General features: G+C 45.6%; 8 protein-coding genes, 3 long non-coding RNA genes and 2 pseudogenes across 49 annotated transcripts; 6 read left to right on the top strand and 7 right to left on the bottom strand.

The window, feature by feature from the left end:
• Positions 1 to 573: 573 nt before the first annotated feature.
• LOC114673129 (uncharacterized) lies at positions 574 to 6229 on the bottom strand. 2 transcript variants are annotated; one of them, XR_003723756.2, is made up of 4 exons: positions 5966 to 6229; positions 3130 to 3443; positions 2886 to 3007; positions 574 to 1501 (listed from the first exon to the last, which is right to left on the bottom strand). It is a non-coding gene; the product is annotated as an uncharacterized LOC114673129 (long non-coding RNA). The 2 variants fall into 2 exon arrangements; XR_013404313.1 differs by having other exon boundaries at positions 3130 to 3310; positions 5966 to 6215.
• Positions 6230 to 6319: 90 nt separating this feature from the next.
• LOC114673130 (uncharacterized) lies at positions 6320 to 45684 on the top strand. Of its 3 annotated transcripts, none has more exons than XR_013404309.1 (6): positions 6320 to 6582; positions 36429 to 36479; positions 38301 to 38831; positions 40896 to 40988; positions 42107 to 42164; positions 42753 to 45684. It is a non-coding gene; the product is annotated as an uncharacterized LOC114673130 (long non-coding RNA). The 3 variants fall into 3 exon arrangements; XR_013404308.1 differs by lacking the exon at positions 38301 to 38831 and adding an exon at positions 34604 to 34752 and having other exon boundaries at positions 6462 to 6582; XR_013404310.1 differs by lacking the exon at positions 38301 to 38831 and having other exon boundaries at positions 6460 to 6582.
• TRIM62 (tripartite motif containing 62) lies at positions 22487 to 58056 on the bottom strand. 3 transcript variants are annotated; one of them, XM_077990779.1, is made up of 6 exons: positions 57991 to 58056; positions 57022 to 57491; positions 41405 to 41500; positions 35257 to 35513; positions 33992 to 34107; positions 22487 to 24845 (listed from the first exon to the last, which is right to left on the bottom strand). In XM_077990779.1, the coding sequence occupies exons 2-6, from the start codon at positions 57427 to 57429 to the stop codon at positions 24295 to 24297; spliced, it is 1428 nt and encodes a 475-aa protein (XP_077846905.1). In that variant the 5' UTR covers positions 57430 to 57491; positions 57991 to 58056; the 3' UTR covers positions 22487 to 24294.
• An 83623-nt stretch (positions 58057 to 141679) lies between these two features.
• Positions 141680 to 183577, top strand: ZNF362 (zinc finger protein 362). 6 transcript variants are annotated; one of them, XM_077991023.1, is made up of 10 exons: positions 141680 to 141829; positions 155641 to 155766; positions 160345 to 160461; positions 161211 to 161274; positions 161458 to 161704; positions 165223 to 165556; positions 166679 to 166903; positions 177816 to 177894; positions 178023 to 178181; positions 181783 to 183577. In XM_077991023.1, the coding sequence occupies exons 4-10, from the start codon at positions 161212 to 161214 to the stop codon at positions 181897 to 181899; spliced, it is 1224 nt and encodes a 407-aa protein (XP_077847149.1). In that variant the 5' UTR covers positions 141680 to 141829; positions 155641 to 155766; positions 160345 to 160461; position 161211; the 3' UTR covers positions 181900 to 183577.
• Positions 182351 to 183577, top strand: LOC144334466 (uncharacterized; annotated as a pseudogene). Its single transcript, XR_013404305.1, has one exon. The product of XR_013404305.1 is annotated as an uncharacterized LOC144334466 (transcript).
• A 5883-nt stretch (positions 183578 to 189460) lies between these two features.
• A3GALT2 (alpha 1,3-galactosyltransferase 2) lies at positions 189461 to 202024 on the bottom strand. The gene is made up of 5 exons (XM_077983259.1): positions 202002 to 202024; positions 193788 to 193871; positions 193487 to 193576; positions 193044 to 193181; positions 189461 to 190291 (listed from the first exon to the last, which is right to left on the bottom strand). The coding sequence occupies exons 1-5, from the start codon at positions 202022 to 202024 to the stop codon at positions 189604 to 189606; spliced, it is 1023 nt and encodes a 340-aa protein (XP_077839385.1). The 3' UTR covers positions 189461 to 189603.
• A 2541-nt stretch (positions 202025 to 204565) lies between these two features.
• Positions 204566 to 316651, bottom strand: PHC2 (polyhomeotic homolog 2). 16 transcript variants are annotated; one of them, XM_015134686.3, is made up of 15 exons: positions 316532 to 316651; positions 256493 to 256720; positions 253245 to 253403; positions 252020 to 252097; positions 251436 to 251600; positions 249552 to 249704; positions 248133 to 248445; positions 236294 to 236709; positions 235857 to 236022; positions 215242 to 215444; positions 213429 to 213558; positions 212619 to 212733; positions 211359 to 211500; positions 210163 to 210439; positions 204566 to 205964 (listed from the first exon to the last, which is right to left on the bottom strand). In XM_015134686.3, exons 2-15 carry the CDS (start codon positions 256664 to 256666, stop codon positions 205810 to 205812), a joined length of 2646 nt encoding a protein of 881 aa, XP_014990172.2. In that variant the 5' UTR covers positions 256667 to 256720; positions 316532 to 316651; the 3' UTR covers positions 204566 to 205809. The 16 variants fall into 16 exon arrangements, with proteins under 16 accessions (XP_014990172.2, XP_028692128.1, XP_077820424.1 ...); XM_028836295.2 differs by having other exon boundaries at positions 249552 to 249638; XM_077964298.1 differs by having other exon boundaries at positions 252020 to 252092.
• A 22683-nt stretch (positions 316652 to 339334) lies between these two features.
• Positions 339335 to 346725, bottom strand: LOC144334453 (uncharacterized). Its single transcript, XR_013404275.1, has 3 exons — positions 346321 to 346725; positions 341990 to 342305; positions 339335 to 340092 (listed from the first exon to the last, which is right to left on the bottom strand). It is a non-coding gene; the product is annotated as an uncharacterized LOC144334453 (long non-coding RNA).
• Positions 346726 to 358490: 11765 nt separating this feature from the next.
• ZSCAN20 (zinc finger and SCAN domain containing 20) lies at positions 358491 to 387791 on the top strand. 13 transcript variants are annotated; one of them, XM_077964240.1, is made up of 8 exons: positions 358571 to 358709; positions 365110 to 365636; positions 374710 to 374896; positions 375362 to 375438; positions 375769 to 375853; positions 377264 to 377941; positions 379401 to 379826; positions 380422 to 387791. In XM_077964240.1, exons 2-8 carry the CDS (start codon positions 365220 to 365222, stop codon positions 381678 to 381680), a joined length of 3129 nt encoding a protein of 1042 aa, XP_077820366.1. In that variant the 5' UTR covers positions 358571 to 358709; positions 365110 to 365219; the 3' UTR covers positions 381681 to 387791. The 13 variants fall into 13 exon arrangements, with proteins under 13 accessions (XP_077820377.1, XP_077820366.1, XP_077820349.1 ...); XM_077964223.1 differs by having other exon boundaries at positions 379398 to 379826; XM_077964233.1 differs by having other exon boundaries at positions 358680 to 358721.
• Positions 387792 to 403548: 15757 nt separating this feature from the next.
• LOC100426224 (proteasome subunit alpha type-3-like) lies at positions 403549 to 413113 on the bottom strand (annotated as a pseudogene).
• Positions 411720 to 1061604, bottom strand: CSMD2 (CUB and Sushi multiple domains 2). The gene is made up of 71 exons (XM_015134762.3): positions 1061285 to 1061604; positions 989132 to 989348; positions 932019 to 932131; positions 833359 to 833553; positions 815314 to 815521; positions 734935 to 735047; positions 721125 to 721202; positions 715864 to 715951; positions 715108 to 715232; positions 705668 to 705789; positions 686651 to 686754; positions 682698 to 682810; positions 666697 to 666879; positions 637920 to 638246; positions 633876 to 634070; positions 621494 to 621632; positions 620296 to 620483; positions 619435 to 619623; positions 619119 to 619235; positions 611253 to 611468; positions 609517 to 609705; positions 604056 to 604225; positions 595587 to 595743; positions 593823 to 594014; positions 587997 to 588123; positions 563681 to 563883; positions 558735 to 558926; positions 553438 to 553576; positions 548084 to 548271; positions 537853 to 538047; positions 536706 to 536822; positions 534918 to 535031; positions 527563 to 527658; positions 526140 to 526343; positions 525607 to 525731; positions 524456 to 524552; positions 523253 to 523357; positions 519330 to 519448; positions 518737 to 518806; positions 516346 to 516462; positions 512938 to 513147; positions 506849 to 507037; positions 503645 to 503822; positions 502169 to 502314; positions 488053 to 488133; positions 487453 to 487566; positions 484582 to 484770; positions 481706 to 481852; positions 478241 to 478429; positions 473427 to 473612; positions 472452 to 472646; positions 470302 to 470475; positions 468525 to 468698; positions 459208 to 459381; positions 457646 to 457834; positions 449618 to 449791; positions 445539 to 445721; positions 440915 to 441091; positions 439338 to 439517; positions 438734 to 438907; positions 435451 to 435624; positions 435039 to 435112; positions 431782 to 431893; positions 431039 to 431218; positions 424844 to 424906; positions 422525 to 422686; positions 420971 to 421083; positions 419153 to 419240; positions 417512 to 417650; positions 417147 to 417359; positions 411720 to 414253 (listed from the first exon to the last, which is right to left on the bottom strand). Exons 1-70 carry the CDS (start codon positions 1061469 to 1061471, stop codon positions 417200 to 417202), a joined length of 10821 nt encoding a protein of 3606 aa, XP_014990248.3. The 5' UTR covers positions 1061472 to 1061604; the 3' UTR covers positions 411720 to 414253; positions 417147 to 417199.
• Positions 752110 to 752831, top strand: HMGB4 (high mobility group box 4). Its single transcript, XM_015134782.2, has one exon. It carries the CDS (start codon positions 752217 to 752219, stop codon positions 752790 to 752792), a length of 576 nt encoding a protein of 191 aa, XP_014990268.1. The 5' UTR covers positions 752110 to 752216; the 3' UTR covers positions 752793 to 752831.
• A 12411-nt stretch (positions 1061605 to 1074015) lies between the features above and the next one.
• Positions 1074016 to 1115093, top strand: C1H1orf94 (chromosome 1 C1orf94 homolog). The gene is made up of 7 exons (XM_015134882.3): positions 1074016 to 1074425; positions 1093573 to 1094261; positions 1097112 to 1097372; positions 1098437 to 1098612; positions 1104456 to 1104533; positions 1108423 to 1108619; positions 1114909 to 1115093. The coding sequence occupies exons 1-7, from the start codon at positions 1074106 to 1074108 to the stop codon at positions 1114982 to 1114984; spliced, it is 1797 nt and encodes a 598-aa protein (XP_014990368.1). The 5' UTR covers positions 1074016 to 1074105; the 3' UTR covers positions 1114985 to 1115093.
• Positions 1115094 to 1137469: the final 22376 nt, after the last annotated feature.

Below are 1137469 nucleotides of genomic sequence, written 5' to 3'. Positions count from 1 at the left end.
TAGAACAGGGCTGGCCACGGAGTATTGCTGTGTCCAGTGCCGACAGCCCTGGCATCCCCTGAGACTGGCAGTGCTTATCAGGACAAAGGCTTCTTCACACCGCCGGGTTCCCAAATTATGCACCTGGGGTGTGTGAGCTGTTGAGCAAAGGAGTTCAGATCCCGCACAGTGGCTGCAGGGGAATCTAAATATTTTTCTGCTGCAATTAAAAGATTTGAGATATAATTAACATGCAATCAAATTCACCCTTTTAAAGTGCAGAAGCCTTGGCATGGTGGCTCACACTTGTAATCCCAGCACTTTGGGAGGCTGAGGTGGGTGATCACCTGAGGTCAGGAGTTTGAGACCAGCCTGGCCAATGTGGCAAAACCCCATCTCTATTAAAAATACAAAAATTAGCCGGCTGTGGTGGTATGTGCCTGTAATCCCAGCTACTCAGGAGGCTGTGGCAGGAGAATCGCTTAACAGGGAGGGGAAGGTTGCAGTGAGCTGAGGTTGCAGTGAGCCGAGATCACACCACTGCACTCCAGCCTGGGCGACTGAGCGAGACTCCATCTCAAAGGAAGAAATAAATAAAGTGGAGAAGTCAGTGGTTTTTAGTGTATTCAGAGTTGTGTAACCATCACCACTATTAATTCTAGAATGTATTTATCACCCTAGAAAGAAATCCCATACCCATTAGCAGTCACTCTCCATTTTCCCCATTCCCAAGTCCCTGATGACACAAATCTACCTTCCATCTCTATGGATTTGCTTACTCTGGACATTGTATTGTGATGGATTTTCTATCTTCACTTGACTTTCTCTCTGGGTAAGCCTGGCCATCCTGCTTCAGTATCTCAGCCAGTCCTGGGAACTGCACGTGGCTTTGAGGTCATCTCATAAGGCAATGTGGCATGGTTTGGAGTAAACAAGGTGCTTTCTCAAAGCAGGGGTGTCTCCCTTTCCAGGGATCTAGTTTTTGGTATCTTGACAATAAATAGGCTGAAAGCTTGGGATATCAAGAGACTCTGGGCAATCAGAAAGGGTTACTCTACTACCCCATGATCCACCAAAGCCATGATTTACAGGTGTTACCATGCCTGTAATCGTCTATCAGACTCTTTCTGAGACTTCTTCCATCTCAGATTCCAAGCACTCACACTTCTTTTCAGGGGAGGGACATAGGTTTTTCTGCTGCAACCAGGTATCTGCTGTGAAAAGCACAGGAATCCTGGGGAGATCTCATGGCTGGCGGCAGTGAGACCCAGGTGTAGCTGATTCCCTCTTCTGAGCAGGTCCACTGAGGGGACGTTCTGTGGCTTTTGAAATGACAGTGGCCATCGTGGAGTTTGAACAGATTTCTCACTGGAGCCTTTCTAGTGTTTCCTGTTCCATTTGCAGCGAGGATGTGAAATTTACTTTTCCAAGAAAGATATGCACAGAATTTGATGTGGCTTGAGGATAATAGTTAATAGTCATTTTTTTCCCAGTTGTTTTTATTTCTTGTTTCAATCTTTTTCTAAAGAGAAGAAAAAAGCCTGAAACGTGGAGAATGGTAAGGGGCTTCAGGCTTGTGCAGGTGAATCTAAGCAGGGGTCTCCCGGCCCCCTGGCTGCATGGGCACTGCCTCCTCTAAGCTCCCTGCTAAGCAACCCACTGGCAGTGGCTCCTCATGCCTCCTGGCTGCCTGGGAAGCCAGATGTTCCTGTTGGCCTCTCACAGATCCATCCTTCCCCGGGGCCTCACCTGAGGAACATTCTCTTCCCAATGCCTCCCTACAACCCACCTGTGCCTCCCTGAAGCCCCCCCTCTGCTCGTGCTCACTCTCTCTCATTCTCTCCCTCAAGGAGTTAACAGACCTGAGCTTCCATCTTCTCATACTCGAGCCTGGCCCCTTCTTCCCCTTTCCCCTCCACAGTCCAGCCTCCACTTAGCAGCCAGATGCCGTACCTCCTGGGATTCCATGTCACCAAGAATGAAATTTAAAGTCCTTCGCCAACTGGCTCTCCAACTCCCACACTTCCCTCTCACACACTGAGTCCTGGCCACACTGGCTTCCTCCCTGTTCCTCAAACACTCCACTGCTGGGCATGCATTTACTGTCCCCTCTCTAGAATGATCTTCCTGGGTTATCTGTGGGCCTCACTCACTTCATTCAGGTTCTGTGCCAATGTTTTCTTTAGGTGAAGCCTTCTGGATCACCCTTTAGAAAACAGCATGTCCCAGTCTCTCTCTTTTCTCTTAACTGGTTTTCTTTTTCTTCGTAGCACCTACCACCACTCAACATACTCTATAACTCCATAATGTGTTCCATAACACAAGGGCAACTGTCAGCCCTTCTAGAATGTGAGCTCTAGGCTCTTGGAATAAACCTGATTTATTTTTTCACTGCTGTGTCCTTATCACCTAGAACGGAGTAGGTGTTCAAAAAGCATATGCTGGATGGGCAAATGAATAAACATGCTCTTAACCTGTCTGAATCTGTTTACTCATTTGTACAATGTGGCTGATAACTATATTTCCCTCAGAGGGTTATTGTGAAGATTAAATAAGAAAATGGGTATAAGGCCGGGTGTGGTGGCTTACACCTGTAATCCTAGAACTTTGGGAGGCCAATGTGAGCAGATCATGAGGTCAGGAGTTTGAGACCAGCCTGGCCAAAATAGCGAAACCCTGTCTCTACTAAAAATACAAAAAATTAGCTGGGTGTGGTGGTGGGCGCCTATAAGCCCAGCTACTTGGGAGGCTGAGGCAGGAGGATCACTTGAACTGGGAGGCAGAGGTTGCAGTGAGCTGAGATCACACTACTGCACTCCAGTCTGGACGACAGTGCGAGACTCCATCTCAAAAAAAAAAAAAAAAAAGAAAGATACAAAAAATTAGCTGGGCATGGTGGCACGCACCTGTAATCCCAGCTACTTGGGAGGCCGAGACAGGAGAACTGCTTGAACCTGGGAGATGGAGGTTGCAGTGAGCTGAGATCATGCCACTGCACTCTGGCCTAGGCGACGGGGCAAGACTCCATCTAAAAAAAAAAAAAAAGAAAAGAAAATGGGTATAAAGTACTTAGTCTAGAACTTTGCACGTCATGAGGTGCTCAATAAGTGAGGTTGAAAGGTAATTCCTGAGCATTTAGTGAGCACTTACTGTGGCTATAGCCCATGGTAGATGTTGGTGATGCAGAGGTGAGTCCCTCTGAGTTCTCAGGGAGCTCACAGTGCAGCGTGGTCACAGAGGACCTTGAATTACAGAGCCAGAAGTCCGAACTTAATTCTGTAGGCAGTAGGGAGCCCTCTATGCTTCTGGAGCAGAAGCAGCACGTCAGGATCTTCGGGAAGATTAATTGAAAGTGTATTCAAAATAAAAAACAAAAGGAAAAAAAAAGTATATTCAAAAGGGGTGGAGGAAGGAGACCTTCAGGGCTGGTAGTGGCATGTGCTTCCTTCACCTCTGCCCACAGTCTGAAAGGCAAACACACCCAGGAAACTTTTGTATTTATTTATATTATACTTTAAGTTCTAGGGTACATGTGCACAACACGCAGGTTTGTTACCTATGTGTACATGTGCCATGTTGGTGTGCTGCACCCATTAACTCGTCATTTACATTAGGTATATCTCCTAATGCTATCCCTTCCCTCTCCCCCCACCCCACGACAGGCCCTGGTGTGTGGTGTTCCCCACCCTGTGTCCAAGTGTTCTCATGGTTCAGTTCCCACCTATGAGTGAGAACATGCAGTGTTTGGTTTTCTGTCCTTGTGATATTTTGCTGAGAATGCTGGTTTCCAGCTTCATCCATGTCCCTACAAAGGACATGAACTCATCCTTTTTTATGGCTGCATAGTATTCCATGGTGTGTATGTGCCACATTTTCTTAATCCAGTCTATCACTGATGGACATTTGGGTTGGTTCCCAGTCTTTGCTATTGTGAATAGTGCCGCAATAAACATACGTGTGCATGTGTCTTTATAGCAGCATGATTTATAATCCTTTGGGTATATACCCAGTAATGGGATCCAGCCAGGAAACTCTGAGGAGGTCAGAGACACAAGTTGTCAACTCTATTCACACCGGCTCAGAGGGAGATGGTGGCTCTCTGGGGGGGAGTCATCCCTCACCTAGGAAACCCACCTGCCCAAGCCATCTCATTCAAGCTGTAAGGGGAACAAAGGGGAGGCAAGAGGACGGGGGTTCCACTCATCCCTTTGCTCCATTTTAAACCCTCTTCCTGGCACCCTTCGGATAAACAGATAAGCCTGGGTAAATTCAATCAGTAAAATCATCTGATTGTCAGTCCTCTGCTGAAAGCCCTTCAGTTGATTCCCACTGCAATGCCAATAAAAGCTAATTTGCCTGAGACCACTGCCCATCTCTCCCACTTCATCTCATGCCACTCTTTTCTCACATTTCAGTTTCTCACATTTACTGACTTCTTTCCTGCCTCCAAGTGTCTGCTTTCGCTGTTCCCTTAGCTACTCCAGCGTTGGCTCATTCTCATCTTAAAGGCCTCAGCTTGAATGTTGCCATCTCAAGAGGGCCTTTTCTAAACATCCTGTTCAAAGTAGCCCCCACCAACTTATGTAGTCATATTTTACAGGAATTAGGTTCTAAAGACAATATTTAAGGCAAGAAGCATATGGTCAAACTTATCATTGAAAATCCCTTAGAAAACTATCATATTGGAGTCTTGTTCATCACACCCTCTTTCCTTTTTGTAACATGCCAGACACACTTATAACCCCAAATCTCTGCATAGATCTCTCTTCCTCATCCCTTCAGGTCTTTGCTCAAATGTAATGTTCTCATTGAGGCCTTCCTGACTACCCACTTCAGGCTGGGAGTGATGGCGCATGCCTGTAATCCCAGCACGTTGGGAGGCTGAGGCAGGAGGATCACTTGAGCCCAGGAGTTTGAGGTCAGCCTGGGCAACATAGTGATACCCCATCTTAAACAAACAAAAAAACTGTAACATTTCCATTCCCGCCCCAGCATTCTATAATCCCCTTCACAGCCTTACTTTTCCTCCATAGATCACCCTCTAACATATTATACATTTTACTTAGAATTAAGTTCTGAGAGCAAAGGTTTGTTTATTTTGTTCACCGCTGGGTCCACAGTGCCTAGAATACTGCTGTTCATACAGATGTTCAAGAAATAATTACTGAATGAAGGAATGAATCTTTCAGGCCTCAGCTTGGGTGTTTCTCTCCTTTCTCTTACTTCCTGTGCCTTGATTAGGGGTTCCATCTCTAGGCTTTCATGCATCCTGTATTTATCCCTATTAAAGAACTACTGATCACAACGTACTGTAGTTTTCCTCTCTACATACTTGTCCTCCTGCATATCTAATCATGTTGATTCCACAAAGACAGGGAGTGTTTCTCCTACTTTCTAGTGCGATCTGGAACCAAAGACTGCTTAGCACAGAGTAGATACTTAGTGTCTTTTGAATAAACCAGTTTGGGTGGTGGTGGTGCGGTATCCCTGAATGAGAGTGGAGGATGTGGCTCCTTGTCAGTTCCTGAATAGATCTAGACCCGGCAGTGGGAAGACTATTGACTGGAATGAGCTGTGGGCCTTTAAAATAACCTCAGGATTACACTTGGGAATAACCCAGCTCCATACACTAGTGAGCCCCAGGCAGGGAGGCATGTAGGACCCCCCAATAGCGCTTTCTCCTTTTCCACTCAGTTAGCTGACCTTGGGGTAGGATCATCAGATAAAATACAGGACATCCAGATAAATTTGAATTCAGAAAAACAATGAGTAATTTTTTAGCATACGTGTCTCATTGCAATATTTGGGATAGTCTTATACTAAAGCATTACTCGTTGTTTACGTGAAATTCAACTTCAACTGGGCATCCTGCATTTTATTTGCTAAATCTGGTAACCCTATTGTGGCAAGTCCCTGTATGCTGCATGTCCCTCTCTGGGTTTCGCTTTCTCCATCTGTGGAATGGGCACAGTTCTGTGAGACTTGCCTCAGGGATTCCTCAGGCGGAGCAAATACCCTCAAGGATCGTCCCTTTGTCCTGGTGAATCGCATGGGAAGCGCGCGTGTCTGAGGAGTTTCTCGCTGTGTAAATACGAGAAGCTCCTTCCTCCAAAAGCCTCCGTTTTCTCATCTGAGCACATGAAACCCTCAGAGGTGGAAACGATTGCCTAGCGGAACCACGACTGCTCAGCTTCCAGCCACCGGAACCCCATCTCACCACCCCCAGCCCTTGAGGCCACGAACTTCCGGTAGCGAAAAGTCACTTCCGTATTCAAGAGCCTCCTAGGCTTCGAGCCTTGCGATGTCTCGCCCTCTGGCGGCTGGGAGGAGGGAACGACTTTACCAAACAGTGAGAAGGAACAGGGAAGTCCATTGGTTGAAAAACGGAGAGGCACAGCTCCGTCTTCCAACCTCCACCAATGTTAAACCGAACCTTCGCCGAGGGCGGGGCTCTCACGGGAAAGGGGTCAACCCGGGACGGAGGCGGCGTGGGAAGAGGGCGACCTTGTCTCTGCTCAGCTGGAAAAAGGCCCGGCGTGACACCGGCAGTGGACTCCTTTGCGCATCAGCTACTTCCTCTTCTACTTGAAAAGGAGGATCTGGGTAAAAGAACCGAAAGGCTGTAGAAACTTAAGACTTGTCTCTGATGTCCTTCTCAACCCTCCATTCATATGTGAGGGAAAACACCTGCTGGGTTCACACAGAATATAAGGGACTTTGAAATAATTCTTGATCTTTAAGTCAAGGAGTTTTACATTTTAAAATAATCGAGCGTGCCTACTGCTTGCCAGGCCCTGCCCTCGCCTTCACTCGCATTATTCAATTAATCGACACAGGCCTGTGCATTGTGTCTTACGACAATGACCCTGACCCTCCACTGCCTGTGTTGGAATCCTAGTTCTGCCAGTTATTAGCTGTGTATCCTGGCCCAAGTTACTCTCTGCTACAGTTTCTGACTCTGTAAAATGGGATAATAGTACCTACCTTATACCATTGTTCTAAAGATAAATAACATATTTAGGCTGGGCATGGTAGCTCACACCTGTAATCCCAGCACTTTGGGAGGCCGAGGGTGGAAGGATTGTTTGAGCCCAGGAGTTAAAGACCAGCCTGGGTAAAATAGTGAGACTCCCTGCCTCTCCAAAAAAAAAAAAAAAAAAAAGTAAAGTTAGCCAGGCTAGGTGGCAAGCAGCTGGGGTCCCAGCTACTCTGGAGGCTGAGGTGGGAGGAGCATTGCTTGAGTCTGGGAGGTCGAGGCTTCAGTGAGCCGTGACTGGGGCACTGCACTCCAGTTTGGGCAACAGAGACCCTGTCTCCAAAAGAACAAAAAATTTAACATATTTAAAGCACTTGGAACAGCACCTGACACATGGTAACCACAGTAACCAGGTAAGTTATTTTCATTTACAAATTAGGAAATTGAGGCTTACATATGAAGTAACTTGTCTAGAACAGATAGCAACTAGTGGAGGCAGGTTGGGAAAAGTCTCTGCCTAATCTGAGGGGACTTCTTAATCACTATACCCGCCCAACCCTCTTCCTGTGTCTACAGGAAACCTGTGATGATCCTAATTGCCTTTAAAGCATCACATATATTTATTTGGTAGCACCCTATTACCAAGTGGCTGCTCTCTGGGCATTTTTGTAATTTTAATGAAGTTGGTAAGGTTCTATAACTTGTCTCTCAGATCAGGGGCAAGGCTTCTGGGAGAAGTCAGAATGAATGGCTTCAAGATCTACCTCCTGCTAAATCCTACTTATAGAAAAACCAGTAGAAATGAACTTCTGAACATGTTAAATTTGAGATCTTGTCAGATATCCAAGTGGAGATAATTGTGATTTGATGTGGTAAGTGCTGTGTTAGTGGAAAGCACAGGGCACCAAGGGAGGTCTGATTAAGGACAGATAAAACTGCTGGCCAGGATTAGGACAGGCATGGCAGAAGCAGCAGGTCTTGGTGAATGAGTAGGAGTTGGCCAGGTAGAAAAGTCTGGGGAAGTTGAGGGGAGCATTCCAGACCAGGGGACTGGCGTGTACAAGGGAACAGTTTGATGATTCAGAGCCCTTTCTGGGAACTGGAGTATAGGATAGAAGGTAAGAATGGAATGGAGATCGGGGGCATATTACGAAGAAGTGATCTGAGAAGCCCCCTTATCAACTAAGACAGACTCTAAGATTAAGGAAACAAAAGTAAAAGTTACCTATGGGTTGGGGGTTCATCATATGCCTCCTAACTCTGATTTACAACCCAAGACCGCTACAACTCTGATTGGACAGAGGAGTGGCCTTACAAACAATTTTTTTTGAGACGGAGTCTCACTCTGTCGCCCAGGCTGGAGTGCAATGGTGCGATCTCGGCTCACTGTAAGCTCCGCCTCCTGGGTTCACGCCATTCTCCCTGCTTCAGCCTCCCGAGTAGCTGGGACTGCAGGCGCCCGCCACCATGCCTGGCTAGTTTTTGTTTGTTTGTTTGTTTTTATTTTTAGTAGAGACAGGGTTTCACTGTTTTAGGATGGTGTCGATCTCCTGACCTCGTGATCCACCTGCCTCGGCCTCCCAAAGTGCTGGGATTACAGGCGTGAGCTACTGTGCCCAGCCACAAACATTCTTTTCTGATAAAGAACTGCAGACCTTAAGCCAGTTTCACCAGCTGATAGAGGCTGTACACAAACTGTGTCCTGTGGTTCATCTTTTGATATAAAAAGCCAAATTCTACCTCATTTTAATGCTAAAATTCTGCCCCAAAGTGAGCATGAGATGATTGTTCCATATATGTTTACCCATTGTGCATGCACTCAACCCCCCTCATAAATATGTATAGCTCTCCCCCAAAATCTGCTGAATATATATGGCTCTGTTGTGTAATATGGACCCTGTGAGGCATAAAACCCAACCTGCTCCTTCCTTCCTTGAAGAGAGAACACATTTGGTCCACACCTCCTGGTTTGCAAACTAATACACCCATAAAGCTCTCCTTTCTACTATTTACCCATTCTGGCGATCTTTTGCACAATAAAGGGTGATGTTCTGGAAGTATCAGCAAGGCATCAGAATTTCTGAGCAAGGAAGAGAGGAAGTCAGCTTTGCACATTATTTATTTATTTATTTTGAGATGGAGTTACTCTCTTGTTGCTCAGGCTGGAGTGCAGTGGGGCAATCTCAGCTCACTGCAGCCTCTGCCTCCCGGGTTCAAGCGATTCTCCTTCCTCAGCCTCTTGAGTACTTGGGATTACAGGCGTGAGCCATCACACCCAGCTAATTTTCTATTTTTAGTAGAGACAGGGTTTCACCATGTTGGTCAGGCTGGTCTCAAACTCCTGACCTCAGGTGATCCACCTGCCTTGGCCTTCCAAAGTGCTGGGATTACAGGTATGAACTGCTGTACCGGGCTGCAGCTTTGCACTTTAGATGGTATACTAGGAGGCAAGGAAGAGGATGTGATAGGCAGTCTCTGAATTGTCCTTAATGATTTCACATCCCAGTATTCACACCCTGGTGTAATTTCCTCCCCTTGAGTATGGATGGAATTTATTAATTCCATTCTAATGAATAGAATATGTTAGAAGTGATGGGTTGTCATTTCTGAGATTTGATTACAAAAAACTCCCTGTGGCTTCTGTTTTGGGCACCTTCTCTTGTTCTCTTGCTCACTTGCTCTTAGGGAAGACAGCAGCCATCTTGTGAACTTCCCTGTGAATAGGTCTATGTGTCAAAGAGTGGATGACTAATCAATGGCCAGCAAGGACTTGAGGTCTTCTAACAGCTGCGAGTGAGCTTGAAAGTAGATCCTCCCCAAAGCAAGCCTTAGAATGACTGCAGCCCCAGCCAACACCTGATTGCAGCCATGTGAGAGGCCCTTAGCCAGAGGACCCAGTTAAGCCATACCCAGATTCCTGACCCACAGAAAGGGAGATAACTAATATTTGTGGTTTTAAGTTTTACCTAATTTTAAGGTAATTTGTTATGTAGCAATAGATAACTAATACAGAGGGATTAGAAGCAAACAGAGAAGTAGGGAAATTAGGAGGGGGTAGTGGTTGTAGCCCATCTCTCTAATAATGAGAACCTGAATTGTGCAGTGGCTGTGCAGGTGAAGAGCAGAAGATGAATTTGAGATATGTCTGGAAAAAGAATAGAAGACATTTGGCAAGGGAGTTGGATGTGGGAAGGAGGGAGAAGGCAGAGGAGAGAGCAATGCCAGTATTTGGTAATGTGAGGGATGGTATTTGCTAGAGTTGCCACCATGCAGGTCACTGGGGATGAGTTTTAAAAGTGGTTCCTTGAGATTTCTGGCAACAACAAGATAGATCAACAAAGCAGACTCAAGGTTGGTCAAAGAAAACAGCCACTGTGGTCTGGGGAAGAAATAATGCAGAAAAATGGAATCAAGGAAGAGCTGGAGGGAATGCTTTTTCCTTAGTTTGATTTACTTCTCAAAGTGTATGGTATGCCATTCTCCTCTTCATCTAGCCATTCTCTCCACAAATATTTACTAAGTGCTTTCTCTGTGCTAGGCACTGGGGACACACAAGTAAACACACAAGTCCCTGCCTTCATAGTGTTCCTAACTTGGTTGCAGAGAAACAGTAAGATTGAGGCTAGGACTTTTTAGCCACTCCTGCAGGGCTCTGAGGGTCTAAATCTGTGCTGTCTGTTATAGCCACCGGCCTTCTGTGGCTATGAGACACTTGAAATGTGGCTGGTCCAAATTGAATGTGCTGTAAGTGTAAAATACACCCTAGCTTTCAAATATGTAGTTCAAAAGAAAAGATTGTAAATGATTTCAATAATTTTTAAATATTGAGTATTGATTTTAGTATTATCACTGGATAACATTTTGTATGTTTAAAATAAATAAAATAATTAAAATATATTATTTAAATTAATTTCACGTTTCTTTTTAAATTAGTGAAATTAATTTAAATAATATATTTTACTTATTTTGGCTATTAGAAAATTTAATAGCCAAAATACGGCTATTAGAAAATTCAAAATTAAAATTATATATTAAATATATCTCACATTATATTTATGTTGGACCTCACTGACTAAACCTGTATTCCCTACCAGCTTTATCTCTCAGTGACTTTAAGTTTAGTTAATGAAAGGGTTTTTTTGGTTTTTGTTTTTTTTTCGTTGAAAGTAACAGAAACTTTGAGGGGGAATGAAAATTAAAAGTTAGGGGAATTGATTGCAAGCGTCTTCTGAATCAAAGGGATGGTTGATTGAGCAGTCTGGGCAAGGAGCGGGCTTGAGGGGCCTCCGCAGCAGAGCTTCACAGGCGTTAATGTGACCGAACTCCATTTTTGAATTTGACATCCCACATTCCAATTTCTGAGAAGACAGACTCTGACCAGCTCAGTTTAAATCAGGTGTGTCCACTCCAGATCCAGCTGCTATGGCTACGGGAAGAATGCACTGTGAGCTGCCTACTGCTTTTTTCCCACCCTTACCCTCCAGCCACTATGTTCCCTAAAAGGCAGCATGAGCTCTCAAATCTCTAGGGGTCAGCAAACCTTTTCTGTCAAGGGCCAGATAGTCAATACTTCTTTCGTTTTGTAATTCATAGGGTTTCTTTTGCAACCACTTCATTTTGCCCTGCAGCGCAAAAGCTGCCAGAGACAATACATAAGTGATTGGACATGGCTGTGTTTCAGTGAAACTTCATTCCCAAAACCAAGAGGTGGGCCATAGTTTTTCAACCCCTAAACTGTACTTCCTGTTCCCTCTGCCTGGACTGTCCTTTCACTCCTTCCTTCCAGAAAGTGCCTAGTCATCCTTCCGGTCACAGTTCAGATGCCACTTCTTGGAGGTTTCCGCTAACCTTCCTCTCCTGACTGGTTAGTTGCTCCTTCTCTATGCTCCCACAGACCCCTGTATCCTATGCATGCACTTCTCATATTCTGTTGTCATTGTTCTTTTCTAACCACTAGCTTACTAGTTCTGGGTCTCATTTGTTGTAAATGTACCACCTGGCATTCCTGGCACATGGCACACACTTGAGTGTCATTGGATGAGTGGAAGAAACCACGAACCTTGTGGTTGACACATAGTCAGACTAGATGTCCTGAGATCTTGGGTAGTGGTGAGAATTCTGGGCTTTTAAAATTAGCGGCATGAGAGGCACCTCCTGTAACTCCAATACTTTAGAAAAGCATGGGTGAATGTTTTAAGACAGGAGAAGTGGAAAATTTTAAGGGCTGCAAGCCCTGGATAATGTGATAAGCCACACGTCAGCTGGGGTGAAACCAGGAGTGCACCCCTTGGAGGAGGCTTTGTGCTCCTTGGTAAGGTTCCCTGTGGAGGCCCCATCAGGCCCAGTGGGTCATTAGAGAGACAGTGTTGGGTCGAGGACAGCCTTGGCCCACAGTCACTTACAGTCACAGTTACAGGGCAGCAGAATGGACCTTCCTTGACCCAAGGGCTTGGTGAGTAACATCCAACAGATCCTGGACAGGGGCAAGAGAGGCTGTGAGGCCAAAGACAGTGCTCATGGCCTCTGCAAGGCTTTATCCAGCTAAGCACATTGTCCCTGTTGCCTCAAGAGAGAAAGGAGAATTTCTCCTTTTAATGTCACACTTAAGTGAGACACCTTTGGGCAATACAGACCTGATAGGGCCTTTCCTGGGTGTTTTGCAAAAGAAAACCAAGAGTAAAAGAGCAATGGATCTTCCATGTCATTGTGGACCTTGAATGGCTTCCCTGGGCCCCTCATGGGGATGGTGGGCTGGGGCAGGTGACCCGGGACCACTGGCGGCATGTTTTCCATATGATAGAGCTGATGACCAGCAGAGTGGATGAGGAGAGCAGGGCCGGGATGGTGATCACTGCAGCTTGCAAGCCACCCATACCTGGCCAAAGGGATGGGGCATCAGGGCACCGCAGCTTGTAAGCCACCCACGACTGGACAAAGAGATGGGGTGTCAGGGCAGGGGCAGTGGACTTCTCCCCCAGGGCAGGCTGTGCTCCTAGTCAGCAGCCTTGGCCCACACAACATTGGGCTCCCACGACATGGAGGAGGCATGGTGCAGAGCAAACGCAGGCTGGGAGGCAAAGATTGAGTGACCTTGAGCAAGTGGCCAATTGTTCTTCCCCTAGTGTTTGGCACTTAGAAAGTGCTGGGGACCTGCTTATGGACCCAAAGGGAGAGATGTGATCCTAATACCACCAGATGCTTTACATGCCTTATCTTACTCAACCTGGCAAGCTACCTCTACTGCTACCGCTTACCAGCTGGTGAAACTGTGATGCAGAGGCTGGCTTCTCTGAGGCTAAAATGTTTATAAGGGGCAGAGGCAGGATTTGAACCCAGGTCTGCATGTTGCCAGGCCTTCATGCTATCCATGTGCTTCCCCACAAGCATGCTGTGAACACTTACCACGAGCCATGCTGTTCCTCCTTCCTGGACCACTTTGCCCAGCGCTTACTTGGTGTGCACGTCTCAGCTTCAGCAGAACCTCCTCCAGGATGAACCTCTTCTCTGAGTTCCTGAGAGCCCCTCTTATTCTCCTGAGTCCTCAGCCTATGTGCTATGTTTGCCTGGTCACCATCAGTTCTTCGAGATAGACCTGGGATGCGGCTGTCGTTGCCTATCTTAGTGCCTAGCAAGCTGTAGGAATTGCTGGGTAAGCGACTGAACGAAGGAGTGAAGAGCACAGTGAGGCTCCCCAGGCCCAGCCCTTCCTCCCCACCCTGCAGGTAATGTGTTTCTTTCTTTGGGACTTGCCCAAAACCAATACTTGTCTGGACTGAGCTGGGGAAGGTGGACCTGAGCTAGGCTGAACAAACACAGCCCTCTCTTTCTGGCTGCCCCCATCCCTGTTCAGTTCTGGGCATTTGACTCCAGCCCAGGGGCCAATCCCTTCCTCCCTCCCTCCCTTCCTTCCTTTCTTTTTCGAGACAGTGCCTCGCTGTGTCACCCAGGCTGGAGTGCAGTGACACGATCTTGGCTCACTGCAATCTCTGCCTCCCAGGCTCAAGCAATTCTCATGCCTCAGCCTACCGAGTAGCTGGGACTACAGGTGCACGCCACCACACCCAGCTAATTTTTTGTATTTTTAGTAGAGACAGGGTTTCACCGTGTTGGGCAGGTTGGTCTTGAACTCCTGGCCTCAAGTGATCTGCCTGCTTCGGCCTCCCAAAGTGCTGGGATTACAAGCCAGAGCCACTGCGCCTGGCCCCAGGGGCTGTTTCTGGTTCCCCAACATCTGCCTATGAAAATCAGCCAGGCCGGGCACAGTGGCTCACGCCTGTAATCCCAACACTTTGGGAGGCCGAGGCAGGTGGATCACAAGGTCAGGAGTTCGAGACCAGCCTGGCCAATATAGTGAAACCCTGTCTTTACTACAAATACAAAAATTAGCTGGGCATGGTGGTGCACACTTGTAGTCCCAGTTGCTTAGGAGGCTGAGGCAGGATAATTGCTTGAACCCAGGAGGCAGAGGTTGCAGTGAGCTGAGATCATGTCACTACACTCCAGCCTGGGCAACAGAGCAAGACTTGGTCTCAAAAAAAAAAAGAAATCAGCCAGTGCTTGTGCTTGGTTTGGTGGGAGTGGGGGAGTGACGGTTGGCCGGGAGGCACAGAGCCAGGCTTCACAGAGCTGTGCCATGAACTTGCTGTGTGACCCTGAGGAAAACATCTCCTCTCTCTGGCCTCAGTTTCCTCAACTGTAGCAAGGGAAGAATGATCCCTACACCCATCGCAGGGTAGCATGGGGACTAGAGGATAATAAGGAGCACGGGTTTGGGAGTCACACAGCCCTGGGTTCAAATCTGAGCTCTGCCACATAAGTGGAAAGTCATCCTAACTCTCTGGACCTTGTGTTCTCATCAGTAAAAAGGGGATAAAAATGGCATCTCCTCTTAGGCTTGTCGTGAGGATTAAATGAGACGACAGCCCGTAATAATTATTATGTTAATGATATTTCAAACCAGACCTGGTCTATAATTGGATTCATCTAATCATAAGGTGTACAGGGACTTTGAGAGAAAAAACAGAGCATTTGAAAACATGGATTCCAATTGGGTTTTAGAGTTTCAGAGCTGGGAAGGTGCCTTAGAAACCACCTGGCTATATTTCCCCTTTTATAATTGGTAAGAAGACTGAGATCCCCAGAGTGGGGATCTTGCCCAACACCACACTTAACCACACTATTTGGCTAGTAAATTCCTTGGGCAGAGTATGGGCTTGGGCTGGGAAGCTGGGTATTTGCTTTGGGAACCAGAAAACTTTCAAGTGGCTCAGCAGCCTCCTTGGCCCACCTCTGGTATCTTACCTGCCCCTGTCCCTTCCTCAGTCCCATCATTCTGAGGGAAAGCTGGCCACGGAACAAGGGCAAGTGGCACTGTCCCTTGCCCAGCTTGAGTCCAGAGGCCTTCCCTTGCCTCACAGTCAGGACCACCCAGGCCCCCACCTCCATCCTCCCCACTCTGGGTCTTGGGTTGGCAGCAGAGCTGAGGAGCCCAGGGTCCAGGGAGGTGGCGGGGGAAAGGGGCGGGCTTCTACTTACTGCACCGATGGGCGGTGCTGGAGAAGTTGCAGGGGGACTGCATAACCATCAGTGGGGTGTGGGGTGCTGGGATTTCAGCTCAGGGGAGGTGGAGGAGGCAGGTGCTCAAAGACTTCTCAGGGCATTTTATTCCTGAAAGGGAGCCAGCAGGTTACACCCTGGAGCAAGAGCGTTCTGGTCATCTGCTACGGTGGGTTCCCTACTCAGAATGGGGGTCAGGAAAAGTGGGCTTCTAAGGGACCCTGAGTTCACACAGCATACTAAACTGATGCTGTAGACTAATATGGAATAACAATCTTTTATTAAGTGGAAAAAAACAGGTTATGGAACAATAGGTAAAGTGTTTTGATTTATATAGAATATGCTCACATAGAAAAAAGGCTGGGCTAAGTGCAGTGGTTCATGCCTGTAATCCCAACACTTTGAGAAGCCAAGTGGGGAGGTCGCTTGAGACCAGGAGTTCAAGATGAGCCCAGGCAACATAGCGAGACCCTGTCTGTGCAAAATTTGTTTTAAAATTAGCATGCCCAATAATAGTCCTAGCTACTTGGGAGGCTGAGGCACTGTGATCATGCCATTGCACTCTAATCTGGGTGACAGAGTGAGATCCTGTCTCAATTTAAAAAAAAAAAAGTAAACCTTATCAAAATGCTAGCAGCAGTTATCTCTGGACAGTGGCTGATGGATGATTTTTTTTACTTTGTGTCTTGACTGTATTTTCCAACTTTTCTATAATGAGCATGTTACAAGAAAATAAAACGACCCAGGAAAGCAACACATTTTAAATGAGAAAATCTTTTGACCAACAATTTCATTTGTAGGAGCCTGAGGAGCCTGGGGTCCAGGGAGGTAGCAGGGGAAAGGGATGGGTTTCTACTTAACACCACAGAATACATAGAAAGATGAACAGTATGTGAAGGATGATCATATTTTTTGTAAAAGAAAATGACATTTGTTTATATGTAAGCAAAAATGCCTGCAGGACTGGCACTGACTGTTAATAACTGCTGACTTCTGGGACTGGGGAAGGAGAATGAGGAGAATTTCTACTTTCTACTCTGTTTATTTTAAATTTTTAAAATGAGCACAAGTTATATTATAATTTGTTTAAAAAGCAAACACATAACTTTCCTAGTCTCTGTCTCTTTTCCCTGGCTCTCCATGCACAAAATCTAGGTGTAGGGGGTGGTCAGTGAGGGTCGCTCTGGGGGCTCAGCATCATCAGGGAGGGGTTATCTCTGGTCTGTAAGTTCCCTCCCATCTTGGAGATGGGGTCGTTTCACAATTACAGCTTGACATTAGGCAGTTTCAACCAGAAAACATTTTCTGGCATTCTCTCTGCACTCAGCATGCAGAACCATAGGACAGGATCCCCACTTTGAGATGCTCATGCCTGGTGGCGGTTGGAGACCCAGAGTCCTTCTTGGAAAGCCCAGGATCAGTGAATCTCCTGGACCTGAATGACTCACACAGCCTGCCTTGAGTGGGACATGAAGGATGAGTAAGATTTCAACAGTAAGGAAAAGGAGGGCATTAGGCAGGGGGAAGAGGATTCCAAAAGCAGATTCATTAAGGCCAAAAATATGCTTATCTAACATTATATGCATAGGTTGTTTTCCTCCTGCAGAGGAAGCCCCTGCAAACAGAAAGGCTGTAGTGCATGGCCATTAGCCTGTATTGGGCTGCTGGTGGGGAGGGCTGAGTGCTGAGGACTGGGGCAGGAGTGGGACAGATCAGCTGGAAAGACAGGAGCCACCAGCAGCTGCCGTAGTGCTGCCATATGGTGTCATAGGAAGTCCCCTGTCTCTTTCTGTCCTCCCCATAATCTTTCCCCTGCTGCTTGTCAGGGTGTCTGAGATCCCACCATCAGCTACTCTTCTGCTGGGAGGGTTCCTATTATAAATGTGCATAGGTCGTATCAGGGAGACGTCTTAAACATAAGCCAGTTATGCTGAGGAACACAGGAGGGTAAATTCTGATGGAGGAATGAAAGAAGTGGGGAAGGACTTTCCAGAGTGTGGCAGAGGGGGGTCCCTAAGAGGAAAGGGGGGTGAGAAGGGTACCACTGGACAAACTCCAGGAAGCTGCCTTAGGCTAGAACTTTTGCCTTGTCCCTCTTGTTGAGCCGATGAGGAACAGGGATGCTTAAGGTGGCGATGAAGGAGCTGTCCAGGGTCATCAGTGAGTCAGAGACAGAGCTGGGGTTTACCCAGGTCTCAACCCACAGCCCCACCCTGGTGAGAGGCACACACCTCCAGCCTGTCTGCTTTTATTGGTGACCTCTTGGGTCTGCTTCTCCCTTCTCCCAATGACAAGAACAGAGCTGCTGGGCCCCAGGACCTCGCTTCCGGTTGGCAGATCTGGCAGCTTGGTCAGGGAGGGCCTTGGCCTGGGGTATGCGGTGAGCAGAGGAAGCAGGCACACGGGCTCAGCCTGCAGGGAGTGAGGGGACAAGAGCCCCTTTTCTGGGGAAAAAGATGTAAAAACATTCAAACCACTTGATATATCCCAGGGCTTTCTCTAGTGCCATGAAATTAGTGAACCCCCTTGGACCATCAGTCCCAATGCTCTCACTTACCTGGGACTCCCTGCAGCTCCAGCAGCTGCCTGGGCTGGGCTTTGTCCTTGCTGTGGCTGGTGCTAGCTCTGAACTCTGTTGCCAGCAAGGGAGGACCAGGTGTGGGCAGGTATGAAGTGGCTCTGCCCTGGAGGTCCACGCCAGCTGTCTCTTCTCCTTGGAGAGGATGACAGAGGAAGGCACCCAGCTCCTGGTGCCTGGGGTTGTTGGAACCCTCCTCTCTCCTTCTCCTTCTGCTCAGGTTCCAGGTTCCCAGGGGGTAGGAGGAGGCACCAGAATCCACAAGAGGGAGACTGAAGTTTGCATGAAAAGAGCTGATGGCTGGGAGTCAGGAGACCTGGATCTGGCCCTGACTGTGCCCTGCAGGCTTTGCATGTATGTCCCAGTTTTCTTCTCTGTACATGGCAGGGTTGAGATCAGGGGTCTCTCCTCAGCCATGCTGGGGCCCGTGATACTGACTGGCATGCTCACCCCAGGGAGGACTTCCTGATTCGATCACCCTTTTGCTCCCTCCTTCTCCTCTTGGAGGAGCTGCAGTCCCCAATTCTGATAGGCACTTTTGTACCCCCACAGACCTTCTTAGATGTGGGACCCTTCATCTCTGAGCACCTCCCTCCTAAGCCCTGGCCCTGCCCCTTCCAGCCTGGCCTGTGTTCCTTTTCTTTGCCTGGGCTCGGGCCCTCTCAGCTGGTTAATCTCCCTCCCCTGTGTGCTGACTGGGAACCAGGACACCTGAGTTCTGATCTCAGCTCTGCCGTATGCTGTGTGATATGGAGCTAGAAACTAACCTTCTCTGGGCTTCAGGTTGGACTGGAGGATCACTCAGACCCTTCCAGCATTCAGATTTGATCACAGTTTTGGGAAGCTCACCAGGACCTGAGGTTTTGTGCCTCTGATGCCAGCTTCCTGAAAGCCCTTCCCCAGTCCTTGTCATGACATCAGGGTAGGAAGTCCCTGGGTCTCTGGTCCACAGTGTCAGCCCTTCCCCCACTTCATCTAATTTCAAGGAGGGGGGAGCATTTTGTAATAGAAATATGATAGAACTGTGGAAATTTTGGAAGCAGATAGAAAACTGTTTGTTCTGATAGGCTGATAGGTGCAGCAAACCACCATAGCACACATTTACCTATGTAACAAATCTGCACGTCCTGCACATGTATCCTGGAACTTAAAAAAAGAGAAAACTGTGCTATTTTGAATTTAGCGTTAAAAATACATTCTTTTCATTAAGATATCAAATAAAAACAAAGGAAAATGAACACATTTCAAAATAAAAGTACTTCCCCCTCCTCCCCTCTCCTACTTTTTTTTGGAGGCTGTGCTTCCCTTTTGTGGTTCAGGATTACAGGAAGATTGTGTAGAATCTTCGGTGTCCCAGAGTAAGGGGAAATAACCGTGTCCTGATGGGCAGTGATAATTCAGCACCTTGGTTAGTACTCTCCCTTCCTCTCCCACCTCCCACCTCCTTCCTAGCCCTCTGTAATTAAGCCTGTGATACTGGACCTTTGCAATTGACCTTGTGATGCTGTGCTTGGGGGTGGTGAAACAGAGCTGAGACCCAGGCAGGAGGGGAGGAGACAGAGAGTGCTGCCCAGGTGTCAGCAGTCAGCCTCTCGAGATGGCCTCCCTGGCAGGAGGGAAGGCCCCATCCCCAGAGCCCCTGAGCCGAGTTCTGTGCTGCCAAGAGGAGTTATCCCTGTTGTTTTCTGTTCCTGCTGCCACCCCAGAGAGAAGGAGCCAGAGCTAATGGCCTTGTTAGATGCTGAGCAGTGCAAGCCATGGGACCTCACATGAGACTTACAGAATCCTGGACCATCAGAGCTCAGGCCCTGGCAATTAATCAACTAGAATAGATACCTAAACCTTCCCTAATACAGATGGGGAAACTGAGGTCTAGGGAAGGAGAGAGACTTGCTCAGGGTCCCATGGGGCCTTTCTAACTCCACTCCTGACCCTGGGAGACACATGAAGCTTGGCTCACAATTGAGACTTGACTTACAATTGCACAATTCCACGGTGGCGTGGAGCCTGGTTTAACCTCCCACTTTAAATCCCAGGGGGATCACAGTCCTGGTGGCTGCTGCCCGTCACTGAAGCCATCGTCAGAGTTGAGAAACATTTCCAGAGAGGTCCAGTAAAGGGACTTCTGGCTTTAGCTTTGGATGGACCTGGTCTGATTTCCAGCTCTGCTGAGTACTGGCTGTGGGTCCTCTGGGAAGTGATGTTTCCCTGCTCAAACACTGAGATAATGATACCAGCCTCAGGGGCATGTCTCGATGGTTAGATAAGGTGTGAAAGGTACCAGTACTTTGCTTGCTGACTACAAATGGGGACTCTGAATGGGGTTACTGCCATTCTACCGTTTTTATCTGTCCTGGATAAGGCCTTTGTTGATCCCTCCTTCCTTCCCAAGCCTGGCCTTGGTCCCCTCTCTTAATGTGTTAAATGTGGGGTTCATGATATCAGCCTGACAACCCCAGATTCTTTCATTCAGGAATTCTCTGGATGTGTATCAAATATATCTCTTGGAGACACCCTCATTTCCAGGAGTCCCCAGCTGATGTAAATTAGGCCTCTAGAGTTACTTCCAGACACTTGGAAACTGTGAGTAAAGCCTGGGAAGTGGCCAGCATTTCTTGGAGCTGCTGCTGAGGCTGAGTGGGGGGAAGGTGGAATGCGCCATGGAGCGGGTGCTCCGACCCCAGAGGGAGAAGGCTGAGCAAAGACAGATCCACTGAGCCAAAATGAGAGGGCATGGTTTGAGGGCAGTCACAGGGATCTGAGAGGATGGGGGAGGGCTTGGGATACTCTAGTTTCAGAATCACCCCAGTCACTTCCCTGTCAACTGGGCTGCTCTCCATCAGCCAGTCAGAGACCCCTCCACCCACCCGTGCCAACAGCCCCTCCCCCATCCTTGTTCTCATCCCTCTTCCTAGAAACGCAGGCAAGTCAATGACTGAGGTGGTTCCCTCTCCCCTCACCCCAGCTCCAGGCTGTAGATGAAGATCCACCTGTGGTCTGCAGTCTAACCTCCCTCATTCTGCAGGTGAGGAAGCCGAGGATGTCTTAGGGTGTAAATAACAGAAAGCCAACACCAGTCCAGGGCTCCCAGGGGTGCTGGGCTCCCTGCACACTGCAGAGAGCGCCCAGTGGCCTGGGAGACACAGTAGCAAATGGAAGAAGCTGCTTCCCTCATTTCTGCTTGCCAGCATAATTTCACAAGCCTCTGACTCTGTGACCATGTGCAGCTCTCTGGAGGGATGCTTTGGAGACAAGACAGAGTAGTGGGCATGGCCCCCTACGTCTCTTGCCTGAGTCACTATATTCCTTAAAAGATAATTGAACCTAGTCCTTGCCTTTTCCTGTACAGAAGATAGCATCTGATGGTTTTCATGATTATGCCTCTGTAATCTATAGCCCAGACACACTCTTACATGCAAACGTTGATGTGACTCTGCTTTAATGTTACTTCTGAGCAAATGAGATGTGGTTTTGCATGTACTAAACCTCCACCACCTGTATATAAGCGGTGGGCTAAAATACTGTCCTGAGGCTGACTGATAGAACCGCTCTAAAGGGCCGCTGCTGGGCTCTAGGCCTATCTATAGTACTCAGTAAGACTTCTAAGTAAAGTGAACCTGAATTCTTTAAAAGCTTGATTATTTCTTCTTTAGTCGACAGTCTTTTCCACTTAAGTGTGCACAGCCCATGTGTCCACAGGCAGAGCCTGTCCTACCTCCCAGCCAGGATGCTTCCCCATCAGTCACAGGTGGGACAGACCTCAGGACTGTCCTGGCCTAGGCGGTCCCTTACCCTTCATAGACTATAAGGAGAAAGACTACTTAGGTCAGAGCCAGTCCAGAGGTTCAGGAAACCCACACAGCTCCAGCCACTGACTCTGGGAGGCAGCTGGGGGCATAGGGTAGGGCCTCCTTAAGTGCACTGCACTTTATAGCTTACCAATAAATCATGTGAAATCGGTGTTATTATCCTCATCTTCCATGTGGGAAAACAGTCCCAGAGAGGGTGGTCCTTTTTCTAAAGTCACACAGTGATGGAGCCTGGACTTGAGCTGAGGTCTGTGTGGTTCCCGAGACCAGGCTCTTGCCACTGCCCCATGAGCTGCCCACTGCCTGCTCCCAAGACTGCCACCACCTGTCCTCCTGGTAAGGACTGACAGCCCTCCCTGGCTGGTAAGTTTTTGGACAGGTTTGCGGTGTGGCGCTTGCCAGCATGGGATATGGGACTCCAGGTAAGTCATGGCTTCTCTCTGAACCCCATTTTTCCTCCTCTGTAAAATGAGCATAATACCATTTACCCAGCCGGGCTGCTTTGTGGATTAGCTCTGCTCGTGTGTGTGCACTGCCTGGGACAGAGCTGGGTGGGCCTGTGTGTTTGTCAGAATGAGTGGAACTGGCTACTGACATCTGTAACTTTAATACAAATTGATCATAACTCATAAAACGGGCAACATTTTAAATAAAAATACTTCTGGGGTGGCCCAGATTCTGGTAGTTGAAGGGGTGGGGTAGGGCTGACAATTCCTCTTGCCCAAGGGAGGCCCCGGCAGGTGGGGGGCTGCCACTGTAAGAACCCCCTATGTTTAGCTCTTCTGGCTACCTTGGGATGGTGTGTTCAGAGACCCCAAGTGCAGAATCGAGGCCCCAGAACTAGAAAGAAAAGTCAAGGCCGGGGAGTTTTAGGCTGAGTCTTGCAGCCCACTCCTCCAGTTCCCACCTCTGGGCAGGGACAGAACCAAGGGGCAGGACAACCCTAGATGTGGACTCCACCCTCTCCCGAGTTCTTCACAATTGGATGCTGTGGCAAAAAAACACAGGTGGGGCTTGCTCAGCCCACCTGAACTTCCTTCTAGTGAGCCTTTTTGTATGACTGAAGTTGGAAAGAGGAAAACGACATTTCCCAGACTCCCTTGCAGCCAAGGTTCTGGATCTGACTTAAGTTCCCCCAAACAGAATCTCTTGTAAAAATTTAGATTTGGGAACTGAGTGAAGTGGGAGAGGGGCAGGCCTCGGGACATCCGTTGGCTGGCACGGACCGTGGCAGAGGGAGCCTAGTTCTGCAGTCAGCAGCTTTCTGGCGCAGTGGCTTCCTGCGGATGGGGTCAGCTTTCCTGGTCACAACAGACATGATGAATCTGGCGCTGGGAGTCGTTCCTGGAAATTCAGCAGAGTCTGCTTCTCCAGCTCTTCCAACAATGTTGCAAGCCACCAGGGGCCAGGTAATAAATCCTTGCCTAATTAAACCAGCTACAAGTGGCTCTTGTTTTCTGCAGCAGGATCCTAACTGAGATAGATGCCAAGTCTGACGAGAGGTCCCAGCCAACAGCCCCTCCCAGTGCTTGGGTCCTAATTACAACAACAGCTTCTGGAAGCCTCCTGCACCCTAGCAGGTCACAGAGGCTTGGCTGAAGAGGGTTGGCTGGACTCTTGTTCAGAGCTGCTGGGGACCTCGATCATCCAGGGAGGCTTGTCCTGCAGTTGCTTTTAGGCTAATGGGCTCTGCATCAGCTTTGGGTATACACTCACCCTGACCTTGGGCCTGTGCGCAGGAAGGTGGTGGCACATGACTGTAATGTGTGGACTTAACTACCAGGTGCCTTCCACAGGCCACAGCAGCATCATTGACCAGCAGATCGGTGGGAAAAGTAGGAACCATATAGTTCTTGGTGTGGGGGTGGCAGGAGAGGTTGGTTCTCAGGCAACCCTAGGACACTACCTGTGTCCACTGTGGACTGGGGTCCAGGGTAAATGGCCCATCACTAGCTTGGTCAGGGGCAAGTCTTAGGCCATGGGACATAAGAGGGTGCTGTGTGTCTTTCGGGCTGCCAACTACTGGCCAGGCTCTGACACTTCCTGAGGCCAGGGCTGGGCAGGAGGGAGACACTGGAAGGTAGTCCCCTGCCCCTGAGAGGATGGGGCTGAGGGTTGGGCAGGGGTTGCCCTGAGGAGAAGCCATGTCACATCCTTGGATCAAAGCTGTATCCCCATCAAGGTCAGAGCTACAGAACATCGATGCTGGAAGAGAGTTTAGGAAGTAGAGAATGCAACCTCCATTTTACAGACAGGGACATGGAGACTGGAGGGTAAACAACTGGCCTGAGGTCTCCAGTGGCCACTGTGGGCCGTAGTCCAGGTCTTCCATCTCCTGGGCAGGGCTCTTGCAGGTGGCAGTGGCCCTAGGAGGCTGTGGTCTGCTTCGGCCTGGACTAGATGCGGACGGTGTTGATCCGCAGCGGCTGAACGTTCTTGCCATTGGCGTGGCTCTGGCCAGGGCTGAAGTAAGAGCAGAGCTTGCCAGGGAACTTCTCGCGGAAGGTGTAGAGCCAGGACATGTCATCAGCATTGTAGAAGATGAGCAAGCCTTGATCGTAGTCCAGGAAGACGCCCACCTTGTCAAGCTTGTCCCGGACGTTGAGCCGCGTCCAGGGCTCCGTGCAGGCGCTGTACTGGTTGCCATCGTGCATCACGATGCAGTAGAAGCCGCGGCTGGGCTGGATCTGGATGCTGCCCTTGCGGCTTGCAGCTTCGTGCGCCAGCCCGATCACCCACTGGGTCTTCTCTGCCACCACCACCTCCCAGTAGTGGACGCCACTACTGAAGGCTTCAGAACCCAGCACCGACACCTCCACATCGAAGCGCTTTGGTGAGTCCTGCAGCGGCTGTGGGTGCAGGTTGCCGTAAGCCACAATGGTGCAGTCGTCCGACAGGATCAGGCGCTGGTGGGCTGTGCCTGGGTCCAGGGTTAGGGCGGCTGGCACTGTGGGGGGTGGAGGAAGGAGAGAAGATGAGTGGGGAGAAGGCTGTGGACCTACCATGCAGTGCCTTCCTGAGGGCAGAGTTCTGGTTGGTACGTAGGAGGCCTCTGACCTGCTGTGTGACCTCAAATACAAGGGTGCCCTCTCTGGGCCTCATCTTCCTCCTCTGTAAAATGGAAGGGTGGTGGTTAAGGTCCTTCCAGATATTATCTGCAGGGGAGCAGGGGCTACAGCTGCTTGTTCACTGCCGGATGCCCAGGGCGAAGCACATAGTGGGCGCTGGCAAATGTTTGTTGAATTAACCAGAATGAGGCCTAGAATTGGGGAATTTTAGAGCTGGGAGGGAGCTTCCAGATGATCCAGTTGCTACTGCTCCCCTAGGGGGAATGGGGAAATTTGTGAGTGTGTTCAGGTCGTCTTAACGACAGCTGGGATCCAGGGATGCTAAAGACCACGAAATGGACAGGACAGTTCTGCAAAGGGAATTTCTGCCCCACACCTTCCCTGACTCCCAGTGATTTCCACATGTCCCAGCAGACATTCATGTGGATGAAAAATCTTTTTTATAAGGATCAGAAACTATAACCTAGTTCCATTTCATGTATAAACATGAAATAATTTTTTGCAGTTTTAATATACCCTGAATATTTCAGAATGCAACCACCATGTAAATGAAGGGAAGGCTGCATCTGTTTTGTTTGGAACTTCCCTAAGAAATGTTTGTTTTGTTGGAAAATACACCCCTAAGGACAGCACCACTGACCAAGACAACCTACCTGTATAGGCATTTGAGGCAGGATGGTGTTTTACCTATGACGAGAGGACCTGGCTACTTTGCTATGTTTTCTAGTGTGATTGTGGGTGAGCATCTACATGTTGACATACAAAATATTTGATTATTAATAATTTCCTTCTATTTTCCTTTATATTAATAGTCAGAGTATGTATATATATACATATACACACACAACACTTGAAACTGTGAAAAGGTTACACTTGAAATTGTAAAAAGGTTCTATTATCTTTGAGATATTACAAATGATTTGTTAGGAAAAGTAGACAATGGGTCTGAAAAGATTGAAAACCATGAATTCTAGGCCACCTCTTCCATTTGACAGATGAGGAAACGGAGACCCAGAGGGGAGACATGACAAACTTAGATCATCCTGCAAATATTGGCAGAGCCAGGACTAACCAAGGCCGTCTGCAGTCTAGCTCCAGTCCTTTCTCCCAGCCAGCCTCTCACTTCTGCCCCTACCCGACTCAGGTCCGAAGCTTCTGCTCACATGGTTCCCTCCACCTCCTCCTCTCTGCTTGTTGTAACCATCCCCAGAGGCTCAATTCAAAAGGCCCACCCTGTGGGAAGCCTTCCTGGTCGCCCAGCAGATGTGCTCATTCTGTCCTCTGAAATTCCTTTTTCTTCTTCTTTGTGTTATTTATTTATTTATTTATTTATTTTGGAGACAGAGTCTTGCTGTATCCCCCAGGCTGGAATGCAGTGGCGTGATCTTGGCTCACTGCAACCTTCACCTCCCAGGTTCAAGTGATTCTCCTGCCTCAGTCTCCTGAGTAGCTAGGATTATAGGCACCCGCCACCACGCCCGGCTAATTTTTTGTATTTTTAGTAGAGATAGGGTTTCGCCATGTTGGCCAGGCTGGTCTTGAACTCCTGACCTCAGGTGATCTGCCCACTTCGGCCTCCCAAAGTGCTGGGATTACAGGTATGAGCCACCGTGCTGGCTTCTTCTTTTTTAAAAAAATAGAAGACAGGGTCTCACTCTGTCACCCATGCTGGAGTGCAGTAGTATCATCATAGCTCATTGGAGCCTCCAACTCCTAGGCTTAAGTGATCCTCCTGCCTCAGCCTCTTGAGTAGCTGAGACTATAGGCATGCATCACTATGCAGAGCTAATTTTTAAATTTTTCATAGAGATGAGGTTTCGCTACGTTGGCCAGGCTGGTCTCGAACTCCTGGCCTCAAGTGATCCTGCTGCCTCAGCCTCTCACAGTGCTGGGATTATAGGTGTGAGCCACCGTACCTGGCCTGAAATTCTTTAGCTTTATTTGTGCCCTGCTACTGGCATGCGGTATTATCTTCTGTGATCACATTTTGCCCTATTTCTCCAATTGCACCAAAGGACTGTGTACTATCTAACTGGGCTCTCCCTTGTATGTCCAGAGCCCAGCCCAGGGCCTGGCATGTGGCAGGTTTCCGGAAAGACTCACCAAATTAAACCGGCTGTGTTTGTGTTGGGCAGGTGGCATGGGCTGCATCACCTGGTTCTGGGCTGGCCACACCGGCTTAGCAGGTCTGACTCTAAAAATTTCATGAACTCTTGTTAAGACCTCTGTTTACTCTCTGCTCCCTGAGGGAGCTGATAACCAGCCAGAGGAGAAGGAGGAACCTGGGATTGGCTTTCCTTAGCCTGAGTGACCGTTTCCAGGCAAGAGCAAGACAGAGGTGAGGAAAAGTGGGAAGAAGGAATGTTGCCTCCGTTCCTTGGGGGTCTTGGACATCCAGCTCTCTGGTTCTTTTCTTATCTGGCAAAGTGGGGACGTGGTTATGCTTGGCGGGAGCATTCCCCCTACTTCAGTTGCCTCTGTTGGCTGCATTCACGCACAGAAATAAGATGCCTCAATGATGGGGACTGTCTCCAACAGGGAGCCACATCCAGTCCCTGAACTGTGCCTCTGTTCATATACCCACTGGACCGCTGACCTGTATCAAGTTCCTTCCATGGTCTTTGCCAGGAGTAACTTTAGTTTTGCATTTTACCCTCTTTGTTTCTGTCCTTTGGACTTAGAGGGCTGTATGGAAGTAATTAGCCCTGTGAATAGAGGGGTCAATGGAAACACAATCCTCTGTCCAGGGACATAGAAGACGGGGAGCCAAGAGAAGACGGACACTGATGTTTCATCCTGTGGTCTGACTGGCCACAGGCAGCTTGTCAAAACCAGGGGGCCCCTGCCCGGTGGAATGTGGGGAATTCCCACAGTGGGGTTGGGAAGTGGGAGTGGGAAGGAGCTGTAGGAGGAGTGTGTGGTAGGGGGAAGAGCTAGGGCGAGAAGAGGAATGTAATCAGACATAGGTGGGCCACCCCTATGACACTGGTGTGGATTTCACTCAGGTGTGGCGGCGGAGGGGCAGAAGAGCGATGCACCGTGCCCAGGCATGAAGAGCAGCAGTTCAGAGTGCTGGGGGAATCCAGGCATAATATCTAAGGCGCCCGGGTGATTTGAGACCAGCTACAGGCAGCAACCAAGGCTCAGGGCAGAAGGACTGGTGAGGAGCAGGCATGAGGGCTCAGCCTCAGACTTGTAGCTTATGTAGGGCAAGGTGGGCCACTTGTGGTGCCACTGATGAGTGGGAGGGTATCCTAGGAGGGAGATAAGGGAGCTCTCAGTGGGTCTGAGACCAGCAGACAAAGATGAGCCTGCAGATTGGAGGAAATCCTGACCCACCGAATGCCAGCCCTGGCGAGTGGACCTGCCCTGCTTGAAGCCCAGGGGACAGGATGGGTACAGGGCCTGCCACTCACTGGGCTGGCCTAGGGGCAGGGCATACCACTCTGTTAGGCAGGGGGTGTGGCCTGACTCTTAGGAGGCTTCTATACCCCAAGGGGTGAGGCTGGGCAGGGCCTGGCACCCTGGCTGGAGCCACCTCCAAGGCCTTGCATGCATCATTAACACAGGGTCTTGGCTCCTGGGGCTCCCTCCCTGAGGCTAGGGCTAACAGGAATAACAACCTTCAGACCAGAGAGGGACCTGGAAGGGGCATGGCAATACCTCTTCCCCCTCTGAGAAGTCAGTCCCTCCATCTGTCCCTCATCCCCAGGAGGTGACAGGCCCTGCGAAACAAGTGTAGTCCCCGGGGGCTCACTATTCTACAGGTCAGAGCTCATTTCTAAGTCCCGGGACACCAAGATTTATAAAAACAAAAAGCCAGACACTGAGGCAGCCCATCTGGTCTCCAGGTGTGTTCTCCATTTATTTAAGCCTCTCTGAGACCTTGAGGTCAAAGGCATTCAGGAAGGATCATGAACTGTGGAGGTCCCAGGAGATGTTTCCCGGCCACCACCGAGCAATCACATTCTGCCCAAGCAGCGGAGAAAGCCCTCCCGGGGCACAGCCCAGCACAGCTGCTTGGCAGTGAGTGGATTGTGTTTCTTTGTTCTCAAGAACAGAGGCTCCGAGCATGCAGAGGCCTGACAGAACATGAAAGGCTGGCTGTCAGCGTTTTCCTCTGGCCAGGCCTTTAAAAAACCTGGTTTCTTAGTCCCTCAGATGTACAGGGAAGGCATGTGCAAAAACATTCTCACACTTACTAGCTCATTGGAGCACCACGACAGTCCCAGGGGCATAAATTGTTCTAGCCATTTTTCAGAGGAGACTGAGGCTCCAAGGAGACGACTCTGAGGTAAGTGGCTTGCTCGAGCTGCCACTTGGGGACGAAGCAGAGTTGGAACTTGAGCTGAGGTCTTTTCGCATCATGCTCTTTCCAGCATGTGGCCCCAGAAAGCCTGTTCAGCAAGATGGGAAGCCGGGTGCGGCGGCTCATGCCTGTAATCCCAGCACTTTGGGAGGCCGAGGCAGGTGGATCACCTGAGGTTGGGAGTTCGAGATCAGGCTGACCAACATGTAGAAACCCTGTCTCTACTAAAAATACAAAAAATTAGCTGGGCATGGTGGAACATGCTTGTAATCCCAGCTACTTGGGAGACTGAGGCCAGAGAATTGCTAGAACCCGGGAGGCGGAGGTTGTGGTGAGCCGAGATCGCACCACTGTACTTCCAGCCTGGGCAACAAGAGCGAAAAGAAAAAAAAAAAAAAAAGAAAAAAAAAAGACTGGGGAACCATCTGTCGATTCGTGACAATAATAATAAACAGACAGGAATCAAGTACTTACTAAGTGTTACAGGATCATTATTACAAATACTTTAATCTGCACAGCTACCCTGGGAGAGAAATGCAACTACCCTTGTTTTACAGATGAGGAAACTGGGGCTCAGAGAGGGGAGAGAATTGCCCTGGGTCACACAGCTAGGCAGGGAATGCGCTGCGACTCAAAATGACTGGATTCAGATTAGCAAGGGAAGGGGAGCGAGCAGCCCAGGAAGGGGAGGAGGCAGGAGCAAGGCAGGCTGCTCCTGGTGTCCTTGGGACAATGGGCTGCCTGGCCTGGCTGGGGAGGCAGTTTGTGCCTGGGAGTTGGGAGATTTAGACCAGGTAGGTAGGAAGGTCACAGTTGGAGGAGAGCTTCCTAATGTTAGGCTGGGGGTGGGACAGGGGGGTGGGAGGTGGGGGAGAGTGGAAGTGCCAGAGCAGGGGAGTGACAGGTGCTGGATGGGGTTCGCAGGTGACCCAATAGGAAGCCTGAGCCGGAGGGGAGGGGCAGGCAGGAAGCTGCTAGAATCCATGGGCTAGGTCCCTGGAGGCACCCCTCCCATCTGGACATAAAGGGCTTTGGTGCTGGCAGAGGAGCCAGAGTGACTTCACAGGCCCCACAGATAAAGGAAGGGGCCCAGCCAACCAGGCAGCTGCTCTTTGAACTCCGCAGGGGCCTCTGCTCTGGGCAGGATGTTGGAGCACAGGCTGTTCCTCCCTCAGCCCCTCTCTGGCAGGCAGCTTTCTCTGGGGCAGTGGTTCTCAGCTGGGCCAATTTTGCTTCCCAGGGACATTTGGCAAAGTCCGGAGACATTTTTGGTTGTTACAACTGAGTGGGGTGGCTACCGGCATCTAGTGGGTAGAGGCCAGGGATGCCACTAAACATCCTGCAGTGCACAAGGTGGGGCCCTGCAACAAGGAATGGTCCAGCCTCCGGTATCAATGGGGCTGAGGTTGAGAAACCCTGCACTGGGGTGACGGCAAGTTCCACATCCCTTTGCTCACTTGTGAGGGAGTTGAGAAGGGAACGCTAGCATCCCTGTTTCACAGAGGAAGAAGCTAAAGCTCAGAGGAGGCAGTGATTTGTCCCAGGCTGTGCAGCAAGTTTCTTCAGTCAACAAATATTTACTAAGCACCTACTTTATGCGAGGCACTATTCTAGAAACAGAACTGGGACTAGGACCCATTCATTTTTTAGGCATTCATTGACAAACATTTGCTGTGCTGGCTGCTGGAGTGAATCAGACCTGGCCCCTGACCCTCAGAGTTCACAGTCTAGAGAGTGAGACAGCCACACAGACAATGACGAGACAGTGAGACTAGGTAAGACCAGGTTGCCTTTGAGAAATCTGGGAAGGCTTCTCAGAGGAAGTGTTTATAAACTAAGATGCCAAGGAGAGTAAGAGTTGGCCACCAAAGGCTAAGGATTGTGTGGAGGGCTTTAGCCAAAGGGAACGGCATGTGCAAACGTGTAGATGAGGGAGAATATTGCTCATTTAAGATCTGAAGATGGGCAGGGTGTGGTGGCTCACGCCTGTAATACCAGCACTTTGGGAGGCTGAGACTAAGTTCTAGGAGGCAAAAGCACATCCAAGGCTCCGATTCCCTCCCCAGTCACTGACCCAGGAGAGCCCTGGAGCGCCTGGGGAGCCTTCTAGCCTCAGCTGCCACCTGCTCCACGTCTGTCACAGCTCGGAGAGGCAGTCCAGGTACCTCAGCCTGGCATTCAAGGCTGTATAGGATCTGGGGCCTGCCAGCTTCTCATTCTCTCTTCCATTATCTTGCTCAGCTATAGGAACCATCTTTAGATCTTTTTTTTTTAAATTAAACTAAAAAAAAATTTTTTTTTGAGGCCAGGTGCGGTGGCTCACGCCTGTAATCCCAACACTTTGGGAGGCCAAGGTGGGCAGATCACAAGGTCAGGAGTTCAAGACCACCCTGGCCAACATGGTGAAACCCCGTCTCTACAAAAAATATAAAAATTAGCTGGGCGTGGTGGTAGGTGCCTGTAGTCCCAGCTACAGTGGGGCTTTGGTGCCCACTTATTCTACTTTCTCTGGGCTCTTGGAGATGAACTGTCTGGGCTCCCAGCAGAAGCTGGCTCTCAGCCATGCAGCAGATCGCAGTCAAGGCTGGGCAGCAGTCAAGGCTGTCACTCCTGCAACTCCCTCTCCTACATCCTTAATTCTGTCCCCTCTACTGGATCTTTCTAATAATCTCACCGATATGCTGTATTTCTTCTATCATAAAAAACAGCACTACTGCATTCTCTCTCCTTCGCTTGAGTAAAACTCCTTTAAAGCATTGCCTCCACCTCTCTTGGACCAGCTCCAACCAGGCTTTGGCCCCTATTGCTCCACCCAGCCAGCTCTCATCAAGGCCACCAATGACTTCCTTGTTGCTAAACCTGGAGAATAGTCTGTTCTGAGTTCTCCCACGCTTGGCTCAGCAGCCTTTGTCACCATTAGCCACTCTCTCCTGGAAACGCTTCCTTCCTCCAGGCTTCGAGGACATACCTGGGTTGCCCTCCTATCCCTCCGACTACTCCTTCTAGGTCTCCTTGGCTGGGTGCCCCTCCTGTCCCTGACTTCTAGGAGTGTCCCGGGGCTCCTGATGTTAGGGCAGCACTCTGTCTTTTCTATCTACCCCCACTTCCTAGGTGATCTTGTCCAGGCTCATTAAATGCTGTCCATATGCTAATGATGCCAGTGCTGACCTTCCTCTTGTATTGCTGGCTTGTCATCCCTACTGCATTTTCAACATCAGCACTGAGATATCTAATTGGCATCACCAACCTTACAGGCTTACAACTTCATCCTTTTAGTCACTTTGGCTGAAATAATTGCTATCTCCCTTGTCTTCTTTCTTTCACGCCTGGATTTGCTAATCCACTAGCAAATCCTGTTGGTTGTCCCTACAAAATATGTCCTAAATCCTACCCCTTACCACCCCCTCCACTACAATCACCCTGCTTCACACCCACATCACCTCTTGCCTGGATTACCCAGTGGTCTCCTAACCCATTTCCCAGCCCCCATCCTTCACCCGCTTCAGTCTATTCTCAACCCACTAGCCAGAGGGATCCTTAAAAAACTTAAACCAGCTCACGTCACTTCACTGCTCCAAGCCCTCCACTGGCTCTCATCTCACTCAGCATAAAATCCAAAGTTCTCACAATGACCTACAGACTCTTGTGGTCTGGCCACTGCTACCTTCTCAATCTCTTCACCTCCACCCTCCTTCTCACTCTTCTCCCTCCAGCCACATTAGCCTCCTTGCTCTTCCTGCCTTGGAAACAGAGTGAGACTGGTGAGAGTGAGATGTGCTCCTGCCTCAGGGCCTTTGCACTTGCTGTTCCCAGGCCAGGAACACTCTTCCTCCAGATACCTACGTGGCTCACTCTCCTTCAGCCCTTGACTCTAATGCCGCCTTCTCGGTGCACGCTGGTTCCTGGACCACCTGTCTAAAATCTGCATCCTGTCTCACCTTTCCCAGCCCCCTTCCTTATTTATTTGTCAGTATCTAATTGCTCTGTATTTTCCTGAATTACTTTTGTCCACTTTCTCTCTCACACCCTAGGATGTAAGATGTGTGAGGGCAGGGATTTTTACCTGTTTTGCTCACTGTGGTGTCTCCAGCACCTAGAACAGTTCCTGGTGTGAACTGTTATATACCCCACTGTATAGAAGGAGCCTATGAAGTGTCCAGGCCTCAGTCATTTCATCTGGAGAATGGGTTTGCTAATGGAACCTACCTCATGGTTTGTTTGTTTTTTTTCCCTTTTTTTTCCGAGATGGAGTCTTGCTCTGTTGCCCAGGCTGGAGTGCAGTGGCTTAATCTCAGCTCACTGCACCCTCTGCCTCCTGGATTCAAGCAATTCTCCTGCCTCAGCCTTTCGAGTAGCTGGGATTACAGGTGTGTGCCACCACACCCAGCTAATTTTTATATTTTTAGTAGAGACAGGGTTTCACCATGTTGACCAGGCTGGTCTCAAACTCCTGACCTCATGATCCACCTACCTCAGCCTCCCAAAGTGCTGGGATTACAGGCGTGAGCCACCACGCCCGGCCATCTCATGGAGTTTTACGAAGGTTCACTGAGCTGAGTGATTGTGCAGGTGCCCAGGACAGGTCCCAGAACACACTAGGTGCTCCGCAAGGCACTCTGCTCATGGACAAGATCAGGGAGGTAAACACAACTGCCCCATGCTGTGTTTAGGACAGAGGGCTGGGCTGCGCTGGGACCATGATAACCCACGCCTTACCTGGGTGGATGTCCTGGAACAAGGACTTCCAGATGGTGTACTGCAGGGGGCCTGTGTACTTGGAAGTCGGGAAGTCTTCATACGTGAGGTTGGTCTCATGGATTTTTCCCTTGAGCCTGGAAGGAGAGCAGGAAAGGAGGCTGCACCAGGGACTAGATTCCTGCCCCAATGCCAGGGGCCCTGCAGCCACCTTCAGGGCAGCTGGCATAGGACGTGATCATGAGTGAGAAGTCTGTGGGACTCAGATTCAAGTGCCTGCTTGTGCTGCTTCTGGCCTCTCTAACCATTCCCTCAGTCTTCTCATCTTTAAAATGGGTGCTATGCTAGCATCAGCCTTCTAGGCTTTTTGCGAGAATTACGTGGCATAACATATACAGATGCTCAGCACAGTGCTTGGCTCATGATCAACGCCAAATTCATAATCTTAGCAATCAGCGTTGATCACCGACAAACCAATGACTAAGTGTTACTACTACTAAGGGAAGCTTTAGGGTCACAGAGACCTAGGCTTGAATCCTGGGTTCAAGAAATTCTCCTGCCTCAGCCTCCTGAGTAGCTGGGACTACAGGCGCCCGCCACCACACCCGGCTAATTTTTGTATTTTTTTTTTAGTAGAGACGGGGTTTCACCATGTTGGTCAGGCTGGTCCTGAACTCCTGATCCACCCACCTCGGCCTCCCAAAGTGCTGGGATTACAGGCATGAGCCACCGCACCCAGCAGGAGCCTCAGTTTCTACATGCATGAAATGATGATGACAGTGGTAACTACTTTCAAAGGGACTGAGAGGGTTACAGTATATAAAGCCTTTATATAATATCATGTAATGCCAACATTATCATAAATAAAATAATATCTAATATATTTATATTATATGATTGTAAACACTATTAAATGTTACCTACTATCTATAATGTGTACAGAATATATTACATATATAATAATGTAAACACATGAAGTCTTTATTCCCAGATCCTTTCTCTCCTGCACCCCTAGAGCCAACACAGCAGGGTCAAAGTGGCTGCCCTCTAGATGGTTTTCAAACTGTGTCCCTCACCATTGCTGCTGCTCCTCTAGTTCAAGCCTCATTGGCTTCATACTCAAGGCTTCATGCTCCTACCCATAGCAGACGTCCCATAAATGTTTGATGAAGATTTGAATGAAAGAATTCTCTGCTAAGGATCCCACCTGCCTCCACTCCCATTGCCCAGCATGGGTTGAGGAGGGGACGGTCAGCCGGGGAGGGCCCCTGGCAGGTGGCACTTACCGCTCGGACAGTGAGGCCACCCCGGCCAGGAAGGTGTGCCGGTCGGTTTCGGCCAGCCGCTCCTGCAGGATCTGGGCTCCCTCCTGCACCTTGCGCAGCTGCTGGCTGTAGCGCTGGACTTTCTGCTCGATGTCAGTCAGCGTGCGGGCCGTGTCTGCCTCCAGCTCCTCCAGCATGGCCTTCTGGCGCTCGCGCAGCAGCCGGTGCAGCCGCTCGAAGGCCTCACCGATAGTGGTCCGCAGGCTCTTGGTGGAAGACTGTGGGGGACAGTCGTCAGGGGTTATGGCTGGGGGAGCAGATGGAGTGATCTCTGGGTGAGAGGAGGAAATTGAGAGCCTTGACACGTAGAGAGGAAAGGGTGGGAAAGGGCACACGTAGTGGGGGGAATGTCACATGCAAAGGCATGGTGGTAGGAAAGGATGGGCATGTTCTATGTGGTCCATTAAATAGCTAATGAAATGGCCCAGGTGAGAAAATGAGGCTTGAACTAGAGGAGCAGCAGCAATGGTGAGGAACACGGTTTGAGAAACATCTAGAGGGCAGCCTCTTTGACTCTGCTGTGTTGGCTAGAGGGGTACAGAAGAGAAAGGAGCTGGGGATAATGCCCAGGTTTCTGGCTTGGGGGTAGGAGGGATGAGGGAGCTGGAGTGAGGGCTAGGGGGCAGGGTGAAGATATTCTCTCAGGGACATAGTGAAGTCTTTATTATTATTTTTTTACTTTTATTATTATTATTTTTTTGAGATGGAGTTTTGCTCTTGTCACCCAGGCTGGAGTGCAATGGTGTGATCTCGGCTCACTGCAACCTCTGCCTCCTGGGTTCAGGCGATTCTCCAGCCTCAGCCTCCCTAGTAGCTGGGATTACAGGAGTCCGCCACTATGCCTGGATAATTTTTGTATTTTTAGTAGAGATGGGGTTTCACCATGTTGGCCAGGCTGGTCTCAAACGCCTGACCTTAGGTGATGTGCCCATCTTGGCCTCCCAAAGTGCTGGGATTACGGGCGTGAGCCATTGCGCCCAGCTGAAGTCTTTATTTTAAAAAAATCATTCATGGGGCTCATTCAGAGGGCTCAAGGAAAGATGACAAGGAGATCACATACATCAAAGAGCTTTGTAAATTGCAACGTGCTGAGAAAACCTCGGTGGTTACTCGCTGTGTCCCGTTACCTCTAGGACCCTCTGGCAAAGGAACGAGAACTGGTGTCTGTGGACAGGATCAGGGAGGTAAGCATGAGCTTTCAGTTTTCTCTGCCCCCGCGGGCACTGTGAGGCTCAGGAAGGGTGAAGAAGTGAAGGGCACAGGTTTGGTGCCCGACAGCCCGCATAAGGATTCTAGCTCTGGGTCTCTAGCTGTGGCAACGTCAGTTGCCTAAGAGCTATGAACCTTAGTTTTCTTATCTGTGAAAGGGGTAACAAAACCTGCATTGTAGGATTGTGGTGAAGATGAAATGAGGAGGTGGTATGTGACACACCCCATGGCGCAGAGAAAGAGCCTGGTTATTGAAGAGTGCAATTCTAATAAGCGTTTCCTGGAAGTCTTCATTGAGAGCCAGCTTCTGAGCTGGGCCCTGAGGGATGGGCAGGATGTCAGTTGTGGGTGGGGGGAACAGGCAGAGGGAGCCGCCTGAGGAAGGGCTTAGCGTCAGGACGACACGGGCTACAGAAGTGCGGCCAGGCTGCAGCAGCATGTGGGGCCTGCCTCTGCAATTTTACTTTGTGGGATTCTGGCTGTGAGTTCATGGAGTCAGAAACCCCACTGTGTTCAGTGCCCAGGGCTCTGTGGGAGGCTCCACAAAGGCTCAATTAGGGCCTGTTCCCTCCCCGATGCGCGGCTGCTGGCCTGCAGGAAGAACTGCTGGCGGCGGGCCAGCCTCGCTGCGCATGCCCACCCAGAATGTCAGGCAGACAAAGGGGGGCGGAGGAGAGGCTGGGGATGCACAGCCAGGCTGCTGTGGCCTTCCTGAGCCCCCTCACCCGGGGAGGGTGGAGGCCTCTGCAGCGGCATGTTGCCAATGGGGAAGATGGGGTCCGGCATCCCTGCCCTGCCTGGAGCTGCCCTCCACAGGCGCCCAGACTCCACAGCTGCTCCTCTGGCTCCTCCTAGACCACTCTGCAGCAGCACTTAGCCCACTGGCCACCCTCTCCTAGTTGAAAGTTCTGCTTTGCCTCCCATCTCTGTGACTGCTGCCTCTCTGCCTCCCATGTTCCTCGGGGCTCATCCAGGTCAGCGCCTTCCATCCTCACCCTCTACACCTGCCCTCATTTTCTTTTTTTTTTTTTTTTTTTTTGAGACGGAGTCTTGCTCTGTCGCCCAGGCTGGAGTGCAGTGGCCGGATCTCAGCTCACTGCAAGCTCTGCCTCCCGGGTTCACGCCATTCTCCTGCCTCAGCCTCCCGAGTAGCTGAGACTACAGGCGCCCACCACCTCGCCCGGCTAGATTTTTATATTTTTTTAGTAGAGACGGGGTTTCACTGTGTTAGCCAGGATGGTCTCGATCTCCTGACCTCGTGATCCGCCCGTCTCGGCCTCCCAAAGTGCTGGGATTACAGGCTTGAGCCACCGCACCCAGCCTACCTGCCCTCATTTTCAACTCGAACTGCTTTAAGGATGGTTCCCAAGTCCGTATGGATGGCCTTGCCTGTCTCCTGAGTGCCACACCCATTTTTCCAATGGTCTCCCCAACACATCCCCCTGGGGTCCCACAGGTCTTTCCAACTCACTTGGTCTACAAGTCAACTCTTGTCTTTGCCAGCAAACTCACTGTCAGAGTAATCCTTCTAAAGTGCCAACTGGATCACAGATGATCCTGAGTTTAGAAGCCTTCCTTAGCTCCTTGACGTGCAGTAAAATGCCAGACTCTTCAGTCTGGCATTCAAGGACCTTCTCAATTTAACCCTAGCTTACCTCCCTAGTGCCACTGCATTGCAACTGCACCTGCCTAGAATGACCCTACCCAAACCCTGTATTCAACTGGCAAACTCCTACTCATCCTGCAAGACCTAGCTTGAAAGTGACCTCCTCAGAGATAACTTTCCTCTCTTTCAGGCACTTGGATGTTCCCAGAGCCTTCTGTCAACAGTCTTAATACATTGTCCCACATTTTCTGTCTTCCTGGCTAGTGAGTAAGCTCCCGCTGGGTAGGACTGACATCTACTTTGGCTCTGCACCCCTGTGCCCATCCCAGGGCCTGGTACAAGGCTGGCAATCAGGAACTGCTTGAGGGGTGAAGGAGGGAAGCAGGGAAGAGTCTTGTCCAAGATTGCTCCACAGAGCTGGGTGCAGGCTCCATCTTTTTTCCAGGCTGGAGTTTCAATGTCTCAAGGACGAGAGAGGATGGGAGGGAAAGGGAGGAAGGCAGGGACAGGGCAGCCAGCAGTGGAACATCAGAGTGACAGCCACCCCTGGAGCCCCAAGTACATTCCCAATGAGTCCTACTGACCCACCCAGCTTGCTGACCACAAAGCCATAGCTCTTCCAGGATACCCCAGGAGACATCCCAGCTGGAATATGCACTGGACTCTGACAGGACTGGATGGTAAACTCCCAAGTTGCCATTTACTGGCTGTGGGACTTCAGGTTGGTCACTCAACCTCTCTGTGCCTCAGTTTCCTCACTGATAAAATTGAGATAACAGTTCCTACCTGGGACGATTTTTTTTCTTTCCTGTTTGTTTATTTGTTTGTTTTGAGATGGAGTCTCGCTCTTGTCGCCCAGGCTGGAGTGCAGTGGCTCGATATTGGCTCACTGCAACCTCCACCTCCTGGATTCAAGCGATTCTCCTGCCTCAGCCTCTACAGTAGCTGGGATTACAGGCACCCACCACCACGCTCAGCTAATTTTTGTATTTTTAGTAGAGACGGGATTTCACCGTGTTGGCCAGGCTGGTCTTGAACTTCTGAACTCAGGTGATCTGCCCGCCTTGGCCTCCCAAAGTGCTGGGATTACAGGCATGAGCCACCACACCCAGCCGATTTTTTTTTCTTTTCACTCACGTTTTTTTTATAACTACTTATTGTGTGCCAGACACTGTGCTAGGTTTTGGGGAATCCTGCTCTCATGGAGGTGACATTCTGTGGGTTGGCAGGATAATGAAGGGGAACACGATTCTCAGCAAAGAGAAAAGTTCTGCTCAACTGGTGTACCCCATTTATTCTAGTTCTTTCTAGGGCAGAGTCACCCTTTCCCCAACCCCCTCCTTTCAGCTCCGTGGCTGAGGAAACAGCCCCCACCCCAACCCACAACATCCTTTGGAGCACCCTGGGGCCTGGAGGCACTGGGGCCCTTTCAGAAAAACACCCTGCCAAGAATGCATCACCCTGCCAGGGCGCCACCAAGGAAAACACAGGGTCTGAGGAGGGAGATCAGATAGGCCCTCAGGCCAGGCCATTGGAGGGGCAGGCACAGCAGGAAAGCCGAGTCAGGCACCAGGTGAAATATGACCTCCAAAGCATCCATAGGCATTTCTTGTATAAACACCCCAGTCCAGACAGGAAGTGGGGCTGGGGGAACTGGAGGGGGACGTGGCCCCACAGGACCCCCCAGAGGCAGACAGATGGACAGGAAAGCGGGGGAGGAAGAGGTCAGTGGAGAAAAACAAAGAGGGGATGGGGCATGGAGAGAAGAGAAGAAAGTGCTGCTGGGGAGAAGGAACAGACCATAATACTCCCCTCTCGTCCAGAGAGAGGCTTCCATTTGCTTCTCATCATCCGAGAGGTACAGAATCACCAGACAGATGGGGAAACTGAGGCTGTGAGAAGCAATGAGGCCAGCATCCTGTGACTGTTTATTGCCTGTTGCCCACTGAAGGTCCTGCCCAGAGGCACTCTGGAATGTTCTGTGAAGAATTGTTTGTCATGACCTTCTTGAGACCCCACAGTGGGTTGGTGGCCAAGCTGGGGCACAAATCTGGGTTTCCAACAGTGTCTCCAGGCCCCAGGATGACCTCCAGAGGCCCGGTGCATTCCTAAGGCTCTGCTGCAGCTTCTGCTGACAGAGCAGGGTCAGCCTGAAATCACCCCAGGCCTCATGACACAGAGTCACTGTACAGTGGGGACTCCACCCGGCCCTTCCAGTCCCAGAGTGCTGGACTGACCCTGGCAGTCCCCACTGGACAGATGGGAAGGCTGGGGGTCCAGAAAAGCATGCAGTTTACCCAAAGTCACACAGTGAGTTAGTGGTGGGATCAGAACCCATGTCCTTCTCAGGTCAGTGGAAAGATTTGTTTGTTTGTTTGTTTGTTTATTTCCCAAACCATGGTAGCCAGAGACTGCAGAGTTTGGCCCTACCTTTCAGAGTCCATATCCCATAGCCTGAGCTTAAGGGGAGATGATACCAGGGCTGGGCCACCTCTGGAGGGCTTCGAGGGGACATGCTCAGGATTGACTCCTAGGCAATAGGCTTATTCATCCATTCATTCATTGTAGAGACAGGGTATCACTCTGTCATCCAGGCTGGAGTGCAGTGGCATGATCATGGCCTACTGCAACCTCAAACTCCTGGACTCAGGCGATCCTCCCATCTGTCTGAGTCTCCAGAGTAGCTGGGACTACAGGCATGTGCCACCACACCTAGCTATATTCAATTATTATTATTATTATTATTATTATTATTATTTTATTTTATTTTATTTTATTTTTGTAGAGAAGACATCTTTCTGTATTGACCAGGCTGGTCTCAAACTCCTGGGCTCAAGCCATCATCTCGTCTTGGCCTCTGAAGAGGCTGGGACTACAAGTGCGTGTCACCACACCAGGGTTGGGCGTTTTTAATAAGGGGAGAGGAAAAAGAGACTGAGCACATTCCCCAGCCCTTCAGGACGCCGGGGCCGCGAAGCGGGGGAGGTTTCCGCGGATCCCTGAACCCGCCTCAACTTCCACCCAAAGTGGCAAGGGAGAAATGGCCCCATCCTTAACCCAGGGACCAGCCCAAATCCTTACCGCCAGTCACGATGGGGTGGGTCCCACCCCATTTAACTTCACGGACGCCCCACCATCTTCCCCACCCTGACCGTTCTCACTCCAGGTTTGGCTCCTTGAAGCCCGGTTTCCGGGCACACCTGAGGCCCCGCCCCTCTTCCCCAGCTAGCCCCACCCCTCGAATCCCTGCCCTCATCTCTGTCGGTCCCGCCCCTGCGCCCGGGCCAGGCTCACCTTGGTCTCCGCCAGTTGTCGCTTGAGCAGCTGCAGCGCCTCAGTGTGCTCCCGCTCGCTGTCTTGAAGGGCCTGAAGTTGTTCCTTCAGCTCCCTCTGAAACACACACACGGCTGGGATGGGGGCGGGGGCCGCGCCTGGCCCAGGCTTTCATCCCTGACCACTGCCAGGCGCTGAGGGTTAGCCTGGCCTCTGTCCCCACCTCCAACCCTTGCCTCCCGTCACAGTTCAACCACCAGCAAGTCCTGTAGAGTCTGTCTCCTAAATACCTCCAGAATCCGTCCCTATCTTTCACCCGCATCTTTGCAACAGCCTCCTCCTCTCTGGCTAACCTAGAGGCTTCTGTGACAATCAACCTCCACATACACACTCTCCGGCTCCCCACACTTGGCCCTGGATCCCCGCTTAGAATTAAGGCAGGGGTCTCCAACCCCCAGACCACAGATGGGTATCGGTCGGCAGCTTGTTAGGAACCTGGCTGCACAGCAGGAGCTGGGTGGTGGTGGGGAGGGGCAAACCTTCATCTGTATTTACAGCCGCTCCCCATCGCTGGCATTACCACCTGACTCCACCTGCTGTCGGATCAGTGGTAGCATTAGATTCTCATAGGAGTGTGAACTGCACATGGGAGGGATCTAGGTTGCCTGCTCCTTATGAGAATCTAATGCCTGATGATCACTCACTGTCTCCTGTCACCCCCAGATGGGACTGTCTAGCTGCGGAAAAACAAGCTCAGGGCTCCCACTGATTCTACATCATGGTGAGTTGTGTAATTATTTCATTATATATTACAATGAAATAATAGTAGAAATAAAGTGCACAATAAATGTAATGTGCTTGAATCATCCCAAAACCATCACCCTACCCCCACCACCCACGGTTTGTGGAAAAATTGTCTTCCATGAAGCTGGTCCCTGGTGCTAAAAAGGTTGAGGACTGCTGCTCTAAGGAACCAAAGCTGCACCAGTCCAATGCTACAGACTAGCTGCCAACATTCTCTGAAGGCTACAGTGGGCTGGGCGCTGTTCTTAGCTCTTTGCTTGTATTAATTCACTTGGGCCTCTCAGTAACCCTAAGGGAGGCACGATTATTATCTCCATCTTCTGATGGAGAAAAAGATATAGAGAGGTCAAGAAACTGGCCCCACAGCCTACAGATAAGCATGTAACGGTAAAGAAGGAATGGGAACCCGGGCAGCCTGGTTGTGGAGACCATGATCTTGATGCCTGGTGACACGTTTTCTACCATGATGACTCCTGCGATGACTAACAACAAATCCACGACACACAAGATATCAGAATTTTAAATAAAAGCATGATCAGCATCACTGATTTTTCCTTTGTCGCAGGTTCCAGTGTGGCTCAGCAGAGCACTGTTAGTGATCCTGGCCTTGTTTGAAATGTTGAATTTTGTTCATCATGGGTTTTTTGCATTTATTTTGATTTAAGAAACACTGCATTAAATACTATTCATCTCGATTGCTGAGTTTGGGGCACCTTCTGATCCCACCTCTGTCTCCAACACCTTCCCCCGTTACTCCCAACCAGCCAGTGGCCTTCCTCCTGTGCCTCTACCATCTTGAGCTCATTCCAACCTTCAACCTATGCCCTAGGACTATTCCCTCTGGCTGGTGGCCTCCACTCTCAAGAGTTTCTCATGGTGACTCCTTTGTACCATTCACTTAACTCAGCTTCTACCTCCTTGAAGAGTCTTGCCTGACGACCCCACGTACACTGGCACCTCCTCATACCCTGTCACGCATCTGGATTCACGGTCTTCCTTGCACCTTCTGCTGTCTGAATGTATTTGACTGTGTCTTTACTGCCTGTCTCCTCACTAGAATGTGAGTTTCATGAGAGTAGTAGGAATCTTGTCTGGCTTGTTCCCTGCCTTATGCCCAGGGACTCAGTGATTATTCGTCAAGTGATAAAAGGGGTGTGGAGGTGAGTGCTGCCCAGCACAGGGTCCAGCTGTCTGCAGGCATTGAGAATCTCGCCCATTGTATTATCGCCAGTTGTTTTCCTGTCTGTCTCTCCTCCGTCCCGTATTGGCCCATGAGTCCTCCAGGTCGGCTCCTATTGCTCCCTCTCCATATACCTCGCACCCAGCAGCAGCCTGGCACTGAGACGGGACTCAAGGATGCTTGCTGCATGAATAGAATTCCTGGAAATGGCCTCTGAGTTCCCCAGGCAGCCTGGGCTGTGAGCAGTGCCAGGAAGGCTGACTTACCTGTTCACATCCACCTCCCTCCCACTCATTCAGCTTGTCAGACCAGGGAGGGCCTCGGTAAATGTCTAGTTCAATTAATTTTACAGACTAGGCAGCAACGTGGGAAAATGTTCATGATGACATGCTGATGGAAGAATGCAGAAAACAAAATTATCTTTGAATACTATTGATCATTCACTTAACAAATATTTCTTGGGCAACTATTATGTACCAGGCACTGTTGAGGCACTGGGATATGGCAAAGGACAAGACAGACACAGTCCTTGACCACAGAGACTAGTCTAGTGGGGACGACAGACAACAAACAAGGAAAATAATAACGGAGTGAGGTTACCAATATGGTGTGTCCTCCAGAGAAAATAAAGCAGTGTGAGATGAAGGGGACTTTAGGTAGGGTGGCCAGGGAAGGCTTCTCTGAGGAGGTGACAGCAGAAGGATGAGGAAGAGCCAGCCATGGAAATGGGGGTAAGATAGAAAAAAATAAGCTGCTCTTTTTGAGAGCCCATGCAGATGCAATGGTTGGAACTCTGGCAGCCATCTTAGGCCATGAGGCAACTGTAAAGACTGAAGTCACAAGCTGAAACCAGAAGAGTAGAAGGAAGAAGGAGCCTGAGTCCCTGATGACTACGGGGCTGCCACACCATTGGTTTACCCAGTGACATGCTAGGAAGCTGGCTGTCTCAGAAAAACTTTTTTTTTTTAAGCCCCAACAGTGCCAATTTCCATGATGTGAATGCTCCCACTCAAGTGGATTTCAAGTTATCAGTGTGAAGTAGTAGTTGGACTCGGCATTGGGATGAGATGCACACAATCAGCTCTCAGGAGCCAGTGCAACCCGCTGCAGCACACCCTACCTGGAGTCCTTTCCTAGAGACTTGTCTTACATGAGAGAGAAATGCACCCCATCTGACTGCAGCTACTTCAGCCAGGGCTCTGTTACTAACAGCTGAAAGTCATTCCTAACATTCATATGCAGCTTGAGCAGATGCATTCCTTGGAGCAGAGGAATCTTGCTTGACTAAGAGAGTAGAAAGACTGCTCCTCAGGTGCCCCTGACAGCCTTGGGCTGTCCAGCCTGGGACACAGTGTGGCTGACAGGCAGATGTGGAGGAGATGGGCCGAGTGCTACAATTCTTCCCCTGGAGGTCCCCGTGGGTCCACAGAAGACCCAGCCACCCAGGCAGCTCTTCAGGATTTCTAAGAAACTGCCTTGGAGTCTAGTTCCTCACATTGCTCAGGGCACTCGAGAAACCTGGACGAATTCCTCCCTGATTTCGGAGTCAGGGAATAAGGACAGCGGGCTTCCTCCTTCCTTCTGGATCCTGGGAGAATCGGAACACTCATTTGCCCATTCCACAAACATGTGGCGAGACCTTGGGCCCCGCATGGTGCTGTGTCAGGGATGGGGACAGGGATAAGGGAGGAGTCCCAAACCTGATGCCACGAGGTGTGCATGTGTTGGGGTGACAGTCAGGGACACAGACACTTACATCACGGGGAATGCTGCGATCGTGTTAGGAGATCCCAAACTTGCTCCTCTCCCTATATTCCCCATCTCAGTGAAGGGCCCCCCTCCCCCAACTCCATCCCAGCCAGAAACCTCGGAGTGAGAGTCATCCTGAGTCCTACCGCCTCCAGGCCAATCCAGTGACCAGGTTTGCTCTGGAATTTGTTCTCTCCTCTCTCTGTGTGCCGCCTCTGGTTCAGTTTTCACCACTTCTTTTCTGGGCTGTGGCCCCAGGCTCCTCCCTGCCTCTAGCTCTCCTGCTGCTCCAAGTGCCCTGCATAGCAGCTGCAGTGATTGTTCTAAAGGGCAGATCTATAAATGCTTTCCCCTCTCACTCTCCCCATTGTGCCAGTCCGCAGATTTCCACATTGTCTGAGAAGAAAGGCACAAAGCCTTAGGGTGACATTCAAGGCTCTTCACTGCTGGCCCCAACCTTTTCTTCTCCAGTCCTAGCTCTTGGTCCAGATGTGTGCTGTCCAATACGACACTTGTGGCTATTTAAATTGCAATTAATTAAAATGAAATAAAATGGAAAATTCAGTTCCTCGGTTGCACTGGTCACATTTCAAGTGCTTGCCAGCCACATGGGCTGCTGTATCAGACAGTGCAGACACAGAACTGCCCATTCTCCCAGAGAGTTCTAGCGGACGGTACTGCTCCAGACACACTAAGCAGCTCACACGGCTCTCCAGGCCTTTACACATCTCTCAAGACCCAGAGCAAATGTCACCTCCCCTGGGAGTCCATATCTCAAACTCTGTGTGCACAGTGTCCCACACTTGTATCCTGATGGCACATACTGCATTTTAATTGCAAGATTACCTGTCAATCTCCCCTACTAGGCTGGGCACAGTGGCTCACACCTGTAATCCCAACACTTTGGGAGGCTGAGGCAGGTGGATCACCTGAGGTCAGAAGTTCAAAACCAGCCTGACCAACATGGCAAAACCCCGTCTCTACTAAAAATACAAAAATTAGCCGGGCATGGTGGTGGGTGCCTGTAATCCTGGCTACTTGGGAGGCTGAGGTGAGAAAAATCGCTTTAACTGAGGTGGAAGTTGCAGTGAGCCAAGATCATGCCACTGCACTCCAGCCTGGGCGACAGAGCCCAGTCTCTAAAAAAAAAAAAAAAAAAAAAATCCCCTACTAGATTGTACACTCCAGCCTGGGTGACAGAGCAAGACTCCATCTTTAAAAACAGAAACAAAAAATTATCCCCTACTAGACTGTGGGCTCTTGAGGGCAGGGACTGTGGAAAGGGGAGATTTTCACAATCTCAGTACCTAGGACAGGGCCACACACCGCTGGCCTCGCTGAGTCTTCAGGATGTTCCTGCCCAGGGATGAGGCTAGGCTGGGTCAGAGCTCACCTCTGAAAGGGTGGGAGGGGAGAGAAGGCCCCCAGCAGGCAGAGTTCCCTGGGTGGGCTAGGTGCAGAGCCTGAGGGAACATCTAACCTAGGAAAACTAAACCCTAGAGTCCAGACGGCAGGACTTAGAAGGCTGCCTGAGCTGTGTCACCCCTCCCCCTCCAACATGTCTCCTTCCTCGGTTAGAAAAATGGCTCTACCACCCATTAGGCTGTGTGAACCTGGGATGTCACCTAACCTCTCTGTGCCCCAGTGCCTTGTCTGAAAAATGGGGATAATCATATCTCCTAGGGTTGGGAGGGTAAAATGAGACAATGGTAAGAAGTGTTCAGCCTCACAGGGCACAGAGCCTGGCACACCCTGGGTGCTCGGGAGACAGAGCGGTCACTGTGTCCCGTATGCGGCTTCCTAGTCGCTTCTTTGTGTTTTCATCCCTCACTGTGTCCAGGTGGCCCCTCCTTCCCTTCTCAGATGGCCAGAGCAGGAAGAGGCTGCAGGGACCATCTGGTCCAACCCCTTGGATTGCCAGGACAGGAAACACAGGCCCAAGGGAAGGGACCGACTGGCCCACGGCCACACACAGCTTGACAGAGGAGAACAAACTGGAAATTTTACTCCAGCAGAGAGGTCACACAGGAAACTGGAGCCTGATAAACTCCCAAGTGATAGAGCTTAACCCTGAGGAAGGACACCCGGTAACCACAAAGATGCAGGACCAGAGGGACTGGAGGCGGCTGTGGTTTGGGTTTTAATTTCACAGGCATCTTGTCGACCTAATTCTCACAACAATTCATAAGGTTAGTAGTGTCTTTATTGCACCCATCTCACAGAGGGGGAAATTGAGGGTCAGTGAGGTTAGGCAGTTGCCTAAGTTCACACAGCTAGTAAGGGCAGAGGGGAGGCTCTCAGTGGCTCCAAAAATCCATGTTCAAAATCTCTTGGCCTCCCTACCTCCCATGCAAGTCAATGCAGCAAAAATTTCTGAGTACCCAGTGAGTGTCAGGCTTTGTGCTGGCCGCTCCAGGGAAGGGTCTATACATGGTCCTTGAAGAATTTGCAGTTAGTTGAGGAGGAAGGAGCAAGAAACTTGAATAGGTAAAATACAAAGAAGAACAGGATAAACATGGAGGGCCTGCTAGGATCCAGTACAGCTGACAACACCTGGCTGTGCTCACGGCGCCCTCCCTCCACCTTGGTTTCCAAATCTGTAAAGTAAGGTTTTTTTTTTTTTTTTTTTTTTTAGACAGAATCTTGCTCTGTCACCCAGGCTGGAGTGTAGTGGTGCGATCTTGGCTCACTGCAACCTCTGCCTCCCAGGTTCAAGTGATTCTCCTGCTTCAGCCTCCTGAGTAGCTGGGATTATAGGTGCCCGCCACAATGCCCGGCTAATTTTTGTAGGTTTGTATTTCTAGTAGAGATAGGGTTTCACCATGTTGGCCAGGCTGGTCTTGAACTGACCTCAAGTGATCCGCCTACCTTGGCCTCCCAAAGTGCTGGGATTACAGGCATCAGCCATGGCGCCGGGCCTCAAATCTGTTAAGTAAGGCCTAACAGTACCTGCTCCATAGGCTTACTCTGTGAATGAAATGACTGACATGACGTACAAGGTGAGCTCAATCAATACTAGTTGTCATTATCATCATAGTAACTATATGTAAAGTTGAGACTCAGAACTAGGGGAGCTTCAAGGAAGGAGTTTATTTCTGATGGAAGGACAAAGGAAGATGGATGGCCAGGGTTCCTTCAAGTCTCCAGGATGGGCCAGGGCATTGCAGGTGGGGAGAACAGGTTGGGTAGGGGCCCACCCTTACATGTGCAGGAAGTGGGGGTGGTTGGAGATGGCTGCAGCCAGGCATGTGACAGGTGGGTGGAGTCACAAGCTGGAAAGGCCAGTTGGGGCTAGCTAGGGTAGGGGTGGATACTGGAGGAGGCCTTGAATGTCAGCCTGGGAGAGTTGGATTCCACAGGGCCCCATCAGAGCGGGGGCGGGCAGGGCAGGATGAGGTGACTGTGGAGGACACACCTCAGAGGGTGGGGCTGTGGAGTCTGCGCAGCCCTGAGCACACAGTTATGCAAATATGCCAGTTTGAGGCTCTGGGGCTCTTAATTGGTATGAAGAAGCCAGGACTGGGGCAACAGAGGAGTTGGGGGGCACAGAGAGGCAGGGCTCAAATGTTCCCAAGGCCAGATCTCTCCTGCTGTGAGGCCATCCCTCCCTCTGGCCCGGGGGACAAAGCAGCTGTGGAAAGCCATCTCGGCTCTGGCTTCAGGGCCTCTTCATCAGAAAAGCCTGTGTTCAAATCCTGACTGCATGACTTTTGCTCAGGGCTCACCTCCACAAGCTTTCACAGTGTTGTGATGAAGGCTAAGTGAGATGGCTCCTATGACATGGTCCAGCATGGTGCTGCACACAGTAGGTGCTCAAGCCTCTCCTCTTCTCCATGCCTGGGTACTGCTCTCTTTCCCTCTCTGACCCAAGGATGCCAGAAACCTGACCGTGACAAACTTGAACTTGCCTCTCTCTTTCCTACCCCAGCCCCAGTCTTTCATCTATACCTAGAACCGGATGCTCCTGGTCCTCCCAACAGACTGGAATTCTTCTATATCTTCAAGCCCCGACCCTCCCTGTGCAATTCCGAGCCACACAATCTCTGGCAACATCTGGCCACTCCCTGCTTCTAGGGTCTCCCACCAGCTCCCCTGGCACACTGCCCCAGAGTGCTTGGTCCATAATACAGACCTGGCCGGGCTGCACTTGCCTGCTCACATCTGTTTCTGGTTTCCTAGCATGTTAAAGATCAAGCTTAGTGGGTGCATGCATATGCGTGTGTGAGCTTGTGTGCGCATGCATGTGTATATGCGTACTTGTGTGTGTGCATGTGTGTGCATGTGTGTGTACATTCAAGCATTCAAAGCCCTTCCTGTGCTGGTCAAGCCTCACTTTTCCATTCTTACCTCCTCCTGCCACACCCTCCCCTCCAGCTACAACGAACTACCTGAATGTGTGCTCACCTCCATGCCTGTCCCTGGTCACACTCAGATAACCTGAGTTCAAGTTCCAGCTTCAGGGACACTTAGTGGTTTTCTGACCTTAGGCACAGTTTCTTTCTTTTTTTTTTTTCCCTAATTAAAAAAAAATTTTTTTTAGAGATAAGGGCTCACTCTGTCACCTAGGCTGAAGTGCAGTGGTGCAATCATAGCTCACTATAGCCTCAAACTCCTGGGGCTCAAGTAATCCTCCTGCCTCAGCCCCCCAAGTACCTAGCACTACAGGCATGCACCATGCCTGGATAATGTTTAAAAATTTATTGTAGAGATGGGGTCTCTCTGTGTTGCTCAGGATGGTCTCGAACTCCCAGCTCCTGGCTTCAAGTGTTCCTCGCACCTTGGCTTCCCAAGAGCTGGGATTAGAAGCATAAACCACTGTGCTTGGCCTCTTTTTTTTTTTTTTTTTTTTTTTGAGACGGAGTCTCACGCTGTTGCCCAGGCTGGAGTGCAGTGGCGCTGTCTTGGCTCACTGCAAGCTCCGCCTCCCGGGTTCCCGCCATTCTCCTGCCTCAGCCTCCTGAGTAGCTGGGACTACAGGCGCCCGCCACCGCGCCCGGCTAATTTTTTGTATTTTTAGTAGAGACGGGGTTTCACTGTGGTCTCGATCTCCTGACCTTGTGATCCGCCCGCCTCGGCCTCCCAAAGTGCTGGGATTACAGGCTTGAGCCAGGCCTCTTTTTTTTAAAAAAAAAAAAATTATTGAGGTAAAATATACATATATAACTTATCATTTAACCATTTTTAAGTATACAATTCAGAGGCAGTAAATACATTTATATTCTTTACCCTCCTTTCTTCCTCCCACTTCTTCTCCTTTCTCTCTTTCCAGGCCCTTAGGCACAGTTTCTGTTTTTCCTTTTTTTTTTTTTTTTGAGACAGGGTCTCACTCTGTCACCCAGGCTGGCTGGAGTGCAGTGGCATGATCACAGCTCACTGCAGCTTCAACCTCCTGGGCTCAGGCGATCCTCCCACCTCAGCCTCCAGAACAGCTGGGACTACAGGTGCATGAAACCATGCCCGGCTAATTTTTTTGCATTTTTTGTAGAGATAGGGTTTTGCCTTGTTGCCCAGGTTGGTCTCGAACTTCTGGACTCAAGCAATCCTCCTGCCTTGACCTCTCAAAGTACTGGAATTACAGGTGTGAGCTACTGTGCCCAGCCAGGCACCGTTTCTGAGCCTCAGTTTCTCCATTTGTAAAATGGGGCATGAGATCCATCTCATAGGGTTACTGTTAGAATTAAATGAGAGGTAGGCTGGGGGAGGGAGAGAGAAGGGGCGTGGGCCTGCTTGTCAAAGCCTTGAATCCGATCCCTGGAATGCTCTGCACCAGGCTGTGCATGTTTTTATTCCCTCTGTCCATAACATCTTTCTTTCTGCTCCCTGGCCTGAAGCACTCAGCACATCTTTTAGGATTCAGCTCAACAGAGCAAGCCTCAGTTACAGCAACCTACCAGTTCATGGGCCTATCTCTCGGGGCCACACAGGGCCAGGTCTTGTGTAGCTCTCTCCTGGGCCCAACACAGGGCTGGCCCGCTGTAGCCATGGCATATATACTGGCTAAAGAAATTATGTGTATGTGTGTGTGTGTATATATATACATGTATATATGTGTGTATATATACATATATGTATATATATACACGTGTATATATATACACACACATATATATGCACACACATATGTATATGTATTTTTTTTTGAGATGGAGTCTTGCTCTGTCACCCAGGCTGGAGTGTAGTGGCACGATCTCGGCTCACGGCAACCCCTGCCTCCCGGGTTCAAGTGATTCTTGTGCCTCAGCCTCCCAAGTAGCTGGGAATACAGGCATATGCCACCATGCCCAGCTAATTTTTTTTTTTGTATTTTTAGTAGAGATGGGGGTTTCATCATGTTGGCCAGGCTGATCTTAAACTCAGGTGATCCACCTGCCTTGGCCTCCCAAAGTGCTGGGATTACAGGCGTGGGCCACTGCGCCCAGCCCAGAAATTATTAAGTGAATCCCTGAATCCAAGACAGAACTCACCTCCAAATCTTCCTCATCCACTCTGAGTGTTCAAGCAAAGATGGAGGTTAGGAAGGTAAATGGTACTGAGGAAACAACACTGGACTGACAGTCAGGAGAGCTGAGCTCTGGTCTAACCCTGGGCAAGCCAGTTTCCCCATCTGCAAAATGGGGAGAGTGTCAACTCTTTGATGGTTTCTCAGGTTCCTCCCCATTTGGGTGCTCCCTGGGACAGTTGGCATGTTGGGAAGGAGGGTGAATTCTGAGTCAGAAAGACCAGTTTGAATCTCAGCTCTTCCTCCTACTTGCAGTGTGATCTTGGGAAAGTTACTGAATCTCTCAGTCTCAGTTTCTTCATCTGTGAGATGGTACTGATCTCAGTCCCACTCAGGGAGTAGGGAAAGAAAAAAATCCTTGTGAGGATCAAATGCCCATAAGAAAGCCCCTGGCCCACAGTAAGTGCCCCATAACTTACTTTGTGCTGAGTAGCCGGGAATACAGGCATATGCCACCATGCCCAGCCAGCTTTGCCCTCACAGAGGCTGCTGTTGGCAGAGAAATCCTGCCCTCTCCTTGGAAAAGTAACAGCAGAGCCACTTCCCCAGAACACAGACAACCCAGCTGCCTTCCTTTCTATGCTACAAAATAAAGTACCTCTGAATCTGTCATTTCTTTGGATATTTAGCAACTCTTTCTCTCTCTTTCCACATAAAGCAGGAGGGCTAGTTCTTACTTCCATTTCTCAGATTGGGTAAAAGAGTGTCACCCCCTCTCCTGGAAGAAACCAGAGCCGGGATTTGAACCTAGCCCCCAGCCCCACTCCCTCCTTGGGTGGCTGTCTTGGTGTCACTGGATCACCATACCCTGCCTGCCAGGGCTTGCGCCCAAGGCTGATCCACTGCTGTCTTCTCTGGCATGAAGGAAGCCTTGGGAAGGGCTCCAACGGTCACATGAGGCTTGGAGGGGGCGGCTGAGACTGAATTGGATGCCCTCTCTGGGGGTTAGGAACCTGAGATGGCCAGAGAGCCGGATGCCACGCCTGGTCTGACCAAGATGACGTCCCAACCACCTGCCCTCGGGGCGTCAGCTGGGACAGATGGCCTGGCCCTGTCAATACAGGACAAGCAGGGTGGCTGGGAGACAATTACCCAACCCTCAGAGGCAGCTCAGGGATGATATGTGGCCTAGTCAGATTGGCTTCAAATCCTGGCCCTGCCATTTACCAGCTGGGTGACCAAATGAGTCACTTAATTCCTCTGAGTTTGTTACTTCATCGGTAAAAGAAATAGATAACAGTACCCATCCCACAGGGTGCTATGAAGATTAAATGAGGTAATGCAAGAAAAGCTCTTAGTGCAGTCCCAGGCATTCAGACTGGGCTCAATGAATATTGGCTGAGAAGCCCTGAACTCTTTGGAAATGGGCTCCCTCCCTCCACTTTGCTCAGTGGTCCAGGTACTCAGCAGTGGAGGTGGGGAGGAAGACGCCAACACACACACACACACGCACACACACGCATATGCACACACACGTGCACACATGTACACACATGCATACACACATGCATGCACGCATACACACACACAGGTTACACAAAAATCCTTAGAACTATATAGTAATTCCTGCCATGTTTCATGGGGTATGATTATGGGGGGGACTTTTACATTATATAGCTCTGCTTCTTATGTTAATTTTATAATGAACAAAGATATTTAAAAATAGTTTCGGGGTACCTACTGTGCCAGGCACGGTACTAGGCACTTCTGATAAAGGATTCCTAACCCTTACAACATCCTTCCCAGGAATGTCATATCCTTATGTTATAGATGAACCTTAGGGAAGGAGCCTTAGAGAAGCAAAGTAACGTGACCAAGGACACACAGCATGTCAGGTCTGACCCCTGTGATGGAATCTGGAGTACAAAGCAATTGTGCTTAGTAGGTCAGGGAAGGCTTCACAGAGGAGGTGATATTTGACCTGAAGTTTTAAAGTTGAGTAGGACTTCTCTAGGTCAGGTTTCTCAACTAGAGGTGATTTTGACTCTAGGAGACATTTGTCAATGCTTGGAGATGGTTTTGATTGTCACAACTTGGGAGGTGGGTGGAATTTGCTACTGGCATCTAGTGGGTAGAGACCAGGGATGCTGCCAGACTTCCTATAACACACAAGATGGCCCTGCACAACAGTTATCTAGCCCCAAATGTCAACAGTGCCAAGGACGATGTAACCTACTATAGCTGTCATTTATTGAGTGCTGTTAGGTACTAAGCTTTTATAAACATCATCTTGTTTAATCCTAATATAATTACTTCCATGCTATCCATGAAGGACCCAAGGCTCAGAGATGGTAAATAATCTTACCAAAGTCACACAGTAAATGGTGGAGCCAGGATTGAGATTACCTGAGTACAAAGCAGGGCTCTTAATTTCTCTGCTCTGATGCCTCAAGGATTTACAATAAATGTAAAAGCTCCAGGCCAACTGCTAGGTAGAGTGTTAGGAGACTCTGGCTGAGTACAGGCCCAGCCTCCTCTGGCTTCGAGGCCTTGGGCAAGTCCCCTTCCTCCCTCTCCCTCTCTTGTTTCCCCATCTGTCAAGTGGGCGTGGCACCAGATGATCTGCATGACCCTGCCGGCTCTGAGTCTGTAATTCTGCAGGAGAAGGGCCCCAGCTCCATCAGCTGCTGGGAGAGAAGGGGATGTGAGGGTGGGTTCAGCCTTATTTCTGCTGCATAAATAGCTAATAAGCCTTCCCCATATGGAGGGAGAGGCAGGTGGGGGTGGAGGGTGCCTTGAATCTCACCCAGCAGCACATCCTCTCCAGAGGGGAGGCAGATTTCTCTGCCACCCAATTGCCAAGCCCGGAGGACACACCAAAGCAAGGCCTCCTTCTTGGGCCAGAGAGGAGAGTCTGGGCATTCACTCAGCTGGGCACATGAGCTCTCACAGGTAGAAAGAGAAAAGGTGGGCTATATGTTATTCCAGCCCGTACTGTGTGCCTTTGAACCTCAAATAGCAGGGTAATCCCAGGTCAGCCTCACAAAAGTCCTGGTAGGAAGGAGGCATCTGGACCCCATTGTACAGACAGAGCATCAGCGTTTACATGGAGTGACTCATCAAGGGGCACACAGTGCCCACGGCAGGTTTGGAACTCAAGTGTGTCCAACCCCAGGACAGTGTGCTAGAGAGTAAGCAAGCGGCACTCCTGTTTTACTTTTCACCCAATAATGAAGCATTTCAATAGTATTTGTAGGTAATACATGTTCAATTTCTCCTGTGTCCCCCAGGTCATGGGATAGAGTACAGAAGCCCAACATACAGTAATCTGGATTCCCTGGTTTGCAGACAGGAGAACCAAGCCTCTGAAGCAGAGGCTAGAAAGTCAGACAGGGAGGGGAGAGATCAGAGAAGAGGGATCTGGGTCAGGCTGTGCCCTCTAGCCCTGGCTCTCTCACTGTCTGGAAGTGTAGCCTTGGGCAAGTCACATCACTTTTACAGGCCTCACTTTCCACTCCTACATGATGAAGAGGTTGGACAGATGGTTTCAGACAGAGTCCCTTCAAACTCTTCCTGCTTATGTGACTCCGCAGACAAGGAGATGGACAGCAGCAGCGCCTAGCATGATGGCTCTGGGGGTGGAGGGCCAAGCCTTGTGCAGGCTCCCAGAGGCCCAGGCTCTTGCTCACCCTCTGATGGGGTCTTCATCCTCAGACAGCTAGACTGGAAGGGAGTCAGTTGTAGTTTCGAGATAAAAGGGACAGGGAGGGGGCGATGGTGAACATGGGCCATTTCTCCTGAGGCCCATGGGCATCTGCTGGGTGCAGGCCTACTCAAAGACTGGTGTGTGAAGGGATTGGGAGCCCATACAATACAGGGGAAAGTAGTTATTTAGTTTCTGTTTGAGTATCTCGAGGCCAGAGAGCTCATTACCTCCCAAGTTAGCCCGCTCCATTTTCATAAAATGTTTGAGCCAAAAACTTTCTGCTTCCAAATGCTCCATAGTCTGGTCCAGCTTACGCCAGCGTTGGTCATTCTTTCATTCATTCATTTGGTCTTTCTTGGTGTGTACTGTGGACCAGGTCTTGCACCAGGCTTTGTGGCCATGGATAGGAGAAACAAGATACTGTCTCTGGCCTTGGAGAACTATGTGCTCCACTAGTATCCCAAAGCCAGGAACATGGGACTGCCGGATTTCAGTGATTTAGCTTGAAAAAAGAATTCCAGGCCCAAATAAGCTTGGGAACCATTTTATTAAACACAGTAAAATAGATTTATTTGCAACAAGACTTCTCTAAGCTTTTAATATGCAAATGCATACTGAAAATTCTCCAAGGGGGTGGGTATAAAAAATATACTACATTTCCCATACTTATTAATAGAGAGCATTTGGGGAAATGCAGTTCTAATGCTTTTTATTTTTTATTTTTTATTTTTTTAACCAGTGGAGCTTGGAGAAGCCTTCACAGAGAGGACATTGGAAGAAACCAGGGTTCTTCCCTTAAAAGTTGAGTAGGAGTTTGTCAGTGAAGACAGGAAGTCTTAAGGGGAACCGATTAGAGTTCTTTGCCAACTATGCTCAGGTCCCTCTGCATGTACCATTTCGCTTAGTCTTCAGAGGTCCTGATGTGGGGGACAGAGCCAAAGAGGTCATCAAAAACCCATAGAGACTCCTAGAGTCTAGGGTCTAGACCCTCCCTTCTTGAATCACCGTACATCTGGGCCTTATTCTCCAAATCTTTACTTTTCAAGTCCTGGCCCCACTCAATCTGGCCTCTACTCTGGCTTAAATCTAAACTTGTTGTAGAGTATCTGGAGCTGATCTCAGTTTTAACCCCTCATACGTCTTGGTCTAACCCTCGGCACTCAAACCTGCCCTCTCAAGCAGTTTGGCACCCTATCTTATACCCCTCTATTGAGTTTCACCCTCACCTGTCCAGCACATTCTAGCCCCTGTACTCCCCTTAGTCCTGATGCACATCTGATCCAGTCTCCGGCCCCACAGAACCCCCAGCCTGCCAGAGCTCAGCTACCCGATTTAGTACAGACCCATCTTCGCGGCCTCGCCCTCAGTCTGACAGCGGCCCTGCCTTTCCCCAGCTCTGATTCCACTTCGTTCACAACCCTGCCCCAGCCCAGTATCTGGTCCAGTTCTGATGTCACTCGTTTCCGCCGTCCCATCCGCGTCCTCGACTTCCTAACCACGGACCAGCCCCTACTCCAGGTCTGTCTCAGATCCCGCCCGGTACGGACTGCCCAAGGCCCCGCCCCCACGGCCCCGCCCCGCGGCGGCCCCGCCCCTCCCTGCTCCGTGTTACTCCTGATAGGGCCCTGACCCTGCCGGCGGCCCCGCCCCGGGGCCATTCTGACTGGGTCTGGCCCGCAGTCCAGCCCTGACCCCACCCCCGGCCCGACCCCACCTCCAGCCCGGCCCCGCCCCTGCCCCAGGCCGGCCGAGCAGCGCACCTGCAGCTCCTCGAAGGCGTCGTCGATGCCGGTGACCTGGTGCTGCTCGTGCAGCGCGGGTTCGTCGCAGAAGAAGCAGAGCAGCGCGCGGTCCGTGAGGCAGAAGAGCTTGACCTTGTCGTGCGCCTGGCAGGGTCGCGCGGCGCGGCGCGCATTGAGGATGGCGTCCAGCGGGAAGGCGCTGTAGCGCTCCACGATGTTGGCCAGCTTGAGGCTGGGCGCCAGCGCGGGCTCGGCGAACGTGCGGCGGCACTCGGGGCAGTCGCGGGCGCCCTGCGCCTCCTGCCGCACCCAGTGCTCGGTGATGCAGCGGCGGCAGAAGTAGTGCTCGCAGCCCAGGCTCACCGGGTCCTGGTAGATGCTCAGGCAGATGGAGCACAGCAGCTCGTCCTTGAGGCTGCACGCCATGGCGCCGGGGGCGGCAGAGAGGGGGGCCCGAGGGGCAGGGGGGCGGCTGAGAGAGTGCGGCGCTGTTGGAGGCAGCACCGAGGGCTGGGCGCGGGGACGAGGCCCGCACAGGCAGGGGTAGGAGCTACTGGAGAAGGGAGGGGGTGCTGTCCGGAAGGAGGGTAACGCGAGGAAGGGGTGCGCGGCTGAGACTCCCTGGGACGCCAGCCCGGGAGTGCGGTCTAGAGGTAGTGGGGAGCTCAAGTCAATGGACGCTGGGAGGAGGCCGTGAGCGGCTGAGGGACGGAGATCTTGGCGGGGAGGTTCTAGGGGGCGGGGCAGTCCTAAGGGATAGGAGCTGGGAGAAGGGGATCCCGGAGAGGGGTGGATCCCTTGAAGGGGTCGAAATCCCGGGGTGGGGGCTTTGGGGGGAGGGCGAGAAGCTAGGGATGGGGAATCCTGGGGGAGGGGGCAGCCAGGCCGAGCCGTACATTGGCTGTGACCGGCAGAGAAGAGGAGGGGTGCCGGCCCGCTCAGCTGCCGGATCCCGGCCCCAAACCCTGGCCCAGCGCGGACCCTTACCCCCGCGGGCTTAGCAGCCACCGCTTCGGTCCAGCGCAGCCTCTCAACCCGGAACCAGCCGAATCTGAGCTGCCGGTGGCCGCGGCTACCTCCCCGCCCCCGTAGGCGGGACCCAAGCAACTCCGCCCCCGCAGCGGGCGGGGGAGGGGAGGGGCCGCCAGCCAGTTGACCTCCGCCCCGCCCCCACCATCCTCCAGCTCCCCAGCTGTTCCTTGGGGTGTGTACTTGGAACTGCATCCAGGTCTCGCTTAGGGTCCCCGCGGCGAGGCGGAGCAGGGACAGCAGCTAATTTGAGAGCACGACAAATAAACAAGGAGCATCTTTCTGGATCATTGATTTGAAGATGTAGAAAAAAATCATATTTTGTATTAAAATGAACAAGAATATGTTTGGAATACAATTTCTGCATAAAATATAAAGATAAAACTCTTGAAATGCCCCGCTTGCTTAGAGCAAGTTCAAGGACCTCACACTCCTAAGCCCTGGGGTTCCATTTCCTCTTCACTTTCTTAAGGAGTGCTTGGGGAGAAGTTTGGAAAGCCCTGGCTAACATCTGGCCCCGGAGGCTGCTCCATTGGCAAACAATTCTGGAGTGCTGTGTGTGTGTGTGTGTGTGTGTGTGTGTGTAAGGGGTGAGGGGTGGTGCAGGAGAGAGGGAGGAAAAGTAATAGGAAAATTTGTCTTGTGTGCCAGATGGAGAGGGGATAAGGGATTTCTAGGCAGAGGAGACAGCCTGTGCAAAAGCATAGAGGCGTGAAAGGGGAGAGCGAAGTGAAGGAAGTGCAAGTAATTCTGTACCGTCGGGGGTGGGGTGGAGAAGGGGCCTGGGTGGGCTGGAGGGCATTTTGGGTCATGGTAAAGCATTTCTTGAAGGCATCGGGCTTTCAGGCAAGGGAATGACCTGGTCCGATTGGGTTTCAGGAAGTCTCGGAGATATTCATGATACCATCTGCAAGGTGAAGAAGACAGGGAGCTTTTCCGATGTGTCTGTGCATGCACAGCACTCAGCACACAGTAAAGGTGTGTAGCTGAATAACCGCATCAACGCCACGGGTTGCAGGAGAAGGAAAGACTGGGCACCCCTGAGGTGCTGTTGTCATCGTGCCTGCAGGAGGCAAGACCCGAACTGGGGCCCCAACAGTGGGTAAGGAGAGAAGGCTAGAGTATTGCAGGTACACACACGGTGACATTTGGTGATGGCTGGATACGGGGGTGAGGGAAATGAGGCATTGAGAGTGGCTACCAGTTTCTGCCTCCTCCAGAAATATCTTCATTGGTGTTAAACTTTATTGAGGTACAGTTGATGAAAAAGCTCTCAGTTTAGTTCTCTAGACACTTTCTCCATCACACCCTCATCTGGCCCAGAATCTCCATCATTGCCAGAAAAATAGTTGGTTCATGCAACAGCAATTACTCGACTTTTTCTTATAGGCAGAGCCCTGATTTTGTTCAGGTGGCCCCTTCCCCATGTGACCAAAGGAAGGCTGACCCCAGCCCATTTCCAGGAGTGAGTCTTGTTTGGTCCAAGTCCATTATGGTGGTCTCATTCCTCCTGCCAGTGATGGTTTGGGCAGGTCCAGCCTGAAAAACTAAAGGGGAAGCCTATGGCAAAGAGGGGAATTCAGGAAAGGGTCTCTTTACTTTTCAAAATCGTCTGCCCCCTTTGCTGGGATGTGTTTGGTGGCAATGCTTGGAATTGCTGTAGCCATCTTGCTCCCAGTCTGAGGATACAGCAGGTAGAGAACGGAGGGCAAGGCCAAGAGAGTCCTAGGGAAGAGAAACTTTTATTCTGATTCAGAGTCTGGACTTCAGGATATGTGAGATGGTCCATCTTATTGCATAAGCCAGTTTAACAGTAGTGCATTGTCACTTTGCAACCCAGAGAATCCCAACTGCTACACTGATGTGCACCCCTAATGAGTGGGTGGGGAAGGTGAACAGGGCAGAGTCTAAATTATTGAAGCATTTGAAATGAAATGAAAAAAAAAAAGACTTGATGATGGATGAAACAGTGACTTCATTATTCAACATGTCTTTACTGATGCTGACTCCGAGCAGGTCTTTGTGAGGGGATGGAATAAACTATGCTCCTTGTTCCCAAGGAACTGGTGGTCTAGAGGGCAAAATCAATGTGAAATTCTTATCTGGCACAGTATGGCTTGCTAAGCATTCTCACATATATTATTGGATTTGAGTCCCAAAGCAGCCTTAACTAGTTTATATTATTATCTCCATTTTATAGAGGAAGATACCAAGCCTCAAATAAAGGAGATGTGATGGAAATTGCTAGCTGTCCACTAAAATGCATCCTGCTATTCTTCTATATAATAGAGTAGCAGTCAGAGGAATGGCTGGTCCACTAGAGACCATACATCCCAGCTCTTCTTGCAGCCGAGTGAGACTTGGTGACTAAGGTCTTTCTAATAGAACACAAATAAAAATAGACCGTAAGGCATGAGACTTTTGCTCTTCCATAGTCCATTTCCTCTTCTCTTGAGTTGGAACACAGATGTACCAGCTTCAATAATGCTTCAAAAGGGCTGATGGAGCAAAGATATGGGAGGATCCTGGGTTCCTGAATGACTGCATGAAGTACAGCCACCCTGACATGGACTAGAGTGTGAGAAGTAAACTTATTTTCCAAGAGCCATTGTATTTTGGGTCTTTTGTTGCAGCAGCCCAGCTTTCTCCATACTATTTTGCAGCTGCTTTTATTATTTATTTATTTGAGACGGAGTCTCGCTCTGTCACCCTGGCTGAAGCACAGTGGCGTGATCTCAGCTCACTGCAACCTCTGCCTCCCAGGTCCAAGTGATTCTCCTGTCTCAGCCTCCCTAGTAGCTGGGACTACAGGCGCACACCACCATGCCTGGCTAATTTTTGTATTTTTAGTAGAGACAGGATTTCACCATATTGGTCAGGCTGGTCTCAAACTCCTGACCTCAGGTCATCCCACTGCCTCTGCCTCCCAAAGTGCTGGGATTACAGGCATGAGCCACTGTGCCCAGCCAATTTTGCAGCTGTCTTTAGAAGAGGCTCTGGTACTATTTTACTCTATTGTCTAAATCCTTTCGGTACATAGTCTTAATATGTAGCTCTAATCTCCTCCAAAGGACATAGAATATGGCTTTCTCTGGCCGAAAGTCAGTCTCTTTTTTTTTCTTTTGAGATAGAGCTCTGAAGCCCAGGCTGGAGAAAAGTGGCGCAATCTTGGCTCACTGCAACCTCCACCTGCCAGGCTCAAGCGATTCTCGTGCTTCAGCCTCCCGAGTAGCTGGGATTACAGGTGCCTGCCACCATGCCCAGCTAATTTTTTTATTTTAATTTTAATTTTAATTTAATTTAATTTTATTTTTTTTGAGGCGGAATCTCGCTCTGTCGCCCAGGCTGGAGTGCAGTGGCCGGATCTCAGCTCACTGCAAGCTCCGCCTCCTGGGTTCACGCCATTCTCCTGCCTCAGCCTCCCGAGTAGCTGGGACTACAGGCGCCCGCCACCTCGCCCGGCTAGTTTTTTGTATTTTTTAGTAGAGACGGGGTTTCACTGTGTTAGCCAGGATGGTCTCGATCTCCTGACCTCGTGATCCGCCCGTCTCGGCCTCCCAAAGTGCTGGGATTACAGGCTTGAGCCACCGCGCCCGGCCTTAATTTTTGTTTTTTTAGTAAAGATGGGGTTTCACCATGTTGGCCAGGCTGGTCTCAAACTCCTGACCTCAAGTGATCTGCCCGCCTTGGCCTCCCAGAGTGCTGGGATTATAGGTGTGAGCCATCGCACCCAGCCCAGTCTCTTTATCTTTCACTTTACTTTCCAGTGTTCCGTCCTTTTATTCTCTGAGCACTTATTCTCTTGACCTTATTCCATCTCCATTAAGATGCAGAACACTAAAACTGTTGATTTTCTTTACATTTGGCAAGTCATTGATTGCTCTTCCCACATCTGATGTGGTTGAATGGTCTGAACTAAGACTTAGAGATCCTGACTGCAGTGTATGCCATCTGCTTCCATTCATACTCCAGAAATTAACATCAGGAATTTTTTTTTCTGGAAAGCTGTCCCAGAGCTATTGTTGAGTGAAAAAAAGAAAAGAAAGACCCAAATACACATAGACACATAGACACCCACAGACTTGGACACAATCACAGGCATTATTTGCATAACAAAAATTCTATAGAGCTATATTCTAATTGTGTTCATCTGTGGGCTGGGATTATGGGGGGACTTTAACTTTTACATTAGATAGCTCTGTTTGTTATACATATTTTTGTAATCGGAAAAAATAAAGATCCTGTTGATCCTCATTATTTATGGATTCAATATTTGCAAAATCACCTACTTCTAAAATGTATTTGTAACCCTCAAATCAATACTTGAGGCACAATTGCTATTATTTGTGGACATACTTATGTGCAGAGGTGAAAATCTTGACTTACCCACACGTATGTTCGCAGCTGAAGTTGAACAAAGGGACACCCTGCCTTCTTGTCTCAGCTCTCATGGTGTAAACAAGTATTCTTTTTGTGTTTGTGACTTATTTGGTGCTAATTATTCTCTTTTTCGTGTGTGTGCTTTTTGTTGGTGATTTTGCTATTTAAAATGGCCCCAAGCATTGTGCTGAAGTGCTCTCTGGTGTTGTCAAGCACAAGAACGCTGTGACGTGCCTTAAGGAGAAAATACATGTGCTTGATAAGCTTTGTTCAGACATGAGTTACAGTAGTGCTGGCTGTGAGTTCAATGCTAATGAATGAACAATTCATATATTAAATAAGGTGTCTTTAAGGAGAAACACACATAAAACAAAGTTGTGGCTGGACCCGGTGGCTCACTCCTGTAATCCCAGCATTTTGGGAGACTGAAGCAGGAGGATCATCTGAGGTCAGGAGTTTGAGATGAGCCTGGCCAACATGGTGAAACCCCATCTCTACTAAAAAACAAAAATTAGCCAGGCACGGTGGCGGGTGCCTGTAATCCCAGCTACTTGGGAGGTTGAGGCAGGAGAATCACCTGAACCCAGGAGGTGGAGGTTGCAATGAGCTGAGATTGCACCACTGCACTGCAGCCTGGGTGATAGAGCGAAAATCCATCTCTAAATAAATAAATAAATAAATAAATAAATAAATAAATAAAAGTTGCATGTTGACTGGTTGCTGAAAATGTGGCCAGAGGCTCACAGGAACCTGATGCTGTAGTTCCTTTAAGGGCTACAGAGAGTAATGAGAGTCGGCTGTATTTAAAATTGTTGCATGTAATAGCATCCACCAATACAAGATACAACATTCACGTCCCTTCCTATCTAGGTTACTTTTGCTCAAGCCCACTTGAAGGCAGAGGAGCAGGAGAAGGAACATTGAGCAACTTCTGAGTGCCAGGCACTGTGCTTCATGTGTGTTATTTGATTTGATCCTCACAATAGGATCAAATCTCCAGATTTGACTTGTTTCTCCCCATTGGCAGATGAGGAAACTGTGGCTCGGAGGGGAGAAGTGACTTACCTAGAGCCAGAGCAAGTAAGCCGCACAGACTCCTCCTGCAATTCTTCCCCTGGGGCCCAAGCAGCTGGAGATGACTCCACATTGTGCAGCCTGGCTGGGCCACAGCAGAGCGGTCAGCTCCACCCAGCAGACTTTATAAATGGGCAAGCTGGGCTCTGTCTCTCGGTGCCTCCCCCCTATTCCAAACATTTGCCTGGCTCCTGTAACCCCACAGTGACACCCTTGCTTCCTCTCAGTGGGGGACCTTGCCTTGTGCTCCATGGAGGAAGTGGAGCCCCCTCCGTGGGGATGTCTCAACTTCCAGTCCCTCCAACCTATCAACTTATCTGTAGAAACACCTCAAGTCCTCTGTGAAATGAGGCAGAGAGTAGAACAAAAAAATTGACGGAAATAAATGCATTAATGCATTTCTAACGTTATTCATCTTCACTCCCTTTCCCTGGTCCTGGAGGATGAAGCTTACCTTCATTGAGAACGGATTCCTCCCCTAGGACCCCTCGAATTCCCTCAGGCCTCTTCTGGGACCTGACTCCTTCAATGAGCCCACGTTTGACTCTGTATTTTTGTCTCCTTCCTTGTCATTGGCTGCTTTTCCTCAGCCTAGAAACAGGCTCAAGTTCCTCTTAAAATGATACTCTTTACAGTTGCTCCACCTTTAGCTACCACCTCATTTCTTGCCTGTCTCTAGCCCAGCACCTTGAGACAATTGTCTGTACATCCTCCTGTGCCACCGTCAGCCCATTGCAGCCTGCGCATCCTCCTGGGCCAGCACCAGCCGACTGCAGCCTGAGCATCCTCCTGGGCCAGCAGCAGCCCACTGCAGCCTACACATCCTCCTGGGTCAGTACCAGCTCATTGCTGCCTGCACATCCTCCTGGGCCAGGACCAGCCCACTGCAGCCTGCACATCCTCCTGGACCAGCATCAGTCCACTGCAGCCTACACATCCTCTTGTGCCAGCATCAGCCCACCATGGCCTGTGCATTCTCTTGGGCCAGCATCAGCTCACTGCAGCCTGGCTCTGCTCCCCACCACTCCATTCATCATCTCCTAATTGCCAATTAAAAATACTTTCGGAGACACAGTTGCTGCTGTAGAAAAACAAAAGAGAGGAAAACTAAGAAGTCACCATTCAGAAAGAACTATTGTTAATATTTGGATCATATCCTTACAGATCTTTTTCACATATTCTATATATGTGTGCACATGTGTGCACACACACACTCGGGTGTAGGGGAAAGGAGAAGGGGAGTTGTGGGAGAGAGAGAGAAAGAGACATTTTTAAAAAATAGAAATGAGTTTACTCTCTAAATTAGTGCTTTTCAATGCATAGTTCTTGAGCCACATGTGTCTTAGAATGGGTTCTTCCAAGAGCTGACCTTAAGGTAAAGACTAAAGTGAAAATAGTTTATTTGGGGAGCACACGTAACATTAATAGGGAAGTGGGAAGGTGATACAGGGAAGGGAAGGCAGCCCCATAAGGGTGCACTATTGTCACAAAGGGGAACTAAAGATTTATCCTGCAGGGAAACTCTGGGAAACGGTACAAAACTTCAGAATGATTGATGCCTCAGAAGCATCACACCCAAAGGGTGAGGGAGCTGGGGTATTTATACACCATGTTTGAGTGTTGAGGCTGCTCCCCAGTGGTGTTTAATTCCTTGGCACTTGTGAACTGTGATGTGTACAGTCAGCTCTCTGTAGTTCTGGGAAAATGATCCCTCAGCTACCATGTGGATGCTGGCAGTCGGAAGTCTTGTGAATACATTGACAGGTTTGAGAGAAATTGGCAGGGCATTGACATTATGTGTCACAGTTCACCCTTGCACCTGCTCAGATAAACCTGCATTCACATTAAGTTTCATGTTCTGTCACTGCTTCTTTGGGTGGTGGAAAGTCACGATTTTTTACAAGAAGAGAGGAGAAGAAGGAGGAGGAAGAGGTGGAAAGGATAACAGATAAGAGGAGGGACAAGCTCCAGACCCCACTGCTGTAGTTGGTCCTGAAGTGTAACTGATGCTCAGCTTCCGACTCTACCACCCTTTCTAGATGCCCCTTACCTGGTCCGGCAGGGGTCACTTCTGCCAGTTCAGAAACTCCTTTCTTAGCTTGCTGGTCTGCTGTCATGAGGATCCCAAAATTACCAGAGGCAGATACAATTTTAGGTTTAGTAAAATCATAATTATGTCCTTTGATAGAAGTGATCTTTCCCTACCCTCTGAGAACTAGGATCTCTGGTTCAACAGAGCCTAAAGCTTTGGCGATAGAAAGCATAAATTTGCCAAGTGGGTCATTGGGAATAAAGGTAAGAGAGGCCACTCATTTCGTGGCTTCCAGACCTATGTATTCTGCCTGTCGGGGATGTAGCACCCTTACAATAGCTATTGTCTCAAGTGTAGAAATACATGTAAGGGAGGCAGGGCACGGTGGCTCACGCCTGTAATCCCAGCACTTTGGGAGGCTGAGATGGGAAGATCACGAGGTCAGGAGTTTGAGACCAGCATGACCAACATGGTGAAACCCGTCTCTACTAAAAACACAAAAATTAGCCGGGCGTGGTGGCGGGCATCTGTAATCCCAACTGCTTGGGAGGCTGAGGCAGGAGAATCGCTTGAACCCAGGAGGCAGAGGTTGAAGTAAGATTGCGTCACTGCACTCCAGCCTGGACGACAGAATGAGACTTCATCTCAAAACAAACAAACAAAGAAAACAAAAAGAAAAACATGTAAGGACAGGTTCTCAATCCCATCTTCAAGCTGATGACTTAGCTATGCCTTCAAGTGGTTATTCCAACATTTTCTCAGGATGCAGCTCTGGTTGATATGGTAAATAGCAGGACCAGTGAATAACATGGTCATGTGCTCACTTTCTCCATGGCCATGTTATGGGGGAATCCCATGATGATAAATTGCACACCCAGGGAACTCTGAGAGAGTGCTGCTGATGAAGACATTGTGGACAGAGAAGGCAAATCTGTGTCAGTCTCATGAAGTCATAGAAGAGTCACAGCACCTCCAGGGTGGTTGAGTCCAGTGTAATCAACTGGCACCACGTGCCAGAGTGCCCTCCTTGAGGCCCTCCATGAGCCCTGCTTGTGCTTTGACAGATTGGACACTTAGTAGTAGTAATACCTAGGTCAGCCTCGGCCAGAGGAAGTCCATGCTGTTGGGCCATGCATGGCTTCCGTCCCTCTTACCATGCTTTCTCAGTTCATGGGTCTGTTGTGCATGCTCTGGGGCAGCTGAGGAGAGAGGTAAGCTCATTTCCACTGGATGAATCATCCTATCTAACTGATTGTTTGGCACTTTCTCTGCAATGGGCACCCTCTGGTAGACAATGAAATGAGACAGAGACCCACACACTTTTGTGTCTTCTCTCAAAGATCAATCCGCATGCTTCTTCCCCAGACTTCCTTAACTGCAATTTTGCAGTATTGCTCTTCACAAGTCCCTGAGCAATCAGCTGAACTGTTCACTACTGCCTAGGAGTCCTGACCTCAGGCCACCACTCTTTCTGCACCAAGTTGAAGACTCAATGCACCGCCTAAAGATCTGCCCCTGGGAAAAATTCTCCTTATGACTGTTCTTCAGGAGCCCTTGAGTGGGACTGTAGTGTAGCAAGAGTGCATTTTTGTTTTCCACTAACCTATTGTGCCAACCTGTCCATACACCAGGCCCAAGCTTTTTCTTCTGTCACCTAGTCATCAGGAATCTCTCATGAGTTCATAGGTGTGAGCTGAGAGAAGAGGTTCCAATGCAGGGGTCACAACAGGGGATTCTGGGCCTGCTTCTGTAATTTATTTGTAACCTCTGGTCCTGCTCAGGCCTAGTCCATGACAATGTTCCATGTCTACCCTTCAATGGATTACTGTTGCACATACCCGACTATATAGTTTGGTGGATATGACAGTACACAACTTACAGTGGGAAACTCTGGCTATATAATCAGTTGATCCCCCATATATACACATATTCCACATCGTTTATTGTAACTCTTGTCAGTTTTTAAGCTGTTGCCTCTTAGCACCACAACCACCCTTCTGCATCAACTTGTGTAGTGCTGGGGCTGGGGTTCAGAAATTCGCATATTATATATATATGAGCAACTTCTGAGTGCCAGGCACTGTGCTAGGTGCTTCATGTGTGTTATGACAGTTGTCACCTCTGCATTGGGTGACCCTCGCCAGTTTCTTTACAGATTAAGAAACCAATGTGAGGTTTCTAATGCCTGCTGAGTTTACTAATCCCAATTAAGTATTCAGGGATGGGGAAAATGGTCGCAGCAGGGTGTGAAGACCCAATGGATTCACTGTAAAATGGGCTTTGACAAAGACTCCATTTATCATCTTGCCTCCATATCTCCTTACTTTAACAGGAGGGCTATAGTGGCAATTTGGATCCCTTGGAATCAGTGTCAGTCTGGACCCTGAATCCCCAAACTATAGAAATATCTGGATATTTTTGTTCTCCTGTGTACAGTTACTGTGGTACTGGGTCTGAGGACTAGTTTGAGCACGAAAAATGGGTGAGAGATAGTGATTTTCCACTGTGATGGCTCACATCAGTCTTCACATTACATGCTCTTGATCTGTTTTTATTATATTGGGCAGCAGTACCTTTGTTAGTCACCCATTGATCTCGCCCTTAGGAACTCCAGGGTCTGTTAGTAATCCCACAGATCTCTGTGGGTAAGGGCCCCTTGGTTGACTTTCTGACTTTGCTGCCCGTTATGGTAATTCCATACACTATGTGTCTGATGGTTAAGTGCTGCTACCTGGCCTCTGCTGTTCTGGAATCCTATTGTCACTATTAACAAACAGTAGGAACTCCAGTTCCCTAGCAGCTACAACATAACCTAGAAGGGACAGCCATCACTGAGTTGCTCAAGGATGTCAGTGCCCCTTCAGAAGCTCATGCTTTATTGCTCCAGTGAAGGTGTACTGGAAACATACTAAGCTGGTGGTCTTTTGGTTTTAGGCAATACATTTCTTCTCTGAACTTTTGACTGCTTTCTCCAGTTATGTCAGTTCATGCATTTCTACATCGTTTATTGTAACTCTTGTCAGTTGTTAAGCTGTTGTCTCTTAGCACCACAACCACTCTTCTGTATCAACTTGTGTAGTGCTGGGGCTGTTGTTCAGAAATTCACATTCCAGCATTGCCAGTTGCTCCTGCTAATGAAGAGGGCAGGAGGGAATTGATGCTGCAGCAGCAGGAAGGAGGGACTTGCTTCCTCCTATTGACTTCCTGTCAGCTTCCTGTTCCTGTGAGCATCACCCTAGCAACGCTTCTTCACCCTGGCATCAGCAGCATCTTTCCTTAACAGCAGCTGAATCCAGTTTGCAGTTTCCCAACACTTCCTCGCACCAGTTTCCAACACTTTGGTGTTCCTCCTCAGAGATCTGAGTTTGGGTTTCTTGGAACTTCTCTTGTAAGCTTCTAAGTTTTGATAATTCCACTTCTTATTTTGTTTCACCAGCCCTGCACATGGTATCTGCTTTTGTCATTGCTACCTTTGTGACAACTTAGCATTCTCTTTTTACCTTTGCAGTTACCTACTTAATAACTTTATACCTGCTTAACAATACACTACATTTAGATCTCTATTTAAATTATTGGTGTGGTTTCTACCTCCTGATGGGACGCTGATCCTTTTGTCCTCTGAACCATCCCAGTTCCAAGTGTTCTTGCCAGGAGGGTAAATGCAGAGGCCCAGGAGACTTCCTCCATATCTACAACTCTTTTCTTATCCATCCCTATGTTCCATTCCCCTTCTCGACTCAGCAGCCTCAATATCCATTCCCAGGCACATCTTCCAGCTTTTTATTGGTACCTATTAAGCAGGTCCTGCAGTTCTTTTAGTAAAAATCCTGTTTTTTGGTTTTTTGTTTGTTTTTTGAGACGGAGTCTCACTCTGCCACACAGGCAGGCTGGAGTGCATTGGCACAATCTTGGTTCACTGCAACCGCTGCCTCCCAGGTTCAAGTGATTCTCCTGTCTCAGCCTCCCAAGTAGCTGGGACTACAGGTGTGTGCCACCATACCTGGCTAATTTTTGTAATTTTAGAAGAGACAGGGTTTTGCCATATTGGCCAGGCTGGTACCAAACTCCTGACCTCAGGTGATTCACCTGCCTCAACCTCCCAAAGTGCTGGGATTATAGGCATAAGCCACTGTGCCTGGCCAAAATCCTGTTTCTTTAAGCAGAGATAGTACTTCCTCAATGGTTGAGTGCTGAGATTTAACCCTAGTGATTGACCTAGAAGATGCAAGAGAATGTAGAAGCAGATCTTGAAGAGGGTAAGTATCATCTTGCAAGGCATCTGCCTTAGGGGAGGCCCCTGCATAGTTTCCAGGCAAGAGAAGGAAGCCTATTATCCTCTAGCAAATGGGAGTGAGACACTTCTACTACTCTCATCATTAGGTTCTGGACATGGTTTTCAGACCTATCTGCCCTCCAGCTGTAGGAAATTAGGGGATTTTAAAATGCTGTCATAGTGGTTTTCTAGGTTTCATACCATCCCCTAGGCTGGTGGTTGACTAATTTGACCCTATCATTTTCCTCCTTTAGCACTTCAGTGGTACTTAACAACAACCAACAAACTCCACCAGTTCTTTAACTACCATTGCCTCCACATCTCTCAGATGCTAGAAAGACTTCATAAATGGTTGTATCCCCTTGTATCTGTATCTTGTCCCCCAATTCATCCTAGGCCTCTACAACATGTTAAATGCCATCAATAATTGGATCTTATTGCCATTGGCTGACAAATTTTACAATCCTAGAATCCATCCTTGGGATCTAAGACCACTTCTAGTCTGAGCTTAGAAGACCAGATTCAGACCACCACACAAATATTTGAGTTAAATTAGCTTATTTGGAAAGTGACTATTTGGGTAGAGAAGTGGGAAGTGATAAAGAAAAGGAAGGCAGACAATAAGAGTGCTACCACAGTGGGTTATTAAAGGTTAATTTAGCAGGGAGACTCTGGGAAATGGTGCAAAACATGCCTCAGAAATAACTCATATGAAGGGTAAGGGAACCAGGGTATTTATATACCAATGCTGAGAGTCATTGGTTAAGAGTGGATGCTGGCTGGGCGCGGTGGCTCAAGCCTGTAATCCCAGCACTTTGGGAGGCCGAGACGGGCGGATCACGAGGTCAGGAGATCGAAATCATCCTGGCTAACACGGTGAAACCCCGTCTCTACTAAAAACGAAAAACTAGCCGGACAAGGTGGCGGGTGCCTGTAGTCCCAGCTACTCAGGAGGCTGAGGCAGGAGAATGGCGTAAACCTGGGAGGCGGAGCTTGCAGTGAGCACGAGATCGCGCCACTGCACTCCAGGCTGGGTGACAGAGCAAGACTCCATCTCAAAAAAAAAAAAAAAAAAAAAAAAAAAAAAAAAAAAATGTCTGTTCATATCCTTTGCCCGCTTTGGAAACCGTCATTCTCAGCAAACTATCGCAAGAACAGAAAACCAAACACCGCATGTTCTCACTCATAGATGGGAACTGAACAATGAGATCACTTGGACTCGGGAAGGGGAACATCACACACCGGGGCCTATCACGGGGACGGGGGAGGGGGGAGGGATTGCAATGGGAGTTATACCTGATGTAAATGACGAGTTGATGGGTGCTGACGAGTTGATGGGTGCAGCACACCAACATGGCACAAGTATACATATGTAACAAACCTGCACGTATGCACATGTACCCTAGAACTTAAAGTATAATAATAAAAAAAAAGAAAAAAAAAAGAGTGGATGCTAACAGTTGGTAGGAAAAGTCCACGGGATATGGATGGGGAACTGACAATCTGCAACAACCTGCACCTACAACTGAGTCCTCTGATTACCTGCTAAAATGCAGATTCCTGAGCACATTCCCTGAATGAAGGAAACTGAGTGAAGTGTACTCGGGAGTCTTCTGCAACTTCCTATGAAAGTATAATTATTTCGGCCGGGCGCGGTGGCTCACGCCTGTAATCCCAGCACTTTGGGAGGCCGAGGCGGGCGGATCACAAGGTCAGGAGATCGAGACCATCCTGGCTAACACTGTGAAACCCCGTCTCTACTAAAAATGCAAAAAAATTAGCCGGACGAGGCGGCGGGCGCCTGTAGCCCCAGCTACTCGGGAGGCTGAGGCAGGAGAATGGGTGAACCCGGGAGGCGGAGCTTGCAGTGAGCCGAGATCGCGCCACTGCACTCCAGCCTGGGCGACTAAGCGGGACTCTGTCTCAAAAAAAAAAAAAAAAAAAAAAAAAAAAAAAAAAAAAAAGAAAGTATAATTATTTCAAAATAAAAAGTTAAAAAATAGTATGACCAAGAATATAAATTATATAGAAATACATATGTATACACGTATATATATATGTGTGTATATGTATATGTATATATACACATATACACACACACACACACATATATATATATATATATACACATGCAGGTTCCAGAGTTTACTTTCATCGACTATGGGGTACTGTAGAAAGAAGTCCCTTTTATCTCTTACTCTAAATAAATAGAAATGCTAGGTAAAATATAACAAATACATTAAAAAATATAGAGCTGCGCTCAAAAGCTCAGGTGGAGCTAGAAAACGTAGAAAAGAGCTAGGAAAGAGTCACCTGGAAGCAGTTGTAATCACACTCTGCATTAGTATGGGTGTGAGAATTAAGTTCACAAGTTTGCATTAACTGTGTGATGGTGGCAGTGGTGTTTGGGGGAACCCTAGCCAAGAAATTGACATAAAGTTTGTCTTGGAACTGGCTAAACTAATGGATCTTCCTGTGAAACTACCTGTGGTTCTCCTCCACAATGCAGGGCATACAGGACTTCTATAGAAAACAACTCCCACTGAAGATAATCTCATGGCAAAAAAATTACAAAGTATGAGAGGAAAAGGATTGCTAGGACAGAGTCAGAAGATGAAATAATCTGGATAATTCACATGCTGTTTTAGTTGGGTCCTCCAGAAAGTAAATGCAGAGACGGGATTAGGAGTTGCAAGGGGTTTATTGAGGGGTAATGCCTGGAAAAGACAAAATGGGGAGAATCAAGATTGGGCAGAGAGAACCTTAGATGGGACGCAAATATGATAAAGTCTCGGCTAACCCAAAGGGGGACTACACAACAAATACTGCCTGTTAGAGAAAGTCCCTTGTTGAGCAGAAATAGCAAGACGCCTGCCATGTTCATAAAGTTATTGCTTAGGGACTGCCAAAGAAGAGCCTTAAGTAAAAAACGGAGGCAGATCTTGAAGGCACCAATGATACTAACAGCTTGAGGTAGCCAGCCAAGTGCACTTGTGTGGCTGAAGAGCAAGTTCTTTCTCAAAGGGAGATCTTAGTGGTGCATATGCCAAAAATTAGGATTATAGAACAACCTGAGAGACTTTAATGTAAGTATGTTTAAATGAGATAAAATTAGGAATCGAAGACATAAGGCAAGAAGAGCTTATGAAAAAAGAAGCAAATAGAAATAGCAAAAATGAGCTATTAAAAATGCAATAGATATTTTGAAGAGTAGACTAGACACAGATGGAGAGAGAGAATTAGTACACTCAAATTGATCTGAAGAAATTACCCAGAAGGCAGCACAGAAAGCAGCACAAAGAGATGAAATTATAATAGTGTAGAATATTAGTGCAGTGGGCTGGGCACAGTGGCTCACACCTGTAATCCCAGCACTTTGGGAGGCTGAGGCAGGTGGATTGCTTGAGCCCAGGAGTTGGAGACCAGCCTGGGCAAAATGGCAAAACCCTATCTCTACTAAAAATACAAAAAATTAGCCGGGCATGGTGGCACATACCTGTAGTTCCAGCTACTTGGGAGGCTGAGGTGGGAGGATTATCTGAGCTTGGGAAGTCGAGGCTGCAAAGAGATTGCACCACTGCACTCCAGCCTGGGCAATGAGTGTGTGACCCTGTCTCAAGAAAAAAAAAAAAAAAAATACATGGGCTCTGAAGCCACACACACATGGTATTAAATCTCTGGTACTTACTATTAATAGCAATAGAGATTCAGGTATGTTTTTAAACCTCTTTGTGTATCAATTTTCTCATCTATAAAGTGGAGATACATTATAATGTTATAGTACCTACCTCATGGTGTTGCTATGAGGATTAAATGAGTTTATAGTTCTTGGCACATAGTGAGTGCTCAATATTATAGAGTAATGGAAAATACGAAAGATAAAAATCATAGAGGAGAAAATGAGAAGTTCCAAAATTTATATTAGATTAGTAGTTCTACAAGGAGAAAATAGGGGAGAAGCACCATTTGAAGAAATAATGATGAAGGATTTTCTACAAGCAAAGAAAAATGAGCTTCTAGAATGAAAAGGCACAGTGAGTTCTGAGTAGAATAAAAAATTTCATTTCTAGACATACTGAAGAGACTGAAAAACAATAAAAATAAAGAAAAAAATCTGAAAAGCCGTCAGAAATGAAACATCCACAAATGAATGGTGTTCTGCCTGAAGCCAATTTCTCCTCAGCAACAATAGCTGCCAATGGACTAACACCTTCGAAGTGATCAGAAAAACAATTAAATTCGACATTCAATTAACCAGCATTGAAGGATGAATGTAAAATAAAGACATTTTCAGATATATACAGACTGAGGTTTTACTAATCTCAGACTTTTGCTTAAATAATTTATGAAGGGTGGACTTCAGCAAGAAAAAAATTCAGCTCAGAGGGAAAGAATCTTCCAATCAAAATGGAAGAACAAGAACCGGATTTACCCTTTCACCTGGAGCAACAAATAAAACTGGACAAAACAGTTATTATTGATAATCATTTAATGATGAGGATGTATTCTGAGAAACGCACCTTTAGGTGGTTTTTGTCCTTATGCAAACAACATGGAGGATACTTACACAAACCTAGATGTCGTAGCCTACTATACACCTGGGCTACATGGTAGAGCCTGTTGCTCCTAGGTTACAAACCTGTGCAGGATGTTACTGTAGTGAATACTGTTGGCAATTGTAACACAGTGGTAAGTATTTGTGTTTGAACATATCTAAACATAGAAAAGGCGGACTAAAAATATGGCATAAAAGATTAAAAAATGGTATACTTCTATAGGACACTTACCATGAGTGAAGCTTGCAGGACTGGAAGTTGCTGTGGGTGAGTCAGTGAGTGGGTGGCGAGTGAATGTGAAGTTGTAGGACATTATGTATACTTCTGTAGACTTCATAAACACTATACACTAAGGCTATACTAAATTTATAAAAAAAAAAGTTCTTTCTTCAATAATACATTAAACTTAGCTTTCTGTAACGTTTTTACTTTATAAACTTTTAAACTTTTAAAAACTTTTGGGCTCTTCTGTAATAACACTTAGCTTAAAACATGTACACGTCGTACAGCTGTACTAAAATATTTTCTTTATATCCTTATTCTATAAGTCTTCTTGTATTTTTAAAATTATTATTCTTAGGTTTTACTTTTTAAACTTCTTTGTTAAAAACAAAGACATGGGCTGGGCACGGTGGCTCATGTCTGTAATCCCAGCACTTTGGGAAGCCGAGGCGGGCAGATCACCTGAGGTCAGGAGCTCGAGACCAGCCTGGCCAACATGGTGAGGCCCTGTCTCTACTAAAATTACAAAAATTAGCCGGGCATGGTGGTGGGCTCCTGTAATTCCAGCTACTCAGGAGGCTGAGGTAGGAGAATCCCTTGAACCCGGGAGGTGGAGACTGCAGTGAGCCGAGATCGCACCATTGCACTCCAGCTTGGGCGACAGAATGAGACTCTGTCTCAAAAACAAACAAACAAGCTGGGTGCGATGGCTCATGCCTATAATCCCAACACTTTGGGAAGCCAAGTCAGGTGGATTGCTTGAGGTCAGGAGTTCAAGACCAGCCTGACCAACATGGTGAAACCCCGTCTCTACTAAAAATACAAAAATTAGCCAGGCATGGCAACAGGTGCCTGTAATCTCAGCTACTCGGGAGGCTGAGACAGGAGGATTGCTTGAACCCAGGAGACAGAGGTTGCAGTGAGCCAAGATTGCTCCATTGCACTCCCACCTGGGTGACAGAGCAAGTCTCCATCTCAAACACAAACAAACAAACAAATAAAAAACAAGGACACAATATACATTAGCCTAGGCCCACACACAGTCAAGATCGTCGATATCACTGTCTTTCACCTCCACATCTCGCCCCACTGGAAGGTTATCAGGGGCAATAACATGCATGGAGCTGTCATGTCCTATGTTAACAATGTCTTCTTCTGGAATACCCCCTGAAGGACCTGCCAGAGGTTGTTTTGCAGTTAACTTTTCTTCTTTTTAATAAGTAGAAGGAGTACACTTTATTTTTATTTTTTGTATTTTTTATTTTTTTGAGATGGGGTCTTGCTCTCTTGCCCAGGCTGGAGTGCAGTGGTGTGATCTCGGCTCACTGCGACCTCCGCCTCCCAGGTTCATGCCATTCTCCTGCCTCAGCCTCCCGAGTAGCTGTGACTATAGGCACCTGCCACCATGCCTGGCTATTTTGTACTTTTAGTAGAGACGGTGTTTCACCGCGTTAGCCAGGACGGTCTTGATCTCTTGACCTCATGATCCGCCCACCTCAGCCTCCCAAAGTGCTGGGATTACAGGTGTGAGCCACCGCGCCCAGCCAGGAGTACACTTTAAAATAATGATAAGGAAGTATAGCATAGTCTACATAAACCAGTAACAGCTGTTTAATATAATTATCCAGTATTATGTACTGTAACTAATTGTATGTGCTAGACTTTTATATGACTGGCAGTGCAGTAGGCTGTTTACACCAGCGTCACTACAAACATGTGAGTAATGTATTGCACTATGATATTTTGATGGTTAATATTAGGTGTCAATTTGATTGGATTGAAGGATGCCTAGGTGGCTGGCAAAGTACTGTTTCTGGGTGCGCCTGTGAGGGTGTTGCCAGAGGAGATTTACATTTGAGTTGGTGGCCCAGGAGAGGAAGACCCACCCTCAATGTGGGTGGACACCATCCAATGGGCTGCCAGCACGGCTAGAACAAAGCAGGTGAAAGAAGGTGGGATAACCTTGCTTGCTGAGTCTTCTGACTTCCTTCTTTTTTTCTGTGCTGGATTCTTTCTTCTGCTCTTCCTGCCCTTGGACATCAGAGTTCAGGTTTTCTGGCCTTTGGACTCGGGTTTTGCACCAGTGGCTTGCTGGGGGATCTTGGGCCTTCAGCCACTGACTGAAGGCTGCACTGTCGGCTTCCCTGGTTTTGAGACTGTCAGACTCAGACTGAGGCACTACTGGCTTCTCTCTTCCCCAGCTTGCAGACAGCCTATTGTGGGACTTTGCCTGGTAATCGTGTGAACCAAGCCTCCCTAATAAACTCCCTTTCATATATGCATATATCCTATTAGTTCTGTCTCTCTGGAGAACACTGACTCATACAGATGGCTATGGCATCATTAGGGGATAGGAAATTTTCAGCTCCATTGTAATCTTTTGGGACCACTGTCACATGTGCGTCCATCATTGACCAAAAGTCGTTATGCAGTGCATAACTATATATGAAACAATGGGTCTCAAGGCATTGGACATCAGGCAATAAGGGGAGCAATCTCTGGGAAACAAGCAAGGTGAGCTAAACAGTTTTCAAGCTTACTGCCTAGAAAGAGTTTCCACGCCACAGTACAGGGAGGAGGAACCCAAGCTAACCCTGGAGGTCTTTCTGAGAGGAGGAGACAGAGCTGAGAGGCCGAGGAAGCCAAGGAGGCTAGAGTTCGCAGGGCAGAGCCGCAGAGAGGAGAACGCTTCATAGTACTGAGTTCCGAACATCTGCATGTGAGGAAATGACCCAAGCCTGGGGAAAGAACTTCACAAAAAGAGTAGAGAAAGACATTCTCAGAGTTCACATATACTCAGGAATAGTGATCTTCCCACCAGCTACAGTAGAAAAATCTCATAACTCTTAAGGCATTGGGTAGTGCACTCAGAAGGGTTTTGCTTCAGTAATAAGGGAATTTAACTCTTGACTAAATGCTACTGGGGTTCTGCCAAGAATGTTAAAAGCAAGACCTGAAAGGATCAAATTATGTCAGAGTAACTTAACCACATTAAGAACAAAGCTAAAGAATATTTATAGGAATACAAAAATTATCCAGGGCCTCCCAAAAGGTAAAAATTACAATGTCTAGCATCCATTAAAAAATTACCAGGCAAGTGAAAGAACAGAAAAATACTATGTATGAAGAAGAGAAAAGTCAGCCAAGTGTGGTGGTTCATGCTTATAAATCCTAGCACTTTGGGAGACTGAGGTGTTTAAGCCCAGTAGTTCAAGACCAGCCTGGGCAACATAGCAAGGTGCTATCTCTTTTAAATTTAAAAAATAAAAAGAATAAAGAAAAGAAAAGTCAAGGCCGGGCCTGATGGCTCATGCCTGCAATCCCAGCACTTTTTAAGGCCAAGGTGGGCAGATTGTTTGAGCTCAGGAGTTTGAGACCAGCCTGGGCAACATGGCAAAACCCCATCTCTACAAAAAATACAAAAATTAGCTGGGTATGGTGGTGCACGCCTCTAGTTTCAGTTACTTAGGAGGCTGAGGTGGGAGGATCACTTGAGCCTGGGAGGTTAAAGCTGATGTGAGCCATGATCATGCTACTATACTCCAACCTCGGCAACAGAGCAGGATCCTATATCAAAAATTTAAAAACAGAAAAGTCAATCAGTCAATCAATCAAAACTGACCCAGAAGTGACATATGATAGAATTAGGAGGCAAGGACTTTAAAACACCAATTGTAACTGAATTCCATATGTTCAAAAAGCCAGGAGAAAGATCAAACATGTTAAACAGAATAAAAATACCCAAATCAAACATCCAAACATGAAAATCACAATGTTTGAAGTGAAAAATATACTGGATGAGATTAATGGCAGTTTTGACACTGCAGAAGAACAGATTTGCAAACTTGAAGATATAGCAATAGAAGCTATCCAAAATAAAACACAGAAAGGAAAAAGACAGAAACAAATAAAAAGAGCACCAGTGAGTCATGGGATAACTTAAAGCAGTCTAATGTATGTATATTTGGAGTCCCTTAAGGAGTGAAGAAAGGGAAGAAAAGAAAAAAAATTGAAGAAACCTCTGAAAAATTTCCAAATTTGATGAAAATGATAAACTCACATAACCACAAAACTCAACAAACCCAAACACAAGAAACATAAAGAAAAAATACACCAAGGCACATCACAATCAAATTGCTCAGAACAAGTGATAATGAGAAAAATCTTAAAAACTGCCAAAGGAAGAAGAAACATTACACAGGGGAACAAAGAATGACAGTAGATTTTTTTTATTATAAACAATGTAAGCTAAGAGATAGTGGAACAACATCTTTAAAGTACTGAAAGAAAAAATCTATCAAGCTAGAATTCTATACCCATTGAAAATATATTTCAAAAATGAAGGTGAAATAAATACTTCCTTGGAAATACAAAAATTGAAAGAATTTATCACCAGCAGACCTGTACTTACAAGAAATGTCGAAGTTATTCAAGCAGAAAGAAAATGATACAAGATGGAAATCTGGATCTACGTAAAGAAATGAAAAGTACTGGAAATGGCAATTATGTGGGTGAGAAATAATGCCTTTTAAAAATTATTTAAATCCCCTTAAAGATAATCAACAATTTAGAGCAAAAGCAGTAACAATGCACTGTTACTGTGGGGTTATAATATAAGTAAAAGTAAAATATCTAGGCCGGGCATGGTGGCTCACACCTGTAACCCCAGCACTTTGGGAGGCTGAGGCGGGCAGATCACCTGAGGCTGGGAGTTTGAGACCCTCCCGGCCAACATGGTGAAACCCCATCTCTACTAAAAATACAAAAATTAGCCAGGTGTGATAGCAAGTGCCTGCAGTCCCAGCTACTCAGGAGGCTGAGGCAGGAGAATTGCTTGAACCCAGAAGGTGGACGTTGCGGTGAGATAAGACAGCGCCACTGCACTCCAGCCTGGGTGACAGAGCAAAACTCCATTTCAAAAACAAACAAACAAACAAACAAACAAACAAAAAACAACAGTAAAATATCTGACAACAATAGCACAAAGTCCAGGAGGGGCTAAGTGGAAGTGTACTGTTATAAGGGTCATGTTCTCTATGTGAGGTGGTGTACTATCACTTGAAGGTAGGCTGTTGTCTTAGTCTATTCCTGCTGCTGTGACAAAATATCTTAGACAAGAAGCTAAGGTGGAAGGATCAGTTGAGCCCAGGAGTTAGAGGTTACATTACAGTGAGCTATGACTGTGCCACTGCACTCTAGCCCAGGTGACAGAGTGAAACCCTCTCTCTTAAAAAACAAAGAGAAGAAAAGAAAATACTCAATCCAAAAAAGGCAGAAAAAGAGAAAAAATGGAAGAAAAAAAAAAACAAAAAACAAGTGGGACAAGTAGCAATCAAATAGCCAGGTTTCAAACTCAACCATATCAAGAATTACATTAATGTAAAATATTTAAATACTCCAATTAAAAAGTATAGATTTTCAGACTGAATAAAAAAGCAAGGCACAGCTACACGCTACTTATAAGAAATCCACTTTAAACATAAGATACAAACAGGTTAAAAGTAAAAGGATGGAAAAATATATATCACACCATAGCCAACCAAAATAAAGTAGGTTTCAGAGTAAAGGTTATTATTACAGATAAAGTGAGTTATTTCACAATGAAAAGGGGGTCAATTAATCAGGAGAACATAGAAATCCTAAACAACTAGTAAGGGAGCTTTGAAATACATTGTTATGGGCTAAATTGTGTACCCTTTCCAAAATCATATTAAAAAGTCCTAACCTCCAATGTGACTATATTTGGAGATAGGGTATTTAAAGAGATAATTAGGTTAAATTAGGGTGGGCCCTAATCTACTATGACTGGTGTCTTTATAAGAAGAGAGATTTTGGACACAAACAAGGTACAAGACAAGGAAAGAGGCTTCTGAAGACATCAACCTTGCTGAAACCTTGATCTTGGATTTCTGGCCTCCATATCTGTGAGGAAATAATTTTTTGTTGTTGTTTAAGCCACATTGTCTATAGTACTGTATTATGGCAGCTCTAGCAAACTAACACATGCATGAAGTAAAAACTGATAGAACGAACTGCAAGGAAAAAGAGACAAATCCACAATGATAGCAGGAGATTCCAACACCCTTCTATTAGAAGTTGATAGAAAGAGTAGGCATAAATCAGTAAAGATATAGGAGCGGAACAACACTATCAGCCAACTTGATCTAATAGACATTTATAGAACACTTCATCCAACATCAGCAGAGTACACATTAATTTTAGCTAACACGGAACATTTACTAAGACAGACAGTATTCTGGGGCATGAAACAAAGATTGATAAATTTAAATGGACTCAAGTCATATAAAGTATATTTCCTGACAACAATGAAATAAAATTAAAAGTCAATAATGGAAAGATCTCTGGAAAATTTGCAAATATTTAGAAACTAAATAACATAATTCTAAACAATCCATGGGCTAAAGAAGAAATCAAAAGACAAAATATTTTGAATGGAATTAAAATGGCAATACACATATTAAATTTCGTAGGATGCTGCTACATAGTACATAGAAGTAAAGTTATGCACTAAATGCTCTATATTAATCAAGGACCTTAGCTTTCACCTTAAGAAACAACAAAAAGAGAAAATTAAATGTAAAGTAAGCAGAAGGAATAAATAATAAAGATGAAAGCAAAATTCAATGAAATAGAAAACAAAAGTGACACAGAAAATCAATGACAACAAAAGCTGGTTCATAGAGCAGACCAATAAAATTGACGAATCTCTATCCAGACTGATTTGGGAAAAAAGAGAAAGAAAATAAAAATTATTTCAATACCAAGAATGAAAGGGTGACATCACTACAGATTCTAAATACATCAAAAGGATAATAAGGGAGTACTATCAGCACCTTTGTGCCAATAAGTTGGATAACTTAGATGAAATGGACAAATTCCTCAAAGATAAAAACTACCAAAATTCACTCAAGAAGAAATAAATAACCTGAAGAGTCATCAAATATTACATAAATTTAATTCGTATTTAAAAGTCTTTCCACAAATAAAACTACAGGTCCAGACAGCTTCACTGAGGAATTCTTCCAAACATACAAGAAGGAAATAATACACATTCTAAATAAAATCTTCCATAAAATTGAAGAGGAGGGAATATTTTCCAATTCATTCTATAAGACCAGCAGATTGAATTTAACAATATATAAAGAAGACACTATATCAGGCGGGGCATGGTGGCCCACGCCTGTAATCCCAGCAAACTTTGGGAGGCTAGGGCAGGCGGATCACAAGGTCAGGAGATTGAGACCATCCTGGCTAACACAGTGAAACCCCATCTCTTCTAAAAATACAAAAAAAAAAAAAAAAAAAAAAAAATTAGCCAGGCGTGGTGGTAGGCACCTGTAGTCCCAGGTACTCAGGAGGCTGAGGCAGGAGGATGGCGTGAACCCAGGAGGCGGAGCTTGCAGTGAGCCAAGATTGCACCACTGCACTCCAGCCTGGGTGACAGAGTGAGACTCCATCTAAAAAAAAAATAAAAAAAAAGGACACTATATCATGACCAAAAGGATACAATACCTCAGGAATATAAGATTGGTTTAAGCATTCCAAATCAATCACTATAATTCATCACGTTAAGAGGCTGAGAAAGAAAAGCTATATAATCATCTTAATTGACACAGAAAAAAACATTTTATTAAAGCCAATACTCAATCTTGATTAAAACACTCAATGTGCTAGGAACAATAGTGGAGTTCCTCAACCCAATGAAGATCACTTTTTTATTTAAAATTTTTTATTGTATATATTTAAGGTATATAATATGATGTTTGGTATACATACATTTGGTGAAATTGTTACTGTAGTCAAGCAAATTAACATATCCATCATCTCAAATAGTTACTCCTTCCCTTTTGTGGGAATATCACCTAAAATCCATTATTTTAACAAAAATCACAAATATAATACAACATTATCAGTGATAGTCCTCATGTGTTACTTTAGATCTCCAAATTTGTTCATCCTACATAGCTACAACACTGTATCCTTGGATCTACACCTCTCTATTTACTCCTTCCCATCTACCATTTTATTCTCCATCTTTCTGACTTTTCTTTTTTTTTATGATTCCGCATATAAGTGAGATCATGCAATATTTTCCTTTCTGTGTTTGGCTTATTTCATTTAGCATAATGTCTTCCAAGTTCATCCATGTTGTGGTAAATTGCAGGATCTCCTTTTTTAAGGCTGAATAATATTCCATTATGTATATGCACCATGGTTTCTTTACCCATTCATCCATCGATGGGTATTTAATTTGTTTTCATATCATGGCTATTGTGAATAATACTGCAATGAACATAGGAGTACAGACATTTCTATGAGATGACGATTTTATTACATTTGGGTATATACCCACAAGAAGGATTGCTGGGTAATATAGTTCTTCTATTTTTAATTTCTTTGGAAACCTCTATGCTGTTTTCCGCAATGGCTGTACCGATCTACATTCCCACCGACAGTGTACAAGGTTTCCCTTTTCTCCACACTCTTAACATGTGTTATCTCTCGTCTTTTTGATAATAACCATGTTAACAGGTGTGAGGTGATATCTCATTGTGGTTTTGATTTGCATTTCCCTGATGATTAGTGATGTTGAACACCTTTTCATACACGTGTTGACGATTTTAATGTCTTCTTTGAAGAAATGTCTTTTCAGTCCTTTGTGCATTTTTAAATTGGGTTATTTGTTTTCTTGCTATTGAATTGTTTGAGTTTCTTATGTATTTTGGATATCAGATGTATGGTTTGCAAATATTTTCTCCCATTTTTTATGCTGCCTTTTCCTTTTATTGGCTGTTTCCTTTGCTGTGAAGAAGCTCTTTGGTTTGATGTAGTCCCATTTATTTATTTTTGCTTTTATAGCCTAAGCTTTTTGTGTGATATCCAAAAAATTATTACCAAGGCCAATGTCAAGGAGCTTTTCCTCTGTGTTTTGTTTTAGAAATTATGTTATGGTTTTGGTTCTTATATTTAGATCCTTTGTCCATTTTGAGTTGATCTTTTTCCGCATAATGTAAGAGTAGAGTTTCCACATTTTTTGGCATGTGTAAATCTAGTTTTTTCAGCACCATCTATTGAAGAGGCTATCTTTTCCCCATTATGTCTTCTTGGTACCCTTGTCAAAAATTAGTTGACCATGTATGACCAAGTTTATTTCTGGGCTCTCTATTCTGTTCCATTTGTCTATGTGTCTGTTTTTAATGTTAGTACTATACTGTTTTTTTTTTTTTTTTTTTTTTTTTTTTTTTTTGAGACGGAGTCTCGCTCTGTCGCCCAGGCTGGAGTGCAGTGGCGCGATCTCGGCTCACTGCAAGCTCCGCCTCCTGGGTTTACGCCATTCTCCTGCCTCAGCCTCCTGAGTAGCTGGGACTACAGGCGCCCGCCACCGCGCCCGGCTAATTTTTTGTATTTTTAGTAGAGACGGGGTTTCACCGTGGTCTTGATCTCCTGACCTTGTGATCCGCCCGCCTCGGCCTCCCAAAGTGCTGGGATTACAGGCGTGAGCCACCGCGCCCGGCCCAGTACTATACTGTTTAGATTACTATACTTTATAATATAATTAAAAATCAGGAAGTGTGATGCCGTCAACTTTGTTTTTCTTTCTCTAAATTGCTTTGGCTATTTGTGGTCTTTTGTGGTTCCATACAAAGTTTAGAATTGCTTTTCCTATTTCTGTGCCATTGACCCTTTCATAGGGATTGGCTTGAACCTGTATATAGAATTGAGTAGTATGAACATTTTAACAATATTAATTCTAATCCATGAACATAGTATGTCTTTCCATTTACTTGGGTCTTCTTCAATTTCAAATGGCATTTATGGAAAACCTACAGTTTGCAGCATACTTCATGGTGAAAGACTGAATGTTTTCCTCTAAGATCAGAATCGAATCAAGGATGTCTGCACTCATCTCTTTTATTCATTGTTACTGTACTGGGGGTTCTTGCCAGTCCCACTGGAATAAGAAGTGAGTTTGGTAAGGCTTCAGGATACAAAATTAATATGCAAGAATCTATTGTATTTCTATATATTAACAACAATCAGAAATTAAAATTTAAAAACATCTTTTATAATAGCATTAAAATATAGGAAACACTTAGGGATGAATCTGACAAGATATGTGGAAGACCTATATATTCAACACTACAAAACATTGCTAAGAGAAATTAAAGACTCAAATAAATGGGAAGATATACCATGTTCTTAGATTAGAAGACTCAATACTGCTAAGATGTCAACTCTCAAAATTCATCTATATAGTTAAGAGAATCCTAATGCAAATCCTAGCAGGCTGTGTGTGTGTGTGTGTGTGTGTGTGTGTGTGTGTTTACAAATGGATGAGCTAATTTTAAAATTCTATAAAAATGCAGAGAATGGCTGGGCACAGTGGCTCATGACTGTAATCCCAGGACTTTGGAAGGCTGAGGCAAGAGGATCACTTGAGCTCAGGAGTTCACCCAAGACAAGCCTGGGCAACATAGTGAGACCTCATCTCTACTAAAAATAAAAAAAGTTAGCCAGGCATGGTGGTGCACACCTGTGGTCCCAGCTACTTGGGAGGCTGATGTGGGAGGGTCACCTGAGCCCAGGTGATGGAAGTTGCAGTGAGCTATGATTGCACCACTGCACTTCAGCCTGGGCAACAAATGAAGAAAAAAAAAAGTCTCAAAAAAAAAAAAAAAAAAAAAAAAGCAAAGGATCTAAAATAGCAAAAATAACTTCGAAAACAAAGAAAGTTGAAGGACTTATTTGACTTTATGACATTATAAAGCTATATTAATCAAGATATTTTGGTATTGGTATCAAGATAGACAAATAGGGCCAGGTGGGGTGTCTCACACCTGTAATCCCAGCACTTAGGGAGGCTGAGGTAAGTCAGGAATTTGAGGTCAGGAATTTGAGACTGGCTTGCCCAACATCATGAAACCCTGTCTCTACCAAAAATACAAAAATATTAGCCAGACGTGGTGGTGGGTGCCTGTAATCCCAGGTACTTGGGAGGCTGAAGCAGGAGAATCACCTGAACCTGAGAGGTAGAGAATGCAGTGAGCCAAGATCGCACCACTGCACTCCATCCTGGGCAACAGAGCAAGACTCTGTCTCAAAATAAATAAATAAAAATACACAAATAGATCAATAGAACAGAGTAGAGATTCCAAATATAGACCCATGTTTATATAGTCAACTGTTTTTTGACAAAGATGTGAAGGCCATTCATTTGAGAAAAGATAATCTTCTAAAACAAATAATATTGGAACAATTACATATTCATGTGCAAAAGCAAAAACAAAACAAAAATAAAACTTGAGCCATAACTTCAAATGTATCATAGACTTAAGTGTACAACATAAAAATATAAAACTTCTAGAAGAAAACATATAAGATAATTTTTACGGGCCTTGAGTTGGGCAAAGATTTATTGGATATAATACCAAAATTTTAGAAAAATGACTACAACAAACAAGAAAAAATTGATAAACTGGATTTCATCAAAGTTAAGAAAATTTGTTATTCAAAAGAATCTATTCTAGCTAAGCATGGTGATATAAGCCTGTAGTATCTGTTACTCATGAAGCTGAGATGGGAGGATTGCTTGAGCCCAGGAATTTGAGGCCACAGTGTGCTATGATTGCATTTGTGAATAACCACCGTACTCGAGCCTGGCCAACGCAGTGAGACCCCATCTCTAAAAAAAGAAAAAAAATACTATTATAAAAAGGAAAAGACGGCAAATGCGGGGCAGAGCAAGATGGCCGAATAGGAACAGCTCCAGTCTCCAACTCCCAGCGCGAACGACACAGAAGACCAGTGATTTCTGCATTTTCAACTGAGGTACTGGGTTCATCTCACTAGGGAGTGCCGGACAATCGGTGCTGGTCAGCTGCTGCAGCCCGACCAGCGAGAGCTGAAGCAGGGCAAGGCATCGCCTCACCTGGGAAGTGCAAGGGGGAAGGGAATCCCTTTTCCTAGCCAGGGGAACTGAGACACACAACACCTGGAAAATCGGGTAACTCCCACCCCAATACTGTGCTTTAAGCAAACGGGCACACCAGGAGATTATAACCCAAACCTGGCCGGGAGGGTCCCAGGCCCATGGAGCCTCCCTCACTGCTAGCACAGCAGTCTGCGATCTAACCGCAAGGCAGCAGCAAGGCTGGGGGAGGGGCGCCCGCCATTGCTCAGGCTTAAGTAGGTAAACAAAACCGCTGGGAAGCTCGAACTGGGTGGAGCTCACAGCAGCTCAAGGAAACCTGCCTGTCTCGGTAGACTCCAACTCTGGGGACAGGGCACAGCTAAACAACAACAACAACAACAACAAAAGCAGCAGAAACCTCTGCAGACGCAAATGACTCTGCCTGACAGCTTTGAAGAGAGCAGTGGATCTCCCAACACGGAGGTTGAGATCTGAGAAGGGACAGACTGCCTGCTCAAGTGGGTCCCTGACCCCTGAGTAGCCTAACTGGGAGACATCCCCCACTAGGGGCAGTCTGACACCCCACACCTCACAGGGTGGCGTACACCCCTGAGAGGAAGCTTCCAAAGTAAGAATCAGACAGGTACACTCACTGTTCAGCAATATTCTATCTTCTGCAGCCTCTGCTGCTGATACCCAGGCAAACAGGGTCTGGAGTGGACCTCAAGCAATCTCCAACAGACCTACAGCTGAGGGTCCTGACTGTTAAAAGGAAAACTATCAAACAGGAAGGACACCTACACCAAAACCCCATCAGTACGTCACCATCATCAAAGAGCAGAGGCAGATAAAACCACAAAGATGGGGAAAAAGCAGGGCAGAAAAGCTGGATATTCAAAAAATAAGAGCGCATATGCCCCTGCAAAGGAGCGCAGCTCATCACCAGCAACAGATCAAAGCTGGACGGAGAATGACTTTGATGAGATGAGAGAAGAAGGCTTCAGTCCATCAAACTTCTCAGAGCTAAAGGAGAAATTACGTACCCAGCGCAAAGAAACTAAAAATCTTGAAAAAAGAGTGGAAGAATTGATAGCTAGAGTAATTAATGCAGAGAAGGTCATAAATGAAATGACAGAGATGAAAACCATGACACGAGAAATACGTGACAAATGCACAAGCTTCAGTAACCGACTCGATCAACTGGAAGAAAGAGTATCAGCGATTGAGGATCAAATGAATGAAATGAAGTGAGAAGAGAAACCAAAAGAAAAAAGAAGAAAAAGAAATGAACAAAGCCTGCAAGAAGTATGGGATTATGTAAAAAGACCAAATCTACGTCTGATTGGGGTGCCTGAAAGTGAGGGGGAAAATGGAACCAAGTTGGAAAACACTCTTCAGGATATCATCCAGGAGAACTTCCCCAACCTAGTAGGGCAGGCCAACATTCAAATCCAGGAAATACAGAGAATGCCACAAAGATACTCCTCGAGAAGAGCAACTCCAAGACACACAATTGCCAGATTCACCAAAGTTGAAATGAAGGAAAAAATCTTAAGGGCAGCCAGAGAGAAAGGTCGGGTTACCCACAAAGGGAAGCCCATCAGACCAACAGCAGATCTCTCGGCAGAAACTCTACAAGCCAGAAGAGAGTGGGGGCCAATATTCAACATTCTTAAAGAAAAGAATTTTAAACCCAGAATTTCATATCCAGCCAAACTAAGCTTCATAAGTGAAGGAGAAATAAAATCCTTTACAGATAAGCAAATGCTTAGAGATTTTGTCACCACCAGGCCTGCCTTACAAGAGACCCTGAAGGAAGCACTAAACATGGAAAGGAAAAACCGGTACCAGCCATTGCAAAAACATGCCAAAATGTAAAGACCATCGAGGCTAGGAAGAAACTGCATCAACTAACGAGCAAAATAACCAGTTAATATCATAATGGCAGGATCAAGTTCACACATAACAATATTAACCGTAAATGTAAATGGACTAAATGCTCCAATTAAAAGACACAGACTGGCAAACTGGATAAAGAGTCAAGACCCATCAGTCTGCTGTATTCAGGAGACCCATCTCACATGCAGAGACATACATAGGCTCAAAATAAAGGGATGGAGGAAGATCTACCAAGCAAATGGGGAACAAAAAAAAGCAGGGGTTGCAATCCTAGTCTCTAATAAAACAGACTTTAAACCATCAAAGATCAAAAGAGACAAAGAAGGCCATTACATAATGGTAAAGGGATCAATTCAACAGGAAGAGCTAACTATCCTAAATATATATGCACCCAATACAGGAGCACTCAGATTCATAAAGCAAGTCCTTAGAGACTTACAAAGAGACTTAGACTCCCATACAATAATAATGGGAGACTTCAACACTCCACTGTCAACATTAGACAGATCAATGAGACAGAAAGTTAACAAGGATATCCAGGAATTGAACTCATCTCTGCAGCAAGCAGACCTAATAGACATCTACAGAACTCTCCACCCCAAATCAACAGAATATACATTCTTCTCAGCACCGCATCGCACTTATTCCAAAATTGACCACATAATTGGAAGTAAAGCACTCCTCAGCAAATGTACAAGAACACAAATTATAACAAACTGTCTCTCAGACCACAGTGCAATCAAACTAGAACTCAGGACTAAGAAACTCAATCAAAACCGCTCAACTACATGGAAACTGAACAACCTGCTCCTGAATGACTACTGGGTACATAACGAAATGAAGGCAGAAATAAAGATGTTCTTTAAAACCAATGAGAACAAAGATACAACATACCAGAATCTCTGGGACACATTTAAAGCAGTGTGTAGAGGGAAATTTATAGCACTAAATGCCCACAAGAGAAAGCTGGAAAGAACTAAAATTGACACTCTAACATCACAATTAAAAGAACTAGAGAAGCAAGAGCAAACACATTCAAAAGCTAGCAGAAGGCAAGAAATAACTAAGATCAGAGCAGAACTGAAGGAGATAGAGACACAAAAAACCCTCCAAAAATCAATGAATCCAGGAGTTGGTTTTTTGAAAAGATCAACAAAATTGACAGACTGCTAGCAAGACTAATAAAGAAGAAAAGAGAGAAGAATCAAATAGACGCAATAAAAAATGATAAAGGGGATATCACCACCGACCCCACAGAAACACAAGCTACCATCAGAGAATACTATAAACACCTCTACGCAAATAAACTAGAAAATCTAGAAGAAATGGATAATTTCCTGGACACTTACACTCTTCCAAGACTAAACCAGGAAGAAGTTGATTCCCTGAATAGACCAATAGCAGGCTCTGAAATTGAGGCAATAATTAATAGCCTACCAACCAAAAAAAGTCCAGGACCAGATGGATTCACAGCTGAATTCTACCAGGGGTACAAGGAGGAGCTGGTACCATTCCTTCTGAAACAATTCCAATCAATAGAAAAAGAGGGAATCCTCCCTAACTCATTTTATGAGGCCAACATCATCCTGATACCAAAGCCTGGCAGAGACACAACAAAAAAAGAGAATTTTAGACCAATATCCCTGATGAACGTCGATGCAAAAATCCTCAATAAAATACTGGCAAACCGGATTCAGCAGCACATCAAAAAGCTTATCCACTATGATCAAGTGGGCTTCATCCCTGGGATGCAAGGCTGGTTCAACATTTGCAAATCAATAAACGTAATCCAGCATATAAACAGAACCAAAGACAAGAACCACATGATTATCTCAATAGATGCAGAAAAGGCTTTTGACAAAATTCAACAGCCCTTCATGCTAAAAACGCTCAATAAATGCGGTATTGATGGAACGTACCTCAAAATAATAAGAGCTATTTATGACAAACCCACAGCCAATATCATACTGAATGGGCAAAAACTGGAAAAATTCCCTTTGAAAACTGGCACAAGACAGGGATGCCCTCTCTCACCACTCCTATTCAACATAGTGTTGGAAGTTCTGGCTAGGGCAATCAGGCAAGAGAAAGAAATCAAGGGTATTCAGTTAGGAAAAGAAGAAGTCAAATTGTCCCTCTTTGCAGATGATATGATTGTATATTTAGAAAACCCCATTGTCTCAGCCCAAAATCTGCTTAAGCTGATAAGCAACTTCAGCAAAGTCTCAGGATACAAAATTAATGTGCAAAAATCACAAGCATTCTTATACACCAGTAACAGACAAACAGAGAGCCAAATCATGAATGAACTTCCATTCACAATTGCTTCAAAGAGAATAAAATACCTAGGAATCCAACTTACAAGGGATGTAAAGGACCTCTTCAAGGAGAACTACAAACCACTGCTCAGTGAAATAAAAGAGGACACAAACAAATGGAAGAACATACCATGCTCATGGATAGGAAGAATCAATATCATGAAAATGGCCATACTGCCCAAGGTTATTTATAGATTCAATGCCATCCCCATCAAGCTACCAATGAGTTTCTTCACAGAATTGGAAAAAACTGCTTTAAAGTTCATATGGAACCAAAAAAGACCCCACATTGCCAAGACAATCCTAAGTCAAGAGAACAAAGCTGGAGGCATCATGCTACCTGACTTCAAACTATACTACAAGGCTACAGTAACCAAAACAGCATGGTACTGGTACCAAAACAGAGATATAGACCAATGGAACAGAACAGAGGCCTCAGAAATAATACCACACATCTACAGCCATCTGATCTTTGACAAACCTGAGAGAAACAAGAAATGGGGAAAGGATTCCCTATTTAATAAATGGTGCTGGGAAAACTGGCTAGCCCTAAGTAGAAAGCTGAAACTGGATCCTTTCCTTACTCCTTATACGAAAATTAATTCAAGATGGATTAGAGACTTAAATGTTAGACCTAATACCATAAAAACCCTAGAAGAAAACCTAGGTAGTACCATTCAGGACATAGGCATGGGCAAAGACTTCATGTCTAAAACACCAAAAGCAATGGCAGCAAAAGCCAAAATTGACAAATGGGATCTCATTAAACTAAAGAGCTTCTGCACAGCAAAAGAAACTACCATCAGAGTGAACAGGCAACCTACAGAATGGGAGAAAATTTTTGCAATCTACTCATCTGACAAAGGGTTAATATCCAGAACCTACAAAGAACTCAAACAAATTTACAAGAAAAAAACAAACAACTCCATCAAAAAGTGGGCAAAGGATATGAACAGACATTTCTCAAAAGAAGACATTCATACAGCCAACAGACACATGAAAAAATGCTCATCATCTCTGGCCATCAGAGAAATGCAAATCAAAACCACAATGAGATACCGTCTCACACCAGTTAGAATGGCAATCATTAAAAAGTCAGGAAACAACAGGTGCTGGAGAGGATGTGGAGAAATAGGAACACTTTTACACTGTTGGTGGGATTGTAAACTAGTTCAACCATTATGGAAAACAGTATGGCGATTCCTCAAGGATATAGAACTAGATGTACCATATGACCCAGCCATCCCATTACTGGGTATATACCCAAAGGATTATAAATCATGCTGCTATAAAGACACATGCACACGTATGTTTATTGCGGCACTATTCACAATAGCAAAGACTTGGAATCAACCCAAATGTCCATCAGTGATAGACTGGATTAAGAAAATGTGGCACATATACACCATGGAATACTATGCAGCCATAAAAAAGGATGAGTTTGTGTCCTTTGTAGGGACATGGATGCAGCTGGAAACCATCATTCTTAGCAAACTATCACAAGAACAGAAAACCAAACACTGCATGTTCTCACTCATAGGTGGGAACTGAACAATGAGATCACTTGGACTCGGGAAGGGGAACATCACACACCGGGGCCTATCATGGGGAGGGGGGAGGGGGGAAGGATTGCACTGGGGGTTATACCTGATGTAAATGACGAGTTGATGGGTGCAGCACACCAACATGGCACAAGTATACATATGTAACAAACCTGCACGTTATGCACATGTACCCTAGAACTTAAAGTATAATTAAAAAAAAAAGAAAAGAAAAGAAGTGCAAATGCCCTGCCTCGCCTTAACTGATGACATTCCACCACAAAAGAAGTGAAAATGGCCGGGCCTTGCCTTAAGCGATGATATTATCTTGTGATATTCCTTTTCCTGGCTCATTCTGGCTCAAAAAGCTCCCCTACTGAGCACCTTGTGACCCCCACTCCTGCCCGCCAGAGAACAACCCTCCTTTGACTGTAATTTTCCTTTACCTACCCAAATCCTATAAAACAGCCCCACCCTTATCTCCCTTCGCTGACTCTCTTTTCAGACTCAGCCAGCCTGCACTCAGGTGAAATAAACAGCCATGTTGCTCACACACACACACACACACACACACACACACACACACACACAAAAAGGAAAAGAGCCACAGACTGGGGGAAAATATTTGCACATCACATGTCTGATAAAGGACTTGTAACTGGAATGTATAAATAACTCTGAAAACTCAATAATAATAAAACACACAACTCTCCCAAAATGGGCAAAAAACTTTCAGACATTTAAATAATACATGTGGGTGGAAAATTAGCATATAAAAATATGTTTGACATCATTAATCATTAAGGAGAGGCAAATTAAAACTACAATATGTGCACCTGTTGTAACATCTAAGATCATACCATCTGTTGGGGAGGATATGGATAAACTTGCCAATTCCTTTTTTTTTATTATTATTACACTTTAAGTTGTAGGGTACTTGTGCACAATGTAGAGGTTTGTTACACAGATATACATGTGCCATGTTGGTATGCTGCATCCATCAACTCATCATTTACATCATTTACATTAGGTATTTCTCTTAATGCCTTCCCCCAGCCCCCCACCCCCCAACAGACCCTGGTGTGTGATGTTCCCCTCCCTGTGTCCATGTGTTCTCACTGCTCAACTCCCACTTATGAGTGAGAACATGAGGTGTTTGGTTTTCTGTCCTTGTGATATTTTGCTGAGAATGATGTTTTCCAGCTTCATCCATGTCCTGCAAAGGACATAAACTCATTCTTTTTTATGGCTCCACAGTATTCCATGGTGTATATGTGCCACATTTTCTTTATCCAGTCTATCACTGATGGACATTTGGGTTGGTTCCAAGTCTTTGCTATTGTGAATAGTGCTGCAATAAAAATGTGTGTGTATGTGTCTTTATAGTAGCATGATTTATAATCCTCTGGGTATATACCCAGTAATGGGATTACTGGGTCAAATGGTATTTCTAGTTCTAGATCCTTGAGGAATCACCACACTGTCTTCCACAATGGTTGAACTAATTTACACTCCCACAAACAGTGTAAAAGCGTTCCTATTTCTCCACATCCTCTCCAGCATCTGTTCTTTCCTGACTTTGTAATGATCGCCATTCTAACCTACGTGAGATGGTATCTCATTGTGGTTTTGATTTGTATTTCTCTGATGACCAGTGATGATGAGCATTTTTTCATATGTCTGTTGGCTGAATAAATGTCTTCTTTTAAGAAGTGTCTGTTCATATCCTTTGCCCACTTTTTGATGGGGTTGTTTGTTTTTTCCTTGTACATTTGTTTAAGTTCTGTGCAGATTCTGGATATTAGCCCTTTGTCAGATGGATAGATTGCAAAAATTTTCTCCCATTCTGTAGGTTGCCTGTTCACTCTGATGATAGTTTCTTTTGCTGTGCAGAAGCTCTTTAGTTTAATTAGTCCCCATTTGTCCATTTTGGCTTTTGTTGACATTGCTTTTGGTGTTTTAGTCATGAAGTCTTTGCTCATGCCTATGTCTTGAAAGGTATTGCCTAGGTTTTCTTCTAGGGTTTTTATGGTTTTAGGTCTTACATTGAAGTCTTTAATCTGTCTTGAGTTAATTTTTGTATAAGGTGTAAGGAAGGGATCCAGTTTCAGCTTTCTACATATGGCTAGCCACTTTTCCCAGCACCATTTATTGAATAGGGAATCCTTTCCCCATTGTTTGTTTTTGTCAGGTTTGTCAAAGATCAGATGGTTGTAGATTTGTGGTGTTATTTCTGAGGCCTCTGTTCTGTTCCATTGGTCTATATATCTGTTTTGGTACCAGTACTATGCTGTTTTGGTCACTGTAGCCTTGTGGTATAGTTTGAAGTCAGGGAGCGTGATGCTTCCAGCTTTGTTCTTTTGGCTTAGGATCGTCTTGGCTCTGTGGGCTCTTTTTTGGTTTCATATGAAATTTAAAGTAGTTTTTTTCCAATTCTGTGAAGAAAGGCAGTGGTAGCTTGATGGGGATAGCACTGAATCTATAAATTACCTTGGGCAGCATGGCCATTTTCACGATATTGATTCTATTTATCCATGAGCATGGAATGCTCTTCCACTTGTTTGTGTCCTCTTTTATTTCATTGAGCAGTGATTTGTAGTTCTCCTTGAAGAGATCCTTCACATCCCTTGTAAGTTGGATTCCTAGGTATTTTATTCTCTTTGTAGCAATTGTGAATGGGATTTCACTCATGATTTGGCTCTGTGTTTGTCTGTTATTGGTGTATAGGAATGCTTGTGATTTTTGCACATTAATTTTGTAATGTGTTTTGCTGAAGTTGCTTATCAGCTTAAGGAGATTTGGGGCTGAGACAATGGGGTTTTCTAAATATACAATCACGTCATCTGGAAACAAAGACAATTTGACTTCCTCTTTTCCTAATTGAATACCCTTTATTTCTTTCTCTTGCCTGATTGCCCTGACCAGAACTTCCAATACTATGTTGAATAGGAGTGGTGAGAGAGGGCATCCTTGTCTTGTGCTGGTTTTCAAAGGGAATGCTTCCAGTTTTTGCCCATTCAGTATATTGGCTGTGGGTTTGTCATAAATAGCTCTTATTATTTTTGAGATACGTTCCATCAATACCTAGTTTATTGAGAGTTTTTAGCATGAAAGCCTGTTGAATTTTGTCAAAGGCCTTTTCTGCATCTATTGAGATAATCATGTGGTTTTTGTCATTGGTTCTGTTTTTGTGATGGATTACGTTTATTGATTTGCGTATGTTGAACCAGACTTGCATCCCAGGGATGAAGCCAACTTGATCGTGGGGGATAAGCTTTTTAATGTGCTACTGGATTCGGTTTGCCAGTTATTTTATTGAGGATTTTTGCATCGATGTTCATCAGGGATATTGACCTAAAATTCTCTTTTTTTTATTGTGTCTCTGCCAGACTTTGGTATCATAAAATGGCCTCATAAAATGAGTTAAGGAGGATTCCCTCTTTTTCTATTGATTGGGATAGTTTCAGAAGGAATGATACCAGCTGCTCTTTTTACCTCTGGTAGAATTCGGCTGTGAATCCGTCTGGTCCTGGACTTTTTTGGTTGGTAGGCTATTAATTATTGCCTCAATTTCAGAGCCTGTTATTGGTCTATTTGGAGATTCAACTTCTTCCTGGTTTAGTCTTGAGAGGGTGTATGGGTCCAGGAATTTATCCATTTCTTCTAGATTTTCTAGTTTATTTGCGTAGAGGTGTTTATAATATTCTCTGATGGTTGTTTGTATTTCTGTGGGATCGGTGGTGATATCCCCCTTATCATTTTTTATTGCATCTATTTGATTCTTCTCTCTTTTCTTCTTTATTAGTCTTGCTAGTGGTCTATCAATTTTGTTCTTTTCAAAAACCCAGCTCCTGGATTCATTGATTTTTTGGAAGGGTTTGTTGTGTCTCTATCTCCTTCAGTTCTGCTCTGATCTTAGTTATTTCTTGCCTTCTGCTAGCTTTTGAATTTGTTTGCTCTTCTTTCTCTAGTTGTTTTAATAGTGACGTTAGGGTGTCAATTTTAGATCTTTCCTTCTTTCTCTTGTAGGCATTTAGTGCTATAAAGTTCCCTCTACACACTGCTTTAAATGTCCCCCAGAGATTCCGGTATGTTGTGTCTTTGTTCTCATTGGTTTCAAAGAGCATCTTTATTTCTGCCTTCATTTCATTATTTACCCAGTAAATAATGAAATAGGAGCAGGTTGTTCAGTTTCCATGTAGTTGTGCGGTTTTGAGTGAGTTTCTTAATCCTGAATTCTAATTTAATTACACTGTGGTCTGAGAGACAGTTTGTTGTGATTTCTATTCTTTTACATTTGCCAAGGAGTGTTTTACTTCCAAATATGTGGTCAATTTTAGAATAAGTGAGATGTGGTGCTGAGAAGAATGTACATTTTGTTGATTTGGGGTGAAGAGTTCTGTAGATGTCTATCAAGTATGCTTGGTCCAGAGATAAGTTCAATTCCTGGATATCCTTGTTAATTTTCTGTCTCGTTGATCTGTCTAATGTTGACAGTGGGGTGTTAAAGTCTCCCATTATTATTGTCTGGGAGTCTAAGTCTCTTTGTAGGTCTCTAAGAACTTGCTTTATGAATCTGGGTGCTCCTGTATTGGGTGCATATATATTTAGGATAGTTAGCTCTTTTTGGTGAATTGATCCATTTACCATTATGTAATGGCCTTCTTCATCTCTTTTGATCTTTGTTGGTTTAAAGTCTGTTTTATCAGAGACCAGGATTGCAACCCCTGCTTTTTTTTTTTCTTTCCATTTGCTTGGTAGACTTTCCTCCATCCCTTTATTTTGAGCCTATGTGTGTCTTTGCATATAAGATGTGTCTCCTGAATACAGCACACTGATGGGTGTTGACCCTTTATCCAATTTGCCAGTCTGTGTCTTTTAATTGGGGCATTTAGCCCATCTACATTTAAGGTTAATATTGTTATGTGTGAATTTGATCCTGCCATTGTGATGCTAGCTGGTTATTTCGCCTGTTAATTGATGCAGTTTCTTCATAGCATTGATGGTCTTTACAATTTGGCATGTTTTTGCAGTGGCTGCTACTGGTTGTTCCTTTCCATATTTAGTGCTTCCTTCAGGAGCTCTTATAAAGCAGGCCTGGTGGTGACAAAATCTCTCAGCATTTGCTTGACTGTAAAGGATTTTATTTCTCCTTCACTTATGAAGCTTAGTTTGACTGGATATGAAATTCTGGGTTGAAAATTCTTTTCTTTAAGAATGTCAAATATTAGCCCCCACTCTCTTCTGGTTTGTAGGGTTTCTGCAGAGAGATCTGCTAGTCTGATGGGCTTCCCTTTGTGGGTAACCCGACCTTTCTCTCTGGCTGCCCTTAACATTTTTTCCTTCATTTCAACCTTGGTGAATCTGACATTTATGTGTCTTGGGGTTGCTCTTCTCAAGGAGTATCTTTGTGGTGTTCTCTGTATTTCCTGAATTTGAATGTTGGTCTGCCTTGCGAGGTTGGGGAAGTTCTCCTGGATAATATCCTGCAGAATGTTTTCTAACTTGGTTCCATTCTCCCCATCACTTTCAGGTACACCAATCAAAAGTAGATTTGGTCTTGATAATTCTTATATTGCTGGTGGGAATATCAAATGTACAGCTGAGATGGTTTGCATCTGTGTCCCCACCCAAATCTCACATTCAGTTGTAATCCCTAGGGTTGGAGGTGGGATCTGGTGGGAAGTGATTGGATCACAGGGGCTGTTTCTCATGGTTAACATCATCTCCCTTGGAGCTGTCATTATGATAGTGAATTCTCATGAGAGCTGGTTGTTAAAAAGTGTGTAGCACCACCCCCTTCTCTCTGCTCCTCCTGCTCCAGCCATATAAGACATGCCTGCTTCCCCTTCACCTTCCACTATGAGTCAAAGCTCCCTGAGGCCTCCCCAGAAGCAGATCCAGCCCGGTTTCCTATACAGCTTGCAGTACTGGGAGCCACTTAAACTTCTTTTCTTCATAAATTATCCAGTCTCAGGTATTTCTTCATAGCAGTATGAGAATGACTAGTACAACAGCCATTTTGGAAAACAGTTTGGCAGTTTCTTAATAATTTAGCTAGGTATCTCTAACATATACTGAGCCATTCCACTTCTAGGTACCTGTATTAGGATATTAGTGTATTGCTGTAAAGAAGTACCCAAGACTGGATAATTTATAAAGAAAAGTGGTTTAATTGGGTCACAGTACTACAGGCTGTACAGGAAGCATGGCGCTAGGCATCTGCTTGGCTTCTGGTGAGGCCTCAGGAAACTTACATTCACGGCAGAAGGCAAAGGAGAAGCTGGCCTATCACATGGCAAGAGCAGGAGTAAGACAGAGAGGTGGTGGGGTGCAGCTGGGAGGTGCCACAAACTTTTAAACAACCAGATCTTGTGTGAACTCATTCATCACCAAGGGAATGGCACTAATCCGTTCATAAGGGATACTCCCCCATGATCCAAACATCTCTGACCTTCAGGCCTCACCTCCAATGCTGAGGATTACATTTCAACATGAGATTTGGAGAAGACAGCCAAACTATATGAGAAATGAAAGCATATGTGCATGCAAAGATTTGTACACAAATGTTTATTGCTGCTTTATTTATAATAGTCACAATTTATTTAGAAGTAACCCTAATGTCCCAAATCCATGGATGAATGAATAAACTAAATGTGGCACAACCATACAATGGAAATATTCCTTGGCAAAAAAAAAAAATGGATAAATTTTACATGTGCAATAGCATGGCTGAATCTCAAAATAATTGTGCCGAGTGAAAGAAGATGGACAAAAAAGAGTGTGTATTTATTATACTACTCATATAAATTTTTGGAATGTTGTTTTGTTTTGTTTTAGATGGAGTCTCACTCTGTTGCCCAGGCTGGAGTGCAGTGGTGCAATCTTGGCTCCTGACCTCAGGTGACCCACCCACCTCAGCCTCCTAAAAGTGCTGAGATTACAGGCAACAGCCACTACGCCCAGCCTGAAGTTCATTTTCTTAATCATGGCGATGATTTCACAGATGCGTACATATATAACAACCTCTCAAAATTGTTCACTTTAAGTGTGGGCAGTTGATTGTTTGTCGATTGTATTTCAATAAATCAGTTAGAAAAAAATCCCAGAAGAAGGGTGGGAAGCAGTAAAGTGAACAAAGAAGCTGGTAAATGTGTTGATGAATTTAAATAAGTATTGATTACTATAGTAATAATAATAATAATTACTATTTTGGGGGTTTTAAAACAGGATTGAGGCCAGGTGTGGTGGCTCACGCCTGTAATCCCAGCACGTTGGGAGACTGAAGCAGGTGGATCACGATGTCGAGAGATCAAGACCATCCTGGCCAACATGGTGAAACCCCATCTCTACTAAAAATACAAAAATTAACTGGGCGTGGTGGCATGTGCCTGTAGTCCAGCTACTCGGGAGGCTGAGACAGGAGAATTGCTTAAACCCAGGAGACAAAGGTTGCAGTGAGCCAAGATCATGCCACTGCGCTCCAGCCTGACAAGAGACAGAAACTCCGTAAAAACAAATAAAACAAAACAAAACAAAAACCAAAAAAAAAAACAAGATTGAATGAAAACACCTAATTTTGTCTTGGTTGGGAAGTTGGAAGCAATTTTACTGAGCTCTAGATTTTAAGAGTATGTGACATATACTTATTTTCCATGCTAGTTGAGGGAACAAAAGAATAGAATTTAAAAAAACAATCCAATTAAAAATGTGAAATAAGAAAAAAGAAGCAAAAAAAAGCATGTAAATTGAAAGACACAAAATAAGATAGTAATTGAAGCCATGGGAAAGCATACAGGAATAGCTGAATGCACACCCCTAAAAATTCCTATGGGACATCTACAACGAACTCATTTTTGACAAAGGTGCCAAGAACATTCACTGGGGAAAGGAAAGTCTCTTCAATATTTGGTGCTAGGAAAACAGGATCTTCATATGCAGAAGAATGAAAGTAGATCCCTGTCTCTTGCCATATACAATAATCAAGTAAGAATGGATTAAAGACTTAAATCTAAGACCCCGAACTATGAAACTACTAAAAGGAAACATTGGGAAAACTCTCTAGGACTTTGGTCTGGGTAAAGATTTCTTGAGTAATACCTCAAAGGCACAGACAACAAAAGCAAAAATGGACGAATGAGATCACATCCAGCTAAAATCTTCTGCACAGCAAAGGAAACAATCAGCAAAGTAAAGAAATAACCCACACAATGAGAGACAATATTTGCAAACTACCCATCTGAAAGGGATTAATAACCAGATTATATAAGGAGCTCAGACAACTTGATTGGAAAAATGAAGTAATTGGATTAAAAAATGGGCAAAAATCCAAATAGACATTTCTCAAAAGAAGACACACAAATGACCGACAGGTGTTTGAAAAAACGCTCAACATTATTAATCGTCAGAGAAATGCAAATCAAAACTACAACGAGATATCATCTCACCCCAGTTAAAATGGCTTTCATTCAAAAGACAGGTAATAACAAATGCTAGTGAGGATGTTGTGAAAGGGGTACCCTCATACACTGTTGGGGGTGTAAATTAGTATAGTCACTGTGGAGAGCAGTTTGGAGGTTCCTCAAAAAACTAAAGATGGAACTACCATAAGATCCACCAATTCCACTAGTAAGTATACATCCAAATAAAGGAAATTCGTATATCGATTAGATATCTCCACTCCCGTGTTTATTGCTGCACTGTGCACAATAGCCAAGATTTGGAATCAATCTAAGTGTCCCCAAATAGATGAATAAATAAAGAAAATGTTGTACATGTACACAGTGGAATATCATTCAGCCATAAAAATAATTAAATTCTGTCATTTGCAACAACATGGATGGAACTGGAAGACATTATGTAAGTGAAATAAGCCAGGCACAGAGAGACAAATTTCTCGTGTTCTCACTTATATGTGGGTGCTAAAAATTAAAACAATTGAACTCATGAAGCTAGAGAGTAGAATGATGGTTACCAGAGGCTGAGAAGGAAGCTGGGGGTGGGGTGGGGTAGGGGAGAATGGTTAATGGGCACAACAGTATGCTTACACAGAATGAATAATATCCTAGTATTTTAGTATTTGATAGCACAACAGAGTGACTACGGTCAACAGTAATTTATTGTATATTTAAAAATAACTAAAAGAGTAATATTGGAATGTTCCTAACACAAAGAAAACGATAAATGCTTGAGGCAATGGATACCCTGGTTACCCTGATGTGATTATTGCACATTGAGTGCCTGGATCAGTACATTGCATGTACTCCATGAATACAGAGTACCCATAGTCACTAACATTTCTTAAAAATTTAAAAATGAATATGAAAATTCCATACCCTGGTACTGTTGCAAAAATGAAATTCATGGTCACATTCAGAGTGATATTTTCTAATAAATCCTCAAATAAATTTTGAAATTGAGCACACATGCATAGGAATATGCTGACGCTTGTAATGTTTTCTTAATGTCATGAATTTTTTGAAAAAGTTTTTCTGCCATAAACCAGGTGCCTAAAATATGCTTATTATGTATAACAAGCATGGTTTGAAGCAATGTTTCTCATGATTATAAAAGCAAATACAGTCAAGGTGTTGCCAACTAAACCTTAGGCTAATATTTTTATATATCAGTATCTCCAATCTGTGATACATTTATAAAAACAAATGTTTCCATAATACTTTAACTCTAAGACCAGTACTGTACTTATACTGAAAGTGAAATGTAATACCTCCTATATTCTTCTCCTCTGAAAAAGTTTAGAGTTTCTCCATCCTTTGCATTCTAAAATAGAAGGGGTGGGAGAGGAGGGGAAAATGAGACAGTTTGATCAAATGCAGTTGACTCTTCATTTGACCAGCATCCCTTGTCTGCTCACGGTATGCTAAACACAGGGCTAGCCACAGATGGTACAAAAATGAATAAAGCATGCTCTTAAGAAACAGGAAAAAAATTCCTCTGGGAGTCAAAGAAGGCTTCCTGGAGGAGAGAACATTTATTTAGGATGATTTTAAAGAAGGATCAAAAGCTTCACACTTATAGAAGGCAGGAATATAATAATAAATAGAAAGGGTTGCATGAGCCAAGGTACAGGAAGGTAAAAAGACATGGTAGAGTCAGCACATAGGATGGGACCCCAATGTAGGTGGCTGGAGGGGCTGGGCGAGGGCTGCAAATGGAGGGTGGGTTCACATCACTGAAGGCCTTGAATAAGGGCGGTGGGGAACCACAGAGAGCTTTTCCAAGCAGAGGCGATGCATGGGAGTAGAGTTTTCAAGGAATCCTCCTAGGGTGGTATAGAGAATGAATTGCTGAGGCGGTCCTGGAGGCAGGAAGACTGGGGATGGAGAGATCCATCCCTTACAATCCAGCTTCCAGCTCAGCATCAGGAACAGGCATGTGGGCACAAAGATGTTCCCAGGGAGCAATGACTTCCTGGCTCAGTGATAAGGAGGCTAAGTTGGAGAGAATTGTTCTCCCAGCAAACCAGTAACAGCACCATCTCAGTGGAAACCTGCTGTCTAACCTGATCTAACTTCTGACCTTCAGATCCACCTTATGAAGTGAGAGCAGTGAGGAAGGAGCCCTGGCCTAGGGTCTGAAGTCCTGGGTTTTGGTGCCCAGTTCAGCACTCGCTCACTGTGTAACCTTGGCCAAGTCCCTTGCCCAATCTGACCCGTGTAATCTGTCACTCCTGCCTCACACACAGGGTGTTGGACCAGCAGGCCTTTTCCTCTCTGACCACCTAGGACTCATTCCAGGCAACTTTACACTGGGTCAGATGCAGCTCCAGATCTCTGCGCCCCACCTTAATGTCCCAACCCACCAGCTTGCTATCCTAGCACGGCCACCCCTATCCTACCACTGGGCTCCATCACCTGGGGAAGCAAGATCCTCTGTTTTCTTTCTTCAAAATGAAAACAGCTTTATTGTTTTTATTATTAAAATAATATGGGCTCATTAAAAAGAAATTTAAACCATAAGAGAAGTATACAGGAGAAAGTAAAATTCAAGTGAAATCTTATTATACAAAGGTAGCCATCATTAAGATTTTGATAACAGTCGGCCGGGCGCGGTGGCTCAAGCCTGTAATCCCAGCACTTTGGGAGGCCGAGACGGGCGGATCACGAGGTCAGGAGATCGAGACCATCCTGGCTAACACGGTGAAACCCCGTCTCTACTAAAAAATACAAAAAACTAGCCGGGCGAGGCGGCGGGCGCCTGTAGTCCCAGCTTCTGGGGAGGCTGAGGCAGGAGAATGGTGTAAACCCGATTGGCGGAGCTTGCAGTGAGTTGAGATCCAGCCACTGCACTCCAGCCTGGGCAACAGAGCGAGACTCCGTCTCCAAAAAAAAAAAAAAAAAAATTTTGATAACAGTCTTCCAAGATAACTCGTTATGTTCACACACACACACACACACAACTTTATGTAAACTGGATCATAGTATTTTAACTATGGTGCAATCTCAGTTTTTCACTCCATAATATATCATGGATATCTATGTAAAAATATATTTATCTTATTACTGTCAAAGTTTTACTTTGATTACATACTCACATACAAATATACAATTAACATAAATGTATAAATGTGATCAGCATGAACATGAGCAGAATCCAGTTACCTCTTTATTTTTAGTGGCTCCCTATTTTTCTCTGTAGTCCATAGATGGACCATAAACACTGTAGCAGCAAACACTTTTAAACATATATTCTTTTGCATTTTTAGGATAAATTTCTAGATGCAGAACAGTTAGGTAGAAAAATGTAGGGGCTGGGCATGGTGGCTCACGCTTGTAATCCAGCACTTTGGAAGGCCAAGGTGGGAGGATCACTCGAGTTCAGGAGTTCAAGACCAGCCTGGGCAACATAGGGAGACACTGCCTCTACAAAAAAATTTAAAAATTCCATGCTACTTGGGAAACTGAGGCAGGAGGCTGACTTGAGCCCTGGAGGTCGAGGCTGCAGTGAGTTGTGATTATGCACACCACTGCACTCCAGCCTGGACCCTGTCTCAAAAAAGATGTGAATATTAAAAATTTTGATATTGCCCTCCAAAAAGCTAGTACCAATCTCACTGCTACCAACAATACATGAATGCCTGTTTCTCAGCACTCTTTCTAAAAGAAGGCATTGTCAATTTGTAATCTAACAGGTGAACTTGTCATTATTGTTTTTATTATCATTTATTTGGTTATTAGTGAAACTGATCATCTGCTTATTGGCTATTTAGATGTTTTCTTTTGCGAAATGGCCTGTTTATATCCTTTGTCTATTTTTTTCTGTTGGATTACATTTGTTTGTTTCTTATTGCTTTTTAAGGACTCTTTGTATATTAGGAATTTAACCTTAACCCAGCTGGTTTCTTAGGGTCCCTGGAGTTGGGCAATGTAGTCCCCTGTGAAGTCAGATTCCCAAGAGACTGGAACAGTTCTGCCTCTGGTCAGTGGAGGGCAGCAGTGGCAGCAACATTCACTTTCAGGCTGGATGCACAGGTCTGCCCAGGAGCTGGACACACACACACACACACACACACACACACACACACACACACTCACACACACATACGTGCACACCCCTGCAAGAGCGTTCCTTCCTTTCTCAGGAAGCCACTTGATTCACTGACCCTTAAGGGCCCAAACACAAATGATTTCTCCTTAGTCTCTAGAGGTACCTCTAAACATTGAAGAGAATCAGGCTCAGGCTCTGAAGTCAGACTGGAGTTCAAAATCCAACTCTGTCATCTCCTGGCTGGGGGTTGGGTGTGACATTCATGACCTCACTACCCTCAATTTCCCTATCTGTGAAATGGGTCCAGTGGTACCCACCTTCATTGGGTATGATGAAGGTAAAGTGTACGGTTGGTGCTCAGGGAGTGTGAGCCCACAGTGGGCCTGCCCAGCCCACTCCCCAACCTCTGCCTGCCATTCATTCATCGGGAGAACAGAGACAAGTTGGCTCCTGCTGTCTCAAGCCTGCCCACATGTTTGATTAATTCTATGTCTAAGAAAGATTCACTGGGTAGTATGGAGGGAGATGGCAGGGGAGGAGCCCAGCGAGGAAGGGGAGGACTGGTGAAGACCTAACCAGGTAGCATTGGCAACAGGGCCCAACAGGAAGATACGGTGTTCCCAGGTCGAAAAGGCCAGCGCATGGCCATGGGTGAGATGTGCTGGCCAGAGGAGGGGTGAGATGGGGCATGCCCTGGTTTCCTACCTGGGGGGACTCTGTGGACAGCCAGGGAGTAGGGGCAGTATTGTCACGGAGGTAAGTTCTGCTTGCATTCTGCTGAGTTTGAGGTGCTGGAGAGACTTCCAGGATCCTTTCAGCAGTGGGAAATCACGGCTCCAGCCTGACCTCTCCCCACCTCTCACACCCGAAAAACCTGAGTCTATCCCTGCCCAGGGATCAGAGCTTCTCTAGACTAATTCAGGTCAAGGGAGGAAATTGTTTCTGTCCTTACTTCCTTTCCCATCTTCCTCCTTTCTACCCCGACTCTCCCTAGATACCCTTTTTCCAGCTCAGGGCCCCCTACTCCTCCCTTATACTGGGAAGAAGGCATGGCCAAAGAGGCCCCTGGTTCAGAAGGGGAAACTGGAAAAATGGGTTTTTGATGGGCATGACTATGGCCCGGGGGTGGATGAATCATCACAGCCAGCAGAGGGAGAGCGCAGTGGAGCAGGAGAAGGTGAGGGCTGGGCCCAGGCCCTGGAGGCTGTGGGCTTTGTGGGGAAGGAAAGGCCGGCGGGGAAGGGGTTGTAAGGTCACAGGACTCCGCAGTGGGGGGCTGGGGAGCCTGTCCTGAGTTTCCCTCAATCTCCAACCTGGTGCCATGACTAAGGCAGGATTATAGACTTTTATTCCATTGTTTTTATTAATAATGACAACACTAACAGCTGTTTGTAGATTGCTTACTGTATGCTGGGCCTCCTGCTAAACTCTTCATAAGCATTACTTCCTCCAACCCTCACTTACCTTGGATTGATCTCCACTTTAAGATGTGGACACAGAAGCTCAGAGAGGTTAAGCCACTTGTCCTAGGCCACACTGAGGCATCAGGGAGTCAGGGCAGTGCCATCTGTTTGCCGCCAGTTCCTTCAAACCCACCCCCCACAGTCAAGTTGGACTATGTCCTGCACCCACTAGAAGGCGTCTCTGTGGGTATGGAGGCACCATCGGGGCTGATTTGTCCTGAGGACAGGCCTCAGGAGTCTGGCTTGCGACATCGCAGGCCTGGGTTCTACCACTGCCCAGCCAGGCCTGACTATGACTTGGGCGAGTTCCTTTTGCTCTCTGGTCCCCAGTTTCCCTCTCTGTCCAACAGTGGTTTCCAACATGGGGTCCCAGGAACCCAGAGTCTTTGGAGCTATAATCTAAGTGAAGCAGCTCAGTGGGTGTGGGTACATTCAACCACCATTAGGTCACCCTAGAGCCATGGTTCTCCTAATGTCATGAATTCTGGGCAAGTTCTTTTAATTTGTGGATTTCGTGGGGAGGAAAGGAATGAAACCGGCTGGTGCTCTGTGGGGAATGTGGAAGGGTGTGGCCCATCAGATTGACAGGGCAAGGGTCAGCAGAAAGAGGGTGGCAGGGCTCCTTGAGGTTCCTTAAAGCTGTGCTGTTCCGTGAAGAAGAGACAGGGCCATGTGCGTATGTGAAGGGTGGTGCTGCGGAGTGGGGTGCTGGCTGTCAGCCCGTGGTATGGAGAGGAGGACCCGGTGTTTCTCTCCTAACCCTGGGGTTGGCAGTGGGTGGTGGGTGTGGCTTCCGGAATCTTATCAATCCCTCCGGAATGTAAGAGGCTTAAGCAAACCCCAGCCGCAGGCAGAGGAGTGAGGTACAGGCCAGGACCTGTCCTGACTGTGGGTGGGGATCCTGGGAAGGGCCCCCACCAGGCAGGCTTGGGCTGAGGCCAGGTTTGGGGTGGGCCTGCCCAAGGAAACTGCACAGTGAGTTTCAGGCACCCCTGTCCCAAACTGGCTTTTCCTCCCTGCTGCCAGGAACCAGTCCAGCCTCACTCCTCCACACCCACATTGCCAAGATTATACCCACAGGGTTGCTGCCGTCTTTGTATATCCACAGTTATCAAAACATAGAGTACCCAAACTGTACCAGGCATTTCTCATCAAGATCTTGTTTAATCCTCAGAGCTTGCCCAATTACATATTTGTAATCACTAGTTTATACACGAGGAAAATAAGTCTCAGAGAGGTTGAGTGAGTTGTCCAAGGCCAAGCAGCTACTAAATGTCAGAGCCAGGTACTGGCTCATTCCAAAGACGATTCATTTTTCATTTCACTAAGCTGGTGTTTCAGAGGGAGTAAGAATTGGTCCTTAACTTTAAGGTGTGTCCGGTCTGTTCCTAGAGGGTTAAACAGATAGATATTCTCACTCAGCATGAACAATGGGGCAGTAGGATGCAGTGGATAGGCTATGGGAAGGCCGCCTTTCTTCCTACTGTAGACAGTTTCCTCCATGGGTGGGGTGTGGCTGCACCCACTCCAGGATTAAATCATCCCAGCAAAGAAGGTAGAGAGAAAAAGGAGAAGCAGTTGGAGGAGGAAGAGGGGGACAAGGAGACAGAAGGAAAGAGTGAGATAATATGTGTGTTCTGAGGACAGTTATAGTGCCTCGTATAGGCTCATGAACTGTCCATGAGCCTGTATTTCCCAAGAGTACTAGCCAACAATTTCTCATGTTTGCTTAAGCCAGTTTGACACTTGCAACCAAAAGACACCAAATTAATGCCGTTTGTATACCATGGAAATGGCATCAGAATGGAATGCTTGACCTTTATCTTCAAAACTATACCTTCCCCATACTTCCCCATCTTCATCCATCCAATTGCTCAAGTCCTTTTGGTCCCCCACCAACCCTATATCTAACCTAGAAACAAGTCCTGTAAATCCTACCTCCAAATCTCAAATCCATCTATTTCTCTTCATTTGCAATGCACCCTAGTCCAGGCTGCCACCACCTCTCATCTACATCACTGTAAATAGTCACATCACTGGTCTCCTTGCTTCAAGTTTTGTTTCCCCATGAATATTTCTCCACATTCACAGCCAGAGTGATCTTTTAAAAACATGAATCACATCATGCCACTGCTTGCGTAAAATTTTCCAGTAATTTCCTACTGTGCCTGAAATCCACACTCTTTGTCAGGACTTCTAATAGCTAGCTCTTATCTACCTTGTAGTGTCATCCTGCCTTCTTTCTATTGCACAAAGCTGCCAAGCTCATTTCAGCCTCAGGGCACTTGCATTTGCTGCTTAATCTGTCTGGGAGAACCTACATCTTCACATGGCTGTTTCCTTCTCATCATTCAGTTTGGCAGTCAAGTGTTACCTCTCATAGAGGCCTTCTTTGAGTACCCTAGTGATGTGGTTTAGCTGTGTCCCCACCCAAATCTCATCTTGAATTCCCACGTGTTGTGAGAGGGACCTGGTTGGAGGTCACTTAATCATGGAGGCAGGCCTTTTCTGTGCTGTTCTCCTGCTAGTGAATAAGTCTCATGAGATCTGATAGTTTTAAAAACGAGTTTCCCAGCCGGGCACGGTGGCTCACACCTATAATCCCAGCACTTTGGGAGGCTGAGGTGGGTGGATCATGAGGTCAGGAGATCGAGACCATCCTGGACAACATGGTGAAACCCCGTTTCTACTAAAAACACAAAAATTAGCTGGGTGTTGTGGCATGCGCCTGTAGTCCCAGCTACTCAGGAGGCTGAGGCAGGAGAATCACTTGAACCAGGAAGCAGAGCTTGCAGTGAGCCAAGATCGAGCCACTGCATTCCAGCCTGGTGATAGAGCAAGACTCTGTCTCAAAAAAACAACAAACAAAAAAACACATGAGTTTCCCTTCACAAGCTCTCTTCTCTTGTCTGCTGCCCTGTGAGATGTGCCTTCTACCTTCTGCCATGATTGTGAGGCTTCCCCACCCATGTGGAACTGTAAGTCTAATAAACTTCTTTTTTTTTTGTAAATTGCCCAGTCTCAGGTATGTCTTTATCAGCAGCATGAAAATGGACTAATACACTTAGCTAAAGCTGTGTATACTTCTCTCTCCCATCCCAAATTACTTTCTGTTCTATTACCATTTATCTCCTTCGCAGCACTTTTCAGTTTGTAATTTTGGGTAAGTCAGAAGTATATTAGCCATCTTAAAGACTGAAGACCAGGCTGGGCAGGATGGCTCATGCTTGTAATCCCAGCACTTTGGGAGGCCAAGGAGGGTGAATCACCTGAGGTCAGGAGTTCAAGGTCAGCCTGACCAACATGGTGAAACCCTTTCTCTACTAAAATACAAAAATTAGCTGGACGTCGTGGCATGCATCTGTAGTCCCAGCTACTTGGGAGGCTGAGGCAGGAGAATCACTTGAACCCGGGAGGTGGAGGCTTCAGTGAGCCCAGATCACATCACTACACTCCAGCCTAGGCAACAAGAGTGAAACTCCATCTCGAAAAAAAAAAAAAAAAAGAAAGAAAGAAAAAGAAAAAAAGAGACTGAAGACCAGCTTTGGATCAGCTTAGTTCCTGACTTCATTAAGGTGATCTGTATCTACTACCTGTCACAAGTAAAAGTGTATCTTCCCTTGAGAAAAAGAACATGATCCAGAGTTTCAAATTATCTCTATATTTTTCATACACAATGTTAAAAAGTTACTGAACATGCAAAGAGACATGAATTTACCAAAACATCAAGAGAAAACAAAAATCATAGAAAGAGACCCATAGGAGTCCAGATACTGGCACTAGCAGACTTTAAAGTAACAGTGATAAACAGATTAAATGGAAAGATGGGAAATTTCAGCAGAGAACTGGAAACTATAGAAATTATCAGAAATGAATTCTAGAACTAAAAATATAACAACTGAAATAAAAACTCAACAGATAGGTTTGGCAACAGATCAGATACAACTGAAGAGAGAATTAGTGAACTGGAAAGAGACCAAGAGAAAATTTCCAGACCTAAGTAAGGAGAGTGTAAAGGATGCAAAAATACAAATAACATTGTGTCTCTTACATTTTTATCTATAAGAGATACATAATGTATCCACTGGGATTCATGTGTCTCTTACATAATTGGAAGGGATCTATAATTGTAAGAGAACTATAAGAAATAACAATGTAAGAGACACATGAAACACATGGACATGTCTAAATTATGTGTAATTGGAATCTCAAAGTGAAAGGAAAGAGAAAATAGGGCAGATGCAATGTTTGAAGAGATGATGGTTGAGAATTTCCAAAACTGAAGAAAGATATCAAGTCATAAGATGCATTAAGAATTATGAACTCTAGACAGAATGAATACAAAGAAAACCATATTCAGGCACACAATCGTCAAACTTCTGAAAGTCAAAGACAAAGAGAAAAATCTTAAAAGAGGCCAGAGAGAAAAAGATATATATTCAAAGAATCTACAATGAGACTGACAGTGGACTTCTCCACAGAAACCACAAGAGCCAGAAGACAGCAACTACTGCCGATCTAGATTTCCATATCCATTACAACTATGAACTGATCTTCTACTCTTCCCTTCACTCATTTAATTCTAGTCATACTGGCTTCGTCATTCCTTGTACATCTCAGACACATTTACACTATACTCTTCATAGTGGCTGTTTCCTCCACTTGATTATTCTTCTCTCTCAGACATTTATATAACTATTGCCCTCATCATCTTTAAGTCCTTTCTCAAAAGTCACCATTCCAGTGAGGCCTACCTTGACCACCCCTTTGAAATGGTAACACATTTATTCCACCTGGTGCTCCTCATCCTTCTTCCTGGAATTATTTTTCTTTATGCATTATTACCTTCTGACATATTATGTATTTTACTTACTTATACTTTTTGTGTTGTTGCTCTCCTTTTACTTAAATGTAAGCTGATTCATGTAACTGATTTATTTAAAAAATATGTATATTAAAAATAACTACAGTTCTTTTCATTGGAAGGGTCATTCAAGGTATTTGGTATGCCATGATGCCAGAAGCATGAGTTCCCGTCATTGCTTGTTTACCCTTGTATTGATTTCTCCCTGGGTCTTTTATTGTAAGGTAAGACTAATCCTCTCTGAAAGTAGATGGGATAGATAGACAGACAGACAGATACTGAGATGTGTTTAAGTATGGATGTTTTCAGTTGCAGGTTATAGGAAACCCAATTACAAGTGACTTAAAGAATAAAGACACTTATTACCTCACATAAGAAGTCATCCAGAGGCAAGACTTCTCCTGGGTTAGCTCAATGCTGATATCAACTTGCTGTCAATTTTCAGATTTTATCACACTCAGCAAGCTGATTACTATGCAGTTTCACAAGCAGACATGAAGATGTCTTGCTAAAAAGGGATGGTTTTTACTTTTGCATGTCTTTTAGGTCTGAGATACCCATTTACTGCAGTGTTCCCCAGCAGACCCCCTCTGTCTCATCGACCAGTAATGCATCATTAGGTCATTCCAAAACCATAAATAGGCAAAGGCAATGGATTATTGTGATTGGTTTAGACTGATCATGATTTGTCTACTGTGGTGGGAGGGTGGGAGTCAAGCCCCCAGGAGGCAGATACCTGACCAAAATCAGGGTTCTTTTACCAAGAAAGGGAGTGCTGTTGTGTTGGCAACATGTAGATCTCTTACAAAGCTTTTCAGTTTATGATTTAAAAAATCATTCATAGCCTTGAGCTCATTAATCCTCACCTGTCCAGGAATATTTTGTTATCCCATTTTGCAGATGAGCTCAGACATGTTGAGTGATTTTTCTGAAGGGCACAGAGCTAAGACATGTCAAAATCTTGTCTGGGGTCTACCAGCCCTGGAGCTCCTGCCTGAGTCAGTGATAGTTTTTAAAAATTGGCCACAAAACTTTCACATGAATATTCATAGCAGCATTAGTCATAATAGTCTAAAAATAGAAGCAATTCAAATCTCCATCAGCTGATGAATGGATAAACAAAATGTGATATATTCATACAATGAAATATCATTTGGCCGTAAAAAGTAACAAAGTGCTGATTCCTGCTACAATACGGATGGACCTTGAACACATTATGCTAAGTGAGGCCGGGGCACAGTGGCTCACACCTGTAATCCCAGCATTTTGGGAGGCTGAGGTGGGCGGATCACCTGAAGTCAGGAGTTCAAGACCAGCCTGGCCAGCATGGTGAAATCCCATCGCTACTAAAAATGCAAATATTAGCTGGGCATGGTGGCGCATGCCTGTAATCCTAGCTACCTGGGAGGCTGAGGCATGAGAATCGCTTGAACCCAGGAGGCAGAGGTTGCAGTGAGCCTGGATTGTGCCACTACACTCCAGCCTGGGCCATAGACTGAGACTCCATCTCAAAAACGAAAAACAAAACAAAACAAGACACCCATTATGCTAAGTGAAATAAGCCAGTCACAAAAACCACACACTATATGGTTTCATTTATATTAAATGTCCAGAAAAGGCAAATCCCTGAGGATATAAAGTAGATTATTGGTTGCCAGGGGCTGAGGGAAGGGATGAAAATATTGGGGACAGTGATAACTATAGGGTACAAGGTTTCTTTGTTGGGGTAATAAGAATGTTCTAAAACTGGTTGTGGTGATGGATTGCACAATTCTGTAAATATAGCAAAAACCTTTGAACTACATACTTTAAATGAGTGAATCATATGGTACGTGAATTATATCTCAATAAAACTGTTACTAAGAAAATTGGCTACAAATCCTTTGAAGCTCCTCCTATGAAGAAGTGGGGTCGATGCCCCATCCCCTTGAATTGAGTGGGCTTGTGTCAGCTTTGACCAATAGAATATGGTGGAAGTGACACTGTGTGACTTCTGAGGCTAGGCCTTTGGGCATCTTCCACCCGGCTCTCTCTAGACACTGACTCTTCAGACATTCCTGCTCAGAACCCAACTGCCATACTATGAGAAGCCCAAGCCATATATAGGCCATGAAGGAGACATTCCCAGCTGAGGCCAGCCTTCAGCCATCCAAGGCCAGGAGCCAGACAGGTGAGTGAAGGTACCCACAGGTGACTCCAGTCCCCAGCCATTGGAGCCTTCTCAGTTAAACGCCTTAGACATCAAGAGGCAGAAATAAACCATTCCTACAGTGCTCTGTCCAAATTCCCGACTGCCAAATCCATGAGCCTAAGAAAAATGTTGCTTTGTACTGCCAAGCTGGGGTATTTGCTATGCAGCAACAGATTATAGAGGCCACCAGTCCTACTCCTGGCTCTACAGTTCCTATCTCTGTCCCACTGGATCCCTTTCCAATCCCTCAAGAGTCCCTCATTCAGGTGCCCTAGAGAAGCCAGATGGTGCTCAGAAATGGAGAGGGAAGGGGTCTTTTTTTTTTCCACTCAGTTCTTTTCTGAGTGTGTTTCCTCAGAAAAGGTTGAAATTCACCTGTGAGTTCAAATTCCTATTAATCCCTAGAACACCTGCATTGACACCTGTTTGCCCTGACTCCGGGAATTGTGAAAAGGGCTCAGGTTTGTGGAGATTTGCATTTCTTTTACATAAATTTGTTGGGACCTCAGTTACCCCCTGGCTCTGGCTCTGTCCCAGGTCTCTCTTCTGAGCCCATGACCTCTACATCGGACTACAGCCAGGCTACTCCCTGCCCCTCTGTGATGTCCTCCAGGACCCCAACTCCGTGTGTCCGCAAGTAGGCACATCATCTTCCCCTCCACACCTCCTCCTGCTCCTGTGCCCTCCATCTCTCAGAAGGAAAATTATCCTTCCAGTTGCCCAAGCCTGAAACCCAGGAGTCATCCTTCCCTTGCTATACTCACTCCTAGACCTTCCTATCTGGTACTCAAGCTTTAAATATCATCTATACTTTGAGACTTCCTAAATTTTTGTCCCCAGTCCTGAATTTTCCTCTGAGCTTCTTTCCAGTCCATCCACTTGTCTAGCTGACCTCTCCACACAGACATCTAAAAGGTATCTCAAACTCAACGTATCCAACACCAAACTCTGGTTTGCTTTCCACAAATCTGGTTCGCCTTCCACAAATCTGGTTCTCAGGCAGTCTTCCCCTTCTTAAGAAATGTTTACTGCATTCTTCCCGTTCCATGGGCCACAAATTTGGGACTCACCCTTGACTCCTCTTCTGCACCACAATCCAAAAAGTCAGGAAATGCCATCAGCTCTATTCAAAGATTCAGAATCCAGTCACTCCTCAGTGTGACTCTGCCACTCTGGAAGCCATCACCATCTCTCTCCAAGAGAGAGATAAGCACTATTTACATTTTGAAGCATTCTTCTATGCAAAAGCTGGGGTTTTTTGTTTGTTTTTTGACATATAGCCGTGCTTCTACTGACTCTTCAGATGAATGCCCTATTTTGAAAAAACTTATAACCATAGCAGCTGATGTTTATGTTTATTGTGTAACTTTAAGCATGTTATTTAACGTTCCAATGCCTCAGTTTCCTCACCTGTAAACTGGGAATGGTGTTAATACCTACTTCATTGGTAGATGGTGAGGATTAAATCTGGAAAGTAAACCTGATAAGTTCTTAATGAGTATTAGCTATTATTGTTGTTACTGAGTGCTTATGCTGTACCAGGCACCATTCCAAATACATCCATACACTAACTCATGGAATCCTCATACCCACCCTATGAAGCAGATGTAGTAATAACACGATAACCTAAAGAAGCTACAGTGGTTTTACCAAGAAAAGGGAAAGCAAAAGCAGTCATGGCTCTCTCCAGCTTCTAAGAGTCCGATGCTCCCACCATCTGTAGGATACATAACACTAATAACAATAGCCGGCGTTCACCAAATACTTCACGTGCGTCGGGTCCAGTGCTAAGTGTTCGCACGTGCAGACATTCCTCCCACAGTGCCAGTTTTCTTAACCTGATCTGTGCATACCTTGATGGATCAATTAGGGAACACGATTTGCATCCTGCGGCTTGCGATTGGTTATACAGCAGCACAAGCTGGAAGCAGCCTGGAAGCCGTGGCTGCCGTGAGGCTGCTGGCTGGGGTTTGCTTTGTTTATCCAAACAATGGCTGCTTCTCATGGTGTGTTACTGATGGTGCTGGTGGTGCTAGAAATAGGAATGCCAGCACTCTGAAAGAAAATCTAGATGTAATCAAAGCTCAGGGATGCTCAGGGATATAAAACTTTCATAACCATACACATATTGCTAGGGCAAACACTGTTATTATTAAGGTATCAACAAGAAAAATGACTTTGCAGTTGCCAGACTGAGAATCTCTAACCGAACCACATTTTCACGTTCGTTTTTATGATTAATTTCAAAAGAACCACAACAACAATAATAATAACCTTCACTAACGCTTATTGACCTTACTATGTGATGGCTTTGTGCTAAGAGATTTACATAATGATCTACTTAATTTTCATGCAATGCTCTTTGTTATTGGTTCCATTTTACAGATAGGGAAACCAAGGCGTACAGAGATGAGACGATTGCTCAGTGTCAGTTAGAAGGAAGCAGAACTGGGCCTCAAACACATATAGGCTAGCTTGAGCCAGAGCCACAGCCATTGTGCTATCCTACTGGATTGTTGATTGCATGAGGTTTCTTAGAACTGCAGTTATTACACGATGGCCACATCTTCTCATGTGTTTTTTCTACCAATCCTAAGAGACAGTTCCTCCTGCTTTAGCTATTTCCCAATGAACACCAAGGCACAGAGATGTCAAACAAATCATCACTGCAAAGTTACACAGCCAGTAAGTGGCTGACCCTGGGCTCCAAAAGATACCTGCGGAATCCACAGTCCTCGATCTCCCTCCTGGGGTCAAGTCCCCTGAAATTTCCTCCCATAGCACCACTTACCTGTCAGCCCACAACGGACACAGTTGTCATTTGACACATGCCTGTGTAGTTACTTCATTGTCTCCCCAACTAGAGAGTGAGGTCGGTGAGGGCAGGGTCCATGCTGGGTTTTCATTATCATTGTGTCCCCACTACAAAATAGATGTCCAATTAATATTTGTGGACTGAATGAGCGAATGATGGGTTCCTCCGGAGGCACTGAGCTGGAACAAGGGGGTACAGGGGACACATCCCAGCTCCCTCAGCCCTACTAAGGCAGCTTCTAAGGCTCAGGATGTTGGCTCATCTTGTCCTGACCTGAGGGGCTATAGAAGGATGCTGGAGCCTAAGCCCAGCAGTAGGTGGGAACTGAAATTACTGTTATTGCCCAGAGCCTGGACTCAGTTCTTGGAGTCACAGATAATGTTGATGACCTATGTAAATCCATCCCTCCTTCTTCCTGGCTGGAAAAGACTGTTTTGCTTGGGTCCTTTTTCCTTGAGGCCAAGCACTCAGAGGACAGGGCACTCCTCAGTATTGGGGCATGAGTCATGATTGATCTACGCCAATCATAATGATTATACTCCCCTTGCCAGATATTGGTTTAGCAAAAGCCATGCAAACCAATCCTGGTCAATGGGACCTAAGGGGAAGTCTGATGGAGAGGTCTCCAGGAAAGAGATGCATCTTCCTTTAAGGATGCATAAGTAGAAATGTACTTTTTTTTTTTTTTTCTTTTCTGAGACAGAGTCTCACTCTATCACCCAGGCTGGAGTGCAGTGGTGTGATCTCAGCTCACTGCAACCTCCACCTCCTGGGTTCAAGTGATTCTCCTGCCTCAGTCACCCAAGTAACTACAGGCTCATGTCACCATGCCAGGCTAATTTTTTTTGTATTTTTCAGTAGAGACGAGGCTTCACCATGTGGGCAAGGCTGGTCTCAAACTCCTGACAAGTGATCCACTCGCCTCGGCCTTCCAAAGGGCTGGGATTACAGGCGTGAGCCACCGTGCCCCGCCGAAAATGCATTTTTCACTGGACATTGTCATGTCTGCGGATGGTGGCTGGCACTGCTGCGTTCATCTGGTTAGCATGAGGCAAGGCACTGCCAGTGTGGGAAGGAAGCTGACACTGCTTGAAGACATCATTAAGCCACTGAATTTCCAAACCCCAGAACTTAGACTCTTGTTATTACGTGAGAAAATGAACTCCTTATGACTTAAGCCGTATTTAGTTGGGGTTTCTGTTCCTTGCTTGAAGCCTCCTGATGGGCACACGGCAGCCACTCCTGTGACACTTGCTTCCTTCTTCAACTGTGTCTCTGTGTTCTTCATTTCAGTGGTGGAGAGGTGGAGACTGGAGGCTAATGTTTGTAAGGTTCTTACTACAAATGCATCATCTCATTTCTTCCACTGAATAACTACAAGTATGCAAAATAGGTTCTCTTAGTCCCAATTTACTAAGAAGAAAACTGAAATGCAGTGAGGTTATGTGGCTTGTCCAGGGTCACGCACGAGACTCAGTTGCCCGTAGGATGAAAATCAAACTTCTTTTTTTTTTTTTTTTGAGACGGAGTCTCGCTTTGTCGCCCAGGCTGGAGTGCAGTGGCCGGATCTCAGCTCACTGCAAGCTCCGCCTCCCGGGTTAACGCCATTCTCCTGCCTCAGCCTCCCGAGTAGCTGGGACTACAGGCGCCCACCACCTCGCCCGGCTAGTTTTTTGTATTTTTAGTAGAGACGGGGTTTCACCATATTAGCCAGGATGGTCTCGATCTCCTGACCTCGTGATCCGCCCGTCTCGGCCTCCCAAAGTGCTGGGATTACAGGCTTGAGCCACCGCGCCCGGCCAAAAATCAAACTTCTTAACGTGGCATTCAGTACTCTTCAGGCTCTCTGATCCTTTCTCTCCTCCTCAGCTTCAGATCTCCCCATTCTGTACTCCCCCTCTCACTCCAAGCCCTGGCCAGACCTAAATCGTTTAGTTCCTCTGATTGCTCCTTCTAATCTATTTTCTTTCTGCCTGACTGACTATGAATCTACGATTCACTCTTTTTTTTTTTTTTTTTTTTTTTTTTGTGAGATGGAGTCTCGCTCTGTTGCCCAGGCTGGGGTACAGTGGCGCAATCTCGGCTCACTGCAAGCTCTGCCTCCCGGGTTCACGCCATTCTCCTGCCTCAGCCTCCCGAGTAGCTGGGACTACAGGCACCCACTGCGACGCCCGGCTAATTTTTTGTATTTTTAGTAGAGGGGATTTCACCATGTTAGCCAGGATAGTCTAGATCTCCTGACCTCGTGATCCGCCCCCCTCGGCCTCCCAAAGTGCTGGAATTGCAGGCTTGAGCCACTGCTCCTGGCCATGATTCACTCTTTAGGCATTGATTGCATTATCACATGCTCTCAGAGGCCTTTCTTGACCACCCATGCTGACTTTAGCCTGTCTTTTCTCTGCATGCCTGCAATGCCCTGCATTTCCCTCACCCATCCCTTCTCACACTTTTGTTTTTTTTTTTTTTTTGAGACAGAGTCTCACTCTGTTGTCCAGGCTGGAGTGCAGTGGTGCAATCTCAGCTCACTGCAACCTCTGCCTCCCGGGTTCAAGCAATCCTCCTGCTTCAGCCTCCTGAGTAGCTAGAATTATAGGTCATGCCACCACGCCCAGCTAATTATTGTATTTTTAGTAGAGACGGGGTTTCACCATGTTGGCCAGGCTGGTCTTGAACTCCCGACCTGAAATGATCAGCCTGCCTTGGCCTCCCAAAGTGTTGGGATTACAGGCATGAGCCACCCGCGCCCGACCCCTTTTCACACTTTCTTATAGTTACCTGGAGTCATGTCTGTCTTCCCCTGAGACTTTGTGCCTCTGGAGCCCTGGCAGGGCAGTGCAGTGCCGTGGTCCAGAGAGTGAACTCTGGCATGCAGGAGTTTGACTTCCAGCTCTATCACTTCCTAAACATGGAACTGGGATGCCTCCTCTCAACTCTGTGTGCCTCACTTTCACTCTTAAGATGGGGATATTTAATAGTTTCCACCTTACATGACTGTTGCAGGAATTAAATGAGTTTCTGCATGTAAAACACTTGAGACGAATGGGGCCTGACATATAGGAAGTACTCAATAAGTCTCATCTATTTTTGTGATTATTCCTGTACTTGAAGCACTTGCTGCCTACCAGACATTCACCAAGTGTCTGTTGAAAGAACGAATGGGGCAGTGGAACTCGGATAACCCAGAATGCAACCCCTAGGGCACTGATGTGGCCTAAAGTCAAATATTGCTCCTCAATCAGAGAAACTTGGGCTCCAATCCTAGCTGTGTGACCCTACACAAGTTACTTCACCTCCCTCTATCTCCATTTCCTCAACTGTGAAATGAGTGAACTAACACCTGCCATGAAAGATTGTTACATTCACATGGCACAGAGCCCAGCAGACAGTAGGAGCTCAAATACCTTAAGTTTCCTTCCCTCCCCATCCACGCCGTGTCATTTTTGCCAAGGGCCACATCAGAAGAAGGAATGCTAGGAAATTGGCTTCTTTCCAACTTAAAAAAAAATCTCAAAGGAGAAAGTAGTCTTTGTGATTTTAAAGACCCCCCTCCCCATCTTGTACTGTCCAGATCCCTCGACCATCCAGGGGCCTTTGAACTCATTCAGCTTTGGCAGGAAATGGACCCTCCGCATCAGAGAGATCGGAAGGAGCAGGCCCTCCCTGCTGCCTTCCCGTTGAGCGAGAGGAAGCAAGAGGAACAGGGAGGTCCAGGGCCAGCACGGCGGCTGGGATGCTGGTCCCGACTTGTCCACTGACTCCCTGTGCAGCCTTGACCAAAGCCGGCACCTTTCAGGGCAGCATTGCCCTCATCTGTCCGATGGGGTTGGGTCCACGAGCTCTAAGGTCCTTTCCAGAGCAGACATTCTCTGATGCAGGAAGCGGGACCCCTCTGCTGCCAGGGAGATCAAAGAGTGCTTTCCCAGAGGAGGCCTCACAGCTGCCTGCCCTCTGAGCAGCTCCTGGCTTCCTGCTCTGCACAGAGCCTGCTGTTCAGCCCTGGGAATGGCTGAGGCCTCAGCTGAGGTCGAACATTGGGTTTCCTCACTCCCCCCGGAGTCCCGGGTCATAGATTTGAGATGCTTGACTCTTCTGTGTTAGCCGCCTGTGATGGAGGCACCATGCTGTGTGTTCTTCAAGTTTAATTCATAGGAAGTGTCTGTCTGTACCTTAGGACACTTGGGAACTCCTCACTTTACTCTTCTGGAACCGCCCAGGACTCTGCTTGGCAATGGACCATGCTTGTTGTCATCCAGCCTCTGAGGCCCTGCAATACCTGCTTTCCTGTGCTGATTTTTCCTTGCTCTGCTCAATGTTTTCCCCACACCTTTGCATGTGCTGTCCCTGTCCGATCCCACCCCCCAGGTACTCCTGGCCAGACACATGATTAGTGTTTTCCTAGGTTATCTCTCTTCCTTGCGATGCCTCTAAGGGAGACACTATTGCCATCTTCATTTGCCAGGAGGAGGAAACAGATACTTGGTAACAGATATTTGGAAAGGTGAGGTGTCCTTCTGAAGGTCTCCAGCAAACTCCAGGCTAAGCCTAGCCTAGAACCTGGCCTCTTCTCTCTACATCCAGTGCCTTGTTAAAGAAAAAATTACTCAAGGATACTTGCTAAAGCACAGTGAGGCAGACTTTACTTCGGACCGTCGCTATAGGTATACGAACCACTGCAATAGGATTTTGTAGTGGACGAGTGAGATTGGGCTCAATGCTGAATATGGAATGGGCAAGTGGGAATTTATAGCCCAGAAGCAAGGTGAGGGTCAGTGCATGGAAAATTACTAAGAGGAAACATCAGAGATAAGGAGAATTCTGGCTAAACCGACTTAACAGGATTCTTGCTGAAGACAGGTAAGGGTAGGCACATGGGTGGACCTAGGGGAAGGTTTAGAAGCCTGACTAGAGTTTGGTCAAGCAGTGGACCTTTGTCAGTCCTGTCAATGCTGTTCCTCCCTCCTTCTGTTGGTCAGGACTCTTGGGTTTGCACAGCACAGAAATCCAACTTAAAGAAGCTCAAGCTGAAAGAGAAGTTGCTGATTTATTGGAAGGATGTTGGTGTAGACCTTAGAGGGAGATCCAGGAGCCAGACTGTGGGCGTGCAAGTGCTGACTGTTGCCCCTCCTAACTGTGCAGCCCACAGCAAGTGAGGTCACCTCTCAGGGCTTCACCTTCCCTATCTACAGGATGGGCTCATAATAACATCTCCTTCAATAGGTGAAGGCTGGATTAGTGCAATGAATTAGTGCAGTGACTGCAGCCCACAGTAAGAAACATACTTTGTATCATCACCCAGTACACACAGAAATCGAAGACAAACGCTCATAAAACAGGCCGGTTGCAGTGGCTAATGCCTGCAATCCCAGTACTTTGAGAGGCTTTGGGAGGATCAGTTGAGGCCAGGAGTTTGAGACCAGCCAGGGCAACATAGTGAGATCCCATCTCTACAAAAAATTAAGAAAATTAGCCCAGTGTGGTGGTGTGCACCTATAGTCCTAGCTAGCTACTCAAGAGACTGAGGCAGGAGACTTACTTGAACCAAGGAGTTCAAGCTACTGTAGCCTCCAGCCTGGGTGACAGAACAAGACTCTGTCTCTAAAAAAAAATACACACACACACACACACACACACACAATATTTGCCCTTACTACTATATGTGATATACTCTGATAATTTGTGTTCTAGTTTAGTCTAGTCTAGTGCAGTCTATTTTGTTTATTCTTAAAAATGCTGACACTCAATGTTTTTACCACGAAAATAAGATAAGTAGATGAGGTGATGGATTTGTTAATTAGCTTGATTTAATCATTCTACTATATAAACATACATCAAAATATCACATTGTGGCCAAGCACAGTGGCTCATACCTGTAATCCCAGCACTGAGGTGGGCAGACTACTTGAGGTCAGGAGTTCGAGACCAGCCTGGCCAACATGATGAAGCCCCGTCTCTACTAAAAATACAAAAATTAGCTGGGTGTAGTGGTACATGCCTGTAATCCCAGATACTCGGGAGGCTGAGGCAGGAGAATCACTTGAACTTGGGAGGTGGAGGTTGCAGTGAGCTGATATCGCGCGCCATTGCACTCCAGCCTGGGTGACAGAGCGAGATTCTGTCTCAAAAAAACTCCACAAAACAAAACCACACATCACATCGTATCTCATAAATATATACAATTATTTTTTCAGTTAAAAATAAAATTTAAATTTTTTTGTTAAATGCTGGTATCAACTCCTTAAAATAATTTAATGACTCCTCCCCTTGCCATGGGTTGTGGTTTGAATTACAAAAATATTATCTGTTAAGAGCTTAATGAAGCATCTGGCACATAGTACAGTTTAACAGATGTCAGGTACTATTACTGTTGTTGTTGTTATTGTTGAGAGCAGACTGACCAAGGCTGCAGAAGGACAGGCTTGATTGCAACAGACACTTCTGCGCAGTCAGGACTATCTCACTGGTCTCTTTCTGTGTGTCAGCATCTCTTCCCTACCCTGACCTTCTCCTCACAGTTGCAGCCATGGCTGCAGGCTGCTCCAAGATGACATCGATAACGGCTCTACTACCAGAAAGAAAGAGTGATTTCTCTTTCCCCCTGAAGCTTCAGTAGCTAACATTTGTTGCATGCTTATGTGGACCAGACACTGTCCTAAGTCTTCACAGTATTCTTCCCCTCAGTCCTCATGATGATCTGTGGTGGAGTTGTTGGCAGAGGATGGCTGGATGTACATCAGACCCACTTCTTCCTCCTGGGCCCATAAGTGAACTGCATTTCCCAGGGCCCTTGTAGCCAGGTGGAGTCATGTGACTAGTTTTGGCCAATGGAATGTGAGTAGAGGTTTCTCTTTCTTTACTCCCTCAGCTGCTGAGGACAGGGACACCTGGAAGGCTGTGTTAAAGATGCTGGAACCACATGCTAATAAAATTGAGCATCTATGAAATCTATTAATCACTTCATAGGCTTTTACCTGCAAGGGCAGAGTCTAACACGGGATTGATAGTTGTGACAGAGACCATATACTCCTTCTCTCCCAAAGTTGAAAATATTTACTATCTAGCCTTTTATTTAAAAAAAACCTGTGACTGGGTATGGTGGCTCACACCTGTAATCCTATTACCTTTGGGAGGCTAAGGCGAGTGGATCAGAGGTCAGGCGTTGGAGACCAGCCTGGCCAACATAGTGAAACCCCGTCTCCACTAAAAATACAAAAAAATTAGCCAGGCGTGGTGGCAGGCCCCTGTAATCCCAGCTACTCAGGAGGCTGAGGCAGGAGAATCACTTGAACCTGGGAGGCAGAGGTTGCAGTGAGCTGAGATTGCGCCACTGCATGCCAGCCTGGGTGACAGTGTGAGACTCTGTCTCAAAAAAATTAAAATAAAATAAATTGAGATCTCCGCTTCAAACTAAAAAATAAAATCCCTTGGAAAGCCAAGTTGAGCCATGTGACCTTGGCAGAGCCAATCACAATAGCTGAGGAAAGTGAAGCACTGTGATTGGCCAAGCCTGGGTCAGGTGCTTGCACCTCAGCCAATCAATGCAGCTAGAAAGGAAGGGTCATGTAGCCAGAGCCAAGGGAGATGTTACGGACTGAATTGTGTCTCCCAAGACTTCATACGTTAAAGCCCTAACACCCAATGTGACTGGATTTGGAGATAGGGCCTTTAAAGGAGGTAATTAAGGTTAAATGAGGTCATAAGGGTGGGGTCCTAATCCGATAGGACTGGGGTCCTTATAAGAGGAGGAAGAGACACCCCCTGGGTGTTCTCTCTCTGTCTCCCTCTCTCCCTCTTCTTGTGTGCACACAGAGAAAAGGCCATGTGGAGACACGATGAAAAGCCCCCCTCCGCAAGCTGAGGAGAGAGACCTCACCGGAACCAGACCATGCAGGCACGTTGATCCTGCACTTCCAGCCTCCAGAACTGTGAGAAAATGAATTTCTGTTGTTTAATCCGCCCAGTTTATGGCATTTTGTTATGGCAGCCCCAGCAGGAGTGGTTTCCCAGAAGGTGCTGTTGAGGGCATGGGGACTACCAACACAGTGAATTAGCTCTGGGACTACCGCTGTGAGCCAGATAACACCTACTCCATCCCCCAATTTGTGTCTGTGGCACTATTATCAAATACCGTTAATAATAGATTATGATATGCCAGCGTATTTATACTGGACAGAACAGTGGCAGCACACTCACTCTGGTGGGGAGTCACAGACAGAGCTAAAGGTAGATCTCACATTTGCTCTCTCCTGTTCCAATGTTGTTGGCAAGACCGCACACACGGGCCCTAATCGGGGCCACAAATGTTCCCTCTGGGGTCCCTTAGATCATTTCCTGGTACTCATATACTTGTTGGTACATATACTCACATGGGTTTTAAATAATACATAGTGGTACACATCAGAAAGCAGGGAAGTGCTCAAAAGAATGGTAGTGTATTAGTCCATTCTCACATTACTGTGAAGAAATACCCGAGACTGACTAATTTATAGAAGTAAGAAGTTTAATTGACTCACAGTTCTGCATGGCTGGGTAGGCTTCAGGAAACTCACAATCATGGCGGAAGGCAAAGGAGAAGCAGGCGCCTGCTTTGGGCGGGGGGCAGGACAGAGTAAGTGCAAGCAGGGGAAATGCCAGATTCATAAAACCATCAGATCTCATGAGATTCACCCACTATCACGAGAACAGCATGAGGGAAACCACCTCCATGATCCAATTACCTCCACCTTGTCCTGCCCTTGACACGTGGAGATTACAAGGATTACAATTCAAGGTGAGATTTGGGTGGAGACCCAGAACCAAATCATATCAGATGGGAACATGTCAGAAGGACATAGGAACTAACTGAAAACACTCCCACTGGCCAAATCAGGGATAATTTGAAAACCAAAATAAATAATGATAATAACAGACTGTCACCCATTGAAAAAATACAAATCTATGTATCCATACTGACATACATAAGGAAATAAAGTAGGGAGAAGGGAATGCTTTTTCTTACAGTAGAATGCCAACTACTAAATATAGAAATGAGAATTGGAAAATCATCAGAGGGTAGTAGAACCCCCCGGGTGAAAGCCTGATGAAGAACAGGATATTAGTGTGGTTTTACTTATTAGTGACAAAGGGAAACATGTAACTTTACAGGGGACTCCACCTTCATCAAGTGATCAAAGTTAACACAGCCTACATTGGAACAAACTGACAATCACCTGCTTCCTGATATGAGGCATTGAGTCAGTGACATACCAAGGGTGGGAATCATCTGGTCTGGGTGCAGGCAGTGAGTGAATGAGTGGTGTTTTTTTAAGAATTTGAAAGTAGTGACACAGACTAAAATTGAGGTGCTTTTTATTATCACTATGTGCCAACAATTCAGTGAGAAAACAGTCCTCCCTTAAAACATCTGAGCAATTGCTCCCATTGCTTTTAGATTTAATTATATATTCAGTATACATATATATACACATAAACACATATGCATAGACACATACATATGTACAATTCAAATTAGCAAATTCTTACTACTTATCTTTTCATAAATGTTAGGTTCAAAGTGGATGTTTATTTGGAGAATTCCCAGGTAGACATTTTGCCCTGGTATATGTAAACCCTGCAAAATGCATTTGTTTGTTTACAGAGTACATTCATTTTGGTTCTTCCTGTTCAAGCTAACTTTGGTGCAGTTTGCACCTCCAACCCCTGTCATATCCCATATCCCTGTGTTTAAATAGTAGATTCAAAACAAGCAGTGATAGCAGAGTGATGGCGAAAAAACTGAACCTGAGTGCGATTCTGACATTCTATGTTATTACCTGGTGTTTTTCCCCCATGTGTGGCACTTTACAGAACTTTGGAAAAAATATACTCATGCTTTTCAATCTCACTTTGCTGGTGCAGACGCTGCAGAATAAGGGTGTGACAGTGGAAAGACTTTCCCATGCAAAATGATTGCACCACACGAAGCTGTGCATGTAGTAGAGATGGTGCTTGAAAAGTGAACCCCAACTTTTGAAGTGCTGGGTAATCCAAAGGGGGAATCTGTTGAGATTGTGCTTTCTGCTGTATATGACAATCCCCCCCCTCCCACCTCCCGGCCGAGTTGTCCTTTTCAAGTGTGAAGTTTTAGGTAAGGTGAATCTGGCACAAAAATACTTGGAATCAGCCAGAATCAGCCCTGATCACTGGAGAGTAAAATATCAAGCTTTAAAAAATTATGTATGGATTGGGCACAGTGGCTCACGCCTGTAATCCTGGCACTTTGGGAGGCTGAGGTGAGTGTATCACCTGAGATCAGGAGTTCGAAACCAGCCTGGGCAACATGGCAAAACCCCATCTGTACTAGAAATACAAAAATTAGCTGGGTGTGGTGGTGGGTGCCTGTAATCCTAGCTACTGGGGAGGCTGAGGCAGGAGAATTGCTTCAACCTGGGGAGCAGAGGTTGCAGTGATCCAAGATCATACCACTTTACTCCAGCCTGGGCCAAAGAGCTGAACTCCATCTCAAAAAAAAAAAAAAAGAAAAAAAATTTGTATGAATAAAATTTTTTACAAAGTTATGTTTACACTAAAATAAGTAAATAAACAAATAAATAAATATTTCTCCTTGAAGATTGGTGTACAGAAATCATGGAAAAGTCCACTAACTGTGCAACAACAAATCATAAAGGAATGAGTATGAAATCTCAAAGAAGAGAGCTGAGAGAAGCAAGAGAAAATACTAGTCTTATGCTGCCAGAAGAAATAAAAGGGAAATGTTAGAATATCTCGCTGTGTTGCCGAGGCTGGTCTCGAACTCCTGGCCTGGAGCCATCCTCCTGCCTTGATCTCCCAAAGTACCTGGATTACAGGTGTGAGCCACCATGCCTGGCCCTGAAATTATTTCACTATGAAAATGTACCCACCCCCAACCTCCACCACCAAAACCAAGCAAGTTAAGCTGGACTCAGTGGTATGTGGGGTAAAGGGGAGAGATGAGCTAAAGATGTCACTGAGCCAACCCTTGTGGGTGAATGGAAGAGGGTGAGAGAGGATGAGAGAGCATCAGTTCAGCAAGAAGAACGAATTCTGGGAAAGGTGATGAGGAGGCTGTGGACATGTGGAATCTCAGATTCCTGAGGGCTGAGCAGGGGGAGGTGTGCAGCAAGCTACTGGGCATGGCATCCTGAGGCTGCAGGGATGGATCGGGGTGGCGGGGGGAGAATTAACCTTGTGTAAGTCATGGAGGGGATGGAAGAGAGAGCGAGAATGAACCCTAGGGAAAGATGGCCGAGGAAGAGGAACCAGCAAAATGAACAGAAAAGGACAGACCAGAAGGCAAAGGGACAATGCAGTGACCATGCTGTCACAGAAATCAAGGGGATTGAGCATTTTGAGCAGGAGGAAGTGGTCAACGGGGACAAATGCCATGAGAGGTCAAATAGGATAAGGATGAACTTTTAAAGTGGGTTCTCTCATTCCACACTCTCTGCACATAACATCACTTTTTACCCCAGAAATATACACAGTTATAATTTGTCAATAATAAATAAAGTGGAGCCTAGCAAGCAGTTAGTGATACACCCACTAACATACCTGTGAAGACCCGGAAAAAGATAAAAATTCTCTAAGAAAGACACTGAAAACCAGCATTGAACATCAACCCCTGGTCAGAATCAAGACTTCCCATGGATTAGGAAGTGATGGAGGTGGGTTGAGAAGTGGAATTAAACCTCCTGTGGTACTTATTAAGAAAGTGCAAGGTGTAAATATCTCATTTTCCCCTCATTCTCTGCTCCTGGTTCAGAAACTGAAGATATACTGCAACCAGAAAAATGGGCAGTTGTGTTTCTAAGTCATGAGTTCTGTTTTGGACAAGCCAAAGTGTTGCTTCCCCTCCTCCCTTCCCTGTATATGTCCTTAGAAAAACATTCATACCAAAACCACAAGTCCCAGAAAACAGTAGGAGGTGGAGGGAGGAACCTGGATTGTGTCTGAGATTGGGGGATTCTGGTTAATATTTATGTTTTCTTTCTGTTCTATTTTTTCCCAGTGACAATGTATTATAATGAGAGATATTCAAAATAATTATGAATGCTTTTATATTACCAAAGAACCACAACTGTTACGTTATGTTATGTTATGTTATGTTATGTTATGTTATGTTATGTTGTTATGTTATTTTGAGATGGAGTCTTGCTCTGTTGCCCAGGCCGGAGTGCAGTGGCGCTATCTTGGCTCACTGCAACCTCTGCCTCCTGGGTTCAAGTGATTCTCCTGCCTCAGCCTCCAGAGTAGCCGGGACCACAGGCGCGTCTGGGACCACAGGCACACCCGCCACCCGACTCAGCTAATTTTTGTATTTTTTTTTTTAGTGGAGACGGGGGCTTCACCATGTTGGCCAGGCTGGTCTTGAAATCCTGACCTCAGGTGATCTGCCTGCCTTGGCCTCCCAAAGTGCTGGAATTACAGATATGAGCCACCATGCCTGGCCCCAGATCACCACAACTTTTAAAAGTGTTTGGAGGGAATACATCAAAATATTAGTTATTGTTAAGTGATGGACCCGAAGGAGATTCTTCCTGTTTTCCTTCGACTTTTATGTATTTTCTATCATGAGCATGCATCATTTTTAGAATGGAAAAAAAATGTGTAATTTACAAAAAAAGGAAAAGAAAAATGAGAAAGTGTCCATGGATATGGCGACTGGTGAAAGAATCGTCAGTGGAGGGATGGGATGGGAGAAGCAGGATTGAGGTTCCTTGGAGTAATCACTGTAATGTCTAGAGTACGTTCTGTTTTTCCAAGTGCTTTTACAAAGCAGAGAGCTTTGTTTTTGGTTTTTGCTTCCCCTCTGATTCTCCTTCCCCTTCCCGTCATTCCCAGAGGGGCAGGGCAGGGAGATGCGTGTTCTAGTATCAGGGATGAACTGTTTCCTTATATATCACATGCTCTCCCAGCTCTTTGGTCTTCTGTCTGGGTCTAGGGTTTTGACACTTTAAAGGCCAGATCAGGATGCCTTTGTTGTCTGTGTTATCACGTCATCTCTTCCCTGAGGCACTAACCACCGGAATGCCCTCACTAACTGAATTCATTCATTCAACAAATGTTTATTGAGTACAGACTATGTGCCAGGCACTCTTTTAATCACTGGGCATACTACTGTGAACAAGACAAAGTCCATGGAGGAATGACCAAGGGGACAAGGACATTTTGCGAGGGAAAGCCCTTCAGTTCATATTTCAGAATCCTATCTCACCATGGTGCTAATTGCTCTGATGCCACCCTTTGTGGGGAGGAGAGACTGGGAAGGCACTTATCATGGCTGAGGTGACAGGTACGGAGCTGCCTCAGGCTCCACAATTTACTCTGCTGTGTGGCCTTAGATCACTGGCTTCATCTCTCTGAGCCTCAACAACTTTGTAAAACGGGGATCACGAGAGCTACCTCATAGGATTGTGGTGAGGATTAAAAGGGAGCGGGGCCAAGGGCCTGAGTGTGGGCCTGGCTTGGAGGAGGTACACAGTAAGGAACAGCTATTAATATTGTGTTGGGTTTTTTGGGTTTAATCTCTGGGATTTTCTTCATGGGACTGCCAACCTCATTTTATCAGCCTTTGGATTCCTGCCATTTTACAAGGCTGACAGACTTAGCCAGAGGCTCCAGCCCTCAGCTCTGCAGAAGCAGAAATTTGTTTTTGTCAGGTGCACAGGGTCCAGTCTGGGTGAACTCAGGCTGCCAGGACTCCTGGGAATTTGATGAATGAACCAGGTGTCAGGTGGCTCATTTGTAAGCAGGGCTCCTCCTTCACAGTGGCCTGAGTGCTCAGGTCCACCGTCAAGGCTGGGAAAAAGCTCTGATGTTTAAAGTGTGAGGCTGGGTCTGACCAATGACTCTTCATTTAACACACTCAACCACCATTCAGATGTATGTGCCCCATTTTTACAGGTGGAAAACAAAACCTGGGGCTCAGAGATGGATTGCATTCTCAGAAAGGATTGGAGTCAGTTATTAACATGTTGCTTCAGAGTTCAGGACCAGAACACAGTGAGGAGGACTAATCCATGCCTAATCCTGAGGCATATACGAGGGATTTTTTTTTTTTTGTTACAAATGACATAGGCTTGCTATAGTGGGTTAAATGGTGCCCCCTGCCCCCCAAAAAAGAGATATGCCCATGTCCTACCTCCCAGAACTTGTAAATGTGACCTTATTTGGTAAAAGGATTTTGCATATATAATTAAGGATCATGAGATGAGATCGGAAGATCATTCTGGATTACTACCTGGGTAGGCATACGACTGTGAACAAAAATCCAGCAGCAAGTGTCCCTATGAGAGATGGAAGGAAGCCAGATGTGGTGGCTCATGCCTGTAATCTCAGTGTTTTGGGAGGCCCAAACAGGAAGATCACTTGAGGCCAGGAGTTTGAGACCAGCCTGGGCAACATAGCGAGACTCTGTCTCTACAAAAAATTTTTTAAAATTAGCTGGGTATGGTGGCATGTGCCTGTAATCCTAGCTATTCAGGAGGCTGAGGTAGGAGACTCACTTGAGCCCAAGAGCTCAAGGCTGCAGTGAGCATGATCGCTCCAGACTGGGTGATAGAACAAGACTCCATCTCAAAAAGAGAGACAGAGAGAGAGAAAGAGAGAGAGAGAGAGAGAGAGAGAGAGAGACAGCCGTGGGAAGACAAAGGCAAAGATCAGAGTTATGCACCCACCAGAAACTGGAAGCGACAAGACAGGATTCTACCCTAGAGCCTTAGGAAGAGGGAGCATGGTCCTGCTGACGTCTTCTATTTGGACTTTGGCCTCCAGAGAATAAATTCCTGTTGCCTTAAGCCACTGAGTTTGTGGTATTTTATTATAATAGTCCCAGGAAGTAAATACACCTACTCAAAGGGGGATTTGATTGACTCAATATAGCCAAACCAAGGGAAGGGCTTGCAGTTAGGCCCAACTCCGGGGTGGCTGAGATCAGGCAGGGGAATGCTACCTTCTCGTCATGGGATGTCTCTTCTCTGGGATGGGGTCGTGGCCTTGGGTGTCTCTCAAGGAAAGACCAGGAGAAGGATTCTAATTGGCCTGGCTTGCGTTATGTGATCCGCTGGTCCCCACCAGAAACACCCCCAAAGAAGGGGCCTGGCAGGCAGCACCAATCAATGTTCACTCAGGCCATGGAAAAGCCCGGGAATTGCTTTTTTCCAGGTCGGTGCAGTGATGAAAGGGGATGCTCACATTGGACTGGTTCCCCAGCTCAGAGGGCTGGGGTCTGAAGTCAAGCCCACCTGAGACGGTACAGCTCTCCCCTTCCCCTGCAAGGGGAGCCTCTGGTATTTCTCTGTTCTGGTGATTTATGCCATTGCTTTGATTTTACAGCAACTTTCCCTTCACTGTTTTGCAGGTCACGTGCAGGAATTTTGTTTTAGTAGATGACTATTATGTTGCCTGCCTAGTGGCTCCTACTAACTCTGTGACTGGCCCCTCCTTCTCTTACTCCATCCCTGAAGTTGCTATAGGCCATTATAGACCCTGCCTTACTGGATATAGTTATTGGTTCAAGGGTGGCTGCCTGGCTCAAGCCAGACCAGTGAGGGTAGGTGCCTGTAGGTGGCTGACACTCTGAACTGCAGGTTGGAGTAACTGCTGGTGCTCCATGTTCCTCACCCTCTGAAGAAAGGTGGAGAAAGAATAAAGCTGATGTTCAAGAGGTGCAGAGAGGAAGGAGGCCTTGAGATGTCCTGGTCTCTGGTTTAATTGTTCCTGAGCCCTCTACTTTTTTCACACACAAAAAGCAGAGGTCTCAGGACCTCTGACTGTTCAACCCTTTCTAGAATTAGTAGACTGGTAAACCCATTTTTTTCTGTTTCTTTGCTGGTCTATGGTGGATTTCTATTTCTAGCAATCCAATGCGTGCAAAAATAATTTCCCATTATTATGTATGAACAAAATAAAGCCTAGAACAATACGCTCAGGGCAGGTCAAATATTGACTCTATCTCATTTTACATATGGAGCAACTGAGGCACAAAGAAGGGAGTGAACCACCCAAGCCACACAGCATGTGAGTGGTTTGAGCCGGCACCCAAAATGCAGGGCTGCGGCTATCTGCCACTTGGAGTTGTTTCTTTAAGGACCTTGCCCTAACGCTGGCATTCTGATTTCTGTGTGACTTAAGAATGGCTACCCTTATCCCCCTCTGCCTCAATTTCCCCATCTTGTCCCTATGGGCATTCAATTCCTGGCAAAAGGCTGAACCAGATGTTATGATGTGGGCTGCTTTGAATTCTCAGGGCCAACAAGAGGCTATTATTATTTAATTACTGCAAATGGTAATTATGAGGGAAGGTTATTGTCAGCCCTCTCATTATGGCACTTCTGCCCTTTTCCTCGGCAGCCTCGGGGCCAGTCATGAAAGGGAGCTGGGTCCAGATGTGCTGCGAGGGTCCAGATGTGCTTCGAGGGTCCAGCATAGGAGGATTGTCAGGCCAGCTGGGGGAAAGGCTGTAAGTAGTTGCTGTCATCAGCCTCCCTTTCCGAAGACAATTTATGGATGATAGAGCCCTTCCACACCCGTGAACTCCTTAGACTCAGTAGGAAAAAGGGAGTGAGCAGTCATTGAGCACTGGTTGTCTTTTGGGCACTGTGCTGGGCACTCTCCCTTCTCTGGGTGAGGTCAAGCCCCTCAAAGCCCAGCAAGGTGCCTTGCTGACCTGTGAAGTAAGAATCATTACCCCCATTTTATAAATGAGAAGACTGAGATCTTCCTAGGTCCTAAAGCTAGTGGGAACCAAGATTTGAGCCCTGTGTGTCTGACCTCAAAGCACTAATGCTCTTGCCTTATAACTTGCCACAGGTACTATTGGCCCATTTCAAAGCTGAAGAAATTGAAGCCCAGAGATGCAACACGGCTTGCCCAAGCTCACTCCAGGATTTAACATTGTCAGGATCTGGTGCCCCATGTCCTGTCCTGCCTGGTCAAGGCTCTGCCCTGCTGCCCATCCCACTGCCATCTCCCTCTATCCCATAACCCCCAGCTCACTGCTGATGGTGACTGATGGTGAAAGATGACTAAGACATAGTCTTCACCCTCTGGCTAAGATCACAACTGCAGATCTATGTAACCAGTTGTCACTGCCCATGACAGACATTGCTAATCAGTCACAGCATTCTTCCTGCTGAGAGCCCAGATTACTAGTCCTTTGAGATTTAGATAAAAATGGACTGGAATTTCCTATCTCACATCTTGAAGAAATCCAGTGATGGCCCCAAGATTTCCTCAAATTCCAGTGACTTGCAAAGTTGTGCTTATTTCCAGCCCCAATTTTCTCCTCCCAGCACACCTTTTGTCTCTCCTCTGCTCACCTTTCCTCTCTGCCCAGTGCCAAGCCAGGCAACCCTGTGCCAACTTCATGTTCAGTATGCGGGTTATTTTACTGACGTTGAAGGAGACAGGGGTTTTATCATAGCAAAGTAAAGGGGAGCAAGTTGAATAATGGCTAGTCCTGCTCTTCAGGGTCCTTCAGCCACCAGCGCCGGCCACTGCTCTTCTCAGGCTCTCCCATTTTATGGATCACCCCTACACTTCAAGATGATGCTCAAATATTTCAACCTGTTCATTTTCTGAGACCCTTCACCTTCAAAAATTCGATCTCCATCACTTTTTATTGCATGAAGGAAGAAATATGTATTGAGCTTACAATCTGATGTCAAAGCAAACAATTAGAAATCAGAATGAATAACTGCAGCTGAGTTAAGTCTGCAAAAAAGGAAAGGTAGGTCCATGGAGCTACGAGAGTATCCTGAAGGTGGCAGAAGGTCACCCTCAGGATGTGGCTGTGAGCCACGATGTGTTGGGTGAGGAGGAGCTTACTAGGTGACGGGGCAGAAATGGTGAGGGGGCACATCTGAGAGGAGTGCCTGTGCAAAGGCCCTGTAGCAAGAGGAATCAGCATGCCTTCTGTGAACTCCAGGGGGCTTATGTGGCTGGAGCACCGAGGCCAACGGGGAACAGTTCTGGTTGGGGATGAAAGGGTTGGCAGCGACCATGCCATGTAGAGACTTATAGGCCATTATCCCCATCAGCTTATCATGTACAGCAAGTTAGATCTCCATCTCCTCCTCAGCTCATGGACAGCTTTGGTTTACCCAAAGCTCCATTCATATCTCTGCTTAACAGAGGGCCAAATGATACTCAGAGTCTCCCCAGAGAAAGTGGTAGTTTTCCCCTTCCTGCCCCACTCCCCCAAGAAAGTGGAAAAGAGAGTACAGAGAGATTGAGTTTCACACCGATGTGAATTATGCCACTGCCCTGGGAAGGCAGAGCATCTAGTTTGCGGTTTAAATGACTTTTCATCTGGGTCATAACCTGGGAGGTACAGATAAGAAGGGCTGGAGAGGTTCTTATTGGGTGTGGGTAAGAGAAGGCTGGTGTTCTCAGGGAAGATTTTCCAAGGGAGGCAAGGTGGGAACAGGTCCCTGAAGAACAGGCAGCCAACATTACTCTGGCCTAACCCACACATTCTCTTTTAATACCTGCTCTGTAAAGTAGGTATTTGCATCCTTAATTGGCACAGAGAGGAAGAAACTTGCCTAAAGTCACTGTCTTTAAATGACAAAGCTAGGGTTCAAACAGCTCTCTGGGACTCTTAAACCTAATCTGCTAGCTCAATCTACAGCCTCTTTGAAGGAAATAAAACGAGCAAAGGTAAAGAAGTGAATGGGCAGACAGTCATGTGCTCATTCATTCATTCATTTATTCTCTTGGCAAATGCCATACAGCACTCACTATGTACCAGGCACTGCAGTAAAAGAAACTCTGAACTAGGAGTTAGAGGACCTCAGCTAAAGGCCTGGCCCCAAGATGTAGCTAACCACTTCCCTTCTCTGGCCTCAGTTTTTCCCACTGTGAAATGGGGATAATGTTCCTACCAGCCTCCCTCTCAGGAGTACTGTAGGGGGTCCAAGTAGAAAGTGCATATGTTCAGTAGCAAAGACATGGAACCAACCCAAATGCCCATTAATGATAGATGGGATAATGAAAATGTGCTACATATACACCATGGAATACTATGAAGCCATAAAAAGGAGCGAGACCATGTCCTTTGTATGGACATGGATGGAGCTGGAAGCCTTTATCCTTAGCAAACTAATGCAGGAACAGAAAACCAAACACTGAATGTTCTCACTTATAAGTGGGAGCTGAACAATGAGAATACATGAACACATAGCGAGGGATCAAGACATACTGGGGCCTATTTGGGGAGCAGGGGGAGGAAGAGCATCAGGAAGAATTGCTAATGGATGCTGGGCTTAATACCTAGGTGATGAGTTGATCTGTGCAGCAAACCACCATGGCACACATTTACCTATGTAACAAATCTGCACATCCTGCACATGCACCCTGGAATTTAAAAGTTGAAGAAAAAAAAAAAAAAAAAAAGAAGAAGAAGAAGAAGGAGAAGAAAGTGCATGTGTTCATGCTTGAGAGCGTTTTTAGTTCTGATGGGAGGTACACCCCTCCTCCTGCAGAACGAGGAGGTGGTTAGCTAGCTTGATGACAGAGAGGGACATTTAAGCCGACATCAGGGAGGAGCTGAGAGAAGTATTTCCAAAAGACAGAATGACTCCATATAGTGAAGGCTATATGGTAAGAAGGAGCTTGCCACACTGAAGGGACAGAAAGAACAGGGAATCTGGAGTGGAATGAGGTGGGATTGCAAAATGACACTGAGGGCTGGATATCCCAGATGAGTCCAAGGTCAAGGTCCCACGGTGAACATGCTGGGGATACAATATAATGGAGCCAGCCTTGTGCTGGGCACTATGAGGGCTACAAAACCCGTGAGTCACCTGGACACCTCCTGCTTTCTTACTCCCCACATCTATCAGTCACCGAGTCCTAGTAGGGCTGATTCCTTAATAAATCCCATGTTTGTCCACTTCTCTCCACCTCTGCCAATGCCAAGGTCCAAGCCATTGCCACCTTTCACCTAGAGGGATCTGAAAGTCTCCTCACTGCCCCCAGCACCCCCACTGCTTCCCTACTCTGCCCCATTCCAGTCCATTCTCTCCTCAGCAACCACACAGGCCTTTTGGAGAAAACTCTGCCCATATCACATCTCTGCTTAACTCCTCCCCGGGACTTCCTTTACCCTTTGGCTAATATCTTAAACCCTTACCTATCTGGGCCTGCCTGGGACATCCAGCCCTCAGTGTCACTTCACAGCTCCCTTCTCTTTTCTGGCCCTTCAATGTGTCAGACTCCTTCCTGTCCCAGAACCTTCACATAACTGTTCTCTCTGTTGGAAACACTCTTCCCTGGTGCCAGCTTAAATGTCCCTTACTCTGGGAATCCCTCCCTGATCTTCTCTCAGATGCTCTCCAGACACTTCAGCCTCTCCTTTGTAGCACTTATGAGACCTAATTAAAGCATTACTTCAGTAATTATTTGCTAAATTCTTTCTCCTGGGACAGACAGTGGAAGAGCTCACCCACATCCAGTCTATTCTCTTTCCAGAGGAGCACTGTATTTCCCAGCCTCCCTTGAAGCAGGCAGGACCATGTGACTAGTCTTGGCCAATGGATGGTGAGAAGGGGTGTATGTGTCACCTCCAGGCAGAAGCAGTGAAAAATCCATGCCTGAAAAAAAAACATCCATTCTTGGCTGGGCATCGTGGCTCATGCCTGTAATCCCAGCACTTTGGGAGGCTGAGGCAGGCAGATCACCTGAGGTCAGGAGTTTGAGACCAGCCTGACCAACATGGAGAAACACGTCTCTACTAAAAATACAAACTTAGCTGGGCGTGGTGGCATGCGCCTGTAATTCCCAGCTACTTGGGAGGCTGAGGCAGGAGAATCACTTGAACCCGGGAGGCGGAGGATGTGGTGAGCCGAGATCACACCATTGTGCTCTAGCCTGGGCAACAAGAGTGAAACTCCATCTCAAAACAATAACAACAACAACAACCAGAAACACCATCCATTCTCTTTCTTCCTGCCATGGTAACTGAGAAGGTCACAAGTTCCAGTGGGTGCAGCTCCAAAATGGAAGGGACTCCTCAGCCTAGGTCTCTGAAGGAGAGGAACCTAAAGCAGAGGAACCATGATGGGCATGTGGCACAAGTGGGCAATAAATGACTCTGGTGCTATGTCACTGGGATTTTGGAATTCTTTGTTACTGCAGCATAGTCTGGTTAAGACAGTGCTCTATTTGTGCAAAGCTGGGGTCTTCTTCACTGCTGCCTCTCCAGAGCCTGGGACCCTAACTGAAACATTGGAGTAGGCGCTTTGTAAATACTTGAATGAGTGAAAAAACAGAAAATGTGAGACATGGTTCCTTCCTTAAAGAATTTAATCCAAGAGATTAATTCTTACACACACAATAGTTAGAATACAATTAGGGGCTAACTGCTAAAAAAAGAAAGGGAGAGGGGCTAATGGGCTGGAGCCGCCAGGGAAGGCCTCCTAGAGGAGAGTAAAGTTTTGCAGAATTGGAGAGGATGACAGTGGGCTTGCTGTCCATCCATTCAGCAAACATTTATTCCGATGCAGCATGATGAGTGTGTTGCCAGCAGTGTGGCTGGAGGACCATGGACACCTTGGGAACCAGAGGAAAGTGCCCTTTCCATGTGAAGGATCTAGAATGGCTTCACACAGGAGGTGATGCGTGAGCTAAGACTTGACATGCAGGTGTTCACTACAGAGATAAGAGATGAGGAGAAAAGGACTAAGAATTCCAGACAGAGGGAACAGCATGAGCAGAGGACAGGCATCATGAAGGTGGATGGTGTGTTCAAAGACAGGGCAGCATCTAGTGTGGCTGGATTTGGGGGGAAAGGGGGATGGGTGCCAGTGGCAAAGAGCTGAGCTCAGTTTCTCCATCCCTAGCTTCCTGCACCTCACCCCAACTGCCTCCATCCAAATCATATTCATAGCATCTTGGAAGGTTCTGGAAGGCTTTTAAAAAATGTCTAAGCTAAGACCTGAAGGATAAATTGAAGGTGGTCAGAAAAGGTGAGGCGAAAGGGCAAGGGAGGGTGTTCCAGGCAGAGGGAACAGCATTGGCAAAGTCCTCAGAAGTGAGATAGCAAGGCCTTAGATGGCAGCTCACTTTGGCTGGCTGGAGCACAGCTTTCCAGGTGGTTAGGGAGGAGACTGGTGGGACAAAGGTGGGCCAGCGTGTACCCTTCCCCCATAAATTCCTTCCAAAGGCTCCAGCTCAGCACTCAAGGCCTTCAGGATCCTGTCTCCCACATGCCTCTCCATTCTAAATTTCTGTGCCTTTGCATGTGCTGTTGTTCTAAGTGCCTAGAATGATGATGATAATGATGATATTGATGATAACATAACTTTAGAATGTGTTAGGTGCTATTTCATTGAACCGCTCAGCAATGCCATGATTAATACCTTTTAAAATTAATTAAAGCCTTAATTAATTAAAGGTATTAATTTTAAAATTTATAGTAGACTTTATTTTTTAGAACATTTTTAGATTTATAGAAAAATTGAGACGATATTACAGAGAGTTCCCATATACCTCCTCTAATTTTCCTATGAGTAATACCTTATGTTACTATTTGTTATAATTTGTTACAATTCTTGGTATATACTTTCCTTGATACATTATTGTTATTAATAACTAAATTCCATAGTTTATTTAGATTGTTTTTACCTAATGTCTTTTACATTTAGTAGTTGTCTGTCTTTTGTCTTTTTTTGGGGGGGGGGCAGAGTTTCGCTCTTGTTGCCCAGGCTGGAGTGCAGTGGCGCCATCTCAGTTCACTGCAACTTCCGCCTCTGGAGTTCAAGCGATTCTTCTGCCTCAGCCTCCTGAGTAGCTGGGACTATAGGCACGCGCCACCATGCCCGCTAATTTTTTTTTTTTTTTTTTTTCTTGAGACGGAGTCTCGCTCTGTCACCCAGGCTGGAGTGTGGTGGCCGGATCTCAGCTCACTGCAAGCTCCGCCTCCCGGGTTCACGCCATTCTCCTGCCTCAGCCTCCCGAGTAGCTGGGACTACAGGCGCCCGCCACCTCGCCCGGCTAGTTTTTTTTTTTTTTTGTATTTTTTTAGTAGAGACGGGGTTTCACCGTGTTAGCCAGGATGGTCTCGATCTCCTGACCTCGTGATCCACCCGTCTCGGCCTCCCAAAGTGCTGGGATTACAGGCTTGAGCCACCGCGCCCGGCCTGTTTTTTGTGTTTTTTTTTTTTTTTTTTTTTTTTTTTTTGAGACGGAGTCTAGCTCTGTCGCCCGGGCTGGAGTGCAGTGGCCGGATCTCGGCTCACTGCAAGCTCCGCCTCCCGAGTTTACGCCATTCTCCTGCCTCAGCCTCCCGAGTAGCTGGGACTACAGGCGCCCGCCACCTCGCCCGGCTAGTTTTATTGTATTTTTAGTAGAGATGGGGTTTCACCATGTTGGTCAGGCTGGTCTCAAACTCTGACTGGGTGATCCGCCCGCCTTGGCCTCCCAAAGTGCTGGAATTACATGCGTGAGCCACTGCTCCTGGCCGTGTCGTTAGGCTCCTCTGGCTGTGACGGTTTCTCGGACTTTTCCTTGATTTGGATGACCTTGATAGTTTTGAGGGGTACTGGTCAGCCAGCAATTCTGTTGGATAGCCCACTATTGGAGTCTGTTTTTCTCACAAGGCTGGGGTTATGGGTTATTGGGAGGAAGACCACAAAGGTAAAGTGTCATTTTCATCACGGTATCAAGCACATATCAGCATGATTTGTGGCTGTTGATCTTGGCCTTGATCACTTGTCTGAGTAGCAGTCATCAAGTCTCTCTCCGTAAAGTTACTCCTTTCCCCTCCCTTTCCATACTGTGCGCTTGGGGAGGACGTCACTATCTGCAGCCTACTCCTAAGGAGTAGGGAGTGATGCTCCCCCTCCCTGAGTGTCTACATAAATTATTTGGAATTCTTCTGCACAGGCAATTTGTCTCTTCTTTCCCCGTTTATTAATTTATTATCTCATTGAATTTCTCAACAATGGGTTGGTCCTTTGATTATCATCATTTCTGGAAACTGGAAGGCCTTCCTTTCTTCCCCACCTCGCTCACGCCAGAGCCAATTTCTGAAGCCCTCTCCACCTCTCTGGGAAAAAAAGTGGCCTCCCGCCATGCTTTAACATTCCAACTAATTCACGCCACACAGGTTTCTTGTGCCTCTGCTCTGTGCCAGGCACTGTGCTTGGGGCTTGAGAACAAGCAGCCCCTATGGGCCCTGTCTTCCAGTTGCCCACAGTGTTTGCCATCCTGTGCTAGAATAGAATCTTGGTGAGGGCAGGGGCATCATCCAGTTTTTTAATTGCTATGCTCCCAGCCAACCAGCACAGTGTCTGATGTTTAGTAGGTCCTCTATGAATATTTACTGAATTTGGAAATGCTTCCTGGAGGACAAACACCGGCAGATGATTGCTTATCTGTGTGCCCTTGCCTGGGGACTGTGCGCTCCCTGAGGGCAGGGCCGGCCCTCATCCATCCTGGCCCAGCGGTCGGGTGGTGGTGGATGTCATAGAAATCTAAGCCAGTGAAGGGATCCGGGAACCGGCTGCCTCTTCAGGTAGAAGTGAAGTTTGGAAGCTGACACAGCTCGGGAGGCCGAATCAGGAGGACTTGGTGACTGATTGGCTGGGGAGGGTGAGGCGGGAGGAGGAGTCATACAGATGGCTCTGAGGTCTGGAGCCGGGGGACAGCCGGTGCCACCTCTGATAGACTCTACGAGAAGAGCCGCTGCCAGCTTCAGGCCGCCCCATCCATTGGGGATTCGGCCTAGGGCGAGGGAGGGGTGGCTGGGCCTGTGCAAACTTCTACTCCCCACCCCTATGTCCTCGTCTTAAAAAAAATCGGCCTGGATTTTGAGCACGGTCGTTTGTTATCAGGGGTGAGGGTCCATTCCGGGGGTCCCCTCCAGGCGGCCGTCTTCGAGGGAGACCCCCAGGGGCAGCCTGGCACCGCACGGGCTCGGCCTGGTCAGGGCCGTGGCCCGCCAGGCCCATGTACCCAGCCCGCCATCACCCGGGAGTGGGGTGGCGAGGCAGCCGCCGGGCCTGGGCGGGACAATGGCCGCGGCCGCCGGGGCCCCGGGAGCCCCCGCGCTGGGGAAGGGGCTGTCCTAGGGCCGGGCGCCGGTGCCCTCCCCGCGCGGCTCAGGGGGGCGGAGTGGGGGCGAGGAGTTCCTTTGTGGCTCTGCCTCCGGCGCGGAGCGAGCGGGGGGGCGCAGCGCAACTTTGCCAGGCGGCGGCAGCGGCGGCGGCGGCGGCGGCGGCGGCGGCGGCGGTGAGCGCGAGACGAGGCCCCGGGGCCCGAGCGGGGACCCCAGCGCGCGGCCCGCCCCCGCCCCCCGCCCCCCGCCCGGCCCCCTCCCCTCGCGCGCAGTCGCCAGCGCCCGGCGCTGCCCACTTGCGGGAGGCCCCGGGGCCGGACGGGCTGCGCAGCCGGAGAGGCGGGGGCCCGACGCGGCCCCCCCGGAGCCGGGCGCCTGGCGCGGGGGCTCGCCGAGCGCACGGGGGGCCGCGCGGCGCTGCAGACCCAGCCTCCCGCCGCCGCCGCCGCCGCCGCCGCCTCGGCGCTTGCAGAACCCAGAAGTGAACAGCAGGCGACCCGGAAGGTTTGCGCGCGGCTCCGCAGCGAGCCGGAGCCGGAGCCGGAGCCGGAGCCCGAGCCCGGAGCCTGAGCCGGAGCCCCAGCCCGGCCCTGCTCGGGCCGCCGGGCGCGGGGCTGCGGCCGCGTCCCGGAGGCGCCGCCAGTACAGCCAGGTCCGTGCGGGCCCGGGGCGCGCGGGGAGCGGGCCCAGCGGCGGCGGGCGCCTGCCCGCGGGAAAGTTGCGCCGAGTTGCGGGCGGGGGCCGGGCCGGGGCGCGGGCGCTGTCAGCGCGGGCCGGGGCGCTCCGAGGGCCCGGGGCCGCCTGCGCCTCGGGCCCGGCCCGGAGCGGCGGCGGCGGCGGCGGGGCGCGCGGGGTAGGAAGTGTCTCCCGCGGCGTGTCTGGGGCTGGTCTCCGAGTGTGTGTGCGTGTGTGTGTGTGTGTGTGCGCGCGCGTGTGTGTGTGTTTTCTTAAGCCGGGCTATTCAAACCCTGCTGCAATTCTCCGGTAAACAATGATTCATGGGGCTTAATGCAAATAAACGGATTGCAAACGGCGCGGTTCGCGCACTTTGCAGCCGGCCCGGTGGAGCGGCCAGTGCCGGATTTCTCCCTTTTTTTGCAGATCTGCAGAATATGGCGTCCCTGTCCTGTTTTAAAAATAAGCCAGGCTGCCATTTTTGTTTTTCTTTTGTCTGAAAATTTTAATAAAACTGTCTGAGAATGTGGGAGAGGCGGCTGGAAGCAGAGGGGGCACCCGAAGGGTTGGCTTTTTTCCTTTTCTTTGGAGAGAGCCGCGAGCCTTTCGGGGAGGTGAGACACAATGCAATTGCACTTTAAAGAAAAAAAAAAAGGGAAGCTGCCGGGCGATTTGGGCGGGGGGAGGGCTGGGAATTTAAAGTTAACTCCGAAAGTTTGCTTTGCTTTGCTTCTCTTTCTTTCTTTCTTTTTTTTTTGGAAGGCGGTGAAATGCCGCGAAAGGATCTCGAGGCCCATTTCTCCCCCAGCCAGCTGCCTTTGCAGGATTTTTGGGAAAAGTTAACTGCCGGTTTCCTCAGAGCTGCGCGGGATGGGGGGCCGAAGGGGGGGCAGATGTGGAGGGTTGGGGATGGGAGTTTTGGGGGAACTGGGAAACATTTTTTGGAAGGGGCTCTATAAACATGGCATTGTAAGGAGCTAGATCCTCAGATCTGGGGGAGAGGACCGGCAAGAGGGGCTCAGAGTGGGCCCAGGATTTCCAGCAAAGACCCCTAGCATGAGGAAATAATCCTGCTGTCCCACCACCCTGTCCTCGAGCAGTGTGGAACCTTTGGGAGCTGTGTGTGTGGCAGTGGGCCTGTCTCCTTCATGGGTGGCCAGGACCCCCCATGTAGGCTGGAATCCTGCCTAGGCCCTGGGGTGACCCTTGGACCCTGAGGCAAGTGAGCTTGGCCCTTTGCAGTTGGAGAGCCACCTCCCCAACCTGGTGGTCCTCCTGCCCCCAGAGGTGGCAGCTGGTGGTAATGCCTCCCCGACCCCACCCTATGATGAACTTTTGGTTGGGTGCAGGCCTGCAGCCCAGTGGGTCCTGTCTGAGGGGAGGGGCAGGAAAGGTAATCTGGTTTGCTAGTCCCCCTCGGTGTGAGCCTCACTCCTGTGGTATGCTCTTATTCCTTTCTGCCACTCCTGCCCTACGCCCTGGAGGTAGAAGCACTTTGGACTTCGGTTAAGTTCCTGAAGTATCTTGCTGGACAGGTCAGGGCCTGCTGGCTCCGCAGGCTGCCGAGGGGGATCTGAAGGCCAGGCCCACAAGGTCTGGGGTGAATGACTGGCGCTGTCCAAGGCACTGGGGGCAGTGTTGGGCCTGGCCTCTCATCTGTCCCCTACTCCAGCATTTCTTGGAGGGGAGACCCTTCTAGTGTCACTCCTGGTTTGTGTGCTGGATCCACTAGACAGAGTGAGCTCCCAGAAGACAGAGTTGGGGGTTGAAAGCTGGGGTTAGAGGTTCAGGGCTGTGGAACTTGGCATGCCTTGGCCAGAGGGTACCAAGTCAGGTGATTTTTAGATGGAGGAACTGAGGTCCAGAGAGAGGAAGTGACTTGCCCGAAGTCACGCTACCAGGTAGAAGGAGACTGAACCCGGGACCTGGGTGTTAAGGCTTCCACTGCTAGGCTCCCTCCACTGTTCTCCATGGGGGGCCTGGACCCCTGGAAGATCTGTTTTGAACAGAACTGGACTAGAATGGGACAGCATGATCCTTTCACCCCCTCCTACCCCCTGCCATAATAATCCTCCCTGAGAGAATTGAACTTTACAGTTTGCACAGTATGGTGTGGTGGTTATCACATCAGGTTCTCGCAGAAACTCAGTTGGGGTTAAATTGTCCTAGTGGGGATTATGAACTTCATTATAAGGAAAACAAGACTCAGAGAGGTTGAACAGTGGCAGAGGAGGCTTAAACTCAGGCCTGTAGGCTCCTCGTCTGGTCTTTCCCCAGGTGGACTTTGGTGCTTGTGGGAAGGACTCTTCTAGGTTTTGGGCTAATTCTTCTGCTGAATCCAGTGACTGTGTAAAAATCCAGAGGCCCACCCCACCCAAAGAATGTCAGAGCTGAAAAGGCTTAGATGTCAGGAGGTCACCTGGGCCCAGAGAGGGGAAGCCGCTGGCTAGAAGTCAGTGATTTGGGTCTCAGAACCGGACCTTGATCTCCTGCCTCCCTTCCTCTGTGACACTCAGAGGGACAATGAGCCTCTCTTCCCATTCCCAGGCTGCATGGGCTCCAGGATGGCAGGAATTGCTAGTGGGTGGTGGTGCTGGTGATGGTGTCATGGAATAACAGCCAGTGCTCCATGGAGACATGAACTTGTCCCAGGGACTAAGGAATAGGCTATCTGCAGGCTTGGGGACGGAGGCAAGCTGGTCCCACATGGAAAGGAGGAAGCAGATGTGTGGGTGAGGTGGGGACTGGGTCTGAAGCCAGGCTGGCCCTAGCCCTTCCCTGGGCAGACACTTTTCTGCCTTGTCCCTCTGTAAAATGAGGAGCCATTCGTTCCTTCTTCTGCCACGGGCTATTTTATTCATTCATTTGTTGCCAGATCATTCCTTTATTTTTTCATTATCCATTAATTAGTTTATTGGTTAGTCATCTCAGTAATCTACCCATCTGGTCTTCTATGCAGTCCTTAGCTCACCCAGCCCACACTGCACAGACATGTGAGATACAAGTGTAGTCCTCCAGGGCTCTAAAGCCAACAAGGAAGAAGGGGTGAGACTGCAGGTGCATGAAGCACTAGCCAGGGCAGTGTTCGCTGGGCACCTCCATGAGTCCCCAGGGGAGGGCTCTCAGAGAATGGAAGTCTTGAAAACACCAAAGGAGTCCCATAAACCTTCATAGTGGTAGACCTGGGTCCTGAGATTAGGTCCCATTGTGTCACATGGCTTCTGTGACTTTGAGCACATTCTTTCCCTTTCTGAGCCTCAGTTTCCTCAACCCTAAAATGGGGTACTTTCTGTGAATCTCTCATGGGTTGTTTGGGAGTGATATCAAGACAGTGTATGACATGTCTCCCCGTCTTGGCCAGGCATGTGGTGGGAGCTCAGTATGTACCCACTGAGTTATAAGGATTGCTGATTACTGTCCTAGGCCCTGCGATGATTTTGAGAATGGCGATGGTGGTTTCAGAATGAGGCACATGACCTGGGCACCCTGCAAGCCCTGGTCTGCTTTGTCATTCCCCTGCTGAAACTCTTCTAATGTTTCCTAGACATTTAGAAGACAAAATATCCGAAGTACTTTCTGGACCTACAAGGCCCTTAATAGTCCAGGCTCTGCCCACCTCTCAACCTTGGCTCCCCGCATTCCATCGCCACCTCCAGCCACACACTAGTTTCGTTCCACACCTTGAATTCACAAAGCCTGGTGGCAGGGCCTTTGCACATTTCCCCACCAGGACAGCTTTTCCCTGAGTGTTTACATGACTGGCACCTTCTTGTTTCACAGGTTTCTACTTGAATGTTACCTCCTCAGAGGGTCTGCTTGGATCACTTGCTCTAAAATAGCTTCCTACTCTCACTCTCTCACATCAGCCGCTTTTTCTTTTCTCTTGTGGCTCTCACCAGTATCTGAAACCCTCTCATGTATTTATTCACACTTCTTGCCTGTCTACACCACTAGAACATGCTGAAGCACCATGCGTGTGAGTGAGCAGGTGGTTCTGGTGTGGCGTGGCTGGGGCTTTTGTAGAGGTGAGGAAATGCTAGGAAGTCCAGGTGTGGCAGCGCATTGCCTGGGAGATAAAGTTACACCGAGGGCTGTCTTCTCCTTCTCCCTCCGGGAGACTCAGGGCTGTTGTTAGGAAATAATGAGATGATTAAATCATGGAATCTAAGAATCCAAGTCTCTTCCAATCTCAGAGCTTTAGCATCTGAGAAGCTTTCCAGCTGAGAACCTTTGACACTTGGAATCTTAGCATGATAGCATGATCCAGTCTTAGGTTTAGAATCTTACAAAGTGGACTTTCACTGCCTTATTTAGCATCACAGAGTGCTCAATTTGTGCCACGCCATGTTCTAAAAGCCTTTATAAATATTAACATAGTTACAGGTGAGGAAGCTGAGGCACAGAGATACTTAGGTATCATGGAGCAGTTGCTAGTATTTGAACCTAGCACTCTGGGACTCCTTAGAATCCCTCAACTGTTGAGGGGAAGCCCAACCTCACTTGACCCTTGCACAGAGCAGGAATCCCTTTCCCACCCCCTTGTCAAAAGGGCCTCTGGTCTGTGCCTAAACCCCCCTCCAGTGAGCTCCCTCCTAACCAGCCACCTAGCTTCCTGTTGTCAGAAAGTTCTCATCGCTAGTAAGATTTTCTTCTTTACAATGTGTAAAGTGCTGCACCTCCCTTGTGTGTAACACCTGGGAAGTGATGTTAGTGTCATGGTTTCCCAGTGCCTTTGACCTTGTGGATTCCTGGTTTCAGTAGCCTCTTTCTTCCCACTGGGTTGTAGGAAGAAAGGCAGACAGCCTCAGTGCATTGTTGAATGTAAGAATGAATGAATTGATGCACAAAGACCACATGAACCCTCAGGATTTCTGAGTTCCTCTCTTTCTAGCCTGGTGCTCGGCACTCATCCGGGGTAATTGGTCAGGCTTGGTGTACTCAGGAAAAGGAGACACTGTTATCTCTCCAATAAAGTGTGTATCTGATGACATTTATACGTGCAATTCTTGGAGAATCATGTGAGGTCTAAAATCATGCACTATTAGGAGCGAGGTGGATGTCCCAGATTATCTAGCCAAACTTCGTTCTACCCGTTGGGGAAATTGAAGTAGGAAGGGAGAGGAGCAGGCCTTGTCCAAGGCCATGTGCATCTCTGTCTGCTCCCCAGAGGCCAACAGGCTGCCACAGTATCTGCTTTGGGGTTCAAAGGCAGGGGAAAGCACTCGATGGGACAGCTGCTCCTTCTCTAGTGGAGAAACAACCCCTGTACAATGGGGGCAACATTTTTGGATGCACAGGGTGCACCTGGCACTTGGGGGGAGATTGAGGAAGCCAGCTGCATTGAGAGTGGGTTGGGGCCATGGTGATGGGGATGGCTTTCTAGAACCGGGGCTGGAACTAGGCTTTGGAGGTGGCTGGAATTTGGGGGAGGTGGCTGAATAGTGTCTTTAGTGGATAAGGTGTGTAGGGAAGGCCGAGGAATTTGACTTTGGGGCCTAAGAGGTCCTGCTTTGTTCTCTGCCTCATCCATGTGGCCACAAGGATACCGTTGGTGGGGTCTCCACCATCTGGGTCCCTTTCTGAACTTTGGGCGAAGGCTTTAGGATTCTGTTTTTTTTTTTTTTTGAGATGAAATCTCGCTCTGTTGCCTAGGCTGGAGTGCAATAGTGTGATCTCTGCTCACTGTAAGCTCCGCCTCCCGGGTTCACGCCTTTCTCCTGCCTCAACCTCCCGAGTAGCTGGGACTACAGGCGCCCGCCACCACACCCAGCTAATTTTTTTTTGTATTTTTAGTAGAGACGGGGTTTCACCGTAGTTAGCCAGGATGGTCTCGATCTCCTGACCTCGTGATCCGCCCGCCTCGGCCTCCCAAAGTGCTGGGATTACAGGTGTGAGCCACCACGCCCGGCCAGCTTTAGGATTCTTAAGGGGACAGTCTAGGCAGCCATTCCAGGTTCTGCGGCTCTGTGGGGGTGCACCTGCCTGAGAGGGGGCACAACCCTTCAACACACTCAAATACATTCATACATATTCACACTATTGGCTTTTCCATGACCACCCCGACCCTACCTCCTGCACCATCCTTGCCAATGTGGAGCACTCCTCTGCTATTTCAGAAATACCACCACAGATGTCCTAAACTGGACCCCTAGGAGCCAGGAGTTCAGGAAGCATGTCTGCTGGAGTGTGCATGCACACACGGTATACACATCACACAGGAGCACATGCATGCTCTCTTGCCACTGGTAGGACCACATACCAAAGTGCACTCTCCTGGGAAACAGCACTCAGCCACATGCTTGATATCTGCACATTCTCCCACACGCATGGTGTTCATCTGAACACAGCTCTGCTCACTCAGGCCTCCTTGTGCACACGTGTGTTTTTACATGTAGATGAGTCTTGCATGCGCACACTCGTTTACACTTGAGATAAGATAGCCTCAAATTCTAGGCCTTGCGCAGCATGTCTCATACACACCCTTGCACTCACGCCTGCACCCACACCTGGCCTAGATCCGCTGGAAATGATGGAGCCGGCAGCTCATTTCCATCTCCTGCCTTCATTCACTAGTATTTCTTGAGCGTTTACTATATCCAGGCCTTGTGCTAGATGCTGGGGATAGTGGGGAGGAAAACTGATGTATATAGGTCCCTGCCCTAGTGGAGGTAGACAGGCACTGTAAAAAAGATCACACAAATGATGATGATGATTTTTTTTTTTTTTTGAGATGGAGTCTCTGTCACCCAGTCTGGACTGCAGTGCACAGTCTTGGCTCACTGCAACCTCCACCTCCCAGGCTTAAGCAATTCTCCTGCCTCAGCCTCCAGAGTAGCTGGGATTACAGGCGTGTGCCACCATACCCGGCTAATTTTTGTATTTTTAGTAGAGATGGGGTTTTGCCATGTTGGTCAAGCTGGTGTCAAACTCCTGACCTCAGGTGATCACCCACCTCAGGCTCCCAAAGTGCTGGGATAACACGCATGAGCCATGGTGCCTGGCCACATGATGATTAAGATTAGAAATTTGGGTCACTATGATGACTGATGATGGGGGAGAGGCAGAGGGAACGGCCTGGGTGGAGGCCCCGAGGTGAGAAATCCAGGGACAAGGAGATGGTGGTGGCACTGGGACCTAGGGAAGGTGCAGGGGATGAGGCAGCAGGTGAGGCTGAGTCTGGTGGGGCCTGTAGCCAGTCTTCCCTGGCCTGTTCCCCCAGAGCCATTTGTCCACCCCATACCCTCCCCACTCCTTTCTCTCCCCAGCCCAGCCCAGCCCTCCCTTTGCTGCTGTGGCCCGCGTGGGGCCCGCTCTGTCTGCTGGCCTGCACCCCAGCTGGAGGCCTATTTAGCCTGCCCCACAGGCTGCCTGCCCTGGAGGTCCTGGGATATAGCAGGGAAGCAGGCTTGACTACCTGCCAGGGGTTCCCTGTCCAGGACCCCTGAGACCTGTCTCAGAAGCTCCTGGGGGCCGGGCCAGAGCCAGGGCCCAGCAGTTGGCTTTCCTGTTTTCAGTGAATCTCAGACCTGGATCTTTGCCAGTCAAAAGAATGGTCCCTGTGGGTCCTGAAGGCCGCCCAGAGCTACTGCCACTCCCCACCCCCCAGATGGCATCACTGGCTGGTCAGATTTCCATGTGGGTCTTTGGAATGTTGGGAAAAACTCCCTTAGGCCTTGGAGAACCTAGCAACAGCAACGGCAGCTGACTGTTCAGGAGTCCTCACTGTGTGCCAGGCAGTGTTCGAAAGATTTTATCCATATTAGCTCACTTAGTCCTCCGTACAACCCATGGAGATACCATGATCATCCCCAGTTTACAGATGAGAAAATTGAGGCTTGGAGATGTTGGTAACAATCCCAAGGGCCTGGGCTGGGACTATCTGCCTCCAGAATCCAGACTTTTAACCCTCGAGCTGTCACATTCCCCTTTAAGGGTCCAGGAGCCCAGGCTATGATTTGGTTGAACCCCTTCACCTTACAGAGGCAGAAAAGGAGGCCCAGAGAGAAAATGGACTTGCCAGAGTGTTCTGTTACCTCTGCCTGCACCAGATGCATGGCCTTGGGCAGGTGAGTGACCTCTCTGAGCCTCATTCCTGACCCCAGTGAAGTGATGACCAGAGAAGCTTGGAGGACACATGGGGACTGAAATTGAGAAAGGACCCGGGGTGAGGGCTTCTTAAGTCTCCTGATACTTGCTTTATAAGTCATTAAGCTGTTTGTTCATGTTCTAAGCATCTTTCTGAATATATGTTATATTTCAAAACACTCACAGCATCTACCTCATGGGGTCGTTAGGAGCCAGAGTGAGAAATGCTTGTAAAGTATCTTAAGGTGCCTAGCATGGAGGAAGCAACTATTATTATTACCATCATCATTTCATGCCAGCAGAAGGAGTTCCCTGTGGGGATAGGAGCTGGGGGTCCCCAGGAGAAACAGAAGTAGGGAGGGGGGTGTGTTCCAAGCCTGTAGAACATTCTCTCAGAACTGAGAGGGTGTCATGGCCCCTTCCCTAGATGAGGGCACTGAGGCTACTAGAGAGGGTCAACCACCCTGGGTGTCTCTGGGTAGCTGGAGGTGGGAATGGGGGGCCGAGAGGGTGAGGGTGTTGGGGAGGGGGAGTGCCAGTGAGGGGAAGGGGCAGGCTCCCAGCTCCCACTGACCTGGGCACAGACAGCAAACCCTCCGGCTCTGATCAACCCTGCCGTCACAACGAAAACAGCCCTTCCCAGCCCCATGGGGCTGCGGAAACCCAGCCTAATTGGATCCAGGACCCTGGGAGCCTCTTTCCTTCCAGGGAAGGAAGTTCCCAGGAGTGTGTTTCTGGGGCTGGCCAGGCCTAGCCAAGGTCTTGAGGGTGGGGTGGGGTGCAGCATCTGCGGCTCAGGGTTCTAGCTGCATGGAGTGGCAGAGGGCAGAGGGGCCATGGGAGGCAAACTTCGAGCATGTCTCAGGAGCCTGAAAGATGGGAAGCCTCAGTTTCCCTCTCCTAGACCATCTGCTTATTCCCTCCAGGCCATCCTTCTGGCCGCATAACGGCTTATCCATTGAAGACCTTGGCCATGGCCCTCCCTTGCTCAGGGACCTCCCACGTCCCCTTCCATGTTCTTTCACCAGAGCACCTTAGCCTGGAACTCTAGTCCTTTACGAATGGCTCCAGCCACCCCACCCTTCTTCCCTTGTGAATTCCTGCGCTATACCCCTGACCCACGTGATGCCGTGTGCTTTCCTGCCTCGGGGCCTTTGCACGTGCAGTTCTTGCCACCTGCCATGCTCTCTGGCATCTCCCTCTTGCAATTTCCCCTTCCCCCTTCAGTAAGTCCCACCTGCCTGAAGTCTGTTCTTCCCACAGTGAGATGAGTTCACCCTCCTGAGGATGCTGCCACTACCCTCCCTTCCCTCCCAGCCCGACTGCAGCAGTAGCTGTTGCCCCTCTCTGGGGACAGGGATTATGTTTGAGAAACCTTTACTATCCCAGGGAGTTAACAGTTTTCCAGCCTCTGCACACGCTGCCCTTCTGCCGCAATGGCTCTCCTGGTAAACTCCCACGTCTTTACGGCTCGCATGGAAAAACCCCTCCTCATCAATTCCCTCAGTGAACATCTGTTGAGTACCCAGTGTATACTAGACACTTGAGGCCCTACTGCATGGCTGGCGCTGGGCTCTGGGGCTGCAGCAGTGATGGCTGATGGGGAGATAGGCCTAAGGCATATTTAGAGGCGTGGTATTAATACAAAGGTGGGACAGGGAGAAGGCAGAGGACCATGGGAGTGTATACCAGGGTAGCCCAATTCCTATGTGGGAAACATCAAAAGTGACCTTTAAGTTGAGACAGGAGTGGAGACCTGGGTGAGCTGTAGGGCTATGCTGGGGTAGGGGTTGTAACTAAGAACCAGACCGAGCCCTGCTTTTGGGGAGCCCACAGTCTACTTGAGGGACTGGACAAATAACCAGATAACCAGACAGTTCCCCAAGGCAGTGCCAGCTGAGCAGAGTTTTGAAGGCAGGGTTCCAGCTGGGAGGTATGGCCCCCAGGTGGAGGGGCTCAGCCTGTGCAGAGCCGTGGCTCATCAGGTCACCTTGTTCTGGGGGCCCTGATGCTGGAGGGATGGTGCCAAGGGGCACACCTGATGAGATGAGTGTGGCCAGGGGACCTTCTTGGTGAAAGCCTGAGCGTCAGACTGTGGAGTTTGAACTGTACCCCGAAAGTGATGGGAATCCAAGAAGGATTTTAAGAGGTAGACTTAGTGCCCTGGGCAGGCTCTCCTTCAGCTTGGTCCTCCCTGCTGGGGCCCCGGATGGGACCAGGAGTCCCTTCGTGTCTGCTCTCCCCCACCCACTGCTGTCATGGGTGGGGCTGGAGGCTTTTGCTGTGGGACTTTGAGCAGGCCCCTGTCCCTCCCTGAGCCCCACTCTCCTGGGTAAACTTGCAGGGCCTTAGGCCAGAATCCTATGTGGGGCTGTGGGCTGGAGTTTGGGGTATCTTGCTTTGTCATACCTTGCTTAACTTTTGGTTTTATTAAAAATATTCCCTTAAAAAGTCACATAACAATACTCTTCCAGGCCTATTGCCCCATTAGCTGTGACATGGAGAAAAATTAGAAAACAGGGATATGAAATAAGTAAAAACCCACCTCATCTCTGCCCCTACTCCAAGCCAGAAACATCACCACTGTTAGCCTTTTGGTGTTTCTTCCCCTCTTTTCTCTCAGCACCCAGTTTTCATATAGATATCCTTGCTCTATCTATACATGCAGTTTTAAAAAAATCTTCCCATTTCCCCCCTATCACAAGTGTTTTTTAAATGACTGCAGAGTGGTTTCAATCCTTCCTTTTAATGGATCCAGTGTCAGGGTGGAGAGGATGGGCTTTAGGGCCTGATTGTCTGTATTCAAATCCTACACTTAACTGCTTGACTTTGGGCAAATTTACTGATCTCTCTGTGCCTTCAGTTCCTGACAGGCCAATGTGAGTGTTAAATGAGTCATTACAAGGCCAGTAACATTAGCTGTTATTAACGACCGTAGACTGTGTCACCAAGTAACATGACTTACACAGAACCTATTTAAAATTTCGGCTGTTCCAGGTTTTTGCTGTTGTAAAAAACCACTGATGCAAACAGCTTTGTACATATAACTTTTTCTCTATTTTTCTAGGGATGGATGACCAAGAATGGGATCACTAGGCCAGGAAGTTTGGACATTTTTAGAGCTCTTGACAAATTCATGCCAGATTGTTTTCAGAAATGATTGTTACAATTTACACTCCCACCAATAATACATGAGCGTGCCAATTTCACCATACCCTCACCAGTATTGGGTGTTAGCATTTCCTTATTTCTTACTGCTATTTTGATAGGTTAAACTCATTGAATTTTCACTGCTATGGAAGCAGAATCATTTTCTGTGTTTATTAGCTGTTAACATCCTTTTTGGATCGGCTAGTCTTTAGAGAACATACATAGCCCCTTCTTGGGTCAATTAGGAAGACAGGACTTAGATACAGGAAATAGTGAACAGTGTAACAGAGAGGGACAGCACAGTGCCAGAGTGGGTGGAGGGGACTCGGAGGAGGGGGAGGGGGCTTCCTTCTATCCGGGCCACAGCCCTTTCAGTTCCCCCCACCTGATTATTAAGTAATTGATTAATTAATCCAAACCTTTGTCAGATACTGTACAGGGTTTAAAAGATAAATGATTCAGCCATGATCCCTCCCCAACGGAGCGCATGTCTGGCAGCAGAGATGGATGAGCAAACAGACAGAACATGGGGTGAGAGAGGTTCTGATGATGGAAATGCAGGGTACAAAGGGAGCAGTGAGGAGAGCACGCAGTGCAGCCCGGGCATGGAGGCAGAGTAGTCCCCGATTGCTTCCAGGAAGAGGTGGCCTGTAAGCTGTGGCCTGAGGGATGCATTGGAATTCACTAGTGACATGGGGAGGGCAGAGAATACCAGGGAGAGGATGCAGCCTGTGGAAGGTGAGAAGGGAAGCAGAGCCCTGGGGGAACTGGGAGATGCTCAGTCTGGCTGTGCAGTGCAAAGTGGAACAGCCAGAGAGATCGGCAGGGGCTGCACACGTACGGCTTAAGCAATCCAGACATTGTCTGGAGGGAAGTAGGGAGCTATGGAGGGTCTTAAGAAGGGCAGGGTTGGGATCTTTTATTTTATTAAAATTACAGTGACTGCAGTAATGGAGTGGAGGATGGAGGAGGGGGGGAACCTGTGAGGAGGCTCTTACAATAGCTGAGGCCAGAGCTGAAGGGGGCCTGTATCAGGGCAGGGGAGGTGGTGCAGACCCTCTTCTCTCCCCACCCTGTAGGATCCTAATCAGCTTCATGGTGCAGATGGAATGCCACCTCTTCCAGGTAGCCCTTCCTGACACCCACCCTCCAAGTCATGCGCGCTTTGAGGCTGGGGCTGTGCAGGGCCTGGCGTGCAACAGTCAACTGCCTGCCCACCAGCAGCTGACGCTGACCTCCCACTGCCCCATGCCTCTGGACCCTCCATCTGTTCCCTGCACTGGGCTACCAACTACTTTCGTTCATTTTTTAAGAATAAATTTATTGTTTTTGTTAAGAAACGGAACAGCATTACAGAGAATTTGGAAATCAGAGAAACAAAGACAAAGACCAAGATTGGCCCCAGCTGCCTCTTGCGTTGCTCCCAGCCTCCCTCTGGGTGTGGCTCCCTGAAGCTTTCTTTTTCTGACGCAGGTTTTTATTTTTGCCTCCTTTGTAATCATAGTATCCGGACAGTTTTGGGTCCTGCTCTCTCGCATTTGCTTTGTGAGGAGCTAGTTCCCATGTGGCCATGGGGTCTGGGCAAAGTCTCTTCTTTTTAAAGACAGGTTCTCACTCTGTCACCCAGGCTTGAGTGCAGTGGTGTGATCATGGCTCACTGCAGCCTCAAACTCCTGGGCTTAAGCGATTCTCCTGCCTCAGCCTCCCAAAGTGCTGGGATTATAGGCATGAACCATGCCCAGCCCAGCCAAGCAAATCTCACTTTTTAATGTCTGTGTGTTGGGCTGGGGTGGGAGGTGGGGGGTGGCCATAAGTTGCTTTACTGAACCCCTCTGCCTTGCAGTGAGTGAGTCTCGTGACATTCCTCCTGGGCTGCCTGTCCTCTTTGTGTCCATTCGTCTAGGTCTGAAAGTCTCCAGGTGGCAGGGCCTGGCACCTGATGTACCCCTTCCTCAGTACCCCCTCCCTCAGTTCCCCTCTGTGGAACTTGCTGGGCTGGCCTCAGAGACACCCTTCTGGGACAGGGTGATAAACAGACCCAGTTTCAAGTTCAGACTCAGCTCTGTGACCTAAGGCAACTTGCTTAACCTCTCTGGACCTCAGTTTCCTCATCTGTACAATAGGTCTATTGTGAGAGTAAAATAATGGCTGTAAAATATCCTGACACAGTCCCCAGTCCATTGGAAGTGGCCACCTTGGGCTAGAGGCTGGCAGAAATGAATGAGCACCAACCCTACTTGTGAAGAGTTTGAAGTCTGGTGGGGAGGACGCCCGGGAAAATATAACTGCCCTGGAGTGCAGTTGGCCCTGTAGTGCTGGCTCAGTGCTGGGCATCCTAACTCCATCACTTACTAGCTGTGTGATTTGGGGCAAGTTGGTCGATCTCTCTGTGCTGCACTTTCTTCTGTTAATTGTGCATCTCACAGAGTCATTGGGAAGATTCAGTGACATGAATCATGACATATTCAACACATAGATGTTAAAATCAATGGTAGCTGGCACTTTATTACTATTATTATTGTTATTATTGTTATTGTTATTCCCATATACAAGGTGCTGTTGGGAACACAGAGGAAGTGACTGGCTGGGGGTTCAGGGAAAGCTCCGTAGAAGAGGGAACACTTGAGCTGGGTCTTGAAGGATGAGTAGAAGTTCACCAAGTGGGAAAGGACACTCTAGGTAAGGAGCTTGTGATTCCAGGTTGCACTCTGTCAATGAGGGTTTGTTCTTTGGGGGATTAAAGCATTGTGTTCTTCCCTGAGTGCTCCTACTGCCCCGCTCTGGGTCTGCCCTGGGGGAGGTGTGTGCTTACCCTCCTGTAGTGGCCTCCTGTGTCGTGGTGGCTGTGGGTTCCTCCTCACGGCAGCTGCTGGGTCCCCATCAGTCCATGTTTGGGGCCACAGGTCTGTATCTGTCATGTGTGTCTGGGTTTGGTGCTGTCTGTCCGCATGTTCCTATGGCTGTGTTTGTCAGCATTGGTATACAGTGGGCCCCCTGGGCTCCACTGTGGGGGGTACTTTGCATGCTTCCTTGGCCTCCAGCTCCAGGCCTCTTAGGCCGCCCTCCTCCCTGGCCCAGGTACAGCCCCTGCCTCTCTGCTCTGCTCCCCAGGGGCTTCCCGCTGCCTCTTCTCCTGGCCTTTCTAGTCCCCTCTACACTAGGCACTCAGAGGGGCCTTTCTCAACCACAGATTCTGTCCCATCACCTACTGCTTCAAGTCTAGCCTTCAGGCCTAGGAATCAGGGAGCAGCCTTTTAGGTCTGGCCCCAGCTGCTGGTTCCAGCCTCATCTCCCATCTGCCAGGCAACACCGAACATTCGTGGCTCCCCTCACACACTGTTGGGCTCCTCGCCTGGGGGGCCTTTGCTCAAGCTGTTGCTTCTGCTGGGAATGCTCCCACCCCTCCTCTGCCTACCTAACTCCCACTCATCCTTTAAGACCCAAGGCAGGCATCACCTCCCCTGGGAAGTCCTCCCTGATCCTCTCCAGGCTGGGTCAGGTCCCTGGCTCTGGGCTGCTAATCCCTTCCATGGGGGGTAGGAGCAAGTGCCTTGCCCAAGATCACACAGCTGGTGAGTTGGAGTCAAGATTGGGATCCGGGTATGTTGGGCTGCAAACAGAGCGGGCTGTTCCACAGTCCCGGTGAGGCAACAGTGGCTGGGACTGTTGGAGAAGAGTGGGTGGGCTTGAGAGAGACTTTGGAACTGGAATCCTGAAGACATGGCTGAGATGGGTCTGAGGTGGGTGGGGAGGGAGGGCAAGTGCGGTAGATCACTGTGTGTCTGCAGGAGCATCTGGGCAGGTGTGCGGTAGATCACTGTGTGTCTGCAGGAGCATCTGGGCAGGTGTGCGGTAGATCACTGTGTGTCTGCAGGAGCATCTGGGCAGATGGGGATGTCCCACTGTGAGGGGGGGATGACCAGACCAGGTGCATGGCATAGGGAAAGACGAAGTTCAGCTCAGGCCCGCAGAGTCTGAGCAGCCCAGGAGTCGGCCAAAGGGACTGTCAGGGAGAGGCCTAGCTGGAGGTGGGGACTTCGGGCTTGGCTGGTCTTGAGATTCTAAAATGGTTGGGTCACCCAGGAACTGAGGCTGGTGGGAGAGAGGGAGCTCCCACTCTATCCTGAGGAGCTGAATTGGTGGGGAAGAGAGGCTAGGGACTATAAAGGAGGCTGAGAAAGTGAGGAGCCAGGTGTCATGGCACACAGGCCTTCTCCGAGGGGCCAGGTGGCAGGGAGGCCATGGAGGACAGGACTGGAATGTGGTCCATAAGCTTTGACCTCAGGGCGGCTACTGTGCTGTGTAGGTAGTCTCATAGGTCGGAGTTCTTTGCAGAAGCTTGTGGGCCACTTGTCTGCTTCCTCCACTTAGCTTGGGGCTCGGGGAGGGCCGAGTTCTTTCCAGTTGGCTAAGGCTCCCCAGCACTGGTCCCAGTTTGGCCCAGAGGATTTGTCCAGTATGAATGGATGGACAGATTGATAGATGGGCCAGCTGCCATCAGCAGGCCGTATTTTGGAAGGGGTGTTTCATTCATCCGTCCATCCGCTGTTTTTCACCTTTTAGAATAAGAGAAACAAAATGACATTTGCTCCCCTGCGAGGATCAGCCCTGTGTCTTGGGGCTGACAGTAGAGAGTCTTGGCTTTTGTCGTGCTTGAGGCCTGGCCACCAGCGTGTTTCCTCTGCCCATTCTAGCATGCACACTCAACCCCCGGGTGGCTGCTCTGTCTCCACCCCCAGCCCTCACCAGGTCCTCAGATAGTCACCTCCGCGTCACTGCTCCCCTGGCCCAGCATGCTTCCTGCCGCCTTCTCACCACCAGCATTCCAACCCAACATCTTAGCGTGGCATTCAGTGCCCTGTGTCTCCCCACCTCTCTGCTCTGCAGCTCTCTTTAGTGCCCGTGGGTGCTGTTCACTATCCCAAGCCTGCCTTGTGCTTTCACATCTCCACGCCTTTGCTCAAGCTGTGACCTCTTCCAAGAATGTCCTTCTGCCTTGTCCCTCTGTCCTGAACACACATCTGACCATATCTCTTTCTGGCTTCAAGCCCCTCCCTTAGGCAAGATCTGAATGGCTTGGCCTGGCCCTGGCTACCTTCCTCCCTCACCTCTCGCCAGGGCCCACCCTCTTGTCCAGGTCCCAGGGCTGCACAGGGGATACCCACCTCAAAGGCATGTTGGGAGTCTCACATGAGATGTGATGCGTGTGACACGCAGGAAGAGCTCAGGAAATGTTTGGCCCCTGCCCTGTGTTCCCTGTGCCTGTCACACAGTAGGTGGACACCAGGACTAGGGTCACTGACTGAATCATTACTTAGAACCAGCCAGAAAATGATGCAGAGAAATCAGGCAGAGGTGGTGTGGATCAGATGAAGTGATCTGGGGCCCAACTAGGGTGAGGGGTGGCCCCTGCCTGACCAGGGGTCTGATAAGTGGCAGAGAGGATGTTCTATGCCAGCTGTGGTACCCTGGGCAAGGCCCCCTCTTCCCATGGCCCCCTGACCAGTGTAGTGGCTCTGAACTTGGCACTGAACTGAACTGAAGAGGAGGAAAAGACGGATCTCCTAGAACTGTCTGAGAAGCAGCGAGGTGCAGTGGGCAGAGTCCTGGGCCGGGGCCGGAGTGAGGCAAGGTAGCCTGTTTCACCCCATTTTACAGAGGAGGAAACCTGAGGCTTAGAGAGCTAGCATCCAGCATCACAGCACCGTGCTGCTTCCTGTTTCTCATGCATGTGGCCTGAGCAAGGTGCCTCCCTCCTGGTGCCCTCATTTCTTCCTCCGTGAAATGAGAGTGAAAATTCTTCCTTGCTTGCCGTCCTCCTGAGGTTCTAATGAGAATGTTGGTGGGCACAGAAGAGCTTTGTAAACTGTGAGCAGTGCTAGATAATTGTATGGGATTGTCTTTAAAATCATTCTGATTATTATTACTTCATTTATTCATTTCATTATGCAACTCACATTATTGATAACCTTTGGGCCTCGGTGCTGGGGATACCCAGATGAACAAGACAGGTGTATCCAATGTCCATGCTCCCTGCCCCTAGCCGTGGAGCCTCTTTACCCTGGCTTTACATCTCAGTCGCCTCCATATTTCTCCCTGTGGACAACAGCAGGGTTGGGACAGGTCCTGAGACTGCTGTGTGAGCAAGTGCTCACCTGTGGGGTCGCAGCCATGTCATCCTAAGGTAGGGCTTATTCACAAGCCTGTGGTCAGGATGCTTTGTCATTCCCCTGAATAGGTAAGGGACTGATGAACTAGACTTTGGAGTCAGGCGGATTAGAGTGGGAATCTCAGCTCTCTGCTTACTTGCTGTGTGACCTTGAATAAGTCACTCCACCTCTCTGAATTCAGTGTCCTGAGTTGTAAAATGGGAATGATAAGAGTACCTACCTGCCTTTCAGTGTCATTGTGCCTGGCACAAGAGAGGCACTTGGTAACTTGCAGCCTCCTCACTGTAATTATTGTTTTGAGTTTGTTCTGGGAAAGGAGAAGTCCCAGGGGTCTGGAGCATTCAGGGAGAACTCCAGGCAGGAAGTACTTCTTGTGTTGGGCTGTAAGGGATGGGTGGGCAGAGGGAAGGGCATCTTGGTGCCTGTGGGTGGAGGAGCAGGAGGGCTGATGGAGGGCAGGAGCTGCCCCAGCCGCCTCAGGAGGGTGCTCCAACCCAAACTGGCCCTCAGGCTGGGAGTGAGGGGTAAGGATGTTTGCCTATAGATATTGAGCCATTTGCATATGGGCATTTGCTCTACCAAAGACTAGGGTTTGCAAAGCAAATTCCCCAGAGGAACCAGCTTGAGCAAATCTGATTTCTAATTTTGACTGTGGCACCTTCGCCTTGTGGCCTAGGACAGGTTTCCTCCTTCCCTTCTCTCTGAGCCTCAGTTTCTTCACTGATAAAATGGTATAATAATACCTCTTGTGCCTGCTTTCAAGTAAAGATCACAAGAGATAATTCATCTAAAATTTCTTTCTTAAAATATTGAGATTAGATCGTGTCCTTATCGAGGGTTTTCTCTCGAAACCTTATAGCTACCATTCCAATAGGGGCTTTTCACGCTCATAGGATGAGGAAAAGAGGTTGAAAGTGCTTCATTTTGGTCTTTCCTGTCAAAATAAACAATTTCATTTAAGCAACGATACCAGTTAGGCAAGTGATTTCCATAAGAGAGAGATAAGATAAACTTGACAGGGAGCAAGGCTTAATGGAAACCCTCTGTGAGGCATGGTCCCTGTAAGTCACTTCTTGACTTACTCTAGGGTCGCAGGAAGACAAACCTTCTGGAAGACTGAGATAGCCCTGAAGGCCCATCCTTCATACTGCCCTGGTTGAAAAGGCCTTCTAACCGCACAGGCCTGCCATGGAACTTGCCAGAGGTGAGGGCCACCAGTCTGTCACACACTTTTACCAAAGAGCCCCAGACTGCCCTAGCTTCAGGCCTCTTCGGCCCCTCCGTGACCACAGCGTTCTCGTCCACATCGTCGTGGGCCAGGTGTTGCACGTGGCATTGAACAACCACACGTGGCCTGTTAACTTTCCAGAAGTACAGTTTCTTGAGTCAAAAGGCAATAATCATTTGGGTCACTGTAAATTGTCCTGCCAAACTGCCCCTCAGAAAGGCTATATCTGGTGACCCCATGTTGCCCCCTGATTTTGAGAAGGATGTCTGTACTCAAAGGGACAGGGGGCAGAAGGGCAGGGATCAGGGATGGGCATTTACAAATTTGCTCCAGTCCGCCCCAGTTTGTCTCTGGACTCGGGGGCCCTTCTGTGTGGAACGCATGGGGTTGGCACAGCAGCCTGGGGCCCTCCTGGGGGATGGAGATTGGTTGGCCAGCATTGGGGTGACAGGGGTGGGAGCTGGTCGAGAGTACTCCAGTCTGGATGTGACGTTTGCCCTGTGGGGCCCACTAAGGTGGGGGGTGTCACCCAATTCCAGGTTTTTCAGCCTGGAGATGTGACTCCCTGGGCCAGGTGGGAGGCCTGCTGTGCTGTGAGGCTGGGGGACCCATGGGGACATGGATCCCAGACACTGGCCCCGACTTGAGTGGGCGCAGCTAAGGGGTGCTCGCCCCAGTCTGTGGGGAGGGCTCTCTTCCCGGTGACAGTCGCTCTCTTCCCGCAGGATGGCCGAGCCTCGATTTAACAACCCCTACTTCTGGCCCCCTCCTCCCACCATGCCCAGCCAGGTAAGACTGACGTCGTCCCTCCGGATGCCCTACCCTCCTTGGAGCTGCTTCGCTTCGCCCTGGGTTTTGGCTGTGCCTTGTGGGGCGAGGGGTTAGGAGCGAGGGGCGCGGGTGGACCAGCGGGCCTGGGGAAGGCGCGGGACGCGGTCCAGACCTCCTCAGCCCGTCGTCTTACGCCCGCAGCTGGACAACCTGGTCCTGATTAACAAGATCAAGGAGCAGCTGATGGCGGAGAAGATCAGGCCGCCTCACCTGCCGCCCACGTCGGCCTCGTCGCAGCAGCCGCTGCTAGTGCCGCCGGCGCCCGCGGAGAGCAGCCAGGCCGTCATGTCGCTGCCCAAGCTGCAGCAGGTGCCGGGGCTGCATCCGCAGGCGGTGCCGCAGCCCGACGTGGCGCTGCACGCGCGGCCGGCCACCAGCACCGTCACAGGTAGGCGGCGCGGGCGGGGCCGGCGAGTGGGCGGGGCCGGGGAGGACTGGGTGGGAGGGGGCGGGCGTAGAGGGGACTTGGTGAGGATGGGACCCTGCTAGGTGAGAGCAGGGCCGGCAGGGCTTGGGGGTAGGGCGCAAAGCTTGGGGTGGTGGGGATGGCCCCGACGAGCCACAGCACTGGAGTTCCAACGACCCGGTACTGGAAGGACCCTTCTCCCCGCAGTGGACACGACAGGAGCGTGTCACTGTCCCATGGGGCTCACCAGGAAAGTTAGGTTCCCAATATAGAACTTTGGAAATCCTGAGATTCTTTGGGAACCCAGAGAACGACCAGATTTGAGGGGTAAGAGCCGAAACGCAAGGAAAGGTTGGCAGCAAACCAGGGAAATGGGACAGGAAGAGGGAACCGCACATGCGGAGGGAGTATGTGTGTAGGAAGCAAGAGAAGGACAGACCGTCTGGGGTGGGAAGGCCTAGAAGATGGTGATGATGATGGTGATGGTGGCAGCTAGCTGCAGTCGAGCGCCCATGTATGTTCACCAGTGTTCATTGTACTCCCAGCAGCCTGTGAGGTGTGTGCTGTTGGTATTAGGTGGAACACGGGACCGTTTTGACTTAGAAAAACAGCAGTTTCATGCAGTTCACCGCAATGTCTCTATTCAACAGATGAGGAAACTGAGGCAGAGAAAGGTAAAGCCACTTGCAACCACGGTTTACAGCTAGTAAGAGGCAGAGGCCGGCAGTGTGGCTCCAGAGCCCGTGTCTTCACTCTGTTTCCATGCTCAGTTCTGCTGAGGCTTTGAGGAAGCAGGGACCAGATTAAGAAGGGCCCTGTAGGCCACAAAGCAGTTTGGACTTGACCCTTGGGCAGTGGGGAACCACTGAAGGTTTTTAAGTGGGGGAGAAAACACTCAGATATGGGTTGAGAAAACGGAGTCTGGCTGCTAGGTGGAGAAGAGGTTGTCAGGGGGTAAGCATGGAAGCAGGGAGATCTTCAGGAGTGTGGTGACCTGGGCAACGCAGTGGTAGTGGGAATAGAGAGAAGTGGACAGATCTGAGATACATTGTGGGAGACGAGAGGACAGGATGTAGGAGTGTGAGGGGAGGCAGGAGGTGAGGGAGACTCCTGGGCCACTGCCCTTGTGATGAAATCCCTGGAGAAGGAACAGGGTTGGGGAAAGATGTGAGCTAAGTCTTGGATAGGTTGAGGCTGGGGTGCCAGGGGGACATCCTGGGGTAATGTCAAGGGGCTGGAGCCACCGGAGGCCCTCCTTGGAGCCTGGTGGATAGGCTTTCTTGGGAGACCACAGTGGCTGGGCCTTTGTTCCTCCCCTGTCGCCTCTGCTGCCAGCCAGGTGATTCTGCCTCTTTCCTTCTCTCCTGCCTTTTCCCAGAGTCACCCAAGAATTACAGGGCCTGGTAAACCTATCCAGGCCCCAGCCGCACTCTGCATATCCCCTGTTACTATGATTTTATTAAATTTATTTTTTCCATTATAAAAGTAATATTAAAAAAGTAATATAAGCATATTAAGGGAAATTTGGAAAAAAGAGAAACTAGCAACAAAAAAATCATTCATAATCCCCAGCTCCCAACCCAGCAGCTCAGAGAGGCTCTTGGTCCATTTCCTTCCTTTGCCATATTTTTTGTTTTTCAATATTCGTGTGTGTTTTGCTGAGCTTGTGGTAGGGCTGTACCCATGGTTTTAACTTGCTTTTCCTACTCACCATTCTGTCATAAACATATATATTCCACTTTTTATTATAAAAGTAATACATAGTCATTATAGAAAATTTGGAAATTGCCAATAAGCTGAAAGGAGAAAAAATAGCCTTAATCCTACTATTGTGAGAATTTTCATGTTTATAATTTATTTTATTTTGTCCTTTAATCACAGATGTTAAAAATGGATAAATTCACCAGGTAAAAGATTCAAATAATATAGAATCAGACAAAATAGGAAAATCTCCTTTACCAAAAAATTCTTCTCTTTCCCTAGAGAGAACCACAATTAGCAGTTTGATGTGTCTCTTCTCAGATCTATTCCTGTGCGTTTACATATGCACATATATCTTGTCCAAACTACATCTGCAGTTTGAGTGTGTGTTCTTTAAAATAGATGACCTCCTATGTCTGTGATTGGCTTTTTTCACCTGACAGCACATTTCGACCTTCTCTCTCTGTCACTGCATCACATCGATCTTGTTTTAGTGGCTGTGCAGTTCTCCCTAATGAGAGTGGACCACAGCTCTTTACAAAGCTCATGCTGAGGACAAACAGGTTGTGTTCAATTTTATCTGATCACAGTTTTGTATGGACTTGTATACACGTCTTTGTGCTCATGTGGGAATATTTCTTTATTGTAAATTTCTAGAAGTAGAATTACTCGGCCAAAGTTATGTACATTAAAATTTGTTTAAATTAATTATTATTATTTTTTTTAAGAGATAGGGTCTTGTCCTGTTACCCAGGCTGGAGTGCAGTGGTGTGAATATGGCTCACTGAAGCCTCCACCTCAGGGGCTCAAGTGATCCTCCCACCCCAGCCTCCCTAGTAGCTGGGACTACAGGCACATGCCACCACACCCAGCTAATTTTTGTAATTTTTGTAGAGAGACAGGGTTTTGCCATGTTGCCCAGGCTGGTCTTCAACTTCTGGGCTCAAGCAATCCTCCTACCTCAGCCTCTTAAAGTGTTGGGATTACAAGTGTGAGCCACTGTGCTTGGCCATGTTTAAATTTTAATGACTGTTGCCAGACTACCCTTCATTAAGGCTTTGCAAATGTATGCTCCCACCACCAGTGTGTGATACAAAACATTCTCCTGCTGACTTGACATTATCTTTTTCAATGCACAAATTTTTAGCTTTTTTTTTTAAAAGAAAAAAAAACGTAGTTAGAACCACACAATAGATACCATTTTCATCTTTTTGTCTGCTTCAGTTGATACTATAAATGTGTCTAGTCCTCTCATTTTTAAAAGAATAACTTTTACTACAGAAGTTTTTAAAGCTCTCATTGTCGAATCAAGTACAGTTAAGCTTCTTTTTTTTTAAAAAAATTACTCCTAGTCTACCATCCATATCACATTTTGGCACATTCTTTCCTACTTATTTTTTCTGTGCATACGTATGTAGTTTGCTTAAACAAACATAACCTCCTTTTCAATGGGCAGCTGAGGCAATTAATCGCTGTTTACCGAACCCCTTCCTAATGTTGCATATTTCAGTTGCCTCTAAAATTTTGCTGTTATAAATAAGACAGCAGTGAACTTCTTTGTGCCTCAGTCGTTTTCTATAGTTTGAATTTTTCCAAAGTGCCTCTGTTATATAACTCAATTTAATCTTAAGGTGCCTAAGGCATCTTACACATGCACAAGGTCTCATTTAGTTACCCCTGGGTAGCAGCTTACGAACGTTAAGGGGATGCTCGCCTGCCAAAATCACATAGCTGGGTGGGCAGCCGAGCTGGCCTCTGCAGCTCCCCTCACCCCTACCCCCACCCGCCTGTCTTCGCAGGTCTGGGGCTGTCCACCCGGACCCCGGCTGTGAGCACTTCTGAGTCGAGCGCGGGCACAGGCACGGGCACGGGTACCAGCACCCCGTCCACACCCACCACCACCAGCCAGAGCCGCCTCATCGCCTCGTCCCCCACCCTCATCTCAGGGATCACCAGCCCCCCTCTCCTGGACTCCATCAAGACAATCCAGGGCCATGGCCTGCTTGGCCCCCCCAAGTCCGAACGCGGCCGCAAAAAGATCAAGGCGGAGAACCCGGGGGGTCCGCCTGTCCTTGTAGTCCCCTACCCCATCCTGGCCTCGGGCGAGACTGCCAAGGAGGGCAAGACGTACAGGTGGGGGTCTCGGCGGGATGAGGTCCGAGTGGGCTTGGGGCTGGGGCTTGAGCCAGGGCTGCTCCAGGAGTGGGGCTCAAATGGACCCTTTGGGCCGAGGGGGCAGGGCTAGGGTCCAGAGGGGCGGGGCCTTCTGGAGAGCCCCACCCACATCCCGGGTCCCGATTCGGGCAGGGCTGCTGGGTAGGGTAATAGAGCTTTGGACCCTTAGGTGTGGCCCGTGCCTGGCAGCCGCCCCCACAGCCTGGGGTTGTGAGAGTCGGTTTCCTCCTCCCTTTAAGCAGTGTTCTCAACCCTGGCCACCTTAGAATCACCTGAAGAGGCCGTGCACGGTGGCTCATGCCTGTAATACCAGCACTTTGGGAGGCCAAGGTGGGTGGATCACCTACGGTCAGGAGTTTGAGACCAGCCTGGCCTGCATGGTGAAACCTCATCTCTACAAAAAATACAAAGTTAGCCGGGCCTGGTGGTGCGCCCCTGTAATCCCAGCTACTCAGGAGGCTGAGGCAAGAGAATAACTTGAACTCTGGAGGCAGAGGCTGCAGTGAGCTGAGATCGGGCCACTGCACTCCAACCTGGGCGACAGAGTGAGACTCTGTCTCAAACAACAACCACCACCACCAGAATTTTAAAGAATCACCTGAAGAGCTTTCAGAAAATGCAGATGCCAGGGCTGCATCTCCAGGAATTCTGAGTTAACTTTTTGAGGGCAGAGGGTGTGGAGGGTGGGGCAGGCGTTGGTATTTCTTAGACGCTCCCCAGATGATTCTAATGAGCAGCCTGGTTGAGAACTACTTCATGTGGTAGAGCCTCCTCCCCAGAACCATGGGATGTAGCCCTGGGCAAAGCCTCACCAGGATCAGACCTGTCTTCCCTATGAGGTATAACCCTCTGCCCCGGGCTCTGTAATGTTCCCCCAGGCAAGAGCTTCCCCCTCCAGATTTAAGGGTGCCCAGGCTGGGAGACTGTGCCCTGTCTTTCCCAGGTGGGCCTGTGCTTCTTGGGCTCCTCACAGGAAAATACTGTCCCAGGTGCAAGGTCTCTCTGATGCGGAAGAGCTCCCCTGAGATGGACAGGCTGGGAGGGTCTTCCCGCGTGTGAACCCTGCCTCTTGCTCCGCAGGTGTAAGGTATGCCCGCTGACCTTTTTCACCAAGTCGGAGATGCAGATCCACTCCAAGTCGCACACAGAGGCCAAGCCCCACAAGTGCCCGCACTGCTCCAAGTCCTTTGCCAACGCCTCCTACCTGGCCCAGCACCTGCGCATCCACCTGGGCGTCAAGCCCTACCACTGCTCCTACTGTGATAAGTCCTTCCGGCAGCTCTCCCACCTCCAGCAGCACACCAGGTGAGTGACCTGCCTGCTGCCCTGCTGCAGCCCAACTCAGCATCTGTGGCCTGGCACATGGAGCCAGTGCAAGGAGGGGCAAGGACCTTTTCCAGGTGCCCATTGCCCTCAGGGTCACGGCCCTTGAGGACCTCACTGGCCTCAGCTGTTGTTACTGCACCCCATCCCCACTGTTTCTCATCTCTATGTCTTTGTACGTGCTGTGTCCTTTACCAGAGACACCCTCCTCCCGCTTTTCCCTGTTTCTCTGGCCATCCGCTTGTCATCGCTCAGTCTAGCTTCCTCCAGGAAGCCCTCCCTGATTGCTCTAGCTAGGTAAGGGACCCGACCTCTGTGTCCCCACAGGGCTCTGTGCATGTCCATCATAGCAGTGGTAGGCTGTCACGCCCACATCTGTTTATCTGCCCACCTCACTCAGTCTCCTGGGAGTTCTTGAAGGCAAGAGCTCAGTCTCCTCCATTTCCACATCCCCAGTTTGTGGCATAAAATAAGCAATTATTAAATATTTTGGAATAAATATAACTGGTTTTTACAGAGCATATGATTCATCTGTTTAACAAATACTTACAGAAACTTTTACTCTATGCCAGATACTATTCTAGATGTTGAGGATACAGCAAGGAACAAAATGGATGAAAATCTCTGCCTTCATGGGGCATACAGTCTAGTTGAGTGTGTGAAAGGGAGATTCAAAGCTATAAATGCTTTAAGAAAAGTTTGTGGCTGGGCGTGGTGGCTCACGCCTATAATCCCAGCACTTTAGGAGGCTGAGGCGGGCGGATCCCCTGAGGTCAGAAGTTCGTGACCAGCCTGGCCAATGTGGCGAAACCCTGCCTCTACTAAAAATACAAAAATTAGCTAGGTGTGGTGGTGGGCACCTGTAATCCCAGCTACTTAGGGGCTTAGGCGGGAGACGCGCTTGAACCCAGGAGGTGGAGGCTGCAGTGAGCCGAGTTTGCGCCATTGCACTCCAGCCTGGATGACAAGAGTGAAACTCTGTCTCAAGGAAAAAAAAAAAAAAAAAAAAAAGGAAAAGTTTGTGCAGGAGGGTATAGCCATCAGAAAGACTGGCTCACAAAATAAAAATACCATTGGTATTTTTAAAAACGAGCCAAAGATTACCAAGATTGCAGTTCGTCTGCTCAGAGGGGAAGCAGCACCATTTTCTGACATGTGAGAGATCATCTGTGTGAGCATTGTCACGTGTTTGCTAATATCAGCATTGTAAAAGTCAGGGATAAAACTGTTTTTTGTTGTGGAGTTTGTGGAGTTTGTAATTTACAGAAAGAACTCAAGGTTTTTTCTGTTTTGAGGACCAATACTATACAGAAGGGCTCTTTTTTCTTTTTTTGGGGGGTGTGGGGGGACAGAGTCTCACTGTATTGCCCAGGCTGGAGTGCAGTGTCGTGATCTCGGATCACTGCAACCTCTGCCTCCTCAGCTTCCCAGGTAACTGGGATTACAGGCGTGTGCCACCATGAGAAGGGCTCTATCTTTTATTTGCTTTTTTTGTTTTTGTCATTTATTCGTTTATCTCCATTGTCTTTGAATCCTTTATCCCTGGGTGCAAGATGTTTTACCTTGTCTATTTCTCTGACTTTGGGACATGATGTGTGAGTATGATAGTAAGAATCAAGTGGCAGGCTGGGCTCAGGGGCTCATGCCTATAATTCTAGCACTTTGGGAGGTTGAGGTGGGTTGATCACTTGAGCCCAGGAGTTCGAGACCAGCAACATAGCAAAACCCCATCTCTACAGAAAAATACAAAATTAGCTGGGAGTAATGGTGCATGCCTGTAGTCCCAGCTACTTGGGAGGCTGAGGTAGGAGGATCAATTGCTTGAATCCAGGAGGTCGAGGCTTCAGTGAGCCCAAGTTGCACCGCTGCACTCCAGCCTGGGCAACAGAGTGAGACCCTGTCTCAAAAGAAAAAAAAAATAAAAGAATAAAATGGTACAGTGGCAGCAGGGCCAGGTGTCAGTCTGTTTTCTCGTTGCTGTGCTTCCCAAGGCACAAATCTGACCACATAAGTTTGTTTCAGAAATTTTCTGATTTTGTTGTTACTTTGATTTTTAAAAAATTTGGCCAGGTTTATGTACAGAGATGTATGTAACAAGGTATTGATTGATAAAGTCCTCCCAGTTGTATGGTTCTTAAAATTAGAGCATGCGATAGAAAAGCTTGAGAGTTAACTCTGTTAGGAGACTTTGTAAGGCCCCCAGGCCAGAATTGCATGTGTGTGTGTGTGTGTGTGTGTGTGTGTGTGTGTGTGTCGGTGTGAAAAAATTTTATATTATTAGAGATCAGGAACCTAGAACCATCCAATTCACCTCTGCCAGATTGTGCCTATTCAACGTGTAATGTGGGGGATACCCTGTTTTTGGAGAATCTTCGTTTGTCAGTGTTTCTGGACGTGCAGAGATTGATGTCTTTTCATAACCTTAAAGGCTGAAATTCCACAAGCCATAGAGCAGGTCCAGTCCGGTTTCCTGGAGGCCCAGGGAGGCCTCATTCCCACTTTTGAAGTGCAGACCTTGTTTCTTACTCTCAGACTTGTCATGCCTAATTAAATGAAATTCGTCTCTAAATGTGACATTTCTGGCACAGCCATGGTTACAAATTTGATTTACCCAATTATATCCTGTTAGGAAGGAGGACGGATTCTTACAGATCCTGTTTACAGAACTAATGATCGTAAAAGAAAAGGGTCTCAGCAAAGATACTTTGAAGAGTTTTTAGCAATTATTCCAAGTAGGTTTGTAGATAAGGCCAATTACATTTGTTGTTTTCAGTAGAATGATTATTTCAACATTTCCTTGATGATTTATTATTTCATATCTGTTAGGTTTTTATAGTCCCCCTCCCACCCTCACCCCCAGAATTCTGAAGAGTTAGTTGGAAGAAGGCACCATTTTAGGAATATTTTATTCCAGTTTATTGAATACAGCCTCCTAAATTGAGGATTAGAGACAGATTAAAGAAAAAAAAGCCGGGCACGGTGGCTCAAGCCTGTAATCCCAGCACTTTGGGAGGCCGAGACGGGCGGATCACGAGGTCAGGAGATCGAGACCATCCTGGCTAACACGGTGAAACCCCGTCTCTACTAAAAAATACAAAAAAAAAAAACTAGCCGGGCGAGGTGGCAGGCGCCTGTAGTCCCAGCTACTCGGGAGGCTGAGGCAGGAGAATGGCGTGAACCCGGGAGGCAGAACTTGCAGTGAGCTGAGATCCGGCCACTGAACTCCAGCCTGGGCGACAGAGCGAGACTCCGTCTCAAAAAAAAAAAAAAAAAGAAAAAAAAAAAGACTTGGAAAGTTAGAACATTAGTAGAACATGAAGGGTAAAAGCAGTTTCATCCAGTCCTGGGGAATAATCCCTGTTCCTCTGATCGTGGGTTAGTTAGCCCGCTTTCAAGGTTATCTACTTCTGGACCAAGGACTCTTGGAGTCCACCTTGGCCTCTGGCAGTGTCTGGTCAAGAAGAGGATGTCAGCGTGGCGGCCTGTATGCATTTGTCTATTCTAGCTCGAAGCAGAGGCCTTTAAGCAATTGTGAGGGTAAAAATCAGACCTGTTGATTAGACCAAATGATTCCAGTTAGTTAATTGTAATAATCAACAATATCACAATGGAGGACAATAGAGTCTTCTATGAAGGTATAATACATGATCAATTTTTCATATTAAAAACACATTAGGCTGGTGTGGTGGCTCACGCCTGTAATCCCAACACTTTGGGAGGCCAAGACAGGTGGATCACTTGAGGTCAGGAGTTCGAGACCAGCCTGGCCAACATGGTCAAACCCCGTCTCTACTAAAAGTACAAAACTTAGCCGAGTGTGGTGGTGCATGCCTGTAGTCCCATCTAATCGGTAGGCTGAGGCAGAAGAATCACTTGACCTTGGAGGCAGAGGTTGCAGTGAGCCAAGATTGTGCCCCTGCACTCCAGCGTGGGTGACAGAGCAACACCCCATCTCACCAACAAAAAAAACATGTCATCGGCAGCAAGCACATTGGCCCATCTTCAGGGTCTTTTAATCCCATAAAGCGTTACCACTAATTGTTGAGGGCATTTTAAATCTAGAGACAAAATCTTTTTAAAGAAATGTCTTTGTTGATGCTTATTATGCCACCCTCTGTGCATTAGATTAGGTTTTTTTGGTCCATCTTAAAAAGTACACAAGAACATATATTACACATATTATATGTTTATGTATGTATAAAATTAACCCAGGGACGTTGAGTTTCTCTTTTTGTCAACTTTCTTACGCTACAGACTTCATAGGGCAGCTATCACTCTAGTGTTTGGCTAATTAAAAATATGGAGAATATATAAGCCAGGTGCCGTGGCTCAGCTCACGCCTGTTATCCTAGCACTTTGGGAGGCCAAGGTGGATGGATCACTTGAGGTCAGGAGTTTGAGACCAGCCTGGTCAACATGGTGAAACCCTGTCTCTACTAAAAATATAAAAATTAGCCAGGTGTGGTGGCGGCTGCCTATAATTCCAGCTACTTAGGAGGCCAAGGCAGGAGAATCACTTGAACTTGGGAGGTGGAGGTTGCAGTGAGCTGAGATTGCACCACTGCACTCCAGCCTGGGTGACAGAGCAAGACTCTATCTCAAAAAACAAACAAACAAAAAACAACAAAAGAAGAATACAAAACCCAATCATTGTAAGCATCCCTCCTTTTGTAAAGCAAGGAAGCAAGTCTTTGGTGTTGCCCAGCAGCCATCTGGAAACGCCAAGAGCATTTGCATTTGCATTTGCACCTTGGCAGTTTTATCTTTCTGAATCGGGGACCCGGATCTGAGAAAAGCGACAGCACAAAGTTGAGGGAACAGGCAAGTGAATAAACACAGGAGCAAGTGATGATAATGATGAAGAATTCTGTTTTTTTTTTTTTTCTTCAAGAAGTAGACTTTGTTTAAAAATATTATTTAAGAACATGACCAAAAAAAAGCAACAAAAAATTAACAGGCCTTTGAAGGAGAGGAGAGTATTTTGCCAGAATGTTCTTTGACTCAGGGATTATTCTCCATTCCTGAGGGCACAATTTTTTCCCCCTCCTCTCTCTCTTTTGGACTAATTTGAGTTCATAATGGCAGGAAACCAAACAAACAACAAAAGAGGATTCTATCAGCATTTGGAAGATAGTTTATAAGTCACTAGGCGCTGGCACATATAATTAAACTGATGTGTCCTAACTCAGTGGCAAAGAGGCGAGTGTCCCACATGCCCAGAACTCCCAGGATTCTCTAGACAAACAAACAAAGCCAAAGCTGAAGAAGCAACCAGATTCCAGATTCCTTGTCCTCTATTTGAAAGAGGCCCTTTCCTACTTGTTTGTCCCTTGGCAGAGAATCAGGCATCAGATCATATAATCAAATCCATCTTCCCAATGTTACAGCCACTATTGAAGGGCATAAAAGAAGGTCATGTCCAAAACAGAGCCAGCCCCGGTCAAGCAATAGAGGTAGAGTTGGTAAGAGGGCAAGCAAGATACGCCCTAGGAGTTGAGAAGGACGTGCTTGGGAGCACGGTCGGAGTGAGGCGGTTGAGTGGCACTGGAGCATCTTAATGGGCCTGCAGCGTGAAAGGAAGGCACAAGCAAAGTGAGGGACTTGCGAAGTATTGCACAAGTCCAGGCTTCAGAAGGATCAGCCCTCTACATAATAAACACCACATGGATTTATAGAGAAAATAGAACATTTTCTGTTCTTGTTAGTCCGATCATGGTAGAAAACCAGCATTGTCTTGTGCAGTTAGTGTATGTATAAGGGTCGTCCGTACCGGCAGATATCACAGTGCGGGAGTCAGGGATAACATTGTTTTGGGCTTGAGGCCAGGAGTCTGAGGCTGGCCTGGGCAACATGTTGAGACCCCCATCTCTACAAAAAATTAAAAAGTTAGCCGAGTGTGGTAGCATGTGTTGTAGTTCCAGCTACTCAGGAGGCTGAGGTGGGAGGATTGCTCGAACCCAGGAGGTAGAGGCTGCAGTGAGCTGAGATCGCGCCACTGCACTGCAGCCAGGGAGACAGAGATCCTATCTAAACAAACAAACAAACCAACCAACCATTGTTCTGGGAGGAAGTTAGTCAGTTATAGGAAATGGCTGAAAGTTCTATCTATTTGTGAGCTAGAGCTAGACAGAGTGACTCTGGATTTGTCTGTTTGTTTATTCAGGGTGCAAAGTGGTTTTGTTTTTGTTTTTCTTTTCCTGGTAGGGCGATGTTATGTACCTGCCTAATGATCATTGCAGCAGAGGAAAGTGTCGTTTTAGTTTTTTCAAGTCTGATAATAATGCTAATAACAATGACAACTATTCCTTGTTAAAGAACTTCTGTGTGCCAGGTCCTGCTTAAGGTGTTTTAATATACAGGATGTCCATAAAATCCCTGTGCAGTGTGAATTTGTTATTTCTTCCTAAGAGATAATGAATTTGAAAAATGCCACAGAGGGGGAATCCTCTCAAGGAATATTTAACTTTCATATATCTATGGCCATTGTTTTAGTTAAAAAACACGGCATGCCCAAAGCCATCTCATGGCTGAGAAATAAAAGTGATAATTCATGAATCCTTAATAATTTTATTGAAACATTGAATATATTTCCTCTTTGTTTTCATAAGTTGCTTAACTTAAATAGAAATTAATGTATTAAAAACTAACACTGCAAAAATATTTATGAACACCCTTTAAATTCTTAAATTTCTTTATTATTATCCCCATTTTAGAGAGGGGGAAACTGAGGCTCAGGGAGGCAGAGTCACTTGCCCAAGGTCACCCAGCTAAGAGGGGGCAGAAGCAAGATTCGAGTGCAGTGCACCAAGGAGCAGCCCAGTTCAGAAAGAAGGAAGGGGCTGGGGCATCAGGCAGAAGAAGCACATGGGGGTGGCGGTGCCAGGCAAGAGAGCAGAGCAAGTCTTTAGAGCCCCTGGGTGGGACTAGGACAGTGGAGGGTGGAGGGGCGTAGTCCAGGGCCACTAGCTTCAGCTCAGCTTCCTTGTGCTGCCTAAAGAGGAGTGACCACCAACCGGGCACTGTGGCTCATGCCTGTAATCCCAGCACTTTGGGAGGCTGAGGTGAGCGGATTATTGAGGTCAGGAGTTCGAGACTAGCCTGGCTGACGTGGTCTGGAACCATAGTGGTCTACTAAAAATACAAAAAAATTAGCTGAGCATGGTGGCACAGGCCTGTAGTCCCAGCTACTTGGGAGGCTGAGGCAGGATAATTGCTTGAACTGGGGAGGCAGAGCTTGCAGTGAGTGGAGATTGTACCACTGCACTCCAGCCTTGGCGACAGAGCGAGACTCCATCTCAAAAGAAAAGAAGAGTGACCACCTAGAGTCGGTGGACTTCCTGTCACCACAGATGTGGGCGCTGGGGCTGGGTGCTCCCCTATGGGAAGATGCCTTACAAAGAGAGGATTCTGATGTTAGAATTGAGGGCTCAGGCTTGACTTGAAGTTCAGGGACTGAAGACAAGAGGTTTGTGGCCAAAAGAACAGGCAGCATGGTCCTTCCTTATCCAACGGTTGCTCCCTGAAGCTTTTTCTGAGCCAGCCGCATGCTGGGTGCCATGCACAGGGACACAGGAGCGGGCAGAGGCAGGCCCCTGCCACTGTGACCCGGGAGGATGGCAGATGTGGAAACTTCCTTGAGAGAGGGAAGTAGGAGGTGGAGGTTGGGGGGGATCATCTGGGTTGAGTACGAGGGGTCCGCAGCCCTCCCCAGTTGGAGGAGGAATGGCATGAGCAAAGGCTCGAGGCCTGCTGGGGGGCTGCATCTGCATGTGTGTTGGGGGAGGTTGGTAAGATGCTCCTCCGGGGAGCACAGTGGCAAGAGAAGGAGGCTTTAGAAACCAAGGCCAGAATGTGAAGGGCCTTGCAAGCTGGGGAAGGGGATATGGACTCTGTCCTGGAGAAAGAGGGAGGGAGACCGTGGAGGCTGCCAGCCTGGGCTGTGAACAGGTCAGAGCCCTGCAGCTTCAGCCGTGCCGAGGCCTGGCGGGGAGAGGCTGAGGCTGGGAGTCCCGGGGGAGGCTGGGCACTTGTTGCACTTGCACGGGAGGAGGCCGGAGAGGCAGCTTGCTGGTCGAGAGGGCTTGCCTAGTTCCTGAGGAAGGACCCAAATCCGCTGGAGGACTGTTGGTCAGTCAGTCAGCAAACCCTCACGAAATACACTCCGGGCACGGAAGTCGCTGATGATGTGGAACCTATTTCTCTTGTCAATGATTGACTTCAGAGAGAAAGAACTTGCTTGCCTTCATTCAGTCTGTGTCTATTTATGGAATCCCCTCTGTGCTGAGCCCATGTCAGGCGCTGGGGTGATGGTAGGGAATGAGCCCAAGGGAGTTCCTCTGAAGGAACACAGTGACCAGACATGGAGAAAATAAGTACCCATGCAGAGACTTCTGGGAAGCCGATGGCGTTGTTGCCTGTGAGGTGGGCCGCAGGGAGCCTGACCTGGTCTAGGGGGTCAGGGAAGGCTGCCCTGATGAAGGGACTTTTATGCTGAGAACAGGAGTTGGGTTTTAGCCAGGTGTTAGCTGAGGGACAGGTGTTTCTGGTAGAGGGAACAGCTTGGATGAAGGATTGGAGGTGGGAAAGGCCTCAGTGCTGGAGGAGCTAGTGCAAGGCCACTGTGGCTGGGTTTCAGGGCAAGGGGAGAAGGGGTTGTGGGGTTTAAGACAAAGGCAGCGTGAGTCCTGGGGACCCTTAGGGGTTAGGTGACGGGGAGCCTAACTAAACGAATTCCCCAGCTCTAGAGGGAATGAGGATGGGGTGAAGTGAAGAGGATGCTGGCCTCAGGCAGAGTTGGTCCAGATGACCCTTAAGGTCCTTCCACTGTAGAGAGAGGGTGCAGCGGCCTGGGGTGGGATCCTGAAACGTGACACCCAGAAATGTGCAGGTAGAACAGGGGTGCTCAGAACTGCGTCAGCTCAGCTTCTGTTGGCACAGCTATTGTGGAAGGCCAGACCCTGGGCCTTGATCCTGAGACTGGTGCCCGTCCCTGCCCTCGGGATTCCCCAGCTAGCAGAGAAGTGTGGGCGGCCTTGAGGGTCCAGTGGGGTTGGCTCTGTGGTGAGGAATGTGCTCTGGAAGCCTGTGGGGTGAGCAGTACGCTCGGGAGATTCCGCAGAGCCCCACTCGCCAACATATCTAGAAGGATGAGCTGACATTTACCGGGCCAAAGAGCCAGGGAGGTCCCAGTGCTGAGGATGCAGACATAGCCGAGGTGTGTGGAGACTTATCAGACACGGCTGGCAGGGAAGAGTCATTCTCTGACCAGGACATAGGGTGCGTACGAGCAGGGAGGGGACGCTGGACCACCTGGTGAAGGCTTGAATGACATATAAGGAATTTGGACTTTGTCAATGTTTATAATGGCAGCCAATGGGCTTATTGGTAGCAGGGAATGTTTCTTACTCAACCCTGTGTCCCTGAGTCTAGCACTGGGCCTGGCCAGAGGGGCTTTAGTTTCTTTGATGAATTTGTTGATGGGCTGATGGCAAACCCAGTTAGTGAGAGGGGCTGGGGCCTTGGAAGGAAGGAGTGGACACCCTTTTGGTAAAATCTGGATATTCCCCTCCACTTTTGTTCCTCAACAAATTAGGCAAACAAGGTTCAGGCCCAGCTGGCATTTCATTGCCCACCTGCTTGGTACAGCGGATTTGCCCAAGTAGATGCTTGAAGACACGCCCAGGGAGATGGTGCAAAGGCATGAGTGCAGAAAGCAGGGAAGCCCACTATTAGTGCATGCCAGGCTGCTGAGTTCCATTTGTGGACATCATCGCCCAGTCCACAGCCCCATCCTCACCTGGGCTGTTGGGCAGGTATAGGGTCATCAGCTCTCAAGTCGCTGCCCCAGTGTCACCTTCCCCATGGGGCCCTTACCCCCATTTAAAACTGTACCCCTTCTTCCCGGCATTCATGGTCCCCCCATCTTGTTGTTTTCCCCACAGAACTTACTACTTTCTACATGTGATTTACTTGTTTATTTCACACTTGTTGCTTATTTCCTCCAGGCAGTAGCTTTTGTCTGTTTTGTTCATGATACATTCCAAATACCTAGCACAGTGCCTGGGGCATGGGTACCCAATGTGATGAATGTGAATGAATGAGTAATGATAACTGGCAAACGCTGAGTGCTTACTTTGTAGCAACACTAGGCTAAACCCTTTACATGCATTATCTGATGTTATCTTCACAAAGCCCGATGAGGTAGGGACTGTATTTTTATACCCATTTTGCAGATGAGGAAACTGATGCTCAGTGGTTTGTCCAAGGTCACCCAGCTGGTAAACAGCCAGGATGAGAATCCAGGAGTGGCAGGGACAGAAGGAACTCCCAGGAAGGACACAGAGGGGCTGAGCTTCAGGGCCGTGTTGTCCCGCATTCTCCCATTTACTGGGGTGACCATGTAGCTGTCACGGACATGTGCCTGACATAGGGTAGGGACAGGAAATAAGTGTCTGGGACCAATTAGAGGGAGATGTCTCCTTCGTCTTAGGGAAGGAGGCTGGGTGGGCAGGGAAGGTCCCGACAAAGCCGTGCATCTGTGTTCTTTGCATTGTGTGGTCTGTAGTGTGGGGTTTTTGAAAGAGAGGGGCAGTCAAATCAGGCCCCCTCCAACGCCTGCACTGGGTTGCTACCAGGGCTTTAGTGGTGGGCTGGGGACAGCAGGGACCTATGGGAAGCGGGAGGCTCTGTCAGACTGGCAGTGGAGGGCAGAGAATGAAGGAGGAGCCATAGCCGCTGAAGTCTCCAGCTCTTGCCTGGGCTCACTCTTGGTCCTTGGGGAGCATTGGGCAGTGTAGGGACTGAGAGGCTTAGGGGCCAGAGTAAGGACTTGGGGACTGGAACGGTCTTGGGGTGTGTGTCAGGGACTTCGACCTTACCGGGCTGCCCATTGCAGAATCCACACAGGCGACAGACCCTACAAGTGCCCACATCCTGGCTGTGAGAAGGCTTTCACTCAGCTCTCCAACCTCCAGGTGAGTGCCTGCCTGCCTCCTGCCCACCAGGTGGCCTGGTGCCCCCGCCACCCCCACAAGGGAGCGTGGGAAGGGGGTGGGGCAGGGGAGCCCTGTTCCTCTCCTGACCCCCTGCTGTGCCCCCACAGTCTCACCAGCGCCAGCACAACAAGGACAAGCCCTACAAGTGTCCCAACTGCTACCGGGCCTACTCGGACTCCGCCTCCCTGCAGATCCACCTCTCGGCCCACGCCATCAAGCACGCCAAGGCCTACTGCTGCAGCATGTGTGGGCGGGCCTACACCTCGGTGAGTGCCAGTCAGCCTGTGCCCTGCCCCAGGGGAGCCACTTCCTCTTCCAGGCCTCAGCTGCTTCCCCCTCTTTAGATCTGTGCCGACTCTTCCCATTTTCCAGACAAAGAAATTGAGACCTAGGGAAGGGAAGTGACGCCCTGAGATCACAGGGAAGAGTAGAACCAGGGCTTTTGCTTCCCATTTCTGGTTTCAGCTACCCCAGGCCCAGCCCCTAGCCTTCTGCTCACCTTTAGCCTGAGTCTCCAAGGCCCTGGAACACTCACGGCAGTGGCAGGAGGCTTTTCACCTGTTCTGCAGAGCTACAGAGAGAGAAGGGCCTTCCTGTCACCCAGGAAGCTGCAACCACCATTACGGCCACAAGGTGGCGCAGTGACGTCCACAGCCACCCTCATCTCAGGAAAGGCCTGAGCCGCCCAGAAAGCTCAGAGCATTCAGCCCCCATCCCTGGGTGGGAATTTCCCCAAACGAGGGCCTTTCGGCACCCAGAACTACCATTCACCCCCAGGTGAGTCGCTTGAGTGTGGGCTTCTGGTCAATTTAATATTCTAGTTCACAGACCCCATATCCCCAACATAGAGGTCACTGAGCCTCAGTTTCCTCATCTGTCAAATGGATGAACTCACAGGGCTGTTGGCTGGCACAGTGGTGCCAAATCAACCTGAGCTAGTACCATTATTTAGTCACTCAGTCTTTACTAAACACTTCTGCCTGGTGCTTGGGCATTGGGATGATGAGCCAGACAGACCTATTTTTTGCCCCCGGGGAAGTTAAGAACTACTGTTGGAGACAAGTATTAAACAAGTGCACACGTAATTGTTTGATGGGAAATTGTGTAACTGCTGTAAAGCAGAGCCTCTCGGCCGGACCTTTCCACTGTAGGCGCTGGCCTGCGCGTGGCAGGGCTCTGAGCAGCATTCCAGGCCTCCACCCACTAGATGCCAGTAGCAACCCCTCCCCAAGTGGTGACAGCCACAGAATGTCTCCAGGGAGGACACAGAGGGGCTGAGCTGCAGGGCCATGCTGTCCTGCATTCTGGAGTGCTGCATCCTGGGGGACAGCATGGCCCTGAAACTCTGCCCCTCTGTGTCCTCCCTGAGAACTCCTTCTGTCCCTGCCACTCCTGTGTTCTCATCCTGGCTCTTTGTCCCTGGGGGGGAAAATCGCCTCAATTGAGAACCACTGTGATAAAAGTGTGTTTTGAAAGACAGCAGGGAGGACTCAATGGAGCTGGGAAGGGGGGTGAGTCCAGATTGACCACCTGGGGGAGTACCACTTAGATGAAGCCTTGAAGGATAATTGGATGAGGAGGAGAAAGAGGGGAAAGAAGCTTCCATGCCCTCAGAGGGGAACACTGAGTGCAAACCCCCTGAGGTGGAACAAACTTGGCATGTTACAAGAACTCAAAGGAAATTAGGTCAGTTGGGGCCTTGCGGCTCTGTTAGGAAAGTTTGGATATTTTTTGAGGTGAAATGGGAAGCCACAGGGAGGGGACTGTCAGGGAGGTTTGTTTGTTTGTTTGTTTTTTGGTATATTTTAGAGACGGGGTCTTGCTATGTTGCCCAGTCTGGAATCAAAATCCTGGGCTCAAGGAATCTTCCTGCTTCAACCTCCAGAATAACTGGGGCTACAGGTTGTGCCACTGTGCCTGGCAGGGAAGGTATTTTTGCAAGGTCACTCTGGCTGGAGGGAGTTCATGGATTGTAGGTGGGGTCGTTGGCAGTACTTGTCAGGTGCCAGTTAGGGCTGCCACTTGCTAAGTGCTGAGTCTGTAACATGTATTCTTCCCTGAAGTTCAAAGGGCAGAGGAGGATCAAGAGGCAAAGAGGACAGAATCTGCAGGGAAAAGGGCTCCAAAGGGGTGAGCGGGAGCCCCTGCTTGGCTAGCTGATCTCCAGTCAGTCCCTGCCTCTCTCCAATGCTCAAGTTTTTCATAACCTCCTGTACCATCAACCAATCCTGCCTCATCCATACTCCTATTTTTTGAAGTACAATCCAGACATCATACTATTTCTAAAAATTTCACTTTGTCTCTAATGACAAAGACTCCTTTTTTGAGCATATCCACAATACCTTTGGAATACCAAAAAGTAATTAACCAAAGTCCTTATCATCAAATACTCAAATACCCATTCAGCACTGACATTTTCATTTGTCTTATGAATGCCATGATTGGGTATATTTACATTATTATTATTTTTTTAAATCGAGATGGAGTCTCGCTCTATCCCCAGGCTGGAGTACAGTGGCGCAGTCTCGGCTCACTGCAACATCTGCCTCTCAGGTTCAAGCGATTCTGTCTCAGCCTCCAGAGTAGCTAGGAATATAGGCACATGCTACCACGCCCGGCTATGCTTTTGTATTTTTAGTAGAGACAGGATTTCACCATGTTGGCCAGGTTGGTCTCGAACTCCTGACCTCAGGTGATCTGCCTGCCTTGGTCTCCCAAAGTGCTGGGATTATAGGCATGAGCCACTGCGCCCGGCCTACATTATTCTTTTTAGGTCAAGATCCAAATAAGATTCCTACATCATAGTGGGCCAGTATATCTTTTAATTTCTAGGTCCCCTTACCCCCACTTTTTTTGTTATTCAACTGAAGAATAGTTTCCTAGCTAGGAATTTGCGGGTTGCCTCCCTCTGGTATTAGATAGCGTGTTGCCACCACATTTGAGGGCTTCCTCTGCTGGGTTCTGAGCATATTGAGGTCTGAAGTCAAGGAGCGGCAGGTGGGAGTACCGCCTCTGCGTCTGGCAAAGGCAGTTGGAAGGACGTGGCTTAGTGTGAGAGCTTCTGGGCCTGCAGTGAGCCCTGGGTCACAGCCTCACCTGCCCAGTCCTGGTGCCTTAGGTCAGATCCAGCAGAGCCAGTGGAGGACATGATAGTACCCACCTGTAGTCCCAGCTACTCGGAGCGCTGAGGTGGGAGAACTGCTTGAGCCCAGGAGGTTGAGGCTGCAGTGAGCTGTGATTGTGCCACAGCATTCCAGCCTGGGCGACAGTGAGACCTTAAAAAAAGAAAAGGAAGGAAAGGAAATGTAGAGACTAGGGCAGAAGTGGACCTTCAACCCTTACTCCATGCTAAGGGCTTGATCTCTTGTCACCAGAGCAACCTGTTGAGGTTGTTCCTCCCCCATGCCTGCTTACAGAGGAGGAAACAGGCTCAGAGAGACACGATGACTTGTCCAAGTTCTCACCACTAAGAAACAGCAGAGCTAGGCTCATGCCCAGTCCTGCTGCCTGACTGTCACTGGGATCACCAGCCAGATGCAGGCACTGTGCTCCACTGGGCCGACAGGGCTGAGGTTCAGCCAGTATACCCAGCTACGGCCCGGTGGCAAGGGGCTGGGGACCTGGCCCTGGGGAGCCACAGGTGGTCACTGCTGAGGGGCGAACTCTCCAGCCAGCACTCACCCTTGGCAGCAGTGCAGTGTCTCTAGAACCAATGGCCGATGCCCGACTGACCCTGCGAAGCTGTGGCTGTCCTCCACCCTCTGGACCGCCTACCAAGAGCCCTCCAGTGGCTGCTGGTGGGAACTGCAGCCTCTTCTCCCTCCCTTGCTGGTGGTTCCCTGTTCTGAATCTCACCCCTGCCCACAGGAGACCTACCTGATGAAGCACATGTCCAAACACACGGTGGTGGAGCACCTGGTGAGCCATCACTCACCCCAGAGGACGGAGTCCCCCGGCATCCCGGTGCGAATCTCTCTCATCTGAGCCCACTGGAGGCGCCGCCCCACCCGGCCCACTGGCAGACACAGACCCAGGCAGCACCAGGCCCCAACTCCCTCCAGGGGCCCTCCAGGAACCACCAGGCTCTCTCACCACCTTCCCAACCTTCCAGAAAGCTTGGTCCGCAGAAGCCCTGCCTGGTCCAGTCCAGGGGCGGCCAGGCCAACTGCAAGATTCTGGACTGTTTTGGTGGCATCCAAAGACGATCTCAGAGCACTTTGAACCTCTCTGTTGAGTTTTCTTTTTGTTCCCCACCCTTCACTTGCTTCACTGTTTTTTTTTTTTTTTTTTTTTTTTCGTTTTTTTAAGTTTGTTTTGGAAATAACAGAAAAGATATTTATTGGCCAGGAAGTTGGTGCTGCTAAGACCGAGAAATTTAAAGAATCGGACAGATGGACGCAGAGAACCAGAGGGCAGTGTGGGACCTTCTCTTGCCATGGCCTCAGGTCTTGAGGGAAGGCTCAGGCCTGGGTTTCTGGACTGCAAAGGGGACCCCCAGGTGGGAGGGGCAGGAAGCAGCCGGAGTGAGCCCTTCGCCCCTGAGTGCTTGGCTCGCACCTCGAGCTGTGCCCCGGGCATCACTGAGCAGAGGGGTGCGGCAGCTTCAGGAGGCAGAAATGAGAGGGGCGGGAGATCCACAGGACCAAAGGGTGCAGTGATGGGCTGGGTGGCGGGCCCAGGGAAACGGGGTGGGGATGGGCTGGGTAAGACCTGGCCCTCCCCTGCTGCCCTGAAGACCACCCCAGTCTACCTCGGTGCTGGCCAGGAAACCTTTCGGCTACCTCTCCCACCATGCCAGACTGTGGGCAGGGGGATGGGGAGGGAGTGGGCCTGGGGCTGGGACCTCCCTCCAGAATTTCCTCCAGATGGGGGCAGTGCCCAGGGAGGGGTTATTTGTCTTCCCTGCCATGGAGTGGGAATCCCCAGCCGAGGCCCTAGGCCCCTCAGCAGGGAAGGGATCCTCGGGGAGGCAGGTCCCAGGAGCAGACCTTGCCCCCAGCCCCCACAGACACACCCCAATCTGAAAGCCATGCGTGTCCGTGTATATAGGAACCATGTACAGAGCCCGGAGAAGCCCCCTACGTCCCCCCGGGAAAAAAAAAGAAAACTAGACAGAAACTCATCTATATATTCTGTATCTGGAGTTCCGTTTTGAATATTAACTGTGTTATTTTTATACACTTTTTAAGCCTTAACTCGCCATTGATTTACCAGTTTAACGTTTCCTGGGGTTTCTTTTCCCATGGGGTTCTCTGCCCCCACCCCCAGCCCTTTGTTTGACTTGCGTCGTCTGATACTCAGTATTGTAGCTTTTTGTCCGCATGTTACTCCCTGTAAATACGCTGTTATACATACTGTTAACACCCCTTTGCTTTTTCTATGGGACCTCCAGGCCACCATATTTAGAACTAGTTACCTTATTAAAAAAGAAAAAACAGTCTGTTGGCTTCTCAGTCTGCATCTTGGAGGCAGGGAGGTGAGGGCAGGTGCCCCTCAGACACTTCAGGAAGGTAGTTCGCATTCTATTTAAAAAAGGGGGTGGGGAGCAAATGAAAATCAAATGTAGGGGGAAAACACTAAAGGGGGCAAGAAACAAAGGAATTACAAACCCTCTGCTCTTTGTATTTCTCTGTTGTGAAGAATAAACTGTACCTGCACCCGGGTGGCAGTGGTGTTTGGCGTGCTCTGTGCGAGGGCAGGGCTGGGGGGCACCTTTCCATTGCTCCTCTCCCCTCCCCCGCCCCCCAGACTTGGAGAAGGAAGGAAGTGGCCTCCCTGTGGGCTGGCCTCACTCCAGGTGCTGAACTGAGTGCTTTATGTTGATTGCCTCACAACTCCCTAAGAAGTGGGCAGCAAACCAAGAGAGGCTCTTTGCTAAGGATCATGCTGCAGTATAGTGGCAGTGATATAAATTGACCCAGCATTACCTAGTTCTGGAGCCTTTTTGGATGTACTAGGTCTACCAGTAAGTCTCACTTCCACTGCTCCCTGAGGGGCACCCCACCCATCTATGGGGGTCCATCATGAGTGCCTGATTTGTGGAAGTGATTCTAGGGATTAGAGGGGAAGTCCAAGACGTCCTTGTCATATATATATTTTTTTCCCATGTGGGTCAATGTTTTGACTGCCTAGGAAGGAAATTTAGTAATTAATTCCCCAAAAGTTTATCAAGTCTGGCCCTGTGGAAGCACTGTGAGGGAGAGAGAAGTGACTACCATGGAGGTCATCATCGGGAACTAATTTCCCTGAGTCCTCACAGTCCTCATGTGTCCAGACTTGGCTGCAAAATGATAGAAAGTCCAATCCAAACAAGGATGTATTGGTTTATGTAACAGGACAGTGGTCAGGCCACCTTCAGGGCTCAAAGGATGTGTCTCTAGCTCTCCACTCTGTTCTGAGTCAGCTTCAGCCTGAGGCTCCTGCGGGGTCAGCAGTTCTAGTCTTACAGTCCCCAGAGTTCCAGCAATCAAGCCTCTGTCTCTGACAAAAGCCTCAGTGTCTTCATCCATTTTATGCCGCTATAACAGGATATCACGAACTCGGTAATTTGTAATGAAAAGAAATTTCATTCTGTTCATGATAAATTCCAGTCTCATAGTTCTGGAAGTTGGGAAGTCCAGGAGTATGGTGCCAGCATCTGGTGAGGGCCTTCATGCCATGTCATCTCATGCCAGAAGGCAGAAGAGCAAGAGAGGGTGAGGCCAGGCTTGGTGGCTCATGCTTGTAATCTCAGCACTTTGGGAAGTCAAAGCAGGAGGATCACTTGAGTCCAGGAGTTTGAGGCCAGCCTGGGCAACATAGGGAGACCTTGTCTCTACAAAAAAACCAAAACCAAACAAACAAAAAAACAAAGCCAGGTATGGTGCTGCATGCGCCTGTAGTCCCAGCTACTTCAGAGGCTGAGGTGAGAGGATTGCTTGAGCCTGGGAGGTCAGGGCTGCGGGGAGCCGTGATTGCACCATTTGCACTCCAGACTAGGAGACAGAACAAGATCCATCTCAAAAAGAGGTTGAGAGTGAGAAAAATGGAACTCGAAGCCTCATATCCTTTTATAATCAGCATTAATCCATTCATGAGGGTGGAGCCCTCATGACCCAACACCTCCCACTAGGCTCCAGCTCCCAGCACTGTTGCACTGGGGGTTGTTTCCAACACGTGTTTTTTTGGGGGGCCACATTCAAACCATAGCGCCCAGCAAGTCTAATTGGGTCTTCCTGGTTCTAACTGGATCATGTTGTGTGCTTGTTTTGCTTGGGTCTAGGGCCCATGCTCTCAGCCTGGAGTACAGGGTGAAGCCCTCACGTACTTCACTTTTTGAAGCACAAGAGGTTCCACTAAGAGGAAACCAGAGTGTGTTACTAGCAGAAGAGGAAATGAATGTGTTGTAGCCAAGAACCAGCATATTTTCAGTAATGTCAGGGGCCTCATCTCTTTCTCTGAAATTGACCTCCCATAGCCTGCTTTGCCATGAAAGGATGGGCTCTGGCAGCCATATTTGTGTCACATGACCCCATTGTAGCCACAGCCGATTGGCCAGGGTGGACACCTGACTCAGAGACTTGATACATAGGTGCAGCCAGTGGTGCATAATAGCTGTCTTGATTCATGTGAGAAAATTGTGCACACCTCTTCCAAGCTCTGCATTGAGTGAGTATGGGTAGCTTGAAATCAGCCACGGTGGGATTTACACCATGGATATTGGCAAACACTACAAATCAGGGCTTTCTTTTTCCCCAGTCAACTGTTAGACATATACCAGCACACCACTGGATGGAGCTGACCCTCCTGTGAGATTCTCTATTCCATGAATTAGGAACAAGTTAGGAGATGGTGGGTACCTTAACTGGAAAACCCTATAGACTGCGGTTTGGGGTGACTGTGTTGAGCTGGATACAAGCAGAAGAACAAAGCCAGCAGAGAAAGAGCAGAAATGGACCAAGGAGACCAAGAGCTAGTGGTAACCTCTGTTCCTGTCAGTCTTCATCCTCTGGCTATGTTTAATTTCCTGTTTGTTCTCACTTCAGTGAATTTAAGTTGCTAGTGGTATGACATTGCGTTAGTTACTAAATCTGTGCCTGATTTCCTCATATGTAAAATGAGGTAAACAGTAGTAACCAACTTACAGTGTGGATGTGAGTATTAAATGAATCAATACCTGTCTAATGTTTAGAACTGGCACATTGTAAGACCCAATATATGTCCATATCGTTATTGCTGTTATTTGCCTTCGCCCTAAGTGATCTATGATCCTTATGATCAATGATCCCTGACTAAGAGAGCTGAAGATGTTTGGGAATTCCTAGGGGTGGCATTTGAGCTTGCATGGCAAGGTGGGGTGGCTGGGACAGGTGGAGATTTTGCATGTAACAGTGACGCTCAGGGGACTGAGTCTGATTTTCACCTGCTCACGTGGGGAGTGTGTGAGTGCCACCGTCCCTGGGGGAGCCTCAGGATAGGTGCTGAGGACAGTGTTGATGGTAATGGAGACAGCTGCAGAAGGAGCTTTAGCCCTCTTGTTATTCCTGCTTCAGATCCAAGTCCCTCCGTGCCCACCCCCGCAACCCCTCCTTAGGTCTCTGGGTGCACTAGGAGGGGAGCCATTCCCAAGGGTTGCCTGCCCTGCAGCTTCCCGGAACCCCTCCCTCCTCAAGAAGATCTCCAACAGCGCAAGGCTGCCTCCAGCCCGCGCCTTGGAAGCTCCTGAGCACTCCATTTATTCCCCCTTTAAAACAGAAATGACTGGCTGGGTGCAGTGGCTCATGCCTGGAATCCCAGCACTTCGGGAGGCCAAGGCAAGTGGATCCCTTGAGCCCAGGAGTTTGAGACCAGCCTGGGCAACATGGTGAAACCCTGCTTCTACAAAAAACAAACAAAAAGCCTGGTGTGGTGGTGCATGCCTGTAGTCCCAGCTACTTGGGAGGCTGAGGTGGGAGGATCACCGGAGCCCAGGGATGTTGAGGCTGCAGTGAGCCATGATCACATCCACTGCACTCCAGCCTGGGCAACAGAGTGAGATGCTGTCTCAAAAACAAACAAAAAACAGGAAATGACTGTTCTTTGGCAAATCCTTGGCACTCTCTGAACATGCTGGAGAAGGGGGAGGCAGGGAGAGGAAGGCAAGTTACGTTTTCTAGAGCACCACCACAACCCCTGCAGGGAGGGAGACGGCATCCACATTTCACGCATGAGAAGACTGAGGCCGGCAAAGGTAAGGAACTTGTCTACCCACACACAGTTAGAAGAAGAGCCAGTTCACATCATCTCTTACTGGCTCATGCTCAGGTATTGAATGGCCCAGCGATTGTCAGGGTCTGCAGCAATTGTCAGGGTCTGCAGCAATCGTTAGGGTCTGCATGTGTGGCCCTGAGTGAATGTTGCAGGGTAAGGTGAAGGACACACATCTTCCCCAGCTCACAGTCAGAAAATAGCCTTTTTTTTTTAGATGGAGTCTCGCACTGTTGTCCGGGCTGGATGGAGTGCAGTGGCATGATCTTGGCTCACTGCAACTTCCGCCTCCTGGGTTCAAGTGATTTTCATGCCTCAGCCTCCCGAGTAGCTGGGATTACAGGTGCCCACCGCCACACCTGGCTAATTTTTGTATTTTTAGTAGAGACAGGGTTTCATCATGCTGGCCAGGCTGGTCTTGAACTCCTGACCTCGTGATCCACCCGCCTTGGCCTCCCAAAGTGCTGCGATTACAGGTGTGAGCCACTGCGCCCGGCCAAATTGCCTGTTCTGACACACCTGGCCCATTCTCATCTCTAATCCTGAGTCTAGAAGGCCTTCTGGGTTTTGCTAATCTAGTTTATATCAGAGACATTTTGAACTGCTTTTGAGAGGACAGATCTCTCTTACCCTCAATGGCTGGGCCTGGTAAATAGCAAGAATTGCTGCCCTACCTGGGAGTGGAGGCTATTAAAATGATAATACTACATAAAAGATTCAGGAGAGCCAGGGTGAACTCCCAGTCTCCCAGGGCCCCAGTTTTCCCAAATGTCAGACAAAATCTCAGGGACTTCAGCAGCTACCTTCCCTATCTCCTTGGCTCTGTGACCACCTTCCTGGGAGGGTCTGACGCCTTCACACTCCTATTCAGAGCCTGTGTTTCCCCACTGGGGATCAGAAGTCTAGACAGCTGCCGTGGATGTGGAAACTTCCCTCCCAGATACTATGGCTGAATGTCGCCCTGTTATAGCCCCGAGGCCAGAAAATGTCATTTTGGACTTTGACTGTCTAGGAGAAAAGGCCACAATAACAATTTGGGAATGTCAACTAAAGAATAAAAGCAAGTTTTTAAATAATTAAAATTAGTGTTATTTAGAAGTCTTATTGAGGACCATCGATCAAGGCCTAAGGCTCAGGAGGAGCTCTTTGGAGAGATTCTATCAGACGCTTTGAATGTAGTATTTTATTTATTTTATGGTGACAAAGTCTTGCTCTGTTGCTGAGGCCGGAGTGCAGTGGTGCGATCTTGGCTCACTGCAACCTTCGCCTCCCGGGTTCGAGCGATTCTCGTGCCTCAGCCTCCCGAGTAGCTGGGATTACAGGTGTGCGCCACCAACCTTGCTAATTTTTGTATTTTTAGTAGAGATGGGGTTTCATCATGTTGGCCACGCTGGTCTCAGACTCCTGACCTCAAGTGATCTGTGTGTGTCAGCCTCCCAAAGTGCTGGGATTACAGGCATAAGCCACTATGCCCAGCCTGAATGTGGTATTTTAGTTTAGATATAGGTGGTGAAGCTTTAGTATGCGTAAAATTGTATCTAAGTTTGTGTGTAAGAGTGTATCTGGTTATAGTTTATAGAAGCATGATCACTAACCCCGATTGACATTATCTTATATGGAGATATATCTAGAGTCACTTATTTTTTCAGGGAATATAGTGACTCCGGCAAGGGACGTGGGGAGCTGTGTTTTTTGTTTTGACATCTATATGCTGTCCCAGTCAGGGTTTTGTGAAATTATGCTGGCAAAGGAAAGGAGCAAACATGGCTTCTTATGTTTGCTACTTTGTCTCACAGTACAGGAATAATTTATCATAATATTACTGAAATATGTACAAACCATGCTTATGGGCAGGGGAGGTAAAAGGGCAGAGCCAATGACGGGGTGCCACCTGTATTTCTTCCTGTGGCTCCTGCCCAGAGACAGCCCGAGGGGCCAGCCACGCCTCTCCAGCCGCTGACATCACAGGGACTCAGACCCTCTGTGTCCTTGGGCAGTTATGTTTCCTCTTTGTGTCTCAGTCTCCTCATTTAAAAAGTGGGGGTGCAGATGGGACTAAAACATCTCCAGAGGCACCAGCTGCATTCTGCAGGCTCAGGGGTGAAAGGTCTACAGGCTGATCGCTCGAGGCATTACTGCAGTTGTGCCTTGCTCACTGCTAAGCTAAGGGAAGGGGATTTTTCTCTTGAACCGAGGAGCTCCCCAAAGGCGAGGAGCTCCTCCTCCTACTCCCACTCCCACGGACGGGCACACACGAAGCGGGTAGGGCTTTTGCATCCAGTATCTCTCTGCCCTCCAGAGCGCCATCAGCGTCCAGAAGGGCCCTGCCCGGTTTCAGGATCTCTTCCTCTCGTGACTCCCACTCCATACCCTCCCCAGGCCAAAGACGCCCGGAGCGGGAGCTGGGCCGGGCCGGCTGGGCCCGCGGAGGAGTCGGAGGGCCAGGAGCCGGCGGCGGCGGCTCTAGTCCCGCAGCAGCCGGTACTCCTTGGGCGCCCAGAGCAGTCGTGGGCGGCGGATCTCGGCCCGCCGGCCGAGGTCCGGGCTCCAGCAGAACTCGGGCGACAGCACCTTGGCGGGCTTGTGCAGCCAGAAGAACTTGTTGAGGTGGCTCTCGTCGTGCCAGCGCGCCTCCAGGCCGCGCGCGCGGTCCCAGGCCAGGCCCCGCGCACAGTGCGCCGTCAGGTCGCGCAGCGCCGCCACGCTGCCGCCGAACACCGCCGCGTGGTAGTAGAAGTCGCCCTCGCCCCGCGCCATCGCGGCGGCCGAATGCGCGTCGCGCTCGAAGGGCAGCAGCCACCGCGGCCAGTGGTAGTGCCAGGAGTGCAGCTGCGCCACCGACTCGGCCAGCGCCTCGGGCCCAAAGGTGCTGCTAAAGTGCTGGTCCACGTCCATGCAGAACACGAAGTGCGCCTCGCGGCCCAGCCGCCCGCCCAGCGCCGCGTGCAACGTGCGCATGCGCGCCATAGACACGTCCTGCCAGCGCCGCTCGCGCACCACGAGCTCCACGCGCAGCCGCCGTCCCGGGCCCAGCGCCACGCGGGGCACCGCTCCCGGCCGCTCGGTGAACACGTAGTACACCACGCTCTGGCCCGCCATGAAGTGCTGCTCCGCCGTCTCCAGGAAGCGCTCCAGGTACTTCTCCAGGTACCTAAGGGCGCGGCGCCACGGTCAGCCTGAGAGTGAAGCGAGGAGGGACCGGCTTCCCCACTCTCACCCCCAGCCCCACCCCACCCTCACCCCCACCCCACCCTTACCCCCACCTCATCCCACGCCGCCCAACCCTCACCCCCACCCCTGCCCCACCCAGGTCTCACCCCACCCGTCACCCCTATCTCACACCACCCAACCCTCACCCCCACCCTAAAGTCACCCCACTCCAGCCTCACCCCTACCCCTACCTCAGCCCACCCAACCCAAGTTCACCCCCGCCTCACCCCCCCCGCCCCACCCAGCCCTCACCCCACCTCACTCCCACCCCAACCTCACTTCACCTCACCCCTACTGCACCCCAACCTCACCCACCTCACCCCCTCCCCAACCTTACCCCCACCCCACCAGTGCTGCCTGGTCCTCCCCACACCTGGCCTTGGAACTCCAGACCCTCCAGTCCTAGCATCTTTCAACTTAGATGGGGCAGGGCGGGTTGGACTGAAGATGCTTGCAAATTGCCTGCCAATCCTGCCTCATACTGGCCCTTTGGAGGACTGGCAGCATTTCTCTCTTTAGAGCTCTGAGCCTCCATTTAAAAGTCCCAGAACTTGGGTGCTGCCGTGAGTGAGGAAGCCCAAGCTGGCCCCATCAGTCTTCAGCAGTTGGTCTCCCAGCTGAGACCCAGGTATTTGGGAGCATGAGAAGACGAGCCCTTCCTGCTGAGGCCTGTCTGAATTACTGACGCACAGAACTATTATTATTATTGAGATAGAGTTTTGCTCCTGTTGCCCAGGCTGGAGTGCAGTGGCGACATCTCAGCCCACTACAACCTCTGCCTCCTGGCTTCAAGTGATTCTCCTGCCTCAGGCTCCCGAGTAGCTGGGATTACAAGTGGCCACCACCATGTCCGGCTGATTTTTTGTATTTTTAGTAGAAGTGGGGTTTCACCATGTTGGCCAGGCTGGTCTCGAACTCCTGACCTCAGGTGATCCACCTGCCTCGGCCTTCCAAAGTACTGGGATTACAGGCATAAGCTACTGCGCCTGGCCTTCCAAAGAATTATTTTATGAGCCATAATAATAAGCTGTTTTAAGTCACTGTCTTTCACTGTATAGATAACGGGGCCGCCTGGAATACTGTATGAACAGACCTTGGGATCCTAGCATTTTAAAATAATAGTAATAGTGCCTAATAATACTTTGAACTTTTATCGTGTGGCAGCCACTGCTTTCTAAGTCAATGTGCATTGTCTCATCTAAAGAGCTTTAGAAACTTGTATATGCCATTGGTAAGTGCTTGAGCCAGGATTTGAACCCAGCGTGGCCTTAGAACCTGTACTTTTACTTGCACTTGCTCTATTCCTGGTGACTGTGGGAAATGGGAATCAGAGACTTAGGCAATCTCAGCATCTAGGAGTGTTGGACTCAGAATCTTGGAGCTCAGGACCTCAGTATCCCAGAATTTTCTGTACCTTGAGATTGTCTGACCCCTAGGGCTGGGGCAGGAATGCCCTAGTCAGCATGGGTGATGGAAGTGGGAGCACCAAGGCCCTGGGAGAGGTCAAGGCCCAAGTAGCCCAGCAGTTCTGCCCACCTGGTCCACGGATCAGCCCTTGGTCCTTTTCAGCCCCTTGCCTGTCAGTCGCACTCCTCGCTTTCTCTCCCTTGTAGGGTGTAGGGGACAGAGTTCAAGGAGCCTTGAACAGTTGTATGGGGTATCTGGTGACAAAATTCCTTCCCCATCCTTTTGAGTATCTCTTCCTGAATGGGAGGTTCTCACCACCTTCCCAAAGCAACTAGTTCCATTTTTAGAAATGCTTCTTTTAGTTGCCTGAAACTAGGTTATGGGATCTGACTGCCACTGTCAGCCAAGAGTCCCCTTCGTGTCACTTGAGGAAGGTGGACACCCAGCTTAGACACTCCCTGTCATCCGTAGTGGGGAGGTCAGTGTTCCTGCCATTTCTTCTCTTGACCTCCTTTCCTGTAGTGATTCTGTCCTGTGCCCTCCACAGTCAACTGTTCCCTCCAGTCACCTGTTCCCATGGCTACTCCCTGGACTTGGTCTTCACCAATGTCTGTCCCACTCTGTAGGGACCTCGTTCTTCTAGCTCACTTACTGTGATTACCATCCCCAACCCAAAACAGTCCTACCTCACTGAATCCTCTAATCTGGTGACCCTGCCACTTTCTCAGTATTTGTCACCCCCTTCCTCTCTTCACTTCCCTCTGCCCAGTTCAGATTCACTCCCTTGCAATCCTTCAGCTCCCCAGCCTCTCTCCCTTCATCAGACTTGCTTGGCACCTGCCCCCCCCTCAAATCCTGTGTACGTGCACCTGAGCTGCTGACCTCCAATGGGCCCCTACTGCAGTGAATCATCCCTTTACTTACCCAGTCACACTCCCCTCCTCTCACCACTCTCACCTGAAAGACACCATCATTTTCTCACTACAAAACCAGTGTCTCCAGATGGATCAGCCCCAGCCCCTAGGCAGGTCCCTTCCAGATGTGGTTCTAGAACAGCCCTGGCTGCCTGTGTTGGGTGGGCTCTATGGTGTTGGTGTCCAGGGAGGAGGAGAAGGGTGGTCGGTCCTGTGCTTACCTGGGGGTGTGGGGCAAGAAGTGCTGTCTTTGCTTCTCGCTTCACTTTGGGATCCCATGGCACAGGGGAGCAGGGTCCCCGCCCCCTCCACCACATGCACACCCTTCCCACTCACAGCCTTGACAGCACTGCTCCCCTTCCCAGGCCTTACCTGCCTACAGCAAAGACAGTCAGCCCAATGGTGAGGTTCTGCTGTGTAGCCTCTTGCTTGGCCACATCTGGGTCGAAAATGCCATCCCAAATAATGGGAGCCCCCCAGGGGGTACAGGTCAGAACTTCAGGCCGGGCCCTGGCCAGGGCAGGGATGGGAAATAGCTCCATTCATCCACCCACTTGGTGCATGTTCACTGCCACCTCCCCAGTGCTGAGCCCTAGGGACCCATAGACCGATGAGACCTAGTTGCTGCCCCTGGAAGCCTCCAGCTCAGAGCAACACAGAGGACTGGGAGACGTGTGGCCCGATGGGGCTGCTGGGCTTGGTGGCAGAGTGCCTGGCTCTGCTGGGGTGGGAGATGTGTGGAGGGCAGGAACATGGGGCAGAGCTCTGTAGGGTTTGGGGGTGCCCTTGGAGTAGGAGGGATGGGAGCTTCTTACCGGGGACGCAGGGCACCTGTGAAGTTGTCTCTCAGCAGGGACATTGTGGCGGAAGGGCAGACGCCCATGGGGATGAGGGCTTCCAGATGCCTGTGGCGGTGGCGGGAGGGGGGCGCCGTGAGAAGCATGTCAGCCTGGCCAGGAGCTCTCTGGCTTTGCTTCTTACAAGGAGAGAGAGCTCACCAGGACACTTGAGGTGAGCTAGCTTCTGCCCTCCATCCCTCAAGGAGGCCCTTAGACAGTTCCCCTTTAAACGTGACTCTGTGGTCCCACCTCAAGTGCTGGGGAAAGGGGCTTGTACCTGAATTTAGGGAGGCCATACAGAAACAGGCCTAAGAGGCCAAGTGCAAGTAGGATCTGCCGCCAGAAGATTCTCTTCCAGGCCCTGGGGGCGGGAAGGGGGCATCAGTAACTCATTTGTATTATAGACAAATGTTTATATGCACACATACATGAAAAGTCTTTCCTACTTCTGGCCACCCAGTTCCTCTGCATGAAGGTAGCCAGTGTTACCAGTTTCTTGTGCAGGGGATGAACTTGGGCAGGTTGGGGGGATAATAACATTAGGGATTGGGGTACTTCTCCTGGGTGGAAGGTGGGACTGACCTTGGACAGGAGAGGCCAGGAGAGGATGCACAGGTGTTTGTGGCTCCGTGACTGGGAGTGGTTTGTTTGTTTGTTTGTTTTGTTTTTTTTAAGAGACAGCCTCACTCTGTCACCCAGGCTGGAGTGTTGTGGTGTGATCACAGCTCACTGCAGCCTTGAACTCCTGGGCTCAAGCTCTCCTCCTGCCTCAGCCTCCTGTGTAGCTGGGACTATAGACACCTAATTTTTTTGTTTTTTTTTTAAGAGATGGGGTCTTGCTATGTTGCCCAGGCTTGTCTCCACCATGGCTCAAGGAATCTTCCCGTGTCAGTCACTGGGAGTTAAGAGCTGTCTGGGACTTAGAGAAGAGTTACTGGGCTGGCTGTGGTCAGAGACCATGTGTCTGTGGTGGCTGCAGTCACCAGGCCAGGTGAACTCCTCCAAGCAGAGCTCAGCAGCCCACTTCCTGGCTCAAAAGAGGTGGGCTTTGGGATTTGTCCACAGTTCATTGTTTTCGGGGAAGGGCCCCAAATGCTGAGAATCTTAATAAGCTCCTTCTGGGGAGCTCGCTCCTCTGTCCTCCCACATTCCTGAGTACTCACATATCTAGAGCAACTGCAGCCACACAGTAAGGAGCACAGACACAGGAGCCAGAGCCCTGGGTTCGAATCCCAGCTCCACCACTCATTAGCTGTCTGACCCTGGGGCAAGGTCTGGTCCTCTGCACATCAGTCTCATCTATAGGATGGGGTAATAACACCTGCCTTAGGGCTGTCATTGCCTTCACACAAGCTAATTGATGAGAACAAAGGTCTCTCGTGTTGCAGTAGTTCGCTCAGCTTTAGTTAGTGATGACCATTCTTCCTGAACACACCCTGATCATCCCCTGGGCAGTCTCCTCACTCCACTCCCATCCATCCTTCCTTCCTCCCTTCCTTTTTTTTTTTTTTTCCTGAGACGGAGTCTCACTCTGTAGCCCAGGCTAGCGTGCAATGGCACAATCTCAGCTCACTGCAACCTCTGCCTCCTGGGTTCAAGTGATTCTCCTTCCTCAGCCTCCCGAATAGCTGGGATTACAGGTGCCCACCACCTTGCCTGGCTAATTTTTCTATTTTTAGTAGAGATGTGGCTTCGCCATGTTGGCCAGGCTGGTCTCAAACTCCTGACCTCAGGTGATCCACCCACCTCGGCCTCCCAAAGTGCTAGGATTACAGGCATGAGCCACCGTGCCTGGCCTACAAATGCTTTTAAAACCTGGCTCCCCTGGTCTGTTTCAAGAAGCCTGCCAACCTCAGACCCTCCTGCCCCTGCCTCTCCTGCTGCCCCACGTACCTGTTCCTTAGCAGGTGTGTGTAGTTAAGAGTGCTGCGAACTGCCTTGCAGGTGTGTGGATCCACCTGGGCACTGTCTCCGAGCACAGCCCCTCCTCCAGTTCACTGCGCCAAGCCAGAAACCTGGGTGCACCCTGACCCCTCCTGCTCTGCACCTGCTGTCTGCTTTCAGTCCCAGGTTGACCTGGTCTCCTTGATCTCTGCTCCTCCCGCTTTTCCCCGTGCCCCACAGTGACCCTGGCCTGCTCCTCTGTCACAGGATCATTGCAGCAGCACTCTTCATGCTCCTGGTCACTTCCTCCACAGCCCCAGAGTCATCTCATAACAAGTCAACCTGCCTTAACAGTTTCCACGTCACACAAACAGGTAAATCCTCCAAGAAGAAGTGCATTTAGTAGGCAAATATATGGAAAAATGTTCACCCTCACTGGTAATCAAAGATATACAAATTAGAACAGGGTGGTGTGTTTTGCCTAAAAAATGAGCACTTTAAAAAAAAGACATAATGGGGCTGGGAGGGGCTTGTGCATGTAATCCCAGTGTTTTGGGAGGTCAAGGCAGGAGAATTGCTTGAGGCCAGGAGTTCGAGATCAGCCTGGGCAGCAGAGCAAGACCCTGCCTTTGCAAAAAATTAAAAAATTAGCCAGGGTTGGGCGCAGTGGCTCATGCCTGTAATCCCAGCACCTAAGGAGGCCAAGCGAGTGGATCACGAGGTCAAGCAATCGAGACCATCCTGGCCAACATGGGGAAACCCTGTCCCTACTAAAAATACAAAAATTAACTGGCCGTGGTGGCGCGCATCTGTAGTCCCACCTACTCGGGTGGCTGAGGCAGGAGAATCACTTGAACTTGGGAGGCGGAGGTTGCAGTGAACTGAGATTGTGCCACTGCAGTCCAGCCTGGTAACAGAGCAAGACCCTGTTTCAAAAAAAAAAAAAAAAAAAAAAAAAAAATTAGCCAGATGGTATGCACCTGTAGTTCCAGCTCTTCAGGAGGCTGAGGCAGGAAGATCACTTGAGCCCAGGAGTTACAGGTTACAGTGAGCTATGATCATGCCACTGGACTCCAGCCTGGGTGACAGAGGTAGACTCTGTCTTGATTTAAAAAATAAAAGGCATAATGAGAATAGCCAAGCTGCAAGAATGCAGTGAGATTGGCACTGTTACACTTGCTGGTGGGAGTGTAAATTGCTACAGCCTTTTGGAAAGCTACTTAGCTATGGAAATTGAAAGTGTTCAATATTCATCCACTTTGATTCAGTAATTCCCAGCTTCTGGGAATCTGTTCAAAGGAGATAATCTTCAGAATGAGAAAAGTTTATGTATCAAGATGTTCATCAGTTTCTGTTAAGTCGTGCATTCAACATCTATTTATTGGACACAAGCTCAGCATTGAGCACTGTGCTAAGTCAGGGATTCAGAGGGGAATGGGACACAGACCCTGTCTTCAGGGTGCGGAGGCAGAAAGATGTGGGTGTAGTGGGTGAGGGAGTGGGTCACATGACAGACTGAAAACAGATGTGTGGAACACGGCACAATGAATGCTGTGATTGGGAGCAATGCCGGGTGCTGTGAGGCAAATTGGAGGGTAGCACCTGAGCCTTGGTAGATGAAGAGGTCGTTGGGGCCTCCTGGAGGAGGAGTTACTTCTAAGCTAGGACCTAGAAAATTATTAATAGAAGTTCTTCAGGTGAAGAAGGCATAGAGGGGGAAGAGAGGTCCGTGGAAAAGAAACAACAGTGTGCAAAAGTGAGGAAGCCTCACTCCTGGAACATCTGTGGAACTGCAGGGTGGAGGGTAGTAGCAGATGAGAAGGGAGGGATGAGGCTGCAGAGGTGAGCTGGGGCCAAGTCACCCGGGGCCCGCATTTTAGGCCCGGGGAATTGGACTTCATCTTGAGGGTCATGGGGAGCCCTGAAAGGTATTTCCTCTGGGGAGTGAGTCAGTCAGATTTTTATTTGAAAAAAAAAAAAAAAAAAACCAAAACCACAAACCCTGAAGTAGTCCAGCTGAAATCTGGAGCCTGGCCATGGTGGGGTGGCAGGGAGGAGACTGCTGGAGGCAGGAAGATGAGTTAGGTGCCAGCCCCTGGGAGGTATTAGGGGCAACACCAGGGAGTTGGCAGCTGGATGGAGAGGAATAGGTGGCGAGGGGCTGTCAGGGAGGGCACGTGGGCCAGACTTGGCCATGGATTAGAGGGACGGGGCTGGGGGACCAGAAAGGAGAAGATGCCTGGTTGTCTGGTTGGAGGAAGGGGGCTGGAGCCCAGAAGGCAGGCAGGCTCAGGAGAAAATTCTGGGATTTACCAGGAGGGCAGGGATGTCATGGGGGAGAGGGAGAGAGTACAGAGGGAGAGGAGGCCAGGGCCCAGGTGGGAGTGGGAGGAAGACTGAGCAGGTAGAGGACTTAAGGACAGGCACATGGGTTGGGTGGGAGTGGGGCTGTCTTTCCAGAAGTCGGGCTGTAAGGAGGAAAGAGATGGGGTGGCAACTGGAGGGGACGGGGTGGTTGTATGGATGGGTGCGTGCTTGTTTCCCTTACACAAGCAAGACCTGAGCTTGGTCGAATACTGCCTGGAAAGCACCCATGGAGAAGGCGTTTTGGGTCACAGGGAGAGGCATTATCTGAGCTGCTCAAATATAACTGAAGAAGGCTCTAGTGTCCAGCCAAAGGGACTGGCTAAATAAATGTATTAGGAAGACTCTGCAGTCACATAGAAAAATTCTCACACAGGAACATTAAAGGAAGAAAGCAGGATCTAAAATTGATGTGCACTCTGATTACAATTAGCAAGAATAAAAACATGCACCAGAAAATAAGACTAAAAGGAAGAATGTTTGTGCAATAAAATTAGTTTCTTATTTTCTCTCTAATTGTCTTTAATGTATTTACAGTATGTTGCTTCTTTAATGAAGGAAAAATTCAAAGTTAGCAATTTACACACACAAAAAATTTAAGTTGTTTTGTGGCTTCTTGCTGACTGCAGTACACCGTCCACATCTCTTAACCATGCCTGAGAAGCCTTCCAAGTCCAGCCCCTTCGCTGTAACACTCAGTGCCCACAGCCCCTGGCCAGCTTGCCTGCAGTTAGGAATGGAGACTCTACGGTGACTAGTCCCAGGATGTTCCTGTTGCCTTCTCTGAAAAAGCAAACTAATGCAACAACCTCAGGGTTCGTTAGTAGGGAACTGGACGAATGAATTAGGCATATCTGTACAGGTTGGTTATCCTTTATTCAAAAGTTTGTACCAAAAGTGTTTTGGATTTTGGACTTTTTTGGAGTTTTGAATATTTGCATTGTATTTACTGACTAAGTATCCCTAATCTGGGAATCTGAAATTCTGAATGCTCCAGTGGGAGCATTTCCTTTGAATGTCCTGTCGGTGCTCAAAAAGTTTCGGATTTTAGAGCGTTTGGGATTTCAGATTTTTGGATGAGGGGTACTCAACTTGTGTAATGGAGATCAGCATGGCTATTGAAAAGGGTGAGGTAGATTTATATGTACTCTCTGGAAAAGAGACCCTAACGTGTTAAGGTGAAAAGAAAGGAACAACTAATATGGAGAGGCAGACCTTGCTTCTGGCAGGGGGTAGCACCTGTGCCTGTGCACCCGAGCCTTTGCAGTCATGTATGGCCGCATCTTTCATGATGTGTAGGAAGAGATCTGGAATAGCATCATCCAGTGGAAGTATAATGTGAGCCACATATGTAATTTAAACATTTCTAGTAGCCACATTAAAACAGTGAAACAGGTGTAAATTTGGATGTGCTGGGTTAAATAAAAGTATTGTTACAAATAATTTAATTCCCTGCATGCAGTCCATCGGCAAACCCTGTGGGTGCTCCCACTCACTGTCCTCCGTCCCCCCACTCACTCTTCCCGCATCCTCCCATTCACTCTCCCCATCGTGTGTTCTCAGCGATTGATCCCAGTGAGCCAAGTGGGACCCTTGCTTTCTCTCCTGACAGCCAACTTGTTGCTTTTGCCTCCTTCCTAGTGCCCAAAACTCCCCTCCTGGCCTCCCTCACTGTCCTATTCATGCCTCCTTGTTTCTAATCTGGATTCCTATAACAGTCTCCTGACCCTGCTTCCCAGTCTCCATCTTTTACTCTCCACCATGACGTCTCCTAGGCGTCCCCACCTCTGTATTCTGCTCTGATTGCTCTCTTCCTCCCATCAGCCAACAAGCTCCGTGTCATTCCTCAGCACCCAGCTTCCTCCTGTCTGAAGCTGGCCTTGACATCTCCTCCTCTTAGGTCCCTCCCCCAGGTTGCGCCTCTGTCGCTTTCCCAGACCTCTCCTCTAGTACCTGCCAAGCGATGCTAGGGACTGTCTGCCCCACTAGGCTCCAAGTTTCTCTGTTTTGCCAGGCTTTGTATTCCTGGTGCCAAATTCCAGAGCCTGCCTCATAATTCATGCTATTGATAAGTATTTGTTCAGCAAATGAATGAAACAAGGAATGAGTTATTTGTATTCATTCTCTCTTCCAAGTGAACTGGTGCTCCTTTGCTGAAAACTCCGTTTTCTTCAGTGTTAAGTCTGCACTCCTTATGCATAATGCCAGACACTCACTGACACGGATACTTGGCCAAATGTATTTTGTGCCCGTCCTGTTAAAGGCACACCACAGCCCCTTGAAGGAGATGCTGTACTTATCTCTACTTTACACATGAGGAAACTGAGGCTTACAAAGGTTAATTCACTGGCTTAGGGTTGCAGTTGCTCAGGGGAGAAAGCAGGGGTCCATTTGGGTCACTGGGATCAACCGCTGAGAACATAGAAGGAAAGATCAAGGAAATGCAAACTGTAGCTTGAGAAGCACTGAGTCGGGACAGCCAGGTGAACACCGATGTCCAGGGGACACACAATACCTGAGGGCAGCACTTAGCAAGGGGGCTGGGCCAGGGTCACTGTGTGAGAGAGGACGCGCAGAGGCCTGGAGCGGATCTCAGTGACATCTCACCTCTGCAAGGCTGGGTGGCCTCATTGGTGTGAATCAGATGCACCACATCTTCTTTTAGGAGTAGGTTTGGTTCTCTCCCTCTTTGCTACACACATAACTGATTCAGGTGGGGCCTGGTTTTCATTTTCTTCCATAAAGGGAAAATTAAGGTCCAGAAAGTGAAAAGAACAGCCCAGAGTCCTGTAGGCCAGTGGTGCGCCTGCACTCCAGCAGCAGGAGAGGAGGCAGCACATGGGGGGTTCGTTCTTGCCTGCGGGCTCCCCAGGGCTCACTCCCCAATCTCAGCATCCTTCTCCTCCGCTGTCAGCTCAGGGTCCTGCCAGCCATTCCCTGCCTTCTGGGACACCAGGCTTTCCAGTCCCTAGTTCTACCCCCTGGGGATCAACTAATCAGTTTGTTTCTCCTCCAATAAGTATCCGTGTTCTTGAGGTGAAAAGCCTACTGCAAGTTTTCAGGGCGCACCTTCAATAGGCATTTGCTGTTTCTGTTTATACTTTTCACCAAGGCATTTGCACAGGGGGTAAGGTGTAGGCTTGGGCTTTGAGTAGGACTGTCGGATTCCCCAGCCAGAGCTTCCAGCATGGCGTTTGGGCTCTATTTGACCTGGGCCTAGCTCAACCCTGAGGCTCATCTCACAAGGTTCTCGGCCCTGTTATTTCTTCCTGTGGGCTTGGCTGCTTCCCTTCCCACTCTATTCAGCTCCTGTCTGCGCTCCTGGATGGTTGGCTGCAGCTGGGCTCCTCTGACTCCTAGAAGCCTGGTCAAACCCTGTACTGGGAGCTGGCAAGGCTGCCTCTGGCGGTGCACTGTGGGAGGTATGCGAGGTACTGTGTAAAGTACTACAGGAGCAGGAAAAGGCTGGAGGGCTTTCTCCCCCTCTGTGGCTGTCCCACCCTCTTTACCAGCCTCCTCCCAACCAGGGTAGGGCAAACCGATGCTTATTCTGGGCTCTGGGCCTCAGCCAGGGCACACAGGCAGAGATGGTCTTGTGAACTCCTGTGGTCAGGCCTGGGAGGGTGCTGAGACCCAGGACTGGGTGGGACCCCAGCTCCTCCTGCCCCTCCTATGCCCCAGCCTGGGAACCCATAGTCTGTGGAGGCCTCTGACCAGCCCACTCCTCCATATTTCTTGTTCAGATTCTGCCTGCAGAAGGTAGTCCCTCAAGCTCCACCCTGTGCCCTGTTCCCCACTCTCCTTGGCTTCAAGAAGGGGTTAAAGATCAGCCATTAGGTCTTAAGAGGGCACAGGTTCCTAGTCCTGGACCATCAGTCCCAGTGGGGATAGAGGGAGCTCTCAGTTACAGTCGGGGAGGGAATGTAGCCGGGTCTCTGCTTTCCAGCTCGCCAAGGGGGTTTGGAGTTAAGGGAAGCAAGGGGAGTCCAGCTTTTCGTTGGCTACAAAATCTTGTGGAATACAGCCTTCCCCACCCCGGTGTCCATGCACATGGATTGTCTTTCTTCTCCTGGGGCAATCTCCCCTCTTGGAGTCACCTTTCCCCAGGATTGGAGGCCTCAGCTGGTACTCCCGGGCTGGCTCTGGTGCCTCTCCTTGGTACTGTTTTAGCCATCAGACTGGATCCCTCTTAGCTCAGCTGAACCCAAGCTTTCTTCCTCTCCACACCATTGTCCCCACTCACCTGAGTCCCTCCTTGAGAGCCATATGGGGAAGTAGGTAGGATGGCCTGGAGCAGACTTTCCCAGCTCAGAGCCGGGGAAGAAATGGCCTGTTCCTGGAGACCTGGACCAAGCAGCTCCTCCCCCTTTACCTCAGGAGCTGCACCCACAGGAGCAGTCAGGATGGACTGCCTGGGCGGGACCTGCCAGGGATGCGACCTTTTGGGGGAAGCTGGCCCCAAGGTGGAGTGGGGCTGGCAACCCTTTTGGGGCCAATCACCTGGAAGAGGGTGGGGCTGAGGCGGCCAGTTCTGGTTGGCTGGAGGCTCTGTCATTTTGTAGAGACTCCTCTTCCCTCTACAGGGGAAGTGTCTTTGGTTCTTGGGAATGGCTGGGGATCAAGGTATGGTGTTTGCCACCCAGGAAAAGCCCTGTTCTGCACGGAACCTCAGCCAGATCTGAAGGGCACTCGGCACCTGTGACTTTGGACAGTTCACCTAGTGGAGCCCTTTACCTTCTCAGTAGAATGGTGTATGTACACCAGTCACTCAGGAGAGAGAACCACGTAAGATCCTGGGTGTCGAACCGTTGTGGTTTACTCTGGGCAGTGCTTTTTAAAGTTCGAGTTGTGACCTATCTGAAGGTCGTGTAATGAGTTCAGTGGGTCATGACCAAGATTTTAAAAATATGAACAGGAATACAATGGAAAAGAAAATATTCTGTATTGTACCTAAGGGTAGGTTTTGTTTCATGAAATGTTTGTTTCAGTTGATAGATATTGAAGTGTGTATATGAGGTTGGGAAATATTTCTTTAAATTGTGGATCATGATGGAAATAGGTTTGTGAAATTCAGTGTAAAGTGTAAACAACAGGAATAGCAAATGCCTATTGCAGGTATGTCCTGCAAACTTGCAGTAGGTTGGAGCTTTTCATCTAAAGAAGATAGATACTTACTGGTGTGAATCAAATTCACTGCATCTTTAAGGAGTAGGTTTGGTTCCCTTCCTCTTTGCTACACACATAACTAACTCAGGTGGGGCCTGGTTTCCATTTTCTTCCATAAATGGAAAATTAAGGTCCAGAAAGTGAAAAGAACTGCCCAGAGTCCTGTAGGCCAGTGGTGCGCCTGCACACGTGACCTGCACTCCAGCAGCAAGAGAGGAGGCAGCACATGGGGTGTTCGTTCTTGCCTGGGGGCTCCCCAGGGCTCTCTCCCCAATCTCAGCATCTTCCTCCTCCCCTGTCAGCTCAGAGTCCTGCCAGCCATTCCCTGCCTTCTGGGACACCAGGCTTTCCAGTCCCTAGTTCTACCCCCTGGGGATCAACTAATCAGTGTGTTTCTCCTCCAAGAAAGTTACATTTTCATAGGCTTTCCAGAAGAGTTATTAAGATGTGAGTGTTGGTTCTTGAAAGTTACTTTCAAGTAAGTAATCATCCTTTGGAGATTGTGATTCAGTAGGTTGTGGCCTGACCCTCAAACCACCCCCATCTCTGCTTTTTTTTAAAAGTAAGGTTTTGTCTGTCACCTCGGTTGGGGGTACAGTGGTGCAATCATAGCTCACTGCAGCCTTGAACTCTTGGGCTCAAGCGATCCTCTGACCTCAGCCTCCAGAATAGCTGGGATTACAAGTACACACCACCTTGCCTATTTTTTAATATTTTTTTATAGATATGAGGTCTCCCTATGTTGCCCAGGTTGGTCTCAAACTCTTGGCCTCAAGCAATCTTCCCACCACAGCCTCCCCAAAGTGATGGGTTTACAGATGTGAGCAGCCATAACCTAAATTTTTAACAGGTTCCTTAAGGAAAATTTTTAAATGGTTCCTTAAGGAAAAACCTGATGAAGGGGGAGGAGCAGTGAGGCCAAGCTGCCCTTTTTCCCTTCCCCCCATAGACGTGGGGTAGATTTCACTCCATGCAAGAGGGCACATGGTTATTCTGTGCTTCACCCCCGTCTCACTGCTAGCACAGTGCCTAGTTCAGAGGCATGTGGTCAACATAGGCTAACATAGTTAGCAGCACACACGTCTAGTCCAGCCAGCTCACCTGCCCCTCATTTGCACTTCCACATTCATGCTTGTGCCTTTGCACTTACTGCCTTGGTCTGGAATGCCCTCTTTCTTTATTCAAGGCTTAGATGCCTCCTCTCTGCCCTAATCATTTTCTATTTGAGCATGCAAAAGTGCTTAGTGAACCAAAGCCATCCCAAAGCTATTCTGGATGCTGTGCAGCTCTATCCACAGGTGTGTGCTGGAATATCGGAGAGTCTGGGTTGTGTTCCAGGTGTCTAGAGGTTGCTAGCCCAACAGTCGTCTCCCAAGTGGGAATGGCAGGTATAGGGACACAGAGCAGAAAGGGCTTCTGGATCCTCTCCAAGGGACACCGTGTGAAGAAAGCTGGTATCTACCCATGTGAACTGCAGCTGAGGGCACCCTCAAATGACCCAGCCCCAGAAAAGTGTGGAGGATATGCTGTCCACTTAAGGTCCCTTCCCCAGCCCAGGGACCCACCCGTCTCCATATGGGTGAAAAGTAGCCATTTGGGCCCAGAGACAGGCATTCCTAGGGGAGAAAGGCACCAAAGAGACAGATTTTACAGATTTATTTTTAAAAAACAAAAACAAAGGTTAAAAAAGTCCTTCATTTCCAACCCTGCCTGGGGGTGTGGGTGGGGAATAGAATAAGCTCAGAAAGGTGCCTACCTCCTTCCTGCAAAGGACACGGCAGGTCAGAGGCAGGCCCTCGCCCTTCCTGCCCTGCCTCCTTCTCAGGTAGCTCAAATTGCTGCTAGGAAGTTTTATGGGCAAAGAAGTGTGGGAGTGGGAGGCCAAGAGCTGCCTTCCTCACATCAACAGAAACTCCAGCTGTTCTCTCCCCTTAGAAGTTCTCCGGGCCCCACCACTGGGACTCCCAGGGTGGGCGGGCAGGCAGGCAGGCCAGGAGGCTCAGCCCTCTGAGCTATGTTGCTCAGACCACTGCAGCTTTCTTAATGCTCTTTGTGAACCAGGAGGGCAGTCAGCGGAACTTCACAGTGCGGGGAGGGGTGTCTGGAAAGGAAACTCTGAAGCGCCGTCTCTTTCTGACCTTGCCTCTGCACTGAGGCTGCCCTTCTTGGCTATTCCCCATCCTGAGGCTGAGTGGAGTCCAGGACAAAGCACTAAGTGGCTGTTTGCTACAAAACACCTGGAGATGCCAGAGAGTAGCCCTTGGCCTATCTGTCAGTCCAGGCTCCCACACAGTCACACAGTCATACACACAGCGTTAAGGCGTCTGTGCCAGCAGGCACGGCCCGGCTGGGCCCAGCTTCTCTCTCTCCACCTGCAGAGGGTGTAGCGGGGAGAACCCTGGCTGCTGCAGAAACAGGCTGAAGGGGGAGAAGCTGACAACGGAAGAGTTAACCAGGCCTGGAGAAAGAAGTGGGAGGAAGGAAGGCAAGGGCTTTCTAGGCCTCCATCCAGGCCTGCTGGCTGCCCTTGAAGTAACCCAACTCAGGTTGGGGAGCCCTGACCATATACCCCCTGGAAAATGGGGGACAGAAAGAGGGGAAGAGAGCGGGGCTAGAGTATTGGGACTTTGGAGGAAGCCAGTGCTATCAATATTTACAAGCATAAAGCCCCATCTTCTGTGCCACCTACCTCTCTGCCCCTCCCACAGAAATGAAAGGCCCCTGAGAGCCATGGAGGAGGTGCCCAGACCTCCTCACCAGCTACGCCCCTAGGGAGAGCCCCTGCCCTCCAACTGGCCCCATTTCTGGGCCCCTCAGGAATGTCTGTCTGGCTCTGCTCAGTTGGGAGGAGGCGCCCTGGGCCAGCATCCTGGCTGCCACCGGCCCTAGGAGTCCTTGAGCATGCTGATGCGGGCGTAGATCTTCAGGGCAGGCCCCAGCTTGATGTTCATGGCGCTCATCAGGTGGTCCTCCTTGAGCAGCAGCAGGGCTTGCCCGTCAATTTCCTGGGCACGGAATTCCTCTGCTATCTCCTGGCAGCCTGAGGGGGTACCACCAAAGACAGTGTCAATCCAAGCTGCCAGTGTTCACCTCTGGCAGCCACTGCCTAGTTATCTAGATCTAGTTATCTGCATCCATTATCTCCTTTAGTCCTCATAACCACACCTTGAGGAAGGCACTGCTGTTTTTATTTTGCAGCTTGAGAGAGGCTGGGCAACTCACCCACAGCAGCCACGATCTGGGCCTCCTCCTATGTGCCGGTGTTCAGACCCCTGCTCTGTGAACTGGGCGGACCCATGTCCACTAAGGTGCTGAGGAAGTGACAGCATGTGATTTCTGAGGCTAGATCATAAAGGGCACAGCAGTTCTTACCTCACTCTTCTGTCTGGTTTACTGCAGAGTAAGCCAGCTACCAGTAAGCCACCCCAGCAACCCTCTGGAGAGGCACGCATGGAGAGCAGCCAAGGCCCTGGTGGTCCTCGGCCACCTCACCGTGTGAGTGAACCATGCTGGAAGTCGGTTTTCTGGCTCCAGACCTCAGACACTGCAGCCCTGTATGGCATCTTCCCTGAGACCTCATATGACCTCAAACTCATACACTGGGTTTGTGGAAGGCAGCAGATAACCTCTCTCTTTAGTTTCCAGGTCTTCAGACTAAGATAAACTGGACACCAGGAGCCTCATACTGGGACTGCCCAGCTGAGCCACTCAATTCCTGACCCACAGGGCCACTGAGATGACAAATGATTGCTGCTTAAAGCCACTGAGTTCTGGAGTAATTTACACCACGGCAATAGGTAACAAATGCAGATTCTGGTACCTGGAAAAGGAGTGCTGCCATAAAACAGCTCTATAGATGTGGGTGTGGCCTTGGAACTGGCCACAGGCAGGAGCCGGAAGGACTTTGTGGAAAGAGTGAGTGTCTAAGGTGCTTTGAGAGACTGTATGTAGAAGTCTCATGGCCTTTGGGGAAGCTGCTGGGAGGCCTAAAGGAAAGTGAGGAAACTCTTAGTGGAGATTAGAAGAAACAGGGTCTCTATTATGAAATAAAAGAACATTTTGTAAAAATGTGGTTGGTGGCAGAAATGTAAGTTGAATGTACCTCCTGAAGTGGGTGGTCTAGCTAAGGAGATTTTCAGACAGAATGTGGAAGGTATTGCTTGGCTTCTTACTGCTGCTCACAGTAAAACAGGAGAGAGAGAAGGTTAAAACAAACAAAACTGTTCAACAGAAAGGAACCAGGATCTGCCGGTTTAAAAATGCCCAGCCTCTCCAGATGGCACATGACGCTAAAATTAAGAAATGGTTTCTAGGCAAAGATCAAATTCGGGGCACAGTCAAGAAAACATGGTCTACAGATTAAACTTAGGATGTGACTTAAATCTTTTTGTTAAAGACTTCAGAAAGATCTAAAATGATGCCTCAAAATGCTATTCAATCCAAAGGCTCTCTATGGATTTTCTAGGCACGCCTCACAGATCCTCTTTTCAACAGCACGGTTTCTAAGAATGTGAAGGGCACTGTCCGTGCTGCCCCTCAGCTTCAGAAGAATCCCAATGCAGACAACAGCTTATCCTTGAAGATAATTCTGGGTGTGTTTTTTGTCTAATGGAATGGACCCCAACAAGATTCCCAGAAAAAAATGACAATCATTTTAAGACATACTGAATTACTGGCCGGGTGTGGTGGCTCACACCTATAATCCCAGCACTTTGGGAGGCCAAGGCAGGCGGATCACGAGGTCAGGAGCTCGAGACCATCCTGGCAAACACGGTGAAACCCTGTCTCTACTAAAAATAGAAAAAAATTAGCCGGGCGTGGTGGTGGGCGCCTGTAGTCCCAGCTACTCAGGAGGCTGAGGCGGGAGAATGGCATGAACCCGGGAGGCAGAGCTTGCAGTGAGCCGAGATGGTGCCACTGCACTCCAGCCTGGGCGACAGAGTAAGATTCTGTCTCAAAACAAACAAAAAAGAAATACTGAATTACTGATTTTAAGAGTCAAAGGTAGGCCGGGTGCAGTGGCTCACGCCTGTAATCCCAGCACTTTAGTAGGCTGAGGTAGGTGGATCGCCTGAGGTAAGGAGTTTGAGACCAGCCTGGCCAACATGGTGAAACCCCATGTCTACTAAAAATACAAAAATTAGCCGTGCATGGTGGTGCGTGCCTGTAATCCCAGCTACTTGAGAGGCTGAGGCACAAGAATTGCTTGAACCCAGGAGGCGGAGGTTGCAGTGAGCCGAGCTTACGCCATTGCACTCTAGCCTGGGTGACAGGGCAAGACTCCGTCTCAAAAAAAAAAAAAAAAAAAAAAAAAAAAAGAGTCAAAGGTAACATAACATAAAAGCAGGAAGCAGGCTGAGAAAACGACTACACTGAAAATACAGGCTACTTTTCACAGAAAAGGAAGGAGAACTCAGAGGGCTGAGCCAAGAGAGAAATCACTCCCAGGCTTTGAGTCCCAATTGAGGAAATGCCACCATAAACCCTAGCGGATTTCGGAACTGGAATGGATCAGCGACTCTTGTACACTCCCTCTTTCTTCCCTTTTTGGATGGGCATGTCTGTAATGGTTATCCTATGTTTGTCCCACTGTGCATTGGCTTTGTGGAAGTAAACAGATAGCCTCTCTCTGTAGTTGTCAGATCTTCAGACTGAGATGACCTATACTTGAAGAACTGGACCCCAGGAGCCTCATTTATGCCTGGACCTAGGTTCAATGATGAGAGCCTGGACTTCATGGCAGCCTGATGCTGCCATGGGACCAAACTGTTGGGGATTTGGTGGGGTGAGGGTATTCTGCATGAGGAAGGAACACAAATTTCTGGGGGCCATGGTGAACTACATGGCCTGTCTCTGAATGGCGCCCAATAATCCCTGCTTTCCAGTTCATGCCCTTGTGAGTCTTCTCACACAATGAATAAGACTGACCTGTGTGACCAATAAGATATTGTGAAAAGAAATTTAAAAATATATATATTGTGAAAATGCCAGTACATGGCTACGGAGGCTAGATCATAAAGGGCACAGTGGCTTCTACCTTGCTCTCTTGGATCCCTACCTGTGGGGAAAACCCACTGCCATGCATATCATGAGAACACTCAAGCAGCCCTCTGGAGAGACCCATGTAGATAGGAACCAAGGCCTCTTGCCAACAGCCAGCCCGCAGGGCAAATCACGTGAGTGAGGCACCTTGGAAGAGATCCCACAGCTCTTCAGTATTCACATGACCTCAGCCTTAGCTGATATCTTAATTGCAACCTCATAAGAGACCTGAGGCAGAACTGCCCAGGAAGCCACTCCTGAATTCCTTACCCACAGCAACTGTGTAATAAAAATTTTGGGGATGAGGAGATAACATACTAGGTTAAGTGGCAGAGCCAGAATTTGAACCCAGTTCTGTGTGACTCAGAAGTCTGTGCTCTTACCACACTGCAGTCTCTGAGAAGGAGGCTTGTGGTTGCCATGAATACCTGACCTGGTTGGTGTATGAGTGAGAGTGGCAGAAAAACAGTCACGCATCCAGGCCCCACTGAAGGCATTTGTGAATGATGTAAGGCTTGCCTCTTACAGCTGGCTCCTAGATCCTGGGCCTCACCACCACGCAAGGCTCCACCATGCAGGCCTCTGTGCCATGTCTGGCCATGCCACAGACTTCCCTATCTTCATGCCTCTGCATGTGCGCCCCCTGCAGTCTTTCCATCCAACAAAGGCATACTTGTCTACTGTCATTTAGTTTACATTTTCTTAATTAAATTTCTTTTTTTTTTGGTAGAGACATGTCTCACCATGTTGCCCAGGCTGGTCTTGAACTCCTGACCTCAAGCAATCCTCCCACCTCAGCCTCCCAAAGTGCTGGGACTATAGATGTGAGCCACCACGTCTGGTTATTTTCTTAATTTTGATGTTCTTGACACATATCCTACACTCTACCTGGTTCCCGTCCTAATCTCTCCCAGGAGAGAGACAGAGTTAATTATATTATCATGTCTGTATTTCACACAGACCACTTCCCATGCCAGAAAATATACAGAATTACAGCTATGGGATATTTATAGTTTGCATTCTATGCTGAATATAAGCAAGCTCTTATAGGCAGGGAGCTCATCTCACTCATCTCTGCACCCCAGTTCCTGAACCTGAGTCATTAACTGAACTACCTAATCCTCCTGGTGGTGGGAGGGTCTCATTTTCTCTTTCCTTGCTATTCCAGGGAGACATGGAATTTCCAAGGGTCTTACCTGGCAGAGAGCGGATGAATTCGTAGACGTCTTCTACGTTCCACTTGGTGGGCTCACTTGGTAGGAAGTGGTGTCCCATGCCCACCAGGTCCCGCATGTGCATGTCCGGGAGCTCCAGGTCCCGCTGGCCTTGTCGCCGGCGGGAAGTAGATGAGCTAGCTGAGATGGGTGACAAGGGTTCCTCATAGCTTGAGTTATCTGAGCAACGGCTGGAGTCTTCCTGGCTGTGTGTTAGCTGCAAAGCAGCAGTAACCGAAAGGGGCACAGTGCCTGTTGGCTGGGAGCAGAGAGTTTTCTTCAGGATGGGGGAACAAACCATCTCTAGCAGCAGTGATGGACAAAGGAGGTATTTCTCCTTTTTCTGCTTGGCCTACTACACTTCTGAGTTCCCAGATCTAACAGCATCTTCCCTGCTGTCCTGTCTCCTACCCTAGGCAGGAGTTAGTCCCTCTCAGTACTGTAGTGTGTACCACACAGCACTGCAATTATCTTTTCTAGACATGGGTTTTAAAGCAGGGCTCTGTGAGTTCTAGGAGGTGATCATAGAGCCACTTGAAATGGCATGTAAAATTTCTTCTGTAGGTACATTTTGGACCATAGCTTTGGACCATTTTTAAGGAGGTTTAAGACAAAAACAACAGGCAAAATTATAGATAAGGTTATGAAACATCACACCATGCTGTGGAGTTCCTTTAGGGCGAGACTGTGTCCTTAGAGCCTGGTGCCTAACAGAGTTTCTGGCATACAGCTGGTGCTAAAAAATGTTTAACAACCCACGTTCCTGGTATGGATCTTCAAGAACTCTGTGCCCTCATGTTTGGGGAGGCAAAAAGGTGGCAAAACAAAGGGTGGAGGCTGCCTTCTCACCCAGCCCTCCACGTAAGGCAGGAGGTTACCTGAGCAGTCCAGGGGAGACCCCATTTCCGTGGCCCCAGAAGCCAAGGACGGAGGCAAACTGGAAGGTGGGGTGATGTTGGGGCAAGGCCAAGGAAGGCGCAGGGAACCCTGTAAGCACCGTGGTCTAAATGAAGGGACCTACTGGGGTGCAGAAGGCTCAACTGGACAGGTCTCCAAGGAATGAGAGCAAAGCAGAGTGCGCCGAAGTCAGCAGCTGGAGGGGACTATGGTGTCGAGGGCCATGAAAGGGAACTGTGGGGACTGCGGGGATGGAGCTTCAGGCTCTGCTGACCTCTTACCTGCTTCTTGGTATCCTTAGTAAGTGGTGGCAGACTGGCTTTGCTGGCCCGACGGCGGTTGTGGGTTGCAGCTCCTGCCTTCTGCAGCTTGCTCCGGTCTGAGTGGAAAAGTCCCACCCGTTTGGTGCATCCCACGTTGTACCTTCAGGGACAGGGGAACAGGGGATGTCAGAGCAGTTGTCATGCTTATGGGCCGTAGGCACAATGAGCACAGCCAAGCTGTCTGACAAATCTGAGTCCATCTATTGGTTCAGATCCTAACTCCATCACCAACTACTAGCTGTGTGACTTTGGATTTAAGTCACTTAAGCCCTGATCCTCCGTTTCCTTATCTGGAGTTGGGGGTAATACCACTCACTCTCTAGGACTGGTCTTACAACATGAGATAATGTCTGTAAAATGTTTGAGATGACACCTGGACTTGGACCAGGGTGAGAGCTCACACCTGACTTATTCCACTATAAATGTTATCCTGTGCCAGGAAACTACCGTCCACTGTCCTGCTGGGGAGTCCTGCCTGGCTGCCCCGACAACCTGAGGGGATGAGGGCTGAAGATAGCTGAACTCTAGCGTGGCATGCAGAGCACCTCTGCCTGGGACCTAGAGATTTCTTCTCTTCTGGGATTTCAGGGCTTCAAGGTCAGCTGCTGCTTCCATTGTGGTACAAAGACCACATAGGGCTTTAGAACTGGACAAGCCTAAATCCCCAGGCCCATGGCTTATTAGCTATGTCATTTGAGGCACTACTACTCCTTTGTGCTTTGGCTTCATAACCTGTATAAAGGGACAATAGTAATACCTGGCTTGGGAGGTATTTTGAAAATGAGATAATCGTATCAATTGACTGGCACAGTGACTAGCACACAGCAGGTTCTTGGGAAATGACAGTGGTTTTTATGATGACCATTAGTGCTCTATGCTGGGTGAGAGCTCACCAAGGGAACGCTGTAGCTGTGGTTCTGGGCAAGGCTTACCCTAACAAGGCAGGGGCTGTCAAGGCTAGGAAAGGCGAATGGATGCCAGTGGGGCCCAGCACTGCGGCTTTTCCTTGGACTCCCTGCTGCTCTCTCCCACCTGCTCTTAGGGGTTCTGGCTTCTCATGCTTGTTGAATTAGGGATGCCATCCTGCTTCCAGGTGGGTCGAGGAACTAGGAAACCGGAGAAACCACCGCTATGGGCCTCCTGGGGTAGACTATTAATGGCAGGAGGTGGGACATAAAGTGCAGTCCTGAGGAAATGGAGGGGGCTGGGGCCACTCACCTCTTCGCACAAGCCATGGAACAGAAGCGCTTGGAACGCTTGAACTTATAGGCAAAGTCCACCCGGCCACAGAGCTCACACTTGAGTTTGAGGGGAGCACCCTCCTCTTTGGATTCTGCAAAGTATAGAAATGGGTAGGGTGGAGAATGAGAAATTCCTGCAGGACTGTGGCCAGCCCCACCGCGGGGCGTCCTGCCTGGTCCTCCTGCTCCCACAGCTGTGACATGCAGCAGCAGTCTGGCGTGGAAAATGCCAGTGGTTCTCACCCCTGGAATGTACTCAAGGGTGTCTGGGGATGCCCCTTGTATACTTGACATTTTTTCTTCCAAGTGCTCTGAGTCTGAGGCAAAACACAGGTGGGGAAGAATCAGCATCAAATGACTGTGGAAGAAAGTGGGAACCCCCAGGAAATACTCTGGATGCTGTCACAGCTGCTCCGCTGGCATCACCCCACCTTGATCTATGCAGCTGGCTGCTGTGGCCCCAGTCTCAAGGTAGGGACGAAGGGCAGGACTTGCCTGGGGCAGCTCCTACAGTCACACCTAAAACTTGCCAATGATTCACACAGGAAAAGCCATTTTTGGAATCCTGTGGTTGGCCGGAGGGAGACTGGGGGAGCAGAGGACACATGGTTCCCCTGATTTCCCCTATCCCTGTTTTTGAGGGAAGGAGGCCGAGGAGGTGCTGGGGGAAATGTTTACAGACTTGCTGGCTCAGGGTTCCTCTGAGGACACCAAGAGAGGAAGTGTGGGAGGCCTGCCTTTCCAGCCACGTTCGGAGACCGAGAGATTCAGGGTCTGAGATGCCCACCTTGCAGATAGGGCTCCTCCATCTCCGAGTCAGTGGTGGTGGTGTGATCCTGCTGTGGAAGTTTCTCAGGCAGGAACCCCTGTGCATACTTCTTCTTGAGATTCCCCACCAGCAGGGACGAGCGTCCCACCTAGAGGACAGGTGACACGGAGGCCGTGAGGGTCAGGTGGGAGAGGCTTCCTTGCTATCCATCCTCATCACAATTACATGTATAAAGTATCCAGGCACAGAGGCCAGCCCTCCTCAAACCTTCCCCCATGTCATCATCCAAGTGTGCCGGGCTCAAGGCCCTATTTTGCTAGTTGGCTCACGAGGTAAGATGCTAATGGGCAAAGTAAAGGGATGGCTTCTGTCCAGGACCAATAGATGGCTCAGGAGATAGGAAAATATCTATTCCAATAAGAGTCTAAGGCTGAGATCAGGTTTCCCACAGTGCCAGATCAAGCACCAAGACCCAGTGCCCACACATCTCCAGGCAAGGACAGAGTGGAGTCTGTGTGAGGCTGTACATATGCAAGAGAGAGACTCAGCACCCGTTTTCTGATTTTTTACTGTTCTCCACCTTACCCCAATGCCTGACCCAAGCCAGAGGTACAGGCAGCCACAGAGGACAGCAGGAAAACACAGACCCTGGGCCATAGAGCCAATGACCTCTCAGTTGTCAGAACCCCAGAGCAGCTTATTTACGTGTTTGGATCTCGTTTTGTGGCCTTTGTTTAGGCAGCCTGGTAGCCAGTCACGTGGCACTGACTCTAGGGCGATGCTGGGGGTGGTATGCGATCTGCCTCCACCCCATGAGATCAGGTGGTTTCTAGTGTTACTCTAGGAGGCCCAGTCTAACAGGGAAGAGATGTAACAGAGCTAGAGCCACTTCTAGCTCAGGTGTTCCAGGCGGACTTCTTTGCCACTGGCCTTGGACAACCTCCAGTGGGAAAGAAGATAAGAAGCTGTGTGTCTTTTGGCATTTTCCAGGAGCAGTTCACCCATCTCAGTTAGTGAAGCTCTGCATCTTCTGGGGACTAATCAAACCACTCATGGAACCAAAGAATGAAGAAAAGGCAGATGGTATCCCAGAAAGGTGTCTCTCCAACAGCCAGATACTTTTCATCTAAACAGAGGCTGGTGTGCCCCTGGCTCTGGGCTCCTCCACACCCACAGGCCAGCACCACTGTCTCCAGTCCACAATGCACAGAAGCAGCTCTGGGTGCTTTGGTCTAATAACCCATCTTCGTGGCTCTTGGATATTTCCTGTTAGTCTTAGGCTTCCATTGTGACCTTTCTGACTGCCCCTCAATCTCAACTCCCCTTTCAAGGCTCTGTCCCCAGAAAACAAGCTTCAGGTTGTGACCCTGTTCCCTCACATTCATTTCTGATATACGTATCTTGAGAATTCTGTTCTGTGCAGTTCCTTTTGTTCCTAACTGACCAAAGTTTTGCCATTCAGAGGTTTTGGCATTCAAAACTCAATGAAATCTAATTTCCCAAAGCCCATCATCTCTCACCAAATATCCCACAGTGAAGTCTGTTTTAACCAAGGGTTCACACATGATCAGGCAGGGATACACCTGAGTTTGTGTGTGGAAACTTCTAACCAAGGATCTTGCCAATCATTCCTGATCACTGACCCGCCCTTTCTGGACCTTGGAAAGATAATCCTAGAAAGAAATGGCTCTGTATTCTTTTGGGGAGGAAGTTAGCAAGGAAAGAGCAAATTGTTCACATTTTCAGAAATTTTACATGGAAATGTAAAAATATTCTAAGACACATCCAAAATATACTTAAAAAAAAAAAGGGGAAAAGAAGTAGTCCGTACCGGGAAAGGCTCCGCCCCCTCCTGGATCACAAACCCTTCGATAACATGCGTCAGGATTTGGGGTTTCACAATGGCCTGTGGTGGTTTATTCTCACCATTCTGGGGGGCAGTGCCGGCGATGCTGGAGGCAGAGTTTCCGTTCCCTGAGGTCATGCCGGGGCTGCTGAGGTCGGTCAGTGCATGAACAATGCCCTGCCCTGTCTCTGCATGAGAGAGAGTAGGAGAACAGAGCAGGGGAGATCAGAACCAGAGTCCATGCCCAGGGAGGGACAGCAAGGACTCAGACTGCGCCTGGCTTTTTCCGTGGGGCCAAGCGACAATGCAAACCAAGCAGTCCACTCCCCTCAGTGACCCATTTAAAAGTGGCACAGTTTCAATGGACACATCAAGTACGAGTATAGTCAGTTCTACAACAACGCATGCAGCTAATCAGCTAGCAGCGTTCCTTAATTTCCCAACCGTGCTATGAACAGTTAACTTGGTTAAACAGATGGGAATTCTGTCTTTCAGGAGTTAAGACCTTGGTCGATACTGACTTGAACAAATAAGGTTAATACTCAGTTTGAGGGAGAAAAGTATTCAAGGTGACATCTAAAACAAGGACAAGAAGCTGAGCTAGGTATAGGGCTTTCAGTGTGATAAAGAGAGGTTAAATGAAGCTTCTATGAGGTTCCTTAGAGGAGGGATTTTAAGAGCCCTGTGAAATGTCAAAACACGGAACCCCAGAAACTGATGCCAAGGGAATGTGGGGGCTGAACCCCAAGTAAACACTATCATGTAGATTTGACTATTCAGACTGGTTATCTGGGGTCAGTGCATTGAAATATGCAGAGATTTCATTTCTCTGCTAAGAAGGCTGCTAGGCAGAGCTGAGATTTTCTCTGCTGTTTCTGCTGAGTTAGGTGCTCTCAAAATCAGGCCTCAGCTCCTTATCTAATCTGATCCTCACCAAATCATAGACCCTCTGTCTCTCTGTGGACAACCTTTCCTAATTCGCCTTCCCCTAAAAGACCTAACAGAGTGCTCCAGAAAGTGACATTAGGTGCCTATACACAACCACACCACAGTGGACTTCCTCTCTTCCACTTCAAACAGCATCTCTCATGAGCTGTCTCATTGTCTTAGACGTGCAAGACTTCATCTCCTCACTTCTGTAACTCTCTCCCGCCCCCTTCCCAGGGCTGTTCTCTACCACCACCAACTGCCCCGTGAGCTGAGGTTGCCTTTAACCTGGAACTTCCTAAAAAAGAAAAAAAAGAAAGAAAAAGCCATTTCTTTATTGCAACAAGTCCATTAATATAAAGCATAGCCCAGTGGGGTATGAGTGATATATACTTTAAAAATGATTTCTTTGCATAAAACTTTATGAAGATGCTCATATTTCATGTTAAAGGTCCATAATACCACCACAGAATAGGAATTGCTTGTGCTTAATTACACAATATGGAAAAGTCAAAACAGATACATTTTAGAAAAGTGGTTTAGGGTCAGGCACGGTGACTCACATCTGTAATCTCAGCACTTTGGGAGGCTGAGGCGGGTGGATCATGAGGTCAAGAGTTCAAGACCAGCCTGGCCAATATGGTGAAACCCCGTCTCTACTAAAAATACAAAAATTAGCCAGGCATGGTGGTGCGTGCCTGTAATCCCAGCTACTCGGAAGGCTCAGGCAGGAGAACTGCATGAACTCAGGAGGCTACAGTGAGCTGAGAGCGCGCCCACTGCCCTCCAGCCTGGGCGACAGAGCAAAACTCCATCTTGCGGCGGGGGGAGAAAAGAAAAGGTGGTTTATAACTGGTTCACAATGGGTCTTGGTCCACTCAGGCTCATTTTTTTTTTCTTTTTTTGGGATGGATTCTCACTCTGTCACCCAGGCTGGAGTGCAGTGGCGTGACCTATGCTCCCTGCAACCTCTGCCTCCTGGGTTCAAGCGATTCTCCTGCCTCAGCCTCCCGAGTAGCTGGGATTACAGGCGTGCACCAACATACCTGGCTAATTTTTGTATTCTTAGTAGAGATGGGGTTTCACCATGTTGGCCAGGCTGGTCTCGAACTCCTGAGGTGGGTGATCCACCTGCCTCGGCCTCCCAAAGTGCTGGGATTACAAGCACGAGCCACCGCACCCAGCCTCAAGCCCATGTTCTTACTGGTGGTTCTAATGCTAACTAAACCAGGATAAACCTTTAATGAACAAGGGTTGACTATGACACGTCTTTAGTACTCAGTCCTCCATAATTCAGCTATATAATAAACTTCAGAGCTGAGCAGGGGCCATCTAAGAGAAAGGACCAATGATTTTTTTTTTGTTTGTTTGAGACACAGTTATACCAGTAAGTTAGAAAATTTCCATTAAGTGTCTATATTCACTTGAAAGAAGGTTTTTAAACAGCTTTGGCTTTTCTGTAGAGATGGAAACATTTCTTTTCTTTTGGAATTTGTCTTTCCAATTGCAAAGGTGTCTGAGAACTTGAGAGCTTGTCTGGAGGTTCTAGCAGGGGAACGCAGCTACTCGTATGCCCTTGACTGAGGGACAGCCCTCCTCTATAGGATGGTCGTCCTCTGACCCAGAACACTGGTTCAGGAGGGACGTACATGGAGCAGTGAGGGAGGAAGGGGACACCTAGCCAGCCAGATCAGCGGAATTAACTCTGCCTATCAACAGGGTGACAGGTGTCGCAGCCAGATGGCCCCTCATATCCGTGTTTGAGAACTTAGAAAAAACCCCTTTCCCTCACAATCTATGAATAACTAGGAGGAATGAGTTGATGATTCAATCAAATTAAGTTTCTGTGCTTTTAAATTTTAAATATTTAAGTCTGCCTTTACACGATTACATTTTCCCTACTTTTATGTTTTGTATATGCTAAGAAACATCTATTTTATTTAAAATGAATTACTAACATAGATTACTATGAAGGCTAAAATTTTATTTTTTAGATGATGGCTATTTCCTTCCAATTACAGCCTGGTAAAATATTCCCTGATGAGTCTAATGAACTGCAGATTATACAATTACAGGATTGGCCGGGCGCGGTGGCTCAAGCCTGTAATCCCAGCACTTTGGGAGGCCGAGATGGGCGGATCACGAGGTCAGGAGATCGAGACCATCCTGGCTAACACGGTGAAACCCCGTCTCTACTAAGAAATACAAAAAATAGCCGGGCGAGGTGGCAGCGCCTGTAGTCCCAGCTACTCGGGAGGCTGAGGCCGGAGAATGGCGTGAACCCGGGAGGCGGAGCTTGCAGTGAGCTGAGATCCGGCCACTGCACTCCAACCTGGGCTACAGAGCGAGACTCCGTCTCAAAAAAAAAAAAAAAAACAACAAAAAAATTACAATTACAGGATTGGAAGTCTGGTTTGATCTCTTACCAGTGCTTGAATATTTTCTATAATATGCCCACCCAATGATTTTCTGGCATTTATTTGAATACCTCCAGTGACAAACTCACTACTCTGGAAGCAGTTTGTTCCCACCTTGGATGGCTCATTAATGATTCCTTATATAATGAGCCTAAAATCTGTCTTTCTATTAATCTCGGCCCAATTATCCTCATTCTGTTCCTTAAACTCACAGAAAACAAGACCAATCAGATTTGTCTAACAGGCAGAGACATGGGCTTAGACCTGGCTTAGAGACTGGTCTCTATCACTGAGTAAATTACGGGCAAGTCATTGTCCCTCTCTAAGCCTTGGCTCCATTGGCTGTGAAATAAGGATCCTACGCCTACCTCAGAGTGCTGCTGTGAGGACTAATGAGCCAGTGAAAGGCAGTGCTAGCTTACGAGGAAATGCTTGGGAATGCTCCTGGTGTCATGAAGGTCGTCACTCATGACCACAGTCTTATCTTCTCTCCTCCAGGCCAAATCCCTTCTGTTCTTTCAGGTATTTCTTACATAAAAAGGTTACAAATTCATCATCCTAGGCCCTCTCTGCCTACATCTTTTAATATCAGGCACCTAGTCAATACTAAGCATCATCTGTCAGGTGTAGTCATGTAAGAGATCTGGTTAGTAAGATTTTTGGTTTTCTGTGTTTGCTTTAAAGACAGTCACACCTGACTGACAGCATAGGTAGAAAGTAATTGGTAATGCCCTTGTTTCAGTTTCATGAATTCCTCCATGGAATTAATCCTTTCTCCTCTGAATTCTGGGATCACTCCCACCTCCTGCCTCTTGCACTGATATTCATCAGAAAACAGCCCCTCAGACCTTGTCTTTTATGGGATCCCTCTATCCTTGCTTGAGTTCCCTGCCCGTGTCCCCCCTCCTATGTCAGATCTATGCCTATTAATGTTCACTGCGAGACAGAAGATCACTCTTGAGGTTAGATTCTGTCCTCATGCCAGATACATTTGTGAACAGATATGGTCACTAGCTCAAAGGCTACAGAGCCAGTGCTTAACTCTGGGAAGTAAAACTTTTTGGAATTTGAGGCTGTTTTTTTAAAAAAAGATCTTGTTAAGAGAGAGAACACACTAAAAAAGTCTTGCACCACATTAGAAACTATCACTCCCCATTGTAACCCAGGGCAGATCAAAGGAGAGACAGAATCCAAGGGACAGATGGGAGAGTGTTTTATGAATATACAAAGGTTCACAGCTATTTCGCTTTGCAGTCATCTTGTAGGCCAATAGCTCCTCATCTGCTTTAGTAACAAAGGAGTTTGGGCTATTCCTGGAATGACCAAACACAATCTCGCCCCCTGCCAAGCTCAGCACACTGAGATTAATTTAATCTGCTTTCTGCTCTCCCAGACTGCTTTGCGGCTTTTGGGGGAAAGCAGCTTAACAGGGAAACTTGCAGAAACCTGCCCTGCTGGCCCTGAGGCCAGATAAAAGAGACAAAGAAATACTCTGAATTTGGTTCCTTACTCAATTCCCTTGACCAGTTCAGAGGCTGTAAGTGCTGCCAGGGATTCCCACAGGTCTCAAATGCCTGTATACAGTCAGGCACCTGAAACCGAAAGGTGGAGGCAGGATAAGGCCGGTGGGAGAGGCTGGGGGAGGGGAGTAAAGCCAGGCTTCAGTGGGGGGAAGGAGGAGTTAGAATCTTGGCCTTTAGTTGACGCTGACCACAAAGGGCCAAGTATTCCGGTCAGAATGAACAGAGCAGCATGTTCCACAGAGTCTTGCCTAACATATGTGTCAGCTTCTAGGCTGTTTCTCATTCCTGGTCTCATTCACAGGCTCTGGTAGAAACAGCCCTTACAGGGGTGGGATAAAACAGGAATGACCACTCAGTTCCTGTTTGTGAAATTATCTGCTTTGGGATTGGTCACGTCTCCTAAGCAGAGCAGACTTCTCTAGGCAGGGGGCTACCACTCACTCAGTCACCTCGAGATCTTCAGGGGCTAACCCCGTGTCCAAAATATGATAGGTGCTTAATGATCATTAAACTGGAATGTGTGGTGTCCATGATCTCAGTCTTCATTGTCTACATAAAGAGTACAGGGCTGCCTAGTGCCAAGATAAGCAATTTGGCACTAGCTGAGATTTACAAATTGCTTTCTGAAGCTATGATGTTTTGAGAGCAGCTAGGCTGATGGGACCTGCCTACCAGAGCGGCATTTCTAGGTACCTGATTATGAAGAATAAGAGCTATTTTTTGGGCCCATGTCTTCCTGTGACAGTGGGGATTTCCTCAGCAGAAGAGAGGTATAGGCAGACCTCTGAATTCCCTGTCCCCTTTGAAACATTTTTGCCAGACCCAGGCACTTGCCAAGGCAGGATGACCTCTAGAGGCAGAGGCAGGGAGGCTCCTAGGACCAGTGGGTTGATGTCCAGAGCAGATGGGCTCTCCAGCCTGCTAAGGACAGACGTCAGGCTAACTGCCAGTTAGGCACAATTGGGCCACTTCAGAGCCAGTTCTGATGTTCGATTGAGTGTCCCTTATCCAAAATGCCTGGGACCAGAAGTGTTTTTAATTTTGGATTTTTTCAGGTTTTAGAATATTTGCATTATACTTACTGGTTGAGCATCCCAAATCCAAAAATCTGAAATGCTCCAATGAGCCTTTCCTTTGAGTATCATGTAGGTGCTCAAAAAGTTTGGGATTTTGGAGCATTTTGAATCTGGGATGCTCAATCTGTACTAACACTTGCAACGGGTATTTCAGATGGCCTAGCACTCATTCTATCTGACCCTAAAATAGCCTGAAGACTTGGCTTCAAAGGCAATGGAGACCAAACAGAACTTCTCCTTCTACCCCCTCAGCTTGGTCAATGGCTGATTTCCACCTTATCATGAGAAGGGAATATGTATTTTAACTTAAAAGACTTCTATTTACTGTTTGGCTGCAGTAGGAGTATGACAGAGCTCATGAAGTGAATAAAGAATTTAAAGAAGCAGAGTAGATGATAACATGGATCATCTTCTTCCAACAAATTCTGTTCAACAAAGGGCAAAACGAGGTCACCTATAGAACACAGAGCACACCCTCCAAGCCCCCAGCACTGAAGTCATGCTCACTGTGCTGTGTTCAGCAGGCCCAGCCATGTGGCCAGGGTGGAGACTGAAGGGTTCCCAAGGAACCATTTGCTCTAGAAACCACCTCAGGGGAGCACTGCAGAGTGATGCCCAGTTAAACCATATCCAGGAGACAGCAGCAAACACAGCATACACCTGGTCCAAGCAACAGGCCGTACTGCAGTGCGGTAAGCTGAGGACACAGTGCCCAGCCCTCATGGAAAGATCTGGGGCCACGCTTTACAATTTCTTTGGTTATATTTGGGCCCCCAAAGAAATTAATGCCACTCTGAAAGTGAGGAAGGTAAGAGATTTCACAAGCACCAGTTTGTTGACACCTAACTCCCGGGGCTGGTTAAGTGAAGGGTAGAAAAGTGACTGAGAGGGAGCTGGGGTGAGGAGAGGGGAGGGAGGGGAACAGGCAGGCTGAGCTCTATCTGGGACCCTGACAGAGTCCATCAATTAGAGGTTCATTTGGTTAACAATTTCTTTAAAATGCAAGTATACATCTTACAGTCATTCACACTTTACTGTGAATTACCTGACTCAGATAAACAGATTGCTTTCCTCCCAATTTAGGGACGGGGTCGGGGAGGGGGTGGGTAGTGATGGTTTTGGATCACAGGACACTAGATCCCAGAGGATTAAAGTTAGAAGGGCCCTGAGTTTAACATCTTAAATGTCCTAGATGAAGCAGAGGTGAGGTGATTTACCCAAGGTCACAAAAGGCAGGCAGTGGCAGAACCCATACTAGAACCCAGTGCTTTAGATGTTTCCGGGTGGGCCACACAGGTGGAGGGAGAGCTGCGCTGATTAGCCATGGATAGCACCAGGGCACTTGGGAAAAGAGGATAGGACATGTAAACTGTATTCTGGGACCTTCTGAGGCAGAGGCCAGATATCACGTGTGGGCTGGAGCATTTGGGTTCGGAAGCACAGGGTGATCTAGATGAGTGATTCCCAAATTGGGATTCCTGGAGGACTAAGCAGGATCCTTGAATCTAGTTAATCAGGACGCACAAGCTGGATTCAATATTTCAAGAAGCCGAAAAGGAAACAGCACATATACATACCTTCCGGAGGGCAAAACACGCTATTATTTAATACCATGTTACCATGTTTCCCAAATTCTAAAATGCGATCAGTATTAAGATGACCCATTTCCCCCACAAGGAATTTACACATTGATTATGTGTGCGTCTCAAGTACAGATTGTAAAAGTGTACATTTTAGAATAAAACGAGCAAATGCCATTTATTTGGAAAACAGTATCTTATAAAACATGCACAAAATGAGCTCTTAGTGGTGGGAAAATTATAGACCCTTCCCACCTGGGGTCCTCTGAAAAGCAGAAGGCAGGGGGAACGTCCAATGTCTACAGCCTTTTCAAATCTGCTAAGGACAGAGCTGTCAGAGGGCAAGGACTCCTTGCCTTGACACAGCAGGCTGTGGCTCCCTCACACGGACACCACCACTGCCCTGCCCCTCACACCTCCTCTGAAGAACCTCTCCCACAGAAGGGAAGACACAGCAGTGACAGGAGGACCCCATGGGGCTCTTTGCTGAGAAAAGTGGTGAGCTTTTCAGTTTGAGGATGACTGAGATCCATACCTGGGTTCCTTGCAGGGGGCTGGCCAGCAGGATGAAGGAGAGGCCGAGCCAGGGGACCCTCTAGCCCTGCCCTCAGCGTCACTGCAAAATGCCCTTGCTGGGTCTGGGTTGAAAGGCTTGGAGAGCTTATTGGATTTTAAGCATCTGGGTTGACCAGCTCCAGTTAAGGCATCTAGCAGGGAGGGGGCTCCTCCCTTGCTGGCAGCCATTACCATACAGCTGACTTTCATGCTGTCTCTCAGGACACAGGCAAAGAGAACGGCCCTTCTGACTCACCCACAATCCCCAGCTAAAGTGTACATAAGCTGAATTGTAAACAGCTGAATGTGCTCCAAGCTGCCACCCCCAGCTATGCAGGAAGGAATCAATGGAGCGAACAGCCACCCTCCCCCCACCCCATGCAGTTCAGGACAACGGGAGCAGTGGGGGATTTCCAAACAGCTGCTTGAACGCTTCCCAGCCCACAGGCTGAGGACTGCAAGAGGGGCCTGAGCTCAAACTCAGCAGCCGCACCTGCAGGACCAGAGTGACTTCCACCAGGTCAACACACCACGGAGTAATAGCTGGCCCTGGCTGCAGGGAGTCAGGGAGGAGTTTTCAAAGAGTTCTACTTAACCCTGGTGATGGAGGCCATTCCACTGGTATCCAATGCCAGGGTCGAGGCTCCCAGATAGTCTCACATCATAGTGCTCCGGCCCATGCTACGATTTCAAAATGCAAAATGTCTAGAACCAATGGGAGAGGTTCCACAGTACACACCAAGATCAGGGGAGATAAAAGGAAGAACGGCAGAGTAGTAAGAGCATGGGCTCTGGGGACCAGACCTGGACTCATATTCTGGTCCATCTTTGGTTATCTGTGTGACTTCAAGCACTCACTGCCTGTTCTGAGTCTTGGTTTCTCCATCTGTAACCACAAGGCTCATACTACCTATCTGTCTGGAGGTTTCAGTAAATATTATATATGTAAAATGCCTGGCACTGAATACACGCATAAGCTGTGCTACATGGCAGTTAAGACTGTGGGATTAGAAAGACTCTAGGTGGCCAGGTGCGGTGGCTCACACCTGTAATCCCAGCACTTTGGGAGGCTGAGGTGGGTGGATCATGATGTCAAGAGATCGAGACCATCCTGGTCAACATGGTGAAACCCCGTCTCTAGTAAAAATACAAAAAAAAAAAAAAAAAAAAGCTGGGTGTGGTGGTGAGCACCTGTAGTCCCAGCTACTTGGGAGGCTGAGGCAGGAGAATTGCTTGAACCTGGGAGGCGGAGGCTGCAATGAGCCAAGATCGCGCCACTGCACTCCAGCCTGGCGACAGAGCGAGACTCTGTCTCAAAAAAAAAAAAAAAAAAAAAAAAAAGAAAGACTCTAGGCTTAAATCCTATTCTGTAATGCTGGGCAAGTTACTCTAGGCCCGTTTCCTCATCTATGAAATGAGGTACTTATCTGTCTTACATACAGCTGTGGTGAGGATGAAATAACGTAATGCCGACATAACACACTGGACTAGGCTAAGCTTGGACACAGTGCCAACGTCACTGAGACCTGTGAGAAGATTAGGAAATCATCCTAATCTCACTCTACACTGAGTCTGGTCTCTTACAGCCCCAGAGCAGGGCTAATCTTTCTGTGGCCCAAACTGAGGTATCTGAGATTTGTGTTCCTCAGATGCTTTGGTCTATGCTGGGAGTCCTGTGCTTGCTCTCTTGAGGTCAGGCTTCAGGAAGAAATGTTACCTCCACTGTGACAGCAACGTAACAGAAATGCTTCTGCCCTAAAGGGCAAAGCAAAGTCTCAAGTCACCTTCAATGGCTAGTAATCTAAAGGACAAGAAGACAAGCACCAGATTCTCTTTCTATGCAGTTTTTTCATAAAGGGGGTTTGGAGCAGACAGTGCAGAAGAACCCTAGAAACCAGAAAAAAGTTAACTCTGAGACAAATAAAAGGAAGCACTGCTTTACCTAGAAAATACTAAATTTATGTAACTTGTAATGCCAGATGATTTAGCCTATGAAAAGAAATTAGTTTAAAAGGCTAAAAATAAACCCAGTTTAAAGATAAACTCATGGAAGATGGATTTCTACCAGTTTACAAAATAAATCTAGAAATGTTTAGTAAACTCTCCAGTTATTTTCAGGTTGATAACAGGGAAAGGCAGCCATGTTCCCCAATATGATGACTATTTTTTTTGGTTCTCAACTGCAGGATCACTAATATTGTTAGATAAATGTCGGGGGAGGCTGCAGGAGGGAACACTAAGCCTCAGTTGTCCTGTCTATATTATGGACTACATACTCCATACCTTGCAAATCAGTCCTACTGATCATTTCTGCTTATGGAAACATTACTCCTTTCCTCCTTATAACCCTTGTCTAAGCTTCCAGTCACCCTATTTTGCCACCAGTCAACTGACAGAACAGATTAATACTGATTACTGGAGGCCTCAAAATGTGGATTTAATCAAATTTTTTAATTTATTATTATTTTTTTTTTGAGATGGGGTCTTGCTCTGTCACCCAGGCTGGAGTGCAGTGGCATGATCACGGCTCACTGAAACCTTGACTGCCCAGACTTAAGCGATCCTCCCACCTCGGCCTCCTGAGCAACTAAGGCCACAGGTGTGTGCCACTCTGCCCAGCTAATTTTTTTTTTTTTTTAAATTATCTGTAGAGGAGAGGTCTTGGTATATTGCTCAGGCTGGTCTCAAACTCCTGCACTCAAGTGATCCTCCTGCCTCGGCCTCCCAGGCATGAGCCACTGTGCCTGGTCCCAATATTTTTTTTTTTTAAAGTAGTTGCTTCGTATTAGTTTTGTTTTAATTTAAAGTATCATTTGCTTTGATTGTTCAAAAATGTCTTAATATAGCTGTGTGGCTTTAGGCCACATATGGATGGTTTCAAATATGCTAAAGATACCAGTAACTAGGGATAATTATATAGTATTTGAGACATAACAGCCATGCAACTAGAGTTTTAAAAATAACTCAAGCAGTCACGAACTTTCATTTTCTTGCCAACAGTTCCAATATTCAGTATCAGGCCTGGTCCTCCTAATCTACTGGAGAAGAGTTGGTTATGGCATGGCATCTAACAGTCATCTCTTCTTAATACAAATAATAAATTTCACTGCTAAGAAGACAATCATCTGGAAAAAAAAAAACAGACATTTGCTTATGTTTCAAAGAAAGTCATAATAGCAAACTGGGACTCTCTTCAACATCTGGATTCATCTCAGAGCACTGGCAATCTGCGCTTAACAGCAGTCATATCTTTACCAGATGTAGAAAGAATGTTCTCTTCTTTTGGACTTACCTAAATATCATTTGGAAATTGGAAGAATAGGAAAACCTATCCTTCTTCACTAACTATAAAAATAATTTGGAAGAAGGAAAAAAAAAAACCTTTAAGTTTTCTATGCTGGTCTACATGTTCTTACAATGAATCTCAGAGCAACAGTTTATGACTTAAATTATATGCTGTGTTCCTTAGTATACTTATTTCTTCAAAAACTAGTAATTCTAAACTGTATAATTCTTGACTATTATAAAATAGCCCATTTCTTGACCATGTCAATTATATTGGACTTTTGTTACTGATGGGGAAAAATCCAGAATTTGTGATAATTATGTCTTGGATATGCAAATGGTTGATTATTTTCCTAACAATTCCCAAAATATCCACATCATAAAGCAGAATTAAAGATGGTTTGCCTCCGAATATCTTTAGAAATATCAAATCAGTGTTCTGATGTGGCTAGTAATTCAAATGAAAAATTTTAAATAAGTCAGTGCTTCAAATGAAGCCGGCCTCTGAGTTGTGAATAAGTAGTTATCTTAAATAGGCAACTTAAAAAAAAAAAACAGAAAACATACTCAAAAAGGGTTTTAAGTGGTGACTCATAGTTTAAACCATGCCCTAAAAACATTTAAAGCAAATCTATGTGTTCAGACTCCCATCTTGAGGGGTAGTTTAGTTTTGGGTTCCATGAAACAAAGTGTTAAGTTCCCAAAGAGCCATTTCTGTCATCAGTCCCCATCAGAGTAGACTGCATAACACAGTCAGTTCTCACCCTGCTTTCCCACAGGGCTGGGGACTGTGGGAAGGTGGGGAGGGTGGGCAGGCTCAGAGGGAGACCTCACTCCAGAACAGCCTCTTGAGGGGTACACAAAAGCCTCTCTCTACAACCACTTTTGTGAGATTCCTCCTGACCACAGAAAATCATCATCATCATCATCATCATCATCATCTTTCAGGAGCAAAATGGTACAAAACAAAGGGAATAAAAGAGAAATTATCAATTATGAAGACTTCTCATTCTCATTTCCCTACTCTTATCTCCAGTATGTGTCTTTTCAGAAGAGAATCTTTCTATGGCTGGAACTAAATCTGTCTGGAGATTAAATATTGAACAGCTGGGAGAAGTTTAATATAAATTTAGATTGACTCAAGAAAAGGGAAAAACTCTTGGTAAATACCGTGCTAATGATGAGCAGCATTACAGGAACTGGAGCCACCAACCTAAACCCTAGGTTTTATAAACTTTATTTTGGCTTGCTGATCCATGCTGGATGGAAGTGAGGAGGTGGGGGAACTTTGGTAAATGGTTACTGAACGCCTGCTTGAGGTCCACAGCCTAAGGGAGGACAGAGACTTAGGGGAAGAGTCTAAGGCAGTCAGGTCATCCCCTTTACACATTCACAACAGAGAAAAGTAGACAAAAAACACCTAGAAGCACACCAGTAGGGGTTCCTAATTCTGAGACAATAATCGTGTTCTGTGTTTTTCCTTATATAAGAAAACGTAGGGAGAGGGCAGCCAATGTAAGAGCATGCAAGGCCAGACATAAGAAGAGTTCAATTGTGTAAGATTGTCCATCTACTTACTCCTCTTAACACGCCCTCTCCCCCTGAAAGATCAGAACCAAGGTATCCAAAGTATCTGAGACAGGAAATGAGTAACACAGGAAAAAGGATGTGGTCTGAAAAAGAGTGGATTCTGGGGCTGAGCCAGAGCAAGTAACAGCCACAGGGTCATAGCTGAGGGAAGGGCTTGGTGGCAGGAAGAGAAATCTCAGGGTCAGTCAGCTTAGACTAGAAAGTCCATGACAGAGGAGATATGTCTGGGGAAGCAGCAGAGCACCTTCCTAAGAGGCGCTTCTTCCCTGAAGGAGGCAGAGAATGCAGAAACAATGGCTGATGAGACCCACAGCCAGGAGAATGATGACTGTGACAGAAGGAAAGGGGCTGGAGGTCCCTCTTTACTCAGAGGGAAGAGTAAATAATATATATGGAGTGAGCTTGACAAAGGTAAATTAAAAATTAACCCAGGACCTGGGAGAGAGTGGAAAGGGCCAGGAGGTGGGGACATGACGAAACACCAACATTCATTAAGCACCTATGTGCCACATGTCAGTAAAGAACAGTTTGGGGGAAATAAGAAGGGGGTGAAAACAGGAGAGAAAACATAGTTGGACAACTGAGAAACTGACTCAAGTACAACAGAAAAGTGGACTAAGAAACTACCCCCTTTCTCAAGATTAAGGCTGGAGGAAAAAGATGTCTGTTCTTCCCTGTGTGCATGGACGAGCCTGGAAACAGATCTTGGGTGGGCTGAGAGGCAGAGCTCATGTGATGAAGAGTGCCTGGAAAGAGCAGGTGCCAAAAGAGCACCACTCCCCATCTGCCCGACCTTCTGCGAAACAAGCCCGCCCTTGTGAGTGAGCCAAGCCAGAGGCCCCAGTTCCCGCCTTGCAGGGGCTGGAACTTGGGTGCAGAAATCACCAGTGAAAAACAGTTTCTCAGCTGGTTAGAAAGTGTGAGTACTCCCAAATGTAAATCCAGATGTTGGGAGCTATTTGTTAAAATCACTTTGATATTCCCCAGTGCCTAGGGCAGTACTTTACCTTAAATGGGAGCCAAATAAAAGTATGTTAAGTCTAACTGAATGAAACCAGAACTACTTAGCCGTGCTGGTATCTTCAGGTTCAAGACAGCCTCTTGCCCCGATAACCAACACAGTCAGGTACTTTATTTCTGTTCTAAAGTCAAAACGATGCGAAGCCCTACATCCCTTGTGACCTAAACCTAAACCCTCATCATTAGGGTCTGCCACAGGTCTGTTGCCCTGTACCAGAATAATAGATGGGCGGATGGGGGAGGTGGGAAGAAATACAAGATCAAGAAGGAATTTCCTTGCCTCATTAGCCTGTAATGTTCATGCTGACCTAGAAATCCTGGCAGTTCCAACATTTGGGTTGACTCAGGCGGGGAAGAAAAATCCCAGGTGAATGATAATTGGATTACCCAGTTATGCTCCAGAGCCAAATGGCTGGAAAAGGCTAGGTCAGTAGGCTCTGGTACAAAGTGACATTATTTTTTAAACCAAAAATGGAGATACTCGGGCTAATAGACAATGGGATGGAATAGTTTAAATTGGGGCTGTCCTAGAAAAATCAGGGACATATGATGGATTTAGGTCGGTAGCTTATTTTGCAAGGGATCCTCTGGGCCCAATATGCTAATGGAGAGGGGATTAACGATCAAACATGAGAGATACCCAAGGGGAAGACTGTCATTGATTTGTAAGGCAAGAAAAAGATGAGAAGAGTGTGTTCCATACACAGCACATGAAGGTACACATCGCAGGTATGGAGTAGGAAGGAAAGGAAAGTTGATTAGAACCGAAACTATGTGGGTGAGATCAGTTCAGGTTATGGAAGACGGGGGGCGGTGGGCCGGTGGGGGTGCGCTGTAGCAGGGCACTGACTGGGGCCCAGGGCTTAGGAGTTCAGATGGTAGCTTCGCCACTGGTTTGCAACCTGACCTTGGGCCAATTATTTCCCTGTCTGTGGACTTCAGTTTAAATAGAGAATCTCACAAATCCCGATTTTAATGTAAAGAAGCAACAAATATAGTCTACCTTCATTTGGCAGAAGAAGGAGAGAAAACGCTCTTCTAAAAATGGAAGACAGACACAGAACAGCTTGTCCCTTTCTATCCAATTAAAAACCTCGTGAGACTGAACTAGATTAAAAACAAAACTCTCCAGCGAAGCCGCAGGCGCCTCCAAGATAGGGAGTCCACCACCAATAAAGTAATGCAGATGCCAGCAGTCTTGCCCCCAACGCACCGTCCGTCCCCGGGAAGTCGCAGCGGCGGGGAGGCCGGTCCTAGGTCGGGGCTGGGGTGGGGTGTGTGGGGCCTGGGGACGCGGAAGCTGCGGCGCGCCGAGGTGACACAGGGCTTCCAGGGGCGACGGGCCCGCAGGATCCCCAGGCAAGCGAGGCAGGGGAACAGGGCACCTCCCAGGCGCCAAGCGGGCGAGAGCCGCGACTGGCACGGCCTGGCAGCCGCGTAGGCCCGGTCCGCTAGGGGCACCGAGGGCGGTGCCCGACTTCCAGGGCGGCGAGCGCGGCCCCCGGCCTCCCTCCTGGCGAGAACCCCTCCCCCGCCCCGGCACTGACCTGTCCAGGGCCCGGCTGGGCCTGGCCGGGCGGGGCCTACGCAGCCCCTCGGCCGGGCGCCGACTCGCGCGGGGTCCCGGGCCCGGGCGGGCCGCCTTCTCTCCGCCGGGGGCCTCCGAGCCGGGGCCCGGGGCTGCCGCGGCGCATGCGACCGCACCGGCCTGGCCGGCGTCAACAAAGGGCGGCCGGGGCGCGAGGCCGGGACGGGGGCGCGAGGCCGGGGCGGGAGCGCGGGCGGCGGCCGGGGTTGCGCGCGCGCGCGCGGCGGGCGCTCGAGGGCTGCAGCCGCCGCGGAGACAATGCGGCGCGTCTGGGACCGCTCCCGCGGCCGCCTCTGCCGGGGGCGGGGCGAGGGCGCGGGGCGGGGCGGGCCGCGCGGCGGGGCGGGGCCGCGGGAGGGGCGGTGCGGACACGGGCCGCGCGCTTCCTTTGTGCGTCGAGCCCCGCCTCGCGCCCTCCGGAAGGCGGGTTAGGGACGCCCGGGGCTCAGCTTAGGGAGGCGGGCGCCACGCCACGAGGAGGCTGCCCTGGCCCCCTGCGCAAGTGCTCTTTGGCGGGGCGGCCCGCGACTCCCGCCTTGGACCGTTTACTCCCTGAGGGGCCTGGGGGGCTTTCAGAAGACTAATGACCGCCAGTCACCGAGAGCTCAGTTCGTGCCAAACCCAGCTCGCACTCTCCCCACTTATTGTTCACAACGACCCTACAAGTCATTCTCCTTCCTACTGGGAACCGAGGATCAGAAGTCATGGCCCAAGTGCCCCGGTCACACCTCTATGAGCGGCCTGCGGCTCGCGGCAGAGGCTGATTGAGGAAGTGGGTTCAGGCGGCCCGCCGCGCCTGACACACAGTTGGAGTTCTCTTCCCCAAGCGCACCGGGTGAACCTGCGCCGTCGTGGCGAAGCGTACTCATTCAGCTCGCGCGCGAGGGGCTGCTAGGGTACAGAGAGGTGCTGCATGACACAGTCCCCACCCTCGGGAGCGCGAGGCGCAGGAAGGTGCTGGACCCATGCCAGGGACTTCATTCTTGACTCCCCTCTATTCCCAACATGGCCCCATTTTCTTGCCTTCCTTAGTATTCATATTCGTTCCCTGCCTTTCTTCTCCCCCCACCCCTTTCAACTCTCAGGCCTCATCCCATCTTTGTTTACATTTATTTTACATTCCCCGAATATTTACTTAACTCCCTTTCTCCTCTATTTTTCAAAATTTCAACCCCCCTTTTCATTAATATTCATATTCCCTTCTCCTCTGCCTCTGCATTTCTTACACTTACATTTTGTTTTATAAACTAGGGTAACACAGGATTGTATCCTCAACTCCTGTTCCCTAACATGCGCACACTTTCCTGCCTCCCTCTCTTAAGTTCCACCAGTTCTTCCTGGAATGCTCTTTCCCCAACTTTGTATGTCCAGGTCCTACCTAGCCTTCAAGGTCCAGACTCAAGAACAGCAGTTGGCAAACTTTTTCTGCCAGGGACCAGAGAGTAAATATTTTAGACTTTGTAGGTCATACGGTCTGTCGCAACAACTCATCTCTGCTGTTGCCGCAGGAAAGCAACCACAGACAATATGTACATGAACGAGTGTGGTTGTGTTCCCATGGAACTTTATTTATGGGCACTAGAATTGGAATTTCAGATAATTTTCATGTATCATGAAATATAATTATTTTGATTTTTTTAAAAAAAATTTAAAATGTAGAAATCATTATTAGCTTGCGAGCCGTACGAACACTGGCAATGTGATGGTTTTGGCCATTGGGCTGTAGTTTGCCAACCTCTGCTCTAGAACGATGCCTCATCCTCCCTGAAATCTATCCTGATAATCTCTAGTTGGCAGTAACTTTTCCTGTTTTGTAGCTTTTAAATGACTTACCTCAAATCAGTCTATGGCATTTATCGCATTTTATTTTCTATTGTAATTTTTTTCCTGTGCATTTTTCATCGTTCCCAGTAGACCTTCAGCTCTTGACTGTGTTTCTCTATGTGCTACCTCCCTTCCCACAGTGCTTTGCACAGAGTAGGCATTCACACATACACAGAATGGGCCAGGCACAGTGGCTCACACCTGTAATCCCAGCACTTTGGGAGGCCGAGGTGGGCAGATCACCTGAGGTCAGGAGTTCGAGACCAGCCTGGCCAACATGGCGAAATCACGTCTCTACTAATAAAGTACAAAAATTAGCTGGGCATGGTAGTGTGTGCCTGAAATCCCAGCCGCTCGGGAGGCTGAGGCAGGAGAATCACTTGAACCCGGGAGGCAGAGGTTGCAGTGAGCCAAGATCATGCCACTGCACTCCAGCCTGGGCGACAGAGTAAGAATGCATCTTAAAAAATAAAAAAGACATACACAGAATGGATATTTAAGTCTTGGGTGGTTGACAGTTGTTTCCACTGTGTAAAGCTTACTTCTGTCATGAGATAGGACCTCAAGAGGAGGATGCTTGTTTGTATATCACCATGATTAGATTTCAGAAAGAAAATTTTGAGAGCTTTATGGAGAAGAAAGGCAAATGTGAGTTCATTTAGGGGTTTCTGGATTACAAACACTTGAGCAAAAAATGTTGATTACCACTGTTCTGGAGATGGCATGAATCCTCAGTGGGGTCTCGTATGATACTTCTATTAACAAATTGGTGGCCGGGCGCGGTGGCTCAAGCCTGTAATCCCAGCACTTTGGGAGGCCAAGACGGGTGGATCACGAGGTCAGGAGATCGAGACCATCCTGGCTAACACGGTGAAACCCCATCTCTACTAAAAAATACAAAAAACTAGCCGGGCGAGGTGGTGGGCGCCTGTAGTCTCAGCTACTCAGGAGGCTGAGGCAGGAGAATGGCGTAAACCCGGGAGGTGGAGCTTGCAGTGAGCTGAGATCCGGCCACTGCACCCCAGCCTGGGCGACAGAGCAAGACTCCGTCTCAAAAAAACAAACAAACAAACAAACAAAAAAACAAATTGGTAAAAGGCAAATAAAACACGCTATATAATTTACAGGTGGCAAAGTTAAGCAGAGGAGTTAGTATAACGAATAGCAGAATTCAGATAGAAAAGATTCGTGCCCCACCACTTGCTTTTTTCTATGCCTCACTGGTCTTACCTTTAAAATGAGGATAAAAGTTGCTACCTCAGAGGGTTATTGTCAGGATTAAATGAGGAAATATGTGTAAAGTCTAGCAGAGAGGGCTCAATAAATATTAACTAGTAACCATTACTGTTTTCTTGCTAGGCTAGAACTATGGGCTAAATTTACAAGATAACACTTAACAGATGTAAGCAATTATATTTTGGTTCAACTATAAATTATACAAGTTCTAGACTAGGGAGAGCTGGCATGACAGCAGTTCCAGGTAAGATGAAACCTCAGAAACAAAAATGAAACCCAGCTCTCTGGAATTCAGGTGACAGTGCTCTGTGAACAACAGTGTCATTCCTATAGCGTCGGAGAGTTCACGGGGGCCATTTGTGCACCATCCTGATGAAGGAAGGTGAGGGAGTGACTACTGTAGGAGTCAGAGTCATGGTGCTGCCCTTTCACAGCCGCAGGACCTGGAGCCCCTTGGCTTTTGTTTCTGCCTCTGAATGATGGGGACAGTTCTACTTATGTCCTAGGGCTGTTGTGAGTGAGTAAACGACTTGGAACAGTACTCAGCATATAGTAGGTGTTCAACAAATTGTAGTTCCTCCCTTCCATAAAACATGGATCTAGGGAACAGCCCTGCCCCTGAAACAGGCTTCTAAAGACTAGTAGCTGTTTATATTTGGAATTAATGTGCTTAATTTTGGGGACCAAATATTAGGAAAATTAATGAAAAGGTAGAATGTAGATAGACAAGCCTGACCAGAATGGTGAGAATGGAGGTCTTGACCTGTCATAAGTAAAAAATGAAAAAAAGTCTCAGATATTTAGCCTGGAGATTTTCTCTTTTTTAATGGGGGGAGAGGCAAGAGACAGTCCGACAACTGTCTACAAACACTGTATAAGATGGACTCTTACAATTCACAAGACAGAATCATGACCAATGCTGGCAAATTCCAAGAGAGCAGGTTTGACTTCACTTGAAAAGCAGCTTTCTGATAATTAGAGCAAATCTACAGTGGAATGGACTGCTGTTCAAAACCCCTTCTCATCTGCAAGTGTGCAGAGAGAGAAGAGATGACCTCCTTCCCATCCTTTAATTTTCCTGCTGTTCTTTCTCCATATTCTTTTCCTTGATCCTGCTTCTGTTCCTTGTAGAACCTTTGTACCCTTTTTGCCCTGCCTTGTGCTAAGGTATTTTTTTCTTATTTCTCCATCAACTTCCAAACTCTTTTTCTCTTGGCTGTCCCCCACCCTGCCTCAGCAAACACAGCACAATGACTGGAACTGCCTCCCTGAGTTGCAGGTGGTCCATGGCTCAGAATGTCACTGAGATCTGGGCCAACAGTGCTGTGCAAACTGGCAGAGAGGGGAAGGGAAGCAAGCAGATCTTTGCAGAAGGCGGAGGTACTGCCGTGCCTCTCCCATCCAGATGAAGGAACCCAGCAGAGTCTCCTGAACCTCAGGAAGGGAGAAGTCCACTTGTAACTGAGCCCACACAGACAGATGGGGATCCCAAAGCTGAGCACAGTTTCCTCAGAGATGCTTCCTGTGAGCTGAACTCATTTGAGTCCCCTTCTGCCTCTCCCTGGCATTTCCCTTATTTTTGAGATGTGGTAGCTGTTTTGCCATATTTCCAATATCAAGAACCCCCTTTCATACCAAAGGAAGCAGAGAACTGTGACAACTGGCCACCTGCCTCCACTCTCCACTTGGCATATGTCTATGTGGATACATCTGACACCAGTGACATGCAGGCAGGCCCCAGTGTCTGGCTCTAGAACTTTCACCTCTTCTTTCTCCACCCTCTTGCTCTAATATCTTCGGTGTCTCCCTTACTTTATTTCTGGTTCATCTTCTCACATCCCTCCTCTGTTTCCAACCCCCCAGCTTCCCTGCTTGTAATAGTTTGCCTTCCCATTGCAGATGCTCAAGTGAAATATGCCAGGGCATTGCAAGAAAGGCCAACTTTATCCCCTCCCCCAGAGCCCCACTGTGCTTCATACCGTGAGCTGGGGACGACTGGATGTTAGGGCTCTTGGGTACAGGCAGGCCACCAGGCATGGCAGTGACAATAGCCTGCTGATGTGGTGATGGGCCAGACCGAGTCTCAGGCACACTCTTCTCCCCTGGTGCCGCTTCTTTCCAGTCATCAGGAACACACTGCTGGGGCTGTCAAAGGACAGGACAGAGAGAGGGGCCTCTCAGAAATAGCCTTTGCGTTCTTGAATACTTCCCTGCTTTCCGTGGAGCTTGGGAAGCAGGCAAGGACCTTAAGATTCAGTCATCCTCAAACTGGGGAAAGCCCTCTCTTCCTTCTTGGAATCCCCAAAGATGATTTCACCCGTCAGCCTACCCAGAAGCACTTCTTGAAGGGGCTGTGGGGTCGTCCAAGCTGTGGCCGCCCCATGTGCTCCCTGGACCTTGGGGCTGGCTTACTCACCACTGGTGAAGCAGGCTGCAGTTGTAAGATGACGGCTGAAGTGTGCTGGAACCTGCGTTGAGGGGTGTGGGGCACGCCCTCGGGATGTCCATTCTGAGGCCCAGCATCAGGCGTGGGAGGGTGACACTGCTGACTGCCGCCAGGCTTGTGCAGGTTGGCAGTGGGACACTGGAGCGGCAGGGCGGGTGTAACCGGGCCTAGTGGCATGGCATGGGCCTCTGAGCTGGGCTGGAGGGCCACGCTTGGAGAGATGGAGGCGAGCTGAGGGTGGGGCTGAGCTTGGAGCCCAGGCCGTGATGGCTGGGGCGGTGGCTGCTGCTGTTGTGGCTGTGGCTGCTGCTGGATCACAAATGGGGGCTGCAGGTGCTTTGAGGATGGCTGTGGGAGGAGCTGGTGTGGCTGCAGCTGAGCATAAGCTGAAGAGGGAAAGGCCAGGTTAGAGAGCATGGCTTGACCTTCTTTTCTGCTGTCTTCCAACTCTGCCCCTCCCACATCCAAATAAAAATGGCTTCCCAAATTCAATGTCTCTTGTTTTCATCCCTTTCATTTTTCACCCTGAGCCTGGCCTGCTCATTGCCATGGCCTAACACATTCACTCTATTCCTGCTTTCCTCCTTTGCTGGAGGAACACTGGGCTCTTTAAGCTGTCCCCCACCCCCAACGCTTAACTCCTCACAACTCAAAACTCACCTCCTCTGTGAGGCCCTCTTTGGCCATTCTGGCAGTTCAGAGAAACACTGGATTCTAAGTGTGGCATGCTGTCTCTCTCCTCCGCACCCTTCATCTGCTGTTCTCTGTACCTGCAACAGCTACAGCCTCTCCACCACCCAACGCAGCTCTGCATGGCTAGTCCTCATCCAGCCTCTGGCTCTGCTCAGACGAGGCCTTCTCCAGGAAGAGCCAGTAGACAATGGTAGTTATTGGATCCTGGCATCAGGCAGACCAGGGCTGGGTTACTGGTTCCCTCTGTTATATACCAAGGGACCTGGGACTAACTACTCTCTGGGCCTCACGTTCCCAATCTAAAAATTAAAAATATAATTTCTGTACAGAAGTTGTTAAAAGGATGAAATGAGAAGAAAATGACAGAAAAATGGCTTAATGTGCACAGCACAGTGCCTGGCATGTAGTCATATTCAATCATTTCTAGTCATAACTATTATATCAGTCTGGTTTAGGTTCTCAAAGTATCCAGGGTCTACCTCTATCATAATAATGCTTATTAAGGTGGGTTGTAATTGTTTCTTATCTATCTTCCAGATCATGACCTCCTTGTGGTCAGAAACTTCGTGTATCTCTCTCCAGAATCTAACACAGTGCCTGACAGGAATTTATTTTATGCCATGTGTTGCTATACTAGCTTTCCCTCTTCCATTTTAAGCTGGCTGACTCTTTGAGGTGAGAATTCTTATATTTTTTAGTAATCCCTTCAGTGTCTAGCTCATGCCTTGTTTAGAGTAGGGATTCATGAAATTCAGCTCAGAGATTGTCTTTACACAGATCACCCTCTGGCTAGTGCCAGGCCAGCCTAGGACGAAGCAGCTCAGCTGAATCTGTCCTGTTTAAAAACTGCCCTCTACAGAGACTTCCCCGGCTGGAGAGCTAGCCAAATGCATGGCAGGCCACAGCTGGAGGCCAGCAAATGGACTTTTACAATGAAAGCCTCAAGCCAGTAAGGATAAAGGTGAATTCTGGGTCCTGAGCTCACATTTTAAAAGGATCCTGTGATGCAACGGATGCAAAGTAAGCAGGTTTCAAACTGAGTTAGGGGAGGTGTCTTCCTTCTTGAATTTTTCTATTCACATGCAAGTTTTGAATGGTCTCATCCCAGCCCGACATGGAATTCCAAGCAGAATTCCAATAGGATTTGAAAGGACAGAAATAAGACATGTTACAAAGCAAAAGCAAAATGGGTCTTGGTGACTGTCTAGTCAGAGAGAGACGGACTATGGATGGCCCATAGGGGTTTAGTATGGAGGATACTGAATGACGGGTTTGGGAAACTTGGACACCAGTGTGATGTTGAGGGAAGTGTGTTTGGTTTGGGTTGATGGCAGAACCTTTGTGGAAATGCCAGCAGGCATTTGGTAATTATAAACTGTCCCTGACCCCAATCTAAGCCGTGTCTCCTTATCTCACATTGAATGGGTCAGAATTTAACAATCAGGCACTTTTGAGAAGGCTGTTGATAAGGCACCTGGGAGACACTGAAGAGGCCACACAGGACTTTGTTAGGCGCCCACAGCCAGAACGATCTGCAAATGATGGACATCATCACTGCAAACGCAACCAAAACTTTTTCTCCCTTAATGCAAAATCATGGATGCCTGCCCCTGGAATGTGGAATCATTCTTAGGGGCTGCCCATGTGAGGTGGGAGCTGGAGATGGTCCAGGTCAGGGAGGCTGAGAGGATCAATGGCATGCCCCAGTACTTGCTGGCTGTGTGGCCTGAGACAAGGTACTCTTCTTTCTCAGGGCTTCAGAGTTTAACCTGTGAAAGAGGAGGTCTGGGCTAGGTGATCACATAAATCTCTTCCACATCTAGAATTTGATTGAGTGGCTATAGCAGGAAAGTAGTTTACAATTCAGGGTTAGTAAGGAGGAAAAAGGGTTACAGAGGAAAAGATTCTATATCTATACAGCATAAACACACATTTGTTTTCCCAAAAGACCAGGAAAGGGGACTGCTGTCCTGGCTTCTATTCCTGTGCTTCCTCTCCTATCCCATTCTCTCCCCACCCTGTGCTGCTCATGGAAAACTGAAAGCAATTGTTTTAGGATAAACTAGGCTACTATACACCAAGGGTGGAAATCAAGCTCATAAGGCTTGAATCAATTCATATAGATCAGAGACCCCAAGGTATTTGGGGTATATATTAATACATCCTTAACTTTTTGAGATTAATAAAAACAAAGATCATGATTTAACTCCAGCATTATCCTGGATCAAAAAAAAATCCTTTTGTTTAGAGTATTGCAGTAAAGGGTCTTCCTGATTCCAGTTTCTTCTCTCTGTAATCCAGCTTAGAGAGTGCAAACTAATCTTCCTAGTGCACAGATCTGATCTCTCACTAAAAACTGCCAGGGACTCTCCTTTGTCTACAGTTGTCTAAAGCCCCTGGCAAGAATTCAGGATCTCTACAACATAAACCACCCTTGTAATTTTTATTATTTATTTGACCCAAGCAATCTTTACTATTCACTGTACCCTGTACAGAGTATATGCCTTTTCTCATACTGTCTAGAGTGCCACATATCAAATTCTAGTCACCATTCTCTGGCCTTTACAGCTGACAGGACTTTCCCCTTTCTCTGAGATGACATTCAGGCTGCTTTGCTTTGCACTGCCCTCAGAGAAGCAGTGTGCCCAGAAGTCAAGTATGAGCTCTTGAGCCAAAATGCTTGGATTTGAATTCCAACTCTGCTGCTTACCAGCTGTGTGACATGGGGTGAGTGAGTTACTTGACCTCTCTGTACCTCTGTATCATCATCTTTATTTATTTATTTATTTATTTATTTATTTATTTATTTATTTATTTTTGAGACGGAGTCTCGCTCTGTTGCCCAGGCTGGAGTGCAGTGGCTGGATCTCAGCTCATTGCAAGCTCTACCTCCCGGGTTTACGCCATTCTGCTGCCTCAGCCTCCCGAGTAGCTGGGACTATAGGCACCTGCCACCTCGCCCGGCTAGTTTTTTGTATTTTTTAGTAGAGACGGGGTTTCACCGTGTTAGCCAGGACGGTCTCAATCTCCTGACCTCATGATCCGCCCGTCTCGGCCTCCCAAAGTGCTGGGATTACAGGCTTGAGCCACCACGCCCGGCCATCATCATCTTTAAAATAGAGGTAAGGGTTATACCTATCTCAGAGTTATTTCAGTAAGTGACTTATCTCTTTTGGTAGGCAGAATTTATGTGAGTCATTTGTTTCCTCCAAAATATCCTGAATTTAGTAGATGCTCAATCAATACTGCTGAATGAATGAATGAATGACAGACAACATGGTGGGACTTGTTTATCCTACAAAACTTGTTCTCAAGGCTTCAAGTATTCAAGAAACAGCTCAGTGTCCCAGAAATGCTGGGACTCTTGCCTCAAAGTATATGGGAGCTGCAAGCATACCAGCTACAGTTGCAGGACTACTTATGCACTCATTTTCCTAGAAGTCTACTATAATTGATTAGAGTTTGATGTTACCTGGCCTACAGGCAAGGAGAGTATGCCTGTGGGAGAGGAATGGCAGATCTTTTTACTAGCCACTACTCTTAAGGGAAGATATACTTTCAACCATTCATTCACTCAACAAACAACTTATTAAGCACCCACCACACACCAAGTACTATGGTTGGTACTGGCTAAAACATGGTCCCTAGAAGAGATTACAGTTTAGTAAAAGAGACAGATGGTAGACAGATACTCTCAGCATAATTTGGTAAATATTATGATAGGCGATAAGCACAGAATATTGAGAACACGCAAAAGGGGATTCAGCTTTGGAAGGAGAGCAGAGAAGGTTTCCCAGAGCAAGTGTTTAACATGATTCAGAGTTAGGAAGATGACAAAAGGAACAGCATTCGGGAAGACTCAGAGGCATAAAATACTGTGGGGAATTCAGGGATCTCCAGGTCATCATGTATAGTTGAACCCCAAGGTGTCTAACAGAGAGGAGTCAGAAGAGGAGGCAGTTTTTGGCTGGGTCTAAGTTATGCTAGCACCTTCTAGGGGCAGCTCATCCCTAAAGATGTTTCATGTGATTAGGCTTCAGGAGGGAACTAAGGTTGGGGTTGGCTCTAGAGATCAGTGCTCCGCATACACAAGAATAGACAAGGAAGCTCCTTTTGGAAAACTCTAAAGCAATAGCCACACAAATTTTCCGTGATGCATTCCCTTGGCTTGGGGTCAGGAGGAGTTTGATAGGGGAAGTAGAGCTAAGGGAAGTTTCCCTGTAAGAAACTTATAAAACGGTGTTGGGTTGCCAGCTGCAGGGGCACTCTGTGATAGTCTGATTATGCTTGAACGTTTTCAGGCCTCTTCTACAGCCCTCTGGAAAAACTACCAAATACTGGCTGTGTACAGGATTCTTTGCTAAGCAGCTTGGAGCATTATAAAAGAAACTGTTATCTGCATCTCTGCCCCTAGCCTGCCCTTGGCAGAGGATAGCAGTATAGCATAAGTGGATAAAGGCCTGGGTTTTAGAGTCAGTCAGATCTGGGTTTAAATCTTGGCTCTGACACTGATAGGCTGTGCAATCTTAGATAAATTGCTCAACCTCTCTGTATCTTGACTTGCTGTTCTGTAAACGGTGATACATACCACATAGTTGTTAGTATAAAATGGAATATTTTGTTTAAACCACAAAGAGATTCACTGCCTTTGCTCAACACTTGGTACCTAGTAGATGCTCAGTAAATGGTAGCTATTCTTAAAATACTATCTGTTACTGTGTGTTGCTTTGAACTTCTCAAAGAATTTTTGTCATTTAAATCTCATTTATTTCTAACAAGAAGCCCATGAAGCAATTGAGAAGTGTTTTTATTTTACAAGCAAGAACTGAGAGTAGTTTCCAAGTGACTTGTACAATGCAGTAAGTGAAGGGAAACTTGACTTCATTTGACAGGTGAGGCATGGTGCCTTGCATATTACAAGATGCTGATGGCCAAGTGAATAACAAAAGTCAGTAAGGACGAGCGAGTACAGCAAGCCTAGGAGTATTAGTTGCAGGCATTTGGGAATTCTGGAGGCAATCTTGGAGACATGGACAACAAAAGGGGATTGTTATGCCAGAAGGCAGGGAGGGAAAGGGCCAAGTAAGTCACAAAGGGGTAGGAGTCGGAGAGAGAGACAACAGCATATTTGCTTGGCCATAACAGAGGGTCTGCATGAGGACACCAGGAGCAGTCAGAGAGGTGCAGTGGGCAGTGGGGGGAGGGTCTTGAAGGTCCCCCACGGAGTCAGATAGTCAGTCAGAAGTCATTAACATGATATTTAGTGAGCCCTTACTATAGACTAGGCATTCCAGCTGATCAAGGAGGACGTAAAGACACAGTGAACTTTTTTTTTCTTTTTTTTTTTTTTTGAGATGGAGTTTCGCTCTTGATGTCCAGGCTGTAGTGCAATGGCACGATCTCGGCTCACTGCAACCTCTGCCTCCCAGGTTCAAGCAATTCTCCTGCCTCAGCCTCCCAAGTAGCTGGGATTACAGGCATGAGCCACCACACCCGGCTAATTTTTGTATTTTTAGTAGAAACGGGGTTTCACCATGTTGGCCAGGCTGGTCTCAAACTCCTGACCTCAAGCGATCCACCTGCCTCGGCCTCCCAAAGGGCTGGGATTACAGGCATGAGCCACTGTGCCGGGCTACAGAGAAGGTTTTTAAACAAGAAGGAAATAACAGTCTCTGAGGGAGATAATTCTAGCAGTTGTGAGTAGGATGTCCTGGCGATCAGTTAAGCCTCATCCCGTCAGCAGGCCTTAAGTAAAGCAGGAAGCCAAAACAAGAGGAAATGTCATCAGAACCTGGTGACAAACTGGTGACAAGTTGGGTGGCGATGGAGCGTGGGAATGAGGGAGGGTTTTCTCTGTGCCAGTCACTTGTGCAGGCCATCTCAGTCATTTACAGCCTGTGGGAAATATAATCACCTCTGTTTTACAGATGAGGAAATGGAGGTTTACAGAGCTGAAGTAACTTGATCATAGTCATTAAACTAATAGGTGATGAAACTGGGGTCTGAAACCAGGTTAACTCCGAAGCCCACTGCTTTTCCCACTGTAACGCTCTGCCTCCCTGGTGGCTCTGACACCAACAGGCTGTGCAATCTTAGATAAATTGCTTAACCTCTCCGGATCTAGACGTGCTGTTCTGTAAACGGTGATACATACCACATAGTTGTTAGTATCAAACGGAATATTTTGTTTAAACCACAAAGAGGTTCACTGCCTTTGCTCAATGCCTAGTAGATGCTCAGTAAATGCTCAGTAGTATTTAAAAATACTACCAGTTATCTGAATGTGAAGTCAAAATAACTCTGTGAGTCTGGGGTGCAGGAGGACCTTGCAATTGTGGACAGTGCTCAGGATACGGTAGAGGGGCCCTTTCCAGAGAGGAAGATGCAGGGTTTTTGTTTTACAAATTCTCCAAATTTAAAAAAAAAAAAAAAACTTGTATGCAGGTGGGGTGATGTCTATCCTATAGATAGCTGAAATGTATGGGGAGAAGGGAGGAGGACAGGGATGGATGTGTATTAGGAAGTCACTGGCAGACAGGTGGTGGATGTCTGAAAGGTATGAACCAACAAACTCCTCTGTGAGTGAAACACAGGCCACAGGACTGAGTTTTAGGAGACCCACAGCTAATGGCAGAGGGCAAGGGAAAAGGAAGGAGGGTCCCACTTACACACACAGATGGTCACACGCGCACACAGCCACTCTGGGCTTAGGTGCTTCCCAGTGCCAGCTGAGATCCTCTTCCTCCTGTTCCATTCTTGAAACTTACTCATTTTTCAAAGCACAACTCAAATTTCTGCAGCCCCCCATTAGAATTTAAACTCTTGTTCATCTCTTTAATACCCATAGTGTTCAGCGTAATGTTTGGCACATAATAGGTGCTAAATGAGTATCTGTTGAGCCACATAATTAAAGGGACAAATGGTTTGGGGATGACAGTGACTCTGAGCCATACCTCTTTCATTTGTGAAATGGAATAATCACCGTTAAGATTAAGTGAGATATGTAGGTAAAGCATTTAGTACGGTACGTGGAACATGGCTGTTCTTTAACTGGTAAGTATTATTATTAGTCCACAGCAACTGGGGAAATAGTCTAATAGAAGTCTAGCATGAAGAATTTTGGGAAAGAAGAAACATCCACCAAGGCCAAGTCCCTTTGTGTGTCAGTCGGCTTTCTCTCTCACACATACACGCACACAGGCTCGTATGCACAGGGAAAGATGTTAAGCAAAACATAAAGCTCCTCCACTGATAGCCTATATCATCTGGATTTTTCTCCCAACATAAAAAGAGATTCTTAGTCATCTAAATTTGGTGCTACCATGGATAGTTGAAATGACCTCCATGGCTGGTTTCATGATTTTAACATCAAAATCGTTGGGGATTTCTAGCGGATGACAGTCCCACCTGTATGCTTTGGTTTTTATTGGATTCCTTAGGTAAAAGTGTGCTTGCATTTTGGAGGCTGCTTTGGGAGGGAAACAGGGTGCCCAAGAATCCTAGAATCAGCAACATCGCGTTGTCCAGCCTATCGCAGACAGAAATCACTGCCCCTGCACAAAACGCTCTCTGTGTTCAAACAAAGCAGCTGTGTGGCCTTCCAGCAGAGTTCTCGCTCCTCAGCTGAGACCTGAGGCGGGCTGAGGATGCAGAACAAAGACCTGGCATCTGGAGGCCCAGCTGGGTGAAAGGGCCCCAGCTTTTCAACAACCCGACAGTTCCCTTTTATCACAGCATATCCCTCCCGGTCAGCAACTTTCTCCTCACCTTTGGGCCTGAGTGTGCACCCAAAGCCAGGAGTTTATCCACTAGAATGAGAACTCTAAAAACCAAGTCTCCTATCTGGGGCTGTGGCCCACTTCCTTAGGACTCGGCTTCCCTGGAGGCCAGGCCCAAGGGACCCCTGCTGCCTGCCCCTCTTCTGCCCTCCGTTGCTCAGTCCTCATGTCAGTGAGAAGGGCAAGCCAGGCCCTTCTCCTTCCCCTCCAAAGCCCAGCCTCTTAGGCTGTGTTCTCCGCCCCTTACTCCCCTCCCCCACCTGCTCCCCCACCCCTTTTCTCGGCATAAGGGACCTTTTCTATTTGCAGAGCCTAAAGAAGCTGGTTGCCAAGGTGACAGGAGCAGGAACAGCAGGGAGCTTGCCATGGGGGAGGGGCTTTGCCCCCAAACAGCTGTCAGTGGGAGCAGTCCCAGCTGGGACTGGAGGGTCTGCCTGCTCTGGGAGGAAGCAGCCCCCAGGAGAACACATTCCTCTCTGCCATACTCCCCGACTACCCCACTGCAAGTCTCCACTGGTTACTTTCCCTGGGGGCAGCCAGCCAGCCAGCTCAAAAAATGCTCCAATAACAAACAAAAAATGCGTGCACGCTCGCTTGCTTTCTCTCTCCCAGACACACACACACACACACACACACACACACACACACACACGCGCATGCTCAAGCACGCTCTTCTCTCCTGCTCTCAGATCCCTTGGTTCATTGACAGTGGGTTGGCTGGGCAGGAGGCCAGAAGTCACCTCTGCCCAGGGAACTGTGTAGCCCAAGACAGGTGCTGCTCCTGGCTGCCCTGCACTAGGTCCTAAGAATGATTTCAGTCCTTTTTGTCCAGGAGCCCTGAGAGGATCTTCCCCTACTAAACCTCCCCAGCTGCCTTCCATCTGGGAGGTGGGAGTCGGGAAGCGCAATCTCCAGGCTTACAGAGAGGAAGGGGTGGGAGAGAGGAAGAATGAACGGGATAGTGGGAGGCAGAACAATGCAGGCCCACTGCTTTGTGTCTCTGGGAAGAGGTTCTTTGTGGGACTGCAGCTCACAGCTGCTCCAGAGAAAGTTCTGTGAAGCCACTGGTCTCTGCACTGCATTCTAGCCAGGCACTGTTAGGCTTAGGCCCTTGGGCCTCAAGCCTGTCACCTGTTGGTGTTTACCTTTACATGGGGTCTCCACCAGACTCTGCAAACCCTGAATAGGCTTAGACCTCCCCAGACTCTTTCAGCTTTGGGTCAGAAACAGGAAAGGCTGAGGAGGCCCCAGATTACTGTAAGAACTGAGAGGGACAATCTGGCTTGAGATGAAGAATAGTGTTTGACTCGGCCCCCAGTCCTGCCACTTACTACTTAGGTGACTTTGAGTGCATGACAGCTGTAGTAAGCTCCTGGAGAACCTCTCTGAGCTTCAGTTTGCTCATCTGTAAAATGGATAAGGACACCTACTGGACAGGGATCTTTACAGGGTTTAAAGAAGCGTGATGCGTACAACTCAGGGCACGTTATCTAGCACATGGTGGACGTCCTGTGAATGCTGGTCCTGTTTCTGTCCAGTTTTCTTGAGAACTGAGTTGCCTAGCAGCCTTAGGAGGAACCCAAGAACTAGTCTTTCTTTTCAACAGCGTTAGAACTTGGGGTGCTGGCTTAGATTTAGAAAGAGGTTACTTTCAGCCTGGGCCGGAAGGGGGTTCTCAGGAAGGCTTGAGATGCAGATAGTCCTCCAGGGCATATGCAGATTGAACGAGAAACTAGAAGTGCCCATTTGGGGTCTCAGCTCTAGTCCAAGCTGCTTTCAACGCACTGAAAGAGCCCCCAGTCTACCCTTCTGAGCCTGACTTTCTTTTTCCATAAAAGGAACAGGCTGGGCCACTTTCTGGAGAAAGCCATGCCAGACAGTGAGAAACATCTGAAGCCACAGGGCTGTGAGGCCTCCGTGGGGAGGCGCCTTTCTTGGCTCAGCGGTGACTGCTGGAATGCAGCGACTGACCCTTTGCCCCTGGGTGATTTCTGAAGCCTCGAGAAGGTGAATGAGGGATTTTGACCCCGTTTCCTCCTAACTCAGTGCCATGTGCACTGCTTTGCTTTTCTCTGCCTGGGAACCTTCCCCACTCTGTCGGGTCACGTGCTCATGCCGCAAGGCTCATGTGCAGTGTCCTCTGAGGGATGGCGTCTCTGACCCATTCTGCCTGGCAGGCAGCTGACCATCTGTGCCCACACTGTGCCTGGTACTTAGTCCTAAAATAGAATTTATGAAGTGGAATGGATTTGCTTCTATATCTGGCTCCCTTCTTTTGACTGCACACTCCTTTAGGGGAAAAAAATCCTATCCTATTTTGCCAAAGATGTATTGAGATATATTCTTAATGTATTTTCTCAAGAAAAAGACCCGCAGGTTAGACTGCATGGTAAAACGGTTTGAGAGAGGACTGCGGTTAGTGGTTGTCTCAGGGATGCGATCAGCGTGACTCTCTCTTTAATGCAAAGCCGTGTGCTCTGCCACTCTATTTATTTCTATGGTAAAATAGCGTGGTCTTGTTGCCTAGACCGATAGGCCTGGCTTCTTGGGCTCTTGGCAGATGTTCCCATGAAAGATTGCCTACAATGGGCAGCATGCGGATAGTTTTAGTAGGCAGGGAAAGGGGTCTAGCAGGGCATGTGGATTCACTGGACCTGCCTCACAAGCAAGCTCCTAGATTTATTCTCAAGTGTCACCCTCACTGGCAAGCCTTTCCTAGCTCCTCTCCTCAAGGCCAGATAGCTCCTCTGTTCTGACAGTGCTCAGAGCTTAGATCCATTATGGCATATGCACTGCACTTATATCTGTCTCCCCAGCTAGACTGTGGAGGGCAGGACCTGAGTCTCATTTATCTCTGCACACCTAGAATTGGCAACATGACTGGCAAATACTAATCAACAAATGCTTGCTGAATGATGAGAAAAAATAAACTTCCTACATTCCCATCTCCCTGTCTGGTTCTCACATGCTTCTGGCTAGCCCCTGGCCTTTTTGCTGAGTCTTGGAGAATTTCAAAATAGTTCAACTGCCCGCCTCCAGCCACTCCAGGTTGTGCCCACAGCTCCAGAGCTGTGGCTGTGTACCCTGATTCATCGCTGTGCCCACTGTGCAGAAGGACTCCTTTATTCCAACTGACATGGCTGCCCTGCATAAAGTTAGACCAGAAGCATGGCACAGAGCCAGGAGCTGATGGACTCTTCCAGACAGGGAGGGAGAAGAGAAAGACCCATGGCTGGTATCTTTGCAAATCCATGGGAAAAAGGAAAGTCTGAAAGTCTCCTTCTGACTCATGGCCCTGAGTTTTCTGGGAAAGGATTCTTGCTTCCTGAAGACCTTACCTGGTGCAATGAGGGGGTGGGCAGCCACAGCAGGAACCGTCCGGCTGAGCCCAGCCCGGCCCTCCATGCTCCCTGGCACACTGCTGTTGCCATCTCCTTTCTTGAGTGGCTCCATCACACTGTCAGCTATGCCAGGCTTGGCACCTGCGGGGGAAGCCTGAGCAGTATTTCTGCTCTGTGCTGGGGTAGGCAGAGGTTGGCCACTGCCTGGCGTGGGTTTCAGGGCCAAGCTGGGCAGGACAGGCTGAGTGGGGGTGGGGCCTGAGGCTGCTGCTGCTGGCGTCTGCTGTGTTCGGAGGGTCAAGTTCTGTACCTGGAAAAGAGGGGTCTGTGGGAGTCCAGAGAATGTGGTAGGAGCAATGCCAGTACACAACTAAGAGGGAGAGAGGGATGGATCCAGGAATGGCTGAATAGAACAGGAGGTTGTCAAATCAGAGAGAGAGAGAATGTGTTAGGGGCTGGAAGAGGAACCAGAAGCACGTGGAGTTGCTAAAGAGGGCCAGAGAGTTCACTGTGACTGCATCCAGCAGCAGAAGAGGCTGAGTTCTGAGAAAGGCCTGCTGCCCAGCTGGGCGGGCAGGGGTGGGGAGGCAGGGCTCTGTCCCTTCTGTTGACCTCCCTCCTCCCCTACACTTTCAGGACTGGATGCACACCACCCAGAAATAATTCCCAGCGTCGGGGAGCATGGGGCTTCCCGCACTGGAAAAGGCCAGGGCAAAAGTGGAAGTTAACTGACCAGCAAGGTCACCAGGCAAATATCTTGTCTCAGAATAAGGTTGCCACCGGCCCTTCCAAGACTGCCGGCATGCTGACTCAGCCTGGTCCCTGGCGCCCTCTGCTGGACACATGGAGGCTGTGCCAGACTGAAAATCCTGCTAACAGCCCTCTCCCATCGCCCTCCCCATTCTGTAGATGAGGATGGGGGGAGGCGAGTGGTAGGGGTTCCTTCCCCCGCTGCCCACAGAATCTTCCCAGCCACAGTAGTATCTGTGCACTCCTAGTAGAGCAGGACATATCTCTGCTCCCTCTTCCATGCCATTTTTCTCGAGTCCTGGCAGCGGTACCATGTGTAACCAGAGTGGGACTTTCCACTTATGGAGCAGCAGCAGCCAGACCAGCAATCCTGGGGCAGGTGTAAAGCATGGAGGGTAGCACAGCCCAGCCCTCCCTGGCAATCATGCTGGCCTCAGCAGGCTGCCCTCTGGCTCCTGACCTGTGTTTGAAGGAACAAAACAGAGCCAGGAGGGGCCGAGGCCTTCTGGAGGAGGGTAGACGCATAGGCCTGGGGGCACTGGGGTGTCCTGTCTCCCGCCTGCTTTCCTAGCTGATCCCAGCCTCTCCTTGTGCCCCTCCCCAGTATCAGTGCCCCTCTACGGGGGTGCCCACCCCCCTGCCCTCCCACAAGCATGGAGTCCTCACCTGGGCGGGGGTGGGGGGCCGGGCGGGGGAGCCAGTGCCGAGCTCAGGCTGCACAGTAGCGACGGTGGCCGTGGGCGTGAAGATGAGCTGAGGGGACAAAGGAACAGTGCCGCCTAGGCTCCTAGCTACCTGCACCAGGTTACCTGGCTGGGCCTGGAATCACAGGAAACGAGGCGCCTTTTACCTGCCCGATGTGGACTCAGCCACAGGACACAACTGTTTAGCCCAGGAGTGGCTATGAGGAAGGGCAGGACGGTAGAAGCAGAAAGACAAGGAAGGGGGAGTCCAGGGGGAGCGCCTGCCTTTCTCCAGAGGCTCGTTGCGTCCTGATCCAGGCTTGGTGCAGGGGTGGGTGGGGAGAGCCGCTCTGGGGCTACACCAAAGCCGAGTTCCCTTCAGAACCCTCTGTGAGGGGATCATCCTAGGGGAGACCGATATCCCCAGGATACACTGAAGCCACCGCCTCCTCAGCATCCTGGGAAGCGAGACGGATGCCCTAGGACCACTTTGCAGGTCTAACCCCCTGCTGAACCCAGGCCTGAGCCAGGACGAGACTGCCCTCCAGGGGATCAAGTTCGATGTATCCTTTTGGTCATTTTCTAGTCAAAGTTAGGTTCAGAGGGGCCTGGAGACAACAACGGCAGAGGAAGCGGACTGCCTGGAGCCGTCCTCGTGTCTGAATCCCATCCTGTGGGGTGCAGGATCCATGGTGTTCTCTGCATGACACCTCGACCTCCGTGGGAGTCTAGCTCTGCGTCAGTGTGGATGTGCTGGTGCCTTGACAGGGTGATTTCCCTAGAACTCTGCGATAGCGCAGCTGTGCTTGTTCCTCTGTGGGTGTATGCCCTGCTCTGGGGAGGGAGGCAGACAGGCAGGCGTCACGACCCCAGTGGAGTAGAACACAGGGACAAGAAACCTGCAGACACAGTCAGCTTTGGGCAGCAGCATCACAGTGTGTCTGTCCAGTTCCCTAGGAGATGGAAGTCTGTTTCATGCCTTGTGCCTAAGAGGCTGTTCCCTGGGGATGGAGATGGGCTTCAAATAATGAACTTGGGGCCAAGAGCAAATGTGTGGGACCAAGACCAGACAAGCTCCGAAGGTTACGTCCTGGCCATAAGAGCAAAGAGAGGCGTGGGACTGTGTTACTTTTGGGATAGTGTGTCAAGGGCCCGCAGGAGCAGACTTTAGAATGGGAGGTATGAGACACGACCCACGGCGACTGAGCCCTAGCTGAGGCTGCATGCTATTGCCACCCAGGGAGTATGCTGCCATTTTCCCAGGGCATTCTCCTAAATCTTAGGGACTTGGTAGGCTCTTAAGGACTTTCGCACCCCTCAGGGACAGGTACAAAGGAAAGAACTGGTGCTATCCTGAGTACATCCTGCCCAAACAAGCTCACCTGACCTCTGATTAGAATGGGGGCCCAGCTGGGAGGGCAATGGAGGCACGCTGAAGCTGGAAAGCATCTTTGGCCCTTGACTTAGAGGTGGCCAGTCCTTGTAAGGATGGTGGGAAGGGGAAGACCCCATTTCTGTCAAGCACATGGATGTCTGGGTGTCCAGGACCACCTGGGCATGAACCACTCTGCCCATCCTGATTAATTTTGAGGAGTTTCTGATAAGGGGACACTTCTGTTTCACTCTAGGAGGCGAAGGAAAGGTGGCATCGCAGGTAACTTTCTCTGTTTCAGCCTGGAGCCCCACCCTTCGTGACTCCTCGAGGCTGTACCAAAGCTTCCACTCAGCCTTCCAGGCCCCCTTCTTTATCCCACCCCTCATCTCCTTCCCCTGCCCCTAGTGCTTCCTCCCCACCCTTCTCCAGCTCCCAGCTTCTCTGCCTCTGTCCTGGTGCCCCTGAGCCATGGCCCTAACCATGGGTACTCACCATCTGTGCCCTCAGGTACATCTGTGCTTGGCTCGCAGTCAGGGCTGGGGAAGACGTGTTGCCCAAGAGCACAGCCTGCTGAGCGATGCCTGAGGCTGCTGCAGAGTTCACGCTCTGGGCCCTGTTGAGGAGCTGGGCTGCTGCTGGGGAGGCTGCCAGGTTGATCTGATGTGCGGTAGGAGACAGGAGGTTCTGTTGGTGAACTGTGTCCCCCTCATCCATTTCTTTCTCCCTCCTCTTCTGCTCCTTGGTTTATTCAGCCTCCTTCAGGACCATCTGTGGTCCTTGGCCTTGGAGCATCCCCCAGCCCTGCCCCATCTCTGACCTTGGTGCAGAGTTGCAGGGGGATCCGATGTTGGGAGAACTGAGCTATCCACAGAGAGCCCTGACATTGGGAGGATGACAGGAAGTTACTAACCTAAAGGTCAGTAAGAGACATGTCCTTTTCTTTTTCTTCCCGGCAGGAGCAATGGATTCCAGCCGTGATGTTACATGGCTACAGATTCACCATAATTGGGTCTGGGAACTTGGGCATTTTGGTCCTGGGGCTGTGGACTCTGCTGCTGCTCTCCCATTCTACTCACCGAAGATGACTGGGCCGGGGCCTGTGCAGACACATTGCTGCCTGAAGTGCTTCCTTGTCTGTTGGCTACCAGGCTTGCCTAGGAAAGAACAAACTCCTCTTAGAGTCCTAGACTTCCCCCAGTCACTCCTGGGCTCTCATCATCCACAGGAGGTGCTGCAGGATGGTGTTAAGGAGAAGAGCCTCTGGAGGTCAGCCCCCAACCTGCCTCTGTGTGGCCCACAGCAAGCATCCTGCATCCTCTGTGAATAGGTGAGGATGGTAACAGTACCTGCCTGATAGGATTGCTGAGAGGACTGAATAAGGCAAGGCACTGCCACTGAGCACTCCAACTGTTAGGCCATGGCCTTCGGTGTGTGGAGCCCTCCGCTCCACCGCCATCACGCCCGGCCACCGCCATCACGCCCGGCCACCGCCACACACCCGGCCACCGCCATCACGCCCGGCCACCGCCACACACTCGGCCACCGTCATCACACCCAGCCACCACCCCCACACAGAGAATTTGCAGACATGAGCAATAGTGTCCAAGCTGCCCTTCTCCCTGTGGCCAGCTTCTCATCCTTCAAGTGTCAGCTCCAGTGTTACTCCAGCAGACAGGCCTTTCCTGACCATGCAATGCAAGGCCGTCCACTTTGCCCTTCGGTCAGAGCAATCTGTTCTTCTCTTTCATGGTGCTTATTATAACTTAGAGATTTAAATATTTTGTTTCCTTGGCTATTTTGGTTCCTGTTTACTTGCTGTCTCCCATTAGAAGTGCCAAGAAGACAGGGTGCTCAGTATACCCAGTGCCTGATATAAACTTTGCATGCAGAAGGTGCATAAAATGTTTTTCTAAATGGATAAATAAATGTGTTCTCAGCTAAGGAGGAGAGACAGCAACAACGGGCAGACAAGATAAATAGGCAGTGCCCTTCGGTCATGAATGCTTCCCTGGAACCCACAGTCCTTTCCCTAGACCCGCGGTAAGGTGGTTAGGAGAGGGGATCCCCGCACTTCTTCCCTGGGCTAGCATTCCGCCACTCCACTCACTAGCTGCATGACCCAGGGCCCTGTCCTTCACCTGCTAAAAGGAGATAATGACAGTAGTACCCGCATCACAAGGACTTCTTTAGGTTGTAGTAAGAGAAGGATGTGAAGCATGGGTGCAGTGCCTGCTTCCTCTCCCTTTCGCTTCCACAACCAGGACACCTGGCACCAGCCTTGAGGTCCTTCCCAAATCTCACCTGTTGCACGGCCGCCAGGCTCTGGAGCTGGGCGCTGCTGAGGTGCTGCTGCTGGAGCGCTGCAGTCTGCAGCATGAGGTGCTGCTGCTGGGCGGCGTACATCTGCTGCAGGTACTGAGCAGCCGTGCTGGGCTGTCTGTGTAGAGCCTGCTGGATCACCTGAGAGGAGGGAGGAGGGAGAAGAGCCAGGCTGGCAGCTGCCACACAGAATACCCCTTTGGCAGTAATGCCTTGCCTACCCCAGGCCTCTGTAACTGCTCAGGAGACACCAAGATCTGTGACCACCACCATAGCCACCATGGCCACTCTCTAGAACAGTGGGAGGACAGCTGTTCGCAGAGCTTCTTCATCAAGTCTAACCTTATCTATCTTGCCTGTCTCTGCAGCTCCTCCCCAGCACGGCCTGCTCCTGCATCATCCGCCTTGGTGAGGAGAATCAGAGCTGCACACCATTGCTTTAATCAACTCTTGGGCAGTGAGGGAGGCTCAGGGAGATAGAAGGGTCTCCACCAGGCTTGTCAGGCACTCCTCTCCCTCTGTCACTCTGCAGCCTCAGATAAGGGTGAAGCTCAATAAGGCAGGGAAAAGAATGGGGGTGGAGGGAAGAGCAAAGTCAGCAGGGGGCCTACTCCAGCTTCAGCAACAGCCAGCCACAGGAAAACTTAGATGGAGGCAACGCCTTCTCCTTGAGGCTGGGGCTGTAAGGCAGACTTGGGGCTGCTCCCCAGGCCCACAGCTTCTCAGAGTCCCATCAATCCCTTAGAAGAAGGTTGCCTGGGTCTTGCAGAGCAGACCAGTGCTACAGGGACAGCACACTCCCCTTTTATTCTTTTTTTATTTTTATTTTTTGAGATGGAGTTTTGCTCTTGTTGCCCAGGCTGGAGTGCAGTGGTGCAATCTTGGCTCACTGCAACCTCTACCTCCCAGGTTCAAGTGATTCTCCTGCCTCAGCCTCCCAAGGAGCTGGAATTACAGGTGCCTGCCACCATGCCTGGCTAATTTTTTTGTATTTTTAGTAGAGACAGGGTTTTACCATGTTGGTCAGGCTGGTCCTGAACTCCTGACCTCAGGTGATCTGCCCGTCTCAACCTCCTAAAGTGCTGGGATTACAGGCATGAACCACTGTGCCCGGCCCCCTTTTATTCTTTCCCTCCCTCTCTCTTTCTCTCCATCATTCCCTCTTTTTAGCTTCTGTCTCCCATTCCCTGACCTTGCTGCTTATTCCTTCTTTCCTGGTGGGATTGGCCAATCTCCTGGAAAGGATAAAAGGCTGCCCTTTGATCCTCCCCATCCCCAGGAACAAAGAACAGCGAGTGCCTTTCCCTAGCCCTAAGATCCTCTGTCTTCTCCCTGTGAGTCCCAGAGACATTTCTCCTCCCTTCTACCACTGGCCACCCTCCTGCCATCTCTTCCCAGTTGATGCCTTGCAGTGGCCCTGACCAGGCTTCTCCCTATTTTCTACCCTTACCTCTGCTGAATCCCTGGCCACAGGTAGCTCCTGACCGTGGGCCCCATCTTGGCGAGCAAGCCTTGCCAGGACGGGGCCCAGGGTCAGGTCAGGCTTTCCCCAGGTTGGTGTGACTTCTAGGGCTGACAGCTCTAGGACAAAACAGCCTCTGGCTCAGATTTGGGGTTCTGTAAAAACAGCCTGTTATTATAGCAGATCCTCCGTGGGCTCTGGCGTCTCCCCAGACATCCCCATCCCAACTCTTCCACATGCTGCCCCCAGATTCCACTCTGATGTGAACACCCCTCTCCGAGATCCTGTTTTATTTTAACTCTATTCTTTTTCCCTCCTGCTCTCCCAGAATTATTTGTCAGTATTCCCTTTGCCTAGGCCTTTCTATTAGACTCCTGAAAGTGACCTCCCCAGCAGTCCAGCCCGCGTAGTTGAGATCCTGTGACCCTTCCTCATAAAAGGATGTCAACGAAGGGAGACAGGAGGAGTCCAGAATGGTTCTGCGTGCAACCTTGGGTGATTCCACTCGCCAGAGCAGAACCCCAGACCCCCTTTTGCCTAGAATTGTGATGAATGGCAGGAGTGGGTACATCTGAATGTCGTGGCTAGAACTCAGAGCTAAGGTCCTCATGCATGATGGGCCAGGGCCAGGGCCAGGTGCTGGGGTTGGGGGCAAGGGTTGGGGGCAAAGGTAGGGGCAGGAAACATGGATTCACTAAGCACGAGGTGGAAATAACTGGGACAGGGAAGAGTCCAGGGTATCTGATGGCGTCGTCTTTTTTTTTTTTTTTTTTTTTAATTTATTTATTATTATTATACTTTAAGTTGTAGGGTACATGTGCATAACGTGCAGGTTTGTTACATATGTATACTTGTGCCTTGTTGGTGTGCTGCACCCATCAACTCGTCATTTACATAACTCGGGTTTTCAGGCCCTCTTACTGTCTGCTGTGTGTTCTCCCCTATTCCCTTATCTGGGCCTAAGTTCAAAGCAGGATGAGGTCACTTTTCTAGTATACCCAAACTGTAATAGCAAAGTCACTGCGAGTAAACACTTCTCAGCTGTGGTCTCTCTTTTCTGCCTGTATTATCCGGGAACCTCAAAAAAAAAAAAAAAAAATTGTAGTGATTAAGAACATAGGTCTGGGGAGAGTTAGCTTCAATTTTTTTGTCTTTACCTGAATGACCTTGGACAAGTTATTACCTTCTCTGAGCCCCAGTTTTCTCAACTACAGAATTGTGCCTAATAATAACCAAAAGGATAACTGTGCAAAATGCTTAGTACCGTGTCAGGCACACAGCAGATGGTAGTGCATGGCCCTGACTGCATTTAGGAGCAGTGAGCTGCCACCTGGAAGGCCTTGTGGATGACATTTGCCAACTGCTGCTTTAGGGGAGAAGGTAAAAAGCTGCAATGACAAAGGATTATTTGGGGGTTCTTTTTGGTTTTTGGTCTTTGAAAAAATGAGATTTGTTCTTCACCGGACAATGGTCATTTAGAGAGTGGGTCTGGGTTGCGGCTGAGCAGCTCTTGGTCATGTATTATTTGTTACTGTTACTTGTCTGCCCTTTACACTTTCACACACGTGTCCTCCAAACTCCCTGGCTGGGCCATTTTGCATCCTTCACCCCCTGTAACAATACACAAATGTATATCTACGAACTCACTCCCATATGCCCGTTCTAGAGTCCACATCTAGATTATCCCACCAGACCATGCCAACACCTCCTCCTTGCTAGCTCTGGAGATGATTAAGGAGTATAATTCCCAGATCAATTAGAATCTTACCTGCACGGTCTGCCGGTCTGGAATACCACTGTACACAGAAATCTGGGGCCCAGTGGGGCGGCCACTTCCACCACTGCTGCTGTTGTTGCAGCCACTGCTGCTACTGGCCCCGCTGGTACTGCTGGTGGCACAGGCACTGCTAGATGTATGAGGGACTGGCAGCTCATTCTCCATGGCCTGCAGTGTGGCGCAGTCAGGGTGCTCAGATGGCAGAAGGGCAGGCAGATGCTAGGAGGGAAGAGGCAGAAGTGAATGGTTTGACAGACACTTACTAGATAGAGAATGCTCACACAGTCGGCCTTTTGTATCCGTGGGTTTCACATCCATGGATTCAACCAACCATCGATCAAAAATATTTAAGAAACACGGTGTCTGTACTGAACATGTACACTTTTTCTTGTCATTATTCCGTAACCAATACAGTGTAACAACTATTTGCATAGCATTTACATTGTATGAAGCATTACAAGTAATCTAGAGATGGTTTAAAGTATATAGGAGGATGTGGGTCAGTTATATACAAATATTATGCCACTTTATATTAGGGACTTGAGCTTCCATGAATTTTGGCATCCAAGGGGATTCCTGGAACCAGTCCTCTGTGGATACCAAGTGACGACTATGCAGTATATACATCAGCATTCCAAACCGTCTGTGGTGGGGCCACTTGGGAACTGAGGTCTCTGTTTTTTGAGACTGGAGTTTCACTTTATTACTAAGGCTGGAGTGCAGTGGTGCGATCTTGGCTCACGGCAATCTCCATCTCCTGGGTTCAAGCGATTCTCGTGCCTCAGCCTCCTGAGTAGCTGGGATTACAGGCAACCGCCACCATGCCCAGCTAATTTTTGTATTTTTAGTAGAGACAGGGTTTCGCCATGTTGGCCAGGCTGGTCTTGAACTCCTGATCTCAGGTGGTCTGCCTGCCTTGACCTTCCAAAGTGCCGGGATTATAGGCATGAGCCACTGTGCCTGGCCACTTGGGAACTGAGGTCTTTAGACACACGCGCCCTCAGAAGGACACAGGGCAGACTTGGTTCACTGACTGACATTTGAAATCAGGTCTGGCTGATTCTAAAGCCTGTGACCTGTTCATTCTGCCGGAGGAGGCAAAACTAGGAGACAGACTTCCTATAACGTTCACCCTAGCGGTGATCTCAGGGATCACCTCTCACCCTATCTGCCTTTTCATCTTTGGGGTGGGGACACTGAACATCGGAGAATTTACTATTTGTCCCTATTTATACAGCCACCTAGTGAAAGCAGTAGGATTAAAAATCTACAGAGAAGGCTGGGTGTGGTGGCTCACACCTGTAATCCCAGCACTTTGGGAGGTTAAGGTGGGCGGATCATGAGGTCAAGAGATCGAGACCATCCTGGCCAACATGGTGAAACCCCATCTCTACGAAAAATACAAAAATTAGTTGGGCGTGGTGGTGTGTGCCTGTAGTTCCAGCTACTTGGGAGACTGAGGTAGGAGAATCACTTGAACCTGGGAGGCGGAGGTTGCAGTGAGCCGAGATCACACCACTGCACTCCAGCCTGGTGACAGAGTGAGACTTCGTCTAAAAAAAAAAAAAAAAAAAGAAATCTATAGAGAATAGAATAAGAGGAAGAGGTACATCAGAAGGCAGTCGAATAAACTGAGGTGTTTGTTAATTTAGTTTGCAAAGCCAGAAGAGCTCAAGTGTGTTTGAGGTCTCCATCTTTATTAGGTATGCACTTACTGAGTGCCCTCTGGACCTAACGCTCAGGAGGGTACCATACTGACCAATTTGGTCAAAATCTCAGGTTGTGGAATCAGAAAGACTTGGCTTTGTCCTGGCTCTGCCACTTTCTAGCTAGGAAATCCTGGCATGTCACACCTGTCTGACCTGTTTCTTAATCAATTAGATGTGATAGGATATGGGCTGTGGTGAATATAAAGAAAAGTGATGATGTAAGGTGCTCAGCAGAATGCCAAGCATATCCTGCGTGCTCTGTAAGCACTGGCTCTTGTGGCCTGGTTCACACTGCCCGGATCCAATAGATCAGGCCTCTCCTGAGACAGAACTGGCAGAACCTTCTGGAACCTCCTATCCCAGTCAGTAAGGAGGGCCAGAAATTCCTTCAGGGCTCATCCTATGGTCTGAATACAGAACTGGAAATTGCACCTTCCCTTGAGGCTGTGTGCTTGGCAGTGGAGAGGGGTTGGGAAAGAAGGAAAGGGTGGTGGGAGAGGCACACCCAGATCTGAGTTTAAGTTCCTCCTTTTTTCTTTTTCCATGCTCTTCTTAAACATCTTCATTTCTGTGTGGAGGCTGTTCCTTCTACCCATTCCTTCCTACATGGAAAAATAATATGTTTGTCATCCCATCACAGACATTCAATCATCTGCTTGTAAAGTATACCGATTTAATAGGTGAAGAAAATATAATTTTTCACACTAATGAGAGCATGACTAGTGCAAAGAGCCAAAGTAATCATTACCATCCTGCTGTTATCTCCCCAATACTGCTCAGTTTCAGGGTTATCATTTCTCAGGCTGCCTTCTTCAGATTGGGAGAATTTCACTGTGGGCTGAAAAAAGTGTGGGTAAAGGCTAAAAGACAGGAATGTTGGGAGTCTGGAAACCCCAGGCCCTCTCAGGTGGCAGGCAGCAAGCTGCTTATGATTTCCAAGGCAGTGTAGCAGCCTGCAAGCTGCACTCTTGACCTTACTCTTTAAGCAGTGATTTTTCCTTATGTTCATATGTCTGCTTTTACTGCCATAGGGCAAGGTGCTTGTCCATGAATTAATTCCCTTTGTCCTGAGCTGCACTCAGTGCTGGGCCTTATTATGGCTGCTGACTTGCTAAGGATGCTTATGATAATGATGATGATGCAGGAATCAATGAAGCGGCAAAGTCAACAAGTACTTCCTATGCCTTGGTGCTGTCAAAATCCACTTTATCTTATGTTCTAGGGAGGGAAAATTAGGCTGTGTAAAAAGTGGTAGAAGGTATAATTCCTGATCTCACAGAAACTGAAACACTAATTGTAAAGATGAGGTGCAATTGAAATTATAAGGATCATCAAGCAACAAATCAGTAAATGAGAGTTCCATTCAAACACAGACTACCCCATAGAATACCAACATCTTCTCTTAGTCTCACCTCCCTTTTCCCAAATGTTGGCCAGAATTGGGTTTCATTTCTTGCTTTTCATTCCACACTAGAAAATCTCAACTGAAGTACTTATAAATATAAAAAATAAAATAGGAAAATAGGGCAGCAACCACAGCAAATTAAGAGGGTAGAATAATCTACATGCTGGATGATCAAGTCTCAGTTCTATTTCTGTGAGTGTAGTTAATCATACTGAATTGCACACTTAAAATCTAGTCATATTCTGACCTTCCCTCCTCTATCCTTTACGTGATTGAGAGAGCAATCAAGAGAGCGAGAAAGTGCGCTTGAAAGACAGCCACAGCTATCAAAAGCATGAGCTAGAACAGAAGCTGTGTGGAGTCTGTTCCTTCTATCCATTCCTTCCTAAATGGAAAAAATAATATTTATTTGTCATCCCATCACAGACATTCAGTCCTCTGCTTGTAGAGTATACCCATTTAAGAGGGGAAAAATATAATTTTTCAAATTAATGAGAGCATGATTAGCACAAAGAGCCAAAGTCATCATTAATATCCTGTTGCTATCTCCCCAGTACTGCTCAGTTTCAGGGTTATAATTTCTATTTCTTTTTTCCTTTTGCAGCAGCTAGGGCAGACACTGTGGAGAGTGTACACTCAAATCTTGTTAAGAAATAAGGCAAAATTCTTGAGGGAGCATGGCATTCCTTTACAGAAAAACTGTACAGGCCAGGACAGCCACTGCTCCCCATGCAGGGGAGAGAGACTTACTGCAGCAACCTGGGCACATGGGCACAGTGCACTTCTCACACTCTTGTCGCCTGTCTCCTCCTCCTGCGGGCAAGCATGCCATTCCTTTCTTCTCTCTCCAGTTCTAGGCTTTGCCTTCCCACCCACCTCCCCCGCCACTGCCCCCCCTCACCACTCCCCCGCCCCCCCGCCCACTGCCCCCCTGCCCCCCTGCCCCCACCATTCCCCCCACCCCCACCACCATCCCCCCACCCACCACCCCCCCACCATCCCCCCCCTTCCCCTCGCTATCAGCCCCCACCACCCGCGTCTTTTCTGTGTCAGTAGTTTTGGATTCCCCAGTCCCTGGTTTTCCCACTCTTTCCCTGCCCCTGGTCCCTGCCCTCTCTCACACCTGTGGCCACGCTCCCTTTCACCACTGATTTCTCAGAGCTGCTCATTGGGTGGGCCCATCCTCAGTGTGCTCACCCTCTCTCACTATGCCTTGGCTCTCTCGAATACAAGCACGTCCTCCCCTCACTCTTGCTCCCACTCTTGCCCTCTTGCCCCGCCGTGATTGATCCAGACTGGTAGTTCTATTTCCCTCTAATGAGCTCTCTCCCCCACTCTTGACCTTCTTGCTGCCTCCCGGGTTGCTCGCCCTTGACCAGTCTCCCTCTGCCTCTGGCTCCCTGTGGCTCTCCCAAGTGCCCGCATCCTTGCTGCATGTGCTCCAGCTCTCTCTCCTGTCGCTTATGGTCTCCCCCTCTCTGAGCATCTGCCATCCCAGGCTTAATCAGCAGGTCTGTCTCTTTAATTCACACACACACTCTCTCTTACTCCCTGGATAGCGCATGCTTGTATTGCTCTCTGTCCCCAGCTTGCCCCTCTGTTCTAGCTCACGCTTTTGATAGCTGTGGCTGTCTTTTGAGTGTGCTCTCTCACTCTCTTGACTGCTCTCTCTCTCAAATACTCATGTAAAGGATAGAGGAATAAAGGTCAGAATATGACTAGATTTTAAGTGTGCAATTCAGTACCATCAACTACACTCACACTGTTGTGCAATCATCACCACCATCTATTCCCAGAACTTTCTCATTACCCAAAACAGAAACTCTATAACCATTAAGCAATAACTCCTCAGTGCCCCTTGTCCCCTGCCTATCCCCTAACCTCTAATCTACTTTCATTCTCTATGAATTTGCCTGTTCTAGATAGCTCATTTAAGTGGAAGCAGACAATATTTGTCCTTTTGTGTCTGACTTGTTTCACTTAACATAATGTTTTCAAAGTTCATTCATGTTATAGCATGTATGAAAATTTCTTTCCCTTTGATAGCTGAATAGTATTCCATTGGATACCTACGTACACACCACACTGTGTTTGTTCATCTGTTGATGAACGCTTGGGTGGTTTCCACCTTTTGGCTACTGTGAATAATGTTGCAATGGAATGAACATGGCAATATAAGGGTTATATGCCACGGACTGTTTGAGTCCCTGCTTCTATTCTGTTGGGTGTAACCTAGCAGTGAAATCTCTGGGTCATATGTTATTCCATGTTTGGCATGTGAATATCCATTTGTCCCTGCATCATGTGTTGAATTACCCCTGTTCTTGGGCCCGCCCAGTGCCCCCAGCCCCCAAGCTACTCCATGTAGTACGTGAAACCCTCCATGATCTGACCCATTTTGCCTTCCTGGCCTCATTTTCCACACTTCCACTGTCTCTGGTCTCAGCATTATGACCAAGGTGCCTAAGTCGTTTGAAATTTGGGTGCCTTGCTACTTCCTACCTCTGTAGTTTTTACTGCTGTGGTTTCACTCACACTATTCCCCTCCCCTGAAATGCCTTCCTTCAATTTTTCACGTAACCAACTCCTTAGATCTTCAAAACTCTTGAGCCTCTTTTGTGAAATATGCACTGAATGCAACCCCCTCAACGCTTCTCCTCTTGCTTCCTTCAAATTAGGTTCCAATGTCTTCATTTAAGCCATCCAGCTGGATGGCTGCTCCCAGAGCACTCTGTGCCTGGCCCTCTCCTAGCACTTACAACGTAGCCTTACAAGAAAGTGAGTCACTTGGGGGTGGGATTATGCCATATTTTCCCTTAATACCTTGTGCTTCATTCCATAGATGTTTGTTGAATAAAATTGCTTGAAATGCACCATACTCCATTCCACTCCTCATCTGAAAGCTTAATCTCTACCTCGTCCACAAATTTCTCACCAACTAGTTTAAAACATCAACTAGCTGTGATTTCACTTCAGTAGCTTCCATCAATGGTGTCTATACTAATAATAGTGATTATTTATTGAGCACTTACTACTGGTAAGCACTACTGTGGGCACTATCACAGATGCTACGCCTTCCCTTATGGTGTGGGTATGATTATCCCAATTTTGTCAATGAGAAATATATCTAAGCAATTTATGTAAGGTCATTACAGAACTGGGATTCAAAACCAGGTCTGACTCCAAAGCCAGAGTGCTTCCCGTGATACTCTCTGCAACTTCACCTTGAGCCATTATTTCAACCACACTGGGCAAAGTCCACGTCAAAGCATACTTGATTTTCAGTTGAAAACAAACTGAGACCTCTGAATGTAATTCCCTAATTGTTAATTAATGTCCATTTATACTTACAAAATATTCTCTGTATGTAATGTGTATATAAAGGGTAATATGCATGTGTACCCATCAACCAGTGTGAGAAATCGAACATTACCATCATCTCCCTTGTTTTCCCTTGCAAGAATGGAGACCCAGTGTGGGGGAGGTAAGTGACTTGGGGTGATATGGCTCCCCTGATTCTCATCCAGTGCCATGGAAGGCACCTCAGGAAACCTCCTGCCCGCATGGTGGTAGCGACTTATCAATGAGAGAGGTGAAGCTTGCCCTGCAGAGAAAGCAGAAGCTAGGGTCCTGCCATATGTCACTTTATTATTGCTCTCCTAGTTGAAGGGAACTTGAGTTGGAAGGAAACACAATTTGGAAGTGTCCCATATAACAGCTTTAAAATTTGTTTTCCTATAGTTCCCCTTTTGAACCAGAGTTTTCGTATGTTCCCCCTCCCACCTTCCTTCCGCTCAAAGTTCTGGCTGCTGGGGAGTAGCGGAGGCATTTTGGAGTCTCAGTGAGGGCTACTGCGGCATCTGTGGACTCTCCTTACATCCTTCCCTCTGGTGACCTACATTAGAAAATCTGAATCCTTAAACTTCCACAGTATCTAGGCTTTCAGCATTCTACCCACCCCTTTTCAATTTCCTTTGAATTCCTACTCTTATTCTTCCCTTCTCTTCCTTCTAACTAGTTCCGTATTTCTTCCCCAAGGCCACCCATCCCTGTGGACTCCCATTGTAAATCACAGCCAAATCTCATTAATGGCTAACATCCAGAGCTAGAAGTCTGTTTTTCTCTGGGTTCCCACTCACTGTGTGGTTTTGTATAAGTCCCCGCTCTGAAGGGCTGTGATTCCTATTTCAGTCACTTCTCCGCTCCTAACCGCAAGGGGCCACTTTGAATGATGTGCGGACTATAACTGGCTTGGATAGTGATCTTATTACAGGTCTCTGCTGCCCACAGGGCCTGAGACCAGCAGCTGGAGAAACGCTGATGGTTCTGCCCTCCCAGGAGCCGCCAAGTCTACGAAACACTAGGCCTTTGTCCCCAGTGTCAGGGAAATCCATTTGCTGTGGATTACGGCTGTGACAGCGGTTCCGGGAAAGCAGAGGGGAAGGATACTGAAAACCACTCTCCAAATCTAGCCTAAAGCCCTGGGGTAAGGCAGGGTGAGGTTTTTCCTAATGGTATCAGAGCTAGGCAGGAAATGAGAAGTCTAGTCAGTCCCATCGTGGCTGCTGGTATTATCATGTGGCGGCTTGGTACGGAGAGCCTGAAGAGATGCGTGAACGTATTCCTTTGCTGTGGCTCTGCTTCTCCTCTCTGGTTGCCTCTCCGCCAGAGGCATAAGGCAGTAACAACAGAAGATTCAGACTCCCTAGACTTAGGGGGCCTGGGGAAGGCCTCCTTGCACCTCCCAGCTGCTGCATGAACGTAAGTGTCCTGATTTGTTCCAGTCTGAAGCACGGACTCACTGGAAGCAGTCCAAATGGATGCAGGTCAAACTGTCTCAAAAGGTCCCTCCCTCACCCCTGTCCTCTGCATGTTGCCACCTTTAGTGTGTCTAGAAACCAAAGTACGTAAATGAAGGCCAACGAAAATAGAAGTGAAGGATGATGAATTGAAGCTGGTCATATAGTCCTAGCAATCCAAATAGAATGATTTCATTGTGAAGCAAAACACTATAAATGTAAATGAATAAACTCTTTCTGAAACCTTACTGTTTTCTTCCTAATTTATAAAAGGCAGGTTATATCAAGGATTTCTATTACAAGCTGGTGCTGGTTGGCTGAAGAATATGAGGAGGAAAAAGAAGGATTTGCTGTCCTTTGGAAGGGATGTACAGTGAAAGCCACATTGTGCAGACGCTGAGTGCTTGGGGACAGGGGATGGATGAGTTCGTCTAGACTCGGGCAGCTCTGTACTCACTGCTGTAAGGCAGGGCAAAATACATTCTGTGTCTTCTATGGGCCCCTAATCAAATACAAGTCGTGTCCTTATAAAAGAATGCCATGTGAAGACACAGGCACACACGGGCAGAAGCCAGCCATGTGAAGATGGAGGCAGACAAAGGAGCTATGCTGCCACCAGCCAAAGAACACCTGCAGTCACCAGAAGCTAGGAAGAGGCGAGAAAGGACTTCAGGGGAGCATGACCCTGCCGACACCTGGATTTCATACTTCCAGCCTCCAGAACGGTAACACGATACATTTGTGTTGTTTTAAGCCACCCAGTTTGTGGTAATTTGTTAAGGCGGCCTTAGGGAACTATTATGCTGCCTGATACTCAACCTGACCAGCCTAAAAAGGTCAACTGAAACTAATGGTAAAAAAAGGGTGCAAAGGCATTAAAAACAGCCTTGTTAATATAACAGCTTTGCATGCTCCAAGGCAAGGCTTCTCAAAAATGTGGTCCCTTGGCAACTCTCCAAAAATGCAAATTTTCAGGCGCCACTTCAGACCTATGGAATCAGAAATTCTGGGAGTGGGGCTCGGCAGCCTGTGTTCTCACAGCCTTCTGGGAGATTCTGATGCCTATGAAGTATGAGAGCCACTGCTTTAAGGGGCAATTTGAATATGAGATTTAAAAGGGGCAGTCACCATTCATGCCCTAAGATGGTCATAATGAAGTCCCTGCTAAAAGGGACTAGAATTTGAGATGGGAAGAGTTACCAAACATAGTTTCTTCCCTGCTGAAGCCTCAAAATACCTCCACATGGAAAGAAGACAATCTTGGCAGCACTCAGTTTAGGGATCTTCCTGTTTCTCTCTAGCTTCATTGCCTACCACGTGGCCCACACAGCTGATTCCAGAATTAGTCACATGCTGTCTCATCCCTTGCCCAGACCTCTCCCTCTGCCTGGGCCACTCCCCAGGCCCCTCACTCCCCATCTCCCTGGCCGGAGCGCATTTACCCTTTGCAGTTCAGCTGTAACGTCTGCTCCTCTTAGGGACTTCCTTTTTGTACCCCAGCCTGGATTTGGTGCCTTCTGCTGAACTTAATAGCATGGCAGGACAGCTGATTTTATTCACTAGGCAGTGATTCCATTAGTTTTAGATTCCTAATGCCTAACATGGTGCTGAGCCAGCAACAGTAAGATTTTATTAAATGAGGAATGAATAAAGCTTGAAGCTCTTTGGGAAGCTCTTCACCTCCTGATGAGGAACCTGAGGTTAAGATACTGAAGCATGCTGTGGAAATACCATGTTATCTGAGAAGGGACCTTTGAAACTATTAGTAGCCATTAGCACCTTTACTCAAATTTGTGTGTCCAGATGGCTATTCTCAATAGGGCCCAGGACAGGTAAATTTTGATTTGGGAATGGAGTGGGAGGGGAAAATGAAAGATGAGTGGTGTTGGAGCGATGAGTATGGGACTGTGGTCACTGCAAAGAGCAGATGTAGATGGTCCTGGCCGGAAGGCCGGGACTAGACCCAGCCATACATTGACCAGGTGAGAGCTAGGCAGCAGCATTATGTGGAGATGATAATACCTCACCCCGACCTCCCAGAGCTTCTGGAAAATGAAACAACATAGATACGAGAAAGCATTTCAGAAACAAAAATCACAAACGCAAAGTATCGTGAGAGAGGGTTTAGAAAAGGGGAGAGAGGCTGGGCGCGGTGGCTCAAGCCTGTAATCCCAGCACTTTTGAGAGGCCGAGACGGGCGGATCACGAGGTCAGGAGATCAAGACCATCCTGGCTAACCCGGTGAAACCCCGTCTCTACTAAAAAATACAAAAAACTAGCCGGGCGAGGTGGCGGGCACCTGTAGTTCCAGCTACTCGGGAGGCTGAGGCAGGAGAATGGTGTGAACCCGGGAGGCGGAGCTTGCAGTGAGCCGAGATCCGGCCACTGCACTCCAGCCTGGGTGACAGAGCGAGACTCCATCTCAAAAAAAAAAAAAAAAAAAAGAAAAGGGGAGAGACGTTCTACTCCATAAAAATGAGCAAACATTGCCAGGGCAGAATGCAACCCTGGCCAAGTTACTTAACCTCTCTGTGCCTCATTTGCCTCTTCTGTAAAATGGACAAGAGTGCAGACTTCATTGGTTTTAAATAATAGGTAAAACAATGCATTTAAAATATCCAGCACAGCTTAAGCATGGATTACAAAGAGAGTACATTAAGGTAGGATAGAAGGTGACTTTTTTTCTCTCAGAGAAAAAAGATACTATAATTTCCTTCAATAAACTCAAAGTTAGATTTTGAGACCAGCTGGTCTTGGGTTATATTTTGAGACCTACTGGTCTCAGGCCCTGTGGGCAACAGAGACCTGTAATAAGATCACTATCCAAGCCAGTTATAGTCAGCACTGGTTATAGTCAGTGTTCTCAGTTCTAGTTACTTTTTTGCGTCTAGTAACGGAGTAAATTTTTTTTTTTTTTTTTTGAGACAGAGTCTTGTTGTGTCGCCCAGGCTGGAGTGCAGTGGCGTGATCTCAGCTCACTGCAACCTCTGTCTCCCAGATTCATGCGATTCTCCTGCCTCAGCCTCCTGAGTAGCTGGGATTACAGGCCTGCACCACCACACCCAGCTAATTTTTGTACTTTTAGTAGAGACAGAGTTTCACTATGTTGGCCAGGCTGGTTTTGAACTCCTGGCCTCAGGTGATCCGCCCGCCTCGGCCTCCCAAAGTGTTGGGATTACAGGCGTGAGCCACTGCTCTGGGCCCAGAGTAAATTTTTTTTGTGCTATAATCTCAGTCAGCTCTTCCTTGTTTAGCCTTTGTAATGGTATGCATTTTGGGGATTTGTACAAAGAAATCTCAGTAGCCAAGGCCACAAAAAAGACTGCTATAAAAAAAAGACCCCTGGCCAGGTGTGGTGGCTCACACTTGTAATCCCAGCATTTTGGGAGGCCAAGGCGGGCGGATCATGAGGTCAGGAGTTCAAGACCAGCCTGGCCAACATAGTGAAACCCCGTCTCTACTAAAAATACAAAAATTAGCCAGCCGTGGTAGCAGGCACCTGTAATCATCCCAGCTACTCATGAGGCTGAGGCAGGAAAATCGCTTGAACCCAGGAGGCGGAGGTTGCAGTGAGCCGAGACTGTGCCATTGTACTCCAGCCTGGGCGACAGAGTGAGACTCTTTCTCAAAAAAAAAAAAGACCTCTACAAAAATCTCTCCAAGCTGGGTGTGGTGACGCACACCTGTAATCCCTGCTATCCAAACTGAGATGGGAAGACTGCTTGAGCACAGGAGTTCACAACCAGCCAGGGCAACATAGTGAGAACCCATCTTAAAAACAAAATCTCTCCATACTAAATCTCCCCACGGAGCACACACACACAGCACAGACACTCAAAGTGTACATATTAAAAGCACATAGCACACATACAATAGGCACACATGGTGCACATAGTGCACACACAGCGTACAGTGCACACACACAGAGCACACACAAAGTGCACATAGCATATACACAAAGCACACAGCAGTGTACACACACATCACACAGTGTGCACACACACCCTGCACACATACAAAGCACACACACAGCACACGCAGCACACATGCACATGTGCACATAACACATATACAGAGCTGCTATTTCTAGAGCTGGCCACTTTCTGCTGCTCCTGCTCAGCCTTGAACTGGCCTGATGGTTAAACCGTAATACGCTGGCCATTCTGCCACTGCTATGTCCTGACAAGTATGACTAGGCCAACACAGGGATCATGGGAAATGGCTAATTATCAGGCTTTCAGAATAAAGTTCAAGGGCCTAAACACTTACCTAGAAATTTTTTACTGACCTTTTTCTCTTCTTCCACCCCTGAAATTGGGCTGTATCTTAGGCCTACCAGTGGCCCTACAGGTACCACTTAATTGTTTGTAACACTGGGGTCACGGATTTTGCTGACTTTCATGAACACTAGCATTGAGAGTGCCCTAGAGAAGCAGTGACTGTACTGGGTGCCCTGTTTTCCTGTGAAGATCTGAGCATGCTCCCCCCAGAGCTTCTTCCAAGGATACAGCCTGCCTCCCTTGGAGTTTCCCTTTACATTCCCTATAAGGAGACTAAAATGGGGCTTTAAGCACTTTGATATATTCTGAAGAGAGACTGCCAGGGATAGATGGGGTGTCTCCCACCACAAGGGCCTTAATTAGGTATGTAGATGGTCTTTTATCCATTAGGAGGCCAGTGTTCTCAGGCCAGCCACTGGTAAATGATAATAATTCTTGCCGTTTATTGTTCGCTCAGGGACATGATCTCATTTATTCCTCACAACCACTCTCTGATACAGAGATTACTTCCTCATTTTTCTCACAAGACAATTGAGGTTCATAGAGGCCCTGTAACTTATCGGAGCCCCAGAGCTAGCAAATGGCAGGTGTAGGATGGGAAACAAAGGTTTCAAAGTCCATGCACAAGAGGCAGAATTACTTGTGCTTACTCCAGTCCAGGCCGTGGGCCAGTCAGTTCTTATGAAGTTCAGTTGGCTCCCATAGCCTTCTGTTTGCTAGCCTGTCTCACAAGAGTCATCTCCCGCAGCAGCGTCAGTCTAAGGCAAACGTGTCAACCAGAACTCTCTGAGGCCCTGCCTGGTATCCCCGGAATCACACTCTGAGTAATAATTGGGGCATGTCTAACATTCACAGGCCTTTCCTGTTCATAAGTATTTCAACATATATTATCTACACATAAGGCTGGTCCTGTTAGCAATGTTTACAAAATCATTTGCAATTATTTAATTGAAAAGTAATACAAAACAAAAACAACTGTCCCACAGGAGAGAGGGAATAGAGAATGCCCACCTTTCCTGAATGCCCACCACATGCTGGGCAAGGCTCAGGGAGGCATCATAATGTATAAGAAAGAGAAGGAACTTCATAGTTGGAGAAAACTGTCTCGATTCCTGTCTCTGTCCCAGCTAGAAGACCTGAGACAGGTTACTTAACCTCTACAGGCCTCGGTTTCCTCATCTGTGAAACAGTGCTAATGACAGCAATTTTTTTTTTTTTTTTTTTGAGACAGAGTTTTGCTCTTGTTGCCCGGGTTAGAGTGCAATGGTGTGATCTTGGTTCACTGCAACCTCCGCCTCCTGGGTTCAAGCAATTCTCCTGCCTCAGCCTCACAAGTAGCTGGGATTACAGGCATGCGCCACCATGCCCAGCTAATTTTTTGCCTTTTTAATAGAGACAGAGTTTCACCATGTTGGCCAGGCTGGTCTCGAGCTCCTGACCTCAGGTGGTCCGCCTGCCTCGGCCTCCCAAAGTGCTGGGATTACAGGCATGAGCCAGCACGCCCGGCCCAATGACAGCAATTATGAAGAGTTACTGGGAAAACTAAATAAGAAAATGCAAGCACCTAAAAAATACATAGAAAGAAAGCACCTAGCACCATGTGCAGCACAGATGGGCATCATTCTATCATGATCAACTCTCCTCTGCCTGATTAATCCTTCCAGCATTGCTTTAGAGCAGTGACTACATGAGGCAACAGGTTCTGAGAGGTAAAGTAACTTTTCTAAGATCATAAAACTATGAAGTGGCATAAACCAATAGAGTCTGAATCTGGAGCTCATGTCCAGGTTGTAACGTGGGAGTGCCTTGAATGTGGAGAAGGGAAGATTCTCAAACATGGGCTTTTAATCCCTTACAATTTTTGACTACACTGTTACTCCTGGCTTGGGCATAAACTTTCCACCAGGCTCCCAAAAGCCCAGGTCCTCTCAAGTCCAAGAAATGTTCTTGTTAAAAAAAATAAATAAATAAAATAAATAAATAAACCCTCACCTACAGATGAAGTTGGAAGAAGTGACAACCAGGACAGACGTAAGCCACGGGTTGTGCATGTAGTGGCTGCATGGCAGGGTGTAGGGGGAGCGAGAGAGACTAGAAGCTAGTTGGTGATTGCTATCACTAGATTGAATCCCCCATGCAACTCCAAGCTCTGTGCAGTAAAAGCATTTTAGAAATCCAGAGTAGTGAACGTTCAATACACATTATTCTTGGGGATATTGTTCATGCAATGCTTCATTAGTTCTCAGGGTGTTTGGATTAATCTTAAGCCTACATTACATTATAAACAGGAGTATAACTTGAACTTCTAGCTTCCTTTCTCCACTCCTTTCCTCCATCTTCTTTGGGACAGTTCCCTTTTGAAGGCCTCGTTGCTTTGGCCTAGCCACCACTTAGAGGGCTCAGCCCTTCCCAGGACACTTCCTCCTGCTTGCTTCTGCCCTAGCAACTTGTCCTGGCAGCTGTTTCATAGCTCTGGAATCACAAAGCAATTCCAGAGTCCCCTGGGCCTAGCTCTGGGGCCTCCTTACTCTCATTTGCTCCAAATAATAGCCTTTAATTGCTATTAACATTCCTTTCAAGCAGAAACATAGCATGCACATCTGTGGTCAGCCTGTGATCTACTGTGACCACTGGCCTTTTGCTTCCTGCCATATTTGGAATGTTCTGTTCCATTTTATACTCATAAGTTTGACTTTCCTCTGTTAGCATACATCTTGGTCTTTAGCTTCTTGTATTTCTAACCTGTTCCCTATTTGCAGGGGAAAGTTATCTAAATTTTCCCTTATCCAAATAGGTTCCCCTCAACCTTCCATTCTTTCCAGTCAAGCATAACTCTACCCTACTTCTTTTATCATATTTATAAAATGTAGGTAGCTAATTTTGAAATTAAAGTATGCAGAACTAGGACTACAGGGTGGAAATTATAAGAAGATAGATTTCAACTGAATAGAAAAAAAGTGCTTCCTAACAACTGGAGCTGTTTAAAAAGTAGAGTGGGGCTGGCTGTGAGGAAGCAAGTTCCTAGTCGGTGGAGGTGTTCAAGCAGAGGCTGGGCAACCACGGGGCAGGTGGAATTCGTGCAGCATCACCACTAGGGGTTCTTTTAACCACAGTAGTATATAATTACATGAAAACTTTTCACTGGACATCAGAAATCCACCTGAAATTTTAAGCTTTTTGCTTATTTTTAACTTATCCATTTATGGACTTTTTCAATACTAATCTTGTTTTTCAAGCTGCAGGGCAGCTCCCAACTGCTTTTCACCATTTTAGTTACTGGAGTAAATTCCATTAGTATGAACTTCTGGATGCCCATCATCTACTTAAGGTGGAGAAAAACATTGTTCTTATTTTAAGGATAGGACAGCCACAAAGTGGTCAAGTATAAAAGTCCATCTCTTTTGGATTCCCACAACACTTGTCAGCTGTACAACCACCACCATCCGCCCCTTCCCATATTTACTGAACAATTACTGTATGTTTGGGACTGAATGCAATACAAACATGACTCAGATATTGACTCTGTTTTTAAGAAGTTAACAGTTTAAGAGGAAACATAAGAAAAGTACATAAATAAATATAACAGGAGCAGCATTTTTTTTTCTCTGTAAAGTATCTAGTTAGGCCTTGTAGAGTATCTAGGTTAGGCCTGGTAGACCACATATGGTCTCTGCTGCATCTTCTTCTTCAGTTCCTCACCCCCTTCAACCATTAAACAAATGCAAATACTACTCTTAGTTTGAGGGCCTTACATAAACCCTCTGTGGCCTGGATTTGGCCCTTAGTTTGTGCACTCCTGAAATGCAGTCAGCCGTCAAGTGATAACTTTCACTTGCATCAGCTAAAGTTTCATGTGGGGTGGATCTTTAAAGACGGGTTTGATTGGGACTTTGGAAACGGGGAGGGTGCTTTCTAAGTGGAATGAGATCATGCTCATCACACATTGTCCCATCTTTTCTATTCTTAGAGCAGAGATTTTCAAAGAGTGAGATCTTATTAAAAATGCAAATTTTCAGGTCCACAGTGGTTCTCAGACTTGAGCGTATATCAAAATCACCTGGAGGGTTTGTTAAAACAGATTGCTGGGCCCCACCCATCCCCAGACTTCTGAGGCTTCTGGTACCGGGACCACACTTTGAGAACCACTGTCTTGGAGAATGGTGGGGAAGCAGAAGTGAAAGAGAAATTGTTCTCTATTTTAATGTTTGAGAACTAAAAGGTAATGAAAGTCAACACTGGAGACAGAAGAGGAAGATGATCTGCACTTCAAGTCCTAAAGGCTTTGCAGAGCATCAAGTTCATTCCATTTAGAACATGTACTCAGAAAAGGGATTTGAGCCACTGTACGTTAGTGATGGCTTTTTTCCTTCAGGGCAGGAGCTTTGAGCCTTGTTAGGCTCACCCATTGGAGACAGCAAATCGCTGTAGGGGACTGCATGCTTGGAAAGATCTTTTCTTCTGAGTCTTGGTTATTGGCACATACTCTGTCTTGCTTCTGATATATTTGCATATTTTTTACCACTCCTACAAAATGGTCCCCTCTGCATCATGCCTAATACTATTCCCTTTGATCAGGCAAAAAAAAAAAAAAAAAAAAAAAGGCAATGCTCCTATTTTATCATTTAAATTAAATAGCTTCCAAAAATTCAGATGTGATACTCAAAGAGGCTGAGCTGAGGAGACGGAAGAAGAGAAAGACAAGCCAGAGAGAGTACACAGAGGAATCTCGGAGGAGGCAATGGGTAATCAGACACACAAGGAGTCGTTAATCTGGCAGACAATGAATGGCAAAAGGCAATTAGCTTGGCTGGGTTTGTAGCAAGCCAATGAAGTATGCTGTATTGCAACTGAGGCTCTAGTGTAAGGGCAGGGTCATTGCTAGGGAACTCAAAAGGAAGGCAAGATAAGGGAGGTTAGAGGCGAGAAAGCCATCTGGGGCTAGCACAGAGGGAAAGGAAAGTGCTCAGGGTCTTCATGGATATTCATTACCCAGTGGAAGCATCCAGGTGTGGCGTGTACTTGCCAGAGCTCTGCACGCTGTTATTCAGGACACAATCTTGAAAATGAACTAGGTGCTTCAGCTGTGTGCACACATGTGCGCACACACACACACACACACATGCACATACACAAATGCTCTCTTTAGACTGCTGCCTCTTCATCCACCTGTCTAGTCTATGAGGTCCTAACATGAGGACCACATGCTAAACACTGGCGGAGTCATAAGAAACACAGTTCTAAACTTCAGTTTATGGGCTTCCTATCTTAAAGCATGCTTGATTTTTCTGTCACGCCTCATTTACATGCGCATTCTCATGTTCTGTTCCTTGCAGGTGCTCTACAGCCATACTAATGGATTCTTACCTGCCTATATACATTCTCCAGACACACTCATTTATTCACTTCGCTAGAGTCATTCCCACATATTAAATACTACCTCTTGCTTCTAAAAAGCACTTCAAATCTAAAAGTTGCTTCTATTATAGCTCCTGTTCCTGCTGTCTGCAGGGCCCTCCTAGCTTTGCCATTATTATAAAAAAGAAAATGTACCAATATTGGTTTGACTGAGTAAAGAGCCCAACCCAAAGCAGATTGTCCTACCGTGGGATGCAGGTTTGTGGCTGTGGTGTCCCCGCCTTCAAGATCATCCCATTTATCTGTCTTTGTTCCACTCCCTCTCTCTTCCTGCACAACACTGCAATCACACACATACTCCGTGTTGGGGGAAAAAAAAAAAGGACAGCCTAATTTCCTGATGATTATGTTGTTACCTAGCAACAGCCAATCAGGGGCTGGGCTTTTTGCCTGCAGTATTTCATGCAAATAGTTTGGAGAAATTGCAGGGTAACCCAGGCTGCTTAGTCTGTCTTCTCAGGGGACACATTACAGAATAAACCAACCCAAAAGGGGACTATTGAAGCCAGGCACATGCTTCAGATAGCAGGCCATCTGATCTCTTCCCTTGTCCCCTCTATCCTGTACCCCCTTACAAAAGCATGAGAGTTCCACAGACAGACACTCAGGGAGGCCATAAACTTGAAAAGAAGCTCGTTAGCAGCCATCATTTTCCCTGGATCTTTGTTAGTTATCACTCATAACTGGTGCCCAGGGCAACCTCGAATACTCTGAAAACCCTACCTTCCTAGGAAAGCAAATAATGCATGCTGCATGCTCAGTAGTTGTCTGGGAGGGTGTGAAGGAGAATCCTTAGCCTTCCTGTTTAGAAATGAGCTAAAGCCTGGCACTTCTACCCTGATTTAGAAGCCTCATCTGTGCCCATGCTGGCCTCAAGTGCATTCTTCCTGGTGCTGACTGGAAAATCCTCATTTAAATGGTTGAACAAAACAATGAGAGAAGCCACATCACTTATAAGACCTTTTTTTTTCTTCCAATAAGTTCTGAGTATTTGATGTAAATCTTGTCAGGAGCCACACACACCAACTTTCTGTGCTCAGGGACCAGTGCAGTCTGTGTGGACCAGAACCATATGAAGTGGACTCAGAAGACAGTCTCCGAGCCTGTCTCCTCAGAATGAGCAGACCAGGCTTCGGATGGTAGGTTGCTTTTACTGTCATTGTTGTTATTGACTCGATGCTCAGTAATCCAGAGCCAATGAAGGCAAGAATAAACTATGACCTCAGCTGCTGCACAGCTCTTCACTGTTCTCTTAATACCAACTCTACCCAGCAGTCTTGCAAAGATGTGTTGTGGGTTACATGGGGACAATGAAGAGATGGATCAGCCCACGTCACCATCAGGAATGGAAAACCAATTCAAAATCCCTATCCTACTGATTTGGAGTTTTACATACTTGTAAGACAAGAGGTAATTATACTCTAATCATTACAGGAAGTGGTGACAGCTCTCCAACCTCTGACATTCATGGCCTCACATCCAGAACCATATTATGAAACCAAAGAAAAGAACTGTCAATCTGCCTTTGTTCAGAAAGGCAGAGTTAAGGAATCTCATGTATCCTGGGGGTTGGGGAGGGCAATGGATAACTCTATTTCCACTCCCGTCCTATAGTAAATTTCAGAAAATTTTTGAGTCAGGTGCTTTTATCTTCATAGCCTTGGAATACCTAATAGAAACCATATTTTACAGAAAAGGACACTGATGAGTAACTTGCTCAAACTTATACAGTTACAAAGTGGCAAAACTGGGATTAAAAAGCAGATCTTTTGACTTATGTGGATTCCGATGTCCAAATAATCCAAAAACACCAACAAGTCTTTATAGCAGTGAAAGAAAAAAAAAAAAAAACAGTAAAGGAAAAACGGGAACAGCAACAGAAAGCCAGTTTTCAAAGTAAAAACAAAACAAAACAAAACAAAACAAAAGTCAATGTTTTGCACTTATCATAGGCACCAAAAGGTCTTTAAACTAGAGTTAAATGTTAAACCTTCAGTGACTTTCTCCTCCAGCTGCAAATCAGAACCACAGCAGTGCATGTCGGAAACACCAATGCCTGGGCCCCACTCCTGATCAAGTAATTAACTAAGAATTTTTTGGTAGGGGGAGCAGAGAGGCAATGTTTTTATTTTATTATTTTTTTTTGAGACAAGGTCTCACTCTGTCACCTAGGCTGGAGTACAGTGGTACAGTTGTGGTACAGTTATGGCTCACTGCAGCCTGGAACTCCTAGGCTCAGGTGATTCTCCTGCCTCAGCCTCCGAAGTACAGGCACACACCACTGCACCTGACTAATTTTTAAATTTTTTTGTAGAGATAGCATTTTGCTTCCCTGCCCAGGCTGGTCTTGAACTACTGGATCCAAGTGATTCTTCTGCCTTGGCCTCCCAAAGTGTTGGGATTATAGGCATGAGCCATCACGCCCAGACGAAACAGCAGTTTTAAACCACTTCCCAGGAATAGCACAACCACTTTGGAAATCAGTCTGGCAATTTCTTAGAAAACTAAACATTAATCTACCCTATAACCCAGAAATTCCATCCTTAGGAATTCACTCAAGCAAAATGAAAACATATGTTCATAAAAAGTCTTGTACAAATACGTTCATAGCAGCTTTATTCATAATAGCCCCCAAATCTGTGGTATATCCACACAATGGAATGCTATTCATCAATAAAGAGAAATAAAATATTAATATGTACAACAACATGGATGAATTTAAAAATACTATGCTGAATAAAAGAAGCCTTATACAAGGGTACATACTGTATGGTTCTACTTATACGGAGTTCTCAGAATAAAGTTAATCTATGATAGAAAAAAATCAGAGCAGTGGTTGCCTCTGTGGGGTAAGGGGTGGGGAACGGCAGGGAAAGGGGAAGAGGGAATTTCTGTGGTGATGTTGATAGGGATTTGTACTACATCAATGTATGCCTCTATCAAAATTTACAGAATAGCGTTCTTCAAATTTGTGCATTTTGTTGTATATACATTTTACCTTAAGAGAAAAATAAATAAATAAATAAATATTGAACTCTAGTTAATGATATACCTACTGAAGTGTTTAGGACTGAAGTATCCTGATGCCTGCAATTTATTGTGAAACGCATTAAGAAAAGATGAACTGATGATGGATAGGGGGATGGACAGTTAGACAGATACATGATAAGGCAAGTATGGTAAAATGTTAATTGTAGAATCCGGATAGGATACATGTGACATTCACTGTATACTTATTTCAACTTTTTGGTACGTTCAGAACTTTTCATAAGAAAACTCGGGGACAAATTACCAGTGATTCCAATGAGCAGACATCGGGGTAAAAGACAAATTTCCATTATCTTAGTTGAAAAGTGTGAAATGGATACTATGGTGCCCCTAAATCTCCAGAGATAATTGCAATCACCCCTTTCCTCTCTCCTTCAAAATATCTGAAACACTGGAATGTCCAGATTGAAACAAGACTTCCTAGTACTAGGCTAAATCATACAGAAACGCTATGGCCTACTTCTCACTGGACTTATGTAGGACACATCATTTAACATATGGACTCGTGGGACAAAATATTTGAAATTAGGACAGTTGTGGAAATTTTGGGCAATATGGTATCTATAATGCTTTAGAATTAAAAAACCTTAAGCCAACCTCAGTAGGTGTGACAGTAAAGTATGAATTCACCACTCCATCTATGGCTTAAGAGCCCCTATTTAGCCCCTGCTTCTCCTCCAGGGTTCGTATCCCTAGTCTTCTCAGAGCCTGTTGTTTTCTGTAGCTCCGTTTCCCCCATGGTGGGCCACAGATCCACAGGGCTAATGCAGGATCAGGTATTTGGAGAGTGAGAAGCTGGCGTGTGGTACCTCAAAGGATCTGAATGGACAGTTGATTTTAATGGGGTGCGGAAGGCTGAGGGGAGGGGTAAAAGGGGAAATAATGCAGTCAAGTGCAATCTGGGGCCCTTATTCCCTGAGATGCCCCATTTATTCTGCATAATTGCTTCATTTCCACTGCCAGTGCATCTCAGAATGAATTTCATTACCATTGCCTTGGATATCATATTGATTACCAGTTTCATCGATTGCTATCTTGCTAATTAGCATATAAATTAGCCATTTGGGGGAGGCATTAGGCAAAATTGAATTTTCTCCTTAATCTTCTTTCGGAAGGTAAATGAAAATGGATGTGGCCTGTTAAAGCCCATGGCTTTCCTCTGACACAATCTAAGTGCTGTTCACAGTCAAGGAACCCTCTCGTATGGGGAGAGAGCGGCTTGTGGAAGAAGGCTTCCTGCCCCACTGCCCCATAACTGATAGAGCTGTGGTCAGAATCCTTGAAGGGTTTTCACAAAAATTGGAGGTATGGGATTTGCAAGCTGAGATGCGTTTCTTTGGAGGAGACACTCTGAGCTGATGGACAGCAGTGTCCGCCTCCCATACAGACACAAGAGGAGGCCCCATGGTACAGCACTTCCTGCGGTGTTCACTTTCAAGGCTGAAATGGAGAATGCCACTCGCTCTTTGGTTTAGTGTTAACACGAGAAGTCTAGAATCAGATGGTCTGTGGGAAGGCCTGCTCTGCCTCTTATCAGCTGTGTAATCTTGAGCACGTTCACCTCTCTAAGCCTTAGTTTCCTCATCTGTGAAATGGGGATAATCACAACATCTACTTCACTGAGTAGCTGGGAGGATTAAGAGAGGAACCATATATTCAGAGCATTCCGCACAGGGTCTGGCAGCAGCACCATCACCAGGCAGCAGAGGCCAAATAAAAATCTTAGGAAATTGAATGCCAGCGTTCTCCAGAGGGAGCTGCTCAGCTCTGAAGTAAACATTACCAGGTGCTTAGTCCTGGGACCAGGTCACAGGCCAGTAGTTGAGGGCCACTTCTTGAGTCTTTGGAGCATGTTGAAAATGCAGAATCTTGGGCCCCACCCCAGATCTGCTGAATCTGAATCTGCATTGTAACGAGATCCCCTGGGTCACTCACATGCACATTAAAGCTTAAGAGGAATTGTTTTGAGCCATCCTCTTTTTTTTTTTTTTTTTTTTTTTTGAGACAGAGTCTTGCTTGCTGTGTCGCCCAGGCTGGACTGCAGTGGCGCGATCTCGGCTCACTCCAAGCTCCGTCTCCTGGGTTCACACCATTCTCCTGCCTCAACCTCCTGAGTAGCTGGGACTACAGGCGCCTGCCACCACACCCGGCTAATTTTTTGTATTTTTTTAGTAGAGACAGGGTTTCACTGTGTTAGCCAGGATGGTCTCGATCTCCTGACCTTGTGATCCGCCCACCTCGGCCTCCCAAAGTAGTGGGATTACAGGCATGAGCCACCGCGCCTGGCTTTGAGCCGCCCTCTTAATTATAATCTTACCCTGTTAGACAAGGAAGGGACTTGGCAGAAAGGTTAAGTAACTTGCTTACAGGCCATCCATAGCAGAGACCAGATGAGGCCTCAGTGTCCTGACTCTGAGACTGGTCCAGATTGAGCCATGGCCTTCCTAAGTCTGTTCCTCTGGCAGCACAGCAGCTCTGCCTCTTTGTTTGGGGTGGTCTCAGTGGGTGGTTTTGACCCTGCCTCAGGATACATCCACCATGCACTTTGAAAGGAGGAGATATTCCTTTGGAATATTGTAGAGGGTTATGAAGCCTGGTTACCAGGATGACCTCTGCAGAGAATACTGATGCGACAGAGGAAAATGCCCTTGATGACCTCTGCAAATGCTTGCCTGCCCTTTGAACTCAGAATGCTTCAGATAAGGATACACAAGAAATCGCTGACAGTGATGCCTCCCGGGGAGTAGGGAGAGGCATGCTTTTCACTGTATATTCTTCTGTATCTTTTGGACTTTGTTTCCTGTGCATGAAAAAAATACTTAAAAATTAATTGTTAAATAATATTAACAAGAATGCCTCAGATAGATTGCATCTAAAACCAAGACCCCATGTGGCTCTGCCATTAGATCATCTAGCCCTGCTTATGATAGCACTGCCTTTTGCTTCTCTTTCCTCCTGAAACCTGAAACTGAAAAGCAATGTGGAAAGGCTCTGAGGCTGGAGTACAGATGTAGACTCTGGTCTTGCTTCAGCACTATCAGATTCCTCAGTAGGATGTGAGTGCTTTGCAACATTTTAAATGACATTAAGTAAGTGTAATTATGATTTAAACCCTACCTCTAGCCCCACTAAATCACAGCCACAGGAAGGAGAGTACTTTTGTCTAATAGGCTTCCCCTAGATTTGGAATAACCAATCGAAATGGCACTAAGCTTGTTACAAATGTAATATGCATAATCCCATTGTTAAGTACATGTTACTTAATGTATAGCTTAGCTGAGAGGATATATACCAAATGTTAACAATGGCTGCTTTGGGTGATAGTGTTACTGTTGATTTTTATTTTCTCATTTGTCCTTTTCTTTATTTTCCAAATGTCTATATATCTTAAAGTATCTAGGCTTGAACACTACAGTATTCTTAGCACAAAACATAAGGGAAAGGATGCCCACTTCCCATCAGAACATTCATTCAGAAGCTGGTAGTGCAGTTGTGCCCACATTGGCCCTCTGCATTGAAGTACCTGCTGAACCAGGGGTTGCAGGCATTCTTGGTTTCCCAAAGCTATATTCTAGTAGATCCAGGGACTTTTTGGTATTTTTTCAGAGCTAGAAAGCACACGCAGATGGGAGGCACTGGTTTCTAGGATGGCTTCACAACAGAGGGCACAGCTGGCTAAAGTCAATTCCTGACTCAGACATTGACCATGAAGTGTTCTTGGGGCAAGTCCAGTCGACCTCAATAGCCTCGCTGATTGTTGCTTGGAGGGTAGGTGAAAAAGACATGGTTTCTGCCTACAGGCAGTCTGGTTCCAGAGTTCAAGGACTTTTATAGTATTGGAAGAACAATGAAACTATATACAAGGCAAAATGCAAAAAAATTCTACTACAGATGTACAAAGTGAACAGTAGAGCAAAGCAGTGTGTGGGGCTGGGGTATTCAGGCCTGAATAGGATCCACCTCTGTGCTGCACTATGAGTGTGACTAGGACAAGGTGCTGTACTACATTGAGTCACCGTTTCCTTGTCTTTAAAGTAGAAATAACAACCCTTGAAGGGACCCTACAAGAAAGAAAGAGGATGTGTGTAAGATTTCTAGAATAGTACTCACACACGGCAGGTGCCCTACAAAAGGTGCTGGAAGTATTATTACTTTGGACACTGAACTCACAAGGGCCACATTATAGTCACATTATCATTATCACTGCCCCCATTTGGAAAAAGTTCTAAAGAGCCACAGATTTATAGATGAACGGATTCCAAAAAGCTCCAAGTTCTTGGCTCCACGTTTTCCTGTCAGATGCCATGTGAACAGGTCAGTCTTCTTATTTGCTACAACAGACTTAAGCATCTTGCCATTGGAGATGTGCCTAGCATAGAAGGAGCCTGCTTAGCCTCTGGACATGTTTTCTTGTTTTCCAGGCCTTCACATAATCTAATGTGTGGCTTATGTTTCAGGACCATGACTCAATCCACTCTTTTGAAATTTCTATAGCAAGGCCCCTCCACCAGTCACTGAATTTGGCAGAGAAGCCCGGTGCTACTAGAGGGACAGGGAACAATCGGAAATAAAGGAATACAAGTTATAATCCCTGACCCCAAGTGACTTTAGGTAGGAATGCTCAAGAGACTGGCGGGGGCGGTGGAGGTGGGGGAGCTTTAAAATATTTACAAAATAAAATCAAGTGAATATAAGTAATTCACAGTTATATCTAATTTCCATAGAAACTACATTTCTGGAAATTGATAGGTCAGTATTTTTAGTTACAAGGCACTGGGGACTCTTAGAAATCAGTAAGAAAGATATAACTTAGTAGAAAACAGGCAAAGGATATGAGCAAGTAGTTCATTATTATTTGTAAAAAATATATATTATTTGTAAAAAATTATTAATATATATTATTTTTTGTAAAAAAATATAAGTGATAAACCTATAAAAGGATGTTTAAACTCATTCATATCTAAAAAGATGCAGGTCAAACTAAGTATAAGATTGGTAAACATTTAGAAATTTGATAATACTGAGGGCTGATGTAAGGTAATATACTTCTTATACTGTTGGTAAGAATGTAATTTGGAATATCTGTTTCAGAGGGCAATTTGGCAACATTTTTAGCTGCATACTCTTTGACCCAACAATTCTGTTCATAGGAGTTTGCACTCAGGGATACACATCCCCCAAGTTATTTTAAGATCTATGTACAAGGATATTTACCACTGCATTGTTTGTTATAGCAAAAACCTGGAAACAAATCAAGTATTTATCAGTAATGCAGTACTAGGAATAATAATAGCAGCAAAGACAAGAATGAAAATGCTAGCAGTTAACATTTATTAAGCACTTACTATGTGGCAGCCAGGCTCTAATGTCTGACATGAATTATCTCATTTAATCTTCACAACAATTCCATGTCATAGGCATTGCTACTTTGACCTTATTATAAATGTGGAAAATGAGACTCCCAGAGGTTAAGATACTGGTCTAAAGTCATATAGAAGGTGTCAGAGCAGGATTCCGGGACAGGCAGTCTGCTTCCAGAACTCAAGCTCTTAACCACTATCACACACACTCATTCATATCCACATCTGTACGTATGCACATAACTGAATACTCTGAAGCAGTTAAAATAGTATAGTAAGTATAAAAGCATAAAAGAGTAAGAATTGTACATGTTGACAGGAAAGATCTCTGAGGTACATTATTAACTGAAAAGATCCATGTTGGAAAAATGTGCTTCAGATAGCTGCCCTTTGTGTTAGTAAAAAAGGAGGTATGTCAGTGCATCATCATCTCATTCCTGTCTACATTAAAAAATAATAAATAAATAAATAAATAAAAGCATTAAAGGAATTGTCTGAAGGTTAACAGATTCCAGTGCAATTATAAATATTTTTGTAATATAAAAATTATATCCATCTTGGACCAGGTGTGGTAGCTCACATCTGTAATCCTAGCACTTTGGGAGGCCGAGGTGGGCGAATCATAAGGTCAGGAGATCCAGACCATCCTGGCTAACACAGTGAAACTCCGTCTCTACTAAAAATACAAAAAATTAGCTGGGTGTGGTGGCGGGCGCCTGTTGTCCTGGCTACTCAGGAGGCTGAGGCAGGAGAATTGCTTAAACCTGGGAGGTGGAGGTTGCAGTGAACCGAGGTTGCACCACTGCACTCCAGCCTGGGCAACAGAGCAAGACTCTGCCCCTAAATAAATAAATAAATAAATAATATCCATCTTATTTGTGTGGTGGGGGTGGCAGTGGTGAATGTGCACTTTAATAGTGGTATTCCTAAATGACACTATTTCCTTAGCATAGTGAGAGAATGGGAGTTGAAAGAATGAGGGAGAAATAAAAACTAAATCTAGAACTAGGGTTGGGCTTCAAAAAACTGTTACTGAATCTTGAAGGCCAAGCCTAGTTCTAGATTTATTTTTTTGTTTTTTTGGGAAGCCTCCTGAGCCAGATGAGGCTCAGAGACTCCCCCAGTTCTAGATTTAAAGTGTAACACAGAAATACTGTGGGTTTGTTTATAGAAACGAGTGACTGATTTGTTTATTGAAATAAGTGAGTGATATGATCCCACTTTTTAGAGGCCCTTTGTTTCCTTTTAACCGTAAATTAATGCATACTGCTAATTACTTTAGATTTTAAAAATGGCTTTGTAACAACAGGAAGGAGGTAAAGCCATTGACAGGTGGTGATACTGTTAATTGTATCCAAGGATGATCACTTTTTTTTTTGAGGAAAACTTTCCCAATGGCCACATGTGGGATGGAACAAAGCTGCAGAAACATGGGAAGAACATGTGCAGATGTCACAGTAGCCGTCTGAGCAGGAGGTCTGTAAAGGCTGGGCCATCTGCAGGATGTGGAGTGTGTCAGGAAATGTGGCGTGGGTAATGTGTATCTGCCTGAATGGAGTTTAAGTCATGTCATGGCTCTTCATGCATCTGGCAGCTACTTGTACAATATATATTCTCTCCAATCTTGGGCATCCTGATTGCTACCACTAGGCCCTCATCGTAATGTGGCTGAGTAAATGCAATGGCCTTCTAATAGGTTTTCCTTCTTTCTGGTGTCACTTTCCCTCTAACTCATCATTCCCAGCTCCACCAGTTTAATCTTTCTATAACGCTGGTTTTATAGTCCATTCCCTTAATTAAAGACCTTAATGGTTAACTTTTTAGAAAAGATTCATGCAACTTAGTGTGATAGTCACTGCTCTCTAATTGGCTCCACTTATCCACCATTCCTGTTCATTCATTCAACAATGCATTGCACATCAACCATGTGCCAGGCGCCGTTCTTGACACTAGGGATACAGCAGTGAACAAAACAGACCAAGTCCCTTCCTTGTGGCATTTACATTCTAGTTGGGGGAGACAGAAAATGAATATCAGGTGTGTTAAATGCTTTGAAGAACAGTAAAGCAGGGCCAAGGGGACAGGGTGCTGGCATGGTAGGAGAGGTTGCTATTATATAGGGTAGTCATCGAATGACTCTCCAGTAAGAAACCTTGGGGCAGAAACCTGAAAGAAATGAGGGAGTGAGCCATGTAGCTATTTGGGCCAAGTGCATGCCAGGCAAAGAAAAGAAGAGCTATAAAGGCCCTGAGGTGGGAACATGTTTCGTGTGTTCAAAGAATAGTAAAGACCCCAGTATGACTGAAGTCGGGTTGAATGGGGTATGGTGCAGATTGCATCATGCGGGCCAGTGATTCTCAACTGAGGGCAGTTTTACCTCCTAAGGGACATTTGGCAATATCTGGAGACATTTTTGATTGTCACAGCTAGGGGTGGCATGCCATAGAAACGAGTAGGTGGAGGCCTATAATGCTGTTAAACATCCTGCAATGCACAGGACACCGCCCCCCGCCCCCCACTCTGACAATAAAGTTAACTGGCCCCAAATGTCAATAGTATCAAGGTTGAGAAACCCTGATGTAGGGTCTTGTGGGCCACTATAGGGACTTCAGCTTTCCTCCATGTGAGATGGAAAGCTGTTAGAGGGTTGGGAGTAAAGGGGTGACATCAACTAACTTCCTTTTTTAAAGTATCACTCTGGATGATATGACATGGAGTATCACAGAGATACATGGAGAAGACGCTGTAGAAGGGAGAGCTGAGGCAGACTTGGGAGGCTTTTGCAACAATCTGGATACTAGATAGGCAAGAGATATGTTAGTTTGAACTAGGGTGCTGTGATAAAGGTAGTAAGAAGTTGTCTGATTCTAAATGTATTTTGAAGATTGAGCTGATAGGATTTGCTGATTTCATCAAAATGGACACTAAGCTTTCTTACACTGCCACCCATATGTCATGCTCATTCCTGACTTTTTTCTTGCTATTCCCCTTCTCCTGCCCTGGCATGGCTTTTCTTATTTGTGCAAAGTCTATTCAGTCTGGATTTCAAGATTTTAACCAAGAGCCTTCCTTAACTATAGGTCTCTTCTGCAAAGACACCTATAGCTTTTCTAGTCCATACAACCTAATTTAACCCTCAATATTCTTTTCAAATATGTGATAAGATGCTATACTTTATGGTGAAAACTGACAGGGTACCTGCTATCTCCACTGCATTAATGTTGTAATGGAAATCCTAGCTATCACAGTAGGGCAAGAAAAAGAATTCGAGTGGATAAAGTAAAAACATAGGGAAAGAAGAAACAAATTGTCATTATTTGCAAATTACATAATTTATATACAAATATATTCTGATTAGATTTACAGTTAAATGATTAGAACTAATAAGAGTTTTACAAATTTCTGGCTACAAAGTCAATATGTAAAAACCAAATGTATTTCTATGTATTAGCAATAAAGAGTTAAAATGAAATTTTGAAAACTACACTGTGGCCAGGTGTGGTGGCTCACACCTGCAATCTCAGCTACTTGGGAGGCTGAAGTGGGAGCATCGCTTGAGGCCAGGGGATTGAGACCAGCCTGAGCAGTGTAACAGGACCCTGTCTCTAATGAATTTTTTTTAAGAACTTTAGCTAGGTGTGGTGGCCGACACCTGTAGTCCCAACTACTTGGGTGGCTGAGGGGGGAGGATTGAGCGAGCCCAGGAATTAGAGGCTGCAGTAAGCTATGCTCACATCTCACATCATTGCACTCCAGCCTATATGGCAGAGTGAGATTCTGTCTCTTAGGAAACAAACAAACAAACAAAAAGCTATGCAATAAAAAGGATGAAGTATAGCCTGGCGCAGTGGCTCATGCCTGTAATCCCGGCACTTTGGGAGGCCAAGGCGGGTGGATCACGAGATCAGGAGATCAAGACCATCCTGGCTAATATGGTGAAACCCCATCTCTACTAAAAATACAAAAAATTAGCCGGGCATGGTGGCAGGTGCCTGTAGTCTCAGCTACTCAGGAGGCTGAGGCGGGAGAATGACGTGAACCCGGGAGGCAGAGTTTGCAGTGAGCTGAGACTGTGCCACTGTACTCCAACCTGGGCGACAGAGTGAGACTCCGTCTCAAAAAAAAAAAAAAAAAAAAAAAAAAAGAAATAAAAAAGGATGAAGTATCCAGGAATATAACTAACAAAAGATGCACAAGACACTTATGGGGAAAATCATACAAATTTAAAGACATTTTAGAAGACCTAAATAAATGGAGAGATATACTATGTTTATGGTTTGGAAAACTCCGTATTATAGAAATGTTATTTCTTCCCAAATCAATCTATAGATTAAGTGTAATTTTAAAAAAATCCCAAAAATGTTTTAAAAGAGGTTTTATAAGTTAATTCTAAAATATATATGGAAATGCAAAAGACCAAGAATAGGCAGATCACCCCTAAAGAAGACAATGTGAGAATTGCCCTGATATCAAGCTCTACTAGTTAAGAAAGTTTGGCATTAGCACTGTCTTTGGGATAGACCCTGTTCTTGACCTCTAACTGTTAGCACCTCTTACCAGCTCTGCATTTAGTGATACCAAATTGGAAGCTTGCAACTGGTCATTGTGGGAGTATTTATACCATGGAAATCAGCAAATACTACAAATCAGGGCTTTTTGTGTATGGGAAAGGAGTGGGAAGAGCTAGTTGCTAAACATTTACCACTTAACGGAACCAAACAGAGGTTCCCAAAATAGACCTACACATTTATGAACACTTGTTACATGACAGATGGGTTTATCAGGTCAGTAGGGAAGGACTGGACATCTCATTAAATAGTATGGGAAAACCAGGCATCCACATAGAAAAATGAAACTAATCTCCCACCTCACAGCAACCCCCCTGCCAAGTTAAAGTAGACTAAATATTTAAGAGGAATAGACAAAAATACAAGACTTTTAGAAGAAAATGTAGGAGAAAACAATGACTTTAAGAGTAGGAAAGGATATTTTAAACAAGACTGATAATTTTGACTGCATTAAAAGAAAAAATTTATGTTCATCAAAGGCATAATAACAAGTCTTACCCTGAGAAAAAATATTTCTGTCACACATAACAAAAAGAGAATTTGCATCAAAAATATTTTAAAAATACCTGTAACTCAAAAGCAAAAGATAAAACAGAAAAATGGGCATCACACTTGAATTGAATTTTCTCTTTTGTGAAATCCTACATGTCCAATAGACATTTAAAAACTTCACTTTATTAATAATCAAGAAAATGCAAACTAAAGCTACAATAGGATAAAATTTCATACTCATGAAATTGGCAACAATTCTAGAGACTGACAATATCAAACACTGGGGAGGATATGGAACAATGGTAATGTTCATATGGAATGGGTAGGAGTAAAAAATGATTCAATTGCTTTAGAAAACAGTTTGGTATTTCACAGTAGAGTTGAACATACCCATACAGTACAGCCTAGCAATTATATTCTTATCTATACACCTATCTTAGACAAACTCTTACACATATTCATAAGATGACATGATAATGATGTTCATGGTGGAATTGCTTTTTAAAGCAAAAAACCAAAAAATTGGAAATGACCCAAATACCAATCAAAAGCAGACTGTAAAAGTACATTATGGCATGTTAATTCAATGGAATACTATACAACAATGAAAATGACATACAATCTCAGGTGTCAACACAGACAAATCTCAGAAAGATAATGTTGAACAAAAGAAGCAAGACTCTGAATGAATACAATATAATTCCATTTATACAGAGTTCAAAACCAGTTAAAACTAAAAACGTATATTGCAAAAATAACAGTATATTGTTTAGGAAATCACTCATATGTGGTAAAACTATAAAAGAAAAGCAAGGGAAAACTTTTTTGTTGTTGTTGTTTTTGAGATGGAGTCTTGCTCCCGTGGCCCAGGCTGGAGTGCAGTGGTGCGATCTTTGCTCACTGCAAGCTCCGCCTCCCAGGTTCACGCCATTCTCCTGCCTCAGTCAGCCTCCCGAGTAGCTGGGACTACAGGCGCCTGCCACCACGCCCGGCACTTTTTTTTTTTTTTTTTTTTTTGTATTTTTAGTAGAGACGGGGTTTCACTGTGTTAGCCAGGATGGTCTTGATCTCCTGACCTCGTGATCCATCTGCCTCGGCCTCCCAAGTGCTGGGATTACAGGCGTGAGCCACTGTGCCCGGCCCACTTTTTTTTTTTTTTTTTTTTGTGAGATGGAGTCTTGCTTTGTCACCAGGCTGGAGTGCAGTGGCGTAATCTTGGCTCACTGTAACTTCCATCTCCCAGGTTCAAGTGATTACCCTGCCTCAGCCTCCCGCGTAGCCGGGACTACAGACACCCACGACTACGCCCAGCTAATTTTTGTATTTTTAGTAGAGATGGAATTTCACCACGTTGGCCAGGATGGTCTTGATCTGTTGACCTTGTGATCCACCGGCCTTGGCCTCCCAAAGTGTTGGGATTACAGGCGTGAGCCACCGCACTTGGTGGGAAAACTTATTACAATAGTAAGTGTGGTACATCTGGGCAGATGAAGAAGGTAGATGCAAACAGGGAGGAGCATATGGGTGTCTTCTAAAGTTCTGTTTCCTGACTTGGGTTATGGATAAATGTTGTTCACTTTTTTCTTCAAATACTACATATACATTATACATTACTCTGCATAATTATACATTTCATGGTAAAGCAAATGAAAAATCATATCAAATATCTACTCTACAGAAAGGTACTGTGGATGTTAAAATGACTCAGATTCCATCTCCACTCTGCTAAAATTACTTTCACTGAGGTCAAAGACTTCAATGTCACTAAAGGTAATAAACATTTTCAATTCTCATTTTCTTTGGTGCCTCAGCAGCATTCAACACTGCTGACCATTCTTCTCCTTGAAACAGTAAATTCCCTTGGCTTTCATGAAACCGTATTCTCCTGACCATTCCTTCTCAGTCTCCTTCAAAGGCTTGTCTCCTACCACCTAACCATTAAATATTGGAGCTCCTTAAGATACATCCACAAAACCCCATTTTTTTCATATGCTGTTCTTTCTCTCTAGACACTCACATCTATGCCTATGGCTTCAATTACCATCCATACATCAAAGATTTAGATCTCCAGCTCAGACCTCTCCTCTGAGTGACGTATCCCATTATCTTGTCAACACCTCTACTTGGATATTTCAAAATATCTAAATTTTAACCTGTTAAAATTGAAACTCATGATTTCCCTGCAAAACACTTCTCCTAATATTCCTTCTCAGTGAATGGCGCTGCTAGTCATCTTTGACAATTTTACTTGATTAAAACAAATAGGCTTTTGTTTTTCCTTCTATAGAATAAAATAACTCACTTTCTTTTCTTCCTAGGAAAAGGTTGAAAATGAGGAAAATAATTTTGGTGATGACTGTAAATTGAAATAACATCTTTCCAAAAAAAAAAAAAAAAACCCACATCATCTGGTAATTTAGTTTTCCTACACTGAGGTAGCTTAATAAAGTTAGTTCTTTTCCTTCTAATTAAGAGTTTTTCCAAAACATAACAGCAGTACTATCTAATTATTTTTCTCTCTTTCTTTTAATCCCTTTATGTATTTTCTTGTCTCTTCTTTCCACTTCACTTTTGCACACAATAGGATCTTAAATTGTTTCTGATTTTTATTTATTTCCTGTTTCTACGTTTTTCCTTATTTCCCTCAAGGCCCACCTCTCTGTGACTGAATCAGAAGACTGTACTTCAATCAACAAATATTTATCGAGCACTCTGGGATAGAGTGATGAGCAAGATAAGGTTCCTACTCTGATGTGTTTTATATCTGGAGTGGGGAGCAAACAATTACGAAGTAAATAGCATGAGCTCATTAAGGAGTTAAAACTGAATGGTATGAAGAATATCAGGTGGCTACCTTAGATTGAGTGGTCAGGAAAGGCCTTTCTGAGGAGGTTATATTTAAATCTGAGACAAGGAGACAGTCATTGCATTACTTTGCATTAGTTGGTAATGAAGACCCTATGAGAGAAACAAACTTGGCATATTTAATGGCTGCACAGTAGACAAGAGCGAAAACCATATAAAATGAGATGAATGTACGAATTAGATGAGACAGGGCTTTGTTTACCCAGAGTAAGAAGTTCATTTATTTAAAAAAGTATTCTTTATAATATCTCTAGGATCTGCAGTGATGTCTTCCTTTTCATTCCTGATTTTGGTTATCTGTGTCTTTCTCTTTTCTCCTCAATCAGTCTTTATAAGGATTTATAGTCTTTCCGTTTTTCTTTTTTTTCTTTTTTTGGAGACAGAGTCTCGCTTTGTGTTGCCCAGGCTGGAGTGCAGTGGTGCAATCTTGGCTTGCTGCAACCTCCACCTCCTGGGTTCAAGCAATTCTTGTGCCTCAGCCTCCCAAGTAGCTAGGACTACAGGTATGCACCACCATGCCTGGCTAATTTTTGTATTTTTAGTAGCGACAGGGTTTCGCCATGTTGGCCAGGTAGATCTTGAACTCCTAGCCTCAAGTGAGCCACCTGCCTCAGTTTCCCAAAGTGCTGGAATTACAAGTGTGAACCACTGCACCTGGCAGTAGTCTTATCAGTCTTTAAAAAGAATCACCTTTTGGCTTTGCATATCCTCTCTGTAAGTGTTTTCTATTTCATTAATTCCTGTACTTTTCTTATTATTTCTTTCCTTCTACTTTCTTCAGATTTAATTTGCTGTTTTTTCCCCTAACTTCTTGAGATAGACGAATTATTTACTGAAAAGTTTATACATAGTATTTTTCATGATCAGTCAGGAATATTTTCTAATTTCTACTGTGATGGATTATATATGTGTACTGCTTAATTTCCAAATATTGGTATTTCCAGTCATCTTTTTCTTATTGAATGCTAACAATACACTGTGGTCAGACAGCATAATTATGTGGGGTTTTAATCCTATGAAATTGTTGACACTAGCTCTGTGAAACAGTATAGAATCAACTTTTTTTTTTTTTTGAGATGGAGTCTCGCTCTGTTGCCCAGGCTGGAGTGCAATGGCGCCATCTCGGCTCACTGCAAGCTCCGCTTCCTGGGTTCACACCATTCTCCTGCCTCAGCCTCCCGAGTAGCTGGGACTACAGGCGCCTGCCACCACGCCCAGCTAATTTTTTGTATTTTTAGTAGAGACGGGGTTTCACCGTGTTAGCCAGGGTGGTCTCGATCTCTTGACCTCGTGATCCACCCGCCTCAGCCTCCCAAAGTACTGGGATTACAGGCGTGAGCCACCGTGCCCAGCCAGAGTCAACTTTTATAAATGTTCCTTCCAGGTATGCTTGAAAATAATATATATTCTGCAGTTGTTAAGTACAGTGCTATATATATGTTCCTAGGTGAAATTTGACAATTGTGTTATTCAAATCTTACATGTTCTTACTGGGGCTTTTTGCCTGCTTTTTATATCAAATGCTGAGAGAAGAATGTAAATATAAAACACCTTGATAATGAATTTGTGTTTTTCCTTAGAGTTGTGGAATTTTTGCTTTAAGTATTTTGAGGCCATTTTATTCGATGAATATAAATTTAATATTCTTAGATTTTCCTCGCAAGTAGACATTTATTATTTTGAAGTAATCCCTTTTATTTCTAGAAGTATTTTCTGAGTCATTATAATTTTGTCTATAATTAATGTAGCAATTGGGCTTACTTTTGGTATATATTTTCTTTACTACCTTTTCATTTCTTTCCACTTTTAACTTTTCTGTTTACTTATATCAGGGTTTCTCCAACCATGATATTTGGGCCAGGTAATTCCTTGTGTGTGTGGGGCGGGGGGGTGCAGTTCTATGCGTTGTAGTTTACAATGGCACTTGCCCAGGTTATGATAACCAAAAATAAGTCCAGACACAGTTAAATATCTTCTTGAGGGCAAAATCACCCACAGTTGAAAACTTACTGACATATTTCAGGTGTGTCTTCTACAAACAGCAGAGAGTTTTAGTATTATTTTATCCAGTATGACAATCTTTGTCTTTTAATGGGAACAGTTAGTCCATTTACATTTGATGTAATAGAGGCAAACTCTTGTTTTTGTTTGCCTCAAAATGCCTTTAATTTTCCTTTTGGGATACCCATCTGAGATAAATTTTCCTTCTGCCCTTCTGCCTGGGTCTACTTATCAGAATAATAAATTTATTAGGCTTCTTTAATCTGTGGATTGGTGTTTTATATCAATTAAGGAAAATTCTCTGCTACCATCTCTTCTAATATGCCTCTGTACCAAAAGTCTCTTTCCTTATCTTCTGGGACTTTCATAACGGTATATTAGTAGGTATTCTTACTCTACCTCCATGTCTCTTACCCTATCTTTTCCTATCATCATTTCCTCTTCTCTGCTACACTCTGGATGATTTCTTCAGACTCATCTTTCAGTTCTGACCTCAGCTGCGTATGATCTACTGATTAATACATTCACTGAGTTCATAATTTTGATTGTTATATTTTTCACTTTTGTAAGTTCTATTTAGTTTTAAAATAATCTGTTACAATACTTTTTATAGACTCTCTTCTTGCAGATATTTTCAAGTTCATTAAAAAATCTCTTTATACATAGGATAGTTACTTTACAGTCTATCTAATGATTGCAATTTCTGAAGTTTCAGTGGGACTCTGTGTTGTTTCTGCTGTTTACTACTCAGGGTATCTTGTTATTTTGTGAAAGTGTTATCTTTGACTGTTGGTCATTATACTAGAAAATAAATATTTTCAAGGTTAATAAATATCCTAAGATAATGGCACCATTCTCTAGAAATGATTTTTCTTTGCTTCTGTCAAGCACCAGAAGACACTACTAGTATGGAACCATCCTAGTCTATCTATGTCAAAAGTTTGAGGTTCCCTGGACTACCTGAGTGACACAAACTTGAGCTGCTCCAGTAATGGTTTACTTCTAGTTCACTCTTACTTTGAAGATGGAGTGCTTGAGATTCCTGGATTAAACAGGGAAGTGGTTTATCAGATTTCTTACCCTGGGCAGGCTCTCAGCTTTGATTCCTGTCTTCCTTCCCCTATAAGACTACCAAAAACTCAGCCTGACTACACAGATATTTCATTCAGACTAGTAAATGCCTTCAGAGAAAGAGAGGTACTTTTCAAATTCATTATTCTAAGAGAGAGTATTTTTATTTAAAAACAATGGAAGCAAATTTATATACCTAATAATATGAACACTTTAAAAAAATGGTACAATCAATGTGTTTCATAGAAATAGATGAAGTTAAATACAATGAAGTAGTCATCAGGTTAGCTTTCTCAGGAGATGGCATTCCTGATATTGGTGTTTTCTGTGGTCAGGTTTCTGGCCTGTCCCTGATCATGTGGGTCCAGAGCACAAACAACGTGTGAGCAGGGAGAAAGAGGCTTTGAATGGTGACTTTACCTCTGTGGGTTCTTGTTTTACCCTAGATTTTGGCCCAAGCCTATTTTATTATTTTGTTAGCTTTTTAGAACATGTAAGAAAATTTAAAAAATTTATTTCTCTGTTTTTTAAGTTGTGAGAGATAATATAATGCCTATAAGGACAGTTTAAAATAGTAGAAGACAATCACATTTTAAGTATGTGACATTCTGTTAGCATTATGTGAATAATGCTTGTCATCCTAATTACCTAGCTCGCCATTACTGGAAGTGAAAGTTTCTGGATTAAGTGTGATGGAAAGCTGGAGAGGGAGTGAATCCGTTAGTCTATTTTTGTCACATCACGTCAGAATCTGTTTACAAGCAAAAAGAATAACATATTTAAATCATTAACCAATAAGAAAATAGTTTGAATTGTATGAATTTATTTGCACTAGTTTGCTTCATGTGGATGTATGTTCTTTCTCCTGACTAGACAGTAAGCTCTTGAAGATTAGATACCCTTTCTGTTTTTAGTAGGTTTCTTTTTGTTTTGTTTTTGTTTTGAGATGAAGTCTTGCTGTGTTGCTCAGGCTGGACTGCAGTGGCACGATCTCGACTCACTGCAACCTCCACCTCCCAGGTTCAAGTGATTCTCCTGCCTCAGCCTCCTGAGTAGCCTGGAACTACAGGCATGTGCCACTGGCTAAGTTTTTTTGTATTTTTAGTAGAGACGGGGTTTCACCATGTTGGCCAGGCTGGTCTCAAACTCCTGACCTTGTGATCCACCTGCCTTGGCCTCCCAAAGTGCTGGGATTACAAGCATGAGCCACCACGCCTGGTTGTTTTTAGGAGGTTTTAAGTACATCTCTTATCCTTTATCTAGGACTTGGGACAAAAAGATAAAATGCCAGTCTTCTTGACTTCCTTGTTACCATCCCAGGGCTTAAGAGCCCCAGGAGAGAACCAGACCCTCAGGAATTCATCTCTTCCCCCATCTCCTACATACTTGTTGTAGACCACTAGTTGAATACTGAGAACAATGATAACTACTTTACATCAAGCTTGAGAATTTAATCAGAGTGCAAGAATATACAAGTAAATAAATACAAATATAGAGTTTGATATTGTTCAATCATGAGTAGCTTAGAAGTCAAATTTTCTCACATACTCACTGCTGAAAGACATATAAATTGGGGTATGTTTTAAAAATATACATCTAGAGCCATAGTATTTTATACAGGTTTTAACCCAGTAATTCCATGTTTATGAATGTATCTTAAAAATAATCCCAGGGGTTCACAGAGATTTAGCTACCCAAATGGTCATTACAAGAGGGGAAATTAAAGATTTAAAATCCCATTGGTAAGGGTTAGTAATTATACTTTCATAAAATAGAATATCATATTTAATGACACAAAAAGGTTCATAGTGAGGTGATAAAATCAGTTTATGAAAGAGTAAGACAAGATCTTTTTTAAAATAAGAAAATGTATGCACTCATAAACTTAAAAAACTAGGATATAAAACAAAACGTTAACAGCATTACTTTGGGGTGCTAGGATAACAGGTTTTTTTCTTGACTGTGCTTATTCCCTCTACCCCAAATCTTCTATAATGAAAATATATACTTTTGTAATAAAAATAACATTCATAATTAAAAAATAAACTAGAGTTCCTTTATATCTAATAGGCAACCTCAGACCAGCCCTTTCCAGGCCCAACCTATCTATCACCGGTTAGCACAGAAGTCCACATTCTTCCAGTTCTATAGTCTGTCCCACTTGGTCCATACATAGGTTTTCGGCCAGCTAGAAGAGTAACATTCATCCATCATTGGGTAGGTGGCTCATAATATATATTTGGTGAACTGAACTCATTGCAAAGAGGCAGAAATTTATTCACATAATGCTAACAGAATGTCACATACTTAAAACGTGATTGTTTCCTGCCATTTTAAACTATCCTTATAGGCATTATATTCTCTCACACCCAAACTAAATAAATATATTTTGAAAGAATAGCCAAAGGGGAAACTATTACTATAATGACCTCATGTATTTTCTCTGGAAGGTCTGTTTGTTGAATATTTAGTAGTTTTGTATAGTGCCGGTCAATAAGGCTTAATTGCCTCTGCTGCTGAATTGCTTGTCACATGGAGAGAATCAAACCTACCCCCACTCCTTTATGGAAAAAATGAATGCCTGGAATGAGCTGGAATTTCCAGGAAAAACATACCAGTTCAATTTGTATTAATCCCTGTGGGATTACTGCACTGATGTCATTTTTAATATGCCTTACTCTTCCCCTCTGGTTGGCATGATCCATCATCTCTTTCCTCAGCTGGCTTTGCTGCTTTTCCTTGGAGAGCAGATTGTCTTTGTGAATGACTCTCTCAGGGAGCATGTGCAGGAGAAGCCAGAGCCTCACTCCATGGGAACGTAACAGACAGAGCTAAAGAATGGGCTAAGAACAGTCGCTGAATGGAACAGGTCATGCTGCTTCTTGAAGCTGAAAAGGCCAATCCTGTAAAAGAGTTGATGAGAGCACCTAATCGGGTTTGACCCCACAGCCTGTGTGTATGCAGAAAGGGCTGGGAAATGTAGCTTTGCACATGAGAAGGGTAGTGATATTCCAGGGCTGCTATCCAGACACACTTACTCACTCATCTGCTTGATTCAATTTTATTTGTACAAAGGGTTTGTTGAGGCAATGGGCAGACTAAGCCTTTAGGGATCAAGGGCTATGCAAATAAAACCTTAATGGAAGATTAAATCAGCTGATGTCCTCCTCAGTGCTATTTCCATTTGTAGGACTGGAACTGGCATTGGGGGAATGAATCATTTTTACTACATTTAAACATTGATTTTAAAATACCTTCTTTACAAAAATAGTAGCCATTATAATTAAACAGGACTGGAAATAGTAACAAACAACAAAAACCTTCCTTTATATAAAGAGAACAAACATTATATTATGGTCACAGTTAAATAGCAAGAATGATAAATAAAGGCACCAACTATGGAGGTCCTTGTTTTGTTTATCCCCCCATGAAGAACCAAGTCTTTCTTTACCTGGAGACTTCCATTTATTATGACTACTAGCTCAAAATAATTTCTAAATATGGAATGAATTACATTTCGATAATTATATGTCTTATTTAGCCAGCCAGCTTCATTACCCAGTATATTCATTTCTTTAAAAAGGAAGTTCTCAAAAGCATTAAAATTATTTTTCTATGAATTATGGGAGAAATAACTAATCTGAAAGTTAGTATAAATATGATATTCTCCTTGTACTGGTTTATATTTCTCTAAAATATACTTAAATCACTAATCAAGAAGTCTCAATATAATCATTTGTTCCCTCCCAGAAGATATATTGCTGTTGATTATTATATCGTTAACATACAGTCTTTAAATTGAGAGACAACTAGAGAATAAACCTAGAGATTCTAAACTACCTTAAGATACTGCTAGTTCCCCAAAAATGCACCGAAAAACATACTGGAACATCTCTGTTTTTTGTTTTTGTTTTCGTTTTTTTGTTGTTGTTATATTAAGGAAAAGTTTAACATAAAAAATCTAGCAATGTAAATCAGCATATTAATAAAGAAGGTGATCATATGATCATCTTTTTCTTTTCTTTTCTTTTCTTTTTGAGATGGAGTCTTGCTCTGTCGCCCAGGCTGGAGTGCACTGGCACGATCTTGGCTCACTGTGACTTCCACCTCTTGGGTTCCAGCGATTCCCCTGCCTCAGCCTCCCAAGTAGCTGGGACTACAGGCGCGAGCCACCATGCCCAGATAATTTTTTGTATTTTAGGAGAGGTGGGGTTTCACCATGTTGGCCAGGATGATCTCGATCTCCTGACCTCGTGATCCACCTGCTTTGGCCTCCCAAAGTGCTGGGATTACAGGCGTGAGCCACCACACCTGGCCTGATCATCTTTATAGACAAAGGAAAATCATTTGACCAAATTCAATACTCAACCACCATAACAATTCACAACAAACCAGGAATAGAAGAAAACTTCCTCAATTTCTTAAAGAACATCTAACAAAAACCGACGGCTAACATCATATTTATTAAGGGAAAGACTGAATGTTTTCCCCCTAAGATTGAGAATGGCCATTCAATTGTCTATTCGATATCATACTGGAGGTACTAGGCAGTGCAATAAGGCAGGTAAAAAAGGTTTAAAGATTGGAAAGGAAGAAGTAAAACTGTTAGTTGCCAACAACATAATTGTGTTTGTGAAAAATCCTAAGGAATCCACAAAAAAAATATATTAGAACTAAAGTAAATTGATCAAGGTCACAAGATACAATAACACAGAGAGGTTAAGTAACTTGACTAGGGTTACAATTATAATTAGTAACTGGAAGAGCCAGAATTCTAGTTAGACTGGCCTTGGAGCCTTTCTCTTAACTATTAATTATATGGTAACTTAAAAATCAAAGTGTCACTGTACACACACACACGTGGTGTGCACACAAACACTAAACATCACTTTTCCTTTTCTATTCAATTACCACCAGCTTTACCCTAAATTTTGGTGAAGAGGAATAAATAAACAATGCATGAATCTGGAATCCTCATTCTGTATATAAAAAGCATGATCACTAATAAAACCAAAGTTAGGGATTTAATCCTTGTACAGGCCAGCACATTTCACGCTGAAAAAACCCCTCACTGATACAGTGCCAGATATATGTACCCTATCTAGCCCCTACCCTAATAAGTGGCAAATACTCAAGTTCGGTGCAACTTATCTCTAATACTAGAAAATAAAACTTGAAAGAGTATTGATGATGCATCAGGAGCATAAATCTTGTAATTGAAGGATAGCATGGTCATTGAAAAATTCAGAAACAGAATTAAAAGCTTGACATAGATTTCAAAAGTAAGGCACTAATGCCCAATTAGTCACAAGCCAAAGTAAAGGCTGGTAGCATTTTCATCTTTATAGGAAACTCAGGGTTATCATCAGGGATCTTACATATGGACTTTTTTTTTTGGAGGGGGGATGGAGTCTCACCCTTGTCACCCAGACTGGAGTGCAGTGGCACGATCTCAGCTCACTGCAACCTCTGACTCCAAGGTTCAAGTAATTCTCCTGCCTCAGCCTCCCAAGTAGCTGGGATTATAGGCACCTGCCAACATACCTGGCTAATTTTTGTATTTTTGGTAGAGACGGGCCAGGCTGTCTTCAAACTCCTGATCTCAGATGATCCACCCACCTCGGCCTCCCAAACTGCTGGGATTACAGGTGTGAGCCACGGTGCCTGGCCCGGACTTTTAAGTAGTTATAATCAAGACTGTCTATACCACGACAACAGAAATAATTGGATAACTACTGTTGCTAAATTGACAAGCATTTATTAGGGCTACTATCTAACACTGAAGTATTGAAATATAGCCAGTCCACCGACACTGGACACTGACATATAGGCAGAGAGAAATGACAATGGGAGCCTGAGGTGGCTTCCTCATGATGAATGAAATAAAGGAGACCGCAGGCAAAGTGGCTGGTGCAGGAGATTATTCAGGCCCAGCTAGTAAACAGCCACAGAAAAATCATTCAATGGCAACAATCTCAAAAGTGAAGGCTCTTTATGAAGACTGTAAGTTTAAAAGACAGTTGCAAACACAGTCAGACTTTGCCAATAGTGACTACAACCTCAAACTAAAAGGCTTGTCTTTGAGCAGCAGGTGGTATGGTATTGGGGATATATCAGTCTTTTTCAGTAAAACTGGCCTAGATAGATAATAACAAAGTGTATTCACTGCTTTATTGCTGTTTTGATCCACTGTATGTAAACCATGAACTTCAAATTATTTTCCTAATGAAAAAAGCTGTAATTATCCATCAAACTCTGTCTTCCAATGCCTCCTGTGGCCCAGAGTAAATGACTGCAAGACGGATGACCCAAGGTTGTGTTTGTGGTCTACCGACAACTGAATTATGGTGCTACTGAGGGTAATACAGCATGGCATTGTGAGAAACAGCATAGTATAATGGAAAAACTTGAACTCATCATTTAGTATCTCTAGATCTCAGCTTTTTAATTAAATCCCTTATATGTATACCTAAAAACTGAGTTGGCAGGGCTGTTATGAAGATTAAAATGCCTGGCATATATAAGATACTAAATAAATAAGTGACCATGCATCATGTTTACATATCTATTCTCTCTCTTCCTCTCTCACATAAACACACACACACACACACACACACACACACACACACACACACACCCCAAAGGTTAACAGTTGAGGTTGATTTATTGCCCCAAATAACCTGCCCCTAGGATAGATTATTGTAATTAGCCTCACTTATTTTCAGTGTGGCCAGCAAGGACAGGGAGAAAAGTCCTAATTCTGGGGTCAGACAGTCTGTAGTTAGTGGAGGCTTCTACAGTTTACAAAGTTAGCATTTGTCAGATGTTCTCACTATTGTTTTGATCTTTACCTCAATGGTTCTGAATGTTTTACTCCTTGTTTGAATGTTGGGATGTTTATCAAAGTAAACATTTAAACACTGAAGCCCACTGACAAAGAATTTAAATAGATAGTAGGGCAGTTAAAGGGTTTACAGCCAAGACTCAGTAACTGGTTACAGCTCTGTACAACCATGGATCTGCAGTCAATCACAGTCTGGTCTGCCTTAGCCTTATTTTGAAATTCTTTTTCAAACCTCTGTCATTCTAATAGCAATGAATTACTCTCTAATCATATGCTAGATAGCAAGGTGGGGGAAGATCTAAATCTCCTAAATCCTATTTTAATTTATCATGTAGAATTTTGTTATTTTAAATGCAGATCTACTTTTTAACTATTCACAAGCCATATTTTAAATGACAGAATTTCTTTAAAGAAAGGAATCTACTAACAGTCAACATGTACGTTCCCTAAAAAATAAGTTTGAGACTTCTATTTAGAAGTTAAAAAAACAGGGACCAGATTTACTGTCCTGCCTTAAGCAACTAAAAAAATTGGACAAAATATAGAAAGAAATGGTTTTCAGACATTGGCTGACAGGCAGCACAGGCCTGTGATCTCTAAGAAAAGGGACACAAACAAAGTGAGTCCTATGAGTGTACCAGTTTACTGCCTACAGGCAGTTCCTGGATGCACTACAGGGAGGGGGACTAGATCTCACTGAGTCGAGGTGACTGAGATTAGACATCCAGGAGGGCAAAGTGACTAGAATTTGTGAGACAGAGAACTGGAGATAGAGAGAGAGAATACTCTGGAGTTCTACCGACAGGCTTCCCTAGAGTCTTTGACTAAGTACTGGTCTGCACATGCATGAGAGGAACCCACTCAAGACTACTGGAAAGGAGCAGGCAGAACCATTCCCAGAGTTCTTACAGGGCTGTAAATAGTTTGTGTTCACATCTATCAGAGTAGAAAGACCTTGTAATAGACAAGGAATTAGATACAACCCCCAGAAGGATATTGCCAAAGTAGTGAGGTCTAAATTGGTTCTAGAGCAATGGCTGCTCTGGACCCACCATAATAAAGCTTAGAAGCAGTCTTTGAAAGGATCGAAGTAATCCTAGGTAACATAACTGCATCCAAAATAAAAGCCAAAACTAATTAAAGAAATATAATGAAATTTAGTAATCAAGAATATAAAATTAACAATACCTAGTCCCCAATAAAAAATTACCAGGCATGCAAAGAAATGGGAAGATCAGACTTTAAGCCAGAAGAAAAAATAAATAAGTAAAAACGTACTCAGAAATGACATGGATGAAAGAACTAGCAAACAAGTATATTAAAACACTTTTACTAAATATGTTCCACATGTTCAAGAAGTGGAGGAAAACATGAACATGAGGACAAGAGGGAGGGAAAGTGTAAAAAAGACATAAATTAAACTTTCAGAGACTAAGAATACAACATCTGAAACCAAAAATAGACTGGATGAGATTAACAACAGATTGTAAACTTCAGAAGTAAAGATCAGTGAACTTGAAGATACAGAATTAGAAACTATCCAAAATGAGGCACAGAGACACAGGAGACTGAACACAAATGAACAGAGCATCAGTGACCTGTGGGACAATATCAAGCAATCTAATATTCATGAAATTGGAGCTCCAGAAGGAAAAGAGACGTGGGGAGGAAGGGAACATAAAAAAAATATTTAAAGAAACCATAGCTAAAAGTTTTCCAAATTCGATGAAATCCATAAATCCAAGCATAATATACAGAAAGTGACTCCAAGGAACATCATAATAAAACTGCTGAAGTGATAAAAAGAAAACCTTAAAAGTAACCAGAGAAAAAAAGACATTAGAGTAACATAGATAAGAATTACAGCAGATTTCTGGCCAGGCACAGTGGCTCACGCCTGTAATCCCAGCACTTTGGGAGGCTGAGGCAGACAGATCACGAGGTCAGGAGATCGAAACCATCATGGCTAACACGGTGAAACCCCGTCTCTACTAAAAATACAAAAATAAATAAATAAATAAATAAATTAGCCAGGCGTGGTGGCGGGCACCTGTAGTCCCAGCTACTTGGGAGACTGAGGCAGGAGAATGGCGTGAACCCTGGAGGCAGAGGTTGCAGTGAGCCAAGATCGCACCACTGCACTCTAGCCTGGGTGACAGTGTGAGACTCCGTCTCAAAAAAAAAAAGAATTACAGCAGATTTCTTCTCATAAACTATGCAAGCCAGTAGGCAATGGATAGACATCTTTAAAGTCCTGGAAGAAACTATTAACCTAGAATTCTTTACCTAGTAAAAATATCTCTCAAAATAAAGGTAAAATAGAACTTTTCAGACAGATAAACACTGAAATAATTAATTCCAGTATAACTGCACTACCAAAAATATTAAAGAAAGTTATTTAGTCTAAAGAAATTGATAACAGAAACACAAATGAATAAAAAGGACATCTGAAACAATAAATAGGTGAGTAAATATAAAGGTCATGTTTCCTCATTTTTAAGTATCTTTAAAAGATAATTGACTACTTAAAGTAATAATAAAATATGTTAAATAAAATACATGACAATAACTCAAAGGGCCGGAAGGGAAAAATGGAAGTATATGGCTTTAATGTTTTTCCACTATATGTAAAGTGATATATATTATTTCGAGATAGACAGGGATAAATTGAAGACATAAGTTATAAACAGGAGGACAAGTACTAAGAAAAGACAAAACAAAGACACATATGCAATAATGCAATAATGAGGACAATATGGGATCAAAAATAAGTAACTCAAATAATCCTAAATGAGGCAAAAAAAAAAAAAAAGAGAAAAAAAGGAACAAAGAACAAATAGGACAGATAGAAAACAAATAGCAAGAATGTCAATTCAAGGCCAGCTATCCCAATAATTATAATAAATGTAAATTGTTTAAACATCCCAATTAAAAAGCAGAAATTTTCATATTGGATTAAAAACCAAAGATATGCTTTCTACAGAAACATACTTTAAAAATAAAGACATATATAGGCTAAAAGTAAAATGGTGGAAAAGATACATCATGCAAACAATAACCATAAGAAAGCTGCAGTTATTATATCAATATCAGATGAAATAGACTGCAGAAGAAGGAATATTGCCAGAAAAAAGAAGGTAATCTTATAATGATAAAGGGGCAGTTCATCAAGAGGACATACAATCCTAAATGTGCGTGTACCTAGTAACAGAGTTCAAAATACATAAAGTAAGAACTGATAGCACCAAAAGGAGGAAAACACAAGTTTACCATTATAGTTGGAGATTTCAATGCTCCTCTCTTAGTAATTGATGACACAAGTAGATGTAAAAATTAATACAGATATAAAAGACTTGAACAACACTATAAACTTAATTTAGATATATAGAACATTCCACCTAATAACAACAGAATATACATTCTGGGCCATAAAATAAGTCTCAATAAATTTAAGAGAACTGAAATCATATAAAGCATATTCTCTAAGCATAACAGAATTATACTTGAAAGCAGTAACAGAAAGCCATTAGGAAAATCTCTAATATTTGAAAACCAAACAATGCACTTCAAAATAACTCATGGTTCAAAGAAGAAATCCTAAAGAAAATTAGAAAATATTTTAAACCTAGTGGAAACAAAAACATTACATATCAAAATCTGTAGGATATAGGTGAAGTAGTACTTAAAGGAAATTTTATAGCATGAAAACACTAGTGTTAGAAAAGAAGAGAGGTCTCAAATCATTAACCTCTGCTTCTATTTTGTTAGAGAAAGAAGAGTAAATAAAATGCAAAGGAAGGAAATAATAAAGAGTGGAAAACAATGCAGTAGAACACAGAAAAACTACAGAGAAAAATCGATGATACGAAAAGCTGACTCTTTGAAAAGATCAATACAATTGAAAAACCTCCAGCCAGATTGATCAGAAAAAGGAGCAAGAGCAAGAGAGAGAAAGAGAGTGAGAGAGAGAGAGAAAGAGGACACAAATCACCAGTCATAGGAATGAAAGAAATCTTACAGACATTAAAAGGATAATGAAGCAATATTATGAACTACTTTATACCAACAACTTAAACAACTTAGGTGAAATGGATAAATTCTTCAAGACACAAATTATCAGAGCTCACTCAAGAAGAAATAGATAACCTAAATAGCCCTATAGCTACTAAAGTACCTGAATTCTTGGTTTAAAATCTGTTTACAAAGATAACTCCAGGCATAGACGGCTTTATTGGTGAATTCCATTAAATATTCGAAAAAAGAAATAATGCCAATACTAATAAACTCTTCTAGAAAACAGAAAAAGAAACTCCTACCTACTCATTTCATGAGCCCAGAATTACCCTGATACCAAAACTACACAAGGATATTTAGAAGAGAAAAAATACTAAAGATAAAGGCTAACTAATGGAAAAGGATAAAAACAATGAACACAGCAGAAAACATGAAGAACAGACTAGAAGATTGAAAAGACTTTAGACATTGTCACATTGTCCTTTGTGGAATGCTTGCCCAGTGTGAAGCCCTGTATAGCATAGCGTTTAATAGCATGGACTTTTGAAATCAAACTGTCTGCCTTGGTTCAGGTCCTGGCCCCACCATTTACCAATTGCATCACTTTGGCCAAGTTACCTAACTTCTCTGTGCCCTTCCCATTTAAAACAGAACTCCCATTATGGGAGTTGCTATGAAGAATAAATGAGTAAATTCATTTCAAATGCTTACACCACTGCCTGGCACATAGTAAAGACTACATACTTGCTGTATGTTTGCTGAAATTATTATTATACATGTTATATTAGTTGGTTGTTATCTTTATTAAGTCATAATATTTTCTCTCAAAACGAGCTAGGCAGTATAAGTGACTACCCTCATTGTTTAGTCCCCTATTGCTGCCATAAAAACAATGACAAACTTAGTGGCTTAAAACAACAGAAACAACAGAAACTTACTCTCTCACAGTTTTGGAAGGCTGAAGTTCAATATTAGCTTTACTGGGTAGAAATCAAGGGGTCAGCAGGCTGTGCTCCCTCTGGAGGTTCTAGGGAAGAATCTATTTGTTGAATCTTCCAGGTTCTGGTTACTGCTGGCTCTCTGCTTGTGACCATATCACTCTAATCTTTGCCTCTGCATTTACATTGCCTCCCACTTGTCTGTGTCTCCCTCTGCCTCTCTCTTATAATGACACTTGTGATTGTATTTAGGGCCCACCCAGATATAACCCCTCCATGTCAAGATCCTTAATTTAATCACATCTGCAAATACCCCTTTTCCTTATAAGGTAATATTTACAAGTTCTGGGGATAAGGAATTAATATACTTGGGTGGTCATTATTCAGTCTACTACTTATCACTAGGGAAGGCTGATGTGGTGTGCAAATTATTACATAAACAACATTTCTTTTTAAAGGATATTTAGCTCTCTCTACAACAAACATGTTATGCAACCATGTTTCAAGGCACAATCCATTCACCTAGAGGTAGGTCCCAAAACTGTAAGCATAGTATCTACAATGAACTATAACACCACAATAGTGCTAACATACAAACTCAAATCTATATAATTATGACACTGATCACAAACTTTGGGGGAGGGAAACATGTCTGGACCTTCTTGTGATTCAAATAAAACAGCTTATTAAGATCACTAGTAAGAATCAAGAAGATAAACATAAACTAGATTTGGTGATAACTAAAGGAAGATTGAAAAAAATCAGCTCACTCTTAATGACCATAGGTACTTGAACTCAAAGCCTGCATGTTTACCCTACATTACACAGTAATGAAGAACTTCAGTTCTAGAGTCAGTCCTCAGTTCAAAATCTGGCTAATGTATTCATGATTTGAACTTGGACAAGTTATTTCACCTCTTCTTTTTCCCCCTTTTTTCTTTCCTTTTTGTACCCAGGCTGGAGTGTGGTGGCACGATCACAGCTCACTGCAACCTTGACTTCTTGGGCTCAAGTGATCCTCCCACCTCAGCCTCCTGAGTAGCTGAGACTACAGGTGCATGCTACCACATCTGGCTTATTTTAAAAATTTTTTTTAGAGACGAGGTCTTGCCATGTTGCCCAGGTTAGTCTCGAACTCTTGAGCTCAAGTAATCCTCCTGCCTCGGCCTCCCAACATGCTGCGATTAGAGGTGTAAGCCAACGTGCCCAAACTATTTTCACCTCTTTGAGCCTGTTTCTTCATCTGTAAAATGGAAATAACATGAGTACTTACCTCAGAGTGGCTGTGAGGATTAAATAAGAATTCACGTAATGCTTTTGCATGACAATTATCATATACGAGCACTCAATAAGTTGTAATTCCAATTATTATGTAATAAACACTAGTGTTTCTAATACAACTCCATCTTCTCTTCTATTTCAGGAGAAATATTGCCTCATCTTCAGTTTCTTTATTGTCAGGAGCTATTCCTCTAGGGACTGTGATCTCATGGGGGAAAGGCACCCACATGGGAAAAGCAAAGAAAATAATGTAGTCTGCAATTCTGGTATGCATATACTTTGGGAAACAGGAAAAGAGGAATAAAGACGGGACTTTGTAAGCTAGTAAAGGACAGGCAGTAGGGCAAAGTGTGTGACTAAGTGTGTGGCTAACATATAGTACTTGAGGATGGGGGAAATAAGAAAAAAAGAATTTAAATAGCAGAAGTCTAAATAAAGGGATGTAATAGATGCATTATCTACAGGAACTTATTAAATGATTAGAACTTTGCACTCTGGAAATATGAGGGCTGAAAGGAAGGAGTTATGGGTGATGTCATGAGGAGTACAGACAAGATAAACCCAAATGAGCTTACTTCAACATACCAGAACCCCAGTCCCGGGACTGAGATGAAGTAGAGGATAGAAAAGAGAAGCTGAAAACTCAAGAAAGTTTGTGTTTAGGACAATAAAACACTGCAAGCAACTTCAAGACATTGGTAGTATGTTGTTTCTCAGTATTTCCAGCAGCAAGTCCAGTATCTCATATGCCATTAACAAACCGGGGTTGAATGAACAGACATATATATTCAAGAGTAAACATACTGGCAGTAGACGAGAAGGCTCATTAAAGGTTCTTTGCTAGCTGCATGATTCCGTCTCTGGTCTCACTCCTGTCCAAACCAACCTTCCCATTGCTGATGTGTTCTTTCTAAAAGGCAGATTTGATCACGTTACTCCTAAGGGCTTTAACAGCTCCCTTTGGTCGCCACTATAAAGTCCAAATTCCTCAGCCTGGTAAACCAAGCCTTTTGTGATCTGATGCCAGCCTACTTTTCAGACTTGTTTCTGCGACAACCCTCCTCATATGTTCTGCTGTGGTCTTGGAAGGTTGTTTGGAGGTCTCCCATATGTGCTCTCTCAAGCAAAGACACCCCCACCTTTGCACACACTGCTTCCTGTCTGGCTGAGAAGCTCCCTCTTACCCTTCAAATGTCACTTTCTCCAGAAAACTTTTCCTAACATTTCTAAGCAGGGTCCATACTTCTATTATGGTACTAAGCACAATACCATAATTAATGTTTCCATGTCTTTCTTTCTTTAGAAACCTCTGTAGTACCATGCCTGGGTTCTACTCATCTTTGCATCCCCAGCTGCTAGAGTGGGGTATAGAAGCTTATTAAATGTTTGTTGAAAAAATAAATAAGATTGTAGAAGCCAAAAATAGAAATAAAGCTTAAATACTCAGGTAAACAAAGGCAGCAGGATATTAAAAGACAGGGATCGGCAAGTCCATCCCTGTAATCAGAAGATTTTGTCATGGCTAGCAGCTACAATACGCCCTCCAATTGAGCTCTGTTATCACGATCAGAAACGAAATTTTGGGCTGGTTATACGATGGGCCTGACCCAATATTACATTCCCTATTTATATTATTCCAAACCATTTCTAACACTCTGCCTTGGATAAAGCAATTTCATTTTCACGTGCTTTAGTGTCACCATCTTATGTGAAGTAACCTCTATTTCAAAATGCCCTAAAAGCCAAGTTCTGCCCTCTTATTCTAATTCTCATTTTCTCTCTCTCTTACTAAGTGGAGTGGAAAACTTCTGTGCTAACTTAAGAATGAGAATAGTCTGAATCTAAACTTACTGTATACCCTAGGAAAGTTATTATACCTTTATACATCTCAACTTTCTCTTCCTTCAATGGGATCAACTCTATCTAGGAGGCCATAGGAAATAATGAAAGGTAAAACTTACACAATTCTTATTATGTACCTCACATGTATTAACCTGTTTAAATCTATAATTCTTGGAGGTAGGGACTGTGATTCTCCTCCACTATACCCAAGAAGACTGAAGCAGAGAGAGAACAGATGGAAGGAGGCTGGGAAGTTCACAGCTCATGAGTGGCTAAGAGGCAAGGCTGGAACCCCAGCATCATGGCTCTAGTGTCCCTGCAGTGAACTTTTACCTCCGACTGCCTCTCTGCAGGCCAATGGAAGATACTGTGCTTGGAACATAACTCTAGCACATTAAAGTATTAAAGGACTTAAAAATTATATATTTTTTCAAACAAATGCAAGCCTTATTTGTAACTGAAAACAAAATAAAAGTGGGAAGAGAAGGAATGGAGACACTGAATGGTAGGCTTCAGATATGGGACAGTGTTCTATATTTCAATCCAAACGCATTTTACAGCCAAGATTTTAAGACCTGAAACCATCCGTCCCGTACAGCTAAAATAAGAAGGATCTCATGATTTTAGCCATCAAGGAGATGGATGTGTCCTTCACTGGTACTGTATCTAAAATTAAGATGACACTGTCAGTAGATGAACATCTACCTTGGGGTATGGCTTTATAGACCAATGAATTAGGTTTTTCTCAGGAGCAGCAACCAAAGAATAGAAATAACACAAGATACACTTGTGTTAAGCTTTTTGTACAGAAACAGAATTTTATTTCTAGAAAAAGCATTAAATATTTAGTTAAGTTCACATTACCCTATACTAAAAAAATTAATTTGGGGCAAAAGTTAAAGAACTAGGTATAATGCAGTACTTTCAAATTATCAACTGCTTATAATTATATTTCCTTCTGGGCAAAGGAAATACATATATTTTATTTAGAAAGTGCTGAATAAGGCTGGGCACGGTGGCTGACGCCCGTAATCCCAGCACTTTGGGAGGCCGAAGAGGGTGGATCACGAGGTCAGGAGTTCAAGACAAGCCTGGCCAATGTGGTGAAACCCCGTCTCTACTAAAAATACAAAAATTAGCCGGGCGTGGTGGCGCACACCTGCAGTCCCAGCTACTCGGGAGGCTGAGGCAGGAGAATTGCTTGAACCCGAGAGGCGGGGGGTTGCAGTGAGCTGAGACCGCACCATTGCATTCCAGCCTGGTGGACAGAACGAGACTCCGTCTCAAAAAAAAAAAAAAAAAAAAGTGCTTAATAAATATTTATTGAGTAAATTAATACTATTATAGAGATTGATTCATTAATACTATTTTAGAGATAGATTTATTTCCAGATGGTTCCTTAGAAGGAATGGGTGCCTTATAATAGTCATCATTTGTCCTGGAGAACTTACTCCTCAAATCTCTTGAAAAGCCACCTTTATCTGTACCCATGGTTTCTACATCTTTTCTTCCCCCATCAGAAAGAGAACAGAGAAAGATCAGGTTACATTGCTTCTGTGGGCCTGTATAAATTCCTGAGAGGTTCTCTCTTCTGTCAGGAAAAGTTTCCCTGGCAACCATATTTACACACTCACTCATTTCCCTCCCCTCCTTTGATTCACTGGTTGGTATAAAAATTAATTTGCATTGATTTGCTGAAGCTTACAAGTTAATCATTCTAATAGACTCACAAAATTTTAGACGCTGGTCTCTGCCCAAAACTTGTTTCTTAAAGGGCCTGTTTACTTTCTTTAGAAATTTGAATGTAATTATCTTCAGTTTAAATATTTTTAAATACATTTAATATGTATTCTGAATGTTTCTGGCTTCAGGTAGAGAAAATAATATTTTTCTAAGGGCATCTGGCCTATATTATTAGTTAGGACGGTCAAGAAACAAAGAGATACTTTAGTTCTGAGTAAGCAAAGGGTCAGATTCTTATCCAGCTATAGTAAGGTCCTGGAAGATAAAAGTCAAGGACCAAAACAAAAAGTCTGGGTCACATGAAATGATGAATCAGGCCTAAGATTCTGGGTGATCAGAGGTCAGGACCTGGATAACAGGCATGGGACGTGAGTTATCAAGAACCGAGTTTCATTAATTCATTCACTAAGTATTTACTGTGCAACTACTAGGGCATGGTGTTGGGAAAAGAGCAGTGAATAAGCCAGACACAGATGTACCCTCATAAAATTGAGAGTCACATATCTGAATAGTGAACACATGTTGACTTTGTTATTGAACCAAGTATCTCTGGACTAGGGGTGCTCACTGTATAATTTCCTATAAAGGCCAGAATTGGTTTCAGACTAGGAATGGCACAGAGACCTATAGATAAAGATAAGTTCAAGAAGCCTTCACTGGAGTACATAAGTTGGCAGGTCAAGCAGTCTTGGACATATACATTTAAACTTCAACAACAATGATATATGAGCCTATCACAGGAAACAAGGCTAGATACTTTGCAATATACCTACGTTTTATAAAGAATAGAGTGAAAGCCGATAAAGGTATGAGTTATTCTTAAGCTCTTTTAACAACCATTTACTGAGCATCTATGATGTTCAAGAAATAGTTTTAGGAGCTTAAGTTAAGGGTATGAAAAAGACATGGTCCTTAGCAATTATAACAATGTGGTAAATGCTATAATGAGATGCTAACGTATGAAGAAATATCAAAGAGGAGATTACTAATTCTTAAAAAGCAAGCTGGGAAATGCCTTCTGAGAGGTAATGCTTGAAATGAGTCTTAAAAGATAAGTAGAAAATTTTGTTTTAAGCTGGTAAATGTTGGGGTAATTTGTTATACAGCAATGGATAACTACTACAGTGCCTTATGGAGACCATGCTACAGCATAACTAGGAGACTATGGAGAAGACCCAGCCCAGTCATGTAAACTGTGTTTCATGTGTATACTGCAGGTTATATTGGACATCTCTTCATATTTTTCTTCTCACGTATTCTTAGGCTTACCTGATCCATGTTGGGCATAGAAAATGAGAACAAACACTCTGAACGGGGATGAGACAGGTAATGGGAGGAGGCAATACAATCTCAGTCTTGTCTGATTTCCCCCACAAAGGAATCCAGGTTGGTTGGCATAGGACTTGGTCAAGTGGTAAGTGTCAAGTGATGTCAGGACTTGGTCAAATCATTACTCAGAGAGACCAGAAGTGAGAGGAACAAGAGGATGAGTAAAAACTGTTTCTGAGAGAACCATAACCATGAAACCCAGAAAAAACTAATTGGTTGTCAGTTCCAAGTAGTGACCGTAAAGCCAAAAATGAGAGAAAATAGAAGTTTCTGTTTTTCTTGATTCATGTGGGTAGATGAAGGAACAGAGCAGGCAACAAAGGCAAGAGAGAACAGAAGCATTCCAGACAATGGTGGCAACCAGTGGGGTTCAAAGCTGCTGGAGGGGTCCATGGTTTGAGGGTCAAAGGGTAGCATCAACCTGATTAAAAAGGCACCAGATGAGGGCAGACAAGTCGTAGTGTACCTGTTCCACTCCAATTTCTGTTTCAGTAGGTTGAAAAATGGTCTCCATATCTTCCCATGAACAAATGGGTATATCTAACTTAAAAAGGAATAGAAATGAACTTGTGTTGTATTTAAACTGGGAGTAACAATAGCATCAGGACTATAACTCTCTCTAGTAATACCCTCACAACATGGTGGATGAGTTTCCAGAAGTCATTCTAAGTAAGCAATTCCTTGCCTCTTTATTCTCTATTCTCTTCATATTGACTGGGCATTTCCTTTTGCCCTTCACACCAGCAGACTCATGGAGTTCAAAATGAAGGGACCATAGGAAAATGTGATTGTGCAGCATGACACAGCAAGGACTTAGGCCACCTACCCAAAACAAAGGCCACAGCGCAAAATGCTTTCCTACCTTCAGGAGGTAGTACAGATACCTTCAGGCAGAACTGGATACCTAATTTGTGGGGCCTGGTGCAAAATGAAAATGTAGAACCCCATTGTTAAAAATTATCAAGAATTCCAAGACAGCAACAAGAGAGTATTAAACCAAGCCTGGGCCCCTCTAAACATAGGGCCCTGGGAGACTGCACAGGTTGCATACCCACAAAGCTGGCCCTGACTTCAGAGACAGTATAGCATGATCCTTCAGGAAAGCTTTAGAGTCTGAGCTGGATCCAAATCCCATCTGTGCCACTCATTAGCTGTGTGACCTCCGGCAATTTACTTAGTCTTTCCATGTTGCCAAGAGGTTGTGTGGTTATAATCTGGTGCTGGGAAGATTAAATGGGATAATGAACAGAATGTATACAAAGAGCTTAGCACAATGCCTAGCACATAGTGAGCACTCAATAAATGATAGCTGTACTATTACTGTTCAATGAAACATACAGGTAGTTGTCAAAGCAATAAGTTTAAGAAATGGACTGCTGACTTACTATTAAGGATATGAAAGAAAAATAATAATATTTTAGGTCAACTAAAATAATGAAGCAGACAGAGAAAATGAAATCTTCCACTTGACTGTGCTGTCTTTGCTAATCACTTTTCTATTTCTTTTCTTCCTTTCATTGCCAAACATACAAAAGGTGATCTGCATGCTGTCTCCACTTCTTATCTGCATCTCATGCCACAGTCCTCTCTAATGTGGCTTTTAATATCCCCATGGCCACCCCCGCCACTCTAGTGAAGCTATCATTTTCAAAAAGTTACTAATGACCTTCTGTTTACTAAATATAATGAATGTTTCCCACTCTTTCTATACAATTTCATACTGCAGACCAATTTCTGCAGCTCAAAACTTTTTCTTCTCTTGACTTCTATGATACTACACTCTCATGGTTAATAGCATGTCTAACTGGCCTTGGCATCTGTCAGGTACACAACAAATGGTGGTGAATAGAATGCAGTTGTTTGATGAATAAATTAGATGGTTGTCTTGCTTCTTTGATATTCCTTATTTTCTACCATACGAACTCCATGGCTTCTCCCTCCCTCCCTAAATGTGGGATATATCTCCAAGTTTCAGTCCTTCATCCTCTATTCTATTTCTATGCTGTTACCACCCGTGTACTCAGCTAATCATATGGCTTCAATTATCACCATTTTTTTTCTTTTCTCAGCTCCTATAATACCACACATTAAGCATCTCAAAAAGGTACTAAATGGCTGCTATACATTTGTGATTTCATTTACTCATCACAACAATATTGGGTAGGTGGCATTATTACAGATGAAGAAACTGAAGCCAAAGTCATGTAGCAAGTACCTGGTAGAACTGGGATCCAAATCTTTGTTTAGCTGAGAATAACCCCCATACTACACCACCCCTCTCATTTTCCTGTCTCCTCCACATCACAAATACAGGACAGTATTTGCACACAAGCAGGTGTTCAGTAAATATGCTGATTGAGAAGACTGCTTAAATACCACCCATGATTTTCCAGCACTACAGTATCATCAGTCTTAGCAGAGCATATTAAGCATGTCACCCCAGTGACACCTTCTTTAGACTTGATCTGTAATATAACTCAAAACAGAAAACTTGCCAAAAACTCGCCATAAGCTGTTCTAAAAATAAATTTGGTCTAAGCAAAGCAAAAAGGCCTTTATCTGATTCAAATATTAGGAGAGTTTTGGGGATGAGGTCCACTTTGCTACTCTGGGCCCAACCTTGCTCAGCTTCTAAATGATTAGGAAGTAAAAATAGGCTGGCTAGTTGATGGCTGATGAGGTTAAATGAACTATTTATAGTTCTAGAGATAGATACTAAGACAGCAGAATGGGATTTTCTCTGCTCTGGTAGCTAAGACCTCATTAAAAGAAGCCCAATACATGTGAGACATGGGTGGAAACTGGGATGAAGAGAAGAGGATAATAGTAAGGAGGGAGGGTAAACAGAAAGGAGGAGGCATTGGAAAGCCTATGGAGGGCCTGGCCCAGTCTGGCAGATCCACCGCTGTTGTGCACAGCTGGCACCATGCAACAGTGGGCTCAGCTGCATTTGCACGATTCATGGTCTCAGTCCTGGACTACTTGCCCTGACCCATCTCACACTCCAGTCCTCTCTTAATCCAGATCCTTCCAGCTTCTGATCGTAATACTTATTTCCCCAGGTCTCACAGATTTGACATCCAGCATTGCTTCCCTAGTTATGGCCGTGTATTCTCTTTTTGTATGGTTTAGATTTGCCCTCCTCAGATGCTGCCTCTAGTGCCAAACATTATGCCCAGTTTTCAGGCCCTCTCCTTTAGAGCGATTGAAAACTACTCCTATTCCACCTCCACATGATGGACTCTTACTTGGAAAGACATGAGTGACAAAGACCAGGGATGAGGCTCAGAAAAACTGATGAGGGGAAAATATGGCAGAGAAAACGGTAAGAAAAATATCACTGGACAACTGGGCTGGGAATGAGAAATTTCAGGCTACTTTTAGGAAGTTACATTACAGAGGAAGGAAAAACGCCATAGTTACAATAGAAAGCCATTCCCTAGAGATAACATATTCTTTATGTGGCTGCATTTGCTGTTCCCCCGCTTTGGCTGCCTTTTCAGTCCTTTCCAATTTTCTCTGCAAGGTGAACTCCTATTCACCCTTCAACACCTTGTTTAAACGTGTTCTCTGGAAAGCCTTCCCTGGTCCTCTCAGACAGCTAATTGTTCCCTCCTCTGTGCTTTCACAGTCCTTTGCATTCACGTCTATTATGCTGTTAATCACTTTTACTAGCAATTTCATGTTTCTCCTACCACTTCTTTCAGGACAAGGACTAATTATCTTATTCATCTTTGCATCCCCAAGACATAGCAGAGTGCCTGGCATATGCCAAGTATTTGTTGTTGGGTGATAAAAGACATCAAGAGCAACGTGGAAGTGCAATTTGCACTTCACTTGCAAAATCAAATTGGTTCCTGGTACTTTTCATGTGTAACCGCGTTTTCTCTTGATTTAGAAGGAACGAGTTTAGACTCATAAAAGAAACTCTATTGATATCCCGGACGCATTAGCCGATTTTCATCCCCACTAGTGACAGAAATATTTTTTTCCCCCACACTTCCAAGAAACTCCCAGGGTAAGCTTAATATCAGTGGCGCATCTCTCCTCCTACCATTTCTATTGTAGCGAAAGCTAAATTACACTGTGAGCCTAAAGCTGCCACCAGTCTTAGTGAAATGGGGGAGGGGGGATAATTACAAGAAGACACTTCTGTAGCAGACCTAGGAGGGGGTTGGGGGAGGAAGATGAATTTAAGCTTCGCCTTATAAGAAATGTGTTAGACACTCACGTAGAACAGCCGCTTCCTCTGTGCATGACAGACCCGATCCAGGTGTCCAGCACCGACCTTTTCCCATGGGTGTCAGGTCATCACCCAGCACAGAAAACAAGGGACCAGCGCCTTTCTAGGGCATCCCTCTTTCTCCAACCTTGGGGCCCGCTTTTCCTCTAGGGGACTGTTCTCTCCTCCCAGTTCCAGCAACCCCGGTTCCCTCTGCTGGTACCCCCCACGCCACGCTTGACTCTGGACCGAAAGTGCCGGCAGCTGGGCTGTCAGGCCGCGGCTGGGGAGCGGGCGCCCTGGTCAGGCCCGAACCCCGGGTCTCCCCGCACTCTGCGGGACGAGCGGAGCAGGCGCAGGCCGCGCAAGGCCACGGGCTGCCGTGGCGCGGGCCTCTCCGCGGCAGGGGGTTCGGTCCCCGGAGAAAGCGCTCCAGTGACGTGACCTCGGCCCGTTCCCGTTCCCGGCAGCCCCCCGGCAAGCCTCGGCCTCAGAGCTCCCCGCAGCCCTCCTCGCGGCGGGTTACCGGCCTGGGGGCGCCGCGCTCTACCGGTCGCTGGCCGGGACTGCGGGCTCCCAGCGCGGGCCCCACGCCGCGGACCAGGGGTCAGGCCGCCTGCCGCCCGTCTGTCCGTGCCCATGGCAATGCCCCCGCCCCGCGCGGCCCGTCCCGGCCGAGCGCTCCGGCCCGACCGTGACAGCTGGGTGCCCAAAGGGTTAAGCCGGCAGCGCGGCGGCCGGTGTCCCCCGCGCGCTGCCCGTCAGCCGCAAGCCGGCCCCAGCGCGCACGCGCCCGCCCGTTACCTGCGGTAGCCTCCGCGCTCCTCCTCCACCTGGCCGCTCTCTCCCGGGGGCCGCCCCTCAGCCCGCCCCCTCGGCTCGGCGCCGCGCACCCTGCTGGCTACTCGGACGCGGCCCGCGGAGGAGGGGCGTGGGCTTCATTACCATATATTAGAATACCAGCGCGCGTCACGTGGCCGCTCCAGCCAATGGTCACCCTGGAAGGGCGGGGATTGGGCGGAACACGCCTTAGTGGTGCTCCCAGCCTGAACCGGTGGCCATGGCAACGGGCGGGTGGGCGGGGTAGTGGGGAGGCTCTGGAGCCCGGTGCCCCCGGGAGCATCGCCTCTACCTGAGCTCCGCATGGCGACCGCGCGCAGTTTTCCCACTTCGCGGATGGAGAGATTTGTCTCAGCCAGAGAGATCCAGATTCAGCCAACATTTATTGAGCACTTACTACGTGCCTTAACACTTTGCCACCGAATGTGATGTCTGTCCTATTAACCCCACTATATAGTAGGGAAAGTGGAGGCTCAGAGAGGTTAGATCATTCACCCAAAATCATACAACAACATTAAATGGCAAAAGTGGAGATCTAAGACCATTTTTGACTTCAGATCCGGGACAATCGCGAGTTTTTTTAATCCAGCAGGAGTCTCCTAGCACCTCCTCACAATTCCAGGTGTGCTGAGCGGTTGAGAAAATCCTTGTAAATAATTTGTACAGCGTTTTACTGTTTCCTTACGGTGACCTTTGAGAGTAGTAGGCAGAACAGTTATGCCCGTATTACAAAGGAGAGAAAATGAGGCCCGGAGAGGCCATGTGACATAATTTAGGTCAAACAGCTATTAAGAGCTAATGCTTAGTTACAGTTATTTATACTGAAGCTCATTACTTTAGAAAACTTGTAAATTCAGTCTTCTCAGCATGGTGGAATTACTGTGACCGTTCTATGGATTAAGAAACCGAGACTTTGGGAAGTTAAGCAAATTGCCCAAGGTTATACAGCTAGTAAGTAGCAGATTTAAGGTTCAAATCCAGGTTTATCTGGCCCCAAAGCTAGTCTCATTGTATCACATTTATTTAATTTAGGATTGGATTTAGAACCTCTTCTCTAATAGAACTTTGTCTCCTCTCAAGATATGGTGGTGTTATGTCTTAATCCTACAGCAAATATACCTTGTGACAAGTGACATGTGTTAAGGTCACAGAGGCTACATAGTAAAAGAGAATAGAGTCACCAGTAGGTAGGGGCACTGTAGAATTCTCTGTCTTTCCTTTTTATTTTATTTTATTTTATTTATTTATTTTGAGTTCGATCTCACTCGTCACCCAGACTGGAGTGCAATGGTGCAATCTCGGCTCACTGCAACCTCCACCTCCTGGATTCAAGCTATTCTCCTGACTTAGCCTCCTGAGTAGCTGGGATTACAGGCACCTGCCACCACACCCAGCTAAGTTTTGTACGTTTAGTAGAGACAGGGTTTTGCCATGTTGGCCAGGCTGGTCTCAAACTTCTGACCTCAGGTGATCCGCCTGCCTCGGCCTCCCAAAGTACTGGGATTACAGGTGTGAGCCACCGTGCCCAGCCTGTCTTTCCATTTTTACCCTAGGGATTTGATAGTTTAGCTAAAGGCACAGTAGTTTAAAAACACAAATATCTGTGTACAGACAGACTTGTTTAGCTCAGTGATTCTAATTGTATTTATTTATTTATTAGAGACAAAATTATGCTCTATCATCCAGGCTGGGGTACAATGGTGCGATCATAGCTCACTATAACATTGAACTCCTGGGCTCAAGTGATCCTCCTGTCTCAGCCTCCCGAGGAGTAGCTGTGACTACAGGCATGCACCCCCACACCCGGGTAATTGTTATGTTGCCCAGGCTTGTCTCAAACTTCTGGCCTCAAGCAATCCTCCTGCTTGGGCTCCCCAAAACTCTGGGATTCACAGGTGTGAGCTACCACATCTGGCCATGGTTCTCTAACTTTAATATATTTATGGATTACTGGACAGGGCTCTATGCCTCAAACTAAATATACTAAAGTTTATAGGCATTTAAAGGGATTATCAAAGGTAATTTTGAATATATGTACATTTCACCTTCCTGGGTTGCTTTAAAACCCAATTTCCTCCTAAAACGTGACTGTTTGGTGCTTAAGAGCACAAACATAGAAGCAGACCTGCGTGGGTTAAAATCCTGACTTGGCCACTCATTGACTGTGCGACCTTGGGCAAGTTACTTAAACTCTCTTAAATTTCCTCATTTGTAAAACAGGATACAAATGTTGTGAGAATTCAATGACTTACTGTGTATATATATACACATATATAATATAAACATTTCATATAGGCCCTGGCCCAGGGATAAACCCTCCATAATTGATAGCTATTGTCATTTCTGTTATCATCCCAGGAGCTTTCCTAGGAACAGACAACCCACATGTACACAATCTCTCAAGGCTTCCTAGCTAGCTTTGGAATTCTGAAGCTGCCTTCCATCCCTTGTGGCATATTAAACAGCCTGTTGTGCTGCTGAAGGCTTGTTATCTCTCCAAATTACATTCTCTCTTCTTGGGATCATAAATAATTCCTGCACTCAAAGGAGCTGGTTTCTCTTGCACATCTCTAGCACCAAATGACCGGAGTTGCTCCTTGCAGAAGAGGATCTTGACAAACAGTGGAGCCATAAGTCAGGCTCCTTGAAACACTTTTATGAGCGCCTTAATGAGGGAGATGAGCTGTCATCAGGAACTCGTCCTGTCCTTCCTGACCACAGGAAATGAGCTCTTTGTGCTCAAAAGGTTTCCAAAGCTGAGGCGCAAAGAGTTTTCAGGAAGTGGGCCAGGGATGAGAAGTTGTTGACTCAGAGAATCCCAGGGCTAAACAGCCCCTATCCTGCCATTCACCCTAGAGGGTCAAATGACTCATGGTCTTATTGCAGTAATAGCACCAAAGGGTGGTGTGTGTGTGTGTGTGTGTGTGTGTGTGTGTGTGTGTGTGGTGGTGTTGATCCTCCCCAGTTCCCCACTATGTGCACACTCCAACAGCCAACCTATTCCCCCCTGACAAAAAGATACCGCAGAATAGAACACTGGTTAAGAGCATTGTCTCTGGAACCAAAGAACCAGATTTGAATCCTACTTCCACTATTCTACAATCTGTGCGATGTTAGGAAACTTGCTTAACCTCTCTGCATATCAATTTCCACATCTGTAAAATGGAAATAATAACAGTGCCCATTTTATAGACTGTTGTTAGGATGAAATGAGTTACTAACATAAACTGCTTAGAACACCCCATGGTATACACTAGAGAAGTATTTGCTAATTAAACAAGAATAAGTGTATAAATCCAGTACAAACAACATACTTTCTATAGAGGCCACTACAGCCTTAAGTGAAGTGCCCTAGGCCCTCTCCGATGTGCTGCCCTCCAACCCCTTTCTGATTGTCATATAAATGTTGCCCAGGAGCAGGAAGACACGTGCTTGGGAACTTTGGTTTGGGCCTGGCTCTGCCACATTCCTTGCTCTGTGAACTTGGCCAAGTTATTTCACATCTCTGAGCCATAGTTTTGTTATTTGTGAAATGAGACTAATTTCCTCCCAGAGTTGTTCTGAACATTCAATCAGATAGTGTCTGGCAAGAGGTGATGAGGGCCTGAACTGGATAGAGGTCATATATCATCAAAATCACCCTCTTCTTTACCTGAGTTGTTTCTGGTAAACATCGTTGCTCTACATTAATGAGAATTACTAACATTTATGGAGCACTTACCCTGGCCTTGTGCTATGTACATCATTTTATTTAATCCTCAAAATAAACCTAAGCCTCTGAGAGATTAAGTAACATGTTCAAGAAGATCACACTGTCAGTCAGTGGCTGAGCCAGGATCCAAGCCGGGACTATCTGATTCCCAAGTCCATGCTAATAACCCACCATGCTACATGCAGGCCTCCAACTCCAGCTTGGCTCATAGGACCCAGGGAATGTGTGTTATATTTCTTTAGCACCCTTCCCCCATCCATATATACACTCTCTCCAGTCACCCACCAGCACCAGGCATAGTAGGTGCTCCATACACATTTACTGAATGAGTGAAAATAAGTCACTATGACATCCTTTTATAGTGATAAAAGTCCATTTCTTCTTGAGCTGTCCCTGGTGGGAATAAAAGCAGCTGGTGACCCTCCTTCCCACCCCCTAGCATCCTTTCTGATAAATAATAATGTGGGATGCCTCCCTCCTTTCCCCATGGGAGAGTTAGGCTTCTTGGCATCAGAGATCCACAATAGACACAGTGATGACTCATCTTCAGTGTGCATTTGGAGCAATGTCAGGACCCCTGGAGCTTTTTAGGGCTCTGTTAATATGCATCAGTAGGGTGATTTCCAAATAATGGCGTTGGATAGATGTATTTGCTGGGGGTGCCCTAACAAAATACCACAAACTGGGTGGCTTAAAACAGCCCAAGTTTAATCTCTTACAGTTTAAGAGGCCGTAAGTCTGAAATCAAGATGTCATTAGGGTTGGTTCCTTCTTGGGGCATCAGGGGGAAAATCTGTTCCATGCCTCTCTCCCAGTTTCTGGTGGCTGGCAGCAATCCTTGGCACCCCTTGGTTTGTGGATGTGTCACTCCAATCTCTGCCTCTGTTGCCACATGGCGTTCTCTCTGTGTGTCTGTATCCCAATTTGCCTCTTCTTGTAAGGACACCAGTCATGGTATTAGGGCCCACACCAATCCAGTATGATTTTGTCTTAACTTGATTACATTTGCAAAGACCCTATTTCTGGATTAGGTCACAGTCACAGGGACTGGGGGCTAGTCTCTGTGAATATCCTTTGAACATATCCTTTTGGGGGACATAACTCACAATAATATGTTTGGGGTAGAGTGGAGAGGAGATGGAAAATGAAGGGAGGGAATGAAGAGAAAGGGGAGGTTGTTCATGAGGGGCAGATCACATGAACAGAATGAACTGTGACCAAGGGTTCCTCAAGAATGGGCCAGACTTTTTCTTCTAGGCCAATTCCATTCTTTCCCAAAGAAGTCTCCAGCTCACAGACTTACAATACCAGTGCTGGAAGGGACGTTGGGGAGTCATTCATTCACTCAACAAATAATTATCAAATATTCTTTGAGGAGCTGGGCAGAGAGAAAATATGTGGTCTGAAGAAACTGTGGCCCAGAAGGTGGATGTGAATTGTCTAAGATCACACATCAAGTTAGAATACAGCCAGGAACAGAACAAGGTATGTCAAACAGGGTATGTCAAACAAGGTATGTCAAAGTCCAGACCTGAGCCCTTTTGATGACTACTAGGAAGGTTATCAGTCCCTCTGGACCTGGACTTTTGGTGCGTAGACAGATCTAAGTTTTTAAAAGATGTTTGTGTTCTGAGGTGCATGACCAACTTCCCCGAGCTTCCATAGGTTGGTCCAGTATTTGAGGGTCGTTGGAGCCTTGGACAAAGTTAGAAACACACCCTCTCTAAAAGTGCAATTCTTCTCATTGGTCTAATTAGTTGCCTAATCCTTGAAACATCATCTCTGGGTGCAACAGCAAAATTGGGTGTAATGGAACTCCTTGGGGCAGAGACAACATCTTGTTCATCTTTTCTGTCCCCAGTGCTAATACAGAAACCATGGTGGAATCAGCCCTCAATAACCATTTGTTCAATGAATGAAAGAGCATTGCTCCAGTTAGTACCAAGGGCTATTTATGTCTTACTGTTTCTATATCCCATGCTCAGTGGCAGTGCTGAGTTGGTTTAAGATACCTGAATTCCACTCTCAAAGTCACAGTTGTTTTGACGTGAATATTCCATTTACTGCTACATCATTAGAAGAGATGGTATTTTGATTCCATTATTGGCTGATACAAATATTATCCTGCCTCGAGCTGTCATGATGTGAGATATCAGTCTGGAGCAGTGAGCCTGAAAACTGGGGCAGGCCAGGGTCAGAGATGGGGTCAACCCAGCAGGAGTTGTCAGATCAGAGCAGGGGTGAGAAGGAGGTCAGACTGGAGATCAAAGTCCAGGAACTAGGGCAGGTACTGTCAGTCCTGACTCTCCCAAGGATGGGGGCCTGCTAGCCAGAGCCCCTTGGGAAAGCGGCTCATAAGCAAGTCCTCTGAGCAGGCTTTCTGTTTGAAGGTCCTCAGAGGGTTCTTTGTAATTGATCTGGGTTTGAGGTCCCCCCTCACAAGGGGGATATAATCAGTCAACATTATTCCGCAGACCTTATGTTCACATAATCAGATAAACTTTAAAAACCTGGAAACAACCTTGTTTATTCTGGCCATATGGCTCTGGGCTTACTGCTGATTTTTAGATGCACAGTTTTAGGTCTGATTCTGGCTGTGCATCAGAATCACCTGTGAAATTTGTTAAAATACGGATTTTCAGGTTCCACCCCCAGAGATTCTGATTCCCTAAATCTGGGACAGGCTGCTCACATCTTGAGAGGCAGTGATACAGTGGCTGAGTGTGGACACTCGGGCCCGGCTGCTTAGGTTTTTGATGTTTTTCTCACTAGACCAGTGAACTTGAATGAATTTCTTAATGCTTCTATGCCTCAGTATCTTATCTATTAAAGGGAATAATAATAATATTCAGCTCCTTGGTTTGATGTGAAGATTAATGATTTAATACCTGCAAAGTTTTGGAATACTAAGTGCTCAATAAATAATGCTTACTATTGTTATTTTTCTTTTTTACCAGGCTCTACAAATGACTTAGAAGCACAGTCCTTCCTTCACTCATTCATTCATTTGTTCTAGAACTAAACATTGAGTACTCCTACCTGCCAGGACCCAGGCTAGATATACATAATTCTCCCCAGCTTTTTGTTTCATTTTATTTTTGGAGACAAAGTCTTGCTCTGTCACCCAGGCTGGAGTGCAGTGGTGCAATCTCAGCTCACTGCAACCTCGACTTTCCGCGCTTAGATGATCCTCCTGCCTCAGCCTCCTGAGTAGCTGGGACTACAGGTGCACACCATCATGTCTGGCTCATGTTTTGTATTTTTAGTAGAGATGGGGTTTCACCATATTGCCCAGACTGGGCTTAAGCCACCTGCCTGTCTCAGCCTCCCAAAGTGCTGGGATTACTGGGTGAGCCACTATGTCCAGCCTCTCCCCAGTTTATGGCCTACCTGGGAAGTCAGTATTGGGAAGCACTGTTTTACTCATTACCTTTAGCTCTCCAAACCCTTATTGGATTCTGAGGCTCTGGGCTTCACCTCTGGTGTCCCTTAGGCACAATGACCTTCATTTTATAATCTTGAAATAGAGCAAAGTGGAAAAAACATAAGAATCTATTGGACTTGGTGTTGCATTTTCTAGTTGCATGGCACTGAACAAATCACATGCAAAAGAGCTTCTGTCTCCTGCCTTCCCTGAATCCCTGTTCTAGAAATGGCCTTGCTCCTCTTGTATCTAGAAGGCTGGGAGAACAGTCAAATATACCTGTGCTTCCACCCCTCACCCCAGGCCACAGATGATTGGTCAAAGTGGACACCTGACCCAAACTAAACCAATCATATCCCATCTCCAGGCCCCTGAAGCCATTCTGCCTGACTCTGGTTGCTCTCTGGAAAGGAGGTGGTATAAATGCAGGAGCCGTTGGCTGCAGACATTTTCCACCATGCATAGCAGAAAATAGAGCCAGTCAGTCTTCAGTGAGAAAGAAAAGTCAATGCTTGGGTTTTTCATGGTGCTAAGGTTCCAGATTGCTTCCCTAACCCGGGGCCCAGCACCATCTCCAGCTTTGGATTCTGTGACTCGTCAATTGCCCTTATAGTAGTTCTTCTTTGTGCTTAAGTCTGATGTAGGGGGCATAACTTGTTTTTACCTGATGCCTGGAAGTCAGGCTTTATCCCCAACAGCTGGTCCTCCCATGCTCAAGATGTCTGTTTCCCAAGGGCTGCTTAAGGGAGAAGTAAATTCAGGGATCCTGGTCTGGAGTCTCGAGACCAAAAAACCCTAGCCCAGCTCTGGGCCTCTGTTGCTATTTTAATAAGCTTTTGGGCCGGGGATCTTTAAGCACAGAGAGGAGGAAAGGGCCTGCCTGAGGTCTTGAATACTAGTTGGGTGTCTGGCCAGGCTTTCATGGAGGGGATTCTTATTTCTAACATTCCCTGTCCAAAGAAGAATCTTGTGAAGAGCCATAGTCTCTTCTGCTGCCTGTCATGCCCAGGGCCTGTTCTAATTCTTCATACTCACAATTCCTCAGACACTGATACCCTTTCCAAATTGAGCTGGATTTCCCATACACACCTGGAATTGGTGCTTAGGACTTATCTATCTCTCTTGTGACTGGGGGCTAAGACGTGGAGCAGGAAGGTGAAGTGCAGCTGTTTCCATCCCACTATTAGGTAAGCTTCTGGTGTTTTCCTTATTTTAGGCCTGCCTCTCCTAGCATGTCACGGAGCTGATTTACGTTATCTCCTCCAGCACCTCTTTTGATCAGTTATATATCAGTTCCTCCATTTTCCAGACAAGGCTGACATTTAGCTGGTTTGCACCAGTATAGCCTCAGGTGCTTGTGAGTAGCAAAATATTTTTCTATTGATTGCTGCTCTAAGCCCTCTAAGTGCCCAACTCCAACCTTCCTTGACACTCCCAGTTCCTCCCCCAGGATCCCTCAGACCTCTGCAGCTTCCAGCAACTAAAGAGTTAATAACTGGCACAGCAGGGACCTCCAGGGTCTCTACAACTTTGTCTTGGACACTTCGCCTGCTTTCTGATCCATTCCTGTCCTGCCTTACTTGTCAGATATTTTAAATATCCTTATTTACAGATAAGGTTTAGAGAAGTTAACTTAATTCATTCTTTCACATGGTCATTCATTCATTCAGCACATTTTTGTTGAGGGGCAGCTTTCTGCCAGCCCTGAGCTAAGTGTCGAGGATACAATGCTGAACCAAAGTGTCATGGAAGAGTCCAGCTTGGTGCAGAGACAGATGAAAAATTAGGAGCTAAGTAGACAAACATATACTAACAAACTGACTAGTGCTCCAAAGAGAAAGCATGGACAGAATCATGTAGAGACTCGCTTTTAGACAAGAGACCTTTGAAGGACTTTAGAAATTAACCAGACAAACAAAGGGCAGAGCTATTCGGGCACAGAGGGCACAGCAGATATGAAGAATATGGCATTAGGTGAACTTGCCCAAGATTACCCGGCAGAGAAGGGATAGGGCTTGGTTCTGGGTCCTGGTCTTCCTGGCTCTGAAGTCTCTGTTCTTTCTGTCCTCCTGGGTTGTTTTGCCTCTGCCCATTCAGCCCCCTTTCCTCAATCCTTGGGTGTGGACCTCAGATCTGCAAATCACTACTGTACTACCTATACCATAAAAAGTTACCCTTGGCCAGATGCAGTGGCTCACGCCTGTAATCCCAGCACTTTGGGAGGTTGAGGCAGGAGGATCATCTGAGGTCAGGAGTTTGAGACCAGCCTGACCAATATGGTGAAACCCCATCTCTACTAAAACTACAAAAATTAGCTAGGCATGGTGGTGCATGCCTGTAATCCCAGCTACTTGGGAGGCTGAGGCAGGAGAATCACTTGAACCTGGGAGGCGGAGGTTGCAGTGAGCCGAGATTGCACCACTGAACTCCAGCCTGGGTGACAAAGTTAGACTCTGTCAAACAAACAAACAAACAACAATAACAAAAACTACCATTGTAATATATAGCACAGCCGTGCCTCAGCCAGAGGCCTCCTGCTACCTCAGCAGGTACATATTTCACCTAATTGAGCCATCCAATCTCCAGAGGTACAAAAGAATGTTAGAAAAGTTACACAAGGACAGCTGTCTACAAAGCTAAACGCTGGTAGGGGTGGGAGAAGGCACTTTCACTCCCCCACATAGTGCCTGCTCTGGCACCAATTCTGCCCACAGCTCCTCTGACGGCAGTTTTATGCATGATCCTGATCCACCTTCTCCACCCCTGGGCAGAGCTGAGTAGCCCAAGTGTGGGTACCAGGCCCCAGGGCAGGCAATCTACAGGCAAGGAAGAAGCAAGAACAGATGAGCTAACCTCACAAATTTGAACCAAAGGAAGACTGCTCGCAGAGCAGAAAGTGAGGACGTGGAGCAGGAGGGAGAGAAGGCAGCAGAGGCACCAAGGAAACATGGCCTGACTTTCGGCAGACACTGCTGATTGCCTCCCAGTATCTGTTATCCTCAGTGCTGACAAGTGTTTAACAATGGGCTCTTGGTGTGTGGAAGGTGTGGCAGGGGCGGAGCCCAGATCTGTAGTGTTTGCCAATTTCTGTGGTGTAAGTATTCCTATCAAGGCTGATTTCAAGTCATGACAATGAATGCAGAAATGGGGGAAAAATGCATGCCATTTCCTTTCATGAGCCTATGACAGCCAGCTCCAGGACAGAAGACACCATTGAATTTCCTCCTCCTTCTCCTTCTCCTCTTCCTCCTTCTTCTTCTCCTCCTCCTCTTCTTTCTTTCCTCCCCTTCTTCTTCCTCCTCCTCCCCTTCTTCCTCTTTCTCTTCCTTCTTCCTTCTCATTCCTCCTCCTTCCTCCTCTTTTTTCCTCTTTCTTCCTCTTCTGTTCTCCCCCGATCTTTCTCCTTCTTCTTCCTTCTTTCTTCTTTTTCTAATGGGAAGCCTTCTTCTAGTTTCATCAGGGCATGTGGCTACTTGGCTAGAAACTACATTTCCCAGCCTCCTCATATTATGTATGGCCATGTAAGTATGATTTGAGGAATGAGCTGTGAGCAGAAATGATATGGGCAACTTCTGTGTCACATCCTTCAAAGGATCACTGGGGGCCCTACTTACTTCCTTTCCCCCTTCCTGAGGGTGGAATGCAGACATGGCATAAGAGAGGACAGACCCAGAGGGGATAGCAGGAGCAATAAGTTAGAGAGAACCTAGGTTTTTGGACAACCTCATGGGGTAGAGCTTCCTAACAACCTCTGTACCATTTCATGAGAGAGAGGTATTTGTGTGCCTTACTAAGACTCGTATTAGATTGGTGCAAAAGTAATTGCGAGTTTTGCCATTGCAAGTAATGACAAAAACTGAGATGGCTTTTGCACCAACCTATTTTGGAGCCTCTTTATTATGGCAGCTTACCCTGAACACCAGCTAGTACTTAGCTCTAGAGCTACCTGGGGTTTGATGCATTTTAGGGATATCTTCACCACAAACCCCACCTTCTCTTTTAAAGTGTTCCAAATGATTCGTTTATATTATAACCAAGGGTTATTAGTCAGCATTTGCTAATCTGTGCTACAGAAACCACCCCAAAATCTCAATGACTGACAACCACAAAGATTTTCTTCCCACTTATGTTAATAACAACTGCAGATTATTTAAACTTCTGCTGTACGCATCCTCATATTCTAGGTCTCAGACTGAAGGAGCAGCTCCTATGTCAGTCTGAAGACAGCAGGAAAAATGCAATAATTGAATCTTGCAATGGCTCTTAAAGCTTCTTTGGGACCAGTGAAGTATATACCCTCCATAGAGAGACACCGCACATCTTATTGCAGTGGGCAGGGACGGGCAATCCCTTTTCTGAAAGTCCAATGAATAGTTGGGAATAATAATACTATCTACCACAAGAGTCTAAAATGAAACTCAGGCATCCCATGTTAGGGCAGGTGCTTTTATTATTGCCATTTTACAGATGAGGAAACTGAGGCTTAGAGAGGATAAGGACCACACAGTTATATAGTTTTATACTTGCTTTTAGAACAGGATGTTTCTGAGAGGTTCACCTCAGTTTTCTGCAATGGATCCAATTGTTATTTAAAAAAAAACCAAACAACCTTGTAGAGACTAGAATACCCTCTGCCTTCTAAAGTTTATGTTTGGGAGCCAAGTTCAGGGTTCTGTAAAGAGCTTACTTCAGCTCAGCATGTAGAAAGAGAGGAAAAGGCCACAGAATATGAAGTTAGGGTCATTGGGGGCCGGTTCAGGGTCTCTGCCACTGTATCCCTCTTCAAACTCAGAAAGTTGTTTAACCTCTCTGATCTAAGTGTCTATACATGGAAAGGCTCAGAGCATGCAATTAGTAAGGTCTTTCCTGGCTCTAAGATGCTAATGTCTAATTTCACCATTCCGAGCGAATTCTTTACTTTAAAACTACCTTGAAAGATAATCGTGATAAACTGCCAATTTCTGGTCATCTGCTTATTCAATTTAGCTGTTCAATCAAAAGTTGATAGTGTGCTGTCTGTGCCAGGCTCTGCTCTAGGCACTGGGGGTAGAGGAATGAGTCAGACCTGGTCTTTTGCTTCCAGGAGTTCATAGTCTGTTGGAGGAGACAGACAAGTATATGGATAATGGTAAACCTGAGATATATATCTTAATTACAAAACAGAGTGATCAGAGCTATAAAGAAGATGTACAAGATGCTGTATCAAACTAGGAGGAAGTGGCTTCCTCAGGCTGGATGTGGTGCTAACCAGTGAGGGAAGATACAGGGAGAACAGCAGGTAGAGGGATGAAGATGATGAGTTCAGGCTGGGAACTGGGGGACATAAGGGAGGAGGTGCGTGGCAGGCCAGTGGATAGCTGAGACTGAGGTTGGAGGAAGGTGTAGGTTCAGGATGTGGATTGGGGTCATTTGCAAATAGGTGGTCACTGAAGTCACAATAGCACATGAGATTGTGATTTTCCTTCTGTACATTATCCCTGGATGTTGAGCTAAGAACAGGGTCCTGAACTCCCAGCGGCCTGACCTCACAAGGTGGCCACACATACCAGTATTTCCCAGGGAGGGCCCTGAAAGGGCCTAAGCTGGGTACAACAGTGTACATGTTGGCCCTGAAGGAACAAACGTGCAGCACCAATTCTGTTTTATGGCCTTGTCTGATGCTGGAACACGTAGAGAGGGCACCAGGTCATCCTCGGTGCAACAGGGACATAAATCAGGCAGCGTCCTGCTTCCTGTGGCCCCAGCCAAGGAGGACAGGACCTACCCAGCCCTAACTGGGATCAATTACAGGCCATTCCTCGGCCAACCCGAGCTTACTTCCACAGAGCTATGCAGGCCTGGCCCCAGGAGGCCCTGTGGAGAAGCAGCTCTTAGACTGTGTCTGTGACAGGATGCAGAGCTCTAACTTGGGCAGGGCAAAGGAGACAGAGTTTTTGCCTAAGTGAAAAGGGTAAAAATGATAATCAAACAACGATGTCTCCTTCCATTGATGTGATGGGCCAGGTACGTGCCAAATACTTTACATTAATTTCATTTTAAACTCAATAACCTTCTAAAGTGGGTTTTATTGCTGAAATCATTTTACAGATGAATAAACAGGCTCAGTGAGATGGAGTGATTTGCCCAAAGCTACCCATTGGGAAGTGTTGGAGCCCCCAATTCATACCCGGGTCTGTCTGCCTCCAGAGACTGAGTTTAAAAAATGACAAAGAGACAGCAGGCCCAGGCAACCTGTTTTTTGGAGTCAAATAGGTTTGGATTCAAATCCCGACTTTGCCATTTTCTAACTTTGTGATCTGAAGCAAGTCAATGTCCTTCTGAAGCCTCAGTTTTTTTCTTCTATGAAGCAGGGAGAGCAGAACCTAGCTGGCAACATTATTATAAAGATTAAGAATAATGTATATAAGATGTATATGAATGCTTGATAAATGGTAATGTTACTATCACCATCACCATCCTTATTCTTGCCTGTTATCTTTGCTTACCATGTTCAAGTAGATGGCAGAGTGCATGCAAAGCTTGCAAGCATGAGAGAGGCAGCATTTTTGGAGAGCTGAATCCAGCCTTACTTGATTATGAGAAAGAGGGGTGCACTCTTGCAAGTCTAGGGAAAGGTGGTGTATTTTAGGGATAATTGTGGATCCTATCTTGTATGGTTTGGCTGTGTCCCCACCGAAATCTCACCTTGAATTGTAATAATCCCCATGTGTCAAAGGCAGGGCCAGGTGGAGATAATGGAATCATGGGGGTGGTTTCCCCCATACTGTTCTCGTGGCAGTGAATAAGTTTCACAAGACCTGATGGCTTTATAAATGACAGTTCCCCTGCACAAGCTGTCTTGCCTGCTGCCGTGTAAGACATGACTTTGCTCCCCATTCACCTTTCACCATGATTGTGAGGTCTCCCCAGCCACGTGGAACTGTGAGTCAATTAAACTGCTTTCCTTTATAAATATTACCTAGTCTCAGGTATGTTTTTATTAGCATCGTGAGAACAGACTAATATGCTATCTATGGAAAGCCAAGAGCAGAGACTGGAGCCTGGAGGTGGCACTGGACCCATCGTGGTTCTGGGTCCTCCGCAGGCTGGATGCATGGTTCACCTCAGATGCAGTGAGCCTGCACATCACGTGCTGCTTCAGTCCTTCCTGCTGGAACCTGCAGGAAGTTTTGGTTTCCCTAGCACTTGGGCATGCATGTGGTCCATTGTAGCTTCATTAGCTCTCTCTACATTGTAAACTTCAGTCTTAGATCCTCTCGGTAAGTGGCTCATTATTTGTTACTTTAGTTCAGAATCTACGAGAGAGAACCTAATTGGTCTAAGCTCACCATTTTATGCAGCACGAATCTGAATGAAGGAGGCATTCATACCTGAATAAAATCAGGCTTCTGTGGGGTAAAAAGAAAGTAAGGGGTGGAGGATAGTTGCTGGGAAGGCAATCACCAGTGACCACTACGTTATACAAATCATTATTGAATCACAAATGGTGATAAGCACTTGGAAGAGGTACAGGGTGCTAAAAGAGAGGGTAACAGGAGGACCTAAATTATACTGGGTGTCAGGGAGGAGGTTTCATAAGGCCTATAGATTGCCTTCCTTATAGCCAATACATATTACTTAGAGTACAGGTCAAGCTGCTATAACAAAAAAGTCCCCAAAGTATAATAGCTTAAATGAGATATGAGTTTATTTTATAGTCCAAAGAGGAGCAGCCCATGGCTGCAGGGCCAGCTCTGCTCCAGGGTGTCTTCTGGGGACCTGGTTGGTGAGTTGATGCTACTACCCTTAACATGAGGCTCCCACCTCTGGCTCCACAGCACAAAGATGCTCACATCCTAGTGGCAAGAACTCAGGGTGTCATGCCCAGCTGCAGGGGAGGATGGGGAAGCTAGAGTACTACTGGACATCTGTATTCTCCAGTAAAACTCTGTGGGGGATGTTGAACAAAAGGAACAGATGGAGGCTCATTGAGGGCAATCCCAAGCCTCTGCTATGGGTATCCTGCCCTTCGGGGAGGAGATGAAGAGCTCAAGGGCTTTGAAATAGTTAGATGCAGTAGGGAGGCCCAGTAAGATGAGGACAAAGGGAGCCCACTGGGCTTGGCGTTTAAGAATTTCTATGGCCTCAAAGGGCAGGAGCCAGTCTGTAGGGTTGAGGGTGAGAAGTGAAGATATGGAGCTGGAAGAATTAGACAACTCTTTTGAGTCATTTGGAAGAGCAGGGAAGGAAAGAGAGACAGAAATAGCCAAATCTAGAGCAAAAGAACAAAGGAGGGCTTTCCAAAACCATTTGGGAGAACTTTGAGAATGTTTGCAGGCAAACAGAACTATTTTAGTAGAAAACAGTTTGAAGATGTGGGAAAGAGAGGAGTCAGTACCCCATCGAGGCAGCTCTCAGAGTAGGCAGGAGGGAATCAAGCACGAAGATGGAGAGAGAGAAACATTTCTTCTGAGATGAGAGGAAGGCAGTGAGGACAGATGGGGAAGTGGTTACATTTGTGGATATGGGGTGGGGAGGTGAGTCAAACAATCTCTGCCCTATAGCTCTTTTTTTCTGAGTAAACCAGGAGGGAGGGGATTCCTGGCATAGAAGGGGCAGAGGGTTAATCAGCAATGAAGAAATCTGTGCAGCCAGGCCTAGATTCAGTCGGGTTCAGGGTCATGTGACTTTGACTCACATATCCATAGTCTATCAAAGCCAGCTCAATCTAGCTTAGAGAAAAAGTATGAAGTTTTTTGTTTTTGTTTTTTGTGTTTGAGATGGAGTTTCACTCTTGTTGCCCAGGCTGAAGTGCAGCAGCACAATCTCAGCTCACTGCAACCTCCTCCTCCTGGATTCAAGCAATTCTCCTGCCTCATCCTCCTGAGTAGCTGGGATTACAGGCATGCACCACCATGCCCAGCTAATTTTGTATTTTTAGTAGAGACGGGATTTCTCCATGTTGGTCAGGCTGGTCTCGAACTCCTGACCTCAGGTGATCCACCTGCCTCGGCCTCCCAAAGTGTTGGGATTACAGGCGTGAGCCATCGCACCCAGCCTGGAGTATCTTAATACCAAAGCCAGGAGGGCCTCTGGGCTTCAGGAAGAACCTGGATCCAAGGAACTGGATAGCTCCATGCTCTCAGTGGGGTTCCATGGCATATGGGACAAGGAGGAAATGTGAAGAGTAGCCAAGCTTGAGATACCCCTGGGGATGCAGGAGTTCTAGAACCTTGAAAGGGAACTGAGTTTCTGCCCTGATTCAGGTGTGGGGTTGAAATACCAACATCTGAATCTAAATTACAGTATAGTTTCATTTGTAGCCATAAGTTGGGGAAGCTTGGAGGACATCTAAATTACATTTTGGGGAGCGTAACAGTAAGGATTCCAGCAGATAACAGTTGACACCCTCACACTGGGTAACCTGAGAAAAGTTTAATGAAGAGTCTTTACAAATGTGTGAGCAGGATTTAGCAAAAGCACAAGAGACAGTGCAGAACCTAGGGCCGGTGACAGCAAAACTAGACCTGAAAGTGTGAGAGGAAAGATAAGTTGCTTGAACTCAGAGAGGCCTCTGTGGAAAGGGCCACCCGGCAGGAGCTGAGATCTTCCACTAGGGATGCAGCAGCCCATGGCAGCCTCGCAGGGGCGTCAGAGGAGTCCATATCTCACCCCTATCCTCCTCCCGCCCTCCAATCTCCTGCCAGTGCTCTCACTGACTAAGCCCAGCAGGAAGCCAGAGGATAAGAGAGCTCACTGATGTGGTTGGTTCCTAGAGTTTATGTGCTTGGCATCCAAAGCAAGGTGGAAAAAGGCAGAGAGTGGGTCTAGAGGGGCAAATGGAAGAGCCCAGGAGGCTTATTAATGGTTGTGCTTTGCACACACACCATAGATGCATTATCCTTGTCTGAATGCCTGACTGTGGCTTGTGACACTAACAGGAAAGCTAGAGGCCTCACCTTTGAGGGTAAAGAGCTCTCCAATAAAAGAAGGGTTCTGGCCTGGATTTACAAGGTAGCAGAAGAGAAAGTTTCTGAGAAAGAACTTAAACTTTGTCCATGATTAGGGCTTAGTTATGAACAAGTATGTTGGGCCAACTGGGAGAGAAGGAGGCAGCGACAGAGGGCAAATTGGAAGAAAAACTGTGAGGTAGAATCCATTCAACTGGATATGCAGTGTGGTTGACAGAATAACGGCCCCCCAAAGATGCTCACTTCCTCATCCCTGAAACCCTTGAATACATGACTTTACACAGCAAAAGGGACTTTGCAGGTATAATTAACTTAGGATTTTTTAATGGAAAGATAACCCTGGATTATCCAGGTAGGCCCAGTGTGATCACAAGGGACCTTATAAGAAGAAGGCAGCAGCCTGGGTGACAGAGCAAGACTCTGTCTAAGGAAAAAAAGAAGAAGGCAGGAGGGATAGAGTCATAGAAAGCGATATGAGAACAAAAGTAGAGACTGAACAATAATGGTGACACAATCTATCAAATCCTCTGGGATACAGCAAAAGCAGTGCTAAGAAGAAAGTTAATAGTGTTAAATGCCTACATCAAAAAGTCTGAAAGAGTACAAATAGACAATTTAAGGTCACACCCCAAGGAACTAGAGAAATAAGAACAAACCAAACCCAAACCCAGCAGAACAGAAATAACCAAATGAAATTGAAACAACAAAAACAATACAAAAGATAAATGAAACAAAAGGTGCATTCCTTGAAAAGATAGATAAAATTGATAGACCATTAGCGAGATTAACAGAGAAAAGAGAAGATCCAAATAAGTTCAATTAGAAATGAAATGGGAGCTATTACAACCAATGCCACAGAAATACAAAAGCTCATTCAAGGCTGCTATGGACATCTTTATGAGCATAAACTAGGAAACCTAGAGAAGATGGATAAATTCCTGGAAATATACAACTGTCCTAGATTAAACCTGGAAGAAATAGAAACTCTGAAAGACCAATAACAAGCAGCAAGATTGGAATGGTAATTAAAATGTTACCAACAAAAAAAAGTCGAGGACCAGATGGATTCACAGCTGAATTTTATCAGGCATTCAAAGAAGAATTGGTACCAATCCTATTGACACTCTTCCAAAAGAGAGAAAGAGGGAATCCTCCCTAAATCATTCTATGAAGCCAGTATCACCCTAATACCAAAAGCAGGAATGAATATAACAAAAGAAGAAAACTACAGACAAATATCCCTGAGGAACATAGATGCAAAAATCCTCAATAAAATGCGAGCTAACCGAATCCAATAGCATATCAAAAAGATAATCCACTACGATCAAGTGGGTTTCATACCAGGGATGCAGGGATGCTTTAACATCCACAAGTCAATAAATGTGATACACCACATAAAGAGTAAACAGAATTAAAAACAAAAATCACGTGATCATCTCAATAGATGCAAAAAAGCATTTGACAAAATCCAGCATCTCTATAATTAAAACCCTCAGCAAAATTGTCATAGAAGGGACATACCTTAAGGTAATAAAAGCCATCTGTGACAAACTCACAGCCAACATTATACAAAATGGCGAAAAGTTGAAAGTATTCCCCCTGAGAACTGGAATAAGACAACGATGCCCACTTTCACTACTTCTATTCAACACAGTACTGGAAGTCCTAGCCAGAGCAATCAGACAAGAGAAAGAAATAAAGGGAATATAAATCTGTAAAGAGGAAGTCAAACTGTCGCTGTTCACTGTTGATATGATTGTATACCTAGAAAATCCTAAAGACTCATCCAAAAAGCTCCTAGAACTGATAAGTGAATTCAGCAAAGTTTCAGGATACAAAATTAATGTACACAAATCAGTAGCACTGCTATACACCAACAGTGACCAATCTGAAAATTAAATCAAGAACTCAGCTCCTTTTACAATAACTGCAAAATAAATGAATAAATAAATAAATAAATAAATAAATAAAATACTTACGAATATGACTAATCAAGGAAATGAAAGACCACTACAAGGAAAACTACCAAACACTGCTGAAAGAAATCATAGACAACACAAACAAATGGAAACACATCCCATGCACATGGATAAGTAGAATCAATATTGTGAAAATGACCATATTGCCAAAAGCAATCTACAAATTCAATGCAATTCACATAAAAATATCACCATAATTCTTCACAGAATTAGAAAAAACAACCCCCAAATTCATATAGAACCATAAAAAAGCCCACATAGCCAAAGGAAGACTAAGCAAAAAGAACAAATCTGGAGACATCACATTACTAAACTTCAAACTATATTATAAGGCCATAATCACCAAAACAGCATTGTACTGGTATAAAAATAGGCACAAAGACCAATGGAACAGAATAGAGAACCCAGAAATAAAGCCAAATACCTACAGCCAACTGATCTTTGACAAAACAAAAGCATAAAGTGGAGAAAGGACACCCTGTTCAACAAACGGTGCTGGGATAATTGGCAAGCCACATGTAGAAGAATGAAGCTGGATCCTCATCTCTCACCTTATACAAAAATCAACTCGAAGTGGATCAAAGACTTAAATCTAAGACCTGAAACCATAAAAGTTCTAGAAGATAACATCGGAGAAACCTTCTAGACATTTTGGCTTAGGCAAAGACTTCAGGACCAAGAACCCAAAAGCAAATGCAACAAAAACAAAGATAAATAGATGGGACTTAATTAAACTGAAAAGCTTCTGCACAGCAAAAGAAATAATCAGCAGAGTAAATAGACAACCCACAGAGTGAGAGAAAATCTTCGCAAATATGCATCTGACAAAAGACTAATATACAGAATCTACAAGAAACTCAAACAAATCAGCAAGAAAAAAAAAAAAACAATCCCATCAAAAAGTGGGCTTAGGACATGAATAGTCAATTCTCCAAATAAGATAAACAAATGGCCAACAAACATATGAAAAAATGCTCAGCATCACTAATGATCAGGGAAATGCAAATCAAAACCACTATGTGACACCACCTTACTCCTGCAAGAATGGCCATAATCAAAAAATAAAAAAAATAATAGATGTTGCTGTGGATGTGGTGAAAAGGGAACACTTTTACACAGCTAGTGGGAATGTAAACTAGTACAACCACTGTGGAAAACAGTGTAGAGTTGCCTTAAAGAACTAAAAGTAGATCTACCATTTGATCCAGCAATCCTGCTACTGGGTTTCTACCCAGGGGAAAAGGAGCCATTATATGAAAAAAAATACTTGCACACTGTACACCTGTACAGATACACTGTACTCAGTGTGCAGTCTTTTATCCTTCATCCCGCCACCCTTTCCCCTGAGTCCCCAAAGTCCATTGTATCATTTTTATGGCTTTGTGTCCTCATAGCTTAGCTCCCACTTATGAGTGAGAACATGCAATATTTGGTTTTCCATTTCTGAGTTACTTCACTTAGAATAACGGTCTCCAATTCCATCCAAGTTACTGCGAATGCCATTAGTTCATTCCCTTTTCACTACATCCATGCCAACACCTATTATTGTTATTTTTTTTTATTATGGTCATTCTTATAGCAGTAAAGTGGTATTACATTGCGGTCTTGATTTGTATTTCCCTGCTAATTAGTGATGCTGAGCATTTTTCATCTGGGTGATAGGTGCACTAAAATCTCAGAAATCACCACTGAAGAACTTAACCAAACACCATCTGTTCCCCCAGAAACTGTTGAAATAAAAACAAATAAAATATAAAAGAAAATCAAGTTTCCCAAATTTTTTTCCCAAAAAAAATTTGGATTACAGAAAAGAAAGAAAAACTATAAACAACAAAAAAATAAAAATAAAAAGTTTCTGCATAGCAAAAGAAACCATCAACAAAGAGAAGAGACAAGCAAAGAATGGCAGAAAATATTTGCGAACTACCCATCTGATAAGGGATTAATAACCAGAATATAGGAGGAGCTCAAACAACTTTATAAGAAAAAATCTAATAATCCAGTTAAAACATGGGCAAATTGTTTGGATAGACATTTCTCAAAAGAAGACATACAAATGGCAAACAGGCATATAAAAAGTGTCCAACGTCATTGATCATCAGAGGCATGCAAATCAAAACTACAATGAGATATTTCTCAGCCCAGTTAAAATGGCTTATATTCAAAGGACAAGCAGTAACAAATGCTGATGAGGATGTGGAGATAAAGGAACCCTCATACACTGTTGGTGGGAATGTAAATTAGTACAATCACTATGGAGAAACAGTTGGAGGTTCTTCAAAAAACTAAAAATTGAGCTACCATATGACTCAGCAATCCCACTGCTGGGTCTATACCCAAAAGAAAGGAAATCAGTGTATTGAAGAGATATCTGCATTCCTATGTTTGTTGCACTGTTCATAATAGCCAAGATTTGGAAGCAACTTAAGTGTCCATCAGCAAATGATTGAATAAAGAAAATGTGGTACTTATACACAATGGAGTGCCACTCAGCCATAAAATGGAATGAGATCCAGTCATTTGCAATGACACAGATGGAACTGGAGGTCATTATGCTAAATGAAATAAGCCAGGCACAGAAAGACAAACATTGCATGTTCACACTTACTTTTGAGGTCTAAAAATCAAACAATTGAACTCATGGGGAGAGAGAATAGAAGGACAGTTACCAGAGGCTAGGGGGGTTGTGGAGGAGGTTGGGATGGTTAGTTCATACAAAAAAATAGGAGGAATGAATAAGACCTAGTATTTGATAGCACAACAGGTGACTATAGTCAATAATAGTTTAATTGTATACTTTAAAATAACTAAAAGAGTATACTTGGCCAGGCGCAGTGGTTCATGCCTGTAATTCCAGCACTTGGGGAGGTTGAGGCAGGCAGATCACTTGAGGTCAGGAGTTTGAGACTAGCCTGGCCAACGTGGTGAAACCCTGTCTCTACTAAAAATACAAAAATTAGCCAGGCATGGTGGCAGGCACCTGTAATCCCAGTTACTTGGGAGACTGAGGCAGGAGAATTGCTTGAACCCAGGAGGCAGAGCGTACAGTGAGCCGAGATTGTACCACTGCACTCCAGTCTGGGTGACAGAGGGAGACTCTGTCTCAAAAACAAACAAACAAACAAACAAACAACAAAAGAGTATACTTGGATTGTTTGTAACACAATGGATAAATACTTGAAGGGATAGATACCCCATTTTACAAGTTGTGATTACATATCACATGCCTGTATCAAAATATCTCATGTACCCCATAAATATATACACCTACTATGTACTCAAAAACATTAAAATAACAAAAAAAAAAAAAAAGAAAAAAAATAGAGGACAGAATGGGGCCACAAGCTGAGGAATATGAGGCCTCTAGAAGCTGAAAAAGCCAAGGAAGTGGATTCTCCCCTCAAGCCTCCAGAAGAATGCCCATTTTGGACTTTTGACCTCCAGGGCTGGGAGAGAATAAATTTATATTGCCTTTAGCCATTACATTTGTGGTAATTTGTTATAGCAGCAATAGCAAACTAATACATCCAGTTATTATTAGGTCTCTCAAACATATTAGGGACTCAGTAAATAGTAGCTGAATGAATAAAGGAGTCTGAAATGAACAACAGAATTCAGCAGAGGATCTGAGGAATGGAGGTGGGTTGTGGCTCTGGGTCCAACATCTGTATGTATCTGTAGATGTGGGGAAAAATAGCCATCTTTCTTTTTTTTTTTTTTTGAGACGGAGTCTCGCTCTGTCGCCCAGGCCGGAGTGCAGTGGCGAGATCTCGGCTCACTGCAAGCTCCGCCTCCCGGGCTCACGCCATTCTCCTGCCTCAGCCTCCCGAGTAGCTGGGACTACAGGCGCCTGCCACCACGCCCGGCTAATTTTTGTATTTTTAGTAGAGACGGGGTTTCACCGTGTTGGCCAGGATGGTCTCCATCTCCTGACCTTGTGATCCGCCCACCTCGGCCTCCTAAAGTGCTGGGATTACAGGCGTGAGCCACCGCACCCGGCCGCCATCTTTCTAGATAATGTACCACCTCAGGACTTAAGCAATTCTGCTGTGGTTCTCCTCTAAGGGGACGCAGATCAGTTTCTCTATCCTTTTTGGAATAAAAAGGCAAGGTCCAGGATCAGGGTCCCAGGCGTTGATTTGCGAGGGGTGGCAGGCAGCAGTCGTGCAGAACTTGAAGAAACAGCCTAGAGCAAGTGGTGCCACATGAGCATCCACCACGTGGAGCACCAGAGTGAAGTCAAAGGCCAGCGTGGAGGAGGTGGTGCCAGCAGTGGCCCTGCCTGGCTGAGACAGTGCAGGAATCCCAAAGACACTGAGGGGCAAAGCAACCTTGTGATGGTTCTGAGTCCTGCAGTTACCTGGTTTGTGCATGTGGCAATACTGAGCTAGCACGATGTGTGTCCAAACGCTATTGTGGCCTTGTTCGAATGAACGAGGTCTGTGGCCTCAAGATCAACCCTGTAATACAAAGGGAAGGAGCATGTTATGGATCATATTGTGTTCCCCCAAAAAAGATGTGTTGGAGTCCTGACTCCAGCACCTCAAAATGTGACCTTATTTGGAGGTAGAGTCTTTGCAGAGGCAATTACTTTAAAATGAAGTCATTACGGTGGACCCTAATCCAATATGATCAGTGTCCTTATAAAAAAGGGTCAATTTGAACCCAAAGCTAGGCCACATGGAGGGAAGACAATGTGCAGAGACACACGGAGAAGATGAACATTGACAAGCTAAGGAAAGAGGCCTGGAACAGAGCCTTTCCGCACAGCCCCCAGAAGGAACCGACCCTTCTGACGCCCTGATCTCACACTTCCAGCCTTCTGAACTGTGAGAGAATACATTTCTGTTGTTTAAGCCACCCAGGGAGTGGAACTTTGTTACAGCAGCCCTGGAAAACAAATGCAGAGCCATTCTCCCCTGTTGTGCTTCCTGGCACTGCACATCATCCTGGGGGCTCAGAAAGCTGTGAGGCCTGGCAGGTGAAGCACCAGGCACCCCATGGAGCAGCAGGAAGTGGCAGCTGTGCATGCCCTGCCCAGCAGCAGAGTGGGAGCAGCACACTGCCTGGGGTCCCTGGCAGCATGGCTGCAGGCATCTGCAGAGAGCAGCTGTGTGAAATCAGGCTCAGAAGGGTGGATAAGCTCCGCAGAGGAGTGTGGAGAGACCCTGGGGGTCAGCAATGCAGCAGTGCTACTGTGGGAATGGACTTGCTTTTAGCACAAGTGAGACCTGCCCTGGGAACCCATAAAACTTGGTAAGGGCTGGGCGTGGTGACTCAAGCCTGTAATTCCAGCACTTTGGGAGACCGAGGCGGGCGGATCATTTGAGTTCAGGAGTTCGAGACCAGCCTGGCCAACATGGTGAAACCCTGTCTCTACTAAAAAAAAAAAAAAACACAAAGATTAGCCAGGCCTAGTGTCAGGTACCTGTAATCCCAGCCACTTGGGAGGCTGAGGCATGAGAATCACTTGAACCCAGGAGGCGGAGGTTGCAGTGAGCCAAGATCGCGCCGCTGCACTCCAGCCTGGGAGATAGAGCGAGACTCTGTCTCAAAAACAAAAAAACAAAAACACACAAAACACAAAAAACAAAACTTGGTTGGGACACTTTCCAGGGGGCTGGAGATGATCTGATTACTGAAAATTGTTTTCACAAACTCCCACAGATTGTCCCGACCCCTCCTCCCCTCTCCTCCTCTCCTCCTCTCCTCCCTCTCCATCAGCCGCTGGAGGTAGCACCTCTCCTCCTCCTTCTCCCATATTCTGGGACGTCAGTGCTCAAAGTCACCGTGCCCTGCATATTTCTGGGAGTGCTCTCCCCCTACCCCCAGATCTCAAGCCTTTAGGGAAGTGGAAAGAAACTCTTCCCACAAGAAGGTTTTGGATCCTGTTTTAGATGAGACTGGCTGAAGTGAGGCCCAGAGGAGAGGAAGGAGGTGCCTGGGAATTGAGGTTCTGGGGGGCCAGGGAGGAAAAAGTGGTTTAGACAGAAGGAACAGTATGAGAAAAGGCACAGGGGTGGAGCTGGATGCCGCATATTGAAGTTCAATGCTGTGGTAGCAAGGGATGCATGTGAGGATCTGACAGAAGATGGGCAGGAGGAAATAAGGGGCCAGATATGACTGTAGTGCCACCTGGTGCTGGAAGGAGTCAGAGCCTGGCCTGAGATGACATTCTGCTCCGGAAGAATTAACTGGAGTCACTAGTGAGTAGCTCAGGATGCCTACCAACTAATGATCCATTTCTGTAGCTGGCTTTCCAGTGTACAAACTGCTTTCGCAATTTCCCAGTGTTCTAGCTCCCTACCTCTGTATAACACACCAACCCCAAACAGCAACATCCATTTGCTCTCAGACCTGTAACCTGGGCAGGGCTTGGCAGGAGCATTTCATGTCTGTTCCATTTGGCATTTGCTGGGACAACTGGAATCACCTGAGGGCTGTCACTCACAAGTCTGGCAGTGGATGCTGGAACCTTAGCTGGGGCTGTGAGACAGAACATCTCGATGTGGCCTCTCCTTGTGGCCTGGGCTTTTTCACAACATAGTGGCTGGGTTCCCAGGGCGAGTGTCCTCAGAGTGAGAGCCAGGAGGAAGTTTTCCTAAGTTGGCCTTTGAAGTCTTCTTGTACCACCTCTGCCGCATTCCACTCATTAGCAGCTGGTCACTAAGGCCTGCTTGTGTGCAAAGGGAGAGGAATTAGACATCACCGTTTTTTAAGGGGAAAATCAAAAAATTGTGGACATGTTTTAAAAGCACCATGCCCTGTGAAGTAGGTGCTGTTATCTCTGTATTCCAGAGAGGCTGGGTGACTCACCAAGATCACACAGCCACCAAGAGGCGGATGTAGTTCTAACCACAATATACATACATGCATGCACACATGCAATGTGCCACATAATGTATACACATACATACATGTGCACACAGGTATCAAGTGCCTCCTATGCCTAGCACTTTGCATCATTTGACGCAGTCACTTGGGTATATAATAGTCGTTTTGTTTTGTTTTGTTTATTTATTTTGAGACAGGGTCTCGCTCTGTCACCCAGGCTGGAGGGCAATGATGCAATCACAGCTCCCTGCAGCCTCTATTTCCTGGGCTCAAGTGATTCTCCCACCGCAGCCTCCTGAGTAGCTGGGACTACAGGCATGCACCACCACGCCCAGCAAATTTTTGTATTTTTTTTGTAGAGATAGGATTTCACCATGTTACTCAGGCTAGTCTCAAACTCCTGGCTCAAGCAATTTACCTGCCTTGGCCTCACAAGATGCTGGGATTATAGGCATGAGGCACCACGCCTGGCCTATAACAGTCATTTTAAACTGAGTGCTTTAAAAGTTGAACTAATTCTTCTAAATCTGTTCTCCCACAGTCTTGGCATCATCCTTGGCTTCTCTTTCCTCACATCCCACGTCCAACTCATCAGCCAATGCTGTCAGTTCCATCTTCAAAATATATCCAGAATTTAACCATGTCTTAACCCCTTAATCCCAAGTCTATCACCAGGGTTCAAGCCCACATTATCTCACACCTGATTTATTCCAACAGCTCCTCAATTATCCCTCTGCTTCTGTCCTCATGCAATCACCACTATCCCCAGCAATTCTGCTCTTATCATAGCAGCCTGAATGATTCTTTGATAGTATAAACAGGCTTCTGTCACTCCTCTGATGAAAACCCTATAATGACCCCATTTCTCATACAGAATAAAAGCCAGAGTCCTGACAACAGTCTACAGGCCCCACCCTGAGTGGCTCTGACTTTATCTGCTATCCCTCTTCTGGCTCATTCCACTTTAGCTGCCCTGGCCTCCTGGCTTCCACCTCCCACCTTAGAGCCTTTGCACTTGCTGCTTCCTCTGCCAGAGAGCTGGGTGACTCCCTCTCCATTCTTCAAGCTTCTGTTCAAATGTCACCTCATTAGAGAGGTCTTCCTGGACACATTACTTAAAATTCTAACTTGATTCCTACCCTTGTTTCTCTCCATCCACCTTCATTGCTTTATTTTTCACCATATCACTCGTGATTATATTATATATTGTTTATTAACTTAAAAAATTGTCTGTTTTCTCCCATTAAAAGTAAGCTCCACAATCTCAGGGATTTTAGATGTTTTGTTCACTGCTTATTCCCCACCTAGCACAGTGCCTGGCACATTTGTTGGGTGAAATAAAAACTACAATTGTGCTTCTGTCACCTTCTCCTTATAGTTATAAAAGCTTTGATGTGTGTGTTTTGTTGCTCTAGTGATAGAGCTTTTATTATTTCCACATGATCCTCTTTAATCACTTAATGATTTGTCTTAAATTCTACTTTGTTTTCATATTATGGTTATTATTACCAAGTTATGTCTTTTTATTGTTGGAAAGACTTCAAAGAGTTTTGTTTTGTTTTAGGTTCAGAGTCATGTTATCTGCTAAGAAAATAGGGTGGGAGAACAGAGCCTCTTAATGGCCTGGAGAATTGTTTTGTCTTAGGAAAAAGTTCCTAATGTGGTGACTCATATGTAAAACCATCGGTCTTGTAGCATTAACTCATGGTTAGTAAAAACAGGCACACACATGCACACAAACAGACACATCTACAAACAACCAATCTTCCGGAATACAAAAAACAAAATCCCATCACAGGTGGGCAGAGCTTACCAGGGGAAGAGAACAGCTGTTGCAAAAGCCTTTAGGTGGAGGTGGGCGTGGCCCTTCTGATCAGCAGAGAGAAGGCCAAGTGTGTTGGGAAACAGAGAGAGAGAGAGATGGGGGCAGTTGCATGGTTATTACTCAATAACCATGAGATGGTGGGCAAGAACCGGCTCAGGGAAGGCATTGTAGGTCAGAGAAAAAAAATTATAAATGTGATGGGAAGCCATTGAAGGGCTTAAGCAAGAGAGTGCTGTGATATGGTTTATATTTTTATTTATTTATTTATTTATTTATTTATTTATTTATTTATTTATTGAGACAGAGTCTCGCTTTGTCACCCAGGCTGGAGTGCAATGGCACGATCTTGGCTCACTTCAACGTCTGCCTCCCGGGTTCAAGTAATTCTTGTGTCTCAGCCTCCCATGTAGCTGGGATTACAGGTGCCTGCCAGCACGCCTGGCTAAATTTTTTTTTTTTTGTATTTTTAGTAGAGACGGGGTTTTACCATGTTGGCCAGGCTGGTCTCAAACTCCTGACCTCAAGTGATCTTCCCACCTTGGCCTCCCAAAGTGCTGGGATTACAGGCGTGAACCACTGCGCCTGGCTACAGTATGTTTTTAAAAACTCACTCGAGATTCTGTGTGGAGGATGGGTTGCAGGGGGCAAGAATGAAAGCAGAGAAATTCAAGAGACCACTGCCATCATCCAGGCAAGAGATAATGGCCCTGTGTCCTAGGAGCCTAGCCATGGAGATGGGCAGATGTGGGCAGATTCAGGATAGGTCCTGATGTGGCATCAACAACAGGGCTAGCTGCTGGGGATGAGCAAAGAGAGGAATTGGGAATAAGTTTCAGGTTTGTGGATGGAGCAACTAAGTGGATGGTGTCATACTGTGTGCTGAAACTTCCCCTGATATGGAGACACTTGGCGGGGAGCAGGTTGGGATGGACACGGCAGGGCTGGAAATCAGGAGTTTGCTTTGACTAAGTTAACTTTGAATTGCTTGTTTGACCTCTAAGTGAAGATGACAAATAGGTAGTTGGGTATGAGTCTGGAGCTCAGGGAAAAGTCAGTGCTGATGACAGTGACTTGTAAGTTATTGGCAAATAGATGGTATTTAAAAGCCATGAGACTGGATGAGATCACTTAGGGAGAGAATGAAGAGACGAGAAGGGAGCCTAGTGTTCCCTGGGAATATGCTCATGTTTGGGCAAAGTTGAATGAGAAGCAGCAGATGAGGGAGTTAAGGTCCAGAGGCAGGCTCTGCCAGAGACCAGACCAGGGTCTAGTGGGGCAGACAGAGGTGACAAGTGACACCACAGTGAATTGGTGGAGCTTGTAATAATTCTTGGAGATCCCTGGGAATGGGAACATGGTAGGAGACCTGATTTCCTAAAGGTGGAGAGCTGAGATGATGGCTGCTTACACGTTAAAAGGAAGTGTGGCCTGCTGGCAGAGGAAACAAAAAGACATCTGAGTCATTGCTACTGCTCTTGTTATGGGTTTGTCATCCCCATCCACCAGGAGCAGGGACTCTGCCACCTTTGCCTGAGAAGTGCCCAGCTCAGAGTAGCTATGGCCTGAATGAGTGAACAGAGTGAATGTCTAACAGACCTTGTTCACATGATCTAAAGAGGGGACTCTAAATAATAAAATCTGCAGGTCAAAAGGACAAAAGATCCTGAGAAACCAGGACCAGGTGACTCCTGAGAGTCCAACCCACTAGCCCTTTTTGGGGATGGAAGAGTGGTGTGCTTTGCCGCTCCTTGAGTAAGAGAATATTTTGCTTCTCTTCCCAGGACTGTCAATAACCCCGTCATTCCCAGGCAGAGCATCTCAGCAAGCTCACAGGATAGAGTAGGAATCACATGGAGAGAGATACCCCAGCTGGCTTCTCCTTCCCTCTGAGATCCCACAGTGGATCCCCTGGGGACTGAGAGTGGGGACAGCATCAACATGTGAAGGGAGGTAAGGCAGGTCTGGGGGGTGGTAGGGGGTGGGGGATGAGTAGGACTAGATCAGGAAGGAGAGGAGCTTCTGCACCCACCTCAGCTGGCTTTTGGCTTTAGTTCAGCCTGGTGTTCCCTTGTTGTTCCTCCTCAATGGAGAGAAGAGAAGGTTGAAGTGGAGATGAGACAGTGAAACTATGGCCTGGCTGCTGGCTCCACTCCCTGGTTTCAGTCCTTCTCCAGGCCCAGCTGAATTAGGGTCCCATGAACACCCACATACTCTCCCAACAAATTCTGCCTGGGTAGTCTGAATTTCTATTTCTGGACAGAAGAGGAACCCCAACTCAGACAATAGAGTAATCCGGTTACTCTCGGCCTGGCCTCTTTCACTTCCCCAAAAGGGCTGATGCTGCTGCCTCCCTGCAGGTCTATATATAGGGAAATCTCTGAAAGTTCTGCCTGGCTGCCCCTGGCTGCATTCCCATTTGTTCTGCGGATGAATAAAAATATCTCCTTGTTCTACAGCTTTTGTTGAGACTTCTCTGCCTATTCTCATGACGTTTGGAATAACAGGAAATGAGGACACCCTTTCCTCAAGGCTGTCTGGGAATTACACCTGAAAACACCAAAGTCACAAAGGCCATGACAACAAAGGAATTTGCAGTCAAATCCCAACTGTCCCCTGGATGCCCAAATGAGGAAGTCATAACTAAGATTTTCTCACTTTTTGCAGAGGAAGAAACTGTCTCGAGGACTTTGGCCAGTCACTGTCCTTCCTTGGGCTACAGTTCTTCATCTGGAGAACTGGGGTCAGGGGGAACATGCACACAGAAACTGGGTAGTTAGGATTAGGAGAGAACGTAGCGGGGCACGCAGTATCTTCTCAACAGATGCTATTTTTATTAGTAAAAGGAATTCTGGTTAGCCAAAAAAGGGATTCTGGGAAATAAAACATTTCTGGTTATGTTGTTTAAAGTGCTTATCGGACTGGGCATGGTGGCTCACATCTGTATTCCCAGCATTTTGGGAGGTCAAGTGGGTGTATCACTTGAGGTCAAGAGTTCGAGACCAGCCTGGCCTACATGTTGAACATGTTGAAACCCCATCTCTACCAAAAAAATACAAAAATTAGCCAGACCTGGTGGTGCACACCTGTAGTCCCAGCTACTCGGGAGCCTGAGGCAGGAGAATCGCTTGAACCTGGGAGGCAGAGGCTGCAGTGAGCCAAGATCTCGCCCCTGCACTCCAGCCTGGGCAACAGAGTGAGACCCTGTTTCAAAATAAAAATAAAAATAAATACATAAAAAAGTGAATGGGAGGACGACATGCACGGATCACGAGGTCAGGAGATGGAGACCATCCTGGCTAACACGGTGAAACCCCGTCTCTACTAAAAATACAAAAAAAAATTAGCCAGGCGTGGTGGCAGGCGCCTGTAGTCCCAGCTACTTGGGAGGTTGAGGAAGGAGAATGGTGTGAACCCAGGAGGCGGAGCTTGCAGTGAGCTGAGATTGCGCCACTGCACTCCAGCCTGGGTGACAGAGCGAGACTCCATCTCAAAAAAAAGAAAAAAAAGTGCTTTTCAGGCTGTCTGGCACATAGGAAGGTGCCAAAAATGGTAGTTTTATGAAAAATACTTAGTGGTGGGACAAGGACTGAAGTGAACTCAGGCCCGTGAAAACCATTTGAATTGGTGGTGGAGCTGTGGATGAACAGTTTCTTCTTTTTATTTAGAATCCTAATATGGTTATGCAATGACATTGCTAAACACTTGTTATGAGTAGGGATTCTGTTTGCTGACCAGTTAACCACTCCTAGCAAGTGTGGTCACCTGGGTTTGTCACAAGTCTGTCCTCCAGGAGGATAAGAGCGCCTAAGTGGGACTGGGGAGCACTGAGTGTGTGGAAAAGGGGGTGGCGGAGACAGAGGGTCAGGAGCGTGTGTGAGGAGAAAGGAGCCGCTGAGCATGGAGGGAGGGGAGACAGGTGGATGGAGACAGAAAAAGAAAGGCCCCTCCAGAAGGTGGCCTGGACCAAAGCGAAGATGTCTGTTTTCATTTCATTCAATTTATTATTTTGTTTATTTGCAATGCTGGTTTCTCAGTTCTCTTTCTTCCCAGAACAGTTCTCTCTGGGCAGCCCTGGCCGGACCGCAGCATGAGAATTGATCTGACGTCAGCCTCCTTCTGTAAACTTCTCATGCTAGCCTCAGGTGAGGATGGTGCAAACCTAGTCCTCTGGGTGTGTGTGGGGAGCGATGGGTGAGGGGGCTATGGGTGGGTCTTCTGGGCTCTGAGGGCTTCATTTTACTTCTTAAGTTTGAGAGTGGATCTGTTTGCTGCTACTGACATCCCATCCCCACCCAGCCTGACCATGACCCTGGGTTCTTATCCCAGCTCTGCCACCTGCCTTCTGCTTGGCCCTGGAAAATCCCCTTCTTCTGTCTGGGCCTCAGTTTTCCCATATGCAAAGGAAGGTGTTGGACTAGATGAACTCAGAGGGTTTTTATGGCTCAGGCTGTCTGTAAGTCTCAGACCCCTGAAGGGTATGACTGGGCAAAGGAGAGAAACATGAACAGGAGTCCCAAAGGATTTCCCATCAAACACTGCATACCCCGACATCCCTCACTTGGGAAATTAGGGTAAAGCAAATCAATCTCCTGGCTACCATTACAAGGAGAATGAGGCAGTCCCATTCAAGTATTTCCTTCCTTTCTGCTTGACTGCAAATTCCACTCTTCTCACTTTAAAATAAGTAAAAGCCAGGCCGGGCATGGTAGCTCACTCCTGTAATCCCAGCACTTTGGGAGGCTGAGGTAGATGGATCATCTGAGGTCAGGAGTTCGAGACCAGCCTGGCCAACATGGTGAAAACCCGTCTCTAGTAAAAATGCAAAAATTAGCCAGGCATGGTGGTACAGGCCTGTAATCCCAGCTACTCTGGAGGCTGAGGCAGAAGGATGGCTTAAGCCCAGGAGTTTGAGGCTGCAGTGAGCCATGATTGCACTACTGCGTTTCAGCAGAGCAAGACCCTGTCTCAAAAATAAAATAAAATAAAACAAAAGGTACTCCTAGAGGGAAAGGAGCTACATATGCCCATCTTCTCCCATAAACTCATCAAGAATATAAGTCCCACTTCCTCCCAGAGGAGTTGTGAAGGGATGAAGACAAGCCAGAGGGTTATACTAATGGATGTCCCTTCACATGGAAGAAAACATCAGAAGTGGGTAAGAAGCATTCTCCCCTAACCACACAGTTCTAGGCATGTATCATGAACTCAGTAAGTTTCATACAGACTAGTGGGTATTTACTGTCACTTTGGCTGCCCTGTATCTGCAGACTCCGTGAAATACTCCAAAATCCTTCTCATAAGTTCATTTTCTGCTTTCATCAGCTAGAATCAGTTTCTGTTACACATAACAAAACCCTGACTGATGTAGAAATTTATACAAGAAGTGGTTGTTGACAAGAGCCCCTCGGGAAAAGAGGGGGAATCTGAGAACTGGTTATTTGGGCCTGTTGGGACTGAGGGCAGTGAAAATCCAGCATCAGACAGTGGGATTCTGACATATTGAGCACACACTGGTGAAAGAATCAGGTTAAAATTTCTAGTCACCTGGAATGACGTGCCCCATGAAAGCAAGCCTCTAAGAGGCAGAGTGGCCATCGCTGTAAAGCAATCTGAGGCCCACAAAGATTTCAAGGGCCATGAGGCAGGATGGTTGCTTCTAGTTATAGTGTACAGGCTCATATCATAACTCCTCAGCTCAAGTGTTTACCTGAAAGCTAGGGAGCTTTTATAACTGTGGCCGAAGAATCTCAAGCTTTTTTTTTTTTTTTCCACCCCTGGGAGGTGATTGAATTGTGGGGGCAGACCCCTTATGAATGGTTTAGCATCATCCCCTGGGTGATGAGTGAATTCTCGCTCTAAGTTGACTGAGATCTAGTTCTTTACAAGTGTGTGGCCATAGAGGGAAACAACAGACACTGGGGCTTACCTGAGAGTTGGTGGGTTGAGTCAGGGGTTGGTGGTGGGAGGAGGGAGAGGATCAGGAAAAATAACTAATGGGTACTAGGCTTAATACCTGGGGGATGAAATAATCTGTACATCAAACCCCCATGACACCAGTTCGCCTACATGACAAACCCGCATACGGATTCCTGAACTTAAAAGTTTTAAAAAAAAAAGCATGTGGTGGCTCTCCCTTCTCTCTCTTGCTCCCACTGTTGCCACATGATGCTCTTGCTTTCCCTTTGCCTGTTGCCATGAATGTAGCTTCCTGAGGCCTCACTGGAAGCTGAACAGATGCTGGTGCCTGCTTCTTATACAGCCTGCAGAGCGATGAGTCAATAAATCCTCTTTATAAACTACCCAGTCTTCGGTATTCCTTTATACCAATGCAAAGAATGGCCCAATACAGGGCCCTTCCTTCCTTGCTGCAGCCTGGAAGAGCAGGAATGGAGCCTTACAGTCTTCTGAAGTTTGGGCTTTTTGGAATCTTCCATTTGGAACACTGCAAGATATCCACGAGAGCAACATTTCGATGTATTATTTTGCTTACGAGACTTCTGCTTTTCAAAAACCCTGATTTCTTCCTACTTTCTATTAGGAGTAAGGAGAGCAAGTAGTAATGAGGGATGATGAGGTGTGAAAGTCCATTCTGACTTCTATATGTTGTTTGCAGCGATCTTATGAAGCAGACAGTAGTATCTTTATTTTACAGCTAAGGAAACTGAAGTTTAGAGAGGTGAACCACCCTGCCCAGAATAATGACAGCGTGGGTTCCTAGACCTGTGATCCCAAATCTTGTGCTCAGAAACAGGGCTTGCTTCCTTTTTTTTTTTTTTTTGAGACGGAGTTTCACTCTTGTTGCCCAGGTTGGAGTGCAGTGACATGGTCTCTGCTCACTGCAGCCTCCGCCTCCTGGGTTCAAGCGATTGTCCTGCCTCAGCCTCCCGAGTAGCTGGGACTACAGGAGGCTGCCACCACGCCTGACTAATTTTTGTATTTTTAGTAGAGATGGGGTTTCACTATGTTGGCCAGGCTGGTCTCAAACTCCTCACCTCAGGTTATCTGCCCGTCTCGGCCTCCCAAAGTTCTGGGATTACAGGCATGAACCACCTCACCCAGCCTGCTTGCTTCCTTAAAACAGAGAAGTGAGACCTGGACCCCATCTCACCATTAGTCTGCCTCTTTTTGTTCCTGACCGTTGGAGCCTCAGCTATAAGTATCTCCTTATCCCACTCTTCCATTCAGCTCCCTAGCAGTTCTACCGTTGGTCCTCTGACCGTGGTACACTGGGGGCTGAGTATCTTTTCACTGTTTTGAGCATTGTGTATGTGTATTTTGGAGGGGGAGGACAGGGTCTGGAAAAGGGAAGGGGATAGAGTGGGATTCTGATCCTGCTTCTCTGTGGACTAGATTTGGTGCTGAGATGGACAGCCACTTGCTGTTGCCTGGTCTGCTCCTGTCCCTTCCTCTGGCCGCAGGCTGGACCATCTCCAATAGCCTAGTGACTGAAGGCTCCCGGCTGTCTCTCGTCTCCCGCTTCTTCCTGATTTGCCTCTTGGACTCCAGCCTGCCCTTTCTCACCACATGCCTCTCAGTGATCAACTTGGTGTGGGCCTTGAAAACTGTGCCACAGAATGTGGAGGGTCTCTGTCAATCTGGTTCCACTTCTGCTCTGCCTCAGGATGCCTACTCTGGCTTTCCTGGGCTCAAGGTCCTGGGGTTGAACCTGCCTCTCACCCGGCTCCTGACAGGAGCTCTCTGGGGATTGGGGCAGCTGCATCATCTCTTTCATAGCTCCCACCATGGGAGGATTCATCTTCCTTCCGCTGATGCCTTTGGTGACCTGAGATCCCTCCAGGACCTTGCTTTCTTGGGTCCCTTCCTGGATGGGAACTTGGGTGTCTGGTTGCCTCCCAGTCTGTGACGGCTGTTGATCAGGTACAATTTCCTTCAAAGTGTGGGGGTGCTGGCTGATTTCTTCCCAGATCTGGTGCATGGCCCCTCCTCTGGGGATTGCCTGGGTCTTGGACATGTTGGACCTGTCATTCAATAGTAGGCTGAAGCTGGCCAGTCCTGGAGCCCTCCAGGGCCCCAAGCTGGGGACTCTGAATCTGGACCACACAAAGATGAAGGCAGCTGCACTGGTGGGACTGGGGTTGCAGAGATTGGATGCCCTGTGACGCTCACTGACATGGATGAGCTGCGTGCCAAGACAGTTGCCCATTTTGAGCTGAAGGAGCTGAATTTGGGGATTAATCGGACAGGGCACGTAGCCCTGGAAGGCCTGGCTTCCTGTCACAGCCTGAAGAGCTTGGGTCTTCAGAGCAATGGCCTGATTGAGTTACCACGAGGTTTCCTGGCTGCCACGCCCAGGTTTCAGAGACTGAACCTGGCTAACAACCAACTGAGGAGCGCCATGTTGTGTATGAATGAGACAGGGTTTGTGTCAGGATTGTGGGCCCTGGATCTGTCCAAGAATAGGCTGTGTACCTTGTCCCCAGTCATCTTCTCCTGTTTGTCCCACCTGCGGGAGCTGCTACTTCAGGGGAACCAACTGGTTTGCTTGAAAGGCCAGTATTCTAGGGCCTACCGAGGCTACAGACCTTGAACTTGGGCAGTAATCCACTGGTAACCCTGGGTGAGGGCTGGCTGGCTCCTCTGCCTGCATGACCACCCTAAACCTGGTAGACACTCACATGGTGCAGAACCCAACCTGGGACTTCCGGGGCCCAGAAAGTCTGCACAGCTTGAGAATATAGTTCCCCTTTGGTCATGCTGGAGTAGCATTTTCCCTGCCCACAAGGCTGACTAGCTGGAGCTCCATGCAGTTTCAGGCATGAAGCATTGGAGGTTGTCTCCTAATGTCTTTCCAGTCTTACAGATCCTGACTTTAAAGGGCTGGGGACTGCAGCTAGAGACCCAGAATTCTCCAAGATCTTCCCTGCCCTTCATCAACTCTCCCTGCTTGGTGGTAGCTTGGAGCCCCTCTGTCCCCAGGACACCTCCAACTTCTTCCTCTGGCAGCTACCCAGGCTCAAGTCCTTGAAGGTATGGGGAAATGGGCACAGCCCTAGACCCTCCTGCATCACGGGACTGCCCAGCCTACAGGAGCTGAAGCTGTAGGCACTGCAGTCTCAAGCACGCCCCCGCCCAGTGTGGCTTGAGGAGCTGGTGGGTGAGCTGCCCAGGCTTGACATGCTGCAGCTGTCCCAAACAGGATTGGAGACACTGTCTGCTGCTGCTTTCGGGGGCCTAGGCAGTTTCCAGGTCTTAGTACTAGACAGGGAGGAAGACCTTATGCTGGATGACAGCCTCCAGGAGCACAGTCCTCGGATGCCCCAGTACATCTATATTCTGACTTCATCCTTGGCCTGCCAGTGTGCCAATGCCTGGGTGGGGCCCTGGCTTTAGCAGTCCCCCAGAACATACATACATGTAGTATCACAGCAGCTGTGCCATGCAGAAGCTGGGGGCCACTCAAAGAATCTCCTTTTCCCTTTTCTCTGGACCCACTGCCCCAAGACTTCGGGGTTGGAGCTCTTTTTGGGCAGCTCTGCCCTGCTGCTTCTGCTGGTCTCCTTGCCCTTCCTAAAGGAGGCCAGGAACTCCTGGATTATCTATCTCCAGGTCTTGATCAGGGTTTGTTTCCAGAGTCTGAGGAGTTGCAAGGGTGAAGGCAAGAGGTTCCTTTATGATGTGTTTGTGTCCCACTGCAGGCAAGACCAGGGCTGGATGGTGCAGGAGCTGCTGCCTTTTCTAGAGGGCTGCTCTCCAGCTGGCCAGGGGCTGTGCCTCTGCCTCCCTAAGCATGATTTTGAGCCAGGCAAGGATATGGCTGGCAATGTGGTAGACAGCATGGTGGGCAGCCGGGTCACACTCTGTGTGCTGAGTCACTAGGCCCTGCACACCTCCTGCTGATGCCTGGAGCTCCGCCTGGCCACCTCCTTTCTGCCGGCTACCCCGCACCTGCCCCCCCAGGGCTACTGCTGGTCTTCCTGGAGCCCATCTTATGCCACCAGCTCCCCTGCTACCATAGATTGGCCTGATTGCTCTGCCAAAGAGACTATTGTATGTGGCCCAAGGAAGATGAAAGAAAGAATGACTTCTGGGCTTGGTTAGGGAGCAGGCTGGAGCAGCCTAGAATAGGGTAGAATGGGGTGCATGTGTGTTGGAAGGTGGGGGTAAGAAAAGCAAGCCAGCTTGGCAGGGAGATAGTGAGTATGTGTGGGCTGTGAGACTGAATTCAGTTTTCAGTAGAAGGTGGGGCTACTGTGTGTGCAAGGGAGGATCAAATAGGAACACAGGCCTTGGGAAGGCTCTGGAGGCTGAATGAGAAAATCTGGGAGATGGCAGGTAGCCATGTGGTTTGCAATGTAATCTCAAGATCTCCAAATCCTCAATAAATGTACTAAATCCATGAAATGCTTGGCCTGATTGATTTTTTTTTTTGAGACACAGTTTTGCTCTTGTTGCCCAGGCTGGAGGCCAATGAGGCAGAAGGTGAAAGGGTTGGATTCACAGAAACTGTAGCCCAGAGGAAATAAGGTTGGAAATTCATGGAGAGAGAGGGCAAAGAGAGAGGCCTTTGGCCAGTCCTAAGCTGTGGAATGGGGTCCAGGCCAAGTTCAACCAGATCTTCAAGGGGCCAAGGGGCCCCTTTTGCCATGTGGGTTATAGCGGTATTGGCAGCTAAGGATCAAAAAGCTGGGATGCGGCCAGGCGCGGTGGGTCACGCCTGTAATCCCAACACTTTGGGAGGCTGAGGTGGGCTAGTCAGGAGTTCAAGACTAGCCTGGCCAAGATGGTGAAACCCAATCTCTACTAAAAATACAAAAAAATTAGCCGGGCATGGTGGCATGCACCTGTAATCCCAGCTACTCCAGATGCTGAGGCAGAGAATTGCTTAAACCTGGAGGGGCGGAGGTTGCAGCGAGCTGAGATCGCGCCACTGCACTCCAGCTTGGGTGACAGAGCGAGAGTCCGTCTCAGGAAAAAAAAAAAAAAAAAAAAAAAGCTGGGATGCTGCCCAGGAGACAATAGACTGATTGCCTGTTCCCTCAATAAAAACCTGAAAGCCTGTTCCCATCTATCTCCAGTTAAGCCTCATAGCAACACTGGGAGGAGGAGCCTACCCCCTTGTCATTCTGTACTCCGACTATGCTAGACTACCTGTAGGTCCCAGGACACCATCACACCTTTTGCCTCTGGGCCTTTGCATATGCTGTTCCTGCACTGAAAAATACCTTTTCCCTGGAGAACTCCTAAGAATTATTTAAGATGCAGTTCAGCCATCATTTTCTTCAGAAGCCTTTCCTGATCTTCCAGCCTAGGTAGCAGTTGCCTCTGCGCTCCCACAATTTCCTGCCCCTCCTTTTCTCAAAGGACTAATCACAGGTCTGAAAGCAATAGAAGCGGTCTCCAAAGCTGAGTGCACGAGATAATCATACTAGGGTTGCAAAGAAACTGTTATACCTTCTATTTCTATTTTTTTTTTAAATCTCACTTTATTCTGAAGCTAGACTGCCTGCTTTTCTAGCCATGTGCCTTTAGCATGTTATTTAACCTCTCTATACCATAGTTTCCTTTTCTGTAATATGGGATAGTATTAGACTCTCCCTCAAAGGGTTTTGGATGTATTAAATGAGTTAATACATATAAAGCACTGAGAGCAGGACCTAATAATGCATTGCAAATGTTCAAGGAAAGTTAGCTATTACAGGCACATCATTTATAAATAAATAAATACACATATGTTGGGAGTGTGTGCTCAACTTGAAAACTTGAAAAGGCTTCCCGGCCGGGCGCGGTGGCTCAAGCCTGTAATCCCAGCACTTTGGGAGGCCCAGACGGGCGGATCACTAGGTCAGGAGATCGAGACCATCCTGGCGAACACGGTGAAACCCCCTCTCTACTAACAAATACAAAAAACTAGCCGGGCGAGGTGGCGGGCGCCTGTAGTCCCAGCTACTCGGGAGGCTGAGGCAGGAAAATGGCGTAAACCCGGGGGGCGGAGCTTGCAGTGAGCTGAGATCCGGCCACTGCACTCCAGCCCGGGCGACAGAGCCAGACTCCGTCTCAAAAAAAAAAAAAAAAAAAAAAAAAAAAAAGGCTTCACTCATAGGAGCGCTCTATTGGGAAAGTTTAGAGATCAGGCCCTGGGCTGAGAGACGAGGTTTGCTTCATCTCTGCATCCTTAGGGCCTAGTGTCTGCCCAAACCAGAGAGAATGCTGGTAGACAAATGCAGACAGAATGCTTGCAAACCAAATCCTGATGGGTGCTGAACCAGAGAGAATTTGGAACAGGTTCAGGGTCTGTTGCTTATTTCTACATGGCACTAAAGGGCACTTGGCCCCTTGGGGCCTTCCTTAGTTTTCTTCTTCTGGAGAATGCCAGACTTTAATTAGACAAAGGCTAAGGGAAACCACAGAATAATTCGAGGCTGGATTTAAGGCGAGGTGCGCCCTCTTGTGTCCTAATGGTGTCCTCTCCTCTCTCTGCACACTGGCCTCTCTTCTTCCTCTTAGGGCAGATGATGCTGAAGTGGACACGTCCTCACCTGACCCTGCAAAGCTGCCTCCCCAGCTTCAGATCCTGACACTCTCTCAAATATTTCCGGTTCCCTTGACACCCCACACGGTTGCACTGTCCCTCCCCATCTCAAACCCTCTTACTTCCATATATGGTCTCTTCCTCATGCAGTGTAGGACCTTTGGAGTCACATTCCCACGGGGTGACAAATCCCAGCCTTGGTTCTTATTGGCTCTGTGATCTTGAGCAGGTCACTTCATTTCTCTAAGTCTCATTCCCTCTTTGTAAAGCGGAGCAAGCAATACCAATCTCATAGGGCTACTGTGAGACTTCAACACCAAGGGGTATTTACAGGTTGTTATTATGTTTACTGAGTAAAATCACATGAGTTATTACTACAAATAAGTTGGAACATGTTTCACAGAGAAGGAATTTAAACTAGGTCATTAAAACTAAGAATTCTCCTATTTTAATACTAGCCAACATGCATTGAGCCCTTACCAGATGCTAGGTATTGTCAATTTTCCCTAAGCCACATAGCAATTGATAATACAAATAATAGCTAATGATTAAGTATTTTATTGTATTTTCTATTTTTTAAAATAGAGACGAGGTGTCACTATGCTGCCCAAGCTGGTCTCGAACTCCTGGATTCAAGCGATCTTTCCGCCTCAGCCTCCCAGAGTGCTGGGATTACAGGCACAAGCCACCGTGCCTGGACTAGCTAATGATTATTAAACACTTTCTGTGTATCAGACATGTTTCACGCTCTTTACATACCCTCTCCCATTTATTCCTCTCAACAACCCTCTCAGGAAGAGGCAAGCATTATCATTCCCATTTTACAGATGGGAAAATGGAGGCACAAAGAAGCTAAGTAATTTGCCCAAGGTTTCACAACTAGCGAGTGGTAAGACCTGCATCCTTCATTTGAAAGTAAGAACTTTCAGACACAAGCAGCTTGACTTCAGAGACTTTTACCTAAATCGTCTCATTTAACCTTCACAACACCCTGTGATGTAAATTCTCTTACATTACTTGCATTTTATAGATGAAAATTCCAAAGACAACATAGATGCAGTAGTTTGTTCAAGGCCATATAGCTGGGAAGTAGTTGAGCTGGGATTTGGATCCGTGTCTGACTACAAAGCCCACATTCTCAACACCATATTAGATTGTTCATGCCCCAAAGTATTCAGTGGTACAGAGCAAACGCATTTATATGAGGATTATTCTGTAATAATGATTAACATTCTTCCAACACCTACAAAGTGCCAAGCTCTGTACTAACTGATTTACATAATAATAGCTAACAATCGTTGTGCATTATTAGGAGCCAGGCCCTGAGCTAATCGTTTTAGGTGTATTAGCTCATTGAAGGTTCACAAAACCCTGTGACATGGATGTCATTACTACCCTCATTTTAAGGGTGAAGAGAACGAGGTTCAGAATTCTTCCAAAGGCACACAGCTTAGCTGTAAGCTGGAAATTGAAGCTACAACTGTCCAGTTCTCTCCTGCTTATCGGGCTGGTCACCTCTAGTCACTCTCTCTTCTTATTTCTTATTCTGTCTGCTTTGATCTCTCGGGGTCTGAGGCTCTCACTTCGACTCCTCAATAGAACCCGGCCCCCTTCTGCTCGAGTGCCCTCCCATTGGGCAGTGCTGTTATTCGGGAGCCTATGGAAAAGGCCGGGATCGCAACAGGTCCCGCCCCCATGTGTCGCGCCCATTCCGACTTGTTCCAGTGCCACGGTCCGTGAGAAGATGACATATCTATTGGCTGAAGACGTCTGAAAGGCAGCAAACGGAGGGGGCCGCCCACCGGCGCTCGCGCGGTTCCTTCTGGGAATTGTGGTCTCAGACGTTCCATTCCCGGGGTGGCGCCGCTCGGACTCCGCGTCCCAGCATTCCCTGCACCAGCCCGGGAGCACTTCCGCCCTGTTGTGAAGTGGGTGTCTCGGTGGGTGAGTCCGGGTGGCGGGGCGGGGGCAGCTGAGACGCAGGCTCTGGGCTGGAGACTTAGGAGGTGGTGGTGACACAGGGGACTGGGGAAGGTGAGAGTGGAGAAAGAAGCTTATATGTGGGGGTGGAGGGTGAGGGACGGTCAGAGGATGCAGCGGCCGGAGATGGGAAGGGTCATACAGGGGTCGGGGATGAGGAGGCGACAGAGGGCCCTGGGAATGAGGAGGGCCTTAGAAAGGTCTGAAGGTAGGGGGTTGAGGGAGGTTTTGGAGGTGGGAGAGCCATAGAAAGGTCTGGAGACCACAGAGGAAAGGATAGAGGGTCTGGGGCCCTGGCAAGAAGTGAAGAGGGCCTGAGCTTGAAGCCTGACCTTAAAAATAGTGTTTCAATCTCAACCTTCCCGTCTAGAACAAGCATATCTAATTTGTTACCTCCCTAATGATTGTTACCTCTGGAACCCAGTGGATGGGACTGGCTATTGTGTTCTGCCCCAAACCTGCACTTCTTTCCTTATGCCTTATGGAAGTCACTGGCACCATCATCCCATTTACCTACCTACCTACCTACCTACCTACCAACCTACCTACCTACCTACCTACCTACCTACCTACCTACCTACCTACTTACCCTCTTATTCCTCTTGCATTCTTCCACGTCCAAGGATCTTCCGGTCTTTCAATTTCTTTAATTTATTTTCAGTCGGCCTCTTGTAGGGTTTTTGCAGAAGCCTTTTCAGTTTCCCAGCATGAACACACACATTGCACCTAGTGTTATCTGTTTAACTTACAAATCTGATTATGCCTTCTGCTTGAAAACCTTCATTGCCTCCCATAACCTGTAAAGTCCAAACACATTGTCCTTCATAAACTCCTTTTGCAGCCTAATCTTCATGCACCTCACACCCCAGGGCTGTCAAGATTTTCCTCATTTCCTGGGTAGGCCATTTGGTTTTCTTATAAACGCTGTTCTCTCAGCTTAGAATATTCTCTCCTTGTCCCTCACCTTCTTTGCCAAGAGAACTACTTTAACTTAAAAAAAAAAAATTCAACTCTTACTTTGCTCAATTTCCTTAAGCAAATTAAGTCACCCCCAACCCTCAGCTTCCATAAATTCTCCTATTACCACATTTGATCATAATTATCTGTGACTTGTGTGTCTCTTCCACTAGACTGTGAACATCTCCAGGACAGGAACAGTGTCTCAGTCACCTCTATTTCCCCATTGCCCAGTCTAGAGCAGTAAACACTTGATGTAAAGCAGTAAATACTTGATGTATGTGTGAATGAAGACCATGCAGGGTAAGCTTTGCTATGCCAGCCTTGAAGACTTCTATTTCCAGTGGATTTCCAGGGCAGGAGCTTTAGTCTTCCCCTGCCTGGCAGGGCTATCTGCTGGAAGCTGAAGCTGATTCATTGCCAATGGGAGTTTAAGCCAGGGGTGACAAATACATGGAATGTGTGCTGCCAGTGCCCCTTCCTGTGTCCCTGGCAGTCATGGCTAATTGGTTGGTTCACAGCACATATTCACAGTACTCAGAGCCCTCAGCACACTACTCTAGGCAGCCACTTCCAGTTGATTGAAGTTTCTGCTTTAAATGAAACCTATTTGCTCTCCCGAACTTAAGCCCTTATGTGTGAGGTCAGGTCAGCCTGCTTTAAGCCGTAGCTTGGACTGTCAGCCAGATGGGCCTGACAGCCTTTGAGAGTTCCCAGTTTTTTCTCTTTGGAGGTCGAAGACCAGTCTTGGCCTTTCCCATGGAACTGGAGAGCATCTTCTCTTCCCTTTTCACTGAGTGGGCTCCTCATGACACATTCATACTTACTACCCTAGGAGTCAAGATGCCCCTCAGCTTCCCTGTGTTTGTAAAGAGATCTTGATTTTGATGGCAGTCAGCACTTATCCCTCATCACCTGGGAGCCTCTGTACTCTTTCTAGGTCTTTGTGGATATTGAAAGAGAGCTTTGAGATCACTTAGCTGAAGCTAAGTAGCAAAGCGACAGCCCATGCTGAATGAAGTCCACCATCATGCTTTATTTAATCTCATAGTGTATGAAATAATTTTGAGTTGCTTGCCAACATTTAAAAATCCAGAGTGCTAGCTTCTTTTGGAAAAACTAGCAGGCCTAGGAATATTCTGGGCATATGTTCCCCTGGCACTCTATAGTTGGCTGTAGTGCCCACCCAGTTCACTTCAGTCATTGACTCATTTACATTGCTAGGTCCTTATACCCATTTAAACTTGTAGCCACTGACTGTAGTTTCCTTCCCCCTTGCTCTACCCCGTCATACTAATTAAGGAACCTAGGGCAGCTGGTGAGTAAGATCAGGCTGTAAGCTGCAGCCTAACTAGGCAGCCACAGGGGCTACATGACTTGTCCAAAGTAACACAGCTGATTAGTGGCAGGAGTGGAATTAGAACCCCAGTCTGCTCACACCTGCCTTAACGTTCTTTCCACTCTCATCTTAGGAGTTTGGATGACTAGCACATATAGAGGAGGCTATAGGACGTGGTTAAGAAAAATGATTAGAGAAAAGGGATCTGGGCTTAGACCCTAACTCTGCCACTTGCTAGTTGTGTAACCTTAAGTAAATCTTCATAAACACTCAGTTTCCCTTTAGATAATTGAGGATATAGTACAGTCATACCTTAACAGATATTTATATTCTAAGGGTGAAAATCACTTTAGCCAAAAATCACAGTTAGCTTGAAAATCCTTTGGCAAGGAGCCATTTCAGAAACTAACACGCTGCCTTTCAATAAATAAACTAATCAGCACAGCCGGGCTTCTTGTTTGACCATTAGATGAGAATTGGCTTGTGTTAGGGACTGTGTAATATGAAAGACACTTTACTCACCCTCAGTGGAAAGAGAGGCATGAGGGAATCAAGACCAACCTGGTGAATAGCAAAGTCCTTGGTGCCATCACCGCATGCTTATTCTCGAACAGATAGTGAACGGAACTGTCTGCACTATTTAAATTATGCTGTTTCTCTCTTTCTTTCTTTCTTTTTTTTTTTCTTTTTCCCGAGACGGAGTCTTGCTCTGTTGCCCAGGCTGGAGTGCAGTGGCTTGATCTCAGCTCATTGCAACCTCCGCCTCCTGGGTTTAAGCAGTTCTCTTGCCTCAGCCTCCCAAGTAGCTGGGATTACAGGTGCGAGCCACCATGCTCAGCTATTTTTTATTTTTTATTTTTTTTAATTTTAAGTAGGGATGGGGTTTCACCACATTGATCAGGCTGGTCTTGAACTCCTGACCTTGTGATCCACCTGCCTCAGCCTCCCAAAGTGCTGGGATTACAGGTGTGAGCCACCACGCCCAACCCTCTTTCTTTCTTTCTTTCTGATCTTTGTAGTGGAAGTTACAGGTCAGTGAAATGCAGCTCAACACCTAATGAGACTCCAGTTGCTGCCTGGAGGATTCAGTGAGATTATGAATGTGGAACACAGCGCTGTGCCTGGCACCTTGTGGGCACTCAGTAAAGGGGTACTCTTAGAAATTGGTGGTCCTAATGAGGCTCGATATTCCTGGTCATGTAGGAACCGAGGAATGCCCTGGTCCATTTTCCCTTGTTCACTGCTGTGTGAAGTCAACCGGCTGTTGGCTGACTCCGTTGGCCTCTCTCTCCCTGCAATAGCCTGCTATCCATACTTCAGTCTAACTTCCTTAGACTGGAAAAGGTTATGGTGATATATGGTCCCTGGGGCTTTCCGATTTCTATTTGAAACAAACCTTTGGGAGTTTCAAGTCTTTCCAGGAGAAAATACCTATTATCTGAGACTCTGAGCTTTGGGCCTGGTATGACTGCTAATTGCCTATTTTGTTGTGGTGTCCTCTTTATGCAGGAATGCAATTGTCTTTGCTTGCTTATTGACTGTCTGTCTCACTAGACTGTAATTTTCTTGAAGGTAGGGACTGTCAGTCCCAGCTACTGTTAGATCTGTAGCTTCCAAACAGGGTTTAGCAGGTACTCTATAAATGATTGATGAATTACTCCTTGTGTGAGAGGGTGACAGAAATATGTTTGAACTCATGCATCAGTAAGGTTGTGGTTCAAAAAGAAATTTCATGAAAGGTGAATTCTTTAGTTTAATATAAATTATGGATCATCCGTATCCCATCAGGCTTTTGATATACCAGGTTTATTATTTTAATAAATGGTAATAAAACTTTTTAATGGCCCTGCTATTTATCAGATACTGGGTTGAGCACTGTGGATACAGCAATGAGTAACATACAATACTGGTTCTAGTAATATAGTCTAATGGGGCTGTCAGATGTAGCAACTGGTAACTACAATAGTGTAGGATAATACCTATATTAGAGGTATGTACCAATTGCTTTGGGGATATAGGATTAGGGAGGCAATTCTTGGAGAGCAGGACATGAAAAGGGCATGTCAAGGAACTCCTATCAAAGGAGGTGACACTTGAGCTGGTAGTTGAAGGATGAGTAGGAAGTTGCCAGGTAGTCATGAGTGGTGCTTTAGGCCTCTTCCTAAGTATATGGAGGCCTTTAGGGCAATACTTTAATTTTTATTACCCTTGCCTTGTTTCTCTTCAGTCCGGTCAGATTGCCCAAAATGAAAAATACCACCATCTCTCCATTCGCAATTCAGTTATGTCATTCCTACTTGGAAGCAGCTAATGATCTCCTTTGAGTGGGCATTTTTTTTTGTCACCCAGACTTGTTGGGACAACACAGTGAGCTCAGTTTTTCAGATAACCCAGCATGGGTGCCATCAGAGAGGCTGTAATCTCCTTGGGGACAACATAGATACACATAGTGTCTCATACAGTGTAGAAAGTGGTAAGTGTCACAGAGACATGGAAATAAAAGAGAAAGGAATTCCTTTTGGCATGAGCAGGACGGTCATTTATTTTTTATCTAGTGTGCACAGAAAGGGATTAATTGTAATTCTTGCTTAATGATACACCATCATCATTAGTCGATCATTCATGACTTTATCATTTATTCAGTACTCCCTATATGTGCTGAGCACTGTGCTAGGTCTCTTGGGAAGCTAATAATCTAGTGGGTAAGAAAATTACAGTAAAGGATGATCAGGGCTATGGTAGAGAAAATGTAAGATGCTATGGGAGCTTGCGGTCGAGGACTGAATCTTGTTTCAGGTTGCAGGGAAGGCCTCATGGAAAAAGTGCAATTTAAGCTGAGACCTTGCTAGCTGAAGGAAGGGAGGAGCCCATTCCCAAAGGAGACCTTCCCAAAGAGGGGAAGGTTCAGAGGGCAGCTTGGTGTAAGATCTGGAAGCTGTGCTTCTGGAGCACCATGACTAGTGGACCATGGTAAAGAGATGAGTTGGAGACTTGGGTAAGGCTTGTACTTTAAAACCTGAGGGAAATGGGAGATCACTGGAGGGTGTTTAGCAGGGAGGTGGTGTAGTCAGGCTTTGATCTAGTTTGGTTGTTGTGCCAAGAATAGAGCAGAGGTTGGGGTGAGGTGAGTGGAGGCAGGGACGTGTTAGGAGACTGATCAGGTGGAAGACATGATGATTCTCTGTACTGAAGTGGTAGCATTGGAGTTGGAGATGCCAAGTGGACACAGCGTGGTGATGAATTGATTTGGATCTTAGAGAATGATAATGACCAGGTTTCTGGTGTGGAGAACTTGATGGCAGTGCCTTCACTGAAGGGGGAGCTTCAGAAGGCAGACATGATTGCAGGAGAAAATAACGAATCCAGTTTTTGACTCATTGAGTTTGAGGTGCCTAAGGGACAGTCAAGTAGAAATGTCATGAAGGAGTTTGGATTTTGGGGTCTGGAGATCTGGAAACAGGTCCTTGCTGGAGTTTTAGGAGTCACGTATAGGGATGGTGAATAATGCCAAATGGGTGGGATGACCAGGGGATAGCATGGAGTTGTTGGATTTTGCAAGGAGAACATCAAGCTATAAGATTCGGGAAGAAAGTCCTTATGGAGGGGGTGACATTTGGAACCCAATTTGAGGGAAGGTTGGACTTTGGACATGTGTAGGAGGGAGGAAGTCTATACTGGGCCAGATCATGGAGGTGTGGGATGCCAGGCTAAGGTGTTCAGTCATGACCTAGAGGATTGAATACTGTACTGTCTTCCTCCAAAGTGGGAGGCTCAAATGAGATATTAATTGGCATTTTGTGAGCACTCACTGTGTGTCAGACACTGGTCTAAGCTTTTTATATATATCCCTCATCTAATCAGCCCAGCAATCAAGTAAGGTAGGTGCTACTGGCTTTGGTGCGGGATTGTGGCCTCACTTCCTGCCTATGGGAAAGGGGCATCTCTTAGCACTTCTGCCCCCATGCAAAGGTGACGGAAGGTATGGGGTAAGGGGGATAATGAAGCTTCTGCATCCTTTTGCTTACACTCTATCATTTGTCTTTCTACCTTAGAGCTTTGGGGAGCAGTCCCTTTTCTAGGAGCCTCTTGAAGGACTCACCATAGGTGCAGGAAGACATTGGATGAGGACAGCACAGCTGAAGTGAGGCGTCTAAGGTAGACAATGGCTGTGGCCCTGGAATCGCAAGCCCAGGCGTCTCTGCAGCCAGAGCCTGAAGAACTCCTGATTGTGAAACTGGAAGAGGACTCATGGGGATCAGAATCCAAACTCCGGGAGAAGGACCGCGACTCTGTCTCCGGCCCAGAGGCCTCCCGCCAGCGCTTCAGGCAATTCCAATACAGGGATGCAGCTGGACCCCATGAGGCCTTCAGCCAGCTCTGGGCTCTTTGCTGTCATTGGCTGAGGCCGGAGATCCGTCTCAAAGAGCAGATCCTGGAGCTGCTGGTGCTGGAGCAGTTCCTGACTATCTTGCCTAGGGAGGTCCAGACCTGGGTGCAGTCACGCCACCCTGAGAGTGGTGAGGAGGCTGTGGCCCTGGTGGAGGATTGGCACCGAGAGACCAGGACTGCAGGACAGCCGGTGAGACATTCTCTTCCAAGGAGTGGGTGAAGCAAGGCAGTGGGGTTGTGACTAGGTTAATAATTGCCAAATTCACAATAAAAATAACAATAGTTATTGAGAACTGACACTTATTGACCACTACTGTATACCAGGCAGTGTTCTAAGTGCTTTACATGTGTTAACCCACTTAGTCCTGTCAACAATTTAATGAGATAGGTACTGTTATCCTGATTTTACCAGTGAGAAGACGGAGACAGAGAAAAGATAGGTAAGTTGCCCGGGTCTGAACAGCTGCTAGATGGTAGAGTCAGGATTTGAACTTAGGCATTCTAACTCTAAAGCTTGTATGCCTAACCACTACTCCAGACTGCCTCCCACTACCATATTCACAATATGATTAACTTGTGTTTTATACCTAACAAAACCTTTTTACATATGTGATCTCTCTGAGTGCTTATAGCAGTAATGTAGATAGACAGAAATAGTACTGTTGCCCCCATTTTATAGATTAAACTAAGAACCAAGAAGTTGGCCAGGAGTGGTGGCTCACACCTGTAATCGTAGCACTTTGGGAGGCTGAGGCAGGTGGATTGCTTGAGCTCAGGAGTTCAAGACCAGCCTGGGCAACATGGCGAAACCCTGTCTCTACAAACAGTACAGATGAAACCAAACAAAATGCCAAGTGGCCCACAAAGGTCATCAGTGAGTAGACCAGAGCCTAAAGCCAAATCCTTAGGTTCCAAGGTCATTGTTCTTTCTACCGCATATCAGATGCCTCCTCTGCAAACCATGGGAATTAAAATACCTTTGAGCCATAAGGCTCAAATGAGATATTAATTGACATTTTGTGAGCACTCACTGTGTGTCAGATACTGGTCTAAGCTTTTTATATATGTCCCTCATCAACCCAGCAGTCCAGTAAGGTAGGTGCTATTATCATTGCCATTTGTCAAATGGGTAAACACAGATGGAGAGATCAGTAACTTATCTAACTTTATATAACTGTGTGATAGAGCTGAGGTAAGGGAAATGAAAGTATGGATTTAACATTTGCAGTTTCAACAATTTGCAAGTGACCACCGAAGGCCCATGATGTAATGCATAGTTTTGCTATGACACAAATTTTGAATCCTGCTTCAAAGCTGGTATACGTAGAACAGATCCTTTGGCTGGATCCAGAACCTTCATCTAAACATGACTGTTTTTCTCCACTTGTTATAGTTAGTAATTCTTGTGATATTTTACTTACCCACATTTTGCTGGGGGAAATTACAGGTTTGGGAACATATCCCTTGCAAATGGCAGGGGTTTTCTGTACATTTAAACTGTAAAGTTCTATACAGTGTGAGATTGGGGGAGCAAAGTTTAAGAACTGTGACTTTGCTCTTTGGATTCCTTTACAAACTGATTGAAGAGATAGGGAGAGTAATATATAAAGTTACAGAACTAAGTATAAGAGAGCGTGCCTTATTTTAGTATACCACCCCACCCCCCTATATTATTTCCTTTAAAGAAACCAGCTATTTGTCTTAAGTGGCAGTGAAGAAACAAATGGGAGTTTTAGGGCTTCAGAGTTGGAAGATAAAGAACTTGAGACCCAGAGATGAAAACTGATTTAAATCAGGGTCTTTATAATTCTTCATCTGTAAAATGAGAGGGTTGGACTAGACCAAAGGTTCACAAATTATGGCCCTGTGAGCTGACCAAAAGTTGAACTGCTTCTAAAATTGAGAAGAAAATAAGGTAATGGAATCTTCTCTATTATGTATTTTTGTTTTTACTGTGACTTTTTTTTTTTTTTTAAACTTTCCTACTTGCTCCTGAGTGCTCACAAATTTCAAAACAAATGGACAAGTAGCAGAGGAGCTTGTTTTTTTCAGGTGCATATGTAGCTTACGATCTTACATTGCAAGATATATAACTTAGTTACATTCTCTGCAAGTAAAATTTTTCAAGTCTTAATAACGGGATGAAATATAGTTATAATATTCGTCACAGTGAACCACCACCTGAAAAAGGTTGGTGCCTACAGGACTAAATGTCCCCTAAGATAGTTTCCTAAAAGGGATCTTTCAGCTCTGCTATTTTGTGATTGTTACCTTGTTTCTTCTGTCATCATCATCTTGTTGAATCCCCCTCTCCCTCAGATGCCCGCTCCATCAGGTGCACAGGGATTTTTAAAAAACAGGCTTTATTTTTTAGAGCATTTTTAGGCTCACAGCAAAATTGAGGAGAAGGTACAGAGAGTTCACATCCCTCCCCCACAAACCTCCCTAACTATCAACATCCCTGCACCAGAGCAATGCATTTATTACCATTGATGAACCTACATCGATACATCAGTATCATCACTCAAAGTAGCGGTTTATGTTAGGGCTCTTAATGTTACTCATTCTGTATGTTTTGACAGAATGTATAACATTAAAAACCCTATTATAAACTGTATCTACCATTATAGTGACATAGTAACATGTGTCTACCACTGTAGTGACATACAGAGTAGCTTCACTGCTGTAAAAACCCTCTGTGTTCTACCTGTTTATTCCTCCTTTCCCCCAACCCTTGGCAACACTGATCTTTTTACTGTCTCCATAGTTTTGCCTTTTAAAAAATGTTACATAGCTGGAATCATACAGTATATAGCCTTTTCAGATTGGCTTCTTTTACTTAGTAGTATACATTTAAATTTCTTCCATGTCTTTTCATGGCTTGTTAGCTCATTTCTCTTTAATGCTTGATAATATTCCATTGTGGATGCACCACAGTTTATTTATTTACTCACCTACTGAAGGACCTCGTGGTTCCATCTAAGTTTTGGCAGTTATGTATGAAGGTGCTGCAAATATTCATATGCAGGTTTTTGTGTGGACATAGTTTTCAGTTCATTTGGGTAAATACTAAGGGACATGATTGCTGGATCATATAGTAAGAGTATGTTTACGTTTGTAGGAAATTGCCAAACTGTAGTCCAAAGTGGCTGTACCATTTTGCATTTTTACTAGCAATGAATGGGAGTTCTTGTTGCCCCACATCCTTGCTAGCATTTGGTGTTTCGGATTTTGGCCATTCTAGTGGTAGATAGTGGTATTTTATTGTTGTTCGAATTTGCAATTCACTAATAACCTACCATGTTATACATGTTTTCATATGTTTACTTGCCATCTGTATATTTTCTTTGGTGAGGTGACCATTCAAGTCTTGCCCATTTTTAAATTGGGTTGTTTGTCTTCTTACTGTTGAGTTTTAAGAGTTCTTTGTATGTTTGGGGTAACGGTCCTTTATCAGATGTGTGTTTTGCAAATATATTCTCCCAGTCTGTGGCTTGTCTTCTCATTCTCTTGACAGTATCTTTCATAGAGCAGAATTTTTTAATTTTAATGGAGTCCAGCTTATCAATTATTTCTTTCATGGATTGTGTCTTTGATTTTGTGTCTAAAAAGTCATTGCTATACCTAACATTATCTCATTTTTCTCCTATATTTTAGGAATTTTGTAGTTTTTCATTTAACATTAAGGTCTGTGATCCATTTTGAGTTGATTTTTGTGAAGGATATAAGCTTTTTTTTTTTTTCATGTGATATCCAGTTTTAGTATCATTTTTTGAAAACATTATCTTTGATTCACTATATTACCTTTACTCCTTTATCAAAATTCAGTCGACTGTCTTTATGTGGAACTATTTCTGGGGTCTCTATTCTGTTCCATTGAGCACTTTATTCTTTTGCCAATACCACACTCTCTTGATTACTGTAGCTTTATGGTAAATCTTGAAGTCAGGTGTGTCAGTCCTTTGGTTTTTTTCCTTCTCCTTCAATATTGAGTTGGTTATTCCAGGTCTTTGCTTCTTCATATAAACTGCACATGGCCAGGTGCAGTGGCTCACACCTGTAATCGCAGCACTTTGAGAGGACAAAGCAGGCGAATTGCCTGAGCCCAGGAGTTTGAGAACAGCCTAGGTAACACGATGAAACCCCATTGCTATTGAAAAAAAAAAAAAAAAAGGCCGGGCGCGGTGGCTCAAGCCTGTAATCCCAGCACTTTGGGAGGCCGAGACGGGCGGATCACGAGGTCGGGAGATCGAGACCATCCTGGTTAACACGGTGAAACCCCGTCTCTACTAAAAAATACAAAAAACTAGCCGGGCGAGGTGGCGGGCGCCTGTAGTCCCAGCTACTCGGGAGGCTGAGGCAGGAGAATGGCGTGAACCCGGGAGGCGGAGCTTGCAGTGAGCTGAGATCCGGCCACTGCACTCCAGCCTGGGTGACAGCGCGAGACTCCGTCTCAAAAAAAAAAAATAAAAAAAAAAGAAAAAAAAAAAAAAGCAAATGAACAAAAAAGACTTTACAGTTTGTTGATATCCACAAGATAAACTTCTGTGATTTTGACTGGGCGTTAAATCTGTAGATCAAATTGGGAAAAGCTGACATCTTGATGACAGTGAGCCTTTCTATCTGTGAACATGGAATATCGTTCCATTTATTTAGTTCTTCTTTGACGCCTTTCTTTTTTTCCGCATGTAAATCTTCTACATATTTTCTTAGATTTATGCCTAAATACTTCATTTTTTTTTTGGAGGAGAATGTAAATGTTATTATGCCTTTAATTTCAAATTCTACTTGTTTCATTGTTGGTATATAGGAAGGCGATTGACTTTTGCATATTTGCATATTTGTACCCTGCAACCTTGCTATAACTGCTTATTAGTTCCCAGAGGTTTTTTTTTGTTGATTCTTTCAGATTTTCTACATAGACAATCATGTCATTTGTTAACAAAGACAGTCTTTTTCATTCTTCCCAATCTACGTACCTTTTGTTTCCTTTCTTATCTTGTATTAGTCTGGACTTCCAGTATGAAGGAATAGTGAGAGAGAACATCCTTGCGTTTTTCCTGGTCTTAGTGCAAAAGCATTGTGTTTCTTACCATTAAGTAGGATGTTAGCTCTAGGTTTTCTGTAGATGTCCTTTATCAAGTTGAGGAAGTTCCCCCCTATTCCTAGTTTGCCAAGTTTTTATCATGTGTATTGGATTTTGTCAAATGCTTTTTCTGCATCTGTTGATATAATATATGATCATGTGATTTTTCATTTTTTGTCTGTTGATGTGATGGGTTACATTAACTGATTTTCAAATGTTGGACCAGGCTTGCATACCTGGGATAAATCCCACTTGGTTGTAGTGTGTAATTTCTTTTTTATACATTGTTGGATTTGATTTGCTAATATTTTGTTGAGGATTTTTGCATCGTTTTTTTTATTTGTTTGTTTTTGAGATGGCATCTCGTTGGTTCTGTCGCCCAGGCTGGAGTGTAGTGGCATGATCTCAGCTCACTGCAACCTCTGCCTCCCAGGTTCAAGCGAGTCTCCTGCCTCAGCCACACGAGTAGCAGGGACTACAGGCACCCGCAACCACACCTGGCTGATTTTTGTGTTTTTAGTAGAGATGGGGTTTCACCATGTTGGCCAGGCTGGTCTCGAACTCCTGACTTTGTGATCTGCCTGCCTTGGCCTCTCAAAGTGCTGGGATTATAGGTGTGAGCCAACGCACCTGGCCGATTTTTGCATCTTTGTTCATGATGAATATTGGTTTGTAGCTTTCTTGTCTTGTAAGTAATTTATTTGGTTTTGGTATTAGGGTAAATGCTGGCTTTATAGAATAAATAAGGAAATATTCCCTCTGCTTCTATCTTCTGGAGGAGATAGTAGAGAATTGTTATAATTTCTTCCTTAAATGTTTGGTAGAATTCACCAGTAGACCCATCTGAGCTTGGTGCTTTCTGTTTTGAAGGTTATTAATTATTCAGTCAATTTCCTTAATAGATATGGGCCTATTCAGATTGTTTATTTTTGTGTGAGTTTTGGCAGATTGGGTGGGTAAAGGAATTGGTCTTTTTCATCCAGGTTATCAAGTGTGTGGCCACAGATATTCCTTTATTAACCTTTATGTAGTTTATAATATTCTTTTATTATACTTTCATTGTCCATGGAATCTGTAGTGATATCTCTGTTTTCATTTCTGATATTAATAATTTGTCTTCTGTCTTCTTTTCTTTTTTATTTTTGAGACAGATTCTTGCTCTGTGACTCCGGCTGGAGTGTAGTGGTGGGACCTTGGCTCACTGCACCCTCCGCCTCCTGGGCTTAAGCAATCCTCCTGCCTCAGCCTCCCACGTAGCTGGGACTACAGGACCACACCACCAGGCCCAGCTAATTTTTGTATATTTTTTGTTGTTGTTGAGATGAGATTTCACCATGTTGCCCAAGCTGGTCTTGAACTCCTGGGTTCAAATGATCCACTGCCTTGGCCTTCCAGAGTGCTGGGATTACATGTGTGAGCCATCGTGCCTGGACTGTCTTTTTTCTTAGTCTGACTAGAGGCTTATTGATGTTATTAATCTTTTCAAAGAACTAGCTTTTGGTTTTGTTGATTTTCTGTATTGATTTCCTGTTTTAAATATCATTATTTCTGCTTTAATTTTTATTTCTTTTCTTCTGCTTACTTTGGATTTAATTTGCTCTTCTTTTTTCTAGGTCTTATGTTGGTGTACCTGTGTCCCTGGACTCTGACCTTTGCCAGTGCTTCCCAATTTTTTCCCCATCTGAGGTGGCACAGGATGCCTAGAGGGGGCTGCATTGGGTATTTCTCATCTTCCATGTGGAAGAGTAGAGGGAGCTGGAATCGCATATTTCTCTTCCGACAGTTAGGTTAGGCTTTGGTAAAACAGTTTCTGCTGAGGACAGGCATTACTAAGAAGAGCAGCGTGCCCTGGCATATTTCAAAATGGTTCCTTTTTCCTGCCATCTGCCATAAGCAAGAAGAGATTTTTCTCTGATATTAACTGTGAGGATCTGGTTGAACTCCTGGAGATAAAACTTATGAAAATGTGCCCCTGCTCAGTAATTAAGTGCCCTGGAGTTTTTACCTCTCAGAGTTGTCCGCACTGTCCTTCCAGCAGTTCGTCAATTACAGTTTAGGTTTTTCTCCCCGGCACTGGTTCCCACAGACGCTTCTGCTCCACTAAGTTGTGATTCTCTGATTCCACCTGTTTGTCTCTCCAATTTTGGGGAGAGTGGTTTGTGGCCTTACTTCTCTGACAGATCTAAGAAGAGTTGTTGATTTTTCAGTTTGTTCAGCTTTTTACTTGTTACTGTAGAGTCTAGAGTGGCAAATTCTAGACTCTACAGACTTCTTGGAAACTAGAAGTTTGACCTACTAATTTTTTGCCTCCTGGTTGTCACTTGAATCTACTTCTTTCTGTGTCCAAAACTACTATCCATGGAATCAGAGTCTTTGCTTAGGGATGGTAATGGTTGGAGGAACTGGGGTTGAGAGTAAAGATTGTTGTTGAATTTAGTCACACAGTTCCTCTGTAGATTATAATGATAACAAAGTGAATTTTTTTTAACATGACCATATAAGAAGATTGATTGATAAGCAGATGTTTTCTCCCTGTGAAGTCACACAGGACACTGGTGGATCTTCTTATTTGGAATGGCCCTTGATGCTCGTGGCCCATTCCTATATGTCTTCTCAATGGTAAAAGTCCTTCTCTGTGAGTGGATTTGGATTTTCAGGCCAACCAAAAAAGTTTTACAGCTAAGTTTGGCAAACTCAGTAAGTTAATGAAGATAGTTGTTGTTATTTTGGTTCAAAAAAATAAGACTCAGAGCAGTATATCTAGTCATAAGTTTTTGTATACAAAAGAGGGAAGCTAAGAATACACATTTACATTTGCTTGTATCTAGAAAGAAACTCTAAAAGAATGAAGAATATGGATTTCCTGTGATGAGAAGAGGGGAAAAGAACAGGATCGACGGGATGGAGATGGATGGGGGTGGGGCATTTTCACTGAATATACCCCTGTATGTATTTTCTGTTTTTAAACCATGTGAGTCTATTATCTATTGAAAAAAAATTGAAATACATTTTTAAAAGTTAGGTGTTTTTATAAAGTATTGAGATTGTTATATTGTTGAGGTTTTACAGCCAGGATAACACCTTGACCTCTCTACCTCTGAACTTGGAACCAGCTGAGAAATAGAGATAAGAAATTAGCTGTATGATTGATGAAGTTGACTGGGTAATGCTATTTTAGTTGATTATTCCTTTTTGTTTTAAATATCTTCTCTATATCTCTGAGTACCTTTTTCTTTTTGCCTGAAATCCAACATTGAAATGAAAATTGCCACTTCCTTTTTCCTTTTGAGTTAGAGTGCCTTGTCTTTTGCATGTCATTCTGGTTTAAGATTAACAACACGTACTTTTATCTTATTTTAAAATTCCAGCTAATTTCTTTTTTTGAGACAAGATCTCACTCTGTTGTCCAGGCTGGAGTACAGTGGCATGATCATAGCTTACTGTTACTTCGAACTTCTGGGCTCAAGTGATCCTTCTGCCTCAGGCTCCTGAGTAGTTGGGGGTACAGGCATGTGCCACCATACCTGGTTAATTTTATTTATTTATTTATTATAGAGGTGAGGGTCTTGCTGTGTTGCCCAGGCTGGTCTTGAACCCTTGGTGTCAAGTGATTCCCCTGCCTCAGCCTCCCAAAATGCTAGAATTACAGGCATGAGCCACTGCACCCAGTCTCCATCTATAATTCTTTGCCCTTTTTAAAATTTTTATTTTAAAAATAGCTTTGTCTTTCAGCAGAGATATTTAGAGCAATTGCATTTGGTGTTATGATTTTATCTTTTTTTCCTGTTTTTATGCTTCCCTTTGCCTTTTAATATGCAACTTGGTAACTTTTCTCTCTCTTTGATCACTTAAAAACTAAGCAACCTATTTTTGATGCTTATGGGTTATTTTTTAATGTTACACAAATTTTACATAATTTATCTCTGTGGATCAAAAATGTTTTAAACAGTGGCACTCTCATTGAAACACTTGGTAGCCACCGTGTGTTCAACAGTTCTCATTTGGTGGTATAAATGCTGATCTACCTACCGAACTCACTCTGATGGCTTTCTCATCCTACTTCAAGTCATTTTGGATCTTAAAAGAGCCTGTTAGCCTCTGGACCACAGTTATACTCAAAATACCGAAGCGGGTCTTACTGAATTGATGAGTGGGAATTTTGGCTATTTGTGTGTAGGAACTGGAATTGTATACAGAAGAGACCAGGCCCTTAAAGACAGGGGAAGAATCTCAGAGCTTCCAGCCACAGCCAATGGATCCCTGGCCTGAGGGACAGTCTCAGAAGAAGGGGGTGAAGAATACATGCCCTGACCTTCCCAATCATCTAAATGCCAAGATGGCACCACAGCCTTTGAAAGAGAGTGGTGAGTACAAGAATCTGAGAACATTAGGGAATGAGGCCTTCTGCAGGGGAGAGGAATGGGAGGTGAGGAAGGGTGCATGGGGAAGAAGGATGTGCAAAATTCAAGGCAAGGGATAGGCTGCAGTGTGGTGGGCACACTTACTGAGAAGTAAGCAAGCGTCGTAAAGAGGCTGTGGCTGTGGGTGATGCCAGCATGTCCCGCTGTAGTTGGAGTCCTGCAGCAGGTGCAGGCTGGGACAGGAGTGGGTGGTGACCACAGGAGGTCAGGGCTGGCCTGACACGTGGCACACCACTCACAGCAGCTTAGGAGCTACACACTCTAGAAGAGAAATAAAGGGGAAGTCTGCACTGGCCATAGGGATAGCCCCAGCTTGATCCAAGTGTGACTTTTGGAAAGCCAATCTCAGAGGGAGGTGATTTTTTGGGAATCAGAGCTTGGGTTTCAGAGACTTTTTCTTTCCCTCAGCTGTCCTCACTCCCCGAGTCCCTACTCTCCCAAAGATGGGGAGCGTTGGAGATTGGGAGGTGACAGCTGAGTCCCAGGTAAGCTGCTATTCGTTCTTCCTTTCCTGTCATTGCTGCTCCTGTGCTCTTGCCCACCCAGTGTTCCTCCTCTCTCTCCATGACCTCTACTCAGCAAAAGGGCATGAGACCCAGGGTGTTAGCCTTTGCCCTTCACCCCCAGTCTGCTGCGCCCCAAACATCCCCAAACACATGTATGTACCATACCAAACGGCCATCCTGCTCCTTATGATACCAGCTTCACACATGGTATCCCTCTGTTCCCATCATCTTTCCTGGGGCCTGCTAGGGTTCCTAGGCTGTTGTCAAAGGTCAGTGATGTTTGGGGTCCTTGTCTTGTGCATCTCGTAGGAAGCCCTGGGCCCTGGCAAACATGCTGAGAAGGAGCTCTGTAAAGAACCCCCAGGAGACGACTGTGGGAACAGCGTGTACCTGGGTAAGGAGATGTGCCCTCTGAAGGTGATGTTGTCATGCTTCTGATACACTCAGTTCCCAAAGAGGGTTTTGCCACTCCTTTAAGAATCATGGCTCTGCAGTCTCTGGAATTTCAGACATAGGAAGAAGACTTGCCCTTTGTAGCCAGCACTCTCATGGCAGGGATGGAGGCTGCCTGGAGATGGGGTGGCAGGATGGCTTCCAAGAGCCTGCCCTCTCTGGGCATATTAACTTCCTTACCTCAGTCCATTCACCACAGACCAGGGGCCAGGCCTGGCCTGCTGTCTCAGAAATCTGATTTTTTTCAGCATTGTAAATAGGATCTCTCTCTCAGGCAGACTTCAGTGAACTAAACCCATGAGACCAATGAATTAAACCCAGAAGGAATAAATGTCACAGAGTCCAAAATACCTGAAGCCCATATAACCAGCACAGACTCCTTTCTCTGTGGGCACTCCTATGTGGCAAGTCAAATAATAGGGAGCCGTTTCCCTGTGGAGCCCGGGATCACTGTGCGGGGAGTTAGACACGTGAATAGCTGAAATAGAAGAGACTCTGATAGGCGTGACTCATGGTAAGTTTAGATACCAGAAGCTTACTGGCTACTTGCTTGACAGTGGAACCCCTTTTTACACATGGTATCTGGGGGAGATAGTGTTCAAAGGAACAGACTTCGGGAAATGCTGAATTAGATTGTCCCTATGCCTTTCGAAACCCTTTTCATCTAGTTTTCTTCAAGTATTTATTTTAATTAGAGGCTTCCTATTTTGTTAGGGCTGGGAGCTGTTGGGATAGCAGTCCTTTAAACATAGCTAACTTTTAAAATTAAGGAAATTAATTTTCTCACATTATTAGAAGTCCTGAGGAGGACATGCTCCAACCACAGTACAGATTAGCTGAGCAATGTCCTAGTGGGTCTTTGTTCTTCTTTCTGTCTGCCATCCTCAGTGTTAGCTCCATATTAAAGCTGTTTTGTTTCATGGTCAAAAGATAGATGCTGGTGGTGGCAATGGATGCCTAGCAGGACAGAGACTCACTAACACACACACACACAGACACACACACACACACACACCCCTTTCCTCCAGCTGTGGAGTTCAGTCTGATTGGGCCAGTTTAGGTCATGTGCCCATCTGTGGACCAATGAGTCACTCTTATATGATGTTTCATGTTTCATAACAACAACAACAACAAACAAATGAACCAAGCAAACAGGCCACTTAACATTTCTCATATGGTGGTCGTGTTACCTCTTCTCTCTCCCTATTCCTGCAGACATTTTATTGGATCAGCATGGGAATTTCTCGTCAGCCTCTTGCAAGGAAAAGATAGAAGTTTCAGGGAGATTTTGGACAAACATGCTGCTCAGCAGACTGTTTCTACTCTGTCATTTCTCTTCTTCCTTTTGTAGGAGTTCCAGTTTCAAAACCAAGTATCACCTCTGAGAAAGAGCAAGGACCAGAGTTTTGGGGTCTAAGTCTTACAAATTCTGGGAAAAGGAGCACTGCAGCTTACAGCCTGGATAATGAGCCAGCTCAGGCATTGACCTGGAGGGATTCAAGAGCCTGGGAGGAACAATACCAGTGGGATGTGGAGGACATGAAGGTGTCAGGTGTTCACTGGGGCTATGAGGAGACCAAGACTTTCCTGGCAATTTTGAGCGAGTCTCCTTTCTCTGAAAAGCTCCGGACTTGTCACCAGAATCGCCAGGTATATCGGGCCATAGCAGAGCGGCTAAGGGCAAGGGGCTTCCTGCGGACACTGGAGCAATGTCGCTACAGGGTCAAAAACCTCCTACGGAATTACCGGAAAGCCAAGAGCAGCCACCCACCAGGTACCTGCCCCTTCTATGAGGAGCTGGAGGCCCTGGTCAGGGCTCGGACAGCCATCAGAGCCACAGATGGCCCAGGAGAGGCCGTGGCACTCCCCAGGCTCGGGGATAGTGATGCAGAGATGGATGAGCAGGAGGAAGGGGGCTGGGAGCCTGAAGAAATGGCAGAAGACTGTAACGGTGCTGGCCTGGTCACTGATGAGTCTACCCAGGGGCCCAGGATTGCAGGGGCCCCAGCCCTGTTCCAGAGCCGTATTGGTAAGAACATCGGGGTTTAGTCAGATTCAGATTCCAACCCTCCTACCAGCTAGACTGCTATTCCCTGAGGTCAGGGCACAGGCTGCAAGTCTGGATTGAAGCCACTAGAGTGAAGAGCTACGTTCTTTAGGTCATCCTCAAACTCCAACTCTCTTTTCCCGTGACCAAGTCTCTTTGCAAAAGTCTTCTTAGTTATAGAAGGAAACATTTTTAAAGCCTTAAGGGGCCTCAAAGAGTGAATCTGGTATTTCCAAAAGTGTGTCACTGGTAGTATGGGGTGATCATCGACGTTACATGAATGAACTTGACATTCTTGTATTTATATATTTCTCTTAATTTGTATGAGTGCATCAACCTGTGATTTCACAGATAGCAAATTTAGGTAAAGAGTGATGGCGAGTGAAATATTGAACAGATAATGGCAGAAATCATGACAGCGTAGACTTGAATAATCAATGTCTGGGAAACACCCAGTCATTGTAAAGGTGCAAACATGGAAGTCCAAGAGATGAGGCATCTTATAGACACACAGGTAGGAGCAGAGCCCGGATCAGAGCCCGTGGCTCCTGCCTGCCGGTTTTACATGGTTGCCTTCCTGGGCTACATCACTTTCCTGCGGAGGAGCTGAGACTAGACCACCTCCTTTTCATTCCTCTGCAAAGGAGGAAAGTGTGTCCTCATTTGGCCTTTCTTGCAGGACTATTTGAAATTCATTTATGTCTCTAATCTTTAAGAATTCTCAGTTTTCATGTTTTATTAAAAGGAGAATTTATGGCCAGGTGTTCACGCCTGTAATCCCAGCACTTTGGGAGGCTGAGGCGGGCGGATCATGAGGTCAGGAAATCAAGACTATCCTGGACAACATGGTGAAACCCCTTCTCTACTAAAAAAAAATACAAAAATTAGCTGGGTGTGGTGGCGCACGTCTGTAATCCCCAGCTACTCAGGAGGCTGAGGCAGGAGAATTGCTTGAACCCAGGAGGTGGAGATTGCAGTGAGCCGAGATTGCATCACTGCACTCTACCGTGGCGACAAAGTGAGACTCCATCTCAAAAAAAAAAAAAAAAAAAGAATTTATAAAATAAATAGAGGACAGGTATTGAGTGAATATGGGGAAAATCACATGCATCCCGGTTACAGGCTTTTCCCTGAACTAATCAGCAAAGCCAGGGGCATGGGATCACCTGATATAAATGATATAATATGACTACCTAAGTCCTCACCTTCAGCCAAGACTTGAAGTGTTAATAGAATCTCTTAGAAGAGAGTGAGGGTGGGAAGCTCTGGCTGACTGTCCTAGCATGCCCCTGAGAAGCAAAGGGATATTGCCCAGGTACCTGGATAGTTTCTGACATGCCTATGTTCTAGGTATTTCAAAGGGCAGGTGACTCTATTCTCTGATGACCTAGGCACATCTCATTAAGTCTCACAGTTCTCAACTCTTCACTCCTGACAGCAGGTGTGCACTGGGGCTATGAGGAGACCAAGGCCTTCCTGGCAATTCTCAGTGAGTCCCCATTCTCAGAAAAGCTTCGCACCTGTCACCAGAACAGCCAGGTGTACCGGGCCATCGCAGAGCGGCTGTGTGCTCTGGGCTTCCTGCGGACACTGGAGCAGTGTCGCTACAGATTCAAAAACCTCCTTCGAAGCTACCGGAAAGCCAAGAGCAGCCACCCACCAGGGACGTGTCCTTTCTATGAGGAACTGGACTCACTGATGAGGGCTCGGACTGCAGTCAGGTCCATGGGGACTGCCCGGGAGGCTGCAGGTCTCCCTAGGTGTGGGCAGAGCAGTGCTGAGACTGATGCCCAGGAGGCCTGGGGTGAGGTGGCCGATGAAGATGCTGCCAAACCTCCAACCTTGTGTCCTAAAGCCCCAGACATGGGTAAGCCTGGAGTAATTGGATGTTCTCAAAATCCGTGGGCATGTGGAGAGAGTGAGGAAGCCAGGCTCATTACCTTTTGTCTCTTAACTAAAAGAGAGAATGGTATTGAATAGGAAAAAGATACCAGATTATCCAGTCTTAAGCTTTGTGTGAATCAGTCAGTCAGTCAGTCAGTCAGTCAGTCATTCTATCTTTTACTAGGTATATCTGGGCAGTTAGAGACTTTATTCAATCCAGTATGACACAGGATATATGGAATGTACTAGAAAGAGGAGGTGTTCATGATTGAGTACTAAGATAGAGGAGTTTTCCAGGGAAACAGGTTGGCTATGGCTGCTGGGCTGAGCCCCATGGCTCACTTGGTGAGGTCACCATGTCCCAGAGTCCATTCCTCAGCTCTGCAGGACAGAAACATTTGTATGTACCAAAACTTGATCAATTTCATGTTAGTCACATTTATAAGATGTGAGATATAAGATATAAGAATCAAATTCATGTTAGCCAAATTCACAGATGTACGATACAGACACACACCCACACACACATATGCTAACTAATGAGTGAAGAAAAACTGCATTTCTGTCCATTTTTTCAGGTTTTGAAATGAGGCATGAGGATGAAGACCAGATTTCAGAGCAGGACATTTTTGAGGATTTGCCTGGAGCCTTATCAAAATGTCCTACAGAAGCTGTTTGCCAGCCTCTTGACTGGGGAGAAGACAGTGAAAATGAAAATGAAGATGAAGGGCAGTGGGGAAATCCCTCACAGGAACGGTGGCAAGAAAGTTCTTCTGAAGAGGACTTAGAAAAACTTATTGACCATCAAGGCCTGTACCTTGTGGAGAAATCCTACAAGTGTGACACATGCATGAAGAGCTTCAGTCGGAGCTCCCACTTCATCGCCCACCAGCGAATCCACACAGGTGAGAAGCCCTACAAATGCCTTGAATGTGGAAAAAACTTTAGTGACCGCTCTAACCTCAATACCCATCAGAGAATCCACACTGGAGAGAAGCCCTATAAATGCCTTGAATGTGGGAAAAGCTTTAGCGATCACTCTAATCTCATCACTCACCAGAGAATCCACACGGGGGAAAAGCCCTATAAATGTGGAGAATGTTGGAAAAGCTTCAACCAGAGCTCAAACCTTCTGAAACATCAGAGAATCCACTTGGGAGGAAATCCTGACCAGTGTAGTGAGCCCGGGGGAGACTTTGCCCAAAGCCCATCTTTTAGTGCTCACTGGAGGAATTCTACAGAGGAGACGTCTCCTGAACAACCTCAAAGTATCAGTAAGGACTTGAATTCTCCTGGACCACACAGCACAAACTCAGGGGAGAAACTTTATCAGTGTTCTGAATGTGGAAGAAGCTTCTCTAAGAGCTCTGCCCTCATTAGTCACCAAAGAATCCATACAGGAGAGAAACCATATGAATGTGCCGAATGTGGGAAAAGCTTCAGTAAGAGCTCCACCCTGGCCAACCACCAGCGCACCCACACTGGAGAGAAGCCGTATAAATGTGTGGACTGTGGGAAGTGCTTCAGTGAGCGCTCCAAGCTCATTACACACCAGAGAGTACACACAGGAGAGAAGCCCTACAAATGCCTTGAGTGTGGAAAATTCTTCCGTGACCGTTCTAACCTCATTACTCACCAGAGGATTCATACGGGAGAGAAGCCGTATAAGTGCAGAGAGTGTGGGAAATGCTTTAACCAGAGCTCCAGTCTTATTATTCACCAGAGAATCCACACAGGGGAGAAACCCTACAAGTGCACAGAGTGTGGCAAAGACTTCAACAACAGTTCCCACTTCAGTGCTCACCGGAGAACCCATGCAGGAGGGAAGGCATCGTAGGGGACAGTTTTCCCAACAACAAAAGAGGACTCAGTGTGTATATCTTATATCATAAGATGTATGCTAGAGAGAAACTTTCCAATTTTTAAGCTTGGTGTGTACCCAGGGAAGTTATCTAGGTATAAACCAGGTAATTTGGAAGTGAATTACAAATACCAAGGATCCAGATTTGAAGGCACTTTGCTTAAGTGTAATTTGTTTTTCTTCTGTAAAGACCCACACGGAATCCTCAGACTGTCCTTGTATTTGCTGTCATGTAAGAACTATGTCAGTATTTGAGCCAAACTGGCAACTTAGGAGGTTAGAGTTAAATCAGTGGTCCTGAGCAGTGATTCTAAGTTCTCACTGTGCCTTCACACTGTCCATGTGTAATCCAGCCCATCAGCAGTGGTTCTCGTACTTTCTTAGTGGGGGCATATCCTCGGGAGAATGTTGAGATTCTGGTGAGAGAGGAGTTGGCCTAGAGCAGGCCACTGTGAGCTCAGCACAGAGTAGGAAGAACAGTGACATCATTACAGAATCATTAATAGCAGCAATGGCTGGTGATTATTGAGCTGTTGCTCTTTGGCAAGCTCTGTGCCAAGAACTTTGTATACATCATCTCATTTAATCTTCACAACAGCCCCAGGAGATAACTACTAACTTTCTCCCCATTTCCTAGAGGCTTGGGAAATTAAGTAACTTGCACTGGTCACACATCTGTAAGTGGGAGAGGCAGGATTCAACAGATCTGTCTGTCTTGAGTCTGTCGTGCTCTTATTGCTATAATGAATTCCCATTCATGTTAGGTAGCTTAGGGGCCAGAATCTCAATGCACTTTGTAGACACACTTCCTGTTATAAAATTTCTACATTTTGAATTTTTTAAACAAATATGGAAATTGAGAATCCCTAAGGATTAAAGGACTTGGGATATTCAGAATTGGTGAAATGATTTGAGCAAGGATGAGCTACTATCAAAATACTTGATGCGAGTTTCCATCTTCTCAATAATATGGGTGAGAGATATAGGTGGGTTGAGATTGGGAAAAATATGTGGCCTAAGTAATTTTTCTTCCAATAAGATACTGCTTTGGCTAAGGAAATGGGATCTAAGAGTTCTCTTTTTTCTCAGGGGTCAGTCCTCTTCTTGCCACGCTTGGCTGATCATAGGTTAACCCTAACAGAAGCCTGGGGTCCCTATATTTTTGCCTGTCTGGCCTTTCCTTTTGGCAAGCAGAAGCTTTGTTCTTGGTCCCCATGCCAGGACTGAGGTGGAAGGTGCTGGTATGTATGGTCATCTACTGAGAGGGCCTTGACCACTGTTCTGCGTTCCAGGTTCTTGGCACAATTTTACCCTGAGCCATCCTGTCCCAGGCCTGCCCAGGGCTTTCTGTATGTTGGCCCTTCACACTCGCCTCCCACATGGACAGGCTAAGTAAGAAAGGTTCACACAGGATGGTTTTGGCATTTGCAGCACTTTGGCCTCCAGAGTTTCTCCTTAGAAGGGTTTAAAACTGTTGACCAAGGACTTCAGTTTCCACAGGACTTTAAAGGAAAATCCCCCTCCTGCCATCCTCTTATGACACTGGGATGTGTTCATAACCTGCTTGTTTCATGGACTGGGGAAGTATCTATCAGATAGTGGATGTGAAGCAGCCTTGAAGAACGGAGCTTTTATTAACACACGAGGAAGCCGGTGGAGAGATTTGCTACTCCCACAGAGTGAGATCCCTTCTTAACCCCTTCCCCTGCTTCAGAACCTCCCTTCCCAAGAACCAGCCCCACTAGGATCACCGTCAACTCCCTCCCAGTTTACCTTTCCTGGCCCATGTTCTCTCTGCAAGGCAGGGGTCATGGGATGAACCCTGGGTAGAAGTTAGCAGATGTCAGTAACTGCAGTAATACAGTGATATTGTCTAATAATGTGAGCTGAGAGGAAGGATCCTGAGGTGAGGGAGAGGGAAGGAGTTCCAGGGAAAGGCACTGTTGTATGGAATAGCATGGATTCAGGGTGGGGGTGTATGATGGGAGGTTGGAAACAGGGAGCTGATATTAGAGGGGTGCTGGGGCAAGGTCACTGAGTACCTCACATATAAATGGAGTGTCAACACCAGGCCTGGGGCAGTGTTCAGATGTGCATGGTTGAAATCTGACAGCTGAATGGAACTTGGATATGCTGCAATTAGGATGGCCTGTTGGGACACTGTTGTGATATTTCAGCTAAAGGCTAGGGTCTGAACTAGAGCAGTGGTGACACTAAGGAGGAGGGAATGAATGGGAGAGGTCTCAGAGGCAGATGGGAGGACATCAGAGGAAAGCTAGAATGCCTTTGGTGACAGGGTGGAGCATGTCCTTATTCAGAATTGGGAGCACAAGGAGGAGAGGCTGATAGAGCAGGAGGGCAGAAGATGAGAAGTTTAGTTTTGGATGTCTAGAACTTGAGGTGCGTAAGGGAAATCATGGTGATGCTATGCATTTGGATGTCGGCTAGAAGCTAGGGGAGAGGCTAGGACTAGAGATCTGTGTATGCAGAGTAGTTAAACTAATGAGAAAGGAAGAATTTCAGATTCAAGTATTGGGCCTAGGACAGAGCTACTTGATAGTGCTGAATGGAGAGGAAGATGGCCCTCAAAGGAGATCTAGACCACTCCCTACTCCCACCCCCCACCATCATTTTTTGGATCCTGTCTTCCTTGTAACTGACCCCTGAATTCTTCATTGTAGCCCCAAGTTTTCTGGAGCGCTCACTGTGGAAGCCAGGCTGAGCTCTGTGTGGATGTGAGGTGATAATCCTCTCCACTTGGTTACCCTTTCCCCTGGACTTGGTAGTGTGTTAGTGTCTCATGTCTTTAGGGAAGAGTTTTGATGTTTATTATCTGCCATTCTTGTCTCATGAATCTTAGTTGAGGTTCAGTCATGAAAGCAAGGCTGGTGTGGGCCAGGAGAGAAAATGGCTCAGGTGGTCCCTTCCTCCTTGTCTTACCCGACTTCCTTTGGAAGAAGCACTCTTTCGGGGGGCCGCAGTGTTCCAGGCCTGGCCCTCCAGTAGGTCTGTACTGCTCACATAAACTGACATCTGGTTTTACCCACCCTGAGCTTTGCTAGTGTGAGTCTGCTCTTGGGAGTCTGTAGAATGGGTGGACAGTTTCTCAGCCTTCCTGGCCACAGGTCAGACCCTGGTTATGGAAAACCAAACCAGCAAATGCTGCCCTGGGAGTGTGTTACATCATGTGAGCTACTAAAGGAAGGATTGTCTCCCCAGATGGCTGCCTCCCCTTGATTTCTTCACCCTCCACCCCAAGAAGGGCATTGGCTCCTCTGAAGTGATCAAAAGGTACTTAAAAGACCTTAGGCCTTCCATTCCCCAGACTCCCAGGAGGCAGCAGACCCAAAGGTAGGGGCAGGGAAAGGAGGGGCCAAGACTTTTTCAGATACTCGGTTTTTTCTTAGGCCTTGACCTCAGCAGCTGAACTAATGGTCATGGCTGCCTCGGCCTTATTGTCCCCTGTGGCCACCTCCCAGAAGCAGTGTAAAGCAGCTAGGCTCCCTCCATGCTAAATAGTATAGTCAGGAGCTCTGGCTAGTCCTTCCTGCCTCATCTTGTTCTGGGGCCCCCGGTGGGGTAGCTGTCTGCTTTCGGGCTGCAGAAAAGAATTGAGTCACTTTCTGAAGGGGAGTAACACCCTTTGGGGACAGGGGTGCAGTTTTGAAGTAATGAAGGCAGTGATGTCTGGAGTGGGTGTGGGCGTTGCAGGTGAACTTGCCTCACCCAGGCTATTCTGGGTCTTTGTACTCCAGAGTTCTGTCCTGGGTTTGCTTATTCATTCACTCTGTTTCCCTTTCTTTTCCTTTCTTTCTCTCTTTTCTTCTATGTAGATGCTAATGACTTCCAGATCTGTCTCCTGCTGTGGCCTCTCCTCTTAGGAGCCCAGCTGTCTGCCAACCAGCTGTGCTTGGGTGACTCCTGGGCCTCTCAAAGCCCCCGTGTCTACCATCACCCATCGTGGGGCTCTTGGCCTACCCATCCAGCACATGCATTGATGTACACACTCAGTGGCTCCCACCCAGCCTCCCCTGCACATGCCTGGAGAGACCTACCCATTCAGACTCATCCTGGACTCAGTTCTGCCAATACTTTCTTCCTTCTAAGAGCATTTCCAGTTGGGCTGGGGTTACCCAGCTGCCTGAGAGGTCTCTTTCTGAATGGAGTCAATATCTAAAGTCAAAATTAATCATTCAAAATATTCCCTTACCTCATTTTTTTCTCTTTTTTTTTTTTTGGAGAGATGGGGGTCTTGTGTTGCCCAGGCTGATCTTGATCCTCCCAGCTCAGCCTCCCAAAGCTCCCCTGACCTCAGTTTTGATCCCATCCTCCATTTGGGCATCCCTCAGCTCCCCCACCTGTTAATAGCAAACACCAATCTCAAGCCCCTGCCCCAGTCTGCTACAAGGGGTTAGTGCTCCACGCAGCAGGAGCTCAGGGAAGGCTTTGCAGGAGAGGAGGGATTTGAAATGGGCCTGGAGGCCTGGGATGGTAGACACTGGAGCCTTTTGCCCCACAGCTCCTGGCTATTTCTTCACACTCCCAGCATCAGTATTACTACTACCATGTCTTTAGCATCATTTTGCCCTCCCTCTGACTTTCAGCAAGCCTGCACTTACCTCCAAATAAATGCCTGTTTTTGGGGGGCAAAGGCACGTTCCTTCCTTACCTTATTGTTGCTTCCCCCACCCCATGCTGCAGCTGAGCGGGTGACCTTTCTCCTCACCTCCGTGTGCTGCATCTCTCACCTGGTCTCTGTTAGGAACCCTACAGGAACCTGCACCCCAGTAACCCCATTTTATGCTGCTTGGAGAAAGAGACAGAGAGTTTGAGAGGTCCCAGTTCTTTTCGGTGTGTGTTTGGTTCCCCCACTCCTCAAAGCTGAGAGCTTCTTTGTTTTAAGAGCCACTTGGTTAAGTCAAGAGCATTAGATGAGTAAAAAGAAGAATCCAATTAGATAATTATACCTAAACATGCTATAGTCGACTAGGGATTCACATAGACATTGATTTTCTAATCAGGGCACTGTTGGTGATTCTTTCTGTGTGTAAAGATGCTTCTGATCATGCCTGCCATTACATGATACTTACTTCTAAAGTCACTTTTTTTTTCCCCCCACATTTTCATTGTAGAAAAATATCCCATAATTGTGCCACCTTGAGGGTGAGGGCCACAGGATGGGGGATTAGGAAAACAAGAGTCACTCTCTAAGCTGGTCCTGGAGCAGCATTACGGATGTGTCGGAGCCCAAGCAGGAGAGGAGCCACAGGCCAAGGCTGGCAGAGCTGTAATCACTAGAATCTCAAATCACTGGGGCTCACGGAGCCCTAACTTAGTGGCAGGTGACAAATGTGGAACAGAGGAGAAAGGAGTCTTCTTCTTCCACATAGAACACACTTGGCTTCAGTGCTTTGTGGGGATTCATGGACCACAGAGAAGCTTCCACATATTTATAGGCACTGGGGAGCAGCAGGAAGTGGTGGTGAGACACTTTGCAATCCTCCACTGCAGACTTCACCCAGGGGGCCAGAGCAGGAGAGAATCCCTCTGTGGACAGCACTTGAGAGGAAAGGGCTTGTTCATGACCGTGTATGGAGGTCACCAACCCAACCCTGTTCCTGAAGTTTCCAGAAACAGATGGAGAGGTAAGTCCAGCTAGGCTGGAGCACCAGCATCAGTAGTAGGGGCAGGAGCTTGTGCTAAACCTGGCTGGTGTGTCCTAGAGAAACAGGAAGCACAGGTGTCATCTCGCAGGACTTTTCTCAACCAACTAATTTCTTATGGAAATGAGACATTTGTGATTGATTTTAATTTCCTCTTGGGGACTGTGAAAGTAAAATGGATGAAATTTTGTCCACCAGGAGCCTCAGGGATTTAATATCCAATTCTAAAACCTGAACAGGCCCTTTTGTTTTGCAATTTGTGGACCAATCCCTGGCTTCATTTTATTTGGCTTTGCTTTCACTTCCCCATTTTCTGTTATTTTCTTTTTCTTGTGCTGTTATGTACATCTCTTAAAGCTGGTCAAATTGTATTTTGGGATGGAATGGCCTGATAAGTTAATAAATTTATTAAACTGCCAAAAAAGGAATGTGTTTTGGATTCTTCTGGCTTCTTCCTGGTTACACCAAAAGCATGGAGGAGAAAAGGAAGGGAAGTCACCGAGACACAGGCTGTCAGGGAGATTGGGGCCAAGGTCTCAAGCCCCTTGTTCTGGGCGGATGTCTTCTTTTCATTGTTCCTTGTGGTCGTTCAGACATGGATGGCTCTTCAGGCATGTCCACAACCCCAGGAGCCATGGCCTCTTGCTCATACCAGTGGCATCTCAGTCTGCTGGTCCCTATGCATCTACTTTGATATGTCTCTCAGGATCCCTGTGCTAGGAAGACAGAGGTGTCTGAAATCCAAATACCACAAGGATGATTATGGATGAAAAGACAGGAAAGAGTTCCCAGAGGGCTGAAACTTACCTGATTTCTCTCATTTGCTTCCTGGTTCAGGAACAGAACTGATCACACTTTGTACTTGAGAAAGAGGGGAGAGCTGGAGGGTCTTTATATTCTTTCCTCGCCTTCCTCCACCCATTCTCCTCCTGACAACATTCAAAAGACTGTAGCTCAAGGTTGAAGTTTCCTAATACATGATCACTCTTTTGTCCTTATTGAACAGGATATAGGCAACTTTGCCTTTTGGGACCTTAATATGGTTTGGTTGTGTCCCCACCCAAATCTCATCTTGAATTGTAGTTCCCACAATCCCCATGTGTTATGGGAGGGACCTGGTGGGAGGTACCTGAATCATGGGGGCGGTTACCCCTATGGTGATCTTGTGATAGTGAGTGAGTTCTCATGAAATCTGATGGTTTTATAAGTGATTTTTCCCCATTTCGCTCTGCACTTCTTTCTCTTGCCACTATGTGATGAAGGACATGTTTGCTGCCCCTTCTGCCATGAATGTGAGTTTCCTGAGGCCTCCCCAGCCATGTGGAACTGTGAGTCAATTAAACCTCTTTCCTTTATAAATTACCCAGTCTCAGGCAGTTCTTTATAGCAGCGTGGAAGTTGACTAATACAGCTCTGTTATCACTGAATTTTGATTGTGATTTCGTTTTGCTCACAATCCACTGAGAACCTGTTTTTTTCTTGTAGGGGTCGGATCTCAAGTATAGGTGTTACTAGTGGTTGGCATGTACTAATATTCTGCATGTCTTGGGACAAAGATGAGATCTGGGAGGAAATGAGTCATGGTCTCCCTGAGGAGCAAGCTCTGGGTCTTGCTTACATGTTTTCATGTAACTTCTTTCTAGCAGTTACTCCAGGCTGACCAGACCCACAGGGCTTACCTTCCTGGAAGACAGGACAGCGATCACAGACTCCTTATACTCCATGCTGTTGCTGTTATCTGTAGTTTGACCACAAGTGCAGTAAGGCATACAGGTCAGTTACAAATGTCAGGGTCCACTCAGGCTGGCCAGCCAATTCAGGCAGGAACAAGAACTGTTATCTGAAGGGGTCCAATGTAGGTAGCCAGAGAGCTGGCCAAGGCCAGTACAACTGAGAATGTAATACTAGGAAAAAGCCCTACCTGAGGGAGATGCCTCATGGCTGGGGCTGGCCATCTGTTGGCCCCATGTCAAGAAGCTGCTGGGGCTAGGTGCAGTGACTCCCACCTGTAATCCCAGCACTTCTGGAGGTCTGAAGTGGATGGATCACTAGAAGCCAGGAGTTGGAGACCAGCCTGGGCAAGACAGTGAGACCTCATCTCTACTAAATAAATAAATAAGAAACCTGGCTTTCTCCAGAGGATCCCACCTCCCTGCAGCCCTTTCAGATGGAGTCTGCTTATTTGCATATAGCCCAAGTTCCTCCTGGTGGGAGGCGGGTTTGCTGTTCTTTCTCCTCACTCCTTGCAGCTGCCTCCAGATCAGTAATTGACAGCCAATAGCTATAAAGAGCCTAGGGGCCAGGCATGCTGCTAAGGACCTTGGGTGGATGATATCATTTCAGCCTCAGCACAACTCAATGAAATATTGTTGTTGCTATCCCCAGTTTACTACAGAGCCACAGAGGCTCAGGTTAATAACTTGCTACTTCATATATTGTCTCAAATATATGAATGGAACCAACCATATATGAAGTTCCTACTTCATATATTGTCTCAAAATTTTTAAGAACAGCTTGTTTGAATCTGAATTCAGTTAATGTCATACATCACAACTGGATTTAAGATGAGGTCATTTTCACTGAGGAGTTTTCCAGAATCTGTATGTTGTCAATTACGTCATTATGGTATCATTGTACTTGTTTCTCTGTCATCTGTATTTCCTGTAAACTGGTATTTAGATCCAAGGGTTTAAACAGATTCAAATTTGATTTTTTTTTTTGGCAAGAATACTTCCTAGGTGGTGGTTGTGTACTTCCATCAGAAGGCATATAATGTCTGGTTGCCTCGCTTTTTGTGATATTAGCAGTCATTTATGATCATTGCCAGGATTTATTTTAATAAAGGTTTCAAAATGGTGATAAATTCTATTCTTCATTTACTGGCTGCAATAGTTTTATAAAGAGACTCCCCTTCTTAATATTTAGTTACCCTGATATACATTGCATACAAAAAGCAGGATGAATGCTTGCTCCTCCCTCCTTTTACTTACTGGTTATCAAAATATAGCTGGTTTCTTAATATTTTCTGTAAGTGACTAATGAGTTTTTAAAAAAATGTTATTATTTGTGTTTATTTCAATAGATTTTGGGGTCCAAGTAGTTTTTGTTACATGAATGAACTATATAGAGGTGAATTCTGAGATTTCAGTGCACCTGTGTGAGTTAGTGTACATTGTACCTAGTGTGTTGTTTTTATCTCTAGCCCCCTCCCAGCCTCCGCTTTCTGAGTCTCTGAAGTCCATTGTATCACTCTGTATGCCTTTGCATACTCATAGCTTAGCTCCCACTTATAAGTGAGAACATATCGTTTTTGGTTTTTCCACTCCTGTGTTACTTCACTTAGAATAAAGTCCTCCAGCTCCATCCAAGTTGCTGCAAAAGACATTATTTAATTGATTTTAATGGCTGAATAGTATTTCATGGTGTATGTATACCACATTTTCTTTGTCCACTCATTAGTTGATGGACACTTAGGTTGGTTCCACATCCTTGCAATTGTGAACTGTGCTGCTCTAAACATACATGCACAAGTGTCTTTTTCATATAATGACTTATTCTCCTTTGGGTAGATACCCAGTAGTGGGACTGATGGATCAAATGGCAGATCTACTTTTAGCTCTTTAAAGAATCTCTGTACTGCTTTCCATAGAGGTACTAATTTACATTCCCATCAGCAGCATCTAAGTGTTCTCATTTCCCCACATCCATGTCAACATCTATTGTTTTTTCACTTATCCATAATGGCGATTCTCGCAGGAGTAAGGTGGTATTTCATTGTGGGTTTTCTTTTCTTTTTTTTTCTTTTTTGAGACAGAGTCTTGCTCTGACAGAGCAAGACTCTGTCGCCTAGGCTGCAGTGCAGTGGTGTGATCTCGGCTCACCACAACCTCTGCCTCCTGAGTTCAAGCGATTCTCTTGCCTCAGTCTCCCAAGTAGCTGAGATTACAGGCACCTGCCACCATGCCTGGCTAATTTTTGTATTTTTTAGTAGAGACAGGGTTTCACCATGTTAGTCAGGCTGGTCTCAAACTCCTGACCTCAGTTGATCCACCTGCCTCGGCCTCCCAAAGTGCCAGGATCACAGGCATGAGCCACTGGGCCTGGCCTCATTGTGGTTTTAATTTGCATTTCCCTCATGAATAGTGATGTTGAGTATTTTTTCATAGGTTTGTTGACTATCCATATATTTTCTTTTGAGAAATGTCTATTCATGCCTTTTACCCACTTTTAAATAGGATTATTTGTCTTAAAAATATTATTATGATCTCATAGATTCAAACACAGTTACTATGTTTCCATCCATTGCCTTTATTATTATTATTTTATTTTTCTAGATTTAGGGGTATGAGTGCAGTCATGTTACATGGATATAGTGTGTGGTGGTAGAGTCTGGGCTTTTAGTGTATTTATTGCTCAAATAGTGTATATTGTCAAATTCTCCTCTGTCAGTTGGGCCAGCAGTGACAGTGCCGGTTTCTCCCACATTTTTGTCAACAGTGTGCTGTCTAGCTTTTGGATTTTTGCTGATCTAATAGGTAAGGAATAATGGAGTGAAAGTGAGTACTTTTTCATATATTTCAAGATTTTTGCATGTCTTTTCTTTCATAGTCTTTGAATATTTGCTTATGGTACTTTCAGACTTATTTTTCTCAATTTTTAAGAGTTCTTTACATATAAGGGATATTTGCATGAATGTTCCATGTATGCTTCAAAAGAAAGCATATTCTCTAATATTGGATTACAGAGTATGACATATATTCATATTCATAAAAACTTCCTTATGATTATTTTGGTTAGGTCTTCTACAGCCTTCCTTTTGTTTTTTTGATTTGTTATGGACTGAGAGTGGTGAGTTAAAACTGCTGTTATTGGCATGCTCAGATTTCTCTTTGCACCTCCTAGTTTCTGCTTTATGACACATGCATTTTCTTATTGGGTGCATAGTTATTGATATCTGTTATATCTTCATTGTGAATTGTCTCCTTTAGTGCTGTAAAGTGTACTTCCTTGTCCTATTTCATGCCTTTGGCCCTGAATTCTAACTTACCTGGTGTGAGGATGGTGATTCCTGTTTTCTTGTTTGCATATGCCTGTTATTCCTTTGTTTTGCTTTAGATTTCAATACATGGTATTTAAGCCATTTTAAATCACTTTGTTTATGCCTCTTGTGATAGCACAGAGTCGAGTTTTATTTTGTGAGATAATCTGAACATCTTTATAATTAAACCTAATTAAAGGTGGGATTCCAAGATGGCCAAATAGGAACAGCTCCAGTCTACAGCTCCCAGCATGAGCGATGCAGTAGATGGGTGATTTCTGCATTCCCAACTGAGGTACCGGGTTCATCTAACTGGGGCTTGTCAGACAGTGGGTGCAGCCCACGAAGTGTGAGCCAAAGCAGGGCAGGGCATTGCCTCACCCAGGTAGTGCAAGGGGTCAGGGAATTCCCTTTCCTAGCCAAGGGAAACCATGACAGACGGTACCTGGAAAATCGGGACACTCCCACCCTAATACTGCCCTTTTCCAATGGTCTTAGCAAATGGCACACCAGGAGATAATATCCCGCACCTGGCTCGGAAGGTCCCACACCCACAGAGCCTCACTCACTGCTAGCACAGCAGTCTGAGATCAAACTGCAAGGTGGCAGTGAGGCTGGGGGAGTGGTGTCTGCCATTGTTGAGGCTTGAGTAGGTAAACAAAGCAGCCAGGAAGCTCGAACTGGGTGGAGCCCTCCGCAGCTCAAGGAGGCCTACCTGCCTCTGTAGACTCTACCTCTGGAGGCAGGGCATAACTGAACAAAAGGCAGCAGAAACTTCTGCAGACTTAAACGTCCCTGTCTGACAGCTTTGAAGAGGGTAGTGGTTCTCCCAGCATGGAGTTTGAGATCTGAGAACAGACAGACTGCCTCCTCAAGTGGATCCCTGACCCCCGAGTAACCTAACTGGGAGACACCTCCCAGTAGGGGCCAACTGATACCTCATACAGCCAGGTGCCCCTCTGAGATGAAGCTTCCAAAGGAAGGAGCAGGCAGCAACATTTTCTGTGCAGCAATATTTGCTGTTCTGCAGCCTCTGCTGGTGATACCCAGGCAAACAGGGCCTGGAGTGGACCTCCAGCAAACTCCAATGGACCTGCAGCTGAGGGTCCTGACTATTAGAAGGAAAACTAACAAACAGAAAGGACATCCACACCAAAACCCCATCTGTATATCACCATCATCAAAGCCCAAAGGTAGATAAAAACCACAAAGATGGGGAGAAACTAGAGCAGAAAAGCTAACAATTCTAAAAATCGGAGTGCCTCTTCTCCTCCAAAGGAACACAGCTCCTTGCCAGGAATGGAACAAAGCTGGATGGAGAATGACTTTGACGAGTTGAGAGAAGGCGGCTTCGGACAATTGGTAATAACAAACTTCTCTGAGCTAAAGGAGAATGTTCGAACCCATTGCAAAGAAGCTAAAAACCTTGAAAAAAGATTAGACGAATGACTAATTAGAATAAACAGCATAGAGAAGACCTTAAGTGACCTCATGGAGCTGAAAACCATGGCACGAGAACTACGTGACACATGCACAAGCTTCAGTAGCCGATTTGATCAAGTGGAAGAAAGGGTATCAGTGATTGAAGATCAAGTGAATGAAATGAAGTGAGAAGAGAAGTTTAGAGAAAAAAGAGTAAAAAGAAATTAACAAAGCCTCCAAGAAATATGGGACTATATGAAAAGACCAAATCTGTGTCTGATTGGTGTACCTGAAAGTGATGGGGAGAATGGAACCAAGTTGGAAATCACTCTTCAGGATATTATCCAGGAGAACTTCCCCAACCTAGCAAGGCAGGCCAACATTCAAATTCAGGAAATACAGAGAACACCACAAAGATACTCCTCGAGAAGAGCAACTCCAAGACACATAATTGTCAGATTCACCAAAGTTGAAATGAAGGAAAAAATGTTAAGGGCAGCCAGAGAGAAAGGTCAGGTTACCCACAAAGGGAAGCCCATCAGACTAACAGCAGATCTCTCAGGAGAAACTCTACAAGCCAGAAGAGAGTGGGGGCCAATATTCAACATTCTTAAAGAAAAGAATTTTCAACTCAGAATTTCATATCCAGCCAAACTAAGCTTCGTAAGTGAAGGATAAATAAAATCCTTTACAGACAAGCAAATGCTGAGAGATTTTGTCACCACCAGGCCTGCTTTACAAGAGCTCCTGAAAGAAGCATTAAACATGGAAAGGAACAACCAGTACCAGCCATTGTAAAAACATGGCAAATTGTAAAGACCATTGATGCTAGAAAGAAACTGCATCAACTAATGAGCAAAATAACAAGCTAACATCATAATGACAGGATCAAATTCATGTGTAACAATATTAACCTTAAATGTAAATGGGCTAAATGCTCCAATTAAAAGACACAGACTGGCACATTGGATAAAGAGTCAAGATCCATCAGTGTGCTGCATTCAGGAGACCCATCTCACATGCAGAGACACACACAGGCTCAAAATAAAGGGATGGAGGAAAATCTACCAAGCAAGTGGAAAACAAAACAAAACAAAAAAAAGCAGGGATTGCAATCTAGTCTCTGATAAAACAGACTTTAAACCAACAAAGATCAAAAGAGACAAGGCCATTACATAACGGTAAAGGGATCAATTCAACAAGAAGAGCTAACTATCCTAAATATATATGTACCCAATATAGGAGTACCCAGATTCATAAAGCAAGTCCTTAGAGACCTACAAAGACACTTAGATTCCCACACAATAATAATGGGAGACTTTAACACCCCACTGTCAACATTAGACAGATCAATTAGAGAATGCTAACAAGGATATCCAGGAATTTAACTCAGCTCTGCACCAAGCAGACCTATCTACAGATAGGTCTGTAGATGTCTATCTACAGAACTCTCCACCCCAAATCAACAGAATATACATTTGCTGAGACCAGCTCGGTTGGGGAGACCCTAACCCAGTGGCACTAGAGGAATTAAAGATACACACACAGGAATGTAGAGGTGTGAAGTGGGGAATCAGGGGTCTCACAGCCTTCAGAGCTGAGAGCCCCGAACAGAGATTTACCCACATATTTATTAACAGCAAACCAGTCATTAACATTGTTTCTATAGATATTAAATTAACTAAAAGTATCCCTTATGGGAAACGAAGGGATGGGCTGAATTAACTGTAGCAGGAACACACCCTTGAGACACAGTTTGCTCATGCTAATTGTTTGTGGCTTAAGAATGCCTTTAAGTGGTTTTCCACCCTGGGTGGGCCAGGTGTTCCTTGCCCTCATTCCCATAAACCCACAACCTTCCAGCTTGGGCGTTAGGGCCATTAAGAAGATGTTATAGTGCTGCAGAGATTTTGTTTATGGCCAGTTTTGGGGCCAGTTTATGGCCAGATTTTGGGAGGCTTGCTCCCAACAACATTCTTCTCAGCACCACATAGCATTTATTGCAAAACTGACCACATAGTTGGAAGTAAAGCACTCCTCAGCAAATGTAAAATAATAGAAATTATAACAAACTGTGTCTCAGACTACAGTGCAATCAAACTAGAACTCAGGATTTAGAAACTCACTCAAAACCACTCAACTACATGGAAACTGAACAACCTGCTCCTGAATGACTACTGGGTACATAACAAAATGAAGGCAGAAATAAAGATGTTCTTTGAAACCAATGAGAACAATGACACAACATACCAGAATCTCTGGGACACATTTCAAGTAGTGTGTAGAGGGAAATTTATAGCACTAAATGCCCACAAGAGAAAGCAGGAAAGATCTAAAATTGACACCCTAACATCACAATTAAAAGAACTAGAGAAGCAAAAGCAAACACATTCTAAAGTTAGCAGAAGACAAGAAATAACTAAGATCAGAGCAGAACTGAAGGAGATAGAGACACAAAAAGCCCTTCAAAAAATCAATGAATCCAGGAGCTGGTTTTTTGAAAAGATCAACAAAATTGATAGACCACTAGCAAGACTAATAAAGAAGAAAAGAGAGAAGAATCAAATAGATGCAATAAAAAATGATAAAGGGGATATCACCACTGATCCCACAGAAATACAAACTACCATCAGAGAATACCATAAACAACTCTTATGTGGCCAGGTGTGGTGTCTCACACCTGTAATCCCAGCACTTTGGGAGGCTGAGGCAGGTGGATCATGAGGTCAGGAGATCAAGACCATCCTGGCTAACATGGTGAAACCCTGTCTCTGCTAATAATGCAAAAAAAAAAATAAAAAAAAATTGCCCGGGCATGGTGGCAGGTGCCTGTAGTCCCAGCTACTCAGGAGGCTGAGGCAGGAGAATGGTGTGAACCCAGAGGCGGAGCTTGCAGTGAGCTGAGATCGTGCCACTGCACTCCAGCCTGGGCGACAGAGTGAGACTCCGTTTCAATAAAACAAACGACAACAACAAAAAACAAACACCTCTATGCAAATAAACTAGAAAATCTAGAAGAAATGGATAAATTCCTGGACACATACACCCTCCCAAGACTAAACCAGGAAGAAGTTGAATCCCTGAATAGACCAATAACAGGCTCTGAAATTGAGGCAATAATTAATAGCCTACCAACCAAAAAAAGTTCAGGACCAGATGGAGTCACAGCCGAATTCTACCAGAGGTACAAAGAGCTGGTATTATTCCTTCTGAAACTACTCCAACCAATAGAAAAAGAGGGAATCCTCCCTAACTCATTTTATGAGGCCAACATCATTCTGATATCAAAGCCTGGCAGAGACACAACAAAAAAAGAGAATTTTAGACCAATATCCCCGATGAACAGCAATGCAAAAATCCTCAATAAAATACTGGCAAACTGAATCCAGCAGCACATCAAAAAGCTTATCCACCATGATCAAGTTGGTTTCATCCCTGGAATGCAAGGTTGGTTCAACATATGCAAATCAATAAACATAATCCACCATATAAACAGAACCAATGACAAAAACCACATGATTTTCTCAACAGATGCAGAAAAGGCCTTCCACAAAATTCAACAGCTCTTCATGCTAAAAACTCAATAAACTAAGTATTGATGGGACGTATCTCAAAATCATAAGAGCTATTTATGACAAACCCACAGCCAATATCATACTGAAAGGGCAAAAACTGGAAGCATTTCCTTTGGAAACTGGCACAAGACAGGGATGCCCTCTCTCACCACTTGTATTCAGCATCGTGTTGGAAGTTCTGGCCAGTGCAGTCAGGCAGGAGAAAGAAATAAAGGGTATTCAATTAGGAAAAGAGGAGGTCAAATTGTCCCTGTTTGCAGATGATATGATTGTATATTAAGAAAACCCCATCGTCTCAGCCCCAAATCTCCTTAAGCTGATAAGCAACTTCAGCAAAGCCTCAGGATACAAAATCAATGTGCAAAAATCACAAGTCTTCCCATACACCAGTAAGAGACAGTGAGCCAAATCATGAGTGAACTCCTATTCACAATTGCTTCAAAGAGAATAAAATACCTAGGAATCCAACTTACAAGGGATTTGAAGGACCTCTTCAAGGAGAACCACAAACCACTGTTCAATGAAATAAAAGAGGACACAAACAAATGGAAGAACATTCCATGCTCATGGATAGGAAGAATCAATATCGTGAAAATGGCCATACTGCCCAAGGTAATTTATAGATCCAATGCCATCCCCATCAAGTTACCAATGACTTTCTTCACAGAATTGGAAAAAACTACTTTAAATTCCATATGGAACCAAAAAAGAGCCCGCATAGCCAAGATAATCCTAAGCCAAAAGAACAAAGCTGGAGGCATCATGCTACCTGACTTCAAACTATACTACAAGGCTACAGTAACCAAAACAGCATGGTACTGGTACCAAAACAGAGATATAGATCAATGGAACAGAACAGAGCCCTCCGAAATAATACCACACATCTACAACCATCTGATCTTTGACAAACCTGACAAAAACAAGAAATGGGGAAAGGATTCCATATTTAATAAATGGTGCTGGGAAAACTGGCTAGCCATATGTAGAAAGCTGAAACTGGATCCCTTCCTTACACCTTATACAAAAATTAATTCAAGATGGATTAAAGACTTAAATGTTAGACCTAAAACCATAAAAACCCTAGAAGAAAACCTAGGCAATACCATTCGGGACATAGACATGGGCAAGGACTTCATGACTAAAACACCAAAAGCAATGGCAACAAAAGCCAAAATAGACAAATGGGGTCTATTTAAACTAAAGAACTTCTGCACAGCAAAAGAAACTACTATCAGAATGGACAGGCAACCTACAGAATGGGAGAAAAGTTTTGCAATCTACCCATCTGACAAAGGGCTAATATCCAGAATCTACAAAGAACTTAAATAAATTTACAAGAAAAAAATCAAACAACCCCAACAAAAAGTGAGCAAAGGATATGAACAGACACTTCTCAAAAGAAGACATTTATGCAGCCAACAGACACGTGAAAAATGCTCATCATCATTGGCCATCAGTGAAATGCAAATCAAAACCGCAATGAAATACCATCTCACACCAGTTAGAATGGCGATCATTAAAAAGTCAGGAAACAACAGATGCTGGAGAGGATGTGGAAAAATAGGAACACTTCTACACTGTTGGTGGGGCTGTAAACTAGTTCAACCATTGTGGAAGACAGTGTGGCGATTCCTCAAGGATCTAGAACTAGAATTACCATTTGATCCAGCCATCCCATTACTGGGTATATACCCAAAGGATTATAAATCATGCTTCTATAAAGACGCATGCAAACGTTTGTTTATTGCAGCACTATTCACAATAGCAAAGACTTGGAACCAACCCAAATGTCCATCAATGATAGACTGGATTAAAAAAATGTGGCACATATACACCATGGAATACTATGCATCCATAAAAAAGGATGAGTTCACGTGCTTTGTAGGGACATGGATGAAGCTGCAAACCATCATTCTGAGCTAACTATCGCAAGGACAGAAAACCAAACACCACATGTTCTCACTCATAGTTGGGAATTGAACAATGAGAACACTTGGATACAGGGTGGGGAACATCACACACCGGGGCCTGTTGTGAGGTGGGGGGAGAGGGGAGGGATAGTATTAGGAGATATACCTAATGTAAATGACGAGTTAAAGGATGCAGCACACCAACATGACACATGTGTACATAGGTAACAAACCTGCAAGTTGTGCCCATGTACCCTAGAACTTAAAGTATAAAAAAAATTAGACCTAATTATATTTAATGATATAGTGGCTACGTTTCTTTTCAGGTCTGTCATATTATTTTTGTGTTGTATTTACTTCATGCATTTGTCATATTCACTGGTTCTTTCACAGTGTGTTTTTTTGGAGTACTTAAAATATGTGTATTAGTATTTGGCAAAATTTGTATTTTTATTCTAGTAATTAGTTTTATATTAATATATTTATATAATGTCGTTAGTCCTCTTTTTTCTATTTAGGTTCTTACTGTATTATTAACTGGTTCTCAACCAATGCATCTGTTGATCAATGACTTTCAACAGAGGTGGGAGGAGTGCATCCATTTTGTTCCCCAGAAGATAGTGGGCAATGTCTGGAAGCATTTTTGGTTGTGACAATTGGGGGAGGTGTGCATCTATTGGGCAGAGAGGCCAGGGATGCTGCTAAACATCCTATAATGCACAGGACAGCCAGGCTCTACAACGGAAAAATCATCTGGCCCAAAATGTCCATAGTGCCCAGTCTGAGAAACCTGTAGATGGTCTTTGATTCGCACCTGTTATCTGTGTGGCAACCAATGGGCTCATTTTACTTTCCCCTTTCTCTCTTCTTTCTCTTCCCATTACAAAATCATGTTATCTCCACTTTGTCAGAACCTAGGACATTTACATACTATTCTTCGGTCTTTATTTTCATCTTCATTGTAGATTTCAATATGCAGTTTTCAATTCTTAACACCAGTCCTTTTGCTGAAATTCCTCAGCTATCACTTGGTTGGTTAAAACTTGTCCTCCCAGTAGTTTCTTCAGGAAGGGCTCCTGAGGAAAATATTCCTGAATTCTTGAATATTCATTACTGTGTTCTCATTGTCTGGATGCATAAAAATCACTGCAAATGAAATTCTTGGCTTGTACTTTCTTTCCTTCAGTTTTGCTTTGTGTGTGGCTATTAAGAAATCTGTTAACAACCTAATATAATCTGGAGGCTCAGAGAATGTTTTCTTTTTCTTTAAAATCTTATGGTTTTACTGGGGTTTGTCTTGGAGCTGAGTATTGCAGGATAATTTTCCCAGGAACCTGGTGGACCTTTCAATATATATGTTAAGTTTTTCTTTTAGTTCTAAATAGTTTTGCTAGAGTATAATTTTAAATATTAATTCTGTCTAATTTGTTTAGGTTTTCTTCTTTAGGGACTCCTATTGTACATAAATTGGCTTGCTTTGCCTGTCTTTTATCTCTTTCTTTTCTTTCTCTCCTTCCTTCCTTCCTTCCTTCCTTCCTTCCTTCCTTCCTTCCTTCCTTCCTTCCTTCCTTCCTTCCTTCCCTTTCCTTCCTTCCTTCCTTCTTTCCTTCTTTCTTTCTTTTTCTTTCTTTCTGTCTTTTTCTTTCTGTCTCTTTCTTTCTTTCTTTCTTTCTTTCTTTCTTTCTTTCTTTCTTTCTTTCTTTCTCTCTCTCTTTCTTTTCTTTTCTTTCTCTCTCTCTTTCTTCTTTCTTTCTTTCTTTCTTTTCTTTCTTTCTCCTTCCTTCTCTTCTCTTCTCTCTTCTCTTTTTCTTTTTTTCGAAATGGGGTTTTGCTTTGTTGCCCAGGCTGGAGTGCGGTGGCACGATCTCAGCTCACTGCAACCTCCACCTCTCGAGTTCAAGCGATTCTCCTGCCTCACTCTCCCAAGTAGCTGGGACTACAGGCACGTGCCACCATGGCTGGCTAATTTTTGTATTTTTTGGTAGAATCAAGGTTTCACCATGTTGGCTGGGCTGGTCTTGAACTCCTGGCCTCAAGTGATCCGCCTGCCTGCCTTGGCCTCCCAAAGTGCCCTTTTATCACTTTCAGTCTCATATTTCTTTTACTTCTTTACATAATTTCTGTTTTCTTAGATATTTAAGTTTTCTTCCCATATGCGCTTTATTATACTTTCTTTCTGTATGTTGCCCGTTAAACACTTTGCAGTTTGCTCTTCATTTCTGAGATATGCTTGTTCTTTTATTGTAAGCTGTCATTTATTTCTTCCTGTTTTATGTCTATTTGTATCCTGAGTTTTCACGCTTCTGGTTTGTATTAAACTTTAATATTTACAATTGCTTGATTATATTTAATTAATGTTGGGATGCTTTCCTTCATTTATTTTTTAGGGGAGTATTTTAATTAGTTACAATGTTTTCTTTTCTTTGCTTTTTTTTCTCTTTTCCACTCTTAGGTATATACCCAAGTTACAATGTCTTTACTACTCATTTTCTGTTTTATTCTTATGGAAACTTTGAAGATATGTCCATGAACCTTTTTTGTCCATGAGAAAATAAATATGTAGGATTTTCCTAGACCAGCAATAATGCGTGCTTCTACTGGAGTGAGGGAATGGAGTGGTGTTAGTGTTTATTTGATTTCTTAGTTCAGGGACACTGTTCTCATGGTATAGGTAGATCTTGTGGGGTGCAGTTTGTCTCAAAGGCATCGTAGTTTGGGCTTGCCCCTTTATCTATGCCCTTCGGCTTATGAACACTTGTTCTGTTTGGAAGTCTTTCCCCACTCTGTGGTGTCCAGCAATTGTCTACTATTTTGTCTACTAAATTGTCTACTATTTTCTTCCTTTCTTTTTTCTCCTGTATTTTTAGTAGGGACAGGGTTTTGCCATATTGGCCAGGATGGTCTTGAACTCCTGGCCTCAAGTGATCCGCCGGCCTCAGTCTCCTAAAGTGCTGGGATTACAGGCATGAGCCCAGCCTGTCTGCTGTTTTCTTATGAAGTATTTGCATGTTTGTGTGCTGGTATGAACTTGTATTCTGAACTTAGACTTAATATTTGCTCCCTTGCTCTCTTGATTCCCAATCCAACAGGAACTTGTGTTGGACAACAGTCCAATTCCTGACCGTGAATCCCTGCCAAGCTACCTGAGGTTTCAGTGGGAGGGCTGCATCCACCCTGCTGATTCCCTGTGGCCGGGAGAGAAATACCAGGCAGTGTGTCCCAGATGGAATGCCTTTATTAATACTGGGGGCCAGGCATGGTGGCTCACACCTGTAATCCCAGCACTCTGGGAGGCCAAGGCAGGTGGATCACCTGAGGTTAGGAGTTCAAGACCAGCCTGGCAAACATGGTGAAACTCTGTCTCTACTGCAAATACAACAATTTGCCAGGCATGGTGGCATGTGCCTGTAATCCCAGCTACTCTGGTGGCTGAGGCAGGAGAATTGCTTGAACTGGGAGGCGGAGGTTGCAGTGGGCTGAGATTGCACCACTGCATTCTAGCCTGGGTGACAAAGTGAGACTGTGTCTCAAAACAAACAAACAAACAAACAAAAAAACCCAAAAAACAAAAGACTGGGAATGTTGGTTTAAATCAGGTTATTGAGGTGACAAGGGGGGCAGTTGGAGCCGAGGTACAGTGCAAAAGTGAAGGGTAGTGGGAATCAGAAAACTGAAGGTAGTTTGGATGAATTTTCCACCTAAAATGATGACTGCTAACAAATGCATAGTACATTTAAGAAAGGATAGGCTCCTAGCTCTTGCCAGTTCTTTCTTCTTCTTCCTCACCACTCCTCTCATGACTGTCTTGCCTGGATGGCCCTCCTTGATTTGGCCTTTCTCTGCTATGGAGTTTCTACTGCCTTAAGCCCACCTGTCCTTAGACTGTGGTCCTCAGATCCTGAGCTCCTCAGACCAGGCCAAACTCCAACCCTGAGGGGAGCAGCTTCTTTGTCCCCAGGTTCTAGGTCTGAGCTGATGTGGCCTCCACTATAAATAAAAAAAAGTTTATTGTGGTAAAATATATGTAACACAAAATTGATCATCTTAACCATTGTTAAGTGGCATTAAGTACATTAACTATATTCACATAATTGTGCAATCTCCCGAACTTTTCTTTCTCCTTTTTCACAATACAAAAATTTAATGAAAATTGATTAGTGAGTGTGTATAATCCACAGGGGGCTAAATGTTACCTGGGACTGCAGAAGAAACTTAGAATAGATGCTGGAGTAAATGTTATGTATTGTCATCATCTGATTCATCTTCCTTCAAAGATTCCTTGGCATGTTTCTCTACTTCTTCCCTTATACCTTTTGGAATAATTTCATGTCTTCCTTTAGTTAATTCACCAACCCTGCTGAGTTCTAATTTAAAAGATTTATTCTTAACTTCATCATGTACTATGTAAATATTTTTGCAACTTCTTAACAATAACATGGCAGGTCATTTCTTTTACAGGAAGCTTTTCTATTTTCTATCTTTGCAGCATGCCTATCTTTGCCAAGGGCACAATCCCAATAACCGTATGAAATATCTTGCAGAATTGTGCCCTGCCATTCACTCTGTAAGAGCCTACTGTAAAACTATAGCCAAAAGCACTGCAGAATGTATATGCATGGCAACTGTGTCTACAAGATGTTTTTGTGGAATGTTATAGCCAAAGTTAGATCTAAAGTTGGAAGCTTCTTCTCTTGTTACCAAAGAAGGAGCATCTGTCAACAAACCTGCTACCACCATTCCAACATGCCAATCAATATTAAAAAGTCTTTTGTTGGAGCCTTCTTCATAAAGTTTAGGAAGACTCCCTTTTCTACCCCAAAGACACCACCATCTTTACCTCTGAGTCCAGTGGCTGTACTACTATTTTCCACAGCCTTCATAGCATATTCAACTAAAATCTCTTCCATCAGGAGATCATGTAGAGGCTGACAAGTCATACCTGGTGTCAGTTGAGCTCTTTGTTCTAAAACAAGAAGAACGTGTAGGGCTTCCAGGCCTCCAGAAACTTTTCATCTTATAAAACTGAAACTTTATACTAATTAAACAGTAATTCCCCATCCCTTCCTCCCGCTAGTCCCTGGCAACCACCATTCTACTTTCTGTATGAATTTGATGTCTCAAGGTAGCTTGTATCAATAGAATCACACAGTATCTGTTTTGTGTGTGTGTGTGTGTGTGTGTGTGTGTGTGACTGGCTTATTTCACTTAGCATAATATCCTCATCCATGTTGCAGTATGGGTCAGAGTTTTCTTCTTTTTTAAGGCCAAATAATATTTCATTGTACATATGTACCACATTTTGTTCATTCATCTGTTGATGGACATTTGGGTTCCTTCTACTTTTTGGCATTTGTGAATAAATGCCGCTATTAACATATCTTTTTGTGACTCTGCTTTTAACTGTTTTGGGTATATACTCAGAAGTGGAACTGCTAGACAATATAGTAATTCTATTTTTGGTGTTTTGAGAAATCACCATACTGTTTTCCATAGTGGCTGCACCATTTTACATTCCCACCAATGGGGCACAAGGGTTCCAATTTCTCCACATCCTCACCAGCACTTATTATTATTTCTCAATAGTAGCCATTCTAATGGGTATGCGGTGACATCTCATTATGGCTTTGATTATTTCCCTAATGATTAGTAATGTTGAGCATTTTTTCATATGCTTGTTGGCCATTTGTATATTTTCTTTGGAGAAATGACTGTTCAAATCTTTCATAAGAGTTCTTTATAGATGCTCAATATTAACCCCTTATCAGATATGTGATGTGCAAATATTTTCTCCCATTCTATAGTTTGCCTTTTCACTCTGTTGATTGTATCTTTTTTTAAAATTTTTTTAAAATTATTATTATACTTTAAGTTCTAGGGTACATGTGCATAACGTGCAGGTTTGTTACATATGTATACTTGTGCCATGTTGCTGCGCTGCACCCATCAACTCGTCAGCACCCATCAACTCGTCATTTACATCAGGTATAACTCCCAATGCAATCCCTCCCCCCTCCCCCCTCCCCATGATAGGCCCCGGTGTGTGATGTTCCCCTTCCCGAGTCCAAGTGATCTCATTGTTCAGTTCCCACCTATGAGTGACAACATGCGGTGTTTGGTTTTCTGTTCTTGCGATAGTTTGCTAAGAATGATGGTTTCCAGCTGCATCCATGTCCCTACAAAGGACACAAACTCATCCTTTTTTATGGCTGCATAGTATTCCATGGTGTATATGTGCCACATTTTCTTAATCCAGTCTGCCACTGATGGACATTTGGGTTGATTCCAAGTCTTTGCTATTGTGAATAGTGCCACAATAAACATACGTGTGCATGTGTCTTTATAGCAGCATGATTTATAATCCTTTGGGTATATACCCAGTAATGGGATGGCTGGGTCATATGGTACATCTAGTTCTAGATCCTTGAGGAATCGCCATACTGTTTTCCATAATGGTTGAACTAGTTTACAATCCCACCAACAGTGTAAAAGTGTTCCTATTTCTCCACATCCTCTCCAGCACCTGTTGTTTCCTGACTTTTTAATGATCGCCATTCTAACTGGTGTGAGATGGTATCTCATTGTGGTTTTGATTTGCATTTCTCTGATGGCCAGTGATGATGAGCATTTTTTCATGTGTCTGTTGGCTGTATGAATGTCTTCTTTTGAGAAATGTCTGTTCATATCCTTTGCCCACTTTTTGATGGGGTTGTTTTTTTCTTGTAAATTTGTTTGAGTTCTTTGTAGGTTCTGGATATTAGCCCTTTGTCAGATGAGTAGACTGCAAAAATTTTCTCCCATTCTGTAGGTTGCCTGTTCACTCTGATGGTAGTTTCTTTTGCTGTGCAGAAGCTCTTTAGTTTAATGAGATCCCATTTGTCAATTTTGGCTTTTGCTGCCGTTGCTTTTGGTGTTTTAGACATGAAGTCTTTGCCCATGCCTATGTCCTGAATGGTACTACCTAGGTTTTCCTCTAGGGTTTTTATGGTGTTAGGTCTAACATTTAAGTCTCTAATCCATCTTGAATTAATTTTCGTATAAGGAGTAAGGAAAGGATCCAGTTTCAGCTTTCTACTTATGGCTAGCCAATTTTCCCAGCACCATTTATTAAATAGGGAATCCTTTCCCCATTTCTTATTTCTCTCAGGTTTGTCAAAGATCAGATGGCTGTAGATGTGTGGTATTATTTCTGAGGACTCTGTTCTGTTCCATTGGTCTATCTCTCTGTTTTGGTACCAGTACCATGCTGTTTTGGTTACTGTAGCCTTGTAGTATAGTTTGAAGTCAGGTAGCATGATGCCTCCAGCTTTGTTCTTTTGACATAGGATTGTCTTGGAGATGCGGGGTCTTTTTTGGTTCCATATGAACTTTAAAGCAGTTTTTTCCAATTCTGTGAAGAAACTCATTGGTAGCTTGATGGGGATGGCATTGAATCTATAAATAACCTTGGGCAGTATGGCCATTTTCACGATATTGATTCTTCCTATCCATGAGCATGGTATGTTCTTCCATTTGTTTGTGTCCTCTTTTATTTCACTGAGCAGTGGTTTGTAGTTCTCCTTGAAGAGGTCCTTTACATCCCTTGTAAGTTGGATTCCTGGGTATTTTATTCTCTTTGAAGCAATTGTGAATGGAAGTTCATTCATGATTTGGCTCTCTGTTTGTCTGTTACTGGTGTATGGGAATGCTTGTGATTTCTGCACATTAATTTTGTATCCTGAGACTTTGCTGAAGTTGCTTATCAGCTTAAGGAGATTTTGGGCTGAGACAATGGGATTTTCTAAATATACAATCATGTCATCTGCAAACAGGGACAATTTGACTTCTTCTTTTCCTAACTGAATACCCTTGATTTCTTTCTCTTGCCTAATTGCCCTAGCCAGAACTTCCAACACTATGTTGAATAGGAGTGGTGAAAGAGGGCATCCCTGTCTTGTGCCAGTTTTCAAAGGGAATTTTTCCAGTTTTTGCCCATTCAGTATGATATTGGCTGTGGGTTTGTCACAAATAGCTCTTATTATTTTGAGGTACGTTCCATCAATACCGAATTTATTGAGAGTTTTTAGCATGAAGGGCTGTTGAATTTTGTCAAAAGCCTTTTCTGCATCTATTGAGATAATCATGTGGTTCTTGTCTTTGGTTCTGTTTATATGCTGGATTATGTTTATTGATTTGCGAATGTTGAACCAGCCTTGCATCCCAGGGATGAAGCCCACTTGATCATGGTGGATAAGCTTTTTGATGTGCTGCTGAATCTGGTTTGCCAGTATTTTATTGAGGATTTTTGCATCGATGTTCATCAGGGATATTGGTCTAAAATTCTCTTTTTTTGTTGTGTCTCTGCCAGGCTTTGGTATCAGGATGATGTTGGCCTCATAAAATGAGTTAGGGAGGATTCCCTCTTTTTCTATTGATTGGAATAGTTTCAGAAGGAATGGTACCAGCTCCTCCTTGTACCTCTGGTAGAATTCAGCTGTGAATCCATCTGGTCCTGGACTTTTTTTGGTTGGTAGGCTGTTAATTATTGCCTCAATTTCAGAGCCTGCTATTGGTCTATTCAGGGATTCAACTTCTTCCTGGTTTAGTCTTGGAAGAGTGTAAGTGTCCAGGAAATTATCCATTTCTTCTAGATTTTCTAGTTTATTTGCGTAGAGGTGTTTATAGTATTCTCTGATGGTAGTTTGTATTTCTGTGGGGTCGGTGGTGATATCCCCTTTATCATTTTTTATTGCGTCTATTTGATTCTTCTCTCTTTTATTCTTTATTAGTCTTGCTAGTGGTCTGTCAATTTTGTTGATCTTTTCAAAAAACCAACTCCTGGATTCATTGATTTTTTTGGAGGGTTTTTTGTGTCTCTATCTCCTTCAGTTCTGCTCTGATCTTAGTGATTTCTTGCCTTCTGCTAGCTTTTGAATGCGTTTGCTCTTGCTTCTCTAGTTCTTTTAATTGTGATGTTAGAGTGTCAATTTTAGATCTTTCCTGCTTTCTCTTGTGGGCATTTAGTGCTATAAATTTCCCTCTACACACTGCTTTAAATGTGTCCCAGAGATTCTGGTATGTTGTATCTTTGTTCTCATTGGTTTCAAAGAACATCTTTATTTCTGCCTTCATTTTGTTATGTACCCAGTAGTCATTCAGGAGCAGGTTGTTCAGTTTCCATGTAGTTGAGCGGTTTTGATTGAGTTTCTTAGTCCTGAGTTCTAGTTTGATTGCACTGTGGTCTGAGAGACAGTTTGTTATAATTTCTGTTCTTGTACATTTGCTGAGGAGTGCTTTACTTCCAATTATGTGGTCAATATTGGAATAAGTGCGATGTAGTGCTGAGAAGAATGTATATTCTGTTGATTTGGGGTGGAGAGTTCTATAGATGTCTGTTAGGTCTGCTTGCTACAGAGATGAGTTCAATTCCTGGATATCCTTGTTAACTTTCTGTCTCATTGATCTGTCTAATGTTGACAGTGGAGTGTTGAAGTCTCCCATTATTATTGTATGGGAGTCTAAGTCTCTTTGTAAGTCACTAAGGACTTGCTTTATGAATCTGGGTGCTCCTGTATTGGGTGCATATATATTTAGGATAGTTAGCTCTTCCTGTTGAATTGATCCTTTTACCATTATGTAATGGCCTTGTCTCTTTTGATCTTTGATGGTTTAAGGTCTGTTTTATCAGAGACTAGTATTGCAACCCCTGCTTTTTTTTTTGTTCTCCATTTCCTTGGTAAATCTTCCTCCATCCCTTTATTTTGAGCCTATGTATGTCTCTGCGTGTGAGATGGGTCTCCTGAATGCAGCAGACTGATGGGTCTTGACTCTTTATCCAGTTTGCCAGTCTGTGTCTTTTAATTGGAGCATTTAGTCCATTTACATTTAAGGTTAATATTGTTATGTGTGAACTTGATCCTGCCATTATGATATTAACTGGTTATTTTGCTCGTTAGTTGATGCAGTTTCTTCCTAGCCTGAATGGTCTTTACATTTTGGCATGTTTTTGCAATGGCTGGTACTGGTTGTTCCTTTCCATGTTTAGTGCTTCCTTCAGGGTCTCTTGTAAGGCAGGCCTAGTGGTGACAAAATCTCTAAGCATTTGCTTATCTGTAAAGGATTTTATTTCTCCTTCACTTATGAAACTTAGTTTGGCTGGATATGAAATTCTGGGTTTAAAATTCTTTTCTTTAAGAATGTTGAATATTGGCCCCCACTCTCTTCTGGCTTGTAGAGTTTCTGCCAAGAGATCTGCTGTTAGTCTGATGGGCTTCCCTTTGTGGGTAACCCGACCTTTCTCTCTGGCTGCCCTTAAGATTTTTTCCTTCATTTCAACTTTGGTGAATCTGGCAATTATGTGTCTTGGAGTTGCTCTTCTCGAGGAGTATCTTTGTGGCATTCTCTGTATTTCCTGTATTTGAATGTTGGCCTGCCCTACTAGGTTGGGGAAGTTCTCCTGGATGATATCCTGAAGAGTGTTTTCCAACTTGGTTCCATTTTCCCCCTCACTTTCAGGCACCCCAATCAGACGTAGATTTGGTCTTTTTACATAATCCCATACTTCTTGCAGGCTTTGTTCATTTCTTTTTCTTCTTTTTTCTTTTGGTTTCTCTTGCTTCATTTCGTTCATTTGATCCTCAATCGCTGATACTCTTTCTTCCAGTTGATCGAGTCGGTTACTGAAGCTTGTGCATTTGTCACGTATTTCTCGTGTCATGGTTTTCATCTCTTTCATTTCATTTATGACCTTCTCTGCATTCATTACTCTAGCTATCAATTCTTCCACTTTTTTTTCAAGATTTTTAGTTTCTTTGCGCTGGGTACGTAATTCCTTCTTTAGCTCTGAGAAGTTTGATGGACTGAAGCCTTCTTCTCTCATCTCGTCAAAGCCATTCTCCGTCAAGCGTTGATCTGTTGCTGGCGATGAGCTGCGCTCCTTTGCCGGGGGAGATGCGCTCTTATTTTTTGAATTTCCAGCTTTTCTGCCCTGCTTTTTCCCCATCTTTGTGGTTTTATCTGCCTCTGGTCTTTGATGATGATGGTGACGTACTGATGGGGTTTTGGTGTAGATGTCCTTCCTGTTTGATAGTTTTCCTTCTAACAGTCAGGACCCTCAGCTGTAGGTCTGTTGGAGATTGCTTGAGGTCCACTTCAGACCCTGTTTGCCTGGGTGTCAGCAGCAGAGGCTGCAGAAGATAGAATATTGCTGAACAGCGAGTGTACCTGTCTGATTCTTGCTTTGGAGGCTTCCTCTCAGGGGTGTACTCCACCCTGTGAGGTGTGGGGTATCAGACTGCCCCTACTGGGGGATGTCTCCCAGTTAGGCTACTCAGGGGTCAGGGACCCACTTGAGCAGGCAGTCTGTCCCTTCTCAGATCTCAACCTCCGTGTTGGGAGATCCACTGCTCTCTTCAAAGCTGTCAGACAGAGTCGTTTGCGTCTGCAGAGGTTTCTGCTGCTTTTGTTGTTGTTTACTGTGCCCTGTCCCCAGAGGTGGAGTCTACAGAGACAGGCAGGTTTCCTTGAGCTGCTGTGAGCTCCACCCAGTTCAAGCTTCCCAGCGGCTTTGTTTACCTACTTAAGCCTCAGCAATGGCGGGCACCCCTCCCCCAGCCTCGCTGCTGCCTTGCCGTGAGATCGCAGACTGCTGTGCTAGCAGTGAGGGAGGCTCCGTGGGCGTGGGACCCTCCCGGCCAGGTGTGGGATATAATCTCCTGGTGTGCCTGTTTGCTTAAAGCGCAGTATTGGGGTGGGAGTTACCCGATTTTCCAGGTGTTGTGTGTCTCAGTTCCCCTGGCTAGGAAAAGGGATTCCCTTTCCCCTTGCACTTCCCAGGTGAGGCGATGCCTCGCCCTGCTTCAGCTCTCGCTGGTCGGGCTGCAGCAGCTGACCAGCACTGATTGTCCGGCACTCCCTAGTGAGATGAACCCAGTACCTCAGTTGAAAATGCAGAAATCACTGGTCTTCTGTGTCGCTCGCACTGGGAGTTAGAGACTGGAGCTGTTCCTATTCGGCCATCTTGCTCCGCCCCCTGATTGTATCTTTTGATATACGGAAGTTGTGAATTTTGATGTGGTCCAATTTATCTGTTTTTTCTTTTGTTGCCTATACTTTTGATGTCATATGCAGGAGATCACTGCCAAATCTAATGTCATGAAGCTTTCCACCTATGTTTTCTTGTAAGCATTTTATAATTCTAGGTCTTATGTTTAGGTCTTTGATCCATTTTGAGTTAACTTTTGTATGTGGGGTATGCACTATCATTTTTGCTCGGAGTTTCCAACACGTAGCAGTGTTAACACAATGCAGTTAAGAAATGGACTCCCATATTTCTACCTTGGATTGTAGGCTAAAATATGTCTTTCATCCCCTTTCCCAACAAACACTTGCCCCTAGTCATGAAAGAGGCCATAAAAATGTAAGAAAACCAATGCAAAAATTTATATTTTATTTGAATTCAAAAAATTTAAAATTGCTTTCAAATTCAGGAAAGTACCATAATGCAGGACCCCAGGGGGAAGCCTCATATACAGAGACAGATAAATTAAATGTATATACTGCAGACAAGCCAAGAAGGTGTGTAGATTACATATTTACAGCACTGGATGTTTTCTGAAAACCATATTTATACATTTTATTACATTTACAAAAAAGGCTTCCACTACCGTTTACCTACAATAATGAAAAAAATTTACACCTTTTTTTTTTCTTTTTTGGTACTGTACAAACTTTGTATAATAAAAATATATCTCTGTACAAAAGATTTTTTTGTTTTTGTTTTACTTTTTTTTTTCCTCACGGGATGGTGATGGGTATATGGCGTAGATGGTGGGTGAAGGGCCTCACCTGCCCTGTTCCTTTCCAAGCCTCTGGAGGTGGAGAGAAATGCCAGGGGTGTGGAGGGTGATGCCCAGCAGAGTGCTGGGTGCCCCACCAGCAGGTGCTCCTCAAGCATCTCATGGAACTTTACAAGGAGACGCAGGGGAGGGATGGGTGGGCAGGAAGAGGCGTCCGCTGGGTGGTCTGAGAGGGGCATAAGAAGGGGGAAGGGAGTAGTCAAAGGAGAGGAGCGTCGGGGGGAAGGGAGTGTAAGAAATCAGGAGGGGAGCTTCCTGCATTTGTTTCCAGCCAAGGAAAGAGATGAGAGTGTGAGTGTGTCTGGATTGGCCGTCTCCCTCCAAGCCCAGGGTGCCATGTCCCAGAGGTGGTGCGGCCAGGGGTAGGCTCCTGCCTCTGTCAGCCTCCATTGTGGCTGCTGGAAACGGACGCCTCTCACTTTACTCTTAACGTCAGTCAGATCTTCTAATTGTTCCAACCTAGAATTTGCTTAAGAACCAGGTGTCGCTGTCCCTCCGCTCCTGCACATTTCTATTTGTTATTTCAATATGTGATATGACCCTCTGAGGCCAGCATGTCACACATGTACAGAGGCTTAAGCTTGTGGGGGCCTTCCTGAGGACAGAGAAAGTGGCTCTAAATGCTATACTTTGATTCCTAAACTCTTGAACTTCCCAACAATGCTTATGGAATTCATGAATGACCCAAGCATAATATAGCTGTCAAAATAAATCAAATCCACTTGCAAGGAGCTGGAGAGTGTGACTTTCAGCCACTCCGTTGTTTTGATTCAGGACCTGCCAGGCCTTTTGCTGGCTATGGTCAGCGGCTGCTGGGAGCCAAGGAGCCAGCACCAACCACAGGAGGCCTGGGGAGCTGAGTCCTTGCCCCGAGGCTGCCTACGCGGAGACAGCAGAACGCAGATAGGACATACAGGTGTCTTGTCTGGCTTTCCAGACCTGGCCACGGTGCTACCGCAGAGACTCATCGGCTCCTCCCTTCTTAGCTGCCCCTTCTAGACCGGGGTTTCTGGCAGCTGGTGTAGTGGACTTTGGGGCGGACTGATCTGGGTTTGCATTCTGACTCCACACTTCCTAACTCTGTGGCCCACATGTCTTTACCTTTCCAGGCTTCTGTTTTCTCATCTGTCAAAGGGAAATAATAAATCCTACGTTTTGGTGTTATTGTGCAGACTAGAAATACTATAGGTAAAGTGTCAGGCACAGAGAATAAATGCAGTACATGATAGCCATTGTTTTTTGGGTACCAGGGCAGGCTTGCTCCCCTGTTCTCTCAAGAACCCTGCTGCTGTCCCCAGACCTGGCATCCTCTCTGGGCCGCAGACTTGTCTTCTCTTCTCTTTCTCAGTTGACAGCCAGACTTGACCTTGGGCTCCCAGCCAGATTCTTGCCCTATCCTCCCCGGTTCTCCCTTCTTTCCCAGTGCTTCCCAGGACCCAAACGACTTTTTAATCCACTGGGTTTAGAACTCAATAAAATTGTGTTTGAAAAAAATAAACTGATTTTCAATCTATTTCCAAAGACTTTTTTCCTGCCCTTGGGGTAATCCTTGCTGCCACTGTGCAGTTGGGGCCGTCCATCAGCAGACAGCTGGTTTCTGCACGCTGACCACACCATGGGATGTGTCCTACTCTTACAGTCACTGAGTCACCGTGTCCTCACACATGGGATGGGCGGGGGGCATATTGGTTTGAAAGCTGACCATACCTCCCCGTCTTCATCTCTTCTCTGTGTGCGGGGAACAGGGCATGAAGCATCCTTCATGAGCACTTCTATTTTTGAAGCCTTTATGGTCTCTTCCGGAGGATGTGAATGGAGGAGCGATGTGTGTGTGTGTATGTAGTCAGGCCCATACACACACACACACACACACACATCCACAAGTTGCTTTGCTATTTTAAATCCATAAACTTTCTTCCTCCATCTGCAACCCCTCTTCCTTTTCTGCCTTTTCAGGACACGGCAGGAGTCCTCTCCAGGGTGACGGGCATAGATGGCGGCAGGGCGAGGGTCCGAGTCCCAGCAGTAGCAGACACAGGCAGAGAGACGAACGAAGATGGGCACTGGGCACTGTGCTCAGGGGAGCCTACTTCCTGCCCCCTGGGGAACTGGGAACAAACAGATCACACCTGGGTTTGCAAAGGAAAAAGAGGCAGTGGGAGGGGAGGGGCTGGGAGCAGAGGAAGAAAAGCAAAGCAGCAAAGCAAAGAAGGAACAAGTGGGAAAGAGATGAATCACCTCGATCTTCACTTTGATTTTAATCTTCCCAGGTTGGGGGTGGGGGTAGGTAGGGAATGTGTGCAGCACAATATGAATTTTTCTGTCTTTTTCCCTTGCAGGGCCAACTTCGCCATTAGACCTGGAGGCCTGGTGCTTGGGGGCCACCATACTTTTAGGAGCCCAGGAAAACATTCTAATTTTAGTTCCTTTCAAAATCAGATGAAAAAAAATGACTAGGATAATAATGGATCGGTAATAAAGAATCCAGGCTGGATTATATTCATTTTTGTAGTGACACAGTTGTGAAATCTCATTTTTAATACTTGTTTTTAACGGAGGAAGGGTCGGCACACATCATCACACAGCCCTGTTCCTCTGCCCTGTTACTCGCTGGCTGCACAGGCCTCGTTGCTTCCCTAGTAGGGTGTTTATTTTAAATTTCTGCTTTTCTCCTTGGCATTATTTTTAAAAAGTTACCATCTAGTCACTCATTTGAAATATGTGGGTGTCTGTTCAGGGTGGCTCTTGCTTTCTTTGTGCTCCAGCTGTGGGCAGAAGTGGTCAGAGGGGCTGTGCTGGAGACCGCTGGGCTGGGCAGTGGGTTTGGAGCCTGCTGGCAAGGGGCCAATGCTGAGGGCTGCCCAGACGTGGAGCCGACCCGGAGGTGACAGCATGGCGCACACCAGCACCTGGAACCCAGCAGAGCCCAAGTGTGGAGCAAGAGTGCGTGTGCGGAGGTCAGGGGGCATTCTTGTTTCTTTCCTACACTGTTCAATAATTCATGCAGTGAATCAGATTCGTCACTGATCATCTCCAAGCCCCGATTTACATCGTCAGAGGGGATTTTTCTTTTTCTCTTTTGCCTTCTGTTGATAAGAGTTCTGAGTAGGACAAAGTGAAGATTGGGCACACAGATGAAACTTGAGGAGTAATTTTGGCAGGCTAAAACAATCCCACTGGAATAAGGGGGAACCCTTATCTAAATGTTTGTTTTGGAGAGACGTAAAAAGATGGGGAAGAGCTCTTTCCATAAATTGTTTGTATTCAGGAGCTGCAACTGCTGCATCCCTGACTCGCTCACCATCTGGGACTCAGGCTGAGGCTGTGAAATCCTCCTGGAGTTGTGAGGTGGAAAGGGAGTAAAGCACGTCAGGGGCTGGGCAGTGATAATGACCTTCGCTGCTCTTGTAACCCCCTCGGCAGGAACCGTCCCTAACATCCCCGTTGGTGGCCTTCTCAGGCCCCCTCATACAAGCCTGTTTCCTCGCTGCACTGCCATTTGTGTGTGCTGGGAATATCCACCACGTGAGCTGCCATGCACAGGAGTGTGGCGAAGGAGCACGGCACTAGCCCTGGGTTTGGCTGGTGGCCCACTTGGTGGATTTTCCACTGCCCTCACTGGAAATCCCTACCTGGCTGGCTCTGTGACTCTTCTCCCCAGAGCCCTTTAGCCCAGGACCTGAGAGAGGGCATCTGCCTATCCCCAGAAAGCAGGATGTGTGGGAGGACAGTTCTCAGAGGGGAGAAGCTTGGACATCGTGTTGGGGCAACTCCTGAAGGGTCCCAGGTCCCAGAGGTGAGGGTGTCATCGAAGGAGGACACAGTGAGGAAGAGGCAGTGCCTTTTAGATTCATCAGTTCCTTCCCAGTGGACCTGTCAGATGCATGCCTGCGTGAGTGTGTGCGTATGTGCGTGTGTGTGTGCATGACTGTGTACACATGCAGGTCTGTCTGCCCCTCTGTCCATATCTTGGGGGGCTCCTCCCCTCTGTTGTGTTCAATGTGACGGGGAATTTTGTAAGTCAACCTGCCTAGGCTCTGGTGCTCAGTTGACGGGTCAAACACCAATCTGGATATTGCTGTGAAGGTATCTTTTTAGATATGATTAACACTGAAATCAGTAGACTTTGAGTCTCCACAATGTGTGTGGGCCTCATTCAATCAGCTGAAGGCCTTAAGAAAAAGACTGAGGTGCTCCGAGGAGGAAGGAATTCCCTCTCTGACTGCCTTCGGACTCAAGATGACAGCATCAACTCCTGCTGGAATTTCTAGCCTGCTGGCCTGCCCTGTAGATTTCCACCTTGCCAGCCAGTTCCTCAGATGAGTCTCTCTCTCTAAATATATATATATATATATTTATATTTCTATCTCTATATAACATATACATATAACTCTGTGGAGATGCATATCTATATATAGATGGATAGGTATGGATATACATTGATACAGAGATGTATAGGTATATGTATTGCATTTATAGTGTATGAAAGTATATATATACACAATATACCTATATACACACATATATGTGCATCTCTGTATAGCTCTACAGATCTCCAGGGCTTGACTTCGACCCAGAGGATGTATATATCCAGTTGGTTCTGTTTCTCTGGAGAGAAACAGACTAATACACGCCGATGTTCTGCCAAGTCCAGGGGCGGGGAGCACAGTTTCTGCAGCCAGCCAGCCTGGGATGGGATTTTGAACCCACCCCTTCTGAGCTGTGTGATCTTGCTCAAGTTAATTTCTCTGCAGCTCAGGTTTCTCATCTGTAATGGGGCTCCCAGTAGCCTCTACCTCACAGGGGGTGCAGGGATTCAATATGTTAGATCCACAAAGGGCCTGGTTCAGTGCCAGATACACAATGATGCTCAGTGCACAGCTCTCCTCTCACTGGGTGTGTCTGTGTGGCGTGTGCGACTCCATTGGGTGGAGCCCCTGGCATGCACAGGTCCCTGTCTGTGCCTGTCATGACCTGTCTTCCTCCCACACCCTTGCTCACCGGCTGCTGGAGGCGGGGCTCTCGGTGGCGGTGGTGGCAGCCAGGCCGGGTGGCTATACCGCTGTACATACTGTGCTGACTGTGAACTCCGCCTCGCTGGCCATGATGTCTGTGGGCTGGATGTTGCGGTCATACATTGGGTTCTCAAACGTGGCCCGAACATTGGTGTTCTCGTGGCCAGCATAGCCATTGAAGGGAACTTTGGGTCTTCTCCTGGCAATAAAAGAGGAAGTGACCACAGCATGAAAAGAGTGACACAGAGAGGCTTAGGGGTCTGGTGCAGTGGTGCGGTGGGGCGGGGGGGGGCTCCAGGGAGAGAGGGAGGGCCCGCCTGATGCCCGTCCTGCCTCCTTCCTGCGTGGTACCTGTGCTTGTAGAGATAGAGCACGAAGCCCGCAATGATGAGGGCGATGAAAGGCACCAGGATTGCGGCTGCCACCGAGCTGCTGTTGGAAGCAAAGTGGCGACCGATGGACTCGGGGTCTGACTCCAGCAGCCTGAGGTCTGTAAAGTCCCAAAGCAAAAAAATCAAGTCACAGAGACACAGTTTGAGGCTCTGTCGGCTGCCCTCCCTGACTACACACTCTTGGGGAGCAGGGCTGCCACTCAGGGTGCTCCTCACTCCTGCTCAGCACGGGAGGCAGGTGTGCCCAGGGCCGCCCGCCTGCCTCCACGTGCGCACTCAGTCCTTGGGGGCAGGGTCCTGCATGCATCTACCTTGTGCCGCTCAGATGGCACCCAGAGGACCACCCGCAGAGGAGGCTGAAACCATGGCTCAACGGAAACTCTTACAAGGGTGCAGAGTAAATCTCTAAAGTTCTTTTGGCTGTAGCAGCCTTTTATCAGATGAAACCTTACAGGGACACCAAAATATAAGATAGATGAAGGCATAACTGTTCTGGTTGAAGCTGAGGCACCTCCTTCTGGAAGGCATCCTCCTTCCTCGCCCTCCCCCTGCAGACTGGGAAGGCTCAGAATAACACAAGTAGACACTGTGGCCCCCGTTAGGCACCCTGCTAACTGAGGGGCTGGAGCTCTGAGGGGACAGGATGTCTGCTGTGGAGCCAGGACAAAAACTGTGATTTTCTAAGGCATTTGCAGCGTGCCTGGTCATCTTGGAGTAGGTGAAGGGTGCTGTGTGGAAGACAGTGGTCTCAAGTCCATGCAGCTCACGAGGGCAGAGCTGGGGCAATTCCGGGGGAGGAGCAGTGTGGGTGGGAGAGGTGGGGGCAGACCGTGGCTCAGTCCAGAGAAGCTTTCCGGAGCTCGGAGCCAGAGGACGTGCAGTGGACTGCCTCGGCAGGCAGGGGCTCTGGGGACGGGAGGTGTCAGTGCCTGGGGTACAGAGAGGCTCTCATGTACCCATGGCTGCCTCCTGTTTCCCCCTCCCCTGCTTCTGAGAAACCAGACCCCTCCTGCTACCAGAGTCCGAGGCTGGGCACCTGGAGGCTCTAGGCCAGGACCAGGCTCCAAGGTGTGGATGTTTGACATGAATGACAGGAAGCATGCTAGGTAAAGAGGCCACGGAAGGACCAGGGAGGGAAGTGGCCTTGACTCTCAGTTTTCTCATCTGTACAATGGGCACAAAACCAGCCTTCTAGGACTGGGCTAGGACAGAAACGACATCACAGTAAAGGCACCCTGGGAGCCCTAAGACGCTCCACAATGTTGCTCTTCATTGAGGCAGGGGTGACACCTGAGGGCTGGCTGGGGGTGTGGCTGGGGGCCGTATCTAAGACCCAGTGTCCCTGGAGTTGGGGGCTCTCCCCTCCAGGTCTGAGCAGGAAACTTTGTCAAAGGTTGAGTGGGTCATGCATATGTGTTTGCTTTTGGAGAGATATTCCATAGCTTTTGTCAGAATCTCAAAAGGCGTCCCTAATCCCAAAGAGGCCAAGCATCCCCGCCTCACACTGTTCAACTTCCCCAGTCCTCTACCTGCCTGCGGCACACACGGTTTCTCTCCCACCCACCCGGGCCCACACTTCCGGGGGACAAGCACTAGTTACCCAGTCTTTGAAAGCCAAACTGCCCAAAGCCTTGGCCCTTGACGGAGCCTTGGTAGATGAAGGTGCCTCCGGAGGACTCTGACGAGACCTGTGATGGAGGGGAGCACAGAGAGCAAGTGGGAGGCTGCTGGAAGGATCTAGAACTCCTCTCTCATCGTACTTGCTGCCCAGCAGGTCAGAGTCACCCACTGACCTGCTGCTCCGACACACAGGGTTTGTTCTCTGCCCACAGCCAGGCAAGGGTGGGTGTGACCGGGGAGCCCGGGGTGGGGCAGGGGCACCAACTACATGTATGAGGTAGGAGGAAGATTTTATTTTCTACTGGTCAAATCACTTAATCTGTCTGTGCCTCAGCTTCTCATATGCAAAATGAGAATAGTAACAGTACCTATGTCATAGGGTGGCTGTAAGGATGAAATGAGTTAATAAAGATGAAACACTTCAGAATGCTTAATTTATAGGCCTTAGATGCATGGTAGCTGTTATTACTGTGATGAAAAACCACCTTTTGGAGCATTAGGAACATACAGAGCCATGGTGAAAATGTCCCTTGCAGATTAAAGGTATTGGAGAGTTCGTCACAGTTCTAAGAGCTATTAATTTTTTAGGGGGCGTAGCTGGGGACCTAAACTCCTGCCACTGATGCTCATGTGACAGATGCAGACCCCCAAATGTGCAGTCTGGGGCCGCAGCAGCTGAGGGCATGCTGTGAGGATGCCTGCGCTCCTGGCTACTTCCAACCTATACTCCGTGGCTAGAAGCAGCCTCTGCCTGCCCTCCCCAGCTGTCCCCCAAAACACGCCTCACTGGCTATCAAAAGGCTCCATGGTTGTTTGGCGTCCTAGGCAGTAGCTCCAGCTGTTCCTGGCCCTCTGGAGCCCCATTGTCATCTTCCCCTGGCCTGCACTCCTAGCTCCATGTCCCAGCTTCGACCCTCCTGGATGGTGGAGTCTATTGTTCCTGCACAGCTTTTGGGCCACGATGATTGAAGCTGGCCCATACTTGGATTACGAAGGGGACCTACAGATACCCTTGGGCCTACCAAGGAACTACCCATATGTGCCAGTCGCTGGAGAAGCCACTTGGTTCTCCTGATGTGCTTATGAAGCAAAGTCAACGCTGCCGCAGCCCTCCACCAGCTGGTCCTGTCCATGAGAATGCACTGTGACTCCCTAGCTCTCTGCTATTCTGCTCTACCACGACCTCTCGCTTCATTCTATGCTTTCTCTTCTAGCTCCAGCAATCCAAGACAGAGAAATGGAGGACGTGGCAGGGGATGCTATGCTCAACTCCACTATGTGTGACATAGGAAGGTATGGCCAGAGAAGTGTCACTGGAGACCCAGCTTCCACCTCAAGAAAGCCCTAGAATAGAATGTCTTTTCCACAAGGGAATGCAAGAAAGTCCTATCCCTCTGCCATGTCCTGGTCTCTCAAAGCTCTGCTAAATCACTGACAATCTGCATCCTCAAGTGTGAGCAGAAGTTCAAGGTAGTCATGTGAGACCCACTGCCTTCTTCCAGCTCCCACCCACCACGTCAATACCTTCAACTAGCCTGAATTCCCTCTGCCCCCGATCTTCATCCCTTGCTTTCTGTTCAAACAACAGAACTTACTCCAACTCTCTGGCTTTTAAAATCTTTTCCTTTGCCTGTTTCATTAGCAGATGAGGACCCTCTTGCTGCTCCTAGGCAGGGCCTCACAGAAAACCTCCTCCCAAGTTTCCAGATTGATCCTAGGAGTTCACACACCCTTTTGTCCTCCTCTTCCCTGTCAGTGATCTGGGAATCAGGGGAGGAGGTGAGTTTGCTGAACTTACGTGTCCATCTAAAGCCCAGTGATCATCTCTGAACTGATTCACAAAGATCTCCACCGGCCCTGTAATCTGGTACACCTGGAGTAGGAGATGAAAATCTTCTTTCTTGTAAGTTCCTGGGAAATAAAGTTCTGGGGTTACACATGAAAGATCTGGGAAAATTTCAAAACTAAAATTTGTGGGTTGGTGGGTGTAAGTTTCTGGGTGGAATTTCATGTGTAGATGTTGATATAAACATTCCCCACATACCTTTAAGCTGTAAGTGTAGTGTTGAGTGTGGGTTTGTGTAGGCTGAATGTGGTTATATGCAAGAATTATTAAGATATGCATATGTATGTTAATAATTGGATTACTGGGTTGAGGTTGTGATCCTATTGACACAGGCATGTGTGAGAATATGATTTTGTGTGTTTTAATCTGTCCACTGATGTACAGATAGTTCAATGGGTGCAACAGTTCATGAGGGCATGGCCATGGGAGCATGTGAATGTGTCTATCATGTGTGAAATGAGCAAATGTTATCCCGCAGTTGCATAGGTGTGTAGATAGGATTGTATGTGGGGTTGTGCATTAACATGTTAATTCACTCACACATTGATTTATCTATCCACGTATTCAACAAACACTGTTTTCTAAGGTACTTTTTCTGATTATAGGAAGATTGAAAATTGGGAAAATTTTAGAAAATGCCAAGATGCATGAAGAAAAAATAATTTCTCCTGATCTCACTAAGAAATAACCACGTTACTGTAAATAATTCCAGTTTTCTTTCTCATGAATGTAATGTTTTCCTTTAAAAAACTGGAGTCATATTTTAAATATATTATAATGAATGCATTTCCCTTAACACTGGCATAATATTTCATCTAGTAGATCTACTATCATTAAAATACCCATTTCTCTATTTTAGGGAAATTTTCTAGTTCCAGTTTTTACATACCACAAATGGCCTTGTAATGGGAACAGCCTTTATTTAAAAATGTTTGACTCCCTCCATATCTTCTTACGACAAAAATTGTTAGAAATGTAATTAATGGGTCCAATCATTTTCAAGCATCTTGATACAAATCGCCAAATCGTTTTCCCAGAACTGTACCATTTTAGAATTTGGCCTTCATGGCTGAAACCGACCTGCACTAAGTGTTATCATTTAAAGACACTCTTGAGTTGATAGTGTAAGTGGAAAATGATGTTTTGTGTTTACTTTTTTTTTGATGATTGCTGAGAAATATTTTTTCCTTTGTTTGTTGACTGACTGTACTTTGGCTCCTGGGAAGTCTCTGCCCCTATTTTTGGTTCAGTTTAGGGATATCAGTCTTTTCCCTTTGTTTGTAGGAGTTCTTTATATATTCAAGTTATTAATATTTGCCATTTAAACATTTCCCTTTAGTCCATGGTGCTTTATTATGTAAAGATGAATAGACATTTCCTCTTCCCTGACTACCAGACAAGTCTGAGCCTTGCATGACAGTATGATGCAATGCCATTAGGCTCATCCTTGCTAAGGGTATGTGCCCATCCATCCTCCTGGCTTCCATAGAGAGGTCTGCTCCTTACCAGCCAAGTGCAGCTCCACGCCACTGTGGTCAATCATGGTGGCATTGACCTTGCTGTTGGCAACTTGGAAGCCAGTCACTCTGAGCATGGCTGGCTGCTTCTTCCCCTGGTATTCATAGGCCCCTTTCCACAGGGAATTCTTGGCAAAAACATCACCAGGAACTAGAGGAATTGAGAAATAGAGGTGAGGAGGACTTTGTGTATGCTGCCAGAATTGGGGTGACCTGATGACTGATCCCAGCCCACTCACTGGGATTGTTTCCTTTCCCCAACGTCTAACGTGGGGAGGGTGGTAGAGCGCTCTGGCCTCTTCTCCTCTTGTGTCTCAGAGTGGATGGGTGGAGGGAACTGAAATAAATATCCACTCCCATGTTCATTGCAGCATCATTCGCAATGGCCAGGATAGGGAAACAACCCAAGTGTCCGTGAATGAATGAACAAATAAAGAAAAGGGTATATATACATACACTATGGAATACTAGACAACTTTTAAAAAGAAGGAAATTCTTTCATTTGCGGCAACATGTACGAACTGGAGGACCTTACGTTAAGTGGAATAAGCCAGGCACACAAAGACAAATATCATATGATCTCACTTACATATGGAATCTAAAAAAGTTGAACTCATTGGAGTAGAAAGTAGAATGATGGTTATAGAGGCTGGGGCAGAGTGGAGGGTGATGGGGAGATGGTCAAAGGGTACAAAGGTTCCATTAGACTGGAGGTATAAGTTTTGGTGATCTACTGCATGTCATGGTGACTATAGTTAATAAGAATGGATTGTACATTTCAAAATTGCTGAAAGAGTAGACTTTTTTGTTGACATGGAGTTTTGCTCTTGTTGCCCAGGTTGGAGTGCAGTGGTGTGATCTCAGCTCACTGTAACCTCTGCCTCCTGGGTTCAAGCAATTCTCCTGCCTTAGCCTCCCAAGTAGCTGGGATTACAGGCATGCATCACCATGCCAGGCTAATTCTGTATTTTTAGTAGAGATGAGGTTTCAACATGTTGGTCAGGCTGGTCTCAAACTCCTGACCTCAGGTGATCTGCCCACCTCGGCCTCCCAAAGTGCTGGGATTACAGGCGTGAGCCACCATTCCCGTCCAAGAGAGTAGATTTTAAATGTTCTCATCACAAAAAAATAACTAAGTGAGATGATAGGTATGTTAATTAGCTTATTTATTCCATAATGTGTATATATATAGAATAATATCACATTGTACCCTATAAATATATGTCTATTATTTGTCAATTAAAATTAAATTATTTAAAAAGATATAGACAGGGAACTAGAAAATGAGGGAGAGAAGAAGGGAGAAGAAAAGAGAAAAGGAGAAGTGTTTAAGAGATGGAGAAAGGGAAGAGGGGAGAAGAGAGAGAAAACTGACATGTCAGTATAGCATGGTGAATCGGAACATGGGCAAGTGAAGTCAGACAGACCCAGAGTCTAATCTTAGCTCTGTCACTTATCAGTTCTCTGATCATGTGCAAAAGGCTTAACTTTCTCCCTGTAAAGGCTATGCCTGTATTCCTATAAATGGTGGCCATCCCGTCTACCTTATCGGGGTTATTGTAGGGGTTAAATGACTAATGTTGTAAATTGTATGTTATATGATATTGCATGTGTAAAAGCGCTTAATCGGTGATAGCTACTAAAATTGTCATTCATCCTTGTAATCATTCTCTATGGCAATTATTATGATCTCTATTTTACTGAAGCTTAAGAGGCGAAGCTCACTTGTCCAAGGACACAGCTGGTCAGTGACCAAAATGGCACTCAAATTGAGTTTCTGATGGCAAATCTAGCCTCGTTTCCTGCATAATACACATGCTAATGTGATAAATAAAAGTAGAAGGTTCATAAAAGGATGTGATAGTCTCTAAGAATCTGGCATTGGCCAGGCCACATCTGCAGTCTGTGTCCAGTTCTGGATGTGATACTTGGAAAGACCCCAGACCTATCTTAAACTGTAACCATTTCCAGGAAGCTCCCCAGGCATGACCTGGGTCGATGTGTTTGTATGACCACACACTGGCCAGTCCTATGCCAGGAGGGGCTGTAGTAATTAACAGTTCCAGAGCTTCCAGTTGGAAGGCACTAGCTCTTTCTTCCAGATGAAGTTTCTGCTTCCTTCAGGCTCACTTTCTTCTGAAGTCTGCCTGGGCTGGAGAGGTGGGTAGGGAAAGCCATCCAGATCTATAGATAGTTCTCATGGCCTTCCTCTAGGCACTCAGCAACTCTCAGCAACTCGTGTTTTCTGGCTAACTCTGTGAAAAAAGTAACACCAGTTTCTTGAGCCAATGATCTGGACCATACATACTCAAGGCTTGGGTGAGCGGTGGCTCCCGGGCAGTATTGATGGGTCTCCCACTGGGCCGGACCTCTGCTGGGGAAAAAGAGTGGAAGAAAACAGGTTCAGCTTTTGGTTCATACTCTGTTGGAAAAATAATGGCCACCTGTCTGACCTTAGGTCAATGGGTTCTTTGAGATCTTGCTTTGGACTTACTATTTTTTAGACCAGGAGGTGGACTACTTTGATGGTCTGATGATGCTGTGGATCCCTCTCAGAATAAAAAAATATTAAGAGTTACAAAGGAAGTCCATTTTATTAGCTGGAGTTATTAAAATAGTAGACAAGACATTAGCATATAGTGGTATATGTGATACTTTATCACTATATTAAATAATGGGATCTAGCAGCGAGTCTAGAAATGACCATAATCTTGAAGTAGTCAGGAACATGAACAATATTTCATGATATTGGTAGCAACGGGAATGTAAACAAAAATCTCTTCAATTTCTATGGGTGACAAAGTCACAGGTGCTAACACTCCTAATGGTTGTTGTCTACGTTCAGAATTAAAGGAGCTGCTACATTCCAGTAAAAAGTAAAGGAAAATAAAGGTGTACATTTTCCCATCCAAGTGCACAGACTCCCTGAATGCCCTCATTGAAAACTTTGGGGGCTGGGCGCGGTGGCTCAAGCCTGTAATCCCAGCACTTTGGGAGGCCGAGACGGGCGGATCACTAGGTCAGGAGATCGAGACCATCCTGGCTAACACAGTGAAACCCCGTCTCTACTAAAAAATACAAAAAACTAGCCGGGCAAGGTGGCGGGCGCCTGTAGTCCCAGCTACTCAGGAGGCTGAGACAGGAGAATGGCCCGAACCCGGGAGGCGGAGCTTGCAGTGAGCTGAGATCCGGCCACTGCACTCCAGCCTGGGCGACAGAGCGAGACTCCGTCTCAAAAAAAAAAAAAAAAAAGAAAACTTTGGGGAGGCTGAGGCGGGAGAATGGCGTAAACCCGGGAGGCGGAGCTTGCAGTGAGCTGAGATCCGGCCACTGCACTCCAGCCCGGGCGACAGAGCGAGACTCTGTCTCAAAAAAAAAAAAAAAAAAAAGAAGTCCTGTCCTCGACTGTGCTTTCCTTCCAGATGCCTCGCATGAAGGAGGAACTTCTACCCATCAACAGTGAGCTCTGTGAGCCCTGGTGTGAGTTGCAAAGGAGTGCATTCCTCCCTTGGAATGATGAGATTAAGACCAAGAAGCCCTCACAGGCAAAGCAAAGGCAAAAGTTCTGGGCCTGAGCCAGACAGCCAAGGTTTACGTCCCAGCAGTGTCACTTAATGACTGTATGACCTTGACTAGTAACTTTACCACTCAGAGTCTTTGCCTCCTCATTTGAAACATGGAAAAAACTAAAACATACTTCACAGGTCTGTGCTGAATAAATGAGGTTATGAACAGAAAGTCATGGTCAGTAAATATTGATGTCTTTTCTTCTTTTTGCAGAGAAACAATAGAAAATCTGCCTTGTTGCCATTAAGGGTGGGCTTCCCACTGTCTGCCCTGGCGGGGAGCACAGCTTTAGCAAACCTCCTTCAACTCTGGAGGTCAGCCTATGGCTGAGTACACAGAGTGCCGTGGAGAAAGTTTCTGCAGTGACTCAAGGCAAGTGTACTTCTGAACAGAATGCTTTGTCGTCTTAGGTTTCGTAAGAGGAAGGGAGCAAAGAAGGAGAGAGCATCTTACGTGTGAGGTACTGTGACAGGCACTTCTTCATTTACTCTGCTCTCAGAACTCTGAAGTAGAGATTATTGTCCCCATGTTACAGCAGAGAAACTTGTTGAGAGGCAGAGAAATGAAAGGGCTTGCTCAAGATCATAGAGTAACGGGTTGAATTCAGCTGCATCTAAAACATTATATATTTTTAAATAAAAGTAGCTATAATAATAGATTAAAATATTTAAGAATAAGTGTAACCAAACAAATGCAAGACTTGTACACTGAAAAATATAAAACATCTAAATAAATGGAAGGACATCACATGTTCATTGATTGGAAACCTTAATACTGTTCAGATGGCAATACTCCCCAAATTGATCTACAGATTCAATGCAATTCCTGCCAAAATTCCAGCTCTCCAGTTTGCAGAATTTGACAAGCCAATCTTAAAATCTGTGTAGAAACAAAAGGCAAAACAATAGGCAAACAATCTTAAAAAAGAACAAAGTTGGATAATTGATACTTTCCAATTTTTTTCTTTTCTTTCATTTAAAAAAATATTTTTATTTAGAGACAAAATCTTGCTCTGTTATCCAGGCTGGAGTGCAGTGGTATAATCATAGCTCACTGTAACCTCCAAATCCTGAGCTCAAGTGATCCTCCCACCTCAGCCTTCTGAAGAGCTAAGACTACAGGCATACACCACCACTCCTGGCTAATTTCTTCACTTTTATTTTTTTGTAGACATGTAGTCTCCCTAGGTTGCCCAGACTGGGACACTTGCCAATTTGAAAACTTACTATAAAGCTACAGTAATCAGGGCTGGGTGGTAATGGCATAAAGACAGTCATAGAGATCAATGGAATAGAATAGAGAATCCAGATATAAACTCATACATTTATGGTCAAATGGTTTTTGACAGGAGTGTCAAGGCAATTCAATAGGGAAAGAATAGTCTTGCCAACAAGTGGTGCTGGAACAACTGGATGTCCACACACAAAAGAATGAGTTTGGACTGTAACCTAGTATCATAAAAAATTAATTCAAAATGGATCAAAGACATAAATGTAAGAGGTAAAACTATAAATCTCTAAGAATAAAACATAGGCATAAATCTTTGTGACTTTGGATGTGTCAAAGTTTCTTAGATACGACATCAAAAGCATATGCAACCCCCAAAATAGATAAGTTGGATTTTATCAAAATTAAAAACACTGGTGCTTCAGAGAACATCAACAAGAGAGTGAAAAGAAACCCCACGAAATGGGAAACAATTTGCAAATCATGTACCTTATAAAGGCCTTGTATTTTAGATAGAGAAAGAACTCTTTCAACTCAACAGTAAAAAGATAAATCAGTAAAAAATGGACAAAGTATTTGAATAGACATTTCTCTAAGGAAGACATACACATAAAAAAGTGATGAGCACTATTAGCCATTAAGGAAATATAAATCATTTTTGCACAATGATATAGGCAACAAAAGCAAAAGTAGACAAATGAGATTACATCAAACTGAAAAGCTTCTGCACAGCAAAAAAAAAAAAAAAAAAAACAAAAGAAACAACAACAACAAAAAAAACCCAAAAAAACAAAAAACAAAAAACAACAGAGTGAAGAGGCAACCTATGGAATAGGAGAAATTGTTTGTAAACCATACATCTGATAAGAGATTAACATTTAAGGAACATATAGAAGGAACTAAAACAACTCAATAGCAAGAAAATAAACAACCTGATTTAAAAACAGGCAAAGGATCTGAATAGACATTTCTCGAAAGAAGACATAAAATGGCCAACAGGTATATGAAAAATGCTCAACATCACTAACCATCAGGGAAATGCAAATGAAACCCACAATGAGATATCACCTCCTACCTGTTAGGACTATTATAAATAAGATTAAAGATAACAAGTGTTGGTAAGGTGGTGGAGAAAAGGAAACTCTTGCACACTGTTAGTGGGAATTTAAGTTAATACAACCATTATGGAAAACAGTATGAGGGTTCCTCAAAAAATTAAAAATAGAACTACCATATGATCCAGCAATACCATTATGGAGTATACATCCAAAGGAAACAAAATCAGTAAGTCAAAGAGATATCTGCACTCTCAGGTTTATTGCAACATAATAGCCAAGATGTGGAAACAACCTAAGTGCCCATCAGTGGATGGATGGATAAAGAGAATGTGGAATATATACACAATGGAATACTATGCAGCCTCAAAAAAGAAATAAATCCTGCCATTTGTGACAACATGGATGAACCTGGAGGATATTATGTTAAGTGAAATAAGCCAGGTACAGAAAGACAAATACTGCACAATCTCACTTATCTGTGGAATCTAAAATAATTGAACTAATTAATAGAAGTAGAGAATGGTGGATACCAGGAGCTAGGGTGGGGTGGTACTGGGGGGTTGGAATTGGAAAGATGATGGTCAAAGGGCACAGAATTTCAGTTAGATGGGGAATAAGTTCAAGATCTCTTGTACATCATGGTGACCACAGTTAACAACAATGCACTGTGTACTTGAAAATTACTGAGAGTAGATTTTGTGTTCTTCCCACAAAAAATGGCAAGTATATGAAGTTAATGGATATGTTGATTAACATGACTTTGCCACTCCACAATGTATACGTATATCAAAACATCATGCTGTACACTCTACATATATACAACTTTTATTTGTCAATTAAAAAATAATTAATTGGATGAAAATTCAAACAATAAAAAACACCACAATGAGATACCACTTTATACCCACTGATGATAGATACACTGAAACAGGGCAGACAACTGTTGGGAAGGATGTCGAGAAACTGGACCCCGAGACTTTGCTGGTGGGAATAACATGGTGCAGGCACTTTGGAAAACTTTGGCAGTTCCTCAAAATATTACACATAGAGTTACTGTTCTCCTAGATATGTACCCAGGAGAACTGAAAACATACTAAAACAAAAACATGTGCATGTATGTTCACAGAAGCATTATTTGTAATAGCCAAAAAGTGTGAACAACCTAAAGAGCCATCAACAGGTGAATGGATAAACAAAAAGTGATGTCCGTATGATGAAATATGATTCATGCATAAGAAGGAAAGAAATTCTGACAGATGCCACAACATGGATAAATCTTGAAAACATTATGCTAAGGGAAATAAGCCAGACACAAAAAAACAAATACTGTATGATTCCACTAACATGAGGTACTTAGAATAGGCAAATTCACAGAGGCAGAAAGTATGACAGCAGTTTCCATGGGCTAAGAGAAGGGGGAAATGGCAGTTATTGTTTAATGGGTATGGAGTTTCTGTTCAAGATAATGAAAAAATTCTGGAAATGGATAGTGGTGATGGCTGTGCAATATCATAAACATAACTGATGCCACTGAATTGTGCACTTAAAATTTTATATTATGTATATTCTATCACAATAAAAACTTAATAAACGTACTTCAGTAAATGTACTTTATATTACTACCATATGTGGAAAACAAAAGAAATTTACAAGCGATACAATGAAAATAAAACACCGTTAGTAAGTTCTAGCTCTGATACAATCTCTGACCCTGAAGGCTTCCCTCTGAGTAGCAGGATAGCAAAATAGTCATAGATCCTAAAGTTAGACCATCAGGGTATGGATCTTCAGCTCTTAACCTTTCTCAGCTGGGGACCTTGGACACATTAATTAACTTCTCTGTGCCCTAGTTTCCTCATATATTAAATAGCCTCATAGGATCTTGTGAAGATTAAATGAGTTGAAACATACAAAGCACTTAGCACAATGCCTGGTATCTGGTAAGGTCAGTGCCTATCAGAGAGTTTAATGCTATTCCAGCACTCAACTAATCCTTTATCCTTAATCCTTTCTCTCAAGACTGGACTCAGACATCACCTTCTCCAGGAAGTCCTCCCTGACTTCTCCTTTCCCCCACTTTAGTGCCCTTTCTCCTCATTCCTACAGCATTTGGCACATCTCCATGTTCCTCCAGGCACTCCAGATATAAAATCTGATAATGTGTCTGTCTTCCACATGGCAGGATTGTGTTTTTTCCCTCCGAATCCCTCATGCTTAGTGCAGGCATGGGGCCTCATGAACTCTCAATCAATAGAGAACGAGTGAATGAAGAAGAGGGGAAGGAGGTCTGGGACATCCTCGTAACCCCAAGGGACCTACAGGCGGGTGCCGTTTTATCAAGGGTGTAATATGCGTAATGCGTCACTCCAGGTTGGTGGAAGAAAGCACTTTCCTCTGTCTGATGATGAAATGCGATCCTGTGAGTGTTTCAGCCGAGGCAAAGGGGGCAACCCTTGGGGTGGGTTGAGTATGCACCTTTTTAGACCGCTCTCTGGTTTGCTCTTCTAGACCCAAAACCTTAGAAAATCAGAAGCAGGATCCAGCTCCTGGAAATGTGATTCCTTCCTTCTCTTTTGCCCTCTTTCAGCTCAAGCTCAGCTGGCACCTTCAGCCTCCCACCCTGGAGAGCTTCCCCGAGCAGGCACACTCACCCAGGCAGATGGGCGGCTTGCCTGTCCAGCTGCCATCCGCCTTGCAGGTGCGGTGCTCGGAGCCACCCTTGAGGGAGAAGCCCTCCTGGCAGGAGTAGATGAGTGTGTAGCCCATGGAGGGCAAGTCCAGGGCCCCGACGTTGGCATGCGTTGGCGTTTCTGGCTGCCTGCAGTGGTGGGCTGGATGAGAGGAAAGACCTCATTGGACCGGAGGAGATTAGGGGCTTCAGGGGCCCTTTTGACCATTCCTCTGTTCCTAGATAGAATATCCTCTTCCTTCCCCTTCTAGTCCCTTTCATGCCAAGCATCCCCGCTCCCTAATCCTCTACCCTAACCCCAAGCTCTGTGTCTAGAGGAATGGCCAAGATGGAGATCATGTGGATATCGGCTTGGTTGACTCTGGGCATGGGGAACCTAGCCTGCAGCACCTCCTGAGGGGTAAAGGGGTAAAGGGTCAAAAGCTTGATCTCTCCACCCTGAGGCCTGGCCTTGTAGTTGTTAGTTTTTGCTGCCACTGGATAGTTTTTTCTTTGCTAAGGCATAGGGACTGCCTTCCAGTATCAGAAAGGCTTTTGTGTGGAAGTCCTCTGTGAGGCCCTAACGCGTAAGGACTACAAACAGACTGATGTCGGTTCACATGGGGAGTTGTGAGCTCCCTGTCATTCAGAGGATTCAAGCATGTCCCAGATGCCCAGCTGGGGCAAGAGGAATTTTTCTGGGATGTGGGTGAAGTCTGCACTCACGGACACAGTCAGGTGGGGTTCCACTCCAGGTCAGGTTTGGGAGGCAGGTCCTGGTGGTGGAGCCCTGAAGCAGGTAGCCCTTTTGACAGCGGAAGAGGACTGTGCTTCCAACCTGCGGCAAGGACACAAAGTCCCATCAGTCCCTTCCTTCCAGCAGTGCTTCCTACATCTGTCCTTTGACCACTTTCCCACGGCCCAACTCCTCCCCTGCTGTGGCCTGCAAAACTCTTTTTCTGATTCTCTGCCTCGTTAAATTTTCTTCCTCCTTTGAGGCAGTTGATATGATGCCTCCTTCACAAGGCCTCATCTAATACCCCGAACAAAGTTGTAATATTACACTCTGTTGTGGACACAGTGCCTGATTCAGAGTCAGAAGACCCTGGATCCGAGTTCTGGCTTCTGCATTTACTCAGGACAGGCTGTGTGGAACTCTGTATACCTTAGTCTTCCTAAGGATAAAGTGGGGATGACCATCCTTGCCACAATCACACTGGAATGTTGTGACACTCAAATGTGATGGCGGATTTGACAGTATTTTACAAAATGTGAAGAAGAGTGTAAATTAATTATCGTGTGTGTGTCCCTTTCCTCGATGAAACTATGAATTCTTTAAGGATGGGAGACTTGTCTTTACAGATATGGCCCCCATAGAATCTGCTGAATGAACTGCCACCCTCCCTCCCCACTCCGCTCAGTTATGTTCCCCGTCTTAACCCCCCACCAGCCCCTCGCTGTACAACTCGACACTCCCGCAACTACAGTCTCCATCTCTCCCTACCCAATCCACTTGGTGTAATGTGGCTAGATCTGTTTCCTACACTGCAACTTGGATTATACTACTTCCCAGCTCAAACACTCATGTGTCCCTATTACCTACTGGAACATGGGCAAATGCAACATGTAACTCTTAATTTCCACTCCCTTCTTCCATGCTGAACACTTTTTATCTTGGATTTCATCATTTGACTTAACAAATGACACCTTTATCCATGCAGTTGTGCAAATAAAAAACCTCCAGTCATCTTTGATCCCTTTGACCCCACAATCCATCCCATCAATGAGTCCTCTTGGTTCTACCTACAAAACATATCCTGAAGAAGCGTTCAGGATCACTTCTCACCTTCTCTTTCCCTGAAGTCATGACAACAGTGTCCTCCTTGTCTAAGTGCTTCTATTCTCAATTGCCTGAGTCATATTTCAAATGAAGAATCAGATTGTGTCACCTTCAAATGGCATTTTGGATAAAATCCAAAATACTTATCATGGCTTCAAGGCCCTGCAGGACCTGTCCCACGCTGCTGCCTTTGCAAAAATTATGTGATAGCTGACATACACAAAGTAATATATGGAACACATATAAAGTATAATAATAAAATGGACATTTTAGATTGAATCCACATGCAACTTAAGCGCTAGAACGTTACGGACATGGTTGTAATGTCCTAGGGCCTCTTTCCCTGCTCTGTTCCTCAACACTCCTCCGTAGTAAAGGCGGTCTGGAAATTTGTATTAATTTCCTTGCCTTGTTAAAAAATGATCCTATCACATATGTGCATACATATCTCTAAACAATTTAATACGTTTTTGCTGGTTTTAATATTTATAAAAGTCGTGTCATGCCACCTTTGCCACTAGATAGTATGTTTCTAAGATGCATCCATGTCATGCAGAGCTGTAGTTCATTCATTTTCTTTGCTGTATAATAATCCATCACGTGACTATACCCACAACCTTTCCTGTTTCTTGGTAACATGTGCAAGAGTGTCTCTGGCATATGTGTGCAGAGGTGGAACTTTTGGGTCATAGAGTGTGTGAATGTTTAACTTTACACACCAGGACCAAGCTGTTTTCCACCCTAGCCTCGCTCTGGACTACATTTCCTTCTCCTCTCTCACGGGGCTGAAGACTTGCTAGCTGGCCTGTTTTCCACTCCCTTCTTCCATGCTGAACACTTTTTTGTCTTGGATTTCATTCCAGGCTGCTAAACGCTTCCCTCAGCACTCCTTTGCACCAGCCTTTCGTTCAGCCAGGAATGTCATCCTGCTCTGCACAGGGCTAGCCCTTCTCATCATGGAGGCCACAGTTCAAATGTCACCCTTCCCTAACTACCCTTCCTAAAATGGCAACCCACCCTGTTCACCCCCTTCATATCACACTGTGTAGCATCTAGTGCTCTCAGAAGCTAGCTCGTTTATTTATTTACCATCTTCAGCCAGGTAGTTCCCTTCAAACAGGCCCCCGGCCTGTCCTGTTCCCGCTGTATTCCTAGCACCTAGAACAGTTCAGTGCCATAATAAGCACGTGCCGAGTGAGTACAGACCGAGTGAATAAGTCACATTACTTGACTAGATCCCAGCCTGTCATGTCCAGGTTAGTCTGATATTTTCCTGGGCAAGTCTTGGACTCCAGCTAATTGTCCTGCCTTGAACGCACCCACACTTTCCTCTTCTTCCTTTTCTCTGTTCAATGTATCCCAACCCAGACTGTCCAGGTTCTCTCCTCCCAAAGCTCATCTGAGATGTGTCCACAGGGCCTGCGTCCTGATGGGCCAGGCATGCCGACGGGCCTGCCTCATGTGTGACACATGTTCATTGCCACTGTGCATGAGCCCAGTGTCTGTGGGTGGGGTGGGCACCCTGAGAACAGAGGTCTGTCTGTCTCACTCATTTCCGTATTTCCACAACCACCCTGCCCGGGATTGGCGGGAAGTGTTCGTGGAACTCCACGCCACTGTCCTTTCTCATCAGTTTCTCTGATGGATGTTAGGGTCCTTCTGTTTCTGCAGGGTGCTCCCATGGAGCACTGTTCAAAGAGGCAGAGGGCTTTCTTTCTGCACTTTCCAAGCTCTTGTCCTCCCCGAGTGCTGTCCTGAGGAAGGTCCCTGGGTCCCCTTTTTTTTTTTTTGAGATGGAGTCTCGCTCTGTCACCCAGGCTGGAGTGCAGTGGCGCGCTCTCGGCTCACTGCAAGCTCCGCCTCCCCGGTTCACGCCATTCTCCTGCCTCAGCCTCCTGAGTAGCTGGGACTACAGGCACCCACCACCACACCAGGCTAATTTTTTGTATTTTTAGTAGAGACGGGGTTTCACCATGTTAGCCAGGATGGTCTCGATCTTCTGACCTCGTGATTCGCCCGTCTCGGCCTCCCAAAGTGCTGGGATTACAGGCTTGAGCCACCGTGCCCGGCCCCTGGGTCCTCTTATGGCAGTGACAGGAAGGGATAGGATGTAGGAAGGCCCTATCTTGGCTGACCTCCTTACCTGGTAGCCCTGAGAATTGTTCTGTATCCCAAACTGTGGCACGCCAGGGTCTGCACATGTGGTCAGGGTCGGATCTGGATGGCCAAAACAAAGACACAGATCACATGGTCATGGAAGCCTTCACTGCCTCGTCTCACTCTGGGAAATAGGTGTAGAAAAGAAAATGGGGCCACATTGTGACTTCCCTGCCCACTGAGATCCCCACCTGAGCCTTGGCCCTGGCTGCCTATTTGACTCCTCGAAGCACACTAGCTCTGGCTATTTTACATCCTGCTGCAGAAGCTCAGAGGAGGAGATGTTCCCTTTTGCAGATGAGACCACTGAAGACACGGAAGGAAAGTGATCATCTCAGGCCCCAAAGAAGGTCCCTCCTCCCCAGCCAGGATGCTCTCTGCCCCAGATGACCTCTCACCTATGCAGCTGGGCTGGGTGCCACTCCACGTCCCATCTGACTGGCAAAACCTGCGTGGAGAACCCACCAGCACCAGAGGGGGATGGCAGGAGAAGGAGACAGATGACCTGTAGGAGAAGCCTCGGTCCTCTCTCCTACCACGGGGTGGGACACCAGGATCCCCGCAGAACACAGCTGAGAAGATGAAGGGAGAAAGGCAGGTCTAAGTTGCTTTCTGGAACCCAATCTTCCAGTCCCACACCCCCACCTTTGCTCTTTGCACTGTTCCCTTCCTGGTTAGGCTTGAACTCTGGGAACCGGGGCAGCCCAGGTAGCTGCTTCCGCCCGCTGCGGTGCTGCGGGTGATGGGGGCTTCCTCCCCCTTCTACATTCAAAGTGCCTGTTAATAATGATCCACGTAATGGAGTAACATTACAGGAAGTTTACAACATGGAAGGAAAATAAACGACAATCCCACTCTCCAGAACTTTTTTCCATTTTCACGCACGTTCTTTTCTAGTCTTTGTTCAGTTGTATGTAAACTTGTGAGGAGCGGCAAAGCCAAGTCCATGTGATCCGTAAATCTTGTTTCATTCACTTACCATTATCTTGTAAACATTCTCTATGTTTATGACATCATCATCACTTATTGGCTACACAATTAGCAACAAGTGGTTGTGCCATAATAATATCATAACCCTTACATTGGGCATTTTCTATTATACAGTTATATATCACTCTTCTTTCACATGTATTATTTTCTTTTTCGTTTTTTCTTTTCATGTGTATTACTTTCTTAGGAGAATTCTCTAGGAGTGAACTTATTCTTTCTAAACAGTTGAACATGTTCACAGCTCTTGATGTGTAGTGTCAAATGTCCTTCCCTAAAGGGTACACATTTACAGTGCGGTGGATAGTGTACGGGTATACCCATTTCATTCAGGCCATGTTAACATCAGGGAGTGTCACTAAAAATTGACTACCAAAGGCAAAACTCACCATGATATCACTTCAAGCATCGCTTTATGCTATGATGCAAATGTGTGTGTGTGTGTGTGTGTGTGTTTGTATGTGTACACAGAGTCATGAGGTACATAATCACATGCAAAATAAAATGAAGCTGGACCGGGGTAGTATATGGGTATACCCATTTCATTCAGGCCATGTTAACATCAGGGAGTGTCACTAAAAATTGACTACCAAAGGCAAAGCTCACCATGATATCACTTCAAGCATCGCTTTATGCTATAATGCAAATGTGTGTGTGTGTGTGTGTGTGTGTGTTTGTATGTGTACATAGAGTTATGAGGTACATAACCACATGCAAAATAAAATGAAGCTGGACCTGTGGCCTCTGCCCTGAAGGTTGGGGAGTCTATACTGACCAATTAGAAGTCAGTTTAAAAATCGACTGATGGGAAGTTACTGTATCCAGAAGGAGGCAATGGAAAGAACCAGAAACACAAATGGCTGACAAGTGAAGAACAACTGGCGTGGCCTTTCTCATAAGCAACGTGATGCCAATTAAAGTAATGAGCTATCTTTTTAAGCTCCTCAGGCTGGTAAATATTTAAAAATACTGGCACAATCCATTGTTGATGAGGGTGTATCCAGAAACATTCTCATAAACTGCTGTGGGGAATGTAAATTGGGACACTTTCTAGAAGACAGTTTGACAACATATGTCAAGAAGGGAGGCGTGACTGCCCTTGGCCCAGCATTGTCATGCCTAGGGCTTTGCTGCAGGAGTAAAGAAAGGCATTTTTTTTTTTTTTTGAGACAGAGTCTCACTCTGTTGCCCAGGCTGGAGTACAGTGGTGCAGTCCTGGTTCACTGCAAGCTCTGCCTCCCGGGTTCACACCATTTTCCTGCCTCAGCCTCCCGAGTAGCTGGGACTACAGGCGCCCGCCACCACGCCTGGCTAATTTTTGTATTTTTAGTACAGACAGCATTTCACCTTGTTAGCTAGGATGGTCTCGATCTCCTGACCTCGTGATTCTCCCGCCTCGGCCTCCCAAAGTGATTACAGGCGTGAGCCACTGGGCCCGGCCAAGAAAGGCAATTTTCAGGAATACATATTGCAGAACTGCTTCTAACATGATTAAGTTGGAGATAATCTAAATTCATCACCAGTACGAAAAGATTAAACAACTTGTATCTACAAGGAAATTCTTTAAAGCCATTAAAAATGATGATTCATAGATCAGTAAATACTGACAAAGAAAGGTAGAAAGGTATTGATGAAAAGGTTTTGGCGGCCTATCAATTAATACAAGTTATGAAACAGTACGTACAGCATGAGCCAATACCAGTTCTCGAAAATGTATACATATCACTATCTATGCAAAAATGCACAGTGATTCACGTGGGACACCATCAAAAGCTGAACTGTGGTTATCATTGGAAAGTGCGAGTTCAGATGACTTTTACTTTCTTTTTTGTATTTTCTAATGGGTAAAATTTTTTTCATGATGACGTCATTCATTGTTAAAAGGCACTTCAGCTATTTCTCCAGAGGAAAAGCAAGGTTGCTGAGTCCAGACTTGACCCTGGTAGTATGTGAAGGTTGGAGAGGGTAACATTACACCAAACATCTGTGTCCAGTTTTGAGCTGCTGGCTCTAATCTCTGCGGAAATTCCCAGATGGAAGCAAATTTTCAGAGGAACCCAAAACAGTATCATGAGTATGTGGATAGTTTTCTGCAGAATTAGATAAATGGCAGTTAGAAAAATACATCCTACTGTTTGTCCAAAGCACGGGCATGGAGAAACCTTCCAGAGCCCATTCATGGGGTATGACAAGAATAAGTGACCCAGAACCTGCTTACTGGGGATCTCGGTAAGGAGTAAGCCCTGGAATAGACTTGGGGCTCCTCAGGATACAACTGGGCTAGGTGGATAAAAAATAAAGCAACTCACCAGAAAAGCACAGGTTTCCCAGAAGTCTTTTCTGTGCAGGCCATTTTTCATGAAAACAGACATGTATCTAGCACTGGGTACCCCCAGATCTTTGAGTACTATTCCATACAGTTAACAACCCTTCAGGTAAAAAACCACCCCCAATATCTCCAGCTTAATTTCCTTCTGTGACTCTAGACAGTGTCTGACACCAGGGCTCAATTAAGGGATCCTCATTTTCTTCCTTTCCACTTCCTTCCCTCTTTGATAGTGTCTTTGATGAGGCTCCTCCCTGGTTTTGGGGAGGGGACTACCGATTCCGGGCCTTCCAGCCACAAAGCTCCAAGGAGGCAAGGGGAAGGAGCTATCGAATAGGATGCACCAAAGGGCCTTGTGAGCAACTTACGGAAACACTGAGGTAGCTCTCCGGTCCAGGACCCATTTCCCTCACAGGTGAGCACCGCGGGCAGGGAGAGCTGGTACCCCTCCAGGCAGGCATAAGCCACACTTGAGCCCCACATGAAGTCAGACCCCACCACCTTCCCATTGGGGATGAGCGGAGGTGGCTTGCACATGAGAGCTGGAGGGAAACCAAAGAAGGCTGAGTTCTGATGCTGTCCTGGGAAACCAGCCCGCATCACCATCATTGATATCACCGACTACCCTGCACCCGCCTGGAGCCTGGGCTAAGCAGGAAGAACCAGAACGGGGCCCTCTTACTGTGGGAGTTCTGATCTTTTTGTACCTTACAATGCCCTCTCTCAAGTGTGACAACACAGTCCTCTGTTTGCGGGACCCTCCCCTCAATGTTCATGGCCCAGGCCTTATCTTGGTACTTCTGATTCGCTCCTGGCAGGTGTTCAGGGGAGAGTTTTCTCACTTTGAACATTCCCTGATAAGATGTTAGGGTTGGCCTCTCACCCCTCTCCCCTCTAGATAGATGCTCAGGGCCTACATCTCACTTTCGTATCTTTTTGACCCTCTGTCCACATCTGCAGCCCCAGACACACCTTTGCAGACAGGCTTGGTTCCATTCCATGTCCGGTCCTTGGTGCAGCTTAGCACAGATACTCTATGTGACTCCATCATATAGCCAGGGACACACTGATATGTCACAGTTTTGTTGTACCTGAAGTCATTGCCCAGTCGAAGGCCATTGGCTGGAATCCCAGGGTCACCACAGTTTATGACTAGGATAAGAGAGATACAGCATTGTTCACTCCCAGCCGGGACCCCACTTCTCCAATACCATCCGTATCACTCCCTGCACGCATCCAAGAATGGAAACTGTCAGATTAGGGATGCCCTGTCTCCTCACAGGATCCCAGTTGGACATTACCCATTGTAAATTTCTTTTTTTTTAAAGTCACGGTCTCACTCTGTCACCCAGGCTGGAGTGCAGAGGCACAGTCATGGCTCACTGCAGCCTCGAACTCCTGGGCTCATGCAATCCTCCCACCTCAGTCTTCTGAGTAGCTGGGACTACAGGCATGAGCCACCACACCAGCTTGCCCATTTTAAATTTTGTTTGGTCAAATCCCTGGCATTAGCCCTGTTCTTGCCCATACTGTCCTTAGGCACCACTGCAACTTGGGCTATGAAGGTTCACTTTATTCAAAGTGCCCCTTCTAAGAGGAAGTATCCAGAGGGCTCAGTTCCTAAAAGAGGCTGGGGCCCAGGGAAAGGGAGTTTTCTGTTTGAAGAGCCTCAGGTATATTAATGAACCACATAAGACAATTGATTTGTCTGTTGAGGGGTACATCTTATCACCTGCTGTTGTACCTATGAGGTCTCTGTAGGCCCAACAGCACCTATAGAGGACTCGTAGGGACAACAGCCCGGAAGCAGGGTCTTATGGCCCATGAAAGGGTTATGCCTATGTCATCATATAATTGAGGGTGGGGCTTGGTGAGCTCTGGTCTCAAAACCAAAGTGAACTTGACATGGGATTTTAGATGGAGCTGAAATTACAGACTAGGACTTTGACGGAGAATCTTGTCACATTTCCTTATCCTATCTCTTCCCTCCATCTGGATCCCACAGTGACTCACTTTTCCTGGAAAAGGTCTGGGACAACCCTTGAGAAAAGCAAGAAATGGGAGCTGTGAGGCTACACTGTGCTCAGGAACCCCTACTGGGTGGGGTCGGGTACAAGGAGAGAACGAAGCAACAAAGATGGTGGATAGCCGCATCTTTGAAGTGAAAAGAGAATCAGGTTGAGTTATGGGGTTTGATCATAAGAGAGAAAAGGGAAAGCCCAAGGAATTGGCTAGAGCCTGAGAAATGGCCAATATACATTCTCTGCCTCTGTGAGCGTCAGCCATCTCATATACAAAATGGGGATAACAGTAGCTACTTCGTGGAGTTATGGTGAAGATCAAATGACATGTGCATATGAAACAAAGTACTTCGCTCAGTGGCTGCCACACAGCATATGCTCAACAGAGGCTATTCATATGATTCTCGTTCAGGCTCACGTCCCACCATCCCAACCATCCTGCACCATCTTCCATGGATAGCCTTCTTCTCTGGCATGCAGGATCTGGGCCACTGTTGGCCATGGAGCCCGTAGGGCCTGGGCTCTCACCAAGGCACTCAGGGTCACTGCCTGTCCAGGTACCATTGACTGAGCAGTGACGGCTGAGCAGGCCTGTGGCGTAGTATCCTTCCCGACACTCATAGACGATAGAGCTGGAGAAAACCAGGCCATCACTGAACACGACTCGGGCATTACTTGGAGTCCCAGGGTTCCCACAAGAGATCACTAGGAAGACAAAAATACACGTTATTCACCAGAACAATGGAGGTTATCATCCGGGGGGACTAAGAACCACCCAGTGGAAGCCACATGCTACCTCAGGACCCTGTGGATAGAAATGCCTCTCATGCTGCTTTTGTATCGAATTTTCTCACCCCTAGACAGGAAGGAGAGACCCCTATGAATCTTTCAAATTTTCTCAACAAATTCTAGTTTTTTAAAGAAAAAAGATGATCTATGCTATTATCGTCCTTAAAATTTTGAACACAATTGCTTAATATCACCAAATATCCAATCAGTGCTTGATTTTCCTTAGTTGTCTTTCTCTTTTTTTAACACTTGATTTGTTTGAATCAGGATCAAAATAGGGTCCACACATGACATTTGGTTGACACGTCTCTTAAGACTTTAAACCCAGAGACGATTATTTCTGCTTCTATAATTTATTTGTTACAGAAACCAGAACATCTTTCCTGTAGAACGTCACACTTTCTGGATTTTGCTAACTGCATCAATGAGATATAGTTTAACATATTCCTCTATCCCTTGTAGTTCCTTCCTGTAATCAACTTCCACCTTTTGGCAATGGTATTCATAGGTGGTTTTGGGCCTTTCCTATTGCGTTGGATCAGGAAGCACAGAATATCTGGGTGTTTTCTTGTTCATGATGTTGAGGCTCATCAATGATTTCAGGCATGCCTGCCTAATGTGGCATTATGAGGTTTCCATTAGTTTTTCACTTAATAGTTTTAGCAGTCATTGACCAGATTCATTATTTCATTAGGGATTGGAAAGTGGTGATATTCTACCATTCTTTCTGCATTAGCTAGAGTTCTTTAAGAAAGAAATTTTCTATCATCAAATATTTGCTTATCCTGAAATACCGTTCATATAGGAAGGCAAGATAATGCTTGATTTTTTGTGTGTGGTTTTTATTTTAAATCAAATGTCAGAATAATGAGTTGGTTTCCTAGCAAACTCCAAAGGTGACCAATGTGTTTATTTAAGAATCATTTTGAACTCATGAATCTAAAGATATTTTTTATGTTCCCATCCATTGCCATTATTATTCTTATTGATGCTCAGATTCTCCATCTTTAGCCAATAGGAGCCTCTTCCAGTTGGCTCCCGAGTCCTGTTAACATGACCTCAGTTATCTTTGGTGGAATCCTTGCTGGATTGACAAGATGTTCCGTATTTGTCTTGTATATTTCCTGCATCAGCCTGGAAATTAGTCATTTCTCCAAAGAGTCTAGTTTCTTTTAATGGAGAACGGACCACAATCCAGGCACTAAGATTACTCATTGCCACTGACCTGGTCATTGATTCTAGACTTTTAGAGTTAGAGCTGGGAAAATAACTTCTTAAACTGAAAATACACTGGGATCATGTGGAGGTAGACAGTGGAAAAACAGATAATAGAGACTGGGAAGGGTGAGTCAGGAGGATGAAGAGAAGTGGGTTAAAGGGCATGAAAATGCAGTTAGAAAGAAGAAATAAGTTCAATGCTTGATATCAGAGTAGGGAGACTGTAGTCAAAAATGTATTGTACTTGGGTGATGGATACTCTAAATGCCCTGACTTGACCACTGTGCATTATATGTATGTATATAACAAAATTTCACATGTAACCCATACATTTGAACAAATAAAACATAATTAAAAAGAGAAAATGTATTATGAGTTTATACTGATATTATCAATCCAAATTTAGGATTAAAGTTTTTTCCTTAACTTTTAAATTTTTATATTTTCTTTCTGTTATTCTGAAAATCTTCTTAATGACAATAAATTACTTATAACTTGTGCTTGTTTTATCCATATATATTATGGTATTGCATATACAATAGTTTCAGGATAGTAATATCAATATTATTGTTAACAATATGATTGCCGAAAACAGTTTAAGATTCCTTTGTAGTTTTCTTTGTCCTTAGGATACACACCGCAGTCAAATTCCATTTTTTCAAGTCAGTTGAAATAATTATTGGGGTTGTTAAGTCATCAACTTGATACATAGTTAGGTTCATTTGTTTCCATAAGGATTCTAATATTTAGAGATTGCATGTTTCTAATCTTTGATTTAATTTTCTAAATATGTACAACATTTATGTGGTCCCAAAATAAAATCTACAAAATGATTCCTATACAATTAGCACAACAGATAGGACTTGGCATTCATTCATTCAACAAACATTCGTGCTGCCTAGGTGCCCAGAATACAACAATGACCAGTCTATGTCCCCTGCCCTTGAGTAGCTTATTCTATTCTAAGAAACCTATCTATCAACAGATGAATTAAGGTATGACATATTAAGTGTTATAGTTGAAAAGAAAAAGCACTAAGAAGGAAGCGGCTTATTGGGGCTGGAGATAGGAGTTTGAGTAGAACCTTTAAGGACAGGTAGGAGTTTGTCAAGTCATCAGAGCTGTGTGCATATGTGTATTCTCTCTCTCTTTCATTTAACAAACATTCACTTCTGGGTCCAAACTCATAACCATAACCATCCACTTTCTGTCTCTGAACATTCAGGTAACTGACATGGTAATTGACTCCACGCTGGGATCTCAGTGGTATGGATGTGGATGTGGGTCACATTCATATGTGAGAATATACTAAATTCTCCCTTGCATTACACTCTCCCAATGCCACAAACCTCTCTTGCTATGCCTGCAAAATTCTATAGAAACTAACTTTGCAACTAGCACTCCCAGAAAAGGCAGGATTTTGGGGACACAAGTGGGAGAGGGCTCCGACTCCATTGTTTCATTTCCTAGGCAGGAGTCCCCTGGTGGTGACGGGTTAGAGAAAACCTGTCCAACCTGCAACCCACAGGCTGCATGTGGCCCAGGGCGGCTTTGAATATGGCCCAACACAAATTCATATACTTTCTTAAAACATTATGAGACCTTCTTGTGATTTTTTTTCAGCTCATCAGCTATTGTTGGTGTTAGTGTATTTTATGTGTAGCCCTACATAATTCTTCTTCCAGTGGGGCCCAGGGAACCAAAAGATTGGATTCCCCTGGGCTAGCGCATCTTCCCTTGCTCTGCAGGACTACTCCACAATCTCAGTTTCCAGCAGCCTGCTCTCTAACCACTGCCTCTTGTCCCCTCAGCTCCCTCCCTCTGGAATTCGTTTTCTGGTGATTATTTCGTCCTATGGCGACCTGTAATCCATTGATCCTACCACTTTCTCACTGCCTTTTACTCCACTCAAACATCTGCTCCCTCCTTACCCAGCTTAAATGCCAAGATCCATCATAATCTCTGCCTCACATTCACCCTCTTTTCCCTTGCCGCTTCTGCCAATGTCTTAGTTGCTTGGCAAATCTCCAGCTCTGTACCCAATGCACTATCTGCTCTGTGCCCACAACTAGGTAGCAAAATGAGCTTGAACAAAAACACGGTCCCATGCTGACTGCTCTCACTTTAAATTAATGATCCTCCACCTTAAGTGAGCGCTCAGTGCTGCCCGGCCATTACACACTTTCCAATTCCATTCCACTCGTATCTTGCTAGATGATTATTTCATATCATCTCCTTCCTCTTCCAGATCTTCTCACTCAACCTTACTCTCAGCTGTTAAACCTGCTTCCTGCCTAGGAGAGTACTATGCAGGCTGTATTTTAGAAAGAGAGAGACAGAGACATTTGGGGACCAGCTGCAAGAGGAGAGAGAGATTTAAAAAATATATTTTTTTTCCCCAGAAACTTGGGAATATATGGAAAAATGATAATTTATCCCACTGGCACTACCTCAGGCAACATCACTGAGGGCCTAGATTACTTTGAGAGTTTTCTAAAATTGGATTTGTATATCTTTTGGCACACTGAATATTTGTTTCATGTAGCCTCTTCTCTTAGACTGTAAGCCCCAGGAGAGCAAGATGTGTGTTTCCGTCTGTTCAGACTTGGACATGGTGCCTTCTTGCTGTGTCCTCACATGGCACAAGGGAAAGGGAGCTTTCTAAGGTATTTTCTTTTCTCAATAAGATAACTAATCCCATTCCATGACCTAACAACTTCCCAAGACCCCGCCTGCTAATACTATCACTGGGTGACCAGGTTTCAACCTATGATTTTGGGAGGTCACAAACATCCAGACCATGGCAATGTCCGTCTTGGTCACCACTGTGTCCCCAGCACATTCCACAGCACTTGGCATATAGCTGCTGAATGAAACTATATGGGAAATGAAGGATATAGTGAGTCAAATTCAGTCTTTTTTTTATTTCTTCCCTTTTGAGGTGAGGGTGGGAATATGTTTGTCTTTTGATTATACTAATGAATATGCACATGAATTTTCTGTTGCAGTCCCTATCAGCCAGGCTGAGGGTTCAAATGGGGCCATGGTTTCCTCTGTGAGGGCAGGTGCCTGGGAATAAGAGCAGGAGCAGGGGCGAGCTTTGGGACTGGGCAAAGGGGAGAAGCAGAATGGTCACATACATTACCTCCACACTCAGGCTGCGAGCCGCTCCACGAGCCGTTGGCTTGACAGGTGCGCTCTGATGATCCCCGCAGCACGTGGCCAGCTTCACAGCTGAAGCGCATCACACTGCCTGGATCAAAGCTGTCCCCCAAACGGATGCCATGAGCCGGGATCCCAGGGTCACCGCAAACTCCCATGCTAGTTCCTATGGACCAGAACCACACAAACCCCATTGTTTTTCAGGGAAGCAAAGGGAGTAGAGAAGCAGGTGAGAAAGATACTGGGATGTGACTAAGAGGAAGCAGTGGGTCCCATGAATGAGGCCTAGCACAAGTACCTGCACATACTCCTGTCTCCCTGTGCCATGATGGAAGAACACAAAGATCTGAGGCCATGGGTAAGTTCCCGGGAACCACACAGGGAGGGGAAGCAAGAAGGCAGAGGAAAGGCTCTGTGGCCCATGCCAGTCTGGAATTTCAGTGATCCAAACTGGCCACAGGTCCTCCTTCTCCCCTTTCCCTACAAACACCTGCTGATTCTGTAGTCCCATCTCCTCTCCCGTGACATTGTCTTAGCTTAGACGTTCAACATTCTTTTGCCTGAACTTTTGCAAGAGCCTCCCAACTAATGTCCCCTCCTTGTAAACTCTCCCTCGAATCCATCTTCTACTTTTTCCTCTAATCTTAACAATCACTAACCAGCTGACCTTTTCTTTTTTTCAAAAATTTTTTCCTGCAGAAACATCTCTACTGGCTCCCCAGTGCCCACAGGATAAAGTCCAAACTCCTTAGCATAGCTTCATTTCTCAACTGCCTAGCTTGAATCTTGATCTTGGGCCTTTATTTATTTATTTATTTATTTATTACTTTTTAAAAAGTTTCATTTTATCTTTAATTGATAAATAATCATTGTATATATTTACGGGGTATGAGGTGATGTTTTCATGCATGTATTGTATATTTCCAAGTAGCTGTAGAAGAGAATTTTAAATGTTCTCACCACAAAGAAATGATAAATATTCAAGGTGATCGATGCTGGGCCTTTCATTGAGGATTCGCTACTCACAAATTATGCAATACAGGTGAGCTCTAGAATAAACATCTCAGACCCTCTTATTTCATTTTTGCTCCACCCCTTTCCTCTTGCTACATTCCTGCATTTCTCTGGCTTCTGGTATTGTGCAAACCCACTCAAGAGACCTCTAAGGACCCAAGGGGTGAAGAAGGGTAGAGAACAGGAGACAAAGCCACAAGATCTACGGTCCCCTGCAGGACCAACACATTTCATGATACAGAAATGTGTAGGAGATGTCCTTAGACCAGACCAGGCCATGGTAAACATGAGGAAAGAGGAGAAAAGTTACAGAATAAATGACAACTGCATGAAAAGATAAAGTTACAACTGTCATGGAATCTATCTCCTCATGTAACCATGTGTGGGCATCAAATGGTAACATCTGAGTGACCACATCTAGTTTGCTGGAGCCAATAAATATTTAAGTTATGTGTATCTCAGCACTTGCCATTTATGTCTCTTCCACTTCTCAGCCTTGGGATTATTCCCTTTTCTAGTCTAGACTCAGATTGTAAGACACTACATAACCACATGTTCTCCATTCTGCTTCCCACCATGGAAGGGGGATTCATTTTCAACCTTCAATGTAAACATTAATAAAAGAGAGCTCATCACATTTGGCTAGGCTTTCTTATCTTTTGAAGATTTCCATGTAATTCACGCAACAGGCAGAACTGGGTTTCCCTGGAAACAATCTTGATGGTGAGCAGCTCTGACCCACACACTGGCTAGCTGACCTCAGCTGAAGCCGGTACTATTGTAAAATAGGCACAAGATGGTTAACTGGTTTGGCTGTGTGTCCCCACTCAAACCACATGTTGAATTGTAATCCCCAAGTTGGGGAAGAGACTTAGTGAAAGGTGATTGGATCATGGGGTGGATTTCCCCCTTGCTGTTCTCGCAATAGTGAGTGAGTTCTCCTGAGATCTGGTTGTTTGAAACTGTGTCGCACTTTGCTCTCTCTCTCTCCTGCCAGCCATGTGAAGATGTGCCTGCTTCCCCTTCTGCCATGATTTTAAGTTTCCTGAGACCTTCTCAGAAGCAGAAGCCTGTACAGCCTGCAGAACCATGAGCTGATTAAACCTTTTTACAAATTACCCAGTCTCAGGTATGTCTTTTGGTAGTACGAGAACAGATTAATACAATGGTGTTCAGTCCTAGGGGCTTTTTCTGAAAGAATGGCCCCCACTACAGTATTGGAGGCTTCTAGTTCAGTGGTAGAAGGGAGTCTGGACAGGATATTGCACCATGGGGGCACAGCAGATAGATGGCAACTATTTGCCAAAGAGGTAAACAGAATGACAGTGTAGATGTAGGTGGGAAACTTCTTGAAGTAGGTCTCAAACTCCAGGAATCTCTCCATAGCCTTGGTGGCCCAGTGGTGTATGACTCAAGGACTTAGGAGGTTTTGTTGTGCAACAGTTGGGTCCACTGCTTGCACACAATGAGACTAAAAACTCTGACCTGGAATTCATGAATGTGTATTTCATAGGACTGGCAGGACATGTCACTGCAAAAGATGACATCTGTTTCAGAAAGGGAGGAACTATCTCTAGATCTGTGGTATATACCTAATGTTACTTCCTCATCACCTATTCTTCTCATCCCTCACGTTCTCATCCAAGAGATTTAAGGTTCACTCATTGTCCAGCCTTCGTGTAGATTGAATCCCTTCTAATTCTGTTTTCAGAGAGCTCCAGGAGGCTGGAGAGGCAATGTACATGACCCTTGTCCTCTCATGCTGTATTGCCTATCACTTCCACCAGATGTCCAAACAGAAATAAGCCAGGGTGCAGTTAACAGGCCTTCCTCTAGCCCAGCTAAATGAGTCATCATGGCTTCTATATGGTCCTGCCCAGTTCCTTAATTAGGTGACTAATGAGATTAATAGGGGTGAGAGGCCAAAGTCCTGGGTGGTCATATAGAGTGATGTGTCTGGGATTTCCTGGGCAACCAACAGCCCTTTGAAATAGTGGCTTTGGGACTCTCTTCTTTCTGGAGAGATCTACTGAATATCTCGTTAAATATTCTGGCAGTGACCTAACTTTTGGGAGGCAGGCTTATCTGGGAATGTCAAACTTCAAGAACAGTGGCACATCTTATGGGTAAGGTCCCACATCGAGGAGAAGGCTTGATCCTAGGAGGAGGTCATGATCCTTTCCTCTGAAGGGATCTGGCATGGGAAGGGCTAGGGGTTAATTTCAATGCCAAGGTGGGCCCTCTGAGGAGCATCAACTTCACAAGCAGCTGCCCTCTTGCAGGCAACATGGAATCCCTTCCTAGGGCCAGGCAGGCCTCCCTCAAAGAAGACAAAGCTGCCAGATGCTAATATTTTAGCTTCGTGGTTTCTGCTATTAGCAGGACAATTCACTTGCAAAATTTTGTTCTGTTATATGACATTACACATTCATTTCTGGTTTGGATACTATGGCTATAGGACCTTTGGCAGTTCTCTACACTTGCTATTTTGATAGCATCTGTCAGTGTCCTCATTAGCAGTAAAATGAACTTAATAGGAAAAGTCTGGGGACTGGTGTTTCAAGGCAGTAGGGAAGAAGACTGCATCCCACTAGGTAGCCAGGACATAGGACAAGTTGAGGGGCAGTGATAAGAAAGGGAAGGAAGCTGGGGCCTATGAGTCTGAAACAGAGAAGTAAAGAGTACAGGAGTGGGCTTGGACCTGAGTTCATCAGAAAGACTTGAACTGTCCCCAGGAACTCATAAAACCAAGTATCTGGACAGGATTCTGGCCATAGGTTGACCTAAAAAGTTGTGCCCTTCCTAGTTTTGCAATACCTGGGCATGGTCAGAGCTGACTGAGGGGATAAAGCTGGACTCAGCCCACCAGAGGATAAAGCTCCATTGGGACTTTGTCTCGCTGTGCTCTCTACCTGTGAGGGAAGATATAAGGGTTCCGAGGTCTGATTCCCTCACATCCATTAATCACTCTCACACCTTGGGGGCTCGTCCACCTCCCATCAGTCAAGCATTCCATTGGAGCCCTTTCCTCAATGCTATGCACTATACCTGAGCAGTGAGGGAGGGAGCCAGTCCAGTGTCCATCCAGCCCACACATGCGGGTGCTATTTCCCACCAGAGTTCGCTTGCCAGTACAGCTGTACCGCACCACTGCTCCCACAGTATAGCTGTCTCCGGACATCTGGGAGTGAGGCGGGGAGCTTGGATGGCCACAGGACACCACTGTGGGGGAAGAGCAAACATCTCAGTGACTCTGCACAGGGATGGATCACCATCACACAATCCATGCTAGGTTTCTTGAAGCAGGAGGCAGGGAAGAAGAGAAACCCAAGGGTATCTGTTGAAGCAAACTTCCTGCTGACACACCCACCTGGCATTGGCAGACAATGCCCATCCACTTCAGTGGACAGTTTCCATATCTAAGAAATGAGGAATAATACCTGTTCAGCATGTAGCAGATACACAATAACATTAGATTTTTTTTCTTTCTTGTCTCTTGTGCTTACCTCTCCCTATTTCCTCATACTCAAGATATCTCTGGGCAGGAAGGTGGTACACAGAGTATACACAAGACAAAAATGGGAGCTCTGTCACCCTTGGACTGTCTTCATTGGCCCCAGATTCCAGAACAGGAGCCAATTATAGTCCTTTTCCAGCTACATCGTACAATTGCCTCATCAGTTGTCCCCAACCTGTGCCCTACAGTATGCAAGTTCCCTTTACTAAAGTACTGAAGTATAACTGTGAAAACACGTGACAAGATTAGAACACCAGAATTGAGATGTCTAGGCGAGGGCAGGGCAATGCTTTCAACATCACTGGGGTTGGCTTTCCCATTGATTTTGTCACAAGTTGATTCTAAGATTCTCCCGTTTACTCAACACACATTTACTGAGTGCCTGTCATGTGCTAGGCACTCCGCATGTTTGTGAGAACAAAGTCTTTGCTTATATTCTCATGGAGAAGAGAGATTACAAGTAAGAAAATGAGTAGGTAATTCCAGGGGGTGGTATCAATAAAAGTAAAGCTGTGTCAGGAAAAGGGTGTTCTGGGATGAGATGAAGGTGCTATTTTTGAACAGGGTCATCAGGGAAGATCAAGTGACTTTGAGAAGCGACTTGAATGATGTGAAGAAGCCAGCCATACAAAATCTTGGAGAAGAGTATCATGGGGGATGGAACATCAGGTATAAAGGGCCAGAGGCCAGAGTGAATTTGCCGTGTTTGAGAGACAGCAAGGAAGCCAGGGATGTTGCACTGGAATGAGCCAGGACAGAATGGAAGAAGACAAGGGTGGAGAGGTCACTACAAGCCAGATCATGGCATGAAATTTGGATTTTATTATGAGCATCTTGGGAAGCCACTGGAGTTATATAATCTGATTTACATTTTAACAAGATTATACTGGTTACTGTGTAGAGAAAGGACCAGGTGGTACAAGAAAGAGGGAGCTGTTGCAGTAGTTCAAGGAGAGATGATAATGACTTGGACTAAATCTTGGAGTCTGGTAGGAGATCCCTGTAGACATGGTACCCCGAAAGGACACAGGGCATAGCATGGAGGCAGACCACAACAGGTGACCAAGTGGTAAAACCTGGGTTTCGCCAGTGCTGACCCTGATGATGAATTTTGGTTGGTACTGGGATGATAAGAATAGGTATCTTCACTTCTCAGTGTGGTCTTGATATGGGTCAAACATTGTTCTAAATGCTTATGGTAGATTATCTGCAGACTGCTGCTACTAACAATTCCTTCCATCAAGGAGTAGAGCCTGTTTTCCCTTTCCCCTCCCCTTGAATCAGGCTGGCCTTGTGACTTGCTTTGAATAACAAAACATGGTGGAAGTGATGTTGAGCCAAGTTACATCCTAAGAGGCTTGGCAGCTTCTACCTTCATTGTTTGGAGTACCATGCCACCATGTAAGGAAGTTTGGCAGAGACTACCAAATGACAAGAATTCAAATGAGGGGAGAGACCACGTGGAGAACAATCACAATGCCCCAGCTGACAGCCAGCGCCACGATGTGAGTGAGGCCATCTCGGATCTTCTAGGTCCACCTCAGCCACAACAGCCAATAACATGTGGAGCAGAGATGAGCTGTCTCCACTAAATCCTGCCAGAATTGCCAATCATAAGCAAGAAAATGGCTGTTGCATTAAGTCACTATGATCTGTTACATAGTAAACACATAAAAGATGCTTAATACCATTTGTCATTAGAGAAATGCAAATGTAAACTACAATGAGATAGCACTTCACATCCACTAGGACGGTTATAATAAAAATGGTGAACAATAACAAGCATAGGAAAGAATATGGAGAAATTGTAATCCTCACACACTGCTGGTAGAAATGGAAAATGGTGCAACCACTTTAGAAAACAGTTAGGCAGTTCCTCAAAAAGTTAAACATAGAATTCCTACATGACTTGGCAATTTCCCTCCGAGGTATATGCCCAAGAGAATTGACAATACGTGTTCACACAAAAACTTATACACAAATGTTCAAAGCAGCATAATTCATAATAGCTATAAAATGGAAACATAATAGTCCCAAAGTGGAATTGTTCACAATAGTCCCAGTTCATCTATCAATTGTTGAACGGATACACAAGATATGGTATATTTATATCATGAAACAGTATTTGGCCAAAAGGAATAAAGTATCGATGTATGCTAAAACATGGGTGAACTTTGAAAATTTTATGTTAAGTGGAAGTAGCCAGACACAAAAGACACACGTATAATTCCATTTATATGAAATGTCCAGAATAGGTAAATTGAGACAGAAAAGTACATGAGAGGTTGCCAGGAGCTGGGGTGGGGGTGGGCAATAGGGAGTGACTTTTAAGGGCTGCTTGGGAATGATGAAAACTGTTCTAGAATTAGACAGTGATGATGCTTGTACAACCTTGTGAATACACTAAAATCACTGAATTGTACACATGAAAAGAATGAATTTATGGTGTGTGAATTATATTTCACTAAGAAAAAGAAAGAAAAAATGCAAATGGATTAAATCTTCCACCTGAAAGAAAAGATTGTCAGATAGGATTTAAAAATCACAATTACCTGCTTTTTACATGGAGAGCAGTTAAAAATAAAATGATTTAAAAATCATGCCAATACTAAAAGAAGGAAGCCGGTTATAAGTTACAGGTACACCTAGTTTTTTTTTTTTTTTTTTTTTTTTTTTTTTTTTTTTTTTTTGAGATGGAGTCTCACTCTGTCTCCCAGGCTGGAGTGCAGTGGCGCAATCTCCGCTCACTGCAAGCTCCGTCGCCTCCTGGGTTCATGCCATTCTCCTGCCTCAGCCTCCCGAGAAGCTGGGACTACAGGCGCCCGCCACCACGCCCGGCTAATTTTTTGTATTTTTAGTAGAGACGGGGTTTCACCGTGTTCGCCAGGATGATCTCGATCTCCTGACCCCTTGATCCGCCTGCCTCGGCCTCCCAAAGTGCTGGGATTACAGGCGTGAGCCACCGCGCCTGGCCAGGTACACCTAGTTTTATTGTGCCTTGCTTTAGTGTGCTTTACAGATGTTGTGTTTATTACAAATGAAAGGTTTTTGGTAACCCTGTGTTGAGCAAGCCTAACAGCACCATTTTTCCAATAATACATGCTCACTTCATGTCTCTGCATCACCTTTTGGTAATTCTCACCATATTTCAAAGGTTTTCATTATTGTTACATCTGTTATGGTGATCTGTGATCAGTGATCTTTGATGTCACTATTGCAATTGTTTTGGGGCGCCATGAACCATGCACACATAAAAAGGAGAACTTCATCGATAAATGTTGTGTGTGTTCTGACTGCTACACCGACTGGCCATTCCTTGTCTATCTCCCTCTCCTTGAGTGCCCCTATTCCCTGAGACCCATCAATATCAAAATGAGGCCAATTAATAGCCCTATGATGTCCTATAAGTGTTCAAATGAAATGAAGAGTTGCGTCTCTCACTTTAAATCAAAAGCTAGGAATGATTAAAAGCTTAGTGAGGAAGGCATGTCGAAAGCCGAGACAGCCCTAAAGCTAAGCCTCTTGAGCCAAACCATTAGCCAAATTGTGAATGCAAAGGAAAAGTTCCTGAAGGAAATTAGAAGGGCTGCTCCTGTGAATACATGAATAAGAAAATGAAACAGCCTTATGGCTGATATGGAGAAAGTCTGAGTAAGTCTTTATTGTAGGGGGCTGTCCTGTGCATTGTAGGATGTTTAGCGTTGTCCTTGGCATCCACCTACCATAGAAGGTAGGTAGATCTGGACAGCAGATCAAACCAGCCACAACATTACCTTAGGCCAAAGCCTAATCCAGAGCAAGGCCCTAACCCTCTTCAATTCTATGAAGGCTGAGAGAGTTGAGGAATCTGCAGAAGAAAAGTGCAAAGCAAGCAGAGGCTGGCTGATGAGGTTTAAGGAAAGAGGCCATTTCTATAACATAAAAGTGCAAGGTGAAGCAGCAAGTGCTGATGTGGAAGCTATAGTTAGTTACACAGAAGATCTAGCTAAGCTAATTGATGAAGGTGGCTACACTAAACAACAGATTTTAAAGGTAGAAAAAATAGCCTTTTTTTTTTTTTTTTTTGAGACAGAGTCTTGCTCTGTCACCAGGCTGGAGTGCAGTGGCACCATCTCGGCTCACTGAAACCTCCTCTGCCTCCTGGGTTCAAGCAATTTCCCTGCCTCAGCCTCCCAAGTAGCTGGGACTACAGGTGCACGCCACCATGCCTGGCTAATTTTTTTGTATTTTAGTAGAGACAGGGTTTCACCATGTTGGCCGGGATGGTCTGAATCTCCTGATCTCATGATCTATCCGCTTCAGCCTCCCAAAGTGCTGGTGTTATAAGCATGAGCCACTGACAGCCTTCTGTTTGAAGAAGATGCCATCTAGGACTTTCATAGCTAGAGAGAAGTCAATGCCTGGCATCAAAGTTTCAAAAGACTGAATGACTCTCTTGTTAGGGATGACTGCGACTGGTGATTTTAAGTGGAAGCCAATGCTTATTTACCATTCTGAAAATCCTAGGGCCCTTAAGAATTATTCTAAATCTACTATGCTTGTGCTCTATAAATGGAACAACAAAGCCTAGATGACAGCACATCTGTTTATAGCATGGTTTACTGAACATTTTAAGCCCCCTGTTGAGACCTACTGCTCAGAAAAAAGAGATTCCTTTCAAAATAATACTGTTCATTGACAATGCACCTGGTCACCCAAGAGCTCTGATGGAGAGCTCCTGTACAACAGAACTGGAGATGTACAGGAATTGAATGTTGTTTTCATGCCTGCTAACACAACATCCATTCTGCAGCCCATGGATCAAGAAATAATTTTGACTTTCAAGTCTTATTATGTAAGAAACACATTTCATAAGGCTATAACTTCCATGGATAGTATATTCCTCTGATGGATCTGGGCCAAGTATATTGAAAACTTTCTGGAAAGGATTAACCATTCTAGATGCCATTAAGAAGATTTGTGATTCATGGGAGGAGGCCCAAATATCAACATTAACAGGAGTTTGGAAAAAGCTGATTCCAACTCTCACACATGACTTGGAGGGGTTCAAGACTTCAGTGGAGGAGGTCACTGTAGATGTGGTAAAAGTAGCAAGAGAACTAGAATTAGAAGTGGAGCCTGAAGGTGTGACTGAATTACTGAAATCTCATGATCAAACTCAAACAGATGAGAAGTTGCTTGTTGCAGATGAGAGAAGAAAGTGGTTTCCTAAGAAGAATCAGAAAACTATTTTTGGTGAAAATGCCATGAACATTGTTGAAACAACAGCAAAGGATTTAGAACTTCACATGAAGTTAGTTGATGAAGTGGCAGCAGGATTTGAGAAGACTGACTGCAATTTTGAAAGGCGTTATACTGTGTAGATAAAATGCTATCAAACAGCAGCATATGCTACAGAGAAACCTTTCATGAAAGGAAGAGTCAGTCCATGTGGCAGACTTCACTGTTGTCTTATTTCAAGAAATTGCCACAGCCACACCAGCCTTCACCATCCTGATCAGTCAGCAGTCATCAATATCGAGGCAAAGTCCTCCACCAGCAAAGAGTATGACTTGCTGAGGGCTCAGATGATTGTTAGTACTTTTTAGCAATATTTTTCATTAAGGTATGCATATATTTTTGACATGATGCTATTGCACACTTAGACTATACTGGAAAACTAAAAAATTTGTGTGACTCATTTTATTGTGATATTTGCTTTATTGCAGTGATCTGGGACTGAACCTGCAATATCTCCAATGTATGCCTGTATATTAATATATATAACTATTAGTTATATCAACAGCAACATTAAAAGGAGTTTGGAGTAAGCTGATTCCAACCCTCATGCATGACTTTGATGGGTTCAAGACTTCAATGGAGGAGCTCACTCCTCCCCTGAAGCAGCATCAAGAGAACTAGAATTAGAGCAGCAAGAGAAACAGAGTTAGAAGAGGAGCCTGAATATGTGACTGAATTAACTTCAGATAAAACAAGCATTGGGACAAAAAGTTAATATGGATATGGTCACTTTATTATGATAAAAGCTGCATTTTACCAGAAGAAAAAACAATTTGAGCCCACTAGGCGCTCTTAATCTCAGCTGGCACCACTGTACACACATGGTGTCCATTTCTGACCCCAAACAATTTGCTGGTCATAAATGGGATTGGATGGCCAGGCCAGAGTTCTCAAGCAAGGAAACTACAAGCAGTGAGCAGCTATACCAGGCTCCTGTTAGACCTATAGGCATGAGGGCATAAAAAATGCAGTCGCCCAGACTGGAGGGCCTACAAAATGTATATAATCTGCCAAAGGTAGGTGGACTGCTGAATGGCCTTAATTGCATATCCATTACTCCCTCTTGAGTGCATCTTCACCTCTCTGCTTCTTGGAAGATGGGGGAGAGAGAAATCTGTGTGGATTCACCTTTAGGAACCAGAGGGGAGAGCAGGAAACCAAGGGGTTGTCTTCTCATAAGGACGTGTAAGGCCAGGGACCAGATGTCAGGTGATATGGTTTGGCTGTGTCCCCACCCAAACCACATCTTGAATTATAGTTCCCATAATCTCCTCGTGTTGTGGGAGAGACCCGGTGGGAGGTAATTGAATCATGGGGGCAGTTACCTTCATGCTGTTCTCATGATAGTGAGTGAGTTCTCACAAGATCTGATGGTTTTATAAGGGGCTTTTCCCCAACTTTGCCCATTCTTTTCTCTCCTGCCACCATGTGAAGAAGGACATGTTTGCTTCTCCTTCCACCATGATTGTAAGTTTCCTAGGGCCTCCCCAGCCTGTGGAACTGTGAGTCAATTAAACCTCTTTCCTTTATAAATTACCCAGTCTTGGGCAGTTCTTTATGGCAGTGGGAGAACAGACTAATACATTAGGATTCTGAGCACCTCCCAAACCCCTTTTAAAAAACATGTCCTCATATCTTTTCCTAACAATAATTAATGTGGTCATGGTTTATTGAGTAGCTACTATGTACCAGACACTATCCTGGCACTTTTCATAGATTTTTTTCTTTAATCCTCTAATAACCCTATGGAATAGGTACTGGCATCATTTTTATAGATGAAGAAACTGAGGTTCTGAGAGGTTAGTGAACTTTTCCCCAAACCATACTACTTGTTCAGTAGCAAAGCCAGAATTCCAGTCCAAGTTGGTCTGCCTCCAGATTCTGGGGCCTTTCTGCTTCAGTCCTTTAAAGGGAAGGGGTTCATGTGCTATCTTTCTGTAAGGGCAAGGAAGGGGTAAAGCTGGGAGATGGTGTCCCACTAGGCAGCCAGTTCTGAGAAAAGGGAACTCTGTAAGCTAAAGAGGGTGGTAACTCTAGAGAGGAAAGGGACCAGGCCTCTAGCTAGGAAAGTGAGAACACAAAAATTGGTATGGCAAGTCACCCAACAGGGGCTCAAGAAGGAATCTGAAATCCCAGGAGTAGCCAGAGTGACTGTCACCGTAAGGCAACACATACATGTGCGCACACACACACACACACACGCACATGCACAGAGGGGAGGACTGCTCTTTGACATGGGCCACCCCATCAGTCATTTTGAGCAGGTGACATCTACTTACAGAGACACTGGGGGCGGGGACGGTCCCATGTGCCATCTCCCTGGCAGCTGAGCACTGGGGTGCCCAGGACGTAGAAGCCGTGGTTGCACTGGTAAGACACAGTGGTGCCGAAGCTGAACCTGTGTGGGCCGCTGGCGTGGACCTGACGAACACTGTTTTCTTGGTGTCCAGGATCTGTACAGTTGATGACTGCAATTGAACAGAAGTCCAAACAGGCATGGATTCCCAGTATAGCAAAATATTTAGAGCAAAACTAGGCAATGAAGCAGACCCTTTCTGAAGGGTGAGCTGGTCCTGAGGCTGGTGGACTTCTCCCCTCAGCTCGGTTACCTGGTCAGAAGAGTCATCCTTCCATGTCCAGCTAGACATCACCTCCTTAGAGAACCCTTCCCGCTTCTTCCCAGACTGATTACTCCCTTTCTGGTACTCCCTTGCACGAATCGCTATTGCTGACTTTACCAGCCTGTGCTGTGACTTGTTTGAACACATGAGTCCCTTGAGGGCATGAATGTCTAGTCTGCATGTGTCTGATCCTAGCACAATGTGCCTCCCACAGCAAAGCTTGTCAATTGTAAAACTGATGCATTTCAACTGACTTGAACAGGGTTGGGCTCTTTTGAAAATGGTTTTAATCACTTTTATGAGTATTTCAGGGACACATTAATATCCTGAGGGATATATTTGACTTTAAAATCTTAAAAGTGTTTCCAAAGCAGTTTAACTCAAAATCAGGATAAGATTTTAGAATAATGACAATATTATTCATAACCCATGACTATATTTTTCTTTCCAAACATCTTCAAATCCATTATCTTACCTGAGTCTCAAACTCATCATATGAAGTGGGCAGGAAGGTATTTAAAAAAAATCTTTGATAAGCCTTTAAGGATTTTTACTCTTGATGAACCTCTCTGAGGCTTCACTGCCGTCAAAAGCCTCTAAAAATGTTAGAAGCTATTTCCTAAATACTCCAAATGGAGCCAGGACATTCTCTATACTGTCTGCTTTTTGAGTCTTTGGCTTCCTCTCTGTGTATTTTCCCCCAGCCCTCACCCCCTTTATCTCAACTCTTAGGCTCTCTGCTTTTTAATCCTCTACTTTTTCATCAAGAATGGGGATCTCTTAAGTGTGGTTCCAAGGGAGCCACAGCAGCCATTTTGCAACCACACGGAAAGACCAAGATATTGCTCCCGATCTCATGGAGCGGCATAGAAATAATAGTACTTCTAGATTTCCTGTTTATGTGAGAAAAATAAACCTCTGTTAAAAAATAATGGGGCTTTATATGATAATGATACATTATTTGTTCAATGAAATGTACAGAAGAAGACCTGAAAGATAAAACGAACTTTTGCTTTCCTTGTATAACCCATGATGATGAAATTTTATGTGGCTCTATCTAAAGGTTGAGAAAGTCCTCATTTATGACCCTTGTCTGCTCCATCTTCCCTATCTGGGTCAGCATGATGCCAGAACAAATTCACCGGCTTCTTTTTCTGAGCTACAGAACCACATATGGCAGAGATGGTGGGGAGTAGAGTGGGAGAGAAAGGGTGACTCACTTCTGCAGGTGGGCAGCATGTCACTCCATTGCCCGCTGGACAGGCATTGGGACCGAGCAGCCCCTTCAGCCATATACCCAGGGTTGCAAACAAACTTGACCACATCATTGAGGTTAAACTGGTTGCCCTGAGTGAGGCCGTTGACAGGGTTGCCTGGGTGTCCACAAGTAATTGCTGCAACCAAAACAGAAGATATGTAAGCCCTCCTACGATTCCACACCCCTCAAAATTTATCCACCTCTCACCTGGCATCTCTTACACACATCAGTGAAGTTCAGCCCTAAGTCTAACTTCACTCTCTTTTGCTGTAAAACCTTTATAAACTGAAATTGTCAGGGGAACATTCTGCCTCCTTGAAGATATGTCTGTAGCTTGGACAACCTGAGATCAATCATTCTATGACTTCCCATAGCGTGTTAGGCCTGGACTGTGGTTCTCTGTGGTCTGAGTGGTCAGTGCTATCTTATTTTCCTTGCCTCTGATGCCTTCAGCCCCCCAGATCCATTCTTAATTGCTGAGTATACTGATGGCCAACCGTCAGCTGATTTAGGCCCATCCTCCTTCCTGAGTCAACCTTGTAGAACCAGAGTGAATACTAACCAAGCCTGGTGTAGAGTTCAGTCACCCTGTTAGACCAATGGCCCAGGTAAACTGGGGAAACAGAGCTGCTGTTTGGAGAGAACCCACTACCTCCCATTCCTTCCATGGGAAGGGAGTTCAGTCAGTGCACTTTGATCTGTGCAACTTGGGAAGAATGAGCTGGTATGTTTGACTCAGCATCCCTTCTTCTTCTAGGGACCTAGTTATCTGCAGGGAGCAATGTTCTCGGCTGCTCTCAGCTGTTGAGGAGGCAGGTTATCCCCAACATTGCAGGGCTGCACGCCCCACTGCAGTGTTACCTCTGTGGGGGGATGAATCCATCTCATTCTGGGTTCATATAGCAGCCTCCATATTACTCTCGCATTAAGCTCCATTTTCCAACTTAGCCTTTATTAGTGAGCGAGGTAATATTTGGGCCTCCACCTAACACTCTGTTTTGTTTAACATTTTGCTCAGACATGAGCAGGGAAGAGAAGAGGAATGTGGTATTCGCAGGTCACCACCTTTATCCCCATATCCCTCAGATTCCCCCTTCCTCCCAGTGGTACAGTTCACTCCACTCGGCTGCACTGGCCTCTTGGAGGTTTCATGAATATACAAAGCAAGTTCCTGCCCCAGGGCCTTTGCACTTGCTGTCTTCTCTGCCTAGGACATTGTTCCTGCAGATATCCCTTAACTCCTGCCCTCCTCTTCTCAGGTCTCTCCTCAAATTAACCATGTCAGTGAGGCCTTCCCTTAGTCCCCAGTGGGCCAGCATGGCCAGTACTTCCAGGTCCCTTGCTCTGCTCAACCTCTCTCCATAGCACTGTCACCAACCAACACACCATAGCACTTCTGTATTCGTTTATTACTTATCAACCTTCAGCTGAATGCAAACTCCTTGAGGTCAGGGACTTTGTTTTGCTTATTCCTACACCCTCGGTGTATGTACCAGTGCCTGACATTCAGCAGGAGCGTGATAAATATCTGCTGAGTGATTCAGCAAATGAGTAAGCGCATGGATTGATGGATGCTTGGGTTTCTGCTTTGATCCTTAGCCCTTAGATCCATTTTGTCCCTGCCTGGCACCCTGGTCTCCTGGGGTTGAACTCCCATCTGAGGCTTTTGCCAGGCCTCTCGCTTTGTTCTGGGTTTTAATTTGTGGGAAGATGAGGAACCATAAGGGATGTTCTCTTTGCCCAATACTTAAATCCATGAGGATCCCACCTAAGACCCAAATGGTGATAACTGGTGATGGGGGTGTAAGATGAGGAAGCACCAGTCTTTGCTGTGGCCAGATCTGGTGTTTTCTGGGCTAGTTCTCTTTTGTAAATCTCAGTAGTAGCAACCCTGACTCCAGTGGAGGGAACCAGGAAGAACAGGGGACAGGCTGTTAGTGGACCACATGGGTTCAAAGCAGCCTGGCATGGTGAGATGAGAATGAGCTATGAAGGCCAGCAGACCAGGATTTCCAGCTCAGCTCTGCCCCTTCCTGACTTTGGGTCTAAGGATAACTCACTTTGAGGCTTGGTTTCTATAGCTGCAAAGTAAGAATTTTGATATGTATTTCACACGGTTGCTTTGAAAATAGATTCAATTCACATAATTATTTGTAATCAAATGTCTGCTGAGTGCCTTTTATGAGCTAGGTACTCTGCTATGGAGTGGAATATACAAAGAAGAACATGAAATGTTCTCTGACCTCAGGAAGCTCATTTCACAGACTTGCAGGTGGGCAGGCAGGGAAGTGGCTGTTAAACCCAGTGGGCTGGTGCTGAGATAGAGCCCAGTGTAGAGGAGTGTCTTTTACCCTCCTTTGGGGAGAGAGTGGGTCAAAGAGGGTCCCACAGGGAGTGGCATGAGGTCTGATCTGGATCTCAGGGGTGAGTAGGGCTTTGCCAGGTCAAGAAGGTTGTGGGAGAGCAGTGATAAGCATCGCAGCATCTGTGAACCCCTGAAATTATATGCAAGGCACTGGGTGTTTGCAGCCAGCTCGGGAGAGGGTCCATTACTTTCACCAGATTTGGAAAAGGTCGTGATGCCTCTTCTCTGAAGGTAGAAATAACTCATATAAAGAGAGAGAAGAGCATTGAGGATTAAACCCTTTGGGAATACCACTTTTTGAAGGGCAGATGTTAAAGAAAAAACCTATAGGAAACCAAGGAGGGATCAAAAAAGTAGTAAAGCAAAAAGCTCTACAGGAGGTGGCACTGTCATAGAGCCAAGAGCCTCAAGAATGGTCAGAGATCCCTGATAGATCAAATAAGATAAAGATGAAAAAGTGTCCATCGGATTCATCAATAGGACCATTGGTGACTTGCAAGTGTCCTCTGCCTGGTTCAGGCTCTTACCCACTGCTTCCCACATATTCCCAAGCCATAGGCCCTACACCAGAATAAGCAGGAGAAGAAGCTGCTGCCACCAGGTGCCATCTCTGGTGCCCCTGTATAAGTTCTTCATGTTCTCTTTAGGTCCCAGGCTTTCTGGCTGCTTGAAAGTTTTGGCTGGCACTTCTCAGATTCCTGCTCTGCAGCTCTTGGGTAGCAGAGGCTCTGAGCACTCTAGAACATGGCATAGGACCAGAGGTCCTATTGACTGGGATGGAATTTCTTTCTGGATAGAGCAGAGAAGTGGTCTTTGCTGCTAATGAGGGGAGAGGTGGAGGCAATTAGTGTAGGCAACTCTCTCAAGCAGCATGGCCATGTGATGGTTAATTTCATGTGTCAGCTTGGTTAGGCTGTGATACCTAGACATATGGCCAAATGTTAGTTCACATTATTCTAGATGTTTCTGTGAAGGCATGTTTTAGAGGAGATAACATTTCAATTAGGAGGCTTTGAGTGAAATAGATTATGAGGACCTCCATAATGTGGGTGGGCCTCATCCAAGCAGTTGAAGGACTCAAGAGAAAAGGCAGCCTGCCATCCCTGGAAGAAGAGGGAATTCGGTTAGCAGCCTGCCTTCAGACTTGAACTGTGATTCTTTCCTGGGTCTCCAGCCTGCCAGCCTATGCTGGTGATTTTGGACTTTCCAGCCTCCACAACTGTGTGAGTTAATTCCTTAAAATAAGTCGCACTCTCTCTCTAGACACACCTCCTATTGGTTTTGTTTCTCTGGAGGACCCTGAACTAATACAGGCTGCCATGGGCAGAAGAATAAGGCATCATTAGGAGGAAAGTAGAGGTCCTGATGAGGCTTGAGCGCTTAATAGGCTTTTGAGCACATTTCGGGACAATTCGACCTAGTTTCTTAAGGGCAGAGATGATGTATGACACATTCAGTTCATACTAATCCTCAACACCTAACACAGGGTCTGGCATGTAGTAGATGCTAAGAAAATCGTTATTGAATATGGTCTTAGAAGCTGAGGGAAACAGAAAGGGAAGGTCCATGGTAACACAGGAGAGGATTAAGAATAGATTAAGCTTGGCTGGGCGCGGTGGCTCACGCCTGTAATCCCAGCACTTTGGGAGGCTGAGGCAGATAGATCACGAGGTCAGGAGATCGAGACTATCCTGGCTAACACGGTGAAACCCCGTCTCTACTAAAAATACAAAAAATTAGCTGGGCGTGGTAGTGGGCACCTGTAGTTCCAGCTACTCAGGAGGCTGAGACAGGAAAATGGCGTGAACCCGGGATGTGGTGGTTGCAGTGAGCCGAGATCACACCACTGCACTCCAGCCTGGGCGACAGAGCAAGACTCCATCTCAAAAAAAAAAAAAAAAAAAAAAAAAAAAAAAAAAAAAGGGAATAGACTAAGTTCACTAAGGAAGGCAGGAGGGAAGCAGATCCAGAGACTGGTGGAAGGATTAGCTGTGGGCTGGGAGAGAGATTCTTCAACTGAGGTGGGAGAGAAGGGGCAAGGATGGATGTACACACACAGTAGATGTGTGGGTGGGGAAGCTGAAAGTAGGAGAATCTATTGTCTGATGGCTTCTATCATCTCTGCAGAATAGAAAGTGATATTATATGATTAGCTAACAATTGTTGGGGCTTGCAGTCACTGTCTCACTTAATCCTCACAACCCTATGAAGTAGGGACCACCATTATACCCACAGAAAACAGAATTTCAGAGGACTCAAGAGATTTGTTCAAGGGTCACAGTTTCTAAATGGCTCATCTGAGTTTTGAACCCAGCTTCTCTGGTTCCAGGCCATCTTAACTATTTAACTTAGTTATTTGCTGAGAATGTAGGTAGCGGGGATGGAATATAAGTCTTCAGAAAGGAGGCAGAATTGTGAAACAGCTGTGTGGAGAAAGGACAAGGGAGCTGACTGAGGAAATGAAGAGAACAGCTGGAAAGTTTTGAGAGTCTGGTTGACATTGGAAACCTTGACTTTATAGGTACTGGCAGCTAACACAGTGCCTAGCGCAGAATAAACACTTACAAATATTTGTTCTTTTATTCTTGCTTTCCTCCTCCAGATAATTGCCAAACCTCTGTGCTCCAAGAGAGAATGGGGCTTAGTGCAAGAGATCCTGGATTTTGTGACGTGATGGTGGCAGCATTACTACCACCGCTATCATCATCATCATCATCATCATCATCATCACACGACAACAGCAGCAGCAGCAGCAGCAACTGCTGCTTAACATCTGGATCAGGCACTGGTCTAACCATCTTATGTGTATTAATTTATTTAATGCTCCCAGTAGTCTTTGAGGTGCCTGCTTTTTACAGGTGACAAGACTGAGACCTAGTGAGGTACACCGACCTACCTAGCGTTACATAGCCACAGGAGAGCCGGTGGTAGAGCTGAGATGTAAACCCAGGCAATCTGGGTCCACACCTGAGTGCCTAACTACTTCACTCACTGCCTTTGAATATGGTCCAATCTAACATTCAATGTCTTTAGGCCAGGCAGACATTCTCCATCCAGACCCCGACAGTCTATTATTTATTACCTAAATCTCTCTGTATACATTGTGCACCAATTTGCTGAGGGCATCTGCATGTTCTTCTTCTGGGTGAAACTAAATATGTTTTATTTAGACACATCTGAAAGAGTGACTGAATATAGATGAATTATAGATGAATCTTTATTTTTTATTTTATTTATTTATTTATTTTTGAGATGGAGTCTTGCTCTGTCGCCCAGGCTGGAGTGCAGTAGCGCTATCTCGGCTCACTGCAAGCTCCGCCTCCTGGGTTCATGCCATTCTGCTGCCTCAGCCTCCCAAGTAGCTGGGACTACAGGTGTCTACCACCACACGCAGCTAATTTTTCTATATATATATTTTTTTAATAGAGATGGGGTTTCACCGTGTTAGCCAGGATGGTCTCAATCTCTGACCTTGTGATCTGCCCACCTTGGTCTCCCAAAGTACTGGGATTACAGGCGTAAGCCACCGCGCCCGGCCTATTTTTTATTATTTTTGGGATGGGGTCTCATTATGTTGCCCAGGCTTGTTTCAAATTCCCGGGCTCAACTGATCCTCCAACCTCAGCCTCCTGAATAGCGGGGACCACAAGCACAAGCTACCATATCCGGCTTGGGTCTTGCTTTCTGTAAACCTTAAGAAGTTATTAAGACTAATTTCATGCACTGTTTTTTGAGAAGTTCTCTTTTTTTTTTTTTTTTTTTTTTTTTGAGACAGAGTCTGGCTCTGTCACCCAGGCTGGAGTGCAGTGGCGCGATCTCGGCTCACTGCAAGCTCCGCCTCCCGGGTTTACGCCATTCTCCTGCCTCAGCCTCCCAAGTAGCTGGGACTACAGGCGCCCGCCACCTCGCCCGGCTAGTTTTTTGTATTTTTTAGTAGAGACGGGGTTTCACCGTGTTAGCCAGGATGGTCTCGATCTCCTGACCTCGTGATCCGCCCGTCTCGGCCTCCCAAAGTGCTGGGATTACAGGCTTGAGCCACTGCGCCCGGCCAAGTTCTCATTATTTTATGGCCCTATCCCATATATAAAAAAACCAAAAGAAGAAAAATTAAAATTAAAAACCTGCCTTACAAAAATTAAGAAGGAAAACTTGCGCTTTACATAAGGGCTCACTTTAGGGAAATTCAAAAAGTGAAGAATTTTCCAAATTACTTCCAGGGAGCTGAGCATAACAATGGTTGCCTAAATCAAAAAAATGCAGATTAACCAGAAGAACAAATAATAGAAAACCCAGGCCTGCAGCCTAACTAGAAGCCAGAGAGTGCTACAAACTTTAAATTATATGTAAGTAGAGAAATACACGCTAAGCCCAGGCAGAGTTACTTCTCATGGTTCTGTTGCAAGCTTTTGTGGAGAGCAAGACTGGATGAGAAAGAGAAGAGAGGAACAGGTGAAGGGCTTAACACTGATCTAAAATCACCTCCAGAAGGAGAAAATCCATCTTATGTATGAATATATAGAAAACAAATCTTTGCATGTCAATGTATAACCACAGAAAAGGGACATAAAAGTGTGTGTGATTCTCCCCCATTGCTTCTGGAAGAAAAGAAAGTGACATCCTCTGAGTGATAAAGGGAATAAGAAGCAATGATGGGAAAACCTGGGGTTCTGCAAGACAAAAGAAAAACACTCAAACAAAAATGAAGGACACACAACCTCTTCCTTACCACACACAAAGCTTTATATTAAAACAAACAAACAAACAAAAGGCAAATATCCAAGAGAATCAAAACGAGATAAAGAAGTAAAAATGATCAGAGAGGAAGACTTTGTAACACTGACAGAAGAGGGTACTACTAAACCACATTAAAGCCACAAAATGAATAGAAAACATCAACCTAAATGTATAGGAAGCTACTTTAAGAAACAAATAGGAAAGAATTCAAGCATTTCATCTGATGAAAACCTCCTCACCAAAAACAAAACATGTGAAGCATAAGAAAACTGTAGCAGCATTCTAAACTGAACTAAATATTCTCAAATAAGCATCTGGAGATATTTTAAAAAACACCATGAAAATCAGAAAATCAAAAACTAACAAGCACAAATGGACAAAAGGTGGAAGAAAATAAAAGATAACTGATGGTATGCTTTAAAGAGATAGAAGAAAAAGACAAAACCATCTGGGAAATGAAGACTAAATTATAAGAGGTCCAAGAAAGAATATTCTCAAATGATAATTTAATAAGAGTTACTGAAGAAAGTCAGGCAAAAACCAAGGGAATTATAATGAGATAAAGAGGTGAAAATAATGAGAGAGAGGCTGAGAGAGAAGATAGGCAAAGAAGATTCAACATACACATAATCAGAGCTGATGAAGAAGAAAGAAAAATAGTGGGAAACAAAGCAATACCAGTGTTTAAAACCGTAATCCAAGAAAAGTCTTTGGAAATAAAGAAAGACCTGAATCTATATATTCAAAGACCCACAGAATATCTGGGGAAATTGTCTTGGAATAATTAACTCTGAAGCATGTCCTAGTAAAAATACTAGACTTTAGGATGTAGGGAAAAATAATCAGGAACCTCAAAAAATCACCAAATAACCTGCAAGAAAAGTAGAATTAAACTAATATTATAATTCCAAAAGTCAAATACGTAGAAACAGAGAGTAGAATGGTGGTTACCAGGGGTGGAGAAGTGGGGGAAATGGGAAATGGCAAAATTAAGACCAAACATGTCAGTCATATTAATATATGTGAATGAGTTTAACTAACCAACTAAAAGAAAAAGATGGTTAAGTTAGCTCATAAGGCAATTTATGCTGCATACAAGAATCACACCTAAGAGAATCAGAAGGCTAAAATAAATGGTCAAAGGTGTATCAGGCAAAAGAATTAAAGCAGGGGTTGTAAGCCTAATATCAAGCAAAGTACAATTCAAGCTAACAAATATTAAAAGTGACAAAAAAAGTCATCTTTAAAGGCTAAAAACCACAATGTGCAATGGAGATATTAGTTATGAGTATCTATGCACCAAATAACACAGCAACCATCTTTATAGGACAGAAACTACAGGAAGTGCAAGGAAAAATAGAAACACACTAATAATAGAAAACTTTAAGCACATCTCTCAGAATAAAACAGATTGAGTGGGTGAAAAGTAAGAATGTAGAGGACATAGACAACATAATCAATCAGATATATCTCATGAATATATAAATAAAACATGACATCCTAATATCCTTTCTTCTCAAGTGCACATGGGACATTCGTAACAATTGACCAACTATTAAGTTAGTAAGTTTTCACAAAGAAAGCTTCAGTAAATTCTGTGAAGTAGAAATATTATATACAATGCCATAAAATTAGAAATGAATAATATAATGAAAACAAAAAGGGCCTTCCACCTAGAAACAAATCCTTCTATTAAAAATTTTCTATGTAAAAGGAGAAATCAATACCAAAATTACAGAATTTCTAATAAATAATAAACATTTATTATTAGACTCTATAGGATACAATTAAAGCAGTGATGAGAGAAAATGTCATAGTCTTAAGCACTTATAGCAATAAAACTCAATAGAAATGAAAGAATGAAACTAAATGAATTAAATTTCCACTCAAAAGCTAGAAAATGAACAAAAATGTAAAACCAAAAGAAATCACAAGGAAGGAAATAATAAAGGTGAAAACAGTGATTAATCACGCAGAGAATGGAAAACATTAAATCAACAATGATTTCAGTTTTGAAAAAAAATTAGCAATTTTATATATATATAATTATTTTATTTTTATTTTATATATATATATATATATATATATATATAACCCTCTAGCTAATCTAATTAAGAGAGAGGGAGAAAGTCATTTTGAATCTGAGCCCCATGACTAGGGAGAGTGGATGACATACTTACGCACACAGAAAGGGGTCTTGCCCGACCAGTGATGATCCTGCTGGCAGATGCGCACAGACATGCCGATCAGGCGGAAGCCAGCATTGCACTGGTACACCACACTGCCCCGGTAGCTGTAGTTCTCCCCATTGATGTGTCCGTTGACGATGGGCTCAGGAGTCCCACAGTGTCCAGCTTTGATGAGGGATGGGGAAGAGAGTACATCAAAGAGGAGCTTATAGAAAATGGAGTGGAGCTTGGTCTGGGTGGCGAGAGACAGGGAGGGTGGGGAAAAGGACCAACTATCCCGTAACTCCTCACTTTTCCCACCTCTCCCTGAGAGTAGCAATCTAGGGGTGACTTCAGGAACCCTCGACATGACAAAAATAGTGTTGAGGACTTGACACCCCAAATCCCAAGGTTGTATCCCAAATGGCCACTCACTTCTGAGCTTCAGTTTCTGTGTCTACACAGGTGTGTGCAAAATGATCACTGTTACCTCCCTGCCTCCAGGATCATCCCCCTCTTTTTCTTACTAACCAGATACAAAAAAGCCTTCTGTAAAAAACAAACAACCCCCCTCCAAAAACCCAAACTCAAGAGCATCTTTTTTTTTTTTTTTTTTCTTTTTGAGACAGGGTCTTACTCTGTCTCCTAGGCTAGAGTGCAGTGGCTCGATCTTGGCTCACTGCAACCTCCACCTCCTAGGTTCAAGGGATTCTCCTGCCTTAGCCTCCCGAGTAGCTGGGACTACAGGCATGCATCACCACACCTAGAAGTTTTTGTATTTTTAGTAGAAACGGGGTTTCACCGTGATGGCCAGGATGGTCTCAAACTCCTGGCCTCAAGTGATCCACCCGCCTTGGCCTTCCAAAGTGCTGGGATTAAAGGCATGAGCCACCATACCCAGCCCAGGCATCTTGTTTTTCACTGAGCATCTACTGCATGGAGGGCACCACTGTCTACATCAAGGCAATCAAAACCCGGCTGTGTTGAAACAACTATGTAAAAACAGATGGTTTGGCTAAATTCATATTTCCTTCCTTCTCCTTAAGTAGCACCTAGATGAGTTCTTTTTATTATACGGGATTTGGGTAGAGTATATTCCTGGCATTTCCGCCAGCTTCCTTTGGCTCTCTGTGGAAATAACCTGTGACTGCTTTCTTAATGGGCCTGGGACAGTGGCAAGACCGCACTGTTCACCCCAGGACAGACCATCCAATCTATCCTATTAGGTTTATGTGGCTGGGGCCCTCTGTTAGACTCTAGGGGTCCAAGAAAGGCGTGAGAGGAGACAGAACCATAGAACCATGGGTGGATTAGCCATGGAGGAAATGATAACTTTGTCCTTTGGAAACCAGGTTGTTTTATGTTTCTGTCATTTGCTTAGTATATATGTATAGATCTATATGTTGTGTGTAAAATTTGCTAATAGATAATATAAAAGGTATTTTAGGTGTGTTACAGGAATATGTCTACAAGTTTTCAAAAAATGGAGACTAAGGCTTTACTCATTATTCAAAGGCCAATAGGAAGGAATTGCCTTTCTAACCAGAATGAGAACCCCTCAAAGGCTTGTCTCTTTAGATCTGAAGTTCTTCTCATTCTTTTGGGTGGCCCGGGATAAGCTATTCCAGGGTTTTAGTCATGCCTAATGCCCAATAGTTGGTGTTTGCATTAAGCATTTTATGTCAGTAGGTGAAATAATACTGTTCAAAGACTGGATCCCAGCTTTGGAAAGATCTAATCTATCTCGTGGAGAAAAACTGGGCAGGATAGGCCTGGAGAGGCCACTTACCAAGGCAGCGGACTTCAGAGCCACTCCAGAGCCCATTGGCCATGCACTCACGCACCCTGGAGCCCACCAGCGTGTATCCGGAATTGCAGGAGAAGATGGCTGTTGCCCCGTAGACAGACAGTGTTCCGATGCGGTGGCCATTGGGGGGAACCGGGAGCTCTCCACAGGAGATGACTAAAAGGATCACAAGATGCTCAGTAAGCCAGCCCCAAGAGGAGGGACATGGCTGCTTCTGCTTAGCAAAAACCGTGACAAAAATAAGACCTGTTCAAACTTACTCTGCTGGAATTTCTGACCAGAATATGGGTTGTGATGCTGACTTGTTTGATGTGGCACCTCAACTGGAGGTGTCTCCAGAAGCCCCCTAAGGCTGTTTAAAATGCCTGGTTCCACTGCAGGTGCCTGACTCACCAGCTTTGGAGACAAGGCCCTGGCCTGTGTAATTTTTTAATCCTCCTCAGGTGGCTGAGATTAGGTTAGGAAGAGATGGCGATTCTGTGGTATGCTCCTTAGTGCCCTGGGCAGACATTGCTAACCAATTTCCTTGCCCTTCTTTTCTGAGCCCAGCAGCAGCCTCACACTCTTTGTCAACAGAGCACTGCTGAGAGCCTCTGGCTGAGGTATGAGGTGAGGCCTAATTGCCAAGGCTGCACTGAAATGTGAGTGACTGCATTGTAGTGAGGCTGTCAAACGTTTGGGACTACTCTGCCACACATGTGGTTACATCCCACTGTGTGGTCTGCACCACAGCGTGTAAAGACAACAGTGTCTTGAATCACAGACATTGGCTTTTTTTGTTTTTTTTTTGAAATGGAGTCTTGTACTGTAGTCCAGGCAGTGGCACAGTCTCGGCTCCCTGCAACATCTGCCTCCTAGGTTCAAACAATTCTTTTGCCTCAGCCTCCCAAGTAGCTGGGATTACAGGTGGGCACCACCATGCTGGCTAATTTTTTTTTTTTTTTTTTAGTAGAGACAGGGTTTCACCATGCCAGTCAGGCTGGTCTCAAACTCCTGACCTCAAGTGATCCACCCACTTCAGCCTCTCAAATGCTGGGATCTATGCCCAACCTGGATCACAGGCATTGGAAGATACCATTCCTCCTTCCTCCCAGTCTCAAACTCCCACTTCTCACTGACCACTTCCTTCTACCTCTTTATAATCACTTGCTTCCTCTATGACATCTGCATTGGTCACATATGAGCATGTCCCTGTTGTAGTGCATGCTGCGGTGAGCCACTCAGAGCCCCTTTTAGGACTGAGGGACTTATTTCCCCAGCTGCTGGCAAACAACCCTTGGCTGGCAGCCCTTTTCAGATTGCTGTGGTTGAAGAGTCCACCCACCTAGGAAGGTCATGTCCCTTTCCTAGGCCAGCCTGCATCCAGTGGCTGGTCAGTGTGGCAGTATAACAGTTCCCTTGCTCCAACTTGTAACAATTCTGAGGGGTCATCCCAGCTGCAGAGCTCCCGGGGGGGGGGGTGAGCCGAGGCTTTCACGAATACTGCATCAGAGCTCAATTCTCCTTCTGCCCAGTCCTGCTTCCTTCCCTCCTTTCCTTTCCCTTCTGTAGGTGGTGTTCTCAAGAGCACCCCTAATAAGCCTGTCTCAGAGTGTCTTCCCATAGATTCTGACCTTTGAAACTGTATTAAAGGACTGAAGAAAAACAACTGACAATGGAGAAGGCAGGCAGGTTTAGGTGACCAGTCTCCTGTGTTACCCTCATTCCTCCTATATACACTCCCATTTGAGGTCTTATCACACCACATTATCATTGCTTCTTTATGTGTCTGCCTCTCCGGTAGAGTATAAAGTCCATGTGGGCAGAAACCAAAACCTTTTATCTTCATACCTCTACAGTGTCTGGCATATAGTAAGAGCCTAATGAATATTAAAGAAATGAATTAGTGGATGCTCATCTGGAGAAAGGCAGCTTTTGATAAGATGAGAAGATGCTAAGAAATACTTCCATAAAGGAGTAAAGGAGTAAGCATTTTCCCAGCTCCTGATTCTACTAGATGAGAGTCTAAAAAGCAGTACACTGCAATCCCTGGTGATACCCCCTTTTCCCCCACCCCAGTTCACCTCATGCATGAGACAGCTTAGGTAGGAGGGACTCTGCCAAACTTGCCCACCCTCTCTTCCTGGGCTTACTTCGGCAGGTGGGCGTAGAGTCCCCGAGACTCCATTTGCCATTGGCCTGACAGCGGATGACCCTTTGGCCAGTATAGTAGTAGCCAGGGTCACAGATGAGCATCAGCTGAGCCTGGAACTGATACTGTGTCTCAAAGATAAGCCTCCATCGGCCATGCTCCACGCTGATGCTACTGACATCAGGACAGGTCACAGCTGGGGGAAATGAGGAACAAAGAGGAGGATTAATTACTTGATTAATTGTGGAAGACCTTGCAAGACCCCAGATCAAGGGACTTGGAGACCTTAATGCAATAATGAAGAATCCAGGAATCTTCAGTTCTCAGGCAGGTTTGGTAAATGAACAGAGTGGGTTGAGTGGGGGATGTGGCTAACTGGGAAGTACAGTTCTGCCAAAAAATTAAAAATTAAAAAACAGAAATAGTACTCAGTCATGGTTGATTATTGAATGTTCGAGTTACATTTGGTTAGATTTTCATTTTTCAAGAGAAGACAGAAATCTGGATTTTAATGAAAATTTCTTGATTTTAAAAGATCGTGGAGTAATTCAAAATCTGTTTAAAAGCACTGTGTAGGCCAAAAAACCAAACCAAACAAAAACCTCTGTCTTTGGACCAGACATAGCTGAGGAGGTCACCATTTTGTGATCTGGCCTAAAAGTTGTTGTTTTAGAGCTTTGGAATCAAGGGACACTCATGCAAACTTTCTGACAGGTTTTCCATCTAAAAGGGAGTAGACCAGGCCATTCCTAAGTTCCATGGTGGTTTGTGGAAACATCTTAGGGCACAATGGTCATCAATGCTGAGAGCAGTTTCAGCAACTGCCTCCTCTTCTGAAATCCCCCAGCCTCCATGCCCATTTTTTTTTTTTTTTCTTTTTCCTCATTATTGTGCTTTTAGCTTGCTCCTTGTAGGAATCTTTCCAGCTGCCCATCTAGCCCTTCCTTACACCCGCCTCCATTGCCCAAGGACTCACGGATACACTGTGGGGGGACATTGTGGTTGCTCCATAGGCCTGTGTCCAGACACTCTGCAGCGGCCTCAGCGCCTGCCTGGAGGTGGTAGCCTTCACTGCAGCTGTACACGGCTTTGGTTCCCACTGTGTACTCCTTGCCAAACACCAGTCCATTCTTGGGGGCCTCAGGAAGCCCACAGGAAAGAGCTAGCAAAAGGAAAACAATGTCATGAGCATTTCTGGTTTAAGATGGTATTCTAAAAAACTATTTTTATCCTTCCTCCCCTCTCAAGGTCCCAATAAAACTGTAGTAAAAACTAATAAAAAGGTAAAGTCTCATAATAAAAAAGAAAATGGGAGGATCATCATCAGAGGAGTGGTTTTTTGTTGTTGTTGTTGTTGTTTTGTTCATTTGTTTGGAAGAAAGGAATAAAGATAGAAGTGCAAAGAAGCTGTAGCTCAAAATATATGGGAGGGAGCCTCAGGGTGAAACCAGTTCTCCGCCATCTGTTCCCACAAACATGGTGTAGAGACATTCAAGTATTTACTCTCCAAACAAAAGAGAGAATTTTCTTTTCCACTGAAGGGGAACTCCCTTAGAATGAATTAGGGCTGCTATGGTGGGAGTTGGCATCCCCGAGGAAAGCTCTTTTAATTATAGGATTTATGGTCTTTTGGCCTAAAGGCTGTCCCATTGCCTACTCAGGTCTGCCACATACTCAACTCAACTTCTCATTGATAGGAGAGACTTAGTGGACCAAGATATCTGTATATAAAAACAACAAAGGTAATCCACATCTCCTATCTGAAAAAATCAACCTGGCCCTTATTTTTAAAATACAATCAAGGATCATATATATGAAGAAAATCAGCAGTGTGAACAAGACAAACCAAGATAAGGTTTAAAATAAACGTCCCCTTAGGAAACAGAGTTAATTCAGGAAACGGAAGATATATAATCTTTAAACTTTTGATCAGTAGTATCCTGATAAAGTCAAGGTGACATGTGGTACTCATAAAATAAAATCAGTGTGCTCTGAAGGAAAAAACAAAACAAAACAAAACAAAACAAAAAACAAGGAAAAGTTCTTTGAAATGAAAAATGTGATTGCCCAAATAAGCATTAAAGGATTGGAGATTAAAAGTAAATTTCTCAGAATATATTAAAAAAAGAGACCAAAAATGAGATAAAAGGACTGAAAACACAGAAGATCAATCCTCAATATAGGAGGTCCAGCATCCAACTGTTCAGAGCTCCAAAAAGAGAGATCACAAAAAGTGGAAGGGACGGAATTATCATAGATGAAAATTTCTCAGAGCTGAAGAGAGACACAAGTCTTCAGATGGAAAGGGAGCCAAAGGAATGCAAAAAGAATCACTCATAGATTCACCATCATGGAATTTTGTGTATCTAAGAAGTCCAGAGACACACAGGCATTCCTCCAAGTTCCTAGAAAGAGAGGAAAAAAAGACATAACTGTGAAGGAATGAGAATCAAACTGGCATAAGACTTCCCATCAACAACACTGAGTGTTCAAAGATAATGGAACAAAGCTTTAAACTTCTGAAGAAAATGATTTGTAAACTAGAATTTTACCTAGTCAACTGACCAAGCATGTGTGAAGGCAAAAAGATAGATACTTTCAGACGTGTAAAGTCTCAGAAAGTGTACCCCTCATGAACCCTTTCTTAAGAATTTACTTAAGGATATATATACCCCATGAAAAAGAGGGTGAAAACCAAGAAAGGACAAGATATGGGATATAAAAAATGACAGAACTAACTCACGAATACAAATAAAAGGAATCTCAAAGGGACAACTCAGGGGAGAAATGTCTGCAGCAACATGGCCAGGGTTATTATTTTATAAGGAGTAGGGTTGACATTATGTTTATAGGAGGAATAGGAATTACTTAGGCAAGAGTAGACTGTTTGGTCTTTGAAAGAAAGTAATACTTATAAATCATCCTTGCCCTTTGATAGCTCAGGGGGTATTACAGATGGAAAGATTGATCTACCAAAGTACCCACTACTGCCTCCATCCACTATCCCCTCTGACAACTAGTCTAGAGCTCAGAACTTTTTTGTTCAGAGCCAGAATAAGCTTGGGCAGAGTCCCATTGAGATCGCCTAACAAGATGCTTGATGCTATAACAATTTCCAGAACCAATAGGAGGCATCAGGCTGGGGCTCCATTATGAATGGGGGAGGGTAGACTGTTCAGAGGGAGAGAAGTTGGAATACCAAGATGGAAGAAGGGTCTAGGCGTGGGACTCTCCAGAAGAGGAGGATCAGGAACACAGAAGGAATGAGAAATGAGAGAGTGTTTAAACATGACACTCTTAATGACTAAACAGAAAGGCTGTGAGCTCCTTCAGTGGAACTAGGTTAGCCAAGCTGTCATATCTGATCAACTACCTGCCCAGCTTCCTTGAATCCTTTGGGAAGAAATACTTGGATCTCCACTGGTGTCTTGTATGGAGAGTCAACCCAGGGAGGGCAGTGAAGGAAGTGGGCAGCAGCCACTTCTCACGGTCCCTGGCTTGGCCTTGCTCTTGTAGATAACTAAGGGGACAGAAGATAATACTCCAGCCTGAGATACTAAAAGCCTGTGTCTCATGATCTCCATGCCAAAATGCAGTCCCCCAAACCAGGTGGTAAGAGGGACATTTCCTGTGAGTAGGAGGGGAGGGGATATAATCACAAAGTATTTGAGGCTTGTGGTGGAATGAGATCTCTGAGGGAGAGAGACACGGAGTGAGAGAATGGGCTGGAGAAGGAGAGAGAAGGCATTAGGAGGCATAGAGTCTCTAAAGGAGGAGTGAAAAAATCATGGGTTGGAAGCAGCAGTAGAGAAGTGGAAGAATGCCAGGCCCTTCCTGGCGCAGAATTCTGAGGGAAGTAGGAGGTGGGTGGAGGCGGATTAACACTCCACTTGAAAGGGCCACAGTATACGTGCTCTCAGAGGACAGCCATGGTCTCCATGGAGGGAGGAAGTGAAGACAGCCAGCTGGGTAGGGACAGAGCATGTATGCTTGCTGGCCATGGAACTAGGATTCCAGAGAACGCAGTGGGAGGCTCAGAGGAAGGGCGTCAGTGGGAGGCACAGGGTGGAGACAGGAGAAGACATGCACAGTAGTATGGGGATGGGTCAGCTGAAGCCTGGGGGAGGCCTAATTTTGGGTGGTGATGTAAGGTAACAGAAATGAGAGACTTGGTAGGTTCCAACTGGTGCTCTGGAAAAAAGACTTGTCCGTGTTAATGCAGTCAGAGATGCAGAGACCAAAGCCAAATGCCATTTGCCATTTGTGGACAGCCAGTTCACTGTGACCTTTGCTTAGGAGTAGATTATTAATAGCACATTGTTTTTGTTATTTGAGGAAACACAGGCACAGGCGAGAAGGTTGTGAGGATTAGAGATGAGAGATGTCATTAAAAAGCACTTCACCACTACTGGGAACCAAAGGAAAAATCAAGTAGCAATGCGATTTCCTGTTTTCATCTATGTAGTTGGCAATGTTTTCTTCTTTTTTTAAATGCAGTGCATAACATTGAGACCGTGGGAGAAAAGACAGCTCTTACATGCTGCTATACATGAGGACAAATTTTCAGAAAACAAATTTTCTGCTGCGATATAGCAGTCAGTATCGACAGCTGTCAATTGCATACACAATGATGCAACAATCTCATTTCTGGGAATTTGCTTTAAGGAAATATGTAATATTCATAAAGATGGAATTCTAAGTTTATAGTCACAAAGAATATAGAAATCCAAATGACCAACAACAGAATGATACTTAAATGAATGACAGTTTTCTCATAATGCTGTGCAACTATTGAAAATAATGATGAGGAAGTACAATGTTAACAATAGAGGCCAGGCGCGGTGGCTCACGCCTGTAATCACCGCACTCTGGGAGGCCGAGGCAGGTGGATCACCTGAGGTCAGGAGTTTGAGACCAGCCTGATCAATATAGTGAAACCCCGTCTCTACTAAAAATACAAAAATTAGCCAGGTATGGTGGCGGGTGCTTGTAATCCCAGCTACTCGGGAGGCTGAAACAGGAGAATTGCTTGAACATGGGATGCAGAGATTGCAGTGAGCTGAGATCATGCCACTGGACTCCAGCCTGGGCGACAGAGCAAGATTCCATCTCAAAAAGTAGTATATAGTTAAATATACTTCCTCACCATGATTTTCAATGGTTGCGCAGCATTATGGGAAACAAAATCTGTAAGAGCTTTGTACATGGATGATCCTATTTTTATAATCAATACATAAAAGACAAAAGGAAATGAGCTGAAATGTTAACAGTGGTGATCTCAGGTTTCTCATTCATTTTCACTTTTTTCTTTTGCATTATCTACCGTTTTTTTTTTCTTCTTCAGATTTTTAGTTTAAATGTATATGACTTTAAAGGAAAAAACTCATAAATCATAAAAGGTAATGCATGCAAACTGACTGACACATTTCAAGTGTTTGATCAACCACTTGCTCTAGGAACCCGAGTCCAAGCATCCCCTCTGCTGGGAACCCTCCCCAGCTGGCCAGGAGAAAGCAGATCCTCTGGGCTCCCACAACACTGATTATGCTCCTGACACAACACTTCCTTCCTCTGCCACTTTGCATTGATGTGCTCACATACACATCTCCCCCATGGCTCTCAAAACACTGAGATTGCTGTGCACTACAGATCTTCAGTAAATGCTAGTGGAAAGAATGAAATAATTATCAAAGAGGAAACCCACATTTGGAAATGACTAGTCCTGGGACAAACCCAAGATGTGAGTTGGATCTGAGCTACCTTGTGACCCGCTTTCCACCTGCTTCTCACCTTGACAGAGAGGGATGGCCTCGCTCCACAGGTGGTAGCCCTGGGGGTGCCGGGTACAGATGGCCATGCTGTGTCCCACCAGGCGGTAGCCGGCGTTGCAGCCAAAGTGGATGGAGCCCCCGGGCTGGGTGCTGGTCTGGCCCAGGATGAAGCCATGGAGTGGAGCCCTGGGCAGGCTGCAGTAAGGGGCTGAACAACAAGATGAGGTTCAGGGAACTGGTACCAGCAGGAAGACAGACATGGTCTTTTATGCAGGCCCCTTTCCCTTTCTTCTTCCCCATCCCCTTGTCTTTGCCATTGCCACATCCTCTGCTACTGAGGAAGGTCTGAATGGTGGATATTGAAAAACACCCAGTCAGGTTGGTAAAGCCGAAACAAAATTTAAAAAACAAAACAAAACAAAACAAAAAAACAGCTTCATGAAGCACTGGGTCCCTTTTGCGGTCCAAAGGTAGATCTGGTTGTATGGCTAAGTTCAGGCTCTCAAATCCCTTCAGCTTCCAAACAGACTTAGAAAGTAGAACCCAGTGGGGTTGGTTCCAGAAAGCTGCCGACTGCAGGGGTGTGGACTTTGACCTTAGTCAGGCCTGGGCCCCAGTCCCATTTCTGGTCTGACCAGTTTCTGTAACGTGGGACAAATCATTTCGGCTCTAATTTCCTCACCTGTAAATTGGGACTGGTAATACCTACCTCACAGACTTTTGGTCAGTTTAAACTGTAAATATAGACTGTGTACATAAAGCCCCCAGCACAGCATGGGGCACTCACTGTTCAATGCTCAATAAATGGTCATTGTCCTTCTTCGTGTTGTGTGGGGGAATGCGCTGAGACGGACCTGTGGCAACCCGGGACACACATTTCCCTACAGTGCTCATTTCCCCTCCACATAGGACTTCAACTTGTTTCATTCATTTATTCAACAAATAGATATCAAGTATCTATTATCTTCCAGGTGTTGGTCTAAGTGCTTGCAATACAACAATGAAGAAAACAGACCAAAATCCCAGCCTGGGCCGGGCGCAGTGGCTCACGCCAGTAATCCTTGGCCTTGGGAGGCCAAGGCCAGTGGATCACTTGAGGCCAGGAGTTCAAGACCAACCTGGCCAAAATGGTGAAACCTCATCTCTAATAACAATACAAAATTGGCCAGGAGTGGTGGTGCATGCCTGTAGTCCCAGCAACTCGGGAGGCTGAGGCAGGAGAATCGCTTGAACCCAGGAGGTGGAGGCTGCAGGGAGACGAGCTCATGCCACTGCATTCCAGCCTGGGTGACAGAGTGAGACTCCGTCTCAAAAAACAAACAAACAAACAAACAAACATAAAAGCAAAACAAAAAATCCCAGCCTGAAAGGACTCACATTATAAAGCCTGCCAGGGATCCTCAGGGGGAGTTCTGTGAGGCCAGCAAAGAGGGATGACCAAAGGAGCAGGCAGATAATTCTCTTTGTTTGCCCTAGGAGTCCCTGGTGGGGTCTTCCAGGCAGAGATGGATAAGGCAGGATTTGGGTGTAGGGCCCTTACAGCCTCTTTTTTGGTGATCACATCCCTCTACCAGTTAAATTGGTGTTTTAAATAGCTGCCTTCCAAGCTGGATTTGTTTCCCTACTCCTGCTTTGACCCCTGTGTCCTATGTGCGCCATATCCACATGGTTACCTCCCTCAGGAACAAGAATCTCGGTTGTAAAATATACTTAGTCACAGTGACAGACACAAGTGCAAATTACACTCATCTACTCTATCTGAATTATTAAGTACTAATTGTTGCGCCATGTAATTAATTCACTTTCTACGTGGCATATGTATTGTAATTACAACTGACTTATTATCCCCAAACATGTTAGTCTTTAGAACATCAAGGAAAGGGTAACTCCTTAATAGCGTTCAGTTCTTAATTAGCAACCGGTAGAGTGAAATGCTACCAAACTGCTGTATTTCCTGTTTGAGTGAGCAGCTGCCAGGAACTCAGCCTGAGTCACCCCTAAGAGGTACCTTAAAGTGTCTTTTTCAACATGTGGACACTGAGGCCTGAAGTGCCTTGCTTAATAATCTCACAGCTAGTGGGTGAGAGAGCTGGTCACTGACATTGGGGCACTCAGTCATTGCAGCCTCCCAGACCCTCCCTTCCTCTGCGTGCACCAGGGAAAGGAGAGGTTGAATGGATTTTGCAGAGGATGTAGGCTCTGAGACAGTCAAGACCCACCTCCTCCCAGGAGCCCTCAGCTTCCTCTGGTTGGCTCTTCCCTGAAAGCTACACCCAGGGATTCTTTAAGACTGTTCACCCGCTGAGTATGGGCTGGTCTTGCAAGTAGGAGACCCATGAGAAGAGATGGACTGTGGCAAGTGGGACTTCAGGTACTGAATTTGACATTCCTTCCAACCAAGATTTTTTTTTTTTTTTTGAGACAGAGTTTCACTGTTGTTGCCCAGGCTGGAGTACAGTAGCACGATCTTGGCTCACTGCAACCTCCACCGCCCAGGTTCAAGCGATTCTCCTGCCTCAGCCTCCCAAGTAGCTGAAATTACAGTTGCACGCCACCACGCCTGGCTAATTTTTGTATTTTTAGTAGAGACAGGGTTTCACTATGTTGGTCAGGCTGGTCTCAAACTCCTGACCTCAGGTGATCCTCCCGTCTTGGCCTCCCAAAGTGCTGAGATTACAGGTGTGAGCCACCGCACCTGGCCCCCAACCAATATTTGTTAGAAATTTGTCCATCATTTGCCTGGAATGTAGGCCAAAGGTAGCCAGGGGAAAGAGTGCTGAAAGGGAACTGGTGCATGATGGAACCCCGCATGGTCTTAAGTAATTCATTTCTGCCTCCAAGCTTGTAGAGCCCAGTCAGCAGTTCACTGAACCCACCTGCCTTCAAAGTGGCCATCAAGCAGCTTGTGAAGTTTTCTTCTAACCACAGACAGTAATTCTCATGATGTGAGATCAGATAAATTCAAATTTCTCCATCTCATGATATTCCCAGGAATATTTTTTTTGGTCCTTATAGATTGTTGCCTGGGTCAGTCTTTGGCCTTTTGATCTGACTCTGTTTATAAGATACGGCTTCCTGAGCAGAAGAAAGGCACCTGGCCTTGAAATATAGCCCATCCTTTGCTGCCTGCTTAACATCTGCCCGTCAGAGATCCATGCCTTAGGGCTTTTTAGTTTTAAGAAACTTTTATTAGCATTTCCTAACTTTCTTAAAGGGACAGGATCACTGTTAGGTACTATCAGATCATATAAAATAGTTAAACTTATCCTGAAGACACAGCCTGGCTGTATGAGAAGAAAAGAGGGAAGAGGTTCAAAGAGGGGAATGGAATAGAAAAATAGGAGGTAGGGGAATGGCAAAGACCACTTAGCTTCAGGTGAGGCAGATTTAGAGGAGGGGAATGGCTGCCCAGTCTCCACAGAGGAGCTTGCGGCTTCGATGAGGAGAGGGCCTGTGGCTTATTTGTATGTTTTTTTTAACTCACCTGAATAGCGAATCTTAAAGCCCTTCCGATTGTAGGCGTGATCAGATGACCAGCGCAGGTACACAGAGTTGCTTGAGCTGGTGACAATCAGGGGAGCTGAGTAATTCCCACTGAGGGCTTTCAGCAGAGGACTCTGTCCTGATGGACCTGGGGTGAGAAGGACGCAGGATTACAGACCATGGGAGTCATCACAGGGAGCCTCCAGGGAAGACCTCAGGGCTCAGAGGGTGGGGTGACTTGTTCAGAGTCAGCAAAATCATTTGTACTTGCACTCCTCTCTCTGCACCCACAGGCATTGCTCAAGGTGCTCTTTTCTCCTGAGCCCAGCTCTAAAGCAGTACTCTAGGAAGTCCCTGCCTACCTATAGGAGCTGGCAGGTAAGAAGAAATTGATTTGCATTTTGAGATTTGACCAAGGTCAACTAGCTGGTTAGTGGAAGAGGTGGTTTTCAAACTGGGAACTTTTCCACTTGGCCACCCTACTTCTCTTGTGCATATTTAAGCGCATGCCTGTAATCCCAGCACTTTGGGAAGCTGAGGCAGGTGGATCACTTGAGCCCAGGAATTTGAGACCAGCTTAGGCAACATAGCAAGACCCCATCTCTACTTTAAAAAAATACAAAAATTATCTGGTCATGGTGGTGCGTACCTGTAGTCCCAGCTACTGGGGAGGCTAAGGCACAAGAATCGTTTGAACCCAGGTGGCGGTGAGCCAAGATCGCACCACTGCACTCCAGCCTGGGTGACAGAGCAAGACTCAGTCTCAAAACAAAAACAAAAACAAAAACAAAACAAAACAAAAAAGCTCAGTGCCTGCCATATAGAAAAAAATATTTATGGAATGCATACATAGTAATAAAGCTAGAGGAAAATGTCATATCTCGGGGTCGTAAGTAACAGAGCTCCCTAATACTGCTTTTGAAAGCTCTTTGAGAAAGACCTCCCTCTTCTTTTGTTCTACCTTAAGTGCCTGAGATTGCATCCCGAGGGGGCTGGTTGAAGGGGCACAGAATATAAAGCTGGATAATCCATGACACAGGATTTATCACTCTGGAAAAGGCCCTGAGTGATGGCTCTACGATGCCACTAAGACAGCCCTTAGAAGCTTGGAAAAAGTAATGGATCATATTAAACAAAGTAGAGTCACCAGAACTGCCATGCAAACTGTGAAGGGAAAAGCTCGGAGAAGTGGCATGCTGGGCTAGGTCTGCTGTGTAAAAGCTGACCATAGTTCTCAGGAAGACCTGGCAGACACTCCATTTACGAACGCAATCAGGAGGTGAGGAGCTCCAGCCTTCCTGGAGGGGGTGAGCACCAGCATTGCTGAAAACCTGAGTAACTAATGGCTATCCTCTGTGGGTGAAAACTGATGGGAAGAGACACTGGGCTCCCTAGCAGTAATGGGGATGAGAAGGTCCTAGAATACAGAAGCCAGGTGGAATTACTTAACAGTCAGCAGCAATGTTGGCGTAATTACTAAAATGGGAAGCAAGGCTGAAATGGCAGCTGGGAGAGCCTGGCCTACGGGATCTACAAAGATGGCTCATAGAACATGATGTTCCTAAGGGCAAAGTAAATAGGAAGCCAAGAAGAGCAGCCAAAACAAGTATGACTAGATGAACAAAATAGATCGTGAGTAGATCTATGAGCAGGGTGAGAAAAGCTGCCCCCAGCGGAAAGGTGCAATCCTCTGCCCAGTTTGCAGACTTGAGCCAGGTTTCATTTCCCAAGAGGCTGGGTCCCTATGAAAAAAGACCCTCCACAATGACAGTAATTGTATATAGCAGTTGTTCCTACAGTTCTTCCCCCCAAACACCTACTACTGTGTACTCAGAAAACAGAATATTATAGACAAGGGAATGTTCAGATATATCAAAGACTTCTGGATACAGGATGATAGTTGATGCTGATACCTGGGGGTCCAAAGCATTATCACAGCTACTCTGTCAGAGGAGGGGTATATGGAGGTTGTTTTGAGAATAAATGGAGTCCTGGACCAGGTCTGTCTCACAGTACACACTTAATAAAGTAGGAGCCTCAACTGTAGCAGCTGTGAGGTGCATATCTTTATTAGAACAGATTAACACAGCCTTGGTTACATAGAATGTAGCTATTGATCTGGCCATGTAGTCTTTTTCATACCCTTCAGAAAGGAGGATCAGAAGCAGTTTGCATTCACATGAGGTAGACAACAGTATACATTCATGGTTTCCCCCAGAGCTATGTTATTTCTCCTGCTCTCTGTCATAATAGAGTATAAAGGGATGTGGACCATCTGGACATCTTGCAGAATATAACATATTGGTTCACTCTATTGAGGACATGATATTAATCGGATCTGAGGAGTGAGAAGGGACAATTAGTGCTTTGGCAAGATGCCTTTGCAAGATGCATGTGCTCCAGAGGGTAAGAGATAAATCCTACAAAGTTCTGCTGTGGAATTTTTAGGGTCCAGTGGTCTGAAGCATGCTGAGACATGCCCTCCAAATTAAAGGGCAAATTATTGCACGTTTTCCCTCTTAAAGCCAAAGCAGCAGCAGTTTGGTAGATCTCTGGGTTTTGGAGGAAGCACACTCTTCACTTGGGAATACTGGTATGACGCATTTATCTGTTGACATTAACAGGAACAGCTTTGAATGGGAGCTATAGTTAAGAAAAGGTTCGGTAACAGATTCAAGTTGCAGTACAAGCAGCTCTGCTGCTTGGGCCATGCCACCCCTCAGGTCCCACGGCCTTGGGGTTGCTGTGGTTAGGGAAAGACATCCTGTGGAGCTTCTGGCAGGCCCTGATAGGAAAACTGCAGCACAGACTCCTTGGGTTCTGGAGCAAGTCCATGTCTTTTGCAGCAGAGAACTATGCAGCATGTGACCGACTTACCATCAAAAATCTCAAACTCATCATACTGCTTCTCGCTGAGGAAGTACTCCACTGTGAGGGAGATGTTATAGTCGGGCTCCACTCTCACCAGCCAAGAGCAGGTCTGGAACTGGGGATAGCTTCCAGGGTAACTCTGGCTCAGGATCACGCCTGTGGAGTCTGTCAGAAGCTCATTTGTTGGGCAGTGCACTTGGAGAAAGAAAGAGAAACACCAAGTATGTGGGGGTGGAGATGCAACTACGGCCAACACATTTGCTTTTCCCAGTACAAAAGACAACCATTAGAAAATCAGCATTTGAGCACATTCAAGTCAGATCCCACATCCATCACTGTGCTGCTCCATGACATGAGGTGGCCTGAGATCCTGTGTCAATATTGCAGTCTTTCTGGGACTTGGGCTTCGCCAGTTGGTTGGAATCACTTCCTAGTTAAGTTGTGGGTTCTACTACCTGGTTTTGAGTAGGGGAGGATGGAATATACATACAGACAGCAGTAATGCTTCCCCAGATCCAAAGGAGATAATCTATAAAATAGGTTTTATTTGAACAAAGACGGTGCTGTATAGGGCAGATGTAAGTACATGGGATTTTGAGTCAAATATACCTGGATTTATAGCCCATCTCTGCCGCTTACTACTGGTGTGGTCTTGAACAAGTTATCTCCTCTCTGTGTGATGGCTTCTCCATCTCCAACACAGAGATAACACAGAGCTTACAGGGCTGTTGTGAGCATTATATAAAACATTATATGCTGGGTGCAGAGGCTCACGCCTGTAGTCCCAGCACTTTGGGAGGCTGGGGCGGGTGGATCATGAGGTCAAGAAATCGAGACCATCCTGGCCAACATGGTGAAACCCCATCTCTACTAAAAATACAAAAATTATCTGGGCGTGGTGGTGCGTGCCTATAGTCCCAGCTACTCGGGAGGCTGAGGCAGGAGAACTGCTTCCCGGGAGGCGGAGGTTGCAGTGAGCCGAGATTGTGCCACTGCACTCCAGCCTGGACAGAGCGAGACTCCATCTCAAAAACAAAAAACAAACAAACAAAAACAAACAAACAAAAAATATATATAATATGAAATAATATATGTAAAGCATGCAACATAGTGCTGCAATAAATTGTAGAGGGAATGATGATAACTGCATCTTGGACAGAAAGGTCCCAGAACTTGGCTGTGGCCTAATTAGTAGGATTAATATAGCTAAAGAAAAAAATGTCATTCTAAGGAAGACATTGAGCTTGGAACTTAGAAAAGGAGGAGCTGGAGGAGCAGGATTGGTTTTTTTGTCATCACCATGAATGGGTGGGAAGCTGCTGGTTCAGAGAGGCCCTTCTCCAGCACTGAGGAGGTGCTCTGTCCTGGAGCACAGGCAAGCATCACAGCATGAAAGCAATTTGAGGACCATCCACCGCCATTTGCTTGGGTTGCGGACACCAAAGCAAAGTTCTGAGGACTAAATCGGCTTCTTCATTACATTGTTCTTTCAGTACAAAGGTGTGCATTGACAATAGTTGTAAGTATTCCGATCACTGCACACAGAGAAATCAGTATTTTGCAGTAGATGTGCCTTTAGACAGGCTTCCTGGGTATGCTGGACTCTGGGACACTGGTAAAAGGGAGTTTCTGGAACTGCAAGGCCAAAATTTAATCCCTGGATTACAATCTCAGGTAATGCTATTTTGGGTAGAAGACAGATGGCTGTCCACCCATCTCACCTCTGCCTTCAGAGAAGTGAGGCTTGGTAATCAGCACTGGGACTGGGCTCCTAGACAGAGTCTTGCTGTGGCCCAGAATTTCACAGGACTCATCCAGGCTTCTGCCTGAGTAGCTTTGAAAGGTACTCACTGACTTTTCCCAATAGAGCTTCCTTTTTAATTTTAAGGGGAGAAGGAAAACAAATGTCTTCTAGGAGGAAACTCACTTAGCTTTGACATGCTCCTGATTTCACTAATCCGATGACCAGCACAGGGCACTGAGATGTGGTGATACTTAAGTTCTCTTAGGCCTCGTGGTCCCCTCCTGCCTCTACCGGGTCTGCTATTCCTCACTGACAGTCCATATTGCAGGTTCTTCCTACTCTTGCTTTCCCAGAAGTGAGGGACAGGCTGACTTGTTTCCCCATAGGCTACTGAATATTTGCAGGTAGCAGTAGTTCTAGAAACAGTAGTTGCACTAGTGATAATATTCACAGCAGACATGGAGCAATTACTGCATGCCAGGCATCATCCTAAACTGGTTTATGTTATTAACCCATTTAATACCCCCATGGCATAAGTACTATCATTATCCTCAGTTTATAGAAGGGAAGACTGAGGGCAGGACAATCAGGTACCTTGCCTTAAGTCAGATGCCTGATGAGTGGAGACTATTTTTTGATCTTAGTTGGGGTGACTAGCTGAAGAGAATTCATTTCTGTCAAGGCATAGTACACTGGAATAAAGACTGCTGTGGTCTCTCAGTTGCCTGGTTTGGCACACAGCACCTTGAGTGCATCCATGCATCAGTAAAGCAGGGATGGTGTGTGAGCCTACCCTTCCCTAAGGGCCCAGGGAGGGACTTCCTCCTTCCAGTACTCAGTATGCAATTCCAAGAAATTTCCAGGAAAGGAAAAAAAAGCAGATGGAAATAGATGTGGCCACTGTGGCCAATTCACAGGTTCAGACATCAGAAGAGGGCAGAGAACCTATCTAGAGTGATCACTCATTCATTCCTCATGCACTCATTCATTCATCAGACAACATTTACCAAGGGAACTTTCATGTTATGGGGCAGTAACTGAGCTAAGAACTGGGAATAGAAAGAGGAACAAAACAAGGGCTTTGTTTAGGAGGAACTTCTAGGCCCCATACAGATGCGGATCCATGCAATTACCTTCACATATTGGGGGTGGGCCTTCAAACTGCAGGTAGGTTCCAAGTTTGCAGGTCAGAATTTCATTCCCCACTAAGGTAAAGCCAGGGAGGCATCTGTAGCGTACGATGTCACCTGTCAAAGAAAGACCAACATGTAGACTCTCTTAAGAAGTCTGGTCAGGGCTGATGGGCACCCATTAGTACCTTGAACCCACTTCCAGGTGAGATAATCAGAGGAGGATCATGTTCTGTTCAGACTTAAATAACTAGCTCGGCTCCCATCAAATGACCCAGACAACTGCTCCCCTCTCACAGCTCAGCCTTGCCTGAGCCTCGGAATGTTTCACATTTCAGGACATTTTATACTGTCTTGCATGGATTTATTTCTCAAAAAGATGCTGACTTGAATCACAGAAGAAAACTGTTTTCCTGGCTCCCCTTTTGATTTTATTTTGGGTGCAAACTCAGTGGACAGAACCTGCTGGCACAGGGCCTACTGTTTCTCTCTCCATAGACAGGAGCAGGGAGTAATGTCCACTGGCCCAACATCTCCCACCGCCACCTTCCCTTCCTTCCCCAGTCCTGGGCTCGCAGTTCTTGCTGGCTTGGGAGGTGGTACCTATGTTAAATTCTTCATTCTCTGTGACGACTTCGGCATTGGGGAGGATGGTGGGAGGAGGGCATTTGGTGAGTGGATAAGCTGAAAAGATAAAAGCAGGCAAGTCAGGGTAAGATCATCACTCTCCAGGTATGCTGTCATTCATTTGTTCAATTCTTCACTTTCTCATCCCTCATTTATTCACACACAGATATTCATGAGTACTTATCTGCAAACAGGGCAAGTTTAGCCAAGTCCTTTTTGCTTATCTTCTGTCATCCTCATTGAAATCAATAATAACAAAGGAGGGGAGATCTAAGAAGTCAGTGACATCATCACCAGCACTGAAGGGTGGGAGAGGAGCATTTTCTGAGTGCCTCGTGGATATTAGGTGTTTTATAGGCTGCCACTCAAACCCTCACAACATCTGACTGCGCCGTGAGGTGCTCTTACTCTACTCGTGAGCAAGTGAGATTCAGAAAGGTGAAGTAAGTTCCTCAAGGTCACACAGGAATTAGGTGGCACAGGCAGGATTTGAATCCAGGTCTGGCGGCCCCCAAACCCTGTATTCTTCCCACCACTGAGCATCTACATGCTGTACGTGGCTTCTGCGATTACCCACTGAAGTCAGCTAACAAGCTGACCCTTCTGATCTTTGACCAGATACTTCTGGCTTCACAAATTTTCTAGACTGGAATTCATCCCTATGGGCAGAGACTGGATGATGCTAGAGGCAGGATGCTCTTTACTGAGGCAAAGTTCAGTGTGGGTTCATAACCTGGCTTTTATTACTGGCACAGAGTCAAGTGCTATACAAGTGTTAGCTGCTCTTGCTGCCGCTGCTATTGTTATTATCGTTACTATTTCCAATCACCCCAATCCGTGCTATATTAAAAAAGTGTTCTTTTTTTTTTTTTTTTGAGACGGAGTCTCGCTCTGTCGCCCAGGCTGGAGTGCAGTGGCCGGCTCTCGGCTCACTGCAAGCTCCGCCTCCCGGGCTCACGCCATTCTCCTGCCTCAGCCTCCCGAGTAGCTGGGACTACAGGCGGCCGCCACCTCGCCCGGCTAGTTTTTTGTATTTTTTTAGTAGAGACGAAGTTTCACTGTGTTAGCCAGGATGGTCTCGATCTCCTGACCTCGTGATCCGCCCATCTTGGCCTCCCAAAGTGCTAGGATTACAGGCTTGAGCCACTGCGCCCAGCCTAAAAAAGTGTTCTTTAATAATACAAATATAATCATTATCATTGAAGAAAATTTGAGTTATTCTATGGAACAGTAGGAAGAAATCAAACTCATCCATTGCCCTCTCAGAGATAGTGACTGTTAACCAATTACAGTACGTTCTTGGAGTGTTTATTCTCTGCATATATAAATATTTTTGTTTTACACAACTTGCATTATATGTTATATATTTTGCATTGATCTTTGCATACTTACTATTATATTGCAAGAATTTCCCATATAATTAAATTTCTTCAAAAATGTGATTGAAATAACTTCATAGGATTTAATCATACAGATTTACTAGAATGTATTTAACAGATACTCTGTTAACCATTTAGGTTTCCAAAAGTTTTGCAATTTAAAATAAAGCTGCAATGAAATCTTTTTTTATAAATGCATCTTTTATGGTTTTTTTCTTTTTCTTTTTTGACTAGAAAGGATTCAAGTACATAACCCTTTTGAAAGTACAGATGTCTCCTGCTGAATGTCAGTAATCCTTTCCTGGAAATCAAATGTTCTGTGTAAAGATATTAACTAGGAGTCTATATCCCATCATTTTAAGTGGGAAAAAATTATACTGTGTTGTACTTCAACCCAAAATCCAAAAAGTAATTAAGACAAAATAAAATACCTAAATATATGCAACAAACCATTATGTTAGTAGTTAAATACTTAAAACATCACGATCACCCAACAACATGGCATGACAAAACAGTGCCTCTGTGCATTGCATACTGTACCATCAACATCCAGTGCACCGTGAAGTCTTGCAGCTTGAGACATTATAAAACTCTAGGCAGAAAGAAGGTCTAGCTATGAAAGGCTTGGTGGGAATGCATTCAGGACTGGCGCTAGGTGGTAGAGTACAGTTCACAATGAACAGCATGGAGTGACAGCTCAGAGCCAGCAGCCTCTGAGACACACATCCCCGCCATGGAATTGGAGCCCCTTTCCAAAAGTCCGCATGAGATTCTGACATTTTACCAACTGTAGTTGGAATGCAACTTGAGATTTCCCTGCATATAGATTTATTTAAAATGGTGTATTATGTTTTGGGGGATCTAAATGTAAATGTTTTCTGTAGATGCATTCGCTGAAATGTATTGTATTGAGAGATATGTAAGCTCTCTGAAATGTGGGTGCTAAAACTAAGAGGCACTCTTGAGGTAACCAAATGGGTTTACCTTTGATTTAACATAAACCAGGGCCACATCCGCGCTTGCTGCATGCTTCCATTTTGCCCTCCAGGAAAACGGTTCCCATTGATACTGTGAACAGAGTGACAGTTCCTCCAGCACTGGGCGCCATCATTCTTCTTTTACCCAGTTCGTGTAATGATTGTCTATGGAGGGCTCACCCTGGGTCAGGCACTGTGTCCGGTGTTGAGGATACAAGAACAACCAAAACAAATACATCCCTTTCCCTCACAGAACTTAGGGCCAGCTGGGAGAGACAGTCGTCTGTTTTAATCTTTGTTAAATTGCTAAACAAAAAAGCAGCATTTATTTTATTTTAATTGGCATTTGATAACTAATTAGGCTAAGCATTTTTCACATGTTAATGGCCTATTTGCATCTCTCTTTTTAACTGTCTATTAAAAGAGTTGTGATAAACCAGTATGTTAGAAGTTTAAATACTTAAAACATCACTTCATGATCACCCAAAAATATGGCGTGACAAAACAGTACCTCTGTGCACTGCATACTGTGTCATCAACATCCAGTGCACTGTGAAACCTTGCAGCTTGAGACATTATAAAACTCTAGACAGAAAGAAGGTCTAGCTATGAAAGACCTTCTTTGTCCCTATTTTTCTTATAAATTTGAAGAACTCTGAATATTCAAGGTTGACCTTAGCTGGTTAATTATATTTTCCCAGTTTATCATTTGCTTGGTTTTATTTATGGCACTTTTGATTTGTAGAAGTATTAAGTTTTTATGTAGCCAATTATACTTTTTCTTAATAAGTTAAAAAAAATTGGTGCCTTCCATTCCCAGAGTCATAGTTATCTTCGAAAATTCTAAGGCATACTAAACTTTTCCAGGAAAAAAATGAATAAAAACAAATATCCACTTAAATACAGCCTGGGTACTTTATATTTTGTGATAACTGTTTTGACTGGGGTCATTTTCCATTACATTGTAAAACTACTTTTTTTTTTTTTTTTTTTTTTTAGCAGGGTCTTGCTCTGTCACCCAGACTGGAGTACAGTGGCACAATCACAGCTCACTGCAGCCTTGACCTCCTGAGCTTAAACTATCTTCTCACCTCTGCCTCCCAAGTAGCTGGAACTACAGGCTCATGCCACCACACCTGGCTAATTACAATTTTTTTTTTTTTGATAGAGATAGGATTTCATGATATTGCCCGGGCTGGTCTCAAACTCCTGGGCTCAAGTGATCCTCCCACCTTGGCCTCCCAAAGTGCCAGGATTACAGGTGTGAGTCACTGTGCCTGGCCATAAAATTACGAATGTCTGTTTAATGGAGGAAGCTTATGGGATACTAAAAAGCAGCAAAACAAAAATTTCCCAACTCTCACTATCTAGGCATAAGTATTGTAAAGATTTTGCTGTAGGATCTTGGGTCTTTTACAGACATGCCCTTCCTGTTTCCCATCTCTCACACACACACACACACACACACACACACTCTCTTACCATGTTGATGGTATCCCACTGTATCTACCATGTTATTGCTACAGAACTCTGGGGCAGGGGACATCCAAGGCTGACTCCCCATTTCATTTTGTGAATACCCTCCTTCTTCCCCTGGGGGGAAGAGGGTGAGGTGCTGAGAGAGCGTAGCCAGATTCTGGTGTGTGTGAACATGTGAACTGCTGGGCAGTGGGCAGCTGCTTTATTAATGTTAGGCAGCAGTGGGCTCAGCAGCAGCCATTGTGAGCAATGGTCCCTCTCGTCTTCCTGGGAACATTATTCCTCAAGCTGCTGGGTGTGCTGGATTGGCCTTTCATTTGGAGCTTTTATTTATCTATTTTTTTTTGAAACGGAGTTTCGCTCTTGTTGCCCAGGCTGGATCCCAATGGTGTGATCTCGGCTCACGGCAACCTCCGCCTCCTGGTTTCAAGCGATTCTCCTGCTTCACCCTCCCGAGTAGCTGGGATTATAGGCATGCGCCACCACGTCCGGCTAATTTTGTATTTTTAGTAGAGATGGGGTTTCTCCATGTTGGTCAGGCTGGTCTTGAACTCCTAACCTCAGGTGATCCACCCACTTTGGCCTCCCAAAGTGCTGGGATTACAGGCATAAGCCACCACACTCAGCCTCATTTGAAACCTTTAAAACCAAATTAGCTTAGAAAAAAAAAACGTGAGCTCACATAGTTCATTTGAGCTTACCCAAGGACTGAGGCTCTGCTTTTGAATCTGGAGTCCATGCCCAGCTAATATTGAAATGCCTTCCTTCACCTTTGTTTCTTGCTTGTATCTCTTTTTCAGAACATCACAAGGAGTGGTGAGTGTGGTCTAGGGAGGGAGTCCATAATCACTGTATTTTCTTGTGATACTATCACCTGAGTTTTTAAAATCACCTGCTTTTTGCACTGAACAATATAAAATAAACATTTCCCTAAATCAATGAATTGTATTCTACACGAATGATTCTTTTTCTTTTCTTTTTCGAGACAGGTTCTCATTCTGTCACACAGGCTGGAGTGCAGTGGCACAATCATAGCTCTCACTGTAACCTCAAACTCTTGGGCTCAAGTGATCTTCCCACAGTAATCTCCTGAGTATCTGGGACTGCAGGCATGCACCACCACACCCAGCTAATTTTTTTTTTTTTTTTTGGTAGAGGCAGAGTCTCACTATGTTGCCCAGGTTTGTACATGAATGATTTGTAATGACTGTATCTTTCCCTATCTCTCTCTCTCTGAGGATATATTTTAAATCTCTCTCTCTCTGAGGATATATTTTAAATTTATAATACCTAATGTCTTACTATTTTTACATTTAGATTATTTCTAATTTCCCTGTTATAACATACCAAGCAATATCTTCATGCAAATATCTTTGCGTAATTCCCAGAAGTAGGATTACCGGGTCCTAGGTTGTATTCATTGGGAACCTTTGGATGTAAATAAATCAATTCAGGCTAGAATAAGCAAAAAGCCTCTCAGAGAAGAGAACCGAAGGGTGGATTTGCAGCCAGACTTCACAAAGGTAGAGGACAAGGAACTGAAGGGCCATCAGAAACCAAGGAAATTTTCCCATGTCTCAATCATTCTCTTTCTGCACACAGGATTCTTCTACTTTTTGGTCCACATGGAAAGTAGAAGAGCAGCAATTCATTGCACTTGGATTTTTATCTTCTCTTTTCAGGAGATGGGTCCAGGCAAAAGTAGAATCTCTTGGGTCCTATTTCAAGTTCCCAAGAGAGAACATCTGACTGCCCCTGCTGCAGTCAGCTCAGGTGTCCACCTCTGGTCCAAGCTTCTGTGATTGAGGGGCAGGTGTGTGCGTGGAGGGGTGTCACAATGTAGAAACAGCTGCCAAGTGCCCATGGGAGAGGGGCAGTTAAAGAGAACATTATGAGTGGCACAAGCACCACAACGTGATTTGAATGTGTAGCTAACCATATTGTGCTAAGGTTTTGATATGCAATTCTCAAACCACCTATCACTAAGTGGGCATCTTCCTGCAACCTTCCTAAATGGATAATCACTTAAAAAATTATCATGACATATGTGTACACTCATGCTCTTAGCAGCGTTATTCACAAAAGCTAAAAGGTAGAAGCAACCCAACTGTCCATAGAAGGATGAACAGATGAACAAAATGTGGTCTATACTAACGTTATTAATAAATATAGACCACATGTGTGGAATGCTATTCTGCCTTAAAAAGGAAGGAAATTCTGACACATGTTATAACATGGATGAACCCTGAAGATATTATGAATTCTGCATTTTTCTTTGATTGTTACTGCTGTTGTTTACATTTGCCCAATATAATCTCTGGCCATCCTTTTATCTTTAAACTGTGTCACAGTGTCTTAGTCATGTTCCTGGTATAGAAAATATAGTTGAATATTATTTACATTAATCTAAGTGTATTAGTCCATTTTCATGCTGCTGATAAAAACACACCTGAGACTGGGGAATTTACAAAAGAAAGAGGTTTATTGGACTTGCAGTTCCACGTGGCTGGGGAGGCTTCATAATCATGGTGGAAGGTGAAAGGCATGTTTCACATGGAGCCAGACAAGACAAGACAGAGCTTGTGCAGGGAAACTCCCATTGTTTAAAACCATCAGATCTTGTGAGACTTATTCACTATCACAAGAATAGCACGGGAAAGGCCCACCCCCATAATTCAATTACGTCCCATCAGGTTCCTTCCACAACATATGGGAATTGTGGGAGTTACAATTCAAGATGAGATTTGGGTGGGGACACAGCCAAACCAGATCACTAAGAATCTTTGTTTGTTAACAGGAAATTGAACTTTAATAAATTTACATTTTTCATTATAATTGAATGATTTTATTCCACTGCTTTATCTTATTTTGTGCTTGCTGTATCTTTGTCCTTGAATAGTTTGCTTTGTTTTCTGCCTTTTATATTTGGATTATCTTTTACATGTTTTTTTCTTTTAGTGATTTAGAAGTATTCTATTTTAAATATATTAGTGACTAAAATATATACTCAAAATCTTTATTTCTGTAGTGATCAAAGTCAGCAATTGGATAATAGATATTGATTCCACTTTCACAAAAGATAAGGACATTCTCTTATCCCTTTCCACCTTCTTGCACATTTATTAATATAAAATAATTATTTTTAGTCTTTTAAGAATTATTGTATTGCACTGCTTTGAATCCATTATTATTTAGCTTTAAGTTTGTGCTTAGCTAGTATCAACACTTCCCATTTTTATCTTTTATTTTATACATCTTGTCTATTTTGAGTTATTGGTTCATCTGGAGTTCATCCGGAGTTACAGTCACCTGGAGTTACAGTCCAGCTTCAGATAGAGTGGCACTAATTGTAAAATCTTGAATCCCTGCAAATAACAATTTCCTGCATTCACACGTGAAGCCCCCAACTTTTTCTCCCCCTTCAACATCACCTCCTTCATTTTCTGTAATCTAATGTCAAAAATTAGCCTGAGAGTTGTCTGATTTCGGTTCCCTTGAGCTAACTTGCTCAGCCTGGATTCTCGTAGATTTCCCCTACTCCTCATCCTTATAAATTGAAAAAATTGCCAGCTTCTTTTTTATTTCTCTTGGTATACAGAGAGCTCCTTTATATACATAGGTTTTCTTTCATCTCAGAAAAGATTTTTCATTTCCATTTTGTTCCTTTCTTCCTGAATGCTTGTTATCAGTGTCTTGGCTCTTTGTCCACTGGGTCTCCTTATTTCTCATCTTCTATCTTCTCTCTACCACTTTCATGCCTCTGCCCTTCTCCGTATTTGTGTTGAGATTTTCAGGTTTGTCCTCCCCATCTTTGCATTGGTTTTCTACAGTGTTGCTTCTTCTCTCTGCTGATTCTTGTGCTGATGAAAATTATGCTATTCTGTTTCTTTTCAGTCTTACTATTTTTTAGTATCTAGTTTCCCTTGGAAATAAAAGTTTTAATTTGGAGCAGCCACAAAGGTATGGGAGAAGTTGGAAGTATAGTACAAAAATCTTTTTCCATGAACCATTTGCTAGTAAGTCACGAGCATGATGCCCTATAACCCCAGAATAGCTTAGTGTATTTCCTACAAACAAGCACATTCTCCCACATAACCACAAAACAACCATCAACATTGGGAAATTAACACTGACACATTACTGCCATCGAATCTTCACATCTCATTCAAGTTTCACCTGTTTTTCCGATAAATTCCTTGAAAATTTATTGATCCAGTTTCGAATCACATGTTGCATTTCATTATCATGTCTCTTTGGTCTCCTTTAGTCTGGAATGGTTCCCATGTCTTTACTTGACCTTCAGGACTTTTACACTTTTGAAGATTGCCTGTCGGGGAGTTGACACTATGTCCTTCAAGTTAGGTTTGCCTGGTGTTTCCTCCTGATTACGTTCTCCTTATGCTTCTGCGACTGGATAATCACAGAACTGATGCTAGCTTCTTCTCACTGAGTGCTCTCAGCCAGGGTATGATTTCAATTTGTCCCATTATGGATGAGGTGGGTGTGTCTTCCAGTCTTCTCCACTTTTTTTTCCCTTTGTTATTACTGTATGTGTGTGTGTGGTGATGGGTAGTCTGAAGTTATGTAAATATCCCATTCCTTAAAATAACTTGTAATTGGCCGGGCGTGGTAGCTCATGTCTGTAATCCCAGCACTTTGGGAGGCCGAGGCAGGCAGATCACGAGGTCAGGAGATGGAGACCATCCTGGCTAACACGGTCAAACCCCGTCTCTACTAAAAATACAAAAAAATTAGCTGGGCATGGTAGCGGGCGCCTGTAGTCCCAGCTACTCAGGAGGCTGAGGCAGGAGAATGGTGTGAACCCAGGAGGCGGAGCTTGCAGTGTGCTGAGATCGCACCACTGCACTCCAGCCTGTGCAACAAAGTGAGACTCCATCTCAAAAAAAAAAAAAAAAAAAAAAAAAGTTGTAATTAATGTCTGTGTGGATATACATAGTATTCTGCTTGATTCAATAGGTTACCACCATTTCTTGCTATTTTAAAAGACTTTGATTCTCAAATTATTCCCAATATGGTCAGTGAGAACCCCTCCAAGCCAGCTTCTATGTCCCTTTGGCATGTCTCCATCATGCCTTGGGCATTCCCTTACTTTCTGCCATAAGATATTCCTGGTTTGTTTTCTACTTTCTCTGCCCCAGGCTTGGGATCAGCCATTTCTTCAAGAAACCCTGGACCATTTTAGCAGAAAATGTTGTTTAGGAACCAATGCCTAGATTCAGGAACAAATGAGCTAGATGTGCTCATTACTACTGAAGAATCACCGCTCTGAAGCCTTCTCAGTAGAAAGAGCTAAGAAATGTATGTGCATACGCACATGTACTCATACATGCCCCACCCACACACTCATATTTTCTTCCATTTCTCTACACATTGAAAACCATAAGCTCACACTGATACATCCAATTCAAATTTAACACCATTGGGTATATTATAATTTTTGCTCTCTATATAGTTCTAACCCTCTTCTCTGACAGTGAGACACCTGCCTTCTATTGTCCTTAAGGTATTAACTTATTTGATCAATAACCCATCTGGAACCAAGGTCTCATTTCTGCTGACCCCTCCCTCCTCACTCTACTTGGGCTCTGACTTCCTTTGCTGGGCTGATCTTTCTCTGTGTGGATGCCCGACTTCCTCTGCTTGGGCTCCAATACCCTAGATAGGTGTCTGCTCATCCTGCACAGAGCTCTGACACCTTGTGCCAGCTCCATCCCTGTACAGATACCTAAACTCCAGTTGCCCGTGCCAGGCAGCCCATCAGTGTGGCTCCCCCTGACACCCCAGCCTGGGCTACAGTGGTTCACACTCCCTCTTGCCTGACAAGTATGGATGCTGTATTAGTCTGTTCTCACACTGCTAATAAAGACATACCTGAGATTGGGTAATTCATAAAGGAAAGAGGTTTAATTGACTCACAGTTCAGCATGGCTGGGGAGGCCTCAGGGAACTTACAATCATGGGAGAAGGGGAAGCAAACATGTCTTTCTTCACATGGCAGCAGGAAGGAGAAGAATGAGAGCCCAGCAAAGGGGGGAAGCCCCTTATAAAACCACCAAATCTTGTGAGAACTAACTCACTATCATGAGAACAGGATGGGGGAAACTGGCCCCCATGATTCAATTATCTCCACCTGGTCCCTCCCACGACATATGGGGATTATGGGAACTACAGTTCAAGATGAGATTTGGGTGGGGACACAACCAAACCATATTAGATATCTTTGCTTTGTCCCAACTCACAGCTTTAGGACTGAATTGTTCAAGGGGGGAAGGGAAGAGATTTAGCTTTTCTTTTATTTATCTCTTGGCCAGACCTTTCTTTTCATTTGTGTGCTGTCTGAACATTTCACCTGTTATTTGGAGTCTATGTTATCTAGATTTATACTAGAAGAAGATGCTTCCCCAAATTTATTTCCATTACTTCTAGTTCCTAAACCATGTTTTCTTCAAGGGCATTTTTCTCTGTAATTCAAATTTCATGTTCTAATTTTTAATGTTATAAAATCTTTCACAGGTCTCCTTAAGGTGTTTTTCCTTTTTCTTATTGATCCTCATATGAAAAGAAAGTTCCTTAGGGCTGTTTGCCTGGAGAAAGGCAAAAATTCTTTCCCCAACCCCACTTTCAGTGTCCACTTTTTGCAAGTCTAGCTCCTTTTTTTCTTTAGTTCTTATCTTGAATATCCACTCTTAGGTTTTCCACAATTACTTTGCATGGAATTCTCCAGGTTTTTGTTTACTATCTTATCCTTTTATGTCTTTTGTAGCATTGGTTATGATTCACAAAAATTTTGTCCTCTTAGTTGCTCATTATCTCTCTCTCCTTGGAGCAGGAAAGCTGTCTGGGGAGCAGACATTTCACAGAGCAGGAAGCATGAACACTCAGTAACACAGGAAAGCATGCTCTGCCTCATCACAAGCACACAAGTGAAATGACATTTCATGCATCTTCCAGATTGGTAGAAATGTAAAGTCTGCTAAAACCCCGTGTTTTCAAGGATGTAGAGCAATAGGAACTCTATTTCAGTTGCTGGGAAGAGTGTAAATTGTTATAACTGCTTCTAAGATAAATTGGGCATTACCTAGTGAAACTAAATATGTGGATATTTACAATCTCACAACTCCACACAGACATGTACTGAAGAGAAACCCTTGTAGGTGTTCACAATAAGGAATAAGCAACAATGTTCATACTGCTTGAAATGAAACAACTTAAGTGTTAACAGTAGACTAAATACATGGTTATATTTTCATGCAATGAAATCATACAGCATTGAAAAATGAGTTAAGTACAGTCACATGCACCAACATGAATTTCAAAAACTCAATTTTGAGTGAGAAAAGCACGTTGCAGAAGAACATTTATAGAATGATTGTCTTTACATAACAGAAATAACATGCAAAATTAAAGAACATATTTTTGGAGACACAGATATGGAGTAAAATAAAAAGAAAAGCAATGAATGATTAACCAAAAGTACAGGATCATGGTTAACTCTCAGGGTAGGGTAGGGGAATGTGTTGAGGAAGGAACAGAGCTTCAAAGGCTTAGGTGTTCTTTGTCTTAGGCTTAATGATGGTGTTCATTTTATTACTTTTTTAACTGCACATATGTGTTACATATACTTTTTATATGTAGGATAAATTCCACAACTTACCAAAAGTTCTATGAGGCATGGAATGTGCCTCTCTTGCTCAATCATCCCCTAGTCCAGTGCCTCTCCCACTTGAACCTGCTGATCTGGGCACAGCAGTTCCTCCTCTCTTGCCCCAGACCCTTGCCTGCTCCTGTGGTCAATGAAGCCTTGGGCTATGGTCTAAGCTGGGAACGAATGGCTGTTTTAATCCATTCAGGCTGCTATAACAAATTACCATAGACTGGGTGACTTCTAAACAACAGAAATTTAGTCATCACAGTTCTAGAGGCTGGGAAGTCCAAGTTGAAGGGACTGGCAATTTTGATGTCTGGTAAGGGCCTGCTTACTGGTTCATGGACAGCTGTCTTTATGCTGGGTCCTCATGTGGTGAAAGGGGCAAATGAGTTTCCTGTGTTTCTTTTCTTTTCTTTATTTTCATTTTATTTTTTTGAGATGGAGTTTTGTTCTTATTGCCCAGGCTGGAGTGCAATGGCATGCTCTTGGCTCACTGCAGCCTCTGCCTCCTGGGTTCAAGCGATTCTTCTGCCTCAGCCTCTTGAGTAGCTAGGATTACAGGCATGTGCCACCACACCTGTCTAATGTTGTATGTTTAGTAGAGATGGGGTTTCTCCATGTTGGTCAGGCTGGTCTTGAACTCCTCACCTTGGGTGATCCACCTGCCTGGGCCTCTGTGTTTCCTAGCTCTTTCCACTGAGAAGGCTTCAGAGCAGTGATTCTGTAGGTCTCTGATAAAGGCAATAATCCCATTCATGAGGGCTCTGTTGTCTGACCTAATCGCCTCCCAAAGGCCCCACCTCCTAATACCATCACCTTGGGGGTTAGGATTTCAGCATATGAATTCTGGGGGGACCTAAGCATTTACACCATAGCAAGGGCCTTATGTCTCATCTGAGAGACAGAAAGAGCACTATGCCCTTAGGCAAGCACTCTCACTGAAAGACCTTACTTAGAAGAACTTGGAAATAAGGATGGCCTGGGGCTGTGCTGAGCCTCCTTTACCTGGTTCTGGTACAGGTGAGGGCTCAGGAATAGGAACAAGAGACCTGGCCTAGCATCAAGGTAACTTCACACCAAGACTGTCAATATCTAAATATAATACAAATAATCATGACAATGATGGCTATTAGAACTATAATTTACTGATCATCTTTTGTACTCTGTGCCTAGAGCTAAGGATTTCCAAGCATTGTTTCATTTAACTCTAAGAAGTTAAGTACTTATATTATTCCTATTTTGTGCATAATAACACTGAGGCTCAGAAAGGTGAAACAACAGACAAGGTTACATAGCTTATATGTGTCAGAGCCAAGGTTTGAACCTGTCTGTGACTCTGAAGTCCATACTCTATCACTCTATAGGAAAGTCACAAGTCAAAATGACAGAGTCTTAAAGCCTGGATCTCATTAGTGGAGCGACAAGTGTGCCCAACAAGAGGGGCATGGGAACTGAGCAGATGGAGGGGGCAGAGTCTCATTCCCACATTGCACTCACCCTGGATGATAGCTCCTGGGAATGGCAGTCACAGCTGCTTAGGCTCTTTACATCCTTATTTCTTTCTGTCAGTTTCTGTCTCTTTCACTGCCTCTTTCACGGTCTTAGTGTGTTTCTGCGAGTGCATGCAGGATGTAGTAACACTGTATAGTCACACCAGAGCAGATACTGTAACAGATACTGCAGGGGCTGGGTTCTGTTTCCAGTTCTATCTACATGGTTTTGGGCAAGTACTTGAGCCTTCCTTTGCCCCATTTCTTCATTTGTAAAATGAGGGTTAGGATATTTGCCTTACTACCTCACAGAATTCTTACAGGTCACAAACTCCAAACCTGTAATTCTACAGGTGAAGAAACTGAGGTCTCAAGTGGGGAAGGGACCTGTGCAAGGTTTCACACAGCTGGCCCCAGGTGGAGCTGGGAATAAAATCCAGCTTTCCTGATTTCTGGTTAAAATATCTGCAGTGATCTGTAAATTGCAAATATGTGCATCATTCCATAGAAGGGCACAAGTCCACAGAGAACATTCTATAAGTCTCTCTAGGCAATTCCACTATAGTAAAAATGAGGAAATATCCAGATCCCTAACTTGGGAATCATAGAAGAAAACAGGCTGCCAATAAAGACATACCTACCCTGAATTGTTCATACTCTTCCTACTCGAAATCACAATGCCTTCATTTGTGCACAAAAACACAGTGCTCCTTGAGAGGTCAGCAGAGGCCCTAGATCCCTTTGGAGAGGGAGATCGTGCTAGAAAATGCTAAGGGACAAGCTGGGGCACAGGTATAGGGACGACTCAGCCAGTGAGTTGATATGAATGAGTGGACTTGGCACCAAGGATTGGGCTTCTGTGCCTCTCTGCCCTGGCAGTGTGGAATAGGAGGAAAACTTGCATTTACAGAACCCTGCGCTGAGAGCTCTCACATAGGCTAATACATTTAATTCTCATAACTCTGAAGACACTGAGGCTCCAAGAGGTTATTCAACTCACTCAAGGTCACTTGATCTGCAAATGGTGGAGCTGGGAGTCAAGCTCAGCCTTGACTTGAAAGCCTGGCCCTTCCCACCAGGCCAGGTTTCCATACTGACCGGAGAAAGCTATGGCGAAGATTCCCCCTGTGGCTGCATCGCGGTGGAACTTGAGCAGGACCTGGTTGGATGAGCTGTGCACTGTTTTCTTGGCCATGCTCCGGGTGAAGACACCGAGCCGTGGTGCTGTTTGCTGTGGCCCATCCCTGTACATAGGAAACAAAGTCCTTGCATGTCACTAGTCACCACAGCTGCCTGTTCCACTTGGTGCCATCGGTGGCCTTAGGACAGACCTGGAGTGGGAAGCTATGATTCTTTTTGTACCAAACTTCCCCACACCATGCCCTAGATACCTCTCCCAACCATTCCCAACTTGGTCTCCCAACATAGTTGATAGAATCGGTGAAGCTCACACTGATTCCTCATTCACCTGATTATTCACCAGCCCAATGGGCTCCTGGGGGAAATTCAGGCTCCATGGAGCAAGGGTGTGGGTCTTACCACAGGTCCTCTCAGTCTGGGGCAGCACTAGGACAGGGCTGAGGAGCTGGTGTAGGAACCTGCTGCTATGCACACCGGCTCCATTTCCTTGTCTTCCAAGCAAAGAGTATACCCACAATGCCTTCTGGGGCAAAGGATTTCTTCCCTGAAACCTTATCTAACCCCTCCTATCTGTTCCTAGCCATTGCTTGGAAATCATGCTGGAACTTAACCCGGGGCAGTCTGGGAATTTTGGAAGAGAATTCCCCTAACCCCTGATGATTCCCAGAATGGCAGTAACCACCAAACGAAGGAATTTTAAAATTATGTGCTCTTCCAAAGATCCAGTGGTTTGGGAAGAAACTGTCCAGGAAACTGCACATATCAAATGCTAATTTGTATTCCCAATTTAAAATTAACTCTTGTTATATATAACTACATAACTCAGAGCTGAGCTGTCCAATTCAGCCACTGCCAGCCACACATGGCTATTTACATTTAAATTATCAAGATTAAATAACAGTTAAAAATCAGATCCTCAGTCATATCCAAATGCTCTGTAGCCAGTGGCTACCATATTGGCCAGCATACACATAGAACATTTCCATCACTGCAGAAAGTTCTGCTGAAAAGTGCTGGCTCAGCACCAGATGACCAATGGGACATCACAAAATTTCACTTCAAATCTCTTCAATTAGTCTGGGTGGCTTAGCCCAGGTACATGTAGAATGTTGGTTTGAACTCCGGAAATACTAAGAAAAGTCTGTGTACTCACACCTATTCCCATTAACACACCTGTTGGTACTTTCCCTGGCCCTGGCAGGGCTGCAGCCTGGGAGCCACTGCCCTCCCATTCCTCTCCCTTCAAGGAGCCATAATGGCCCATTGCAGCTGAGTCCCATTCCACTATGTTTATTTGAAACCCAGGAGGCTGACAGCCTTTAAAACCACTCAGCTCTTGGTTTTTCTAAACCAATAGGTAACTGACTGGCAATCCAGTGTAGAACCCCACTAATGCTCTTATCTAATTGGCTGTTGACACGGCACCCGGCCTACCAGATGGTGATGAAATCTCCAGAGGGCTCTGTCTGCAGCAGGCTGAGGTTGAGGCGGACGCCATGGCCAATGGGCACGGTGATCAGCCAGACACAGTCCTGGGAGCTGGAGTACGGGCTAGGGAACCCCGGGGAGTACACAGTGCCGTTGGAAGAAGTGATGTTCCCGCCACAAGGGACTGCCAAGAAGGGAACACAAACGTAAGTGCAGGGCCTCGGTACCCACCTAAGAATTCAGATGGCTTCATGAGGAACTCCCACCTCCTAAAACTAATCATCCTGTCAGGGAGGTCAGGTGGGATGTGGGAGGGGAGGCCAAGCTGACGATGGCCACACCTGTTTCTACCCACCAGTCCCCACACAGAACACCCTGGCTAGCTCTCAACTGTCACCGCAGGCCCCTCTGTGTGTCTGCCTCAGCCTCCCTCTTTCTCTTTCTTATGAAGAGAACTGCCAAGAAGAAAGGATGCACTGAAGCTGTCCCCTTTCCCTTCCCAGCAATGGGAGGAAGCAGATGTTAGGGTCAGAGCTGCAGTGCTTTTGCTGGGAAGAGCTAAGAAATTGGGAAAATCTTTCTTTCTTTGATCTGCTCTTTCTAGAACGGTACTAGTGGTCTAGACTTTGAGTTGAGGGTTCCTGGGGTGAGGCTAAGGTTGGGTTCAAATCATAGCCGAACCATTTATTGAGCAGATACTCTTAGATAAGTAATTCAGCCTCTCTGAGTCTCCATTTCCTCGCCTGTAAAATGAGACTAAGAATACCTCCCCCATAGGATTGTGGTGGTGATGAGGTGAAACAATGCAGGCAAAATGTTCAGCCCAGGCGCCGGAAGAGGAGGCATTTGCTATGTAGATAAGATCCTCTCTCCTTATCTTCCTGTTCCCCAAAAGCAACACCCAATTTTAGTCTCACTGATTTAGGCCTCAGGCAGGGGGATGAAGAGACTTTGACATCTTCATGGTATTCAGAGTCAGTCACCAGGGAGGAAAACAGACAGGGATGGTGGACAAAAATCCCCAAACACCATGGTCCAGAATAATGAGTGTTGTAGCTGACACGAGGCATCGAGCAGACATCTGGACGGGGCAGACCAGACTGAGAGAGAATCCCAATAGACTCCAAGCAGAGGCCAGGGGTCCTGTGAATGCACATACATCCCGAAGGTGGTGCACAGGTACACGCCATCCCTGCTACATAAGCTGAATATCTCCTGGGTGCCAGGCACTGCCTGGGAGACAGTGGGGAGCAAGGTACTCTAGTTCTGTCCCAGGCACGCACACTACTGGGACACAGCCAAACACACCAGCATCTGTAGCACAGGCTGGACCATGTCATCATTGTGAATGCCACAGGGGTGTTTGGGGAGCCCTGCATCTGGTTTTGTAAGGATTTTTTTTGTTTTTGTTTTTGTTTTTGAGATGGAGTCTCGGTCTGTCGCCCAAGCTGGGGTGCAGTGGCGCGATCTCGGCTCACTGCAAGCTCCGCCTCCCAGGTTCATGCCATTCTTCTGCCTCAGCCTCCCGAGTAGCTGGAACTACAGGCGCCCGCCACCACGCCTGGCTAATTTTTTGTATTTTTAGCAGAGACGGGGTTTCACCGTGTTAGCCAGGATAGTCTTGATCTCCTGACCTCGTGATCCACCCGCCTCAGCCTCCCAAAGTCCTGGGATTACAGGCGTGAGCCACTGCGCCTGGCCTTGGATTCTTGGTATAATTCACATTTATACTCAGATCTAAGGGATGACTAAGGCTAAGTAGGCAAGGTAAGAGAGAGGAATGCTGTATGGGAAAGGAACAACATATGCTAAGACCCAGAGGCAAGAAAACATGGCACACTGGAAAACAAAGTATTTCAGCTTAGCTGGAACATAAAATCTGTAAGAGTGGAGAATATGGGAGGTCAGCAGGGACTACGCCCTAACCTAAGGGTCATGTGTGCTATATTAAGCGGCTTAAAATTTGCCCTAAGGGACATGGGAGAAAGCAAGAGAGTATGGTGTTAGAGAAGCCAAGGGAAGAAGGTTTCTGAGGAAGAAGAGGAGCTTCTGGCTCAAGCCAGCAGACTGAGAAAGCGCTGCTCTTTTCTCTCTCCCGTGATGCCATAAAGAGACAAACAAGGCATGAAAAGGGAAGAAAGCCCACGATGAGGCTTGTTGCACAGCACGTGATGGGCCAACAATTGTGGAATGACCCACTGGTTACGCACAGCAGAGCTCTGAAAATCTGAAAAATGAACTGAGGCTATAATAGTTTTAGAAATCACGGTTTTACATTCCAACACCAGAACGGCTCAGTTTCGCAAACAAGGTACCTCTTTCCATTGAGAGTTAAACTGAGAGTTTGAGTCTGAGAGTGAGCCATCTGTGAAATCCTTCAGCTCTTGTGAAATATAAATGAGAAGTTCCATTTTACTGAGGAAGAACCTGAAGCTCAGAGAGGCAAAGGGGTTTGAATTGGAGCCTGGGGTAATCTGATCCCAGACCTGGGGCACTCTTTCCTGGGTTATTGCCCTTGCTAAGGCTTCCTTTTTCAAGACAAATTCCTGCCTCTCCTCCAGGAAAATGCTGGGCTGCCAGAATGAAGAGGGAAGGCAAATGGAACTGAAGTGTGCAGATGAGGGTGGAGGCAGCACAAGCTCTTGGTCACCTTCCATCCAGGTTCTGGGTAAGGAAGAAGACCCAAGGAAGTGCCACCTCCAGCTCCCTGATAGATCAACTCAGGTCTCTCCAGTCCCGTGTAGAAGGAGAGTATAATGGAGCAGGGAGGGGGAAGATGAAGAGGGGAGCAAGAGAGTTCTTAGAAAGAGGCTTCATCCTCTTTTCCCTTTGGGCAGGTGCCTGGATTAACTCTACCTCTCCAGCCCTCAGCATACATTGGGCTCCCACTCCCTCACGTGGAACCTTCCCTTCCAATGGGGGTCCTCCAGCCTGTCAGGGTGGATCTTCCCCAGGGCTGGGTATGTCTTCCTCTTGGCTGTGGCCTACATCTCCTCCAGGTCCTCCCTAGTGCTGGCCCGGAGCCCTGTCACCAGGACCCTCTCCGTGGAGACGCTGGACCACACCATGTGAAAACAGGATGGACCATGGTTTGCCTGGACCTCCAGCCCTGGAGATCCCATGGAGCAGGCAGGTGGAACAGGGGATTGCTCTGGACCAGTCTCTACGAGCACCTGAGGAAGAACTGCTGGGGATGAGGGAGGGACATACCTTCACACTTGGGCAGGGGGTGGTCCCAGTTCCGGTTGGTGCCATGTTGACATGTGAGGACAGGATGTCCAGTCAATTGATACCCTGGGAGGCACTCAAAGGTCACTGATTGTCCCACGTTGTAGCCAGCTCCCCTCACAATGCCATTGGCAAAGGGCTCTGGGTCTGGGCACTCTTGAAGTTCATAGGCTGGAAAAGATTGGAAGAAAAAGTTGCTTTATTCTCTCCGACCAGAAAATAGGAGTGGCAGAGAGCATAGTGGTAAAGCCTCACGACTTGGACTCAGATGGACCTTTGTCATGTATGAGTCGTTGGCTTTGGGTAAGTAATTTAACTTCTGTACGCTTCAGTTTTCCTGTGTATAGAATGATTATTTTGAGGACTACGTAGGATAACACATGCATAGCTCTTTCCACAGTACTGGCACATGGTGAAAGCTCAGTAAATAGTATCTATTATTAATAATTCCATAGGAAAAGAAGACTCAAGGAAGACATTGCTCAACTGGACCTCTATTCACTGAACACCACTGGGGGCCAGGCGCTGGCCTAACTCCTTTCATGTTGCTTATCTCATTGAACCTTCACAACCAGGATCAAGTTCCCAGACATAGGAAGCGGCGACGGGAGGAGTTGAATTGGTTCTTTCCAACTCCGAGAGATCAAAACCTCTCAGGAAGGAAGAAATCTGGTGGGAGTAAGTCAAATCTGTGGCAAGGTGAGAAGCTTTTCAGAGGGAGTAGCTGGGCTGTGGGACGTGTGACTATCATAAAGCAAGTCCCTTCAAAGAGCAGGGAAGCTGCTTCCATGAGAGTGGGTGGCCTGATTCTATAGGAGATGCCTCCGTGGAAGCAGCTGAGGTCAGTCCATCGGGGAGAGGCCAGTGAGAGATTCCTGAGCAAGGCCTTTGATGAATTGGGTCCACAGGACACAGAACAGCCTTTGTGGCAGTAATTGGGCCCACTCCACTCAGGAAATTGGCAGTGGGAGGGGAAAGAATGTTCCTACAGTGGGAATCCTCAGTGGAAGTAGTTGGGACCGGCTGGATGCTCCTTGGAAATAGATGTGTTTCTTATACGTAATAACAACGTCAATAACGCGGATCTCGAAGCTAACATTTCCTAAGCACTCACGTGATAATGGTGGCTGTGTTTCCATTCAGTACCTCAGAGGGCAGTCTCAGGGGAGGAATTGGGCAGGTTTCCCTGGGAAATCATCGAGGTAATTGGGTGTGCCAAAAACTGCGCAGCCACACGGGTGGGGCGGCTGCTCAGCCCCAGGACAGGCCTGGCCCTGCGGCACCGGGGTTTGGACCATTTGGCAATGAAAGTCTTAGCGAAAGCAGGGAGCCTTTTGCCCAGGGAGGCAACCCAATGGGATGGGTTGGGTCTTTGCAGAAAGGCTCAGGGTAACCATGTGGACCTAGAGATGGGGACGGAATGAAGGGAGTGGCTGTGTGTGAGAAGCCAGGAGCAGCCTTGATGAGAGCAGCTGGGCCTCCCCTACAGGAATCATCTCCAGTGGAAGGATCTAGGCTCTTCAAAAAGACAGAAACGGCCGGGCGCGGTGGCTCACGCCTGTAATCCCAGCACTTTGGGAGGCCGAGGCGGGCGGATCACAAGGTCAGGAGATCAAGACCACGGTGAAACCCCGTCTCTACTAAAAATACAAAAAAAAAAAAAAATTAGCCGGGCGCGGTGGCGGGCACCTGTAGTCCCAGCTACTCAGGAGGCTGAGGCAGGAGAATGGCGTAAACCCAGGAGGCGGAGCTTGCAGTGAGCCGAGATCGCGCCACTGCACTCCAGCCTGGGCGACAGAGCGAGACTCCGTCTCAAAAAAAAAAAAAAAAGACAGAAACTTCAGTGAGAGTACCATGACACTGAGAGAAACCTCAGGGCCTGTTCCCCTGGAAGAAGAGGGCCATATAAGGCAGAAATAAACCCTAAGAGGAGGAAGCATGAACTTCCCCAAAGAAGGACTCCTCACGGGGGCAGGTGGGTTTGTTCTAAAGGGACACAAGTGGTGACAGTGGGAACACACTTCCAAATAGTGCCATAATCAGGTAGACACCATTTCAACCAAAATGACATTATTTTAAGACATTAATAATGATGATGCCTAGCATTTGGGGACAGTTCAGTTGTACGTCTTAGCTATTTCCCCAAGTTCTTTATAAACAGAACCCTCCTGAGAAATTGTCACGGAACACATTAAGCATGTAGGACCAGGAGGCCTGGCTAGGAGTTCTTTATGCTGCCACTAAGAACTTAATGGGAATCTTTACTCGAAGAAGAGAAAAGAAGACCCTAGCATGGGAAGTGCAGAGTGTCAATTGGAGGAATTTTGAGAAAGAGTAAAGAGTTGGACTTCTAAGGAAAGTCGAGGGGCCATAGTTGGACTTCTAAGGAAAGTCGAGGGGCCATAGAGAGCTGGGTCTGTCTGCCAGAAACAGCCTCAGTGAGGATAATGACTCGTTTATGAAGCTGGGTCTTTCCCCAGAGAAAAAACCTGGGGAGAGTGGTCAGAGCTTGCTTACAAGGTGCAGCTCCATATGGCAGAGGAAGGTGTAAACAGAGAGTGTGGGCTTATGGTCAGGGAGAATTATTTGGGCCTATCACAAACGATGAGGTCTCTGTGGGAGTACTTAGGCCTCTGGCCCTAGAGACAACCTAGGCCGAGAGGTTGGGATCACCCCAAATGAGAAGCCTTAATGGGGGTGTAGCCCAAGTCTGAGGGGGGCAGGTACCCCGGCGCCATGTGTGGCTCCACAGGAGTCCTTGGGACTGTGGCAGACAGGTGAACGCTGAGGGAGTAGCTGGGCCTGGGACTGAAGGCGAACATCCAGGCGAGTCCTGAAGGTCACACACTTGTGGGAGGAGGGGGCCCATTACAGGGTGGAAGCCCCGTTGGACGTTGCTGTGCCTCTCACATGTTGGGCCAACTCCTGGTGGAGGAGCTAGGTGTCTGAAGGCAACTCGCTGCCCCCTGGCCTCCCTACACAGGCAAAGTCTTCAGAGGAGGACTGGGCCTCTGGAGGCTGCAAACCTCAGCAGCAGAGACAGGCCCATCCCAGGGAGGGACGCTAGCCCCGAATGTTGGCTTGTCGTCCAGGAAACCTCAGGGGGACAGAGGGGCCCCTTGTGCAGGGTGGCCATTGTGGGAGCATTTCCCAAGGTGCGGGCTGGGGAAGCAGGGGTGAGTGAGCCCAAGGCCAGGGCTCTGTGGGGGTAGTTAGGCCTCTTCTGTTGGGGGAGTCAATGGAGAATCTGAAGTGGCCACATAGGGACAATTTTTACAAGGACAAGTGGGCTCATCACACGTGGAGCACAGTGAGTGGCCGGTCCCATCACAGGGATTCAGTGGCACGACTGTGCCTGTTGTCTAGGGTTAAGGCACAGTGCACGGGGTGGGCCCAAGGCAGCTGTCCCTGGCACAATGGTGGCACCACCATTCCTTATATTTATCAGACGGGGAAGGTCTCAGGGAGAGAGCACTTGGGCCTGGCAGGTGCTCAAGTGCTGAGCTGAAATGTGTCTCCCGAAACTCATATGCTCATGACTTCACTCCTTGTGAATATGACCTTACGGGAAATAGATAGGATCTTTACCAAACTTATGGATATTAAAATGAGGTCACTAGGGTGGGCTCTGATCCAATATGACTGGTATCTTTATAGAAGGTGGGAATTTGGAGACAGAGGCACATGAAGAGCACCAAGTGAAGATGAAGCCAGAGGTCGGGGTGATACTTCTAAGAGCTGAGAATCCAAGATTGTCACGAACTACCAGAAGCCAAGGGAGGGGCCTGGACAGAGTCTCCCTCATGGCCCTCAGAAGGAACCAACTCTGCTGACACCTTGGTCTTGAACATCCAGGCCCAGAGCCACTGGACAGTAAATTTCTGTTGTTTAAGCCACCCAGTTTGTGGTACTTTCTTATAGTAGCCCTAACAAACTAAGACACAGGGAACGCCTTGGGGGAAGGCACTGCATCTGACTCTGAGAGGACATATTTGGGACCAAGTCCCTCCTGTGACATCACAGCCATCCGAAGCATCATGACCTGTTTGACAGGTACACACCTCCCAGATAATAGGCACAGACATCCTCGGGCAAGGCTGGCCTCTGTGATGAGCCTGCACACACCTTCCCTGGGTGTGGCAGCTGTACTAACACCAGTGAAGTGGCTCTGTCTGGGTGTAAGGCCCAGCTTCTCCTGAGGCTCCCTCTAGGTGACAAGCCCAGCCACACTCACCGTTCCGAGACGGACCCCGGAACCCTGAAGTCTCCTGTAGAACAGATTCAGTTGCACCTACCTCGTGGGATGCCCTTTAAGGCTTTCCCTAAATGACAAGCCCAGTCCCCACTCAGTATTCTTCTCTGGCAAGGGAGGAGCTCCATCCACTCCACGTTATTTCCAGAATAAAGAAGTCAAGTCTCAGAAAGCTGCATATAGGATGGTACTCTTTATACAGAAAACATGCTCAAAAAATTTTATAAGATGTTACATAGTTTTCACAGGTACATGTAGCATACATGTATCCAGGCCTGGAAAGGTCACACCTAAACAACAGCTGTTTCTAGAGAATAATCCTGGGTTTGGAGGCTGCAGACAAAGAGAGCTTTGGCCTAACTTGTAAGGTTTTAATTTCTTTCTTGTATTTTTGTTTTTTAAAACAAGATAAATATGTTTGTAAATTGTTTAATTAAAAATTAACTTTAAAAAACAAAATTGCAAAACTATAGTACAATCCAATTTTGGCTAAAAATATAGCTACAGCAATATATATACTGAAAAAAGGGGGGAATATATATTGAATTGTTGAAAGTGTATATCTCTGCATAGGGTAATGATGGGGTGGGATTATGGGAGGATTTTGACTTTCTGTGATGGGTATTAGGGCCTGAATATTTCTGTCCCCTCAAATTCCTATGTTGAAACCTAATCCCCCATGTGAGGGTATTTGGAGGCAGGGCCTTTGGTGGCCTACCCTCATAAATGGGATTAGTTCCTTTATAAAAGAGGCCTGAGAGAGTTCTTTTGCCCCTTCCACCATGTGAGGATGCAGTGAGAAGATACTGTCTATGAACTAGAAAGTGGGTCTTCACCAGACATGGAATCTGTTGGCACTGTGATCTTGGACTTCCCAGCCCTCAGAACTGTGATAAATAAATTTCTGTTGTTTATAAGCCATTTGGCTTATGGCATTTTGTTACAGCAGCCTGAGCTAACACAATGTGCTCACAAAATTATCTACAGTGTTTAAATATTTTTTTCTTTACAAACATGAATTAGTATTGGAAAAAAAATCTAAAAATATTTTTAAAAATTCAGTGGAAGAATCTGAGAAAGGTGTTAGAACAAATGCTTCAGTCAGTCACAATAAGGGAAGCATCCAAGTGGGATGTTGGGCTTACTCAGGACCACCATGTACAGTTGCACAGGTTGGGCACAATCTCCACATCCACAGGTGATGGATGGTCCACAACACAGGAGAACCTGAGTGTAGATGGGGCTCTTTCCAGGGAATGTCCCGGAAGGAGTGAGGCCTGTCACGGGATCCCACCTCAGGGAGGTAGAGCTGTGGTGAGTGTGGTTGGGCCTCACAGGAAAACCTGCTCCTTGTGCAAGGCTTAGAGGTGCCCTTGGGACTGTTACTAGAATCCTCCATCCTGTCATAGGAAGAGCTTTGCTGAGAGTAATTGGGCTTGATGTGCAGGGAAGGACCCTGGGGAAGTAATTCAGTTCATCAAGCCCGAGGGGAAGTGACTGGCTGGACACTTGGGGATACCTGAGAAGGCACAGATGGGACACTTGCCCAGGGATAACTACAGATTGGGAGCCTCAGAGGGTGCTGCTGGGCCTGCCACTCTTGAAAAGGCTGTGGGAGAACTTAAGCTGCCAAATGGGGTTAGATGGCCGTGGGGGCCGGAGTGATCTGCCACCAAAAGGAAGCTTCCCTGGCTGGACCTGCCACTGCAACCCACCCCTTCCGGTGTTCTGTCTTCCCCATGGAAGGCTGAGAAGGTGGGTGGTTGGGGTAAGAGATGGGGATAGACAGAGAAGCAAAGGCGGTGCTCCTTGTCCTTACCCTGATACTCCAGCTTGAATCCTGGCCGGTTCTGGGAGTGGTCGCTGTGGAAATACACGGTGGTCTCGTGGGACGTGGAGAGGAGGGAGCTCGGAAGCTCGTTTCCGCTGAATCTTCCCATCATGCGGCTAGTCTCATAGGGGCCATTCCGGATTTCGATGTAGTCGTGGTTGGGCTCGGTGGAGAAGTTCAGGAACTGGATGTGAGCTCCTGGGAGCAAGACAGAGGCAGACAGTGCCCAAAGCAACACAGTCCTGCCTCAAGTGTGCTGCCTCCTGGAAGCAGCTCCTGCCGGAGCCATGAGTCCCTACTATTGATTTCCCACCCAGCCTAGGCTCTTAGAACAGGCTTTGGGAATTGCCAGTCCAGTCAAGCCTCTTGTCTTTGACAGGGCTGAACTTAAGAGTGTATTATTCATTCAAAAATAAAGGCATCAGTCATTTCAGAGCTCCACTGGAGTTCATTTTATTTTGTTGAAAACAAAGTTCAGGGTCAGCACTTGTTTTAATTTATGATTCATATGTCCAATATCAGCATAAAGATAGTTTTGCTAGAATAAACTTTCCATTTAAAAATAACACCCCCCATATTTAATCAAAAGACATGACCTTCAATACTGCTGTTTTCTAGAGCCCTTATGATAATTCAGAAACATAGGGCTTAGAAGTATACTTTGTCCCCTCTGTTCCATAAAGAAGCCAAACAAAGTTTACACTTTGGGATCTTAGTGAGTTAATAAAGACCTTCTAGCAACCTGACAGGTTAAATAAATCTAATTAAGTTCTTAATGTACATATTAATATACTGTTTCAAGAACAAAGGTGGGAACATTAATGTTTGTTTACTGATAAGATTTTTCAAAATTAGATCACTATGGAAAATGTTATTGAAGAAATATATTTACTGAGCGTAGGAAAAAGCCCATACTGCATTGCTAATTGTAAAAATCAGAGGACAAAATAGTATGCTGTATACGATTCTAATTTTTGTATTATAAAACATGGAAGAATATTAATTCACTTGCTAAGAATATTTGCTGGGCATTTGCTGCACATCAGGGCTGTGCTAGGCATTGTACAGAATGAGCAAGATCAAGCAGGTCCTTGTCTTCATGAGTCTTACATGCTAACGGTGGGGGACTAAGTCATTAGTGATTATCACTGCATGATGAGATTATAGATGGATTTTCATTTTGAAAATTGGCTTATCTGTACTATCTAATGAGCTCTGAATAAGCACATGAGTGTAATTTTTTTTGGTATCTGATCATTTAAAGAACAAAATAAAGACTTGACACTTAATGTTGAAGACCTTTCATCTCCTGCCCTGTTCCATTCCCCTCCTGCCCTCCACAGAAGCAATCACATGAATTTGGAAGATATCCTTCCAGTTCATGGTTTTGAATTCTTAAATATGTATCTGGGTTTATGCGTTTTCAATATTTACATAAATATTATACTGTGCATACTTTTTTTTTTACATAATATTGTGTTTTTCAAGGTCTATCCATGTTAATATACAAAAAGATAGTTCATTCATTTTAACTGCATGTTAATTCCATTTTATGAATTATCCAGCCACACAGTTCACTCCCCAATTCATGAACATGCAGATTGTTCCCAAGTTGCAGATAATTTTGCGATTTTTTTTTTTTTTTTGAGACGGCGTCTTGCTCTGTTGCCCAGGCTGGAGTGCAGTGGCGCCATCTCGGCTCACTACAAGCTCCGCCTCCCGGGTTCATGCCATTCTCCTGCCTCAGCCTCCCGAGTAGCTGGGACTACAGGCGTCTGCCACCAAGCGCAGCTAATTTTTAGTAGAGACGGGGTTTCACCGTGTTAGCCTGTGATGAGCATCTTTGTACACATTATCGAAGGAGCCTCTACTTTTCATTCCACCGCCCAGGCATCGTCCCCTTATACAGGAGCACTGAGGGCTGCATGCTCACCAAAGGGGTTCTTTAAGGATGGCGGAATTTCTGACTTGAGCTCCGCGGAAAGAACTGGACTGTGACCGCCATCTAGTGGAGCAGCATGTAGCTGCAGCAGCTCTTTACAAGCTGAGACCAGGTGCCAAGTTAGGGACCTCGGCAGAATCCAACATTAACTTGAAAGCAAGGGATCCGGGGCCTCTGCGACTGGACCCAGCAGTAGCTTCGTCCCTGAAGCCTGAATTAGCACCCAGAACTTAGAGATGAAAATGGTGGCTGAACATAAGGACTTCCAAGGAAAGCCACCTCATTCACACTTCTGTTTGCCTTTGGATGTTGCCCTCCCCACCTTCTATCATCTTGGTTCTGTCCCAAGACTGGATGCAGAGGTATAGGGTCTCCCAGATCCTCTTAATGTCTCAAAGTCTGGAGTCTCCTAAGGCTGCCGAGGGTGTCATCGCTTCACACCCAGTTTCCTTCAGAAGATGGTACTGAACAGAAAATAACATCTTTCAGAGGGCCACCAAGCTCTCTCCTCCCCTCCAACCGGATTTAGAGAAGGCCAGTTAGACTGCTTTTTCCCAAAAGCCCCTTCTCTAATATCTAATCACACTCCAGGCTGAATAATGAAGGGTAAAATGGGAGATCTTCATTTCTGGGGCTCACAGACTGGCATTTAGGGCTGTGCGGGCATAATCCCCTTGGGACATTTAATTCCTAGAAGCAGTGCAATGGCTGGGGCAAGATGACCCATGTGTACAGGCCATCAGTTCCATGTAAGCACAAAGCCCTCGTCCCTTCAACAGAGACATTTGGGGTTAAATGATATTCCCAGTGCATAATCCGTGGATCACCAGCAATTAAATTTTGTACCCACACTGATGTCCTCCACACCCTGACAACCTCCCATTGCCTGGCATACTCGAACTCCAAAAACAAAACAAAAAACAAAAATAACCCCCCCCCAAAAAAAAAAACAACCTTCCTAATCTCTAGGCCATCTGGAATGTGCATACGAAGAAGAATGCAAACTCGATTTCACATTGATTTGGCTCAATTTAATTAGGATGATAAATCAGACATTGGAGTTAAAAGTACAACTTGGGGTCCAATCTCTGTACGACAGATTTCCTCCCCTTTTTTAAAAAAATCCCTGAGTAATTAATTTTTAATTTTTAATATCAAGTGATACAGTGTTAGGTATAACCCAAGTACTTTCTCATTCCACATTCCTGGATTTTAGTTTATGGCTCAAATAATAATAATGGCAACCCCTAAGATTTTTCTCCCCCTGTATGTTAATCTCTGCCATTCTTAATTGGTCTTCACAATTGCACAAGAGGTCAATAGATGAGAAAACAGAGAGGCAGAGTGCTAAACAGGCTTGGCCCAAGGTTGTGCTAAGAGATTTTGGCGGACAGTGGTTTTAAGCTCAGGGGTCTGGGCATGAAGCCTGTCTCCTCTGGGGGTTGGAGACTTACCAAAGCCCACGGGCAGTGCTATTTTCCAGGAGCAGTCCATGTTACTGGGGTAGTTGCCTGGGAAGCCGGGGCTCAGGATCACCCCCTCCATCTCCTCCACTGTTCCCCCACACTGTGCTGTGACAATGAGATGAGACAGAGGGTCAGGACAACATCAAGGGGTGTACAGCGCCCTGCCAATGTTTGGAAGCTCCCTTCAAGCAGCAGTTTTTAAGCTTTTTCATGAGTCATAAAGCCCCTTGAGAATCCAAAGGAATCTTCTTAAAAGACTATGCCCATGGGCAATATTCAGTATGTACATTCAGGAAGGGAAGTGCATTCTAGGACAGCCTAAAAGTCCACAAGCCCAAGTTATGGACCCTTGACCTTGAACATGCCCTTCACAGGTCAGTTCCCTGGTGAGGATGTGCAAGAAAAGTGAAGTTCTGTGCCAAAAGAAGTCCGATCATTTCTTACCCTATCCCCCAAATCTCCCTCTCCTCACTGCCCAATCCACTCTTCCAAGACTGCAGATAAAGGATAAAAAAGGCCCAGTCCCCATTCTGTGCCTGGCACCATGCCAGGCTCTTCTCAAATATGCATTTCAGGGGGCAGGGTGACCGGCAGGGGAGGCTCACCATGAGCCCATCCTCAGAAAAGTGACTGTGATCAGCGTTTCACAGGAGCCAACCATCAGGCTGTCTGAGTGACCCAAGGGCTTAGGGACATCTGATATGCCAATCAAGGTGAGTTCAGAGTCATCTGAGGATGCAGGGCTGGGGTGCTCCTGCAGTCCGGTTAGTTGACATCAGTTCTTTTCTTTTGCATCTTATTAGGAAAAGGTTGCGTGAACAGAAAGGGGCTAGCCAGTCTTAGAGACCCAGGGAAAGGATCGTAGAACAGGGATTGGCAGGTCCAGGCAAGTGTTTTCTGGGGAGAGGGCAGCTTGGCAAACAGACCCGAAAACAGTGCAGAGTAGGCTCCAGCCTCGACTGCCTGGGTCACCATCCCACCTTCACTTCCGATGGGATCATGGGCAAGTTCAAAACCCTCCAGAACTTAGTTTCCCACAACTGTAAAATGGAACTAGTGACAGCACCTATTTAACAGGGTTGTTACGAGGCCACATCAGAAAGGACTGCCTTTTACTTGGGACAAGGCTGGCATATGTTGTAAACCCCCAAAGAACAGCAGCTGCTGTTAAATGGATGGTTTCCATGGCAAGGTCTTTGTAGTCTCTAATGGGGGAAAGTGCCTTGGGCTGACCATTCACATTTCTGGCCTGCTCCACAGATGCCCATGACCTACGCCGTGGTGAAACCACAGAGGAGAAATGCTGTCGTGCTTGAGTGTCACTCCCTTACCTCCCTGCACTTCCTACCCCAAGGTCAGCCTTGAAGGGCACCTCACAGTCGACTGGGCACCAGAGAACCTTAGGTTTCCGTTCCTGACTCTGCCACTTCCTTTTTAATCCTAAAAGACTGAGATTTCTTGTTTGCAAATTGAGGGTAATGGTACCTCCCCTGAAGGGCTGATATGAGGAAATATGAAGCTCCATGCCTAGCATATAATAGATATTAAATAAACGTGCCTTTCTTCCTTGCCTAGCTGGACCAGAAGCTTCTGAAGGGGAGATGCTGTCTTTTCTTATGTCTACTGATCTGCTCATCACTGCTGTAGCACAGGGTAAGGGACGAAGCCAAGTCCTTGTTTCACACGTAACCCTCAGCATTTCTTTTTCTTTTTTCTTATTTTTTTTTTGAGATGGAGTTTTGCTTTGTCACCCAGGCTGGAGTACAGTGGTACAATCTTGGCTCACTGCAAGCTCCACCTCCCGGGTTCAAGTGATTCTCCTGCCTCAGCCCCCTGAGTAGCTAAGATTACAAGTGTGTGCTACCACATCTGCCTAATTTTTGTATTTTTAGTAGAGATGGGGTTTCACCATGTTGGCCAGGCTGGTCTCGAACCCCTGACCTCAAGTGATCCATCCGACTTGGCCTCCCAAAGTGCTGGGATTACAGGCGTGAGCCACTGCACCTGGCCACCCTCAGCATTTCTTTATTAGATTTGTCTGTCTGTCCCACAAGAAGTTATGGGGGAAGCCCAAAGTGCCTAGAAATTTCATCTGGGATCTGATTGATTAACTGGAGCCAGAACGGTCATCATCATGTTTTCAAATGGGCAGACCTCCTGTAACTTTTCATTTGGTGGGGCAGAGGATTCCAAAAGTCATGACTGTGTTAAACGGGAGTTACAGATTATAAAAACATCAGTTTAAAACGACTGACTTGGAACAAATCCAGAATATCAGACTTTCTTCTGATTTGAACTTGAACTCAATGATACACTACTGAGCTAAGATCCCTGAGAGAAAATGGGTTGGAATGAATTGTAAAGTCTGGGCTCTCTTACCAATACAGAGTGGAGGAGGGTAGTTCCATCGCCGCACGGTTCCGGGCATGCAGGAGATGTGGGCGTGGCCCTGGAGGAATCAGGAACAGGGATGGGCTAGCTGTCCCCGTGGGCACAATTGTATGTACAACCAGGGGCTGTACAGGGGTCTGGTTCAGGGGCCTCATGTTAAGGAACAAGATACACAAAGACACACAGATCCACTGTGGGATGGGAGTAAGGCAGAGGGAGAGAGAATTTGGGGAAGGACAATTATTAACAACCATTACTAAAGAATTCTCATTATTAGAGGTTTCCTTGTGAGATTCCTTTAATTACTAAATTCCCTGATGGCCTTCAAAGGGAAATTAAATTTCCCTAAAGCCGAATGAAACCCAACTTTGCAGGAACACATTGGAGGTTGGCTTGTGCCAAATTGTTAAAGTCAGCAGAGTTTATCTTTCGCATGAACAGCTCCAGGAGAGGATAATGGTACCCAGGGGACCTGGGGGCTGCTCCCTGTTCTTTGGTGACTGTAGCTCTGCTGGTACAAGGCTGGCCAACCACATCTCAGGGGACACCTGTTTCCTGCTCTAGGGTGTCAGGGGAGGTACCTGGAGGGCATATCCCGGCTCACACTGGAAAGACACTACATCATTCACCAAGTAGCGCTCGCCAGTCTTCACCCCATTACTGGGCACAGCAGGTTCCGGACAACTGCTCAGGCCCACCGCTAGACAAGACAGAGACAGAAGGAAAGGAGAATGGACTAGCCCAGCAGGTCAGCACGGCGGTAGGCTGGGGTGATGCTGGCGGCAGGGAGAAGGGGTGCCTCTAATTTGTGCTTTCTCTCATCTTGTAGGCTAGTTCTTCCCAACTGTCTTCACCTTGCAGCACACAGAGAAAAACAGAATATTTACATGGCATGGAGGCTCAACAGACCAAAGCTCCTTGGGGAAGGTGGGTGTGATCCCAGGGGATGCTGGCTGTCCTGTCCACCCACTGAGCTCTTAGAGAGGGGGCTTAGCTAGGGAGACTTCTCTGCATGCTGTCTTCCCACATCCCTCCTGCTTCCTACTCTTAACTCCCCTCTGTCTTCCTTATCCTAAGAAGACAGATCCTGTGGACTAAGACAGAGCGGGGGGGAGGGAGAGAGAGAGAGAGAGGAGAGAGAGAGAGAGAGAGAGAGAAAAGAAAGTCAAGAAGGAAGGAGAGCAGGGAGGGACGTATCAGCGATGCTCAGGGGCTCAGTTAGAGTCAGTTAGAGTCAGACTAAACCCAGTCGGACCCCAGGTCTGCCAAGTGGAGGCCAAGACCTGAGGCCACATGAGCTCATGTCTGACCCTGTCCCCTGCTCTCCCTGCCTCCCCTCCTAATATGGTCCTCATCCTGCTTTGAATCCCTCCCTGGCTGCCTCTCACACAGCAAATGGGAGTGTAGCATTTCCAGACAGGGGGCTTCCTGCCTCTTCTGTGCTTTGCAGGAGTCCATGTACAGGTGCAGGCACTTCAGATGCACTAAAAAGTTTCTGTGCCTTGCTGGACTGGACTTGGAGGGCACTTCTCCAAGGGCAAGGGCTAGAAGACTCATAAGGAGGCGGAGAGGTAGCTGTAAACTCTAAAGTGGTCTTCTTCATCAAGGCGGCAGAAAGGGGTGGATGGCGAACTATGTACCCGGGTGGCATGGCCCGGAGAGTGTGGGAGATGGCAGCCTCGGCCCTTCTGGAGGCTCCCTTGGGGGATACAGGCTCCCTGAGGAGTCCACCTGTATCCAGTGCCCACAGGCAGCTAGGGGCTCATGGAAAAGAAACAGGGAAGGATCAATCAGCCTAGACCACCAGCCACCAACCCATCTTCCCAGGCAGCAGCAGATGAGTCCTCATGCCACATTCAGAGATGAGACTCTGATAACTACATGTGCTTTTTTTCCTTCTGAGGGAAACTCACATATAACAAAATGCACAAATTGTGCATGAACGTGGTAATAATCAAGTAAACATCATAATCTTGAGTGTACCTGTGCTGAGTTTTGACAAATGCCTGTACCTTTGTAACCCAAACACCTGTCAAAACCACAGAACGTTGCTATCACTCTGGAAATTCCTTCACACTCTTCGCAGGCAATTCCTGTCCCACATGTGTTTTTAAGATGTGAGTGTGATATTTGGAAATGAAAGCTCTCTGAGCCTTGTCCAAAACTCTCAGCAGCTGAGACAAAAGACCCCAAGGACAAGCATTAAAAAAATCATCAAACTGAGTTTCAAGTGATTCATTTGTCATCTTGTCTATTTCTCCCCCTTCCTCTCCATACTCCAAGTAGAACAAAACTCACTATTTAGTGCAGTGGTTGCAACTAAGTAGACTGACTTATTGGAAAGACCTACTTACTGTCCAGTGATGGACAGAAAAGTGAATGAGAACAAAAAAGCGTGGTAGGAAGAAAAATGGAATGGGAGAAAGGTGAGGCTGAAGAGAGAAATGGAGGGAGATAGAGAAAAGTCCATTCTAACTTATCTTACGCTACACAGATTGATTTTATTTAAGCCATGCTTACAGCAAAGGAAAATTTTTTTTATCATATGTAATGTATTACTTTTGAAAGCATATTGCTCCATTTCCATTTAAATTAAATAAACATTAATTATGAATCATAGCAGTGGATGTGACTTTTCAGTACCCTTCGAAACCATTTGCCTCTACAATAGCAGTTAATTCTCTATCGTCTGTGAGCTCTTTGTAGATTATCCTACAAAATAAAGTATAACTACAGGGCCCTGGCTCCTAGGAATTCCAGTCTCCAAATACAGTGGGAAGCTCTGTTTCTCCCTCCTAGCTCTTCCCATCATGAGGGGACAACATATGAAATGTCAGCTACTGAGAAAACTGCCACTCCCCTTGGACAAATAAAATTGAGAAGAGGTGGATTTTTTCCTGGGAATGAGGCAGTAGAATGGTAAAGTGATTTAGGAAGAAAATGTGTCTTTGGAAGAAGAAAGAACAGAGAGGATTCTAGGGAACATTTAAGAACTCAAAATATTGGATAGAGAAACAAAACTGGAGAGAACAGAGAAGAAGGGGTAAAAGGAAAAAATGTGATTTAGTCAAGAAACCCAGGATATTTCACTGCACCAGGGGAGTGAAGCCTTACACATCTGCTGGGAGGAGTCTCAGAGGTCCCTGTCCTACCCTCTGCCCTGCAGGGTCTGCTTCTAGCTGTCCTGAGCTGGGTCTTTTTTATTTTTTCCAGGTGCATGCTTCAGTTCTTTCAGGTGATGAGCATCCTGGGATCTATGTAATTCTTTCCGAAGCAGGTGGATGAAGTTCATTTGTTTCACAGACCCAGGTAGGCATGTGTGTAACATATAGTTCTGACCCAATCAGGCTTCTAGCACCAAGTGGGCCTTCTTTCTGCTCAGGCCCATGCTGTCACAGATGGTCAAGCCAACCATGCCTTCTTACATTTTTCTCTTCCTGTTGCAAACCTAACAACTCAGGCATCCGCTTCTGCAAGGCCTAGCTTTAGCTCCTTTCCTTTGTACTTTCTTAGCATCTCAGGTTTCACTAAAATGACTGTGTCCATGTCCATCTCTCCCTCTAGATTTTGTGCTTTTGAAGGCAGGGGCCTTGTCTTATTCACCTTTGTTCTGTGGAGACCTAACACAGGGCGTGGCACATTGCAGGTGCTCAATGTTTCTTCACGACATTTGCCTCTTCACCTGCCCACAACCATTCTCTCCCTTGAACCACTTCTCTACCATCTAGAGTCATCCAAGAGAGCACCTGTAATGCTGTCATGCACCTCTCCGTATCTACCTCTCTCTAGTGGACTTTGACTGACCCATCTTAATTGTTCCCAATCCGAGCACAGTGCCTGGCATGTTGTAAATGCTCAATAAGTATACGCTGAATAAAAGTGCAAAAAATGCTGCTGCCTACCTATTCTTCCCTGTACCCAGTGGAGAAAGGGGGTGGGGCAGGCAGTCCCAGTATGCAAGCAGTTTCCCTAGAAACCTCTTTCTTTGATCCCCAGAAGGCACATCCACAAATCTTTTTCTGTGAAGAGTATTTAGTAGTGACCACTGAGGGATGCCAGAAGTCAGGATATAAGGGTTTGAGCCTGCAGTGAGAAATCTGGTAGAAGATGAGTGAGGTATCCAATGAGAGGAGGAACTTCAAAAATAATCGCATCACAGAACTAGGGGTTAGAGAGGCCAGGTTTTAGAACTGGGGGAGGAAGGCACAATATTCTTACATCCCAATTATATACTGGGACCTTGGCCAATGCAAGTCCCCTTTCCATACCTGGTGTGGATACTGAGCAGGCATACAGGTTTTCGAGTAACAGACACTTGGACGAGAACTCAGCCTTGAGGAGGTTTCAGACCTTCTCCAGGCTTTAGCATCCTCACCTAGGCTTGTGGGAAGGCTTACGTGAGATGGACAACATGCAGCTCCAATATAACCCTTGCTCAGAAGGGGCTCAGTAACTGCTAGGTCCCACCCTGAACCCTGTACCAGCCAAGACCCCGGATTCTTACTTTTGTATTCCAAGTGGAAGCCAGCTGCAGATACGCTGATATCTGAGTAGAAATGAAGGTAGAGCTGGTTGGAGGTGCTGTTCAAAAGGGCAGGCACAGTTGTTCCTAGGGCAAGGATACCAGGGGTCATTTAAGTTTGGCTCCTCCAGGCCCTTGCATTCCTTCCCATTCTTCTGGATTTTGCTACCTGCTGACATTCTGCTCCCAAGGCCCCCAGATGTCCCCAGTTATGAAACTCACTAAATGACAAATTAGCACTCCTCGGAGGGCTAGGTGTCCAATGGCTGAGGGAGGGGAAACTCTAATCTGCTTGCTGTAAAATGAGCAGCGGCAGGGCCATGTGTCCACAGGAGGGTGAGGTATGAGTTCGGTCTCCTCTTAGCCATCTTCAGGATAGCTCTGACACGTATTATTCTCTGGGCAGTCCTGCAGGGTGGACAGTTTATCTGGAGCATGTGACTCCTCTTTATCTCCTGGCCATCTAGAGTTCTGGGCCTAAAAGATTCAGATAATTGCCCTGGCCACTGGGCACAGCTATACACCACACTCAGTCAGAATTCCATCACTAGAATGGCAAAATGGTGTTGCCACTTTGGAAAACAGTTAGGAAGTTCCTCCAAAAGTTAAACATAGAGTTCCCCCATGACCCAGCAATTCCACTCCTAGGTGTATACTCAAGAGAAGTGACAACATGTGTTCACACCAAGACTTGTGCATGAGCATTATTCATAACAGCACACAAGTGGAAACAAGCCATTGACTGATGAACGGACACACAAAATATGCTCTGTCCTTACAATGACGTGCTGAACCATACTGTGACTTGGTGAACTTTGGAGACATCATGTTAAGTGAAAGAAGCCAAACACAGAAGGCTTCCATTTATATGAAATGCCCAGAATAGGCAAATGCATAGAGATAGAAAGTAGATTGCTGGTAACTAGAGGTTAGGTGTGGGCTGGGGAGGGGAGTGCAAATGGGTACCTGGTTTTTTTTGGGGTGGTCAAAATGCTCTGGGACTAGATAGTAGTGATGGTTGTAGGACCTTTTGAATCTACTGAAAACCACTGCTGTGTCCACTTGAAAATGGTGAATTTCATGGAATATAAATTATATCTCAATAATAATAATGATAATAGCAATGTTCATGATGATGAGTTCTAGCACCACCCTCCAAACTGAAGTCCCTGGAAACCAGCTTACCTGAGAAACTCCCCAGCATGGTTACAGTGTTATCTGCACCATCAAATACTTCCAGGGAGTCCCAGTTCTGCTCTGTGACAAAACTGATGACTTGGATCTGGGAAGGGAGAGGATTGAATTGTTGGTTAGGCAGCCTACGTCCCTCCCTCCTTCTCTGCTTTCCCTTTCTGCCCTTCCCATAGTTAATTCAAATTTGTTGAGCATCTACTCTGGGCCTAACACTATGCTAGTCTCTTCCAATAAAAGTAAGATGCAGCCCCAACTCCAAGGAGCTCGTTGTCCAGTGGGGAAGACAGATGTGGAAAAAAATGATTAGAAGACAGTGGGATATTTTGCAAAGTAGAAAATGGGGAAAAGAAATTCCAGGAAGTGGGAAGACAGTCTCACTGACTGTCTCCTCATCTCTGGAACATTCCTCGGGTTTCTCCACTTTCCTGCCTTGATTGCATCAGATGTCCTGCAGCAATGAGCCCATAACCCACTCCTGCCCAGATCTGTCTGCTGGAGTCCCAGTTTGCTGCCTCTCCTTTGGCCTTGCAGGCTCCTGACCCTCTTCCATGCCTTGGCACCAATGCTGGGGACTCCCTTTGCCTGGCTCTTACCCCTGGGTACCAGTTATGCCCCCAGTTCAGCTTCTACAGCTCAGGCTGTGCGAGGTTCCCTAGGTGTGTGCCTGGCAGTTCTCTGTGCTTCAGCTGTGCTGGGTGCTTTGCTCTTTCTTCTCATCAGCACTGCCTCCCTTCTAACCCTCAAAATCTTAAGAAAATCTTTAGCCATTTGAGAAACAACTTCTATGAATCCTTCCCACACTTCAGATTCCAGCTCCAGGCCCATTCCTTCTTTTAGCCTCCCCTCCTGGCCAGGGCCAAGTGATGTCCACCTCTCCTCCTTCCTGGATTACCCAACTCCCACTGCATGCCCCTGAAGCTCTTGGGGTCTGGAACCTACTGTGTTTTCTGCTTGGGGGCCACATCTCCACATTTGGACTGAGTCTCCTTAGCCACAGGGCCAGGTGCAGGGCTGATATGTCTCTTCCTGGCTTACCCTGACTCAGGCCTTGGCACCAGCCAGCATGTGCGGTCGGCCACCTGTGAGCAGTTACCTGTGAGCAGACGGCCACCTGCCCGACCGAGGCGCCTCCTTGCCCCTACCTGGATGCCAGCGCCTTCGGGGACCACGATCTTCCACACACAGTTGAGGCTGTTGAGGTATGGCTCTGGGAAGCCGGGGGACAGGATGGTGCCCCTGCGCTCCGTGAGGTTGCCTCCACACGGCACTGGGAGGAGAGGCCGTCGGGTCAGAGGCTTTGTGGCCTCCCGTGGGAGCCTCCCCAAGCAGACTCCTCCCTCAGGGCCCCCAGCCTCTGTTTGTCCTCCTCCCCATGGGATCGTCTCCCTAATGTCCCCAGTCCTGCCTTCTCCATGGCCTCTCCCCATGCAACTCTCTTTGGGGCCCTGGGCTCCGCTCCTCTCTCCACGTGTGCCCCCTTCCCAGTACCCGGGCTGTCTTCCACACAGCCCACAGCGCCGGGGACTGGAGCTGACTGGAACACCCCACCTCAGCTATGCGGTGGGAAGCGGCCGCTGTGTGCCGTGGGCCATCGCTGGGGCTGACTGCCTCCCCTAGAGGGTAAGGACTACGTACCGCCCCCCGCACCCCCAACGCCCGGGTCCTGGTTACTCACCCACACACGTGGGTGCTGAGACATTCCACTGGGCCAAGGCCCCAGGCACAGGGAGGCACTCGATCTCTGGCGACCCCTGCAGGGCATAGCCGGAGTTGCATTCGAAGCGGACGATGGCCCCCACCGAGAAGTCACTGCCCAGCCTCTTGCCATAGCGGGGTTCCGGCACAGAGCTGCACTGCGTGGCGCTGGTTCGGGGAACCGCTGCGGGGGACAAGGGCACTGAGGGGAGGACTCACCCCCCAGAAACTGGCCCAGGGACAGACATACAACGGGTCTGGAACAAAGACCGTCTGGATGAAACCCTGAGAGGCTCTGGAAGCTCTCCCGTAGGGAAGGACTCGAGGGCTAACTAGAAAGATGCCTGTTACACTGAAGCATAGTTGGACACACAGTGCTACAGCACAGCTCCTGGAAAGCACGGGAGGTAGAGCCGTGGACCTCCCACAGACCTTAGGCCCAGTTTTGTTCTTTGCCTTCCCAATGACGCCCCTCACTCAACAGGGTCCCACTTTCCCTAGCAAAGAGAATGGGCCTTCCTCCTCCACCTTCTCAGGGCCTTCACCCTGCCTCTGTCCTGTTTTCCCCATGTGCCTTAAGATCCTGCCTGGGGCCCTGCCCTCCATGACCCCCGTCCTCTCTCCCTCCTGCCGCCCACAATGGCTGATGGGCCCGGGATGGCCTCCCCTGTGGCAGGATCACCCCTGCAGAGAAACACAGCTCATCCTGGGCAGAGTCGAATGAACAGGACCATGCTTAGAACCTGGGCCCTACAGAAGTGGATGTTCTCCTGGGCAAGTGGAGGTTGGGGCCTGGGGGTGAAAGCCAGGGCGCTCCAAACTGCCCTTCTGGGCCGGTAAGGAAGGGGACTAACACCGACTGGCTAGCTGGTACCAGCTACTTCCCGAAGCCTCTTTGCATCCTATCAGTGAGGCATTGCGATTGCCCTCTTCTCACAGGTGAGCAAACAGGCTCTGAGGCCTGGCGTAGCTGGAGCCCAGCTCCAAGGTGGGGAGGTGGGATTCAAATCCATGTCCACGGCACTTCAAAGCCTGTGTTTTCCCTGCACCTTTACTGTGCCTGGCAGACAAAGCCAAGCTCCAGGGGAGTCTAGGTAAGACACCTGAGCTGGTCTCTTCAGTGCCATCTGGACCATGCCAGACAATGGGTGGGGTGGGGAAGGGGAAAAAATTAGCTTCCCTTGTCTGCTTTCCTTCCTCATTTAACACAGAACTTGTCTAAGAAATGTCTGCTGAGTAAGTGAATGTATAAAATTCAACTGAATTTCAAGGAATTGCCCTACAAACTAGTAACTGCCCCCAAACACCCTGAGACTAGAGGTCAAAGATCCCTGTTCCTTCGATCACGAGTCCCTTAAGAACCGAGATCACCTTCCTACCTCCGGCGTCCATGTCCTCCATACCTTGGTAGACAAAGTGGAAGCCTCTGGCTGGTGCGAGGCCTTTGGCACTGAACTTAATGAGAACTTGATTGGAGGTGGCCAAGGGCAATGATTCTCCTGCCGAGATAAGGGGCAAGGAGGAGAGAACAGTGAGTCCAGCAGGTGGGTCCAGAAGATAAAATCCAGGCCAGGAAGGATTTTATGCAGCAATTCCTAGCAATTCCTTCCAGTACCCCATGCAGCAATTCCTTCCACATTCCAGGCCTTCCTGAAATGAAATCTGACATTTTTTACTGCACTTTACAATTTAAAGTTTCTAGAAAGCTTTTCATCCACAGTCTTAACTTGACCTGTGGTCATGGTGAGGTTGGCATGACAGAGTTGAGTACCCTCATTTAATAAAGAAAGAAAGAGAGGCCCAGAAAGATTAAATGACCTGTGCCGGAAAGCAGAAGGCTGCTAAGGATGTGTGGAGCGAGAGGGATGGAGAGAGTGGCTGTTACTAAGCCGACTGACTGGTGGTTTACTTGGAAAACTGACATCAATCTGCATTTTTAAAAATAGTATTGGCTTCTGGGAAGGAGGATGATGTGATCATCTGGGAGCAACTGGTCTTTCCCAGACACTCTCCCACCACCCTGTCGGTAACCAGAGCGATGGTGTCATTTATTGCTCATACTAGAAAACTTCTAAGAGTCAAAGAAAGCGCTATCAATAGTTATGGTGGGACTGTCCCAGGCAAACCAGGATGTACTATTGCCGGCCAATAACACACAAACTGGGGGGAAGCTGCATGGCCACAGGAAACCAGGGTAGGCTGACAGCCTTTGTAGCAGAGGACAAAGGTGCATCTTCTGCTTGGTGTGGTACAGATAGGCCAGGGGAGAGACAGCACCAACGAGACCTGTAGCCAATTAGTGTAGTCGCCATCCTGGGGAAGCCCAGGGAGAACATGGGTGGAGGCAGTAGCATGGCCACTCTGCCTGCTGGCCCCCTGCAGACTTAGGGACCCCTGGGAAGGGCTGCTGGCCCCAGACCCCATTCTCAGGAGGGAAACAGTGATTACAGAGAACCAGGCTATATCTCCACTACAGTGAGGGCTAGAGTTAGGACCCACAAGGGAGCTACTGGGAGGTCCACCTGTACTTCCAGGAAGCTGAAGTGATGCCACCAACATGGGAGCAGAGAGCCTTTCGCAAAACAGGCTTAGATGTACATGTGACCCAGAGGACTGAGCCTGGCTAGGAGTCATTGCCCCAGCTAACAGTTATTGCCCCAGCTAACAGTCATTGCCCCAGCTAACAGTCATTGCCCCAGCTAACAGTCATTGCCCCAGCTAACAGTCATTGCCCCAGCTAACAGTTATTGCCCCAGCTAACATGTAGCTGCCAAAGCAGAAAGAAACTCATGAAGACAAAGCTTCCCTTTGTTATCACTGCCACCTCCAACTCCTCCTCCAGATGGATGTGAGCAGAGTGAAACTCAGCTTTTCTATTTGGCCTGACAGATGTGGATAAGGACCCTAGTGAGCTCTCACAGAACCCATGTCAACTTCAGCCCTGAAGGCACATGGGCCTCCATCTTCGAGAGAGAGCAAATGGTAAAATCACTGGACATAAGAAAAAATGTTAAAATTTTGAGGAAGGAGATCACTCTGAGAGGTCAAAGCAAATACTTTATTTGAACCACAATAAAGAACAGGCAAAACTCTCAGCAGATGTTCAGTCATGGTTGTCATGAGATTAAAACTAGCATTGCATCTGTGAAGTCAGAGGATGAAGGATCTGAGATCAATAGAGATGAGAATGCTAGTGCAAGCAGCTGGATTCCACAGAAACTGAACAGTGAAGTGGAGATGAAATTTTGGAAATTCTCTCAGAATCCACAGAAAAAGTATAAAGAGATTAAAATAACGAGAGAAATGACAAGTGACATGAAAGATGAAAAAAAAAAATCCATATGCATATATCAGGAATTCCAGAAACAGAAGACAGAGAAATTGAAGGAGAAAAAAAGTCACTTAAGGCAGGGTGCGGTAGCTCACATCTGTAATCCCAGCACTTTGGGAGGCCGAGGTGGACGGATCACCTGAGGTCAGGAGTTTGTGACCAGCCTGACCGACGTGGTGAAAATCCATCTCTATTAAACATATAAAAATTAGCCGGGTGTGGTGTAGCACAACTGGAGTCTCAGCTACTTGGAAGGCTGAGGCAGGAGAATCGCTTGAGCCTGGGAGGCAGAGGTTACAGTGAGCTGAGATCGCACCACTGCACTCCAGCCTGGGCGACAGAGTGAGACTCTGTCTCCCCCGCACACACAAAAAAATCATTTAAGAAAGAAGACACTTTTCCTAAGATGTGAGGTTCAGACTGAAGTATTTGCCAAGTGCAAGATAGAATTAGTGAGAAGAGACTTCCACCACAACACATCCTAGTGGGCTTTTTCATTAACAACAAAAAAGAAAATCATATAGACAGAAAAGCACAGGTTATGTACAAGGACAAAGAATCACGCTGGACTCCAATTTGTCTGTAACAGTAAATGGTGGAATAATTACTGCAGTTTTGAAAGATAAAGTTTGACCCATAATTTGATTTGCAATCAAGTTGTTATTTATATCTATGTCAAAAGGAAAGCATTCTCATATATGCATGGTGACAGAAAGTACTGCAGTTATAAGCCCTACTGAAAAACAAAAAAAAAAAAACAACAAAAAAACGAAAAAACAAATCCAAAACTAAAGTAGGGAATTCAGGAACCAGCAGGGATAAATACAACCAGAAAAGTGTAATGAGCTAACAAAACAAAATGCAAATGCAAAAATTTGCTCTTGGGGAAGAAGTCCACAATTTAAAAAATAACCACTATAACATTAATATAAAAGTCCAAATATATCAAGAAGAACTTGAAAATTTAGAGATGGGTCAGGTATGTATGGAAAAGCGAGGAAGCAAAATAAAAACAACACAAACAAAAGCACAGAAAGAACAATACAAGATGACAGATGTCAGACCAAGTAATTCACTTGTAAAATAAATGAGTCAACTTCCTCTTAAAAGAAAAAGAGTTGGAGAAAATGAGAGAAGATATGTCGGGAAAACAGATGCAAAAATTGCTAGAAATACAAGAAGACAACAAAATATCATAATTGTAATGGGAAATACTTTCATGCAACATTCACAATCATTGATACATCAAATAGAAAAACAAAATGAAGACTGTTGAGTAGCAGTCCTTTAGCTTTTTCTCCCCCAGCACAACTCAGGGACAGGGACTTAGTGCACTCCCATCAGTACCAATGGCTCATTACAGTGTTTCTCCGAATGAGGAATAAGGGACTCTCTGAATACACTGAAATTGACACCTACAGGTTTTTTTTTTCTTTTTCTTTTGAGATGGAGTCTCGCTCTGTTGCCCAGGCTGGAGTGCAATGGCGCAATCTTGGCTCACTGCTACCTCTGCCTCCCGGGTTCAAGTGATTTTCCTGCCTCAGCCTCCCCAGTGGCTGGGATTACAGGCACCCACCACCATGCCCAGTGAATTTTTGTAGTTTTAGTAGAGATGGGGTTTCACTGTAATCCCAGCACTTTGGGAGGCTGAGGCAGGTGGATCACTTGAAGTCAGGAGTTTGATATCTACAGGTCTTATACATCTCTCTCTCTCTCTCTCTTTCTCTCACTCTCTCTTCTTCCTCCCCCAACTTTTTTTTTTTTTTTTTTTTTTTGAGACGGAGTCTCGCTCTGTCACCCAGGCTGGAGTGCAGTGGCCGGATCTCAGCTCACTGCAAACTCCGCTTCCCGGGTTTATGCCATTCTCCTGCCTCAGCTTCCCGAGTAGCTGGGACTACAGGCGCCCGCCACCTCGCCTGGCTAGTTTTTTGTATTTTTTTAGTAGAGACGGGGTTTCACCGTGTTAGCCAGGATGGTCTCAATCTCCTGACCTCGTGATCCGCCCGTCTTGGCCTCCCAAAGTGCTGGGATTCTCCCCTACCTTCTCCTTCCTTCTTTCCCTTCCCTTCCCTTCCTGTTTCTATTGGTCCTATACACTTATATCTATATCCATATTTATATCTATGGGTCTTAAATGTAGACCTCTCTATCTCTCTTTACTTGATCCTTACTATACCTCTAAATCTATAGCTATACATCTATCTATCTATCTATCTATCTATCTATCTATCTATCTATCTATCATCTATCTGTTTTGAAAAGGCATCCTACTCCAGGAGTTCCTGATTTACACTCTTGGTTGGGTGTGTATGTGTGAGGTGGTGGTTACAAAAAAATCATTTGGTTGAGAATCACTGATACAATAGATTTGAATAACAAAATTGAGTAAGACTGATTTAATGGCAATTACAAATCTCATTTACTCCTAACACTATAGGAAGTAGGATTCTTTCTCTTTGCATTTTACAGAGGAGGAAACTGAAGCTCAGAGAGGTCAAGTATTGTGCCCTAAGTCATCTAGAAAGCAAACAGGAGAGCTAAGAAAAGAGTGTGATTGTACAGCCTCAGCTCATTCGTCCTGCTTCTCTACCTTACAGAGAATACACATCCTTCTTAGATATTTAGATAACTAAAAAAAAAAAAAAAAAAAAAAAGGTCCTTGGCTACTGAGAGGACCTCAATTAATCCTCAAAGAAGAAATGGTACAGGCCACATTCTCTCACTACATGGAAATAAAAATATAAATTAACACAAAAGTTTAATTCATCAAGAACAAAATCCATATTCTTAGGGGAAAAGGAAAGACATTCTTAGCCAACTCTTGGGCAAAAAGAGTAAACAACACCATGATGAGCTATTTAAAAAGTAATTATGATGAACATAGTACATAACAAAATTTACAGCATGAAGCCAAAACTATGCTTGGAGGTGAATACATCGCTGTAAACATGTTCCTTATTACGCAGAGAAGATAATGAACAGAGCTCTCAATTCAAGCAGTTAGAACAAGAACAAAATAATCAGAAGAAAAATATGAGGAAGGACATGATGAAATAAAGGCAGAGATTAATCAAAAAATAACAACAAACTCTGCAGAATAATTGATAAATTGCAGCAATAAAGATTAAAAAAAAACAAACAAAAAAACACAAAATACCTGGTACAGCCAAGGAAAAAGGGGATGATGAATGCACGATGCAGCATAACAAAGGCAGGAATATCACCGCTAATACAAAGCAGGGTAAACATTACCGTAATACATTATATAAATTGTGGTACTAAATGTAAAGGAAATTATGAAATGGATTTTTTTACTAAAAGCTAAAATATCAACATTGATATTAGAGTAATATACCTGAATAGACCAATAACTGTGAAAAAATAAAATAAAAGAAAAGCCACTGAAAAGGAGGAGATAAAATAATGAGACAAATTTATTTGCAGATGATATTACTTCTTGCCTAGAGGAGCCAGGAGAATTAGTTGGCAGTGAAAGCAGTATTATGAAGAGTCCAATGACTTTATGAAACAAATATGCCAAAAACGCCAGTCTTTGAATATACTAGCAAAGACCAGCTAGAAAACATAACGGGGGAAAAAAGACCCATTTACAACAGCAACAAAAATCTCCATGAAATGTCTAGGAATAAAGTTAACAAAAAATGAATACTGCCTAAATAAAAATTATAGCATCGTTCCAAGGGCTACAGAAGATAAACAAATGGAGAGACATGTTGTATTCCTGGATGGGAAGAAGAGTTAATATTATAAACATGTGAGTTCACCCTAATTTAACGTGTAAGTTTTATTAAATCTCAGTCAAGATTTTGATGCAATGTTTTAAACTTGACAAAATATTTCTAAATTTAATTTGGAGGCAAAAGTAAGCAACAACAGCCAATAAAAATTCAAAAAAAAGGATGACTCTGGGGACTTATAATACCATGTGTTTAAAATTATTATATAGTAAACACTATTATAGTGTTACAATAATTAAAACTGAAAAAGGAATAAATAGACATTTAGAAGAAATGGATAAAAAGTCTAGGAACAGACACTTCATAAATATTTAGTATATGTAAATTTGGCATTTTGAAAATTCTGCTAGGACAACTGATTAACTATATTTGAAAGAATATGGTTAGATTCCCTATATCAAATAATAAATCAAAATAAATTCCAAAGGTATTAAAGCAGTGTGATGAAACTAAGAAGTGAAAGAAGACACAGAGGAATATTTATTTGACCAGCATAAAAGCAAAGGAGAAAACTATAAAAGAAAATATTGATAGATTTGATAGCATGAGAAATTTACATATTCTGACATTAAAGCACCCTGACGAAAATTATATAGCAAAAGACAAGCTGGAGAGGAGGGCTTTTCATAGCATATTATGTATATATTTATATAGGTTAAAATATGGAGCTTTGCTCAATAAATAAGAAAATAAGTGCTTATAGAAAAATCGACACAAATTCACAATAAATTCACAAATAAAAAATGCACAGGCCAATAAACACATATAAAAATTTAACCTAACTAGTAATAAAACAAGGCAAATTAGAAAATGAGATACCATTTTTCACTTTTCAAACTGATGACGCTTTTGTTTTTTTAATTACCTGGTTTTTGTAAGAATAAAACATGCCCTCTTATTGTTGGTGATCAAACTGACAAGATCTTTCTAGAGGGATATTTGATAATCTGCACAAAAAGCCTTAAAGATCTCACATATCCTTTACACTGACAATTCCACTTCTAGATATTCTAAAGTGACAGAAATGTATATAAAGATGTATGTACAATACATTGCATTACTATTCATAAGCACAAAACGTTACAATCTAAATGTTCAATAATACGGAATTCGTTACATAAATTTTAACTAACTGTATGAGAGATTACTATGTGGCACTTAAAAATCCTAGCCTAGAAGGAAAAAATGACAGAGAAAAGCTCCCAGTGAATATTTCAATAAAATATGTATATTGGTTGAATAAAATATGTAAACATCGAAGTAGATACAAAGACCGGAAGGAAATCCACTATATCTTGTCAGTGGCTCTTTCGGGGTAGTCTTTATTTTGATTCTGTATGCAATTATTTTGTTTTGTCACTGTTTTCTATGATGAAAATGCAATACATTAATAATAAGAAAAAAGTTGCATTTGAATACGAACCAACAGAAGGCTACACCACAAGGGGGCGTTGCAGACACAGCCTGGGGGAGGGCAGCTGCTGAAGGCCCCGCTAGTTGGAGCTCTCAGGAGCTGGCCGCTGCGTTGTAGACAGCACCAGAGCACCACACGCATGCAGAGCCCTAGGGTTCCACCTGCGGCCATGGGGTGCTTCTAGAACCTCCTTCCTTTAGCCGGCCGTGACGCCCCCAGCCCATAACCGTCCCCACCCTGGCCGAGCCCGGATACCTGTGTGGGAGCCCGAGAGGGAGCTGAGGAGCCGCGAGTGCTGGCTGTGGCCGTCGTGAACCTCCACCACATCGTTGAGGGCCGTGTGAAAGAAGGCGAACTGGCCAAACACCACTGTGGAGGAGACGCGGTGTGGGGACTGGGCAGGCGCGCTGGGGGCAGGAGAGGGGATCTCGGGGTCTAGGGGTCCAAGCCAGGAGGAGGGCAGCCCTGGGGAAGTTGTTGGCTCCTGGGCTGTGGCTTGCTGCACTGGTTAGTGCAGCCGCACAGTCTGGCAGTGGCCAGACACCCGGCACAGGGAGGGCACAGGGAGGCGGGGAGCTGGGAAGGCCGGGCTGCGTTTCACAAGGGTCAAGACAACACCCGCTGCACTCAAAGGTCAGGCGGGTGGAGGCGAAACGGAACCAAGTTTGTTCCTTTCCCAGATAGCAGCTGCAGCAGCTACTGGAGGCCTCAGAGGGCTTTTGGTACCATCCCTCATTCTCCATGTGATGTCAGGACTCCACATTCAGGCGTCCCAAGGCCAGTGAGTCAGTGTCATTGAGTTGAAAACTGTATACAGAGATCTGTAGTGAGTGCTGTGAGCTCCTTATTACTGGGGGGATTCAAGCACAAACTGCGTGCCCACCTATCAAGGATTCTGCTCTGGGTAGCAGATCAGATTGGACAGCCTTTCAGGACTTTTCTAACTGTGATCCTGCAGGTCTGAGGCTCCTGCCACCTCAGTGTATTGGGGAGTGTGTGTACATGTACATAAGTGTCCTGGTTCTGGGGAAGGAGTGGGTGTACTGATGGCTGGAGCTATGCGTAGAGATGAGACTGGGAATTTATAGAAGACAGAACATGTCTTTCTCACCTCTGCAACTCCAGGACCCAGCAGAGTGCATGGCCCCCAGTGGGTGCTTACTAAATGTTTGGTGAATGCCTCAAGCATCAGGCCTTGCTCTGTGCTTGCCCCTCCTGTCTTGGGGAATAAGGAGTTAGCTCTCTGCAGGCTGCTCCCTCCCTCCTGCTTCTCCCCTAGATGGTTGGGACGTGTTGATGTCCTTTGCCACCACACCCAACATCAATCGTGTTTAGACATGGTTGTTAGTCCTCCTACAAAGAGGAGATCCAGGAAGAAAGAAGCCAGCCTGGTCACCTGGTTGCTCTTCATCTTTCTGAATGCCTCCAGGGCTGGCGGGATTCTTGAATGTCCCCACTGCCAACAGGGTAATGAGCTTGGTTTTTTCTGCCCACATCTCTTGGAATCTGGTAGTTTCTCTGTCTTCCCAGGGCACTGGCCTGTTTTTCACTTTTTTCTTGCTTGTCCTACCTATAGCTTCCGGACTAGGCTTTGGTTCTCAGATGGGACACCAGAATGATGTGGCTCCTGGTCTCCCTCACCTGCACTTTCAAGCCCAGCTCCATCCCATTCCTTTCCTCCCTCCTGTTCCTTGGCCACTCACCCTGGGTTCCTAACAGGTCTAGATCTGCGGCACCTCCCTTAGGACTTGGGCCATACTGGGTAGCTCCCTGGGGCACCTTGCCTTCCCTCTGTCTTGGCCAGTTTCTCACCAACCCTGTCCCTTTGGTTCTGGCGGGGCTCACTTATGCCCTTCTGCTCTCTGTGTCAGGAATGTATTCTACAGCCCGGTTTAGAACGTCAACACTCAGCTGTCCTTTCTGGGAGACTGTTCTGCAGTTCCCACAATGGGGCTGCATAATTGGGAGGAGTCTGATGAATTGTCCATTCTGGAATGAGGGTGAGTAGTCAGAAAACATATGAACAACAACCCAAACCCATACCATAGTCCTTGGGCACAGTAACAAAATACAAGCAGATCTGTCCATTGGTGTAGTTCTGGGGGTAGTTGGGGGACAAGACCACTCCATCCGAACCCACATACTGTCCCCCACAGGGGGCTGAAAGAGAAAGAAATAGAGAGTCAGGTGACCTTGTGGGCCTCTTACCAGTGACCATCCTTTGTTCTGCTCCAGCCTGAGCTTCTGACCCCAGTAGGGCTGCCCTGAGGTGGGCGGCCCCTAGCTTGGAGAAGGGAAGTCCTGTGGACCCTGCCCTGCCCAAGGACATGCACCCCTGGCCTGGCATGTGGCCTGAAACTTGCCCTGGAGCTACCGAGGGCCCTCTTGGGCAGGTGTCAGTTCTTGCCCTCTACCTATTAACCCTGGCATTAGTCCCTGAAGTCACAGCCTTAGGAGCATATTAGGAACTTCCTCTGCTTACATGTGGGGCCTAGAAATGATCTGCTGCCCCTGGCTGACATCTGACCTGGAGAGTGAGTGTCAGCATGAGCAGGCAGCTGAAGCTTCCCTGGACTAACCCCATGGGGAGCGGCCAGGCCATATGACCCAGCCACCTTCTGTTCCCCTCCACCATGCCCAATTTCCACAAGGGGCGGGTCTGAGCCTGCCTCTCTTACCATGACAAAGGGGTACCCTTTGCTTTTCAATGGGTGGTCACCAAGCTTTTAAAGCCCTGCTACTCATTCCTATCCCTCTTGTCAGGACCCCCATGGTTCACCCAGACCCACCTGGAATCAGTGCACTCTGCTGGCCTTACTTCGATATAACTGATCTCTCAGTGATTTTCCCTAGGCCTAGGAACTAGTCCAGGGGCCACCTTTAAACGACTTCTCCCTGGTGTGAGCCCCCTGATGTGGCATGTCTGGAGGCCTCTGTTGAGGGCATTAGCAACTATGTGAATGGGGGTGGGGACACCATGTGATCTGAGATGACACCTTGACAGGAACTGCACACCTAGTGAATTATAAGCCACTTCTGTACACATCCACAGCAAACCCAGGTGTGCCAGGCTTGGAGGAGCCAGACTTGAGGACCATGCCCCCTTCCTTTCCCTAGCCCACAGCGCCTTCTGCCCCTGGCATGCCCTCAGTTCCTCATCCCCGGGCTGCCATCCCCGGGCTCCCACCACCTGTGCAGACTGGCCGGGGATTGTTCCACACGGGCTTCCCATCAGGCCCCAGGATGCAGCTCAGGGTCGAGGCGCCCTCAACTTCGTAGCCTGCGTGGCAGTAGTAGGTGACAGAGGAGCCCAGCTTCAGGTCGGACCCCACCCGCGTGCCGTTCTTGATGGAACCAGGATCAAAACATGACTCCCGCGGGTTTTCTGGGAAAAAGAAACACAAACACGTGCACACACACAGAGGGCTCATGAGGAGGCTATTCTTGGGCTGCAGGGCCCATGAGGAGAACCCGACTTTAATTAGCCACAGAGCGCACAGGGATGCGCGACTGTGGCTCCTATTCTCCTTAGGTCTAGAAACGTCTCTAAATTTGGGTAGAAATTGAAGGATGGAAATCACATTGAAGAGGGCAATTTCCCCGCCTCTCCCCATATTCTTGCCTTGACCCGCAGAGGAAGGAGCCCCAGCAAAATCCCTGAGGCCCTCTCTCATCCCCTGCTCGCTCCTCCCAAAGGGAAGCATGTGTTTCTCTGACTGGTGGGAGCTGACGGTCCCTGGCCCACATCTCGGCTGCCAGCAGAGTCATTGTGGTAAAGGTCAGTGTTTGGGCACCCCTTTGCTCATCTTTGACCCCTCACACTCAGCAGCCTCCTAGCCTTTTGTGTTCCCCTAAGAAGCAAGGCAGAGAGTCTGCTTTTGGAGATGCTCTTTCTCTTCCTCTCTCTTCTGCCCCATCTGTACCACTGGCTGGGGAGTGGAGCTGGCATCCGTTCTGCAGGCCCAGTCACACCCATCTGTTGCAGGTACTTCTGAGTGCATGGATACCAATACTTAGATTCAGGGAGGAAGTACAAAATCCACTTCCACCTCTGGGTTGGGTTACCCGACCGGTGGGATAAGTTGATGTCTCCAGTGCAGTTTTCCAGGGCTTTGTATTGGGTATTGGGTGCTTGCCAGTTTATGAAAACGACAGTATTTTTTCATGTGGCTATTGATCTTTATATGTCTTCTTCCCTATCAGTCATACAGTGACGTGAGTAACAGTCCTCTACTCTGTCCCTCTGCACCAGACAAGACAGCTCTTGACATTGCCTGTGGCTTGGGAGTACTAGTCCAGGTCCCGAATCTCTGTAGGACACTCTCCAGCATCCCTCACCATCAGCTGGAAATCCTGAGCAGCTCCTGGGAGCCCATGCTCATGCTTCTATGCATGATTGCCTTTCCTCATTTGTTCCTGTTCCTTAGAACAGATTTCCTGTTCTAAGATAACTGATGGTCAAGAGGGTTGTCACCAGGTCTGGGAAGTAATAGGACACAGCTGAGGCCAGTCAATACCAGGGATATGCAACTGAGTATCAGGTTGATTGATGAGCATTTTGGAGGATACATTATTGGGGGGCAACAGAGAGGTCTAGAGATGGGGACTCACAAAAGGGTACTGACAGTCCTTGCAGAAGGACTCAGAAATTCAAAGAGTGGAGCTGAGGAGGGAAGAACCAGAATAGAAGGGATCAGAGTTCATTCATCAGAGATGAATGGCTCAGGAGGAATTTTGCTGAGAGTGGTCCTTGTCACCTGGGTACCTTCTAGATTACCTACACAGGAGGCAGCGCTGCTTGAGGCTGTCACTCAGCTGCCAATCATCTGGTTGACTGATGGGATGGGACTCTGAGAGTCTCACTCTTGCATGGGAGCATATGAGACCATCCTGCACCTTAAGTCATTGTCCACAGCTGAGAGTGGAGCAGCTCTGGATGCACTACTGCATTTAAACCCAAGTGGGACCCAGAACGTGGCCACTCATTGCAGGGAACTCCTCAGCGGTTTCCCCATGTGCCCCGTGATGCATTGCCTTGACCTCCTTTATCAAATCTGTCTTCTCCATATGCCTAGTGGCTCCGGCCAGAATAGAGCTGGCCACTGGGTGACCCATATGTGAGTCATAGAGATCCAGGGATCTGTCATCATGTCTTTTGTTTCTTCTATCCTTTTTATAAATTCAAAGTGGGTTAAACCTTAAAGTTCAGAAAAATTAAGTAACTTGGAATCAAAGTTCACACAGCTCATAAGAGGCAAAACTAGCTGTAGTCCCCAATAACCACTTTCCCCACCTTCATCCTTCAATAACAGAACTCTGATTTTATCCGGAACTTCAAGGCATCAGTCAAAGTCTACATCTCCCAGCCTCCTGGGCAGCTAGGTCTGGACAAAGAGATGTAAACACGAGTTAGATCATGTCTGCTGAAAACAATCCAATAGCCTCCTGTCTCACTCAGGGTAAAACCAAAATCCTAACAGGCCTTCAAGACCCTGCACATGTGGCTCCAGTAGTCCCCTCTGTGACCTCAGCTCCTGTCGTCTCTATGCTAGCTTTGCTGCAACCACACTGGCCTCTGGTCTTTGTGGCTCCCTCTCTTACCTCTTTCAGGACTTAGCTCAATTTCGCCTTCAGTGACACTCTTTGAGCAGCTACTTAAAATTGCAGTACTCCTCTCCCCAATGCCCCCAACACTCTCCTCTGCTATATTTCTCTCCACTGCAGTTAATACTCTCATCGACTCTATATTCACCTTATTTTTTTCTGTCTTCCTCCACTAGAATATAGATTTCAGAAGGGCAGCTGTTCAGTTTTGTTCACGGCTGTATTCCAGTGTCTGTCACATGGTGGGCACTTAATAAATATCTTCAGTGGATTATTGTGGAACTTCTAAAAAGGCTGCTTAAGGGAAGTTGACTCAACTGAGGGAAATGCCTATTGGCCTTTCCTTCTTTCCATCTTTCCTCCTTCTCTCAGTCTAGAACTCAGACATGATGGCTGGAACCTCAGTTGCCATCTTGGATCTGAAATAACCTTGAAATGGGATCCATGGACTAGTATGGTAGAGTAGGGAGACACAAGGAGCCAAGGTGGAGTTCTCTTATCAATCCTGGGCTCTGTCCTCCAGATTTCTTTTATAGGAAGGCTGATCAACGTCTACTTCGTTTAAGCAACTGTGTTTTTGGGTAACTGCTGCACCAGCACTGGACCCTAGCTGGGTATGACTGGCCCAGAATTTTACAGATGTCAGAACGTCCTTTCTTTCCTTATTTGTGTGGCAAACTCCTACACTTTTAATGCCACCTTCTCTCTGGCAGAATTCTGTTTTTCTTTCCCTGGTTATAACACGTATCACACTATTTTGGTAGCTTTGGTAAGGGTATTTCTTTCTAGTAGGTTCTGAACTCCTGGAGGAGAGGGTTCATCACTTAGTCTTCTCATAACCCTGGCAACTAGCACAGAACTTGGCACCAAGGCGGGCCCTATTTGACACATAACAGAGGCTTAATAAATGGCTGCTGAATTGTTTGGCTGAATACTTTGAGGCTTGGAAAATCAACAACCACATCAATGATTCCAACTACAGACTCTATTCTATATTTACTCACACGTAAGAGAAAGATGAGCTCATCATCCCAAGCATTACCACATTAATAATAATGAAAAGGATAATGATAGTGATGATAGCCCCTTACATAGGAATGTCACTTCATAATTTTCAAGGCACTTTCCAAACCGTTATCTCATTTGTGTCTCACAATACCCTCTGCAGAAGGCAGGGCCAGTTACGCTCATATTCAGTTTATAGATGAGCAATATGGCGATCAGAGAGGCTAAATGAGTCTTCCAAGCCTTTCAGCTATTTAGAGGTAGAATTAAGACCAAAATCAGGTCTTTAGTCAGCCAAACCAAAGCTCAGCTGTGATTGATAACACTCAATGACTAAAACATCATGGTGATTATAATAAATAAAACCAAAGCCCTTCAAAATGGGAAAATGAGAAGAGCCAGCTTCTCTCTGGTCCTAATAGATGAGGCTTACTTCCAAACCTTAAAACTGCAAAACTCTGAAAACAACCCAAACATTCAACCAGTAAGGAACTGGTTACAAAGGGTGGATTAGGGCCATCTACTGAAACACTAGCAGCTTTTTAAAAGAATAGCACTATTCTTTGAATACTGATATGGGAAGGAGTCCAAGATCTATTCTTGGGCTCACATACAAAAAAATCAGATTACAGATGAGTACATATGGTGCAATCTCATTCATATAGAACAGGGATCAGCAAACTACAGCCCACAGGTCGGTGGCTGCCTGGTTTTGTAAATAAAGTTTTGCTGGAACACAGCCATTTGTTTACATATTGTCTGTGGCTGCCTTTAGCATTACGAAGCAGAGCTGAGCAGTGGCAACAGAGACATCTGGAGTAAAAATACTTACTCTCTGGCCCTTTCCAGAAAAAGTTTGCCAACTCCTGGTGCAGACTTTACATTACTTTATGTTTATAGAAAATATCCAAAATGAGATACCAAGCTGTTAATAATGGTATTGCACGGGATGATGGTATTTGGGGGCATGCTAAGTCTTTAAGAGTATATTGTATATGCTTTTATATTGTTTTATTTTTCCAACAAACATGCCTTCCTTTAAAAGGAGGCAGAATGGAAGATAGTTCTATTTTGCATTTAAGAAGAATGACCCCTAACAGCAGCAGGTGGTGGGAATAGGGGTGGTAGCCAGTGTGGCTGTAGCTTCCAGGCCTACAGTGTTACTTCCAAGGGCTTGAAAGAGAAAATACATGCTTTTTAGGACCTTCCATTAAGAATCGATTCACTTTGGTCTTTCCTGTGTTATTTCAGATTCTCTAATACACACTTCAAACTCTTCCCTCTGAAACGCCCCTGGCCCCCTCTGGCACGGAGGGCTTCTACTTAACCTTTAGGGCTCTGTCTAAATGGACTCTGCTCAGAGAGGCCTTCACTAACGACCCTTCTGATTTCTTTCTCAGAGAAGCCTGTTGTTTTCTTTCCTAACTTCTTATGCTTCTTACTTCTTGCTGTTTCCCTCACTCACCTGTAAGTTACATTAGGGTAGGGACCATGATTACTTTGCTCCCTGCTGTATTCTCAACACCCAGCACAGTGCATGGCATGAAGTGGGAGTCACCAAGCATTTGTTGAATGAATGAATATGTCTCGCATGTGCGTGGATGTTTCAGCACGTTCCTGCCTAGGAAAAGCCTGCCACACAAGCTGGTATATGAGAATAAAGGGCCTTCCCCCCACTGGTTCTGTTGTTATCCGTGGCCTGGAGAAAGACACACACCTCCCTGTGACTCTATTTTAGTAACTGTGTCCAAAAGACAGGATCCCTGCTGTTCTCTGTTTCCTTTTAGCAAAGGGTAAAGCCACCTAGGAGGATGAATTCAGAATAGAAGTGCCTCTGATCAATGGTGTAACAGAAATCCACAGATGACATGACTGCATTCAGAATCATCTCCTAGAAAGTCTGCCCAGAGATGACTAAGACACTACAATCACCCTTCAGAAGCAACAGAGACATACATCTAAAGCCCCACCCCTCTTTGCCTTAGAACCAGGTGGGCTTCCAACATCTACCAAAGGGTCCATCAGTCTAGTTGTCACGAGGATGTGAATTCCGTGGAGGCAGAGACTTTGTTTGGTTTCCTGGTCTGTTCTAAGAAGGTCTGGCACGTGGTAGCTGCTCAATTCGTATTTACTGAATGAATAAACAAAAATGCCTGATCTGCTCTTGCCCCTTCTGCAAAAGCCTAATCCCATGATGCTGCTCAGTGGACACTTGAATTAAGCCTGGTCCCTCAGATGATCCTTTGGGATCTGAAACTGGAATATAAATTGGGAAGTGATTCGAAGCCAAGAGTGATCCAGGTACGGTGGCTCACACCTGTAATCCCAACACTTTGGGAGGCCAAGGTGGGCAGATCACTTGAGGTCGGGAGTTCGAAACTAGCCTGGCCAACATGGCGAAACCCCATCTCTACTAAAAACACAAAAACTAGCCAGGTGTGGCGATGTACACCTGTAATCCCAGCTACTCAGGAGGCTGAGGCAGGCGAATCACTTGAACCTGGGAGGTGGAGGTTGCAGTGAGCCGAGATTGCGCCACTGCACTCCAGCCTGGGTGACAGAGTGACGCTCCGTCTCAAAGAAAAAAAAATGTCAAGAGTGAGACAGCCACACTTATCCCAGGAGAATGGAAAAGCAAGGACAATTGATCTGCAGGGAGGGGAGAATGTAGCAAGTGCTTAGAAGGAGGCAGGGAGGAGAGAGAACGATCCTGGAGTGTGGGTGATGGTCTCAGTCTGTGCCTCTGCCATCCTGATTCCAGTCCTTTGGGAGTTGATGCTTTCTGCCCTTGGGCTCTTGTATTCTAAAAATATTTTGCTTTTTTGTGTCAGAGTTGTTGTTATCTGTATTGTTAAAATATAGAAATCTTTTAGCTGAAGTGACTTAGGTTGTTAGTTGTTTTCTTATAATAATGTCTCCTTTTTGTGTCAGATTGTTTTGAGTGGGTTTCTGTTTCTTGTGTTTTTATGATAAGTTACCCCTTTGTTTGCTTAAATTGCTCTGAGTGGTTTTTTGATTTGGAACTAGATATTTCCTAAGATTCTACCAAACTGTTTCTGCTTCTCACTTGGGAAGCTGGGTGTGGAGAAAGTCTCCTGGTCTCTCTGCCTTGGGTCAGAGGAAGGGTTAATCTCAGAGAGTAATTTCCACTGTGCTAAGCCCAACTAAGTCCAGCAACATCTCTCTATGTGGGGCTCTGGTAAGCCCCTTTCACCTCCCTAAGCAAGACCCCTGAAGCCACAGCTCCCAGGATGCTCAGACTCTCAGAGTTAGCAGAGCCCCAGATCTCTCTAAAAGACATGGACACTGATGCCTCCTGGATGCAGAGGCCAATTCTGCTTTTCCTGAGGACCCAGCCCTGCCTCCATGTGGAGGTCCTCAGTGGGCTGCTTCTCCATCTATGGTTCCCTCCAGACTCACAGGGTGTGGAATGTCTAAGTTCTTTGCCATGGACTGGTAAAGCATATGGGACACATACATCTATCACAAATATTCATATTATAAATATCCCACACTTATTACATGTGCAAAACATTATGCTCACACTTTATATCTTCAGCAAACAGAAAAGAATATGTACTGTGTTCCCCTGGGTTAGCCCCATTCTCCCTTCCAAACAAAGGCACAGCAAATGCAATACCAATGACATAGTAGGAAAAAGGAGGTGGGATGAAAGTGGGTGGATCAAAGTACATGTCAAGTACTTATTGGCACTGGGCACTCTGCTTGGTGCTGTGTCTATTTGCTAACCCTCACAACAACTCCTTCATTTAGTGTCACTGTCCCTTTTTTGTGGATGAGGAAGCAATGCTCAGAGAAGTTAGGCAACTTGTTTCAGGCCATACAGTTATGAAGTGATGGAGCCTGCCCTATAAAGAAAGATATTGTGCATGGGAGAATATCATCAAAGCCATGGGACCTGATAGCAAAGTAGACCCATTCCAGGAAACCAAGAATCCTGGCATAGGCAGAAGCAGACCAGAGGGTAAGGCAGGGGTCCCTGGGTTCCACCAAATGGGCTACTAGACCAGAGGCCCAGGGAGATAGTAGAGGGTGACTAATATTAGGTGGTGTGTAGTCTGGGAAGAAAAGAAGGAAGGAAGGAAGGAAGAAAGGAAGGAAGGAACTAATGAAGGATGCTTGAGGTTTTCAATAGGCACCCCCCACCCCTCAAACACACATAGTTAGCTTTATCTTGGTACTTGCACTACAGAGCCTCATAGGGTGATGCGGGATGCATCTGTAGGCTGTGCCTCTCTTCTCCCCTCTCTCCAGTAATTGGCTGCTTGGCTGACTCAGATGGCAGCTGGGGAGGTCTTATTCCCTGGGTTATGGTTTAGATCTAAAGACCCCTCTAGATACCACCTTGGATCAACAGGCAAAAGTGGAAAGAGGATTTGAAAGTATGGCTCTCAGACCATGAATTTCCCTGGAGAAGATCTGGGGGAGAGACGGCCATAGTCAGGTAGCCATGAACAAGGTGACTGGAGAGGAAGCTGAGGGGGTTTCTACCCAGTAGCTTACTATATCCAGGGAAGCTGAAATGAAATCATCTTATAAAAAATGAGGCTGACAGGGGTGACATTTGGGGTGAAGTTTGGAATCTCTGCCAAGAAGAACTCAGTTGGGTCAAGTCAGAGGCTTCTCTGGTAGTTGCTAAGACTTGGCTGGGGGAAACGACATCACCTGTAGTGACTCTAAGTATCATGTTTGTGCAGCTTCGTCTGGGTGTCCTCAGCCGTGTGGGTGTGGGTTCAACAAAGGGTACAGTTTTGCAAGGTGTATGCACTTGGAGGACTAGGGGGCAGGCAATTGAGGGTACTGATGAGAATATGAAGGAAGAGATGAATAATAAGAAATGGTGATGACATGGGAGTGGGGATGGTGGTGATGGGAGCAATGGAGATCCCAGACTGGGTCTAAGTCATGGCTTCTGTTAGAATTCCGAAGTGTCTGACTGTGCTGATATCAGTGTGTGGAAGAGGGTTTGGGCCCAGGAGGTTTACCAAATGGCAGGTGCCTGCAGGCAGAGAGGATGGCAGAATATCCATTCCCTAGGCCAGCCCCATGAAGCAAGAAGACTACAAGTAAAACATTCGCCATTTTGCGCACCAGTCTTCTAGAACTGTACCTGGAAAACAGGAGATAATCGAGAACTATGAGGAGTTCAATGAGTTGATGGATATGGAGCACTTAGGATGGTGCTGGCAGCGGGCAAACACTAAGTCTGCCATTGTTCTAATTAGTGTTATGTGAGCTTATGTGAGATATTCCCAGGGGTGGCTGGAAATATTTAATTAGGGGACACTTTAAAAGGTATCTGAGGTCCTATGTTATGCAAGTGGGGAACATGAGCCAGAAAATTTTTAATTTTAACTGGTAATGTGACCCCATTTGTATGCTCAGGCTGATGAGGCCTGGGTGAACCTGGGTTATAGTTACAATAACAAAATCTATCATTCCCAGAGCATCTGTAGAGTGTTTAGTATATATGGAGCATTATACATATATATATACACACACACACACACATATATATTATATATATATAAAATATGCATGTATAAAATAGCTTTTAATCTTAACCTCCTGCAACATAATTATTACTAGCAACACTTTGTAGATGACGTTCCAAGAGATAATAACTTGCCCAGCTCACAAATCAAGCAAGGAAGGGAGCTGGGATTTAGATAATGGGATTTGAGATAATTAGGGAAGACTAAAAGGTCAAAAAGAGATAATAGCGTAGAAGACAGTGGAGTGCTCGAGAGCCTGGAACTCCTCTTACTACACGAATAATATTTGAACATTACAGAATGCGTGATATGTGCCAGGAACTGTACCACGGACTTTCATGCATGTACTCACTGATCTTTCCATCACTATGAAGCAGGAATTTTCCTACCATGGTTTTATAAAAGAAGAAATGCCCGAGGCTTCAAGAGGTTCAATACTTTATCCAAGGTCACGCACATGTTAAGTCGTAAACATGAACTTTCAATCCAATTAATTTGACAGTCAATGCTCTTAACCGGGCAGGGACAGCCTGTTTTTGTAAGTGAATTTTTCTTAGAATGCAGCCACGCTCATTTGTTTATGTCTGTGGCTGCTTTAGCACTACAGTAGTAGGGCTGAGTAGTTGTGATAGGTAAACCTACAATATTTACTATTTTTAAGAGAAAAATTTCTGACTCTTACTTTCGACCACACTATTGAACTTGCCTTAATTAGCACAGCTGGAAGGATGAACAAATGTGATCAGGAGGTATCAGAAAGTGACCAATCTATGACGAGGTGTCAGAGTATGGCCAAGGAGTGTCCTTGGGACACAGGTCTAAGCACCGTGACCCTAGGATTAGATGGGCTGTCCATAGGGATGTTGAAGTTACCCAGGATGGTGAAAAGCTCTGGGTGGAGAGGAAGATTGAGCCTCATATCAGAACCCTCTTTAGTGAAGTGCAGTACCCAGGAAGATATCAGCTGATGGCTATGAAGTGAGGGTATGAGGCTGAAGTAGACTTAGGAATGACCCTCATTAAAAAAGAGGAGAAGAAGAGTAGTGGTTGGAAATAGATGGGGTGCAAAAAGAATGCTGGTCCCCTTTTTTCCCACCCCTGGAGAATACAGGCGTGAAAGACTAAGCCATCTGGGGGGCCTCAGGAAAGGCAGGTTTTTTGCAGGCGGCAGCAGTGCTAGGGTTGGTGTGGGTTTGCCGTGGTCCAGCCCAGGCTCTCCTCACTATGCTACACTACTTGCCGTCTGCCATGTTGGCTGGACCTATCCTCAGTACTCTCTGGCACCAGGGCCCTTACCTGTATAGTCAATGACGAAGCCAGCATTGCTCACAGATGCATCGCTGCGGAAGGCGAGGAAGAGGCTGTTACTGCTGCTTTCAATGCGGCCTGGGAGCTGGGAGCCATAGAAGCTTCCTATGAGAGGGCTGAGAGAGTCCCGTCCGTCGTAGATATGGAGGAAGTCATAGCCAGGTTCCAAGTTAAAGCTGGGGAACAAAAACATCCCACCCCCACCCCACTAAGGTCAAATAAAGGCTTTTGCTGGGGTCTTAGGCTCAATCAAAGCATGGGGCCTCCCAGGGAGCAAGCCCACCATCCCACTGGTACCCAACCCCTGAAGACTGGCTGGTGGGAAGGGAGAAGATGAGGCCCTGATGACCTCAGTCAGGTGAGAAGATGGAAGAGGCAGGCTCAGGGGCAGAGGAGCCAGATTCCAGTCAGTGTCCAAAAATCTGGAGCTGAAAACCTAACGTCCTCCTTATACAGAAGGGAAAATGAGTTGCCAACTCTAGACACCAAGTTGTCAACCAAAGTAGGTCCAAAACCCAGGTCTCTTACCTGACACTAATGTCCTTATACTGTGCTGTTCTGAACCTCATTTTCTAAGAGAGAATGAACCAATTAGGGAGCCATTCTCAGGGAGGAAGGGGCCTGTTACCATGAAGGACCCTAGCTTCATGCCTTCATCCCAAGCCAGTACTCCAGCTCTCCTCAGGGTCTGCTATTGCCCCACTCCTAGGACCCACAAATGTCCTCACCCTTAGCTATTCTGACCCTGGTGTGAGGGAAAAATCCATTTTAAAAACTTAGATGAGCAAATTGAATATTTGAGTTCATGAATGTAATTTATCCCACTGGAATGGCTCAAATGAAAATGATGGAAAATGCATATTATGAAAAAATTATGCATGGAGTTCAAAAGTTTTTTGTATCAAAATCAACTCACACTAACTTGTTAACATGTCTGCACAGGATCTAACGTGAGGCATTAAAAAGGACAAGATATCAGCTTAAAAAAAGCCTCTATCAGAGCAACATGAATTCTGCTAAAATTGAAGCAAGAAAAAACATCAAATTTATGGTGATGCTTGGGTAGAAGGACGGTGACGTCGCTGATGCTTTACAAAAGGTTTATGAGGACAATGCCCCAAAGAAATCAGCAGTTTACAAATGGATAACTTGTTTCAAGTAGGGAGGGGATGATAATGAAGATGAAGCCTGCCAAGGCGGATCTCCACATCAATTGGAGAGGAAAACAATCTTGTTTGTGTCCTAATTGAATAGGACCAATAATTAATGGCACAAATGAGAGCCAACACCATAGACATCTTGACTGGTTCAGATTACACAATTTTGACTAAAAAATTAAAGTTGACCAAATTTCTACTTGATGGGTGTCAAAACCATTGTGCCTAGGTCAGCTACAGACAAAGGCAGAGCTTTCAATGGAAATTTTAAAAATGTGGGATCAAGATCCTGAAACATTTCTCCCAAGAACAGGAGATGGAACATGGATTTACCAGTACAATCTTGAAGACAAAGCACAATCAAAGCAATGGCTACCAGGGAATGGAAGTGTCCAGTCGAAGCAAAAGTGGAGCAAAGGTCAAGGTAATTTTTTTTTTTTTTTTTTTTTTTTGATGCTTCAGGCATTTTGCAGTTGATTTTCTGAAGGGCCAAAGAATGATAACATCTGCTTCTTAGGAGTTTGTTTTGAGAAAGTTAGCTAAAGCTTTAGCAGAAAAATGCTTCAGGAGAGAGTCCTTCTCCCTGACAACAATGCTCCTGATCATTTCTCTCATCAAACAAGGGTAATTTTTCAAGAGTTTCAATGGGAAATCATTAGGCATCCACTTTACAGTCCTGATTTGGCTCCTTCTTATTGCTTTTTGTTTCCTAATCTTAAAACATCTTTAAAGGGCACCCATTTTTTCTTCGGTTAACAAAGTAAAAAAGACTATACTGACGTAGTTAAATTACCAGGACCCTCAGTTCTTCAGGGATGGACAAAATTACTGGTATTGTTGTTTACAAAAGTGTCCTGAACTTGGTGGAGTTTATGTTGAGTAATAAAGTTTATATTTTTTATTTTTATCTTAAATTCAATTTTTCCACAAACTTTTTGAAGTCCCCCGTATGCTTGTGCTCTGGTGCAGCAATTCCACTCTTAAGTATATATCTAACAAAGGCAATTGATACCAATCAAGTGTGCAAAGATGAAAACAATAGAAAAGTAAATGAGCTTGCAGAGAATAGATTTCAGATGCAAATTTGCTCATGCCCAGTCACGGACTGGGATACTCAGATACAGCAAGTCCTTAGCATTGTCCACAGGCTCTCAGAAACCATGACTTTAAGTGAAATGACATAAAACAAAACCAACTGTTTGTTTCTCATCAACACACAGGCTGGGCATGGTGGCTCATGTCTGTAATCCCAGCATTTTGGGAGGCCAAGGTGGGCAGATCACTTGAGGCCAGGAGTTCGAGACCAGCCTGGCCAAAATGGCGAAACCCTGTCTCTACTAAAAATACAAAAATTAGCTGGGTGTGGTGGCATGCACCTGTAATCCCAGCTACTCGGGAGGCTGAGGCATGAGAACTGCTTGAACTCGGGAGGGAGAGGTTGTGTGAGCCAAGATTATGCCACTGTACTCCAGCCTGGGTAACAGAATGAAACTCTGTCTCAGAAACCAAACCAAACCAAACCAAACAAAACAATATAATGAAATGACATTGAAGGAAACATTTGAGGACCTGCTGTACTTTGTTTTACTTAAAGTCACAGTTTCCAAGAACCTGTTGATGACATTGAGGACTTACTGTATTCTATTTGAGATTGAGAGTAAAATGACTGCTCTACCCTTTGGCTAAGATATATAGCAGGGGGAGGAGGCCATGCATCTCTAGGACAAAGGAGATAAGGCAGGCTAAGAGACAGGATGGAGGAATGGGAGGCAGGGGGCGCAGAGCCAGATGTGCACTGGCCTCCTTCCCACCTGGCACCCTGTCACACTGGTGTCAGTTGCGGGCTCACCACATCACTGCTGGGTGACATGGTCTTCTTGCCCCTGTAATTCAGCTTCTTGACATCTGCTTTTATGAAAGTCACCAGTGAAGGGTTTTGGAGGGAGTCAGTCTTGGTCACAAATGATGGCATCACCACTTCCAACTAACTGCCTTCTTTCTGTCCCTCTCTTCCTTCCATCATCAAATTTTGAGCACCCTCAATATTCCACGCACTGTGCAAGGTGCCAAGGACATGGGGACATGTCAGACACCACTTCTGCCTTCAAAAATTGATGGTGCTGTAGGAAGTGACAGACATGTCAACAACAAAATAATGTATAAAGTCAGCCCGAGGCAGAGCAGAAACACAAAGCAAGGTTCCTTGGGGAGGATGAAAAATCAAACGTTTATGGAGGAAATCAAGCCTGAACTGAGTCTTGGGAGATGAGAAGACCCTTAGAGATAGGACAAGGAGAGAACAGGAAGTTGCTGTGAAGGCAGAAACAGAGGCAAAGTCATAAGGGCATGAAAGAATCCAAGAGGCCCTGGAACTGCAAGGAGTTCCATCTGGCTGGAGCTCAGGGCTTAGGATGGGGTGGGCTTAGGATGGGGTCGGGGGGCTGACTGGAGAGTTAGGCAGAGACCAGATTGTTTGGAATGAAACTCCAAAGTTTGGGCCTTTATTTATAAGCAATAGAGGACCATGTTAGGATTTAAAAATAAAGGATCTGTTTGTTTCTTTGTTTTTGAATTGAGGTATGATTTACACCGTGTGAAATGATCAGCTCTAAGGTGTGCCACTCTATCAGTTTTGACACATGCATATCAAGATCCAGAACTGTCCCACCACCCCAGAGAGTTCCAAGTGCCCCTTCCCATTCAACCTTCCCTACCCTCAGATGCCAGCACTGATCAGAATTCTTCACCAGGGATTAGTTTTGCTGATCCTACAATTTTATACGAGTTGAATCATACATTATGTACTTTTTTATGTCTGTCTTCTTTCACTCAGCATAATATTTTTGGGACTCATCCACGTTGTTGCATGTATCAGTAGTTCATTCTTTTTTATTGCTGAGCACTGTCATTAGAGGATGTTAAAATGGAAAGTAGGGTGGTTATTTCAGCATTTTTGAGTGACACGATCACTCTGACAGCTAGCTAGGGGAGAGATTGGCATGGGAGGCAAGATGGGGCAGAGGAACCAGCTAGGCGATGAGGGCAGTAATTTAGATGGGAGATGATAGGACTCAAACCAGGACAGGAGCTGGGAGGATGGAGAAGAGGAAAATACATGAGGAGAGTGAAGGCGGTAGAGGCTGCACGCCTCGGTTGCTGCTAGTGGAAGAAGCCGTGAGAGCAGGTGTCAACGCCAGCCCCAAGGCTCAGAACAGAGCTCTTCTGGGGGAGAAAAATATGCTTGATTTTGTACATGCTCATTTGCAGTGTCTGCAGGCCGCAGACAGAGATGTCCAACAGCTGGAGAGCGAGGCTGACGCTCAGAATAAAGCCAGGGTGGGCGGCAGAATGGAGTCTTCCATTTATAAGAGGAGAGTGGAGACACAGGAATGAATGAACTTGTCCAGGAAAGGGGTGTAGGGTAAGAAGAGGAGGTCTGACAAAGCCCGGCAAAGGAAGATGGGTTAACAAGAGGTCCACGTGACGTCACAGAAGAGCTTGGAGAACTGGAAAGAGTAACTTCATGCAAACCAAGTGAAAAAGCAGCCTAAGGATGGAAAGGGTGACCAAGAGGTGGAGTGGGATAAAACATGGAAAGGCCTTTTGTTTGGAACCAGGAGTTTGTGGGTGGCTTTTATCAGAGGAGTTTCCAGTAGAACCGTGGAGGCAGAAACCAGGTTCCAGTGGGTTGAGAGTGAATGGGAGGTGAGGAAGTAGACGAAGGCAGAGCAGTTCTTTTGAAGAGCTTTCCTGTAGCAGGAATGGGAGAGCAAGTGCAGGTACTAGATGCGGAGGTGCCTGGGACCCAAGCCCGCTCGTTTACCCCTCTGGGGTGGGGTGGAAGGGGCCAGGGAAGCAGACTGGGAATGCAGAGGGCAGGGCAAGGGCGTCCAACAAAGGCCTCCTTTCCGAGTCCCAGTATCTTCAGAGGTAAAGAGGAAATAATAATTGCTTCCTCATAGATTACTACAAGGATTAGATGTGATGATATGCATGAGACCACTGAGCGCGGTGCCTGGCACATAGATGTTCAATAAATGCTAGTTTCTCTCTCTCGGCTTTTTCACCTCCCATGGAGCTGAGAACTCTGCTCACACACCTGTGAATACTCACCTGGAGACCCAGGTCCCAGAGCCCCTAGCTGCTCTGAACCCTTCGTCTCCCACCCGGGGGAAAGGTACATACATGTTAAATACCAGGGCGATGACGTAGTCTGGTGAGACGGTCACTTTCCAGTCACACTCCTTCCCTGGTGGGTAGGGTTCTGGGTAATTTGGTGAGAGGATGACTCCAGATGGTCCTGTCAGGTCTCCCCCGCAGGGAGCTGAGGAGAGAAGAAGACGAGGGTGAGGCTGCCTCTTCACCCTGGGCCCATTTTCATGGGCGTTGCTAATACACTATCGAGAGAGGAGGGGCTGAAGCTGACAGGCTGAAGTTAAACCTGGCTTAGGGACTCAGGGGAAGGTGAAATGATGGAGTTCTACTTTGGAGGGGTGGGAATGTTTTGGAGATAGTGGTGGTGGTGCACAACATTTCGAAAGTACCAGATGCCACTGAACTGTTCATTGAAAAACGGGTAATTTTATGTTAGGTGCATTTCACCTCAATAAATTATTTTTTAAAATACCTGGCCCTGTTGCTTCCTAGCAACAGAGTTCCTGTGAACTTAGGGAACTCATCTAGCCTCTCTAGCCCTTGATGTCTTTCCTGTCATAAAAAGAGACAATATCTTCTTTGTGGGGTGGTTGTAAAGATTATGGGAGATGTCTGCTAAAGCATTTGGTAGAGAGTGAATGCTTGATAGATGGAGCCGGCACTGTCTGTGCACCTATGAAGTACATGGCCTTCCTTCACTGCCTCACATCGGCTTCCAGGCGAGCTTTGTGGGTACTGACTGTGAGTTCCTGTGCACTGGATGTCAGGAGGAGTGGGAAACAGGCTCATGTTCGCCTGCCAAGCGCAGCTGGTCTCCTACGCTACCAGTGCTCCTGGCATCTGCTCGCGGCTGCAGATACTTTCCAACTTTCCAAAAGGCCTTGTCCAAGAGTATGTGTGTACCTCAGTTGTATGGAGCTATTATTAATCCCCAATCAGTCTACATGGTCGCCCTCCCCTGAGATGACAGGTCTCTCAAGCAGGTGGGGAGGGAGAAAGTGGCCAGGTAACACAGCAACCTATTTACCTCGGGACCTTCTGGGCAGCTTCCCCAGAGCCTGGCTCAGGTCTCTTCCTCCATGGCTGGGGCTGCTGTACCGTGGCTTGAGGACTGGATAGAGTAAAAGCTGGGAAGTGTGTGAGGTCATTAGCAGGATGGCCAAGACTATAGGTGTGGTTTGGTCTGGAAACCACAGGGCACCATCAGAGGTTGTAAACACTGAGCCCATAGGAACACAGAGAGCCATTTAGGGGCTGGCTAGAAAATCCAAGATGAGTCTTTGTGGGGAGAGCAAAAGGGTATACCTGACTCCAAAGTTGGGAGCAGTCATCGGCTTGTCATAGAGCTGAGCACTGCTGCTTTGGCTGTGTCGTGGAGCCACCTCCGGCTGTGGGTTTTACTCAGGGTGAGGCTTAAAGGGCTGGGTCAATCCCTAACAGGGTCTCAAACAAATGGTAGATCTTCAGGTCAGGCCACAAGAGCCCTAATGTGGCTGAACATAAAATTGGAGTGGTTGTGAGTAGTCTGCTTTTTGTTCCATGGGAAAATATATCCCAAGAACCATCCTGAGTTTCAGAAACACTCAAATAGGCATCTATTACGTATCAGACTTAACAAATCACATTTTAGATGCACCATCTCATTTATGTCTCATTAACAACTCAACGAGCAATGGATTATGCTTCCTGATTTATAAAGGAGGAAAGTGAGTCTCAGAAAGCCTAAGTAACTTGCCCAGAGTCACTCTGAGACTGAGACTCACACAGGACTGGCTCCAAAGTCTGTTGTTTTCCCCTCTTCTACTTCCATATGGTTGGTGGCAGTAACCAGAGTAGAAGAGGAGTGCTTCTCCCCACAGGCCAGCAGGGGAGAGCACAGCTGTTGCAGGAGCTTCTGAGCGAGGATGGTGCCTTAAGTTGGGTCTGCTTAGTCTCACTTGTGTCTCCACCACTGAATCCTTTGGGAGCAGAGGGTGAGATGAATAGGGCCAACCAGAGGCCAGTACAATCAGGCTAGACCCTGGAGCTTAACAAAGCAAGACTGTAATGTCCAGTCCATGGAGTGTGGCCTTGCCCAGGCCAGCCTAGAAACAGAGCCTGATATGGCCAGTGAGAGTGGAAAGTGAGTGTCGTTATCAAAAGTCCCAACTCTGGGGAAATCTTCCCAAGGGGCACAACAAGGCTTCCATTCTGGGTTCCCAGCCTCCACCTCCCTCTGCCAGCTCAGGGGCTTCTTCCCTTAAGTTTGCCACAGATGGGGTGAGTCTCTGCATTTCTGAAACTGCGCCTGTTACTCTCCCACCAACCCCCAAAGTACTGTCAGTGTCTCTGGGTTCTAGGCTGCTGTCTGAGCACAGCTCTCTTCTAGATGGCTCCATGTCATCGGGCATGTGCTTCCCACTCAGAACCCCAGCATGGGCTTCACTGGCTGCTGCCAGTTGTGCCCCAAGGCCTTGCATGGATCCCTGGGCTGCCTCACCAACAGGAAGGCTCCCACTGCTCAGGGTTAGTTGTGGGGTCCTGTTGAGCTTACTAAAACATGGTTGCCCAGATGGGAGTGGGTGCAAGCTGCAGATCCTTCTAGACAGCCAAGAAGTGGGCAGGTTGGACTGAGGGCAAGAGTTGTGGAAAGGGCATTGATTTGGAAGTCATACAATCCTGGGCTCAAATTCTGACAATGCCACTCATTGGCTGTGTGAGTTTGGGCTAACTGTCCACCCCTCTGAGCCTCTACTTCCTCATCTCGAAAGTAAAAGAATAATGATAATAATGGCTTCTCATATACACAGTGCTAACTATGAGCCACGTACAGTTCTTATTGCTTTATAGTATTTTCTTTTTTAATTCTCAAAACAATGCTAGAAGGTAAGTACTATCATTTTCTCTATTTTACTGGCAAGGAAATGAAGGCACAGGGAAGTTGAGCAATTTGTCTAAGGCCACACAGCTTGCTGTGGTGAAGCCAGACCTGAGCCAGGGAGTGGAATCTCGAGCTCTAACCTCACCACAGAGTGATTTCAGCTGCAATAATGCAGCTAAAATGTTTAGCTTGGTGCCGATCACGGGGACAGCATCCAATGAGTATTTGTTTTCTTCCTTTGCTTCCTCCCTGTAATGAAGGGTTATCAAGGCCAGCTAGACCCGCTCATGGCAGAACGCCCAGGGAGCTGGAAATTAGAAGCATGTCACTGGGATTTCCAGTTCGTTTGAGAGAAGAGGCAAAGGCATTTATTTTGTTGCCTGAGAAACATTTCCCAAAGCCGAGTGTAGAAGAACGGGTGATGAAAACTGAATTAACCTCTCCACCCTGCCCACTGCACATTTATTGCTCTCCTCAGCTTAGCACAATCCTCCTTCTCCACTTGGGACGATCTCATCTCAGGACCTGCTTTTCTGTAAAATGATTCTAAGGAATCACAGCCTTGTAGAAGGCTGAATTTGGAAGGAGCCTCAGAGGTTCCCAGATTCTCTCCTGGGCCTCAGCAGAATTCCCTTAGCAGATGGAATCTTGGCTTAGGGAAGGGAAGTGAGTCTGAAGATTTGAAAGAAGGATTCAAAGAAGCGAAAGATGAAAAGAAGGAAGGAAGATAGAAAGGAAGGAAATTAGTATTTCTTGAGATTGGGGTTAGGCGTGTCCTCACCCCACAATGCCATAAGGGAAGTGTATTTACCCTCACAGATGAGGAAACCCAGGCTCAGAGAGTTGAAGCAATTTCCCAAGGTCATCAAAGTAGTAAATGGCAGAGCTAGAAACTAAATCTGATTGTGTCTACTTCAATATCCCACACTGTTCCCTACACAGCAGAATACGTAGTGAAGAACTCAGCTGGATCTGAAACCGGGGTCTCAACCTCCTGCCCCACGCACCTATGTGGCTCCCAATTCCCACTGAGGAGCAGGATTTAGTGTCTCACCTTCAGGGCCAGGCCTCAGAGCCAGGCCTGGAATAGGCCAGTCCTCAGATGCCTGGACAGTGCACTGCTTCCCATTAAGCCTGCAGGTGCAGGCCAGGGCAGACGCTCCTGCAGGAGCTGTCTCAGGAAGTCCCTCGCACCTATCTCCAGCAGGGGAGGCGGTGTGGGAGGTAGGAAAATGAGAGGCTTTGCATTCAGACTGGCGTGGGTGTAAATCTTGGCTCTGCTATATCCTAGCTCTGTGATTTGGGACAAGATATCCAAATTTGTCTAAGTTTCAGTTTCAAGTGTAAATGAGGAAATGGTGCTAATTTCAGAGAGCTGCCGGGAAAGTTAAATGAGGTTATCTAAGTGAATGTCCAGTATGGGGCAAGTACACAGTAAGGACTCAGTGACCATGGGTTCTCTTCTCTTCTAACAGCCAGCATTGACAGGGGAGATAAACACTCATTATTTCACCTGAGCAAAATAGCCATGTGGAAGTGGGCACCTGGAGTGTTTGTTTCTATTTACCTTTCTTTCCCATCCCAGCCTCCCTTCAAGTTCCCTTCTCCTCTCAGTCTCAAGTAGTTAGAGGTAGGATTTTTCAGGCCCCACCCCTTTTAAGTGATGGGACCTTAGACAAGTCTCAGGTCCTTTATGTCTTCATCTCTCATACAGGAAGGTTTTAAGTCCGAAGAAAGAAAACCCTGTAATCCTAGCATTTGGGAGGCCAAGGTAGGAGGATCACTTGAGCCCAGGAATTCGAGACCAGCCTAGGCAACATAGTGAGACTCCATCTCAACAACAACAACAAAAATACAAAAATTTGCTGGGTGTGGTGGCGCAGGCCTGCAGGCCCAGCTACTTGGGAGGCTGAGGTGGGAGGATCACTTGAGCCCAGGAGGTCAAGGCGGCAGTGAGTTGTGACAGTGCCACTTGCACTCCAGTGAGACCTTGTCTCTAAGACCGAAAAGAACCAAAAGCCAGGTAACCAATAATTTCCTTGAGAACAGGAAAAGCAAGGTTCTTTTCTTTACATTCTGAGCCTGTGGGTGCCCTTCTATTGCTTCAGGTAATAGAAGGGTCATTTTGGAACCTGTTAGCCTTTACTACCCAAGATGACCCATTCCTCCTTCTGACCTGTACAGCCTGGGCCAGAGAGAAAGGGACAGACTTGTCTGACTTGGAAATCTCTGGGACCATTTTAGCAAGTGAGGAATTTGTAGTGCTTTGTGTGTAGAGTGTGAATGTGAGTGAGTGCGTGTGGGGACACATGCATGCAAAGCAGGGTAGATGATGGGCTTTCTGCAACTTTCATCTGTTTCAATTCTCTTGGCCCCAGGCCCAAGATGCAGCTGCAGAGCATGGAAGGTTCTGGAGCACACAACTGTGAGCCCCAAGGGCAGAGTGCACCCTGCAGCTGCTTTGTACCGATGCATGTTGGCGGGCTGGGCTGCCAGAAGAACCTGTTCTCGATCTTCACACAGCTGATCTCTGCACTTCCCTGCAGCGCGTAACCAGGGTCACACTGGAACACCGTGGAGTCGCCGGCTTCCCAACTGTCACCACTCCGGCTCCCATTCTGCGGGATCCCAGGGTCATTGCAGGATGTTGCTGTGGACACTGGGGCAAGGAAATAGAAGAGAGGGTAAGGTTGCCTGGGTGTCTGCCACTCAGGAGGCTCCCAGCTCATCACCCTCCCTGACTGCCCCATTCGTGCACTGCCACAACCAGCATCACCTCCCCACCATCAGCAGCAGCTGTGGCCACAGTGCCACTATTCTCACTCCCGTTACTATCACTGCCTCTACCACCACTTGTGATCACATTTGTCACTCTCACTGATATCACCACCACCATTCTTCCAGTACTTCACCATTACTGTCATCTGCCTGTCATGAGATGCTATGAGTTAAGCATGATTGTACTGTTAAAATTATAGATCTGAATTCAGCTTAAGAATACAAGCATTGTTACACAAACAAAGCATTGCAAGTTTGTATAACGTAACTAACATGATCAGAAGGAGGAAGTGACAAGATAATCAAGTCTAAACTCCATGTGGCTCACGGTTGTAATCCTAGCACTTTGGGAAGTCAAGGCAGGAGGGTCACTTGAGGTCAGGAGCTGGAGACCAGCCTGAGCAACACAGCAAGACCCTGACTCTACAAAAAAAATAAAAAAAATAGCTGGGTGTGGTGGTGGTTGCCTGTTGTCCTAGCTACTCTGGAGGCTGAGGTGGGAGGATCCTTTAAGCCCAGGAGTTTAAGGCTGCAGTGAGCTATGATCATGTCACTGCACTCAAGTGTGGGCGATAGAGTAAGATCTCATCTCACAAACAAATGAACAAACAAACACATAAACTCCATATATTCAATTGGAAGGGTTTGCAAAGGACTTTGGGAGTTGGCCTGCCTAAATGCTGAGCAGCGCTTGTGAGGTTACAGGAAGTTACTGAAGTTAGGTCAAGATCATGCTCTCTCTTGCAATGGCAGACAACCAAGGATCCATCAGACTGAAACCATATTTGAAGAAAAGTCAGATATTTGTAGCAAGTGGGCAGAGAAGAGTTCAAAAATAGCTGAGATATATTAAAAATCCAAAATACTCAGGAATTTGGGAGATCTTCGTATCTAGTATCTAACCTAGTTTAACATAGAGCAGGTGTTTTATAAGTGAATACTGAATGAATGCTAGATGGAAAGAATACATAAATAGAAGAATGAGTGGGTGAATGAATGAACAAATGTGGCATGAGAAAACACACCAGAGGAACAGGTGCAAGAGTTAGTCCAGAAAAAGGAATCTCAAGAGTTGGAACAACCCTGGCTGCCTCCACGGCCCAGAGCTAACAGCGGGGCCTGGTCCCAGTCCCCAGCTATGTCATCCCTCATAGACTGTGCTCAGCAGACTCTAGGGCAAGGAGGTTCTTGAAACCACAAGATAAATAATACTCATTTGATTGGAATGTCAGTTTTCTCAACATTTTAAGGAAAAACTACTTTTATACCCAAACAAAAGAATTTATTCTGCATTACAAGGTAAAATTCACATTAGTTTTTAAGCAAAAATGTGAAGCCTTAAAGATATTTTGTGCTTGCTACACCCTCCAGACCTCCTGGGGATACACACCCATCCTCTTCTGCTATCAGGAGGATGTCAATGGAAGTTTGAGAAGCAGCAGCCTAGGGCAACTGTATACACTGATATCACTAATTATAACCTCTAGGATTGTATACGAGTCTTGAGTTACACAATCTGATACCTTCTATTCAATAACACGTAAAGAAGCATACAGCAAACTATGGCCCACAGCCATATCTGGGCCTATGCCTATTTTTGTAAATAAAGTTTTACTGGAACACAGGCACACTCATTTGTTTACATATCAACATCTGACAGCTACTGAACTTATTTATAAAGTCAAACATGCATCAATCTTTTTCCTTCCCAGTTAAAATCAGACTTAGCTTTCATCTCTAGCTTTATAGTGCACTGTACACATGTAAATAATCCCCTAGAAGAAAAATAGCTCATTGTTCTGGCCATACTTGGAAGGATTATTTATATGGGAGGGAATAGAGTACAATGATTAAGAGCTTAGGCTTAAGACTCACACACATGGGTTTTGCTATTAACTGGATGACCTTGTATGAGAAGCCTCAGAGCCCACATCTGCAACATGGAGTAATAATGGTGCCCATACTGTAAGGGTCTTGTGAAAATTATAAGAGTTGATGTAGTGGAGAGCTTAATGTGGCACCTACTCAATAGATGGCTGTGATTATGCTTCCCGCTCACCTTTTTTTTCTGTTCTCACTTTCTCTCTTTAATGCTCCTGAATTGGAGCTGCTTGGCGAAGCACCTGGGGAAAGGCTGGATCCACGTGGTACAGACAGGATGTTAGATGTTACACAGTCATGTTTACTTAATAAAGCCAAGCCTGCACTAATCGTCCCTGGCATTTCTGTACAATCCCCTGTCAAATACACACTATAAAGTTAACATGGGGTGAGCCGTTCTCTCTTCCCTAGAGTAGTCCTGGTATTTGCTAACTGATGACAGCAACAGGGAAGGTGACCTTTCCCAAACCTTGGTTATGTCCATAACACTGGGCCATGCTGTCATGACCTTTCTGGAGCCCAAGCTAGGTAGCTTTGACCATGCTACTCTGCCTAAGCAATGCTAAGGGCAGCTTGCCCAAGGAAACTCTTATATTAGAGAAAACCATCCATTCATGTGTTCATATCTTCATGTGCCCATTTGCTTACTAAGCAGTGAGTGGGCACCTATTGTATACATACACTATGAGAGAGTTGGGAGGCATGGCATGACCTTGTCTTCTAAGAGCTTTTAGTGGGATGTCAAATACGTGCCCAGCTTCAAGACGAGACAGAATGCCTGGTATTGACAATGCGCTGAATAAATAGAAGTAAAGTGCCGGGGTGCCGTGGGCTACAGCAATTTTACTCTGAATGGGGAGATTAGGAGGCAGTGGCATCTGAGATGAACCTTGAAGGATGAATAGGACTTCTATGAGCTGGGCAGTGCATGGGAAAGCAGCCTGCATACAGCATAGGAGAGCACCCAGGGACTCTGTCCCGCGTGGCTACACTGAGGACGCAGTGGAGGTCAGATAATGCAAATCTGTGAGGGAATTTGTCAGCACAATTATGGACTTTTTTTTTTTAAGCCATACCCATCAGCTTGGGCACAGTTGGAGAAAATATGTCTGGTTTTAATTATGCATAATACTCCTTTCCCCAGAGAGTGGATTGAGCCATCTCTTTAGCATTCTACCCTCCTTACTGCTAGGAGATCCTTCCATTGCTTATCCCAGCAATTTCCCAAGTTTGTTCCACGAAAACGTTAGTCTCTTGAGATGGCCTTGAAAAAAGTCATCCATGATGGAATATGTTTGGAAATTGTGACCTACCAGACATCTTTTGAATTTAAGTGCGTTAGTATAGCAAACGTTCTCAGAGGTCCCATATTGCAGAACATTTCCTTAGGTCTGCATCAGCCTGAGCACCTCCCCAGCATCACTTGATCATGCAAACTTCTTTTTCCTTGCAATATCAATTAGTATTCCATGGAACTCTTAGGAATAGACAGAAAATGCTAGACTGGAAGCATGCATGAGTGTTAAATGAACAAATTAATAAGTATTAAGCAATGTGATGCCGGAGACTCTCATCTGCTCCCCACGCTGCTAAATGCTCATTTTCACGGAGATGACAGACGTAGAAGAAAAGAGCTAGAAGCAGGATTTGCAACTCTGTAACAATCTCAGTGGTGCCAGGGATATACCCCAACCACCCTTAGCTGATACACCAACTGGGAAAGAGCTCGGGGGCAAAGCCGTGGCACAGGTGCCACAAGAAATCGCTCTGAAATCACCATGGAAACTCCCCCCTCCCTCCCACCACACACACGGTGGAGTAAGGAGATGGTAATGAAGACAGCTGCTGTATAATAAACACGAGCAGAAACCGAGGCAGAGTCACTTGTTCAGGGAGAGGAATGATGGAAGAGGCACTTCAGAGGAGATGAGATGATGCATTCCAGGGAGAGGCAGGACCAGTCATATAAATTATCTCATACTGGGATTTGGATGTTTGAGCATTGGCCATTTTGGGTAGCTCTTTGTCATGCTCCTCCATAATGTGGCTATTGCAGTGCCTAATTAATAAAACGTAGATGACTCATGTTGGCTTCCAGTCTTTGCTGAAACCTGCACTCAACTAAGAACCCGAGCGTGCAGCATGTCCCATCAGCTCATTCATAACCGTGCCCCAAGCCACCATCTACTTGTACCTCCCACATCCCTCCTCATTCCCTGTGCTTCAGTCACATGGAGTAGCCCTCCACTTCCGGAACCCACATTCCTGCATCTACACTTGTTCATGTGTTCTTTGCACCTAAGATGCCCTTTTCTCTGTTTTCCATGTAATAGGGATGCACAAGTCCTCCAAAGTCCATTTCAGTGGCACCCTTCCTTGTCATAGATGACTACTTGCTCCTTGAAACACTTTCTTTTCTTGAGTAACTTCTGCTTGTCCTTCGGGTCTGAGCTTGGACATCATCTTTTCTGGAACATCTTCCTTGATGCTCCAAGGTGACCATTATAGTCCGTATGTCTCCATCCAGATGCTTATCTATTTGCATGTAAGTGTCTATTAACCCACCTGTCTTCCCTACCAGAGTGAGCTCAGCACAGACATTTGAACAGGTGCTAACTATGTACCAGGCACATAGCAGATGCTCAATAACTATCCTTACATGGACTGAGGGGTGAAGGAAAGCAAGGGCCAGAGGGAGGTGGGTGCCATGTGTCAGGATATGTGGAGTGGGGCTGGCAGAGGGCACGCACAGACCTGAGAATTGAATGGCAAAGCCCTGCTTGCTGGTGAAGAAGTCAGTGCTGAACTGCAGGACGACCGAGTTGAAGGTGCTGTGCAGGTCCTTGGGCAGGGCTGGGCCACTCAGCTCCTTCAGCAGAACCCCGCTCTCCACAGGCCCATCCCAGATGCGCAGCACGTCGTGAACCTCCTCTGTGTCAAACACCAGGAAGTGTAGCCTGCATGGAGAGAAGAGGCAGCGGTCATCTGGGCTCAGCCCCTTCCTTCCAGGGGCTTCTGGTCAGAAGGTTGTAAACCTACGAAGCCTGGCCCTAAACCTACAAAGCCCTAAACCTACAAAGCCCTAAACCTATGAAGCCCCAGCAGGAAGGGAGAGAAGGCAGCGTCTGGCAGCATCCTTATGATTTCACCAGGCCAGCTCCTCCCAATGGGGCCTCCAGCAATGGGTGCAAGAGTGAGAAGTGTAGCTTCTGTGCATCCTTTTCTTATTATGAGCTCCATGTTGCCATTGTCAGACTGCATCCCTCTCCTCAACCTTACATAGCCCACAGACCTCTCCCTGAGCCCATATTGTTACCATTCTAGGTTGGGAGGGGAATACTGAGAAGGCAGGATCTGGCTTGGACAAAGGATATAGGTAAAATAAATAATAATTGGGGCTAGAAGGCAGGGGGAACTGTGGAGTCTCTGAGAAGCTGGCCCAGCCACGGTGCAGGTAGGGGTGACCTCATACCTCGGTTTCCCAGAGCAGAACTCTGGGGATATTAGCTATATATAGGCCTGTCTTAGATAATCTCTGCAGACCTCAGGAGGCCAGATAGGGGTCTCCCTGTGTGGGGGTCTGCAGGACACAGACAGAGCTCTCAGATCAAGGGAGCTCAAGTAGTAACCTGAATTTTTCTGGAACCAAAGATTCCAACAGCCAAAGATATCTTGGCTACAAGCCTGTGTGATTCTCTCTCTTAATCCATTTTTTATTATTGTGGAACAATTTTAGACTTACAGAAAAGTTGCAAAGATAGTGCAGTGTTCCCATAGACCCTTCACCGTGTCTTCTATTGCTAACATCTTACATTTCCATGGTGCATTTGTCACGACTAAGAAAGCAATGTTGGCACACTTACTATGAACTACACTCCAGACTTTATTTGAATTTCACCAGTTTCTCCACTGATGTCTTTTTTTGTGTTTCAGGATCCAATCCATTTATCACTATCTCTTTTTAAAAACATCTTTTTAAATTTTAAAAATAAGACATACTCGAGGCAGAGAAAAGGCAAACAATATACAGATGTACTGAATTTAAAAAAAGTCTCTCTTTCACACAGCCAACCTGTTCTCCAGAGCTATTCAATTAATAGTAGGTTTGGTACATATGCTTGCAGAGCTTTTTTCGGTGAGCGCACATATACATTGTTCCCTCAAAATGAGACATATTTTATGTAGTTTTCTATAACTTTCTTTCTTCATTTAATACTACATCATGGACAAAACATCACCCTCATTTTTTTTTTCCTGCAGAAACAGACATTGTTATATAACACAATTTCACATGAAATTGCAAGGAACATTCCCATATTTACTTAGCTTTCTGCATTTCTGTGGATATTTCAGTTGACTTGCCAAAGTAATTCTGGGGGGAGAAGGGCATCTATTTAAAAATTTTAAAATAAATCCTGCTAAATAATCCTCTCAAGTGATTGTTTAAATTTATATTCTCACTAATCAGTATTGATGTTACTATTCTCTCTAAACTTCACCTCATCAACATTAGATATTATAATGTTGTAAATATATTCTTTATGAAAATGCTCCCCCATCTGCTAGGCCACAGTGGAATCTTGCTGGCAGTTTTGAGTTTAGATGATTTAGTAAGGTTGGGTATCTTTGCACATATTTCCTGGGCACTTGTATCTTTCAAATTCTTTATCCATCTTAATTGATGGGTGCAAACTTTTAAAATTCTACTTATATATTATGACTTTTATTTATCTTATATATTTTGATTTCTCTTTTATATGATATAGTTGTTGCTAATCTTTTCTCCTAGTGTCTGGTGACTTTTTCTCATTTAACTTTGGTTTGTGGTATCCATTTTGGTATAGAAGTGATTCATTTTATGTAATCAAATATGTTAATATTTTCCTTTAAGGATACTGGATGTCATGTTATGCTTGGGCAAACCTCTCCCCCACCCAATGATTCAAAAACAAACAAAACTTTAATCAAAACTTTAATACTTTCCTGGGACTTGTATAGTTTCTTTCTTTTTCTTTTCTTTTTTCTTTTGTTCTTTTTTTTTTTTTTTTTTGAGACAGGGTATGTCTGTTACCCAGGTTGGAGTTCAGTGGTGCAATCATAGCTCACTACAACCTTCTGAGTAGCTGAGACCACAGGCACATGCCGCCATGTTTGACTAATTTTATTTTTTATAGGGATGGGGTTTTTCTACGTTGCTCAGGTTGCTCTTGAATGCTGGGATTCAAGCAATCCTCCTGCCTCAGCCTCCAAAAGTCCTGGGATTACAGGTGTGAGCCACTGCACCTGGCTAGTTTCATTTTTTGAGGCTAATAAGTTCATTGTTCTTCCAAATTGACACTCAATTGTCCCAACACCTATCTAAAGCAGCCTTTTCCACACTTTGCCTACCAAAACATCTGTTTACTCCCTCCGTAGCATCTACCAGTCTATCTTTAGTGTACTTATTTGTAGACCATGCTTCTCCCTAACTAGATCATAATTTTCATGAGTGTGGAACCAGGCCTTGCTTGCCTAGGATGTGTCTGACATTTTGGATGGTGCCCATGATGCCCATGGATGATGACACGCTCATAGCTGAAGAATCCTGATTCTTCCTACTGGTTTGAAATGTCCCCTTGGTTGTGGGCTGTTTCTGGACTCTTCTCTCAATTCTAGTGGTCTCTCCTTTCCCTATACTAGAATCTACTTGTGGTACCAGGAATACAGCTACTCAGCTTACTTGGGTTTCCATATTCTCAAATTTTGATTTTTTTACCTAAAACTTACTAATTCCCCAAATTTACTCTATTAGATGAACTTTATGGTTACCAAGTCCCAAAAAATGTGATTGAGATTTTGATTGGAATTATACACACATTGATTAATTTGGAGATAATTGATATCTTTGTGTTACTAATTTTCCCCTGACAGGAACATTGTAGATAACTTAGTTTACATACTTTGCAAAGTTTTATGTTTTTCATCTTTGTTATGGTTTTCTTCTTTGCACACCTCTTGTTAAATTTCCTCTTTGACAGTCCATAAGTTTATGGTTTTGGTTCTATTGTGAATGAGATTTAATGTTTAGTTACGTTTTCTAGTTATTTATTGTCAGATATATATGTATATATATATATATGTGTGTGTGTGTGTGTGTGTGTGTGTTTCTTACTTTCAGTCACTAGTTAGTACTCTCAGAAACCAAGAGAATCTCTTGGATTTCCTAGGTGCAATCTTTTATAGATATAGGAAAGGATTCCTCAAAACCCGGACCTGTGTGAGGCTAGGGCCCCACATTTGATAGAAAAGAGGGAGAAGGAGATCCCTAGGACAGAGCACAAACATGCATACTCACTGCTGTGCCAGGCTGCCCCCTGCCTTCTCTGCTTTCTCTGCAGTGATCAATGCACTGTGAAATCGGCAGCCAAGAGGAGACCAAGTGCCAGCCGTGTGGTGTGGCTGTACGTGCTCTCAGAAAAGAGGTTGCTGTGCGCCACACTCATCAGGGAAGGCAAAAGGAAATGAGACCTGAAGTTTGGGTGGCGTGAAAGGAGAGTGCTTTCTTTGGATTTAATAACATGAGATAAGATCCGGAGGCAGACAGAAGGTGAAGCTGTCCGGGAAGAAAGGCAACTCCATACTTGAGTTCAGGTGGTATCAGGATGCCATAGAGAATACAGCTGGATTGTGAGAGGGAAGAGAACGAGAGTCTCAAAATTAGCTATGGGAGTTTGGGCTTTATCGTGCTCTAGTTAGAGGCCATGTGAAATCCTGAGGGTGAACAACTGAATGAATGAGTGAGTGAATCAATGAATGAATAAATGAAACCCCAGTCTGACAGGAAGCTGAGAAAAGCAAGAATATGGGGACTAAATAGACATGAAAGAAAATGTGTTTCCATAACAACCACTGTGTATAAGGCACTTTCACATTAGCCCATGGAGTCCATGCAAGCATCTTTATTTTGCAGGTAGGACTAGTCTCATCTTTAACAATGAGAATACTAAGGCTCTGAGAGGGTAGGTAACTTGCCCAAGGTCATGGGCTGATTAGACAGTAAGCTGGAATTGCTATTATTTAATACTAATCCAGGTCAGACCTTAGTGCTTCTACTCTTTCTCCTGACAATGCTGCCCACATCTCTAGGAGGAAGAGGTTGTGGTTGAGAGCTAGGCAGGGGCTGGAGAGGCTCTATCAGTCATCAACAGTTTACATGTGAGTCATACATAAGCTGATATGAATTAAAAATGCCAGTTCATTGCATTGGGCTTAGCTGATCTGATAAACAGACAAAGTGAAAGGCTTGGCACTGATGTTGTGGAGAGGAGTGCAGAAGAGGGGAGGAGGAGGCGGGGTTCTCTGTGTGCACAAACAATACAAGTTGGCAACGGAAAGGACAGAGGCTCAAGTTCAAGCCCCTTTCGGCACTCGTTCACTTAAGCTCCTCCCATATGCGGGGTGCTGCAGTATAACAGTGAAGATGACAGACAGGGTGCCATTCCCCGGGAGCTTCTGGAGATGGGCAATAACCCCCCAGACACAAACTCACTCAAAAATTATCAGCTGTGTCCAGCACAGGGCAGGACATGGCAGAGTGCTGAGGCAGAGTATCCACTTCAGACAGAGTGGCCGGAGAAGACCTTCTAAGGAGGTGGCATTTAAGCAAGATGCCAAGCCATGTGGACAGCAGGCGGGGCGAGAGGTGGGAGGAAGCCTGTGGTGAATAAAGGACAGTATGTGCAAAGGCCCCAGTGGAAAGGCCATGGAGGCTGACGCTGGGCCAGGAGAGGCAGGCAGGGTCAGGGCTGGCGGGACTCTGTGGTGGGGGGAAGATGTTCGGCGTGCACTATAGGAGCTGAGGGAAGTCACTGGTATATTTTAAGCTGAGATCTGACAGGTTCCGATTTACATTTTAAGATCACTCTTGGTGCCTGGGTAAGAAAAGATTGACAAGGGCAAGAGTGGATACAGGGAAATTAGCTAGGGGCTGCCACAGGGGGCCAGTGACCCCTTTTATTATAAACCTCTGATGGTCGCCAGTAAAGACTTGGTTTGCCAAACCCAACAACATTTATTAAGACTCTTATTGAATACTTTTCTCATTTTATAGAAATCAGAGTCTATAAATGCTAATGAGCAGTTCTGATCAATATAGAGAATTCCAGGCCATACCAGATGTTGGGGTTTGTGTGAGCAGCTCCCCCGTAGGTGAACACTGGGTCTTCTTCTGACTTTTGATATCCTGAAAAAAGTTTTCGGCCCCCTCCCCCTTGCACTGTGCCCCCAGGTAGGAGAAACTGAAGTGGGGGAAAGAGGTGAAAAGATCTGCCTTCCTATTGATGACCTGCTTGTCTGCGTGCGCGTTTCTTTGGGCCACAAACACAAAACAGGCCATTTCCAGGGAAGAGGAATGAAGCACGTTGCCTGCCAAGTTCTGTGTTGAGAGCTGCAGAAATGTGCAAGGCTCCGCATTTGTCCTGGAGGAAACTTATTGAAGGAGACACCCAAAACATAATAATATATGCCATAGGTGCTAAAGAGTGGGATAAATAAGATGCCATCAAAATAACCGGAGGAGAAAAAGAGCTAAATGTTTGTAGAAAATCTCCTATGTGCCAACTGCTTTATGTACATTGCCGAGTATCCTCATAACACCTTGCAGTTGAGAGTGAATTCTCACTATTTTGCTGTGGAAGAACTGAAGTTCCAAGGGATTAACAGAGGCAACTAGCAAGGGTCAGAGCCGGTATTCAAACCATGTCTGGCACCAAAGGACTTTCTTTTACATCATCTTCTTCTTTTAATTTGAAGAGGCAAGGAAAGCTTCAAGGAGGCAGTGTCTTTGAAAGAGTTTTGAAGAAAGGAAAGTGTGGAGAAACTGAGGGAGAGGAAGATGGCAAAAGAGGGAAAAGCATATTCAGAGGCATCGAAAGTGTAACTGGCCTTCCGGGATCCAGTTTCCCTCCCATCCTTTCAATCCACCTTTTCCATCAGGACCAGGGTGATCCTTCTGAACCGCTCCTCTGACCCAGTCTCTCCTCCTTGTCTATAGGATAAAGTCAGACTTCCGAGGGGACACACCAAGTCCCTCCTGGGCTGCCCCAGTTGCCTTCTCCCGTTCTTCTCACCCTTTACTGATTTCCTTCTTATTCTCTTGCTTCAGAGCCTTCTCTCTGCCTGGAAGTTCCCCTTGCACATGCCCCCATGCCACCTGTAGTGGGTTGACTTGTGTCCCCCAAAAGGATATGCTCAAGTCCTTACCCCTGGTACCTGTGACTTTGATCTTATTTGGAAATATAATCAGATGTGATCAAGTTATGACAAGAAGGGCATACTGGATTACGGTGGGCCCTAAATCCAATGACTGATATCATGATAAGAGAAAAGAGAGGGAGATTTGGATACAGAGACATGAGGGAGACACAGGGAAGGAGATCATGTGATGGAGGCACAGATAGAAGTAATGTGTCTGCAAGACAAGGAATGCCAAGGGTTCCTGGCAACCACCAGAAGCTACGAGAGACATGAGACAGATTCTTCCCCAGCATTTCCAGAGGGACCTTGGCCCACTGAGAACATGATTTTGGACTTCTAGCCTCTAGAACTGTGAACAAAACACATTTCTGTTATCTTAAGCTATTCAGTTTGTTGCAGCAGCCCTAGTAAATTCTTCTACCCCCTGACTGATGTGTACTGGTAGGTGCCTCACATCTAGTGGGCAGCTTTTCCACAGGCTTCTCCTCATCCTCCCCATCCCTGCAGTCTGGAGAGATGCTCCCTCTACAGGCTCCTGCTCTATCAGAGTCATCTGTTGACTTCCCTGTCTTGCTGAATCCCTTAACTCTTGTGCCAGTGTCACATTCACTTCTATATCTCCGGTACCCAGCATGCGGCCTGACCCGTGCTAGCCCCTTGGTGAATGTTGTCTGATTGAATTGATGAATGAAAGAATGGCTCACCAGCTTTCAGGGACCCCTGTGGTTCATCCAAACTCACCCACTGTCCTTGCCAAGCATCTGTCACTCTACAAGAGGCAACTCAAACAAATCCTATATACTAAGGAAGATACTTCCTATTTCTCTGGAAGTTTTGAGCTCTTCCTTCACCACTCACATCCAGCCCCTTGGATCTTACAGCTGTATCTTTGGTGCTCTACACTACCAAAGACATAGAATCTAGCCACACAGAACCTGGGCCAGAGCTCGCTGCTAAGTCTAAACCTGGGAGAAACTGGGATACTGCAACCACAGTCTCACACTTTTTAAATTCAGCCCTGTAGGTTCCCTGAGCCTATAGTGATACTGATAGTCATACTTTAAATCTATAAATAGTAAGTACAAGGCACTGGTGATTCAGATAGGAATATGGCATGCTTCCACCCCCTGCCTGTGGTACAATCTACAGTAAAGGTATGTACAGAGAAGGTCCCTAACTTAGGTCAGGGAGATGAGACCAGGCCTCCTGGGACAGGTAACTACTGAGCTGAGTCTGATATCTTTATAAGAGAAAAGAGAGATGAGAGATTAACAGGATGAGTCCAGATGAAGGGAGTGGGTGAGGAGGGTGAGAAGGGGACAGAATGTGGGCAGAGAAAAGAGGGTATGCAAAGATACAGATGGGATGTAGAGGTTGGCCCACCCAGGAAATGACAAGCTCTTCAGGAAGACAAAGCATGAGGTGCAGGTGGCTGAGAGCTGAAGCGGTGGCTCAGGGAATGGTGATAATGTCCAAGCTGCAGAGAAGCACGGAAGTCATAGTCCCCATTCTCCTAGTGAGAGCAGTTTCCCTGGTGCTGGGGCAGTGCTGAGGGCAGCGAGCGAGGGGTTCCACCAAAGAAGGGCTTTTGAGTTGGTCTCCTAAGTCTGGTATCTGGTTTGCCTGGGTTGCATCTTGGGCACTCATGATAATCTGCAGTCTAACTCCAGCAAGTATGCCAGCTCAGGTAGCTGGGTCTCACTGGGCCCTGGTTCTCCCTCCCATTCTTTGGTGGGGCTGCCCTGAAGTTCTGCTTGCCCTGCGGGGACTGGATATTGACTTCATTGCTGATTGCAGGGACATCCTGGGATGTGCAGATATTCCTGTTCAAGTCTGAGATCTCCACATGCCTTTCCTCATGGTGTTTTCAGAGTTCCACCTCCCACTGCAACACCCACCCTCCCCCCCACCAACTAACAGCAGGCCCTAGCTAAGGGTGCACCCACCTGGCCCTCACTCCCTTACCTCTTCCCACCAGCCCCCTCTGAGACTCCACTGTGCTTTGTTGAGGCTAGTGTAAGGTTCATGACACTCAGCTTCAGCAACAGGAGATTTTCTACCAGAGCCTAGATCTGAGAAGTTGGGAGGACAGTAGATTCTCACTGCAGGGGCCTGTCCCTCTCAAGTGCTGTCCACAGGCAAAACTTGCTTCTGGGATTATGGTCCTCAGTTCTTTTAGTCTGAAGGAAACTTGGACACACTAGGTATTAAAAAAAAAAAAAAAAAGGTTCCCACCTCCCTGCTTATAGGCAGTTTATCTCTATCCCATTGCAAATTGGAAAGGCATGCAAAAATGAGAAAAGAAAAAAAATTCATGGCACCTTGACATGTTGATTTTACTTGCCTTCTGACTGGGCCCCAGAATATGAAAGGGCTTTGGATGCTCCTAACCAACAGCCACCACCGCAGGAACACAATAAACCCTTCACTGATGTGAGTCACGATGGTGGATCTTTACATTAGGGGAAAATGGCACGTGAATGAACAGCTGCTGCAGGGGAAAGGGGGTCAGAAATCACTCCTGTCCCCACATGAGAATGCAGCTGAAATTATCCTTGGTGACATTGGAAAGGGCAATAAGAAAATAATACTTGTTTTATCAAATGCCCCCCTCTAAGCTGCCCGAGCTGCAAACTAACAATTAAACCATGATCATAACAGCAGACAATAATAATTAAGTACCATGCTATCCAAAGAGCAAAAACTGAGAAGACAGCCCAAAGCCCAAATCCAGCATTGGTGTCTAGAGCAAAATAAAAGGCTTTTCTCTTCAGGGACCAGCTGGCATTCAAAAGAAATAAAAGATTCTTTGGTTATTTTCTAAAGTGGAAAAATAAAACTGGGCTTCAGGTCACTGAAAACGCCGCAGAATGTTCCAGGGTAGTGACTGGTGTCTTGGACTTAGGCTGTGACCTTGTGCTTCCCTCTAACGTGCTGGGCGACCTCCGGCCAGCTGCCCTCTCTTCCTCATCACCCTGTAGCCAGAGGCTCTGAGACTGCCTATCACTAGACAGAGTCCAGAGTCTGCCCTGTCGGTGTCAGGGATTCTGTGAGGGGCCAATGTATCTTTGTCCTTGGAAGAAATGTTTCCATAAAGTAAAAACACTGGTTGTGGGGCCAAAGACCTGGGTTCAAATTGTAGTTCTTTTTTTTTTTTTTTCCTTGCTCTGTCGCCAGGTTGGAGTGCAGTGGTGCCATCTCGGCTCACTGCAATCTCCGCCTCTTGGGTTCAAGCTATTCTCCTGCCTCAGCCTCCCGAGTAGCTGGGATTACAGGTGCATGCCACCTCACCCAGCTAATTTTTGTATTTTTAGTAGAGACGGGGTTTCACCATGTTGGCCAGGATGGTCTCAATCTCCTGACCTTGTGATTCGCCTGCCTCGGCCTCCCAAAGTGTTGGGATTACAGGCATGAGCCACTGCGCCGGCCTCAAATACTAGTTCTGAGAGAGCTAATTTGGTGACCCGGCAGAGCCTCAGTTTACCCCATGTAAAATGGCTGTAATTTCAATCTATCAAGCAGCATTGCTAAGAGTATTATCATAAATGAAATCACATATAAAGCATCTAGCACATAGTATTAAAAATCATCAAATAGTAAAATCACCTAAAATAATTCCATTTTTGTTCAATTTATTATATTTTTTACTTGACTAAGAGAGATGTGCTAAAGTTTCCTATAAGGATTGTCAATTTCTCCTCATATTTCTGACAGATTTTGCTTTATGTTTTCTCATTAGGTTACTTAGTGCAGAAAGATTCACGACTGTTAGCATTATTGTGGACCATGCATTTGATCATATGAAAGCATTCCCTGTGTCTCTTTTAATGTTACTTAACCTTGAATTTTATCTTTTTTTTTTTTTAAAGAAAAGCAATATTGTGATCCCTGCTTTTTACTTCCATGTGTTCTCATGCTATTCTTTTGTCCCAACCTTTTATTTTTGAAATTTTGTTGTTCTTCTGTTTAGCAGCATTCTTTTAAATTTTATCCAACCCAAGAATTTTTGCCTTGCAATATGAATGTTTCCCAGCTCATAGCTCCTTACAACTCCTGCTTTCCCTGCCACAGGTCAGTCAGTAGTTGCTCTACACGTTACCGTATTGGCTTCCTTTCCCTGTGCACCATCATCTTGGGGCCTCTCTCTGGGAGCCTGTGTTTGCTCCCTCTGCAGACCCTTTGCTCAGCATCTGAGTTTTGCACTCTGCTCAGGCACCTGACCTTAGTTCTTTGCCGATCCTTCAGAGAAGCCTCAGATGATAGCACTTTTGTGCTCTGGGCCTTATATCCGGTCACCCTCCCAGTCTCCTGCCCATCCTGAGCTCCTGTAACCTTGATCTGCTCCAGAGGCTGCCTCCACTCCCCGCATTCTCTTTTCTCTACATGAGGCCTGGAGCCTTGAATTACTTTGTGGGATAGATACCTCCAGCCCCACCCAGGACCCTGTTCCCACTGCAGAGTGGCACTGGACTGTGAAGTGTGTGAAAAATTAACCTTTATTGTGAGATTTGGGGATTATCTGTTATATCAGTTAGCCATTACTGTTGGTAATAATACGAGCTTATTTCCACCATCCTGTTTTATGCTTTTTTGTTTTGTTTTGTTTTGAGACAGAATCTCACTCTGGCACCCAGGCTGGAGTGCAGTGGAGTCATCTCAGCCCACAATAAGCTCCGCCTCCCATGTTCAAGTGATTCTCGGGCCTCAGCCTCCTGAGTAGCGGGGACTACAGGTGCGTGCCACCATGCCTGGCTAATTTTTCTATTTTTAGTAGAGATGGGGTTTAAGCTGGGTTGACCACACTGGTCTCGAACTCCTGGCCTTAAGTGATTCACCTCCCTCAGCCTCCCAAAGTGCCGGGATTACAGGCATGAGACACCATGTCTGGCTGTGTTTTATGCTTTTGTTTATTATATTTTCTTGCTTTTTTGGGTTATATTTCTTAGTTTTTAAGTTTTCTTTATTGATTTGCAAAGTACACATTTTGTTTTAAATTCTATGGGTGGTTGTCTTTAAGCATTTTCAAAAGTACTCCTAAACTTGTATTTTCCCTAATCATCAAATTTAAGAAAAATAATATATTATACCATTTTACTTCTTCTTATGTAAGACAGTAAATCTTAAAAAGGTTTTACTTTTCCCTATGCCCTCCCCCAACCATCAAACCATTGACAATATAAGTAGGGACTACAGGCCCAAGTTATGCACAGTCTTTCATGGTCACCAATTCTTAGTACCAAGTAGTTTTTCTAAACATCTCAGTAGGCTAAAAATTATATGTCTGTATTAGCTTCCTATGGATGCTGTAACATATTACAACAAACTTGGTGGCTTAAAACAACAGAAATTTGGCCGGGCATGGTGGCTCATGCCTGTAATCCCAGCACTTTGGGAGGCCTGGGCAGGTGGATCACCTGAGGTCAGGAGTTCTAGACCAGCCTGACAAACATGGTGAAACCCCGTCTCTACTAAAAGTACAAAAATTAGCCGGGTGTGGTGGTGGGTGCCTTTAACCCCAGGTACTCGGGAGGTTGAGGCAGGAGAATCACTTGAACCCAGGAGGTGGAGGTTGCAGTGAGCCGAGATCACGCCACTGTACTCCAGCCTGGGCAACAGAGCGAGAATCCAAATCAATCAATCAAACTAACAAACAAAAATAAACAAAACCAGAAATTTATTCTTTCATAGTTCTGGAGGCCAGACATCTGAAATCAGTATTGCTGTGCTTCAGTCAATGTGTCAGTAGGGCCATGCCCCCTCTGGAAGCTCCAGAATAGACTCTATTCCTGCCTCTTCCAACTTCTGATGCTGTTGGCATTCCTTAGCTTATGGCTATATCACTCTAACCTCTACTGCTGTCTTTGAATCACCTTCTCCATTACGTGTACAAAACCTCTGTCTTTCTCTTACAAAGTTGCATGTGGTTGCATCTAGGGCTCACCCAGATAATCCAGGATAGCCCCTTCATTTCAAAATCCTTAATCACAGCTGCAGAGATCCTTGATCCAAAGAAGGCAATATTTCCAGGTTCCATGCATTAGAACCTGACATCTTTGGGGGGGCCACTGTTCAGCCTGCTACAATGTTTTTGTAAGTTCCTCAGGAAGCCTATGAGAGCCAATTTTATGTGGCTTTTGTGCATATCTGAGAATAATATGTCACCTTTGTAAGTAAATTATATTTCCTGGCTGAATCAACACTTCTTGGGACCAATAACACCACTGGCTTTGGACTTTGGTATTATGTTAAAGAAAAGGAGTCTTAGGAGGGTTGGATTAGTTGTAGTGGTTTTGTAAATGAATATTTTATAGAATGAGGGATGACTGTGTACTTGCTTGTGTGAGCTGGTTTTGCCAAATGCTCGTAGGGATTTTTTATGATCCATCCTGAGCTCCTATACCCTTGATCTGCTCCAGAGGTTGCCTCTGCCTCCTGCTTTCCCTTCTACCTCACCCAAGGCCTAGAGCCCTGAATTACTTTGTGGAGTAAGCACTCTCACCCCTTGCAATGATTTCATTTTTCATCACGTTGTATCTACTTTAATTTTTGCCTGGAAATTCAATGAATCCTTTCACTTCACTGAGAACATTTTAGCCCTGGTCACCCCACTCCCCACCTTTTCCCCAGGGGAGATGGTAGCCTTTTGTATTTTATTATTCCTTCTGCTCCGTTTCATTGCTGTTCTGCATTTGTGCTTCCTGGATTGGCACTCTGTCTTCCATGTTTGTCTACTTTTCATTACTTAGAGTCTAGCTTGTCTACTACTTCAATGCTTTTATTTCTTACAAGGCAAATGCTGCTGTCGTGGATTTTAGTTGTTACTGTGTGTTTAATTTCTTCGCATCCTTTGTCACCTTCATCACTGTCTGTCTATCTCAGAATCTGTCCTCCCGCATTCTATCATCTATCTTCTATTGATCATCCATATTTCTTATATTCAAATGAGATTATTATGTCTATACCCATTTACATTTTCTTGTCTATTATAGTAAAACATTTTTAGAAAAACAATTTTGTATTTTTTCAGGGACATGTTTCTCTTTTAATGAATGGTATGTGTTAAGTGGCATCACACAAGTTTATTTTATGTATTTTTTGCTTATTTCTTTACTTATTTTTGGAAAGGGAGAGATCTATACTGGTTCAGTATGGTCAACCCACAGGGAATGTGCATTTCTTTGGTTGAACAGTTTATTCAACTAAGAGATGTTGGAATTCAGTTTTAGGATCTTAAACCGGTAGTCAAGTTGATGCATGCTGGCCAATTCAACTACTCAGTGTAGCTCGGTTGGATTATTGTATGAGGATAATTTGAAGTAGTTTGAGTTTCTTTCTCTAGAGGTATTCCACGAAAAGCTGAATGGCCAGAGAGTGCCACCATTCTCAAAGCTACATTTATACCTACCAGGCTATCCACATCCCCTCCTTCAAAAAATGTTTACATTCCTTTTGGCTATTCCCTGATTTGTTGAAGCCTTAAATCTGACAAAGGAATACCCCACTGTGTGTTTGCTTCTCTGTTCAGTTCCTTTAGGAGGTCAGCTCTTGCAGTGTAAGTACATGGACCTTCTCTGTTTAAGGTTTAACTTGCTGTAGTTGCTCAGAAATAAACCCTCTGGAAGCTACTGAACCTGCGGCCATAATTCCTGGCAAGAGCTGTGAATGCAAGCTTCACTTCTGGTGCCTTCTGCCTCCTCTGGGCCAGCTGCCCACTTGCTGGCTGGAGGGAGGCAACACTGACCACAGTGGGGAATTGCTGCCCTGTGACTGATCTGAAATGACAGCAAGGGAATCCAGGTTTCGGGCACAACCAGATGTTTTTCTAGCCCAGCATCCTCCCAGGAAGACAAGTTCCACTGGGCAGGGGTCCTGGTTAATCAAAACCATGCCCCCCAATGCCTGCTGCATGGTGACCAAAATCCAAGAATGGAGTTTTCAGTTTTCCCTATATGTGAATCATTAGGAAGTATCCATAAAGTTAAAAAACAAGGACTATTAGCCAAATATGAGCTTTATGGGCATCAGGAGCAGAAATCCGAGTGTCCAGAGTGAGAAGTTCTCCACCTTCCATGGGTCCCAGACCTCTGTAGGGAAAGCACGTCAGCAGAGGACTGTCTCCTCTCCCTTCCTCCTTCCCCCTCCGTGAAGCCAGTCAACAATAGCTTCAACCCTAACCACATTTGCACATACAAAATGACTCAGTTCTTTTGAATATAACCAGGATCCCTCAAACAGTGCTCCTAGGCTCCTCCCTGGCTTCCCAGCCAATTTATCCTCTGCACTGCTGCCACGGATCTTCCTGAAGTCCTCATATCCCCCCTAGACAATGAGCTCTTCCAGAAGCAGCTGTGTATATTCCTATCTTCCTCCCTTTCACATGCCTGGGAGGGCCTCACCTCCACCCTGCATGGGGAGCTCCTACGGTTCTTTAAAGTGTAAAAGTGCTTCCTCTCTGTAGTCCACTCCCAACTGCCATACAGAATTATGATCTGTCCTCGCAGACACTTTTCTATTGTGTTTCGTGCATACTTCTACTATAGCAGTTATCACATTATCTTAGAATCTATAGCAGAAACTGTGGGTTGGATGATCTGTGCTTCATTTCCAAACTTCTCATTTCTCTTTACTATTGAGGTTCTAAAAGCAAAGCAAAACTGATTTCCCATTTTCCCCTGCCAGGCGTGGCAAGTTCTGACTAATGAGATGTAGGACAACATCTCTAAGGATAGTGGTCCTTCCCAAATACACAAGCAAACTTTCATTAGGAGAGAGCTCCGTGCCCTTTCCTCTTCCCTCTTCTTTTAGACTGGAACACAGACATAATGTCTGGAGCTGCGGCAGCCAAGTAGGTAGCCATGAGGATGAAAATCTCGGGATGGCAGAGCAAGAAGAAAGGTTATGGCTTCCTGAGCAGCGGTACCAGGTCTGGATGGGACCTTCAGGTTCTTGTTCCAGGAGAAAAATGAACCCCCATCTGTTGAAGCCAGCTTTAGTCCGTTTTTCTATTTTCATTCCTAACTGATATAATTTCTATCTATAATACTGAGACCTTCAAGGGGAAAAGCTGTTTCTTATTTATATTTATACCCCTGTGCCTGGCAGCATGCCCAGCACTGAGTAAATGCTCCAAGTTTTTAAATTGAACTGAACGTTGTTACTGTCTTTAAAATGTTCCAACAGCTCCTTATTATGCTGAGAAATCCATTCAGAGTTCTCGTCTTGGCCTTCAGTGTGTAAAGACTCCTCTTTACCCACACAGCCTTATTTGCCCACATGCATGCAGCTCCAGCCACGTCAAGTGAGTGCCCTTTCGTGGTCAGATCCTATATTTTCCCCTATGCTCATGCTTTTGCTCTCCTACCCCTACCTGGAAAGACTGCCTCTACAGTCCCTCTCTCTCTTCTCTGTTACTGAACTCCTCTCTCTCTTCTCTGTTACTGAACTCCATTGCTTGGCTTGCACTTATAGCATTTATTTTATCTTGGAAGTAGCTGTCTGTTTGACTATTTCCCCACTAGAATGTGAACTCTTGGCAGACAAGGCTTGGCCTTGGTCTGGTCTTTGTGTTTCCAACTGCACAGCATCACACAGTCTCTGGCACAGAGCAGGTATTCAATGCATATTTTGTTAGATGGAATCAGACCACAGCCTGAATGGCAGACTGGAAAGAGCAAAGACTGACGTTAGACAGAACATGTTCAAAATCCACAATCCGGGGTGATTGTGAGATCTCAAGGAAGGTCATTTATCCTTTCTGGGCCTCGATGATCTGATCTATAAAATGGGGACAGTAATAACTGATTCAGAACCTGGTGTGCTATAGGTATTTAATAAATGTTAGATAGAGGCGCAGGACCAAGAGCAAAAGGCTTTCCCTCCCTTTCTTATCCAAGTTTTATCTGAGCTGGCCCACTGATTATTAAAAACCAAACCAAACCAAAACAAAACAAAACCCTCCAGCTCAACACTAGAAGCTGAGAAGAGGTTCCACTCCTACAGGATGAAACTTCTGTGTTCTATGTACGGATGACACAGGCAAGGGTGACAGGGAGAGAGCAGCTCATGGGTCTGCCCTCCTGCTGTCAGCTGCCAGGCCTGGATGGAGTGCAATGGCCCATCCACCCCATTCTTCCATTCCACTCTTGTCACACACATCCAAGCAGGACCCATGTTCCAGCTTGGACCACACCCAAGGGTAAGCCTGACCATAGATTCCTGCAGCCAACCACTTCGCCTCTTGGGCACTCCTGGGAAGGGACCATCCTTGCCCAGCTTGCTGGAGCAAACCTGGCTACAAATCCCTCTGGTCACCCCCAGTGCTTGATCAGGGCTGAAGCAGGGTAGGGAGATGCGCCTGAAAGGCTTCTCCTGTCCGTGCCCCTGGAAATAACCTCATGGGCTAGCCTGCTGCCTAGCCCATGTCCCTTCCCATCTGGCACACCTGCTCCCACCTACAATATAGCACCCACCACCTGAGATCCTTTAGGGGTGACTTACAGCCTGCTGTGCTTAGGAATACTCTGTTTGGGTAAAATTGACAATCCACCTAGCTCCAGGTGGGAGTTCTCATCATTTGGGAATTACATGCCAGTCATGTTCTAGGTGCTTTATATATGCTCACTCAATCCTCATAGCAACCTTAAGGAGGGTACCCTCTTTACTTATCATCTTAAAGATAAGATAACTGAGGAACAGAGGGCTTAAAGAGCTCCCTGAGCAACATAGCAAATAAGAGTGGCAGGTAGGCTGGTACCAGAGTCCAGCTCTTAGTTATGACTTGATAGTAAATAAACAATAAAACTTATGGGACATAAAGAATCCAGCTGAATAATCAAACCAATGGCTCAAGTGCAAAATGCAGTTGACGCAGGAAAAAACAGACAACATTGTAAAACAAAACACAAATAGTATTCTCAGAGATACAAGATGATAACATATTGATAAAAACAAAAGTAGGCTGTCAAGAGTGGTCTAGAAATGGAAAAAGTAGTTTCCTCAAAATAAAAACAAAAGCAAGATTTCCAAAATAAAAAGAGGGTAAAGAACAGGATAATTACTGTTGAGAACTGAATTAATGAAAACACAAGATCACTGGCAGAATAAAAACGGGATATAGAACTTTGAAATCACTAGAACAAAAAGCTAATTACAACAGATCAGCTAACAACAGGAAGAGTTAACAATAAAAAAAGCAATACAGAAGCATAATGTATTTTGTTTGAAAGAAAGCATAATACATTTTATGTAAAAGAAATATAGCCCCTTGTACTCCTTTCATATTCTTCAATGCCCATGGAACATAAATAAAAGAAAAACATTCAAAAAGTAAAAAAAAGGCACAACGCAGTCAAAATAAAAATAATGAAAACCATACAAAATCTATAAACCACTTAGTAACTGAAAAAATTCTTAAATATTCTTGGATTTAAGAGAAATCTAAATGAGTTATAGACTCATTTAGAAATTAGAAATGAGCCCAGTTGAACACTCTATAGGAAAAAGACAAATTGTCCAAACAAAAAACACACAAAGAACCAGAAGCAGCAAAGACAATTAAATATCCTATTGTCCATCTAAGCGGTGAAGACTAAAAAGTATTGACAATGTCTAGTGATACTGTGCGGGGTAGCAGGCCTTCTCATAGACTTCTGGTGGACTCGTAAATTGCTACAATATCTAGAGGAAATTTTGAGGTCACGTATCAAAATTTGCCTCCTAAAAATATATCCTAAGGAAATAAAGGGACAACTGTTCGAAGATTCAGGAATAAGAATGTTAGAGTGAAAAGCTGAAAAGATTCACTTATTCAGCAGATGAATGGTTAAATAAATTATGGTGATGCGTACAATATAATTCTCTGTACCCATCAAACAGGATGAGGTAGATCTATATACACTGACATGATGAGATGGTGACATATGATCAAGTGGTAAAACAAAAAACAAGTTACTGAGCCACGCATGTGGATGAACTTGGTTTAGAAACACGTGTATTACATTTGCTTTACGCACATATTGGCACACAAAATATCCAAAAGAATAAGTAGAGCAAACAGACATTAATAGTTATTTTATGTGGGATGTGAGGAGGGGTAAGATTACAGAGTAAGACTGTAGAAACGTTTCATTTCAATTTTATACATTTCTTTGTTTAAATTTTGAATTTTAAAAAAATGATTATCTGGCTGGGTGCAGTGGCTCACACCTATAATCCCAGCACTTTGGGAGGTCGAGGCAGGAGAATCACTTGAGGCCAGGAGTTCGAGACCAGCCTGGCCAACACGGTGAAACCCTGTCTCTACAAAAATTAGCCAGGTGTGATGTCGCTCGCCTATAATCCCAGCTGAAGCATGAGAATTGCTGGAGCCTGGGAGGTGGGGGTTGCAGTGAGCTGAGACAGTGCCACTGTATTCCACCCTGGGCGATAGAACAAGACTGTCCAACCCCCTCCCAAAAAAGAGTACCTAATTTGCATATAGAAAAATTCTATAAAGATATTTCCAATAAAAAAGACAATAACCAAATAAGGACTCAAACACAAAGGGGCTTTTTGTGTTTGTCTAATTATGAATGTGAGTTATCCTAACTTTGCTGCTGGTTATTCAAGACAGGTGTGTGTGTGTGTGTGTGTGTGTGTGTGTGTGTGTGTGTGTGTGTGTTGGGGGTTGAGGGAGAGGGAGGGAGAGGAGAAAGAGACAGAGGGAGGGTAGGAGAGGGAGAGAGGGAGAGGGAAAGAAGGAGGGAAGGGGAGGGAAAGGGGGAGGACTGAGTAAGCACACAAGTACTGCTGTACATGTGCACACTATGCACACTAGTTGGGATGGCAGGCTGGGGTGGGGGAATGAGGAAGGGATGGTGTCTTGCCACTCTATCTCCATCTTTCTGCAGTTCTCAATGAAACTGGGAAGATCTTACTTCACATTAGCTCCTTTGAGGTTGCTGTGGCTCCAAGAAGCCATCCAGACTAAGGACTGATATTATCTTTACCTTCTTCGGACTATTTCCCATTTTGGGATCCTCAGCATTCCCCCCATTGTGGGCAGCAAGCCACCCAGGTGCCAAGGCAAGAGACAGAGGGCACAAGCTGTTCCAGTATAATAAAATATATAAAATAAGAATAGTTATACTAGATATAGATCATAGATGTGATTATATATGAATATCATTAATCATTAGTTTGTAGCAATTACTCTTTATTCCAATATTATAATAATCCTTGCTCTTACAATCATAACCTAGGAAAAACCAGGTCATGCAGAGATAGAAGCTGAGGGGACATAGTGAGAAGTGACCAGAAGACAGGAGTGCGAGCCTTCTGTTATGCCCGGGCAGGGCCACCAGAGGGCTCCTTGGTCTAGCGGTAACGCCAGCGTCTGGGAAGATGCCCGTTGCCAAGCAGACCATGGTCTAGCGGTAGCATCAGTGTCAAGGAAAAACACCCACTAAGTACTTAGCAGATGGGAAAAGGGTGTCTCCCTTTCCCCGGGGGAGTTTGGAGAAGACTCTGCTCCACCACCTCCTGTGGAGGGCCTGACCCCAGTTATCCAGAGGCCTAACCGTCTCCTTGTGATGCTGTGCTTCAGTGGTCATGCTCCTAGTCTGCCTTCATGTTCCATCCTGTACACCTGGCTCTGCCTTCTATATAGCAGTAGCAAATTAGTGAAAGTACTAAAAGTCTTTGATATGCAGAAATAATTGGTGTAAGCTGTTTCTCTCTCTCTCCCTCTGTCTCTCTGCCTTGGCTGCCAGGCAGGGAAGGGCCCCCTGCCCAATGGACATGTGACCCACATGACCTTATCTATCATTGAAGATGGCTCACACTCCTTACCCTGCCCCTTTGTCATGTATCCAATAAATATTAGCGCAGCCCCACATTCGGGGCCACTACCGGTCTCCGCGTCTTGGTGGTGGTGGCCCCCGGGGCCCAACTGCCTTTTCTTTTTTTTTTGAGACGGAGTCTCGCTCTGTCGCCCAGGCTGGAGTGCAGTGGCGCGATCTCGGCTCACTGCAAGCTCCACCTCCTGGGTTCACGCCATTCTCCTGCCTCAGCCTCCCGAGCAGCTGGGACTACAGGCACCCACCACCACGCCCGACTAATTTTTTGTATTTTTAGTAGAGACGGGGTTTCACCGTGTCAGCCAGGATGGTCTCGATCTCCTGACCTCGTGATCCGCCCGCCTTGGCCTCCCAAAGTGCTGGGATTACAGGCGTGAGCCACCGCGCCTGGCCTGCCTTTTCTTTTATCTCTTTGTCTTGTGTCTTTATTTCTACAATCTCTTGTCTCTGCATACGGGGAGAAAAACCCATCGACCCTATGGGGCTGGACCCTACACCCCATGACTTCATATTTCTTGCTGTGTTACTCTGGACAGGACGTTTCCTGTATGTGTTTTGATCTTGTCTTCCTGAGGGTTAGAAAGGGCATCTCCTGTCTCCCCTCCACCCCCACAGCCACCATTCTCATCAGTGAAAACGGTCCTCACTACTGCCCAGAATTCCATTCATCAACTTCTTGTAATTTCCTTGTGTCAGCCACACCTAGATCTGCTCTGCTCTCCTTAATTCCCAGAGGCTGTGCCTTTTAGGTAGGTTACGGCTGCTATGCCATGGATGAACACATCCTTCTCTTTAGAGGATGTGTGCCAAAGCACCTAGAAATGAAGTATGATGATGTTGACGGTGTACTTTTCAGTGGCTCAGCAAAAAGGAAAACAAAAGGATGGAAAGAGAAGAACAAAGAAAGCACATAAGCATATATGGCAAAATAGGAACACCATTTGGGTGTAGGTAGTAGGTACGCATGTACTTGGTGTGCTGTTGTCACAAACAGTAGTTGAGAAAAGTTGGTGTGATCACTTGAATTTTCCCTGAATTTTCTCTTCTTCTCCATCTCCACTGCCACTGCCCGGCTTCCGGCCTCCTCGTCTGTCCCCAGCCACACTCTGGAGACAGCCTCCTCACTGTGCTTACAGGCCCAGCCTGTCCCACTCTGCCCATTCTCCACAAAACTGCCAGGAGCTGTCCAAACGCAGCATCACAGCCCCAAGGCCCTCTGTGCTCCCTACAGCCTCGGCCACCAGCTTCATCTCTCATGAAAGCTGCCACCCACCAAATCGCAGGTGATCATCCAGCTTCGGGAACCATTTCCAGCTCCTTGAGGCTGACCACACTGCTTCACTCTCTGCCTAGAAGCTCATTACCCTCCCACCCACCTTCCTCGTTGCCTACCTGGCAACCTCCTCTCCCTCCTTCAGGACTCAGCTCTAGGGTCACCTTTTCCAGAATGACTCCTCCCATCTCCTCCTGTCCTGCTTTTCCGTTCCCCTTCCTCCTTGTGCCACCACCTTGTTCTGGACCGACATGTGTGTCTGCTCTTTGTGAACCATGGCCACATCTCATTCATTTATATAATGCCAGCACCTGGCACAGGCACAGCCAGGTAGGAAACAAACAGATATTTGTGAATATGAGGGAATGAATGCATCAATGAATGATGCTCCGAGTGAAGAAAGTGAGAAAACCTCTTGATTTGCACACGTATATACTAAAGTGAAGTAGTCATTATGTTCTTGATCCACTCATTGTTCAATCACTAGTCACTGAAGAACTATCACAGATCCACTAGGCATAAAACTACCTTTATACTTGGGTCTTGCTTCATTCATTCTTTCATTCATCAAACACTTGACACCTGTTGAGCCAGGGGCACTGGGCTAAGAGCTGGGAGACCTGCAAAGATGAATCAGGCAGGGACCACAGTTCCAGGAGGGGAGGTAACGCATGAGCATAAATAAAGAAGAAAAGTGGTCAGTGTCTTCAGGAAAATAGAGGCAACAGGCAACGGAAGTTCAGAAGAGGCAGAAAGGACTCCTAGGAGCCCTGTAAGAGAGGGGGTGAGGGATGACCTCCTGGGCGAGCTGACATTTGCACTTGACTTTGAGGGATGGAGAATTTTAGATGTAAGCCTTTGGAGGGAGGAGGGCATTCCAGAGGAAGGGCAGAGTAGAAACAAAGGCCCTGACCTAGGCCCTGAGCTAGGCCACGTACAGGGGTCACCAATAATTTTGCCTTGTCAGAATGTCATTGAACAGAAGTGGTGGAAAATGAGGTTGGGAAGGGAGGTTGAAGTTGCTGTAGCCTCAAAGGCCAGAACAAAATGGTTAGCTTTTATTCTGTAAGTGTGGGGTGGCCACGGAAGGTTTCTAATCAGAGGGTGAACTGATCTGGTATGCTTCCAGAAGGTTATCCCAGCAGTGCTGTGCAGGATGAATGTGTATATTTAACTTGTCCCCCTAATAATGCAAAGTCCCTATGTACGCTGCTGACCTTATTTTGCTCAGAGTTTAGCTAAAAAATCTGTACATAGTAAACACTTAATACATTTCTTTAACATTAATTGAACTGTGTACATCAGTGAATATCTACATTTCTTGCAGCAACACACCCATTCAGCCAGTTCTCCTTAATTGGAAACTCTTACATGCAGGACTCTTCTCCTAGCTACACTTCTGTTCCTTTTCTTGGCTCCTCACTGTTCCAAATCCTTAGCACTTACTTCCTGGATCATTGTAACAGACTCTTGATGGTGCCTCCCCATGAACTCTCTACACTGCAAATAACCCTGGTGGACCGACCCTGCTCAAGAAACTTCCATGGCTCCCTGTTAGTTATTGGCATTTAAGATGCTCCATAACCAGGCCATACGTTAACCCTATCTATCTCCCATTCTTTATCCATGTGTTTCCCCTACTGCAGCCAGACTGTTTCCTCTCCAATTCCCGTATTCTATCCTCCTTTCATACCTCTGCTCATACTGCTACCCCAACCTGCTCTTTTCCTCCTAACTCACCTGAGCCACGGCTCAAGGCCCCGTTTTGCCAGCAGTGCAATAGTGTGAAGATTCAGAAAGACCTGGGTTCAGATCTCAGAGTTTTGATTCCCTGTGCAAACTTAGTAGTGCTATGCATCCTTTTGGAATCTGAGTTTTCTCATCTACAAAATGGAAGTACAATAATGTCTATTTGTTATTAGGGCTTATTATTATCATTATCAATAGGGCTATTGTGGGGAGTTAATAGTGCAGGCTCTGTGCTCTGTAAATGGTGATGGTTCTTTCTCCTCTGACTCCTTGAAATTCCAGTAAGGAATTCCCGGAAGGAAGTTACATTTTGATGGCATACCTATTTTGAAGGAAGTTATCTTTTGAAGAAGTACATACCACTGCTGGTCTTTTGCTATTTACTTCCTCCACAACTCAAAAATACAAGCATTTCTGTCCTCATTTTAAAGATGAGGAAACAGCCTGAAAAAGGGAAGCAATCTGCCAGGGGCCATACAGATAAAGCTGAGTTAGCGCTTGCTAACTGTCAGAAATAACCACAGCAGCTGTTATTAAACATTCACTATGTTCCAAGTACTACACTGAGCATATTACATGCAATATCTCATTCAAGTGCTTTATCTTGAGATCCATACTCTACAGAAGAGGACAATGAGATGCAGAGAGGATAAGGAACTTTTCCAAAGTCCTGCAAATAGTACATAGAAGGGTTGGATTCAAATGGGGGTCTGCATGCCTTCAATCCATGCCCTTGGCTACGCTGCTGTAACTGTGCTATCTGGGCCAGTGAGGTGTATGGACTTGGCATAAAGCCCTGAGAGGCTGAGACTGACCTTTCCAGATTTTTTGAGGCATCCAGCATAGCAACCACCATTGATCACAAGGTTCTCCAGGTGAGGCAGGTGGGTCAGGCACTAGCTGGATGGCCTGGTGATGATGCCGATGATGCCTCCCCTGAACAACTCATGATGGTTACTTTGCCAGCCCTGACACTTACCCAATGGTGCAGCCGGCCTCTGCTTCGATGGTCCAGATGCAGTTGAGGTTGTGTTCATAGGGAGCTGGATACCCAGGTGACAGCACCTGCCCCGACACCTCTCCTTTTACTGTCCCTCCACACTCGGCTGAAAGAAATCCCAAAAGAGTGAGCTTCACAGGGTGGCCTGAGCTGCCAGCAGTCACTCAGCGGCTCCTTTTGCCTGTTTGCTCCTGAGTCCCTCTCATTCATTCCAAGTGACTGAGCACAGCATATTAAAAAGTCCCTGGATGAGACTTATATCCAGAACCTATAAAGAACCCCTACAAATCAACAACAAAAAGATGAATAACCCAATTTTAAAAAGGCAAAGGATTTGAACAAACATTTCTCCAAAGAAGATATATAAATAGCCAATACCTACATGAAAACATGTTTAACATTGTTAGTAATTAGGGAAATACAAATCAAACCCACAATAAGATATCACTTCACATCCACCGGGATGTCTATGGTCAGAAAGACTATACAAGTGTAGGTGGGGATGTGGAGAAACTGGAACTCTCATCGTTACTGATGGAAATGTAAAATGGTACAGCTGCTTTCAAAAACAAGTTGGTGGTTCCTCAAAATGTTAAACATAGTCACCATATGACCTAGCAATTCTGCTCTTAGGCATATACCCAAGATAAATGAAAACATGTTCACATAAAAACTTGAACATGAATGTTCATAACAACGTTATTCATAGTTATCAAAAAGTGTAAACAACCCAAATGTCTATCAACTGATGAATGAATAAACAAAATGTGGCATAACCATGCAATGGAATAGTATTCAACCACAAAAAGGAATCAAGGCAGCCGGACACGGTGGCTCACACTTGTAATCCCAGCATTCTGGAAGGCCGAGGTAGGTGGATTACCTGCAGTTGGGAGTTTCAGACCAGCCTGACCAACATGGAGAAACCCCATCTCTACTAAAAACACAAAAAATTAGCCAGGATGGTGGCACGTGCCTGTAATCCCAGTTACTCAGGAGGCTTAGGTAGGAGAATCGCTTGAACCCGGGAGGCAGAGGTTGTGGTGAGCCGAGATCGCACCATTGCACTCCAGCCTGGGCAACAAATGCGAAACTCCGTCTCAAAATAACAACAACAACAACAACAACAACAACAACAACAACAACAACAAGGAATCCAGGCTTGATACCTGCTACAATATAGATGAACTCTGAAAACATTAGTTAAGTGAAGGAAGTCAGACACATTGTGCGATTCCACTTATATGAAATACCTAGAATAGGCAAATCTTGGAGACAGAAGGTACATTAGTGGTTGCCAGGGCCTGGGGGAGGGGACAACTGGGAGTGGCTGTTAATAGGCATGGGTTTTCTTTTGTGGGGGACAAAATGTTCAAAAATTAGATTGTGGTGATGGCTGTACAACCCTGTGCATATACTACTCACATGGTTAGGCTTTGTGTCCCTACCCAAATTTCGCCTTGAATTGTAATCCCCAGGAGTTGAGGGAGGAACCTGGTGGGAGGTGACTGGATCATGGGGGCAGTTTCCCCCATACTGTTCTCATGATAGTGAGTGAGCTCTCACGAGATATGATGGTTTTGTAAGTGTTTGACAAGTTCCTCCTTCTCTCACTTTTCTCTCTCCTGCCGCCTTGTAAAAAAGGTGCCTGCTTCCCCTTCCACCATGATTGTATGTTTCCTGAGGCTTCCCCAGCCCTGAGGAACTGTGAGTCAGTTAAACCTCTTTCCTTTACAAATTACCTCGTCTCAGGTAGTATCTTTATAGCGGTGTGAGAACAGACTAATATAATTACAAACAACTGAATTGTACACTGGTAAACAAAAACAGTCCCTGAATGGAGGGCTGATTGCCTATTCTGTGACCAACCTCCTCAAAGCCTCCTAGGGAGGAACATGCAAGTACTTCAACCTGCTTCTTGATAGCAACAGGACCTCTGCTAGCTGCCAGGACAGCAGAGATCAGCAGGATACTGCCCTCCTCTGGAAGAGTTTACCATCTAGTAGAGAAGACAGCCACACTGTGTGCTATGTGTCCTAATAGCAAGTGGTAGCAGAAGTGACCAATCTCCCTGAGCAAAGGACAGCAAGAGCCAGGGAGGGTGCTGGTCTCAAATGAACCTTGAAGGAGAAGCAAGAGTTGACCAGGTCGGGTGGGTAGCAAGGGTAGGATGGGAAGGAGGGCACTGCAGAGAGACAGAGAAGAGTAACTGCAAAGTTCCTGGAAGCGAGGAAGAGCATGGCAGGCTGGAGGCCAGGGTATGAGATAGGGCGAGGTGGGAGACGGGACTGGAAAGGTGAGGAAGCATCACAGGTTGAAGGACCTTGGATACCAGGCTGTCATATATTTACTGTTCCAGGAAAGAACTGCAGTGTTTATATGCGTGAGTTAATTGACTGCGTGACACATCAGTGAACTTTGCATGTTAGAAGAAGTCACTGTGGTGGCAGCATGAGGGGGTACAGCAGGGGTGAAACTGGGGGCAGGGAGGCAAGTGAAGAGGTCTACATTCCCCATCGGAGCAATCACTGAAGTCAGAAGCTGGGGGTTCTTCCTGGCCTTCTCCTCCTTTCTCCCCGACATCTAATCTCACTCTGAGACCCAGTTGTTAAACCTGTGTGATTATTATTCATGTTTGACTCTACTCCCCCTACATTGCTGGAATCTTGACTCAGGCCCTCACCATTTCTAGGCTGGCACTGCTGCCCACACTCTAGGCAGTGCTATCAACAGATCTTTATCAAATGCAAACAAGTGACTGCTTGCATTCACTCCCCAAATGAAGTCTAAGCTTTTCAGTAGAGCCCACTGAGCCCACCAGAGTGGCTCCCTTTGGCCTCTCTGAACTCTTTGGTCCAGCCTGATGAAGTCCACAAGCTCTATTTGGATGGAGGACCTGAATAAACATCCTTGCTATGACACCTTTTGTGGCATACCTCCCCTCCCCAGGTAGAACTGACACTGCCCTCCTTTGTGTCTCCATTACAATGTGAATAGATTTCTATTGTAGCATGTGTAACATGTTATTAAAATCATGTCTATTTCCTCCACAAGACTATGAGCTCCTTGGCAGCAGGGAGCTTGTCTTATATCTGCATATCAAGTACCTACTATACTGTTTGGCACATTATAGATGCTTAATGTTTATTGAATAAATGGATGGTTGGACAATCAAATGAATGGAAGTAGATTATTGCTTTCCATGCAAATTACTATAAGCGTCTGAATCAAGGGAGAATGAGTATAAATGAAGAGGAGGATATTCATCGCAGAGCTATTTAGGAAAAGGAATAGTTGATTAGGCAAGATGCTAGAAATAGAAGAAGGGATCAGGGTCACAGATGGAAGACTGACCCCTACCTGTTGCTAAGGACTCATCCAACATTTCATGGACCCCTTGGTTTCACACAGGACCACTAACGAAGGGTTGCAGAAGAGGCCCTCTACCAGACCCTCTGCTCAAGCTTCACTGTGAGCCCTCTCTCCAAGGTGCTGTTGGGGTGGGAGGTGTGAACCTGATTGAAAGATGCCAGGCTGAATGGGGCCATGGCAGGGAGTAGGGTGCTGGTGAGAGGATGGACTACAATTGTGAGGAGGAGGCTTGACTGGTCCACAAATAGAGGAAGTAGCTAGAAAGGTGGGAGGGCATTATCCATGTCCTTGGTTCAAGCTTTCTTCCATATTCCAGACAGAGAAGGACCTCCTGCTTCCTGGGAAGTGAGGGTTTGGAGGCAGCAGCACTGGGAGCATGTCATCATGGACAACTAGATACCCTACCTGGGGTCTGGCAGGTGGGCAGGAGGGGGCTGAGTGGGCCAGCATGTAGCAGATTCAACAACACTGAGAACATATAACTCTACTCTTTCTGGTCTTCTCCCTTCTTCCCAACCTAGAGCCTTGGCGGCTTTGTTTGGGCTGCAGAGTCCAGTCACTGAAGGATAAAACATTTGGATGTTTTAAGCTACCGCAGTCATTTGTGGTAGACCATGATGAAGTCGACCACAACATGACATATACAAAAATATGCACATAATCTCAAATACACAGCCTCACTTCTCTAGCAGGCTAGAGGCAGTCTCAATGGGGAAGACCTCCAAGGTTCTAGTGTAATTCTAAGTTTAAATGCTCTTATACTGCTTGAGTGAATCCAATAAGTCCAGTCCAACTGGCATATTTGATATTCAAAGTAATCTTACAGTGAATCCTTTCCGCAAAGCAAATAATTATCTTGTAATGCGAGTCATCATCCCTCCTTTTCATTTTGCGTGCTCTGGCTTGCTTGTCTGTGGCATTATACTGTTGTGTGTTTATGCAAGCATCACCCTTCCTGGCCTGAGATCTACTCTTCTCTGTATTCCTAGTGCCTAGCATAGGGCCTGGCACATGAATGAGGGGAAATATAAAAAGAGAGATAGAGGGTGAAAGGGAAGATATGCTTGAAGACCAGGTCAAAGGCAAAGGGAGAAGAAGACCCTGGAGGCTCCATAAAGGCTGCTGTTTTGGTCTGTCCACTTGCAGAGGGTCCACTTAGACCCTCCGTTGTATAAGAGTGTTAAAGATCCTATGAAAATGTAGTCATCTAGGGGAAAAGAAGCATCTGTGCCCATTAACACTTCCCACCATGCCGGTTCACACTTTCACCCGTGCACGTGCTCAGTCTAGAATGTCCATCTCGCCTCCTCTCCCTCCTATTGGTGAATTCTAACCCATTCTTCCAAGTCTCAATTGAAATATCACCTCCCAGGCAAAACATTCTCATATCCTCCCAACATCTTGCACTTAACTCTTTCTACAGTGCTTCTCTTATATTATACTTACCTGTTTATGTGTCTGTTCTTCATGTTAGAGTATGGGCCCCCACAAGGGCAGTGAACAGGTTTTATTCTTCATTTATTTCTCTGCCTCCACAAATACCCAGACATACATGTGCACCAATTCTCACATGTGGGGCTTGGTAGGCATGTACATATTTTTCCAGTGGAGGTTTTGTTCTTACAAGATTAGCCAGTGCTGGCACAGACACATTGAGGTTGTGGCACATGAGAAAGGGGGTGGAGAGAGAGAAAGGTCTGATTTTGGAAAGGTAGGAGGCAGGACAAAGCAGTATGGGGGAATTCACATTAGCAGGGAGATGGGTGGTAAGAGATGAAAAGGCCAAACAGAATGACCATTTTTGCCTATTTTGCACTTCTGCCTCAGATGACTGTCTCTTGTCCTGTGACACGTGTAAAGATTCTAGAGAACCTCTGATGACATTCAGGAAGAACCACAGGTTTAAAGATGCAAGTTCATTATTGCATTCTTTATCAGTGAGAGCAATGGTTGTTCTTTATCTTACTCTTTCTTTTGACATTCCTCCAGAAAAGGGAGAATGAGTCCCATTTTACCTACAGGGAAACTGAGACCCAGAGTGGGTGGGAGACTCATCTGAGTCTTGGTGTTACAATAAGCCCTGGAACTCAGGCAAAAGCCCCATCTCTCCCTTTCTAATGGACTCTCCCACCTCGTCACTATCACCCGCGTTACAATTTTGAGGGCATGACTTGGCTGTGGTCCCACTTGCTAAATGTACGACAAAGGCAAGCTACCCGCCTGAATGCACTGCTGCATGGGTGTAATGAGGTGTGAGAGTGAGGAAGTGGAGAAGGGGTGCAGGCGAGCCATGATGTCTGTTAACAAGAGGATTCAGTCCAAGTAGATGGCCCCCAGGCCCTGGAGCATGGGGTCTAACTAGAATGAGACCAGGGCTAGACCTTGGTATTATGGGAGACCCAAGGGTTCCCTGCAGAGGAAGAGCCCTCCTACCAACACAGGTGGGCAGAGGCCGGTCCCAGGTCCGGCGCTCTCCACTCAGACACAGCAGCTCCTCACTACCCCGCAGGCTGTATCCAGGGTCACAGCTGAAGGACACGGAGCTCCCTGCAAAATGACCTTCATCATGAACCTTGTAGCCAAACTGTGGGGTTCCTGGGTCCTCACATTTGATGAGTTCGAAACCTGGTGAGGAGAGAAGAGGTAGAGTGAGTAAGACCTATTGTGGCAGAAACCACGCTTCCTCTCTTCCCTCGAAGCCCATGTCCTCAAGGAAGCTGTCTCAGCCACAGCCCGTGGGTTCTGATGGATTCACCAGTCAGGATTTCCTCATTTCTATGCTCAGTTGAGGGTGTATTAAGGAACATCCATTTCTCTGTTGCTAAATGTAAATGATTTCTGCTTTTAATAGTTTTCAGGCCTAAGGTCTGCATTTTCTATTTCTTTTGTTTGACCCCATAGCATTTTTGCTAGCAGGAGCGTTCTTTTCATTTTGCTCATTGAGACATTCTGATAACATGGGGTAATATGGAGAAGTCACCTTAAATGTATGTTTAAAAGCTTAGTTATGACCTGCTTAAACATATGCTGTTGAAACGGGCTGGAAAAGGAAACAGATTTATGCAGAGCTCCCACTCTATGGCACTATACATGTGTTCTCTCTCATTTGTTATTCACAGGAGTCTTACAGGTGGGTATAATTATCTGCATTTTACAACTGAGAGCATTGATTTGGGAAGGTTAAACAAACTGTTCCAAACTTACACAATTTTCACATGATAGAAATGGAATTCAAACGTATCTCTAATCCTCTTCCACTGAACCTCCTGCTGTAACAGGCAAGGATCCTCTGCCAGGCAGCCTCGAGCCCAGGCGAGGGGAAGCCTGACTCTACTCTGTGGATTATTTTCCCCAATAGCTTTCTTTATTGAGATACAATTCACATACCATACATTCTCCCATCTAATGTGTACAATCCAATGTCTTTTAGTAGATTCACAGAGTTGTACAGCTATTGTCATAATCAGCTCTACAACATTTTTATCACCTCAAAAAGAAGTTCCATAGACATTTTCCCCTAACTCCCTCAGCCTTAGGCAACTGCCCTTTACTTTCTGGCTCTATGGATTTGCCTGTTCTGGACAGTTCCTACAAAGAGACTCAAACAATATGTGGCCTTTGAGACTGGATTCTTTCACTTAGTGCAATCTTTTCAAGGGCCATCCACATTGATGCACCCATCAGTACTTCACTCATTTATTTTTTTTTAAAGACAGAGTCTTGCCCTGTCACCCAGGCTAGAGTGCAGTGGTGTAATCTCAGCTCACTGCAACCTCTGCCTTCTGGGTTCAAGTGATTCTCCTGCCTCAGCCTCCCTAGTAGCTGGGATTACAGGTGCCCGCCACCACGCCCAGCTAATTTTTGTAGTTTTAGTACAGAGGGGGTTTCACCATCTTGGCCAGGCTGGTCTCGAACTCCTGACCTCGTGATCCACTTGCCTTGGCCTCCCAGTGCTGGGATTACAGGCATAAGCCACTGTGCCCTGCCACTTCACTCCTTCTTATGGCCAAATGCTATTCCATTGTATGAACATATCACATTTTGTTTACCCATGCATCCACTGATGGATACACATTGGATTTTAAAACAGTCTTAAGAGCACATTCTTTGTATCTTGTGGGCAAGCAGAAGCTCAAGTAAATGAATAAAATGGGAAAGCCTGACTTCCTTGACCACACGGATGTAAGAAAGACTTACTGGAAAACTGCAGTTCAAAGCCCTTGCTGGTGTTTTCAGCATCAGTGATGAAATCAAGCCACAGACTGCTGGATGTGCTGTTCAAAGTCACCCCCATCATCTCAGAACGGCTGAATACTCCCAGCAAACGGGCGGAGTTGTTGTTGCCGTCATAAACCTGGACACAGGAGAGACCCCCAACCCAATGTCGTCAGCATGGCCTTATGTTGAACAACACCTTCTTACCCCACAACCCACACTCCTGGAGTTTAGCACTGGTAACAACTATCAGAGGCACATCGAGTTGTCAGATGCAAGGAAGATGGCAGAGGGAAGCTATCAACTGAGCAAGTTATCTCGTTTTCCCTTGATGTCAGTTCTATGCTCAGCCCATCTTTACTGTGAATCTGGTCTTTGGGAACTGGTTGCTATTCCAACCTTTCCAGTGGAGATCTGCTCTTGTTCCCTCAACCCCCATATAGCACCAGCTTATTCTTTAGCAGCCTGGGGAGGCCAGGTTTGGGTTGCCTGCTTCTCAAACCATCTGTTTCCTCAGATAGACAGGCTGAAAGCATTCATCTCTACATTGCTAAACCCGCAATCCTGTCCTTCCAATACATGAGACAGCCATCCTCTCACATGATCCCACCCCACTGTGGCAGTAGCCTGTCTTGACCACTCTGCTGGATGTCATCCCTGGGAATCAGATGGGATGGAGTTAAAATGACCAGCGTGTCATGGTGACTTTTTCTTCCCCAAGCTCAGCCTCTGCCCCTTCCCTGCTAAAATGAGGGCTCCAGCTAGGGCCTGCTGGGCTTGCCCAGGGTGGAATCGTACAGGCATCTGGCTTCCCTTGCTCCCATCTGTCCCCTGAACTTCTTAGTACCAGCAAAGACAACAATCATCAGAATAATGAACTGGCTCCCCAGGTTTCGAGGTTGCTGCTCCTTTCCAGATAATTGTACAAATAACAACAGAAGTTGTGATTGAGTGAAAGACCCCCTGGTGCTTTTGTAAATATCAAAGATGGGATCTATGAGTGGGTGATGAATATTTGTGCATGGCACACAATGTGATGCCAGCTGCCAGCAAATTGGAACAATATTTCCAGTGTGCTATTTATGAAGCAAAGCTTTCTAAAAGAAGCCATCCTTCAAGCTAACAGTGTTGTATATTATAGAGATTTGTTTAGGCTCCTGGGAGCCTGAAGTCTGTTACCAGATCCTTGTGTAATTGCTGTATATCACTGATAGACTGAGTGAATTCCAGGGTTCCAACAGACATCAAGATAATACAAGTTCAAAGAGTTTAGCCTAAATTGTTACAAAAATATTTTTAACTACCAAAACATATGGAAATCAATGGACCAAGGCATTTATCATCAATGGAATAAGAATTATCAATTGCAATAAGAAATAATAATCATCAATTGCAGTAAGGAAGACAATCAGACAACATGTGTTTCTTTAATAAAAGATATACCATGACCCATGGAGTTACCTTGCCAAAAAAATCATACCTGATCAGATCAAACCACTGGATCTAATTTCCAACTTATGGGCAATAAATACCGAGGACAGAGGAACATACAAAATGATACGTTGTGAGGGCATTCAGCAAAATCCAGAGTGGAAAGTTCCACTGAACAAATGATCTGATTTCCTCAACAAATAAGTTACAAGGGGGAAAAGAAAAAAGATGGAAGGAGAAACCTGTAGATTAAAAAACACATGAGACAATGACTCTAATGTGTGGACCTTATTGAATCCTAATTCAAATAAACTATAAATTTAAAAAATGTTATGACATCTATGAGATAATTGGAAATTTAAACACTCACTGGATATATGATGTTATTCAGAAACGATGGCTAATTAATAAAAAGTATGATGGGAACAGGATATTTTCCTTAATTTCCAAGCATAATTCATCCTAATTCATCAAGAACAAAAATGTTACTTGTATCATTACAATAAAATATTAATTGCCGAAAAACTTATAAAACAGAAATGTGCAAATAACTTTCAGGACTTACAACATGTTGGTAAGTATCTTTCTAGGCTTTATTCTATGCATTTATTTCCTTGTATAAATTTATGTTTTTATAATTTTTTATAACAATAAGATCAAATTATAGATACTATAGGGCAACCTGCTCTTTCACTTAATATAATGTATATATTTTTAAAGTCATTAAATATTTTTTCCATAACAGCATTTAAATGGCAGCAGGAATTTCTATAATAAAAATTAACCCAATCTGCAATATAATTATTTACACATCAGTGTCCAAAATATGTGCTCTGGTACTTAAGGTTCACTCAGTAAATGTACGATAAATAAACCAGTATTTTCCTCTAGAATTCATGTCCTTAAGTCTACCTGAAATTTATTTTGGGATATGATATACAATTCTACCTTAACTCCCTGATAGATTAGTCATTTAACCAAACTCTAAATATTCCACACACTACCAATTTTAAATCCATCTTTATCACATATATAATTAACATATAATTATATACATTTGGTTTTGTTTGTCAGCTTTCTATTCTATTGCATTTGCCTATTTGTCTACTCCTATGAATGATCCACAGTTTCAGTTACTGTAGCTTTACAATATATTTAAATAATTAGTAGGAAAAGTCCTCATTTGTCTTCTTTTAACTTAAAAAAAATTCTCCCAGATGTACTCTTCTAAACTCAAGAAGAATTTTCCTGAATTATAAAAAGTAAAACAAAAACCTCCAAAACAAAACTTGTGTAAGTCTGACTGAGCTACATTAAACGTATGGATGGACTTGAGAAAAATGTATCTATGTGATATTGAGTCTTCCAATCCATATACATGGTGTCTAGCTCCATTTAATCAGGTTGTCTTTTATGTCTCTCACTAACATTCTGTTCTTATTCCTGGGTATTTTTATATTTTTGACTGCTATTGGGAATTGGGCCTTTGTATACATTTATTTCCTAACAGGATATTGCTTGATGGTCCAATTCATCATTATGCGCAGGTGATGGAAATGCCTCCCTGAGAAATCCAAGAGAATCTATGCACATCCATTACATCCAATAAAGCAGGTCAGCAAGATGGCTGGTTTCAAAATGAATATGCTAAGCAGAAAGCTTTCTATACACAATTACAAACAATGTAAGCATAATTTCAGAATATTCCTTCATGTCCGCTTGCACACGTGTGCTTGAGTTTCTCTGGAGCACACATCTAGCATGGAAAAACTGGTTGCAGGGATGGCACATCTCCAATTTGGTTAGATATTACTAGATTGCTCTTTGAAAAGGAATACCAATTTGCTCTTTCACCAGCAACGTCTGACAGCTTTCATTGCTTTATATCCTTGCTGATACTTGGTATTTTAGGGTATTATGATGTTTTCCAATTTGATGAGTGTAAAATGGTATCTCATTTTAATATGTAAATCCTTGATCGTCATTGAAGTTGAGCATCTTTTTATATGTTTATCAACAGTTCTTACTTCCTCTGTGAATTGGCTGCCTGTTCATACCCTCTGTGCATCCATGAGCATGAAATCTCCCGGCATTTATTTTAGTTACATCAATATCAAAATAAAATTTTATCTTCTCTCATTTAAGATTATGCACATTTTGGAGGGCTTATTTCTAGGTGTCTTATAGTTTTTGTTTCTATTATAAATGAGACTTTCCCTCCTGATTGCAAGTTTTATTTGGTTATAGAAACACCAGAAGCTTTGTTAATTTTCTTATTGATTTTGAGTTTATTAGTTGGTTGTTTTGTATTTTTGAAACAAAAGTCACAATTTTCTATATTCCCTTCTAATTTTTATAGTTCCTTTTTTTTTTCTTTTTCTGGTATAAATGTAATGGTTTGTCTCTTCAGCACAATGCTGCGTTCTATTGGTGATAGTAGAACTACTGATCTTGTTCTTGACTTTACTGAAAATTTTTAGGAAGTTTTGCCATTAAGTATAATGTTTGCTGTAGGCATTTGGTAGAAATATTTTTATTAAATTAGGAAAGTTCTACGTGTAGTTTTATGAGATATTTTTAAAAATCATGAGTGGGTGTTGAATTTAATCACATGATGTTTTGGGGTGTATTAGCAGGATAATGTCTTTTTCTTTGCTAATCTGTTTATAGGATATTAGGTTGAGCCATGAAATTGCCAATATTTTAACAGTTTTGACCTACAAAAATAGCAATTTCATATGGTTTGTCTAACAAATAACATTATGAGCTTTTCTAATTTTGACACATCTTCACATTCCTGGAATCAAACCTACTTGGTCATCTTTGTTTTTTTTTTTTTTTTTTTTTGAGAGGGAATCTTGCTCTGTCATCCAGGCTGGGGTGCAGTGGCTGCAATCTCGGCTCACTGCAAGCTCTGTCTCCCGGGGTCACGCCATTCTCCTGCCTCAGCTTCCCAAGTTGCTGAGACTATAGGCGCCCACCACCACACCCTGCTAATTTTTTTTTTTTTTTGTATTCTCAGTAGAGACGGGGTTTCACTGTATTAGCCAGGATGGTCTCATCTTTGTTTTAATACACAGTCAAATTCAATCTGATTTATACTCAGAATTTTTAGATCTATGATCAAAAGTGAGATGCCCTAATAGTTTCTGATTTCTGTTCTTTTTAAAATTTTTATTTTAAATTATAAACTGATAAATTATAGCTGCATATATTCATGGGGTAGGAAGTAATGTTATGATTTATGAATACAATGTGGAATTAGTAAATCAAACTAACATAACCATCACCTCAATCACCTCAAATACTTATCTTTTTTTGTTGCAAGAACATTTGAAATTTACTTTTAGTGATTTTGAAATGTATGGTACATTATTATTTGCTATATTCACTGTAACGTGCAATACATCTCAAAGGAAAAAAAAACACCCTTAATTCTTCTGTCTAATTGATGCTTTCTATACTTTGACCATTATCTCCCCATTCCGTCAATCCCCTGGTAACCATCATTTTACTCTTTGATACCAAAGTTTCTACTTGCCTCATTAACAAAAATGAGTTGGGAGATGGATCTTTATTTTTCTCTCTTCTGAACAGTTTATTGCAGGGATTAATTGCTTCTTGAAGTTTTGGTAAAGCTTACCTGTAAAATAGTTAAGGCCTGGGGCTTTTGAGAGAGGATATGGGGGAATTATAATTTTTTAATGATTATTGGTTTTTTCAGATTTTTTTCATATTAGTACTTTTTATCTATAAAAATTTCCATTTCATCTGAGCTTTCAGATTTCTTGGCTTACAGTTGTTTCTAAACATTTTCCTTCTTTTTTTTGAAAAAGGGTCTCACTCTGTCACCCAGACTGGAGAGCAGTGGCGTGATCCCTAAACATTTTCTTATTTCCATTATCTCTCCTATATCTTTGATTATGTCCCTTTTCAATTCCTAATATTACATATTTGTGGCTTCTTTATTCCTCGATCAGTTCTGCCAGTTTTATCTACTTTATTATTTTTCAAAAAACCAGTTGGTTTTGTTGACAATTGCTCTTGTTTTTTAGTTTTGTTTCTCTAGTCATTTCTGCCTTTATGTTTAAAGTATCTTTCTCCTACTTTCTTCTGATTTATTCTGTTACATCATCCAGTTACCCAAATCCTTATTTATCTTTAACTTAGGTGATATATCACAGACTTACAGAGGTATATTAAAATCTTCCATGATGACTGTAACTTTATTAAATTTTTTTACATTTCCAGCAGTTTTTATTTAATTTATTTGTGCTGTGTTATTTGGCACATAAAGTTTTACTGTGGATTGATTATCCATTTTATTAATATAAAATAATCCTCTTTTTCATTTCCTTATGAGATGTGGGAGAAGTTCTCAAATTTATCTTTTAATAAACTGATTTCATTTTTCTGTGGTTTACCATCTTCCGTTCATTGCCTCCATTCCATTTTTTAATTGGGTGATCATGTTTTTCATCTCTATTTAATCTCTCCTCATCTCAGATTGCTCTGTTTTCATTATTGCCTAGTTTTGTGTCATAAATATACTATTCTCTCAAATTCTCTTAAGAATACAAATTAGGAGCTTTTAAAGTATGTTTCTGTTCTTTGTTGCCTACAGAGGGGCAATTAGCTCTGATTCCTCAGACATGTCTCCGTCTTCTGATCTACTGAATATTTACACATATCCGGTTAATTTTCTGGTTGGTACACCGTTACAGAGGGAAAATGGAAATGGGGAATGGAAACATTCAGCAGTCTCTAAGGGAGAGCAGACGAGCTAAACTCAAAGAGGTCGTAGCAGGAGCATTTCTTACCCTGGTGCTAAAGAGTGTGTGCGTGCATGTGTGTGTACGTGTGTGTGCATGTGTTTGTGTGTACATGTGTGTGTGTGCGTGTGTGCACTACCTGGGCTCCCGCATCCTCTGTTAGTCCTCCCTGAACTCTGACCTAGGTTTTATGCCCCATGTCCCTCCTGCTTTTTTACCCTGAACACTTCAGAAAGACTCTCTCTGCTTATCTACTAAGCTGCCCACCTGACCCTGAAGCCAGAACCCTGACGGTGCCGTTGAGTGTGCACACCTGCTGACTATGTCTTAGGTGCTATTCTGAGTCTAGACTCCCTTAGTGAGGAAGCATGGCACTGGCCATACTCCATGTGACCTCCAGCAACCTAGGAGCCATTTGTGCTGGCTCTATCAGGTCACTTGCACAGAACCGCTGCTTATACTCCCTTCAAAACCTGAAAATTGTAAACTATGCCTCAATGCTGGCTTTTTGTGCTAATGGCCTTCATCCAAGAAAGCCTCTGCATTGCCCAGCTCACATCGCTCCATCTGTACTTCTACAGAGAGGAGGTCCCTCTGGCACTGCTGGACTGATTGCAGCCTCTGAGACTCAAATGGATGGAGAGAAGCGAAGGTCAAGGGTGATGCCTAAAGACATGGTTATTAGAAGGGCATAAAACCCTTGTCTTGTGTTCTCTTGTTGGGAGACACACACTGTTTTTATGTGGGGTTGGAAAGCAGAGCTTAAGAAGCCAATGGGATTGTTCTATCCCATTTCAGGCACATCCAGTTCCAGCCAGTGATCTCATGAGTGCATCTTCTTGGGTTCAAAAAGGATTAGGTAAGAGTGAGAAATGCATTTCAAACACACAGACACATACACACACACACAAACACACACACACACTATACACCCTAGAGGACATATGCCCCAGGGGGTTGGCCAGGAGTATCCATATACTGTATATAAAAAGGACAGCACGTTTATCACATCTGGAGATAATCTGAAAGCATGGAAATTTAATGGTTTCTCTTTGGATTTTCCAGAGTAGTGGGCTCTGGTTCAACTTTTTCTAATGTAAGGACTTCTCTGGCTACAAGGAATAAAACTATATTAGAAAAAGCTAAAAAAATTCCTTGGCCTAGGATGAAAATGAACATGCTTTGTATGAGGCTTTCCTTGTCATTCATTTTATTAAGGCAGCTCTTTAATAAATTCTCCATGCTCAACTCTTTGATTACACAGACACACACCACATATTATTGGAGGTACTCAATCCATATTCTTTGTATTTATGCAAAGAAATACAAGACATATATGATGAGTGTCTTAACAAATCCTCTCTATGACCCTCTCTGTAATCCAAGTCTTACCATTTCTTTCTCTTAGATATGTCTTGAACTCACTTTCTTTAACCCCACTGCCACACCAGGCCATCATCGTGGTACACTGAAGCTACTGCAATAGCCTGTTATTCAACTAAAACATATGCAATGCACAAGTGCACATACACACAATATACTGACACAGGTGTGCACAGACACAGATCCCCAAAACCAAATAAATACATGGGAACTGATTCACACACATGTGGAAACATATTTTAAAAAGCATCCATAGCCATAAACACATAGCTACACAAATGAACACACACATGCATATATACACATGTTCTATGAGCTCTTCATTATCCATGTTGACAGTCAGGGTTCAAAATGGAAAACTGGATCCATTGGCTGCTCCAACCTTATTATTATTTTGAGACAGGTTCTGACTCTGTCACCTAGTCTGGAGTGCAGTGGCATGATCATGGCTCACTGTAACCTCAACCTCCCTGGTTCAAGTGATCCTCCCATCTCAGCCTCCCCAGTAGCTGGGACTACTGGCATGCACCACCACACCCAGCTAATTTTTGTATTTTTTGTAGAGACGGGGTTTTGCCGTGTTCCCTGAGCTGAATTATTATCTTTTATTATGCAGTCAACCCATACTCAATTACACACACGTTTGATAGCAGGCAGCTTCCAAACAAACTCTAAAGCCATATTCTTAGATACCCATATACCTCTCTCTTTTGGTCCTCTCTTTCTCCTAGATGAGTGAGGACAGTATCTTGGGACTCAGGAAAGAAGGAGAAAGTTTGGATCATTCACACAGAGACAAAGGAGTGAGTATTGACAAGACTATTGCATAGTGTAACATACATACTCTGAAACTGATCAATTTTACCTTGAGGACATCTCCTTCGGAGAGTTCGAATGCCCTGGCTTTCAGCTGAATCCCCTTCCCTGGCTGGGTCTGGATGGAGTAGATGCATTCGTGATTGTTATTGTAGTTCACAGGAAAGTTGGGGGACAGCAAAGTACCCTGAGTGCCTGTGACTGAATTCCCACACTCAGCTGGAAAGAGAATCACAATAACCATAGATTAACCCCCATCAGCTGCATCCAGAAAGCAACTCACAGCTCTGGAGAACCTGACAAAGATGACAAGTTCATTTGCCTGTCTACCTGCCAAGATGCCTGTGTGTCTGTCCAGTTGTTGGACTGTTTACAGAAATGCCTCTCAAACTTAAAAAAAAATACTTCTCTACCTATGGTGCTGCCTGGTTTGCTTCTGTCTCTTGTTCTGTTTGTCTGTCTCTCTTCTACAGAAACAGAAGCTAACCCACCGGGCACCCTTTACAATTTCACAGTTCTATAAAGCAGCCGTGCCATGTACCTATTTATATAGTAGCGTAGCAACAGAAATGACCAAGGAGGAGGTCAGGGGAAGAGGGGGGCAGTTAAGTGAGGAGAGATGAAACCTTTCAGTATCACAGAATAGAAAGTAAGAGGGGGCAAGATCACATCATAATCGCTAACCCTTATGTGCAAAACAGCATGATTGACACTTTACAAGAACCATTTCAGTCATTAGTCACAACAGCCAGTCCCATAAGTAGGCACAATTATCATTTCTGGTTTAAAGATAAGGAACCAGGTACTCAGCCACTGAGACCAAGTCTCTCTGTGGATTCACGAGGAGGAGGGGACTGAGAACTCAACCTCCTAGGTCCTGGGGAAAGTTTTTAGCATAGTCTCATTGCAGCCTGTTTCATTCAACAGCTAATGAAATCACACCCTCCTCTGGAAACCTGCTTCTCCTCCTCCAGAATTAGTCATTCTTTCCCCATTGTTCTCATACCTTTATTTATAGCAGTCATCCCATTTTATTTGACTTATTTGTTAACATTTCTATGTCCTCTACTGCACTGTGGATCCTCTGGGGCTTGGTCATGTTACTGTCTCCTTAACACCCACTCAGTGCGTGGGCACGGCAGGCTCAGGGCATGCATGCAGGAATGGGATCTTTAATAATTGGAGGGCCCCTCCCTGTTCTTCCCTGTATCTGAGCACTTCCCATATTGCACCTTGACTGCTTGCTGCCTGTCTGTGTCCCCCACCTAAACTGTCAGTAACTTGAGGGCTAGGGTCATGCTGGATGAACCTATGAATTTCCAAGGCTTAGCCTGGATTGTCTGTAAAATAAATATTTACTGAATGAATGAATGAATAAATGAATGGATATGGAGTACACTGACCTCAGAAGATGTACAGTTCTAAAAATAATAATTAGGTTCCGGAAAGATGTAAATACAAGTCCAGATGGCAGGCCTGTTATTCGTGTGGACATATGGGGAATTTGGAGCATGCCTTGAATCTTTCAGGCAGCTGGTAGCAAGTCTGCTTTCTCTAAACCATCCCCAGTATCCTTTAGTCTAGGCACAGTCTGTGGCTGGAAAAGCCTTGGGGTTGACCAAAGGACCATTGCTTGGACCTTATAGTTAACCCTAATTACCCTAAGCCAGGAGCATACTACACTGAGGCAGCATAGATGGAGCACATGGAAACCTTCAGAGCTGAACTGCTCATGGGCTTAGTTATATGTCTTGTGTTTTCTCTTGTCCCCAAGGCTGCTCCTTAGTCCTCTGAAGTTGGGGGCCATATGTCCCACCACCAAGTCCCGGCTTTTCTCAATGGACCCTCCTCCCTGCATTCTGCTCAATTCAGGACCAGCTTCAGTTTCCTAAGGCTTTATATAAGGCCTCATTTGTTTCTCTCGGAGAAGAAATCTGACTTTACAGTACTTTTAAACTTAGTCTGTTTGCAAAACTTCCAAATATGATGAATGTGCTGCGATGGCTCATAAAACTCAAGGGACAGCGGTGGACAGGCTCCCTGGGGGCAGTGGCTGCTGATAATTTACACAGACGTTTCCAGCATGTGTACATTTCTTTGATGATCTCAGATGAGGGTGGGGATTTGTGCAGGGGAGGGAGAGTTGCTTAGGGCCATGCATATGTAAACATTCATTACTCAGTCATATCACATGGGCAGCCTTCTGAAGCATCTCTCCATTTTCTCTGAGATACTACCTTTCCCTTCCATCCAGGCAGAGGCCTGTGGTGCAGTGGGATGATCATGGACTTTGGAGTTAGACACATTGTGTAAACTCTCTGAACTTTAGTCTCTTCATCTGCCTTCATCTGGACAATAATAGCATTCTCATAAGACTGTAGAATCAATGCGTGAGATTTTTATATATAAGATAGATAAACATAGGGGAATGGTTAGCACAGAGTAGCCTCTCCACCAATGTCCCAGGTTAATCTACATGGCTTACCTGCTTCCATTTGGGGCCCTAACTGCCTGCATTCTGGGACTAGCAGAAAGCTTGAGAAGCTTATGGGAAGCGTGCGTTAGCTGCCCGAGGCTCACAGCAACCTCACGGTTCCTGATGCCTCTTGCCCTCTGCCTAATTCTCGACAGCTGGCTTCCCTTAAACATGGGCTTTGGTGTGTTTTTGGACCTCCTTCCTGGCCCTGCTTCCTGCATAAGAGCTATATGCCCCATCTCTGCCCCAGCACGAGCCTGTCCTCTTTCCCACACGCCTGACACCTTTACAAGGAGGGGCTGATAGCTTTAGATGTGGCCAGTCCTTGGCCAATCCCCAGGTCCTGACTCCCTGTCAGGCCTTTGTCCTGGGCACCAGGGAGGGGACAGGAGGGACAGAGGGATGCGGCGCTTGTTTCCGGGAGAGTTTCCAGAGTAACAGGGGAGGTGAACAGATGCACTGAGAAGCCAAACGCAGGCACAAACGGAAACAAATAAATGCTCCAGAGAAACAAACAGTCACATCCGCAGGAAAGTGCTGCGGCTGATTCTGGCATCTATGACTTCTGTTGCCCCCATCAGAAGGGGTCTCATGAAGGGCAGAGGCTATACCTTATCCATCAGCCTGGGGCTTCTGAGGCAGAGGGTTAGGTCTTCTCCATCACACCGGGATTCCAAAGGACAGGGCCATGTCTCCTGCTGCAGACTGGGGTCTCCTGGGGTCAGGACTGTCTCTTCTACATCAAATTCAGGGGCCCCTGATGTCAGGGGCTATGTCACCTCCCTCCCTGCCACCCACGTCACACTATGAATTAAAGCCCAGGGCTGTTCATCTCCTTCTCGGCTGGGAATGTTCCTGGTAGCACTATGTGGACTAAATCATCCAATTTGCATGGCGACTGGGAGCAGCCCCCGGTGGGCATTGCCGAGATGCCTCCAGCCTGAGCCTCGGCAGCCGGGCTGGTAGTAATTAGAGGTGATTATAATTACTGTGCATTATTAATAACATGTGAAACAGAAGACAAATGTAATAATGAAAATATTGTGAGGTGTCATGAACAAACAGTAATTGGAATAATAAGTTAAAGAATGAGTTTATGTAATGAGATCAATGAGGCAAGAGCTTAAGGGCTGTGTGCATCTGTGGTCCTGGTTAATCCCATTCAAGAAGAATTTCCCCCAGAACCATTTAGCTGAGGATGTTTTCCCAGAGACTAAAGGAGCTGCTAGCAGCCAGACATGAACTGAACCTTCCTGGGGTGGGCGGCGGGGTTCTATGTGTTTCTGAGCGTGTGTGGCCAGATCAGGGTGGGTGGATGCCTTTGGGGATGGTTATAGGAGACGGAGTAAACTCTGGGGTTATTTAATTGGTCAGAAACAGAATTCTGCCGCACTTTGTTTTAAAGTTTCCTTTCTGAGATTGTAAAAGGTTATTGGCAGAATAACAATAATTGGTTATTGATAAATACAGATTAAAAGGTTATTGGCAAAATGATAATTATATGCCACCTCTTGGTTTATGTAAATGATGTTATCTAACGTAGAGTAAAGCCTGTGAGTTGGATGCTGTTATCTCTGTTTTATAAATGAGGAAGCTGAGGCTGAGGGGGTTTGCTGGCCTGCCTGAGATCTAAGCGTTGGTAAGTGGCAGAGCCGTGACCCCACCTTGGCCTGCATGAGTGCATAGCCTGGGCCCGGCCCATCTTGCCAGCCTGTCTAAGCTGTCCTCGGCATAGCCTGCGGGCTCCATGGACTTGTCTCAGGCACAGCTGACCTCACCAGCATTTGAGATGCTGGTCCCCGTTTCAGTCAGTGCAGTGCTGCTTTGATCTGTTTTGTATATTTTTATGGGGTTTTATATAATATTTCACTTTACGTGAGGTCCATGGCTAACAGTGAGCATGGAAAATACTCCATGAATGCAGCTAGTGTTTTATCCAGCCCTACATTATAAGGATTGAGCAAACAGGTACCCAGGAGCCTGATACATTAGGGACAGACAGCAATCACTCTGCCCCGGGGACAATACTTGCTTCCCCTACTCCCTGGGCACAGCGCTCTAAACACACTTCTTTAAAGCTCTTGCAAGGAGGCAGGCAGGGCCCCGTTCCAACCTCCAACAGCTGCCTCTAACCTCCACATCTCCTGTTCTCCCTGCCGCTTGCTCCAGCCTGGCCTCTGAGCTGTTCCCCAAATGCTGAGCATCCTCATGGTTTGAGTCTTGGTCCTCTATTCCCTCTTCTCCCAGATATCTATCTCTGGCCAAATGTCAACTCATCAGAGAGTCCTTTTCTGACCATTATAAAAGAGCAACCCTAGCTCCAGCACTTTCTAAGCTGACTTAATTTTTCTCTGTATGCCCCAACACTGCCTGTCACATCACACATCTACATAGTCACAGCCTGTGTCCCCACCACCAGAATGTGGGCCACGAGTGGAGAATGTCTCTGTTTCGTCCACTTTTGTATCTTCAGAACCTAGCAGATGCCTGACATGTAGTGGGTTCTCTATACATGACCCCGCCCTGTTCCTTTTGTCCTCCCCTGCTGAATGGATGAAGTCTTCCTAAGGCATCTATAAGAGTGAGCACTGCCATTGGATTAGTAAAAGCAGCTATCTACTCCACCAGATGGGGACTCCCCCTGGGCAAAGGTCACACTCCCTCCTACAGGCTCACCTGGTGCCCATCCAGATTCCTCGGCAAGAGGCATCCTTAAGCCATGGGTCTGTGTGCTGAGGGTGGGGAGGTGAGAGTACTGAAGTCAACTTCATGTGAGTGCCCACTGTGGGCCTACTTTGGAAAGGTCACTTTAGTTTATACAGAACTGCCTGATGAAGCAGGGATTGCCATCCCTATTTTACAGATAAGGAGGCTGGAGTGGAAGGAGGTTAGGTCCCCTGCCCCGGGTCCCACCGCAGCTAAGTGTGGGCTAAGTCAGCCTCTTGGCCTGTGTGCCATCCACCACCTCACATCAATTGACTATAATCTGTCCCACCCCATTAGTGAAGCAAAATGAAAGCACGTGACCACCTACCAACACACCTTGGCAGAGGCGAGCTCCACAGGCGCCGTCTGCCCCCCAGGCACGTGATGCGGGCGGTGCCCTCCAGACGGTACCCGGGGAAGCAGGAGAAGGTCAAGGTGTCGCCCACACCAAACTGCAAGCCCTTCCGGATGCTGTAGGCTGGGACCTCAGGCTCCTCACAGGGCTCCAAGTCATACTCTGGAAAGGCAGCAGGAGATCTGGGCTCAGAGACATTGTGGGGAGATGGGAACGCACGGGCAAAACGCCAGGGGGAAAGGGCCAGGGACAACGAAAGACAGAGAAGAGGGCATGCGCACACTGGCCCACAAAAGGTGACACTGGCCCACAAAAGAGAAGTGAGAGCCCGAGGGGAGCAGAGGCAGAGAGAAGCATCAGGGAGCATAGGGAGGCAGAGAGAAGCATGGGGAAGCATAGGGAGGCAGAGAGAAGCACGGGGAAGCATAGGGAGGCAGAGAGAAGCATGGGGAGGTCAGGGTGGGCGGTCTGCACCCACTCCTGTGAGCAGTGGGAAAGGGCACAGTGTTTCCTAGACAGGCTTCCCAGGAGGATTTCTGAGGATCCTCAGCACTCAGCTCTTCTCTGTGCTGTCCCTTCATCTCTGTTTTAAACCTGTGCCTTGGGGCTCACAGGCTCTCCTGCTTCCTTCTCTCTGGGCACCAAACTAGGTAAATTCAACCAGCGGATTCTAGAAGGTCAGAGTACATGACCCAGCCTCAGGCAACTCCCACTGGGGAAGATACTCCAAATGCCTGACTAGAAGCCATGTCTCGGCTATGTTGGCACTTAGGCAGACGGCAAGCATGACCGGTGGCATTTATGGGCCAAAGCCCTGCCTAGGGCCTCTAGTGACAGCATAGACGTGACTAGTCCCTTGTCTGCAAGGGCTTCTCCCTTCAGGATGCAGTCCTCCAGGGCTGTGTGATAAGAAGGAGGGTCTCTCTCATAAGGGTTGAGTCTCACTGGCTGGATATGTCCCATTGGCCAAGCAAACCCAGGGATGTGACAGGTGACTTCTGCATTGGAGGGCTGACAGGGGACTAAGCTGGGCCACACCCCAGTTCCTAGAAGCTGGATGCCTCTTGTCCATTCCAGGAGGAATCCATGTGATACCCCTGGCCGTGGGTGAGAAAGGTGGAGGGAGGTACTCTGGGGTACTATGGGATAAGAATGGCGAAGGGCTCGGTACGAGAGGAGCCAAGGGTCCTCTTTCCTCCCTGAATGCCAAATAAAAGCGTTTTCTTTTCCAAATCCCTAAACACAGAGATAACTATCTATTACTATAAAATTAGCATTGATGAAAAAGATCCCAAACGAGACTAAATCACTCCAATATGTTAATTTCAAACCCCCTTTTTTTTCATATTGCTGGGGTTGGGAATATGGAAGTGGAATCAGAAGAAAAATCTGGAATAACTAAGGTAGGAGGGGTCTTTTGTGAAGTCCTCTAGTTCATCCAGTTAGGTGGGCCATGTACAGAGCAAATCCTAAACACCTTTATAGAAGGAGAATCCTCAATGATCATGCTAACTCCTTCCAAGACCATTATAGGGAAGTTCTTACTTGGGTCCAACCCAAGCATCTTTTGCTGAAGCACTGAGGTCAATTTCCCAGGGACTGGAGAGTGGAGTAATATCCATCTGCTAGGAAAACCAGAGACTGGCAGCAGAAGGAGAGAGCGAATAGCTCCATGGTCTCTTCCCCTCAGGGACCCTCACACTCTTTACCTGAGAAAGTGATGTTGAATCCTTCATATGACATGGAGAAATCGGAAATGAAGCGGACCTGGGCAGTGAAGTTGCCATAGAGCCCAGCGCTGATGGGAGCTGGCAGCCGAGAGCCAGTCAGCTGCCTCAGGGGCTGGGTGAAGCTGCCGTTCTCAGTGATGAGGAGGTAGTCGTGGCCACTTTCCAGGTGGAAGGTGTGGAAAGTAAAGAACACACCTGCCAAGAAACCAGAAGGTCAGGTTGGTGATGGCGAGATGGCTGGAGCACCTTAGCTGCCAGACAGGATCTACACAAACATTTCCAGTTTGCAAATGTCTATCTGTGTGTATGACTACAAGCACGCATCAATAAACCATACAGGTGAATCTGAATGAAGGAACCTGAACACACAAGTGCCCAAAGATTCAGGGAGAAGAACACCTTTTTACAGTTGTCAAAATTTAAAAGAGAGATTTATGGCTCCACCTATGAGAATGCTTTAGAGACATTCATTAATTAATTCAACAAGCATTTGTGTATTTGTTGAGTCTTTACTATGGGCTAGGATCCAGGGTTAGGTGCAAGGGGATATACCAGGCATTAAACAAATAGCTGCAATACAGAGTGCTGAGTGCTGGAATGAATGTAGCTCAGCATGCCATGCGGGGCAGAACAGAAAGCAGTTGACAGCAGGAAGAGGCAGGTGGAGGGTGGCTTCACCAAGGAGTAAACATTTGACATGGATCTTAAAAGGATGCATAGGAATTAACCAGGTAAGGGGAGAAGGAGTGTCCTAGGCAGAAGACCCATATATGTAAAGGGACTGTTGATTCCAGGTTTGTTGAACAGCAGCTGGGTGTGGCTACTCCTGGAATTGAAGTTGGATAGGTAGATGGGGGCCACACCCAAGATTTTTCTGGATGCAATGAGAAGGCTTCCTATCCAGAGTGGACCAGATCTCAGTTTTAGCAAGATGTTGGTGGCTGTAAAGAGGATGAAGTGGAGGGAGAGGAGGTAGGGAGATCAGTTATACTGGTGGCTGCTCTGCACTGGGAGAGGATGGGGCTTGGCAGAAAGAGCAAAAGCAGGAGATGGCCATGAGTCCTCAGGGGTCGGGGCAGGGTGGTCAAGACAGCAGGCATTTCATGCAAAGGGGAAATGACATGACATCTGGTGGCACATCCACCTGGAGGATGGTGATGTCTTCTGTTACCTGGGGAAGGGCAGATAGGAGGGAGGTGTGGGTTGTAGAAGTGTAATGGACTTAGCCTTTTCTGCATGCAAGCAGTGAGAGCTAGTGGGCCACTGGAAGGACAGATTTGGAAGTTCAGGATTAAGTGGGGACTACAGAGGTAGATCTGGAAGTCACCAGCAAATCGTTGATATCTGAAGCCACAAGCATGGAGAAGAGGGCTAGGAGAGAGAGGGCAGAGTGAGAATCGGAGAAGGGGTGAATGGAAGCATGGGCAGAAGTGACAGGGAATAGGAGACTGGGCAAAGGAGGAGCGATGGGGGAGATGGTCCAAGAGCGGTCAGAGAGCTGGAAAGAAGGAGGAGGGAGCTTCAGTAATGGGGAAGGTTAAGAGCATAAAATAAAATCAAAGTAATGATATTCATTAACATTTCAAGCACTAAATATTTAGTGTCGCTGTCCTAACTGCTTTTACTTGCACTATAGCCAGCCCTTGTCCCTTGGAAGGGAGATAGGAAAACTCATTTAATTCTACCAGGAACCCTGTGGCGTGGGTACATTATTATAATCTCCAGTTTACACCCAAGAAAACGGAGGCACAAAGAGATGAAGTCATCTGTCCAAGGTCACCCAGCTAGTATGTGGTAGAGCTGGGATCTGAACTAAGGCAATCCGACTGCAGAGGCCGTGCTCCCAGCTACTCCAGGGTGCGGCCTCTCAGGCTACAGAAAGAGAGCAGGTAGTAAGAATGGCCAGGAAAGGTAAGGGATCAGGGAGTGAGGGAAGTTATAGAGCAGTATGGTCTTAACACCCAAAGCAATTCTAGAACTTGTCCAGGTGGCAGTTGTGTTTGGTGGGGCATGTGTGTAAGTGCGTGGTCACGTACATGGGCATGCCTCATGTTGGAGCTTGAATCCAGATTTGATGTGATGGATGCACATACAAATATTTAACTTGAATGAACCATGCAGAATCAACCAAGTGAGTAGCCTATGGGACTATGTGTTGTGGATGGTGCCAGGACAGGAACATGTTAGACTAGGACCCACCTGCTACTCCAAGTGTGATCCCACTTTCTACTCAAAGTATGGTCCATGAACCAGCAGTATGGTCAGCACCGGGAGGACTTACTAGAATTGCGGAGTCCTTGGCCTCCACTGAAGACCTACTGAATCAGAATCTGCATGCTCTTTAGATCCCAAATGATTTATAGGCACTTAAAATTTGAGAAATATTTCTCTAGATAATTACTGCTACATTTTTTATAAATGATGGTTGGAGCCAAGCCTCTAATGCTAAAGCATTTTAAAGGTTTTTATATCCTTGACTCCCTGTTGATAGAAGCTGGTGATCCTGGAGGATTTGGGCTTCTGTAGATAGAGATGGAGGAGACAGAACCCAACAGAAGTGATGGGACCAGAGATGCAGCTTGTAAATACCCTGTTTCCAGGCAATTGAGATGCATCAAGTCCTAAGCACCTACCAAGTGCCAGGCCTTGTGCTAAGCACTGAGAAAGATCTCCCAGTTTAGTGGAGAAGACAGACAAATCACTACTAGTGAGAATCCAGAGTGGGGCACAGAAGAAGAGTGGGGAACTATGCCTCAAGGGTTGGGAAGGCTTCATGGGGGTCAAGATCCTTGATGTGAAAAGGCTTGTGGGTGCATGTGCCCACATGCATGCTATACTCCTGACACATAAACATGTCTGCAAATGAGAAAACTGCTCTCAGTCTATACAGGTTAGGAAATATATGTCCTTTCCCTCCTACCTAGGACATGGAGTTGGGTGGAGAGTGGGTGAGACCCAGTCACAGGTGGAAACAAGTTGATTAAGCACCACACTTTGCACTCTATTCTAGCATGCAAATAGACCCCTTCCAAAGGGGTACACATTTGGCTGGGATTCTAAGGATGAGCAAATATCTGAGATGAACCTCTGGGTTTCCCAGCTGTGCTGATTGCCTGGGGCTTTTTGGGCCATTGTGTGAAAATGAAGACATTGTCCGCAGAAATACAGAGGCCCCATGTTGGAGTTTGAATCCAGATTTGATGTGACAGATGGACCCACAAACAAATACTTCACTTGAATGAACCATGCAGAATCATACCAATGACATCAACACCACATAGGAGTGGAAAGAGCAGAGCAGTGGAAAAGTCATGCACTTGGGGGTAAGACACACCTGGATCAAAAGGTCTTGGCTAAGGTTGCTTAACACCCCAAGTTCCAGGTTCTTCAACTATAATATGTAGGCAATAATATCTCTCTTACAGGTGACATTTACCCCTGAAGTGAGGCATAACTGGGAAAGCATGTGCAGAGCACGCAGCACAGTGGCTGGCACACAGTAGGGGTGCAACAGAAGGTGTTCCCTTTGCTCAACTCATCTAACTCTCAGACAGCCTCATGGGTTAAAAGGTGTCAGCTCTAGGGTTTCAGCAAGGGCACATTCTCAGGATTCCTGAATTGGCTGTTCCCTTGGACTGGGCAGGTGGCAAGTTGAACGATTTCACATTTCACAGAGTTTTGAGTTTCCTGAGCCATACTGCTGCCTCTTAGGGAGCAATCACAGAGAGCAGCTTAATAGGTCTGTTAACCCGAGATACTCTTACAAACAGAGAACGAAGAATGCCCTCTGGAGAAGGGCCTGGGCTCAGTTCAATTCGATTCATATCACCAAATGCTTCTTGAGTTCCTTATGTGCCTGGCATAGAGCCAGAAGCCAGGGAAACTGCAGGAAACAAGACAGACCGATCTCTCACAACTCCTCGTCTGTCAGGGAGACTGATGATGAAAATGCAAGTTCTCTATAGTGGAGCAAAGTCTGAAATCGTGGAGGTACAGAATGCATGCTATGGGAGCCCAGGGGAGAAGAGCCCAATCCAGATGCAGAGCTGGGGAGACGGGGTCAGGGAAGGCTTATTAGAGGAAGGGGGTTCAGAAGGATGAAGGGCTGGCCAGGCAAGGGCGATGGTAGAGATTCCCATTCCCCTTGCTTGGGGAGAGGAAGTGTTCCAGAGAGAAGAACATTGTAAAAATGTGCAAAGCTCTAGAAGGGAAGGGAAGCCTGGCAAGTCCTAGAAACTGAAGGAAGTTCTGTGTAGCTAGAACTTAGTTTAGAGGGCTCAGAATGAGGCTGAGAAAGGTAAGGACTATGAAGCTGTGCTAGCTATTTTATTTTGTTTTTTATTTTTTGAGATGGAATTTTGCTCTTGTTGCCCAGGCTGGAGTGCAATGGCGCCATCTCAGCTAACCACAACCTCCGCCTCTTGGGTTCAAGCAATTCTCCTGCCTCAGCCTCCAGCGTAGCTGGGATTACAGGCATGTGCCATCACGCCTGGCTAATTCTTTTGGTATTTTCAGTAGAGACAGGGTTTCTCCATGTTGGTCAGGCTGGCCTCGAACTCCCAACCTCAGGTGATCCACCCGCCTTGGCCACTCAAAGTGCTGGGATTACAGGTGTGAGCCACCGTGCCTGGCCTAGCAATTTTATAATTTGGGGATCTATGCTAAGAATTCGGTGATGGCTTTAAGTGGTTCTAAGGAAGAGGTGATCTGGTCATTCATCCATGATTTCTTGTTGATTCTCTGCTGAGCACCTTTCAACATGGCTACATACTGTTCGTCTTTGAAGACCAGCTGAAGTCTCAACTCCAGGACACCTTCTTAAACCCTGGGTTGGGCTCGGGAAGTTTTCACACCTCTCTCTGCTCTATCACACATTGGTCATGCTATACTGAGATCTTGGTTTAGGCTGTCTGCTACCACTAAAGCATAAACTTCCTGAAGGCAGGCAATGGCACAGTGGCTTGTTCAGCTGTTTTCCTAGCAATTTGCATAGTGCAAGTATCAAATAAGCATTTGCTAAATAGTTGGTGAGCTTGATTGACTTCCAGGCAAAAACACACACATAGAAACTCATAGAAAAACATACACCTTTATAATCACAGATGTCCAGACACAGAGAAAACCGTAATGACAGGGGTTGTTTCTCTAGGGATTGTGACGGGCTGCTTTTCTTTCCAATGGTCTCCGCTGACCAGGCTTGGTGGAAACAGCTCTTCAGGGTGAACAAGGACACTGTCCCATCCCTCCCCTCCTTAGGAACAATGTTGTGGGAAGAAGGGGACAATCCTGGGCCTCAGCCTGACCACCCAGCTAGTCTTGCCTTGATGCAGTAAGCTCCAGGCCATCCTATCCCTGGCTAGGGCAGCCCTAGTAAAGGCCAAGTGACACACTTAAGTACATGTGGTGGGACTATAAATGACTTTTCTTTCAAATTTTCTTTGTTATACAAATAGTGTATTTTAGATGTAATGTGTTTATTGCTCAAAATTAGAAAAAAGCCAAAAGATGAAAATAAGAGACAACATCTTGGGGTATATTTTTTCAGGCTGTTTTCTATGCAAACAAGGATGTCTTTTAAACTAAATATATTCTCGTGGCAAACTTATTTTTTTTACTTAACAAAGTATTGCAACCACCCCTGTAGGTCTTTAAATATTCTTTCACGTTATTCCTTTTAGCAGCTGCCTAGTATTTTATTCTATGGCCATACCCTATCTTTATTTAACATTTCTTTATTGATGGACATTTTAATAGTTCCTGATTTTTCAGTACAATACGTAAGGTTTCAGGGGAAATCTTTGCAGCTAAATCTTGATGTAGAGTTTTACTTATTTTCTTCAGATAAATTCCAGAAAGTGGAATTGCTGGGTGCAAAGGCAGGTACAGTTGTCCCTCTGTATCTGCAGGGGATTAGTTCCAGGACCACCCTTGGATACCAAAATCTGCAGATTCCTAAGTCCCTTACAATATATTTTCAAGGCTTTTGATTCACATCACCAAGTCACCCTCTGGAACGCTTGAACCATTTCACACAGTGTCAGCAGTCAATAGTATTCCAGGGTCCACATTATCCCCCAGACTGCTACAGTTTTCTTTGATGACTTCAAAAGGGAAATGCTATTTCCCTTTTAAAATTACACTTGTTTCATTATCAATGAGGTCAATGATTTTCCATTTGTATTTCCTCTGTTACGAAGTGTTACTTTATAGCTTTGCTCATTTTGCAGGTTGGTTTGGCTAGGCATATGTCTCTTGAAACTTTTTAAGAACTCTTTGTGTGTCTGGTAGCTAATCCTTAGTCAATCATATGTTGCAAATATTTTTTTTCTATGTAGTATTTGACTTTGAATTTTTATGGAGTTTTTTCTTTTTTTTTTTTTACCTAAATCCTTTGAAAGGTTTTTTTTTTTTTTTTTTTTTTTTTAAATAGCAGTCTTTGCCTTTATGGATTCTACCTTTGTTGTTACTCTTTAAAGTACGTGTCCACCTGAGGTTAGAGATTCACGTTCCTCTAGTGCTGGAGTTTATGTGATTAAATGCTCGCAAATGCTTGAGGTATAGATGTTTTTTTTTTCTTTTGTTCCAAATGGTTCAACCCACTGTTTTAACACCATTTATTACATAATCCATCCTTTCTTCAATGGATCTGAAATGACACTTTACTCATATACTAAAGTCTCTCTCACACATACATGGGCATGTGTGTGCACACATGGAGGGATCTATTTCGGGACAACTATTCTCCACGTCTTATTTGTAGGTCCACTCTTGTACTCATACCACATTGTTAACATTAATTTAGCTCATAATGACGTTTTAATATCCGGAAGGATTAATCTTCCTTTGAAATTTGTTTCTTGGCTCTTCTGCATGTTAATTCTTCTAGATCAGAGGTTCTTAATTAAAAGCGTGCATCAAAATTACTGGCAAAGTGTTCTGAAAACATAGATGCCTGGTTTCCACCGCCAACATAGAAAATCAAAACCTCTAGCCTTGGGCCTAAACATTAGTGTATTTGCCAAACTGCAAGAACCATGACTCTGGATGAACTTGGCAATAAGCTTCTGAGGCTAGAAGCCAAATCTGCCTGGTTACTGCCGATGCCCAGCCCCAGTGTCAGCCCCATGGGTGGCATTGAATACATATTTGTTGAGAAAAGAGTATTAATATGTTCATTAATATTTATTTATAACCAGCACCTTTACTTTGAACTTGGACTCCCAAAGGTCACTCATGTTAGGGGAGCTGAGGCAGCAGTGCAGGCTGGTGACCCATATGAAAGATGGCATCAGAGGAGGAGCTGAGTTATGCAAGAAGGGGATCGCTGTGTTCAATATCTGAAGGGTGAATGTGAGGAAGAGGGAGCAGGTGTATCTGATGCTCCTCCAGGATGCAATACAAGAAAAACATTTTCAGAGACACCTAATAGACTATTAGGAGAAGAAAGCATCTGTGCAAAAATGATAGTAGGTGACCATTTGTTGAATGGGTTGGTGGCCTCCCCACACCAGGCATGTTGAGGCAAAGGGTGAGCTGAGCTGGTGTGTTGCCATCTTGTGGGGAGTGATTTAGAGAAGGTTCCTGTACTGAGTGATATTGGATAGCTGGTAACCTCCAAGATCTCTTCCAGCAGGGAGATTTTAGAATCTCAACAATACTTATTGAACAAGTTCTACCATTCAAAGAGATGAAAAGACTCTGGAGGTTTTCTTGTTGGTGAGAAAAGTTCAGACGAAGCCCAGAGGTCACTATCTAGGGAGATGCCCATTGAGGTCAACTTGACCTGAGGAACTTGGGTCCCTGACCACTCACATCCCAATGCCTGCTATGGGCCGAAACACTCACCCTTGCCGTGAGATGTTTCGATGATCCAGGTGCAGTTCAAGTTGTTAGGGTAGAAGTCAGGGAACCCTGGCGACAAGATGGTCCCACTGGAGCCTTGAATGAAGCCACCACAGAGAGCTATAGAAGGAGTGAAGAGGGCAGTGAAAGACCAGAGGGCCTCAGGGAGCACCCCTGTCATCCTCCTGGGACCCCATCCCCCATCTCTCGAAACCCCAACCCTCGTATGGGGTAGGGAGTCAGGGGCCTTTTGAGCACCTGTGTTTCTGTGGCAGGAGAGGAGTCTGCTACTTTAGCGCCCCCTCATGGTGTGCCTCACCTTCACAACTGGGCAGGGCCCGGCTCCACTGGAAGTTGGGCTCGCACTCCAGAGGTTCCCCGTCACTTAATGTGTAGCCTGAGTCACAGCTGAAGGTCACCAGCGCGCCCACATAGAAGTCATTCCCATGACGTTGTCCATTTACTGGGATTCCTGGATCCAGACAGTGGTCTGACTGCAGTGTTATAGCTGAAAGAGAGAGGCCACAGCTGGGACAGACAGCTCACTGTCACCACAGAGGGACCCCAGTTGACTCCAAAGAGTGGGTAGAGAGCCCTGGTTTATTAAAGGCAGAAGTTGCCAATTACTGACTCATGAAATGTGGCCATCAGTATTTGCTGAGAGTGGCGTAGGTGCTATGGTAAGGCTTTGGGATACAACAGGAGTAAGAAAATGACCTTGTCCTCATGGTGCTCGCAGCCCCAGCTTTCTATATTGGTCTACAGAGAACTGAAGTGACAATGATGCTTTAAATCGAGGGGATGAATGTGGAAGGTGACGAGGAAGGGCAAATGTGGGTGTGAGATGCCATCTCGGGTTAACTTCATGGTCAGTCAAATGTTCTGACCCCAGAGTGCCCAGCGTGGCGACACCCAATCACCTGCACACAGAAGAGGCCATGAGGTCTGCACGCAAGGGCCTGGTATGAAGGTTGTGAACAACTCTAAGCCCCCATAACCTGAGGGATGCTGAGAGCAACAGAGTGCCTTCTGCAGGGCCTTCTGAAGGGCACACAGTAGCCAAGAACACCATGGGGATGGGGCCAAGCAGGGGCCTGTGGTGGAGCATAGTCCTGAGGCCTTTGACCCAACTGAGCTGACCTTGTCATCCCTTTTCCTGAGCCCACCCACTGAGACTCACTCTCATAGCGGAGCTGGAAGCCGATGTCTGAGTGACTCTTGTCGGTAGAGAAGAGGAGGTAGAGGTAGTTGCTGGTGCTGATGAGGAACTGGGGAACCTGGGTCCCATGGTAAACCCCGATCAAGGGCGCTGAGTAAGTCCGCCCATCACGTACTTCCAGGGTGTCATAGTTGACCTCGGTTTTGAATCTGCCAAATGACAGAAATGAAGCCTTCTTGAGAAATCCAACCTTATTAATTTGCAAACGACAAAAACCCTGCCTGACCCAGGGCTTCAGAATAACCAGATTTTGGCAGGCTGGGATCTTTTAATATAATTTGCACACATTCACTAGCGATGCAGAAGGACCTTCTCCACTCTATTTAACATCCCTCCTCCTCCTTCCATGGTCGGAAGCTGCTCTCATCCTCTCTGTGGCCTGATCTGTGAGCTAGCTTAAGACCTAGAGGCACAATGACTAGCCTCACGGAGATCAGAACATTCTAGGCCACGGGTCAGCACACACATTCTAGGCCTCAGGGCCAGATCTGGTCTATAGCCTGGAGAGCTAAGGATGGTTTTTACATTTGTAAAGAGATGCTAAAAAAAAAAAGGCAAAGCAGAACATGCATCAGAGATATGCAAGTAGGCAAGTGGCCCACAAAGCCTAAAATATTTACCATCTGGCTCTTCACACAAAAGTTTGCAGACTGCTATTCCAGGCCAGGAACACTTTGTCCGGAAGAAGTTTGTTTTCACATTTAGGTGGCTATGTTCTCCACCCAAGGGGCATAGCCAGGGTGGGAGCTAGAAGCGGGGCACATGAGCGGGATTTGGGGCAGAGGTCGGGGGCTGCCTTCCCACACTGGACATTTCCAGGAGAATGCTAGTCAGATGTCAGTGTCGTGCTTTAACATCTGATGGTGTCTGTTTGCCCACTCTCCCTCGTTGGGGGCTGGGGAGGGGGGCTCTAACATCCCAAATGGTACCCAAGCCTTCTCTTCACCCCTCCTGCCATAGTCATCTAAACAGCACAAACCAAGCCCAAGGGCAGAGCCAGTGAGGTCTGCCCCACCCAGGGCAGTCTGGTCCAGTGTTCTCCAACCTTGCTGACATTTCAGCATTGGTACTGGTCCTCTATCCACCCTGGATTCCCTCCCACATGGCTCTGTAAAAATCTCCCCCTTGCCCTCTCCCCCAAGGCTGTGGTCACAAGCACCTGTCGAAGGTGATTTTGATGGGGTAGCCTGGCTGGGCCTCAATCACCCAGGCACAGCTCAAGGCATCCTTGTAGAAGCCAGGCCAGCCCGGAGAGAGGATGGTGCCGCTGGGCGAAGTCAGGTGACCACCGCAGGGAGCTGGGGGGACAGAAGGAAGAGAAGCAGCTTTCTTCGGGGATAAATGAGTAAACAAACAGCAAATCTCTCTATAAAATGTGTCAGGCAACAAGTATTGTTTTTGTTTTTATGGAAAATTACATAAACTGTAAACTGTGAGTTTTGTCTACTGGGATCTTTATGGGTAGGTCCAGTTATATCATGTGGAGTGTTATTAAAGGCCAGAGGGGAGAAATGAAAAGAATCCCTTAAGCAGAGTCCCTTTGTCATTCTAGAAGGGCTGAAGTACAGCTAATATTTGGGCCACACTGTGCTTTTCCTTTGTTCCTTACTCAACTGTCAGGCCTGAGGCAGGGGCATAGATCCAGCCAACCTCCTCACATCTGGCCCTGGAAACGGTCAGAACCCCAGGACCCTACAATTCAGATGCTCAGCTCAGGGCGCCGGTACTTCCTGCATCACTGTAAACTCCAGGAGGGCATGGGATGTGTTAATTGTGTTACACAACTGGGTATCCCCAGCATTTAGCATGGTGCTTGGCACGCAGTTCTTCCTCAATGATTGCTGGTTGGATGAATAAATGAGTTAATGACAGGATGAATGAATACAGTCCAAGGCAGGGAATGCCACAGGACACTGGGAGGCCTAGGCACAGCTGCTGGCTGTCTCTGGTCTGGCAAATCCTGTTATTTATGCCTCTGCCCACGTGTCCCATCCTGGGCTTCCCCACTCTCAGCTGCCTCTTTCCTACCACCCCTCTCTCTTCCTGCAACCAGACCCTCAGCCCCTAAGGTAGTCATTAGAGCTATTCCTCTTTCAAGGGCACGTGATTGGATTTCATTGCCCACCCCTTTTGAAGTTATGCAAGGCCATGTGACTGCTGTGACCAATAAAATGAGAGCAGAAGTGCTGTACATCATGTCTCTGTGGAAACTTTATAAGCCTGTGTGCTTTCCTCTATTTCTCTGGTGGACACGTGAGACCTTGGAAGTGGGGAGGGATGTGCCTACTGCTACATCCCATTGTTACAATACAGGTTTGCATCTCAGCAGTGAGGAGGGACTCTTTCTTGGCTCCATCTCAGCACAGGCCCAGCCTCTCTGCTTGTGTGACTTGCACAGTTTCCTTTTCCTGCCTTGGTAATTGCGGAAGCAAGTGTCAAGAGGGAAGTCCCATCTATCTAGGCCCCTAAGTGACTCTAAGGAGCAGACATCCCTGAGGACCCATGTTAAATATGTAGCTTCAGTGGTCTGTGTCAGATATAAGCTCGTGATTTTTAAGCTGCTGGGAATGTGGAGGTTGGAAGTTAACACCATGTGGCCTAGCCCACTCAGACTAGCACACCTCCCTAAGGCTGATGATGAGGATGATGATGACATCCACTACTACTGCTTCTGTCACTGCCATCACCACTGCCATTGACTGGGGGCTGACTCCACATCAGGCACTGAGCTTACATTCGTAATCATGTTCACTCTTTGCAAAACAAAATCTCCTGTGAGGCTGGTGCTATTATTACCTCCTAGGAAAGCTGAGGCTTATGGAGGTTGAGTAACTAGCCTTGGGTTAGCAAGTTGCAGAGCTTGGATTCAGACCTAGGCAAGACAGCGTAAATCCAGAGATCTTAAGCTAAGCCGCCTCCCATGTCAAAGGAACCTCTGCTCCTTTGTACTCTCTTACTATGGAGCTATCAGATGCCAAAAATTCCCCAAACAAGACTGGGGAGGAATAAAGAGCTACACAGCACTTCTCTCTCTGCAAAGTTTTGTAGATTTCTACAGGTAATCAGTTTCATAAAGATAGTCTAATATACCCCATCTTCTTTTTTTAATGCTATAATCTTCGAGAATTATCTAAAATAGTTGTCAAGTATTCTTAATAGAAACTTATATTAGGAAGTTTAATTAACAAAGAAGATTATAATAAGGGTAGTAGTAGTCAACTCTTACTGATGACTTACTATGCTAATTGCTACACGTGTTATCTCATTTAAATGCATACATTTATGAAGTTATTATCCCTATTTTATAGAGAAGAAAACTAAGGCCAAGTAGGTTAAGAGACTAGATCAAGGACACAGAGCTAATGAAATTAGAGCTGAGATTGAATCTCAAGACTTCTGTCTCTAAATCCCCCTGTGACACATAATAGTGCTACAACCACAGCCGACAGTAATAAGCTCATGTGTACCGATAACTTACTACGTGTCAGGGCTTAATGTGGATTATTCTTGTGACAACAGCCACGCTAAATGGCACATAGTATTATTAACCTCATTTTATAGGCGGGGATTATTACCCCATTTTCAGTAAATTGAGGCTTAGAGAAACCAAATAATTACATAGAGCTATATCAAACATTGGGAGAGTAAATTGTGTATGTGTATTGTCACTTTCTGGGTAACCCGTTTTCAAAACCCATCCATCCATCTCACTGCAACTACTAATGCTTTCCTCTACTTCTCTGGTGGACAGGTGAGACCTTGGAGGTGGGGAGGGATGTGCCTATTGCTACATCCCATTGTTACAATCTCAGCAGTGAGAAGGGACTCTTTCTTGGCTCCATCTCAGCACAGGCCCAGCCTCTCTGGTTGTTGGACTGTGATCTCCTCATTTACTTCCTGGGGAGCTATAGATCATGCAGTCTCCATTGCCTGTCTAGGCCACTCTCTACTCAGTGCATACACATCAATGAAACCCCATCTGCAATCTCCAGAGAGGGAAATTCCATCCCTTCCTTTGGCGGTCACCACTTTGTTTTCTTTCTCTGCTGTGTTGCTTCATTGGTTTGGCTATTTAATCTCTTCCTGTGCACCTGTGATTGTCCAGTGACCTCTCTATTCATTCTGTCCTTCACTTTCTCTGTTGTTCATCTTCATATTGCAGAGTGGTAGTTGCCTGGAAGGGATTTGGAGGGGAGGATTCTTAAATGCAATGTCTCTTTCACATTTGAAAAGATGATCAACCTCACTCTTAAAAAGAAAAATACATATTAAAAGCACAGTGAGATATTATTTCTCATCCATCAGATAGGCAAAATCCAAAGTTTAATGACAAATGAGGCCGTGAGAAACCAAGGATTCTAGTACCTTGCTGGTGAATGTGCAATACGGTACAACTGCTATGCAGAGGAATTTGATAATACCCAACAAAATGCATATGCATTTACTCTCTGACCCAGCAATTCTATTTCTAGAACTCTCCCAAAGATACACTGGCAAAAATAAGAAATGACATATGTGTACAAGGTTATGCAAGGTGGCACTATTTGTGATAGCAAATGCATGGAAACAGCCCAAATGTTCAGTGGTACAGATCTAACTGAATAAACTAGGGTAATCAACATAATGGACTATTTATGCAGCTATGAAACAAGAATGAGGGATATTCTATATAATGTGATGGAGTGGTTCCCAGACTATGTTGTTACGTGAATAAAAGCATGGTAGAGAATAATAGGTATAGTATGATTCTCTTTATCTAAGAAAGAGGTAGAGGCATACACACATATTCACTCATTAACAATCCATGAAAGGGTAAACCGAAAACTAAAAAGATTATTCACAGAAGGATGGAGGGAACAGGGTAGAGAAGATAGGGATAGAAGCTAGGCTTTCTCAGAATATACTTTTTTATATATTTAACTTTAGAACTATAAATATTTTAAATAATTAAAATGAAAGACTAAGCAAATCAATAAACTGATAAGCAATTTCTAAAATCTCAGAAGCAGAGTAAATACATGAATGCAATACTAGGTTAGTTGGTGGCATAATCCCACATGAAGAAACTAGTAAAAGAGATTTTAAAACACAGTAATTTGATAGCCTACCTTAGTAGGATACAGAAAGAAATGAAAAAAAAAAACCCTTAAACTATTTTCAGTAATTATATGATTGTTGGTAGTTACTGGTATTACTACTTTGTGACTCTTAGGCATGTGCTATAAATTGGGAAATTATATTAATGGGGTTGGGGACTGGGATTTTCAGCAAGAGTGAAAGGAAATATGGATATGATATTAAAGAAGCATTGGGAGTTATACCTGATGTAAATGACGAGTTAATGGGTGCTGACGAGTTGATGGGTGCAGCACACCAACATGGCACAAGTATACATATGTAACAAACCTGCACGTTATGCACATGTACCCTAGAACTTAAAGTATAATAATAATAAATAAATTTAAAAAAAAAAGAAGTTAAGTAAAAAAGAAAAAGTGTTTTTACATTGGAAATGAAATAAACCCATGATGAATTTTCTTTTAAAAAGTACTTTCTAGCTGTGTTCATTGAAAAGGCTTAGAAACAGGAACCAAGTCAATAATAAAAAGTACCCCTACTGCCCACATTTTAAATATCAGTTTCCACGAAAAGGAACCAGGGCTTCTAGGAGAAATAACTGATTCTAGGTCAGAGACAGAAAACGTCCAAGATGATGTTAGGCCAACTTCAAAAGGCTCCCACTAGCGAGTGACACAATTTGAGCATTAATTAGAACAAACTGCAGTGGATTTAAATACATAAAATATGTTTGGATTGTAATGATATTTAAAAATGTGCAACTTTGGAAGGTGTTAGGGAATCAACTCATTAATATGAAAACAGGTAAATGCAAATAATTATTTCCTTGCTTTTCCTTTACAAACTATATCTCAGAGTAACCAAATAGTTGATGAAGACAAGTTTTCTTTAAGTATAGCATTTCAGCTTATGAAAAAATAAATGATAGCATGTTACCATTTTGTAATCCCTAGGCTCTGATCATTAATGGTTCCTAAAGACCCCAACAGAGAGATACCCAAATATTATATGATTCTGTTGGAGACATTGCCTACAAGATATTCTGGCTAAAAAAATGGAAGCTCAATCTGATTAAGTTTCTAGATCTTACTGCCAATTAAAGGAAACATAAAAGAGAGACAATCATGTTAAACAACCTCCCAGGGAAGCAAGTGGCAAAATTCCGAATGCAGGAGACTTCTCATTCTGAATAATTCTCATTTATCTCTGGATAAAAGACCCAACTTCTGCAACAACAAAAAAAATCTCAAGGGGGTGGGGAGTAGACATCTATAGATTAGAAAAGACTTGAGACATATCAGCCAATTATAATGTATGAAGCTAACAAGGATACTGACTTAAAAATACTATCAAAGAACGTATTAGCCAATCATGAAAATTTGACTGTATTAAGTAATTGTTTTTAGTTTTTCAAAATGATAGCAATGTGGTTATGTTTTCAAGAGTTAGTTTGATCTGTTGGAAACACATTACTAAAATGTTACAGATGAAGTGTGATGCCTGAAATTTGCTGCGAAATAATCCCAGAACCAGCAGGGTGGTGGTGGGGGAATGGGTGGGGGTCTAAATGGAAACAAAATAGGCAATGAGTTTATAATTGTTGAGGTTGACTGATAGGTACATGGGGGTTCATTATACTATTCTCTCTGTTTTGGTATGGGTTTGAAGTTTTTCATTTAAACAAGGTGAAGGTAAAAACAGGGAAACACATACACGCCTGTGTGCGTGCACATGCATACACACACATACAAAGGAAAAAGGGGGGATCCTCCCTTGAATAGGGAGAGGAGCTCAGCAATAAGACAAAAGAGGGACTCTGTGCCTGTCCCAGCACCTGGTACTCACTAGATGCTCAATATTTGTTGATGGAATGAAATACTGGTTGATAGGTAGGGATACTGGGTGTCATGGATGGAATTGTGTCCTCCCCAAATGCATAGGTTGAAACCCTAGCCACCAATGTGACTGCATTTGGAGAGAGAGCCTTTCAGGAGGTGAATAAGGTTAAATGAGGTCACGAGGATAGAGCCCTAGTCCAGTAGGACTGCTGTCCTCATTATAAGAGGACGACACCCTGGGTGCATGTGCACAGGAAACAGGCCACGTGAGAACACAGAGAGGAAATGGGCATCTGCAAGCCAAGGAGATGCTTCAGGAGAAACCAACCCTTCCAGTACCTTGATCTTGAACTTCCAGCTTTCAGAGCTGTGAGAAAATAAATTTCTGTTGTTTAAGGCAGCCAGTCTATGGCACTGTGTTACGGCAGCCCAGGCTGACTGATACACTGAGCTTCTAACAAGGGGTTGCTGTCCCCTGTGAGGGATGAGCCACTTCTCCTGACCTTGATGCTAAAGTTGTGCAAGGCAAAGAGGAATAGGGAATGGTGACAGAATAGAATACAAAGAACAAATACTCATTGAGCATTGAGCTCTATAACATGCCAGACGCTGACCTTCATGTATGCTTTCACTTTCCCTGTGTGTTAGTCTTCACAGCCACCTATAAGGCGGGCACAGACATTAGCCTCATTTCATAGCTGAGGGAACATACCTGAGGTACAAAGAGCTTAGGTGACTGGCCAGGAACACACACTAGGAAGTCGCAGGGTCAGGATTTAAACCTGGGCGGTCCAGCTCCGCAGCCTGCATTTTTAACCACTATGGGTGGACGTGGGAATGCCCACCTCAACCACTGCTTCTGTAACGGAATGTAGGCTGCTGCTAAAGGGGTTTTTACCCTTTACTGGGTAAAAACTGGACAACACTAGTTGTCCAGTGTGAGTGACCAGAAGTAGTTGGAAGTCCTTTCCTCTGACCAAAGTGACTCTGGAGTTACTCAGCCCTGCAGCTGTAAGTGTGACCTCCTACTCTCCAGCCCTGCCCCCCGACTGCCCACCTGTGCCCCTCACCACCTGTCTTCCACTGTTTTGTGGTAGAATACAAGCAGAATGAACTTGGACTCAGACCTCACTTGGAGGTTAAAAGTGATAATTCTGGAATCAGAATATCTGGATTTGAACCTCACTTAGCTGTGGTCTTAAGCAAGTTATGTAACCATTTTGAGCTACAGTTTCTTCATTTGTGAAGTGAAGATAACAATACTGCTTTCATGAGGTTGTCATGAAGATTCAGTGGGGCAGTGGATGTTGATATGGTTAGGCTGTGTGTCCCCACTCAAGTCTCACCTTGAATTGTAATTCCCATAATCCCTGCATGTCAAGGGCGGGACCAGGTGGAGGTAATCGGATCAGAGGGGCAATTTCCCCCATGCTGCTCTCATGATAGCGAGTCACAGGAGATTTGATGGTTTTATAAGCATCTGGCATTTCCCCTGCTTGCACTCCCTCTGTCCTGATGCCCTGTGAAGAAGGTGCCTATTTCTCTTTTTGCTTTTCACCATGATTGTAAGTTTCCTGAGGCCTCCCCAGCAATGTGAAACTGTGAGTCAATTAAACCTCTTTCCTTTATAAATTACCCAGTCTTGGGTATTTCTTCATAGCAATGTGAGAATGGACTAATATAGATGTAAAGCAATTGGCCTGGTATTTGGCGCATAGTACGTGCTCAGTGATTACTAGCTGGGTGATTTTGGGAAAGTCAACTCACCTCATTGTTTTTCTGGATTCTCATGGATAAAGCATAATTACATCTTTCTGACAAAAGTGGCATGAAGATTAAATGAGAGATTGCTAGAAACCCAATAACTGCCCTTACAGTTCTTCCTTAGATGCCTAAATGAGCTACCACCACCACTTAGATTTCTTTGTGGTCATGAGGAGAACTGACCTTCTTTCTTTATTACAGGACTTGCTTTTTTCCTGATTTTAAAAGTAACACATTTGGTATAGATAGAGAATAAATGTGGATGTGTTTATACCAAACTGTTAAACCATTTTCCTCTGGGGAGTGGGATTGGGAAGTGAGCATTTTTACTTTGAGCTGTATTGCACTTGTGCATCATTTGAAATTTTTACAACCACCAAGTATTCCTTTATTTATTTATTTGACAGAGTCTAGCTCTGTCGCCCAGGCTGGAGTGCAGTGGTACAGTCATAGCCCACTACAGCCTCTAATTCCCAGGCTCAAGCAATCCTCCAAGTATTTCTTTAAAAATTAAAAAACGAAAATACAGGGGCCAGGTGTGGTGGCTCAGGCCTGTAATACCCACCCTTTGGGAGGCCGAGGCTGGCAAATCATGAGGTCAGGAGTTTGAGACCAGTCTGGCCAACATAGCGAAACCCCATCTCTATTAAGAATACAAAAAATTAGCCGGGCATGGTGGCATACACCTGTAGTCCTAGCTACTCAGGAGGCTGAGGTAGGAGAATCACTTGAACGCAGGAGGTGGAGGCTGCAGTGAGCTGAGATCACGCCACTGCACTCCAGCCTGGACGACAGAGCAAGACTCCATCTCAAAATAAATAAATAAATAAATAAAATAAAGAAGAAAATGCACACTCACTGTAGATAATTTATCTTTTTCTGTGTGTATTTCTTGTAAGCAGAATATTCTTAAAGCTCAGCTCTTTGTCTTTTAATAGGGAGTTTAATTACCTTTATTATCATAACTGATATGTTTGTCTTACTGCTGTCATTTTGTTTCATGCTGTCAATTTCCGACATTTCCACGTGATGTCCTGTCTTCTTTGTCTTATGCATTAGGCAATATGTTTCCTTTTAATTTTCTATGGGGATGTGGAAAGTAGAAATCCTGCTTTTCATTCTATTTGGAGATGCTTTTAAGTCTTTCATAGATGTGTTGGAAACCATATTCTCTCCAGTGATATAATTCAAGAAATATACAGTAACAGGGTAGCCAAGAGTCTGGATTTGAATTCTGGCTCTGTCACTTACAAGCTGGGAAGATCCTAGGCAGGTGACTTAACCTCTCTGTGCCCCAGGAGGGACAATAACGACATCTATTTCCTAGACTGGTGCAAGGTTGAAATGAGGCGACTCTGTCAGACACTTATCCTAGTGGGGTCTGATTATTTTTCCTTAAAAGAGTCAAGGAAGAGGTAAGTGTAGGGGAGAGAAAGGCAGGCAGGTACTCCGGTGTAGCTGCCTTCACTACCCAGAAGTCTTTCTTGGGAAATTTCTGATTTTAAACATAAGGGACTCCTATGTCCTGTGAATTCAAGATCACAGACTTGGTCACTCCAGCCCGTTCGCTTCCGTATTGTCTAAGGCTGCTGTTGCATTAGGACAGCAGAGTTAGAGCCCACACAGTCGAAAATACTTCCTATCTGGCCCTTTAAGAACAAGTTTGCCGACCCCTGCTTTAGATCCTCCAGATAATCATCCTTCTTTCTAAATTTAGGAGAAGCCATCATCTCTCTTGTCCTATTATAGCCTCTCAAAAGCTAAGTGGCTCTTAGCATATATTAAAAGATTTTCTAAAAGACCATTAGCTTCTGCATTTAATTGTCCACAAGGTGGGGATACTTAATCAAAAACAAAACTAGAAAAAAAACAGAAAAGACAAAGATGCTGATTGCAAAGCAGAGCTCTACCAAGGCTCAGACAAAAGGAGGGAGAGGAGCCAAGAAGGGAAAGGTTCCCAGGGGCTTCTTTAGCCAGTTTGTCTAAGGTTTTAAGGCTGGGATTCAGCCACCCTAAGTGGCATCAGGCTGTCACACTCTGGCTGACGTGCTACTCCCCAGATCCTTGAAAACCATGCTGGCATCAAATGCCCATCACTCTGAGAAAACTGAGCAGGCTCTCCCTGGGGTCAGGGTCTCCAATAGACTGTCCCTTACTTCTGGGGTCTACTGCCCCAACCCTACAGCCTTTCCCCCTCCAGGGACAGAATGAACAAGACCTTTTTAACTTTAAAATGAAGACCTTGCTTATGAAATAGTGAGCCACTTGAAGATACATTAACAAAGGTCAAATTATCTCACGTGTTCATACACGGTCTTGAGAGTTTCAATGCATCGCAGAGATAAGTCTAGGAGCACTTGATTCAGGAGGGTGGGGGGTGGAGAGGAGGATTGTGCAGTTACTAAGTCCTGAGGGTTCCTCAGAGGGGTCAACTCATTTGGGACTAAGTCCCTGCAGGTTCAGGGGCAATGGGAATCTGGCCTTCTGCCCTGAGACTGCTCACAATCTTGGTGGGGAGACAGAACCAAGGCCTGTGGAACTGGTAAATGTAATAACGGTAAGAACCAGTATCCAACAGAGTGGTCCAGTGGTGGTGGCCCATGAAAAATAATAGAAATTAGGAGAACGAAGAGATCAGGTGAGCCAGAGACAGCAGGGAAGATCTCAGAGAGATGAACCAACACAATGAAAACTAAAGAAATTATAAGTGGTCAATGAGTGCGAGGGAAAACGAGGGGGCTGGTCTGTAGGAAGGTGAAAGACCACCGACTGACAACCCTCCAGACTGGGTTCTGCATGGATGCTTTGTACAGTGACCTGTTGCCAATGAGGAACCTGAGGTCTAGGCCTAGTTACTTAACCTAAGCCTGTTAGTTCTACAGCTGGGAAGCATGGCAACTGGGTTTCGTGTTGTTTCTCTAACTCCACAGCTTCTGTTCTTTCCAAAAGTGCTGATTGCACTGGGGAAGAATGGCAGATGAGGTTGTATAGACCACACTGTGGGAAGCTTGGAAGTCAGAAAGAAATGTCTATTCATGTCACGGTTGGGGCAAGTTCCTGGGAGGATGGAAATGCACCACTTGATCCCCCAAAGTGGAGCAAATACTGATCTGATTGGTCCAATGAAGAAATAGTTAAAATCAAGTTAACGCTGATCGTCAACACTTATTGAGTGCTACCTCTCACCAGGCACTGCTCCAAGAACTGCGCATGCTCAAGACAACTCTGCAAGGGGGTTCCCATTATCAACCTGCATTTTACAGTGGGGCAACTGAGGCACAGAGAGGTCAAGTCACTTCCCCAGGGTGGCTTGGATGATATGTTGCAGGGTGGAGACAGCAGGCAGTCTGGTGAGAGTCGGGGCTCTGGAGGCATTTCATTTATATGCTTCTCATTAGGGAGACTCTAGCCTAGTTAAAAGGCCATTCATTCATTCATTCATTCATTCATTCATTCATTCGGTGATTCGTCAACCAGTATTGATTGAGTATCTACCAAGTGTCAAACAACACGCCAGCTGTGGGAATATGAGGCCAAGGAAGACTCCCTAACCTCATGGAGCGTACATGACCGTGAGGGCGCAGCTTATGAGGACTTACTTTATACCAGGACTGCCTACTCCATACACATCTGATAATTATCATTATCCCTCTTTGTTTTCCAGCTGGAAAATGCAAAGGCTCAAGGGGGAAAAGTGAATTGCCAGGATCCCAGCCCGGGCCCCTCTCACTCAAATGTCCACCTGGACCCCTTGCCACCTCCAGTGTTCTCGGTGGTCCTTCGTCTCCCACCCACCCATCTATAAGCTCTGGGTAATACTCTCTCTCAGGCATACTCCCTTCTTCATTCTCCTGTCCTTCCTGTTCATGGCCATGATGCCCAGATTTGAGTTTAGGAATTGGGTAAGCCAAGAGGTCTCTTAAGTCTCTATCCTCTTCCTATTACATGAAATGTGAGGACGAAGGTTTCTGCCTCCTAAAAGGAGAGAATCACATCCTTCGTCTCCTTGGACACTGTCAGTTTCCCCAAGGGGCCCTTGGGATACTCACTATTCATCCATTATTCACAAATATTTATTAAGTACCTATTCTGTGCCAGCCACCATGGTTGGTACACAATGCTTGGCACACAAATTGGCCTGGTGCACAAATGCTTGGTACACCATGCTTGGTACATAAATTTAACCTGACTCCTGTCTCAAGAAGCTTTATCTGTATTTTAAATGTTTGTAGTTTGGTGGAACAGATGGCTGGTCTTGCAAATTGAGTCAAAAACTGTCTTGTGTGGCGAGGCAGGACTGAGGAGCTGCCATCATAAGCCGTGTGCTTGCTGCAAGCTGTGTTTCTTCTGGCTGGTTGGCCCTGAGTCTCCTGGAGATTGACCACGAGGATATCAAGTCAGCATTTAACAGGGCACAAAGGCTGAGACTGGGAGACATCCCAGGGAATTGGGGAAAATTAACATGTGGAGAGGGGAAGAGTGGTAGGCACCTTGAAAGACCCGAAAACTCGCAGTACTGCCAATGCTACTTCGGGCTGCTGGAGCTCCCCTGGGCAGGAGCTGGAAACAGGGCTCTTAACGGCCGTGATATTGAGAGAGGTCTCATTTGAAAGAAGAGGTGCTTTTGATGCCTGATGTCCAGAGCTCTTTCTCTAATCTCTGTTTATAATTTAAATTCCTGTGCACAGTGTCCTCATGAAGCCGCTGCTATTCCATCATGAGGGTGAGAGAGTGGCCTCAGTCCCAGGAGAAGAGCAAGGACAAATACAGAAAGGAACCACCATGGCCTGGGCTTCTTGCTCCCCCTCCCCAGCCTCTCTGGCTGACAACAGCTGCTGCCCCCAGCCTGCAGGCACATACCTTCACACCGCAGCACAGCGCTGTTCCAGACCACACTGCCCTCCTTCAGGACACAGGTGATGGTCTCTGAGCCCTGAGTCCCAAGGAAGCCTTCATCACAGAGGAAGGAGATGGAGCTGCCCAGCTGGAGGCTGTCCCCAAACCGTTTGCCATTTACTGGAACGCCAGGATCCGGGCACTCATTGTGTCGGAAGGCTGTGTAGATGGAGTTCAAGGACAAGATCAGACACTGCTGGAGTAGAGAAGAATCCTCAAAGAAAACAAGCTTCCTTGGGATGGTAAACCCTAGAACTCCACCTCCTCCCCAAGAACTTGCCACGTTGGAGAGCTAGACATCCTAGGACCTGGCCATCAAGCAGGTGCTCATTAAACTTGATTTCCTGCCTTCCCGAACACCTAATCCCACCACTGCATTCGAATAGACATTTATAGATCAGGCAGTAAGCTAAGTGTTTCCGCTGTTAGCTCACTTACACCATATAACGATTCTATGAAGTGGATCTTGTTACCCTACTTTACAAATGAAGAAACTGAGGCTCAGTGTGGTTAATGAGCTGATCTGTCTCCTCAATGTCAAATCCATTCCACATTTCCCTAACTTCAGACAGTTATGGGATCATTTCTGCCTGAGGTGAGCCGGACTCTCAATCCTGTGATGCTAATAGACTCTAAGCATCATAAAGGAGGTGCCCTAGAATTAACCCTGTCTGAAGCTATTTCCTTTATTTCCTTGCCTGTTGACAGGGCTGCCTCTCACTCTACCCAGGCAATTGATAATGCAAAGAGTGGAGAGAGGACAGAGTCAGAACGCTGCAGATTTAATCGTGCTTTGCCTCTTATTCGTTACATGGTCCTGGACAACTTATGCAATCCTGATGAGCCTTAGTTTCCTGACTGATAATATGGAGACCATCCTTCACCTGCAGGGTCATTCTGAGATAGAAATAAAATGAAAGTTGATGTGAATATGAGAGTGGCGAGTGTTTGGTGCAGCACGTGACAGATTGTAAGTGCTAATTGAAGATGAGTTCCCTTCCTTCTTCCCTCCCTGCATGGGAAGATACTCTTTGCTGCTCGGTCTCTACCAAGCACGTTCCCTGCCTTCCTCCAGTAGCGGTGCCACAGTTCTCTCACTAAATGTCTCTGAAGCCAGGCTCTATTTGCACCCCTATTGTTCTGAGGATGGCAACTTTCCAGTGGAGACCAGGATCTAAGGCTGCATGGGTATAGGCCACTTGAAAAAAAATTTCTAGGCCTCTGAAATTCCCTAGTGATAGAAACACTTGCACATTCAGAAACAGCAGTGACCCTGGAGACTGTTGGATCTTGCTAGAGGCAAGAAGCCTGCAAACCTGACCCTTCCCATTGCAGATGGAGTCTCTGATGTGGAAATGACTGTGATGATCCCATGCAGGCCTTCAGCTGAGTGCCCAATACCCTTCCATTTGAACGCCTAGGTCAGCCCAGACTTGAGTCTCCCAACCTTTCTTTGTTGAAAACTATGACCATGAAGTCACCCTGACATTTAGAAATATGGTGTGGGAAAAAAAAAAGTGATGCCTGGGGCCTAGAAGTCCAGGCATTTTTCTTTCAAACCCATCAGTCATACACACGCAGGCACAGATACACACACCCACATATGAACACACACGCACGTACACACATACACACATAAATGCACAAAGCAGGAATATGGAGCTATTTCCAACATCTGGGAGCAAAAGCTCTGAGTCAAGGACCCACTTCTCCCTGTGTTCCTTTCCAGACCTCAGTTTTCTGGCATGTGAAAGGGGTAGGTCTTGCTTTATGGAGCTTTTGCTGTGAGGCTTCCAGTGATGACTGTTGAGTGCTCAGCACCAGGTTCAGCCCATAGTAGGCGCTCAATAAATGGCAGCTACTGTCATCGTTGTTCATCATGTTCCATGTGGAAGAAGAATTAGCCTTGTTCCCAGGAGTTCTAGGGGTGGAGGTAGGATCACTGATCCTTGTTACAGCGACACAGATGTGCCTGCTAGCTATGGAGAGAGCTGTCTGAGGCGGCAAGCTCCCTGACACTGGGCAAATTCAAGCTCAGCCTCAGTGATCATCAGTCAGGATGTAGGAGGAGATTAAAGTCCTGTGGGAGAGACTACACTAATTCCCTGACACTTGGCCATAGATGATTGTTTCACTGACTGCATCCAGATTGCCTCAGAAGCCTACCAAAAATGTAGATTCTGGGGGCCCATCCCTTTAGTGATTCTAATTCGGCAGGTCTAGGATGCGACCCAGATTCTTAAAAATCATTTCTATCAATCCATCCAACTGTCTATTTGTATAAATGCATGAAAACTATCTGATATCTGTAATAGCATCCATCAATTGTTAGCAAGGATCATTTCTGGCTAGGGGGTTTTGGGTGGTGGTTAACATCTCTCCTTTGACCTGTCCCATTTTTTGAATATTTACATATTGGGTATGTATCATTTTTACAATGGTAGAGAAACCTTGGAAAGAAATATGAGTAAGACCTATCCTCAGATTAGTCTGCTGCTCTCAAGATGAAGCTCAGCCCCTGGGCCACCAGCTGCCTCCTCTCCCAAGTTCCCGCTCAATTTCCACACCTGCTGCAAACCTAGAGTTCTCGGCCCTCACCATCCTGGATACGTGTGCTCCCCAGGATACCTCTTATCCCTGTTCTTCTCACTCCGCCAGGGCAAGAAAAAGCATTTACTCATTCATGGATCCCTCCATTCTGTAAACATTTGTTGATCCTTAGCACACACCAGGCCCTGTGCTGGGCCGAGGGATATAAAGATAAGGAATGCATCCTCGCCCCTTTCTAGTATGAAGCAGCATGGTCAGTGCTAGATTAGGAAGGTTAGGAAAGACAGAACTAGGCTCTCACCCTGCTTCTTCCTGCCCACAGGGGATGAAACAGGAATCCCCTGGAGGTGACATGCCCTGAGAAGGTTCATTGTGTCCTAAAGAAGAGTGGTGAGGGGAATGGAATGGGCTTTACCTGGCTGCGGATCCCAAACGGCCCACCAGGTAGCACCTAATGTCTTCATTCCAACTGGACTCCAGAGATAGGTGGAAAACAGAGGCAAGGCCTTTATGCCAAGGGTGGGAATGGGGGTTGGGAGATCAGTATGTGTTTGTGGGCATGGGGCACAGCTTGCACTGGGGACTTGCCCTTCATAAGCAGCCTCTGGGAAAGGATCTAGTTAATTGCTCAGATGGACCCACCTCCAGCCACACTTGACTGTCATCAGCCAAGTCCATTGGATTTATAGCTTCTTATGACCTGATAACCACTTCTTGCTATCTTTGGTGGCTTGCTATTTCTAGTCTCCAAGCTTCTGCACCCCCCCCCAACCCCCTCTGTAACCACGAGATACAGAAATAAAAATAATCACTGCAGAGTTTAGGTTGCTTCTAGGGAAGGGGCCCAGGATTGAAACTGGAGGTGGCAACTTTCAGATGATGGCCCTGAGAGGGGCTATGAGGAAAGTCCCTAAGAGTTGTCCCCAATAAGTCTGGGAGCCCAACAGAAGTGTTGCTCCAAAGCTGTGATTCTGATTTGACTATGGGAATGGGAACTGGGCAAAGCAAAGTGAGCAGCCCTGCCAGGAACGCAGAGGTCAGCAGCAGGCGGGCATTCAGGGTTTTGGGAGAGCACCTCAGAGAGGGCATCAGGAACGAATGAGAATGATAGAGGCTTTCTTTCTCTTGGACTCTCCCTAGTTCTGGCTGGGTCTTGTAGGATGGGGAAGGTTGGGGCAAAAATGAGGTTCCAGGCTCCTTTTACATTATATATCACAACTATGGGAGATAAATGCCCTTCAGAGAGGGACTTCCAGAAAAGAGCACCCTGCCTGGCAGCCAGTGCTTTATGCCCGTTCTTGGTCATGCTGGGAGCTCCATGCCTGGGCACTGCAGCCCTGCAATGCTCTGGGAACTACCCCATCCACATCCCCTCCTCCCTCCATGGGAACACCTTCAATCATCTTCGGAGGCAGACATTCAGAGGGAGGGCCAGCTGGTGACAGAGGGAGGACTCACTGGTAAAGGTGATGTTGAAGCCCCGCTTCCCTGTGGAGTGGTCAGTCTGGAACTCGAGACGGGCCACGTGGCCACTGCTTGTGATGGAGGAGGGAAGCTGGTTTCCTGAGAAGGTGCCCAGGACGGGCGCCTCGGCGGTGGCCCCATCCTTGATGACCAGGAAATCAAACTGAGGCTCCACGTCAATGTCGTTGAAGGCCAGGTGGATGCGGCTCTCAGGCCTGGCCAGGATGAGCCAGACGCAGTGGAGGTGGTTGCCATAGTCCTCTGGGTAGTTGGGAGACAGGACAATCCCAGATGGGCTGGTGAAGTTGAAGAAGCAGGAGACTGCAAGAGAAGAGCAGTGGAGGTCACTAAGCGTCCCCAACATTCTGCCTAAGCCACTGAGGGCTGGCAGGGGGAACATCTTAGTCTAAAAAGCAATAGAAAGAAAGACTGGCACAAGGGTTGGGCTGGACTGGCTGGGCTCTGAGCTCCAGGCGAGGAGACATGCTGGGCTCCATGCTGGACTTAGCAATGGACAGGGCCCCTTTGGCAAAAGGCAGAAATGGCAGAACTGGTCTTCTCTTGGCCCCTCTCCCCTGGTCAGTACGCTCACCTAGGCAGTGTCCTCGTGCTTTGGGTCCCTTGGGTGGGACAAAGCCGTAACTCAAGCCTAGGTGTAAAGTCACAGTCCCTGACCTCTTTCAGCTGGGTTTGCAGCAGAAGGAAAGGACACTGCTTAATGACACAGCGATGCTAATTTCCCAGGCGGTAACCGAGTAGAGACAGTCCAGGACCATTTGTCTCCTTCAAACATTTTTGATGGGAAAATGATAGGTGTGCCATGGGATTCTGACAACCCCAAGATACCACACTATGCTGAAGAGATGCCAGGAGCACCATCTTTCAGAGACCAAAGCTTCTGAAGAAACTGGGGAGGGAGGTGACAGCGTCCATTATGATCCCCATCCACGTCCTGTTCTCTCTCCCCTATTTCACCCTAAGGGTCCACCCTTCTAAAAACCCTTATTTTAAGCCATTTTCATGCCAACTACTAGCAGACCCTGGAATAAGAATAGGCAAAGAAAGTGCTATAAATGAGAAAACAAACAAATACTAACACAAAATTATAAAAGAAAATAATAAAATGGAAAAAAAATTGCAATGCCTATGACACAGGAAAAAATATCAATATTGAATTAGAATCTTTATCTAAGAACATCACCAAGATGAGTAAAGAGAGTGCTTAGAGGATTCATATGAAAGAAAATAGAATTAATATGACAACACAGTCCATTTCAATAGAAAAAAATATATAATCCAGTATTGTTGAGGCTTCACGGAATCTCATACATGCATTTACTGCCAATTGCAGAGCAAAACTGATATGATCCTTTTTGAAGGGAGTACATAAGTTCTTAACCAGAGCCACAAAACTACTCAAAGACTGACTCAGTAATCTCTAGGAATTAATTCAAAAGAAAAAGAGCAACCTAGCCAAAGATGTTTACAATGACATAATTTTATTATAGAGGAAAAATGCGAACAAACTATATGTCAGCCCAATAATGTGAGGTAAATTATAGCCTTTAATGTGATGCAGTTTGAGTGCAATCATTAAAGTGATAAATATGACCCTGTAGAAAGAATGTTAAACATAATTTTAAATAACGCAGTAGATCATAAAATTATATGCATGCTTTTGATTATAGCTATTAAATATTTGTTTATATATGGATAAAGACTGGACATGAGTCCCCAAATAAAAACTGTATCAGGGTCATAGGCATTCAAAATGAAACAACATTTAATTTTGCTGATTGCAAAAATGCTGTAGGTTCATTCTAAACATCTTTTAATATATACAAGTAAGAAGAAGGTAATTCCATATATGGATAAACATTTAAGTCCATTTATAACATTTATATAGATGTTTGGTGTTAATTAAATTGATATGTAAGTGAGTAAAATATTAGACTTACTAAATGTAATGATGCTAAGATGAAAAATAATAAAATCATGTTTGCCAAAGGGGGAAAAAAACATCAAACAAAAAAATTGGTGACTCCTTGTGATGAGTTTAGTCCTGATTCTCCCTGACTCTGCCCAGCTCCCTCTTTTTTTTCTGCATGAAGTATTTCTTTTCCAGTCTGCAGCTGTAAAAGCCTTCGTATGCAATTCAGCAAAGTAAGCCTAGTTCCTAAGACACATTCAGTCTCATCCCTGTAATTCATGTACATTTTAAGTATAGAAAGAATTCGAGCCAAGGGGAGAGAAGGACATGAAAAAGCTTTTAGGTAACGCAAGATCTAGTTAATGGCAATTATTATTATAGATTATTGAGGGTTTACTAAGAGTAGACACCATTCTAAGCACTTTCATCAATTAATCAATGTAACTGTCACTATAACGCTATGAGGTAGGTATTGTTATTAACCCCATTTAAAGATGAAGACACTGAGGCACACAGAGGTTAAGTAATGCAGGACCAGTAAATGGTAGCGCCAAGGCCAAATCAATGAGCCTGATTCCAGAGACCAAGTTCTTACTAACTCCCCAGTGCTGTCTCTCAGTATGATAATAACACTTCCCACTGGGCCTATGTGACCGTGGAGTCTTAGAAGGTGTTCCTCGAATCTGCTGAAGATTCATCTGTCAACTTGAAATATTACATTAGCACTGAATTGGGGGTCTCTAGGCTGGACATGGATGCCCCCATACAGCCATCTTATCTCCAGCTTTGTGGGAGTTCAGTTGGGAACATAATGCAAATAATGAGGGATCAAAACCGAAAGGCAAAGACCTTGAAGACAGAGGGGGCAAATCACAGGGCCTGCTGAGCAAGTCCAAGGCAGATGAAGACAAAGAAAGGTGCTACAGTTTCAGAGAGAAGATGGTCAGGGGTACTGTGAGTATGTGAGCAAATAAATTCGCTGCAGAGGAGTATTTAATTAATAAGGCCTGAGCCCCTCTCCCCCTCTCCATCACTCTATCAGTGTATTATTTTTTCTCTAGAACGTTTTTACCAGGATTGTCATGTTGCAAAGCTCCAGGGACACCATTTTGGAATTTGAGCAGCTATATATGATAGCTCTGCTTATCATTCTCTAAAATTATCTTGTTTACATGTTTAGCTGTTGATGATCAGTCCCTCCCTCTCCCCAACGCATACACAGATCTTTCATGAGAGCAGAAATCTCATCTGATTCTGCTGACTCCCTAATGGCTCCCACAATGCCTGGCACATCATAGGTGCTCAACCAATATTTGCTGAATTAATCAATGAGTACCTAATGGTTGAAACCATTCTGAAAGAAGGTGACATGAACATGTGGCCTCATAACCCCATCCCACTCCAAACCTCAACCAACAGATTGACCAAAGTCTGTACAAATATTAATAGATGGATACCTGTGTCAACTCTGGAAAATAGAGAAAAATACTGTGCTGTAATCCTTCATGTATTTATCTTAGACATAGTACAGATGTGCCCCGGAATAATTTACAGTGGAAAAGGGTATGAATGAGCCAAGCTGTTAAACAGCAGAGGCAACAGAAAGCTGCTCTTAAATATCAAAGGCTTCAAAAAAGTCCTATTTACATCCACTCAAAGACGTCTCCTATCCAACCTAGAGATGAATTTAAACAACAAACTCAAGTAGGATAAAGCTGTGGTTAACAAAAAGCATAAACAAAGATTGACAATGAGCAAATAAAGCAATATGGTGATGAATTTAAATAATTTCTGTAAACATAGTTATAAAATGAAATGCAAGTGTAACAAATATTCCTTGAAACAGAAAATATAAGACATTATTCCTGCCTAACCTCAGGGTAGAATATTCCAGATTATACTGACACAAAGAGTAAAGTTGGAGCAAGGAGATATGCTAATTTGCTCATCTTGCGAGAAATCCTGTTTTGTAGTTTCTGTAGTTAATTAGAGAAATATAGGTTGGAGCATGCTTTTAAAGATGTTAGGTGTAATTAGTAATAGAATATGAAATAGCTTATCTTCAAAATTACCAAAGGGGAAAAAGCAAAGCAGTCAGTTTAGGGAGGAAAAAAGAAATTCAAAGGAAACAACAAGGAAGCATGCGGTAGGGGGGTTGTAACATAAGATGCTTAAAAAAAGATAAAACATCATTTATGACAATAAATGTATACAGGTTAATCTCCTAGTAACACCACATAACCCTCTCTTTGGGACAAAACACACAGCTAAGAGACAGTGACTCTGAATACTCAAAAGTAAAGGAATAGGCCAAGATAGCTCAGGCTTTACATTAGAAGAGTGCTGTAATTTATCAATACAAGTCTCAAATATTCCTATTTAATTGGTGGACTGGGCTCAGGGCATCACCGATTTTAAAAAGTTCCCCAGGTGACCCCAAATTGCAGTCAGGGTTTGAGAACTACTGGTGGAGGCAAATGTGAACAACAGAAAAGGAATTTTAATATTAATATCAGATCCTTGGATATTATATTACACCTGACTCTTGGATGATCCTTTTCTTATGCCAAGAGTTTTCTGGACAGCTACCAAGAGACATTTCTTATTATACCTGGAAGGAGACAGGGCTGATAAACTGACACTCTTAGAACAAGAATGTGGCCTTATAAAGCTGTCTTCCATCTCAAGAGAGTACTCAGACCTGTTACCACAAGGGCAGGAAGAGGAAGTGTGCATTGTTCTACAAAGATCTAATCTTTGTTGCTCTGGAAAATTATGTATGCATGTTGTATTGTAATATTTCTGTAAGAGAATAGGAAGAGCCTGCTTCTCAGTGTCTCAAATGAGGGATTTTAAAAAAAGTTGTAATTGGATCTCATCACCATCAATCACCCAGGTTAAAAGAGGGAGATCAGGTACCTTCCTCCTTCAGAGTAGTGACCAGGCTGTGCTCATGGATCTTGACCTTGACTAAACTTTTAAGTTAGAAGCTTCAGATTGTTGACAAATAATAAAGGTGGGAAACTTATTAACAAGTAGATGTGTAATTACTGTGCATAATGTTAGGTTATTTTTAACATGAGCTTGAGTAGAAAATAAAAGGGGCTTGTTGAAGACCCCTCTTTTATTGTGTTTTTCTTTTGGTGTTGTCACCAAACAAAGAGAGTTTTCAATAGTCCTGATAGAGACCTAAAATAAAAACCAAATATCATATTTAAAACATGGATAATGAGTCCATTCCGAAATAAAGATATGACAGTTATAATACTTTATTCTCAAAGCATGAAAAGAGACAAAATAAAATACACTAACCTGAAATCAAGATCAAGACAAAAAGGATCTGAAAATATTATGAGTGTGTATATTATATGAAACTGTGTAGTCTTCAAACAAGGACTGCAACCTTCTTTACAGGTGCCCATGGACTATTACAAAATTGACCTTACATTAGGCTATAAGAAAATCCCCATAAATTCTACCACAATACAAAAACTGTTGGGCCACATTTTCTGTTCACAGTACAGATAAACTAGACATCAATAAGAAAAGAACAAGGAAAAATCCATAATCACTTTAAAATTCTTAAAACTCTTTCCAAATAAGTTCCTGAGTTCAATGAGGAAACAAAGCTGTCAATACAGACTTCTTATAATGATGATGATACTAGACCAAAGCTGTAGTAAGGAGAAAATTCATAGCTTTATTCATGATTAAACAATAAAGAAATAAAATAAGTGCAATTAGTGTTTATACTTAAAAAGTTACCAAAAGACTAACTAAACATGATTAAGAAGAGAAGAGATAATAAACTTAGAAAAGATGAAAACAGAAAAAAAATTGGCTTCTGAAGAGATCATTACAAATTTCTGATTGGTCTGCTCAATAAGTAGAAATAGAAAAGATAAATGTACATAGAGATAGGAGGCTATAATAACACTAAGGTGATAATCCAACTATAAAAGAATACTAAACATAACATATGAAATACAGATAAGATGGAGAATTTCCTAGAGAAATTTGAATTACAAAAATTAGCATGAAGGGAAAAACATGAGGAAACTGGAAAATACTTAGTGGGTAGGTAGTTTCATGGCCAGTGCTTCAAAACTGTAAACAAACTTGTAACAGCCATGCTATTTAAATTGATTTTGATATAATACTCCCATAACAATGATATGTATGATACATACACAATCATATCCACCAACACAATGACACACCTACAGTATAAAAAATCCTTCATGCAAAGTGCTAGAAAATCAAATTCAGCCCTACAACAATGAGCCAACATGACCAATATAACAAAAACAACAAAACTGTACTGATAGGCAGAAAAATATTTTTTTAATGGAGAGACAAACTATGTTCCTGGGTGAAAAATTCATATTACTAAGATGAAAAGTGTCCTAAATCATGGTACAAATTTAACACAATTCCAGGCAAGATCTTTTTTTTTCTGGAACTTAAAACCATTGCAAGATACATCCGTTGGTAAACAGGTGAAAACAGCCAAGATCTCCTTGAGACAGATAAGGAATAATAGCATATAAGGTGCTAGTTGGCATTCTGAGAGCTTCCTGTATCTTAACTCATTAACTCTCACAGCAACCCTCTGAGATGGGTACTATTATTAACCTACTTCACAGAGACAGACACTGAGTCCAAACGTTAAATTAACCTGCCCATAGTCATACAATCACTGTAGATGATAGAGCCGGGAAGATGAACCAGTCAGGCCAGTACCAGAGCCCAAGCTCTCATCCATGACACCTACTTCCTCCCAGTGGAGGAAGAGCTTGCCAACCCAGATATTAAATACTAAAACATATTATAAAGCTGTAATAATATAATTTATACCATATTGACTTCAAAAGAGAGATCAACAGAGCTGTAAAAGAAAGTCCAGAAAAGGAAATAAAAATACATGATGAAGGGGGCTTTTCAGATTAGCAGAGAGAGGGTTGATTGATCAATGCATGATGCTAGAACAAATGGCTAGCCTGTTACTGACAAGATTAGATCCACACTTCATTCCATGTACTAGAGAAGTCCTAGAAGAAAATATAAGGAATATTTGTACAATGTTGGAGGTAAGGAAAGACTTTATTATTATTACACTAAAATTAGAAATTGTAAGGGAAATGTTAAACTACAGAAATGGAAGGTTTTAGATTTCAAAAATCACCATAAACAAAAGCTGAATAATGAGAGATGAATGGAGAGAAAATATGTGCAAGTTACTACATTTAAATATTTACTATGCTTCCTTGATAAAGAATTGGAATTTGATAGAAAGATGTACACTCAACTTAGAAATATTGGCCAAGGAAGTTAAGAGGCAACCAACAAAGAATAAATAAAGAGGTGAGAAATTGGCTAATAAAGAGGTGAGAAAACATATAATGTTATTAGAAAACAAAAACTTAAAACAACAGAGCTATTGAGTTGGCAAAACAAAAAAAGATGGCGTGGAACTTTTTGAGAGAAAGGAGACAAGCTGGCAGGGCAGATAGGGACCAAGCAGTCAAGAGGTAGGAGGAAACACAGGAGAGTGGTGTCATACAGACAAAGAAAGACGGTTTCCAGAAGGAGGAAGGGCCATCTGTTTTGACAGCCTGCTGAGTGCCATGTATCATCTTGGCTGAAAATGATCCACTGGGTTTCAGCAACACGAGACTCATTGGTGAGTTTGGTGAGAGCAATTTCAGAGATGTAGTGGACTCAGAAGTCAGAATGGAGGGGGGTAACAGGGTACTGGGAGGTGAGAAATGAACATAGCAAGGGTACATGGACATCCTGCTACAGAAGTTTGGGTATGAAAGAGACTTAGAGAACCTGCAAGGAGATGAGGGTGTGAAGAAAGATGCTTTTTATTATTATTACTGAGACAGAGTCTCACTTTGTTGCCATGCTGGAGTGCAGTGGCACAATCTTGGCTCACTGTAACTTCCGCCTCCTGGGTTCAAGCGATTCTCCTGTCTCAGCCTCCTGAGTAGCTGGGACTACAGGTGTGTGCTACCACGCCCAGCTAATTTTTTTTTTTTTTGTATTTTTAGTAGAGATGGGGTTTCACCATGTTGGCCAGGATGGTCTTGATCTTTTGACCTTGTGATCTGCCTGCCTTGGCCTCCCAAAGTGCTGGGATTACAGGCCTGAGCCACTGCGCCCAGCCAATATGTTTTATTGTTTTTGTTTTTGTTTTTAGATGAGAGCATCCTGAGAAAATTTCAATGTTGATGGAATGCAACTTGCAGAAGGAAAGTGGCTGAAGAGTTAGCAGGAGGAAGAATATGAAGCATAAGGTTCTTGAAAAGGTGAAAGGTGAGGAAGAATTTATAGCTAAATGTATTAAACAGTGGATTGCAACCCATTATTAGCTGGTCATAAATTTCATGTTAAGAAACAAAACAAACAAAAAATATAGTTTGGTTTTTTGTCTCCTCCAAATCTCAGGTTGAAATGTAATCCCCAATGTTCGAGGTGGGGCCTGGTGGGACTCATGGGGGCAGATCCCTCTTGAATGGCTTAGTGCCATCCCCTTGGTTATAAATGAATTTCTGTGCTGGTAGTTCACATGAAATCTGGTTTCTTAAGAGTGTGGTGCCCCCACCCTACCTCGCTCCCCCTTTCACCATATGATATACTGACTTCCTTTTGCCTTCTACCATGAGTGTAAGCCTCCTGAGACCCTCACCAGGAGCTGAGCAGATGTTGGTGCCATGCCTGTACAGCCTGCAGAACCATGAGCCAAATCAAACCTCTTTTCTTTATAAATTACCTAGCCTCAAGTATTTATAGAAATACAAGAAACAGCTAACACAGAAAATTGGTACAAGGGGTGTGGGACGTTACTATAAGATACCTGATGATGTGGAAGCAGCTTTGGAACTGGGTAACAAGGATAGGTTGAAAGAGTTTGAAGGTCTCAGAAGAAGACAAGAAAATGAGGGAAAGTTTGTGATTTCTTAGAGACTGTTTAAATGGTTGTCACCAAAATGCTGATAGAAATATGGACAGTGAAGACCAGGCTAACAGGTCTCAGATGGAAAGGAGAAACTTATTGGGAATTGGTGTAAAGGCCACCCTTGCTACTCTCTAGCAAATAACTTGGCTGCATTAAGTCCATATCCTAGGGCTTTTTGCAAGTTTGAACTTAAGAGTTATGACCTAGGGTATCTGATGGAAAAAATTTCTAAGCAGTGAAGCATTCAAGAATTAGCATGGCGCCGGGCGCGGTGGCTCAAGCCTGTAATCCCAGCAGTTTGGGAGGCAGAGATGGGCGGATCACGAGGTCAGGAGATTGAGACCATCCTGGCTAACCCGGTGAAACCCTGTCTCTACTAAAAAAATACAAAAAACTAGCCCGGCGAGGTGGCGGGCACCTGTAGTCCCAGCTACTTGGGAGGCTGAGGCAGGAGAATGGTGTGAACCCGGGAGGCAGAGCTTGCAGTGAGCTGAGATCTGGCCACTGCACTCCAGCCTGGGTGACAGAGCGAGACTCCGTCTCAAAAAAAAAAAAAAAAAAAAAAGAATTAGCATTGTTGCTTCTAACAGCCCATGATCAGACACAGGAGCAAAGGGATGACTTAAAGTTGGAACTTATATTTGGAAGAGAAGAAAAACATAAAAATTTGGAAAATTTGCAGCCTGGCCCTGTGGTAAAGAAAGAATCTAAGCAGTCTGTAAAGCAACCACTTGCTAGAGAGATTAGCATTACTGAAAGGGAGCCACGTGCTAATGTCCATGACAATGGAAAAAAGGCCTTGAAGGCATTTCAGAAATCTTTGCAGCAGCCTCTCCCATCATAGGCCCAGAGGCCCAGAAGGAAAGAATGATTTCAGACACTAGGCCTAGGGCACCGCTGTCCTGTGCAGCCTCAGAACATCACTCCCTGCATCCTGGCTGCTCCAGCTGCAACCACAGCTCAAAGGGCTCCAGATACAGCTTGGGCTGCTGCTCTGGAGAGTGTAAGCTTCCATAAGCCTTGGCAGCTTCCATGTGGCGTTAAGCCTGTAGGTGCACAGCATGCAAGCATGAAGAAGGCTTGGCAATTTCTCCATAGATTTCAGAGGATGTATGAGAAAGTCTGGGTACCCAGGCAGATGCCTGCTGCAGGGGCTAAGCCTTAAAAGAGAACTTCTACTAGGGCAGTGTGGAGTGGCAATGTGGGGTTGGAACCCCTACAAAGAGTCCCATCAGCAAAGTACCTGGTGGAGCTATGGGAAGGGGACTGACATCCTCCAGACTCCAAAATGGTAGAGTCATGGCAAGCTTGCATCCTGAGCCTGGAAAAGCAGCAGGTATTCAAGTCCAACTCAAGGACTGCACTCTGCAAAGCTACAGAGACAGAGCTGCCCAAGGCCTTGGGAGTTCACCCCATGCACCAGAGTGCCCAGGATGTGGGATATGGGGTCCAGGATTATGTTGGATCTTTAAGATTTAATCTCTGCCCTGCTGGGTTTTAGAATTGTGTGGGGCCTGTTACCCCTTTCTTTTGGCCAATTTCTCCCTTTTGGAATGAGAATGTTTGCCAAATGCCTGTACACCATTGTATCCAGGAAGTAAACAACTTGCTTTTGATCTCACCAGCTTATAGGTGGAAGGAATTCATCTTCAGATGAGACTTTAGACTTAGGACTTCTGGGTTAATGCTGGAATAAGTTAAGACTTTGGGGGACTATTGGGAAGGGATAATTGTATTTTACAAGGTGAAAAGGACATGAGATTTGGGGAGCCAGGGGCAGAATGATACGGTTTGGATATTTGTCCCCTCTGAATAGCACATTAAAATGTAATCCTCAATGTTGGACATGGGGCCTGGTGGGAGGTATTTAGATAAAGGGGTTAGATTCTTCATGAGTGGCTTAGCATCATCCAGTTGGTTATAAGTGAATCCTCGCTCTGGTAGTTCATGCAAGATCTGGTTGTTTAAAAGAATGCGGTACCTACCACCCACCCCTCCCCCATCTTGCTCCCACTCTTTCCATGTGATACACTGGCTCTCTTTTGCCTTCTGCCATAATTGTAAGCTTCCTGAGGCCCTCATCAGGAGTTGAGCAGATCTTGGTGCCATGCCTGTACAACCTGCAGAACTGTGAGCCAAATTCAACCTCTTTTCTTTATAAATTACCTAGCCTCAGGAATTTCTTTATAACAATGAAGAATGGGCTAATAAAGGAAGAGAATAGGAAATATCTGAGTCCAATGCAGGTCAAGGTAAGTACTGTTTGTGAAATGTATGTTTCAATTATGTGCAAGTGCATACAAAGTCACAAGGTAAAAATACATTTCTCACTGTTCTGTTAAAAGTTTTTAAAGGTTCCTTATCTAAAGCATAAATGGAGTTATGCTAAAAATTTAAAGGGAAATAGTTTTTTGATGGGAGAAAGGATTGATCATCTATTATAAAAGGTAGGAAGAATAGAGGAAGGGTGAGGATGGGTGTTGGTCTGTAGGCTTGGTGTCTTTAGTATTTGAAAATTGAGAGTGTTGCTTATGAGGTGGAGTAAAGTGAGGAGAAGGGGCTGTTTATAGGTTCAAGGAGGGTAGCGAATGTTTGGGGTAGTTTCCATGGAGAAATGGAGAAGAGAATGACTTGAGAAACACAGATGGATTGCCAGGCACTGTTGTAAGCCTGACTGAGATTGGTGTTTATGAATTTATAGCAGTGCCAATTTGCCTGGCTGGGCAATTTTCTCCAGCAATGCTCACCCAAGCAGAAGTGGCCCAATCGGATTGTTCTTGCTTCAGTGTATGTATCTAGATCTGTAAACTGAGGCAGCTCTACTGATGAAGCTATTGTTGAGCTGGAAACAGAGGCTTCACAAACCCAACCTTAAATTTCTTTCACCTCTTTCTGCTCAGAAGCTCCGTGTATGTAAAGTTGTGTCTCAGTCATCTTAATGTCATATCTGGCACTGGAGCTTGGTGAAAGTTATCATTTAACTGTGTTAGTTCCAAAGACACTGTGCGAGTTTCTCAAGGTCACCTGCATCAGGGCGAAGCTAGTTACTGGGTAGGGCTTATGCTTATCATAAACAAGATTAAGTTAACTGTAGGCTCCATTCTCTCTAAGGAGAGTACTGAGGATGCAGTCTAGAAACTCACACACATTCCAAAAGGAGTATGAAGGATAAATGGGCAATACTGGCTGTGCATTTCCTGAGCACATGTGTGCCCTCCTAGATTCGTATTTGATATAATCCAGTCCAAAAGCCATACATTGTGCCCAAGTTATTTATTTTTTCTTTAAAAAATTTTTTAGAGATGGGGGTCTCACTATCTTAGGCTGCAGTGCAGTGGTGCAATCCTAGCTCACTGTAGTACTGAACTCCTGGGCTAAAAGTGATCCTCCCACCTCAGCTTCCCAAGTCGCTGGGACTATAGGTATGTGCCACAATGCCTGGCTAATTATTTTTATTTTTTTTAGAGATGTGTGTGTGCACGAGGGGGAGGGGGTCTCACTATGTTGCTCATTCTGGTCTTAGACACCTGGCTTGTACTCAAGTTTTGTGTTTCTTTTTTTTCTGCCCAGTTTCTACCTCTTGGACAGGTAGAATTTGAGCATAGGTGTTCTGAGACAAATTAGAAGGGCATTCCTAAGACACTTTGGTTCTTCCATAACACCTTCTCCAGGTTTTCCACCTCTAGCTCTGACCATCCCTTGGCAGTCATTTGAAAGCTTTCCCCTCTACCTGACTTTTACCTTTTGAAACATGAACAGATCCATTTCAGGGTCATCTTCTCACTTGCTTGTCCTCTTTAGGGCACCTCATCCCCACATAACTCCTAAATGCATGCCTGCAGGAAAGACATTTCTTCTGAATGCCAGACCTGTGTATCCAGTGGTCTTTGAAATGTCTTCACCTAGCTCAAGTATTGATGGAGTGATGGAGCACCTGCTGTGTGCCTGTCACTATTCTAGGTATGGGATCAGCAGCCACCAAGATGGATAAGCAAGTCCTTTGACCCTCTGAAGTTTACATTCTAAGAGGTGATGAAAAAAAGAATGAATGGCATAGGGGTGGGTTGCTTTTAATAAGGCAGCAGGAATGGCCTGTCTGAGGAGGTGGCCTTTGAACTGTGGCCTGATGATAAGGAACCAATCATTCTAAGGGAGGTTCACCACAGGGGGAAAGAATTACAAGGGCAAAGGCCCTGGGGTGGGAATGAGCTTGGTGCATGTGAAGGACAGAAGGGAGAGCAGCATGGTAGGTAGAAGCAGGGTGACAGATGGAGTAAGGAACACAAGATGAACTGAAGAGGATGACAAAGTCTTTTAAAAATCATGAGAGTCAGTTTGGATTTTATCACAGCAACTTAAACAAAACATGTCTACAACTGAACTTTTTGTCTTCTTCCCCAAACTTGGTTCTCAGGGGCCAACGTTCCCCAAACTTGGTTCTCAAGGGAACCAAGGTTCTCTGGGACCTGGAATGTTCCCTGACATTAACAAATGACTCAGCCCTTCCATCACCCAGGTATGGGTTTGCCCTAGGCGCTCCTCTCACTCCCCACTTTTGCTTCCTTTATGCCACTGCCTCCAAAATAAATTCTAGTAACCCAAAGCCTCCTACCACACTCCAGACTTGATGCAAAACTGTCTGATGTACATCCCTCCTGGAGATCCTACTGACACCTCAAATGCATGCCCAAAATTGAACTCTTTATCTATTTTCTTAAGCCTCCTTCATTCCTTATCTCCATGAATGACAATACCCAGTTGCCTAGGCAAAATATATCAACTCCTTCTCCCTCGCTCTCATATTCAATCAGTAACTAACTTTTGTTGATTCTATCTCTTCAGTATCTCTTGTACTTGTCACATCCTCATCACATTCCTATTAAGTGGAGGCCCTCTTCCTACTGCCATAGTCTACCTCGTGTCCTATTTTAAATTTCACTCATTTTGAATCCATCCTCCATATCGGCTCCAGGGTCAGTTTTGAAAATCACATTCTTTTGCTGTTACATCCTTGCTTGGGACTTCTTAAAGACTCCCTGCTGCACAGAAGATAAAGTCTAAACTCCTCATAGGGGCACAAAAGACTCTCAGTGACCTAAGGCCCTTGCCAATCTTTTTTATTTTTATTTTTCCACTCTCCCCACCCTCCCCCATTGCACCCTACACTCCAGTCAGATTAAACTACTTGCAGCTCTCCAAATGTGCAAGGCTAATCCATGTTTGTATTTGTACCCCAGTGATTTTTTCTAGAATGCTCTCTCCTCCCCCACTTATCCTTCCTAGCTGCAGTGATAGAGTCTATATGACAGGCTCATTGCACTCAGGGCCTCAGCCACTCTTGGCTATAACTACACTAGCTTGAGGGCTGTGGAATAAAATCCTGCTGCCATAGACCCTGGGTGGCCAAGCATCTTCCAAACCAAATGCTCTTTCACTCCAGCTGTGTTGGCTTTGTTTATATAATAGCAGCAATATAACGCTGCTACTAATAACTATAACAAAAATAGGAAAATAATACAAAGAATTTGCTGTATGATTGGTACAACAATGAATCAGACATATAGAGGTCTGCCCTCAGGGAGTTTATAGTCTAGTGAGGGTGCCAGGTAATCCACAAATAAAATAAGCATCACTTATTATGGTAGATCATACTAACTGTTCACAATCATTTGTTCTCTCCTTGCCCTTGCTATACATCTCTTGAGGTGGTGCTTTCTTCCCTATTCCCACTGACTTTGGGCTTAGTCTTGCAATTTACTTTAGCCCACGGAATTGTCAGTGGACATGACACAGCCATTTCCAAGCAGAGGCTTTAAAGGTACTTGGGTAGTTTGGTTCTGTTCCCTGAAGCTTTTGCCTTCTGGCATGAGAACAACATGCTCTAGGCACAACGTGGTCCTTCAGCCTGTGTTCCAGAATGAGATGTTATGTGGAGCCCAGGAGAGCCCTGCAGAGCTGCAGCTGACTTACAGCCCTCTTGAGATAAGAGTAATAAATATTTATTGTTGCAAGTCATTGAGAGTTTTGGGCTGTTGATGTCACAGCAAAAGTTGACTAACACACTTATAAAAAAGGGTATGACGGAAATAAAAACTGAAAGATTGCTCTTCTGGATAAGGTGGTTAGAGATGGTCTCTCTGGGAATGTGACAGTTAAGGAATGATGAGCTGGAGCCAGTCTTGTGAAGGACATTCCAACATGGTGAACTGCAAGTGGAAAGGCATTGAGGTAGGCAAGAGTTTTGATGGAAGAGTGGCATGGGATGAGGGGGAGAGAGGTAGGAAGGGGTTAATCATATAGAGCTTGAGCTCCTTTTTTTTTTTCTTTTTTTTTTTTGAGACAGTTTCTCTCTGTCGCCCAGACTAGAGTGCAGTGGCACGATCTCTGCTCTCTGCAAGCTCCGCCTCCTGGGTTCACGCCATTCTCCTGCCTCATCCTCCCAAGTAGCTGGGACTACAGGTGCCCACCACCACGCCCGGCTATTTTTTTCTGTATTTTTAGTAGAGACGGAGTTTCACTGAGTTAGCCAGGATGGTCTTGATCTCCTGACCTCATGATCCGCCCGCCTCGGCCTCCCAAAGTGCTGGGATTACAGGCGTGAGCCACCACGCCCGACCCAGAGCTTGAGTTTCAAGTCAGTGACAAGTAAGAAAAAAAAAAATAAATAAACCACTACATATAGTCTCATAGATCTTTGACTCAGAGATCCCTCTTGGCATTCAAATCATTCACTGAGGCCCAATTCCTTTCTCGGCATGAAGTCTTTGGCATATCAGGGTGCCCACATAACATAGTGCCCAAACTAGTTTTGAGAATGAAAGGTGGCACTATGAATAATTACCTAGAACAAAAGATGTAAACTGGGATTGTCCCAAGCGAATAGGGATATATTGTCACCCTACTCATGGTAGCAACTACTCATGAAACTAGCTTTGCTTTAAATTCCTCATTCATAACGCAGTCCCCTCTGGAACTGGAATCCTAAACTGAAGCTCATTGGTAGGGGTCTGATGATTGCTACGTTCTTGCCCTCTATGGCTGAACCCTGTTACCTGTATCCTATAGAGGTTGGCTAGGTTCTTGGTATAAATTACATGACTGTTTATCAGCATAACCTCTGGAAATTACCCACTGCCTGGAGTTACCCTGTGACGATGACTGATTCTTGCCACACCTCTGGAATAATGCAATGCCCCCACCAACCATTCCAGGTGCTTACCCTGGCCTTAAGGCCCTCTTCATTGAGATGTTTAGAGGTCTTTCCCAAGGCCAGGCTCTGCACTGGGATTTTCATGCATTCCTCAATGGCTGGCTGAGAAACTCATGTTCCCAACTCACAGGAAAGATTCTGATACCTTATGGAACAAAGCACGAAAAAGATCCCCTGCCTATGCTACTGGGAAGTAGCTGAGTCCACACTCCTGGGGCTCAGCTTTTACCTTGAAAACAGACCATAAGTTCTTTGGAAAATATATATAGCCAGACCAAGCCACCATGCCAAAGTTGGAGCAAATATGAATCCTTCTAAAAATTGGGGGTTTGCATGTATTTTTCACTTATTAGTTGTACACATTTGGGAGGGAGGAAGAGGGCAGTTACTTTATATCATTGAGTCCTTTCCCTCGTGTATAAAAATGGGATTAATAACTTCTAAATTACAGCTTTGTTGTGAAGACTCAATGCAATGAAGTTTGTGAAGTCATGGAGCACAGCACCGTGCTGGGCTCAGGGAAGGTATACATTCAATTTTGGCTGAATTTGAAACAAGAGAGACATCCCCACTCTGCTGCTGATAGGTGTTTCCATGCATGTTTCTGCTTGGTGTATCTCCTAGTCTTTTTTTTTTTTTTTTTTTTTTTTTTTTTTTTGAGACAGAGTCTCGCTCTGTCGCCCAGGCTGGAGTGCAGTGGCCGGATCTCAGCTCACTGCAAGCTCCGCCTCCCGGGTTTACGCCATTCTCCTGCCTCAGCCTCCCGAGTAGCTGGGACTACAGGCGCCCGCCACCTCGCCCGGCTAGTTTTTTTGTATTTTTAGTAGAGACGGGGTTTCACCATGTTAGCCAGGATGGTCTCGATCTCCTGACCTTGTGATCCGCCCGTCTCGGCCTCCCAAAGTGCTGGGATTACAGGCTTGAGCCACCGCACCCGGCCGTATCTCCTAGTCTTAACCAGCCTACTAAGGCAGCAAAAGTGGTGTCTCCCCACTTCTCCCATATCACACCCTCAATCCAGCAAGACCCCAGGCCAAAAGGTTTGCTCTTTGATCATCAGTCCCTCCTCTCCTCAAGGAATGAACGGGTAAGTCCAAGTCCAGAAGATTCTGACAAAACTCTCCATTTGCAGGAATGACTGACTGCTCGGCTGCCAACTGTGACCTGGTGAGGCACCTTCTGTGAGCAGATCTGTCAGCAGATCACTTAGAAAGGAGAGGCACTATCAGCTGCACGGGGGTACCTGGTACTGAACAGCTCTTCACTTGAGTGTTGGATATTCTGTCAGTCCTGAGTCTCATTGTGAGATTCTGAGGAACTGTGACATGTTGGGAAACAGAGAGAAGTCCAGATGACCCAGTCTTTCCATGTCCTAAGCAAAGGCTACTCAAAAGTGCTTATCTCCTGTGAGATCCCACAGCTGCCTGCACCCAGCCCCCAGGATCCTATGAGTGATACTCATAGGGTCTTATCCTTGCTACATGGGTAGATCCCAGCTGGTTTCTATACCCAGCTAAGGTTAGCTTCAGCTGCTCTTATTAACCTGGTCAGCCAGGCACAGTTATTAGCTAGGAAAAAAGTATCTTGGCATGATGAAATCCAAGAGCTCAAGCCTTCCCATTAGCCCAGAGGAATTCAAGAAAGGGTGTGGACCACATCTTCAACAACTCAGGGGATGTTCTCAGGACTATAGGCCCAGGTCCCTTGGTCTTTGAGGCACCCAGGGCCTGTCCTCTTCACCTGAGCCCCTGAGCTCTGTTAGAGACCTTCATCATGCATTCTAAGCCTGTTCATCAGAGCATCCTCACTCAGGGAGTCTAGAACTGCCATAGTGCATTCATGCCCCAGACCACGACCCACTGAAGACTGGAAAAGAATACATGCTGGTTGTTCTCCATGAACACAAGGAAGTACATTTGGATTTTCCTTCAGGGGAAATACAATAATCCAAGGGATTTTACAGGTAGCCTGGGAGAGCTCCCTGCAAGACCACGGGGAGTCTGATCTGAGTCCCAGAGCAAGATGAGAGTTGATCAGGTAGCCTAGGGCCAGGAACCTTTTCTCTGAACCCACCTCCCCTGAGTCCCCCAAAAGATTGCTCTTGTACATAAGGCCTAGAGGAAGGGCCAATCAACACAAGAGGGGTAACCCAAGGCTCTCTTAGAAAGCCAAACCCTAGAAAACGTATGTAGTGCCTTCCCCAAGGACCACAGAGTCTGAGGACACCCACGTCACTGAGGGCTGATAGTAATGCACATATGTTCAAGGAAGATGACAAATTCACCAAGAGGCTCAAAGAACAGGGTTGGGGTATTGATAGAACTTCATGCTCCAGCTTTTGAGCCAGCTGCTGTGAAAACAGACACTGGTTGGGGAAACTCTGTGTTGGCCTCCATAGCTCTCTGAGTCAGGCATGGCAGAGAACAGTGGAGAACACATACACAAGCTTTGCACATTTTACAGAGAAAACAGAGCCTGTTGGCTTGATCCCAAAGGTGGAAGCTGAAGTGAGAATGACAGAGATACCCCATTCCCCTATAAGTAGAGGTCACAGCCCAGGATTAGACTCCTAAAGCTTGGCCAGTTTTCCTAGTCCCTATTCCACACAGGTAGCTGTGGTCCTAATATACCTTGGACCAGGACTCTTAGTTGTAGGAATAAGGCCTTTGAACTGGGCCTTGGATTAAGCTGTGTTCACAGTTTGGTTTTGGACAGATTCCTGGGTTGGATTGGACTGAAATTTTGCCTGTGCTACAATCTTCCAAGAAGACTTCTGAAATTCTGCCAGTTGGAATGATTTTTTCTTCCTCTACATTCTGGTAGCACTTTGTGACCACAACTATGACTGCAATAATTCAGAGACTGCTTTAAAATAAAAGTACATGCTTATCTTACTCACTAGACTATGAGCTCTTGGAGGGCAAGAACCATGTTTGAATCATCTTCATCACTTGCCCAGTGCTGAGTGTAATGGTCAGTACATAGTACCCACTCCCTTCCACATTTTGCTGCATTTAAATTAAATGAAAAACATCAAGTTGTAATGTCAGAGTACTGGACCATGCATCTCATTCCCTGATGGGATACCAACATGGAGGTCAACATCCCATGGACCCAAGGAGACTACAATCATCCTAACAACTGAGTTACGGCAGCTCAGCCTGGCCAACTTAATAGCAACAGCATATGAACACAACATATCACCACATGCATCACAACCCCATGTATCTTGGCATGACACAAGTATTAGCTAGGAAAAAAGTGTCTTGGCATGATGTAATCCAAGAGCTCAAGCCTTCCTGTTAGCCCAGAGGAATTCAAGAAAGGAACTCAAGAGAGGAATTCAAGGGATCAAACCTCACAGAAATGACACAAAACTTCCCCCAAGGAACTGGCATACAGTATGCGTTCCATACTAGTTGTTCAGAAATATGACCTAATGTCTAGATCATCTAGGAGTTTTTTAGAACTACAATTCCTAGGCCCCATTTTGGACCTACTGAATTGGAATTTTGGGGGACAAGGTCAAGAATTCTGTATTTTAAAAGGCCTATGAGTGATTCTAATGGTTAGCTGGGTTTGGGTCTACTTTAGACTAGGCAGGGCCACCAAAGACACTTCCTTCTCCTATAAAGTACCTGACTATTTAGACATAAAGGAAACAAGTGATGTGACCCACACTGGCCTGGCAGGGAAAGTGTTGACTACTTCCTTGGACATCCTGATAGGAAATGCTGGGAGCCTCCTTTGTGAGCCATCCCTTCAGTCTCCGTGATCTCACCCTGGCCAGGTACACTGAAGACCTGGATCCCGTGGGCTCGGTTCTTACAGCCAGATTCTGAGCCAAGCCCAGCTAAGCATGATGGTACATTGGGAAGGTCCATTCCCACAAACTGGTGGGGTAAGGTGTGTGTGGCTGCACAGGGCCGGTCACTGGTGGGCTTGTGAGAAGCCCAGCATACCCATAGGTTCACTCAGTTTTAGGATCTCCCTCTCCTGCTAACCCTTCTTCAATATGTATGCCCCAGCCCAGGGACTGGGCTTCTATTCTGGTTCATGGTTTCCTCTCTAGTCTCTGATGTGAGACTGAAGTCTCTTTTTGGAGACTGAAGCTGCTGACTGGGTCAGGGATATACTCAGCCGGGATAGACCCTATTCCCTTGGGTAAGGACCTGATTCAATCCAGAAGCTTCCTTCTCCCATAAAGTATCTGCCTATTTGAAAACAAAGGTAACAAGCAATGATGTGACCTACACTGGCCTGGTAGCACAAGAAGGGACTCCACCTCCTTGTACATTCTGAGAGGCAACACCAGCAGCCTCCTTTGTGACCCATTCCTTCATCCAGGGTCAGCTCTTTCAGCCCTGGACTCCCTCAACTCTGGCATACCCTTCTCAGGCTGCCCCATGGCCCTGGGATGCTTGACTAGCTATGACTAGTGCCCATTCTCCAGTACAGTAGCAGACACAGACCCTCCCCCATCCTGCTACCACCCCTGTCTTTCCACTCAAGGCGACGTCCCCTTCATATCACTGGGAGCACTCCATAGAGCGGGCACCCCCCGCTCTGCCCACCACTAGCAAAGGGAGAACACAGGTCTTCAGTGTTCAGGCTCTCGAGGGTTGGATAACAGAGGGAGGAAGCCCTGGGACTCCCTAAGTTCCCTGCTTATTTTCTGGGGCCATCTGTAGGTCAATGAAACCTTGAAGGAAGTCTAGGGAAATGAGGAGAATGTTACATTAAGCAGAGGAAGCTCACACTGATCACCGTCCCTGGCCTGATCACAAACAGTTCCCGGGAATATTATCCCCCATGCTGAGGCTGATGCATTTAAACCTTTGCTGATCCCAACTCTGGCTCTGATCATTTGAAAAAGGCAATTTCCAAGGACTCTAGCTATTGTGATCATATTTTGTGGGCCAAGGGAAATGATGTTTGAAATTACATTTGTCCTGGAAAATCTGGGATTGTATGTTTACAGGAAACACTAGGTTTCAGCCATAGAGAGGAGGGAAAATAGAGCATGCTTCACCTGTGCATGTGGCATTGAGGTCAGGGTGGGAGGAGAAGTGAAAAAAGGACCTGCTTATTTAAGAATAAAGGTAACAAGCAATGTATGTGAAGCAATGTATGTGACCTATATGAAGAAAACCATGGAGCTGTTATATTTAGAAAAACGAAAGTAGGCGAACAAAAACATGTGTCTGGATTTGAGGGCTGTGTATTATAAAAATGCCTATTTTCTTCAAGTTAATTTATATTTTAACAGGAGTGCACATACAAAATCCCAATAGGAATTTTTTTTTACTCTGACAAAATGATTCTAAAATTAATCTTGAACAACAAACAGATGAGAATAACAATGAATATTCTGAAAGAGAAAATAATTAAGGGAGGAAGGAGTTGTTTCTAGCTCTGCCAGATATTAGAACACATTATAAAACAACAATTAAAATTATTCAATACCAGTGCTAAGATAGAAATAGAGCAGCAGAACAAAGTGGTGACTCAAGAAATAGACTTAACTACATTTGAGGATTCAGTATGTAATAAAACAATTCATTTCCCTCAAATCAAAAGGGAAATGAATTACTTAATAAATTCTGTTGGAAAACTGCATAATAGTTTGGACAATATTATACATTCATCTAAGTAAACTCCAGATAAACAAATTATATTTTAAAAAATCAAGTTACTGACAAATAACCAAAAATAAAATGAACTGTTTCTCAGATCCATGGCAGAATAACTTTGTCAGCTTTGAAAAGAAATCACAAATACTGAGAGATTTGTTTATACAGAAATGTAAGACAACTATACAGTGAAAAATAGAAAACAAAAAGGGAAAATGAGATTGGGAAAATACATATATCAAATACTACAAAGAATTTCTATAGACAGTTTAGAAAGAATGCCTTCAAATGGGAAGGAAAATACCAACACCCCAGTAGCCACATGTCAGTACCAATAGTCGCTATACAGGGATTGGAAACAGCAAATGTCCCATGTCCCTCCTAGACAGGGCTGGACCCAGGTGGGCTGAAGAAAGGCCAAGACTGAAGTCTCCATCCAGTGTCCTGCAATGGCAATCTTGGCAGTCCTCCAGACACCTCTTTTATACCTCTTACCCCAGGAGGGACATGTCTCTGGCCCATGGCTACCCAGCAGTCTGTCTCCAGACTGTGCTTTCATAAACCCACCTCCCTTCTTCACTCACATCCATTAGGCAGCAGCCAACCCCTATAGGAACTATTGCAAACCCAAGTACCCAGTCCTGCAGTGTGGGCGTGCGTGTGTACATGGGTGTTTATGTGTGCGTCAATGTATCTATGGAACGTGTCCCTTTTGCATAGGACCAAACCCTATGGCTTCTCCCAGAACCCGCTGCTGCCTCTTGGATGTCTCCTTTTCGAGCAGGGCCTCTCATCTTTCGGGCCCAACCATTCTAACAGAGATGATGTCAAGTCTATGCCCCATGAGAAGAGGGGCTGTTGCTCTTCTGTTCAGTACCGACTATGATGCCTGCCACATTGCAGGCACTCAATAAATACGTGTTAAATAAAAGAATGAACCTAATATTCACAGCACCAATGTTTTCTCATTGAAAAACTAAATTATAAGCCACAAGGGCCCGCTTCATTTACATAATGGTGTCTATCACCACATGAAGAGAGCTCCTTGAGGACATGGACTGTGCTCAATTCATCTCTGAACTCGCGGCACTAAACCTTGGGCTCTTTACAGTAGTCAACAAAGGTGTGCTACAGAATTAGATTCAACTTCTAGCTATTAGCAGCTTTTAAAAGGCCACACAAATATTTGGAATTTAGTGAAGCTAACAAAGTTTGCAAGCAATATATATGTGACCTAAATGAAGAAAACCACAAAGTTGTTATCTTTAGAAAAGTGAAAGCAGATACACATGAAAGAGAGGCATGCCATGTTTCTAGATGGAAAGATCACACATTTTATGAATCTTGTTCTTAATCTTACAGCTTTTGCTACGGCATTATGAACCGACACAATATATGGGGGGAACCATACAATAGTATGCATCAAGAGTCATAAAAATATTCATGCCCTGATCCGATAATGTCACTCCTAGAAATTTATTCTAAGGAAATAATTCAAGAGAAGAAAAAGCCATAGGCCTGAAGATGTTCATTATAGCCTTATGTAAAATAATTGAATATAATTGGTTGAATAAGTCATGGTTTACTCACTTGACAGAAGAACCCATAGATTTTTAAGAATGATAACTATGAAATACATGTAGCAACATGGTAAGATTCACAACAGAATATGGGCTTTAAAACATAGAATGCAAAATGGTATGCCCACTCTGATGAAGACCACAGAACATATGTGTATAGATGGGTAAGAATAAAAAAAGACTGGTCAAATTTGAAGTCAGTTTGGTTTAAGGGAGAGAGAATACGAATATTTCCTTTATTTAAACTTTTAGATTTATTTAAACCATTAAATTAGCTTAAACTTTAAAGATATGAGAACATACCAAAAGTCTACGTCAAGTATTGGCCCTTGAGCTCCAGATACGTCTAGAGATAGAGTTACAGCACATTATATAGAACATGGCACCATGAGATTGTCTCTTTAACCTGAGGAGGATCATCCCCAAAGGCCCTTCAGTTTAGAATTTGACCAGAAACAGCCATACCCTCTTATGCAGCTGACTTTGTACATAGCAGGTACTCAATAAATCAAGATGGATAAATAAATGAATGGGTAGAAGGAACGGAGAAAAAGTAAAGATTAAGAAGAGGTTCCAACCCCAGTATATTGTATGTTGGGGGTATACAATATTGACAGAGTTCCAATAAGGGTCACAAATCTATCTTTCTTGGATTTAGAACTAACTCTTGTCAACCTTTGTTACTTCATGAAGGTAACTCAGCCAGCAGTTTGCTTCTGTACTCTGGCCTAGAATTTTGCCCTAAGGCTTCCTTGGCCTTACTTTTCAGATGATCCCTAAACTTCTAGAAATCTAGCGCAATGGAGAGTGCAGGACTTGCAGCAAGAACCTGGGTGCAAATTGCTGCTCTGTCAATTAATAGCTCAAATTCCAGCCTATTATTTAGTGGTTCTATGGCCATTGTGTTAGTTACATTTCTTTGAACCTTGTTTTAATGCATAAATTGAGAGAATAAATACTCCATAACATAGTAGGGAAGACTCATATCTTCCCAATAATGTAGAACATTTAATAAAATTTGCATCCTCCTCTAACCCATGCCCTCCCATTGTCATAATGCTACAGACTTTAATCATAGCCTCACTTAAAACACAAATCCATAGGATTCTTCATATTTGGAATTTGACAAAACTAAGTTATCCTAGACTAGTGGTTCTTCATCTGTGATTTTTTTCCCCCCAAGGAATATTTGGCAATGTATAGAGATATTTTTGGCTGCCACAACTGGTGTGTGGGGCGGGTGCTACTGGTATTTAGTGGGCAGAGGACAGAGATATGTTAAATATCCTATAATACACAAGACTGCTCCACACAAAAATTATTATCTGGGCCAAAATAGCAATAGTGCTAAGTTTGAGCAACTCGACTCTAGAGTAATGGTCCACGGGAGAGACCAGCTTCTTGCAGATCCCATTACCCAATTCATTCCAGCATATGTGTGTGTGTGTGTGTGTGTGTGTGTGTGTGTGTGTGTGTGTGTTACCAGAACAGAAGGTGGGAGAAGTAAGAGGAAGTCAGGGTAAAGGACTGGAAGATACCAGCAGAGGGCTGTTTCCCACAGCATCTCTGTTTAGAAAATCCTACTTTCCCTTCCAACTCTCCAAAAGCCCAGCTCAAGTCTTGTATTTTCTGGGACATTTTCCCTGAGCACCCAAGGATTCAATTTTCCCTCCCTTGACCTCTCAAGATTAGATTGCTGATTTGTAACTTAAATCGTATACATCCAAGAAGTCCCTGCCTTCACATTTCACACATATACTATACACATTAAGAACTGAGCAATTAGGATTCACATCTTCTTAAGGTGGTTTACAAAATGGCAAAGGAAAGTGTGCATTCATGCATTCATGGCATATCTCTGGTGAAGGCTGTTTTGAAGCTTCTTTTGAAAGTGGCTGCTAATGGATTGATAATTGGTTCCCTGGCTTCCTTAAGAAGTGTGAAGCATTCTGCCAGCCTGTCAACAAAGCATGAAGTATTGTGCAAACCACTATCAGTTATTTGTATCTTCCTTCCCATTGTATCTCTTGTGGTGGAAGAATAACTGGACAAGATTGTATGGGAAATGCTCTCTATTCTTTTATAAGGAAGGAGGTAAAATGGGCAAAGCTTCTGGAAGGTAAAGAATATGTGCAGCCTGGCCAAAGTTTTCCCACCATGATAGCCAGGATGAGCAAATTTCCTAGGCAGAGAATGAACAACTCTGAATCCAATGCATGGTGCTCAGCACAGGGAAGACAGGCGGTCAATAGCTTGAATGGATGGAAAGTGGTATTACTTCCCATTGATTTTGAGCATGGGTCCCTGAAGATGTGAATTAACTAAGGACCAGAGAGTAAGAGCAAAGAAGCTGGTTCCATCTTTTCTTTCAAAACGTTTTTCACTGTGAGATAAATCATCTTCTTAAAAACCTAAATTAACAAAAGACTATCTATTGAGCATCTACTACTGTGAGGGCAGCTCGAAAGCCAACAAAATGATTCTGAAGTCTCTGCTTGCTACAGAATATGTTTTGGAACATGAAGGAAGAGTGTATTTGTGTATTCTTGGCAAGGTAATTCCCTAGTAAAGAGTTGTTTTGAAGAAAATATTTCAAGAGAAGAACAATATAATACTTTGCATCTATTCAGGCAACTTCTCAAAGAAATTTGAGCCATTGAACTAATATCCCCAATCCCCTTCTAGCTCTCAATAAGGAAAGGGCAATGTTGTTTGCCAAGTATTGTATTAATATTTATTGTGACTAATGTATTGTAAAATTTAGGGCACTTATGCTGACTTTTGCCAGAGGAGCTTTTGTATGTACATTTATAAGCACTTTATAAAACACAGAGACCAACCTTATATTTTATATTTTTATAGACGTTTATAGGTATTGTCCCTTTTCTATTGATAACACTATAATATATTTGATCTAGAGTTAACAGCAGAACACCAAAGTTTAACACTGTCCCCCAACCAAAGTATGACCTGCTCTATAACGATCCACTTTCAAAGTAGCTTCCAGGTACTTATTGTGGAAAATGTGAGGACTATTCATGTCGTAGTGATCTTTTTCTATAAATATGATCATAGAAGTTTAGAATTTTTGGAGCCAGAATGGAGTGCTACCCTATTGGATAGGTCAGTACATGAAAATCCAGAGAGAAGATGCCTGGCTTTAGTCACAAAGCTGAGCTAGAACTAAGAATCTGGTCTTCAGATTTTGACACCAAAGTCATCTCAGTGCACCAGGCCTTTCTTATCACCATACTTTCTTATCAGCACTTGAACTATGAGCTCTCTGAGGGCAAAGCCCAGGACCTATAAAAGCATCAGCTTGCCTGCTGGGTACTCCGTAGAGAGTGGGCAGATGGAAGTCCCTCACTTTGTTGAAATGCAAGTGTGACCTGGCTATATGCTGCAAAGGCATGGGGCCAGTTCGTTCCCTCTGGCTTCCTCCATGGAAGCCAGCATCCCTGAGATTCAAGCTGTGTCCCGTTACTCTCCAACGTCCAGACACACTTGCGTGATGGAAGTGCCTGGGGATGTCATCCTGCTCTAAACCAGAATTGTCTAGAAGAAGAAATGCCATGTCGTCTCCCCAGAGTACCTGCTTAGCTTTCATCCATAAGCCTCAGGCCCCTCATCCTTGTTTTAAACCACAGGGAGCACTGACACGTACTTGTCGAGACAGCCCTATCCTCTTTCCTTCTCAGCTGTTTGCAAGCAGTGCCCAGCTCACTGGAGGCTGCCAGCCCTGCTTGTGAACACCAAGGGCCTGCTGGGCAGCACTTCAAGGTCTTCTGCCCTTGGTAAAGGTTTTACAAGGATGTTCTAAACCTGCTCCTAAGAGCCAAAGAGCCAAGTAAACTCTTGGAGGGGTCAAGCAACAGTTCCTCAGCTGGCATTCTGCTACCTGCCTCTTTCAGCTTGAGGGACAGTGAACCTTATCCTGGTCCTAAGAGGCTGGCTGGTTTTGCTTCCCATGTCAATCCTCCCAGCTCTTTGTCGCAGAAGCTAGATCCTCCTCCATTTCTCCCTGCCTTGTTTTATCTAGATGGATTGAAGAGATTAAGCCCCCATGGCACCTGGGGCTCCCACTGTGTGTACCTTTATCTTCTCAGGCCCTGCCTCTACAGAGCCCTGCCCCGTGCACCCGTCCCTGGGCTTGGTCTCTGCAATGGACAGAGCCTTTGTGTTTGCCTGCCCTGAGCTGCTCCCTGCTCCTCCAGGTCCTTGTGGCTCCCAGCATGCTACGCGGCTAATGCTGTTGGGCTCTATATTCTAACCACAGTGGGGAGCAGAGATGGGCAGATATCATTCAATTTTTTTTTTTTCAATAAGGGTGATTTGTTCAATGTGTATTTAAGGTTGATTTGATCTTTAAACCTCTCAAGACTTTTTACATAAATAAACTCAAAAGTCATCAAAATGCTTTGTCAGACAAAGTGATTTTTGTTTCATTTAGAAAGTATAATCACCATGGTACATCCCAACTCATCAACTCATACACCAAACTCTCAGTCATCACAGAGACCCTGACAGTCTCCCAGGCTATTCCTCTCCCAGCCCCGAGGGATAACCGATCTCTAGTGTGCAGAACTCAAGACCCCAAGTAACACACTGAGCCGGGGGAAGGATCTGAGGATCAGGATGCCTGTCTTTCCCTGAGAGAAGCACATGGAAAGAGATGGAGAAGGTGGAGTGACAAGGGATGGGAGAAGACGTGACAGCCCAGAGAAGCTGGAAATTTTGATTTCCCAACAGAGACCATGCCTGGGCCTCCCTTGGCTATACACAGCCCCTCATCCTTGCCAATCCCGCTGCGACTGAAAATTTAAGATGTCATTTGTGCTGCAAAGTATGGTCAGGTCATCCAAGAGGAAGGAAGAAGGGCTTCTTTGTTATCTCTACAGAACAGACAACTCAACACCAACCCCTTCCCCAAAAGATCAACAGTCCAAAGATAGCTTGATCTCTTATCCCTCCCTAAATCCAATATGAGATGAAGCAATTTTAGGAAACTGTTTATATCCTCGCAAGGCCAGTTTCCCACAGCACTGAAGGTTGGTGGTGTCTACAGTCTTACAAACTTGCCAGTCCCTTCCACCTTGCTTGATTAGATGGTGCCAGTGGTGGCAATGAGGGTGAGTAGGAAGTGTCTGGGTCTGAGCCTGGTGGGCTAAGCCCCAGTGGTATCTCCTTGCTCTTAAGGATCACCAAGAAGGGTAAGATGGCATTGAAGAACATCACCAAATGTCAAGAGCACTTGTTCTCAGTGCTATAGTCGACTTTGCCTGCCAGAAATGAGGACCCCACCAGCAACGTTCCGAGGAGTAGAATAAACCAACCAGAGTGCAGCTTTTGTTACAACCTGCAAGGTTCCCAGGGACGGGGCCCCTGGACTAGCTAGGAAATGGGCCCCTGCCTCTCGGTGAAGACCCTGGCATGGCCTCCTCCCTGCTCACTTACACACGCAGCCTGGCTTCTTAGCCGACCATTGGTTATTCTTTTGGCATGTGATTGCCTTCTGTCCCACCAGCTCGAAGGCGGGCTGGCACTCAAACTTGAGTGTGTCACCGTGGCGAAACCGGGAGCCTTCCCTCCGGCCATACGCAGGTATGCCAGGGTCACCGCAACTGCCCTGCTCGATCTCTGAAAGACAGGAAGATGAGAAAACAGAGACAAAAGGTGACTTTATACCTCTCTTGGAGCTGAAGGTCCACATGACATGCTCTGCTGCTCTTCTGCCATAAGTCAGTGTTCAGAGTGACACAGGTAGGATTCAATGTTCTTATAAGGAATGAGGTTTGTGAGAAATCCTGCAATGTCCTGTTTCATTGCAGCATCCTAGGATGAATGGGCTTCCAGCTATCAAGTGCCTGAGACTCTGTGTCCACATAAAGTGTTCTAGATGCTTGGATGTTTTGACCCCTTACCTCTCCCTAAATCCAATATGAGATGAAGCAATTTTAGGGAGAAGGTGGGTCTACATTCTTCACAGGTTACCTGTCCCAGGAGCAACAAGTTCCACAGCATTAGAAGTCTTTGGAGACTTCCTCACTGAACCTGATCTTGCATCTGAACTGCTAATGTCACATGACAGATCTCAAGTAGTCCATTTCTGAGCAGCAAAGGCAAGTGCAAGACGACACAGCAGTTGAGGCTTTGCTCCCTGTCTTTTTCTCAAACCAGAGATTAATTGAGAATAAATGTTCACTGCCTGCTGACGTGGAAGCACCTTCATGGAGATGTTTCCTTAATTCAATTTGAGATGGTAGCAGGTAAAATGAAGCAAATGACTCACTGAGTATGCTTTGAAAGTTCACTTGAGTTAACAGTGGTGAGTCAGACATGGAGTGGGTTCTCTGAGACAGCTCTGGGGGTCCTGAACCCAGTGGGCATGATGGGCTAGCTACCTCACTGGAGAGGCAGTCAGGACTCAGACGCTTCTGGAAAGGAGTATGTCCCGGCCAAGCCTCTGGAGCTTCCTCTGGAGTCACCCCCACTTCCACTCATGCTGTGCTTAATGCTGTGAGAGATGGACAAGGAGGGGGTGGTGGAAGGGAGGAGGAAGAAGAGGGAAGGAGAGAAGCTCTGTTTCTGAGGGAGGAGCTCTGTTTCCGGGGAGAAGGGCGTCCTGCAGGACAGACAGGAAGTCATGAAGCCAGTGCTAGACAGTGAGGTGAGGACTGTATGAGTCCTGCGATTTGGGAGAGAGGGGCCCAGAGTCATCAGGGGAGTTTTTTGGACACCTACCCAGGATTCTCAGGACAAAGGGACCCTGCCTGTTCTGTAGACACCATCATGGGATGTCAGGCACCGCAGTCCCTGAAGTTGGTGTGTGTGATCCTGACAGGGATGATTCTGCAAAGGCTTTCCTACCACACTGTGGGGCTTCTGTGGGCTGGTCAGAGTTGCCATCAGCTCCAGGCACTGCCTTTTATGGACGGGCTCTTGACTGTTGCATTCACGTTACTGCAAAATGAAGGCTGCCAGCTTTGTGCTGAGAGCAGGCAGGACAAGGTATTCTATGGCTGGGGTTGTATGTGTGTTAGTGTGCGTGTGTGTGTGTGTGTGTGATCATCTAAGTCGAGCAACAAGGGTCCCCTCCTTTGTGCAGGGGAGTCTGTGTGACCATGTGCCAGGTGTGAGGCATCTCAAATGTAAGTCAGCCTACTTGCCTCTCACCTCACATGTGCCCCAGCCTCACCCTCTACAAGTACGCCTGCTGAAAACATAGCTGAACCCCCTCTGAAGCTGGCTTTGCTCAGGCTCAGGGATGGGGGAGGGGATACACTGAGGCATTCCAGGAACATGGTCCCTTTGCTCCAGGTCCCAGAGCTCCAGGGCATCTGAAGGAAAGAATAAGGGGCCCCTGTGATAAGTCAATGTAGAGAAGCAAGCAGCAGAACCCACCTGCCTCCAGATGTCCCCAGATATGCTTTCTGGGATATAGGCTGGGGTGTGAGGGCTGTCACTGCAGGCATTTTGAGACCTGGTGAAAGTTACACAGCATTTGAAGCCAGAGCTGGATCCTTCCTGCTGCCAGGGGCAGAACCCAGATATAAGGTTTCCTAGCGAGGCCCTACCATTGCTGTAGGAGATATGCATGTGAGGTACGTGTGCCTGTATTCCTGCCCACAGCAGCTAGTCTGTGACTGGCTTAAGAGAAAGGGAATACTAAGGGGGATGAAGGAATCTGCCCAGCCTTCCCATTGTGCAGGCACAGCCCTGCGCACATGCCCACATCCACCCACCCATCACTTTCTCCTACCATCATTCAATCACGGGCACCCACTTAAGCACAATGCAATGAGCACCTATTGTGTGCCAGTTGCTTTGCTAGATCCTTGACATCTGGACATGGTCTCTGCCCTCAAGAAATGAACAGACAAATAAACAGGTATTTATGATACAGGGGATTTGTGCTGTGGATGCACATAGGAGAAGCACCTAACTCAAACCTGGAGGATCAGTCTGGAAATAGGCTGTGGAGAGTGGAAGTACTAACCTCATCTCCAAAATTTCGAGGGGCACCAAAATCTCAGTTATCATGACAAATAATATCTTAGTGCAATATTTTTTTTAGAAAATCACAATTAATGCCATAAATCCAGTTCACAATGAAGAAAAATACCAACATTTAAAATAAAGCCTGGATCCAACCCTATGCTCAGATGACTCACCTCACTGGTCTCACCATAGTCCCAGCACTGTCAGAGACTGTCTTTGATTCAAATGTAGATGTGTTTTAACATGGACATTTCACATTAATATTATTTTTTAAAACAATTTGCATTAAGTGTTATATATCTTAATTGTTGCGTTTTTTCCCCCCCATCACTTAAATTTCGTGCCCATGAGTGCCCTGCTCACCTGACCCTAGTCTCAGTCCTGGGTCAGGAAAGGCTTCTTGCAGGATGTGGTGTCCAAGCTGAGGCCCTAAGGCTGTGGTGGAACCAGGAAGGTGAAAAGGAACAGCAGGAGAGAAGGAAGGGCCTTAGATGGAGGGAAGAACCCTTGCCCAGTTCCAGAGGTAAGACTGTTTGTAGGACTGTGATATAGGAGTGACAGTAATTACCCAATAGTTATTGTCACAGCTAACGTTTAGTTATATAACTAAGTGCCTGGTCTTGGCACTTGGGTGTACCCTCACTGAGACAAGAATGCAAGAAGAGGTATAGATAGGTCTGAATGGAATCGTCAGTAGGAGATGCTGAGTTTTAAGGTACTAGTGGGACCTCCAAGTAGAAATATCTAGTAGGAAGTAGCTACATGGGTCTTAAGTTCAAGAGAGAAGTCTGATCTAGAAATTCAGCTCGTAGATTGTAAAAGAAGCCATGAGAAGGATGAAACGACCCAAGGAGAGTGAGAAGGGATGTTGGTCCAGGACAGGACAGTTAGGGACAATGTAGGGACCAGCAGAATGCTAGACTGGGAGAGTGGGGTCACAGGAGCTTAGAGAAGAATGAGTTTCAAGAAGATCAAAAGCCTTGAATTCTGCAGGCAAGTTTATATAGGATTGTAAAACAGGTTAGCAAAAAGAGGTCACATTGATACTGTCAGGATTGTGTGTACTGATGAGGCCAACACCCAACAGGAGAAGAGAAGGTGATACCACTCTATCCAGAGAAATTAGGTAGCAGCTCATGAGGCATATGGCCTGGGTGGGAGTGGTTAAAGTAGTTTAGTACAGGGGAAACTTGACCATATTGAAATGCTAGAGAAGAATAAAGGGGTGGGAGGAAAGATGTATTGAATGGTTAGCTGACGATTTGGAGGAGAAGGGGGTCCCTACAGGGGCTCCAGAGGAGAGAGGCATGGGACTGAGAGCACACATTAGAGACCACAAGGGATGCTCCTTCCCTCAAGACCGCAGTCAAGAGGGAAGAAGTGGTGGCAGTGAGTTTTCAGGTAGGATGGCAGGAGACCAAGGGAGATCCTGTGATGACACAGGCTCTATTTTCTAAGTGGAGGAGGTCACAGTCTTTGCTGAAGGTGAGGGACAGGTCATGGGAAAACAACTTGAGGAGAATGTCTGAAGCTGTCAGAGGAAGAGGAAATCATGCCTAGATGGATTAAAATGCACCTCTGGGGCCCACTGAGGGTGCAGATGACTCATTTATAGGGATACCATCAAGCGGGGCTATATGACTTGTCCCAACAGCCTTTGACCACTCGATTCCTGTAGAAGTAGAGGAAGGGGTAGGAGGATTGACTGAGTGAGGGGGGATTGGGCTTAGAGAAATGGAAGACCGTGGGGCAAAGGAGCTGAAGACGTTGTTCAAAAGAATGGCCAAAGTGTTATCCAAGGGGCTTAGGATGAAGAAGGAAAGAGGTGAAGGGACCAGGGGGCGATAGGGGAAATAGGGGTTGGGAAGGGATGATGGGCAGGAGTAGAGGGAGTGTCATGTGAAAAAGCTGAAGTATGTGGAGTTGAGATTTCAGAGGTGCTTGATGATGAGGTCCAGCTGCAGCCAGGGTGAAGTACACTGAAAGAAAGTGAGAAGGTCAAGGCCTGAGAGGCAAGGTGATGGCAAATAGGGAGGAGGAGACCAGTGACAGTGATGAGGAGGGGTAGAAAGTGTCAGAGCTGGAGACAGCATAAGGTCAAAGGGGAAGGGGTTTACACGTGGGTGGAACGGCATTGGCGAGCGAGCACACGAGCCCCTCTCAAGGTGAAGTTCATTCGGCGTGGGGAAGTGAGCTTCTAGCACTGCAGAGGGCTACAGGGTCATGGTGACCTCATGGGAACTCAGGTTAAAGGGAGCATTTGGCAAAGAGTTCCAAGGCATAGGGGGATGTGTTGCCCAGAGAACCAAGATTGGGTAGAAGGAAGAGGAAGAACAGAGCAGGGTGGGGTGAGAGTTTGGGAGCTCCTTCCAGGAAGGCAGACGGGGCTGCTGGCTGGCTTCTGTCCCTTTGACGCCTCCTGTCCTGGCCTAAGCCTTCTCTCCAAGCTCAGAGTCAACTCCTGCTGGAAACACAGGGACCAAGGTCCCTGTCTTTCTGTAAAGGGCTCCCTGTGCTCTACTGGCCTGCCTGAAAGGTGTTTGATCTGACACTTCTGGTCAGGTGCTGACCAAGTCTGACGTCAGGACCCAGAATTGCAAATAGATAAATGGATTTTGACTTCAGAAAAATCACACATGCAATTTCCTGTTATCTGGTTTAATATAATTCCGTTTTATGAACGTTGCTCCTGTCTCTCCCCTTTTGCCTACCAAAAGCAAACTGGAAAACATGAGATGATTGCTTCTAAGATGCCTCAGAAGTCCATCATGACTGAGCTCTGCCACTCAGCATATTTGCTTTCCCCTTTCTCGGCTGTTTTATTCCCATCATCTGTGATCAACCTCACTCTTCTCCCCAGGTTTTTCCATTTCTAATACCAAATTGGAATCATCTTTTATGAAAATGTCTGTACAGAATGGACTGTATCATGTGGTTCTATAAATTCACTATTTGATGTGCTCCAAGAGGGGAGGCACTGCTTGGAGGAAGATGAGGATTTGCTGCCTTTCACATGAGGCTGGGAGGCTTCACTGGCTCCTTCACTAACTCATTGTTCCCCTAGCCTGAGCTTCCTCTCCTCTTCCGTTGGCATGACTAACGCCTTGCATTAACAGACTTTGGTTTAAAATGTTACCTCCTCCAAGACATTTTCCTTGACCATACATCTTCGATCTTAGACGTTTCCCTTTTACTTTTCTTTCTTTGCACCCCATTCTTTTTATTTTTTCTTTTGAGACAGGGTCTTGCTCCGTTGCCCAGACTGGAGTGCAGTGGTGCTATCACAGCTTACCGCAGCCTCAAACTCCTGGGCTCAAGCAACCCTCCCATTTTTGGCACCCTATTTTTTCCCTTTATAGCAATGATGCCCCTTGTAACTACCCATCTGTTCATTCAACAAGTATTTTATTGGTTACTGTTCTAGACATTGGGGGTATAACAGTGAACAAAAGGATGAAAATTTGTTCTTCTGGAGCTCTGGCTGGGCATTGGGCACAAGATGATTCACCACCCAGCCTCCCTCACTCCCACCCCATAGAATGTAAGCCCCATGAAGGTAGGCATCCATTATGTATCTTTGATCACGGTGTACCTAGCACTTAGCACAGTCCCTGGAACACACAGAATACTCTGTTTAACGTATGAGCTCAGCTAACATTTTGCATGGAAACTTTGCCAAATGCCACACTAAGCACTAAAGGTACAGCGTTGCCTGCCCCACAGCCCCTGCCCCTGGAGAACTCATAGTCAGGTGGGTAATTCCAATACAAATGACAAGGACAATGGAGAGGATGTAGACCTGACCACATGACTTGGGTGACAGCAGAAGGGGTAGCTCAGGCCTCTGGCTGAGAGCACTGGACAGGTTTCTTAGAGGTTGTTCAAATCTGGGAGTCAGCCTGGATTCTGCCTTGTCCTTCTCCCTCAGCTCTCCTTAGTCCCCTCCTGTTGACTCCTCCTCCCACATACCCAGAACCCTCTGCTCTCCACCCCGTCTCTCCCTGCCTGAGTTCAGCCCTTGCAGCTCCTCATCTGGGTGCCAGTAGCAGCCTATGGTTCCCCTGGCTCTTCCTTCTATTTCATACTCTACAAAGCAGCACAAGAAAGAAAAATCTGATGATTACTATCCCCTGCTCATTGATCCTTTCACAGCTTCCCCAAGTCCACAGACTAAAACCCTAACTCCTCAGCATGGCAGGGCCCTGGCCTACCCCTCCCACCCAGCCTGCTCTTTGGCCATTGGCGACCTTGAGATGCACACGGCACGGTACTGGGTGATCTGTAGGGAGGTGGAATAGTGCAGTGGCGAGAGCTCTGGCATCACAAAGCCTAGGATCTAAATCCTGGCTCCGATACTAAGGAACAGACCTTGGGCATGTGACTTATTTTCTCTGAGCCTTAGTTTTGTCATCCGTAAAATGGAAAGGGTAATAATAACAAGGTTGTTGTGAGGATTAAATGAGCTTCTGTACACAAGATAATTGTCAAAATGTCCAGCATGCAGTGTGTAACCAGTGACTAGCCGTATTTCCTCAGTGTTATTGTCGCTGATGTTTGCAGAGCCCAACTGCCCTTCACACGGCTCTAACGTGGCACCTGCCATCCTCTCTTCCTGAAATGAACACCCTTTGCTTGTCTACCAGACAAAGAATTGTCTTTCAGCGTTGGTGCAAGTGTGTTCCCATCTGGGACCTTCTTTCGAATCGCCCAGGCAGCCTTAGGAGCTCTTTCTCTCTCGCTCCCAGCCCCCTTGGACATTTTTGTTGTTATAGCAACGGGTGCTGCAGTTTTGGGTGTGTGTTTCCCACTGTTAATTGGTAAGTTTCTTGAAGACTGAGCCAATGTTTTTTGAAATGTCTATATCCCAGCTTTTCTAGTGAAGTGCAGGGCACAGAGAGGGGATTCAATAAACTTTTGAGGAATGATGAGGGGAGGATGGAGGAGAGGATGGAAGGAAAACAGGAGGAAAGGAGAAACGGAGGACAAGACTGTAGAGTTTACAGAAGAGCTAGAAGCTCAGTGTGGTGGGAAGCTCAAGTGATGGAGAGAAGAGGCCAGAGAAATGGTTGGAGGGAGACCCTGAAGGACCTGGTTTGATGAACAATAAGTCATTTAAGCTCCATCCTGTGGGTTGTCAGCTCCTCAGAGCCAGGGTCACATCCCCTCCACTCTTTGTATCTCCAGAACCAAGCCCAGTGTCTTATGCCTACTAAGTGCTCAGACCCATTGTTGAATCAGCACAAACCCCTAGTGAGTGACCAGGACATCTTCGGTGCGTTAGGATCACCCTGTGGGCATGCCCAGATCGCCTGGATTGCCTCATAACCACACTCCACTCTGCTTTTCTACTTCTGATGATGCGAAGGGCACCAGGAGGTGAGAGACCCCACATCTATACGTGTACCTATGGGGACTGATGTGTTCTTCCGCATACGATTTCCACAAGTGGAATGGAGGTATGGCTGGATGAAGTGGGTGACATTCTTCCCTCCCCATCTCCTTCCTCCATAACACTGTCATAGGTCTGTCACCAGCCAAAGGAGGCTGGAAACAATGGACATGGAGGTAGCCTCCAAGCTGTCTGCGTTGGCCCCAAACTGAAGCTTACCATTTGCAAAAGCTATGTATTTAGAGAGTACATCTCATTGACAAATTACTTCCTGCCAAATTTTAATGTGGTAACATCCTCTGCTGTTTGCCAGCCCAGTCTCCAGGGGCTAGAACAGGCTGGATCCCACTGGGACTTTTTGAGAAGAGGCAGCTGCTGCTTGTATCCAGCTCAACTTTGGCTCCCGGTGCCTGAAAAACTTTTAGAGGTATCATGGAAACTCAGCGAGCGTCTTAGGAACATGTTAGTGATATTTTTGGCCAAAGTTGGAATGTTTGGGCCTTCCAGTTTATGTGGAAAAGACAAGAAGTAGAGGTGTACCGAAAATAACAGACGAGAGGCTGAAAATAGCCATGTGCTTGGCATCTGACAAGAGGAAGGGCGGTATCCTAGAGGGAGTGGTCAGTGATGCTGGTTAGCTGCCCTTGGCCTCCTTTGAAGTCTGCCTCCAACACCACCTCTTCCAGGGGCTCAGCAGTGCCCACCACTGGAGTGAAGTTCTGAAGAAGGGGATTTGGCACTGCCTGCAGAGAGCAAGTCCTGGCCCTCTTCTCCCCAACTTGCTCTCAGACTTTATTTTTACTGAGGTTTTAGCTTCAATCTTATCTGCATGTCACCTTTCTAAGCCTACCTATTCCCTCTCTCAAGGATGTCTGACAAACTCCTTTTCATCCTTCAAGCAAGTCTCAGTTTCAAACATCACTTCCTCCAGGGAGACTCCCCTGATGCCCTTGAGCAAGATTCGCTGCCCCTCCTTTGTATTTCCTTGTCTTCTAACACTTGTTCTATGCTACTGAAAATGGACTATGAATTAGGTGAAGGCAGAGATTGTCTTGCTGTCCTTGTAGCCTCAGTGTTCTAAACATTGTCTGCAACACATCATAGGGCCTTAGAAAATGTTGAACAAACAGATGAGCTCATTTCTAACATAAATGCCCTGGACTGTTGGGCACCCCCTCTGCATAATCTCTACTGCCCTGCTCCTTCATGTCTGCAGGGTCCAGGTCCCAGCTTCTTCCTCCCCTGGGCCAGCCTCCCAGATTCAGCATTAAGCTGCCAGATTCCAGACTCCAGCAAGGAAGCAAGGAGACTTCCAGATTGATGCTAAAACTTGTTAGCAAGTTGTATGTAATTTTATAATGTTTCTGGTAAGTGCTAATTGCCTGTTCCTTAAATATTTCTTGTTCTACTGGGAAGCAAAGAAATTGCAACTATGAATGCATTTCCCACAGCTGGTCGCCCCCATGGAGGGAGACTGGCTCAGAGTGCTCAGATATTGACAGATCAGGAGTCCCCTCCCCCACCCCAAGACCTGGGATTGTGACAAGCAGAACTGGAGAAATTTCTGGGAAGCAAATGCCCCAAATTTCCCACCAGGCTAATACTTTCAACAAGGAAGAAAGGATGATACTGGAGTGCCACCTGCCTGCCCCTAAGGTTGTATCTCTCTGCTCAAATTGGGACAGAGTGGGTATTGATGATGATGATGCAGCCAGGTGTGCCTAAGGAATGGGTGGAAATGATGGATATGGGAGGCCTCTGCCCTTGGATGCCTTATGCCATCCTATGGGAAACCTGCATCCCAGCTACGCGCCCCCCACCCCCGCCCATTCCTGAGTCGAGATGTCTATCCTGTGTGGAACTCCCCAGGAGTTGGAATAACAGGGGGCTAAAAAGGAGGAAGAGGTAATTCTGAAGCTTCAGGCAATGACGTAGGTTGGAAGAAGAGCTGCAGGCCTTGGAAAGCAGAGAAGGGAGTAAGCTTCCAACTGAGCATTTACTAAATGCCAGACCCTATGCTGGGTGCTTCACTATACTGAGTCCTCATGAGACCCTGGAGAGATAACCATTCATGAGCCCCTCTTCACAGATTAGGAAATTCAGGCTCATTGATGAGGAGAGACTAGCACACAGGGAGTCAAAGGAAGATCCTGATTATAAGTTGGGTTTGCCCAACCACAAATCCTACAGGACAATAGAGAATGCATGGGCTCTTGGCATCTGTGCACTAGGTCGGTGGTAAAGTGGACCAAAAGGGAATCGAGAGGGTGCTGGGGAGGGTACCTGATTGTGACTGAGTAGATCCTCATTGCAATTTAATTCTACAAGCTTTTCTGAGCATGTGTTCTGTGCCAGGCGCTGAATTAGGCCCTATACGACTGGAGAGATTTTTATCTTGAATGGATTCATAGAAACCAGAACTTGGTGGAATTATTATTATGGAGAACTTTGGATGTCATGTAGAAAATGTTATACTTTATCCTAAAATCAATGAGAACTTGTCATATTTTTTTAACTAGGAGAGAATTGTGCCAGATTTGGATTCTGGGAAGATCACTGCTCCATGTGGCAGATGGGAGCGAGAGGACTAGAGCCAGAGATGCTGGTTAGGAAGACTCTGCTGTTATTCAAGTGAGAGGGGATGAGGGAGGGACTCAACTCAGCAGTGAAAGAGAAGTGGGACGTGGAAAACTGACAGAATCTGGGAATGGAGTCAGAGGTGGGAAGAGGGAAAAGGAGGAGGCAGAGATGAGGCCTAGGGATGGGATGGATGGTGGTGCTGTTCGTGAAGATGGGGTACACAGGTGTAGGTCATGAGCATGGGGGCAGAGATGGTGAGCTTGGTTTTGGATGGTGTTACAGACTGAACTTGTGTGTTCCCCCAACTCTCCCAAATTCCTGTATTGAGGCTCTTAACCCCTAGTGTGACTGTATTTGAAGATGGGGCCTCTAAGGAAGTAATTAAGGTTAAAGAGATCATAAGGACAGGGCCCCGATCTGAGAGGATAGATGTCTTTCTAAGAAGAAACACCACAAGGCTCATGCACTCGCGCGCTCTCTCTCTCTCTCTCTCTCTCTCTCTCTCTCTCTCTCTCTCTCTCTTTCTCTCTCCTGTGTATGCATGCACCCAGGAAAGCCCATGCAAGGCCATGGTGAGAAGGTGGCTGTCTGCAAGCCAGGAAGAAAGCCCTCATCAAAAACCAAATTGGCCAAATCCTTAACCTTGGACTTCTAGCCCCTAGAACTGGGAGGAAACTGGGTGCTGTTCTGCCTTCTCTAGACACATGACCTCCTATTCTTAAAACAGTACAACCATTATTTTTACCCCAGGGAACATCGTGGTATGACAGTGGTCATGTAGGAAAGATGGGCCGGCCTCCTGTTATGGGGTGAACCGTGTCCCCCAAAAAGACTTGTTGAAGTTCTGACTCTGGTACCTATACATGTGATCTTATTTGAAAACAGAGTTGTTGCAAATGTAAACCACCCAGTCTTGGCATTTTGTTGTCAGCAGACTACACAGGTGGGTAGGTTTGAGACGGCTGAGAGGGAAGCCATATCAAAATGTGTAACAGGAAGACCGAAATGCAAGTAGAGAACAGATGTGGAAGTCACCAGAGTTTGGGCTGAGGCTGAAACCATGGAAGTACACATGATCAACTGTGGAATGTTCTAGAATAAGAGGACCGAAGGCTAAGGATAGACTCTGACGGGCAGTGAGGAGCCATGGAGCAGCTGTGAAGGAGCAGCCAGAGAGGTAAAAGAAAACCAGGAGGTGGAGGTGAGAGGAACCCAGGGAGCAGGATGGACAAGGACAGGGAATCACATCGGGGTGCCGGGGACTCAACCCACCCACCTTTTTATAGTAGAGGGGGCTCCTCACCAGGAGAGTGTGAGAACGATGGGCTTCACCCCTCAAACAAAAAGTCAAAGGTGGAAGGGGCAAAAACAAAAAATGTGGTCCACCCAATTTAGCCCCTTGAATTTTCACTGGGCCAGGTTCCAACGCACTGTGAGGCCTCCAGGCTCCTGCGAGCCTGATTCTGCCTCCTGCCACTTCTGGCTCCATGCCCTGCACTGAGGCCTTAGAGAGCCACCTCACTTCTCTGCCAGTCTGGGGAGGGAGGGCCCTAGGGAGTACTGGTGTAAGGCAGCGACCTAAACCCAGGGCCTGTCAGAGCACCTGGTGGCAGACCCAGGTGCCTGGCCTGGAGGACAGGAAATGTGGAAGATTTGGCTGGAGAGAAACTTTGGTGACATCCCCAGGGGAAGGCACTATCTCTATGCCAGACAATGTGCAAGGAACTTTGAGATCTCATTTCACTCTCTTAACAATGCTCTAAGATTGGCATTATTATTTCCATTGTACAAGTCAGGGAACTGAGGCTCAGAGAGATCACAAGACTCAAGGTTACACAGCTGGGACCACACTGAGATTTACTAGGTCTGGTGCAAGTTCGGAGTCTGTGCCATTTTCTAGAATTCACTGCCTCTATGCACAGAACCTGACATAGTCCCTGTGGGTTTGCTATGTCTCTAAACACCCAGACTCCCCTTCCTAATTTGTCACGGCTCCAAGGAGAAGTCCTGTTGACACCTAGTCCGTGACCAGCATTCACATAGCATATGCTTTATACCACATCGAGGCTGCTAGCTATTATAATCACAGCACCCAGCAAAGTGTTGGTCACACAACAAAAGCTTAGCCAGTACTGGCTGAGTGAAATGGACAAATGAACTTGTGAACAAAATTCCCAACCTCTGGTGACATGGAATCCAGGTTCATGATACACGGTCTGTTGGATTGGGGCAAAGCTTTGGCTTTTATAAAGATTTTATAAAGAATTGAAATTATGTAACCTTGGGAGGCTTCTGGGGCAAGGGGAAAATCCATGGGCTTCTGAAGCCAGGGAGACATGGGCTCAAATCCCAGCTCTGCTACTTTCCACACTTCTGTGTGACCTCAGGCAGATTACTTCACCCCTCTGAATCTCAGATTCCTCATCTATAAAATAGCAGCCATTGTATCCTTGTAAGCAATGAATGAGATGAAGTAATGTCTTTCAAGCCAGTGGTTAGCTATGAATCCTGTCTTAAAACAAGGCTTACAAAGAACAAAAGAGAAGAAAAGAGAAAAAATAGAGGCAGGATGGTCAGAACCCTCCATCCTGGGCATGCCCTATCCTACCACAGAGGTCCCTGGAGGGTACCCCAGGTCTTTGCAGGGTAAAAATCTGTGAAAATCCCGAAATAATGAACACAAAGCTCTGGCACATAGCAGGGTTTCAACAAGTGTTACGTCCCTTTCTTTTCCAACAAAATCACACCAAACGCATCTAATTCCTCTTTCCCACATGAAAGCCCTTCAAATATCCGGACACAGCTCTCAAATCTCCCGAGTCCACTTCCTCCCCTGAATAAACATTCGGGGGCCATCATCATTTCTTACAGGAATTGCCTTAAATCCTCTCCTTATCTATCCAAGCTGAGGTCCCACATCTAAGCTCAATTATCTGGTGCCTGCTCAGGGCACGATAAAACACAACTAACTTCCTGGGATAAATTCCAGCAGCTAATTTTTTTAAGTCTTAAACCATGACTTGATATTTATTCCCATTTTATCTTTTCCTACTAATTTAGTCAACGACTCTACCCAACCCAGATCTTTCTGCACTCTGTTTGCTGACTGATATTGTTGTCCCTTTCAAGTTCACGCTGTTTACAGCTTATCCAAACCATTGGCAAAATATGGACAGATTAAGGGCATGGGGATGACATGGAATCGTTCCTCCCTGCTTTGGGGAACATTCACTGCTGAACATCCATAGAATTTCTGAAATGGGGGAAAACTTAGAAACTTTGCATCCATCTCCACTCCCCTTTTCAAAGTAGTGAGTGACAGGGCTTGGTCCTGAATCAAGGTCTCCTGATAGTTTTGTCTGGCCCCACAGCTGCTGATGTATAATTTTATGCACTAGAACAGCCCACTCATTGAACTACCTGTGTATTGGCTCATTAGTCACTCACTAATTGCTTTGCAATTTGCAACATTTCTTATGTTCACATTTCTTAATCTAACCATCTTCACAGGACCTCTGTGACCCAGGTTGTTTTATTATCTTTATTTCACAGATGAAGAAACAGATCTTGAGAAAGGCTCCATGATCTGCCATGGAGCTAGAAAGTGACAGAACCAGGATCTGCACACAGAGTCTAAGTATTTTCTGTCTGCTGTTCTGCCTTCCCTAGACACATAGCCTCCTATTCTTAAAAAATCTCAGTATAGCTGTCATCTTTACCCCAGGAGACATCACTGTATGACAGTGTAGGATGGGCTAGCCTCCTGTGATGGGGTGAGCTGTGTTCCCCAATAAGACATGCTGAAGTTCTGACTTCTAGTACTTATAAAAGCGACCTTATTTGGAAACAGAGTTGCTGCAAATGTAATCAAGTTAAGATGAGACCATACTGGAGTAGGGAGGGCCCTTAGTCTAATATGTTGGTGTCCTTATAAGAAGAGGACAGAGAGACACACAGGAAGGCATGTGATGACAAAAGCAGAGATTGGAGTGATGCAGCTACAGCCAAGGAACAGCAAGGACTCACAGCCACCACCAGAAGCTAGGAAGAAGCAGGGGAGGATTCTACCCAGAGTCGGGGCATGGCCCTGCTGAGCCTTGATGTCAGACTTCCAGGCTCCAGACTGTGAGAGAATAAATGTCCATTGTGTGAAGTCAGCCAGCCCAAGAACACGAATACACCTCCTGTGTACTTGTACCCAGTTTGGAAACAGAGTACAGGTCCTGGAGCAGGAGGAACCTATGGTACACTGGGGGTATGGTGTGTGAGCCACACTGAAGGGACACCTTCTCCCCGCTCCCTGGGCCCCTGTCTCCCTAGTAGCCACCTAGTCATTTTGAGGACTTTAGGCTCACTTTTGTGACAAAACCCTTTCCTGATCCCCTTTCAGACGTTCCTGAAAAGATGTCTGCTGCCTTCTCTGTGCTCCCACTGGCACTGTCCAGGCAGCTCTTCTGCATGCCACTTCGTTTGCTTTCCCGTCCATCTCACCACTAGAGCACAAGGCCCTTGAGGCAACGCCTAGACTTGATGGGTCTGTCCCTGTTGCGCTGGTCTAGTGTCTGGTACCTAAGAGGGGCTTAACAGTAACTTGTGGATGGCTTCTCCCTCCATCTTTGTAGGGACTGGCATTAGCTGTTACCAGCCAAAGGGGGTTTGGAAGTGTTCAGAAGGATGATGTTGAGGGTATCTTCTGGGCCCCAGGTTTTGCAGTTCCCTTAATGCCTATTCTAAGCAAGAGATAAAGACTCTCGTCTGCATCTTTCTCAGGCCACCAACAGTGGTGTTTATCTGTTCCTAGCCCTATGCACAGAGTCACTCACTCATCACATGCTACCCAAATAGGGTAGCCTGGGAAGCTACTGTCCTCTCTAAAGATTTTAAAAATAAGTGACACCTCTTAAAAGTCTCCATGAACCAGGTATGAACTGGGGATGGAACTGAGGTGTGCATCTGATGCTGCGTGCCTAGTATTTTAAGTGTTTTATCCCAGATCATCCTCAAAACAACCAGAAGGGCCTCAGAACAAAGAGAGGACTGAGGCTCAGAGAAGTGGAATAACATGCCTAAGGGGGAGGAAGCTAGTGCAGGGGAGAACCAGGATCCTAGGGCTGGGAGCGGTGGCTCACGCCTGCAATCCCAGCACTTTGGGAGGCTGAGGCAGGTGGGTCATTTGACGTTAGGACTTCGAGACCAGCTTGGCCAACATGGTGAGCCCCCGTCTCTACTAAAAATACAAAAATTAGCCGGGCATGTTGGTGTGCACCTGTAGTCCCAGCTACTCGGGAGGCTGAGGCAGGAGAACCACTTGAACCTGGGAGGCAGAGGTTGCAGTGAGCTGAGATCGTGCCACGGCACTGCAGCCTGGGCAACAGAGTGAGCTCCATCTCAAGAAAAAAAAAAAAAAAGAAAAATTCTGACTCCAAATCCAGACCCCAAGTCTCTGACTCCCAGGACACAGTTCATCTGGCTTGCCAAAAGCAGTTACCTTCATAAGAAGCCTTGAATCCCAGGGAGCTGCCACTGCCATCAGTCTGGAAGAGGAGCCACATTTGATGATTGGTGCTGACAATGAGATCCGGGACCGATGTACCTGTCAGGCTGGCAGGAGAGAGATATTTAGAGGTATGCTCTCCACCATGACACCCGAATAGAATGACTGCCTGACTGATGATATCTAAAGGACTATCCAGGATCCAGGCTCACTTGGGCAAATTCTGGGCCCCACTGTGTTTCCGACATTGGAGCCCAGCAGCATGCTCTCCATGTGCTGGGAAGACTCATCCTGTCTCTCCCTCGGCCATGGGTAGAATCTCATGGGTTGAATCTCAACTTTTACTCCCTAGCCCAGACCCTTGGGTTCACAAGGGAGATCTGTGTCCTTACTTGCTCAGGGGACAGGGATAGTTAGAGCTAAATCCAATCAAGGGGGTATCTACATTCTTGCAACTTTTGATCTTTTGTGTGACCTGTATTGCAGAAAAGACCTCCCCTACCCCCACCTCCTTGCTGTCTTTATGTGGGTTTCCCCTCACAGAAACCCATTTCCCCAGTTGGAACCCAAGTCATTCTTTCAATGAACCATCTCCTTCCACTCTAGGATCAGGAAAAAGGCTTAAAGTACAGTCATTATCTGAGGGCCACATTCTTTTTGAAGAAGAGGGTTTAAGCATGGGTGCGGGGGGAGGGGGGATTCAATTCAGAATCCCAACCCCAAGCACCTACCCATGTAAGATACTGTGCTTATCAATTTCCTACCCATTATCTCATTTAATGGCCCCGCTGCCAGGAAGGTAGGGGTTGTCAGTCCATAGTACAGATGAGAATACGGAAGGGCAGAATGGGCAGTGGCTTCCCCAAGGTCAACCTGATACAGTGGCAGAACTAGGAGTCCCCTGTGCAGGTTGGGATTTCCAGAAGAAATCCAACCTCATCATTTTGTTGAGATCAGATAAATTACCAGCACAGATGGAGGCAGGGGGTTGTGGAGTGGGCAATTGAACTAATGAGTCCTAATCTCTGCTTCACCCAGGGTCTCAGAGCTTGGGAGGCTGTCAAGTCGGCTGCAAAGAGGTCATCACACCATGGGGGATATGGAAGTAGAGCTGGGATAGAGCACCTGGGATCCAACAGCTTGGCCTGTGTGGTGTCCCTGAGCCTGGGCTCTGACAAGCTGAGTAAGGATTGTGGCCAGGCCAGTGCTGGCTCCTGACTCTGGGGTGCTGATGAGCAAGGGAAAAGGCTGGGACCCCTGCTTTTCCTCTGTTTGACCCAATTACAACACCAGGCTCTGAGTCTGCCATTCATTTGCTGTGGGACCTTGGGCAAGCAGTTGAGCCTCCCTGGGCTTTTTCACTCTATGTTAAATGAGGGGATTGTATGGTATGATCCTCAATAGCCTTTTCAAAAGCTCTGCTATTCCAAGGTTTTCTCTATGTCAAAGCACATTGGGATTGTGGAAGAAAGAGAGCTAGGATCCTAGTCTCTTGGGCACAAAGAGCTGAGGCACCATATGGGTCAGTAAACTAGGGCAGAAAATGAGAGATGGGGACGCACCAAGTGAGGGGGAAAGGTAAGTGTGATGGTGAATTGCATGTGTTAACTTGACTAGGCCACAGGGTACCCAGATACTTGGTCAAACATTATTCTGGGTGTTTCTGTGAGAATGCATTTGAATGAGATGAACATTGAAATCAACAGACTGAGTAAAGCAGATCGCCCTCTCCAAGGTGAATGGACCTCATCCAATCAGTTGAAGGGCCAAACAGAACAAAAAGACGGACCCTCCTCTGAATAAGAGAATTCCTCCTGTCCAATTGGCTTTAAACTGAGACATCAGCTTATTTCTGGTTTTGAACTTGAACTGTAACATCAGCTCTTCCTGGATCTTGAACCTACTGGCATTTGGACTGTGACTACATTATTGACTATCCTGGGTCTCTAGCTTCTTAACTCACTTGGAAGATCTTGGGATCTGTCAGTCTCCCAAAATCACATGAGACAATTCCTTACAACAAATTATCTGTCCGCCCATCTAATTGCTATTTGTTAGTCTGTCTGTCTGTCTGTCTGTCTATCTATCTATCTACCTATCTATCTACCATCTATCTATCATCTATCAATCATCTATCATCTACTTATCATCCATCTGTGTATCATCTATCTATCATCTATCAATCAATCATCTATCATCTATTTTCTATCTATCATTATCATCTATCATCTATCAATCATCTACTTATCATCTATCTGTATATCATCTATCATCTATCAATCAATCGATCAATCAATCATCTATCATCTATTTTCTATCTATCTATCTATCTATCTATCTATCTATCTATCTATCTATCAATCATAATCTCTCTCTCTCTCTCTCTATCTCTTATTGTTCTGTTTCTCTGGAGAACCCTCACTAATACAGTGAATTAGGCATGGGGCAGAATGCCCTGTGGGCTCACGTTCCATTCCTTTGTCTGGAGAAATCCCAGGTCCCAGCCATGTCACCTGATTCACTGGGTACCATTGGATAAGATGAGTCATGTAACTGCCTGTATAGCATCATCTCCAGGTAGGTGCAGGGAAGTTGCGAGAAACACCCAGAAAAGAACAGCCTCTGGTCAAGCCAGCTGTTACTAAATGGCCATTTCTCATTCAGCATTAGAACCGGAAAGAGATATCCTGGAGCTAGCCTTGTTGGGAGTGTGGCATGGGACATTGTCCTTTGCTGAAATCAAAAGAATGAACTTGAGTGCTGGTTCTGCTATCAACCTTCTCTGAAACCTTTGGGCCTCAGTCTCCCCATCTGTTAAACAAGAATAATAACACCGGGGCTTGAGTGAGATAACTGATGCAAAAGTTTCCATCCCAGTGCCTGGGAGCATGGTAGGTGTTTAATGTTGGTGACCCTCCACCTCCTTCCTGGAAAGGAGGTGGATGTGGTCAGGCCTGTTTGTCTCTGAAGCTGAGCCACATGCCCTGAACAGAAGCATTTCCTGACTTTTTTTTTTTTTTTTTCTGTTTTTAGACAGGATCTCACTCTGTCACCCAGGCTAGAGTGTAATGCAATGCTCTCAGCTCACTGCGGCCTCAACCACCCAGGCTTAAGCTATCCTCCTGCCTCAGCCTCCTGAGTAGCTGGGACTACAGGCGTGCACCCTCACATCCAGCTAATTTTTGTATTTTTTGTAGAGATGGGTTTTCACCATGTTGCCTAGGCTCATTTCGACCTCCTGAGCTCAAGCAATCTGTTCACCTTGGCCTCCCAAAGTGCTGGGATTACATCAGTGCACCATCACGCTTGGCCTTTTTCCTGGTTTTCAAGTCAGGCTATTGGTGGTGGGCAAAAGAGAAGCTAAATGGTCCCAAAGAGCACAGGCTCAACATAGTGGAATCTCATGACAGCTTGATATTCTCCTCTCCCTTGTCTGTAACATGTCATACTGGTCTTTTTCAGCTCAGGAAGTGTGGCCACTATGTCTATATGGTCCTGATTCTCTGAAACCATCCATTTCCCAGGGAGTTCTGAGCACACAGAAAGATTAGCAACTCATTTGCATTATCTCTGTCTGGGGTCAGACTGCCATGGCTGGATGTGGCCTGGAGTAAAAACTGTCAGGGTGGCAGTATCAGGGTCTGCATGGAAGCAGCCAGCCAGTGGAAGGCTCCAGGTTCATCCACAAAACCTCCATCTCCCCTGCCCCCTGACAGACTGCTCATTCTGTTCACATTTCATACGAATTCAGTGAGAAGGTGCCCAGTGCTCTTTTCCCCTTGGTCAGAATAGAGAGAGGTGGAGGGATTATTGCTGAAACTACGAACACTGCAGGATACTGTCTTTGCTGTAGCATGGTCTAGGGACCAGGCAGGACTCCACAAACCCCACCTCACCAACCCCAGCCACCATTCCACCTTCCAAACAACACGCCCCACTGCACTTACATGTAGAGAACTGTCTTCTGGTCCCCATCCTGACCACCATCCCCGACCGTCAGGGTGTCATAGCCCCTCTCCAAATCAAACTCCTCAAAGGCAAGCTTGATCACCTGGGGAGGGAGCACAGGGTTAGGAGCGGGTAGGGGTTGTGAGGAAGGCTTCCAAAGCTTTGAGGGGAGGAAGGATTTTCTGTGTTATGTCCCAATGCTCAGTCACTGGTGACACCATCCTACACAAACTGACCATTTCTGTGCCACTTGAATGAGTGAACTATTCTCTCTAGGCCATGCGGTCTCCAGGGCCCCCTGATGTTTCTGAAGATGTTCATGGCACATCTGGCCAATTCCGATGGCTGTCACAGCAACCGGGCACATCTGGCCAACAGCGAGATGATTAGACTCTTTCTTCACGCCTTAATGCATAGAAATCCCCACTGGCTTGTTGGCAATTTTTCAGGCCACATGTGGAATCTCAGCTCTCTTGCCCCCAGGGACCTGCAGAAGTTTCTCTCATCTTCTCCTCTGCCTGCTTTTCTCCATCCTTTTCATTTGTTTATTTGTTGAATAAATGAATGTTCTCAGAAAGAGATTTCAACAAGATTCCTCCCTCTTGTTTTAATCCTGCCTTCCACAAATATTTACTAAGCACTCGCCATATGCCAGGCTGGGCAGTGGGTTTCCACAATGAGCACGACATGGTCCCTGCCCTTGGTAAGAAGGGGAGATAGAAATGCAAACTGATAACCACAGCACTGGGGTGCGATGGATGCTACAGGGGGCTGGGGGAGCGAAGAGGAGCCTATGGCTCACCCAGCTGAAGTCAGGGGCAGGCACTACTGGACATGGGGGTGTCTGAGGAAATTCTGAAGGCTACTGATGACCCTGTCAGGCCAAAGGGGGATGCTTGGAAAGGGAGGGAGGGGGATGCTCTAGGAAGGAGTCAGCTGCACAGGGCCTGAGTTATGGCAGAGATGGAACATTCCAGAACAAATTATTCAGTGTCTGTTGCTAGCAGATCTGCAAACTGAACATACCTGCTAGCTGCCTGGCTCTGGGGGATAATGTGACCGGGCCTTCAGTGCAAGGAGGTGACTTGGGAAGGTCTAGAATTTGAAAAGTTTCCCTGGAGCTTGGTTCAAAAAGTCTCATACATCTACCCTCCAAAATTAGAATTTATCCCAGGGGAGGAGCAGTAGAGTTTTAAATAGTGGGTGACAGGGACACATAGGTGTTCGAGAAAATGTCAGTGTGGCAGTATATGTGGAACTGATTCAGGAGTGAGGCTGGTGGTGAAGATGGTTGCAGGCTTTTGTGGTAGTGCAGGTGAACGATGGAAGAGTAGCAGTGTGGACGGAGAAGAGGGCAGTTCCTCGTGATATTTAGGGCTTTGCGACAGGATGCATGTGGCGCTGAGGGGAGGGAAAGATCTAGGATAAGTTGCAGGTTTCTGGCTTGTGCAATTGGATGGGTGGGGGATGGTGCCATTCATAAGGACAGGACACACACAGGCACCCACTCCTGATGTCTCATCTGTATCTCTTTTTGTCTGTTTCAGTCTGGTTTCAATCTGATGATGATCTTCATTCCCCCAACAGGGAGAATGAAGTTGCTCCTTTGCTTTCTGTTCTACAACTCAAGGAGTATATAATTTCCGTGGATATTTTTTCCTAGTTGTGGCTGACACCTTCTGCAGGTTTCCTCCATCCAAACCAAACAGTCCAGCACCCACGTCCTGCCAGGGACCCTGCAAAGCGTTACTGCAAGGTGCTTTCTCAGGTATCCCAGAGGCAAATTGACACTGCCCTCATTCATAAGCCTGGGTAGTGTCTATGCAGGGCTCCTCTGAAGTGCCTGAGAGTCACAGAAAGATGCATCTCTGGATAATAGTATCTGAGCACATCAGTGGGTCTACAGATAGACACAGAACAGGAAGGAAGTGATTGCTTTTGACTGGGAGAAAGGTTAAAGGCGGCTTCCTGGAGGAAATGAAACCCAGGCTGAGTTTGGAAGATGAACTGGAATTCAACCAATGGATACGGAAGGGAAAGCAACCCAGGCAGAGGGAAGGGCAGGGGCGTGGAACAGGGTGATTTGACCAGAGAGGTCTAACTACTGTGTAGTTGTTTAAGTGCGGGGGAGGTGAAGCGTGGCGATATGAGAGAAGTAGGAGGAGTCAGATTATGAGAGGCTGCTGGTAATGCTGAGAATTTTGGGCTTTGTCCTAAAGTCAACGGGGAGTTATGGAAGCGTTGGCAGCAAAGGCATGACATGAGATTTTCAATCTAGGAACAGGAGCATTGAGGAAGAGTTGAAAGCCAGGAGGCCAATTTGTAGCAAGATCTAGGTGAGGTGGGATGTGGGACTGTAGTAAGGTCTAGGTGAGGTGGGATGTGAGCCTGTAGCAAGGTCTAGGTGAGGCGGGATGTGAACCCGTAGGGAGTTCTAGGTGAGGCAGGATGTGAGCCCACAGCAAGGTCTAGGTGAGGCGGGATGTGAGCCCGTAGCAAGGTCTAGGTGAGGCGGGATGTGGGCCCGTAGCAAGGTCTAGGTGAGGCGGGATGTGGGCCCGTAGCAAGGTCTAGGTGAGGCGGGATGTGGGCCCGTAGCAAGGTCTAGGTGAGGCGGGATGTGGGCCCGTAGCAAGGTCTAGGTGAGGCGGGATGTGGGCCCGTAGCAAGGTCTAGGTGAGGCGGGATGTGGGCCCGTAGCAAGGTCTAGGTGAGGCGGGATGTGGGCCCGTAGCAAGGTCTAGGTGAGGCGGGATGTGAGCCTGTAACAAGGTCTAGGTGAGGTGGGATGTGGACCTGTAGCAAGGTCTAGGTGAGGTTGGATGTGAGCCTATAGTAAGGTCTAGGCGAGGTGGGATGTGGACCTGTAGCAAGATCTCAGTGAAGCAGGATGTGAGCCTGTAGCAAGGTCTAGGTGAGGCGGGATGTGGCCCTATAGCAAAGTCTAGGTGAGGCGGGATGTGGCCCTGTAGCAAGGTCTAGGTGAGGCAGGATGTGAACCTGTAGGGAGTTCTAGGTGAGATGGGATATGAGCCCGTAGCAAGGTCTAGGTGAGGCGGGACGTGGGCCTGTAGGAAGTTCTAGGTGAGGTGGGATGTGGCCCTGTAGCAAGGTCTAGGTGAGGTGGGATGTGAGCCCATAGCAAGGTCTAGGTGAGGTGGGATGTGAGCCTGTAGGAAGTTCTAGGTGAGATGGGATGTGAGCCTGTAGCAAGCAGCATTTGGAGTGAGTTAGTAAATAGGAGATGAGATTTGTTAATAGTGAGTGGGGATTACTTGCCCTTTCTGGGTTTCCTATCCAGAATGTTCCCTGTTGGCTAATGGCATCGTCACGGGATCATTTGCTCAGGCTGGGATCTCCTACCCATCTCTCACACTCCACACTCCTGCTTTACAGAACATTTCTTGGAGTCTCATTTCCTAGCATGAAACACAAGGAGGGCATCTCTGCACCTGCGGCCTGCTGACTGCCCTCCACTGCACAGCCTGTGTGGCCACTTGAGGCCCTGGGCATTCACACCAGGGCAGTCTATTCATGACCCTGACTTATGCAGGCTCTTCCTGCTCCCTGTCACTGCCCTAGCATATTTCTCCTCATCTGTGAGCCTGACTTGTCTCAGTTCTCTCTGACTAACCTTGACAAGGGGAGCAGCCCCGGCTCAGTCCCTTCCTCTCATCTGTTTTAGCACTTACCTGCTGGACTGTGATGGGTCTGTTCACTTATTCCTCCACTACACCATGAACTCCTGGAGGGCAGGGGTCAGGCCTCACTGCCTCTGTATCAGTTTCTGTCGGTGGGCCAGGCCCATGCCAGGGGCTGACAAAATGTTGACTGGGAGAACATTTTCCAAACTTTTCCCACTTCTCTAGCATGGATGGATTGCTAGGCTTTCAGACCCTTCACAGTTGTTACCTTCTAGAACAAAGGTTGGCAAACTTTTTCTGTAAAGGGCCAGATAGTAAATATTTCCCCCTTTGTGTGTCATGTGATCTGTGTCACAGATATTCAGCTCTGTTGATGTAGCATGAACATAGCCATACATGATGTGTACATGAATGGGTGTGGCTGTGTTCCAATAAAACTTTATTTAAAAAAAAAAGCAAAGAGCTGTATTTGGCCTGTAGGCTGTAATTTGCTGATCCCTGGTCTAGGAGATTCTTCAAGACAATCATAGTCTTTGATCATCTTCTCTTATGAGATTTCATCACTCTAAGAGCTGGTACCTACAATGTGCTCAATTCTGTTCTGAACACTTTACACATATCGTCTCATGAGAAATGCAGTACTATTGCAGGAAGTCAGGGACCCCGAATGGAGGGATTGGCTGGAGCCGCAGCAGAGCAACATAAATTGTAAATATTTCATTTTAATATGGACATATATCAGTACCCAAATAATACTTTTATAATTTCTTATGCCTGTCTTTACTTCAATCTCTGAACATAAATTGTGAAGATTTCATTTTAATATGGACATTTGTTAGTTCCCCAAATTAATACTTTTATAATTTCTTATGCCTGTCTTTAATCTCTTAATCCTGTTATCTTTGTAAGCTGAGAATGTATGTCACCTCAGGACCACTATTGTGTTAAATGTACAAATTGATTGTAAAACATGTGTGTTTGAACAATATGAAATCAGAGAACCTTGAAAAAGAACAGAGTAACAGCGATTTTCAGGGAACAACGGAAGACAACCATAAGGTCTGACTGCCTGCAGGGTCGGGCAGAATACAGCCATATATTTCTTCTTGCAGAGAGCCTATAAATGAACATGCAAGTAGGGAAGATATCACTAAATTCTTTTCCTAACAAAGAATATTAATAATTAAGACCCTGGGAAAGGAATGCATTCCTTGGGGGAGGTCTATAAATGACTGCTCTGGGAGTGTCTGTCTTATGCAGTTGAGATAAGGACTGAAATATGACCTGGTTTCCTGCAGTACCCTCAGGCTTATTAGGGTGGGGAAAAAACCCCACCCTGGTAAATTTGAGGTCAGACCAGTTATCTGCTCTCGACCCTGTTTTCTATTGTTTAAGATGTTTATCAAGACAATACGTGCACCACTGAACATAGACCCTTATCAGTAGTTCTGAATTTGCCTTTGTCTTGTTTCCTCAGAAGCAGGCGATCTTTGTTCTCCTTTTTGCCCTTTGAAGCATGTGATCTTGTGACCTAACTCCCTGTTCTTGCACCCCCTCCCCTTTTGAAATCCTTAATAAAACTTGCAGGCTTTAAGGTTCAGGTAGGCATCATGGTCCTACTGATATGTGATGTCACCCCCGGAGGCCCAGCTGTAAAATTCCTCTCTTTGTACTCTTTCTCTTTATTTCTCAGCTGGCTGACACTTATGGAAAATAGAAAGAACCTACACTGAAATATTGGGGGCGGGTTCCCCCAATACAGCACAATAGCTACTTTGAGTACCTCCATTTCACAAATGGGACAGGCTAAGCACAGAATTTAGGCAATTTTCCTGGGGTCACACAGGTAAGTGGAAGAGCCATGACTCCCACCAGGCAGAGGCCAGGCTCTTTGTCACTCTGCTCTACCACCTCATGGTGTTCCAACAAGGTCACAGGCCCACAAGGTAGGAAGCATGACTTAAGCCTCTGTTTTCTCTCAAACTTTCCTGGAGTTCTTTTTTCTGGGTCCCAGCAGGGGGTCAGGAAACAGTTGCTGCATATAAAACACCACAAGGCAGGTAGTGTCTTCTGCTGGAGGAAGGGCCTGGGCTCTGCAGGGACTGAGGGGCCTGGCTGCACATTCTCACCATATCAGCCCCTTCCAGCCAGCCCTGGGGCAGAGAACACTGCTCACCCAGCCACCTCCAAAAAGGGAGTGTATGATTATTAGGCCTATAATGGGAAAATATTGCTTTGAAGGCCAGAACCCAGAGCTATAAAATGATTCACATCACTGGTTAGAGCTGCCATTGATGTGAACCACATTTCAGAGTGCCGACCCTGATGCAGGAGCTAATTACACAAGAAGACTGTTCAACATACACAATGCTGCAGTTTCGGGACGAGCCTCTAGTGCACAATGTACTAGCGCTCTCTTTTTTTCTTTTCTTTTTTTCCTTCTCTGCTTTGGCTTTTGTTTAAAGACAGGCTCCTATAATGACTCATTAACTAACATGCAGATCAATCAAGCTCACAAAGCGCCTTTCGGAGGCAGGAGAAATGGCAGCACATGAAATAGGCATGATCACAGAGGCACATTTGTATACAGCTCAGACACCCAATTTAAACCCATTAGATAAATGAATAAACAAACCCATCATCTAGGACATAATTACTGAGCACCTGCCATGTGCCAAGCCCAGAGCTAGCTGCTTCCCATAAGTTATCTTGCCTGCCTGAAAATTTAGAGCAGAATCTAAATGCCGAGGACATGGTGCCGGTGGTGAGTGTTGGAGGAGTGCAAAGAGGAGAGAGATGGAGGGAGTCCATGGAGGAGGTGGGTCTGGGCCTGGCGGGATGGAGAAGGGTGTGTGTGGGCTCAGCCCAGGCTACATTGTGAGCAGTGAAGGGCCAAGGAGGGTGGGACAGGAAGAAGAGACTGGCTGAGTCTGCAGGTGATTTTACCTGTAGCCAGAGCAGGCAGTCTGGACTTCAGGGTCAAGTTGATGGCAAGCTATAATTCAGTGTGAAGAGAGGACTAGAGGCAGAGAGACCGGGGGAGGCTGATGCAGGGTCCAAGAGCATGAGGAGAAATTAGGGGGTGTCATAGCCACCTTGTCCTGAGAATCATGGGGGATGGAGTGGGACCCTGGAGGACACCCACTAGAGGCCCTGGAGAACATTCTCCCCTTGCCACATGCTGTCCAGGATCAGCCAAAAGACAGGACTCTGGGTGCTGCCAGCCTGTGCCCAATGCCTGTACAAGGCTGCAGAGGATCTGCCAGCTCAGGGGAGTTTTGTGGGAAGCTAGAGTCCCGGGAGATGTAGACTGAGGCTGTTTTGTTTAAGGACTGTTTTGCTACAACACTCTCCTAACTGGGCTGTCTGTCTCTGCTGCCTATCCTTCACTCTGTACTGAATACTCTTAGCACCTCCCTATCTCCTACAGCAGGGGTTGGAAAACTAGCTCTCAGACCAAATCTGTCCTATAGCCTATTTTTACATGGCCCTTCGAGTTAAGAATAATTTTTTTACCCTTTCCATGAGTGAAAAAACAACACCTACAACATAGAAGAATATGCAACAGAGACCTTACATGGACTTTAAAGCTTAAAATATTTATTGTCTAGCTCTTTACAGAAAAAGTTTGCTGACGGCTTCCCTTGAGCAATTATTTTCAAACTGGGCTCCCAGGTACCCCAGAGTTCCATAAAGGTACTCCAGGGCCAACCCGCAAGGATGGAAGAGGAGCCAGAGGAGGGAAGCCTCTACTTAAACCAAAACAGTTCCATTTTGATCTAGTTCCTATTTTGGGATGCTGTGAACAACATGGATAGTGGGTTACTTAATGTCCCTTCCTCCATTTGTTTCTCCCTAACAGAACCCTAACTGTATTGGGAGTATGGCAATGTATCTAGCCAACCTCAGAGCTAAAGGTGGCTATGTGACAGAGCTCTGGGCAATGAAACATGGGTTGAGGAGTCCTCAGACCATTTCTTCATCCTTCTCCTTGCTTTTCCTGGAATACAGATGTGAGGACAGAGAGGGAGCAGCCTTCTTGCGATCATGAGGATGAGAGCCATATAGAAAACAGCAGAGGGAAAAATACAAGGAGCATGAGACCCGGAGGGAACCACCAAGCCAGCCCTGGACTTTCTGCCTCTGGACCTTCGATATGTGGAGAAAATAAACGGTGTGTTGTTTAAGCTTCTGCAGATGAATTTTCTGCACCTCCCAGTCAATAACAACCTAATGGCTATAGGTTCTGAAGACAGGTGTTCGTCACCACAGAAGAGTTTGCCAATTCCTGAAACTGCAGGATAGAGTTCAGCATCTTGGAAACTACAGACTTTGCAAGGCCTGCCCCTGCCACTTCCTGGTTAGCTAAAGGCCCTGCCATAATGCTGTGCTCCAGCCCCTTACCTCCCATATTCCTCCTCAGAGCATTCCTTTAAGCTCCTGAGGCTGACCTTGGCCCACCCAGCCTCAGTTTACAATGTTGCTGCCAGTGTAACTATTAGTTCCATGAAAGGAAGGGAACTCACTTTTCCTGGGCACTGCTTGAACCATGATTCCTTCCAGGGCCTTGCTGAGGCCCTAGGGAAGAGCTAGAGAATTAGCTCCTGGGGTGAGGAGGAAGGGAGGCCAGTGGGAAGGCTGAAGACCTGAGCTCCCAGGAGTTCAAGAACAGAGGCCTCCAGCAGGGACTGAGAAGGGTCAGAGGTTCTGGAACTTTGGTCACTACCTGAGGTTTCATTTTGGTGGTTCGAGAGCAGTAAGTCCTTTTACTCATTCACTGACTCATTCACTCATTGATTGACTGATTCATTTATTCACCGATTCATTCAACAGTTACACACTTGCCAAGTGCTGGGCTTTGGAGGGGTATTGGCAGGCAAGATAACATGGCCACTGCCCGAAGAGACCTCAAAGTTTCTAGAAAGCTTCACAGCAGACCCTGAGTACATAGACTACAATACAGTGTGATGAGGGCTCAAACCAGGGAAGCTTGGATGGGAGACAGGAGGGGTACAAAATCCTGGCTAGCAAGGGGGCAGGGCTTGTCTTCAGCAACAGAGAAGGTGCGTGGGGATACCGCACGGCCACAGCCAGATCTGGGGGAGGGGAAATGCCAGCACATGATGTGAAGTGGAGGCAGCTGCATAAGGGAAAGGAATGAGGCTTTGGACTTGAGGAGGTTATTAAATGGTCTCCCAGACATGAGGAGGGGCTGTGGAAGTACACGAGAAACCTCTGATCGCAGGCGTCTTGCACGGGGTCTGGCACAGAGAGGGTGTGAGTAAATGTTTGCTGAATGAATAAGTGAGTGAACAAATGGGCCAACGAGTATGTCCCTGACATTTGCACTAGCTGCTGATCACTTGCCTGGAGAATTATTTCTCAATTCTTCAGGTCTACAAAGGGAAGAGTGACAGTCATAATCCCCAAGGACTGAATAATCAAAACGCTGTTATCTTTGGCTTTGAAGTTCATGAAATGAGCTTTCCTTTCCCTCTTCTTTCCCTGCTCCCTCCCTCTCCCACCCATCCTCATTCTCTATCTCTGTCCTGTCTCGCTTTTCATTCTTTTCTAGCAAAGGTGGTTAACTTTCCTGATCAAATCAAGTGAGGTTCATGTGCAAATCGGATCACATGTTTTGTGTTCATACTGAGAAGCTGCAAAAGAAAGACAGATGTGTGTAGGTAGGGGGCATCGAGGCAGGTCTGGGTTTCAGTCCTGTCTACGTCTTTGTTTTTCCACGAGGCTGAGCTGAAGGGTCCTAACAAGAGGAGGCCCTGGAGGAAGAAGGCCTGAATCTCAAGCCCAATATGGGTGGAACCATCCCAGAGGAGCTCCTCCTCCAACAATCACTCATATGTTCAAACATCACTGAGCTGCTTCTCTGTGCCCAGCACTGTGCTAACTGTGGAAGAAATAAACAAAGTGCTATTCCTGCTTTCGGGGTGCTGAGGAGCTATGGGGGAAATAGATTCTAAATGCAAGAAAACAAAAAGTGCTGTAGGAACAGGAAGGAGCAACACGTGATGAAGTTAGGAAGGCTTCTCAGAACAGGGGTTGTTTGGACTGTGTCTCGAAGGAGGATAGGAATTTGCCTGGAGGAGAAGGGAAGGCACACTGGAACCAGATGTGCCTAGACAGATCTTAAAGGGCCAGGCATGTCTTTGAACCTGAGTTCAGTGTGGCTGAAGCTGGAGTTGCCCAAAGGCAGAGATGGGGCGGGGGGGCCACTGTGTGCTTTGCTGGGAGAAGGAGTTGCATTGTTGACAGAAGTTTAGCTGGTCAGAACCACCAGGGTGCTCTTTAAAAATAAGTTCTGGTACCTACCCTAGACTCACTGACTCAGATCTTTGGGGAAAAGAGCTTTCGAATCTGTGGTTTTAAAGTGTCTCCAAGGCATTTCTGATGAAATTTGGGAAAAATTATTGTAGGTAGATATTAATTAATGTTAGATTAATATTTTAAGGACTGAGATAACCCAAATGCCCAAGGCAAGGTTAGCATTGTCCAAGACATCCCAGTCGAAGGGAGGGCATGGAGACTGCACATGGAGCAGACCTGCATCACTTGCTCTGAGCCTTCTTTCCTCTGTTCCTTGAATCTAGGAAGTTTCCAGGAGGATGGATTGGGGTGTCTTTATTTGTCTTACTCCCAGTTTATTGATTACAGACATATCCTTAACTTGCCTCTCCAATAAGACTGTAAGTTCTGTTCCCACAGTGCAGAGGTGCACAGTCCATAGATGCTCAGTTAATGCTGGTGTCTTGATGTAGGTTCTTGGCCATTCCCACACCACAGCATCCCTGCTTCTCTCTTTGGGCCTTTTCATTGCCCTTGGAGGGCCCCAGTCCCTGGGACATTCCTAGCTTCTTACCATGCCCAGGTAGCAGAGGTCCTACAAGGGAGATGAATTATAGGAAGGATCCTCCTGTGCAGGCGCCAGGGATGCATCATAATCATTCCATGACTACGAGGAGACCAAAGGGACACATGTCCCTCTTACAGTCCCACAAGCAAACCTTTCAGCCCCTTCTCACAACAGCATCTTTCTCCCCCTGCTCCTTGTAAAGGGAGCCCTGCATCCTTAATCCCATGGCCCTCTCACTCCAGAATCTCCCTTCTGTCACCATCCCTCTTCTCCTATACCTTCACTCTCTCCCTCTTTGCTTATTTTTTCCTAAGCCTGCGAACATACTCCAGTTCCAATATTTTAAACACATGTCCCAAAGTAACTCCAAACTTTCTCTCTATCCTATGTCCCTCGCAGGCTACTGCCCATCCTGGCCTCCACAGTCTCACCTCCCATCCCTTTGCTTCCCACCCCACTGCTGTCTGTTGCTGACCCTAGAGCTTCACTGCAAAGTCTTCTTCCAAGGCCAAAGCCAATGTCTCCTTCTAGCACTTTTCCAGCAAGACATTTGTCATCGTTGCCATGATCAGACATGCCCTAGTTGGAAACTCTTCCTGTGTTTGCATCCCGATTCTCCTCCCGCCTCTCAGATTGCTCCTTCTCTGTTCTTTCACTGGATTTTGCTCTTTCTCCTGTCACGATGGTATTCTCAGCTCCAATCTGAATTTTCTTATTCTCTTCAGTCTTTCCAAGAAATGTCATCCATTCCTTAGGTTTTATTCTCATCATGTGCTGAGATAACACCCAAACCTCTCTCTTAAGCCCAGATTTATCCAGAGTTTCCTGCCAGTATATCCAAATGACACTGAATGAACCACAGACATTCCAAATGCACTGTTTCCCTCCTGACCCCTGCAAAGCATCTTCCTCCATTTGTATTTCCTTTTTAACTCTCCCACTGGACCAAGTCAGAAAGCACCAAGTCACCATTCATCTGTTCATGGAATAAATATAGACCGAGTACCTACTATGTGCCTGGAACCATGTTGGTCACTTGGGATACAATAGTGAATAAGACCTCTCTTCCTCCCTCAGCTCCCACATCCAATCAGCTACCAAGTCCCACTCTATCTCCTAAATCTCTCTCGTCTGTTTTCCCCTCCACACTACCAAAGCCTTGATGGATGCCCCCATTTTTCCTACTTGGGTAACTGCTTCATCCTCCTAACTGGTCTTGCTCCTTCCAGTATCCACCTCTAAACTTCTCCATTGCTGCTACAGTAATTTTCCAAAAACTCAGATCTTCCTGCTATTGCTTTAATGCAGGAGATAGAATGACCCTCGTCCTTCCACGCTCATTCCACTGAGGTCAAGTCCAGCACCTTTCATCTACTCTGAGACCTTGTTCCATCTAGCAGCACAGCCCAGCTATGTAAGTGCATGGGCTTTGGATCTAGAAAGATGAGGTTTAAATCCCAGTTCTGCCACTTACTGGCTCTGTACTGCAGCTGTTTCCTAACCTTTAACCTTTCCATGATTCAGTTTCTTCATCTATCGAATAGTTCCATTAAAATCGAATTCATTGTCCTATTAAGAGAATGAAATAAAATAATTCATATAGACAGCTGAGCTTAGTGCTTGTCATGGGACAAGCATACAATAAGAGCTATTATTGTTGTTAACAACAGCCTAACACTGCTAGCCTTAGCAATCTGTGTTTTGAGATAAAACCCAAACTTCTGGGCCAAGCATGTGGGCTCACCATGATCTGAATTCTGCTTACCTTTCTGTCCTTACCTGCATCCAGGCAAGTTGAATTACTTCTAAGGGGCTGTTCCAAACCTCAGTGCCTTTGCACATGTGTCCTCCCTGAGATTCTGATTTCCAAGCCTTCAAGACCCTGCTGACATGTCATTTCCTTTGTGAAAACTTCTCTTATCTCCCAGTTAGCAGCTCTTCCTTGAGTTTTCCCATAGCGCTCTGGACACGCCTCCATCAGCACTTATCTGCACTCTAGTTTTTATTTTTATTTACAGACTTGTTCTTCACTCTTTAATGCACATTCCTCAAGGGCAGAGGCCATGTCTACAGTCAATGAATGAATGAATGCTCATCTCATAAGACATACTGTGAGCTTAGAGACTGTGCTTTTTGCTGAAGGAGACATCTGAAGGTGAGTGGATAGGCAGTCCTTGGACACGCCTGCATCTCACCTGTAGGCCAGTTCCACGAACAGGGTTAGGAACACAGCATCCATTGTCCTTGCTGTTTCCCAGAAGACAGCTTCTATTCCTCAGTCTTAGACTTTGAGTTTCCACACTTAGACCCTCCTTGTTCTCCTTGTTGCAATTTATGTTCCCTGGTTCTCTTCCTACCTGGATCAAGATAGGGTTCCCTTCAGCCTTTCTGGACTCCCTCAACACTACCTGAAGCCCACCAAGGCCCTACAGAGATATTGTGAACACCGCTCTGCACACTCTAAGGGGGTGCTCTGCAGAGGTACTATCTTTAGAAACCCAGGCTGGTGGGATCTCTTGCAAGGCATGTAGGGGAGTGATAATATGGAGGTCACCAGTCTCCACACACTGACCAAGGCTAGGCCTTCTGGGGGTGAATCTAATTGTTTCTTAGAAAATTCTCAGACGTCACTTAGACTTCCCCTGACACCTCACCTTCAGGTTCAAAAGATACTAGAGACAAGAATTGCAACAGTGCCCAAGAAAGAGCCCTCTAGTCAACAACTTAATATGATTTTATGGTATTAAGCCCTTCTGGTCTAGCCTCCACCCTCACCCCATGTGGCTGAAGTGTCCTTTCCCATTAACTAGGTACATCATGAAATAATTTAATTAAATGTGAATTTTTCTTTGTAAAATGTAATGCAGAGGAAATCTGCTTCCAGTGTTCCTAGCACTATGGCTCCAGGCACCTGGACCAAACAATTTTAAAGTGTTGGGTAAAATTTTAAAAGGACAAAAAAAAAAAAAAAAAAAAAAGTCAACTTTTTCCAAGTTAGTGTTAAGGTTGAATTATATAATATATCCCCCTGAATTCATATGTTGAATCCCCAATGTCAATATATTTGAAGATGGGGCTTTTAGGGAGGTAATTAAGGTTAAATAAGGTCATAAGGGTGGGGCTGTAATCCAATGGTAGTGGTGTCCTACTACCACCAGGAGGAGGAGCCGTCGAAGAGCACTCTCTTGGCATGTGCACAGAGGAACAGCCACGTGAGGACACAGTGAGAAGGTGGCCATCTACGAGCTAGGATGACAGCACTCACCAGAAACCAAATTTAGTTGCATGTTGATCATGGACTTCTAGCCTCCAGAATGCTGAGGAAACAAATGTCTGTGGTCTAGGCTATCTAGTTGGCAGTATTTTGTTACAGTAGTTTGAGTAGACTACACTAGCATAATAAGGAATACTCAACACAATGAATGTAGGGACCCAAAATGTGATTCAGAACATGAAGCTGGCTTTGGTCTTGAGTACCTTTTAAAAATTTCGTCGATATAGCTTCGGTTTTCAGCAACTCATAGAAAAGAGGGAACAGGAGACAAAATTCAGGGCCCAGCATGATGGTGACTGTAATATGATACTTCTGATAGAGCAGGGCTAGTTAAATGTTCACCCACAGTGTGAGGGTGAATTAGAAATGAGCCTATCTTCCTCCTCACCTGTCACTACCACCCTCTGGGTGGATCTGGAGGTTGACTGTTTATCTTAGACCTTGATGCTGAGTACACAAGAAACAATATTTCCGCTGAGAATTCATAACCATAAGTCAGTTTTCACATGGGTTTGCAGCCTTCATACTACTTGGGTGTTTTGAAACCTCCATACTGAGAATTTTGTGTGAAGAGGTTTCTGGCTGGTAATGCCCCCAGCACTAGGCAGAAGCAGATGCAAACCCTCTCTGGAAGAAATCACCTTCTACCCAGGTCTCAAAGAATTACCAGAGAGAAAATTTACCCTTCTAACCACATAATCAAACAATATAAAACAAAGAAGGAAACATGGTTCTGGGAGCAAGAGGTGAGAAACAACAGAATCAAATTTTCAAAAACTTCAGATATTGATACTAACAGACACAAAGTGTAAAATAAGCATGTTTAATTATTGAAAGAATTCAAGAATGATCTAAACATATGAGTAAGGAGCAAGAGATTACAAAACATGACAATATGACGAAGAACGTTTGAAAAAGAATCAAATAGGGCTTCATAAAGTACAAACCATATTTGAAATTAAAATAAATCTTCAGTGAATAAATCTAACAGAGGCTAGACACAGCTGAACAGAGAATTAATGAACAGAATGAGAGAGAGAAAGTATGAGAGAGGTTAAGAAACACAGATGATGGAGTGAGAAAGATGAACATATCTTGTCAGGCTTCTAGAAGACGAAAAAAGAAAATAAAAGAGGTAACATTTGAAAAGATAATGGCTAAACATTTTCCCAAGCTGATGAAAGACATAATCCATAGATTCAAAAAACTTAATTAAACAGGTTGAATACAAAAAATATCCACACCAGCCGGGTGCGGTGGCTCACGCCTGTAATCCCAGCACTTTGGGAGGCTGAGGCGGGCGGATCACGAGGTTGGGAGATTGAGATCATCCTGGCTAACACGGTGAAACCCCGTCTGTATTAAAAACACAAAAAATCAGCCAGATGCGGTGGCAGGCACCTGTAGTCCCAGCTACTCGGGAGGCTGAGGCAGGAGAATGGCGTGAACCCGGGAGGTGGAGTTTGCAGTGAGCCAACATCGCACCACTGCACTCCAGCCTGGGCGACAGAGCGTGACTCCATCTCAAAAAAAAAAAAAAAAAAAAAAAAAAAAAAAAAATTCACACCTAGACACATAAGGGTGAAACTACGTAACACTAAAGAACAGTAAAAGACAGTAAGAGCAGCCAAAAGGATGTCATACAAAGCAAGGACAATAAACTGACAGTGAAACCCAGAAGACACCGGAATATTTCCATGTGCAGAGAGAATGGAACTATCAACTGATAATCAAATGTCTGATGAATACCAGCATTCTTTCAAGAATGAGGGTAAGCAGACATTTTAAGACAAAGAAAAAATTACACATTAGGTTCTATGCTCACAAACTGGGTGACAGGATCCATACCCCAACCTCAGCATCATGGAATATACCCATGTAACAAACCTGCACATGTACCCCCTGAATCTAAAATAAAAGTTGAAATTGTTTTTTAAAAGGACAAACAAGAACTAATAGAGTTTTTTATCGACAAGAAAATAAATTTTAAAGCATGTATTTGCACTGAAAGATATTCCAAAGAAAAGGACTGATGTACAAGAAGGAGTGGTAAAAAAGGAGCGGTAAATATATGAGTAAATCTAAGTGGACAGTGGCTTTATTAAACAATAACAATAATAACTTGAGAAAAGTTAAGGTAACATAATACACACACACCATAGAGTATGAATCGGAAGGAATGATTAAAGTCATAGTGTCCTAAGATCCTTGGTTTTTCAGGAACACAGAATTATTGTTTAATGCTAGGCTTTATTAAGTAGGCATATTGCTATTTCTAGAGTATTTCAGGACAAATTTCAAAGAATAAAAATGATTGTATAACTCACAAGGTCTAAATTCTTTAGTTAAAAGACAAATGGTCAGAGGGGATTTTGAAAATCCACAAAACACATATAAAGCACAAGGAAGTAGAAAAGTTAACAGTAAGAGAATAGGAAATATTTATTACACAAAGACCAAGAGAAAACCGATGCAATGGATGGAGGGAAAAAGCCTTTGAGGTTAAAAACATTACTACAGATATAAAGAGTTACTACATAATTATTTTTGAAACAGTTCAATTTACCAGGAAGATATATAATTCTGAGTTTCAACTTTCATGCTCCGATAACACAGTCTCGAAATACATGAAGCAAAAATTGACAGAACTTTAAAGAATAATAGGCAAACCCACCATCATAATGGAAGACTTTAATATTCCTCCATCTGCCATCGATTGATCAAGAAGACAAGAAAAATCAATGAAGATATAAAAGATACAAACACAATGAACAAACTTGATGTAATGGGCATACTAGAAAACAAAAACTGCAAAATGCAGGGTTTTGTTTTTCAAGCCTACACAGAATCTATGTGAAAAATGACCATTTCCGGTCCTAAAAGCACAAATTTCAACTGATTCAAATAAAGATCAATGTTCTCTGACCACAAGATTTAGAAACAGTAGGAAAGAGACAGCTAGAAAAATCCTTTGAAAATTAAAAATACTTCTAAATAGTTCATGGTTAAAAGATGAAACAATAATGTAAATTAAAAAATATTCAGAACTAAACTATAACAGAAAATAAATAACTATAAAAATCTGTAGGTATGTAGCCAAAGTAGTTCTTAGAGGGAAATTTGTAGCCTTTGATGCTGAAATCAGATTGAAAAATAATGAACAAAGCATCAAAATTAAGATGCTAGAAAAAGAACAACAGAATAAACCCAAGTGCATTAGAAGGAAGAAAGTAATAAAGATGAGAGAAGAAACTGATAAATTAGCAAATAAATATATTAAAAGGAATAGTAACAAAACAAAAATTCATCTTCTGAAAGACTAACAAATGTTAAACTTCTGCTAATACCAATTTAAAAAATGATATATATTAGAAATGAAAAAGGAAATTGAAACACAACAATGGCAGGTATCATAACTATAATAAGAGATAGTATATATAACTTTATATCTGATAAATTTTAATATTTACTAAAATGGAGTCAAGAAAAAAAACATATGACCAAAATAATTCTTTAGTCATTACGTGTATTAAGTCTATAGTCTAAAATCTTCAAACAAAGGAGACACCAGATGCAGATAGTTTTGCTGAAAAATTTCACCAAACTTTCAAGGCAAAAGTTATGCCAATCTTCCACTAATAACCCCAAAGGATAGAAATAGAGGAAATACTCTTCAAATCATTTTCTGAAGCTAGCAACATATTGACACAAAAATTGGCAAAGGCAATATGAAAAAAAATAACAGGCCAAGCTCACTAACAAAATAGAAACAAATTACTAAACAAAATCAAATATAGGCATGTATAAAAATGACAATACTAAATGACCAAATTATGTTAATCTTAAGAATGCAAGGTTGGTTCCACATGAGAAAAGGCAATATTTGCTATACTAAGAGAATCAAGGAGAAAAATTATATGATTGTATCAATAGATACAGGAAGATGCTTCATAAAATTCAATATCCATTCTTGATAAAAGCCCTTAGCAAAGTAGGATTAGAAAGTAAATTCCCCTATTCTATTATAAAAGGAGTACCTACAAATGAAAAATAAACTTCAGCAAACATCATACTTGATGGTGAAGAAATAAAAACATTCTATTAAATATCAAACAATGACCATAGGGGTCACCATCATAATAATGACTTGATGTTATACTGGGAGGTTCCAGCCAGAACAGGCAAGAAAATAAAAAAGAAAAGGTATAAGGATTGGAAAGTAGAAACAAAACCAACATTTTTTGCAGATGATGACTATCCATGTAGAAAACCCCAAAGAATCAAGATACATTTTAACAAGATAGTTGCTAATATAAAAATCAAAGTACAAAATCAATCGCATTTCTAAACACCAGCAAGAAACAGGTAGAAAGTGTAATTTTAAAGGTTTTGATTTATATTAGCAACAATAAATATAAGATATTTACGAGTGAATATATTAAGAAATGCATAAAATATGTAATGGAAAAAATTATACAAATTTATTGCAAGCCATTAAAGAAACCCTAAACAGAGATATACCATACTCATGGACTGGAAGACTCAGTATCAAAAATCTATCAGTTCTTCTCCAATTAATCTGTAGTTTTGATAAAATTAAAATAAAGATTTCAACAGGTTATTTTGTGGATCTTGGCAACACACTTGTAAAATTTATAAGAGAGAACAAAGGGTGCAGGAAAAAAAAACTAAACAGGAAATAAATATGAAAAAATGTATGTAGAAGTGCAAAACTACATACAATAACTTAGATAAATCTTAGGAACATAATTTTTAGTGAGGTTGATTAAGAATACATACATGATTACATTTATATGAAGTTCAAATGTTAGCATACTAAGCGATGTATTTTTAGGGATACACACTTAAGTGCTAAGTATAAAGAAAAGCAAAGGAATAATAAACACACAATTGAGGTAATGGTTACCTCTGAGGGTGTAGGGAATGAAACAGGATTGGTGAGGAACCTGCATCACTAAGGTAACTGATTTTCTTTTCCCCTTAAGCTGGACGATGGCTGCACAGGTGTTTGTTGTATTGTTGTTCCTTATATTTTGCTTATATTTTATATTCTGCTTTTTATCCACTCGATATTAATTTTAAAAACTTAAAAGAACTGTCTGCAGAGAATCTACCACCAGTAAGTTCTGAGTTTGAAAAACCTTGTAGGCCTACTGTTCCCAACCTAGCCCTGCCCACAGAACACCACCCCGCTCCCCAAGAGCCTTACCTTGGCAGGGTTCAGTGCTGTGATGATCCACACACAGTGTGCATTGTTGTCATACTGAATGGGGAAATTGGGGGAGGTGATGATGCCCGAGGGGCCTCGAAGGTGGGCATCACACATGCGGGCTGCAGAGGAGACGAAAGACAAGCCTTTGAGTTAAGACTAGGCCCAGTTCCCCTTCTTGCCTCCCACTCCCAGCCCAGAAGACACTGCATCTGTACAGTTCCCACCCTGGACATAACCTTCTGCTTCCTGGGTCCTTCCCCTACAGTTCTTGGGAGGCCTGAAGGGAAGCCGCAGTGCCTGGAGCACTGTGACTGCTGTTCTGTAGGCAATGATGAACTTCCAAGGCAGGCTAAGCGACCCCTCTGCATGCCCCACTTATCCCCACACCCAACTCCACTGTGATCATGCAATTCCTCTTTGTCAAGAGGGTGTGGGCCAGAACCTGTTGGGTGACACAAAGCCAGGTGGATCCCAGGTACCTGTGGATACCTAAGCAGCCCACGCCTTACTCTGCTGACCTGTTTCCCAATTTGTACTCCAATTCTCCAAACCAGCTGAGTGCTGGTGTGGATCTAACGCGGCTTAACTAGGAGTATGACCTCATTTCAGGTTCTTCCTGCCCCTCAGTTCCTTCCTCCGTGACCCCCTCAGTCCTCCTGAAGAGGAATTTTAGGATATCCTTGTCAAGGCCACTCCATTAGGTCACAGAATGTCTGTGCCCAAGAGCTCTGCCAAGGACCCTGACTCGGCTCAGTGCCAGGCACCCAGAGTGATGTCAGTGCTTCCCAAATCTGTCTCCAAACTCAGCTTATCCCTGAAACCAGCTTTTGACTGGAAGCATAAAGATTCAAGGTGAATTAGAAGTACTCTACTCAAGTAGATATAAAGTGTTATCAATCACAGCTTAATCTAATTAAGCTCTTTAAAATAGCTTCTAAACTAATTAGATTAAGTAGTGATTGATAACAGTTAAGGTACTACATTGTACCTAGGTATTTGCTTTCTTTAAAAATGTGTGTTTAGTTCTAGCCACTTCATTCTTTAACGTTAGTGTTCAGCTATTTTAATAAAAGGTTCTAAGAGCCTGTTCTCATGCTGCCCACATGGCAATTTATCCTAATTGTAGACAAAGTGCCTAACAGTAAAGAAATATGAGCAAACTCATCAAGCCTAACTATATAAAATGAAAGTGGTGTCAAACCTGGTTTCCTCTGACGGGGCCAAATATCCTAGAGTTCCTTGCCATGTGTGGAAAGGGCCATGAAAAACCTTTCCCAGGGCGCCCTTCCTAGGAGGGTCTGGGAAGCAGGTTCTGCAGCTCCCAGACATAATGAATCTCTTCTCATTTCATGCACTCATCCCTGCGCTCAGCTCATTTATTCTAACGTTTATTGAGTGCCTATTATGGGTCAGGAAAAGTCTGGGGAGAAAAAAGTGTCTGACACAGCCCCTCCTCTCTGAAGGGCCACGGCAAGTGGAGGGAGCAGGTGGAAAAACATTCACCATCAAGCAGAGCAGGTGTTGTCAGAGGGTTATTTGCAAGGGGCTTTTGGGTCAGGTCTGTTACCTCCTCTTTGTTAGCTCATCACCTCCTGGGAGGAGATGTCTTCTCACTCTAGTCCTGCACTGAAAGGATCTGCTCCTCCCTCATCCTGAGCTCAAGAATCTGTTGAATCAAGTTTGAACAAGTCCCAGGGGAATCCCCACTCCATTTCCCCATGTATATCTGATTGCCCCTTTCGTTCTGTACTGAGAAACAGATTCCTAGATTGCACTTGATACAACTGGGCCCTATGGCAATGTGGCATGGTTAAAGCGAGATCAGGCTTTAAAATTTATGAACTTAGCCTTCTGGATATAAATTCATTTGCTGGTTGTTTAAGTCCGGATGAGTTAGAAAATCTCTCTGATTTTGTTTCTTCATCTGTAAAATGGGACAAATGATACCACCTCATTGAGATATGGTGAGGATGAAATTATACGAGATGATGGATGTGAAGGTTCAGCCCAGGGCCTGGGATGTGGTCAATATTCAACCATTGGGACCAGAGATAATCAGACTCCCAACGCCATGTCTATTCTGTTTCTCTATGCCCAGGATTTCTCTCAAGGCTAAGGATCCTTTTTCTGCCTTTCCGGAAGTTTCTTGACACATTTTTTTTTTTTTTTTCCCTCACAAGTACACTTGAGACTGACAATATTACTAAACAAATTAGAATAAGATAATCAAAGCCCTGATTTCATCCCACCTTTGCAAAGAGGACCTGTGGACTCAGAACTCTAGCCCTGCAGAGAATCCTTACAAAGCTCCACCAGCACCATCTTACACCTCTTCCGGAAAGTCAGATTTTGCTGCCAAAAGCCCTCATCTTCAGACTCAATTTATCTTGTATTTGTTTCCAAGAATTAGATGGTATATTTGCAGTCTGTTGAAACATGCTGAAGGTAATGAGAGAGAACAGGCCAAAAAGGCATTTCCCACTTTAAGGGCTTAGAGGGGTTTAATTAAAATATTACAGTCTGCAGATAGCATAGAACACCTTAAACTAGGTTCAAAATGAAGCATTAGCTACTTTTTTCCTCTGCTATCTGGGCAAAGTCAGGGGTTCTGTGGACAGACAGACTGACATCCTGAGCAGCCAGCTCCATGGGATCCCACCAACAGATAGAAAGCTCATCACAGTGACCCAGATGGGCAGGCAAAATGGTAGGTGCTCAATGTCTTACTAAATGAATGAACATATCATTTTGTTTCTCTGCCTTTTTCCCTCAAATGTTCTTCTGGATTGCTTTCAGGAGAGACTTCTCTGAGATCTTCCATGCCTGAGCTCTGCAGCCACTCCCATTTTTCCTCTGGACATTACCATATAATAGGAACAGTATCCCGAGGGACCATAGGGAGCTACCACCTGGATCCACGGCCAATTCTGACACTGAAACAACATGGTGCTAAAGAAGGGAACTGCTCCAGGTGCAAGTGCCTCTGGTCTCATATCTTCTCTCCAAATCTGATTCTTACCCTGTTCCATGCTGCCTTCCCTTGCTTCTCCGATTGACCTTCCTCCCAGTCCTTTCCACAGTCCTCTGGAACCACCTCCCACTACCAATGCTCAGGAAAACAAATCCTACTTGTAGCTGCAACATCTTTTGGAACCTCCTGCTCCCACCACTGCCTTGACTGAAGCCCATCTTCCCCTCTTACGCTACTGCCTCCTATGCAGCCTTCTGTAGTTAAGATCTTGCTCCCACTCTCAAGTATTTCTTTCACAGTTGTTTTCTGAACCTCCAGTAGAATTCATCTTTCCCTACTGAGACCTCCACTCTGTTGACAGCAATATCTCCTCTCTACCCATCAGCTCCTTCTGTCTTTTCTTCTGTCCTTATGCAACTTTGATCCCATGGGCCACCATTAGGCTCATTTTCTTGCTTGTCCCAAGTCCCTTTCTTCTTCCTCTTTTAGTCAGTTGCTTAGAAGACATCAGTTTGGAATGAATCCCTCTACCTGCTTTCTCCATACCTGTCACCATAGAGTTGAGTTTTGCTGTGAAAAAAATCACGAGTAAGAAGATGAATGTCTATTATAAACTCATTACTCATCTCAAAAAAATCCTAGCTATTACCCAGTGACCCTACCATTTAGCTCTATTAGCTCACTCTCTCATTCTGCTCAAAGACTTTTTCATGTGTTCTAGACATCCCTTGAACATCTTCCTCTTCCTCTTATCTCCCCTTACTCTTAGCTGATGACTTTGGCTCTCTGTTTGGAGGGAACAGAAGCCATCTAGCAGGCGGGTCCTTTGTCCTACTCTCTAAAAATGCAGTCCTATCTGCATATGTACTCAATTCCTTTTTCCCTCCTGTTTCAATGGAGAGATGCCCCTCTTTTGGAGGCCAGTGCCTTCTTATGAGATCTGACACCCTGCTCTTCCTCCAACTCATGATCAACCACGTTTATAGCCACACCCAGGGCCCTGCTATCCTGGGAGCCAGGGAAGTCCAACGCACAGATTTTAAACCCAGTCATTCCATTCCTTCCCCCACTACCTGTGTTCCCAGCAGAATGACTTTGGTCTCAATGCACCATTGTCCTACATCATAGGCCTCTCTAGCCTTCTGGCTCCCACATTTCATCCCATCTATTGATCCTCGCCTGACCCCTCTTCCCTCACTACCCAGTCTGGACCTCAAGACCACTCACCAATACCTTCATCTTCTTCAACGCTCTCATATCTGCTTGGTGAAATGCCTGCTTTCCATCAATTCTACCACTCACCTTTTCTCTCTCTAATCCTGGGGACTGGGGGGCTACCAGGAGAACTGTGGTATCACCACAGATTCATGGTTTGCCATCACAATAGAAACTTTAGCCCAAGTCTATCATTTCCCTTGTCTTCTTTCACCAGTTCCTTGCAGAAACAAGTTCAAACATTCAACACTTGGTTGAGTCACTAACCCCAATGTTTACTTTTCAATTGTGATTATACTTCACCTCTCTGGAGTATCTGACACTACTGATCTTTCTCTCTTTGTGAAACTCATATTCTTTGGCTTCAGTGATGCTTTTTGGCTTTTCTCCTACCTTTCTGACCGAATTTCTTCTTAGCTTTCTTCTTCTCCACTAACTTTTAAAAAGTAGTTGTTTAAATCTAGGGTACATGGGAGCTTTTTGCACATTAATTGCAACTTTTCTGTAAGTTTAAAATTATATCAAAATAAAAAGTTACCCAAAAAAAGTGGGGAGTGGAGGGGGAGTTGTTCTGCATGGTTCCATCCAATATATTGACTCCGAAGGATGTCCAGGTACAATTTTCAAGTAGAAGTAAGATTCAGCCTTTGGAGTCAGGGTTTGAAATTCAGCTCAACAGATGTAGCTTTGTGCCCTTGGGCAAGTTGGCTGCCCACTCTAAGCTTCAGCTAAACATAAAATATGGTTATTGCCACTTTACTCATAAAGAAGTTATGAAAAATGCCTAGTGCAATGCTATATACAAGTATACATAATTTAATAAATAAGAGCTTTATCATTAGCACATATAGGTAAGGGACTCAGGGACATTCTCAGGGCTGGAATAATGGGGGCATGTACTCTAGTACAATCAGTGTGTGTCATCCAGGGAGAATAAGTGGAGGGGAGAAGAGAGGAAAGAGGAAAGAAGAGAAGAGATTTGAAAATAGAACTCTGGATAACAATTATGTTTAAGGAGTAAAACCAGAAAGCTGATCTAATGAAATCCACCAAGAAGACAGCCACCTGTAATTATCATGGCATTGAATTCACCCTGGCTTGTGCCATATTTCCCGTTTCACTCCCCTTTTACAGATGAGGATAAAGATTCATAGTGTTTCAGTGATTTTCCCTGTGCCACATGGTTAATAACAAAGTTGGAAATTTAACTTAGGTCTCTAAGTCCCAAGCTTGGTATTCTAGCCACCCAGAGGCATATATATGTGTGTGTGTGTGTGTGTGTGTGTGTGTGTGTGTGTACATATACATATATAAAATATGTATATGAGTATATACATATATGCATATATGTATGTGTATACACACACATATATGTATGTGTATATGTACACATATGTATGTGTATATATATGAATTTAGCCACAAAGGAAAAATAATATATAATTTTCTGTTAATTATTTACTTTGTGAATCAGTAACTATAAGAGTTTCATCTGGGCCTGGTACTCAGTCCCTAAACTCCATCAACACCAATTTGTGATCAGAAGAAATCAGAGCTGGTTGTTAATTTGGTCCTCTCACTATACCAGTGGTTTACAGTGTTCCCTGGAACCCCAGGGGTACCAGGACTCAAAGGCTACTGAAAATGGTGGTGGAGGGGAGACTAGAAATCCCCTGACCCAACTTTAATCAGAGAAGCTCCACTTGTTTCTGTTTTATTTATTAGGGTTCTGCAAAAACTTATTTTTAAATATTGGGCTCCATATGTAAAATAAGTCTGAAAAGCTCTATATCTGTGGACTCTGTCTGTATCTGGGGCTGAACAGAATTAGTTTAACAGTGTTTCACATTGCCCTCAATCTCCTTTGTGTGATGAAAATTTTCTAGGAGTCAAATCAGAAGCTTACTTCTTCTGATGGGAGGGAAAGAAAAGAAAGGCCTGTGAATGCCTGATTTCATATCTCAAAATGAGGGCACAGTCCCATATTGTTCATTCGTTTCAATCACTGATTCATTCAGGTGGTCTTCAAACATTAGCTGAGAACCTATTATTTGCCAGGCCCTGTGTTTTAGTAGAATTAATTGTGTGGGAAAATGAGTATTTCTAATCAAATCATATTTTAACTGCATTAAAGAAAAAATAATACCATTATTATGGTAAAATCCTTTTTAGAATGTGATCTTTTGGTAACCTGCTTGTTAGTGGAACTTCTTGGAATGGAAAGAGTTTTGTTTGTTTTTATTCTTAAGGTGGGGTTCACCTAAACTCTCCCAAAAATCACAGAATAGTAACTGCAATTAATTAAAAACAAAAGATTTTAAAATAAAAACCTTAAAAATTGCCAAAATAAAGAGAGCCTTAACTCTAATAATCTGTCTCAGCCCTGGGCCATCAGGGAAGCCCAGGACAGATCATCCAAGTTCAAACCCAGGAGACTCAGCAGTCTCTCTTTCTCCTTCACAATGGCCTATAGGAGGGGGGCAAAAAGAGAGAAGAAGGCAGGAACGTTAACCCATGTTGAGAATGTACCCTCCACCACTGTCAGGGGTGGTCACTTTCTAGAAAATGCCTTGCTTAAATTTCATCATCAGTAGGCGGGGAAGATTTTGTTTTCCTTGTTCACAAATGAGGGCCCTGTGGCTAAAAAAGATGAAGGAACCCGCCCAGGGCCAGCAAGCTAAAAGGTGTCAGAGTTGTGATCTAGATCAAAGTCCACGTGACTCCCAAACTGTAGGATTGCAATAGGATTAGACAAGACAGCTTCTAAAAGAGCCCGCAGCAACCAGAGGTTGAGGTTTGCTCCAGCGCTAGAGGAAGCTTATGCGGACAGCGCCCAGCAGGTTAAGCTGAACATGTGTGCACGTAAGCCTCACAGACGTACTAGCATCACTTTTTTTTTTTTTTAATACTTTATGTTCTAGGATACATGTGCACAAAAGTGCAGGTTTGTTACATACGTATACACGTGCCATGTTGGTGTGCTGCACCCATTAACTCATCGTTTACATTAGGTATATCTCCTAAGGCTATCCCTCTCCCCTCCGCACTACTCCCACCCCACAACAGGCCCCAGTGTGTGATGTTCCCCTTCCTGTGTCCAAGTGTTCTCATTGTTCAATTCCTACCTATGAGTGAGAACATGCGGTGTTTGGTTTTCTGTTCTTGCGATACTTTGCTGAGAATGATGGTTTCCAGCTGCATCACTTCTAAACAAGGACTGCTTCATCTAGCCCTCAAAGTAACCCCACAAAGTAATGTTCTATTATCACCACTTTTTGGTAGGAAAAAAAGAGATTCAGAGAGGTGAAGAAACTGGCCCAAGGGCCCCAGCTAAAAATGATGATGGTTGGATTTGTACCATGATTTCCTCTTGTTTTACAGTAGCAGGTGATGGAATGAGATGACCATGTGAAAAAGCCCAGCTCAAGGCTTAATGACAATGCAGCAGAGAATTCAGACTTCAGTGCGTCCAAATCACTGGAGAAAATGATGAACACACTCTCAGCCACAAATTTCCTTCGGGCCAAAACACCAGCCCTTCTCCACCCTTGGCATGTTCATGTAAACAATCATCATCTTTTGAGAATTAAGAGAACAACCTTACTCTAGTAAAAAGGTCTTGAGAAGAGACCAGATCCCACCACTGCCTAAAAGCATTGTCATCCTGCCTTCTCAAAAGCAATTCTGAAACCACAGATGGGCAGGGGTCCCTTGGTCCTCAGACTTGATAATTCTATGCCTCTCTGCACAGCTGGTGTCTGGGCTCCCTGGCATTGGAGTGGTATGCTATTTAATGAGTCATTCATTCCATCATCCACTCAACATCTGTTACTGAGTACCTACTACGTGCCACACCCCGTTTTAGGCAGTGAACAAAACAGAAGTCCTTGCCCTGTAGAGCTCATATTCTACTGGCACGAGGATATATTTTTTTTTCTTCTAGCGCTTTTCAATTCATAAAGTGTTTACACATTCACAACTCCATTAAATCTCCACATTAAACAGAAGAAGGGTAGGGTACGTACTATTAGCAACATTTAGAGGTAAGAAAGGCTTAGGGAAAATGGGTGATTTGCCCAATTGCTGACAGTTATGACAAGAATTCTTTTTTGTTGTTTGATTTTTTAAAAACATAGTAGATATGTAGAATCCTTGAGATAATATAGCTAAAATCAGTGAAAATGCAAAGAACATTATAAACTGTGGAACATGGCTACCTCAAAGTTGAATGAGGATGTAAGGCTTATTTGAAAGATGGTATAGTGACACTCTTCTAGATTACTTATAGACTCAGTTTAACAACAGGGTATGGGTTTCAGCTCCAACTCTGTCCCTTTCTCAGTATAATAAGGAGATATTATTTTTCCTAGATCCTCTTACTCTGCATGAATTTCATCTTGATGCATATGCCAAAGAGAGGCAAAGAATCTCTTTCTTAGATCAGAAGGATCCAGAATGTAACTTTGTGGTGGGCAACATATCTTCTCTTCTAAAGGGGCACTCAAAAGAGCACCTGTTGGCTTTTAAAGACCGTCTAACAGCCTAGTGCACAGGGGCGCCCTCTGCTGGTTCCCTGGGGGATGAGGTCAGGGGCTTCTCTACCACAGAAGCAGCAGCAGCCCTGCCTCAAAGCAGGAATATGCTTGGCTCTGTTATTTTAAGATTATTTGGGGGGTAGGGGCTAGGCCAGCCCAGGCTTGGCTCATTTGATACCTGGGGATGTAGTGGCAGGGCCCTGGGGAACAAAGCACCCAGGTGGGGTGTTAGAAGCATGTCATTACTACACAGGTAAAAACACTCTTGCAGAAGTGACAAGTCTGTGTGTTGCAATATGGGAAAAGAAACAAGGGCATGGGATAGAGGTTTCAAGATGTGTGTGTGTTATAATAGAGGGATTCGAGGTGACTGTATAAAAGGTGACTGACTTCCTTTCCTATCTAGGTGTGGTTCAGTATCTGTTCAATGAGATAGCAAGCTGTTTCTTATGTGCCTCCTCCATTAGACTGTGAGGTGCATACAGGGCAAGCACCACGATGCTTATCTTCCCCACCTCTGTATCTCCTGATCCTAGAACAGGCCTTGATACTGAGAAAGGGCTAGATAAGTATGCTTATTGGTAAATAAATGCAGGGAGGGAGGGAGGGAAGCCAGTCTGCTTGAGAGCCTGGGCCTCAGGTGCTGGGAGCTGGGCTTCATCCTGCATGCCCAGCCAAACTCTCTGGCCAGCCTCCCTTCCCCAGGGCACCCTCACCTCGGCAGACTGGCCTGTGGTCGCTCCAGGCTGCAAACATGTCGCTCACTTTCATACAGGTGATCCGCTTGGACCCTTGCAGGTCATAGCCCTCGTTGCAGGTGAACTGGACGCTGGATCCTAACCTGGGAGACAAGTTGTGTCTGTGAGCTCCATCCCTGGGCCTGCCAAGCCCCACTCTGAGTCCTTCCTGGTTCCATAAAGAAGCCCCACTTGTTATTTTTCCTTCGGGCCCTTAATCTCTGCTCCACTGTTTTATCACTAAAAATCTCCATTGGAAGGAACATCTGCTCTTCATCTTCTTTTTTTAGACCGTTTAATGGTTTTAGGATTGAGTTAAAAGGTGACTTTGGGAGCAAAACAGAGATCCTCAGAGATAAGCACCAGTTAGGGCAGCTAAGAGTGGGTGGATGATAGCCATAAACTTTAAGGAAAATGGTCTCCTAGATTACTGCAGGTGCGAGTTGCCTGCTGGCGTATCACTGCTGAGACGGCGGCCCTTTGTACCCTGGGTGCATAGGTTTTCTGGATAACATGGGCAGTCTAACGTTCCCTCTCCCCACTAAAGCATGAGCACTGTGCCAAGGACTGAACCAGGAGGGAATGTCAAAGCCATAGCTCTTCTCCAGAAACTGTCTGTTCCTACATCAATGCCATCCTCTCCATTTCCACCTGCAGGAAGGCCAGCCCCTGTCTTCCTCCCAGCCAGGCCACCCCACCCTTCTTGCAATCAGAAAATTCCCAAATAGATCTTACCTGAAATCCGAGCCTAGTCTTTTGCCCCTTTCGGGTATGCCAGGGTCTGGACACATATTATGTCCTTGGGACACACCAACCTGAGTTACTATAAGGCAAAAACAAAAAACAAAAAACAGCACACACAGAGATGGACAGTCACAGGGAGGCACCAGTTGGGGCAATGTCTCAGGGTGGGAGGTGGAGGCAGAGACAGAATGAGGCCCTGCTTTGTTGGGGCTGTGTGGGGTGGCCAGAGTCTACTGGCCTGGGGTTTCTTGAATGTGCAAGAAAGGAAGCTGCTTTTGACAAAGTCCTTTGTGAGCAAAGTCATCATGAGTGTGTGGGCTCAGAGACAGGCCCTCCATGCCAGCCACCACCTGCTTCCCTCGTCCCACACGAGCAGCCAGAGGTGGACCGTCCACAGACCCTGGTGACCTCCCACCCACGCCTATGCTTCAGATCTGGGGTGGAGACTCTAGATGAAATGAACCCCCCACCTCAGCCCCAGATGGAGAAATGACCCAAAGAAAGTTAAATAAAAGGTGGTTGCATGATCAGAAACGGTAAAGAATGTAAGAGAAGGCTGCAGTCAAAGTTCAAAGCTGGGACTTTAGCTCAAACACAGACATTTCTTTTGAGAAGCCTCTTCTCATCAGATACTTCTCGAGCCAGAGTAAGCAGTCACCAGAGCATCCCCTACCCAATGCCACCTATCAAGGGCACCGGGCAGAGATGGTATCTGTGATGGTTCTGGTAGGTGGTGCAATGCTCTGACACTTGCCAGCGCCAGAGTCCTATTTACAAAAACCATATGCACAGTTGTCTTGGCTAGAGGAGAAGTTTGGTCAGGGCAGCAGATACACATACAGTAGGGAGGGTAGGCAACTCTTTGGCCCCTGCCTGTTCCTTTTTGTCGGGATGCTGGTACTGAAGAGGCTGGATTCCTGGCTTTGAGGATGACCAGGAGCTGGGGCCAGGCACACAGCCTGGTTGGAGGAGTTCCACTCAAAGCCTCACCAATCCCACGATCCCAACAGCAACCTCTAGATGGGTTCCAGGGCATCTGGTCAGCATTCGGCATTCTCCGACTTTGCGTATGTCCCCCCATCCCATTCAATGTCCCATAAGGTGAACAAAGCACTCCATTACTCACCCACCCACTCGCTCACATAGGTACACAACAAGCATTCATTGAGCACCTACTGTGTACAAGGCTTTATTTGAATACCATGAGAAATGTGAAAGGTAGTCAGATAAGACCACTGTCCTCAAGGAGTTTCCAGTTGAGTGAGGACATAAACCATGGAAGCAGACTGTGGGACCACAGTGGGGAGGGATGAAGGATGCACCCGCGTGTGAGGCTGCCTGGAAGAGGTGGCATCGAATGTGGGCCTTCTGAGCTAATAGGATTTAGACACATGGCAACAGAGATGACAAAGATAGACAGGCACGAGGAGTGATGTGGAAACCTGGAAAGAGAATGAGTGTTACGCAGTGTGACCAGAGTAGGAGGGAGGGTGAAGAGTGACAAGGAAGAGTGGATGGTGAGGTTTCAGAGATCAGACTTTTACGGGGTTCGAGTCTGATCCTGAAAATGAGGGGGAGCTGCTGGAGAGTTCTGGTGGGGAGAAGGCGTGGTGAGACCCGCTGGCTCAAGGGTGGGCCAGTTACCTAGAGATGAGTTGGAAAGTTTTATGATCATTCAGGCTGAGGACAAGAGCCTGGAGTAAGGCTAGACATGAGACAGCAGGAATGGATGTGGCAAAGAAAAAAATGCCTGGGACTCACAGGGGACCTAGGGCATGAGGAGAGGGAGCAGGGCATTTCCAGGTCCTGGGTACCTGTGAGGATGCAGGTAGTCTCATAGAAGTAAGGAAGGTGGGGAGCTCATTTCAGACTCACTGAGGGAGTCTACAGTTAGAGGCCTGGAGTAGACCGTGTTGAAACCTCCAGGTAGCCCAGGCTATGGCTGGCCACGGAACCTGAGGATTTGGACAGACTGCATGCTCAAGCCAGACACAGGCATCCTCTTGGTTGTGTGCAGTGAGCAGAGCCTTTTGGGTAGCTTCCCTTTGCCTGACATTCTACACGGCACGTTCAAGCCAGTTACCCCTACCCCTACTTGTCTCTTACCCCCACCCCTACTTGTCTCTTACCCCCATCCCCTTCCTTGCCAAGCCTCTACCTCCAAAGCTTTCATGTCCTGAACCATTCCCACCAGTCCAGACACCTCAGGCTGGGAAAGTAAGACGGAAGTGCCATTCCCAAAGCAGAGCAAGCTCCTGCTTCCTGGAAGCCTCGGTGTTTTGCAAGTAATGGAACGGAGATAACTAGGGGGTCCTCTAAGGCACCCAGAGGGTGGGAAGGAGGAGGAAGCCTCAGCTTCCTTATCTGCTAAGCCAGTTCTGCCTACAGCTTCACAACTATCCATCCCTACTGCAGACTTCCCAGCTAAGCACCCACCTTCTTTAGATCCTGTCTAGTCAATCCTGTGGCCCGCGAGTCACACCCATCCCAAAGTCTCTGCTGACAACTTAATGGGAACCACACAGCTCCCTCGCAGCATGTGAAGAACATATAGCAGTTCCCTGTCCCCTTCTCTTGCCCTCTCATTCAGTATTGACATCACCCAGGAAGCAGAACGAACAGAAGGCTGCCCCAGATGGGGCTGGATTCAAGAGGCGAGACCATGGCAAAGCCCACCCACCAAGCCACAAGCCCCCGACAGACAGAGCAGAACCTACCACCTTCCCTTTCCTCAGCCAGCCCCAAATGAAACCCAGGCACCATCCAGAAAGTCACAAACCCAATGGTGATGCGGCTCACACCCAGCCAGTGCCCCCTTCCAGGGAGGACTGAGCAGGTAACAGTGGTCCCACGAGGATCTTCAAGCTTCTCCAGGAAACAAGCAAACTTAAATTTCAGCGATCAGTTTACTGTCTGGATTATGGAGGCAAGAGGTGTTTCTCCCTTTCTTTTTTTTTTTAATTCCAGCCTTCCCTGCCTACTCAAAACCAACTGCTTGTGTTTATAGCATTGCTTTCCTGTTGGCTACTGAGGGACAGGAACGGGGAGTAATCCTTACTCTACTCTGGGAGGGCCACTATGGTGAGGGAGAAGCTGCAACATGCTCAGGAAGGCAACGCCTTCTACCCAATGCAGGGAGTCACAGGTGGGTGGGTGGTCAGAACCAATGGCAAAGGTAAAGGTAGAGAGTTGGGTCCACTCTCCCTGTGAACTTCAGGACAGCTGTCCACAGGGAATTTGGGCAGAACACAGAGGGCCAGCCACCTGCAGACACGTGGCTACCTGGGTCTGAGGCAGCTGGAGTCACACACCCATTCTTTCTGAGGAACTCTTAGAATGGAGGCTAATATCTTCTTGATAGAGATATGTATATTTATTTTTCAAAGAGCATTTGCACTCTTTCATTAGAACAGGGTTTCTCTTTATCTTCCTGAGGGAGTTTTTGGCATCTTCATTAGTCTGCTTAATGAAAACCTGGAACCCCGTCTCCAGAAAAATGCACCCCACAGCATCACGTGTACTTTTTTGGCTAGTCTGTGGGCCTCCTGAAGTCCTAGGTCAACAAGGCCCATCTTAGATCCGGCAACACTGTTGGGAGGAAGGCAGGGCAGGGTTTTGCATCCCCATTCTACAGATGTGAAAACTGAAACATTGGTATCTGGGGTAACATGCTACCTGAGGACACAATTGGGATAAACATTTGATCTCCTAAGTCAGGGCCATTTCCTTAAGTTTGCCTGTGGCTCCAGGGCAAACTGTGAAATTAAACCGTGCCTGCCTCAGTTCATTGGGTCTCCTGTGGCTACAGAAAGAAAAAGCCTGTGAGGGTCAGGGACATGGCTTGAGCCCTCTGCAGATTCCTGGCCTGACCCTGGGCTCTCCCAGCACCCTGTCCTTTCCCCTAAACCTCTAGTCAAGCACAGAAGAAGGGTCTTCCGGTGCCCTCTGCCATCCAGTCTCTCAGGGTGGGTGACTGGAGATGCCGGTTCCTAGCTGTACCCAACAGCCCGTGGCAACTGTCTCCACTCAGACAACTCGAAAGACCACAGACAATCCCCGACCCAGGCTCAGTTCAGTCGGAGCCTCTTGCCCTGATGTTCTCCCGGCCACACACATCGGCACAGAGCTCGGAAACCACCGGTGCCACTCTGCGTCCTTCTCTCCTCAATAAGTACTTCTAGCATCTCCAGGAAAGTGAGCACATGGAGGCGAGATGGAAGGGGAGGAACGGGGAGGGTGGGAGGAGCAAGTCAGGCACAGGACGAGAAGCAGGGAGAGAAGAGGGGGGAGCAGAAGGATGAGAAGAATAATGGAGCAAAAAGTGGCAAGAGGAGAAAAAGTGGAGGGAGAGAGGACCGGAGATGCAGGAGAAGGGCAAAAGGAGGGAAGGAGAAGGAAAACCAGGTCAGTCATTTGGAGGACCAAGGAAAGCTCCCTACCACTCGGCCCAGAAGGAAAGTGGAAGGTTTCTGGAAAAACCTCCCCTGCTTTCAAGCCCAGTCTTGTGGAGGTACCCAGAACCTTCCCCAGCCCTTCCTGGGCTTTAGCTCAAAAGCCCCTTAGCACAGGCCCTGAGCAGGTGTTTTTGGGACCCACATTCCAGACCATTCCCCAGAACTAGACCCCTAATAACCTTCCCAACACTGGTAGCAGGAACATGTTCTCAAAGATGTCATCCTCCCCTTGCCCAAGAAGAGAGCCCCCAGTTCTTCCCCATGGGCCCAAGGCAGGAACACCCCCCCGACCCCCACCACTTCCCCAGTCCTCTCTTTGCCCAGCCAGGTCCAGGGGCCCTTGGAGGAGGTTGCTCGTCATTCCCCTGCCTCCATTTCCCAATCTGGCCTTGGGAGCTGGAACTGGGGCCCTGCAGCCCCCAAGATCCCAGCCCAAGGTTATTGACTCCTAAAAGAGGAGCCGAACGAGGACTGTCTTAGCAGGTGGAAGTGATTCAAAAGGAAAATAAAGAGAGAAATGTAGCAGTAATGACTCCCTGGACTGCAGTTCGAATGGGAAGTGAGGGAGAAAGAGGAAAAAGGAGGAAAATGGGAAGAGGAGGAGGAGAAGGCAAAGGACAGGCCCTAGGGCTGCTCTTTGGCCGCTGGGTCAGTGTGTCCAAGCCCAGAGCCCAGGATGGAGGAAGCAGGGTTGAAGGGAAGTCATTCCAGCATCATCTGGCTTCCCCATGGTTTAGTGCCTGGGTGTCTGACCTCGAGCAAGAGGCCCGGCAGGCGGGCTGGCGGGCGGACACTTACACACAGATGTCTTCTGGCTGCTATCTTTGCTGGGCATCAGCTTCACACCTCGAGACTTCAACTCAATTTGCTTCTTGACTAGAAAGGAGGTAAGAGGAAAAACAATGTGAGTTGTTGCCTGTGACCAGCAATAAGGGTCCCTCCAGAAGGATCCCTTCGTGTGCCTTGGAAAATTCCATGATGGGTCAAAGTCAGGAACTTCTCTGGGTTGGGACATTCCAAGGGTAGCAGTCAAGTGCAATAGGACCTCAGACATGAAGGAAAAGTTAATATCAAGGCTGGCCCCCTAGGGGAGGCCAAAAATGTGGTTTCCCACCGGGTGGGCTTTGAGGGGCTCTGCGACTCCCCCGGTAGCCTCTCACAGATGTCTGAGATTTCACTAGAACTACCGAATTCAACCTGCTCCTCAGCAAACTTTTCACGAATATTGACGTGTGCAGTCTTGCAGCCCACGTCTGCTTCTCTGCAGCTTCTTTCCTACCTCAATTCTGAGCCAGCCCTGACAGGGTATGGTAGATCAGATTATGGGCCCAGATTGTTGCTGCTCCTTGTATTCTCACCATTTGCAATATGATTTTTAGCTCCCCCCATTATAGAGGTGGAGTACATTCCCCCACTCGTTGACTCTGGGTTTGGCCTTGTGACTTGCTTTGGCCATGGGAAATTTGGAGGCCTTGATGTGTTCAAAGGCTTAAAAGCACCTGCCAGATTAGGCTTGGCCTCTTGCATGTCTGCCATCATTGTGAGACAATGTAGCTGCTCCCAGGAGGATAAGAGACACATGGGGAAGAGCGAACTAGCCAAGTCAAGCCCAGTCTACATAAGCCAACCTCTTATGGGCAGGGGAAGCTGAGTCCTGGAGGTCACTGGGAGATGGTGCCTGACTCAAGTGGGTGCCTGATGGATCAGATCTGGCTTTGACCCTGTCACTAAGTCCAGCCTAGTCCTCAGTTCATCAGAACTTTGTCAAATAGCACACAAAAGGTGCCAGAGCCAGAACTCCATAATTCCAAAGGCCATTCCTCTGTACCCATTAGCCTCCTTTGGTCTGACGACCCCCATTACCCAAGGCATTCTCTTGGCCTCTAACAGCTTCTCCTTGTCTCTGGTTATGTGCCATGGAGCAGCTGTTCAATCCCAGCTCCCCGCTGTGCCATCTTCCAGCCGGCCTCGCCTGCTGACTTAGCCCTGCTCAGATTGATACCCAGCAGTGGTGACAATAACTGTAACTGGGCACTTCCTATATGCCAGGTCCAGGGTACTTTACAAGTTCTTTACTTAAAGCGGCGTCCTTGACTCCTCTTTCTCAAACCCATGCACAATCCATCAGCAAATCCTTCCAAATATATCCCAAAGGGAACCACTTCTCACAATTTCCATTGTCTATCATCCTGATCCAAGTCTGCGATACCTTTCCCTTCATGACTATGGCCTCCCATTTTCCACCCTTGTCCCTATATAGTCTGTTGTTAGCATAAGAACCAGAGGGATCCTATTAAAATGTAAATAAAACCATATTATATCTCTGCTCAAAACTCATCCGTGGCAACTGATCTTTTCTAGAGTAAAAGTCCTTAAGACGGCCTGCAAGACCAATTTGTTCTCCCCATGACCTCTCTGACCCTGTATTTGGCCTCGATCACTCATCTGCAGCCTCATGGGCATCCTTGATGTGCCTACAATATGCCAGGCATGCTTCTGCTTCAGCCTGCCAATTCCCCAAAAGGCTTTCCCCCAGGTATCTCTACAACTTGCTCCCCTTTTCCCTTAAGTGTTTGTGCAAACACCACTTCTTCACTGAGGCCTTCCCTGACCACTCCATTAAAATGACACCTGCAACCCCAGCTCTCCCTGTCTCCTTCCCAACTTTATCTTCCCAACTTTCTAACGTACTATACCATTTATGTAGTTATTTTTGTCACTCCACATTGCAATGTAAGCTCTACAAAGGCAGGAATTTTTATTCATGGGTGTATCCTCAATGCCTAGAATCATTTCATTTGGTCCTTATACTTTCAACAACCTTGACTGGTAGTTATTATACCTACTCCACAGATAATCAAATCAGGGTTCAGAGTAGTTTAAGTGACTTGCTATAAGTCACACAACCAGGAAGCAGCTGTGTTCTTCACTGAACTTCAGCCTCTTTTTTTGTGATCTGCACCCAAAGCAATCCCAAGGAAACTGTCAACATTCTCCAGGATCTGCTCCCAAGCTCAGGCTCTGAAAACTCAGGTATTTGCTCTGGACTTGAGGTAACATGCCAATCCCCAAATCAAAGCTCACAGTAATCAGATATGCAAGGAAGGCTGCCTCCCAGTCCCCCAACTCTGGCTACATGAAAAAGTTCCCCAAGGGTTTGTTCCCTGGCAGGCAACTCACTGTCTAATCTGAATGCCTGATAAAATTCAGTTATTACCACAGAGTCATAGCCTCCCAACATGCATTCAAACTGTTATTATAAATGTGCATTACTCTCCGTGTGTATCCAGCAGGAAAATTTCCAATGAACACTAACGTGAACACATGATCAAACAGAGGGCATTAGTAGGGAAACATACATTATTCAAGCCTAGCTAATACAGTGCGGCAGGGGGATAGCCCTCTGATTCACCATCCCTGGGAGAACAGGAGCAGTTTCAGCACCGCGACAATTTGAACCTGAAACCCCTAGTGCCCCAGCATCAGGGCAGCAGTGGGTGAGGGGTCTCTATGACCCAGTGTGGCCCATTTGTGGTCAGGTCTGTGGAGATGGTTCAGGGCACCTGGTCGAGTAGGAGGTGAAGAAAGAGTCTTCGTTGTCTCCTTGTCTCCGGCTCTAGTGTCACTAGAGGATGGGGAATGAGGAAGGGGATCAGCACCACAGAGGCCATTCCCAGGGGCAAGGCTGCTTGGCTTTTCCTTGTAGGGGCTGATGTGGGGACTGTGAGATATGCATGGCCATGAGGGGAGGCGATGCTAAGAGGAAGCCTCCCCTTCCTCTCTTCTCACGGTTGCATTGAGGAAAAGTCTCCTGCTCCTTGCCTCTCTCAAGGGCCCAGAAGGAATCCTTCTGATTTCTGTGTCCACCCTCTTCACTTGTTCCTCCCCAGGGAAAGACTGCCTTACCTAGTAGATCTGTGCTTAATATTCACTGGGCTGCTTCTAGTAATGGATGATGTCATTATGCATCCCAAGCTTGAGCTAACTTCTGTTCTTCCTCCTTTACTTCCTGCTACTTAGCATAGGATGGCATTTGTCGAGGTGAGAACCAAGTGAGAAGGAGCCTGAAAAGCTGCAGGGAGCTCCATAATGTACATATGAATTTGGTGATTACCACTTTGAGCTGGATTTGAGAGGTTGCATCACCAGGGTTGCCTGTAGCCACCACATGGTCGTCGGATGCACATTAGAATCCACAGATAGAGTCTTTGTCCTCATGATGTTAGCCCAGGGAAATACAGGAGTCACAGCTCTTTGGGCAAGGGTTCTGCATACCAACAACACAAACTCTACAAGATACATATTCAGGCCCAGCTGACTGGGGCCCAGGCGCTGGGGTGGTAGAACCTACAGTTGGCACACACCATATGGGAGCTGATTGACGGGTCATGTAAGTTCCTTCAGTGAGGGGTAAGCTCTAGGCAAGATCCACATCACCAGGAACATTAGCATTAAGACATCACCTCCAGATGCTGGGGTCTCAGTTTTTGAGCAATCCCAGGGAGTTATATTTAGCCATCCTGTTTTTGTAACAGTCTGCCCAGGTGGGTGGGGTGATGAGTGATCATGGAATGTGCAGCACCATGGGAAATCAGCCATGAAATAAGATCATTGAAGAGCTAACTCAACAGACTGGGAAAGACCAGGTTGTGAAGGGTCAGAGAACAAGGGCAGGTCTCCAGAACTCCAGAGTGTACTACCAGCAGACCCAGTAAGAAAAGAAGGTCAAAACAGTAAGATGAACAAAATAGAAAGAACCTAGAGAATTTCTGGGATGTACTCATTTATGATGTTTGTACATGGATTTTTTTCATGGAGCACCCACTAGCCTTGTGCCAATGATATTATACTGAACCACTTGTCTGTGAAAAGAAGATTCTGTAACTATCAACGCAGTGGAGGTAAAATGGAGCCTGGGGCTGGCTCCATGGTCTGGCTACAATTGAATGCACACCCCCTGATAGTATGCTTAATATTCACTGGGCTGCTTCTTGTACTGTGCACTTACCCATGTATACATGCACATTTCTCCTACAACAAGCACACTCACAAGTACATATTCATGCACATGTAAACACATGGATACAAATATTCACATACAAAAAAGAAGTCATACACGTCATACACATACACTGTGCACGGTTTTTACTGTATGTGAACAAAGTCAGGACTCCCAAGGGAAGAGCGCTGACTGTAACTGGTTGATGGAAATCTTACTAGGTACATTCATCTCCTCCGAATGATAATGACTACAGGAGACTGCCAGGCTGCTCCATTCATCCTTTATATTCTGGTTAATTACAAGACATTTTCCCGCTGTTGTAAAGGTTAGCGGGACACATGGTACACATTTAGCTAGAAGAATCTGGCAATACAAATGCCTCTCTAGTCTGCAGCATGAGTTATTGGGCTGAGCTAGTGGGAGACAAGGACCCGTTAGGGGAGGAGAGAGCAAAGGGAGGCCTAACCTGTCTCCAAGGCTCTGGGAGTCAAGAAGTGGAGGGAATCTGCATCTTCTTTTCTTCCCAATGGATTCAGACTTCTCTTTATGAGGGTGAGCCCCTCCACTAAACTTGGTCATTCCCCTTGCCCTGCCACTTGGCAGTCTTGCTCGCTGAACTATCTTTTCCTTTCCTGCCACTACTCCTTCACCAAATCCAATTTGCTCAGCCTTATACAATTTCTCCAATGTGTATCCTTCTTTCAATGTTCTAAGACACTCCCCTACCTATACTCATCCTCTTTTGCTAGAGTTTTCTTTGCAGATTCATCCCTTCTAGCCCATCTTTTAAAAAGTCACAGGGGGTGATCTTTCAAAAACTGAAATCTGACCTTGCCTTTTTCCTACTTGAAAAATTGTTGGGTGTGCATCCTTCATTCTGTCCCTCCCTTATAGCTAAGGCTGCCTCGTCATTTAGCCACCTGTCCTGCAGAAATGCTTTCATTACCCACACTCCTTTGCCAGATGAAGCCAGGGTTTGGCACACTGGTTCCTCATCTCACTTAGAGTTATCCCAAAGATGGAAAATCCAGTGCACATGCTTGAGACCTAATGCTTCAAGGTACAGACCTTTTAGCAGGTGCTGTAGCCATTACTATGATGTCAAAGGGAAGAACAGTGGTTCCTGAACAGAGATAGGGAAGCCTCAAAGTAACAAAGGATGATGTGTCTGCTGCAGGTCAATTGACTTACAAGATAAATATTGGCACCAGATTTGATCAGGATGTTGCCAACACACAAATGAAGAGGCTGGGGTGGTACCACCACTGCTGCTGTACTGGCATGCTCTGTCACCATGCAAGGCTTGGTAGAGATTAGCAAAAGTGTTAATCCAGTGGAAACCAGGAAAGGAGTGATGTTGTGTGTTGATACTATAATTACCAAACTTAAGAAGCAGCCTAAACCCGTGACAACTCCTGAAGAGATTTCTCCATTTACACAATGTCTGCAAATGGAGACAAAGAAATCAGCAATATCATTTCTGATGTAATCACAAAGGTTGGAAGGGTGTCATCACAGTAAAGGACAGAAAAACACTGAATGAATTAGACAACAGAGATGGACCAAGATTACGTCTCTCCCTACTTGAATAACATATCAAAAGTCCAGAAAGGAGAATTCTAGGATGCTTGGGATTTCCGGTAAGCAGTCAATTATATCCACCCTTAAAATTGCCAATGTCCATTGAAAGTCTTTGGTCATAATTGCTGAAGATGCTCTCAGTACGATCATTTAAAATAGGATAAAAGTTGGCATTTGGGCTACGGTAGTCAAAGCTCCAGGCTTTGGTGACACAGAAAGACCAAACAAAGCTATTGCTATGATGGTATGGTGTTTGGAAAAGAGAGCTTGACCTTAAAGCTTGAAGATGTTCAGTTTCATGACTTAGGAAAAGTTGGAGCAGTCACTGTGACCAAAGATGATGCCATGTTCTTCAAAGGAAAAGGTGACAAGACTCAAACTGAGAAAAATATGCAAGAAATAATTCAGCAGTTAGTTACTATTAGTGTCTATGAAAAAGGAAAACTAGAAGAACATCTGGCAAAATTTTGGATGCAGTAGCTGTGCTGAAGGTTGATGGGAAAAATGATGTGGAAGACAATGAAAAAAAAATAGAGTCAGATACACTGAATGCTACAGGAGTTACTGTTGAAAAAGGTATCATTTGGGTGCTTTGGCTTGGTACATTTCATCCTTAGATTCACTGCTCCAGCTAATGAAGAGTAAGTTAGTATAAAAATAATTAAAAGAACACTCAAAATTCTGGCAATAGCTGTTGCTAAGAATTCAGGTGTTGAAGGATCACCCACCGACAGCTGAGAAAATTATGCAAAGCTCCCCAGAAGCCGGTTATGCACTATGCTCAGAGATTTTCTGAAAACGGTAGAAAAAATGGCCATCAACTCAACTAAGGTTGTAAAAAGTGCTTTGTTGGATGCTGCTTCGGTGGTTTCTCGGTTAACCACACCAAAACTGAGACCACTGGAATTCCTAAGGAAGAGAAGGATCTGGCATGGTAAATAGGAAGTGGTGTTGGGAGTAGCATGTTCTAGTTCCCAGAATAGTGCTTTGCCATTATTAATAAGCCATGTGGGGTTATTCACTAACTTCGGTGAATTCAGCTGGAGACAATGATGAGAGAAAGGAGAGATGTTTAAGAAATCACTCTAGCCATTGGTTCTTGGTTTTGATACCCTATGCGGCCTAAGCAATACTGTTTTCTCTACCTGGAACATTCTTTCCTCCCCTTCTCTGCCTGGCTACCTCTTACTTGTAGGTCCCCAGGACCTCACTCAAATGTTATTGCCTCCCTATGGGTGTCTACATCTCTCAGGTAGAAGTCACTGCCCTCCTCAAGACTTCCTTCAGACCTCTGTTGAAACCCCATTGCACTGCAAAATCATGTCCTGTTCTTCTAGCTGTTGCCCCATGAGCTTGTGCATCTATATTCTGTGATGACACTGAGCCAGGCACACAGAAGTTTCCCAATAACAGTTTGATAGACTGAGTGAATGAATGACTGTTATAAGAATATGTGCTTTAAATTCATTTCCTGTCAAAAGGAGTGGGTTACACTAGAAACCTGGTGAGTTCATGGGTGCCATATTTTGTGTTCATGCATCAGTAACAGGCTTCCTCTGGGCTGAACTCACAAGCTCAGTTTTGTGGACCCTGGGCTCCTGAGCCAAGTAGCAACAAGCCTGCAATTTTTGCAGAGACCATTGGAGGTGCAGAACCTGGACATTAGGCTGGAAAGTTTGGCAGATCAGCAGGCCAAGAAGAAGAGGACAAAAGAATCAGATCATGGATCACGGGATGCCTGAAGCCCTTTCATTTTGGCCTGAGATTGAAGATAAGTCACAGGCAAGAACCCAACATGTTCAATGGAAAACAGAAGCTTCAGCTTGCTATTATAAAAAGCCTCAACCATCTCAGTCAATGCAAACATTTTCAAATGAATAAGTTTATTCTGCAGATAACTGAAACTCAGTGCAGTACTTCCAGAAGGCAGAGAAGCCAATGGTTTTCACTGTGGAATATCTTCCATCTCTCAGTCAGCAGGGTTGACTTGGCAAGAGAGGCAGTGACAGGTATAGGAAAGGCAGGCTGGGATCTGACTGAAGGGAGGGGCCAAATGATGATCATTAGGTCGGAGTGGAAGGCAAAGAGCAGGTGTCTAAGGAAGAGCCAGAGGAGCCAGCTCTTTCTCACTGTGCAAGGGTTTCACCATTTAACAAGCGAGTCAAAGTGATTGATGAGTATGAGGACTGAGGGTTCCATTTCCTCAGAATCTACCAAGTGCCAGGTATTTTATACCGGGATCTTCTTTCATTTCCAATAGCCCTGTAGGGTTAATAAGAGCCCCTCTCTACAGATAAGGAGGGAGATAATGAGGGTGCTGTCCTCCCAGCAAGGGAAGCCCCTCACCAGTCGTGATTAGCAGCCATTGAGTACATTAAGAAAGGCTCTTCTCACCATCATTTCCATAGACGTGCAACATTCCTGGCCGGGAAGCAGACAGATTGATTACACAACCTCAATAGGCCCGCCCACCAGAACTGAAAAAAAAAACTCTTAAGGAACTTTAAAGTCCTGTGGTTGCCAAACACTTTAGCTACAGGAACTTATCATTTTAACATACTCTTAGGTAAATACCCACTACATAAAATACTTCAAAGAGAAACTGCTCAGGTTGAAGTAGGGGTGGAAACCTGAAGTCCCACCCACTCAGCCCCTATCAAACCATGCTGGAAGACCTGTTAGTCTCCAAGGAACCCATTTTGAAAACCACTTTTTTGGCCCTATCTTCTCACGTTATACGTGGGGAGGGGAATGGTGGTCTCAGCCTCTACTTTGGTTTGAACTTTTCACATCATTATCTCTAGCCCAGACCCTTCTTCCCTGAGCTACAGACCCAAAGAATAGTCAACTGCTCGCTAGTCTCCCAATCCCTGACATCCCAACATTACCCAGAATCAATGTGTCCCAAGCAAACTTCATTCCCCATCTGTCTCTGCCCCAGACCATCTTTGTTAACATCATTTTTTTAAACCACTTAAGCTAGATTCATCCCTGACTCCTTCATCTTCTTCAACCCCATCCCCTCCCACTCCCACCAAATCTAACTAGTCATGAGTCCAGTGAGGTTTACCAGAAATAGGTTTGGTCTGTCCCTTCCTTTTCTTCTTCACTCCTGTTTAAATTCTGGCTCTTGTTACCAGTTCCCCAAGATTCTTAACCATTTTCTCAGTTTGGATTCTAGGGCAAAGATCTTCCTAAAATGAAAAGGGGATCATGTCTCCCCTCTCATTAACAACTTCTGATCACTTCTTATCTATGACTCATGGAATCAAGCCCAACTCTACTGAGGCTTTCACAGTACTGACCACTCTACTGACCATTACCACACTTCCCAGCCTCAGTGCTTGCTACCTCTCCTGCTTGCTTTTCTCTAGGCGGCAGACTTACCTCTAGGTTGGCAAACTTTTTCTGTAAAGGGCCTGGTAGTAAATATATTAGGCCTGTGGGCCACTTGTCTCAGTCATAAACTGCTCAGCTCTGCCCTAGTAGTGCTAAAGCAGCCGTAGACCAGGTGTAAATGAATGAACGTTGCTGTGTTTCAATAAACCTTTATGGACACCGAAATGTGAATTTCATGCAATTTTCATGTGCCATGAAATATTATTTTTTTTCAATTTCTTTTCTTTAACTGTTAAAAAATGTAAAACCCATTCTTTGATAGAGGGCTATACAAACGCAGGTGGAGGGCTGGATTTGGTCTGTGACCGCTGCTTTAGATGCATGGAAATAGTTGTGGTTCATTAGAAGTGGTAGTTTCATGCTTTCTTGCCTTTGCTTGACCTGGAACACGTCTTCCCATGGTCTGTCTGGCATCTTTCTGAGACCCACATTTAAGTCACTGCCTCTTTTTTGGCTTTCCTTAAATCCTTCTGGCAAAACTAATTGCCCTTTTATCTCTAGCCCTGGAACTCTTAATCAGGCCTCAGTTACAGCTCTTATCATGCTGTACAGAAGTTATAGATTTATGTCTGTGCCTCTCTTTAACCTGTTCTCCTTAAGAGCAGAGATTGGCCTAGTAGCATTCATCTTTTTTGCTGTCACATAGTAATGTCACTCCAAAATGCTTGTTAAATTGAACACAGTTGCCGACCTCCTGATAACCAGTCTGAAGCAGAGCCCGACTAGAACTCAGGCCTTCTAATACCCTGTGGTATTAGGTAAAATTGTGTTTGGCCACAAACATCCTAAATTCTGATTGGACTGAGACAAGAAAATAATGTACTATGTTGTAGGTTATCTTTTACTTTAAGTTTACTTCTTTTTGTTTATCTGGGAAAAAATATCTGTCAATACCATTAGAAGTTGGTAATCATTAGCTCTGAAGTGCCATAAATCACTTAGGAATCTAGTGCCACAAAGCTGACTGTGGGTGAAACTGATCCAATGCCAATGGTTCTTCCCCTGCCCTTCCAGGTCCATTCTTTAAACCTCTCTGCCCTGCTCTGTGTCCCAGAAAGCTGACCTCTGTGGACTGCTGGAGAGCAAGGGAGCCTGGTGGTAATGCCAGCCAGGATCCCAGGGCACGGAGCAGGACAGAGCAGGGCCTCTGTTCCCTTGCTCCTGGCTTCCTGTTGGATTGGCAGATGGGAAGCACAGTGGATGGGAGGGAGAGAGGAGACAGGTCAAGCTACTGATCCCCTAATCCCCTCCTTGTGCACTGGCTACTATGGATCCCTGTGGTCTCCTCCTCCTGCACTGTGGGTGGGGAATAGCTTTTCAGGTCTGCCAAGGGGCAGCACTCTCTTCTGTGGTTCCAGCTCTCGCCATCTTCTTCCCTGGTCCCTTTGCACACCTAGTGGTGGTGTAGGTCACCTGCTGTTTAGTCCTCAGGGGCCTCACCATCTCTTGTGGGCTCCTTTAGCTCCACCCTCACCTCTGTACATGGTGCCTTCACTAAACCCTCTACCGTTAAAGCTGTACAGTATTCCTTCTGTCTCCTGCTCGACTCCTGACTGAAATCTATTTCTGCCACTGTTTTAGGATGTATTTGCAATAATAAAGCTTAGCTTGGTCTTTACTGGCTCCAAAGTTTTTATTCCTTTAGAGTAGTAGTTGTCAACTGGAGGTGCTTATACACATAGGGACATTTGGCAATGTCTGGAGACTTTTTTGGTTGTCATGACTGTGTGTGTGTGTGTGGGAGGGGCTGCTATTGGCTGCTGGTTCCTGTGGCTCCCTCCTACTGCACTGTGTCTAGCATCTAATGGGCAGAGGCCAAGCATGCTGCTAAACATCCTGCTATGCACAGGACACTTCCTCACAACAAAGAATTATCCAGCTCACAATGTCAATAGTGCTGAGGCTGAGAAACATTGCTTCAGGCAGGCACCAGTGGAGTTACTAAACGATCACTGTATATCCTTGCACTATGCAGCCTCGGTCAGGAAAACACTAGAAAAAGTAGGTTTCAAGGAAGAATCATTTATTAACAGAATCACAATAATTGAGCATGCCAGACCCTAATTAACACTGCTGGGCTTCAAATCCTGGCTGCTACATACTGTTAATGAGACCTCAGCCAGCTAGTTACCTTATGACTCTCTTTCCTCAACTGTAAAATGGGACGAGTAGTAGTATCTCCTTCACACAGTTGCTGTTAGGGTTGAACAAAGTAATAAATGCCAAGTGCCTAAAAATCTAGCAAGTCCTCTTTATACACTGGCACACACTAACATGCAAAACTTCATTCTGGGATATGCTAAGGATGAGAGAGAGAACAGAGGAGAGGGCCTGCTTTCAAGAAATTTGCAATTACACGGGCGGATCACGAGGTCAGGAGATCGAGACCATCCTGGCTAACACGGTGAAACTCCGTCTCTACTAAAAAATACAAAAAACTAGCCGGGCGAGGTGGCGGGCGCCTGTAGTCCCAGCTACTCGGGAGGCTGAGGCAGGAGAATGGTGTGAACCCGGGAGGCGGAGCTTGCAGTGAGCTGAGATCCGGCCACAGCACTCCAGCCTGGGCGACAGAGCGAGACTCAGTCTCAAAAAAAAAAAAAAAAAAAAAAAAAAGAAATTTGCAACTAAAACAGTGCTTTTTAGATCGTGAGTTGTTCCCTGCAGCAGACTTGTAAAATTAATTTAGAGGCTGCAACTAGCATTTAAAAATACAAATGACATTTTCAGAGCACATTGTACATAGTAAATACCACTTGGTCATATTTTCCTTTTAGTTCTACAGATGTATGCTTATACTGGGTTGTGATTTTTTTTTTTTTTTTGTTTTACAGTAGGGTGAGATGAACAAAACAAAGTTTGAAAGCTACTGGTTAATAGGAAAGGGAAGACACCCAAAGCACCATAAGAGGAGGCCCTGTAATTCTGCGAATACTCACAGAGGTCTGTGAATGAATTAGAGCTTTACGGCTCACGGGCTGTGTGATCTTGAGCTAGTTACACAACCTCTCTGAACTCCAGCTTCCTCAGCTGGAGGAAAGAAAAAAAAAACAGAAATAAAAACAAAAGTATCACTGTACTGTGGGGAGTACTGAGTGGGGCAATGCACCTACAGTGCCTAGCACGGGGCCTGGCGTGCACAGATGTGGAATCGATGTGTGATCTGGAGACTGCCTGGCTTGGGTTCTTACTGCCCATTGCTGGCATCAAACCTTAACCTTAAAAACTGACAAATGGGCCCTCAGTAACTTGAGATATTAGAAACACCCAGCACTTACTTAATCAGATAAAATTATAACATTCATCTCCGCTTTTGTTTTTTGAACAACACAGCAGGAAGATACAGACAGCTGTTCCACTCACACAAAGACCCAGCCTCAGCAGTGGAAAAACATCTCCAAGAAAGATCTCGGCGTAAGGCTCTGTTACGCTACTGAACCAAGTTGGTTTCTTGTTTACTTTCTAGATATTTCAAATGTGTATACCCAAGGCTAAGTAAATTAAGCCGTTCCTAAAAGGTTCAGATTTTGAAGGTAACGCTTCTTCCTTCGGGGCTGCTTTCATCCCAGTTTCCAGCCAGAAAGCCTGGCCCCAGGGGCCTTGTGGAGGGAGCTCTACTCTGCCCTATGCTACCTCAAGGGTGGGCCAGCAGGCATTTGGCTTCAGAGCCCAGGGTTCACACAGGTCCTTATACTTAATAGGTGCACAATATAAGCTTGCTGTCTATTCTGTTAAAACCAATAACAATCTGAGAATGGTAATAGTTAAAGGCTTAATGAGCACGTTATGAGGCCAACCTTTGGTGTTTATCTCTATAAATGCTGAGTACTTTGAATACACTCAATGTCGAAAAGGAATGTGCTGGTCCGCTCCCATCTATCAGCTGGATTTTTGGATCTCCTCCAGTTACAGACAGCTCCTTGCTTCTGGGTTAACCCATTCCTTTTTATAGGCGGTTCTTGGGTTAGGAAATTCTTCATTACTGCAGGAGAAATCTGCTTAGCTGCGATCTCCACCTGCCATTCCTGGTCTGATCTGTTGCCACTAGACAGTTCGTCACAGATTTGAGCATCAAAGCTAGCATGCTCCCTAAAGTGATTCTGGAATATATTCGTGTTCTAGATAAAATGAAAAAGAGTAGAAATGTAGGCTGCAGAGGTCGGCAAAAGCTGGTGATTAAGAGGGTGGGCTCTGGACTCAAAAGGCAGGAGTTCGGAGGGCCTTGGGAAATTGGCTTAACCACTCTGAGCCTTAGCTTCCTTGTCCATAAAGTGAGGTGATGACCGTGTTTCCTTTGCAGGGTTAATGATGAAGATAAAAGGAGATGGTGCTCGTCAAGTGCCTAGAACTGTGCCTGGCTCTTAGCAGGCACCTGGTATTCACTATTATGATTAGCCTGGCCTGTGAGGGGCAGCTCCAGCTACATAATTTGGGAAACATCCCTGTCTGGGGCAAAAGACAAGGGCAGATGCAGAAATGCAAATGTGCAGACCTGTAGTCTGCAAATAGAAACGTACAAAGAAGCCAAGGAAGCCTGAAGCCACACCCCAGCATGGGGAGGCGATGAGCCCTCCAGGTGTCATCTCCGCTGCCCGCTGAGGAAGTCGGACGGTCCTGGGACCTGCCTACCTTGGTATTGGGCACTGAATCCGCGCTGCCGGTGGTTGCCATCCGATGTGAAGTGCAGTCGCAGCCAGTTCTTGCTGCTGATAACGGGGGCTGGGAGGCTGGCTCCGGTGAACCTGTGAGAACAGGAAGCAGATGGGCTCAGGGACCAGAGCTGGGCAGTGGAGTTATATGAGCATTCAGGAGTTCCCCCACTTCCCTTGAGGGCCAGGGCCTCAGCCCAGCTCTGAAGCAGGAAGGGAAGGTGGTGTTACCCCAGGCCCCTCCAGTACCCTAGGCCTGAGCAGCGTGAGATGGCTCCTCCGGGGGCTCATCACACTGCTGGCTTTCCCTCAGCTGCTGGGAGGAGGCAACTGATCCCTCAGACTACAGCACCTCCTGCTTAAACTCCCTAAGCATTCCATCCTTTTTCCTTTTTCTAGTTCTTTGCCTTTTCTGCTTGGAATATATTCACCTGTGACCCTTTCTCCTGCCCATCCACGTCCCCCAAGATGACTTTGGGAAGCCCCTTAAGTATCACATCTGCAGTAAAGCGTTCCCTGCTCTCCTTGACTTTGAAGCACAGATTTGGGTTCTTATCCGGGTTTCACCAGTGTGACCTTGGACCTCAGAAAATGCTCTGAGAATGGGAGTAATACCAGCCCTAAGAGTTTGTGGGAATAAATAAGAAATTGTATGCACAAAGAATCGAGGTCAGTCCCTGGCACATATTAGTTTAATAATTATAATTTTCCTTTGTCTTCCTCTGTGATGCCACCACATTTAATTCAAATTATAATTCAGTTATAGAAGTGTGTGGTTTCCTCAAGATAACTCCTCAGAGCGGGCAGTGTGGCCTAGTGGTGAAGAAACGAGCTCTGGAGGGATCAGCTGTGTGATCTCAGGAAAACTACAGAAACCCTCTGAGACTCAGTGACCTTATCCACAACATGGGGATCATAACGACCCCTCCCTTAAAAGACTGCAAGGATTAAATGAGAAAATACACACAAAAAAGCTCTAAGCACAGTCCCTGGCCATAACAAGCTGTCAGTGATGGCAGCTGCTGTTCCATTCTTCATCTTGATTTCCAGCATCTAACACAATACTGGACACAAAGTAGGCATGTCACAGTTCCAGCAGAAAACACGTGTCACAGTCATATAAGAAGAGTCCCAGGAGCTTGATGAATGACTTTTTTGCATAGGTCCTTATACCCTTTCTCTACAATCTTTCACATAGGTCCTTATACCCTGTGTGAAACAGTCATTCATCAAACTCTTGGAACTATAAAGGTGAGGGCTGACTATGGGGGAACCACCAGGGAGGGGCAGTATCCTGGGGCTGGCAACTGGGGGACTTGTTACCACTCCCAATCCTGGAGCAGAGAGAAAATAGTTATCTCCAAACAGGGAGCTGCATGTAAGAAGACACCATATAGGACCCAGATCTTCTTTCACAATCTGGGGCTATAGCCAATTCGTGAAAAGCCCATCAAGAGGAGACAAAGAATGAATACCCATAACTCACTGTCCTCCTTCCCCTCCTCCAATCTCCTACTGATTCTCCTGTTGATCTAGCCCAACTGGAAGCCAGAGAGCAAGAGAGCATACTGATGCAGTCCCTTGGGTAAGTCTTCTCAGGCATGGAGCAAGGAGAAGGCAAGGGAGAGGATCTGGAGGTGCAAATGGAAGACATACAGCATAGTGGGTCTTCATAAATATGCATTAAACAAAAGAACTAACCAAGGAGCTTCACGTACTGCAAAACTGAATTCTTACTATAATGAAAATGCTGACACACACCAAACTTCAGGAATATAACCCATACTGCTATGCTAAAAACTATTATAAAAACCAATTACTGTATTTCACCAGATCCCATTTAAAATAGTTTATTACAGACTGAGTCATTTAAGTTTTCTAAGGAGCCACAAACGTATTGTGGGTTTTTTTTTTTCTCCAGGCCAAATTCAACTCTATCTCAGTGACAAAGCTTGGAGGCTATTTATATAAGGGAAGCAGAAGTAGGGAGAATTTACCTGAATAATTCAGGACCAAAAGCTCTTTATTGCAAAATGGAATGAGGGGAGGGTGCTGAGGTCTCAAGAGCAGGATGAGATTAATGATCAAGACTGTAGCAGGAAGTCAGTGAGACTTCCCTGGCCTGTGAGATCAGGAGAAGCCCTAAGAGGCATCTCCCACCTCCCATTTCTCCCACACCTTTACCCACTCCTAGAAATCCTGTTAATTGTTAATTTCCAAGGCTTAAACTCTCAGGGCCCTGTGTTGCCCATGCATCTTTACCCTGTTCTGCTCCTGCCTCCCTGGACATAAATGTTGGGCAGTTGAGAGTTTTCTTGGCATCTATCAAAGAACTGGGGGCTTACATGGCAGAATCATCACATCAGACTCTGCCATTGGGATGGTGTCGTGCCTTGCTAGAAACTCTCCAATGAAATGAACCAACTCCCAATACGTGCAACTTGGATGACTCTTAAAAGCATTATGTTGGGCCATCAGAGAGGATATACTGAGAGTATATACTGAGTGACTCATTCATATGAAACTCTGCAAAAGAGTTTAGTGAGAGAAAACAGATTAGTGGTTGTCAGAGGTGGGGGTGAGAGATAAAGGCTGGGGAATGTCTGGCTGGGAAAGAGTACAAGGGAACATTTTGGGGTGATGGTAATGTCTTACGTACTGAATGAGATGTTGATTAGATGAGACGTACACGTTGGTCAAAGCTCCAAGGAACTGTACATTTAAAATAGGTAATTTACAGCCAGTCACAGTGGCTCATGCCTGTATTCCCAGGGTTTTGAGAAGCCAGGTTGGGAGGACTGCTTGAGGCTAGCAGTTAGAGGCCAGCCTGGGCAAGACAATGAGACCCCGTTTTCTTTACCTATTTATTATATTTTGGACAGCATCTCCAAAATATAAATAGGTAAATAAATTAAATGGTAATTTTATTTTATGTAAACTATATTACAATGGAGTTAGTGAAAAACAAATCAAAACAAAACTAATATTCAATGGCTCTAATCCTCAGGGCAAAAGACCTTACTATAGCCTACAAGGCCTTGAAAAAGCCACTGTGCCTTTACTTTTTCTGCCTCCTCCTCTTCATCCTTTATGCTCCAGCCACAGATGTCTCCTCACTGTTCAAAACTGGCCAGGCCTGCTCCTGCCTCAGAGTCTTTGCAGTTGACATGCCCTCTGCCTGCTACACTGGCACTTCTCCCAGAACTCCACCTGGCTCAGCCCCTTGCTTCCTCCAAGGCTTTGAACAAATGTCACCTTCTCAGGGAAGCCTTCCTGGTCTGACGCCTGCCTGCCTTTCACCCTGAGTGTGCGTGCACGTGCGCGCGCACGCGCACACACACACACACTGTTCTCCAGTCAAACAGAAGAGTTCATGTATTCAGGAATACACATTTTCTTGTGTGCTTCTCTGCCTTTGCCCTTGATGCTCTTTATGCCTTTTCTCACTGCACCACCTGGCTGCACAGAGAGGGAAAGAAACTTGTTCATGGTCACACAGCTATTAAGTGGCAGAGGTGGGATTTAAATCCACCCATCCCATCCAGAGCCTATGCACTCAGCCACTACATTACACTGACACGTACATGCAAGCATGAAGGAAGGCAGTGGAACAGTTTAGGCTGAATTCCATTCTGTTCCTGTTCTCCCCCTCCTGACTTCCCCCAGGATCCTCTTTAATTTTGCTCCCTTTTAGAATCATAATTAAAGGAGAGAAACACAAAGAGAGATTCTCCCCTTCAAACCTTTCTGTCCACATTAACTTCACTACAGGGGGCTTGGGGAATTCCAAGTTCGCCCAGAAAATTGCTATTGCAGTACAACATAAAATGTATTTAAGCAATTACATTCAATTTTTTTTTCTTTTTGGTAAATTGACTTCTGTTAAATGGGGCTTCATTAATGGAATCTGGCTTGGGGAGAATTTAAAAAAAATCACTCCCTTTAATGCATGTAGTTGATTATAGAAAAGTGGCTTTGAGCTCCTCTGCAGAAAGCTCGGAGCCCTTCTCTTCATAAAGGAGAGCTCAGAGCCGATTTTGTGGGAAGCATTTCTTCTTAAGAAGCTTCTCATGTGCAGTCGGGATGTTGGGGAGCTGAGAGATCCCCACCAAGATGACAACAGTGACTGTGCAAGGAATTGCTGCCTAATTGTAAGTCGAGGGGGAGGAGTGTTAGGAGATAATGGTTTAAATCTTAGCATCCCTGAAAACTGACATCTTCAGGAGAACATTCATTCATGCAATCACCAAGCACATCTCGTGTACAAGGCACTGTGCTTGCAAGTGAGGGCCACTCCCACTGTGGTTCCCTAGATATAGGGAGTCCCTGAAAAGCCTGTAATGTCTATGATTCAGCTGCAATGTCTTCTTTTCTGTTCAGTCTCCATTCCTCCATCAATAGCATCTGGCTTCTGTCCTCCCAGAGCATCTTCTGTGGACATTAACTGTTAAGTAAGCTATGTGCATGGCCCTGGTCTGATTCAGAGTTGAAGCACTTCTGCATTCCCGTACTAAGCATAAACCATCCTTCCCCATCCCCAAGGCTGGCCTAGGAGAATGTGAAATATAGGAGGTCCTCACCACCTCATCCCTACTCCCAAGCCCTCTTCCCTTCCCACCTGTCACCTGCTTTACTCCCTAATAAATAGAGAGGACACCAGGATACAATCAGAGAAACCCTTTTGAAAATGTCTTGGTCAGTGGTGGGCAAATAGTCCCAAGACCCTTGTTTGAGGCTGATCCCTCATCTGCCAAACCTAAGCCACCTCTCATTCCTTAAGCAAACCTTTAATGACTCAGCCTTGACACCCATTCTCATCAAAATGCTTTCCAAAATCAGTTTTCCTTTAGCTAAATTCCTAGGACTTGCTATGTCAAGATAAATTCTTTCCCCAAGACAATCCCATGATGTTATATATTTTCCAGGAACTGAGTGAATGCCTGGGACAAATGGAAGTTTCTTTTGAATATGAGTCGCTGGGCCTTATCTTTGAAAAGATCCCCCTCTGCCTCCCAAGACTTTCTTTCCCAGCAGTGCCTGCCCACCCTGGTTGTATGGACAGCTCTGAAAGATCTGAGCCAGCCTTTAAAGATTCAATTCCCGGCTGCCTAGTAAGTGTTTGGGAGTGGTTACTATGCTCTGAACAAATCAAAGCTTTCCCCCAGTCATTCCTGCTCCTTAGTGCGACTGCTCCCCGTAATCCACACCATCCTCCTGGTCACCTAGCCCAGGCAGCATCCTCAACTCCCCCGTCTCCTTCACCCCTATCGCCAGTCGTGGCCAAGTCTTCTCCATTTCATGTCCTCATCGTTTCTCACCTGGACTACAGAGATGGGCTTCTGATTTGCCCTCTGCCTCTGTTCCATCTTCCATACTTTGTGGGGAGATTTGATCAAATGCCTGCACTGCTGGAAAGCCAGCAGCAATGGTTGAACCCACTGGCTCCAGAATAAAGTCCAAGTTTTTTAATGTCTTTCCTCTTCAATGACACACACTTTGAGATCCAGCTACACAGAATGGCTTGTACACCTGGAATGTGACTAATACTTTCATGTCTTCATGCCTTTGCACGTGCTATTCCCTCTATTTGGAATGCCCTTTTCCTGTTGCCCCACCTGGCTACTTGGGAAAATATCACTGATCCTATAAACCTAACTAAATATTTCCTTTCCTCCATCTCTCCCTCTTGCTGCCCCCAATAGACATGACCCTGCCATGGTCCTGGGCATACCAAATTGTACTCATCTTTTGAGTTGACCATCTCTCCAACTAGCAGGCAAACTCCATGGGAGCTGGAATAAAATCTTCTTTTTGTCTCAGTATCTCCAGTGCACAGCACAGTGCCTGGCACACAGAACAAATAAATTTCATAGAACAGGGGCTGGCAAACTATAGCTTGCTGCCTGTATTTGTAAATATAGTTTTACCAGATCACAACCATGCCCATTCGTTCTTTTACATATTGTCTGTGGCTGCTTCCATATTGCAACGACAGGGTTAAGGAGCTGTGCAAGACGACGGCTTGCAAAGCCCAAAATATTTATTTTCTGGCTTCTTACAGAAAAAAAAAGTTTGCTAATTCCTACCATAGAAGCCTCACAGATGATGTAGTTGGTTGGTAAATAAAAATTTCATTTCTAAGTAGGAAATCATAAAAAAAGGACACAGATGTAGCTTCAACATTTAATTATAATGTACAACACTTAAACATACATTTATTTGCCAATGAGTTTAATGTAGGACTAAGGCCCTTCCTTTGATCATGAGTTTGTTCTCCACATTGTTTATCTTATATAAACTACAACCATAATGCATCATTCACCATTTCCAATGTTGCTACAGATCGTCCAGTCAACAAATATTTCTTGAGCAACTTCTATGTGCCAGGCATTGACACCCATTCTCATCAAGGTGCAAAGGATGCTTTGTCCCAACCCCCTCCCCTCATGTAATGTACCCAGTGGGGTACAGTTGTCTCATTCACTCACACCTAATATCTAGTAAGCAATTCTTTTAAGAGACTCTCCCCTTTGTGGAATCATTCCAAAGCATTCAGTTTAGTTTCCATAGATGCAACTGTATTTCCTTTCACACTCATATTTCATCAGTTTATGTGATGTTTAATTTAAATCACATAATTACAATAACAAGTATGACTGGCACTGAGAGACTTGGCAACAAACCCAACTGAATCTCAGAAAGTGCAAGACTCAGCTGATGGGAGCAGAAGTGCACAGGCATTGAGGGTGGGGGTGGGAGATGGCCTGTAGGCAGCAGGTGCTGGGGGTGCCATGGGCACCCGTCAGGAAGATCTACTGAGGCCATGGGAGTGCTGGGTAGTCCAAGTGGCTTCTTTGAGGGAGGGGAGTGGGTTAAGAACACTTTTATTAGACATGCTTTGTGAATGAATGAATAAATGAACAAACAGCAGTGGCTTGCTTTCAGTGGTGGGATATCAAATTACATCCCCTCTGCTATCAGGAGAGTGGGAACCAGCTAATCTTAAAATCTGAGATTTGAGAAGGACTTCAGAGGTCTTCTAGGTCTAATGCCCAGCGATATAGGAATCTCAACCACAGCATTCTTGAAAAATGGTCAGTTTTGATCTATTTTGAATGTTCCCAACAATTAAGAATTTACCTTCTTGCCAAATTCTCTCTCCCAATCTTGATCCATCCCCACTCTTTTCCTAGTTACTTCCTACTCATCCTGCAGGCGTATCAGCCCCTGGCTCAGGAAACCTGTCATTGTTGCTGAGTCTGGTTTACTTCTCCTTTGTTCCTTCTGGGCACCTGGCACTTTCTCTACCACAGTGCTTGTCTCACCATGCATTGCTGAACTATGAGCTCCCCGAAGACAGGAGCTGTTCCTTTCTTGTTCACAGTCCTTTCCTTGGTACCTTGGAGAGTGCCTGACACAAAGAAAGGGCTCAGTAAATATCACTCAGTGGAAGAAGGGATGATTGGCCAAATGAATGAATGAATGAGATCCTGCTGGTGAAAGCAGAGGTTACATGTGGGGAAAAGCAGAGAAAGAGGCAGTGAGCAGGTGAGTCAGGGAATAGGAGGGAGGGCCTCCAGTGCCATGTGGGCTTCACCTGGGTTTCCCGGGTTTCCCATGGCACTGCCCACTCCTGTCAAGACATGCTTCCCCACTCCTAGTTCCTCAGCCCTGGCTGTGCCCCACTACCTGCTTCACTTAGCAGCTGCTGGTACCTTCCTGGGGATTCTTGTCATGCTGACCTATCCCCAAAGCAGCAACAGTGGGGTCTGCTAATCAATGTGGGCAAATGTTCCCCTTTCCCTAGAAGCAACTCAATAAACTCAACAAATTATCAGAGCTCTTTCCTGCTCAGCTAATTGTTAGCTCTAGGGAACCCACACAAACCACATCAGGTAAATGTTTTTTCTCCAGATGCACAGCTCTCTGGAGGACATATATCTGGGGCTGGGAGTGCTGAGGGACAGGGAGCCTGGCTGTGTTTGTTGTCGGGATGACGGCTTCCTCACCAACGTGCTGGGCCTTGTGCATTGGGTGGTGGCATATTGTGAAGGTCTAGGGGGTGGCTTGGTGTGTCAGTTTCCTTCCATTGCTAGTTCAGCTGCTCAGCCGGCAGAGCTGATGGGTAAGGTGTTTCCTGCCTCCATAGAGAGGATCTTCCCATCGTGCCAAAGTGACAGAACAGGGTTGGGTCTGAAGATCAGAATTGGTGCCAATGCCAAGCTCTGGGTGAGGAGGCTTGATCCCCAGCAGCTTTTCTGAGTTGCCCACTCTATCCTGTACTGTCTTCAGGTCTAAATCAGGCAGTTCTACTTTCTTATGAGGACTAGAAGCCTTTGAAGACCAGTCTCCTTCCCTCAACCCACAGCTCCTGAAAGGGGCAGCCATGTACATCATATGACTCATAGGCTACAGGTGATTGGATCCTGGTGGTCATGTGTCCCAAGCTAGGCGAATCAGCTGATGGAACTTCTATCAGGAAGGTAGGTCCCTATGGCCCCCATTTGAAGTTTGGATGGAGAGAAGGGCTGCGTACTCACTTCAATGAGGAAAAGATTCCACAGGCGTGGCTTTCCCAGGGGAGATTTGGGAAATGGTGTCCTAGCATCATTTCTTCCATGTCTGTTGCTGCCTCCCCAACTTGCCCTTATTACTCTTATATGATGTTCTGAACCTTGTACATTTATCCTCCAGGTCCTGAGCCAGTCTGACTGGACAGAATCTAAGAACAGTCTCCACTCCGACCAGCTGCTGAGCCTTTAGCTGGCTGTCCCCTGTCCCCAGCCCAAGTCTCTATTACACATTAGATCTGAGATCCGGGATGGCAGCGCCGAGGACTGGCAGCCTCCATGCTCTAGGATGTTAAAGCCTATCCCCGTCAGGCTTGGCCCAGAAACAGGGTGCAGCCCTCAAGAGTGTGGTGACTATAGCACATTCACACTCAACTCTACTCAACCCTCTTCTTCCTGGCTCGAGTATCTGTCTAAGTGAAGATGACACCTATCTGGCTCATCACCTGTCTTGTTCCCCACAGAGGTAATAGGTTTAAAAAGGTTAAGGGTTAAGGGCCAGGCCTTTGAAACCAGACAGTGCTATATTTGAATCTGGGTTCCACTGTTGCCTAGTGTGAACATAGGCATGTGACATAACTTCTCTGAGCCTCAGTTTCCTCATCTGTGCAATGGGATTCCTCTGAGCAGCAGTGTTCATGTGTGTAATGTGACCAAGTCTGTGCCTAGCATACAGTAGGTGCCTCACAAACGTGAGCTATTTTCCCCCTGCCTTGCTGGGGTTTGAGAAGAGGGGGTGGGATCTTACCAGGGCCTTGAACCCTTCCCTTCAGAGCAGACCTCAGAGCAACCTGGCTTAGTTTTCTCCAGGGAAATGAGGCACCTGCATCTACTCTGGTGATAGAGCAGTGCAGGGGTAGAAGGACAGGGCACTCTGTTGTACCCAGACCAGCCAGTACACCTGGCCATCACCTTCCCTCTTTTTCTGGGGAACCCCAGCCTGGCCTCCACAGCCTTGCCCGCTTTCCACCTGTCACTGGCAGACATGACTTGGAGAAGGAACCTGCTTCCTGCCATAGAGGGTGGTACCGCTTGCCTTGCAGAAGCCTCCACTGCTTGTAATTAGTACTATTTCTCACCCAGAGGGACTGCTGTAAACGGCTTCTTGAGGAGCTGCCCACATCAGTGTGTACCTGCCACTCAACTGCCACTCTGAGTTTGAGCATCATGGATGTTCCTTCCCCTGTCAGGAGGCAGCTAGTGGGCCCTGCCAGAGATCAGCAGCTCTGATGCCCAGAAGAATGAGTGAGCTGCCCAACAGCTGGAGAATGGGTGGGTTAAACATCTCACACACACCAAGGCTAGCGAGCAAGTGGTCCTAGAGTCCCATGGAGCTGAGTTCTAATCCTGCCTTCATCATCTGCTGGCCATGTGACCTTGGAGAGGTGGCTTCACTTCTCTGAGCCCCTCTTTCCCCAGTTTATATCTCATAGTGCGATTGTGAGTGATGCTCACAAAGTTCCCTCTAAGGCCTCAAGACACGACATCTATAATTCTTGGCCCTGCCATATCTCTGTACAGCAAGGTAGACTCGTAGGCAAAGGGAATAAGATTTACTGAATAGAAAGCAATTTGGGGTGGAGACTTCGCACATGGGCCCTAGAAGGAGACTGCCTGGATTCAAGTATCATCAGCTCTAAACATACTGTCTCACTTTGGGCAAGTAACTGACCTGCTTTGGGCCTCGTTTCCCCATCTATATAGTAAGGATAATAACAGCACCCACTTCATTGAGCTGTTAAAAGGTTTAAGTGAGGTGATGCACATAAAAGGTGCCTGGCACATAGCATGTGCCCAAAAAGCATCAAAAATGGGGGAGAGGAGAATTCCTCTCTTCTTGTATTGCTTGCTGCCATCCATCTGGATTAATGCCTTATACTTTGGCTTTCAGATAGGAGAAATCCAGATCACATCCACCTACAGAAGAAATGATTGGCTGCTATGGATTGTAGCTAAACCATAGGAAGAGTAGAGTTGTAGCTGGCCTCAGGGATGGCCAGAACCAGGAACTCTGATGCTACAAAGCCTCTCTCTCTGTGCCCCATCTACGTTGTGGTCTGCCCGCTGGCATCATTCTTTCTATTGCAAATGGTGGCTGCTTGAGGCTGGGACCATGACCACCCTTAGTAGCTCTGTGATTCACTCTCTCACCTTCACCACTAGAGAGAAGATGATGATCTCTCCCCATGATTCTAATTAGAAAAAGCCCATCAGAGGCCTCTGATTAGTTTAGCTGGGGAATGTGCCCATTCCTGGGGCCAAGGAGGTGGCCCCCACTAGAACCCCATGACTAGTTTGGGGACAATTCTCCAAAAGAAGGAATGTGCTCAAAAGAAGGGAGGAGCACTAGGCAGACAAAACAAAAGATGTCTACTGTGGATGAAGGAGAAGTAGGTGGACTGAATGATCAGGGTCACTCTCCTATTCTGTGGTATAAAGGAGTAAGTTTTTAAAGACCTGTGAGGAGTGTCCATAGATCACTGTGTGAGGTATCCACCCAGAGCTGATCTTGTTCTAGGTCTGTCCCGTATCCTTTCATAGGTAGCCAGGCATCCCCCCACCATGCTGATCCCATTCTGTGTCTAATCATCTGACCACTGCCTGCCCACCTGTCCACTAGTCCATTGGTCTGGGTGCTGACACCTCACCTGGCTTTGGCAAGCCTCTGCCCTTGGGAGGAGATGCAGGCTCCATGCTTATCTTCAGATGCTGGTTCTATAGGTCATCCAGGTCAGTTGACCTCCTGGACTTGGAATATCCTGTGACCTAGAGATAAGTTGACTAGATCCATCCGGAATGAGGATCAACCCAGATTAGAAAAGACTCACCTGAATCTTTTTAAACGTTGAGATTTAGACAACTTTTTCTCTTTTCTTCTTCCCTCCTCATGAAATTCTTGGCCTTATTCCTTCCCGGTTGCTTCCTTACCCTAGCCCCAACCAAGGGAGATCCTAGACTACCCATAGAGGCTAAACATATGAGTCAAAGGGTCAAACAAGCTTGAGTTCGAAGCCTGGCTCTGCCACTTATTGCTCTGTGGCCTTGGATAAATTAATCTCTCTTTTCATGCTTCCAGGCTTCCAGAGATGATGTACCCAAAGTATGATCATCATATTTATTAAAATATTGTGCTCACATCTGATTAACAGCTCCTGGCAAGAGGTCAGTGCCAAAGAGTCTTGGACTGACTGCTTATGGCCTGGCCTCCCTATCTTCTTATTATGTAGCGATCCAGGTGAATTCAGATGATTCCCTGGACTACCACCCTCCTTCCTGAGACACAACCATCCCTCAAACACTGTTCATCACTGACCATCAAAGCAGCAGCCACACTGCTCCAGCAGCTCAACAGCTATTTATTGAGACAGGTGTGTGAGTACATGAGTGAGTGAATGAACTGAAAGAACATAAGAGTGAATTAATTGGTAAGTGAATGAGTGAATTAGTGACTTAATGAATCAGCAAGTGAGTGAAGAGTGTGCAGGATTGAATATATCATGTTCTCCTCCCTCAGCAAATCGAATATGCGGTGATGTAAAACTTTCACCTTAAAATGTGTCTTCTGCATTAACACAAGCAGGGGTTAAGATTGGCAGAGGAGAAGTTACAGACAAGAAGCTGGAGGAGAAAGATACTGTGCTAGTTTCCTATTGCTGCCTTAACAAATAATGGCACATTTAGGGGCTTAAAGAACACAAATGTATTGTGTTATAATTCTGGAGGTCAGAAGTCCAAAATGGGTTTCAGCAGGCCAAGATCAAGGTGTGGGGAGGGCTGAGCCCCTCTGGTGGCACCAGGGGAGAATCCTTTTGCTTGCCTTTTCTAGCTGCTAGTAGCCACCTGCATTTCTTGGCTTGTGGCCTCTTTCCCTTGTTTTCAATACTAGCAGTGTAGCATATTCAAATCTCTCTCCACGTCTGATCCTCTGCTTCTCTCATCACATCTCCTCTGACTGTGACTCTCCTGCCTTCCTCTTACAAAGGCCATGTGATTCTATCAGGCCCACCTGGATAATCCAGGATCATCTCCCTATCTCTAAATCCTTAGAGTAATCTTAGCTACAAAGTCCCTTTTGCCAAGTAAGGAACAAATTCACAGGTTTCAGGGCTTAGGACGCCAGCATCTTTGGAGAGGCATTCTTCTGCCACTTGCAGATGCCTTGCTCAGAGGGTCAATGCAACCAGTGAGTCCCACTCCACAGAGGAAGGGGCAGGAGGGGGATGAAGGAAGTTTCAAAGCATTTGACAAACACATGCCTATGCCAGGTATTTTTGCTATTGTTGCTGTGGCCTGAGTACGGAGGGCTTTGAAAAGCTTACGTGATTCCATCATGCTCCAAAATTTGAGAGATACTTTGACAGAGATATGCTAAGACCATATGCTGCTGTAATTGAGGGTAAAATCTGGCCCTGTGATTCCTGGAGGTGATGGATCAAGAGCAGGGTGTCTTTACCCTGGGTGCACATTGCTATCAACAGGGAAGATTTTTTTTTTTTCAAAAAATGTTATTTTGAAATAAGAAACGAGTGCAAAGATCGTACAGAAATTCCTGTATATCCTTCACCCAGATTCCCTAATGTTGGCATCTCACATAACCCTGGGACATGCGTAAAAACTAAGAAATCAGCAATGGTACAGTACTATTAACTAAATGAAACATTTTATTCAGATCTTCCCAGATTTCCACCAGTGCCCCACTTTTTTTTCTGTCCCAGGGTTCAGTCTAGCATCTCTTATTGCATTTGTCCTGTCTTCTTGGTTTCTTCCAATCTGCATTAGTTTCTTAGTCTTGCCTTGGTTTTTTTAAGATCTTGACATTATTGAAGGGTACTGATCAGGTGTTTGGTAGAATGTTCTTTATTTCAGTTTGTCTAATGGTTTTTCATAGACCTTGGCTATGGATTTTTGGGAAGAATATCATGGGGGTGAGACGCTCTTATTATGGCATCACAGAAGGGGGTTCTGTGATCTCAGCATGACCCGTTACTGATGATGCTTACTTTGATCACTTGGTTAAAGTGGTGTCTGCCAGATTTCCCCACTGTTAAGTTACTGTTTGTCCTTTTCCATGTTCTATTCAATAGGAGTGGGTGGCTAAGTCTAGCCCACACTGTAGGAGATGGGGAGTGCCAGCTGTTTTTATTCCTATCATTTCAATTTGTTTCATCCTCATGGCTTTATTATCACCTCACTACTTCTTAGAGATATGGTTGTAATGAGCTAGACTCGCCCAAAGTTACTCAGCTATAAATGGTAAAGCTAGAATTTGAACTTATATCTGTCTGGCTTCAAAGGCCACGTTCTTTCCACTTCATGTTATTGTCACCAAGTAAAGAGGATCTCACAGTCTCCAAGGTGGAAGCTCCCTCTCAGCTTGTCTGGATGGTGTTTTTCAAATCCATCCTTGGAGTGTGACCCATCAGTGGGTCATGAGGTCAGTCTGTGGGTGGCATTTTAAATAACAACATAAAGTAGAAGTGACTAGAACAGAGTAGAAAATAAGAGTACGTCATACAAGTAGAACATTTTTATCTCTATATCTTCTCTGTGCTTTGCTACCTTTATCCTTGTATGGAGATAAAAATAGCCCTCCCATAGGCTTGTTATGAGGATTGAATGGAATGATACACATAAAGTGCTTAGAAGAGAGGCTGGCTCATATTAAGTATTATATAAATATTAAGTATGTATGTATGTAAATGAGTCATGATGTAAAATGTATTTCTTATTGCAGACTGCAATCAAGATGTCTGAAAACACTGAACTCACATCTGTGGACGACGAGTTGGCAGATTTATGACCCCCAGCTTGTAGCCTATTTTTTTAAAATAAGGTTTTATTGGAACACAGCCACACTCATTGGTTTAGGTATTTTCTATGGTTACTTTCGGGGTATAGTGGCAGAGCTGGGTACTTGCAACAGAAACCCTGTGGTTCACCAAGCCTATCATATTTACTATCTGGCCCTCTAGACCAATGCTCCTGCCTGGAGGTCATCTCATAATCTAGGGAATATTGGACACCTCTTCCTGGGCATGTGGTCTGGTCATGCCACTGTCCTTGTAGGCATGCTTGCTCTGCAGACCACTCCAGGCTATGTGACTGCCGGGCCCTTGGATCTCCAGAAGCTCATTACTCTTCTCTATTAAACTGATGCCTACATGGTGAAAGGCTAAAAACATGGTACTTTGGTTAGGGTCCCAGCAGGAAACAGATGGCCACTCAAAATTAAAATAATTGGTGAGGGCAGAGCGTGGGAAAGTAGCAGAGACCTCAGAGGCTCATAAAAGTCAAGATTTTACCACCCTAGGCATAAGGAGATAACGAGAGGGGGCAAGGCCTATACTGGAAGGAGAGAGTCACTTAGAGAGAACATCTTATGAGGACCAGTGACCTTTAGTCCAGGGACACAGAACCAGCTACAGCTGACCCTGGGGTGGGGATCCAGGAGAATAAATACCTTGACCTAATTTTCCTCCATCTCTGATCTCCTATGGGGGGACCCCATTGACCAAAGTGAGATGGAAACCAGAGAGTATGGGATCCATTGATGTGGCTCATACAGAACAGCTTCCCAGGCCAGAGAAGGCTGAAAAGAGAAGGTTGGAGAAGGCTGGAAAGGGGATCTGGAATGGCAAATCTTAGATACCCAGCACATAGCATTGATTTAGGAAGCCAGATTTATTTACCTTTCCTAAGCTCCCCTAAACAAGGACTTTAGGGGAGATTGACATAGCTTTTCCCTTTTACTGCCTTTTCTTCTTAAATCTGTTAGCTTCCCGATAGCTATTGTGGGTTAATCTTCCTGGATCTTATCATCATGAGAGGGATGGAAGGTTATGAACAGAGACACAGATAAGCTACTGTGTGTGTGTGTGTGTGTGTGTGTGTGTGTGTGTGTGTGTGTGTCTGAGCCTGAGCAGAGTCTGATTAATATGTGGATTTTCATTAAAGTTCTTCCTCATGTCCCATCTTTTGATCTCAGAAAGGAGTTGTGTCCCATTCTTCTATGCAGTCCTGCTCATGTCCAGCAAATGTGTGAGTCGACCTCCAGCCCCTTGGGAGAAAGAGCCAGGGGAAAAAAGGCTACCTACGCTGAGAAGTGTCCCCAGAGTAATCTGTTCCTTTGCCAGACCCCCTGCTAGCCCAGACTTCCTTGACTGGCACTTGATATCTTATAGGCCCCCAAATCCTGCCACACAACTACAGCTTGTCCCCTGGAGGGGCTTTTCTGACCAGTCCAGAATGCTCAATTTAAGAAAGATCATAAGCTCACACAGGGGAAGGGGCTGGCTTGGGCCACCACCTTGCAGCAGAGCTGGGGCAGAATTCAGGATTGGAGACTCTTATTAGTTTCCATCTTTCTTTTACAAAGATGAACGTTGAAGTCTTGGAACCCTGGGAATGAACCTGGAAAAATTCAAAATATGGTTGTCTTAGGCAAGTTTCCTTGTCCGGCTCAGCTGCTGAGACCACACATCTGGACCCTCAGTGCCCCGGCAGCAGCTCTGTGCAGGCAGGATGAAGTACAGGCTTAGGTCAAGCAATCAGCAGTCAAAATCCACACTCCCACCCATGAGTGGCTGTTCAACCTTGAACATGTTACTTTTTATGTTAATGAAACCCGGTTTTCTAGTCCTATAAATTTGGGGCTATCATCAACCATTAAGTTATATTAAACCCAATGCCACACAGGCAAGTACCTAGCAGTGTCCAAAGGCCCAAAAAATGACACTTTTTCATCTTTTCTCTTCCCTCCAATTAAAAGACTAGTGGAATATCCGCAACTACTTTGACCAAAAGCCAGAAGCCAGCCAGTTTGAGCGTAGCTGTTACAGCTTTGTGTTCTAAACCTAAGAAATGGGGACCCCTCACACGAGAGTGGGGAGGCTTCTGGATGTGCTACAAATTCCATCTCATTTTCATGGACTCAAGTGTTAATTAATAAAATCTCAAGGTTCTCCTCCCTCTTTCCCCTCACATTTCTTCAGAGAAACGAAGAGTTCAAACTCACAGCTCAAGCACTCAGGTTTTAAATTAGACAACTTTGTCCTGACAGGAACCAAGTCACAGCTGTCATACCTGATTACTTTTAGAGTTACTACTAAACCCTTTGTATGGCATGAGCTGCCACTGTTCAAGGCAAACAGAAAGACTTCACATTTTATCATGACAGCCCTGGAGCTATCCACCTCCCTATGTTCATTATTCTCAGCCTGTCTTTGGAAGGGATGATGTGGCATCCTGACAATCGTATAGTGAAGAAAGCAGACCCCATGGCCTGTCACTACAGCCTAGGGATTTTTAAGCCCCCAAAGTGCAGCAAAACCCACTGCCTCCAGAAAGCCAAGGAAAATTATTTCTGGGGGACATAGCTGCCTCATAGCCTTCTATGAATGAACCATCATCTTTCATGAGAGGCAACCATTGACCCTCAAGTAACCAACCAATAAGAACACCCGTACACAAATGCCCACAGGTGTTGGCTGGGATTGGCTGGCTTGTGGATGATGTCACAGTTTCCCTCCTCTGACTCAACAATGCCATCACCACTGAAAAGGCTGAGCCCTGACTGCAGCTCTTGCAGACAGAAAAATTCACCGCAAGCAGAGCACCTTCTAGATTGCTCCTGGAGTGTGGGGACAACAGTCTCTCCTGTTCAAGTTACTGAATCCAGAAAAAAGATGAACTTATGAACATGGGAAAAGAAATCCAGCTAAAGCCTAAGGCAAATGTCTCTTCTTACATCCACTTTTTGCTGAATTACAGAAACAAATTCAAGGAGCAGCAGCCAAATACCTACGTTGGCTTTAAAGAGTTCTCTAGAAAGTGTTCGGAAAAATGGAGATCCATCTCAAAGCATGAAAAGGCCAAATATGAAGCCCTGGCCAAACTCGACAAAGCCCGATACCAGGAAGAAATGATGAATTACGTTGGCAAGAGGAAGAAACGGAGAAAGCGGGATCCCCAGGCACCCAGACGGCCTCCATCATCCTTCCTACTCTTCTGCCAAGACCACTATGCTCAGCTGAAGAGGGAGAACCCGAGCTGGTCGGTGGTGCAGGTGGCCAAGGCCACAGGGAAGATGTGGTCAGCAACGACAGACCTGGAGAAGCACCCTTATGAGCAGAGAGCGGCTCTCCTGAGAGCTAAGTACTTCGAGGAACTTGAACTCTACCGTAAACAACGGAAACAATGTAATGCCAGAAAGAAGTACCGAATGTCAGCTAGAAAGCGGTGCAGAGGGAAAAGAGTCAGGCAGAGCTGATGGATCCAGTTTGAAAAAATAAAATGCCATTCAATCATATTTCCTGTTCCTGGTCTCATGTGTGGCATTAGAGTAGCTGTGACTGACGCTTTGTGGAGGAGGGAGTGGCTTGGTAGAGAGAGATTGGGGCAGGGAAACTGATCCTGAGGAGAGGAAGGGAGAGGAGGGGAAGGGAGAGGAGGGGAAGGGAAAGAAGGGGAAGGGAGGAGAATGGAAGGGAGGGGGAAGGAGTGGGATGGAGGGAGAGAAGGGAGAAGAGGGGGAGGGAGAGGATGGGGAGAGAAGAGAGAGGAGGGGGAGGGAGAGGATGGGGAGAGAAGGGAGAGGAGGGGGAGGGAGAGGAGGGGGAGAGAGAAGGAGAGGAGGGGAAGGAGAGGAAGAGGGAGAGGAGGGGGAGGGAGAGGATGGGGAGAGAGAAGGAGAGGAGGGGAAGAAGAGGAAGAGGGAGAGGAGGGGGAGGGAAGAGAAAGGAGGGGAATGGAGGGGAGGGAAAGGGAGAGAAGGCTAGCTTGGAGAGAAGTGTCAGCAGTAAACAAAAGGTGTGACTTGGACCACTGGGTGGGAGTCTCCAGGTGTAAAGTAGCAGCAGTCACGGAGGTAGAAGCACCCTAGTTCTGAGTGGTGATCCAGGTTAGATCCAGTCTTTTAGAACTGCATGAGCCTTTAAGGGATGAAAGGTAATACAGTGATTTAGAAATTCAGGGTCTGGAAGCAAACAGGTCATTTGCGGAGGATTTTCATGTGCCAAGCCCTGTGCTGGGTATGGAGAGGCACATTACGCACTACTGTTAAGTTCCCGCCCTATAAAAACTTTCCTTCTGACAAGAGAGATGGACTTGGGCGTAAATTGCAGCACTGCAAAGCAAGATGATGAAAGTGAATATGGAAAGTAATAGGGGAGGGACTGGGGACCACCCACCAAGCCTATGCTGCAGTCTTCATGAAGGAAGCAGCCTTATTCCACTTGACAACTTTGTAGGCATGCTGGCAAAATTCCCGTTCCCCATTCCCCACAGCTGCTATTCCAACTTGGCTCTGCTTCCCTTCCAGCCCAACCTCCACCCTCTCAGGAGACACCCTCATTTTCTGCTTCATTGAGAAAATAGAGATCCTCAGATATAAGTGCTCTCAGCTTCCTTCATTCTGGAAATGTAATCCATACTCATCCTTTCCTCTTGGTCTCACCCCTCATGGAGAGCTAACCCCCTCCTGCTCTTGCTGCCTCCTCCTCGCCTCCCTGGGGCCCTTGCTCCTTACTGTAAGGGTGCTGGCCCTCCAGCCTGTACACTCATACAAGTTCACCTGATGCTATGATATGGTGGTCCCCATCTTAATGTGGGCAGGACTTAGGGCAAGTTCTCATTCCTCTGAGCCTCATGTTCTTATCTGTGCAAGGAGGATAATGCCTGCCTTACATGCTGTTTTAGCAATTAACTGAGGTAATACATGTAAAAGTATTTGGCATAGTCCTAAACCTAATAGGTAATGTAGCTGATATACTCTAGGGTGGTTGTTCCATAATCCTTTCCCCCTTTCCTGGTGTTCACACCCTTGTATAATCCCCTCCTATTAAGTGTGGGCTGGACATGTGACTTTCTTCTAACCAATAGAATGTGGCAAAGGAGATGGAATGTCACTTCTGTGATTATGTAATGATAATATTACATATTGCTAGCCACTGTTCTAGGGATTCTCCTTGCTGCTTGATGAAATAAGTGGTCAAGTTTGAGAAGCCCATGTAGCAAGGAATGACAAGGAACTGTGGGAAACGTCTAGAAGCTGAGGGTGGCCTCAGACCATCAGCCAGTGAGAAACAGAAGTTCTCAGTCCACCAACCACAAGGAACTTAATACTGCAGCAGCCACACAAGTGGGGAGGTGAATCCTTCCCCAGTCAAGCCACCAGATGAGAACTTGGCCTTGGCTGACCAAGGTCTCAAGCAATGCACCCAGCTAAGCTGTTACTGAACTCCTGACCCCACAGAAACTGTACAAATGTAAGTTTAAAACTATAAATGTTTAAACCATATGAGTGTATTTTGTTTTAAGCCACTAAGTCTGTGGTAATTTGTTACACAGCAATAGAGAATACATTACTCAATAAATGCCCTCTTCCTTATAATTCTAGAAGAGATTGTCTTTAATCTTGTTTCTATCTCCAGCCTCTACCTTTCCCATTTAATTTCCTTTCCTTTGTTACCAATATCTTGAAGGTGGAGGGCCACCTCCTACCCTCCAGTGCTAATTAGATCCTGACTTGTATTACCCTGTAGTGGTTCCAGTTGGGTTGTCTTGTTTCCAACCTGAAATGTGGGCTCTTGGTGGGCAGCAGCTGTGTGATGTACCACACTCCTCTCTGGGAAGAGGGCCCCAACACAGCTAGGCTCCAGCCCTCATGCCACCCCTTTCTGATTTCCTGTGTGATTAATTATGTGAATGTGGGTGGTCAAGTCAGAGTTGACAACAGTTTGCAGTTCCCCTGCTGAAAACTAACTCCATTAACAGTCCTTTATGAAAAAGACAACAGGAGGGTCTGAATCTGCTGGTTTCTAATGACTGTAATGTAGTGACAGTGGAAAGAGAGGGAGGGAAGGAGGAGGAGAAGTTGGGGGAGCCTGGACCTAAGATAACGGGTAAGAGAAAAAGTAGGCAGACAATCTGGTGTGGTGCCAGCATTCCAGGCCCACTCAACTGGCCTCAGGTGCTCCTGTCCTTGAGAAGAGGAACGCAGGCCCATCACCATCTCGATGACTGAATCACTCAACTCTGATCCTTCTCTCCTCAACCCTTTTCCTGTGTTCATGTAGTCATTAATTTACTTACTCATTAATTCAACAGATGTTTATGTAAATCTTATGCCTGCAATATAACAGCAACTATTCTGGTGCTGGGAATACAACAAGGTCCCTCATGTCTCACATTCTGGTGAGGAGAGACAGAGAATTAAAAAAACAACAAATAGGCCAGGCGCAGTGGCTCACACCTATAATCCCAGCACTTTGGGAGGCTGAGGTGGGCGGATCATGAGGTCAGGAGTTCGAGACCAGCCTGATCAACATGGTGAAACCCCATGTCTACTAAAAATATAATAATTAGCCAGGTATGGTGGCATGTGCCTGTAATCTCAGCTACTCAGGAGGCTGAGGCAGGAGAATTGCTTGAACCCAGGGGGCAGAGGTTGCAGTGAGCCGAGATCGTATGATTGCACTCTGGCCTGGACGACAGAGTGAGACTTCATCTTAACAAACAAACAACACAAATAAATATATCAGATCAGTTTTTGATAGTGTCAAGTACTCACTAGAAAACAAATGTGGGTAATGAGATAAATGATGGTGTATAGGGTAGAGGGCACTTGAAATGGGTGGCTAGAAGTTTTCTGTGGAGCTGGCATTTGGTTTTGGATTTACAGGGCAAGAAGGAGCCATACAAGCCAAGGTGTGCGAGAAGAGTCCTCCAAGCAACAGGGAAGCAAGTGCAAAGGTCCTTGCAGAAGGGAGCTTGCCATATTAGAGGGACAGACGGAGGCCAGAGCGACTGGAGGTGTGAACAAATGGGCGAGACATGGTTGGAAGGGTGAAGGCCTTGGCAAGGGGTTTTTGTGGAAATCTAAGTGTAACTGAGAGCCACAGAGAGATTTCAGTAGTGGAGAGCCACATGCTTCCATCTTTGACTTTGTGTTGTTGATCATTCTAGAGTCTTCAGAGACTACCAAGTGCCAACAAAGGGATTAACCCCTTGCCCCTCTAAAGGACTGCAAGAAAGAAGACACTAAATCCATGGCATTTTTTTCCTTAGGAAAGAAGGGAGATAACGAGAAGCCTCCACTTGGTATTCCTTGGAGCAGCTGGAAGCTAAAAACCAAACGTGGGAACTGTGAATCCTCTCTCTGGGATATGTTTTCTTAGGAAGTGGAGGAAATGGGTGGGCATGAGTGGCAAAATATTCCAGGGTAATACTTCTTCCTGGGCCTTGTGGGGAACAATTCCCAATAGGCCAGTGGTTCTCAGCTTTAAGCCTGTGTTAGAATCATCTGCAGGGCTTATTAAAACACAGAGTGCCGGGCCTCACCCCCGAGTTTGATTTAGCATTTCTGGTAGTTGGATCTATAATTTGCATTTCTGAAAGTTCCCAGGTGATACTGATGCTCCTGGACCCAGGACCACAGACAAATTCTCCTTCTTGTAGCCCCTTATTCAGTCTGCGTAAGAGGCATGGCTCATCTGGTGGGTTTGGGAGGAGGAGCGGACCATGCTCAGTTAGCCCTCCCCATCTCCCTAGCTGCAGAGCATATTCAGACAGCTCTCCAATCAGTTCATCAGTAATAAAGGTGACATGCTGATCCTCATCTGTTTTTCTCTTGCAGCTGTCAATTGATTCTGCACTTGAAGGGGGAATAAGTATATTTATTTATTGGGTTTCCCTCAAATTCCAACAGAGAAGGTTGATATCAGTTGCAAAACAATCAACTGGCATCTGGGCCACATAGCAGCATAGGAATCTTGGTTTCAGCCTCCACTAAAACATCAATTATTTGGGGGCAAAAAATGTCCAGTTCCTGGGCCTTTAAGATAGGAAATCAGGTCTGTGGATGGGGTGAGGTCACCAGGATGAGGTCACAAAGGCATTGATGCCCCTTTGTCCTATCATGTGACCACCTGTCACACTTCCACCAAACAGTATCTGCCCCACAGGTGTGCTAGGAACTAAATGAAATGCCTGGGATATCATCATAAGTGGTGTCTGATGCTAAGGAGTGCCCTAGGAATGGGGGTACCTGCCCGGTCTCTAAAGGATGGGTTCAAAAGGCAAGAGCAACACACAAAAAGATAGTTTCAAGCAGGAGAAACAGCTTGGCAAAAGGCCCAAAGGGGATACGACCCTTCAGGCTGGCCTTGGTCTCTGGGTTGGATCACCAATGACACAATGAACATTTCGTTATGAGGCCATCCCTTAAAGTAATTGCGTTGCAACAGCCCTCCCTACCCAGTGCTCCATTTCTAATGCTTTCTCTGCTCTGGCTGCTGGGTGACATTTCTATTTCTCCTCTACAACGGTGAAATATTTCAGTGGTTGTCCATCACTTATGGGAGTCTGACATGGCATCATCAGGCCACTGGGGCCTTGCTAGTTGTGCTGTCCCTGATACTCACTGTGGAAGGCAGTTTCTGAAATGGCTCCCAGTGATCCCCAACTCCTGAAATTCATACTCTGTGTAATCCCCTCCCTTTGAGTGTGGGCTAGACCTGGTGGCCAAAGTGATAGGATTTCACTTCTGATGTTAGGCTGTGAAAGGCTGTGACTGTTGTCTCTGGCTCTTCTGTCTCACTTGAAGCAAACTGACATGCTGAAAGCTGCCCTGTGGAGAGGCTCATGTGGCAAGGAACGGAGGGTGGCTTCTGGCCAACACCCAGTAAGGAACTCAGGCCCTCAGTCAAACAGCCTGCAAGGAACTGAACCCTGCCGATAACCATGAGTAAGCCTGGAAGTGGACCACTCCTCTGCTGAATTTTGAGATGCCTGCAGCACCAGTGGACACCTTATCTGTAGCCTTGTCACAGACTCAGCTAAACTATACCTGATTCTTGACCCACAGAAACTAATAGGTGTTTCATGGCACTAAGGCTTCTGATAATTTGTTACAAACTGAAATGATGAGTACAGATTTTGGCATCAAGAGAAGGATAGTGTCGTGACATATACCTAAAAATGTGAGATAGCTTTGGAACCAGGCAGTGGGCAGAGGTGAGGAGTATTATGAGGAGCTTGTTAGAGAAATCTTCAATTGCCTCAAAGACAACTGAAGACACTATAGAAATCTGGACTTTGAGGATACAGCTGGTGGAGGCTTAAAAGAAGTGATGAACAGATTATTGGAAACTGGAATGTCTTTGTCCATTTTCTATTGTCTGTAACAGAATATCTGAAGCTGGGTAATTTGTAAAGAAAAGAAATTTATTTCTGACAGTTACCAGTTACAGAGGCTGAGGAGTCCAAGGTCAAAGGGCTGCATCTGGTGAGAGCCTTCTTATTGGTGAGGACTGCCTACAGAGAGGACTGCGCATGTTGATGTGCCTGCTCAGGTCTCTCTTCTTCCTTTTTTTTTGTTTTTGAGATGGAGTCTCACTCTGTTGCCCAGGCTAGAATATAGAAGCGTGATCTCAGCTCACTACAGCCTTTACGTCCTGGGTTCAAGTGATTCTCCTGCTCAGCCTCACAAGTAGCTGAGACTACAGGCATGTGCCACCACACCTGGCTAATTTTTGTATTTTTCATAGAGATGGGGTTTCACCATGTTGGCCAGGCTGGGCTCGAACTCCCAACCTCCAGTGATCCACCCACCTTGGCCTCCCAAATTGCTGGGATTACGGCACGAACCACCATGCCTGACCTCTTCCTGTTCTTATAAAGCCACCAGTTCCACTCCTGTGATAACCCATAAATCCATGAATGGATTAACCCATTCATGAAGACAGGGGTCTCACGATCCAATCACCTCTTTAAGTCCCCACCTTTCAACACTACCACACTGGGGATTAATTTTCCAGCACATGACATTTGGGGGACCCATGCAAACTGTATTATGAAGGAAAGACATCCTTGTTAGGTAGTGGTAGAAAGCTTAGTGCCACTATTGTCTGCAGTTACATGGAAAGCAAAATATGTACCTAATAAACCTAGTGATTTAGCTATGGAGATGTCCAGGCAAAGTGCTGAAAATAATTTCTTCTTACTGCTTATGTGAGAAGAGAGAGGAAAAAAAGTTAAAGTGAGCCAGGATCTGATAGTTTTGAAAATTCTCAGTATCCCAAGTCAGCAAAACGTACTAAAATTAAGAAATGGCTTTTGAGCAGCACTGTCAAGAAAAGGTGTGGCTGTGGAGCCTTTGGTTAAGACCTCAGAAAGATCAAAAGATCATGGTATTATTCAGTCATACAAAGGCCCTTTAAAGAGATTAGGGTAGGCCTCACAGATCCTCCAGATCAAATAATAGGGACTCTAGGAAGCGAAACGGCTGTCCCTTGGCCATCTTTTCAAGAGGCTCAGGTTGAAAAGTGGTTAGTCCTCAAAGAAATTTGTGGGTTTGGCTTTTGTGTAATAGAGGGAATCTCAGTGCAATTTATAGAAGAACCAAAAAGTTTTTGAGAAAACCTGTAAGAAGAAACATAGCTGGGACAGAAACGAACAGAGACATAACAAAATAAAATGAGACCATTGGACCCCTAAAATTCGCAGCAGGAAACAGACTGAGAAAACAAGTCAGCTTTAAACACAGGTTTCCGTTCATGAAAAAGGAAGGATTATTCAGAAGGAAGAACTAAGAGCTTAGAAGGTGGAGCTAAGAGTCATGGAGAATTATCCCCAGGCTTTGAAACCTAACCAAGAAACTTCCAGTCTTTTCCTGGCTGGATTTCAAAATTGTTACGGACCAGTGACGCCTTCGTACCTCACATTTTCTTCCCTTTGAGTAGCAGTGTTTATAGCCATTGCTCTATGCCTAATCTGCCATTGTATGTTGGGCATATAGGGGGCAGATAATTTATCTCGTTAGCTTTTCAAATCACCAAATCTGTAATAACAGTATTCTAGAACTTGTACTTAAGGAATTATACCCAAGAGCCTCATCCACACCTGCACCTGATTTAGATGATGAGATCCTGGACTTTCAGTTGGTGCTCTCATGGGAGGAGATGTTTAGAGACCTTGAGAAGGAATGATTATGTTTTATGTGTGGAAGGGACATGTACTTTGCATGTGGAAGGGACAGAAATCATTGGAGAGCCAGAGGGTAGACTGTGATAGGCAGCTTCAGAAATGACTCTAAGTGTTCTTTCTCTTCTGGTATTCATGTCCTTGGTGCAATCCCCTCCCTTTGTGTGTGGGCTGGACCTAGTGATTTGCCTCTAAAGAATAGAATACAGAAAAAGTGATGGAATGTCACTTCTCATATCAGGTTATAAAAGATTGTCACTTCTGTCTTATCCTCTCTCTCTGGCTCTACTCTCTGATGAAGCAGCTGTGTTGAAAGCTTCCCTTTGGAGAGGAACTGAGGGCCGTCTCTGGCCAATAGCATGGAGGAATCCAGCAAACAATTATGTGAAGAAACTTGGAAGCATGTCCTCCCCTCCAGTTGAGCTTTGAGATGACTGCCACCCTAGTGGACACCTTGATTGAAGCCTTATGAGAAACCCTAAGCCAGAGAACCCAATTAAGCTACACTTACATTCCTAACACACAGAAAATATGAGCTAATAAATGTTGTTTCAAGCCACTAAGCTTTGGAGTAATATGTGACACAGCAATAGACACCTAATGCACCTGCCCTAAGGTCCTGCTACACTGCATTTTCCCCAGAAACACTACACTCTCTCCCTCTCCCCAGGGCCTTTGCACATACTTCTCATGGCTGGGATCATCTCTCCTACCTTTCAGGTCTGGTAGACTTCAACCTGTTCTACAGGACTTACGTCAGGTATCCCTTCCTCTAGGAAGCTGTCTTTGATGCTCCAACTCCCTTTTGTGTTCCCATAATAGCTTATGTAAGTCCATACAATGCTATCCCAATGCGCAACACATTATAGCAACTGTCCCCCCAACTGGTAGAGAACGGAAGGGATCGTGCCTTATTTATCCCAGTGCTCTAAAATTTAACACAATGTTTCACATGGAGTAGAATGATAATAGCACACTTTTATTGAGTGCCTACATCATACCTGGTAAGAAATAATTCAATGCAGGATTTGGGCTTGTGTTAGATGATTTGGGTACTGTTTGAAGTCATTTAATGCAATTACTTTACTCAAGAAAAACATTCAGTGAGAGCAGTACTTTAAACACCCCATTTTACAGACAACTTGAAGAGCAGGTTAGGTGCTCAGTTCATGCTTGATCGAAAATGAACAACTGAATCATGAGAAGCATGTTGTTTCTTCTGTCCTGTGTCTCCCTTCTATCAGGAACTCTATGCAAATACCAGAGTTGGGCCAGAAGGCCTCCTGGGCATCTGGATATCCACTTTGTGCTTGACTGGTTATGCTACGTAGTTTGCTATTTCCAGATAAATACCTGGAGGTATCCCTGGGTGTCTCAAAGGGAGGGCTTGGTTAGCACCCAGAGAGTTTGATGGGCACCAGAAACCACATCTCCAGCTCTTTGCCCACAGCTGTGCCTCTGGCTCCCAGACAGAATCAGCATTTTCCTCTCCCCACACCCTGTCATTATAAACCATGTAAATTCCTCGATACCCAAGTTACAATGAACAGATGCGGCTCTGTATTTTTAATGTATTATCTGCAATTAGCAGCAGTGGGCATGGAAGAACTCTGTGGTCCCTGGGGCTGTCCCTCACAGATGCAGCTGCGAGTACATTTGCGATAAAGAATCTGGCCAGGCTCCTCTGGCCTGCACAGCCCTGGCAAGTGGGTAAGGGAACTTCCATGTGCAAAGTACCTACTCTGCCAGGAAGTGGGAAAGGGCCGCCAAGGCCTGATCATCAGTCCACTGCTCATCTAGCCCCGCCTCCCACCCATCTATGCTGTCGAAATACCCAGAGAGGATGTCCTTCATTGGGATCCCAAAGACAGGGCAGACAACAGCCTCCAATGTCATGGGCAAAACAGATTTTTCTAGGTTTGAGGTCTGCAGTGTAAAGATCTGTGAAATGCAAAAAGAGAATGCTTCAGTGCCCAGGGCAAACATAAGGGGATGGCGGGGAATGCATGGACTTTAGAAAAGAAGGGGGCTGCTTAGTGAGAGCGAACGTATGCTCCTTAGCTCTGTCCAAAGAAGAAGGGCATTTCTTACAATAAACATCATGCTCATGACTGACATGTATTGGGTGTTTACTATGGACTAGACCCTATTTCTAAGTGTTTTCCAGGCATCATCACATATAATTCTAGAGGCAGTGTCAGCCCCCGGCCAATGACTACCATGGACCTCCCTGTAGCTGAACAAAGTTGGGCTTGCTGATTGGTGGCAGTGAGGGAGAAGGCACACCACAGGGAGCTGTGCAGTGTCTCAGTAAGAAGGTAAGAAAAAATTCACTGTAGGATTCGGGCTTGTGTTAGTTATCTGGGGGGAGGGTTCAAGGAAGCAGAGCTTTGCCCTGGATTGGAGACTGTCTGGAGGTAGGTATAATTCTCTGATTGGGTACTTCATAAATTTTATTTACAAGGCAGGAGGAATGAAGGAAGATGAGAGTTGTAATTGGTAAAGAAGCAGCCATCACTCACACCAGTCAAGAGGTGGAGGGAGAAGGGCTGTTAGGTCATCTTTGCATTTTGAATAATGTTCTTGTTTTTGTCTGAGTTCATGTTGCTGAAATGGTCTTGTTTTTGTCTTAATATATCAGGGTCCTAGAGTGGCCTTGTCCGGCACTGACATTCGATAAAATTGTTTATGGTCAACAGGAGAACCCCAAGGTCTAGGTGTGGGTGCCAGGCCAGCTCTCGGCAGCACAAGGCCTTACTGATAGTGCCAGGCCAGCTTCCAGCCATCAGGGGCTGCTGTTCTCCTTCTCAGCAGGCTCTGTTACTATGCCAGTTTACAGAAATAAAGAAATTGAGGCAAAGACAGATTAACTGGTCTTAGTTGTCTCACAGCTGGGTAGTAGCAGAGATCCCAGAGTCCCTGAAAGTCAAGTGAGCATCAAGAGACAACAGAGGGAACGAAAGGGGAGAGTTTGTAATTACAGGAAGCCAGGCTGACCATGAGGGGAACTGGTCAAGAGATAAAACACAGGGTTTGTAGTCAGAGATGTCCACCTTGGGAATCTGTCATTGCCACCTACTAGCCACGTGGCCCTGGGCAATTTGTCGAACATGAGAAATTCACTTTATTCTTACATATAATGGCAATACCAAAAGCTGTTTCTCAGGGTCATATGGGAATAGAATGAGAAGACATGGCGTAAAGCACTTATGTACCACTTGGGACATAGATGCTACCCTGAGCATTTACTGCACGCCAGACACTTTTCTAAGTCCCTTGCATATATTTACTCGTCTATTACAGCAACCCTTTATAACCTGTGGCTTGCAGGTGAGAAATTGGAGACACAGAGAGGTTAGGCAACTTGCTGGAAGTCACACAACTATCAAGTAGCAGCACTCAGGCATCCTGGCTGCAGCACCCTCACTCTACCATGTGTCATAGTAGCTGTGGGGTCACTGCTCCTTCTCCTCTCTCAGTGCTCCAGATCATGAGCTTCAAGACCCTAGTTATATTCTGATGGTGATTTAATGCCCTGGAACTCTCAAGGCCCCAGACTTTTGCTTGTGAATGGGTCTAAGCTGCTTGCTTGGCTCTGGTCCAGAGAGCATTCATTTCCTTTTAGAAGGTCAAAACATTCTTGGCATGACAGATAATATAGATTCAGGTTGCTGCAGTCCATAGATCAAATAAAACATAGTATTGCCTTATTAGTATTTCTACACTCTTCAGTAAGTAGTAGAGTCAGAGAAAACCCTGAGAAATGAGTATAAACTAAAGAGGGTAGAAGAATGACTCAATGCTGCAGCACAAGCCCTCTTTTGGCAAGATTGATGTGTGGGCAGAAGGCAAATGGCTGCTGAGAGGAAATGGGCCAGACTTGGCCGGTCTTCTTCTATCCTGTAATGGCAGAAAGCTGTTCAGGATGGCTATGGCGCACAGCCCAGGGCTGACTCAGCATTGCCTCTTCCTAACCTGTTGAGTGGGTTTATAGATTGTGTCACAAGTTCTGGGAGAATGAGAGGCCAGGATTCCTGGGCCCAGTGTTTCTGATAACAGAGGTCCTGTGTGCCATGACCCCCTCCAGTCCTTGTCCCACTGGACTTGTCCCCCTTGTCGCATTGGGGGAGATGAGGGCCTGGAACTCACAGCAAAATTCTCTCTGTGGCTTGATGCGATCCCAGATCCTCACCATCAACCTTTGTAAGGCTCATCTGTTCTTAATTATATCTCCAAATCCCAAGGCATTTACAACTCTGAGAATTTGGGAAATTTAGCTGCTTAGAGGATTCGTAATAATCACAAAATCCCTGGTATTTACAGAGCTCCCTTTTGCAGACTGTGAAAGGCAGATAGACAATACTGTAGTGGTGAAGACACCCTGAAATTGCTCTCAAGTTCTCTTCACTGAATGCCAGGCCCTTAGTCTGTATTATTTTGTGTAGCTCAAGGGGGCAAATCGCAAAGAATACTTTTCCCCATTACTTTCTGAGAGAGACCAGAGAAAAGAGAGAGGTTAACTTAATGCAGAAAATACACTGAGGGTTGCTGCCAAGCCCCTGCCCTCTTCTCAGGATTGCGCTGCTGAAGGGAGGGGTTCCTGCAGCTATACTGGTACGAGCTGAGCTTGCCCCTTTCTAGCTGCAGCTGACTGGACAAGGAGTGGACACTTGACTGATGGGCAGAGCCAGTCAGACTCTCTCTCTTGATAGTTTGAATTAAGAGATGTGGAAACTGGGAGTCGGGTTCCTGGATTTGATGGTCAGGCAGACTCAGGGGCTTGAGTGACCATTTGGGACCAAGCAGAGAGAAGGGGGAATAGACCATGTAATATCTGAGAGTTGCTTTTCAGCACTTTCTGCCCCATGTATTTGTTCAGCAAACTCTCTGATTCCTAAGCCAGGAGCCATCCCGTGAGGCCATTACTGCAAACAAGCTGAAAATCCTGCTTTGTGTTTTTTGGACACAGCATGCTTTCCTTCAGCTTCAGTAGACGATGAGGCCAGCACCACATGGGCTAGATGTACATGAGATGTGAGCAACCACACTTCCCCTCTGATGGGGACAGACAGCCTCACAGGTGAATGGGAGACCTGCATGTGGTCCATTCCAGACACCCCTGCTGCTTTTATTAGAAGCCAACATGGGCCTCCCTTGAGCTGCCAGGTGTTGGGCGCAGCTGCCCCGACCTCCCTAGCTTACAGGAGAAGGACTGAACAAAGTCTCTTCAAAGAAGCCATTATTGTGACACAGCACAGCTGTCTGCTCCCCCCATTGATCTGACAGTGGCAGCAGAGGCTGAAAGTAGCAGTAGAGGCCCAGGAGCACCATTCAATGAACAGCCCTCATTGATCCGTTTACCTGCTTGATGGCTGGCCAAACTCTCTGTGTCCGAGAGACACCCACGGAAGGTTAAAGCTGGAAGGACGCCTTAGGGAGTCCTGAGGACAGTCCAAGATTGTCACAAATGGGAAAAGCAAGCCCTAAAGATACAATTGAGATATGACCTTTCCAATTTAAATCAAGGGAACTCAGATAACTCCCACCGTTTATGGGACAGCCCTGGGGAGGGGGATGGGGTGCTGTTGTGCTTTGTAGTCCTATTTGCCACAGGGAGTAAAGCAAAGAGAATATTTATGTGAATCCATAGGATTGAATCATAAGCTCTTGAACGAAAAGAAAAAGCACATTCTTCTCACCGAGGTAACAATGTGTGGTCACTAGTTCAGAGCTCCCACTGTCCCTAAGCCACAGGATGCAGACCAACACAATCAAAGAGTTCTCTCAGCTGGAGGTTCCAACTGGAGTGTGTGAGTTGGTGGCTTCTACGGTGCCAGCTTTTGCTCAGCCTTTGCTTGGTCACATATTCAGGGTCGAACTATCCTGTCCCAGTGACAATTGTCTCCAGCAGGAAATTCATCATGATCCCCTTTTCCACTTGTCAAGTGGATTCTGGAAATAGTCTGCTATCCTCCCCACCACCTCCACTAAGATTCCAGGAGCCAGGGATTTAGTCCCTGGAATCCCTGCAGCCTTGATCATTAACCACTCTACCTAAGTGTGGCCCACCTGTCTGGTTGGTCTGCTTCAATCTCTGGTCCCATTTCTTGCTCCCCCATGGGGTAGCAGTTGTATGAAACTGTTTCTGGATGGATGGACTTTGGGCCTACTCTCCCAAGGGTTGGGATTTATCTGGCCCATATCTATTAACCCACAAATGTCCCTGACCTGAAAGTCACACAAATACCTGAATCATGTGACTACCTCATTCCCGAAAATGCCAGTCCTGATGAGGGTAGGAGATTTTGTCTTACAATATTGGGTGGCTGATAGCAAGCACTGGTGTCTGTGCCCAATTCCTGCTCCAATCACCAGCACTATAATCATGAGCATTGGTTTTAGACAAAGAAAGAACTGACTTTGAATGCTGTTCCCACTACTAACTGTATGAACTTGGCAAGTTAGCAAACCACATTCTTCTGAGCCTCCTTCTTCTTGTCTGTGTAAAGGGTGAATTAAATCCTACTCAAGGTGACAGGTGTAGAGCAAATGAGAGAACAAATGAGACCATGAATATAAAGAACTTAGCATAGTGCATCACACCTCATACTAATATGTAACACTCATTGAGAGTTTATCATATGTTAAGTTCTACGCAAAGTGCTTTGTAAACATTATCTTATTTATTCTGCACAGTAATCTACTAAGATCCTCTTATCCAAATTTTTAAAATGAAAAACCTGAAGCTTGAAAGGTTAAGTAAATTGCTCAAAGTTAACAGCTAGTCAGTGAATGAGCAAACACTGATTGTGACCTCATGGAGACCAAAGATGATGATTTATCTAATTTAATGTGATTGTATAATGCCTGTTATATACCAGGCACCCAAAAAATGTATGTTGAATGAGTGTGTGCCTCCCAAGTCAGTGCCCCTTTGCATAGCTGGGTTGAGAGTTCACCTCTGCCAACTTACTGCTTCTCTCTCTCTCTCTCTCTCTCTCTCTTTTTGAGGGAGGGCATAAAGCTGTTTTTATTTCTGCCAGCATTTGTGTTCTTATCCCTAGTGTGGCTGTTACTGGATCTTTTAATACATTCAAACTTTCTATCTGAATGGATATATTTCCATACCACCTACTCTTTAATCAGAGATTAAGAGATCTTAACTCAGAGATTCAGCACTTGGACAGAGCTAGGATTTTTGAGCTAATGTGTAGTTGGTATGGGATTTGCATTTAAAAACTATTTACATTAAAGTGTGACCCACATATGAGAAAATACTTTGCTCTTCACTTCTAGCTCAGTGGTTCTGGCTCTCTCTTTCTTCTTATAGTCTATGAGATGAGAAAAAGATTTCCATAAAGATTTTATGAGTCCAAGAGAAACATTACTCAAACAGGATTTATTTCAAAGGCATCATTCTTGTGGCATGCTGTTTGAAGGGGAAGCAAAGCTCATATTGGTACAATTCTTATACTCAAAGTACAAATTTTGCAGAATATCCTCTTAAGGCCTACCAAGGGAACAACTTCTTCAATTTGGTTCAAATTAGCAAAATATAAAGCATTTTCAGCATCTCTGGGCTCATACTTGAAACCAGTGATAAGCGACAACAAGAATATGATTTTTCCCCATTCATCCTGAGGCAAGGAGAAAGTTAATTACTGTATTGTTATTTTCAGACCTTCATACTCTGGGACAAAAATATATTTATGATGCCCAGTATGTGCCGGGCAATGTGCTGAACACCGCAAGGCAAACAAGGCACATTTTCTGCTCTTAATGACCTGGCTGGTAGGGGAGAGACATGTACCCATAAGCAACATACTACACAGTGAGAAAAGAGTTACGAGAGAAATAGATACAAGCTGGGAACTCACTCTGGAATTCTGTCGGGGCATTTACTGTCTTTTGTTTAGTGGACAAACTCCTATTCATTTTCCTGCAACCCTCCTCTGTGAATCCTTTCCTGATTCTCTGAGACAGAGTCAGTCTTCTCTCCTTGGGGTTGCCACAAATGTTGAAGAAAGGTAAAATGAGAATGACAGCTACTAAATAAGTAATTATTAAGTATATAAAAACTGTTCTGTAGGAGAAAGGGGCAGGAAATAATTCACTGTCAAGGAAGAAGTGGTGATGCCTGAACTAGTTCTTGAAAAATGTGGGGAAGGTCGTTTTGGCTAGGGAAAGCAGGAAGCATGAAGGCATGGCAGTATGCATAGTTATGATGTGTTTATAGAACGCCAAGCAGCTTGGGGTAGCTAAAGCAAGGTGCAAGGGAGGGAATGGTGTGGGCAACTGGAGATGATGGGGATGAAGTGACAGAAAATGAGGGATCTGAGTTGGGATGGAGTCCGATTATAAAATCTTCTGTTAGAAAGTTTGTTCCTAATCCTATAGGTGGTGGGAGCTCTACAAATACATTTTAACTTGTACTGTGTATTTAAACTATATATTCAGTTTCGTATATTGATTTTTTACTTAATATCCTATATTAAGCATTTTCAAATTTATTTGAATATTTTTTGAAATTATAATTTTAATTGCCACGTGTTGTATCAGTCACAGGTGCCACAGTTTATGGAACCATTAATATTGGACATATACTATTTCCTTTTCCCCATTATAATAAATAACGCTGCAGTGAACATCCTTGCACATATCATTTTGCACTAGCCTCTCACTGTTCCCTAGTTCCTTGGTATAAATCCCTAAAAGTGGTATCCACATTTCACGTTTTAATGCCTACTGTGAAAAGTACCTTCCAAAAAAGTTGTGCCATTTATAATCCCACCAACAGGACATGAGGCTCTAAGAGGTTCAGAGACTTGCCTAAGATTAAACAGCTGTGAATGGAGAACTGGAGTCAAATGTGAATACTGGTATCCACGGGGCTATGGCAGAACTTCTGTGGGGAGATGGGAGTGGGGTGGCCAGAGGTAATTGAGTCTGGAGGACTGAAAGTGACTTAAGTGAAGATTGATGGTCTAATGAGACAGCTTCAAAGGACAAGCCGTCAATGGACAACACCTGTAATTTCATACTCTCTCTAAAACTGCCTATGTCACCACTCTTCCCACTTGAGAATGTTCAGACCAAAGAGAAATGAAACATATCTACCTTTCTATTGACTGTTAATCCTTTGTAGAATCAGGCATTAGACTGGCATTAGTGATAAGAGCACATGTGAAAACTTGTCTGCTCCTCTAAAATTTGGTTCAAGGAGGATTCCCCATTAATGCCCTGAGTTCACTGCAGAGGTCAACACTGAGCATACACTTCAATCATCCATAAAGGAAAATGGAGGTACGTATCTCTTTGAGGTCACAGCATATGCTTTCTCAGTTGTTTCTTAATTAAGAAATGACTCAATAAAAAATGAAAGATTCAGGATCCAGAGTTCTCTCAATCCTCATACCTTGAATTTACTAGCTAACTTCCCCCTTTGCTTTCTTTCTTCCATTCTTCTTTCCCTCCTTTCTCTTCCTCCTTTTCTCCCATTCGTGGCTACAGATGCTGTCTAGGGCCAACAGGAGTACCAAATTCAGGGAATCAAGTTATCAAAGCTCCATATCTTAGACATCACAGGCTTGAAAGGGATTCAGAGTCATGTACTGCAGCCTACTTCATAAATTCTCTTTACCACACCTCCCGCTGGTGCTTGTCCAGCCCCTCCTTGACTCTTCCAGTGGTCTCGCCAAGGAAGTTATAACCAATTTACTACAAAGGCCTTTGCACTGAGTCACAGTTTGACTCCTGCAACTACCCATTGGTTCAGTTTCTGCCAGTTATTCAAACTTTCTTCCATAGAATACACATTTAGCTACCCCCAAACAGGTGCCATTTTCCTCTCAGTAGGTGATATATTGGAATATGTCTTAGGCTTTGGAGTGAAAAAGACCTGGGCTTCCACTATTGAATCTGCCACCAACCAGCTATGTGCAGTTGGGCAAGTTGCTAAGTATCTCCGAGCCTTAGATTATTTCCTCGACAATACATGATGACACATTTCCCTCACCTCATTGACTAAATGAAATGTCAATTGTATGGCAAATTGTGGATGGCTGTTAGATGCTGGGTCCCCTCACAGTTGCCTTTTTTTTTTTATTATTATACTTTAAGTTCTAGGGTACATGTGCACAACGTGCAGGATTGTTACATATGTATACATGTGCCATGTTGGTGTGCTGCACACATTAACTCATCATTTACATTAGATATATCTCCTAGTGCTATCCCTCCCCACTCCCCCTATCCCACGTTAGGCCCCAGTGTGTGATGTTCCCCTTCCTGTGTCCAAGTGTTCTCGTTGTTCAATTCCCACCTATGAGTGAGAGCATGCAGTGCTTGTTTTTCTTGTCCTTGCGATAGTTTACTGAGAATGATGGTTTCCAGCTGCACCCATGTCCCTACAAAGGACATGAACTCATCCTTTTTTGTGGCTGCATAGTATTCCACGGTGTATATGTGCCACATTTTCTTAATCCCATCTATCACTGATGGACATTTGGGTTGGTTCCAAGTCTTTGCTATTGTGAATAGTGCTGCAATAAACATACATCCTCTCCAGCACCTGTTGTTTCCTGACTTTTTAATGAACGCCATTCTAACTGGTGTGAGATGGTATCTCATTGTGGTTTTGATTCACATATCTCTGATGGTCAGTGATGATGAGCATTTTTTCATGTGCCTGTTGGCTGCATAAATGTCTTCTTTTGAGAAGTGTCTGTTCATATGCCTTGCCCACTTTTTGATGTGGTTGTTTTTTTCTTGTAAATTTATTTGAATTCTTCGTAGATTCTGGATATTAGTGCTTTGTCAGATGACTAGATTGTAAAAATTTTCTCCCATTCTATAGGTTGCCTGTTCACTCTGATGGTAGTTTCTTTTGCTGTGCAAAAGCTCTTTAGTTTAATTAGATTCCATTTGTCAATTTTGGCTTTTGTTGCCATCGCTTTTGGTGTTTTAGAGATGAAGTCCTTGCCCATGCCTATGTCCTGAATGGTAGTACCTAGGTTTTCTTCTAGGGTTTTTATGGTTTTAGGTCTAACGTTTAAGTCTTTAATCCATCTTGAATTAATTTTTGTATAAGGTGTAAGGAAGGGATCCAGTTTCAGAATTCTACATATTTCCCAGCACCATTTATTAAATACAGAATCCTTTCCCAGAACCATTTTTTCCCAGCGCCATTTACTAAATAGGGAATCCTTTTCCCCATTTCTTGTTTTTGTCAGGTTTGTCAAAGATCAGATGGTGGTAGATGTGTGGTATTATTTCTGAGGGCTCTGTTCTGTTCCATTGGTCTATATCTCTGTTTTGGTACCAATACCATGCTGTTTTGGTTACTGTAGCCTTGTAGTATAGTTTGAAGTCAGGTAGCGTGATGCCTCCAGCTTTGTTCTTTTGGCTTAGAATTGTCTTGGATCTTTTTTGGTTCCATATGAACTTTAAAGCAGTTTTTTTCCAATTCTGTGAAGAAAGTCGTTGGTAGCTTGATGTGGATGGCACTGAATCTATAAATTACTTTAGGCAGTATGGCCATTTTCATGATATTGATTCTTCCTATCCATGAGCATGGAATGTTCTTCCATTTGTTTGTGTCCTCTTTTATTTCGTTGAGCAGTGGTTTGTAGTTCTCCTTGAAGAGGTCCTTCACATCCCTTGTAAGTTGGATTCCTAGGTATTTTATTCTCTTTGAAGCAATTGTGAATGGGAGTTCACTCATGATTTAGCTCTCTGTTTGTCTGTTATTGGTGTATAAGAATGCTTGGGATTTTTGCACATTCATTTTGTATCCTGAAACGTTGCTGAAGTTGCTTATCAGCTTAAGGAGATTTTGGGCTGAGATGATGGGGTTTTCTAAATATACAATCATGTCATCTACAAACAGGGACAATTTGACTTCTTCTTTTCCTAACTGAAATACCCTTTATTTCTTTCTCTTGCCTGATTGCCCTGTCCAGAACTTCCAACATTATGTTGAATAGGAGTGGTGAGAGAGGGCATCCCTGTCTTGTGCCAGTTTTCAAAGGGAATGCTTCCAGTTTTTGCCCATTCAGTACGATATTGGCTGTGGGTTTGTCATAAATAGCTCTTATTATTTTGAGATACATTCCATCAATACCGAATTTACTGAGCGTTTTTAGCATGAAGGGCTGTTGAATTTTGTCAAAGGCCTTTTCTGCATCTCTTGAGATAATCATGTGGTTTTTGTCTTTGGTTCTGTTTATATGCTGGATTACGTTTATTGATTTGCGTATGTTGAACCAGCCTTGCATCCCAGGGATGAAGCCAACTTGATCATGGTGGATAAGCTTTTTGATGTGCTGCTGGATTCGGTTTGCCAGTATTTTATTGAGAATTTTTGCATCAATGTTCATTGGGGATATTGGTCTAAAATTCTCTTTTTTTGTTGTGTCTCTGCCAGGCTTGGGTATCAGGATGATGTTGGCCTCATAAAATGAGTTACGGAAGATTCCCTCTTTTTCTATTGATTGGAATAGTTTCAGAAGGAATGGTACCAGCTCCTCCTTGGACCTCCGGCAGAATTCAGCTGTGAATCCCTCTGGTTCTGGACTCTTTTTGGTTGGTAGGCTATTAATTATTGCCTCAATTTCAGAGCCTATTATTGGTCTATTCAGGGATTCAACTTCTTCCTGGTTTAGTCTTGGGAAGGTGTATGTGTGCAGGAATTTATCCATTTCTTCTAGATATTCTAGTTTATTTGCACAGAGGTGTTTATAGTATTCTCTGACGGTAGTTTGTATTTTTGTGGGATCAGTGGTGATATCCCCTTTATCATTTTTTATTGCATCTATTTGATTCTTCTCTCTTTTCTTCTTTATTAGTCTTGCTACCAGTCTATCAATTTTGTTGATCTTTTACAAAAAACCAGCTCCTGGATTCATTGATCTTTTGAAGGGTTTTTTGTGTCTCTATCTTCTTCGGTTCTGCTCTGATCTTAGTTATTTCTTGCCTTCTGTTAGCTTTGGAATGTGTTTGCTCTTGCTTCTCTAGTTCTTTTAATTGTGATGTTAGGGTGTCAATTTTAGATCTTTCCTGCTTTCTCTTGTGGGCATTTAGTGCTATACATTTCCCTCTACACACTGCTTTAAATGTGTCCCAGAGATTCTGGTATGTTGTATCTTTGTTCTCATTGGTTTCAAAGAACATCTTTATTTCTGCCTTCGTTTTGTTATGTAACCAGTTGTCATTCAGGAGCGGGTTGTTCAGTTTCCATGTAGTTGAGTGGTTTTCAGTGAGTTTCTTAATCCTCAGTTCTAGTTTGATTGCCCTGTGGTCTGAGAGACAGTTTGTTATAATTTCTGTTCTTGTACATTTGCTGAGGAGTGCTTTACTTCCAACTATGTGGTCAATTGTGGAGTAAGTGTGATGTGGTACTAAGAAGAATGTATATTCTGTTGATTTGGGGTGGAGAGTTCTGTAGATGTCTATTAGGTCAGCTTGGTGTAGAGATGAGTTCAATTCCTGGATATCCTTTTTAACTTTCTGTCTTGTTGATCTGTCTAATGTTGACAGTAGGGTGTTAAAGTCTCCCATTATTATTGTGTGGGAGTCTAAGTTTCTTTGTCGGTCTCTAAGGACTTGCTTTATGAATCTGGGTGCCCCTGTATTGGGTGCATATATATTTAGGACAGTTAGTTCTTCTTGTTGAATTGATCCCTTTACCATTATGTAATGGCCTTCTTTGTCTCTTTTGATCTTTGATGGTTTAGAGTCTGTTTTATCAGAGACTAGAATTGCAACCCCCGAATTTTTTTGTTTTCCCTTTGCTTGGTAGATCTTCCTCCATCCCTTTATTTTGAGCCTATATGTGTCTCTGCATGTGAGATGGGTCTCCTGAATACAGCACACTGATGGGTCTTGACTCTTTATCCAATTGCCAGTCTGTGTCTTTTAATTGGAGCATTTAGCACATTTACATTTAAGGTTAATATTGTTATGTGTGAACTTGATCCTGTCATTATGATGTTATCTGGTTATTTTGCTCGTTAGTTGATGCAGTTTCTTCCTAGCATCGATGGGCTTTACAATTTGGCATGTTTTTGCAGCAGCTAGTACCAGTTATTCTTATCCATGTTTAGTCCTTCCTTCAGGATCTCTTGTAGGGCAGGCCTGGTGGTGACAAAATCTCTCAGCATTTGCTTGTCTGTAAAGGATTTTATTTCTCCTTCACTTATGAAGCGTAGTTTGGCTGGATATGAAATTCTGGGTTGAAAATTCTTTTCTTTAAGAATGTTGAAGATTGACCTCCACTCTCTTCTGGCTTGTAGAGTTTCTGCTGAGAGATCTACTGTTAAGTTTGATGGGCTTCCCTTTGTGGGTAACACGACCTTTCTCTCTGGCTGCCCTTAACATTTTTTCCTTCATTTCAACTTTGGTGAATCTGACAATCATGTGGTCTTGGAGTTGCTCTTCTTGAGGAGTATCTTTGTAGCATTCTCTGTATTTCCTGAATTTGAATGTTGGCCTGCCTTGCTAGGTTGGGGAAGCTCTCCTGCATAATATCCTGCAGAGTGTTTTCCAACTTGGTTCCATTTTCCCCATCACTTTCAGGTACACCAGTCAGATGTAGATTTGGTCTTTTCACATAGTCCCATATTTCTTGGAGGCTTTGTTCACTTCTTTTTACTCTTTTTTCTCTAAACTTCTCTTCTCACTTCATTTCATTCATTTGATCTTCAATCACTGATACCCTTTCTTCCAGTTGATCAAATCGGCTACTGAAGCTTATGCATTTGTCACGTAGTTCTCTTGCCATGGTTTTCAGCTCCATCAGGTCATTTAAGGACTTCTCTACACTGGTTATTCTAGTTAGCCATTCGTCTAATCTTTTTTCAAGGTTTTTAGCTTCTTTGTGATGGGTTCGAACTTTCTCCTTTAGCTCAGAGAAGTTTGATCATCTGAAGCCTTCTTCTCTCAACTTGTCAACGTCATTCTCCTTCCAGCTTTGTTCTGCTGATGGTGAGGAGCAGCATTCCTTTGGAGGGGGATAGGTGCTCTGATATTTAGAATTTTCAGCTCTTCTGCTCTGCTTTTTCCCCCATCTTTGTGGTTTTATCTACCTTTGGTCTTTGATGATGGTGATGTACAGATGGGGTTTTGGTGTGGATGTCCTTCCTGTTTGTTAGTTTTCCTTCTAACAGTCAGGATCCTCAGTTGCAGGTCTGTTGGAGTTTGCTGGAGGTCCACTCCAGATCCTATTTGCCTGGGTATCAGCAGCGGAGGCTGCAGAACAGCGAATATTGCTGAACAGCAAATGTTGCTACCTGATCTTTCCTCTGGAAGTTTCGTCTCAGAGGGGCACCCAGTTGTGTGAGGTGTCAGTCTGCCCCTACTTGGGGGTGCCTCCCAGTTAGGATACTCAGGGGTCAGGGACCCACTTGAGGAGGCAATCTGTCTGTTCTCATGTCTCAAATTCCATGCTGGGAGAACCACTACTCTCTTCAAAGCTGTCAGACAGGGACAATTAAGTCTGCAGAGGTTTCTGCTGCCTTTTATTCTTCTACACCCTGCCCCCAGAGGTGGAGTCTACAGAGGCAGGCAGGCAGGCCTCCTTGAGCTGAGGTAGGCTCCACCCAGTTTGAGCTTCCCAGCTGCTTTGTTTACCTAATCAAGCCTCAGCAATGGTGGGCGCCCCTCCCCCAGTCTCGCTGCCACCTTGCAGTTAGATCTCAGACTGCTGTGCCAGCAATGAGCGAGGCTCCGTGGGTATGGGACCTTCCGAGCCAGGTGTGGGATATAATCTTCTGGTGTGCCGTTTGCTAAGACCATTGGAAAAGTGCAGTATTAGGGTGGGAATGACCCAATTTTCCAGATGCCATCTGTCGCAGCTTCCCTTGACTAGGAAAGGGAATTCCCTGACCCCTTGCGCTTCCCGGGTGAGGCGATGCCTCGCCCTGCTTTGGCTCATGCTCGGTGGGCTGCACTCACTGTCTGACAAGCCCCAGTGAGATGAACCCGGTACCTCAGTTGGCAAGGCAGAAATCAGCTGTCTTCTGAGTTGCTCATGCTGGGAGCTATAGACTGGAGCTGTTCCTATTTGGCCATCTTGGAACAGCCACCACCTTTTTTTTTTTTAAGTCAGTATTTCTCTAAGGTGGTCTCTGACTAGTTGTATTGAGATAGCCTAGGGTGAGTATTGAAAATGTAGATTTCTGAATCAACTCCTAATCAATTGAGTTATAGTCTGTGAGTATGAAATCTAGACACTTTCATTTGTTTAGTTCAGAGAAGTCGCCATGGAGCCAAGAAGTTAGAAGGCCTTAACACATATGGGAACTCTCCAAGCCTTCTCAGGGAGTCTACAATCTAGGACCCATATGATCCCCGGGACACATGACTTGAATTGGGAAACAAGGCCCCACTTTCAAGGTGTCACTTTTGCTCACTCTCAGATAGAAGCCTTCCCTCTTATTATGGAATTTGGAGTGTGGAACTTGGAAGAGATTGGGAAAGGCCAATGAAGACCAGGGCTCTTCAATATAACTCAAAGGAGAGGGTCAGCCCTGGAAGGGGGAGAAGCTGGGCAGGGCAGGGCTGGGGTTCATGGGCCAGTGCAACAGATTGGAATTCAGGGGACTCTCTAGGCCAGGCAGGAAGCTAGAGGGCCTCCCATGACCACAGAAGACACACAGTGGACACCCAGTGGAATTCCTAGGCCTTTCCCTGACATGCTGGATGTCAGCGCAATCAACTCCATCTCCACCCTCTCTAGTGGATGAGTCTAGGCTCCCAGGAAGTCCTAACACTCTAATTTATTCTGCTTGTCCTCTTGTCCTCTCATCCTCCCTCTTTCTCTGTTGTGTCCCAGTTGTAATTAGGTGTCCTCACACCTAATTTTATGCTGATGTCTCCCAAACATCTATTTTCCACCTTTACTCCTCCCCAAAACTTTAGATCCTTACATCCATCTACCTCTTGTGTCCTGGGGCACCTCAAACTTAAGATGCCATCACCCTCTTTGCCAATTCCTGCCATCCCACACACTGGCCACTCAAACCAAGGGCTGACAGCCATCTTATTCCTCCTCCCACTTTGTCCCTCAGGTTAATTGCATTGCTAACCAAATTATGCTGTTTTTAAGTCTGTTAAATCCCTCCCTTCTCTCAGTCTCCACTAATACTGTCTGTATTAATTCAGGCCTCATCATTTCACCTGGGCAACTGCAACAATGAGCAGCTTGTGTCTGTGCCTGTATCCATCCTTCCATCCTGCTCTCCAGCAGCAGCCAGGGTGGTCTTTCAAAAATGCGAAGCTGATCACGTTACTCCCTGCTGTAAACCTTCCAGTGGCTCCTATTGCCTTCAGAATAAAATACTAATTGTCTGGCCTCCGTCTATCTCCAGGCTCATCCTCTCTCAATTTTCCATATCCTCCAGCTACTTTCTCAGGCATAGAAGCTAAGAACTCCCCCATCCTCCAGAGCCCTAGGCTGACCAACCCCCACTGAAGACCATGCTTTCTGATTTCTGCCTGTCACTTCCTTATTGTCCCTGCTCTCAATCCAGCTCACTGTTCAATTCAGCATGGACAGGAGAGACAGGGAAAGAAAAACAACTGTTATAATTATTGCCAAAAGCTGTGTTCCGTTACTATGCATTGTGCATAGTAAGAGTTCACATTACATTTCTCATTTTAATTCTCACAGTATCCTGATGGGACAGACAGATGAAGAACCAGAGACCCAGAGAGGTTAAGTAGCTTGCCCAAGGTCATGAAGCAGTGTAAGCAGTACAGATGATTCTTAAGCCCACATTGTTTGACTTCTGAGACATATCAGAAAACTACATCAAAGAACACGTACAACTCAGACCTATTTCCAGTGGCCTATGCAGAAGAGCTACCCTGCTTGAATGGAAACCTCTTAAGATATACTATTCTCAGAAACCTAAGCGCTTAGCCTGGCTTATGGAGGAAGCAATGCAATCTACCACAAGATGATTAAGACAACAATGAACTTAAATCCCAGCCACTGCTGGAGAATATCTGCCTGTGAATTCAATTTGGTTCAATTCAATCCGATTTAATTCAGTGCAGTTATCGAGTGCCCACCATGCACCCCATAGGGCTGGTCCAGAGAGAAAAGCAGGTGCCCACATGGGCACCACATGAGGAAGCAGGAATGGGGGTTCTGGGATCTGGGGTTCAAGGCAAGAACTGTGGTCAGCCCTGGAGAACTTAGGAGAAGAATTTGCCAAATTCCTATGCCAGTGTCTGGTTGGCAGCAAGCTTTGTAATTTTTAATTAGTACGAATTCTATGCCCATATTTCTTACAAAATATGTGTATGGAGAAAGATGTCACCAGTTTAATAGATATTCTCAGGCCTAATATACATGAAAGAAATTGGGATTGATGAGTGGTTAAGAGCATGGGCTTGGGAGACAAAGTCTTGGCTCTATTACTTTCTAGCTGAGCCGTCTTGGGCAGGCTACGTTAACTTTCTGGGCTCAATTTCCTCACGTGTCAAAGGGGAATGAAAATAAAACCAGCCTCATAGGGTTACTAAAAGGGTTAAGAGAGATTATGCATATCAAGTGCTTAGGCTGGCCCCAAAGTGCCTAGAAAAAGTGCAAAAAGTGTTAGTGAATACAATTCTTATTCTGCACTGGTTAGCTCGAAACAGATAATAATTACAATTCCAATACCTAGTCTGGTCACTGATACTTAATAAATGTCTCCTGAATAAAAGAATACATGAGTGGAATGTACAACTTAGGAGAGACAGACAGCTAGAGGATACTGGATGCTGAGCTAAGGCTCTGGACTCTATTTCATGGGTGACAGGAGCCATCGAAGGGTTTTCAGCAAGGAAACAGCATGGCCAGATTTGGTTGAGAAAGGTCACACTGGACCAGGACACAGGATGGGCAGGAGGGAGAAATTCTGGAGACAAGCAGGAGGCTGCTTCAGTGTTCCAAGTGTGAGAGCACCTGAGCAAAGTCGGGGGTACTGGTGTTGCAGAGAAAGGGAAAAATTGGAAAGATACTCAGGAGGCAGAACTGGCAGGACTTGGCAACCAAGAGATGGGAGCAGATGACAACCACCCTGCTCTGTGCAATGTCAAAAAAGAAGAATCCAGTTAGGGAATCAGAGGAGAAGCTGAGGGCCTCTCTGGAAGCCCCCGGCCACTGTTTTCACTGGGAATGCTGAGTGCTGCTCGTTCCTCTGCCCCACCACAGAGCAGAGGTTCATGAGTGGCCTGCCACAGCGTGGGGCACAGTGGGCAGCCAATGGTAAATTCTCCTGCATAACAGATCTCAGAGCTTACAGCTGGGGCCAGCAGCCAGCCGCAGGAAAGGGTTTCCCCTTGGCAGACAGGCCTCGGCTAAGGGACAGAAGTCATTCCTAATTGCAGCATGTTTTTCAGGGGAAGTCTCCAAAGCTGTTTAGAAAATAAAACCTCTGAAAACAGTCCAAATACAGGGAAAGTGGCTCCCATATTTGTTTAGAGCTACTTTGTGCTGAGCGCCATCACCAGTTTGTTCTCACTCAGCCTTCAGCATGACTGCAGAAGAATTAGCTGCACATTTTACAGAAGAGGACACTGAGACTCAGAGTTTTTTTTCTTAAATTTATATAAATATGAACATTTTTCAGTGGAGGAATCAGAATTCAAACCCATCTCTTTGATTGCAAAGTGCATTCTCTTTCTTCTATGAGAATGGACTTTGGATTATAAAACATACTTTATAATCCTTAATTTTAAAAGGTCTGTTTCCTTAGACATTCACATACTGTGGCAGTGTAAAATGATCAAATGCTTTTAGAAAATAATTTGGCAATAAGAATCAAGTGTCTTAAGAAACATTCATTCTGGGAATTGTTCCTAAAGAAATAATAATAAATTCTGAAAAAAAAAAAAAGCTTTGCACATAAAAATATTCCTTGCAGCAATATTTATAACATAAACAACTAGGAACAGTCTAAATGTTCATGGAAAGAGGAATGGTTAAGTAAGCTGTGATATATCCACTTAATGGAATATTTTGAGGTCAAGGGTTTATAATAACAGAGAAAATGCTAATGTTATAAGTGCAGAATAATCAGGATACAAAATTGTATTTAGCCTCATCAAGCGATGGTGTTATAGAGCCACTGGGGTTTCCATTTAGAGCACTTTCCTCTCCAACCTCCATTCAGCTCCTTCCAAATCACTCCAGATTAAAAAAAAAATAACACTACTTAATAAGAACATATAATTTCTCAATGTTATATAATGTGAGAAAAAAACCTCTAGAACTAATTTTACTGTTTTTATTGATCTGTAATATAGAATTTAGTAAAAACTATGCTTGCCTTTAATTTCCTCTTATTCAGAAATCCTAGAGCTAGAAACCTATCACTCCTCTTTAATATAATATAATTCTGGAGGCAGTAGCCATAGAAGAAGCCAAAAAAAAAAAAAAAAGCATCCATGTGGGAAAGAAGAAATAAAATTACATTACTTGCAGCTAATACGATTGTCTAATCTAGAAAATCTAAAATAATCAACTTTAAAACTATTAGGGTTCATGAGAGAGTTCAGTAAGATGGCTGGTTACAGAAGAAATGTACAGAAATCAATAGCTTTCTTATTTACCAGCAATGAGCAACTAGAAAAAAAATGCAATGACAAAATGGCCCTATTCACTATAACAATAAAAACTATAAAAGGACCTAGGAAAAAATCTAACAAGAAATTTACTAGACTTATGTGATGAAAACTATAAAATTTCATTCAAGATCATTAAAAAAGGCCTGAAAAATAAGAGGCATACCATGGTCCAGGATAGGAATATTCACTACTGTAAAAATGTTAATTCTTTCCAAATCAATCTACAAATTCAGTGAAATTCCAACAAAAGTCACAATGAAATTTCTTTGGGGGAAATCTGAAAAACTTACTCTAAAATTCATCTGGAAAAGTAAACGCATAAGAATCGCCCACAAATATTTTCAAAGTAATAATAATGAAGGAGGTCTTTTCCAGTTAGAAAACAAAAATTATTATAAAGCTATGGTAAAATTCAAATGGTACAATTATGACACAGAAATAGAATAACAGAGAAATAAAATACAAGAGAAAGTCCAGACGTAGAACTATGAATAGAGCTGAACTCAGTTTATGATGAAAGGACTATTTCAAATCAGAAAGGTCAGGTTTGGAGTTAATTCATTATTCATTTATAACTAAAATAAAGCTAGATCTATAGCTCACACCTGGTACAAAAATATAATCCACACAGATTAAATAGCTAAATGTAAAATATAAAAATTCTGAGAGTTCCAGAATAAACAGAGAAGACTATTTTTACAATCTCCAAGCAGGAAGGTATTCCTAACCAAGATACAAAACTGAGAAGTTTTATGGGATCAAATCAGGAAATCAACTGATTTGAACACATACACACAAAATAAAATTTATGCTGTGAGAGACAATCAAGTAAGGCTAAAAGACAAGCCACTGATTGATAAAACTTTTTTACAACATATATTGATGTTAATATTAATGTTAAAAATATACAAAGGGCTCCTATAAATGAATAGGAAAAACAAACATGACCTGATAGAAAAATAAAATAGATAAAGAATATGAACAGGCAATCCAGAAAATAAAAGTGACCATGGACATATGAAGAGATTATTAACTACACTAACAATTGCAGAAATGTTTTTCACCCATTGAGAGGGATAAAAACAAAACTTTAATTTGGGAAGGAGTTAGGGAAACAGCCACTCTTATACATAGTTAATGGAAACATTAAATTGGCACAGTCTTTCTGGAGTACACTTTAGCAGAGTCTAAATTTAAAAATAATGTATACTTTGACCCAGAAATTCTATTTTAAAGAAAGCTATCCTATTAATGCTCCAATGTGCACTGAGATATATGCATGATGATGTTAACTGTAACATTATTCAAAATAGTGAAAAATGCAATTATTAGGGAAATTGTTAAAAAACGAGGCTGATATACATACTGACATTGAAAAATATTTAACGTAGACATTTAAGAGAATAAAAACAAGCTGTAGAATAGTATGTTTATGTTTCACCTCCTATCCTGTGTGTGTGTTTGTGTGTGTGCATGGGTGTGCACACGCATGTGGGCACGTGTGTGTGTGTAATACCTAGGCTAATAGACCAACTTAATAATGCTTAGGGAAGACAGTGGAATTAGGGTAGGGATTTAACATATAGACGACTTTAACATTTTATTCTGTACTCTCAGGTATGTTTTGAGTTTTTCACGAAGAGTATAAATTGCTCTTATAATAAAAAATGGATATATATTTAAACACACACACACACACACACACACACTATGAACACAGCTCTTTAAAAACAAAACAAAGCCATACCTATAAAAAGAAAGAAAGAAATGAATCAAAATGTTCATGCATAGAACTTCTTTATTCAGTTTTTCTGTTTTCTAAATTTTCTTTAATGACCATGCTTTATGTTTACAATGGAAATAAAAATATAATACTCATTTGCTTTTGTGGGGACCTAAATATATATATATATATATATATATATATGAATATATATATATATATATTTTTTTTTTTTTTTGAGACAGAGTCTCACTCTGTCGCCCAGACTGGAGTGCAGTGGTGCAATCTCAGCTCACTGCAAGCTCCGCCTCCTGGGTTCACGCCATTCTCCTGCCTCAGCCTCCGAAGTAGCTGGGACTACAGGCGCCTGCCGCCACACCTGGCTAATTTTTTGTATTTTTAGTAGAGACGGGGTTTCACCGTGTTAGCCAGTATGGTCTCGATCTCCTGTCCTCGTGATCTGCCCGCCTCGGCCTCCCAAAGTGCTGGGATTACAGGCATAAGCCACTGTGCCCAGCCTATTCTTTTAAAATTAAAAATTTTTATTGATTGATTTATTTTTCATCTCAATAGTTTTTGGGTGTACAGGTTTTTGGTTACATGGACACGTTCTTTAGTGGTGATTTCTGAGATTTTAGTGCACCCATCACCTGAGCAGTGTATACTGTACCCGATATGTACTCTTTTATCCCTTAACCCCCTCTCAATCTTCTCCTCCGAGTCCCCAAAGTCCATTAGATCATTCTTATGCCTTTGCATCCTCATAGCTTAGCTCCCACTTATAAGTTATTCGGTTTTCCACTCCTGAGATACTTCTCTTAGAATAATGGTCTCCAGCTCCATCTAAGTTGCTGCAAAAGACACTATGTCATTCCTTTTTATGGCTGAGTAGTATTCCATGGTGTATATATACCATGTTTTCTTTATCCACTTGTTGGTTGATGGGCACTTAGGTTGGTTTCTTATTTTTGCAATTGCAAATTGTGCTACTAATACTCTTTATTCTTTTAAAGTTCTGCTTACTTTTTGCTGTAAGCAAATGCAGTAAAATAATTTCTCTTTCCCTCTGAGTCTGGTTGGGTGATTTTGAAGCAGAAAGTGAGGCTGGGCATCCCTGGGCCCTCAGCACCGACTCAAGTGCATTTGTAGGAGGTGAATGACCAAATGCAGACAGGCTCAAGAGCAAACAGGTCTGGCGAAAGGGTTCATGTTATCCTATCAAAAATGATTAATGGGATTTTCCTAGCATAATAGTATGTGTATAATAAATTGATGATGCTTGATTATGATTGTGAATGGATCATCATGCTTTCCATCCATCCGATTCCCACATCAGGAGAAACATCTGGGTCACAGCTCTGCCTGGTACAATCTGAATGGCAGAGGAGGGGAAAGAAATTAAAACAGAGAGGGAGCTAAAATTACTTATAAGAAAGGAGGGGGAGTGGCTATTATGGAGCACTCACTCTGTGCTACTTATCTCATAAGAACCATTTTTGGCACTATTCTACCTATTTTGCAGCTGGGAGCACTGAAAGATTAGTCCACTTGCCTAAGATTGCCCAGTGGAACTTGGTTTATCTGAGTCCAGATCCTGGCCTCTTCCCACAGGCCTCCCAGGCAGAGGATGGGAGAGGAGAAAGGATGGGGAAGTGAGCACAAAGCAGCTTTCACCTACATACTCTAGAGAAGAATGTATCTGAACTCTGAGCCCTTTTCTTCCTCCCCAGGCTGAGCTCTGAAACTTCTCCTGGCGGTTCCAGAGAGCGATGGAGGGAATGCTGGGGCACATCTAAATAAAGCCCCTAAGTGGGCGTTCCTGCTCAGCTATGCATGAGCTCTTTGTGACTTCATCCTCCAGCCTACAACTTGTGAAATAAGCACGACTTCACTCAGAGAACAGCCAGAAACATACAAACTTTCCAAAAATATTTGAATGTTGACAGCAGACTCTCTTGCATTCCAGTGAATAATTGGTTTGTATGAGTGTATGTGTGACCTAAATCCACAGAATTTACCATTCTGTGACTATACAAAATAAGTTTCATAGCCCTGATTTTCCAAATCTCAATGGCTAATTGCCAAGCTAGCAGGCAGCCATGCCTTTTCCCAGGATGCTGGGGTGGGTGATACTGGGCTTTAAGGCAGTCCTCTTGCTCACTGGCTGCAGCCTGCTAGAAGGGCAGGAGATCAAACATATCCTGATGTGGGGTCTACAGCCGTTGTCTGACAGTGGTGACGGGGACAGGAGGATTACTGTTAATGGGGCTACCTGGATAATGAATTCTTCTTTTTCTCTGTGCCTGCTTGCTAGGACCACTGCCTACTCCACAGGTTTCTGTGGATTTGCCCAAATTTCAGTGGCTCCCCAACGCCGAAGGGAAGGTGGTCCTTCCAAGGTCACTTTTAGTGAGCTGGGTCTCACCCCAGGGCTGCCTAGGCCCCCAGTGTTACAGCTCTGTCAGTAACACTGCCCTTTCATACATGTACACCTGTAGGAGGTGCTGCCAGTGTCCTGCCTGTAATACTTCATCTTTCAGAGTGGGCCAGCTGACTGCAAGCTCCCCGTGTCTGTATCCCTGTGCTCAAAGGATTTTTTCCCCCAATGCTAGGCCACTTTGCCCATGTGCACAGCAGGCTGGAAGGGCTAGGGAATTAATAACCCCTCAGGAGCAGTCCTCATTCAATGACATTCAGGAATTGGTGTATAAATACCTCAGCTCCCTCGTTCCTTGTGTGGGATAATTCTAAGATCTGGGTTCTGCAGACCTGAGTTTCCCAGAGTGTCCCTGTGGGATTATGGCCCAGGCCCCCACTGTGGTAGCTGGTATGACCACCCTTTATTAGCTACTGTCTTTTCTCTGTATTACGTCCCTCTTATCTGCTAGTGTCACCTGTACTTCCTAATAGAACACTTGTGCTTGAACCCTTATCTGAGGCCTGCTTTTGGGGAACCGAAACTTAGACAATACCCTGGTTCCAGAGGGGCAAGAACTCAGGCATCAGACACATAATATGCCTAAGAGCAGCCCTCTTCTGGGACCTCTGTCTTGTTGTGGCATCTGGGTCACTGACTGGGTCCCCATCTCCTGCAGGGCAAGTCTCCTCTCAGGTATCCTGTCTTCCACAGGGTCCCAAATCCTCTTCCCCCAAGATGCCCCAGGTACTTCTGTGGAGAAGAGGTGCTGCCTTGCTCCTCTCAACCACATCCAACCCCAACATCTTTGAGCTTCCACTTCCACATCAGAAAAATGGAAGTCATTCTTGCCCACCTCAGTCAGTGGCCATAAGGATGAGTATCAATAATCGCTACATTATTGAGTGTTACCTATATGTTGTATGTTAGATTCTCCGCTTAATGCTAATTTGAAATTGACAGCAGCCCTAAGAAATAAAAATTATTATTCCTGATAGCGTTATTTTAAAGCTAAAGAAACCGAGGATCAGAGAGGTTAAATAGCTTTCCCAAATCCTGAGCAGAGCTTTGAATTTACATCGGACCCTAGAGCCCTCTAGGCAAACAGCTTCTCATGACACAGGCACAGAGCACCTGAGGGGAATGCCTGTGTGGTCTATGGGTTTGTGGGTCAGCGGTGAAAGAGGCAGGGATTGGCCCTACATGGGGGTACTAGGAAATGGTCTGAGTCCAAGGAGATGTGGGCCAAAATTGGTAGTAGAGGGGTGGGGATGTATGGAGGATGAAGTGACAGAGGTTTGGGAGGCTGTATCTTATACTGAGGGAATCATGGATAAGACAAGAGGTTAACAGCAGCAGGGTCACCCCAGGGGTGGTGGCTGGGGAAGGGAGGCTTGAGGCTTTCCTGCAGAGCTTGAGCCCGCCCTCTGGAGAGGCAGGGGGACTTGGTGCAGGGATGTGGCTTAGGTGGCCTCAGCAGAGAGGTGGCAGGCCACACTGGCCGTCCTCCAGAAAGGCTTAGAGGGGGATGCTACATCTCGTCCAGGTTCCTAGGCATGGGATGCAGGCTGTTCCCAGCCCCCACGAGTTTGCGGGGTTGTGAATGTTGAACAACTTTGTAGCCAGGTCTTTCTGGGTTATGGGATGAGGGGTCTGAAGCTGCAGTGCTCAGGTATCCCAGGGCCTGGTCCTGAGCAACCAGCTCCCCTCTCCACTGTAGCACCTGCTGGCACCTTGACCCAGTCCTTGATGAGATGCTGTCATTTCCCCTAAGACAGAGGCAGTGGCATCTCTCCACACTTCCCAGAACCCCAGAGTCTGGGAGCCATGCAGGCCCCTAAATCTAAGCTGATTTTTCTTTTGTTAAGTCACAGGATAAAGCACTTTACATATTAATCAGGTTAGGAATATGAGAGCACATATCAGGGGATTGAAATATGTAGATTTTGATGATGAATTCATGCTCATCAGAAAACCAATGAATCATCCTAACTTCATTATCAGGAATTATTTGATGGGGGAATTGGCAGAGGGGGTAGGAGGGTAAGGAGGGGAGTAGTGAGGGGGAGAGGATTTCTTGGTTCTCAGCATAGGCTGAGTTCTCTTCCAGCAAGACATTTTTGCAATAGGACCATTTGTTTCTGTGACATGGGTCTTACACATGGCCACATATTGGAGGCCTCAGTGAAGCTTGAGGACATCACCTGGTGAGGTCACACCAAGATCCAGGGCAAACCAGGGAGAGAGATATAAATAACCCCACAAGTACAACTATTTTTACCATTGTTTTTAGATTACCCCAGCAGTCACTCCTGTGACACGAACTCTCTGGGTGACTTTGGCAAGTCACATGCCACCTCCCTGTGCCTCAGTTTCTTCATCTGGCGAAGGAGAATGATGGCTGTCGAGCAACAGAGCTTTCAGGACTGGAGCCAAGAAGAGGGGTTGAATTCCCAAGTTCCAGGCTCCCTGTGAGCTAGGCACACTTTGAGGTGTGAAGATCCAGGCTGAGAAGGAGCAGACATGGGCAGACACTCTACTGACTGGGAGGAGGCACCTGCCATTTTAAATAGGTGGTTGGGGAAGGCCTCACTGAGAATGTGATCTTAAAGGTGGCATCTGAAAGAGGGGAGAGAGTGAAATATGTGGATATCTCGGGGGGAGAGCATTCCAAGTGGAGGGGAAAGCATGTGCAAAGGCCCTGAGGCGGGAAGAGCATGCGTGGCGTCTAAGGAACAGCAAGGAAGTCATTGTGGCTGGGGAAGTGAATTAGAGGGAGGGTAGGAGGAGGAAAGGTCAGAGAGGCCATGGTGGAGGGGGCAGGGTTATAGGGGGCAGGGCCTGTAAAAGAGGATATTCAGGCCAAAACAATATTGTGGAAAGGTGAGAAGATGAACCGGAAGCTCAAATGGCTCCTCTGTGGGGTAAACTGAGGCACTGAGGCACAAGCATTGAGGAGCTAGGAAAGGCAGACAGGTGAGGAACACCACGTGAAATCCGGTTTATGTGGATTCAGATCCTGCTGGAGCCAAGTGCTGCTATGACCTTCTCATGTGAAGTCTACAAACGCCGGCTCAGTGCTAGGTGGCCAGGAAACATTGAAGGTGGTGGAAACAGATATGGATCAGACATGGAGAGCTTGGATTCTGCCCTGGCTCTGCCGCATGTTTGCTGAGTGATGCTAGGGCTGTTTCCTCATCTGTGGAATCCGGCAATTGGACAAAACACTTTCTATTGAACTGTCTGGAAGTCAGATTTTTTTTTTCTCCAGGGCTTCTCTTTCCTGTGCTAAACAAGCTGCTGCTGCTGTCTTTAACAATGCAAGTAAAAACTTGTGGGTTCATGCTGTGTATGTCCACATCATGACTGAGGTCAAGAGGTCACCCCTCCTAGAGCCAGTACTGCTTCCATAGGGAGCCACTCAGGACACAGCCGGGTGACACAGAGCCAGGAGTCTCAGCCTCACTGTGCTGTGGAATCACCCAGGCACTACCAGGGACAAAATGAGCTCCATTCACCCGAGGTGGGGAGCGGTAACAGCTCACTCCAGGGAACCTCACTGAGCTTCTTTGAGGGAAATACAAAATGAGTTGATTCACGTCTGGTAAACAGGTATCAAGGGCCCTCCATGGGCAAGGTGGTTCCACAAATGTTCTCTCTCTCAGTCCTCCCAGAGACCCGATGGAGGAGGTATTTCCCTCCCATTTTGCAGATGAGGAAACCAAGGTTCAGAAGTCTACATGGCTTGTGAGTGTGGGTGTAAGATGGTCTCAGTCAAGAGCCTGGGTTCCTAGTCACTTTGTAATATTGCCCCAGTTAAATCCTTACCCTGATCCTTGGAGTTAGATTGAAAGAGGAGAACGTTGAGGTTCAGAGAGATGAAGCAACTTGCCTAAGGTCACACAGACATTACATGGCAGAGATGGCATTTCCTGCCGGCCCATGGAGTCAGGTTGCTAAAAAATGCTATTACTATTTCTCTTGCTAACCAAACATCCCACTCCCCAAACAATCCATCCAAACTGCGGTTCTTGTTGAAGGGATATCGTGGAGTCATTACCAGACTCTGAAAAGATAAAGCATTGCAAATTGAATGAGAAAATCTATTTTCACATCCTGATGAAGACATAGCTGACAATGAAAGAGTGAATTGTTTTAGACAAAACCACAACCCCCTGCTTTTTCCTTTTTTAAAAAAACTTAGAAAAATAGGAGCAGCTGACTATCACAGATAAAAATGCCCTTTTGCCTAATTGGATCTTTAATAAGGAATCCTAATTAATCCCCTTGAATAGGGAACTTTTACACTGGTGTTATCTCAGCCCCTGTGCTGATGGGGCTGGTTATTTCCAGATACAGAATAATGAATCTTTTCCAGCCGGGGCTAGGAGTCGCCAGAGACTTGTCAACTTCCCTGTGAAGGTAATTACTTGCTAAGGCACCAGGGGGACGTGGGGCTGGGGAAATGGCTTGGGGGAGGGTAATTACAAGAAGAGGGATTGGGGGGATTGAGGGGAGAGCTTAGGAGGGCACTGTTGAGCCAGGGCTGAAGGAAGCTTGGCAACTGTGAAGGAAACTGCTGGTGGAAAGAGGGAGGCCACGTCAGCATCCAGGATGTCATTTCCAGCTCAGAGTGAGGCTTAAAGGACACTTGCCCTCATGTAAAAAATGTCACTTGATGGAGCTTGACAGATTCCAATAATTGTGGGAGCCGAACAGACAGCAAACAGAAGTCAGGAAGCAGGCCTGCCTGTGACTCTTCCTGGTCGGGGCAAAGGCTGGGCTGTCATTGCCTGGGGACCTCTGTGGCATCCATAAAGACAACACTAAATGAAAAGGGTTATCTGGACAGCCCAGGCCACAGACCAGCAATGAGAAGGACGCGACGGATGTGGCTAAATGACACGGGCCATTTATCTGCATTGACAGGGCTCTCTTGAAAGGGGAAGGCTGATGGCAGTCTGTCCTATGCTCACCAGGGCTGGCATCTAGGGAGCTGGCAGGATGTGGGAGCCAAGGCCTTGATGAGCCTGGCTATCTGTGAAGCCAGCCCACAGTTTCAAGCAACCACAGCCCATGGGATAAAAGCAGCCCCAGGGGGAAGAAGTTGAAGCCAATGGCATAGGCCCAGGGCCATCTTTTCAGGATACAAGGTCTCTTCCCAACCTCCAAAATCCAGAGGGGCAGAAAGAGCAGAGGTTGGGAGGCAAAGGGCCCTGGCTTCAGGCTGCAACTTCCTAGCTCCGTGACCTTGGGTAAATGACCTCGCTGAGTCTCGGGTTCTCAGAGTTGCTTAAAGGCGCAAAGGAAATCATCAGTGTAGATTCCTGGCATGTCGTTGGTACCCTACACATAGTAATTGTATTTTCTTCCTTAAAACCCTCTCAGTTCCAGAAAAATCACCTTTGGAGGCAGATCCCACTGGAAGCGAACCTGTGGGGCTGGATTTATATGTGAAAAATTAGTAAGTCTCTGTGTACCAAGCCGCATGTTTCCAGCAGGTTACAGTGGAGGTGGTGAGCACCCATCACCTGCCTTATAAAACCAGGGCAACTGAAGTTCAGAAAGCTAAGTGACTTGCTATAAGACAAGAGGAAAAGCCATTATTGTTCAACCCCAACTTTCCCCATGTGCCCTTCAGGGTACTGCCAAATGGCCCTGGGACCTCAGAGCTGCCTGGCCCAAGGAGACACGACAGCCTCTTGCTGTGGCCTCCGCCTCGGTCAGCCTGAAGCTGCCTCCCTGACTTATCAACTGCAGAGGCCAAGACCCACAGGACTTTGAATCTCTGAAAGAAGCTGTGTGCAGCTGTCTGCACGGAGCACATGCTGGGAGGCTCTGGGAGTGGGGTGAAAGAGGGGCAGGGGAGGAGGGGAGGAAGGCCCTTCCAGGTGCTGTAACCATGCAAGGTCAGAGGAAGGACACAAGCCAGATTTACAATCTGGGAATCTGGGGTTGTTCAAAGTCTTCTGTGCCCAATTATTTCTTATAACTCTATGTAAGGCCTTGAGAGGGTCAGAAAGTTAACTGAGGTCACATGATTAGTTGGTAGCAGAATTGGTATTTGAACCCAACGTTGACTCCAAGTGCTATCTATGCTCCATGCTGCCCTCCTTGGTGTCAGGAAAGAAAATGAATTAGAGTCTGGAAGAGCAGAAGAGAAGGAGGGGTAGATCAGGATTTAGAGTCCAGAGGATGAGGGTCTAATTTCTGGCTCAGACACTTAACAGCTATATTACATCAGGTTTCTTAATCTCTTTATGATAATATTATTATTTTACAAGAGTTTTGTGGCTGGGCGCAGTGGCTCATGCCTATAATCCCAACACTTTGGGAGGCCATGGTGGGTGGTTCACCTGAGGTTAGGAGTTTGAGACCAGCCTGGCCAACATGGTGAAACCTCATCTCTACTAAAAATACAAAAAAATTAGCCAGGCGTGGTGGCAGGTGCTTGCAATCCCAGCTACTGGGGAGGCTGAGGTGAGGAGAATTGCTTGAACCCGGGAGGCAGAGGTTGCAGTGAGCTAAGATCACGCCATTGTACTCCAGCCTGGGCAACAAGAGCAAAACTCTGTCTCCAAAAAAAAAAAAAAAAGTTTTGTAAGCATTAAATGAGACAATACACATACCTTCGTACAGTGCCTGACACATGGTAGCTCTTAGAGTGATTATACTGTGGAAGGTATATTAAGGCAGGAGGAAGGCAGATAGAGACTCAAAGGGGACAGATTGTATCAGAGCCTGCTCTAAGGGTGAGAAATGATCCCAGGAGTGGCTGGCCTAGGATCTGCAGAGGGAACAAAATGGGAAAACCCAGCTGGGAAGGACCACATGTAGGTGAGGAGGAAGCTAAGTCTCCGAGGCTCAGTTTCTTCATCTGCAAGATGGGTATGCCACTACCTAACTCAAACATGGGGGTGAAGACCCAGTGTGACAAGATGGCATTCCATACATGTGATGGCCTCAATTCAATCATAGAGGCAAACAATGACTATCTGCCTGTTTGTTTATCTTGACATTGGTCCTGTTGCCAAAGGGCTCTGACACCAGGCAAGGTGAGCCAAGTGCCATATGCTTTTCCCTTTGATGCTGGTGAGATGCAGCTGGCTGTAAGGAAGGTGCTGAGACTCTTAAGATCTCAGAGGCTATATTTATTCAACAAATTGTCAGAAAATCTTTACACCTGTCTGTGCCAGGACTCTACTGAGCCCTGAGGATTCAGAGATGATGGGCCAAGTCCATTCTCTGAAAGAGTTCATGTTGGGAGGAGGATTCTGTATTCTAGAAAAGTCTGGCTTGTGCCAGTGGCATAGGAGCCTGGGGTGGCCCAGTGTGGGTGGGGCTGAGGGAGGGCAGAGGTACCAATGCACCTAAAGGTTTCAGGAGGGAGACCCCTTGAACAGGCTTATACCAGGTAGACAAGGAGGTGAGACTAGACTTCAAGACTAAACTTTAGCAGCTCCTTTAAAGATTGAGACTTCCTAGTTCAGCATCATAATCACAAGGCTTATCACAGAAACTGGCACAGAGTAGGCAAGCAAAAATGTTCGTGAAATAAATTAATACAGTTTATTAGGAGTCAATGTGCTTCATTTGATGGAATAGATGTGCTTGCCCAAACTCACGCATAAGCTGTAACCAAACCTATACATCAAACATAACTAGGAAGAAATTCAATAATGAATCCATTCATTAAAAGATAAAACATTTCATAATGGACAAAATCCACTTCCTTTATGTTATCACTCTGGAAAGTATTCTATTTAGGCCCAGGGTAGCTCTTAAACTTAAGTCTATTTCAGAACACCCAGGAGAAGGTTAAAAATACTCAATTACTTGAGTTCCATCCTCAAGAATCCATGATTTTACAGAGGTGGGGACCAGGAATCTGCATTCTTCCAAAGAGCATTCAAGCAAGTCTTCTGAAACAGGGAGCTGGTCAGTGCAACCCAGTTTGAGAGACATGGGATAAGTCCTAGAGAGCATTTTTAAGGGAAATGCAGGGTATCTTTTTTAAAGTGGGGGGTATAACTGAGATGGATCAGAAACTGCAGGGCTCCTGGAAGCCGCCCCATCTGGCCGCCTCTTCTCTCACCCTGCCTGACACAACATAGAGAGATGTCTCTCTATTTCCAGAAAGACAATCAACTCCTGAAAAGCCCATTTTCTACTTCACTCTTTGATGTCCTTCATAATCTCTTTCCCAAAAGCCTCTCTTGCTCCATCACATCAAGTTTCTCCGCTTTGGTGCACACGAATCCACGGGGAGCTGTAAAACTCACGGATGCCTGGGTCCCTCCCTGGGCATGCTGACTTATTTGGTCTGGGGCATCACCTTGTCACCCTGCTGGTTCTAATCAGGATCTGGGTTGCATGGACTGCACTAAACCCTTTATCCCTTCACCTTTTTTCTGGCCCAGAGATCAATGTCCACAGACCCCTCAGCTTTCACGGAGTATCCCCCTCAGCCATCTCCAGTGACCAGAAGAGGTATCTAGAGAAGAAAGATAAAGCCACATGCAGGACTGGCTCTGGAGGCTGGAGGCTACAGACAAGGCTTAAGAGGGGTCCCTCGTGGCCCCAAGTTCACTCCTGAGTAGGAAGCCTATTTATCACCCTCCAATTGCCTTTCCTCCTGTCTCCCTGGGGTTTGTAGGCAAGAGACAAAGAGCACTATAAAGACTCCTGGTGGGACAGGTGGCTGGCAAATTGACTTCACCCCCAACCCCAGGGTGGGCAAGCAGACAGTACCCATCAAATCTCTCACCTGCTTCCTGCCAGACACAGTGCACTGCAGCTCAGAGGAAGTGAGTGAATAGCTGAAACTGACGTGGCTGCAGAAATTGACATCAAGTGCCAGACAGGCATTTGCTTAGCAAATTGGCTAATTTTAACCTCTGCCTCCCAGACCAGAACTCTTTTGAAGGAAAGAAACAAAAGAAAGTGATATTTAACACAATTCTATTTCTGTGCTACACAGTCTCTCTCTGAGGTTGCAAGTTTGAGCCTAATTGATTTCTTAGTCAAAAGAAAAAAAAAAAACAAGCCAGAAAGGAAAAACAAACAACTGAGAGACCTCACTCACATTGCAATCAAACCTCTCCAGTTCTGTTGTCAACTGCTGAGCTTTTCTTTTTCTTTTTTTTTTAAGACTGGCCAAGTGACTTGCATAATTTAAGATCCTTTCTAGCACTGATCAGCCCGCTCTGGCCAAGCAGTTTGCTGATTAATTATTAATCAGACTGAGTTTAGGATGAGTAATCAGCAAGAGTCAGTGCTAATTTGCAAATGTCCCCCAGGAAGGTTATTACTTAAAATACTTGGTGGAGAGGCTCCATGTTAACCTTTGCAATTAGCCACAGGACATTGTAACTGGCAAGGCAGAAGCAGATCTCTCCTCCAAACAAATCAACCTTCGATACCTACTAAGTGCCAAGACGCACATTAGGGGCTTGTGACGGTTCTGTTGGCAATGGCAGGGGAGGGAAAGGGCACAGAAGAAAGATAAATACATAAGTCAGCAAGAAAATATCAGGTATTGATGAATGTTTAAAATAAAACAAGATAGAGAGCAAGGGCTACTTTAGGCTGCATGGATGGGAAAGGCTTTTCTAAAGATAGGAAATTTACATTGAACTCTATATTTCAAAAAAGCCAGTTTTTTTTTTTTTTTAAACTTGGAAGGAAGATTTGAAGACTGCGAAGGAGGAGGATCCTAAGCCCTGGGGACAGCTAGTGCAGAGGTCTGAGGAGGGAACCTGCTTAGCCCACCCTAGGGACAGGATGAAGGGCACAGAGAATGCGTGTGAATGAGGGATAGGAGGGAAGTCAGACAGATAGGCAGTGGATAGACAATATAGGGTCTTGTACGATTTTATTCTAAATGTGATGGTAAGCCATCAGGAGGCTTTAAACAGGGGAGACATGATTTGATTAATAAACCCAAGTCACTCTGGGTACCATCTGGAGAATGGATTACAGAGGGGTAAAAGCAGGGAGATAAGGCCCCCGAGTAGCCCAAAGGTGCTGGCAGCACCAAATGGGCAGAAGCAGCTTCCTCTTAGGAAAACATAAATGTGGCAGGTTGTGGGGAAGGCTAGGAGAAGAACAGATTATGAATGGGGAGGGGATGAGAAGTCCGAATTAGATGGAAACAACCCAAATGTCCATCAATAGATCAATGGATAAACAAAATGTGGTTTAGACATACAAGGGAATATTACTCAGCCTTAAAAAGAAATGATGGCCCATCTCCTGGTCACTACTTTTCCATTTTCTGTCTATAAATCTGGCTATTCTGGGTATTCTTCTTTAATGGCCATGGAGTTCCATTTGGGAAGGCAAAAACGGTACTAGAGATAGATAGTGGTGTTATCCACTGCTAAATAGCCAAAGTGCTGAATGCTACTAAATTGTACACTTAAAAAATGGAATGATAGGGTTTTTTTGTTTTTGCTTTTGTTTTTTTTTGAGACCGAGTCCCGCTCTGTCACCCAGGCTGGAGTGCAGTAGCACGATCTCACTACAAGCTCCACCTCCTGGGTTCACACCATTCTCCTGCCTCAGCCTCCTGAGTAGCCGGGACTACAGTCGCCCACTACCACGCCCGGCTAATATTTTGTATTTTTAGTAGAGATGGGGTTTCACCGTGTTAGCCAGGATGGTCTCAATCTTCTCACCTCATGATCCACCTGCCTTGGCCTCCCAAAGTGCTGGGATTACAGGCATGAGCCACTGTGCCCGGCCGATAGGTTTTATGTTATATATTTTTTTCCATTTTTTTTTTTTAAGAGACAGGGTCTCGCTATGTTGCTCAGGCTGGTCTTGAACTCCTGAGCTCACGCAAAATCCTCCCACCTCAGTCTCCCAAGTAGCTGAAACTAGAGGCACATGCCACCGTGCCTGGCGATATGTTCATTTTAATATTCCTGTTCATATACATGAAACCCAGAAGACCCTTCAGGGCTGAAAATTTAAATCAAGAGCCACTGGCATCTGGATGACATTGAAAGCCCATGTATGATTGGTTGGGGCTAGCTGAGAAAGAGAATAAAAAAGAGGAGAGTCCCAGGACCTTCTGGGCAGTCCAAGCATAAAGGCTGGACAGCAAAACAGACTAAGAAGGAATGGCCATAGGGTGACCAGCTACATGGTTTCATAGGAGCCAAGAGAAGGAAATAGTCCAAGAAGGACAGGAGCCAAGAGAAAGAAATAGTCCAAGAAGGACAGGTGAGCAGTGTCATGTGTTGCAAGAGGCTGAGTCAGATAAAGATGGAGAAACGACACTGGAATGGGCAACTTGGAAGTTGCTGTCAATTTTAGCAAGGTCAGTTTTAGTGACAAAGCAGGGCAGAAACTGAGAAAGAACTGTCTCAGCAGTTGGCAGTGGCTGAGCCATTCCATGGTAGCTGAGTGGGATGGAGTAATAGGGGTCTAATGAGTGCTGTTTTTGATTTTAGGTGGTAGATATTAGAACAAACATGCCTTTATGGTGTTAGAAGTGCTCAATAGAGAGAACAATGGTGGAATGCAATAAAAAGGAGATACATATAGTAGGGAAGTTTTGGAGGAAGATAAGCTCTGGAGCACAGGAGAGGGCTGGCCTTTGACAGGAACCAGGGCATCTTGTCTACAGAAGCACGAGGTGTGGCAGACAACTTAGCTCACCAAGCATCTCATCTGCTCATTGACATTTCCTGGCTCCCTCACAGCAAAGTTGGACCGTGTGACTGTTTGTGGCCAATGAAAAATGAGTTGGAAATTATGTATAGCATATCTGGGCTAGGGTGGTGGAAAGCCATGCTGGATTCTCCACTCATTTTCCCTGTCATGGTATTAGAGAAGGCCACATGTTCCAGATGGTATGGTTAGAATATGGTGCAACCTGGTCAAGGGAGCAAGATGGCCGAATAGGAACAGCTCCAGTCTCCAACTCCCAGCACAAGCGACACAGAAGATGGGTGATTTCTGCATTTTCAACTGAGGTACTGGGTTCATCTCACTAGGGAGTGCTGGACAATCAGTGCTGGTCAGCTGCTGCAGCCCGACCAGTGAAAGCTGAAGCAGGGCGAGGCATCGCCTCACCTGGGAAGCTTAAGGGGGAAGAGAATCCCTTTTCCTAGCCAGGGGAACTGAGACACACAATACCTGGAAAATCTGGTAACTCTCACCCCAATACTGCGCTTTACCAAGGGTCTTAGCAAACGGCACATCAGGAGATTATATCCCACACATGGCCAGGAGGGTCCCATCCCCGCGGAGCCTCCCTCATTGCTAGCACAGCAGTCTGTGATCTAACCGCAAGGCAGCAGCGAGGCTGGGGGAGGGGTGCCCACCATGGCTGAGGCTTAAGTAGTTAAACAAAGCCGCTTGGAAGCTCGAACTGGGTGGAGCCCACAGCAGCTCAAGGAGGCCTGCCTGTCTTTGTAGACTCCACCTCTGGGGAAGGGCACAGCTAAACAAACAAACAAAAAAAAGCAGCAGAAACCTCTGCAGACACTAATGACCCTGTCTGACAGATTTGAAGAGAGCAGTGGATCTCCCAACACAGAGGCTGAGATCTGAGAATGGACACACTGCCTGCTCAAGTGGGTCCCTGACCCCTGAGTAGAATAACTGGGAGACATTTCCCACTAGGGGCAGACCGACACCCCACACCTCACACCACAGGGTACACCCCTGAGACAAAGCTTCCAAAGCAAGAATCAGACAGGTACATTCGCTATTTAGCAATATTCTATCTTCTGCAGCCTCTGCTGCTGATACCCAGGCAAACAGGGTCTGGAGTGGACCTCAAGCAATCTCCAAAAGACCTACAGCTGAGGGTCCTGACTGTTAGAAGGAAAACTATCAAACAGGAAGGACACCCACACCAAAACCCCATCAGTACGTCACCATCATCAAAGACCAAAGGTAGATAAAACCACAAAGATGGGGAAAAGCAGGGCAGAAAAGCTGGAAATACAAAAAATAAGAGCGCATCTCCCCCCTCCAAAGGAACGCAGCTCATTGCCAGCAACGGATCAAAGCTGGATGGAGAATGACTTTGACGAGATGAGAGAAGAAGGCTTCAGTCCATCAAACTTCTCAGAGCTACAGGAGGAATTATGTACCCAGAGCAAAGAAACTAAAAATCTTGAAAAAAGAATGGAAGAATGGATAACTAGAATAATCAATGCAGAGAAGGCCATAAACGAACTGACAGAGATAAAAACCATGACACGACAAATACGTGACAAATGCACAAGCTTCAGTAACCAACTCGATCAACTGGAAGAAAGAGTATCAGCGATTGAGGATCAAATGAATGAAATGAAGCGAGAAGTCTAAAGAAAAAAGAGTAAAAAGAAATGAACAAAGCCTTCAAGAAGTAGGGGATTATGTGAAAAGACCAAATCTACATCTGATTGGGGTGCCTGAAAGTGAGGGGGAAAATGGAACCAAGTTGGAAAACACTCTTCAGGATATCATCCAGGAGAACTTCCCCAACCTAGTAAGGCAGGCCAACATTCAAATTCAGGAAATACAGAGAACGCCACAAAGATACTCCTCGAGAAGAGCAACTCCAAGACACATAATTGTCAGATTCACCAAAGTTGAAATGAAGGAAAACTGTTAAGGGCAGTCAGAGAGAAAGGTCGGGTTACCCACAAAGGGAAGCCCATCAGACTAACAGCAGATCTCTCGGCAGAAACTCTCCAAGCCAGAAGAGAGTGGGGGCCAATCTTCAACATTCTTAAAGAAAATAATTTTCAACCCAGAATTTCATATCCAGCCAGACTAAGTTTCATAAGTGAAGGAGAAATAAAATCCTTTACAGATAAGCAAATGCTTAGAGATTTTTGTCACCACCAGGCCTGCCTAACAAAAGACCCTGAAAGAAGCACTAAACATGGAAAGGAACAATCAGTACCAGCCATTGCAAAAACATGCCAAAATGTAAAGACCATCGATGCTAGGAAGAAACTGCATCAACTAACGAGCAAAATAATCAGTTAATATCATAATGACAGGATCAAGATCATACATAACAATATTAACCTTAAATGTAAATGGACTAAATGGTCCAATTAAAAGACACAGACTAGCAAACTGGATAAAGACTGAAGACCCATCAGTGTGCTGTATTCAGGAGACCCATCTCACATGCAGAGACATACATAGGCTCAAAATAAAGGGATGGAGGAAGATCTACCAAGCAAATGGAGAACAAAAAAAAGCAGGGGTTGCAATACTAGTCTCTGATAAAACAGACTTTAAACCATCAAAGATCAAAAGAGACAAAGAAGGCCATTACATAATGGTAAAGGGATCAATTCAACAGAAAGAGCTAACTATCCTAAATATATATGCACCCAATACAGGAGCACCCAAATTCATAAAGCAAGTCCTTAGAGACTTACAAAGAGACTTAGACTCCCATACAATAATAATGGGAGACTTCAACACCCCACTGTCAACATTAGACAGATCAATGAGACAGAAAGTTAACAAGGATATCCAGGAATTGAACTCATCTCTGCACCAAGTGGACCTAATAGACATCTACAGAACTCTCCACCCCAAATCAACAGATTAAACATTCTTCTCTGCACCACATCACACTTATTCCAAAACTGATCATATAATTGGAAGTAAAGCACTCTTCAGCAAATGTGCAAGAACAGAAATTATAATAAACTGTCTCTCAGACCACAGTGCAATCAAACTAGAACTCAGGACTAAGAAACTCAATCAAAACCACTCAACTACATGGCAAGTGAACAACCTGCTCCTGAATGACTACTGGGTACATAACGAAATGAAGGCAGAAATAAAGATGTTCTTCGAAACCAATGAGAACAAAGATACAACATACCAGAATCTCTGGGACACATTTAAAGCAGTGTGTAAAGGGAAATTTATAGCACTAAATGCCCACAAGAGAAAGCAGGAAAGATCTAAAATTGACACTCTAACATCACAATTAAAAGAACTAGAGAAGCAAGAGCAAACACATTCAAAAGCTAGCAGCAGGCAAGAAATAACTAAGATCAGAGCGGAACTGAAGGAGTTAAGAGACACAAAAAACCCTTCAAAAAATCAATGAATCCAGGAGCTGGTTTTTTTAAAAGATCAAAAAAATTGATAGACCACTAGCAAGATTAATAAGGAAGAAAAGAGAGAAGAATCAAATAGACGCAATAAAAAATGATAAAGGGGATATCACCACCAACCCCATAGAAATACAAACTACCATCAGAGAATACTATAAACACCTCTATGCAAATAAACTAGAAAATCTAGAATAAATGGATAATTTCCTGGACACTTACACTCTTCCAAGACTAAACCAGGAAGAAGTTGAATCCCTGAATAGATCAATAGCAGACTCTGAAATTGAGGTAATAATTAATAGCCTACCAACCAAAAAAAGTCCAGGACCAGATGGATACACAGCTGAATTCTACCAGAGGTACAAGGAGGAGCTGGTACCATTCCTTCTGAAACTATTCCAATCAATAGAAAAAGAGGGAATCCTCCCTAACTCATTTTATGAGGCCAACATCATCCTGATACCAAAGCCTGGCAGAGACACAACAAAAAAAGAGAATTTTAGACCAATATCCCTGATGAACATCAATGCAAAAATTCTCAATAAAATACTGGCAAACCGAATCCAGCAGCACATCAAAAAGCTTATCCACCATGATGAAGTGGGCTTCATCCCTGGGATGCAAGGCTGGTTCAACATATGCAAATCAATAAACGTAATCCAGCATATAAACAGAATCAAAGACAAAAACCACATGATTATCTCAATAGATGCAGAAAAGGCCTTTGACAAAATTCAACAGCCCTTCATGCTAAAAACTCTCAATAAATTTGGTATTGATGGAACGTATCTCAAAATAATAAGAGCTATTTATGACAAACCCACAGCCAATATCATACTGAATGGGCAAAAACTGGAAGCATTCCCTTTGAAAACTGGCACAAGACAGGGATGCCCTCTCTCACCACTCCTATTCAGCATAGTGTTGGAAGTTCCGGCTAGGGCAATCAGGCAAGAGAAAAAATCAAGGGTATTCAGTTAGGAAAAGAAGAAGTCAAATTGTCCCTGTTTGCAGATGACATGATTGTATATTTAGAAAACCCCATCATCTCAGCCCAAAATCTCCTTAAGCTGATAAGCAACTTCACCAAAGTCTCAGGATACAAAATTAATGTGCAAAAACCACAAGCATTCTTATACACCAATAACAGACAGAGAGCCAAATCATGAGTGAACTCCCATTCACAATTGTTTCAAAGAGAATAAAATACCTAGGAATCCAACTTACAAGGGATGTGAAGGACCTCTTCAAGGAGAACTACAAACCACTGCTCAGTGAAATAAAAGAGGACACAAACAAATGGAAGAACATACCATGCTCATGGATAGGAAGAATCAATATTGTGAAATAGGCCATACTGCCCAAGGTAATTTATAGATTCAATGCCATCCCCATCAAGCTACCAATGAGTTTCTTCACAGAATTGGAAAAAACTGCTTTAAAGTTCATATGGAACCAAAAAAGAGCCCTCATTGCCAAGACAATCCTAAATCAAAAGAACAAAGCTGGAGGCATCATGCTACCTGACTTCAAACTATACTACAAGCCTACAGTAACCAAAACAGCATGGTACTGGTACCAAAACAGAGATATAGACCAATGGAACAGAACAGAGTCCTCAGAAATAATACCACACATCTACAGCCATCTGATCTTTGACAAACCTGACAAAAACAAGAAATGGGGAAAGGATTCCGTATTTAATAAATGGTGCTGGGAAAATTGGCTACCCATAAGTAGAAAGCTGAAACTGGATTCTTTCCTTACTCCTTATATGAAAATTAATTCAAGATGGATTAGAGACTTAAATGTTAGACCTAATACCATAAAAACCCTAGAAGAAAACCTAGGTAATACCATTCAGGACATAGACATGGGCAAGGACTTCATGTCTAAAACACCAAAAGCAATAGCAACAAAAGCCAAAATTGACAAATGGGATCTAATTAAACTAACGAGCTTCTGCACAGCAAAAGAAACTACCATCAGAGTGAACAGGCAACCTACAGAATGGGAGAAAATTTCTGCAATCTACTCATCTGACAAAGGGCTAATATCCAGAACCTACAAAGAACTCAAACAAATTTACAAGAAAAAAACAAACAACCCCATCAAAAAGTGGGCAAAGGATATGAACAGACATTTCTCAAAAGAAGACTCGCATACAGCCAACAGACACATGAAAAAATGCTCGTCATCACTGGCCATCAGAGAAATGCAAATCAAAACCACAATGAGATACCATCTCACACCAGTTAGAATGGCTATCATTAAAAAGTCAGGAAACAACAGGTGCTGGAGAGGATGTGGAGAAACAGGAACACTTTTACACTGTTAGTGGGATTGTAAACTAGTTCAACCATTATGGAAAACAGTATGGCGATTCCTCAAGGATCTAGAACTAGAAGTACCATATGACCCAGCCATCCCATTACTGGGTATATACCCAAAGGATTATAAATCATGCTGCTATAAAGACACATGCACAAGTATGTTCACTGCGGCACTATTCACAATAGGGAAGACTTGGAACCAACCCAAATGTCCATCAGTGACAGACTGGATTAAGAAAATGTGGCACATATACACCATGGAATACTATGCAGCCATAAAAAAGGATGAGTTTGTGTCCTTTGTAGGGACATGGATGCAGCTGGAAACCATCATTCTCAGCAAACTATCGCAAGAACAGAAAACCAAACACCGCATGTTCTCACTCAGGTGCGAACTGAACAATGAGATCACTTGGTTTCGGGAAGGGGAACATCACACACCAGGGCCTATTATGAGGAGGGGGGAGCGGGGAGGGATTGCATTGGGAGTTATACCTGATGTAAATGACGAGTTGATGGGTGCAGCACACCAACATGGCACAAGTATACATATGTAACAAACCTGCACGTTATGCACATGTACCCTAGAACTTAAAGTATATATATATATAAAAAAAAAAAAAGAATATGGTGCAACCCCCTCCAGTACCCACATGTGTGATGATGTGGATCAGAGCCACTCCCATTGGCTTATCACAAATGTGTACCATGAGCAAGAAAGAAATCTTTGTGATATTATACCACTGAGTTTTAGGGTTAATGAAATTTAAAGAAGGAAGTGGCAAGATGTGAGGTTGGGGCAATTACTTTAGGCAATGGTTAGATCCAGATGGGCCTTGTGTGCCCTATCAAGGGATTGAATTTTATTCTGTAGACAACAGAAGATGATTGAAAGCTTTTGCCTGGGGTGTAGCATGTCAGATCTGCATTTTAATTAAGCCATTCTGGTAGGAGTGAGGAGAATGACTTGGACAGTGCCAAGATGCTGGGAGATCACTAAGAAGCCTATTACCTCCCTCAAAGAAGAAAACATGATGGGCTGAATTCAGGAAGTGGTAGAAATGATGGAAAGGATATGGTATATTGGGAGAACTTAGCAATTAATTGAATGTGGCTGGTGAGAGTGAGGGATTAAATAGGGATATTCCCAGATTTCTGGATAACTAGGTAGCTAATGGTACCATAAACTAAGAAAGGATACAGACTGATGATTTTGTGGGTCAATTATGAGCAAAGTTGAGACAACTTAAGTTCAGATATTGGTGGTCCACCAAAGTGGAGATGTCCATCAGGTAGCTGGCTCTACAGTTCGACTGGCTCAGTGGGTAGGCTGGGCTAGGGAGCCATATTTGGGAGGAAATAGGTGGTATCTGAAACCTTGAGAGCAGGTAAGACTACCCTGGGAGATGCGTGGAGTGAGCAGAGCAGCACAGCAAGAAGGAATGGACATCAAAGGAGACACAGAAGGAAAGAGTGGCATGAAGGCAAAGAGAAAGCAGAGCCCCCAGGGGAGAAAATGACTGACAGTGTAAAGTAATGCAGAAATGTCCAGAAGGTGAGACCTGAAAAACGCCTTCTGGCATTGGTAATTGGAAATGGTAGTCTTTGGAATGGGGTAGGGGTGGGGATGGTTATTTGATGATTATCTTTTTTTTTTTTTTTTTTTTTGAGACAGAGTGTTGTTCTGTCGCCCAGGCTGGAGTGTAGTGGCGTGATCTCAGCTCACTGCAAGCCCCGCCTCCCGGGTTTGCCCCACTCTCCTGCCTCAGCCTCCTGAGTAGCTGGGACTACAGGCACCTGCCACCACGTCCGGCTAATTTTTTTTTTTTTTTTTTTTTGTAGTTTTAGTAGAGACGGGGTTTCACCGTGTTAGCCAGGATGGTCTTGATCTTTTGACCTCGTGATCTGCCTGCCTCAGTCTCCCAAAGTGCTGGGATTACAGGTGTGAGTCAGCACGCCCAGCCCTTTGATGATTATCTTAATGTGAATGATTTCAGGTGGAGGCTGGAGGGTTGAAGAGTGGGAGTGAAGTAGGTAAGGAATGAATGGGGAGAAAAGACTTGAAGGTAGCCAATGTAGACCACTCTTCAAGAAGCTTGGCTGAGAAATTCCCAGGGATGCTAGAGATCTACCTCCTCCATGAAGCCACCTCATTTTGTTCAAAGAAACTTTGCCCTCTCCCTCCCCAAATGACCCAAACTGTTGAGATCCACCATATGTGAATTTGAACTGTTGAAGTTTCACCATGCGTGAAATGGTGATTTTGCCATTTCACCGGACTGTCATTGCTAGTTTTCTGTGTGAATCCTGCCTCTCTGGTGAGTCTATGGATGTCACTCATCAGCCACTGGATAAAGAGAAACTAGGATGAAAAGAAGTACAGACTGGGCTGGCGTGGTGGCTCACCTGAGGTCAGGAGTTCGAGACCAGCCTGACCAATATGGTCTCTACTAAACCCCGTCTCTACTAAAAATACAAAAATTAGCTGGGGGTGGTGGCACGTGCCTGAAGTCCTAGCTACTTGGGAGGCTGAGACAGGAGAATCACTTGAACCCAGGAGGTGGAGGTTGAAGTGAGCCGAGATCATGTCATTGCCCTCCAGCCTGGGTGACAGAGCAAGACTCCAGCTCAAAAAAAAAAAAAAAAAAAAAAGGGGGGGGGGGAGAAAGAAAAGAAAAAAAAGAACAGACTAAGGGATAGAACCAAAGACTTAATTCAGTCTTGGGAACCTGGGAAGTGGCTGCAACAGCAGGAGAGAGGTAAACCAACGTGAAATGCCGCGTAGGTTAAGCTGAGTGAGTGAGTGGAACAAACATTCGGGGCCAAACATGAAAACAAAGACCAGGAGGGGGTCTTGAACATTCGGAATGAACCAACATCATTCCAGAAGACAGGTCTTGCCAGAACGAGGGGCTCCGGAGGGCCCAGAACAACTCCTTCCATCTGTCTTAGCGGCACCATCAGGCATCTGGCAGCGCCTCAAGAGAGGTCGAGGACAGCATCTTGTTGTCTGGTGCCCTTCGCAGTCCTGGCACAGGCCTCCTCGCAGACGAGGCACTTAGTACAAACCTGTTGCATGCAGTCAGACCCGTGGGGGGCAGGCCAGCTGCCCGACCTCAGCTTCCCATGCACAGAACTTTGCCAAGTCACAAGCTTTAGCAGAGCCGCTGTGCCTACTGCGACACCACCGGCTCACTTCCTGCTCCTCCCAGCTGTGGCTTTTGTTCTCTTTTTGAGAGCAAGTTCTCACTAGTGGAAGCAAGGAAGTCACACTGATACTCCATAGAGAGTGCTGGAGCCTTGGCCTTCACCCCTCCGGACACATTTGTGCCAGCAGCATGCTAAGGCACTAATACTTTCCTACTGCTCTGCTGCAGAGCTTGTATCCAAGAGATACGGGAGATGAGATTTTAAAAGGCTGGTTATTTATGGCCTGGCTCCTGATGGGATACAGCAGATGCAATTTCATGGGCTCCATCAAAAAAGGACAGTTACTTACTGTGACTTAAAGAGTTGCGATGTGTCAAGGAAGGAGAGAGAAGCAAGGGCGTCACAAGCCCACAGGAAGGCAGGAGGTCTGAGGCTCGGTTAGAATGGGCCTTATTTGCTTACCACCTCAGCCAACAAGGGTTCAGCATCCTTAGTCATGCACCATCTGAGCTGTTTTCTGAGTGTCTCTGCTAGCTTGAGACCTTGACTCTGCCTTGCTCCTGACATTCAAAGAGGAAATCTCGGAGGACAGGTACCAGATCTATGCTACTTCCATGGACGAAGTTCAGGAGCAAATAGGACATTGAAATGATAAGTCTTTACATATGCAGTTCCCTCTGCCTGGAAGGCTGCTGCCTGAGTTCTTCCCTGTGAGTCCTTCTCAAAAGTCAGGTCTCAGCTTAAATCCTACCCTCCTCAGAGAGGTCAGATTCAGAATAGGGTCCCCACTGCTGTTATTCTCCATCCTGTTCATTTCCTTTATGACATGTGTCATACGTTTTACATTTATGTTTGAATCTTTTACTAACTTCAGTCTCCCCCAAATAGACCATAAGTTCCACAAAGGCAGAGGCCTTGTCTTCTCCACCGTTGCGTTCCCAGTGCCAAGCTCAATGTCAAGCAGGAGAAGGGCCTGAGTAGCTTGTTTGAATGACTGAATGATGATAGAGAGATGCTGGTAATGAAGATGAAACGGTGAGATGACAGTGACCATAACGAAGGAGATTTTCCTGATGAAAGATGATGCTGGTGCTCACTGTGAAGATGACTGCTCATGGTCCTGCCAGGGTACTGAACACCAAGCTTTCAGGTGTAGCTGTTGATTTCATCTGACCACCCTCACCAGTCTTATCCCAATGACTGTGAATTAGTTACCAAGGGCAGCTGTGTCCCTGCACGTCCAGCCTTATCTTCTTCCTTCTTGCAGCCTTGACTTCCCTATTAGTGCTCATTTTGTGCTGTACAGACCAATGGGCATTGCCATTCCCCACTCCACCCCAGCCCACTTCTTCTCTTGCATTCCTCTGTTCAGTACATGGCCCCACCGCAGTCATTCAGCTAGAAACTTGGTAATCATCAGCCCCTCCTCCTCTCTACCCCTTCACAGCTGCCTCAGTTCAAGGCTGGATTCTCTTGCCTGCAGAGTTACACAAAAAGTTTTATAGCTGATTTCTGGGCCTTCCTGTTTCACCCACTTAAAATTCAGAATGATTATTTTACCTCCCTGCTTAAAGTCTCTTAATAGCTTTCCATAGCTTATGGAATCCTCTCTGGCTTATGAACAAGGGGCAGGGTTCTTGCTCCTGGTCCACGCTCCTCCTGTGTTCACTTTGGGTCTCGTGTCCTGCTCTTCCCCGCTTGCTCCTGCACCTGACTTGCAATGCCCCAAACACACCCGGGCTCTTTTTGGCTCCACGCCAATGGCAAAATCTTACCCCTCAGTTCAAATCAAAAATCATCCTGTGGGACTAATTTTTCTGAGCCCTTCCAGCATCACCACCCTCTTACAGGAAGGCTGATGACTTGTTTGAAGGACAGTCTTAGTTTCGGTCTTGCCAGGGCTGCCACTCCCAGCCTGAGTTTTGGGGAGGGCGGACAGTCACATGATCTGAGATCAATGAGGACATCCCTTGGCTACACTGGTGTTGAGGGGTGGGCACATGACTCAGGCTGGTCCACCAAGGTTTATCTGAGGGCTTTTGTAGGACCCATTAGGAAAGATATGCTCCCTTTCTGCTGGGATTGCCAAGACAGGTAGGTTATAGGGAGCTGAGGGTGGTCACCTTTGCCATCTCTTGGGAAAGCCTGCCTGAGAATGAAACTAACACACAAAAGAGCAAAACCTCAGGACAGGGAGAAACATTATTTGCATGCCTCGGTCCAGCGCCGCCTGAAGTCAAGTTCTGGACTTTTCAGTTACAGAGGCCAGCACATTCCCTTTGTAGCCTGAGTTAGCTGGAGGTGAGTTTCTATTTCTTAAACCCAAAGAATCCTGGCCATTACATTTCTCCTTATTTCCTAGGGGAACTTCTTTATACCTCTTAGAAAAGCACCTAACACATGATATTGCAAAGCATTTAATTATATTCTGCCTCTTTGCCCCAACTGTGAGCTTCAGGGTCCAGCACGGTGCTTGGCTATTACATAAACATTTGTGGAAGGAATAAATAACTCCTTAGGAACCCAGACTGTGGCTTTGTCCCTCTGGCACCTAGGAGAGCCTCGTTCATAGAAGAGTCTCAACAAATGATTACAGAAAATAAATAGGGGAAAACTAACAAAGAACGTGAATGAGCTAAACCAATGGTTTGATAAAGTATATGTGAATAAATAAATAAGTGGATAGTTATTATTAACAAATCTCCACTGGCGTGCAATTCTCGTTCTAACTCTATCTGGATCTAAAGGATCTTAAATGAAATATCTAGTTAAAAGTTGCTGAGATCAAATGGTTCTAGTTGGCTCAACTTCCATGTGTAAAATGCCTAATAACTAAAGCAAGATCGTTCAAGAGGAGAAAGAGTGTTGCTAGCACAATTTTCAAAGTGAACGTCTGCAGAATAGACAGGAGTTTTTGTATCGCCACCTACAAAAACATAAGCAAACGAATGAAGGGAACAGAGTGAAGCAAATCCATCAAAGCTCTAAGGACATGAAAAGGAGGGATGAAATTAAGGAAATTTAATGATGAAACTCAAAGGGGTTAGTTGCTAGACCTACAGAGTAGGTTGAGCCTGGTTTCCAGGGACATTCTCTTCCCAAAAACAGCCAAAGTCTACCCAGTGGCCACAGGGCCAGGATCTGGGAAGTCCAGACAGATAGAGCAGGCATTCTATTCCTCTGCAGGTGGAGGGAGATGCCTAGGCTCAAAGGTAGATGCCAGAGCCCCGGGGTGGATGCACGGTGGAGAGCATCTTCCTTAGATAATTTCTGGGACCATTTCTTCTTGGACTGCCTCCCAGGGATCAAGGAACTCCCACATTTTGACCAGGAAGACTAGGCAGAAGCCCTAGAAGAATGCCCTTCCCAACACCTCATCTCCTATATTAAAATGGTATGCATCCTTCTCAACCTGTCTCAAGTGCAGCCTCTGCCTTGAGGCCTTGGTCTCCTGCCCCAGGACAGTGTTCTCCTCTGACCCCTGGAAGGTGCTCTCCTCTCTTTTCCTACTTTGAATGGTGGTGGAGTTTGTTGGCACACAAGTCTGTGGGGACTGGGCCTGGGAGTGTGGGGACATAGAGAACGGGCAGGCAGAGCCCATTCAGGGTGATCAGAGTGAAACAGATATAAAGGAAAATCAATGTACGGTGGCCAGGGCGAGGAAGAGAGTGGGAACCACTGGCCGAAACTGACCCACAGAGTCACAGCCAAGGAAATTGGAGGGGCAGAGGTTTGTTCCAGGATCTACACAGAAATCCCACAGGTGAGAAGGAGCTTTGGATGTCCCCCAAACCATACACACCCCACAAACATTCCTGAGGCTGGCACTTCCACTGGCCCCCAAGACAAGGGTGGCTTCAATTCTGAGCGCAAGTCAGACTCTGCCTGCCTGCCTTCCCTGTTGTAGGAAGAAATTGCCCCTTGGGGAGGGGCAGAGGAAAGAAGGAGAGAAGAAGGCCCAGTAGAACCCTCCAATCACATGGTCCAGAGAGAGCGAGGGGGGCCAGGAAGAGATGCCCCTCCCATCTCTGGTAGTTGTCTACTGAATGCCTTCTCCATACTTATGGTCCCCATCCACCTACTCTGTGAGCACCCCCGTGTAGGGGCTGTGCCTGACTCACTGTGGAGTGTCTCTGCTTTCCTAGTCCTGCACAGAGCTCTTAGTGGTAGCTGCGTTGGTAGAATCCAATCCCCTCCCCTCCCCTCCCCTCCCCTCTCCTTTCCTTCTTTCTTTCTTGACAGAGTCTTACTCTGTCTCCTGGGCTGGAGTACAGTGGCACAATCTCAGCTCACTGCAGCCTCTACCTCTAGGGCTCAGGTGATTCTCCCACCTCAGCCTCCTGAGTAGCAGCTACTACAGGTGTATGCCACCACATCCACCTAATTTTTGTATTTTTTATAGAGATGGGTTTATGCATGTTGCCCAGGCTCATCTTGAACTCCTAGACTCAAGTGATCCACCCACCTCAGCCTCCCAAAGTGTTGGGATTATAGGTGTGAGTCACCGCATCCGGCCCTCTTCTGCTCTTCTAACAAAGCAGCTAACTGGCCAGTCTGGGGCTAGATCTAGACACAGAAGTGATGCTATCCATAACGTGCTTGCCAAGTGCAGCTCTGGGAAGATAGTTCCAACAGAATCACTGTCCCCTCTTCTGACTTTTGCAAGGACATCCTCCAGTCTCACCCAGAGATTCTCCTCACATTAACCTTCTTTGAGTTTCCAGGCAATTCCCCTGGAAGCTAGATAGAACCAGGGCAGCCAGGCTGTGCCTTTCTGCTGGTGAGATGCCACTGGGCTAGAAAGCTCATATGTTGACTTCAGTGGGACCACCAAAAATGAGGTCAACAAGGCTATGAATTGCTGCGGTTGCCTCATCTTACTCTTTTCTTCTCAAAGCCTCATCCCAGGAGTATTGTACCTATGGTGAGCCAGGCAGCATATGCCACATTGTGCACTCTCAAGATGCTTTGTAGGTTGGTATACGGAGACCCATTTTTCAGATGCGGAAACAGACTCAGAAAAGCTGGTAAATATCCTAAGATGACACAACTACTGAGAGGTAGCTGGTTTTGAGCCCAAGTCTATCTGCTGACTCCGAAGCCTGCCCCCTTCCCAGGTGGATGCCATGGTGCAGGCTCGATATCTAATTCCAGAGAAACTGCACAAACTTCCTCTCCCGTATTCTAGGAGAGGATGTCTGGCTTTCCCTCCTTTCTTTTAGTCTGGGGAGGGTTCTGGAGAGATTCAGATGGAGAGCGTTGGGTATGAGGCAGAGGAAGGAGGAGACAGATTCTGGATCTAGTGGCTTCTCAGGGGTCTTCACTTTGCTGATTTTCTCCACCAATGGAGAGGCCAGTTCTGTGATAGGCTGGAGACCACTTGTACTCAGTATAACAGGATCCTGATATCCTCCAGGGACCTACATCCCCATATTGTTAAAAGGGTCTTCTGTATTGCCAGTCCCAGTCCTTCAAAAAAGTACTGGGGCCTCAGGAGGAAGCTTAGCAAAGGTGAGAGTGTTTCCTTAGAATGTGATGGAAAGGAATGGAGCTCCATGATGGTCAGCGCCAAGTGACTGGGTCAGAGCAGAGCAGAGAAGGAAGAACCACCACCTCCACCCTCCAGCAGGGTCAGTAAGAGAAAATCTGGCTCCTATATTGAACTGGAAATGGAACTGTGTGTAAGCAGGGGCAGGTGTGTACATGTGCTTAAGGTGGTCTGGAGGCAGGGGATGACTTGGTGATGTGAATTTGGCAGCGACTTGGAAAGGTATGTGTCAGAGATGATTTGCCAGTGTGTGTGTGTGTGTTTGTGTGTGTGTTGGGGTGAGGGTTGCACACATGTATGTGTAGTCAGGGTGTAATACCAATTCTTCTCTGTGGGTTGTAACCCTCAGTCAGTCCAAGCCCAGCTTTTGCTCATGGTCACACATACAAAAATGCAATTAACTTTTAGGGGGAGTAAGTCTAAAATACTAGCGAATCTCTCAACATGTCAGAGCTACAGGGTCCAGTGCTCACCATAGTAACAGCTTTTTCCTGTTCAAAACATGTATTGTTGGATTCCCAAAGGCTGGTCCAGGACCAGCAGAACAGGGAGAATTGGTCCACTGATTGCTGCATATATACTGTTGGACACTCCGGTGATGGGCACACACTGTTATTTATGTGTGCTCCCCCCACCTTATCTTTCATGATGTCAGCACACTTCCAATTGATTACTTCCTGCCACAGTTTTGGCTTTGAATTGTCCTTTGTTTTATGAATAATATTCTGAGGAGTTGGCAGGTTTTCTTCTAACATCCTTACTTGGCAAAATAAAAAATGACCAATCCCATGTTTCGCCAATTGTTTGGAAATTCTACTAGTCCAGAAGCCCTAATTTAAACTCTCCTGTTGCTATCCCATTTAGGGGGAGGAGAAGAGTAGGGAAATGGAGTCAGGGAGATTGCATGCCACTCGCCCTTCTGAATCAGTGGGAACTTGTTATCTGGTAACGGAGGTAGTGGATGCTTTTTCCTTCAAAGGAATTCCTGTCTTCTTGATAGGTGAAGGGGGTGCCCAGTTGTCCAAATCCATCTTTGCTAATGGGATCTGTTGTTTTTATATGCCTTGGCACAGAATGCAAGAGAACAGCCTGAAATCTTAATGTATGCTTACAAAAGCGGTATACTCATAAACCAGCAGCATCAAACCTTTACAGGAATCCAGGGATCCATAAAGGAGAGGGGCAAGGGAGAGAGCTGATTCTTCCCACACATACATCCTGAGCCTCCAAGTTTGTTTATCCATAATTGCTATGCAAGTATAAATTAGAACAACAAATGCATCCTGCCTGGCAGTGGTGACACCAACCCTGTAAATAATTATAATTTAATCTTATAGCAAAGAGTTCTGAATGACTCCCCTAACAATTTCCTCTGCTTAATTCCTTCCTCACTGAGTGACTTAGTAGGAAAAGGAACTCTTTCAGATTTGTTTCACTCCAAAAGTTTGGACAATGTGTAGACTCACACCTGGAGGGCAGAAGCTATAGGAGACCATTTGGCCCGCGGATGAACAAGTGAGTGGAAAAGGCCTTAGGACTGGAAGAGAGGGAACTGGCAAGGATATTCATCTTGGCACCTGTTTATAGAAGTGAAAACCTGGGAACCACCTAACAAGAGGTCTGATGAGTAAACTATGCTACAGACGTACAAGGGAATGCTACATAGCCTGGAAAACCCATGACAGATATCGCATGTTAATAGCATAATAGTATGCTGTCATGGCTTGGAAGACAGGCTTTAGTATCAAACTAACCTGGGGTTGAATCCCAGCTCTGCTCCTTACTCACCAGTGTGATCTCAAGCTGGTAGTATAAACTCTCTGGGCCTCATTTTCCTCTTCTGTAAAAGGAGGAAAACTATGCTACATATTCATAGAATTTTTATAAAGATGAAATGAAATTACAGCTCTAAAGAACTTATAACCTGTCTGGCACATATTGGTAGTAAAGGGTCAACAAATGATATTACTATCAGACCTTGTATATTTTGGAGGCATCTGTGATGGTACAGGAAAAAATTTCATGACACAATGATTAGCTAAAAATATATAACTACAGATATTTTTTGATCCTAATTTGGTAACATTAAAATATATATAAATAGCCAGCTAGCTTGACCTAGGCCAAGAAAAAAGGTCAAGGGGGAGTACATCAAAATTTTAATAATTTGAATTTTTCCATACCTTTGTCGATTTTCCATGTTTTCTACAAGGAGCACATGCATTACATTTACAATCAGTAAACAGGTATTTTACAAAAAGAGGCAGAGGTCCAAGGGTCTTCACACTGGGTAGGTCATCAGGATTCCAGTTGAGTGAAGACTCACCTAAACCTTCAACCCAACTCCTAGCTTAAAATCACCAGCTTTTGCTCTTGGACTAGTTTATAGACTGTCACCCCCCACAGAGCAGGTTGTCCTCATTTACCTGTGCTTCTCTCAGCCCTCTGACCAGGGTAGGAAATGACCTGGCCAGTTTCCTGTGACAAGCTAGCGGTGACACCAGGGTCTTCTGAATCCCATGTTGGCTCACCTTCCACTGCACCAGGAAACTTGAGTTTTCTGGTTACACTAGTTCCCAAATCTGAGCCTATATTTGGGAAGAATCCATTCCCCCTTTATCCCTCTTAAATATTTAATAGTCACACTTGGCTCCTACCATGGTTTGTCTGATTTTCTTACCTAATAGACAATGAGCTCCTTAAAAAACCATGTCTCACTCAACTGGTGTTCCTACCACCATGAAACCTGGCACAGGGAAGGTGTGCAATAAATGTGCCCCATTCCCCTCCTTTCCTCCTCTCCCTCCCATCTTCCTCCTCCCTACTCCCACTGACTGCCACGTCTCTGTCTTCTCTGACTCTTGCAGACACCCACTTTCTGCTCCGCTCAGAATCCTCAGTGACACCTCCTCCCACCCACTCCTATCCCCTCCGTCCATCCACTCTTGGAGCGTGGCCCCACCAGCCTCGGCCTGGCCCAGCCCCGCACCCAGGGCCTCCACCAGAACTGCTATTCCCACCAAGGTGCCCCCTGGGAGCCAATGCCGCGATGCCCGCCTGACGCCAGGAAGTGGAATCCCCACCTTCAGCTGACACCATGCAGCAACTAAGGCTCCAATGATGCCCCATCCTTGTCTGAAGTACACCTGGACATATCCTTCTATTGGCTCCTGATGTGCTAACAAAAGTCCTCCTGATAACACAGCCACAATGACAATACAAGAGAGTGTTCCAAATGCCACAACACCACTTGTGATGCTTGTCACCCAAACAGGAAGCTAGATACTTCCTTAAGCCATGCTCAGTTTGAGCACATCCTGCGAGCCCAAGTCTGGGAGACAAGACACGATGGCTGTAAATCTTCAATAACTCATATCCTCCCTAACCCATCAACAACCAAGACTCTCCACGGAGCACACTACAGAAGAGCCTGCACTTTTTAGCCCTTCAGACACCGAGACATAATGCCTTTCTGATGTCTCAGGACCCCTGGAGTGGGAAGAATTAAGGCTAAAAATGTTCTTGTGTCAGCAATGGTCACTTATGGTTCTAGTCCCTTTTTGGATGCTATGCATATGTCTTCCAGAAATGGAACAATATTTCAAATCATTTTACTAGACCCTGTCCACATCCTGAGACCAGAACATTTTTAGTGTTAACGCAAGTTATTCAACCAAGACCCATCATAAAATTCTTCAGCAAGAACACGTTTCAAATCAGATATTGAAATCGCTATAAAAATTATCCCAGCTCTAAAAATATGTAGTGCTTTTTCATTAGGATGAGATGAAAGGACTGTAACAGTAGGTATACGGAAGAGGCTAAGAGGCCTCTGGCTGTGAGTCCAGGCGCTGAGGAGACTGTAAGCATCCTAGTAATTCACAGTTGCAGAGAATAGGGTAGGAAATGAAGGGGATGTTGTGCTTACCAGAGGGAGGAGCCTTCCGTCCCAGTGACTTCCAGAAAGTCGTAACCATCCTCCAGCTGGAAGTCAATGAAGACCAAGGCGATGGTGTCTCCCAGCTCAGCCAGGATGGTCCATGTGCAGTCGGCATTGTTATGGTACTCCGAGGGGAAGTGGGGGCTGGAGATGATGCCACTCTGGCCCCGCAGGGTCCCACCACAGGCATCATCAGCTGTGGGCACAGAGACAAGAGGCTCACATGAGTAGTCTGGTTTTCAAGCCCCTAGCACTCACCATGGGCTTTACCTGCAGTACATCCTTCTGTCTCCCAAGAGTACAATTCACAGTTTGTGGACATAGATAAAGCAGCAAATGACTTTGTTTGGATGAGTCCATCTGAGAAGCCTTAACAGAGGAAGTGTCATTAGAGCTGGGTTTTGATGAATGAGTAGGAGTTCACTAGATAGAGAAGAAAGGGAAGGACATTTCAGGGAAGAAGGAACTAAATGGTCATAAGCAGAGAAATATGAATGTGCAAGGCATGTCTAAGATAAACAGCTCTAGATGGCTCATCACAGGGTAAAAAAGAGGAATAATACAAGATAGTAATGGCATGTAGGAGAAGTCACAAGGCAGAGAGCACTGAGCCAAAAAGATTTGGAGACAGGGGAGTGCATTGGAAAGGAAATGGATTTTAGGGTAAGAAAGGTCTAGATTTGAATTTAGGCTCCACAATTTCCCAGTCATCTGCATAACTTTGGGAAATTTATTTTTTTAAGCCTCAGTTTGCTTCTCTGTTGTGATAACTGAATTAGATAGTTAATGTGACAGTAACTAGTATTAGCCAGTGACTGACATGTGGTAGATGCTAATGCAAAGTTCTCCTTTTTCCTTCCATTTCATCTTAAGGATCAAAGGCAGTGAAGAAATATGATTAAACTTGCATTTTAGAAAGAACATTCGCTATGGTATAAAGGAGGTCTGAGTCAGGGAAGCACATGGGATGCTCTTGGTATCACCAAAGTCACCAAAGTCCAGGTGAGGCTGGATGAGATCGAGCTAAGGTCGTGTGGAGGGTGGGAAAGGATTTATTTGAGAGATATTTAGGAAGGAGAATCTCCAGGAATCAGCAACTAGGAGGTATAAAATCCATGTTGCTGGTATAAACATCTGGATGGATGAAAGGTGCTATTTCTTGAGGCAGAAAACCCAGGAAGGGAGCTCCTTGTGGTATGGAAGGCAACCAGGAGTTCAGTTTTGGACACGTAGAAGTGGGTATGTCTGTGAGGCCTCCAATGGTGAGATCAGATTAACAGATCTATAGGAGCCATCTGGGCTAGAGATAAAAGTGATCTTGTTTAGCAGTTCTGAACTACTCTTATTAATGTTCTTTACAGGGTCAAGACAATCATGAGCCAACTCATAGCATTTCTCACTGCTAACTTCTAAGTTTGTATGAGTGCAGAAATGTAAGAAATACACCTACTCTCCCAGAGTGGGTGCTTATGAAGGTTTCCCTCCTACACCCATTAACTGAGCACCTACTGTGGGCCAAATACTGGGTAGGGCCAGCACTACAATGTGAAAAGCTTGATTTCTTCTCTGCTCTCAAGTTCTTCTGAGAGAGGAGGTGGGCAGGCAAGCCAGCAATGGCAACACAGAATAGTTATGACAGGGATGCTCAAGGCGCAGTGATAGCACATGGGTAGGAAGGGCTTTATGGTAGAGACAGAATTTGTATTAATATTCATTCACTCATTCATTCATTCACTCAACAAATGCTAACTGAGCACCTACTATGTGTCAGCCACTGTTCTAGGTGCTGGGGATTCAGCTGTGAATAAAACAAAAATTCCTATCCTCCCAGAGCTTACATTCTGATCAGAAGGATAAAGACAACTCCAAGATAAATAATTAACTCTATGGTAAATGAAGTGGTAAGTGCAGAGGAAAATGGGGTGTCTGGTGTTGGAAGTGGGGGTATGGACATTTCAGAAAGGGTGGTCAGGAAAGACCCCACTGAGAAGTTGACATTTGAACCAAGACTTGAAGGAATGAGAGAGGGAGTCACATGGTTATCTGGGGGAAGAGCATTCACAGCAGATGGAACAGCAAATGCAAAGGCCACAGGGTGCAGAGGCCTGGCACCATTGAAGAGCATCAAGAGACCGAAGGGCTGGGTGCGGTGGTTCACGCCTGTAATCCCAGCACTTTGGGAGGCCGAAGCGGGTGGATCAACTGAGGTCAGGAGTTTGAGACCAGCTAGGCCAACATGATGAAACCCTATCTCTACTAAAAATACAAAAAAAAAAAAAAATTAGCTGGGCATGGTGGCGTGCACCTGTAGTCCCAGCTACTCAGGAGGCTGAGGCAGAAGAATCATTTGAACCCAGGAGGTGGAGGTTGCAGTGAGCCGAGATTGTGCCATTGCACTTCAGCCTGGGGAATAAGAGAGAAACTCCATCTAAAAAGATATATATATATATCTATATATAGATATATATATATATATATATATATATATATATAGAGAGAGAGAGAGAGAGAGAGAGAGAGAGAGAGAGAGACCCAAGGGGCTGGAATGCAGGAAGAAGAAGGAAAGTGGCAGGGGATGAGGTTAGTAGAGGCAGGGCTTCCGAGCTAAGAGGCAGGGCGACCTGAGAGGCCAGTGTAAGGATGTGGACTTTTACTCAGAATGAGTTGAGAAGCCAGTGGAGGGTTCTGGGCTAAGGATGATATGATGTCATTTGTGTATTAACAGGATCCCTTGGGATGCCAGGTAGATAGCAGACCAAAGAGGGCAAAGGAAGAAGCTGGGGGCCTCTTGAAGCTACCACGATAATCCAGTGAGAGGCGATGGTGGCTTAGACCAGGTGGTAACAGTGAGACATAGTCAGAGTCTGGCTTCGTTTCCAACACTGAGCTGGCAGCATACATCAGCTGAGGGCTGCCTGCCTGGTAAACCTCAGGGGAGAGGGTGTTTTAGGCAGAAAAACAGCAAGGACAGTTGAAGTTGGGGATCGTGGCATGTTTAGGGACTTATTAGGCAGGGCCATCTGAACGGAAAGGGACATGCAGAGATGACAGAGCTGGGCTGGGCAGGACGGCAAGAGCTGGACTGTGAAGGTCCTTGAATGCCAAGTAGAGGAGCTGAGGTTCTATTCTCCTCCCCTCTTCCTGCTTTGCTAACCTCAACCCAGCTGCCCAGGCCCCAGGAAGCAGGAAGGGGGAGAAGGTAGGCAAGACTGGCCTTGCTTGGCTTTAAATCCAGTTTAGTGGTGCTGTTGATTCGTTTTATCAAGTTGCACAGCATTTCTGCCTTGAGTATCTCTCTGGCAGGAGGCTATGATGTCTGACATCTGAGGCAGAGTTTGTCTCCTTCTGATGTAAATAAATTCACCGCGAACATTACCAGGGAGATAAGCCACAGGAGCCAGCCAACAAACGAGAGATTTGTCAATGTTGTTCCCAGCAAGCATTGGGCCCACTGGTTCCCGACAGTCCTGTCACTGGCGCTCACTACACCAGGTGGAACTGTCTTCAGCCCTGGGCACAATGGCTGAGTCTTGACTGTACTGGGGAAAGGGATCATGGTGAAGGAAGGGCCTTTTACCCCGAACCTTCAAAAAGGTGTAGGAGTGTGCTCAAAGGGAAGAAATAGAGGGGTTCCAGGCAGAGCAAACAGGCCCTCAGAGGCAAGAAGGCCTGGAAGGGCACGCTGCTTGGGTGAAGGCCTTGATGGGGCTGCCGAGGTGTTTGGACTTTCCTCTGCAGGTGCAGGGGAGTCACGGTAGGTGTGGAGAAGAGGGTTTTCAGCAAGAAGTACAAGTCCAGACCTATTTTAGAAAGATGATTTGGTCCCGTAGTAATGGATGAATGATATAGTTTGGTGTCCGAGGAAGGTGGCCGGTGGGGAGACCAGAGACAGAGAACGAAGAAGAGGTTGTTCCCATCATCAAAGCTGCAACTAGGGAGGAAGGAAAGAGAAGCAGCAGGAAGTGATTTAGGAGGCAGGCTGTGGAGGAATGAGAGGGTAAGGTCTCCAACAGAAAATGGATGGTGAAGGAGAGAGCGGAGACAGGGACGCTAGAGGAGATGCAGCTCTGCAGGAAGAGTGATGGCCCTTCCTCCCCTGCTCTTCCCTACTCCCATGTTGAGTGTGAGATCCTGGGGAATAAACAGATGGGGATACCTATGGGTCTGAGATCCCAGAGACTGTGAGGCAGGGAATCAGCAGGACAAAGAGGGAACCTCCCACCACAGGAGTGGAGAAGGCTGGGGACTGAACAGACATGTACGGAGCAGGCAGAAGCAAAGATACCTGAAAGAAGAGAAGGTGGGAAGGGAGGGGCACTCAGGTGAAAAGTGAGCAGGGACCAAAGAGAAACATTAGAGGGAGGGAGTGGCTCAGGAGCTGCAGAGCAGGCGCAGCCACTCTGTGTGGCCAAGTCTCTAATCAGGCCCTTGGTCCACATGGTCTCATTTAATCTGGACTGCACAACCAGGTGGACAACAAAGAATTCCAGAAGAAACGCAGGTCTTGGGGGAAAGACAGTGACTCCAGAGCCTTCTGCCTACCTCCAGTCTTAGAAACCCAACTAGATATTCCACATTGCTCTCAAACCCAACCCAACCAAAATCAGTCTCATCCTTTCCTCCCAGAAGCCTAGCCTTCTTCCAGACTTTCCCATCTTGGAGTGTCAGCACTATTCACCCACTTCCTCATGGCAGAGGCTCAGGGGACATCCTCAACTCCTCCCGCACCCCCACATCCAGCCAGAGACTCACCTGGCAGTCATCTAAGTGGCTCTCAATTCTGTCCCCCGCCATCACTGCCATTGCTCTACCCCAAGCCATGTCACACTCCAAGTTAACCAGAGCCATGAAGCCCCCTCCTGGTCTCCAAGCCTCCTTCCTCCTCCAGCCCATCCATCTTTTGGTTTTGCAGTTTCTAAAATTTTATTTTTAATTGACAATAGTTGTATGTCCTTATGGAATACACTGTGATGTTTTGATATATGTATGTATTGTGGAATGATTAAATCAAGCTAATTAACATATCAATCACTTCACACACTTTTTTTTTTTGCATTGAGAACATTATCTTGGAGCACTCCTTTAAAAAGCTTTATTGCTATAAAATATTTGTACACTTTTATGGGGTATATGTGTTATTTTTTGACATGTACAGTAGGTGATATAATTTGAATGTCCCTCCCAAGTCTCATGTTGAAATGTAATCTCTAGTACTGGAGGTGGGACCTGGTGGGAGGTGTGTGGGTCATGGGGAGGGATGCCTCATGGCTTGGTGCTGTCCTTGTGATAGTGAGTGAGTCATCTCGAGATCTGATTGTTTAAAATTGTGTGACACCTCTCCCTCACTCCCTCTCTTGCTCTTGCTCTGGTCATGTGAAGTGCCTGCTCCCACTTCACCTTCCGTCATGAGTAAAAGCTCCCTGAGGCCTCCCCAGAAGCTGAGCAGATGCTGATGCCATGCTTCCTGTACAGCCTGCAGAACTATGAGCCAATTAAACCTCCTTTCTTTATAAATTACCCAGTCTCCAGCATTTCTTTACAGCAATGCAAGAAAAGCCTAACACGGTAGGTATAATGATCCAGTCAGGGTATTTAGGACATCCATCACCTCAAGAGTTTATCATTTTTATGTGTTGGAACATTTCAAGTTCTCTCTTCTAGCTATTTTGAAATATACAATACATCGTTGTTTTAACTATAGTCACCCTAGTCTGCTATTGGACATTAGAACTTATTCTTCTTTCTACCTAACTCAGGGGTCCCCAACCCCTGGGCCGTGGACTGGGACCTGTTAGAACCTGGGCTGCACAGCAGGAGGGAGTGTTGAGCAAGTTATTTAATGCCTGATGATCTGAGGTGGAAGTTTCATCTTGAAACCATCCCTCACCTCCTGTCCATGGAAACATTGTCTTCCATGAAACTGGTCCCTGGTGCCAAAAAGGTTGGGGACCACTGACCTAACTGTGTGTTTGCACCTGTTAACCAACCTCTCTTCATCCCCTACATCCTCCAATCCTGGACACACACAGCCTTCCCAGCCTCTGGAACTATCAATCATTCTACTCTCAACCTCCATGAGATCCACTTTTTTAACTCCTTGTATGAGTGTTAGGTGATATTTGTCTTTCTGTGCCTGGCTTATTTTACTTAGCATAATGACCTCCAGTTCCACCTATGTTCCTGCAAATGACAGGATTTCACTCTTCTAAAAAAAAGAAATAGAGATAGAGTTGTGCTGGACATTGCCCAGGCTGGACTTGAACTCCTGGGCTCAAGAGATCCCTCGCCTCAGCCTCTCAAGTAACTGGGTCTATGGGCGCATGCCACTGCACCTAGCTAAGTTCATTTTTTAACAGCTGAGTGGTACTCCACCATGTATGTGTGTGTATATATGTATATCACATTTTCTTTATACATTTATCCAATGACGTGCACTTGTGTTGATTCCATATCTTTGCTGTTATGAATTATGTTTCAGTAAACACGGGGGTGTAAGTATCCCTTTGATATATTGATTTCCTTTCCTTTGGATAAATACTCGGTAGTGGAATGGCTTGATCATATGGTAGTTCTATTTTTAGTCTTCTGAGAAATCTCCATACTGGTTTCTATAGTGGCTGTACTAATTTATATTCCTACCAACAAAGTATAAGGGCTCCCTTTTCTCCATATCCTTGCCAACATCTGTTGTTTTTTGCTTTTTTAATAATGGCCATTCTAACTAGGGTAAAATGATATCTCATTGTGATTTTGACTTATACTTCCCTGATGATTAGAGATGTTGAACATTTTTTCATATGCCTGTTTGCCATTTTTATGACTTCTTTTGAAAAAACATCTATTCATGTCCTTAGCTCACTTTTTAATGGGATGATTATTACTATTATTATTTTGCCGTTGAGTTGTTTGAGTTACTTGCACATTCTGGACATTAGTCCCCTGTCAGATGAATAGTTTGCAAATATTTTCTCATCTTTAACAGGTTGTCTTTTCACTTTGTTGATGGTTTCTTTTTCTTTGTAGAAGCTTTTTAGTTTAATATAGTCCCATTTGTCTATTTTTGTTTTTGTTGCCTGTGCTTTTGAGGTCTTAGCCATAAAATCTTTGCCTAGACCAATATCCTGTAATAACTCCCCTATGTTTTCTTCCAGTAGTTTTATAGTTTCAGTTCTTAAGTTTAGGTCTCTAATTCATTTTAGGTTGATTTTTGTATATGGTGAGAGACAGGAGTTTAGTTTCATTTTTCTGCATATGGTTATCCAGTTTTCCCAGCACTATTGAAGCAAGTGTCCTTCCCCTAATGCATGTTCGTAGTGCCTTTGTTGAAAATCAGTTGGTTATAAGTATGTGAATTTATTTCTGGACTCTATTCTGTTCCATTGGTCTATGCGTCTGTTTTTATACCAACACCATCCTATTTTGGTTATTATAGCCTTGTAATATATTTTGAAGCCAGGTAGCATGATGCTTCCAGCTTTGTTCTTTTTGCTCAAGATTGCTTTGGCTATTCAGGCTTTTTTTGTTGTTCCATATGAATTTTAGGATTGTTTTTTCTATTTCTGTGAAAAATGACACTGGTATTTTGATACAGATTACATTGAATCTGTGGATTGCTTTGCAGCCTCTATCCATTCTTCACAGAGGCCAGAGTAATACTGGAAAGCATGGGCCTGATTACACCACTCTCTCTGCTGGAACCGTCAATAACCCCCATTGTCACTCAGGATAAAGTGGAATACCCGATGACTCACAAGGACCTTACAGGGCCTTGCCTCATGCCAGTCTCTCCTTCCCTATTATCTGTAGCCACCCTGGCCTCCTCGCAGCTCTTCTGATTCACTAAGCATTGCCTTGCTCCAGGGTCTCTGAAAGTGTTATTTTCTCTTTCTGGAAACTTCCTCCCTATCTCGTTGGGCCTGACTGCCCCCTGCCCTCCGCCTTTAGGTCCCAATCCAAGTGCTGCTTCCTCAAGGATCTTTATAGAAACAGAATAACCCCTCCCCCATCATATACTTTCTAAGTACCACATATTTTGCCATCATTAATGATTTTCCATAATTAATTGATCAATTATGTCATTACTTAGTTAACATGTAGATAGTAAACTCCATGAGAACAGAAGCCATGTCTGTTCTGTCCCGAGCACCTAGGAGATTTCCTGGCATATAGCAGGCACTTGACTAATATCTGCTGAACAAATAAATGTAACAGGAAACTGAAGCTCAGAGAGGTTAAGTAGCTTTCCCAAGGTCACATAGGAAGTGGCTGAGTCAAGATTTCAGTTGAGTCTCTCTGGTACCAGGATGGTGGTCTCCTCTGCTATAAGGCACATCCCTGCTTGACAGTGGTTTGGTAAGCCATCCCGAGATTTTCAAACTTCCCAACTGTAGGCAATGATTTCTGGACTGTGCTAGAACTGAGGACTTGAGAACTTGAGATCCTCTGGCCAGAGCTACCAGTCTCCCCTTAAGGTGGCACCTTTACCATTTTAGCCAACCCTGCCTCTTGGGCTCATCTGACACCCTGGCCCTGGCATCATCCTGTTTTGATTGAAGATCCTGCAAAAGCTGTTTGGAGGTTTTCTCACACTTTAAACAAGGCATCATATTCCATGGTTACAACTCCAGAGTCATAAAATACAACCTTCAGCTGACACTATAGTCCTAAAATATTCATTTACACTCTTTCTCCTTCTCTGGCAATGGGCATTTTGCACCACCATTAAGTCATGCATATTCTGAGGTGCAGGTGTGTTATGCTGAGAGTTGCCTTTCCAAGTTTATGACTTTATTTACGATCGACTTAAGTTCTACGGAAATCTCTTCAATTAACCATAATTTTAGAGAACTATCCCTCAATCCTCTTTGATATCTGTTAACTCTACAATGACTGACAAATTTCAGGTGGGAAACGGAGAAAACAGGACATTATCCTCTCCATTTCAGGCCAGCTCTAGGGTACCATCTTGCATGCCTAGAAGATTTGGGGTTCTTGGAATTAGTTTCTGTTCATATCATCTTCCCCAGGACCCCTCAGCCTCTGTGGAAATGAAGATGCCAACAGGCCCCAAAGGAGAAGCCACCATCTTGCAATTCCAGTGCAAGACTGACAGCACCAGGGCAGGAGTGCCCCAAAGCTGCAGCCCGCCCCCTTTTCTTGTGGTGAATCGTTCCGTGTGCCTATCCATGCTGGGGCCCCCATAACTTGCTCAACTTCTTCAGTCCCCTCTTCCCAGGGACTTTGGACTCTGCCCATTTATCCTTGGCTTTATCAGTGACACTCCTTAAAATGAAGAAATGACCAATTCCGAGAATATCACTATTGCCCCCAGACTCCTACAGTTACAGCCACCTGAGGTATCCTTCTGAGGGGAAGAATGTAGACAGGACATGGTATTTGATTACATGACATTTCTTATTGCGCTTTCATTATGGGCCAGGCATTGTGCAAAATGCTTCACCTGCATTTTCTCCTTTAATCCTCAAACCTGCGAGAGCACAGGTATTATCATGCACATTTTACAGATGAGGAAACAGACTCAGTGAGTTTTTAAGACTTCTTGTGGCCACATAGCTACTAAATGTTGGAGCTAGGGTTTGAACCCAAGACCTTGTGACTCCAGGCCCACACCATTACCCACCTATTTCTCTGCCTCCTGGGCCTCAGTCACTGTAATCCTGTTCCTGACATAGGCTAGGAGCAGGCTCCTGGAAGCAACAGGCAGTGGAGATGGGGTTTTCCAGGCATGAGACGCTTCCTCCTGCTCCTTTGTCTTCTGCCTAGGGGCCTTTGTGCTGCCTCAAAAGTGTTAGCTCAGCTACTGGTGCTCAAGTGGAGGTTGGTGAACCTTGGGTCTGGCTTTCTTCATAGGATGGAAAAGTAGTTCCCAACCCCCACCCTGAAGCAGCATCTGCCCAGCAGAATAACCTCAGGCCCTTTGCCAGAGGTGTCTCTCCTGAGGAGTTCATGGAACAAGTTAAAGTGGAAGGTCAAGGGGAAATCACAAGACACTGCCAGTCCCTGACTGGTGGAGCCATGCAGTGAATGCATGCACCTGCAGGCCAAGCTCTCAGGCCCTGAACCACCAGGCTGGAGAAGCTCTGGAAATCACAGCGTCATTGTGAGTCTCCTGCTGTGGGCCAGAGGCCACCATCCTTGCCTGCAGTGGAGGGTGGTGGTCAAGATCATGGCTGTTAGGCACATGGACTTGGGCTGAATCCTGGCTCCACCACTCTCAAGCTATGTAATCACAGGCAAAGCACTGCACCTCTCTGGGCCTCAGTTCCCTCATTTGTAATAGGAGGTGACAATACCTTAACCTCCTTCAGATTTGTGAGGATTAAAACAGGTAATGCAGGACCTGGCACTTAGTTAGGGCTCAATAAATGGTGGCCAGTGAGGCTGTGGCAGTGAGAATGGCAATGATTGATACCCCTCACTGGGTCATAACCATGAATAGGCCCTCTGCTATGTGCTTAGCATTTATTAATGTGAACCTCACTGCCAACTTATGAGTTAAGTACCATTATTATTCCCATTTACAAATGAGAAAACTGGGGCATAGAGAGGTTGAGTAACTTGTCCAAAGCCACTCAGCCAGTGGGTGTAAGTGGCAAGGCCAGGATTTGAATCCAGGTGACTGGCCTCCAGAGCCCATGTTGTGAAATGTTCTGGTATAGTAACAGTAATTGCAAAGGTGATGGAAGGCTAGTGATCCCAGCAGTAGTAGAGGTATCCTATAGTAAAGAGTGGCCTTGGGTAGCTGTGGTCCCTGCTAAGGCCCCAGTGCTCAGAATCACTCAAGGTGCATAGTGTTTAGTGTCTTCTCCATGTTGTTAAATTTGATCAACACAATGGTGTCCAGCATGGAGTGCCCAGACCCTCTTTGCTATCTACAGTGTTGCCCTTTTTTTTTTTTTTTTTTTTTGAGATGGCGTCTTGCTCTGTCACCCAGGCTGGAATGCAGTGGTGTGATCTCGGCTCACTGCAAGCTCCACCTCCCGGGTTCACACCATTCTCCTGCCTCAGCCTCCTGAGTAGCTGGGACTACAGGCGCCTGCCACCACACCCAGATAATTTTTTGTATTTTTAGTAGAGACGGGGTTTCACCGTGTTAGCCAGAATGGTCTCGATCTCCTGACTTCGTGATCCGCCCGCCTCAGCCTCCCAAAGTCCTGGGATTACAGGTGTGAGCCACCATGCCCGGCCCAGTGTTGCCCTCTTATGCCTCTCCCAGATACCTTTCTAGCATAGGACTCCTCCCAGATGCAGAATTAATGCCCCCATTTGGATGTCTCACAGGCATCTCAAACTTTACCCGGACAAAGTGAGCTGTCTTGCTTCCCCTTAGGGCACACACTTCCTGCCCTCTGTGCCAGTCATCTCCATCTTGGTCATTGGCATCCCCACCCACCAGCCCTCCAGAAAAAGCCTCGGAGTCAACTTTGATCCTTTATTCTATCAGCCATCCAATCCATCCCTAAGGTCTGTTGGCTGTACCCCCAAAGCACAGCCCCAATCTATGCATGTCCCTCCACCTCTACTCCAGCCACCCTCAACCAAGATGCAGCATCTCCAGCCTGGTTGCCCATAATAGCTGCTGCCTAACTGGTCTTCTTATTGTGCCTCTTGCTCAGCTAGTATCCAGCATGATCTTTTTAAAAAATTAAGTTAAATTGAATTAGACCTCTGCTTCAAATTCTCCCCTGGTTGCCCCCTGGACTTAGAACCAAGCCTATACTTTTTTTTTTTTTTTTTTTTTGAGGGATGGAGTCTCATTCTGTTGCAGTGGTATGATCTCAGCTCACTGCAACCTCCACCTCCTGGGTTCAAGAGAGTCTCCTGCCTCAGCCTCCTGAGTAGCTGGGATTACAGGCACATGCCACCATGCCCAGCTAATTTTTAAATTTTTAGTAGAGACGGGGTTTCACGATGTTGGTCAGGCTGGTCTCAAACTCCTGATCTCATGATCCGCCCGCCTCGGCTTCTACCTTCTCACCCTGCTTCACCCCATCCCTGCCCTCTCCGCCTACCCCTCACTCTACTTTTGCCACAGGGGCCTGTTTTCTGTTCCTCTAGCATGTCCAGTACTTTCCACCACCTCAGAGCCTTTGCACTTGCTGCTGCCTTTGCCAGGAATGCCATTTTCCAGATTTTCATACAACAGGCTCCTTCTTGTCATTCAGGACTCATTTCAGAGGCCACCTCCCCAGAGAGGCCTCTCCTGACTGCTCCGTCTAAAGTTGCCTTCCTCATCACTGGCTAAGACTTTATTTCCTCATAGCTCCTACCACCACCTGAAATTTGTTTATTTGGTTTGTGTATCTGTTTTCTGCCTCCTGGTTGCTAGGAGATCCAAGAGATTATGGAATTTGGTCTGACTTGTTCATCATTGTAATTCTGAGCCTAGAACAATATTTTGTACTTAATAGGCAGTCAATAAATGATAATTGAATTAATGACTGGCTGGCTCATAACAGGCACTCAAGAGAAAGTTGTTGAGTAGCCAAGTGAATGAATGAGGATGCAATCATCCCTGTAAGGCTGCTACTTGTGTCCCACCTTTAAAACTCAGAGGGGTTTAGCAGCACCCTGGCAACCACACAGCTAGGGGCTGGCTTAGCTAGGGCTGAACCCAGGCCAGTCTGTCTCTATGTACTGTCCATACCTGACACCGCTGCTTCTGTTTCACATTCTGCAGGCTTCTTCCCCTGGGGCCAGAAAATTTGGAATACAGCTCAGCACTTGCAGTCCAAGCTTCTGCAGACCATAGTCCCTCTTCCCCAGGTATGGCTGCAGCCTGCCATGTTTGGCTTGAACCTCAGAGGCCAAGCACTTCTTGCTCTGGCTAGCTTTCTCCCTACCACCTGCCTCTCAGTCCCCAGCGCATATGAACTCCGCTGCTTCCCCATACAGCCTTCTTTGATCCAGGGCCAATGGCCTTCACAAGTCAGAGGCCTGTTGCTGAAATTCACATGGTCTTCCTTCTTGTGGATCAAAGAGATAACACAAAGCTCAGCCCCTCCCAGGGACCTCTGCCTTTGAAAATGTGCCCGGTGTGACACAAAGTGAAGGGAGGTCACAGGCCCCACCTTCCCTCTGTCAGCTGGACCGAGTCCTGATGGGTCAGGATCTTTGGGATGGGCCTCCTTGGGGGTTGGCCTCACACCTGCTCCCTTCTATTCCCAGCTGTTCCTTATTCCCCCAACTCCTAGTCTGTGCTGTGTCCCCAGACCAAGTCCACCCTCCAGCTGGGCACATGACATTTCCTAGATAAAACAGACACATACGACTCTCCAGTCTGCTCTAGGAAGCTTTGGACTTAAAGAGATTGTCATTCAGAGCTACTGGGCAGGTGGGGTAACCCAGGCTAGTAATTTCCCTTTTGGGCTTGTATGCCAGCACGATTCTGATGGTGAATTAGACCCATCCAGACAGCCTTTCATTCAGCAAATATTTACGGACCACTGCCCAGTGGATGAGGTTTATCCGCTCGCAGATGCCAGCTCTTGAGAGTTCTACATGAGAGGAAGAAAGGCCAAAAGGCTTTTAATGCTTCCCAAGTATGAACCCGTTCACTCTGGCATGACCACCGCTGCTGGCACAGGATGGGTGTATGGTGGGTACTCTTTGTTCCTGTTTAGCTTGGCCTCCTAAGGAAGAAGGGTTTGGGAAATCACTTTCGTAAAACCACTGACATTATTGAGGATGTTTCTTAGGATATTCTTGTAGCCTGTGGGAATTAGAATAGAGAGATGAACCTGAAAGTAGGGAGGTGGCTGGGGGTGGGGGGAGGCCCTAGGGTGTCTGAGAGTAGGAGAGCCATTTTATTCTCTCCCAGCCTTTGAGCAGAACCACATCTCAGTCCCCTCAGGCAGCAGGGGGCTGGAAGCCCTTCTGGAAGCAGGACTTGACATCCTCAGCTGGCTTCCCTAGGGCGTTTGGAAGGGAGCATTCTCTGGTGTGGCTAAAGCGGAAGCTACTTAAAATAAGTCTAAGAGACAGACTAGAAAGATTGGGGTGGGACTCTTTCTGGAAGAGCCTTGTGCTCCATGCTAAGGAATCTGAACTAGACCCTGTCAGTGATGAAGAGCTACTAAGAGACTGAGCCGCTTAGTTTTGTCAGATCTGTGCCTTAGAAAGTTCTCCCTAGCAATACAGGTAGGAATGGGCTGGTGTGAGCAGGAGAGAACAGGGGCACACCTGCCTACAGAGGGCCAACCTGCAGTGAGGCAAGTGAGAGACAAGAGGGCCTGGACCACCATCTGAAGAGCAACAGAGATGTGGAGGGAGTGGGCTGGTGCAGAGGGACATGGGGGCCAATGAAGCGATGTGAACAGCAAGAAAAGCAAGAGTGTAAGATGCCCTGAGGGGTCCGGCTTGGCCACTGTTGGTGGGGACACTTCACTGAGCTGGAGAAGACACAGCAAAAAGAGCAGGTTTGGGGAAAGCAGGAAGAGAGAGGTTTTCATGGGCCAAGTTTGAAACACAAGCTGAGGAGAACTTCAGCACAGTTCACTATCCACGCGGGCCTGAAGCTCAGGACAGAGAATGGGGTTAGAGGTGGGGATTGGAGAGTTGCCCCCTAGTAACAATTACAGCAACATAGTAGATGAGAAATTCCAAGAGATGGAAGAAGTCCCCAGAGAAGAGGCCACGCTTGGCCCACCCGTATTTAAGGGGAAGGAGGGTGGAAAGTCAGTGAAAGAGAAGGAGGGAAACAATCATCATCATTTCAGAAGACGAAAAAAGAACTGGAAGACTTCAGAGAGTCGTGCCACCAAAAGACATGCCACCTCCGCCCAGGCCCATGAATTTCTGTGTGGTGTGAATGCTAGAAGAGTGGTATCTCTCCACCCTGCTCCTTCCCACAGAAAGGCCAGCCCTTGCTGCCTGCTGGGCCTGGACACAAGGACACCGGGTTGTGAGCCTTGGTCAGACCTAGAAGACCCCCAAGAGGTAGAAGACCGCCATGAGGTGCCCCTCATCATCACTTATCTCTGGCTGATGGGGTAACAAAAAGATATGTTAACATCCAGCCCCAGAGTTTCTTATAGAATGAGAGTTCTCTTTGTTCAGGAAAATACTACCCTATACCTAAATAGCTTGGATGAGGAGGGGAGACATTAGACTGCAAGGAGATGACAAAACCAAGAGGAAATCAGGCTCTTGTGCCTAAGAGGATGACGGAAATTCTGAAATGGGCTCAAGATGCAGGTGGCACCAAGGTGGAAGAGTCTGGAGAAAGAAGAGAGGGTACAATGCACATTACAGGGAACCTGGAGTCTGCCAAGACAGAAGCCAGGGAGAAGCTTCCCGGGAGGAGGGGCCAAAAGACTGTGAGGCTCCTGGTTGCTCATACTTTCATTTTAAGTCATCTGCATTGCTAAGATGTAAGCTCCTTGCATTGCCACACCTTCCATAAAGCCTGAACTACATGCAGACGCCTTCATTGGTGTTTTTGGTTGTTGGCTTGTATTTTGTCTTTTGGAGAAGTGGGGGATCCAAGAAAAATGGACCCAGTTCCCAACCTAAGTTGGCAGAGCAGAACCAAGGGAAGGGAGACATGGTAGTGAATTCAAGGTTCAGAGGAAGCTAAAGCTGACAGATTCCTGGAGATATTAGGAGGGTTAGTGGATTTCCACCATATTAGCATGGGATATTGCTGCAACTTATACTTCACTAAGCAGAGTGATACCCTCACTGCATCCGATAATTAGATTACATTTGTTTTTGGATTTTATCTTGAACAAAATAGCATGACATTTACAGTGCTGCAAAAAGAAAAAGAACTGCAGTTTATATTTCCTAACTTAGACACTTGATTTTATTTACTATCATATGTCAGTTCTATCGTCATTTCACAACTCTGACACCCTCCTTGGAAGATCAGAATGTTAACTGTAACTTCCTCAAGGCGGGGGTGGGTAAGGATGGTATAAGAAAGGGCAGATACAGCAGCTTTCAGGCTGTGGTTAGGCCACACACCTGTGTGTAGGGGCCAAGGTCTCACCTGATTGGTTTGGTAATTCCTGAAGTCAATCATGGAAAGAGGCAGGCCCTGAGTTAGGAATGGAGCCTGGGAAGGTGGGACTTAGGAAATCAGGAAAGGGAACTCTAGTTCCCTTGCCCTCCACCAAGAAGGCTCAACATGGCCAAGGCCCATTCTATTGGTTGAGGAGAGGTAAACAAAGGTGAAGTCAAGTGGCGACTCAGATTGATTGGCTGTGGCTTGCCTATTGGGAGGGAATTCACAGCTGTGTCTGGACTCAAGCAGAAAGGGTGCAATGACCAATTATGTCCGCCATGGGAGTGGGAAGAAGGGAAATAGGTATACACGCCATGTAATTTTTATCCTTGGTGTCAATAACAAAAAGTGTGTGCATGTGGCAGGAAGAGGGAGTTGCTTATCCCTGGAGCTAGCCTATTATAGTAATTACAGAAAACCTTCCTCCAAAAGAAAAGTAAAACTTGAACTAAGGAGGACCTACTTATTCCAATGACTTCTCAACTCCTGGAAATGTTCCTCCTAGACTGATATATGGATGTTCAGGATCCATGGAATTTAGAGATGAGCGTTACTAGAAGAAAAGAGTGGTCAATAGTGCAAAGGTTTCTTAAGAGGTCAAGAAATATAAGAGCCAAAACAATTCCCATCTGATTTGGCAAAATGATGCAAATACTGAGGGCAAAGGCCAGTCTGCAGAGGAGCAAATGAGAAGGGAAAAGGAGGGACAGGGCTGGGTGGAGCTTCCAAGATGCTGAGCTATGTAGATGGCATGGGAAATCTTACAGTGTGATGTGATTGTTTTTCAAAGGTGGCTAAAAATTGTCTGCATGCATCATAATCTCAATTTACGTACATATTTGTAACATATGCTTATGTGCAATATGTATGGAAGAAGATGGAAATGAAATACATTAAAATTATGGTTAAAACAGGTAAATTTTCTTTCTTCTTTATTTCCTTCTGTATTTCCTAAGCATTTAAAAATGATCACGTGCCAGGTATGGTGGCTTATGCCTATAATCTCAGCACTTTGGGATGCCAAGGCCTGAGGATTATTTGAGCTCAGGAGTTCAAGACCAGCCTGGGCAACATAGAGAGACTCTGTCTCCATGAAAACAACAACAACAAAAATTAGCCGGGCATGGTAATACATGCCTGTGGTCCCCGCAACTCCAGAGGCTAAGGCAGAAGGATCGCTTGATCCCAGGAGTTTGAGGCTGCAGTGAGCCATGATTGTCACTGCACTCCAGCACGGAGGACAGAGGAAGATCCTGTCTCAAATAAAAAAAAAAAAAAAGAAAGAAAAGAAAAAGAAAAAGAAAAAAGAAAAAAGAAAAGAAAAGGAAGAGGAAAAAAAAAAAGATTGTGTAAGGAATAGGCTGGGAGTAGGGTGACAAATGTCTCTGTTGCCTGAAACTGAGAGGGTTTCCAGGATGCGGAACTTTCAGGACTGAAAGTCGGAAGGTCCTACGCAAATATGGACAAGTTGGTCATCCTAGCTGGGAGGCTGAGGCATAGAAGAGTTGTTTTTCTAGGGGAGGGGGTTCTTGCAGAAAAGAGATTTTGAGCATATTTGGAAGCTGAGAGGAAGAAACTATTAGATAGGGAGAGAGGCTGAATTTATAGGAAAGAGAAAAGAATAATTCCTACAGTGAGGTCAGTACGAAAGCTGTTGGGAAAGTGATCTGGCTTCCACAAGAGGAGAGAGGGTCTGCAATAGGAAGAGAAATGATGTTTCTTCTGAGACAGGAGGGCTAGAGGTGAGGGAAGACTGGCTACATATAAGTTTGTTGATGCAGGAGAAAAAATGAGGGAGCGCACACCTGAGGGTGAGGAGGTCAGGTGAGGCTGAAACACCCCTAGAACATCTGGGGCCCCTGAAGACCCTCTGTGCTGTCCAGACTTGGGCACCTCCCTCCCTGCTGGGGCGTAGCTTTCCCCTTTGAGACTGGATGTCACTGGAAGCTCCAGCATCCCCTTCCAGCCACCGCCCCACTCCGTCAGACCCCTCTCTGGCCACCTACCTCTGCAGGAAGGCAAGGGGAAGTCCCATGTGGCGCTGTTCTCAGAGCCAGCGTGGCAGGTGAGCACGGCGTGGCCCTCCAGGAAGAAGCCAGGGTTGCAGCTGTAGCGGACCTTGTCACCGAGGTTGAAGGTTGAGCCCTGCTGGATGCCATTGGGCAGCCTCCCTGGGTTCCCACATGTGTGGCTGGGGAGAACTGTGAGGAGAGACAGAGAAAGAGACAGGTAGCCTGTGAGTTGGGCTGGAGACCTGCCGGGTTTTCTAGTAGCATCTCCCTAGGTCACTTGGGCTTCCTGGAACTCATTTCTTCTGTGAACAGCATTGCCCACTGCTGATCTGCCCGCTTCTCAAGGCTGTGGATTCCCTGAGAATGGGTTACTCAGAAGAGAGAGGGGTTACTCAAAATCTCACACATGAGATTTACAACTGGACGTCCAGGTTTCTTGCCTTTTCTAATGTGCAGCCATGGATGTGAATTATGTCCATCCTGATCACTAGAGATGCAATCCCAGGAATATCACTTTAATCTCTTGGGCATGGCTGGCCTGATTTCAGACTCCACACTCCTTCTCACTAAATACCATAGAAGGGACATAAGGCATGGCATAAGAGTAGGTGCTCATTAAATCCAGTGTCCTTTCTTTCATGTGTGATCCACCCTGGCAGCCAGAGGGGCACTTCGGCCCCGCAGGTTCAGGGGAGTTGAAAGGGTTGGATTAGGCAGAATAGGCAGTGAAGTGGGAAGACAAGAGCCTGGGTTCTCATCAGCCTGACTGGTTTAAAGGGGGAAAATTGGGAGCCAGGGAACACCATGCACAGTGTGTGGCCAGAGTCAAGCAATCATGGTCACCTGCAAGTGTGCTCTCATGAGGCAGAGGAAATAGTCTTGGGGAGGATGCAAGAGCACCACAACCTGGCAATAAGGAGGGAGGAGGATACAGCTTCTCTGTGCCCATAAGTCAGTCACCTGTCCCACCTGACCCAGCTCCCCCTGCCCTCTGCCTTGTCCCCCAGAGTTGGAACTGCCTGTGCCTTAAAGGTCAACAGTTCCTATCATTCTAGGATACCCCCATGGGGTGAGGAGTAGCGGTCTTAGTCATGCCCAGACTACCGTTTAAGTACCTCTCCATTAATCCACCTGGCAATGATTTATTGAGGCTCTCTCTGAGAGGCCATGCAGCCAGATGGTGGAAAGTGCAGACTTGGAAGCCACTGTGCTTGGGTTCACTTCCCAGCCTGACATCTTACCACCCGTGGGACCGTGAGCAAGTCTTTTAACCTTTTTGCACTTCGGTTTCCTTATTTGTAAGATAGGGAGCTCAACAGCACCTTCCTTATATCAAATTAATTGTTGCAAGAATTAAGCCAGTTAAGGTATGCAAAGTGCTTAGGACAGAGCCTGATGTACAGTGAGTACAACACAAATGAATCTAAGTCTCAGTCCGGCGGGTGATGTGCACAATTAATGGCATACTAAGTGTTATGATGGGACAGGGACAGGTAGGGAACTAAACCCAGCTGGGGGAGAGGTCAGAGATCACTTCCTGGAGGAAGTGACAACTCTGCAGAACCCTGGGAGATTAGTAAGACTTAGCTAAACAAAAAAGAGTAAACAGCATGTGCAAAGGCCCTGAGGCCAGAGATAACCCAGGAGCTGAGGGAGCCTGGAGTAAAAGAGTGGGGTGGCAGTGATGGGGAAGTGGAAGTGGGCAGGTCTGGACTCTAAATGGCTCCCCTAGTCCTTGCAATACCCCCTTCCTGCCAATGTTGCTGTTAGTATCTTCTTTCCAGAACTCTCTCTACCAGCCCTGATGATCTCAGAACCCTCTGAAAAAAGGTATTCCCTCCCCGTTCCTCTCTCCCTCTTCTGAGAGGAAACAGTTCAGTGTAGAGGGTAACGGTAGACTTTGGAACCAGCCTGATCTGGGTGTGAAACCAGGTGCCATCGTGTCTTATTCTGTGTGACTTTGAGCCACATGAACTCTCTGAGCCTTAGTTTCTTCAACTGAGAAAGGAGTGAGGCCAAAAATATTTAGCGGTTGAGGGGGTTACCAATATAAATGCCACACGCTTGGCACAATGCCCAGAACATAGTAGGTGCTCACAAAATGGCAGATGTTCTCATTCCATTGGGCCACAGGGCCATGAGGGCATGTGCCTAGTCTGGTTCACAGGTATATCCTGGGAGACTAGCACAGTGCCTGGCACTTGTAGGGACATATGTGCATGTTCATTAATTAGTTATTTGGGGAGTTACTCATTCACATATTAATTCCTTCATGTAACAAAATTCATCATGGGCTTTCTGTGCTTGGCACAGTGGGGTCAGCCCTCAGAGGCTTATACTTTTGTGGAAGTGAATCTTAAAGACTGAGAGCTCTCCCTTGCCCATTCTTTACCTGTGACAAGCGAGATGACCTAGATGAAAAGATTTATCTCTATTGCCCTGTCCATTGGCCCAGCTTAGCATTTCCCATGATCCCACACTGCTAGTTTACTTAGCATTTCCCATGATCCTGTGTTGCTGGCTTACTTAGCATTTATCATATTCCCTTGCTGCTGGCTTGCTTGGTGTTTCCCATGATCCTGTATTGCTGCTGGCTTACTTGGCATTTCCCATGATCCCATGTTGCTGGCTTACTTGGTATTTCCCATGATCTCACACTGCTGGCTTACTTGGCATTTCCCATGATCCCCTGCTGCTGGTTTACTTGGCATTCCCTATGATCCCTTGTTGCTGGTTTACTTGGCATTTCCCATGATCCCATGTTCCTGGCTTACTTGGCATTTCCCATGATCCCCTGCTGTTGGCTTACTTGGTACGTCCCATGATCTCCTGCTGCTGACTTACCTGGTGTTTCCCATGATCCTGTACTGCTGCTGGATTACTTGATATTTCCCATGATCCCACAGTGCTGGCTTACTTGGCATTTCACATGATCCCCTGCTGCTGGCTTACTTCGCATTTCCCATGATCCCACAGTGCTGGCTTACTTGGCATTTCTCATGATCCCCTGCAGCTGGCTTACTTGGTGTATCCCATGATCCCATGCTCCTGGCTTATTTAGCATATTCTATGATCAGTCCCCTGCTGCTGGTTCACTTGGCATTTCCCATGATGCCCTGCTGCTGGTTCACTTGGCGTTTCCCATAATCCCATGCAGCTGGCTTACAGCAGAGGCAATAACTGTGATGTGTGCATGTTTATGAGTGTTGGGGGTGGGAAGGACAGGTCAGGTAAACATTTGGAGAAAAAAGCAAGCTAAGGTGAGGGGAGGGAGCCAACTAGGGGAAATGAGCTGAGAACTGGTGTAGAACTAACGTTTCATTTTCCGCAATGAGATGCAAAGACCCAATTTAATTAAATTACTAATGTCAAATTTTTAATGAACCTGCTTCTGCTTTGGGCTTTCTTCCTTTGAAATTAATGACTGGAACGTCACTATAAATAAAAGTCGATTCTTCTTAAAAAGTCACTCGCAAACGCTCACTGCTCTTTACTTAATGAGCTGTTCATAATCAGACCACTCTGACCTGACGCTTCCATTGGGACCTGGGTGTAATGAATGGGGCTCATTTCCAACCCCACCTGCTTTTTTATGCCACGCTCCACTCCTGAAAGGTCCCACAGTGAATGGAGAAAGGGCAGACTTTAGGCTCAGAGAGACCTGGGTTCAAATCCAGATCTGGCTGTGCAATCTTGAGCCGTAAACTTTCACTGGCCTTCAATTCTCCTGAAAATGGGGATACTTTTTCATCATGTAAGGGTGTTTTTGTTTGCTAGGACTGCTGTAACAAAGCACCACAAACTAGGTGGCCGAAAACAACAGAAACTTATTTTCTCAGTTATGAAGGCTAGAAGTTTAAAATCAAGGTGTCAGCAGAGCCATGATCTCTTTGAAACCTGTAGGGGAATCCTTCCTTTTCTCTTCCTAGCTTCTGGTGGTTTGCTGGCAAATTTTGCTGTTCCTTGGCTTGCAGATGCGTCATTCCAATCCTCTGTCTTCACATGGTGTTCTCTTGCTTTGTTTCTGTGTCTGAATGTCCCCTTTTTATAAGGACACCACTCATATTGGATAGGGTATATCCTAATGACCTCATCATAACTTAATCATCTGCAAAGACCCTGTTCCAAATGAGGTCATATTCACAGGTACTGGGGGTTAAGTCTTCAACATAGCTTTTAGGGGGACACAATTCAGCTCATCCCAGGGCTGTTGTGCAGATTATAATTCACCTTATAATACCTACCCCTGAGTGCCAAGTATGTTTCAGGTCCTGGACTAAAAGTTTATTTTACTTTTAGTCCAGGACCTGAAACATACTAGGCACTTTATCTTGTGGGATATGTAGTATCCTCATTTTACTGGTGAAAACAAAAACAAAAACCAAAAAAACAGGCACAGAGAGCTTCATTCACTTGCTTGCCCAAGGCCACACAACTAGAAAATCACAGAGCTAGGTTGAGGACATTGGTCTTTCTTGTTCAGCCTCCATTGTTCAGCACTCTGGAATATGAGATTGCTTCTGACAGAGGCAAAGCATCCAAGCACATAGTGGGTGCTTAATAAACAAGAGTCCTCTTACTCCCTTCCTCATTCTAGGCACTGCAATAAGATGAAGAGAGATTACCTGCCTGTCCAGATTTAACAGTCTGATTTTTTTTCTCAGTCTGATTTGCCAATCCTGTACTTTTTAATAATGTCAAGGGCAACATTTAAAGTGTGGTCTTTTGTTATGTCTCTAATGCGCAACTTGCTGGACAGACATAGGAGATTGGAGATAAGCTACAAAGCCAATCCTTTCTAAGGTACCGTGTTCTTTGATTTTTTTTTAGAATGTCCGTGTATTTTTTAGCACAGACACTATAACCGTTCATGCTCTCCCATCTATAAAGCTTCCCTTTGATTGCTTACAAAATGAAGAGGGAGATATTTACATCCAGCGCAGCCCAGAACAATATTATTAAAGCAGTGCCTGACATTGAACAATTCCATTGTAGATTAGCTGTGGGGAATTTTTGTCCCTTCTACAAAGCCTGACTCTTGCCAATCAACATAATATTCTCAGTAACTGTATGACAATGAATCTCCTCTGTGGTTGAAGTACAGCAAAAGCTACACCATGCCTTCTTTTATTTTTAATTTGAGACTTTGGTTCCCATATTATAATGAAGAGTCATTTACACTCTCTGGACAAGCACCCTCCATATGTTTTGATTTCTTATCTTCCATCAAGTAACTTGTTTCATCTCCATGGCCATATGATTGATACCAAGTGGTAGGCTAGTTGGGAAGAATAATTCAGGGAGAAGGATTTAGTCTTCCCACAATCCTCAGCATGGAAAGAAGAGAAGGTGATGCCTGTGTACGTGTGTCCATATGTGTGTGATCTGGGGGCAGTGGGCAGGATCGGGGAGGGAGGAATAGGAACTACTCTTTTTTGAGTCCCGGATCTGTGCTAGGCACTTCTACATCATATATTAGCTTATTTAATCTTTATAACTCCCTTATTTTTAGCGGTTTGGCCTTTTAAACATAATTCATTGCATACTTACTCTGTGCTATCCTTAATGTCAAGTGCTTTTCATGTATTTCCATCCCCAAAGAGTTTTCTATACTTGCTGTCTCCATTTCCTCTCCACTCAACTGATATACATTTATATTTTATTATACATGAGATATATAATTATACATTTTATATATGTCATATATAAAGTTAATATACATCATATACTACATATGATATATATTTTTGCTTGATACATCCATTTGTTTATTATTTGTCTCACCTTGCGACAGTGTCAGCTCCATAAGGACAGGCATTTTTTGGTCTTTTTTGTTCAATGCTGTTTCTCAGTTCCCAGAACAGTGCCTGATGTATAATAATACCTTCATAAAAGTTTACTGAGAGATTTAGTGATCTTATTCAATCCTCCCAACAACGTATCGAGAGAGGTGCTATTATCATCCCTTGTTGAGATAAGCATGGTTGCCAGAGATGTTGGAGCATTTATCCAAGGCCACACAGCTCACTCCAGGGACAGAGGCGGGTTTTCACATCACAGCCTGGGATTCCACATTTCTGCCTGCACTAGGCCATTCTTGCACTGACCATTCCACAGGAAGTCCATGGTGACTAGTGTACCTTGAAACATTCTCACAAGGAATTCACATGTATTCTCCTCAGGGAGAGGATTTGGGGTGACAACCAGGCAAGTTGACCTCTAGGTTGGTCCTGTATATTTCCTGCTACCTGTCAATCAAACAGAGGCAAGGGTACCAGGGCATCAGATAGAGGATGCTACTCACAACTAGTCAGCGGGCCCCGCCCTGCTGGGCTTTGCCCTAATCCTTGTCAGGCGGAAGCCCTCCGCCATAAGCCTATTCATTCTCTCTACTCACGTTTGTGATTTTGCAACCTTCAGCATCATGGTCATGTGGAAAGTTTCATAAAGATACTGATGCTTAGACCCTATCCCTAAACCTACTGAATCATAATATGAGAAATAGAGCCTGGACTGCTCCAGGAGAATGAAAAGCTGAGATTGAGAATAACTCCCAGTGATCTATTCGTGTAAGTTATTCCACTGGCCCAGCTGGGTTTACCTCTCTGAGCTTTAACTGCTCAATCTCCAGGGCCTTTCTTGTTTTTAGGTTTTTACTTCTGAGAGCAACAAACCTGGCCTCTCTCCTGGAGTTTCCTGTCCTCCATAAACCACACTAGCCCTACAACTTCCTTCTCATCTGAAGACCCTCATGTCTCTTCCCTGGACTTCTGTACCCAACTCTGATCTTCTCACCGCTGGCCTTGCCCTCTCCAATGCATTGTACCCAGCAATGCTGAAGCCAGCATTGTAGAATGACAAATTCACCATGGTACTGCCCTATTGACCCTGCCAGGAGCCCACATTATAAAAGTAAGTTCCGCCGGGCGCAGTGGCTCAAGCCTATAATCCCAGCACTTTGGGAGGCCAAGACGGGCAGATCACGAGGTCAGGAGATCGAGACCATCCTGGCTAACACGGTGAAACCCCGCCTCTACTAAAAAATACAAAAAAAACTAGCCGGGCGAGGTGGCGGGCGCCTGTAGTCCCAGCTACTCGGGAGGCTGAGGCACGAGAATGGCATCAACCCGGGAGGCAGAGCTTGCAGTGAGCCGACATCTGGCCACTGCATTCCAGCCTGGGCAACAGAGGGAGACTCCATTTCAAAAAAAAAAAGTAAGTTCCTTACCACCAAGGCACAGGCAAACACAGAACCTCTGGTCTTCTGGGTGACTCTCATGAGAATATGTACTGATTTGAAAGATTAATTTAAAAAAAGGAAATAAAAAGAAAACCTTAAGAACCTCTCTGTTGCCATCAGCATAAATTAAAGCTTAGGCCTAGGCAGCCCCCATCCTTGTGATCTGACTGTTGCTGATGTTTTGTGCCTTCTCTCATGTAGTCCTCTCTACCATTGCTACTCTAAACCACAGGCTCCCCAAGCACTCCTTCGTTTTCTCTCAAATTCTTCATCTGGCAAACTCCATCAAAGCCACACTTAAATGTCACCTCCTCCGTAAAGCCCTCCTTGATACCCTTGGTGTCTTGTATAACCCATAAGATCCCGCAAGAACACATCTTGATTGAATATAAATACTGTCACAGTGTCATTGGAGATTGGCTCTTAGAATCCTGAATCTCCTGGCCCACGAAGTACGCAGGCTCCCTCTGCTCATTTTGTTAATGTTGCAATCTCACAATCCCACATTTTACAAGATTGGGTTTTTTTGGACCCCACCTAAGGAGTTATGTGGGGGTTTCCTTGCGCTTCAATTCCTGCACTTTGTTGTGTGTTGTAATTCATTCATTCATCCATTTATAACACCCTGGCTTCCAAACAGGAGCTGAGCCTGCTTGTAATTGTTTCTTTAGGTGTCTATTTTCATCTCTGGACTCCTTGAGGGGCAGGAACGGTACTGTATTCTTTATATATCTAGCATTGATTTCATGTCTGGCAGGAAGAGAGTGCTCAGTTGAAGCCGGAATGTGTTGAGTGAATGAAATCTATATGTATACATAATATATATTATATATTAATCAGAATTACACCCACACACACACGAAGCAGTAAACTAGTGTAAGAATTGGCAAACATTTTCCATACAGGGCCAGACAGAAAATATTTTTGACCTTGTAGACTATACGATCTCTGTCACAGGGACCTGATGTTTTCCATGCAGTGTGAAAGTAGCCACAGGCAATATGTGTTCCAACCAAACTTCAGTTATAAAAACAGCCAGCTGACCCACAGACCACGGTTTCCCGACCCTGAACTAGTGTTTATTCAGTTATGTACTTATGTGAGGCACATGATTCATATCTCAGGAGCCACCCCTCTCCTGTGATAAAGGCGAGTGAGGAAAGGTCAGTTTTGATGGGAGTCAAGGATGGGAAGGGACTGTGGGGCAAGTGGGCTGCACCAGGGAGGGTGCTGGACAGAGGTGACTGGCAGGAACTGGAAGGGACAGGCAGGTGGCACTTGAATATTGAGACCTACATCAAATTTCCTTTTCCCTTCCATGTGGCCCTGGGGACAGGTGGGCATTGTGCTGGCTGCAGGGAAGGGCTTGTGTATTTATAGCTTCCACCCTTCCCCATTAAAATGGGATTCATTTTTAGTCTTTATAGCTAATCCTTAGGTTGGTAATGATGACCTTATTTTACCAAAGAGACAGCTGAATTTAGAGACCCGAAGGGTCACACAGGTAATAGAAGTAGTGAAAGTAATAACAGTCACGGCTTGAGTGTTTACTATGAGCTGGGCACATTGCTCAGTAATCTTCTATTTCATCTTACCTGGACGGAGGCACAAATGTGTCTTTTTACAGGGAGGAAACTGAGGAACAGCTGGGCTAACTGACCGAGGGCTACACTGCAGGTTGGGATCAAAGCTGGGGTTGAAACCCAAGCTGCTTTGCCATGTTGTAATTTGATCTCCCAGAATTGAAGACCTTTGTTTGTTTCACTGCTTGCCCAGTGTGAAGTCCATGCTCTTGGTACCTTCAGAGTTCCTCTCCTTGCCAGGCCTAGAGCATGCCCAACCCACACCCAGTCAGAGCTCTCCTTGGCCCCTTTCCTCCAACCTGGACTAGCTGGGGCTGCAAATACGTCCATCATGGCACCAGAGGGGCCACGGAGAGGCTGTCAGAACAGAACTCTCCTTGCTGCTTCCTAACCACAGAACCCATGGCTTCCTTCCTTCCACCTGGGATTCTTTTAAAGAAGCACTACCAAGAAGCAAACATCATAGGCCCCAGAATAGAGCTGCCAAGTAAAACACAGGACTCCCAGTTCGAGGTGAAGTTCAGAGAAACACAAACCCTTCTATAGTATAAGCATATCCCTTGGAATATTTGGAATATACTTATACTAAAAAGACTTTGTTATTTGAAATTCAAATTTAACTGGGTTTCTCGTGTTTTCATTTGCCAATTTGGGCAATCCTGACCCAGAGGGAAGAGGTATCTCTTCTGCATCGAAGACTTCAACCTCTTAAAAGGTTGGGGCCATTTCTCTGGGGAAATGGGGTAGAGGAAAAAGGGACGAGCTAGAGACCCTGCCTTTAAGGAATTAATATTGAACTAGAAGAGTGGATGTAGAGGGGGACATTTCAGGGCCTCCTAGGGTAGGACCTGAGAAGGTTTGGGATACAGCAAGATTGTAGGGGAGCAGTGAGCCACAGTGCCTCCTTCTTTCTCCTGTCACTCTCTGAGGGAAGTTCACTTTTTCCAAACCAATAACATGTGCTGCCCCTGTTTCAGAAGACTATGGCAAGCCTTGGTTCCTTGGAGGAAGAGCACTAGGCTGGCACCAGGTCCTTTATCCTATGTCCTATGTGATCCTCTCCAGCACCTGCCTCTCTGCCCCCTGCTCAGCTCGACATGCCCCCACGGCACCCTAGCACAGGGATAATCAAACGTATCTAGACAGAAAAACACATGGAAAATCAGTGATACCCTATGGTGAAACAAGGCAAAATACTGTTAATATTAGGCTTAGAATAGCTAAATATGCAATTTGGGGCTAAATTTGATTAATTGCATAGCGGGGTCGAAAAATGTCTTCCGGTGTGTTCCATGATACACTGGCTGAGAAATAAATGTAATGAGAAAAACGTTCAGTGTATCAGGTAATTTTTAAAAATACCACAGAAACTCCCTCCTTGTGAAGAAACCAGTGCTTACAAGTTGATCTGAGTTTCTGCAGGAAAAACCTGCTTAACCTTGCTTAATCCAGAATTTCCCAAAATTTGACTATATAATCACTGCCCTGACTTTGGAACTTTTCTCTCAGTAATGCCTAATAACATCTGAATTGTTCTGTGAAACACATTTTGGGAGATATTGGATTCCGGGATAAGATAAACCTGAGTTGCTTTACTTTCTGTATTAGTCATCATGAAAATAAAACAACAATAGCCAGGGTAGTTGACATTTACATAGAACTTTCCAGGTTACTATGAAAATGTTTTTCTTGACAAACATGTCTCCCACTGGAACATGCAAAGGACTGTTTGTTCTGGGGGCAGGGCTGGCCTAAGGTCTTCTGTGACCCATTGGCTAGTAACTTGTGGTGGTAAAATCAATTCTTACCAAAGAGGTAAACTAATCGCTTTCAGATGAACGTAGCATGTTAAGGAAGGGCAAAGAGGACAAACAAAAAGAAAGAAAACCTTCTTTCTTTTCATCTGAGAACTTTTTTTTTTTTTTTTTTTTTTGAGACAGAGTCTTACTCTGTGGCTAAGGGTGGAGTGCAGTGGCATAATCTTGGCCCACTGCAACCTCCACCTCCCGGGTTCAAGCAAGTCTCCTGCCTCGGCCTCCCGAGTAACTGGGATTACAGGCGCGCACCAGCACGCCCAGCTAATTTTTTTTTTTTTTTTTTTTGTATTTTTAGTAGAGATGGGGATTTACCATGTGAGCTAGGCTGGTCTCGAACTCCTGACCTCAAGTGATCCACCCGCCTCAGCCTCCCAAAGTGCTGGGATTATAGGCATGAGCCACCGCACCCGGCTGCCTGACAACTTTTATAGCAGGATATGTTTTCTGTTTGTCTGGGGCAGAATGACCCTCAGGCTTTGGGAGGTTTATGGCCAGGGCTGCCATGTTTGGCCCACATCCCTGTCCAGCTGCAAACAGAATGTCATCTTCTATGGCCTCAGCCTTGAACCAATCCTGGCAAAGGAGCTCAAAGAAGAGGAGGCTCTGAACCCAGCTGGAGTGTCCTGCCTTGAGGCTGGGGGTTATAACTATCGGTGAGGCTGCCCACCTGGGAAGTCACTCTATCACTTCCCAGGGCTGTCCCAACAGACTGCATAACTAGCCCTGTTATCTCCTTAACCTTCCCCAGGGTGGGAGCCCTGCTCTGGGTCAGGCTCTGCTGCCCCTGCCCAAGGCTGAGTCTTAGTCCCCTATATCTTGCTGACTGGTAGGGAAGTATTGCCTTGAGGACCAGCATTACTTGGGATGCCCATAGCAATGTCCCACACATCAACTAATCCCCTAGACAACAGAACTCCAGAGCCCCTATTTCCTCCACTTGGCTCCCTGTCCAGGGCCCTGAAGCCCCAGCACACCTCACAGCCATCTCTCTTCTTAAGGCAAGAGACAGCTGAACTCGTATTCTACTGGAAGAAGCACAATGTTCCCAAGGCTCCAGACCCATGGCCTCTCTCCTTCCAAGAAAAGTTAGACAGGGGGCCCAAAGAGGAACTGAGGAAGTGGTGTCTGACCGCCATCATCTATCTGATTCGTGTACCTTCTGCAAAGGATGGTGAACAGGGCGACTACAAAAGACAGGGACTCAACGTGTGGTGCATCTGAGTTCCTGTAGAGTGTCCTATGAATCCTCGTCCTCCTCACTTCCTCCTTCAGCATCAGCACCATCGCTTACGGACCACTTCTATGACAAACTTCACACTTAATCCTGTCTCATTTAATGCTCATAACAGCCCTGAGGTGGATACTGTGCCCATTGGACAGGAGAAGAAACTGAGGCTCAGAGAGGGTGAGTCACTTGCTCATATTCACACAGCATGGTACCAGGGGAGCTGGGATGTACACCTAGTCAGCCTGACCTTGGCACCTTCTTTCTTAGCTGCTGTAGAAGTGGAGGAAGAGTTGGTGAGTCACAAGACTATCTTGCTGGCTACGGAGTCTGCTTTGAGGCTTTGTTTTCTACAGGTCCCTCTAACTGGACCAAAGATGGTGCTTGGTGAACATTTTGCAGTTTGAGGATCAGGAACAGTGGGAAATGAGAGGCCCTGCCTCATCCATTCACTTTCACTCATCTCTGGAGTCCAACTACTCTCCAAAGGCTTCATGGAGGCCGCTGGGCAGGGGGAGGCCATCTGTTCAGTCCTCTGACATCACAGAGGCAAGTGGTAGAATGGGCTCTGCCTTCTGCCCTGGACAAGCTCCTTACTTAGAAGACCCAAAAATGTCTTACACAGAAACACAAGCATACTAACACACTCTCACACTCAACATGCACAAATCCATCCATGCACATACTCCCCTTTACAAGAGACATGCACACACATACATTCTCATACACATAAACATGCACGTATAAAAAGACAAATTCAGGATGCATCTGAACACAGCTCTTACATTCACACACATGACAACAGATACAACACACTTACTCTCCCACATATTTGAATAAACCACTCATGTTTATGTACAACCTGTGTCCATCTCAAGATACCGATCCATTTCCATGTAGCCTCTCTGGATTAATAAACTTTTGCACAGACGTCTCTTTATACAACCAGAACAGCCCTCAGAAGCCAGTGTTATATCACACACTCATGGGGCCTGCCTGACACTTGTGTTTAAGCTCCTGTTTTCCCAGACACAGAATGCAGAGAGAGAGGCGTGGAGGTAGTTCTAACCCTAGAGATGTCTCAAGCATCTGCTGGCTCAGTCTGTGATCTCAGAGGCAGGGATCAAGGGCTGTCAGGGTCAGGGAGACACAGGGTGTCATGGTCCAGAAAATGTCTCCGGCGTCCCATAGACCTGGGTTTGAATTCCATCTGTGCCTCTCCTGGCTGTGGGTTACTGGTTATATAACAGGTATGGATTAGGAGAGTGGACTCTGGAGGTGGACTCTGGGCTCATAATCAATTCTCAGCACCGCTACTTAAATAGCAAGCTACTTCACCTTCCTGCATCTCAGCTTCCTCACCAATAAAATGGGGGTAATAATCGCACCCAGCTTAGAGAGCTGTTGAGAGGATTAAGTCCGATAAACCAGGCAAAGTGCTTATCTCAGTGTCTGGCACACAGGAAGTGCTCAATAAGTTTAGGATGTGATTACATATAAGCCCCTGGAGTTCCCTGGGAGAAGATGCCAGGGCAGTGTGGGAGAGGCTGGAGCTGAAATAGAGAGAAGCCGGGCACAGTGGCTGGGGAGAGTAGATGGCCCCAGGAGCCAGAACATGGGATGCACCCTGGCTCTGCCAGGCAGGCAGCGTCCCTTAGACCTACACTGCTCCTGTTGAGCCAGGGAGTGGTCTGCTGCTTTGAATTCTAAAGACCTCCCTTACAGCCTAAGAAGAATCACTCATGAATAGTCCTACCCAGCTGCAAACTGAAATGCAAGAGGAGACCCTATGTATCACTGGATTCAGACCTGGTCCCCTCTCTGACCCTCTACTCAGCTGCCCTGTGCTGCCCTGGCCCACCAGCCTGTGGCTCACAGCTTCAGGGATGAGGGGAAGGAATAATTCAGAGAAATTTCCTGGAAGAGGCATTTGGTACGGTCTTGATAGAGAAGGAAGGATGTTCCAGAGACAGGAAGTGGCACATGGCCACGAGCACAGAAGCCCCCACTGCTTGCTTTCCAGGCTCTTATTCCCAGGGTTAGTGACTCTTAACTTCCTGTCTGCAGTCCAAGTCCCAGTCCAGACCTTCCTCCTGACTCTAGACTCCAAGTCTTGCTACTTTCAGGTTTCACTAAGTGAAAATCTCAGAGATGCCTCCAACTGCACATGACCCAAAGCACTCTCCTGCCCTTACCCCAAACCCATCTCTCCCCTGGGTTCCTTGCACCTGGGACTAGCCCATCATCCAGTCAGCCATCCAAGCCGAGACCTCATCTGGTCTCACACCCAGTCTCTTGAATTCGCTTTCTTCCATCTCTTATATCTGCCCCCACCCCATTGCTCAGGCTCCAGGACCAGCCCCTACCCTATCTCAGTTTCTTCTCTTGGACTTGGAGATAGCCTCCTCATTGTTCTGTCTTCAGACTTGCCCCAGTCCAACCCATTCTCTAAACAACTAGTAGGATCATGGCTATTCCCTCCTAAAAGCTCTTCAGTTGGTGTCAAGTTCTATAATGTCACTCAAGGTCCTCCATGAGCTAGCCCCACCCATGTCTCCAACTGTACGTACCCCTGTCTCCTCCTCACACCCAATGTTCCAGCAACAACGGCTCTCCTTATATCTCCTCCAGCAGACAGAGAGAGAGAGAGAGAGAGAGAGAGAGAGAGAGAGAGAGAGAGAGAGAGAGAGGAGAGTGTCTATAGTCATGCTGGTGTGTTGGTGTTACACGAGCATGTGTGTGTCTATATATGCATGTAAGCTGCATATGTATGAAATGTGTGGGTATGTGGGTATGTTCAGGGACATGACATGTGGCATGTGGTTATTTAGGTAGGAGAGCCTGTTGAGGATGGACATTGAGGGAAACGTGGTTGAGAAGCCAGCAGTTGGCACAGCTGGGCAAGATGACATTTACAGCAAAGGCTAGGCTACTGACAGGCCCAGGAAATCAAGGCCTGGGAGCCAGGTGTTTACCAGGCCCTGAATATCCCCAGGTGAAATCAAGGGAGCTGCACTCCCCACTTTCCAGACCTGGCCTGCAACTGTCCTGGGGCACAGGTCATATGCACAGAAGAAGCCTTATGCCATCTTGGGTATCTTGTCTCCCTCCTTCCTATTCAGCCAAGGACTGGGATGAGAGGCCTCCAAACAGCCTGCATCTGTCTTCATGTCTCTGAAGAGCCACTGTTGACCTGATCATCCCACCATGGTGATTGTTCACCAAAGACAGAAAGCTGTTAATTCCAGCTCCTAACTGATTACTGCATTGAGTCAGGCCTTATTCAGAACCTTGGGTGTTTTTCTAGACACCTGAGAACCCCAATTTATCTTTCCCCTTGGTCCTCTATCTGACAATCTGACCTACAGTCATTCCTGACTGACATTGGCCAAGTCTCTAACCCTCCACTCTCTTTTCCCAGGCCAGTCTGTTAGCACACATCTCCAGGGCAGGAGGGAGGCTTCAGAAGCCAGCCTAGTTCTCTCTTTCCTCCCTTGAGCAAAAAGACAAGAATTTGTCTAAATTTTAGGGACACTGCATTCCATTCTGTCATCTGTTCAAGAGGCACATGGCTTACTAGAGCTGCTCATTCATTCACTCATTCAACCAATGTCTTCACACACCAGTGGTGTGCTGGGAACTGATGATGAGTGTCCTCCCTGCCCTCATCATGCTTACACTCTACAAAAAGTGCTCTTGTGTTTAAAAAAATATCAGAGCCCATCCCAGGCTGCAATCCCTAAGAAGAGGTGAGGCCAAATGACCTTCAAGGATCTGCTCTGTGCCAAGCAATTATACTAGCCATTTACATCATTGATTGCCAAGAAAAATCAATCTCTTCCCTGCCTTTCTCCCATCTACCCACCCATCCTCCACTTCAGGTTCCCTGCCAGGCTCACCTCCTTCTCCAGTCCTCCTGCTCTGACACTCACCTGCCTATAAAACAAACCCAGGCACCATCCTTAAGCTTCTTGTGACTCTTTGATGCTGGCAGAATAAATCGTCTACTTCTTAGCAAGACATTTAAGGTCCTACATGATCTGGACTCGGCCATCTGTCCAGGTTTTCCTCCCTCTACTTCCATCCTTACCACACCCTCAACCACGCACATTCCTGCTCCTTTGGAATTATCACCTCTCCTTCCATGACCTCTCCTTTGTGCCCTTTCATGCTTCTTGGCCTCTGTAGTTGCTGGCCCCACCTCTGAAGTAATCTTCTGCTTTTCCTCATCTGGCACATCCTTCTCCACCTTTTGAGACTCAGTTCAAAAGTCACCTCTGGGAAGACATCCCCTTCTCCTCCGTGGAGCCCAGTGGTCCAGTGTGCTTTGTACACAGCTCCGATGACACTCAGCATGGTGGGGAGACCACAGGAGCCAAGGCAGAGAGAACGAGAAGAGCAGTTAAGGGCTGAGTCCTAGGAAACTCTGACCAAGAGTTTCCTTGACGCCCACAAGCATCTTAAGAATGACAACTTGGCTGGAAATGTATGAAATGCCACCAAGAGAGCTGAAGCCAGAAGATGACTGAACAGAGCTGTTGAATTTGATGGTCCAGTTATAGAACCAGTGGTATTAAACAGAGGAAAAGTAATAGAGCAAAGAGGTAGAGGTCTGAATAAGGATAACGGTAGTGATGGTGGATAATCTTTAAGTACATGAAGTTCTTCTCTGCCCCAGGGCCTTTACACAATATTCCCTGGCCCAGAACTGCTCTGTCTTCCACTCTGCATTGCTCTCTCATGATCATCTTTCAGCACTCAGCTCAGATGTCACCTCCTCAGAGAAGCCTACCCTGACATTTAATCCAACCTCAGCTATTCTGCCTCACCACCCTTTATTATACCTTCAGAGTATTTACAGTCATGAGCAATCATTTTATGTGGCTCTTGTTTTTGTTGTTACACACACACACACACATACACAGGCACACACACAGTAACATGTAAGCTCCATGCAAACAGAGACCTTGTCTGACTTTTTTCACTTTTGTATCCCGGCATATAGCACAGCGGCCAGCACACAGTAGACACTCAAAAACTATTTGTTGAATCAATGACTCTATGAATGTATGGATGCACAAATGAGTGGATGGATGACAACCTCAATGTACTTAGCTTTCTTGAAATTGTTGGCCGTATGTTTACTGAACTCACGTCAGGGGGCTTCTGTTCCTTAAACATTCCCTAAGGCATTGGGCACCAGCAAATGTTTGTTGGATGGCCGCATGTGGCAAAAAAGTCTAGCTCCACCAAAATTCCATCTTCCCTTCTTGGGGCACACAGCTAGACAACCTTTCCTAGACCTCCCTGCAGTTAGGTGGACCATAGGCAAAAGTGATACAGGCCATGGCCAGGCTTGGCCCATAAAAACCTCCATGCAGCCTCCTGCATGTTCTTCCTACATTGGCTGGATGTTGTTGATCAGACCCAAGGGACGTGGGTCTCCAAGGTGGAAGGAGGCTTTATTCCCGAATTTCTGGGTGGAGTAGAGCTCCCCACCACATTAAACACCTGCCCAGGACAGATATACGAGCAGTAAATAAATTTAAATTTGCAGAGTCGTAGAAATGTGGTGTCTTGTGGTCACCATGGCCTACCCATTCTCTGCTACACAGCCAGGACCAGCTTCTCTCACATGCCCCGGAATCCTCACACAGTCTGTCTGTCCTGCAACCTCAAGCTGTGCCAACTCGCCACATTTCCATGATGTCTACAGTCCAGCTGACCCAGGAACCTCCTCTCTCTAAGTTTTCAGTAGAACCCAATCTCTGTTGCTCATAGTCCTTTTAGAGTCTGTAGCTTTTTCTGAGATCCATGGGCTAGAATCAAAAGGGTCTTTACTACTTTGGAGTCAGGGATCTTTTGAGAAAAGATAAAACACATGTACCCTCCTCCCAGGAAGACAGGAGCCACAGGCCCCCGAGGTCAGGCATGGGTTCCTAGTGCTTTTGCCCAGCATGGCTCACCTGACAGCCCCATTCCAAGCTTAAAATGTCCCCGCCAGAAAAGAGCCTTGCCTGTTCAAGCTGACCCTGCTCCCTGAGAGATATGGATTGATTTTATTGACTAAGGAGCCAGCCATGACCATGTCAAAAATTTATCAGACTAGCCTTCATTTGCAAGGCAGTTCCCACGGATAAGGGTACAAGCCCAGTGCTCAGAATCCCAGTACCACTGCCCAGTGATGCTGGTTCCCTGCCACGCTCACTCCCTTCTCCAATCCCCCACGCTACCATGAGACCTCGAACAAGTCCTTTCCCTCTCCAAGACTCAGTTTCCTCATCTATAAATAGGATAATACTATAACTATCTCTTAGGGTTGTTGTGTGGATCCAGGCAGATAATCCATGCAAGGCACCTGGCACAGCACAATTCCTGGCACAGACCTAGGGCTAGTATGATCTCCTTCAACCCCCTCCCCTGAGAGTCGAAGTAGGTAAAGTACTATCATGATCTTGTTTCTACAAATGAGGAAACAAGACCAGAGAAATGAACTAACTTGCCCTAGGTTGTAAACCTTGTAAGTAACAAGCCTGGACTCAAACCCCTAAACTTGACTGCCTTCCACAGCTGATTGGTACTGGGTTGCTATGGAAACCTGCAGGGCCCAGGGTAAGATCTAGTGGAGGCCAAGTGAGGGGTGTGCGGGTGGCAGTTCGGTTGGTGGCAGGGAAGGGAATGCTGACTTAACTCTGGTCATCCGAATACCCACAATTATACAATTGAAGGTAGCCAGGGTTAAGTCAGTATTAACTTGCCCAAGCCTGCAGTAAAGGAGAAGGAGGTATGTTCATAGCAGCACTATTCACAACAGCCAAGTGGGAGAAGCAACTCCAGTGTCCATGATGGGTGAATGGCTAAACAAAACATAGTACATCCGAACGATGGAATGTTATTCACCCTGACAAAAGAAGGGAATTCTGACACATACTACAACATGGATGAACCATGAGAACATCATGGTAAGTGAAATGAGCCAGTCACAAAAACAACAAATACTGTATGATTCCACTTAAATGAGATACCTAGAGTAGTCAAACTCATTGAGAAAGAAAGCAGAATAGAGGTTACCAGCGGCTGGGGGAGAGGGAAAAGAGGAGTTACTACAGACTCTAGGGTCAGAGCTTCAGCCTGGGAAAATGAAAAGATTCTGGAGATGGATGGCAGGGATGGTTATACAACAGTGTGAATGTACTTCAGATACTTAATGCCAATGAACTCACTCCACACTTAAAAATGGTTAAGATAATGAGTGGTGTTATGTGTATTTCACCACGGTTGAAAATAATGATTCTTTTAAAAGGAGGAGGAGGTCAAGGTGTTTATTCGTCACCCGTGGACCCTGTCTCGCCATCCCAAGGAAGAAGAGAGGACGATCCCAACTAGAACGGGCTGCTGGGCCACACTGCCCGGATCCCCATTTGCCTTTCTCCTGCCTCATTTCCAGTTCCAGAATTATTTATCATCAAGGAGCTGCCGGAGATGGAATGTGAATTAGGAGCTCAGCTTGATTTTGTTTTATCTTATTTTCCCCCATGAAGCGCCGCCTGAGTGGGGCGGGGTGGGAGTGTGCAGAGCTTTGTTGTGACTTGTCGCCAAGCAAATGCGGTGTCAGCTTCTGCGCAGGAGGCTGAGTGTGGAGCATCCTGGGGCCTGTGCAGAGGATGCTCATTCTAGGAAATAATTACCCGGGTGTCCCTTCAAGTTGGTCCAAAAAATAGAACACTCAGGAGTGAGTGCTGTTATACCTTCTTAATTACTTTCCTCATTTAACCGGGTCATCTCTAGAAAGGCATTCAGGCTCTGGAGACAGACCACATTTTGATTTTCCACTCCCGCTTACTCATGGGTAACCTTAATGAAAGTCACTCAGCCTCAGTCTTCTCATCTGAAGAATGAAATGTAGAATAATGAAAGTACCTACATTGTACGGTTGTGGTGAGGATTGATAAAATGTCATGTATGAAGGGCTTGGCACCAATATGCCCGTGTGTGGAAGCTGACTTTGTGTCACCCTGATCATCACCACCACCATCATCATCATCACTATCATCATTTCTATCGGGCTACTTTGTATATGCTGACACTATTACACAAAATAAAGTGGGGGTGTTCAGTCTACTTTCTATTGTTCATCTCTCCAGTCAAACATCCCACTTGCAGGTGCCAAACCAGCCACACCCGGGGATTGGTGTCCTCCTATGGTGGCCACACCAGTGTATGATGTGGGCTGATCTCTACCTCGACACTGGTACCATGAGGGAGCTCTCATCCAGGCTGGGGCCCATGTTCCTGGAAGCAGGGTGACGCGGCAATTAACACCCCAGATCTGAGTTCAAATGTGGCTTGGCCTTTTACCAACTATGAGATCCTAGCTCTGTTCTTTTTAATTACAGTAAAATATACATAACATAAAATTTAGCATCTTAACCATTTTTAAGTGTAGTTTAGTGGCATTAAGAATATTCACATTGTTGTACAACCATCACCACTATCCATCCACAAAACTGTTTTCATTTTGCAAAACTGAAACTGTACCCACTCTGCAATAACGCTCCATTTCCCCCTCCTCCCAGGCCCTAGCAACCACCATTCTACCTCCAAGCACTGCATGTAAGTGGAGTCATATCGTATTATCCTTTTGTGACTGGCTTCCTTCACTTCGCATGTCCTTGAGAGTCATCCATGCTGTAGCAGGTGACAGGCCATTGTGGGTCTGCTTTTTAAGTTATGCAGTGCAGAAAACATGACATCTTAGAGTTGCTCTGAAGATGGAATCTCTATCTACCCTCTTGCTCAGACCAAAATCTTAGGAATATTCCAGAATCCTCTCTTTTCTCCACCCCCACATCCATGTCAGCCTTGCTGACCATACCTTAATCCAAGCACTCCTCTTTGGCTCCTGTGTTACCTCCATGGCCCAAGCCCCAGTATCCTTCACCCGGTGTCTGCAAAGGTCTAACTAATCTCCCTGATTCCACTCTTGCCCCCACAGCAGCCAGAGGGATCTGTTAAAACACAAATTAGAGCATGTCTCTCCCCTGCTTAACACCCCCCAAAGTCTTCTCATCTCCCTTCAAATAAAACCCACCCTCCTGTCCTAGACCTGCAGTCTCCATGGCCAACCTCTGCTGGTGCCCTTGATTCCTTCCTCACCATGCTCCAGCCACTATGGCCCCTCTTTCTGGTCCTTAGGCTTACCAAGTTCCTACCTCAGGGCTCTTGCATTCACCTATCACCTCCTCCGAGAGGCCTCCCCTCACCACACAAATCAAAGAGGCAGAAGCCCACTGGTCCTGTCTCCAAGTCTATCCTATTTTAAGTCTCTGCATGGCACTTATCACAACTGGCTGTCTTTCCCCTCTTTGTTTACTGTCTGTCTTCCCTACCAGAAGGTACACTCCATGCAAGCAGGGAGCCTGTCTAACCCATTCATTAGTATAGACCCAGAACCTGGCAGAGAGCCATTGCTCAATAAATACTTGTTGAATGAACTGACAAATGAGCAATGAAACTATATATACAAAGCACTTTGCATGGGGCTTGACAAGACGTTGTACTAGATGGCAGTATTATTATTATCATCATTGTCATCATAATGATTACCCTGGGCCTCCTGCCTCATTGATCTGCAAGGCTAGACCTTGCTTGAAGATTTGGGACAAGATCAATAACTGTCCAGGACTTTCTGTGTCATCATGGGAGCTGGAATTCATCCAAGGGGCTGTGAGTGAACAAGTTTCATGCCTTATAGGTTTGTGTGTCCAGGCTTAACGTTCATGAGTTCTACACAGTCCTATCCCACTCCCAGGTTGGGCAAAGACATTAAGATTGCTGACATGAGAAGATCCAAGAAGGCAAGCAGGGCTGGAGCTGGAAGGATAGGCCAGTGGGAGGAGACAGAGGGGGCAGCTGAGAGTCTCTCTGGACCCACAGTGACTGAAGACTGACAGCACCATGACCATCGGGACCTGAAAGGTTCCTAGATCTGGGTTCCCTGCAATAGAGACACCGACCAGAACCCTGATACTGTCAATAAGCAATTCTTTTATCAATAGACCTTAGAGATCTCCTGCCAGGTGCCTGCACTAGACCCATTAACTCAGTCACTGTGTGTGTGTGTGTGCGCGCGTGTGCGTGTGTGCGTGTGTGTGTGTCAGTACTGCTGCTAGGTGACTGCAGATGCCACCCTGAAAAAATAATCAAACAGCTCTTTAAGTGATGCTTCATGCAGGGTTTCCATGGCAACGCTTTATGAAACAGCAAGGCGAACTTTGGTAGGCTCCCCCCACCCCCACGCCTCTTTCCCTGACTGCCACAGGGATCCTCGTTCCATGAGGCTGTGTTTTCTCAAAGCACTGGGTCCTCTTGGCTGTGGGACCTTGACTTGATTACTTAACCCCTCTCTGCCTCAGTTTCCTCACTTGTAAATGAGGACAACGATAGTATCTATCACATAGGATTGTTCTGAGAATGAAATGAGTTGGTAAGTGTGAAGCACCTCTTCCATGGTTAGTGTGGTAAGCAGAATTCTGAAATGCCCTTCAGCATCCCATCCCTTGGTCCCATCTCCACAATACCCTCCCTTTGGGTGTGAATAGGACCCATAGAGATGATGGGCTGTAACCCCCATGACTAGGTAAAGTTATATGGCAAAGATGAAGGGATTTTTTTTTTGCAGACGTAATTGAGGTCCCTGATGAGTTGACTTTGAGTTAATCCAAAAAGAAATTCTCCTGGGTGAGCCTGGTCAAATCAGGTGAGCCCTGAGGGCTTGGAGGTTAGAGACTTGAAGCAGTAGAGACTTTTCTGCTGACCTTGAAGAAGGAAGCCGTCCTGATTTTACAGCTGTAAGGAAACCATTTTGCCACCAATTACATGAACTTGAGAGAGGCCCTGGGGTCTCTGATAAAACCCCAGCCTCAGCCGCACCTGGATGACAGCTTTTGAGACCCTTAGTAGAGAACTTAGCTCAGCCATGCCTGGACTTCTGACCCATGGAAACTGTGTGGTAATAAATGTGGTTTAAGCTGCTATATGTGTGGTGATTTTTTTATGCAGCAGTAGAAAGCTGAAACACTACTGAAGAGATGTTCATGCTTGCGGATATGATACCCCTCCGCCCGCACAAGGCCCTCGCCATGCTGTGTTGTAGCTGCCCATTTATCTTGACTCCCTGCTGACCTGTGACCTTCCCACACAGATGCCCAGTAAAGGTGAGCCCCTGCTCAATTTTCCAGATCAGATAACATGTGCTTCCCTCGTGGTCACAATGAGATGATATCTGGAAATAGCGACCTGCTCATCTAGGTGGAGAGGAAAAGCGTCTGCTCTGAAGACTATGGATGCTTCTCTTTGTTTACTCTGAGCCTAGATAAAAAATGCCACAGAGAAGGCGTGTGGTGACACGTGTGACACCGCTGGCTTAATTGCCAATGTGAGAACACACAAAAGCCTGAAACTCCGCCAAGGCAGGGATCGTGTATGCCTCATCCTTATCAACGGCCCAGCAGAATGCCAGACACACACAGATATTTGTTAAGTCAGAAATGAGTTATTGCCTCCCATTTCCACTAAATGTAGAATAAAACCCAAAGTCCTCCCTGTGACCTCAGAGGTGGGCCTGCGTGTTCTGGCCCGAGCAGCCTCTCTGTCCTCGGGCCCTACCTCTAGGTGACCAATTTAGTCCCAGTTTGCCTGGGACGTATCCAGGTTTAGTACTGAAAGTCCTGTGTCCTGGAAAACCCTCTGTCAAAGCAAAGCAACACAATTGCTCACCCTGCCCCCTCCCCCTCCTGCTGCCCTCGACTCCTTCCATAGGGGCCTGCAGGTGGCTCCTCACACCGGCCAAACTCAAAGCCCTTTGCAGTGTCTGCAAAAACTCCTGGCTTCACATCTTTCAGGTCTCTTCTCAAGGGTCAGCTCCTCCAGGAAGCCCTCACAGACTGCCCTGTCCCATGTAATGCAGCTCACCACTCTCTTCCCCGACCCTGCTTTTGTTCTGCATGCCGTTTATCCCAATCTGAAATTAGATTATTTTTTGGTTGGCTTGTTCCCTGGCTGTCTCTCCACTAGAAGTCAACCTCTACAAGGGCAGCGGCTTTTCTTGCATTCCTGCTGGATCCTAGCAGCGTGGGCATAGGTCAAATGAATGAATGAATAAAGCTTTGTCTGGCAACTTGACTTGCAGCCCCTTTTCAAATCCTGATCCCCATGTGACAGAAGCCCTCTGGGTCTCAGGAGGTCACACTGGTTCACAGTGAGGACCCTACCCTGCTCCTGCCCCCAGCCCACTCTTGCCGTCCCTGGTGCCTCCAGGGCTGTGCTGACTGTCATCTTTCAACTCAAGCTGGCCTCTTGCCCCACCCTATCCTCGTCCTCAAGCGGACCTCCTGGGAATCCCCAGAGGCCCAGCTCCCTGGAATGGGTCTCGGCCTCAGACCACCTCCTCTGTGCTGGAAACTGTCTTTCATTTGTCAGAGGTTTGAGCAATCTCACATCTGCTCTGCCTTTGGCATACCTCACTCAATTATTCAACACACAAAATCCACGGGAGGTGGATTCGCTCACACAGACATTATCAGACCACTGACTTGGAACCTTGATGCTCTCTGGAAGCAGTTTCTTCCTAATTATTCAATAATTTATTTTATAACTCTGTGGAGCAGTCTGGGCCAGCCATCGGGGACAGGGACATTGATCAGACATAGGTCCTGCATGGTGTTGTGGGAGAGACAGATGTGCAGCCAAATAATTACAGAGAGATAAGGGGTGCTGCAGTGGAAGCTTGTGCCAGGCACCACGGGAGCCCAGGGGCACTGCACGCATTTCCCATGGAAACAGAGACTCTCATTTGCCAACCTTTCTGAGCTTGGGAATCAGACGCCTCCTCTCTCAGCTAACAGGATCTCTCTGGAGGATGATAATTTTGCATTTCAGTCTCAGTATATGTGTATGTGTATGATGTGTTTAGAAAGCGCCCACTGATTAGGGACATATCTGGTTTGAGGGCGACTCTGGAATTAGTGAGTTATTGGAAGGCAGTAATTCAGGAAGCATGTCCATGGCAGGTGGGGTCTCACGTGGGCCACATCTCCCATCCTTTTCCTGATCCCTGTGTGGGCATAGACAACCCCAGGCCACAATTTCTGACTCCATCTCCTGCCCTTCTCTATTGTTTCTGGTTTACTGGTCCTTAAATGAAATCCAGACCATCAATGCACTAGAGGGCATCAGCCCCCTCCCCTGCCAATCCCCTACTTGCCAGCTGTAGTCACACTTTCCAAGGAGGAGCACCCACAACTCATGGCTTGGCAGCCTCCCTGCCTGGTCTCACCATCACCCCAGAGCCCCCTGCAGGTGCATCAGTGGGTGTCAAAGGCTTTGTAGTTGATGTCACTGGGCATCCTCACAAGGACTTGTGCTTCCCCCAGTTCAAGACCAGCCTGATCCCAAACCCTACCTCTTTCTCACAGCCTGCCTCTGCCTTTGACATTCCATTAGGCCTGTGTAAGACTGGGGAGCTGTGCTCACTGGGACAGGAGTCTCCTGGCCTGCGTGCCCTGTCCTGCTTGGAAGGCAAAGGATGCAGTGTCTCAGTGACATCTGAGAGGGAGTGGCAATGTCATGGTGTGGTTCCGAGCATGGTTCTGGAATCAGATAGGCCTGGGTATCTACCTTAGCTGTGTGACTTTGAGAACTACACCATACCTCTCTGATCTCCAGGGGCCTCATCAGTGAGCTGAGAGTGAGATGCTTTGAATGTGAGCCTAGTGAGAGGTGTTTGGGTCATGGGGGTGGATCTCTCATGAAAGCTTTGGTGCTGTCCTGGCAGTAATGAGTGAGTGAGTGAGTTCTCACTCCATGAGTTCACACAGTTGATCGTTTAAAGGAGCCTGAAATCCCCTCTCTTTCTCTCTTGCTCCCTTTCTTGCCATAGGACACGCTGGCTCCCCTTCACCTTCCTCCATGACTGTAAACTTCCTGAGGCCTCACCAGAAGCAGATGCTGGCACTATGCTTCATGTACAGCCTACAGAACCGTGAATCAAATCAACCTCTTTTATTTATGAATTGCCCAGCCTCACACATTCCTTTATAGCAACACAAATGGACAAATACAGGGAGTTATTAAGACTCAGGGATGTTCAGAGGATTAAATGAGATAGATCATGTGAAAAACACATGTCACAGACACTGGCACCTAGTAAGGACTCAATAAATGGTACACTAGCTGTTCGGGCTGGAGGGAATGGAAAACATTCCAGCAAATTCATGCAGTTTGGGCAAGAGAGAGGATGCTCAGGCTCCTTTGCTCAGGACTTGTACTGCAGAGCCAGCAGCCTCACTCACAGTTGACGTCTTCCTTGCATGCTTCCCTCCTCTATGCAGGCTTCATCCACTTTTAATGATGAGGAGCAGGTCTGCCTGAAAGCGGCCCCTGGGGAGGGGGAGCGGGTTCTGTATGTGGGCAGTGTTGCTATTTAGGCGGCTTGCTCTCTTACCCAAAAGAGTTTGGGGTTCAGGGGGCCACAGAAAGACTTCATTTGAGTAAAGCATGTGCAGCGTCTGTGCAAACACTCATGCTCTGTGGAATCCAGCCGCTTTCAAGCAAGGTCAGCCTGGGTTCTCACAGGGGATTTGAAGCAGGATTCACTTGACAAACATCTGATTTACAAGGAACCTTGAGGGAACAAATTTATTACGGCTTCTCTACTCCAATGCCCCAACAGCTTCCCCTCTTACTCAGAGGAAATGCCAGGTCCTTGCAGTGGCCTGCAGGGCCCCAGGTGAGTTGCTTCTTCTCTTCCTTCCTCTCTACCCCTCCCTTGCTGCTGCCTCTGGGCCTTTGCACTTGCAGCTCCCTCTGCCTGGAATAATCTTCCTCCCCCAAATCAGCAAGATTCACTCCCTCATTTCCTTCAGGTGTTTCCACAAATGTCTGCTTCTCAGAGAGATCCTCTTTAAAACTGCATCCAGACCCATCTCTCTCCACTTCTATTCCCTGTTTCCTTTTTATTCGTAGCATCTGATATATCATATAGAACCTGTAATCACATGTTTATTTTCTCTGGAATGCAAGCTCGTGAAGGAAGAGGTTTCTGTCTGTTTCCTTTATTTTTGTCTTTAGAGCTTAGAGCAATGTCTGGCATGTAGTTGGCCCTCAGTAAATATCTATGAATGAATGAATAAGGGAAAGGAAGAATGAAGAGCAGGTGTCACCTGCCTGAAAGTGCAGATCTTGCTGTCAAAAGGTTGAGAGTCTAGAACCTGTCTTCCTCACCCTGGATCCAACAGCAGTGTCTTAAATGCAACCCCGGCCACATCATTCTCCTCTCAAAACCCCTTATGGGGCTCCTCACCTAATCTGAGTACCTACCCCCGGCTTACGCACCTGGCTCCCCACCGCATCTGCCCTTCTGCACCTTGACAGCCCATTGGAATCTCTGAGGAACTTTAAAATACAGATGTCTGGGTTCTACTCCCAAAGATTTCGGTTTATTTGGTCTGGGATGAGGTCTCAGCAAGGGCTTTCTTACAGCCTTTTTGAGGTTATAATTGGCATATATTTAAAGTGTACACACTTTATTTTAACTACAAATACTTAAAGTGTACACTTTGATATATTTTAAAGTAGGTATACTCCTCTTAAACCATTACCACAATCAGGATAATGAAGGTATCAATCATCCCCGAGATTTTCCTTGGGACCCACCCCATGCAGTCCCTCTCTCTTCTCCTCTCTATCCTCTCTCCCCAGGCAACCACTGATCTGCTTTCCCTCACTCTCAATTAGTTTAAAATGTGCAGAATTTCATACAAATGCAATCATACAGGACTCATTTTGGTCTGACTTATTCCACTCAGGATAGTTCACTTGATATTCATCCATGCTATTGCTTGTATCAGTTCCTTCTTGTTTATTGCTGTGTAGTAGTCCATTGAAGGGATATACCACCATTTAGTTATTCATTCATCTGTTGATGGACATTTGCATTATTTCTAGTTTTCTGTTCTTACAAATAAAACTGCTATAAACATTTGGGTACAAGTCTTTGTGTGGACATATGTGTTTATTTTCCTTGGGGTAATGCCTGGGAGTAGAATGGCTGTGTCAGATGGCAGATGTGTCTTTAACTTTTCAAGAAACTGCCAAGCTGCCAAGCTTTTTGTCTAAAGTGGTTGTGCCATTTTGTCTTCTCACCTACAGTGTATGAGAGTCTCCATGAGTGTGCAGATTTTTAAAAGATCTTTGGATGGTTCTAACGTGGGGTTCGGGATTAGAATAACAGCTCTAAACAGTAACATCTCTGAGATTGAAGTGGTTCCATGAAGTGATGGAGAGAGAAGACTCTGCAGCAAGACTGTCCAGGTTCAAATCCTGGTTCTACCACTTCCCAGATGTGGGATGTATCCTCTCTATGTCTCAATGTGTTCAGCTAAAACACGGAGATGATAATAACAGTGCCTGCCTCATAGGACTATTGTGAAGAAAGAAGTACATAGAGTGTACTTAAACCAGCCCCTGGCACATGATCAGCACCTCATCCATATCTGTAATTCTCTTTGAATCTCTGCACTCCTAGTCCCCAGTAAAATTTGCTTGGCACATGTTAGGCTCCTTGGAGGTAATTGCTGGATGAATGAAGAAATAAGCAACTGGAATAGGACGAGGGCAGAGGTTCTAGAAGCCTTAAGGTTTCTATATTCCAGGTTTCTGACTTGTTTTGAGATAATTTTAGGACTCATCCTCCCACTCCCACCAAGACTTCTACTTTTCTGTTTTTATTTCTGAGGATGGGGACCCCAAGCCTCTTCTCTCCTTCTGATCTGTCCTAGCAGATAGATGCACAACCCCTCTCATCATATGAAAGTCCCTGCTCCCAGACCACCAAAGCGGGGCCTTCCTGGCCCTAGATGGTTGAGGGGTGGGATGCTGCAGCACTGGGAGTTCAGGTTACAGAACCAGGTGTATCTGGCTTTATATTCTGGCTCTCCCCTTAACTATGAGCTGAGTGACTGGGGACACATCACTGGACTTCTCTGTGCTCAGTGTCCTCATTGATGAAATGGCTTCTCTGTGCTCAGTGTCCTCATTAATGAAATGGCAGTGCTCATAACACCTCTGTAGCAAGACTGTGGAGGATCAGATGAGAACTTGCATTTAGCACTGCGACAAGTAGCACATGGAAAGCACTCAGGAAACATTTACTATTCTTCTTTATACCTCAAAGGTGCAGAGGCAGAGGGCTGCTTGGCCCAGGCACCTGGACTGACTCTGTCCCTCTGGGTTGCCTCGAATCAGCAAGCTTCTCCTTGGTAAACCTCATGGAGCTTGAGTCAAAATCACCCAGGATGGGGTTAGAATTCTTCTCTCCATTCATCCTCTTCCCCTCGACCGTGGAGTGAAGGCCCTCCTGCTTCCCACTTTCCACAGAGGGCCTCTTGGGCAAAGGCCTGATAAAGAGCTTATGGTGATGTGTCTTCCCTGATTTGCAAGGCCTCATCATTCTTGTCATTCCTAGCTTTATAATTTCACTGTCTGGCTCTGAAATTATGCAAGAGAACAAATGCATGCCACACTTAGTGCCATAAACACACAACCTCCAGGTTCTTGTTGAAGGGTCCTCTTGGGTGCTGGTGACCCTCTCCATACCTTCAACTTGCTCCAACCATGGCCATGGGATAAGTATGATGGTGACGGATGCCCCCTTGTGCCTCAGCTGATGCTGGGTGCTGTCAGAAAGTGCTCCATAACTGGGGTCCTTGCCTTCAGGGATTCTCATCTAATGCTACATTGACATTAGACATCTAGGCACAATAACCCTCTAAAAATACTTCCTGTCTACCAGTTTATTAAATGCAGGTAAGAATGGCTACCTAATTTTCAGGGCGCAGTGCTGGATGAAAATGCAGGGCCTCTTGTTCAAAAAATGGTTCCTAATTTCAAGATGGTAGTAGCAGAGCATAATACCATGCATAGGGTCCTCAGTGCCCTGTGTGACCGCACAGTTCGTGAACCCATGAAGCTGGCCCTGAATGCGGATAGCCACATTAGGGGTACATCCTTTCCATAAGCCATATGACTGGCAACAGAATGAATAAGCAGGCAAGGAGTCCCTCCTCAGGGAATCACAACCTAATGCAGGATGCAGAGAGGAGAGAAACCAGCAGTAAGCACAGCACAGGGTATAAGTCCAATGGTCAAGGAATGAGGTGGAATGGCATGAGCTTAGTGGAAGTAGCTCACCCGCTCTGGGGAGACAAGGGAGGGGTCAGAGATGGCTTCCAGGAAGAAATGATGCAAGACCTGAATCTTACAGGACAGGAAACCTACATGGCTCCCTGAACTTCCATGGAGTTTCCTAATCCAAGGAGTCCAGCCTTGAGCCTCTCTGGTCTTGACTCCAGATTCTGCCAGGCCACCAGCAGTGAAGCCTTCTTGACTGCAATTCTAGGCCAACCTTGATCTCACCTGCACATCCCTAGCAGCAACCATGGAAATTTTCTGCCCTGATGGTTGCAAGTCCTCGAAGGCCTGGTCTACATAAAGTAGACTTTTGGTCCAGGACATAATTCCCAATTATACTGAGGCTTAAATGTGAATCACATGTGCCAGGAGGCTGGCATGTGAGGGAGACACTCAGCTAGTGAAGAAACCTTATTGACCCCTCAGGATCTTGGGTTCTAGGGGGTTTGTTGTTGGGGTTTATGTGGCAACTCTGTAAAGTGATAAGAATCTTTATTTTATTGTGAAAAATCGTTTCACAAAATAGAGCCAACTGCCCAGGGTGGTAATGAAAGTGAAAAGTAAGAGAGGGAGTCTAAGGAAGTAATAGTTTCTAGCAAGAAAATAGAAGCTGCGGGTGAATTAAGGAGTGGATGTTGAATTTGATGGTGGCTCTGATTTGCGAGTGTTTGAAAACAAGAAAAAGATGATTTATGAAATCATTTCAGCAAGTGCTTCAGCCAGGGCAAAAATTGCTCATTGAGTGGGAATGAATACTTTTGTGACAGCTAAAAAGGCGGTTGAGAGTGCTGTGAGTATATGCCCAGGAATCCCACGACTCTCTGTGGAAATGCGCTCAGACTACAGCTGGGAGCCATGTCAACATTTCCATAAAGCACCAGGTGGTGGAGGCAGTCCTGTGGCTGCTGAGCTGACCTTTAAGCTTGAGGAAAGGTTTAAACGTTTTGCAAAGCGTTTTCCCTTGCCTCAGGAGAAGTTAATAGGGGCGTGGCATTATTATTCATCATGATTCTATTTCGTCTTAGAAGCCTTAGTTCAACTCCATGTGAATGTGTTGGCCATAATGATGTGGGGCGATGTAGAGGAGAGTATATTTTAGTGGAGAATTGATTTTAATATTTTATAAATGGCTTTGATCTCATATTTATGGAATCATTAAAGGTCTGAAGAGGTCACCGAAACATTTTTTCTTAAGTACACACTTTACAGATTTTTTTTTAGTAGCGAGGGTAGTCTATAAAAGATATTTGAGGATCTGGGAATGTCAGGTTCTCAGGATAGGCCTGGCTTGAATTCCAAGGCTCTACACATACAGGTAGACATCCACACCCCAGTGTGAACAAATACTCCTGTTTCATCACCCAGCACACCTGCACCCACAGGTGAACCCAGGCTCAAATGTGCATACCCTCCTTCCCTACACCATTAAGGTATCTCTATTGATTTCTTTCTCTCCATAGTGATCCACATCCCCCTCTGCACTCCCCAAGTCAAATCCCAGCCAAACATCCATGATGGTCACCCAATAGGTGTTCCAGAGGTATTATGAAAAACAATATATTAACTCCTTGTAACCAGGAAGTCAGGGCTTCCATCTTGGAGGGAATGCCTCAGGGGGCCTTCCCAATGAGATTAGGGCCAATAGGTTTGGGGTGCCCCAGTGCCAATGCCTCACTTGGGGCAATGGGTCTCTGAGAAGATCTCAGGTCACATTCTTTGTTTCAGTTTTATTTGCACTTTGTGACCTCCAGTCTGTGAAGAAGAACCTCCATGGGGCAGGATAAACCTTGAGATGAAGGAAGGAGGGCTGGTCTGAAGAGCCCCATCCTCTAGGATAACAGAGACTCAGAAGGATGCCACGTCTTCCTTAGACAGTTTTCTGCAAGGTGGTCAGAAACCACAGATGAGATCCCATCACTGCAGGAGTATTCTCAGATGCTAAAGCATAGAAGCTGCCCATCTCTGCGACTATTTTCAACCCCTGGCTAACTATCACAAGCAAGGAAAATTTGATGGGTCATGGTCTTAGTGTGCCTATGTTGACCTGACCCTAGACGCTTTCCAGCTACTAATTTATTGGTCTTTGTTAAACTTTCCCTGATACTGACATAAAAAATAAGAGCCCATGTGAGAGAGAGGTTGAATTCTCTCTTTATTCTGTGACCAGCAAAATATAGAGTCGGAAGAGAACTAGCTGGGAACTGGGGCACTTGGATTCAAGGTCCCACCCCACAACCTGACAGCAAGGCCACGTGACAGCCTGAGCTTCAGATTTCCCGCTTCTAAACTCCTGCTGCGACTGCTGCTGGTATGCAGACCCAATGGGTCAGCAGACACAAAAGCATTCAGCAGCCTATAAATTCCCGTGCATGGGTGAGGGGTTATTGATTGCCTAGCAGTGGACCTGGCACTTCTTCCTACTCCAACATAGTTGAAAATTCCCTTTATGCGTGTTGAGGGAAGTCCTTATCTCCCATCCATCCGGGAGAGGACACTTCTGGTTTCTTTTTCTCCTCCCTGTCCCTGCCTTTATTTGTTCCTCAAGAAAAAGAGTAGCAACTAGTTATCAAGAACCTGCTATCTATCAAGTGCTTTTTATTAGGAACAGGGTCACTACAGCAAAAGTAAAAGGGGCTGACTCTTGCATTTTGTTCTGACTGAATCTGCCTTCTAGGGGGGTAAATACACCATCCCTTCCCTGTGGCCCACCTTTTCCCTGTGTGGCCAGCTGGGTCAATCTGGTCAGCCTTGCCCCATGAGTTTAACGGTCTCCTCTATTAGGAGGAAGATGAGAAGCCCCACCCATTTTCCATCCTGGCCTTGTCATAGTCCCACACTTCTGGGAGCCTGTCTAGAAATGAATCAAGCTGGTTCTTTGAGTTCTATTGGGTGAGTTATCTTTGCATCTCATCCTTCCTTGATTTAGAACTCACATGGGAGCTGGGGTGAGTCTTAAGCCCCCTAACCTCTTGCTGTCCATCTTTAGAGGTTTTTTTACAAATTCCAGGTAGCAGATGGCCCCCAAGGTGACTCCCAACAATCCTCTAGCATCTGGTGTTCATGCCTTTGTGTATTCCCATCACCTTTGGTATGAGTGAGGCCTGTGATTTGCCTCTCACCAACAGAACATGAAAAAGGGGATGGGATGTCACAACCATGATTATGCTACATTGTGTAAGACTCCGTCTTAGCAGATTAGAGATACGTTCTGCTGGCAGGCTTGAGGAAGGAAGGGGCCATGTTGGAGAAGCCATGTGTAAAGGAATTGAAGTTGGCCTCTGGGATGAAACACCTGCCTCTAGAATCTGAGGGTGGCCTCCACCTGACATCCACCTACCAAACACCTGAATGAGCTTGGAATTGATCCCCCTCCAGATGAGAATGCAGCCCCGCCATCACTTGACAGCAGCTTTTTGAAACCCTGCACAGGGGACCCACAAGGCCATATCCAGACTCCCAACCCACAGAAACTGAGAAAGTACATGTGTGTTATTTTAGGCTACTGAGTTGGTGACAATTTTATAATTGTGATTAACTATAACTGTGATTGTTGGTAATTTTGATAATTTATCTGGAACAATAGGAAACTCATGCACCCAGCTTGTTCTGGGACTTTACCACCTTGATGCTACTTCTTCAGGCCTCTGCTAGCCTTCAACCTTGTCGGTCACATGTCCCCCTTGGCATGTTCTGGATACAACCTGTCTGTTCTCTAGCTCTCTGGAGCAGGGCCTGTAAGTCACTCCCAACGTTGTTCACTTAGAGGTGATAATTGAAACGGTGGGAGTCAGTGAGATCACAGGAGAAAGAACATGATCAGAGAAGAACAAAACAAGGATCAAACCCTGGAGAATGGCCACACTGTTCAAGGCAGCTGGTCTGAATTGAAATGTGCTTTAAGCATAATACACGCACCCAATTTCAAAGACAGTATGAAAGTAACAATGTAAAATATCGCATTTTACATTGGTTACACTTTTAAATAGTAATATATTGAACAGATGGGGTTAAATAAAGTATACTACTGGATTTGATTCACCTGTTTCTTAGTCTTTTAACATGGCTACTAGAAATTTAAAATTATAGGCATGGCTCACATTTGAGGTTGAGATCACATTTCTACTAGACAGTGCAATGGATGGATGGATGGATGGATAGAGAGAGAGAGAGAGAGAGAGAGAGAGATAGATTGATTGATTTTGAAATTATTTATTGAGTAGTTACACATGCCATGCACTATGCTAAGTGATTTACAATACTACCTCATTGGACCCTACCTTCAACCTTGTGAATTAGGCATTATTATTTCCATTTTACACATGTGAAAGTCAAGGTTTTGAGAGGTAAGTGACTTTCCTGAGATCACACTAAGAATTCATGAAAAGGCAGAAATTCAAAGCCAGGTCCATCCGACTCCAAAGCCTGTGCTCTTAGCCACTGTGCTGGCTGGCTCCTTGGATGAATGAATGAATGAGTGTGTATGCTTCAGATTGTAAGTGACTTTCCTGAGATCACACTAAGAATCCATGAAAAGGCAGAAATTCAAAGCCAGTCCCATCTGACTCCAAAGCCTGTGCTCTTAGCCACCGTGCTGGCTGGCTCCTTGGATGAATGAATGAATGACTGAATGAATGAATGAGTGTGTATGCTTCAGATTGTAAGTGACTTTCCTGAGATCACACTAAGAATCCATGAAAAGGCAGAAATTCAAAGCCAGTCCCAACTGACTCCAAAGCCTGTGCTCTTAGCCACCGTGCTAGCTGGCTCCTTGGATGAATGAATGAATGACTGACTGAATGAATGAGTGTGTATGCTTCAGATTGTAAGTGACTTTCCTGAGATCACACTAAGAATTCATGAAAAGGTAGAAATTCAAAGCTTGGTCCATCTGACTCCAAAGCCTGTGCTCTTAGCCACTATGCTGGCTGGCTCATTAGATGAATGAATACATGAGTGAGTAAGTGTGTATGCTCCAGATGGTGAAGAAAGGTGGAACAGTTTCAGCTCTTACACACCAGACCTCTAGGCAACAGTAGGCCCCGTGTGGTGATGGTGCCCAAGATTCAATCCCCTCCCTGTTTTTCTCCCTCCCTCAGGAATCCCTGTGTCTGCAATCACTAATCCCACCCTCATTTCAGATCTTGCCCATTGTTTCTGTTCCCGTAAAGTAAGGCCAGCTTGTGGGATCTCATAGTGACATCCAATGGCACCCAAGACTGAGCTCAGGCCTGGGCACCCAGGAGCAGATGATACTACAGGTGCTCTCCTGGCACATCCCTGCCCCCTGCCCTTCCTGGCAGGAAAGATCAGATGCCCACTCAACAGGGCAGCTCTCCTTCCCAGCCCATTCCATCCTCAGAAGGAAGATGGCTTCCTCTGAGGCTCATCCCCAGCCTTCAGGGCCTACCTGAGTCCAGGTGTGTGCAGGGACAGGGATGGGCCCCCGGGGAGGGGTCCCTATGTCCATATGTATCCACTTGCTCCCTCCTGCTTCCCTGAGCCTCAGGGCAGGCAGGTGCTTTTCCAGGTCACTTAACTGGTAAGTGGCAAACTCTGGATTTGAATCCAGTTCTGTGTAACTCCCGAATGTGTGCTCTGTTTACCATAAACTATGCTGCCTCTCTCATCAACCAACCATCTGCATTGTTGCTTAATTCCCTCTGCCTCAGTTTCCTCATCAGTAAAATCAGGATGATAACAATCAGGTTGCTGGGAGGATTAATTGGGGTAGTGCATATAAAGAGCTTAGCACAGTGCCTGGCACAACATAAACACTCGGCAAATGAGAGCAATGATCATTACCAGAACCATTATCATTATCATTATGGCAGCCCTTGTGGTGTCTGCTGGGACTGGTGGGAAGTCACTGGCAGTTAAGAGGATCTCCTTCAATGCTTCTGGCACGGCCAAGGACACCTTCCTGGAGAGCAAGATTCGCGACTAACATGCGGTGGATGAACACCAGCCTTTGTCCTCCCTCGAGGCCCCACCTGGGCCACATTAGCCGTGACCTCCAGACTCCCTGAGGCCGGCAGAAGTGTCTCACGTGCATGGGTGAGCCAGTGTGGTAGCTTCATGGAAATCAACGCCCGTGACCAATCTTCCTCCAGCCTCACGGGTGGGGCAGCCACTGGGTCCAGCCCTGACACTGCTCACAGGCTGGGACATCTGCATGGCCTCGGGAAACATCGTGCCTGGCTCAGGTCTATCCCCTGATCCTGGTTGCTTCAGCTTTTGTGCAAAGCCAGACACATTCCAATGTCTTTTCTGCACTGTGTGTGGGTGAGAGCAGAGCCACCAGCTTCTGAGCAGCTCTGGGAGTCACATCCTCGTGAAAGGACAGAGCTGGGTTTTCCCCGTGGAGCACCGTGGCAAGCAGCTGATTACTTCTTGGCCTTTTCTGCAAGCTTGGGAAGGTCACGTGGGATTAGTTCAAGTGCCTTCGGCAGGTTGGGCGGGTGCCTGTTTTGGGAGGTGGGTGAGAGGGAGTGCCTCCAAGGAGCCCAAACTCTACCTGACTTCACCCTCTCAGCTTGGTTCCTCAGAGTGCCCTGGGAACCATGGAGAGTTGATGAGATCTATTCCTCTAAGTCTTCCAAAGAGGCAAAGGAGAATTTGGGTGGTCAGAGAGAGGCAACACAACTAACTAAATCACAGCTGGATCCTTCTTCCGGCCCAGGAGACAAATACTTATAATATTGATATTTTCATCACTGGTACTCCCTAGGGAAGCTAGTCCTCACAGGACTGCTGCTTAGGAGGTGAAAGCATTGCTAACGTTCACGACAGCCACCCCTTAAGGATGTCCCAGCCTGGGGCAGGGACCGTGGGAGGGGGTGGTGGGTGGCTGCAGAAAGGGACTCCCTGGGGACTTCCGGACAGCAGAGCGGGCAGTGGGATGAACAGGGCTTGAGAGAACGGAGAAAAGAAAGAGGGGAATGTGGCCCAGCCCTTGCTGTCCCCGAGGCTAAGCCAGGTCCCTGTGATGCTTTCACAACACAGTGCTGCTTTGTGGCTAGCACCATTAGAGTTCATAGTAATTCATTTATTTGATGATTATTTGATTCATAGTTTTAGATTCGACCACACTGGCAGGCTTAATAATACTCCTCACCCCTACCCAGAGATGTCCATGCCCTGATTTCCAGAACATGGAAATATGTTGCCTTACATGGCAAAAGAGACTTTACAGATATCATTGAGTTAAGGATGAGATGGAGAGGTCATCCTGGATTATCCTGATGTGTCCAGTGTAATCACAAGGGTCCTTATAAGAGGGGGGGCAGGAGGACTGGAATCAGTAATAGGAGCTATGACCGTGGAAGTGGGAGATCAGAGTGATGGAAGGATGGGGCCATAAGCCAAGCAGGTGGCCTCTCCGAAGCTGGGAAAGGGAAGGAAACATAGCCTCCCCTAGAGCCTCCAGAAGGCATCGGCCCTGCCAACACTTGACTTTAGCTCAGTGAGACTGATTGTGGACTTCTGGCCTCTGGAACTGTAACAGAATAAATCTGTGCTGTCTTAAACCATTATGCTTGTAGAGATTTGTTACAGCGGCCATAGGAAACCAACACACAGACCATGACCTGCACAAGCGCAACTGACTCATCTACTGATGTTTCTCTAAGGCTCAGCACAGGACCCGAAGCAGCAGGATGAGCCTCACAGTTAAAAGACTGAGTCTCCATTCAGGCATCTCCCTTGCAGACTGAGAGACGGCTGAGGTTCAGAGAGTGTAAGCCATCCATCCAAGGTTGCCCAGTTGCAAGTAGGTCTCAGCCTCTGACCCCAAGAGTCCCAGCCACCCCTCCTGACCCAGGCCCTGTCTTTCTTTAACCCTCTACTCAACCAGATCCCAGGCCTAGCCCTGCCAGAATCCAGCCCTGCTAGGATCTTCCCCTGCCCACACTATCTGCCTTAGGATGTGCCGGGCCTGTTGCCCAGCACGCTGGCATGTCCCCAAGCTGTGTTGACAGTAGGAAGAACACTCAATGCCAGTAAGCAGACTCAGAGGAGGAGGCAGTGCAGACAGCTGAGAGGGGACATTGCCACCCACTAGGGAAGCCAAGGGGGCTTCCTGCACAGGAGATGGGGTCTGAAATGGCATAGGGGAAGGGTCAGCATAGAAGCTAAAGCTGGGTTTCATTATTCACTCATTCATTCAGATATTCATTTACTCCATGAACTGTCCCAGGCTCTGCAGACCCTGAGGGGGTCCTGGGTTGAACCAGACAAGCTTCCTGCCCCAGGGGACTCCCAGGTCAGGGTATAAGGTAGCTGGGTGTGATAACTGCAGTGAGAAGGTGAAGTGCACCTGGGGAGATGATTCTCCTCTTCTCTTTCTTGCCTGCCTGTTAGTGCAGGAAAATGCACTTGAGGGTAGAAGGAGCCTAAGAGGATTGGTCAGGCACCCTGCCCTTTAGCATGTAAGATCTGGCTGGGGAGACAGGACTCCCACATGAGAAAGGAAGAGCCCCCAGGGTGCCTGAGCAGGGACGGGCTCTCTAGGCAGATGCACTCAGGAGAAGGTGCCTTCTAGTTTGGGGAATGGGGAGTGACCAGGACAGAGCTCAGGTAAAAGGCTTGGTCTTTATAGGAAAGACGTCAACAAGCTGAGAGGAGCAGGAAGAGTCAAGGGATGTCTGAATCAGAATAATGGGCTGCTGCAGTTTGAGCACAGAACTGCCCTCTGCTCGGCCACGTGGATGTGCTGGCCACTTCCCTTCTTCTGCTTCAGCCCCTGCAAGGAGTCTGCAGAGCTGACAGCCCTGAGCAATGGCTTGGATGCTGTAAACACACATCATTCATTTGCCTACCTTAAGGGCAGCTTGTAAGTCTTTCTTTGTGTGTGTTTTCATCAAGAAGTAATCTTTACAACCACGAAAAATGTCCAATAACATTTCTCTCCCTTGGCAAACATCCCCAGTATATCAAAGGCTCAAATACACAATGCAGCGGCTCATAGGGACAGGTGCTGGCGATAGCTTTATAGCAGCCTGCAAGAACTGTCTGTTGGTCACGTGGGTTCGCACAAATCTCACATGGTTCCGGAAACTGATAACCCAGCAGCATACAGAGGAGATTCCTCCCACTGCTTGCTCATTCTGCCTTTCTTCTGGAAATGCTCCTCTGAGCCAGGCATGGGGCCAAGCACCAGGGACACGGACGTGAGCCAGTCAGGCTGTCCGCAAGGAGCAAGTTTTACTGAATGCTGTGTTAAGTGCTTTATATGTTGCAAAAGTCCCAGAAGGTACTCCAACTATCCCCATTTTACAGATGAGGAAACTGAGACCTAGAGAAAGTTAAGTAACTTGCTTGATGTCCCGGGGCTAGTCAGTGGCAGAGGTGCTTTGCTTGCACAGAACTGTGAGTGTCCCAAGGTCAGAGGCTGAGAGTTATTCATCTCAGCACAGGGCTCGACACAAAGCACACCTCAGGAGAACACTGGCAAATGTTTGAGCATGAGCTTGAAAGCCAGGTAAGGCCCATCTCAGGATCCAATTCCTACATTGCACATTAAAGCCTCCAAGTCCCACAGAGTGAAAGGAGTATCTCCAAGGAATGATCTTCTTAGGATTGGAGCTTCCTGGCCCCTTCTACAAGAGCGCACTCAGATGACTGCACACTTTCCATCTTTGAGTGTCCCTAATAAGGCATATGAAGAGGGTACTCTATGGACGGAACAGCCACCCTGAGCCAGGCATGATGCCAGATGCTTGATGCGTCCACCCAGTTCACCTCACAACACTCTGAAGCACTCAGACCTCCTCTGCAAGGTGCAATGGATCCAGGCGTACCCCTCACATAGACTGGAATCCACTTACTGTAATCAAAGGGCTCCTGACAGCTTTAGAGTCATGTATTTATTTTCTGTCTCCTGGGTTAGAGTACAAACAGTCTTTGTCTTGTTCACTGCTATATCCCCAGTGCCTGGAACAGTATCAGGGACATAACACATGGTATTATTTTAAATAAATGAATAGATCCCTTTCAGAATTAGAAGACATTCAGTAGATCCCTCTCCCAAGTGTACACACACACACACACACACACACACACACACACACACACACACAAAAGAGTGCACAAATTTCCCAAGTCCACAGGTTAGGGAATCTCACACAAAGTCTGGCCATCCACCCGGATTCCTTCTGTAATAAGATTCCTGACAGCCAAAACATGGTTTATTCCAAGCAGAGATGATGCTACACAGGTGCCATCGAAAGGAACCACCTGGGGGCCTCCCCTCTGTAGCAGGTGAAGGGCATCTGGAAGCTAGTGCAGCCTGGTTGGACTCCTCTGATGCTCCAGTGGCCTCTGTGGATGCTCTCTCTGTGCACGGCTGTGGGCCTGCTTTGGGGATGTTGAACTGAATCTGAGCTCTGCTTCCCTCTTGACAGGGAGAACCCAGCAGGTGGAACCAATGTAATTCCCTGCTCCCTGCACCGTTGCCTCTAAGCATGGCTAATGAGTATACTTGACCTCACACGCTCACCCCAGCAGCTCCACAAATGTCACTCAAGATCCCTCCTGACATCCAAATGCAGGGGGCACCACATTTTACGTTAAAAGTTATATCCTCACACATTTCATTTCTCTATTCTCAAAGGCAACTTGACGATCATTCCCAACCCTTTGATGCTGAGCCAAGGAACCTGGGCTGCTGTCTAACCTGAGTAGAATGTGCTGATTCGACTTTCAGAGGAAGCTCGGGACGGCTGCAGGTCTCCATTTGCCATGGTGAGACCCAGAAGGGGAGCTCATCTGTCTTGGCTAAGGGCTATGACCAGGGCCAGAGACATGCACAGGGTCAGTGGCAGGAGATGATTGAGGACTTGGTAAAATGGGTTTAAACAAAGGCTGATGGATCCAAAAGGGGGTGGTTGGGGATGAGGAAACAAAATCTCAGAACGCCCCTGGAGATTCTCAGCCTAGGGTGTAACTTTAGCCCTGGGGATCTGGCCTCTGGCCTCATTTCTTCCCTGGCTCCAACCCCACCATTGCAGCACTAACTCGGCAGGATGCGGGATGCTCTCTCTGCCTTCCTGGTGCACCATCTGACCCAGGGATGTTCATGGAATCTACTCCAGCTCAGAGCAGGGCTGTGGCTCAGAAATCCCTGACCCAAGGCAGAAGCAATGGAGGCAACACCACCAGGGCATGATGCGAGTAGTCCAGGAAGGTCTCCCTATTCCAAATCTTTCCCGCTGCCCCATCCAAATGCCTGAGGTTCCACCGCTAGAGAACCATTCTTTTGATGAGGCCTCTGGCTCTGCCACAATGTGACACTGGGCAACTTTGAACTGCTCATTGAACTCCTCATTGATAAAGTGGGACGCTAATACATTCCTCCTTGGGCTGTTTTAAAAGGTAAATGAAGGAATCCATATAGAGTTCCCAGCATAGTTCTTGGCATATGAAAGGTGTTCGACTGATATTGGTTCTTTACCCCCTCCCTTTAGGTTCCTCAAGTGTTGCAGAGTTCGGAGCTTTTCCAGAAAAGAAGTGGCAGTTTATGGGATATGGGGGAGGGTGTAGGGGAAACAGAGGACAGAAATTGATTCACAGCCCACGCTGTTATTCAAGCAAAGAGGCAGAGAGGGACAAAAGTAGAAACGAAAGTTAAAGTTAGGAGGAGAAGGGTTAGGAAGTTAGCAAGAAAGGATGGAGGGAAACACTTCCACTTACTCTGAGCCAGGTGCTGTCCAGGGTGCTGGAGGTAAAGAGCTGGCAGGGAATGACCCCCTTCCCATAGAACTCCCAGCCTGGCAGTTGGGCTGGGTGGGGAGTGGGCAGATGGGCAAACAGGCCCAGTGGGTGTGGGTGGTGAGGGAGGTGAGTGGGCAAGAATAGGACCCTGTAGGAACAGGAGATTCAACCCCATGAATGTTCAGATACCCTCCCTATTACCCAGCAAACTCTCCTCCGTCCATTCCTCCATCAGGGCAGAACAGGACTCTGTGGGAGCAGGAGATTCAACCCCATGAATGTTCAGATACCTTCCTTATTACCCAGCAAATCTCCTCTGTCCATCCCTCCATCAGGGCAGTCTCTCTTAGGTTTCACCTGCTCAAAGCCTTCAGTGGTGCTCTGTTGCCTGCAGCCTAGATTCCAAGCAACTCCCAGGGACCCTCAGGGCACCCCATGACCAATCCCCTGCCAACCCCTCACTGTACCTCCCCATCCTTTGCTGCAGCAGGAGCACTGAGCTGTACTCTTGCCAGCTCCTGTTCCTGCTGCTGCCTCTGCCTAAGATGCCCTGCCCTGACCCAACCCTTCCACATGCTGACCTACAATGGTGGGACTGGAAGCCTCAACTCAGATGTCCCCTCTCCCCAGCCTTCCTCCTGGGCCATTTGTTTTTGGTCAGGACATAAAAGGATATAAATATTAAATTAGAAAAACATTGCAACGGCTTCTATAACCTACTGAAAGAGTCAGCAGAAGCAGGCAGGAGGCCCGGTCGGGGCAGACACAATTCACAATGTGGGAAGGGCAGGCATGAGGTGGAGCATCACCTCTAAGGCAGACTAAGGCTTGCTGAGAGCTCATCTGGGCCAGCTCTGTCTAAAAACTTTTAAGTGTGTTGTTTACCCTTGCAGCAACTCAGCAAGGTGGAGACTTTATTATTCCCATTATATGGATGAGGAACTTGAGGAAGAAAAAGGTTAAGCAATTTTCCCAAGGTCATGCAGGTACTGGGGAAGGAGATGAGATTACAACACAGGAAGTCTGACTCCAGAGCCTGTACTCTTGGCCCCACTACATTCAGCATCTCATTATGTCTGGTGCTTCAAATTTTGTCTTTGAGAAGCAGCTGGGTGTAATGGGACAATATTCTATTATCCAACATAAGAGTCATTATTTCATTCATTCTCAATATATTATTTAGCACCCACTGTGTTCCAGGCTCTGTGAATCTCTGGTGATTTGGTGCTGAGCACGACACACCATAGAGGGCAGACAGGTAGACCCACAACCCACTCCAGGGCGAGAAAGGTCATGCTGAGCTGTATAGACAGCCGTGGGAACTCTGAGAGAAGTCATTTCAGCCAGACCTACAGGGTCAGGGTCAGGAAGGGCTTCCTGGGCAGAGTGAGGTCTAAGTTTGACACCTGAAGGATACACAGGAGTTAATCCAGAGAAGAGAAGGAAGAGTGCTCTAGGCGGAGAGAACAGCAGATGCAAGGGCCAGGAGAGGACACCGTATCTAAGAACTATAGAAACTCAGAGTGGCTGGGGTGATGCAAGAATGCTTAAGAGCCACCTAGCCCTGGCACAGACTCTTCTGTCTCTCCTGAGCCTGCTGCATCTTCAGCATCCTCATTGTTTCCAGGAATGAGAGCTAACATTTATTGCATGTCTATGATATTCCAGGCATCATACTAAGCTCTTTGCAAAATTATCTCATTAAATCCACTTAACAACTCTAAGAAGTGAGTACTAGCCGGGCGTGGTGACAGGCGCCTGTAGTCCCAGCTACTCAGGAGGCTAAGGCAGGAGAATGGCGAGAACCCGGGAGGCAGAGCTTGCAGTGAGCAGAGATCGTGCCACTGCACTCCAGCCTGGGCAACAGAGCAAGACTCCGTCTCAAAAAAAAAAAAAAAAAGTGAGTACTATTGCCATCTCTATTTTACAGAAGAGGAAACTGACACATAGAGAGTTAAGTAACTTGTCCAAAGCCACATATTCAATAAGAATCAGAGTCAGGATCAACCACAGCCATCTCCACCCTCCCATCATTGCAGGTACATATACCTTTCTGGAAGATCCTGGACTTGAACTCCACATTTCTGTTGCTCTGCTTGCCCATCTGACATGCTCCTGTCTCTCCTGCTGGTTTACTTTGCCCTTCTCAGTCTTTCTGAGGTTCTCCTTGCCCACCCCTTGCCAGATCCCCTGCCAGTGAGATGCCCCGGGTGGCTGTGCCCAGTAGGACCTGGCCCCATCACAGCTGCCCGGGTTCCCTTCCTCGTTGTGTCTGAAGCAGGGCGGAGTAGGGGTGGTTGTCAGCGCAGAGAGCCAGACAAGCCTATTTTGTGTTTTCCTAACAGGTTTCCTATGGCATCTTTGAATTTAACGGGACAGAGATAAAGGAGGCATTTTGGCTACCATCCAAAGCAGTCGTCAACCTGCTGAGAAATAGCCCTGCCCTTCCTCCTACTGTGGGTACCAGTATCCAAGGGCACTGCAGGCTCAGTGCTTCCCAAGCCTTATTTCCAGCCTGGCTGGCAGAGCAACTGTGAACGCCAACCCATTTGAGAGAGAAACCAACTGGTAACAAGAGACCCTTTCTGGCTTTGTGCGGAGTTCTTATCCCACAGAGCCTAAATCACTACAAGAGAAGGGAGACAGCAGCCATTTTGTTGCCTTCACTGGAAAAGTTTGTGTGTGTTTTATGTGTGTGTGTACTTTTGTGAGCCTGTGTGTCTGGTGGTGAGTGTAACAGGGTGTCTCAGACTATGATGCAGAGGTTAAGAGCAAGGACTCCAGAGCCCATCTGCCTGGGTCCAAAGCCCAGCTCTGACTTACTAGCTATGTGACCTTGGGCAAGTTCTTTAACCTCTCTGAGCTTCAGTTTAGAGCAATGCTAGGCATCTAGCCAGTGATTTATAAAGATTAACTATTGTTGTTTTGGGGGGTTTCTTAGTGGGTTTCTGTGTCTGTGTGAGTCTTGGTTCTGTGCCTGCTTCAGAGATCTGTGAGATTCATGTAGGCAACTTGGTAGATAGAACAAGTGACATGGAGCCAGGGGAGAACCTTCACTGTGGACCCTTTCCTGGCCAAGGCAGTGGGCACCAGTGGCCAGAACCTTCGACTCTGGTTGGGGCTGGGACTCTGGAACCTGACCAGCTCCAAAATAAAGATATAAGAAACCTTCTGAGAAGTTTCACAGACTCAGACTATCCCACCTGGCATGGTCCTTAGGGATCATCTTAGAACCCAAATCCCTCTCTTATAAATGGGTAAACTGGAGCCTCAGGGCCACTGGCTCCTTCCTTGCTGTTGTCTGAGGTAGGCTGCAGGAAGGGTAGCTGTCAGTGCAAAGCACTGGCAGGAACATTTTGTCTTTTCCTAACAGGTTTCCTAGTAGGTCAGGTCTCACAGTGAAACACTGGCTGAACAAAGGAAAGAATCCAGATCTTCTGACTTCCTGGAGAGATGAAGAATGATTCATTCATATACATCCCAAGCATTAACAAGAAAGGGATGACTTGTTCCAGGGCCAGGTACACAGTAGGCACTCAATTAAGACAGCTGCTTTATTTTCTTTGCTTGTGCCTTTGAGGAACTCTCTGTCTACTCGACCATTGCTCCAGTTCCTCCATTCACCCTTCCATCCATCTCACATTTATGAGCAGCTACTACGTGTCAGGCCCTGAACTAGGTGCTAAGCCCTGCTCTCTAGAAGATTAGAGTCTAGTAAGGGTGGTAGGCAGTCATCAGAAAGCTCAACAAGTGTATGCAAATGCTAATCATTGTTCTCACTGAAGATGATGAAATGAAGGAAGATAGAGAAGGATAATCTGACCTTGTCTCTCTGATAAAGTGGTATTGGAACTAAGATCTGAAGGATGGGGTGGGGAACTTCCAGAAGGAGGGCCTGGCATGTGCAAAGCTCAGGTAGTGGAATGCAAACCTATCTGAAGAACTGAGAGAAGGTGACATGGTGGAGCATGGGAGGGGAGGGAAAAAGTTACTTAGGTGATCAGAATAGAACAGGTGAACCAGTCTTGTTTGTGGGCTCATGAGAGATACCCCCGGGATCTCTTGGGCACACTTCGTTGGGAGAGAGGAGAAAGTGCAGGGACCCAGTACTGCAGAGGCAGTGGGTGATGTGAGCGCTCCGAGGCTCTTCTGCTCCCCAGATGCAGCCTCTGCTCCGATTGTTTTGCAGTCCTTACTTCCAGTTGTTTGCAGTTCAACAGTCCAGCTATTTGCACCACTTCCCACTTACTTTCAGGCCTTATCCTCAGGAATGTGCAGTCACAACCCCAGCTGTTCATAATCAACTTCCCAGCTGTTTGCAGCTTCCACCCTCAGCTCTGTATAGTCCCTTCCAGCTGTGTGCAGTTGCCATCCTCGTTATTTGCAATTTTCATCCCCCTTTGGGCATCAGGTAAGGCTTGCTCAAGAGTGGTTCTAACAACAAAACTTATTACTATTAGCTTATAATTGAGTACCTGATTTATGCTAGGGGCTGTTTTGAGTACTTTTACCTATACTTTCTGATTTGATCGTCATAACAACCCCTTCATTTGTTCATCACATATTTCTGTCCTACTCTATATCTAGCCCTGGGCCATGCACTGAGTATACACTAGAGACCAGAACTAGATATGCTGCCACTCTCCTGGAGCTTTCAGTCTCATGAAGGAGACAGGTTCTCATACAGCAATGACACTGCCAAGTATGTAATCATAGAGCCAGACAGGCCCATGAGGGAAGCAAAGGCATTTGGGCTGGACAGGCCATCAGAGGGGAACCCCTAGGACAATGAATCTGGAGCTGAGAGCTGAGGAATGGGCACAGTGAGATTCCGCTGGGGTGGGGCTGGAGGATGAGAAGCACCCCCAGGCAGAGGGGGTCCCCTATGCAGATGCTTCGGAGGGAGGGCTGAGAAGGGGCAGGGAGGGCAGTATGGGAGGCCTGTGGAAGTCAGGCTGGGTGCCCTGATCAGGCTGGCTGTGAGTCTGTCGATTTGTGCTGAGGGCAGGGGTGAAGGCAGAGAAGGCAATTTAGAGCTACCGCAGCTGTCCAGGAGACACAAGATGGAACCTCAGGCTAGTGGGTGACAGGGGACGGTGAAGAAAGTGGAAAGTGGACAGAGTCAGAGACATTCAGGAGGCAAGCAGAACTGGGTAATGGAAAGATCAGTGGCCAAAATGACTCCCACTTTTTTGGGGGGGCTACTTGATGAACAGAGGTTCCATCCTCTGAGCTGGGAGCACCAGAGGATAACCAGGGTGGGAGGAAGGAGGAGCAGGAGCACAGGAGACATTGAGAAACAGACCTTTGCAAAGGGGCTGCACAATGGCATAGAGCCCAAGCCCTGGGCTCTGGAGCCAGACTCTGTGCTCCAGTCCTGACCCTCTATCTTCTAGTAGTTTGTCCTTGAGAAAGCCATTTAACCACACCGTGCTTCAGTTTCCTTATTAGCAAACTGTGGAAGGGAGGGGAGAGGTTATCCTGAAGCTTCTTGGTCTGGGAGTATTTTAAATTAAGAGTTGATGAATCTATCGTAGGCACTGTATGTCCCCAGACTCTAGGTTAGTACGTGGCACATGGTAGGAACTCACTCAATTCTTGTTGAATGACTGGATGAATGATGGACCCATGAAGACACTGCTGGGATAGGTTATAGGAGACCTGCCAGTGGGTGGAGGAAAGGATATCCCTGGCAGAGGGAGCAGCAGGTACACAGGCAGAGACGCCCACAAGGGCATGGCACCCTCAAGGCTCTGGACCTACTGTGGCCTTGGTGGAGCATAGGGCGCAGGGGTGGCTGGCAAAGATGTGGGTGAAGGGGCAGGCAGAACCTAGCTCTAGCTCATGAAGGCTTTGTACATCCAAGGCATTTGGACTAGACCCTGGGAGTCCAAGGAGTCTTGAGGGACTCAGAACAAGGGATGGCAGGGCTAGCGGCCCAAGAAGGATGAATTAAAGGGGAGTGAGATGAGGAGGGTAACACTTCTAAGAAGGCAACATGTGAGCAGAAACCTGCAGGAGCGGGGAAGTGGGGACCCAGCTCTCTGCAGTTGGGCTGTTATGGGAAGAGCCTGATCGTCAGAGACTCCCATTGCCAGCCCAGCTTCTCAGACACTCTCTTAGGATTCTACAGTTGTACCCTCTGCAGAGGGAGACTGGAGGCAGGGAGCTGCTTAGAAGGCATTGCAACAATCCAGGTGGGAGATAGCTCTTTAAAAAAAAAAATCAATGATTATTTTTTGAGCACTTAGCAGATGGCAAGAACTTATTCAAGGCCTCATGTTCCAGGATGTGGGCAATCCAGCTGGTCTAATCACCTGCCTCTCCCTTCCTTGCCACCTTTCTTGGGACATCTCTCTACTTGGAAACATTTTTCCCTGTGGGAAGGTCTAGTGGGCAAGAAGGGAGTAAAGAACTGGCATCAAATCCTTGGGGACTGGTTATGTAGAGAGTAATTTCAAAGAGTCTGCAGGAAAATGTGCAGATCTGGTCTGTAATCTGCAAGACTGCCTCTTCTTGGGGACAGACCTGGTTCTCACAGAACGTCTTCTGTCTTAGTCTATCTCTCCCTGTAGCAGAAGGATGTCTCAGTGGTCAAGGCTAAAGTGAGAACTTGTCTCTCTGATAAAGTGGTATTGGAACTAAGCTGCAGGTCACAGGCATGCTTTCTCCCCAGCCTATCACCCATCCCACTACCCCTAAGGTCAGGGACAGGATCTCCAGAAAGGAGAGAAAGATGTTTTGAAGAAGCTTGTTTCTGCGCATTTATTTGGCAGCCTGCCTCCCTGAAGCTGCTACCAGAGAGTGAACATTAACATCTCAGGGCAGACGAAAGACTTGCCCCATAACCAGGAGTGCTATGAAAAATGGACATAGGCTGGGTGTGGTGGCTCATGCCTGTAATCCCAGCACTAAGGGAGGCCAAGGCAGGTGGATCACCTGAGGTCGGGAGTTCAAGATCAGTCTGACCAACGTGGTGAAACCCCATCTCTACTAAAAATACAAAGAATTAGATGGGCGTGGTGATGCATGCCTATACTCCCAGCTTCTAGGGAGTTGAGGCAGGAAAACTGTTTGAACCTGGGAGGCAGAGGTTGCAGTGAGCCGAGATCGCACCATTGTACTCCAGCCTGGGCAACGAGAGTGAAACTCCATCTCAAAAAAAAAAAAAAAAAAAAAAAAAAGAGACAAAATTGACATAGCTTGGGCCTTCCCCTGCTCCTGAGTCAGAATCTCATGGAGCAAGCCAGGGAATCTGCATTTTGACAAGCTCCTCAGTGATCCTGATTTAGACTAAGGCAGTGCTTCTCAAACACTGTAGAGATCACTTGAGGATCTTGTAAAGTGCAACAGACTCTGATTCACTCAGTGTGGGGTGGGGGCTGAATTCCGCATTTCTAACAAGCTCTCGGGGGTGCCCATGCAGCTGCTTCTCAGATCACACTCAAAGCAGCAAGGCACTCAAGTGTGAAGCTCTGGTTTCCAAACTTGCTTTTTAAGAAAACAAATCCCTTCCAAAAGAAATCTTGGTCTGAGTGCAATGGCTCAAGCCTGTGCTTTGGGAGGTGGAGGAAGAAGGATTGCAGGAGTTCCAGACCAGCCTGGGCAACACAGCGAGACTCTGTCTTTACAAAAAGTAAAAACATTAACCAGGTGTGGTGGCATGCACCTTTAGTCCCAACTACTCAGGAGGTTGAAGTGAGAGGATCCCTTGGGTCCCGAAGTTGAAGGCTGCAGTGAGCCGAGATTTCTCCACTGCATTCAAACTTGGGTGACAGAGTGAGATCCTGTCAAAAGAAAAAGGAAAGGAAAGGGAAAAGGGGAAGGAAGGAAGGAAGGAAGGAAGGAAGGAAGGAAGGAAGTCTCACACAGAACCCCAGAGTATAAAAGAGGTGATGCTAATATAAAAGTATTGCACAAATGGGTAATGATTGCTTAACCTGTCAGTGAAAACAAGGCAGCTTTGATGAAGACAGAGGCGTGGTGTTAAAGGTTCCCATTGCTATTGTACGTGGACCTCAGAATCTATCATATTCAAGCCAAGTGTGTGCAGTAATGCAACACCACAGCTTCAAGGCTGCACCAGCAGGTCGATGGAGGGGAGGCTGTCCTGGAGGGATGGAGCCCTGGGCTGTCTCCCTTTCACTATGGAGACTCAAAGCTCAGGACTTAGCCTTCCTTCCCCATCTACTCCACCCCTCCCTGGGAAGCAGTCACAGCTAAATTTAGCTGGGAGCTAGGCTTTCTAGGGGAGGCGAGAGTGAGAGGGAAGCTGTGAGGAACAATTGTTAGTGCACACTGCAGTCCACAATGCCAGGCACACTAATTAGTGGTTTGGCAGCTGGGGAGGACAGGAGGGACCGCGGTGGGCCAGGCCCTGAGGCTGCCCAGGCTCCTCTGGAGGAAGGCAGGATGTAGCCACGTCTGCAGGGCCTGGCAGAGAGGTGGAAGTGGCCCATCTGTTGGGAAGGCATGGGGCTGGCAGGAGGGTGCTTGTAGGAAAGATCAAGCCAGTGGAGTCGAAACGTGCCCGAGTGTGAATCCTGGTGCTGCCACTTGCTCACTGTGTGTCTCTAGGTAAGTTGTTTAACCTCTCTTGGCTTTGGATAAAAAAGGGCCACTCAGTACTTTAAGGAGGTTAAGTGGGATAATGTATGTGAAAGTCCCTGCTCCCCAGTAGATCTTGTGCCTTTGTTTTTCCTGGCTGGAGGTCAAGGTCCTCGGTGCACTGCCAAGCTTAGTCCTGCTGGTACAAACCTGTGCTCCCTTTCAAGCCTCCAGTCTTGAAAGAGCAGAGGCCAGGAACCTCTTTGATCGCCCCACCCTTAGAGGAATGCATGGGGCCTCAGTCCACTCACAGGCTGCCAGGGCACAGCGACTCATGCTCATTTGGAAGCAGCAGTCACTCTCTGCTCTAAGCTGTTTCCCTTGTCCAACCCTTGGGCATCAATTAGCACCCTGGATGGAGACGCTCCATTAATAAGTCTCCATTCATAAGACTGGCCCAACCCAGGGAGCTCCTTAGGGCAGAGGTGGCACCTCATTCACCTTGGCACTACCCCAGTCCAGCCCAATGCCTGCCACAGAGCTGGCACCAGCCAGGATTACTAGAATGACAGCAGCCAGTTCCTTTCCTCTTTACATATTTACACCCAATAATCCCCTCACCTTGAAGCTCTCCACTCAGCTCCGGCTTCTGGGGATACAAGGCTCAGGCCCTTGCAGCGACACTGTCCTCCTTCACTTTCTCAATCCATGTCCTTCTGTACCTTCCCAGTGCTGCTGAAAGCTTGCCTTCTGCAGGAAATCCTCCCTCCTTGGGTAGCCAGGGGCAAGGGAAGGGAAACTAACATGTAACGTCCTTAGCATAGCAAGGAGTCTTCACATCACCCCCAGAAGGGATGTATGCTTGCCATGCCCATTTTACAGCTGAAGAAACTGAGGCCCAGAGAAGCACAACATCTTGTGACAGAGAGGGTAGGTAGAGCCAGGCATCCAGCCCAGGCCTGCTTGTTCTCAGTGCCCTCCCCAGAGCTGGCTGCCTTCCTGCTTCCCTGCCGGGCCATGACTCAGCCTGTTCCCTAACCCCAGTTCCTCTCAGAACTTCTGGCCTCTCTCTGCGCCGTATTTGCTAATAGCTTAAAGTCCTTCCAAGTCTGCTCTCCTGGCTTCAACCCCAAGCTGCCACGGTCTCTCAGACAGGGCTCCTGACTAACTCTCTTCTCCAAATGGAACACCTGGAGCATAATGCAGGGCATTGGGCATGATGGGAAACAGACCTTCGTCAGCTTGGACTCCAGGGCTCCTTTCTTCCTGTTCTGGGGCCAAGGCAGGGACATGCAGCCCCTGACTCCAACGTGGCACAGTAGGTGCAAGCATCTGGAGGAGGTGAGAAAGGCAGCATCCTTCTCGTGTGGGTGTAAGGCTTGCAGGAGGGGCTGCAGGGGTTGCTGGCTCCAGGTTGCAGGTAGAAGATACTGGCCATGGCCGATGGCACAGCAGGGATGGGGGCTCAGCCAGGCACTGGAATCCCTCTGCTCAGAGGGGCTGTTCATCAAGTAGCAATGAATGCACAGACCTTTTCCCACAATAGAAGACAGCCTTGAATGGTAGACTCTGGAGACACATAGGCCTGCATTCAAGTCCTTGTTTTTCCACTACCTTATTCCATAACCTTGGACAATTCCCTTATCTGTAAAACAAGTAATGATACCCCCTATGCTATAGGTGTGTTGTGAGAATTAAAGGATACTAGAACCAACTAACATTTACCAGTTACATGGTATTACACTATTCTATGTGTTATACACATAGTAGATAATTTAATCCTCATAATACCCCAAAAGGTAAGTTTATTTATTTTTTTTTACAAAAACTCAACACTTTTATTTCTTACACATACAGTTTGTTATTAATGTCAATTTATATCTATTAATATCATGTATCTATTAACAAATTATCATAGCTTTAGTTATTGTTAATACTTTTGTCTATTATCTTTTTATACTAGAGTTAGAAGTGACGTACACACTGCCAATTACAGGATTAGAGTATTCTGAATTTTACTATAGACTTATCTTTACCAGTAAGTTACACATTTTCATGTTTTCATGTTACTAATTAGCATCTTTCATTTCAACATGAAGAATGCACTTTACTTTTCTTATAAGGCAGGTCTAATGGTGATGAACTGGATGCAGCTGGAAACCATCATTCTCAGCAAACTATCTCAAGAACAGGTAAATTTATTACTATCAACATTTAGCAGAGGAATATAGAGTTGAAGTGACGTGCCCAAGTTCATCCTGCTCGTAAGTGCTAGTGCTAAAGTTTTAACCCGGGAAGTTGGTCATCAGAACCCAATGTCCTAACCAGTATATTAAACATTTAGTAGCACGCTAGGCAAAAGTCTGACACAGAGCAAGTATTTGTTTAGATACGTCCCAGGAGTATCTCTTCCATCTCTGTTGTCAACTGTAATTCCTCTGTGGATAAACTGCAAGGCTTGACCTCCCACCCAGATCTCCTTCATGAGCTTCAGACCATCAAGTGCAATTAAGTCCTAGACATTTCTACCAGGAGCACCTCACCCTTGCTATGCCTCCAAACAGACTCTTCATCACTTTACCCATGAACTCACCTATTCCAGACCTGTTCTTCCTCCTGTGTCCCCTAAAATCAGTAGCACCACCATGTCCCTATGTTCAAGTTAGAAACCTGGAGTGTCCAATATTCTTTCTCCCATCCCCCGGCATCTCCACTGCTTTAATTCACACCTGCATCATATCTTACCTGACCTATTGCAACCATCCTCTAGGCTAAACTCTGCTTGTCTCTCATTCCTCACTCCCCCAAATCCAGTAGCTTTAGCCATTCACGGAGCTCTTCTGTCTGCAGGGCAAAAACTTCATGTACCAAGTGCATTTAAGACTTTTCTTGAGCTGGCTCCTGCTGAAGCAGTAACTTGGGCCCATTCATTTGTTCATCTCTGCCTCCCCAGAGTCTAGCACAGTGCCAAGCACACTTACTGGGCTTAATACATACCTTTGAATTAAAGAAATAAATGAAGGAATGAAATCTGCTAAAGTCACTCCCTGCTGTCAGATGCAGCTTCGTGAGCAGTGGCTGGAGTAGCCAGGACATGGAGGAGACCCGACTGACATCTGATGGTACACGAGCTCTGCAGAGGGCCCTTGTCACAACTGTAGACCCCTAAGGGAATGTCTGAGAAGGTGGGCCGGGAATGGGAGGCTCTGGCAATCAGGGTCTCCACTTAACAGCCCATCTGCAGAGAGCCAGGCCCTCACATCCCCCATCCTACAGGCCTCTGCTCAAACGTTGCCTTCTTAGAAATGTCGCCCTCTCCGTTTCACTCCAGAATGTCCTGCCACTCTCTGTTTCCTAACCCTATTTTAGTTATCTTCCTAGGGCCAGGTCTACTATTATTATTTTGGGTTAAGTTGTTGATTGTCTCCTGTGGCTAAGCCACAGTCTCCATGAGAGCAGGGACTTGTTCCACTTTATTCAGGACTGATGCCCAGCAATTAAAACAACACCTGACATGTCACAGAAAATCAACAAATACTTGTTGATGGAAAAAAATACTAAAACAAGGAGGGGCTGCTGATAGGGAATCAATCATGTTGTATCTGCATCTTATTCAAAATATGATCTGCCTTGTCAACTAATGGTGCTAGAACAATTGGATATTCACACGGGGAAAAAAATGAACCTCAGCTCTCACTTCACCCCATACACAAATATTAACACAAAAGGAATCAGACATCTAAGTGTATATACAAGCTAAAACTATAAAACTTGCGGAAGAAAACAAGAGAAAACCTTCATGGCTTTGGGACAGATAAAAGTCTCCCTCTCCCTCCATACATATGGATGCATAAACAAATTATAGTATATTAATATACATGAATTATATATAAATAAAACACACATACATATAATCTTATAACTCACTAATAAGACAAACAATTCAATTTAAATGGGCAGAAGCTTGAACAGATGATTTCCAAATGGTCAATAAACAGGTTAAAAAAATGTTTATCCTCATTAGCCATCAGGGAAATGCAAATTAAAACCACAATGAGATACCACCACACACCCATTAGAATGGGCTACAATTTAAAAGAGTAAAGGTACCAAGTTTCAACAAGGGCATGTCCACCATACATGGCTGATGGGAGTGTAAAATGGTATAACTACTTTGGAAAACAGTTGAGCAGTATTTTATGTAAACAAACACTTACCACACAACCTGGTAATTTCATTCCTAAGAATTGACCCCGAGGAAATGAAACATATAATCACACAGAGACTTATATTATATGAATGCTCATTCACAGCAGGTTTACTTATAATGACCCCAAACCAACAACCCAAATTTTCACCAAAAGGATATTCGGATGGATATAGAAATTATGGTATATTAATAAAACGGAATAGTTTTCAGCAGTAAAAAAATGAATGAACTCCTGATACACACAACAAATGAATGAATCTCATCATCATCAAACTGAAAAAAGTCAGACACAAAAGAGTATATATTGTATGATTACACTGTACAATTCCGCTATGTGAAACTCTAGGAGAGACAAACCTAATCTGATGTGACAGAAAGCAGATCAGTTACTGCAGTCAGGGATGGGAGGAGAATGACTAAGAACCAGCACAAATAAACTTTTTAGGGTAATGGAGATGTTTATGTCTTGATTGTGGTGGTAGCTAGACGGATGCATGAAGTTGTCAAAATGCACCAAACTGTACACTCCAAAACGGTGTATTTTATTGTATACTAATTACATATCAATAAGAGTGATTTAAAAATTTAGACTTTGGGAGGCTGAGGCTGGCAGATTACCTGAGGTCTGGCATTCGAGACCAGCCTGGCTAACATGGTGAAACCCCGTCTCTACTAAAAATACAAAAAAATTAGCCAGGTGTGGTGGCATGCACCTGTAATCCCAACTACTCAGGAGGCTGAGGCAGGAGAATCACTTGAACCGGGGAGGTGGAGGTTGCAGTGAGCTGAGATTGTGCCATTGCACTCCAGGGTGGACAAGAGCAAAACTCCATCACAAAAAAAAAAAAGAAAAAAAGAAAAAAAAAATTTAGACTAAGTATCAAAAAAAGTGATAGGATGTAGTAGTAATGTAAGATATGTAGTAGTCAGAAGTCCAAAGATCCATTCATGGGCTGTGAGCTCACTCCTGGAAATGGAGTTAGAACCAATTAAACAGTTATTTAATTTGAATTAATGAGGATTCACCCCATTTAAGGTGATGAGAGTGTTGCAGGAAACACATTACTTTCCCTTCACCCCACACTTTCTGCACATGGGAAGCCCGATTCTGACAGGCCTATTTCCTCACACTCTTTGCTGCTCTGGGGCTGTCTCTTCCACACCCTGGGGAGAGGCTATGAAGAGGAGAATCAGTCACCCCAAACTCAAGGGACTTGGGAAAACCAAGGCTCTTCAATCATACATATCTTGATCCAAACTTCAGCTCTGCCTAGTCACTTGATCTCCTCGTACCTTACATTCTTAAATCTAAAAATCTAAGACATTTAACAGTGCCAGCCTTAGACTGAGGCCAGGGGTGAGCCTAGTGAGCTTACTCAGTTACCTCCTACCCTTTCCTGTCTCCTCCAGATAAGGGTTGCCAGATAAAATACACAACCCCAGCTAAATCTGATTTCAGATAAAAATGAATAATGTTTTAGTATAAGTAAATATTGCATTGGTCATACTTATTTATACTAGAATATTGTATGGGACATATTTATGGTAAAATAGTATTTGCTATTTATGTGAAAATCAAACTTAACTGGGTGTTTTGGGGTTTTTTTTTTTCCTCTTTTTTAAAGACAGGGCCTCTGTTTCTTGCCCACACTGGAGTACAGAGGCATAATCTTAGCTCACTGCAGCCTAGAACTCCTGGGCTTAAGTGATCCTCCCAAGTAGCTAGGACTACAGGCACTCGCCACCATGTCTGGCTGATATTTTTCATTTTTTGTAGAGACAGGATCTTGCTATGTTGTCCCGGCTGGCATGGAACTCCTGGCCTCAAGCAATCCTCCTCCCTCAGACTCCCAAAGTGCTGGGATTACAGGCATCAGCCACCACCCCTGGCTGTGTCCTGTATTTCTAATTGGAACATCTGGCAACCTTATTCCAGGTGGCTCCTGATACACCATCTTTGAACCTTTAGGGTTCCAGAGAACACAAACCTTTTAGTTTACTGCTGCACATCCTATGGGAACCTGAAGTGTGGGCTAGAAAATCTTGGAAATTCTTCCATCAAAATTGAGAAGAGAAATGGAATAGGTGGAGTAGAACCCAGCAACAGCCACAGTCATGGGTCTCCCTGTCTCAGCCAACTTTGCAACAGGATCAAACTCAGCTTACTCCAGGAGTGCATGTTAAAAAAACTAGTTCAACCATTGTGGAAGACAGTGTGGCGATTCCTCAAGGATCTAGAACCAGAAATACCATTTGACCCAGCCATCCCATTACTGGGTATATACCCAAAGGATTATAAATCATGCTGCTATAAAGACACATGCACATGTATGTTTACTGCAGCACTATTCACAATAGCAAAGACTTGGAACCAACCCAAATGTCCATCAGTGACAGACTGGATTAAGAAAATGTGGCACATAAACACCACGGAATACTATGCAGCCATAAAAAGGATGAGTTCATGTCCTTTGTAGGGACATGGATGCAGCTGGAATCCATCATTCTCAGCAAACTATTGCAAGAACAGAAAACCAAACACTGCACGTTCTCACTCATAGGTGGGAATTGAACAATGAGAACACTTGGACACAGGGCGGAGAACGTCACACACCAGGGCCTGTTGTGGGGTGGGGTGAGCAGGGAGGGATAGCATTAGGAGATATACCTAATGTAAATGATGAGTTAATGGGTGCAGCACACCAACATGGCACATGTACACATATGTAACAAACCTGTACATTGTACACATGTGCCTTAGAACATAAAGTATAATTTTTTAAAAAATTTAATTTAATTTAAAAAATCCCCCTGAACAGGAGCCAGAGGAAGACATGGTCTTGCTGTTCTGCAGAGGATACTGGATCTGGTGAAACACCACTAGGAGTCAGAAAACAGCTCTAGGCAGAGGGACCTTGGGTAAGTCATTTAAGCTGTCTGTCTCTGACTCAATAAAATGGGCCTCAAAACAAAGTTAAAATACAAATTACAGAGTAGGAAAAGAAAGCCATAACACATATAATGGACAACATAGTGATACTTAGAATATATTAAGTGCTCCAAGTCAATAAATAAAGGCAAATAACTCAACAGAAAAAAAAAAAAAAGGGCAGGAGATATGAACAGGTAATCCACTTGAAAAAAAATCACAAAAACAAATGGAGGATAAGTATACAAAAAGAGGCACCGAGTTGCTAATCAGGAAAATGTAAATCAAAACAACAATGAGATAGCATTATCTGACAATCAGATTGGCAGAAATGAAAAAGCCTGATAAAATCTAGTGTTGGGAGAGGGTGGGGGAATCAACCCAGGTGGTTAGTGGGAGTGTAAACAAGCTTTGGGGAAGACAATCTCACAATAACAAAATTACAGCCCACATAGTCTCTGACTCAAAAATTCCACTCCTCACTTTCCATCTGATAGACATTCTTATATAAGCTCATAAACGTGCACTGATGATGGTACTCATGACAGTACGGCTCACTGAAGCCTCGACCTCCCACCTTAGCCTCCTGGGTAGCTGGGACCGTAGGCATGCGCCACCATGTTCACCATGCTCACCATGCCCAGCTAATTTTTTGTATTTTTAGTAGAGATGGGGTTTTGCCATGTTGCCCAGGCTGTTCTTGAACTCCTGGGCTCAAGCAATGCACCCAGCTCAGCGCCTCAGCCTCCCCAAGTGTTGGGATTACAGGCATGAGTCACCGTACCCAGCCCTAGCATGGCTTTTTAAACAGAGATCACCGGAAGCAACTTCAATGTCCATCAATAAAATGTTAGGTAACTCGGCCGGGCACAGTGGCTCATGCCTGTAATCCCAGCACTTTGGGAGGCCAAGGCGGGCGGATCATGAGAACAGGAGATCGAGACCATCCTGGCTAGCACGGTGAAACTCTGTCTCTACTAAAAATACAAAAAAAATCAGCCGGGCGTAGTGGCGGGAGCCTGGGGTCCCGGCTGCTTGGGAGGCTGATGCAGGAGAATGGTGTGAACCTGGGAGGCAGAGCTTGCAGTGAGCTGAGATTGTGCCATAGCACTCCAGCCTGGGCGACAGAGCCAGACTCCATCTCAAAAAAAAAAAAAAAAAACTTAAACAACTCATGGCACAGAGATGCATATATCCACCAGGAAGATGAATATGAATAGAGAAAGAGCTCTAAAGACATATGACATGAAAAAAAGCAAGTTTCAGAATAGTACATCTTGTATTGTCTCACTTATGTAAAAAGTATGACTATGTCTGCATATGTATATGTGTGTTGTGTGCACATGTATGTGTCTCTACATATGTATATGTCTGTGTCTATGTATATATCCCTATCTAGATATATTTACAGTGGTGTGAATGTATAGAAAAGAACCTGGAGGGTTACACATCAATCCATGAACCCTATAAACCTCTGAGAGGGGAGGGCAGGAGAGGGCTGGTGAAGGTGGACCTTCAGTTTGTAGTTTGCATTGTTTGAAAATTTTATAGCAAAATATACTATTAACATTTATTTTTATTATTCAAAAACTTGGTTTACAGAACCACAACAGGTCACACTGGCTCCCTCCCTCACCTTGCTTCTGTCCATCTCATTCCACCAATGCTACTGATTTCCACTTGCCTCTTCTCTCAAGAAGGGCTTCTCTCTTTGGGAGTCCTTGGGCTTGTGTTCTCGACCCCATCTCAGCCGCCTCTGCCCACTCTGTGTCTGCTGGGCCCTTCTCTATCAGCAAGTCCACACTTCTACACCCTCAGCCCGCCTCTCCCTCTCCCTCCTCACTTCTTTTTTCCTTTGCTACTTCTGCCTCCAGCCACCTTCTTGCTTTGTTCTTCTTATGACCAATAATATTGAAAAAGAAATGCATTCCTTTGCCTATGTCTCTCATGATTCATAACTCTATACTATCTAGTTTCTATCTATTCGTATCACATTAAGGAAACACTTCCTTGGAAGTCCCCCTCCTGGCTGCCCCACCCAGTTGCTTTCTCTCAAAACTCACACTCCTAGACCCCTTTGGAAATATTCACCACTACTCTTTTGCTTGTTTGCAGTAGCCTCCCCTGCCCGCCCCTTATATCCATATTTTATCCTTTCTCCTTTGTACCGCTCAAAGGCTGCCCCTTCCAAGAAATCTAGCCCTTTCTTTCTAGTAAGTCCAATGTCCTCCTTAGTGTCTGACTTATAACCACATTTCAATGTGAATGGGTTAAATGAAAAAGGTCATGTTCTGTTAAGAAGGCTTTTGCCCATGGGTGGAGACAATTCTTTGACTCCAGGATGTGTGAATAGTGAAGGGAGACACTGGAGGGCAATATGACAGTGAAGATACCCTTAAAGGAATCTGGGGGAGAGATAAAAAGATAATTGAGGCAGAGCCAGTAGGGGGATCTGAAAAGGGGGGTAAAATTTGAGGGATTTTTCAGAGGTAGAATAAATAGGACATAATAATCCATTGGATCCAGGGGGGTATGCTATGGGTTATGGGAGTGGGGTAGGTGAGTGAGAGGAAGAAGGGAGAATGAGTGACAGGCAGGCAAACTTCACTGAGCTGGGAAGGCCTGTCTTCCCCCGATGAATCCCCTCTTCCTCCAGAGCCGGCTCAGTGACCACTGCCTCCCACTAGGCCAGCGCTCCCAATCCCATGCTCATAGCACCATGAATGACCGTTTTCAGAGTTGTCTTTTACATATGTTTAGGGGCTCTTTGATTAATGTCTGTCTCCTACTCTCTCCTTTAAGATCCATGAAAGGAAGGATTGTACCTATTTTTGTTTTTCATTATATGTCCAGAGCCCAACTCAGAATATCTACCCAACACATGGTAGATATTCCATAAATATTCATCTTTTTAAAAAAGGAATTTAGTTAATTCTTAGTTAAAATGCCCTTCACCCTAGAACCACTTCCCTAAACCCACTTCTACTTCTCGAACACTGATGGGCCCAGGAATCTAATCTCACTGGCCTCATTCATAAATCAGTTGGTTTACATAGTTAAGGCATATTTCCACTGGGTGCGGTGGCTCACGCCTGTAATCCCAGCACTCAGGGAGGCCAAGGCAGGTGGATCATGAGGTCAGATCGAGACCACTCTGGTCAATATGGTGAAACCCTGTCTCTACTAAAAATACAAAAATTAGCTGGGCATGGTGGTGCGTGCCCGTAATCTCAGCTACTCAGGAGACGGAGGCAGGAGAATCGCTTGAACCAGGGAGTCGGAGGTTGCAGTGAGCCAAAATCGCCCCACTGCACTCTAGCCTGGTGACAGAGCAAGACTCCGTCTCAAAAAAAAAAAAAAAAAAAAATAAGTGTTTCCATGAGCTCTCATCAGTCCTGAACACAATGGGTTCTTCGTAAATGTTTCCAATGATGAAGAGAAAGAGAAGAAAGGTTCTGCAAGAGTATAAATTCTCCACAAGTGGATCCAGCAAGACTCCTGCAAAGGCCACACTTGGACGACTCTGCTGTCCTCACGTCTCACAGAATGAAAAGCCCCAGTTATACATGCACGTGGGGTCTTTGGCTTTACCAAAGCTGGACTCAGCCAAGTTAAGCCCTCAGCTGCAGGATGACTACACTGTCACCATCAGAGGCTGCCAAGTAGATGATTCAGCCGGGCCTGGTGGCTTCAGGGCTATACTCTGGGACATTGGACCTTGTCTCTTTGGACTCCACTTGTTACCAGCCCAGCAATCTAGGACCAAAAGCCAGTCTGGCCTCCTGCTTGTGGGATATGGTCTCTGCAATCGGCCTCCAGGTCGAGACCCAGGGCCTGTGCAAAACTTCGATTCCTCCAAAGGTCTGAGATCCTGCTCAGCTCTCAGGAGACAGAAAAACATGGCAGCTATCTCTCCAGTCCCCACTTCTGAACCACCCCCTCATGATTTTGTTCAAATTCAGCTTCCAGCTACAGCACAGCTATGAGAGTTTACCATGTCTCTGCTCTCTTTCACCCAGGAAAGAAATGGACTTGTTGCAAATAGGAAAAGCAATGCTTTTAAAATTCTGCAGTCCAGTTGTGTTCATATTCAGTAACCGGGAGCAGAGGTTCATCTAGATTTTTCTGTTGATATGCACCTGATGGAAATGATTCCCAGGTGTGACTCCAGCTATCTTTACTGATAATGCACACCCTGGTGCTGATGCATCCCTCACTGAGGTCAGTTTGTGGAAAATACAATTGACAAGGTAGGGACAAGCAGCCAACTAAAAGAAAATGTGCACAACAGACATAACAAACAAATAACAAATGTCCTAATATTATTCATAGCTCCTGCAAATTACTGAAAAAGGAGAAGAAATTCAAACGACCTAATGAAACAGGCAAAGGATATGGACAGAAAATTCACAGCAAAGGAAATGCAAATGGCCAATAAACATGAAAAGATGCTCAACCTCACTGGTAATCAGAGCAATATGCAATCACCATGCCCTCTGGCTGGATCTGCCACCCTTTTCTTCTGCCCCAATCCCGGACACACAGTGTCCACCAAAATAAAACTCAGAGAGGGATGAAAAAGTGTCAGAGGATGATGAAAAGCCACACTCGGTCAAGCTTTGAATCCCTACGCCCTGGCTTTTCCACGAAAACCTCTTTGCCTACAGGCCTTGGCACAGGTGTGTGGATTCTGCATATATCAGCTGTCAGGGCACAACATGCAGGGAACAAACAGAATGTCTTGGCAGCAAGTCCTACTCATCCTGGAGCTACTGAGAGATGGGCAGACAAGAGGACTGAGCCAAGCCCTGAGGAAGGAGACCCAGGAGCATGCACATACTGGAAGGAAAGGGTTGCTCACTCAAGGGGCCACCCCTCTAGGCAGGCAGCTGGGGTATCCAAAGGACACCACCATCTCTGGACTTGTGTGCCTCTCCTGGAAGATCAAATTAGATAAATCATGGAATCAGTTCTATGAATCAACTTATAGAAAACTGGAACCAATTCTATGATGCAGAAAAGAGAAAGGAAGGAAGGGAGGAAAGGAAGGAGAAAAGGGTGGGAGGAAGAGGAAGGGGAAGGAGGAAGAGGGGAAAGCAGAGAGAAAGGCAGGAAGGTAGGCAGAAAGGAGAAAAAAGGGACCGGAAGAAGAAAGACAATAATAGATAATATTTATTGCATCTGGCACAGTTCTTTGCACATATTATCTCATTTAACCTGCAGAACAATCCTTTGAGAGAATTATTCTGCACAGGCAGAAACTGAAGTTCAAGTCACTTTCTCAAGGTCATACAATGGGTAAGGACCATGTCAGTTCATCACACACTGGGTTTTGTGTTCTCAATCCTCAGGCCACACTGGATCTCTCTGACACCTAGCCTCTGTGCAGGGCTCAGACCTAGGCACCAAGCGGGCTGTGAAGAAACCAGAGTCGGTTTCCCTGCTCATCGGTGCCTTGGAAGCTGCCTGGGCAGGCTGGGCCCAACAGGAAGGGCTTGGAGAGCTGCAGAGGCTGGGATCATGTGGCAGATCTGGCCCCCGTGGAATGGCTTAGTGAGAGAAGCCAGGTCATGACTCGGCGTCCAAATATGATTCTCAGTCCAGGTATGGCTCCTGCGGGTCCCTGCGGGTGCCTGCAAGTCCTTAGTAACGGCATTATTATTCTCCTCTTTCTGCGTCTGGTCTGATTAATCTAATTTGCACATGTGAATGAGAAGCTGCTCTGATCCATTTAATATGTTGGGACCGCATCCCAGCTTATTTGCATGGTGGGCCTGGCCAACAGAGGTAGCTCCTGTTCCCTGTCGTCCTCCCCTCTCTCAGGCCCGCCCTCCCACCAGGCAAATTCTTGCTGAGCAGGCAAATGGTGATCCATGCTGTTGCTTTTAGGTCTTAAAACCCATTAGGAGTGTATTAGCAGACGTGCTGAGAGCTCATTTGAGTAATAAAGATCTTTTTTGTGTGTGCAGCTAATAAAACAGAAGAAAGAAAAGAGAGAAAGAGAGAATTGGAGGGGGAGAAAGAAGGAGGCCATCTTCCAGCCACGGTTAGCTAGGATGAAATGCGAGGCTCTGTCTGCACAATTATTGGAACTGGACTCCTTTGCTTCAGTGATGCGACTAGTGATGGGAGAAAAATGTAGTGGCAATCTAAGGAATGCCTTCTTTTCTCGAAGCCTCTGTCATCAGGCTGCAGTCCAGCAAGCTAGGATGGGTACCTCCTCTGCCCCTGAGGTACAGAACGAGGACCCTGTCATGATTTTAAAAATTTGTTCCCTTTATAATTCATGCTGAAATTTAATCCCCAATGTGGCAGTATTGAGAGGTGGGGCCTTGAAGAGGCGATTAGGTCATGAGGCTCTGTCCTCATAAATGGATTAATCCCTTCATGGATTAATGGGCTAATGGGTTAATGGATTAATAGGCAAGCATGGGAAAGGAACTGGTGGCTCTATAAGAAAATGAAGAGAGGCCTCAGCTGGTACATCAGAATGCTCAGCACTCTTGCTGTGTGCTGCATGGTGCCCTGCACCTCCTCTGGACTCTGCAGAGTCTCCACCAGCAAAAAGGCCCTCATCAGATGTGGCCCCTAGTCCTTGGACTTCTCAGCCTCCATCACCCAGCCTCCATTCCTTTTTAAATAAATTTCCCAGTTTCAGGTACTCTGTTATAAACAACAGAAAACAGACTAAGATCTCCAGCTCATGTACATGCAAAATGACTAGTCTGTAGTAGGGTCAGTTGTGGCTACAGGCCCAGAGAACAGTCACCTTGTCCAGGTGTCCTTCTGCCTGCCCAGCTTCGTTAACTTTGCTGCTATTCTCATGCAAGGCTGCTCAGACTGCAGCCTGCGGATCTGTAGACTCCCAGCCTGGCAGCCCTCAGATCCAGTTCTCTGCTTCTCCCTATGGCAGCCTCAGCTGGCACAGGTAAAAGAGCCTGGTGTTGTGTCTGGCACATGGAGGACCAGCGACATAATCACCATCTAGTATACAATGAAAAGGCAGGGACCCTGCTTCAAATATGATCATTAATTTCAAGAGGTCAACAGAAGAGCATTAAACCAAGCTCAGGGTTCTTCCCTAAGCAGGCCCTGTTTGACTGCATAGGTCAGATGCCTATGAAGCTGGCTCTGGCTACCTGTTAGATACTTAATTATCTGTAGTTGATGTGTGAATGCCCCCAAAGAGTTGATCCTCAACTTAGGAAGTCCAAATATCTGGGTTGCATAAACAGCCCAGGCTCCTGGATTCTGTCCTTAATAAGGAATTGAAGAAGAGGCTTCGGAAGGCCCTTCCCAGGCATGGCCAGCCTCTCTAATGCCTCCCTCTGGTTTGAGTGGCCCCAGATGTTCCACGTTCCCCTAATAGCCCATTAAGGCCCCATAAGCCAAGACTTATCTAAGTCCTTTTGTGTGAATCCAGGAGAAAAGCTGCACAGAAATCCTCTTACAGTTAATCCCTTTGAGAACAGGGGCTAAATCTACAAGACTGCAAAGCCAGAGGAGGAGGCAATAAAATTAGAGAGGACGGGCCTTGGGAAGGGTCTTGCCTGAGATGAACAGAGAGCCAGGGCTGTGGCAGGCTGGACAGCTCTGAAATGGGCGTGTCAAGGTTGAGCTTGCATCCAGGTCTATGGCAACTAGATTCTTTCTAAAAATTTAAAAAAAAAAAAATTGTTTTGAGATAGGGTCTCATTCTGCCACCCAGGCTGAAGTGCGGTAGTGAGATCATAGCTCACTCACTGCAGCCTTTAACTCCTGGGCTTAAGGGATCCTCTTGCTTCAGCCTCTTGAGTAGTGTGCACCACCTCACCCAGCTAATTTTTTGTGTGTGTGTGTGTGTGTGCACAAAAAAAAGTAATAAAGATCTTTTTTGTGTGTGCAGCTAATAAAACAGAAGAAAGAAAAGAGAGAAAGAGAGAATTGGAGGGGGAGAAAGAAGGAGGCCATCTTCCATGTGTGCACCACCTCACCCAGCTAATTTTTTTTTTTTTTTTTTTTTTGTAGAGAAAGGGTCTCGTTATGTTGTCCAGTCTGGCCTCAAACTCCTGGACCCAAGTGATCATCTTGCCTCAGTTATTCAAAGTGCTAGGTTACAGATGTAAGCTGCCATCCCTAACCAGAAACTAGATTCTTGGCCCTGAGCAAACCCTTGAACCTCTCTAAGACTTTCCCCCAGTTCTTTAAACTACGATGAGGATAACTGGACAATACCCAAGGATATTCATCATAGCCTTGTTTATACTCAAAAACAAAAAAGACAAAGAAGAAAAGGAAACAGCATTAATGTCCTTCAAGAGAGAATTTTAGTAAATGTTACTATATTTGCATAGTGGAATTCTGTATAACCATTAAACAACATTGATAAGGGAGATTTCTTTATAAAGATGTCCAGTGAAGGCATTTACATTTTTTAATCTCTCTTGAAATTCACTGACAACAACAAAAATATAGAGAAACTGTATCTTCAGTGAAACAAGGAAATTGGTCCTGACCACAAACCATTAGGCACGTTTGCCAAATACTGAGAAACGTGAACCTAAACAAGAAGTGTTGACAGTCTACACAGAAATCCTCAGACCTTCAGCAAAATTTTCTTAAAACAAAGTATCTCAGCCCTCAAAAGGACTTCAATAAACTTTTCGATGAAAGTGACAAGATGTGGGAATGTGGACCAGCCATGGGAGTGTCCAGCAGAAACCTCTTCAGCACTTCAAGCAGGAAGGAATGTGAGGAGGCTGAAGGAGAGACTATGTGCCTTTCCACCTGAATGACGGATGGCCCTGCCTCTGTCCTAGGCAGTCTGAAGAGTAAGGCAGTGGACAAATGAGGTGTCCACCCCCAAACCACCACACACAGCAGCTTTGGCACAGAGCAAAGAGAAATGCCGGATTTGGTGAGAGAGAGGACAAATGGACCACAAAACCTTACCGGCAATGCGGAACTACTCAGTTCATAATCCCCTTTCCCAGGCCCCAGAGTTCTGCACACTATTCTTTGGCAAATATTTGGTCCAACTCCAAAAAAGACAGAGATAATTAGTAGGGAACTAACCACAGAAGTGTCAGTAGAAATTACAAAATAAACAAACAAAACAAGAAAGAAATGAATAAAGTAAAAGGCTACGGAAAACATAGACCTCAGAGGGAATTGTCAAAGGAAGCAAGATGAATTCAGAAAACCCTTGTTGTCTAATCTCAAAGAAATTACGGAGTTTTTAAAAAGGAATTCAAAGAAGAGTTTCAAGGACCTAAAAGAAAAATTATAAGATAAGCAAAAACCATGAAAGATGAGCTCGGAAAGAAAAAGGAGTACCATACTGAAAACAGCTAAAACAGGAAGAGAAGAGGGAGGATGTAGAAGGGGAGGTGGAGGAGGAAACGGAGTAGAAAGAGGAGGAGGAAGGAGGGGAGAAGGAGAAAGAGGAAGGAGGAAGAAGGGGAGGAGGGAAGAGAGGATCGAGGGGAGGAGGAGGAAGAGGAGGAAGAGGAGGGAGAGAAAAGAGGAGGAAAAGGAGGAGGAGGAATGAATTAAATGTATCTGAAAACCCAACTCAGGAACTTGGCAAACAAGCTTGAGAAAATTAAATAAATACATGGAAAAGATCAAATATATAAACATGATTATAGGGAAGATCACAGACAGGGAATATCGACAAAAGAAATTCAATGTATCCATAGAGAAAAACATACAAAGATATAATGGACAAAAACATCCCCGAAATAGAGAAAGTTGAATTTCAAAATCAAAAGAGCACATGAGGTCTCCAAAAATTTTGTGTATAGCAATCACCTTCAAGATGTATTCTGGTGAAGCTACTACATTTCAAGAGAAAAGAATGAATCATATGGACATCTAGGCAGGAACACCAAGCTAAACGAGAGAGAAATAAGTCTAGTTGGCTTCCAGCCTCCAGTCAAGCCATTCAAGCTCCAAGGAGAATTGCAGCTTAAGAGGTGTATACTCATTGAAGTTGTCATTTACCTATTTAGACAACAGGTGGACATTCACGAGTATGAATTCGGGGAATACAACACCCATGAACCTTTCTTGTAAAAAGTATTTGACAGTGGACTCTGGCAAATGAAGAAATCAATCAAAATACAACACTCCGGAATGTAAAATGTATGGCAAGAAAATTGGTGGTGAATGTTAAATCCTATTAAATATGGAACTAAGATTACACAACCCTGAGGATTGTACAGAACAGAATATAAATGTTATAGATCTTGCCAAATTAAAAAAATATATATACCAGGAAAGGAAGTTTATGGAAATAAGAACAAATATACATGCGCCAACCTCTTCATCTTCAGTGCAGGAGTGGTTAATAAATGCTGCAAAAATAATAATTAAAAAAGGATAATAATGACTGCAACTTCTTAACGTGCTATTTGAACTTTGTTCTTAGCTTCAGAGGCATATTTGAGGCGCTAACGTCTAATGATCTGGAGTTTAATGATTCCTTCAACCTTTCCTTGTTTTTTTTTTTCATCTGTCGAATTTAAGTAAAATTTTCAAAAGTAAAAATGAAATGGAGAGTATGTAGCAATCTCATTTTGTTTTCTTGAAAATTTTTTCTTTCCAGCATTAGCATTAGTTTGTTATCTCTCCAGATAGCTAGATGTCAAGGGTGATGCCCTGAAAACCTGGACAATGCTCTACTTCTAGAATGTTGAATTGCGAGTGATTATAAAATGTCTCATATTTATATTCTTACTGTATTGTTTGAATGCTTATAACAGACATGGGTCATGTTAAAAGACTAAATCATAATTCCTGTTTACAAGCTGATGAGGTGGCTTCTACCAAGATGCCTTGTCTGGTGGTAGTGGCAGGGCCTGGTTCTAAAGTTCTGGGTTCAACACTCCCCCAGACTATTACTCTCCTGGTACCTCAGTTTCTCACCTGTAAAATGGGCACATAATAGTTAATAACAACTACCTCCGAGGATAGTTGTGGGGAATAAACAACATAATTATTGTGAGGGGTTGGGGCAACTGAAGTGCTTAATCAATGTTAATATTCAGGGTGGCCACAAAGGCTTGTGGCATGCTAATTAGAAGTGATTTGTACACTGCCTCCTATTCACCACATAAATTTTAAATTTTCCCATGTTCTTTGGGGAGCCATTGCTGATTGTTGTCAGGCTGAGCTGTTATTAAACAAATAATTAACAAAAGGCCTAAGCCCACACATGGGGATTTAGTGGCCACTCTGAATTGTTGTATAAGCATTGCCACATAAATATACTCTTGCTACATCTGTTAATGGAAAAGATAAAATTAAAAAAAAAAATTAAAGTGGTTTGCAACAGTATTTGTAATTAAATGGCAATAGGTAATGGGCCCAAGTTTTGTAAAATGAGCCCCGGGTCTGCAGTAGGCCGGGTGAGGAAGCTGAAAGCAGGTACAGCTGTAGGGAGTGGTCAAAGTGGGTCAGCCTCTTTCATTGGATAGCAACCGACTTGCATAAACAGTACCTCTGGGGGCGTTGCCCTGAACCAGTAGAGAAGGCCGGGCAAGGCCTAAGTGAGCTCCAAGGGGACTCTCCTGCCTCTTCACACCAACTCCCTGCTTCCTTCTCCAGCTCCCATTCCCTGCCCTCCCTCCCGTCCATGCCCAAGTCCCAGGTACTTAGGAGCTGGAGGAGTATTATCCCAAAAGCAGTGCTGAAATCTGTGGGAATTACATCTCCTCCTTCCCCTTGAGGTCTTAACAGTGGAATTGGATTAATCTCTGAGAACAAGTGCTCTTGTTTCTTAGTGGAAAAACAGAGAAGCTTTTGATTTCCATGAGATAAGATCCCTCTGTGGTAACACAGTTCTGCGCCTTTCTGTCATTGCTTTTTACAAGGTGACTAATAAATAATCCCCATTACACAAGCACAGCCTGCATCCATCATGCCCAGACTGCAGGCGCTGAGGGATGATCCCTAATGGGTAATAATAATAGCCACCATTTATTGATTGGGCGCCGGGTGCCAGGCACTGGGCTAAGCATTCCCATGCATTATCTTCACAGGAGGATGCAGTCTCTCTCTGGCTTCTTCCTTCTTTGCCGGCATGGATTAGGCTGCTCTAAGCCTCTCTGGCTGTTTTGCTTCTTCTCATATCCCCTTGGTGGGGACATGTCCAGAGGCAGCCAACACCCTGGAGGGACTCTACTGCACCATCCAGGCACCACACCCTGCCTCTTCCTTTCCTTGTCCTCTGTCACTCCAATGGTCTAGTCTAGACCGGCCTTTCCTCAAACAGAAGTGGTAAGAGTCAAGTCTCAGAATGAGCTTTAGATGGAAGAAGTCTTGGTCCAAGGCCTTTCAGGCTGATCCAAGAGTGGACAGCTATTGCTTTTATTTGTCTAGCATTTCTCTTCCCATTGGAGAACCGCCCTGCCCCCATTCCATGTGGCTCTGGGCAGACTCTCAATCAAATCACAATGCCTACCTGCCCTCTAGCCCCAGGAGACCAGCCAATATGACATCCCATCCCTCAGTCCGCTGGGATTTCTCTTGAGGTGAGGCACATAACCTGAGCATGACCAATAACAGTTCTTCCATGACTTTAGATCTGCGGATGTCAGGGGAAATATAATCTCTCTCTTTCTCTAGGATCATGTGAATCCAAAGCTCCCAGAAGCCATCTTGTTGCCACATAAAAGAGATAAAGCAGGACTGAGAGGTGAATGAGGTCCCAGTGACACTGGATCCAGCTGTTCCTGAGGCCACACCCGCCACCTTTTGGATTTCCCTGGAACTTAAACCAATAGATTTCCTTTTGTGTTAAAATTTGAGTAGGCCTTCTCTAGTACACAAAAATCATGGAAGTAGGGTAAAGACATTCTCATTGGAATCTAGCCAGCTTGCTAGAGCATTTGGAGCCACAACTTTATCTAGTAATCAAGGGCTTTTTTTTTTTTTTTTTGTCAGTGCCATTCTTTGTACATATACTATATTTTCTTGATTCAAGCATGACATCAATAATGACATGTGCTGTCAATTTAATTAGGGCTTTTTGGGAAATGGAGAGAAAGAAAAACACAGCACAAACTGCATTTGTTGATAGTAAGATGTGTTTTGATTTCCAAAAGATTAAACTATTGATTAGGGTGTAGGAGGGGAGGGAGTACATCTTGGAATTGAGGATATATGAAATCTCCCTGGGGGGCTTTTTAGAAAGAGATGACCTGAGGTAGGGTCCAAGTATTCCTATGGCCTGGTCAAATAGCATCTTAATTCCACTGAATCTATTATTTCCAACTCTCTCCTACGTCTAGGAGCTTGATGTTGTTCTGAGAGTGTTCCCCATCCGGCTCTGGACTTGCCACTTCTCACTCTCTCTCCTTCTTCCCCAGCAATTACCTCTCCTCCATCCTTTCTGGGCTGGGCTGAGCCCTGATCTGTTGGTCATTTGTCAATTACCCCTGAAGACAATGGGCATGGATGCTTCAGCAGCTATATAATCCCCCACCACTTTCCATCAATGGCTCTTCATGCTGAAACGGAAACCCATGAACAGAGTTCCCATTTAAAGAAAGTGATCTCTCAATAGGAAAGCTAATCAGATCTGAGAGACAGAAATCTTCCCAGAGTAATAGAAAGTGCCCAGACCAAAGCACATTCAGCTAGGGAGACCCTCCCTGCCTTGGCCAAGAGACAGAGGGGGAGTGAGAGATCTACTTCCTGGGCAATGACAGGTCATGTGCTCATTTCTGGCTTAGGCATTTTATGGGGCCATCTCTGATAGTGAAAATACAGACAGTGCTTAGGCTACAGGAAAGGATTAGGTGTGGGGAGAAAAGAGAACTTTTAAATGCTCCTCATATCTCAGTTGCCAGGAATCCTCCACTTCCCCTTTGTAGAACCAATCTGTGATATATTTATGGTTAGGTATAACCCATGTGGCTACTGTAGGCTCTACCATGCCCAGGCCTTGAATTTGGTCCTGACTAGGGCAACGACCTTATTAGAAGGTGGAGTCCAAATTAGCCATGTGGCCACAGGCCAAATATTATGAGTCAAGAGGAACCCATCAAGCTTGAACCTTCCTTGCACTCACCGGTTTGGTCTAGTGTCTATGACTGAGTTTCTGCCTCAGTTTCCTTGACTCATGCTATAGCTCCCCTCGCAATGGAAGCTTGTCAGATTCTGGTCACCAAGGTTTGGGACCCTGCTGAGCTCAAGAGTCTTTCTTCCATGGATGGCTCCTACTCCTCTGATACCTCAGATTTGTATTCTAGCAGAGCCTACGCAGCCCACTTCCCAGGGATAAGCATCAATCATGCATACTGTCATGATGCTGTCCTCTCTGCCATCCAGCAATATGCTCTGTGATGCTTGAGGTCAGAAATGACACAAATAGCATATGTGCCACTATTTTGCTCATCCACCCCCATGCAGACATCACTAACTGATCTCTGCCCTCTTCTCAGTGAATCTAGATGTGGCCTCAACACATGGTTCCTGTCAACCACAACCAATTGACTGATAGTGGCAATACAAGATAAAGTCCATTTGCTCTCACTACCATATCCTTCTAACAGTATACACTTGGCCCTCTGTTCCTTAGAACTCCAACCCATCTTGGTTCATCACTCACTCCATCCTGAATCGCAGCCAAATACAAAGCCAAGGTGCCTCAGTCTAGAGAACCTTCGAGACAGTCCTCCCAGACCTCACCAGAGTCCCTTAGTCCTTAACTCAGAGGTTAATATCTTGCCTGGAGGATAGGGATGCTGCATGTTACACCTGGAGAATTCTGTGGCCCCAAGACCCCACCTACACCTGCTTCTATTATCCCAGGAGCTTCAACTTAGAGCCACCAATAGACTAACTGCTCCTATTCCACCCCAGCCCACCCCAGATCTCATTACCTGACCCTCTCACCACCAGTTCACCTCCACACTGTTTCCAGAGGAACTTTTCTAGAGTATAAATAACAGATAAGGATAGGTGAATTGCCTGGGTTTCCAGAGCCTCAGAAAGAAATTATTCTAGGGCTTATCAAATGCTTCACTGTTTTGCAATTGCTGGTTGATGGGTTTGTCTGTCTTACTTAATTGTGAGTTCCTGCAAGTCACCAAAAGACTTAGTCCTGTTTATCTTCATTTTTTTACCCCCTAATAACTAGCATGATGCAAGGTGGGATGAATAAGCAAATGAGCCACAGTTCATTCTTGGGTACTAGGCTCAGGAAGTTCATGCTCTCTGCCTTCTCATCTCCTATAAGCCACCAGCCATGTCCAGGGTGCAGTCATAACTACCCCCAAGGTTCCCCAGGTCCATGAGAGTAAAACCCCCTAAGGAGTATGCAAGTGCTGGTGAGGAAGGTGAGCATCCCCCAGGGGGTCCACTGCCAGACTCTCTCAGGCATGGAAACTCTGACATGCTCCCTTCTAGGCATAAAAAATGTCCTCTCCCAGAGCAGAATGCTAGCTCACTGCCTCTGGAGATTCTGCATCTAGTCTGTAAAGAGGCATGCCCTGTGAATGACCAGAGCATCCTGGTGCCCAGTTCTGGTGGAGCCTAAAAAAGGACCTTTATTTAAGTCGAAGTCCAGAATTGCATCTAAGATGATAAGCGAGGACTGGCCTGCCTCGACCTGAAGCTCCCTCTCTCTCTCCAGGACTCAGACACCCTTGAGCATCACACCTGACCTCAGCCTCATGGAAGTGCCCACTCTGGGGCAAGCATACAGACAGCACTTACTCGGTCCTCTGTGGATGGGAAGCAGGTCAGAGCCTGGCCACGGAATAAGCTTCTGAGAAACAGAAGCTCTGCTAAAGAGTCCTACAGCTGCTGGGATATGGGCAATCCCTCAAGATTGGCCTCCTCTGACCCCTGTTGTTGAGCCATCTGTTACCCATCCAATTTTAAACTAATTGGTTTAAAAGTGTTGATATTCAGTGTTGGGGAGGGAGTGAAGAAATGGGTATGCATTACTGGTAAGAACATAAATCTCTCTGGAAAGCAATTTGAAACCACATACCAAAACTCTTTGAAATGGCCATGCCCTTATAGATTTATTCTAAGGAAATAATCAGATGCAACCCAATGATTTATCCATAGGAATTTTTCACGACAGCATTATCTGTCATAGGGGAAGAGTAGAAACAATCTAAATTTAAACACGGGGAATTGGCTGAATAATTACCGCAACATAAATAGCATAAATATATATATTTTTAATTTTATGCACTAATATGCACATATATGCCTGGAAGAATAAATTACATATTAATTGTAGTTATATCTAGGGGGTCTGATAACAGTTGATTTTAATTTTCTTCTTTGTGCTCTTGTGAACGTCTCCCATTTTCTTCCATGAACATGTAACATAATCTGTAAAAGCAAGACATGTGGTCTTGAAAAAAGATGAGCATATCCAAGGCTGGCAGTCAAAGTGCAGTTTGAGTATAAATTGTTTGACTCTTTCAAAAAGCCTGGGATCTCACTTAAACCAACAAATGATTATGCTTGATAGAGTGCGCAAAACCAAATCAGAATTCTGAAATTTGCTGTCAGTTCTCTGCACTCATCCATCAGTGGCTCCAACTCAAAGCGGGCACAGGTAAAAAATAAAACCACAGATGTGCTCCATACTTTACGTTCACCGCCCGTCTCCCCACAGGTTCCCTCATTTCATCTTCCCAAGTACCCTATGAAGAAGGCAGAGCAGGTGTCAGGATTCCACCTATTTTGATGCTGGAAGAAATGAAGGCCCTGAAAGGCTAAATGTCTCATTCATACTTGTCCCCCTCGTGAGCAGCATCGCTGGTACTTTAATCTCGGGTTTTCTAACCCCAAATCCCAACTCTTTTAGTTGTACCATGTTGTTTTTTTTCTCATCCAAAGTACTGTGGATGGGCAGAAGCTTCTGTGAGTCAATACGGAGAACTGCTAGGTCTAAGTACTAACAAAAAGATGTAGGTTAAGTTAGTAGACTTGTGCCCATCTGAAGGTGGTCTCCAGTGGTCTGCCTCAGGGCTCTATCATGATTCTGTTCTGTTCAACAGAACTAAGCAGAACAGGTTCAGATTCAAAAACTCTTTCTCATCTAAACACGCAGATAGGCAACTTCTAATAAAGTTGAAGCTTGGTAGGAATATAAGTGAGGTCTTGCAATATTCATTTATTCCTTAATATCTTCGTATTTATTTGTGTGGTTGTTTAACATCTCTTCCCCTACTAGGCTGTAAGTTCCATGAGGACAGGGTGTGTGTTGTTCATGACTATATTCCCAGTGCCTCTCAAATGCTTTGCATACAGTGGGTGCACCATAACTATTTGCTGAATGAATGAATGAATGAATGGTGATTTGGCATCTTCACAACCCTTCTCTCTTCAGCCTGTTATGGAGGAAACTGAGGATATTTGGGAATGAGCTCCCTCAGTTTTCTTTGCCTACCCCATCCACCCTCCGACACACACACAACACAACATACAACACAACACACAACACAACACACAAACTCATCGGTATCCTTCCCCATCCTTAACAACTTGGAGCCAGCTGCAGTGAATAAGGGGATCTTCCTCCTTCTCAGGACCCTCTTTCTCTCAGGACTTAGTGATCCTTTTCTCTCTTTTCCAGCAAGCTCCTTCTTCTTGGTTTTTAAACTCACCCTTGTCTCTCTTATGAGAAAAACAAAGCCAAACAAACCTGGCCCCGCATTTCCCCTTATCATTTTAATGTCTTATAAGAGGTGACCAGACACCCTCCTCTACTTGCTCACCTCCAATTCTTGCCCCAGCTCCCTGAATTGAGGGTCGGGTGGGGAAGGGTAGAAGGGCCTTCCACAGTGAACTCTGCATACTCCAGGGTAGCATCTGAGAGGCGAAGCCAGGAGACACTGTGCAGCCCCCATCTTTCTGGGCCTTCACCCTGCTGACACTGCTCCTGGAGGATCTGACCCCAATATCTGCTCAATCTACTCCCAACTCTCCTGGGACCTCAGTGATGATCCCTCAATGTAAGCCTCTCCCTCTGCCTGCCCTGGGTCTCTCTCAAGCCTCCCTCACTAACCACTGCACTCCCCACTGAAACTGCCTCTCCCTGAGTGATTTCACACCCTCTTGTACGGTTAACCAGCATATAGTAGTGCTTAACTCCTAAATCCATTAGGAGTTTCTTTCCTAAAACTGCTGACTTCCTGGACATTCTGCACATTCCTTTGCCTTATTGCTTCCTCCTACCCCCACTCCCCCACATTTAATAAAATATTAACTCCTGCTGATTTCACTCCTATGTGACTCAACCCTAGTCTCTCCTCTACATCCCATTCCCATGGCCATTATCCTAGCTCAGGTCTCATCATCTCTCATCTGGGCCAAGGCAATGTTTTCCTAAGCAGGCTCCCAGCCTCCAGTCTTGCATCCTTGCAATCCATTCCCCCTTCAGAGTGATCTTTTGAAATGTGTAATCATGTCACCTCCTTGTTTCTGAGAGCCTTTCAGTGGCTCTCCATTGTCTACAAGACAATGTTCAGATCCTTAATATTCATACAGGTCTGACCACTGTAGAGCCTTCCTTGCCTTCTGGTATTATTCCCAGAGATGGACTGTCATGTAACTTTCCACCTCTCCATGTGGGCCTTGGCCTCCAGTCTTTGCTCAGTCTTTCCTCTTTCTGTCTGGAATCCCTTCCTTTCCACTTCTTCATCCTTCCCTTGGTTCACTGACCCTTTTCCTGTAAGACTCAGCCACAGTGGTGCCACCTCCAGGAAGCAGGGCCTGGGCAGGCAGTTATCATCCACAACCCTCTATCATACTGGATTATAAGGATAATCCATCGTCTATAAGCATTTAAAATGTGCCATGTAGTTTACCTGCATTATCATGTTATATCCTTATAACAGTAACTCTGTAAGGTAAGTTCTATTGTTAGTCTCATTTTATAAACATGGAAGCTGAGACATAGAGAGGTTCAGTGACTGGCCCAAGATCACAAAGGGTATAACCAATGGAGCTGGGCCTGAATCCAGGTTTATTGTCAGCAGAGCCTGCCACCCTGACTCTCTTGGTGAAATTTTTTTTTTTTTTTTTTTTTTTTTTTGAGATGGAGTCTCCCACATCGCCCAGGCTGGAGTGCAGTGGCATGATCTCCACTCACTGCAAGTTCTGCCTCCCGGGTTCACGTCATTCTCCTGCCTCAGCCTCCCAAGTAGCTGGGACTACAGGCGCCGGCCACCACGCCCGGGTCATTTTTTGTATTTTTAGTAGAGACGGGGTTTCACCGGGTTAGCCAGGATGGTCTCAATCTCCTGACCTCGTGATCCACCGGCCTCGGCCTCCCAAAGTGCTGGGATTACAGGCGTGAGCCACCGCGCCCGGCCAGTGATTTGTTTTTGAGCTTCCTCTGCCTTGGGAAGGCCTAGCCACCTTCTTTTCATCCTTTAGGCCTTTACTTCCTCTAGGAGGCTTTCCCTAACCCAAGCACCTTAAGTCTGGCTTGGATGTCCTTCCATTTCACTCCCATGGTCCCCTGTCAACCCCTGTCACAGCCTTGGTCACTGTGCTTTGACTACTGGTCTAGCCCCACGCTGGGCTGGGGGCTCCAGGAGGTCTCAGGGAGAGGCTGCCTGTGCTCGTGAGTGAATCCCCACTGCCTGGCACTGTGCTAAGTAATTCCTGATCAGACTACTACATGCTTCCCTTCTTTTTCCCACTAGAGGCTGAGCCCCAGGCTAATAACTCTTTCTAATAACTTCTAGGTATAAAGGTGGGTTGGGGTGGACTGATACTAAAACTGTCAAAAGTCCAGAAATCAGTTTGGTAAACTGGCAAAGGAGTCCAATTTCCATTTGCTCTGAGGTTAGGTAAACGTTGCAGTGTTTCCATCAAGATGGGAAACAGAAACAAAGACAGGCTCAGAGCACGTGCCTATGAGAGCCCATTCTCTCCCCACCCTAGTTCCAGGGGCCTCTCCACCAGTTTTGTTTCTAGCTCATGTCCAATAGTGAGTGAAAAGCCAATGGGTGTGGTTTTTTTTTTAATTTTTAATTTTTATGAGTACTTAGGTGTATATATTTATGGGGTACATGAGACATTTTGATACAGGCATGCAATGGGTGATAATCACATCATGGAGAACGGGGTATCCATCTCCTCAGGCATGTATCCTTTGTGTTACAAACAATCCAATTATACTGTTTCACTTATTTTAAAGCATAAATTAAATTATTATTGACTATAGTTACCCTGTTGGGGTATCAAATTGTAGGTCTTATTCATTATAATGATTTTTTCTACCCATTAATTTTTCTCACCTCCTCCTTCCCTACTCACAACCCTTCCCAGCCTCTGGTAACCCATAAGCACATTCTGAGTGACTAGATGAGTTAAATGAAAAGGAGTAATTTGGACGTCAAGGCACTCAAGTGATAGAACCAGGTCTGCTACTGACAGTGAGACTATGGACAAATTGCTTTGCATGGCTAGCGGCAGTTTCCTCATCTGAAAAACTGGGAATTTGGGCTGACTGGTTCAGTTTTCTCCCAGTTTTAAACAGTCTATCAGGAACTACGTCATGTGGCCCCATGACCTCTCTGATTCCACCACCTATGCCTCTCTCCCCGCCCTCAAGGTCTTCCCCAACTGCCCATCTAAAATGATCATCTCTCTGCCCCAGATCCATCTTATCCTCCTCTGTTTCTTAATTTGCTTTGCACATCAACATGTATATAATACACAAGTTTCTCGTTTAACTTGTCTATTTTTTTTTTCTTTTTTGAGAGAGTCTTGCTTTGTCACCCAGGCTGGAGTATAATGGCGTGATCTTGGCTCGCTGCAACCTCTGCCTCCCAGGTTCAAGCAATTCTCTTGCCTCAGCCTCCTGAGTAGCTGTGACTACAGGCACGCACCACCATGCCCAGCTAATGTTTATATTTTTTGTTAGAGACAGGGTTTCACCATGTAGCTTGTCTATTATCTGCTCCATACACTAGAATGTAAGTTCCATAAGGACAGAGAATTTTTATCTGTTTTATTCACTTCTCTGAGCCTAGAATTTCAAATTGTGTCTGGCACACAGTAGTAAGTACATAAGAAATACATGTTGAATGAATAAAAGATTCTCCTTCAAACACACACAGTCACATAAACAAAGCCAGTGAAATATAACCAAGTCCCATACAGCTTCCTTCATCATAGCTGCCAGAGCCTGGGCACAACGGGGATACATTTGCCTCTCCAGGCTTTTCCGCATTTTGTTTTCCTGTGGTTCCCATCTGCAATGGGCTGCCAAAGTTTCATTTTTGTGAACCAACGATTAGCCTTTAGGAAGAAGCCAAACACCAAGCCCAAGCCACAAATTGATTAATTGTTCTCCAGGTGTGAATGCCAGCAAGCTGGCTGAGCGTTATGGCCATCGACAAAGGCACTGAGATGGGAGCCGAGGGCAGTTCAGCATTCTGGGGAGGGCTGCTTTGAAAGCAGACATTGCGGTTTCGTTTCAAGTATTACCAGTCATCATCGTGCCGTTATGGATTTTTCAATCCATCGTTCCCTTGGCAATAGGTGCCTGCCAGGCAGAGATGAGCTTCTGTGTGCCGTGCTGCGGGCGAGACTTTGTCTGCGCTGCCATCTGCTCCCTGGTACCCATGCACACACATGACCTGCCTCTCTCCCTCAGAGGGGCATCCTCTCGACAACAGTCCTTCTTGCTTCTCTCAGGACCATGGGGTAGAACCCACCAGCTCTCCTGAGACCCCACATCCCTCCGCTCAGCCAACATGTGCTGAGCTCCTGCTGGGGGCTGGGCACCTGCTTCAGGGAGATAAGTAGGGAGCTGGGAAGCCCTTCAGGACAGGGGCCGGGTCTCCTTTGCCAGGGGTGGTACTATCCTTGGTTCCCAGCTCTCTGCAGCCTGATCTGCCCCTTCTTAGACCTCTGGAAGGAGCTGACACTACAACTGCTGCAAGAACCAGGAACAGACATAACTGTTTTCCAGGTCCACACCTGGGGAAAAAAAGGGGCAAAGGGCACTCTCTGAATACCACAGGCAAAAGCAGCCTTGGGGAGTAAAGAGAATCTCTCTTTTCTATCTCTACTCCCTTGCAAGGTCATCTCATCTGACCTCATGGCTTTCAATACAATCTACACGCTAAGGATGCTCCCAACCAACATATATAGATAGGCTCTCTCCATCCATGCTGCCTACCCACCAGTTCCTCCCATATTCCTGACAGGCATCTCACACCTAACAGTCTGAACTGAGCTCCTGATCTCCGTACCCCAAACCTGCTCTTGCTATGGGCTTTGCCACCTCAGTTAGGGGCAGCTCCATGCTGCCCGTTGATCCTCCAAACCTGGGAGCTAACCTTGGCTCCTCTCCAGCACCCACTTCTAATCTGCCAGCCAGTTCTACTAGCTCCACCTTCGAACTCTGTCTGAAAGAGACCCACTTCTCTCCGCCTTCACTGCTATGGCTCTCACCCTGAGCTCCCCCTGGCCTCTCGCCTGCATTGCTGCATTAGACTCCGGGCCAGTCTCCCTGTTCCCACTCTGCACTCCTTTAGCATATTCTCAGCACAGCAGCTGGTTAAAGGTAGGTCAGACCAGGTCAGCTTCTGCTCAGAACCTGCCCATGGGCCCTGATAAACTCAGAGTAGAAGCCAAGTTCTTCCCATAATGTAAAGGCTGTGTGTGACCTGGTCCCTTGTCTCCAACTTTATCACTGCGTACCACTCGTCTCCCTCACTCTGCTCCAGAAGCACTGGTTGTATCTCTGTTCTCCAGATATGCCAGGGAAACTCTCACCTTGAGAGGTCAGAAGTGCTGCTGGCTCAGAGCCTGGGAATTCCCCACTAGGCCGTGGTGTGGAATCCACAGTTGCTCCAGTGTGCTCTTTTCCTGGAGCCTAGGCAAGCAACCACTGTGCCCTAAGTGCTCAGCTCTCCAGCAGTTGTCACAGTTGTCTGATTTTTTATCTGTCTCCTCCACTAGACCATGATTGCTCAAGGGCCAGGGCTGGTGCTACCCATGTGGGTTTTTCCAGGCCTTGTTCAGAAGAGGTATTCAAGGCATATGAATGGATGGATGAGTAGGTTAACAACAGCAACAACAAAACACCTAGGTTTGCATCACCTTTATAGTGTTTGAGGGCATTTCCTCCTGTTTGTGCTTGGTTGGACAATGAGAAACAAAGATACTCTCTGTACCAGGAAGCCTCAGCCAGACGCCAACCAGTCCATGTGCTGCCTCTAAGCAGAGTCTGTGCTTTTCCCCAAGGCAGCTGGGAGTGCAGCACAGGAAAGAAAATATGTATTCTCCCTGGCTCGTGAAGCGGGGAGCTGCTAAAACTATAGTCCTCCCCACATATTTCTCAAGAAAGGAGGGAAGTCCTCCTGCATCTTACCCCTCATTTTAGATGGACACAGAAGCTTTAGGAGAAGAATCCCATGACCATACTAGCTGGAGCCCCCAGAACCCAGGCACATGCACCCACATTCTTTTCCTGCTGGAAATTCTTTTCCTTCCCGGGGCAAAATGGGATCTTGGAGGGGGAGCACACTCGACCTCACTGGGCATGGCTGTATGTGAGCTCCACTGTTATCTCATTATGCTCACACCCTGTTGTACAGTGGAGAAAACTGAGCCTTGGAGATATTACAGAGCATTCCACAGTGACTGGCAGATTAACCCAAGAACTCTATGATTCCAAAGTGTAAGCTCATCCTATCATCCCAGCGGCGTCCTGTCTTCCCCCTGCCTCCAGAAGCGGGTGGGAAACTAGCTAGGTGAGAGGCATGAGGAGCCACTATGGCACTGGGTCTAGGCTTACTTGGGCCTGGGAAAAGCTAATGCCTGGGTGAAGCGTCCATCCCTTCCCAGGCCCTCTGCAGATTCCTGGATCACAAAGGGCTGTAGTGGTTCCAGAGATGCTGGGGCTATGGGACAATAGGAGGCCCATGGGTCTGGATCCCTGCAGTCTTATTGTTGACAGCACCTGAAAGGCAGGGTCTAGACCAATACCAGGAATTAGAAAGCACTTTGGAATCAAAGTCAATGGAATGAGTGGATAAGGAGTTGCTGATTTAAAGTATTATAGATCCATTGGATTAGTGACTCCTAGATTTGTCATGGATTTTAGAAGGCATCTAGAGCAAGCCCCTATGCAGTTCAGCCAAGCTTCTTACATGAATAAATCTTCAGCAGGAAAAGAATGTGGGTACATGCACCTGGGACATGGGACTCAAGATAGTATGGCCAGCCACCAGAAGGATATCTCTGAAGTCTCCTCCTCTATCTTTTGAAAGATGCCCATTTACACTGGACTCCTCCCTCTGTGTGTGTATGTGTGTACGTATGTGTGTATTTAGTCTATATGCAAGAATATTTTATTTATATGCATATATTTAGTTAAGATTTATAGTTTACTATTTTATTTATATAGAAACATACATGTTTTTAATTTTACTTTAAGTTCTGGGATACATGTGCTGAATATGCAGGTTTCTTACATAGGTATACATGTGCCGTGGTGCTTTGCTGCACCTATCATTCTGTCATCTAGGTTTTAAGCCCCACATGCATCAGGTATTTGTCCTAATGCTCTCCCTCCCCTTTCCCCCAACCCCCCAATAGTCCCCATAGTGTGATGTTCCCTTCCCTGTGTCCATGTGTTCTCATTGTTCAACTCCCACTTAAGAGTGAGAACATGCAGTGTTTGGTTTTCTGTTCCTGTGTTAGTTTGCTGAGGATGACGGTTTCCAGTTTCGTCCATGTCCCTGCAAAGGACATGAGCTCATTCTTTTTCAAGGCTGCATAGTATTCCATGGTGTACATGTGGAAGACAGTGTGGCAATTCCTCAAGGATCTAGAACCAGAAACACCATTTGACCCAGCAATCCCATTACTGGGTACATACCCAAAGGATTACAAATCATTCTCCTATAAAGATACATGCACACATATGTTTACTGCAGCACTATTTACAACAGCAAAGACTTGAAACCAACCCAAATGCCTATCAATGATAGACTGCATAAAGAAACACATTTTTAAAATACATATTTTGTTGAAATATATGTATGTACTTTAGTATTTGATATAGATAGATAGATAGAATGATTTCATATATATTTGCTTTATGATAAGATTAGAAAATGTGCCACATTTAGCTTGTAGGCTTGGGTGTTCCCATAGTGCAACCCTCCGGGCTATATAGTATTTCATAGATTTTTTTTCACATATAAGCAATTCAGAAATTAGAATGAGTATTACAAGAAAGGGTATGTGATCATTTAATTGGCACTTTTTCTTTCTCAGTGGTGCATAAAATAATGGTGCATCTTACAGTCAACAGAATGTCAACTTTGATAAAATCCAGTATATACACCAGTTTGGAAAGTATCTTAACAGAATCCTTGGCAGAGCTTGATCAATCAAAGCCTTGCTTGATCACCTCCAGAAATGAGAAACTCACTACCTCACAAGGCAGCCTACTCTAATTTAGGGTAATTAAAGCTATATAAAACAATTTCTTGATTCTTGGCTGAAATTCACCTACTTTTAACATCTTTCCATTGGAGGTTGTTCTATTCCCTGCAGCAATGTAGAATGAATCCTTATTTGTCTTATGTGAGACAAACTCTCATCATTTCCAGATCTTCTCTTTAACTATTCTTTGTGTCATAGTTACTTGTCTCATTAATTTCTCCCAAATACCTACTTAGTTTTGGGTCTTGTGCTAGAGATACAATCCATGACCCTCAAAAACACCTTGTGGGCAGGCACAGTGGCTCATGCCTGCAATCCCAGCATTTTGGGAGGCTGAGATGGAAGGATCATTTGAACCTGGGAGTTCGAGACCAGCCTGAGCAACATAGCAAGATGCCATCTCTACAGAAATTTAGCCGAGTGTAGTGGTGCTCACCTATAGTTCCAGCGACTTAGTAGGCTGAAGCAGGAGGATTACTTAAACCCAGGAGGTCAAGGTTACAGTGAGCCATGATCACACCATAGCACTCTAGCCTGGGCGACAGAGTAAGGCCTTATCTCAATAAAACAAAACAAAACAAAACAAAACACCTTGCTACTGATCAATGCTTTATTACATGAATTTCCTTCTTCTGAATGCATCCATCCCCCAAGATCCAGAGTCTATATTTTGATTAATAGAGCCATGTGACATTTGATTCATGTTATGTTCATAGCCAACTGACACCCACACGTAGCTTTCACACAAGTCAGCACTTCACTGATGTTGGTTTGAGTTTTAGTTTACTCTGATTTTGTTTTTTCTCCCATTTGCTATTTATCACACAAACAACACTAGAGTAGCCATAAAGAAGAACTTAAAAAAAATTCACTCACATCTCACTGCCCGCCCATGTCAATTGTTTCTCTTTTTATTTCCATCCAGTCCCTGTTCATATAAGACCTACTTTACATGTTTGTAATAAATATGAAGAATCAATTTTGCATTCTGTTTTTTTCCTGGAAAATAATATCATAAACATCTTTCTGTATTGCCAAATAATGCTATTATACTTTTAAATGGCTGCATAAATCTATTAGGTAGATCTACCATAATTTGCCTGGCCATGCCCCTATTGTTGGACATTTTTACAGTTTCCAATTTTTCATCATTATAAATAATGCTGAAATCAACACTTTGATGCATATAACTTTCTTCTTCTGTTGAATTATTTCCTTAGGATATATTCCCAGGAGGGGAATTACTGGGTCAAATGACATGAGCATTTTATGACTCTTGATACACATTGTCAAGCTGGATTCCCAAAGGACTAATTTACATCAGCACCAGCCATGTGCGAGTGTGTCTGTGTCTCTGCCCCGACTCCAGCACTGTATCATACCCACCGAAGTTCTTCAGCCTAACTGAATAGGGATAAAGTGCCATTTCATTGTCTTAATTGACATTACATTGGTAACTATCAGGACCAGGTAGTGCTGCTGTGTATTTATTTGCTACTCTATTTCTTCTGGTGTGAACTCCTTGATACCTTTTTTACCACTTTGTATGGGTTCATGATACAATGCAGAGGTTAACCCTTTGCTGCCACATTTGGTAGAATATTATTCAAGTCAGTTGTTTCTCTTCCTATTTTACATGATTTTTACTGTGCAGAACTTTTACATTTGAATATGGTCTGATCACTAATCTTTTCCTTTTGTTAGATTCTTTAAAGTACAAAGCTTGACACTGCTCCCTATTATAGTGGAATATTTAATTTGGATCCAATAGTTGCAACTATGTGAAATTATTTTATTCCTTTTTGTAGGCTGAAGTCAAACTGTCTGGGTTCAAACCCACACTTTACCTCTTACTAGCTGTGTGACCTCAAGCAAGTTACTTAACCTTTCAGTGCCTCGTCTGTAAAATGGAGATAATAATAGTGCCTACCTCAAAGGACTGCTTAAGAATTAAATGTTAAAATGTAAGGCACTTAGAAGAGTGCCTGGCACCTGGTAAGAGCCCCAGCAATGCTAGCTTTCATTATCATCCTGACAATCATCATCACCCAAAGCATTTGCTATGTCTCCCTGCCCTGACTCCTCTGCATAATTTTGAAGTATGATCTCTAGGGCTCTATCCACATCACTCACAACTGGAGACCCCAGCACTTGAACATTCCTCTATTCAGCAGGACTCTTCAGGTGAGCTTGTTCAATCAGTTACAGTCACATCATGAATGTCAGCAGAACAGACAGAAATATCACAAACATTCTGTGTAAGCAATTGTGAAGGCTAAGCTGCTCCATGTAGAGGGCATTCCTTCTGTTCCAGCAGTGTAAATGTCCATCCATAAAGGCAATGTGGGGAGTGAGCCCTGGGCTTGGTCTCCCCTTGTCCTGGCACCATCCTCAGTGCTGGTGAAGGTTCAGAAACATTCAATGCTGGACAGTGGTCCCTGGTTCGCCTCCTGTGACTGGTTTCCTTCCCCCCAGTCTGCCCCTGCCCTCCCCAATATCTCTAAAGCATAAATCTCACTATGCCACTTACCTGCCTAAGACCCTTCAGCGATTGTCCCCTTCTTGTGAGTAAAGCCCAAACTCCTTCCCATGGCCTCCTAGGTCCTGCGTGAGCTGTTCCCTGTCCCTCAAGCCAGTTCAGCTCCTGCCACTCCCCTGGCTTCATACTCTACAACTGCCCTTCTTGCAGTTGCTCAAATGCCTCTGCTCTTTTTTCTGGTCTTTGATTCCATTCATTCACCAAATATTTACTGAGTACTTAACATATGACAGGACCTGTCCTAGGAGCTGAGGAATCAGCAGAGAACAATAGCAATGCAAAACAATACAAAGCCCCTGACCCCAGGAAGCTCACATTCTGGCAGAGAAGGACAATAAGCAAACAAACAATCATACCATATATCAGGAAGTGATAGGGAGTGATGGGTAACAGGGTCTGTGTTACACAGTGTGGTCAGAAAAGGCCTCTCAATAAGAAGACACACGAGCACAGAGCTGAATGGAGCCAGGGAAAGGGCTTTGGGGCCACCAGACACAGGCAAGGGGAACAGAATGCATGGAGACCCTGAGGCTCAAATGTGCTTCACTTGCCCTAACCCTCCAATTCCCAAGACTAGCTCCTGGTCAAGTAATTCATTACCAAGCCCAGTCTGTTTTACTCTGCAAATACAGCTGGATAAAGGTCTTGAGGGAAAACAGGAAGCAGAGAACTGGAAGGAAGGATGACACAGCTGGGAAGCAAAGCTACTGTCCATGAGATGGGTCTCAGGCAGCAACAATGCCCTGAGCAAGGCCAGGGCTGGGGACCACAGGCCCAGGGAGATGCCCTAGCACCATGCTGCTGGTCCACCCAACTCTCCCAGGCCCCTCCTTCTGTGGGGTAGGGATAGGCGAGTGGGGCAGGCCTAGAGAACTGTGCGGGCCTTATTTTCAGAGGGAACATAGTGGAGAGAGTGTGGGCTTTGGAACCAGACTGATTTTTAAACTGTGCATGACCCTTAGGTCCTGGTTCACCTCGGGCAAGGTAACTCACCTCTCTAGGCCTCAACTTCCTTATCTGTAAAATGGGGATCCTAAGGCCTTGCTCATGAGGCGGTGATGTGTCGCTTGTCTGTAAAGGTCCGCTTGCATCGCTGAGCAGGTCGAAGGTGCTCGACAAGTGTCGGTTCCTTTGTTTTCTTCATCTCATAGGCCCTGAGCTATGGACCCTGCAGCTTGTATGAGGATCAAGGACTATGAAACAACTCCCATCATGCAATGGCATCCACAGGGGAAAGACAGGGATGCCATCTGTCCACCGCCAAATCTCCAAATCAGAATCTCCTACCTAATGCGGTAACTACTTTTCTCTCCTGCCGTTAAAATGAAATGTCAGTGGGTTCAACTCTCAATTATTCACATTAATGAAGGAAAAGGTAGAAAGAAGAATCCCAAATAGTGGTTAATCACTCGCGAGTTATTCATTAATGGCAAGAAGTGGGACTCTAATATTCAATTTGACACTTCTGTTGGGAAGCGTTCTCTCCCCACTGATGCTGGGCTCATGGGTTGGGAAGTAAGTCACCCCAAGGAAGAGGTGGCAGAAACGCACATACTCCCTAAACCTCTAGGGCTAGGGTCAGTGGAAGAAGCTCCAATAGGGTCACCTGACCCAAGGGCACAGGAAGGAGACAGATATACATGTCCAGCTACAGTCCCTATCAGAACAACGGTTAAAGGACAGCCCTCTCCCCTTCTATCCACACAGGAGAAATCACATCCAGGTCCACACTCAGTGGTTCTTCGGTACCAAGGGGTCCATCCTAGGAGGGGCTGGGAATGGGCTGCCAGTGGTCCTGAGATAGCCATGTCTGGGGGTCTCTGGGCCTTCTTGCGTTGAGCACGGTTATGGGAGGCAGGGTCAAGCTTGGGGCACCCTGCCGCTTCCCATGAAAAGGGCGTTTATCAGCTAAAGACCTGTGCTAATAAGTGTTAAATAGAGTTCAATGCAGAAAATTGAGAAGTAATGAGACTTGGAGCCGAGAGAATAAATTAACAGGTGATCACATGGTTAAGAGCCTCCACCTGAATACAGAAAAGGTGGCGTCCTGACCATCAGAGAGCTCTGGGTCAGAGAAGAGGTCAGAATGCTAAGTACATCTCAACTGAGGCTAAGGGGTGGTTAGGAGCAATTAAGCAGTTACCATATTTCATCGGTTCTAGGGTGCAAGCTTTTCCATATTTTAATATCTCTGAAATTGGGATGTGTCTTATAGTCAATGACATGTCACACTTTAATTGGCAGCATTTTTTTCTTTCTTAATGGTACATCAACTAAAGCTGGATCTTACGACTGGGGGCATCTTAGAGTCAATGAAATATGGTATCAGACGCCTTGAGCCTAAATCTCTTTCCTTGTCTGGGCCTTTCATATGGGGCAAGACAATCATTTATCCATTCACTTGTTTAATCGATATTTGTTGAGCACCTACTATGTGTCTGACCCTGGGCTAGGCACCTGTGAAGAGTGATCGTAATAGCTTACACGTCCACGTACTGTTTATTCTATGCCAGGCATTATTAGGAGCACTTGATGTGTTGTCCCATTTCTTCCCGACAACAATCCCACGGAGTAGGGTTTATTATTCTTATTGTCCTCCTATGATGAGAGGTCAGAGGAGGTTAAGTGACTTGCTCAAAGTCACACGCTGGCTACTACCTGGACGAGTTGGGAGTCGTCTTCCTTCAGACCCTGAGCTCTGACTTCAGTGCTCCATTGAGTGTTCTTCCTATCCAGAAGCACACACAAGAGTAGAGAAGGTAAACAAGGAACAGGAAATACACAAGTGATGCATGTGATAGAAGGAGAAGTGCAGGGAGCCGAGAGATAATAGAATAGGGCTGTTGTGCACAGAGGCAGCCTCTTGGATTTAGTTTAGGCAGAGGACAGAAAGGAAGAATTGGGTGGTAGTGGTGAGGTGGTTCAGGAGAGGGGACTCAGTGTGTTTGAAAGATAAGTGGGAAGACAGAGTATGGTGCATCTGAGAACTGGAAGGGGGTGGAAGTAGGCCTGATGCTGGAGGTTTTGAGGGCCAGGCAAGGAGTCTGTACTCCATCATGGAAGCAATTAAATGGTTGGGTTTTTTGTTTGTTTGTTTGTTTGGTTGGTTGGTTTGGTTTGTTTGTTTGAGACAGAATCTTGTTCTGTTGCCCAGGCTGGAGTGCAGCGGCGCAATCACAGCTCACTCCGGCCTCAACCCCCTGGACTCTAGTGATCCTCCTGCCTCAGCCTCCTGAGCAGGTAGGGCTACGAGTGCATGCCACCATGCCTAACTAATTTTCTTTTTAATATTTTGTAGAGATGGAGTCTTGCTATGTTGCCCAGGCTGGTCTCAAACTACTGTCCTCAACTGATCCTCTGGCCTTGGCCTCTCAAAGTGCTAGGATTACAGATGTAAGCCACCATACTCGAAAGATTTAAAGGGCTAAACCCTTTAACCCAATTAAAGGGTTTCAAGTGAAAGCTCTCTGAGATCTTTGCTCCCAAGCATCCAATGAATCTCTGAATCTTTTGTCGGATAGTGAAGGACCACAGACTCCCAAGAGGAGGGTTCTGGAGAAAAGCTGAAGAACCTTCAAGTTGTTCAAGTTGAGTACTGCAAAAGTATGCCCAGGCAGAGGGGTGATGAGGATTAAAACCCAGCCTATATGCCATCCACTGCGCTGTATGTTCACAGGATAGTGTCTTCTCAGAGTAGCCACTTGTGTTAATTCGCACAAAAGCCCTATATAGACCAGCAGGGATCCAGGTCAGGAGATGCAAGCAATAGCTACCATTGCAGCGCTCCTACTGTGTGGCAGGCTCTGGACTGAGGTATCATGGTAGCAGAGAAAACAAAAAAAATAAGTGATCGTTCTTGCCCTTGGAGACCCACAAAATTTGACCAAAGGTTTTGTCAGGGGAATTAATTTTTTTTCACCCCCATAAAACCCACCATGTCTTGTTGTATTAGCTTCCTTTTACTGAGTGCCTACTATGTGCCAAATGTCACCCTAGGTTCTTTCTAGACCTTGTCACTCATGCTCACAGTCCTCTTGAAATGGAGAGAAAATTTAGGAGGAGTCTGAGAGGTTGTAGTTCCTTATCTAAGGGCATACAGTGGGGATGTGGCAGAGCTCAAACTTGATCTCGAGAGACCTAACCGGGCATGAGAGCAATTTTCTCCATGTTGTAGAGGAATTAGTTGTTACTGAATAGCAACTCTGTGCCAGGCACTTTTCATGCACTGACTCCTTTAATCCTCATTATAACCTATTAAAGTGGGCATTATAGTTTCTGTTTTTCAAAAACATCATTTCAGGGAGGATGGGAGACTTGCCCAAGGTCTCACAGCCACCCTGAGGGAAAGCCAGGGTTTGGATCCACATCTCCTGTCTCCTGGGCTTATGCCCTTACTTATCTCCCAACATTTTTAGGTTTTAGAGAGCTCTTTGAATGTAGGGGCCACTTCTTATTCATTCTTGTATCCTCAAAGACTACTTTGGGACTGATAATATAGCAGGCATTCAGTAAATATTTGTTGAATGAATGAATGAAGAATGAATGAATGGGGACAGAGAAGTGAAGCAGAGGTACACTGTATCTGCAAGCAGGCAGCTGCCTGAGAATGCTCCTTCCTCCTCATCACTGTTTCTTCTGACACCCTGACAGGAAGAGGGTCAGGGCACTAGAGTTTGGCATAATATCATCTTAAAGCTATGTTAATACTCTTCCCCAAAGGGGTAAAATATTACTATGCATGATGAACTATTTGTGGGATTATTGAGGACGTGATATGAAAATCATCCTGATTCTCCACTTATTGAGAAGTGCTGCCCAATTTGTCTCAAATGTCACATCTCTATGTATTAATTTGCTACTCCACAGTACTGATTAAAATGAATGTTCTCCAACTCCCAAGGCAGAGCCATCGGAAATGGAACAGGTTCACTCAGGAAGCACACACCATCCCTCCTGAGTGGAGGAAATGGACATCTATCACCTCCGTCCCTGAAGGAGGCATTGGCCTGCTGTTCTGCTGTTCTGGCCTGGAGTGGCTTAAATGTTGCAAATTGCATATTCAGTGTATGTCTATCTATATATCTATGTGATCAAATGGCTTCCATTAGCCCAATTTTGAGATGTCTGCATAATGTCCCAGAATTGGGGAACTCTTTTGGAATGAGGAAATTGTCTGAGAGGCTGAGGCCGAGAGAGAGAATCAGCAGGTCTAATTACAGGAAATAATAAAACCAGGAAAGGTCCATTTCTCCCATGCACTTGGTTCCAATTCCATCTCTGGACCCCAATTTATCTGTGTGCACAGTGGCATGATCACATCCAACCCTACTGCCACCTCTAAACATCACAGAAGCACATTTTGTTCTGAAGCTTGCTCCTAACCTGCTTCTCCTGGTATAGCAAAACAGGCAGCTCCGGCTCCATCTGTCCATTCCTCACAGATGAGTCTGTCTGACCCTGTTGCAACATGCTGTGGTCCTTATGCAGAGATGATATTACTGATCTTCCATTGGTAGCAAAAGCATACCAGGGTTTTTGGGGTTTTTTTCCCAGAAGTGACACTAAGTGGAGCATTTCTTCTTTCCCCCTGCTCCCCTTTGGGAGGGGAGATAGACTAGGGAGAGAGCACAAATTGTGACAATGAAAATGAAGCTTGGATGAAAGTCGAGGACTGCACACAATAGGTGCCCAATAAATATTAGCTCAATGAATGAAGAAATCTCTACCATCAACTTAATGTGTGAGGTCAACCTCCCCGGGCTCAGTTTTTTTAGGTGAACTAGGGGATCAGGGGTGGCCACAGGGCATCTGTGAACTCCCTGTGAATCTTATGGAAAAGAGTCGTATTTGTGTGAGTATGTGTACATGTACGTGTGTGTCAAATCCATGACCTCAAAAGCCTAGGGCCCACTTGACTTGTTACTAGGACCCTTAGCTCTAAAGCCAACATCTCTGATACAAAGAGAAGAGGCCATGAACAGACTAAGTTCCTGGCTTGGCCTCATTAACTCCCATCCACCAGGGGACAAAGCCTGAGACTTCATCCCTATCCAATGGACACAGGCTCAAGCAGTGCTGGAGGCTCATGAATGTGAAGAACATTCTGCTTCTTCCCTCCAAAAGCCACGGTCTAGCTGTAAAACTAGACACACCACGAACGGCTGGATTAAGAATTCTATGCAAACTCTGGAGCCAGGGTACTGGGGTGGGGCTGGGATTGTGAGCTATGAAGTTGACATATTCCTTCCATCCCTGAAATAATCCCAGTCAACTAAGGTTAGGATGAGAGTGACTTAATTAATTAGCTGACATTTATCAAGCGCTGACAATTTGCCAGGTCCCATACTGAGCACATCTTGTGACTTGTGCATTCTCTTCCTTAATCCTCACAACAGCTCTATGAAGTTAAGTATTATTCTTATCCTGATTTTACAGGCACAGAGGCTGGAGCTCAATGAAACGACATAACTTGCCCAAGGTCACCCAGCAAGTGAATGGCAAGATAGGTTTTGATTCCAGGTGTCTGAATTCAGAACCTGAGATCTTAATTCTTGTACTATGCCACCTCTCCCCTTATGGTTACCAAGGAGTCCACAAAAATAATAGAAAATAAGGGTACGTCATCTTTCTAAGATTCTTTATAGAGATAATTAGTGGAACAGAAGAGGTATGATTTTTAAGGAAGCCTATAGTTTGATAATGAGATGCCCAGATCACAGTTAGACTTAGCTAAACAAAGAAATACCTGTTTTGAGAGCCAGAGTATTAAGTAGATCTAATAGACTGAGACCTAACACTCAGAGACGGGCTCTCCTTCACAAAAGTGTCAGAGTGCACAAGATCCATGCTGCTAAAATGCAGAGGCGCAACAAGGATTAAGCACCAAATACCTGCAGAGACTCTTCCCAAATTGGCATTTCTGATCTGCCCATCATGCTCGCTTACCTGGTGATCAGTCTGGAATAGTCAGAAACAATCCCATGCAAGAGTCGGGAGCTGTGTGTGAGGAAGGTGGGAAGTCTGGGGCTAGGGTGAGAAAAAATGTCCAAAGGGCAGGAAGACTGGAAACATCAGATAGACACACACTGGAGGTAAAGTGGGGAAGATGCAGGCTTCCGTGAACTCAGACAGAGTGACACATGGCGAGCATCAGACAGCCAAAGACAGAAAGGGAGTCACAGAAACCAAGACCAACACAACTAGGTTCCAGGAAGACTTAAAAATAAACAGTAAAGGCCAGGCACGGCGGCTCACGCCTGAATCCCAGCACTTTGGGAGGCTGAGGCGGGCGGATCATGAGGTCAGGAGATCGAGACCATCCTGGCTAACACAGTGAAACCCCATCTCTACTAAAAATATGAAAAATTAGCCAGCTGTGGTGGTGGGCTCCTGTGGTCCCAGCTGCTCAGGAGGCTGAGGCAGGAGAATGGCGTGAACCCGGGAGGCGGAGCTTGCAGTGAGCCGAGATCACACCACTGCACTCTAGCCTGGGCAACAGAGCGAGACTCGGTCTCAAAATTAAATAAATAAACAAATAAACAGTAAAATAAAACAAAAAGAATAAGGTGAGCCTTTAAATGAACATTTATCTAATCTTCACACAGAAAAAGCCTTTCCAAGCATGGCACCAAAAGTAGAGAGCATAAAAGAAAAATTAAAAAATTAAAATGTAAAATGAGTGGCATAAAAATGAAAACTGATGCACCTCAAAAGGAAACCCATCACATTAATATCCTTAATATGCAAAAAGCACTTACAAAAAAGATAAGAAAAATTCTAACACCCCCATGGAAGAGTAGACAGAGACCAAGAGAGAGGATTTATACAATTATCAATAAGTGATGACAGGTGCTTCACCTTACCTATAATCAAAGAGATGCAAATTATCACAACAAATGGGATGTCATTTTCTACCCTTTTTAATCCATGACACTGACTTAAAACTCACCAACATGTAACCCTGGCAAGGTGGGAGGAATGGGCTCAGGCCTGCTTGTGAACTGTTGGTAGAAGTATATGTTCGTATAACCTTTCTGAAGACACGATGGAATTTTGTATAAAATGGAAAATCTACATACTCTTTGACCCAGCAATTGCACTTCCAAGAATTTATTCTAAGAAGAGAATTAGATGAGGGCTTAAATTGTATGTACAAGGATGTTCTTCACCTAAACATCCACAGAAGATGACTGGTTAGATAACTATGGTATATGCAAACCACAATGGCTCCCTCAGTGATGTTCATTAGAAAGACAAATCAGGGCTACTTTTATTAACACAGAAAAACGTTGGCCTCATTAACCAGATTATAGAATTGCACAGATAGCATAATCCCAAGTGCCCACAGATCCACACCTGTGTGCCTATGTGTGTGTGCAGAGAGATGTCTAAATGTATATTCATTGGAATGGCAGAACTGAGGCTAGACCTGGGCAGACAGCCCTACCTGGGCAGAGCAGGACATGGGCAGCCCTGGGAGTCAGCAGGAGGAGGAGGAGGAGGTGAGTGGGGAGAGGGCTCCTGGGGCCTATTTTCAGACTCCATGCTGAAAATGGGATTGTCAGATCTAGCAACTGAAAATGCAGGATGCTCAGTTATATTTAAATTTCAGGCCCAGTGTGGTAGCTCACGCTTGTAATCCTAGCACTTTGGGAGGTCAAGGCAGGCAGATCACTCCAGCTCAGGAATTCGAGACCAGCCTGGGAAACATGGTGAAACTCTGTCTTTACCAAAAATACAAAGAAATTAGCCGGCTGTGGTGGCGCGTGCCTGTAGTCCCAGCTACTTCGGGGGCTGAGGCAGGGGGCTGAACCCAGGAGGTCGAGGCTGCAGTGAGCCGAGATCGTGCCACTGGACTAAAGCCTGGGGAACAAAGTGAGGCCCTATCTCAAAAGAAAAAAAAACATAAAATAAGTATATTTGGGGTATACTTACACTAAACATGATTCCCATTTCAAGAATCTGAATAATTTAAAATTCAAATTAACTGAGTGCCCTGTATTTTATCTGGTGACCCTAGCTGAGAAGCTCAGGAACACATCTCTTGTTGCCTCCATGGATGACCCACGCCAGCCTGGAAGTTCCCACATCCTCCCCTGCCTCTGGTTTAGCTCCAGTTTACCTGCCCATGAAATGGAGTCACTAGCCTCTGCCTTACTCAAAGAGTTTTGCAGAAAAGCCACATTAAAATTCCTGGCCATCAAGCCCTAAACTGCACACAAAACCTCCCTGAGGCCCAGCATGTACTTCTGTAAGATGGACAGCAACGTCTGTCCACAGGGTTGTGGTGGGGGATTAAATGAGATAACGTATGTAAAGTGCCTGGCATACAGTCAGTGCTTAATACAGGTTGATCCCCTTTCCTCCCGTCCAGCTGCTGCAGCCCATGCTCTTGCTCCCAGGGATTACAAACCAAGCACCTTCTGTCATCTCAGGGTTTGACTACCGGCCTTTTTGATCTTTTCCTTGCAGCGGCAGCAGCCGTGGGCTGACACTCATCACCTGACTTCACCTTTCTCCAAAATCCCTAGCAGCAGTTCAGTTCCTTATCTACACTTTTCACATTCTGGATGAGGGTGGAGGAGGATCAAACTCGCTTTGATAGCAGACATTCGGAGATGTCAGCCAAGGGGAGCTACCAGGAGCAGCGCCCTGATGCCATTTTGAAATGGACACAACAACATGATGAATAGAAAATTTAAGGAAACCATCCCGACTTGGGGCAGCCTAGGCTGGAAGTGGGGGCCTCTCCTTTGAAGCCTGTCTGTCATTCTCCCTGCTTGCCACCCAGCACAAATGTCCAAGGGGACTCTGCAATGGAGGAAGGGGGCTGAGCCCCTTCCCTGAGAGCCAAATCTTCACAAATTCCTTTTGACTATTGAATCTCCCCTCCTCCAATCCACAATGAGGCTCAGAGAGCTTAAAAATCTGCCCAAGGTCACCCAGTGAGTCAGGTGTGGGTTCAACACAATTCAGTTGCCTGTTGAATAAGCTCAGAGATAAAGAGATCCCAGGGCATATGTCAGATGAGTATGCTCACAGCAGGGGCTGCCCCTACTCATGCCTCCCACCTTCCATCCTTGTCCGTCCACTTTGGGTGTTCCAGAAGTGAGTGCAACTCACATTTGTCCAAATGCATGAATTGCCACATAGCCCAGTCCCAAGTCAAATTAATGAGCTTCAGTGATAGCCACAGCCTTGGCTTATGGGTGCCTGACTCCTTTGTTAGCACAGATACCTGTGACCCACTTTACCATGCAGTACAAAACAGCCAGCCACACATCCTGCAAAGTCTGCAGAAACCCTGCAACAGGTGACTGCATAGAGACTCGCTCGGCTACAGCAATCTGTTAGCATTGGTCTAACATTTGCAGGGGCCTTGCCTACAAGGCTTTATTTTCTTAGTGCCTATGACTTAGAGACCTGACATCATCATGTGGCTGAGGTGAAACAGGTTGTTCCTTCTGCCCTGTGAGTCTTGCTGTGGAATGTTGAGCGTTCTCATGCCTGGATGGCCTCACCTGTACCAGGCAGGTGAGAGGAGGGACCCACTGGCCTCTAATTTATCCCTAATGTTTTGCAATCTCTTTAGAATCACAGGCCTCTTTGTGAATCTGATGGAAGCTCCAGCTCAGCTCTGTCCAGCAGAATTTTCTGCAATGATGGAAATGTTCTGTATCTGGGTATCTGGGCTGTTCGACATGGTAGACAAGCCACATGTTTATTGAACATTTGACACAAGGCTAGTGTGACTAAGAAACTGAATTTTAAATTCTACTCAATTTTAGTTAATTTAAATGTAAATAGCCATATGTGGCTAATGGCTACTGTATTGGACAATACAGCTGTAGACCAGGGGTAAGCAAATTTTTTTCTGTAAAGGGTCAAAAAGTAAGTATCTCATTGGCTTTGGATAGGGTCTCTGTCACAATAGCTCAACTCTGCAGTTGTAGTGCATGAAAACAGCCACCAAACAGACATCAACAATTGGGCATGGCTGTGTTCCAATAAAACTTTATTTACAAAAACAAGCTGCTGGCTAGAGTTGGCCAAGGCGATCTGAGTTTTCTAATGCCTGCTGTATATTCTCCTTAGAAAAAGATACACCCACCCTCAGAATTTTTGTCTCTAATGTCATGGAGTTTACAAACCTCTCGTTGCCCAACTACAGACCCTGCTCATGATTTCCAGGCTACAGTGTGTTTTCACGGGACTCTGAATGTGCCCTCAGATCTGCTCTGCTTAATGAGAAGTGCTTGTGCCCCTAACAGGGCAGTGTGTTCAGGGACACCTTTTTCCTCAAGCCTCAGGGAAGCCAGGGCCTCAAAGATCGACCAGGACTGAGAAATGAGGGCACCATGAGACTCTAGGGCTTGGCCAGGTCTCCCATGTGTCAGTCACTCCCAGCATCTCTGCTGGCACCTCTTCTAGTGTCCCTCACCCAGTCTCCCTTTCCCTGTCCCTGGGCCCCAAATGTAGTCAATTTCCCCAAGGCCAACCTATAGTGGAAGGAGCTAATGGCCAGAGAGACTTTAGGAAGCTTCTGAAGAGGCCTCTCTTCGTGAGGAGCTTGTTGCTCAAACTTGGAGAAAATTACTTTGGATTCAGGGCCAGGGTGAAGGTATAAATAGGATGACAAAAATCACAGGCTTGATATTAGGAGGAACTTTTTTTTTTTTTTTTTGAAACATAGTCTCGCTCTGTCACCCAGGCTGGAGTGCAGTGGGGTGATATCCATCTCCCAGGTTCAAGCGGTTTTCGTGCCTCAACCTCCCAAGTAGCTGGGATTACAGGTGTGCACCACCATGCCCAGCTAATTTCTGTATTTTCAGTAGAGATGGGATTTTGTCATGTTGCCCAGGATGGTCTCGAACTCCTGGCCTCAAGTGATTCACTCGCCTCGTCCTCCCAAAGTGCTGGGATTACAAGTGTTAGCCACCACAGCCGGCTGAGATCTGATCATTTTTAAAAAAGAAATAGGCTATTTCAGGAATCCTCACTTTAAGGACAGGTCAGTCTTTGTCAGGAGCCCTCAGTTAAGGTGAAACGGAGTTATGTCAGAAGCCCTCAGCAAAAGGCAGGTGGAACTTTCTCAGGAGCCTTCTGAGCAACCTTTAGTTAAAAATAATTGAGGCCTTCCCAGGAGCCCCCAGTTGCTCAGGTTAAAGCATCAAACCATCTCCCCTATGCCCCTGCCACCAGGGGTGGTTTTTTGCTAAGGAGGCAGAACTTGTCCTCTTTATGCCTTACACCCCTGGCCAAGACAGGGAGTATCTGTTTCTATATTGCTATAGCTTCATTCGCGAAAGCATCGCTTACTCTTTAAGTTCTTAAACAAAGGCAAAGGCAAAAAAAAAAATAGCTTTTGGATATCTGGCATGCTTTACTAGGGTATTATGTCATTACTGTTATTAATTATCATTAATAGTCTTAAAATACGCCTATTAATGATCTTAACACAAAATAACAGTGCAGGTCTTAGCCAAGAGCGGCATAATTACCTATTAATGAGATGTAAATTTCCCAGGGAAATGACAGAGATCTAGAAGTACCACCTTCTGAACTAACATAATAAAGTTAATAATAATAATAGTGTATAATCTGAAGATATTAGTGTTAATTTGAATTCTAACACCATATTTAAACAGACTGAGAGAAGTACAAATTATTTGCATAGCGCGAACCAAAAGCCCCTAATCCATGCTATTAAGGAAAAATCGATTGTTCTTCTCTGAATGATATAAAACTAACTCTTGGCAGTCACTGTATGGTGTTTTCAGCTGCTTATTTTATTTCTTTTACTTAGGGTTTATATGTCTCTTATTTTCAAAAACAACCTGAGGTACCTTATACAATGAAGCCCAATATAAAACAGAATTAAAAAAATAAAAACACAACAAAACCCAGTTAAAGGGGACAGAGAATTAGATGTTACCAGGCCCTCAGGATAAACTACTGCACACGAGTTTTGATATCCATTCCCAGTTTCCTGGGAACCAAGAGGGACAATTTAAGTAACTGAGTTACTGGTTAGTAACCAGCCTTGTTAGGACAGGTGCAAGCTCTGGGTCTGAAGAACACTTCCCTGCATCTGTGAGTGATGCAGTCCTGCTTGTGGCTATTAGGACATCACATCTTGGGCTCCTGTGGCCGATGAGGGAGGCACCTACCTTCATAGGTGGCATGGAAGCCTTGGGCACTGACTGCATAGTCACTGATGAGGCGCAGAGAGAGGGTGGTGGCTGCACTAACAATGGTGGCTGGCAGCTGAAAGCCTGTGAGCCTGAAAGACAAAGAAGTGGATTAGGGAGAATGACCCCCTTGGGAAACTACACATCCATGAAGCATTTATTGAGTGCCTGCTGGAAAACAGTGCTGATCTAGGCACACAGAGGGTGTTCAAAGACAAAGTGATTCTCAGCAGAGGTGATGAAAACTAGCAGGTTTCTGCCCCAGAAACATGAGGAAGTGACTCCCCCAAAGCCATGGTCTAATCCCCCACCTGGAGGCTTGCCTGCCTCCTTTGTGTTTCCTCTTTTCTCCTTTTCTGATTTCTTTTCCTGTCTCCTCTCTTTCTGGCTGAGGGCCTGTGAGGCTCTGGGTATAATTCCCCATGAGTTTACAACTAACAATTGCCAGTAGACAATATTTATTCACATAGTAAGGGAAATAGAGCCAACTCTAAGTAGAAGAATGAGGATGCTTCTTACCATAGACTTTATTCTTTCAAAGGAATGTCTACTGCTTTTGTAGAAATAAGTGCCTATTAGTTTTTAAAGAAGGCAAAAAATAAGAAACCAACACAATCTGGAAATAATTATTCCTGACAGTTGACATACAAAGAGATGGTGGGATCAATAGATGGAATCATATTCAATGAAATAATTTCATACAATGGGATCAAACTGTGTGTGCTATTAAAATTAAAATGTTTAAACTTTCTTTCTGGAACTTAACTGAATAAAAGGAAACAGGTGTGAAGCTAAAGGAATTGTTGAACCTGAAATAATATACTTTTAGCACAAGATTATCATTTTTAAAGATTCCTCTAAGAAAAAGATACCACTGAACACTTGGGAATACATTTAGGAAAGACCTTGTCCACCGCTGGGTGTCCATGCATGGTGACTCTCACAGGGACCCGATTGTGCACACAAGTCGTAGTGAGGTGGCCAGTCTCCTATATACCTTTGTCCTTAACCCCCTCTAAGCCTCAGCCTACCTTACCACATCCAGGTAGGAATCTAGGAGGAATTTCAAGGTTTAACTCTGTGCCCATTTTCAGGTAATTTGAAATATCCGTGGTTCTCCTGGATGCCGCTGTATACCTCCCACTGCTATACAATATCTTGACGCCCAGGATATCCACTGAAGGGCATGAGTATTGGGTTCAGACAAGTTAAATCAGATATTTGTAAACAGACACTGTGAAAACCCTTATGCTAGATGAAGCCCTTGCCCTTCCCACCATCCTAACCTTGTGGGATTCATGTTAACTCAGAATAGACTCAAGAAAAAGCAAAGAAAAAAATGATCAAATTATGCAGCAGGTAACCAAATAGTTTCAAGGGCCTCTTCTCTTCAAATATAAACACATCCAGCAAAAGATCCCTACCTCACCCCATATTCATATACTCTCTCTCATAAAAAATATATACATAAAACAATGAAATCATACATATTATAAGGAAACAAACTTTGTTTAATCATCTTATGCTGGGGAAAGGCCTTCTAAGCAAGACATGCAGAGGACTCCCTTTGCACCTACTTGCCTATCAATCTTCCATGGGAGCCGTCCATGGCATGGATTTCTGACAGGTACTCCACCTGCCCACTAGCCACAGAGCTGGGTAAATGATCAATCACGACATACTATCCCTCATTTTTATTAACTGGTTCAGGGTATGGGGAAGAGGGAAGAGACCATACCACCCAAGCAGAGTCATTCTGAGTCCTTCTATGGGATATAATATACAGACTCTGAAAGCCTTTTATTTTTGGACCTTAAACTACTACAATATAAGCTTGAGACTCCCAGCAGCCTTTTTATCATCACACAGAGACTATCTGCTTTAGAGAAAATGATATCGCCAGATATATATAAATAAAAGCTAAGCAAGAGAAGAGAAACAGAACCCTGATGATGTATTTTTCAGATCCTTAATCCACGCAGTGAGATCTATCTCTTCAATGCTCAGTTACATAAGCCAACATTCTTTCTTTCTTTTTTTCTTAAACTAGCTTGACTTGGTTTTCTATCTCTTGAAATTGAGTACTAATGGATACAACATGAAACCCCAGAGGCCTTAAAGGAAAATACTGATTAATAACTACATGAAAATTAAAAGCATGTATGTGTGACAAAAAACTGTAAAAGGTAATGAGAAAAGTGCAAACTGAAAGGTTATGAATATGTGACAGGAGGATTTGTATTTACAACCTAGAAAAAGTACTTACAAATCAGTAAGAAAATGGAAAACAGCTAGGAGGAAAAGAGCAAAAGATACAATACAAATTAACGATCCACCTAATTAATATAAAAATGTGAAAACTGAAACCCCAAGACTCATTTTTCACCTATCTAGAGTTGGCAAGGGCTAAGGAAAACAGATCCTGCACTTAACAACAGGATAACAAGGAAATACTACAAATTATACACATGCATTTGACACATTAAATGAAATGGGCACAAACTTGAGAAGCCCAAACTACCATAAGTTTCCCAATATGAAACAGATCATTTGAATAGACCTATAACTATTGAGGAAATTGAATTAGTAATTTTAAAACTCCCAAAAAAGAAATATCTAGGCCTAGATGATTTCACTAGAGAATTCTACCAAACATGTAAAGAAGAATTAACAGCAATTCTACTCTAATCTCTTCCAGAAAAGAAGAATGAACACTTCCAAACTCATATTATGAAACCAGTATTACCCTGATGCCAAGCCAAAGACAGTACAAATAAAGAAAAATGAAGATCAATATTTCACATGAATACAAGCACAAAAACCTTAACAAAATATTGGCAAGGAGGATTCAGCAATATATAAAAATATTTATAAACCATAACCAAGTGGGGTTGATTCTAAAGATGCAAGGCTAGTTCAACATTTGAAAAATCAATCAGTGTGATCTACCATATTAACAGGTTAAAGGCAGAAACATCACATGACCACATCAACTGATGCAGAAAAAGTATTTGACACATTTCAACACCCATTTGCAATTAAACAAAAAAAAATTCAGAAACCTACAAATACAGCGTTAGTTTCTGAACTTGATAAAGAACATCTACAAACAAAACAAAACAAAACAAAAAAAACAAAACAACACAGTAGCTGACATCACACTTCATGGTGAAAGACTGAATGCTTTTCCCTTAAGATTGAGAACAAGGCAAGGATTCAACAACTCAGTTAGAAAATCAGCAAAGACATGGAAGAGACATTTCACCAAACAAGATATATGTATGGCAAATAAGCACAAGAAAAGATGTTCAACATCACTAGCCTTTAAGGAAATACAGGTTAAGACCATGAAGAAATATTACTACATACCCACTGGAACAGCTAAAATAAAACACTGTAGTCACGATATTCAATGCTGGTGATGATACAGGAAAACTGGATTCCTCATGCAATGCTGGTAGAAATGCAAAAACATGCAGCCACTCTGGAAAATAGTTTGGCAGTTTCTTTAAGAAAAAAAAAAAACACATACACTAACTATACAACTCAGCAATTTACTCCAGAGAAACGGAAACTTATATCCATTATGCAAAAAAATCTATGCATAATTGTTCATAGCAGCTTTATTCCTAATAGCCCAAACTGGAAACAACCAAAATGTCCTACAATAATAGGTGAATGACTAAACAAACTGGGGTACAGCCATACCATAGAATACTACTCAGCAATAAAAAGGAATGGACTATGAATACATGTAGCAACTTGGGTGGACCTCAAGGTCATTAAGCCAAGTAGGAAAAAAGAGCTAATCTCAAAAGATCACATGCCATATGATTCACTTTATATAACATTCTAGAGATGGTAAAATTAAAGAGATGGAAAACAGATTAGTGCTTGCCAGAGATTAGGGATCGTAAGAGGAAGGGAAATGGGTATGACCATAAAGAGGTAGTATGAGGGAGATCTTTGGGTGATGGAATCATTCTGTGTCTTGATTGCAGTGATGGTTATGGGAATCTGCATGTGATAAAATGACATAGAAGTACACACACATATTGCACCAATGGCAGTTTCCTGGTTTTTAGAGTGTGCTATAGTTATATAAGATGTAACTATTTGGAGGAAACTGGGAGAAGGGTACATGGAACCTCTCCTGTGAATCTATTATTATTTCAAAATAAAAAGTTTTATGAATGCAAATCTACCATATTGACTTCTGATTAGCCCCAGTCTTGAGAATGCCTCCTGATTCCTATTTTATTTACTGTTCCTAGCATAAGAACACGTCAATCTTGATGTTATCATACAAATTATAGGCTATGACACATACAGTCCCCTTGCCTGTTCTGGAGGCTGCTTTTCATTTCCTTGCTGGACACATACACCCTTTCCCTACGGTCCATAAGCCCTGGCTCCAGGGAGTAAGATTGCAGAGATCTATCTGCCTTGTGGCTACCCAAGACCATGCTTCTCTCTGTGAATTTCCCCAATGAAACACCCTTTACCAACAAAAAATTTAGTTTAATTTAAAATTTTAAAAAATTGTATCTATCGCTCATATTATATTGCTATTGGACAGTACCCCAGTCCTCCATTAGACCAGACATACAGTCAGTTTCCCTGGATTGGGCTTTGAGCTTTGTCTTTTCCAGGTCCCTCACTCCAGCCGCCTCTTGTCCACTCCAGCCTGTATTGCACCCTCCCTGCCCCCACCAGCAGCATTTGACTGTAGCCTTGCTGACTACCAGTACCAGAACTCAGGCCACAGGGTCCCCGTTAGCCTATTCCTTGGCTTCCTGTTGACTTGCCCATGCACCAGTTGCCCTTTCCTTCCTCCGAAATACTCATATCTTCAGTGACAGACTGACATCATCCCTTTGGACCCTAAGGATTAAAATAGTAAATTGTCCCCAGTGAGGCCAGACCTATATCTGGCTCCCCAGGCCCCATCCTAGCAAGCTCTGGTTGCCTCTATCTCCAAGTGGGCCCAATTCACAGCAGGTGCAACTTGTCTCTCACCCATGTCTACCAGAATTACGCCCTTGGGTGCCCTTCCCAGACACTCAGCCTAGGGACCATCCTTTCCTTCAATTACATAGAGCCTTATGGAGGAATCTCAAATCTCACCATGGCTTCTCATATGAAGTCCTCTCTGAGAATGGCATTCCCCTCACTAAGCAGAAATGGTTGATTTTTATTCCCCCAACTTAGTTCCAGGATATTTTTGCATTGCTATTAAAAATTCCTAGACCCTAGTTTCTTGGTACTATATTGATGCAAGCTGTGAATAGCTAATGTACACTGTCAACAAACAATTACAGTTTTATCACTTACAATATATGGAATTGCAGCTTGCTAGGCATTTTCTCTAATCAGATATTTACCACTGCTCTGCTCTTTCCCAGGGTTGGTAGATAAATTCTAGCAGGGAGGATTCCTCAAAGGCGCTAGCTAACGCTGGGGGAGGGGATGGGAAATTGAATCTCCCCAGCTAGCTACCTGAATCATCACTCCCCCACCCACTCATCTTTGAGATCTATTTTAGACACGCGGATGACCCCGCAGTTAGGAGGAGCTATGGTGTTGCGTGACGGAAGGAGCAAATAAAACTTTCAGACTTTCCCATCTTTTATTTGACAAGATTAAATATCATATTGAAAGGAGTGAGGTATCCTTTAATAGTGAAATCCAGAATTAGTAAAGAAATGTAGTAAAATGATGGCAAGGCAGGTGAGAGGCCCCTGTTGCTATCAGTTATCCTCTTTGCAGACTCTAAAATGCACAGAGAACAGCATTTTGCAAACAGGTGGCATAGCCTAACATGTAAAACAATACTCATCTTCTGCTTTACATCAGCCTTATTGTCTTCCCATTTTCTCCAGTGCCTTTTCTTTGTTTTTGCCTTCCTGCCAAAAGTAACCCAGAGTCTTGAAAACGGTATGGCCAGGACCCCATATACTCCTCATTTCTCAGCTCAGAATCTATCCACAGCCTCCCACTGTTCTTAGGATTAAAGCCAGAATCCCTTACAAGGTTCACAAAGCCTGCATGGCTTGGCCATGATAGATTCTCTGCTCTGTCTCCTGCCTGGCTCCAGCCCCCCAGTCTTCTTTGGTCAAGGCCATCCCAAGGGCAAAGGAAGTGGTCAGCCCGAAGTGCAGGCAATAAGGGCATGAATTTCCTGTTGGGAATTTGAAATCAATAATAAAATGGACTTTAAAAGTTCACTTCTTATTACCATGCATCCATATTCTAAATAATGTCCGTGATTAAATACTCTTCCCCCACTTTTCTCCCACTCCCTTCCTGCGTACACCTCTGGCTTCAGTTCCTTCAATTTGCCATGCCCCGTCTTCAGGGTCTTTGCACACACTGTCTCCTATTTAGAACACTTTCTAACTCTTGGGATTTGTCTAATTAACTCTTTCTCACCATTCAAATCTTATCACGAGTGTCTCAACATTACTTCTAGAAAGGTGCATTCCTGACATCCCAGACCAGCCTATGCTGCATGCTCAGAGGTCCCAGTGGAAGTCACTGGTACAGTTCACCTTGTATTTCCAGCTTTCCTTCTAGACACAGAGTGGAACAGCACCTCCCATCCCTGCTGAGGTCAGGCCTGGCCAAGACACCGACTTGGCCAGGGAGATGTAGGTAGCAGTGAAGGTTGCTGTTGCCAGGAGGGAGGCTTGAACAGCCTGTGTACCTTGTGCTGAATTCCCTTCCCCTTATCCAAGGTCAGTGATCCTTGGCCTCTGTCAGCCATGGTCTCTGAGCAACTCCCCTAAGCAGACAGCCCCTGCAAACCTTTTCTGAATCTGCAGCATGAGCAAGAAATAAACTTTTGGTGAGTTAAGCCATTTCAATTCGAGTGTTGTTTGCTACCACCATATTTTCAATTGTAGGTTTTGTTATTACCACTCAGGTATGGTGAGGCCAACAGATCAGAAGACATTGCCGCTGAAAAGATAACACACGGTTTCCTAGAGGAAGGGGCATACTACGCCAAGCAGAGCCACAAGCATGTGGGAAGCTTCAGGGTCAGTGACAAGGCAGAAGGAGCCTGGGAGAACGTGGGCAAGAGCCTTTATTGTGGTTTTCCCAAGAAGGAATGGGCCAGATCAGGTAAGCAGCTGAGCAGGTTTAGGATTGCCTAGTTTAAATAATTTCAGAGGGTACCAGGGTATGTGCACCAGCCTTAGTTGTCTAAATCCTGGCCCTGGGTAACTAGGGCAGAGGGATAGTAGATAAACAATGAGATCTCAATAAAGGAGGTAGAGGCCAGGCACGGTGGCTCACACCTGTAATCCCAGCACTTTGGGAGGCTGAGGTGGGAGGATCACTTCAGCTCAGGAGTTCCAGATCAGCCTGAGCAACATGGTGAAACTCCATCTCTACAAAGAATTATAAAAAAAAAAAATTGTCTGAATGTGTTGATTACTCAGCTAAACTTGTGGTCCCAGCTAGGCAGGGGGCTGAAGTGGTCCCAGCTATTCAGGAGGCTGAAGTGGGAGGATCACTTGAGCCTAGGAGTTCGAGGCTGCAGTGACCCATGATCGTACCACTGTGCTCCAGCCTGGGCAAAAAAGTGAGATCCTGACTCAAAAAAAAAAAAAAGAAAAATTAAACTGAAATTTTAAAAAATAACAATAAAAGACTTAGTTGTGCTCTACCCAATTGGGATAATCAGTTTGCATACGAAAGGCACACTTCGGGGACAGCTGTTTGCTATTTTAGGTCAACAAAGTCCCAAGATGTCAAAGTATCAGAAAATACAATTTAAAAACCATTAGTACACAGAGTGTAACCTGACCTATCCTAACTGATATCCCTTGTCTTTTCTTTACTAGCACTAACCGTAATTCCTAATTAGATGTTTATTGGGGTAAATAGTTTTCATTAAGGTCTCCCTGACTAGATGAAAGCACCACAAGAGCCATGGCTGAGTGTGTTGCTCACCTTGCATGTGTGTTTCTAAATGAATGGATGAATGACTGACTGGCAGGCTATTCAGTGTTTCTAGGAGCAGCCACACAAACTAAGAAGCCTAAGATGTGTGGCTTCTTAGTTGCGTAAGAAGCCACACATCTTAGGTAACTCTGATGCTGGCAGTATGGACAACAGGAGGGAGAGACATCCAGACTTGGGCTAAGTAACACTTACTGATGTGGCAAATCCCCTTCATACCCATGAAATGAGGTGAGATATAAGGAAAAAGCAGACTGCTTTGAACACCTCCATTTCTTCCTAATCATCCCAGGAAAAATAAAAAGGTGGGAGCTTTTATTTTAAAGAGGGTATTAGGCTGCGTGCAGTAGCTTGTGCCTGTAATCCCAACATTTTGAGAGGACGAGGTGGGAGGATCACTTGAGGCCAGGAGTTCGAGACCACACTAGTCAATATAGTGAGATCCTGTCTTTCCAAAAACTTTCAAGAATAGTTGGGCACGGTAGTGCATGCCTGTAGTCCCAGCTACTCAGGAGTCTGAGGCAGAAGGATTGCTTGATCCCAGGAGTTTGAGGCTGCAGTGAGCTATGATCATGTCACTGCATTCCAGTCTGGGTGACAGAATGAGACCTTGTCTCAAAAATAAATAAATGGGGCATTTATTTATTTAAATAAGGAAGAGGGGACAGAAGAAAGTGCTGGACTGTACACAAAAGGACTCTCATTCTAAGCAGAAGGACTTGAACTCCCCCACCAGAATTTGGCTCGGATACAACTGAGTTTCCTGCCTTCAGGTGTCACTGAGGCCTTGAGCACATCAAGTGGACTGAGACCTGAGGGTCTTCCTGGAATGCGGGGTCTATGTAAGACCTTGCTTGGGAGAATCCCAACAGTGGCTGAAGTGAAATTCTTCCCGTTTATGCATGGGACTCAAAGTCGAATTGTTTTTAATGCAGGAATATGACATTTTTTCCACCCAAGTGAAGTGTCTGCAAATTTCTACCCATGGAAATAAAAGCTCATTTTCTTACTCCAGGAGTTAGTGCCCACGTTTGAGAACTTCAAGGCTCTCAAGTTGACCAACTACTCACTTCCTTGGGCTGGTGTCTCTTGGCTTTGATATGCCAGGCTTGCAGCAAGGAGACCCTAAAAGACCCCTCACCCTGTGGGATGAGGAACAGTTGAAGAAAGTGGGTACGTATAGTCTGGGGTCCAACAGAGTTGGCAAGGGGGAGGATGAGAACTGTCTCCACATCCCTGAGGGTCATGCTTGACACACCAATGTCTTCATGAAATGCTTGACAAGGAAGCAGGACCACAGGTCAGAGGCTCCAGAGAGACACACTTGGGCTCCATGCACAGAAGAACGCTGGCATTCACATCTGCCAGAGGTATGAGTGTGCCACCTCTCAAGTTCAATCCAATTTTAATCCCTCAAATATTTACTGAGTGGCAACAGGTCTCAGATGCTGATCCTCAGGAAGGAGGAGGAACATACCAGGTTGAATCTTGGGCCAAGCTCATCAGAGACATGGCTTTGCTTTTGCCAGTCAGAGACCCAATGAGAAAGGCCATAATGAAATTCTGATCTCAACAAACTCCAACCTGGAATTATGGAGTCTATTAGTACATTGGGTTGACCTCATTACTGGAGTAAATGTAAGTCTTGATTCCCGCTTGATAGAAAAACATAGAAGACCAGGAAAGATGGAAGAATTAGGTTTTGTCCAAATGTCTTCCAGGCACATGGAACTTTCTGGAACTGTCTGGAGTAGGGCAGCTGGCAAATCAAAACACTATCTGCCAAGCCTGTCAGTGTGACAAATGTTGCTTACACTTACTCTTTTATTCCCAAGGTCAAATTGGCTTGTCTTTTTTCATATCACTGTTTGACGTGCTAACAGCTTTAAATGAGAACCATTCAATAAAAGCCCAATTTGCTACATTACTGTTTATTCCTGGGTAATTCTATATTAGTTGGGCTCTTTAAGATTGTCTCTGTGCTGCCCCAAGATCTGGAGAACCATGTGATAACCCCCCACTTTTCATAACTTTCTGAGGATGGAGGCAGAGCCCTGAGTCGTCCCTGAGTGAGTGTTGCTGGGGCTGGTTCCCTAGGCCTCAAGGGAAATAAGAGATCTGGATCAGTAAGAAGGACATAATGATCAGGAATGACAGAGATGGATGGCTCTCTGGGTGACATGGCCCAAGGCTTTGCCTTGCAAGACCTGGCCTGCCTTTCTTTCTACCTCAGTTCATGGCTCTCTCCCCTTTGGTCTTTCCCCCTCCACCCACACTGGCTGCTGCTGCTGCTTTTTTTTTTTTTTTTTTTTTTAAGATGGAGTCTCGCTCTGTCACCCAGGCTGGGGTGCAGTGGCGTGATCTCGGCTCACTGCAAGCTCTGCCTCTGGGGGTCACACTATTCTCCTGCCTCAGCCTCCCAAGTAGCTGGGACTACAGGTGACCACCACCACGCCTGGCTAATTATTTAATATTTTTAGTAGAGATGGGGTTTCACCGTGTTAGCCAGGATGCTCTCTATCTCCTGACCTTGTGATCCGCCTGCCTCAGCCTCCCTAAGTGCTGGGATTACAGGTGTGAGCTGGCTTTTTATACTGTCCTTGAAGGTGCCACATCTCTTCCCACCTCAGGGCCTTTGCAGATGCTGTCCCTAGGACTCTGTGCCCAGATGTCTCCCTTAGCTATCCAGGCTGCCTCCATCTTACCTTTCCCCCAACCCTGCATTAGCTTTTCAGGGCTCACTTTCAGCATCAGTTCCTCTGGGAAAGAGTTTAGGGATCCCTGATGAATGTCCTCAGAGAACAGAGTACTTCTACTTTGTAACATTCATCCCGATGATCATGAATCGATTTTCTTATTGAATTGTTATATATCTGTCTTTCGTTCTTGATGCAAAGACTATCTATAACCTTTTCACTATATCACTAGTGCACAGCACATATTAGATGCAATATAGAGTGAATAAATGAAGGCTTTACTATGAGAAAGCAGACAGAAAAGGCCTGACTGCTATCCTTTGAAAGGCCCGCTTACAAGTATAATCCCTGTCTGGCATCTGGGAACCGGGGATTTCAGGAGGGTTCCCTCCATTTCCAGTACTTTCAGGAGAGGTCTAAACAATTTGTACAAACATTATGGTTTATGCTGAACACCTGCTTTCCACCTGGGAGCCTAGAATTTTGGTATGTGTCAGGAAGAGGGGTCTAGGTAATCATCTCTGTGGGAAGACGCTGGGCAATGAGTCTCTGCTGAGCTTTCCTGGTTGGCAATATTTCATACGTGTTGTCACAATTAGTTGCCGGGGGTTTGAAGCACGACCTGTGTGACTTTGCCAGAAGAGAACTCTTGGAAGCTTGTGCCTGGCTTCTCCCAGCCATCGCCCCAGGATGCACCTTTTCCCCTTGCTGACTTTGCTCTGTATCCTTTCACCATAATAAATCATAGCCATGAGTATAAATATATCCTGAATCCTGTGAGTCCTAATAAATCATGAGGGTGGTGATGAGGACCCTCCAATACAGAGGGTGACAAATTATTACAACCAGATTTTTCTGGAAAGTACCAAAACTAGGTTATTTTTCAAAGCATGTTTCTAGAGTGTTCACCAGTTAAATAGAATTGGGAGATGCTGGGGTTAAACAAAGCAAGGATTTTTCAGAAAACAAATAAAAAATAAAATGCACAGGAAGACTTTTAACAAGCGAAGTCAGTGTAAACCTTCAAGGTTGGAATAGATTATGTAACAGATCCCAAACCCATTATATTATAGCCCCTTTGATTCTTAAAGCATCCTGTGGGCTAGGGTTCTGTGGAACCCTCTCTGGGAAACAGTATGCCCAGAGAAGGCAGGTTGTGGAGCTGAGGCTGTTGCTGCAACAATCATGAGGCTGTTGCTATGTCAGCCATGATGCTGCTGACACTACCTGTCTTGAAAGTTCTGAAACCCAGAGTGACCAAAGGTCTGAAATGCGGTTCTGCATTGCCCCAAGATCTAGAGAACCATGTGCTACGCCTCCACTTCCGAGGGTGATCTACGCATGTCTCTTCTTTGCAATATTAAAGAGCCCAATATAGAATTACCCAGGAATAAATAGTAATATAGCAAATTGGGCCTTTAATGAATGGTTCTCATTTAAGGCTGTTAGCACGTCAAACAGTGATATGAAAAAAGACATACCAATTGACCTTGGGAATAAAAGAGTAAATGTAAGCAACATTTGTCACACTGACAGGCTTGGCAAATAGTGTTTTGATTTGCCAGCAGCCCTACTCCAGACAGCAGCCACTGGTTAGATACATAAACCATTAAGCTAAAAACAGAGCTATCATTACAGGCATCATCTAGTAATTTGCAGGTAATTGACGGACATTAGTCATAATCACACACCACATCACACACACAGACACACACACACACCTACAAACACATGTTTTCACTGGTAATTCCCCTTTGCATTTCATCAAGAGCCTCTAAAACTGGGAAACTTGGAAAATCTAGGCTTTTTGTGCCTTTCTATATATACATCATAGACCCCTTTATTCTTAAAGCAACTTGTCGGCTGGGGTTCTGTGGAACTCTCTGGGAAAGGATATGCCCAGAGAAGGTAGATCATGGAGCTGAGGCTGTAGCTACATTAGCTATGAGACCACTGACACTCTCAGTCTTCAACACCCTGAAACCTAGAATGAGAGGAAGTCTAAAGAGATGATTCTTGTGCTGTCTTGAGATCTGGAGATCCTTGTAATAAACTCCCATTTCTGAGGGTGATCTTGCATTAGCTAGATATCTGCTGAAAAAACCCAACTTACATCCAAAGGATCTTGTCTAAAATGTCCCTGCCTCTCCAGAAAACATCTACTGGCTCTGCAAACCTCTGCTTTCAGCTGCACATGTGCGTTTATTTTTGGAGGCTGGGATACCTGTCTTAAGTATGACTGGATGGGAGAAAAGCTAGGCCTCCAAATCTCCATATACAGTACACTTTCTAGGATGTGGACTCTCTTTAGGAGCAAGATCTGGAGTCACAGCAGACCCACCTGCTGAGGTCTAAAAATAGGGAAGAAGCACTACGTTTAGAATGCAAATCCTCTAAGCACACTCGCTCGGTCAAAACCCAGGGGTGTTTCCCATTGGACTGCAGCTTCTTTTGTAGCAGGGAGCCCTCTTGATGTGCTCTACTCCAAAAGTTCCCAAATAATGTTGCACAGAATACTATCCAGTGTGATGTTAGTAGGTTTGCCTGAAAAAAAAGTAAGTAATTTTGGGAAATGTACCATGGTTCCCAAACAGTGCACCATGGTGCCCCAGGGCATTGCAGTGAGTTTACAAGGGTAACCATGGAATATTTTAAACTTTCAAAGGAAATAGTGGCACTTAATATCTGCTGGACACACAAACTATTAGCTCAAGGTGGTTCATAGCTTCAATGTAAAGCTACCTTGCATTAGATGACATCATATCTTTGCAAAGCTTTGGTGGTTGGTGTGATGGGAAGTAGGAACCGTGTGTGAATCAGTGTGGAACAGGATATGAAGGTGGTAGTGTCCAATCTGAGCCCAAGGTTTGAGAATCTTTGCAATGATCAACAAGGAAACACATACCATTAGCAATCAATTGTTATTTAACAATTATTTAAGGATGAAATAAAAATGTTTTTCTTTCAATTTATATTATCTTTTCAAACAGATACAGAGTTGTTGGGATATAAATACTTATTCAGTTATTTGGACCTAAACTGCTTAATAAGTGGAGCTAATAGGTATTTCTTTTACCCATGGTGCACCGTGGAAACGTTACTGAGACACTAATGGCACCTAAGAAACTTTGGGAGCCTTTGCATTACTGTATGAAAAGCTTTGGAAAGTCCTGACAGACAGTTGGATCCAGCAGGCCCCACACTTCTTGGTTCAGTACATGCATGAATAGCTTTATTTACGATATCAGTTGAGAAACTAAAATAGATGTTACCCATGATTTTTCTCTATGATCTGGTAGGTTCACAAAAGAGATTAAAGGCTGGCATATTCCCACCGGTAACAATTACAAATTTTTCTCATCAATCATTCATTCAACAAATATTAATTGTATGCCCTATTAAAAGCTATGTACTATGCTTGGTTCTCGGGATAAAAATTCATAAGACATGGACTTGCTCTCGAGAGATTTACCCTCAAATGGAGGCATTTACATTAATTTATCTAGAAATCCAGCCAGTTCTCACCACCTTCATTACTACCATCCTGGAACAAGACACCACCATCTCTTGCCTCAATTACTGCAATAACCTCCTAACCAGTCTTCTTACTTTCCTCCTAGTCCACCTAGAGATCCTCCTTAACACAGCAGCCTGTGTGATCATCTTAAGTAGGATCATGTCACTTCTCTGCTCGAAACCCTTTCAAAGGCATCTCACTCAATTTGGCGTAAAAGCCAAATACAGCAATTAGAGGGCGCCCAAGATGGCCGAATAGGAACAGCTCCAGCCTCCAGCTCCCAGGGTGAGTGACACAGGAGACGGGTGATTTCTGCATTTTCAACTGAGGTACCGGGTTCATCTCACTGGGGTGTGTTGAACAGTCAGTGCTGGTCAGTGGGTGCAGCCCAACCAGTGAGAGTTGAAGCAGGGCGAGGCATTGCCTCACCTGGGAAGTGCAACGGGGAAGGGAATTCCTTTTCCTAGCCAAGGAAAACTGAGACACGCAACACCTGGAAAATCAGGTAACTCCCACCCTAATACTGCGCTTTACCAAGAGTCTTAGCAAACGGCACATCAGGAGATTGTATCCCATGCCTGGCCCAGAGGGTCCCACGCCCACGGAGCCTCCCTCATTGCTAGCACAGTAGTCTGAGATCTAACTGCAAGGTGGCAGCAAGGCTGGGGGAGGGGTGCCCGCCATTGCTGAGGCTTAAGTAGGTAAACAAAGCCACCTGGAAGCTTGAACTGGGTGGATCCCACCGCAGCTCAAGAAGGCCTGCCTGCCTCTGTAGACTCCACCTCTGGGGACAGGGCACAGCTAAACAAAAAGCAGCAGAAACATCTGCAGATGTAAATATCCCTGTCTGAGAGCTTTGGAGAGAGCAGTGGTTCTCCCAGCACAGAGGTTGAGATCTGAGAACAGAGGTTGAGATCTGAGAATGGACAGACTGCCTGTTCAAGTGGGTCCCTGACCCACGAGTAACCTAACTGGGAGACATCCCCCACTAGCTGCAGACTGACACCTCACACCTCGCACGGCTGGGTACACCTCTGAGACAAAGCTTCCAGAGCAAGAATCAGACAGCAAAACTCGCTGTTCAGCAATATTTTATCTTCTGCAGCCTCCGCTGCTGATACCCAGGCAAACAGGGTCTGGAGTGGACCTCCAGCAAACTCCAACAGACCTGCAGCTGAGGGTCCTGACTGTTAGAAGGAAAACTAACAAACAGAAAGGACACCCACACCAAAACCCCATCAGTACATCACCATCATCAAAGATGGAAGGCAGATAAAACCACAAAGATGGGAGAAAAGCAGTGCAGAAAAGCTGGAAATTCAAAAAGTCAGAGGGCCTCTCCCCCTCCAAAGGAATGCAGCTCATCACCAGCAACAGAACAAAGCTGGATGGAGAATGACTTTGATGACTTGAGAGAAGGCTTCAGTCTATCAAACCTCTCAGAGCTAAAGGAAGAACTATGTATCCAGCACAAAAGAAACTAAAAACCTTGAAAAAAGAAAGGGAGAATGGATAACTAGAGTAACAAATGCAGAGAAGTCCATAAACGAACTGACAGAGATGAAAACCATGACACGAGAACTACGTGACAAATGCAAAAGTTTCAGTAACTGACTCAATCAACTGGAAGGAAGATTATCAGTGATCGAAGATCAAATGAATGGAATGAAGTGAGAAGAGAAGTACAGAGAAAAAGGAGTAAAAAGAAATGAACAAAGTCTCTAAGAAATATGGGATTATGTGAAAAGACCAAATCTACATCTGATTGCTGTGCCTGAAAGTGACGGGAAGAATGGAACCAAGTTGGAAAACACTCTGCAGGATATTATGCAGGAGAACTTCCCCAACCTAGCAAGGCAAGCCAACATTCAAATTCAGGAAATACAGAGAATGCCACAAAGATACTCCTGGAGAAGAGCAACTCCAAGACACATAATTGTCAGATTCACCAAAGTTAAAATGAAGGAAAAACTGTTAAGGGCAGTCAGAGAGAAAGATCGGGTTACCCACAAAGGGAAGCCCATCAGACTAATAGCAGATCTCTTGGCAGAAACTCTCCAAGCCAGAAGAGAGTGGGGGCCAATATTCAACATTCTTAAAGAAAAGAATTTTCAACCCAGAATTTCATATCCAGCCAAATTACGCTTCATAAGTGAAGGAGAAATAAAATCCTTTATAGACAAGCAAATGCTGAGAGATTTTGTTACCATCAGGCCTGCCCTACAAGAGATCCTGAAGGAAGCACTAACCATGGAAAGGAACAACCAGTACCAGCCACTGCAAAAACATGCCAAAATGTAAAGACCATCGATGCTAGGAAGAAACTGCACCAGCTAACGAGCAAAATAACCAGTTAATATCATAATGACAGGATCAAGTTCACACATAACAATATTAACCTTAAATGTAAATAGAATAAATGGTCCAATTAAAAGACACAGACTGGCAAATTGGATAAAGAGTCAAGACCCATCAGTGTGCTGTATTCAGGAGACCTATCTCACATGCAGAGACACACATAGGCTCAAAATAAAGGGATGGAGGAAGATCTACCAAGCAAATGGAAAACAAAAAAAAGGCAGGGGTTGCGATCCTAGTCTCTGATTAAACAGACTTTAAACCATCAAAGATCAAAAGAGACAAAGAAGGCCATTACATAATGGTAAAGGGATCAATTCAACAAGAAGAGCTAACTATCCTAAATATATATGCACCCAATACAGGAGCACCCAGATTCATAAAGCAAGTCCTTAGAGACTTACAAAGAGACTTAGACTCCCATACAAAAATAATAGGAGACTTTAACACCCCCCTGTCAACATTAGACAGATCAATGAGACAGGAAGTTAACAAGGATATCCAGGAATTGAACTCAGCTCTGCACCAAGCTGACCTAATAGACATCTACAGAACTCTCCACCCCAAATCAACAGAATATACATTCTTCTCTGCACCACATCACACTTATTCCAAAACTGACCACATAGTTGGAAGTAAAACACTCCTCAGCAAATGTAAAAGAACAGAAATGATAACAAACTGTCTCTCAGAACATAGGGCAATCAAACTAGAACTCGGGACTAAGAAACTCAGTCAAAACCGCTCAACTACATGGAAACTGAATAACCTGCTCCTGAATGACTACTGGGTAAATAACGAAATGAAGGCAGAAATAAAGATGTTCTTTGAAACCAATGAGAATAAAGATACAACATACCAGAATCTCTGGTACACATTTAAAGCAGTGTGTAGAGGGAAATTTATAGCACTAAATGCCCACAAGAGAAAGCAGGAAAGATCTAAAATTGACACCCTAACATCACAGTTAAAAGAACTAGAGAAGCAAGAGCAAACACATTCAAAAGCTAGCAGAAGGTAAGAAATAACTAAGATCAGAGCAGAACTGAAGGAGATAGAGACAGAAAAAACCCTCCAAAAAATCAATGAATCCAGGAGCTGGTTTTTTGAAGAGATCAACAAAAATGATAGACTGGTAGCAAGACTAATAAAGAAGAAAAGAGAGAAGAATCAAATAGACGCAATAAAAAATGATAAAGGGGATATCACCACTGATCCCACAGAAATACAAACTACCATCAGAGAACACTATAAACACCTCTACGCAAAAAAACTAGAAAATCTAGAAGAAATGGATAAATTCCTGGACACATACACTCTCCAAAGACTAAACCACGAAGAAGTTGAATCCCTGAATAGACCAATAACAGGCTCTGAAATTAATAGCCTACCAACCAAAAAGAGTCCAGGACCAGGTGGAATCACAGCCAAATTCTACCAGAGGTATAAGGAGGAGCTGGTACCATTCCTTCTGAAACTATTCCAATCAATAGAAAAAGAGGGAATCCTCCCTAACTCATTTTATGAGGCTAACATCATCCTGACACCAAAGCCTGGCAGAGACACAACAAAAAAAGAGAATTTTAGACCAATATCCCTGAGGAACATCGACGCAAAAATCCTCAATAAAATACTGGCAAACCAAATTCAGCAGCACATCAAAAAGCTTATCCACCATGATGAAGTGGGCTTCATCCCTGGGATGCAAGGCTGGTTCAACATATGCAAATCAATAAACGTAATCCAGCATATAAACAGAACCAAAGACAAAAACCACATTATCTCAATAGATGCAGAAAAGGCCTTTGACAAAATTCAACAGCCCTTCATGCTAAAAACGCTCAATAAATTCGGTATTGATGGAATGTATCTCAAAATAATAAGAGCTATTTATGACAAACCCACAGCCAATATCATACTGAATGGGCAAAAACTGGAAGCATTCCCTTTGAAAACTGGCACAAGACAGGGATGTCCTTTCTCACCACTCCTATTCAACATAGCGTTGGAAGTTCTGGCCAGGGCAATCAGGCAAGAGAAAGAAATAAAGGGTATTCAATTAGGAAAAGAAGAAGTCAAACTGTCTCTGTTTGCAGATGACATGATTGTACATTTAGAAAACCCCATCATCTCAGCCCAAAATCTCCTTAAGCTGATAAGCAACTTCAGCAAAGTCTCAGGATACAAAATCAATGTGCGAAAATCACAAGCATTCTTATACACCAATAACAGACAAACAGAGAGCCAAATCATGAGTGAAGTCCCATTCACAATTGCTTCAAAGAGAATAGAATACCTAGGAATCTAACTTACAAGGGATGTGAAGGACCTCTTCAAGGAGAACTACAAACCACTGCTCAGTGAAATAAAAGAGGACACAAACAAATGGAAGAACATTCCATGCTCATGGATAGGAAGAATCAATATCGTTAAAATGGCCATACTGCCCAAGGTAATTTATAGATTCAATGCCAACCCCATTAAGCTACCAATGACTTTCTTCACAGAATTAGAAAAAAACTGCTTTAAAGTTCATATGGAACCAAAAAAGAGCCCACATTGCCAAGACAATCCTAAGCCAAAAGAACAAAGCTGGAGGCATCATGCTACCTGACTTCAAACTATACTACAAGGCTACAGTAACCAAAACAGCATGGTACTGGTACCAAAACAGAGATATAGACCAATGGAACAGAACAGAGCCCACAGAAATAATACCACAAATCTACAGCCATCTGATCTTTGACAAACCTGACAAAAACAAGAAATGGGGAAAGGATTCCCTATTTAATAAATGGTGCTGGGAAAATTGGCTATCCATGAGTAGAAAGCTGAAACTGGATCCTTTCCTTACTCCTTCTATGGAAAATTAATTCAAGATGGATTAGAGACTTAAATGTTAGAACTAAAACCATAAAAACCCTAGAAGAAAACCTAGGTAATACCATTCAGGACATAGGCATGGGCAAGGACTTCATGTCTAAAACACCAAAAGCAATGGCAACAAAAGCCAAAATTGACAAATGGGATCTAATTAAACTAAAGAGTTTCTGCACAGCAAAAGAAACTACCATCAGAGTGAACAGGTAGCCTACAGAATGGGAGAAAATTTTTGCAATCTACTCATGTGACAAAGGGCTAATATCCAGAATCTACAAAGAACTCAAACAAATTTACAACAAAAAACAACCCCATCAAAAACTGGGCAAAGGATATGAACAGACACTTTTCAAAAGAAGACATTTAGAAAGCCAACAGACACATGAAAAAATGCTCATCATCACTCACCATCAGGGAAATGCAAATCAAAATCACAATGAGAAAGCATCTTACACCAGTTAGAATGGTAATCATTAAAAAGTCAGGAAACAGGTGCTGGAGAGGATGGGGAGAAATAGGAACACTTTTATACTGTTGGTGGGACTGTAAACTAGTTCAACCATTATGGAAAACAGGGTGGCGATTCCTCAAGGATCTAGAACTGGAAATACCATTTGACCCACCCCTCCCATTAGTGGGTATATACCCAAAGGGTTATAAATCATGCTGCTATAAAGACACATGCACACGTATGTTTATTGCAGCACTATTCACAATAGCAAAGACTTGGAATCAACCCAAATGTCCACGGATTAAGAAAATGTGGCACATATACACTATGGAATACTATGTAGCCATAAGAAAGGATGAGTTCGTGTCCTTCGTAGAGACATGGATGCAGCTGGAAACCATCATTTTCAGCAAACTATCACAAGAACAGAAAACCAAACACCGCATGTTCTCACTCATAGGTGGGAATTGAACAATGAGATCGCCTGGACATAGGAAGGGGAACATCACACATTGGGCCTACTGTGGGGAGGGGGGAGGGATAGCATTAGGAGATACATCTAATGTAAATGATGAGTTAGTGGGTGCAGCACACCAACATGGCACATTTATACATATGTAAAACCTGCGGTACATGTTGTGCACATGTACCCTAGAACTTAAAAGTATAATAAAAAATAAAAATTTAAAATAAATAAACACAGCAATTAAAAAAAAATAGCCAAAGTCTTCATAATGGTCTAAAGTCCCTGGGGAATCCTCTGCTGCCACTACCTGTTCCCACTCCATCACCACCCTCCTTATCACCAACTACCTCCCCCTGCTCACTCACTATAACCATAACGGCCACTTGCTGTTCCTAAAACACACCTAGCAAGTTCTGCCTCAGGGCCTTTACACCTACTCTTCTCTCAGTTTCCTCCAGCTACCTCATCTCTTCCCCCAGATGTGTATGGCTTGTTCCTTCATCTTCTGCAGGTCTTTGTTCACATATCCTTTACACAGAGGCTTTGATGACTACTCTATTTAAAATTGCAACCCTCCTCCCCTCCTGTCCCATTTCCTGATTCCTGATTCCCCTTGTCCTGCATTTCTCCTAACACTTACCATCATCTGACTTCCTATATATTTGATCACTCCTTATTTATTAAGTCTACTTTTTCCCACCACTGTGTGAATTCCATGAGGGCAGGGGTTTCTTCTATCCATTTAGTTCACTTATCTAACCCTAGCATTGAGAACAGTGCCAGATACACCATAGGAGGTAATTAATTTTATTATTATTGAACACAGTTACAATGCAAAATAGTAAGTGCAGTGATAAGGATGCATCCAGGGAATCTGATGCACCAGTCTGAGCTGATCTAAAAAGATAAATTGTTAGCCAGTCATCCAAAGGGCATGGCGGTCTGTGGTAGGATACTGAGGTCATCTTAAACAAAGAGGATGGTACAAGCAGAGGAAAGACAAAACACAACTTTACATGTAATTTATAGAATCGTTCCCCAACTAATGACAGGAGAACAAATGGATACAAACAGATGTTCCTCCTCCACTTGTTTGCCATGACTGCTTAATTACCAGGCTCCCCAAGAGAGGGGATTTTTCTGGAGGCTGCCCAACCTTCTAGCAGATGCAGACTTCATTTACTTCCACAGAAGCCTGAAAACCCCTGAGCCAGCTTGGTCTTCCATGACAGAGACTGAAGCATCCAACACCATGTGTCAGGAGGTTGGCAAGGATGGAAATGGGGAAGGAAGCTTTGAGGAAGAGAGGTCGTCATGTTCCAGAAGACTGCCTCCCACTTCATGGCCAACGCCTTCTGGCGGTGGCTGTGCAGCAGCTGATAATAATGATGATGTTTGTTATTAACCCGTGCACAGGTGCTACCTTCCATATCTACCTCCCCTAAATCAGGCTTAGTGACATCACCCATTTAGGAATGGAAACTGCTCTCTGTCAAGGCAGTCCTTAAAGTTCGGACCACCCCAGGAGGTTTGATGGAACAGCTGAGATTTACCCAGGCCCTCAGATGATGCCAGGCTAGGACTGGCATCATCTGGAAGATCTCTGCATTTTTTGTTCCTCGTGTATCAGAGAGACACAGACAACAACAATTGTAAAAATATCAGTGAATGGCCAGCAGATTCTCCATCGTGAGGGCTTTGTGCCCACCTACCCCCTTAAACAGCTGCTGGGGCCAACCTGGGGAGGGAGCAGGTGGAGCCTCTGAGAATTCTAAGAAGGCTCAAGATGCTGAACATGCCTGCAAGAGGATGGAGAAGACGGGCAGAGAGAATGGGAGTCCTCTCCTTACCTGCTCTGTACCACAATGCCCTTCCTGTTGGCCGCCAGAGCCGGTTTTGAGCACTGCACCTGGTTTGAAAGATTACGTCTCCATTTAAAGACAGCACTTTACCGAGTGCTACAGGCAGCACCTGTGCACACGTTAATACCAAACATCATCATTATTATCAGCTGCTGCACAGCCACCACCAGAAGGTGTTCACCATGAAATGGGAGAATATCAGGCCCTGTCTTTGTGAACTAGATAGAAATGCTTGTTGGCCCACTTGGAGGGCAGGGTCAGGCACCAGGACACCATGCCCATTGTTTCCAATACTCCAGGGAACCAGGATAAACAGGAGCTTCCAGAACCATGGTCCCCAGAACCATGGTTCCCTCTCCAGAAGGAACTGTGGAGAGACACTTCTCAGCAAGAGGGGTTCCAGGGGTTTTGCTCAGGCTAGGATTGCAGGGTATGCTGAGCCCACAGCTGTGCAGTGTGAAACGTGATTACCCAAGCCCAGGTCACAGGTTGTGAACAGCGGAGGGTCAACCTGAATTATATCCAAACCATTGATATTTGCAGCTAATAGTAAAGAGGCTTTGCCTGTGGGCCTCATCTGTAAATAAGAGAGGGAGGAGCCACAGGGGCAGTAAGAGAGCTTGGTCACTGGAGAGTTTTTGCAGGTGGTTCAGGGACTTTCTCAGGCCCTGCTTCCCAGCGTCTGATGTGAACCTGTAACTCTGCTTCAGCTTCTAGGATTTTTCAGGGTCACTATGTTGCACATCTTTCAGGAGCATCGTTCATATTACGGTAGATGACCCTGGATTCTGAACTGTTGCCTTATCCCTGAATTCTGCTTTTCTGCCTGGACCCTTAGGATAATTTTCAGCTGGAATTTGGAACTGGGTTTTGCCCCCCCAACCCCAGATGCCATCTTTTGAATCCCTTTTAGTGACACACTCTGTAAAACAGGGACTTGCTCACCCGTAAGATCCAATCCAAGTGTATAGAGAGTGAGGTGCCACAAAAGAAGACACAAAACCCTGAAGACAGTGGCGAGATTTAAGGGACTGACATGTGAAAACAATTGAGGTATCACTTCCCAATCAGGTTCCATTGATTGCACCTCGTCATACTCTGCCAGTTGCTCTGCTTTATTTTTCTCATAACATTTACCACTACCTGAATGGCTTATGTAATGGACTCAGTGCTTGTGTGCTCCCAAAGTTTATATGTTGAAGCCCTGAACCTCAATGTATTGGTATTTGGAGGTGGGATCTTTGGGAGGTAATTAGGATTAGATGAGGTCATGAGGATGGGACTTCCACCATGAGAGTAGTGCCCTTATGAGAAGGGACACCTTTGTCTGCCTCTCTTGCCAACTCTCTCTGCAATGTGAAGATGCAGTGAGAATGCAGCCATCTGCAAGCCAGAATAAAACTTCTCACAAGAATCATGCCATTTTGGCACCCTGATCTTGCATTTTAGCCTCCAGGACAGTTAGAAAATAAATTTCTATTACTTAAGCCACCCAGTCTATGAGTATTTTGTGATGGCAACCCAAAGAGACCAAAACAGATTTTGGTACCAGAAGCGGGGTTCCCAATATGGTACCCTTCCCTGGGGTGATAAGCCAAGTACCCTGGTGGCAGTTTGATAACACTGGGCTGCTTCCATTGCAGAAGGGAAGTGTTTTGTTCTTACTGTAATAGACAGTTGTTTTGGATATGAATTTGCCTTCCCTGTATGCAATGCTTCTGCCAAAACTACCATCCTTGGACTTACATAATGCCTTATCCACTGTCATGGTATTCCACACTGTGCTGCTTCTGACTAATAAACTCACTTTATAGCCAAAGAAGTGTGGCAGTGGGCTCATGCTCATGGGATTCACTGGTCCTACCATGTAAGCCCTCCATCCTGAAGCAGCTGGCTTGGTAAAACAGTGAAATGGCCTTTTGAAGACTCAATTACAATGCCAGCTAGGTGGCAATACCTTGCAGGGCTGGGGCAAGGTTCTCCAGAAGGTTGCATATGCTCTGAATCAGCATCCATATATAGTGCTCTTTCTCCCATAGCCAGGATTCACAAGGCTAGAAATCAAGGGATGGAAATAGCAGTAGCTCCACTCACTATCATCTCTAGTGACAGACTAACAAAATGTCTGCTTCCTGTTCTATGACCTTATGCTATGCTAGCCCAGAGGTCTTAGTTCCAAAGGGAGGAATATGCCTCCACCAGCTGTCACAACAATGATCCTACTGAGCTGAAAGTTAATGCTATGCTAGCCCAGAGGTCTTAGTTCCAGGTGTTACAACAATGATCCTACTGTGCTGAAAGTTAAGACTGCTACCTGGCCACTTTATACTCCTCATACCTCTCATACCTCTGAATCAACAGGCAAGGAAAAGAGTAACTATGCTAGCCAGGGTGATTGATTGTGACTACCAAACGGAAATGGGACTGCTACTCCACAATGGAGGTAAGGAAGAGTATGTCTGGAATAAAGAAGATCCCTTAGGGCATCTCTTAGTATTATCATGGCCTATGATTAAGGTCAATGAAAAAATCAGAACAACTCAATCAGGGCAGCACTATTAATGGCTCAGGCACTTTAAGTTTAGGTCACCCTACGTGGGAAAGAACCATGATCAGCTGTGATGCTTGCTGAAGACAAAAGGAATACAGAATAGGTAGTGAAAGAGTTAGTTATAAATACCAGCTGTGACCACATGGCCAGTTACAGAAATAAAGACTGTCATTGTTATGAGTATCCCTCTTTATTTTGTTATGAGTGTGTGCGTATGTATATAAGGATATATCTATTCATATATGTGTATATAAATATACATAAATATATAAATATATACACACATACATACATACATATTAAGTAATACATATTTGTTTTCTTATTCCCTTTTCATATAACATAAGATATAATTTTATGTTATGGTATTTAAGTATTGTTATTTTTACACCATAGTATTTAAGTTGCGGGATATCGAGAAGAGTAAACATCATTTCAAGATTTTGTCTCCTCCTCTGGGTGAGGGGTTAATGCCTTTTCAATAGTATGCAGGATAGTCATATCATGTTAGGCAAAATTGTAAGTTTGTTATTGTCTTTAGCAATTAAGTGTGTTTTAAGATGTATATAGTGCTGAGTTGACAAGGGGTGGATTTGTGATGGTTAATATCAGATGCCAACTTTACAGGGTACAGGATGCCCAGATATTTGGTTAAACATTATTCTGGGTGTGTCTGTGAGGGAGGTTCTGGTTCAGATTAACATTTGAATCAGTAGACTGCCCTCACTAATGGGGGTGGGGATCATCCAATCCATTAAGGGCCGAAATAGAACAAAAATCTGAGTAAGGGAGAAGGTACTCTCTCTGACTGTCTTCAGCCAGGGATATTGGTCTTCTCTCCTGTCTTCTGATGGGAACTCAGACTGAAACTTACATTATCAGCTTTCCTGGGTCTCCAGCTTGCAACTGCAGATCTCAGTCTTCATAACCATGTGGGCCAATTCCTTATAATAAAGTATATGTAAACACACACACACACACACACCACATACACACAGTAGCGTTCCACATCTGCAGAGTCAACCAACCATACATTGAAAATATTAAACAATAATAAATAATATTAATAAAAATAATAAAAACTTTAAAACAATGCAGTACAATTACTACATGGTATTTACATTGTATTAGGTATTGTCAGTAATCTAGAGATGACTTAAAGGATATGGGAGGATGGGAGGTTATATGCAAATACTACACCATTTTATATAAGGGACTTGAGCATCTGCAAATTTTTATATCCATGGGGGGTCCAGAAGTCAATCCCCTAAGGGACAACTGTGTCTGTGTGTGTGTATATGTGTGTGTGTGTGTGTGTGTGTGTGTGTGTGTGTGTGTGTGTAAGAAAGAGAGAGAGAGTATCCTATAGGATCTACTGAGTATCCTGTAGGTTCTATTTCTCTGGAGAACCCAGACTAACACAGCTCATTTATATGTGTGTACTTGTTAATTGCCTATCTTCCTCTATCTGAATGCAAACGCCATTTAGAACAAGAAGGACTGTGTCCATCATGCTTACTCTAGTATGCTCAGTCCCTGGCTCGGTGCCTGGTGCACAGTGGATGCTCAGTAAATATACACAAGATTGAATGAATGAATGAATGAATGAGGAATTGGTGGTATAAGTGTTTCGAGAAGAATTAGGTCATTGGCAGCAAACACTTTTGAGGGGCTTGATAAGAGACAACCAAGAGGGTCTGTGGATTTGGCAATGAGGACAGTGGTGATGACCTGCTCAGGAGTAGTGTCAGTGGCAAGGCTGAAACTGGGGGACAAAGGGCAAGCTGGTGATGGGAAGGAAGCACGTGAGACAAGGAGTTTGGAGAGCTCTCTCAAGAAGTGGCTTTGGAAGGAAGAGGTCAACAGCAAACTACTTTTAAACAAAAGCTTCTTTTAACCCCTAATCAGAACATGCTCATTTCTACCTCTCTCTCCTGTCCATCCCTTCCTGTGCCTTCTCTTGGGGCACACACCATCAATCATCTCTCATTACTTTATTTTTTAATAGAATAAGCAAGTTCACGGGCATTTGTTTCAGTCTCATATTCATTCTCTTGATAGGATAATAATTGATACTGTAAATGACCTCATTAATCAGCAGGGACAATTAGAATGATGTAAGTGGAGGACAATTTGCCATGTAGCCTGTCTGGGAAAGACTGAAAGGTCACCAAATCTCGAAGTCAAAATGGGATGCTTCCATTGGTGACTGGCTCTTCTTTAGTCCACCTTCTTGGGTCCCTCCTAGCAAAGTGGACACAAGAAAGCTCCAAGAAAGGTTAACATGTAATGGCATGTGTAGGTCCAATACGGGTCCATTATGATTGCGGTGCTCTACTACCCTAGAATCCCTCTTTCTCCCTTTGTTTCTTCAGCAAAACAAGTCTGCATTGCTTCAGAGTCTGAAAAGGCATATGAACATGCAACTTTAGTAGATACATTTCTTAAAATGTGGTAAGAAACCATGCTATTTCCAGGCATCCTCTGGCAAATCTTTTGATCAAGTTGAGTTTCTCTGCAAAGTGCATTATTATCATCTTTATTTCCTTTTGAAAAGAGTTACTGGGTGGGAAAGCAGGAAAATACAACAGATATGGAATATACTAGCTTCAACAAGGCACTTATAAATGCACAAGAAAGGGAAAGATGAGCTAGAGTTTATCACAATAAGACCCACTGATTACTGGCTCAACAACTCTACACAGTCGTCAACTGGGAATAGGGTTCTAGTGGCCTGCGACAAAGCTAAATCCTTAGCCCTGCCCAACCCACCTGAATTTTTAAATAGACTCCTAATTTTGAAATAATTTCAGATTTATAGAAAAGCTGCAAAGATGGCACAGAAAGTTCCTATATACTCTTTATCCAATTTTTTCTAAATGTCAACAGCTTAAATAACCATGGCACATTTGTCAAGACTAAGAGATTAACATAGGTATTTTACTATTAACTAAGCTGTAGACTTTATCGGATTTTGCCTGGTTTTCCACAAATGTCCTTCTCTTCCGAGATCCAATCCAGGATACTACATTGCATTTGCCCTGTAATTTTTAATACCTTATTTGGGAACAGAGGTGGCATACTGATCAACTTATGACTAGTACAAAGCCAGCAGGAACGTCCTAGATAACTAAGACCAGAATCCTAAAAGTTTCCTCAGGCTTAATCTAGAGAACTTGCACTAAAGACAGACATGAGTGAACTTTTGTCCTTGGGTCTGAGATCCAAACTATAAAAGCGGTTTCCAACCAGGCCACTGTCTAACATTCTTGGAGTTGGTGATTGTCTCTGATCGTGTGAGTTTATGCAAAGAAAGCTTGAGACTTTAGGGCACCTTCCCAGAACTACGTCTCTGTAAGGAGCGGTGATGATTTCAGTCTATCCTTTGGGTTTGTTTACCTCCTAAATGCTTCTATTTTCTCTACATCATTTTCAAAAATAAGAATCTTTCAGAGACACAAGGATGAAGAATCATATAATAAGCACCTGTATATACAACACCCACAAAGGAAATAAAACATTGTAAACACAGTTGGAGCTCTGGGTAGCTTTGCCTCCCCCTGGCATGGTGACAAGACCCTTTGTAATCTGGCCTCTGATGCTTCTCCCAGCAGTCATCCACTCTCTCCCCAAACAACAATAACAATAAACAAGCAAATAGTCAGCCTACTCCCAACTTTTCAGCTGTAGGAAAACAAACTGTTTTTCCTCTGCTCTCACTCCACGACAATCAACACAGAATACCTCTGTAACCAAAAGGAGGTGGGATGGGGTTCCCCACACAGCAAACAAGCAATCATTTCTACAGTGGAGGCAGGCTGGATGTCCTACAATACAATTCAACTCTGACATCTACCTGGAGTTAGCATCAGGTCCTGTAGGTTAAGGGCTCAGTCTCACAAGACTGCCTCCCACTGCAGATGTCAATCACAAGACCCAGGTTGTTTTACCTTTACTTCTGACCAACTGACTGTAAAGCAAGATTCCCAGAACCCCCTCCCCAGATTTGATTAATTTGCTAATGTGGTTCATAGGACTCAGGGAAACACTTACTTACATTTACTGGTTTATTATAAAGAATATTGCAGAAGATACCAATGACCACCAGATGAAGAGATGGACAGGGCAAGGTATGCAGGAAGGGGCATGGAGCTTCCACATCTTCTTTGAGCATGTCACTCTCCAAGAACCTCCACGTGTTCCACTATCTGGAAGCTCCTTGAGCCCAGTCTTTCTGAGTTTTTATAGAATCTTCACTACATAGGCATGATTAATTAAATCACAGGCCAGGGGTGATCAACTCAACCTTCAGCCCCTCTCTCCTTCTGAGGTTGCAGGTTGACACTGAAAATCCCAACTCTTTAATCATGGCTTGGTCTTCCCAGTAATCAACCCCCATCTTGAAGATATTTAGGGATGGCAAGCCAACAGTCAACCCACTAGCATTCATAAGATGTGTATCACTTTGGAGATTCCAAGGATTTCAGCGCCGTATTCAGGACAAGAGACAAAGACCAAATATATATTTCACAATATCACACCAGCCATATAGAATGGCATGCAATTCCCTGAATATCACCATGGTACACTCACTTCAGCTCCTTTATACCACTGTTCCCCTGCCTGGACTATTCTTCCCACCCCATTTATCCCCTGCTATCTCCCAACTCCCATTTCTTCTTTAAGACTTGTGTTCAAGTGACATCTCCTTAGTGACACCTTCCCAGATTCCTAGTGCTCTACCTCTAAATTCGCCCAGCTCTGGACACACCCCTCGACGCTGCACTGGCTTGTCTATTTCCTTCATGTTTCTGCCTCAAGACTTTGAGCTCTCCAAGGTCAGGGCCCATATCTGCTTCATCTGTGGATCCCAATGCTAAGCATAAGGCCTGGAATGAAGAGGCCTTTGGAGAATATCTGAAAGGCCTGCAATTTAGTGTAATAATTAGGAAAATAGTCTCTAAAGCTAGTAGTGTTTTGTTTTGCATCCTGGCTCGGCTGTGTGACTTGGGTAAGTTCCTTAACATATCTGTGCTCCATTTTCCCCTTCGTCAAATGTACAGTTAACAATGGTATCTACCTTATAGACTGTTGAGAGATTTCAATAACTTAATACAGGCAAAATGTCTTGAATGGTGCCTAGCACAGAATAAGTGCTCATAGTTATCACAATTATTTCTATCAAAATGTTCAGCACCTGTTAGCTATATCATCTGAGTTGGATTTCCACTTAAAACAGGACCTGTGTTAAAGATTTGGCTATGAGTGAGCTTATCTGGGAGTTGACCCCAAGAGCACAGTGAGGGGAGGGATATGAAACAGGAAAGAGAAGGCAGTTGAGAAAGGGGACCTAGTCATATAAGGTACCACTGGGAGTCAATGGAGCTAAATCCTATCGGGGAACACTGGGAGTAGGCATAGAACACACAACTCAGAGTCATCCTATTACAGGGAGAGGAGGCTGGGGTATCAATCCACTAACTCCCTCCTTTTGGGTTGCTGGTTGCTCTCGGGGTCATTAGCTCCAACCAGTGAACTATGGATGTGGCATCTACCAGATCTGCTGTGTCTCCCCTCCACTCCCAGTGATACCTGAGCCGAGCAGAGAGCGGGAGCGAAAGCCCAGCAGCTCTGCTGACTCTGCCCTGTGGCTGCTTGGAGTCTTGATCTCCTCAAGTCCCTTGAGCACCACAGCCTCTGCCCTGGTCTCTCTGCTTGATTCCAACCTGATCACAATCTCCCAAGGGCTGGAACCACAGAAATGCAACAGCGCTGAAAACTAATTCAGGTGCACACCCAGGATGCCATGCCAACCTCAGCACAGGCTGATGGCTGGCAGGAAGCTTCCCTTCTTCCTTCTCCTAGACCCCCTAAGCCCTGAGCCTCTCGCTGTTTCTATGCTGTTTCCTGCAGCTTTAGAGTGGGAGGCTCCTGGTGAAGGCGATGCCCTGGCAAACTGACAGGACCCCTCTCCTCCCAGCAACACTACAGCCCCTTACACTGATTGGTGTCTCAGTCCCCGCCCCCTCCCGGCAGGCAGCTCAAAGGCTGAGCCAGAGAGAGGTGGGCAGAGAGGGTCCAGCTGCCACACTCAGTCCTCCAGCCCCTTGCCTCCGCCTCTTGGCCACTGCTTCCCGTTACTCCCTTTCACAAGCCCCCTCGCTTGTTCGTCCCCAGTGCCTGATAATTAGGCTGTGTTTGTTAAACCATGGGCTCCAGCCCTGCTCACCCAGACTCTGCCTACTGTAGATTTTCCTGCAAGGACTGCAGAGATCATAAAAACAACTACCCACCTTGTCTCTCTGGCTTATTTACTAACTTGGCCATACATAATCAGGGCAATTTGCATATTACTACTTGGCTTTTTATAGCACCACACATCTGAGCACTGGCAGGCGAGCTGGGGGTTGGGGTGAGGAGGTGAGCCATGCTCTCGGCTGGCAGTGACATTGGCCAGAGCTACTTCTGGTAGGCTTGGCTTCTCCTGGGCTGAAAGAGAAAACTAGCCTGGGAGTAGGGGTGTGGGAGGAGGGAAAGCCAATCATAGTCACCTAGTTGGGACAGCTGTAGTGGGGTGATAACTCCATTTGCCAAGGATGGCTTTTGAGCTGGGAGAAACAGGGTCCCATTCCCAGGTTCCTGCATCACACAGGAGCTGGGTAGAGCATGGGTGCACCTCAGTCAGACTCCAGCTCTGCCATTTACTTGCTGTGTTACCCCGGGTAGGTCACTTCCCCTCTCTCATCCTTGTTTCTGCACCTGCAAAATGGAGATAATGACAGTACCTATCCCAGATGATCTTTGTGATGATTCAGCAGGGTGGTATAGGGAAGGCACTTAGCACGATGCCTGACCTACAGCAAGGGCTTGAAATGATGGTGATGATGATATAAAAACAAATCCTCTACATTCCTATAGCTATCAAACAAAATTTATGAAGATAAATAAACCAAGACCTACCCTAAGGAGAGGGAAGTTGTTGAGCCACAGCGTGCAAGGTTGTGGAATCAGAATGAAATATGTGAAGGGCCCACAGTAGCAGAGGAAGTCTATATCCACCAAGGCAGACGAGACAGGGAGAAGGCAGGGTTTAGAGATGGAATCACCACCTATGCCTGCTGTCTGGGGATCTGGGTTTGGAGTGGGTCTGAGTGACTCTGAGGGTCTGAGTGCCCAGTGGGCTGCCCACCCTGGTTGCAACCACATACCTGGCCTTCAGCACTGTTCACCCTACTTTATTAGGGCTGGTCAGCCCTGGTCCCCAGAAGCCTGGACCCTGCTCCCCACACCCCAGCCCTGAATTACATGATTGCTCTACCACCTGCCAGACATAAAGCTGTTTTACAAGCTGGAACCCATGGATACTATATTTTTAGATCTCAACTAGCCTTGAACCTTGGGTGGGGCCCTCGTCTAAACCAAACTTTAGGACCCGCTGCTTCTTAGGTGGTGATCAGTGACTGTCCCAGGCAATGAAACCCAGCCCTGGTCCCCATTTGCAAATCTAGAGACTGGGCCACTTGCTGTGTCTCATAGGACAGAAGCATGAGGGGTCATGGCAGGACACAAGTAAGTGAGCAATGACAATAATATCCCTAAGGCCCTGCTAGGCTCAAGGGTTCCCCAAGTCATAGCTCAAGTATTTGTTGACATTGTGACCCTAAGGTCACTGCTACACATGCAAAAGGATGAAGCTATCAGTATCATCAGAAGTCAAGATGCTTCCAGTGACCAACAAAAGCTACACTCCAAGGGCTGAGATGGGTGGAGCAGAGACCCATGGGCCCTTCTGTGCCTCAAAAGGCCACCGCCTTCCTGGCTCACAGCTTTTTGCTAGATGTGCCTCCATCTGACACTCTCTTCCATCAGCCCCCTCATCCTAAGTGGGTCCTTCCAGAATATTCAAGCCACCCAAGTAGGTCCCCCAGGCCATATCAATTCTAGCACCCTATTTCTTTCCTTCAGAAGCTTATCAAGTCTGTAATCATTCTGTCTGTTTCCTAGTTTATTTACTAATCTCCTTTACTAGAGACTAAGTTTGGGAGAGATGGGAATCTGTGTGTTTTGTTCCCCTACTGTTTTTGCAATGTCTGTTCAACCCTGCAGGGTGACCACATGGCCCAGTATAATTAACACATTATATGGTCTCCCTCAGTGCCTGGCCCCTAACAGGTGCTCAGTAACTATGTGGGGAATGAATACATGAATGAATGAATGAATGAATGAATGAATGAATGAATGAATGAATGAACACAAGTAGTAAAAGTCGACATTGTCGGTATTGTAGCACACCCTGGATCCTGATGGGTAATTGCTTTCCTAATTCCCCTGCCTAGATCCCTCTGGGCTGAATCCCTGTCAACCACCACTCCCTTGGACTCTTGCCTGGCTGGTCCCATCTCATCTGTGTTCATTCAAAGGTCCCTCTCACCCCCACCATGCTGGACCATCAGGTCATCATAGGGCCGCCTCTGGCCTGATGGAAGCCACAGCCATGGCCGTGATTGGCTCGTTGGATTTCATCACATTTGTGAGCTCTAGAAGAGAGGGAAAGAAGAATGCCAGGAAGGCACAGGGTGCCAGGAGCTGAGGGTGAGGACCGGGACGGAAAAGGTCAACAGGATTGATGCCACAGAGGAAAAGGAGGACCAGCCAAGAACAGGCCCCTAAGGACCAGCCAAGAACAGGCCCCTGGGTCAGGGGAATGAACATCCTAAGAAGTGGATCTGCAGGCGAGGGAGGCTCTGAAACATGACTGCAGGCAGCTAAGGAACAGACAGTAGGATTCAGTTTGGGTAAAATCAATGCATAAGTGTGTGAGGGTGTGTTATCAGTGGCTCTTTCTGGGTGCCAACACGACAGCTGACTTTTAAAAATTCTTTTTTATGACAGTCTTCATTTTCCAAGTTTTCTATAATTAGAATGTATTTATATACTGAAAACATATATATCAAAGGATGGGAAGGAGAAAGACCAGGAGGCGGAGGATGCAGGGACCCTGGGGGAGGACATGCAACCGCGGCAGCCTTGGGGGAGCTCTGAGGCTACCTTGCCCTCCCCAGCGTACCTCGCCCCCAGGCATCCTGGAATTCCTTCTCATCTGGAGCCAGGATTGCTCAGCTCCCAGGCAACAAATGCAGGATTTGTGCAAGTCATGGGGCTCCCTGTTTCTTTTTTTTTTTTCTTCTCTCTTCCACTTTGTATTTTTTAAGAATCTAATTTTACATTCTCCAGATGCCATATTTTTGATCTTTTCAATTGATTCTTTGCAGAAATGGAGTAACAGAAGTGTCATGAATCCCTTTAATGGAAAAGGATAAAAAGGCTGTGAAGGCTTGGAAAGCGGTCACTGTCCAGTCCCCTCTCAGTCAGGCCTCATCTTCATGGTCCCCATTCCTCCCCCAGCCATGCTTCTGCCTGGTTGTTGAGATGCACAAAGGCCCTACCCACCTGTATCCCCAGGTCAGAAAAGTCGGCTTTCTGTCACAACTGGAGACAGCTATTCCATAAGAGACCATAACCTGTAGCCATGGAAGAGTCTTTGGCAGAAAGGGAAGCTCACACTTCCCAATCCCCGCAACAAGCTTGCTTCACCCCCACCCTGCCTGGGACATTGGCCAATGTCTGAGGACATTTTTCTTCTCTGCAATGGGGAGGGGGTGGCTACTGGCAGGCCAGGGATGCTGCTAAATATCCTACAAGGTGGAGGACCGCTCCTTACAACGAAGAAACTCCATAGTCCTGAATGTCAAGGGTGCCGTGGTGAGAAGCCTGCTGGACAGTGTGCCAGGCTCCATGCTAGGCCCTCGTGTGCCACATCTCACTCTGACCTCAAGGCAGACAGCACTCTGATGGCTGTCCATCCTTGGCTGATCCAGATGTTGGATTGGCCCCATTTAGCAATGGCTGGAGCAGCCGGGACACAGGGCACCAAGGCTGCCTCACCATGGAAGACCATGCCCCGGCTCTTCTTTAGCACCCAGGGCCACCACTCACTGCTTCTCTGCTATCTGTGTTCTGAGAGGGGCTCAGGGGCTCAACTACCTGACTCACGGGCCTCAAATCCCAGCACTACCACTTACAAGTCACTCAATCTCCCTGAGCCTCAGCTTCCTCATCTGTAGAATGGCAACACCTATTTCATAGGGTTCTTGTAAGACTTAAAAGGGTTAATATATGCAAAGTGTTTAGAGCAGTGCCTGGTACATAGTAAGTGCTCAATAACAGTAGCCATTAATATTATTAATATTGTTACTCAGATGAGTGAAAGAGATTGCTGGGCACCATAGCTCACTGTAACCACAGTGCATCCCCACCATCACACACAAAGGCACACGCTTCAGTGCTGGCTCCTACAAGACCTCCTGGAGGCCTTATAACTTGGCACTATTATTGTCATCTATGTGCATGGCCCTAGAGGTGAAAGCATTCAAGTCATCATGATGAGATAAGATCCCAATGTCACGAGTGTGCTGGCTTCCCCTCTGATGGGAAGTCCAGCAAGATAGATGTGGCTCTTTGGACTCTTAACTTCTTTGTGAACTTGGTGAATCTAAAATCAGCAAGAGCACATCTTACCATAGCCCTTGACCTTGCTGGGACCCAGGTGCTGGCAATAGCTCAAAGAAAAACCAGGCAAGCACCCACCAGGCCCTCCGAGACTCTGCAGAGGCATTTTGAGGTAGCATTTGGACCCAACCTAAAAATAAACCCTTAAGCCTTTAACTATTTTTATTACCAAGTAACACATGTCATTGACATCCATCAGGGGTGTCCATGGTACACATGACTGGTAACAAAAGAGTAGCTTATACATTCTGACAGTCACTTTAATGTGGATGCTTTAAAGTGGCCAAGCCAGGAAGTCCCGCTGTGGCCATGTTTCAGGACATGCATTCGAGCTGGCAGTGAAGACAGGGGGTACAGGAAGGACATGGCGGACAGAGAAGGTGGTGAAGAGGGCAGAGGGAGGGCCTCTGGGGGTAAGATCATGAGCAAGAGATCCCAAGGTGAGTGTCCATCCCAAGGGCGGGACAGCCAGACAAGGGAGGACAGGATGGCCAAGGGCAGCCTCCAATATCTGTGGCTGAACCTGGCTCTGCTTTGGCCTGTTCTGCTGAAAGGCCTCCGGCCACACCCTCACTTCTGCTGGTGTTTGAGACTCTGTTCTCTGATACCACCACTGACAGTCCCTGGAGAAGCAAAGCAACAAAACTGGCTATAGAAACCTATGGCCAAACCCTTATGGGCAAGAGGAGTGTATTAGTCTGTTTTCACACTGCTGATAAAGACATACCCTAGACTGGGAAGAAAAAGTGGTTTAATTGGACTTACAGTTCCACATGCCTGGGAAGGCCTCAGAATCATGGTGGGAGGTGAAAAGGCACTTACATGGTAGCAACAAGAGAAAAATGAGAAAAATGCAAAAGCAGAAACCCTTGATAAAACCATCAGATCTCATGAGACTTATTCACTACCACAAGAACAGTATGCGGGAAACCGCCCCCATGATTCAAATTACCTCCCACCGGCTCCTTCCCACAACATGTAGGAATTATGGGAGTAAATTTCAACTTGAGATTTGGGTGGGTAAACAGCCAAACAATATCATTCCGCCCCTGGCCCCTCCAAATCTCATGTCCTCATATTTCAAAACCTATCATGCCTTCCCAACAGTCCCCCAAAGTCTTAACTCAGTTCAGCATTAACACGAAAGTCCACAGCTCCAACTCTCATCTGAGATAAGGCAAGTCCCTTCCTACAGGCCTATGAGCCTGTAAAATCAAAAGCAAGCTAGTTATTTCCTAGATACAATGGCAGTACAGGTATTGAGTAAATACAGCCATTTCAAATGTGAGAAATTGGCCAAAACCAAGGGGTTACAGGGCCCATGCAAGTCCGAAATCCAGATGGGGCAGTCAAATTTTAAAGCTCCAAAATGATCTCCTTTGACTCCATGTCTTGCATCCAGGTCATGCTGATGCAAGAGGTAGGTTCCCATAGTCTTGGGCAGCTCTGGCCTGTGGCTTTGCAGGGTATAGTCCCACTCTTGGCTGCTTTCATGGGCTGGCATTGAGGGCTGCTTTTCCAGGCACACACTGCAAGCTGTAGGTGGATCTACCATTCTGGGGTCTGGAAGATGGTGGCCCTCTTCTCACAGCTCCAGTAGGCGGTGCCCCAGCAGGGACTCTGTGTGGGTGCTCTGATCCCACATTTCCCTTCTGCACTGCCCTTGCACTGCCCTAGCAGAGGTCCTCCATGAGGGCCCCGCCGCTACAGCATACTTTTGCCTGGGCATCCAGGCATTTGGATACATCTGAATTCTAGGTGGAGGTTGCCAAAGCTCAATTCTTGACTTCTGAGCAACTGCAGACTCAACACCACATGGAAGCTGCCAAGACTTGGGGCTTCCACCCTCTGAAGCCACAGCATGAGCTCTATGTTGGCCCCTTTCAGCCATGGCTGGAGCGTCTGGGACACAGGGCACCAAGTCCTAGGCTGCACACAGCATGGGGATCCTGGGTCCGGCCCACAAAACCACTTATTCCTCCTGGGCCTCTGGGGGTGTGATAGGAGGGGCTGCTTTTGAAGGTCTCTGACATGGCCTAGAGACATTTTTCCATTGTCTTGGGGATTAACATTTGGTTCCTTGTTACTTATGCAAATTTTTGCAGCCTGTTTGAATTTCTCCTCAAAAAATGGGTTTTTCATTTCTACTGCATCATCAGGCTGCAAATTTTCTGAACTTTTATACTCTGTTTCTCTTTTACAATGGAATGTTTTTAACAGCACCCCAAGTCACCTCTTGAATGCTTTGCTGCTTAGAAATTTCTTCTGACAGATACCCTAAATCATCTCTCTCAAGTTCAAAGTTCCACAAATCTCTAGGGCAGGGGCAAAATGTCACCAGTCTCTTTGCTAAAACATAACAATAGTCACCTCTGCTCCAGTTTCCAACAAGTTGCTCCTCTCCATCCGAGACCATCTCAGCCTGGACCTTATTGTTCATATCACCATCAGCATTTTTGTCAAGGGCATTCAACAAAACTCTACGAGGTTCCAAAGTTTCAAACTTTCACAGATTTTCTTGTCTTCTTTTGAGCCCTCCAAACTATTTCAACCTCTTCCTGTTACCCAGTTCCAAAGTCACTTCCACATTTTCGGGTATCTTTTCAGCAACACCTCACTTTACTGGTACCAATTTACTGTATTAGTCCATTTTCATGCTGCTGATAAAGACATACCCGAGACTGGGAAGAAAAAGAGGTTTAATTGGACTTACGATTCCACATGGCTGGGGAGGCCTCAGAATCATGGTGGCAGGCAAAAGGCACTTCTTACATGGTGGCAACAAGAGAAAAATGAGGAAGATGCAAAAGCGGAAAATTCGAATAAAACCATCAGATCTCGTGAGACTTATTCACTACTACGAGAATAATATAGGGGAAACCACCCCCATGATTCGAATTACCTTCCACCAGATCCCTCCCACAACATGTGGGAATTATGGGAGTATAATTCAAGATGAAATTTGGGTGAAGACACAGAGCCAAACCATATCAAGGAGGCTTCCTGAAACCTCTTCCTCCCCCTAGGCCTTCCTTTGCTGCCCTCCCCCAACCCCACCTCCTGCTGGTCTCTTAACTCTGAGAGTGTCTTACAGACAACTTGAAACAGACTTCCTTTTCTCTCCCATGTCCAGCTCTGCCTTTGGGTGCACCAGCACTTTCCTTCTTCGCTCCACTCTGTCTTTCTGCTCTGCAAAATAGGGCCGAATTGTTGGGTATGCACAGAATTCCTTATGCCAAACAGCAGACTCCATCAGACATGGGCTGGGGTCCAAATCTCCAAAGGTTTAGGCAGTAAAACAGTCCAGAAGCATACATTCTAAACCATCCCCAAAACTGCCCCTTCTCTCCCTCAGGCCTATGTCTACAAGGGCACCACCAGCCCTAAGCAGGGCTGGCTGCATAGTGCACAGAGCACTGACTTTGGAACCAGCAGAGCTGGGTTTTAGTTCATCTCTGGTGCTTACTAGCTGCTTGAGCTTGAGACAATGACTTGACCTCTTTAACCTCAGTTTTCTTATCTGTGCAATGTGGGTGAATGGAAATATTATGGAAATGTTGTAAGCAAGATAATTCATGGAAAGCCTTTAGCACTGTACCCAGAACACAGTAAATGCTCAAAAAAAAAAGTGTAAATTCCTATTAACATTATTGCCATTTATATGCACAACTTCTAAAGCACGAGTTGTTACCCTGGGGCTCAAAGATGAGTTTCAAGTAGTTTGTGAGTCCACCCATAGAAATTAAATGCAAAATTTTAGTTCAGGGTATGTATATTATGGGAGAGAGTCCCTGGATGTCATCAGAAGTTCAGAGGGATCCATATCTCCACCCTGCCCAAGTTAGGAACTTGAGACAGTATTACAGAATGGTCAAGACATAATGGTCAACTCTGAAGTCTGATCACCTGGATCAGCCAGCTGTGTGACCTTGGGAAGTCACTTCATCCCTCCTCTTCCTTCAGTTTCTATCCATAATACAGGGCTAATGATAATACACTCCCCATAGGGCTGCTGAGAACACTCAATGAGACATTGCATTTCAAGCTGAGAAGAGTGCTGGGCACAAAGATGTGTTATATGTACGAATGTTTTTTATGCAGACACATACACACAGCACACTTAATAATATATACACTGCATATACTGTATAAGTGCTCATTTTTATGATCAGGAAGCACCATTCCAAAGCCTGCAGTTGATTCATCCCACCCTACTCCTTGCTCATTCCCTCCTGCATCCCCCTCTCCGCCTTGGAATTTCCTCTCCCTCAGCATTCCCTGATCCTTGGCATCTTGAAACACCAACAAAGTCAGCAGAAATAATGGGCAGAGAAAGGAAGAGGGGAAAGAATCAACGTTTGGGGCTCAGAAACCAGCCTGGTAGATAGGGGATGCCATGAAGCTCGAGGTGCAAGTCTTCGGAGCTGCTAAGGCCCTGGGGGCTGGCTCTGACATGGAGTTAGAAGTCAGGGTCTGAGTCCAGGTGCGGAGGGAAGTGGGCTCAAGAGAGGCAGGTGGAGTCTGGCCCTAACCTAGGGAGGCAAGGGTCTGGCGGGCTTGGGCACAGCAGGGTACGGACCAGCCAGGGGCTTGGATACACTGCAGCACAGTAGGCATCTGCGTGTCCTAGTCCTAGAATGCTCAGCCCTGTGCCACCCTCTGGGAAGGATGGGGCTTCTCCACAGTCAGGATGGGCTTGGGGTCTGCAGGACAGACAGCACTATCTACAGCTGAGCAGGGATGGGGAGAGCGATACTCAATCATCAAATTAGAAACATCACAAATTCCTGGAAATGATAGTGAAGCAATTCTGCTTGGAAGGGGACAGGATCGATGGCATTGGCAGGCCTGTCATGCCCTCGCAGACTCATGGAGAAAGTTGTGGTGGCTCCCTCAGCCTGCAGGGAAGGCACAGGCGAAGATAAACGCCCGCACGAAGGCTGTAACAGGCAGCCAGAGAAGGCTGGCACTGAGGGACGGACTCCAGATACAAGCTCCCTCATACATGAGTTATCCCAATGACTCACAGCCCTGGGTAGTGATTAGAGGGAAAGCTATTGAGAAATATATATTTACTCCAATTCTACACTTGAGAATGAAACACACATCATTAGCCATAAAAGTAGGATTAAGACAACAAAGCATTATTTGCAAATGATAAACCGACATGGGCACAGATTTAAACATGTACAAAACATGTAAATCTGAGCAGTGAATGCTTAGTTATATTGCTTCTGAAGATAGTTCTTATTTGCTGCCTGGATTAGGTGGTGGGTACATTCTTACATGGTTACTCTCCATTCAACAAACTCTACAAAGGAAATGACTTGTACATGAGAAACCAATATTCTGCCATTCTAGGGAGCCAGGGGCCCCAGGGGCTGCCAAGAAGAGCCTCAGGGATGATTCTGAGTAGTCCATGAGCCAGTACCACCAGCATCGCCTGTGAGCTCCTTGGAAATGTGTCTCAGACTGAATCTGATTGTGCACATTCACAAATTCCCAGCTGATTTGCATGCATGTGAAAGTTTGAGAAGCACCTTTCCAGAGCAGTTTGTCAACCTTTTAAAAATCAGGAACCCCTTATGAAGATTCACATAAAATGATTGCCTCCTCCTTCAGTGTGGTTTAAAATTCAAAATAAAATGAATAAAAACAAGTCAAAGCAAAGGTCATTCTGAAGATGCTTTTTCAAACTGCACATATACCTCCCTTCTGGCTCCCACTTACAATATATTATGCAAAAACTACTCTCCATGACTCCAGGAAGTCAGGATTGGGGAGGCATGTCCCCAGGTAAAGAATGACTGACAGAGAGCTACAGCCCCGCTGTGCAGATGGCATGTCTGTAGCCCAGAGAGGGGCTGCCCAAGAAGCCCCAATTTCTGCTTTGGTGCTTCCCGAGGCAGGGAGCCTCAGTTCTAGGCAGATACAAGTGCTAGAAATGACTTTAAGTTTGCTCCTCTGGAATGTACATTTCATAGCCTGCCTGCCACTATCTGATGTCAGCTTTTGACAACAGTCCTCATTTCCCCTAAGAGTCTCCTTCCTTCAAGTGAACAGCCTGAAGTCCTTCAAGATCCATCTTGCAACATAAAGTCCTTCCTCATCCTGGTCATTCTCCTGTGGTCCCACTTGAGTTTGTCAATGTCCCTCTTTGGGTATGGGTAGCAAGGGATATACTTAAACTTTTCTCTTTTCTTTTACATTTAACCATACATTAATCAAAACATGCATTCTTATTGTAAAAATAACATAACTATGTTACAAAAACTTTTCAATACAAAAGATTAAAATATCTTTCATAATCAAGCCATCCTCATACCCATATTATTATTAGCATGTTGCTATATTTCCTTCTAGTCTTATTCACCTGCATATACATCCTTACGTGGCAATGTACATAATAAACAGATAATTCTGTAGCCTGTTTTGTTATTTTTTAACTTAAACATAATTTATGCTGCAGCAGTCTTGACAATCATTGGCTTCCCACTCCAGTGTGTAACTGAGAACTGAACTCAGTCCCCCAAGATGTTGAAAATGGTTTGAATGTGTCCCCACCCAAATCTCATCTTGAATTCCCACTTCTTGTGGGAGGAACCCAGTGGGAGGTAATTGAATCATGGGGGCAGGTCTTTCCCCTGCTGTTCTCATAATAGTGAATGAGTCTTGTGAGATCTGATAGTTTTTAAAAGGGGAGTTCCCTTGCACAAGCTCGCTCTTTGCCTGCTGCCATCCATGTAAGACGTAACTTGCTCCTTCTTGCCATCTGCCATGATTGTGAGGCCTCCTCAGCCATGTGGAACTGTAAGTCCATTAAACCTCTTTCTTTTGTAAATTGCCCAGTCTTGGGTATGTCTTTATCAGCAGCATGAAAATGAACTAACACAGATGGTTTGACCAGTTCAGAGGAAAAAGAGAAGAGTTTCTCCACCAATGCTTTCATATGGCAGCCTGCATGGCATTGTTCATCTTGCACCCCCTAGGGTCTCATAAATGTGGCAGCTCTTTGGAGCCCCTTCTTTTATTCTGTACTGATGTCATCTACTTTTAGTGAGGCCTAAATATACAGGACATTCAACCATGTATTCATTCATTGGGCAAGAATTTGCTGAGACCCACCATGTACAAAGCAGTATGCTGGGGTCTCTGTCTGCAGTGGTGAACAAGACAGCTCTGGTCCCATGAGTTCACAGAACTTTTATGGTGGTGACCTCAGCAAAGCAACAGAGCACAGGAAGGGGAAGAGACAGAAATCCAGTAAGAACCCATCACAGGCTAACCATGGGTGCTTGACTTGCATACATCAGCTCACAGAATCCTCACAACTCTTTTGCATTGCAGATGAGGAAAAAGCAGTTCAAGGATACTTGTCCAAAGTCAAAGAGGTAGTAAATGGTAAAGGCAGAATTCAACCCCAGGAGTGCCTGACTTTAAAGCTCTTTCTGAATTCCCTAAATTTACATGGAGATTATAAGATGCTCTTTCTCTCCTGACCCTCCAGTAAGCTCTAGAAATTTTAGAAGGCCATTATGAGACACTCCCAACAATGTGCTTCAATTATTTCATAAAAGAAAGACAAAAATAACAGAATACTGCCTGGTCTCAGAGGTGTGATTACATTTGGAGAAAGGAGGGGAAAAGGGGACCTTTTCTACAGAAGCACATCCACCAGGAGCATGATTTAGACAAAAGTGTAATTTAGATACCTTATTTTTCATTTGACCAGCCAACAAACATTTGTGCAATTTAAATCTTTTCAGAATCACTCTGACAAACAAGTATCCATGAGTTGACTCAGTCTGCTTCTTATCACTATCAGACTTTGAAAACTCCACCTCCCCCTTCATAATTACTCCAGGCAATCAGCACCAACTGATCAATCAAACAAAGAAAATTGCAGGTTTGAAGCTTTAATTAAATCTATCCGGCACTATCTAATTAAAGAAAATCTTTACTCTTCTACATACTCCAAAATAGAAGAAGCCCACTCCTTCGGGGTTCTACAAATAATTTGCCACGTTGAGGCCTTCACCTAGCTTACACTGGAGGAACAGTGCATTGGAGAAAAGACAGCCATTCCCTCTTCCTTTCCTTCTTGCCTAAGTGCAGGCAAATTCCAAACATCAAGGGAGACAGGGCTGTAGAATCGTGTCTCTGGCAGATTTCCTCTCATCCAGCACTGTCCTTTAGGGTAGATGGGTCCTTATTCTGGCTGACTGTTGCCCAGGACCTTTCTCCTGCCCTCCACAGGCCCATGTGGCTGGAGGGCACTGGCTCAGAGCAGGGAGAAAATGCTAAGAACTCAGCCACACCTTGTTAGCATAGGGCTTATGAGCCATTCTGAAGCTCAGCTTTCTCCTCTGCAAAATGGGATTAATAGGACACTTCAATTGGATTATTGAGAGAAGTCAATAACATAATGCGCCTGAGAAGTCACAACAATCAAACGGAATTGAGAGGAGCAACACTGGGCATTTACAAGGGTGGAGCTTTGCGGTAGTGGATATAAATCTGCCTCTGTCTGCAAGAACTCTTTGTGTCTGCATTCCCCGACCCTTGCAGACCAAGGCAGGTTTGAAAATATCCACTACTGCAAGGCTTCTTGCAGAACTAGAAAGCTTCTTTATTGTCCAGATTTCTTTATCTCTGGACTGTGAGGAATTCCTCTTATAACTGAAATCCAGCTAAACTATCAGAGCTGAGATCCGTCCCTGTTCCTCTTTGCTTTGTAGGGTTTATGTAAGTTTAAGATTTGCCTTGTCTTTGATATGTAGCTGTGGAACTTTGGAGAAGAGAGAAGTTGTATGCAGCTCTACCAGCTGACCAGGGCATCACAAAAGCCCCCACATCTCTAGTTAAGAGCTCTTTGGGATAAAATAATCAAATTGGGAAGGTGGAGTCAATTGTTCAGGCTTCCTTCCTTATGAGGCTTGATAAGGCAGCCACTGCTTATGGAGGGACAAAGGTGGCAGTGATGATGGGAGAGACTGAACTGGCACAGTGAAGGACTGCCAGGTGCAGATGAGCTAGCCACTGTAAAATTCATGAAAACATTTTCTCCTCCAGGCAGGATTGAAGACACTGCATTGCCAGTCCGCAAGATGGTAGGGGCATCACGTGGTCAGAAACTGCTTCCATGAATTCAACAGCCAGGCTAGTAGCCTATACTGTCTATAGTCTTTACCGTGTCACCTAGGCAACCCCAGTCAGCTGCAGCTCCTGGGGCAACGGGTGCAGTAATACGTGAGCTCTAAGTTTACATGAAAGTTTATTTCTCACTTATGTAAAATTCAATCAATCAGTAGCAGATAGGGGAGGGGGTGGGTTCTGCTCCATGCAGTCATCCAGGCATCTAGGCTTCTCTATCTCCTATTTCCAGGGAAAGACAGAAAGACAGGATTGCAGAGGAGGCTTTCTGCCCAGACCTGGAAGGGGCACACATCATTTCCATCTACCTTCCCTAAGTCATATGACTCCATCTAGATGCAAGGAGGTCTGGGAAAATATTGTCCCTAGCTAGGCAGCTGCTTCCCACTAACACCTACACTGAGGAAAAGGAGCAAGATTGATGGTGGGCAATTAGTCTTCTCTGCCACACTGCTTAACGTGCCATTGGAAAATAAACTGTTTGCCAAAGACAAATGCTGGAATTGTTGAAACCGCCAAGAGCAATACCTACATAGAGTAGAAAGAATCCCAGAAGGTCAGGGATATTTTTTAGTCCTTCTACATGCATCTCCAGCATCATTCAATCACACAATTTCAGAGCTGGAAGAAGCTTTGGAGCTCCTCTAGATTTAAATCCTCATATTGTAAGTCAGGAAAATGCAGCTGGCCCTGAGAAGGAATAGGACTTTGTGAAGATCACAAGCAAACCAGTGGCCAAGCTGGGACAGAACCCAGGTCTCCACGCCCCTGGCCTGGCTCTTGGCACCACATCTGGTGACAGAGTAGACCCACTTATGGGTACAATAATTTGGCTCTTTTGTCACTGAAAAGTCGAGAATTGATTTAGTTTTAGATTTACTTTAACTCCAAGAGAATGAGGTACTCAATATTTGGGAGGTGTTTATTTGGGTACCAGGTCTGCTGAAAAAGAAACAGAGGGAAGACTAGAATGACCAGTCCAAACCTGCCTCCACCCTGCAGACAATATCCCCATGTCACTAGGGTCCCTTGAAGAGCAAATTCTGTGGCCCCAAAAGTTCAGGGAATAAGAGTTGAGGATAAAGAAGGGGGAAACTTCCTGTCTCAGCAACAGTGCTGTCAGCAGCCACTTGGAAGAGAGGGGCCGATGAGGGTCTAGAGGTGGGCACCTCTGCTCTAGCGGAACATTGCATCTTTGGCCAATATCTCACGATGCTGCAAGCAGGACCAATTGTGAGAAGTGATGCAGGCAGCACAGCCTTTCGGACTGAGCCTCTGGCTCCAGGGGGTTTTAAATTTTGGCTGCTATTAAACAGCAGACTTGGTGAATGAGCAAGGTGAGGCTTTGTCACAAATATTGATTTTGACCTTGAACCACAGGGTCCTACTGTGAGTGGAGAGATTGCTCAGGACCCCGACACTGCTGCCCACCTGGCTTTGTGTATCACCTGCTGCCAACCCCTCCCCCACCACGTCTGCCCAGACCCTCCCTTTGGCATTAGGGATGGAGCACATGGCTGCCCCCATGGGGTCACTGCAATTGGTTTCCAGAGCCTCATCCCTGGCAGACCCCACTCCTCCCCTTCCATAACCCCCTTCAGTGCTGGTCAGGTGGTGCTGACCTGTGTGAACTTGGGAGTCAAGCAGACATCAGGGTCCCAGGTATCCAGCCTTCCACTCCAAAGCCTACCTGGTAAAGGATTGTGAAGGAAGCAGACTGCAGTAACCCCACAAAACAGGCCACTTCCCTGTCCCAAGAAGCCCTCCTAGCAATAACCAGCGGGTTTTGTCTTCTGCAGCCCACTTCCTCTGCCTCCTTATTAACCATAGCTAACTTTCCTAATTAACTACACAGCTCCTACCAACAAGTTTGCCTCTGGATGGCAAATTTGCCAGCATTTAGGGTGAATCAAACATATTTACTTTTCAGATGTTAGGGGTTTGATAAAATCCATAATGCCTTTGGCCTCAAACCCTCTTCCTATTAATTATTAAACCCCTGTGTGTTTCAAGGGTAATTGAATCCATGTTTCTAATTAGTTTACACTTAATTCATCAGAACAATTTTTAAAGGTCTGACGGATGTCCCAATAAGCCTCATGGGCAGTTTAATGAATCTTTATTTAAAAAGAAATTGGACACACACCAAACTGTTAACAGTGGTTACCTCTAGGGAGCAAGGCTGGGACAAGGGCCTGGGAAAGGAGGCAGGTGCATTTTTCTCACTCTATAGACTGCTGACCTTCTTAAAGCAGAAAATACCTATTACATTCACTATTTTAGAGAAACTGCTTAAAAAGGAAAAAGGAATGGATTTTTAAAAAGGAAATTGAATGAATGAATGCAAAGAAATCCCAAGTAGTGAAAAGGCATTTTGGTGTAGTGGGGAAAAGCCTTGTTTCTGGCTCTAGGAGATCCCTTACCCACCCCTCTTTAGCCTCTGCATTAGTCCATTCTTGCATTGCTGTAAAGAAATACCTGAGACTGGGAAATTTATAAAGAAAAGTGGTTTAATTGGCTCACAGTCCCACTGGCTGTACAGGAAGCACGATGCTGGCATTTGCCCGGCTCCTGGGGAGGCCTCAGGAAACTTACAACCACGGCATAAGGCAAAGGGGGAACAAGCACATCACATGCCAAAAGCAGGAGCAAGAGAGATGCGGGAGGTGCCCCACACTTAAATGACCAGATCTCGTGAGAACTCACTCACTATCGTGAGAACAGGACCAAGAGGATGGTGATAACCATTCATGAGAAATCCACCCCTATGATCGAATTACTTCCCACCAGGCCCCACCTCCAACATTGGAGATTACAATCCAGCATGAGATTTGGGCAGGGATACAGATCCAAACTATATCAGCTATTTGACAGCTTAGAGGCCTTACATGCTTGCTTAACTTCTGCAAAGGGAATTAATACCACCCACCTCCTAAGGGTATTGTTGAATTATTAGATAACATGTGCAATGTCTATTTAAAACCTTTCAGCATGAACCATCTTTTTTAGATATGTATTGAGTTCCTCAGCAGGGCATACAGGGTCCCTGGTGGAGCTGGCCTGGGCCACTGCTCCACCTTCCCACTATAATCCAGCCAAAGTGAACCTACCCATTGTCATTCTGCACCTCACCTTTCTCTTACTTTTGCCTAGACCTATGCACATACTATTTCTTGGCTCAAAACACTCCCATCCCTCCTTCCACTCTCTATTAGGGATCTCTTCCTCCAGAGAGCATTGATTCACTCACTCCATAAGTATTCGTTTAGCAACTACTATATGCCAGGCTCTCTGTTAGGCCCTGAAGAGCTACAATGAAAAATAAAGAGTAAAGAGATACAGTTCTTGTCATCAAGGAGCTTACAGCCTTGTGTGGTAGATGGGCATAAATGAAGTAGACACACACACACACACACACGTAAAACCACAAAGGGTGAATGCACAGTGATCTGAGCAGGTATCACAGGAGGGTTTGACCAGGTTGTGAGGAAAGGGTGTCCCTGGGCAAGGAAGGGACAACTGAATTATTTGAGGAATAAGTAAGGGATAACTAAGCAAAGGGGCAGATGAAGGGGGTTCATCCCAGACCTCCAGATGAGCATCCACAAAGATCTCCCCCAAGGCTAGATCAGGTTCCCCAGTCATAGCACTTATAGCCTGATTATTTAACTGTCTCCCTAAAGATATCTTGAGTTCCTTGAAGGCAGAAGCTGTCTTGTTAACTGTCGTATCTCCGACACCTGGCATTCCTGGTAGGCATTCAATAAATATAGAATAAATTTCCATGAGAGCATGAACACATGTGTCCAGCATGGTGGCTGGAACATAGTAGCTGTTCGGTGTCCTCGTTCCTCTGTTCTCCTTTCCAGTGTCCTCACTCTGTTTCAATCCTAAACAAAGACTTTTCCCTCATCCTCATAGGTCCTCCCAGCCTCCTCCTGCCCACAAGAGCACATTCCCAGAGGGGTTCTGGGGAACGGACCCTTCAAGGACATCCCTATTGATGTGCAAGGCACACCTTTTAAGAAATCCAACAAACAGGTCCTTTGGGGGCCTCTGCTGTGATACATATTCATAAGAAGACAGTAAATCTGGCAAATTTGTGGATTTTTACAACTTCCAAACAGGTGTCTAACGCCAGTTGAGTGAAATCTGCAACTAGCTCCAAATGACTAAAACTACATTGCACCTTAGGCTGATGACAGCATGTATATTGCCAGTAATTGAGGGAACGAGTTGTAGTGTTTCCCATAACTTGAGCCCAAATGTCTAAATTAAGAGATGCTTAGCTGTGCTTAACTGGTGCAGTCATCACCAGTACCCTATAAACCCTCCAATATACGGGATGCAGTTTATTAGCAGCATCTTCATAGATTACGTTTGCTCGTGTCCCATTAGAAAACTTCATTCCACATTAAACTGCAATGCAATAGGATGTTTGCCAGCATGGAGAGGCTATCTAATTGTGCAAAAGCAGAGACGTGGGGATTGTTTCAGTACTTCATCCAGACAGGGCTGACGCTGCATTATCTGGAAGGTTCTTTTTCTTTCCTTGCTAATTTCCAAACTCCTACAGGCTCCCGGCCTTCAGGACCAGCTCCTACTCCCGTTCCCCATCCTGATCCATTAGAAGAAGAGTCTGATCAGCTTCTATTGTAAATTTAATTTGAAGCAGCCAGACGCTGCCTTCTGGCACCCTGGGATGTGGCTGCTTGTGAATAGCTCCAGATGAAATGTGAGATGCTTTCAAGGAGATGGCTATGAACTCCTGGTAGAGAAAGGGAGTCACCGGGAGATGAATAGCGTCTGCATATAGAACAAGCTGTGCGCAGTGTGTCTATTGGCACCTTTTCATCAATGATGCCAGGTGCAGCCGCCAGTACGTAGCATCAGTGAGAAGTTCCCATTTTGCTGAGGAGGAAACTGAGGCTTGAATGGGTTGACTCACTTGCCCAAGTTCACAGACATAGAAAGAGGATGAAAACCCAGGTATGTCTTATGCTAAAGGTGTGAACCTCTCAAATCAATCCACCTCGAGGTTTTTCAACCTCAGCTTTACTGGCATTTGGGGTCAGATAATTCTTTACTGTAGACAGCTGTGCTGTGCATTGTGGGATGATGTTTAGCGGAATCCCTGGCCTCAACCTAGTAGATGTCATCAGTACCTCTCCACTTGCAGTTGGGACAACCACAAATTTCTCCAGATGTGGCCAAATGTCCCCTGGGGGACAAAGGTGCCTTCAGTTGAGAACCACTGCTCTACTTCATGACTCACAAATGTATTATTTTGTCTTTTTGCTAAATTGTACTTTCTAATTTTTCCTACAAATGTACAAGTATTCCTTTTGTTTCTATCTCATCATAATTAAAGCAGTTTACTTACTGTTTTAATTTAATCTTGATCAACCAACCTATAAGGCAGATCTTGATATACTCCCTTTATCAATTAGGACACTGTGGCTAAGAGTGAAAGTGACTTGCCAATGCTATGCAGCTAGGGAGGAGCTAGAGATCAAACTCATGTCGTCTACTGGCAAGACTGGTGTATATTCCACGGTGTGGCTCTGTTACAGCAAAGCAAAAAAAAAAAAAAAAAAAAAAAGAAGGCTTGACTCCCAGCCTTAAGGAGCTTAGAATCTAATAGGAGGAAAGCTCATTGTTCACAACACAATCCAGGAGGAGGCAGCTGGAGAAAGGAGAGGTTAAAGCGGGCTGGGATTGGGGTAGGTGGGTAACATTTCAGCCTTTTGTTGGAATGCATCCATAAAGAAAGGAGACCAGAGTGTTGGAGAGAAGAGGAGAAAAGAGAGATGCCTTAAAAACGCAATGAGGAGACTCCAAAAGGGAGGAGTCTGGGAGGGAGTGAGGGTTGAAAAACTGCCTATTGTGCACAGTGCTCACTATTTGGGTGATGGGTACAACTAGAAGTCCAAACCCCTCCATTATGCAATGTATCCACGTAAAGAACCAGCACATGTAACCTCCTAATCTAAAAAAAAAAAAAATTTTTTTAATGTAGTGAAAACAGTAATTGTGAAACTTGTACTCATGAAATTTTTTTATTTTTATTTTTCTGAGATTAGGTTTTACTGTGTTGCCCATGCTAGTCTTGAATTCCTGGGCTCAAACAATTCTCTTGCCCCAGCCTCCCAAGTAGTAGCTGGGACTACAGGTGGATGCCACTGTGCCCAGCTCATTAAGTTTTAGACAATAAACATGGAAATCCCCCAGGTAATGCAAGCAGAGAAAAATCTGCTGCAGGCCTCTTGGTGGTCTGGCCCCACTGTCTGTGTGGGAAGGGAGAGGAGAGGAGAGGAGGCTATCATGGGATCAGTAATGCTATGATACATACACATTGCATACATACACATGATACATACATGCACAATTAATGACTGTTCCTGAGCTCAGTGCCTCCTTCTGTGTCTTTCTACCACACCTGGTATCCCAAGTCTAAAAAGTCTGATGAGTTGGCCACAGATGAAGTTTCATCACAGGCACTAGAACTCTCTGGAAAGGTCTGAGTTACTGGGTCCTAAGAACAGAAGGGCAGGAAAGGACGTAAACAATGTTTCCGGACCACGTAAGCATCTATAGCTTGTGGCTCACATACAACAACCCTGTAAGGAGGGTAAATGTCACCTCCGTTTTATAGATGAGGCTCAGAGAAGCCAAACCTTGCATGAGGTCATAGCATTAATAAATGTAGAGCCTACCTAGGTATAAATCTAGGTCTGTCCCCACTGTACCCTTCTGTCTCACAGGAAAACACTGAGAGAGGAGGTGACCTACCAGCTCTATCTACCAGACAAGTGAAGAAAAAATGTCAGTGCAGCAAATATCCTGCTAGGCCCAAGAACACATTTTACTGGAGACTGGAATTCACTGCAGACTGATCTGGTTTGTTTTCTGTTTCCAAGGCAGACACTGCGGAGTCATCCTCCATTTCTTTCTTTTTCTTATTCCCACTCCACTGTCCCTATACATCCACTACTAACTCTGGGGACAGCTCTTTCCCATAGCATCATACACATCCACACCATCTTTACCCTTCATTGCTTTAGTCTAGGCTACTGCTGTCTCTTTCCTTGCCCCACGGTCGCCAGTCTGCCCTCCACCCCAGTGCATTTTCCACACTGCCACCAAATCACGCCGAAATCCTCTGTTTAAAAACTTTTATTAGAAGGGTATCCGCAAAAAACCTACAGATAACATCATACTTAATGCTAAAAGATGAAATGTTTTTCCCTTAACATCAGGAATAAGTCAAGGCTAGCCACTCTGACCACTTCTATTCAATATTATACTGGAGGTTCTAGATAGTGCAATCAGGGGAAAAAGGAAATGAGAGGTATCCCGATTGGAAAGGAAGAATTAAAACTTTTATTCACAGATGTAAAAGAACTGAACTAACAACAAATTCAGCAAGGTCACAAGATACAAGATCAATTTACAAAAATCAATTGTATTTCTATATATTAACAATGGCTAGTCCAAAACCAAAATTTTTTAAAAACCCATTCTCAATAGCATCAAAAAGAATAAAACTTTTATTTTAAAAATTTCCTTGTCAAGATGAAGAGGAAAGATAACATGTTAAACTCTGCCTTGCCTGACCCCCTACATTCTCACGAAAATGATCTAAAGTATATAAAGAGATGGAATATCTACAATTAACTTTGGAAACTAAGAAAAAGAGATAGATACCTACATCCTGCAAACACAAAGAAATTTTTACAAGATAGTAAGACCTAACTAAGACAAAAGCTAGCTAGGCAGGATGTTGACAGAAAAATATAGCTTAAAACATGTTGTAAAGAAGCAACTTTGAGCACTAATAGAATAAAAATCACAGAAAAAAAAAACAAAACAAAGAAAACTTGCACTAGAAGACAGATAAAAGGAAGCAACAGTAAGGAAGCTTAAAAATAATAGAAAGCATTAAGTATAATAGAAGAGCAAACATATCAGTTGTTACCAAAAAATATGAGAGAACTAAACTTTGCTGTTAAAGGATAGTGATTCTCAGCCACGATTTTTAAAAAATTCAATGACTATGTATATTGTGCTAAGAGCTATTCCTAAAAGAATAATATAGACATATTAAAAACAGTGAAATTGGCAAAGATGGACCCAATCAATGCATATCTGAAAGAAAAAAAGGGTGTAATATTGGTACAAAGTAGAATGTAAAGCAAAAAAGAAAAAAAGAAAAAAACAGTAAAGAATAGGGAATAACTACAATTTTTATATGGAAATATATATATAATTCACTCTGAAGATCTAACATTTGAAAATATGAATATGCTGAAGAGTATAGAATCACAGTTTATAAAATAAAAACTCAGGAATAAAAAGAGAAATTGATATAAACTACAGTAAGAATGTGAGAGCAATATATTGCCTATCTTGGCAAATATCAATTAGGCAATAGATACGAAATTAGAAAAACTGAATGATATTAATAACTTAATTTTTTCACCCTTCATACACAGAATATCTTTCTTCATAGAATACTGACAAAAATGATCTTATACAGAGGGAAACAAGTCAACAAATTCTCCAAAGTAGAAATCATAATCTAATCATAATGAAATAAAGCTAGATAATAATTTCTAAAGTATAAACAAATATTACTTGAAAATTTAAGGGGAAAACCCTAGAGTCAAAGAAAGAACAAAACTGCAATCAGAAACTCTTTCTAAACTAACAACTAGCCATAAAAATTTATGGAATATGGTCAAAGCTGTACTTAGGGGAAAATGCCTCTTAATGTTTTTATTATCAAACAAGAAATAATAAAACCAATTTAATTTACAAAATTGGCAAAAGAGCAATATTAGCCTAAGGAAAGTGAGAGAAAAGAATGGATAAAGATAAAAGCAGAAATCAATAATTTAGATAAAAGAGAATAAAATGGATTGCCCTAGCATTGGAACTTTAAAAAGACCAATAAAATAGGCAAACTTCTGGCAAGACTAACTGAGTGGAAAAGAAAGAAAGAAAGAAAGAAATGCGCAGGAGCAGATGTGAGAAAGGGATGTGACCCAGACACCATGGAAAAAGAAAGGTTGAGTGGGAAAACTATGTACAACCCTAGGATGATAGACTTGACACTCTCAATAAAATAGGTGATTTTATTGGTGATTCCCTGGACTAACACACAGACAAAAACTGATTCGTGAATAAAAAAAATTTGAGTGGACTAAAAACCATGCAAGAACATTAAAAAAAAAATTCACAAAGACCCAAGGGTCCCCACCAAGCATGCTTGCTGCTGCCTCTCCACACCCCCAGAGCAGCACCATTCCAGTATTAAGGACAGCATCTTCCAATGTTACTTGGACTGTCCTCTAAGGTCATTTCCCCTCCTATTGTCCTCCGGGGTGTGAACTCCTCTGGTTCCAGGTCAATAAAAGGCAGTGGTCTCCTTCTAGCCCTTCCCCTTTGCTAAGCCTGTGTGACCTTGTGAAATGAATTAGAATAAGCAGATCACAAAGATGACAGAGATCAGGAGCACAAACAGGGACAACCTAATGAAGGTTCAACCCCAGAGCTTCATGCTCATGGCTGGTTGGCCAGGAACGCTGTGCTGTGGCTGGGGACACATCTGATTGTTCTGCATCCTTAGGACAAGAGGAAGCCTCCCTGCCAGAACCACTTCACCAGGTCATGGAAACTCCCACCCTTCCATGCTAGAACACCGGCCAGGCCAGTCTCCACTCTGCTGAGTCTTCCATACTTCCCCTCAGAGTCAGAAAACCCAAGTGTCAGAAAACAAAGACTCCACTACATATGCGGGGACCCTGCCTTAAGAGCAGGACAAGCTTAAATAACTCTAGCAGGCAGAATTGGAGAATTTGCCTCTAGCTGTCCACACCTCAATCAGTGCCCCATTGATCTGATCTGACATTCTATCTTTCAAACTTGCATTCAACATCATGAGCTCAAAATCCGATGGAGAAGACTGGCTCCCTTGTGACCACATCCAGTCTTATGTTTTAGGTACCATCCAGTCCTAGTCTCCCAAATTTGTATCTCTAGCCCTGACACCCTTGAACTCAAAACCCACATATTCAAGTGCATGTTCAATGCCTTCTCCACCTGGATATCTAATAGACATCTAAAATTTTATACGGCCAAACTGAATCTTAACTTCCAGCTCCTCCTCTCAGGAAACAGCTACTTCTTCCTATAATCATTAAAGCCAAGGAGACTGGAATCATCCTCATCTCCTTTCTCCCACAGCCCACACCCAACGCAACAACAAATCCTGTCTGCTCTGTGTTTGGAATACAGCACAGATCTGACCATTTGTCATCATGTCCCCACTTCCAGGAGACCCAAGCCTCCTTCTTCTCTGCCCTGAGCAGCAGCCTCCAGCCTCACCCCTTTCACTCCATTTTCCCTACAATGGCAAAGGCCTGTCACAGCAGGTCCCTCTTCTGCTCAGAACCCTCCAAGGGTTTCCTGTGCCTCGGGATCAAGGCCAAAGTCCCTGTGTGACCCATGAGGCCCTGCAGGATCTACCACCTTCTGCCACCTCCCAGCCTCACCTTTTCCCTTCCATAACTCCTACCCACTGGCTTGCTCTAGCCTGTAACCACTGGCCTCCTGCATACCCTCCTTTGCTTGTGAGAGGAATTCAAACTAGCACAGCATAAAGACAACACCTGGGATGATCTAGAATGAGGATTCCAAAACTGCAGGTCTTCCTAGTCAACATGGTTGGCTTGGCCTGAGTGGACTGTGCCACAGCAAGACCATCCTCCAAAGGTTGGCCCTGTACCCTTTACATTTCCTGTGCCCTTGGCCTAGAAGCTTTCCCTAGATACCTATACGGGATACCCACCATACATGATATTCCATGATTCAGCTCTCTGCTCATAGCTCTCTTTCTGCTCGGAAAAACCATCCCTGACCACCCTATAAAAACCAGCAATCACAGCCATAAAAAAAGGATGAGTTCATGTCCTTTGCAGGGACATGGATGAAGCTGGAAACCATCATTCTCAGCAAACTTACACAGGAACAGAAAACCAAACACAGCATGTTCTCACTCACAAGTGGGAGTTGAACAATGAGAACACATGGACACAGGGAGGGGAACATCACACGCCGGGGCCTGTCGGGGGGTTGGGGGTTAGGGGAGGGATATTAGGAGAAATACCTAATGTAGATGACTGGTTGATGGGTGCAGAAAACCACCATGGCACTTGTACACTTATGTAACAAACCTGTATGTTCTGCACATGTACCCCAGCACTTAAAGTATAACAAAAATAATAATAACAATAATAAAGCCAGCACTCCTGCCATCACTTTCTTACCCTGTGTGCTTTGTCTTCACAGAACCAGACATGTTATGTATTTCCATATCTCCCTCCCCATTAGCATGTAGCCACTGCATGAAGGCAGTGGCTTTGTTTTTCTCACTGCTATTCCCCAGCCTCCAGGCCAGTGTCAAGACATAATAGGTACCCATGAAATATTTGTGGAATGAATGAATGAAGAGGACTCTAGCCCTTTACCAATGTTTCACAGAACCCTGCTGAACCTCAAGGGAAGATGATTAGCCCAGTCTTTTCTGGGAGAAACTGCAGGAGGGGTGCAGGGGGGCCCCAGATGCCCCCCACCTCTGCTGTAGGCTTCCCAGACTCACTTCTGCCCTGAGGAGAAAGAGAAGAGGGCTGAAGACTGTGCAGTAAATGTGTGTGTGAGACCCTGCTGCAGGAGCTTGGAAGCCAAGGGCTGAGATGCATCTTAAACAAAGCTTTGAGGTTAAGCATTTGGCTGGGAACCACTCATTAGTGCATCATGTCATTAGAAGCAATTAGCACCTCTGGCTCCCCAGGGCTTGGCTGGTAAGCCATTAACCCTTTGGCTTCCTGAGGAGACGGGAAGCCACGCTGACCTGACCTGGACAAGGCTTGTGACACAGGCTGGCTGGCCTCCGGGTCACCTAGAGAGTTATGACGCTGGGGTCTTCACCTGTGCCCCAGAAAAGTCTGCCTTTTCTGTAGAGGGTGGAAGCCTTCCTCCCGACTCCCTCCTGTGAGCTCTTCTCCTTGAGAGGCCTCAGGGGTACAGGAAGCCATCTTACTCACTTCATGGGGTTCTCTTCCATCACAGGGATGGGGATTAAGAGGGTGGGAACTCCCCCAAATTCCAGAGTCTACACTCACAACCAAGGCCTTGCAAATGCAAAGCAAATTCCAGAAAAGTGTTGATGGTTTCAAATACTATGATGCAAGACATATTCATTGCATCACTATCAGCCTTCAACACCCAAATCTGTTGGTTCCAACTTATATTTCTGTGTATACAAATAATACACCCTGTGCATGAAAAATCAGTTTCAATAGAAAGAGCTGAATTTGTCTAGAACCCTCTTGTGTTTTCTCTCTAGTCTTCCCAAATGTCCTACTAATCAATCCTCCCAACTGGAAACCTCTAAGCAAGAGACATGAATTGGGAAACCAGAGGGGTTGAGGGAGGGCATCATGAAAACAGTGGTCTTTGTTGATGACCATAAACTTTTCACTCAAGAAAGTTCTTCCTCCTAGTGAGCCTGGCTCAGAGCCCAACTGTTTGCTACAGGGAAGGTAGGCAGCATGGTACCTCGTACGCAGATTCTCCGGCTGGGGTGGACCATCAAACACTGACAGGACATCAAAGTCCTCTTCCAGGGCAAAGGACTGGAACACAAGCTGGATCCTGTGCTGCTCTTCCGCGGTGATGGTCCACGTGCAGTTGGCGTAATTGGGGTAGCCATAAGGGAACCCTGGGCTCTCAACTGTCCCATTGGGACCGTGCAGTTGGAACGTGCAGTTCTGGCCTGGGAAAGAGAAACAGAGCAGTTCAGAATAGCCAGAATAACTCCTAGAAGCTTCTAGAGAGTCAGGAGTAATGTGTTAGCCAATCATGAACCCACTTTTCCAAGCGCTTCCCATGAGCCAGCCCTGTGCTTGGCACTGAGGGAGGTACAAAGGGTGACTGACGTTGACTGTGGGCTTGCTGTGTGCTGTGTACTGACCAGGTGATACATTGTGTGTCATTTAATCAAGGCTTACAGCAACTCTATGCAGTAGAAAATTAAGGTTTTGAGAGTCAGAACTACAAAGTCACCAATACCAGGCTGAACTCAGACTTCCCCTCTACAACATGGAATGTCAGAACGACAATTTCAAATCTTCTCCACTGTCTACAACCTCCCAGCTCTCAGCTAACTCCTCTCCCTCACTCTCCATAGGAAATAAAAGCCATTTCTAAGGATTCCCTTGCCTTCCCCATTCCAAACCCTTCTAGCCTATCCCATGCTATCTTCATTCCCGCTACAGAGGAGCCACCTCTTCCTCCACCTAAATGGAGGAAGGGTTTCCCTACTCCATTCCCTACTCTTCAAGAACAGTATACGATCCTTTTTCTCTCTAACGTGTGTTCAGTCATTTCCTCTCCACTAGTACCTTCTCATTTTAAATGTGCTCAAGACTATCGTTAAGAAAACAATTCCCCACCCCACTTCTCATCTCCCTCCAGCCTTCTCTCTCTCTCTTCTTCTTCACAGCCAAATTTATAGAAAACACAATCTGTCTATACTTTCTGTCTCCATTTCCTTACTTCCCACTCACTCTCCAACCCTGTCAATTCTGCCTTCTGGTCCCATCTATCCACCCAAACAGGTCTACTACCCATGGGCTCGGTGGCTATTTTTCCATCTTCTGGTTAATTGACTGCTCAGTACCTCTGACTGCTGTTGCTCACCCTCCTTTCCGAAACACTCCTCCGGGCCAGAGCATCTCAGACCTCACTGTGCACACGCATCACCTGCGGATCTGTCTCAAATGGAGATTCAGCTCGACACTGCGGTGGGACTGGAGAGACTGCCTTTCCACCTTGCTCCCTGGTGATGTGATGATGCCCTGTATGGGACCATATTTTGAGCAGCAGTGCCCTGAGCTTCCTCCCACAATACCATACTCCTTTCCTGCTCCCGCTCTTTCTCTGCCTCCTTTCAGTCTCTGTGCCAAGGCTTCTCCTCTTCCCTCCAATTTGGGGGACTTCCCACTTATGCATTGGTTACTCACAATGTTGTGATCCAGGCCAGTCATCCCTCTGTGCACCAGGCCCGTCACCCCTTTGGGATGCTCTTGATGTCCCCCCACCCACTCTCTCCTCTTCTGTTGCCTCCCCCACAACTCAATGAATGGAATCGTGCCTCCATCTCTTTATCTAAGTAAGGCTCACCTAAAAGCTTCCTCTTCTTCACAACCCCATGGCTAATCTACCACTCTATCTCTATGTCCATCTGTCCCCACCCCACGCCAAACTCATTCCTAAACTGCCATATTCACTCCTAACTGGTCAGCCACATTTGCTCTGGTCCTTGCCAATCTGTTCTTCACACTGCAGGCAGAATATGGTGAGGTCATCCCAACCTCCCATCTGCCCCAAACGTTCAATGGCTCCTCCTTGCTCTTCAATAAAGAAAAAAGCATTTGAAGTATACAAGGGTCTCTACATGGCCTGGCCCTTAGTGACCTCCCAGCTTCATATCCACCAGTTTTCCAGTCAAATCCTGCCTGTTTATGTCCTTTGTACTTGCCACACCCTCGTACTGCAGAGCCACAGGACCTTTGCATGTGTGGTTCTCTTTGCCTACAACACTTCTAGCATACCCATCTTTCAGATCTCAGCCTAGTGTCCTTCCTTGGTCAGATCAAGCCCACTATGATACACTGTCATGATATCGTAACTTCTCCTTAGTGGCACTTATTATAGATCTCCATGCTTCCATATGATTGTTTCACAAGTATCTGTCTTCTCACCAGGCCGAATGCTTCATGAGAGCAGACACCATATGTGAATTTCCCATCTTTGAATCCATGTCCCAAGCTCAGTATCAGGTATGTGGTAGATTCTCAATAATTTAATATATTGTTTGTATTTATTTGGTGTTTGGCTAGACACTCTCCTAAAAACTACCTATATTGACTTGTCTAATCCTCACAACAGCCCTGTAAGTAGATACCATTACTATCATCTCCATTTTACAGACAAAGAACTAAGGCAGAAAGAAATTAAGGAATGGGGCCCAAGTCACTGTTACACAAAGGCAGGACTCAAACATAAGCAGTCCACTTCAAATCCATTTTCTTCACCATGATGCTGATAAATTGACTTGACACTAATTTTTTTAAAGCCCATTTTAGGGATTAACCAACAAAGGACAGTTAATCTCTAAAGGACTTTAATATTAAGAAATCTCTTAACACGAAGTATCCCATTAAATGACCAAAAAAAAAAAAAAAAAATGTTAAGGTCTTCTGAATAAATCCTAAACAAGCATTTCATAAAATTAGGCATGTAACCCTGATTAAAATAAGCATTCAAAACCAGGAAAAAGAATATTTCCTTACCATGATAAAACTTCAATTTTAGAACAATACTCTACCTTGTACTTATAGTGAAACACCTGATTAAGATCGGGAACAAGACAGAGATGCCACCATCACCTCTGGGATTTCATGGCTTATTGGAAGAGTTAACCCATGTGACACAAGAAAAAGAAATGAGAAAAGAGGAAGAAAAATTATGGTTTGCAGATGATACATTAATATACCTAGAAAACCCAGGAGAATTCATAATAAAGCTATTAGAGATAATATGAAATTTTAATAAACTAGCCAAATGCAAAATAATACACAAAAATCAGTAACATTCCTATATGTCAATGGCAGATAAAAATATAAAGAAAAAATATCCTGTTTATGGTAACTACAAAATGCATATAGTACATATAAATAAACTTAACAAGAAAGGTGCAGGCACCATATGAAAATGACTTTTACAGAGGGATAAAAAATTTGAATAACTGGAGAGACATAGCATAATCTTGAGTGGATACAGAAAGGTTAATTTATGATATTAACCTCTTGAAAAGTTATAGAAAAGTTAATTTATAAGTTTAATGCAATCCAGATGAAAAGCCCAATGACCTGTTTTAAATTTGGCAAAATGATACCTAAGTTTAACTGGAAAAATAGATTGTCACAATGCATTTTTAAAGAAAATATAGTAAATTTAGCAGTCTCATTCCACAAGATACTAAACAGCATCATAAATGACTCTTATGAAATAGTGTGGGGGTGGTCCGGGAGTAAACAGGTAGGACATGAAATGGCATTACATGAATATCTTTAATGCACATAAAAATGGAAATATGTATCAGGCAATATTAAAAAAACAATGAGAAAAGAAAAAGACTTTTGCTGGGTCAACTAATACACTGTTTGGGAAAATAATTATCTCCTCGAATCACACCATATACCAAAATAACTTCCAGACAGAGCAAAGAGTTACATGTTAAAAAATAAAGTCATAAAATAATTAGAAAAAAACCTAGGTAATTATCTGACTGATTTTTTAGCATAATAACTGAGGCGGATACTACAAGATTGATATGAAAAGTATGCATATGTCAACAATAGAAACAATATCAGAAAGCCTACAAAAATGTGAAGAGAAAAGTAATATCATGAATACAGAAAGAACTATTACTAATACTTAGGGCGGAAAGTACTATTAGTAATAATTGGGCAGGATATGAACAAATTAGTTCACAAAAGAAGACATAAATGGCCCAGAAGCCAGAAAAATATCCAACCACAGTGATAATGAAATAAAGCCTCTAACTCCACAACTTTCAGAGGAGCCCAGAGTACACTTCCTTGAACTTTCCCTCACTGGTACAGGTACCAGATTTACCTCGCTCCTGTCCCTAAAACCTGCCTGGTAATGTCATTGCATCATGCCATTCATTCCTTCCTTCATTCATTCATTCCTCTAGGATAGATCCTGTGATAAGCCAAGGGGGCCTGGATCATAGACTAGAAATAAGTAAATCCAGTCATTGGACAATAACATGCTGGAGGGGTACACATGCTAGAGTGGTTCTGAAGTATAGATGCCACAGGGGCCACATCTTAAGGGCCTCCCCCATTCGTGTTGTGGGCAACCAAGGAAATATCAACATTCACCACCATCACCAGCATCCTAGACCTCTGCCTTGGCTCAGACCTGCCAAGGACTGGAGATTCTGATTAAGAATCTGGCCGCGAATGGCATCTTCTGCTATAGAGAAAGAAGTGAAGGAGTTCAGAACAAAGCCTCCGAGAACATCTCCCAGGCAAGGGGACAGAAAAGGGAAGAAAAGGGGACAGAGTGGGGAACAGGTAGAATAGTAGGAGAGGATCCAGAGGGCAGTTCCATGCAGGAGAGGGCGACTCGATGTGGTGAACAGCACAGAAAGACTAAGATGAGGGTCTTGAATGAGGTCACTCTGTCTGGTGTCTAAATAGTCCCTCTGGAAGCAATGCCAAGAGCCGGAGCCTTGACCTGGTCCCTGCTGTATCCCTACTGCCTAGAATTCAATAAGTATTCGCTGAATGGATAGATCAATTTCAGCAAAGGCAGGTGAGAGGATGGCAAGGTGGAAAGAGGGCAGATTGTAATAGGCAAGACTGGCTGATGAGAAGTTGGAAGGCCATTGTGTTCTAAACAATAACTTTTACATTGTAAAAACTTTGTAAAATATAGGGAAGATTTAAAAAGAGAAAACTGGCCGGGCACGGTGGCTCACGCCTGTAATCCCAGCACTTTGGGAGGCCGAGGTGGGTGGATCACGAGGTCAGGAGATCGAGACTATCCTGGCTAACACAGTAAAACCCCGTCTTTACTAAAAATACAAGAAAAAAAAAATAGCCGGACGTGGTGGCGGGCGCCTGTAGTCCCAGGTACTCGAGAGGCTGAGGCAGGAGAATGGCGTGAAACCGGGAGGCGGAGTTTGCAGTGAGCCGAGATCGCTCCACTGCACTCCAGCCTGGGCGACAGAGCGAGACTCCATCTCAAAAAACATAAAATAAAATAAAAAAATAAAAATAAAAAAGAGAAAACTGATTATAATCTCTTCCTTCCAGAGGCAACTGCTGTTAATATTTTCATTTTTTTGAAATTTTTTCCATGCATATTTCACATTTCACATTGTTGAGATAACACCATATATATAATTTTGTGTGCTACTTTTTCAGTAAGTTATTCTTCAATCTTCAATTTAAAAAGGCAATGTGGACTTGTAATATGCATAGATATGCACATATGCAATGCAAGTATAAAAAATATATATCCAGTCTCCCTCCTCCCCACCCAATCCAAAATTACCGAAGTTAACAGCCAGGTATGTGTCCCTCCCTCACCTTCTTCTCTCTCATGCAAACCATATGGACACATTCTGGGAGAATTTTTATTATTTCGTTTAAAAAATAAAACTGTAGTTTAGTTCATTTTTCTGCAACTTGCTTTTTCACATAACAATACGCCGGGGACACCTTCCAGGTCAGTAGATACAGATCTAACTTATTTTTTATATGAATGTGTAATATTCCATGCCATGGATGTATCTCAATTTATTCAACCACTCCCCTGTTGATGGCCATTCAGGTCATTTCTCGGTTTTCTTTTGTAACAATTCAGTAAACGTTATAACATGAGCGTTCCCTAAGATACTGAATCTGTTCATAAACAGCATTTTAAATGGATGCACAACGTTTCAATGTACGGTTATACTAGAATTTAGTTAGCCATTCTCCTACTGTCAAACATTTAAATTGCTTCTGGATTTTTTGTTCCATTGTAAATAAAACCTGGACCCTTAGTTAGATCTGGTGACAGGATGCTGGTCAATGCAGTGGAAAATGCCTTTCCACGGCCAGAATCCCAGAACGAATGTTCCCCTATGCAGTAACTGCCTCCAGCTTTGGTTTCAGGTGGAGTCAGGTAAGGTACTGTCCACATTAGGCTGGCTGACCTCTGTCAGGGATGGCTAGAAAGGGTTAGGAGCGTGACTCATTTGGAAACCTCCCTGAAACCAGTGTATGTTAGTAAGCTGAGGAAGTTATAACCCAGAGCAGCCACTCCAGATTGAAATGTGAATGGAATGGGAGCTCATGTCAAAATGGCTTTGTCCTTTCACGCCCGTGAAATGTTGAATTTCTTTCAAGAAAAAGGCTACCTTTTCTTCACTTCTAGTGACTGATGTTCTGCCCTGTAGATAGGAATGCTGCTACTGACCTTCATTTTGATGGCACCTTGCATTTCTCTCTAGCCAGGATGGTCTGCCTTCTCCCACCCATGCCTTGAGACTCTGTTCAATGCAGCTACCCCCATCAGGCTCCAGAACAATCCCAGAGAACTAGACTCCTCAGGTCATTGCTTATTCATTTGTTTTGGATTATTTCCCCAGGACAGACTTCCAATAGCAGATGACTGGGTCAAAGGGTATGAACATTTCTGAGGCTTTGGCTCTGGGTTAACAATATCCTTTCTAGGAAATGTGCACCCATTAAACTCTCAATAGTCATGTCTAGGAATGCCTATCTCACAGCACCTTTGCCAACATTGGGTATCGTCTTATTTGGAAATTTTTTAGTTAGTGATGTTTTATGACTCAGATTCAACATCTTTTTCACTTTTTCTAATAATTTTTTTTATTATTATTGTACTTTAAGTTCTAGGGTACATGTGCATAACGTGCAGGTTTGTTACATATGTATACTTGTGCCATGTTGCTGTGCTGCACCCATCAATTCGTCAGCACCCATCAACTCGTCATTTACATCAGGTATAACTCCCAGTGCAATCCCTCCCCCCTCTCCCCTCCCCATGATAGGCCCCGGTGTGTGATGTTCCCCTTCCCGAGTCCAAGTGATCTCATTGTTCAGTTCCCACCTATGAGTGAGAACATGAGGTGTTTGGTTTTCTGTTCTTGTGATAGTTTGCTAAGAATGATGGTTTCCAGCTGCATCCATGTCCCTACAAAGGACACAAACTCATCCTTTTTTATTAAAAACAAAAACAAAAAACAAATACCACAATGAAAAATGAGCTGAGGACTTAATCACATAGTTCCAAAAAGAAGGAATTAAAATTATTAGACGTACCAAAACCCCATCAGTAAGTCTAATAATTTTAATTCCTTCTTTTTGGAACTATCTGATTAAGTCCTCAGCTCATTTTTCATTGTGGTATTTGTTTTTTTTTTTCCTGATTTCTTACCTATTTATCTATTTTATATATGTGTAATATATTAAACCTTTATGCATAGCATTGCTACATACATGTTTTGTAGTTGTTCGGCCTTTTAATTTTATCATGTTTGACATTCTGAAGTTTCTAAATGTTATATACTTAAATCTTCTATTAGGTCTTACTATTTTTCTTGTCAGTTTGTACTAACTCTTTATAGAGTTAGAATTTTAATCTTTTGTCATATTTGTTGCAAATATTGTTTTCCACCTGGTTGTGTGCTTTTTGTTTTGTTTAGATTTCCCATATAGATTAAAATGTCACTTTTTACAGGCAGTCACATTTATCTCTTTTTTTCTTGGTAATATTTTTCCCTTGTTCGCATTGAGAAAGACTTCTCTCAACTAAAGATTGGTTGGCTTCTCATCTCACTCAACATAAAAGCCAAAGTCCTCACAATAGTCCTCTAAGCTTTAAAGGAATGGGTACCCAGATGCCTGTCCACCTTCTCTCCTATCTCTTGTCCCCTCATCCCTGTGATCCAACCATATCCCTGTGATCCATCCATATCCCTATAATCCGGCCATGCTGGACCTTTGCATTTGCTGAGGCTTCAGCCTGGAAAATGTTTCCCCAGTAGCCATGGGACCCTCACTTATTTCCGGTGTCTAGTCAAATATCACCTCCTCGGAGACCACCCTAAGTACAATTCAGACCTGCCTCTCAAGTCAGGTGTTCCAGGTGCCTGCTTTATTTCTGTTCACAGCACTTAGCACCTCTGACATATATTTTCCTCTTGTTTATTTTCTGATGCACCCCCTCAAGTAACATGCAATCTCCATGAGAATGGGGTGCCATTTTGTTCTCTGCTCTATCTCCAGCTCCCAGACCTGAATCTGGCACACAGTAGATGCTCACAGAATAGTTGTTGGTTGAATGAATGAATAAATGAACATTAATTGCCCACCTGGCATTCTGTGCTTGGATTGTTCCTTCACTCGGCTAACTCCAGGCATTTTCAAACTCATTACCTTCTCCAGAAAGCCTTCTGGGAACCCTCAAGACACCATCAAGTATTTGTCCACTCCTTGTTCATCATTCATGATGAATGTCATTGCCTTCACCAATGGTGATATAATGATATGTTTACATGGCTGTCTCTACCAGCAAACTCCTTGAGCTTTTCTTCAATTTTATTTCCATCACCTAGCCCAGTACTTGCCCATAGCAGACACTCAGTACATTTTTTTAAATGAATGAGTGAGTGAAATGAATTAATCTTTTGTAGTAGGTTGGTGCAAAGGTAATTGCGGTTTTTGCCATTAACAGTAATGGCAAAAAAAAAAAAAAATTACTTTTGCACTAATCTAATATTCAAAAAATACTCACCAACTTCACTTATCTGTGTATTTATGGTTTATTTTGGAAGTGGCCTAGTGGAAAGGTTAAAAGCATGAGTTTTTGGAAACAAAAGCTTTGGGTTCAAATTTCAGATTTGCCACTTAATATTGTGTGTGGGCAACTTATTTAAACTCTTTAAGCCTTAATTTTGACATCTTTAAAATTAACACCCACTTCTAGGATGGTTGTACAGATTAATGTGATATCTGCTGAGTTGCTAAATGTTCAGTACAGAACCTGGCACAACAAACACCACCTAATCTTCCAGTAAAGAGCTATGCTTTTCTTGATGTAAGTCCCAGTCACATCTTGTTAAGGTTATTCACAGACATTTTATGCACTTTTTGCTGCACTAGTGAATGCCATTTTTTCTCATTATTTTTTTCTAACTGGTTTTTATGATATACAGAAAACCTATTGATTTTTATACATTCATCTCACATCCAGCTAGGTTTCTGAACACTTATTAATTCTAAAAATTTATCAGTTGGTTCCCTTGGGTGTTTTAGGTACACAATCACGTTGTCTACAAATAATGATAATTTTAAGGAGGTAACTCTTTTGAGAAGTTTGGCAGGAAAATCCAATTCAATTCTGCAAATATTTATTGACTGATAAGGTCAATTTTGGACAAATTTAGTTGGAGATGCCAGTGGGACATCCAGACGGAGATGGCCAGAAGGCAATTAGGGCTGTAGACTGGTGTTTGGGAGTGCAATCTGGACTGGAGATATGGATTTGTTGAAGCCATGCAATTAATGAAACTGCCCTAAGAGGAAACACAGGGGGGAGCTGCAGATGCTGGATAAATCATTGTGCCTGCTGAAGGTGTCTCACCTGCCACACGGAGTGCCAGCTGGACACCTCAAGTCTACAGTCAGCCTCTGGCCCATCACTATGCATGCCTTCTGGCAGGGGCACCTTGTCTGCTGATGAAAGAGGCAGGGGTCGAACAGTATCTTTGGCTCTCTGCAATGACCCTTTAGGAAAGGACCAAGAACTAGGTCATTGGGGATGCTGGCACTGAGCCTCATTTTAGCCCCTCTCCCCTGCACAGCATGTGCCTCAGTCACACCACTAATTTGTCACGTGTGGTGCTTGGCCCTTTGCCTTGTATGCCCTTCCACTGCAGCCTTCTCAACCTAGCAAATCTAACTCATTGTCCCAGGCTCAGTTCATCTCCTCTAAGGAGCCTCCTCTAGTCTGCAGGCAGTTACTCTTCTCTCTCCGCCACCCCCATCTCCCTATTTCGTGCATTAAGTGTTGGGTGAGACAGTTATCACAGATGTTTCTAATGAAGATGTGCATTATTTTTTTTACTACAGATCTTAACAATCAGAGAGATTTCTGTGAATGTGTAATAGCCTAATCCAGGGTTTCTCAACCTCGACACTATCAGCATTTTGGGTGGGATAATTCTTCATTGTGGGAGGCTGTCCTGTACACATAGGATGTTTAGCAGCATCCCTGGCCTCTACCCAGTGGATGCCAGTAGCACCTCCCAATGTGACAACCAAAATTTCTCCAGACATTGCCAAATGTCCTCTAGGGGGAAAATCACCCCTAGTTGAGAACGACTAGTCTAATTCTTAGCCATATTGAAGTTCCTAATGAAGGTTAGAAATACTCCCTCTAGAATCACATACATAGGAAACTAACCTCCCACCGTTTTCATTCATTTCAGGGCATTAGCAGGCCAAAGGAGCCTATCGCTGGACGCCCCCCCCCCATGACCTGAAGTCTTTCATCTTTGTTGTGCCATGCCTTCCTTGGAGCCTGGTGACACCATCTCAAATGCTATCTTTAAATATGTAAAACAAAACACATAGAATTGCAAAGGAAATCAGTTATATCAAAATATAGTTTTTAAAATATATTGAAAATTGATCATATACTAATAAGTGCTCCTTTATTAATGCATTATTAATAAGATCTAGCAGTGGGCCTGATACATATTGTAGTTTGAAGCATAAATGCTACTTCAAGATAATTGTACCAACTGTAATGTTCTATGGAAATATTGGTGATCTTACCAGTGACAAATTCACAGGTACTGGTAATACCACTTCGGTGTTTGTTGCCTATCTTCACGATTGGTAGAAACGTTGTTTCAGTAGGAGATTAGTGAAAATAATGCAATTGTCTTCATCCAAGTTAGGGACCCCATGGATTCTATCAAGAACCCCAAATTCAGTCTTTCATTCAGCAAATCTGGGGAATGGTTGGCTTCGTTCCAGGGTGTATAGGTGGGGGTGTTAATGGGCAGTAGGGAGTTGGTGGAGATGGGAGGAGCAGATTGCTTACAGTGTGGTCCATGCCTTCAAGGAGTTCACAGTGGATTGTAGGAGACAGACATGGCCCATCTTACTAGCCATCTCCATGTAACAATTAGTTCAGGGAAACCACGTTGTTCAATCTTAGAGGAACAGAAAGGAGCACAGACAAACCTAAAAGGACTGGTGCTTTCATGCAAGTCTGAGAAGGGACCAACATTTTTGTGCTTCGCTAACATTATCTCTCTAACATTTGCAATGACCCTTTTGAAATGGCTGCTACAGCCCCACCCCCATCATATTACAGGTGAAGAAACTAAGGCTCTTCGAGGCTTAAAAACATGTTCAAGGTCAAACAAATAGCAATGGAAAAGCTGAGATTCCAACCCAGATCTGTACAAAAGCAAAACTCAGGCTCTCAACCCTACCATCCTTCCCTCTGCCAGGCTGCAAATATTTCACACACCATCTCGGGACATACTCCCAAAGCTATAGTCCTGGTTCCACTCTGCACCCAGCGCCAGGGGTCAGAGCCTGGGATTTACTGAAAAGAGCTTAGCACAGCTGCTGTGCCTCAGGGACCTGGATACAAAACAGGGTCTCCTGTTTCCTCTCAAGCTGGGGATGCATGCAACAAAGGCACAAAACAATGCATAGCAGGTGGAGTGAAGCAGCAAGCCTGTCCCTGTACCATATCCAATTGCTCCGTGAGAATAATCCCATGCCACTCAGCTTCCTAATTCTAACTCCAGGCTTTCTGATTCTCCTGGACATGTTTAACACAGAAGCCACCACTGTGGACCAAACATGATTTCCCCTGCATGGCGATACAGATGCAGTTCATTTCCCATCATCCTGAGCCAACACTAGTCAGGGGTTGTTTATTATTTTGACAGGGAATCCTGGACTAGCAGAAGCAACTCTGCTTTACTGATTGTCATTATGCCACATCCCTGGATCAGCAGCAAGACAAAGGACCAGGTATCTCTGGGGCCAGGAGCCTCTGCCAGGCTGGTTCTACTCCTGTCTGGGTCTTTCAGAGTGAAAACGAGGAACTATCATTGAATTCTCCCCAGCTGAGAAGATGCCTGAGCTATGGTTTTGGTCCACGGGACAACGGCTAAGCACAGGAACAGATTCATGAAAGTTGAGGGCTTAGCAAATGCTTGATTAATTCATTTACTTATTTTGAAAATCGTATTAAGCACCCACTGTGTCCCAGGCATTATTCCTGCCCTCATGGAGCTTACGGTCTAATAAAAATATATTATTAAACATTTTTTTCTGTGCCAAGTACTGTCTTATGCATTGTACATATGATAATTCATTCCATTCTCACAACTGTATGATATAGGTGCTATTACTCTCCCCATTTCATAGGTAGGGAAACTGAGGTCTAGGAAGGTTAAGTAATCTGCCCAAGGTCAGACAGCTGATAAATAGTGGAAATAAGAATCAACCCCAGGCAATCTGGTACCACATCCTGTCTTCTTAACCACTACTCTATCATAGATGATGGATGGATAGATGGGTGGGTGGATGGATGAGGGGCGGACAACATAGTAAGCTAAACCCCTTTCTAGAGCACTCTCATACAGCAAAGAACTTCACCTTAGGTAGCCTTTTCCTCAAGTATCAGACATGTCAGTTAGAACTCCTAGGCTTCTGCCCCTTTGCCTGACATTTGGGGAATGAGTACACTATGGTGAGGTTCAGCACAGCGGCAGAAAGGGGACCACATGGGGACATCTGTGCACATTGAACTTCCCAAAAGAAAAAGAATCATAATAACTCGGGAAATAGGAGTGAATTGTCAAAATATGTGAAACCAAGCCTATGCTGCTGTTTCTGTCATCATGAGAACCTCATGATGGCAGGACCACACCTGACTCACTGTTAAATCCGAACACAAGGTTTGGCATTTCATAGACACTCCATTAATATTTGTCAAATAAATGGATTAATTGTCTGCTTGTCAACTGTGTCTTGTTTTTTCTTTTCATTTGTTTCTTTATCCATTAAAAACACATGGCTCCTGTTTTATCTGGTGGAGCTGGCCTCATCCCTAAAGAAAATAAGTAACTTTAAGCCCTGTGCCCGTATGAGACACATATTTGAAAGTTAATTTTAAAAATGAGAGAGAGAAAAAGAAAACAAAACCCTAATGAGAGAGAAAAAAAAGAAAAACAAAACCCTAACATAGTGCCATGGAATGAGAAAGCCTGGGTTCTTAACTCTGCTTTGCCACTTGCTACCAAGGAATATGGTCAAGTCCCTTAGTCAGTTAAGGCTCCTGCCCCCTCTATGGAATGGGGTTCTCAAGACCACATTCACAGAGATGCTCTGAGGCAGCTAGCCCAAGTGAGTGGTTGGTGCCTGACAGGAGCAAGAGGAGCCCTGTCCATGGTCCTGAACCGTGAATGTCCTCAGGGGAGGTTGTTTCTCTTGATCCTAAGCCACTGGGGACGCCTGTCCAACCTCTCCCATAATTTCTGCACCAGAAGAAAAAGGAACTACAATGATAAGAAAATAATAGAACTGGTGAGATAAAGAAACAGAGGGATAGAAAGAGGGAAAGAGGCTGAAGAGGGAAAGGGGTGAAGGTAGAAAAGAGAGAGCACTGCAGCTCCATTCAGAATCCTGAGTGCCTGAGACTCTGTCTTCCCACCTTGGGCCAGACGGAACCACAGTAGAGATTATTTGACACAGGAGTCCTGGGATAGGGAGGACAAACCTTCCAAGGTGTACTCCTGAGATGTCCCTGGCACTTATTCTTCAGCAGCCAATGACATGGAAGAGATGCCTCTAGATGCCTCTAGAGATGAGGGGTGGGAAGACTTGAAATCAGAAAGCATGAGGGACAGCATCAAAGAGGGCATGACATGTGGTCACCAGCTGTTGCACGCATCCTCTTCTTTCTCCATAGCAGCCCAACGCCCTCATTCCTCTGACAGCTTCAGACTGGACATCCACTGGGAATCCAGAAGGTTCATTCATGAAGACAGTGGCAGCAGATCCAGGGCAAGCTCAATCCAGATCATTCTTTAAATTAAGGCATTCAAAGGTCATCTGCAATTTCACTTTGTTTTCCCAATCTTCAGCAGACGTGTTTCTCATTTTACATACAAAGGAAAGGGTTTTGTGTTTTGATGACCCCAACTGCACATTTGAATTGTATGAGCACTGATGGTGTTTTGAAAATTGTTCCTATCAAAAGGGAGAGCTCAAATCAGCTCCCACTGCTCAAGCAAATGAGTGATGGGGTCAGTATGGACCTGGTTCAGCTCAGACCAGTCTAGATGCCAACAGGGACTCATCCTTCAATGAACATTCGGCATCTTCATCATGAAATTTTTGCCAACCCAGAATGGTATTGCCTACGTTGTCCCTCAGAGTTTTTACAGTTTTGGGTTTTACATTTAAGTCTTTTAGAGCTTCTGCACAGCAAAAGAAACTATCAACAGAGTAAACAGACAACCTAAAGAAGGGGAGAAAATATTTGCAAACTATGCATCTGACAAAGGTGTAATATTCAGCATCTATAAGGAACTTAAACAAATTTATAAGAAAAAATAAACAACCCCATTAAAAAGTGGGCAAAGGACAGGAACAAATACTTTCCAAAAGAAGACATATATGAGACTGACAAGCATATTTTAAAAAGCTCGATATCACTGATCATTAGAGAAATGCAAATCAAAATCACAATGAGATCCCATCTTACAACACTCAGAATGGCTACTATTAAAAAACAACAGATGCTGGCAAGGTGGTGGAGAAAAGAGAATGCTTTTACACTGTTGGTGAGAGTGTAAAATTAGTTCAACCATTGTAGAAAGCAGTTTGGTGATTCCTCAAAGACCTAGAAACAGAACTATCATTTAACCCAGCAATCCCATAACTGGGTACATACACAAAGGAACATAAATCATTCCACCATAAAGACGCATCCACGTGTATGTTCATTGAAGCACTATTCACAATAGCAAAAACATAGAATCAATCTAAATGTCCATCAATAGTAAACTGGATAAAGAAAATATGGTACATATACACCATGGAATACTATCCAGCCATAAAAAAAAACAAGATCATGTCTCTTGCAGGAACATGAATGGAGCGTATATATTAAGATCTCCATCTTAAGCTAGAGGCCATCATCCTTAGCAAACCAACACAGAAATAGAAAACCAAGCACCACATATTCTTACTTATAAGTGGGAGCTAATATAAGAACACATGGACACAAAGAGGCGAGCCACATACACCAGGGACTACCTGAGGGTGGAGAATAGGAGGAGGGAAAGGATCCAAAAAATAACTATCAGTTACTAAGCTTAATATCTAGGTGACAAAATAATCTACTCAACAAACCCCCATGACATGAATTTACCTGTATAACAAACTTGCACATGTACCCCAAATCTAAAATAAAAGTTAAAAAATAAAATAAAATGAAATAAAATATTAACTAACCCCCTACTTCCATCCCTGGCACCTCCAATCTCCCTTACCCGCTCTATGTTTTCTTACTTTAATAGCATGTATCACTCTATAGCACCCTGAGTAATTTACTTATATATTGTACTTACTGTTTGTTGTTTATTTCCTCCTGCTAGAATATTTACTTCACAAGAGAAAGGTCTTTGTTTTACTGACTGATACATCCCAAGTGCCTAGAACAGTGACTGGCACATAGTCAGCACTCAGTTAATATTGGTTGAATGAATGAATAAACTGCAATCCAGAGCTTTTACAAAAATACAACTTACAGGGACCCAACTCCCTAAAGGCCTAGGAAACCAAACCAGTTGGTGTGGCTCTGTCTGGTAGCACACAGACCCAGAAACCCAGCCCACAAAGAAAATCTGGGAAGGAAGGATCCTGAATGCCACTTGCCCATGACTTCCATCACCATCTCCCTACCAGACTGAGTTCCTTGGGGACAGAGAGCATGGTCTGCCTTTTTTACCACTACATCATTGAGGACCCAGCACAGAGCTGCCACAGGATGCATGTGTCAGTAAGCAGGAAGTTGAAGGAATTTCAGTCATCATTTATCAGGCACTGACTGTGTGTGCCCCACACAATGATGACGTCAGTCCTTGTGTTATTTCTGTTAAAACTTCCAATATCCCAAAGAAGCAGATATTATTCTTCACCCCATGTAAGAAATGAGGATCAGGGTAAGAAGATTGCCCAAGTTCACACATACAATAACATCTGGCAAAGCTGGGGTTAAAATACAGGATTCTCTGACTCCTGAGACTGAGATCTTAACATATAGGCTCTACCACCTCATTGGTATGAAAGAGGAAGGGAGGGAGAGAGAAAAAGACTTGGGCTGGTCATATGCCAGACATAGCATGGAGGCCTAAAAGAGCTGACCAGAGCTAAGAAGCTTTTCTCAACTAGACACGACTCCATTACAGCCCTGTCTCTGTCTCCCTGCCCCCAGAAGAAGGACAGACGTGGCAGTCTTGGTTGAAAGGGAACTTATTTCAATAAATTATTTCAAACTCTCTCTCTCTCTCTCTCTCTCAGTTTGAATGAACTGAGGGAAAAATATATCTGAGTGGGTAGACAGATAATCTAAAAATTGTGTCAGGGAGTAGAGAAATGTACTTCCTCTTACAGTCTCTATAAAAGGAAACCCTAACAAGCCCATTGTTGCCCCTTGCCCATAAACATGCAAACCAAGGTGAAAAGCATGATCAGGCTGGGCACGTGGAGACATTGGGTTCAGAACCCACCCCAGTGACCTCAGACTTCTGGTTAGAAGACATTGCTATGGCCATTTCCCCTTATGCCCAGTTCTACCCTTAACGGCCTTTGCTCATCCTGGGATTCCCCAACCTTGTCAGCTTCAGCCCCAGCCTATATAACTACCTGCTGTCCAACCGCCTCCACACTGCAGCAGACAGCTTTATCTATAGGCACTGCAGCCATGAGGTAAGTCAAAGGGTTTCCCAGTGGACTGCTCTGCAGAGTTCCATGAATGAAGGTCCTGAAGACCCTTCAAAGCCTCCAGAAATACTTCCAATGCTAGCCTTCTTCTCCTGTGGGCATACTATGCTTTGTCATCATGCCAGAGCCAGAGGCACGAATTTCCAGGGTCATACAGGCGGCCTTGAGAAAAATCAAAAGTATATGTTGAATGAATGAATGTGCCTTCCAATAAGATAATCTATAAAAAGTCTAATATAGGCCTCTAGAATCTAGTTTGTCCAATGCTAGAGATTTCTGGCAAGAAATGCACTGGCTTGGGAGTAGCATGGGGATATAGAAAGAAAAGGATTCAAGCCAATTCAATGGATTTTTACCAGGGCCTCCTAAAAGAGAGTCTGACCCTTCCCTGACAATGCTCGTGGCTGAGGGGCAGCTGGTGTGTGGGTGTGTAACATAGGAAAGCAAGGAATTTAAAGAAAGGAGGAAAAGAGGGAAATGGATGGGAAAGTAGGACCCAGCTTCAACCCCACCATTGTGAGCTAAGCTCTACTCCTGGCTGAGTTACTCATGGCTCAGACCTCTTAACTTAGGTTTGGAAATGGTTGTGTCTCTGAGCTTCCTCATACACTCCTTGTGACACTTCCCAGCTGAATTCTTAGGATCAAGAGGTATTTATCTCCCCATGTCCCCCAAGAGAAAGTGTGGGTCTTGCAGTGCATGAGTTGAGAGAGCCAGAGGTGTCACATGGGGGTGGCAGAACAGGGACCCAGGACCTCTGACTCCTGACATGTCACAGATGCAACATCCTCTCAAAACATGTCTAACCTTGAAACAGCTAGGAGCATATATTCACCCATAGCACGAATAATATGCAAGATGCACATGGGTGAACAAAGCAAGAACACACTTACATTCGACCATCACATGCCCCACGGTCACCTGCTGGTTGACAGGGACTTTATTATGGCCCAACAAGACCTTTACAAGTGAAAATCCCTGGCGCCCCCTCATGGCCCTTACAGTCCTGTGGCTTCTGCTGAGGGACAGTGGGGGAAAGGTCCCTGGACGAGGTGCCAGGGGCTTGGGAATGACATCAGCTAGATGGCAGCACAGGAAGCCCCAGACATTACTTTCCACAGAAACACTGACTTAACAACAATACACAGTGCAAAGAAGCCCTTGTGAGAACTCTAGAAACCCGTTAAGTTACAATACCCCAGGCAAGCTCAAAGTGAAAAACCACCATACTGAAATGCGTAAGAAAAATGGTTTCATGTCAACCATAAAAACCCTTCAGTGAGACTGAAGGAAAAAGTTCAACTTGCAGCTTCCCCCTTGGAAAGGAAAGAGAAGAAGAGCATGGCATACATTCAATGTTCCCACTTTTCAGTGGGCTGCAGACGGACTGGTTTCTATCTCAACTGACTCAGAGTGCTGATGGGGAACCAGCATACTTTCGATGCTTGGGGGCCACTGAGAACAAAAGACAGTTCACTGGCTTTTTGCAACACCAGAGAACCTGAGTACCATAATCAGACACAAGAGGGAGCAAGAAATTACAAGCCCTTTAAGGAAAAACAAACAAGACCCAGCAAACCTCTTTAATTAAGAAAGTACACACGCAAGCTCAGAGAATCTATATCCCCAGGAAAACCCCCAGAACCTCTAGCTGCTGAAGACCTTCACTTGTGTAAAACTACTCTGTAAAGTCTGGGAGAACTTGTTTGTTGTTGTCATTGTTTTTCAAATGCAGAAATCACTCAAAAAATAACAAAGCACACTAAAAAAAAAACAAAACAAAAACAAACAAACAAAAAAGGCAACATGACTCAACTAAAGGAATAAAATAGGCTAAGCACAGTGGTTCACATCTGTCATCCCAGTGCTTTGGAAGGCCAAAGCAACAGGATAATTTGAGGCCAGGTGTTCCAGACCAGCCTGGGCAAGATAGCAAGACCCCCATCTCTAAAAACAATTTTTTAAAAAATAGCTGGGCATAATGGTACACATATAGTCCTAACTACTCAGGAGGCTGAAGTGGGAGGATCACTTAAGCCCAGAAGTTGAGGTTACAATGAGGTATTATCACACCACTGCATTCCAGCCTGGGAAACAGGATGAGACCCTGTCTCAAAAAAAAAAAAAAAAAAGGAAGGGTGGTGTACACAAGAAATCTTCAGAAACCAATCCTAAAGTAATGGAGATCTATTAATTATTTGACAAAGAATTCAAAATAATTGTCTTTAAGAAGCTCAATACACTACAAGAGGACACAAATAGACAAACTAAATAAAATCAGGAAAATGATGCATGAACAAAATGATAATATCAACAGAAAGTTAGAAACTATAATACAAGATCAAACAGAAATTCTAGAGCTGAAGACTATAATAACTGAATTTAAAATTTTACTAGAGGGGTTCAATAACAGACTTAATCAAGCAGAAAAAAGAATCAGTGAACTCAAAAACAGGTCATTTGAAAGTATTAAGTCAGAGAAACAAATAGAAAAAAGAATGAACAAAAGTGAATGAAGCCTAAGGGACTTAGAGGACCCCATAAAATTGACCAATATGTGTATTATGAAAGTCTTAGAAGGAGAAAAGAGAAAAAAAGGAACAGAAAGCTTATTTGAAAAAATAATGACTGAAAGCTTCCTAACTCTAAAGAAGAATATCAATATCCAAAGTAAAGAAGCTTAAAAGACTCCAACTACGATGACCCCAAAGAAGTCAATATTGAGACAAGAAAAAGTTAAAGACAAGGAAGGAAAGAATCTTGAAAGCAGCAAGGAAACAAGACTCGTCACCTACAAAAGATCTCCCATAAGATTATCAGCAGATTTCTCAGCATAAACAGTACAGGCCCAGAGGCCAAAGAAGTGATATATTCAAAGTGCTGAAAGGGAAAAGAAATCATGTCAACCAATAATCCTTTATCTGGCAAGATTGTCTTTCAAAAATGAAGGAGAAATAAAGACCTTCCCAGGTAAACAAGGTGAGGGAGTTCATCACCATTAGATCTGCCTTACAAGAATTGTAATTAAAGGACACACCAGACAGCAACATGAAAGCATACAAAAATATACAACTCTTTAGTAAAAATAAATACATAGACAAATAGAATCCTGTAATACTATAACAGTGATGCCTAAATCATTTTAATTCTAGTATAAAACTTAAAAGATAAAAGTATAAAAATGTAAGTATAAAACTATGTTAATGAATACAAAATTGTAAAAGGTGAAATTTGTGATATTGCTAATACCAAGTGTGTGGGGAGAAAGGAGGTGTAGTAAAGTGAAGTTTTTATACGCAACTGAAACTTGTTATCAGTCTAAGATAGATTATTATAATTGTAAAATGTTTTATGTAATCCCCATTGCAACCACAAAGAAAATACCTATAGAAGATGCACCAAAGAAAATAAGAAAGAAATCAAAGAATGTCACTACAAATCAACAAAACACAAAGGAATGTAGCAAGAGAGGAAAAAGGAACAAAGTAACTATAAGATATACAGAAAACAGGCCGGGCGCAGTGGCTCAAGCCTGTAATCCCAGCACTTTGGGAGGCCGAGACGGGTGGATCACGAGGTCAGGAGATCGAGACCATCCTGGCTAACACGGTGAAACCCCGTCTCTATTAAGAAATACAAAAAAAAAAAAAAAACTAGCCGGGCGAGGTGGCGGGCGCCTGTAGTCCCAGCTACTCGGGAGGCTGAGGCCGGAGAATGGTGTAAACCCGGGAGGCGGAGCTTGCAGTGAGCTGAGATCCGGCCACTGCACTCCAGCCTGGGTGACAGAGCGAGACTCCGTCTCAAAAAAAAAAAAAAAGATATACAGAAAACAATAAGAAAATGGTAATAGTAAGTCCTCTATCAGTAATTACTTTCAATGTAAATGGATTAAAGTCAGCATCAAAAGACATAAAGTGGTCAAACTGACTTATAAAAACAAGATCTAACTATATGCTGTCTACAAGAGACTCGTTTTATACATAAGGACGTACATTTAAACTAAAAGTAAAAGAATGGACAAAGATATTCCATGCAATAGGCTAAAAGTGAAAGAATAGAAAAAGATTTTTCATGGAAATGGTAACCAAAGAGAGCAAGGTGGCTATATAATTATATTAGAAAAAATATACATTAAATCAAAAACTGTCACAAGAGACAAAGAAAGACAGTATATAATGAAAAAAGGGTCAATTCAACAAGGAAGATATAATAATTATAAACATATATGCACCTAACAGAAGAGCACCCAAATGTATGAAGCAAACATTGACAGAATTAAAGAGAAAAATAGACAGTAACATGATAAGGAGAAAAGATTTCCATACCCCACTTTCAATAATGGATAATTAATCAAACAGAAAATCAATAAGGAAACAGAAAACCTGAACAACACTATAGACCAATTGAACCAAACAGACATATCTAGAATACCCTATCCAACAACAGAATATACATTCTTCTCAAGTGCATATGAAACATTCTTCAAGACAGATCACATGCTAGGCCATAAAACAAGTCTTAATAAATTTGAGAAGATTAAAATCATACCAATTACATTTTTCAACTATAAAGGAATACAACTACAAATCAGTAGCAAAAGGAAAACTGGAAATTCACAAATATATGAAAATTAAACACCATACTCTTGAACAACCAATGGGTCAAAGAAAAAATCACAGGGCAATTAGAAAATATCTTGAGATGAATGAAAATGAAGATAAAGCATGCCAAAAACTTACAGGATGCAGCAAGTGTTACTAAGACAGAAATTTACAGCAGCACATTGCACATATATTTAAAAAAAGAATGATCTCAAATCAATAACCTAACTTTACATGTAAAAGAACTAGAGAAAGAACAAATGAAACTTAAAGTTATCAAATGGAACAAAGTCATAAAGATTAGAGCAAAAACATAGGAAATAAATAATTTTTAAAATAGGGGAAAAATAAGCAATATTAAGAGTTGATTTTTTCTTAGACTAGCTTAGAAAAATTAAAGAAGCTCAAATAAAAATCAGAAATGAAAGAGAAGACTTACAATTGATGACACATAAGTATAAAGGATTATAAAAGACTACAATGAACAACTATGTGCCAACAAATTGGATAACCTAGAAGAAACTGATACATTTTTAGAAACATATAACCTACCAGGATTGAATTATGAAGAAATAAAAACTCTAAACAGAATTAGAGCTAGTGAGGAGACTGAATCAGTAATCAAAAACCTATCTACAAAGAAAAGTCCAGGACCACATGGATTCACTGGAGAATTCTACAAAACATTTAAAGAAGAGCTAACATCAATCCGTTTTAAACTTTCCCCCTAAAATTGAAGAGGACAGAACACTTTCAAAATCATTTTATGAGCCCAGCATTACCCTAATACCAAAATCAAAGATACTACAAAAAAAAAAAAACAAAAAAACAAACAAAAAAGAAAACAAACAAAAACTATAGGCCAATATACCTGATGAATACAGGTGCAAAAATCCTCAACAAAATACTAGCAAATGAAAGTCAACATTATATAAAATGACTGTACAGCATGACCAAATGGAATTTATGTTTGAAATGCGAAAATTTTATTCAGCGTATGAAAATCAGTCAACATAATATCCCATGTTAACCATATGATCATCTCAATGAAGAAAAAGCATTTGAAAAATTCAGCACCCTTTCATGATTAAAAGAAAAAAACACTCGGCCAGGCATGGTGGCTCATGCCTATAATTCCAGCACTTCAGGAAGCCAAGGCAGGTGGATCACCTGAAGTCAGGGGTTCAAGACCAGCCTGATCAACTTGGTGAAACCCCATCTTTACTAAAAATAAAAATTTTTTAAAAATTAGCTGGGCGAGGTGGTGGGCCCCTGTAATCCCAGCTACTTGGGAGGCTGAGGCAAGAGAATCACTTGAACCCAGGAGGCAAAGGTTGCAGTGAGCCAAGATCATGCCATTGAACTTCAGCCCAGTCGACAGAGTGAGACTGTGTCTCAAAACAAAAAAGAAGAAACACTTGACAAACTAGGAATAGAAAGAAATTACCTCAACATAGTAAAGACCATATATAAAAGGCCCATAGCTAACATTATGCTGAATGGTGAAAAACTGAAAACTTTCCCTCCAAGATCAGGAACAAGGTATGCATGCCCTCTCTCACCAGTCTATTCAGTATAATACTGGAAGTCCTTGCCATAGGACAAGGGAAAGAAACAAAAGGGATCCAAACTAACATTATTTCTGTTTGCAGACAACCTGATCTTGTATGTAGAAAACCCTAAAGATTCCACACATATATACAAAACTGTTAGAACTAATAAAGAATTTCAGCAAAGTTGCTGGATATAAAATTAGCACACAAAAATCAGTTGCATTTCTATACATCAACAATGAACAATCTAAAAAGGAGATTTGTTTTGTTTTTTATCTTTCTCCTCATCTCGTCTTTCATTTGCAATGGCATCAAAAGGAATAAACTACTTAGAAATAAGCTTAACTGAGGAAGCAAAAGACTTGTACACTGAAAACTATAGAACACTGCTTACAGAAATTAAAGAAAACACAAATAAATGGAAAGACATCCCTTGTCCATGAGTTGGAAGACTTAATGTTGTTAATGCTCATGTTTTCCCAAAGTGATCTTCAGATTCAATGCAATCCCTATCAAAATCCCAATGGCACATTTTGCAGAAATAGAAAAAGCCATTCTAATATATATATGGAATCTCAAAGGACCCCGAATAGCCAAAACAAATCTGAGAAAGAAAAACAAAGCTGGAGGCCCCACACTTTCTAATTTCAAAACACATTGCAAAGCTACAGTAATCGAAACAGTACAGCACCGGACTAAAGAAAGACAAATAGAGCAGTGAAACAGAATAGAAACCTCAGAAATAAATATATTGTCAAATGGTCTTTGACAAGGGTGTCAAAGCTACAAAACGGGGAAAGAATGGTCTCTTCAACAAATGTTGTTGGGAAAACTGTATATCTACATGCAGAAGAATAAAGCTGGACCCTTACCATATATATACATAAAAATTAACTCAAAATGGAATAAGATCTAAAAGCAAGACCTGAAACTATAAAATTCCTAGAAGAAAACATAAAATGAAAGCTTTATGACATTGCATTTGACAAAGATTTCTTGGATATGGCAACACAAGCACAGGCAACAAAAGCAAAAATAGACAAATGAAACTACATCAAACTTAAGAACTTCTGTGCAGCAAAGGAAATAGTCAACTGAATGGAAAGCCAACCTAAAAGAATGAGAGAAAATATTTGCAAACCATATATCTGGTGAGCGGCTTTACAGAATATATACAGAACTCCTCCAACTCAACAGTAACTGAATGAATAATCTGATTTTAAAATGAGCAAAGGACTTTAATAGACATTTCCCCAAAGAAGATAGACAAATGGCTGACAAACATATGAAATAATGTGCAACATCATTTCAACAACCATTAGGGAAATGAAATTTAAGCCACCATGAGATATCACCTCGCACCTGTTACAATAGCCACCATCCACAAAACTGAAAATGGCAAGTGTTGGTGAGGATGTGGAGAAACTGGTACCCTTGTGCATTGTTGATGGGATTTAAAATGGTACACCTTCTGCAAAAAACAGCATGGAAGATCCTCAAAAACATAAAAATAGAATTACTATCTGATTCAACAACCTATTTCTGGGTCTATATCCAAAAGAAATTGAAAACAGTACCTCCAAGATATTTGTACACCAATGTTCATTGCAGCAATTATTCACAATGGACAAGAGGTAGAAGCACCCTAAATGTACCTACATGGATGAATGGATAAAGAGTATGTGGTATATACATACAATTGAATATTACTCCGCCTTTAAAACAAGAAGGAAATCTTTTCATATGCTATGACATGAATGAAACTTGAAGACATATAAATGAAGTGCAATAAACCAACAGTAAGTCATTACGCCTAAAAATAAGTCACAAAAAGACATTACTGCATGATTCCATTTATATGAGATATTTAAAATAGACTCTCAGACTCTCTAACAGAGACTCTCAGAAACAGAAATTAAGATGGTGATTGTCATGGGCTGGGGGAAAGGAGAGTTGTTGCTCAACACGTGTAGTGTTGTTGCAGTTTTGCAAAATGAAAAAGTTCTAGAGTTCTATGTGCCCAATAAGTCACATATAGTTAACACTACTGTACTGTATAGTTAGTGGTTAAGACAGTAAATTTTATATTATGTGTTCCTTACTACAGTGAAGAAACGAGGGACATGGGAGATTGTGTAAGCTTTATACAGAGCAATATGAGGTGTATAGTAGGACAACAATTAATTGGTAACTTGAATTTCTTTTTTCGAGATGGAGTTTTGCTCTTGTTGCCCAGGCTCGAGTGCAATGGCACTATCTCAGCTCACCACAACCTCCACCTCCCTGGTTCAAGCGATTCTCCTGCCTCAGCCTCCCGAATAGCTGGGATTACAGGTGCCTGCCACCATGCCCAGCCAATTTTTGTATTTTTAGAAGAGATGGTGTTTCACCATGTTGGCCAGGCTGGTCTCGAACTCCTGATCTCAGGTGATCTGCCTGCCTCAGCCTCCCAAAGTGCTGGGATTACAGGCATGAGGCACCACACCCGGCCTGGTAACTTTAGTTTCATACCTTTCCATTAGAAGAAAATAAAACATGTCCCCCTCCTGCCATATGCCCAGCAAGACGTTTCCAACCCCTCATTCTCTGCCTTATTTTTTTTCAGAGCACTTACTACCCAACATGTTACATATTTACTAATGGATTTGTTTATTATATGTGAATAATCAAACATGCAAACTCCCAGAAGACAGGAATTTATTACTTTCTTGTGTATTACTGAATCCTCAGAATCTAGAAGAGTGTGTGCCTACAAGAGATGCACAGTGAATAGTCGCTGAATGAATGAGTGAATGTGGAAGTCAGGAGAGCCAAAGGGCATCTGAAGTCGGGGATTTTCTCCTATGTTCTTCAATCTACTTGGGGAAGACAGAAAAGAGGAGAGGGAGGAAGACATGTAACAGACTAGGAAGGACAGATGTCTTTTCACTGGGTTTGTGGGGGCAGCCAGATCAGCTTGAGAAGTACGAAGGATGAGGAATATCTGTCTACTATACAATCCCTGTCCTGAGTCTCTTCTGGTTCAGCAAAAGATGGAGGCTATGACCACTAGATCTTGCCAGTTTGGTGTAGCTGTTACCGAATCAGCAGACTCTAACTGTTAGAATAAAAAGTCCTCATTGTTCCCACTTTTTATATCCTAGGTCAGTGCTTCTCAAACTTTAATGTGCATACAAATCACCTTAGTGTTCAGTAGGTCTGGGTGGGGCTTGAGAACCTGCATTTCTAATAAGCTTCCAGGTGATACTGATATAAATTCTTGCTTACAGTGGCTGGTTCTCAACCGTGTGGCACCTGGGAAGCTTTGTAAAATCACAGTGTCCCAATTAAATTAAATTAATTAAAATTAGCCCTCTGGGAGTGGGACCCTGGCTATGGTATGGCTCAGGTTGAGAACCAGCAATCCAGGGGCTCTTCCAAGGGCACTAACCCTAATGGAAGCAGAGCCATTGTTTTGGGCCCTGTAGTCCTTCTTTCCAGCTTTTGTCCCCTTTCTCCACAAACTCAGGACTGCTGAGACTTCACTATTGCTGCTGAGCGTCTGCTGAGAGCCATGGGTGAACACAGGCACACCTTGATCTTGGATATACAACAGGGTTAGTCAACACTCTTAGGCAGCTGGAAGGAACTTTTCTGTTTTTTTTTTCTACCTCCTGACTTCCACTTTTCACCTCTCTTTCCAGCTAGTAGGGAAATATCCTCTTCTAGTCAAGTGGAACAATGGTTCTAAATTTGGGGGCGATTTTGTTCTCAGGGGATATCTGGCAATGTCTGGCGATATTTTTAATTATCACAACTCAGAGTAGGGGGCTGCTACTGGCAGCTGGTGGGTGGAGGCTGAAGAGGCTGCTAAACTTCCCATGATGCACAGGACAGTGCTCCAGAACAGTGTCCAGCCCAAAATGCCCAAGGCTGAGACCCCATGCAGGAGATGGGAGACCCACAGCTGAGCCTTTGGGGCACCTTTCATCTTTACCAAGCTACCCTCTCCTCCAGGCACCGAGGTCCGGGATCTGCAGGGGACAAAATGGGAAGGGCTGGGTCCAAGAGTAGCCTCTTGCTGTATCCAGAACCTCTGTCTTCTCTTACCCTCAAGCAGCAGGGCCCTCCCTGTCCAGCCCACTCCACTAATCTTCCTCAACCAAAGTGGGTGAATTTCCTCTCTGGTGCTACTTTACCTCCCCCAGTGTTTTAATTTTCATAGAGCCTCCTCCCACCCATTATACATATCTACCTATTTCCTTTCTGGTGTTACTTTATCTCCCCCAGAGTTTTAATTTTCGTAGAGCCTCCTCCCACCCATTATACAGGTCTACCTATTTCTATACCCCATCTGTGCTCAGGATTCAAGTTCCTTCTCATGAAATTCCTATACCCATGCAAACCAGGGCTGGGACCAGTCACCCTGAAAGTTCTTTGAGAGTTGAAGGGCGTCTGACCAGGGGACAGAGAAGCCCACTAGAGGGAGAATACCCTGATCCCCAAATGCCTTCCTAATCCCATCTTAGTGGCAACTCAGGCAAGACACCCTGTCATATATGTCCTGGGCACTTGCTAGGTGAAAGCCCTGCTTTAAGTGCTTTGCCTCATGAAATTCTCCCAAGAGTCCTCGCAGGTAGGTACTAAGGTCATCCCCATGTATAATGAGCACACTGAGGTTAAGTGGTGCTATTTTTGTCTGTAGTTCCTGGCTCATAACACCTAAAATCCTTGGGATCTCCAAAGTGCTGTCTTTCTTTTGTGTGATAGGTTCAAAGTGGGGCTGATTACTGGAAAGAATAAGGCAGGATTAGAGGGTTGGGACTTACAGCTCCACTCCTGAAAGGGACGGGGCTGAAGGTCAAGTCGATCACCAATGGCCAATGGTTTCATTAATCATGCCTATGTAATGAAGCTTCCCTAAAAACCCAAGAGGGCAAGGTTCAGAGAGCTTCCAGAGAGCGGAACACATGGAGATTACTGGAGTGTGGTGTGCCTCCCCCTACACCTTGCCCTACACACCTCTTCATCTAAGGTTCATCTGTATCCTTTGTATATCCTTTATAACAAGCTGGTAAACGTATGTGTTTCCCTGACTTCTGTGGGCTACTCCAACAAAGTAATCGAACTTAAAGGAGGGGGGGTTGTGGAAACCCCAACTTGAAGCCAATTGGTCAGAAGTTCTGGAGGTTTGGACATGTGACTGGTGTCTGAAGCAGTGGGGAAGTCTCGGGGACTGAGCCCCCAACCCATGGGATGTGACTCTATCATCAGGTAGATAGGGTAGGAGTTGAACTGGAGGATGCCTAGCTGGTGTCCACCGCTAAATGTATGGAGAAAAAAAACCCCACCTTTGGTCACAGAAGTCTTCCTCTGTATTGATGACTGTGATGGTGGTGGTGGTAATGTGAGAGCAGAAAAAAAAATGTGGCTTGAGAGAGCTTTTCCCTAAACAGTAAGAGACTAAGTAAGTTGTCCATGGTCATACAACTAGGAAGTAGTAGAGTAAGGTTGTGAACACAGGCAGTTTAGGTCCAGAGCCCATGGATTTAACCACTGTACTATACAGTCCCTTATGTGCTTGACATTGACAATAACCCAGGCAGGCTTGGATTCTGCTGTTGGTTTTGAAGATGGAATCCAGTTTCTCAAAGGCAAAATAATCTTCCAAAATGACTCAGCTAATAAGTCGTGGTCCTGGGATTCAAATCCAAAACAGAAATTCCATGCTCAGGCCGAGGAAGGAAATTATAAGCTTTAGAAGGTGGCACCATTCACCCATTCATTCATTCATTCATTCATTCATCCATCAGGCACTCAGCACACATATATTGATGCTTCCTGCCAGTGAGGCTTGTTCTGTGTGCTGAGGATCCAGAGAAAATTCAACCATGATCCCTCTGCTTGGGAGCTCACATAAATTTTGGGGAACATGCCACATGCTGGTGGGTGGACTAGGGAGAAAGGGAATGGCATAGGAGCGCAGAGGAGTCCATTTACACTTGTCTTCTGGGAGTCTGGACAGGCATGGGGAGAGGGTCTGGAGAAATCCAAGTGTCCACTGCTCATGCCATCGGCTGGTCACCTGGGTTGGATGATCCAGGTGACACCCTGCCTCCTGGCGCACACCTGCACACTTCCATGTTTCCTTATTTTTTCCCCATTTGTCTTCTCACTGGCTTGCTCAGAACTTCCCATTCATAAGCACAGCATGGGGAGAAACAAGAGGGGGTCTGTGCTCCCCCAGTGGATCAATGCAAGGTTGGCATCCCAACTTATCATCCCGAGGTCCCAGAGAGAAACCAAATTGTAACTGTCAGGAACACGACAGAACTGTCAAAAGCAGACAAAATCAGCCACATAAATTGTGAAACCAAAGTCACAGATCTATTTGTTCTGTAAGAGTGAACATCTCACATTTTTTGTAAAGATGGAAAATAAAAACAAAGACCAACTAGGGGCATTGCAAGCATTTTGTCTCTGTGGAGAAAGCTACCACCAGAAAATCTCAGTTTCCAACAATGCCCCCTCCCCATAAACCTATATCCACTTCCATCAGTTTGATTCAGCAAACACTCAGGGAGTCTTTCAATGGGAATGAGTGTGTCAAACATCAGAAGTGATTATGACCCAATCCCTGCCCTTGACTATCATATATCCAGCTAAAATAATTAGAATATAGAGTCAGACCAGACCAAATAAAGGATACCAACTCGGGGAGTGACAAGTACCTCTATAGTGGAATCAGGGACGGCTTCCTGGCAGAGGTAACATCTGCATTGGGTCTTGAAAGATGAATAAAATTTCACAGGTAGAAAAGGAAGGGAAGGAAACTTCAGAGGCAGGGGAAGACAGATATAAATGCACAGAAGCTGGGGCAGGTAGAGAGAGAGGGACATGGTATAAGAGGTACTTTGGAAGTCAAATCTCCATTCTGTGCAACAACCAGGCTGGGAAGGTTAGCCCTTGCCAGGGAAGCTTGGCCTGCCATTAGGCATTTGGGGCTTCCTCATTTGGACGGTGGGTACGGCACTCTCATGTGCTCCAGGGCACACACAGGTAGGCCGCGCACAGATGGTGCAAGCACACTTCCCATCAACCTTGGCTGTGTGTGTGTGTGTGTGTGTGTGTGTGTGTGTGTGTGTGTGTGTTGGCAGCAATCTGGCAGGCCGTTCCGCAGAAGCCCTGCAGCACGGTGGTTGCTCACCAAAATAGCATCGAGCAATTTAGGTCAGGAAGTAAGGACTGTGTTATTATTACTAGTTACTGGTGAAGTTATTTAATAAGAATGTCACATCCAATTGAGACCATGGTGGGAACTGTCAGCAGGAAGAATGTAATTACACTAACTGGAGGCGCTCCACAGATCCACACAGAGGTGGGCTCTCCCCTAGCCCCACTGTTGTCTGGAAGGAATTTCCTTAGGTGGGGCCATCATGCCAGGCCCCAGAATAGCCAGGCATGCTGCTCCAGTCCAGGCCCCAGGAGGGCTTTTGAGGGGGAGATCTCCAGGACCCAGTGGGGGTCTGTTCAGTGACACCATCCATGACCTGATATCCTAGGGATATTCAGAAGGGAGAGGACTGCAAAGCCCTAACCCCACTTCTTCAGCTCCAAATAAAATCCAATAAACGTCACTGTAGGGCATGGGAAGGCCAAGAGTCCATTCCACCCATGCCCTGATCCAGACCCACTCCAGTCGCCCACAGCAGTAGCTGGGTTAGAGACAAACCCTTAACTGATGACTCTCCCTTATCATTCCTCAACTGGTATTTCTTGGACCACCTCCAATTTAAAATACTTACACTTAATCCTTGTCTCAGGTCTGCCTCCAGGGAGCTCAACCTAAGGCACTTCCCTTGCTCAAAGTCTTCCAGCAGCTCCCAATCCATTCCCTAGAAAATAAAGCCGAGCTCTTCCCCACAGGCCTGGATTCTGGTTGAGCCCACCTAGCACATACTTCCTGCTCCTGGTTGAGCCCTGAACTAAACCACCTTCCTGTAATGGGGCTAGGCAGAACCCAAGGATCCTTGCCCATGAGTGCAGGCTCTGTAATCCTCTAAGGCCATGGTTATGGGAGGTGGCACAGCTGTAGCGCTTCATGGGGGGCCCAGCCTGCAGCCACTGCCCATCCCCCAAGTATTATCTGTGGGACACAAAAGGTGCTGTGCTCACTTTGTTTCAAAATCTACACCCTTTGGGGTTTCTAAGAGTCCTGTGCCCTTGCTCCCTTGCAGCAGCAGTTAGACACCCAGACAAGGGAGATGGGGAGAGCTGGGAGGCCATACGACACCGCAGGAGGGAGTGGAGTGGGAAAGAATGCTGATTCCCGCTGTCAGGGGCATCACAGCCAGCAAGGCAGGCTGTCCTTGTGGCCAGCAGGAAGGGAAAGGAGGCAATGAGAGACTCAGGGAGAGAGAGAGAGAGACATAGATGGGGAGAGAGATGGGCAGGAGAGGGAGTAGGGACACAGAGACAGGACCCGCAGAGACAGCCAGGTAGAAAGAAAGAGAGCAGAGGACTTCAGGGACTCCAGGAAAAGAACAGGCAGTAAGAGAGATGGGCAGATAGAAAAAGACACGACGACAGAGAGTGAGACTGCAAGCCAGGGAGGAGACGGAAGAGGAAAGAAAAAGAAACAGAGAGACAGAAAAGTGACAGAGACACAGGAAAGAGGCAGACAGGCACAGAGAGACCAGACACGGACAGTGGAAGGCAACAAGGGCATGACCTAGAGTGAGATGCCGAGAAGCCATGCACAGCTTAACAACAAAGGCTCTGTCAGCGGCATCCAACCCCCAGATCCCCACGGGAGCTAACTAGAAGAACCAGAGACTGAGTATGGACTATTTGAGGAACTTAGCTTTAAATGGCAAAGAACAGGGTGGCAGACAGAGAGGAGTTCAGGGCTCAGAAAGCTTCTTCTACCTTCTATTTTGAACCTGTTTTAAATTCAAGGAGTGAAGTCAGTGGAGAAGAAAAATAAAATGGGAGGGAAGAGGGGAGAGAAGGGACATATCACAAAGAAGAGAGATGGAAGAAAGGGGTCCTGGGCTCTGGGAACTGGGGACTGTAGGAGAGACCCCACCTCTTCCTCGAGGAGTTGGGGGAGGAGGAGTGGCTGCAAAGACAGGTAACCACAGGTAGGAGGAGGATGTGGAAGTCCATTTTGATGGTCTGCCTGTTCTCAGTGAGGTGCCAGGGTAGTCATCCTGTGATAGAACCAGGGATTTGTGTCTCAGAAGGGCCACTCTTAGGATTAAGACAGGAAGCTGACCAGGTGGCTGATAGAAAGATAGTTAAGGGGTGCTGGGCTTAGGTTAGAGACGTGAGTTCGCAGTGGCAGCAGGATTCATAGTCCAGGTGGCAGGCCCAGAGCTGAGGTGCAGGACTGACCCAGGGCTGGAGCGTGTAGAGACTGAGAGTCCTAGTGGAACAGTGGTTCAAAGGATGTGCAGTGGAGACTGGCTGGCCTTCGTACCGAGGAAAGGGGCTGCTCCGAGAGGAGTCGTTGAGGGGGTCAGGGCCTCCAGCTTTCGAAGGGGCCTTGCATGGCTGGGCACCACCACACCCATCGTCCCACCCTCTTCTCAGGCCAGCAAGACCTCCACTTGCCCCTTGGCTGCAGTGCTTGATTTGTTCCTTGTGGGAAGTGGCCTCTTCCACCTTCTCAGCAATCAGCCTCACCTGCTCCCTGACCTCACTTCTGCTCCATGCCCAAGACCAGGGGTGTCCGTCCTCCCACATTCCCTCTGGACCCTGAGCTCAGTCTGGACCTTGTTTGAGGGCGTCTCTCCAAGCAAAACCCAAGCAGCTGACCCCTGCCTGCTCCACTTAGACCCCAGCATTGGAAGCTTCTGAGGGTCCTCCCCAGAGGACTTGAAGGACTGAGTGCAGAGACTGAGGTGGAAAATCTCTCCGGTCCAACTCAGTGGTGGCTCTTGGTAGAAATTTGGGGGAATCCCATGTCCTTCAAAGACTGTACCCACAGGAAGGGATGCTGTGCTCGGGTCTGAGGGTGTGTCTCCCACCTTCCTTCTCCCCTAGAAAGCACAGACAGACAGTGAGGGTTCCAAGCCAGCACGTTGTCAAAGTGGTGGCAGCTCCACCAAAAGAGAAGACCCGGGTGTTCAAAGAAGCCTGAAGTTCAGGCAGAGGCACAAACCTGTTTCACTGAGCACAGAGCACCAGGCCCCTACCTCCCTGAAGGACGCACACAGCCTGGCAGGCTCTGTGCAGCTGCCGGCCTTGTTGAGCCCTGGCTGTTGCCAGGCGTGGTTGTCAACTGCAAACTCACAGCCTGGGTCGTCGGGGAGTGAGGAGACCGGCTTTTGTTCCCAGGAAAGCCACTCCACACAGAGCCTGAAGTGTAGTCGAGAGGGGCGTCGTCCCTAAACTCTGCCAGCTCAGAAGGACAGTGACTAGGGACGGGGGAGGTTCAAGGTCAAAGCCTGACCTACCCTTGGGGCTGGAGAGCTGGGAGCTGGAACCCAGGCTGAGCAAGAAGCTCACAATTGCCCAAGTCCTGGCATGCAGAATTCACACATGCACACACACACATCAACAGCTACAGAAACAGACGTCCATGCCCACAACATACATGTGTACCCCACACACACACAGATACATTTTGCACACACAGTTCTCATGCACACAGCTCTTCAGTACATGGCTGCACGCCCACCCTCCCATCCCAGATGGAGGTTTCATGAGTCCTGCTGCCACCCCCTCCCTCCACTAGGATATCAGTGCCCTTCTGGAAGAATCTGTGTAAAAGTCTGGGTGTCCCTTCCACCTGGTGTTGTGTTTGTGAGTGGTGAGGCAGTGTACCTGTCTTGTGAAACTGTGTGTGTGAACACATGTTGTGTGTAGAAGCATGTGTGTGTGCACATGTGCTTACATGTATCAGTTACAATACATGGAAGGATATGTGTAAATAGGGAGGAATTTAAAAGAGCCCATGATAGCTGGGATTGCATCCTCACCACCACCCACTACTGCAGACATGCACACGTGCCAGGGCATCCGCCGCTCTGGCTGGCTCAGTGTTCCCTGCACACACAGAGCATCCGGCAGCACTACAGGAAGGAACAAGCCGGGCCTGCAGAGTCAGACAAAACTGAATTCATAGTACCACTTGCTGGCTGTGTGACCTGGGGTGCCCTGCTCACCCTCTCTGAGTCTCAGCTCCCTCATCTATAAGGAAAGCATAATATTAATAATACCTCCCTCACAGCCATGCTGGGAAAATTAAATAAGATTATGAACATGAGACTCCAGGCTCTGGGGAGCTCAAGAAACATTAATTACCGCTCATTCTCTCCCTTCCACCCCACCCTGTGCCTTTCATTCATGCAATTGATAAATATTTATCAAGTGCTAACTGTGTGTGGCACTGGGGGTACAGAGTCCCTGTCGTCATCCTCATGCTGCTTGTTGTCTAGTAGGTAAGACAGACAGTAAACAAGTAAACAACAACAGATCATATAATGAGCATGATCAGAGCTATGAAAAAGGTAACGTGGTGGTGCTTCATCTACAGTGGTCACCTCTGACAATGCCGTCCCTGAGCAGGGATCTGCAGGGTAAGAGTGAACGAACTGTGTGAAGGTGGGAGGGAGAGCATTCCGGGCAGAAAAAAACAGCAGGAAGAAATGTCGGGAGGCAAAAAGAAAAAAAGTTTGTTGTTTTCCAGTAAAAGCAAAAAGGCAAGTACACCTGGGGTATGGAGAAGCGTACAGGAGTGGCGGGAGGGGAAGCGTGGGTAGACTGGCAGTCAAGGCCAGATCAAATCAGGATGGTTTCAACTCTGTGTATGCAGTGGGAGGGGTGACCGAATCAGATCTGCATGTTTTAGGATTTCGCCAGCTGCTGTGTGAAGAAGGAACCACAGGTGAGAACAGCGGAAGCAGGTGGACCAGCCAGGGATCGACTGTCCCAGGGCGAGACAGAGAAGGCTTTAAAGACTCACCCTGCTCAGTCCTGCCCTCAATGCCTTCCCTGCCCCCCACCAATCCTCAGGCTCCTCTCTCAGGATGTCTTTCTTCTCTGATGACTCCTGACTATAGCATCTATTTTGCAACTCTTAGAGCCTGTTTTCAAGGGCCTCCTTCCCAGAAACCCCTCCCAGGTCCCCATCTCTGCATATCCACAGCTTGGTTCCTGGTTTAAAGGACAAACCGAGACCATCCTACCCAGGAATCAAGAAAAAATAAGGCATCTGATTCTCCTTTACGTATCTCCCCACCAGATAGAGCATATAGTAGGTATTCAATAAATGCTGGCATTCAACGTGGTACCCGCTCCTTTCTGCCTAGGGTTCCATACCCCTCCCTGCTCCTGTTTCTCCACCTCCCACCTCACCAAGCAATGCTTCTTTTGTTTTGTTTGTTTGTTTGTTTTTTGAGATGGAGTCTTGCTCTGTCGCCCAGGCTGGAGTGCAGTGGCCAATCTCAGCTCACTGCAAGCTCCGCCTCTCAGGTTTACGCCATTCTCCTGCCTCAGCCTCCCGAGTAGCTGGGACTACAGGTTCCCGCCACCTTGCCTGGCTAGTTTTTTGTATTTTTTAGTAGAGACGGGGTTTCACCGTGTTAGCCAGGATGGTCTCGATCTACTGACCTCATGATCCGCCCGTCTCGGCCTCCCAAAGTGCTGGGATTACAGGCTTGAGCCACCCAGCCCGGCCATGCTTCGTTTTTGTTAAACATTATTAAGTACCTGCCATGCACTGGGTCCCTGCGAGTGCATGCTCTCATTTCTCCTTCCCGACTATCCCATGAGGCAGGGGCTATTATAACCCCGCTTTACAGATGAGGACACTGAGGTGAAGAGAGGTTGGCAGAGCCAGCCAATAGTGAAAGTACTAGACAAGAATGAATTATACTTGACCCAAAGTCCAAGTTCTGTCTGCTCTATTGGGAGGTGAAGGAGAGGGGAGTCTTAATTTTTCTTTTCAATAAACAAACAGGGAAATGTATCTTGCAAGTTATTTACACAGGCCAGCCTGCCTGGGGATGTCTCTAGGAGAGGGTGTAGACCAGACCCTGCCCACTGACTTGGCCCTGGTATCATATCAATCTTGGCATCCTGCACCTTCTTCCCGAACTCCGCTCCAGGGACCTAGCTTGAGGGCGGCTTACTCATCATCAGGAACTGCAGGAAGTGGAAATCAGGTTGAAGCCACAGACTCACGCTGACCCCCACCTACAGCCTCCAGGCCCAGGCCTCCCTCTGAGGCAGCACAGAGTGGGGATCCCTGAGGCCACCATCACCAAGCTGCTCATTCCTGATCAGGCATAAGATTTCCTTCTCGTTTTCAAATGAGCCCAGGCCAGAGTCTCCGGTCAGGAGGTTCTTCCGCCTCCCATCCAGTGGCGCAGCTCTGTCTTTGCACAAGCTCACCTCTCGGCTCACACACCCTTTCCCACTGCGATGCAAGGGTCAGGATCCCCTGAAAATACTTCTGAGTGCTCACTCGGGGTTGCCTAAATCATGAGCTGGCTGGGGCCGGGGGCATCCAAATTCAGCTTCCCAGGAGACAAGGGGGACTCCAACCTCTCATGGGCCACAAATTCCCCCAAGTATGGGACAGCTAACCTTATAGACAATTCCTAAAAACAGCACACACCCAAGCAGCTTGCACGTCCCTTCACTGATGAGGTGATTCACACACTTGATCTGTAAGGAGGAAAAGCAAGACAGAGGGAGGACTCGCCTCTGGAACAGACTCGGGATGCATGTCAGGCCATGGTGCTGGACACTACCACCCCAGCACACCCCTCCATGGACGTAAGGGAGAATGGGAGACCCCTGGCGCCTCATCCTGCTGACCCTGACTTAGTCAGCTTTCCCTTCCCCTAATAAAGCCCCAATTCACTCTTGCCATGTGACATTGTGGAATTCATCCCAGGCCCAGGTGGGTAACAGGTGGCACCCACGGAAAACCATCTTGATTATGACCCACTTCTCTATCACCCCTCTTCTTCTGATTAAGACCCAAATATCCCCTCCTCTGACACCTCCTCCAGGTGTAGTTACTTGCTCCCTCCCCTCTGTTCCTGTGATGGTTAACTTTATGTGTCAACTTGACTCGGCTAAAGGATGCCCAGATAGCTGGGAAAACATTATTTCTGGATGTGTTTGGGAAGGTGTTCAGGAAAATATTGGCATTGGAATCAGTAGACTAAATAAAACAGATCAGCCCTCACCAATGTGGGTGGGCCCATCAAATCCATTGAAGTCCCCAAAAGAAGAAATAGAAAGAGGAGAGGCAAATTCTCTCTCCTTGAGCTGGGATATTCCCCTGCCCTAAGACGTCAGAGCTCCTAATTTTAGGGCCTTCACAATCTGGGACTTACACCAGGGTTCATCCTCACTATCCCACATCCCTTTTCTCAGGCCTTCAGATTCAGACTGAATTACACCATCAGCTTTCCTGGGTCTGCAGATTACAGGTGGCAGATTGTGGGGCTTTTCAGCCTTCATAATTGCATGAGCCAATTCTCATATGTACACACACACAAACACACCCTTTTTTTGTTGTCGTTGTTCTATTTCTCTGGTGAACCTTGACTAGTACAGCTTTCAAATTAATTCATTCAATCACCAAACATTGATTGGGCACCTCAGTGTCAGGCCTCATGCTTCATCCTAGGACAGAATGACAGATAAGGCATAGTCCCTGTCCTTGTAAAGTCTAGCACCTTCTATTACCACCTCTCTCCCTCTTTTGCAATACTGCTTGTTTCTGTATCTAGTTGTCCACTAGACTGCCAGTTCCTGCCAAGCCAGTACAGTGACTTGTGAATGATATCGTCCCAGTATGGAGCACTGAACTCTGCACTTGAAGTTGTCTGAACAACAGAAAAGCAAGCCTTGCAAATAATGATGCTTCCATTAATTCATTCAGCCCAGGCTGGGTGTGGTGGCTCATGCCTGTAATCCCAGCACTCTGGGAGACTCAGGTGGGTGGATCACCTGAGGTCAGGAGTTCGAGACCAGCCTGGCCAACATGGCAAAACCCTGTCTCTACTAAAATTACAAAAATTAGCCAGGTGTGGTGGTGGGTGCCTGTAATCCCTGCTACTCTGGAGTCTGAGGCAGGAGAATCATTTGAACCTGGGAGGTGGAGAGGTAGAGGTTGCAGTGAGCCAATATTGTACCACTGCACTCCAGCCTGAGTGACAGAGCAAGACCTTGTTAAAAAAAAAAAAAAAAAAAATCAGCCCATAGTTACAGGTTATGCAAAAGACTATGTTTCACACTTTCCTATCCCTTATATTCCTTTCCCATGGTACATCTTGCTACTTAGTCAAAGAGAGCATGCCCAGGGGTAGAGAGTGTGAATATAAAACCCAAGCAGGCTGGGTGCGGTGGCTCACGCCTGTAATCCCAGCACTTTGGGAGGCTGAGGCATCACGAGGTCAGGAGATCGAGACCATCCTGGCCAACACGGTGAAATCCTGTCTCTACTGAAAATACAAAAATTAGCCGGGCGTGGTGGTGCGCACCTATAGTACCAGCTACTCAGGAGGCTGAGGCAGGAGAATCCCTTGAACCTGGGAGGTGGAGATTGTACCACTACACTCCAGCCTGGGTGACACAGTGAGACTGTCTCAAAAAAAAAAAAGAAAAAAAAAAGAAAAAAAAAAAAAATGAGCAGCTCTGGCAGCCAAACAGGCAGAAAGAGGAGGGAGCATTTGTGTGCTGTGCTTCCAACATAGTGTTGGAAGTTCTGGCCAGGGCAATCAGGTAGGATAAAGAAATAAAGGGTATTCAATGAGGAAAAGAGGAAGTCAAATTGTCCCTGTTTGCAGATGACATGATTGTATATTTAGAAAACCCCATCGTCTCAGCCCCAAATCTCCTTACGCTGATAAGCAACTTCAGCAAAGTCTCAGGATACAAAATCAATGTGCGAAAATCACAAGCATTCTTATACACCAATAACAGACTAACAGAGAGCCGAATCATGAGTGAAGTCCCATTCACAATTGCTTCAAAAAGAATAAAATACCTAGGAATACAATTTACAAGGGATGTGAAGGACCTCTTCAAGGAGAACTATAAACCACTGCTCAACAAAATAAAAGAGGACACAAACAAATGGAAGAACATTCCATGCTCATGGATAGGAAGAATCAATATCGTTAAAATGGCCATACTGCCAAAGGTAATTTATAGATTTAATGTCATCCCCATCAAGCTACCAATGACTTTCTTCACAGAATTGGAAAAAACTAGTTTAAAGTTCATATGGAACCAAAAAATAGCCCACATTGTCAAGACAATCCTAAGCCAAAAGAACAAAGCTGGAGGCATCATGCTACTTGACTTCAAACTATGTTACAAGGCTACAGTAACCAAAACAGCATGGTACTGGTATCAAAACAGACATATAGACCAATGGAACAGAACAGAGCCCACAGAAATAATACCACAAATCTACAGCCATCTGATCTTTGACAAACCTGACAAAAACAAGAAATGGAGAAAGGATTCCCTATTTAATAAATGGTGCTGGGAAAACTGGCTAGCCATATGTAGAAAGCTGAAACTGGATCCCTTCCTTACACCTTATACAAAAATTAATTCAAGATGGATTATGGATTAAAGACTTAAATGTTAGACCTAAAACCATAAAAACCCTAGAAGAAAACCTAGGCAATACCATTCAGGACATAGGCATGGGCATGGACTTCATGTCTAAAACACCAAAAGCAATAGCAACAAAAGCCAAAATTGACAAATGGGATCTAATTAAACTAAAGAGCTTCTGCACAGCAAAAGAAACTACCATCAGGGTGAACAGACAACCTACAGATTGGGAGAAAATTTTTGCAATCTACTCATCTGACAAAGGGCTAATATCCAGAACCTACAAAGAACTCTAACAACTTTACAAGAAGAAAACAAACAACCCCATCAAAAACAGACACTTCTCAAAAAAAGACATTTACACAGCCAACAGACACATGAAAAAATGCTCCTCATCACTGGCCATCAGAGAAATGCAAATCAAAACCACAATGAGATACCAGCTCATACCAGTTAGAATGGCGATCGTTAAAAAGTCAGGAAACAACAGGTGCTGGCGAGGATGTGAACAAATAGGAACACTTTTACAATGTTGGTGGGACTGTAAACTAGTTCAACCATTGTGGAAGATAGTGTGGCAATTCCTCAAGGATCTAGAACTAGAAATACCATTTGACCCACCCATCCCATTACTGGGTATATACCCAAAGGACTATAAATCATGCTGCTATAAAGACACATGCACACGTATGTTCATTGCAGCACTATTCACAATAGCAAAGACTTGGAACCAACCCAAATGTCCATCAGTGACAGACTGGATTAAGAAAATGTGGCACATATACACCATGGAATACTATGCAGCCATAAAAAAGGATGAGTTTGTGTCCTTTGTAGGGACATGGATGAGGCTGGAAACCATCATTCTCAGGAAACTATCGCAAGGGCAAAAAGCCAAACACCACATGTTCTCACTCATAGGTGGGAATTGAACAATGAGAACACTTGGACACAAGAAGGGGAACATCACACACCGGGGCCTATTGTGGGGTTAGGGGAGGGGGGAGGGATAGCACTGGGAGATATACCTAATGTAAATAACGAGTTGATGGGTGCAGCACACCAACATGGCACATGTATATGTATGTAACAAACCTGCACGTTGTGCACATGTACCCTAGAACTTAAAGTATAAAATAAAGAAATAAAAAATAAAATAAAATAAAAGAGCAGCTCTGGCAGCCAAACAGGCAGAAAGAGGAGGGAGCATTTGTGTGCTGTGCTGCCTCATGCTTATGGTCTCCATGGTTCTCTTGGTGCCTCCATCACTTTAGAAACATCTGTTTGCTTGACAACAGCCAACACTCTTTGCCCTCAATCTTCAGACTCTTCTTTAAATCTCAACTCATTACAGTAATAGCCAGGAGAGGGGAAAGCTATAAAATGGGAGTTTCTTTTCTCTCTGATAGACCCAGGGGATAAAGAGGCTGCAAAGATCCCTTTAGGTTAATTCAGAAATGTGAAAACTTCATATTTTCATTTCTAAATAAGTAGTTACTACATTACCATAGTAACATTTGCTGCCCCACTTTAGATTAGAAATTATTATAAAAGAAAGCATCAAGACACATTCATTGTTAAATTTTATATAATCTTAAAAAGAAAAAGGTCTTTCTCTAAGTATGACATAAAACCAGAAGCCAAAACACAGACAAATGTAAGTGCATAAATATGTAGAACCTCTCTATGTAAAAAATAAAACACAGATACCACAGAGTGTAAACACAGGTCCAAACTGCAGAAAAGATTTGCCATGCTACTACAGATTAAAGAGCCAGTGTCTTTTATATGCAAAGAGTTCTTATAAATCAATAAGAAAAACAGAAACAATGCCATAGAAAACGAGCAAGGTGCATAAACAGATAGTTTTCAGGAGAAGAGATACAGCTGACTAAGAAACATGAAAAGATGCTTAGCTTCAGTTATAATTAAAGGAATGCAATAACGAGCTACTTTTCTGATTTCCATCAGATTTGCAAGTTTTTAAAAAGTTGTTGGGAAAGGATGGAGCAGTGGTTCCTTCACCAGTACATCAGCATCACCAGAGAACTTGTTAGAAATGCAAATACTCCGATCTCATCCCAAATCTACTCTATTGCAGACCTATTTGATCACAGATTCACTTAATCAGAAACTCCTGGGCCCAGCAATCTGTATTTTAACAAGCTCTCCAGGTGATTCTGATGTACTCTAAAGTGTAGGGTTACAAAGAACTTTCAAATAGTATTGGCAGTATTTAAATTAATGCAAATTGGCAAGTTTATCAGCATAAATACATATATCCTTTGAGGCAACAAATCCATTCTATAGATACCTTCCTTCATTTTGAAATCACACACACACACACACACACACACACACACACACAATTATTTTGTTGTGATATTGTTTAGGGTAGCCCAAAACTAGAAAAAACCTAAATAATAAAGAACTGATTGACTCTTGTAATCCCAGCACTTTGGGAGGCCAAGGTGGTTGGATCACTAGGTCAAGAGATCGAGACCATCCTGACCAACATGGTGAAACCCCGTATCTACTAAAAATACAAAAATTAGCTGGTGTGGTGGTGCGTACCTATAGTCCCAGCTACTCAGGAGGCTAAGGCAGGAGAATTGCCTAAACCCAGGAGGCGGAGGTTGCAGTGAGACGAGATCACGCCACTACACTCCAGCCTGGCAACAGAGCAAGATTCCATCTCAAAAAAAAAAAAAAAAAAAAAAAAAAGAACTGATTGACTAATTTACAGTAACTTATGAAATATCATGTAGCCACTAAGAGGAATGAGATAAATCTATGTACACCTACCCAGAAATAGGTATAAGAGACATTTCTAAGAGAAAAAAGCATGTTACAGAGTAATGTATATGATATATCTACAATAATCCCATTTTTGTGAAATATAATTTGTGTTCCATTTACATTTTCTTATATGTTTTGAAAATGTCTGGAGTAATTCAGAAGAAACTGTTGATAAGTGGGACTGAGCTCTGCAGTGGGGAGAAGGGCTTTTTTCACCATATGCTCTTCTATGCCATTTCAATTTTTGCCCTGAGCATGTATTACTTCTATAGTAATTAAAAAGTAGTTGTAACTAATTAAACTTAAAGGGAAGAGAAAGAGCAAGCGGGAGAGAGAGGCATGGCTAGAAGGGGAGAAAAATTAGGTCATTTGGGTAACTGCATCCTGGAGACTATCCAAGCCCTGACTGAGAAACTCGCAGATCTCGTCTGTACTTTATCTTCAGTCACGCAGGTTGCTCTGGTAAAGAAAACTTAAAAACTAGTTCACTGAACTTTCAAAATAAATTCACTGACTTTCAAAATTAATTACTTATTTAACTAAGAAAAAACCTCACACCTATTAAACAAGGCAACCTCTGAGCCACCTGATTTTCCTTCCTGTGGGTTCAGCCTACTCAGTTGAATGTGCTGTGGATGTTAGCCATTGAGTTTCTTTTGGTTCCAAAAAGAGTGTGAACAAGTGGTCTCCATAAAATATTACATGTGAGTGTGAATGCCAGTGTGGACATATCCCGTATGTGCAGATCAGAGATCATAAAGACAGTGTTTGTGCATGAGAACAGACACAGTCTTTCACAGAGCTATATGAACATGGTCTGTGCTGGGATTCCAGGCCTGATGCATCATGATTTTTCATTAAGGGCACTTGTTAGACAAACTTCCTTGGGATAGGAGTCTGGACTCCTCTCTGTATCATTCGCTTATCAATTCCCATGATGCCTTTAATAAAATTATCCAGTTCAGCCTTTATCACTATTTTTGTCCAGCCAGTCCCCAAATGAGTTTGCTTAAACAATAAATTATGAAAACTGTGATCCATCCATTATCCAATCATCCTTCTATCTACCATCCATGGGTCTTTCCTCTTGTACACTCATCTGTCTATATGTCTACTCATCCCATGAATCTACTTGTTGTCCATTCCATTGTTTCATTCAGCCATCTCATTTCATTGCTATAATCTCTCTCAAGCCAATCCTGTCATCCATCCATTCACCCTTCCACTAATCTTTCCATTTACTCATCCATTCCATCCATTGATCCCATCTAGCCCAACTATTCTTCCACTTTACCCACTCATCAATCAACCACATCCTTCCATCCTAGTCATCCATGCATTTATCCATCCCCCCATCTAACACCCCATCCATTTATTCATTCATCCCAAATATCTATCAATGCTCTCTAGCAATCCATCCCATCTACCTATCCATTCTTCCATCACCCACTATCTCTATCCATCCCATCCATCCATCAGCACCCATTCAGCAATTGCACCTCTTCATCCCACCCCATAGCCTAGACTTACTTATATCTCTGGAGGCGAAGAGACTGGGGCAAGCAAGGCCCAATGAATATAAGAAAAAAAAAGTGATTGAAACGTTATTACTTTTTCGACAAGGCCCACTAAGCTCTTTTCACCAGAACATCTTTGAGCACTCTTAACAGCAAGTCTTTATCCACATTTACATCCCTCCTCTTCCTCTCATGCCCAGATTCTCCTGCTGGTCTCCGACCAGCTGGGACTTCTAGCTACCAACAAGAGTAAACACATCAGGCTCAAAACTACCCTGTAACCTCCTGTGTCCATTCTGGGTCCAGCTAACTATATGCTCCCTTCCCTCCTTCACCCTCTTCCCTTTGAACTCTAGCCTGGAGTGAAGCCCTAGCCATGATGCCAGTGCCCCTGGCCCAGTGTACACCCTGTCCCAGCCTGGCCCAACCTGGCCCAACCTGGTTAAAACAACTCACAATCCAGTGCTTCAACTGAAGAATGTGCTTTCCAATTGGGAAGGCAAGCAACCTAACATGTAATAGATACCTTCTACAAGACAGCATAACATGTAATAGACGCCTTCTACGAGACAGCCGAACATGTAATAGACGCCTTCTACGAGACAGCCGAACATGTAATAGATGCCTTCTACAAAACAGGGACTTATCAGGTGCTTTCTATTTGACAACTAATTTCATCTTCCCTGCAATTCTCTGAGTCAGGCAAAGGGGCTCAGAGGAGAAACTGCAGCTCACAGAGGTTAAGTAATTTGTCTAAAATCACACAGCTGCTGAGAAGCAGTATCAGAATTCAAACCCCGGTCTGACTCTAAAGCTTTGGCCTTGCCACTCCAACAAGCTGCTATCAAGAGGACCATTTCCAAGCTAAACCAAGTAGGGGAAATCAGAATGATAAGCAAGAAAACATCCCATTTTCTGAACTGATTCTCTAACCAAGAAAACACGATCATGTGAATCATAAGTTGTAGTATTTACTAAGTGGTAAGTCTATATCAGGTGCTGGCTAAACAAACTTTACAATTTATTTAAAAGAAAGTGAAGTCCCTTTGATGATCCTTCTGGGGCGCCTCCACATACTATGGTTAAGCAGATCCCAGATCAAGGTTTTAAGGGTACATTGTACTTTGGAGCTATACGATTTCCTCCAGGAGAGGAATTTGAATGACAGATGTGACAAGCTTGTCACTAAGGTAAGGATTCTCATGTGTTTGCAAATATGTAGAAGTTCAAATCCTGCTCCACCACTTGCTGTATTACTGCAGCCAACCTCCTTCACCTCCCTGAGCCTCTGTTTTCTCCTTCTGTAAAATGGAGGTGGTAAGAGTAACCATACCTACAGGACTGTCAGGAGACTTCAATTAAGATTTTGATGTAACAGCTGAGCTTTTCTCTTATGGTTGGCTGCTTATTTCACTTTCATCTTTTCCCTCTATTGTAAGTAATGCTATGCATCTTATACATAAATGGTTGACTACATGTCTGATTATTTCTTTAGGGTAAATTCTTTGAAATGAAATATCGAATCCAAATGTATAATATTTTAAAGGCTGTTGACAATATAGTACCAAGTTCCTTTCCAGCAAGTTTGTAACAATTTACACCCCTACAGGCAACTTACGAAAGTGCCCGGCGCCCTGCACCCTTGCCAGCATATACTACTTTTTTGAAACAATTTGTATATATTTTTACATACACATTCATATAGAACCTTGCATGAATGCACAAATATGATCTTCGCATGTATCATATTGGGATTTCAGTGAAATTTTATTTTTACTTTTCCTTTTCACACTTGGCTTCCTCTCCATCACCCCCCACCCTTAACCAATACTCACTCCTAGGCAACCCATATTAAAATCTAGTTTTCATCTTCCCAATTCTTTATGCTTTCTTATAAAACCACATGCATACTACTACCATTTGAATGTTTGTCCCATCCAAACCTTGTGCTGAAACTTAATCCCCAAAGTGGCAGTATTGAGAGGCAGGGCCTTTAAAAGGTGAGGGCCTCTGCCCTCAGGAGTGATTAATCCATTCATAGATTAATGGGGTAATGGGTTAATGCATTAATGGGTTATCATGGGAGTGGAAGTAGTGGCTTTGTAAGAAGAAGAAGAGAGAACTCCTGGACTGGCACACCCAGCCCCCTTCACCATGTGATCCCCTGTGCCACTGTGGGACTCTGCAGAGAGTCTCATCAGCAAGAAGACCCACACCACATGCAGCCCCTCGACCTTGGACTTCTCAGCCTCCAGAACTGTAAGAGATAAATTCCTTTTACAGGAGGTCAGGAGTTCGAGACCAACCTCAACATGGAAAAACCCTGTCTCTACTAAAAATACAAAATTAGCCAGGCATGGTGGTGCATGCCTGTAATTCCAGCTACTCGGGAGGCTGAGGCAGGAGAATTGCTTGAACCTGGGAGGTAGAGGTTGCGGTGAGCCGAGATCGCGCCATTGCACTCCAGCCGGGGCAACAAGAGCGAAACTGTCTCAAAAAAAAAAAAAAAAAAAATTCCTTTTCTTTATAAATTATCCATCTTCAGGTAATTTTGTTCTTTAGAATTTTGTGGTTATTCTATTATAAGCAACAGATAGTTTGTGGCAATTTTGTTATAGGCTTCAGATTTTTGTAGTAATTCTCTTATAAGCTACAGAAAGCAGACAGAGTCACAAACATAAACTGACATGCCCACATATACACATTTACATATACAGTAGGGGTTTGCCATTGTTTATTTCCTTAAAATTGTACCACATTATACAAACTTCTCAGCATCTTTCTTTTCTCTCAGTAATAATGATGTTTCCATTAAGTGAAGGAATAATGTCTACAGAGTACTTAGCACAGCAGCTGGAGCACTGAGTACATCTTATTCATTGTTGTTGTTGTTATAAATTAAAAAGACAAACTGGCATCCCTCCTAAAGCTGTGAGGTTCATGGGTAAAGTGGCTCCCAGTCCTCCCAGTCTTGTGTGGGAAGGAACAGGCAAAGGCAGCATTACTAGAGTTGTGCATGTCATTTCCATGTGCCTAAATAACTAAGGACCTACTATTTGCCAGGGACCATCCGTGGTCCAGAGGTAGGATAATAAGCAAAACCAGGCAAAGTCCCTAACCTCCTAAAGCTTCCAGTCTAGAGAGCAAGCTTGATAATAATAAATTAATGGCTTTGATCAATGTATCATGATCAACTGAGATAAGTTATCCAAGGGCAAGACACACAATTCTATGAGAATGATTTAGACTGGGGTGCAGGGGGCCTTCTCTGAGGAAGTGAAACTTGAGCCATGGTTAATGCAGTGAAAGGGGAAGAGAATACTCCAGACAGAGGAATTGGCACGTGAAAAAAAAAAAAAAAAAAAAAAAAAAAAAAAAAAAAACAACCCAGCGGCAGAAGACAGCATGGCCCTCTGTGAGCTTGAAGGGGACAGCAGGCTGAAATGCAGGCTCTCTGAGCAAAGGACCGCCACTTGCAAACAAGGCCTGGCAAATGTCTAGAGAACACCTGCGGCCCCACCGAGAGCTTAAAGGCAAGTGTTCTCCCAATGCCTCGGATCACACTGTGTTCAGCAGGCCCCATCACCTTGGCAACCATGAGGGAGTACCAGGCCAGGCCTAAGTAAATGCATCATGTATATCATCTCATTGCATTGTTACAAAGGCTCTGTGAATGAGGCACTACTGTTCCTGTTTTAGAGATGGGGAACTGAGGCCTAAAGAGATTACTATGCCCCTTACACAGGCTAGTACCAAGCAGGGCCAGGATTTAAGCCTCGGTCTCTCCCAATCTCCAATCTATGCCTCTGAGAATATAGAACAGAGAACAACACTTTTCTCTGAGGTCCTAAGCAAAGATTTCATAGCCACCTCCAAGGGTGACTTATACGTTTTTGACATGGGGCTGGGATTTGAACCCAGCTGGGCTGGCTGCAGAGACCAGGCTCATAATCACCTCCCACTGAACAGCCACACCCTTTCCCTCCTCTACAACCTGTCCCCTCTCCAGCCTCACTTCCTGCAGCCCCAGCCACCACACACACACAAGGAGCACTCGAACACACAGAACTTCTCATTTCCTCCTGTGACTATAGGGCCCTTTGAGGTTTGGAGGCTCTTCCTGGGATACATCCCACTCCTTTCTTCCCCTGAAAATGGCCTGCTCCACCTTTTAAGTCCCATCTCAAATGTCACATCACCCAACAGTGAACCCACCGGTACCCCCCACCCACCCCCATACACTGGAGTTATTAACTCCATCTACTGGATTTTCATGTCTTGGTTCTCCCTCTGTATTCATTCATTCAACATCCCATAAATATTCATTGAGCCCCTACTATGGGTAAGACACTGTTCTAGGAGTTGGGTATACCACAGAGAACAAGATAGACAAGCTCCTTGATCTCAAGGGATTTGCTTGAGAAGTCAGTAAATGTTTTAAAATGCATATATCCTATGTTGGGTGGTTCTAAGGACTATGAAGGAAGTCAGAGCAGGGTAAGCGAAGGAAGGGATTACTGTGGATGAGGGGGTTGAGGAAACCTCTCCAAGGAGGTGATGTTGGAACAAGAATTTATTGAAGTGATGGCTGGGCCTTGTGGCTACCCAGGGGATGGCAAGCCCCAAATCTATTTGCATGCATGCCCCACCACCCAGTGTGTCTGAGGAACAGCAGAGAAGCCGCTGGCCGGAGCAGAGTAAGCAGGAGCAAGTCTTAGGGGGATGCGATCAGGAAGAAAATGAGGGATGAGCACAAGGAAAGGACCTTGACTTATTTCTGAATGATGGCAGGGGAATGAATGATCTACCTAACCATGATCAAAGCTCTCCAGCTGCCAGGTTGGAGGAAAATGGAAAGAGATGAGAATGCAAGGAGGGAAACCAGGGAAGGGTCCAGGCAAAAGAAGATGGCTCAGACCCCGGGGTGTGATGGCGGTGGCACCAGGGGCTGGGATCCTGGATTTATTTTGAAGGTGGAGCCAACAGGATTTGCTCATGGCTTGATGTGGGGAGAGAAGGAAAGGGAGAAAGAAGTATTAAGGGTGACCACCAGGTTTCTGGGCACCACGTTGCACGGTGACTGCTGTGATGTGCCCCCCTCATAGAAATGTGAGCCCCTTAAGGCAGGGATGCTGTCTTCCCTCTTTGTGACACTGTACAGGGCCCACCCCATACATGTTTGCTGAGTGTGTGAGTCATGAAGTGTCCCTAAGCAGCTTCTCTGAGCCATTCTTTTGCTGCCATGGCCTTTGGGGAAGAGGTGGGTCATCCTGTCCTGGCAGCCCCCTCAGCCTCCAAATAGGTTATCTTTACACATCTAATAACTACATGCAAATGGGGATACACTCATCCAGAGATGAAGGGTCTGCAGGATCAAATCAGACAACTTGTCCTTGGAGCCGAGGCCCAAGATCGGCTCTTCTCTGCTCGCTCAGTCTCCTTTCAGAAGCCACCTGGTGCCCCAGGAGACACAAGTCCTGAAATTCAGCTGCCAGCATCTTACAGGCCCAGCGGAAGTGGCCTTTGCAAAGCCCTGGTGATCCCGTCACCATCTTTGTTCGAGGCAGGCAGAAGGCTGTCTCCTTTACAGAGATGAGAAAACGAAGGTCTGGAAAGTGGCAGGGGGTGATGGAAGAGGAGAATGGCCCCCTCACTCCATCTTCTCGTGTGAAATTGTATCAGGAATGAAATAGTCTTCTGCCCAGCAGTGTGGGCTTTGGAATCATGCAGCCCTGGATGTAACTCCAACATTTACGAACCATGTGTGACTCTGTGTGACATGACTTCACATGACTGAGCCTTGGTCTGCCCATCTGCAAGACGAGGATAACAATGCCATCTATCTTACAGGCCTGTTTTAAGGCTTATTTTAGATGGTGTATATAAAATGCTTGGCACAGAGGCTCACAGTAGGCACTCCATACATGAAGATGATATTATCAGTACTTTACTATTGAAATGGTTTGTGATTTGTGCCACTGCTGGACTCTATCTAGGGCTACCACATTGTGTGCTGTGTGGAAACAGCTGTAAAAACACGATTAAGAAATTCCATGTGGATGCTGCTATGTGGTAACAACAGTCCCAGCTCCATCCTTGACCTGCTGTGTGATCTTCGGGCAAGCCATCTTATTCCACCAAATCTCAGACTACGTCTATAAAATGAGAATCACTATACTACCCACCTTCAGTGGGGTCTGGAGCCCACGGAATATGATAATCATATAAAAATCTAGCACAGTGCCTGGGTACAGCAACGTGTTCAACATAATCAGAGTCAGAATCACACTGGCACCTCATGGGTCCCAGTGCCTGTCCACCCAGAGCAGCAGCCTCCCAGGGCGTTAACAATAATAGCTTTACCAGGTGAAAAAGCTACGACTGACTCTTTTCGGTCTTTTCTACACTAACTGTCCCCTGGACCTCCAAGTCTCGTTTAACATTGCCTCCTTCAGGAAGTCATCCCTGATAGCTGCTGGCTGGATGCCTGACCTTTCTCTGTGCTCCCATAACCCCTCTCCTTGCCCCATTTAAACTCTATTGTGATGTTCACCACATTGCATTTAAATTATCTGTGTAATTATCTGTCTACTCCGCAGGTATATATTAGAAAGACTGAAAGTTTAGGGAGATGGGGGCCAAAGGATAGATCCCACGCATGACATCAAACTCTATATCCCAGAACCTAGCATAGTATCTGGCATAAGGTGGTAGCTCAATACAACTTGGTTAAACAGATACACGGATGGAAGAAAAAAAGAAGGAAGGAAGGAGGGGGAAAGTCTTGGCGTTGCTACTGCCTTACGCCAGTAACTGTCTCTGTCATCTCCAGCCTGTCTCTCTTGCCTCGGACCTGTTATTCCAGTCAATTTTGGTCCCTCGTATGCAAAGCAAATGTGTGATGCCTGGCCCTAATCTGACATCAGTTTCTATCAAGGAGTTAACCAAGGAGAATCAGGTCTGACTCCAGAGCTGATGCATTTTAAACCGTGGTCCCATTTCCTAACAATTCACCTAGTTGAAATATATTCTCCATTTACTCTTCCAGGGGACAATGAAGGGTAAAGAAAAATGAACAATTTATTTCCTTATTTAAATACGCCACAGAGATAAGCGGGCCAGATGATCAATGTCTTAGTCAACATTTCCTCTCATTCTGGATAACAGCTTTGAGACACCTCCAAGGCTGTCTGGTATTTACAGCTGAGTCCAAGGTGGGTGGGGCTCCTACCATTCCTCTTGACTGGGTGGGACAGGTTCCGCCTGCCCCAGTCATCCCCAGCTGCAGGCGGTGCCAACCAGCTCAGGTCCAGATTCACTGGGCAGTGTTAGGAGAGAACATGTTCATCCTACTCTTGTCTCCACAGAGGGGAAAGAATTCTCAGTCCATGCTCCAGAGGACCAAGTACCAGTGACAAACATTTTTCCAGTCTCTCTCTGACCCCTAACTCTCTCCCTATCCTGGAGGAAGAGTGACTTGTCCAAAGCGCATTTGTAGGGAAATAACTTGGCATACTTAGCTCAGCCCTAACCCACCTTTGCACCTCCTTAACTTATCCAGCAGGCCTTGCCCCTGTGAGGGAAGCCTGAGGCTATTTCCTTTGCTGGTGAATGAGTGGGTAACTTCTTCAGTTCAAGAGTGATGTATTAACAAGACAATTTTGCCACATATCCAAAGCCGCGTCCTCCAATCAACTTTATCGGTAAGGTAATGAAGCTAACATTTTGATCTCTCCATTTGACTCCTCTTGTGTTTTTTACCCAGTTTGTTCCAAACTTGAGAAGGGAAGAAAGGAAGGGGGTGTTGAGGGTGTAGAGGAGAAACTGGGCAAGAATGGTCTTCCCTGCCTGGGGTTCCCAGACCCCTGTGGGTCTTCAAAGGCAGTAATCAGAGTTTGTGAGCTATTTTCAATATCTCAAAAAGCCTAACGGAAACCGCATTTATCCGCCATCAAAATGCACAAGCCAAATAAATGCCAAGTCTGCTTTGGGCTGGAACTACTCCCAGTCAGTGAGGTCACACTGCCCTTTGTCCACTCTGATTGGTAAGACCAAGCTATGGCCCTTGGGGGACCCCAGAGGCTTGCCAGTTAAGGGATGGTGGTTCCCCAACCCCTCTGCTTGACTGCATGAGAAACTTTAGCCCCTTGGCAAGGATGCCTGCTCCTTTGAAAGAGGAAATTGAAATGAGGTGCATTTGGGGGATGAATGAGGGTTGCCTCAATCTTAGACAAAGAGAATAAGAACGAGGTCCTAAGAAGATGCCTTTTCCCAGGGCCAAAGAACAGAACCACCCAAGTTAGGAAAGTGTATAACTCATGGCCTCAACTCAGATCACATATGGGGGATAAAGGAAAGTCGAGGCCGTACGAAGTTGGGAGGGGCTGAGGTTCTGTACCAGCACAGCAGAAAGGTAGGAGGGCTGCATGCCTGCTTCTTTGAGTGGCGCCTCCTCACTTGGCCATGGCTTTACCCTCTTGCTGCCTGGAGGGGTGGCTCTGAATGTAGCTGAGAATGCTAATGAACCTCCTCCCTGCCCCTTGGCAGCATCTCCCAGTGTAATTTTTGTAGGGTAGGTGGGATCTGGGGAGAGCTGATCTGTGCCAGCAGACCTGAAAACACAGGAATAGAAATGGGGAAATGAATCCATGTCCTTCTTAATGAGTGCAGCCTGGTAGAAATAGTGCCTTGAAACACAAGACTCTTAGCAGAAACTCGGAGAATGGGAGAACATCCCTCGCCATAACAATGTTAGGTTGTGTCAAGAGAGGGGGAGGCATTTAGGAGTCCTGTCACCTTCCCATGGCAGTCTCAGCACACAGAGGAGAGGGGACGTCCTTTCTACCCAGGCTAGAGAGGACTCCCAAGGCACCAGACGCCCCCTGTTCTACCTGAAACTGATGAGTAGAACAAGCCCTCTGTCATTCTCGTGCTGAGAGCTGGCTGGGAAAGTGGACACTGAGGCTTCTTGAGAGGCACAATCCCAGCCCTAACTCTGCAGATGTCCTGAGTGCTCCATTCTCAAGATTTAGATTCATGGTGAAAGGAGGTGGAAAGCCCCATTCACCCTCAGCAGGTCAAGCCATGTTCTCCAACATGACACACCAAAGACCAATGATTTGTGTTTGTTTAGAGTCAGGGTCTCACTCTGTCACCCACGCTGGAGTGCAATGGCATGATCACTCCTGGGCTCAAGTGAATCTCCTACCCCAGCCTCTCGAGTCACAGGATTACAGGAATGTACCACCAGAGCCCGGCTCAGGACCTGTGTCTTGAGGGGTATCTGGCACATACCTGGCTATTATTAATAAATGAATCAGTACTTTTCCCTTTGACCATTATTCTAGGTCCTTACCCTACTCATCAGAGCCCCAGCAGGGAGCAGGTGTTAGTGGCATATCAGTTTAAGCACCTTCCAAAGTCACTCTTAACCCAAAACTTCAAACTCTTTGCCAGTTATTCAAGAGGTACCAACTTCTCATTGACCTTTGTCTTGCCCCTCCTCTTCCATTCTAGAGAGTAAACTCATTCCCTTTGTCTGACATAAGCATGAACCACCTATGGGAAGAAGCGAGGACAGATGTGGGAGGCCAATAGCCCTGCCACTGCAGTTGCAAGAGTGCTATGTTCCAACTGTTCAGGAGAAAAGGGGTGAGTTTCAAGCCACCAGCAAAGATGCAGAAAAATGCTTGAGAATTATTTGAGAAGTAAAATCCGTAAGATGTGGTTAGTGAAAGGGAGCAGAGAGGGGTGGAATCCCAGGATGAGTCCCAGGTTTCTGGCTTAGGAAGACGCATGACTGTGAAGATGCATGAAGCAATTCATAGAGGTGGGCCACAAAAGTTTGGGATGGTAAAGTTTCTGGGGGTGGGAAAGAGTCATATAGGGGACAGCAGGAATGAAGAATTCAGTGTGCAGAATGGGGAGTTATGCGGGTCCAGATTTCAGGAGCAAGGTCTTCATCAGAGACCTAAGTATGGAGATTCTCAGCATTTCGACAGTGGCATGAAAACCATAGGAGCGAATGAAATAAAGAATAAGGCCAGGTGCGGTCGCTCATGCCTGTAATCCCCTCACTTTGGGAGGCCGAGGTGGGCGGATCACGAGGTCAGAAGATCGAGACCATCCTGGCTAACATGGTGAAACCCCACGTCTACTAAAAATACAAAAAAAAATTAGCCGGGCGTGGTGGCAGGTGCCTGTAGTCCCAGCTACTCAGGAGGCTGAGGCAGAAGAATGGCGTCAATCCAGGAAGTGGAGCTTGCAGTGAGCCAAGATCGTGCCACTGCACTCCAGCCTAGGCAACAGAGTGAGACTCTGTCTCAAAAAAAAAAAAAAAAGAAAAAGAAATAAAGAATAAAAAGAGAAGGTCAAGGCCAAATACTGGAAGCTCCAATATTAAAGCAAATGTTAAGTAGGAAGGAGTGATGAGCAGTGTCAGACGCTGAAGATGGGGAGGGGAGGGAGGAGGATGGTCAGAAGGTCAAGAAGCTTGGCTGTGGCCAGACTGTGGAAGGTCTAGGAGCCAGGAGAGATGCTTGCATTTAGTAAACAGGAAGTCATGTGGTGCCCTGGGCTGGAGCACTTCCCCTGGATTGAGGAAAGTGTAAGCCAGGTAACAGGCACTGAGAAATGAGTTGGCAGACATCATCTCAGGAAGCATGGCTGGGGAGGAAAGGAGAGAGACGGGGTGACAGCCAAAAGCGGGTGCACAGTCAGGGAGGGGCTGTTTTTTAGTGTATTATTAACACACAAAGAAAGTGTGTGCATGGGCTAATGGGAAAGAAACAGAGGGGAGGGAGAAGTTAGAGAAATGGGGCACAGGGATGCCAATTATGGCAGTGACGTCCCTGCATAACACAGGGTATGGTGTCCTCAGCGCTTCCCTGCACAAATTCAGCAGCAAGTCTCACACAGCTGTTTCCTTTAGTGTCAACTTTTCTGTGAAGTAGGACACAAGGTTGTTCAAGAGAGTGAGCGGGTGAGGCTGCCACAGAGATGAGAATGGCCCCAGGACAGAGCCTGTGGTCCAGAGCCAGAGGCAGGACACTCTAGGGACTGAGTTGAGAGGGAGGGGCCCACAAGGGCTGGAGCAAGAGTAAAGAGAGGCACAGCATTGGGTAAGACGAACTTCTAGGTTCAAAATCTCACTGAGGCCCAGGGACACTGGGAGGGTCCAGATCCACAGAGGTCTACCCCCTTACGACCTTACCTGATCCTGCTCTTTCTGGACGAATTGGCTTATTCTTACTAAGGTGTTAATGGCTAACATTTCCTAAAATTTTAACAACGGCTTTCAAGCTAAAGATTTCAATAACAACAGAATTTTCCTGAAACACAGGCAGACACAGAGCAACTATCTCATTGCTCTGCATCAAAAACCTCTACCAGTCCCTTGCTCAGCCTCTCAGCAATCCTTCACTCTGAAAAATCTGCCGTAATTTGGTGCAGCGGCAGAAAATAAAAAGGAAAATTGCATCTTTGCTGCTCCCAAAAGCAGTCTCCAGGATGTTCAGTTTGATTTGACAACCACTTGATGAGCATTCATTCATTCATTCATTCACAATATTTACTGAGCATCCACCATGCTGCAGGTACTGTGCCACATGCTGTGGACACAGCAGAGAACAAAAGGGCCAAACCCCGCCTTCAGTGGGGCATAGACTCATCAGGACAAAGGGGTAGGAGAGCTGCATGCTCTGAGCCAGGCACGCTGCAAGCATGGACCTTTACAAGCATGACTTTGAAGTCAGGATTTTTGCCCCATTTTACTAATGTGACGACTGAGGCCAAGAATGAACTAGGACCAGGATTTGCCCGGGGTTGGCCTTATTCTAATGTTTGTGCTCAGAGAATGCACTACCTAGTTCTTCTCAGACTCTCACAGGCACAGGAATTGACCTGGGGATCTTGTTAAAATGTAGGTTCAGTAGGTGGGGGATGGGATCCAAGAGGCTACATTTCTAAAAAGCTTCCTGGCAAGGCCTTGAACCATACCTCAGAAGCCAAGGGTCTAGTGTTTCCCACGCTCATCTGGTCACGAAACCTTTGCCCTCCTCGAGCGTTTATTTAGTAGTCCCTACTTCACTTCCTGAAACCCAAGGAATGAATGAAACCCCAGGAATGGCTGAATAAATGAATCAATGCCATCTCTGGGCCTCCCAGTGTTACTGTGCTTCCCACCTTCACGGTCCTATTTGCATAACTGGCCATTTGCCTCAGTTTCCCTGCTGAGCCCCTTGGGTCCTCACTGGGACCACAGACTCTCTACATACCCGTTCACCGAGCTAGGGCTATTCTACCCTGCTTGCTCCCTCCCCTGGGTCCGAGGTCCTGTTCCAACCAGGGACAAAGCGAAGGCTGGACCTTGGCCTCCTCAACCCCACCCTCTGTAGCTTCCTCATCTCCTGGCTGGCTGACCTCACCTCAGCCTGCCTGCCATGTCTCATCCTGAAATGCCAGCTGCTCCCCACCAACAGGCCCGAAGAAAATGGCATTTCAGTGCTGCGTGTCTGCTCTTCAGAGAGTATTAAATCTAGAATAATGGGAATTAGTACACGGAAGAAGTTGAGGATAAGACTCCCCTGAGTGTCCTGATTTCTCACCTAACAAATCCAGGGCTGGAGGAAAGACTTAGTGATTCAGGAGCTCCAAGCTGTCAGGCCAACCCTCACCAACAGGCCTTTTGTGAAGTGTATTAAGCAGTTTAGGAATGCTAATGCGTGCCTTTGGGGCTGGTGCCTTCCCAGGCTCTTCCAGGGGGCTGCCTAATCTCATCAACACAAATCTGGTCACCCTGGTGACCACCTCTGGGCTGCCACACTCCCTGGGAACAGGTCCTGACGCCATCAGCGCCAGGGCTAATTATAAAGGAGGGACAGAAGGAGGGGAAGGTGGTGCTGCAAAGACAGCCCAGGTGTGGGCTGACTTGTGGAGGCAGAGCCTTTGCTCAAAGTCACCCAAGACCTGAGCCCTTCTTCTAGTCATTCGTGAGTGGGGTTAAGACCAGGGTCATCAGAAGGTGAGCAGGAAGAACTCACTAAAGACGCAGATCCCTGCACCCTGCTCTCAGATCCTCTGATTCAGAAAATCAGAGGAAGACCTGGAAACCTACTTTTTTTTTTTTTTTTTTTTGAGACAGGGTCTTGCTCTGTCACCCAGGCTAGAGTGCAGTGGTGCAATCATGGCTCACTGCAGCCTTAACCTCCTGGGCTCAAGCAATCCACTTGCCTCAGCCTCTCGACTTGCTGGGACTACAGGCATGTGCTGCCACCACGCCCAGCTAATATTTTTATTTTTTTGTAGAGACAGGGTATTACTATGCTGCCCAGGTTGGTCTTGAACTACTGGCCTCAAGCAAGCCTCCCACTTCAGCCTCTCAAAGTGCTGGGATTACAGACGTGAGCCACTGCACCTGGCCAGAATCTACATTTTTAACTGGGAAACCTGTACAGTGGTTAAGCCTATGGGATGTAGAATCAGACTAGGTTTAAATCCAGGCTCTCCCCCATCCTAGTTGTGTAGTCTTAGCAAGTAATTTAATTTCTTAAACCTCAGTTTCCTCAACTGCAAAATGATAGAATTCTTAGGAGTTTTGTAAGGCGTAAGGGAGGAATGAGCAGCTCTCACTAAGCATAGGGCCTGAGTGTTCAACAAGGGACAGCCAGCCAGGGACTGCAGCTCACGCTTGTAATCCTGGCATTTTGGGAGGCTGAACGGGGAAGATTACTTGAGGTCAGGAGTGCAAGACTAGCCTGGGCAACATAGCAAGACCCCCATCTCTACAAAAAAATTTAGAAAAAAAAAAAAATAGCCAAGTGTGGTGGCATGTGCCTATAGCCCCAGCTACTCAGGAGGCTGAAGCGGGAGGATCACTTGAGCCCATGAGGTCGAGGTTACATTGAGCCATGATCACACCACTGCACTCCAGCCTGGGTGACAGATCAAGACTCTGCCTATGAAAAAGATAAAAATAAAAACTAAGGGACAGCTTCCACAAAGAAGACTATGATGCTGATAAAGGGGGGACGCAAACTTGACACCTCCCAAGCACAGCCTGCTGCGTTAAGCCTTTGTCTAGCTGCTCCCTCTAAGATATTCAACCTGCAAATTGCCCTCCTTCAACTGAATGCCTGCTCACTCTTGAAGAGCCCGCTGGCACCTTCTGAATGAAGTCTTCCTTCTTCCCCTCTCCCCCTCCGCTGTGCTTGGAGCTCCTTTGGCCTTTAGTAGCTTATAACGGTCCTTGGGGGGAGGAACTTGGTTTTAAAAGGTATTTGTGCCCATGACCCCCAACCCAGGGCCACTGTACTAGGTACTCAGTGAGTGTTCCACAACCCAGCCCCAAGCTCCTGGGCAGACAGGAGCAGCCAAAGGCCTTAAAAAGCCACCTTGTTGACAGAGGTACGGGGTTGAAGCCTGGCTAAAGAAAAGGCCACAGAGGGGAGGGTCCTGGATGGGGTGAGGGTGGTGGCAGCAAGGTCAAAGGTCAGGAATAGGCTCTCACAGCTGGCAAGGCTGAGGATCGGGAGGAGGATGACTCACAATGAGGAGGAGTCCTGGTTTCCTGGGAAGTAGCAGCACTGGGGAAGAGGATGGACAGGAAAGGAAACGAAAAGACATAAGTGGAGGAGATTGGCAGAGAAGGGAGAGAAAAGGAGAGAGGCAGAAGGAACAAAAAGTTGACAGGCACACATGGCCTGGACAAGGTAGAATATGGCAGGTCTCCCCACAGACAGCACCTGGAAAGGACTTGCTAACTGAGCCCAAGCAGGTAGACTTTCTATTTTCCTTTTATTTCTCCTTTCTTCCCTCCCTTCCTTCCTTCCCCCCTCCCTCCCCCCACCTTTCTCTCTTCCTTTCTTTCAGTCACGTTTTTAAGAGAGACAGGGTCTTCTAATTCTGTCACCCAGGCTGGAGTATAGTGGCACAATCATAGCTCACTGCAGCCTCCAAGTCCTGGGCTCAAGCCATCCCCCGGCCTCAGCCTCTCGAGTAGCTAGGACTACAGACACATGCCACTATACCCAGCTAATTATTTATTTATTTATTTATTTATTTATTTATTTATTTATTTATATACAGAAGAGGTCTCACTTTTTGTCACTTAGGCGGGTCTCAAACTCCTGGCCTCAAACAATCCTCCCACCTCAGCCTTCCAAACTGCTGGGATGAGAGGCGTGAGCCACCACACTTGGCCTATTTTCTTTCTGGATGGAAGTTTTGTGATATTCTCACGGAGGCACGATGAACACAACCTTAACTTATGATCCATGATTCATGGAATGGGTTTCATGTACTTTTGGCTGTTCACTTAGCTGTTTACCCTCCCTGGGAGGCTGGGGCACCGGGTAGAGGACTCGTGGAAGAAAAAGGATCCCCTCAGCCCCTCCTTGCTGATATGGGGCTCCAGGCACCCTCACCAAGACCGGCCTTCCCCAGTAGCATCCTACCCTCATTGTGTTTTTTCAGAGACCTGTGGCTGCCAGCCAAGCCATCTGGCCACCCTCCTTCTCCAAACCTTCCAGACTTCTCAGTGCCTTTCTTTGGTGAGCAGACCTTCTTCTAGACCTGGAACAACCCACTCTCACTCAACCAGGAGCCCATGCAGATGAACCTGCACTGTCGCAAGCCGTTTCCTGCTCCTCTCTTCACCTGCTCACTCCTGTTGATCCGGCAGGTCTCAGCTTGAACATCCTTCTCTGGGAGCTTTCCTTGACCCTTTGTGTCTAAAGAGCTGTCCCTCTTTTTTAAAAAAAAATTGTGGTAAAATACATATAACATAAGATGTGCTATCTTAACCATTTAGAAGTATATAATGTAGTGGCATTAAGTCCATTCATGCTGTTGTGCTAACATCACCACTATCCATCCACAGAACTCTCTCCATCTTGCAAAACTGAAAGTCACTGCCCATTAAATGATTAAGTCCCCATCTCTCCCTCCCCAGCCCCTGGCAACAAACATTCTATTTTCTGTCTCTATGAATTTGTCTGCACTAAATACCTCACACATCAGTAGAAGCATATGGTAGGTATTTATTTGCCCTTTTGTAACTGGCTCCTTTCTTTTTTCTTTTTTCTTTTTTTGGAGATAGACGCTCGCTCTGTCACCCAGGCTGGAATGCAGTGGCGCGATCTCGGCTCACTGCAACCTCCACCCCCCCGGTTCAAGTGATTCTTGTGACTCAGCCTCCTCAGTAGCTGGGACTACAGGCATGCACCAGTATGCCCGGCTGATTTTTGTATTTTTAGTAGACACAGGGTTACACCATGTTGGCCAGGCTGGTCTTGAACTCCTGGCCTGAAGCGATCCACCTGCCTAGGCCTCCCAAAGTGCTGGGATTATAGGTATGAGCCAGTGCACCTGGCCTGTAACTGGTTTCTTTCACTTAGCATGATGTCCTCAAGGTTCAGCCATGCTGTAGCAGGTGTCAGAATTTCCTTCCTTTTTAAAGCTGAGAGATACTCCATCATATGGATATACCACATTTTGTTTATCCACTCATCTGCACATGGACACATGGGTTGCTTCCGCCATTTGGCTGTTGTGAGTAATGCTGCTCTGAGCCTGTGTGTTGCTGCCTCTCTTATGCACACTCAGTGCTGAAACTTGCCCATGTCCCCAAGGCAGCTGAGAGCTCAGGCACACAGAGGCACTCAATAAATGCCTGTTGAAGGACTGAGTAATCCTCCTACCCAATCTAGGTATAGCATCCATCCATTAAATTGTACTTTAACTGGGGCCTTCAGGAAACACAGGGCCTTGAGCCAGAAGAGAAACCTCCTGTAGAATGTGGGGGCCCAGGATGGACAGGAAGATTCGAGGACTCCTCAGAGTCCTCCACACAGACAGCAGGTCCCATGGGACCCCACCCTGCCCTCTAGCTCATCAGTGCCCTCATATCTCAATCTCTACCTCCCCCAAAACACTGATGGATCTGACTATATCAAAACGAAGCATTTGTGTCCAAAGAAAGCTGGCATATGCCAAATAGATGGATAAAAGACTAGAAGAAGCTAGTTGTAACTTCTAAAATTAACAAAGGGCAACACCTAGACTATAAACAAAACTTCTACAAATCAACCAAAAGATTTCTAAGATAAGAAATCCAATTTTTAAATGGGCAAAGAATATAAATAGGTAATTCAGAAAAAGAGAAGTTCAAACAGCTAACAAGCCTGTAAGAGAGGTTCAGACTTACTAGTAATCAAAGTGTAAATTAATACAATGAGATGGCACTTTACATTCCTAAAAATGGCAAAATTGGACAGGTGGCTAATATTAGGTACTCATGAGGACGTGGGAAGACAGAAACTCTTGGGCACTCTTAGTGGAAATGTGACTTGGCACACCATTTCCATGGTGCTCTGGAAAACACCATGGCAGAACATGAAAAATTAACACATTAACCCAGGTACCAAATCCTCCTTCGTATAGTCCAGAACTATTCTCACACAGGGTCCCAAGAGGGAATGTACAAGGATGTTCTTCAGAACTTTGAGTGGTGGAGTACGGGGGAGTTGCTGATAAGCTAGAGGGCTAGCCTCAGGGGAACAGATACGTAAAATGTGATGGATGTATAACTCGTAATGCAATGCAGCAGTTAGAAACCACTGACTAGGTACACTCAATGAGTATGGCGAGATATGCAAAATATGTTATTGAGTAAATAAAGAAAGCAGATGAAATTTATACTTCAATATCACTTATAGAAATAAAAAATACATATACATACAAACAACCCTATATATTTTATAAGGATCCATGCTTTTTTTATGTTATTTTATTTTATTTTATTTTTGAGACGGAGTTTTGTTCTGTCGCCCAGGCTGGAGTGCAGTGGTGCGATCTTAGCTCACTGCAACCTCCACTCCTGGGTTCAAGTGATTCTCCTGCCTCAGCCTCCTAAGTAGCTGGGATTACAGGTGCACACCACCACGCCCGGCTAATTTTTATATTTTTAGTACAGATGGGGTTTCACCATTTTGATCAGGCTGGTCTCAAACTCCTGACCTCGTGATCCGCCTGCCTCAGCCTCCCAAAGTGCTGGGATTACAGGTATGAGCCACTGTGCCCTGCCTGGATCCATGCATATTTGAAGACATACATCAAACACATCAGAATGAGTACTTACTGGGATTGGGATAGCTTTAGGATTGGGGATGAAGGGAAGCAAACTTTGCGAATAAGAGAGGAGCTTCGCACAGATAGGTGATCATAAAGTGCTTGTGGACTGAGGGTAGGATTAATTCAAATGTTATGCACCTGAGACTTGGTGGGGGTGCAGAAAACAGAAAACGTCAACTGTGCCTTCCATGTAACTCAGGAAAACTGTCCCTGTAACATTGTCTTCTTTCCATGTTCCTTAGAACAAAGTATGGTAGGAGATGTGCGTCCCAGTGGTTCTCGAATACAGGGAATTTTCCTCTTGCTATAGTTAAAGGCCTCATTCAGATCTCATACCCTGGATGAATGTGTCAGTGAGAGCGAAGCCCAAGCAGTCAACTCTCCGAGACTGAACTCAGAGTGCTGCTGCCCAGGGGTGGGTGGTGGTTGGGGAAAAGGCTGCATCCAGGATATCTGATGGGCTCTGGATGGAGATGGCTTGTTTCTTCCCTTTTGAGTTCTCAGGAGCAGTCCCACAGGCCACTGGAGGGCAAGAATGGATTGAGGCCAAGAAGCTCAGCAAGCCCACCCTCCTTCACCTATCACCCCTGAGACCTGAAAAATAGCCTGGCAAGCTGTCTGCAGAGGTCGTGAGTTCCCCATCTCTCGAAAGCCAAGAAGCCCAAGCCCTGGGCAGGATCTCCCACTGGATGGGCTTAAACTAGATACTTTTTTGGTCTTATTCTAATATCTCTGGCTTCTTTTTATTTTGTTGATTAAAGAACTTCCAAATCCATCATTGCATAGACACACTGTGTATTATTATCCCCATTTTATAGGTGGGAAAATAGAGGCCTAGGAAGATGAAATGATTGGCTTCTGGTCACATAGATGGTTAGGGGCACAGCCAGGTCTGGAAGGCTGAATTCCTGACTCCCAGGCTGAACAAGGCCTTTCTCCCAGCTGAGGATCTGCTATGGGTCAGCCCTTCTAGGAATGCACATATGATAAAGCCAGGAGGATAGGGCCACATAGGTCCCTGGCAGGAGGGGATGCCAACATTGAGATGTCTGTTTTTATGCTAGGAACATTTTAGCATGAACTGAAAATAAACTATTAAACTGTCATCTCCTTCTTACTGCCAAGTCCACACACATCACCAAGTCCCAGCCAATCACTGAACTCCCTCCATTCCTGAAACGGCAATGCAGGAAGCAATGAAGGTCGGTAGGTAGAGAGATTGAGGCTGGGGTAGGGAAAGGGGTGGGGTCAGGCAGCAACTGAAGACAAATCTCCCGAGGCCTGAGTCGACTCTACCACACTTACTCATCTCAGAAAGGGCCATCAATCATTCTGCACAAAATGTCTGCACATTCTCTCATAATATACTTGTATCTCAAATTTCAAAGTCTCTGCTTTTTCCCTTTACAGTTACATCCGTCACACTCGCTTACTTTCAATCAATAAATAGATGGAGCTACTTAATAATAGAACTTATTCTGTTTTCTATTTGAAAACCTTGAAGATGGACACATAATTTTTTGAGGTTTCTGGATTATAATTGCACTTAATTGGTATAAATTAGACATTGGCAGGTAGGAAGGCTATTTGTGTTGCAATATAAGCCCTTATTTTCTGTGTTAGATGGCACAGGAGATTCTCAAGTAAATTTCTAAGAGTAATTTGGTGCTCTCAGTAATTTAACTATACATACATTATTTTTAGCATCATAAAAGTTCCTTACAATAATGATTTTTCAAGGGTGGGACTGACATCCCTTGAAAGACAAATTCAGTTTAAAATTTTCCAATGCAGACACGAAAAGGTGGAAAGTAAAAGAGTCTCTAGGAAAGAGACTCCCCCAGCAGAGGGGGCCGTGGAGGTAAACCCCTACTCCATCCTCGGCTTTCCTTTCTGTGAGTGGAGCCACTGTACTAGCTCTAGGGTAGGCACAATGTCTTTCTCTGATGGTGGACTTGATAGGAGATGCCCTGGTGCTCCTGGTTTATGCCAAGCACAGTTTTCTGATGGATTCCTGGTGGTGGCCACATGGCACTCCCAGCGTCTCTCTGAAGAATGATCCCTTACGGCAGGAAAAGGGAGCCTCCAGCATTTTAGGATTCATGCTATATGGGACCAAAGGCTAATGGAGACTTTATGTCTGCTGGAAATTTCACAATTCAGGTGAGAAACAAACTGACCAACGTTCAAGAAGTCCTGCTCAGGAAGATGAAGATGCTACAACACTGTGAGGCGGGCCCAGCTATTTCCAGTGCCCTTCCTCACTTCCCATTTCCTCATGCCCACTCAATTGGTGCCCATTCAATTGGTTATATAATAACTCCATCTTATCTCCCAGTCTCTTGTTCCAACTCAACCAACCCAAACCATCCCAATAAATCTGATTCACCTCTATCTCATTCCATTCTATCACAATACATCTCACCTCCACTCCATCATATCCCAATTGTTCCATTCCACTCCATCCCAACTCCACCCACCCCATCTTATCCCACCCCACCCCAGTGTCTTCTAACACATTCCCTCCCCACCTCACCCTGCATCCCAGTCAATCCCCTGAATACTGCACACCCCACCCTCTCAATCCCATCCCCAACATCACATCTCGCTCAATCCTATCCCATTCCATTCCATCACCTATCTCACTCTATCTATCCAGTGCCAATGCAGCCCAACCTACCTTTGATCTTACTCAGTTTACGTTTTCCTACTTGAGCTCAGTCTACCTCAAATTATGCTATGTCTCCAATCCCTCCTCATCATGTTCCACTCCATCTCCTCCCCTCTCATCCGCTGTTTGGCTAAAGTTCACATTTGTGGGTGTATAGTGGGTCATGACTATCTTTCATGTGGCATTAAGCTACCTGAGAAGGCCAAAGGGGTCTCACCTTCTCCCAAAGCTCTAAGAACTAAGTGTGTGTTTCGGTGGGAGAAAAGAAAAGAAGATAGAGAATCTCATTTTTAGAAGAGGAGTATGAAAAGACAGTCCAGGAGGTTGAGTTCTCTAGAGTCCAGGGAAAACATAAATATGAGTTTCCTTTGTTTCTCTTAACTTACAAGAGTAAGGAAAGAGCTCTGAGAGCCACGCCATCATTTTCAAGTTGAGAAACTCTCATGTTGCATAGCCCACTCTTTGCTTTCTGTGGGTCCAAGGGAAAACCAAGTCCTTCTCAAAGCGAGTGAACCCTGAGACAGAGTCTTTGTAAGGATAAACACTCTGAAATAATCCTCCATTTTCAGGTTCACCCCGATGTTCCCCTGTTGTTGGGGAAGCTCTCACGACACTGCAGCAGACGGAGAGGAAGGGTGAGAGGCCATGTGCTACCCAATGAGAGAAACCCAGGGAGGGCAATGCAGTGCATTCTCGAGGTACAGGGTTCTCCCTCCCTACCCTCCTGGATGAAGAGCATAGAGCTGGGTTGATGGGTTGGGTGAGGGGACCAGGTTCTAAGGTGTGTGCTTTCAGCCAGAGGAGCAAAGAGAAAAGACCCTCCCCACTGCATATAGTGGTGCCTGAGAGTGGCAGTGTGTGAATTGTTTCTCTTATATTTCTAGGAAGCTGGTGCAGAAAGCAAGTAGACTGTAGTTGCAGTAATAGTAATAGTATGTAACATATATTGAATGCTAACAATGGGCCCAGCACTGTAACAAGTGCTTTCCATAAAGATGGGCCCTAGGGTCAGGTAGACTTGAGGTTAAATCCTGCTTTCTTTACCTACCTGCTCTACAGCCTTGGCCCAGCTGCTTACTTTCTGAGCCTCTGTATCTTCAAATATAAGATTACAGTGATAATTAAATGGTAATGTCTATAAAACATTTAACCAGCACTCAGTAAAAGAGAGCTATTATTATTGTGCAGATGGGCCTGGGGCTGCCTCCCACTTGAAGATGCCCCTTAACCCATTTCCAGTATTCCCAGCTCCCAGTTGCCCTGGGAATGCCCAAGAGGGTGGTCTGAGGGAAAGGAAGCCCTGGGTTCCAAACAACTTGCCTCTGATTGTCTCATCAGCTCTGACTGTCTCACCAGCACACTGAATGAGTGTCCACTATGTGCTCTGAGCTGGGCTACACTGCCCTGCCTGAGTTCACAGTCCTTTAGGGAAATGAGACAGATACCACCTCATTAAGCAAGAAATTTCAATATGTCCTGATGAGTCTGACAACAGAGGAAACTTGAGGAGTTGTAAGAACCCACAGTAGAGTTCCACCTAGATGGGTGTTTGGGGATAGAAACCAAGAATGACTTTACAGCCTCCCCTCCAGGAGCTTGTGGTGGAAAGGAATGGACAATAGCTGCTTGAGGATTAAAAGTGTAGGATTCAGGCCTCAAAAGCAGCACAGCATAACTGACGAGGATAGCCCAGTGGGAAGAGCAAGGCCAAAGAAGGCAGCCTGGGCAGAGGCTTCCAGGGATGTGGTACCAGCTGAGTCCCCAAGAAGTTGAATAGCAATAGGGTTGTGAGTAAAAGATTTGGCATCAGCCAGGCCTGCATCCAAACTGTGGCTTGGCTATTTACTTAGTGTGTAGATAAGTTATGTGTCCTCTCTGAACCTGTTTCTTCATCTATGAAATGGGAATAATAATACTGCAGGCTTCACTGGGTTGCTGAGAGGATTGAGTTAATACACACAAGTGCTTAAGACAGTGCCAGTGAGTACTCAGTGAACATGAGCTGTTAGCGTAACTCCCCTGGGTGCCCAGAACAGCATTCTGAGCATGGTAGGTGGGGCAGGACATGGTGAGGGCACACAGACTTACTGGCTGATTCCTTCAGCCACAGCTTCTATTTCATAGGCACATTCGATGAAGTATGGCACTGGACTGGTTGCATCTCTGGTTTCTAATCCTTCCAAAAACTCAGGAATTACTTGTCCTTTTTACAGCAAGGAGCCTGAGCCCTAGAGAGGCCTGAAGATCAGCTGGGTCTCCAACAAGGCTCTGCGGAGCAATCAGATTCCCTTAATCCTGCTAGCATGATGATGAGGGTGAAACAGGCAAGTCAGGGACATGAATGAGGGTGAAGGGGGTGCTGCTGAAGCTGCCTGCTAGGCTCTGCCGGAGAAACCCAAACCAGGCAGTGTCCAAGACCCTGCAATTTGGTCCTCCAGTCCCTGGTGCATGATTCTAATCTCACCTTCAACAAAGCCACACACTCACCAGCCCTAGATACGGTGGGCACTCTCTGCTGCAGTCAGCTTATTTTTTAAAAACCATGAACCCTCAGCTTGATTGCAAATGGAAATTCAAATTCATACACACACTAGTGACTGAGTAGTGAAATGCCTTTCCTTGGCTCAGGGTTGGAGAAGAGTGGTATGCCAACGGCTTATTGTTGCATTGGTTCTAGGATCTAGGGAGCTGTCACCAAACGGTGATACTTAGTTGTGGGGAAAAGGAACAGGGGACCAGGTGTCTATGTCATCTTATTACCTCTGCAAACCAGCTGGCTTCCTTGACCCCTGATTTAGTCTTATCAGTCCCTGGAAAACTGTCCAAGGTAAAGAAAACTGTACAAATCATCTGACTGAACAGCCATACATCAAGCACCAATTCTATGCCAGAACCTGAGCTGGATAGGGGGATACCAAGAGAAATAAAGCACCGTCCCTGCCTTCAGTAAGCTCACAGTTTAATATAAAGCAGACAAATAAATGCTTTTTAATACAACTCAGTTTGCACTATAATAGAATATTGAGTACAGTCAGTGCTCTAGTCTACAAGAGGCTGACTAAAAGCAAGCACTCAGCAACATACAAAGCAGGGGAAATTCTTTTAATTTGGCATTTGATTTTTTTTTAAGCCATGACGTGGTTGGCATGGGAAAAATCAGAACTTTGTCAGAATTCCGTCTACTTATAGTTTAATATTGCTTTTTTAAAATTACTTAGTAAGGGAGTGGAAGGCAAGATAGCTTTTTCAATGTTCAGAGCTTCTCAAGGAAAGTAGCTAGGTTTGAGAATGATTGAGGATATGAAACTGACAGAATTTCATGGCCACACGATAACGAAGGAGTTGAGGATAATCCTAAGGTTTCCGGGCTCCATAACTGGGAGGCTACAGGAACCACCAGCTCACACAGGAAATACTGGAGGCTTAAGAAAGAAGCTAATAAGATTGCTTTGGAAGAGAAACACCTAAGTGAAGAGGTCCAAGAATCAGCTGGATATATGGGTTACCTGGACCCAGAGTTCCCGTGGACCAGGAAGTCAATAGATGAATATCAGGAGAGACGTCTTGGCAGAAGAGATCTGTCTGGAAGCTTCAGAGTGTGGTAGTGGAAGGGCTGGGCAAGGATGAGCTCACCCAGGCAGTGGTGAAAAGGAATGGGAAAAAGTACAAAGAATTAGATGCTGCAGGACCCCATACTTCAGGGAGGGGAATAAGTGAGTGTTAGAGACTGAGAAGGAACACACAAGAGACAGGAGAAAAAATCAGTGAGACACAGTGTCCCAGAAGCCCAAGGAAGAGAAATTCATCCAAAGTGGCCACAGCCACAGAGAGATAAAGGAAAATAAAGACAAAGTACAATGTATTTGGCAATTGAGGTGGTCACTGGTGCTCTCTTCTAGAGTGTTCCAGTGTCATCCTGGAGACAGAGGCTGAAGTAAGGAGTGACTGGTAGTAGAGAAAAGTGACATGAAGACCCCTTTGAAGAGAAGTGACTGTAAAAGACAAAGAGAGATGGGACAGTGGCTTAGACAGGTCAATAGGGCCAAGAAGTCTTCTTGGTTTGTTTTATGTTAAAGATGAGCCTGTTTACAGGTCAAAGGGAAATGTGTTTTAAGAAGGGAGGGTGGCCAGGTGCAGTGGCTCACACCTGTAATCCCAGCATTTTGGTGGGCAGATCATGAGGTGAAGAGTTCAAGACCAGCCTGACCAACATGAAGAAACCCCCGTCTCTACTAAAAATACAAAATTAGCTGGGCGTGGTAGCTTGCACCTGTAATCACAGCTACTCCAGAGGCTGAGGCAGGAGAATCACTTGAACCTGGGAGGCAGAGGTTACGGCGAGCCAAGATTGCACCATTGCACTCCAGCCTGGGCGACAAGAGTGAAACTCCCTCTCAAAAAAAAAAGAAAGAAAGAAAGAAAAAACAAACAAAAAAAAAAAGGAGGGCGATTGATGGGGAGAGCAGGTAACTGGTGGGAAGTCTCCAGGGAGGCTGGGGGAGGGGGAGTACAAGGCAGGACAGGGACTAAAGGGGTTGAGGGGAGAAGGTATGGGTGGGTAAGGAGACTCCCCTTTTTCAAATCGTTTAATTTATACGGTGATCTGTATACATAGTGGGTAAGAAGACTCCCCTTTTCAAATCATTTTATTTATACAGTGATATTTATCCAGTGATCACTGAGCCGAGGAAGGGAGACGGTTCAGTCCTGAGCATCTTTTAAATTCAACAGTGTGAACTGAACACAAAATGAATGTGTTTCCCCTTCAAATGTACCAAATCCTGCCGATCTCCTGTCACCAAGTTCATTTCCAAATCTCTGCTGCCTGCAAGGCCAAACAGCCCATCTAAATGCGGGAAAAGCTTAAAAAGAAATGTACTGGGCTGGGCGCGGTGGCTCACATCTGTAATCCCAGCACTTTGGGAGGCTGAGGCAGGCGGATCACCTGAGGTCAGGAGCTCGAGACCAGCCTGGCCAACATGGTGAAACCCCGTCTCTCCTAAAAATACGAAAGTTAACCGGGCGTGGTGATGGTCACCTGTAATCCCACCTACTCGGGAGACTGAGGCAGGAGAATCGCTTGAACCCAGGAGGCGGAGGTTGCAGTGAGCTGAGATCGCGCCATTGCACTCCAGCCTGGGCGACAAGAGCAAAACTCCGTCTTAAAAAATAAAAATAAAAAAAGAAAGAGAAGAAAAGAAATGTGCTGGAAGCTTGCCAGCCAGAGCAGGGTCTGCCAGAGAGGAACTACTCCAAGCCATGAACACAAGGTCCCCTCCCCTCAACTTCTCTACTGACCAAGGAGCTGCGAGCAAATGGATCTCTATAGGGCAGGATTCCAGCACCGCTGAGCAGTGCAAGCGCCGGTGAGTCGGCCTTTTTCTCTCCCCTAGGGGCAGGATATGCCCAAGGGGCAGGGACAAATCTAGCCAGAAAAACGATTCAGTCCGATGCCGAGACATTCTCCAATCAGCTAAGCCAGACACCGGCCTCGCCTCGACAAACGTCCGGGAGGCCTGGCGGGAGGTAGCAGCAATCCCCCCACCGCCCATGTGGCAAGTCTGGGTGACCAGCAGCGTCGGTATGGACAGCCTCCCAGTGGGTGTGGGTGTGCGAGAGGCCAGAGCTCCCAGGCGCGCGCACCGCGGGCGCCCCTCTCTGGGTGTCGGTGGCTATGACTCTTAGCAGAACCTGAGAAAGTCCCGTCAGCTAGGAATGAGAGAGCCAGAGCTGGCTCGGGGCGCCCTCCCTGACCAAGAACCCCAACACGCCGCGGTTAAGCGGTGGGCGACACGGTCTGTGAGGACAGACTCACAAGATGCTGGAGGCCAGAGTGGGCCAGAAAGCTCGCCACTCACTGACCTGCCAGAGGAGAGGCGCACTTCCCCGAGAAGGGGAACTGGGGTGGTCCAGGCCAAACCTTCAGAGGTTCAATCGGTGGTTTCAAAACAAAACAAAACAAAACAAAAACAAAAACAAAAGAAAACACGGCTGCAGGTCGAAGGTGCCCTAGGTCCAGGCCTCGGCAGCAGGTGTTTCGGTTTCTCCCCCAGTGGGTATCAGCCTCCAGGGCTAAATGAAAATGCGGTTCCAGGCATCCCGGTTTGGACCCGTCTCCACCCGGGCACAAGGAACTTTCTAGGTTGTGGCTAGAACTGAGCTTCGGAGGGGTACTGTGGGTAAAGTGGGAGAGGACCAGTCACGGCCAGTAGCCTCCACAGGGGACCCGGTTCCCTAGAAGGTTCGCGTACCTCCCCCGCGCGCTGCAAGCTGCAGCCAGACACCCGCGAAGTTCCGGGACTCTCCGCACCCGCTAGGTCTGCCCCCTCCCGGACTCGGTTGTCGGGAGCTGGTCCCGCTGCCCGCGCCGCCGCTGCCGCAGCCCAGGCGCTCGGCTGCAGCAGGGCGCGGGAAAGGGCACTTTGGCGCGGAGTGAGAACCGAGGGGAATGTGGCAGCGCGAAGCCTGGCGGCGACACTCCCTCCCCCGCCCCCGGCTACAACCCCCACCCCCTCCTTCCAGTCCCTCAACACCCTCCAGCCCCCACCTGAGCCCTCCTGCAAGGAATGCGCCGGACCCCCACCGTGGGCACGCGCCCACCGGAACCCCCTCCTAGCTCCGAGCGCCGAGGGAGGGGTAGCATTTGGGGAGGGGGGTGGCGGCCGCAGTCTCTAGGCGGCTCTAGAGGGGGCACCGGTTTCAATTGGAGAAAATGGGCGGGGGCAGGGAAGGGCAGACCTTGCAGACGCGAAAATAGGTCGGGGGTGCACGGTTCCTCTGCAGCCCCCTGGACCAGCGTGCCTGGCAGAATCGGGAGCCGGGGGAGTAGGGCTCCGGGAAAGTTTATCGGAAAAAAGCCTAGCACCTTGGGGGCTGGGAGGCTGGAGAAACTGAAGCCACAGACCAGGTGCCCCGCAACCCCAGGCGGGGATGTCTGTCTCCCAGGCCCCCACACCGGCCGCATCCGGCCAAGTTGCGGCTGGGGCTGGGGCAGCAATGAGGGTGAGGGTGGAGGTGAGGACGTGGCTGAGGGTGGGGTGGGAGACTGAAGCAGGAGATGAGAATGAGAGTAGGCAATTGGGAGGGTGGGAGATTCTGGCAGGGATAGAGGCCGGGGGAGGGACTGGGACCGGGTCAGGATGGGTGGGCTCGGGGCTCGGGTGGGGCGCGCGGCGGCCGCTGGCTCCTCGGCGCGGCTGGACTCACCCGCGGCGGCCGAGACGCTGAGCAGCCCCCAGCCCAGCAGCAGCAGCAGAGGCGGCGGCGTTGGCGGCGGCGGGCGGCCCCAGCGGCTCCTGGCGCCCGGCACGAGCGCCGAAATCCCGGCTTCGCCGCGAGCCCTCCCCGCGGGGCAGCCGCAGCGCCCCAGCTCCAGTCCCCGCGAGCGCGGCATGGCGCGGCCGGCAGCGCCGAGGGAGAGGCTCCGCTCGCCGCCGAGGAGAAAGGAGGTCAGGAGAGCTCTGGAGCTTTTTTCTGCTCGGAAAAAATCCCGGTACGCGGGAGCCCTGAGCTTCTGCGGCTGGAATGAACCAAGTGTCCGCCCGGCCGGGGAGAGGCGCGCTGCGCTCTCGGAAATGACTCGCTCCAATCCCGCTTCGCGGGGTTCGCGCCGGGGGGCGGGGGGGTGAATTATCCCCGGATTAATCACTCCGGAGCCGCTTCTCAGCCGCTCCAAATGCTGGGGGTGGAGGCGCAGCTAAGGAAAAAATATTGGGGGGCGGGGGTTCCTCTTCAGCGCCACCTCCACCTCCAGATAAACCACAAATTACATCTAAAGGGTTGTTTATCCCTGTTTGTTTTGCAATTGACCAGTTTCTTTTAAGTTCAATCCTCCCGTTTTCATTTATAAGATCACCCATTAATACATCCCACACTCCACACACACACACACACAGTGACATAGACACACGCACTCACACACACAGGCACATACACACACGCCTCTTCCACGTTTGGAAATTGGAATCCTGTCTGGGAAAAGGTAACCAAAGAAGGACGCGGTTCCCCAAGTCTTGGTTCTTAAGAGCTGCTCTTGGCTGGTGGCTTTGAACTTGCAATCTGGGGCCGGGGGCGATGCTTATGAGCCTCATTCACAATAGCCTTCTACCCCATCCCAGGAGAGGTGCGTGTGCGCGTAGACAGACGTAGGGTTAAGAATTGGAGGGCGGTGGAGCGGGGTTGTGTGTGGGGGGGAGAGAGGGGACCTGTTCATTTGACCCAGTGCGGTCCCACTCCTACCCTAAGACAAAAATCTCAGGATGGCAGAGGCAGTCCCTGTGTGCACGGGAGTTGGGGGTGGGGAGTGAGATTGGTGGAAGGACGGTGCAAGAGTTACTAGTACAATTTATCCCCAAATTTAAATAATTGGACCCTATTTATTCCTCTCCCCCTCCTCCTCCCAGCCAAGGCCCCTTGGGAAGAGAGTTCTTCCCAAGGGCGTGAGCCGCTCCCCAACCCTCCCCAGTAGCGGCGGCTTCCAGGCCCCAAGGGCTCAGCGTCGGTCCCCACCCCATCCCCCACCCGACTCGGTCGCCGTCTCTGTCTGTCTACTCCAGGCTTCTCCGCCAGTCACGATGGCTCTTTTCGCTGTCTACGCCAAACTCTCGGCGAGAGGGAAGAGACGCTTCATGGAGGGAGGCTGGAGGAAACTGGGAGGGGCAAGACCCGGAGAGGAGGCTCCTGCTGGCGCGTGCAGTGGAAAGGCACCTGCGATGGGCGCCCCCACCCGCTTTGTCGACGCACCCCAGAGAAGCTGTGCTCCGGGCTTAGGAGCAGCCCGTTTTGGCCAAAACGGAGCTTTGGCATCTGTGTGGCCAAGGGGGCAGTGGCCGGCGGGCGGTGGGGCCTGAGAATTTCCGGGGAAGCGTGTGGAGAGGGACTATAGGGATGGCGACCCAGGCTGGGGGTGGTTGGCGACCCAAGTTCGCCGGCTGTCAGCGTGGCCAGGAATTTCCATCCAAGGAAGGGTGTGAAGAGGGGCTGTGGAGTTGATATGAATTGGCGGGAGGGGGCAGGGCTGGAGGAGTGGAGGCTAGTCCCTACTCCCCATGAAAAACTTCCTCCCCAGAGCCACGCTTTCGCAGCCTCCTAGATGCCACTCTTCCTCCCTCCCCCCTACCCCAAGTTGTTCCGGTTTCCCTGCATGAGCTCATCCCACAGCTGGGGAGCCAGCCCGGTGGCCCTGGGCGGGCGAACCTCCTCAGAATCGCCAGCCCGGTCCCCACCCCCAACACGCTTGCTTGCCCGCCCCTCCTGACGCCGCCTTGCTGGGTGCCAAGAACCAACCGAAGCAGCCAGAACTCCTCAGTGAAAGGCCTGCTTTATGTCCCTGGGGCAGCGGGGAGGGGGCTTCTCCCTTCCCATTGTCCAGACTCAGCCCCCGAAAGAGAGGGCTCAGCCTTCCCACCAGCCCTGGAGAGGAGGAAGGGACTGACTACGCTGGGAGTGAGTGGTGGTGGTGGCCTTGGGGGCTGTTAGCTGCGCTTGCCTGGGGGTGGGCTCCTGGCTTCTAAACTCCGACTTTACCCCTCTCTTGGAGGCGGGGTTCTCCTCCAGAGAAAGGAACTGGCAGAGATGCCCAGGCCTCCTGTGAAGCCCACAGCTGGGCAGAAGAGAGTCTGGGCTGCTCTGTAATTCTAGGGCTGCAGGCCAATGGGCTTTCTCTTACCCTCTTCTCAGCTCCAGAACTTTGCTCTGTGGCTACAACAGGCAGATGAGATTTACCCCCAAAACCTTCCCGGGCAAAAGGAGTGTTTGTCATCCTTCTCCCTAGGTGCTGTGGAGGGCAGAAGCACCTATTTTATCCCTGTAAAAGGCCCAGTTACTCACATTCTCCGCCATTCCTGCTCTGTGATCTATTTGGGTCCACGTGCATTTACCTCCGGTGCTCTGGGGCCCTGAGCCAGGCTGTGCTGTGGGCCATGCAGAGATGCACAGCGTGTGGTCCTGCTTTGGGAGGATGCAGGCCAGAGGTGGAAACCCACACATAACTGATGTAACTGATACCATCAGACAGCGATAATCACCATGACTGAAGAACTGGCATGCTACCGAGAGGCATGTCAAGACAGTGAGCTTTTCTTGGACTTGGGAGATCAGAAGGCTAATTTAAGAAGGAAAGTAGGATTTGGGCTGGAACCTGAGACATGGATAAAGACCTTAAAAAGGTGAAGATTCATTTACTCAACAAATATTTATTGAGCATCATTATGTGTCCAGGTGCTGTGCTAGACAATGAGTATACACCTAGTGAACAGTCCCTGACTTAATGAATGCAGGAAATATGTACACAAATACACATAAAGTTACTAATTAAGGATGCTACAAAAGGAAAGTTTATGGTGCTAGAAGAAACAATACAGGGACATGCTTTAAAGAGACGGTCTCGGAAGGCCTCTCTGAGATGGCAACGGTGGAAGATGGGATCTAAAATTAAGCAAGATGCTCCGGAAGCTGAAGCCAGAGGATCATTTGAGCCCAGCTGTTCAAGGCTGCGGTGAGCCATGATCGCACCACTGCACTCCAGCCTGGGTGTCAGAGCCAGACACTGTCTATTAATTAATTAATTAATGTAATAATAGAATTAAGCAAGACAGCCATGCAAAGTTGGGGAAAGAGCTTTTGGTATAGTGAGCACAGGCAAGGCTGTAAAAAGGGAAGCAGGCCAGGAGGAGGAGGATGGGGCTGGATCAAGGTAAGCAATGGGAGATGGGGAGTGGGGCAGATCACATAAGGTCTATTAGTGGATGGCGAGGAGTTTGCATTTTATTCTTAGCCAGTGAGAAATAGAAGGTGTATTAATTTGCTAGGGCTGCTGCCACAACAAAGTACCATAGACCCTGTGACTTAAACAACAGAAATGTATTGCCTCACAATTCTGGAGGCTGGAAGTCCAAGATCAAGGTGTCGACACGGTTGGTTCCCTCTGAGGCTTCTATCTCTGGCTTGTAGATGTCTGCCTTCTTCTCCCTGTGTGCTCACATGTGTTCCCACGGTACATATCTGTGTCCAAACTTCTAATAAGGACACCAGTCATACTGGATTCAGGCCCAACCCAATGACTTCATTTTAACTTAATTGACTTTTTAAAGACTCTAACTCCAAATAAGGTCACATCCTGAAGTACTAGGGGTTAGGACTTCAACCCATGAATTTGGGTGGGGGGCACACAATTCATCCTATAACAGGAGGAGATGACTTTTCAGATGGAGGAAGGAGAGAGATGTTTGACAGTCAGAAAATGTATGTAAAGAGATATCTGTTTACATTTATTTTCTGTGTACAGCATGGCTCCTATAGCGAAAAGTAGACAGCTCTGAATACGAAAGACAGGTTTTCATTTCTGGGAAAGAGAAGCCAAGTGATGTGGCCTGACATATACTCTAGCTTCTCTGTGAGGAAAGGGTAAGAAGGGAAAGGGTACCACTTGGAAGACTACTATGATGGTCTGAGCGAGGAAACATGGGGGCAAAGGCAGAGATGGGGACCCTGGAAACATCTGCAGGGCAATGGAGAGACAGGAGTCAGACACAACAGCCCACCCCCATCTAGCCTAGGAGAGTGTTGGTCTCAGCCCAGCCCCCGGTGCTGGCTCCCTGCCTCCCCCTCCCATTCTCCCTATGAACAACAGGCAGCCGTGGGTTGAGGTGTCTTTACAGTATCACATTGCAAAAAAGCCCAATGCAGTCTAGTGACTAGCCAAGATAAGCCTAATATCCAGATAAAATCAGAGTTTGATTTAGAAAGAATACAAGGCCTGATGCTCTGGAGAACTCTGCCTCATTCAAGGAGGAGCGGTAGACCTGATGCCCCGAAATTTTCATTCTGACCCAGGAAAAGATCAAAAAAGCCTTCTGAAGCCAAAGGAGAGAGAGTGAGCAAACGGGAGATTCTAGCAATGTGAGGGCAGAAACAGAGGCCAAGGGGCAGGCAGGGCTGCAGAGAAGGGCTACAGGACAAAGATGGGCTCAGAGGAAAAGCTTGGGATCCCAATTGGGGCACAATTTTAAAATCATGAGCATGATCAGGCCAAAGCGAGTATCTCCCAAGGGTGAGGCTATCGCCATAGAGGTGGCAGTGATCTGCTGCCCAAGGAGTGGCAACAGAGGGGCTTCATGAGGAAAAAGCCCAGACCACACCAAGGTGAGGCTATGGGCTTCTGAAACGAGGAGGGAGAAGTGAGAAGGGACCCACAGCCTAGGCCGTTCCTATAGTGCTACCACATGCTGCGGTCACCAAATTCTGACATTCTTGGAGAAAATTCTTCGTTTGTGTATAAGGAAAAACAGCTCATGCCAGTGACAAAACAGTGTTAAGCCATTGAAATATTGGAATTTGTTCCAGCAGCTAGCAATACTCTTATACAGGCTTCCTCGTTTTTTGCATAGCATCCTGTGTAGTCATTCACTTACTCTTCACTTACTCTTTCATTCGTTTGCTCATGCCACACTGAGCTACATGTCAGAGTCTGTGCTAGGTGCTGAGGAAACAAACATAAAGAAGAATAAGACATTCCCATGGCCCCTGTCCTCAGGGGGTTGATAGTTTATTGAGAAGAGAGTTAAATAGCAAAGCATGATTGATGACTCCAGAAGAGATATAGCGTGTGATGGAAACAAGAAGGGCTCCTAGCTCAGCCTACTGGAGGGGCAGGTGAGAACCAGCACTTTCCAGGAAGAAAGCACAGAGTGGGCCAGCTCAGGGAGGGAAGACACAGTGTGTAAATCTGCAGCACTCACAGGGTACCAAGGAAGGGCGTGGGGGTGGAAATAGACCTCTCTTCTGACTCAACAGTCTCTCCATAATTGCTGGTTTTCTTATTTGTCCCGGCTGATGGGTGGGCAAATCCTAGGATGGAAACCTCTTTTCTCCCAAGTCCCAGGGTCTGTATTGTATCTGATATTCTCTCTCCTCAGATGTCTCATAGGAGCCCCACCCCACTACTTCCTCCACAGCCTTGCTCAGACCTGGGCTTATTCAATTCTAATTCTCCATCCAGCCTGCCTCTCTGCACAGCTCCCCAATTCAGGAAACAGTTTCCACATCACCCAGATCCTGAGCCAGAAACCTATTTATCCTGGACTCCCATCTTGCCCAGTCCCCACATCAAGCCATCACGGAGCCCTCCAGATTCTGCCTCCTAGACACCTCCCAGATTCTAACCAGAGTCCACAATGGCTGTGTTTCAGGTTACTTACAACAACTGAGTAACAGATGCCCATCTCTGCTCTAGCCCTATTCAATGCGTCTTCCTCTCTGCCACCAGCTATCTTTTTAAAACACTCACCTGATTTCACAGCTCCTCTGTCTTCTCTGGACTTTCCCCCATGGCCTGCAGAGTAAAATCCAAGCTCCCTGCTAGACCCTCCCTACAAGAGCCTCCATCACCTGTCCCTGCCAACTCCTCTAGCCTCAGATCTCCCTCCTCCCAAATCCCCAAGCTCTAGCCATTCTGACACCCTTGCACTCTTGCAATCAGCCATGCTTTCTCTCTCCTTTCCCCTGAGTCCTTCTGTGTTTTGTTCTCTTTGCCTAGAAAGCTCCCCTCCTCCTTCTGTGACTAGCCTTCTCCTATTTGCCCTTCAAAATTCAGTCCAGGTGACAGTTCTTACAAGCAGTATTTGTCAGTGCCATTCAGAGTGTCTGGTACATGGTGGACATTTGGGGAATTTTTGCTGAATGAATAGATAAAGAGATGGATGGGTGGATGGATGAATGGATGGTTAAGTAGGTGCTCAGTAATGTTTGTGGAATGGACCCAAAGGTGTCTCTTCTAGACTTCATTATTTGAGTTCCTTAAAGAAATGCCTTCACTGAGTTATGATTTAATGTTATGCTGTCTTCAGAGAACCCTGATGTGAGAAACTGACGAACCTAACAGCATCTCTGTCTTTTATGAAAACAGAATTGTGTATATTGCCCACTATGTCACTCAGTGTCCTTTATACAAGGACTCATGATAAATTCATGCTTGGGGTTATTTCCTGGAAACATTTTGTCTCTGCAGATGAAGATGTGTATTTTCTGCTGTCAGAAAATAAAAACTCTGCCACCCGATGTGTTTCCATTTTTGCTTTAGCTGACAAATAAGGATACCCAGTTTTATTGCCTTATTACCTCCATGCGGCCAGACCAATTCAGGTGCTGGAAAGTAGCAACTCTTTCTGCTTTTCTTTAGATGGAGTCAGTTCTTCCTTTATTCTTTGATGGTGTAGTTTGTACTTTTTAATCTGAAAGGCTGCCTCAAATCATCTCAGCAGTAAGGTAGAAGAAGTCTTACGTGAATGCATTTTAGTGACCAATGTCCCGACATGGAAGCTATGGAAGGAAGGGCACAATACAAAGCTTCTAGCTGAAGGGTTTCCCATAAAGGGCCTCGCCAGGAATTCTTGGTGTACGTATCACCACTGGGGTCTGGCAGAAAGACCAAAGCAGGAGGAAAGCCAGCTGAATTCTGACTTTGTTGCTACCTCACTGCACCACTATTGCCACCACCATATTCTTTTCTTCTGTCATCTATGACCTTCTTTTTCCCTAACTTTAAGTGCAGATCTCATAGGCTGCCATTTTTACATTGCTAGGCTGTCAATAATAATAGTTAGTGATAATCATAATTATACATTTCTTTTTATTAAGAGCTTACCATAAGCCAGGCACCGTGTTGAGAAGTTCACATGCATTTCCATATTTAAACCTTCTCCCTACCCCAAACCTATTGTTTTTACCACTTTGCAGATGAAGATATGTCAGAGAAGTTAAGCATATCCAAAGCCACCTTTATCAAATAGTAGAGCAGGAATTCCAATTCAAGTGTGTCAGCTGCCACCACCCAAGCTCTTAACTGCCTCCTCTCCTATGGGCCAGGAATGAGGCAATAATAAGGGATACACCCCCAAGAAATGGCAGAGATCACTGATGGTGTTGCCAGGAGAGAGAAGCCACAGAGTCACAGCTTTGCTTGCAGAATATTCAAGGTTCCTTTTCAAAGTCCTAGAAATGGCTGGCTGCTCTGCAGCCCTGTCCTGTTGCTGAGACAACATGAGGGGGAGGCCCACTCCCATGAAACATGGCTGCAACCTCCCCTTCCTTTAGCTCTGATGGTTAAATCCCCAAGATATTTGCCTGGGATACCCCTATGCATGGATCCTGCCTCTGGCAGTTTGACCCATTGAACCTTATTCGCATGGGAATGGGGGTCACTCTGGATTTTAGGGGACCTAGAAAAACCTTTGAGTCCTAAACATTTTATGATTAGTCCCACAATATAAAGAAGAAAACTGCCACATGGAAATCAGTAAATATTTAATTAAATGCAGAGTATAACATTATGTCAACTTCATTAACTGTTGGATTTAGTAGTCATAAAAACTTCATTGCATTTGATAACAATTTGTAGGTTGGAGTTTTCTCACTGCACAAGATTTCTCGAGTAGGCACTAAGATTGGTGAGAAATCACAGCCCATCACAAATTAAATAAATTACTCATGGCCAAAAACTTTCAAAAGCAAAATGGCAAAAATCCTTTCAATTTTCTTCTATAGCCAAAAAGTTATTTTTACGGTGAGAGGTGGGTGTGTTTAAAATATGTTAGATGAGGAACCTAAAAGGACCTACAAGAGTAAGCAGCTTTAGGGGCTATATGATGATTGTAAAATAGCCTAGGACATTCCCATGTTCCTGAGTTTTCCAGCCCAGCCATGTTTGTGTCAGAGATGAAAGCCAGGTGACAAGAGGCTTTGACTGGATGGGAGGTAAGGAGAATTGCCTCTTCCTTAGGCCTTCCTGGTTCCACAGAGAAAAGTTAAGAATCCCAGAATTCTAAATAATGATAGCCAACATTCACTGGATACATACATTAGCCAAGCTATTATAAGCACTTTACATGTATTATTTCATTATCATAAAACAAGTCTATGAGGTCGATATTTTACTGTCTCTGTTTCATAGATGAGCAAATGGAGACATTGAGGTTAAAGCAACCTGCCCAGGGTAATGTAGGTAGTCAGGGGGAGTTCAAGAAGTTTTCCAAGCTAAAAATAATTCACAGTTGAAATGGTGTCCATGACCATTAAATGCTTCACTTCAAACTCTAAAAAAGACAGAGACCAAGCTCGTCTTCTTCATTACCCTATCTTCAGCACTTCAAACAGTGCTGGGCATAGATACATGTGTTGGAGGAACATAACTCCATGTTGGATGGAAACTGGAATAAGTCAGTTTATATCACACTGCTCCGCACCAGGCACTTATGGAATGCTTTACCCCTGCCTCCTTCTCTAGGTGATTCTGTCTAGGTAGACATCTTTTTCATCATCTCTAATCCCTGTGTCTTGCACAATTTTGACCCACGATGGGTGCTAAAAACTGAACAAAGCCTGGAAAGGAGTAAGTGATTATGTGAATTCATCTCTTCATCACAGAACAACTTCCCCAGGACAACAAAATTCTCCCTCCCTACACAAAACACCAAATCTGCTATTCAGAAACTCCAAAGGCATGCATTTCAGTGTAATCAACAAGCAAATGACTATACACGTTTATCTGCCAGTTGTTGTTCGAGGGACTTTCCATGTGTTAAGCAATTGGTGAGTGATAGAATATCTATAGTAATGCTACAAAGCAAGTATTCTTTATTATCATCCCATTTTACAGACTAGGAAATCAAGTGTTATGGGCTGAATTATATACTGCAATCCTAAACCCAAATACCTCAGAATGTGACTATATTTGGCGATGAGTCCTTTAAAGAGGTAGTTAAGATTAAAACAAAAACAAAAACAAAAAAAACCATTAGGGTGTGTCCTAATCTAATGTGACTGGTGTCTTTTAAAGGAGCCATTAGGATGGGGACAGATATACAGGGAAGACCATGTGAGGACATAAGGAGAAGACAGTCAAGTGCAAGCCAGGGAGAGAGACCTCAGAATGAAACTAACCATGCCAACATCTTGATCTTGGCCTTCTAGCCTCTAGAATGGCAAGGAAATAAAGTTCTGTTGCTTAAGCCACACAGTCTGTGGACTTCATTATGGCAGCCCTCCCAAACGAATACACTAAGGCACAGAGGAACTTGCCTAAGCCTACATTGCCAGAAAACGTGAACTCAGAATCTGAACCCAGGGACTCTGGTTCCTGAGTATATGTATTTAATGATAGGAAATGTTCTCTGTGCTGTCCAATATGGTAGCCACTAGCCGTATGTGGCTCCTGAGCATATAATATGTGGCTATTGCAAATGAGGAGTTGAGTTTTTCATTTAATTTACGTTAAAATAAAATTAAAATTAAAACAACCCCATGTGGCTAGTGGCTACCATATGGACATAGCTTTATACTATTTCTAAGTACATCACTTACGATTTTTGCAGAATTTTCTAGAAATCTCATCTGTGCACGCTAAAAACATGCTCTATCTTTGTTCCCTATCCCTGCTGTATTTGATTTTTTTTTTTTTTTTTCAGCTCTTTCTGATTTAGCCCCTGTTGCCTGGTCTCCTGCTGAGGGGGAGAGGGAACAGGAAGAGAGAGTGAGCTGGCTAACTTTCCAGAATCCTGGGGCCTGGGCAGTGCAGGGTCGTTGGTGTTCTGCTCTAAGCTTAGGTGTTAGCCAACCAAATGCCAAGCAGCACAAACACTGAGTGACATTTTCAGAACTATTAATATTTCATCAGAAATGATCACTTTTCCTTTAAATACACTATTTTAAAAGGTTTTCTACATTCTTAACTATAATTTTATTCGGTCGAGGCCCGCGGAATTTTCCCCAAAGGAACACATCTTCAATTTTGTAATGAAAATCAAAGGAGAATGAAGCTCAGATTTCAAAATTTAGAGTCAACATTTCCAGGAACTCAGCCCCTCTGTAAAGAGCAAGGTTGTGTATTGGGCACCTACTATATAACAGGCACTTTACATACAGTATACCATTAATTCATCCAACACATTTTTTGGGTGCTTACTATGTGCCAGAAACATGATCCTCATAATTTATGAACACCATTTTACAGAAAAGGAATTCCTCTCATCCTTCTCAAATTTACCTCCTCAAAGAGGTGGGCCTGGACCACCACGGAATGTTGCCTCCCCTCTTCTCCCCAATGCCTCACTTTGTTATTGGGTTGTTGCAAAAGTAATCGTAGTTTTTGCCATTGCAGGTGATGGCAAAAACCACAGTTACTTTTGCACCAACCTAATAGTTATTTTCCATCAGAGCCCCATTGCATCTGTAATTATTGCTGCTTTACTCGCTTGGCTAGTTTGCATCGATCTCCCCTCACTAGTATACAGGCTCCATGAGAGCAGGGACCATGCCACTTTTGCCCACCCTTATGCTTCTTCAGTGCCCAGCAACTCATCGGGCACAAAGGAGGGGTTGCATCAGTACTGGGGGAATTATGAATGGGGATAGGAGAAGTTCAGAAAGTTCTTAGGGTCACACAGTGGGGAAGTGTCAGGATTCAACCCAGCCCTGCATTTATAGACTGCCATCTTCTTCTATTTGTGTCCATTCTTCTTTCTTCCTTCTCCACCCTCTTGCTCTTCCTTTCCAGGAGTATTATTAAAGAAACAACGCCCTGACTCTTGGGACCAGAAAGTCTCCCTCAGAGGAGGTACTGTGTCAGTGCCCAGTTGAATGAAGCCGCTTCAGTGAGGGTAGGGGCCTGTTGATCAGTAAACAGCTAACTTAGCCCTTCTCCCAGCACCTCGGACCTCCTACCCCTGCTCCTGCCCACCTACTGAAGCAGTCTCAGTGCTCAAGGGCTAGATCAGGCCTAGAGTGCTGGGGTCTGAATCTCAGCTCCCCTTTTCTTAGTGGGCCTTGGACACTATCATTTATGACTTTGAGATTCGCTTTCCTCCCATTTAGAACGATAATAAAAAGTGGTACTAATTTCACGAGCTTTGATAGGATTGAATGTGAGCCCAGCGCTTGGCACAGGGCAAGCGCCCCATAAAATGGCAGTTAGGATTAAACTCGAGGATGAGGTGGCCCCCCAGGCAGGAGCTGAGGTTTGTGTGGAGCGGTGAAGTGGGGCGGCGGCGCGTTTGGCTTTGACTTCTGATCCGCCGAAGCGCTCTGGGGTCCTTTGGGCCCCACCCCCACCCACCCCACCGGCGGGTCTTGGGCTCCGAACCCAGGGCGTCCCGCGCACCGAGCCGTTGCGTTTGAAACCCACAGAAAGAATTCCCCCGCTCGACGACTGCGAGGGTGTGGGAGCCATTGGCAGGGCAAATTGGTGGGAGCCGCCCGGCCCAGCCTGCCTTGCCGAGTCAGCGCGCTCTTGAGCTGCTGGGCCCTTCCCGGTGCCCATCCCGCAGCGCGGCGCGGCCAGGGCAGGGGTCTGCTGGGGGCCGGGACTGAGGGCTGTGGGCCCATCCACACACGCCTCGTCCCTTCTTTCCCGGGGCGGCAGAGCAGCAGCGGGAGACCAGGAGCAGGTGGGGTAGGGCGAGAGTAAAGCAAGAACTGGGCCGGCGGCGGGGACCGGGCCGTTGGCGCTCGCTCTGCGAGGGGCTCCCTGGGAACGCCCAGGCGAGCGTTTCCTGCGGGGCCCCGCCCCCCGGGTGCCTACCATGGTGTCAGGCCCGCACCCAGTTCTCCGCGTGTCCTAGCGGGCCAGCATGGGCTGAGCCCAGGCGCCGCAAGGTGTCACGGCGGCGTCGCAAGGGGGCAGTGCCAGGGACTGTGGGGAGAGCCAGCCCTCCCCCTCCAGCTGTTCCCAGATGTCATTCTGCCCGCCCAGGCGCCTGGTTCCTGAGCTCCGGGGCATTCCACTGTTCCTAAGCTACTGGTTTTTGTTGACTTTTAAATATTTTCTTCTGAGGGAGAGGGGGAGGGCGGCAAAAGTTAGGAAAGAGGAAATAAAAACAAATCAAAATAAGCCCTCCCCTCCCCAAAAGAAAACTGTCCTCCACCCACCCCTCCCACACAAATCGAAGGCCTCTGAACCTAACCACCTTGTGGGAGCGACAGCCAGACAGAACTGACCCACTTCTGCCAAGACCCATCCTCATCTCCCTTTCTGGTGAATGAGGAGTGGTGGTGGATGTCTTCTAGCCCTGGGTGGACAGAGGGGCTTCCAGAAAGAGCGGAGGAGGATGGCAAGTGGGAATGGGCTTCCTTCATCCTCGGCCCTGGTGGCCAAGCGCCCCTGCGCCCTGGGCCCATTCCCCAGATACATCTGGATCCACCAGGACACACCCCAAGACAGCCTAGACAAGACTTGCCATGAAATCTGGAAGAGAGTTCAAGGCCTGCCTGAAGCCTCACAGCCCTGGACCTCCATGGAGCAGCTGTCTGTCCCCGTGGCTGGAACTCTAAGAGGCAATGAGCTCAGCTTTCAAGAAGAGTGAGTACCCCCCTATTCCGTTGGCAGAAAGGGAGGAGGGAGGAGATGAAGTCTGACCTTCTAGGGGAATGTTCTGGCCCACCCTTGAGGCTGCTGAAACCCTAAAGGCTGTATATTGCCCCTTCCATGGTCCTTTGTCCAAGCGTTATAGAAGAGCTGACCAAGGTTCTGATGTTTCGTGGGTGAAGAGCCAGATTAGGGCTATATTCCAGGCTGCCTCTTCACTAGCCCACTAAGCAGACATCTCTCATCCTAAACGCATGTGAATCTGAGGTCCTTGAAAAACCACCCTAGCCAAGGCTAAGGGTTACATGGCTCGTGACTTTCCCCAGAAGCAACTAGAAGATCCTTCCCCTCTCCCACCTAAAGGCTAGGCATTCACATGGATGAGACTGATGGTTTTAAATCACATCTGGAATTCCCTAATACAGGGAGCAGCTGTCCCATTCAGCCTCCACAGAAGCTGCTGCAAGAGCACACATCAAAATATTTACTGGGAAGGCACTGACATATTCAGAGGACATAATAGAAAATTAAAGTGCGGGAAGATGGCTGTAAATAGCCCGTTTCCTGGATGGGAAATCCTGTGTCTGGGAAACACAGAGCTAAGTGTTTCTCCATCAGGGCAAAGTTGGGCAGATATTGTTGGGGATGGATATTCGAAAGGAAAGGAAGGAGCAGAGAGGAAAAAGGGACCTCATTAGGAAAAGAAGGTAAATCTGCTGTGGTTATTAATACCACTGTTGAGCACTTATTTCACATTTTGCATCTTCAAAGTGGACTGTAAACTTAATTAATGCTCCCAGAGTCCCTATGAGGCAGGTATTAGTGTCCCCATTTTACAGATGGATTAAGTGTTAATAATTAAGAGCTAATTAAAGACTAACCGATAATTAAGTGTTGCCTGCTCCAACACATGCTACAGCTCAGTTCAGAGATGCTCTGGAGTTGGGGAGCCATTCAGGCATTTATCAGCTGCCTCAGGTTTCAGGGATGCCAAAGCAAGAGCTAAGAAGAAATGCAAAGTGTAACGGACACCCACCTCTGCACTACCTGCTGTCCCTCTGTGGGCTCATTTACTTACTGCAGATGAAGGTGGAAGGTACTTTGGCTAGTCCTGCCTCCCTGCCCTGTGCTCAGCACGACATGGCTCAGATAGGAATGGCCTATCTACAGCCAAAATCCTGCTGTCAGGCCCTTCAGTGGCATTGAGCCCTTCTTCCCTGCTCATTGCCATCTGCTCCGGGACAGGGCCTTGGCAAGAGGGCTGTGCTCAGCTCTCAGTGGCCAAGGAGCTGATTGTCCACTTCGTGGACCAAGGGTCAGTAGCAATTTCCAGTAGATGGCACCCTCTTTGCCAGGTCACATGGAGTTAATGGAGACAGACTCTACTTCCAGTCTGCACTTGGCTGAAAATTGAACTGGTGCACCTTTGGCCAGCTGCTTAACTCCATTTGGCCTTTATTTCCTCATTTGCAAATTGAGGATGATATGCACTGCCTTGTCCACCTCAGAGTTGATAATGAGGATCCGATGTGATGGGAGACAGTGAAATGAAAGATGCATTATACAAATCAGGCTGCCCTTAACTTGTACTTCTTCAGGTTGGGATTTGTTGTTGTTGTTGTTGTTGTTGTTGTTGTTGTTGGCGGCTTCAATCTGGGATTTCACACTATGCTCCATATACCTCAAGGTGCTTCAGGGGTACCGTGGAGTCAAGCGGGCTGGTTGCTGGGCCCCAAAATCCATTTCAGCCAGAGCTGTTTAGCTTTTATCAGTTTTACTTACTGGAGTTCTGAGAAGGGCTGAATTTGAAAAGTATGTTTCTGCTATTGAGAAAAGAGATAGGAAACCACTGACTTAGATGAATAAACAATATCCTAATTGTCAACAAAATAGAACACAATGAGCTATTCTTAAAGGCAGTGTGCTGGTGGAGTCAGATAACTCTGGTTTCAGATTCCATTTCAGCCCCATGACATTTGAAGAATTTGTTACGGTTTAATTTATCTAAACTTTGGTTTCCTCATCTGCCAAATGGAGATTAATACTACACATTTTGTAGGGTTGTTGGAATGATTAAATGGGATATTTAAACATCTATGGTAATAATTCAGATTTGTAAAAATTCCCTGCAATTCAGATGTAATCATTTCTTTAAGCTCTACAATTATTGTATGAGGTAGGTACTCTTTTGAACTTTCCATCTCTTTTTACTTTTTATTATGCAGATTTTCAAACACATAGAATAATATGGTGAATATCTATGTGTCTACACTGAGTTTTGATAATTATCACATTGTGCCATTCTGGCTTCAATTGCTACCTCCACCCCTCCATTTATAAGTGAAATTCCTTTTACAGATAATGTGGCTGAGGTTTGGAGGGTTTAATTTCTTTGCCCAAGGTCCCACAGTTAGGAAGTGGTAGAGTTTCAGAAATGAAACCCAAGACCGCCTTGGCCCTGAGGCAATAATGTTGGCTATCCTCTCTTAGAATCTGAGGCATCTTTGAATAGTCAAAATATTTGGGAGTCCCATGTTCTGAATGATCACACACAGAGTGAAAAGCCAGAAAGCTGTTCTTATGGTTTCTACAATGCCTTCAGGTGCACAAGACACCTCTCAGCTAGTGTTTCTGCTGCTTAATTTGTAGACCCGGTTTTGGTGGTGTTTTCTTTTATTGGGGTAGATAGGTAAGTGCATTCTAGAACTCTTTTTGGCCAGAATTTATTTTTCTTAACTCTGTACCTATATATCATAGGAACCCAGACATTTCAAATTTGAAAGAGATTTTTGAGGCCATCTTCTGCTGCTTGAATCCCCTCCTTAATGTCTCTGCCAAATGGTGCACTTGTACCACTTGTACAGTTTCTCAGACGGGAAGCTTACCATTTCCCTTTGCTGCCCCTTCCCTTGCTATGAATCCCCTAAAAGACCATTTGCTTTCTATCACTGAAATATGTCTCTATCAAACTAATTCCCATTGATCTGGATTCTGCCCTTAGTACTCCAAGCCAAAGCTATTTCCTTTTTCTTTCAGTACCCCTTTAGATAGTGAAAGACAGCAAGACAGCAACAACATTCCTTCCAGAATGTTTTTGTCTCTATAAGCTAATCACCTCTGGTTTTCTATGTTTCTCCCCACGTGCCAACTTGGTTAGTTTCCTGTCCACACAGTTGGTCCTTGTGGCAGTGTAACTTGGAGAGTCAAGTACAGTAATCCGGGGTGGTCCAATCCATGTAGATTGGATCCTCTCTGTCTGCATTCTGCTTCCTGTTAATGACGACCAATACTACACTCACTTTTTTTCCCCAAGCCGACTTTCACTCTATGGACACATTTTGAATGTATTAATTAATTCACTCAGTTATTGAGTTAACAAATATTTGTTAAACTTCTACTATATGCTAGAACTGTGTGAAAAACTAGGGGGAATGGAGCTGTGAACTCCATTAATCTCTGTCTTCCTAGAGCTCACATTCCAGTACAGGAGAAAAAAGAAGCATGTAAATACAAAAACTGATAACTTCGGAATGTGAAGAGAATGGTATTCCAGGTGGAGGAAACCCATAAGAAACACATAAAAATAAAAAAGATAATTTCGGTGACAAGTGTGATGATGGAAATAGAGCCGAGTGAAGTGATAGGAAGAGCTCCTTTAGGCCAGGTGTCAAGGAAGGCTTCTCTGAGGAGATGTGATTATCAGGGCTGAGACCTGGGTTCTAAGAAGGAGCCAGTCAAAGGAAGTTCTGGAAAGAATGTCTGGACAAAATGAAGAGCAAAGGTCAGGTGTGGTGGCTAAGGCCTGCAATTCCAACACTTTGGGAGGCTGAGGCTGGCAGAACGCTTGAGACCGGGAGTTCGAGACCAGCCTGGGCAATGTGGCAAGACCTCATCTCTACAAAAAATACAAAAATTAGCTGGGCATGGTGGCACACATTAGTTCTAGCTACTCGGGAGGGTGAGGCGGGAGGAACACTTGAGCTCAGGGAGGTCAAGGCTGCGATGAGCCAAGATTGCACTACTGCACTCCAGCCTGAGTGACAGAGTGAGACCCTGTCTCAAAACAAAGACAAAAGGAAGAGCAAATGCAAAGACTGTGAGGTGGGAGTGAGCCTAGAGAGGGACAGTGAGACTGGAGTCAGGAGGGGTGGGGACATGGCCACAGTATAAGTATTACAGAGACAGGCAAGGCCTCGGGAGGCCTGGAGGATCACTGTGGGGAGTTTCGATTTTATTCCACATGTTATGGAACACTTTTGCAGGTTTTTAGGAAGGGGTGTAACAAGAACATATTCACTAATGTTTGAATCTCTGTCCAACTTCTGTGTGGAGATGGTTTGTAAGTATGTGAAAGACGAAGTGGGAGGCCTCTGGGAAGATACTGTCAGAGTCCAGGGGAGGCCTAATGGTGGCAGTGGCTGGGTAGGAGTGACTGCAGTAGGGATGGAAAAAGTGGAGGATTCAATGTGTGTTTTAAGATGAGCCAATGGACCTACTGAGGATTTGGGTACACAAACAGAGACATTGAGGCCACGCTCTGTTTCATGTGCTAGTTCACCCTACAAACAAGGACGGCGGCATGCATCAGTATCAATGTGACTGGGATGTTGAGACCCAACACTGGGAAACTCAAGGTGGGGAGTGTAGGGCTTCAGTGGAAAGGATTCCAACCTGTGGCCCATGGGGTCTCTGAAATCATTCCCCAAATGCTGAGAGATGTGAGGATGTCTTTCAGGCAAAAGGGTGTACAGAAGCTTTCCTCAGATTTTCAAAGAGGTATTGACCCCTCCAAGAGGAGAAAACACTAGCTGAGAGTATTAGACTCCAAAGATCTCCAGAGCTAGTTTCTAGTCTAAGACATCAGCCTGAGTTCCATGTCTGAGTCTTGTCTTTATTACTCCCGTCACCAAGTTTCAAGCTTTTAAAATAATAATGACAATAAAAGAGGCTATGTATTCCAAGTTTAAGCCCCTGGTTGGACAGTGTGCCATTTACAAAGGTGGGGAAGAAATGGGGAGTGACAGGTTTTGGGGGAGAAATCAATAGTTCTGTCTAGTGCTGATTTAACTCCAAAATCTAATTAGTCTTAAGTTTGGGCTTAGAGAATTGTGGCAAGCCACTTACTCAAGGATTACTTATTCATTCATTCCCCTAATCTCTAAAACTTCAAAGCCTCAGAATGAGGTCTTTGGATTTGCTGTTGACTCCATTGCCCTAACTACAGAATGACATTTGTTCATTCTTCATTCATGAATTCATTCAACAAACACAATCCTTCTCAGTACCAGGCCGTATGATGGGTCCCAGGGATGCAGAGATAAGTAGAACAGAAGCCCTTTCCTCAAAGAGCTCCCAGTCTAGTGGGTGGGATGAACACAGATACATCTGACGACAATGACATTCAACAAATATTGCTGGGTGTGGTGGCTCATGCCTGTAATCCCAGCACGTTGGGAGGCCAAGGTGGGTGGATTACTTGAGGTCAGGAGTTTGAGACCAGCCTAGCCAACATGGTAAAACCCTGTCTCTACTAAAAATACAAAAATTAGCTGGGCATGTTGACAGGTGCCTGTAATCCCAGCTACTCAGAAGGCTAAGGCAGGAGAATTGATTGAACCCAGGAGGCAGAGGTTGCAGTGAGCCGAGAACGTGCCATTGCACTCCAGTCTGGGTAACAAGAGCAAAACCCCGTCTCAAAAAAAAAAAAAGAAAAAATTAGTATGCACCTATTACTGAAATGTTTAAAAAAATATATAATGGTGGAAAAGCTGGGGACAGTCTCTGACCTCCTTTATGAACCTTCAACATCTTGCAAAAGGTAGATCGCAACACATATAGTTAAGTGTTCTGACGATGAATTGCCAGTGCCATGGAAGCACACTGAGACGCACATGACTGAACATGGTACTTGACCACTGGAACGGGCTTGGTACTTAGGGAAGTCTTCCTCTCAGGGAAGCAAGCTGAAGCAGCAACAGATGAGACCCCTGCACTGTGTGATGAAAGATGCGGGTATAATCTCCTGGGAGCAGGAATGTCATGATTAATAACTGCAAAGGTTTCCATAGGTGTGTCCCTTAGCTAGGTCTTGAGAAGAGAGAAAGAACCGCCTACAAGAAAGAGCACAGCAGCAGGTGCAGGGAAAGATGAGAAGTTCCATGGGAGTGAAGTGTAGCCTGTGTTAGTGACCAGGGGAAGGTGGCTCGAGCTTGCTGGGTGTGGTTGGCTTCCCTGGATGCTTCCAGGCCCTCTGTCAGCACCCAAGACTTTCCCATTTATCCATCATAACAAACCTGGTCTGCAGAGTGGAAAGGCTTTGGTGGGCATTATTCCAAGACAGACTCAGGTAGGGAGATAAATCTACTGAAATAAAAGAAATCTGTTTAAGCATTTTTTTAAAAATAGAAGTGGTTTATTGATTGGCAGCTTTCTGGGGCTATTTGTTGCAAGAAGGAAGAAGGCTTTTTTGCACTTATTTTAGTAAACTTTCACTGTTGGCTTCCATTGGCCTGTTCTCCATGCTGGTGAGCAAGTGATATTTGGGAACCCACTGGGCTTCCTTGCTTGAATTGCTCTCCCAACAAACAACTCTTTGTGCTACTGTTATTTAAACAATTGGATAAACCCGACTTCTCTGGAAAAGTTGCTTGGAATACATAGCCTTTTTTTTTTTTTTTTTTTTTGGCATTGTTCTTTAAAAAGCTTGAAACCTGGTGATGGGAGTGATAAAGACAAGACTCAGACATGAAAACTCAGGCTGATGTCTCAGACTAGAAGCCAGCTCTGAAGATCTTTGGAGTCTAATCCTGGCTAGTGTTTTCTCCTCTTGGAGGGGTCAATACCTCTTTGAAAATCTGAAAAAAGCTTCTGTGCAGCCTTTTGTCTGAAACACATCCTCACATCTCTCAGTATTTGGGAATGATTTCAGAGACCCCGTGGGCCACAAGTTGGAACCCTTTGCTCTGAGACCCAACCCTTAAGCAAATGTCTCCCTCTCTCCTTATTTTATTTTATTTTTTAATTTATTTTTATTTTTTAGATAGAGTCTTGCTCTGTCACCCAGGCTGGAGTGCAGTGGCGTGATCTTGGCTCACTGCAACCTCCATCTCCCAGGTTCAAGCAATTCTCCTGCCTCAGCCTCCCAAGTAGCGGGATTATAGGCATGCATCTCCATGTCTGGCTAATTTTTGTATTTTTAGTAAAGACAGGGTTTCACCATATTCGTCAGGCTGGTCTTGGACTCCTGATCTCCGGGGATCCATCTGCCTTGGCCTCTCAAAGTGCTGGGATACAGGCGTGAGCCACTGCACCCAGCCTTTCCCTCTCTTGAGCTTCCCAATGCTGGGTCTCAGCACCCCAGTCCCATTGACACTGATGCACACCCGTTCTTGTTTGTCAAGTGAACTAGTGCTGGCAGACACTGGCCCTTCCCTCCTCCAGCCTGCCACATGTCCTAGCAGTCCCCCTTCATGATGGCCTTTGGCGCCTTGCCTCCCTGCTCGTATCTCCTCTGCCACCCTCACCACATCTCTTCTCACTGCATTTGGTGCCTTTCCCTCCAGGATGCCCTCCAGCCTTTGCCAATTTCATCTTCTGAAGCAGGTCAGCAGCACTGCTCAGATATCTCTCATGGCTCCCCCTGTCCTCTGGCCCCTTGGGCCTGGTTTTCAGCGGTCTCTGTAGTGGCCCTGCCTCCATCTCTAGATGCATATCTTGCCGGTCTCCTGCACATGCTCTATAAACCAACAGGAGCTACCAGCAGGTGCATGTCACCTTGCCTTTGCTCATGTTATTCCTCTACCAGGAATGTCCTTCTGCCATATATCTCTGTCTATCTAAATCTTAGCCGTCCTTAAGGACCTAGAATAAGTATGTCGTCCTCTGAATTATTTGTTGCTCACATCATTCAACATTTTTCTTTCTCTTTTTTCAATGGTCCTCTTTTTAATTGAAATAAACAACTATATTCCACCTCTTTCCTAAGTGATTTAAGGTGGCCCAGATAACAAAAAATAAGGAGACAGGTGGATTAGAGTTACAGCACCCTTTCTAGCTGTAACCGAGTTCCCCAAACTTTCTGAGCCCTATTTTCCTCATCTGAAAAACTGGGAAAAGTCAGAATGACTATTTCAAGGGATTACTATAGAAGCAAATGAAATGATATATATAAAGCTCATACAGCACTGGGAATAAGAGAAGGACTTGATGTTCATCATCATCATCACCATTCCACTGTCATCAATGTCATTATCATGGATAAAATGACAGGACACGATTGATATGAGACAAGGAGATTTATATGCCAGGAAACTTAGGCTGAAGGGAAACTACTCAACTGATGACAGCATCTGGTTTGAGATTCTTGGCAGCCAGGGCATAAAGGGAGATCATAGCATTCGGTTTTCATAACTCATGTTGTCTTCTAGGAGAAAGCAGAAGGGGTCATCATGAGAGACAAATGCTTCCTTAGCACTGAGAACTACATGGGATGGATCTTTTGAGGATGATAGAATGGAAGAGTCAGTTTAAAATCAGCTCTATTCTTGACCATTGGCCAGAGGGAAGGACACAGCCCCTTACTCAGGGCTATCAGCCCAGTTCCAGTGTGGGATTCTGATGAGGTAGTGGGCACCTGGCACATATTGTGTGCTGCCTTGTGGCAACAATTCCTCTTCTGCTACTGCACTATGGGCTTCTTAAGGGCAAGGTTTGTGTCTTACTCATCTTTGTCTCCCCAGTGCCCAGCTGAGTTCCTGGCACCTGGTGGCTATGCAGTGGGTATGAATAAATAAGGAAGGGAATGGTGAATGAGCCATAAAACTGCCACCACCCAGAGGTAGCCAGCATCCAAGCAAGGGGTCACGGTTATCAGAGGAAGCACAGAATATCAATAACTCAAAACATCGCAGGTTTTTTCCTCCTTCTGCCTTAGTCTGCAGAAAACAGAACTAACGTTTTCTTGAGCACCTTATATGTGCCAGGCTCTATATTTTAATTTTCCTCTTTATTTCACTTTCTTAGCAACCCTTCCCAGTAAATGGTTAATATTACTCCCATTTTACAGATGAAAAAGGTGAGGCTCAGAGAGGTTAAGCAACTTGCCCGGGGTCATCCAACTCAGAGGAAGCAGAGCAGGGATAAGAGTCTGATGTGGCTTCAAGGCTTGAGTTCTACCGGAAACCTTGGGCCCTTCTGAATAGCCCTTCCATGTCTGCTTAGCACCAGGAGCCATGAGTGGTGAAGAAAGATGAATCATGATTAACGTCCCACTTCCCGTGTCCCCCTTTGTAATTTAATTTTATGGTTTCAGGAGCTGTGTCGCAGGTTGTGGGAGCCTGCAGAGATGGGCCACCAGTGGTTTGGTTTAATCCCCTTTTTAATATCTTTGTTGCAACGTTATTTCCAATTCAGTTCCCAAGTCACAATAAAAAAAAAAAAAAAAAAAAAAAACACCTCTTCCTTAGGGTAAGCCTTCCCTTATTAAACAGATTCAAATGAAAAGTTTTAAAGATAATTTGAACAATAAGAATCACTCTGTAGCTCCCAGTCGAAGCTCCTTTATTGCTGTATTTATTCCCTGGTATTTCCTGTCTCATTCCCCAGTTCACTGAATCCCCCCGCCCCCCCAACCAACACTTCTAGTTCTTGCCCAACTCACCTGGTCCCTGGAGGGAGAATCAGGTGGAGGACATTGTGGGGAGCAGGGTGTCTCACTTCCACCTGACAATATGCCTTCTAAGGCTGTCTCACCTGCCCTAATGAGCAGGAAATTATTGCAAAGCATCTAGAGGGAAATTCTCACCGGGTAGGTGTCAGCAAGTGCACGATTGCATCAAAACCAGGGTGGAGAAGTGATATGCGAGACTGGGGGGAAAATGGGGATGCCACAAGTGGAGGAAGAATACTTGCTCAAAATGCAGATACCTGGGCCCCATTCTAGATCAGTTGAATTGCTATTTCTCCAAGGGTGCTCAGGAATCTGTATTTGAAACCAGCACTACAGGTGACTCATGCATGTATATGAAAGGTTCTCTGATACTTTGGAAGGGGGTCAAAGATGATGAAACCTTAGGCTTGAAAGAGAACTGTCTGGCACATCTTTGAGAAGGAGGTGTTTCAGAGCAAAGTGTGGAAAGAAGGAAGGAGACTGACCTTTATTGAGTTCTAAGTGTATGCCAGGGACATTTAAAAAAAGTTGAGTCTACTATGTGTGAAGACCTTTGGTAAGAAATTAGATGAAATGAAGTCCAGGCTTGGCATTAAGGGAGCTGAGAGATTTCACAGTGTTGCCTCCTTTAACTTTGGGTATCACCATCCCCACTTTGCAGATGAAGAGACCGAGGTCTCCGTGATTTCCCCAATTTTATACCTTTAGTAACCCAGGCTCCTGGCTGTGAATCAGGGCCAGCGGGACTCCAAAGCCTGCAGCCAGTCTTGGCTCTCCCACACCAGGCTGTCTCAGTCAGAGCTGCTAACATTTGCATAGCACTCCTTACAATTTACCGAGTGCTTTCACATTCATCATCTCACTTAATCCTCACTGCAGCCTGGAGGGTGGAGGAGGGCTGGGGATGGGGAGGCCAAAGCTTTCTCCAGCCCTCTGCTCAGTCCCCTGCCTCCTATCAGGAAAGTCCCAGCAGACAGAGCTTAAGGAGTTTCCATGTACCTTTGGGACATGGGTTCACAAGCCCTGGCACAGCAACTGAATGAATCTGCAGTTTCTCTCAATTGTTCCTTACCCCTAAGCTGAAAGAAGTCAGCCTAGACCCCCCCAGATGGTGAGAGAGGTAGAATCCACCTTCCTTCCCTGTTTTCTTTCCTTCCTGCTGGTTTTCCAAGCAGGAAGGCTATGGTGGTTTGTGTGTTTGTGTGTGTATGTGCATGGGTGTGGTGTGTATGTGTACGTGGGTGTGTGCATAGGTGTGCATGTGTATGCATGGATGTGTGTGTGTGTATGAGTGTGTGTCCATGTGTGCAGGATGTGTGCAGATGGATGTGTGTGCATGACTGTGTGTACATGTGTACGTGTGTATATATGTGCATGGGTGTTTGTACGTGGCTGTGGTATATTTGTGTGCATGGCTGTGATATGTGGGCATGGCTGTGGTACGTGTGTGCATGTGTGAATGGGTGTATGTGTGTATAGTGTGTGTGCATGACTGGTGTGTGGTGCATGGGTGTATATGTGCCTGAGTGTGTGTGTGCATGTGTGTGTGTTTGTGTGTGTGTGTGGGGGGGGGGGCTATGGTGTGTATGTGGGGAGAGGGTACCTGGGCAATTCAGTGAATCCTGGATCTGGAGGAGGAGGAAAATGAAGGAAGACACAGGCAGCTTGGCAGAAGTGGCCACCTCCCTTACCTCCACACTGGGCAGGAGCCACACTGGGTGTTGTGACATGCACCAGAGAAATAGGTCTCTGTCAGAGAACATGGGTCTCTGATCCCTATGCAGACAGGTAGACTCAGAAATGCCCGCCGGCCTTGGCCTGAGCCAGGGTGGAGCTCCACTGGGGAAGATGCTAGGTTGAACATCAGAACCACTGCTTACAGGATAAGGGGCCTCTCCTAGCCTGGGACCTTTGGTGCCCTCCCCATGCTGGACACCTGCCTGTCCACTGAGTTCTGCCTTCTGCTGCCTCATCCTCCTGGCTCTTGGCTGGCTCCTGGCTGGCTCCTGGCCTCTGGCCCTGCCTGAAACTGAGGCTCAGAGAAGGGAAGTGAATTGTAGAAGGTCACCCTTCAGAAAGGACAGAGTTGGGCTTTGAATCCAGGTCTCCTGACTGCAAAGCCCTTGCTCTTTCTCCTTCTTCCACTGTTAGGGGAAGTGGAGGGCAGGGGTAAGAGGGGAGATTTGGAAGTCACATGGACCTGGGGCCCAATTCCACCCCAACACTTATTCTCTAGGGTCAACTTGAATACATCATTTAACCTTCCTGAGCTTCAATTTCCTCTTTCTCAATTGGGAAGGAAGGTGCTCTGTATCCCTCATGGTTGTGGTGGCGACAAGTGCCACCTGTAAAACCCAGTACCTAGCAAACTCCTCGCAAATACTGGTTCAGGCCCCAGTCCCCTCCTGTCACTCCTCTAGATTGTCTTGGGAGAAATAACCCTCACCCATGGAAACCAGAGCCTAACATCTCCCTGCCTAAATCTCTCCAGTGGTTTCCCTGTACCTTTAGAACAAAATTCCTTAGCATCACCTCCAAGGCCTGGCAGATTCTAACTCCTGCTTTACCTCTAACTTCTCCCCTCCACCTCCATTCATGTGCCCCACCCACTTGAACATCATTCCCAACGATGCAGCAAGCTCTTTCCCTCCTTATGGTCTTTGCACATGCTGTTCCCTGTGTCTGACAAGCTCTTCCTTGCATTCGTTATCTGGCTAAGTCCTTATTCTCCTTTAGGCTGCAGCTTAAAAGACAAATGTGCAAAGAAGCCTATTCTGCTCTCCTAACTTAGGTACCTATTACTAGTATTCTCACACACAGCATTTCACTGTTGGTTTTCAGAGCAACATAGCTAGTGGTTAAGAGAGCGGCATCAGAGCAAGATTGCCTCAGACCACTGGCTTTGTCCCTTAGTAAGTCCGTGACCACAGGAAAATTACTTAACTTCTCTGTCCTTTGGCTTCTTCGTTTTGAAAATTGAGATGACTGTACCTATCTGTGACAGGAAGCTTTTGATATATAACAAACCACCCCAAAGCTCAGTGGTTGAAAACTATTACTTATTTAGCTCTCATTTCTATAGTTTGGCAATTTGGGTTGGGTTCAGCTGGGGGGTTCTTCCACTGTGGGCTGGACTTGGCTGAACTTGGCTCATGCTCACTCATGCATCTGCACTTGGTTAGGTCTGGGTTGGCTGATGTAACTTGGAGTTTTGCTCTGTGTGACGTGTTATCCTGGGCTCGTTTCACATGGAGGTTCCAAGTCCCAAGAGAAATAAGAATCTAAGCCCTAATTCCCAAACACTTTTCAGGTATCTATGTCTTACAAATTAGGATGAGAGGGAACTACCAAAGAGTAAGCATACAGGAGGTTGTGATAAAATGGGGGCCATTACTATAATTAGTCTACTACACTACCCCACTGGGCCTGTTGGGGGGAATAAAATGAGAGTTTTGCTTGTAAAGTGCTTAGCACAGTGCCTGGCTTGTTAGTTAGTACTAAATAAATAATTAACCCTTCTTATTATTTTGTGAAATAGGACTTGAGGCTTTGACATATTAGGTAGCTTCCTTTAGGACAGCCCTCCCCTCCACCCCCATTAAACGGTGGGGATTTGAATCTAGTTTCCACCTCCCTCCGGGGACTGACCTCTTAACTAGTATGCTGTGCTGCTCCACCCACATAGACACATAATGGCAGAAACTCACCCAAAGCCATGAGGTCAGTCTGCAGATGGACCACAATTCAAGCCCAGGTCTGTGCCTGACCCCAGAGTCCTCCACTTCACTCTAATCAGCCAGGTTGCCTTGGGTACTGTGTTTGTCATTAGTCTAAAATTTCATAGCTGGAAGAAAATATTTGTTTTGGTATCCTCCTCCAGCAGTAACAATTTTCTGCTTGCATTTTTCTGTTGTTTGGCTCAGATGAATAGCAGTTTTCATCTTTGCTCTGTGTTATCATGTACACAGAACTGCTGTTGAGGAGCTAACAGCATGCTTGCTTAGTCATTATTCTGGGAAGGGGTGCCAACCAGTCAATAGCCTTTATTTTTGTATGACTCTGTACACCGCAAATGCAGAAATAATGCACAGCATCCAAATATGGAGCTACCATTGGACAACTATCATTTCTGGAGGTGGGCAAAGCAGAGGTGGCACCGCGTGGAGCTGGAGCCGCAGAACTGATTCTGACTTGCTTTCTTTGTCAGGAGCCCAGGAGCTGGGTTAACCTCCCTGAATGATTCACTGTGATAGAGTCTGTGATAGATTCGGTGGCTTTTACCCACCCCAAAGAGAAAGCAAACAGCACGGGAGAGATGCCAGGACTAGCAAAACTTGGGGGAAAAAAGGTAGATTGCAGGGAATGGGGGTGAGCAGGTCTAACCGTGAACCTAGCAAAGCGGTGGGGTGCCCACAAAATCTTTCTGTGAGCCCCAAGGTGATTACTCAAGGTCAGTGCGGGTTCTATGTGGGGTCTGCCATGGGACCGCCTTGCGGAGTTTGGGAGGTCTTAGGACCAGGTCAAACAGGATGGTTAGTGCCATCTGATCAGTTCACAGGGATGCCAGGCCAGAGATGGGATGTGAGATGGAAGGCCAGCAAATGGAACCAAAGCCAGACAGGTTACAATCAGCTCTTAGAGGTCTTGGCATGGGTAAAGGCAAGTGAGCTAGTTCAGTCCTTTGTTCAACAAACCCCGACTGAGCTGGAGTTATGTGCCAAACACTATTCTAGGTTTGGAGGCCTCTGTGGTGAACAAGATAAAGTCCCTGCCCTTGTGGAGTAAAGACACAAAAAAGATACTATTAAAATAGAGGATGGTAATCAATGCCGTGAAGAAAATAAACAGATTGACGGAGTAAGGCTGGGGAGGGGCCCTTTCAAATAACAGTCAGGAAAGGCTACTTTGAGACTGGAACTGAGGCCTGAATGATGAGGAGGAGCTAGTCAAGGGACCCTGGGGGGTTGCAGGGAGAAGCATTCCAAAGGAAGTGCAAAGGCCCTCGGGCTGGACTGAACTTAGCATTTCAAGGGGTAGATAAAAGCCCAACATGCCTGGAAGAGGGAGGAGATGTGGCCAATTTGTGTAGTGCTCTGGGCATCATAAAGGAGTTTGGATTTTATCCTGTGTGTAACGAGAATCCACAGGAGGATTTTCAGCAGGGGAATGGTTTGATCTGAGTTCTGAGAATGTCCTAGCTCTGCAGGCACGCAGTTTTCTAGAATAAATAAGAACAAGCAGATCTTGTTTTCTTGAAGTGGAGGGGCGTGGTGGGAGAAGACCCTGAATCAGGGACTTTTAACTATATGGTGAATCTCGATGGCAGCGAAGGGTTTGATAAAGGCTCTTGGGAGGGAATGGAGATGGTATGACAGTGATGGGCTTGATTTATTCCCCCAAAATGTTGATCCAGGATTACTGTCAGGCTGGGAGGAGACTCTCCCGTAGTGTCCCTGAGGCTCTGCCCCAGACTCTCTCCTGTTCAACATTTCTATTTGTAAATTGGCAGAAGACTCAGAAGATGTGCTCATCAGACATGCAGCTGACATGGAGCTGTCAGGGACAGCTAATACCACGGATGACAGGCTCAAGATTCACTGTGATGATCCTCCACAGGCTGGAGTGATGGGACGAAACCAGCAATATTCCTGATTACATTCAGATTGGGGAAGAAAGCCCAGCCAGGGATCAGGGAGACCTTGCTAGATAACAATCTCCTGAAAGGAAGCCCAGGCTGGGGGTGGGGAGGAATTAGTGGAGGCAGCTGGACCCAGCCAAGTCCCTACATCACTTTCTTGCCTCCTAGTGGAAAGGCCCTTAGCCTTTCAGGGTCATTCTTCCCATCTGTAAAGTGGGGATGATTCTGGCTACTGCCCAGGCATGTGGGGAGGATTAAATATGAACACATATGTGGATGACTGGCTTCCTGTCTGGCCCGTAGTAGACTCACGACAAATGCAAGGGAAATATGAATTTGGTTGGAAAGAGAAGAATGGATCTCCTATGGCAACCTTTCAAGGGCACCTGGCAGGGCTTGCAGCCGGGGTGGGCCCCTATGTTCTCGGCACACCAATGCCAGCTTTCTAAGAGTCTCATTGGTTTCTGCGGTATGTAGAGGAGAATGGCCTGGAGTGGTCAGGTCTGGAAGCCATATTGCCTGAAAGCCACTGTGAGTTCAGAATGGAGAGAAGAAGGTGGTTGCAGCTGCGGTGGGGGGGCGGGGGGGAACATGAATGTTTCCTTAAACACCACAAAGGCTGCAGTGTGGGAACGAATGGGGAAGATGCTTTCTTCGTTGCTCTGGATGCCTGTGAGGAGAAGTTGTGCAGAGGCACATATGGATGCATCATAACTAAGATCTAAACATTGATAATTACATTATAATAATTATGCTGTGAGCATTTCTCGAGGGCCCACTATGTACCCGGCTTGTGCTAAGTGTTTCGTACAACTTATAGAATGCTCACAGTCTAATCTTGACAGATGAGGAATACAAGGTGTAGAAGGCAGCTCTTGAGAGGCAGAGCAGGGATTCACACTCAGCCCCTGCTAGTTCCTGTCTGCTAGCCTGGCTTCAGGATGGGGAGGGCAGGAGTGATCTCCCAGGTGCTGAGAAGGGACTATCATGGGGTGTTTTTTGGTACAGGGATCTCAGGGCCCTGTGGGGCTTCTAGAAGCTACTTTGAGTATGTATGTGTAATATTTGTATACAATAAAGCAGAAAGCAAATACAGACAAATAGAATGACTAGTGTGTTACAATCCTATGTAACCATTACCCGGCTTTAGCAATGATCAACATATGGCCAATGTTGTTTCATCTATTACTTTTTCCTCCTTCTGCTAGATTAATTTTAAAGGCAGTCCCAGGCATCATTTTCTCTGTAAATACTATGTATTTCTAAGAGATAAGGACTCTTTGTTGTTGTTAGGTATAACCACAATACCATTATCACAATTTTAAAAAATTAACATAATTGTACTGTGTCTTTCTAATTCAGTGAAGCTATTGATGTGTGGCTTGCTTTGCAAAGTATTTGGAGAGGGGAGTCAAAAACTAGTCCTTCAAATGTCTGACTTCTGTGACTTGAGACACCTGTTCCTTTTGAGGCGGATGGTGAAGAGGAGGAAGAGGAGGGGGATCTAAAACTTGAGACCTCGGATTGGCAGCCCCTTTTTTCTGATTGTTCTCAGGGGGACACAGCCGGGGAAGTGAGGCCTATTTATAGGCCTAAGTCTAGACATGGGAAGGAGGCAGAGGAAGGGAATAGGTGACAAGTCAGGGAAAGGGGACAGAAGAGAGAGTGGAGGGAAAGAGAAAATAATAGAGAGTGACATTGCTGCACACACAGCTCCAGTGGCCCTCCAGGAGCTGGCCAGGACCAGCTCACACTAGCTAATGCTCACAGCCGACACTGACTGAATGTTTCCTGTGCACAGCACTGTGCTGAGCTCACATACGAGTGACCTCACTGAATGCCCCCAACCATCCCATGAGGCAGGTGATGTTAGGTGCCACACCCGTTTTACAGGGGAAGACACTGAGGTTCCAGGGTCTGACATGAAAAGAGCAGTGGTGCCTGGATTCAAACCCAGGTCTGTTTGTCTGGAGTCTACTTTTTGCAGGCATTACTCTCTGCCTCCAAGCCTGGTAAGGTTCCATGTGGGGGTAGAGAGGCTAATGTTCAAGAAGTACGACTATCTTGGCTGCTGGACTATTGGTACATTCCCATGTCTTTAGTACATAGCTCTTCCCCAAGCTCCCCAAGCACTGTGAACCGCCAAGTCTTTGCCTCAGGACTCATCAGGACCCAGCGACTAAAGGTTTCCTGTCTGGCACAGCAGGAAGCCTCTAAGACTGTAGACTGTGTCCACTCTGATTGACTGTTAAATGCAGTGACTACTCCCCTGGGTCTGTGTTTGGTGACATGTGAATTGTGTGCCTGCCTGTTTCTGTTTGTGTGTATGTGTGTGTGTGTGCTTGTACACAATGAGCATTACCAGGAAGGCATGGACCCTGCTGGAAGCATTCCATGGTCACCGTTTTGGAGACTCATCATGCCCTCTGAGAGGCTGGCCAGAGCTGGATCGTGTGCTGGGCCTCCAGACTGCAAAGCCTAAGCCACAGCAGCTGAGCTCCCCTATGGGGCTCCTCGATTTTTTCTCTTGGGTCTTCTTCATCATCTTCTCCTTCAGCGCTCCCATGATAGAAGGCCGAGCCGTTTCCAGAATACTTGGTGTGGGCCACATCATCCACCTCTCATAGGAGCCCCTTGAGTGAGGACAGCAGATGGTTCTAGGTTGGTGGCTCTTGACCTCCTGGGAGCACTAGGAAGGAAGGTGCCTGTGCGGGGCCTTCAGCCAGGCCAGTAGGATTGCAATCCTTTCTACACCTGGAGAGAAGTGGCAATGAGGAGCCTAGGATCCAGGAGACCATCAGGTGCTATCAGGGACCACCAGCCAGGCCAGTAGGATTGCAATCCTTTCTACACCTGGAGAGAAGTGGCAATGAGGAGCCTAGGATCCAGGAGACCATCAGGTGCTATCAGACAGGTGCTGACCAGCAAGGGTGTAGTGGAGGACCCAGGGTCCAAGGTGCAGGTTGAGGCCAATATTTAGTTTCAGGAAGACCCCAGTGAATCAGTGCAGGGATCTCCCAACTGCTGGTGCTGCCCATGAAGTGAGACCCAGTCCACAGGCTGTGATTGGGTCAGAGGCCATGCCAGAGTGAACATGAGTATCCAAGACACTACTGTATGAGATCCAGGAGCAGGGACCAACCAAGGTTGACAGTGGTGTAAACATGACAGCTGACCTTTGAATCGCCCTTACTCTATGCCAGACACCATTCAAAGTGCTTTGCACCTCTATGATACTCCTAGTAATGAGAGGAGGAGACAGAATACCAAGATGCTGAACAATCTCCCCAGGGTCATACCGATGGGAAGTGACTGGGTCAGGGTGTAAGCTCAGGCTATCCACTCCACCATTCTGCAGTGAGGTGATGGGGGCTGCGCTACGCTCCTGTGGGCTTCCCAGGGCTCAGCCCCAGCACCCTAGACTCTGCACTTAGAGCTGTTGGCTTGCTCCTGACACCTTGGCTGCTGGGTAAAATTTGCCAGTGAACCCCTTCTCTGGTCTTTCATTGCTTCAGGTCCTGAGCATGAAGAACAAGGAGGAATGGACTAGAATTAAGGCTCAGTGAGGCTGTGACTTGCCCCAGCTCACTCAGCAAGGTTGTTGGGAGAGGATCCAGGTTTCCCCATTTTTCAAAACCATGTTCTCAGTACTGCATCCCACCACTGTGGTATAGGACCCTCTAGGGGTCCACTGTGTGCGCTGGGTTCTCTTACCTGGAAGTGTGTTTTTGTCATGTTATGCATCCATCTCCGTTTTCTGGGGCCTATGTCCTTCTGCAGAGCCATGCCTTGGTGAGCTGGCACTAACACCGTCTGTCTCTCTGACCCATTTCCAGAGCTCTGGAGCTCAGCAGTGGCAAAGATGAGATCTCCTTGTTGGTGGAACAGGAGTTCCTGAGCCTCACTAAAGAGCACTCAATCTTGGTCGAAGAGAGTTCTGGGGAGCTGGAGGCACCAGGCAGCTCTCCTGAGGGGACCAGAGAGCTGGCTTCCTGCATTCTTACCCCTCCTCTAGCGGCAGGCAGTAATGAGCGCCCCAGAGCCTCCATGATTGTCGGAGACAAGCTTCTGAAGCAGAAGGTGGCCATGCCCATTATCAGCAGCAGGCAGGACTGTGATTCTGCCACGTCTACTGTCACAGACATTCTGCGTGCCGCCAAGGTCAAGAGCAGCAAGGGGACAGAGGACAGGGGCCACATCCTGGGTGACTCCAACTTGGAGGTCAGCAAGCTTCTGTCCCAGTTCCCACTGAAGTCCATTGAGACATCCAAGGCCCCCGACAACAAGAGGGTGCTGAACGAGACAAGAGTCACCAAGGACTTCCTACAGGACAACCTGTTCGGAGGCCCTGAAGCCAAGGAGCCCACAGGGCTGAGCCCATTTCTGCTGCTGCCTCCCCCACCTCCTCCTGCACCCCCTGACAAGCTCCCTGAGCTCCCTGCTCAGAAGAGGCAGCTCCCAGTGTTTGCCAAGATCTGTTCCAAGCCCGAGGCTGACCCTGCTGTGGAGAGGCACCACTTGATGGGTAAGTGGAGCTGGAACTGGGGTAGAGTGGGCCTGCAAGGAGGAGGTCCTTCCCAGGAAGCCAATCAGGGCTGCAGCATGTACATAAAGCATCTTTGTGCAAAAGCAGGACAAAGCAGCCTCTCTGGTGGGCACAGCCCCGAGGGAAAGGCTGTTTCCAACCTCCACAGGCTTCTTTTGCTGGGTGACCCTGTGCAGGGCACAGCTTTTGTAAGCAAACCCAGAGTCCCTGATCTCAACATACTTTGAGAAGAGAAATAGGCACCATGTAGTAACTGGCTTAACTTTGGAATCAAACAGGTATCCAGAATACATTGAAGGAAGTGTTTACCCCAGCTGGGTTCAGGGCAAAACTGAAGCATGGGGATGCCAAGATGTATAGAAGAGAAATTTGATTAGTAGCTGGGGTCATTTGGCATCTATCTCATGGAGGCACCTTTTCTGGACATGAGGCCTGGTCCTCCCTCTCTGGGGTAGGGGGGATATGTGTAAATTATCCAGACACAGTGCAGACTGTTGACTCTGGGATCTGTTTCCTGGGACTTACTTTACTGAGGAGCTCACATTCTTCCCAGGAAAGCCAGCCACCTCCCAATCTTCTCCTACTTTATGCCCAGGATTCTGTGTGTTGTTCTAATCTAACCAGTCAGACTATATGGTTCCAAGAAGGTAGGCTGATGGCCATGGCCATTGCCTAGAGTCAGCAGTCACTAAGAGAGTGATCATACTCATGTTAGCCAAAAGAACAATTCCTTCTGGGCTATGAGCATGGATGGATAACTGAGATACACCTGTATCGGGAGGGTCCAAATTCATCTACCTGAGAAAATAAGAGCAAAGTCATCCTGAACATTCTGTGTCCTGGAGCACTGCAGGAAGGCCAAGGAATCAGAGCTGTGGATAGCAAGCTGAACTCTGGGTCCTGGACAGGTTTCTAGGAGCCAGAGGGCTTTAGGATGAGGAGCTGTAGGAGAGAGATGGTTGAGCTCTTCCCAGAGGGGAGACCTTCCTCCTACCTATTCTCCAGGAGGGACCCATAGATACCTCCCTGTTGGATGGGGCTGCTGGATTGGAGGTAGTTCTGTCCCACCCACCCCACCCACCACTTGCTGTGTGTACGAATGTGTGGGCAAAAGTATGCCAAAAGGAGTTTTGAAGGTTTGAGTGTATTTCTTAGAGAAAATGCAGGAGTGGTGTATCTAAGCATGTCTGTGTACACATTTGTGCATGTGTCTGTCACGTGTGTAGTTGTGTACATGTCACTAAGTCAAAGGAACAACAGATAGGAATGTGTATGTGTCTGTGGGTCCAGACCTTGGAAGAGGGAGCTTTGTAGATGTCTAAGGCACCTGTAAATATGAGTGGGAAGCTGCAGGTGTGTATGTCTCTGGGGAAAGGGCTATTACTAGTGGGTACTGTTATTTCAGCTCACTGGCTAGGGGCTGAATTCAGCAACCGGGGGAACTCCTGGAAAAGACTCTAGGAATGTTTTGCTAAAAATGTTGTTTCCTCCTAAATTGGCTCAGGCTAGAGCAGCTCTTTGCTGGAATGGGGCTAGGAAGACAGCCTTCACCCCCAAGCTCAGCCCCCAAGCTTCTGGGCTAGGGGGCCAAAAGCTGGTGGGATCAGGTCTATTATTATCAACAGGTAACACTAAGGCACAGGTCCTTTCTGGCATCCAGAGAGATCCCGGTGCCTGCTGTTGGGCAGTGCAGTGCATAGCCATCCAGTGGGTGGCCAGGTTTCCCACCACTGCTGTGGAGGATCCTGTGATGGTCCCCAAAGTATGTCTGCATTGGGAGAATAAATGCTCAGTCTCTTTAGTGAGAGACCTGGGTCTGCCACCAATCTTGTCCCTGCTCCACACTCCAGCCATATCCAATGACTCACAATGTCTCCTTGATGCTTCCAGGCCTTTGCCCACAGTTATCCATGCCTGTCATGCCTTCCTCCCCAGTACCCCTGGATATAAGGCCTTGCTGCAACCTTACTTCCTTCTGGAAGGAACCTTCTCAGACAGAAGCAGTCTCAGCCACCCTGTTCTCCATTTCTTCCCTCTGCCACCTCGTGGTGTTCATCTGCCTTGTCCTGGGGCTATTTCTGGGAATGTGTCTCTTTTTTTCCTTGTTATGAGCTCCTGCAGGGCACAGTCTGGCTCTGACTCACAACTGTGTCCCCAGCACTCAGGTCAAGGCCTGGCACTGAGAAGTGAGCTGAATCACCTGTGAGTAATAAAAAGAAAGTAGAATTCAGGATGAGAGACCAAAGTGTGTGGCTCAGACCACATGTTTTGTAGGAATGTGTGACTCCCTCACTAAGCCATGTGCTCACTGAAAGCAGGAACTGTGTCCACAATATCCTTGTATTCTCAGCCTGGCACTATGGATGGTTGGAGTGAAGGAAGGGTGGAAGGAAGGAAGGGTGGAAGGAGAGGAAAGAAAAGAAAGGTAATTCAAATAAAGGAATGATAGAAGGAAGGATAAAGGAGTGGATGGATGGAAGGAAGGTAGGAAGATAAAGATGGATAGACAGTCAAATGGATGGACAGATGGTGGATGAATAAGTAGATGGATAGAAGGAAGAAAGGCAAAGATGATGGACAGATGGGTGGATGAATGAACAGATGGATGGATTGATGGATGCGTGAGATTGGGGGATCAGAATGGGCGGGGGCCAGGGAGGGTTTCAGGGAGAGATTGGGATTGTATTTGGCCGAAACAGAGTCCCCCAGAGTGGTCCAAGCCTTAGGTGTGTGCTCCAGAGGATTCATCATTTAGTCCACAGAAAGGTGCTTCTGGCATCCAGCACTTGGCCTTCCAGAGGCATTGACTCAGCTTCTCTCCTGCTATAGAATGGAGCCCTGGCACCAAGGAGCCAACAAAGGGTCAAGAGAGCCTCTTTCTCAGTCAGTGGCCCCAGAGCCAGAAGGACACCTGTGGTGAGGAGGGTTGCTGTGACCCAGTGGGCACCGCATCACTGACCCTGCCGCCCAAGAAACCTGCATGTCCAGCTGAGAAGAACTTGCTCTATGAGTTCCTTGGGGCCACCAAGAACCCAAGTGGGCAGCCGAGACTTCGAAACAAAGTAGAAGTGGATGGGCCAGAGCTGAAATGTGAGCTGACCTACCCAGGGAGGGACTGGAGGGGAGGGGGGGTTGCAGCGACCCTCACAGGCTTCAGGGTGGCTCTGTCACCAAGTGGCTGTCTTATCTATAGGCAATTTACGGCCTTTCTAGAGGTGTCAGTTTTTAAACCCATAAAATGGGGGCAGTAACTTTCTCCCTATATCCCTTGTTGGGAATACAGTTGCTAGAGAAATGTGGTTGGCTTTCGAGGGTCACATCAGCATTATTAATGGTCACTTCTGAATATAGCCCTGACCCAGCATGTATTATATCCTCTCAAATTGCCCAAGCCAAAACAAAAAATCCTTGCTGTAGATTACTTCTGCATTGAGATTATGTTCCTGCTTTCTCTTCCTATAAGTGTTCTCATCAAACCTCTTTTCCCAAAAGGATGCCAATAAGGGGGAAACTGAGGACCCATTTCTGGTTTTATAACCCCCTACAACATCTTGTAGAAAGGAAGAAGCCAGGATTCTTATCTTGAAACAACTCAGCCTAACTTCATTCATTTAAACCAATTTTGATTCACTGCATGCTGAATTATTTAATGTTTTAAAATATATATTTTTTAATTCCCATATAGATACAACAACCTGTGAAAGTTTCTTAGTGTTGCCAAATATATGTCCTTAGGGAGGGCTGCTTTAATCATTTGATAAGGATGAATTCCAATGGCATAGCAGTGGTTCACATAAAGTTGGATTTTTCCAAAGCAGTTGAAAGAATTTCATTTTGTAAGTAGGTGAAATATAGCCCTAGCAATCTGGCTTATTGTATTCCCTTGCTAAACTGCCTTCTTTACTAGTGAATGATGGAAAGAAAAGCTCCAAGCCAGACCTTCTGGGATTTTCATCCCTTCCAAATTGGCAAGGTGTGAACTAATGATGTTTACCTATAGTTGGAAATGTACTAGGACTTTGAAGAACCCTCTTGGAGCTTAAAGGACCTGACCTGTGAGACTGCGAATCCCCAGGGAAGTTGTGATGCTGAAGGTGTCCTGGCCTTTCCCTGCCTCCATTACTGACCCGCTTTACCTCTCCTGTGACTTGCAGTTAACGCACCTGTGACGGTTGCTGACAAGAACAACCCGAAGTACACAGGGAATGTTTTCACTCCACACTTTGCTACAGCCTTGACCTCAGCAACCCTGAACCAGCCACTCTGGCTCAACCTGAACTATCCACCTCCACCAGTGTTCACGAATCACTCTACCTTCCTGCAGTATCAGGTCAGTGAACGGGCCTGGCTCTCCTGTGGACATCCACAGGGGTTTTGGCCACAGAGGAGGCGTGGCTGGCAGGGAGTCTATTTCACAAAGAGTCTTTAGACTCTTCTGAATCCCTTCCCTACATGCAAGAGGCTTCGCTGGGGCTATGGAAGGGCACTGTCAACTTGTCATCTTGTTGGTTATTTTTTTCATTGTGGTCACATCAGATCTACCCCTTGGTTCATGTGCATGCGTGTGCACACCTCCACAAACACATATATGTATATTTAGTCCTAACTTTCCGCTGTCTGAATTCCAGTTCACACTGTGCTCTTTATTGCAGAGCCTCTTTGCTAGTAGTGGCTGGTTAAGTGCTTGGGCTCCCAGGAGAAGATGATGTCACAGTCCTTGTTTCCCACCTCCTTCCTGTGACTTCCTTTGAAGTTGGATGACATATATCCTAGATTATTTGGGACAGTCCCAATTTAGGTCTTCTGTTTCAGAATAATATTAATGGCATCTCTTTTCACTCTCAAGTGTCCTGGTTTGGACAACAAATTACAGACAGCCCTCTGTATCCACGGGTTCCACATCCACAGATTCAACCAGCTTGGATGTAAAATACTTGAAGAAGGAAACAATTAAAAAAAATACAACAACAAAAAATAATGCGAATAAAAGATAATATAGTATAATAACTATTTACATAGTACATTATTAGACATTGTTAGTAATCTAGAGATTAAAGGATACAGAAGCATGTGCATAAGCTGCGTGCAAATACTATGCCATTTTATATCAGGGACTTGAGCATCCTCATATCCCTTTTTATATCAGGGACTTGAACATCTTTATATGTCATTGTGTATCAGGGACTAGAGCATCCTCATATGCCATTTTATTTTATTAGAGACAGAGTCTCACTTTATTGCCCAGGGTGGAGTGCAGTGGCATGATCTTGGCTCACTGCAATCTCTGCCTCCTAGGTTCAAGTGTTTCTCCTACCTCAGCCTCCCAAGTAGCTGGGATTACTGGTATGTGCGCCACCACACCTGGTTAATTTTTGTATTTTTAGTAGAGACAGGGTTTCACCATGTTGGCCAGGCTGGTCTCGAACTCCCCAACTCGTGTGATCCACCCGTTTCCATTTCCCAAAGAGCTGGGAGTACAGGCGTAAGCCACTGCACCCAGCCCTCAAATACCATTTTATATCAGAGAGTTGAGCATCTTTATATGTCATTTTATATCAGGGACTTGAGCATCCTCAGATTTTGGTATCCACAGGGCAGGGGAGGGAGGGTGGCCTTGGAACCAATCCTCTGAGGATACCATGGGTTGAGTGTATATGGCCACCTTACTTACACTACACCCAAGCAGTCTTAGCTTGTATCAACCAAGGTTGTTTGGCACACATTCTTGTTCTTGGGCTCGTAGCTGAAGGAGAAAATCAGTGGCCAGACACAAAGGGACAGTGAAGCACCTGTAGCAGGGCTGGAAATTCTACTCACAGAACTTATTTATGCAGGGAAAATGTAGTTTCTTTATTTCGTCAATTTAACTTAATATCCCTTAAGAGCTTCCACCCACTGGGTAGAAGGAGGGAAAAATTAAATAAATGTCCACTCTGGTTTAAGCCTTAGCCCAATCCAATAACTTAAATAGTCCCTTTAGGTAGAACTCAATTTTTTCAGGAAAGACTCTCCATGCCTAAGATTTCTGTCTTCTGTTCCCCTCACTGGCTTCTCTCTAGAATTGTATGTCATTGTATGGGGAAGGGCAGGAACTCAAATTTGTGCATCCAGGACCTTGGCAAGTTGCTGCCGCAGCCTGGCCCAGCACAGCCTGAAGTAAGAAAGCAGAGAAGGGAATATTTCCAACTTGGTTTGTCCTGTTGCTATGTCCCTTCCCCCCTCTCCATCCCCAGGAACCCTATGCTGTTCTTTCCCTTTCAACACAGCACAAGGCTTATGTCCTACAGGGAAAGGGGATTGGCTCTTCTCTATATAAAGACTCTTCAATCTGCCCCACCAGGCTTAGCTTCTGAATCTTAAAGGAACTTAGCAAAGTCTCTCTCTGTTTTGTTTGCAAGCTTTTTGTTTGTGTGTGAGTTTGCTAAAGAGAACAAGTACCCATCCCCTCCCCAGGGAAGGAAAGCTCACACCCCACTGTGGAGGTGAGAGGTTGTGATGAAAGGTGACCTAAGAAGGAAGCTGAAGTGGACTAGTTTCACATTAGTAGTTTATTGTCGTGGACCAGTTTCATATTAGTAGTCTATTGTCCTTACACAGGTCTTGAAATGTTCTGTTCATTCATTCACTGACTCCTTTACCAATATGCTTCTACCCTTTCATTTTTGTGTGCTTATTCACTATTCATTTACTCACCTACTCATGATTTACTCATTTCTATGTATTTATTTGCTCATTAATTTAAGTAATTTTGAAAACCTTTTCTCCCTACACCTACTATAGGCTGAGCATTGTTCTAGTCAGGTGTGGCGGCGTGTGCCTGGAGCCCCAGCCTACACCGGAGGCTGAGACAGGAGAATTGCCTGAGCTCAGGAGTTCAGGGCTAGCCTGGACAAGATAGCGAAACCCTGTCTCTAAAAAAAAAAGTGACTAAGAAAGAATCTTGGAGTATAATACAAGTTCAGGAATAAACCAGAGATCAGCTCTATGCATCTCCATCTCTAAAGGGGAAACAACTGCATCATTCATTTAGTATAAGCCAATTCACTCTAAAATGCCCTCACAGAGCTCACCATGTAAAACTAATTTGCAATGGTTTGCTTTATTAAGTGGGGATAGCATCTCTTTGCTATGTTAATTTCTTCTGACTTTTTGGAGTGGGTGAGATTTGGACATACCATTTTCTGAGCATGAAGGTCCTCTGTCTTTAGCATCGTAGGGCTGTCTATGAGGTTCCTGCCCTTCTGAACTGAAGCAGCAGAAGGACGCTGGCTGGTAAGGCCTGCTGGGTTCTATGAGACAGTTTAAGCACTGAATGGGCCCAGCTGAAGTTGGCTGTGGAAGGCATTGGTCCTCCCAGGTGGTAAGGGAGGACAGCATAATTTACCTTCTCCCAGCTTCTGTGATCTCACAATGCTGTCCAGCTTCAAGATAGCTGAACAAGGGGCCTGAGATAATAGCAGGCAGGTTTTGAAATCAGTAGACTTGGCTTTAAAGATTCTGCTGCTTCCAAGTTAGGCCTTAGGCTGGTTAGCTGCTCAGAGTCACGGTTTCCTCACTTGTGAAATGGGTTCATAATAATTACAGCAGCAGCAGCTACTGGTATGGTTGTAAGGATTAATTGAGTCCATGGAAGGGTAAAGGCTCTTTAAAATTTAAGCTGTTACACAGATGTTGGTTTTTATTATTCTTCAGCCTCAATCTTCCAAGGAAATGGGGTCAGAGAGCTTCACAGACCTTGAGGGGACAGAGAGGAGAAATGGGGAATGGTCTAGCCTAGTCTCTTCCCTCCTTAGTACTGGGAATAAAGATGAGGTCCCAAATCAATTTACTCAGAGCTCTGTGGTGGGAGGACTCAGAGATGTGGAAGACAAAGTCCCCAACACTGAGGAGCTTCAGAGGCTCCTGGGCTACTTGGCATAAAGGAACTCTGCTCCCAATTAAGAAGGGAGGGTGCATGGGAAGAAGCCACGGCTTAAGAAAAGAAGAGTGAATGTTTATTTACCCTTCCCTGTGATTTTACAAACTTGCAATTCTAATAACTAGAAATATTGCTGAAGTCATGCAGTGTTTTCTAACTCATGAGTGTGGCACCATCTCCTGAGAATCCGCCCCGGGACTGAGCAGCGGTGGGCAGCTGTTTGCCATCCACAGAACCTAGGGCAGCCTGGCACAAGCAGGTGTGGGATGGTGGTGGCTGGGAAAGTTGGCTGTAGAAAGCAACGGGCACCTTCCTCCCTGGTGCTGCCAGGAGGACCAGGGCCACCAGCTTAAGTGCTCTGCTGTCCCTACTGGATGGGCTCCTGTGAGGGGTGGATGGCGTGGCCCATGCTGGGCATTCTGAAGACTGCTCAGTGCTATACCTGAGGGAGAAGATGATGAAAAAGAGGCAGAGGGAAGAGGAAAGAGTCCCATAAGGAAGCTCAGCTGCGCAACTTAGGCTCTGCAGTCTGGCAGCATAGCTCTGGCCACCCTCTGAGAGGGCACAATGAACCTCGAAAATGATGACATAGAATGCTCCCAGCAGAGATCTTTGTGGATGATGCTGTGCACACACACACATGCACACAAACAATATATATGCGTGTCTGATGTACACACATAGAAACAGGCAGGTGCACAACTGCCTGTAGAAAGCAGAGATGAGTGCTCACGGGGTTCAGAGGAGGAGGTGAAACAGAGGAGGGACACTTAGCAACCTGCCTAGTGGCCTTGGAACTCACAGAGGGCTGGGAACAGGTAAGGCAATCCCATCAGTCTGACTGCTCTGTCCAGGTTCAGGCAGAGGCTGGCGTTGCAGGGACTGGGCAGTGGTCATAATGGGAGAGAGAGGCTGCCCCAGGCTGTAGGGCTTGGAGTAAAGGGCAGCAGGTGAGTGGTTTCAGGTGAAGGTGTGGGCGGAAGTGGGAGAAGCCTGAGCACGGGAATGTCAGGAGTGTCCCCTGCATGGGAGCAGAGAGCAAGGAGGGCTCTGAGAGGATGTGCACTCTTGGGGACCTGGAAGATGGAGCAGGAGGAGAACAGGGAGGCCTGCTCACAGACTCCATGTCAGAAAGTCCACAGGCCATGAGGAAATCCTCAAGGGTGTAGGATCAGCCATCATCAATACTTTGGTCACTGGCACAAGCTGAGCCCAGAATGAAGGCAGCCTCTCGGGCAGCGGATCTTCTGAGATGTCCTGGGCTGAGAGGTGCTTTGGGTTTTGAGCCTCATCTTAAGGGAAAACTGGATTTGCAGGTGGAGGCAGAGTCTGGGACTAGAAATGACCACTGCCACAGCAGCAGTTCTGCGGGTGTGTGTATATGTGTGTGTGTGTGTCTTATGTCTGTGTGTGAACACATGGGCACCCCAAGACAGAATTGTGAGTAAAATATCAATTTCCCATCTGGCTGAACTGCCAGAAAGCTTTTTAAGAGAGGAGGCAGTGAGGGATGACAAACACACCGAACATTGAGTCCTTAGTATGTGCTGGGCACTATTGTAAGCTCTTTAGATGTGTTAACACATTCATCCTCACACTGCCCCTCTCCGTACGCTACAGACACAGCTATATGCATGGGCACATAGATACACAGCAACACTAACACGCCTGGGTTCACAGTTGTATATTTGTACACAGAAATACACAGCTGCATAGACACAAGTGCAAACACACATGCAGGTGTACTTAAACATGGATGCAAACCAACACTCACACGTAGAGATGTGCATGGACACCTTGTGTCTTCAGGGGGCAGGTATGGGATTAGGGGAAGGCATTTACAAAAGTTGTGTGGACAGCAACAAAGATAATGTGGCTACCTTCACAGGCTTTGTGGGCCTGAGCACATGTAATTTTTTAGAGAAGGAAAAAGAGGCTCAGAGATGCGAAGTGATTTGCCTAAGGTCACACAGCCACTAAGAGAGAGATCTGGGACCCAGGAAGCAGTCAGGCTCCTGAAGCTCCTATCTCCCACACTCACTGGAAAGGCTGTGAAGGCTGCCTAAGAGGGGCTTCCTGTGTGGTGTGAGTCCTGCTTCTCCTGGTCTGATTCCAGCTGGCCTCAGACAGCCCATGGGTGTGGCCGGCGATGTGATGGGACAAACTCGACCCTGTCTGGGGACTGAGCTGAGAAGCTGCTGCCTTCTGGCAGGGAGCCACCTGCCTGGCCATACTGAGCCTCTCTTTCTCCCCAGGGCCTGTATCCACAGCAGGCAGCAAGGATGCCCTATCAGCAGGCTTTGCATCCCCAGCTGGGATGTTACTCCCAACAGGTGAGTAGACGTTCTCTCCTCCTCTGTCCCGGCTTCATGAAGGCCTTTGGGTCACAGGGTGCATCTGCTCCCTCCTCTTGGTCCAGCTGGTGACCAGCCACCTGGCCTACCATTGGCTCCGGAGTACAGACTCACATGCTGGCATGCATGTGGAAATCACAAACTGATGTCCCTGTGTGACAACACAGGGCACTTAAGGGAGCCCCTCGTGCATGCTGGGCCTGTCCGTAAGCACTGTGTCTGCACTAACTAATTTAGCCTTCAAAATTACTCAGTGAGGTAGGTTATAGATGAGGAAACCCAAGCGCAGAGAGATTAAGTAACTTGCTCAAAGTCATAAAGTGAACATACAAATTAGGTGTTGCTGTGGCAATACCAATACATCGCCCCCACATCTCAGGGACTTTCAACAATGAATATTAATTTCTTGCTCGGGTCTACGGGCTGGCTGAGCTGGGCTGTGGATCAGGTTTACGTGGGTTCCATGTGCCTCTCCTGGGCCTGTGCTGAAGATTCAGTACCTGTTGCTCTTTCCACGGTGGATGGCAAGAGCCCAACAGGGCAAGAAGAAACACGTGATCCCTCTGAAATCCTCAGCTCAGACCTGTCCGTGGGAACTTCCACCCACCTTCCACTGGCCAATGCAAACGACATGGCTTTGCTCAGCGTCAGTGGGACTGAGGAGTCATATTCTTCCCATGTAGGGTTGCCAGTTAAAATCCAGGACACCCAATTAAATTTGAATTTCAGATAAACAAGGAAAAAATGTGTAGTGTAAGTTATGTCCCAAATATTTCACATGATATACTTATGCTAAAAATATGTATTTATCTGAAATTTGAGTTTAACTGGGTGTCCTGTATTTTTATTTACTAAATCTGGCAACACTACTTTCATGGGTAGGTCGGGATAAATATCTGTGGGACAGTAATTGAGGTTTGACCTCTGGCAGGCTGGCGTGCCAATGACCATGCTTTACTACGTCTTGTATGTAGATGCACAAAAATACAGCCTGAAAATAAAGCAGCAGAAAGAGAAATGCACACACACACACACACACACACACACGCAGATAGAAACACAGGTAGAGTTGTACACATGCCACCAAGCTGCGGGGGTCTGTGTGCAGGCACAGGCACACAAATGGATACAGAAGCACATTGAGGGGTATTGAGTCTTGGGGCAGGGATGGGGGTATGAGGAAAGGAGCTTAGACTGGAGGAGCAGAGGGCACCAACACCCAGCCTGCCATAGCCCCAGGCTGGCCTTGCTCCTCCATACAAAGGTGGACACTCCCACACTCCAACTCATACAGCCTCTGCCTCTCCTGTCTCCACAGGGAGCCCCACCCTCTGTGCAAACTGCACCTCTGACCTGAAATGTGTTAGAATGTTCGGGAGGGTAGGGAAGAGCCCGTAGGTGTAGGCAGCTTTGTCACCTGGGCCAGCACTGATTTCTCAGCAGCAGGAACCCTTGCATCCTGAGACGAAGCTGGGATGAGAGATGATCTGGGTCAGGAAACCTCAGCCCCATTGCCTCCACCCCTTGAACAGGAATATCATTGACCTGGCTCCAGGGAGAATATTTTTAGACAATTACGTGTATGTGTACGCACACATGCATGTGTATGTATTTGAAAAAAGTAATAAAAAACATGGTAAAAAATTTTAAAACTTGGAGGCAATCACTGTTTAATGGGTTTTTTTAACATATTTTTCCGGCGATATCTATTTATATAAACATTTTTATATAAATGCAGCATTCTGGGCACACTGTTCCATTGCTTTTGTCAGTGAGGATTATATTTGGAGACGGCTCCAGAGCAGGCTACAAAGCTCTACTTTATAGTGTCATCAGATACATGGAATCAGGGGCACATTTTTGATAACATCGTGTGAGCCCTAGGACCTGCCTCCTCCATTTTGATCCCCTCCCAGGGCCAGGCAGTTCCTCCCCCATGAGGACAGGGGTACTTTCTGCCATACTGACCCACGGGGTCATGACTCCCATCTGTCCTGGAAGGTGCTCTTGGTGTGTTCTGACCTTTAGCTCATCACCTTGGGATTTGGTACCTGTGCCCAGCATCCCCAGGCCTCACATCTCCACTGGAGAACACTGGGGAGAACCAGGAGGGAGGACTCAGGTTTCCAGAGAGGACACAGCATAGAGAGGCTGGTGTGAAACAAAGTATGAGCTCTGGGCTTACCCTTCCGGGGTTCTGACCACAACTCAGATGCTGGAAACACTGAGAAAGTTGCTTCACTTCTCTGAACCTCAGATTTCCTGTTTCCAATAATAATGGTCCTACCTCACAGGGCTTTCTGGAGTTTTAATGACAGCATCCATGTGAAGGGCTGGGCACATTTTAAGCACTCAATGAGTGCTAGCCTTTGTGGATTTTTTTTTTTTTTTTTAGACGGAGTCTCACTCTGTTGCCCAATCTGGAGTGCAGCGGCATGATCTTAACTCACTGCAACCTTCGCCTCCTATGTTCAAGCGATTTCTCCTGCCTCAGCCTCCTGAGTAGCTGGGGCTACAGGCACGCACCACCACGCCCGACTAATTGTTGTATTTTTAGTGGAAACGGGGTTTCACCATATTGGCCAGGCTGGTCTCGAACTCCTGACCTTGTGATCTACCCGCCTCGGCCTCCCAAAGTGCTGGGATTACAGGCGTGAGCCATCACACCCAGCCATCACATACACCCCTTTGTGGATTTTTTTTTAGATAAGGGCGTATGGGGTGAGAGAGGGCTGTCAGAGTGCCCGATTCCTGAGCACTTGGACCCCAGACTTGCTATTAAAATGGAAATCCAGAAGTTTCTTCAAGTTCTGACTGATACTCCCCTCAGCACAGAAGAGGATAGACGTCAGCTCCGTATGAGAAAAGGTTTTCTGATATTTGGAGCTGTCAGTAGTGGAATGTAGTGCTCATAAGGTAATGAGCCCCGCATCATTTAGGTATTCAAGAAGATGCCTTAGTGGTCTTTTCTTTCCTCCCTCCTTCCTTCTGCCCCTCTTCGCTTTCCTCTCTCTCCTTTTCTTGCATTCATTCATTTAACATATGTTTGTTAAGCAGCGACTGTGTCCCAGGCACTGTCATAGGGCTGGGAAGAGAGTGGTCAACAAGATGGATGAGGTCTCTGCCTTGTCGCGGCAAGATGGTGGGAGCCCCAGCTCTTGGTTGGAGTTCATCACGGGCAATCTCAGAAGCCCCACTGAATTCCTGTATTTCCCTAGAGTTTGTACTCAACCCCATTGCCCTTTTTTGCCCTTCCTCCTAGACTCACACTGTTCACGATGGCAGCCACCAGCTATGTGTGGCTATTTAAATTTAAATTAGCTGAAATTAAGTATAATTCAAAACTCAGTTCCTCATGCCCATGAGCCACATTTCAAATGCTCAATTGTCGTGTGTGGCTGGTGGCTTCCACGTCACATGGCACAGATGTAGGACATTGCTGCCATCGCAGGACTTTCCACTGGGCAGGGCTGTCTCGGACTTGGAATCTGTTGAAAGGATCTCAGGAGAGATAGAAGCCAGAGCTGTGTAAATCACAACAGCTTTCTGGGGATAATGAAAGCCTTAAAAATAAACAAGGGGCTTTTGAGATGATTATTGACAGAGGGAAAAGCTAGGGAAACAGGGAAGAGAATGGAAATAATATTGATTTGCTATGTGCTATATGCCTGTAGAAGACATATAGGCTCAACTTCTGTAGAACTCACTACAGAAGTTGAGCCCTAGGCTTTCTCCATTCCAACATGTTGCCTTCTACGTACCCAACAGTGACTGAGGGGCACAGGAGCTGAGGCTGGGGGCGGGTGGCTGGGCTTAGAGTTGGGCTAGGGAATGGTGACCTCACCCCTCTCTTCTCTATGGCCTGCAGGTGACGCCATACAACCCACAGCAGATGGGACAGCAGATCTTCCGCTCTTCCTACACCCCACTACTGAGCTACATCCCTTTTGTCCAACCCAATTATCCCTACCCTCAGAGGACACCTCCAAAGATGTCTGCCAACCCCCGAGACCCTCCCCCAATGGCAGGAGATGGACCGCAGTACCTCTTTCCCCAAGCATATGGGTGAGTTAGCCCATACTGGAGGCCTAAGGGTATCCAGAAAGCTGGTGGGAGTGGGAGCAAGTTGAGTGGGCTTGCCAATGCTCTCTTGGTACCTGTGTTCCATGGCTGTGGGGTGGGATGGGCCCTGTACCCATAGGCCAGTGGTTGTGTGGGTCCTGGAGGGACTTGGTGCAGCGATGAAGAGGGTCTGGGCCCTGGTGGGCCCCTTTTGTAGGTGCATTTCAGGTCTGGTTGCAGAAATGCAACTACGTGGTTCATAACAAATGGATACCCCTCTCCACAGGCAGGGGCATTTGGTGCAGTGATACATTTGCCTTTACCCATGTGCTTGGTTACAACAGGACATGGCCAGCTAATCTCCTTAGAGCTCTCACCTCCCACTGTCCGCACCCTGAGCTCCTTGCCAGACTAATCTCCCGAACATCCCATTGACTTTGTGATGGGCCCTGCTGAAGAGCCTTCGACTGCTTATCAAGGCTACCCACACTTTTCCACCAAGTTCCCCAAACTGCAGAGGCAAGGAGCTCCTATTTCCTGGGACGGTCTGAGGGCTTAACATTCTGGCTCAACAACAAACTCAACATTCTGGCTGAAAATTCTACTCAAATTGTACATGCTGTTGAGTCATAAATTTGTGTTTGTTTTAATATAATAATACATAGCCATTCATTCCCACCCACCAAACCTTCCACTAATATGGATGCTCCAAGCGTCAGGTGGTGCTGTGTCATTCCTGGGAATCCCAGTCTCCCGGGCACACCCTGGGGAATGGGTGCCCGGGTTTGAGAAACTCACTTTATAGGATGAAGGCCAAACTTCCCAGCCTGACAGAGATTCCCATCCTTCCACCTCCCCATCACAGAACCTTCCCTGCTGTGCCGATCCGTGTCCCCAAACTCTCATCCTTTCAATCAGTATTTTCTCCAAATAGCTTGTTAAAAGGCATAAATGCAGAAAGTGGTTTCAGTAGTCAGATCTGTTTGGGAAAAGCTGTGGGAAACAGAGATAAACAGATTTCTTAACTGTTGGAATTCTCAGATCATTTAATTTCCTAGGGTGTATGGAGAATGTTCAAGAAGGTGGTCAATAGTATTATTTAAACATGAAATCCACGCCCTTTTTAATTTTATTATTATTTTTTTGAGATGGAGTTTCACTCTTGTTGCTCAGGCTGGAGTGCAATGGTGCGATCTCGGCTCACTGCAACCTCCACCTCCCAGGTTCAAGCGATTATCTTGCCTCAGCCTCCCAAGTAGCTGGGATTACAGGCGTCCACCACCACACCCAGCTAATTTTTGTATTTTTAGTAGAGACGGGGTTTCACCATGTTGGCCAGGCTGGTCTCAAACTTCTGACCTCAGGTGATCTGCCTGCCTTGGCCTCCCAAAGTGCTGGGATGACAGCCATGAGCCACTGCGCCCAGCATCCACACCCTTTTAAAAAAATATTTCCTCCCTTCCCTTCCCTTCCCTTCCCTTCCCTTCCCTTCCCTTCCTTCTTTCCTCCTTCCCTCCCTCTTCCTCTCTCCCTCCCTCTCTTTTCCTTTCTCTTGCAGAGTATAGCATGGTGTGTTCCACCTAACACACCCTGGGAAACGCTGTGTTAACACATGTAGTTAATTTGAATTTAGCCTGCAGGGGACCCATAGATGAATAGCATATGCTTCTTCCCTTCAGAGAACTGAGAGCAGATGAAATGTGGGTACAACAATGTTAGTGCCCTGGCAAAGTGAAAGCCATCAAAGTGGCCCGAGGACAGAGGCAGGATCCCTGCAGCGGGGGAGGTTCCTGTGAGCAGTGCTAGGAGGAGGGCATTCCAGGCAGGAGGAGCAAGGCCCTCAGATGGGAAGGCATGCGGCAAGCTGGAGGCCTGGGGAATAAAGGCATCTGGCTGAAGCATTAGATTTGTCTCTGAAAAAGGTGGAAAACAGGATTGGAAAAGGGAGGTTGGGACTGGATTATGAAAGGCTTTGGACTGCTAGGCCTGGGGATCCAGGGAAGATTTATGCACATCGGAGTGAATTGATGGGCTGGAAGTAAGAGAAACAGGAAGCAGGATAGGGTGTGGTCTGGAGGTGGCTCTAGGGGCCTATGGGAGAGATTATCATCCCCTAGAGGTGAGAATAGAGACCCAGATAAGCTGCCTGCAGGCTGGCCAACTTCCCACATTCTGTGCGGTGACTCTGGTTTCTGGGAAGATAGACTTGCCGAAGGAGATAGCCCTGGCTGTGTCTGGGAGAAAGAGTGGTCTTAATGTCTCCTCAGTCAGCTTTCGGGAACCACCGATCGGGAGCTGTGAGACCAGAAGGTTGAGACCTGGTCTCCACAGGTCTGCAGAGGTTGGAGGAGTGGGAAGGTAACCCGAGGAAGGAGCAGCCTGAGAAGTGGGAGACAGCCTGGGGAGAGCCAGAGACAGCGGAGGCAAAGAGGAGGGTGAGGAGAAGGAGCGGGGTGGATTGGCGTTCTGAGAGGCTGAGGAAACCAGGATCATGAGGTCAGAAAAATAATGTAAAGGGTGCAAGCCTGAGTACCCAGAGGGGATGATCTGTTCATTCAAAAAACATTGATCCAGCACCTTGTATGTGCCTGGCACTGTTGTAGGCACCAGGGATAATGGAATGAACGAGACAAAAGTTTTCCTTCTCTTAAGGAACTTTCATTCTAGGAGGAGAAATGGACAATAAGGAGATAAACAAGCAAGTATGCAAAGTCAGGTCCTTGGGATATGGGTTAGGATGGGGAGAAGAATCAAGGGTAGCCTCTTGAACCAAGATCTAAATGAAATGAGAGAATGAACCATGCATCTATGTCGGGGATGAGCCTCTGGGCAGAAAGAATAGAAAGTGCAAAGGCTCTGAGGTGGGAACCTGTGGCTGCAGCACAAACAGTGGGGGACGGAGTGCGTGGAATTAAAATCAGAGGTAGCCAGGGCCAGACTAGACAAGGCCTGGTAGACATGACTAGAAATCTTGTTTCAGGAGCAGTGGAAAACCATGTAGGCTTTTACATTGATGAGGACGTGTTCTAATTTTCTATATCAAACAGATCACATTGGCCAATGTCTGAAGAATGGACTATGAGGGTAAGAGCTGAGGCAGGGGAGTAGGCTAGGCGCTCTATATTGAGCAAGAGGCATTGGTGGCATGGATGAAGGCAGTGGCCCTGGGAAAGGGGGCAGGTGAAAAGATCTGTGATGTGTTCTTTTCTTGGTAGAATTGGTGGGACTTGATGATGGTTGAACGTGTAATGAGGGAAGGGAAAAGTCAAGCAAATTCCTTGGTTTTTGATTTGTGCAACTGGAGCAGTAGCAATGCCAAAATACTAAGGTCATTGGGCCGGGCGCAGTGGCTCATGCCTGTAATCCCAGCACTTTGGGAGGCCAAGGTGGGTGGATCACTTGAGGTCAGGAGTTTGAGACCAGTCTCGCCAAGATGGTAAAACCCCATCTCTACTAAAAATACAAAAATTAGCTGGGCATGGTGGTGAGTGCCTGTAATCCCAGCTACTCGGGCAGCTGAGGCAGGAGAATCACTTGAGCCTGGGAAACGGAGGTTGCTGTGAGCTGAGATCATGCCGTTGTACTTCAGCCTGGGCGACAGAGCAAGACTCCATCTCAAAAACAAAACAAAACAAAGCAAAATAAACAAACAACAAAAAAAAACAAAAAACAACCAAGGTCATGACGACTAGAACGAGGATCTGTTTACCAAGAGTCAGTCTTGGACATGTGAAAATTGTGAGTGTCATTAGACAGATGGGTGGAGCTTTGGATAGGTAGGTGCATATAGGAGTCCGGAACTCAGGGGAGAGATTGGGGCTGGTAATACATTTGGGAGCCATTTGCATATACATGATATTTCAAGGAATGGGATGGGATGGAATGAGATCGCCCAAAATACACAAGTATAGAGAAGAGAAGAGGTCCAAGGGCTGAGCCTTGAGACTTCCAGCATGTAGAGGCTGCAGAGATGTGGAGGAACCAGCAAAGACTCTATCAATAAATAGGACTGTCTAGTGAGGTGGGGAAAAAATGGGAAAGTGGAGTGCAGGAAGCCAAGTGAAGACAGTGTTTCCTGAACAAAGTGCTGGTTTTGGGGTGGTGATGTGAGGTGCTGGATGGAACAAGATCCAGGTGAGGCTGCACCTGGCTGGGGAAGATGCATGGGCCTAAGCAGAAAGTTTAGTGTGGAAGACAACGAGGGTCAGCAGAAGAGGTGGAATCAAGAGAAAAAACTGTGTAAAGGGGAGAGGAAGGAGAGAGGGGCTTCCATGTCCTCAGGGAAGGAGAAGTAGAGCCCTCCCCTCTGCCAAGTCTATTTGTATACATTCATCAGGGTGGGATAAACATACAATTTATCTTCCGAGCAATAATAAATTTGAGAGTTAAAAGGAGTACAGATAATAATATACCAGGCCAGATGCAGTGGCTCACACCTGTAATTCCAGCACTTTGGGAGGCCAAAGCAGGCGGATCACCTGAGGTCAGGAGTTTGAGACCATCCTGGCCAACATGGTGAAACCCCGTCTCTACTAAAAATACAAAAAATTAGCCGGGTGTGATGATGCACACGTGTAGTCTCAACTACTTGGGAGACTGAGGCACAAGAATCGCTTGGACCTGGGAGGCAGAGATTGCAGTGAGTAGAGATTGTGCTACTGCACTCCAGCCTGAGTGACAGAGTAAGACTCTGTTTCAAATAAAAAACTATAAAATAATTATACTAGAAATACCAACATAGAGGCTGGCCCAGGCAAACCAAGACATATGTTCATCATACTCAACAGGCTACTCAAGCTCCTCCTCCTCCAGGAAGCATTCCTTGTTAACTCTTGTCCACACAGATTGCTCCTCTTCCTGACCCTCTAGTGTACATACTGTCTTGATCATGCCAGTGGCCGTTGATCTGATCAGAAGTTCTCAACCTGGAGGAGCTAGCTGCGTGTGTGGCAATCAGATATGAGCTGTGTCATGATCATTGTTGATTACTGATAATTGTTAAATACTGAAGTATGGGTTACAGCCTTTATTTTGTAAGTAGAAGGCAGGGTATCCCTGTAATAATATCATTACAATTTCTGAATGATCTTTTAATATGATTTCTGAAAGAGAGAAATAGAGGTTGGGTTACCGCGGGCATGGATTGCTTATGAGGCACCCACATTGTGTCAGGTCCTGGGCACTGGATATGAAATAGGTAAAGTCTCTGCTCTCTTGGGACTTATTTTAGTGAGAAGGGAGTGAGATGACCCAGCCTAACTTGCCTATGGACCCTCAGTGAGCAACAGACACAGTTAGCTGCTGAGGCATTACAAATGAATGCCGTGGTCTATTTCCATTGCTTCTTCCCTCCTCCAATTGAGGAATTGTTTCATCAGTTCATAGGAGGGTAACACGGACGTGAATCTCTTGTATAATACGCATCTGGCCAGCTGAAAAGTGATTGAGAATCCCAGGATTAGATTAAATCTAGCCATTTGCTCTACTGTAATTTGTATTGAGTTCTGTTCCCATTCATTCAAAATATCTGAGCAGATGGGTGAAGAAATTACAGTAGGATTCCAGAAGTGTGAGTAAATGATTCCATCTGGAGAGGTCAGGGAAGTCTTCACAGAGGAGATGGCTTTTGAACTCTATTTTGAAGTATGGATAGGAGTGTGCCAGGGAGAAAAGGAGAAGCGTGTGCATTTCTGCTCTTAGAGGGTGAGGCACACGTCTTAACTCTTCCTTCCCTGAGGGTCTAGCAAAGACCTAGGCACTCAGTGATGTCTCAACGCTTACTTCTCAGTCAGGGTTGGAGTGAAGGGCCTGATTTAGCTTGGTGCTGGTAAGGGGAGGAGGGACTCTAGGATTGTCCAGCCTCGAAGATCTTATGCTGGACTTGCCTCTAAGTTCTCTGATGTTGTAGATTTTCCTGAGGGACACATCTGGTCCTCTAAGGCAGGTAGAGTGGTCACAGGAATACAGGTAAGATGCTTAGGTCCAGAGAGGGTCCCTGTTCTATGGGTCTTGGGCAGGGACAGAGTGTAGGCTTCATTGAAACAATATTTGCTGGCTCCCAGGGGCTTCCTGATCCAAGTAAGCATAAGGAGAAGTGCTTAATTGTCCTCTAATTGTATTATTTTAATATTTCACTTTCCCAAGGCCAAAGCTTTTTTCTTATGGCAAAGCCTTTACCTTCTAAGCCTGTCATGGTCTTCACTGTTTCAAAAATTAATATATTATTTTTTTTCTAATCCTTTCTGATAACATTAGGAATCTCATCATGGCGTTTACCCTCCCTCTCTTCCAGGTTCGGCTCGACATCCGGAGGGCCCTTGATGCACAGCCCCTATTTTTCCTCCAGTGGGAATGGCATAAACTTTTAGATCTCCTTCTCTTCCCCCTTTTCCTCCCTTAGCCCTCGGATCAGGGCTAAGGGCTTTTTGAATTGTTGGATTCTGCAAAAGCTTGGTATGAAGTTTGGAAAGGCAAGGTTCTGACCAGGTCACAGACAGAAAACAGCAAGACCAGATTCATCTATTGGCCAACACTGACACACAAACAGCCCCCCTCACACATGGCACAAGCTACACACACACACACACACACACACACACACACACACACACACACGCTCCTCATATTCATACTTGCTTGCTCAACCACTTATGCATCTGTATTTAGCTAACATGAGTGATTTTTGTTTTTGTTGTTGTTGGTAAAATAGAAGTAAGACACTTAATTTTAGAAAGTTTGTATTTTATGATAAAAGTATGAGCTGCTTGAAATGGAGTGCGCCTGTTTATTTTTGTTGTGTTCTGCGTAATCTTTACTGCTCATTTTCCCCACGAGACTCAGTGTTTACTCAGGGCATGAAAGGAGACCACAAGCTGGAGTCCTCAGAGTGCTGCTGTCTAAATATGGGACCTAAGGGATCATAAGCGAGAGGGCTTATCTCTTTTCCCCTGTGATCCACTCACCTCTCAACATCTCAGTGTATGCATCTCAGGAAAGGACATCATAAAGGGAATGCACTCTCTCCTATCCCAAGTGGAAGTTTTCCATAAAAAGTCCCTTTTGGACAAACAATTGGAAAATGTAGCCTGGAAAACAATTTCAAAAGTAACGCTAAATATGACAGACTATATCCAATGATTGTACATCAGTACCATGATAGAGGTCAGTGTCAAAACTGCACCTAATGGCAGCATCCCTAGACCTATCTTGTCAAACGCTTACCAATGATTCGAATAAGGACGTTGAGAGCAACTTAATCACATTGACGGAGGACATGAGTCTGGGAAGAGGAGACAGCCTGACTTTGTGACAGCACGCATTCCCTTTCTTTTTTTTTTTTTGAGACGGAGTCTCTCTCTGTCACCCAGGCTGGAGTGCAGTGGTGCGATCTCAGCTCACTGCCAGCTCCGCCTCCCGGGTTCACACCATTCTTCTGCCTCAGCCTCCTGAGTAGCTGGGACTACAGGTGCCCATCACCATGCCTGGCTACTTTTTTGTATTTTTAGTAGAGACGGGGTTTCACCGTGTTAGCCAGAATGGTCTCTATCTCCTGACCTCATAATCTGCCCGCCTCGGCCTCCCAAAGCGCTGGGATTACAGGCGTGAGCCACTGTGCCCGACCAACAGCGTACATTCTTTAACTCTTCTATTGTACCCCCTTGGCAGACATCGCTAATCAGCTATGTCATTCTATCCCCATAAGCTTGGACAAAGCCACAGAGTCATTCTCCCTGTGGTGCTCCAGGCAGCTGTCACTGATCAGAGTTGGTCTGTGAAATGAAACCCATGTGCCATGTGTAAACAGGAATTAGTGTAAGGATATTCTTTGGTCTAAAAACTGAACTACGCACATCCAGATTGGACCAGCATTCTCAGTTCTCACCTGCTCTATTACCAACCCGGTTATTCACCTGGAAGTTGAACTCCACTGTGAATGAGGCCATTGAGAGACAGTCTGGGGAACATTAGGAGTCCTAATCAAGACAGCAATGGGAGGCTGGGGGTCTGGAGGTCACCAGTGTTTCAGGATGGACCTAAGTCCAGTGCCCACAGGAGCATTTCTTTTGCTCTCACAGTGTAACCCCAGTGGCCTCACTGGTCTTTCTTTCTGGGTCCCTGGAAACCAGTTTCTCTCCCAAGTTCCCTCAAGACTTATGCCTTCTTACTTTCTTCATGGCCTAAGTCTAGGATTCCCTGGAAGTCCTCCAACTCCCTTCCCCAATGCTCGACCCTACTTTGGGCATTTCTTGTTTCTTCTTGATAGCCTTGGTTAACAGTCTGTCCCAAAGGTCTTTCTTATATTGTACTTCTAGGTATTGATCCAGGCTAGACTATAGTTTGCCACCCTCCCTTGATCTCAGCATGTTGGGAAACAGGAGACAGTAAAAGAAAAATCATGGGTTTGCCTTTGGCCAGACCTGGTTTCTTAGCTGCTTTCCAACTATGACTTGGGGCAGAGAACTTAACTTCTCTGAACCTCTTTTCTGTGAGTGACCATATTAAGAGTTGTGAGGATTAAAAGATAATGTAGACTTAACATCAACTTTGTCTATTTAACATAGACTTGTGGCTTTAAGATGGTGGAGTAAAGATGTTTCTTTTCCTCTTCTCTTGAAACTTACCCCCAAATAACAAGGAGAACAAGTAAACCTGTACGAACTCTATCCTCAATGAAACTCGGAGAAGTTGGTAATCTCATCCCATATACAAAGGCAGAAATGGGATGGAGGAAAGGTAAATGCCTTAGCAGAACAGGGGAAGATCACATGGAAATGCCTGCCAAAGGAAATATCAACAAGAAGCTAGCCATTTCTCCTGCAGAGCCCCGATAGTCCTAGGAACTGGAGGTGCCAGGTGCTAGACTCCATGGAAGGTGGGGCTAGGAAGAGGTGAAAGCAACCTGGCCCCACAAAGCCAAAAGCCACGGCCGGTTCTGAAGGAGACAGGAGGCATTTTCTTCAGAGAAATGTACAGACCATGCATAAGTACTGTGGAGATGGCCCAGATGGAAAATGGGGATCAAGTGAAATACACATACACTCCTCAATGCCAGCAGCTAGGCTTTAACCAAGAAGCAGAGGTATGGAAGGTCCTCTAGAGAAGCTGAATTGCCTCAAGGCATTTGGAGGTACCAGGGAAAATTACCCTATGATTAATGCCCTTTTACAAAGACCTTCCAATCAACTCTTTAGAACAATCTCCAACAAGAAGGAAATAGATCAAAGCAAAGGTAAGAAGGAACTAAGGAGAGACCGACTACAGTATTATAAGGGAGATAAGGTAGTACATTTTAAAAATAAGGACGATATGCCATATGCTTATTGTTTTAAATCAGAATAAGAAAGTGTTTTTGGAAATTAAAACAGTGATAGTTGATGTAATTTTTTAAGTGAAAGGGCTGGAAGTTAACATCAGAGAGATCTCATGAAAGAAGAATAAAAAAATACATAAGGGTGGGTTATAGGAGATAAAAGATAAGCAAATGAGAGGACCAGTACAGGAGACCCAATATCTGGCTAAGGGACATTCTAGGCAACAGAGTGAAAATGGAGGGGATGGAAATACTAATGAAAAAAATAAAAGAAAATCCCCCAGATTGAAAAGCCCAAACAAGTGCTCAGCAAAGTGAAAGAATAAGATACACATCGAAGAATATCCCTATGAAATTTCAGGAGAGCAAGGATAAAGACAAGATTCTAAAATTTCCCAAAAAACCAACTCACATACAAATGCTCAAGAACCAAAATGGCAGCAGAGTTCTCAACAGTAACACTGGTACCTAGAACATCCTGAAATAAAGGCGAAAGAACTTCAAGTGGAAATAATTTTCAACCAAGAATTCTAAATCCAAACTCTGCCTTGTGAAGGCAGAATAAGATGTTTTCAGATATACAAAGTCTCAAAAAATTTACCTCCCTGCACATTTGTCAGGAAGCTAAGGGGAGGTGTACTCCGATAAGACAAGTGAGTAAACAAAGAAAGGAGACATGGAATCCAGGAATCAGGTATTCCATGTGGAGGGAGGCTAAGGAGATTCCTGGGGTGATGGAAAAGGGATGTCTTCACTCAGGAGACATGAAACAGAGCCTCTGAGAGCCACCGCCACCAGTCCAGATTGGAGTAGGAAGTTGGTGAGCTCCAGAAGACAGGCATGCCAGTGGGGGTTGGGCAACGGCTGGAGAAAAAAAATGATAGATTATTCTGATGGAGCTGATTCTGTGGAAAATTGTATTAAGAGTTGTTTTATAGCAGTTGGTGGGGGTGGGAAGCTTTAACTATAAATTCAAATTAAAAAAGGAACAATTGTTATTAACTCAGCAGTGAACAATATTTACCTGGTCACAACAATAAAAAGTTCAAATATAGATTTAACAAAAAATGGTGATAAATTATAACCATGGTGGGAGGATGAAGGTGGAGAGAAGGTGTGAATAGAGCTAAAATCCTCATTTATCATAATAGGAAGGCAGGAGGTAATATCTAAAATGGATGATACCAGAGATAGTGGAATTCACATAATTATCTAGAAATCTGGAGATAAACACCAAGATAAAGAGCCAAGAGAGTTAGGGGCATTGATTTGTGGGGGAAGACGGTACAGGGATCACTGCCTTGTTTATGAGACTTTTTAGCACTATTTGGCTTTTAAACCATGCATATGCATTACTTTAATAAAAATAAGGATTTATTTAAAAGAGAGAGAAGTTGCATGTAGAACACTAGTATGATGCTTGGCACACGGTAGGTATCAAAAATGCTTGTTGAATTGTATCAAGCTGCCTTCTGACACAGCTAGAGCCCACTGCCCCAGCTGTCATCCCAGAATGTTTGAGAATCAGATTCTCAGAAGTCCTTAGAAACTTTTTTTCTCAAGAAATTCTTATGAAGAGAATTTAGGTGAAGAGGGGCCTGGAGCCAATGGCCAATGCTTTTCCAACACATTGCACCCCCGACTCTGCTCACCTCTCAGGGAATTCCAGAAATAGTTGAAGAATAATGGGAACAGGGACCCTGAGTGCTTTTCCTGATCCAGCATCATGAAGTCTGGATGGGACTGAAAACTCCCAGCTCTTCCCAGCTCTTCTATGGGTTCCTTCAAACCCACCTTCCCCCCACCCCATTCATTCAGCACGCAGTCACTGAAAACGCATCCTTAGGGATACATCAGTGGGCAAGACAGACACAGTGCCTGGCCTTGTGAATTTTTAAGCCAGATATTCAATCATAGTTACTGTGAAAGGTGCTGAGGTTACCAAAGGCACACACTGGGAGCTATGAGAGCACATACCAGGATCACCTAATCCAGTTCAGAGGGTCAGATAAGTGATGTCTGCTCTTTTTTTTTCTTTTTCTTTCTTTCTTTTCTTTTTTTCTTTCTTTTTTTCTTTTTCTTTTTCTTTTTTTTTTTTTGAGACAGAGTCTCACTCTGTTGCCAGGCTGGAGTGCAGTGGTGCGATCTTGGCTCACTGCAACCTTTGCCTCCTGGGTTCGGGTTCAAGTGATTCTCCTGCCTCAGCCTTTCAAGTAGCTGGGACTACAGGCATGCGCCACCACGCCTGGCTAATTTTTGTATTTTTAGTAGAGACGGGTTTTCACCATGGTGGCCAGGATAGTCGCGATCTCTTGACCTTGTGATCTGCCTGCCTCAGCCTCCCAAAGTGCTGGGATTATCGACCTGAGCCACTGTGCCCGGCCAAGTGATGCCTGCTCTTTTAACATTCCTGGTCTTTGCAGTGAATTCCCATGTGACATGTTTTCGAGTTGTAAGCCTCCAGTTTTCTTCCTGGACACACTCTATTTGTGAATTTCTCTCTCTTCTCTCTCTCTTTATTTTAGAAGGAGTCTCGCTCTGTCCCCCACACTGGAGTGCAGTGGCATGATCTCAGCTCACTGCAACCTCCACCTCCCGTGTTCAAGCAATTTTCTTGCCTCAGCCTCCCAAGTAGCTGGGACTATAGGCACACACCACCATGCCTGGTTAATTTTTGTATTTTCAGTAGAGACAGGTTTTCACCATATTGGTTAGACTGGTCTCAAACTCCTGACCTCAGGTGATCCACCCACCTCGGCCTCCTGAAGTGCTGGGATTATAGGCCTAAGCCACCGAGCCCAGCCTATCTGTGAACCTTAACACAAACAGTAGTCTTTATGTAGTTTAAGTGAGTTGAGGAGTAGCATTTTGTGGGAGTTCTAGAAATACTTCATAGAGTAATACCAGCTACTAATCATCAAGCACTTACAATGGAACAGGCGCAGTGCTATATACATCACCTTTATTATCTAATGTTCATAATAACCCTGTGAGATATATATATTTATTACAGATGCAGAAACTAAGGTTCACAGTGAGTAAGTATCTTGTTTCAGGTCACGCAGTGAGCCAGTATTCTTACCAACTTTTCCTAGTCCTTCCCTGTTTCTCGTAACACAGCCTGCAGTGAATGAACTTTGTTGGAACTTATACCATATGGTTCATGGCTATTACATTTTCAGACAACTAAGACTTCTGAGACATTTTCCGGTATGAGCCGGTGTCATAAGAAAGTAGGAGGCAGGGGCTGAGGAGGTCAGGGAAGCAGCAGTGGATTCTCCATAAGAAAGGGAGAGATCACCTGAAGCAGGGAAATCGGCTCTCAGCCTTCAAACTCCTCCTCCAGGGCTTCAAATCCTTCTCCCAGCCTCCCTCTTTTGGGAGAACTTCCTCAGTTCTGTGTTATACGTTCCTCCATATGACAGGGATTGTTGATTGGGACCAAATATGCATTCCCTCTTTCTCCTTAGTAAAGGAACCCCACTTTCAGAGCGACACATGGCCATCCAGAATATGTGACTTACTTATGGTCAAATGGGATGTAGGCAGAAATATTCTGTATGGTTTCTAGAGGTGGAGGCCTCATGATGAGGTTGGTAGAGCAACCAACCTCAAGAAGGAACTGGGCCTCTTAGTACCTTTGAGATTGTGGAATGGTCAAACCAACCCTCCCACAAAGGAGTGCCTCTCCCTGGGTTTTGTTTACATGATTGGAAAGTGAATGCTTTTCAAAAGCAACTGTAATTTTGGGTTTCTTTCACACATAATCCCAATAGACTTTTTTTTATTTTTATTTTTGAGATGGAGTCTCACTCTGTCACCAGGCTGGAGTGCGGTGGCGCAATCTCGGCTTATGGCAATTTCCGCCTCCCTGGTTCAAGTGATTCTCCTGCCTCAGTCTCCCAAGTAACTGGGATTACAGGCATGCGCCACCACACCCAGCTAATTTTTGTATTTTTAGTAGAGATGGGGTTTCACCATGTTGGCCAGGATGGTCTCGATTGCCTGATCTCGTGACGCACCCCCCTTGGCCTCCCAAAGTGCTGGGATTATAGGCGTGAGGCACCGCGCCCGACCCCTAATTGACATTTTAAAATGAAGTAACACTATTCCTTCAAGAACACCTTCCTCTTTTCACTACCAGATGTTCTTCATATTAGGTAATGTTCATCCATCCATTTATCCATCCATTCTTCCATTCACCCATCTTTGTATTTATTCATCCAATTATTTAGTAGATATTTACTGAATGCCTCCCTTGTACCAGGCACTGGGCTAGGTGCTGAGTTACGTAGGTAAACAATCATATGCTCTGACCTCACAGAGTTAACTATCTTGCAAGAAAGAAGGAAGACTTTTCAACAAAGAAAGCTTTCCTTGCCACAAACACGTTGTCCAGACGTTACCAAATGGAGGAAGAGATAATTGACTTGGTGGGGTCAAGCTCATAAATGAAACATATTTGTCATTTGCTTCACTTTACAAGGAGATAAACAGTCCTAGAGAATGCAAAGGTGGCCTATCTATATTTTCCAGCATTGCATCTTTTTGTACAATAAATGGGGCCAAGTCCCCACTATCAGTCAGGGCCCAGGCATGAGACAGAAGTGACTTCAATTATTTCAATAGAAAGAATTCAATATATATAATGGTTAAGTCTGTACTGAAAAACTGAAAAGGCATAAAAAGAATTCCAAGGGTATCGCAGAAGTAGCAACTGCAGGAAGCAGCTGTTGCCCAAAGGGAAGAGGGTGTAATGATTAAAACGTAAAAGGCTGGAGAAGGAGCCTTGAGGAGCTGATGTCTGGATCTGGGAAGCAGGGGCTGTTTAGCTGATGTTAGTGTCTCTGGGCACACAGGAGGGCTTTATGGAGTAGGGACCCATTCTCTGAGGGGGAGGTGCATTGAGGCTGGTTTTGCAAGTTTGCAAGTGTTGGGAAAATAGTAAACTGGATGCAACTATTGCTATTGGAAAAAAAAATTGCCGTTGCTAGGTTGATGTTGACCAGCATAGGAGCCAAATGGGACCAAATAATCCCTTCTTCCTCCTCCAGCCTCTAGTGCCCCTTATTGGCAGAGTCTGACAGGGAACCAGAAGGCAAAGCAGAAATATGGCTTACAGAGTTTCAGGAGCATTGGGAATGGGTTTGAAGCCAAGTAACTGGCCTAATAACTAGAAAACCCTCAGTTATAGACTGAAGGTTTGTGTCCTCCGAAAATTCATGTGTTGAAGTCCTCACCCACAGTGTGATGGTTTCTAGAGATGGGACCCGTGGAGGTAATTAGTATTGGATGAAGTCCTATTAGGTCCTATTAGATTAGGTGAGTTTAGTGTCCTTACAGGAAGAGCCAACAGAAAGCTTACTCTCTCTCCAAAGAAGAGGTCATGTGAGCACAGAGCGAGATGGAAGCTACCTGCATGCCAAGAAAGGAGGCCTCAGAATAAAACCTACTTGCTGACACCTTGATCTTGGTCTTCCCAGCCTTCAGAACTGTGAGAAATAAATTCCTGTCGCTTAAGCCACCCTGTCTATACTATTTTGTTATGGCAGCCCGAGCAAACTAAGATATTCTCCAATAACCTTGACATGGGAACTTTTGAATGTTTGTGGAATGCTCTGAAGTTACCAAATGTGGAAGTGAATTCTCTCCAAGAGTTATCTTCTGAGACTCATCTCCACCAGTTCACAAGCATGCCAAGCCTTAGAGAAGAGTGGAGTGTGTGTATGTTCCTGGATGTTAACATTCCCTGGACAAAACATTTTTGTACAATGTTTCTCCAAATCCTCTTCATTCTTCAGAAATTGCCTGTTGTCCTTCAGGAATCACCCCAGGAAGCAGGGGGGTTGGGTGGGGGGCGATCAAAAACTATTAATCAACAGAAAAGTCCTCTTCTTGCTGCATCATAAAGTCTTAAGGCTTAGCTTCAGCAGTTTATTAAATTACCAGAACGCCAAGAAAAATAGCTTTAATAACACATTTCTGCCTATCTATTATTTTTTTTATAACCCAGAGTGGAGAATTAAAAGGCTCCCTACCATTTAAAATAGCACTTTTAAAATTATAATGAACATGTTAGAGGGATTTTCTTTTTTAACTCAAAAAACAAGCCACTGATTCAGGATGTGATTACTCTGAGCCAAAATTTTATGGCTAAATCTTTGTGTGGTGTAAAGAAAGGAGGAGAAATGGTTTTCCTTGAAAGGTTTAGAAGTATATTCATTAGAACAGGTGGACGGGCAGGTCACTTTGTCCTCTCATGTGGTTTAGTGTTACAAATACTATTTTCAAAAATTATGATGTTGAAGTACCTGAGATAGAGATATTGTCTAGAGACTAGCTGGCCACCCAAATGGGGCTTTGAGGGGAGCAGAGCCACAGTAAAGTGCTCTCAGTTTAGGTTCTGTTTCTGAGCTTTGCAAATTCAAAAACTGTATCAGAGCCTCAGAACTGACCTAATTCACTGGTTAATGCATAAACCCAACTGTAATTTATTTCTAATGAGAGACTCCTCAATAATTTTTTTTTTTTTTTTGAGATGGAGTCTCGCTCTGTTACCTAGGCTGGAGTGGAGTGGTGTGATCTTGGCTCACTGCAACCCCCGCCTCCCAGGTTCAAGCAATTCTCCTGTCTCAGCCTCCTGAGTAGCTGGAACTACAGGTGCACACCACCACACCTGGATAATTTTTGTATTTTTATTAGAGACGGGGTTTGACCATATTGGCCAGGCTGGTCTCTAACTCCTGACCTCATGATCCACCTGTCTCGGTCTCCCAAAGTGCTAGGATTACAGGCGTGAGCCACTGTGCCCGGCCCTCAATAATTTTTAACAAGCATTTGTTGAACTCTAACTATGAAATAGGCATTAACCATAAATTAAATGGTAAACACATCATAGACTGTGCCCACAAAGTTTATAGTGTGAGTGATGGGGAGGGTGAGAGATACAAATATACTATGAAATGTTTCTACTATCATGGTTCTCCAGGTGCCACAGAGATGCAGAGGGTTGTAGTGTTAGTTATCTACTGCTTGGTGTAACAAATTACTCCAAGACATATCGGTGTAAAACAATAACACTTATGATCTCACATTTTCTTGGGCATGGCTTATCTGGCTCCTCTGCCTTAGGGTCTCTCACAGGATGCAATCCAAGGGTTTTCTAGGGCTGCAGTCTTATTAGAAGGCTTGACTGGAGAGGATCTGCTTCTAAAGTGAGTACTCTTGTGTTTGTTGGCAGGAATCAGTTCTTTTCACGCTATTGGCTAGAGGCCTCACCTGGTTCCTTGTTGCTCTCCAGAGAGCATCTTACAACATAGCCGCAGGAAGGCAAGAAAACGTGCCAGCAAGAGTCTACTAGCAAGATGAAAGGCGCAATCTTTTTTTGTGGATAACTATATATTTTTTTGTAGATAACTATATATTTTTGTAAATAATCTAATCATGGAAGAGGCACACCACCATTTTTCTCAAATTTTATTTGCTGTAAGTGAGTTACAAGGTCCAGCCCAAGGAGAGGAACACACAAAGGCATGAATCCAGGAGGTGAGAGTTACTGGGAGACACATCAGAAGCTGACTACCACAGTGGTCTTGTCTTGAATTGGGAAAAGCCGGGGGTTGCCTGGAAAAGCAGCCCCAGTAGAGCACAGTAGTTAGTAGTTCTAGAATCATTTTTCTTGTATTCAAAGTCTGATTCTACCACCTACTGTTCTTCCTAAGCTTACCCTTCTCTAACATCTAGATGTTTCATTCAACACATATTTATTGAGTGCCTACTTTGTACCAGGTACTGTTGAAGACACTGAGGAATCAGCAGTGAACAAAACAAAGTCTGCTCCCATGAAGTTTGCAGCCTAGTCAAGGAAGAAATTAACGTTGCTGCTATTGTCAATGGTATTTCAGTGGAGTCCAGAAAGACCTTAGGGAATTACATCACATACCTGGGGAGGACAGCCTTTCAGACAAAAGGAGTTGTAAAAGCAAAAAACAATAATAGTACCTAATTTATATGGTTGCTGTGAAAGTTAAATAAAACATATGCTATAGCCAGCAGAGAAGGGGCCCTGCAGAAAAGTAAAGCAGGTTAAGGGATGGAGAGTGGGATGCTAATCTTATTATATTTTCTTTTGGTAAATTTTATTTTTAAATAATTTCAAATACACATACAGAAAAGTTGCAAGAATAATACAAAGATCTCCTATATACCATTCACTCAGGTTCTCTATTATTGTTTTGCCATGTTTGCTTTGTCATTCTTTCTTTTATGTTGTTATTTTCTGAAATATTTGACAGTAAGTTACTGATATAATATCCCTTTACCTCTAAATACTTTAATGTATATTTTCTAAGAGCAAAGATGTTTTCTTTACACAGTCATAATATAATTACAAAAATTGGGAAATTAACATTGATACTATTATCTCATCAACAGACTTTATTAAAATTTTAACACTTGCACTTTTTTTTTTCTAGTCTAGGATTCACTTCAGGATCACATGTCCCATTTAATTGTCATGTCTCCTTAATTTCCATTAATTAATGGTTGCTCAGCTTTTCTTTTCCTTTTATAACCTTGAAATTTTTGAAAAGTACAGACTAGTTATTTTGCAGAGTAACCCCTCAATTTGGGCATATCTGATATGGCGGGAAAACCCTGGAAGTGAGATGTCCTTCTCAACACTTCATCTTAGGGAGCATATGGGACAGCTTTATCCCATTACTGGTGACATTAACTCTGATAATTTAGTTAAAGTGATGTTTGCCAGCTTTCTTCAACATAAAGACACCACTTTTTCCTTTAAAAGTATCTAAAAATATTTTAGGGAGATACTTTGAGCTTATATAATTATCCTGTTTCCCATCAAACTTTTACTCACTGGTTTTAACATCCATTAATGATTCTTGCCTGAATCAATTACTAGCACAATGGTTGCCAAGAGGTGATTTTCTAACTCCATCATCATTCCTTCTGCATGTATTAGTTGGCATTCTACTACAAGCTATTTTAAGATAGATTCATCAGGGAAGATTATATAGGGGAAGAGTGGTAGGCAGAGGGAACTCTAAGTGCGAAAATAAAAATTATATTTACTTCATGTGGCTGCCACGAAAAGTAAATACAATACTATATGTAAAGCATGGGGCACAGCTTTTAAAAATAACTGAATGAAAGTAAACTACTATTGCTATTAAATAGTGACATAAAAGCCAAGATCTATTATAAAAGGCAAGAAGAATGGGGTAATGAAGTTGAAGAGGAGTGGGGGAGTCCAAGTGTCAGAGGCAAAAATGCTAAGATGATCCCTAAGGATCCATAGCCTTGTTAATTCCCTGCATCAGGAGGTGAAGGAGCCTGTGAATATAACAGGATATCACTTCCATGGTTAGGTTATGTTATGTGGCATATTACATGACCTAATCATGAGTCCTTGAAAGGGACAAGTTCCTTCCTGGAGAAAGAGATTCAAAGCATGAGGAGGATTTGATGTATGAGAAATTCTCCACTTCAGCCTTTGAACATGGACTAGCCCATGTGACAAGGACAAGTGAACCGCCTCTCAGAGCTGTGTGCAACCCCCCAAGTACAGCCAGCAAGAAACTGAATTTTGCCAACAACCTGAATAAGCTTGGAAGAGGACCCTGAGCTGCAGATGAGAATGAAGTCTGCTGAAGTCTCGATTTCAGACTTGCAAGACCGTGAGCAGAGAACCCAGCCACACTGTGCCTAGACTTCTGACCTACAGAAATCATGAGATGATCAACAGATGTTGTTTTAAGCTGCCATGTTTGTAGCAGTTTGTAACACATCAATAGAAGACAAACACACCAGGGAACAACATTAAGAAAGATCTCCAAGTGAAAGAAAGCATGAGAACATTCAGCATGGCTGAAGCACAGGGGTGGGTCAAGGAGTGAGAGTATGAGAAACTAGAGTGTAGGGGTAGGCAGGGTGTCCAACCGACAAGGGGGTTCAGACTGACACAATTCAACAGACATTTAGGGAGGACCTTGGTGCCAGGCCTTGTGCTCTGACAGGCTGGAGTCCCAGAGATAAATAAGACCCATTTTCTGCTCACATTCTGGTGGAAAAAAAACTCAATGGAATTAGTAAATCACAATTGCAGCTCCATGAGGGAAGTCCTCTTTGCTTTCTTCATCTATATCCCAAGTGCCTAGAACAGTGTCTTGCATATAGGAGATAATGATATTTGTTGAGTTGAATAAATATAAGTGATATTTCATCTGGGTCAGTGATTTTCAACCAGGGGCAATATTGTCACCCTGGGGCAACATCTTCAGACATTTTGGGAATGTCTTCAGACAACTGGGAAGGGGATACCAGCATGTGGTAGGTGGAGGTAAGGCATGCTGCTAAACATCCTGCAATGTACAGGGCAGAGCCTCACTACAAAGAATTATTTGGTCCCAAATAGTGCCAAGATTGAGAAACCATGATGTAGGCAATGGTGAGACCCAATGAAACCTTTGTTCTCCCCAAAACAACCACAAAAACAGCTCTTTAATGCCTGTTACTCCCAGTCTCCCTGTGTCTCCCATCTGGTCAGGGCTGCATAAGCAATGAAATCCCCCTTTGTCAGATCCTCTTAGGGCTTCATGAAGTCCAGCTTCCTTTCACTGGCATTCTTCCTGCAAAACTATTACTGTCATTCATTAGAATCCAGCATCCTCTTATGATCAGTCCCCTGCTTTGGTGTGGGAGATACCAAGCAATGTGCAGGTTAATATTTGACAACCAGCTTTCGAAAAATTATGCATCTATTGAACTTATGTACGTAAGTTTGTTAAAATTTAACTGATACAAAGGATGTGTAGCATACCATTTCATAAAATCATAAAATAAGCAAACAACAACACTTTATTTTAAATTCCATGTAGCCAATCAGTTCTCATAGAACACTTTAATTGATTTTTGCTGAGCTCTTGTGTCTATAGCCAATCTAGGGAAGCAACTGGGAAATGAGCATAGTTCTGACATGAATGTCGGCTGATATTTTCTTTTACATTAACGAGTAAGATGAAAGTGAAGCAACAAGGGCATGCCAGAACTCCATTCGTTCATCAATGAGATGAGCGACTGCTTTGCTGAACCAGATAACAATTTTCAAATACTGGAAGAATATTTCCTCAATTTTTATGCCATTTGCCATGTGACATTTCCAGACATGACAGGCTTTTAAGTTTAATCTGCATTATTACCATTTTCTCCATCACTTTCTTAAGTCTAAACAATCAAAAAAACAATAAAGCAAGCCCTGATTTGTAGCATTTTTTTTTTTAAATTTCCATGGTATAAATATACCCACCTTGTCTGACTTCAGGCTACCAATGTGATGTTACTGAAACTGAGTTGGGCAGAGCTGTGCAGTAGCACACCATGATGTAATATTTCCACCATACAGAGATAATAGATGCAAATAATCCCCAGAGTACAGATAGTAGTAAAATGATGTGCAATAATTTGTAAATGATGAATTCTCAGTATTTATTACCTTTGTTTTTAATACAATTTATTTAATTACAGATTTAGAAAATTTAACTTTCAATAATGTTTGTGCTTTACAACTGGTTCACAAAATTCTGCAAATTTAACCATGGACTCCTGCAAGCCAGTATGAGCTAGCTCTAGCACATCGCTGGTTTATGCAGTGAGGCCTTGTGCTGATGGTCAAATGTACTCTCTAGTTGACAGTTTGGACAAATTCACTCTCAAGGAGTTGTCTTATTTTGAAGTTCTGGGAATTGTCTATGAACTACACATGCAAAGTATGTATGTGTTGATCCCCTGAGAGTTTGTCCTGTCTATGCAACGTGTCTCTGACCCCACTGGCCTTACTAGTATTATCGGATGAAGGCACCTGATTTTTACCATCTGGTGGAGACTCTTGACTTCCTTAACCTGCTCCCCTTCTCTTTCAAGCAGCAGTAGTGGTGAGCAGGACGGGGAGGAAATATGGATTCAGAAACCTGTAATTGATTTACACTGGCTGCCACATGCTTGCAGGAGAAACATGCAGTAAGGTAACTTGGTCAAGACATTCTCAAGCACACAGTCTCAGTGTATTCTTCTATAATCAATCGCTCCTCAGTGTCATCCCCACATGATGTCACAGTTTAGCCTTTTCTCAGACCCTTCCTGTTTACATCCAACTTCTCTCTGAATTGGAGCTAGCTTGACTCCCTTTTGTACTAGCCCCGTTTGCAGGTGGGTTTTCCATTTCTGGCATAATTAATGGGAAGAGAGACAAGTGGAGGGGCGGCCACATAGGTTAGGCTTTGCAGGGTCCTCTTTTATGGACATGGAATACAGCCATATCCATTGCTCACCTCACATCCTGTGGTCTCATGGAGGTGAACACTCACACCCTCTGAATTATTTTGCCTGTTTCTTCCGATGATGCAATGAACTCTTTATGTTTTCTTAAATTCCCCAACTTAACAGATTTTTATTTCCACCAACTATGCATAAACACAAATCACTCTTAAACATATTTAAGCCACATAATTATACCTTATCCACTATCAAACTTCTTACTAAATACACTTAATGCTTAGCCTACAAATTCTCTTCAAATGCAATGCGTTTCCCTCTAAGCCAGTTTTAGACCTTAAGGACATTATTTGCTTTACGCTTTTTAACAAAGATGAATGAGTGTCCATTCTGGGCTAATGGTGGGGGGTAGATCAGTGAATAAGAAAGACCGACATAGCCCCTTCTCTCAAAGAGCTTTTTATCTGATTGGGGAGAATGACATTAAGCAAACACACACACAAATATAAAGTTTGAATGATGAAAAGCACAATACAGGCAAGGAATGGGGGTCCTATGATGAGGGGATGTATTGGTAGCCAGGGAAGGCATTACTGAAAGAGTGACATTTGAAATGAAGAATGAGAAGGACTGAGCCAGAGGAGGAGTAGGGGCAGAGTGTCAGGGAAGAGGGCTCCAGGGGCAGGGAGTCACTCATTCCAGGACTCCAATAAGAGTAATGAGAGGTCTCTCTCCAATACAGGAATGGAGGAGGTGGGTGGTATGAGGTTAGGAGTCAGACTGAGGTAAGTCCAGATGACAGTCAGGTAGACCTAGCAATAGCTTTTATTCTAACCTCAACGAAACATTGAAGTCTTCACAGAGGGGGGTGAGTGTTCCAATTCATTTTCTAGACAGATCACTCTGGATGGAAGTTGGAAAGTGGATTGGGGAATTGGAGAAAAAGGGGAAGCAGAATGATAGGAGGCAGCTGTAGTAGTCTGGAAGAGACCAAATGGTGGTGTGAACTATGATGATTGCAATGGAGAGGAACAGAAACAGATTAGAGAAAATAGGAGATGGAAATGACTGAATACACCAGGAAAATTATCACAGTGAAGGGGATGAGAGAAAAGAAGGTGTCAAGGATGGAGCTCAGGTTTACAGCTGGGTGGAAGGAGGGGTCATTCCCTGGGAAGACAGTGCAGGCACCAGCTTAGAAGGACAGGGTATGACGTAGGGGACTGGCAGTTCCACAGGAAGGCAGGGTGAGAAACAAGATGACTTGAGCTAGTGCCTTTCACCTCTCACCAGAGGTGAGGAACAGTTCGACAAAGTGGTAATTTTCTATTGATAAAATGTACTGGCTGTTTTGCTCTCTTCCTCTCTAATAACCAGCTAGTCCTCAGTCTCACTGTCTTTGGCCATGCATTTAACAATTCTGACCAAGTTCAAACACTCCAAGACAGTGTTCTTTGAGGTGTTGGGCAGGTAGCACTAGTGGTCTACCAGATGATTGCAAGTGGCATAGAAAATGACTTTTCGATGCTGTATGGATATGGCATCACATCACATTGAATCACACAGTGAGAAAGTAATTTCCTTTTCAATTCTTTCTTGGGCCTTCTGATTACATCAGGGAGAAAGGCTCAGTTTGGTGTTAGTATGTCTTTACACCTCTGTAACACTTGATAATCTCTCTTCTTAACAAAGAAAGAACAAGGCCACAGTCTCGGAGCATTTTTAGCAGGCCACAGTCTCTAGCTGGAATTTAATAATATGGTTTTGTTTTCAATGTAAAAAAAAAAAAATTAACATTACCTCCAATTCGTGGCAAGTGATATTGGTTTTTCATTTACAGCAGTGAAATAAATAAATAAATCTATTTTAAAATGAAGCTCCAAGTACAAAAAGAGAGTTGTGAAAAACACTAATTAAATAATAGTACACTTGGCACAGGAATATGGCAAGTATGACAGAGGAGGTCCTATGGTTAAAATCTGGAAAACATAGCATGACACTGAAGTGGTCGTTTGTTATTCATGCATCCACTCTTCCTTCTTGGGGCAACGTTTCCTCATCTTCTTGGATGAATCATCTCTCCCCAGCTTTCAGCCCACAGGCTCCCAATACAGTTGATTTCCCTCCGGCGCCCTAGGGGATAGCACTGGAAGCTTGGCTAAGCTGATCAGCATATGCCTTCACGCCAGCCAGTGATTGGCTTATCCATGGGCTCCTGAACCAAATTAGGCCAATCAGGTGCAGAGCCCAGTCAGTTGGCTTTAGAGGCCATGAATCAAATCACTGTGTTCCTCTGCCTCCTGTATGCTATATCCTTTGAGGTGAGATCTAAAGGATGAATGTTAAATTAGTAGATGATGATGCCATGAGGCTGCAGTTGTGGTCAGGGCCCCGACCATATAGTGAGGTAGGAGAATAGGGTCTGGAGGCAAGGAACCTAAGGCCATTTCACGCTGACTTCCTAGAACTAAATTGAAAGGAAAACCCTAACTCTCCACATCTAAGTAACAAATGGACCAGAGGCTACTCCCTTTGCAAACTCCCACCTTTTCTGCCCGGCAGATAGGAAATTGAAGGTACCTCTGATTGGTTGCATGGGAGTGTAACTTTGTAACTTCTCTCCACTCAGACTGATTGTAGGCCAAGTCTTCGTTTGCATAGAAGTGCAACTTTGCAACTGCACATTAGCTTCTGATTGGTTGCTTTTCTGCAGCCAATCAGATGTTCGCACAGGAGTGTGATCTTTGTAACTCCACTTCAGCCTCTGATTGGGGGCCACCAGTTCATTTACACGAACCAAGTGGCCAATGGGAAACCTCTAGAGGGTATTTGGACAGGAGAAGATTCTGTATCCGGGCCCTTGAGCCGCTGCTCTGGCTGGCTCCCACACTGTGGAGTGTACTTCCATTTTCAATAATCCCTGCTTTCATTTTTTTGTTGCTTCATTGTTTCCTTGATTTGCTGTTCATTTTGTCCAATTCTTTGTTTAAAACACTAAGAACCTGGACAACTCGAAGTCAAGAAAGACCCTCTATGGATAACAATAGGACCTTGTAGACCATGGTAAGAACTCCACTCGGAATTCTATCCCAACAGCAAATGGGAAGCCTTTAAATGGTTTGTTAGCAGGAAGATGACAGGCCTAGATTCTTATTTTTAAAGATCACCGTGGTATATAAAGCACTTAACATGGAGTCCAGCACCTGGTAAATGTATTAAGTTGGAGACTGCCCAGTGTCGGCAGGATACATAATTGGGGTTCAGTAAACGGACATCCGCATCCCCCTTCTCTTCTGCTTGTTCCTGAGGTTACTTCTATCAGAAGAAGCCTCTCAGAGCCTCTGGGAAAGTAGTCTTAAGTAGGACGTTGCCTTGCCCAAGGGCACTGAAGTTTAGCTGGAGCCTGCGATCTAAGGGGAAAGGCAGGAAGCAAAGGTTAGTGCTCTTGGAACTTTTAAACTTTGGTATCACTGAATTTCTACAGTTAAAAAAAAGTAGACTCTGGAGTGAACAGTTAATGAGGCAAATGGAATTAAAAAAAAAATAAATAAGCAAAACCAATGTTAAGGGAGAAGGTCTGAATTAATATGAGTTTCTAGAGTCAGAAGGGCACTCTTTTTCTGGGTCATGGCCAATGGGCAGACAACATGTTTAGCCTACAGGAAACAAGGTTCGCTTACCGTCCCCGTTTGCACGTGGGAATGAATGCACAGCTACAGGAGGAAGATGAGAGTGTAATTTGGAGATAGAAGTAGTCGAAGGAATTCAACTGAGAAATAACATCCTGGCACAAACTTAAGACATAAAAATAAAATCAGTTTCACAAGACCCAGAAAGCCTGATTCTTCTTGTGAAGTGTCCCTGTAGAATCTCAACAAGCTTCAGCACCCCCGGTCTTCCAGCCCCTCCCACCACCATGCCTTTGCTCTAGCCTCAATGGATTTTTGCAGTCCCTCAATCTCTCACCTATCTCTGTCCAGAGCGGGGTACAGCTGTCAATCCTCCTGCTGCCCCCACTCTTTCCTAGGCTTTCTGGATCCAGAGGCTCACCCGGACCCACCTTACTGTGAAAATGCACCTCCTGCATGACACCCACTGTCCCTGGCCTGTCACTGCCCTGAGCTTGGACTGGCTTTACCACCTCCCTTTGTACATGGACTCCCTCCCGTGTCAGCGTAGCATGGCTCAGTAATTAAGTGCAATCATTCTCAGGCTGAACAGCCAGACCTGGGGTATTGAGTAGTGGCTAAAGGAGCAGACTTTGGTGCGAGGTTGCTGGCTAATTTCTGGCATCCCTACTTACTAGGTATGCTAAGTTATATTGGTTATTTAATCTCTGTCAGCCTCAGTTTTCTCACCTGCAAAATGGGGATGATAATACTACTTGCCTCACAGAGCCAAGAGGTTTATTAAATAAATTCATACATATTATGAACTGAGAGCAACTTGTGACACCTAGTAAGCACTCCATAAGTGTTAGATATTATTACCCTTTCCCTACCATTTACCAGCTGTGAAACTGTGTGAGTGACTTAATCTAAGCTGGAGCTTCAAAACTACCCTCACAGTCCCCCTGTAGTAGCATATCCATTCCCATAAGCAAGTAGGAATGCTTAGCAGACAAGTTTTGTGATCTCTAGGCTCAAAATGTTTTCTCCTTTTTTGGCCATAACCCAGATAATGACTATGCACCTGCATTTAGTAACCTGTGCCATTCAATCACCTCTCTTCCTTGGAGATTCATCCATGGATGCACCTCTTTACTTCATTCCTTCTGCCTCCTTATCCCTCAAACACGGGGGTTTCAAGACTTTTCTCTTTAAGTGCAGAACTTACTGACTTCTGAATATAAAGGCTCAGGCCATCTCCAGAAAGGAGTTAATTGCAGGACACACCACACAGGATGGCTGTGGGGATGACAGAGGGTAATGTAGACAGCCTTAATGAACAGTGATATAGTTTGGCTGTGTCCCCACTCAAATCTCATTTTGAATTGTAGTTCCCATAATTCCCAGGTGTTGTGGGAGGGACCCTGCGGGAGGTAATTGAATCATGGGGGCAGGTCTTTCCTGTACTGTCCTCATGGTGAATAAGTCTCATGAGGTCTGACGGTTTTATGAATGGGGTCCCCTGCACAAGCTCTTTTGCCTGCCATCATGTAAGGCATGCTTTTGCTCTTCCTTCGTCTTTGGCCATGATTGTGAGGCCTCCCTAGCCATGTGGAATTGTGAGTGCAGTAAACCACTTTCCTTTATAAATTACCCAGTCTCAGGTATGTCTTTATTAGCAGCATGAGAACTGACTAATACAAATGGTCTCAGCTACCATCAGAGCAAGAAACCTGATGTTGTCCTGAATCCTTCATCTCCTTCACCTCCTACATCCACATGATCACCAAGTTCCACCAATTCTTCTTTTCCACTGCCTCCTGAACTTGCCTCTCTCTCCACTTCTGATTCAGGACACCTTTATCTCTCATTTCCATCACTGCCAGAGACCCTGGACTGCTGGGGTATCACTTCTGTGACCCATCCTGCCCCACTGGTGGCCAGTAGGACCTTCCCAAAACAGAAACCTGACAATGTTCTGCCCCTTCTTAATACTGTTCCATGTTTTCTCATAGCCCTAGACAATGCCCAGACTTCACTTAAGATGACCATCACCCCCACCTTTAACATCAAAAATGTTCATAGACACTTCCTCAAACCTCAACCCGTGACAGTAGCTGTACTTCTAGTAACTGTCAGTGGGGAAAATGCATAATGCCAACAAATGCTCTGACTTTTAAATATATTTTAATTTGAAAAATTATTGCAATATTTATTTACATTTTAAATTATATATATATATATTTGCAGCATTTATTCATTCAGTGGAAAATGCTCAGTGCACATAAGAATTTGAGGAATCCTTGCAAGTAACTTCATGGCCCTATGAAGGTCTTTGGGGGCTTACGAGTTGGAAATAATTGGCCTAGAACTTAAACTCTAAGCTTCTTGTTCCTCCAAGCACTTGTAAAGAGCCTCTGCGAACACTACCCTCCCACATATATTCAATTTCCAGCTGTGGAGATAACTTTTTTGTTTCTCCAGAGAGCACCAGAAGCTTCTACACCTTCAGAGGGTCTCTGCTGCCATCTTTCTCTCTGGTGAATTCCTACCCTTTTTTGAGCCTCTTCTCAAATGTCACCTCCTCTGATGAACCCAGCAGTTTACTACTTTTTCTGAGAAACCTAGAAGTTTGCCACTTTTTCCTCTGGAACAAAACTCAACTAGCACCAAAATTAATGTGTTGCAATTCTATGTCTGTATTTTTTCTCCCTTTAAAAGCTCCTTCTGGAATGATACATTGACTGCTTCATCATCTTCGTGCCCCACCCACTACGACAACTTCTGCCATTAGTAGTTGCTTAATAAATGTTGAGTCTAATGAGCAGATGAAGGAACAACCCCTAGAGAGATTTGATCTCACCAGTATAGGTGTGCTAATGGGAGGGGGCCAACTGACTGTCCAAAGTAAAGAATGTGTATTTACTTTAATATCATCTTAGGGGAGTAACAAATGGTGGGTCCTTCATGTCCACCAGGAGGGTGGGTGGCATGGAGACAGTCTTTTCCAGGGAGGCTTGCAAGCCTCCCCTTTGTATCAGAGGTAGATATCCACTCTGTCTGTGGTTAGGGAAGGAAGCCCCGCAGGTGGCTCCTCTGCTAATGGAGGGCTTAAGCTTGTGCTCCCAACTGCTTCAGGATAGAATGAACACAGGCGGGTAGCCAGCATACTCACTGTCTATGATTCTCACTAGGAAGGAGAAAATCTCCCTTTGTGGTGGAGATCTAACCTGTGTAGGGTCTAATCTGCTGTCCAATGTCCTAGTACTAAGAGGAGATATTCGATGGAGAGAAGAGGCAGCTGATGTCCACTAGATCCATGGATGAGAGAGCCCCCAGAATGAATGCTGTCTCCTCAGCCAGCTGCTGCACTGCCTGTGTCCCCAAACATTCAACTTCTACCTGGAGGCACCACCATAAAGTCTGCTTCTCCCCCTGTGCTCAGAGTTTGTAGACTCCGGAGTCTTGGAGGTCAAGAGAGTTTAGTTCAAGTTCCAGCTCCACCATTGAAATGCTATGTGATTTAAAATGTTTACATATAAGTATAACATTCATACAAAAGAATGATTAGAATGTGTGTTTATCAAGAGGAACGGAAACCTATGTTACCATGATTCAACATAAGAGATGGAACATTGCCAACA

Source organism: Macaca mulatta, chromosome 1 (assembly GCF_049350105.2).
Source record: "Macaca mulatta isolate MMU2019108-1 chromosome 1, T2T-MMU8v2.0, whole genome shotgun sequence".
In the NCBI taxonomy this organism is placed as follows: domain Eukaryota; kingdom Metazoa; phylum Chordata; class Mammalia; order Primates; family Cercopithecidae; genus Macaca; species Macaca mulatta.
The sequence above is the reverse complement of the archived record's forward strand: the minus strand, read 5'-3'. Positions and strand labels throughout refer to the sequence as shown.

Bases quoted from the DNA above. Each gene is read 5' to 3' on its own strand.
- A3GALT2 (XM_077983259.1), bottom strand. From the start codon at position 202,024: ATGGCTCTCAAGGAGGGACTCAG. The intron at 193,872-202,001 runs GTGAGTGGGGAC...TCCCGCCCCCAG, and splicing joins GCTCTCAAGGAGGGACTCAG to GGCCTGGAAGAGAATCTTCT. The intron at 193,577-193,787 runs GTACAAGCCCCT...CCACCGCCACAG, and splicing joins TATGGCCTCCCTAAATTCAG to GCATCTGGAAGCCCTCATCC.
- C1H1orf94 (XM_015134882.3), top strand. From the start codon at position 1,074,106: ATGAGGAGTGGTGGTGGATGTCTTCTAGCCCTGGGTGGACAGAGGGGC. The intron at 1,074,426-1,093,572 runs GTGAGTACCCCC...ACCCATTTCCAG, and splicing joins GAGCTCAGCTTTCAAGAAGA to AGCTCTGGAGCTCAGCAGTG. The intron at 1,098,613-1,104,455 runs GTCAGTGAACGG...CTTTCTCCCCAG, and splicing joins CTACCTTCCTGCAGTATCAG to GGCCTGTATCCACAGCAGGC.
- ZSCAN20 (XM_077964223.1), top strand. From the start codon at position 365,220: ATGGCTGTGGCCCTGGAATCGCAAGCCCAGGCGTCTCTGCAGCCAGAG. The intron at 365,637-374,709 runs GTGAGACATTCT...ATTTGTGTGTAG, and splicing joins CCAGGACTGCAGGACAGCCG to GAACTGGAATTGTATACAGA. The intron at 374,897-375,361 runs GTGAGTACAAGA...TCTTTCCCTCAG, and splicing joins ACAGCCTTTGAAAGAGAGTG to CTGTCCTCACTCCCCGAGTC.
- HMGB4 (XM_015134782.2), top strand. From the start codon at position 752,217: ATGAACATGGGAAAAGAAATCCAGCTAAAGCCTAAGGCAAATGTCTCT.
- ZNF362 (XM_028843975.2), top strand. From the start codon at position 155,729: ATGAGTAGAAGTTCACCAAGTGGGAAAGGACACTCTAG. The intron at 155,767-161,210 runs GTAAGGAGCTTG...CTCTTCCCGCAG, and splicing joins AGTGGGAAAGGACACTCTAG to GATGGCCGAGCCTCGATTTA. The intron at 177,895-178,022 runs GTGAGTGCCTGC...GTGCCCCCACAG, and splicing joins CTCAGCTCTCCAACCTCCAG to TCTCACCAGCGCCAGCACAA.
- TRIM62 (XM_077990779.1), bottom strand. From the start codon at position 57,429: ATGGCGTGCAGCCTCAAGGACGAGCTGCTGTGCTCCATCTGCCTGAGC. The intron at 41,501-57,021 runs GTGCGCTGCTCG...TGTGTGTTTCAG, and splicing joins ACGCCTTCGAGGAGCTGCAG to AGGGAGCTGAAGGAACAACT. The intron at 24,846-33,991 runs GTAAGGCGTGGG...CACCCCCCACAG, and splicing joins GTTCCAGGACATCCACCCAG to TGCCAGCCGCCCTAACCCTG.
- PHC2 (XM_015134686.3), bottom strand. From the start codon at position 256,666: ATGGAGAATGAGCTGCCAGTCCCTCATACATCTAGCAGTGCCTGTGCC. The intron at 252,098-253,244 runs GTGAGATTTGGG...GTTCTTTCCTAG, and splicing joins GCCTGGCGGCCGTGCAACAG to GCAAGCCTGGTAGCCAACAG. The intron at 211,501-212,618 runs GTGAGTGGCCCC...CTGTCCCTGAAG, and splicing joins TCCATGGCTTGTGCGAAGAG to GTACAACGTGGGATGCACCA.
- CSMD2 (XM_015134762.3), bottom strand. From the start codon at position 1,061,471: ATGCCGCGCTCGCGGGGACTGGAGCTGGGGCGCTGCGGCTGCCCCGCG. The intron at 439,518-440,914 runs GTGAGAGCCCAG...CTCTTATCCTAG, and splicing joins CAGTGACCCTGAGTGCCTTG to TCATAAACTGTGGTGACCCT. The intron at 431,894-435,038 runs GTAAGGAGGTCA...TCCTTGCCGCAG, and splicing joins ACAATTCTCAGGGCTACCAG to GTTGGAAGCACAGTCCTCTT.